Source organism: Schistocerca serialis, chromosome 9 (genome assembly GCF_023864345.2).
Source record: "Schistocerca serialis cubense isolate TAMUIC-IGC-003099 chromosome 9, iqSchSeri2.2, whole genome shotgun sequence".
Classification (NCBI taxonomy): domain Eukaryota; kingdom Metazoa; phylum Arthropoda; class Insecta; order Orthoptera; family Acrididae; genus Schistocerca; species Schistocerca serialis.
In genome coordinates this window covers 524,266,768-525,420,200 of record NC_064646.1, presented here as the reverse complement: position 1 = coordinate 525,420,200, position 1,153,433 = coordinate 524,266,768, and positions in this window count along the sequence as shown.

The window sequence follows — 1,153,433 nt, the reverse complement described above, 5'->3', positions numbered from 1 at the left end:
CGGAAACTAATACTGGTCTCACAGGGAATGCTCAAAGCACCGACTGTATGAAGAGTCTCTATTCTTGTACTTAAGGCGGCATTGTGCCTTTTGTATTTAATTCCGATGCGATTTCTGTGTTTCATCGTCAATGTGAAGGTCCAAGGGATACATTGAACCTGCAGTGGCGTATCGGAAACTAATGCGGGTCGCACAGGAAAGGATCAAAACACAGACACTAAGAAGTCTCACTCTGCTTGTATTTAAGACGTCATTGTGCACTTTGTATTTAATTCAGCTGTAATTTCAGTGTTTGATCGTCAATGCTTATTTCCAAGGAATAAATTGAACCAGCAGTGGTGTATCGGAAACCAATACTGGTCTCACAGGGAATGCTCAAAGCACCGGCTGTAAGAAGAGTCTCTATTCTTGTACTTAAGGCGGCATTGTGACTTTTGTATTTAATTCCAATGCGATTTCTGTGTTTCATCGTCAATGTGAAGGTCCAAGGAATACATTGAACCTGCAGTGGTGTATCGGAAACTAATACTGGTCTCACAGGGAATGCTCAAAGCACGGACTGTTAGTAGAGTCTGTATTCTTGGACTTAAGGCGGCATCGTGCTTTTTGTATTTAATTCCGATGCGATTTCTGTCTTTCATCGTCAGTGTGAAGGTCCAAGGAATACATTGAACCTGCAGTGGTGTATCGGAAACTAAAACTGGTCTCACAGGGAATGCTCAAAGCACCGACTGTAAGAAGAGCCTCTATTCTTGTACTTAAGGCGGCATTGTGCCCTTTGTATTTAATTCCGATGCCATTTCTGTGTTTCATCGTCGATGTGAAAGTCCAAGGAATACACTGAAGCTGCCGTGGTGTATCGGAAACTAATACTGGTCTCACAGGGAATGCTCAAAACACCGACTGTAAGAAGAGTCTCTATTCTTGTACTTAAGGCGGCATTGTGCCTTTTGTATTTAATTCCGATGCGATTTCTGTGTATAATCGTCAATGTGAAGGTCCAAGGAATACATTGAACCTGCAGTGGTGTATCGGATACTCATACTGGTCTCTCAGGGAATGCTCAAAGCACCGACTGTAAGAAGAGTCTCTATTCTTGTACTTACGGCGGAATTGTGCCTTTTTGTATTTAATTCCGATGCGATTTCTGTGTTTCATTGTCAATGTGCAGGTCCAAGGAATACATTGAACCTGCAGTGGTGTATCGGAAACTAATACTGGTCTCACAGAGAATGCTCAAAGCACCGACTGTAAGTAGAGTCTGTATTCTTGTACTTAAGGCGGCATTGTGCCTTTTGTATTTGATTCCGATGCGATTTCTGTGTTTCATCGTCAATGTGAAGGTCCACGGAATACATTGAACCTGCAGTCGTGTATCGGAAACTAATACTGGTGTCAGAGGGAATGCTCAAAACACCCACAGTAAGAAGAGTCTCTATTCTTGTACTTAAGGCGACATTGTACCTTTTGTATTTAGTTCCGATGTAATTTCAGTGTTTCATCGCCAATGTGTATGTCCAAGGAATACATTAAACCTGCAGTGGTGTATCGGAAACTAATACTGGTCTCACAGGGAATGCTCAAAACACGGACTGTAAGAAGAGTCTCTATTCTTGTACTTACGGCGGAATTGTGCATTTTTGTATTTAATTCCGATGCGATTTCTGTGTTTCATCGTCAATGTGCAGGTCCAAGGAATACAATGAACCTGCAGTGGTGTATCGGAAACTAATACTGGTCTCACAGGGAATGCTCAAAGCACCGACTGTAAGTAGAGTCTGTATTCTTGTACTTAAGGCGGCATTGTGCCTTTTGTATTTAATTCCGATGCGATTTCTGTGTTTCATAGTCAATGTGAAGGTCCAAGGAATACATTGAACCTACAGTGGTGTATCGGAAACTAATACTGGTCTCACACGGATTGCTCAAAGCACCGGTTGTAAGATGAGTGTCTATTCTTGTACTTAAGGCGGCATTGTGCCCTTTGTATTTAATTCCGATGCCATTTCTGTGTTTCATCGTCAATGTGAAGGTCCAAGGGATACATTGAATTTGCGGTGGCGTATCGGAAACTAATACGGGTCGCACAGGAAAGGATCAAAACACAGACTCTAAGAAGTCTCACTCTGCTTGTACTTAAGGCGTCATTGTGCCCTTTGTATTTAATTCCGATGTAATTTCAGTGTTTCATCGTCAATGCTTATTTCCAAGGAATACATTGAATCTGCAGTGGTGTATCGGATACTAATACTGGTCTCACAGGGAATGCTCAAAGCACAGACTGTAAGAAGAGTCTCTATTCTTGTACTTAAGGTGGCATTGTGCCATTTGTATTTAATTCCAATGCGATTTCTGTGTTTCATCGTCAATGTGAAGGTCCAAGGAATACATTGAGCCTGCAGTGGTGTATCGGAAACTAATACTGGTCTCACAGGGAATGCTCAAAGCACCGACTGTAAGTAGAGTCTGTATTCTTGGACTTAAGGCGGCATCGTGCTTTTTGTATTTAATTCCGATGCAATTTCTGTTTTTCATCGTCAATGTGAAGGTCCAAGGAATATATTGAACCTGCAGTGGTGTAACGGAAACTAAAATTGGTCTCACAGGGAATGCTCAAAGCACCGACTGTATGAAGAGTCTCTAATCTTGGACTTAAGGCGGCATTGTGCCAATTGAATTTTATTCCGATTCGATTTCTGTGTTTCATCGTCAATGTGAAGGTCTAAGGGATACATTGAACCTGCAGTGGCGTATCGCAAACTATTACGAGTCGCACAGGAAAGGATCAAAACACAAACTCTAAGAAGTGTCACTCTGCTTGTACTTAAGGCGTCATTGTGCCCTTTGTATTTAATTCCGATGTAATTTCACTGTTTCATCGTCAATGCTTATTTCCAAGGAATACATTGAACCACCAGTGGTGTATCGGAAACTAATACTAGTCTCACAGGGAACGCCCAAATCACCGGCTCTAAGAATAGTCTCTATTCTTGTACTTAACGTGGCATTGGGCCGTTTGTATTTAATTCCGATGCGATTTCTGTCTTTCATCGTCAATGTGAAGGTCCAAGGAATACATTGAACCTGCAGTGGTGTATCGGAAACTAATACTGGTCTCACAGGGAATGCTCAAAGCACCGACTGTAAGAAGAGTGTCTATTCTTGTACTTAAGGCGGCATTGTGCCCTTTGTATTTAATTCCGATGCCATTTCTGTGTTTCATCGTCGCTGTGAAAGTCCAAGGAATACACTGAACCAGCGGTGGTGTATCGGAAACTAATACTGGTCTCACAGGGTATGCTCAAAGGACCGACTGTAAGAACAGTCTCTATTGTTATACTTAAGGCGGAATTGTGCCTTTTGTATTTTATTCCGATGCGATTTCTGTGTATAATCGTCAATGTGAAGGTCCAAGGTATGCATTGAACCTGCAGTGGTGAATCGGAAACTAATACTGGTCTCACAGGGAATGCTCAAAGCACCGACTGTAAGAAGAGTCTCTATTCTTGTACTTAAGGCGGCATTGTGCCTTTTGTATTTAATTCCGATGCGATTTCTGTGTTTCATCGTCAATGTGAAGGTCCAAGGAATACATTGGACCTGCAGTGGTGTATCGGAAACTAATACTGGTCTCAGAGGGAATGCTCAAAATACCGACAGTAGGAAGAGTCTCTATTCTTGTACTTAAGGCGACATTGTTCCTTTTGTATGTAATTCCGATGTAATTTCAGTGTTTCATCGCCAATGTGTATGTCCAAGGAATACTTTGAACCTGCAGTGGTGTATCGGATACTAATACTGGTCTCACAGGGAATGCTCAAAGCACCGACTGTAAGAAGAATGTCTATTCTTGTACTTAAGGCGGCATTGTGCCCTTTGTATTTAATTCCGATGTAATTTCAGTGTTTCATCGTCAATGCTTATTCCCAAGGAATACATTGAATCTGCAGTGGTGTATCGGATACTAATACTGGTCTCACAGGGAATGCTCATAGCAGCGACTGTAAGAAGAGTCTCTCTTCTTGTAGTTAACGCGGAATTGTGCCTTTTTTGTATTTAATTCCGATGCGATTTCTGTGTTTCATCGTCAATGTGAAGGACCAAGGAATGCAATGAACCTGCAGTGGTGTATCGGATACTAATACTGGTCTCACAGGGAATGCTCAAAGCACAGACTGTAAGAAGAGTCTCTATTCTTGTACTTAAGGCGGCATTGTGCCTTTTGTATTTAATTCCAATGCGATTTCTGTGTTTCATCGTTAATGTGAAGGTCCAAGGAATACATTGAACCTGCAGTGGTGTATCGGAAACTAATACTGGTCTCACAGGGAATGCTCAAAGCACCGACTGTAAGTAGACTCTGTATTCTTGGACTTAAGGCGGCATCGTGCTTTTTGTATTTAATTCCGATGCGATTTCTGTGTTTTATCGTCAATGTGAAGGTCCAAGGAATACATTGAACCTGCAGTGGTGTATCGGAAGCTAATACTGGTCTCACAGGGAACGCTCAAAGCACCGACTGTATGAAGAGTCTCTGTTCTTGGACTTAAGGCGGCATTGAGCCATTTGTATTTAATTCCGATGCGATTTCTGTGTTTCATCGTCAATGTGAAGATCCAAGGGATACATTGAACCTGCAGTGGCGTATCGGAAACTGTTACGGGTCGCACAGGAAAGGATCAAAACACAAACTCTAAGAAGTGTCACTCTGCTTGTACTTAAGGCGTCATTGTGCCCTTTGTATTTAATTCCGATGTAATTTCAGTGTTTCATCGTCAATGCTTACTTCCAAGGAATACATTGAACCAGCAGTGGTGTATCGGAAACTAATACTGGTCTCACAGGGAACGCTCAAAGCACCGGCTGTAAGAAGAGTCTCTATTCTTGTACTTAAGGTGGCATTGGGCCGTTTGTATTTAATTCCGATGCGATTTCTGTCTTTTATCGTCAATGTGAAGGTCCAAGGAATACATTGAACCTGAAGTGGTGTATCGGAAACTAATACTGGTCTCACAGGGAATGCTCAAAGCACAGACTGTAAGAAGAGTGTCTATTCTTGTACTTAAGGCGGCATTGTGCCCTTTGTATTTAATTCCGATGCCATTTCTGTGTTTCATCGTCGATGTGAAAGTCCAAGGAATACACTGAACCTGCGGTGGAGTATCGGAAACTAATACTGGTCTCACAGGGAATGCTCAAATCACCGACTGTAAGAAGAGTCTCTATTATTGTACTTTAGGCGGCATTGTGCCTTTTGTATTTAATTCCGATGCGGTTTCTGTGTATAATCGTCAATGTGAAGGTCCAAGGTATACATTGAACCTGCAGTAGTGAATCGGAAACTAATACTTGTCTCACAGGGAATGCACAAAGCACCGACTGTAAGAAGAGTCCCTATTCTTGTACTTAAGGCGGCATTGTGCCTTTTGTATTTAATTCCGATGCGATTTCTGTGTCATCGTCAATGTGAAGGTCCAAGGAATACATTGGACTTGCAGTGGTGTATCGGAAACTAATACTGGTCTCAGAGAGAATGCTCAAAACACCGACAGTAAGAAGAGTCTCTATTCTTGTACTTAAGGCGACATTGTTCCTTTTGTATTTATTTCCGATGTAATTTCAGTGTTTCATCGTCAATGTGTATGTCCAAGGAATACATTGAACCTGCAGTGGTGTATCGGATACTAATACTGGTCTCACAGGGAATGCTCAAAGCACCGACTGTAAGAAGAGTCTCTATTCTTGTACTTACGGCGGAATTGTGCCTTTTTGTATTTAATTCCGATGCGATTTCTGTGTTTCATCGTCAATGTGCAGGTCCAAGGAATACATTGAACCTGCAGTGGTGTATCGGAAACTAATACTGGTCTCACAGGGAATGCTCAAAGCACCGACTGTAAGAAGAGTGTCTATTCTTGTACTTATGGCGGCATTGTGCCCTTTATATTTAATTCCGATTCCATTTCTGTGTTTCATCGTCGATGTGTATGTCCTAGGAATACATTGAACCTGAAGTGGTGTACCGGATATTAATACTGGTCTCACAAGGAATGCTCAAAGCACCGACTGTAAGAAGAGTCTCTATTCTAGTGCTTAAGGCGGCATTCTGCCTTTTGTATTTAATTCCGATTCGATTTCTGTGTTTCATAGTCTATGTGAAGGTCCAAGGGATACATTGAACCTGCAGTGGCGTATCGGAAGCTAATACGGGTCGCACAGGAAAGGATCAAAACACAGACACTAAGAAGTCTCACTCTGCTTGTACTTAAGGCGTCATTGTGCCCTTTGTATTTAATTCCATGTAATTTCAGTGTTTCATCATCAATGCTTATTTACAAGGAATACTTTGAACCAGCAGTGGTGTATCGGAAACTAATACTGGTCTCACAGGGAATGCTCAAAGCACAGACTGTAAGAAGAGTCTCTATTCTTGTACTTAAGGCGGGATTGTGCCTTTTGTATTTAATTCCAATGCGATTTCTGTGTGTCATCGTCAATGTGATGGTCCAAGGAATACATTGAATCTGCAGTGGTGTATCGGAAACTAATACTGGTCTCACAGGGAATGCTCAAAGCACCGACTGTAAGTAGAGTCTGTATTCTTGTACTTAAGGCGGCATCGTGCTTTTTGTATTTAATACCGATGCGATTTCTGTGTTTCATCGTCAATGTGAAGGTCCAAGGAATACATTGAACCTGCAGTGGTGTATCGGAATCTAATATTGGTCTCACAGGGAATGCTCAAAGCACCGACTGTATGAAGAGTCTCTATTCTTGTACTTAAGGCGGCATTGTGCCTTTTGTATTTAATTCCGAGGCGATTTCTGTGTATAATCGTCAATGTGAAGGTCCAAGGAATACATTGAACCTGCAGTGGTGTATCGGAAACTAATACTGGACTCACAGGGAATGCTCAAAGCACCGACTGTAAGAAGAGTCTCTATTCTTATACTTAAGGCGGCATTGGGCCTTTTGTATTTAATTCCGATGCGATATCTGTCTTTCATCGTCAATGTGAAGGTCCAAGGAATACATTGAACCTGCAGTGGTGTATCGGAAACTAATACTGGTCTCACAGGGAATGCTCAAAGCACCGACTGTAAGAAGAGTGTCTATTCTTGTACTTAAGGCGGCATTGTGCACTTTGTTTTTAATTCCGATGCTATTTCTGTGTTTCATCGTCGATGTGTATGTCCAAGGAATACATTGAACCTGAAGTGGTGTACCGGATACTAATACTGGTCTCACAAGGAATGCTCAAAGCACCGACTGTAAGAAGAGTGTCTCTTCTTGTACTTAAGGCGGCATTGTGCCTTTTTGTTTTTAATTCCGATGCGATTTCTGTGTTTCATCTTCGATGTGAAGGTCCAAGGAATACATTGAACCTGCAGTGGTGTATCGGAAAGTAATACTGGTCTCACAGGGAATGCTCAAAGCACCGACTGTAAGTAGAGTCTGTATTCTTGTACTTCGGGCGGAATTGTGCCTTTTGTTTTTAATTCCGATGCGATTTCAGTGTTTCATCGTCAATGTGAAGGTGCTAGGAATACATTGAACCTGCAGTGGTGTATCGGAAACTAATACTGGTCTCACAGGGAATGCTCAAAGCACCGACTTAAGAAGAGTGTCTATTCTTGTACTTAAGGCGGCATTGTGCCCTTTCTATTTATTTCCGATGCCATTTCTGTGTTTCATCGTCGATGTGAAAGTCCAAGGAATACACTGAACCTGCAGTCGTGTATCGGAAACTAATACTGGTCTCACAGGGAATGCTCAAAGCACCGACTGTAAGAAGAGTCTCTGTTCTTGTACTTAAGGCGGCATTGTGCCTTTTGTATTTAATTCGGATGCGATTTCTGTGTGTAATCGTCAATGTGAATGTCCAAGGAATACATTGAACCTGCAGTGGCGTATCGGAAACTAATACGGGTCACACAGGAAAGGATCAAACACAGACTCTAAGAAGTCTCACTCTGCTTGTACTTAGGGCGTCATTGTGAACTTTGTATTTAATTCCGATGTAATTTCAGTGTTTCATCGTCAATGTGTATTTCCTAGGAATACATTGAACCTGCAGTGGTGTATCGAAAACTAATACTGGTCTCACAGGGAATGCTCAAAGCACCGACAGTAAGACGAGTCTCTATTCTTGTACTTAAGGCTTCATTGTTCCTTTTGTATTTAATTCCGATGCGATTTCTGTGTTTCATCGTCAATGTGAAGGTCCAAGGACAACATTGGACCTGCAGTGGTGTATCGGAATCTAATACTGGTCTCACAGGGAATGCTCAAAACACCGACTGTAAGAAGAGTCTCTATTCTTGTACTTAAGGCGGCATTGTGCCCTTTGTATTTAATTTCGATGCCATTTCTGTGTTTCATGGTCAATGTGAAAGTCCAAGGAATACACTGAACCTGCAGGGGTGTATCGGAAACTAATACTGGTCTCACAGGGAATGCTCAAAGCACCGACTGTAAGAAGAATCTCTATTCTTGTACTTAAGGCGGCATTGTGCCTTTTGTATTTAATTCCGATGCTATTTCTGTTTATAATCGTCAATGTGAAGGTACAAGGAATACATAGAACCTGCAGTGGTGTATCGGAAACTAATACTGGTCTCACAGGGAATGCTCAAACCACCGACTGTAAGAAGAGTTTCTATTCTTGTACTTATGGCGGCATTGGGCCTTTTGTATTTAATTCCGATGCGATTTCTGTGTTTCATCGTCAATGTGAAGGACCGAGGAATACATTGAACCTGCAGTGGTGTATCGGATACTAATACTGGTCTCACAAGGAATGCTCAAAGCACCGACTGTAAGAAGAGTCTCCAATCTTGTACGTAAAGCGGCATTGTGCCTTTTGTATTAAATTCCGATGGTATTTCTGTGTATAATCGTCAATGTGAAGGTCCAAGGAATACATTGAACCTGTAGTGGTGTATCGGAAACTAATACTGGTCTCACAGCGAATGCTCAAATCACCGACTGTAAGTAGAGCCTGTATTCTTGTACTTAAGGCGGCATTGTGCCTTTTGTATTTAATTCCGATGCGATTTGTGTGTTTCATCGTCAATGTGAAGCTCCAAGGAATACATTCAACCTGCAGTGGTGTATCGGAAACTAATACTGGTCTCACAAGGAATGCTCAAAGCACCGACTGTAAGAAGAGTCTCCAATCTTGTACGTAAAGCGGCATTGTGCCTTTTGTATTAAATTCCGATGGTATTTCTGTGTATAATCGTCAATGTGAAGGTCCAAGGAATACATTGAACCTGCAGTGGTGAATCGGAAACTAATACTGGTCTCACTGGGAATGCTCAAAGCACCGACTGTATGAAGTGTCTCTATTCTTGTACTTATGGCGCCATTGGGCCTTTTGTATTTAATTCCGATGCGATTTCAGTGTTTCATCGTCAATGTGAAGGTCCAAGGAATACATTGAACCGAAAGTGGTGTATCGGAAACTAATACTGGTCTCACAGGGAATGGACAAAGCACAGACTGTAAGAAGAGTCTCTATTCTTGTACTTAAGGCGGCATTGAGCCTGTTGTATTAAATTCCGATGCAATTTCTGTGTTTCATCGTCAATGTGAAGGTCCAAGGAATACATTGAACCGAAAGTGGTGTATCGGAAACTAATACTGGTCTCACAGGGAATGCTCAAAGCACCGACTGTAAGAAGAGTTTCTATTCTTGTAGTTAAGGAGGCATTGTGGCTTTTGTATTTAATTCCGATGTAATTTCAGTGTTTCATTGTCAATGTGTATGTCCAAGGAATACATTGAACCTGCAGTGGTGTATCGGAAACTAATACTGGTGTCCCAGGGAATGCTCAAAGCACAGACTGTAAGAAGAGTCTCTATTCTTGTACTTAAGGCGGCATTGTGCCTTTTGTATTTAATTCCAACGCGATTTCTGTGTTTCATCGTCAATGTGAAAGTCCAAGGAATACATTGAACATGCAGTGGTGTATCGGAAACTAATACTGGTCTCACAGGGAATGCTCAAAGCACCGACAGTAAGAGGAGTCTCTATTCTTGTACTTAATGCGGCATTGTTCCTTTTGTATTTAATTCCGATGTAATTGCAGTGTGTCATCGTCAATGTGTATGTCCAAGGAATACATTGAATCTGCAGTGGTGTATCGGATACTAATACTGGTCTCACAGGGAAGGCTCAAAGCACAGACTGTAAGAATAGTCTCTATTCTTGTACTTAAAGCGGCATTATGCCTTTTGTATTTAATTCCGATGCGATTCCTGTGCTTCATCGTCAATGTGAAGGTCCAAGGATACATTGAACCTGCAGTGGCGTATCGGAAACTAATACGGGTCGCTCAGGTAAGGATCAAAACACAGACTTTAAGAAGTCTCACTCTTCTAGCACTTATGGCGGCATTGTGCCTTTTGTATTTAATTCCGACGTAATTTCAGTGTTTCATCGTCAATGTGAAAGTCCAAGGAATACACTGAACCTGCAGGGGTGTATCGGAAACTAATACTGGTCTCACAGGGAATGCTCAAAGCACCGACTGTAAGAAGAATCTCTATTCTTGTACTTAAGGCGGCATTGTGCCTTTTGTATTTAATTCCGATGCTATTTCTGTTTATAATCGTCAATGTGAAGGTACAAGGAATACATAGAACCTGCAGTGGTGTATCGGAAACTAATACTGGTCTCACAGGGAATGCTCAAACCACCGACTGTAAGAAGAGTTTCTATTCTTGTACTTATGGCGGCATTGGGCCTTTTGTATTTAATTCCGATGCGATTTCTGTGTTTCATCGTCAATGTGAAGGACCGAGGAATACATTGAACCTGCAGTGGTGTATCGGAAACTAATACTGGTCTCACAAGGAATGCTCAAAGCACCGACTGTAAGAAGAGTCTTCAATCTTGTACGTAAAGCGGCATTGTGCCTTTTGTATTAAATTCCGATGGTATTTCTGTGTTTCATCGTCAATGTGTATTTCCTAGGAATACATTGAACCTGCAGTGGTGTATCGAAAACTAATACTGGTCTCACAGGGAATGCTCAAAGCACCGACAGTAAGACGAGTCTCTATTCTTGTACTTAAGGCTTCATTGTTCCTTTTGTATTTAATTCCGATGCGATTTCTGTGTTTCATCGTCAATGTGAAGGTCCAAGGACAACATTGGACCTGCAGTGGTGTATCGGAATCTAATACTGGTCTCACAGGGAATGCTCAAAACACCGACTGTAAGAAGAGTCTCTATTCTTGTACTTAAGGCGGCATTGTGCCCTTTGTATTTAATTTCGATGCCATTTCTGTGTTTCATGGTCAATGTGAAAGTCCAAGGAATACACTGAACCTGCAGGGGTGTATCGGAAACTAATACTGGTCTCACAGGGAATGCTCAAAGCACCGACTGTAAGAAGAATCTCTATTCTTGTACTTAAGGCGGCATTGTGCCTTTTGTATTTAATTCCGATGCTATTTCTGTTTATAATCGTCAATGTGAAGGTACAAGGAATACATAGAACCTGCAGTGGTGTATCGGAAACTAATACTGGTCTCACAGGGAATGCTCAAACCACCGACTGTAAGAAGAGTTTCTATTCTTGTACTTATGGCGGCATTGGGCCTTTTGTATTTAATTCCGATGCGATTTCTGTGTTTCATCGTCAATGTGAAGGACCGAGGAATACATTGAACCTGCAGTGGTGTATCGGAAACTAATACTGGTCTCACAAGGAATGCTCAAAGCACCGACTGTAAGAAGAGTCTCCAATCTTGTACGTAAAGCGGCATTGTGCCTTTTGTATTAAATTCCGATGGTATTTCTGTGTATAATCGTCAATGTGAAGGTCCAAGGAATACATTGAACCTGTAGTGGTGTATCGGAAACTAATACTGGTCTCACAGCGAATGCTCAAATCACCGACTGTAAGTAGAGCCTGTATTCTTGTACTTAAGGCGGCATTGTGCCTTTTGTATTTAATTCCGATGCGATTTGTGTGTTTCATCGTCAATGTGAAGCTCCAAGGAATACATTCAACCTGCAGTGGTGTATCGGAAACTAATACTGGTCTCACAAGGAATGCTCAAAGCACCGACTGTAAGAAGAGTCTCCAATCTTGTACGTAAAGCGGCATTGTGCCTTTTGTATTAAATTCCGATGGTATTTCTGTGTATAATCGTCAATGTGAAGGTCCAAGGAATACATTGAACCTGCAGTGGTGAATCGGAAACTAATACTGGTCTCACTGGGAATGCTCAAAGCACCGACTGTATGAAGTGTCTCTATTCTTGTACTTATGGCGCCATTGGGCCTTTTGTATTTAATTCCGATGCGATTTCAGTGTTTCATCGTCAATGTGAAGGTCCAAGGAATACATTGAACCGAAAGTGGTGTATCGGAAACTAATACTGGTCTCACAGGGAATGGACAAAGCACAGACTGTAAGAAGAGTCTCTATTCTTGTACTTAAGGCGGCATTGAGCCTGTTGTATTAAATTCCGATGCAATTTCTGTGTTTCGTCGTCAATGTGAAGGTCCAAGGAATACATTGAACCGAAAGTGGTGTATCGGAAACTAATACTGGTCTCACAGGGAATGCTCAAAGCACCGACTGTAAGAAGAGTTTCTATTCTTGTAGTTAAGGAGGCATTGTGGCTTTTGTATTTAATTCCGATGTAATTTCAGTGTTTCATTGTCAATGTGTATGTCCAAGGAATACATTGAACCTGCAGTGGTGTATCGGAAACTAATACTGGTGTCCCAGGGAATGCTCAAAGCACAGACTGTAAGAAGAGTCTCTATTCTTGTACTTAAGGCGGCATTGTGCCTTTTGTATTTAATTCCAACGCGATTTCTGTGTTTCATCGTCAATGTGAAAGTCCAAGGAATACATTGAACATGCAGTGGTGTATCGGAAACTAATACTGGTCTCACAGGGAATGCTCAAAGCACCGACAGTAAGAGGAGTCTCTATTCTTGTACTTAATGCGGCATTGTTCCTTTTGTATTTAATTCCGATGTAATTGCAGTGTGTCATCGTCAATGTGTATGTCCAAGGAATACATTGAATCTGCAGTGGTGTATCGGATACTAATACTGGTCTCACAGGGAAGGCTCAAAGCACAGACTGTAAGAATAGTCTCTATTCTTGTACTTAAAGCGGCATTATGCCTTTTGTATTTAATTCCGATGCGATTCCTGTGCTTCATCGTCAATGTGAAGGTCCAAGGATACATTGAACCTGCAGTGGCGTATCGGAAACTAATACGGGTCGCTCAGGTAAGGATCAAAACACAGACTTTAAGAAGTCTCACTCTTCTAGCACTTATGGCGGCATTGTGCCTTTTGTATTTAATTCCGACGTAATTTCAGTGTTTCATCGTCAATGTGAAGGTCCAAGGAATACATTGAATCTGCAGTGGTGTATCGGATACTAATACTGGTCTCACAGGGAATGCTCAAAGCACAGACTGTAAGAAGAGTCTCTATTTTTGTACTTAAGGCGGCATTGTGCCTTTTGTATTCAATTCCAATGCGATTTCTTTGTTTCATCGTCAATGTGAAAGTCCAAGGAACACATTGAACATGCAGTGTTGTATCGGAAACTAATGCTGGTCTCACAGAGAATGCTCAAAGCACCGACAGTAAGAGGAGTCTCTATTCTTGTACTTAAGGCGGCATTGTTCCTTTTGTATTTAATTCCGATGCGATTTCTGTGTTTCATCGTCAATGTGAAGGTCCAAGGAATACATTGAACCTGCAGTGGTGTATCGGAAACTAACACTAGTCTCACAGGGAATGCTCAAACACCGTCTGTAAGAAGAGTGTCTATTCTTGTACTTAAGGCGGCATTGTGCCTTTTGTATTTAATTCCGTTGCCATTTCTGTGTTTCATTGTCAATGTGAAGGTCCAAGGAATGCACTGAACCTACAGTGGTGTATCGGAAACTAATACTGGTCTCACAGGGAATACTCAAAGCACCGACTGTGAGAAGAGTCTCTATTCTTGTACTTAAGGCGGCATTGTTCTTTTTGTATTTAATTCCGATGTGATTTCTGTGTTTAATCGTCAATGTGAAGCTCCAAGGAATACATTGAACCTGCAGTGGTGTATCGGAAACTAATACTGGTCTCACAGGGAATGCTCAAAGCACCGACTGAAAGAAGAGTCTCTGTTCTTGTACTTAAAGCGGCATTGTGCCTTTTGTATTTAATTCCCATGCGATTTCTGTGTTTCATCGTCAATTTGAAGGTCCAAGGAATACATTTAACCTGCAGTGGCGTATCGAAAACTAATACGGGTCGCACAGGAAAGGATCAAAACACAGATTCTAAGAAGTCTCACTGTCCTTGCACTTATGTCGGCATTGTGCCTTTTGTATTTAATTCCGATGTAATTTCAGTGTTTCATCGTCAATGTGTATGTCCAAGGAATACATTGAACCTGCAGTGGTGTATCGGAAACTAATACTGGTCTCACAGGGAATGCTCAAAGCACCGACTGTAAGAAGAGTCTCTATTCTTGTACTTAAGGCGGCATTGTGGCTTTTGTATATAATTACGATGCAATTTCTGTGTGTCATCGTCAATGTGAAGGTCCAAGGAATACATTGAACCTCCAGTGGTGCATCGGAAACTAATACTGGTCTCACAGGGAATGCTCAAAGCACCGACTGTAAGAAGAGTCTCTATTCTTGTACTGAAGGCGGCATTGTGCCTTTTGTGTTTAATTCCGATGCGATTTCTGTGATTCATCGTCAATGTGAAAGTCCAAGGAATACATTGAACTTGCAGTGGTGTATCGGAAACTAATACTGGTCTCACAGGGAATGCTGAAAGCACTGACTGTAAGAAGAGAGTCTATTGCTGTACTTAATGCGGCATTGTGCCTTTTGTATTTAATTCCGACGCGATTTCTGAGTTTCATCGTCAATGTGAATGTCTGAGGAATACATTGAACCTGCAGTGGTGTATCGGAAATTAATACCGGTGTCTCAGGGAATGCTCTAAGCTCAGACTGTAAGAAGATTCTCTATTGTTGTACTTAGGACGGCATTGTGCCTCTTGTATTTAATTCCGATGCGATTTCTGTGTTTCATCGTCAATGTGAAGGTCCAAGCGATACATTGCACCTGCAGTGGTGTATCGGAAACTAATACTGGTCTCACAGGGAATGCTCAAAACACAGACAGTAAGAAGAGTCTCTATTCTTGTACTTAATTCGGCATTGTGCCTTTTGTATTTAATTCCAATGCGATTTCTGTGTTTCATCGTTAATGTGTAAGTCCAAGGAACACATTGAACATGCAGTGGTGTATCGGAAACTAATACTGGTCTCACAGGGAATGCTCAAAGCACCGACAGTAAGAGGAGTCTCTATTCTTGTACTTAAGGCGGCATTGTTCCTTTTGTATTTAATTCCGATGCGATTTCTGTATTTCATCGTCAATGTGAAGGTCCAAGGAGTACATTGAACCTGCAGTGGTGTATCGGAAACTAATACTAGTCTCACAGGGAATGCTCAAACACCGTCTGTAAGAAGAGTGTCTATTCTTGTACTTAAGGCGGCATTGTGCCTTTTGTATTTAGTTCATTTGCCATTTCTGTGTTTCATCGTCAATGTGAAGGTCCAAGGAATGCACTGAACTTGCAGTGGTGTATCGGAAACTAATACTCGTCTCACTGGGAATACTCAAAGCACCGACTGTAAGAGGAGTCTCTATTCTTGTACTTAAGGCGGCATTGTTCTTTTTGTATTTAATTCCGATGTGATTTCTGTGTTTAATCGTCAATGTGAAGCTCCAAGGAATACATTGAACCTGCAGTGGTGTATCGGAAACTAATACTGGTCTCACAGGGAAGGCTCAAAGCACAGACTGTAAGAATAGTCTCTATTCTTGTACTTAAAGCGGCATTATGCCATTTGTATTTGATTCCGATGCGATTCCTGTGCTTCATCGTCAATGTGAAGGTCCAAGGAGACATTGAATCTGCAGTGGCGTATCGGAAACTAATACGGGTCGCTCAGGTAAGGATCAAAACACAGACTTTAAGAAGTCTCACTCTTCTTGCACTTATGGCGGCATTGTGCCTTTTGTATTTAATTCCGATGTAATTTCAGTGTTTCATCGTCAATGTGAAGGTCCAAGGAATACATTGAATCTGCAGTGGTGTATCGGATACTAATACTGGTCCCACAGGGATTGCTCAAAGCACAGACTGTAAGAAGAGTCTCTATTCTTGTACTTAAGGCGGCATTGTGCCTTTTGTATTCAATTCCAATGCGATTTCTGTGTTTCATCGTCAATGTGAAAGTCCAAGGAACACATTGAACATCCAGTGGTGTATCAGAAACTAATACTGGTCTCACAGAGAATGCACAAAGCACCGACAGTAAGAGGAGTCTCTATTCTTGTACTTAAGGCGGCATTGTTCCTTTTGTATTTAATTCCGATGCGATTTCTGTGTTTCATCGTCAATGTGAAGGTCCAAGGAATACATTGAACCTGCAGTGGTGTATCGGAAACTAATACTAGTCTCACAGGGAATGCTCAAACACCGTCTGTAAGAAGAGTGTCTATTCTTGTACTTAAGGCGGCATTGTGCCATTTGTATTTAATTCTGTTGCCATTTCTGTGTTTCATCGTCAATGTGAAGGTCCAAGGAATGCACTGACTCTGCAGTGGTGTATCGGAAACTAATACTGGTCTCACAGGGAATACTCAAAGCACCGACTGTGCGAAGAGTCTCTATTCTTGTACTTAAGGCGGCATTGTTCTTTTTGTATTTAATTCCGATGTGATTTCTGTGTTTAATCGTCAATGTGAAGCTCCAAGGAATACATTGAACCTGCAGTGGTGTATCGGAAACTAATACTGGTCTCACAGGGAATGCTCAAAGCACCGACTGTAAGAAGAGTCTCTATTCTTGTACTGAAGGCGGCATTGTGCCTTTTGTGTTTAATTCCGATGCGATATCTGTGTTTCATCGTCAATGTGAAAGTCCAAGGAATACATTGAACTTGCAGTGGTGTATCGGAAACTAATACTGGTCTCACAGGGAATGCTGAAAGCACTGACTGTAAGAAGAGAGAACTATTCCTGTACTTAATGCGGCATTGTGCCTTTTGAATTTAATTCCGACGCGATTTCTGTGTTTCATCGTCAATGTGATTGTCTGAGGAATACATTGAACCTGCAGTGGTGTATCGGAAACTAATACCGGTGTCTCAGGGAATGCTCAAAGCTCAGACTGTAAGAAGAGTCTCTATTGTTGTACTTAAGGCGGCATTGTTCCTTTTGTATTTAATTCCGATGCGATTTCTGTGTTTCACCGTCAATGTGAAGGTCCAAGGAGTACATTGAACCTGCAGTGGTGTATCGGAAACTAATACTAGTCTCACAGGAAATGCTCAAACACCGTCTGTAAGAAGAGTGTCTATTCTTGTACTTAAGGCGGCATTGTGCCTTTTGTATTTAATTCCGTTGCCATTTCTGTGTTTTATCGTCAATGTGAAGGTCCAAGGAATGCACTGAACCTGCAGTGGTGTATCGGAAACTAATACTCGTCTCACAGGGAATACTCAAAGCACCGACTGTAAGAAGAGTCTCTATTCTTGTACTTAAGGCGGCATTGTGGCTTTGGTATATAATTACGATGCAATTTCTGTGTGTCATCGTCAAAGTGAAGGTCCATGGAAAACATTGAACCTCCAGTGGTGTATCGGAAACTAATACTGGTCTCACAGGGAATGCTCAAAGCACCGACTGTAAGAAGAGTCTCTATTCTTGTACTTAAGGCGGCATTGTTCTTTTTGTATTTAATTCCGATGTGATTTCTGTGTTTAATCGTCAATGAGAAGCTCCAAGGAATACATTGAACCTGCAGTGGAGTATCGGAAACTAATACTGGTCTCACAGGGAATACTCAAAGCACCGACTGAATGAAGAGTCTCTGTTCTTGTACTTAAGGCGGCATTGTGCCTTTTGTATTTAATTCCGATGCGATTTCTGTGTTTCATCGTAAATTTGAAGGTCCAAGGAATACATTTAACCTGCAGTGGCGTATCGAAAACTAATACGGGTCGCACAGGAAAGGAACAAAACACAGACTCTAAGAAGTCTCACTGTTCTTGCACTTATTGCGGCATTGTGCCTTTTGTATTAAATTCCGATGTAATTTCAGTGTTTCATCGTCAATGTGTATGTCCAAGGAATACATTGAACCTGCGGTGGTGTATCGGAAACTAATACTGGTCTCACAGGGAATGCTCAAAGCACCGAGTGTAAGAAGAGTCTCTATTCTTGTACTTAAGGCGGCATTGTGGCTTTGGTATATAATTACGATGCAATTTCTGTGTGTCATCGTCAATGTGAAGGTCCATGGAATACATTGAACCTCCAGTGGTGTATCGGAAACTAATACTGGTCTAACAGGGAATTCTCAAAGCACCGACTGTAAGTAGAATCTGTATTCTTGTACTTAAGGTGGCATTGTGCCTTTTGTATTTAATTCCGATGCGATATCTGTGTTTCATCGTCAATGTGAAGGTCCAAGGAATACATTGAACCTGCAGTGGAGTATCGGAAACTAATACTGGTCTCACAGGGAATGCTCAAAGCCCAACTGTAAGTAGAGTCTGTATTCTTGTACATAAGGCGGCATTGTGCCTTTTGTGTTTAATTCCGATGCGATTTCTGTGTTTCATCGTCAATGTGAAACTCCAAGGAATACATTGAACTTGCAGTGGTGTATCGAAAACTAATACAGGTCTCACAGGGAATGCTCAAAGCACTGACTGTATGAAGGGTGTCTATTCGTGTACTTAATACGGCATTGTGCCTTTTGTATTTAATTCCGAAGCCATTTCTGTTTTTCATCGTCAATGTGAAGGTCCAAGGAATACACTGAACCTGCAGTGGTGTATCGGAAACTAATACTGGTCTCACAGGGAATGCTCAAAGAACCGACTGTAAGAAGAGTCTCTATTCTTATACTTAAGACGGCATTGTTCTTTTTGTATTTAATTCCGATGTGATTTCTGTGATAAATCGTCAATGTGAAGGTCCAAGGAATACATTGAACCTGCAGTGGTGTATCGGAAACTAATACTGGACTCACAGGAAATGCTCAAAGCACCGACAGTAAGAAGTGTCTCTATTCTTGTACTTAAGGCGGCATTGTGGCTTTTGTATTTAATTCCGATGCAATTTCTGTGTTTCATCGTCAATGTGAAGGTCCAAGGAATACATTGATCCTGCTGTGGTGTATCGGAAACTGATACTGGTCTTACAGGGAATCCTCAAAGCACCGACTGTCAGAAGATTCTCTATTCTTGTACTTAAGGCATCATTGTGCCTTTTATATTTAACTCCGATGTAATTTTAGTGTTTCATCGTCAATATGTATGTCCAAGGAATACATTGAACCTGCAGTGGTGTATCGGATACTAATATTGGTCTCACAGTGAATGCTCAAAGCATAGACCGTAAGAAGAGTCTCTATTCTTGTACTTAAGGCGGCATTGTGCCTTTTGTATTTAATTCCAAAGCGATTTCTGTGTTTCATCGTCAATGTGAAAGTCCAAGGAATACATTGAAAATGCAGTGGTGTATCGGAAACTAATACTGGTCTCACAGGGAATGCTCAAAGCACCGACAGTAAGAGGAGTCTCTATTCTTGTACTTAAGGTGGCATTGTTCCTTTTGTATTTATTTCCGATGTAATTGCAGTGTTTCATCGTCAATGTGTTGTGTCCAAGGAATACATTGAATCTGCAGTGGTGTATCGGAAACTAATACTGGTCTCACAGGGAATGCTCAAAGCACCGACTGTAAGTAGAGTCTGTATTCTTGTACTTAAGGCGGCATTGTGCCTTTTGTATTAAATTCCGATGCGATTTCTGTGTTTCATCGTCAATGAGAAGGTCCAAGGAATACATTGAACCTGCAGTGGTGTATCGGAAACTAATAATAGTCTCACAGGGAATGCTCAAACACCGTCTGTACGAAGAGTGTCTATTCTTGTACTTAAGGAGGCATTGTGCCTTTTGTATTTAATTCCGTTGCCATTTCTGTGTTTCATCGTCAATGTGAAGGTCCAAGGAATGCACTGAACCTGCAGTGGTGTATCGGAAACTAATACTGGTCTCACAGGGAATGCTCAAAGCACCGACTGAAAGAAGAGTCACTGTTCTTGTACTTAAGGCGGCATTGTGGATTTTGTATTTAATTCCGATCCGATTTCTGTGTTTCATCGTCAATTTGAAAGTCCAAGGCATACATTTAACCTGCAGTGGCGTATCGAAAACTAATACGGGTCGCACAGGGAAGGACTAAAACACAGACTTTAAGAAGTCTGACTCTTCTTGCACTTATGGCGGCATTGTGCCTTTTGTATTTGATTTCGATGTAATTTCAGTGTTTCATCGTCAATGTGTATGTCCAAGGAATACAGTGAATCTGCAGTGGTGAATCGGATACTAATACTGGTCTCATAGGGAATGCTCAAAGCACAGAGTGTAAGAAGAGTCTCTATTGTTGTACTTAAGGCGGCATTGAGCCTTTTGTATTTAATTCCAATGCGATTTCTGTGTTTCATCGTCAATGTGAAAGTCCAAGGAATATATTGAAAATGCAGTGGTGTATCGGAAACTAATACTGGTCTCACAGGGAATGCTCAAAGCACCGACAGTAAGAGGAGTCTCTATTCTTGTACATAAGGTGGCATTGTTCCTTTTGTATTTAATTCCGATGTAATTTCAGTGTTTCATCGTCAATGTGTATGTCCAAGAAATACATTGAACCTGCAGTGGCGAATCGGAAAGTAATACTGGTCTCACAGGGAATGCTCAAAGCACCGACTGTAAGAAGAGTCTCTATTCTTCTACTTACGGAGGCATTGTGCCTTTTGAATTTAATTCCGATGCGATTTCTGTGTTTAATCGTCAATGTGAAGGTCCAAGGAATACATTGAACCTGCAGTGGTGTATCGGAAAGTAATACTGGTCTCACAGGGAATGCTCAAACCACCGCCTGTAAGTAGAGTCTGTATTCTTGTACTTAAGGCGGCATTGTTCTTTTTGTATTTAATTCCGATGTGAATTCTGTGTTTAATCGTCAATGTGAAGCTCCAAGGAATACATTGAACCTGCAGTGGTGTATCGGAAACTAATACTGGTCTCACAGGGAAGGCTCAAAGCACAGACTGTAAGAATAGTCTCTATTCTTGTACTTAAAGCGGCATTATGCCATTTGTATTTGATTCCGATGCGATTCCTGTGCTTCATCGTCAATGTGAAGGTCCAAGGATACATTGAACCTGCAGTGGCGTATCGGAAACTAATACGGGTCGCTCAGGTAAGGATCAAAACACAGACTTTAAGAAGTCTCACTCTTCTTGCACTTATGGCGGCATTGTGCCTTTTGTATTTAATTCCGATGTAATTTCAGTGTTTCATCGTCAATGTGAAGGTCCAAGGAATACATTGAATCTGCAGTGGTGTATCGGATACTAATACTGGTCCCACAGGGATTGCTCAAAGCACAGACTGTAAGAAGAGTCTCTATTCTTGTACTTAAGGCGGCATTGTGCCTTTTGTATTCAATTCCAATTCGATTTCTGTGTTTCATCGTCAATGTGAAAGTCCAAGGAACACATTGAACATCCAGTGGTGTATCAGAAACTAATACTGGTCTCACAGAGAATGCTCAAAGCACCGACAGTAAGAGGAGTCTCTATTCTTGTACTTAAGGCGGCATTGTTCCTTTTGTATTTAATTCCGATGCGATTTCTGTGTATCATCGTCAATGTGAAGGTCCAAGGAATACATTGAACCTGCAGTGGTGTATCGGAAACTAATACTAGTCTCACAGGGAATGCTCAAACACCGTCTGTAAGAAGAGTGTCTATTCTTGTACTTAAGGCGGCATTGTGCCTTTTGTATTTAATTCTGTTGCCATTTCTGTGTTTCATCGTCAATGTGAAGGTCCAAGGAATGCACTGACTCTGCAGTGGTGTATCGGAAACTAATACTGGTCTCACAGGGAATACTCAAAGCACCGACTGTGCGAAGAGTCTCTATTCTTGTACTTAAGGCGGCATTGTTCTTTTTGTATTTAATTCCGATGTGATTTCTGTGTTTAATCGTCAATGTGAAGCTCCAAGGAATACATTGAACCTGCAGTGGTGTATCGGAAACTAATACTGGTCTCACAGGGAATGCTCAAAGCACCGACTGTAAGAAGAGTCTCTATTCTTGTACTGAAGGCGGCATTGTGCCTTTTGTGTTTAATTCCGATGCGATTTCTGTGTTTCATCGTCAATGTGAAAGTCCAAGGAATACATTGAACTTGCAGTGGTGTATCGGAAACTAATACTGGTCTCACAGAGAATGCTGAAAGCACTGACTGTAAGAAGAGAGAACTATTCCTGTACTTAATGCGGCATTGTGCCTTTTGTATTTAATTCCGACGCGTTTTCTGTGTTTCATCGTCAATGTGATTGTCTGAGGAATACATTGAACCTGCAGTGGTGTATCGGAAACTAATACCGGTGTCTCAGGGAATGCTCAAATCTCAGACTGTAAGAAGAGTCTCTATTGTTGTACTTAAGGCGGCATTGTTCCTTTTGTATTTAATTCCGATGCGATTTCTGTGTTTCATCGTCAATGTGAAGGTCCAAGGAGTACATTGAACCTGCAGTGGTGTATCGGAAACTAATACTAGTCTCACAGGGAATGCTCAAACACCTTCTGTAAGAAGAGTGTCTATTCTTGTACTTAAGGCGGCATTGTGCCTTTTGTATTTAATTCCGTTGCCATTTCTGTGTTTCATCGTCAATGTGAAGGTCCAAGGAATGCACTGAACCTGCAGTGGTGTATCGGAAACTAATACTCGTCTCACAGGGAATACTCAAAGCACCGACTGTAAGAAGAGTCTCTATTCTTGTACTTAAGGCGGCATTGTGGCTTTGGTATATAATTACGATGCAATTTCTGTGTGTCATCGTCAATGTGAAGGTCCATGGAATACATTGAACCTCCAGTGGTGTATCGGAAACTAATACTGGTCTCACAGGGAATGCTCAAAGCACCGACTGTAAGAAGAGTCTCTATTCTTGTACTTAAGGCGGCATTGTTCTTTTTGCATTTAATTCCGATGTGATTTCTGTGTTTAATCGTCAATGTGAAGCTCCAAGGAATACATTGAACCTGCAGTGGAGTATCGGAAACTAATACTGGTCTCACAGGGAATACTCAAAGCACCGACTGAAAGAAGAGTCTCTGTTCTTGTACTTAAGGCGGCATTGTGCCTTTTGTATTTAATTCCGATGCGATTTCTGTGTTTCATCGTCAATTTGAAGGTCCAAGGAATACATTTAACCTGCAGTGGCGTATCGAAAACTAATACGGGTCGCACAGGAAAGGAACAAAACACAGACTCTAAGAAGTCTCACTGTTCTTGCACTTATTGCGGCATTGTGCCTTTTGTATTAAATTCCGATGTAATTTCAGTGTTTCATCGTCAATGTGTATGTCCAAGGAATACATTGAACCTGCGGTGGTGTATCGGAAACTAATACTGGTCTCACAGGGAATGCTCAAAGCACCGAGTGTAAGAAGAGTCTCTATTCTTGTACTTAAGGCGGCATTGTGGCTTTGGTATATAATTACGATGCAATTTCTGTGTGTCATCGTCAATGTGAAGGTCCATGGAATACATTGAACCTCCAGTGGTGTATCGGAAACTAATACTGGTCTAACAGGGAATTCTCAAAGCACCGACTGTAAGTAGAATCTGTATTCTTGTACTTAAGGTGGCATTGTGCCTTTTGTATTTAATTCCGATGCGATATCTGTGTTTCATCGTCAATGTGAAAGTCCAAGGAATACATTGAACCTGCAGTGGAGTATCGGAAACTAATACTGGTCTCACAGGGAATGCTCAAAGCCCAACTGTAAGTAGAGTCTGTATTCTTGTACTTAAGGCGGCATTGTGCCTTTTGTGTTTAATTCCGATGCGATTTCTGTGTTTCATCGTCAATGTGAAACTCCAAGGAATACATTGAACTTGCAGTGGTGTATCGAAAACTAATACAGGTCTCACAGGGAATGCTCAAAGCACTGACTGTATGAAGGGTGTCTATTCGTGTACTTAATGCGGCATTGTGCCTTTTGTATTTAATTCCGATGCCATTTCTGTGTTTCATCGTCAATGTGAAGGTCCAAGGAATACACTGAACCTGCAGTGGTGTATCGGAAACTAATACTGGTCTCACAGGGAATGCTCAAAGAACCGACTGTAAGAAGAGTCTCTAATCTTATACTTAAGGCGGCATTGTTCTTTTTGTATTTAATTCCGATGTGATTTCTGTGATAAATCGTCAATGTGAAGGTCCAAGGAATACATTGAACCTGCAGTGGTGTATCGGAAACTAATACTGGACTCACAGGAAATGCTCAAAGCACCGACAGTAAGAAGTGTCTCTATTCTTGTACATAAGGCGGCATTGTGGCTTTTGTATTTAATTCCGATGCAATTTCTGTGTTTCATCGTCAATGTGAAGGTCAAGGAATACATTGATCCTGCTGTGGTGTATCGGAAACTGATACTGGTCTTACAGGGAATCCTCAAAGCACCGACTGTCAGAAGATTCTCTATTCTTGTACTTAAGGCATCATTGTGCCTTTTATATTTAACTCCGATGTAATTTTAGTGTTTCATCGTCAATATGTATGTCCAAGGAATACATTGAACCTGCAGTGGTGTATCGGATACTAATATTGGTCTCACAGTGAATGCTCAAAGCATAGACCGTAAGAAGAGTCTCTATTCTTGTACTTAAGGCGGCATTGTGCCTTTTGTATTTAATTCCAAAGCGATTTCTGTGTTTCATCGTCAATGTGAAAGTCCAAGGAATACATTGAAAATGCAGTGGTGTATCGGAAACTAATACTGGTCTCACAGGGAATGCTCAAAGCACCGACAGTAAGAGGAGTCTCTATTCTTGTACTTAAGGTGGCATTGTTCCTTTTGTATTTATTTCCGATGTAATTGCAGTGTTTCATCGTCAATGTGTTGTGTCCAAGGAATACATTGAATCTGCAGTGGTGTATCGGAAACTAATACTGGTCTCACAGGGAATGCTCAAAGCACCGACTGTAAGTAGAGTCTGTATTCTTGTACTTAAGGCGGCATTGTGCCTTTTGTATTAAATTCCGACGCGATTTCTGTGTTTCATCGTCAATGAGAAGGTCCAAGGAATACATTGAACCTGCAGTGGTGTATCGGAAACTAATAATAGTCTCACAGGGAATGCTCAAACACCGTCTGTACGAAGAGTGTCTATTCTTGTACTTAAGGAGGCATTGTGCCTTTTGTATTTAATTCCGTTGCCATTTCTGTGCTTCATCGTCAATGTGAAGGTCCAAGGAATGCACTGAACCTGCAGTGGTGTATCGGAAACTAATACTGGTCTCACAGGGAATGCTCAAAGCACCGACTGAAAGAAGAGTCACTGTTCTTGTACTTAAGGCGGCATTGTGCATTTTGTATTTAATTCCGATGCGATTTCTGTGTTTCATCGTCAATTTGAAAGTCCAAGGCATACATTTAACCTGCAGTGGCGTATCGAAAACTAATACGGGTCGCACAGGGAAGGACTAAAACACAGACTTTAAGAAGTCTGACTCTTCTTGCACTTATGGCGGCATTGTGCCTTTTGTATTTAATTTCGATGTAATTTCAGTGTTTCATCGTCAATGTGTATGTCCAAGGAATACAGTGAATCTGCAGTGGTGAATCGGATACTAATACTGGTCTCATAGGGAATGCTCAAAGCACAGAGTGTAAGAAGAGTCTCTATTGTTGTACTTAAGGCGGCATTGAGCCTTTTGTATTTAATTCCAATGCGATTTCTGTGTTTCATCGTCAATGTGAAAGTCCAAGGAATATATTGAAAATGCAGTGGTGTATCGGAAACTAATACTGGTCTCACAGGGAATGCTCAAAGCACCGACAGTAAGAGGAGTCTCTATTCTTGTACATAAGGTGGCATTGTTCCTTTTGTATTTAATTCCGATGTAATTTCAGTGTTTCATCGTCAATGTGTATGTCCAAGAAATACATTGTACCTGCAGTGGTGTATCGGAAATTAATACTGGTCTCACAGGGAATGCTCAAAGCACCGACTGTAAGAAGAGTCTCTATGCTTCTACTTACGGAGGCATTGTGCCTTTTGAATTTAATTCCGATGCGATTTCTGTGTTTAATCGTCAACGTGAAGGTCCAAGGAATACATTGAACCTGCAGTGGTGTATCGGAAAGTAATACTGGTCTCACAGGGAATGCTCAAACCACCGCCTGTAAGTAGAGTCTGTATTCTTGTACTTAAGGCGGCATTGTGCTTTTTGTGTTTAATTCCGATGTGATTTCTGTGTTTAATCGTCAATGTGAACGTCCAAGGAATACATTGAACTTGCAGTGGTGTATCGGAAACTAATACTGGTCTCACAGGGAATGCTCAAAGCACTGACTGTAGGAAGAGTGTCTATTCCTGTACTTAATGCGTCATTGTGCTTTTTGTATTTAATTCCGATGCCATTTCTGTGTTTCAGCGTCGATGTGAAAGTCCAAGGAATACACTGAACCTGCAGTGGCGTATCGGAAACTAATACTTGTGTCACAGGGAATGCTCAAAGCACCGACTGTAAGAAGAGTCTCGATTCTTGTACTTAAGGTGGCATTGTGCCTTTTGTATTTAATTCCGATGCGGTTTCTGTGTATAATCGTCAATGTGAAGGTCCAAAGAATACATTGAACCTGCTGTGGTGTATCGGAAACTAATACTGGTCTCACAGGGAATGCTCAAAGCACCGACTGTAAGAAGAGTCTCTATTCTTGAACTTAAGGCGGCATTGTGCCTTTGGTATTTAATTCCGATGCGATTAATGTGTTTCTTCGTCAATGTGAATGTCCGAGGAATACATTGAACCTGCATTGGTATATCGGAAACCAATACTGGTCTCACAGGAAAGGATCAAAACACAGACTCTAGGAAGTCTCACTCTGCTTGTACTTAAGGCGTCATTGTGCCCTTTGTATTTAATTCCGATGTAATTTCAGTGTTTCATCGGCAATGTGTATGTCCAAGGAATACATTGAACCTGCAGTATTGTATCGGAAAATAATACTGGTCTCACAGGGAATGCTCAAAGCACCGACAGGAAGAAGAGTCTCTATTCTTGTACTTAAGGCGATATTGTTCTTTTTGTATTTAATTCCGATGTAAATTCAGTGTTTCATCGTCAATGTGTATGTCCAAGGAATACATTGAACCTGCAGTGGTGTATCGGAAACTAATACTGGTCTCACAGGGAATACTCGAAACACCGACTGTGAGAAGAGACTATATTCTTGTACTTAGGGCGGCATTGTGCCTTTTGTATTTATTCCGATGCGATTTCTGTGTTTCATCGTCAATGTGAAGGTCCAAGGAATGCATTGAACCTGCAGTGGCTTATCGGAAACTAATACGGGTCGCAAAGGAGAGGATCAAAAGCACAGACTCTAAGAAGTCTCACTCTTCTTGCACTTATGGCGGCATTGTGCCTTTTGTATTTAATTCCGATGTAATTTCAGTGTTTCATCTACAATGTGTACGTCCAAGGAATACATTGAACCTGCAGTGGTTATCGGAAACTAATACTGGTCTCACAGGGAATGCTCAAACACCGACGGTAAGTAGAGCCCCTATTATTGTACATAAGGCGGCATTGTGCCTTTGGTATTTAATTCCGATGCGATTTCTGTGTTTCATCGTCAATGTGAAGGTCCAAGGAATAGATTGAACCTGCAGTGGTGTATCGGATACTATTGCTGGTCTCACAGGTAATGCTCAAAGCACCGACTGTAAGAAGAGTCTCTATTCTTGTACTTAAGGCGGCATTGTGCCTTTTGTATTTGATTCCGATTCGATATCTGTGTTTCATCGTCAATGTGTATGTCCGAGGAATAGATTGAACCAGCAGTGGTGTATCGGATACTATTACTGGTCTCACAGGGAATGCTCAAAGCACCGACTGTAAGATGAGTCTCTATTGTTGTACTTAAGGCGGCATTGTGCCTTTTGTTTTTGATTCCGATGCGATTTCTGTGTTTCATTGTCAATGTGAAGGTCCAAGGAATAAACTGAACCTGCAGAGGTGTAGCGGAAACTAATACTGGTCTCACAGGGAATGCTCAAAGCACCGACTGTAAAAAGAGTCTCTATTCTTCTACTTAAGGCGGCATTGTGCGTATTGGATTTAATTCCGATGCCATTTCTGTGTTTCATCGTCAATGTGAAGGCCCAAGGAATACAATGAACCTGCAGTGGTGTATCGGAAACTAATACTGGTGTCCCAGGGAATGCTCAAAGCACCGACTGTAAGAAGGGTCTCTGTTCTTGTACTTTGTATTTAATTCCGATGCCATTTCTGTGTTTCATCGTCAATGCGAATGTCCAAGGAATACATTGAACCTGCAGTGGTGTATCGGAAACTAATATTGGTCTCACAGGGAATGCTCAAAGCACCGACTGTATGAAGAGTGTCTATTCTTGTACTTAAGGCGGCATTGTGCCTTTGGTATTTAATTCCGATGCCATTTCTGTGTTTCATCGTCAATGTGTATGTCCAAGGAATAGATTGAACCTGCAGTAGTGTATCGTATACTATTACTGGTCTCACAGGGAATGCTCAAAGCACCGACTGTAAGAAGAGTCTCTATTCTTGTACTTAAGGCGGCATTGTGCCGTTTGTATTTGATTGCGATGCGATCTCTGTGTTTCATCGTCAATGTGAAGGTCCAAGGAATAAACTGAACCTGCAGAGGTGTAGCGGAAACTAATACTGGTCTCACAGGGAATGCTCAAAGCACCGACTGTAAGAAGAGTCTCTATTCTTGTACTTAAGGCGGCATTGTGTGTATTGGATTTAATTCCGATGCCATTTCTGTGTTTCATCGTCAATGTGAAGGTCCAAGGAATACAATGAACCTGCAGTGGTGTATCGGAAACTAATACTGGTGTCCCAGGGAATGCTCAAAGCACCGACAGTAAGAAGAGTCTCTATTCTTGTACTTAAGGCGTCATTGTGCCTTTTGTATTTAATTCCGATGCCATTTCTGAGTTTCATCGTCAATGTGTATGTCCAAGGAATAGTTTGAACCTGCAGTAGTGTATCGGATACTATTACTGGTCTCACAGGGAATGCTAAAACCACCGACTGTAAGAAGAGTCTCTATTCTTGTACTTAAGGCGGCATTGTGCCTTTTGTATTTGATTCCGATGCGATTTCTGTGTTTCATCGTCAATGTGAAAGTCCAAGGAATACATTGAACCTGCAGTGGTATATCGGAAACTAATACTGGTCTCACAGGGAATGCTCAAAGCACCGACGGTAAGAAGAGTCTCTATTCTTGTACTTAAGGCGGCATTGTTCCTTTTGTATTTAATTCCGATATAATTTCTGTGTTTCATCGTCAATGTGTATGTCCAAGGAATAGATTGAACCTGCAGTGGTGTATCGGATACTATTACTGGTCTCACAGGGAATGCTGAAAGCACCGACTGTAAGAAGAGTCTCTACTCTTGTACTTAAGGCGGCATTGTGCCTTTTGTATATAATTTCGATGTAATTTCAGTGTTTCATCGTCAATGTGTATGTCCAAGGAATACATTTAACCTGCAGTGGTGTATCGGAAACTAATACTGGTCTCACAGGGAATGCTCGAAGCACCGACTGTAAGAAGAGTTTCTATTCTTGTACCTAAGGCGGCATTGTGCCTTTTGTACTTAATTCCGATGTAATTTTAGTGTTTCATCGTCAATGTGTATGTCCAGGGAATTCATTGATCCTCCAGTGGTGTATCGGAAACTAATACTGGTCTCACAGGGAATGCTCAAAGCACCGACGGTAAGATGAGTCTCTATTCTTGTACTTAAGGCGGCATTGTGCCCTTTGGTATTTAATTCCGATGCCATTTCTGTGTTTCATCGTCAATGTGAAGGCCCAAGGAATACAATGAACCTGCAGTGGTGTATCGGAAACTAATACTGGTGTCCCAGGGAATGCTCAAAGCACCGACTGTAAGAAGGGTCTCTATTCTTGTACTTAAGGCGGCATTGTGCCTTTTGTATTTTATTCCGATGCCATTTCTGTGTTTCATCGTCAATGCGAATGTCCAAGGAATACATTGAACCTGTAGTGTTGTATCGGAAACTAATATTGGTCTCACAGGGAATGCTCAAAGCACCGACTGTATGAAGAGTGTCTATTCTTGTACTTAAGGCGGCATTGTGCCTTTGGTAAATAATTCCGATGCCATTTCTGTGTTTCATCGTCAATGTGTATGTCCAAGGAATAGATTGAACCTGCAGTAGTGTATCGTATACTATTACTGGTCTCACAGGGATTGCTCAAAGCACCGACTGTAAGAAGAGTCTCTATTCTTGTACTTAAGGCGGCATTGTGCCGTTTGTATTTGATTGCGATGCGATTTCTGTGTTTCATCGTCAATGTGAAGGTCCAAGGAATAAACTGAACCTGCAGAGGTGTAGCGGAAACTAATACTGGTCTCACAGGGAATGCTCAAAGCACCGACTGTAAGAAGAGTCTCTATTCTTGTACTTAAGGCGGCATTGTGCGTATTGGATTTAATTCCGATGCCATTTCTGTGTTTCATCGTCAATGTGAAGGTCCAAGGAATACAATGAACCTGCAGTGGTGTATCGGAAACTAATACTGGTGTCCCAGGGAATGCTCAAAGCACCGACTGTAAGAAGGGTCTCTATTCTTGTACTTAAGGCGGCATTGTGCCTTTTGTATTTTATTCCGATGCCATTTCTGTGTTTCATCGTCAATGCGAATGTCCAAGGAATACATTGAACCTGTAGTGTTGTATCGGAAACTAATATTGGTCTCACAGGGAATGCTCAAAGCACCGACTGTATGAAGAGTGTCTATTCTTGTACTTAAGGCGGCATTGTGCCTTTGGTAAATAATTCCGATGCCATTTCTGTGTTTCATCGTCAATGTGTATGTCCAAGGAATAGATTGAACCTGCAGTAGTGTATCGTATACTATTACTGGTCTCACAGGGATTGCTCAAAGCACCGACTGTAAGAAGAGTCTCTATTCTTGTACTTAAGGCGGCATTGTGCCGTTTGTATTTGATTGCGATGCGATTTCTGTGTTTCATCGTCAATGTGAAGGTCCAAGGAATAAACTGAACCTGCAGAGGTGTAGCGGAAACTAATATTGGTCTCACAGGGAATGCTCAAAGCACCGACTGTATGAAGAGTGTCTATTCTTGTACTTAAGGCGGCATTGTGCCTTTGGTAAATAATTCCGATGCCATTTCTGTGTTTCATCGTCAATGTGTATGTCCAAGGAATAGATTGAACCTGCAGTAGTGTATCGTATACTATTACTGGTCTCACAGGGATTGCTCAAAGCACCGACTGTAAGAAGAGTCTCTATTCTTGTACTTAAGGCGGCATTGGGCCTTTTGTATTTAATTCCGATGCCATTTCTGAGTTTCATCGTCAATGTGTATCTCCAAGGAGTAGATTGAACCTGCAGTGGTGTATCGGAAACTAATACTGGTGTCACAGGGAATGCTCAAAGCACCGACTGTAAGAAGAGTCTCGATTCTTGTACTTAAGGTGGCATTGTGCCTTTTGTATTTAATTCCGATGCGGTTTCTGTGTATAATCGTCAATGTGAAGGTCCAAAGAATACATTGAACCTGCTGTGGTGTATCGGAAACTAATACTGGTCTCACAGGGAATGCTCAAAGCACCGACTGTAAGAAGAGTCTCTATTCTTGAACTTAAGCGGCATTGTGCCTTTGGTATTTAATTCCGATGCGATTAATGTGTTTCTTCGTCAATGTGAATGTCCGAGGAATACATTGAACCTGCATTGGTATATCGGAAACCAATACTGGTCTCACAGGAAAGGATCAAAACACAGACTCTAGGAAGTCTCACTCTGCTTGTACTTAAGGCGTCATTGTGCCCTTTGTATTTAATTCCGATGTAATTTCAGTGTTTCATCGGCAATGTGTATGTCCAAGGAATACATTGAACCTGCAGTATTGTATCGGAAAATAATACTGGTCTCACAGGGAATGCTCAAAGCACCGACAGTAAGAAGAGTCTCTATTCTTGTACTTAAGGCGATATTGTTCTTTTTGTATTTAATTCCGATGTAAATTCAGTGTTTCATCGTCAATGTGTATTTCCAAGGAATACATTGAACCTGCAGTGGTGTATCGGAAACTAATACTGGTCTCACAGGGAATACTCGAAACACCGACTGTGAGAAGAGACTATATTCTTGTACTTAGGGCGGCATTGTGCCTTTTGTATTTATTCCGATGCGATTTCTGTGTTTCATCGTCAATGTGAAGGTCCAAGGAATGCATTGAACCTGCAGTGGCTTATCGGAAACTAATACGGGTCGCACAGGAGAGGATCAAAAGCACAGACTCTAAGAAGTCTCACTCTTCTTGCACTTATGGCGGCATTGTGCCTTTTGTATTTAATTCCGATGTAATTTCAGTGTTTCATCTACAATGTGTACGTCCAAGGAATACATTGAACCTGCAGTGGTTATCGGAAACCAATACTGGTCTCACAGGGAATGCTCAAACACCGACGGTAAGAAGAGCCCCTATTATTGTACATAAGGCGGCATTGTGTCTTTGGTATTTAATTCCGATGCGATTTCTGTGTTTCATCGTCAATGTGAAGGTCCAAGGAATAGATTGAACCTGCAGTGGTGTATCGGATACTATTGCTGGTCTCACAGGTAATGCTCAAAGCACCGACTGTAAGAAGAGTCTCTATTCTTGTACTTATGGCGGCATTGTGCCTTTTGTATTTGATTCCGATTCGATTTCTGTGTTTCATCGTCAATGTGAAGGTCCAAGGAATACATTGAACCTGCAGTGGTGTATCGGAAACTAATACTGGTCTCACAGGGAATGCTCAAAGCACCGACTGTTAGTAGAGTCTGTATTCTTGTACTTAAGGCGGCATTGTGCGTTTTGGATTTGATTCCGTTGCAGTTTCTGTGTTTCATCGTCAATGTGAAGGTCCAAGGAATACATTGAACCTGCAGTGGTGTATCGAAAACTAATACTGGTCTCACAGGTAATGCTCAAAGCACCGACTGTAAGAAGAGTCTGTATTCTTGTACTTAAGGCGGCATTGTTCCTTTTGCATTTAATTCCGATGTAATTTCAGTGTTTCATCGTCAATGTGTATGTCCGAGGAATAGATTGAACCAGCAGTGGTGTATCGGATACTATTACTGGTCTCACAGGGAATGCTCAAAGCACCGACTGTAAGATGAGTCTCTATTCTTGTACTTAAGGCGGCATTGTGCCTTTTGTTTTTGATTCCGATGCGATTTCTGTGTTTCATTGTCAATGTGAAGGTCCAAGGAATAAACTGAACCTGCAGAGGTGTAGCGGAAACTAATACTGGTCTCACAGGGAATGCTCAAAGCACCGACTGTAAAAAGAGTCTCTATTCTTGTACTTAAGGCGGCATTGTGCGTATTGGATCTAATTCCGATGCCATTTCTGTGTTTCATCGTCAATGTGAAGGCCCAAGGAATACAATGAACCTGCAGTGGTGTATCGGAAACTAATACTGGTGTCCCAGGGAATGCTCAAAGCACCGACTGTAAGAAGGGTCTCTATTCTTGTACTTTGTATTTAATTCCGATGCCATTTCTGTGTTTCATCGTCAATGCGAATGTCCAAGGAATACATTGAACCTGCAGTGGTGTATCGGAAACTAATATTGGTCTCACAGGGAATGCTCAAAGCACCGACTGTATGAAGAGTGTCTATTCTTGTACTTAAGGCGGCATTGTGCCTTTGGTATTTAATTCCGATGCCATTTCTATGTTTCATCGTCAATGTGTATGTCCAAGGAATAGATTGAACCTGCAGTAGTGTATCGTATACTATTACTGGTCTCACAGGGAATGCTCAAAGCACCGACTGTAAGAAGAGTCTCTATTCTTGTACTTAAGGCGGCATTGTGCCTTTTGTACTTAATTCCGATGTAATTTTAGTGTTTCATCGTCAATGTGTATGTCCAAGGAATTCATTGATCCTCCAGTGGTGTATCGGAAACTAATACTGGTCTCACAGGGAATGCTCAAAGCACCGACGGTAAGATGAGTCACTATTCTTGTACTTAAGGCGGCATTGTGCCCTTTGGTATTTAATTCCGATGCCATTTCTGTGTTTCATCGTCAATGTGAAGGCCCAAGGAATACAATGAACCTGCAGTGGTGTATCGGAAACTAATACTGGTGTCCCAGGGAATGCTCAAAGCACCGACTGTAAGAAGGGTCCCTATTCTTGTACTTAAGGCGGCATTGTGCCTTTTGTATTTTATTCCGATGCCATTTATGTGTTTCATCGTCAATGCGAATGTCCAAGGAATACATTGAACCTGTAGTGTTGTATCGGAAACTAATATTGGTCTCACAGGGAATGCTCAAAGCACCGACTGTATGAAGAGTGTCTATTCTTGTACTTAAGGCGGCATTGTGCCTTTGGTAAATAATTCCGATGCCATTTCTGTGTTTCATCGTCAATGTGTATGTCCAAGGAATAGATTGAACCTGCAGTAGTGTATCGTATACTATTACTGGTCTCACAGGGAATGCTCAAAGCACCGACTGTAAGAAGAGTCTCTATTCTTGTACTTAAGGCGGCATTGTGCCGTTTGTATTTGATTGCGATGCGATTTCTGTGTTTCATCGTCAATGTGAAGGTCCAAGGAATAAACTGAACCTGCAGAGGTGTAGCGGAAACTAATACTGGTCTCACAGGGAATGCTCAAAGCACCGACTGTAAGAAGAGTCTCTATTCTTGTACTTAAGGCGGCATTGTGCGTATTGGATTTAATTCCGATGCCATTTCTGTGTTTCATCGTCAATGTGAAGGTCCAAGGAATACAATGAACCTGCAGTGGTGTATCGGAAACTAATACTGGTGTCCCAGGGAATGCTCAAAGCACCGACTGTAAGAAGGGTCTCTATTCTTGTACTTAAGGCGGCATTGTGCCTTTTGTATTTAATTCCGATGCCATTTCTGTGTGTCATCGTCAATGCGAATGTCCAAGGAATACATTGAACCTGCAGTGTTTTATCGGAAACTAATATTGGTCTCACAGGGAATGCTCAAAGCACCGACTGTATGAAGAGTGTCTATTCTTGTACTTAAGGCGGCATTGTGCCTTTGGTATTTAATTCCGATGCCATTTCTGTGTTTCATCGTCAATGTGTATGTCCAAGGAATAGATTGAACCTGCAGTAGTGTATCGTATACTATTACTGGTCTCACAGGGAATGCTCAAAGCACCGACTGTTAGAAGAGTCTCTATTCTTGTACTTAAGGCGGCATTGGGCCTTTTGTATTTAATTCCGATGCCATTTCTGAGTTTCATCGTCAATGTGTATCTCCAAGGAGTAGATTGAACCTGCAGTGGTGTATCGGATACTATTACTGGTCTCACAGGGAATGCTCAAAGCACCGACTGTAAGAAGAGTCTCTATTCTTGTATTTAAGGCGGCATTGTGCCTTTTGTATATAATTTCGATGTAATTTCAGTGTTTCATCGTCAATGTGTATGTCCAAGGAATACATTTAACCTGCAGTGGTGTATCGGAAACTAATACTGGTCTCACAGGGAATGCTCGAAGCACCGACTGTAAGAAGAGTCTCTATTCTTGTACTTAAGGCGGCATTGTGCCTTTTGTACTTAATTCCGATGTAATTTTAGTGTTTCACCGTCAATGTGTATGTCCAAGGAATTCATTGATCCTCCAGTGGTGTATCGGAAACTAATACTGGTCTCACAGGGAATGCTCAAAGCACCGACGGTAAGATGAGTCTCTATTCTTGTACTTAAGGCGGCATTGTGCCCTTTGGTATTTAATTCCGATGCGATTTCTGTGTTTTATCGTCAATGTGAAGGTCCAAGGAATGCATTGAAGCTGCAGTGGCGTATCGGAAACTAATACGGGTCGCAGAGGAGAGGATCAAATCACAGACTCTAAGAAGTCTCACTCATCTAGCACTTATGGGGTCATTGTGCCTTTTCTATATAATTCCGACGTAATTTCAGTGTTTCATCGTCAATGTGAATGTCCAAGGAATACATTGAACCTCCAGTGGTGTATCGGAAACTATTACTGGTCTCACAGAGAAAGCTCAAAGCACCGACTGTAAGAAGAGTCTCCATTCTTGTACTTAAGTCGGCATTGTGGCTTTTGAATTTAATTCCGATGCAATTTCTGTGTTTCAATGTCAATGTGAAGGTCCAAGGAATACATTGAACCTGCTGTGGTGTATCGGAAACTAATACTGGTCTTACAGGGAATGCTCAAAGCACCGACTGTTAGAAGAGTCTGTATTCTTGTACTTAAGGCATCATTGTGCCTTTTGTATTTAATTCCGATGTAATTTCAGTGTTTCATCGTCAATGTGATTGTCCAAGAAATACATTGAACCTCCAGTGGTGTATCGGAAACTAATACTGGTCTCACAGGGAATGCTCAAAGCACCGACCATAAGAAGAGTCTCTATTCTTGTACTTAAGGCGGCATTGTGCCTTTTGTATTTTTATTCCAATGCGATTTCTGTGCTTCATTGTCAATGTGAAGATCCAAGGAATACATTGATCCAGCAGTGGTGTATCGGAAACTAATACTGGTCTCACAGGGAATGCTCAAGGCACCGACTGTAAGAAGAGTCTCTATTCTTGAACTTAAGGCGGCATTGTGCCTTTGGTATTTAATTCCGATGCGATTAAAGTGTTTCTTCGTCAATGTGAATGTCCGAGGAATACATTGAACCTGCAGTGGTATATCGGAAACCAATACTGGTCTCACAGGAAAGGATCAAAGCACAGACTCTAAGAAGTCTCACTCTGCTTGTACATAAGGCGTCATTGTGCCCTTTGTATTTAATTCCGATGCGATTTCTGTGTTTCATCGTCAATGTGAAGGTCAAGGAATACATTGAAACTGCAGTGGCGTATCGGAAACTAATACGGGTCGCACAGGAAAGGATCAAAACACAGACATTAAGAAGTCTTACTCTTCTTGCACTTATGGCGGCATTGTGGCTTTTGTATTTAATTCCGATGTAATTTCAGTGTTTCATCGTCAATGTGTATGTCCAAGGAATACATTGAATCTGCAGTGGTGAATCGGATACTAATCCTGGTCTCACAGGGAATGCTCAAAGCACAGACTGTAAGAAGAGTCATTATTCTCGTACTTAAGGCGGCATTGAGCGTTTTGTATTTAATTCCAATGCGATCTCTGTGTTTCATCGTCAATGTGAAAGTCCAAGGAATACATTGAACATGCAGTGGTGTATCGGAAAGTAATACTGGTCTCACAGGGAATGCTCAAAGCACCGACAGTAAGACGAATCTCTATTCTTGTACTTAAGGTGGCATTGTTCCTTTTGTATTTAATTCCGATGTAATTGCAGTGTTTCATCGTCAATGTGTATGTCCACGGAATACATTGAACCTCCAGTGGTGTATCGGAAACTAATACTGGTCTCACAGGGAATGCTCAAAGCACCGACTGTAACAAGAGTCTCTATTCTTGTACTTAAGGCGGCATTGTGCCTTTTGTATTTAATTCCGATGCGATTTCTGTGTTTCATCGTCAATGTGAACGTCCAAGGAATACATTGAACTTGCAGTGGTGTATCGGAAACTAATACTGGTCTCACAGGGAATGCTCAAAGCACCGACTGTAGGAAGAGCCTCTATTCTTGTACTTAAGGCGGTATTGTGCCTTTTGTATTTAATTCCGATGCAATTTCTGTGTTTCATCGACAATGTGAGGGTCCAAGGAATACATTGAACCTGCAGTGGTGTATCGGATACTATTACTGGTCTCACAGGGAATGCTCAAAGCACCGACTGTAAGATGAGTCTCTATTCTTGTACTTAAGGCGGCATTGTGCCTTTTGTTTTTGATTCCGATGCGATTTCTGTGTTTCATTGTCAATGTGAAGGTCCAAGGAATAAACTGAACCTGCAGAGGTGTAGCGGAAACTAATACTGGTCTCACAGGGAATGCTCAAAGCACCGACTGTAAAAAGAGTCTCTATTCTTGTACTTAAGGCGGCATTGTGCGTATTGGATCTAATTCCGATGCCATTTCTGTGTTTCATCGTCAATGTGAAGGCCCAAGGAATACAATGAACCTGCAGTGGTGTATCGGAAACTAATACTGGTGTCCCAGGGAATGCTCAAAGCACCGACTGTAAGAAGGGTCTCTATTCTTGTACTTTGTATTTAATTCCGATGCCATTTCTGTGTTTCATCGTCAATGCGAATGTCCAAGGAATACATTGAACCTGCAGTGGTGTATCGGAAACTAATATTGGTCTCACAGGGAATGCTCAAAGCACCGACTGTATGAAGAGTGTCTATTCTTGTACTTAAGGCGGCATTGTGCCTTTGGTATTTAATTCCGATGCCATTTCTGTGTTTCATCGTCAATGTGTATGTCTAAGGAATAGATTGAACCTGCAGTAGTGTATCGTATACTATTACTGGTCTCACAGGGAATGCTCAAAGCACCGACCGTAAGAAGAGTCTCTATTCTTGTACTTAAGGCGGCATTGTGCCTTTTGTACTTAATTCCGATGTAATTTTAGTGTTTCATCGTCAATGTGTATGTCCAAGGAATTCATTGATCCTCCAGTGGTGTATCGGAAACTAATACTGGTCTCACAGGGAATGCTCAAAGCACCGACGGTAAGATGAGTCACTATTCTTGTACTTAAGGCGGCATTGTGCCCTTTGGTATTTAATTCCGATGCCATTTCTGTGTTTCATCGTCAATGTGAAGGCCCAAGGAATACAATGAACCTGCAGTGGTGTATCGGAAACTAATACTGGTCTCACAGGGAATGCTCAAAGCACCGACTGTAACAAGAGTCTCTATTCTTGTACTTAAGGCGGCATTGTGCCTTTTGTATTTAATTCCGATGCGATTTCTGTGTTTCATCGTCAATGTGAACGTCCAAGGAATACATTGAACTTGCAGTGGTGTATCGGAAACTAATACTGGTCTCACAGGGAATGCTCAAAGCACCGACTGTAGGAAGAGCCTCTATTCTTGTACTTAAGGCGGTATTGTGCCTTTTGTATTTAATTCCGATGCAATTTCTGTGTTTCATCGACAATGTGAGGGTCCAAGGAATACATTGAACCTGCAGTGGTGTATCGGATACTATTACTGGTCTCACAGGGAATGCTCAAAGCACCGACTGTAAGATGAGTCTCTATTCTTGTACTTAAGGCGGCATTGTGCCTTTTGTTTTTGATTCCGATGCGATTTCTGTGTTTCATTGTCAATGTGAAGGTCCAAGGAATAAACTGAACCTGCAGAGGTGTAGCGGAAACTAATACTGGTCTCACAGGGAATGCTCAAAGCACCGACTGTAAAAAGAGTCTCTATTCTTGTACTTAAGGCGGCATTGTGCGTATTGGATCTAATTCCGATGCCATTTCTGTGTTTCATCGTCAATGTGAAGGCCCAAGGAATACAATGAACCTGCAGTGGTGTATCGGAAACTAATACTGGTGTCCCAGGGAATGCTCAAAGCACCGACTGTAAGAAGGGTCTCTATTCTTGTACTTTGTATTTAATTCCGATGCCATTTCTGTGTTTCATCGTCAATGCGAATGTCCAAGGAATACATTGAACCTGCAGTGGTGTATCGGAAACTAATATTGGTCTCACAGGGAATGCTCAAAGCACCGACTGTATGAAGAGTGTCTATTCTTGTACTTAAGGCGGCATTGTGCCTTTGGTATTTAATTCCGATGCCATTTCTGTGTTTCATCGTCAATGTGTATGTCTAAGGAATAGATTGAACCTGCAGTAGTGTATCGTATACTATTACTGGTCTCACAGGGAATGCTCAAAGCACCGACCGTAAGAAGAGTCTCTATTCTTGTACTTAAGGCGGCATTGTGCCTTTTGTACTTAATTCCGATGTAATTTTAGTGTTTCATCGTCAATGTGTATGTCCAAGGAATTCATTGATCCTCCAGTGGTGTATCGGAAACTAATACTGGTCTCACAGGGAATGCTCAAAGCACCGACGGTAAGATGAGTCACTATTCTTGTACTTAAGGCGGCATTGTGCCCTTTGGTATTTAATTCCGATGCCATTTCTGTGTTTCATCGTCAATGTGAAGGCCCAAGGAATACAATGAACCTGCAGTGGTGTATCGGAAACTAATACTGGTGTCCCAGGGAATGCTCAAAGCACAGACTGTAAGAAGGGTCTCTATTCTTGTACTTAAGGCGGCATTGTGCCTTTTGTATTTTATTCCGATGCCATTTCTGTGTTTCATCGTCAATGCGAATGTCCAAGGAATACATTGAACCTGTAGTGTTGTATCGGAAACTAATATTGGTCTCACAGGGAATGCTCAAAGCACCGACTGTATGAAGAGTGTCTATTCTTGTACTTAAGGCGGCATTGTGCCTTTGGTAAATAATTCCGATGCCATTTCTGTGTTTCATCGTCAATGTGTATGTCCAAGGAATAGATTGAACCTGCAGTAGTGTATCGTATACTATTACTGGTCTCACAGGGAATGCTCAAAGCACCGACTGTAAGAAGAGTCTCTATTCTTGTACTTAAGGCGGCATTGTGCCGTTTGTATTTGATTGCGATGCGATTTCTGTGTTTCATCCTCAATGTGAAGGTCCAAGGAATAAACTGAACCTGCAGAGGTGTAGCGGAAACTAATACTGGTCTCACAGGGAATGCTCAAAGCACCGACTGTAAGAAGAGTCTCTATTCTTGTACTTAAGGCGGCATTGTGCGTATTGGATTTAATTCCGATGCCATTTCTGTGTTTCATCGTCAATGTGAAGGTCCAAGGAATACAATGAACCTGCAGTGGTGTATCGGAAACTAATACTGGTGTCCCAGGGAATGCTCAAAGCACCGACTGTAAGAAGGGTCTCTATTCTTGTACTTAAGGCGGCATTGTGCCTTTTGTAATTAATTCCGATGCCATTTCTGTGTTTCATCGTCAATGCGAATGTCCAAGGAATACATTGAACCTGCAGTGTTTTATCGGAAACTAATATTGGTCTCACAGGGAATGCTCAAAGCACCGACTGTATGAAGAGTGTCTATTCTTGTACTTAAGGCGGCATTGTGCCTTTGGTATTTAATTCCGATGCCATTTCTGTGTTTCATCGTCAATGTGTATGTCCAAGGAATAGATTGAACCTGCAGTAGTGTATCGTATACTATTACTGGTCTCACAGGGAATGCTCAAAGCACCGACTGTTAGAAGAGTCTCTATTCTTGTACTTAAGGCGGCATTGGGCCTTTTGTATTTAATTCCGATGCCATTTCTGAGTTTCATCGTCAATGTGTATCTCCAAGGAGTAGATTGAACCTGCAGTGGTGTATCGGATACTATTACTGGTCTCACAGGGAATGCTCAAAGCACCGACTGTAAGAAGAGTCTCTATTCTTGTATTTAAGGCGGCATTGTGCCTTTTGTATATAATTTCGATGTAATTTCAGTGTTTCATCGTCAATGTGTATGTCCAAGGAATACATTTAACCTGCAGTGGTGTATCGGAAACTAATACTGGTCTCACAGGGAATGCTCGAAGCACCGACTGTAAGAAGAGTCTCTATTCTTGTACTTAAGGCGGCATTGTGCCTTTTGTACTTAATTCCGATGTAATTTTAGTGTTTCACCGTCAATGTGTATGTCCAAGGAATTCATTGATCCTCCAGTGGTGTATCGGAAACTAATACTGGTCTCACAGAGAATGCTCAAAGCACCGACGGTAAGATGAGTCTCTATTCTTGTACTTAAGGCGGCATTGTGCCCTTTGGTATTTAATTCCGATGCGATTTCTGTGTTTTATCGTCAATGTGAAGGTCCAAGGAATGCATTGAAGCTGCAGTGGCGTATCGGAAACTAATACGGGTCGCAGAGGAGAGGATCAAATCACAGACTCTAAGAAGTCTCACTCATCTAGCACTTATGGGGGCATTGTGCCTTTTCTATATAATTCCGACGTAATTTCAGTGTTTCATCGTCAATGTGAATGTCCAAGGAATACATTGAACCTCCAGTGGTGTATCGGAAACTAATACTGGTCTCACAGAGAAAGCTCAAAGCACCGACTGTAAGAAGAGTCTCTATTCTTGTACTTAAGGCGGCATTGTGGCTTTTGAATTTAATTCCGATGCAATTTCTGTGTTTCAATGTCAATGTGAAGGTCCAAGGAATACATTGAACCTGCTGTGGTGTATCGGAAACTAATACTGGTGTTACAGGGAATGCTCAAAGCACCGACAGTTAGAAGAGTCTGTATTCTTGTACTTAAGGCATCATTGTGCCTTTTGTATTTAATTCCGATGTAATTTCAGTGTTTCATCGTCAATGTGATTGTCCAAGAAATACATTGAACCTCCAGTGGTGTATCGGAAACTAATACTGGTCTCACAGGGAATGCTCAAAGCACCGACCGTAAGAAGAGTCTCTATTCTTGTACTTAAGGCGGCATTGTGCCTTTTGTATTTTTATTCCAATGCGATTTCTGTGCTTCATTGTCAATGTGAAGATCCAAGGAATACATTGATCCAGCAGTGGTGTATCGGAAACTAATACTGGTCTCACAGGGAATGCTCAAGGCACCGACTGTAAGAAGAGTCTCTATTCTTGAACTTAAGGCGGCATTGTGCCTTTGGTATTTAATTCCGATGCGATTAAAGTGTTTCTTCGTCAATGTGAATGTCCGAGGAATACATTGAACCTGCAGTGGTATATCGGAAACCAATACTGGTCTCACAGGAAAGGATCAAAGCACAGACTCTAAGAAGTCTCACTCTGCTTGTACATAAGGCGTCATTGTGCCCTTTGTATTTAAATCCGATGTAATTTCAGTGTTTCATCGGCAATGTGTATGTCCAAGGAATACACTGAACCTCCAGTATTGTATCGGAAAATAATACTGGTCTCACAGGGAATGCTCAAAACACCGACAGTAAGAAGAGTCTCCATTCTTGTACTTAAGGCGATATTGTTCTTTTTGTATTTAATTCCGATGTAATTTCAGTGTTTCATCGTCAATGTGTATGTCCAAGGAATACATTGAACCTGCAGTGGTGTATCGGATACTAATATTGGTCTCACAGGGAATGCTCAATGCACCGACTCTAAGAAACTCTCTATTTGTGTCCTTAAGGCGGCATTGTGCCTTTTGTATTTAATTCCGATGCGATTTCTGTGTTTCATCGTCAATGTGAAGGTCCAAGGAATACATTGAAACTGCAGTGGCGTATCGGAAACTATTACGGGTCGCACAGGAAAGGATCAAAACACAGACATTAAGAAGTCTTACTCTTCTTGCACTTATGGCGGCATTGTGGCTTTTCTATTTAATTCCGATGTAATTTCAGTGTTTCATCGTCAATGTGTATGTCCAAGGAATACATTGAATCTGCAGTGGTGAATCGGATACTAATCCTGGTCTCACAGGGAATGCTCAAAGCACAGACTGGAAGAAGAGTCATTATTCTCGTACTTAAGGCGGCATTGAGCGTTTTGTATTTAATTCCAATGCGATCTCTGTGTTTCATCGTCAATGTGAAAGTCCAAGGAATACATTGAACATGCAGTGGTGTATCGGAAAGTAATACTGGTCTCACAGGGAATGCTCAAAGCACCGACAGTAAGACGAATCTCTATTCTTGTACTTAAGGTGGCATTGTTCTTTTTGTATTTAATTCCGATGTAATTGCAGTGTTTCATCGTCAATGTGTATGTCCACGGAATACATTGAACCTCCAGTGGTGTATCGGAAACTAATACTGGTCTCACAGGGAATGCTCAAAGCACCGACTGTAACAAGAGTCTCTATTCTTCTACTTAAGGCGGCATTGTGCCTTTTGTATTTAATTCCGATGCGATTTCTGTGTTTCATCGTCAATGTGAACGTCCAAGGAATACATTGAACTTGCAGTGGTGTATCGGAAACTAATACTGGTCTCACAGGGAATGCTCAAAGCACCGACTGTAGGAAGAGCCTCTATTCTTGTACTTGAGGCGGTATTGTGCCTTTTGTATTTAATTCCGATGCAATTTCTGTGTTTCATCGTCAATGTGAAGGTCCAAGGAATACATTGAACCTGCTGTGGTGTATCGGAAACTAATACTGGTCTTACTGGGAATGCTCAAAACACCGACTGTTAGAAGAGTCGCTATTCTTATACTTAAGGCATCATTGTGCCTTTTGTATTTAATTCCGATGTAATTTTAGTGTATCATGGTCAATGTGTATGTCCAAGGAATACATTGAACCTGCAGTGGTGTATCGGAAACTAATACTGGTCTCACAGGGAATACTCAAAACACCGACTGTGAGAAGAGACTATATTCTTGTACTTAGGGCGGCATTGTGCATTTTGTATTTAATTCCGATGCGATTTCTGTGTTTCATCGTCAATGTGAAGGTCCAAGGAATGCATTGAACCTGCAGTGGCGTATCGGAAACTAATACGGGTCGCACAGGAGAGGATCAAAACACAGACTCTAAGAAGTCTCACTCTTCTTGCACTTATGGCGGCATTGTGCCTTTTGTATTTAATTCCGATGTAATTTCAGTGTTTCATCGTCAATGTGAATGTCCAAGGAATACATTGAACCTCCAGTGGCGTATCGGAAACTAATACTGGTCTCACAGGGAATGCTCAAAGTACCGACCGTAAGAAGAGTCTCTATTCCTGTACTTAAGGCGGCATTGTGCCTTTTGTATTTTATTCCGATGCCATTTCTGTGTTTCATCGTCAATGTGTATGTCCAAGGAATAGATTGAACCTGCAGTAGTGTATCGGATACTATTACTGGCCTCACAGGGAATGCTCAAAGCACCGACTGTAAGAAGAGTCTCTATTCTTGTACTTAAGGCGGCATTGTGCCGTTTGTATTTGATTCCGATGCGATTTCTGTGTTTCATCGTCAACGTGAAGGTCCAAGGAATAAACTGAACCTGCAGAGGTGTAGCGGAAACTAATACTGGTCTCACAGGGAATGCTCAAAGCACCGACTGTAAGAAGAGTCTCTATTCTTGTACTTAAGGCGGCATTGTGCCTTTTGTATTTAATTCCGATGCCATTTCTGTGTTTCATCGTCAACGTGAAGGTCCAAGGAATAGATTGAACCTGCAGTAGTGTATCGGATACTATTACTGGCCTCACAGGGAATGCTCAAAGCACCGACTGTAAGAAGAGTCTCTATTCTTGTACTTAAGGCGGCATTGTGCCGTTTGTATTTGATTCCGATGCGATTTCTGTGTTTCATCGTCAACGTGAAGGTCCAAGGAATAAACTGAACCTGCAGAGGTGTAGCGGAAACTAATACTGGTCTCACAGGGAATGCTCAAAAACACCGACTGTAAGATGATTCTCTATTCTTGTACTTAAGGCGGCATTGTGCCTTTTGTATTTAATTCCGATGCCATTTCTGTGTTTCATCGTAAATGCGAAGGTCCAAGGAATACATTGAACCTGCAGTGGTGTATTGGACACCAATACTGGTCTCACGGGGAATGCTCAAAGCACCGACTGTAAGAAGAGTCTCTATTCTTGTACTAAAGGCGGCATTGTTCCTTTTGTATTTAATTCCGATGTAATTTCAGTGTTTCATCGTCAATGTGTACGTCCGAGGATTGGATGGAACCTGCAGTGGTGTATCGGATACTATTACTGGTCTCACAGGGAATGCTCAAAGCACCGACTGTAAGATGAGTCTCTATTCTTGTACTTAAGGCGGCATTGTGCCTTTTGTATTTGATTCCGATGCGATTTCTGTGTTTCATCGTCAATGTGAAGGTCCAAGGAATAAACTGAACCTGCAGAGGTGTAGCGGAAACTAATGCTGGTCTCACAGGGAATGCTCAAAGCACCGACTGTAAGAAGAGTCTCTATTATTGTACTTAAGGCGGCATTGTGCGTATTGGATTTAATTCCGATGCCATTTCTGTGTTTCATCGTCAATGTGTATGCCCAAGGAATACAATGAACCTCCAGTGGTGTATCGGAAACTAATACTGGTGTCCCAGGGAATGCTCAAAGCACCGACTGTAAGAAGAGTCTCTATTCTTGTACTTAAGGCGGCATTGTGCCTTTTGTATTTTATTCCGATGCCATTTCTGTGTTTCATCGTCGATGCGAAGGTCCAAGGAATACATTGAACCTGCAGTGGTATATCGGAAACTAATACTGGTCTCCCAGGGAATGCTCAAAGCACCGACTGTATGAAGAGTCTCTATTCTTGTACTTAAGGCGGCATTATGCCTTTTGTATTTAATTCCGATGCCATTTCTGTGTTTCATCGTCAATGTGTATGTCCAAGGAATAGATTGAACCTGCAGTAGTGTATCGGATACTATTACTGGTCTCACAGGGAATGCTCAAAACACCGACTGTAAGAAGAGTCTCTATTCTTGTACTTAAGTCGGCATTGTGCCGTTTGTATTTGATTCCGATGCGATTTCAGTGTTTCATCGTCAATGTGAAGGTCCAAGGAATACAATGAACCTGCAGTGGTGTATCGGAAACTAATACTGGTATCCCAGGGAATGCTCAAAGCACCGACAGTAAGAAGAGTCCCTATTCTTGTACTTAAGGGGGCATTGTGCCTTTTGTATTTAATTCCGATGCCATTTCTGTGTTTCATCGTCAATGTGTATGTCCAAGGAATAGATTGAACCTGCAGTAGTGTATCGGATACTATTACTGGTCTCACGGGGAATGCTCAAAGCACCGACTGTAAGAAGAGTCTCTATTCTTGTACTTAAGGCGGCATTGTGCCTTTTGTATTTGATTCCGATGCGATTTCTGTGTCTCATCGTCAATGTGAAAGTCCAAGGAATACATTGAATCTGCAGTGGTGTATCGGAAACTAATACTGGTCTCACAGGGAATGCTCAAAGCACCGACGGTAAGAAGAGTCTCTGTTCTTGTACTTAAGGCGGCATTGTTCCTTTTGTATTTAATTCCGATATAATTTCTGTGATTAATCGTCAATGTGAAGGTCCAAGGATTACATTGAACCTGCAGTGGTGTATCGGAAACTAATACTGCTCTCACAGGGAATGCTCAAAGCACCGACTGTAGGAAGAGTCTCTATTCTTGTACTTAAGGCGGTATTGTGCCTTTTGTATTTAATTCCGATGCGATTTCTGTGTTTCATCGTCAATTTGAAGGTCCAACGAATACATTGAAGCTACAGTGGCGTATCGAAAACTAATACAGGTCGCACAGGAAAGGATCAAAACACAGACTCTAAGAAGTCTCACTCTTCTAGCTCTTATGGCGGCATTTTGCCTTTTGTATTTAATTCCGATGATATTTCTGTGTTTCATCGTCAATGTGTATGTCCAAGGAATAGATTGAACCTGCAGTAGTGTATCGGATACTATTACTGGTCTTACTGGGAATGCTCTAAGCACCGACTGTTAGAAGAGTCGCTAATCTTATACTTAAGGCATCATTGTGCCTTTTGTATTTAATTCCGATGTAATTTCAGTGTTTCGTCGTCAATGTGAATGTCCAAGGAATACATTAAACCTCCAGTGGTGTATCGGAAACTAATACTGGTCTCACAGGGAATGCTCAAAGCACCGACTGTAAGAAGAGTCTCTATTCTTGTACTTAAGGCGGCATTGTGCCTTTTGTATTTAATTCCGATGCGATTTCTGTGTTTAATCGTCAATGTGAAGGTCCAAGGAATACATTGAACCTGCAGTGGCGTATCGGAAACAAATACGGGTCGTACAGGAAAGGATCATATCACAGACTCTAAGAAATCTCACTCTTCTTGCACTTATGGCGGCATTGTGCCTTTTGTATTTAATTCCGATGTAATTTTAGTGTTTCATAGTCAATGTGTATGTCCAAGGAATACATTGAACCTGCAGTGGTGTATCGGAAACTAATACTAGTCTCACAGGGAATGCTCAAACACCGTCTGTAAGAAGAGTGTCTATTCTTGTACTTAAGGCGGCATTGTGCCTTTTGTATTTAATTCCGTTGCCATTACTGTGTTTCATCGTCAATGTGAAGGTCCAAGGAATGCATTGAACCTGCAGTGGCGTATCGGAAACAAATACGGGTCGTACAGGAAAACGATCATATCACAGACTCTAAGAAATCTCACTCTTCTTGCACTTATGGCGGCATTGTGCCTTTTGTATTTAATTCCGATGTAATTTCAGTGTTTCATCGTCAATGTGAATGTCGAAGGAATACATTGAACCTCCAGTGGCGTATCGAAAACTAATACTGGTCTCACAGGGAATGCTCAAAGAACCGACCGTAAGAAGAGTCTCTATTCCTGTACTTAAGGCGGCATTGTGCCTTTTGTATTTAATTCCGATGCGATTTCTGTCTTTCATCGTCAATGTGAAAGTCCAAGGAATACACTGAACCTGCAGTGGTGTATCAGAAACTAATACTGGTCCCACAGGGAATGCTCAAAGCACCGACAGTAAGAAGAGTCTCTATTCTTCTACTTAAGGCGGCATTGTGTCTTTTGTATTTAATTCCGATGCGATTTCTGTGTTTAATCGTCAATGTGAAGGTCCATGGAATACATTGAACCTGCAGAGGTGTATCGGAAACTAATACTGGTCTCAGAGGGAGACCTCAAAGCACCGACTGTAAGAAGAGACTCTATTCTTGTACTTAAGGCGGCATTGTGCCTTTTGTATTTAATTCCGTTGCCAATTCTGTGTATCATCGTCAATTTGAAGGTCCAAGGAATACATTGAACCTGCTGTGGCGTATCGAAAACTAATACGGGTCGCATAGGAAAGGATCAAAACACAGACTCTAAGAAGTCTCACTCATCTTGCACTTATGGCGGCGTTGTGCCTTTTGTATATAATTCCGATGTAATATCAGTGTTTCATCTACAATGTGTATGTCCAAGGAATACATTGAACCTGCAGTGGTTATCGGAAACTAATACTGGTCTCACAGGGAATGCTCAAAGCACCGACGGTAAGAAGAGCCTCTATTCTTGTACATAAGGCGGCATTGTGCCTTTGGTATTTATTCCGATGCGATTTCTGTGTTTCATCGTCAATGTGAAGGTCCAAGGAATAGATTGAACCTGCAGTGGTGTATCGGATACTATTACTGGTCTCACACGGAATGCTCAAAGCACCGACTATAAGAAGAGTCTCTATTCTTGTACTTAAGGCGGCATTGTGCCTTTTGTATTTGATTCCGATGCGATTTCTGTGTTTCATCGTCAATGTGAAGGTCCAAGGAATACATTGAACCTGCAGTGGTGTATCGAAAACTAATACTGGTCTCACAGGTAATGCTCAAAGCACCGACTGTAAGAAGAGTCTGTATTCTTGTACTTAAGACGGCATTGTTCCTTTTGTATTTAATTCCGATGTAATTTCAGTGTTTCATCGTCAATGTGTACGTCCGAGGAATAGATTGAACCTGCAGTGGTGTATCGGATACTATTACTGGTCTCACAGGGAATGCTCAAACACCGACTGTAAGATGAGTCTCTATTCTTGTACTTAAGGCGGCATTGTGCCGTTTGTATTTGATTCCGATGCGATTTCAGTGTTTCATCGTCAATGTGAAGGTCCAAGGAATACAATGAACCTGCAGTGGTGTATCGGAAACTAATACTGGTATCCCAGGGAATGCTCAAAGCACCGACAGTAAGAAGAGTATCTATTCTTGTACTTAAGGGGGCATTGTGCCTTTTGTATTTAATTCCGATGCCATTTCGGTGTTTCATCGTAAATGCGAAGGTCCAAGGAATACATTGAACCTGCAGTGGTGTATTGGAAACCAATACTGGTCTCACGGGGAATGCTCAAAGCACCGACTGTAAGAAGAGTCTCTATTCTTGTACTTAAGGCGGCATTGTGCCTTTTGTATTTAATTCCGATGCCATTTCTGTGTTTCATCGTCAATGTGTATGTCCAAGGAATAGATTGAACCTGCAGTAGTGTATCGGATACTATTACTGGTCTCACGGGGAATGCTCAAAGCACCGACTGTAAGAAGAGTCTCTATTCTTGTACTTAAGGCGGCATTGTGCCTTTTGTATTTGATTCCGATGCGATTTCTGTGTCTCATCGTCAATGTGAAAGTCCAAGGAATACATTGAATCTGCAGTGGTGTATCGGAAACTAATACTGGTCTCACAGGGAATGTTCAAAGCACCGACTGTAGGAAGAGTCTCTATTCTTGTACTTAAGGCGGCATTGTGCCTTTTGTATTTAATTCCGATGCCATTTCTGTGTTTCATCGTCAATGTGAAGGTCCAAGGAATAAACTGAACCTGCAGAGGTGTAGCGGAAACTAATGCTGGTCTCACAGGGAATGCTCAAAGCACCGACTGTAAGAGGAGTCTCTATTGTTGTACTTAAGGCGGCAATGTGTATTTCGGATTTAATTCCGATGCCATTTCTGTGTTTCATCGTCAATGTGAAATTCCAAGGATTACATTGAACCTACAGTGGTGTATCAGAAACTAATACTGGTCTCACAGGGAATGCTCAAAGCACCGACGGTAAGAAGAGTCTCTGTTCTTGTACTTAAGGCGGCATTGTTCCTTTTGTATTTAATTCCGATATAATTTCTGTGTTTAATCGTCAATGTGAAGGTCCAAGGATTACATTGAACCTGCAGTGGTGTATCGGAAACTAATACTGCTCTCACAGGGAATGCTCAAAGCACCGACTGTAGGAAGAGCCTCTATTCTTGTACTTAAGGCGGTATTGTGCCTTTTGTATTTAATTCCGATGCGATTTCTGTGTTTCATCGTCAATTTGAAGGTCCAACGAATACATTGAAGCTACAGTGGCGTATCGAAAACTAATACAGGTCGCACAGAAAAGGATCAAAACACAGACTCTAAGAAGTCTCACTCTTCTAGCTCTTATGGCGGCATTTTGCCTTTTGTATTTAATTCCGATGCCATTTCTGTGTTTCATCGTCAATGTGTATGTCCAAGGAATAGATTGAACCTGCAGTAGTGTATCGGATACTATTACTGGTCTTACTGGGAATGCTCTAAGCACCGACTGTTAGAAGAGTCGCTAATCTTATACTTAAGGCATCATTGTGCCTTTTGTATTTAATTCCGATGTAATTTCAGTGTATCGTCGTCAATGTGAATGTCCAAGGAATACATTAAACCTCCAGTGGTGTATCGGAAACTAATACTGGTCTCACAGGGAATGCTCAAAGCACCGACTGTAAGAAGAGTCTCTATTCTTGTACTTAAGGCGGCATTGTGCCTTTTGTATTTAATTCCGATGCGATTTCTGTGTTTAATCGCCAATGTGAAGGTCCAAGGAATACATTGAACCTGCAGTGGCGTATCGGAAACAAATACGGGTCGTACAGGAAAGGATCATATCACAGACTCTAAGAAATCTCACTCTTCTTGCACTTATGGCGGCATTGTGCCTTTTGTATTTAATTCCGATGTAATTTTAGTGTTTCATAGTCAATGTGTATGTCCAAGGAATACATTGAACCTGCAGTGGTGTATCGGAAACTAATACTGCTCTCACAGGGAATACTCGAAACACCGACTTTGAGAAGAGACTATATTCTTGTACTTAGGGCGGCATTGTGCCTTTTGTATTTAATTCCGATGCGATTTCTGTGTTTCATCGTCAATGTGAAGGTCCAAGGAATGCATTGAACCTGCAGTGGCGTATCGGAAACAAATACGGGTCGTACAGGAAAGGATCATATCACAGACTCTAAGAAATCTCACTCTTCTTGCACTTATGGCGGCATTGTGCCTTTTGTATTTAATTCCGATGTAATTTTAGTGTTTCATAGTCAATGTGTATGTCCAAGGAATACATTGAACCTGCAGTGGTGTATCGGAAACTAATACTAGTCTCACAGGGAATGCTCAAACACCGTCTGTAAGAAGAGTGTCTATTCTTGTACTTAAGGCGGCATTGTGCCTTTTGTATTTAATTCCGTTGCCATTACTGTGTTTCATCGTCAATGTGAAGGTCCAAGGAATGCATTGAACCTGCAGTGGCGTATCGGAAACAAATACGGGTCGTACAGGAAAACGATCATATCACAGACTCTAAGAAATCTCACTCTTCTTGCACTTATGGCGGCATTGTGCCTTTTGTATTTAATTCCGATGTAATTTCAGTGTTTCATCGTCAATGTGAATGTCGAAGGAATACATTGAACCTCCAGTGGCGTATCGAAAACTAATACTGGTCTCACAGGGAATGCTCAAAGAACCGACCGTAAGAAGAGTCTCTATTCCTGTACTTAAGGCGGCATTGTGCCTTTTGTATTTAATTCCGATGCGATTTCTGTCTTTCATCGTCAATGTGAAAGTCCAAGGAATACACTGAACCTGCAGTGGTGTATCAGAAACTAATACTGGTCCCACAGGGAATGCTCAAAGCACCGACAGTAAGAAGAGTCTCTATTCTTCTACTTAAGGCGGCATTGTGTCTTTTGTATTTAATTCCGATGCGATTTCTGTGTTTAATCGTCAATGTGAAGGTCCATGGAATACATTGAACCTGCAGAGGTGTATCGGAAACTAATACTGGTCTCAGAGGGAGACCTCAAAGCACCGACTGTAAGAAGAGACTCTATTCTTGTACTTAAGGCGGCATTGTGCCTTTTGTATTTAATTCCGTTGCCAATTCTGTGTATCATCGTCAATTTGAAGGTCCAAGGAATACATTGAACCTGCTGTGGCGTATCGAAAACTAATACGGGTCGCATAGGAAAGGATCAAAACACAGACTCTAAGAAGTCTCACTCATCTTGCACTTATGGCGGCGTTGTGCCTTTTGTATATAATTCCGATGTAATATCAGTGTTTCATCTACAATGTGTATGTCCAAGGAATACATTGAACCTGCAGTGGTTATCGGAAACTAATACTGGTCTCACAGGGAATGCTCAAAGCACCGACGGTAAGAAGAGCCTCTATTCTTGTACATAAGGCGGCATTGTGCCTTTGGTATTTATTCCGATGCGATTTCTGTGTTTCATCGTCAATGTGAAGGTCCAAGGAATAGATTGAACCTGCAGTGGTGTATCGGATACTATTACTGGTCTCACACGGAATGCTCAAAGCACCGACTATAAGAAGAGTCTCTATTCTTGTACTTAAGGCGGCATTGTGCCTTTTGTATTTGATTCCGATGCGATTTCTGTGTTTCATCGTCAATGTGAAGGTCCAAGGAATACATTGAACCTGCAGTGGTGTATCGAAAACTAATACTGGTCTCACAGGTAATGCTCAAAGCACCGACTGTAAGAAGAGTCTGTATTCTTGTACTTAAGACGGCATTGTTCCTTTTGTATTTAATTCCGATGTAATTTCAGTGTTTCATCGTCAATGTGTACGTCCGAGGAATAGATTGAACCTGCAGTGGTGTATCGGATACTATTACTGGTCTCACAGGGAATGCTCAAACACCGACTGTAAGATGAGTCTCTATTCTTGTACTTAAGGCGGCATTGTGCCGTTTGTATTTGATTCCGATGCGATTTCAGTGTTTCATCGTCAATGTGAAGGTCCAAGGAATACAATGAACCTGCAGTGGTGTATCGGAAACTAATACTGGTATCCCAGGGAATGCTCAAAGCACCGACAGTAAGAAGAGTATCTATTCTTGTACTTAAGGGGGCATTGTGCCTTTTGTATTTAATTCCGATGCCATTTCGGTGTTTCATCGTAAATGCGAAGGTCCAAGGAATACATTGAACCTGCAGTGGTGTATTGGAAACCAATACTGGTCTCACGGGGAATGCTCAAAGCACCGACTGTAAGAAGAGTCTCTATTCTTGTACTTAAGGCGGCATTGTGCCTTTTGTATTTAATTCCGATGCCATTTCTGTGTTTCATCGTCAATGTGTATGTCCAAGGAATAGATTGAACCTGCAGTAGTGTATCGGATACTATTACTGGTCTCACGGGGAATGCTCAAAGCACCGACTGTAAGAAGAGTCTCTATTCTTGTACTTAAGGCGGCATTGTGCCTTTTGTATTTGATTCCGATGCGATTTCTGTGTCTCATCGTCAATGTGAAAGTCCAAGGAATACATTGAATCTGCAGTGGTGTATCGGAAACTAATACTGGTCTCACAGGGAATGTTCAAAGCACCGACTGTAAGAAGAGTCTCTATTCTTGTACTTAAGGCGGCATTGTGCCTTTTGTATTTAATTCCGATGCCATTTCTGTGTTTCATCGTCAATGTGAAGGTCCAAGGAATAAACTGAACCTGCAGAGGTGTAGCGGAAACTAATGCTGGTCTCACAGGGAATGCTCAAAGCACCGACTGTAAGAGGAGTCTCTATTCTTGTACTTAAGGCGGCAATGTGTATTTCGGATTTAATTCCGATGCCATTTCTGTGTTTCATCGTCAATGTGAAATTCCAAGGATTACATTGAACCTACAGTGGTGTATCAGAAACTAATACTGGTCTCACAGGGAATGCTCAAAGCACCGACGGTAAGAAGAGTCTCTGTTCTTGTACTTAAGGCGGCATTGTTCCTTTTGTATTTAATTCCGATATAATTTCTGTGTTTAATCGTCAATGTGAAGGTCCAAGGATTACATTGAACCTGCAGTGGTGTATCGGAAACTAATACTGCTCTCACAGGGAATGCTCAAAGCACCGACTGTAGGAAGAGCCTCTATTCTTGTACTTAAGGCGGTATTGTGCCTTTTGTATTTAATTCCGATGCGATTTCTGTGTTTCATCGTCAATTTGAAGGTCCAACGAATACATTGAAGCTACAGTGGCGTATCGAAAACTAATACAGGTCGCACAGGAAAGGATCAAAACACAGACTCTAAGAAGTCTCACTCTTCTAGCTCTTATGGCGGCATTTTGCCTTTTGTATTTAATTCCGATGCCATTTCTGTGTTTCATCGTCAATGTGTATGTCCAAGGAATAGATTGAACCTGCAGTAGTGTATCGGATACTATTACTGGTCTTACTGGGAATGCTCTAAGCACCGACTGTTAGAAGAGTCGCTAATCTTATACTTAAGGCATCATTGTGCCTTTTGTATTTAATTCCGATGTAATTTCAGTGTATCGTCGTCAATGTGAATGTCCAAGGAATACATTAAACCTCCAGTGGTGTATCGGAAACTAATACTGGTCTCACAGGGAATGCTCAAAGCACCGACTGTAAGAAGAGTCTCTATTCTTGTACTTAAGGCGGCATTGTGCCTTTTGTATTTAATTCCGATGCGATTTCTGTGTTTAATCGCCAATGTGAAGGTCCAAGGAATACATTGAACCTGCAGTGGCGTATCGGAAACAAATACGGGTCGTACAGGAAAGGATCATATCACAGACTCTAAGAAATCTCACTCTTCTTGCACTTATGGCGGCATTGTGCCTTTTGTATTTAATTCCGATGTAATTTTAGTGTTTCATAGTCAATGTGTATGTCCAAGGAATACATTGAACCTGCAGTGGTGTATCGGAAACTAATACTGCTCTCACAGGGAATACTCGAAACACCGACTTTGAGAAGAGACTATATTCTTGTACTTAGGGCGGCATTGTGCCTTTTGTATTTAATTCCGATGCGATTTCTGTGTTTCATCGTCAATGTGAAGGTCCAAGGAATGCATTGAACCTGCAGTGGCGTATCGGAAACAAATACGGGTCGTACAGGAAAGGATCATATCACAGACTCTAAGAAATCTCACTCTTCTTGCACTTATGGCGGCATTGTGCCTTTTGTATTTAATTCCGATGTAATTTCAGTGTTTCATCGTCAATGTGAATGTCGAAGGAATACATTGAACCTCCAGTGGCGTATCGAAAACTAATACTGGTCTCACAGGGAATGCTCAAAGAACCGACCGTAAGAAGAGTCTCTATTCCTGTACTTAAGGCGGCATTGTGCCTTTTGTATTTAATTCCGATGCGATTTCTGTCTTTCATCGTCAATGTGAGAGTCCAAGGAATACACTGAACCTGCAGTGGTGTATCAGAAACTAATACTGGTCCCACAGGGAATGCCCAAAGCACCGACAGTAAGAAGAGTCTCTATTCTTCTACTTAAGGCGGCATTGTGTCTTTTGTATTTAATTCCGATGCGATTTCTGTGTTTAATCGTCAATGTGAAGGTCCATGGAATACATTGAACCTGCAGAGGTGTATCGGAAACTAATACTGGTCTAAGAGGGAGACCTCAAAGCACCGACTGTAAGAAGAGACTCTATTCTTGTACTTAAGGCGGCATTGTGCCTTTTGTATTTAATTCCGTTGCCAATTCTGTGTATCATCGTCAATTTGAAGGTCCAAGGAATACATTGAACCTGCTGTGGCGTATCGAAAACTAATACGGGTCGCATAGGAAAGGATCAAAACACAGACTCTAAGAAGTCTCACTCATCTTGCACTTATGGCGGCGTTGTGCCTTTTGTATATAATTCCGATGTAATTTCAGTGTTTCATCTACAATGTGTATGTCCAAGGAATACATTGAACCTGCAGTGGTTATCGGAAACTAATACTGGTCTCACAGGGAATGCTCAAAGCACCGACGGTAAGAAGAGCCTCTATTCTTGTACATAAGGCGGCATTGTGCCTTTGGTATTTATTCCGATGCGATTTCTGTGTTTCATCGTCAATGTGAAGGTCCAAGGAATAGATTGAACCTGCAGTGGTGTATCGGATACTATTACTGGTCTCACACGGAATGCTCAAAGCACCGACTATAAGAAGAGTCTCTATTCTTGTACTTAAGGCGGCATTGTGCCTTTTGTATTTGATTCCGATGCGATTTCTGTGTTTCATCGTCAATGTGAAGGTCCAAGGAATACATTGAACCTGCAGTGGTGTATCGAAAACTAATACTGGTCTCACAGGTAATGCTCAAAGCACCGACTGTAAGAAGAGTCTGTATTCTTGTACTTAAGACGGCATTGTTCCTTTTGTATTTAATTCCGATGTTATTTCAGTGTTTCATCGTCAATGTGTACGTCCGAGGAATAAATTGAACCTGCAGTGGTGTATCGGATACTATTACTGGTCTCACAGGGAATGCTCAAACACCGACTGTAAGATGAGTCTCTATTCTTGTACTTAAGGCGGCATTGTGCGTATTGGATTTAATTCCGATGCCATTTCTGTGTTTCATCGTCAATGTGAAGGTCCAAGGAATACAATGAACCTGCAGTGGTGTATCGGAAACTAATACTTGTGTCCCAGGGAATGCTCAAAGCACCGACAGTAAGACGAGTCTCTATTCTTGAACTTAAGGGGGCATTGTGCTTTTTGTATTTAATTCCGATGCCATTTCTGTGTTTCATTGTAAATGCGAAGGTCCAAGGAATACATTGAACCTGCAGTGGTGTATTGGACACCAATACTGGTCTCACAGGGAATGCTCAAAGCACCGACTGTAAGAAGAGTCTCTATTCTTGTACTTAAGGCGGCATTGTGCCTTTTGTATTTAATTCCGATGCCATTTCTGTGTTTCATCGTCAATGTGTATGTCCAAGGAATAGATTGAACTTGCAGTAGTGTATCGGATACTATTACTGGTCTCACAGGGAATGCTCAAAGCACCGACTGTAAGAAGAGTCTCTATTCTTGTACTTAAGGCGGCATTGTGCCTTTTGTATTTGATTCCGATGCGCTTTCTGTGTTTCATCGTCAATGTGAAAGTCCGAGGAATACATTGAACCTGCAGTGGTGTATCGGAAACTAATACTGGTCTCACAGGGAATGCTCAAAGCACCGACTGTAAGAAGAGTCTCTATTCTTGTACTTAAGGCGGCATTGTGCCTTTTGTATTTAATTCCGATGCCATTTCTGTGATTCATCGTCAATGTGAAGGTCCAAGGAATAAACTGAACGTGCAGAGGTGTAGCGGAAACTAATACTAGTCTCACAGGGAATGCTCAAAGCACCGACTGTAAGAAGAGTCTCTATTCTTGTACTTAAGGCGGCATTGTGCGTTTTGGATTTAATTCCGATGCCATTTCTGTGTTTCTTCGTCAATGTGAATTTCCAAGGAATACATTGAACCTGCAGTGGTGTATCGGAAACTAATACTGGTCTCACAGGGAATGCTCAAAGTACCGACGGTAAGAAGAGTCTCTATTCTTGTACTTAAGGCGGCATTGTTCCTTTTGTATTTAATTCCGATATAATTGTTGTGTTTAATCGTCAATGTGAAGGTCCAAGGAATACATTGAACCTGCAGTGGTGTATCGGAAACTAATACTGCTCTCACAGGGAATGCTCAAAGCACAGACTGTAGGAAGAGCCTCTATTCTTGTACTTAAGGCGGTATTGTGCCTTTTGTATTTAATTCCGATGCGATTTCTGTGTTTTATCGTCAATTTGAAGGTCCAAGGAATACATTGAAGCTACAGTGGCGTATCGAAAACTAATACAGGTCGCACAGGAAAGGATCAAAACACAGACTCTAAGAAGTCTCACTCTTCTAGCACTTATGGCGGCATTTTGCCTTTTGTATTTAATTCCGATGTAGTTTCAGTGTTTCATCGTCAATGTGTATGTCCAAGGAATACATTGAACCTGCAGTGGTGTATCGGAAACTAATACTGGTCTCACAGGGAATGCTCAAAGCACCGACATTAAGAAGAGTCTCTATTCTTGTACTTATGGCGGCATTGTGGCTTTTGTATTTAATTCCGATGCAATTTCTGTGTTTCATCGTCAATGTGAAGGTCCAAGGAATACATTGAACCTGCTGTGGTGTATCGGAAACTAATAATGGTCTTACTGGGAATGCTCAAAGCACCGACTGTTAGAAGAGTCGCTATTCTTATACTTAAGGCATCATGGTGCCTTTTGTATTTAATTCCGATGCAATTTCAGTGTTTCATCGTCAATGTGAATGTCCAAGGAATACATTGCACCTCCAGTGGTGTATCGGAAACTAATACTGGTCTCACAGGGAATGCTCAAAGCACCGACTGTAAGAAGAGTCTTTATTCTTGTACTTAAGGCGGCATTGTGCCTTTTGTATTTAATTCCGATGCGATTTCTGTGTTTAATCGTCAATGTGAAGGTCCAAGGAATACATTGAACCTGCAGTGGCGTATCGGAAACTAATACGGGTCTTACTGGGAATGCTCAAAGCACCGACACTAAGAAATCTCACTCTTCTTGCACTTAAGGCGGCATTGTGCCTTTTGTATTTAATTCCGATGTAATTTTAGTGTTTCATAGTCAATGTGTATCTCCACGGAATACATTGAACCTGCAGTGGTGTATCGGAAACTAATACTGGTCTCACAGGGAATACTCGAAACACCGGCTGTGAGAAGAGACTATATTCTTGTACTTAGGGTGGCATTGTGCCTTTTGTATTTAATTCCGATGCGATTTCTGTGTTTCATCGTCAATGTGAAGGTCCAAGGAACTTATTGAACCTGCAGTGGCGTATCGGAAACTAATACGGGTCGCACAGGAGAGGATCAAAACACAGACTCTAAGAAGTCTCACTCTTCTTGCACTTATGGCGGCATTGTGCCTTTTGTATTTAATTCCGATGTAATTTCAGTGTTTCATCGTCAATGTGAATGTCCAAGGAATACATTGAACCTCCAGTGGCGTATCGAAAACTAATACTGGTCTCACAGGGAATGCTCAAAGTACCGACCGTAAGAAGAGTCTCTATTCCTGTACTTAAGGCGGCATTGTGCCTTTTGTATTTAATTCCGATGCGATATCTGTGTTTCATCGTCAATGTGAAAGTCCATTAATACACTGAACCTGCAGTGGTGTATCAGAAACTAATACTGGTCCCACAGGGATTGCTCAAAGCACCGACAGTAAGAAGAGTCTCTATTCTTCTACTTAAGGCGGCATTGTGCCTTTTGTACTTAATTCCGATGCGATTTCTGTGTTTAATCGTCAATGTGAAGCTCCATGGAAAACATTGAACCTGCAGAGGTATATCGGAAACTAATACTGGTCTCAGAGGGAGACCTCAAATCACCGACTGTAAGAAGAGTTTCTATTCTTGTACTTAAGGCGGCATTGCGCCTTTTGTATTTAATTCCGTTGCGAATTCTGTGTATCATCGTCAATTTGAAGGTCCAAGGAATACATTGAACCTGCTGTGGCGTATCGAAAACTAATACGGGTCGCATAGGAAAGGATCAAAACACAGACTCTAAGAAGTCTCACTCATCTTGCACTTATGGCGGCATTGTGCGTTTTGTATATAATTCTGATGTAATTTCAGTGTTTCATCTACAATGTGTATGTCCAAGGAATACATTGAACCTGCAGTGGTTATCGGAAACTAATACTGGTCTCACAGGGAATGCTCAAAGCACCGACGGTAAGAAGAGCCTCTATTCTTGTACATAATGCGGCATTGTGCCTTTGGTATTTAATTCCGTGCGATTTCTGTGTTTCATCGTCAATGTGAAGGTCCAAGGAATAGATTGAACCTGCAGTGGTGTATCGGATACTATTACTGGTCTCACAGGGAATGCTCAAAGCACCGACTGTAAGAAGAGTCTCTATTCTTGTACTTAAGGCGGCATTGTGCCTTTTGTATTTCATTCCGATGCGATTTCTGTGTTTCATCGTCAATGTGAAGGTCCAAGGAATACATTGAACCTGCAGTGGTGTATCGGAAACTAATACTGGTCTCACAGGGAATACTCAAAGCACCGACTGTAAGTAGAGTCTGTATACTTGTACTTAAGGCGGCATTGTGCGTTTTGGATTTAATTCCGATGCGATTTCTGTGTTTCATCGTCAATGTGAAGGTCCAAGGAATACATTGAACCTGCAGTGGTGTATCCAAAACTAATACTGGTCTCACAGGTAATGCTCAAAGCACCGACTGTAATAAGAGTCTGTATTCTTGTACTTCTACATCTACATCTACATCTATACTCCACGAGCCACCTTACGGTGCGTGGCGGAGGGCACTTATTGTACCACTATCTGATCCCCCCTTCCCTGTTCCATTCACGAATTGTGCGTGGGAAGAACGACTGCTTGTAAGTCTCCGTATTTGCTCTAATTTCTCGGATCTTTTCGTTGTGATCATTACGCGAGATATATGTGGGCGGTAGTAATATGTTGCCCATCTCTTCCCGGAATGTGCTCTCTCGTAATTGCGATAATAAACCTCTCCGTATTGCGTAACGCCTTTCTTGAAGTGTCCGCCACTGGAGCTTGTTCAGCATCTCCGTAACGCTCTCGCGCTGACTAAATGTCCCCATGACGAATCGCGCTGCTTTTTGCTGGATCATGTCTATCTCTTCTATTAATCCAACCTGGTAAGGGTCCCATACTGATGAGCAATACTCAAGAATCGGACGAACAAGCGTTTTGTAAGCTACTTCTTTCGTCGATGAGTCACATTTTCTTAGAATTCTTCCTATGAATCTCAACCTGGCGCCTGCTTTTCCCACTATTTGTTTTATGTGATCATTCCACTTCAGATCGCTCCGGATAGTAACTCCTAAGTATTTTACGGTCGTTACCGCTTCCAATGATTTACCACCTATGGCATAATCGTACTGGAATGGATTTCTGCTCCTATGTATGCGCATTATATTACGTTTATCTATGTTTAGGGAAAGCTGCCAGCTGTCGCACCATGCATTAATCCTCTGCAAGTCCTCCTGGAGTACGTACGAGTCTTCTGATGTTGCTACTTTCTTGTAGACAACCGTGTCATCTGCAAATAGCCTCACGGAGCTACCGATGTTGTCAACTAAGTCATTTATGTATATTGTAAACAATAAAGGTCCTATCACGCTTCCCTGCGGTACTCCCGAAATTACCTCTACATCTGCAGATTTTGAATCGTTAAGAATGACATGTTGTGTTCTTTCTTCTAGGAAATCCTGAATCCAATCACAAACCTGGTCCGATATTCCGTAAGCTCGTATTTTTTTCACTAAACGTAAGTGCGGAACCGTATCAAATGCCTTCCTGAAGTCCAGGAATACGGCATCAATCTGCTCGCCAGTGTCTACGGCACTGTGAATTTCTTGGGCAAATAGGGCGAGCTGAGTTTCACATGATCTCTGTTTGCGGAATCCATGTTGGTTATGATGAAGGAGATTTGTATTATCTAAGAACGTCATAATACGAGAACACAAAACATGTTCCATTATTCTACAACAGATTGACGTAAGCGAAATAGGCCTATAATTATTCGCATCTGATTTATGACCCTTCTTGAAAATGGGAACGACCTGCGCTTTCTTCCAGTCGCTAGGTACTTTACGTTCTTCCAGCGATCTACGATAAATTGCTGATAGAAAGGGGGCAAGTTCTTTAGCATAATCACTGTAGAATCTTAAGGGTATCTCGTCTGGTCCGGATGCTTTTCCGCTACTAAGTGATAGCAGTTGTTTTTCAATTCCGATATCGTTTATTTCAATATTTTCCATTTTGGCGTCCGTGCGACGGCTGAAGTCAGGGACCGTGTTACGATTTTCCGCAGTGAAACAGTTTCGGAACACTGAATTCAGTATTTCTGCCTTTCTTCGGTCGTCCTCTGTTTCGGTGCCATCGTGGTCAACGAGTGACTGAATAGGGGATTTAGATCCGCTTACCGATTTTACATATGACCAAAACTTTTTAGGGTTCTTGTTTAGATTGTTTGCCAATGTTTTATGTTCGAATTCGTTGAATGCTTCTCTCATTGCTCTCTTTACGCTCTTTTTCGCTTCGTTCAGCTTTTCCTTATCACCTATGATTCGACTACTCTTAAACCTATGATGAAGCTTTCTTTGTTTCCGTAGTACCTTTCGTACATGATTGTTATACCACGGTGGATCTTTCCCCTCGCTTTGGACCTTAGTCGGTACGAACTTATCTAAGGCGTACTGGACGATGTTTCTGAATTTTTTCCATTTTTGTTCCACATCCTCTTCCTCAGAAATGAACGTTTGATGGTGGTCACTCAGATATTCTGCGATTTGTGCCCTATCACTCTTGTTAAGCAAATATATTTTCCTTCCTTTCTTGGCATTTCTTATTACACTTGTAGTCATTGATGCAACCACTGACTTATGATCACTGATACCCTCTTCTACATTCACGGAGTCGAAAAGTTCCGGTCTATTTGTTGCTATGAGGTCTAAAACGTTAGCTTCACGAGTTGGTTCTCTAACTATCTGCTCGAAGTAATTCTCGGACAAGGCAGTCAGGATAATGTCACAAGAGTCTCTGTCCCTGGCTCCAGTTCTGATTGTGTGACTATCCCATTCTATACCTGGTAGATTGAAGTCTCCCCCTATTACAATAGTATGATCACGAAACTTCTTCACGACGTTCTGCAGGTTCTCTCTGAGGCGCTCAACTACTACGGCTGCTGATGCAGGTGGTCTATAGAAGCATCCGACTATCATATCTGACCCACCTTTGATACTTAACTTAACCCAGATTATTTCACATTCGCATTCGCTAATAACTTCACTGGATATTATTGAATTCTTTACTGCTGTAAATACTCCTCCACCATTGGCGTTTATCCTATCCTTGCGGTATATATTCCATTCTGTGTCTAGGATTTCGTTACTGTTCACTTCCGGTTTTAACCAACTTTCCGTTCCTAATACTATATGCGCACTATTTCCTTCAATAAGAGATACTAATTCAGGAACCTTGCCCTGGATACTCCTGCAGTTTACCAATATTACGTTAACTTTTCCTGTTTTTGGTCTCTGAGGACGGACGTTCTTTATCAACGATGATAATGTTCTCTCTGGTAAGCCGTCAGGTATTTTATCGTTTCGCCCAAGGGGGTGTCCCTCTAACCTAAAAAACCCCCGTGTGCACGCCACACGTACTCTGCTACCCTAGTAGCTGCTTCCGGTGTGTAGTGCACGCCTGACCTGTCTAGGGGGGCCCTACAGTTCTCCACCCAATAACGGAGGTCGATGAATTTGCAACCATTATAGTCGCAGAGTCGTCTGAGCCTCTGGTTTAGACCCTCCACACGGCTCCAAACCAGAGGACCGCGATCGACTCTGGGCACTATGCTGCAGATATTAAGCTCAGCTTGCACTCCGCGTGCTATGCTGGTTGTCTTCACCAAATCAGCCAGCCGCCGGAAGGAACCAAGGATGGCCTCAGAACCCAAGCGGCAGGCATCATTCGTTCCAACATGTGCTACTATCTGCAGCCGGTCACACCCAGTGCGTTCAATAGCTGCCGGAAGGGCCTCCTCCACATTACGGACGAGACCCCCCGGCAAGCACACCGAGTGCACACTGGCATTCTTCCCCGACCTACCCGCTATTTTCCTGAGGGGCTCCATAACCCGCCTAACGTTGGAGCTCCCTATAACTAATAGGCCCGCCCTCTGTGACTGTCGGGACCTTGCCGGAGAATCGGCCACTGGCCCAACAGGCGAGGCATCCTGTGGTGGCTCGGAAACGATGTCATCACCACTAGGAAGCACCCCGTACCTGTTGGAAAGGGGTAAGGCAGCTGCCACGCGGCCAGATCCCACCTTCTCCTTTCGGCCAGGCACGCGCGAGCCCACCACTGTCCGCCATTCACCCTGGAGTGATAGCTGACCGGTAAGATGCTCACTGCCGGAAGACGCAGCGACATCAGGGGTTCCATGTGATTCCAAGGCCACCGAAGTAGGCATAGGTCTCACCACAGTTGCCCCAACGCCACTACGAGCTGACGCCTGCGCCTCGAGCTCGATGAGCCTAACAGACAAAGCCTCCACCTGCCCCCGAAGAGTGGCCAATTCTCCTTGCGTCCGCTCACAACAACCACAGTCCCTACACATGACTATGTTTACCCTACTCTATACGGTGACAAATTCCCAAGATAATCTTCTGATGAGCTACTCTGATAATCAAGAAACACTCACTGAAATACGAGACGCGAAAACTACGCTAGGTTTTCCCAGAAAAACAATTTAAAAGCTAAGCGCAGCAAATAAGTACAAAAACGCTTTATAAAAACAGTACTCGCTGCTGCTGGTGCTCTCGCTCTGGCTGTCACAAGACAACTGCTGATTCAAGTGACTAGTGGCTAACGGCCGCGAAACAAACAAAAGACGGTTTTAGGGCGCTTTCTGTTCTAAACGATCAAGAAAACACTAAGAAATCTACTTAAGGCGGCTTTGTTCCTTTTGTATTTAATTCCGATGTAATTTCAGTGTTTCATCGTCAATGTGTACGTCCGAGGAATAGATTGAACCTGCAGTGGTGTATCGGATACTATTACTGGTCTCACAGGGAATGCTCAAACACCGACTGTAAGATGAGTTTCTATTCTTGTACTTAAGGCGGCATTGTGCGTATTGGATTTAATTCCGATGCCATTTCTGTGTTTCATCGTCAATGTGAAGGTCCAAGGAATACAATGAACCTGCAGTGGTGTATCGGAAACTAATACTGGTGTCCCAGGGAATGCTCAAAGCACCGACAGTAAGAAGAGTCTCTATTCTTGTACTTAAGGGGGCATTGTGCCTTTTGTATTTAATTCCGATGCCATTTCTGTGTTTCATCGTAAATGAGAAGGTCCATTGAACCTGCAGTGGTGTATTGGACACTAATACTGGTCTCACAGGGAATGCTCAAAGCACCGACTGTAAGAAGAGTCTCTATTCTTGTACTTAAGGCGGCATTGTGCCTTTTGTATTAAATTCCGATGCCATTTCTGTGTTTCATCGTCAATGTGTATGTCCAAGGAATAGATTGAACCTGCAGTAGTGTATCGGATACTGGTCTCACAGCGAATGCTCAAAGCACCGACTGTAAGAAGAGTCTCTATTCTTGTACTTAAGGCGGCATTGTGCCTTTTGTATTTGATTCCGATGAGATTTCTGTGTTTCATCGTCAATGTGAAAGTCCAAGGGATACATTGAACCTGCAGTGGTGTATCGGAAACTAATACTGGTCTCACAGGGAATGCTCAAAACACCGACTGTAAGAAGAGTCTCTATTCTTTTACTTAAGGCGGCATTGTGCCTTTTGTATTTAATTCCGATGCCATTTCTGTGTTTCATCGTCAATGTGAAGGTCCAAGGAATAAACTGAACCTGCAGAGGTGTAGCGGAAACTAATACTGGTCTCACAGGGAATGCTCAAAGCACCGACTGTAAGAAGAGTCTCTATTCTTGTACTTAAGGCGGCATTGTGCGTTTTGGATTTAATTCCGATGCCATTTCTGTGTTTCATCGTCAATGTGAATTTCCAAGGAATACATTGAACCTGCAGTGGTGTATCGGAAACTAATACTGGTCTCACAGGGAATGCTCAAAGTACCGACGGTAAGAAGAGTCTCTATTCTTGTACTTAAGGCGGCATTGTTCCTTTTGTATTTAATTCCGATGCCATTTCTGTGTTTCATCGTAAATGCGAAGGTCCAAGGAATACATTGAACCTGCAGTGGTGTATTGGACACTAATACTGGTCTCACAGGGAATGCTCAAAGCACCGACTGTAAGGAGAGTCTGTATTCTTGTACTTAAGGCGGCATTGTGCCTTTTGTATTTAATTCCGATGCCAATTCTGTGTTTCATCGTCAATGTGTATGTCCAAGGAATAGATTGAACCTGCAGTAGTGTATCGGATACTATTAATGGTCTCACAGGGAATGCTCAAAGCACCGACTGTAAGAAGAGTCTCTATTCTTGTACTTAAGGCGGCATTGTGCCTTTTGTATTTAATTCCGATGCCATTTCTGTGTTTCATCGTCAATGGGCAGGTCCAAGGAATAAACTGAAACTGCAGAGGTGTAGCGGAAACTAATACTGGTCTCACAGGGAATGCTCAAAGCACCGACTGTAAGAAGAGTCTCTATTCTTGTACTTAAGACGGCATTGTGCGTTTTGGATTTAATTCCGATGCCATTTCTGTGTTTCATCGTCAATGTGAATTTCCAAGGAATACATTGAACCTGCAATGGTGTATCGGAAACTAATACTGGTCTCACAGGGAATGCTCAAAGTACCGACGGTAAGAAGAGTCTCTATTCTTTAACTTAAGGCGGCATTGATCCTTTTGTATTTAATTCCGATATAATTTCTGTGTTTAATCGTCAATGTGAAGGTCCAAGGAATACATTGAACCTGCAGTGGTGTATCGGAAACTAATACTGCTCTCACAGGGAATGCTCAAAGCACCGACTGTAGGAAGAGCCTCTATTCTTGTACTTAAGGCGGTATTGTGCCTTTTGTATTTAATTCCGATGCGATTTCTGTGTTTCATCGTCAATTTGAAGGTCCAAGGAATACATTGATGCTACAGTGGCGTATCGAAAACTAATACAGGTCGCACAGGAAAGGATCAAAACACAGACTCTAAGAAGTCTCACTCTTCTAGCACTTATGGCGGCATTTTGCCTTTTGTATTTAATTCCGATGTAGTTTCAGTGTTTCATCGTCTATGTGTATGTCCAAGGAATACATTGAACCAGCAGTGTTGTATCGGAAACTAATACTGGTTTCACAGGGAATGCTCAAATCACCGTCAGTAAGAAGAGTCTCTATTCTTGTACTTAAGGCGGCATTGTGGCTTTTGTATTTAATTCCGATGCAATTTCTGTGTTTCATCGTCAATGTGAAGGTCCAAGGAATACATTGAACCTGCTGTGGTGTATCGGAAACTAATACTGGTCTTACTGGGAATGCGCAAAGCACCGACTGTTAGAAGAGTCGCTATTCTTATACTTAAGGCATCATTGTGCCTTTTGTATTTAATTCCGATGTAGTTTCAGTGTTTCATCGTCAATGTGTATGTCCAAGGAATACATTGAACCTGCAGTGGTGTATCGGAAACTAATACTGGTTTCACAGGGAATGCTCAAAGCACCGACAGTAAGAAGAGTCTCTATTCTTGTACTTAAGGCGGCATTGTGGCTTTTGTATTTAATTCCGATGCAATTTCTGTGTTTCATCGTCAATGTGAAGGTCCAAGGAATAAACTGAAACTGCAGAGGTGTAGCGGAAACTAATACTGGTCTCACAGGGAATGCTCAAAGCACAGACTGTAAGATGAGTCTCTATTCTTGTACTTAAGGCGGCATTGTGCGTTTTGGATTTAATTCCGATGCCATTTCTGTGTTTCATCGACAATGTGAATTTCCAAGGAATACATTGAACCTGCAGTGGTGTATCGGAAACTAATACTGGTCTCACAGGGAATGCTCAAAGTACCGACGGTAAGAAGAGTCTCTATTCTTGTACTTAAGGCGGTATTGTACCTTTTGTATTTAATTCCGATGCGGTTTCTGTGTTTCATCGTCAATTTGAAGGTCCAAGGAATACATTGAAGCTACAGTGGCGTAACGAAAACTAATAAAGGTCGCACAGGAAAGGATCAAAGCACAGACTCTAAGAAGTCTCACTCTTCTAGCACTTATGGCGGCATTGTGCCTTTTGTATTTAATTCCGATGTAATTTCAGTGTTTCATCGTCAATGTGAATGTCCAAGGAATACATTGAACCTCCAGTGGCGTATCGAAAACTAATACTGGTCTCACTGGGATTGCTCAAAGTACCGACCGTAAGAAGAGTCACTATACCTGTACTTAAGGCGGCATTGTGCCTTTTGTATTTAATTCCGATGCGATTTCTGTGTTTTATCGCCAATGTGAAAGTCCAAGTAATACACTGAACCTGCAGTGGTGTATCAGAAACTAATACTGGTCCCACAGGGAATGCTCAAAGCACCGACAGTAAGAAGAGTCTCTATTCTTCTACTTAAGGCGGCATTGTGCCTTTTGTATTTAATTCCGATGCGATTTCTGTGTTTAATCGTCAATGTGAAGGTCCATGGAATACATTGAACCTGCAGAGGTGTATCGGAAACTAATACTGGTCTCAGAGGGAGACCTCAAAGCACCGACTGTAAGAAGAGTCTCTTTTCTTGTACTTAAGGCGGCATTGTGCCTTTTGTATTTAATTCCGTAGCGAATTCTGTGTATCATCGTCAATTTGAAGGTCCAAGGAATACATTGAACCTGCTGTGGCGTATCGAAAACTAATACGGGTCGCATAGGAAAGGATCAAAACACAGACTCTAAGAAGTCTCACTCATCTTGCACTTATGGCGGCATTGTGCCTTTTGTATATAATTCCGATGTAATTTCAGTGTTTCATCTACAATGTGTATGTCCAAGGAATACATTGAACCTGCAGTGGTTATCGGAAACTAATACTGGTCTCACAGAGAATGCTCAAAGCACCGACTGTAAGAAGAGTCTCTATTCTTGTACTTAAGGCGGCATTGTGCCTTTTGTATTTGATTCCGATACGATTTCTGTGTTTCATCGTCAATGTGAAGGTCCAAGGAATACATTGAACCTGCAGTGGTGTATCGGAAACTAATACTGGTCTCACAGGGAATACTCAATGCACCGACTGTAAGTAGAGTCTGTATTCTTGTACTTAAGGCGGCATTGTGCGTTTTGGATTTAATTCCGATGCGATTTCTGTGTTTCATCGTCAATGTGAAGGTCCAAGGAATACATTGAACCTGCAGTGGTGTATCGAAAACTAATACTGGTCTCACAGGTAATGCTCAAAGCACCGACTGTAAGAAGAGTCTGTATTCTTGTACTTAAGGCGGCATTGTTCCTTTTGTATTTAATTCCGATGTAATTTCATTGTTTCATCGTCAATGTGTACGTCCGAGGAATAGATTGAACCTGCAGTGGTGTATCGGATACTATTACTGGTCTCACAGGGAATGCTCAAACACCGACTGTAAGATGAGTCTCTATTCTTGTGCTTAAGGCGGCATTGTGCCTTTTGTATTTGATTCCGATGCGATTTCTGTGTTTCATCGTCAATGTGAAGGTCCAAGAAATAAACTGAACCTGCAGAGGTGTAGCGGAAACTAATACTGGTCTCACAGGGAATGCTCAAAGCACCGACTGTAAGAAGAGTCTCTATTCTTGTACTTAAGGCGGCATTGTGCCTTTTGTACTTAATTCCGATATAATTTTACTGTTTCATCGTCAATGTGTATATCCAAGGAATTCATTGAACCTCCAGTGGTGTATCGGAAACTAATACTGGTCTCACAGGGAATGCTCAAAGCAGCGACGGTAAGATGAGTCTCTATTCTTGTATTTAAGGTGGCATTGTGCCTTTTGGTATTTAATTCCGACGCGATTTCTGTGGTTTATTGTCAATGTGAAGGTCCAAATAATACATTGAACCTGCAGTGGTGTATCGGAAACTAATACTGGTCTCACAGGGAATGCTCAAAGCACCGACTGTAAGTAGAGTCTGTATTCTTGTACTTAAGGCGACATGGTGCCTTTTGTATTTAATTCCGATGCTAATTCTGTGTTTCATCGTCAATGTGAAGGTCCAAGGAATAAACTGAACCTGCAGAGGTGTAGCGGAAACTAATACTGGTCTCACAATGAATGCTCAAAGCACCGACTGTAAGAAGAGTCTCTATTCTTGTACTTAAGGCGGCATTGTTCCTTTTGTATTTAATCCCGATGTAATTTCTGAGTTTCACGTCAATGTGAAGGTCCAAGGAATACATTGAACCTGCAGTGGTGTATCGGAAACTATTACTGGTCTCACAGGGAATGCTCAAAGCACTGACTGTAAGAAGAGTCTCTATTCTTGTACTTAAGGCGGCATTGTGCATTTGTATTTAATTCCGATGCCATTTCTGTGTTTCATCGTCAATGTGTATGACCAAGGAATAGATTGAACCTGCAGTGGTGTATCGGATACTATTACTGGTCTCACAGGGAATGTTCAAAGCACCGACTGTAAGAAGAGTCTCTATTCTTGTACTTAAGGCATCATTGTGCCTTTTGTATTTGATTCCGATGCGATTTCTATGTTTCATCGTCAATGTGAAGGTCCAAGGAATACATTGAACCTGCAGTGGTGTATCGGAAACTAATACTGGTCTCACAGGGAATGCTCAAAGCACCGACTGTAAGTAGAGTCTGTTTTCTTGTACTTAAGGCGGCATTGTGCCTTTTGTATTTAATTTCGTTGCGAATTCTGTGTATCATCGTCAATTTGAAGGTCCAAGGAATTCATTGAACCTGGAGTGGCGTATCGAAAACTAATGCGGGTCGCACAGGAAAGGATCAAAACACAGACTCTAAGAAGTCTCACTCTTCTTGCACTTATGGCGGCATTTTGCCTTTTGTATATAATTCCGATGTAATTTCAGTGTTTCATCGTCAATGTGTATGTCCAAGGAATACATTGAACCTGCAGTGGTGTATCGGAAATTAATACTGGTCTCTCAGGGAATGCTCGAAGCACCGATTGTAAGATGAGTCTCCATTCTTGTACTTAGAGCGCCATTGTGCCTTTTGTATGTAATTCCGATGCGATTTCAGTGTTTCATCGTCAATGTGAAGGACCATGGAATACATTTAACCTGCAGTGGGATATCGGAAACTAATACTTGTCTCACAGGAAAGGATCAAAGCACAGAATCTAAGAAGTCTCATTCTTCTTGTAGTTAAGGCGTCATTGTGCATTTTGTATTTAATTCCGAAGTGATTTCAGTGTTTCATCGTCAATGTGTATGTCCAAGGAATACATTGAACTTGCAGTGGTGTATCGGAAACTAATACTGGTCTCACAGGGAATGCTCAAAGCACCGACGGTAAGAAGAGTCTCTATTCTTGTACTTAAGGCGGCATTGTGCCTTTTGGTATTTAATTCCGATGCGATTGCTGTGTTTTATCGATAATGTGAAAGTCCAAGGAATACATTGAACCTGCAGTGGTGTATCGGAAATTAATACTGGTCTCTCAGGGAATGCTCGAAGCACCGATTGTAAGATGAGTCTCCATTCTTGTACTTAGAGCGACATTGTGCCTTTTGTATGTAATTCCGATGCGATTTCAGTGTTTCATCGTCAATGTGAAGGACCATGGAATACATTTAACCTGCAGTGGGATATCGGAAACTAATACTTGTCTCACAGGAAAGGATCAAAGCACAGAATCTAAGAAGTCTCATTCTTCCTGTAGTTAAGGCGTCATTGTGCATTTTGTATTTAATTCCGAAGTGATTTCAGTGTTTCATCGTCAATGTGTATGTCCAAGGAATACATTGAACTTGCAGTGGTGTATCGGAAACTAATACTGGTCTCACAGGGAATGCTCAAAGCACCGACTGTAAGTAGAGTCTGTATTCTTGTACTTAAGGCGGCATTGTGCGGTTTGGATTTATTTCCGATGCAATTTCTGTGTTTCATCGTCAATGTAAAGGTCCAAGGAATACATTGAACCTGCAGTGGTGTATCGGAAACTAATACTGGTCTCACAGGGAATGCTCAATGCACCGACTGTAAGAAGAGTCTGTTTTCTTGTACTTAAGGCGGCATTGTGCCTTTTGTATTTAATTCCGATGCCATTTCTGTGTTTCATCGTCAATGTGAACGTCCAAGGAATAAACTGAACCTGCAGAGGTGTAGCGGAAACTAATATTGGTCTCACAGGGAATGCTCAAAGCACCGACTCTAAGAAGAGTCCCTATTCTTGTACTTAAGGCGGCATTGTGCCTTTTGTATTTAATTCCGATGCCATTTCTGTGTTTCATCGTCAATGTGAAGGTCCAAGGAATAAACTGAACCTGCAGAGGTATATCGGAAACTAATACTGGTCTCACAGGGAATGCTCAAAGCACCGACTGTAAGAAGAGTCTCTATTCTTGTACTTAATTCGGCATTGTGCCTTTTGTACTTAATTCCGATGTAATTTCAGTGTTTCATCGTCATTGTGTATGTCCAAGGAATTCATTGAACCTCCAGTGGTGTATCGGAAACTAATACTTGTCTCACAGGGAATGCTCAAAGCACCGACTGTAAGAAGAGTCTCTATTCTTGTACTTAAGGCGGCATTGTGCGTTTTGGATTTAATTCCGATGCCATTTCTGTGTTTCATCGTCAATGTGAATGTCCAAGGAATACATTGAACCTGCAGTGGTGTATCAGAAACTAATACTGGTGTCACAGGGAATGCTCAAAGCACCGACTGTAAGAAGAGTCTCTATTCTTGTACTTAAGGCGGCATTGTGCCTTTTGTATTTAATTCCGATGCCATTTCTGTGTTTCATTGTCAATGTGAAGGTCCAAGGAATACATTGAATCTGCAGTGGTGTATCGGAAACTAATACTGGTCTCACAGGGAATGCTTAAAGCACCGACTGTAAGAAGAGTCTCTATTCTTGTACTTAAGGCGGTATTGTGCCTTTTGTATTTAATTCCGATGCCATTTCTGTGTTTCATCGTCAATGTGTATGTCCAAGGAATAGATTGAACCTGCAGTGGTGTATCGGATACTATTACTGGTCTCACAGGGAATGGTCAAATCACCGACTGTAAGAAGAGTCTCTATTCTTGTACTTATGGCGGCAATGTGCCTTTTGTATTTAATTCCGATGCCATTACTGTGTTTCATCGTCAATGTGAAGGTCCAAGGAATAAACTGGACCTGCAGAGGTGTAGCGGAAACTAATTCTGGTCTCTCAGGGAACGCTCAAAGCACCGACTGTAAGAAGAGTCTCTATTCTTGTACTTAAGGCGGCATTGTGCGTTTTGGATTTAATTCCAATGCCATTTCTGTGTTTCATCGTCAATGTGAAGGTCCAAGGAATACATTGAACCTGCAGTGGTGTATCGGAAACTAATACTGGTCTCACAGGGAATGCTCAAAGCACCGACGGTAAGAGGAGTCTCTATTCTAGTACTGAAGGCGGCATTGTTCCTTTTGTATTTAATTCCGATATTATTTCTGTGTTTCATCGTCAATATGTATGTCCAAGGAATAGATTGTACCTGCAGTGGTGTATCGGATACTATTACTGGTCTCACAGGGAATGCTCAAAGATCCGACTGTGAGAAGAGTCTCTATTCTTGTACTTAAGGCGGCATTGTGCCTTTTGTATTTAATTCCGATGTAATTTCAGTGTTTCATCGTCAAAGTGAATGTCCAAGGAATTCATTGAACCTCCAGTGGTGTATCGGAAACTAATACTGGTCTCACAGAGAATGCTCAAAGCACTGACGGTAAGAAGAGTCTCTATTCTTGTACTTAAGGTGGCATTGTTCATTTTGCATTTAATTCCGATGTAATTTCTGTGTTTCATCGTCAATGTGTATATCCAAGCAATAGATTGAACCTGCAGTGGTGTATCAGATACTGTTACTGGTCTCACAGGGAATGCTCAAAACACTGACTGTAAGAAGAGTCTCTATTCTTGTACTTAAGGCTGCATTGTTCCTTTTGTATTTAATTCCGATGTAATTTCTGTGTTTCATCGTCAATGTGTATGTCCAAGGAATAGATTAAACCTGCAGTGGTGTATCGGATACTATTACTGGTCTCACAGGGAATGCTCAAAGCACCGACTGTAAGAAGAGTCTCTATTCTTGTACTTAAGGCGGCATTGTGCCTTTTGTATTTGATTCCGATGCGATTTCTGTGTTTCATCGTCAATGTGCAGGTCCAAGGAATACATTGAACCTGCAGTGGTGTATCGGAAATTAATACTGGTCTCTCAGGGAATGCTCGAAGCACCGATTGTAAGATGAGTCTCCATTCTTGTACTTAGAGCGCCATTGTGCCTTTTGTATGCAATTCCGATGCGATTTCAATGTTTCATCGTCAATGTGAAGGACCATGGAATACATTTAACCTGCAGTGGGATATCGGAAACTAATACTGGTCTTGTTGTGTCGGTAGCTGGGCCGACACCGTGAAGTTGAGATGGCTGAAAATGCACGCTAGACTAAAGCAGACGGGCGTGAAGTACTGGAACAGGATACGTAATTAATGTTAGGAAGAAAAGTACGGAGCAGGTACATTGATCTTGACGATACACAGGAGACTTTAAGTACAATCACTGTATGGCTAATGGCGCCTTGCTAGTTCGTAGCCATTAACTTAGCTGATGGCTATTCTGTCTCTCGGCTAATGAGAGAGAAAGGCTTAGTACATCTGGTCGGTAGCTAGGTTCTCGTACAACTGGGCGAGTGCTCTCTCGTATCACGAGACCTGCCTTGGTGGTGGCACTAGGTCTGCGATTACACAGTGGCGACACGCGGGTCCGACATGTACTAAATGGACCGCGGCCGATTTTAGCTACCACCTAGCAAGTGTGGTGTCTGGCGGTGACACCACAGGTCTCACATGAAAGGATCAAAGCACAGACTCTAAGAAGTCTCATTCTTCTTGTAGTTAAGGCGTCATTGTGCATTTTGTATTTAATTCCGATGTGATTTCAGATTTTCATCGTCAATGTGTATGTCCAAGGAATACATTGAACCTGCAGTGGTGTATCGGAAACTAATACTGGTCTCACAGGGAATGCTCAAAGCACCGACTGTAAGTAGAGTCTGTATTCTTGTACTTAAGGCGGCATTGTGCGTTTTGGATTTATTTCCGATGGGATTTCTGTGTTTCATCGTCAATGTAAAGGTCAAAGGAATACATTGAACCTGCAGTGGTGTAACGGAAACTAATACTGGTCTCACAGGGAATGCTCAAAGCACCGACTGTAAGAAGAGTCTCTATTCTTGTACTTAAGGCGGCATTGTGCATTTTGTATTTAATTCCGATGCCATTTCTGTGTTTCATCGTCAATGTGAAGGTCCAAGGAATAAACGGAACCTGCAGAGGTGTAGCGGAAACTAATATTGGTCTCACAGGGAATGCTCAAAGCACCGACTCTAAGAAGAGTCCCTATTCTTGTACTTAAGGCGGCATTGTGCCTTTTGTATTTGATTCCGATGCCATTTCTGTGTTTCATCGTCAATGTGAAGGTCCAAGGAATAAACTGAACCTGCAGAGGTGTATCGGAAACTAATACTGGTCTCACAGGGAATGCTCAAAGCACCGAGTGCAAGAAGAGTCTCTATTCTTGTACTTAAGGCGTCATTGTGCCTTTTGTATTTAATTCCGATGCCATTTCTGAGTTTCATCGTCAATGTGTATGTCCAACTAATAGATTGAACCTGCAGTGGTGTTTCGGATACTATTACTGGTCTCACAGGGAATGCTCAAAGCACCGACTGTAAGAAGAGGCTCTATTCTTGTAGTTAAGGCGGCATTGTGCCTTTTGTATTTGATTCCGATGCGATTTCTGTGTTCCATCGTCAATGTGAAGGTCCAAGAAATACATTGAACCTGCAGTGGTGTATCTGAAACTAATACTGGTCTCACATAGAATGCTCAAAGCACCGACTGTAAGAAGAGTCTCTATTCTTGTACTTAAGGCGGCATTGTGCCTTTTGTATTTAATTCCGATGCCATTTCTGTGTTTCATCGTGAATGTGTATGTCCAAGGAATAGATTGAACCTGCAGTGGTGTATCGGAAACTAATACTGGTCTCACAGGGAATGCTCAAAGCACCGACTGTAAGAAGAGTCTCTATTCTTGTACTTAAGGCGGCATTGTGCCTTTTGTACTTAATTCCGATGTCATTTCAGTGTTTCATCGTCAATGTGTATGTCCAAGGAATTCATTGAACCTCCAGTGGTGTATCGGAAACTAATACTGGTCTCACAGGGAATGCTCAAAGCACCGAACTGTAAGAAGAGTCTCTATTCTTGAACTTAAGGCGGCATTGTGCATTTTGGATTTAATTCCGATGCCATTTCTGTGTTTCATCGTCAATGTGAATGTCCAAGGAATACATTGAACCTGCAGTGGTGTATCAGAAACTAATACTGGTGTCACAGGGAATGCTCAAAGCACCGACTGTAAGAAGAGTCTCCAGTCTTGTACTTAAGGCGGCATTGTGCCTTTTTGTGTTTAATTCCGATGCCATTTCTGTGTTTCATCGTCAATGTGAAGGTCCAAGGAATACATTGAACCTGCAGTGGTGTATCGGAAACTAATACTGGTCTCACAGGGAATGCTCAAACCACCGACTGTAAGAAGAGTCTCTATTCTTGTACTTAAGGCGGCATTGTGCCTTTTGTATTTAATTCCGATGCCATTTCTGTGTTTCATCGTCAATGTGTATGTCCAAGGAATAGACTGAACCTGCAGTGGTGTTTCGGACACTATTACTGGTCTCACAGGGAATGCTCAAAGCACCGACTGTAATAAGAGTCTCTATTCTTGTACTTCAGGCGGCATTGTGCCTTTTGTATTTGATTCCGATGCGATTTCTGTGTTTCATCGTCAATGTGAAGGTCCAAGGAATACATTGAACCTGCAGTGGTGTATCGGAAAGTAATACTGGTCGCACAGGGAATGCTGAAAACACCGACTGTAAGAAGAGTCTCTATTCTTGTACTTATGGCGGCATTGTGCCTTTTGTATTTAATTCCGATGCCATTACTGTGTTTCATCGTCAATGTGAAGGTCCAAGGAATAAACTGGACCTGCAGAGGTGTAGCGGAAACTAATTCTGGTCTCTCAGGGAACGCTCAAAGCACCGACTGTAAGAAGAGTCTCTATTCTTGTACTTAAGGCGTCATTGTGCGTTTTGGATTTAATTCCAATGCCATTTCTGTGTTTCATCGTCAATGTGAAGGTCCAAGGAATACATTGAACCTGCAGTGGTGTATCGGAAACTAATCCTGGTCTCACAGGGAATGCTCAAAGCACCGACGGTAAGAAGAGTCTCTATTCTAGTACTTAAGGCGGCATTGTTCCTTTTGTATTTAATTCCGATGTAATTTCTGTGTTTCATCGTCAATATGTATGTCCAAGGAATAGATTGAACCTGCAGTGGTGTATCGGATACTATTACTGGTCTCACAGGGAATGCTCAAAGCACCGACTGTAAGAAGAGTCTCTATTCTTGTACTTAAGGCGGCATTGTGCCTTTTGTATTTGATTCCGATGCGATTTCTGTGTTTCATCGTCAATGTGCAGGTCCAAGGAATACATTGAACCTGCAGTGGTGTATCGGAAATTAATACTGGTCTCTCAGGGAATGCTAGAAGCACCGATTGTAAGATGAGTCTCCATTCTTGTACTTAGAGCGCCATTGTGCCTTTTGTATGCAATTCCGATGCGATTTCAATGTTTCATCGTCAATGTGAAGGACCATGGAATACATTTAACCTGCAGTGGGATATCGGAAACTAATACTGGTCTTGTTGTGTCGGTAGCTGGGCCGACACCGTGAAGTTGAGATGGCTGAAAATGCACGCTAGACTAAAGCAGACGGGCGTGAAGTACTGGAACAGGATACGTAATTAATGTTAGGAAGAAAAGTACGGAGCAGGTACATTGATCTTGACGATACACAGGAGACTTTAAGTACAATCACTGTATGGCTAATGGCGCCTTGCTAGTTCGTAGCCATTAACTTAGCTGATGGCTATTCTGTCTCTCGGCTAATGAGAGAGAAAGGCTTAGTACATCTGGTCGGTAGCTAGGTTCTCGTACAACTGGGCGAGTGCTCTCTCGTATCACGAGACCTGCCTTGGTGGTGGCGCTAGGTCTGCGATTACACAGTGGCGACACGCGGGTCCGACATGTACTAAATGGACCGCGGCCGATTTTAGCTACCACCTAGCAAGTGTGGTGTCTGGCGGTGACACCACAGGTCTCACATGAAAGGATCAAAGCACAGACTCTAAGAAGTCTCATTCTTCTTGTAGTTAAGGCGTCATTGTGCATTTTGTATTTAATTCCGATGTGATTTCAGATTTTCATCGTCAATGTGTATGTCCAAGGAATACATTGAACCTGCAGTGGTGTATCGGAAACTAATACTGGTCTCACAGGGAATGCTCAAAGCACCGACTGTAAGTAGAGTCTGTATTCTTGTACTTAAGGCGGCATTGTGCGTTTTGGATTTATTTCCGATGGGATTTCTGTGTTTCATCGTCAATGTAAAGGTCAAAGGAATACATTGAACCTGCAGTGGTGTAACGGAAACTAATACTGGTCTCACAGGGAATGCTCAAAGCACCGACTGTAAGAAGAGTCTCTATTCTTGTACTTAAGGCGGCATTGTGCATTTTGTATTTAATTCCGATGCCATTTCTGTGTTTCATCGTCAATGTGAAGGTCCAAGGAATAAACGGAACCTGCAGAGGTGTAGCGGAAACTAATATTGGTCTCACAGGGAATGCTCAAAGCACCGACTCTAAGAAGAGTCCCTATTCTTGTACTTAAGGCGGCATTGTGCCTTTTGTATTTGATTCCGATGCCATTTCTGTGTTTCATCGTCAATGTGAAGGTCCAAGGAATAAACTGAACCTGCAGAGGTGTATCGGAAACTAATACTGGTCTCACAGGGAATGCTCAAAGCACCGAGTGCAAGAAGAGTCTCTATTCTTGTACTTAAGGCGTCATTGTGCCTTTTGTATTTAATTCCGATGCCATTTCTGAGTTTCATCGTCAATGTGTATGTCCAACTAATAGATTGAACCTGCAGTGGTGTTTCGGATACTATTACTGGTCTCACAGGGAATGCTCAAAGCACCGACTGTAAGAAGAGGCTCTATTCTTGTAGTTAAGGCGGCATTGTGCCTTTTGTATTTGATTCCGATGCGATTTCTGTGTTCCATCGTCAATGTGAAGGTCCAAGAAATACATTGAACCTGCAGTGGTGTATCTGAAACTAATACTGGTCTCACATAGAATGCTCAAAGCACCGACTGTAAGAAGAGTCTCTATTCTTGTACTTAAGGCGGCATTGTGCCTTTTGTATTTAATTCCGATGCCATTTCTGTGTTTCATCGTGAATGTGTATGTCCAAGGAATAGATTGAACCTGCAGTGGTGTATCGGAAACTAATACTGGTCTCACAGGGAATGCTCAAAGCACCGACTGTAAGAAGAGTCTCTATTCTTGTACTTAAGGCGGCATTGTGCCTTTTGTACTTAATTCCGATGTCATTTCAGTGTTTCATCGTCAATGTGTATGTCCAAGGAATTCATTGAACCTCCAGTGGTGTATCGGAAACTAATACTGGTCTCACAGGGAATGCTCAAAGCACCGAACTGTAAGGAGAGTCTCTATTCTTGTACTTAAGGCGGCATTGTGCGTTTTGGATTTAATTCCGATGCCATTTCTGTGTTTCATCGTCAATGTGAATGTCCAAGGAATACATTGAACCTGCAGTGGTGTATCAGAAACTAATACTGGTGTCACAGGGAATGCTCAAAGCACCGACTGTAAGAAGAGTCTCCAGTCTTGTACTTAAGGCGGCATTGTGCCTTTTTGTGTTTAATTCCGATGCCATTTCTGTGTTTCATCGTCAATGTGAAGGTCCAAGGAATACATTGAACCTGCAGTGGTGTATCGGAAACTAATACTGGTCTCACAGGGAATGCTCAAACCACCGACTGTAAGAAGAGTCTCTATTCTTGTACTTAAGGCGGCATTGTGCCTTTTGTATTTAATTCCGATGCCATTTCTGTGTTTCATCGTTAATGTGTATGTCCAAGGAATAGATTGAACCTGCAGTGGTGTTTCGGACACTATTACTGGTCTCACAGGGAATGCTCAAAGCACCGACTGTAATAAGAGTCTCTATTCTTGTACTTCAGGCGGCATTGTGCCTTTTGTATTTGATTCCGATGCGATTTCTGTGTTTCATCGTCAATGTGAAGGTCCAAGGAATACATTGAACCTGCAGTGGTGTATCGGAAAGTAATACTGGTCGCACAGGGAATGCTGAAATCACCGACTGTAAGAAGAGTCTCTATTCTAGTACTTATGGCGGCATTGTGCCTTTTGTATTTAATTCCGATGCCATTACTGTGTTTCATCGTCAATGTGAAGGTCCAAGGAATAAACTGGACCTGCAGAGGTGTAGCGGAAACTAATTCTGGTCTCTCAGGGAACGCTCAAAGCACCGACTGTAAGAAGAGTCTCTATTCTTGTACTTAAGGCGTCATTGTGCGTTTTGGATTTAATTCCAATGCCATTTCTGTGTTTCATCGTCAATGTGAAGGTCCAAGGAATACATTGAACCTGCAGTGGTGTATCGGAAACTAATCCTGGTCTCACAGGGAATGCTCAAAGCACCGACGGTAAGAAGAGTCTCTATTCTAGTACTTAAGGCGGCATTGTTCCTTTTGTATTTAATTCCGATGTAATTTCTGTGTTTCATCGTCAATATGTATGTCCAAGGAATAGATTGAACCTGCAGTGGTGTATCGGATACTATTACTGGTCTCACAGGGAATGCTCAAAGATCCGACTGTAAGAAGAGTCTCTATTCTTGTACTTAAGGCGGCATTGTGCCTTTTTTATTTAATTCCGATGTAATTTCAGTGTTTCATCGTCAAAGTGAATGTCCAAGGAATTCATTGAACCTCCAGTGGTGTATCGGAAACTAATACTGGTCTCACAGAGAATGCTCAAAGCACCGACGGTAAGACGAGTCTCTATTCTTGTACTTAAGGCGGCATTGTTCCTTTTGCATTTTATTCCGATGTAATTTCTGTGTTTCATCGTCAATGTGTATGTCCAAGCAATAGATTGAACCAGCAGTGGTGTATCGGATACTGTTACTGGTCTCACAGGGAAGGCTCAAAGCACCGACTGTAAGAAGAGTCTCTATTCTTGTATTTAAGGCGGCATTGTTCCTTTTGTATTTTATTCCGATGTAATTTCTGTGTTTCATCGTCAATGTGTATGTCCAAGGAATAGATTAAACCGGCAGTGGTGTATCGGATACTATAACTGGTCTAACAGAGAATGCTCTAAGCACCGACAGTAAGAAGAGTCTCTATTCTTGTACTTAAGGCGGCATTGTGCCTTTTGTATTTAATTCCGATGCCATTTCTGTGTTTCATCGTCAATGTGTATGTCCAAGGAACAGATTGAACCTGCAGTGGTGTATCGGATACTATTACTGGTCTCACAGGGAATGCGCAAAGCACCGACTGTAAGAAGAGTCTCTATTCTTGTACTTAAGGTGGCATTGTGCCTTTTGTATTTGATTCCGATGCGATTGCTGTGGTTCATCGTCAATGTGAAGGTCCAAGGAATACATTGAACCTGCAGTGGTGTATCGGAAACTAATACTGGTCGCACAGGGAATGCTGAAAGCACCGACTGTAAGAAGAGTCTCTATTCTTGTATTTATGGCGGCATTGTGCCTTTTGTATTTAATTCCGATGCCATTACTGTGTTTCATCGTCAATGTGAAGGTCCAAGGAATAAACTGGACTTGCAGAGGTGTAGCGGAAACTAATTCTGGTCTCTCAGGGAACGCTCAAAGCACCGACTGTAAGAAGAGTCTCTATTCTTGTACTTAAGACGGCATTGTGCGTTTTGGATTTAATTCCAATGCCATTTCTTTGTTTCATCGTCAATGTAAATGTCCAAGTAATTCATTGAACCTCCAGTGATGTATCGAAAACCAATACTGGTCTCACAGGAAATGCTCAAAATACCGACCGTAAGAAGAGTCTCTATTCTTGAACTTAAGGCGGCATTGTTCCTTTTGTATTTAATTCCGATGTAATTTCTGTGTTTCATCGTCAATGTGTATGTCCAAGGAGTATATTAAACCTGCAGTGGTGCATCGGATACTATTACTGGTCTCACAGGGAATGCTCAAAGCATCGACTTTAAGAAGAGTCTCTATTCTTGTACTTAAGACAGCATTGTGCCTTTTGTATTTAATTCCGATGCCATTTCGGTGTTTCATTGTCAATGTGTATGTCCAAGGAATAGATTGAAACTGCAGTGGTGTATCGGAAACTAATACTGGTCGCACAGGGAATGCTCAAAGCACTGACGGTATGAAGAGTCTCTATTCTTGTACTTAAGGCGGCATTGTACCTTTGGTATTTAATTCCGATGCGATTTCTGTGCTTCATCGTCAATGTGAACGTCCAAGGTATACGTTGAACCTGCAGTGGTGTATCGGAAATTAATACTGGTCTCTCAGGGAATGCTCGAAGCACCGATTGTGAGATCTGTCTCCATTCTTGTACTTAGGTCGCCATTGTGCCTTTTGTATGTATTTCCGATGCGATTGCTGTGTTTCATCGTCAATGTGAAGGACCATGGAATACATTTAACCTGCAGTGGTATATCGGAAACTAATACTGGTCTCACAGGAAACGATCAAAGCACAGACTCTAAGAAGTCTCATTCTTCTTGTAGTTAAGGCGTCATTGTGCCCTTTGTATTTAATTCCGATGTAATTTCAGTGTTTCATCGTCAATGTGTATGTCCAAGGAATACATTCAACCTGCAGTGGTGTATCGGAAACTAATACTGGTCTCACAGGGAATGCTCAAAGATCCGACTGTAAGAAGAGTCTCTATTCTTGTATTTAAGGCGGCATTGTTCCTTTTGTATTTAATTCCGATGTAATTTCAGTATTTCATCGTCAATGTGTATGTCCAAGGAATAGATTGAACCTGCAGTGGTGTATCGGATACTATTACTGGTCTCACAGGGAATGCTTCAAGCACCGACTGTAAGAAGAGTCTCTATTCTTGTTCTTAAGGCGGCATTGTGCCTTTTGTATTTGATTCTGATGCGATATCTGTGTTTCATCGTCAATGTGAAGGTCCAAGGAATACATTGAACCTGCAGTGGTGTATCGGAAACTAATACTGGTCTCACAGGGAATGCTCAAAGCACCGACTGTAAGAAGAGTCTCTATTCTTGTACTTAAGGCGGCATTGTGCCTTTTGTATTTAATTCCGATGCCATTTCTGTGTTTCATCGTCAATGTGTATGTCCAAGGAATAGATTGAACCTGCAGTGGTGTTTCGGACACTATTACTGGTCTCACAGGGAATGCTCAAAGCACCGACTGTAATAAGAGTCTCTATTCTTGTACTTCAGGCGGCATTGGGCCTTTTGTATTTGATTCCGATGCGATTTCTGTGTTTCATCGTCAATGTGAAGGTCCAAGGAATACATTGAACCTGCAGTGGTGTATCGGAAAGTAATACTGGTCGCACAGGGAATGCTGAAAACACCGACTGTAAGAAGAGTCTCTATTCTTGTACTTATGGCGGCATTGTGCCTTTTGTATTTAATTCCGATGCCATTACTGTGTTTCATCGTCAATGTGAAGGTCCAAGGAGTAAACTGGACCTGCAGAGGTGTAGCGGAAACTAATTCTGGTCTCTCAGGGAACGCTCAAAGCACCGACTGTAAGAAGAGTCTCTATTCTTGTACTTAAGGCGTCATTGTGCGTTTTGGATTTAATTCCAATGCCATTTCTGTGTTTCATCGTCAATGTGAAGGTCCAAGGAAAACATTGAACCTGCAGTGGTGTATAGGAAACTAATCCTGGTCTCACAGGGAATGCTCAAAGCACCGACGGTAAGAAGAGTCTCTATTCTAGTACTTAAGGCGGCATTGTTCCTTTTGTATTTAATTCCGATGTAATTTCTGTGTTTCATCGTCAATATGTATGTCCAAGGAATAGATTGAACCTGCAGTGGTGTATCGGATACTATTACTGGTCTCACAGGGAATGCTCAAAGCACCGACTGTAAGAAGAGGCTCTATTCTTGTATTTAAGGCGGCATTGTTCCTTTTGTATTTAATTCCGATGTTATTTCTGTGTTTCATCGTCAATGTGTATGTCCAAGGAATAGATTAAACCGGCAGTGGTGTATCGGATACTATAACTGGTCTAACAGAGAATGCTCTAAGCACCGACAGTAAGAAGAGTCTCTATTCTTGTACTTAAGGCGGCATTGTGCGTTTTGTATTTAATTCCGATGCCATTTCTGTGTTTCATCGTCAATGTGTATGTCCAAGGAATAGATTGAACCTGCAGTGGTGTATCGGAAACTAATACTGGTCTCACAGGGAATGCTCAAATCACCGACTGTAAGAAGAGTCTCTATTCTTTTACTTAAGGCGGCACTGTGCCTTTTGTACTTAATTCCGATGCAATTTCAGTGTTTCATCGTCAATGTGTATGTCCAAGGAATTCATTGAACCTCCAGTGGTGTATCGGAAACTAATAGTGGTCTCACAGGGAATGCTCAAAGCACCGACGGTATGAAGAGTCTCTATTCTTGTACTTAAGGCGGCATTGTGCCTTTGGTATTAAATTCCGATGCGATTTCTGTGTTTCATCGTCAATGTGAAGGTCCAAGGAATACATTGAACCTGCAGTGGTGTATCGGAAATTAATACTTTTCTCTCAGGGAATGCTCGAAGCACCGATTGTAAGATGACTCTCCATTCTTGTACTTAGGGCGCCATTGTGCCTTTTCTATGTAATTCCGATGCGACTTCTGTGTTTCATCGTCAATGTGAAGGACCATGGAATACATTTAACCTGCAGTGGTATATCGAAAACTAATACTGGTCTCACAGGAAAGGATCAAAGCACAGACTCTAAGAAGTCTCATTCTTCTTGTAGTTAAGGCGTCATTGTGCCCTTTGTATTTAATTCCGATGTAATTTCAGTGTTTCATCATCAATGTGTATGTCCAAGGAATACATTCAACCTGCAGTGGTGAATCGGAAACTAATTCTGGTCTCACAGGGAATGCTCAAAACACCGACTGTAAGAAGAGTCTCTATTCTTGTACTTCAGGCGGCATTGTGCCTTTTGTATTTAATTCCGATGCCATTTCTGTGTTTCATCGTCAATGTGTATGTCCAAGGAACAGATTGAACCTGCAGTGGTGTATCGGATACTATTACTGGTCTCACAGGGAATGCGCAAAGCACCGACTGTAAGAAGAGTCTCTATTCTTGTACTTAAGGTGGCATTGTGCCTTTTATATTTGATTCCGATGCGATTGCTGTGGTCCATCGTCAATGTGAAGGTCCAAGGAATACATTGAACCTGCAGTGGTGTATCGGAAACTAATACTGGTCGCACAGGGAATGCTGAAAGCACCGACTGTAAGAAGAGTCTCTATTCTTGTATTTATGGCGGCATTGTGCCTTTTGTATTTAATTCCGATGCCATTACTGTGTTTCATCGTCAATGTGAAGGTCCAAGGAGTAAACTGGACTTGCAGAGGTGTAGCGGAAACTAATTCTGGTCTCTCAGGGAACGCTCAAAGCACCGACTGTAAGAAGAGTCTCTATTCTTGTACTTAAGACGGCATTGTGCGTTTTGGATTTAATTCCAATGCCATTTCTTTGTTTCATCGTCAATGTAAATGTCCAAGTAATTCATTGAACCTCCAGTGATGTATCGAAAACCAATACTGGTCTCACAGGAAATGCTCAAACCACCGACCGTAAGAAGAGTCTCTATTCTTGTACTTAAGGCGGCATTGTGCCTTTTGTATTTAATTCCGATGTAATTTCAGTGTTTCATCGTCAAAGTGAATGTCCAAGGAATTCATTGAACTTCCAGTGGTATATCGGAAACTAATACTGGTCTCACAGAGAATGCTCAAAGCACCGACGGTAAGAAGAGTCTCTATTCTTGTACTTAAGGCGGCATTGTGCCTTTTGTATTTAATTCCGATGTAATTTCAGTGTTTCATCGTCAAAGTGAATGTCCAAGGAATTCATTGAACTTCCAGTGGTGTATCGGAAACTAATACTGGTCTCACAGAGAATGCTCAAAGCACCGACGGTAAGAAGAGTCTCTATTCTTGTACTTAATGCGGCATTGTTCCTTTTGCATTTAGTTCCGATGTAATTTCTGTGTTTCATCGTCAATGTGTATGTCCAAGGAATAGATTGAACCTGCAGTGGTGTATCGGATACTGTTACTGGCCACACAGGGAATGCTCAAAGCACCGACTGTAAGAAGAGTCTCAATTCTTGTACTTAAGGCGGCATTGTGCCTTTTGTATTTAATTCCGATGTAATTTCAGTGTTTCATCGTCAGTGTGAATGTCCAAGTAATTCATTGAACCTCAAGTGATGTATCGAAAACCAATACTAGTCTCACAGGGAATGCTCAAACCACCGACCGTAAGAAGAGTCTCTATTCTTGAACTTAAGGCGGCATTGTTCCTTTTGTATTAAAATTCCGATGTAATTTCTGTGTTTCATCGTCAATGTGTATGTCCAAGGAGTATATTAAACCTGCAGTGGTGCATCGGATACTATTACTGGTCTCACAGGGAATGCTCAAAACATCGACTGTAATAAGAGTCTCTATTCTTGTACTTAAGGCAGCATTGTACCTTTTGTATTTAATTCCGATCCCATTTCGGTGTTTCATTGTCAATGTGTATGTCCAAGGAATAGATTGAACCTGCAGTGGTGTATCGGAAACTAATACTGGTCGCACAGGGAATGCTCAAAGCACTGACGGTATGAAGAGTCTCTATTCTTGTACTTAAGGCGGCATTGTGCCTTTGGTATTTAATTCCGATGCGATTTCTGTGTTTCATCGTCAATGTGAACGTCCAAGGTATACGTTGAACCTGCAGTGGTGTATCGGAAATTAATACTGGTCTCTCAGGGAATGCTCGAAGCACCGATTGTGAGATCTGTCTCCATTCTTGTACTTAGGTTGCCATTGTGCCTTTTGTATGTAATTCCGATGCGATTGCTGTGTTTCATCGTCAATGTGAAGGACCATGGAATACATTTAACCTGCAGTGGTATATCGGAAACTAATACTGGTCTCACAGGAAACGATGAAAGCACAGACTCTAAGAAGTCTCATTCTTCTTGTAGTTAAGGCGTCATTGTGCCCTTTGTATTTAATTCCGATGTAATTTCAGTGTTTCATCGTCAATGTGTATGTCCAAGGAATACATTCAACCTGCAGTGGTGTATCGGAAACTAATACTGGTCTCACAGGGAATGCTCAAAGATCCGACTGTAAGAAGAGTCTCTATTCTTGTATTTAAGGCGGCATTGTTCCTTTTGTATTTAATTCCGATGTAATTTCAGTGTTTCATCGTCAATGTGTATGTCCAAGGAATAGATTGAACCTGCAGTGGTGTATCGGATACTATAACTGGTCTCACAGGGAATGCTTAAAGCACCGACTGTAAGAAGAGTCTCTATTCTTGTACTTAAGGCGGCATTGTGCCTTTTGTATTTGATTCTGATGCGATATCTGTGTTTCATCATCAATGTGAAGGTCCAAGGAATACATTGAACCTGCAGTGGTGTATCGGAAACTAATACTGGTCTCACAGGGAATGCTCAAAGCACCGACTGTAAGTAGAGTCTGTATTCTTGTACTTAAGGCGGCATTGGGCGTTTTGGATTTAATTCCGATGCGATTTCTGTGTATCATCGTCAATGTGAAGGTCCAAGGAATACATTGAACCTGCAGTGGTGTATCGGAAACTAATACTGTTCTCACAGGGAATGCTCAAAGCACCGACTGTAAGAAGAGTCTCTATTCTTGTACCTAAGGCGGCATTGTGTCTTTTGTATTTAATTGCGATGCCATTTCTGTGTTTCATCGTCAATGTGAAGGCCCAAGGAATTAACTGAACCTGCAGAGGTGGAGCGGAAACTAATACTGGTCTCACAGGGAATGCTCAAGGCACCGACAGTAAGAAGAGTCTCTATTCTTGTACTTAAGGCTGCATTGTGCCTTTTGTATTTAATTCCGATGCCATTTCTGTGTTTCATCGTCAATGTGAAGGTCCAAGGAATAAACTGAACCTGCAGAGGTGTAGCGGAAACTAATGCTGGTCTCACAGGGAATGCTGAAAGCACCGACTGTAAGAAGAGTCTCTATTCTTGTACTTAAGGCAGCATTGTGCGTTTTGGATTTAATTCCGATGCCATTTCTGTGTGTCATCGTCAATGTGAAGGTCCAAGGAATATATTGAACCTGCAGTGGTGTATCGGAAACTAATACTTGTGTCACAGGGAATGCTCAAATCACCGACTGTAAGAAGAGTCTCTATTCTTGTACTTAAGGCGGCATTGTGCCTTTTGTATTTAATTCCGATGTAATTTCAGTGTTTCATCGTCAACGTGAATGTCCAAGGAATTCATTGAACCTCCAGTGGTGTATCGGAAACCAATACTTGTCTCACAGGGAATGCTCAAACCACCGACCGTAAGAAGAGTCTCTATTCTTGTACTTAAGGCGGCATTGTTCCTTTTGTATTTAATTCCTATGTAATTTCTGTGTTTCATCGTCAATGTGTATGTCCAAGGAATAGATTGAACCTGCAGTGGTGTATCGGATACTATTACTGGTCTCACAGGGAATGCTCAAAGCACCGACTGTAAGAAGAGTCTCTATTCTTGTACTTAAGGCGGCATTGTGCCTTTTCTATGTAATTCCGATGCGATTTCTGTGTTTCATCGTCAATGTGAAGGACCATGGAATACATTTAACCTGCAGTGGTATATCGAAAACTAATACTGGTCTCACAGGAAAGGATCAAAGCACAGACTCTAAGAAGTCTCATTCTTCTTGTAGTTAAGGCGTCATTGTGCCCTTTGTATTTAATTCCGATGTAATTTCAGTGTTTCATCATCAATGTGTATGTCCAAGGAATACATTCAACCTGCAGTGGTGAATCGGAAACTAATTCTGGTCTCACAGGGAATGCTCAAAACACCGACTGTAAGAAGAGTCTCTATTCTTGTACTTCAGGCGGCATTGTGCCTTTTGTATTTAATTCCGATGCTATTTCTGTGTTTCATCGTCAATGTGTATGTCCAAGGAACAGATTGGACCTGCAGTGGTGTATCGGATACTATTACTGGTCTCACAGGGAATGCGCAAAGCACCGACTGTAAGAAGAGTCTCTATTCTTGTACTTAAGGTGGCATTGTGCCTTTTGTATTTGATTCCGATGCGATTTCTGTGGTTCATCGTCAATGTGAAGGTCCAAGGAATACATTGAACCTGCAGTGGTGTATCGGAAACTAATACTGGTCGCACAGGGAATGCTGAAAGCACCGACTGTAAGAAGAGTCTCTATTCTTGTATTTATGGCGGCATTATGCCTTTTGTATTTAATTACGATGCCATTACTGTGTTTCATCGTCAATGTGAAGGTCCAAGGAATAATCTGGACTTGCAGAGGTGTAGCGGAAACTAATTCTGGTCTCTCAGGGAACGCTCAAAGCACCGACTGTAAGAAGAGTCTCTATTCTTGTACTTAAGACGGCATTGTGCGTTTTGGATTTAATTCCAATGCCATTTCTTTGTTTCATCGTCAATGTAAATGTCCAAGTAATTCATTGAACCTCCAGTGATGTATCGAAAACCAATACTGGTCTCACAGGAAATGCTCAAACCACCGACCGTAAGAAGAGTCTCTATTCTTGTACTTAAGGCGGCATTGTGCCTTTTGTATTTAATTCCGATGTAATTTCAGTGTTTCATCGTCAAAGTGAATGTCCAAGGAATTCATTGAACTTCCAGTGGTGTATCGGAAACTAATACTGGTCTCACAGAGAATGCTCAAAGCACCGACGGTAAGAAGAGTCTCTATTCTTGTACTTAAGGCAGCATTGTGCCTTTTGTATTTAATTCCGATGTAATTTCAGTGTTTCATCGTCAAAGTGAATGTCCAAGGAATTCATTGAACTTCCAGTGGTGTATCGGAAACTAATACTGGTCTCACAGAGAATGCTCAAAGCACCGACGGTAAGAAGAGTCTCTATTCTTGTACTTAATGCGGCATTGTTCCTTTTGCATTTAGTTCCGATGTAATTTCTGTGTTTCATCGTCAATGTGTATGTCCAAGGAATAGATTGAACCTGCAGTGGTGTATCGGATACTGTTACTGGTCACACAGGGAATGCTCAAAGCACCGACTGTAAGAAGAGTCTCAATTCTTGTACTTAAGGCGGCATTGTGCCTTTTGTATTTAATTCCGATGTAATTTCAGTGTTTCATCGTCAGTGTGAATGTCCAAGTAATTCATTGAACCTCCAGTGATGTATCGAAAACCAAGACTGGTCTCACAGGGAATGCTCAAACCACCGACCGTAAGAAGAGTCTCTATTCTTGTACTTAAGGCGGCATTGTTCCTTTTGTATTTAATTCCGATGTAATTTCTGTGTTTCATCGCCAATGTGTATGTCCAAGGAGTATATTAAACCTGCAGTGGTGCATCGGATACTATTACTGGTCTCACAGGGAATGCTAAAAGCATCGACCGTAAGAAGAGTCCCTATTCTAGTACTAAAGGCAGCATTGTGCCTTTTGTATTTAATTCCGATGCCATTTCGGTGTTCATTGTCAATGTGTATGTCCAAGGAATAGATTGAACCTGCAGTGGTGTATCGGAAACTAATACTGGTCGCACAGGGAATGCTCAAAGCACTGACGGTATGAAGAGTCTCTATTCTTGTACTTAAGGCGGCATTGTGCCTTTGGTATTTAATTCCGATGCGATTTCTGTGTTTCATCGTCAATGTGAACGTCCAAGGTATACGTTGAACCTGCAGTGGTGTATCGGAAATTAATACTGGTCTCTCAGGGAATGCTCGAAGCACCGATTGTGAGATCTGTCTCCATTCTTGTACTTAGGTCGCCATTGTGCCTTTTTTATGTAATTCCGATGCGATTGCTGTGTTTCATCGTCAATGTGAAGGACCATGGAATACATTTAACCTGCAGTGGTATATCGGAAACTAATACTGGTCTCACAGGAAACGATCAAAGCACAGACTCTAAGAAGTCTCATTCTTCTTGTAGTTAAGGCGTCATTGTGCCCTTTGTATTTAATTCCGATGTAATTTCAGTGTTTCATCGTCAATGTGCATGTCCAAGGAATACATTCAACCTGCAGTGGTGTATCGGAAACTAATACTGGTCTCACAGGGAATGCTCAAAGATCCGACTGTAAGAAGAGTCTCTATTCTTGTATTTAAGGCGGCATTGTTCCTTTTGTATTTAATTCCGATGTAATTTCAGTGTTTCATCGTCAATGTGTATGTCCAAGGAATAGATTGAACCTGCAGTGGTGTATCGGATACTATTACTGGTCTCACAGGGAATGCTTAAAGCACCGACTGTAAGAAGAGTCTCTATTCTTGTACTTAAGGCGGCATTGTGCCTTTTGTATTTGATTCTGATGCGATATCTGTGTTTCATCGTCAATGTGAAGGTCCAAGGAATACATTGAACCTGCAGTGGTGTATCGGAAACTAATACTTGTGTCACAGGGAATGCTCAAATCACCGACTGTAAGAAGAGTCTCTATTCTTGTACTTAAGGCGGCATTGTGCCTTTTGTATTTAATTCCGATGTAATTTCAGTGTTTCATCGTCAACGTGAATGTCCAAGGAATTCATTGAACCTCCAGTGGTGTATCGGAAACCAATACTGGTCTCACAGGGAATGCTCAAACCACCGACCGTAAGAAGAGTCTCTATTCTTGTACTTAAGGCGGCATTGTTCCTTTTGTATTTAATTCCTATGTAATTTCTGTGTTTCATCGTCAATGTGTATGTCCAAGGAATAGATTGAACCTGCAGTGGTGTATCGGATACTATTACTGGTCTCACAGGGAATGCTCAAAGCACCGACTGTAAGAAGAGTCTCTATTCTTGTACTTAAGGCGGCATTGTGCCTTTTCTATGTAATTCCGATGCGATTTCTGTGTTTCATCGTCAATGTGAAGGACCATGGAATACATTTAACCTGCAGTGGTATATCGAAAACTAATACTGGTCTCACAGGAAAGGATCAAAGCACAGACTCTAAGAAGTCTGATTCTTCTTGTAGTTAAGGCGTCATTGTGCCCTTTGTATTTAATTCCGATGTAATTTCAGTGTTTCATCATCAATGTGTATGTCCAAGGAATACATTCAACCTGCAGTGGTGAATCGGAAACTAATTCTGGTCTCACAGGGAATGCTCAAAACACCGACTGTAAGAAGAGTCTCTATTCTTGTACTTCAGGCGGCATTGTGCCTTTTGTATTTAATTCCGATGCTATTTCTGTGTTTCATCGTCAATGTGTATGTCCAAGGAACAGATTGGACCTGCAGTGGTGTATCGGATACAATTACTGGTCTCACAGGGAATGCGCAAAGCACCGACTGTAAGAAGAGTCTCTATTCTTGTACTTAAGGTGGCATTGTGCCTTTTGTATTTGATTCCGATGCGATTTCTGTGGTTCATCGTCAATGTGAAGGTCCAAGGAATACATTGAACCTGCAGTGGTGTATCGGAAACTAATACTGGTCGCACAGGGAATGCTGAAAGCACCGACTGTAAGAAGAGTCTCTATTCTTGTATTTATGGCGGCATTATGCCTTTTGTATTTAATTACGATGCCATTACTGTGTTTCATCGTCAATGTGAAGGTCCAAGGAATAATCTGGACTTGCAGAGGTGTAGCGGAAACTAATTCTGGTCTCTCAGGGAACGCTCAAAGCACCGACTGTAAGAAGAGTCTCTATTCTTGTACTTAAGACGGCATTGTGCGTTTTGGATTTAATTCCAATGCCATTTCTTTGTTTCATCGTCAATGTAAATGTCCAAGTAATTCATTGAACCTCCAGTGATGTATCGAAAACCAATACTGGTCTCACAGGAAATGCTCAAACCACCGACCGTAAGAAGAGTCTCTATTCTTGTACTTAAGGCGGCATTGTGCCTTTTGTATTTAATTCCGATCTAATTTTAGTGTTTCATCGTCAAAGTGAATGTCCAAGGAATTCATTGAACTTCCAGTGGTGTATCGGAAACTAATACTGGTCTCACAGAGAATGCTCAAAGCACCGACGGTAAGAAGAGTCTCTATTCTTGTACTTAAGGCGGCATTGTGCCTTTTGTATTTAATTCCGATGTAATTTCAGTGTTTCATCGTCAAAGTGAATGTCCAAGGAATTCATTGAACTTCCAGTGGTGTATCGGAAACTAATACTGGTCTCACAGAGAATGCTCAAAGCACCGACGGTAAGAAGAGTCTCTATTCTTGTACTTAATGCGGCATTGTTCCTTTTGCATTTAGTTCCGATGTAATTTCTGTGTTTCATCGTCAATGTGTATGTCCAAGGAATAGATTGAACCTGCAGTGGTGTATCGGATACTGTTACTGGTCACACAGGGAATGCTCAAAGCACCGACTGTAAGAAGAGTCTCAATTCTTGTACTTAAGGCGGCATTGTGCCTTTTGTATTTAATTCCGATGTAATTTCAGTGTTTCATCGTCAGTGTGAATGTCCAAGTAATTCATTGAACCTCCAGTGATGTATCGAAAACCAAGACTGGTCTCACAGGGAATGCTCAAACCACCGACCGTAAGAAGAGTCTCTATTCTTGTACTTAAGGCGGCATTGTTCCTTTTGTATTTAATTCCGATGTAATTTCTGTGTTTCATCGCCAATGTGTATGTCCAAGGAGTATATTAAACCTGCAGTGGTGCATCGGATACTATTACTGGTCTCACAGGGAATGCTAAAAGCATCGACCGTAAGAAGAGTCTCTATTCTAGTACTAAAGGCAGCATTGTGCCTTTTGTATTTAATTCCGATGCCATTTCGGTGTTCATTGTCAATGTGTATGTCCAAGGAATAGATTGAACCTGCAGTGGTGTATCGGAAACTAATACTGGTCGCACAGGGAATGCTCAAAGCACTGACGGTATGAAGAGTCTCTATTCTTGTACTTAAGGCGGCATTGTGCCTTTGGTATTTAATTCCGATGCGATTTCTGTGTTTCATCGTCAATGTGAACGTCCAAGGTATACGTTGAACCTGCAGTGGTGTATCGGAAATTAATACTGGTCTCTCAGGGAATGCTCGAAGCACCGATTGTGAGATCTGTCTCCATTCTTGTACTTAGGTCGCCATTGTGCCTTTTGTATGTAATTCCGATGCGATTGCTGTGTTTCATCGTCAATGTGAAGGACCATGGAATACATTTAACCTGCAGTGGTATATCGGAAACTAATACTGGTCTCACAGGAAACGATCAAAGCACAGACTCTAAGAAGTCTCATTCTTCTTGTAGTTAAGGCGTCATTGTGCCCTTTGTATTTAATTCCGATGTAATTTCAGTGTTTCATCGTCAATGTGTATGTCCAAGGAATACATTCAACCTGCAGTGGTGTATCGGAAACTAATACTGGTCTCACAGGGAATGCTCAAAGCACCGACTGTAAGAAAAGTCTCTATTCTTGTATTTAAGGCGGCATTGTTCCTTTTGTATTTAATTCCGATGTAATTTCAGTGTTTCATCGTCAATGTGTATGTCCAAGGAATAGATTGAACCTGCAGTGGTGTATCGGATACTATTACTGGTCTCACAGGGAATGCTTAAAGCACCGACTGTAAGAAGAGTCTCTATTCTTGTACTTAAGGCGGCATTGTGCCTTTTGTATTTGATTCTGATGCGATATCTGTGTTTCATCGTCAATGTGAAGGTCCAAGGAATACATTGAACCTGCAGTGGTGTATCGGAAACTAATACTGGTCTCACAGGGAATGCTCAAAGCACCGACTGTAAGTAGAGTCTGTATTCTTGTACTTAAGGCGGCATTGTGCGTTTTGGATTTAATTCCGATGCGATTTCTGTGTATCATCGTCAATGTGAAGGTCCAAGGAATACATTGAACCTGCAGTGGTGTATCGGAAACTAATACTGTTCTCACAGGGAATGCTCAAAGCACCGACTGTAAGAAGAGTCTCTATTCTTGTACTTAAGGCGGCATTGTGTCTTTTGTATTTAATTCCGATGCCATTTCTGTGTTTCATCGTCAATGTGAAGGCCCAAGGAATTAACTGAACCTGCAGAGGTGGAGCGGAAACTAATACTGGTCTCACAGGGAATGCTCAAAGCACCGACAGTAAGAAGAGTCTCTATTCTTGTACTTAAGGCGGCATTGTGCCTTTTGTATTTATTTCCGATGCCATTTCTGTGTTTCATCGTCAATGTGAAGGTCCAAGGAATAAACTGAACCTGCAGAGGAGTAGCGGAAACTAATACTGGTCTCACAGGGAATGCTGAAAGCACCGACTGTATGAAGAGTCTCTATTCTTGTACTTAATGCAGCATTGTGCGTTTTGGATTTAATTCCGATGCCATTTCTGTGTGTCATCGTCAATGTGAAGGTCCAAGGAATATATTGAACCTACAGTGGTGTATCGGAAACTAATACTTGTGTCACAGGGAATGCTCAAAGCACCGACTGTAAGAAGAGTCTCTATTCTTGTACTTAAGGCGGTATTGTGCCTTTTGTATTTAATTCCGATGCCATTTCTGTGTTTCATCTTCAATGTGAAGGTCCAAGGAATAAACTGTACCTGCAGAGGTGTAGCGGAAACTAATACTGGTCTCACATGGAATGCTCAAAGCACCGTCGGTAAGAAGAGAATCTATTCTTGTACTTAAGGTGGCATTGTTCCTTTTGTTTTTAATTCCGATGTAATTTTAGTGTTTCATCGTCAAAGTGAATGTCCAAGGAATTCATTGAACCTCCAGTGGTGTATCGGTAACTGACACTGGTCTCACAGGGAATGCTCAAGGCACCGACGGTAAGAAGAGTCTCTATTCTTGTACTTAAGGCGGCATTGTTCCTTTTGTATTTAATTCCGATGTAATTTCTGTGTTTCATCGTCAATGTGTATGTCCAAGGAATAGATTGAACCTGCAGTGGTGTATCGGATACTATTAGTGGTCTAACAGGGAATGCTCAAAGCACCGACTGTAAGATGAGTCTCTATTCTTGTACTTAAGGCGGCATTGTGCCTTTTGTATTTAATTCCGATGTAATTTCAGTGTTTCATCGTCAATGTGAATGTCCAAGGAATTCATTGAGCCTCCAATGGTGTATCGGAAACCAATACTGGTCTTACAGGGAATGCTCAAACCACCGACCGTAAGAAGAGTCTCTATTCTTGTACTTAAGGCGGCATTGTTCCTTTTGTATTTAATTCCTATGTAATTTCTGTGTTTCATCGTCAATGTGTATGTCCAAGGAATAGATTGAAGCTGCAGTGGTGCATCGGATACTATTACTGGTCTCACAGGGAATGCTCAAAGCACCGACTGTAAGAAGAGTCTCTATTCTTGTACTTAAGGCGGCATTGTGCCTTTTGTATTTAATTCCGATGTAATTTCAGTGTTTCATCGTCAATTTGAATGTCCAAGGAATTCATTGAACCTCCAGTGGTGTATCGGAAACTAATACTGGTCTCATAGGGAATGCTCAAAGCACCGACGGTAAGAAGAGTCTCTATTCTTGTACTTAAGGCGGCATTGTTCCTTTTGTATGTAATTCCGATGTAATTTCTGTGTATCATCGTCAATGTGAATGTCCAAGGAATACATTGAACCTGCAGTGGTGTATCGAATACTATTACTGGTCTCACAGGGAATGCTCAAAGCACCGACTGTAAGAAGAGTCTCTATTCTTGTAGTTAAGGCGGCATTGTGCCTTTTGTACTTAATTCCGATGTAATTTCAGTGTTTCATCGTCAATGTGTATGTCCAAGGAATTCATTGAACCTCCAGTGGTGTATCGGAAACTAATATTGGTCTCACAGGGAATGCTCAAAGCACCGACTGTAAGAAGAGTCTCTATTCTTGTACTTAAGGCGGCATTGTGCGTTTTGGATTTAATTCCGATGCCATTTCTGTGTTTCATCGTCAATGTGAATGTCCAAGGAATACATTGAACCTGCAGTGGTGTATCAGAAACTAATACTGGTGTCACAGGGAATGCTCAAAGCACCGAGTGTAAGAAGAGTTTCTATTCTTGTACTTAAAGCGGCATTGTGCCTTTTGTATTTAATTCCGCTGCCATTTCTGTGTTTCATCGTCAATGTGAAGGTCCAAGGAATACATTGAACCTGCAGTGGTGTATCGGAAACTAATACTGTTCTCACAGGGAATGCTCAAAGCACCGACGTTATGAAGAGTCTCTATTCTTGTACTTCAGGCAGCATTGTGCCTTTTGTATTTAATTCCGATGCTATTTCTGTGTTTCATCGTCAATGTGAAGGTCCAAGGAATAAACTGAACCTGCAGATGTGTAGCGGAAACTAATACTGGTCTCACAGGGAATGCGCAAAGCACCGACTGTAAGAAAAGTCTCTGATCTTGTATTAAAGGCGGCATTGTGCCTCTTGTATTTAATTCCGATGCCATTTCTGTGTTTCATCGTCAATGTGAATGTCCAAGTAATAAACTGAACCTGCAGAGGTGTAGCGGAAACTAATACTGGTCTCACAGGGAATGCTCAAAGCACCGACTGTAAGAAGAGTCTCTATTCTTGTACTTAAGGCAGCATTGTGCGTTTTGGATTTCATTCCGATGCCATTTCTGTGTTTCATCGTCAATGTGAAGGTCCAAGGAATACATTGAACCTGCAGTGGTGTATCGGAAACTAATACTTGTGTCAAAGGGAATGCTCAAAGCACCGACTGTAAGAAGAGTCTCTATTCTTGTACTTAAGGCGGCATTGTGCCTTTTGTATTTAATACCGATGCCATTTCTGTGTTTCATCGTCAATGTGAAGGTCCAAGGAATACATTGAACCTGCAGTGGTGTATCGGAAACTAATACTTGCTCACAGGGAATGCTCAAAGCACCGACTGTAAGAAGAGTCTCTATTCTTGTACTTAAGGCGGCATTGTGCCTTTTGTATTTAATTCCGATGCCATTTCTGTGTTTCATCGTCAATGGGTATGTCCAAGGAATAGATTGAACCTGCAGTGGTGTATCGGATACTATTACTGGTCTCACAGGGAATGCTCAAAGCACCGACTCTAAGAAGAGTCTCTATTCTTGTACTTAAGGCGTCATTGTGCCTTTTGCATTTGATTCCGATGCGATTTCTGTGATTCAACGTCAATGTGAAGGTCCAAGGAATACATTGAACCTGCAGTGGTGTATCGGAAACTAATACTGGTCTCACAGGGAATGCTCAAATCACCGACTGTAAGAAGAGTCTCTATTCTTGTACTTAAGGCGGCATTGTGCCTTTTGTATTTAATTCCGATGTCATTTCTGTGTTTCATCGTCAATGTGTATGTCCAAGGAATAGATTGAACCTGCAGTGGTGTTTCGGATACTATTACTGGTCTCACAGGGAATGCTCAAAGCACCGACTGTAAGAAGAGTCTCTATTCTTGTACTTAAGGCGGCATTGTGCCTTTTGTATTTGAGTCCGATGCGATTTCTGTGTCTCATCGTCAATGTGAAGGTCCAAGGAATACATTGAACCTGCAGTGGTGTATCGGAAACTAATACTGGTCGCACAGGGAATGCTGAAAGCACTGACTGTAAGAAGAGTCTCTATTCTTGTACTTAAGGCGGCATTGTGCATCTTGTATTTAATTCCGATGCCATTTCTGTGTTTCATCGTCAATGTGAAGGTCCAAGGAATAAACTGAACCTGCAGAGGTGTAGCGGAAACTAATACTGGGCTCACAGGGAATGCTCATAGCACCGACTGTAAGAAGAGTCTCTATTCTTGTACTTAAGGCGGCATTGTGCGTTTTGGATTTAATTCCGATGCCATTTCTGTGTTTTATCGTCAATGTGAAGGTCCAAGGAATACATTGAACCTGCTGTGGTGTATCGGAAACTAATACTGGCCTCACAGGGATTGCTCAAAGCACCGACGGTAAGAAGAGTCTCTATTCTTGTACATAAGGCGGCATTGTTCCTTTTGTATTTAATTCCGATGTAATTTCTGTGTTTCATCGTCAATGTGTATGTCCCAGGAATAGATTGAACCTGCATTGGTGTATCGGATACTATTACTGGTCTCACAGGGAATGCTCAAAGCACCGACTGTAAGAAGAGTCTCTATTCTTGCACTTAAGGCGGCATTGTGCCTATTGTATTTAATTCCAATGTAATTTCAGTGTTTCATCGTCAATGTGAATGTCCAAGAAATTCATTGAAGCTCCAGTGGTGTATCGGAAACTAATACTGGTCTCACAGGGAATGCTCAAAGCACCGACGGTAAGATGAGTCTCTATTCTTGTACTTAAGGCGGCATTGTGCCTTTTGTATTTAATTCCGATGTAATTTCAGTGATTCATCGTCAATGTGAATGTCCAAGGAATTAATTGAACCTCCAGTGGTGTATCGGAAACTAATACTGGCCCTACAGGGAATGCACAAAGCACCGACTGTAAGAAGAGTCTCTATTCTTGACCTTAAGGCGGCATTGTGCCTTTTGTATTTAATTCCGATGCCATTTCTGTGTTTCATCGTCAATGTGAAGGTCCATGGAATAAACCGAACCTGCAGAGGTGTAGCGGAAACTAATACTGGTCGCAAAGGGAATGCTCAAAGCACCGACGGTGAGAGGAGTCTCTATTCTTGTACTTAAATCGGCATTGTTCCTTTTGTATTTAATTCCGATGTAATTTCAGTGTTTCATCGTCAATGTGTATGTCCACGGAATTCATTGAACCTCCAGTGGTGTATCGGAAACTAATACTGGTCTCACAGGGAATGCTCAAAACGCAGACTGTAAGAAGGGTCTCTATTCTTGTACTTAAGGCGGCATTGTGCCTTTTGTATTTAATTCCGATGTAATTTCAGTGTTTCATCGTCAATGTGAATGTCCAAGGGATTCATTGAACCTCCAGTAATGAATCGGTAACTAATACTAGTCTCACAGGGAATGCTCAAAGCACCGACTGTAAGAAGAGTCTCTATTCTTGTACTTACGGCGGCATTGTGCCTTTTGTATTTGATTCCGATGCCATTTCTGTGCTTCATCGTCAATGTGAAGGTCCAAGGAATACATTGAACCTGCAGTGGTGTATCGGAAACTAATACTGGTCTCACAGGGAATGCTCAAAGCACCGACTGTAAGAAGATTCTCTATTCTTGTACTTAAGGCGGCATTGTGCCGTTTGTATTTAATTCCGATGCGATTTCTGTGTTTCATCGTCAATGTGAAGGTCCAAGGAATAAACCGAACCTGCAGAGGTGTAGCGGAAACTAATACTGGTCTCACAGGGAATGCTCAAAGCACCGACGGTAAGAAGAGTCTCTAATCTTGTACTTAAGGCGGCATTGTTCCTTTTGTACTTAATTCCGATGTAATTTCAGTGTTTCATCGTCAATGTGTATGTCCAAGGAATTCATTGAACCTCCAGTGATGTATCGAAAACTAATACTGCTCTCACAGGGAATGCTCAAAACACAAACTAAAAGACGAGTCTATATTCTGGTACTTAAGGCGGCATTGTGCCATTTGTATTTAATTCCGATGCCATTTCTGTGATTCATCGTCAATGTGAAGGTCCAAGGAATAAACTGAACCTGCAGAGGTGTAGCGGAAACTAATACTGGTCCCACAGGGAATGCTCAAAGCACCGACGGTAAGAAGAGTCTCTATTTTTGTATTTAAGGCGGCATTGTTCTTTTGTATTTAATTCCGATGTAATTTCAGTGTTTCATCGTCAATGTGTATGTCCAAGGAATTCATTAAACCTCCAGTGGTGTATCGGAAACTAATACTGGTCTCACAGGGAATGCTCAAAAAACACAGACTGTAAGTAGAGTCTCTATTCTTGTACTTAAGGCGGCATTGTGCCTTTTGTATTTAATTCCGATGTAATTTCAGTGTTTCATCGTCAGTGTGAATGTCCAAGGAATTCATTGAACCTCCAGTGGTGTATCGGAAACTAATACTGGTCGCACAGGGAATGCTCAAAGCACCGACAGTAAGATGAGTCTCTATTCTTGTACTTAAGGCGGCATTGTGCCTTTTGTATTTAATTCCGATGTAATTTCAGTGTTTCATCGTCAATGTGAATGTCCAAGGAATTAATTGAACCTCCAGTGGTGTATCGGAAACTAATACTGGTCTCACAGGGAATGCTCAAAGCACCGACAGTAAGATGAGTCTCTATTCTTGTACTTAAGGCGGCATTGTGCCTTTTGTATTTAATTCCGATGTAATTTCAGTGTTTCATCGTCAGTGTGAATGTCCAAGGAATTCATTGAACCTCCAGTGGTGTATCGGAAACTAATACTGGTCTCACAGGGAATGCTCAAAGCAACGACGGTAAGGAGAGTCTCTCTTCTTGTACTTAAGGCGGCATTGTGCCTTTTGTATTTAATTCCGATGTAATTTCAGTGTTTCATCGTCAGTGTGAATGTCCAAGGAATTCATTGAACCTCCAGTGGTGTATCGGAAACTAATACTGGTCGCACAGGGAATGCTCAAAGCACCGACAGTAAGATGAGTCTCTATTCTTGTACTTAAGGCGGCATTGTGCCTTTTGTATTTAATTCCGATGTAATTTCAGTGTTTCATCGTCAGTGTGAATGTCCAAGGAATTCATTGAACCTCCAGTGGTGTATCGGAAACTAATACTGGTCTCACAGGGAATGCTCAAAGCAACGACGGTAAGGAGAGTCTCTCTTCTTGTACTTAAGGCGGCATTGTGCCTTTTGTATTTAATTCCGATGCCATTTCTGTGTTTCATCGTCAATGTGAAGGGCCAAGGAATAAACCGAACTTGCAGAGGTGTAGCGGAAACTAATACCGGTCTCACAGGAATGCTCAAAGCACCGACGGTGAGAGGAGTCTCTATTCTTGTACTGAAAGCGGCATTGTTCCTTTTGTATTTAATTCCGATGTAATTTCAGTGTTTCATCGTCAATGTGTATGTCCAAGGAATTCATTGAACCTCCAGTGGTGTATCGGAAACTAATACTGGTCTCACAGGGAATGCTCAAAAACGCAGACTGTAAGAAGAGTCTCTATTCTTGTACTTAAGGCGGCATTGTGCCTTTTGTATTTAATTCCGATGTAATTTCAGTGTTTCATCGTCAGTGTGAATGTCCAAGGAATTCATTGAACCTCCAGTGGTGTATCGGAAACTAATACTGGTCTCACAGGGAATGCTCAAAGCAACGACGGTAAGGAGAGTCTCTCTTCTTGTACTTAAGGCGGCATTGTGCCTTTTGTATTTAATTCCGATGCCATTTCTGTGTTTCATCGTCAATGTGAAGGGCCAAGGAATAAACCGAACTTGCAGAGGTGTAGCGGAAACTAATACCGGTCTCACAGGAATGCTCAAAGCACCGACGGTGAGAGGAGTCTCTATTCTTGTACTGAAAGCGGCATTGTTCCTTTTGTATTTAATTCCGATGTAATTTCAGTGTTTCATCGTCAATGTGTATGTCCAAGGAATTCATTGAACCTCCAGTGGTGTATCGGAAACTAATACTGGTCTCACAGGGAATGCTCAAAACGCAGACTGTAAGAAGGGTCTCTATTCTTGTACTTAAGGCGGCATTGTGCCTTTTGTATTTAATTCCGATGTAATTTCAGTGTTTCATCGTCAATGTGAATGTCCAAGGGATTCATTGAACCTCCAGTAATGAATCGGTAACTAATACTAGTCTCACAGGGAATGCTCAAAGCACCGACTGTAAGAAGAGTCTCTATTCTTGTACTTACGGCGGCATTGTGCCTTTTGTATTTGATTCCGATGCCATTTCTGTGCTTCATCGTCAATGTGAAGGTCCAAGGAATACATTGAACCTGCAGTGGTGTATCGGAAACTAATACTGGTCTCACAGGGAATGCTCAAAGCACCGACTGTAAGAAGATTCTCTATTCTTGTACTTAAGGCGGCATTGTGCCGTTTGTATTTAATTCCGATGCGATTTCTGTGTTTCATCGTCAATGTGAAGGTCCAAGGAATAAACCGAACCTGCAGAGGTGTAGCGGAAACTAATACTGGTCTCACAGGGAATGCTCAAAGCACCGACGGTAAGAAGAGTCTCTAATCTTGTACTTAAGGCGGCATTGTTCCTTTTGTACTTAATTCCGATGTAATTTCAGTGTTTCATCGTCAATGTGTATGTCCAAGGAATTCATTGAACCTCCAGTGATGTATCGAAAACTAATACTGCTCTCACAGGGAATGCTCAAAACACAAACTAAAAGACGAGTCTATATTCTGGTACTTAAGGCGGCATTGTGCCATTTGTATTTAATTCCGATGCCATTTCTGTGATTCATCGTCAATGTGAAGGTCCAAGGAATAAACTGAACCTGCAGAGGTGTAGCGGAAACTAATACTGGTCCCACAGGGAATGCTCAAAGCACCGACGGTAAGAAGAGTCTCTATTTTTGTATTTAAGGCGGCATTGTTCTTTTGTATTTAATTCCGATGTAATTTCAGTGTTTCATCGTCAATGTGTATGTCCAAGGAATTCATTAAACCTCCAGTGGTGTATCGGAAACTAATACTGGTCTCACAGGGAATGCTCAAAAAACACAGACTGTAAGTAGAGTCTCTATTCTTGTACTTAAGGCGGCATTGTGCCTTTTGTATTTAATTCCGATGTAATTTCAGTGTTTCATCGTCAGTGTGAATGTCCAAGGAATTCATTGAACCTCCAGTGGTGTATCGGAAACTAATACTGGTCGCACAGGGAATGCTCAAAGCACCGACAGTAAGATGAGTCTCTATTCTTGTACTTAAGGCGGCATTGTGCCTTTTGTATTTAATTCCGATGTAATTTCAGTGTTTCATCGTCAATGTGAATGTCCAAGGAATTAATTGAACCTCCAGTGGTGTATCGGAAACTAATACTGGTCTCACAGGGAATGCTCAAAGCACCGACAGTAAGATGAGTCTCTATTCTTGTACTTAAGGCGGCATTGTGCCTTTTGTATTTAATTCCGATGTAATTTCAGTGTTTCATCGTCAGTGTGAATGTCCAAGGAATTCATTGAACCTCCAGTGGTGTATCGGAAACTAATACTGGTCGCACAGGGAATGCTCAAAGCACCGACAGTAAGATGAGTCTCTATTCTTGTACTTAAGGCGGCATTGTGCCTTTTGTATTTAATTCCGATGTAATTTCAGTGTTTCATCGTCAGTGTGAATGTCCAAGGAATTCATTGAACCTCCAGTGGTGTATCGGAAACTAATACTGGTCGCACAGGGAATGCTCAAAGCACCGACAGTAAGATGAGTCTCTATTCTTGTACTTAAGGCGGCATTGTGCCTTTTGTATTTAATTCCGATGTAATTTCAGTGTTTCATCGTCAGTGTGAATGTCCAAGGAATTCATTGAACCTCCAGTGGTGTATCGGAAACTAATACTGGTCTCACAGGGAATGCTCAAAGCAACGACGGTAAGGAGAGTCTCTCTTCTTGTACTTAAGGCGGCATTGTGCCTTTTGTATTTAATTCCGATGCCATTTCTGTGTTTCATCGTCAATGTGAAGGGCCAAGGAATAAACCGAACTTGCAGAGGTGTAGCGGAAACTAATACCGGTCTCACAGGAATGCTCAAAGCACCGACGGTGAGAGGAGTCTCTATTCTTGTACTGAAAGCGGCATTGTTCCTTTTGTATTTAATTCCGATGTAATTTCAGTGTTTCATCGTCAATGTGTATGTCCAAGGAATTCATTGAACCTCCAGTGGTGTATCGGAAACTAATACTGGTCTCACAGGGAATGCTCAAAAACGCAGACTGTAAGAAGAGTCTCTATTCTTGTACTTAAGGCGGCATTGTGCCTTTTGTATTTAATTCCGATGTAATTTCAGTGTTTCATCGTCAATGTGAATGTCCAAGGAATTCATTGATCCTCCAGTTGTGTATCGGAAACTAATACTGGTCTCACAGGGAATGCTTAAAGCACCGACGGTAAGAAGAGTCTCAATTCTTGTACTTAAGGCGGCATTGTTCCCTTTGTGTTTAATTCCGATGTAATTTCTGTGTTTCATCGTCAATGTGTATGTCCAAGGAATAGATTGAACCTGCAGTGGTGTATCGGATACTATTACTGGTCTCACAGGGAATGCTCAAAGCACCGACTGTAAAAAGTGTCTCTATTCTTGTACTTAAGGCGGCATTGTTCCTTTTGTATTTAATTCCGATGTAATTTCTGTGTTTCATCGTCAATGTGTATATCCAAGGAATAGATTGAACCTGCAGTGGTGTATCGGATAATATTACTGGTCTCACAGGGAATGCTCAGATCACCGACAGTAAGAAGACTCTCTATTCTTGTACTTAAGGCGGCATTGTGCCTTTTGTATTTAATTCCGATGCCATTTTTGTGTTTCATCATCAATGTGAAGGTCCAAGGAATAAACTGAACCTGCAGAGGTGTAGCGGAAACTAATACTGGTCACACAGGGAATGCTCAAAGCACCGACTGTAAGAAGATTCTCTATTCTTGTACTTAAGGCGGCATTGTGCCTTTTGTATTTAATTCCGATGCCATTTCTGTGTTTCATCGTCAATGTGAAGGTCCATGGAATAAACCGAACCCGCAGAGGTGTAGCGGAAACTAATACTGGTCTCACAGGAATGCTCAAAGCACCGACGGTGAGAGGAGTCTCTATTCTTGTACTTAAAGCGGCATTGTTCCTTTTGTATTTAATTCCGATGTAATTTCAGTGTTTCATCGTCAATGTGTATGACCAAGGAATTCATTGAACCTCCAGTGGTGTATCGAAAACTAATACTGGTCTCACAGGGAATGCTCAAAACGCAGACTGTAAGAAGAGTCTCTATTCTTGTACTTAAGGCGGCATTGTGCCTTTTGTATTTAATTCCGATGTAATTTCAGTGTTTCATCGTCAATGTGAATGTCCAAGGAATTCATTGAACCTCCAGTGGTGTATCGGAAACTAATACTGGTCTCACAGGGAATGCTCAAAGCACCGACGGTAAGATGAGTCTCTATTCTTGTACTTAAGGCGGCATTGTGCCTTTTGTATTTAATTCCGATGTAATTTCAGTGTTTCATCGTCAATGTGAATGTCCAAAGAATTAATTGAACCTCCAGTGGTGTATCGGAAACTAATACTGGTCCTACAGGGAATGCACAAAGCACCGACTGTAAGAAGAGTCTCTATTCTTGTACTTAAGGCGGCATTGTGCCTTTTGTATTTGATTCCGATGAGATTTCTGTGTTTCATCGTCAATGTAAAGGTCCAAGGAATACATTGAACCTGCAGTGGTGTATCGGAAACTAATACTGGTCGCACAGGGAATGCTGAAAGCACCGACTGTAAGACGAGTCTCTATTCTTGTACTTAAGGCGGCATTGTGCCTTTTGTATTTAATTCCGATGCCATTTCTGTGTTTCATCATCAATGTGAAGGTCCAACGAATAAACTGAACCTGCAGAGGTGTAGCGGAAACTAATACTGGTCACACAGGGAATGCTCAAAGCACCGACTGTAAGAAGAGTCTCTATTCTTGTACTTAAGGCGGCATTGTGCGTTTCGGATTTAATTCCGATGCCATTTCTGTGTTTCATCGTCAATGTGAAGGTCCATGGAATACATTGAACCTGCAGTGGTGTATCTGAAACTAATACTGGTTTTACAGGGAATGCTCAAATCACCGACTGTAAGAAGAGTCTCTATTCTTGTACTTAAGGCGGCATTGTGCATTTTGTATTTAATTCCGATGCCATTTCTGTGTTTCATCGTCAATGTGTATGTCCAAGGAATAGATTGAACCTGCAGTGGTGTATCTTATACTATTACTGGTCTCACAGGGAATGCTCAAAGCACCGACTGTAAGAAGAGTCTCTATTCTTGTACTTAAGGCGGCATTGTGCGTTTTGTATTTGATTCCGATGTGATTTCTGTGTTTCATCGTCAATGTGAAGGCCCAAGGAATACATCGAATCTGCAGTGGTGTATCGGAAACTAATACTGGTCTCACAGGGAATACACAAAGCACCGACTGTATGAAGAGTCTCTATTCTTGTACTTAAGGCGGCATTGTGCCTTTTGTATTTATTCCGATACCATTTCTGTGTTTCATCGTCAATGTGTATGTCCAAGGAATAGATTGAACCTGCAGTGGTGTATCGGATACTATTACTGGTCTCACAGGGTATGCTCAAAGCACCGACAGTAAGAAGAGTCTCTATTCTTGTACTTAAGGCGGCATTGTTCCTTTTGTATTTAATTCCGATGTAATTTCTGTGTTTCATCGTCAATGTGTATGTCCAAGGTATAGATTGAACCTGCAGTGGTGTATCGGATACTATTACTGGTCTCACAGGGAATGCTCAAAGCACCGACTGTAAGAAGAGCCTCTATTCTTGTACTTAAGGCGGCATTGTGCCTTTTGTATTTAATTCCGATGTAATTTCAGTGTCTCATCGTCAATGTGAAGGTCCAAGGAATAAACCGAACCTGCAGAGGTGTAGCGGAAACTAATACTGGTCTCACAGGTAATGCTCAAAGCACCGACGGTAAGAAGAGTCTCTATTCTTGTACTTAAGGCGGCATTGTTCCTTTTGTATTTAATTCCGATGTAATTTCAGTGTTTCATCGTCAATGTGTATGTCCAAGGAATTCATTGAACCGCCAGTGGTGTATCGGAAGCTAATACTGGTCTCACAGGGAATGCTCAAATCGCAGACTGTAAGAAGAGTCTCTATTCATGTACTTAAGGCGGCATTGTGCCTTTTGTATTTAATTCCAATGCCATTTCTGTGTTTCATCGTCAATGTGAAGGGCCAAGGAATAAACCGAACCTGCAGAGGTGTAGCGGAAACTAATACTGGTCTCACAGGGAATGCTCAAAGCACCGACTGTAAGAAGAGTCTCTATTCTTGTACTTAAGGCGGCATTGAGCCTTTTGTATTTGATTCCGATGCGATTTCTGTGTTTCATCGTCAATGTGAAGGTCCAAGGAATACATTGAACATGCAGTGGTGTATCGGAAACTACTACTGGTCTCACAGGGAATGCTCAAACACCGACTGTAAGAAGATTCTCTATTCTTGTACTTAAGGCGGCATTGTGCCTTTTGTATTTAATTCCGATGCCATTTCTGTGTTTCATCGTCAATGTGAAGGTCCAAGGAATAAACCGAACCTGCAGAGGTGTAGCGGAAACTAATACTGGTCTCACAGGGAATGCTCAAAGCACCGACGGTGAGAGGAGTCTCTATTCTTGTACTTAAGGCGGCATTGTTCCTTTTGTATTTAATTCCGATGTAATTTCAGTGTTTCATCGTCAATGTGTATGTCCAAGGAATTCATTGAACCACCAGTGGTGTATCGGAAACTAATACTGGTCTCACAGGGAATGCTCAAAACGCAGACTGTAAGAAGAGTCTCTGTTCTTGTACTTAAGGCGGCATTGTGCCTTTTGTTTTTAATGCCGATGTAATTTCAGTGTTTCATCGTCAATGTGAATGTCCAAGGAATTCATTGAACCTCCAGTGGTGTATCGGAAACTAATACTGGTCTCACAGGGAATGCTCAAAGCACCGACGGTAAGAGGAGTCTCAATTCTTGTACTTAAGGCGGCATTGTTCCTTTTGTATTTAATTCCGATGTAATTTCTTTGTTTCATAGTCAATGTGTATGTCCAAGGAATAGATTGAACCTGCAGTGGTGTATCGGATGCTATTACTGGTCTCACAGGGAATGCTCAAAGCACCGACTGTAAGAAGTGTCTCTATTCTTGTACTTAAGGCGGCATTGTTCCTTTTGTATTTAATTCCGATGTAATTTCTGTGTTTCATCGTCAATGTGTATGTCCAAGGAATAGATTGAACCTGCAGTGGTGTATCGGATACTATTACTGGTCTCACAGGGAATGCTCAAAGCACCGACTGTAAAAAGTGTCTCTATTCTTGTACTTAAGGCGGCATTGTTCCTTTTGTATTTAATTCCGATGTAATTTCTGTGTTTCATCGTCAATGTGTATATCCAAGGAATAGATTGAACCTGCAGTGGTGTATCGGATAATATTACTGGTCTCACAGGGAATGCTCAGATCACCGACAGTAAGAAGACTCTCTATTCTTGTACTTAAGGCGGCATTGTGCCTTTTGTATTTAATTCCGATGCCATTTCTGTGTTTCATCGTCAATGTGAAGGTCCAAAGAATAAACTGAACCTGCAGAGGTGTGGCGGAAACTAATACTGGTCACACAGGGAATGCTCAAAGCACCGACTGTAAGAAGATTCTCTATTCTTGTACTTAAGGCGGCATTGTGCCTTTTGTATTTAATTCCGATGCCATTTCTGTGTTTCATCGTCAATGTGAAGGTCCATGGAATAAACCGAACCCCCAGAGGTGTAGCGGAAACTAATACTGGTCTCACAGGAATGCTCAAAGCACCGACGGTGAGAGGAGTCTCTATTCTTGTACTTAAAGCGGCATTGTTCCTTTTGTATTTAATTCCGATGTAATTTCAGTGTTTCATCGTCAATGTGTATGACCAAGGAATTCATTGAACCTCCAGTGGTGTATCGAAAACTAATACTGGTCTCACAGGGAATGCTCAAAACGCAGACTGTAAGAAGAGTCTCTATTCTTGTACTTAAGGCGGCATTGTGCCTTTTGTATTTAATTCCGATGTAATTTCAGTGTTTCATCGTCAATGTGAATGTCCAAGGAATTCATTGAACCTCCAGTGGTGTATCGGAAACTAATACTGGTCTCACAGGGAATGCTCAAAGCACCGACGGTAAGATGAGTCTCTATTCTTGTACTTAAGGCGGCATTGTGCCTTTTGTATTTAATTCCGATGTAATTTCAGTGTTTCATCGTCAATGTGAATGTCCAAAGAATTAATTGAACCTCCAGTGGTGTATCGGAAACTAATACTGGTCCTACAGGGAATGCACAAAGCACCGACTGTAAGAAGAGTCTCTATTCTTGTACTTAAGGCGGCATTGTGCCTTTTGTATTTGATTCCGATGAGATTTCTGTGTTTCATCGTCAATGTAAAGGTCCAAGGAATACATTGAACCTGCAGTGGTGTATCGGAAACTAATACTGGTCGCACAGGGAATGCTGAAAGCACCGACTGTAAGACGAGTCTCTATTCTTGTACTTAAGGCGGCATTGTGCCTTTTGTATTTACTTCCGATGCCATTTCTGTGTTTCATCATCAATGTGAAGGTCCAACGAATAAACTGAACCTGCAGAGGTGTAGCGGAAACTAATACTGGTCACACAGGGAATGCTCAAAGCACCGACTGTAAGAAGAGTCTCTATTCTTGTACTTAAGGCGGCATTATGCGTTTCGGATTTAATTCCGATGCCATTTCTGTGTTTCATCGTCAATGTGAAGGTCCATGGAATACATTGAACCTGCAGTGGTGTATCTGAAACTAATACTGGTTTCACAGGGAATGCTCAAATCACCGACTGTAAGAAGAGTCTCTATTCTTGTACTTAAGGCGGCATTGTGCATTTTGTATTTAATTCCGATGCCATTTCTGTGTTTCATCGTCAATGTGTATGTCCAAGGAATAGATTGAACCTGCAGTGGTGTATCTTATACTATTACTGGTCTCACAGGGAATGCTCAAAGCACCGACTGTAAGAAGAGTCTCTATTCTTGTACTTAAGGCGGCATTGTTCCTTTTGTATTTAATTCCGATGTAATTTCTGTGTTTCATCGTCAATGTGTATGTCCAAGGTATAGATTGAACCTGCAGTGGTGTATCGGATACTATTACTGGTCTCACAGGGAATGCTCAAAGCACCGACTGTAAGAAGAGCCTCTATTCTTGTACTTAAGGCGGCATTGTGCCTTTTGTATTTAATTCCGATGTAATTTCAGTGTCTCATCGTCAATGTGAAGGTCCAAGGAATAAACCGAACCTGCAGAGGTGTAGCGGAAACTAATACTGGTCTCACAGGTAATGCTCAAAGCACCGACGGTAAGAAGAGTCTCTATTCTTGTACTTAAGGCGGCATTGTTCCTTTTGTATTTAATTCCGATGTAATTTCAGTGTTTCATCGTCAATGTGTATGTCCAAGGAATTCATTGAACCGCCAGTGGTGTATCGGAAGCTAATACTGGTCTCACAGGGAATGCTCAAATCGCAGACTGTAAGAAGAGTCTCTATTCATGTACTTAAGGCGGCATTGTGCCTTTTGTATTTAATTCCAATGCCATTTCTGTGTTTCATCGTCAATGTGAAGGGCCAAGGAATAAACCGAACCTGCAGAGGTGTAGCGGAAACTAATACTGGTCTCACAGGGAATGCTCAAAGCACCGACTGTAAGAAGAGTCTCTATTCTTGTACTTAAGGCGGCATTGAGCCTTTTGTATTTGATTCCGATGCGATTTCTGTGTTTCATCGTCAATGTGAAGGTCCAAGGAATACATTGAACATGCAGTGGTGTATCGGAAACTACTACTGGTCTCACAGGGAATGCTCAAACACCGACTGTAAGAAGATTCTCTATTCTTGTACTTAAGGCGGCATTGTGCCTTTTGTATTTAATTCCGATGCCATTTCTGTGTTTCATCGTCAATGTGAAGGTCCAAGGAATAAACCGAACCTGCAGAGGTGTAGCGGAAACTAATACTGGTCTCACAGGGAATGCTCAAAGCACCGACGGTGAGAGGAGTCTCTATTCTTGTACTTAAGGCGGCATTGTTCCTTTTGTATTTAATTCCGATGTAATTTCAGTGTTTCATCGTCAATGTGTATGTCCAAGGAATTCATTGAACCACCAGTGGTGTATCGGAAACTAATACTGGTCTCACAGGGAATGCTCAAAACGCAGACTGTAAGAAGAGTCTCTGTTCTTGTACTTAAGGCGGCATTGTGCCTTTTGTTTTTAATGCCGATGTAATTTCAGTGTTTCATCGTCAATGTGAATGTCCAAGGAATTCATTGAACCTCCAGTGGTGTATCGGAAACTAATACTGGTCTCACAGGGAATGCTCAAAGCACCGACGGTAAGAGGAGTCTCAATTCTTGTACTTAAGGCGGCATTGTTCCTTTTGTATTTAATTCCGATGTAATTTCTTTGTTTCATAGTCAATGTGTATGTCCAAGGAATAGATTGAACCTGCAGTGGTGTATCGGATGCTATTACTGGTCTCACAGGGAATGCTCAAAGCACCGACTGTAAGAAGTGTCTCTATTCTTGTACTTAAGGCGGCATTGTTCCTTTTGTATTTAATTCCGATGTAATTTCTGTGTTTCATCGTCAATGTGTATGTCCAAGGAATAGATTGAACCTGCAGTGGTGTATCGGATACTATTACTGGTCTCACAGGGAATGCTCAAAGCACCGACTGTAAAAAGTGTCTCTATTCTTGTACTTAAGGCGGCATTGTTCCTTTTGTATTTAATTCCGATGTAATTTCTGTGTTTCATCGTCAATGTGTATATCCAAGGAATAGATTGAACCTGCAGTGGTGTATCGGATAATATTACTGGTCTCACAGGGAATGCTCAGATCACCGACAGTAAGAAGACTCTCTATTCTTGTACTTAAGGCGGCATTGTGCCTTTTGTATTTAATTCCGATGCCATTTCTGTGTTTCATCGTCAATGTGAAGGTCCAAAGAATAAACTGAACCTGCAGAGGTGTGGCGGAAACTAATACTGGTCACACAGGGAATGCTCAAAGCACCGACTGTAAGAAGATTCTCTATTCTTGTACTTAAGGCGGCATTGTGCCTTTTGTATTTAATTCCGATGCCATTTCTGTGTTTCATCGTCAATGTGAAGGTCCATGGAATAAACCGAACCCCCAGAGGTGTAGCGGAAACTAATACTGGTCTCACAGGAATGCTCAAAGCACCGACGGTGAGAGGAGTCTCTATTCTTGTACTTAAAGCGGCATTGTTCCTTTTGTATTTAATTCCGATGTAATTTCAGTGTTTCATCGTCAATGTGTATGACCAAGGAATTCATTGAACCTCCAGTGGTGTATCGAAAACTAATACTGGTCTCACAGGGAATGCTCAAAACGCAGACTGTAAGAAGAGTCTCTATTCTTGTACTTAAGGCGGCATTGTGCCTTTTGTATTTAATTCCGATGTAATTTCAGTGTTTCATCGTCAATGTGAATGTCCAAGGAATTCATTGAACCTCCAGTGGTGTATCGGAAACTAATACTGGTCTCACAGGGAATGCTCAAAGCACCGACGGTAAGATGAGTCTCTATTCTTGTACTTAAGGCGGCATTGTGCCTTTTGTATTTAATTCCGATGTAATTTCAGTGTTTCATCGTCAATGTGAATGTCCAAAGAATTAATTGAACCTCCAGTGGTGTATCGGAAACTAATACTGGTCCTACAGGGAATGCACAAAGCACCGACTGTAAGAAGAGTCTCTATTCTTGTACTTAAGGCGGCATTGTGCCTTTTGTATTTGATTCCGATGAGATTTCTGTGTTTCATCGTCAATGTAAAGGTCCAAGGAATACATTGAACCTGCAGTGGTGTATCGGAAACTAATACTGGTCGCACAGGGAATGCTGAAAGCACCGACTGTAAGACGAGTCTCTATTCTTGTACTTAAGGCGGCATTGTGCCTTTTGTATTTACTTCCGATGCCATTTCTGTGTTTCATCGTCAATGTGTATGTCCAAGGAATAGATTGAACCTGCAGTGGTGTATCTTATACTATTACTGGTCTCACAGGGAATGCTCAAAGCACCGACTGTAAGAAGAGTCTCTATTCTTGTACTTAAGGCGGCATTGTTCCTTTTGTATTTAATTCCGATGTAATTTCTGTGTTTCATCGTCAATGTGTATGTCCAAGGTATAGATTGAACCTGCAGTGGTGTATCGGATACTATTACTGGTCTCACAGGGAATGCTCAAAGCACCGACTGTAAGAAGAGCCTCTATTCTTGTACTTAAGGCGGCATTGTGCCTTTTGTATTTAATTCCGATGTAATTTCAGTGTCTCATCGTCAATGTGAAGGTCCAAGGAATAAACCGAACCTGCAGAGGTGTAGCGGAAACTAATACTGGTCTCACAGGTAATGCTCAAAGCACCGACGGTAAGAAGAGTCTCTATTCTTGTACTTAAGGCGGCATTGTTCCTTTTGTATTTAATTCCGATGTAATTTCAGTGTTTCATCGTCAATGTGTATGTCCAAGGAATTCATTGAACCGCCAGTGGTGTATCGGAAGCTAATACTGGTCTCACAGGGAATGCTCAAATCGCAGACTGTAAGAAGAGTCTCTATTCATGTACTTAAGGCGGCATTGTGCCTTTTGTATTTAATTCCAATGCCATTTCTGTGTTTCATCGTCAATGTGAAGGGCCAAGGAATAAACCGAACCTGCAGAGGTGTAGCGGAAACTAATACTGGTCTCACAGGGAATGCTCAAAGCACCGACTGTAAGAAGAGTCTCTATTCTTGTACTTAAGGCGGCATTGAGCCTTTTGTATTTGATTCCGATGCGATTTCTGTGTTTCATCGTCAATGTGAAGGTCCAAGGAATACATTGAACATGCAGTGGTGTATCGGAAACTACTACTGGTCTCACAGGGAATGCTCAAACACCGACTGTAAGAAGATTCTCTATTCTTGTACTTAAGGCGGCATTGTGCCTTTTGTATTTAATTCCGATGCCATTTCTGTGTTTCATCGTCAATGTGAAGGTCCAAGGAATAAACCGAACCTGCAGAGGTGTAGCGGAAACTAATACTGGTCTCACAGGGAATGCTCAAAGCACCGACGGTGAGAGGAGTCTCTATTCTTGTACTTAAGGCGGCATTGTTCCTTTTGTATTTAATTCCGATGTAATTTCAGTGTTTCATCGTCAATGTGTATGTCCAAGGAATTCATTGAACCACCAGTGGTGTATCGGAAACTAATACTGGTCTCACAGGGAATGCTCAAAACGCAGACTGTAAGAAGAGTCTCTGTTCTTGTACTTAAGGCGGCATTGTGCCTTTTGTTTTTAATGCCGATGTAATTTCAGTGTTTCATCGTCAATGTGAATGTCCAAGGAATTCATTGAACCTCCAGTGGTGTATCGGAAACTAATACTGGTCTCACAGGGAATGCTCAAAGCACCGACGGTAAGAGGAGTCTCAATTCTTGTACTTAAGGCGGCATTGTTCCTTTTGTATTTAATTCCGATGTAATTTCTTTGTTTCATAGTCAATGTGTATGTCCAAGGAATAGATTGAACCTGCAGTGGTGTATCGGATGCTATTACTGGTCTCACAGGGAATGCTCAAAGCACCGACTGTAAGAAGTGTCTCTATTCTTGTACTTAAGGCGGCATTGTTCCTTTTGTATTTAATTCCGATGTAATTTCTGTGTTTCATCGTCAATGTGTATGTCCAAGGAATAGATTGAACCTGCAGTGGTGTATCGGATACTATTACTGGTCTCACAGGGAATGCTCAAAGCACCGACTGTAAAAAGTGTCTCTATTCTTGTACTTAAGGCGGCATTGTTCCTTTTGTATTTAATTCCGATGTAATTTCTGTGTTTCATCGTCAATGTGTATATCCAAGGAATAGATTGAACCTGCAGTGGTGTATCGGATAATATTACTGGTCTCACAGGGAATGCTCAGATCACCGACAGTAAGAAGACTCTCTATTCTTGTACTTAAGGCGGCATTGTGCCTTTTGTATTTAATTCCGATGCCATTTCTGTGTTTCATCGTCAATGTGAAGGTCCAAAGAATAAACTGAACCTGCAGAGGTGTGGCGGAAACTAATACTGGTCACACAGGGAATGCTCAAAGCACCGACTGTAAGAAGATTCTCTATTCTTGTACTTAAGGCGGCATTGTGCCTTTTGTATTTAATTCCGATGCCATTTCTGTGTTTCATCGTCAATGTGAAGGTCCATGGAATAAACCGAACCCCCAGAGGTGTAGCGGAAACTAATACTGGTCTCACAGGAATGCTCAAAGCACCGACGGTGAGAGGAGTCTCTATTCTTGTACTTAAAGCGGCATTGTTCCTTTTGTATTTAATTCCGATGTAATTTCAGTGTTTCATCGTCAATGTGTATGACCAAGGAATTCATTGAACCTCCAGTGGTGTATCGAAAACTAATACTGGTCTCACAGGGAATGCTCAAAACGCAGACTGTAAGAAGAGTCTCTATTCTTGTACTTAAGGCGGCATTGTGCCTTTTGTATTTAATTCCGATGTAATTTCAGTGTTTCATCGTCAATGTGAATGTCCAAGGAATTCATTGAACCTCCAGTGGTGTATCGGAAACTAATACTGGTCTCACAGGGAATGCTCAAAGCACCGACGGTAAGATGAGTCTCTATTCTTGTACTTAAGGCGGCATTGTGCCTTTTGTATTTAATTCCGATGTAATTTCAGTGTTTCATCGTCAATGTGAATGTCCAAAGAATTAATTGAACCTCCAGTGGTGTATCGGAAACTAATACTGGTCCTACAGGGAATGCACAAAGCACCGACTGTAAGAAGAGTCTCTATTCTTGTACTTAAGGCGGCATTGTGCCTTTTGTATTTGATTCCGATGAGATTTCTGTGTTTCATCGTCAATGTAAAGGTCCAAGGAATACATTGAACCTGCAGTGGTGTATCGGAAACTAATACTGGTCGCACAGGGAATGCTGAAAGCACCGACTGTAAGACGAGTCTCTATTCTTGTACTTAAGGCGGCATTGTGCCTTTTGTATTTACTTCCGATGCCATTTCTGTGTTTCATCATCAATGTGAAGGTCCAACGAATAAACTGAACCTGCAGAGGTGTAGCGGAAACTAATACTGGTCACACAGGGAATGCTCAAAGCACCGACTGTAAGAAGAGTCTCTATTCTTGTACTTAAGGCGGCATTATGCGTTTCGGATTTAATTCCGATGCCATTTCTGTGTTTCATCGTCAATGTGAAGGTCCATGGAATACATTGAACCTGCAGTGGTGTATCTGAAACTAATACTGGTTTCACAGGGAATGCTCAAATCACCGACTGTAAGAAGAGTCTCTATTCTTGTACTTAAGGCGGCATTGTGCATTTTGTATTTAATTCCGATGCCATTTCTGTGTTTCATCGTCAATGTGTATGTCCAAGGAATAGATTGAACCTGCAGTGGTGTATCTTATACTATTACTGGTCTCACAGGGAATGCTCAAAGCACCGACTGTAAGAAGAGTCTCTATTCTTGTACTTAAGGCGGCATTGTGCCTTTTGTATTTGATTCCGATGTGATTTCTGTGTTTCATCGTCAATGTGAAGGCCCAAGGAATACATCGAATCTGCAGTGGTGTATCGGAAACTAATACTGGTCTCACAGGGAATACACAAAGCACCGACTGTATGAAGAGTCTCTATTCTTGTACTTAAGGCGGCATTGTGCCTTTTGTATTTATTCCGATACCATTTCTGTGTTTCATCGTCAATGTGTATGTCCAAGGAATAGATTGAACCTGCAGTGGTGTATCGGATACTATTACTGGTCTCACAGGGTATGCTCAAAGCACCGACAGTAAGAAGAGTCTCTATTCTTGTACTTAAGGCGGCGTTGTTCCTTTTGTATTTAATTCCGATGTAATTTCTGTGTTTCATCGTCAATGTGTATGTCCAAGGTATAGATTGAACCTGCAGTGGTGTATCGGATACTATTACTGGTCTCACAGGGAATGCTCAAAGCACCGACTGTAAGAAGAGCCTCTATTCTTGTACTTAAGGCGGCATTGTGCCTTTTGTATTTAATTCCGATGTAATTTCAGTGTCTCATCGTCAATGTGTAGGTCCAAGGAATAAACCGAACCTGCAGAGGTGTAGCGGAAACTAATACTGGTCTCACAGGTAATGCTCAAAGCACCGACGGTAAGAAGAGTCTCTATTCTTGTACTTAAGGCGGCATTGTTCCTTTTGTATTTAATTCCGATGTAATTTCAGTGTTTCATCGTCAATGTGTATGTCCAAGGAATTCATTGAACCGCCAGTGGTGTATCGGAAGCTAATACTGGTCTCACAGGGAATGCTCAAATCGCAGACTGTAAGAAGAGTCTCTATTCATGTACTTAAGGCGGCATTGTGCCTTTTGTATTTAATTCCAATGCCATTTCTGTGTTTCATCGTCAATGTGAAGGGCCAAGGAATAAACCGAACCTGCAGAGGTGTAGCGGAAACTAATACTGGTCTCACAGGGAATGCTCAAAGCACCGACTGTAAGAAGAGTCTCTATTCTTGTACTTAAGGCGGCATTGAGCCTTTTGTATTTGATTCCGATGCGATTTCTGTGTTTCATCGTCAATGTGAAGGTCCAAGGAATACATTGAACATGCAGTGGTGTATCGGAAACTACTACTGGTCTCACAGGGAATGCTCAAACACCGACTGTAAGAAGATTCTCTATTCTTGTACTTAAGGCGGCATTGTGCCTTTTGTATTTAATTCCGATGCCATTTCTGTGTTTCATCGTCAATGTGAAGGTCCAAGGAATAAACCGAACCTGCAGAGGTGTAGCGGAAACTAATACTGGTCTCACAGGGAATGCTCAAAGCACCGACGGTGAGAGGAGTCTCTATTCTTGTACTTAAGGCGGCATTGTTCCTTTTGTATTTAATTCCGATGTAATTTCAGTGTTTCATCGTCAATGTGTATGTCCAAGGAATTCATTGAACCACCAGTGGTGTATCGGAAACTAATACTGATCTCACAGGGAATGCTCAAAACGCAGACTGTAAGAAGAGTCTCTGTTCTTGTACTTAAGGCGGCATTGTGCCTTTTGTTTTTAATGCCGATGTAATTTCAGTGTTTCATCGTCAATGTGAATGTCCAAGGAATTCATTGAACCTCCAGTGGTGTATCGGAAACTAATACTGGTCTCACAGGGAATGCTCAAAGCACCGACGGTAAGAGGAGTCTCAATTCTTGTACTTAAGGCGGCATTGTTCCTTTTGTATTTAATTCCGATGTAATTTCTTTGTTTCATAGTCAATGTGTATGTCCAAGGAATAGATTGAACCTGCAGTGGTGTATCGGATGCTATTACTGGTCTCACAGGGAATGCTCAAAGCACCGACTGTAAGAAGTGTCTCTATTCTTGTACTTAAGGCGGCATTGTTCCTTTTGTATTTAATTCCGATGTAATTTCTGTGTTTCATCGTCAATGTGTATGTCCAAGGAATAGATTGAACCTGCAGTGGTGTATCGGATACTATTACTGGTCTCACAGGGAAAGCTCAAAGCACCGACTGTAAGAAGAGTCTCTATTCTTGTACTTAAGGCGGCATTGTGCCTTTTGTATTTGATTCCGATGCGATTTCTGTGTTTCATCGTCAATGTAAAGGTCCAAGGAATACATGGAACCAGCAGTGGTGTATTGGAAACTAATACTGGTCACACAGCGAATGCTGAAAGCACCGACTCTAAGAAGAGTCTCTATTCTTGTACTTAAGGCGACATTGTGCCTTTTGTATTTAATTCCGATGCCATTTCTGTGTTTCATCGTCAATGTGAAGGTCCAAAGAATAAACTGAACCTGCAGAGGTGTGGCGGAAACTAATACTGGTCTCACAGGGAATGCTCAAAGCACCGACTGTAAGAAGAGTCTCTATTCTAGTACTTAAGGCGGCATTGTGCGTTTTGGATTTAATTCCGATGCCATTTCTGTGTTTCATCGTCAGTGTGAAGATCCAAGGAATAAACTGAACCTGCAGAGGTGTATCGGAAACTAATACTGGTCGCACAGGGAATGCTCAAAGCACCGACTGTACGAAGAGTCTCTATTCTTGTACTTAAGGCGGCATTGTGCGTTTTCGATTTACTTCCGATGCCATTTCTGAGTTTCATCGTCAATGTGAATGTCCAAGAATACACTGAACCTGCAGAGGTGTATCTGAAACTAATACTGGTCTCACAGGGAATGCACAAAGCACCGACGGTAAGAAGAGTCTCTATTCTTGTACTTAAGGCGGCATTGTTCCCTTTGTACTTAATTCCGATGTAATTTCGGTGTTTCATCGTCAATGTGTATGTCCAAGGAATAGATTGAACCTGCAGTGGTGTATCGAATTCTATTACTGGTCTCACAGGGAATGCTCAAAGCACCGACTGTAAGAAGAGTCTCTATTCTTGTACTTAAGGCGGCATTGTGCCTTTTGTATTTAATTCCGATGTAATTTCAGTGCTTCATCGTCAAAGTGAATGTCCAAGGAATTCATTGAACCTCCAGTGGTGTATCGGAAACTAATACTGGTCTCACAGGGAATGCTCAAAGCACCGACAGTAAGATGAGTCTCTATTCTTGTACTTAAGGCGGCATTGTTCCTTTTGTATTTAATTCCGAAGTAAATTCTGTGTTTCATCGTCAATGTGTATGTCCAAGGTATAGATTGAACCTGCAGTGGTGTATCGGATACTTTTACTGGTCTCACAGGGAATGCTCAAAGCACCGACTGTAAGAAGAGTCTCTATTCTTGTACTTAAGGCGGCATTGTGCCTTTTGTATTTAATTCCGATGTAATTTCAGTGTTTCATCGTCAATGTGAAGGTCCAAGGAATAAACCGAACCTGCAGAGGTGCAGCGGAAACTAATACTGGTCTCATAGGGAATGCTCAAAGCACAGACGGTAAGAAGAGTCTCTATTCTTGTACTTAAGGCGGCATTGTTTCTTTGGTATGTAATTCCGATGTAATTTCAGTGATTCATCGTCAATGTGAAGGTCCAAGGAATACATTGAACCTGCAGTGGTGTATCGGAAACTACTACTGGTCTCACAGGGAATGCTCAAACACCGACTGTAAGAAGATTTTCTATTCTTGTACTTAAGGCGGCATTGTGCCTTTTGTATTTAATTCCGATGCCATTTCTGTGTTTCATCGTCAATGTGAAGGTCCAAGGAATAAACCGAACCTGCAGAGGTGTAGCGGAAACTAATACTGGTCTCACAGGGAATGCTCAAAGCACCGACGGTGAGAGGAGTCTCTATTCTTGTACTTAAGGCGGCATTGTTCCTTTTGTATTTAATTCCGATGTAATTTCTGTGTTTCATCGTCAATGTGTATGTCCAAGGAATAGATTGAACCTGCAGTGGTGTATCGGATACTATTACTGGTCTCACAGGGAATGCTCAAAGCACCGACTGTAAGAAGAGTCTCTATTCTTGTACTTAAGGCCGCATTGTGCCTTTTGTATTTGATTCCGATGCGATTTCTGTGTTTCATCGTCAATGTAAAGGTCCAAGGAATACATTGAACCTGCAATGGTGTATCGGAAACTAATACTGGTCACACAGGGAATGCTCAAAGCACCGACGGTAAGAAGAGTCTCTATTCTTGTACTTAAGGCGGCATTGTTCCTTTTGTATTTAATTCCGATGTAATTTCTGTGCTTCATCGTCAATGTGTATGTCCAAGGAATAGATTGAAACTGCAGTGGTGTATCGGATACTATTACTGGTCTCACAGGGAATGCTCAAACACCGACTGTAAGAAGAGTCTCTATTCTTGTACTTAAGGCGGCATTGTGCCTTTTGTATTTAATTCCGATGTAATTTCAGCGTTTCATCGTCAATGTGAAGCTCCAACGAATAAACCGAACCTGCAGAGGTGTAGCGGAAACTAATACTGGTCTCACAGGGAATGCTCAAAGCACCGACTGTAAGAAGTGTCTCTATTCTTGTACTTAAGGCGGCATTGTTCCTTTTGTATTTAATTCCGATGTAATTTCTGAGATTCATCGTCAATGTGTATGTCCAAGGAATAGACTGAACCTGCAGTGGTTAATCGCATACTATTACTGGTCTCACAGGGAATGCTCGAAGCACCGACTGTAAGAAGAGTCTCTATTCTTGTACTTAAGGCGGCATTGTGCCTTTTGTATTTGATTCCGATGCGATTTCTGTGTTTCATCGTCAATGTAAAGGTCCAAGGAATACATTGAACCTGCAGAGGTGTAGCGGAAACTAATACTGGTCTCACAGGGAATGCTCAAAGCACCGACTGTAAGAAGAGTCTCACTTCTTGTACTTAAGGCGGCATTGTGCGTTTTGGATTAAATTCCGATGCCATTTCTGTGTTTCATCGTCAATGTGAAGGTCCAAGGAATACATTGAACCTGCAGTGGTGTATCTGAAACTAATACTGGTCTCACAGGGAATGCTCAAAACACCGACTGTAAGAAGAGTCTCTATTCTTGTACTTAAGGCGGCATTGTGCCTTTTCTATTTAATTCCGATGTAAGTTCTGTGTTTCATCGTCAATGTGTATGTCCAAGGAATAGATTGAACCTGCAGTGGTGTATCGGATACTATTACTGGTCTCACAGTGAATTCTCATAGCACCGACTGTAAGAAGAGTCTCTAATCTTGTACTTAAGGCGGCATTATGCCTTTTGTATTTAATTCCGATGTAATTTCAGTGTTTCTTCGTCAATGTGAATGTCCAAGGAATTCATTGAACCTCCAGTGGTGTATGGGATACCAATACTGGTCTCACAGGGAATGCTCAAAGCACCGACCGTAAGATGAGTCTCTATTCTTGTCCTTAAGGCGGCATTGTTCCTTTTGTATTTAATTCCAATGTAATTTCTGTGTTTCATCGTCATTGTGTATGTCCAAGGAATAGATTGAACCTGCAGTGGTGTATCGGATTCTATTACTGGTCTCACAGGGAATGCTCAAAGCACCGACTGTAAGAAGAGTCTCTATTCTTGTACTTAAGGCGTCATTGTACCTTTTGTATTTAATTCCGATGTAATGTCAGTGTTTCATCGTCAATGTGAATGTCCAAGGAATTCATTGAACCTCCAGTGGTGTATCGGAAACTATAACTGGTCTCACAGGGAATGCTCAAAACACAGACTGTAAGAAGAGTCTCTATTCCTGTACTTAAGGCGGCATTGTTCCTTTTGTATTTCATTCCGATGCCATTTCTGTGTCTCATCGTCAATGTTAAGGTCCAAGGAATAAGCCGAACCTGCAGAGGTGTAGCGAAAACTAATACTGGTCTCACAGAGAATGCTCAAAGCACTGACGGTAAGAAGAGTCTCTATTCTTGTACTTAAGGCGACATTGTTCCTTTTGTATTTAATTCCGATGTAATTTCTGTGTTTCATCGTCAATGTGTATGTCCAAGGAATAGATTGAACCTGCAGTGGTGTATCGGATACTATTACTGGTCTCACAGGGAAAGCTCAAAGCACCGACTGTAAGAGAAGTCTCTATTCTTGTACTTAAGGCGGCATTGTGCCTTTTGTATTTGATTCCGATGCGATTTCTGTGTTTCATCGTCAATGTAAAGGTCCAAGGAATACATGGAACCAGCAGTGGTGTATCGGAAACTAATACTGGTCACACAGGGAATGCTGAAAGCACCGACTGTAAGAAGAGTCTCTATTCTTGTACTTAAGGCGACATTGTGCCTTTTGTATTTAATTCCGATGCCATTTCTGTGTTTCATCGTCAATGTGAAGGTCCAAAGAATAAACTGAACCTGCAGAGGTGTAGCGGAAACTAATACTGGTCTCACAGGGAATGCTCAAAGCACCGACTGTAAGAAGAGTCTCTATTCTAGTACTTAAGGCGGCATTGTGCTTTTTGGATTTAATTCCGATGCCATTTCTGTGTTTCATCGTCAGTGTGAAGGTCCAAGGAATAAACTGAACCTGCAGAGGTGTATCGGAAACTAATACTGGTAGCACAGGGAATGCTCAAAGCACCGACTGTACGAAGAGTCTCTATTCTTGTACTTAAGGCGGCATTGTGCGTTTTCGATTTAATTCCGATGCCATTTCTGTGTTTCATCGTCAATGTGAATGTCCAAGAATACACTGAACCTGCAGTGGTGTATCTGAAACTAATACTGGTCTCACAGGGAATGCTCAAAGCACCGACAGTAAGAAGAGTCTCTATTCTTGTACTTAAGGCGGCATTGTTCCTTTTGTATTTAATTCCGAAGTAATTTCTGTGTTTCATCGTCAATGTGTATGTCCAAGGTATAGATTGAACCTGCAGTGGTGTATCGGATACTATTACTGGTCTCACAGGGAATGCTCAAAGCACCGACTGTAAGAAGAGTCTCTATTCTTGTACTTAAGGCGGCATTGTGCCTTTTGTATTTAATTCCGATGTAATTTCAGTGTTTCATCGTCAATGTGAAGGTCCAAGGAATAAACCGAACCTGCAGAGGTGCAGCGGAAACTAATACTGGTCTCATAGGGAATGCTCAAAGCACAGACGGTTAGAAGAGTCTCTATTCTTGTACTTAAGGCGGCATTGTTTCTTTGGTATGTAATTCCGATGTAATTTCAGTGATTCATCGTCAATGTGAAGGTCCAAGGAATACATTGAACCTGCAGTGGTGTATCGGAAACTACTACTGGTCTCACAGGGAATGCTCAAACACCGACTGTAAGAAGATTTTCTATTCTTGTACTTAAGCCGGCATTGTGCCTTTGGTATTTAATTCCGATGCCATTTCTGTGTTTCATCGTCAATGTGAAGGTCCAAGGAATAAACCGAACCTGCAGAGGTGTAGCGGAAACTAATACTGGTCTCACAGGGAATGCTCAAAGCACCGACGGTGAGAGGAGTCTCTATTCTTGTACTTAAGGCGGCATTGTTCCTTTTGTATTTAATTCCGATGTAATTTCTGTGTTTCATCGTCAATGTGTATGTCCAAGGAATAGATTGAACCTGCAGTGGTGTATCGGATACTATTACTGGTCTCATAGGGAATGCTCAAAGCACCGACTGTAAGAAGAGTCTCTATTCTTGTACTTAAGGCCGCATTGTGCCTTTTGTATTTGATTCCGATGCGATTTCTGTGGTTCATCGTCAATGTAAAGGTCCAAGGAATACATTGAACCTGCAGTGGTGTATCGGAAACTAATACTGGTCACACAGGGAATGCTCAAAGCACCGACGGTAAGAAGAGTCTCTATTCTTGTACTTAAGGCGGCATTGTTCCTTTTGTATTTAATTCCGATGTAATTTCTGTGTTTCATCGTCAATGTGTATGTCCAAGGAATAGATTGAAACTGCAGTGGTGTATCGGATACTATTACTGGTCTCACAGGGAATGCTCAAAGCACCGACTGTAAGAAGAGTCTCTATTCTTGTACTTAAGGCGGCATTGTGCCTTTTGTATTTAATTCCGATGTAATTTCAGCGTTTCATCGTCAATGTGAAGCTCCAACGAATAAACCGAACCTGCAGAGGTGTAGCGGAAACTAATACTGGTCTCACAGGGAATGCTCAAAGCACCGACGGTAAGAAGAGTCTCTATTCTTGTACTTAAGGCGGCATTGTTCCTTTTGTATTTAATTCCGATGTAATTTCTGTGTTTCATCGTCAATGTGTATGTCCAAGGAATAGAATGAAACTGCAGTGGTGTATCGGATACTATTACTGGTCTCACAGGGAATGCTCAAAGCACCGACTGTAAGAAGTGTCTCTATTCTTGTACTTAAGGCGGCATTGTTCCTTTTGTATTTAATTCCGATGTAATTTCAGTGTTTCATCGTCAATGTGAATGTCCAAGGAATTCATTGAACCTCCAGTGGTGTATCGGAAAAAAAATACTGGTCTCACAGGGAATGCTAAAAGCACCGACCGTAAGATGAGTCTCTATTCTTGTCCTTAAGGCGGCATTGTTCCTTTTGTATTTAATTCCGATGTAATTTCTGTGTTTCATCGTCATTGTGTATGTCCAAGGAATAGATTGAACCTGCAGTGGTGTATCGGATTCTATTACTGGTCTCACAGGGAATGCTCAAAACACCGACTGTAAGTAGAGTCTCTATTCTTGTACTTAAGGCGGCATTGTGCCTTTTGTATTTGATTCCGATGCGATTTCTGTGTTTCATCGTCAATGTGAAGGTCCAAGGAATACATTGAACCTGCAGTGGTGTATCGGAAACTAATACTGGTCTCACAGGGAATGCTCAAAGCACCGACTGTAAGAAGATTCTCTAATCTTGTACTTAAGGCGGCATTGTGACTTTTGTATGTAATTCCGATGACATTTCTGTGTTTCAACGTCAATGTGAAGGTGCAAGGAATACATTGCACCTGCAGTGGTGAATCGGAAACTACTACTGGTCTCACAGGGCATGCTCAAAGCACCGACTGTAAGAAGAGTCTCTATTCTTGTACTTAAGGCGGCATTGTTTCTTTTGTATTTAATTCCGATGTAATTTCAGTGTTTCATCGTCAATGTGTATGTCCAAGGAATTCATTGAACCTCCAGTGGTGTATCGGAAACTAATTCTGGTCTCACAGGGAATGCTCAAAACACAGACTGTAAAAAGAGTCTATATTCTTATACTTAAGGCGGCATTGTTCCTTTTGTATTTAATTCCGATGTAATTTCAGTGTTTCATCGTCAATGTGAATGTCCAAGGAATTCATTGAACCTCCTGTGGTGTATCGGAAACTAATACTGGTCTCACAGGGAATGCTCAAAGCACCGACGGTAAGAAGAGTCTCTATTCTTGTACTTAAGGCGGCATTGTGCCTTTTGTGTTTAATTCCGATGTAATATCAGTGTTTCATCGTCAATGTGAATGTCCAAGGAATTCATTGAACCTCCAGTGGTGTATCGGAAACTAATACTGGTCTCACAGGGAATGCTCAAAGCACCGACGGTAAGAAGAGTCTCTATTCTTGTACTTAAGGCGGCATTGTGCCTTTTGTATTTGATTCCGATGCGATTTCTGTGTTTCATCGTCAATGTGAAGGTCCAAGGAATACATTGAACTTGCAGTGGTGTATCGGAAACTAATACTGGTCTCACAGGAAATTCTCAAAGCACCGACTGTAAGAAGATTCTCTATTCTTGTACTTAAGGCGGCATTGTGCCTTTTGTATTTCATTCCGATGCCATTTCTATGTCTCATCGTCAATGTGAAGGTCCAAGGAATAAACCGAACCTGCAGAGGTGTAGCGGAAACTAATACTGGTCTCACAGGGAATGCTCAAAGCACCGACGGTAAGAAGAGTCTCTATTCTTGTACTTAAGGCGGCATTGTTCCTTTTGTATTTAATTCCGATGTAATTGTAGTGTTTCATCGGCAATGTGTATGTCCAAGGAATTCATTGAACCTCCAGAGGTGTATCGGAAACTAATACTGGTCTCACAGGGAATGCTCAATACACAGACTGAAAGAAGAGTCTCGATTCTTGTACTTAAGGCGGCATTGTGCCTTTTGTATTTAATTCCGATGTAATTTCAGTGTTTCATCGTCAATGTGAATGTCCAAGGAATTCATTGAACCTCCAGTGGTGTATCGGAAACCAATACTGGTTTCACAGGGAATGCTCAAAGCACCGACGGTAAGAAGAGTCTCTATTCTTGTACTTAAGGCGGCATTGTTCCTTTTGTATTTAATTCCGATGTAATTTCTGTGTTTCATCGTCAATGTGTATGTCCAAGGAATAGATTGGACCTGCAGTGGTGTATCGGATACTATTACTGGTCTGACAGGGAATGCTCAAAGCACCGATTGTAAGAAGACCCTCTATTCTTGTACTTAAGGCGGCATTGTGCCTTTTGTATTTAATTCCGATGCCATTTCTGTGTTTCATCGTCAATGTGAAAGTCCAAGGAATAAACCGAACCTGCAGAGGTGTAGCGGAAACTAATACTGGTCTCACAGGGAATGCTCAAAGCACCGACTGTCAGAAGAGTCTCTATTCTTGCACTTAAGGCGGCATTGTGCCTTTTGTATTTGATTCCGATGCGATTTCTGTGTTTCATCGTCAATGTGAAGGTCCAAGGAATACATTGAACCTGCAGTGGCGTATCGGAAACTAATACTGGTCTCACAGGAAATGCTCCAAGCACCGACTGTAAGAAGATTTTCTATTCTTGTACTTAAGGCGGCATTGTGCCTTTTGTATTTCATTCCGATGCCATTTCTATGTCTCATCGTCAATGTGAAGGTCCAAGGAATAAACCGAACCTGCAGAGGTGTAGCGGAAACTAATACAGGTCTCACAGGGAATGCTCAAAGCACCGACGGTCAGAAGAGTCTCTATTCTTCTACTTAAGGCGGCATTGTTCCTGTTGTATTTAATTCCGATGTAATTTTAGTGTTTCATCGGCAACGTGTATGTCCAAGGAATTCATTGAACCTCCAGAGGTGTATCGGAAACTAATACTGGTCTCACAGGGAATGCTCAATACACAGACTGAAAGAAGAGTCTCGATTCTTGTACTTAAGCGGCATTGTGCCTTTTGTATTTAATTCCGATGTAATTTCAGTGTTTCATCGTCAATGTGAATGTCCAAGGAATTCATTGAACCTCCAGTGGTGTATCGGAAACTAATACTGGTTTCACAGGGAATGCTCAAAGCACCGACGGTAAGAAGAGTCTCTATTCTTGTACTTAAGGCGGCATTGTTCCTTTTGTATTTAATTCCGATGTAATTTCTGTGTTTCATCGTCAATGTGTATGTCCAAGGAATAGATTGAACCTGCAGTGGTGTATCGGATACTATTACTGGTCTCACAGGGAATGCTCAAAGCACCGATTGTAAGAAGAGTCTCGATTCTTGTACTTAAGGCGGCATTGTGCCTTTTGTATTTAATTCCGATGTAATTTCAGTGTTTCATCGTCAATGTGAATGTCCAAGGAATTCATTGAACCTCCTGTGGTGTATCGGAAACTAATACTGGTCTCACAGGGAATGCTCAAAGCACCGACGGTAAGAAGAGTCTCTATTCTTGCACTTAAGGCGGCATTGTGCCTTTTGTATTTGATTCCGATGCGATTTCTGTGTTTCATCGTCAATGGGAAGGTCCAAGGAATACATTGAACCTGCAGTGGTGTATCGGAAACTAATACTGGTCTCACAGGAAATGCTCAAAGCACCGACTGTAAGAAGATACTCTATTCTTGTACTTAAGGCGGCATTGTGCCTTTTGTATTTCATTCCGATTCCATTTCTATGTCTCATCGTCAATGTGAAGGTCCAAGGAATAAACCGAACCTGCAGAGGTGTAGCGGAAACTAATACTGGTCTCACAGGGAATGCTCAAAGCACCGACGGTAAGAAGAGTCTCTATTCTTGTACTTAAGGCGGCATTGTTCCTTTTGTATTTAATTCCGATGTAATTTCTGTGTTTCATCGTCAATGTGTATGTCCAAGGAATAGATTGGACCTGCAGTGGTGTATCGGATACTATTACTGGTCTGACAGGGAATGCTCAAAGCACCGATTGTAAGAAGAGTCTCTATTCTTGTACTTAAGGCGGCATTGTGCCTTTTGTATTTAATTCCGATGTAATTTCAGTGTTTCATCGTCAATGTGAATGTCCAAGGAATTCATTGAACCTCCAGTGGTGTATCGGAAACTAATACTGGTCTCACAGGGAATGCTCAAAGCACCGACTGTCAGAAGAGTCTCTATTCTTGTACTTAAGGCGGCATTGTTCCTTTTGTATTTAATTCCGATGTAATTTTAGTGTTTCATCGGCAATGTGTATGTCCAAGGAATTCATGGAACCTCCAGAGGTGTATCGGAAACTAATACTGGTCTCACAGGGAATTCTCAATTCACAGACTGAAAGAAGAGTCTCGATTCTTGTACTTAAGGCGGCATTGTGCCTTTTGTATTTAATTCCGATGTAATTTCAGTGTTTCATCGTCAATGTGAATGTCCAAGGAATTCATTGAACCTCCAGTGGTGTATCGGAAACCAATACTGGTTTCACAGGGAATGCTCAAAGCACCGACGGTAAGAAGAGTCTCTATTCTTGTACTTAAGGCGGCATTGTTCCTTTTGTATTTAATTCCGATGTAATTTCTGTGTTTCATCGTCAATGTGTATGTCCAAGGAATAGATTGGACCTGCAGTGGTGTATCGGATACTATTACTGGTCTGACAGGGAATGCTCAAAGCACCGATTGTAAGAAGAGTCTCTATTCTTGTACTTAAGGCGGCATTGTGCCTTTTGTATTTAATTCCGATGTAATTTCAGTGTTTCATCGTCAATGTGAATGTCCAAGGAATTTATTGAACCTCCAGTGGTGTATCGGAAACTAATACTGGTCTCACAGGGATTGCTCAAAGCACCGACGGTAAGAAGAGTCTCTATTCTTGTACTTAAGGCGGCATTGTGCCTTTTGTATTTAACTCCGATGCCATTTCTGTGTTTCATCGTCAATGTGAAAGTCCAAGGAATAAACCGAACCTGCAGAGGTGTAGCGGAAACTAATACTGGTCTCACAGGGAATGCTCAAAGCACCGACTGTCAGAAGAGTCTCTATTCTTGCACTTAAGGCGGCATTGTGCCTTTTGTATTTGATTCCGATGCGATTTCTGTGTTTCATCGTCAATGTGAAGGTCCAAGGAATACATTGAACCTGCAGTGGTGTATCGGAAACTAATACTGGTCTCACAGGAAATGCTCAAAGCACCGACTGTAAGAAGATTCTCTATTCTTGTACTTAAGGCGGCATTGTGCCTTTTGTATTTCATTCCGATGCCATTTCTATGTCTCATCGTCAATGTGAAGGTCCAAGGAAAAAACCGAACCTGCAGAGGTGTAGCGGAAACTAATACTGGTCTCACAGGGAATGCTCAAAGCACCGACGGTCAGAAGAGTCTGTATTCTTCTACTTAAGGCGGCATTGTTCCTTTTGTATTTAATTCCGATGTAATTTTAGTGTTTCATCGGCAACGTGTATGTCCAAGGAATTCATTGAACCTCCAGAGGTGTATCGGAAACTAATACTGGTCTCACAGGGAATGCTCAATACACAGACTGAAAGAAGAGTCTCGATTCTTGTACTTAAGGCGGCATGGTGCCTTTTGTATTTAATTCCGATGTAATTTCAGTGTTACATCGTCAATGTGAATGTCCAAGGAATTCATTGAACCTCCAGTGGTGTATCGGAAACTAATACTGGTTTCACAGGGAATGCTCAAAGCACCAACGGTAAGAAGAGTCTCTATTCTTGTACTTAGGGCGGCATTGTTCCTTTTGTATTTAATTCCGATGTAATTTCTGTGTTTCATCGTCAATGTGTATGTCCAAGGAATAGATTGAACCTGCAGTGGTGTATCGGATACTATTACTGGTCTCACAGGGAATGCTCAAAGCACCGATTGTAAGAAGAGTCTCGATTCTTGTACTTAAGGCGGCATTGTGCCTTTTGTATTTAATTCCGATGTAATTTCAGTGTTTCATCGTCAATGTGAATGTCCAAGGAATTCATTAAACCTCCTGTGGTGTATCGGAAACTAATACTGGTCTCACAGGGAATGCTCAAAGCACCGACGGTAAGAAGAGTCTCTATTCTTGTACTTAAGGCGGCATTGTTCATTTTGTATTTAATTCCGATGTAATTTCAGTGTTTCATCGTCAATGTGAATGTCCAAGGAATTCATTGAACCTCCAGTGGTGTATCGGAAACTAATACTGGTCTCACAGGGAATGCTCAAAGCACCGACGGTAAGAAGAGTCTCTATTCTTGTACATAAGGCGGCAATGTGCCTTTTGTATTTAACTCCGATGCCATTTCTGTGTTTCATCGTCAATGTGAAAGTCCAAGGAATAAACCGAACCTGCAGAGGTGTAGCGGAAACTAATACTGGTCTCACAGGGAATGCTCAAAGCACCGACTGTCAGAAGAGTCTCTATTCTTGCACTTAAGGCGGCATTGTGCCTTTTGTATTTGATTCCGATGCGATTTCTGTGTTTCATCGTCAATGTGAAGGTCCAAGGAATACATTGAACCTGCAGTGGTGTATCGGAAACTAATACTGGTCTCACAGGAAATGCTCAAAGCACCGACTGTAAGAAGATACTCTATTCTTGTACTTAAGGCGGCATTGTGCCTTTAGTATTTCATTCCGATTCCATTTCTATGTCTCATCGTCAATGTGAAGGTCCAAGGAATAAACCGAACCTGCAGAGGTGTAGCGGAAACTAATACTGGTCTCACAGGGAATGCTCAAAGCACCGACGGTAAGAAGAGTCTCTATTCTTGTACTTAAGGCGGCATTGTTCCTTTTGTATTTAATTCCGATGTAATTTTAGTGTTTCATCGTCAATGTGTATGTCCAAGGAATTCATTGAACCTCCAGAGGTGTATCGGAAACTAATACTGGTCTCACAGGGAATGCTCAATACACAGACTGAAAGAAGAGTCTCGATTCTTGTACTTAAGGCGGCATTGTGCCTTTTGTATTTAATTCCGATGTAATTTCAGTGTTTCATCGTCAATGTGAATGTCCAAGGAATTCATTGAACCTCCAGTGGTGTATCGGAAACTAATACTGGTTTCACAGGGAATGCTCAAAGCACCGACGGTAAGAAGAGTCTCTATTCTTGTACTTAAGGTGGCATTGTTCCTTTTGTATTTAATTCCGATGCCATTTCTGTATTTCATCGTCAATGTGTATGTCCAAGGAATAGATTGAACCTGCAGTGGTGTATCGAATACTATTACTGGTCTCACAGGGAATGCTCAAAGCACCGACTGTAAGAAGAGTCTCTATTCTTGTACTTAAAGCGGCATTGTGCGTTTTGGATTTAATTCCGATGACAGTTCTGTGTTTCATCGTCAATGTGAATGTCCAAGGAATACATTGCACCTGCAGTGGTGAATCGGAAACTACTACTGGTCTCACAGGGCATGCTCAAATCATCGACTGTAAGAAGAGTCTCTATTCTTTTACTTAAGGCGGCATTGTGGCTTTTGTATTTAATTCCGATGCCATTTCTGTAATTGATCAACAATGTGAAGGTCCAAGGGATAAACTGAACCTGCAGAGGTGTAGCTGAAACTAATACTGGTCTAACAGGGAATGCTCAAAACACCGACGGTAAGAAGAGTCTCTATTCTTGTACTTAAGGCGGCATTGTTTCTTTTGTATTTAATTCCGATGTAATTTCAGTGTTTCATCTAGAATGTGAATGTCCAAGGAATACATTGCACCTCCTGTGGTGTATCGGAAACTAATACTGGTCTCACAGGGAATGCTCAAAGCACCGACGGTAAGAAGAGTCTCTATTCTTGTACTTAAGGCGGCATTGTGCCTTTTGTATTTAATTCCGATATAATTTCAGTGTTTCATCGTCAATGTGAATGTCCAAGGAATTCATTGAACCTCCAGTGGTGTATCGGAAACTAATACTGGTCTCACAGGGAATGCACAAAGCACCGACGGAAAGAAGAGTCTCTATTCTTGTACTTAAGGCGGCAGTGTGCCTTTTGTATTTAACTCCGATGCCATTTCTGTGTTTCATAGTCAATGTGAAAGTCCAAGGAATAAACCGAACCTGCAGAGGTGTAGCGGAAACTAATACTGGTCTCACAGGGAATGCTCAAAGCACCGACTATAAGAAGAGTCACTATTCTTGTACTTAAGGCGGCATTGTGCCGTTTGTATTTGATTGCGATGCGATTTCTGTGTTTCATCGTCAATGTGAAGGTCCAAGGAATAAACTGAACCTGCAGAGGTGTAGCGGAAACTAATACTGGTCTCACAGGGAATGCTCAAAGCACCGACTGTCAGAAGAGTCTCTATTCTTGCACTTAAGGCGGCATTGTGCCTTTTGTATTTGATTCCGATGCGATTTCTGTGTTTCATCGTCAATGTGAAGGTCCAAGGAATACATTGAACCTGCAGTGGTGTATCGGAAACTAATACTGGTCTCACAGGAAATGCTCAAACCACCGACAGTAAGAAGATTCTCTATTCTTGTACTTAAGGCGGCATTGTGCCTTTTGTATTTCATTCCGATGCCATTTCTATGTCTCATCGTCAATGTGAAGGTCCAAGGAATAAACCGAACCTGCAGAGGTGTAGCGGAAACTAATACTGGTCTCACAGGGAATGCTCAAAGCACCGACGCTAAGAAGAGTCTCTATTCTTGTACTTAAGGCGGCATTGTTCCTTTTGTATTTAATTCCGATGTAATTTTAGTGTTTCATGGGCAATGTGTATGTCCAAGGAATTCATTGAACCTCCAGAGGTGTATCGGAAACTAATACTGGTCTCACAGGGAATGCTCAATACACAGACTGAAAGAAGAGTCTCGATTCTTGTACTTAAGGCGGCATTGTGCCTTTTGTATTTAATTCCGATGTAATTTCAGTGTTTCATCGTCAATGTGAATGTCCAAGGAATTCATTGAACCTCCAGTGGTGTATCGGAAACTAATACTGGTTTCACAGGGAATGCTCAAAGCACCGACGGTAAGAAGAGTCTCTATTCTTGTACTTAAGGCGGCATTGTTCCTTTTGTATTTAATTCCGATGTAATTTCTGTGTTTCATCGTCAATGTGTATGTCCAAGGAATAGATTGAACCTGCAGTGGTGTATCGGATACTATTACTGGTCTCACAGGGAATGCTCAAAGCACCGATTGTAAGAAGAGTCTCTATTCTTGTACTTAAGGCGGCATTGTGCCTTTTGTATTTAATTCCGATGTAATTTCATTGTTTCATCGTCAATGTGAATGTCCAAGGAATTTATTGAACCTCCAGTGGTGTATCGGAAACTAACACTGTTCTCACAGGGAATGCTCAAAGCACCGACGGTATGAAGAGTCTCTATTCTTGTACTTAAGGCGGCATTGTGCCTTTTGTATTTAATTCCGATGCCATTTCTGTGTTTCATCGTCAATGTGAAGGTCCAAGGAATAAACTGAACCTGCAGAGGTGTAGCGGAAACTAATACTGGTCTCACAGGGAATGCTCAAAGCACCGACTGTCAGAAGAGTCTCTATTCTTGTAGTTAAGGCGGCATTGTTCCTTTTGTATTTAATTCCGATGTAATTTTAGTGTTTCATCGGCAATGTGTATGTCCAAGGAATTCATGGAACCTCCAGAGGTGTATCGGAAACTAATACTGGTCTCACAGGGAATGCTCAATTCACAGACTGAAAGAAGAGTCTCGATTCTTGTACTTAAGGCGGCATTGTGCCTTTTGTATTTAATTCCGATGTAATTTCAGTGTTTCATCGTCAATGTGAATGTCCAAGGAATTCATTGAACCTCCAGAGGTGTATCGGAAACCAATACTGGTTTCACAGGGAATGCTCAAAGCACCGACGGTAAGAAGAGTCTCTATTCTTGTACTTAAGGCGGCATTGTTCCTTTTGTATTTAATTCCGATGTAATTTCTGTGTTTCATCGTCAATGTGTATGTCCAAGGAATAGATTGGACCTGCAGTGGTGTATCGGATACTATTACTGGTCTGACAGGGAATGCTCAAAGCACCGATTGTAAGAAGAGTCTCTATTCTTGTACTTAAGGCGGCATTGTGCCTTTTGTATTTAATTCCGAAGTAATTTCAGTGTTTCATCGTCAATGTGAATGTCCAAGGAATTCATTGAACCTCCAGTGGTGTATCGGAAACTAATACTGGTCTCACAGGGAATGCTCAAAGCACCGACGGTAAGAAGAGTCTCTATTCTTGTACTTAAGGCGGCATTGTGCCTTTTGTATTTAACTCCGATGCCATTTCTGTGTTTCATCGTCAATGTGAAAGTCCAAGGAATAAACCGAACCTGCAGAGGTGTAGCGGAAACTAATACTGGTCTCACAGGGAATGCTCAAAGCACCGACTGTCAGAAGAGTCTCTATTCTTGCACTTAAGGCGGCATTGTGCCTTTTGTATTTGATTCCGATGCGATTTCTGTGTTTCATCGTCAATGTGAAGGTCCAAGGAATACATTGAACCTGCAGTGGTGTATCGGAAACTAATACTGGTCTCACAGGAAATGCTCAAAGCACCGACTGTAAGAAGATTCTCTATTCTTGTACTTAAGGCGGCATAGTGCCTTTTGTATTTCATTCCGATGCCATTTCTATGTCTCATCGTCAATGTGAAGGTCCAAGGAATAAACCGAACCTGCAGAGGTGTAGCGGAAACTAATACTGGTCTCACAGGGAATGCTCAAAGCACCGACGGTCAGAAGAGTCTCTATTCTTCTACTTAAGGCGGCATTGTTCCTTTTGTATTTAATTCCGATGTAATTTTAGTGTTTCATCGGCAACGTGTATGTCCAAGGAATTTATTGAACCTCCAGAGGTGTATCGGAAACTAATACTGGTCTCACAGGGAATGCTCAATACACAGACTGAAAGAAGAGTCTCGATTCTTGTACTTAAGGCGGCATTGTGCCTTTTGTATTTAATTCCGATGTAATTTCAGTGTTTCATCGTCAATGTGAATGTCCAAGGAATTCATTGAACCTCCAGTGGTGTATCGGAAACTAATACTGGTTTCACAGGGAATGCTCAAAGCACCAAAGGTAAGAAGAGTCTCTATTCTTGTACTTAAGGCGGCATTGTTCATTTTGTATTTAATTCCGATGTAATTTCTGTGTTTCATCGTCAATGTGTATGTCCAAGGAATAGATTGAACCTGCAGTGGTGTATCGGATACTATTACTGGTCTCACAGGGAATGCTCAAAGCACCGATTGTAAGAAGAGTCTCGATTCTTGTACTTAAGGCGGCATTGTGCCTTTTGTATTTAATTCCGATGTAATTTCAGTGTTTCATCGTCAATGTGAATGTCCAAGGAATTCATTAAACCTCCTGTGGTGTATCGGAAACTAATACTGGTCTCACAGGGAATGCTCAAAGCACCGACGGTAAGAAGAGTCTCTATTCTTGTACTTAAGGCGGCATTGTTCATTTTGTATTTAATTCCGATGTAATTTCAGTGTTTCATCGTCAATGTGAATGTCCAAGGAATTCATTGAACCTCCAGTGGTGTATCGGAAACTAATACTGGTCTCACAGGGAATGCTCAAAGCACCGACGGTAAGAAGAGTCTCTATTCTTGTACATAAGGCGGCAATGTGCCTTTTGTATTTAACTCCGATGCCATTTCTGTGTTTCATCGTCAATGTGAAAGTCCAAGGAATAAACTGAACCTGCAGACATGTAGCGGAAACTAATACTGGTCTCACAGGGAATGCTCAAAGCACCGACTGTCAGAAGAGTCTCTATTCTTGCACTTAAGGCGGCATTGTGCCTTTTGTATTTGATTCCGATGCGATTTCTGTGTTTCATCGTCAATGTGAAGGTCCAAGGAATACATTGAACCTGCAGTGGTGTATCGGAAACTAATACTGGTCTCACAGGAAATGCTCAAAGCACCGACTGTAAGAAGATACTCAATTCTTGTACTTAAGGCGGCATTGTGCCTTTTGTATTTCATTCCGATTCCATTTCTATGTCTCATCGTCAATGTGAAGGTCCAAGGAATAAACCGAACCTGCAGAGGTGTAGCGGAAACTAATACTGGTCTCACAGGGAATGCTCAAAGCACCGACGGTAAGAAGAGTCTCTATTCTTGTACTTAAGGCGGCATTGTTCCTTTTGTATTTAATTCCGATGTAATTTTAGTGTTTCATCGTCAATGTGTATGTCCAAGGAATTCATTGAACCTCCAGAGGTGTATCGGAAACTAATACTGGTCTCACAGGGAATGCTCAATACACAGACTGAAAGAAGAGTCTCGATTCTTGTACTTAAGGCGGCATTGTGCCTTTTGTATTTAATTCCGATGTAATTTCAGTGTTTCATCGTCAATGTGAATGTCCAAGGAATTCATTGAACCTCCAGTGGTGTATCGGAAACTAATACTGGTTTCACAGGGAATGCTCAAAGCACCGACTGTAAGAAGAGTCTCTATTCTTGTACTTAAAGCGGCATTGTGCGTTTTGGATTTAATTCCGATGACAGTTCTCTGTTTCATCGTCAATGTGAATGTCCAAGGAATACATTGCACCTGCAGTGGTGAATCGGGAACTACTACTGGTCTCACAGGGCATGCTCAAAGCATCGACTGTAAGAAGAGTCTCTATTCTTTTACTTAAGGCGGCATTGTGGCTTTTGTATTTAATTCCGATGCCATTTCTGTGTTTGATCAACAATGTGAAGGTCCAAGGGATAAACTGAACCTGCAGAGGTGTAGCTGAAACTAATACTGGTCTAACAGGGAATGCTCAAAACACCGACGGTAAGAAGAGTCTCTATTCTTGTACTTAAGGCGGCATTGTTTCTTTTGTATTTAATTCCGATGTAATTTCAGTGTTTCATCGTCAATGTGTATGTCCAAGGAATTCATTGAACCTCCAGTGGTGTATCGGAAACTAATACTGGTCTCACAGGGAATGCTCAAAACACAGACTGTAAAAAGAGTCTATATTCTTATACATTAGGCGGCATTGTTCCTTTTGTATTTAATTCCGATGTAATTTCAGTGTTTCATCGTCAATGTGAATGTCCAAGGAATACATTGCACCTCCTGTGGTGTATCGGAAACTAATACTGGTCTCACAGGGAATGCTCAAAGCACCGACGGTAAGAAGAGTCTCTATTCTTGTACTTAAGGCGGCATTGTGCCTTTTGTATTTAATTCCGATGTAATTTCAGTGTTTCATCGTCAATGTGAATGTCCAAGGAATTCATTGAACCTCCAGTGGTGTATCGGAAACTAATACTGGTCTCACAGGGAATGCACAAAGCACCGACGGTAAGAAGAGTCTCTATTCTTGTACTTAAGGCGGCAGTGTGCCTTTTGTATTTAACTCCGATGCCATTTCTGTGTTTCATAGTCAATGTGAAAGTCCAAGGAATAAACCGAACCTGCAGAGGTGTAGCGGAAACTAATACTGGTCTCACAGGGAATGCTCAAAGCACCGACGGTAAGAAGAGTCTCTATTCTTGTACTTAAGGCGGCATTGTTCCTTTTGTATTTAATTCCGATGTAATTTCAGTGTTACATCGTCAATGTGAATGTCCAAGGAATTCATTGAACCTCCAGTGGTGTATCGGAAACTAATACTGGTTTCACAGGGAATGCTCAAAGCACCGACGGTAAGAAGAGTCTCTATTCTTGTACTTAAGGCGGCATTGTTCCTTTTGTATTTAATTCCGATGTAATTTCTGTGTTTCATCGTCAATGTGTATGTCCAAGGAATAGATTGAACCTGCAGTGGTGTATCGGATACTATTACTGGTCTCACAGGGAATGCTCAAAGCACCGATTGTAAGAAGAGTCTCTATTCTTGTACTTAAGGCGGCATTGTGCCTTTTGTATTTAATTCCGATATAATTTCATTGTTTCATCGTCAATGTGAATGTCCAAGGAATTTATTGAACCTCCAGTGGTGTATCGGAAACTAACACTGTTCTCACAGGGAATGCTCAAAACACAGACTGTAAGAAGAGTCTCTATTCTTGTACATAAGGCGGCATTGTGCCTTTTGTATTTAATTCCGATGCCATTTCTGTGTTTCATCGTCAATGTGAAGGTCCAAGGAATAAACCGAACCTGCAGAGGTGTAGCGGAAACTAATACTGGTCTCACAGGGAATGCTCAAAGCACCGACTGTCAGAAGAGTCTCTATTCTTGCACTTAAGGCGGCATTGTGCCTTTTGTATTTGATTCCGATGCGATTTCTGTGTTTCATCGTCAATGTGAAGGTCCAAGGAATACATTGAACCTGCAGTGGTGTATCGGAAACTAATACTGGTCTCACAGGAAATGCTCAAAGCACCGACTGTAAGAAGATTCTCTATTCTTGTACTTAAGGCGGCATTGTGCCTTTTGTATTTCATTCCGATGCCATTTCTATGTCTCATCGTCAATGTGAAGGTCCAAGGAATAAACCGAACCTGCAGAGGTGTAGCGGAAACTAATACTGGTCTCACAGGGAATGCTCAAAGCACCGACGGTCAGAAGAGTCTCTATTCTTCTACTTAAGGCGGCATAGTTCCTTTTGTATTTATTTCCGATGTAATTTTAGTGTTTCATCGGCAACGTGTATGTCCAAGGAATTCATTGAACCTCCAGAGGCGTATCGGAAACTAATACTGGTCTCACAGGGAATGCTCAATACACAGACTGAAAGAAGAGTCTCGATTCTTGTACTTAAGGCGGCATTGTGCCTTTTGTATTTAATTCCGATGTAATTTCAGTGTTTCATCGTCAATGTGAATGTCCAAGGAATTCATTGAACCTCCAGTGGTGTATCGGAAACTAATACTGGTTTCACAGGGAATGCTCAAAGCACCAACGGTAAGAAGAGTCTCTATTCTTGTACTTAAGGCGGCATTGTTCCTTTTGTATTTAATTCCGATGTAATTTCTGTGTTTCATCGTCAATGTGTATGTCCAAGGAATAGATTGAACCTGCAGTGGTGTATCGGATACTATTACTGGTCTCACAGGGAATGCTCAAAGCACCGATAGTAAGAAGAGTCTCGATTCTTGTACTTAAGGCGGCATTGTGCCTTTTGTATTTAATTCCGATGTAATTTCAGTGTTTCATCGTCAATGTGAATGTCCAAGGAATTCATTAAACCTCCTGTGGTGTATCGGAAACTACTACTGGTCTCACAGGGAATGCTCAAAGCACCGACGGTAAGAAGAGTCTCTATTCTTGTACTTAAGGCGGCATTGTTCATTTTGTATTTAATTCCGATGTAATTTCAGTGTTTCATCGTCAATGTGAATGTCCAAGGAATTCATTGAACCTCCAGTGGTGTATCGGAAACTAATACTGGTCTCACAGGGAATGCTCAAAGCACCGACGGTAAGAAGAGTCTCTATTCTTGTACATAAGGCGGCAATGTGCCTTTTGTATTTAACTCCGATGCCATTTCTGTGTTTCATCGTCAATGTGAAAGTCCAAGGAATAAACCGAACCTGCAGAGGTGTAGCGGAAACTAATACTGGTCTCACAGGGAATGCTCAAAGCACCGACTGTCAGAAGATTCTCTATTCTTGCACTTAAGGCGGCATTGTGCCTTTTGTATTTGATTCCGATGCGATTTCTGTGTTTCATCGTCAATGTGAAGGTCCAAGGAATACATTGAACCTGCAGTGGTGTATCGGAAACTAATACTGGTCTCACAGGAAATGCTCAAAGCACCGACTGTAAGAAGATACTCTATTCTTGTACTTAAGGCGGCATTGTGCCTTTTGTATTTCATTCCGATTCCATTTCTATGTCTCATCGTCAATGTGAAGGTCCAAGGAATAAACCGAACCTGCAGAGGTGTAGCGGAAACTAATACTGGTCTCACAGGGAATGCTCAAAGCACCGACGGTAAGAAGAGTCTCTATTCTTGTACTTAAGGCGGCATTGTTCCTTTTGTATTTAATTCCGATGTAATTTTAGTGTTTCATCGTCAATGTGTATGTCCAAGGAATTCATTGAACCTCCAGAGGTGTATCGGAAACTAATACTGGTCTCACAGGGAATGCTCAATACACAGACTGAAAGAAGAGTCTCGATTCTTGTACTTAAGGCGGCATTGTGCCTTTTGTATTTAATTCCGATGTAATTTCAGTGTTTCATCGTCAATGTGAATGTCCAAGGAATTCATTGAACCTCCAGTGGTGTATCGGAAACTAATACTGGTTTCACAGGGAATGCTCAAAGCACCGACGGTAAGAAGAGTCTCTATTCTTGTACTTAAGTTGGCATTGTTCCTTTTGTATTTAATTCCGATGCCATTTCTGTATTTCATCGTCAATGTGTATGTCCAAGGAATAGATTGAACCTGCAGTGGTGTATCGAATACTATTACTGGTCTCACAGGGAATGCTCAAAGCACCGACTGTAAGAAGAGTCTCTATTCTAGTACTTAAAGCGGCATTGTCCGTTTTGGATTTAATTCCGATGACAGTTCTGTGTTTCATCGTCAATGTGAATGTCCAAGGAATACATTGCACCTGCAGTGGTGAATCGGAAACTACTACTGGTCTCACAGGGCATGCTCAAAGCATCGACTGTAAGAAGAGTCTCTATTCTTTTACTTAAGGCGGCATTGTGGCTTTTGTTTTTAATTCCGATGCCATTTCTGTGTTTGATCAACAATGTGAAGGTCCAAGGGATAAACTGAACCTGCAGAGGTGTAGCTGAAACTAATACTGGTCTAACAGGGAATGCTCAAAACACCGACGGTAAGAAGAGTCTCTATTCTTGTACTTAAGGCGGCATTGTTTCTTTTGTATTTAATTCCGATGTAATTTCAGTGTTTCATCGTCAATGTGTATGTCCAAGGAATTCATTGAACCTCCAGTGGTGTATCGGAAACTAATACTGGTCTCACAGGGAATGCTCAAAACACAGACTGTAAAAAGAGTCTATATTCTTATACATTAGGCGGCATTGTTCCTTTTGTATTTAATTCCGATGTAATTTCAGTGTTTCATCGTCAATGTGAATGTCCAAGGAATACATTGCACCTCCTGTGGTGTATCGGAAACTAATACTGGTCTCACAGGGAATGCTCAAAGCACCGACGGTAAGAAGAGTCTCTATTCTTTGTATCGGAAACTAATACTGGTCTCACAGGGAATGCACAAAGCACCGACGGTAAGAAGAGTCTCTATTCTTGTACTTAAGGCGGCAGTGTGCCTTTTGTATTTAACTCCGATGCCATTTCTGTGTTTCATAGTCAATGTGAAAGTCCAAGGAATAAACCGAACCTGCAGAGGTGTAGCGGAAACTAATACTGGTCTCACAGGGAATGCTCAAAGCACCGACTATAAGAAGAGTCACTATTCTTGTACTTAAGGCGGCATTGTGCCGTTTGTATTTGATTGCGATGCGATTTCTGTGTTTCATCGTCAATGTGAAGGTCCAAGGAATAATCTGAACCTGCAGAGGTGTAGCGGAAACTAATACTGGTCTCACAGGGAATGCTCAAAGCACCGACTGTCAGAAGAGTCTCTATTCTTGCACTTAAGGCGGCATTGTGCCTTTTGTATTTGATTCCGATGCGATTTCTGTGTTTCATCGTCAATGTGAAGGTCCAAGGAATACATTGAACCTGCAGTGGTGTATCGGAAACTAATACTGGTCTCACAGGAAATGCTCAAACCACCGACTGTAAGAAGATTCTCTATTCTTGTACTTAAGGCGGCATTGTGCCTTTTGTATTTCATTCCGATTCCATTTCTATGTCTCATCGTCAATGTGAAGGTCCAAGGAATAAACCGAACCTGCAGAGGTGTAGCGGAAACTAATACTGGTCTCACAGGGAATGCTCAAAGCACCGACGGTAAGAAGAGTCTCTATTCTTGTACTTAAGGCGGCATTGTTCCTTTTGTATTTAATTCCGATGTAATTTTAGTGTTTCATCGGCAATGTGTATGTCCAAGGAATTCATTGAACCTCCAGAGGTGTATCGGAAACTAATACTGGTCTCACAGGGAATGCTCAATACACAGACTGAAAGAAGAGCCTCGATTCTTGTACTTAAGGCGGCATTGTGCCTTTTGTATTTAATTCCGATGTAATTTCAGTGTTTCATCGTCAATGTGAATGTCCAAGGAATTCATTGAACCTCCAGTGGTGTATCGGAAACTAATACTGGTTTCACAGGGAATGCTCAAAGCACCGACGGTAAGAAGAGTCTCTATTCTTGTACTTAAGGCGGCATTGTTCCTTTTGTATTTAATTCCGATGTAATTTCTGTGTTTCATCGTCAATGTGTATGTCCAAGGAATAGATTGAACCGACAGTGGTGTATCGGATACTATTACTGGTCTCACAGGGAATGCTCAAAGCACCGATTGTAAGAAGAGTCTCTATTCTTGTACTTAAGGCGGCATTGTGCCTTTTGTATTTAATTCCGATGTAATTTCATTGTTTCATCGTCAATGTGAATGTCCAAGGAATTTATTGAACCTCCAGTGGTGTATCGGAAACTAACACTGTTCTCACAGGGAATGCTCAAAACACAGACTGTAAGAAGAGTCTCTATTCTTGTACTTAAGGCGGCATTGTGCCTTTTGTATTTAATTCCGATGCCATTTCTGTGTTTCATCGTCAATGTGAAGGTCCAAGGAATAAACTGAACCTGCAGAGGTGTAGCGGAAACTAAAACTGGTCTCACAGGGAATGCTCAAAACACAGACTGAAAGAAGAGTCTCTATTCTTGTACTTAAGGCGGCATTGTGCCATTTGCATTTAATTCCGATGCTATTTCTGTGTTTCATCGTCAATGTGAAGGTCCAAGGAATAAACTGAACCTGCAGAGGTGTAGCGGAAACTAATACTGGTCTCACAGGGTATGCTCAAAGCACCGACGGTAAGAAGAGTGTCTATTCTTGTACTTAAGGTGGCATTGTTCCTTTTGTATTTAATTCCGATGTAATTTCAGTGTTTCATCGTCAATGTGTATGTCCATGGAATTCATTGAACCTCTAGTGGTGTATCGGAAACTAATACTGGTCTCACAGGAAATGCTCAAAACACAGACTGTAAGAAGAGTCTCTATTCTTGTACTTAAGGCGGCATTGTGCATTTTGTATTTAATTCCGATGTAATTTCTGTGTTTCATCGTCAATGTGAATGTCCAAGGAATTCATTGAACCTCCAGTGGTGTATCGGAAACTAATACTGGTCTCACAGGGAATGCTCAAAACACAGACTGTAAGAAGAGTCTCTATTCTTGTACTTAAGGCGGCATTGTGCCTTTTGTATTTAATTCCGATGCCATTTCTGTGTTTCATCGTCAATGTGAAGGTCCAAGGAATAAACTGAACCTGCAGAGGTGTAGCGGAAACTAATACTGGTCTCACAGGGAATGCTCAAAGCATCGACGGTAAGAAGAGTCTCTATTCTTGTACTTAAGGCGGCATTGTTCCTTTTGTATTTAATTCCGATGTAATTTCTGTGTTTCATCGTCAATGTGTATGTCCAAGGAATTCATTGAACCCCCAGTGGTGTATCGGAAACTAATACTGGCTTCACAGGGAATGCTCAAAGCACCGACGGTAAGAAGAGTCTCTATTCTTGTACTTAAGGCGGCATTCTTCCTTTTGTATTTAATTCCGATGTAATTTCTGTGTTTCATCGTCAATGTGTAAGTCCAAGGAATAGATTGAACCTGCAGTGGTGTATCGGATACTATTACTGGTCTCACAGGGAATGCTCAAAGCACCGACTGTAAGAAGAGTCTCTATTCTTGTACTTAAGGCGGCATTGTGCGTTTTGGATTTAATTCCGATGCCATTTCTGTGTTTCATCGTCAATGTGAAGGTAAAAGGAATACATTGAACCTGCAGTGGTGTATCGGAAACTAATACTGGTCTCACAGGGAATGCTCAAAGCACCGACTGTAGGAAGAGTCTCTATTCTTGTACTTAAGGAGGCATTGTGCCTTTTTTATTTAATTCCGATGCCATTTCTGTGTTTCATCGTCAATGTGACGGTCCAAGGAATACATTGAACCTGCAGTGGGGTATCAGAAACTAATACTGGTCTCACAGGGAATTCTCAAAGCACCGACTGTAGGAAGAGTCCCTATTCTTGTACTTAAGGCGACATTGTGCCTTTTGTATTTAATTCCAATGCCATTTCTGTGTTTCATCGTCAATGTGTATGTCCAAGGAATAGATTGAACCTGCAGTGGTGTATCGGATACTATTACTGGTATCACAGGGAATGCTCAAAGCACCGACTGTAAGAAGAGTCTGTATTCTTGTACTTAAGGCGGCATTGTGCATTTTGTATTTAATTCCGAAATAATTTCAGTGTTTCATCGTCAATGTGAATGTCCGAGGAATTCATTGAACCTTCAGTGGTGTATCGGATACTATTACCGGTCTCACAGGGAATGCTCAAAGCACCGACTGTAAGAAGAGTCTCTATTCTTGTACTTAAGGCGGCATTGTGCTTTTTGTATTTAATTCCGATGCCATTTCTGTGTTTCATCGTCAATGTGTATGTCCAAGGAATAGATTGAACCTGCAGTGGTGTATCGGATACTATTACTGTTCTCACTGGGAATGCTCAAAGCACCGACTGTAAGAAGAGTCTCTATTCTTGTACTTAAAGCGGCATTGTGCATTTTATATTTGATTCCGATGCGATTTCTGTGTTTCATCGTCAATGTGAAGGTCCAAGGAATACATTGAACCTGCAGTGGTCTATCGGAAACTAATACTGGTCTCACAGGGAATGCTCAAAGCAGAGACTGTAAGAAGAGTCTCTATTCTTGTACTTAAGGCGGCACTGTGCGTTTTGGATTTAATTCCGATGCTATTTCTGTGTTCCATCGTCAATGTGAAGGTCCAAGGAATACATTGAACCTGCAGTGGTGTATCGGAAACTAATACTGGTCTCACTGGGAATGCTCAAGGCACCGACTGTAAGAAGAGTCTCTATTCTTGTACTTAAGGCGGCATTGTGCCTTTTGTATTTGATTCCGATGTAATTTCAGTGTTTCATCGTCAATGTGAATGTCCAAGGAATTCATTGAACCTCCAGTGGTGTATCGGAAACTAATACTGGTCTCACAGGGAATGCTCAAAGCACCGACGGTAAGAAAACTCTCTATTCTTGTACTTACGGCGGCATTGTTCCTTTTGTATTTAATTCCGATGTAATTTCTGTGTTTTAACGTCAATGTGTATGTCCAAGGTATAGATTGAACCTGCAGTGCTGTATCGGATACTATTACTGGTCTCACAGGGAATGCTCATAGCACCGACTGTAAGAAGAGTCTCTATTCTTGTACTTAAGGCGGCATTGCGCTTTTGTATTTTATTCCGATATAATTTCAGTGTTTCATCGTCAATGTGAATGTCCAAGGAATTCATTGAACCTCCAGTGGTGTATCGGAAACTAATACTGGTCTCACAGGGAATGCTCAAAGCATCGACGGTAAGAAGAGTCTCCATTCTTGTACTTAAGGCGGCATTGTTCCTTTTGTATTTAATTCCGATGTAATTTCTGTGTTTCATCGTCAATGTGTATGTCCACGGAATAGATTGAACCTGCAGTGGTGTATCCGATACTATTACTGGTCTCACAGGGAATGCACAAAGCACCGACTGTAAGAAGAGTCTCTATTCTTGTACTTAAGGCGGCATTGTGCCTTTTGTATTTAATTCCGATGCGATTTCTGTGTTTCATCGTCAATGTGAAGGTCCAAGAAATAAACTGAACCTGCAGAGGTGTAGCGGAAACTAATTCTGGTCTCATAGGGAATGCTCAAATTACAGACTGTAAGAAGAGTCTCTATTCTTGTACTTAAAGCGGCATTGTGCCTTTTGTATTTCATTCCGATGTAATTTCAGAGTTTCATCGTCAATGTGAAGGTCCAAGGAATACATTGAACCTCCAGTGGTGTATCGGAAACTAATACTAGTCTCACAGGGAAAGCTCTAAACATCGACGGTAAGAAGAGTCTCTATTCTTGTACTTAAGGCGGCATTGTTCCTATTGTATTTAATTCTGATGTAATTTCTGTGTTTCATCGTCAATGTGAAGGTCCAAGGAATAGATTGAACCTGCAGTGGTGTATCGGATACTATTACTGGTCTCACAGGGAATGCTCAAGTCACCGACGGTAAGAAGAATCTCTATTCTTGTAATTAAGGCGGTATTGTGCGTTTTGGATTTAATTCCGATGTAATTTCTGTGTTTCATCGTCAATGTGTATGTCCAAGGAATATATTGAACCTGCAGTGGAGTATCGGATACTATTACTGGTCTCACAGGGAATGCTCATAGCACCGACTGTAAGAAGAGTCTCTACTCTTGTACTTAAGGCGGCATTGTGCCTTTTGTATTTAATTCCGATGCGATTTCTGTGTTTCATCGTCAATGTGAAGGTCCAAGGAATACATTGAACCTGCAGTGGTGTATCGGATACTATTACTGGTCTCACAGGGAATGCTTAAAGCACCGACTGTAAGAAAAGTCTCTATTCTTCTACTTAAGGCGGCATTGAGCCTTTTCTATTTAATTCCGATGCCATTCCTGTGTTTCATCGTCAATGTGAAGGTCCAAGGAATACATTGAACCTGCAGTGGTGTATCGGATACTATTACTGGTCCCACAGGGAATGCTCAACGCACCGACTGTAAGAAGAGTCTCTATTCTTGTACTTAAGGCGGCATTGTGCCTTTTGTATTTAATTCCGATGCCATTTCTGTGTTTCATCGTCAATGTGAAGGTCCAAGGAATGCATTGAACCTGCAGTGGTGTATCGGATACTATTACTGGTCTCACAGGGAATGCTCAAAGCACCGACTGTAAGAAGAGTCTCTATTCTTGTACTTAATGCGGCATTGTGCCTTTTGTATTTAATTCCGATGCCATTTCTGTGTTTCATCGTCAATGTGAAGGTCCAAGGAATAAACTGAACCTGCAGAGGTGTAGCGGAAACTAATACTAGTCTCACAGGGAATGATCAAAGCACCGACAGTAAGAAGAGTCTCTATTCTTGTACTTAAGGCGGCATTGTGCCTTTTGTATTTAATTCCGATGCCATTTCTGTGTTTCATCGTCAATGTGAAGGTCCAAGGAATACATTGAACCTGCAGTGGTGTATCGGATACTATTACTGGTCTCACAGGGAATGCTCAAAGCACCGACTGTAAGAAGAGTCTCTATTCTTGTACTTAAGGCAGCATTGTGCCTTATGTATTTAATTCCGATGCCATTTCTGTGTTTCATCGTCAATGTGAAGGTGCAAGGAATACATTGAACCTGCAGTGGTGTATCGGATACTATTACTGGTCTCACAGGGAATGCTCAAATAATCGACTGTAAGAAGAGTCTCTATTCTTGTACTTAAGGCGGCATTGTGCCTTTTGTATTTAATTCCGATGCGATTCCTGTGTTTCATCGTCAATGTAAAGGTCCAAGAAATACATTGAACCTGCAGTGGTGTATCGGATACTATTACTGGTCTCACAGGGAATGCTCAACGCACCGACTGTAAGAAGAGTCTCTATTCTTGTACTTAAGGCGGCATTGTGCCTTATGTATTTAATTCCGATGCCATTTCTGTGTTTCATCGTCAATGTGAAGGTGCAAGGAATACATTGAACCTGCAGTGGTGTATCGGATACTATTACTGGTCTCACAGGGAATGCTCAAATAACCGACTGTAAGAAGAGTCTCTATTCTTGTACTTAAGGCGGCATTGTGCCTTTTGTATTTAATTCCGATGCGATTCCTGTGTTTCATCGTCAGTGTGAAGGTCCAAGGAATACATTGAACCTGCAGTGGTGTATCGGATACTATTACTGGTCTCACAGGGATTGCTCAACGCACCGACTGTAAGAAGAGTCACTATTCTTGTACTTAAGGCGGCATTGTGCCTTTTGTATTTAATTCCGATGCCATTTCTGTGTTTCATCGTCAATGTGAAGGTCCAAGGAATAAACTAAACCTGCACAGGTGTAGCGGAAACTAATACTGGTCTCACAGGGAATGATCAAAGCACCGACTGTAAGAAGAGTCTCTATTCTTGTACTTAAGGCGGCATTGTGCCTTTTGTATTTAATTCCGATGCCATTTCTGTGTTTCATCGTCAATGTGAAGGTCCAAGGAATTCATTGAACCTGCAGTGGTGTATCGGATACTATTACTGGTCTCACAGGGAATGCTCAAAGCACCGACTATAAGAAGAGTCTCTATTCTTGTACTTAAGGCGGCATTGTGCCTTATGTATTTAATTCCTATGCCATTTCTGTGTTTCATCGTCAATGTGAAGGTCCAAGGAATAGATTGAACCTGCAGTGGTGTATCGGATACTATTACTGGTCTCACAGGGAATGCTCAAATAACCGACTGTAAGAAAAGTCTCTATTCTTGTACTTAAGGCGCCATTGTGCCTTTTGTATTTAATTCCGATGCCATTTCTGTGTTTCATCGTCAATGTGAAGGTCCGAGGAATAAACTAAACCTGCACAGGTGTAGCGGAAACTAATACAGGTCTCACAGGGAATGCTCAAAGCACCGACTATAAGAAGAGTCTCTATTCCTGTACTTAAGGCGGCATTGTACCTTTTGTATTTAATTCCGATGCCATTTCTGGTTTTCATCGTCAATGTGAAGGTCTAAGTAGTAAACTGAACCCGCAGAGGTGTATCGGAAACTAATACCGGTCTCACAGGGAATGCTCAAAGCACCGACTGTAAGAAGAGTCTCTATTCTTGTACTTAAGGCGGCATTGTGCCTTTTGTATTTAATTCCGATGCGATTTCTGTGTTTCATCGTCAATGTGAAGGTCCAAGGAATACATTGAACCTGCAGTGGTGTATCGGATACTATTACTGGTCTCACATGGAATGCTCAAAGCACCGACTGTAAGAAGAGTCTCTATTCTTGTACTTAAGGCGGCATTGTGCCTTTTGTATTTAATTCCGATGCGATTCCTGTGTTTCATCGTCAATGTGAAGGTCCAAGGAATACATTGAACCTGCAGTGGTGTATCGGATACTATTACTGGTCTCACAGGAAATGCTCAACGCACCGACTGTAAGAAGAGTCTCTATTCTTGTACTTAAGGCGACATTGTGCCTTTTGTATTTAATTCCGATGCCATTTCTGTGTTTCATCGTCAATGTGAAGGTCCAAAGAATGCATTGAACCTGCAGTGGTGTATCGGATAGTATTACTGGTCTCACAGGGAATGCTCAAAGCACCGACTGTAAGAAGAGTCTCTATTCTTGTACTTAATGCGGCATTGTGCCTTTTGTATTTAATTCCGATGCCATTTCTGTGTTTCATCGTCAATGTGAAGGTCCAAGGAATAAACTGAACCTGCAGAGGTGTAGCGGAAACTAATACTGGTCTCACAGGGAATGATCTAAGCACCGACTGTAAGAAGAGTCTCTATTCTTGTACTTAAGGCGGCATTGTGCCTTTTGTATTTAATTCCGATGCCATTTCTGTGTTTCATCGTCAATGTGAAGGTCCAAGGAATACATTGAACCTGCAGTGGTGTATCGGATACTATTACTGGTCTCACAGGGAATGCTCAAAGCACCGACTGTAAGAAGAGTCTCTATTCTTGTACTTAAGGCAGCATTGTGCCTTATGTATTTAATTCCGATGTCATTTCTGTGTTTCATCGTCAATGTCAAGGTGCATGGAATACATTGAACCTGCAGTGGTGTATCGGATACTGTTACTGGTCTCACAGGGAATGCTCAAATAATCGACTGTAAGAAGAGTCTCTATTTTTGTACTTAAGGCGGCATTGTGCCTTTTGTATTTAATTCCGATGCCATTTCTGTGTTTCATCGTCAATGTGAAGGTCCAAGGAATACATTGAACCTGCAGTGGTGTATCGGATACTATTACTGGTCTCACAGGGAATGCTCAAAGCACCGACTGTAAGAAGAGTCTCTATTTTTGTACTTAAGGCGGCATTGTGCCTTTTGTATTTAATTCCGATGCCACTTCTGTGTTTCATCGTCAATGTGAAGGTCCAAGGAATAAACTGAACCTGCAGAGGTGTAGCGGAAACTAATACTGGTCTCACAGGGAATGCTCAGAGCACCGACTGTAAGAAGAGTCTCTATTCTTGTACTTAAGGCGGCATTGTGCCTTTTGTATTTAATTCCGATGCGATTCCTGTGTTTCATCGTCAATGTAAAGGTCCAAGAAATACATTGATCCTGCAGTGGTGTATCGGATACTATTACTGGTCTCACAGGGAATGCTCAACGCACCGACTGTAAGAAGAGTCTCTATTCTTGTACTTAAGGCGGCATTGTGCCTTATGTATTTAATTCCGATGCCATATCTGTGTTTCATCGTCAATGTGAAGGTGCAAGGAATACATTGAACCTGCAGTGGTGTATCGGATACTATTACTGGTCTCACAGGGAATGCTCAAATAACCGACTGTAAGAAGAGTCTCTATTCTTGTACTTAAGGCGGCATTGTGCCTTTTGTATTTAATTCCGATGCGATTCCTGTGTTTCATCGTCAGTGTGAAGGTCCAAGGAATACATTGAACCTGCAGTGGTGTATCGGATACTATTACTGGTCTCACAGGGAATGCTCAACGCACCGACTGTAAGAAGAGTCACTATTCTTGTACTTAAGGCGGCATTGTGCCTTTTGTATTTAATTCCGATGCCATTTCTGTGTTTCATCGTCAATGTGAAGGTCCAAGGAATACAATGAACCTGCAGTGGTGTATCGGATACTATTACTGGTCTCACAGGGAATGCTCAAAGCACCGACTGTAAGAAGAGTCTCTATTCTTGTACTTAATTCGGCATTGTGCCTTTTGTATTTAATTCCGATGCCATTTCTGTGTTTCATCGTCAATGTGAAGGTCCAAGGAATAAACTAAACCTGCAGAGGTGTAGCGGAAACTAATACTGGTCTCACAGGGAATGATCAAAGCACCGACTGTAAGAAGAGTCTCTATTCTTGTACTTAAGGCAGCATTGTGCCTTATGTATTTAATTCCGATGCCATTTCTGTGTTTCATCGTCAATCTGAAGGTGCAAGGAATACATTGAACCTGCAGTGGTGTATCGGATACTATTACTGGTCTCACAGGGAATGCTCAAATAATCGACTATAAGAAGAGTCTCTATTTTTGTACTTAAGGCGGCATTGTGCCTTTTGTATTTAATTCCGATGCCATTTCTGTGTTTCATCGTCAATGTGAAGGTCCAAGGAATACATTGAACCTGCAGTGGTGTATCGGATACTATTACTGGTCTCACAGGGAATGCTCAAAGCACCGACTGTAAGAAGAGTCTCTATTTTTGTACTTAAGGCGGCATTGTGCCTTTTGTATTTAATTCCGATGCCACTTCTGTGTTTCATCGTCAATGTGAAGGTCCAAGGAATAAACTGAACCTGCAGAGGTGTAGCGGAAACTAATACAGGTCTCACAGGGAATGCTCAGAGCACCGACTGTAAGAAGAGTCTCTATTCTTGTACTTAAGGCGGCATTGTGCCTTTTGTATTTAATTCCGATGCGATTCCTGTGTTTCATCGTCAATGTAAAGGTCCAAGAAATACATTGATCCTGCAGTGGTGTATCGGATACTATTACTGGTCTCACAGGGAATGCTCAATGCACCGACTGTAAGAAGAGTCTCTATTCTTGTACTTAAGGCGGCATTGTGCCTTATGTATTTAATTCCGATGCCATATCTGTGTTTCATCGTCAATGTGAAGGTGCAAGGAATACATTGAACCTGCAGTGGTGTATCGGATACTATTACTGGTCTCACAGGGAATGCTCAAATAACCGACTGTAAGAAGAGTCTCTATTCTTGTACTTAAGGCGGCATTGTGCCTTTTGTATTTAATTCCGATGCGATTCCTGTGTTTCATCGTCAGTGTGAAGGTCCAAGGAATACATTGAACCTGCAGTGGTGTATCGGATACTATTACTGGTCTCACAGGGAATGCTCAACGCACCGACTGTAAGAAGAGTCACTATTCTTGTACTTAAGGCGGCATTGTGCCTTTTGTATTTAATTCCGATGCCATTTCTGTGTTTCATCGTCAATGTGAAGGTCCAAGGAATACATTGAACCTGCAGTGGTGTATCGGATACTATTACTGGTCTCACAGGGAATGCTCAAAGCACCGACTGTAAGAAGAGTCTCTATTCTTGTACTTAATTCGGCATTGTGCCTTTTGTATTTAATTCCGATGCCATTTCTGTGTTTCATCGTCAATGTGAAGGTCCAAGGAATAAACTAAACCTGCAGAGGTGTAGCGGAAACTAATACTGGTCTCACAGGGAATGATCAAAGCACCGACTGTAAGAAGAGTCTCTATTCTTGTACTTAAGGCGGCATTGTGCCTTTTGTATTTAATTCCGATGCCATTTCTGTGTTTCATCGTCAATGTGAAGGTCCAAGGAATACATTGAACCTGCAGTGGTGTATCGGATACTATTACTGGTCTCACAGGGAATGCTCAAAGCACCGACTATAAGAAGAGTCTCTATTCTTGTACTTAAGGCGGCATTGTGCCTTATGTATTTAATTCCGATGCCATTTCTTTGTTTCATCGTCAATGTGAAGGCCCAAGGAATAGATTGAACCTGCAGTGGTGTATCGGATACTATTACTGGTCTCACAGGGAATGCTCAAATAACCGACTGTAAGAAAAGTCTCTATTCTTGTACTTAAGGCGGCATTGTGCCTTTTGTATTTAATTCCGATGCCATTTCTGTGTTTCATCGTCAATGTGAAGGTCCAAGGAATAAACTAAACCTGCACAGGTGTAGCGGAAACTAATACTGGTCTCACAGGGAATGCTCAAAGCACCGACTATAAGAAGAGTCTCTATTCCTGTACTTAAGGCGGCATTGTGCCTTTTGTATTTAATTCCGATGCCATTTCTGGTTTTCATCGTCAATGTGAAGGTCCAAGGAATAAACTGAACCTGCAGAGGTGTAACGGAAACTAATACTGGTCTCACAGGGAATGCTCAAAGCACCGACTGTAAGAAGAGTCTCTATTCTTGTATTTAAGGCGGCATTGTGCCTTTTGTATTTAATTCCAATGTCATTTCTGTGTTTCATCGTCAATGTGAAGGTCCAAGGAATACATTGAACCTGCAGTGGGGTTTCGGATACTATTACTGGTCTCACAGGGAATGCTCAAAGCACCGACTGTATGAAGAGTCTCTATTCTTGCACCTAAGGCGGCATTGTACCATTTGTATTTAATTCCGATGCGATATCTGTGTTTCATCGTGAGTGTGTAGGTCCAAGGAATACATTGAACCTGCAGTGGTGTATCGGATACAATTACTGGTCTCACAGGGTATTCTCAAAGCACCGACTGTAACAAGAGTCTCTATTCTTGTACTAAAGGCAGCATTATGCATTTTGTATTAAATTCCGATGCCATTTCTGTGTTTCTTCGTCAATGTGAAGGTTCACGGAATACATTGAACCTGCAGTGGTTTATCGGATATTGTTACTGGTCTCACAGGGAATGCTCAAAGCACCGACTGTAAGAAGAGTCTCTATTCTTGTACATAAGGCGGCATTGTGCATTTTGTATTTAATTCCGATGCGATTTCTGTGTTTCATCGTCAATGTGAAGGTCCAAGGAATACAATGAACCTGCAGTGGTGTATCGGATACTATTACTGGTCTCGCAGGGAATGCTCAAAGCACCGACTGTAAGAAGAGTCTCTATTCTTGTACTTAAGGCGTCATTGTGCCTTTTGTATTTAATTCCGATGCGATTCCTGTGTTTCATCGTCAATGTGAAGGTCCAAGGAATACATTGAACCTGCAGTGGTGTATCGGATACTATTACTGGTGTCTCAGGGAATGCTCAAAGCACCGACTGTAAGAAGAGTCTCTATTCTTGTACTTAAAGCGGCATTGTGCCTTTTGTATTTAATTCCGATGCCATTTCTGTGTTTCATCGTCAATGTGAAGGTCCAAGGAATAAACTGAACCTGCAGAGGTGTAGCGGAAACTAATACTGGTCTCACAGGGAATGCTCAAAGCAACGACTGTAAGAAGAGTGTCTATTCTTGTACTTAAGGCGGCATTGTGCATTTTGTATTTAATTCCGATGCGATTTCTGTGTTTCATCGTCAATGTGTATGTCCAAGGAATACATTGAACATCCAGTGGTGTATCGGATACTATTACTGGTCTCACAGGGAATGCTCAAAGCACCGACTGTAAGAAGAGTCTCTATTCTTGTACTTAAGGTATCATTGTGCCTTTTGTATTTAATTCCGATGCCATTTAAGTGTTTCATCGTCAATGTGAAGGTCCAAGGAAAAAACTGAACCTGCAGAGGTGTAGCGGAAACTAATACTGGTCTCACAGGGAATGCTCAAAGCACCGACTGTAAGTAGAGTCTCTATTCTTGTACTTAAGGCGGCATTGTGCCTTTTGTGTTTAATTCCGATGCCATTTCTGTGTTTCATCGTCAATGTGAAGGTCCAAGGAATACATTGAACCTGCAGTGGTGTATCGGATACTATTACAGGTCTCACAGGGAATGCTCAAAGCACCGACTGTAAGAAGAGTCTCTATTCTTGTACTTAAGGCGGCATTGTGCATTTCGTATTTCATTCCGATGCCATTTCTGTGTTTCATCGTCAATGTGAAGGTCCAAGGAATACATTGAACCTGCAGTGGTGTTTCGGACACTATTACTGGTCTCACAGGGAATGCTCAAAGCACCGATTTTAAGAAGGGTCTGTATTCTTGTACTTAAGGCGGCAATGTGCCTTTTGTATTTAATTCCGAAGCCATTTCTGTGTTTGATCGTCAATGTGAAGGTCCAAGGAATAAACTGAACCTGCAGAGGTGTAGCGGAAACTAATACTGGTCTCACAGGGAATGCTCAAAGCACCGACTGTAAGAAGAGTCTCTATTCTTGTACTTAAGGCGGCATTGTGCCTTTTGTAATTAATTCCGATGCCATTTCTGTGTTTCATCGTCAATGTGAAGGGCCAAGGAATACATTGAACCTGCAGTGGTGTATTGGATACTATAACTGGTCTCACAGGGAATGCTCAAAGCACCGTCTGTAAGAAGAGTCTCTATTCTTGTACTTAAGGCGGCATTGTGCCTTTTGTATTTAATTCCGATGCCATTTCTGTGTTTCATCGTCAATGTGAAGGTCCAAGGAATACATTGAACCTGCAGTGGGGTTTCGGATACTATTACTGGTCTCACAGGGAATGCTCAAAGCACCGACTGTATGAAGAGTCTCTATTCTTGTACCTAAGGCGGCATTGTACCTTTTGTATTTAATTCCGATGCGATTTCTGTGTTTCATCGTGAATGTGTAGGTCCAAGGAATACATTGAACCTGCAGTGGTGTATCGGATACTATTACTGGTCTCACAGGGTATTCTGAAAGCACCGACTGTAACAAGAGTCTCTATTCTTGTACTTAAGGTGGCATTGTGCCTTTTGTATTTAATTCCGATGCCATTTCTGTGTTTCATCGTCAATGTGAAGGTCCAAGGAATAAACTGAACCTGCAGAGGTGTAGCGGAAACTAATACTGGTCTCACAGGGAATGCTAAAAGCGCCGACTGTAAGAAGAGTCTCTATTCTTGTACTTAAGGCGGCATTGTGCCTTTTGTATTTAATTCCAATGCCATTTCTGTGTTTCATCGTCAATGTGAAGGTCCAAGGAATACATTGAACCTTCAGTGGTGTTTCGGATACTATTACTGGTCTCACAGGGAATGCTCAAAGCAACGACTTTAAGAAGAGTCCCTATTCTTGTACATAAGGCGGCATTGTGCCTTTTGTATTTAATTCCGATGCGATTTCTGTGTTTCATCGTCAAAGTGAAGGTCCAAAGAATACATTGAACCTGCAGTGGTGTATCGGATACTATTACTGGTCTCACAGGGAATGCTCAAGGTACCGACTGTAAGAGGAGTCTCTAATCTTGTACTAAAGGCAGCATTGTGCATTTTGTATTAAATTCCGATGCCATTTCTGTGTTTCATCGTCAATGTGAAGGTCCAAGGAATACATTGAACCTGCAGTGGTGTATCGGATACTATTACTGGTCTCGCAGGGAATGCTCAAAGCACCGACTGTAAGAAGAGTCTCTATTCTTGTACTTAAGGCGTCATTGTGCCTTTTGTATTTAATTCCGATGCGATTCCTGTGTTTCATCGTCAATGTGAAGGTCCAAGGAATACATTGAACCTGCAGTTTTGTATCGGATACTATTACTGGTGTCTCAGGGAATGCTCAAAGCACCGACTGTAAGAAGAGTCTCTATTCTTGTACTTAAAGCGGCATTGTGCCTTTTGTATTTAATTCCGATGCCATTTCTGTGTTTCATCGTCAATGTAAAGGTCCAAGGAATAAACTGAACCTGCAGAGGTGTAGCGGAAACTAATACTGGTCTCACAGGGAATGCTCAAAGCAACGACTTTAAGAAGAGTGTCTATTCTTGTACTTAAGGCGGCATTGTGCATTTTGTATTTAATTCCGATGCGATTTCTGTGTTTCATCGTCAATGTGTATGTCCAAGGAATACATTGAATCTCCAGTGGTGTATCGGATACTATTACTGGTCTCACAGGGAATGCTCAAAGCACCGACTGTAAGAAGAGTCTCTATTCTTGTACTTAAGGTATCATTGTGCCTTTTGTATTTAATTCCGATGCCATTTAAGTGTTTCATCGTCAATGTGAAGGTCCAAGGAAAAAACTGAACCTACAGAGGTGTAGCGGAAACTAATACTGGTCTCACAGGGAATGCTCAAAGCACCGACTGTACGAAGAGTCTCTATTCTTGTACTTAAGGCGGCATTGTGCCTTTTGTGTTTAATTCCGATGTCATTTCTGTATTTCATCGTCAATGTGAAGGTCCAAGGAATACATTGAACCTGCAGTGGTGTATCGGATACTATTACAGGTCTCACAGGAAATGCTCAAAGCACCGACTGTAAGAAGAGTCTCTATTCTTGTACTTAAGGCGGCATTGTGCATTTCGTAATTCATTCCGATGCCATTTCTGTGTTTCATCGTCAGTGTGAAGGTCCAAGGAATACATTGAACCTGCAGTGGTGTTTCGGACACTATTACTGGTCTCACAGGGAATGCTCAAAGCACCGATTTTAAGAAGGGCCTGTATTCTTGTACTTAAGGCGGCAATGTGCCTTTTGTATTTAATTCCGAAGCCATTTCTGTGTTTGATCGTCAATGTGAAGGTCCAAGGAATAAACTGAACCTGCAGAGGTGTAGCGGAAACTAATACTGGTCTCACAGGGATTGCTCAAAGCACCGACTGTAAGAAGAGTCTCTATTCTTGTACTTAAGGCGGCATTGTGCCTTTTGTAATTAATTCCGATGCCATTTCTGTGTTTCATCGTCAACGTGAAAGGCCAAGGAATACATTGAACCTGCAGTGGTGTATTAGATACTATAACTGGTCTCACAGGGAATGCTCAAAGCACCGTCTGTAAGAAGAGTCTCTATTCTTGTACTTAAGGCGGCATTGTGCCTTTTGTATTTAATTCCGATGCCATTTCTGTGTTTCATCGTCAATGTGAAGGTCCAAGGAATACATTGAACCTGCAGTGGTGTATCGGATAGTATTACTGGTCTCACAGGGAATGCTCAAAGCACCGACTGTAAGAAGAGTCTCTATTCTTGTACTTAAGGCGGCATTGTGCCTTTTGTATTTAATTCCGATGCCATTTCTGTGTTTCATCGTCAATGTGAAGGTCCAAGGAATACATTGAACATGCAGTGGTGTTTCGGATACTATTACTGGTCTCACAGGGAATGCTCAAAGCACCGACTGTAAGAAGAGTCTCTATTCTTGTACTTAAGGCGGCATTCTTCCTTTTGTATTTAATTCCGATGTAATTTCTGTGTTTCATCGTCAATGTGTATGTCCAAGGAATAGATTGTGATTGCAGTGGTGTATCGGATACTATTACTGGTCTCACAGGGAATGCTCAAAGCACTGACTGTAAGAAGAGTCTCTATTCCTGTACTTAAGGCGGCATTGTGCCTTTTGTATTTAATTCCGATGCCATTTCTGTGTTTCATCGTCAATGTGAAGGTCCAAGGAATACATTGAACCTGCAGTGGTGTATCAGATACTATTACTGGTCTCACAGGGAATGCTCAAAGCACCGACTGTAAGAAGAATCTCTATTCTTGTACTTAAGGCGGCATTGTGCCTTTTGTATTTAATTCCGATGCGATTTCTGTGTTTCATCGTCAATGTGAAGGTCCAAGGAATACATTGAACCTGCAGTGGTGTATCGGATACTATTACTGGTCTCACAGGGAATGCTCAAACCACCGACTGTAAGAAGAGTCTCTAATCTTGTACTTAAGGCGGCATTGTGCCTTTTGTATTTAATTCCGATGCGATTTCTGTGTTTCATCGTCAATGTGAAGGTCCAAGGAATACATTGAACCTGCAGTGGTGTATCGGATACTATTACTGGTCTCACAGGGAATGCTCAAAGCACCGACTGTAAGAAGAGTCTCTATTCTTGTACTTAAGGCGGCATTGTGCCTTTTGTATTTAATTCCGATGCCATTTCTGTGTTTCATCGTCAATGTGAAGGTCCAAGGAATAAACTGAACCTGCAGAGGTGTAGCGGAAACTAATACTGGTCTCACAGGGAATGCTCAAAGCACCGACTGTAAGAAGAGTCTCTATTCTTGTACTTAAGGCAGCATTGTGCCTTAATTCCGATGCCGTTTCTGTGTTTCATCGTCAATGTGAAGATCCAAGGAATAAACTGAACCTGCAGAGGTGTAGCGGAAACTAATGCTGGTCTCACAGGGAATGCTCAAAGCAATGACTGTAAGAAGAGTCTCTATTCTTGTACTTAAGGCGGCATTGTGCCTTTTGTATTTAATTCCGATGCCATTTCTGTGTTTCATCGTCAATGTGAAGGTCCAAGGAATAAACTGAGACTGCAGAGGTGTAGCGGAAACTAATACTGGTCTCACAGGGAATGCTCATAGCACCGACTGTAAGAAGAGTCTCTATTCTTGTACTTAAGGCGGAATTGTGCCTTTTGTATTTAATTCCGATGCGATTTCTGTGTTTCATCGTCAATGTGTATGTCCAAGGAATACATTGAACTTGCAGTGGTGTATCGGATACTATTACTGGTCTCACAGGGAATGCTCAAAGCACCGACTGTAAGAGGAGTCTCTATTCTTGTACTTAAGGCGGCATTGTGCCTTTTGTATTTAATTCCGATGCCATTTCTGTGTTTCATCGTCAATGTGAAGGTCCAAGGAATAAACTGAACCTGCAGAGGTGTAGAGGAAACTAATACTTGTCACACAGGTTATGCTCAAAGCACCGACTGTAAGAAGAGTCTCTATTCTTGTATTAAGGCAGCATTGTGCCTTTTGTATTTAATTCCGATGCCGTTTCTGTGTTTCATCGTCAATGTGAAGATTCAAGGAATAAACTGAACCTGCAGAGGTGTAGCGGAAACTAATACTGGTCTCACAGGGAATGCTCAAAGCACCAACTGTAAGAAGAGTCTCTATTCTTGTAATTAAGGCAGCATTGTGCCTTTTGTATTTAATTCCGATGCCATTTCTGTCTTTCATCGTCAATGTGAAGGTCCAAGGAATACATTGAACTTGCAGTGGTGTATCGGATACTATTACTGGTCTCACAGGGAATTCTCAAAGCACCGACTGTAAGAAGAGTCTCTATTCTTGTAATTAAGGCGGCATTGTGTCTTTTGTATTTAATTCCGATGCGATTTCTGTGTTTCATAGTCAATGTGAAGGTCCAAGGAATACATTGAACCTGCAGTGGTGTATCGGATACTATTACTGGTCTCACAGGGAATGCTCAAAGGACCGACTGTAAGAGGAGTCTCTATTCTTGTACTTAAGGCGGCATTGTGCCTTTTGTATTTAATTCCGATGCCATTTCTGTGTTTCATCGTCAATGTGAAGGTCCAAGGAATAAACTGAACCTGCAGAGGTGTAGCGGAAACTAATACTGGTCTCACAGGGAATGCTCAAAGCACCGACTGTAAGAAGAGTCTCTATTCTTGTACTTAAGGCGGCATTTTCCTTTTGTATTTAATTCCGATGTAATTTCTGTGTTTCATCGTCAATGTGTACGTCCAAGGAATAGTTTGTGCCTGCAGTTGTGTATCGGATACTATTACTGGTCTCACAGGGAATGCTCAAAGCACCGACTGTAAGAAGAGTCTCTATTCTTGTACTTAAGGCGGCATTGTGCCTTTTGTATTTAATTCCGATGCCATTTCTGTGTTTCATCGTCAATGTGAAGGTCCAAGGAATACATTGAACCTGCAGTGGTGTATCTGATACTATTACTGGTCTCACAGCGAATGCTCAAAGCACCGACTGTAAGAAGAGCCTCAATTCTTGCACTTAAGGCGGCATTGTGCCTTTTGTACTTAATTTCGATACCATTTCTGTGTTTCATCGTCAATGTGAAGGTCCAAGGAATAAACTGAACGTGCAGAGGTGTAGCGGAAACTAATACAGGTCAAACAGGGAATGCTCAAAACACCGACTGTAAGAAGAGTCTCCATTCTTGTACTTAAGGCGGCATTGTGCCTTTTGTATTTAATTCCGATGCCATTTCTGTGTTTCATCGTCAATGTGATGGTCCAAGGAATACATTGAACCTGCAGTGGTGTATCGGATACTATTACTGGTCTCACAGGGAATGCTCAAAGCACCGACTGTAAGAAGAGCCACTATTCTTGTACTTAAGGCGGCATTGTGCCTTTTGTATTTAATTCCGGTGCGATTTCTGTGTTTCATCGTCAATGTGTATGTCCAAGGAATACATTGAACCTGCAGTGGTGTATCGGATACTATTACTGGTCTCACAGGGAATGTTCAAAGCACCGACTGTAAGAAGAGTCTCTAATCTTGTACTTAAGGCGGCATTGTGCCTTTTGTATTTAATTCCGATGCCATTTCTGTGATTCATCGTCAATGTGAAGGTCCAAGGAATAAACTGAACCTGCAGAGGTGTAGCGGAAACTAATACTGGTCTCACAGGGAATGCTCAAAGCACCGACTGTAAGAAGAGGCTCTATTCTTGTACTTAAGGCAGCATTGTGCCTTTTGTATTTAATTCCGATGCCGTTTCTGTGTTTCATGGTCAATGTGAAGGTCCAAGGAATAAACTGAACCTGCAGAGGTGTAGCGGAAACTAATACTGGTCTCACAGGGAATGCTCAAAGCACCGACTCTAAGATGAGTCTCTATTCTTGTACTTAAGGCGGTATTGTGCCTTTTGTATTTAATTCCGATGCCATTTCTGTGTTTCATCGTCAATGTGAAGTTCCAAGGAATAAACTGAACCTGCAGACGTGTAGCGGAAACTAATACTGGTCTCACAGGGAATGCTCAAAGCACCGACTGTGAGAAGAGTCTCTATTCATGTACTTATGGCGGTATTGGGCCTTTTGTATTTAATTCCGATGCCATTTCTGTGTTTCATCGGCAATGTGGAGGTCCAAGCAATAAACTGAACCTGCAGAGGTGTAGCGGAAACTAATACTGGTCTCACAGGGAATGCTCAAAGCACCAACTGTAAGAAGAGTCTCTATTCTTGTACTTACGGCGGCATTGTGCCTTTTGTATTTAATTCCGATGCCATTTCAGTCTTTCATCGTCAATGTGAAGGTCCAAGGAATACATTGAACTTGCAGTGGTGTATCGGATACTATTACTGGTCTCACAGGGAATGCTCAAAGCACCGACTGTAAGAAGAGTCTCTATTCTTGTAATTAAGGCGGCATTGTGCCTTTTGTATTTTATTCCGATGCCATTTCTGTGTTTCATCGTCAATGTGAAGGTCCAAAGAATAAACTGAACCTGCAGAGGTGTAGCGGAAACTAATACTGGTCTCACAGGGAATGCTCAAAGCACCGACTGTAAGAAGAGTCTCTTTTCTTGTACTTAAGGCGGCATTGTTCCTTTTGTATTTAATTCCGATGTAATTTCTGTGTTTCATCGTCAATGTGTTTGTCCAAGGAATAGATTGAGCCTGCAGTGGTGTATCGGATACTATTACTGGTCTCACAGGGAATGCTCAAAGCACCGACTGTAAGAAGAGTCTCTATTCTGGTACTTAAGGCGGCATTGTGCCTTTTGTTTTTAATTCCGATGACATTTCTGTGTTTCATCGTCAATGTGAAAGTCCCAGGAATACATTGAACCTGCAGTGGTGTATCGGATACTATTACTGGTCTCACAGGGAATGCTCAAAGCACCGACTGTAAGAAGAGTCTCTATTCTTGCACTTAAGGCGGCATTGTGCCTTTTGTACTTAATTTCGATACCATTTCTGTGTTTCATCGTCAATGTGAAGGTCCAAGGATTAAACTGAACATGCAGAGGTGTAGCGGAAACTAATACTGGTCTCACAGGGAATGCTCAAAGCACCGACTGTAAGAAGAGTCTCTATTCTTGTACTTAAGGCAGCATTGTGCCTTTTGTATTTAATTCCGATGCCGTTTCTGTGTTTCATCGTCAATGTGAAGGTCCAAGGAATAAACTGAACCTGCAGAGGTGTAGCGGAATCTAATACTGGTCTCACAGGGAATGTTCAAAGCACCGACTCTAAGAAGAGTCTCTATTCTTGTACTTAAGGCGGTATTGTGCCTTTTGTATTTAATTCCGATGCCATTTCTGTGTTTCATCGTCAATGTGAAGGTCCAAGGAATAAACTGAACCTGCAGAGGTGTAGCGCAAACTAATACTGGTCTCACAGGGAATGCTCAAAGCACCGACTGTAAGAAGAGGCTCTATTCTTGTACTTAAGGCTGCATTGTGCCTTTTGTATTTAATTCCGATGCCATTTCTGTGCTTCATCGTCAATGTGAAGGTCCAAGGAATACATTGAACCTGCAGTGGTGTATCGGATACTATTACTGGTCTCACAGGGAATGTTCAAAGCTCCGACTGTAAGAAGAGTCTCTATTTTGTACTTAAGGCGGCATTGTGCCTTTTGTATTTAATTCCGATGCCATATCTGTGTTTCATCGGCAATGTGAAGGTCCAAGGAATAAACTGAACCTGCAGAGGTGTAGCGGAAACTAATACTGGTCTCACAGGGAATGCTCAAAGCACCAACTGTAAGAAGAGTCTCTATTCTTGTAATTAAGGCGGCATTGTGCCTTTTGTATTTAATTCCGATGCCATTTCTGTCTTTCATCGTCAATGTGAAGGTCCAAGGAATAAACTGAACCTGCAGAGGTGTAGCGGATACTATTACTGGTCTCACAGGGAATGCTCAAAGCACCGACTGTAAGAAGAGTCTCTATTCTTGTACTTAAGGCGGCATTGTGCATTTTTTATTTAATTCCGATGCGATTTCTGTGTTTCATCGTCAATGTGAAGGTCCCAGGAATACATTGAACCTGCAGTGGTGTATCGGATACTATTACTGGTCTCACAGGGAATGCTCAAAGCACCGAATGTAAGAAGAGTCTCTATTCTTGTACTTAAGGCGGCATTGTGCATTTTGTATTTAATTCCGATGCGATTTCTGTGTTTCATCGTCAATGTGACGGTCCAAGGAATACATTGAACCTGCAGTGGTGTATCGGATACTATTACTGGTCTCACAGGGAATGCTCAAAGCACCGACTGTATGAAGAGTCTCTATTCTTGTACTTATGGCGGCATTCTTCCTTTTGTATTTAATTCCGATGTAATTTCTGTGTTTCATTTTCAATGTGTATGTCCAAGGAATAGATTGTGCCTGCAGTGGTGTATCGGATACTATTACTGGTCTCACAGGGACTGCTCAAAGCACCGACTGTAGGAAGAGTCTCTATTCCTGTACTTAAGGCGGCATTGTGCCTTTTGTATTTAATTCCGATGCGATTTCTGTGTTTCATCGTCAATGTGAAGGTCCAAGGAATACATTGAACCTGCAGTGGTGTATCGGATACTATTACTGGTCTCACAGGGAATGCTCAAAGCACCGACTGTAAGAAGAGTCTCTAATCTTGTACTTAAGGCGGCATTGTGCCTTTTGTATTTAATTCCGATGCGATTCCTGTGTTTCATCGTCAATGTGAAGGTCCAAGGAGTACATTGAACCTGCAGTGGTGTATCGGATACTATTACTGGTCTCACAGGGAACGCTCTAAGCAGCGACTGTAAGAAGAGTCTCTATTCTTGTACTTAAGTCGGCATTGTGCCTTTTGTATTTAATTCCGATGCCATTTCTGTGTTTCATCGTCAATGTGAAGGTCCAAGGAATACATTGAAAATGCAGTGGTGTATCGGATACTATTACTGGTCTCACAGGGAATGCTCAAAGCACCGACTGTAAGAAGAGTCTCTATTCTTGTACTTAAGGCGGCATTGTGCCTTTTGTATTTAATTCCGATGCCATTTCTGTGTTTCATCGTCAATGTGAAGGTCTAAGGAATAAACTGAACCTGCAGAGGTGTGGCGGAAACTAATACTGGGCTCACAGGGAATGCTCAAAGCACCGACTGTAAGAAGAGTCTCTATTCTTGTACTTAAGGCAGCATTGTCCCTTTTGTATTTAATTCCGATGCCGTTTCTGTGTTTCATCGTCAATGTGAAGATCCAAGCAATAAACTGAACCTGCAGAGGTGTAGCGGAAACTAATGCTGGTCTCACAGGGAATGCTCAAAGCACCGACTGTAAGAAGAGTCTCTGTTCTTGTACTTAAGGCGGCATTGTGCCTTTTGTATTTAATTCCGATGCCATTTTTGTGTTTCATCGTCAATGTGAAGGTCCAAGGAATAAACTGAGACTGCAGAGGTGTAGCGGAAACTAATACTGGTCTCACAGGGAATGCTCAAAGCACCGACTGTAAGAAGAGTCTCTATTCTTGTACTTAAGGCGGCATTGTGCCTTTTGTATTTTATTCCGATGCGATTTCTGTGTTTCATCGTCAATGTGTATGTCCAAGGAATACATTGAACCTGCAGTGGTGTATCGGATACTATTACTGATCTCACAGGGAATGCTCAACGCACCGACTGTAAGAAGAGTCTCTATTCTTGTACTTAAGGCGGCATTGTGCCTTTTGTATTTAATTCCGATGCCATTTCTGTGTTTCATCGTCAATGTGAAGGTCCAAGGAATAAACTGAACCAGCAGAGGTGTAGCGGAAACTAATACTGGTCACACAGGGAATGCTCAAAGCACCGACTGTAAGAAGAGTCTCTATTCTTGTACTTAAGGCGGCATTGTGCCTTTTGTATTTAATTCCGATGCCGTTTCTGTGTTTCATCGTCAATGTGAAGATCCAAGGAATAAACTGAACCTGCAGAGGTGTAGCGGAAACTAATACTGGTCTCACAGGGAATGCTCAAAGCACCGACTGTAAGAAGAGTCTCTATTCTTGTACTTAAGGCGGTATTGTGCCTTTTGTATTTAATTCCGATGCCATTTCTGTGTTTCATCGTCAATGTGAAGGTCCAAGGAATAAACTGAACCTGCAGAGGTGTAGCGGAAACTAATACTGGTCTCACAGGGAATGCTCAAAGCACCGACTGTAAGAAGAGTCTCTATTCTTGTACTTAAGGCGGCATTGTTCCTTTTGTATTTAATTCCGCTGTAATTTCTGTGTTTCATCGTCAATGTGTATGTCCAAGGAATAGATTGAGCCTGCAGTTGTGTATCGGATACTATTACTGGTCTCACAGGGAATGCTCAAAGCACCGACTGTAAGAAGAGTCTCTATTCTTGTACTTAAGGCGGCATTGTGCCTTTTGTATTTAATTCCGATGACATTTCTGTGTTTCATCGTCAATGTGAAGGTCCCAGGAATACATTGAACCTGCAGTGGTGTATCGGTTACTATTACTGGCCTCACAGGGAATGCTCAAAGCACCGACTGTAAGAAGAGTCTCTATTCTTGTACTTAAGGCGGCATTGTGCATTTTGTATTTAATTCCGATGCGATTTCTGTGTTTCATCGTCAATGTGAAGGTCCAAGGAATACATTGAACCTGCAGTGGTGTATCGGATACTATTACTGGTCTCACAGGGAATGATCAAAGCACCGACTGTAAGAAGAGTCTCTATTCTTGTACTTAAGGCGGCATTGTGCCTTTTGTATTAAATTCCGATGCGATTTCTGCGTTTCATCGTCAATGTGAAGGGCCAAGGTATACATTGAACCTGCAGTGGTGTATCGGATACTATTACTGGTCTCACAGGGAATGCTCAAAGCACCGACTGTAAGAAGAGTCTCTATTCTTGCACTTAAGGCGGCATTGTGCCTTTTGTACTTAATTTCGATACCATTTCTGTGTTTCATCGTCAATGTGAAGGTCCAAGGATTAAACTGAACATGCAGAGGTGTAGCGGAAACTAATACTGGTCAAACAGGGAATGCTCAAAACACCGACTGTAAGAAGAGTCTCTATTCTTGTACTTAAGGCGGCATTGTGCCTTTTATATTTAATTCCGATGCCATTTCTGTGTTTCATCGTCAATGTGAAAGTCCAAGGAATACATTGAACCTGCTGTGGTGTATCGGATACTATTACTGGTCTCACAGGGAATGCTCAAAGCACCGACTGTAAGAAGAGTCTCTATTCTTGTACTTAAGGCGGCATTGTGCCTTTTGTATTTAATTCCGATGCGATTTCTGTGTTACATCGTCAATGTGTATGTCCAAGGAATACATTAAACCTGCAGTGGTGTATCGGATACTATTCTTGGTCTCACAGGGAATGCTCAAAGCACCGACTGTAAGAAGAGTCTCTATTCTTGTACTTAAGGCGCATTGTGCCTTTTGTATTTAATTCCGATGCCATTTCTGTGTTTCATCGTCAATGTGAAGGTCCAAGGAATAAACTGAACCTGCAGAGGTGTAGCGGAAACTAATACTGGTCTCACAGGGAATTCTCAAAGCACCGACTCTAAGAAGAGTCTCTATTCTTGTACTTATGGCGGTATTGTGACTTTTCTATTTAATTCCGATGCCATTTCTGTGTTTCATCGTCAATGAGAAGGTCCAAGGTATAAACTGAACCTGCAGAGGTGTAGCGCAAACTAATACTGGTCTCACAGGGAATGCTCAAAGCACCGACTGTAAGAAGAGTCTCTATTCTTGTACTTAAGGCGGCATTGTGCCTTTTGTATTTAATTCCGATGCCATTTCTGTGTTTCATCGTCAATGTGAAGGTCCAAGGAATACATTGAAACTGCAGTGGTGTATCGGATACTATTACTGGTCTCACAGGGAATGTTCAAAGCACCGACTGTAAGAAGAGTCTCTATATTGTACTTAAGGCGGCATTGTGCCTTTTGTATTTAATTCCGATGCCATTTCTGTGTTTCATCGTCAATGTGAAGGTCCAAGGAATAAACTGAAACTGCAGACGTGTAGCGGAAACTAATACTGGTCTCACAGGGAATGCTCAAAGCACCGACTGTGAGAAGAGTCTCTATTCTTGTACTTAAGGCGGTTTTGGGCCTTTTGTATTTAATTCCGATGCCATTTCTGTGTTTCATCGGAAATGTGAAGGTCCAAGGAATAAACTGAACCTGCAGAGGTGTAGCGGAAACTAATACTGGTCTCACGGGGAATGCTCAAAGCACCGACTGTAAGAAGAGTCTCTATTCTTGTACTTAAGGCGGCATTGTGCCTTTTGTATTTAATTCCGATGCCATTTCTGTGTTTCATCGTCAATGTGAAGGTCCAAGGAATAAACTGAACCTGCAGAGGTGTAGCGGAAACTAGTACTGGTCTCACAGGGAATGCTCAAAGCACCGACTGTAAGAAGAGTCTCTATTCTTGTACTTAAGGCGGCATTGTGGCTTTGTTTTAATTCCGATGCCATTTCTGTGTTTCATCGTCAATGTGGAGGTCCAAGGAATACATTGAACCTGCAGAGGTGTAGCAGAAACTAATAATGGTCTCACAGGGAATGCTCGAAGCAACGACTGTAAGAAGAGTCTCTATTCTTGTACTTAAGGCGGCTTTGTGGCTTTTGTATTTATTTCCGATGCCATTTCTGTGTTTCATCGTCAATGTGAAGGCCCAAGGAATAAACTGAACCTGCAGAGGTGTAGAGGAAACTAATACTGGTCTCACAGGGAATTCTCAAAGCACCCACTGTAATAAGAGTCTCTATTCTTGTACTTAAGGCGGCATTGTGCCTTTTGTATTTAATTCCGATGCCATTTCTGTGTTTCATCGTCAATGTGAAAGTCCAAGGAATAAACTGAACATGCAGAGGTGTAGCGGAAACTAATACTGGTCTCACAGGGAATGCTCAAAGCACCGACAGTAAGAAGAGTCTCTATTCTTGTACTTAAGGCGGCATTGTGCCTTTTGTATTTAATTCCGATACCATTTCTGAGTTTCATCGTCAATGTGAAGGTCCAAGGAATACATTGAACCTGCAGTGGTGTATCGGATACTATTACTGGTCTCACAGGGAATGCTCAAAGCACCGACTGTAAGAAGAGTCTCTATTCTTGTACTTAAGGCGGCATTGTGCCTTTTGTATTAAATTCCGATGCGATTTCTGTGTTTCATCGTCAATGTGAAGGTCCAAGGTATACATTGAACCTGCAGTGGTGTATCGGATACTATTACTGGTCTCACAGGGAATGCTCAAAGCACCGACTGTAAGAAGAGTCTCTATTCTTGTACTTAAGGCGGCATTGTGCCTTTTGTATTTAATTCCGATGCGATTTCTGTGTTACATCGTCAATGTGTATGTCCAAGGAATACATTGAACCTGCAGTGGTGTATCGGATACTATTCTTGGTCTCACAGGGAATGCTCAAAGCACCGACTGTAAGAAGAGTCTCTATTCTTGTACTTAAGGCGCATTGTGCCTTTTGTATTTAATTCCGATGCCATTTCTGTGTTTCATCGTCAATGTGAAGGTCCAAGGAATAAACTGAACCTGCAGAGGTGTAGCGGAAACTAATACTGGTCTCACAGGGAATGCTCAAAGCACCGACTCTAAGAAGAGTCTCTATTCTTGTACTTATGGCGGTATTGTGACTTTTCTATTTAATTCCGATGCCATTTCTGTGTTTCATCGTCAATGTGAAGGTCCAAGGAATAAACTGAACCTGCAGAGGTGTAGCGCAAACTAATACTGGTCTCACAGGGAATGCTCAAAGCACCGACTGTAAGAAGAGTCTCTATTCTTGTACTTAAGGCGGCATTGTGCCTTTTGTATTTAATTCCGATGCCATTTCTGTGTTTCATCGTCAATGTGAAGGTCCAAGGAATACATTGAACCTGCAGTGGTGTATCGGATACTATTACTGGTCTCACAGGGAATGTTCAAAGCACCGACTGTAAGAAGAGTCTCTATTTTGTACTTAAGGCGGCATTGTGCCTTTTGTATTTAATTCCGATGCCATTTCTGTGTTTCATCGTCAATGTGAAGGTCCAAGGAATAAACTGAAACTGCAGACGTGTAGCGGAAACTAATACTGGTCTCACAGGGAATGCTCAAAGCACCGACTGTGAGAAGAGTCTCTATTCTTGTACTTAAGGCGGTATTGGGCCTTTTGTATTTAATTCCGATGCCATTTCTGTGTTTCATCGGCAATGTGAAGGTCCAAGGAATAAACTGAACCTGCAGAGGTGTAGCGGAAACTAATACTGGTCTCACAGGGAATGCTCAAAGCACCAACTGTAAGAAGAGTCTCTATTCTTGTACTTACGGCGGCATTGTGCCTTTTGTATTTAATTCCGATGCCATTTCTGTCTTTCATCGCCAATGTGAAGGTCCAAGGAATACATTGAACTTGCAGTGGTGTATCGGATACTATTACTGGTCTCACAGGGAATTCTCAAAGCACCGACTGTAAGAAGAGTCTCTATTCTTGTAATTAAGGCGGCATTGTGCATTTTGTATTTAATTCCGATGCCATTTCTGTGTTTCATCGTCAATGTGAAGGTCCAAGGAATAAACTGAACCTGCAGAGGTGTAGCGGAAACTAATACTGGTCTCACAGGGAATGCTCAAAGCACCGACTGTGAGAAGAGTCTCTATTCTTGTACTTAAGGCGGTATTGGGCCTTTTGTATTTAATTCCGATGCCATTTCTGTCTTTCATCGCCAATGTGAAGGTCCAAGGAATACATTGAACTTGCAGTGGTGTATCGGATACTATTACTGGTCTCACAGGGAATGCTTTAAGCACCGACTGTAAGAAGAGTCTCTATTCTTGTACTTAAGGCGGCATTGTGCCTTTTGTATTTAATTCCGATGACATTTCTGTGTTTCATCGTCAATGTGAAGGTCCCAGGAATACATTGAACCTGCAGTGGTGTATCGGATACTATTACTGGTCTCACAGGGAATGCTCAAAGCACCGACTGTAAGAAGAGTCTCTATTCTTGTACTTAAGGCGGCATTGTGCATTTTGTATTTAATTCCGATGCGATTTCTGTGTTTCATCGTCAATGTGAAGGTCCAAGGAATACATTGAACCTGCAGTGGTATATCGGATACTATTACTGGTCTCACAGGGAATGCTCAAAGCACCGACTGTAAGAAGAGTCCCTATTCTTGTACTTAAGGCGGCATTGTGCTTCTTGTACTTAATTCCGATGCCATTTCTGTGTTTCATCGTCAATGTGAAGGTCCAAGGATTAAACTAACCCTGCAGAGGTGTAGCGGAAACTAATACTGGTCAAACAGGGAATGCTCAAAACACCGACTGTAAGAAGAGTCTCTATTCTGGTACTTAAGGCGGCATTGTGCCTTTTGTATTTAATTCCGATGCGATTTCTGTGTTTCATCGTCAATGTGTGTGTCCAAGGAATACATTGAATCTGCAGTGGTGTATCGGAAACTAATACTGGTCTCACAGGGAATGCTCAAAGCACCGACTGTAAGAAGAGTCTCTATTCTTGTACTTAAGGCGGCATTGTGTCTTTTGTATTTAATTCCGATGCCATTTCTGTGTTTCATCGTCAAAGTGAAGGTCCAAGGAATACATTGAACCTGCAGTGGTGTATCAGATACTATGACTGGTCTCATAGGGAATGCTCAAAGCACCGACTGTGAGAAGTGTCTCTATTCTTGTACTTAAGGCGGCATCGTGCCTTTTGTATTTAATTCCGATGATATTTCTGTGTTTCATCGTCAATGTGTATGTCCAAGGAATAAACTGAACCTGCAGAGATGTATCGGACACTATTACTGGTCTCACTGGGAATGCTCAAAACTCCGACTGTATGAAGAGTCTCTATTCTTGTACTTAAGGCGGCATTCTTCCTTTTGTATTTAATTCCGATGTAATTTCTGTGTTTCATCGTCAATGTGTATGTCCAAGGAATAGATTGAGCCTGCAGTGGTGTATCGGATACTATTACTGGTCTCACAGGGAATGCTCAAAGCACCGACTTTAAGAAGAGTCTCTATTCCTGTACTTAAGGCGGCATTGTGCCTTTTGTATTTAATTCCGATGCCATTTCTGTGTTTCATCGTCAATGTGAAGGTCCAAGGAATACATTGAACCTGCAGTGGTGTATGAGATACTATTACTGGTCTCACAGGGAATGCTCAAAGCTCCGACTGTAAGAAGAGTCTCTATTCTTGTACTTAAGGCGGCATTGTGCCTTTTGTATTTAATTCCGATGCGATTTCTGTGTTTCATCGTCAATGTGATGGTCCAAGGAAAACATTGAACCTGCAGTGGTGTATCGGATACTATTACTGGTCTCACAGGGAATGCTCAAAGCACCGACTGTAAGAAGAGTCTCATATCTTGTACTTAAGGCGGCATTGTGCCTTTTGTATTTAATTCCGATGCGATTCCTGTGTTTCATCGTCAATGTGAAGGTCCAAGGAATACATTGAGCCTGCAGTGGTGTATCGGATACTATTACTGGTCTCACAGGGAATGCTCAAAGCACCGACTGTAAGAAGAGTCTCTATTCTTGTATATAAGGCGGCATTGTGCATTTTGTATTTAATTCCGATGGCATTTCTGTGTTTCATCGTCAATGTGAAGGTCCAAGGAATAAACTGAACCTGCAGACGTGTAGCGGAAACTAATACTGGTCTCACAGGGAATGCTCAAAGCACCGACTGTAAGAAGAGTCTCTATTCTTGTACTTAAGGCGGCATTGTGCCTTTTGTATTAAATTCCAATGCCATTTCTGTGTTTCATCGTCAATGTGAAGGTCCAAGGAATAAACTGAACCTGCAGAGGTGTAGCGGAAACTAATACTGGTCTCACAGGGAATGCTCAAAACACCGACTCTACGAAGAGTCTCTATTCTTGTACTTAAGGCGGCATTGTGCCATTTGTATTTAATTCCGATGCCATTTCTGTGTTTCATCGTCAATGTGAAGGTCCAAGGAATACATTGAACCTGCAGTGGTGTATCGAATACTATTACTGGTCTCACAGGGAATGCTCAAAGCACCGACTGTAAGAAGAGTCTCTATTCTTGTACTTAAGGCGGCATTGTGCCTTTTGTATTTAATTCCGATGCCATTTCTGTGTTTCATCGTCAATGTGAAGGTCCAAGGAATAAACTGAACCTGCAGAGGTGTAGCGGAAACTAATACTGGTCTCACAGGGAATGCTCAAAACACCGACTCTACGAAGAGTCTCTATTCTTGTACTTAAGGCGGCCTTGTGCCATTTGTATTTAATTCCGATGCCATTTCTGTGTTTCATCGTCAATGTGAAGGTCCAAGGAATACATTGAACCTGCAGTGGTGTATCGGATACTATTACTGGTCTCACAGGGAATGTTCAAGGCACCGACTGTAAGAAGAGTCTCTATTCTTGCACTTAAGGCGGCATTTTGCCTTTTGTATTTAATTCCGATGCGATTCCTGTGTTTTATCGTCAATGTGAAGGTCCAAGGAATACATTGAACCTGCAGTGGTGTATCGGATACTATTACTGGTCTCACAGTAAATGCTCAAAGCACCGACTGTAAGAAGAGTCTCTATTCTTGTACTAAAGGCGGCATTGTGCCTTTTGTATTTAATTTCGATGCCATTTCTGTGTTTCATCGTCAATGTGAAGGTCCAAGGTATACATTGAACCTGCAGTGGTGTATCGGATACATTTACTGGTCTCACACGGAATGCCCAAAGCACCGACTGTAAGAAGAGTCTCTATTCTTGTACTTAAGGCGGCATTGTGCCTTTTGTATTTAATTCCGATGCCATTTCTGTGTTTCATCGTCAATGTGAAGGTCCAAGGAATAAACTGAACCTGCAGAGGTGTAGCGCAAACTAATACTGGTCTCACAGGCAATGCTCAAAGCACCGACTGTAAGAAGAGTCCTTATTCTTGTACTTAAGGCGGCATTGTACCTTTTGTATTTAATTCCGATGCCATTTCTGTGTTTCATCGTCAATGTGAAGGTCCAAGGAATAAACTGAACCTGCAGAGGTGTAGCGGAAACTAATACTGGTCTCACAGGGAATGCTCAAAGCACCGACTGTAAGAAGAGTCTCTATTCTTGTACTTAAGGCGGCATTGTGCCTTTTGTATTTAATTCCGATGCCATTTCTGTGTTTCATCGTCAATGTGAAGGTCCAAGGAATACATTGAACCTGCAGTGGTGTATCGGATACTATTACTGGTCTCACAGGGAATGCTCAAAGCACCGACTGTAAGAAGAGTCTCTATTCTTGTACTTAAGGCGGCATTGTGCCTTTTGTATTTAATTCCGATGCGATTCCTGTGTTTCATCGTCAATGTGAAGGTCCAAGGAATACATTGAACCTGCAGTGGTGTATCGGATACTATTACTGGTCTCACAGGGAATGCTCAAAACACCGACAGTAAGAAGAGTCTCTATTCTTGTACTTAAGGTGGCATTGGGCCTTTTGAATTTAATTCCGATGCGATTTCTGTGTTTCATCGTCAATGTGAAGGTCCGAAGTATACATTGAACCTGCAGTGGTGTATCGGATACTATTACTGGTCTCACAGGGAATGCTCAAAGCACCGACTGTAAGAAGAGTCTCTATTCTTGTACTTAAGGCGGCATTGTGCCTTTTGTATTTAATTCCGATGCCATTTCTGTGTTTCATCGTCAATGTGAAGGTCCAAGGTATACATTGAACCTGCAGTGGTGTATCGGATACTATTACTGGTCTCACAGCGAATGCTCAAAGCACCGACTGTAAGAAGAGTTTCTATTCTTGTACTTAAGGCGGCTTTGTGCCTTTTGTATTTAATTCCGATGCCATTTCTGTGTTTCATGGTCAATGTGATGGTCCAAGGAATAAACGGAACGTGCAGAGGTGTAGCGGAAACTAATACTGGTCTCACAGGGAATGCTCAAAGCGCCGACTGTAAGAAGAGTCTCTATTCTTGTACTTAAGGCGGCATTGTGCCTTTTGTATTTAATTCCGATGACATTTCTGTGTTTCATCGTCAATGTGAAGGTCCAAGGAATACATTGAACCTGCAGTGGTGTATCGGATACCATTACTGGTCTCACAGGGAATGCTCAAAACACCGACTGTAAGAAGAGTCTCTATTCTTGTACTGAAGGCGGCATTGTGCCTTTTGTATTTAATTCCGATGCCATTTCTGTGTTTCATCGTCAATGTGAAGGTCCAAAGTATACATTGAACATGCAGCGGTGTATTGGATAATATTACTGGTCTCACAGGGAATGCTCAAAGCACCGACTGTAAGAAGAGTCTCTATTCTTGTACTTAAGGCGGCATTGTGCCTTTTGTATTTAATTCCGATGCCATTTCTGTGTTTCATCGACAATGTGAAGGTCCAAGGAATAAACTGAACCTGCAGAGGTGTAGCGGGAACTAATACTGGTCTCACAGGGAATGCTCAAAGCTCCGACTGTTAGAAGAGTCTCTATTCTTGTACTTAAGGCGGCATTGTGCTTTTCGTATTTAATTCCGATTCGATTTCTGTGTTTCATCGTCAATGTGTGTGTCCAAGGAATACATTGAACTAGCTGTGGTGTATCGGATACTATTACTTGTCTCCCAGGGAATGCTCAAAGCACCGACTGTAAGAAGAGTCTCTATTCTTGTACTTAAGGCGGCATTGTGGCTTTTGTATTTAATTCCGATGCCATTTCTGTGTTTCATCGTCAATGTGAAGGTCCAAGGAATAAACTGAACCTGCAGAGGTGTAGCGGAAACTAATACTGGTCTCACAGGGAATGCTCAAAGCACCGACTGTAAGAAGAGTCTCTATTCTTGTACTTAAGGCGGCATTGTGCCTTTTGTATTTAATTCCGTAGCCATTTCTGTGTTTCATCGTCAATGTGAAGGTCCAAGGAATACATTGAACCTGCAGAGGTGTAGCGGAATCTAATACTGGTCTCACAGGGAATGCTCAAAGCCCCGACTGTAAGAAGAGTCTCTATTCATGTACTTTAGGCGGCATTGTGCCTTTTGTATTTAATGCCGATGCCATTTCTGTGTTTCATCATCAATGTGAAAGTCCAAGGAATAAACTGAACCTGCAGAGGTGTAGCGGAAACTAATACTGGTCTCACAGGGAATGCTCAAAGCACAGACTGAAAGAAGAGTCTCTATTCTTGTACTTAAGGCGGCATTGTGCCTTTTGTATTTAATTCCGATGCCATTTCTGTGTTTCATCGTCAATGTGAAGGTCCAAGGAATACATTGAATCTGCAGTGGTGTTTCGGATACTTTTACTGGTCTCACAGGGAATGCTCAAAACACCGACTGTAAGAAAGATCTCTATTCCTGTACTTAAGGCGGCATTGTGCCTTTCGTATTTAATTCCGATGCGATTTCTGTGTTTCATCGTCAATGTGTATGTCCAAGGAATACATTGAATCTGCAGTGGTGTATCGGATGCTTTTACTTGTCTCACAGTAAATGATCAAATCACCGACTGTAAGAAGAGTCTCTATTCTTGTACTTAAGGCGGCATTGTGCCTTTTGTATTTAATTCCGATGCCATTTCTGTGTTTCATCGTCAATGTGAAGGTCCAAGGAATAACTGAACCTGCAGAGGTGTAGCGGAAACTAATACTGGTCTCACAGGGAATGCTCAAAGCACCGACTGTTAGAAGAGTCTCTATTCTTGTACTTAAGGCGGCATTGTGCCTTTCGTACTTAATTCCGATGCGATTTCGGTGTTTCATCGTCAATGTGTGTGTCCAAGGAATACATTGAACCAGCAGTGGTGTATCGGATACTATTACTTGTCTCACGGGGAATGCTCAAAGCACCGACTGTAAGACGAGTCTCTATTCTTGTACTTAAGGCGGCATTGTGGCTTTTGTATTTAATTCCGATGCCATTTCTGTGTTTCAGCGTCAATGTGAAGGTCTAAGGAATAAACTGAACCTGCAGAGGTGTAGCGGAAACTAATACTGGTCTCACAGGGAATGCTCAAAGCACCGACTGTAAGAAGAGTCTCTATTCTTGTACTTAAGGCGGCATTGTGCATTTTGTATTTAATTCCGATGCCATTTCTGTGTTTCATCGTCAATGTGAAGGTCCAAGGAATACACTGAACCTGCAGAGGTGTAGCGGAAACTAATACTGGTCTCACAGGGAATGCTCAAAGCACCGACTGTAAGAAGAGTCTCTATTCTTGTACTTAAGGCGGCATTGTGCCTTTTGTATTTAATTCCGATGCCATTTCTGTGTTTCATCGTCAATGTGAAGGTCCAAGGAATAAGCTGAACCTGCAGAGGTGTAGCGGAAACTAATACTGGTCTCACAGGGAATGCTCAAAGCACCGACTGAAAGAAGAGTCTCTATTCTTGTACTTAAGGCGGCATTGTGCCTTTTGTATTTAATTCCGATGCCATTTCTGTGTTTCATCGTCAATGTGAAGGTCCAAGGAATACATTGAATCTGCAGTGGTGTTTCGGATACTATTACTGGTCTCACAGGGAATGCTCAAAACACCGACTGTAAGAAGAATATCTATTCTTGTACTTAAGGCGGCATTGTGCCTTTCGTATTTAATTCCGATGCGATTTCTGTGTTTCATCGTCAATGTGTATGTCCAAGGAATACATTGAACCTGCAGTGGTGTATCGGATACTATTACTTGTCTCACAGTAAATGATCAAAGCACCGACTGTAAGAAGAGTCTCTATTCTTGTACTTAAGGCGGCATTGTGCCTTTTGTATTTAATTCCGATGCCATTTCTGTGTTTCATCGTCAATGTGAAGGTCCAAGGAATAAACTGAACCTGCAGAGGTGTAGCGGAAACTAATACTGGTCTCACAGGGAATGCTCAAAACACCGACTGTAAGAAGAGTCTCTAGTCTTGTACTTAAGGCGGCATTGCGCCTTTTGATTTTAATTCCGATGCCATTTCTTTGTTTCATCGTCAATGTGAAGGTCCAAGGAATACATTGAACCTGCAGTGGTGTATCGGATACTATTACTGTTCTCACAGGGAATGCTCAAAGCACCGACTGTAAGAAGAGTCTCTATTCTTGTACTTGAGGCGGCATTGTGCCTTTTGTACTTAATTCCATGAGATTTCTGTCTTTCATCGTCAATGTGAAGGTCCAAGGAATACATTGAACCTGCAGTGTTGTATCGGATACTATTACTGGTCTCACAGGGAATGCTCAAAGCACCGACTGTAAGAAGAGTCTCTATTCTTGTACTTAGGGCGGCATTGTGCCTTTTGTATTTAATTCCGATGCCATTTCTGTGTTTCATCGTCAATGTGAAGGTCCAAGGAATAAACTGAACCTGCAGAGGTGTAGCGGAAACTAATACTGGTCTCACAGGGAATGCTCAAAACAACGACTCTACGAAGAGTCTCTATTCTTGTACTTAAGGCGGCATTGTGCCATTTGTATTTAATTCCGATGCCATTTCTGTGTTTCATCGTCAATGTGAAGGTACAAGGAATACATTGAACCTGCAGTGGTGTATCAGATACTATTACTGGTCTCACAGGGAATGTTCAAGGCACCGACTGTAAGAAGAGTCTCTATTCTTGCACTTAAGGCGGCATTGTGCCTTTTGTATTTAATTCAGATGCGATTCCTGTGTTTCATCGTCAATTTGAAGGTCCAAGGAATACACTGATCCTGCAGTGGTGTATCGGAGACTATTACTGGTCTCACAGGGAATGCTCAAAGCACCGAATGTAAGTAGAGTCTCTATTCTTGTACTAAAGGCGGCATTGTGACTTTTGTATTTAATTCAGATGCCATGTCTGTGTTTCATCGTCAATGTGAAGGTCCAAGGTATACATTGAACCGGCAGTGGTGTATCGGATACTATTACTGGTCTCACACGGAATGCCCAAAGCACCGACTGTAAGAAGAGTCTCTATTCTTGTACTTAAGGCGGCATTGTGCCTTTTGTATTTAATTCCGATGCCATTTCTGTGTTTCATCGTCAATGTGAAGGTCCAAGGAATAAACTGAACCTGCAGATGTGTAGCGGAAACTTATACTGGTCTCACAGGGAATGCTCAAAGCACCGACTGTAAGAAGAGTCTCTATTCTTGTACTTAAGGCGGCATTGTGCCTTTTGTATTTAATTCCGATGCCATTTCTGTGTTTCATCGTCAATGTGAAAGGTCCAAGGAATACATTGAACCTGCAGAGGTGTAGCGGAAACTAATACTGGTCTCACAGGGAATGCTCAAAGCACCGACTGTAAGACGAGTCTCTATTCTTGTACTTAAAGCGGCATTGTGCATTTTGTATTTAATTCCGATGCCATTTCTGTGTTTCATCGTCAATGTGAAGGTCCAAGGAATAAACTGAACCTGCAGAGGTGTAGCGGAAACTAATACTGGTCTCACAGGGAGTGCTCAAAGCACCGACTGACAGAAGAGTCTCTATTCTTGTACTTAAGGCGGCATTGTGCCTTTTGTATTTAATTCCGATGCCATTTCTGTGTTTCATCGTCAATGTTAAGGTCCGAGGAATACATTGAATCTGCAGTGGTGTTTCCGATACTATTACTGGTCTCACAGGGAATGCTCAAAACACCGACTGTAAGAAGAATCTCTATTCTTGTACTTAAGGCGGCATTGTGCCTTTCGTATTTAATTCCGATGCGATTTCTGTGTTTCATCGTCAATGTGTATGTCCAAGGAATACATTGAACCTGCAGTGGTGTATCGGATACTATTACTGGTCTCACAGTAAATGATCAAAGCACCGACTGTAAGAAGAGTCTCTATTCTTGTACTTAAGGCGGCATTGTGCCTTTTGTAAATAATTCCGATGCCATTTCTGTGTTTCATCGTCAATGTGAAGGTCCAAGGAATAAACTGAACCTGCAGAGGTGTAGCGGAAACTAATACTGGTCTCACAGGGAATGCTCAAAGCACCGACTGTAAGAAGTGTCTCTAGTCTAGTACTTAAGGCGGGATTGTGCCTTTTGTATTTAATTCCGATCCCATTTCTGTGTTTCATCTTCAATGTGAAGGTCCAAGGAATACATTGAACCTGCAGTGGTGTATCGGATACTATTACTGGTCTCACAGGGAATGCTCAAAGCACCGACTGTAAGAAGAGTCTCTATTCTTGTACTTAAGGCGGCATTGTGCCTTTTGTATTTAATTCCGATGAGATTTCTGTGTTTCATCGTCAATGTGAAGGTCCAAGGAATACATTGAACCTGCAGTGGTGTATCGGATACTATTACTGGTCTCACAGGGAATGCTCAAAGCACCGACTGTAAGAAGAGTCTCTATTCTTGTACTTAAGGCGGCATTGTGCCTTTTGTATTTAATTCCGCTGCCATTTCTGTGTTTCATCGTCAATGTGAAGGTCCAAGGAATAAACTGAAGCTGCAGAGGTGTAGCGGAAACTAATACTGGTCACACAGGGAATGCTCAAAACACCGACTCTACGAAGAGTCCCTATTCTTGTACTTAAGGCGGCATTGTGCCATTTGTATTTAAATCCGATGCCATTTCTGTGTTTCATCGTCAATGTGAAGGTCCAAGGAATACATTGAACCTGCAGTGGTGTATCGGAAACTAATACTGGTCTCACAGGGAATGTTCAAGGCACCGACTGTAAGAAGAGTCTCAATTCTTGCACTTAAGGCGGCATTGTGCCTTTTGTACTTAATTCCGATGCCATTTCTGTGTTTCATCGTCAATGTGAAGGTCCAAGGAATAAACTGAACCTGCAGAGGTGTAGCGGGAACTAATACTGGTCTCACAGGGAATGCTCAAAGCACCGACTGTTAGAAGAGTCTCTATTCTTGTACTTAAGGCGGCATTGTGCCTTTTGTATTTAATTCCGATGCCATTTCTGTGTTTCATCGTCAATCTGAAGGTCCAAGGAAAACATTGAACCTGCAGAGGTGTACCAGAAACTGATACTGGTCTCACAGGGAATGCTCAAAGCACCGACTGTAAGAAGGGTCTCTATTCTTGTACTTAAGGCGGCATTGTGCCTTTTGTATTTAATTCCGATGCCATCTCTGTGTTTCATCGTCAATGTGAAGGTCCAAGGAATAAACTGAACCTGCAGAGGTGTAGCGGAAACTAATACTGGTCTCACAGGGAATGCTCAAAGCACCGACTGTAAGAAGAGTCTCTATTCTTGTACTTAAGGCGGCATTGTGCCTTTTGTATTTATTCCGATGCCATTTCTGTGTTTCATCGTCAATGTGAAGGTCCAAGGAATACATTGAACCTGCAGTGGTGTATCGGATACTATTACTGGTCTCACAGGGAATGCTCAAAGCACCGACTGTAAGATGAGTCTCTATTCTTGTACTTAAGGCGGCATTGTGCCTTTTGTAATTAATTCCGATGCGATTCCTGTGTTTCATCGTCAATGTGAAGGTCCAAGGAATACATTAACCTGCAGTGGTGTATCGTATACTATTACTGGTCTCACAGGGAATGCTCAAAACACCGACTGTAAGAAGAGTCTTTATTCTTGTACTTAAGGCGGCTCTGTGCCTTTTGTATTTAATTACGATGCGATTTCTGTGTTTCATCGTCAATGTGAAGGTCCGAAGTATACATTGAACCTGCAGTGGTGTATCGGATACTATTACTGGTCTCACAGGGAATGCTCAAAGCACCGACTGTAAGAAAAGTCTCTATTCTTGTACTTAAGGCGGCATTGTGCCTTTTGTATTTAATTCCGATGCCATTTTTGTGTTTCATCGTCAATGTGAAGGTCCAAGGTATACATTGAACCTGCAGTGGTGTATCGGATACTATTACTGGTCTCACAGGGAATGCTCAAAGCACCGACTGTAAGAAGAGTCTCTATTCTTGTACTTAAGGCGGCATTGTGCCTTTTGTATTTAATTCCGATGGCATTTCTGTGTTTCATCGTCAATGTGATGGTCCAAGGAATAAACGGAACGTGCAGAGGTGTAGCGGAAACTAATACTCGTCTCACAGGGAATGCTCAAAGCACCGACTGTAAGAAGAGTCTCTATTCTTGTACTTAAGGCGGCATTGTGCCTTTTGTATTTAATTCCGATGCCATTTTTGTGTTTCATCGTCAATGTGCAGGTCCAAGGAATACATTAACCTGCAGTGGTGTATCGTATACCATTACTGGTCTCACAGGGAATGCTCAAAGCACCGACTGTAAGAAGAGTCTCTATTCTTGTACTAAAGGCGGCATTGTGCCTTTTGTATTTAATTCCGATGCCGTTTCTGTGTTTCATCGTCAATGTGAAGGTCCAAAGTATACATTGAACCTGCAGTGGTGTATCGGATAATATTACTGGTCTCACAGGGAATGCTCGAAGCACCGACTGTAAGAAGAGTCTCTATTCTTGTACTTAAGGCGGCATTGTGCCTTTTGTATTTAATTCCGATGACATTTCTGTGTTTCATCGACAATGTGAAGGTCCATGGAATAAACTGAACCTGCAGAGGTGTAGCGGGAACTAATACTGGTCTCACAGGGATTGCTCAAAGCACCGACTGTTAGAAGAGTCTCTATTCTTGTACTTAAGGCGGCATTGTGCCTTTCGTATTTAATTCCGATGCGATTTCTGTGTTTCATCTTCAATGTGTGTGTCCAAGGAATACATTGAACCAGCAGTGGTGTATCGGATACTATTACTTGTCTCACAGGGAATGCTCAAAGCACCGACTGTAAGAAGAGTCTCTATTCTTGTACTTAAGGCAGCATTGTGCCTTTTGTATTTAATTCCGATGAGATTTCTGTGTTTCATCGTCAATGTGAAGGTCCAAGGAATACATTGAACCTGCAGTGGTGTATCGCATACTGTTACTGGTCTCACAGGGAATGCTCAAAGCACCGAATGTAAGAAAAGTCTCTATTCTTGTACTTAAGGCGGCATTGTGCCTTTTGTATTTAATTCCGTTGCCATTTCTGTGTTTCATCGTCAATGTGAAGGTCCAAGGAATAAACTGAAGCTGCAGAGGTGTAGCGGAAACTAATACTGGTCACACAGGGAATGCTCAAAACACCGACTCTACGAAGAGTCTCTATTCTTGTACTTAAGGCGGCATTGTGCCATTTGTATTTAAATCCGATGCCATTTCTGTGTTTCATCGTCAATGTGAAGGTCCAAGGAATAAACTGAACCTGCAGATGTGTAGCGGAAACTTATACTGGTCTCACAGGGAATGCTCAAAGCACCGACTGTAAGAAGAGTCTCTATTCTTGTACTTAAGGCGGCATTGTGCCTTTTGTATTTAATTCCGATGCCATTTCTGTGTTTCATCGTCAATGTGAAAGGTCCAAGGAATACATTGAACCTGCAGAGGTGTAGCGGAAACTAATACTGGTCTCACAGGGAATGCTCAAAGCACCGACTGTAAGAAGAGTCTCTATTCTTGTACTTAAAGCGGCATTGTGCATTTTGTATTTAATTCCGATGCCATTTCTGTATTTCATCGTCAATGTGAAGGTCCAAGGAATAAACTGAACCTGCAGAGGTGTAGCGGAAACTAATACTGGTCTCACAGGGAGTGCTCAAAGCACCGACTGACAGAAGAGTCTCTATTCTTGTACTTAAGGCGGCATTGTGCCTTTTGTATTTAATTCCGATGCCATTTCTGTGTTTCATCGTCAATGTTAAGGTCCAAGGAATACATTGAATCTGCAGTGGTGTTTCGGATACTATTACTGGTCTCACAGTGAATGCTCAAAACTCCGACTGTAAGAAGAATCTCTATTCTTGTACTTAAGGCGGCATTGTGCCTTTCGTATTTAATTCCGATGCGATTTCTGTGTTTCATCGTCAATGTGTATGTCCAAGGAATACATTGAACCTGCAGTGGTGTATCGGATACTATTACTGGTCTCACAGTAAATGATCAAAGCACCGACTGTAAGAAGAGTCTCTATTCTTGTACTTAAGGCGGCATTGTGCCTTTTGTATATAATTCCGATGCCATTTCTGTGTTTCATCGTCAATGTGAAGGTCCAAGGAATAAACTGAACCTGCAGAGGTGTAGCGGAAACTAATACTGGTCTCAAAGGGAATGCTCAAAGCACCGACTGTAAGAAGTGTCTCTAGTCTAGTACTTAAGGCGGGATTGTGCCTTTTGTATTTAATTCCGATCCCATTTCTGTGTTTCATCTTCAATGTGAAGGTCCAAGGAATACATTGAACCTGCAGTGGTGTATCGGATACTATTACTGGTCTCACAGGGAATGCTCAAAGCACCGACTGTAAGAAGAGTCTCTATTCTTGTACTTAAGGCGGCATTGTGCCTTTTGTATTTAATTCCGATGAGATTTCTGTGTTTCATCGTCAATGTGAAGGTCCAAGGAATACATTGAACCTGCAGTGGTGTATCGGATACTATTACTGGTCTCACAGGGAATGCTCAAAGCACCGACTGTAAGAAGAGTCTCTATTCTTGTACTTAAGGCGGCATTGTGCCTTTTGTATTTAATTCCGCTGCCATTTCTGTGTTTCATCGTCAATGTGAAGGTCCAAGGAATAAACTGAAGCTGCAGAGGTGTAGCGGGAACTAATACTGGTCTCACAGGGAATGCTCAAAGCACCGACTGTTAGAAGAGTCTCTATTCTTGTACTTAAGGCGGCATTGTGCCTTTTGTATTTAATTCCGATGCCATTTCTGTGTTTCATCGTCAATCTGAAGGTCCAAGGAAAACATTGAACCTGCAGAGGTGTACCAGAAACTGATACTGGTCTCACAGGGAATGCTCAAAGCACCGACTGTAAGAAGGGTCTCTATTCTTGTACTTAAGGCGGCATTGTGCCTTTTGTATTTAATTCCGATGCCATCTCTGTGTTTCATCGTCAATGTGAAGGTCCAAGGAATAAACTGAACCTGCAGAGGTGTAGCGGAAACTAATACTGGTCTCACAGGGAATGCTCAAAGCACCGACTGTAAGAAGAGTCTCTATTCTTGTACTTAAGGCGGCATTGTGCCTTTTGTATTTATTCCGATGCCATTTCTGTGTTTCATCGTCAATGTGAAGGTCCAAGGAATACATTGAACCTGCAGTGGTGTATCGGATACTATTACTGGTCTCACAGGGAATGCTCAAAGCACCGACTGTAAGAAGAGTCTCTATTCTTGTACTTAAGGCGGCATTGTGCCTTTTGTAATTAATTCCGATGCGATTCCTGTGTTTCATCGTCAATGTGAAGGTCCAAGGAATACATTGAACCTGCAGTGGTGTATCGGATACTATTACTGGTCTCACAGGGAATGCTCAAAACACCGACTGTAAGAAGAGTCTTTATTCTTGTACTTAAGGCGGCTCTGTGCCTTTTGTATTTAATTACGATGCGATTTCTGTGTTTCATCGTCAATGTGAAGGTCCGAAGTATACATTGAACCTGCAGTGGTGTATCGGATACTATTACTGGTCTCACAGGGAATGCTCAAAGCACCGACTGTAAGAAAAGTCTCTATTCTTGTACTTAAGGCGGCATTGTGCCTTTTGTATTTAATTCCGATGCCATTTTTGTGTTTCATCGTCAATGTGAAGGTCCAAGGTATACATTGAACCTGCAGTGGTGTATCGGATACTATTACTGGTCTCACAGGGAATGCTCAAAGCACCGACTGTAAGAAGAGTCTCTATTCTTGTACTTAAGGCGGCATTGTGCCTTTTGTATTTAATTCCGATGGCATTTCTGTGTTTCATCGTCAATGTGATGGTCCAAGGAATAAACGGAACGTGCAGAGGTGTAGCGGAAACTAATACTCGTCTCACAGGGAATGCTCAAAGCACCGACTGTAAGAAGAGTCTCTATTCTTGTACTTAAGGCGGCATTGTGCCTTTTGTATTTAATTCCGATGCCATTTTTGTGTTTCATCGTCAATGTGCAGGTCCAAGGAATACATTAACCTGCAGTGGTGTATCGTATACCATTACTGGTCTCACAGGGAATGCTCAAAGCACCGACTGTAAGAAGAGTCTCTATTCTTGTACTAAAGGCGGCATTGTGCCTTTTGTATTTAATTCCGATGCCGTTTCTGTGTTTCATCGTCAATGTGAAGGTCCAAAGTATACATTGAACCTGCAGTGGTGTATCGGATAATATTACTGGTCTCACAGGGAATGCTCGAAGCACCGACTGTAAGAAGAGTCTCTATTCTTGTACTTAAGGCGGCATTGTGCCTTTTGTATTTAATTCCGATGACATTTCTGTGTTTCATCGACAATGTGAAGGTCCATGGAATAAACTGAACCTGCAGAGGTGTAGCGGGAACTAATACTGGTCTCACAGGGATTGCTCAAAGCACCGACTGTTAGAAGAGTCTCTATTCTTGTACTTAAGGCGGCATTGTGCCTTTCGTATTTAATTCCGATGCGATTTCTGTGTTTCATCTTCAATGTGTGTGTCCAAGGAATACATTGAACCAGCAGTGGTGTATCGGATACTATTACTTGTCTCACAGGGAATGCTCAAAGCACCGACTGTAAGAAGAGTCTCTATTCTTGTACTTAAGGCAGCATTGTGCCTTTTGTATTTAATTCCGATGAGATTTCTCTGTTTCATCGTCAATGTGAAGGTCCAAGGAATACATTGAACCTGCAGTGGTGTATCGCATACTATTACTGGTCTCACAGGGAATGCTCAAAGCACCGACTGTAAGAAGAGTCTCTATTCTTGTACTTAAGGCGGCATTGTGCCTTTTGTATTTAATTCCGTTGCCATTTCTGTGTTTCATCGTCAATGTGAAGGTCCAAGGAATAAACTGAAGCTGCAGAGGTGTAGCGGAAACTAATACTGGTCACACAGGGAATGCTCAAAACACCGACTCTACGAAGAGTCTCTATTCTTGTACTTAAGGCGGCATTGTGCCATTTGTATTTAAATCCGATGCCATTTCTGTGTTTCATCGTCAATGTGAAGGTCCAAGGAATAAACTGAACCTGCAGATGTGTAGCGGAAACTTATACTGGTCTCACAGGGAATGCTCAAAGCACCGACTGTAAGAAGAGTCTCTATTCTTGTACTTAAGGCGGCATTGTGCCTTTTGTATTTAATTCCGATGCCATTTCTGTGTTTCATCGTCAATGTGAAAGGTCCAAGGAATACATTGAACCTGCAGAGGTGTAGCGGAAACTAATACTGGTCTCACAGGGAATGCTCAAAGCACCGACTGTAAGAAGAGTCTCTATTCTTGTACTTAAAGCGGCATTGTGCATTTTGTATTTAATTCCGATGCCATTTCTGTGTTTCATCATCAATGTGAAGGTCCAAGGAATAAACTGAACCTGCAGAGGTGTAGCGGAAACTAATACTGGTCTCACAGGGAGTGCTCAAAGCACCGACTGACAGAAGAGTCTCTATTCTTGTACTTAAGGCGGCATTGTGCCTTTTGTATTTAATTCCGATGCCATTTCTGTGTTTCATCGTCAATGTTAAGGTCCAAGGAATACATTGAATCTGCAGTGGTGTTTCGGATACTATTACTGGTCTCACAGTGAATGCTCAAAACTCCGACTGTAAGAAGAATCTCTATTCTTGTACTTAAGGCGGCATTGTGCCTTTCGTATTTAATTCCGATGCGATTTCTGTGTTTCATCGTCAATGTGTATGTCCAAGGAATACATTGAACCTGCAGTGGTGTATCGGATACTATTACTGGTCTCACAGTAAATGATCAAAGCACCGACTGTAAGAAGAGTCTCTATTCTTGTACTTAAGGCGGCATTGTGCCTTTTGTATATAATTCCGATGCCATTTCTGTGTTTCATCGTCAATGTGAAGGTCCAAGGAATAAACTGAACCTGCAGAGGTGTAGCGGAAACTAATACTGGTCTCAAAGGGAATGCTCAAAGCACCGACCGTAAGAAGTGTCTCTAGTCTAGTACTTAAGGCGGGATTGTGCCTTTTGTATTTAATTCCGATCCCATTTCTGTGTTTCATCTTCAATGTGAAGGTCCAAGGAATACATTGAACCTGCAGTGGTGTATCGGATACTATTACTGGTCTCACAGGGAATGCTCAAAGCACCGACTGTAAGAAGAGTCTCTATTCTTGTACTTAAGGCGGCATTGTGCCTTTTGTATTTAATTCCGATGAGATTTCTGTGTTTCATCGTCAATGTGAAGGTCCAAGGAATACATTGAACCTGCAGTGGTGTATCGGATACTATTACTGGTCTCACAGGGAATGCTCAAAGCACCGACTGTAAGAAGAGTCTCTATTCTTGTACTTAAGGCGGCATTGTGCCTTTTGTATTTAATTCCGCTGCCATTTCTGTGTTTCATCGTCAATGTGAAGGTCCAAGGAATAAACTGAAGCTGCAGAGGTGTAGCGGAAACTAATACTGGTCACACAGGGAATGCTCAAAACACCGACTCTACGAAGAGTCTCTATTCTTGTACTTAAGGCGGCATTGTGCCATTTGTATTTAAATCCGATGCCATTTCTGTGTTTCATCGTCAATGTGAAGGTCCAAGGAATACATTGAACCTGCAGTGGTGTATCGGAAACTAATACTGGTCTCACAGGGAATGTTCAAGGCACCGACTGTAAGAAGAGTCTCAATTCTTGCACTTAAGGCGGCATTGTGCCTTTTGTACTTAATTCCGATGCCATTTCTGTGTTTCATCGTCAATGTGAAGGTCCAAGGATTAAACTGAACCTGCAGAGGTGTAGCGGGAACTAATACTGGTCTCATAGGGAATGCTCAAAGCACCGACTGTTAGAAGACTCTCTATTCTTGTACTTAAGGCGGCATTGTGCCTTTTGTATTTAATTCCGATGCCATTTCTGTGTTTCATCGTCAATCTGAAGGTCCAAGGAAAACATTGAACCTGCAGAGGTGTACCAGAAACTGATACTGGTCTCACAGGGAATGCTCAAAGCACCGACTGTAAGAAGGGTCTCTATTCTTGTACTTAAGGCGGCATTGTGCCTTTTGTATTTAATTCCGATGCCATCTCTGTGTTTCATCGTCAATGTGAAGGTCCAAGGAATAAACTGAACCTGCAGAGGTGTAGCGGAAACTAATACTGGTCTCACAGGGAATGCTCAAAGCACCGACTGTAAGAAGAGTCTCTATTCTTGTACTTAAGGCGGCATTGTGCCTTTTGTATTTATTCCGATGCCATTTCTGTGTTTCATCGTCAATGTGAAGGTCCAAGGAATACATTGAACCTGCAGTGGTGTATCGGATACTATTACTGGTCTCACAGGGAATGCTCAAAGCACCGACTGTAAGAAGAGTCTCTATTCTTGTACTTAAGGCGGCATTGTGCCTTTTGTAATTAATTCCGATGCGATTCCTGTGTTTCATCGTCAATGTGAAGGTGCAAGGAATACATTGAACCTGCAGTGGTGTATCGGATACTATTACTGGTCTCACAGGGAATGCTCAAAACACCGACTGTAAGAAGAGTCTTTATTCTTGTACTTAAGGCGGCTCTGTGCCTTTTGTATTTAATTACGATGCGATTTCTGTGTTTCATCGTCAATGTGAAGGTCCGAAGTATACATTGAACCTGCAGTGGTGTATCGGATGCTATTACTGGTCTCACAGGGAATGCTCAAAGCACCGACTGTAAGAAAAGTCTCTATTCTTGTACTTAAGGCGGCATTGTGCCTTTTGTATTTAATTCCGATGCCATTTTTGTGTTTCATCGTCAATGTGAAGGTCCAAGGTATACATTGAACCTGCAGTGGTGTATCGGATACTATTACTGGTCTCACAGGGAATGCTCAAAGCACCGACTGTAAGAAGAGTCTCTATTCTTGTACTTAAGGCGGCATTGTGCCTTTTGTATTTAATTCCGATGGCATTTCTGTGTTTCATCGTCAATGTGATGGTCCAAGGAATAAACGGAACGTGCAGAGGTGTAGCGGAAACTAATACTGGTCTCACAGGGAATGCTCAAAGCACCGACTGTAAGAAGAGTCTCTATTCTTGTACTTAAGGCGGCATTGTGCCTTTTGTATTTAATTCCGATGCCATTTTTGTGTTTCATCGTCAATGTGCAGGTCCAAGGAATACATTGAACCTGCAGTGGTGTATCGTATACCATTACTGGTCTCACAGGGAATGCTCAAAGCACCGACTGTAAGAAGAGTCTCTATTCTTGTACTAAAGGCGGCATTGTGCCTTTTGTATTTAATTCCGATGCCGTTTCTGTGTTTCATCGTCAATGTGAAGGTCCAAAGTATACATTGAACCTGCAGTGGTGTATCGGATAATATTACTGGTCTCACAGGGAATGCTCGAAGCACCGACTGTAAGAAGAGTCTCTATTCTTGTACTTAAGGCGGCATTGTGCCTTTTGTATTTAATTCCGATGACATTTCTGTGTTTCATCGACAATGTGAAGGTCCATGGAATAAACTGAACCTGCAGAGGTGTAGCGGGAACTAATACTGGTCTCACAGGGATTGCTCAAAGCACCGACTGTTAGAAGAGTCTCTATTCTTGTACTTAAGGCGGCATTGTGCCTTTCGTATTTAATTCCGATGCGATTTCTGTGTTTCATCGTCAATGTGTGTGTCCAAGGAATACATTGAACCAGCAGTGGTGTATCGGATACTATTACTTGTCTCACAGGGAATGCTCAAAGCACCGACTGTAAGAAGAGTCTCTATTCTTGTACTTAAGGCAGCATTGTGGCTTTTGTATTTAATTCCGATGCCATTTCTGTGTTTCATCGTCAATGTGAAGGTCCAAGGAATAAACTGAACCTGCAGAGGTGTAGCGGAAACTAATACTGGTCTCACAGGGAATGCTCAAAGCACCGACTGTAAGAAGAGTTTCTATTCTTGTACTTAAGGCGGCATTGTGCCTTTTGTATTTAATTCCGATGCCATTTCTGTGCTTCATCGTCAATGTGAAGGTCCAAGGAATACATTGAACCTGCAGAGGTGTAGCGGAAACTAATACTGGTCTCACAGGGAATGCTCAAAGCACCGACAGTAAGAAGAGTCTCTATTCTTGTACTTAAGGCGGCATTGTGCCTTTTGTATTTAATTCCGATGCCATTTCTGTGTTTCATCGTCAATGTGTATTTCCAAGGAATACTATGAACCTGCAGTGGTGTATCGGATACTATTACTGGTCTCACAGTAAATGATCAAAGCACCGACTGTAAGAAGAGTCTCTATTCTTGTACTTAATGCGGCATTGTGCCTTTTGTATTTAATTCCGATGCCATTTCTGTGTTTCATCGTCAATGTGAAGGTCCAAGGAATAAACTGAACCTGCAGAGGTGTAGCGGAAACTAATACTGGTCTCACAGGGAATGCTCAAAACACCGACTGTAAGAAGAGTCTCTAGTCTTGTATTTAAGGAGGCATTGTGCCTTTTGTATTTAATTCCGATGCCATTTCTGTGTTTCATCGTCAATGTGAAGGTCCAAGGAATACATTGAACCTGCAGTGGTGTATCGGATACTATTACTGGTCTCACAGGGAATGCTCAAAGCACCGACTGTAAGAAGCGTCTCTATTCTTGTACTTAAGGCGGCATTGTGCCTTTTGTATTTAATTCCGATGAGATTTCTGTGTTTCATCGTCAATGTGAAGGTCCAAGGAATACATTGAACCTGCAGTGGTGTATCGGATACTATTACTGGTCTCACAGGGAATGCTCAAAGCACCGACTGTAAGAAGAGTCTCTATTCTTGTACTTAATGCGGCATTGTGCCTTTTGTATTTAATTCCGATGCCATTTCTGTGTTTCATCGTCAATGTGAAGGTCCAAGGAATAAACTGAACCTGCAGAGGTGTAGCGGAAACTAATACTGGTCTCACAGGGAATGCTCAAAACACCGACTGTAAGAAGAGTCTCTAGTCTTGTATTTAAGGAGGCATTGTGCCTTTTGTATTTAATTCCGATGCCATTTCTGTGTTTCATCGTCAATGTGAAGGTCCAAGGAATACATTGAACCTGCAGTGGTGTATCGGATACTATTACTGGTCTCACAGGGAATGCTCAAAGCACCGACTGTAAGAAGCGTCTCTATTCTTGTACTTAAGGCGGCATTGTGGCTTTTGTATTTAATTCCGATGCGATTTCTGTGTTTCATCGTCAATGTGTATGTCCAAGGAATACACTGAACCTGCAGTGGTGTATCGGATACTATTCCTTATCTCACAGTAAATGCTCAAAACACCGACTGTAAGAAGAGTCTCTATTCTTGTACTTAAGGCGGCATTGTGCCTTTTGTATTTAATTCCGATGCCATTTCTGTGTTTCACGTCAATGTGAAGGTCCAAGGAATACATTGAACCAGCAGTGGTGTATCGGATACTATTACTGGTCTCACAGGGAATGCTCAAAGCACCGACTGTAAGAAGAGTCTCTATTCTTGTACTTAAGGCGGCATTGTGCCTTTTGTAATTAATTCCGATGCGATTCCTGTGTTTCATCGTCAATGTGAAGGTCCAAGGAATACATTGAACCTGCAGTGGTGTATCGGATACTATTACTGGTCTCACAGGGAATGCTCAAAACACCGACTGTAAGAAGAGTCTTTATTCTTGTACTTAAGGCGGCTCTGAGCCTTTTTTATTTAATTACGATGCGATTTCTGTGTTTCATCGTCAATGTGAAGGTCCGAAGTATACATTGAACCTGCAGTGGTGTATCGGATACTATTACTGGTCTCACAGGGAATGCTCAAAGCACCGACTGTAAGAAAAGTCTCTATTCTTGTACTTAAGGCGGCATTGTGCCTTTTGTATTTAATTCCGATGCCATTTTTGTGTTTCATCGTCAATGTGAAAGTCCAAGGTATACATTGAACCTGCAGTGGTGTATCGGATACTATTACTGGTCCCACAGGGAATGCTCAAAGCACCGACTGTAAGAAGAGTCTCTATTCTTGTACTTAAGGCGGCATTGTGCCTTTTGTATTTAATTCCGATGGCATTTCTGTGTTTCGTCGTCAATGTGATGGTCCAAGGAATAAACGGAACGTGCAGAGGTGTAGCGGAAACTAATACTGGTCTCACAAGGAATGCTCAAAGCACCGACTGTAAGAAGAGTCTCTATTCTTGTACTTAAGGCGGCATTGTGCCTTTTGTATTTAATTCCGATGACATTTTTGTGTTTCATCGTCAATGTGCAGGTCCAAGGAATACATTGAACCTGCAGTGGTGTATCGGATACTATTACTGGTCTCACAGGGAATGCTCAAAGCACCGACTGTAAGAAGAGTCTCTATTCTTGTACTTAAGGCGGCATTGTGGCTTTTGTATTTAATTCCGATGCCATTGTTGTGTTTCATCGTCAATGTGAAGGTCCAAGGAATAAACTGAACCTGCAGAGGTGTAGCGGAAACTAATACTGGTCTCACAGGGAATGCTCAAAGCACCGACTGTAAGAAGAGTCTCTATTCTTGTACTTAAGGCGGCATTGTGCCTTTTGTATTTAATTCCGATGCCATTTCTGTGTTTCACGTCAATGTGAAGGTCCAAGGAATACATTGAACCAGCAGTGGTGTATCGGATACTATTACTGGTCTCACAGGGAATGCTCAAAGCACCGACTGTAAAAAGAGTCTCTATTCTTGTACTTAAGGCGGCATTGTGGCTTTTGTATTTAATTCCGATGCGATTTCTGTGTTTCATCGTCAATGTGTATGTCCAAGGAATACACTGAACCTGCAGTGGTGTATCGGATACTATTACTGGTCTCACAGTAAATGCTCAAAACACCGACTGTAAGAAGAGTCTCTATTCTTGTACTTAAGGCGGCATTGTGCCTTTTGTATTTAATTCCGATGCCATTTCTGTGTTTCATCGTCAATGTGAAGGTCCATGGAATAAACTGAACCCGCAGATGTGTAGCGGAAACTAATACTGGTCTCACAGGGATTGCTCAAAGCACCGACTGTAAGAAGAGTATCTATTCTTGCACTTAAGCCGCCATTGTGCCTTTTGTATTTAATTCCGATGCCATTTCTGTGTTTCATACTCAATGTGAAGGTCCAAGGAATACATTGAACCTGCAGTGGTGTATCGGATACTATTACTGGTCTCACAGGGAATGCTCAAGGCACCGACTGTAAGAAGAGTCTCTATTCTTGTACTTAAGGCGGCATTGTGCCTTTTGTATTTAATTCCGATGCCATTTCTGTGTTTCATCGTCAATGTGAAGGTCCAAGGAATAAACTGAACCTGCAGAGGAGTAGCGGAAACTAATACTGGTCTCACAGGGAATGCTCAAAGCACCGACTGTAAGAAGAGTCCCTATTCTTGTACTTAAGGCGGCATTGTTCCTTTTGTATTTAATTCCCATGTAATTTCTGTTTTTGATCGTCAATGTGAATGTCCAAGGAATAGATTGAGCCTGCAGTGGTGTATCGGATACCATTACTGGTCTCACAGGGAATGCTCAAAACACCGACTGTAAGAAGAGTCTCTATTCTTGTACTTAAGGCGGCATTGTGCCTTTTGTATTTAATTCCGAAGCCATTTCTGTGTTTCATCGTCAATGTGATATTCCAAGGAATACATTGAACCTGCAGTGGTGTATCGGATACTATTACTGGTCTCACAGGGAATGCTCAAAGCACCGACTGTAAGAAGAGTCTCTATTCTTGTACTTAAGGCGGCATTGTGCCTTTTGTATTTAGTTCCGATACCATTTCTGTGTTTCATCGTCAATGTGAAGGTCCAAGGAATAAACTGAACCTTCAGAGGTGTAGCGGAAACTAATACTGGTCTCACAGGGAATGCTCAAAGCACCGACTGTAAGAAGAGTCTCTATTCTTGTACTTAAGGCGGCATTGTGCCTTTTGTATTTAATTCCGAAGCCATTTCTGTGTTTCATCGTCAATGTGATATTCCAAGGAATACATTGAACCAGCAGTGGCGTATCGGATACTATTACTGGTCTCACAGGGAATGCTCAAACCACCGACTGTAAGAAGAGTCTCTATTCTTGTACTTAAGGCGGCATTGTGCCTTTTGTATTTAGTTCCGATACCATTTCCGTGTTTCATCGTCAATGTGAAGGTCCAAGGAATACATTGAACCTGCAGTGGTGTATCAGATACTATTACTGGTCTCACAGGGAATGCTCAAAGCACCGACTGTAAGAAGAGTCTCTATTCTTGTACTTAAGGCGGCATTGTGCCTTTTGTATTTAATTCCGTTGCCATTTCTGTGTTTCATCGTCAATGTGAAGGTCCAAGGAATAAACTGAACCTGCAGAGGTGTAGCGGAAACTAATACTGGTCTCACAGGGAATGCTCAAAGTAGCGACTGTAAGAAGAGTCTCTATTCTTGTACTTAATGCGGCATTGTGCCTTTTGTATTTAATTCCGATGCCATTTCTGTGTTTCATCGTCAATGTGAAGGTCCAAGGAATAAACTGTACCTGCAGAGGTGTAGCGGAAACTAATACTGGTCTCACAGGGAATGCTCAAAGCACCGACTGCAAGAAGTGTCTCTAGTCTAGTACTTAAGGCGGCATTGTGCCTTTTGTATTAAATTCCGATCCCATTTCTGTGTTTCATCTTCAATGTGAAGGTACAAGGAATACATTGAACCTGCAGTGGTGTATCGGATACTATTACTGGTCTCACAGGGAATGCTCAAAGCACCGACTGTAAGAAGAGTCTCTATTCTTGTACTTAAGGCGGCATTGTGCCTTTTGTATTTAATTCCGATGAGATTTCTGTGTTTCATCGTCAATGTGAAGGTCCAAGGAATACATTGAACCTGCAGTGGTGTATCGGATACTATTACTGGTCTCACAGGGAATGCTCAAAACACCGACTGTAAGAAGAGTCTCTATTCTTGTACTTAAGGCGGCATTGTGCCTTTTGTATTTAATTCCGAAGCCATTTCTGTGTTTCATCGTCAATGTGATATTCCAAGGAATACATTGAACCTGCAGTGGTGTATCGGATACTATTACTGGTCTCACAGGGAATGCTCAAAGCACCGACTGTAAGAAGAGTCTCTATTCTTGTACTTAAGGCGGCATTGTGCCTTTTGTATTTAGTTCCGATACCATTTCTGTGTTTCATCGTCAATGTGAAGGTCCAAGGAATAAACTGAACCTTCAGAGGTGTAGCGGAAACTAATACTGGTCTCACAGGGAATGCTCAAAGCACCGACTGTAAGAAGAGTCTCTATTCTTGTACTTAAGGCGGCATTGTGCCTTTTGTATTTAATTCCGAAGCCATTTCTGTGTTTCATCGTCAATGTGATATTCCAAGGAATACATTGAACCAGCAGTGGCGTATCGGATACTATTACTGGTCTCACAGGGAATGCTCAAACCACCGACTGTAAGAAGAGTCTCTATTCTTGTACTTAAGGCGGCATTGTGCCTTTTGTATTTAGTTCCGATACCATTTCCGTGTTTCATCGTCAATGTGAAGGTCCAAGGAATACATTGAACCTGCAGTGGTGTATCAGATACTATTACTGGTCTCACAGGGAATGCTCAAAGCACCGACTGTAAGAAGAGTCTCTATTCTTGTACTTAAGGCGGCATTGTGCCTTTTGTATTTAATTCCGTTGCCATTTCTGTGTTTCATCGTCAATGTGAAGGTCCAAGGAATAAACTGAACCTGCAGAGGTGTAGCGGAAACTAATACTGGTCTCACAGGGAATGCTCAAAGTAGCGACTGTAAGAAGAGTCTCTATTCTTGTACTTAATGCGGCATTGTGCCTTTTGTATTTAATTCCGATGCCATTTCTGTGTTTCATCGTCAATGTGAAGGTCCAAGGAATAAACTGTACCTGCAGAGGTGTAGCGGAAACTAATACTGGTCTCACAGGGAATGCTCAAAGCACCGACTGCAAGAAGTGTCTCTAGTCTAGTACTTAAGGCGGCATTGTGCCTTTTGTATTAAATTCCGATCCCATTTCTGTGTTTCATCTTCAATGTGAAGGTACAAGGAATACATTGAACCTGCAGTGGTGTATCGGATACTATTACTGGTCTCACAGGGAATGCTCAAAGCACCGACTGTAAGAAGAGTCTCTATTCTTGTACTTAAGGCGGCATTGTGCCTTTTGTATTTAATTCCGATGAGATTTCTGTGTTTCATCGTCAATGTGAAGGTCCAAGGAATACATTGAACCTGCAGTGGTGTATCGGATACTATTACTGGTCTCACAGGGAATGCTCAAAGCACCGACTGTAAGAAGAGTCTCTATTCTTGTACTTAAGGCGGCATTGTGCCTTTTGTATTTAATTCCGCTGCCATTTCTGTGTTTCATCGTCAATGTGAAGGTCCAAGGAATAAACTGAACCTGCAGAGGTGTAGCGGAAACTAATACTGGTCACACAGGGAATGCTCAAAACACCGACTCTACGAAGAGTCTCTATTCTTGTACTTAAGGCGGCATTGTGCCATTTGTATTTAAATCCGATGCCATTTCTGTGTTTCATCGTCAATGTGAAGGTCCAAGGAATACATTGAACCTGCAGTGGTGTATCGGATACTATTACTGGTCTCACAGGGAATGTTCAAGGCACCGACTGTAAGAAGAGTCTCAATTCTTGCACTTAAGGCGGCATTGTGCCTTTTGTATTTAATTCCGATGCCATTTCTGTGTTTCATCGTCAATGTGAAGGTCCAAGGAAAACATTGATCCTGCAGAGGTGTAGCAGAAACTGATACTGGTCTCACAGGGAATGCTCAAAGCACCGACTGTAAGAAGGGTCTCTATTCTTGTACTTAAGGCGGCATTGTGCCTTTTGTATTTAATTCCGATGCCATTTCTGTGTTTCATCGTCAATGTGAGGGTCCAAGGAATAAACTGAACCTGCAGAGGTGTAGCGGAAACTAATACTGGTCACACAGGGAATGCTCAAAGCACCGACTGTAAGAAGAGTCTCTATTCTTGTACTTAAGGCGGCATTGTGCCTTTTGTATTTATTCCGATGCCATTTCTGTGTTTCATCGTCAATGTGAAGGTCCAAGGAATACGTTGAACCTGCAGTGGTGTATCGGATACTATTACTGGTCTAACAGGGAATGCTCAAAGCACCGACTGTAAGAAGAGTCTCTATTCTTGTACTTAAGGCGGCATTGTGCCTTTTGTAATTAATTCCGATGCGATTCCTGTGTTTCATCGTCAATGTGAAGGTCCAAGGAATACATTGAACCTGCAGTGGTGTATCGGATACTATTACTGGTCTCACAGGGAATGCTCAAAACACCGACTGTAAGAAGAGTCTTTATTCTTGTACTTAAGGCGGCTCTGAGCCTTTTTTATTTAATTACGATGCGATTTCTGTGTTTCATCGTCAATGTGAAGGTCCGAAGTATACATTGAACCTGCAGTGGTGTATCGGATACTATTACTGGTCTCACAGGGAATGCTCAAAGCACCGACTGTAAGAAAAGTCTCTATTCTTGTACTTAAGGCGGCATTGTGCCTTTTGTATTTAATTCCGATGCCATTTTTGTGTTTCATCGTCAATGTGAAAGTCCAAGGTATACATTGAACCTGCAGTGGTGTATCGGATACTATTACTGGTCTCACAGGGAATGCTCAAAGCACCGACTGTAAGAAGAGTCTCTATTCTTGTACTTAAGGCGGCATTGTGCCTTTTGTATTTAATTCCGATGGCATTTCTGTGTTTCGTCGTCAATGTGATGGTCCAAGGAATAGACGGAACGTGCAGAGGTGTAGCGGAAACTAATACTGGTCTCACAAGGAATGCTCAAAGCACCGACTGTAAGAAGAGTCTCTATTCTTGTACTTAAGGCGGCATTGTGCCTTTTGTATTTAATTCCGATGACATTTTTGTGTTTCATCGTCAATGTGCAGGTCCAAGGAATACATTGAACCTGCAGTGGTGTATCGTATACCATTACTGGTCTCACAGGGAATGCTCAAAGCACCGACTGTAAGAAGAGTCTCTATTCTTGTACTAAAGGCGGCATTGTGCCTTTTGTATTTAATTCCGATGCCGTTTCTGTGTTTCATCGTCAATGTGAAGGTCCAAAGTATACAATGAACCTGCAGTGGTGTATCGGATAATATTACTGGTCTCACTGGGAATGCTCGAAGCACCGACTGTAAGATGAGTCTCTATTCTTGTACTTAAGGTGGCATTGTGCCTTTTGTATTTAATTCCGATGACATTTCTGTGTTTCATCGACAATGTGAAGGTCCATGGAATAAACTGAACCTGCAGAGGTGTAGCGGGAACTAATACTGGTCTCACAGGGAATGCTAAAAGCACCGACTGTTAGAAGAGTCTCTATTCTTGTACTTAAGGCGGCATTGTGCCTTTCGTATTTAATTCCGATGCGATTTCTGTGTTTCATCGTCAATGTGTGTGTCCAAGGAATACATTGAACCAGCAGTGGTGTATCGGATACTATTACTTGTCTCACAGGGAATGCTCAAAACACCGACTGTAAGAAGAGTCTCTATTCTTGTACTTAAGGCAGCATTGTGGCTTTTGTATTTAATTCCGATGCCATTTCTGTGTTTCATCGTCAATGTGAAGGTCCAAGGAATAAACTGAACCTGCAGAGGTGTAGCGGAAACTAATACTGGTCTCACAGGGAATGCTCAAAGCACCGACTGTAAGAAGAGTTTCTATTCTTGTACTTAAGGCGGCATTGTGCCTTTTGTAATTAATTCCGATGCCATTTCTGTGTTTCATCGTCAAAGTGAAGGTCCAAGGAATACATTGAACCTACAGAGGTGTAGCGGAAACTAATACTGGTCTCACAGGGAATGCTCAAAGCACCGACAGTAAGAAGAGTCTCTATTCTTGTACTTAAGGCGGCATTGTGCCTTTTGTATTTAATTCCGATGCCATTTCTGTGTTTCATCGTCAATGTGAAGGTCCAAGGAATAAACTGAACCTGCAGAGGTGTAGCGGAAACTAATACTGGTCTCACAGGGAATGCTCAGAGCACCGACTGAAAGAAGAGTCTCTATTCTTGTACTTAAGGCGGCATTGTGCCTTTTGTATTTAATTCCGATGCCATTTCTGTGATTCATCGTCAATGTGAAGGTGCAAGGAATACATTGAATCTGCAGTGGTGTTTCGGACACTATTACTGGTCTCACAGGGAATGCTCAAAACACCGACTGTAAGAAGAATCTCTATTCTTGTACTTAAGGCGGCATTGTGCCTTTCGTATTTAATTCCGATGCGATTTCTGTGTTTCATCGTCAATGTGTATTTCCAAGGAATACATTGAACCTGCAGTGGTGTATCGGATACTATTACTGGTCTCACAGTAAATGATCAAAGCACCGACTGTAAGAAGAGTCTCTATTCTTGTACTTAAGGCGGCATTGTGCCTTTTGTATTTCATTCCGATGCCATTTCTGTGTTTCATCGTCAATGTGAAGGTCCAAGGAATAAACTGAACCTGCAGAGGTGTAGCGGAAACTAATACTGGTCTCACAGGGAATGCTCAAAGCACCGACTTTAAGAAGAGTCTCTAGTCTTGTATTTAAGGAGGCATTGTGCCTTTTGTATTTAATTCCGATGCCATTTCTGTGTTTCATCGTCAATGTGAAGGTCCAAGGAATACATTGAACCTGCAGTGGTGTATCGGATACTATTACTGGTCTCACAGGGAATGCTCAAAGCACCGACTGTAAGAAGCGTCTCTATTCTTGCACTTAAGGCGGCATTGTGCCTTTTGTATTTAATTCCGATGAGATTTCTGTGTTTCATCGTCAATGTGAAGGTCCAAGGAATACATTGAACCTGCAGTGGTGTATCGGATACTATTACTGGTCTCACAGGGAATGCTCAAAGCACCGACTGTAAGAAGAGTCTCTATTCTTGTACTTAAGGCGGCATTGTGCCTTTTGTATTTAATTCCGATGACATTTCTGTGTTTCATCGTCAATGTGAAGGTCCAAGGAATAATCTGAACCTGCAGAGGAGTAGCGGAAACTAATACTGGTCTCACAGGGAATGCTCAAAGCACCGACTGTAAGAAGAGTATCTATTCTTGTACTTAAGGCGGCATTGTTCCTTTTGTATTTAATTCCGATGTAATTTCTGTGTTTCATCGTCAATGTGTATGTCCAAGGAAGAGATTGAGCCTGCAGTGGTGTATCGAATACTATTACTGGTCTCACAGGGAATGCTCAAAGCACTGGCTGTAAGAAGAGTCTCTATTTTTGTACTTAAGGCGGCATTGTGCCTTTTGTATTTAATTCCGATGCCATTTCTGTGTTTCACGTCAATGTGAAGGTGGAAGGAATACATTGAACCAGCAGTGGTGTATCGGATACTATTACTGGTCTCACAGGGAATGTTCAAAGCACCGACTGTAAAAAGAGTCTCTATTCTTGTACTTAAGGCGGCATTGTGGCTTTTGTATTTAATTCCGATGCGATTTCTGTGTTTCATCGTCAATGTGTATGTCCAAGGAATACACTGAACCTGCAGTGGTGTATCGGATACTATTACTGGTCTCACAGTAAATGCTCAAAACACCGACTGTAAGAAGAGTCTCTATTCTTGTACTTAAGGCGGCATTGTGGCTTTTGAATTTAATTCCGATGCCATTGTTGTGTTTCATCGTCAATGTGAAGGTCCAAGGAATAAACTGAACCTGCAGAGGTGTAGCGGAAACTAATACTGGTCTCACAGGGAATGCTCAAAGCACCGACTGTAAGAAGAGTCTCTATTCTTGTACTTAAGGCGGCATTGTGCCTTTTGTATTTAATTCCGATGCCATTTCTGTGTTTCACGTCAATGTGAAGGTCCAAGGAATACATTGAACCAGCAGTGGTGTATCGGATACTATTACTGGTCTCACAGGGAATGCTCAAAGCACCGACTGTAAAAAGAGTCTCTATTCTTGTACTTAAGGCGGCATTGTGGCTTTTGTATTTAATTCCGATGCGATTTCTGTGTTTCATCGTCAATGTGTATGTCCAAGGAATACACTGAACCTGCAGTGGTGTATTGGATACTATTACTGGTCTCACAGTAAATGCTCAAAACACCGACTGTAAGAAGAGTCTCTATTCTTGTACTTAAGGCGGCATTGTGCCTTTTGTATTTAATTCCGATGCCATTTCTGTGTTTCATCGTCAATGTGAAGGTCCATGGAATAAACTGAACCTGCAGATGTGTAGCGGAAACTAATACTGGTCTCACAGGGATTGCTCAAAGCACCGACTGTAAGAAGAGTATCTATTCTTGCACTTAAGGCGGCATTGTGCCTTTTGTAATTAATTCCGATGCCATTTCTGTGTTTCATACTCAATGTGAAGGTCCAAGGAATACATTGAACCTGCAGTGGTGTATCGGATACTATTACTGGTCTCACAAGGAATGCTCAAAGCACCGACTGTTAGAAGAGTCTCTATTCTTGTACTTAAGGCGGCATTGTGCCTTTTGTATTTAATTCCGATGCCATTTCTGTGTTTCATCGTCAATGTGAAGGTCCAAGGAATAAACTGAACCTGCAGAGGAGTAGCGGAAACTAATACTGGTCTCACAGGGAATGCTCAAAGCACCGACTGTAAGAAGAGTCCCTATTCTTGTACTTAAGGCGGCATTGTTCCTTTTGTATTTAATTCCGATGTAATTTCTGTTTTTGATCGTCAGTGTGAATGTCCAAGGAATAGATTGAGCCGGCAGTGGTGTATCGGATACTATTACTGGTCTCACAGGGAATGCTCAAAACACCGACTGTATGAAGAGGCTCTATTCTTGTACTTAAGGCGGCATTGTGCCTTTTGTATTTAATTCCGAAGACATTTCTGTGTTTCATCGTCAATGTGATATTCCAAGGAATACATTGAACCTGCAGTGGTGTATCGGATACTATTACTGGTCTCACAGGGAATGCTCAAAGCACCGACTGTAAGAAGAGTCTCTATTCTTGTACTTAAGGCGGCATTGTGCCTTTTGTATTTAGTTCCGATACCATTTCTGTGTTTCATCGTCAATGTGAAGGTCAAAGGAATAAACTGAAACTGCAGAGGTGTAGCGGAAACTAATACTGGTCTCACAGGGAATGCTCAAAGCACCGACTGTAAGAAGAGTCTCTATTCTTGTACTTAAGGCGGCATTGTGCCTTTTGTATTTAATTCCGAAGCCATTTCTGTGTTTCATCATCAATGTGATATTCCAAGGAATACATTGAACCAGCAGTGGTGTATCGGATACTATTACTGGTCTCACAGGGAATGCTCAAAGCAGCGACTGTAAGAAGAGTCTCTATTCTTGTACTTAAGGCGGCATTGTGCCTTTTGTATTTAGTTCCGATACCATTTCCGTGTTTCATCGTCAATGTGAAGGTCCAAGGAATACATTGAACCTGCAGTGGTGTATCAGATACTATTACTGGTCTCACAGGGAATGCTCAAAGCACCGACTGTAAGAAGAGTCTCTATTCTTGTACTTAAGGCGGCATTGTGCCTTTTGTATTTAATTCCGATGCCATTTCTGTGTTTCATCGTCAATGTGAAGGTCCAAGGAATAAACTGAACCTGCAGAGGTGTAGCGGAAACTAATACTGGTCTCACAGGGAATGCTCAAACCAGCGACTGTAAGAAGAGTCTCTATTCTTGTACTTAATGCGGCATTGTGCCTTTTGTATTTAATTCCGATGCCATTTCTGTGTTTCATCGTCAATGTGAAGGTCCAAGGAATAAACTGTACCTGCCGAGGTGTAGCGGAAACTAATACTGGTCTCACAGGGAATGCTCAAAGCACCGACTGTAAGAAGAGTCTCTATTCTTGTACTTAAGGCGGCATTGTGCCTTTTGTATTTTATTCCGATGCGATCTCTGTGTTTCATCGTCAATGTGTATGTCCAAGGAATACACTGAACCTGCAGTGGTGTATCGGATACTATTACTGGTCTCACAGTAAATGCTCAAAACACCGACTGTAAGAAGAGTCTCTATTCTTGTACTTAAGGCTGCATTGTGCCTTTTGTATTTAATTCCGATGCCATTTCTGTGTTTCCTTGTCAATGTGAAGGTCCAAGGAATAAACTGAACCTGCAGAGGTGTAGCGGAAACTAATACTGGTCTCACAGGGAATGCTCAAAACACCGACTGTAAGAAGAGTCTCTATTCTTGTACTTAAGGCGGCATTGTGCCTTTTGTATTTAATTCCGATGCCATTTCTGTGTTTCATACTCAATATGAAGGTCCAAGGAATACATTGAACCTGCATTGGTGTATCGGATACTATTACTGGTCTCACAGGGAATGCTCAAAGCACCGACTGTAAGAAGTTTCTCTATTCTTGTACTTAAGGCGGCATTGTGCCTTTTGTATCTAATTCCGATGAGATTTCTGTGTTTCATCGTCAATGTGAAGGTCCAAGGAATACATTGGAGCTGCAGTGGTGTATCGGATACTATTACTGGTCTCACAGGGAATGCTCAAAGCACCGACTGTAAGAAGAGTCTCTATTCTTGTACTTAAGGCGGCATTGTGCCTTTTGTATTTAATTCCGATGCCATTTCTGTGTTTCATCGTCAATGTGAAGGTCAAAGGAATAAACTGAACCTGCAGAGGAGTAGCGGAAACTAATACTGGTCTCACAGGGAATGCTCAAAGCACCGACTGTAAGAAGAGTCCCTATTCTTGTACTTAAGGCGGCATTGTTCCTTTTGTATTTAATGTCGATGTAATTTCTGTGTTTAATCGTCAATGTGAATGTCCAAGGAATAGATTGAGCCTACAATGGTGTATCGGATACTATTACTGGTCTCACAGGGAATGCTCAAAGCACCGGCTGTAAGAAGAGTCTCTATTTTTGTACTTAAGGCGGCATTGTGCCTTTTGTATTTAATTCCGATGCCATTTCTGTGTTTCACGTCAATGTGAAGGTCCAAGGAATACATTGAACCAGCAGTGGTGTATCGGATACTATTACTGGTCTCACAGGGAATGTTCAAAGCACCGACTGTAAAAAGAGTCTCTATTCTTGTACTTAAGGCGGCATTGTGGCTTTTGTATTTAATTCCGATGCGATTTCTGTGTTTCATCGTCAATGTGTATGTCCAAGGAATACACTGAACCTGCAGTGGTGTATCGGATACTATTACTGGTCTCACAGTAAATGCTCAAAACACCGACTGTAAGAAGAGTCTCTATTCTTGTACTTAAGGCGGCATTGTGGCTTTTGAATTTAATTCCGATGCCATTGTTGTGTTTCATCGTCAATGTGAAGGTCCAAGGAATAAACTGAACCTGCAGAGGTGTAGCGGAAACTAATACTGGTCTCACAGGGAATGCTCAAAGCACCGACTGTAAGAAGAGTCTCTATTCTTGTACTTAAGGCGGCATTGTGCCTTTTGTATTTAATTCCGATGCCATTTCTGTGTTTCACGTCAATGTGAAGGTCCAAGGAATACATTGAACCAGCAGTGGTGTATCGGATACTATTACTGGTCTCACAGGGAATGCTCAAAGCACCGACTGTAAAAAGTGTCTCTATTCTTGTACTTAAGGCGGCATTGTGGCTTTTGTATTTAATTCCGATGCGATTTCTGTGTTTCATCGTCAATGTGTATGTCCAAGGAATACACTGAACCTGCAGTGGTGTATTGGATACTATTACTGGTCTCACAGTAAATGCTCAAAACACCGACTGTAAGAAGAGTCTCTATTCTTGTACTTAAGGCGGCATTGTGCCTTTTGTATTTAATTCCGATGCCATTTCTGTGTTTCATCGTCAATGTGAAGGTCCATGGAATAAACTGAACCTGCAGATGTGTAGCGGAAACTAATACTGGTCTCACAGGGATTGCTCAAAGCACCGACTGTAAGAAGAGTATCTATTCTTGCACTTAAGGCGGCACTGTGCCTTTTGTAATTAATTCCGATGCCATTTCTGTGTTTCATACTCAATGTGAAGGTCCAAGGAATACATTGAACCTGCAGTGGTGTATCGGATACTATTACTGGTCTCACAAGGAATGCTCAAAGCACCGACTGTTAGAAGAGTCTCTATTCTTGTACTTAAGGCGGCATTGTGCCTTTTGTATTTAATTCCGATGCCATTTCTGTGTTTCATCGTCAATGTGAAGGTCCAAGGAATAAACTGAACCTGCAGAGGAGTAGCGGAAACTAATACTGGTCTCACAGGGAATGCTCAAAGCACCGACTGTAAGAAGAGGCCCTATTCTAGTACTTAAGGCGGCATTGTTCCTTTTGTATTTAATTCCGATGTAATTTCTGTTTTTGATCGTCAGTGTGAATGTCCAAGGAATAGATTGAGCCTGCAGTGGTGTATCGGATACTATTACTGGTCTCACAGGGAATGCTCAAAACACCGACTGTATGAAGAGTCTCTATTCTTGTACTTAAGGCGGCATTGTGCCTTTTGTATTTAATTCCGAAGACATTTCTGTGTTTCATCGTCAATGTGATATTCCAAGGAATACATTGAACCTGCAGTGGTGTATCGGATAATATTACTGGTCTCACAGGGAATGCTCAAAGCACCGACTGTAAGAAGAGTCTCTATTCTTGTACTTAAGGCGGCATTGTGCCTTTTGTATTTAGTTCCGATACCATTTCTGTGTTTCATCGTCAATGTGAAGGTCAAAGGAATAAACTGAAACTGCAGAGGTGTAGCGGAAACTAATACTGGTCTCACAGGGAATGCTCAAAGCACCGACTGTAAGAAGAGTCTCTATTCTTGTACTTAAGGCGGCATTGTGCCTTTTGTATTTAATTCCGAAGCCATTTCTGTGTTTCATCGTCAATGTGATATTCCAAGGAATACATTGAACCAGCAGTGGTGTATCGGATACTATTACTGGTCTCACAGGGAATGCTCAAAGCAGCGACTGTAAGAAGAGTCTCTATTCTTGTACTTAAGGCGGCATTGTGCCTTTTGTATTTAGTTCCGATACCATTTCCGTGTTTCATCGTCAATGTGAAGGTCCAAGGAATACATTGAACCTGCAGTGGTGTATCAGATACTATTACTGGTCTCACAGGGAATGCTCAAAGCACCGACTGTAAGAAGAGTCTCTATTCTTGTACTTAAGGCGGCATTGTGCCTTTTGTATTTAATTCCGATGCCATTTCTGTGTTTCATCGTCAATGTGAAGGTCCAAGGAATAAACTGAACCTGCAGAGGTGTAGCGGAAACTAATACTGGTCTCACAGGGAATGCTCAAACCAGCGACTGTAAGAAGAGTCTCTATTCTTGTACTTAATGCGGCATTGTGCCTTTTGTATTTAATTCCGATGCCATTTCTGTGTTTCATCGTCAATGTGAAGGTCCAAGGAATAAACTGTACCTGCAGAGGTGTAGCGGAAACTAATACTGGTCTCACAGGGAATGCTCAAAGCACCGACTGTAAGAAGAGTCTCTATTCTTGTACTTAAGGCGGCATTGTGCCTTTTGTATTTTATTCCGATGCGATCTCTGTGTTTCATCGTCAATGTGTATGTCCAAGGAATACACTGAACCTGCAGTGGTGTATCGGATACTATTACTGGTCTCACAGTAAATGCTCAAAACACCGACTGTAAGAAGAGTCTCTATTCTTGTACTTAAGGCTGCATTGTGCCTTTTGTATTTAATTCCGATGCCATTTCTGTGTTTCCTTGTCAATGTGAAGGTCCAAGGAATAAACTGAACCTGCAGAGGTGTAGCGGAAACTAATACTGGTCTCACAGGGAATGCTCAAAACACCGACTGTAAGAAGAGTCTCTATTCTTGTACTTAAGGCGGCATTGTGCCTTTTGTATTTAATTCCGATGCCATTTCTGTGTTTCATACTCAATATGAAGGTCCAAGGAATACATTGAACCTGCATTGGTGTATCGGATACTATTACTGGTCTCACAGGGAATGCTCAAAGCACCGACTGTAAGAAGTTTCTCTATTCTTGTACTTAAGGCGGCATTGTGCCTTTTGTATCTAATTCCGATGAGATTTCTGTGTTTCATCGTCAATGTGAAGGTCCAAGGAATACATTGGAGCTGCAGTGGTGTATCGGATACTATTACTGGTCTCACAGGGAATGCTCAAAGCACCGACTGTAAGAAGAGTCTCTATTCTTGTACTTAAGGCGGCATTGTGCCTTTTGTATTTAATTCCGATGCCATATCTGTGTTTCATCGTCAATGTGAAGGTCAAAGGAATAAACTGAACCTGCAGAGGAGTAGCGGAAACTAATACTGGTCTCACAGGGAATGCTCAAAGCACCGACTGTAAGAAGAGTCCCTATTCTTGTACTTAAGGCGGCATTGTTCCTTTTGTATTTAATGTCGATGTAATTTCTGTGTTTAATCGTCAATGTGAATGTCCAAGGAATAGATTGAGCCTACAATGGTGTATCGGATACTATTACTGGTCTCACAGGGAATGCTCAAAGCACCGGCTGTAAGAAGAGTCTCTATTTTTGTACTTAAGGCGGCATTGTGCCTTTTGTATTTAATTCCGATGCCATTTCTGTGTTTCACGTCAATGTGAAGGTCCAAGGAATACATTGAACCAGCAGTGGTGTATCGGATACTATTACTGGTCTCACAGGGAATGTTCAAAGCACCGACTGTAAAAAGAGTCTCTATTCTTGTACTTAAGGCGGCATTGTGGCTTTTGTATTTAATTCCGATGCGATTTCTGTGTTTCATCGTCAATGTGTATGTCCAAGGAATACACTGAACCTGCAGTGGTGTATCGGATACTATTACTGGTCTCACAGTAAATGCTCAAAACACCGACTGTAAGAAGAGTCTCTATTCTTGTACTTAAGGCGGCATTGTGGCTTTTGAATTTAATTCCGATGCCATTGTTGTGTTTCATCGTCAATGTGAAGGTCCAAGGAATAAACTGAACCTGCAGAGGTGTAGCGGAAACTAATACTGGTCTCACAGGGAATGCTCAAAGCACCGACTGTAAGAAGAGTCTCTATTCTTGTACTTAAGGCGGCATTGTGCCTTTTGTAATTAATTCCGATGCCATTTCTGTGTTTCATACTCAATGTGAAGGTCCAAGGAATACATTGAACCTGCAGTGGTGTATCGGATACTATTACTGGTCTCACAAGGAATGCTCAAAGCACCGACTGTAAGAAGAGTCTCTATTCTTGTACTTAAGGCGGCATTGTGCCTTTTGTATTTAATTCCGATGCCATTTCTGTGTTTCATCGACAATGTGAAGGTCCAAGGAATAAACTGAACCTGCAGAGGAGTGGCGGAAACTAATACTGGTCTCACAGGGAATGCTCAAAGCACCGACTGTAAGAAGAGTCCCTATTCTTGTACTTAAGGCGGCATTGTTCCTTTTGTATTTAATTCCGATCTAATTTCTGTTTTTGATCGTCAGTGTGAATGTCCAAGGAATAGATTGAGCCTGCAGTGGTGTATCGGATACTATTACTGGTCTCACAGGGAATGCTCAAAACACCGACTGTATGAAGAGTCTCTATTCTTGTACTTAAGGCGGCATTGTGCCTTTTGTATTTAATTCCGAAGACATTTCTGTGTTTCATCGTCAATGTGATATTCCAAGGAATACATTGAACCTGCAGTGGTGTATCGGATACTATTACTGGTCTCACAGGGAATGCTCAAAGCAGCGACTGTAAGAAGAGTCTCTATTCTTGTACTTAAGGCGGCATTGTGCCTTTTGTATTTAGTTCCGATACCATTTCCGTGTTTCATCGTCAATGTGAAGGTCCAAGGAATACATTGAACCTGCAGTGGTGTATCAGATACTATTACTGGTCTCACAGGGAATGCTCAAAGCATTGACTGTAAGAAGAGTCTCTATTCTTGTACTTAAGGCGGCATTGTGCCTTTTGTATTTAATTCCGATGCCATTTCTGTGTTTCATCGTCAATGTGAAGGTCCAAGGAATAAACTGAACCAGCAGAGGTGTAGCGGAAACTAATACTGGTCTCACAGGGAATGCTCAAACCAGCGACTGTAAGAAGAGTCTCTATTCTTGTACTTAATGCGGCATTGTGCCTTTTGTATTTAATTCCGATGCCATTTCTGTGTTTCATCGTCAATGTGAAGGTCCAAGGAATAAACTGTACCTGCAGAGGTGTAGCGGAAACTAATACTGGTCTCACAGGGAATGCTCAAAGCACCGACTGTAAGAAGAGTCTCTATTCTTGTACTTAAGGCGGCATTGTGCCTTTTGTATTTTATTCCGATGCGATCTCTGTGTTTCATCGTCAATGTGTATGTCCAAGGAATACACTGAACCTGCAGTGGTGTATCGGATACTATTACTGGTCTCACAGTAAATGCTCAAAACACCGACTGTAAGAAGAGTCTCTATTCTTGTACTTAAGGCTGCATTGTGCCTTTTGTATTTAATTCCGATGCCATTTCTGTGTTTCCTCGTCAATGTGAAGGTCCAAGGAATAAACTGAACCTGCAGAGGTGTAGCGGAAACTAATACTGGTCTCACAGGGAATGCTCAAAATACCGACTGTAAGAAGAGTCTCTATTCTTGTACTTAAGGCGGCATTGTGCCTTTTGTATTTAATTCCGATGCCATTTCTGTGTTTCATACTCAATATGAAGGTCCAAGGAATACATTGAACCTGCATTGGTGTATCGGATACTATTACTGGTCTCACAGGGAATGCTCAAAGCACCGACTGTAAGAAGTTTCTCTATTCTTGTACTTAAGGCGGCATTGTGCCTTTTGTATCTAATTCCGATGAGATTTCTGTGTTTCATCGTCAATGTGAAGGTCCAAGGAATACATTGGAACTGCAGTGGTGTATCGGATACTATTACTGGTCTCACAGGGAATGCTCAAAGCACCGACTGTAAGAAGAGTCTCTATTCTTGTACTTAAGGCGGCATTGTGCCTTTTGTATTTAATTCCGATGCCATTTCTGTGTTTCATCGTCAATGTGAAGGTCAAAGGAATAAACTGAACCTGCAGAGGAGTAGCGGAAACTAATACTGGTCTCACAGGGAATGCTCAAAGCACCGACTGTAAGAAGAGTCCCTATTCTTGTACTTAAGGCGGCATTGTTCCTTTTGTATTTAATGTCGATGTAATTTCTGTGTTTAATCGTCAATGTGAATGTCCAAGGAATAGATTGAGCCTACAATGGTGTATCGGATACTATTACTGGTCTCACAGGGAATGCTCAAAGCACCGGCTGTAAGAAGAGTCTCTATTCTTGTACTTAAGGCGGCATTGTGCCTTTTGTATTTAATTCCGATGCCATTTCTGTGTTTCATCGTCAATGTGAAGGTCCAAGGAATACATTGAACCTGCAGTGCTGTATCGGATACTATTACTGGTCTCACAGGGAATGTTCAAAGCACCGACTGTAAGAAGAGTCTCTATTCTTGTACTTAAGGCGGCATTGTGCCTTTTGTATTTAATTCCGATGCCATTTCAGTGTTTCATCGTCAATGTGAAAGTCCAAGGAATACATTGAACCTGCAGTGGTGTATCGGATACTATTACTGGTCTCACAGGGAATGCTCAAAGCACCGACTGTAAGAAGAGTCTCTATTCTTGTACTTAAGGCGGCATTGTGCCTTTTGTATTTAATTCCGATGCAGTTTCTGTGTTTCATCGTCAATGTGAAGGTCCAAGGAATACTCAACCTGCAGAGGTGTAGCGGAAACTAATACTGGTCTCACAGGGAATGCTCAAAGCACCGACTGTAAGAAGAGTCTCTATTCTTGTACTTAAGGCGGCATTGTGCCTTTTGTATTTAATTCCGATGCCATTTCTGTGTTTCATCGTCAATGTGAAGGTCCAAGGAATACATTGAACCTGCAGTGGTGTATCGGATACTATTACTGGTCTCACAGGAATGCTCAAAGCACCGACTGTAAGAAGAGTCTCTATTCTTGTACTTAAGGCGGCATTGTGCCTTTTGTATTTAATTCCGATGCGATTTCTGTGTTTCATCGTCAATGTGTATGTCCAAGGAATACATTGAACCTGCAGTGGTGTATCGGATACTATTACTGGTCTCACAGGGAATGCTCTAAACACCGACTGTAAGAAAAGTCTCTATTCTTGTACTTAAGGCGCCATTGTGCCTTTTGTATTTAATTCCGATGCCGTTTCTGTGTTTCATCGTCAATGTGAAGGTCCAAGGAATAAACTGAACCTGCAGAGGTGTAGCGGAAACTAAGATTGGTCTCACAGGGAATGCTCAAAGCACCGACTATAAGAAGTGTCTCTATTCTTGTACTTAAAGCGGCATTGTACCTTTTGTATTTAATTCCGATGCCATTTCTGGGTTTCATCGTCAATGTGAAGGTCCAAGGAATAAACTGAACCTCCAGAGGTGTAGCGGAAACTAATACTGGGCTCACAGGGAATGCTCATAGCACCGACGGTAAGATGAGTCTCTTTTCTTGCACTTAAGGCGGCATTGTGCCTTTTGTATTTAATTGCAATGCCATTTCTGTGTTTCATCGTCAATGTGAATGTCCAAGGAGTAAACTGAACGTGCAGAGGTGTAGCGGAAACTAATACTGGTCTCACAGGGAATGCTCAAAGCACCGACTTTAAGAAGAGTCTCTATTCTTGTACTTAAGGCGGCATTGTGCTTTTTGTATTTATTTTCGTTGCCATTTCTGTGTTTCATCGTCAATGTGATGGTCCAAGGAATACATTGGACCTGCAGTGGTGTATCGGATACTATTACTGGTCTCACAGGGAATGCTCTAAGCTCCGACTGTAAGAAGAGTCTCTATTCTTGTACTTATGGCGGCATTGTGCCTTTTGTATTTCATTCCGATACCATTTCTGTGTTTCATCGTCAATGTGAAGGTCCGAGGAATACATTGAACCTGCAGTGGTGTATCGGATACTATTACTGGTCTCACAGGGAATGCTCAAAGCACCGACTGTAAGAAGAGTCTCTATTCTTGTACTTAAGGCGGCATTGTGCCTTTTGTATTTAATTCCGATGCCATTTCTGTGTTTCATCGTCAATTTTAAGGTCTAAGGAATACATTGAACCTGCAGTGGTGTATCGGATACTATTACTGGTCTCACAGGGAATGCTCAAAGCACTGACTGTAAAAAGAGTCTCTATTCTTGTACTTAAGGCGGCATTGTGCCTTTTGTATTTAATTCCGATGCCATTTCTGTGTTTCATCGTCAATGTGAAGGTCCAAGGAATAAACTGAACCTGCAGAGGTGTAGCGGAAACTAATACTGGTCTCACAGGGAATGCTCAAAGCACCGACTGTAAGAAGAGTCTCTATTCTTGTACTTAAGGCGGCATTGTGCCTTTTGTGTTTAATTCCGATGCCATTTCTGTGTTTCATCGTCAATGTGAAGGTCCAAGGAATTCATTGAACCTGCAGAGGTGTAGCAGAAACTAATAATGGTCTCACAGGGAATGCTCAAAGCACCGACTGTAAGAAGAGACTCTATTCTTGTACTTAAGGCGGTATTGTGGCTTTTGTATTTAATTCCGATGCCATTTCTGTGTTTCATCGTCAATGTGAAGGTCCAAGGAATAAACTGAACCTGCAGAGGTGTAGCGGAAACTAATACTGGTCTCACAGGGAATGCTCAAAGCACCGACTGTAAGAAGAGTCTCTATTATTGTACTTAAGGCGGCATTGTGCCTTTTGTATTTAATTCCGATGCCATTTCTGTGTTTCATCGTCAATGTGAAGGTCCAAGGAAAACATTGAACCTGCAGTGATGTATCGGATACTATTACTGGTCTCACAGGGAATGCTCAAAACACTGACTGTAAGAAGAGTCTCTATTCTTGTACTTAAGGCGGCATTGTGCCTTTTGTATTTAATTCCGATGCCATTTCTGTGTTTCATCGTCAATGTGAAGGTCCCAGGAACAAACTGAACGTGCAGAGGTGTAGCGGAAACTAATACTGGTCTCACAGGGATTGCTCAAAGCACCGACTGTAAGAAGAGTCTCTATTCTTGTACTTAAGGCGGCATTGTGCCTTTTGTATTTAGTTCCGATGCCATTTCTGTGTTTCATCGTCAATGTGAAGGTCCAAGGAATACATTGAACCTGCAGTGGTGCATCGGATACTATTACTGGTCTCACAGGGAATGCTCAAAGCACCGACTGTAAGAAGAGTCTCTATTCTTGTACTTAAGGCGGCATTGTGCATTTTGTATTTAATTCCGATGCCATTTCTGTGTTTCATCGTCAATGTGAAGGTCCAAGGAATAAACTGAAACTGCAGAGGTGTAGCGGAAACTAATACTGGTCTCACAGGGAATGCTCAAAGCACCGACTGTAGGAAGAGTCTCTATTCTTGTACTTAAGGCGGCATTGTGCCTTTTGTATTTAAATCCGCTGCGATTCCTGTGTTTCATCGACAATGTGAAGGTCCAAGGTCTACATTAAACTTGCAGTGGTGTATCGGATACTATTACTGGTCTCACAGGGAATGCTCAAAACACCGACTGTAAGAAGAGTCTCTATTCTTGTATTTAAAACTGCATTGTGCCTTTTGTACTTAATTCCGATGCCATTTCAGTGTTTCATCGTCAATGTGAAGTTCCAAGTAATACATTGAACCTGCAGTGGTGTATCGGATACTATTACTGGTCTCACAGGGAAAGCTCAAAGCACCGACTGTAAGAAGAGTCTCTATTCTTGTACTTAAGGCGGCATTGTGCCTTTTGGAATTACTTCCAATGCCATTTCTGTGTTTCATCGTCAATGTGAAGGTCCAAGGAATAAACTGAACCTGCAGAGGTGTAGCGGAAACTAATACTGGTCTCACAGGGAATGCTCAAAGCACCGACTGTAAGAAGAAACTCTATTCTTGTACTTAAGGCGGCATTGTGCCTTTTGTATTTAATTCCGATGCCATTTCTATGTTTTATCGTCAATGTGAAGGTCCAAGGAATAAACTGAACCTGCAGAGGTGTAGCGGAAACTAATACTGGTCTCACATTGAATGCTCAAAGCACCGACTGTAAGAAGAGTCTCTATTCTTGTACTTAATGCGGCATTGTGCCTTTTGTATTTAATTCCGATGCCATTTCTGTGTTTCATCGTCAATGTGAAGGTCCAAGGAATAAACTGAACCTGCAGAGGTGTAGCGGAAACTAATACTGGTCTCACAGGGAATGCTCAAAGCACCGACTGTAAGAAGAGTCTCTATTCTTGTACTTAAGGCGGCATTGGGCCTTTCGTATTTTATTCCGATGCGATTTCTGTGTTTCATCGTCAATGTGTATGTCCAAGGAATACACTGAACCTGCAGTGGTGTATCGGATACTGTTACTGGTCTCACAGTAAATGCTCAAAACACCGATTGTAAGAAGAGTCTCTATTCTTGTACTTAAGGCTGCATTGTGCCTTTTGTATTTAATTCCGATGCCATTTCTGTGTTTCATCGTCAATGTGAAGGTCCAAGGAATAAACTGAACCTGCAGAGGTGTAGCGGAAACTAATACTGGTCTCAGAGGGAATGCTCAAAGCACCGACTGTAAGAAGAGTCTCTATTCTTGTACTTAAGGCGGCATTGTGCCTTTTTTATTTAATTCCGATGCCATTTCTGTGTTTCATACTCAATATGAAGGTCCAAGGAATACACTGAACCTGCATTGGTGTATCGGATACTATTACTGGTCTCACAGGGAATGCTCAAAGCACCGACTGTAAGAAGAGTCTCTATTCTTGTACTTAAGGCGGCATTGTGCCTTTTGTATTTAATTCCGATGAGATTTCTGTGTTTCATCGTCAATGTGAAGGTCCAAGGAATACATTGGAATTGCAGTGGTGTATCGGATACTATTACTGGTCTCACAGGGAATGCTCAAAGCACCGACTGTAAGAAGAGTCTCTATTCTTGTACTAAAGGCGGCATTGTGCCTTTTGTATTTAATTCCGATGCCATTTCTGTGTTTCATCGTCAATGTGAAGGTCCAAGGAATAAACTGAACCTGCAGAGGAGTAGCGGAAACTAATACTGGTCTCACAGGGAATGCTCATAGCACCGACTGTAAGAAGAGTCCCTATTCTTGTACTTAAGGCGGCATTGTTCCTTTTGTATTTAATTCCGATGTAATTTCTGTGTTTAATCGTCAATGAGAATGTCCAAGGAATAGATTGAGCCTACAGTGGTGTATCGGATACTATTACTGGTCTCACAGGGAATGCTCAAAGCACCGGCTGTAAGAAGAGTCTCTATTCTTGTACTTAAGGCGGCATTGTGCCTTTTGTATTTAATTCCGATGCCATTTCTGTGTTTCATCGTCAATGTGAAGGTCCAAGGAATACATTGAACCTGCAGTGCTGTATCGGATACTATTACTGGTCTCACAGGGAATGTTCAAAGCACCGACTGTAAGAAGAGTCTCTAATCTTGTACTTAAGGGGGCAATGTGCCTTTTGTATTTAATTCCGATGCCATTTCAGTGTTTCATCGTCAATGTGAAAGTCCAAGGAATACATTGAACCTGCAGTGGTGTATCGGATACTATTACTGGTCTCACAGGGAATGCTCAAAGCACCGACTGTAAGAAGAGTCTCTATTCTTGTACTTAAGGCGGCATTGTGCCTTTTGTATTTAATTCCGATGCCATTTCTGTGTTTCATCGTCAATGTGAAGGTCCAAGGAATAAACTGAACCTGCAGAGGTGTAGCGGAAACTAATACTGGTCTCACAGGGAATGCTCAAGGCACCGACTGTAAGAAGAGTCTCTATTCTTGTACTTAAGGCGGCATTGTGCCTTTTGTATTTAATTCCGATGCGATTTCTGTGTTTCATCGTCAATGTGTATGTCCAAGGAATACATTGAACCTGCAGTGGTGTATCGGATACTATTACTGGTCTCACAGGGAATGCTCTAAACACCGACTGTAAGAAGAGTCTCTATTCTTGTACTTAAGGCGCCATTGTGCCTTTTGTATTTAATTCCGATGCCGTTTCTGTGTTTCATCGTCAATGTGAAGGTCCAAGGAATAAACTGAACCAGCAGAGGTGTAGCGGAAACTAAGATTGGTCTCACAGGGAATGCTCAAAGCACCGACTATAAGAAGTGTCTCTATTCTTGTACTTAAAGCGGCATTGTACCTTTTGTATTTAATTCCGATGCCATTTCTGGGTTTCATCCTCAATGTGAAGGTCCAAGGAATAAACTGAACTTGCAGAGGTGTAGCGGAAACTAATACTGGGCTCACAGGGAATGCTCATAGCACCTACGGTAAGATGAGTCTCTATTCTTGCACTTAAGGCGGCATTGTGCCTTTTGTATTTAGTTGCAATGCCATTTCTGTGTTTCATCTTCAATGTGAATGTCCAAGGAATAAACTGAACCTGCAGAGGTGTAGCGGAAACTAATACTGGTCTCACAGGGAATGCTCAAAGCACCGACTTTAAGAAGAGTTCCTATTCTTGTACTTAAGGCGGCATTGTGCTTTTTGTATTTATTTTCGTTGCCGTCTCTGTGTTTCATCGTCAATGTGATGGTCCAAGGAATACATTGGACCTGCAGTGGTGTATCGGATACTATTACTGGTCTCACAGGGAATGCTCTAAGCTCCGACTGTAAGAAGAGTCTCTATTCTTGTACTTAAGGCGGCATTGTGCCTTTTGTATTTAATTCCGATACCATTTCTGTGTTTCATCGTCAATGTGAAGGTCCAAGGAATACATTGAACCTGCAGTGGTGTATCGGATACTATTACTGGTCTCACAGGGAATGCTCAAAGCACCGACTGTAAGAAGAGTCTCTATTCTTGTACTTAAGGCGGCATTGTGCCTTTTGTATTTAATTCCGATGCCATTTCTGTGTTTCATCGTCAATTTTAAGGTCTAAGGAATACATTGAACCTGCAGTGGTGTATCGGATACTATTACTGGTCTCACAGGGAATGCTCAAAGCACTGACTGTAAGAAGAGTCTCTATTCTTGTACTTAAGGCGGCATTGTGCCTTTTGTATTTAATTCCGATGCCATTTCTGTGTTTCATCGTCAATGTGAAGGTCGAAGGAATAAACTGAACCTGCAGAGGTGTAGCGGAAACTACTACTGGTCTCACAAGGAATGCTCAAAGCACCGACTGTAAGAAGAGTCTCTATTCTTGTACTTAAGGAGGCATTGTGCCTTTTGTATTTAATTCCGATGCCATTTCTGTGTTTCATCGTCAATGTGAAGGTCCAAGGAATTCATTGAACCTGCAGAGGTGTAGCAGACTCTAATAATGGTCTCACAGGGAATGCTCAAAGCACCGACTGTAAGAAGAGTCTCTATTCTTGTACTTAAGGCGGCATTGTGGCTTTTGTATTTAATTCCGATGCCATTTCTGTGTTTCATCGTCAATGTGAAGGTCCAAGGAATAAACTGAACCTGCAGAGGTGTAGCGGAAACTAATACTGGTCTCACAGGGAATGCTCAAAGCACCGACTGTAAGAAGAGTCTCTATTATTGTACTTAAGGCGGCATTGTGCCTTTTGTATTTAATTCCGATGCCATTTCTGTGTTTCATCGTCAATGTGAAGGTCCAAGGAAAACATTGAACCTGCAGTGATGTATCGGATACTATTACTGGTCTCACAGGGAATGCTCAAAACACTGACTGTAAGAAGAGTCTCTATTCTTGTACTTAAGGCGGCATTGTGCCTTTTGTATTTAATTCCGATGCCATTTCTGTGTTTCATCGTCAATTTGAAGGTCCCAGGAACAAACTGAACGTGCAGAGGTGTAGCGGAAACTAATACTGGTCTCACAGGGATTGCTCAAAGCACCGACTGTAAGAAGAGTCTCTATTCTTGTACTTAAGGCGGCATTGTGCCTTTTGTATTTAGTTCCGATGCCATTTCTGTGTTTCATCGTCAATGTGAAGGTCCAAGGAATACATTGAACCTGCAGTGGTGCATCGGATACTATTACTGGTCTCACAGGGAATGCTCAAAGCACCGACTGTAAGAAGAGTCTCTATTCTTGTACTTAAGGCGGCATTGTGCATTTTGTATTTAATTCCGATGCCATTTCTGTGTTTCATCGTCAATGTGAAGGTCCAAGGAATAAACTGAAACTGCAGAGGTGTAGCGGAAACTAATACTGGTCTCACAGGGAATGCTCAAAGCACCGACTGTAGGAAGAGTCTCTATTCTTGTACTTAAGGCGGCATTGTGCCTTTTGTATTTAAATACGCTGCGATTCCTGTGTTTCATCGACAATGTGAAGGTCCAAGGTCTACATTAAACTTGCAGTGGTGTATCGGATATTATTACTGGTCTCACAGGGAATGCTCAAAACACTGACTGTAAGAAGAGTCTCTATTCTTGTATTTAAAACTGCATTGTGCCTTTTGTACTTAATTCCGATGCCATTTCAGTGTTTCATCGTCAATGTGAAGGTCCAAGTAATACATTGAACCTGCAGTGGTGTATCGGATACTATTACTGGTCTCACAGGGAATGCTCAAAGCACCGACTGTAAGAAGAGTCTCTATTCTTGTACTTAAGGCGGCATTGTGCCTTTTGGAATTACTTCCAATGCCATTTCTGTGTTTCATCGTCAATGTGAAGGTCCAAGGAATAAACTGAACCTGCAGAGGTGTAGCGGAAACTAATACTGGTCTCACAGGGAATGCTCAAAGCACCGACTGTAAGAAGAAACTCTATTCTTGTACTTAAGGCGGCATTGTGCCTTTTGTATTTAATTCCGATGCCATTTCTATGTTTTATCGTCAATGTGAAGGTCCAAGGAATAAACTGAACCTGCAGAGGTGTAGCGGAAACTAATACTGGTCTCACATTGAATGCTCAAAGCACCGACTGTAAGAAGAGTCTCTATTCTTGTACTTAATGCGGCATTGTGCCTTTTGTATTTAATTCCGATGCCATTTCTGTGTTTCATCGTCAATGTGAAGGTCCAAGGAATAAACTGAACCTGCAGAGGTGTAGCGGAAACTAATACTGGTCTCACAGGGAATGCTCAAAGCACCGACTGTAAGAAGAGTCTCTATTCTTGTACTTAAGGCGGCATTGGGCCTTTTGTATTTTATTCCGATGCGATTTCTGTGTTTCATCGTCAATGTGTATGTCCAAGGAATACACTGAACCTGCAGTGGTGTATCGGATACTGTTACTGGTCTCACAGTAAATGCTCAAAAAACCGATTGTAAGAAGAGTCTCTATTCTTGTACTTAAGGCTGCATTGTGCCTTTTGTATTTAATTCCGATGCCATTTCTGTGTTTCATCGTCAATGTGAAGGTCCAAGGAATAAACTGAACCTGCAGAGGTGTAACGGAAACTAATACTGGTCTCAGAGGGAATGCTCAAAGCACCGACTGTAAGAAGAGTCTCTATTCTTGTACTTAAGGCGGCATTGTGCCTTTTTTATTTAATTCCGTTGCCATTTCTGTGTTTCATACTCAATATGAAGGTCCAAGGAATACACTGAACCTGCATTGGTGTATCGGATACTATTACTGGTCTCACAGGGAATGCTCAAAGCACCGACTGTAAGAAGAGTCTCTATTCTTGTACTTAAGGCGGCATTGTGCCTTTTGTATTTAATTCCGATGAGATTTCTGTGTTTCATCGTCAATGTGAAGGTCCAAGGAATACATTGGAATTGCAGTGGTGTATCGGATACTATTACTGGTCTCACAGGGAATGCTCAAAGCACCGACTGTAAGAAGAGTCTCTATTCTTGTACTTAAGGCGGCATTGTGCCTTTTGTATTTAATTCCGATGCCATTTCTGTGTTTCATCGTCAATGTGAAGGTCCAAGGAATAAACTGAACCTGCAGAGGAGTAGCGGAAACTAATACTGGTCTCACAGGGAATGCTCATAGCACCGACTGTAAGAAGAGTCCCTATTCTTGTACTTAAGGCGGCATTGTTCCTTTTGTATTTAATTCCGATGTAATTTCTGTGTTTAATCGTCAATGAGAATGTCCAAGGAATAGATTGAGCCTACAGTGGTGTATCGGATACTATTACTGGTCTCACAGGGAATGCTCAAAGCACCGGCTGTAAGAAGAGTCTCTATTCTTGTACTTAAGGCGGCATTGTGCCTTTTGTATTTAATTCCGATGCCATTTCTGTGTTTCATCGTCAATGTGAAGGTCCAAGGAATACATTGAACCTGCAGTGCTGTATCGGATACTATTACTGGTCTCACAGGGAATGTTCAAAGCACCGACTGTAAGAAGAGTCTCTAATCTTGTACTTAAGGGGGCATTGTGCCTTTTGTATTTAATTCCGATGCCATTTCAGTGTTTCATCGTCAATGTGAAAGTCCAAGGAATACATTGAACCTGCAGTGGTGTATCGGATACTATTACTGGTCTCACAGGGAATGCTCAAAGCACCGACTGTAAGAAGAGTCTCTATTCTTGTACTTAAGGCGGCATTGTGCCTTTTGTATTTAATTCCGATGCCATTTCTGTGTTTCATCGTCAATGTGAAGGTCCAAGGAATACATTGAACCTGCAGTGCTGTATCGGATACTATTACTGGTCTCACAGGGAATGTTCAAAGCACCGACTGTAAGAAGAGTCTCTAATCTTGTACTTAAGGGGGCATTGTGCCTTTTGTATTTAATTCCGATGCCATTTCAGTGTTTCATCGTCAATGTGAAAGTCCAAGGAATACATTGAACCTGCAGTGGTGTATCGGATACTATTACTGGTCTCACAGGGAATGCTCTAAACACCGACTGTAAGAAGAGTCTCTATTCTTGTACTTAAGGCGCCATTGTGCCTTTTGTATTTAATTCCGATGCCGTTTCTGTGTTTCATCGTCAATGTGAAGGTCCAAGGAATAAACTGAAACAGCAGAGGTGTAGCGGAAACTAAGATTGGTCTCACAGGGAATGCTCAAAGCACCGACTATAAGAAGTGTCTCTATTCTTGTACTTAAAGCGGCATTGTACCTTTTGTATTTAATTCCGATGCCATTTCTGGGTTTCATCGTCAATGTGAAGGTCCAAGGAATAAACTGAACTTGCAGAGGTGTAGCGGAAACTAATACTGGGCTCACAGGGAATGCTCATAGCACCTACGGTAAGATGAGTCTCTATTCTTGCACTTAAGGCGGCATTGTGCCTTTTGTATTTAATTGCAATGCCATTTCTGTGTTTCATCTTCAATGTGAATGTCCAAGGAATAAACTGAACCTGCAGAGGTGTAGCGGAAACTAATACTGGTCTCACAGGGAATGCTCAAAGCACCGACTTTAAGAAGAGTTCCTATTCTTGTACTTAAGGCGGCATTGTGCTTTTTGTATTTATTTTCGTTGCCGTTTCTGTGTTTCATCGTCAATGTGATGGTCCAAGGAATACATTGGACCTGCAGTGGTGTATCGGATACTATTACTGGTCTCACAGGGAATGCTCTAAGCTCCGACTGTAAGAAGAGTCTCTATTCTTGTACTTACGGCGGCATTGTGCCTTTTGTATTTAATTCCGATACCATTTCTGTGTTTCATCGTCAATGTGAAGGTCCAAGGAATACATTGAACCTGCAGTGGTGTATCGGATACTATTACTGGTCTCACAGGGAATGCTCAAAGCACCGACTGTAAGAAGAGTCTCTATTCTTGTACTTAAGGCGGCATTGTGCCTTTTGTATTTAATTCCGATGCCATTTCTGTGTTTCATCGTCAATTTTAAGGTCTAAGGAATACATTGAACCTGCAGTGGTGTATCGGATACTATTACTGGTCTCACAGGGAATGCTCAAAGCACTGACTGTAAGAAGAGTCTCTATTCTTGTACTTAAGGCGGCATTGTGCCTTTTGTATTTAATTCCGATGCCATTTCTGTGTTTCATCGTCAATGTGAAGGTCCAAGGAATAAACTGAACCTGCAGAGGTGTAGCGGAAACTACTACTGGTCTCACAGGGAATGCTCAAAGCACCGACTGTAAGAAGAGTCTCTATTCTTGTACTTAAGGCGGCATTGTGCCTTTTGTATTTAATTCCGATGCCATTTCTGTGTTTCATCGTCAATGTGAAGGTCCAAGGAATTCATTGAACCTGCAGAGGTGTAGCAGACTCTAATAATGGTCTCACAGGGAATGCTCAAAGCACCGACTGTAAGAAGAGTCTCTATTCTTGTACTTAAGGCGGCATTGTGGCTTTTGTATTTAATTCCGATGCCATTTCTGTGTTTCATCGTCAATGTGAAGGTCCAAGGAATAAACTGAACCTGCAGAGGTGTAGCGGAAACTAATACTGGTCTCACAGGGAATGCTCAAAGCACCGACTGTAAGAAGAGTCTCTATTCTTGTACTTAAGGCGGCATTATGGCTTTTGTATTTAATTCCGATGCCATTTCTGTGTTTCGTCGTCAATGTGAAGGTCCAAGGAATAAACTGAACCTGCAGAGGTGTAGCGGAAACTAATACTGGTCTCACAGGGAATGCTCAAACCACCGACTGTAAGAAGAGTCTCTATTCTTGTACTTAAGGCTGCATTGTGCCTTTTGAATTTAATTCCGATACCATTTCTGTGTTTCATCGTCAATGTGAAGGTCCCAGGAAGAAACTGAACGTGCAGAGGTGTAGCGGAAACTAATACTGGTCTCACAGGGATTGCTCAAAGCACCGACTGTAAGAAGAGTTTCTATTCTTGTACTTAAGGCGGCATTGTGCCTTTTGTATTTAATTCCGATGCCATTTCTGTGTTTTATCGTCAATGTGAAGGTCCAAGGAATACATTGAACCTGCAGTGGTGCATCGGATACTATTACTGGTCTCACAGGGAATGCTCAAAGCACCGACCGTAAGAAGAGTCTCTATTCTTCTACTTAAGGCGGCATTGTGTCTTTTGTATTTAATTCCGATGCCATTTCTGTGTTTAGTCGTCAATGTGAAGGTCCAAGGAATAAACTGAACCTGCAGAGGTGTAGCGGAAACTAATACTGGTCTCACAGGGAATGCTCAAAGCACCGACTGTAAGAAGAGTCTCTATTCTTGTACTTAAGGCGGCATTGTGCCTTTTGAATTTAATTCCGATACCATTTCTGTGTTTCATCGTCAATGTGAAGGTCCCAGGAGGAAACTGAACGTGCAGAGGTGTAGCGGAAACTAATACTGGTCTCACAGGGATTGCTCAAAGCACCGACTGTAAGAAGAGTCTCTATTCTTGTACTTAAGGCGGCATTGTGCCTTTTGTATTTAATTCCGATGCGATTTCTGTGTTTCATCGTCAATGTGTATGTCCAAGGAATACATTGAACCTGCTGTGGTGTATCGGATACTATTACTGGTCTCACAGGGAATGCTCAAAGCACCGACTATAAGAAGTGTCTCTATTCTTGTACTTAAAGCCGCATTGTACCTTTTGTATTTAATTCCGATGCCATTTCTGTGTTTCATCGTCAATGTGAAGGTCCAAGGAATAAACTGAACTTGCAGAGGTGTAGCGGAAACTAATACTGGGCTCACAGGGAATGCTCATAGCACCGACGGTAAGATGAGTCTCTATTCTTGCACTTAAGGCGGCATTGTGCCTTTTGTATTCAATTGCAATGCCATTTCTGTGTTTCATCGTCAATGTGAATGTCCAAGGAAAAAACTGAACCTGCAGAGGTGTAGCGGAAACTATTACTGGTCTCACAGGGAATGCTCAAAGCACCGACCGTAAGAAGAGTCTCTATTCTTCTACTTAAGGCGGCATTGTGTCTTTTGTATTTAATTCCGATGCCATTTCTGTGTTTAGTCGTCAATGTGAAGGTCCAAGGAATACATTGAACCTGCAGTGGTGCATCGGATACTATTACTGGTCTCACAGGGAATGCTCAAAGCACCGACTGTAAGAAGAGTCTCTATTCTTGTACTTAAGGCGGCATTGTGCCTTTTGTATTTAATTCCGATGCCATTTCTGTGTTTCATCGTCAATTTTAAGGTCTAAGGAATACATTGAACCTGCAGTGGTGTATCGGATACTATTACTGGTCTCACAGGGAATGCTCAAAGCACTGACTGTAAGAAGAGTCTCTATTCTTGTACTTAAGGCGGCATTGTGCCTTTTGTATTTAATTCCGATGCCATATCTGTGTTTCATCGTCAATGTGAAGGTCCAAGGAATAAACTGAACCTGCAGAGGTGTAGCGGAAACTAATACTGGTCTCACAGGGAATGCTCAAAGCACCGACTGTAAGAAGAGTCTCTATTCTTGTACTTAAGGCGGCATTGTGCCTTTTGTATTTAATTCCGATGCCATTTCTGTGTTTCATCGTCAATGTGAAGGTCCAAGGAATTCATTGAACCTGCAGAGGTGTAGCAGACTCTAATAATGGTCTCACAGGGAATGCTCAAAGCACCGACTGTAAGAAGAGTCTCTATTCTTGTACTTAAGGCGGCATTGTGGCTTTTGTATTTAATTCCGATGCCATTTCTGTGTTTCATCGTCAATGTGAAGGTCCAAGGAATAAACTGAACCTGCAGAGGTGTAGCGGAAACTAATACTGGTCTCACAGGGAATGCTCAAAGCACCGACTGTAAGAAGAGTCTCTATTCTTGTACTTAAGGCGGCATTGTGCCTTTTGTATTTAATTCCGATGCCATTTCTGTGTTTCATCGTCAATGTGAAGGTCCAAGGAATACATTGAACCTGCAGTGGTGTATCGGATATTATTACTGGTCTCACAGGGAATGCTCAAAACACTGACTGTAAGAAGAGTCTCTATTCTTGTACTTAAGGCGGCATTGTGCCTTTTGTATTTAATTCCGATACCATTTCTGTGTTTCATCGTCAATGTGAAGGTCCCAGGAACAAACTGAACGTGCAGAGGTGTAGCGGAAACTAATACTGGTCTCACAGAGATTGCTCAAAGCACCGACTGTAAGAAGAGTCTCTATTCTTGTACTTAAGGCGGCATTGTGCCTTTTGTATTTAATTCCGATGCCATTTCTGTGTTTCATCGTCAATGTGAAGGTCCAAGGAATACATTGAACCTGCAGTGGTGCATCGGATACTATTACTGGTCTCACAGGGAATGCTCAAAGCACCGACCGTAAGAAGAGTCTCTATTCTTGTACTTAAGGCGGCATTGTGCCTTTTGTTTTTACTTCCGATGCCATTTCTGTGTTTCATCGTCAATGTGAAGGTCCAAGGAATAAACTGAAACTGCAGAGGTGTAGCGGAAACTAATACTGGTCTCACAGGGAATGCTCAAAGCACCGACTGTAGGAAGAGTCTCTATTCTTGTACTTAAGGCGGCATTGTGTCTTTTGTATTTAAATCCGATGCGATTCCTGTGTTTCATCGACAATGTGAAGGTCCAAGGAATACATTAAACTTGCAGTGGTGTATCGGATACTATTACTGGTCTCACAGGGAATGCTCTAAGGTCCGACTGTAAGAAGAGTCTCTATTCTTCTACTTAAGGCGGCATTGTGCCTTTTGTATTTAATTCCGATACCATTTCTGTGTTTCATCGTCAATGTGAAGGTCCAAGGAATACATTGAACCTGCAGTGGTGTATCGGATACTATTACTGGTCTCACAGGGAATGCTCAAAGCACTCACTGTAAGAAGAGTCTCTATTCTTGTACTTAAGGCGGCATTGTGCCTTTTGTATTTAATTCCGATGCCATTTCTGTGTTTCATCGTCAATTTTAAGGTCTAAGGAATACATTGAACCTGCAGTGGTGTATCGGATACTATTACTGGTCTCACAGGGAATGCTCAAAGCACTGACTGTAAGAAGAGTCTCTATTCTTGTACTTAAGGCGGCATTGTGCCTTTTGTATTTAATTCCGATGCCATTTCTGTGTTTCATCGTCAATGTGAAGGTCCAAGGAATAAACTGAACCTGCAGAGGTGTAGCGGAAACTAATACTGGTCTCACAGGGAATGCTCAAAGCACCGACTGTAAGAAGAGTCTCTATTCTTGTACTTAAGGCTGCATTGTGCCTTTTGTATTTAATTCCGATGCCATTTCTGTGTTTCATCGTCAATGTGAAGGTCCAAGGAATTCATTGAACCTGCAGAGGTGTTACAGAAACTAATAATGGTCTCACAGGGAATGCTCAAAGCACCGACTGTAAGAAGAGTCACTATTCTTGTACTTAAGGCGTCATTGTGGCTTTTGTATTTAATTCCGATGCCATTTCTGTGTTTCATCGTCAATGTGAAGGTCCAAGGAATAAACTGAACCTGCAGAGGTGTAGCGGAAACTAATACTGGTCTCACAGGGAATGCTCAAAGCACCGACTGTTAGAAGAGTCTCTATTCTTGTACTTAAGGCGGCATTGTGCCTTTTGTATTTAATTCCGATGCCATTTCTGTGTTTCATCGTCAATGTGAAGGTCCAAGGAATACATTGAACTTGCAGTGGTGTATCGGATACTATTACTGGTCTCACAGGGAATGCTCAAAACACTGACTGTAAGAAGAGACTCTATTCTTGTACTTAAGGCGGCATTGTGCCTTTTGTATTTAATGCCGATGCCATTTCTGTGTTTCATCGTCAATGTGAAGGTCCCAGGAACAAACTGAACGTGCAGAGGTGTAGCGGAAACTAATACTGGTCTCACAGGGATTGCTCAAAGCACCGACTGTAAGAAGAGTCTCTATTCTTGTACTTAAGGCGGCATTGTGCCTTTTGTATTTAATTCCGATGCCATTTCTGTGTTTCATCGTCAATGTGAAGGTCCAAGGAATACATTGAACCTGCAGTGGTGCATCGGATACTATTACTGATCTCACAGGGAATGCTCAAAGCACCGACTGTAAGAAGAGTCTCTATTCTTGTACTTAAGGCGGCATTGTGCCTTTTGTATTTAATTCCGATGCCATTTCTGTGTTTCATAGTCAATGTGAAGGTCCAAGGAATAAACTGAAACTGCAGAGGTGTAGCGGAAACTAATACTGGTCTCACAGGGAATGCTCAAATCACCGACAATTGGAAGAGTCTCTATTCTTGTACTTAAGGCGGCATTGTGCCTTTTGTATTTAAATCCGATGCGATTCCTGTGTTTCATCGACAATGTGAAGGTCCAAGGGATACATTAAATTTGCAGTGGTGTATCGGATACTATTACTGGTCTCACAGGGAATGCTCAAAACACCGACTGTAAGAAGAGTCTCTATTCTTGTACTTAAGGCTGCATTGTGCCTTTTGTACTTAATTCCGATGCCATTTCAGTGTTTCATCGTCAATGTGAAGGTCCAAGTAAAACATTGAACCTGCAGTGGTGTATCGGATACTATTACTGGTCTCACAGGGAATGCTGAAAGCACCGACTGTAAGAAGAGTCTCTATTCTTGTACTTAAGGCGGCATTGTGCCTTTTGTATTTAATTCCGATGCCATTTCTGTGTTTCATCGTCAATTTTAAGGTCTAAGGAATACATTGAACCTGCAGTGGTGTATCGGATACTATTACTGGTCTCACAGGGAATGCTCAAAGCACTGACTGTAAGAAGAGTCTCTATTCTTGTACTTAAGGCGGCATTGTGCCTTTTGTATTTAATTCCGATGCCATATCTGTGTTTCATCGTCAATGTGAAGGTCCAAGGAATAAACTGAACCTGCAGAGGTGTAGCGGAAACTAATACTGGTCTCACAGGGAATGCTCAAAGCACCGACTGTAAGAAGAGTCTCTATTCTTGTACTTAAGGCGGCATTGTGCCTTTTGTATTTAATTCCGATGCCATTTCTGTGTTTCATCGTCAATGTGAAGGTCCAAGGAATTCATTGAACCTGCAGAGGTGTAGCAGACTCTAATAATGGTCTCACAGGGAATGCTCAAAGCACCGACTGTAAGAAGAGTCTCTATTCTTGTACTTAAGGCGGCATTGTGGCTTTTGTATTTAATTCCGATGCCATTTCTGTGTTTCATCGTCAATGTGAAGGTCCAAGGAATAAACTGAACCTGCAGAGGTGTAGCGGAAACTAATACTGGTCTCACAGGGAATGCTCAAAGCACCGACTGTAAGAAGAGTCTCTATTCTTGTACTTAAGGCGGCATTGTGCCTTTTGTATTTAATTCCGATGCCATTTCTGTGTTTCATCGTCAATGTGAAGGTCCAAGGAATACATTGAACCTGCAGTGGTGTATCGGATATTATTACTGGTCTCACAGGGAATGCTCAAAACACTGACTGTAAGAAGAGTCTCTATTCTTGTACTTAAGGCGGCATTGTGCCTTTTGTATTTAATTCCGATACCATTTCTGTGTTTCATCGTCAATGTGAAGGTCCCAGGAACAAACTGAACGTGCAGAGGTGTAGCGGAAACTAATACTGGTCTCACAGAGATTGCTCAAAGCACCGACTGTAAGAAGAGTCTCTATTCTTGTACTTAAGGCGGCATTGTGCCTTTTGTATTTAATTCCGATGCCATTTCTGTGTTTCATCGTCAATGTGAAGGTCCAAGGAATACATTGAACCTGCAGTGGTGCATCGGATACTATTACTGGTCTCACAGGGAATGCTCAAAGCACCGACCGTAAGAAGAGTCTCTATTCTTGTACTTAAGGCGGCATTGTGCCTTTTGTTTTTACTTCCGATGCCATTTCTGTGTTTCATCGTCAATGTGAAGGTCCAAGGAATAAACTGAAACTGCAGAGGTGTAGCGGAAACTAATACTGGTCTCACAGGGAATGCTCAAAGCACCGACTGTAGGAAGAGTCTCTATTCTTGTACTTAAGGCGGCATTGTGTCTTTTGTATTTAAATCCGATGCGATTCCTGTGTTTCATCGACAATGTGAAGGTCCAAGGAATACATTAAACTTGCAGTGGTGTATCGGATACTATTACTGGTCTCACAGGGAATGCTCTAAGGTCCGACTGTAAGAAGAGTCTCTATTCTTCTACTTAAGGCGGCATTGTGCCTTTTGTATTTAATTCCGATACCATTTCTGTGTTTCATCGTCAATGTGAAGGTCCAAGGAATACATTGAACCTGCAGTGGTGTATCGGATACTATTACTGGTCTCACAGGGAATGCTCAAAGCACTCACTGTAAGAAGAGTCTCTATTCTTGTACTTAAGGCGGCATTGTGCCTTTTGTATTTAATTCCGATGCCATTTCTGTGTTTCATCGTCAATTTTAAGGTCTAAGGAATACATTGAACCTGCAGTGGTGTATCGGATACTATTACTGGTCTCACAGGGAATGCTCAAAGCACTGACTGTAAGAAGAGTCTCTATTCTTGTACTTAAGGCGGCATTGTGCCTTTTGTATTTAATTCCGATGCCATTTCTGTGTTTCATCGTCAATGTGAAGGTCCAAGGAATAAACTGAACCTGCAGAGGTGTAGCGGAAACTAATACTGGTCTCACAGGGAATGCTCAAAGCACCGACTGTAAGAAGAGTCTCTATTCTTGTACTTAAGGCTGCATTGTGCCTTTTGTATTTAATTCCGATGCCATTTCTGTGTTTCATCGTCAATGTGAAGGTCCAAGGAATTCATTGAACCTGCAGAGGTGTTACAGAAACTAATAATGGTCTCACAGGGAATGCTCAAAGCACCGACTGTAAGAAGAGTCACTATTCTTGTACTTAAGGCGTCATTGTGGCTTTTGTATTTAATTCCGATGCCATTTCTGTGTTTCATCGTCAATGTGAAGGTCCAAGGAATAAACTGAACCTGCAGAGGTGTAGCGGAAACTAATACTGGTCTCACAGGGAATGCTCAAAGCACCGACTGTTAGAAGAGTCTCTATTCTTGTACTTAAGGCGGCATTGTGCCTTTTGTATTTAATTCCGATGCCATTTCTGTGTTTCATCGTCAATGTGAAGGTCCAAGGAATACATTGAACTTGCAGTGGTGTATCGGATACTATTACTGGTCTCACAGGGAATGCTCAAAACACTGACTGTAAGAAGAGACTCTATTCTTGTACTTAAGGCGGCATTGTGCCTTTTGTATTTAATGCCGATGCCATTTCTGTGTTTCATCGTCAATGTGAAGGTCCCAGGAACAAACTGAACGTGCAGAGGTGTAGCGGAAACTAATACTGGTCTCACAGGGATTGCTCAAAGCACCGACTGTAAGAAGAGTCTCTATTCTTGTACTTAAGGCGGCATTGTGCCTTTTGTATTTAATTCCGATGCCATTTCTGTGTTTCATCGTCAATGTGAAGGTCCAAGGAATACATTGAACCTGCAGTGGTGCATCGGATACTATTACTGATCTCACAGGGAATGCTCAAAGCACCGACTGTAAGAAGAGTCTCTATTCTTGTACTTAAGGCGGCATTGTGCCTTTTGTATTTAATTCCGATGCCATTTCTGTGTTTCATAGTCAATGTGAAGGTCCAAGGAATAAACTGAAACTGCAGAGGTGTAGCGGAAACTAATACTGGTCTCACAGGGAATGCTCAAATCACCGACAATTGGAAGAGTCTCTATTCTTGTACTTAAGGCGGCATTGTGCCTTTTGTATTTAAATCCGATGCGATTCCTGTGTTTCATCGACAATGTGAAGGTCCAAGGGATACATTAAATTTGCAGTGGTGTATCGGATACTATTACTGGTCTCACAGGGAATGCTCAAAACACCGACTGTAAGAAGAGTCTCTATTCTTGTACTTAAGGCTGCATTGTGCCTTTTGTACTTAATTCCGATGCCATTTCAGTGTTTCATCGTCAATGTGAAGGTCCAAGTAAAACATTGAACCTGCAGTGGTGTATCGGATACTATTACTGGTCTCACAGGGAATGCTGAAAGCACCGACTGTAAGAAGAGTCTCTATTCTTGTACTTAAGGCGGCATTGTGCCTTTTGTATTTAATTCCGATGCCATTTCTTTGTTTCATCGTCAATGTGAAGGTCCAAGGAATAAACTGAACCTGCAGAGGTGTAGCGGAAACTAATACTGGTCTCACAGGGAATGCTCAAGGCACCGACTGTAAGAAGAGTCTCTATTCTTGTACTTAAGGCGGCATTGTGCCTTTTGTATTTAATTCCGATGCCATTTCTGTGTTTCATCGTCAATGTGAAGGTCCAAGGAATACATTGAACCTGCAGTGGTGTATCGGATACTATTACTGGTCTCACAGGGAATGCTCAAAGCACCGACTGTAAGAAGAGTCTCTATTCTTGTACTTAAGGCGACATTGTGCCTTTTGTATTTAATTCCAATGCGATTTCTGTGTTTCAACGTCAATGTGTATGTCCAAGGAATACATTGAACCTGCAGTGGTGTATCGGATACTATTACTGGTCTCACAGGGAATGCTCAAAGCACCGACTGTAAGAAGACTCTCTATTCTTGTAGTTAAGGCGGCATTGTGCCTTCTGTATGTAATTCCGATGCCATTTCTGTGTTTCATCGTCAATGTGAAGGTCCAAGGAATAAACTGAACCTGCAGAGGTGTAACGGAAACTAATACCGGTCTCACAGGGAATGCTCAAAGCACCGACCGTAAGATGAGTTTCTATTCTTGTACTTAAGGCGGCATTGTGCCTTTTGTATTTAATTCCGATGCCATTTCTGTGTTTCATCGTCAATGTGAATGTCCAAGGAATAAACTGAACCTGCAAAGGTGTAGCGGAAACTAATCCTGGTCTCACAGGGAATGCTCAAAGCACCGACTGTAAGAAGAGTCTCTATTCTTGTACTTAAGGCGGCATTGTGCCTTTTGTATTTAATTCCGATGCCATTTCTGTGTGTCATCGTCAATGTGATGGTCCAAGGAATACATTGGAACTGCAGTGGTGTATCGGATACTATTACTGGTCTCACAGGGAATGCTCAAAGCACCGACTGTAAGAAGAGTCTCTATTCTTGTACTTAAGGCGGCATTGTGCCTTTTGTATTTTATTCCGATACCATTTCTGTGTTTCATCGTCAATGTGAAGGTCTAAGGAATACATTGAACCTGCAGTGGTGTATCGGATACTATTACTGGTCTAACGGGGAATGCTCAAAGCACCGACTGTAAGAAGAGTCTCTATTCTTGTACTTAAGGCGGCATTGTGCCTTCTGTATTTAATTCCGATGCCATTTCTGTGTTTCATCGTCAATGTGAAGGTCCAAGGAATAAACTGAACCTGCAGAGGTGTAGCGGAAACTAATACTAGTCTCACAGGGAATGCTAAAAGCACCGACTGTAAGAAGAGTCTCTATTCCTGTACTTAAGGCGGATTGTGCCTTTTGTATTTTATTCCGATGCCATTTCTGTGTTTCATCGTCAAGGTGAAGGTCCAAGGAATAAACTGAACCTGCAGAGGTGTAGCGGAAACTAATACTGGGCTCACGGGGAATGCTCAAAGCACCGACTGTAAGAAGAGTCTCTATTCTTGTACTTAAGGCGGCATTGTGCCTTTTGTATTTAATTCCCATGCCATTTCTGTGTTTCATCGTCAATGTGTATGTCCAAGGAATACATTGAACCTGCAGTGGTGTATCGGATACTATTACTGGTCTCACAGGGAATGCTCAAAGCACCGACTGTAAGAAGAGTCTCTATTCTTGTACTTAAGGCGGCATTGTGCCTTTTGTATTTAATTCCGATGCCGTTTCTGTGTTTCATCGTCAATGTGGAGGTCCCAGGAACAAACTGAACCTGCAGAGGTGTAGCGGAAACTAATACTGGTCTCACAGGGAATGTTCAAAGCACCGACTGTAAGAAGAGTCTCTATTCTTGTACTTAAGGCGGCATTGTGCCTTTTGTATTTAATTCCGATGCCATTTCTGTGTTTCATCGTCAATGTGAAGGTCCAAGGAATACATTGAACTTGCAGTGGTGTATCGGATACAATTACTGGTCTCACAGGGAATGCTCAAAGCACCGACTGTAAGAAGAGTCTCTAGTCTTGTACTTAAGGCGGCATTGTACCTTTTGTATTAATTCCGATGCGATTTCTGTGTTTCATCGTCAATGTGAAGTCCAAGGAACAAACTGAACCTGCAGAGGTGTAAAGGAAACTAATACTGGTCTCACAGGGAATGCTCAAAGCACCGACTTTAAGAAGAGTCTCTATTCTTTTACTTAAGGCGGCATTGTGCCTTTTGTATTTAATTCCGATGCCATTTCTGTGTTTCATCGTCAATGTGATGGTCCAAGGAATACATTGAACCTGCAGTGGTGTATCGGATACTATTACTGGTCTCACAGGGAATGCTCAAAGCACCGACTGTAAAATGAGTCTCTATTCTTGTACTTAAGGCGGCATTGTGCCTTTTGTATTTAATTCCGATACCATTTCTGTGTTTCATCGTCAATGTGATGGTCCAAGGAATACATTGAACCTGCAGTGGTGTATCGGATACTATTACTGGTCTCACAGGGAATGCTCAAAGCACCGACTGTAAGAAGAGTCTCTATTCTTGTACTTAAGGCGGCATTGTTCCTTTTGTATTTAATTCCGATGCCATATCTGTGTTTCATCGTCAATTTGAAGGTCCAAGGAATACATTGAACCGACAGTGGTGTATCGGATACTATTACTGGTCTCACAGGGAATGCTCAAAACACCGACTGTAAGAAGTGTCTCTATTCTTGTACCTAAGGCGGCATTGTGCATTTGTATTTAATTCCGATGCCGTTTCTGTGTTTCATCGTCAATGTGAAGGTCCAAGGAATAAACTGAACCTGCAGAGGTGTAGCGGAAACTAATTCTGGTCTCACAGGGAATGCTCAAAGCACCGACTGTAAGAAGAGTCTCTATTCTTGTACTTAAGGCGGCATTGTGCCTTTTGTATTTAATTCCGATGCCATTTCTGTGTTTCATCGTCAATGTGAAGGTCCAAGGAATACATTGAACCTGCAGTGGTGTATCAGATACTATTACTGGTCTCACAGGGAATGCTCAAAGCACCGAATGTAAGAAGAGTCTCTATTCTTGTACTTAAGGCGGCATTGTGCCTTTTGTATTTAATTCCGATGCGATTTCTGTGATTCATCGTCAATGTGTATGTCCAAGGAATTCATTGAACCTGCAGTGGTGTATCGGATACTATTACTGGTCTCACAGGGAATGCTCAAAACACCGACTGTAAGAAGAGTCTCTATTCTTGTACTTAAGGCGGCATTGTGCCTTTTGTATTTAATTCCGATGCCGTTTCTGTGTTTCATCGTCAATGTGAAGGTCCAAGGAATAAACTGAACCTGCAGAGGTGTAGCGGAAACTAATACTGGTCTAACAGGGAACGCTCAAAGCACCGACTGTAAGAAGAGTCTGTATTCTTGTACTTAAGGCGGCATTGTGCCTTTTGTATTTAATTCCGATGCCATTTCTGTGTTTCATCGTCAATGTGAAGGTCCAAGGAATAAACTGAACCTGCAGAGGTGTAGCGGAATCTAATACTGGTCTCACAGTGAATGCTCAAAGCACCGACTGTAAGAAGAGTCTCTAATCTTGTACTTAAGGCGGCATTGTGCCTTTTGTATTTAATTCCGATACCATTTCTGTGTTTCATCGTCAATGTGAAGGTCCAAGGAATACATTGAACCTGGAGTGGTGTATCGGGTACTATTACTGGTCTCACAGGGAATGCTCAAAGCACCGACTGTAAGAAGAGTCTCTATTCTTGTACTTAAGGCGGCATTGTGCCTTTTGTATTTAATTCCGATGCCATTTCTGTGTTTCATCGTCAATGTGAAGGTCCAAGGAATAAACTGAACCTGCAGAGGTGTAGCGGAAACTAATACTGGTCTCACAGGGAATGCTCAAAGCACCGACTGTAAGAAGAGTCTCTATTCTTGTACTTAAGGCGGCATTGTGCCTTTTGTATTTAATTCCGATGCCATTTCTGTGTTTCATCGTCAATGTGAAGGTCCAAGGAATACATTGACCTGCAGTGGTGTATCGGGTACTATTACTGGTCTCACAGGGATAGCTCAAAACACCGACTGTAAGAAGAGTCTCTATTCTTAAACTTAAGGCGGCATTGTGCCTTTTGTATTTAATTCCGATGCCATTTCTGTGTTTCATCATCAATGTGAAGGTCCCAGGAACAAACTGAACCTGCAGAGATGTAGCGGAAACTAATACCGGTCTCACAGGGAATGCTCAAAGCACCGACTGTAAGAAGAGTCTCTATTCTTGTACTTAAGGCGGCATTGTGCCTTTTGTATTTAATTCCGATGCCATTTCTGTGTTTTATCGTCAATGTGATGGTCCAAGGAATACATTGAACCGACAGTGGTGTATCGGATACTATTACTGGTCTCACAGGGAATGCTCAAAACACCGACTGTAAGATGTGTCTCTATTCTTGTACTTAAGGCGGCATTGTGCCTTATGTATTTAATTCCGATGCCGTTTCTGTGTTACCTCGTCAGTGTGAAGGTCCAAGGAATAAACTGAACCTGCAGAGGTGTAGCGGAAACTAATACTGGTCTCACAGGGAATGCTCAAAGCACCGACTGTAAGAAGAGTCTCTATTCTTATACTTAAGGCGGCATTGTGCCTTTGTATTTAATTCCGATGCCATTTCTGTGTTTCATCGTCAATGTGAAGGTCCAAGGAATACATTGAAGCTGCAGTGGTGTATCTGATACTATTACTGGTCTCACAGGGAATGCTCAAAGCACCGAATGTAAGAAGAGTCTCTAATCTTGTACTTAAGGCGGCATTGTGCCTTTTGTATTTAATTCCGATGCGATTTCTGTGTTTCATCGTCAATGTGTATGTCCAAGGAATACATTGAACCTGCAGTGGTGTATCGGATACTATTACTGGTCTCACAGGGAATGCTCAAAACACCGACTGTAGGAAGAGTCTCTATTCTTGTACTTAAGGCGGCATTGTGCCTTTTGTATTTAATTCCGATGCCGTTTCTGTGTTTCGTCGTCAATGTGAAGGTCCAAGGAATAAACTGAACCTGCAGAGGTGTAGCGGAAACTAATACTGGTCTCACAGGGAATGCTCAAAGCACCGACTGTAAGAAGAGGCTCTATTCTTGTACTTAAGGCGGCATTGTGCCTTTTGTATTTAATTCCGATGCTATTTCTGTGTTTCATCGCCAATGTGAAGGTCCAAGGAATAAACTGAACCTGCAGAGGTGTAGCGGAAACTAATACTGGTCTCACAGGGAATGCTCAAAGCACCGACTGTAAGAAGAGTCTCTATTCCTGTACTTAAGGCGGCATTGTGCCTTTTGTATTTAATTCCAATACCATTTCTGTGTTTCATCGTCAATGTGAAGGTCCAAGGAATACATTGAACCTGCAGTGGTGTATCGGGTACTATTACTGGTCTCACAGGGAATGCTCAAAGCACCGACTGTAAGAAGAGTCTCTATTCTTGTACTTAAGGCGTCATTGTGCCTTTTGTATTTAATCCCGATGCCATCTCTGTGTTTCATCGTCAATGTGAAGGTCCAAGGAATAAACTGAACCTGCAGAGGTGTAGCGGAAACTAATACTGGTCTCACAAGGAATCCTCAAAGCACCGACTGTAAGATGAGTCTCTATTCTTGTACTTAAGGCGGCATTGTGCCTTTTGTATTTAATTCCGATGCCATTTCTGTGTTTCATCGTCAATGTGAAGGTCCAAGGAATACATTGAACCTGCAGTGGTGTATCGGATACTATTACTGGTCTCACAGGGAATGCTCAAAACACCGACTGTAAGAAGAGTCTCTATTCTTATACTTAAGGCGGCATTGTGCCTTTTGTATTTAATTCCGATGCCATTTCTGTGTTTCATCGTCAATGTGAAGGTCCCAGGAACAAACTGAACCTGCAGAGGTGTAACGGAAACTAATACTGGTCTCACAGGGAATGCTCAAAGCACCGACTGTAAGAAGAGTCTCTATTCTTGTACTTAAGGCGGCATTGTGCCTTTTGTATTTAATTCCGATGCCATTTCTGTGTTTCATCGTCAATGTGAAAGTCCAAGGAATACATTGCACCTGCAGTGGTGTATCGGATACTATTACTTGTCTCACAGGGAATGCTCAAAGCACCGACTGTAAGAAGAGTCTGTATTCTTGTACTTAAGGCGGCATTGTGCCTTTTGTATTTAATTCCGATAACATTTCTGTGTTTCATCGTCAATGTGAAGGTCCAAGGAATACATTGAAACTGCAGTGGTGTATCGGGTACAATTACTGGTCTCACTGGGAATGCTCAAAGCACCGACTGTAAGAAGAGTCTCTATTCTTGTACTCATGGCGGCATTGTGCCTTTTGTATTTAATTCCGATGCCATTTCTGTGTTTCATCGTCAATGTGAAGGTCGAAGGAATACATTGAACCTGCAGTGGTGTATCGGATACTATTACTAGTCTCACAGGGAATGCTCAAAACACCGACTGTAAGAAGAGTCTCTATTCTTATACTTAAGGCGGCATTGTGCCTTTTGTATTTAATTCCGATGCCATTTCTGTGTTTCATCGTCAATGTGAAGGTCCCAGGAACAAACTGAACCTGCAGAGGTGTAGCGGAAACTAATACTGGTCTCACAGGGAATGCTCAAAGCACCGACTGTAAGAAGAGTCTCTATTCTTGTACTTAAGGAGGCATTGTGCCTTTTTTATTTAATTCCGATGCCATTTCTGTGTTTCATCGTCAATGTGAAGGTCCAGGGAATAAACTGAACCAGCAGAGGTGTAGCGGAAACTAATACTGGTCTCACAGGGAATGCTCAAAGCACCGACTGTAAGAAGAGTCTCTATTCTTGTACTTAAGGCGGCATTGTGCCTTTTCTATTTAATTCCGACGCCATTTCTGTGTTTCATCGTCAATGTGAAGGTCCAAGGAATAAACTGAACCTGCAGAGGTGTAGCGGAACCTAATACTGGTCTCACAGGGAATGCTCAAAGCAACGACTGTAAGAAGAGTCTCTATTCTTGTACTTGTGGCGGCATTGTGCCTTTTGTATTTAATTCCGATGCCATTTCTGTGTTTCATCGTCAATGTGAGGTCCAAGGAATAAACTGAACCTGCAGAGGTGTAGCGGAAATTAATACTGGTCTCACAGGGAATGCTCAAAGCACCGACTGTAAGAAGAGTCTCTATTCTTGTACTTTAGGCGGCATTGTGCCTTTTGTATTTAATTCCGATGCCATTTCTGTGTTTCATCGTCAATGTAAAGGTCCAAGGAATACATTGAACCTGCAGTGGTGTATCGGATACTATTACTAGTCTCACAGGGAATGCTCAAAACACCGACTGTAAGAAGAGTCTCTATTCTTATACTTAAGGCGGCATTGTGCCTTTTGTATTTAATTCTGATGCCATTTCTGTGTTTCATCGTCAATGTGAAGGTCCCAGGAACAAACTGAACCTGCAGAGGTGTAGCGGAAACTAATACTGGTCTCACAGGGAATGCTCAAAACACCGACTGTAGGAAGAGTCTCTATTCTTGTACTTAAGGCGGCATTGTGCCTTTTGTATTTAATTCCGATACCGTTTCTGTGTTTCATCGTCAATGTGAAGGTCCAAGGAATATACTGAACCTGCAGAGGTGTAGCGGAAACTAATACAGGGCTCACAGGGAATGATCAAAGCACCGACTGTAAGAAGAGTCTCTATTCTTGTACTTAAGGCGGCATTGTGCCTTTTGTATTTAATACCGATGCCATTTCTGTGTTTCATCGTCAATGTGAAGGTCCAAGGATTAAACTGAACCTGCAGAAGTGTAGCGGAAACTAATACTGGTCTCACAGGGAATGCTCAAAGCACCGACTGTAAGAAGAGTCTCTATTCTTGTACTTAAGGCGGCATTGTGCCTTTTGTATTTAATTCCGATAACATTTCTGTGTTTCATCGTCAATGTGAAGGTCCAAGGAATACATTGAACCTGCAGTGGTGTATCGGGTACTATTACTGGTCTCACTGGGAATGCTCAAAGCACCGACTGTAAGAAGAGTCTCTATTCTTGTACTTAAGGCGGCATTGTGCCTTTTGTATTTAATTCCGATGCCATTTCTGTGTTTCATCGTCAATGTGAATGCCTAAGGAATAACCTGAAACTGCAAAGGTGTAGCGGGAACTAATACTGGTCTCACAGGGAATGATCAAAGCACCGACTGTAAGAAGAGTCTCTATTCTTGTACTTAAGCCGGCATTGTGCCTTTTGTATTTAATTCCGATGCCATTTCTGTGTTTCATCGTCAAAGTGAAGGTCCAAGGAATACATTGAACCTGCAGTGGTGTATCGGATATTATTACTAGTCTCACAGGGAATGCTCAAAACACCGGCAGTAAGAAGAGTCTCTATTCTTATACTTATGGCGGCATTGTGCCTTTTGTATTTAATTCCGATGCCATTTCTGCGTTTCATCGTCAATGTGAAGGTCCCAGGAACAAAACTGAACCTGCAGAGGTGTAGCGGAAACTAATACTGGTCTCACAGGGAATGCTCAAAGCACCGACTGTAAGAAGAGTCTCTATTCTTGTACTTAAGGCGGCATTGTGCCTTTTGTATTTAATTCCGATGCCATTTCTGTGTTTCATTGTCATTGTGAAGGTCCAAGGAATACATTTAACCTGCAGTGCGGTATTGGATACTATTACTGGTCCCACAGGGAATGCTCAATACACCCACTGTTAGAAGAGTCTCTATTCTTGTACTTAAGGCTGCATTGTGCCTTTAGTATTTAATTCCGATGCCATTTCTGTGTTTCATCGTCAATGTGAAGGTCCAAGGAATACATTGAACCTACAGAGGTGTAGCGGAAACTAATACTGGTTCACAGGGAATGCTCAAAGCACCGACTATAAGAAGAGTCTCTATTCTAATACTTATGGCGGCATTGTGCCTTTTTTATTTAATTCCGATGCCATTTCTGTGTTTCATCGTCAATGTGAAGGTCCAAGGAATACATTGAACCTGCAGTGGTGTATCGGGTACTATTACTGGTCTCACTGGGAATGCTCAAAGCAACGACTCTAAGAAGAGTCTCTATTCTTGTACTTATGGCGGCATTGTGCCTTTTGTATTTAATTCCGATGCCATTTCTGTGTTTCATCGTCAATGTGAGGTCCAAGGAATAAACTGAGCCTGCAGAGGTGTAGCGGAAATTAATACTGGTCTCACAGGGAATGCTCAAAGCACCGACTGTAAGACGAGTCTCTATTCTTGTACTTAAGGCAGCATTGTGCCTTTTGTATTTAATTCCGATGCCATTTCTGTGTTTCATCGTCAATGTGAAGGTCCAAGGAATTCATTGAACCTGTAGTGGTGTATCGGATACTATTACTGGTCTCACAGGGAATGCTCAAAGCACCGACTGTAAGAAGAGTCTCTATTCTTATACTTAAGGCGGCATTGTGCCTTTTGTATTTAATTCCGATGCCATTTCTGTGTTTCATCGTCAATGTGAAGGTCCCAGGAACAAACTGAACCTGCAGAGGTGTAGCGGACACTAATACTGGTCTCACAGGGAATGCTCAAAGCACCGACTGTAAGAAGAGTCTCTATTCTTGTACTTAAGTCGGCATTGTGCCTTTTGTATTTAATTCCGATGCCATTTCTGTGTTTCATCGTCAATGTGAAGCTCCAAGGAATACATTGAACCGGCAGTGGTGTATCGGATACAATTACTGGTCTCACAGGGAATGCTCAAAGCACCGACTGTAAGGAGAGTCTCTATTCTTGTACTTAAGGCGGCATTGTGCCTTTGTATTTAATTCCGATGCGATTTCTGTGTTTCATCGTCAATGTGTATGTCCAAGGAATACATTGAACCTGCAGTGGTGTATCGGATACTATTACTGGTGTCACAGGGAATGCTCATAACACCGACTGTAGGAAGAGTCTCTATTCTTGTACTTAAGGCGGCATTGTGCCTTTTGTATTTAATTCCGATGCCGTTTCTCTGTTTTATCGTCAATGTGAAGGTGCAAGGAATAAACTGAACCTGCAGAGGTGTAGCGGAAACTAATACTGGTCTTACAGGGAATGCTCAAAGCACCGACTGTAAGAAGAGTCTCTATTCTTGTAGTTAAGGCGGCATTGTGCCTTTTGTATTTAATTCCGATACCATTTCTGTGTTTCATCGTCAATGTGAAGGTCCAAGGAATAAACTGAACCTGCTGAGGTGTAGCGGAAACTAATACTGGTCTCACAGGGAATGCTCAAAGCACCGACTGTAAGAAGAGTCTCTATTCTTGTACTTAAGGCGGCATTGTGCCTTTTGTATTGAATTCCGATACCATTTCTGTGTTTCATCGTCAATGTGAAGGTCCAAGGAATACATTGAACCTGCAGTGGTGTATCGGGTACTATTACTGGTCTCACAGGGAATGCTCAAAGCACCGACCGTAAGAAGAGTCTCTATTCTTGTACTTAAGGCGGCATTGTGCCTTTTGTATTTAATTCCGATGCCATTTCTGTGTTTCACCGTCAATGTGAAAGTCCAAGGAATAAACTAAACCTGCAGAGGTGTAGCGGAAACTAATACTGGTCTCACAGGGAATGCTCAAAGCACCGACTGTAAGCAGAGTCTCTATTCTTGTAGTTAAGGCGGCATTGTGCCTTTTGTATTTAATTCCGATGCCATTTCTGTGTTTCATCGTCAATGTGAAGGTCCAAGGAATACATTGAACCTGCAGTGGTGTATATGATACTATTACTGGTCTCACAGGGAATGCTCAAAACACCGACTGTAAGAAGAGTCTCTATTCTTATACTTAAGGTGGCATTGTGCCTTTTGTATTTAATTCGGATACCATTTCTGTGTTTCATCGTCAATGAGAAGGTCCCAGGAACAAACTGAACCTGCAGAGGAGTAGCGGAAACTAATACTGGTCTCACAGGGAATGCTCAAAGCACCGACTGTAAGAAGAGACTCTATTCTTGTACTTAAGGCGGCATTGTGCCTATTGTAATTAATTCCGATGCCATTTCTGTCTTTCATCGTCAATGTGAAGGTCCAAGGAATACATTGAACCTGCAGTGGTGTATCGGATACTATTACTGAACTCACAGGGAATGCTCAAAACACCGACTGTAAGAAGAGTCTCTATTCTTGTACTTAAGGCGGCATTGTGCATTTTGTATTTAATTCCGATGCCATTTCTGTGTTTCATCGTCAATGTGAAGGTACAAGGAATACATTGAACCTGCAGTGGTGTATCGGATACTATTACTGGTCTCACAGGGAATGCTCAAAACACCGACTGTAAGAGGAGTCTCTATTCTTGTACTTAAGGCGGCATTGTGCCTTTTGTATTTAATTCCGATGCCGTTTCTGTGTTTCATCGTCAATGAGAAGGTCCAAGGAATAAACTGAACCTACAGAGGTGTAGCGGAAACTAATACTGGTTCACAGGGAATGCTCAAAGCACCGACTATAAGAAGAGTCTCTATTCTTGTACTTAAGGCGGCATTGTGTCTTTTGTATTTAATTCCGATGCCATTTCTGTGTTTCATCGTGAATGTGAAGGTCCAGCGAATAAACTGAACCTGCAGAGGTGTAGCGGAAACTAATACTGGTCTCACAGGGAATGCTCGGAGCACCGACGGTAAGAAGAGTCTCTATTCTGGTACTTAAGGCGGCATTGTGCCTTTTGTATTTAATTCCGACGCCATTTCTGTGTTTCATCGTCAATGTGAAAATCAAAGGAATAAACTGAACCTGCATAGGTGTAGCGGAAACTAATACTGGTCTCACAGGGAATGCTCAAAGCACCGACTTTAAGAAGAGTCTCTATTCTTGTACTTAAGGCGGCATTGTGCTTTTTGTATTTAATTCCGATGCCATTTCTGTGTTTCATCGTCAATGTGATGGTACAAGGAATACATTGAACCTGCAGTGGTGTATCGGATACTATTACTGGTCTTACAGGGAATGCTCAAAGTACCGACTGTAAGAAGAGTCTCTATTCTTGTACTTAAGGCGGCATTGTGCTTTTTGTATTTAATTCCGATGCCATTTCTGTGTTTCATCGTCAATGTGATGGTACAAGGAATACATTGAACCTGCAGTGGTGTATCGGATACTATTACTGGTCTCACAGGGAATGCTCAAAGCACTGACTGTAAGAAGAGTCTCTATTCTTGTACTTAAGGCGGCATTGTGCCTTTTGTATTTAATTCCGATGCCGTTTCTGTGTTTCATCGTCAATGTGAAGGTCCAAGGAATAAACTGAAACTGCAGAGGTGTAGCGGAAACTAATACTGGTCTCACAGGGAATGCTCAAAGCACCGACTGTAAGAAGAGTCTCTATTCTTGTACTTAAGGCGGCATTGTGCCTTTTGTATTTAATTCCGATGCCATTTTTGTGCTTCATCGTCAATGTGAAGGTCCAAGGAATAAACTGAACCTGTAGAGGTGTAGCGGAAACTAATACTGGTCTCACAGGGAATGCTCAAAGCACCGACTGAAAGAAGAGTCTCTATTCTTGTACTTAAGGCGGCATTGTGCCTTTTGTATTTAATTCCGATACCATTTCTGTGTTTCATCGTCAATGTGAAGGTCCAAGGAATACATTGAACCTGCAGTGGTGTATCGGGTACTATTACTGGTCTCACAGGGAATGCTCAAAGCACCGACTGTAAGAAGAGTCTCTATTCTTGTACTTAAGACGGCATTGTGCCTTTTGTATTTAATTCCGATGCCATTTCTGTGTTTCATCGTCAATGTGAAGGTCCCAGGAATAAACTGAACCTGCAGAGGTGTAGCGGAAACTAATACTGGTCTCACAGGGAATGCTCAAAGCACCGACTGTAAGAAGAGTCTCTATTCTTGTACTTAAGGCGGCATTGTGCCTTTTGTATTTAATTCCGATACTATTTCTGTGTTTCATCGTCAATGTGAAGGTCCAAGGAATACATTGAACCTGCAGTGGTGTATCGGATACTATAACTTGTCTCACAGGGAATGCTCAAAACACCGACTGTAAGAAGAGTCTCTATTCTTATACTTAAGACGGCATTGTGCCTTTTGTATTTAATTCCGATGCCATTTCTCTGTTTCATCGTCAATGTGAAGGTCCCAGGAACAAACTGAACCTGCAGAGGTGTAGCGGAAACTAATACTGGTCTCACAGGGAATGCTCAAAGCACCGACTGTAAGAAGAGTCTCTATTCTTGTACTTAAGGCGGCATTGTGCCTTTTGTATTTAATTCCGATGCCATTTCTGTGTTTCATCGTCAATGTGAAGGTCCAAGGAATACATTGAACCTGCAGTGGTGTATCGGATACTATTACTTGTCTCACAGGGAATGCTCAAAGCATCGACTGTTAGAAGAGTCTCTATTCTTGTACTTAAGGCGGCATTGTGCCTTTTGTATTTAATTCCGATGCCATTTCTGTGTTTCATCGTCAATGTGAAGGTCCAAGGAATAAACTGAACCTGCAGAGGTGTAGCGGAAACTAACACTGGTCTCACAGGGAATGCTCAAAGCACCGACGGTAAGAAGAGTCTCTATTCTTGTACTTAAGGCGGCATTGTGCCTTTTGTATTTAATTCCGACTCCATTTCTGTGTTTCATCGTCAATGTGAGGGTCCAAGGAATAAACTGCACCTGCAGAGGTGTAGCGGAAACTAATACTGGTCTCACAGGGAATGCTCAAAGCACCGACTGAAAGAAGAGTCTCTATTCTTGTACTTAAGGCGGCATTGTGCCTTTTGTATTTAATTCCGATGCCATTTCTGTGTTTCATCGTCAATGTGAAGGTCCAAGGAATACATTGAACCTGCAGTGGTGTATCGGATACTATTACTTGTCTCACAGGGAATGCTCAAAGCATCGACTGTTAGAAGAGTCTCTATTCTTGTACTTAAGGCGGCATTGTGCCTTTTGTATTTATTTCCGATGCCATTTCTGTCTTACATCGTCTATGTGATGGTCCAAGGAATACATTGAACCTGCAGTGGTGTATCGGATACTATTACTGGTCTCACAGGGAATGCTCAAAGCACCGACTGTAAAAAGAGTCTCCATTATTGTACTTAAGGCGGCATTGTGCCTTTTGTATTTAATTCCGATACAATTTCTGTGTTTCATCGTCAATGTGAAGGTCCAAGGAATACATTGAACCTGCAGTGGTGTATCGGATACTATTACTGGTCTCACAGGGAATGCTCAAAGCACCGACTGTAAGAAGAGTCTCTACCCTTGTACATAAGGCGGCATTGTGCCTTTGTATTTAATTCCGATGCCATTTCTGTGTTTCATCGTCAATTTGAAGGTCCAAGGAATACATTGAACCTGCAGTGGTGTATCGGATACTATTACTGCTCTCACAGGGAATGCTCAAAGCACCGACTGTAAGAAGAGTCTCTATTCTTGTACTTAAGGCGGCATTGTGCCTTTTGTATTTAATTCCGATGCCATTTCTGTGTTTCATCGTCAATGTGAAGGTCAAAGGAATAAACTGAACCTGCAGAGGTGTAGCGGAAACTATTACTGGTCTCACAGGGAATGCTCAAAGCACCGACTGTAAGAAGAGTCTCTATTCTTGTACTTAAGGCGGCATTGTGCCTTTTGTATTTAATTCCGATGCCATTACTGTGTTTCATCGTCAATGTGAAGGTCCAAGGAATAAACTGAACCTGCAGAGGTGTAGCGGAAACTAGTACTGGTCTCACAGGGAATGCTCAAAGCACCGACTGTAAGAAGAGTCTCTATTCTTGTACTTAAGGCGGCATTGTGGCTTTTGTATTTAATTCCGATGCCATTTCTGTGTTTCATCGTCAATGTGAAGGTCCAAGGAATACATTGAACCTGCAGAGGTTTAGCAGAATCTAATAATGGTCTCACAGGGAATGCTCGAAGCAACGACTGTAAGAAGAGTCTCTATTCTTGTACTTAAGGCGGCATTGTGGCTTTTGTATTTAATTCCGATGCCATTTCCCTGTTTCATCGTCAATGTGAAGGTCCAAGGAATAAACTGAACCTGCAGACGTGTAGCGGAAACTAATACTGGTCTCACAGGGAATTCTCAAAGCACCGACTGTAATAAGAGTCTCTATTCTTGTACTTAAGGCGGCATTGTGCCTTTTGTATTTAATTCCGATGCCATTTCTGTGTTTCATCGTCAATGTGAAGGACCAAGGAATAAACTGAACCTGCAGAGGTGTAGCGGAAACTAATACTGGTCTCACAGGGAATGCTCAAAGCACCGACTGTAAGAAGAGTCTCTATTCTTGTTCTTAAGGCGGCATTGTGCCTTTTGTATTTAATTCCGATACCATTTCTGAGTTTCATCGTCAATGTGAAGGTCCAAGGAATACATTGAACCTGCAGTGGTGTATCGGAAACTAATACTGGTCTCACAGGGAATGCTCAAAGCACCAACTGTAAGAAGAGTCTCTATTCTTGTACTTAAGGCGGCATTGTGCCTTTTGTATTTAATTCCGATGCCATTTCTGTGTTTCACCGTCAATGTGAAAGTCCAAGGAATAAACTAAACCTGCAGAGGTGTAGCGGAAACTAATACTGGTCTCACAGGGAATGCTCAAAGCACCGACTGTAAGCAGAGTCTCTATTCTTGTAGTTAAGGCGGCATTGTGCCTTTTGTATTTAATTCCGATGCCATTTCTGTGTTTCATCGTCAATGTGAAGGTCCAAGGAATACATTGAACCTGCAGTGGTGTATCGGATACTATTACTGGTCTCACAGGGAATGCTCAAAACACCGACTGTAAGAAGAGTCTTTATTCTTATACTTAAGGTGGCATTGTGACTTTTGTATTTAATTCGGATACCATTTCTGTGTTTCATCTTCAATGAGAAGGTCCCAGGAACAAACTGAACCTGCAGAGGTGTAGCGGAAACTAATACTGGTCTCACAGGGAATGCTCAAAGCACCGACTGTAAGAAGAGACTCTATTCTTGTACTTAAGGCGGCATTGTGCCTTTTGTATTTAATTCCGATGCCATTACTGTGTTTCATCGTCAATGTGAAGGTCCAAGGAATAAACTGAACCTGCAGAGGTGTAGCGGAAACTAGTACTGGTCTCACAGGGAATGCTCATAGCACCGACTGTAAGAAGAGTCTCTATTCTTGTACTTAAGGCGGCATTGTGCCTTTTGAATTGAATTCCGATACCATTTCTGTGTTTCATCGTCAATGTGAAGGTCCAAGGAATACATTGAACCTGCAGTGGTGTATCGGGTACTATTACTGGTCTCACAGGGAATGCTCAAAGCACCGACTGTAAGAAGAGTCTCTATTCTTGTACTTAAGGCGGCATTGTGCCTTTTGTATTTAATTCCGATGCCATTTCTGTGTTTCACCGTCAATGTGAAAGTCCAAGGAATAAACTAAACCTGCAGAGGTGTAGCGGAAACTAATACTGGTCTCACAGGGAATGCTCAAAGCACCGACTGTAAGCAGAGTCTCTATTCTTGTAGTTAAGGCAGCATTGTGCCTTTTGTATTTAATTCCGATGCCATTTCTGTGTTTCATCGTCTATGTGAAGGTCCAAGGAATACATTGAACCTGCAGTGGTGTATCGGATACTATTACTGGTCTCACAGGGAATGCTCAAAACACCGACTGTAAGAAGAGTCTCTATTCTTATACTTAAGGTGGCATTGTGACTTTTGTATTTAATTCGGATACCATTTCTGTGTTTCATCGTCAATGAGAAGGTCCCAGGAACAAACTGAACCTGCAGAGGTGTAGCGGAAACTAATACTGGTCTCACAGGGAATGCTCAAAGCACCGACTGTAAGAAGAGACTCTATTCTTGTACTTAAGGCGGCATTGTGCCTATTGTATTTAATTCCGATGCCATTTCTGTGTTTCATCGTCAATGTGAAGGTCCAAGGAATACATTGAACCTGCAGTGGTGTATCGGATACTATTACTGAACTCACAGGGAATGCTCAAAACACCGACTGTAAGAAGAGTCTCTATTCTTGTACTTAAGGCGGCATTGTGCATTTTGTATTTAATTCCGATGCCACTTCTGTGTTTCATCGTCAATGTGAAGGTACAAGGAATACATTGAACCTGCAGTGGTGTATCGGATACTATTACTGGTCTCACAGGGAATGCTCAAAGCACCGACTGTAAGAAGGGTCTCTATTCTTGTACTTAAGGCGGCATTGTGCCTTTTGTATTTAATTCCGATGCGATTTCTGTGTTTCATCGTCAATGTGTATGTCCAAGGAATACATTGAACCTGCAGTGGTGTATCGGATACTATTACTGGTCTCACAGGGAATGCTCAAAGCACCGACTGTAAGAAGAGACTCTATTCTTGTACTTAAGGCGGCATTGTGCCTTTTGTATTTAATTCCGATGCCATTTCTGTGTTTCATCGTCAATGTGAAGGTCCAAGGAATACATTGAACCGGCGGTGGTGTATTGGATACTATTACTGGTCTCACAGGGAATGCTCAAAACACCGACTGTAAGAAGAGTCTCTATTCTTGTACTAAAGGTGGCATTGTGCCTTTTGTATTTAATTCCGATGCCGTTTCTGTGTTTCATCGTCAATGTGAAGGTCCAGGGAATAAACTGAACCTACAGAGGTGTAGCGGAAACTAATACTGGTTCACAGGGAATGCTCAAAGCACCGACTATAAGAGGAGTCTCTATTCTTGTACTTAAGGCGGCGTTGTGCCTTTTGTATTTAATACCGATGCCATTTCTGTGTTTCATCGTCAATGTGAAGGTCCGAGGAATAAACTGAACCTGCAGAGGTGTGGCGGAAACTAATACTGGTCTCACAGGGAATGCTCAAAGCACCGACAGTAAGAAGAGTCTCTATTCTTGTACTTAAGGCGGCATTGTGGCTTTTGTATTTAATTCCGATGCCATTTCTGTGTTTCAACGTCAATGTGAAGGTCCAAGGAATAAACTGAACCTGCACAGGTGTAGCGGAAACTAATACTGGTCTCACAGGGAATTCTCAAAGCACCGACTGTAAGAAGAGTCTCTATTCTTGTTCTTAAGGCGGCATTGTGCCTTTTGTATTTAATTCCGATGCCATTTCTCTGTTTCATCGTCAATGTGAAGGTCCAAGGAATAAAGTGAACCTGCAGAGGTGTAGCGGAAACTAATACTGGTCTCACAGGGAATGCTCAAAGCACCGACTGTAAGAAGAGTCTCTATTCTTGTACTTAAGGCGGCATTGTGCCTTTTGTATTTAATTCCGATACCATTTCTGTGTTTCATCGTCAATGTGAAGGTCCAAGGAATACATTGAACCTGCAGTGGTGTATCGGATACTATTACTGGTCTCACAGGGAATGCTCAAAACACCGACTGTAAGAGGAGTCACTATTCTTGTACTTAAGGCGGCATTGTGCCTTTTGTATTTAATTCCGATGCCGTTACTGTGTTTCATCGTCAATGTGAAGGTCCAAGGAATAAACTGAACCTACAGAGGTGTAGCGGCAACTAATACTGGTTCACAGGGAATGCTCAAAGCACCGACTATAAGAAGAGTCTCTATTCTTGTACTTAAGGCGGCATTGTGTCTTTTGTATTTAATTCCGATGCCATTTCTGTGTTTCATCGTGAATGTGAAGGTCCAGCGAATAAACTGAACCTGCAGAGGTGTAGCGGAAACTAATACTGGTCTCACAGGGAATGCTCGGAGCACCGACGGTAAGAAGAGTCTCTATTCTTGTACTTAAGGCGGCATTGTGCCTATTGTATTTAATTCCGACGCCATTTCAGTGTTTCATCGTCAATGTGAAGGTCAAAGGAATAAACTGAACCTGCATAGGTGTAGCGGAAACTAATACTGGTCTCACAGGGAATGCTCAAAGCACCGACTTTAAGAAGAGTCTCTATTCTTGTACTTAAGGCGGCATTGTGCTTTTTGTATTTAATTCCGATGTCATTTCTGTGTTTCATCGTCAATGTGATGGTACAAGGAATACATTGAACTTGCAGTGGTGTATCGGATACTATTACTGGTCTCACAGGGAATGCTCAAGGAACCGACTGTAAGAAGAGTCTCTATTCTTGTACTTAAGGCGGCATTGTGCTTTTTGTATTTAATTCCGATGCCATTTCTGTGTTTCATCGTCAATGTGATGGTACAAGGAATACATTGAACCTGCAGTGGTGTATCGGATACTATTACTGGTCTCACAGGGAATGCTCAAAGCACTGACTGTAAGAAGAGTCTCTATTCTTGTACTTAAGGCGGCATTGTGCCTTTTGTATTTAATTCCGATGCCGGTTCTGTGTTTCATCGTCAATGTGAAGGTCCAAGGAATAAACTGAACCTGCAGAGGTGTAGCGGAAACTAATACTGGTCTCACAGGGAATGCTCAAAGCACCGACTGTAAGAAGTGTCTCTATTCTTGTACTTAAGGCGGCATTGTGCCTTTTGTATTTAATTCCGATGCCATTTCTGTGTTTCATCGTCAATGTGAAGGTCCAAGGAATAAACTGAACCTGCAGAGGTGTAGCGGAAACTAATACTGGTCTCACAGGGAATGCTCAAAGCACCGACTGAAAGAAGAGTCTCTATTCTTGTACTTAAGGCGGCATTGTGCCTTTTGTATTTGATTCCGATACCATTTCTGTGTTTCATCGTCAATGTGAAGGTCCAAGGAATACATTGAACCTGCAGTGGTGTATCGGGTACTATTACTGGTCTCACAGGGAATGCTCAAAGCACCGACTGTAAGAAGAGTCTCTATTCTTGTACTTAAGACGGCATTGTGCCTTTTGTATTTAATTCCGATGCCATTTCTGTGTTTCATCGTCAATGTGAAGGTCCAGGGAATAAACTGAACCTGCAGAGGTGTAGCGGAAACTAATACTGGTCTCACAGGGAATGCTCAAAGCACCGACTGTAAGAAGAGTCTCTATTCTTGTACTTAAGGCGGCATTGTGCCTTTTGTATTTAATTCCGATGCCATTTCTGTGTTTCATCGTCAATGTGAAGGTCCAAGGAATACATTGGACCTGCAGTGGTGTATCGGATACTATTACTGGTCTCACAGGGAATGCTCAAAACACCGACTGTAAGAAGAGTCTCTATTCTTATACTTAAGGCGGCATTGTGCCTTTTGTATTTAATTCCGATGCCATTTCTGTGTTTCATCGTCAATGTGAAGGTCCCAGGAACAAACTGAACCTGCAGAGGTGTAGCGGAAACTAATACTGGTCTCACAGGGAATGCTCAAAGCACCGACTGTATGAAGAGTCTCTATTCTTGTACTTAAGGCGGCATTGTGCATTTTGTATTTAATTCCGATGCCTTTTCTGTGTTTCATCGTCAATGTGAAGGTCCAAGGAATACATTGAAGCTGCAGTGGTGTATCGGATACTATTACTTGTCTCACAGGGAATGCTCAAAGCATCGACTGTAAGAAGAGTCTCTATTCTTGTACTTAAGGCGGCATTGTGCCTTTTGTATTTAATTCCGATGCGATATCTGTGTTTCATCGTCAATGTGTATGTCCAAGGAATACATTGAACCGGCAGTGGTGTATCGGATACTATTACTGGTCTCACAGGGAATGCTCAAAACACCGACTGTAAGAAGAGTCTCTATTCTTGTACTTAAGGCGGCATTGTGCCTTTTGTATTTAATTCCGATGCCGTTTCTGTGTTTCATCGTCAATGTGAAGGTCCAAGGAATAAACTGAACCTACAGAGGTGTAGCGGAAACTAATTCTGGTTCACAGGGAATGCTCAAAACACCGACTATAAGAAGAGTCACTATTCTTGTACTTAAGGCGGCATTGTGCCTTTTGAATTTAATTCCGATGCCATTTCTGTGTTTCATCGTCAATGTGAAGGTCCAAGGAATAAACTGAACCTGCAGAGGTGTAGCGGAAACTAACACTGGTCTCACAGGGAATGCTCAAAGCACCGACGGTAAGAAGAGTCTCTATTCTTGTACATAAGGCGGCATTGTGCCTTTTGTATTTAATTCCGACTCCATTTCTGTGTTTCATCGTCAATGTGAGGGTCCAAGGAATAAACTGCACCTGCAGAGGTGTAGCGGAAACTAATACTGGTCTCACAGGGAATGCTCAAAGCACCGACTTTAAGAAGAGTCTCTATTCTTGTACTTAAGGCGGCATTGTGCCTTTTGTATTTATTTCCGATGCCATTTCTGTGTTTCATCGTCAATGTGATGGTCCAAGGAATACATTGAACCTGCAGTGGTGTATCGGATACTATTACTGGTCTCACAGGGAATGCTCAAAGCACCGACTGTAAGAAGAGTCTCTATTCTTGTACTTAAGGCGGCATTGTGCCTTTTGTATTTTATTCCGATACCATTTCTGTGTTTCATCGTCAATGTGAAGGTCCAAGGAATACATTGAACCTGCAGTGGTGTATCGGATACAATTACTGGTCTCACAGGGAATGCTCAAAGCACCGACTGTAAGAAGAGTCTCTACCCTTGTACTTAAGGCGGCATTGTGCCTTTTGTATTTAATTCCGATGCCATTTCTGTGTTTCATCGTCAATTTGAAGGTCCAAGGAATACATTGAACCTGCAGTGGTGTATCGGATACTATTACTGCTCTCACAGGGAATGCTCAAAGCACCGACTGTAAGAAGAGTCTCTATTCTTGTACTTAAGGCGGCATTGTGCCTTTTGTATTTAATTCCGATGCCATTTCTGTGTTTCATCGTCAATGTGAAGGTCCAAGGAATAAACTGAACCTGCAGAGGTGTATCGGAAACTAATACTGGTCTCACAGGGAATGCTCAAAGCACCGATTTTAAGAAAAGTCTCTATTCTTGTACTTAAGGCGGCATTGTGCCATTTGTATTTAATTCGATGCCATTTCTGTGTTTCATCGTCAATGTGATGGTCCAAGGAATACATTGAACCTGCAGTGGTGTACCGGATACTATTACTGGTCTCACAGGGAATGCTCAAAGCACCGACTGTAAGAAGAGTCTCTATTCTTGTACTTAACGCGGCATTGTGCCTTTTGTATTTAATTCCGATGCCATTTCTGTGTTTCATCGTCAATGTGAAGGTCCAAGGAATAAACTGAACCTGCAGAGGTGTAGCGGAACCTAATACTGGTCTCACGGGGAATGCTCAAAGCACCGACTGTAAGAAGAGTCTCTATTCTTGTACTTAAGGCGGCATTGTGCCTTTTGTATTTAATTCCGATGCCATTTCTGTGTTTCATCGTCAATGTGAAGGTCCAAGGAATAAACTGAACCTGCAGAGGTGTAGCGGAAACTAGTACTGGTCTCACAGGGAATGCTCAAAGCACCGACTGTAAGAAGAGTCTCTATTCTTGTACTTAAGGCGGCATTGTGGCTTTGTTTTTAATTCCGATGCCATTTCTGTGTTTCATCGTCAATGTGAAGGTCCAAGGAATACATTGAACCTGCAGAGGTGTAGCAGAAACTAATAATGGTCTCACAGGGAATGCTCGAAGCAACGACTGTAAGAAGAGTCTCTATTCTTGTACTTAGGGCGGCATTGTGGCTTTTGTATTTATTTCCGAAGCCATTTCTGTGTTTCATCGTCAATGTGAAGGTCCAAGGAATAAACTGAACCTGCAGAGGTGTAGAGGAAACTAATACTGGTCTCACCGGGAATTCTCAAAGCACCGACTGTAATAAGGGTCTCTATTCTTGTACTTAAGGCGGCATTGTGCCTTTTGTATTTAATTCCGATGCCATTTCTGTGTTTCATCGTCAATGTGAAGGTCCAAGGAATAAACTGAACATGCAGAGGTGTAGCGGAAACTAATACTGGTCTCACAGGGAATGCTCAAAGCACCGACTGTAAGAAGAGTCTCTATTCTTGTACTTAAGGCGGCATTGTGCCTTTTGTATTTAATTTCGATACCATTTCTGAGTTTCATCGTCAATGTGAAGGTCCAAGGAATACATTGAACCTGCAGTGGTGTATCGGGTACTATTACTGGTCTCACAGGGAATGCTCAATGCATCGACTGTAAGAAGAGTCTCTATTCTTGTACTTAAGGCGGCATTGTGCCTTTTGTACTTAATTCCGATGCCATTTCTGTGTTTCATCGTCAATGTGAATGTCCAAGGAATAAACTGAACCTGCAGAGGTGTAGCGGAAACTAATACTTGTCTCACAGGGAATGCTCAAAGCACCGACTTTAAGAAGAGTCTCTATTCTTGTACTTAAGGCGGAATTGTGCCTTTTGTATTTAATTCGATGCCATTTCTGTGTTTCATCGTCAATGTGATGGTCCAAAGAATACATTGAACCTGCAGTGGTGTATCGGATACTATTACTGGTCTCACAAGGAACGCTCAAAGCACCGACTGTAAGAAGAGTCTCTATTCTTGTACATAAGGCGGCATTGTGCCTTTTGTATTTAATTCCGATGCCATTTCTGTTTTTCATCGTCAATGTGAAGGTCCAAGGAATAAACTGAACCTGCAGAGGTGTAGCGGAAACTAATACTGGTCTCACAGGGAATGCTCAAAGCACCGACTGTAAGAAGAGTCTCTATTCTTGTACTTAAGGCGGCATTGTGCCTTTTGTATTTAATTCCGATGCCATTTCTGTGTTTCATCGGCAATGTGAAGGTCCAAGGAATACATTGAACCTGAAGTGGTGCATCGGATACTATTACTGGTCTCACAGGGAATGTTCAAAGCACCGACTGTAAGAAGAGTCTCTATTCTTGTACTTAAGGCGGCATTGTGCCTTTTGTATTTAATTCCGATGCGATTTCTGTGTTTCATTGTCAATGTGTATGTCCAAGGAATACATTGAACCTGCAGTGGTGTATCGGATACTATTACTGGTCTCACAGGGAATGCTCAAAACACCGACTGTAGGAAGAGTCTCTATTCTTGTACTTAAGGCGGCATTGTGCCTTTTGTATTTAATTCCGATGCCGTTTCTGTGTTTCATCGTCAATGTGAAGGTCCAAGGAATAAACTGAACCTGCAGAGGTGTAGCGGAAACTAATACTGGTCTCACAGGGAATGCTCAAAGCACCGACTGTAAGAAGAGTCTCTATTCTTGTACTTAAGGCGGCATTGTGCCTTTTGTATTTAATTCCGATACTATTTCTGTGTTTCATCGTCAATGTGAAGGTCCAAGGAATACATTGAACCTGCAGAGGTGTAGCAGAAACTAATAATGGTCTCACAGGGAATGCTCGAAGCAACGACTGTAAGAAGAGTCTCTATTCTTGTACTTAAGGCGGCATTGTGCCTTTTGTATTTAATTCCGATGCCATTTCTGTGTTTCATCGTCAATGTGAAGGTCCAAGGAATAAACTGAACCTGCAGAGGTGTAGCGGAAACTAATACTGGTCTCACAGGGAATGCTCAAAGCACCGACTGTAAGAAGAGTCTCTATTCTTGTACTTAAGGCGGCATTGTGCCTTTTGTATTTCATTCCGTTGCCATTTCTGTGTTTCATCGTCAATGTGAAGGTCCTAGGAATAAACTGAAACTGCAGAGGTGTAGCGGAAACTAATACTGGTCTCACAGGGTATGCTCAAAGCACCGACTGTAAGAAGAGTCTCTATTCTTGTAGTTAAGGCGGCATTGTGCCTTTTGTAATTAATTCCGATGCTGTTTCTGTGTTTCATCGTCAATGTGAAGGTCCAACGAATAAACTGAACCGGCAGAGGTGTAGCGGAAACTAATACTGGACTCACAGGGAATGCTCAAAGCACCGACGGTAAGAAGAGTCTCTATTCTTGTACTTAAGGCGGCATTGTGCCTTTTGTATTTAATTCCGATGCCATTTCTGTGTTTCATCGTCAATGTGAAGGTCCAAGGAAGAAACTGAACCTGCAGAGGTGTAGCGGAACCTAATACTGGTCTCACAGGGAATGCTCAAAGCACCGACTGTAAGAAGAGTCTCTATTCTTGTACTTAAGGCGGCATTGTGCCTTTTGTATTTAATTCCGATGCCATTTCTGTGTTTCATCGTGAATTTGAAGGTCCAAGGAATACATTGAACCTGCAGTGGTGTATCGGATACTATTACTGATCTCACAGGGAATGCTCAAAGCACCGACTGTAAGAAGAGTCTCTATTCTTGTACTTAAGGCGGCATTGTGCCTTTTGTATTTAATTCCGATGCCATTTCTGTGTTTCATCGTCAATGTGAAGGTCCAAGGAATTCATTGAACCTGCAGTGGTGTATCGGGTACTATTACTGGTCTCACAGGGAATGCTCAAACCACCGACTGTAAGAAGAGTCTCTATTCTTGTACTTAAGGCGGCATTGTGCCTTTTGTATTTAATTCCGATGCCATTTCTGTGTTTCATTGTCAATGTGAAGGTCCAAGGAATAAACTGAACCTGCAGAGGTGTAGCGGAAACTAATACTGGTCTCACAGGGAATGCTCAAAGCACCGACTGTAAGAAGAGTCTCTATTCTTGTACTTAAGGCGGCATTGTGCCTTTTGTATTTAATTCCGATGCCATTTCTGTGTTTCATCGTCAATGTGATGGTCCAAGGAATACATTGAACCTGCAGTGGTGTATCGGATACTATTACTGGTCTCACAGGGAATGCTCAAAACACCGACTGTAAGAAGAGTCTCTATTCTTGTACTTAAGGCGGCATTGTGCCTTTTGTACTTAATTCCGATGCCATTTCTGTGTTTCATCGTCAATGTGAATGTCCAAGGAATAAACTGAACCTGCAGAGGTGTAGCGGAAACTAATACTGGTCTCACAGGGAATGCTCAAAGCACCGACTTTAAGAAGAGTCTCTATTCTTGTACTTAAGGCGGAATTGTGCCTTTTGTATTTAATTCGATGCCATTTCTGTGTTTCATCGTCAATGTGATGGTCCAAAGAATACATTGAACCTGCAGTGGTGTATCGGATACTATTACTGGTCTCACAAGGAATGCTCAAAGCACCGACTGTAAGAAGAGTCTCTATTCTTGTACATAAGGCGGCATTGTGCCTTTTGTATTTAATTCCGATGCCATTTCTGTTTTTCATCGTCAATGTGAAGGTCCAAGGAATAAACTGAACCTGCAGAGGTGTAGCGGAAACTAATACTGGTCTCACAGGGAATGCTCAAAGCACCGACTGCAAGAAGAGTCTCTATTCTTGTACTTAAGGCGGCGTTGTGCCTTTTGTATTTAATTCCGATGCCATTTCTGTGTTTCGTCGTCAATGTGAAGGTCCAAGGAATAAACTGAACCTGCAGAGGTGTAGCAGAAACAAATAATGGTCTCACAGGGAATGCTCGAAGCAACGACTGTAACAAGAGTCTCTATTCTTGTACTTAAGGCGGCATTGTGCCTTTTGTATTTAATTCCGATGCCATTTCTGTGTTTCATCGTCAATGTGAAGGTCCAAGGAATAAACTGAACCTGCAGAGGTGTAGCGGAAACTAATACTGGTCTCACAGGGAATGCTCAAAGCACCGACTGTAAGAAGAGTCTCTATTCTTGTACTTAAGGCGGCATTGTGCCTTTTGTATTTAATTCCGTTGCCATTTCTGTGTTTCATCGTCAATGTGAAGGTCCTAGGAATAAACTGAAACTGCAGAGGTGTAGCGGAAACTAATACTGGTCTCACAGGGTATGCTCAAAGCACCGACTGTAAGAAGAGTCTCTATTCTTGTAGTTAAGGCGGCATTGTGCCTTTTGTATTTAATTCCGATGCTGTTTCTGTGTTTCATCGTCAATGTGAAGGTCCAACGAATAAACTGAACCTGCAGAGGTGTAGCGGAAACTAATACTGGACTCACAGGGAATGCTCAAAGCACCGATTGTAAGAAGAGTCTCTATTCTTGTACTTAAGGCGGCATTGTGCCTTTTGTATTTAATTCCGGTGCCATTTCTGTGTTTCATCGTCAATGTGAAGGTCCAAGGAATAAACTGAACTTGCAGAGGTGTAGCGGAAACTAATACTGGTCTCACAGGGAATGCTCAAAGCACCGACAGTAAGAAGAGTCCCTATTCTTGTACTTAAGGCGGCATTGTGCCTTTTGTATTTAATTCCGATGCCATTTCTGTGTTTCATCGTCAATGTGATGGTCCAAGGAATACATTGAACCTGCAGTGGTGTATCGGATACTATTACTGGTCTCACAGGGAATGCTCAAAACACCGACTGTAAGAAGAGTCTCTATTCTTATACTTAAGGCGGCATTGTGAATTTTGTATTTAATTCCGATGCCATTTCTGTGTTTCATCGTCAATGTGAAGGTCCCAGGAACAAACTGAACCTGCAGAGGTGTAGCGGAAACTAATTCTGGTCTCACAGGGAATGCTCAAAGCACCGACTGTAAGAAGAGTCTCTATTCTTGTACTTAAGGCGGCATTGTGCCTTTTGTATTTAATTCCGATGCCATTTCTGTGTTTCATCGTCAATGTGAAGGTCCAAGGAGTACATTGAACCTGCAGTGGTGTATCGGGTACTACTACTGGTCTCACAGGGAATGCTCAAAGCACCGACTGTAAGAAGAGTCTCTATTCTTGTACTTAAGGCGGCATTGTGCCTTTTGTATTTAATTCCGATGCCATTTCTGTGTTTCATCGTCAATGTGAAGGTCCAAGGAATAAACTGAACCTGCAGAGGTGTAGCGGAAACTAATACTGGTCTCACAGGGAATGCTCAAAGCACCGATTTTAAGAAAAGTCTCTATTCTTGTACTTAAGGCGGCATTGTGCCATTTGTATTTAATTCGATGCCATTTCTGTGTTTCATCGTCAATGTGATGGTCCAAGGAATACATTGAACCTGCAGTGGTGTATCGGATACTATTACTGGTCTCACAGGGAATGCTCAAAGCACCGATTTTAAGAAAAGTCTCTATTCTTGTACTTAAGGCGGCATTGGGCCATTTGTATTTAATTCGATGCCATTTCTGTGTTTCATCGTCAATGTGAAGGTCCAAGGAGTACATTGAACCTGCAGTGGTGTATCGGGTACTATTACTGGTCTCACAGGGAATGCTCAAAGCACCGACTGTAAGAAGAGTCTCTATTCTTGTACTTAAGGCGGCATTGTGCCTTTTGTATTTAATTCCGATGCCATTTCTGTGTTTCATCGTCAATGTGAAGGTCCAAGGAATTAACTGCACCTGCAGAGGTGTAGCGGAAACTAATACTGGTCTCACGGGGAATGCTCAAAGCACCGACTGTAAGAAGAGTCTCTATTCTTGTACTTAAGGCGGCATTGTGCCTTTTGTATTTAATTCCGATGCCATTTCTGTGTTTCATCGTCAATGTGAAGGTCCAAGGAATAAACTGAACCTGCAGAGGTGTAGCGGAAACTAGTACTGGTCTCACAGGGAATGCTCAAAGCACCGACTGTAAGAAGAGTCTCTATTCTTGTACTTAGGGCGGCATTGTGGCTTTGTTTTAATTCCGATGCCATTTCTGTGTTTCATCGTCAATGTGGAGGTCCAAGGAATACATTGAACCTGCAGAGGTGTAGCAGAAACTAATAATGGTCTCACAGGGAATGCTCGAAGCAACGACTGTAAGAAGAGTCTCTATTCTTGTACTTAAGGCGGCATTGTGGCTTTTGTATTTATTTCCGAAGCCATTTCTGTGTTTCATCGTCAATGTGAAGGTCCAAGGTATAAACTGAACCTGCAGAGGTGTAGAGGAAACTAATACTGGTCTCACAGGGAATTCTCAAAGCACCCACTGTAATAAGAGTCTCTATTCTTGTACTTAAGGCGGCATTGTGCCTTTTGTATTTAATTCCGATGCCATTTCTGTGTTTCATCGTCAATGTGAAAGTCCAATGAATAAACTGAACATGCAGAGGTGTAGCGGAAACTAATACTGGTCTCACAGGGAATGCTCAAAGCACCGACTGTAAGAAGAGTCTCTTTTCTTGTACTTAAGGCGGCATTGTGCCTTTTGTATTTAATTCCGATGCCATTTCTGTGTTTCATCGTCAATGTGATGGTCCAAAGAATACATTGAACCTGCAGTGGTGTATCGGATACTATTACTGGTCTCACAAGGAATGCTCAAAGCACCGACTGTAAGAAGAGTCTCTATTCTTGTACATAAGGCGGCATTGTGCCTTTTGTATTTAATTCCGATGCGATTTCTGTGTTTCATTGTCAATGTGTATGTCCGAGGAATACATTGAACCTGCAGTGGTGTATCGGATACTATTACTGGTCTCACAGGGAATGCTCAAAACACCGACTGTAGGAAGAGTCTCTATTCTTGTACTTAAGGCGGCATTGTGCCCTTTGTATTTAATTCCGATGCCGTTTATGTGTTTCATCGTCAATGTGAAGGTCCCAGGAATAAACTGAACCTGCAGAGGTGTAGCGGAAACTATTACTGGTCTCACAGGGAATGCTCAAAGCACCGACTGTAAGAAGAGTCTCTATTCTTTTACTTAAGGCGGCATTGTGCCTTTTGTATTTAATTCCGATGCGATTTCTGTGTTTCATTGTCAATGTGTATGTCCGAGGAATACAGTGAACCTGCAGTGGTGTATCGGATACTATTACTGGTCTCACAGGGAATGCTCAAAACACCGACTGTAGGAAGAGTCTCTATTCTTGTACTTAAGGCGGCATTGTGCCTTTTGTATTTAATTCCGATGCCGTTTATGTGTTTCATCGTCAATGTGAAAGTCCAAGGAATAAACTGAACCTGCAGAGGTGTAGCGGAAACTATTACTGGTCTCACAGGGAATGCTCAAAGCACCGACTGTAAGAAGAGTCTCTATTCTTGTACTTAAGGCGGCATTGTGCCTTTTGTATTTAATTCCGATGCCATTTCTGTGTTTCATCGTCAATGTGAGGGTCCAAGGAATAAACTGAACCTGCAGAGGTGTAGCGGAAACTAAAACTGGTCTCACAGGGAATGCTCAAAGCACCGACTGTAAGAAGAGTCTCTATTCTTGTACTTAAGGCGGCATTGAGCCTTTTGTATTTAATTCCGATACTATTTCTGTGTTTCATCGTCAATGTGAAGGTCCAAGGAATACATTGAACCTGCAGAGGTGTAGCAGAAACTAATAATGGTCTCACAGGGAATGCTCGAAGCAACGACTGTAAGAAGAGTCTCTATTCTTGTACTTAAGGCGGCATTGTGCCTTTTGTATTTAATTCCGATGCCATTTCTGTGTTTCATCGTCAATGTGAAGGTCCAAGGAATAAACTGAACCTGCAGAGGTGTAGCGGAAACTAATACTGGTCTCACAGGGAATGCTCAAAGCACCGACTGTAAGAAGAGTCTCTATTCTTGTACTTAAAGCGGCATTGTGCCTTTTGTATTTAATTCCGTTGCCATTTCTGTGTTTCATCGTCAATGTGAAGGTCCTAGGAATAAACTGAAACTGCAGAGGTGTAGCGGAAACTAATACTGGTCTCACAGGGTATGCTCAAAGCACCGACTGTAAGAAGAGTCTCTATTCTTGTAGTTAAGGCGGCATTGTGCCTTTTGTATTTAATTCCGATGCTGTTTCTGTGTTTCATCGTCAATGTGAAGGTCCAATGAATAAACTGAACCTGCAGAGGTGTAGCGGAAACTAATACTGGTCTCACAGGGAATGCTCAAAGCACCGACTGTAAGAAGAGTCTCTATTCTTGTACTTAAGGCGGCATTGTGCTCTTTGTATTTAATTCCGATGCCATTTCTGTGTTTCATCGTCAATGTGAAGGTCCAAGGAATATATTGAACCTGCAGTGGTGTATCGGATACTATTACTTGTCTCACAGGGAATGCTCAAAGCATCGACTGTAAGAAGAGTCTCTATTCTTGTACTTAAGGCGGCATTGTGCCCTTTGTATTTAATTCCGATGCGATTTCTGTGTTTCATCGTCAATGTGTATGTCCAAGGAATACAATGAACCGGCAGTGGTGTATCGGATACTATTACTGGTCTCACAGGGAATGCTCAAAACACCGACTGTAAGAAAAGTCCCTATTCTTGTACTTAAGGCGGCATTGTGCCTTTTGTATTTAGTTCCGATGCCGTTTCTGTGTTTCATCGTCAATGTGAAGGTCCAAGGAATAAACTGAACCTACAGAGGTGTAGCGGAAACTATTACTGGTTCACAGGGAATGCTCAAAGCACCGACTATTACAAGAGTCACTATTCTTGTACTTAAGGCGGCATTGTGCCTTTTGTATTTAATTCCGATGCCATTTCTGTGTTTCATCGTCAATGTGAAGGTCCAAGGAATAAACTGAACCTGCAGAGGTGTAGCGGAAACTAACACTGGTCTCACAGGGGATGCTCAAAGCACAGACGGTAAGAAGAGTCTCTATTCTTGTACTTAAGGCGGCATTGTGCCTTTTGTATTTAATTCCGACGCCATTTCTGTGTTTCATCGTCAATGTGAAGGTCCAAGGAATAAACTGCACCTGCAGAGGTGTAGCGGAAACTAATACTGGTCTCACAGGGAATGCCCAAAGCACCGACTTTAAGAAGAGTCTCTATTGTTGTACTTAAGGTGGCATTGTGCTTTTTGTATTTATTTCCGATGCCATTTCTGTGTTTCATCGTCAATGTGATGGTCCAAGGAATACATTGAACCTGCAGTGGTGTATCGGACACTATTACTGGTCTCACAGGGAATGCTCAAAGCACCGACTGTAAAAAGAGTCTCTATTCTTGTACTTAAGGCGGCATTGTGCCTTTTGTATTTAATTCCGAAACCATTTCTGTGTTTCATCGTCAATGTGAAGGTCCAAGGAATACATTGAACTTGCAGTGGTGTAACGGATACTATTACTGGTCTCACAGGGAATGCTCAAAACACCGACTGTAAGAAGAGTCTCTACTCTTGTACTTAAGGCGGCATTGTGCCTTTTGTATTTAATTCCGATGCCATTTCTGTGTTTCATCGTCAATTTGAAGGTCCAAGGAATACATTGAACCTGCAGTGGTGTATCGGATACTATTACTGGTCTCACAGGGAATGCTCAAAGCACCGACAGTAAGAAGAGTCTCTATTCTTGTACTTAAGGCGGCATTGTGCCTTTTGTATTTAATTCCGATGATATTTCTGTGTTTCATCGTCAATGTGAAGGTCAAAGGAATAAACTGAACCTGCAGAGGTGTAGCGGAAACTATTACTGGTCTCACAGGGATTGCTCACAGCACCGACTGTAAGATGAGTCTCTATTCTTGTACTTAAGGCGGCATTGTGCCTTTTGTATTTAATTCCGATGCCATTTCTGTGTTTCATCGTCCTCGTGAAGGTCCAAGGAATAAACTGAACCTGCAGAGGTGTAGCGGAAACTAATACTGGTCTCACAGGGAATGCTCAAAGCACCGACTGTAAGAAGAGTCTCTATTCTTGTACTTAAGGCGGCATTGTGCCTTTTGTATTTAATTCCGATGCCATTTCTGTGTTTCATCGTCAATGTGAAGGTCCAAGGAATACATTGAACCTGCAGAGGTGTAGCAGAAACTAATAATGGTCTCACAGGGAATGCTCGAAGCAACGACTGTAAGAAGAGTCTCTATTCTTGTACTTAAGGCGGCATTGTGGCTTTTGTATTTAATTCCGATGCCATTTCTGTGTTTCATCGTCAATGTGAAGGTCCAAGGAATAAACTGAACCTGCAGAGGTGTAGCGGAAACTAATACTGGTCTCACAGAGAATTCTCAAAGCACCGACTGTAAGAAGAGTCTCTATTCTTGTACTTAAGGCGGCATTGTGCCTTTTGTATTTAATTCCGATGCCATTTCTGTGTTTCATCGTCAATGTGAAGGTCCAAGGAATAAACTGAACCTGCAGAGGTGTAGCGGAAACTAATACTGGTCTCACAGGGAATGCTCAAAGCACCGACTGTAAGAAGAGTCTCTATTCTTGTACTTAAGGCGGCATTGTGCCTTTTGTATTTAATTCCGATACCATCTCTGAGTTTCATCGTCAATGTGAAGGTCCAAGGAATACATTGAACCTGCAGTGGTGTATCGGGTACTATTACTGGTCTCACAGGGAATGCTCAAAGCACCGACTGTAAGAAGAGTCTCTATTCTTGTACTTAAGGCGGCATTGTGCCTTTTGTATTTAATTCCGATGCCATATCTGTGTTTCATCGTCAATGTGAAGGTCCAAGGAATAAACTGAACCTGCAGAGGTGTAGCGGAACCTAATACTGGTCTCACAGGGAATGCCCAAAGCACCGATTGTAAGAAGAGTCTCTATTCTTGTACTTAAGGCGGCATTGTGCCTTTTGTATTTAATTCCGATGCCATTTCTGTGTTTCATCGTCAATGTGATGGTCCAAGGATTACATTGAACCTGCAGCGGTGTATCGGATACAATTACTGGTCTCACAGCGAATGCTCAAAACACCGACTGTAAAAAGAGTCTCTATTCTTGTACTTAAGGCGGCATTGTGCCTTTTGTATTTAATTCTGATACCATTTCTGTGTTTCATCGTCAATGTGAAGGTCCAAGGATTACATTGAACCTGCAGTGGTGTATCGGACACTATTACTGGTCTCACAGGGAATGCTCAAAGCACCGACTGTAAGATGAGTCTCTATTCTTGTACTTAAGGCGGCATTGTGCCTTTTGTATTTAATTCCGATGCCATTTCTGTGTTTCATCGTCAATTTGAAGGTCCAAGGAATACATTGAACCTGCAGTGGTGTATCGGATACTATTACTGGTCTCACAGGGAATGCTCAAAGCACCGACTGTAAGAAGAGTCTCTATTCTTGTACTTAAGGCGGCATTGTGCCTTTTGTATTTAATTCCGATGCCTTTTCTGTGTTTCATCGTCAATGTGAATGTCAAAGGAATAAACTGAACCTGCAAAGGTGTAGCGGAAACTAATACTGGTCTCACAGGGAATGCTCAAAGCACCGACTGTAAGAAGAGTCTCTATTCTTGTACTTAAGGCGGCATTGTGCCTTTTGTATTTAATTCCGATGCCATTTCTGTGTTTCATCGTCAATGTGAGGGTCCAAGGAATAAACTGAACCTGCAGAGGTGTAGCGGAAACTAATACTGGTCTCACAGGGAATGCTCAAAGCACCGACTGTAAGAAGAGTCTCTATTCTTGTACTTAAGGCGGCATTGAGCCTTTTGTATTTAATTCCGATACTATTTCTGTGTTTCATCGTCAATGTGATGGTCCAAGGAATACATTGAACCTGCAGAGGTGTAGCAGAAACTAATAATGGTCTCACAGGGAATGCTCGAAGCAACGACTGTAAGAAGAGTCTCTATTCTTGTACTTAAGGCGGCATTGTGCCTTTTGTATTTAATTCCGATGCCATTTCTGTGTTTCATCGTCAATGTGAAGGTCCAAGGAATAAACTGAACCTGCAGAGGTATAGCGGAAACTAACACTGGACTCACAGAGAATGCTCAAATCACCGACGGTAAGAAGAGTCCCTAATCTTGTACTTAAGGCGGCATTGTGCCTTTTGTATTTAATTCCGATGCCATATCTGTGTTTCATCGTCAATGTGAAGGTCCAAGGAATAAACTGAACCTGCAGAGGTGTAGCGGAACCTAATACTGGTCTCACAGGGAATGCCCAAAGCACCGATTGTAAGAAGAGTCTCTATTCTTGTACTTAAGGCGGCATTGTGCCTTTTGTATTTAATTCCGATGCCATTTCTGTGTTTCATCGTCAATGTGATGGTCCAAGGATTACATTGAACCTGCAGCGGTGTATCGGATACAATTACTGGTCTCACAGCGAATGCTCAAAACACCGACTGTAAAAAGAGTCTCTATTCTTGTACTTAAGGCGGCATTGTGCCTTTTGTATTTAATTCTGATACCATTTCTGTGTTTCATCGTCAATGTGAAGGTCCAAGGATTACATTGAACCTGCAGTGGTGTATCGGACACTATTACTGGTCTCACAGGGAATGCTCAAAGCACCGACTGTAAGATGAGTCTCTATTCTTGTACTTAAGGCGGCATTGTGCCTTTTGTATTTAATTCCGATGCCATTTCTGTGTTTCATCGTCAATTTGAAGGTCCAAGGAATACATTGAACCTGCAGTGGTGTATCGGATACTATTACTGGTCTCACAGGGAATGCTCAAAGCACCGACTGTAAGAAGAGTCTCTATTCTTGTACTTAAGGCGGCATTGTGCCTTTTGTATTTAATTCCGATGCCTTTTCTGTGTTTCATCGTCAATGTGAATGTCAAAGGAATAAACTGAACCTGCAAAGGTGTAGCGGAAACTAATACTGGTCTCACAGGGAATGCTCAAAGCACCGACTGTAAGAAGAGTCTCTATTCTTGTACTTAAGGCGGCATTGTGCCTTTTGTATTTAATTCCGATGCCATTTCTGTGTTTCATCGTCAATGTGAGGGTCCAAGGAATAAACTAACCCTGCAGAGGTGTAGCGGAAACTAATACTGGTCTCACAGGGAATGCTCAAAGCACCGACTGTAAGAAGAGTCTCTATTCTTGTACTTAAGGCGGCATTGAGCCTTTTGTATTTAATTCCGATACTATTTCTGTGTTTCATCGTCAATGTGAAGGTCCAAGGAATACATTGAACCTGCAGAGGTGTAGCAGAAACTAATAATGGTCTCACAGGGAATGCTCGAAGCAACGACTGTAAGAAGAGTCTCTATTCTTGTACTTAAGGCGGCATTGTGCCTTTTGTATTTAATTCCGATGCCATTTCTGTGTTTCATCGTCAATGTGAAGGTCCAAGGAATAAACTGAACCTGCAGAGGTGTAGCGGAAACTAATACTGGTCTCACAGGGAATGCTCAAAGCACCGACTGTAAGAAGAGTCTCTATTCTTGTACTTAAAGCGGCATTGTGCCTTTTGTATTTAATTCCGTTGCCATTTCTGTGTTTCATCGTCAATGTGAAGGTCCTAGGAATAAACTGAAACTGCAGAGGTGTAGCGGAAACTAATACTGGTCTCACAGGGTATGCTCAAAGCACCGACTGTAAGAAGAGTCTCTATTCTTGTAGTTAAGGCGGCATTGTGCCTTTTGTATTTAATTCCGATGCTGTTTCTGTGTTTCATCGTCAATGTGAAGGTCCAATGAATAAACTGAACCTGCAGAGGTGTAGCGGAAACTAATACTGGTCTCACAGGGAATGCTCAAAGCACCGACTGTAAGAAGAGTCTCTATTCTTGTACTTAAGGCGGCATTGTGCTCTTTGTATTTAATTCCGATGCCATTTCTGTGTTTCATCGTCAATGTGAAGGTCCAAGGAATATATTGAACCTGCAGTGGTGTATCGGATACTATTACTTGTCTCACAGGGAATGCTCAAAGCATCGACTGTAAGAAGAGTCTCTATTCTTGTACTTAAGGCGGCATTGTGCCCTTTGTATTTAATTCCGATGCGATTTCTGTGTTTCATCGTCAATGTGTATGTCCAAGGAATACAATGAACCGGCAGTGGTGTATCGGATACTATTACTGGTCTCACAGGGAATGCTCAAAACACCGACTGTAAGAAAAGTCCCTATTCTTGTACTTAAGGCGGCATTGTGCCTTTTGTATTTAGTTCCGATGCCGTTTCTGTGTTTCATCGTCAATGTGAAGGTCCAAGGAATAAACTGAACCTACAGAGGTGTAGCGGAAACTAATACTGGTTCACAGGGAATGCTCAAAGCACCGACTATTACAAGAGTCACTATTCTTGTACTTAAGGCGGCATTGTGCCTTTTGTATTTAATTCCGATGCCATTTCTGTGTTTCATCGTCAATGTGAAGGTCCAAGGAATAAACTGAACCTGCAGAGGTGTAGCGGAAACTAACACTGGTCTCACAGGGGATGCTCAAAGCACAGACGGTAAGAAGAGTCTCTATTCTTGTACTTAAGGCGGCATTGTGCCTTTTGTATTTAATTCCGACGCCATTTCTGTGTTTCATCGTCAATGTGAAGGTCCAAGGAATAAACTGCACCTGCAGAGGTGTAGCGGAAACTAATACTGGTCTCACAGGGAATGCCCAAAGCACCGACTTTAAGAAGAGTCTCTATTGTTGTACTTAAGGTGGCATTGTGCTTTTTGTATTTATTTCCGATGCCATTTCTGTGTTTCATCGTCAATGTGATGGTCCAAGGAATACATTGAACCTGCAGTGGTGTATCGGACACTATTACTGGTCTCACAGGGAATGCTCAAAGCACCGACTGTAAAAAGAGTCTCTATTCTTGTACTTAAGGCGGCATTGTGCCTTTTGTATTTAATTCCGAAACCATTTCTGTGTTTCATCGTCAATGTGAAGGTCCAAGGAATACATTGAACTTGCAGTGGTGTAACGGATACTATTACTGGTCTCACAGGGAATGCTCAAAACACCGACTGTAAGAAGAGTCTCTACTCTTGTACTTAAGGCGGCATTGTGCCTTTTGTATTTAATTCCGATGCCATTTCTGTGTTTCATCGTCAATTTGAAGGTCCAAGGAATACATTGAACCTGCAGTGGTGTATCGGATACTATTACTGGTCTCACAGGGAATGCTCAAAGCACCGACAGTAAGAAGAGTCTCTATTCTTGTACTTAAGGCGGCATTGTGCCTTTTGTATTTAATTCCGATGATATTTCTGTGTTTCATCGTCAATGTGAAGGTCAAAGGAATAAACTGAACCTGCAGAGGTGTAGCGGAAACTATTACTGGTCTCACAGGGATTGCTCACAGCACCGACTGTAAGATGAGTCTCTATTCTTGTACTTAAGGCGGCATTGTGCCTTTTGTATTTAATTCCGATGCCATTTCTGTGTTTCATCGTCAATGTGAAGGTCCAAGGAATACATTGAACCTGCATAGGTGTAGCAGAAACTAATAATGGTCTCACAGGGAATGCTCGAAGCAACGACTGCAAGAAGAGTCTCTATTCTTGTACTTAAGGCGGCATTGTGGCTTTTGTATTTAATTCCGATGCCATTTCTGTGTTTCATCGTCAATGTGAAGGTCCAAGGAATAAACTGAACCTGCAGAGGTGTAGCGGAAACTAATACTGGTCTCACAGAGAATTCTCAAAGCACCGACTGTAAGAAGAGTCTCTATTCTTGTACTTAAGGCGGCATTGTGCCTTTTGTATTTAATTCCGATGCCATTTCTGTGTTTCATCGTCAATGTGAAGGTCCAAGGAATAAACTGAACCTGCAGAGGTGTAGCGGAAACTAATACTGGTCTCACAGGGAATGCTCAAAGCACCGACTGTAAGAAGAGTCTCTATTCTTGTACTTAAGGCGGCATTGTGCCTTTTGTATTTAATTCCGATACCATCTCTGAGTTTCATCGTCAATGTGAAGGTCCAAGGAATACATTGAACCTGCAGTGGTGTATCGGGTACTATTACTGGTCTCACAGGGAATGCTCAAAGCACCGACTGTAAGAAGAGTCTCTATTCTTGTACTTAAGGCGGCATTGTGCCTTTTGTATTTAATTCCGATGCCATTTCTGTGTTTCATCGTAAATGTAAAGGTCCAAGGTATAAACTGAACCTGCAGAGGTGTAGCGGAAACTAATACTGGTCTCACAGGGAATGCTCAAAGCACCGACTGTAAGAAGAGTCTCTATCCTTGTACTTAGGGCGGCATTGTGCATTTTGTATTTAATTCCGATGCCATTTCTGTGTTTCATCGTCAATGTGAAGGACCAAGGAATACATTGAACCTGCAGTGGTGTATCGGATACTATTACTGGTCTCACAGGGAATGCTCAAAGCACCGACTGTAAGAAGAGTCTCTATTCTTGTACTTAAGGCGGCATTGTGCCTTTTGTATTTGATTCCGATGCTATTTCTGTGTTTCATCGTCAATGTGAAGGTCCAAGGAATACATTGAACCTGCAGAGGTGTAGCAGAAACTAATAATGGTCTCACAGGGAATGCTCGAAGCAACGACTGTAAGAAGAGTCTCTATTCTTGTACTTAAGGCGGCATTGTGGCTTTTGTATTTAAGGCCGATGCCATTTCTGTGTTTCATCGTCAATGTGAAGGTCCAAGGAATAAACTGAACCTGCAGAGGTGTAGCGGAAACTAATACTGGTCTCACAGGGAATGCTCAAAGCACCGACTGTAAGAAGAGTCTCTATTCTTGTACTTAAGGCGGCATTGTGCCTTTTGTATTTAATTCCGTTGCCATTTCTGTGTTTCATGGTCAATGTGAAGGTCCTAGGAATAAACTGAACCTGCAGAGGTGTAGCGGAAGCTAATATTGGTCTCACAGGGAATGCTCAAAGCACCGACTGTAAGAAGAGTCTCTATTCTTGTAGTTAAGGAGGCATTGTGCATTTTGTATTTAATTCCGATGCCATTTCTGTGTTTCATCGGCAATGTGAAGGTCCAAGGAATACATTGAACCTGCAGTGGTGTATCGGATACTATTACTGGTCTCACAGGGAATGCTCAAAGCACCGACTGTAAGAAGAGTCTCTATTCTTGTACTTAAGGCGGCATTGTGCCTTTTGTATTTAATTCCGATGCCATTTCTGTGTTTCATCGTAAATGTAAAGGTCCAAGGTATAAACTGAACCTGCAGAGGTGTAGCGGAAACTAATACTGGTCTCACAGGGAATGCTCAAAGCACCGACTGTAAGAAGAGTCTCTATCCTTGTACTTAGGGCGGCATTGTGCATTTTGTATTTAATTCCGATGCCATTTCTGTGTTTCATCGTCAATGTGAAGGACCAAGGAATACATTGAACCTGCAGTGGTGTATCGGATACTATTACTGGTCTCACAGGGAATGCTCAAAGCACCGACTATAAGAAGAGTCTCTATTCTTGTACTTAAGGCGGCATTGTGCCTTTTGTATTTAATTCCGATGCCATTTCTGTGTTTCATCGTCAATGTGAAGGTCCAAGGAATAAACTGAACCTGCAGAGGTATAGCGGAAACTAACACTGGACTCACAGAGAATGCTCAAATCACCGACGGTAAGAAGAGTCCCTAATCTTGTACTTAAGGCGGCATTGTGCCTTTTGTATTTAATTCCGATGCCATATCTGTGTTTCATCGTCAATGTGAAGGTCCAAGGAATAAACTGAACCTGCAGAGGTGTAGCGGAACCTAATACTGGTCTCACAGGGAATGCCCAAAGCACCGATTGTAAGAAGAGTCTCTATTCTTGTACTTAAGGCGGCATTGTGCCTTTTGTATTTAATTCCGATGCCATTTCTGTGTTTCATCGTCAATGTGATGGTCCAAGGATTACATTGAACCTGCAGCGGTGTATCGGATACAATTACTGGTCTCACAGCGAATGCTCAAAACACCGACTGTAAAAAGAGTCTCTATTCTTGTACTTAAGGCGGCATTGTGCCTTTTGTATTTAATTCTGATACCATTTCTGTGTTTCATCGTCAATGTGAAGGTCCAAGAATTACATTGAACCTGCAGTGGTGTATCGGACACTATTACTGGTCTCACAGGGAATGCTCAAAGCACCGACTGTAAGATGAGTCTCTATTCTTGTACTTAAGGCGGCATTGTGCCTTTTGTATTTAATTCCGATGCCATTTCTGTGTTTCATCGTCAATTTGAAGGTCCAAGGAATACATTGAACCTGCAGTGGTGTATCGGATACTATTACTGGTCTCACAGGGAATGCTAAAAGCACCGACTGTAAGAAGAGTCTCTATTCTTGTACTTAAGGCGGCATTGTGCCTTTTGTATTTAATTCCGATGCCTTTTCTGTGTTTCATCGTCAATGTGAATGTCAAAGGAATAAACTGAACCTGCAAAGGTGTAGCGGAAACTAATACTGGTATCACAGGGAATGCTCAAAGCACCGACTGTAAGAAGAGTCTCTATTCTTGTACTTAAGGCGGCATTGTGCCTTTTGTATTTAATTCCGATGCCATTACTGTGTTTCATCGTCCTCGTGAAGGTCCAAGGAATAAACTGAACCTGCAGAGTTGTAGCGGAAACTAATAGTGGTCTCACAGGGAATGCTCAAAGCACCGACTGTAAGAAGAGTCTCTATTCTTGTACTTAAGGCGGGATTGTGCCTTTTGTATTTAATTCCGATGCCATTTCTGTGTTTCATCGTCCTCGTGAAGGTCCAAGGAATAAACTGAACCTGCAGAGGTGTAGCGGAAACTAATACTGGTCTCACAGGGAATGCTCAAAGCACCGACTGTAAGAAGAGTCTCTATTCTTGTACTTAAGGCGGCATTGTGCCTTTTGTATTTTATTCCGATGCCATTTCTGTGTTTCATCGTCAATGTGAAGGTCCAAGGAATACATTGAACCTGCAGAGGTGTAGCAGAAACTAATAATGGTCTCACAGGGAATGCTCGAAGGAACGACTGTAAGAAGAGTCTCTATTCTTGTACTTAAGGCGGCATTGTGCCTTTTGTATTTAATTCCGATGCCATTTCTGTGTTTAATCGTCAATGTGAAGGTCCAAGGAATAAACTGAACCTGCAAAGGTGTAGCGGAAACTAATACTGGTCTCACAGGGAATGCTCAAAGCACCGACTGTAAGAAGAGTCTCTATTCTTGTACTTAAGGCGGCATTGTGCCTTTTGTATTTAATTCCGATGCCATTACTGTGTTTCATCGTCCTCGTGAAGGTCCAAGGAATAAACTGAACCTGCAGAGTTGTAGCGGAAACTAATACTGGTCTCACAGGGAATGCTCAAAGCACCGACTGTAAGAAGAGTCTCTATTCTTGTACTTAAGGCGGGATTGTGCTTTTTGTATTTTATTCCGATGCCATTTCTGTGTTTCATCGACAATGTGAAGGTCCAAGGAATACATTGAACCTGCAGAGGTGTAGCAGAAACTAATAATGGTCTCACAGGGAATGCTCGAAGCAACGACTGTAAGAAGAGTCTCTATTCTTGTACTTAAGGCGGCATTGTGGCTTTTGTATTTAATTCCGATGCCATTTCTGTGTTTCATCTTCAATGTGAAGGTCCAAGGAATAAACTGAACCTGCAGAGGTGTAGCGGAAACTAATACTGGTCTCACAGAGAATTCTCAAAGCACCGACTGTAAGAAGAGTCACTATTCTTGTACTTAAGGCGGCATTGTGCCTTTTGTATTTAATTCCGATGCCATTTCTGTGTTTCATCGTCAATGTGAAGGTCCAAGGAATAAACTGAACCTGCAGAGGTGTAGCGGAATCTAATACTGGTCTCACAGGGAATGCTCAAAGCACCGACTGTAAGAAGAGTCTCTATTCTTGTACTTAAGGCGGCATTGTGCCTTTTGTATTTAATTCCGATGCCATTTCTGTGTTTCATCGTAAATGTAAAGGTCCAAGGTATAAACTGAACCTGCAGAGGTGTAGCGGAAACTAATACTGGTCTCACAGGGAATGCTCAAAGCACCGACTGTAAGAAGAGTCTCTATCCTTGTACTTAGGGCGGCATTGTGCATTTTGTATTTAATTCCGATGCCATTTCTGTGTTTCATCGTCAATGTGAAGGACCAAGGAATACATTGAACCTGCAGTGGTGTATCGGATACTATTACTGGTCTCACAGGGAATGCTCAAAGCACCGACTATAAGAAGAGTCTCTATTCTTGTACTTAAGGCGGCATTGTGCCTTTTGTATTTAATTCCGATGCCATTTCTGTGTTTCATCGTCAATGTGAAGGTCCAAGGAATAAACTGAACCTGCAGAGGTATAGCGGAAACTAACACTGGACTCACAGAGAATGCTCAAATCACCGACGGTAAGAAGAGTCCCTAATCTTGTACTTAAGGCGGCATTGTGCCTTTTGTATTTAATTCCGATGCCATATCTGTGTTTCATCGTCAATGTGAAGGTCCAAGGAATAAACTGAACCTGCAGAGGTGTAGCGGAACCTAATACTGGTCTCACAGGGAATGCCCAAAGCACCGATTGTAAGAAGAGTCTCTATTCTTGTACTTAAGGCGGCATTGTGCCTTTTGTATTTAATTCCGATGCCATTTCTGTGTTTCATCGTCAATGTGATGGTCCAAGGATTACATTGAACCTGCAGCGGTGTATCGGATACAATTACTGGTCTCACAGCGAATGCTCAAAACACCGACTGTAAAAAGAGTCTCTATTCTTGTACTTAAGGCGGCATTGTGCCTTTTGTATTTAATTCTGATACCATTTCTGTGTTTCATCGTCAATGTGAAGGTCCAAGGATTACATTGAACCTGCAGTGGTGTATCGGACACTATTACTGGTCTCACAGGGAATGCTCAAAGCACCGACTGTAAGATGAGTCTCTATTCTTGTACTTAAGGCGGCATTGTGCCTTTTGTATTTAATTCCGATGCCATTTCTGTGTTTCATCGTCAATTTGAAGGTCCAAGGAATACATTGAACCTGCAGTGGTGTATCGGATACTATTACTGGTCTCACAGGGAATGCTAAAAGCACCGACTGTAAGAAGAGTCTCTATTCTTGTACTTAAGGCGGCATTGTGCCTTTTGTATTTAATTCCGATGCCTTTTCTGTGTTTCATCGTCAATGTGAATGTCAAAGGAATAAACTGAACCTGCAAAGGTGTAGCGGAAACTAATACTGGTATCACAGGGAATGCTCAAAGCACCGACTGTAAGAAGAGTCTCTATTCTTGTACTTAAGGCGGCATTGTGCCTTTTGTATTTAATTCCGATGCCATTACTGTGTTTCATCGTCCTCGTGAAGGTCCAAGGAATAAACTGAACCTGCAGAGTTGTAGCGGAAACTAATAGTGGTCTCACAGGGAATGCTCAAAGCACCGACTGTAAGAAGAGTCTCTATTCTTGTACTTAAGGCGGGATTGTGCCTTTTGTATTTAATTCCGATGCCATTTCTGTGTTTCATCGTCCTCGTGAAGGTCCAAGGAATAAACTGAACCTGCAGAGGTGTAGCGGAAACTAATACTGGTCTCACAGGGAATGCTCAAAGCACCGACTGTAAGAAGAGTCTCTATTCTTGTACTTAAGGCGGCATTGTGCCTTTTGTATTTTATTCCGATGCCATTTCTGTGTTTCATCGTCAATGTGAAGGTCCAAGGAATACATTGAACCTGCAGAGGTGTAGCAGAAACTAATAATGGTCTCACAGGGAATGCTCGAAGGAACGACTGTAAGAAGAGTCTCTATTCTTGTACTTAAGGCGGCATTGTGCCTTTTGTATTTAATTCCGATGCCATTTCTGTGTTTAATCGTCAATGTGAAGGTCCAAGGAATAAACTGAACCTGCAAAGGTGTAGCGGAAACTAATACTGGTCTCACAGGGAATGCTCAAAGCACCGACTGTAAGAAGAGTCTCTATTCTTGTACTTAAGGCGGCATTGTGCCTTTTGTATTTAATTCCGATGCCATTACTGTGTTTCATCGTCCTCGTGAAGGTCCAAGGAATAAACTGAACCTGCAGAGTTGTAGCGGAAACTAATACTGGTCTCACAGGGAATGCTCAAAGCACCGACTGTAAGAAGAGTCTCTATTCTTGTACTTAAGGCGGGATTGTGCTTTTTGTATTTTATTCCGATGCCATTTCTGTGTTTCATCGACAATGTGAAGGTCCAAGGAATACATTGAACCTGCAGAGGTGTAGCAGAAACTAATAATGGTCTCACAGGGAATGCTCGAAGCAACGACTGTAAGAAGAGTCTCTATTCTTGTACTTAAGGCGGCATTGTGGCTTTTGTATTTAATTCCGATGCCATTTCTGTGTTTCATCTTCAATGTGAAGGTCCAAGGAATAAACTGAACCTGCAGAGGTGTAGCGGAAACTAATACTGGTCTCACAGAGAATTCTCAAAGCACCGACTGTAAGAAGAGTCACTATTCTTGTACTTAAGGCGGCATTGTGCCTTTTGTATTTAATTCCGATGCCATTTCTGTGTTTCATCGTCAATGTGAAGGTCCAAGGAATAAACTGAACCTGCAGAGGTGTAGCGGAATCTAATACTGGTCTCACAGGGAATGCTCAAAGCACCGACTGTAAGAAGAGTCTCTATTCTTGTACTTAAGGCGGCATTGTGCCTTTTGTATTTAATTCCGATACCATCTCTGAGTTTCATCGTCAATGTGAAGGTCCAAGGAATACATTGAACCTGCAGTGGTGTATCGGGTACTATTACTGGTCTCACAGGGAATGCTCAAAGCACCGACTGTAAGAAGAGTCTCTATTCTTGTACTTAATTCGGCATTGTGCCTTTTGTATTTAATTCCGATGCCATTTCTGAGTTTCATCGTCCTCGTGAAGGTCCAAGGAATAAACTGAACCTGCAGAGGTGTAGCGGAAACTAATACTGGTCTCACAGGGAATGCTCAAAGCACCGACTGTAAGAAGAGTCTCTATTCTTGTACTTAAGGCGGCATTGTGCATTTTGTATTTTATTCCGATGCCATTTCTGTGTTTCATCGTCAATGTGAAGGTCCAAGGAATACATTGAACCTGCAGAGGTGTAGCAGAAACTAATAATGGTCTCACAGGGAATGCTCGAAGGAACGACTGTAAGAAGAGTCTCTATTCTTGTACTTAAGGCGGCATTGTGCCTTTTGTATCTAATTCCGATACCATTTCTGTGTTTAATCGTCAATGTGAAGGTCCAAGGAATAAACTGAACCTGCAAAGGTGTAACGGAAACTAATACTGGTCTCACAGGGAATGCTCAAAGCACCGACTGTAAGAAGAGTCTCTATTCTTGTACTTAAGGCGGCATTGTGCCTTTTGTATTTAATTCCGATGCCATTTCTGTGTTTCATCGTCCTCGTGAAGGTCCAAGGAATAAACTGAACTTGCAGAGGTGTAGCGGAAACTAATACTGGTCTCACAGGGAATGCTCAAAGCACCGACTGTAAGAAGAGTCTCTATTCTTGTACTTAAGGCGGCATTGTGCCTTTTGTATTTAATTCCGATACCATCTCTGAGTTTCATCGTCAATGTGAAGGTCCAAGGAATACATTGAACCTGCAGTGGTGTATCGGGTACTATTACTGGTCTCACAGGGAATGCTCAAAGCACCGACTGTAAGAAGAGTCTCTATTCTTGTACTTAAGGCGGCATTGTGCCTTTTGTATTTAATTCCGATGCCATTTCTGTGTTTCATCGTAAATGTGAAGGTCCAAGGAATAAACTGAACCTGCAGAGGTGTAGCGGAAACTAATACTGGTCTCACAGGGAATGCTCAAAGCACCGACTGTAAGAAGAGTCTCTATTCTTGTACTTAGGGCGGCATTGTGCATTTTGTATTTAATTCCGATGCCATTTCTGTGTTTCATCGTCAATGTGAAGGTCCAAGGAATACATTGAACCTGCAGTGGTGTATCGGATACTATTACTGGTCTCACAGGGAATCCTCAAAGCACCGACTGTAAGAAGAGTCTCTATTCTAGTACTTAAGGCGGCATTGTGCCTTTTGTATTTGATTCCGATGCTATTTCTGTGTTTCATCGTCAATGTGAAGGTCCAAGGAATACATTGAACCTGCAGAGGTGTAGCAGAAACTAATAATGGTCTCACAGGGAATGCTCGAAGCAACGACTGTAAGAAGAGTCTCTATTCTTGTACTTAAGGCGGCATTGTGGCTTTTGTATTTAAGGCCGATGCCATTTCTGTGTTTCATCGTCAATGTGAAGGTCCAAGGAATAAACTGAACCTGCAGAGGTGTAGCGGAAACTAATACTGGTCTCACAGGGAATGCTCAAAGCACCGACTGTAAGAAGAGTCTCTATTCTTGTACTTAAGGCGGCATTGTGCCTTTTGTATTTAATTCCGTTGCCATTTCTGTGTTTCATGGTCAATGTGAAGGTCCTAGGAATAAACTGAACCTGCAGAGGTGTAGCGGAAGCTAATACTGGTCTCACAGGGTATGCTCAAAGCACTGACTGTAAGAAGAGTCTCTATTCTTGTAGTTAAGGAGGCATTGTGCATCTTGTATTTAATTCCTATGCCGTTTCTGTGTTTTACCGTCAATGTGAAGGTCCAAGGAATAAACTGAACCTGCAGAGGTGTAGCGGAATCTAATACTGGTCTCACAGGGAATGCTCAAAGCACCGACTATAAGAAGAGTCTCTATTCTTGTACTTAAGGCGGCATTGTGCCTTTTGTATTTAATTCCGATGCCATTTCTGTGTTTCATCGTCAATGTGAAGGTCCAAGGAATAAACTGAACCTGCAGAGGTATAGCGGAAACTAACACTGGACTCACAGAGAATGCTCAAATCACCGACTGTAAGAAGGGTCCCTATTCTTGTACTTAAGGCGGCATTGTGCCTTTTGTATTTAATTCCGATGCCATATCTGTGTTTCATCGTCAATGTGAAGGTCCAAGGAATAAACTGAACCTGCAGAGGTGTAGCGGAACCTAATACTGGTCTCACAGGGAATGCCCAAAGCACCGACTGTAAGAAGAGTCTCTATTCTTGTACTTAAGGCGGCATTGTGCCTTTTGTATTTAATTCCGATGCCATTTCTGTGTTTCATCGTCAATGTGATGGTCCAAGGATCACATTGAACCTGCAGCGGTGTATCGGATACAATTAGTGGTCTCACAGCGAATGCTCAAAACACCGACTGTAAAAAGAGTCTCTATTCTTGTACTTAAGGCGGCATTGTGCCTTTTGTATTTAATTCTGATACCATTTCTGTGTTTCATCGTCAATGTGAAGGTCCAAGGATTACATTGAACCTGCAGTGGTGTATCGGACACTATTACTGGTCTCACAGGGAATGCTCAAAGCACCGACTGTAAGAAGAGTCTCTATTCTTGTACTTAAGGCGGCATTGTGCCTTTTGTATTTAATTCCGATGCCATTTCTGTGTTTCATCGTCAATTTGAAGGTCCAAGGAATACATTGAACCTGCAGTGGTGTATCGGATACTAGTACTGGTCTCACAGGGAATGCTCAAAGCACCGACTGTAAGAAGAGTCTCTATTCTTGTACTTAAGGCGGCATTGTGCCTTTTGTATTTAATTCCGATGCCTTTTCTGTGTTTCATCGTCAATGTGAATGTCAAAGGAATAAACTGAACCTGCAGAGGTGTAGCGGAAACTATTACTGGTTTCACAGGGATTGCTCACAGCACTGACTGTAAGAAGAGTCTCTATTCTTGTACTTAAGGAGGCATTGTGCCTTTTGTATTGAATTCCGATGCCATTTCTGTGTTTCATCGTCCTCGTGAAGGTCCAAGGAATAAACTGAACCTGCAGAGGTGTAGCGGAAACTAATACTGGTCTCACAGGGAATGCTCAAAGCACCGACTGTAAGAAGAGTCTCTATTCTTGTACTTAAGGCGGCATTGTGCCTTTTGTATTTTATTCCGATGCCATTTCTGTGTTTCATCGTCAATGTGAAGGTCCAAGGAATAAACTGAACCAGCAAAGGTGTAGCGGAAACTAATACTGGTCTCACAGGGAATGCTCAAAGCACCGACTGTAAGAAGAGTCTCTATTCTTGTACTTAAGGCGGCATTGTGCCTTTTGTATTTAATTCCGATGCCATTTCTGTGTTTCATCGTCCTCGTGAAGGTCCAAGGAATAAACTGAACCTGCAGAGTTGTAGCGGAAACTAATACTGGTCTCACAGGGAATGCTCAAAGCACCGACTGTAAGAAGAGTCTCTATTCTTGTACTTAAGGCGGCATTGTGCCTTTTGTATTTAATTCCGATGCCATTTCTGTGTTTCATCGACAATGTGAAGGTCCAAGGAATACATTGAACCTGCAGAGGTGTAGCAGAAACTAATAATGGTCTCACAGGGAATGCTCGAAGCAACGACTGTAAGAAGAGTCTCTATTCTTGTACTTAAGGCGGCATTGTGGCTTTTGTATTTAATTCCGATGCCATTTCTGTGTTTCATCGTCAATGTGAAGGTCCAAGGAATAAACTGAACCTGCAGAGGTGTAGCGGAAACTAATACTGGTCTCACAGAGAATTCTCAAAGCACCGACTGTAAGAAGAGTCTCTATTCTTGTACTTAAGGCGGCATTGTGCCTTTTGTATTTAATTCCGATGCCATTTCTGTGTTTCATCGTCAATGTGAAGGTCCAAGGAATAAACTGAACCTGCAGAGGTGTAGCGGAATCTAATACTGGTCTCACAGGGAATGCTCAAAGCACCGACTGTAAGAAGAGTCTCTATTCTTGTACTTAAGGCGGCATTGTGCCTTTTGTATTTAATTCCGATACCATCTCTGAGTTTCATCGTCAATGTGAAGGTCCAAGGAATACATTGAACCTGCAGTGGTGTATCGGGTACTATTACTGGTCTCACAGGGAATGCTCAAAGCACCGACTGTAAGAAGAGTCTCTATTCTTGTACTTAATTCGGCATTGTGCCTTTTGTATTTAATTCCGATGCCATTTCTGAGTTTCATCGTCCTCGTGAAGGTCCAAGGAATTAACTGAACCTGCAGAAGTGTAGCGGAAACTAATACTGGTCTCACAGGGAATGCTCAAAGCACCGACTGTAAGAAGAGTCTCTATTCTTGTACTTAAGGCGGCATTGTGCCTTTTGTATTTAATTCCGATGCCATTTCTGTGTTTCATCGTCAATGTGAAGGTCCAAGGAATACATTGAACCTGCAGAGGTGTAGCAGAAACTAATAATGGTCTCACAGGGAATGCTCGAAGCAACGACTGTAAGAAGAGTCTCTATTCTTGTACTTAAGGCGGCATTGTGGCTTTTGTATTTAATTCCGATGCCATTTCTGTGTTTCATCGTCAATGTGAAGGTCCAAGAAATAAACTGAACCTGCAGAGGTGTAGCGGAAACTAATACTGGTCTCACAGAGAATTCTCAAAGCACCGACTGTAAGAAGAGTCTCTATTCTTGTACTTAAGGCGGCATTGTGCCTTTTGTATTTAATTCCGATGCCATTTCCGTGTTTCATCGTCAATGTGAAGGTCCAAGGAATAAACTGAACCTGCAGAGGTGTAGCGGAAACTAATACTGGTCTCACAGGGAATGCTCAAAGCACCGACTGTAAGAAGAGTCTCTATTCTTGTACTTAAGGCGGCATTGTGCCTTTTGTATTTAATTCCGATACCATCTCTTAGTTTCATCGTCAATGTGAAGGTCCAAGGAATACATAGAACCTGCAGTGGTGTATCGGGTACTATTACTGGTCTCACAGGGAATGCTCAAAGCACCGACTGTAAGAAGAGTCTCTATTCTTGTACTTAATTCGGCATTGTGCCTTTTGTATTTAATTCCGATGCCATTTCTGTGTTTCATCGTCAATGTGAAGGTCCAAGGAATAAACTGAACCTGCAGAGGTGTAGCGGAAACTAATACTGGTCTCACAGGGAATGCTCAGAGCACCGACTGTAAGAAGAGTCTCTATTCTTGTACTTAGGGCGGCATTGTGCCTTTTGTATTTAATTCCGATGCCATTTCTGTGTTTCATCGGCAATGTGAAGGTCCAAGGAATACATTGAACCTGCAGTGGTGTATCGGATACTATTACTGGTCTCACAGGGAATGCTCAAAGCACCAACTGTAAGAAGAGTCTCTATTCTTGTACTTAAGGCGGCATTGTGCCTTTTGTAATTAATTCCGATGCGATTTCTGTGTTTCATCGTCAATGTGTATGTCCAAGGAATACATTGAACCTGCAGTGGTGTATCGGATACTATTACTGGTCTCACAGGGAATGCTCAAAACACCGACTGTAGGAAGAGTCTCTATTCTTGTACTTAAGGCGGCATTGTGCCTTTTGTATTGAATTCCGATGCCGTTTCTGTGTTTCATCGTCAATGTGAAGGTCCAAGGAATAAACTGAACCTGCAGACGTGTAGCGGAAACTAATACTGGTCTCACAGGGAATGCTCAAAGCACCGACTGTAAGAAGAGTCTCTATTCTTGTACTTAAGGCGGCATTGTGCCTTTTGTATTTAATTCCGATGCTATTTCTGAGTTTCATCGTCAATGTGAAGGTCCAAGGAATACATTGAACCTGCAGAGGTGTAGCAGAAACTAATAATGGTCTCACAGGGAATGCTCGAAGCAACGACTGTAAGAAGAGTCTCTATTCTCGTACTTAAGGCGGCATTGTGGCTTTTGTATTTAATTCCGATGCCATTTCTGTGTTTCATCGTCAATGTGAAGGTCCAAGGAAAAAACTGAACCTGCAGAGGTGTAGCGGAAACTAATACTGGTCTCACAGGGAATGCTCAAAGCACCGACTGTAAGAAGAGTCTCTATTCTTGTACTTAAGGCGGCATTGTGCCTTTTGTATTTAATTCCGATGCCATTTCTGTGTTTCATGGTCAATGTGAAGGTCCTAGGAATAAACTGAACCTGCAGAGGTGTAGCGGAAGCTAAAACTGGTCTCACAGGGTATGCTCAAAGCACCGACTGTAAGAAGAGTCTCTATTCTTGTAGTTAAGGCGGCATTGTGCCTTTTGTATTTAATTCCGATGCCATTTCTGTGTTTCATCGTCAATGTGAAGGTCCAAGGAATAAACGGAACCTGCAGAGGAGTAGCGGAAACTAATACTGGTCTCACAGGGAATGCTCAAAGCACCGACTATAAGAAGAGTCTCTATTCTTGTACTTAAGGCGGCATTGTGCCTTTTGTATTTAATTCCGATGCCATTTCTGTGTTTCATCGTCAATGTGAAGGTCCAAGGAATAAACTGAACATGCAGAGGTGTAGCGGAAACTAATACTGGACTCACAGAGAATGCTCAAAGCACCGACGGTAAGAAGAGTCCCTATTGTTGTACTTAAGGCGGCATTGTACCTTTTGTATTTAATTCCGATGCCATATCTGTGTTTCATCGTCAATGTGAAGGTCCAAGGAATAAACTGAACCTGCAGAGGTGTAGCGGATCCTAATACTGGTCTCACAGGGAATGCCCAAAGCACCGACTGTAAGAAGAGTCTCTATTCTTGTACTTAAGGCGGCATTGTGCCTTTTGTATTTAATTCCGATGCCATTTCTGTGTTTCATCGTCAATGTGATGGTCCAAGGATTACATTGAACCTGCAGCGGTGTATCATATACAATTACTGGTCTCACAGCGAATGCTCAAAGCACCGACTGTAAAAAGAGTCTCTATCCTTGTACTTAAGGCGGCATTGTGCCTTTTGTATTTAATTCCGATGCAATTTTTGTGTTTCATCGTCAATGTGTATGTCCAGGGAATACATTGAACCCGCAGTGGTGTATCGGATACTATTACTGGTCTCACAGGGAATGCTCAAAACACCGACTGTAGGAAGAGTCTCTATTCTTGTACTTAAGGCGGCATTGTGCCTTTTGTATCTAATTCCGATGCCGTTTCTGTGTTTCATCGTCAATGTGTAGGTCCAAGGAATAAACTGAACCTGCAGAGGTGTAGCGGAAACTAATACTGGTGTCACAGGGAGTGCTCAAAGCACCGACTGTAAGAAGAGTCTCTATTCCTGTACTTAAGGCGTCATTGTGCCTTTTGTATTTAATTCCGATGCCATTTCTGTGTTTCATCGTCAATGTGAAGGTCCAAGGAATAAACTGAACCTGCAGAGGTGTAGCGGAAACTAATACTGATCTCACAGCACCGGCAGTAAGAAGAGTCTCTATTCTTGTACTTAAGGCGGCATTGTGCCTTTTGTATTTAATTCCGATGCCATTTCTGTGTTTCATCGTCAATGTGTAGGTCCAAGGAATAAACTGAACCTGCAGAGGTGTAGCGGAAACTAATACTGGTCTCCCAGGGAATGCTCAAAGCACCGACTGTAAGAAGCGTCTTTATTCTTGTACTTAAGGCGGCATTGAGCCTTTTGTACTTAATTCCGATGCCATTTCTGTGTTTCATCGTCAATGTGTATGTCCAAGGAATACATTGAACCCGCAGTGGTGTATCGGATACTATTACTGGTCTCACAGGGAATGCTCAAAACACCGACTGTAGGAAGAGTCTCTATTCTTGTACTTAAGGCGGCATTGTGCCTTTTGTATTTAATTCCGATGCCGTTTCTGTGTTTCATCGTCAATGTGTAGGTCCAAGGAATAAACTGAACCTGCAGAGGTGTAGCGGAAACTAATACTGGTCTCACAGGGAGTGCTCAAAGCACCGACTGTAAGAAGAGTCTCTATTCCTGTACTTAAGGCGTCATTGTGCCTTTTGTATTTAATTCCGATGCCATTTCTGTGTTTCATCGTCAATGTGAATGTCCAAGGAATAAACTGAACCTGCAGAGGTGTAGCGGAAACTAATAGTGATCTCACAGCACCGGCAGTAAGAAGAGTCTCTATTCTTGTACTTAAGGCGGCATTGTGCCTTTTGTATTTAATTCCGATGCGATTTCTATGATTCATCGTCAATGTGAAGGTCCAAGGAATTCTTTCAACCTGCAGTGGTGTATCGGATACTATTACTGGTCTCACAGGGAATGCTCAAAGCACCGACTGTAAGAAGGGTCTCTATTCTTGTACTTAAGGCGGCATTGTGCCTTTTGTATTTAATTCCGATGCCATTTCTGTGTTTCATCGTCAATGTGATGGTCCAAGGATTACATTGAACCTGCAGCGGTGTATCATATACAATTACTGGTCTCACAGCGAATGCTCAAAGCACCGACTGTAAAAAGAGTCTCTATTCTTGTACTTAAGGCGGCATTGTGCCTTTTGTATTTAATTTCGATGCCATTTCTGTGTTTCATCGTCAATGTGTATGTCCAAGGAATACATTGAACCAGCAGTGGTGTATCGGATAGTATTACTGGACTCACAGGGAATGCTCAAAGCACCGACTGTAAGAAGGGTCTCTATTCTTGTACTTAAGGCGGCATTGTGCCTTTTGTATTTAATTCCGATGCCATTTCTGAGTTTCATCGCCAATGTGAAGGTCCAAGGAATAAACTGAACCTGCAGAGGTGTAGCGGAAACTAATACTGGTCTCACAGGGAATGTTCAAGGCACCGACTGTAAGAAGAGTCTCTATTCTTGTACTTAAGGCGGCATTGTGCCTTTTGTATTTAATTCCGATGCGATTTCTGTGTTTCATCGTCAATGTGAAGGTCCAAGGAATACATTGAACCTGCAGTGGTGTATTGGAAACTAATACTGGTCTCACAGGGAATGCTCAAAGCACCGATTGTAAGAAGAGTCTCTATTCTTGTACTTAAGGCGGCATTGTGCCTTTTGTATTTAATTCCGATGCGATTTCTGTGAATCATCGTCAATTTGAAGGTCCAAGGAATACATTCAACCTGCAGTGGTGAATTGGAAACTAATACTGGTCTCACAGGGAATGCTCTAAGCACCGATTGCAAGAAGAGTCTCTATTCTTGTACTTAAGGCGGTAATGTGCCTTTTGTACTTAATTCCGATGCGATTTCTGTGTATCATTGTCAAATTGAAAGTCCAAGGAATACATTGAACCAGCAGTGGCGTATCGGAAACTATTACTGGTCTCACAGGGAATGCTCGAAGCACCGACTGTAAGAAGAGTCTCTATTCTTGTACTTAAGGCGGCATTGTGCCTTTTGTATTTAATTCCGATGCCATTTCTGTGTTTCATCGTCAATGTGAAGGTCCAAGGAATAAACTGAACCGGCAGAGGTGTAGCGGAAACTAATACTGGTCTCACAGGGAATGCTCAAAGCACCGGCGGTAAGAAGAGTCTCTATTCTTGTACTTAAGGCGGCATTGTGCCTTTTGTATTTAATTCCGATGCCATTTCTGTGTTTCATCGTTAATGTGTAGGTCCAAGGAATATACTGAACCTGCAGAGGTGTAGCGGAAACTAATACTGGTCTCACAGGGAATGCTCAAAGCACCGACTGTAAGAAGAGTCTATATTCTTGTACTTAAGGCGGCATTGTGCCTTTTGTATTTAATTCCGATACCATTTCTGTGTTTCATCGTCAATGTGAAGGTCCAAGGAATACATTGAACCTGCAGTGGTGTATCGGGTACTATTACTGGTCTCACAGGGAATGCTCAAAACACCGACTGTAGGAAGAGTCTCTATTCTTGTACTTAAGGCGGCATTGTGCCTTTTGTATTTAATTCCGTTGCGATTTCTATGATTCATCGTCAATGTGAAGGTCCAAGGAATACATTGAACCTGCAGTGGTGTATCGGATACTATTACTGGTCTCACAGGGAGTGCTCAAAGCACCGACTGTAAGAAGAGTCTCTATTCCTGTACTTAAGGCGTCATTGTGCCTTTTGTATTTAATTCCGATGCCATTTCTGTGTTTCATCGTCAATGTGAATGTCCAAGGAATAAACTGAACCTGCAGAGGTGTAGCGGAAACTAATAGTGATCTCACAGCACCGGCAGTAAGAAGAGTCTCTATTCTTGTACTTAAGGCGGCATTGTGCCTTTTGTATTTAATTCCGATGCGATTTCTATGATTCATCGTCAATGTGAAGGTCCAAGGAATTCTTTCAACCTGCAGTGGTGTATCGGATACTATTACTGGTCTCACAGGGAATGCTCAAAGCACCGACTGTAAGAAGGGTCTCTATTCTTGTACTTAAGGCGGCATTGTGCCTTTTGTATTTAATTCCGATGCCATTTCTGTGTTTCATCGTCAATGTGATGGTCCAAGGATTACATTGAACCTGCAGCGGTGTATCATATACAATTACTGGTCTCACAGCGAATGCTCAAAGCACCGACTGTAAAAAGAGTCTCTATTCTTGTACTTAAGGCGGCATTGTGCCTTTTGTATTTAATTTCGATGCCATTTCTGTGTTTCATCGTCAATGTGTATGTCCAAGGAATAATTGAACCAGCAGTGGTGTATCGGATAGTATTACTGGACTCACAGGGAATGCTCAAAGCACCGACTGTAAGAAGGGTCTCTATTCTTGTACTTAAGGCGGCATTGTGCCTTTTGTATTTAATTCCGATGCCATTTCTGAGTTTCATCGCCAATGTGAAGGTCCAAGGAATAAACTGAACCTGCAGAGGTGTAGCGGAAACTAATACTGGTCTCACAGGGAATGTTCAAGGCACCGACTGTAAGAAGAGTCTCTATTCTTGTACTTAAGGCGGCATTGTGCCTTTTGTATTTAATTCCGATGCGATTTCTGTGTTTCATCGTCAATGTGAAGGTCCAAGGAATACATTGAACCTGCAGTGGTGTATTGGAAACTAATACTGGTCTCACAGGGAATGCTCAAAGCACCGATTGTAAGAAGAGTCTCTATTCTTGTACTTAAGGCGGCATTGTGCCTTTTGTATTTAATTCCGATGCGATTTCTGTGTATCATCGTCAATTTGAAGGTCCAAGGAATACATTCAACCTGCAGTGGTGAATTGGAAACTAATACTGGTCTCACAGGGAATGCTCTAAGCACCGATTGTAAGAAGAGTCTCTATTCTTGTACTTAAGGCGGTATTGTGCCTTTTGTACTTAATTCCGATGCGATTTCTGTGTATCATTGTCAAATTGAAAGTCCAAGGAATACATTGAACCTGCAGTGGCGTATCGGAAACTATTACTGGTCTCACAGGGAATGCTCGAAGCACCGACTGTAAGAAGAGTCTCTATTCTTGTACTTAAGGCGGCATTGTGCCTTTTGTATTTAATTCCGATGCCATTTCTGTGTTTCATCGTCAATGTGAAGGTCCAAGGAATAAACTGAACCAGCAGAGGTGTAGCGGAAACTAATACTGGTCTCACAGGGAATGCTCAAAGCACCGGCGGTAAGAAGAGTCTCTATTCTTGTACTTAAGGCGGCATTGTGCCTTTTGTATTTAATTCCGATGCCATTTCTGTGTTTCATCGTTAATGTGTAGGTCCAAGGAATATACTGAACCTGCAGAGGTGTAGCGGAAACTAATACTGGTCTCACAGGGAATGCTCAAAGCACCGACTGTAAGAAGAGTCTATATTCTTGTACTTAAGGCGGCATTGTGCCTTTTGTATTTAATTCCGATGCCATTTCTGTGTTTCATCGTCAATGTGAAGGTCCTAGGAATAAACTGAACCCGCAGTGGTGTATCGGAAACTAATACTGGTCTCACAGGGAATGCTCAAAGCACCGACTGTGGGAAGAGTCTCTATTCTTGTACTTAAGGCGGCATTGTGCCTTTTGTATTTAATTCCGATGCCATTTCTGTGTTTCATCGTCAATGTGAAGGTGGAAGGAATACATTGAACCTGCAGTGGTGTATCGGATACTATTACTGGTCTCACAGGGAATGCTCAAAGCACCGACTGTAAGAAGAGTCTCTATTCTTGTACTTAAGGCGGCATTGTGCCTTTTGTATTTAATTCCGATGCCATTTCTGTGTTTCATCGTCAATGTGTATGTCCAAGGAATACATTGAACCTGCAGTGGTGTATCGGATACAATTACTGGACTCACAGGGAATGCTCAAAGCACCGACTGTAAGAAGAGTCTCTATTCTTGTACTTAAGGCGGCATTGTGCCTTTTGTATTTAATTCCGATGCGATTTCTGTGTTTCATCGTCAATGTGAAGGTCCAAGGAATAAACTGAACCTGCAGAGGTGTAGCAGAAACTAATACTGGTCTCACAGGGAATGTTCAAAGCACCGACTGTAAGAAGAGTCTCTATTCTTGTACTTAAGGCGGCATTGTGCCTTTTGTATTTAATTCCGATGCGATTTCTGTGTTTCATCGTCAATGTGAAGGTCCAAGGAATAATTGAACCTGCAGTGGTGTATTGGAAACTAATACTGGTCTCACAGGGAATGCTCAAAGCACCGATTCTAAGAAGAGTCTCTATTCTTGTACTTAAGGCGGCATTGTGCCTTTTGTATTTCATTCCGATGCGATTTCTGTGTATCATCGTCAATTTGAAGGTGCAAGGAATACATTGAACCTGCAGTGGTGTATTGGAAACTAATACTGGTCTCACAGGGAATGCTCAAAGCACCGATTGTAAGAAGAGTCTCTATTCTTGTACTTAAGGCGGCATTGTGCCTTTTGTATTTAATTCCGATGCGATTTCTGTGTATCATCGTCAATTTGAAGGTCCAAGGAATACATTGAACCTGCAGTGGCGTATCGGAAACTATTACTGGTCTCACAGGGAATGCTCAAAGCACCGACTGTAAGAAGAGTCTCTATTCTTGTACTTAAGGCGCCATTGTGCCTTTTGTATTTAATTCCGATGCGATTTCTGAGTTTCATCGTCAATGTGAAGGTCCAAGGAATACATTGAACCTGCAGTGGTGTATCGGAAACTAATACTGGTCTCACAGGGAATGCTCAAAGCACCGACTGTAAGAAAAGTCTCTATTCTTGTACTTAAGGCGGCATTGTGCATTTTGTATTTAATACCGATGCCGTTTCTGTGATTCATCGTCAATGTGAAGGTCCAAGGAATACATTGAACCAGCAGTGGTGTATCGGAAACTAATACTGGTCTCACAGGGAATGCTCAAAGCACCGACTGTAAGAAGAGTCTCTATTCTTGTACTTAACGCGGCATTGTGCCTTTTGTATATAATTCCGATGCCATTTCTGTGTTTCATCGTCAATGTGAAGGTCCATGGAATAAACTGAACCTGCAGAGGTGTAGCGGAAACTAATACTGGTCTCACAGGGAATGCTCAAAGCACCGACGGTAAGAAGAGTCTCTATTCTTGTACTTAAGGCGGCATTGTTCCGTTTGTATTTAATTCCGATGTAATTTCAGTGTTTCATCGTCAATGTGTATGTCCAAGGAATAGATTGAACCGGCAGTGGTGTATCGGATACTATTACTGGTCTCACAGGGAATGCTCAAAGCACCGACTGTAAGAAGAGTCTCTATTCTTGTACTTAAGGCGGCATTGTGCCTTTTGTATTTAATTCCGATGCCATTTCTGTGTTTCATCGTCAATGTGTATGTCCAAGGAATACATTGAACCTGCAGTGGTGTATCGGATACTATTACTGGACTCACAGGGAATGCTCAAAGCACCGACTGTAAGAAGAGTCTCTATTCTTGTACTTAAGTCGGCATTGTGCCTTTTGTATTTAATTCCGATGCCATTTCTGAAGTTCATCGCCAATGTGAAGGTCCACTGAATAAACTGAACCTGCAGAGGTGTAGCGGAAACTAATACTGGTCTCACAGGGAATTTTCAAGGCACCGACTGTAAGATGAGTCTCTATTCTTGTACTTAAGGCGGCATTGTGCCTTTTGTATTTAATTCCGATGCGCTTTCTGTGATTCATCGTCAATGTGAAGGTCCAAGGAATAATTGAACCTGCAGTGGTGTATTGGAAACTAATACTGGTCTCACAGGGAATGCTCAAAGCACCGATTGTAAGAAGAGTCTCTATTCTTGTACTTAAGTCGGCATTGTGCCTTTTGTATTTAATTCCGATGCGATTTCTGTGTATCATCGTCAATTTGAAGGTCCAAGGAATACATTGGACCTGCAGTGGTGTATTGGAAACTAATACTGGTCTCACAGGGAATGCTCAAAGCACCGATTGTAAGAAGAGTCTCTATTCTTGTACTTAAGGCGGCATTGTGCCTTTTGTATGTAATTCCGATGCGATTTCTGTGTATCATTGTCAAATTGAAAGTCCAAGGAATACATTGAACCTGCAGTGGCGTATCGGAAACTATTACTGGTCTCACAGGGAATGCTCAAAGCACCGACTGTAAGAAGAGTCTCTATTCTTGTACTTAAGGCGGCATTGTGCTTTTTGTATTTAATTCCGATGCGATTTCTGCGTTTCATCGTCAATGTGAAGGTCCAAGGTATACATTGAACCTGCAGTGGTGTAGCGGAAACTAATACTGGTCTCACAGGGAATGTTCAAGGCACCCATTGTAAGAAGAGTCTCTATTCTTGTACTTAAGGCGGCATTGTGCCTTTTGTATTTAATTCCGATGCCATTTCTGTGTTTCATCGTCAATGTGAAGGTCCATGGAATACATTGAACCTGCAGTGGTGTATCGGATACTATTACTGGTCTCACAGGGAATGCTCAAAACACCGACTGTGGGAAAAGTCTCTATTCTTGTAGTTAAGGCGGCATTGTGCCTTTGTATTTAATTCCGATGCCGTTTCTGTGTTTCATCGACAATGTGTAGGTCCAAGGTATAAACTGAACCTGCAGAGGTGTAGCGGAAACTAATACTGGTCTCACAGGGAGTGCTCGAAGCACCGACTGTAAGAAGAGTCTCTATTCCTGTACTTAAGGCGTCATTGTGCCTTTTGTATTTAATTCCGATGCCATTTCTGTGTTTCATCGTCAATGTGAAGGTCCAAGGAATAAACTGAACCTGCAGAGGAGTAGCGGAAACTAATACTGGTCTCACAGGGAATGCTCAAAGCACCGGCGGTAAGAAGAGTCTCTATTCTTGTACTTAAGGCGGCATTGTGCCTTTTGTATTTAATTCCGATGCCATTTCTGTGTTTCATCGTCAATATGTAGGTCCAAGGAATAAACTGAACCTGCAGAGGTGTAGCGGAAACTAATACTGGTCTCCCAGGGAATGCTCAAAGCACCGACTGTAAGAAGCGTCTTTATTCTTGTACTTAAGGCGGCATTGAGCATTTTGTACTTAATTCCGATACCATTTCTGTGTTTCATCGTCAATGTGATGGTCCAAGGAATACATTGAACCTGCAGTGGTGTATCGGAAACTAATACTGGTCTCACACGGAATGCTCAAAGCACCGACTGTATGAAGAGTCTCTATTCTTGTACTTAAGGCGGCATTGTGCCTTTTGTATTTAATTCCGATACCATATCTGTGTTTCATCGTCAATGTGAAGGTCCAAGGAATACATTGAACCTGCAGTGGTGTATCGGGTACTATTACTGGTCTCACAGGGAATGCTCAAAGCACCGACTGTAAGAAGAGTCTCTATTCTTGTACTTAAGGCGGCATTGTGCCTTTTGTATTTAATTCCGATGCGATTTCTATGATTCATCGTCAATGTGAAGGTCCAAGGAATACATTGAACCTGCAGTGGTGTATCGGATACTATTACTGGTCTCACAGGGAATGCTCAAAACACCGACTGTAAGAGGAGTATCTATTCTTGTACTTAAGGCGGCATTGTGCCTTTTGTATTTAATTCTGATGCCATTTCTGTGTTTCATCGTCAATGTGAAGGTCCTAGGAATAAACTGAACCTGCAGTGGTGTATCGGAAACTAATACTGGTCTCACAGGGAAAGCTCAAAGCACCGACTGTGAGAAGAGTCTCTATTCTTGTACTTAAGGCGGCATTGTGCCTTTTGTATTTAATTCCGATGCCATTTCTGTGTTTCATCGTCAATGTGAAGGTGGAAGGAATACATTGAACCTGCAGTGGTGTATCGGATACTATTACTGGTCTCACAGGGAATGCTCAAAGCACCGACTGTAAGAAGAGTCTCTATTCTTGTACTTAAGGCGGCATTGTGCCTTTTGTATTTAATTCCGATGCCATTTCTGTGTTTCATCGTCAATGTGTATGTCCAAGGAATACATTGAACCTGCAGTGGTGTATCGGATACAATTACTGGACTCACAGGGAATGCTCAAAGCACCGACTGTAAGAAGAGTCTCTATTCTTGTACTTAAGGCGGCATTGTGCCTTTTGTATTTAATTCCGATGCCATTTCTGATTTTCATCGTCAATGTGAAGGTCCAAGGAATAAACTGAACCTGCAGAGGTGTAGCGGAAACTAATACTGGTCTCACAGGGAATGTTCAAAGCACCGACTGTAAGAAGAGTCTCTATTCTTGTACTTAAGGCGGCATTGTGCCTTTTGTATTTAATTCCGATGCGATTTCTGTGTTTCATTGTCAATGTGAGGGTCCAAGGAATACATTGAACCAGCAGTGGTGTATCGGAAACTAATACTGGTCTCACAGGGAATGCTCAAAGCACCGACTGTAAGAAGAGTCTCTATTCTTGTACTTAACGCGGCATTGTGCCTTTTGTATTTAATTCCGATGCCATTTCTGTGTTTCATCGTCAATGTGAAGGTCCATGGAATACATTGAACCCGCAGTGGTGTATCGGATACTATTACTGGTCTCACAGGGAATGCTCAAAACACCGACTGTAGGAAAAGTCTCTATTCTTGTACTTAAGGCGGCATTGTGCCTTTGTATTTAATTCCGATGCCGTTTCTGTGTTTCAACGTCAATGTGTAGGTCCAAGGAATAAACTGAACCTGCAGAGGTGTAGCGGAAACTAATACTGGTCTCACAGGGAGTGCTCAAAGCACCGACTGTAAGAAGAGTCTCAATTCCTGTACTTAAGGCGTCATTGTGCCTTTTGTATTTAATTCCGATGCCATTTCTGTGTTTCATCGTCAATGTGAAGGTCCAAGGAATAAACTGAACCTGCAGAGGTGTAGCGGAAACTAATACTGGTCTCACAGGGAATGCTCAAAGCACCGGCGGTAAAAAGAGTCTCTATTCTTGTACTTAAGGCGGCATTGTGCCTTTTGTATTTAATTCCGATGCCATTTAAGTGTTTCATCGTCAATGTGTAGGTCCAAGGAATTAACTGATCCTGCAGAGGTGTAGCGGAAACTAATACTGGTCTCCCAGGGAATGCTCAAAGCACCGACTGTAAGAAGCGTCTTTATTCTTGTACTTAAGGCGGCATTGAGCATTTTGTACTTAATTCCGATGCCATTTCTGTGTTTCATCGTCAATGTGATGGTCCAAGGAATACATTGAACCTGCAGTGGTGTATCGGAAACGAATACTGGTCTCACAGGGAATGCTCAAAGCACCGACTGTAAGAAGAGTCTCTATTCTTGTACTTAAGGCGGCATTGTGCCTTTTGTATTTAATTCCGATACCATTTCTGTGTTTCATCGTCAATGTGAAGGTCCAAGGAATACATTGAACCTGCAGTGGTGTATCGGGTACTATTACTGGTCTCACAGGGAATGCTCAAAGCACCGACTGTAAGAAGAGTCTCTATTCTTGTACTTGAGGCGGCATTGTGCCTTTTGTATTTAATTCCGATGCGATTTCTATGATTCATCGTCAATGTGAAGGTCCAAGGAATACATTGAACCTGCAGTGGTGTATCGGATACTATTACTGGTCTCACAGGGAATGCTCAAAGCACCGACTGTAAGAAGAGTATCTATTCTTGTACTTAAGGCGGCATTGTGCCTTTTGTATTTAATTCCGATGCCATTTCTGTGTTTCATCGTCAATGTGAAGGTCCTAGGATAAACCGAACCTGCAGTGGTGCATCGGAAACTAATACTGGTCTCCCAGGGAATGCTCAAAGCACCGACTGTGAGAAGAGTCTCTATTCTTGTACTTAAGGCGGCATTGTGCCTTTTGTATTTAATTCCGATGCCATTTCTGTGTTTCATCGTCAATGTGAAGGTGGAAGGAATACATTGAACCTGCAGTGGTGTATCAGATACTATTACTGGTCTCACAGGGAATGCTCAATGCACCGACTGTAAGAAGAGTCTCTATTCTTGTACTTAAGGCGGCATTGTGCCTTTTGTATTTAATTCCGATGCCATTTCTGTGTTTCATCGTCAATGTGTATGTCCAAGGAATACATTGAACCTGCAGTGGTGTATCGGATACTATTACTGGACTCACAGGGCATGCTCAAAGCACCGACTGTAAGAAGAGTCTCTATTCTTGTACTTAAGGCGGAATTGTGCCTTTTGTATTTAATTCCGATGCCATTTCTGATTTTCATCGTCAATGTGAAGGTCCAAGGAATAAACTGAACCTGGAGAGGTGTAGCGGAAACTAATACTGGTCTCACAGGGAATGTTCAAAGCACCGACTGTAAGAAGAGTCTCTATTCTTGTACTTAAGGCGGCATTGTGCCTTTTGTATTTAATTCCGATGCGATCTCTGTGTTTCATTGTCAATGTGAAGGTCCAAGGAATACATTGAACCTGCAGTGGTGTATTGGAAACTATTACTGGTCTCACAGGGAATGCTCAAAGCACCGATTGTAAGAAGAGTCTCTATTCTTGTAGTTAAGGCGGCATTGTGCCTTTTGTATTTAATTCCGATGCGATTTCTGTGTATCATCGTCAATTTGAAGGTGCAAGGAATACATTGAACCTGCAGTGGTGTATTGGAAACTAATACTGGTCTCACAGGGAATGCTCAAAGCACCGATTGTAAGAAGAGTCTCTATTCTTGTACTTAAGGCGGCATTGTGCCTTTTGTATTTAATTCCGATGCGATTTCTGTGTATCATCGTCAATTTGAAGGTCCAAGGAATACATTGAACCTGCAGTGGCGTATCGGAAACTATTACTGGTCTCACAAGGGAATGCTCAAAGCACCGACTGTAAGAAGAGTCTCTATTCTTGTACTTAAGGCGGCATTGTGCCTTTTGTATTTAATTCCGATGCCGTTTCTGTGTTTCATCGTCAATGTGTAGGTCCAAGGAATAAACTGAACCTGCAGAGGTGTAGCGGAAACTAATACTGGTCTCACAGGGAGTGCTCAAAGCACCGACTGTAAGAAGAGTCTCTATTCCTGTACTTAAGGCGTCATTGTGCCTTTTGTATTTAATTCCGATGCCATTTCTGTGTTTCATCGTCAATGTGAAGGTCCAAGGAATAAACTGAACCTGCAGAGGTGTAGCGGAAACTAATACTGGTCTCACAGGGAATGCTCAAAGCACCGGCGGTAAGAAGAGTCTCTATTCTTGTACTTAAGGCGGCATTGTGCCTTTTGTATTTAATTCCGATGCCATTTCTGTGTTTCATCGTCAATGTGTAGGTCCAAGGAATTAACTGAACCTGCAGAGGTGTAGCGGAAACTAATACTGGTCTCCCAGGGAATGCTCAAAGCACCGACTGTAAGAAGCGTCTTTATTCTTGTACTTAAGGCGGCATTGAGCATTTTGTACTTAATTCCGATGCCATTTCTGTGTTTCATCGTCAATGTGATGGTCCAAGGAATACATTGAACCTGCAGTGGTGTATCGGAAACTAATACTGGCCTCACAGGGAATGCTCAAAGCACCGACTGTAAGAAGAGTCTCTATTCTTGTACTTAAGGCGGCATTGTGCCTTTTGTATTTAATTCCGATACCATTTCTGTGTTTCATCGTCAATGTGAAGGTCCAAGGAATACATTGAACCTGCAGTGGTGTATCGGGTACTATTACTGGTCTCACAGGGAATGCTCAAAGCACCGACTGCAAGATGAGTCTCTATTCTTGTACTTAAGGCGGCATTGTGCCTTTTGTATTTAATTCCGATGCGATTTCTATGATTCATCGTCAATGTGAAGGTCCAAGGAATACATTGAACCTGCAGTGGTGTATCGGATACTATTACTGGTCTCACAGGGAATGCTCAAAGCACCGACTGTAAGAAGAGTATCTATTCTTGTACTTAAGGCGGCATTGTGCCTTTTGTATTTAATTCCGATGCCATTTCTGTGTATCATCGTCAATGTGAAGGTCCAAGGAATAAACTGAACCTGCAGAGGTGTAGCGGAAACTAATACTGGTCTCACAGGGAATGTTCAAAGCACCGACTGTAAGAAGAGTCTCTATTCTTGGACTTAAGGCGGCATTGTGCCTTTTGTATTTAATTCCGATGCGATTTCTGTGTTTCATTGTCAATGTGAAGGTCCAAGGAATACATTGAACCTGCAGTGGTGGATTGGAAACTAATACTGGTCTCACAGGGAATGCTCAAAGCACCGATTGTAAGAAGAGTCTCTATTCTTGTACTTAAGGCGGCATTGTGCCCTTTGTATTTAATTCCGATGCGATTTCTGTGTATCATCGTCAATTTGAAGGTGCAAGGAATACATTGAACCTGCAGTGGTGTATTGGAAACTAATACTGGTCTCACAAGGAATGCTCAAAGCGCCTATTGTAAGAAGAGTCTCTATTCTTGTACTTAAGGCGGCATTGTGCCTTTTGTATTTAATTCCGATGCGATTTCTGTGTATCATCGTCAATTTGAAGGTCCAAGGAATACATTGAACCTGCAGTGGCGTATCGGAAACTATTACTGGTCTCACAGGGAATGCTCAAAGCACCGACTGTAAGAAGAGTCTCTATTCTTGTACTTAAGGCGCCATTGTGCCTTTTGTATTTAATTCCGATGCGATTTCTGAGTTTCATCGTCAATGTGAAGGTCCAAGGGATACATTCAACCTGCAGTGGTGTATCGGAAGCTAATACTGGTCTCACAGGGAATGCTCAAAGCACCGACTGTAAGAAAAGTCTCTATTCTTGTACTTAAGGCGGCATTGTGCCTTTTGTATTTAATACCGATGCCATTTCTGTGATTCATCGTCAATGTGAAGGTCCAAGGAATACATTGAACCAGCAGTGGTGTATCGGAAACTAATACTGGTCTCACAGGGAATGCTCAAAGCACCGACTGTAAGAAGATTCTCTATTCTTGTACTTAACGCGGCATTGTGCCTTTTGTATTTAATTCCGATGCCATTTCTGTGTTTCATCGTCAATGTGAAGGTCCATGGAATAAACTGAACCTGCAGAGGTGTAGCGGAAACTAATACTGGTCTCACAGGGAATGCTCAAAGCACCGACGGTAAGAAGAGTCTCTATTCTTGTACTTAAGGCGGCATTGTTCCGTTTGTATTTAATTCCGATGTAATTTCAGTGTTTCATCGTCAATGTGTATGTCCAAGGAATAGATTGAACCGGCAGTGGTGTATCGGATACTATTACTGGTCTCACAGGGAATGCTCAAAGCACCGACTGTAAGAAGAATCTCTAATCTTGTACTTAGGGCGGCATTGTGCCTTTTGTATTTAATTCCGATGCGATATCTGTATTTTTATCGTCAATGTGAAGGTCCAAGGAATACATTGAAACTGCAGTGGTGTATCGGATACTATTACTGGTCTCACAGGGAATGCTCAAAGCACCGACTGTAAGAAGAGTCTCTATTCTTGTACTTAAGGCGGCATTGTGCCTTTTGTATTTAATTCCGATGCGATTTCTGTGTTTCATCGTCAATGTGAAGGTCCAAGGTATACATTGAACCTGCAGTGGTGTATCGGATACTATTACTGGTCTCACAGGGAATGCTCAAAGCACCGACTGTAAGAAGAGTCACTATTCTTGTACTTAAGGCGGCATTGTGCCTTTTGTATTTAATTCCGATACCATTTCTGTGTTTCATCGTCAATGTGAAGGTCCAAGGAATACATTGAACATGCAGTGGTGTATCGGGTACTATTACTGGTCTCACAGGGAATGCTCAAAGCACCGACTGTAAGAAGAGTCTCTATTCTTGTACTTAAGGCGGCATTGTGCCTTTTGTCTTTAATTCCGATGCGATTTCTATGATTCATCGTCAATGTGAAGGTCCAAGGAATACATTGAACCTGCAGTGGTGTATCGGATACTATTACTGGTCTCACTGGGAATGCTCAAAGCACCGACTGTAAGAAGAGTCTCTATTCTTGTACTTAAGGCGGCATTGTGCCTTTTGTATTTAATTCCGATGCCATTTCTGTGTTTCATCGTCAATGTGAAGGTCCTAGGAATAAACTGAACCTGCAGTGGAGTATCGGAAACTAATACTGGTCTCACAGTGATTGCTCAAAGCACCGACTGTAAGAAGAGTCTCTATTCTTGTACTTAAGGCGGCATTGTGCCTTTTGTATTTAATTCCGATGCCAATTCTGTGTTTCATCGTCAATGTGAAGGTCGAAGGAATACATTGAACCTGCAGTGGTGTATCGGATACTATTACTGGTCTCACAGGGAATGCTCAAAGCACCGACTGTAAGAAGAGTCTCTATTCTTGTACTTAAGGCGGCATTGTGCCTTTTGTATTTAATTCCGATGCCATTTCTGTGTTTCATCGTCAATGTGTATGTCCTAGGAATACATTGAACCTGCAGTGGTGTATCGGATACTATTACTGGACTCACAGGGAATGCTCAAAGCACCGACTGTAAGAAGAGTCTCTATTCTTGTACTTAAGGCGGCATTGTGCCTTTTGTATTTAATTTCGATGCCATTTCTGAGTTTCATCGTCAATGTGAAGGTCCAAGGAATAAACTGAACCTGCAGAGGTGTAGCGGAAACTAATACTGGTCTCACAGGGAATGTTCAAAGCACCGACTGTAAGAAAAGTCTCTATTCTTGTACTTAAGGCGGCATTGTGCCTTTTGTATTTAATTCCGATGCGATTTCTGTGTTTCATCGTCAATGTGCAGGTCCAAGGAATACATTGAACCTGCAGTAGTGTATTGGAAACTAATACTGGTCTCACAGGGAATGCTCAAAGCACCGATTGTAAGAAGAGTCTCTATTCTTGTACTTAAGGCGGCATTGTGCCTTTTGTATTTAATTCCGATGCCATTTCTGTGTATCATCGTCAATTTGAAGGTCCAAGGAATACATTGAACCTGCAGTGGAGTATTGGAAACTAATACTGGTCTCACAGGGGATGCTCAAAACACCGATTGTAAGAAGAGTCTCTATTCTTGTACTTAAGGCGGCATTGTGCCTTTTGTATTTAATTCCGATGCGATTTCTGTGTATCATCGTCAATTTGAAGGTCCAAGGAATACATTGAACCTGCAGTGGCGTATCGGAAACTATTACTGGTCTCACAGGGAATGCTCAAAGCACCGACTGTAAGAAGAATCTCTATTCTTGTACTTAAGGCGGCATTGTGCCTTTTGTATTTAATTCCGATGCGATTTCTGCGTTTCATCGCCAATGTGAAGGTCCAAGGAATACATTGAACCTGCAGTGGTGTATCGGAAACTAATACTGGTCTCACAGGGAATGCTCAAAGTACCGACTGTAAGAAGAGTCTCTATTCTTGTACTTAAGGCGGCATTGTGCCTTTTGTATTTAATACCGATGCAATTTCTGTGTTTCATCGTCAATGTGAAGGTCCAAGGAATAGATTGAACCGGCAGTGGTGTATCGGATACTATTACTGGTCTCACAGGGAATGCCCAAAGCACCGACTGTAAGTAGAATCTCTATTCTTGTACTTAAGGCGGCATTGTGCCTTTTGTATTTAATTCCGATGCGATATCTGTATTTTTGACGTCAATGTGAAGGTCCAAGGAATACATTGAAACTGCAGTGGTGTATCGGAAACTAATACTGGTCTCACAGGGAATGCTCAAAGCACCGACTTTAAGAAGAGTCTCTATTCTTGTACTTAAGGCGGCATTGTGCCTTTTGTACTTAATTCCGATGCCATTTCTGTGTTTCATCATAAATGTGAAGGTCCTAGGAATAAACTGAACCTGCAGAGGTGTAGCGGAAACTAATACTGGTCTCACAGGGAATGCTCAAAGCACCGACTGTAAGAAGAGTCTCTATTCTTGTACTTAAGGCGGCATTGTGCCTTTTGTATTTAATTCCGATGCCATTTTTGTGTTTCATCGTCAATGTGAAGGTCGATGGAATACATTGAACCTGCAGTAGTGTATCGGATACTATTACTGGTCTCACAGGGAATGCTCAAAGCACCGACTGTAAGAAGAGTCTCTATTCTTGTACTTAAGGCGGCATTGTGCCTTTTGTATTTAATTCCGATGCGATTTCTATGTTTCATCGTCAATGTGAAGGTCCAAGGTATACATTGAACCTGCAGTGGTGTATCGGATACTATTACTGGTCTCACAGGGAATGCTCAAAGCACCCACTGTAAGAATAGTCTTTATTCTTGTACTTAAGGAGGCATTGTGCCTTTTGTATTTAATTCCGATGCCATTTCTGTGTTTCATCGTCAATGTGAAGGTCCAAGGAATACACTGAACCTGCAGAGGTGTAGCGGAAACTAATACTGGTCTCACAGGGAATGCTCATAGCACCGACTGTAAGAAGAGTCTCTATCCTTTACTTAAGGCGGCATTGTGCCTTTTGTATTTAATTCCGTTGCCATTTCTGTGTATCATCGTCAATGTGAAGGTCGAAGGAATACATTGAACCTGCAGTGGTGTATCGGATACTATTACTGGTCTCACAGGGAATGCTCAAAGCACCGACTGTAAGAAGAGTCTCTATTCTTGTACTTAAGGCGGCATTGTGCCTTTTGTATTTAATTCCGATGCCATTTCTGTGTTTCATCGTCAATGTGAAGGTCCAAGGAATAAACTGAACATGCAGAGGTGTAGCGGAAACTAATACTGGTCTCACAGGGAATGCTCAAAGGACCGACAGTAAGAAGAGTCTCTATCCTTGTACTTAAGGCGGCATTGTGCCTTTTGTATTTAATTCCGATGTAATTTCAGTGTTTCATCGTCAATGTGAAGGTCCAAGGAATACATTGAACCTGCAGTGGTGTATCGGAAACTAATACTGGTCTCACAGGGATTGCTCAAAGCACCGACTGTAAGAAGAGTTTCTATTCTTGTACTTAAGGCGGCATTGTGCCCATTTGTATTTAGATCCGATGCGATTTCTGTGTATCAACGTCAATTTGAAGGTCCAAGGAATACATTGAACCTGCAGTGGTGTATCGGAAACTAATTCTGGTCTCACAGGGAATGCTCAAAGCACCGACTGTAATAAGAGTCTCTATTCTTGTACTTTAGGCGGCATTGTGTCTTTTGTACTTAATTCCGATGCCATTTCTGTGTTTCATCATAAATGTGAAGGTCCTAGGAATAAACTGAACCTGCAGAGGTGTAGCGGAAACTAATACTGGTCTCACAGGGAATGCTCAAAGCACCGACTGTAAGAAGAGTCTCTATTCTTGTACTTAGGGCGGCATTGTGCCTTTTGTATTTAATTCCGATGCCATCTTTGTGTTTCATCGTCAATGTGAAGGTCGATGGAATACATTGAACCTGCAGTAGTGGATCGGATACTATTACTGGTCTCACAGGGAATGCTCAAAGCACCGACTGTAAGAAGAGTCTCTATTCTTGTACTTAAGGCGGCATTGTGCCTTTTGTATTTAATTCCGATGCGATTTCTGTGTATCATCGTCAATTTGAAGGCCCAAGGAATGCATTGAACCTGCAGTGGTGTATCGGAAACTAATACTGGTCTCACAGGGAATGCTCAAAGCACCGACTGTAAGAAGAGTCTATATGCTTGTACTTAAGGCGGCATTGTGCCTTTTGTATTTAATTCCGATGCGATTTCTGTGTTTCATCGTCATTGTGAAGGTCCAAGGAATACATTGAACCTGCAGTGGTGTATTGGAAACTAATACTGGTCTCACAGGGAACGCTCAAAGCACCGATTGTAAGAAGAGTCTCTATTCTTGTACTTAAGGCGGCATTGTGCCTTTTGTATTTAATTCCGATGCGATTTCTGTGTATCATCATCAATTTGAAGGTCCAAGGAATACATTGAACCTGCAGTGGCGTATCGGAAACTAATACTGGTCTCACAGGGAATGCTCAAAGCACCGACTGTAAGAAGAGTCTCTATTCTTGTACTTATGGCGGCATTGTGCCTTTTGTATTTAATTCCGATGCGATTTCTGCGCTTCATCGTCAATGTGAAGGTCCAAGGAATACATTGAACTTGCAGTGGTGTATCGGAAACTAATACTGGTCTCACAGGGAATGTTCAAAGCACCGACTGTAAGAAGAGTCTCTATTCTTGTACTTAAGGCGGCATTGTGCCTTTTGTATTTAATACCGATGCCCTTTCTGTGTTTCATCGTCAATGTGAGGGCCAAGGAATACATTGAACCAGCAGTGGTGTATCGGAAACTAATACTGGTCTCACAGGGAATGCTCAAAGCACCGACGGTAAGAAGAGTCTCTATTCTTGTACTTAAGGCGGCATTGTGTTTTTTTGTATTTAATTCCGATGCCATTTCTGTGTTTCATCGTCAATGTGAAGGTCCATGGAATAAACTGAACCTGCAGAGGTGTAGCGGAAACTAATACTGGTCTCACAGGGAATGCTCAAAGCACCGACGGTAAGAAGAGTCTCTATTATTGTACTTAAGGCGGCATTGTTCCGTTTGTATTTAATTCCGATGTAATTTCAGTGTTTCATCGTCAATGTGTATGTCCAAGGAATAGATTGAACTGGCAGTGGTGTATCGGATACTATTACTGGTCTCACAGGGAATGCTCAAAGCACCGACTGTAAGAAGAGTCTCTATTCTTGTACTTAAGGCGGCATTGTGCCTTTTGTATTTAATTCCGATGCGATATCTGTATTTCATCGTCAATGTGAAGGTCCAAGGAATAAACTGTACCTGCAGAGGTGTAGCGGAAACTAATACTGGTCTCACAGGGAATGCTCAAAGAACCGACTGTAAGAAGAGTCTCTATTCTTGTACTTAAGGCGGCATTGTGCCTTTTGAATTTAATTCCGATGCGATTTCTGTGTATCACCGTCAATTTGAAGGTCCAAGGAATACATTGAACCTTCAGTGGTGTATCGGAAACTAATTCTGGTCTCACAGGGAATGCTCAAAGCACCGAATGTAATAAGAGTCTCTATTCTTGTACTTAAGGCGGCATTGTGTCTTTTGTATTTAATTCCGATGCGATTTCTGTGTATCATCGTCAATTTGAAGGCCCAAGGAATGCATTGAACCTGCAGTGGTGTATCGGAAACTAATACTGGTCTCACAGGGAATGCTCAAATCACCAACTGTAAGAAGAGTCTATATGCTTGTACTTAAGGCGGCATTGTGCCTTTTTTATTTATTTCCGATGCGATTTCTGTGTTTCATCGTTAATGAGAAGGTCCAAGGAATACATTGAACCTGCAGTGGTGTATTGGAAACTAATACTGGTCTCATAGGGAGTGCTCAAAGCACCGATTGTAAGAAGAGTTTCTATTCTTGTACTTAAGGCGGCATTGTGCCTTTTGTATTTAATTCCGATGCGATTTCTGTGTATCATCATCAATTTGAAGGTCCAAGGAATACATTGAACCTGCAGTGGCGTATCGGAAACTAATACTGGTCTCACAGGGAATGCTCAAAGCACCGACTGTAAGAAGAGTCTCTATTCTTGTACTTAAGGCGGCATTGTGCCTTTTGTATTTAATTCCGATGCCATTTCTGCGTTTCATCGTCAATGTGAAGGTCCAAGGAATACATTGAACCTGCAGTGGTGTATCGGAAACTAATACTGGTCTCACAGGGAATGCTCAAAGCACCGACTGTAAGAAGAGTCTCTATTCTTGTACTTAAGGCGGCATTGTGCCTTTTGTATTTAATACCGATGCCATTTATGTGTTTCATCGTCAATGTGAAGGTCCAAGGAATACATTGAACCAGCAGTGGTGTATCGGAAACTAATACTGGTCTCACAGGGAATGCTCAAAGCACCGACTGTAAGTAGTGTCTGTATTCTTGTACTTAAGGCGGCATTGTGCATTTGGATTTAATTCCGATGCGATTTCTGTGTTTCATCGTCAATGAGAAGGTCCAAGGCATACATTGAACCTGCAGTGGTGTATCGGAAACTAATACTGGTCTCACGGGGAATGCTCAAAGCACCGACTGTAAGAAGAATCTCTATTCTTGTACTTAAGGCGGCATTGTGCCTTTTGTATTTAATACCGATGCCATTTCTGTGTTTCATCGTCAATGTGAAGGTCCAAGGAATACATTGATCCAGCAGTGGTGTATCGGAAACTAATACTGGTCTCACAGGGAATGCTCAAAACACCGACTGGAAGAAGAGTCTCTATTCTTGTACTTAAGGCGGCGTTGTGCCTTTTGTATTTAATTCCGATGCCATTTCTGTGTTTCATCGTCAATGTGAAGGTCCATGGAATAAACTGAACCTGCAGAGGTGTAGCGGAATCTAATACTGGTCTCACAGGGAATGCACAAAGCACCGACGGTAAGAAGAGTCTCTATTCTTGTACTTAAGGCGGCATTGTTCCGTTTGTATTTAATTCCGATGTAATTTCAGTGTTTCATCGTCAATGTGTATGTCCAAGGAATAGATTGAATCGGCAGTGGTGTATCGGATACTATTACTGGTCTCACAGGGAATGCTCAAAGCACCGACTGTAAGAAGAATCTCTATTCTTGTACTTAAGACGGCATTGTGCCTTTTGTATTTAATTCCGATGCCATATCTGTATTTCATCGTCAATGTGATGGTCCAAGGAATACATTGTAACTGCAGTGGTGTATCGGAAACTAATACTGGTCTCACAGGGAATGCTCAAAGCACCGACTGTAAGAAGAGTCTCTATTCTAGTACTTAAGGCGGCATTGTGCCTTTTGTATTTAATTCCGATGCCATTTCTGTGTATCATCGTTAGTGTGAAGGTCCAAGGAATAAACTGAACCTGCAGAGGTGTAGCGGAAACTAATACTGGTCTCACAGGGAATGCTCAACGCACCGACGGTAAGAAGAGTCTCTATTCTTGTACTTAAGGCGGCATTGTTCCGTTTGTATTTAATTCCTATGTAATTTCAGTGTTTCATCGTCAATGTGTATGTCCAAGGAATAGATTGAACTGGCAGTGGTGTATCGGATACTATTACTGGTCTCACAGGGAATGCTCAAAGCTCCGACTGTAAGAAGAGTCTCTATTCTTGTACTTAAGGCGGCATTGTGCCTTTTGTATTTAATTCCGATGCGATATCTGTATTTCATCGTCAATGTGAAGGTCCAAGGAATAAACTGTACCTGCAGAGGTGTAGCGGAAACTAATACTGGTCTCACAGGGAATGCTCAAAGCACCGACTGTAAGAAGAGTCTCTATTCTTGTACTTAAGGCGGCATTGTGCCTTTTGTATTTAATTCCGATGCGATTTCTGTGTATCACCGTCAATTTGAAGGTCCAAGGAATACATTGAACCTTCAGTGGTGTATCGGAAACTAATTCTGGTCTCACAGGGAATGCTCAAAGCACCGACTGTAATAAGAGTCTCTATTCTTGTACTTAAGGCGGCATTGTGCCTTTTGTATTTAATTCCGATGCGATTTCTGTGTATCATCGTCAATTTGAAGGCCCAAGGAATGCATTGAACCTGCAGTGGTGTATCGGAAACTAATACTGGTCTCACAGGGAATGCTCAAAGCACCGACTGTAAGAAGAGTCTATATGCTTGTACTTAAGGCGGCATTGTGCCTTTTGTATTTATTTCCGATGCGATTTCCTTGTTTCATCGTTAATGAGAAGGTCCAAGGAATACATTGAACCTGCAGTGGTGTATTGGAAACTAATACTGGTCTCACAGGGAGTGCTCAAAGCACCGATTGTAAGAAGAGTCTCTATTCTTGTACTTAAGGCGGCATTGTGCCTTTTGTATTTAATTCCGATGCGATTTCTGTATATCATCGTCAATTTGAAGGTCCAAGGAATACATTGAACCTGCAGTGGCGTATCGGAAACTAATACTGGTCTCACAGGGAATGCTCAAAGCACCGACTGTAAGAAGAGTCTCTATTCTTGTACTTAAGGCGGCATTGTGCCTTTTGTATTTAATTCCGATGCGATTTCTGCGTTTCATCGTCAATGTGAAGGTCCAAGGAATAAACTGTACCTGCAGAGGTGTAGCGGAAACTAATACTGGTCTCACAGGGAATGCTCAAAGCACCGACTGTAAGAAGAGTCTCTATTCTTGTACTTAAGGCGGCATTGTGCCTTTTGTATTTAATTCCGATGCGATTTCTGTGTATCACCGTCAATTTGAAGGTCCAAGGAATACATTGAACCTTCAGTGGTGTATCGGAAACTAATTCTGGTCTCACAGGGAATGCTCAAAGCACCGACTGTAATAAGAGTCTCTATTCTTGTACTTAAGGCGGCATTGTGCCTTTTGTATTTAATTCCGATGCGATTTCTGTGTATCATCGTCAATTTGAAGGCCCAAGGAATGCATTGAACCTGCAGTGGTGTATCGAAAACTAATACTGGTCTCACAGGGAATGCTCAAAGCACCGACTGTAAGAAGAGTCTATATGCTTGTACTTAAGGCGGCATTGTGCCTTTTGTATTGATTTCCGATGCGATTTCCTTGTTTCATCGTTAATGAGAAGGTCCAAGGAATACATTGAACCTGCAGTGGTGTATTGGAAACTAATACTGGTCTCACAGGGAGTGCTCAAAGCACCGATTGTAAGAAGAGTCTCTATTCTTGTACTTAAGGCGGCATTGTGCCTTTTGTATTTAATTCCGATGCGATTTCTGTGTATCATCGTCAAGTTGAAGGTCCAAGGAATACATTGAACCTGCAGTGGCGTATCGGAAACTAATACTGGTCTCACAGGGAATGCTCAAAGCACCGACTGTAAGAAGAGTCTCTATTCTTGTACTTAAGGCGGCATTGTGCCTTTTGTATTTAATTCCGATGCGACTTCTGCGTTTCATCGTCAATGTGAAGGTCCAAGGAATACATTGAACCTGCAGTGGTGTATCGGAAACTAATACTGGTCTCATAGGGAATGCTCAAAGCACCGACTGTAAGAAGAGTCTCTATTCTTGTACTTAAGGCGGCATTGTGCCTTTTGTATTTAATACCGATGCCATTTATGTGTTTCATCGTCAATGTGAAGGTCCAAGGAATACATTGAACCAGCAGTGGTGTATCGGAAACTAATACTGGTCTCACAGGGAATGCTCAAAGCACCGACTGTAAGAAGAATCACTATTCTTGTACTTAAGGCGGCATTGTGCCTTTTGTATTTAATACCGATGCCATTTCTGTGTTTCATCGTCAATGTGAAGGTCCAAGGAATACATTGATCCAGCAGTGGTGTATCGGAAACTAATACTGGTCTCACAGGGAATGCTCAAAACAGCGACCGGAAGAAGAGTCTCTATTCTTGTACTTAAGGCGGCGTTGTGCCTTTTGTATTTAATTCCGATGCCATTTCTGTGTTTCATCGTCAATGTGAAGGTCCATGGAATAAACTGAACCTGCAGAGGTGTAGCGGAATCTAATACTGGTCTCACAGGGAATGCTCAAAGCACCGACGGTAAGAAGAGTCTCTATTCTTGTACTTAAGGCGGCATTGTTCCGTTTGTATTTAATTCCGATGTAATTTCAGTGTTTCATCGTCAATGTGTATGTCCAAGGAATAGATTGAATCGGCAGTGGTGTATCGGATACTATTACTGGTCTCACAGGGAATGCTCAAAGCACCGACTGTAAGAAGAATCTCTATTCATGTACTTAAGACGGCATTGTGCCTTTTGTATTTAATTCCGATGCCATATCTGTATTTCATCGTCAATGTGAAGGTCCAAGGAATACATTGAAACTGCAGTGGTGTATCGGAAACTAATACTGGTCTCACAGGGAATGCTCAAAGCACCGACTGTAAGAAGAGTCTCTATTCTAGTACTTAAGGCGGCATTGTGCCTTTTGTATTTAATTCCGATGCCATTTCTGTGTATCATCGTTAATGTGAAGGTCCAAGGAATAAACTGAACCTGCAGAGGTGTAGCGGAAACTAATACTGGTCTCACAGGGAATGCTCAAAGCACCGACTGTAAGAAGAGTCCCTATTCTTGTACTTAAGACGGCATTCTTCCTTTTGTATTTAATTCCGATGCGATTTCTGTGTTTCATCGTCAATGTGAAGGTCCAAGGAATACATTGAACCTGCAGTGGTGTATCGGAAACTAATACTGGTCTCACAGGGAATGCTCAAAGCACCGACTGTGAGAAGAGTCTCTATTCGTGTACTTAAGGCGGCATTGTGCCTTTTGTATTTAATTCCGATGCGATTTCTGTGTATCATCGTCAAAGTGAAGGTCCAAGGAATACATTGAACCTGCAGAGGTGTAGCGGAAACTAATGCTGGCCTCACAGGGAATGCTCGAAGAACCGACTGTAAGAAGAGTCTCTATTCTTGTACTTAAGGCGGCATTGTGCCTTTTGTATTTAATTCCGATGCGATTTCTGTGTTTCATTGTCAATGTGAATGTCCAAAGAATAAACTGAACCTGGTTAGGTGTAGCGGAAACTAATAATAGTCTCACAGGGAATGCTCAAAGCACCGACTGTAGGAAGAGTCTCTAATCTTGTACTTAAGGCGGCATTGTGCTTTTTGTATTTAATTGCGATGCGATTTCTGTGTATCATCGTCAATGTGAAGGTCCAAGGAATACATTGAACCAGCAGTGGTGTATCGGAAACTAATACTGGTCTCACAGGGAATGCTCAAAGCACCGACTGTAAGAAGAGTCTCTATTCTTGTACTTAAGGCGGCATTGTGCCTTTTGTATTTAATTCTGATGCCATTTCTGTGTTTCATCGTCAATGTGAAGGTCCAAGGAATACATTGAAACTGCAGTGGTGTATCGGAAACTAATACTGGTCTCACAGGGAATGCTCAAAGCACCGACTGTAGGAAGAGTCTCTATTCTAGTACTTAAGGCGGCATTGTGCCTTTTGTATTTAATTCCGATGCCATTTCTGTGTATCATCGTTAATGTGAAGGTCCAAGGAATAAACTGAACCTGCAGAGGTGTAGCGGAAACTAATACTGGTCTCACAGGGATGCTCAAAGCACCGACTGTAAGAAGAGTCCCTATTCTTGTACTTAAGACGGCATTCTTCCTTTTGTATTTAATTCCGATGCGATTTCTGTGTTTCATCGTCAATGTGAAGGTCCAAGGAATACATTGAACCTGCAGTGGTGTATCGGAAACTAATACTGGTCTCACAGGGAATGCTCAAAGCATCGACTGTGAGAAGAGTCTCTATTCGTGTACTTAAGGCGGCATTGTGCCTTTTGTATTTAATTCCGATGCGATTTCTGTGTATCATCGTCAAAGTGAAGGTCCAAGGAATACATTGAACCTGCAGAGGTGTAGCGGAAACTAATGCTGGCCTCACAGGGAATGCTCGAAGAACCGACTGTAAGAAGAGTCTCTATTCTTGTACTTAAGGCGGCATTGTGCCTTTTGTATTTAATTCCGATGCGATTTCTGTGTTTCATTGTCAATGTGAAGGTCCAAAGAATAAACTGAACCTGGAGAAGTGTAGCGGAAACTAATAATAGTCTCACAGGGAATGCTCAAAGCACCGACTGTAGGAAGAGTCTCTAATCTTGTACTTAAGGCGGCATTGTGCTTTTTGTATTTAATTGCGATGCGATTTCTGTGTATCATCGTCAATGTGAATGTCCAAGGAATACATTGAACCAGCAGTGGTGTATCGGAAACTAATACTGGTCTCACAGGGAATGCTCAAAGCACCGACTGTAAGAAGAGTCTCTATTCTTGTACTTAAGGCGGCATTGTGCCTTTTGTATTTAATTCTGATGCCATTTCTGTGTTTCATTGTCAATGTGAAGGTCCAAGGAATAAACTGAACCTGCAGAGGTGTAGCGGAAACTAATACTGGTCTCACAGGGAATGCTCAAAGCACCGACTGTAAGAAGGGTCTCTATTCTTGTACTTAAGGCGGCATTGTGCCTTTTGTATTTAATTCCGATGCGATTTCTGTGTTTCATCGTCAATGTGATGGTCCAAGGAATACATTGAACCTGCAGTGGTGTATCGGAAACTAATACTGGTCTCACAGGGAATGCTCGAAGCACCGACTGTAAGTAGAGTCTGTGTTCTTGTACTTAAGGCGGCATTGTTCATTTGGATTTAATTCCGATGCGATTTCTGTGTTTCATCGTCAATGTGAAGGTCCAAGGCATACATTGAACCTGCAGTGGTGTATCGGAAAGTAATACTGGTCTCACGGGGAATGCTCAAAGCACCGACTGTAAGAAGAATCTCTATTCTTGTACTTAAGGCGGCATTGTGCCTTTTGTATTTAATACCGATGCCATTTCTGTGTTTCATCGTCAATGTGAAGGTCCAAGGAATCCATTGATCCAGCAGTGGTGTATCGGAAACTAATACAGGTCTCACAGGGAATGCTCAAAACACCGACTGTAAGAAGAGTCTCTATTCTTGTACTTAAGGCGGCGTTGTGCCTTTTGTATTTAATTCCGATGCCATTTCTGTATTTCATCGTCAATGTGAAGGTCCATGGAATAAACTGAACCTGCAGAGGTGTAGCGGAATCTAATACTGGTCTCACAGGGAATGCTCAAAGCACCGACGGTAAGAAGAGTCTCTATTCTTGTACTTAAGGCGGCATTGTTCCGTTTGTATTTAATTCCGATGTAATTTCAGTGTTTCATCGTCAATGTGTATGTCCAAGGAATAGATTGAATCGGCAGTGGTGCATCGGATACTATTACTGGTCTCACAGGGAATGCTCAAAGCACCGACTGTAAGAAGAATCTCTATTCTTGTACTTAAGGCGGCATTGTGCCTTTTGTATTTAATTCCGATGCCATATCTGTATTTCATCGTCAATGTGAAAGTCCAAGGAATACATTGAAACTGCAGTGGTGTATCGGAAACTAATACTGGTCTCACAGGGAATGCTCAAAGCACCGACTGTAAGAAGAGTCTCTATTCTAGTACATAAGGCGGCATTGTGACTTTTGTATTTAATTCCAATGCCATTTCTGTGTATCATCGTTAATGTGAAGGTCCAAGGAATAAACTGAACCTGCAGAGGTGTAGCGGAAACTAATACTGGTCTCACAGGGAATGCTCAAAGCACCGACTGTAAGAAGAGTCTCTATTCTTGTACTTAAGGCGGCATTCTGCCTTTTCTACTTAATTCCGATGCGATTTCTGTGTTTCATCGTCAATGTGAAGGTCCAAGGAATACATTGAACCTGCAGTGGTGTATCGGAAACTAATACTGGTCTCACAGGGAATGCTCAAAGCACCGACTGTGAGAAGAGTCTCTATTCGTGTACTTAAGGCGGCATTGTCCCCTTTGTATTTAATTCCGATGCGATTTCTGTGTATCATCGTCAAAGTGAAGGTCCAAGGAATACATTGAACCTGCAGAGGTGTAGCGGAAACTAATACTGGCCTCACAGGGAATGATCGAAGCACCGACTGTAAGAAGAGTCTCTATTCTTGTACTTAAGGCGGCATTGTGCCTTTTGTATTTAATTCCGATGCGATTTCTGTGTTTCATTGTCAATGTGAAGGTCCAAAGAATAAACTAAACCTGCAGAGGTGTAGCGGAAACTAATAATAGTCTCACAGGGAATGCTCAAAGCACCGACTGTAGGAAGAGTCTCTAATCTTGTACTTAAGGCGGCATTGTGCTTTTTGTATTTAATTGCGATGCGATTTCTGTGTATCATCGTCAATGTGAAGGTCCAAGGAATATATTGAACCTGCAGTGGTGTATCGGAAACTAATACTAGTCTCACAGGGAATGCTCAAGGCACCGACTGTAAGAAGAGTCTCTATTCTTGTACTTAAGGCGGCATTGTGCTTTTTGTATTTAATTCCGATGCCATTTTTGTGTTTCATCGTCAGTGTGAAGGTCCAAGGAATAAACTGAACCTGCAGAGGTGTATCGGAAACTAATACTGGTCTCACAGGGAATGCTCAAAGCACCGACAGTAAGAAGAGTCACTATTCTTGTACTTAAGGCGGCATTGTGCCTTTTGTATTTGATTCCGATGCGATTTCTGTGTTTCATCGTCAATGTGTAGTTCCAAGGAATACATTGAACCTGCAGTGGTGTATCGGAAACTAATACTGGTCTCACAGGGAATGCTCAAAGCCCCGACTGTAAGAAGAGTCTCTATTCTTGGACTTAAGGCGGCATTGTGCCTTTTGTATTTAATTCCGATGCCATTTCTGTGTTTCATCGTCACTGTGAAGGTCCAAGGAATAAACTCAACCTGCAGAGGTGTAGCGGAAACTAGTACTGGTCTCACAGGGAATGCTCAAAGCACCGACTGTAAGAAGAGTCTTAATTCTTGTACTTAAGGCGGCATTGTGCCTTTTGTATTTAATTCCGATGCCATTTCTGTGTTTCATCGTCAATGTGAAGGTCCAAGGAATAAAGTGAACCTGCAGAGGTGTAGCGGAAACGAATACTGGTCTCACAGGGAATGCTCAAAGCACCGACCGTAAGAAGAATCTCTATTATTGTACTTAAGGTGGCATTGTGCCTTTTGTATTTAATTCCGATGCGATATCAGTGTTTCATCGTCAATGTGAAGTTCCAAGGAATACATTGAACCTGCAGTGGTGTATCGGAAACTAATACTGGTCTCACAGGGAATGCTCAAAGCACCGACTGTAAGAAGAGACTCTATTCTTGTACATAAGGCGGCATTGTGACTTTTGTATTTCATTCCGATGCCATTACTGTGTTTCATCGTCAATGTGAAGGTCCAAGGAATAAACTGAACCTGCAGAGGTGTAGCGGAAACGAATACTGGTCTCACAGGGAATGCTCAAGGCACCGACTGTAAGAAGAGTCTCTATTATTGTACTTAAGGCGGCATTGTGCCTTTTGTATTTAATTCCGATGCGATTTCTGTGTTTCATCGTCAATGTGAAGTTCCAAGGAATACTTTGAACCTGCAGTGGTGTATCGGAAACTAATACTGGTCTCACAGGGAATGCTCAAAGCACCGACTGTAAGAAGAGACTCTATTCTTGTACTTAAGGCGGCATTGTGCCTTTTGTATTTAATTCCGATGCCATTTCTGTGTTTCATCGTCAATGTGAAGCTCCAAGGAATAAACTGAACCTGCAGATGTGTAGCGGAATCTAATACAGGTCTCACAGGGAATGCTCAAAGCACCGACTGTAAGAATAGTCTCTATTCTTGTACTTAAGGCGGCATTGTGCCTTTTGTATTTAATTCTGATGCCATTTCTGTGTTTCATCGTCAAAGTGAAGGTCCAAGGAATAAACTGAACCTGCAGAGGTGTAGCGGAAACTAATACTGGTCTCACAGGGAATGCTCAAAGCACCGACTGTAAGAAGAGTCTCTATTCTTGTACTTAAGGCGGCATTGTGCCTTTTGTATTTAATTCCGATGCGATTTCTGTGTTTCATCGTCAATGTGAAGGTCCAAGGAATACTTTGAACCTGCAGTGGTGTATCGGAAACTAATACTGGTCTCACAGAGAATGCTCAAAGCACCGACTGTAAGTAGAGTCTGTATTCTTGTACTTAAGGCGGCATTGTGCATTTGGATTTAATTCCGATGCGATTTCTGTGTTTCATCGTCAATGTGAAGGTCCAAGGCATACATTGAACCTGCAGTGGTGTATCGGAAACTAATACTGGTCTCACGGGGAATGCTCAAAGCACCGACTGTAAGAAGAGTCTCTATTCTTGTACTTAAGGCGGCATTGTGCCTTTTGTATTTAATACCGATGCCATTTCTGTGTTTCATCGTCAATGTGAAGGTCCAAGGAATACATTGATCCAGCAGTGGTGTATCGGAAACTAATACTGGTCTCACAGGGAATGCTCAAAACACCGACTGTAAGAAGAGTCTCAATTCTTGTACTTAAGGCGGCGTTGTGCCTTTTGTATTTAATTCCGATGCCATTTCTGTGTTTCATCGTCAATGTGAAGGTCCATGGAATAAACTGAACCTGCAGAGGTGTAGCGGAATCTAATACTGGTCTCACAGGGAATGCTCAAAGCACCGACGGTAAGAATAGTCTCTATTCTTGTACTTAAGGCGGCATTGTTCCGTTTGTATTTTATTCCGATGTAATTTCAGTGTTTCATCGTCAATGTGTATGTCCAAGGAATAGATTGAATCGGCAGTGGTGTATCGGATACTATTACTGGTCTCACAGGGAATGCTCAAAGCAACGACTGTAAGAGGAATCTCTATTCTTGTACTTAAGGCGGCATTGTGCCTTTTGTATTTAATTCCGATGCCATATCTGTATTTCATCGTCAATGTGAAGGTCCAAGGAATACATTGAAACTGCAGGGGTGTATCGGAAACTAATACTGGTCTCACAGGGAATGCTCAAAGCACCGACTGTAAGAAGAGTCTCTATTCAAGTACTTAAGGCGGCATTGTACCTTTTGTATTTAATTCCGATGCCATTTCTGTGTATCATCGTTAATGTGAAGGTCCAAGGAATAAGCTGAACCTGCAGAGGTGTAGCGGAAACTAATACTGGTCTCACAGGGAATGCTCAAAGCACCGACTGTAAGAAGAGTCTCTATTCTTGTACTTAAGGCGGCATTCTGCCTTTTGTATTTAATTCCGATGCGATTTCTGTGTTTCATCGTCAATGTGAAGGTCCAAGGAATACATTGAACCTGCAGTGGTGTATCGGAAACTATTACTGGACTCACAGGGAATGCTCAAAACACCGACTGTGAAAAGAGTCTCTACTCGTGTACTTAAGGCGGCATTGTGCCTTTTGTATTTAATTCCGATGCGATTTCTGTGTATCATCGTCAAAGTGAAGGTACAAGGAATGCATTGAACCTGCAGAGGTGTAGCGGAAACTAATACTGGCCTCACAGGGATTGCTCGAAGCACCGACTGTAAGAAGAGTCTCTATTCTTGTACTTAAGGCGGCATTGTGCCTTTTGTATTTAATTCCGATGCGATTTCTGTGTTTCATTGTCAATGTGAAGGTCCAAAGAATAAACTGAACCTGCAGAGGTGTAGCGGAAACTAATAACAGTCTCACAGGGAATGCTCAAAGCACCGACTGTAAGAAGAGTCTCTAATCTTGTACTTAAGGCAGCATTGTGCTTTTTGTATTTAATTGCGATGCGATTTCTGTGTATCGTCGTCAATGTGAAGGTCCAAGGAATACATTGAACCTGCAGTAGTGTATCAGAAACTAATACTAGTCTCACAGGGAATGCTCAAGGCACCGACTGTAAGAAGAGTCTCTGTTCTTGTACTTAAGGCGGCATTGTGCTTTTTGTATTTAATTCCGATGCCATTTCTGTGTTTCATCGTCAGTGTGAAGGTCTAAGGAATAAACTGAACCTGCAGAGGTGTATCGGAAACTAATACTGGTCTCACAGGGAATGCTCTAAGCACCGACAGTAAGAAGAGTCACTATTCTTGTACTTAAGGCGGCATTGTGCCTTTTGTATTTGATTCCGATGCGATTTCTGTGTTTCATCGTCAATGTGTAGTTCCAAGGAATACATTGAACCTGCAGTGGTATATCGGAAACTAATACTGGTCTCACAGGGAATGCTCAAAGCACCGACTGTAAGAAGAGTCTTTATTTTTCTACTTAAGGCGGCATTGTGCCTTTTGTATTTAATTCCGATGCCATTTCTGTGTTTCATCGTCAATGTGAAGGTCCAAGGAATAAACTGAACCGGCAGAGGTGTAGCGGAAACTAATACTGGTCTCACAGGGAATGCTCAAAGCACCCCCTGTAAGAAGAGTCTCTATTCTTGTACTTAAGTCGGCATTGTGCCATTTGTATTTAACTCCGATGCCATTTCTGTGTTTCATCGTCAATGTGAAGGTCCAAGGAATAAACTGAATCTGCAGAGGTGTAGCGGATACTAATACTGGTCTCACAGGGAATGCTCAAAGTACCGACTGTAAGAAGAGAATCTATTCTTGTACTTAAGGCGGCATTGTGCCTTTTGTATTTAATTCCGATACCATTTCTGTGTTTCATCGTCAATGTGAAGTTCCAAGGAATACATTGAACCTACAGTGGTGTATCTGAAATTAATACTGGTCTCACAGGGAATGCTCAAAAGCATCGACTGTAAGGAGAGTCTCTATTCTTGTACTTAAGGCGGCCTTGTGCCTTTTGTATTTAATTCCGATGCCATTTCTGTGTTTCATCGTCAATGTGAAGGTCCAAAGAATAAACTGAACCTGCTGAGGTGTAGCGGAAACAAATTCTGGTCTCACAGGGAATGCTCAAAGCACCGACTGTAAGAAGAGTCTCTATTCTTGTACTTAAGGCGGCATTGTGCCTTTTGTATTTAATTCCGATGCCATTTCTGTGTTTCATCGTCAATGTGAAGGTCCAAGGAATACATTGAACCTACAGTGGTGTATCTGAAATTAATACTGGTCTCACAGGGAATGCTCAAAAGCATCGACTGTAAGGAGAGTCTCTATTCTTGTACTTAAGGCGGCCTTGTGCCTTTTGTATTTAATTCCGATGCCATTTCTGTGTTTCATCGTCAATGTGAAGGTCCAAAGAATAAACTGAACCAGCTGAGGTGTAGCGGAAACAAATACTGGTCTCACAGGGAATGCTCAAAGCACCGACTGTAAGAAGAGTCTCTATTCTTGTACTTAAGGCGGCATTGTGCCTTTTGTATTTAATTCCGATGCCATTTCTGTGTTTCATCGTCAATGTGAAGGTCCAAGGAATACATTGAATCTGCAGTGGTGTTTCGGATACTATTACTGGTCTCACAGGGAATGCTCAAACCACCATCTGTAAGAAGAATCTCTATTCTTGTACTTAAGGCGGCATTGTGCCTTTTGTATTTAATTCCGATGCGATTTCTGTGTTTCATCGTCAATGTGTATGTCCAAGGAATACATTGAACCTGCAGTGGTGTATCGGATACTATTACTGGTCTCATAGTAAATGATCAAAGCACCGACTGTAAGAAGAGTCTCTATTCTTGTACTTAAGGCGGCATTGTGCCTTTTGTATTTAATTTCGATGCGATTACTGTGTTGCATCGTCAATGTGAAGTTCCAAGGAATACATTGAACCTGCAGTGGTGTATCAGAAACTAATACTGGTCTCACAGGGAATGCTCAAAGCACCGACTGTAAGAAGAGTCTCAATTCTTGTACTTAAGGCGGCATTGTGCTTTTTGTATTAAATTCCGATGCCATTTCTGTGTTTCATCGTCAATGTGAAGATCCAAGGAATAAACTGAACCTGCAGAGGTTTAGCGGAAACTAATACTGGTCTCACAGGGAATGCTCAAAGCACCGACTGTAAGAAGAGTCTCTATTCTTGTACTTAGGGCGGCATTGTGCCCTTTGTATTTAATTCCGATGCCATTTCTGTGTTTCATCGTCAATGTGGAGGTCCAAGGAATAAACTGAACCTGCAGAGGTGTAGCGGAAACTAATACTGGTCTCACAGGGAATGCTCAAAGCACCGACTGTAAGAAGAGACTCTATTCTTGTACTTAAGGCAACATTGTGCCATTTGTATTTAATTCCGATGCCATTTCTGTGTTTCATCGTCAATGTGAAGGTCCAAGGAATAAACTGAACCTGCAGAGGTGTAGCGGAAACTAATACTAGTCTCATAGCGAATGCTCAAAGCACCGACTGTAAGAAGAGTCTCTATTCTTGCCCTTAGGGCGGCATTGTGCCTTTTGTATTTAATTCCGATGCCATTTCTGTGTTTCATCGTCAATGTGAAGGTCCAAGGAATGAACTGAACCTGCAGAGGTGTAGCGGAAACTAATACTGGTCTCACAGGGAATGCTCAAAGCACCGACTGTAAGAAGAGTCTCTATTCTTGTACTTAAGGCGGCATTCTGCCTTTTGTATTTAATTCCGATGCGATTTCTGTGTTTCATCGTCAATGTGAAGGTCCAAGGAATACATTGAACCTGCAGTGGTGTATCGGAAACTATTACTGGTCTCACAGGGAATGCTCAAAGCACCGACTGTGAGAAGAGTCTCTATTCGTGTACTTAAGGCGGCATTGTGCCTTTTGTATTTAATTCCGATGCGATTTCTGTGTATCATCGTCAAAGTGAAGGTCCAAGGAATACATTGAACCTGCAGAGGTGTAGCGGAAACTAATACTGGCCTCACAGGGAATGCTCGAATCATCGACTGTAAGAAGAGTCTCTATTCTTGTACTTAAGGCGGCATTGTGCCTTTTGTATTTAATTCCGATGCGATTTCTGTGTTTCATTGTCAATGTGAAGGTCCAAAGAATAAAATGAACCTGCAGAGGTGTAGCGGAAACTAGTAACAGTCTCACAGGGAATGCTCATAGCACCGACTGTAAGAAGAGTCTCTAATCTTGTACTTAAGGCGGCATTGTGCCTTTTGTATTTAATTCCGATGCGATTTCTGTGTTTCATCGTCAATGTGTAGTTCCAAGGAATACATTGAACCTGCAGTGGTATATCGGAAACTAATACTGGTCTCACAGGGAATGCTCAAAGCACCGACTGTAAGAGGAGTCTCTATTCTTGTACTTAAGGCGGCATTGTGCCTTTTGTATTTAATTCCGATGCCATTTCTGTGTTTCATCGTCAATGTGAAGGTCCAAGGAATAAACTGAACCTGCAGAGGTGTAGCGGAAACTAGTACTGGTCTCACAGGGAATGCTCAAAGCACCGACTGTAAGAAGAGTCTCTATTCTTGTACTTAAGGCGGCATTGTGCCTTTTGTATTTAATTCCGATGCCATATCTGTGTTTCATCGTCAATGTGAAGGTCCAAGGAATAAACTGAACTTGCAGAGGTGTAGCGGAAACGAATACTGGTCTCACAGGGAATGCTCAAAGCACCGACTGTAAGAAGAGTCTCTATTATTGTACTTAAGGCGGCATTGTGCCTTTTGTATTTAATTCCGATGCGATTTCTGTGTTTCATCGTCAATGTGAAGTTCCAAGGAATACATTGAACCTGCAGTGGTGTATCGGAAACTAATACTGGTCTCACAGGGAATGCTCAAAGCACCGACTGTAAGAAGAGACTCTATTCTTGTACTTAAGGCGGCATTGTGCCTTTTGTATTTCATTCCGATGCCATTTCTGTGTTTCATCGTCAATGTGAAGGTCCAAGGAATAAACTGAACCTGCAGAGGTGTAGCGGAAACGAATACTGGTCTCACAGGGAATGCTCAAAGCACCGACTGTAAGAAGAGTCTCTATTATTGTACTTAAGGCGGCATTGTGCCTTTTGTATTTAATATCGATGCGATTTCTGTGTTTCATCGTCAATGTGAAGTTCCAAGGAATACATTGAACCTGCAGTGGTGTATCGGAAACTAATACTGCTCTCACAGGGAATGCTCAAAGCACCGACTGTAAGAAGAGACTCTATTCTTGTACTTAAGGCGGCATTGTGCCTTTTGTATTTAATTCCGATGCCATTTCTGTGTTTCATCGTCAATGTGAAGGTCCAAGGAATAAACTGAACCTGCAGAGGTGTAGCGGAAACTAATACTGGTCTCACAGCGAATGCTCAAAGCACCGACTGTAAGAAGAGTCTCTATTCTTGTCCTTAAGGCGGCATTGTGCCTTTTGTATTTAATTCCGATGCCATTTCTGTGTTTCATCGTCAATGTGAAGGTCCAAGGAATAAACTGAACCTGCAGAGGTGTAGCGGAAACTGATACTGGTCTCACAGGGAATGCTCAAAGCACCCACTGTAAGAAGAGTCTCTATTCTTGTACTTAAGTCGGCATTGTGCCATTTGTATTTAACTCCGATGCCATTTCTGTGTTTCATCGTCAATGTGAAGGTCCAAGGAATAAACTGAATCTGCAGAGGTGTAGCGGATACTAATACTGGTCTCACAGGGAATGCTCAAAGTACCGACTGTAAGAAGAGAATCTATTCTTGTACTTAAGGCGGCATTGTGCCTTTTGTATTTAATTCCGATACCATTTCTGTGTTTCATCGTCAATGTGAAGTTCCAAGGAATACATTGAACCTACAGTGGTGTATCTGAAATTAATACTGGTCTCACAGGGAATGCTCAAAAGCATCGACTGTAAGGAGAGTCTCTATTCTTGTACTTAAGGCGGCCTTGTGCCTTTTGTATTTAATTCCGATGCCATTTCTGTGTTTCATCGTCAATGTGAAGGTCCAAAGAAAAAACTGAACCTGCTGAGGTGTAGCGGAAACAAATACTGGTCTCACAGGGAATGCTCAAAGCACCGACTGTAAGAAGAGTCTCTATTCTTGTACTTAAGGCGGCATTGTGCCTTTTGTATTTAATTCCGATGCCATTTCTGTGTTTCATCGTCAATGTGAAGGTCCAAGGAATACATTGAACCTACAGTGGTGTATCTGAAATTAATACTGGTCTCACAGGGAATGCTCAAAAGCATCGACTGTAAGGAGAGTCTCTATTCTTGTACTTAAGGCGGCCTTGTGCCTTTTGTATTTAATTCCGATGCCATTTCTGTGTTTCATCGTCAATGTGAAGGTCCAAAGAATAAACTGAACCTGCTGAGGTGTAGCGGAAACAAATACTGGTCTCACAGGGAATGCTCAAAGCACCGACTGTAAGAAGAGTCTCTATTCTTGTACTTAAGGCGGCATAGTGCCTTTTGTATTTAATTCCGATGCCATTTCTGTGTTTCATCGTCAATGTGAAGGTCCAAGGAATACATTGAATCTGCAGTGGTGTTTCGGATACTATTACTGGTCTCACAGGGAATGCTCAAACCACCATCTGTAAGAAGAATCTCTATTCTTGTACTTAAGGCGGCATTGTGCCTTTTGTATTTAATTCCGATGCGATTTCTGTGTTTCATCGTCAATGTGTATGTCCAAGGAATACATTGAACCTGCAGTGGTGTATCGGATACTATTACTGGTCTCATAGTAAATGATCAAAGCACCGACTGTAAGAAGAGTCTCTATTCTTGTACTTAAGGCGGCATTGTGCCTTTTGTATTTAATTCCGATGCGATTACTGTGTTGCATCGTCAATGTGAAGTTCCAAGGAATACATTGAACCTGCAGTGGTGTATCAGAAACTAATACTGGTCTCACAGGGAATGCTCAAAGCACCGACTGTAAGAAGAGTCTCAATTCTTGTACTTAAGGCGGCATTGTGCTTTTTGTATTAAATTCCGATGCCATTTCTGTGTTTCATCGTCAATGTGAAGATCCAAGGAATAAACTGAACCTGCAGAGGTTTAGCGGAAACTAATACTGGTCTCACAGGGAATGCTCAAAGCACCGACTGTAAGAAGAGTCTCTATTCTTGTACTTAGGGCGGCATTGTGCCCTTTGTATTTAATTCCGATGCCATTTCTGTGTTTCATCGTCAATGTGGAGGTCCAAGGAATAAACTGAACCTGCAGAGGTGTAGCGGAAACTAATACTGGTCTCACAGGGAATGCTCAAAGCACCGACTGTAAGAAGAGACTCTATTCTTGTACTTAAGGCGGCATTGTGAAATTTGTATTTAATTCCGATGCCATTTCTGTGTTTCATCGTCAATGTGAAGGTCCAAGGAATAAACTGAACCTGCAGAGGTGTAGCGGAAACTAATACTGGTCTCATAGCGAATGCTCAAAGCACCGACTGTAAGAAGAGTCTCTATTCTTGCCCTTAGGGCGGCATTGTGCCTTTTGTATTTAATTCCGATGCCATTTCTGTGTTTCATCGTCAATATGAAGGTCCAAGGAATGAACTGAACCTGCAGAGGTGTAGCGGAAACTAATACTGGTCTCACAGGGAATGCTCAAAGCACCGACTGTAAGAAGAGTCTCTATTCTTGTACTTAAGGCGGCATTCTGCCTTTTGTATTTAATTCCGATGCGATTTCTGTGTTTCATCGTCAATGTGAAGGTCCAAGGAATACATTGAACCTGCGGTGGTGTATCGGAAACTATTACTGGTCTCACAGGGAATGCTCAAAGCACCGACTGTGAGAAGAGTCTCTATTCGTGTACTTAAGGCGGCATTGTGCCTTTTGTATTTAATTCCGATGCGATTTCTGTGTATCATCGTCAAAGTGAAGGTGCAAGGAATACATTGAACCTGCAGAGGTGTAGCGGAAACTAATACTGGCCTCACAGGGAATGCTCGAATCTTCGACTGTAAGAAGAGTCTCTATTCTTGTACTTAAGGCGGCATTGTGCCTTTTGTATTTAATTCCGATGCGATTTCTGTGTTTCATTGTCAATGTGAAGGTCCAAAGAATAAAATGAACCTGCAGAGGTGTAGCGGAAACTAGTAACAGTCTCACAGGGAATGCTCATAGCACCGACTGTAAGAAGAGTCTCTAATCTTGTACTTAAGGCGGCATTGTGCCTTTTGTATTTAATTCCGATGCGATTTCTGTGTTTCATCGTCAATGTGTAGTTCCAAGGAATACATTGAACCTGCAGTGGTATATCGGAAACTAATACTGGTCTCACAGGGAATGCTCAAAGCACCGACTGTAAGAGGAGTCTCTATTCTTGTACTTAAGGCGGCATTGTGCCTTTTGTATTTAATTCCGATGCCATTTCTGTGTTTCATCGTCAATGTGAAGGTCCAAGGAATAAACTGAACCTGCAGAGGTGTAGCGGAAACTAGTACTGGTCTCACAGGGAATGCTCAAAGCACCGACTGTAAGAAGAGTCTCTATTCTTGTACTTAAGGCGGCATTGTGCCTTTTGTATTTAATTCCGATGCCATATCTGTGTTTCATCGTCAATGTGAAGGTCCAAGGAATAAACTGAACTTGCAGAGGTGTAGCGGAAACGAATACTGGTCTCACAGGGAATGCTCAAAGCACCGACTGTAAGAAGAGTCTCTATTATTGTACTTAAGGCGGCATTGTGCCTTTTGTATTTAATTCCGATGCGATTTCTGTGTTTCATCGTCAATGTGAAGTTCCAAGGAATACATTGAACCTGCAGTGGTGTATCGGAAACGAATACTGGTCTCACAGGGAATGCTCAAAGCACCGACTGTAAGAAGAGACTCTATTCTTGTACTTAAGGCGGCATTGTGCCTTTTGTATTTCATTCCGATGCCATTTCTGTGTTTCATCGTCAATGTGAAGGTCCAAGGAATAAACTGAACCTGCAGAGGTGTAGCGGAAACGAATACTGGTCTCACAGGGAATGCTCAAAGCACCGACTGTAAGAAGAGTCTCTATTATTGTACTTAAGGCGGCATTGTGCCTTTTGTATTTAATATCGATGCGATTTCTGTGTTTCATCGTCAATGTGAAGTTCCAAGGAATACATTGAACCTGCAGTGGTGTATCGGAAACTAATACTGCTCTCACAGGGAATGCTCAAAGCACCGACTGTAAGAAGAGACTCTATTCTTGTACTTAAGGCGGCATTGTGCCTTTTGTATTTAATTCCGATGCCATTTCTGTGTTTCATCGTCAATGTGAAGGTCCAAGGAATAAACTGAACCTGCAGAGGTGTAGCGGAAACTAATACTGGTCTCACAGCGAATGCTCAAAGCACCGACTGTAAGAAGAGTCTCTATTCTTGTCCTTAAGGCGGCATTGTGCCTTTTGTATTTAATTCCGATGCCATTTCTGTGTTTCATCGTCAATGTGAAGGTCCAAGGAATAAACTGAACCTGCAGAGGTGTAGCGGAAACTGATACTGGTCTCACAGGGAATGCTCAAAGCACCGACTGGTAGAAGAGTCTCTATTCTTGTACTTAAGTCGGCATTGTGCCATTTGTATTTAACTCCGATGCCATTTCTGTGTTTCATCGTCAAGGTGAAGGTCCAAGGAATAAACTGAACCTGCAGAGGTGTAGCGGATACTAATACTGGTCTCACAGGGAATGCTCAAACCACCATCTGTAAGAAGAATCTCTATTCTTGTACTTAAGGCGGCATTGTGCCTTTTGTATTTAATTCCGATGCGATTTCTGTGTTTCATCGTCAATGTGTATGTCCAAGGAATACATTGAACCTGCAGTGGTGTATCGGATACTATTACTGGTTTCATAGTAAATGATCAAAGCACCGACTGTAAGAAGAGTCTCTATTCTTGTACTTAAGGCGGCATTGTGCCTTTTGTATTTAATTCCGATGCGATTACTGTTTTGCATCGTCAATGTGAAGTTCCAAGGAATACATTGAACCTGCAGTGGTGTATCAGAAACTAATACTGGTCTCACAGGGAATGCTCAAAGCACCGACTGTAAGAAGAGTCTCTAATCTTGTACTTAAGGCGGCATTGACCTTTTTGTATTAAATTCCAATGCCATTTCTGTGTTTCATCGTCAATGTGAAGATCCAAGGAATAAACTGAACCTGCAGAAGTGTAGCGGATACTAATACTGGTCTCACAGGGAATGCCCAAAAGCACCGACTGTAAGAAGAGTCTCTATTCATGTACTTAAGGCGGCATTGTGCCTTTTGTATTTAATTCCGATGCGATTTCTGTGTTTCATCGTCAATGTGAATTTCCAAGGAATACACTGAACCTGCAGTGGTGTATCGGATGCTAATACTAGTCTCACAGGGAATGCTCAAAGCACCGACTGTAAGAAGAGTCTCTATTCTTGTACTTAAGGCGGCATTATGCCTTTTGTATTTAATTCCGATGCTATTTCTGTGTTTCATCGTCAATGTGAAGGTCCAAGGAATAAACTGAACCTGCAGAGGTTTAGCGGAAACTAATACTGGTCTCACAGGGAATGCTCAAAGCACCGACTGTAAGAAGAGTCTCTATTCTTGTACTTAGGGCGGCATTGTGCCCTTTGTATTTAATTCCGATGCCATTTCTGTGTTTCATCGTCAATGTGGAGGTCCAAGGAATAAACTGAACCTGCAGAGGTGTAGCGGAAACTAATACTGGTCTCACAGGGAATGCTCAAAGCACCGACTGTAAGAAGAGACTCTATTCTTGTACTTAAGGCGGCATTGTGCCATTTGTATTTAATTCCGATGCCATTTCTGTGTTTCATCGTCAATGTGAAGGTCCAAGGAATAAACTGAACCTGCAGAGGTGTAGCGGAAACTAATACTGGTCTCACAGCGAATGCTCAAAGCACCGACTGTAAGAAGAGTCTCTATTCTTGTCCTTAGGGCGGCATTGTGCCTTTTGTATTTAATTCCGATGCCATTTCTGTGCTTCATCGTCAATGTGAAGGTCCAAGGAATAAACTGAAACTGCAGAGGTGTAGCGGAAACTAATACTGGTCTCACAGGGAATGCTCAAAGCACCGACTGTAAGAAGAGTCTCTATTCTTGTACTTAAGGCGGCATTATGCCTTTTGTATTTAATTCCGATGCGATTTCGGTGTATCATCGTCAATTTGAAGGTCCAGGGAATACATTGAACCTGCAGTGGCGTATCGGAAAGTAATACTGGTCTCACAGGGAATGCTCAAAGCACCGACTGTAAGAAGGGTCTCTATTCTTGTACTTATGGAGGCATTGTGCCTTTTGTATTTAATTCCGATGCGATTTCTGTGTATCATCGTCAAAGTGAAGGTCCAAGGAATACATTGAACCTGCAGAGGTGTAGCGGAAACTAATACTGGCCTCACAGGGAATGCTCGAAGCACCGACTGTAAGAAGAGTCTCTATTCTTGTACTTAAGGCGGCATTGTGCCTTTTGTATTTAATTCCGATGCGATTTCTGTGTTTCATTGTCAATGTGAAGGTCCAAAGAATAAACTGAACCTGCAGAGGTGTAGCGGAAACTAATAATAGTCTCACAGGGATTGCTCAAAGCACCGACTGCAAGAAGAGTCTCTAATCTTGTACTTAAGGCGGCATTGTGCTTTTTGTATTTAATTGCGATGCGATTTCTGTGTATCATCGTCAATGTGAAGGTCCAAGGAATACATTGAACCTGCAGTGGTGTATTGGAAACTAATACTGGTCTCACAGGGAATGCTCAAGGCACCGACTGTAAGAAGAGTCTCAATTCTTGTACTTAAGGCGGCATTGTGTTTTGTATTTAATTCCGACGCCATCTCTGTGTTTCATCGTCAGTGTGAAGGTCCAAGGAATAAACTGAACCTGCAGAGGTGTATCGGAATCTAATACTGGTCTCACAGGGAATGCTCAAAGCACCGACAGTAAGAAGAGTCACTATTCTTGTACTTAAGGCGGCATTGTGCCTTTTGTATTTGATTCCGATGCGATTTCTGTGTTTCATCGTCAATGTGAAGTTCCAAGGAATACATTGAACCTGCAGTGGTGTATCGGAAACTAATACTGGTCTCACAGGGAATGCTCAAAGCACCGACTGTAAGAAGAGTCTCTATTCTGGTACTTAAGGCGGCATTGTGCCTTTTGTATTTAATTCCGATGCCATTTCTGTGTTTCATCGTCAATGTGAAGATCCAAGGAATATACTGAACCTGCAGAGGTGTAGCGGAAACTAGTACTGGTCTCACTGGGAATGCTCAAAGCACCGACTGTAAGAAGAGTCTTTATTCTTGTACTTAAGGCGGCATTGTGCCTTTTGTATTTAATTCCGATGCCATTTCTGTGTTTTATCGTCAATGTGAAGGTCCAAGGAATAAACTGAACCTGCAGAGGTGTAGCGGAAACGAATACTGGTCTCACAGAGAATGCTCAAAGCACCGACTGTAAGAAGAGTCTCTATTATTGTTCTTAAGGCGGCATTGTGCCTTTTGTATTTAATTCCGATGCGATTTCTGTGTTTCATCGTCAATGTGAAGTTCCAAGGAATACATTGAACCTGCAGTGGTGTATCGGAAACTAATACTGGTCTCACAGGGAATGCTCAAAGCACCGACTGTAAGAGGAGTCTCTATTCTTGTACTTAAGGCGGCATTGTGCCATTTGTATTTAATTCCGATGCCATTTCTGTGTTTCATCGTCAATGTGAAGGTCCAAGGAATAAACTGAACCTGCAGAGGTGTAGCGGATACTAATACTGGTCTCACAGGGAATGCTCAAAGTACCGACTGTATGAAGAGAATCTATTCTTGTACTTAAGGCGGCATTGTGCCTTTTGTATTTAATTCCGATACCATTTCTGTGTTTCATCGTCAATGTGAAGTTCCAAGGAATACATTGAACCTGCAGTGGTGTATCTGAAACTAATACTGGTCTCACAGGGAATGCTCAAAAGCATCGACTGTAAGGAGAGTCTCTATTCTTGTATTTAAGGCGGCCTTGTGCCTTTTGTATTTAATTCCGATGCCATTTCTGTGTTTCATCGTCAATGTGAAGGTCCAAAGAATAAACTGAACCTGCTGAGGTGTAGCGGAAACAAATAATGGTCTCACAGGGAATGCTCAAAGCACCGACTGTGAGAAGAGTCTCTATTCTTGTCCTTAAGGCGGCATTGTGCCTTTTGTATTTAACTCCGATGCCATTTCTGTGTTTCATCGTCAATGTGAAGGTCCAAGGAATAAACTGAACCTGCAGAGGTGTATCGGAAACTAATACTGGTCTCACAGGGTATGCTCAAAGCACCGACTGTAAGAAGAGTCTCTATTCTTGTATTTAAGGCGGCATTATGCCTTTTGTATTTAATTCCGATGCTATTTCTGTGTTTCATCGTCAATTTGAAGGTCCAAGGAATAAACTGAACCTGCAGAGGTTTAGCGGAAACGAATACTGGTCTCACAGGGAATGCTCAAAGCACCGACTGTAAGAAGAGTCTCTATTATTGTTCTTAAGGCGGCATTGTGCCTTTTGTATTTAATTCCGATGCGATTTCTGTGTTTCATCGTCAATGTGAAGTTCCAAGGAATACATTGAACCTGCAGTGGTGTATCGGAAACTAATACTGGTCTCACAGGGAATGCTCAAAGCACCGACTTTAAGAAGAGACTCTATTCTCGTACTTAAGGCGGCATTATGCATTTTGTATTTAATTCCGATGCCATTTCTGTGTTTCATCGTCAATGTGAAGGTCCAAGGAATAAACTGAACCTGCAGAGGTGTAGCGGAAACTAATACTGGTCTCACAGCGAATGCTCAAAGCACCGACTGTAAGAAGAGTCTCTATTCTTGTCGTTAAGGCGGCATTGTGCCTTTTGTATTTAATTCCGATGCCATTTCTGTGTTTCATCGTCAATGTGAAGGTCCAAGGAATAAACTGAACCTGCAGAGGTGTAGCGGAAACTAATACTGGTCTCACAGGGAATGCTCAAAGCACCGACTGTAAGAAGAGTCTCTATTCTTGTACTTAAGGCGGCATTGTGCCATTTGTATTTAATTCCGATGCCATTTCTGTGTTTCATCGTCAATGTGAAGGTCCAAAGAATAAACTGAACCTGCAGAGGTGTACCGGATACTAATACTGGTCTCACAGGGAATGCTCAAAGTACCGACTGTATGAAGAGAATCTATTCTTGTACTTAAGGCGGCATTGTGCCGTTTGTATTTAATTCCGATACCATTTCTGTGTTTCATCGTCAATGTGAAGTTCCAAGGAATACATTGAACCTGCAGTGGTGTATCTGAAACTAATACTGGTCTCACAGGGAATGCTCAAAAGCATCGACTGTAAGGAGAGTCTCTATTCTTGTACTTAAGGCGGCCTTGTGCCTTTTGTATTTAATTCCGATGCCATTTCTGTGTTTCATCGTCAATGTGAAGGTCCAAAGAATGAACTGAACCTGCGGAGGTGTAGCGGAAACAAATACTGGTCTCACAGGGAATGCTCAAAGCACCGACTGTGAGAAGAGTCTCTATTCTTGTCCTTAAGGCGGCATTGTGCCTTTTGTATTTAATTCCGATGCCATTTCTGTGTTTCATCGTCAATGTGAAGGTCCAAGGAATAAACTGAACCTGCAGAGGTGTATCGGAAACTAATACTGGTCTCACAGGGTATGCTCAAAGCACCGACTGTAAGAAGAGTCTCTATTCTTGTATTTAACTCGGCATTATGCCTTTTGTATTTAATTCCGATGCTATTTCTGTGTTTCATCGTCAATTTGAAGGTCCAAGGAATAAACTGAACCTGCAGAGGTTTAGCGGAAACGAATACTGGTCTCACAGGGAATGCTCAAAGCACCGACTGTAAGAAGAGTCTCTATTATTGTTCTTAAGGCGGCATTGTGCCTTTTGTATTTAATTCCGATGCGATTTCTGTGTTTCATCGTCAATGTGAAGTTCCAAGGAATACATTGAACCTGCAGTGGTGTATCGGAAACTAATACTGGTCTCACAGGGAATGCTCAAAGCACCGACTGTAAGAAGAGACTCTATTCTCGTACTTAAGGCGGCATTATGCATTTTGTATTTAATTCCGATGCCATTTCTGTGTTTAATCGTCAATGTCAAGGTCCAAGGAATAAACTGAACCTACAGAGGTGTAGCGGAAACTAATACTGGTCTCACAGCGAATGCTCAAAGCACCGACTGTAAGAAGAGTCTCTATTCTTGTCCTTAAGGCGGCATTGTGCCTTTTGTATTTAATTCCGATGCCATTTCTGTGTTTCATCGTCAATGTGAAGGTCCAAGGAATAAACTGAACCTGCAGAGGTGTAGCGGAAACTAATACTGGTCTCACAGGGAATGCTCAAAGCACCGACTGTAAGAAGAGTCTCTATTCTTGTACTTAAGGCGGCATTGTGCCATTTGTATTTAATTCCGATGCCATTTCTGTGTTTCATCGTCAATGTGAAGGTCCAAGGAATAAACTGAACCTGCAGAAGTGTAGCGGATACTAATACTGGTCTCACAGGGAATGCTCAAAGTACCGACTGTATGAAGAGAATCTATTCTTGTACTTAAGGCGGCATTGTGCCGTTTGTATTTAATTCCGATACCATTTCTGTGTTTCATCGTCAATGTGAAGTTCCAAGGAATACATTGAACCTGCAGTGGTGTATCTGAAACTAATACTGGTCTCACAGGGAATGCTCAAAAGCATCGACTGTAAGGAGAATCTCTATTCTTGTACTTAAGGCGGCCTTGTGCCTTTTGTATTTAATTCCGATGCCATTTCTGTGTTTCATCGTCAATGTGAAGGTCCAAAGAATAAACTGAACCTGCTGAGGTGTAGCGGAAACAAATACTGGTCTCACAGGGAATGCTCAAAGCACCGACTGTGAGAAGAGTCTCTATTCTTGTCCTTAAGGCGGCATTGTGCCTTTTGTATTTAATTCCGATGCCATTTCTGTGTTTCATCGTCAATGTGAAGGTCCAAGGAATAAACTGAACCTGCAGAGGTGTATTGGAAACTAATACTGGTCTCACAGGGAGTGCTCAAAGCACCGACGGTAAGAGGAGTCTCTATTCTCGTAATTAAGGCGGCATTGTGCCTTTTGTATTAAATTCCGATGCCATTTCTGTGTTTCATCGTCAATGTGAAGGTCCAAGGAATAAACTGAACCAGCAGAGGTGTAGCGGATACTAATACTGGTCTCACAGGGAATGCTCAAAGCACCGACTGTAAGAAGAGTCTCTATTCTTGTACTTAAGGCGGCATTGTGCCTTTTGTATTTAATTCCGATGCGATTTCTGTGTTTCATCGTCAATTTGAAGTTCCAAGGAATACACTGAACCTGCAGTGGTGTATCGGAAACAAATACTAGTCTCACAGGGAATGCTCAAAGCACCGACTGTAAGAAGAGTCTCTATTCTTGTACTTAAGGCGGCATTATGCCTTTTGTATTTAATTCCGATGCGATTTCTGTGGTTCATCGTCAATGTGAAGGTCCAAGGAATACATTGAACCTGCAGTGGTGTATCGGAAACTAATACTGGTCGCACAGGGAATGCTGAAAGCACCGACTGTAAGAAGAGTCTCTATTCTTGTATTTATGGCGGCATTATGCCTTTTGTATTTAATTACGATGCCATTACTGTGTTTCATCGTCAATGTGAAGGTCCAAGGAATAATCTGGACTTGCAGAGGTGTAGCGGAAACTAATTCTGGTCTCTCAGGGAACGCTCAAAGCACCGACTGTAAGAAGAGTCTCTATTCTTGTACTTAAGACGGCATTGTGCGTTTTGGATTTAATTCCAATGCCATTTCTTTGTTTCATCGTCAATGTAAATGTCCAAGTAATTCATTGAACCTCCAGTGATGTATCGAAAACCAATACTGGTCTCACAGGAAATGCTCAAACCACCGACCGTAAGAAGAGTCTCTATTCTTGTACTTAAGGCGGCATTGTGCCTTTTGTATTTAATTCCGATGCGATTTCTGTGTTTCATCGTCAATTTGAAGTTCCAAGGAATACACTGAACCTGCAGTGGTGTATCGGCAACAAATACTAGTCTCACAGGGAATGCTCAAAGCACCAACTGTAAGAAGAGTCTCTATTCTTGTCCTTAAGGCGGCATTGTGCCTTTTGTATTTAATTCCGATGCCATTTCTGTGTTTCATCGTCAATGTGAAGGTCCAAGGAATAAACTGAACCTGCAGAGGTGTATTGGAAACTAATACTGGTCTCACAGGGAGTGCTCAAAGCACCGACGGTAAGAGGAGTCTCTATTCTCGTAATTAAGGCGGCATTGTGCCTTTTGTATTAAATTCCGATGCTATTTCTGTGTTTCATCGTCAATTTGAAGGTCCAAGGAATAAACTGAACCTGCAGAGGTTTAGCGGAAACTAATACTGGTCTCACAGGGATTGCTCCAAGCACCGACTGTAAGAAGAGTCTCTATTCTTGTACTTAGGGCGGCATTGTGCCCTTTGTATTTAATTCCGATGCCATTTCTGTGTTTCATCGTCAATGTGGAGGTCCAAGGAATAAACTGAACCTGCAGAGGTGTAGCGGAAACTAATACTGGTCTCACAGGGAATGCTCAAAGCACCGACTGTAAGAAGAGACTCTATTCTTGTACTTAAGGCGGCATTGTGCCTTTTGTATTTAATTCCGATGCCATTTCTGTGTTTCATCGTCAATGTGAAGTTCCAAGGAATACATTGAACCTGCAGTGGTGTATCGGAAACTAATACTGGTCTCACAGGGAATGCTCAAAGCACCGACTGTAAGAAGAGTCTTTATTCTTGTACTTAAGGCTGCATTGTGCCTTTTGTATTTAATTCCGATGCCATTTCTGTGTTTCATCGTCAATGTGAAGGTCCAAGGAATAAACTGAACCTGCAGAGGTGTAGCGGAAACGAATACTGGTCTCACAGGGAATGCTCAAAGCACCGACTGTAAGAAGAGTCTCTATTTTTGTACTTAAGGCGACATTGTGCCTTTTGTATTTAATTCCGATGCGATTTCTGTGTTTCATTGTCAATGTGAAGTTCCGAGGAATACATTGAACCTGCAGTGGTGTATCGGAAACTAATACTGGTCTCACAGGGAATGCTCAAAGCACCGACTGTAAGAAGAGACTCTATTCTTGTACTTAAGGCGGCATTGTGCCTTTTGTATTTCATTCCGATGCCATTTCTGTGTTTCATCGTCAATGTGAAGGTCCAAGGAATAAACTGAACCTGCAGAGGTGTAGCGGAAACGAATACTGGTCTCACAGGGAATGCTCAAAGCACCGACTGTAAGAAGAGTCTCTATTATTGTACTTAAGGCGGCATTGTGCCTTTTGTATTTAATTCCGATGCGATTTCTGTGTTTCATCGTCAATGTGAAGTTCCAAGGAATACATTGAACCTGCAGTGGTGTATCGGAAACTAATACTGGTCTCACAGGGAATGCTCAAAGCACCGACTGTAAGAAGAGACTCTATTCTTGTACTTAAGGCGGCATTATGCATTTTGTATTTAATTCCGATGCAATTTCTGTGTTTCATCGTCAATGTGAAGGTCCAAGGAAGAAAACTGAACCTGCAGAGGTGTAGCGGAAACTAATACTGGTCTCACAGCGAATGCTCAAAGCACCGACTGTAAGAAGAGTCTCTATTATTGTACTTAAGGCGGCATTGTGCCTTTTGTATTTAATTCCGATGCGATTTCTGTGTATCATCGTCAATTTGAAGGTCCAAGGAATACATTGAACCTGCAGTGGCGTATCGGAATCTAATACTGGTCTCACAGGGAATGCTCAAAGCACCGACTGTAAGAAGAGTCTCTATTCTTGTACTTAAGGCGGCATTGTGCCTTTTGTATTTAATTCCGATGCGATTTCTGCGTTTCATCGTCAATGTGAAGGTCCAAGGAATACATTGAACCTGCAGTGGTGTATCGGAAACTAATACTGGTCTCACAGGGAATGCTCAAAGCACCGACTGTAAGAAGAGTCTCTATTCTTGTACTTAAGGCGGCATTGTGCCTTTTGTATTTAATACCGATGCCATTTCTGTGTTTCATCGGCAATGTGAAGGTCCAAGGAATACATTGAACCAGCAGTGGTGTATCGGAAACTAATACTGGTCTCACAGGGAATGCTCAAAGCACCGACTGTAAGAAGAGTCTCTATTCTTGTATTTAAGGCGGCATTGTGCCTTTTGTATTTAATTTCGATGCCATTTCTGTGTTTCATCGTCAATGTGAAGGTCCATGGAATAAACTGAACCTGCAGAGGTGTAGCGGAAACTATTACTGGTCTCACAGGGAATGCTCAAAGCACCAACGGTAACAAGAGTCTCTATTCTTGTACTTAAGGCGGCATTGTTCCGTTTGTATTTAATTCCGATGTAATTTCAGTGTTTCATCGTCAATGTGTATGTCCAAGGAATAGATTGAACCGGCAGTGGTGTATCGGATACTATTACTGTTCTCACAGGGAATGCTCAAAGCACCGTCTGTAAGAAGAGTCACTATTCTTGTACTTAAGGCGGCATTGTGCCTTTTGTATTTAATTCCGATGCGATATCTGTATTTCATCGTCAATGTGAAGGTCCAAGGAATACATTGAACCAGCAGTGGTGTATCGGAAACTAATACTGGTCTCACAGGGAATGCTCATAGCACCGACTGTAAGAAGAGTCTCTATTCTTGCACTTAAGGCGGCATTGTGCCTTTTGTATTTAATTCCGATGCCATTTCTGTGTTTCATCGTCAATGTGAAGGTCCAAGGAATAAACTGAACCTGCAGAGGTGTAGCGGAAACTAATACTGGTCTCAGAGGGAATACTCAAAGCACCGACTGTAAGAAGAGTCTCTATTCTTGTACTTAAGGCGGCATTGTGCCTTTTGTATTTAATTCCGATGCGATTTCTGTGTTTCATCGTCAATGTGAAGGTCCAAGGAATACATTGAACCTGCAGTGGTGTATCGGAAACTAATAACGGTCTCACAGGGAATGCTCAAAGCACCGACTGTAAGTAGAGTCTGTATTCTTGTACTTAAGGCGGCATTGTGCATTTGGATTTAATTCCGATGCGATTTCTGTGTTTCATCGTCAATGTGAAGGTCCAAGGCATACATTGAACCTGCAGTGGTGTATCGGAAACTAATACTGATCTCACGGGGAATGCTCAAAGCACCGACTGTAAGAAGAGTCTCTATTCTTGTACTTAAGGCGGCATTGTGCCTTTTGTATTTAATACCGATGCCATTTCTGTGTTTCATCGTCAATGTGAAGGTCCAAGGAATACATTGATCCAGCAGTGGTGTATCGTAAACTAATACTAGTCTCACAGGGAATGCTCAAAACACCGACTGTAAGAAGAGTCTCTATTCTTGTACTTAAGGCGGCATTATGCCTTTTGTATTTAATTCCGATGCCATTTCTGTGTTTCATGGTCAATGTGAAGGTCCATGGAATAAACTGAACCTGCAAAGGTGTAGCGGAAACTAATACTGGTCTCACAGGGAATGCTCAAAGCACCGACGGTAAGAAGAGTCTCTATTCTTGTACTTAAGGCGGCATTGTTCCGTTTGTATTTAATTCCGATGTAATTTCAGTGTTTCATCGTCAATGTGTATGTCCAAGGAATAGATTTAACCGGCAGTCGTGTATCGGATACTATTACTGGTCTCACAGGGAATGCTCAAAACACCGACTGTAAGAAGAATCACTATTCTATTACTTAAGGCGGCATTGTGCCTTTTGTATTTAATTCCGATGCCATATCTGTATTTCATCGTCAATGTGAAGGTCCAAGGAATACATAGAAACTGCAGAGGTGTATCGGAAACTAATACTGGTCTCACAGGGAATGCTCAAAGCACCGACGGTAAGAAGAGTCTCTATTCTAGTCCTTACGGCGGCATTGTGCATTTTGTATTTAACTCCGATGCGATTTCTGTGTATCACCGTCAAAGTGAAGGTCCAAGGAGTACATTGAACCTGCAGAGGTGTAGCGGAAACTAATACTGGCCTCACAGGGAATGCTCGAAGCACCGACTGTAAGAAGAGTCTCTATTCTGGTACTTAAGGCGGCATCGAGCCTTTTGTATTTAATTCCGATGCGATTTCTGTGTTTCATTGTCAATGTGAAGGTCCAAAGAATAAACTGAACCTGCAGAGGTGTAGCGGAAACTAATCATAGTCTCACAGGGAATGCTCAAAGCACCGACTGTAAGAAGAGTCTCTATTCATGTACTTAAGGCGGCATTGTGCTTTTTGTATTTAATTGCGATGCGATTTCTGTGTATCATCGTCAATGTGAAGGTCCAAGGAATACATTGAACCTGCAGTGGTGTATCGGAAACTAATACTGGTCTCACAGGGAATGCTCAAGGCACCGACTGTAAGAAGAGTCTCTATTCTTGTACTTAAGGCGGCATTGTGCTTTTTGTATTTAATTCCGATGCCATTTCTGTGTTTCATCGTCAGTGTGAAGGTCCAAGGAATAAACTGAACCTGCAGAGGTGTATCGGAAACTAATACTGGTCTCACAGGGAATGCTCAAAGCACCGACAGTAAGAAGAGTCACTATTCTTGTACTTAAGGCGGCATTGTGCCTTTTGTATTTGATTCCAATGCGATTTCTGTGTTTCATCGTCAATGTGAAGTTCCAAGGAATACATTGAACCTGCAGTGGTGTATTGGAAACTAATACTGGTCTCACAGGGAATGCTCAAAGCACCGACTGTAAGAAGAGTCTCTATTCTTGTACTTAAGGCGGCATTGTGCCTTTTGTATTTAATTCCGATGCCATTTCTGTGTTTCATCGTCAATGTGAAGGTCCAAGGAATTAACTGAACCTGCAGAGGTGTAGCGGAAACTAATACTGGTCTCACAGGGAATGCTCAAAGCACCGACTGTAAGAAGAGTCTCTATTCTTGTACTTAGGGCGGCATTGTGCCCTTTGTATTTAATTCCGATGCCATTTCTGTGTTTCATCGTCAATGTGGAGGTCCAAGGAATAAACTGAACTTGCAGAGATGTAGCGGAAACTAATACTGGTCTCACAGGGAATGCTCAAAGCACCGACTGTAAGAAGAGACTCTATTCTTGTACTTAAGGCGGCATTGTGCCTTTTGTATTTAATTCCGATCCCATTTCTGTGTTTCATCGTCAATGTGAAGGTCCAAGGAATAAACTGATCCTGCAGATGTGTAGCGGAAACTAATACTGGTCTCACAGCGAATGCTCAAAGCACCGACTGTAAGAAGAGTCTCTATTCTTGTCCTTAACGCGGCATTGTGCCTTTTGTATTTAATTCCGATGCCATTTCTGTGTTTCATCGTCAATGTGAAGGTCCAAGGAATAAACTGAACCTGCAGAGGTGTAGCGGAAACTAATACTGGTCTCAAAGGGAATGCTCAAAACACCGACTGTAAGAAGAGTCTCTATTCTTGTACTTAAGGCGGCATTGTGCCATTTGTATTTAATTCCGATGCCATTTCTGTGTTTCATCACCAATGTGAAGGTCGAAGGATTAAACTGAACCTGCAGTGGTGTATTGGAAACTAATACTGGCCTCACAGGGAATGCTCAAAGCACCGATTGTAAGAAGAGTCTCTATTCTTGTACTTAAGGCGGCATTGTGCCTTTTGTATTTAATTCCGATGCGATTTCTGTGTATCATTGTTAATTTGAAGGTCCAAGGAATACATTGAACCTGCAGTGGCGTATCGGAAACTAATACTGGTCTCACAGGGAATTCTCAAAGCACCGACTGTAAGAAGAGTCTCTATTCTTGTACTTAAGGCGGCATTGTGCCTTTTGTATTTAATTCCGATGCGATTTCTGCGTTTCATCGTCAATGTGAAGGTCCAAGGAATACATTGAACCTGCAGTGGTGTATCGGAAACTAATACTGGTCTCACAGGGAATGCTCAAAGCACCGACTGTAAGAAGAGTCTCTATTCTTGTACTTAAGGCGGCATTGTGCCTTTTGTATTTAATACCGATGCCATTTCTGTGTTTCATCGTCAATGTGAAGGTCCAAGGAATACATTGAACCAGCAGTGGTGTATCGGAAACTAATACTGGTCTCACAGGGAATGCTCAAAGCACCGACTGTAAGAAGAGTCTCTATTCTTGTACTTAAGGCGGCATTGTGCCTTATGTATTTAATTCCTATGCCATTTCTGTGTTTCATCGTCAATGTGAAGGTCCATGGAATAAACTGAACCTGCAGAGGTGTAGCGGAAACTAATACTGGTCTCACAGGGAATGCTCAAAGCACCGACTGTAAGAAGAGTCTCTATTCTTGTACTTAGGGCGGCATTGCGCCCTTTGTATTTAATTCCGATGCCATTTCTGTGTTTCATCGTCAATGTGGAGGTCCAAGGAATAAACTGAACTTGCAGAGATGTAGCGGGAACTAATACTGGTCTCACAGGGAATGCTCAAAGCACCGACTGTAAGAAGAGACTCTATTCTTGTACTTAAGGCGGCATTGTGCCTTTTGTATTTAATTCCGATCCCATTTCTGTGTTTCATCGTCAATGTGAAGGTCCAAGGAATAAACTGATCCTGCAGATGTGTAGCGGAAACTAATACTGGTCTCACAGCGAATGCTCAAAGCACCGACTGTAAGAAGAGTCTCTATTCTTGTCCTTAAGGCGGCATTGTGCCTTTTGTATTTAATTCCGATGCCATTTCTGTGTTTCATCGTCAATGTGAAGGTCCAAGGAATCAACTGAACCTGCAGAGGTGTAGCGGAAACTAATACTGGTCTCACAGGGAATGCTCAAAACACCGACTGTAAGAAGAGTCTCTATTCTTGTACTTAAGGCGGCATTGTGCCATTTGTATTTAATTCCGATGCCATTTCTGTGTTTCATCATCAATGTGAAGGTCCAAGGAATAAACTGAACCTGCAGTGGTGTATTGGAAACTAATACTGGTCTCACAGGGAATGCTCAAAGCACCGATTGTAAGAAGAGTCTCTATTCTTGTACTTAAGGCGGCATTGTGCCTTTTGTATTTAATTCCGATGCGATTTCTGTGTATCATTGTTAATTTGAAGGTCCAAGGAATACATTGAACCTGCAGTGGCGTATCGGAAACTAATACTGGTCTCACAGGGAATTCTCAAAGCACCGACTGTAAGAAGAGTCTCTATTCTTGTACTTAAGGCGGCATTGTGCCTTTTGTATTTAATTCCGATGCGATTTCTGCGTTTCATCGTCAATGTGAAGGTCCAAGGAATACATTGAACCTGCAGTGGTGTATCGGAAACTAATACTGGTCTCACAGGGAATGTTCAAAGCACCGACTGTAAGAAGAGTCTCTATTCTTGTACTTAAGGCGGCATTGTGCCTTTTGTATTTAATACCGATGCCATTTCTGTGTTTCATCGTCAATGTGAAGGTCCAAGGAATACATTGAACCAGCAGTGGTGTATTGGAAACTAATACTGGTCTCACAGGGAATGCTCAAAGCACCGACTGTAAGAAGAGTCTCTATTCTTGTACTTAAGGCGGCATTGTGCCTTATGTATTTAATTCCTATGCCATTTCTGTGTTTCATCGTCAATGTGAAGGTCCATGGAATAAACTGAACCTGCAGAGGTGTAGCGGAAACTAATGCTGGTCTCACAGGGAATGCTGAAAGCACCTACGGTAAGAAGAGTCTCCATTCTTGTACTTAAGGCGGCATTGTTCCGTTTGTATTTAATTCCGATGTAATTTCAGTGTTTCATCGTCAATGTGTATGTCCAAGGAATAGATTGAACCGGCAGTGGTGTATCGGATACTATTACTGGTCTCACACGGAATGCTCAAAGCACCGATTGTAAGAAGAGTCTCTATTCTTGTACTTAAGGCGGCATTGTGCCTTTTGTATTTCATTCCGATGCGATTTCTGTGTATCATCGTCAATTTGATGGTCCGAGGAATACATTGAACCTGCAGTGGCGTATCGGAAACTAATACTGGTCTCACAGGGAATGCTCAAAGCACCGACTGCAAGAAGAGTCTCTATTCTTGTACTTAAGGCGGCATTGTGCCTATTGTATTTAATTCCGATGCGATTTCTGCGTTTCATCGTCAATGTGAAGTTCCAAGGAATACATTGGACCTGCAGTGGTGTATCGGAAACTAATAATGGTCTCACAGGGAATGCTCAAAGCACCGACTGTAAGAAGAGTCTCTATTCTTGTCCTTAAGGCGGCATTGTGCCTTTTGTATTTAATTCCGATGCGATTTCTGTGTATCATTGTTAATTTGAAGGTCCAAGGAATACATTGAACCGGCAGTGGCGTATCGGAAACTAATACTGGTCTCACAGGGAATTCTCAAAGCACCGACTGTAAGAAGATTCTCTATTCTTGTACTTAAGGCGGCATTGTGCCTTTTGTATTTAATTCCGATGCGATTTGTGCGTTTCATCGCCAATGTGAAGGTCCAAGGAATACATTGAACCTGCAGTGGTGTATCGGAAACTAATACTGGTCTCACAGGGAATGCTCAAAGCACCGACTGTAAGAAGAGTCTCTATTCTTGTACATAAGGCGGCATTGTGCGTTTTGTATTTAATACTGATGCCATTTCTGTGTTTCATCGTCAATGTGAAGGTCCAAGGAATACATTGAACCAGCAGTGGTGTATCGGAAACTAATACTGGTCTCACAGGGAATGCTCAAAGCACCGACTGTAAGATGAGTCTCTATTCTTGTACTTAAGGCGGCATTGTGCCTTATGTATTTAATTCCTATGCCATTTCTGTGTTTCATCGTCAATGTGAAGGTCCATGGAATAAACTGAACCTGCAGAGGTGTAGCGGAAACTAATACTGGTCTCACAGGGAATGCTCAAAGCACCGACGGTAAGAAGAGTCTCTATTCTTGTACTTAAGGCGGCATTGTTCCGTTTGTATTTAATTCCGATGTAATTTCAGTGTTTCATCGTCAGTGTGTATGTCCAAGGAATAGATTGAACCGGCAGTGGTTTATCGGATACTATTACTGGTCTCACACGGAATGCTCAAAGCACCGACTGTAAGAAGAGCCACTATTCTTGTACTTAAGGCGGCATTGTGCCTTTTGTATTTAATTCCGATGCGATATCTGCATTTCATCGTCAATGTGAAGGTCCAAGGAATTCATTGAAACTGCAGTGGTGTATCGGAAACTAATACTGGTCTCACAAGGAATGCTCAAACCACCGACTGTAAGAAGAGTCTATATGCTTGTACTTAAGGCGGCATTGTGCCTTTTGTATTTAATTCCGATGCGATTTCTGTGTTTCATCGTCAATGTGAAGGTCCAAGGAATACATTGAACCTGCAGTGGTGTATTGGAAACTAATACTGGTCTCACAGGGAATGCTCAAAGCACCGATTGTAAGAAGAGTCTCTATTTTTGTACGTAAGGCGGCATTGTGCCTTTTGTATTTCATTCCGATGCGATTTCTGTGTATCATCGTCAATTTGATGGTCCGAGGAATACATTGAACCTGCAGTGGCGTATCGGAAACTAATACTGGTCTCACAGGGAATGCTCAAAGCACCGACTGTAAGATGAGTCTCTATTCTTGTACTTAAGGCGGCATTGTGCCTATTGTATTTAATTCCGATGCGATTTCTGCGTTTCATCGTCAATGTGAAGTTCCAAGGAATACATTGAACCTGCAGTGGTGTATCGGAAACTAATAATGGTCTCACAGGGAATGCTCAAAGCACCGACTGTAAGAAGAGTCTCTATTCTTGTCCTTAAGGCGGCATTGTGCCTTTTGTCTTTAATTCCGATGCCATTTCTGTGTTTCATCGTCAATGTGAAGGCCCAAGGAATAAACTGAACCTGCAGAGGTGTAGCGGAAACTAATACTGGTCTCACAGGGAATGCTCAAAGCACCGACTGTAAGAAGAGTCTCTATTCTTGTACTTAAGGCGGCATTGTGCCATTTGTATTTAATTCCGATGCCATTTCTGTGTTTCATCGTCAATGTGAAGGTCCAAGGAATAAACTGAACCTGCAGTGGTGTATTGGAAACTAATACTGGTCTCACAGGGAATGCTCAAAGCACCGATTATAAGAAGAGTCTCTATTCTTGTACTTAAGGCGGCATTGTGCCTTTTGTATTTAATTCCGATGCGATTTCTGTGTATCATTGTTAATTTGAAGGTCGAAGGAATACATTGAACCTGCAGTGGCGTATCGGAAACTAATACTGGTCTCACAGGGAATGCTCAAAGCACCGACTGTAAGAAGAGTCTCTATTATTGTACTTAAGGCGGCATTGTGCCTTTTGTATTTAATTCCGATGCGATTTCTGCGTTTCATCGTCAATGTGAAGGTCCAAGGAATACATTGAACCTGCAGTGGTGTATCGGAAACTAATACTGGTCACACAGGGAATGCTCAAAGCACCGACTGTAAGAAGAGTCTCTATTCTTGTACTTAAGGCGGCATTTTGCCTTTTGTATTTAATACCGATGCCATTTCTGTGTTTCATCGTCAATGTGAAGGTCCAAGGAATACATTGAACCAGCAGTGGTGTATCGGAAACTAATACTGGTCTCACAGGGAATGCTCAAAGCACCGACTGTAAGAAGAGTCTCTATTCTTGTACTTAAGGCGGCATTGTGCCTTATGTATTTAATTCCTATGCCATTTCTGTGTTTCATCGTCAATGTGAAGGTCCATGGAATAAACTGAACCTGCAGAGGTGTAGCGGAAACTAATACTGGTCTCACAGGGAATGCTCAAAGCACCGACGGTAAGAAGAGTCTCTATTCTTGTACTTAAGGCGGCATTGTTCCGTTTGTATTTAATTCCGATGTAATTTCAGTGTTTGATCGTCAATGTGTATGTCCAAGGAATAGATTGAATCGGCAGTGGTGTATCGGATACTATTACTGGTCTCACACGGAATGCTCAAAGCACCGACTGTAAGAAGTGTCACTATTCTTGTACTTAAGGCGGCATTGTGCCTTTTGCATTTAATTCCGATGCGATATCTGTATTTCATAGTCAATGTGAAGGTCCAAGGAATACATTGAAACTGCAGTGGTGTATCGGAAACTAATACTGGTCTCACAGGGAATGCTCAAGGCACCGACTGTAAAAAGAGTCTCTATTCTTGCCCTTAAGGCGGCATTGTGCCTTTTGTATTTAATTCCGATGCCATTTCTGTGTTTCATCGTCAATGTGAAGGTCCAAGGAATAAACTGAACCTGCAGAGGTGTAGCGGAAACTATTACTGGTCTCACAGGGAATGCTCAAAGCACCGACTGTAAGAAGAGTCTCTATTCTTGTACTTAAGGCGGCATTGTGCCTTTTGTATTTAATTCCGATGCGATTTCTGTGTTTCATCGTCAATGTGAAGCTCCAAGGAATACATTGAACCTGCAGTTGTGTTATGGAAACTAATACTGGTCTCACAGGGAATGCTCAAAGCACCGATTGTAAGAAGAGTCTCTATTCTTGTACTTAAGGCGGCATTGTGCCTTTTGTATTTAATTCCGATGCGATTTCTGCGTTTCATCGTCAATGTGAAGGTCCAAGGAATACATTGAACCTGCAGTGGTGTATCGGAAACTAATAATGGTCTCACAGGGAATGCTCAAAGCACCGACTGTAAGTAGAGTCTGTATTCTTGTATTTAAGGCGGCATTGTGCATTTGGATTTAATTCCGATGCGATTTCTGTGTTGCATCGTCAATGTGAAGGTCCAAGGCATACATTGAACCTGCAGTGGTGTATCGGAAACTAATACTGGTCTCACGGGGAATGCTCAAAGCACCGACTGTAAGAAGAGTCTCTATTCTTGTACTTAAGGCGGCATTGTGCCTTTTGTATTTAATACCGATGCCATTTCTGTGTTTCATCGTCAATGTGAAGGTCCAAGGAATACATTGATCCAGCAGTGGTGTATCGGAAACTAATACTGGTCTCACAGGGAATGCTCAAAGCACCGACTGTAAGAAGAGTCTCTATTCTTGTACTTAAGGCGGCATTGTGCCTTTTGTATTTAATTCCGATGCCATTTCTGTATTTCATCGTCAATGTGAAGGTCCATGGAATAATCTGAACCTGCAGAGGTGTAGCGGAAACTAATACTGGTCTCACAGGGAATGCTCAAAGCACCGACGGTAAGAAGAGTCTCTATTCTTGTACTTAAGGCGGCATTGTTCCGTTTGTATTTAATTCCGATGTAATTTCAGTGTTTCATCGTCAATGTGTATGTCCAAGGAATAGATTGAACCGGCAGTGGTGTATCGGATACAATTACTGGTCTAACACGGAATGCTCAAAGCACCGACTGTAAGAAGAGTCACTATTCTTGTACTTAAGGCGGCATTGTGCCTTTTGTATTTAATTCCGATGCGATATCTGTATTTCATCGTCAATGTGAAGGTCCAAGGAATTCATTGAAACTGCAGTGGTGTATCGGAAACTAATACTGGTCTCACAGGGAATGCTCAAAGCACCGACTGTAAGAAGAGTCTCTATTCTTGCACTTAAGGCGGCATTGTGCCTTTTGTATTTAATTCCGATGCCATTTCTGTGTTTCATCGTCAATGTGAAGGTCCAAGGAATAAACTGAACCTGCAGAGGTGTAGCGGAAACTAATACTGGTCTCACAGGGAATGCTCAAAGCACCGTCTGTAAGAAGAGTCTCTATTCTTGTACTTAAGGCGGCATTGTGCCTTTTGTATTTAATTCCGATGCGATTTCTGTGTTTCATCGTCAATGTGAAGGTCCAAGGAATACATTGAACCTGCAGTGGTGTATCGGAAACTAATAATGGTCTCACAGGGAATGCTCAAATCACCGACTGTAAGTAGAGTCTGTATTCTTGTACTTAAGGCGGCATTGTGCCTTTTGTATTTAATACCGAAGCCATTTCTGTGTTTCATCGTCAATGTGAAGGTCCAAGGAATACATTGATCCAGCAGTGGTGTATCGGAAACTAATACTGGTCTTACAGGGAATGCTCAAAGCACCGACTGTAAGAAGAGTCTCTATTCTTGTACTTAAGGCGGCATTGTGCCTTTTGTATTTAATTCCGATGCCATTTCTGTGTTTCATCGTCAATGTGAAGGTCCAAGGAATAAACTGAACCTGCAGAGGTGTATCGGAAACTAATACTGGTCTCACAGGGAATGCTCAAAGCACCGACGGTAAGAAGAGTCTCTATTCTTGTACTTAAGGCGGCATTGTTCCGTTTGTATTTAATTCCGATGTAATTTCAGTGTTTCATCGTCAATGTGTATGCCCAAGGAATAGATTGAACCGGCAGTGGTGTATCGGATACTATTACTGGTCTCACAGGGAATGCTCAAAGCACCGACTGTAAGAAGAATCTCTATTCTTGTACTTAAGGCGGCATTGTGCCTTTTGTATTTAATTCCGATGCCATATCTGTATTTCATCGTCAATGTGAAGGTCCAAGGAATACATTGAAGCTGCAGTGGTGTATCGGAAACTAATACTGGTCTCACAGGTAATGCCCAAAGCACCGACTGTAAGAAGAGTCTCTATTCTAGTACTTAAGGCGGCATTGTGCCTTTTGTATTTAATTCCGATGCCATTTCTGTGTTTCATCGTCAATGTGAAGGTCCAAGGAATAAACTGAACCTGCAGAGGTGTAGCGGAAACTAATACTGGTCTCACAGGGAATGCTCAAAGCACCGACTGTAAGAAGAGTCTCTATTCTTGTACTTAAGGCGGCATTGTGCCTTTTGTATTTAACTCCGATGCGATTTCTGTGTATCACCGTCAAAGTGAAGGTCCAAGGTGTACATTGAACCTGCAGAGGTGTAGCGGAAACTAATAGTGGCCTCACAGGGAATGCTCGAAGCACCGACTGTAAGAAGAGTCTCTATTCTTGTACTTAAGGCGGCATTGTGCCTTTTGTATTTAATTCCGATGCGATTTCTGTGTTTCATTGTCAATGTGAAGGTCCAAAGAATAAACTGAACCTGCAGATGTGTAGCGGAAACTAATAATAGTCTCACAGGGAATGCTCAAAGCACCGACTGTAAGAAGAGTCTCTATTCTTGTACTTAAGGCGGCATTGTGCTTTTTGTATTTAATTGCGATGCGATTTCTGTGTATCATCGTCAATGTGAAGGTCCAAGGAACACATTGAACCTGCAGTGGTGTATCGGAAACTAATACTGGTCTCACAGGGAATGCTCAAAGCACCGACAGTAAGAAGAGTCACTATTCTTGTACTTAAGGCGGCATTGTGCCTTTTGTATTTGATTCCAATGCGATTTCTGTGTTTCATCGTCAATGTGAAGTTCCAAGGAATACATTGAACCTGCAGTGGTGTATCGGAAACTAATACTGGTCTCACAGGGAATGCTCAAAGCACCGACTGGAAGAAGAGTCTCTATTCTTGTACTTAAGGCGGCATTGTGCCTTTTGTATTTAATTCCGATGCCATTTCTGTGTTTCATCGTCAATGTGAAGGTCCAAGGAATAAACTGAACCTGCAGAGGTGTAGCGGGAACTAGTACTGGTCTCACAGGGAATGCTCATAGCACCGACTGTAAGAAGAGTCTTTATTCTTGTACTTAAGGCGGCATTGTGTCTTTTGTATTTAATTCCGATGCCATTTCTGTGTTTCATCGTCAATGTGAAGGTCCAAGGAATTAACTGAACCTGCAGAGGTGTAGCGGATACGAATACTGGTCTCACAGGGAATGCTCAAAGCACCGACTGTAAGAAGAGTCTCTATTCTTGTCCTTAAGGCGGCCTTGTGCCTTTTGTATTTAATTCCGATGTCATATCTGTGTTTCATCGTCAAAGTGAAGGTTGAAGGAATAAACTGAACCTGCAGAGGTGTAGCGGAAACTAATACTGGTCTCACAGGGAATGCTCAAAGCACCGACTGTAAGAAGAGTCACTATTCTTGTACTTAAGGCGGCATTGTGCCATTTGTATTTAATTCCGATGCCATTTCTGTGTTTCATCATCAATGTGAAGGTCCAAGGAATAAACTGAACCTGCAGAGGTGTAGCGGATACTAATACTGATCTCACAGGGAATGCTCAAAGTACCGACTGTAAGAAGAGAATCTATTCTTGTACTTAAGGCGGCATTGTGCCTTTTGTATTTAATTCCGATACCATTTCTGTGTTTCATCGTCAATGTGAAGTTCCAAGGAATACATTGAACCTGCAGTGGTGTATCTGAAACTAATACTGGTCTCGCAGGGTATGCTCAAAAGCATCGACTGTAAGGAGAGTCTCTTTTCTTGTACTTAAGGCGGCCTTGTGCCTTTTGTATTTAATTCCGATGCCATTTCTGTGGTTCATCGTCAATGTGAAGGTCCAAAGAATAAACTGAACCTGCTGAGGTGTAGCGGAAACAAATACTGGTCTCCCAGGGAAAGCTCAAAGCACCGACTGTAAGAAGAGTCTCTACTCTTGTACTTAAATCGGCATTGTGCCTTTTGAATTTAATTCCGATGCCATTTCTGTGTTTCATCGTCAATGTGTATGTCCAAGGAATTGATTGAACCGGCAGTGGTGTATCGGATACTATTACTGGTCTCACAGGGAATGCTCAAAGCACCGACTGTAAGAAGAATCTCTATTCTTGTACTTAAGGCGGCATTGTGCCTTTTGTATTTAATTCGGATGCCATATCTGTATTTCATCGTCAATGTGAAGGTCCAAGGAATAAATTGAAACTGCAGTGGTGTATCGGAAACTAATACTGGTCTCACAGGGAATGCTCAAAGCACCGACTGTAAGAAGAGTCTCTATTCTAGTACTTAAGGCGGCATTGTGCCTTTTGTATTTAATTCCGATGCCATTTCTGTGTTTCATCGTCAATGTGAAGGTCCAAGGAATAAACTTAACCTGCAGAGGTGTAGCGGAAACTAATACTGGTCTCACAGGGAATGCTCAAAGAACCATCTGTAAGAAGGATCTCTATTCTTGTACTTAAGGCGGCATTGTGCCTTTTGTATTTAATTCCGATGCGATTTCTGTGTTTCATCGTCAATGTGTATGTCCAAGGAATAAACTGAACTTGCTGAGGTGTAGCGGAAACAAATACTGGTCTCACAGGGAATGCTCAAAGTACCGACTGTAAGAAGAGAATCTATTCTTGTACTTAAGGCGGCATTGTGCCTTTTGTATTTAATTCCGATACCATTTCTGTGTTTCATCGTCAATGTGAAGTTCCAAGGAATACATTGAACCTGCAGTGGTGTATCTGAAACTAATACTGGTCTCATAGGGAATGCTCAAAGGCATCGACTGTAAGGAGAGTCTCTATTCTTGTACTTAAGGCGGCCTTGTGCCTTTTGTATTTAATTCCGATTCCATTTCTGTGGTTCATCGTCAATGTGAAGGTCCAAAGAATAAACTGAACCTGCAGTGGTGTATCGGATACTATTACTGGTCTCACAGTAAATGATCAAAGCACCGACTGTAAGAAGAGTCTCTATTCTTGTACTTAAGGCGGCATTGTGCCTTTTGTATTTAATTCCGATGCCATTTCTGTGTTTCATCGTCAATGTGAAGGTCCATGGAATAAACTGAACCTGCAGAGGTGTAGCGGAAACTAATACTGGTCTCACAGGGAATGCTCAAAGCACCGACGGTAAGAAGAGTCTCAATTCTTGTACTTAAGGCGACATTGTTCCGTTTGTATTTAATTCCGATGTAATTTCAGTGTTTCATCGTCAATGTGTATGTCCAAGGAATAGATTGAACCGGCAGTGGTGTATCGGATACTATTACTGGTCTCACAGGGAATGCTCAAAGCACCGACTGCAAGAAGAATCTCTATTCTTGTACTTAAGGCGGCATTGTGCCTTTTGTATTTAATTCGGATGCCATATCTGTATTTCATCGTCAATGTGAAGGTCCAAGGAATACATTGAAACTGCAGTGGTGTATCGGAAACTAATACTGGTCTCACAGGGAATGCTCAAAGCACCGACTGTAAGAAGAGACTCTATTCTAGTACTTAAGGCGGCATTGTGCCTTTTGTATTTAATTCCGATGCCATTTCTGTGTTTCATCGTCAATGTGTAGGTCCAAGGAATAAACTGAACCTGCAGAGGAGTAGCGGGAACTAATAGTGGTATCACAGGGAATGCTCAAAGAACCGACTGTAAGAAGAGTCTCTATTCTTGTACTTAAGGCGGCATTCTGCCTTTTGTATTTAATTCCGATGCGATTTCTGTGTTTCATCGTAAATGTGAAGGTCCAAGGAATATATTGAACCTGCAGTGGTGTATCGGAAACTAAAACTGGTCTTACAGGGAATGCTCAAAGCACCGACTGTGAGAAGAGTCTCTATTCTTGTACTTAAGGCGGCATTGGCCTTTTGTATTTAATTCCGATGCGATTTCTGTGTATCATCGTCAAAGTGAAGGTCCAAGGAATACTTTGAACCTGCAGAGGTGTAGCGGAAACTAATACTGGCCTTACAGGGAATGCTCGATGCACCGACTGTAAGAAGAGTTTCTATTCTTGTACTTAAGGCGGCATTGTGCCTTTTGTATTTAATTCCGATGCGATTTCTGTGTTTCATTGTCAATGTGAAGGTCCAAAGAATAAACTGAACCTGCAGAGGTGTAGCGGAAACTAATAATAGTCTCACAGGGAATGCTCAAAGCACCGACTGTAAGAAGAGTCTCTATTCTTGTACTTAAGGCGACATTGTGCTTTTTGTATTTAATTGCGATGCGATTTCTGTGTATCATCGTCAATGTAAAGGTCCAAGGAATACATTGAACCTGCAGTGGTGTATCGGAAACTAATACTGGTCTCACAGGGAATGCTCAAGGCACCGACTGTAAGAAGAGTCTCTATTCTTGTACTTAAGGCGGCATTGTGCTTTTTGTTTTTAATTCCGATGCCATTTCTGTGTTTCATCGTCAGTGTGAAGGTACAACGAATAAACTGAACCTGCAGAGGTGTATCGGAAACTAATACTGGACTCACAGGGAATGCTCAAAGCACCGACAGTAAGAAGAGTCACTATTCTTGTACTTAAGGCGGCATTGTGCCTTTTGTATTTGATTCCAATGCGATTTCTGTGTTTCATCGTCAATGTGAAGCTCCAAGGAATACATTGAACCTGCAGTGGTGTATCGGAAACTAATACTGGTCTCACAGGGAATGCTCAAAGCACCGACTGTAAGAAGAGTCTCTATTCTTGTACTTAAGGCGGCATTGTGCCTTTTGTATTTAATTCCGATGCCATTTCTGTGTTTCATCGTCAATGTGAAGTTCCAAGGAATACATTGAACCTGCAGTGGTGTATCGGAAACTAAAACTGGTCTCACAGGGAATGCTCAAAGAACCGACTGTATGAAGAGTCTCTATTCTTGTACTTAAGGCGGCATTGTGCCTTTTGTATTTAATTCCGATGCCATATCTGTGCTTCATCGTCAATGTGAAAGTCCAAGGAATAAACAGAACCTGCAGAGGTGTAGCGGAAACTAGTACTGGTCTCACAGGGAATGCTCAAAGCACCGACTGTAAGAAGAGTCTCTATTATTGTACTTAAGGCGGCATTGTGCCTTTTGTATTTAATTCCGATGCGATTTCTGTGTTTCATCGTCAATGTGAAGTTCCAAGGAATACATTGAACCTGCAGTGGTGTATCGGAAACTAATACTGGTCTCACAGGGAATGCTCAAAGCACCGACTGTAAGAAGAGGCTCTATTCTTGTACTTAAGGCGGCATTGTGCCTCTTGTATTTAATTCCGATGCCATTTGTGTGGTTCATCGTCAATGTGAAGGTCCAAGGAATAAACTGAACCTGCAGAGGTGTAGCGGAAACTAATACTGGTCTCACAGCGAATGCTCAAAGCACCGACAGTAAGAAGAGTCTCTATTCTTGTCCTTAAGGCGGCATTGTGCCTTTTGTATTTAATTCCGATGCCATTTCTGTGTTTCATCGTCAATGTGAAGGTCCAAGGAATAAACTGAACCTGCAGAGGTGTAGCGGTAACTAATACTGGTCTCACAGGGAATGCTCAAAGCACCGACTGTAAGAAGAGTCTCTATTCTTGTACTTAAGGCGGCATTGTGCCATTTGTATTTAATTCCGATGCCATTTCTGTGTTTCATCGTCAATGTGAAGGTCCAAGGAATAAACTGAACCTGCAGAGGTGTAGTGGATACTAATACTGATCTCACAGGGAATGCTCAAAGTACCGACTGTAAGAAGAGAATCTATTCTTGTACTTAAGGCGGCATTGTGCCTTTTGTATTTAATTCCGATACCATTTCTGTGTTTCATCGTCAATGTGAAGTTCCAAGGAATACATTGAACCTGCAGTGGTGTATCTGAAACTAATACTGGTCTCACAGGGAATGCTCAAAAGCATCGACTGTAAGGAGAGTCTCTATTCTTGTACTTAAGGCGGCCTTGTGCCGTTTGTATTTAATTCCGATGCCATTTCTGTGTTTCATCGTCAATGTGAAGGTCCAAAGAATAAACTGAACCAGTTGAGGTGTAGCGGAAACAAATACTGGTCTCACAGGGAATGCTCAAAGCACCGACTGTAAGAAGAGTCTCTATTCTTGTACTTAAGGCGGCATTGTGCCTTTTGTATTTAATTCCGATGCCATTTCTGTGTTTCATCGTCAATGTGAGGGTCCAAGGAATACATTGAATCTGCAGTGGTGTTTCGGAAACTATTACTGGTCTCACAGGGAATGCTCAAAGCACCATCTGTAAGAAGGACCTCTATTCTTGTACTTAAGGCGGCATTGTGCCTTTTGTATTTAATTCCGATGCGATTTCTGTGCTTCATCGTCAATGTGTATGTCCAAGGAATACATTGAACCTGCAGTGGTGTATCGGATACTATTACTGGTCTCACAGTAAATGATCAATGCACCGACTGTAAGTAGAGTCTCTATTCTTGTACTTAAGGCGGCATTGTGCCTTTTGTATTTAATTCCGATGCGATTACTGTGTTTCATCGTCAATGTGAAGGTCCAAGGAATACATTGAACCTGCAGTGGTGTATCGGAAACTAAAACTGGTCTCACAGGGAATGCTCAAAGCACCGACTGTAAGAAGAGTCTCTATTCTTGTACTTAAGGCGGCATTGTGCCTTTTGTATTAAATTCCGATGCCATTTCTGTGTTTCATCGTCAATGTGAAGATCCAAGGAATAAACTGAACCTGCAGAGGTGTAGCGGATACTAATACTGGTCTCACAGGGAATGCTCAAAGCACCGACTGTAAGAAGAGTCTCTATTCTTGTACTTAAGGCGGCATTGTGCCTTTTGTATTTAATTCCGATGCGATTTCTGTGTTTCATCGTCAATGTGAAGTTCCAAGGAATACACTGAACCTGCAGTGGTGTATCGGAAACTAATACTAGGCTCACAGGGAATGCTCAAAGCACCGACTGTAAGAAGAGTCTCTATTCTTGTACTTAGGGCGGCATTATGCCTTTTGTATTTATTTCCGATGCTATTTCTGTGTTTCATCGTCAATGCGAAGGTCCAAGGAATAAACTGAACCTGCAGAGGTTTAGCGGAAACTAATACTTGTCTCACAGGGAATGCTCAAAGCACCGACTGTAAGAAGTGTCTCTATTCTTGTACTTAGGGCGGCATTGTGCCCTTTGTATTTAATTCCGATGCCATTTCTGTGTTTCATCGTCAATGTGGAGGTCCAAGGAGTAAACTGAACCTGCAGAGGTGTAGCGGAAACTAATACTGGTCTCACAGGGAATGCTCAAAGCACCGACTGTAAGAAGAGTCTCTATTCTTGTACTTAAGGCGGCATTGTGCCTTTTGTATTTAATTCCGATGCCATTTCTGTGGTTCATCGTCAATGTGAAGGTCCAAGGAATGCATTGAATCTGCAGTGGTGTTTCGGAAACTATTACTGGTCTCACAGGGAATCCTCAAAACACCATCTGTAAGAAGGATCTCTATTCTTGTACTTAAGGCGGCATTGTGCCTTTTGTATTTAATTCCGATGCGATTTCTGTGTTTCATCGTCAATGTGTATTTCCAAGGAATACATTGAACCTGCAGTGGTGTATCGGATACTATTACTGGTCTCACAGTAAATGATCAAAGCACCGACTGTAAGAAGAGCCACTAATCTTGTACTTAAGGCGGCATTGTGCCTTTTGTATTTAATTCCGATGCGATTTCTGTGTTTCATCGTCAATGTGAAGGTCCAACGAATACATTGAACCTGGAGTGGTGTATCGGAAACTAATACTGGTCTCACAGGGAATGCTCAAAACACCGACTGTAAGAAGAGTCTCTATTCTTGTCCTTAAGGCGGCATTGTGCCTTTTGTATTTAATTCCGATGCCATTTCTGTGTTTCATCGTCAATGTGAAGGTCCAAGGAATAAACTGAAACTGCAGAGGTGTAGCGGAAACTAATACTGGACCCACAGGGAATGCTCAAAGCACCGACTGTAAGAAGAGTCTCTATTCTTGTTCTTAAGGCGGCATTGTGCCATTTGTATTTAATTCCGATGCCATTTCTGTGTTTCATCGTCAATGTGAAGATCCAAGGAATAAACTGAACCTGCAGAGGTGTAGCGGATACTAATACTGGTCTCACAGGGAATGCTCAAAGCACCGACTGTAAGAAGAGTCTCTATTCTTGTACTTAAGGCGGCATTGTGCCTTTTGTATTTAATTCCGATGCGATTTCTGTGTTTCATCGTCAATGTGAAGTTCCAAGGAATACACTGAACCTGCAGTGGTGTATCGGAAACTAATACTAGTCTCACAGGGAATGCTCAAAGCACCGACTGTAAGAAGAGTCTCTATTCTTGTACTTAAGGCGGCATTATGCCTTTTGTATTTAATTCCGATGCGATTTCTGTGTTTCATCGTCAATGTGAAGTTCCAAGGAATACATTGAACCTGCAGTGGTGTATCGGAAACTAATACTGGTCTCACAGGGAATGCTCAAAGCACCGACTGTAAGAAGAGGCTCTATTCTTGTACTTAAGGCGGCATTGTGCCTCTTGTATTTAATTCCGATGCCATTTGTGTGGTTCATCGTCAATGTGAAGGTCCAAGGAATAAACTGAACCTGCAGAGGTGTAGCGGAAACTAATACTGGTCTCACAGCGAATGCTCAATGCACCGACAGTAAGAAGAGTCTCTATTCTTGTCCTTAAGGCGGCATTGTGCCTTTTGTATTTAATTCCGATGCCATTTCTGTGTTTCATCGTCAATGTGAAGGTCCAAGGAATAAACTGAACCTGCAGAGGTGTAGCGGTAACTAATACTGGTCTCACAGGGAATGCTCAAAGCACCGACTGTAAGAAGAGTCTCTATTCTTGTACTTAAGGCGGCATTGTGCCATTTGTATTTAATTCCGATGCCATTTCTGTGTTTCATCGTCAATGTGAAGGTCCAAGGAATAAACTGAACCTGCAGAGGTGTAGTGGATACTAATACTGATCTCACAGGGAATGCTCAAAGTACCGACTGTAAGAAGAGAATCTATTCTTGTACTTAAGGCGGCATTGTGCCTTTTGTATTTAATTCCGATACCATTTCTGTGTTTCATCGTCAATGTGAAGTTCCAAGGAATACATTGAACCTGCAGTGGTGTATCTGAAACTAATACTGGTCTCACAGGGAATGCTCAAAAGCATCGACTGTAAGGAGAGTCTCTATTCTTGTACTTAAGGCGGCCTTGTGCCGTTTGTATTTAATTCCGATGCCATTTCTGTGTTTCATCGTCAATGTGAAGGTCCAAAGAATAAACTGAACCAGTTGAGGTGTAGCGGAAACAAATACTGGTCTCACAGGGAATGCTCAAAGCACCGACTGTAAGAAGAGTCTCTATTCTTGTACTTAAGGCGGCATTGTGCCTTTTGTATTTAATTCCGATGCCATTTCTGTGTTTCATCGTCAATGTGAGGGTCCAAGGAATACATTGAATCTGCAGTGGTGTTTCGGAAACTATTACTGGTCTCACAGGGAATGCTCAAAGCACCATCTGTAAGAAGGACCTCTATTCTTGTACTTAAGGCGGCATTGTGCCTTTTGTATTTAATTCCGATGCGATTTCTGTGCTTCATCGTCAATGTGTATGTCCAAGGAATACATTGAACCTGCAGTGGTGTATCGGATACTATTACTGGTCTCACAGTAAATGATCAATGCACCGACTGTAAGTAGAGTCTCTATTCTTGTACTTAAGGCGGCATTGTGCCTTTTGTATTTAATTCCGATGCGATTACTGTGTTTCATCGTCAATGTGAAGGTCCAAGGAATACATTGAACCTGCAGTGGTGTATCGGAAACTAAAACTGGTCTCACAGGGAATGCTCAAAGCACCGACTGTAAGAAGAGTCTCTATTCTTGTACTTAAGGCGGCATTGTGCCTTTTGTATTAAATTCCGATGCCATTTCTGTGTTTCATCGTCAATGTGAAGATCCAAGGAATAAACTGAACCTGCAGAGGTGTAGCGGATACTAATACTGGTCTCACAGGGAATGCTCAAAGCACCGACTGTAAGAAGAGTCTCTATTCTTGTACTTAAGGCGGCATTGTGCCTTTTGTATTTAATTCCGATGCGATTTCTGTGTTTCATCGTCAATGTGAAGTTCCAAGGAATACACTGAACCTGCAGTGGTGTATCGGAAACTAATACTAGGCTCACAGGGAATGCTCAAAGCACCGACTGTAAGAAGAGTCTCTATTCTTGTACTTAGGGCGGCATTATGCCTTTTGTATTTATTTCCGATGCTATTTCTGTGTTTCATCGTCAATGCGAAGGTCCAAGGAATAAACTGAACCTGCAGAGGTTTAGCGGAAACTAATACTTGTCTCACAGGGAATGCTCAAAGCACCGACTGTAAGAAGTGTCTCTATTCTTGTACTTAGGGCGGCATTGTGCCCTTTGTATTTAATTCCGATGCCATTTCTGTGTTTCATCGTCAATGTGGAGGTCCAAGGAGTAAACTGAACCTGCAGAGGTGTAGCGGAAACTAATACTGGTCTCACAGGGAATGCTCAAAGAACCATCTGTAAGAAGGATCTCTATTCTTGTACTTAAGGCGGCATTGTGCCTTTTGTATTTAATTCCGATGCGATTTCTGTGTTTCATCGTCAATGTGTATGTCCAAGGAATAAACTGAACTTGCTGAGGTGTAGCGGAAACAAATACTGGTCTCACAGGGAATGCTCAAAGTACCGACTGTAAGAAGAGAATCTATTCTTGTACTTAAGGCGGCATTGTGCCTTTTGTATTTAATTCCGATACCATTTCTGTGTTTCATCGTCAATGTGAAGTTCCAAGGAATACATTGAACCTGCAGTGGTGTATCTGAAACTAATACTGGTCTCATAGGGAATGCTCAAAGGCATCGACTGTAAGGAGAGTCTCTATTCTTGTACTTAAGGCGGCCTTGTGCCTTTTGTATTTAATTCCGATTCCATTTCTGTGGTTCATCGTCAATGTGAAGGTCCAAAGAATAAACTGAACCTGCAGTGGTGTATCGGATACTATTACTGGTCTCACAGTAAATGATCAAAGCACCGACTGTAAGAAGAGTCTCTATTCTTGTACTTAAGGCGGCATTGTGCCTTTTGTATTTAATTCCGATGCCATTTCTGTGTTTCATCGTCAATGTGAAGGTCCATGGAATAAACTGAACCTGCAGAGGTGTAGCGGAAACTAATACTGGTCTCACAGGGAATGCTCAAAGCACCGACGGTAAGAAGAGTCTCAATTCTTGTACTTAAGGCGACATTGTTCCGTTTGTATTTAATTCCGATGTAATTTCAGTGTTTCATCGTCAATGTGTATGTCCAAGGAATAGATTGAACCGGCAGTGGTGTATCGGATACTATTACTGGTCTCACAGGGAATGCTCAAAGCACCGACTGCAAGAAGAATCTCTATTCTTGTACTTAAGGCGGCATTGTGCCTTTTGTATTTAATTCGGATGCCATATCTGTATTTCATCGTCAATGTGAAGGTCCAAGGAATACATTGAAACTGCAGTGGTGTATCGGAAACTAATACTGGTCTCACAGGGAATGCTCAAAGCACCGACTGTAAGAAGAGACTCTATTCTAGTACTTAAGGCGGCATTGTGCCTTTTGTATTTAATTCCGATGCCATTTCTGTGTTTCATCGTCAATGTGTAGGTCCAAGGAATAAACTGAACCTGCAGAGGAGTAGCGGGAACTAATAGTGGTATCACAGGGAATGCTCAAAGAACCGACTGTAAGAAGAGTCTCTATTCTTGTACTTAAGGCGGCATTCTGCCTTTTGTATTTAATTCCGATGCGATTTCTGTGTTTCATCGTAAATGTGAAGGTCCAAGGAATATATTGAACCTGCAGTGGTGTATCGGAAACTAAAACTGGTCTTACAGGGAATGCTCAAAGCACCGACTGTGAGAAGAGTCTCTATTCTTGTACTTAAGGCGGCATTGGCCTTTTGTATTTAATTCCGATGCGATTTCTGTGTATCATCGTCAAAGTGAAGGTCCAAGGAATACTTTGAACCTGCAGAGGTGTAGCGGAAACTAATACTGGCCTTACAGGGAATGCTCGATGCACCGACTGTAAGAAGAGTTTCTATTCTTGTACTTAAGGCGGCATTGTGCCTTTTGTATTTAATTCCGATGCGATTTCTGTGGTTCATCGTCAATGTGAAGGTCCAAGGAATGCATTGAATCTGCAGTGGTGTTTCGGAAACTATTACTGGTCTCACAGGGAATCCTCAAAACACCATCTGTAAGAAGGATCTCTATTCTTGTACTTAAGGCGGCATTGTGCCTTTTGTATTTAATTCCGATGCGATTTCTGTGTTTCATCGTCAATGTGTATTTCCAAGGAATACATTGAACCTGCAGTGGTGTATCGGATACTATTACTGGTCTCACAGTAAATGATCAAAGCACCGACTGTAAGAAGAGCCACTAATCTTGTACTTAAGGCGGCATTGTGCCTTTTGTATTTAATTCCGATGCGATTTCTGTGTTTCATCGTCAATGTGAAGGTCCAACGAATACATTGAACCTGGAGTGGTGTATCGGAAACTAATACTGGTCTCACAGGGAATGCTCAAAACACCGACTGTAAGAAGAGTCTCTATTCTTGTCCTTAAGGCGGCATTGTGCCTTTTGTATTTAATTCCGATGCCATTTCTGTGTTTCATCGTCAATGTGAAGGTCCAAGGAATAAACTGAAACTGCAGAGGTGTAGCGGAAACTAATACTGGACCCACAGGGAATGCTCAAAGCACCGACTGTAAGAAGAGTCTCTATTCTTGTTCTTAAGGCGGCATTGTGCCATTTGTATTTAATTCCGATGCCATTTCTGTGTTTCATCGTCAATGTGAAGATCCAAGGAATAAACTGAACCTGCAGAGGTGTAGCGGATACTAATACTGGTCTCACAGGGAATGCTCAAAGCACCGACTGTAAGAAGAGTCTCTATTCTTGTACTTAAGGCGGCATTGTGCCTTTTGTATTTAATTCCGATGCGATTTCTGTGTTTCATCGTCAATGTGAAGTTCCAAGGAATACACTGAACCTGCAGTGGTGTATCGGAAACTAATACTAGTCTCACAGGGAATGCTCAAAGCACCGACTGTAAGAAGAGTCTCTATTCTTGTACTTAAGGCGGCATTATGCCTTTTGTATTTAATTCCGATGCTATTTCTGTGTTTCATCGTCAATGTGAAGGTCCAAGGAATAAACTGAACCTACAGAGGTTTAGCGGAAACTAATACTGGTCTCACAGGGAATGCTCAAAGCACCGACTGTAAGAAGAGTCTCTATTCTTGTACTTAGGGCGGCATTGTGCCCTTTGTATTTAATTCCGATGCCATTTCTGTGTTTCATCGTCAATGTGGAAGTCCAAGGAATAAACTGGACCTGCAGAGGTGTAGCGGAAATTAATACTGGTCTCACAGGGAATGCTCAAAGCACCGACTGTAAGAAGAGTCTCGATTCTTGTACTTACGGCGGCATTGTGCCTTTTGTATTTAATTCCGATTCCATTTCTGTGGTTCATCGACAATGTGAAGGTCCGAGGAATAAACTGAACCAGCAGAGGTGTAGCGGAAACTAATACTGGTCTCACAGGGAATGCACAAAGCACCGACTGTAAGAAGAGTCTCTATTCTTGTACATAAAGCGGCATTGTGTCCTTTGTATTTAATTCCGATGCCATTTCTGTGTTTCATCATCAATGTGGAGGTCCAAGGAATAAACTGAACCTGCAGAGGTGTAGCGGAAACTAATACTGGTCTCACAGGGAATGCTAAAAGCACCGACTGTAAGAAGAGTCTCTATTCTTGTACTTAAGGCGGCATTGTGCCTTTTGTATTTAATTCCGATGCCATTTGTGTGGTTCATCGTCAATGTGAAGGTCCGAGGAATAAACAGAACCTGAAGAGGTGTAGCGGAAACTAATACTGGTCTCACAGGGAATTCTCAAAGCACCGACTGTAAGAAGAGTCTCTATTTTTGTACTTAAGGCGGCATTGTGCCTTTTGTATTTAATTCCGATGCGATTTCTGTGTTTCATCGTCAGTGTGAAGGTCCAAGGAATACATTGAACCTGGAGTGGTGTATCGGAAACTAATACTGGTCTAACAGGGAATGCTCAAAACACCGACTGTAAGAAGAGTCTCTATTCTTGTACTTAAGGCGGCATTGAGCCTTTTGTATTTAATTCCGATGCGATTTCTGTGTATCATCGTCAATTTGAAGGTTCAAGGAATACATTGAACCTGCAGTGGTGTATCGGAAACTAATACTGGTCTCACAGGGAATGCCCAAAGCACCGACTGTAAGAAGAGTCTCTATTCTTGTACTTAAGGCGGCATTGTGCCTTTTGTATTTAATTCCGATGCCATTTCTGTGTTTCATCGTCAATGTGAAGGTCCAAGGAATAAACTGAACCTGCAGTGGTGTATCGGAAACTAATACTGGTCTCACAGGGAATGCTCAAAAGCATCGACTGTAAGGAGAGTCTCTATTCTTGTACTTAAGGCGGCCTTGTGCATTTTGTATTTAATTCCGATGCCATTTCTGCGTTTCATCGTCAATGTGAAGGTCCAAAGAATAAACTGAACCTGTTGAGGTGTAGCGGAAACAAATACTGGTCTCACAGGGAATGCTCAAAGCACCGACTGTAAGAAGAGTCTCTATTCTTGTACTTAAGGCGGCATTTTGCCTTTTGTATTTAATTCCGATGCCATTTCTGTGTTTCATCGTCAATGTGAAGGTCCAAGGAATAAACTGAACCAGCAGAGGTGTAGCGGAAACTAATACTGGTCTCACAGGGAATGCTCAAAGCACCGACTGTAAGAAGAGTCTCTAATCTTGTACATAGGGCGACATTGTGCCCTTTGTATTTAATTCCGAAGCCATTCCTGTGTTTCATCGTAAATGTGGATGTCCAAGGAATAAACTGAACCTGCAGAGGTCTAGCGGAAACTAATAGTGGTCTCACAGGGAATGCTCAAAGCGCTGACTGTAAGAAGAGTCTCTATTCTTGTACATAAGGCAGCATTGTGCCTTTTGTATTTAACTCCGATGCCATTTCAGTGATTCATCGTCAATGTGAAGGTCCTAGGAATAAACTGAAACTGCAGACGTGTAGCGGAAACTAATACTGGTCTCACAGGGAATGCTCAAAGCACCGACTGTAAGAAGAGTCTCTATTCTTGTACTTAAGGCGGCATTGTGCCTTTTGTATTTAATTCCGATGCGATTACTGTGTTTCATCGTCAATGTGAAGTTCCAAGGAATACATTGAACCAGCAGTGGTGTATCGGAAACTAATACTGGTCTCACTGGGAATGCTCAAAGCACCGACTGTAAGAAGAGTCTCTATTCTTGTACTTAAGGCGGCATTGTGCCTTTTGTGTTAAATTCCGATGCCATTTCTGTGTTTCATCGTCAATGTGAAGATCCAAGGAATAAACTGAACCTGCAGAGGTGTAGCGGAAACTAATACTGGTCTCACAGGGAATGCTCAAAGCACCGACTGTAAGAAGAGTCTATTCTTGTACTTAAGGCGGCATTGTGCCTATTGTATTTAATTCCGATGCCATTTCTGTGGTTCATCGTCAATGTGAAGGTCCGAGGAATAAACTCAACCAGCAGAGGTGTAGCGGAAACTAATACTGGTCTCACAGGGAATGCGCAAAGCACCGACTGTAAGAAGAGTCTCTATTCTTGTACTTAAGGCGGCATTGTGCCATTTGTATTTAATTCCGATGCCATTTCTGTGTTTCATCGTCAATGTGAAGATCCAAGGAATAAACTGAACCTGCAGAGGTGTAGCGGATACTAATACTGGTCTCACAGGGAATGCTCAAAGCACCGACTGTAAGAAGAGTCTCTATTCTTGTACTTAAGGCGGCATTGTGCCTTTTGTATTTAATTCCGATGCGATTTCTGTGTTTCATCGTCAATGTGAAGTTCCAAGGAATACACTGAACCTGCAGTGGTGTATCGGAAACTAATACTAGTCTCACAGGGAATGCTCAAAGCACCGACTGTAAGAAGAGTCTCTATTCTTGTACTTAAGGCGGCATTATGCCTTTTGTATTTAATTCCGATGCTATTTCTGTGTTTCATCGTCAATGTGAAGGTCCAAGGAATAAACTGAACCTACAGAGGTTTAGCGGAAACTAATACTGGTCTCACAGGGAATGCTCAAAGCACCGACTGTAAGAAGAGTCTCTATTCTTGTACTTAGGGCGGCATTGTGCCCTTTGTATTTAATTCCGATGCCATTTCTGTGTTTCATCGTCAATGTGGAAGTCCAAGGAATAAACTGGACCTGCAGAGGTGTAGCGGAAATTAATACTGGTCTCACAGGGAATGCTCAAAGCACCGACTGTAAGAAGAGTCTCGATTCTTGTACTTACGGCGGCATTGTGCCTTTTGTATTTAATTCCGATTCCATTTCTGTGGTTCATCGACAATGTGAAGGTCCGAGGAATAAACTGAACCAGCAGAGGTGTAGCGGAAACTAATACTGGTCTCACAGGGAATGCACAAAGCACCGACTGTAAGAAGAGTCTCTATTCTTGTACATAAAGCGGCATTGTGTCCTTTGTATTTAATTCCGATGCCATTTCTGTGTTTCATCATCAATGTGGAGGTCCAAGGAATAAACTGAACCTGCAGAGGTGTAGCGGAAACTAATACTGGTCTCACAGGGAATGCTAAAAGCACCGACTGTAAGAAGAGTCTCTATTCTTGTACTTAAGGCGGCATTGTGCCTTTTGTATTTAATTCCGATGCCATTTGTGTGGTTCATCGTCAATGTGAAGGTCCGAGGAATAAACAGAACCTGAAGAGGTGTAGCGGAAACTAATACTGGTCTCACAGGGAATTCTCAAAGCACCGACTGTAAGAAGAGTCTCTATTTTTGTACTTAAGGCGGCATTGTGCCTTTTGTATTTAATTCCGATGCGATTTCTGTGTTTCATCGTCAGTGTGAAGGTCCAAGGAATACATTGAACCTGGAGTGGTGTATCGGAAACTAATACTGGTCTCACAGGGAATGCTCAAAACACCGACTGTAAGAAGAGTCTCTATTCTTGTACTTAAGGCGGCATTGAGCCTTTTGTATTTAATTCCGATGCGATTTCTGTGTATCATCGTCAATTTGAAGGTTCAAGGAATACATTGAACCTGCAGTGGTGTATCGGAAACTAATACTGGTCTCACAGGGAATGCCCAAAGCACCGACTGTAAGAAGAGTCTCTATTCTTGTACTTAAGGCGGCATTGTGCCTTTTGTATTTAATTCCGATGCCATTTCTGTGTTTCATCGTCAATGTGAAGGTCCAAGGAATAAACTGAACCTGCAGTGGTGTATCGGAAACTAATACTGGTCTCACAGGGAATGCTCAAAAGCATCGACTGTAAGGAGAGTCTCTATTCTTGTACTTAAGGCGGCCTTGTGCATTTTGTATTTAATTCCGATGCCATTTCTGCGTTTCATCGTCAATTTGAAGGTCCAAAGAATAAACTGAACCTGTTGAGGTGTAGCGGAAACAAATACTGGTCTCACAGGGAATGCTCAAAGCACCGACTGTAAGAAGAGTCTCTATTCTTGTACTTAAGGCGGCATTTTGCCTTTTGTATTTAATTCCGATGCCATTTCTGTGTTTCATCGTCAATGTGAAGGTCCAAGGAATAAACTGAACCAGCAGAGGTGTAGCGGAAACTAATACTGGTCTCACAGGGAATGCTCAAAGCACCGACTGTAAGAAGAGTCTCTAATCTTGTACATAGGGCGACATTGTGCCCTTTGTATTTAATTCCGAAGCCATTCCTGTGTTTCATCGTAAATGTGGATGTCCAAGGAATAAACTGAACCTGCAGAGGTCTAGCGGAAACTAATAGTGGTCTCACAGGGAATGCTCAAAGCGCTGACTGTAAGAAGAGTCTCTATTCTTGTACATAAGGCAGCATTGTGCCTTTTGTATTTAACTCCGATGCCATTTCAGTGATTCATCGTCAATGTGAAGGTCCTAGGAATAAACTGAAACTGCAGACGTGTAGCGGAAACTAATACTGGTCTCACAGGGAATGCTCAAAGCACCGACTGTAAGAAGAGTCTCTATTCTTGTACTTAAGGCGGCATTGTGCCTTTTGTATTTAATTCCGATGCGATTACTGTGTTTCATCGTCAATGTGAAGTTCCAAGGAATACATTGAACCAGCAGTGGTGTATCGGAAACTAATACTGGTCTCACTGGGAATGCTCAAAGCACCGACTGTAAGAAGAGTCTCTATTCTTGTACTTAAGGCGGCATTGTGCCTTTTGTGTTAAATTCCGATGCCATTTCTGTGTTTCATCGTCAATGTGAAGATCCAAGGAATAAACTGAACCTGCAGAGGTGTAGCGGAAACTAATACTGGTCTCACAGGGAATGCTCAAAGCACCGACTGTAAGAAGAGTCTATTCTTGTACTTAAGGCGGCATTGTGCCTATTGTATTTAATTCCGATGCCATTTCTGTGGTTCATCGTCAATGTGAAGGTCCGAGGAATAAACTCAACCAGCAGAGGTGTAGCGGAAACTAATACTGGTCTCACAGGGAATGCGCAAAGCACCGACTGTAAGAAGAGTCTCTATTCTTGTACTTAAGGCGGCATTGTGTCCTTTGTATTTAATTCCAATGCCATTTCTGTGTTTCATCGTCAATGTGGAGGTCCAAGGAATAAACTGAACCTGCAGAGGTGTAGCGGAAACTAATACTGGTCTCACAGGGAATGCTCAAAGCACCGACTGTAAGAAGAGTCTCTATTCTTGTACTTAAGGCGGCATTGTGCCTTTTGTATTTAATTCCGATGCCATTTCTGTGGTTCATCGTCAATGTGAAGGTCCGAGGAATAAACAGAACCTGAAGAGGTGTAGCGGAAACTAATACTGGTCTCACAGGGAATGCTCAAAGCACCGACTGTAAGAAGAGTCTCTATTTTTGTACTTAAGTCGGCATTGTGCCTTTTGTATTTAATTCCGATGCGATTTCTGTGTTTCATCGTCAATGTGAAGGTCCAAGGAATACATTGAACCTGGAGTGGTGTATCGGAAACTAATACTGGTCTCACAGGGAATGCTCAAAACACCGACTGTAAGAAGAGTGTCTATTCTTGTACTTAAGGCGGCATTGTGCCTTTTGTATTTAATTCCGATGCGATTTCTGTGTATCATCGTCAATTTGAAGGTTCAAGGAATACATTGAACCTGCAGTGGTGTATCGGAAACTAATACTGGTCCCACAGGGAATGCTCAAAGCACCGACTGTAAGAAGAGTCTCTATTCTTGTACTTAAGGCGGCATTGTGCCTTTTGTATTTAATTCCGATGCCATTTCTGTGTTTCATCGTCAATGTGAAGGTCCAAGGAATGAACTGAACCGGCAGTGGTGTATCGGAAACTAATACTGGTCTCACAGGGAATGCTCAAAGCACCGACTGTAAGATGAGTCTCTATTCTTGTACTTAAGGCGGCATTGTGCCTTTTGTATTTAATTCCGATGCCATTTCTGTGTTTCATCGTCAATGTGAAGGTCCAAGGAATAAACTGAACCTGCAGAGTTGTAGCGAAAACTAATACTGGTCTCACAGGGAATGCTCAAAGCACCGACGGTAAGAAGAGTCTCTATTCTTGTACTTAAGGCGGCATTGTGAATTTTGTATTTAATTCCGATGTAATTTCAGTGTTTCATCGTTAATGTGAATGTCCAAGGAATTCATTGAACCTCCAGTGGTGTATTGGAAACTAATAGTGGTCTCACAGGGAATGCTCAAAGCACCGACGGTAAGAAGAGTCTCTATTCTTGTACTTAAGGCGGCATTGTTCCTTTTGTATTTAATTCCGATGTAATTTCAGTGTTTCATCGTCAATGTGTATGTCCAAGGAATAGATTGAACCTGCAGTGGTGTATCGGATACTATTACTGGTCTCACAGGGAATGCTCAAAGCACCGACTGTAAGAAGAGTCTCTATTCTCCTACTTAAGGCACCATTGTGCCTTTTGTATTTAATTCCGATGCCATTTCTGTGTTTCATCGTCAATGTGAAGGTCCAAGGAATAAACTGAACCTGCACAGGTGTAGCGGAAACTAATACTGGTGTCACAGGGAATGCTCAAAGCACCGACTGCAAGAAGAGTCTCTATTCTTGTACTTAAGGCGGCATTGTACCTTTTGTATTTAATTCCGATGCGGCTTCTGTGATTCACCATCAATGTGAAGGTCCAAGGAATACATTGAACCTGCAGTGGTGTATCGGAAAGTAATACTGGTCTCACAGGGAATGCTCAAAGCACCGACTGTAAGAAGAGTCTCTATTCTTGTACTTAGGGCGGCATTGTGGCTTTTGTATTTAATTCCGATGCGATTTCTGTGTATCATGGTCAATTTGAAGGTCCAAGGAATACATTGAATCTGCAGTGGCGTATCGGAAACTAATACTGGTCTCACAGGGAATGCTCAAAGCACCGACTGTAAGAAGAGTCTCTATTCTTGTACTTAAGGCTGCATTGTACCTTTTGCATTTAATTCCGATGCGAATTCTGAGTTTCATCGTCAATGTGAAGGTCCAAGAAATACATTGAACCTGCAGAGGTGTAGCGGAAACTAATACTGGTCTCACAGGGAATGCTCAAAGCACCGACTGTAAGAAGAGTCTCTATTCTTGTACTTCAGGCGGCATTGTGCCTTTTGTATTTGATTCCGATGCGATTTCTGTCTATCATCGTCAAATTGAAGGTCCAAGGAAACCATTGAACCGGCAGTGGTGTATCGCAAACTAATACTGGTCTCACAGGGAATGCTCAAAGCACCGACTGTAAGAAGAGTCTCTATTCTTGTACTTAAGGCGGCATTGTGCGTTTTCTATTTAATTCCGATGCGATTTCTGAGCTTCATCGTCAATGTGAAGGTCCAAGGAATACATTGAACCTGCAGTGGTGTATCGGAAACTAATACTGGTCTCACAGGGTATGCTCAAAACACCGACTGTAAGAAGAGTCTCTATTCTGGTACTTAAGGCGGCATAGTGCCCTTTGTATTTAATTCCGATGTACTTTCAGTGTTTCATCGTCAATGTGAATGTCCAAGGAATTCATTGAACCTCCAGTGGTGTATCGGAAACTAATATTGGTCTCACAGGGAATGCTCAAAGCACCGACTGTAAGATGAGTCTCTGTTCTTGTACTTAAGGCGGCATTGTGCCTTTTGAATTTTATTCCGATGCGATTTCTGCGTTTCATCGACAATGTGAATGTCCAAGGAATACATTGTACCTGCAGTGGTGTATAGGAAACTAATACTGGTCTCACAGGCAAGGCTCAAAGCACCGACAGTAAGAACTGTCTCTATTCTTGTACTTAAGGCAGCATTGTGCCTTTTGTATTTAATTTCGATGCGATTTCTGTGTTTCTTCGTCAATGTGAAGGTGCAAGGAACACACTGAACCTGCAGTGGTGTATCGGAAACTAATACTGGTCTCACAGGGAAAGCTCAAAGCACCGACTGTAAGAACTGTCTCTATTCTTGTACTTAAGTCGGCATTGTGCCTTTTGTATTTAATTCCGATGTAATTTCAGTATTTCATCGTCAATGTGTATGTCCAAGGAATACATGCAATCTGCAATGGTGGATCGGAAGCTAATACTGGTCTCACAGGGAATGCTCAAAGCACCGACTGTAAGAAGTGTCTCTATTCTTGTACTTAAGGCGGCATTGTGCCTTTTGTATTTAATTCCGATGCCATTTCTGTATTTCATCGTCAATGCGAAGGTCCAAGGAATACATTGAACCTGCAGTGGTGTATGGGAAACTAATACTGGTCTCACAGGGAATGCTCAAAGCACCGACTGTATGAAGACTCTCTATTCTTGTACTTAAGGCGGCATTGTGCCATTTGTATTTAATTCCGATGCCATTTCTGTGTGTCATCGACAATGTGAAGGTCCAAGAAATACATTGTACCTGCAGTGGTGTATCGGAAACTAATACTGGTCTCGCAGGGAATGCTCAAAGCACCGACTGGAAGAAGAGTCTCTATTCTTGCACTGATGGCTGCATTGTGCCTTTTGTATTTAATTCCGATGTAATTTCAGTATTGCATCGTCAATGTGTATGTCTAAGGAATACATTGAACCTGCAGTGGTGTATCGGAAACTAATACTGGTCTCACAGGAAGGGATCAAAGCACAGACTCTAAGAAGTCTCACTCATCTTCAGTTAATGCGGCATTGTTCCTTTTGTGGTTAGTTCCGATGCGATTTCTGTGTTTCATCGTCAATGTGTATGTCCGAGCAATACATTTAACCTGCAGTGGTGTATCGGAAACTAATACTGGTATCACAGGGAATGCTCAAAGCACCGACCGTAAGAAGAGTCTCTATTCTTGTACTTAAGGCGGCATTGTGCCATTTGTATTAAATTCCGATGCAATTTCTGTGTTTCATCGTCAATGTGAATGTCTAAGGAATACATGGAACCTGCAGTGGTGTATCGGAAACTAATACTGGTCTCACAGGAAATGCTCAAAGCACCGACTGTAAGAAGGGTCTCTATTCTTGTACTGAAGCGGCATTGTGCCTTTTGTATTTAATTCCGATGCGATTTCTGTGTTTCATCGTCAATGTGAAGGTACAAGGAATACATTGTCCCTGCAGTGGTGTATCGGAAACTAATACTGGTCTCACAGGGAATGCTCAAAGCACCGACTGTAAGAGGAGTCTCTATTCTTGCACTTATGATGGCATTGTGCCTATTGTATTTAATTCCAGTGTAATTTCAGTGTTTTTTCGTCAATGTGTATGTCTAAGGAATACATTGAACCTGCAGTGGTGTATCGGAAACTAATACTGGTCTCACAGGGAATGCTCAAAGCACCGACTGTAAGAAGACTCTCTATTCTTGTACTTAAGGCTGCATTGTGCCATTTGTAATTAATTCCGATGCCATTTCTGTGTTTCATCGTCAATGTGAAGGTCCAAGGAATACATTGAAACTGCAGTGGTGTATCGGAAACTAATACTGGTCTCGCAGGGAATGCTCAAAGCACCGACTGTAAGAAGAGTCTCAAATCGTGCACTTATGGCGGCATTGTGCCTTTTGTATTTAATTTCGATGTAATTTCAGAGTTTCATCGTCAATGTGTAAGTCTAAGGAATACATTGAACCTGCAGTGGTGTATCGGAAACTAATACTGGTCTCACAGGGAATGCTCAAAGCACCGACTGTAAGAAGAGTCACTATTCTTGTACTTATTGCGGCATTGCGCCTTTTGTATTTATTTCCGATGCGATTTCTGTGTTTCATCGTCAATGCGAAAGTCCAAGGAATATATTGAACCTGCAGTGGTGTATCGGAAACTAGTACTGGTCTCACAGGAAAGGATCAAAGTGGAGACTCTAAGAAGTTTCCCTCATCTTGCAGTTAAGGTGGCATTGTTCCTTTTGTATTTAATTCCGATGTAATTTCAGTGTTTCATCGTCAATGAGTATGTCCAAGGAATACATTGAACCTGCAGTGGTGTATCGGAAACTAATACTGGTCTCACAGGGAATGCTCAAAGCACCGACTGGAAGAAAAGTCTCTATTCTGGTACGTAAGGCGGCATTGTGCCTTTTCTATTTAATTCCGATGCGATTTCTGTGTTTCATCGTCAATGTGAAGGTACAAGGAATACATTGTACCTGCAGTGGTGTATCGGAAACTAATACTGGTCTCACAGGGAATGCTCAAAGCACCGACTGTAAGAGGAGTCTCTACTCTTGCACTTATGATGGCATTGTGCCTTTTGTATTTAATTCCAGTGTAATTTCAGTGTTTCTTCGTCAATGTGTATGTATAAGGAATACATTGAACCTGCAGTGGTGTATCGTAAACTAATACTGGTCTCACAGGGAATGCTCAAAGCACCGACTGTAAGAAGTGTCTCTATTCTTGTACTTATTGCGGCATTGTGAATTTTGTATTTAATTCCGATGTAATTTCAGTGTTTCATCGTCAATGTGAATGTCCAAGGAATAAACTGAACCAGCAGAGGTGTAGCGGAAACTAATACTGGTCTCACAGGGAATGCTCAAAGCACCGACGGTAAGAAGAGTCTCTATTCTTGTACTTAAGGCGGCATTGTGAATTTTGTATTTAATTCCGATGTAATTTCAGTGTTTCATCGTCAATGTGAATGTCCAAGGAATAAACTGAACCTGCAGAGGTGTAGCGGAAACTAATACTGGTCTCACAGGGAATGCTCAAAGCCCCGACTGTAAGAAGGGTCTCTATTCTTGTACTTATGGTGGCATTGTGCCTTTTGTACTTAATTCCGATGCGATTTCTGTGTTCCATCGCCTATGCGAAGGTCCAAGGAATACACTGAACCAGCACTAATGTATTGGAAACAAATACTGGTCTCACAGGGAATGCTCAAAGCACCGACTGTAAGAAGAGTCTCTGTATTTGTACTTAAGGCGGCATTGTGGCTTTTGTATTTAATTCCGATGCGACTTCTGTGTTTAATCGTCAATGTAAAGGTCCAAGGAATACATTGAACCTGCAGTCGTGTATCGGAAACTAATACTGGTCTCACAGGGAATGCTCAAAACATCGACTGTAAGAAGAGTCTCTATTCTTGTACATTTGGCGGCATTGTGGCTTTTGTATTTAATTCCGCTGCAATTTCTGTGTTTCATCGTCAATGTGAAGGTCCAAGGAAAACATTGAACCTGCAGTGGTGTATCGGAAACTAATACTGGTCTCACAGGGAATACTCAAAGCACCGACAATAAGAAAGGTCTCAATTCTTGTACTTAAGGCGGCATTGTGCCTTTTGTGTTTAATTCCGATGTAATTTCAGTGTTTCATCGTCAATGTGAATGTCAAAGGAATACATTGAACCTCCAGTGGTGTATCGGAAACTAATACTGGACTCACAGGGAATGCTCAAAGCACCGACTGTAAGAAGAGTCTCTATTCTTGTACTTAAGGCGGCATTGTGCCTTTTGTATTTAATTCCTATACGATTTCTGCGTTTCATTGTCAATGTGAAGGTCCAAGGAATACATTGAACCTGCTGTGGTGTATCGGAAGCTAATACTGGTCTCACAGGCAATGCTCAGAGCACCGACTGTAAGAACAGTCTCTATTCTTGTACTTAAGGCGGCATTGTGCCGTTTGTATTTAATTCCGATGCGATTTCTGTGATTCTTCCTCAATGTGAAGGTGCAAGGAACACATTGAACCTGCAGTGGTGTATCGGAAACTAATACTGGTCTTGCAGGGAATGCTCAGAGCACCGACTGTAAGAAGAGTCTCTATTCTTGTACTTAAGTCGGCATTGTGCCTTTTGTATTTAATTCCGATGTAATTTCAGTATTTCATCGTCAATGTGTATGTCCAAGGAATACATGCATTCTGCAATGGTGGATCGGAAGCTAATACTGGTCTCACAGGGAATGCTCAAAGCACCGACTGGAGGAAGTGTCTCTATTCTTGTACTTAAGGCGGCATTGTGCCATTTGTATTTAATTCCGATGCCATTTCTGTGTTTCATCGACAATGTGAAGGTCCAAGGAATACATTGTACCTGCAGTGGTGTATCGGAAACTAATACTGGTCTCGCAGGGAATGCTCAAAGCACCGACTGGAAGAAGAGTCTCTATTCTTGCACTTATGCCGGCATTGTGCCTTTTGTATTTAATTCCGATGTAATTTCAGTATTGCATCGTCAATGTGTATGTATAAGGAATACATTGAACCTGCAGTGGTGTATCGTAAACTAATACTGGTCTCACAGGGAATGCTCAAAGCACCGACTGTAAGAAGTGTCTCTATTCTTGTACTTATTGCGGCATTGTGAATTTTGTATTTAATTCCGATGTAATTTCAGTGTTTCATCGTCAATGTGAATGTCCAAGGAATAAACTGAACCTGCAGAGGTGTAGCGGAAACTAATACTGGTCTCACAGGGAATGCTCAAAGCACCGACGGTAAGAAGAGTCTCTATTCTTGTACTTAAGGCGGCATTGTGAATTTTGTATTTAATTCCGATGTAATTTCAGTGTTTCATCGTCAATGTGAATGTCCAAGGAATAAACTGAACCTGCAGAGGTGTAGCGGAAACTAATACTGGTCCCACAGGGAATGCTCAAAGCCCCGACTGTAAGAAGGGTCTCTATTCTTGTACTTATGGTGGCATTGTGCCTTTTGTACTTAATTCCGATGCGATTTCTGTGTTCCATCGTCTATGCGAAGGTCCAAGGAATACACTGAACCAGCACTAATGTATTGGAAACAAATACTGGTCTCACAGGGAATGCTCAAAGCACCGACTGTAAGAAGAGTCTCTGTATTTGTACTTAAGGCGGCATTGTGGCTTTTGTATTTAATTCCGATGCGACTTCTGTGTTTAATCGTCAATGTAAAGGTCCAAGGAATACATTGAACCTGCAGTCGTGTATCGGAAACTAATACTGGTCTCACAGGGAATGCTCAAAACATCGACTGTAAGAAGAGTCTCTATTCTTGTACATTTGGCGGCATTGTGGCTTTTGTATTTAATTCCGCTGCAATTTCTGTGTTTCATCGTCAATGTGAAGGTCCAAGGAAAACATTGAACCTGCAGTGGTGTATCGGAAACTAATACTGGTCTCACAGGGAATACTCAAAGCACCGACAATAAGAAAGGTCTCTATTCTTGTACTTAAGGCGGCATTGTGCCTTTTGTGTTTAATTCCGATGTAATTTCAGTGTTTCATCGTCAATGTGAATGTCAAAGGAATACATTGAACCTCCAGTGGTGTATCGGAAACTAATACTGGACTCACAGGGAATGCTCAAAGCACCGACTGTAAGAAGAGTCTCTATTCTTGTACTTAAGGCGGCATTGTGCCTTTTGTATTTAATTCCTATACGATTTCTGCGTTTCATTGTCAATGTGAAGGTCCAAGGAATACATTGAACCTGCAGTGGTGTATCGGAAACTAATACTGGTCTCACAGGGAATGCTCAAAGCACCGACTGTAAGAAGACTATCTAATCTTGTACTTAAGGCGGCATTGTGCCATTTGTATTTAATTCCGATGCCATTTCTGTGTTTCATCGACAATGTGAAGGTCCAAGGAATACATTGTACCTGCAGTGGTGTATCGGAAACTAATACTGGTCTCGCAGGGAATGCTCAAAGCACCGACTGGAAGAAGAGTCTCTATTCTTGCACTTATGCCGGCATTGTGCCTTTTGTATTTAATTCCGATGTAATTTCAGTATTGCATCGTCAATGTGTATGCCTAAGGAATACATTGAACCTGCAGTGGTGTATCGGAAACTAATACTGGTCTCACAGGGAAGGATCAAAGCACAGACTCTAAGAAGTCTCACTCATCTTGCAGTAAATGCTGCATTGTTCCTTTTGTGGTTAATTCCGATGCGATTTCTGTGTTTCATCGTCAATGTGTATGTCCGAGCAATACATTTAACCTGCAGTGGTATATCGGAAACTAATACTGGTATCACAGGGAATGCTCAAAGCACCGACCGTAAGAAGAGTCTCTATTCTTGTACTTAAGGCGGCATTGTGCCATTTGTATTAAATTCCGATGCAATTTCTGTGTTTCATCGTCAATGTGAATGTCTAAGGAATACATGGAACCTGCAGTGGTGTATCGGAAACTAATACTGGTCTCACAGGAAATGCTCAAAGCGCCGACTGTAAGAAGAGTCTCTATTCTTGTACTGAAGCGGCATTGTGACTTTTGTATTTAATTCCGATGCGATTTCTGTGTTTCATCGTCAATGTGAAGGTACAAGGAATACATTGTACCTGCAGTGGTGTATCGGAAACTAATACTGGTCTCACAGGGAATGCTCAAAGCACCGACTGTAAGAGGAGTCTCTATTCTTGCACTTATGATGGCATTGTGCCTTTTGTATTTAATTCCAGTGTAATTTCAGTGTTTCTTCGTCAATGTGTATGTCTATGGAATACATTGAACCTGCAGTGGTGTATCGGAAACTAATACTGGTCTCACAGGGAATGCTCAAAGCACCGACTGTAAGAAGACTCTCTATTCTTGTACTTAAGGCTGCATTGTGCCATTTGTAATTAATTCCGACGCCATTACTGTGTTTCATCGTCAATGCGAAGGTCCAGGGAATATATTGAACCTGCAGTGGTGTATCGGAAACTAATACTGGTCTCACAGGAAAGGATCAAAGCACAGACACTAAGAAGTTTCCCTCATCTTGCAGTTAAGGCGGCATTGTTCCTTTTGTATTTAATTCCGATGTAATTTCAGTGTTTCATCGTCAATGAGTATGTCCAAGGAATACATTGAACCTGGAGTGGTGTATCGGAAACTAATACAGGTCTCACAGGGAATGCTCAAAGCACCGACTGGAAGAAAAGTCTCTATTCTTGTACGTAAGGCGGCATTGTGCCTTTTGTATTTAATTCGGATGCTATTTCTGTGTTTCATCGTCAACGTGTATGTCCAAGCAATACATTGAACCTGCAGTGGTGTATCGGAAACTAATACTGGTCTCACAGGAAATGCTCAAAGCACCGACTGTAAGAAGAGTCTCTATTCTTGTACTGAAGCGGCATTGTGCCATTTGTATTTAATTCCGATGCGATTTCTGTGTTTCATCGTCAATGTGAAGGTACAAGGAATACATTGTACCTGCAGTGGTGTATCGGAAACTAATGCTGGTCTAACAGGGAATGCTCAAAGCACTGACTGTAAGAGGAGTCTCTACTCTTGCACTTATGATGGCATTGTGCCTTTTGTATTTAATTCCAGTGTAATTTCAGTGTTTCTTCGTCAATGTGTATGTATAAGGAATACATTGAACCTGCAGTGGTGTATCGGAAACTAATACTGGTCTCACAGGGAATGCTCAAACCACCGACTGTAAGAAGAGTCTCTATTCTTGTACTTATTGCGGCATTGTGAATTTTGTATTTCATTCCGATGTAATTTCAGTGTTTCATCGTCAATGTGAATGTCCAAGGAATAAACTGAACCTGCAGATGTGTAGCGGAAACTAATACTGGTCTCACAGGGAATGCTCAAAGCACCGACGGTAAGAAGAGTCTCTATTCGTGTACTTAAGGCGGCATTGTGAATTTTGTAATTAATTCCGATGTAATTTCAGTGTTTCATCGTCAATGTGAATGTCCAAGGAATTCATTGAACCTGCAGTGGTGTATCGGAAACTAATACTGGTCTCAAAGGGAATGCTCAAATCACCGACTGTAAAAGGAGTCTCTATTCTTGTACCTAAGGCTTCATTGTGCCTTTGGTATTTAATTCTAATACGATTTCTGTTTTTCATCGTCAATGTGAAGGTCCAAGGAATACATTGAACCTGCAGTGGTGTATCGGAAACTAATACTGGTCTCACAGGGAATGCTCAAAGCACCGACTGTAAGAAGACTCTCTATTCTTGTACTTAAGGCGGCATTGTGCCATTTGTATTTAATTCCGATGCCATATCTGTGTTTCATCGTCAATGTGAAGGTCCAAGGAATACATTGTACCTGCAGTGGTGTATCGGAAACTAATACTTGTCTCACAGGGAATGCGCAAAGCACCGACTGTAAGATGGGTCTCTATTCTTGTACTTAAGGCGGCAATGTGCCTTTTGTATTTCATTCCGATGCGATTTCTGTGTTTCATCGTGAATGTGTATGTCCAAGGAATACATTGAACCTGCAGTGGCGTATCGGAAGCTAATACTGGTCTCACAGGAATGGATCAACGCACAGACTCTAAGAAGTCTCACTCTTCTTGCACTTACGGTGGCATTGTGCGCTTTGTATTTAATTCCGATGTAATATCAGTGTTTCATCGTCAATGTGTATGTCCAAGGGATAGATTGAACCGGCAGTGGTGTATCGCAAGCTAATACTGGTCTCACGGGGAATGCTCAAAGCACCGACTGTAAGAAGAGTCTCTATTCTTGTCCTTAAGGCGGCATTGTGCCGTTTGTATTTAATTCCGATGCGATTTCTGTGTTTCATCGTCAATGTGAAGGTCCAAGGAATACACTGAACCTGCTATGGTGTATCGGAAACTAATACTGGTCTCAAAGGGAATGCTCAAAGAACCACTGTAAGAAGAGTCTCTATTCTTGTACTTAAGGCGGCATTGAGCCTTTTGTATTGAATTCCGATGCGATTTCTGTGTTACATCGTCAATGTGAAGGTCCAAAAATACATTGAACCTGCAGTGGTGTATCGGAAACTAATACTGGTCTCACAGGGAATGCTCAAAGCACCGACTGTAAGAAGAGTCTCTATTCTTGTACTTAAGGCGGCATTGTGCCATTTGTATTTAATTCCGATGCGATTTCTGTGTTTCATCGTCAATGTGAAGGTCCAAGGAATACATTGAACCAGCAGTGGCGTATCGGAAACTGATACTGGCCGCGCAGGAAAGGATAAAAGCACAGACTCTAAGAAGTCTCACTCTTCTTGCACTTAAGACGGCATTGTACCTTTTGTATTCAATTACGATGTAATTTCAGTGTTTCATCGACAATGTGTATGTCCAAGGAATACATTGAACGTGCAGTGGTGTATCGGAAACTAATACTGGTCTCACAGGGAATGCTCAAAGCACCGACTGTAAGAGGAGTCTCTATTCTTGCACTTATGATGGCATTGTGCCTTTTGTATTTAATTCCAGTGTAATTTCAGTGTTTCTTCGTCAATGTGTATGTCTAAGGAATACATTGAGCCTGCAGTGGTGTATCGGAAACTAATACCGGTCTCACAGGGAATGCTCAAAGCACCGACTGTAAGAAGACTCTCTATTCTTGTACTTAAGGCTGCATTGTGCCATTTGTAATTAAATCCGATGCCATTACTGTGTTTCATCGTCAATGCGAAGGTCCAGGGAATATATTGAACCTGCAGTGGTGTATCGGAAACTAATACTGGTCTCACAGGAAAGGATCAAAGCACAGACTCTAAGAAGTTTCCCTCATCTTGCAGTTAAGGCGGCATTGTTCCTCTTGTATTTAATTCCGATGTAATTTCAGTGTTTCATCGTCAATGAGTATGTCCAAGGAATACTTTGAACCTGGAGTGGTGTATCGGAAACTAATACTGGTCTCACAGGGAATGCTCAAAGCACCGACTGGAAGAAAAGTCTCTATTCTTGTACGTAAGGCGGCATTGTGCCTTTTGTATTTAATTCGGATGCTATTTCTGTGTTTCATCGTCAACGTGTATGTCCAAGCAATACATTGTACCTGCAGTGGTGTATCGGAAACTAATACTGGTCTAAGAGGGAATGCTCAAAGCACTGACTGTAAGAGGAGTCTCTACTCTTGCACTTATGATGGCATTGTGCCTTTTGTATTTAATTCCAGTGTAATTTCAGTGTTTCTTCGTCAATGTGTATGTATAAGGAATACATTGAACCTGCAGTGGTGTATCGGAAACTAATACTGGTCTCACAGGGAATGCTCAAACCACCGACTGTAAGAAGAGTCTCTATTCTTGTACTTATTGCGGCATTGTGAATTTTGTATTTCATTCCGATGTAATTTCAGTGTTTCATCGTCAATGTGAATGTCCAAGGAATAAACTGAACCTGCAGATGTGTAGCGGAAACTAATACTGGTCTCACAGGGAATGCTCAAAGCACCGACAGTAAGAAGAGTCTCTATTCGTGTACTTAGGGCGGCATTGTGAATTTTGTATTTAATTCCGATGTAATTTCAGTGTTTCATCGTCAATGTGAATGTCCAAGGAATTCATTGAACCTGCAGTGGTGTATCGGAAACTAATACTGGTCTCACAGGGAATGCTCAAATCACCGACTGTAAAAGGAGTCTCTATTCTTGTACTTAAGGCGGCATTGTGCCTTTGGTATTTAATTCTAATACGATTTCTGTTTTTCATCGTCAATGTGAAGGTCCAAGGAATACATTGAACCTGTAGTGGTGTATCGGAAACTAATACTGGTCTCACAGGGAATGCTCAAAGCACCGACTGTAAGAAGACTCTCTATTCTTGTACTTAAGGCGGCATTGTGCCATTTGTATTTAATTCCGATGCCATATCTGTGTTTCACCGTCAATGTGAAGGTCCAAGGAATGCATTTTACCTGCAGTGGTGTAACGGAAACTAATACTTGTCTCGCAGGGAATGCGCAAAGCACCGACTGTAAGATGAGTCTCTATTCTGGTACTTAAGGCGGCAATGTGCCTTTTGTATTTCATTCCGATGCGATTTCTGTGTTTCATCGTGAATGTGTATGTCCAAGGAATACATTGAACCTGCAGTGGCGTATCGGAAGCTAATACTGGTCGCACAGGAATGGATCAACGCACAGACTCTAAGAAGTCTCACTCTTCTTGCACTTACGGTGGCATTGTGCGCTTTGTATTTAATTCCGATGTAATATCAGTGTTTCATCGTCAATGTGTATGTCCAAGGGATAGATTGAACCGGCAGTGGTGTATCGCAAGCTAATACTGGTCTCACGGGGAATGCTCAAAGCACCGACTGTAAGAAGAGTCTCTATTCTTGTACTTAAGGCGGCATTGTGCCGTTTGTATTTAATTCCGATGCGATTTCTGTGTTTCATCGTCAATGTGAAGGTCCAAGGAATACACTGAACCTGCTATGGTGTATCGGAAACTAATACTGGTCTCAAAGGGAATGCTCAAAGAACCACTGTAAGAAGAGTCTCTATTCTTGTACTTAAGGCGGCATTGTGCCTTTTGTATTGAATTCCGATGCGATTTCTGTGTTACATCGTCAATGTGAAGGTCCAAAAATACATTGAACCTGCAGTGGTGTATCGGAAACTAATACTGGTCTCACAGGGAATGCTCAAAGCACCGACTGTAAGAAGAGTCTCTATTCTTGTACTTAAGGCGGCATTGTGCCATTTGTATTTAATCCCGATGCGATTTCTGTGTTTCATCGTCAATGTGAAGGTCCAAGGAATACATTGAACCTGCAGTGGCGTATCGGAAACTGATACTGGCCGCGCAGGAAAGGATAAAAGCACAGACTCTAAGAAGTCTCACTCTTCTTGCACTTAAGACGGCATTGTACCTTTTGTATTCAATTACGATGTAATTTCAGTGTTTCATCGACAATGTGTATGTCCAAGGAATACATTGAACGTGCAGTGGTGTATCGGAAACTAATACAGGTCCCGCAGGGAATGCTCAAACACCGACTGTACGAAGAGTTTCTACTCTTGCACTTAAGGCGGCATTTTGCCTTCTGTATTTAATTCCGATGTAATTTCAGTGTTTCATCGTCAACATGTATGTCCAAGGAATACATTGAACCTGCAGTGGTGTGTCGGAAACTAATACTGGTCTTACAGGGATTGCTCAAAACACCGACTGTAAGAAGAGTCGCTATTCTTGTACATAGGGCGGCATTGTGCCTTTTGGATTTAATTCCAATGCGATTTCTGTGTTTCATCGTCAATGTGAAGGTTTAAGGAACACATTGAAGCTGCTGTGATGGATCGGAAACTAATACTGGTCTCACAGGAAAGGATCAAAGCACAGACTCCAAAAGTCTCACATATCTTGCACTTAAGGCGGCATTGTTCCTTTTGTATTTAATTAGGATGTAATTTCAGTGTTTCATTGTCATTGTGTATGTCCATGGAATTCATTGAACCTGCAGTGGTGTATCGGAAACTAATACTAGTCTCACTCGGAATGCTCAAAGCACCAACCTTAAGAAGAGCCTCTATTCTTGTACTTAAGGCGGCATTGTGCCTTTTGTATTTAATTCCGATGCGATTTCTGTGTTTCATCGTCAATGTGTATGTCCAAGGAATACATTGAACCTGCAGTGGTGTATGGGAAACTAATACTGGTCTCACACGGAATGCTCAAAGCACCGACTTCAAGAAGAGTCTCTATTCTTGTACTTAAGGCGGCGTTGTGCCTTTTGTATTTAATTCCGATGCGATTTCTGTGTTTCATCGTCAATGTGTATGTCCAAGGAATACATTGAATCTGCTATGTAGTATCGGAAACGAATACTGTTCTTACAGGAAAGGACCAAATCACATACTCTAAGAAGTCTCACTCCTCTTGCACTTGCTGCGGCTTTGTGCCTTTTAAATCTAATTCCGATCCGATTTCTGTGTCTCATCGTCAATGTGAATTTCCAAGGAATACATTGAACCTGCAGTGGTGTATCGGAAACTAATACTGGTCTCACACGGAATGCTCAAAGCACCGACTGTAAGAAGACTCTCTATTCTTGTACTTAGGGCAGCATTGTGCCATTTGTATTTAATTCCGATGCCAGTTCTGTGTTTCATCGACACTGTGAAGGTCCAAGGAATACATTGTACCTGCAGTGGTCTATCGGAAACTAATACTGGTCTCGCAGGGAATGCTCAAAGCACCGACTGGAAGAAGAGTCTCTATTCTTTCACTTATGGCGGCATTGTGCCTTTTGTATTTAATTCCGATGTAATTTCAGTATTGCATCGTCAATGTTTATGTCTAAGGAATACATTGAACCTGCAGTGGTGTATCGGAAACTAATACTGGTCTCACAGGAAAGGATCAAAGCACAGACTCTAAGAAGTCTCACTCATCTTGCAGTAAATGCGGCATTGTTCCTTTTGTGGTTAATTCCGATGCGATTTCTGTGTTTCATCGTCAATGTGTATGTCCGAGCAATACACTTAACCTGCAGTGGTGTATCGGAAACTAATACCGGTATCACAGGGAATGCTCAAAGCACCGACCGTAAGATCAGTCTCTATTCTTGTACTTAAGGCGGCATTGTGCCATTTGTATTAAATTCCGATGCAATTTCTGTGTTTCATCGTCAATGTGAATGTCTAAGGAATACATGGAACCTGCAGTGGTGTATCGGAAACTAATACTGGTCTCACAGGAAATGCTCAAATCGCCGACTGTAAGAAGAGTCTCTATTCTTGTACTGAAGCGGCATTGTGCCTTTTGTATTTAATTCCGATGCCATTTCTGTGTTTCATCGTCAATGTGAAGGTACAAGGAATACATTGTACCTGCAGTGGTGTATCGGAAACTAATACTGGTCTCACAGGGAATGCTCAAAGCACCGACTGTAAGAGGAGTCTCTAATCTTGCACTTATGATTTCATTGTGCCTTTTGTATTTAATTCCAGTGTAATTTCAGTGTTTCTTCGTCAATGTGTATGTCTAAGGAATACATTGAACCTGCAGTGGTGTATCGGAAACTAATACTTGTCTCACAGGGAATGCTCAAAGCACCCACTGTAAGAAGACTCTCTATTCTTGTACTTAAGGCTGCATTGTGCCATTTGTAATTAATTCCGATGCCATTTCTGTGTTTCATCGTCAATGTGAAGGTCCAAGGAATACATTGTACCTGCAGTGGTGTATCGGAAACTAATACTGGTCCCGCAGGGAATGCTCAAAGCACCGACTGTAAGATGAGTCTCCAATCGTGCACTTATGGCGGCATTGTGCCTTTTGTATTTATTTTCAATGTAATTTCAGAGTTTCATCGTCAATGTGTATGTCTAAGGAATACATTGAACCTGCAGTGGTGTATCGGAAACTAATACTGGTCTCACAGGGAATGCTCAAAGCACCGACTGTAAGAATAGTCACTATTCTTGTACTTATTGCGGCATTGCGACTTTTGTATTTATTTCCGATGCGATTTCTGTGTTTCATCGTCAATGCGAAGGTCCAAGGAATATATTGAACCTGCAGTGGTGTATCGGAAACTAATACTGGTCTCACAGGAAAGGATCAAAGCACAGACTCTAAGAAGTTTCCCTCATCTTGCAGTTAAGGCGGCATTGTTCCTTTTGTATTTAATTCCGATGTAATTTCAGTGTTTCATCGTCAATGAGTATGTCCAAGGAATAAATTGAACCTGCAGAGGTGTAGCGGAAACTAATACTGGTCTCACAGGGAATGCTCAAAGCACCGACGGTAAGAAGAGTCTCTATTCGTGTACTTAAGGCGGCATTGTGAATTTTGTATTTAATTCCGATGTAATTTCAGTGTTTCATCGTCAATGTGAATGTCCAAGGAATTCATGGAACCTTCAGTGGTGTATCGGAAACTAATACTACTGGTCTCACAGGGAATGCTCAAATCACCGACTGTAAAAGGAGTCTCTATTCTTGTACTTAAGGCGGAATTGAGCCTTTGGTATTTAATTCTAATACGATTTCTGTTTTTCATCGTCAATGTGAAGGTCCAAGGAATACATTGAACCTGCAGTGGTGTATCGGAAACTAATACTGGTCTCACAGGGAATGCTCAAAGCACCGACTGTAAGAAGACTCTCTATTCTTGTACTTAAGGCGGCATTGTGCCTTTTATATTTAATTCCGATGCCATATCTGTGTTTCATCGTCAATGTGAAGGTCCAAGGAATACATTGTACCTGCAGTGGTGTATCGGAAACTAATACTTGTCTCGCAGGGAATGCGCAAAGCACCGACTGTAAGATGACTCTCCATTCTGGCACTTATGGCGGCATTGTGCCTTTTGTATTTAATTTCGATGTAATTTCAGTGTTTCATCGTCAATGTGTATGTCTAAGGAATACATTGAACCTGCAGTGGTGTATCGGAAACTAATACTGGTCTCACAGGGATTGCTCAAAGCAACGACTGTAAGAAGAGTCTCTATTCCTGTACTTAAGGTCTAAGGAATACATTGAACCTGCTGTGGTGTATCTGAAACTAATACTGGTCTCACAGGGAATGCTCAAACACCGACTGTAAGAAGAGTCTCTATTCTTGTACTTAAGGCGGCATTGTGCCTTTTGTATTTCATTCCGATGCGATTTCTGTGTTTCATCGTCAATGTGTATGTCCAAGGAATACATTGAACCTGCAGTGGCGTATCGGAAGCTAATACTGGTCTCACAGGAATGGATCAACGCACAGACTCTAAGAAGTCTCACTCTTCTTGCACTTACGGTGGCATTGTGCGCTTTGTATTTAATTCCGATGTAATATCAGTGTTTCATCGTCAATGTGTATGTCCAAGGGATAAATTGAACCGGCAGTGGTGTATCGCAAGCTAATACTGGTCTCACGGGGAATGCTCAAAGCACCGACTGTAAGAAGAGTCTCTATTCTTGTACTTAAGGCGGCAATCTGCCGTTTGTATTTAATTCCGATGCGATTTCTGTGTTTCTACGTCAATGTGAAGGTCCAAGGAATACACTGAACCTGCTATGGTGTATCGGAAACTAATACTGGTCTCAAAGGGAATGCTCAAAGAACCACTGTAAGAAGAGTCTCTATTCTTGTACTTAAGGCGGCATTGTGCCTTTTGTATTGAATTCCGATGCGATTTCTGTGTTACATCGTCAATGTGAAGGTCCAAAAATACATTGAACCTGCAGTGGTGTATCGGAAACTAATACTGGTCTCACAGGGAATGCTCAAAGCACCGACTGTTCGAAGAGTCTCTATTCTTGTACTTAAGGCGGCATTGTGCCATTTGTATTTAATTCCGATGCGATTTCTGTGTTTCATCGTCAATGTGAAGGTCCAAGGAATACATTGAACCTGCAGTGGCGTATCGGAAACTGATACTGGCCGCGCAGGAAAGGATAAAAGCACAGACTCTAAGAAGTCTTACTCTTCTTGCACTTAAGACGGCATTGTACCTTTTGTATTCAATTACGATGTAATTTCAGTGTTTCATCGACAATGTGTATGTCCAAGGAATACATTGAACGTGCAGTGGTGTATCGGAAACTAATACTGGTCACGCAGGGAATGCTCTAACACCGACTGTACGAAGAGTCTCTACTCTTGCACTTAAGGCGGCATTTTGCTTTCTGTATTTAATTCCGATGTAATTTCAGTGTTTCATCGTCAACGTGTATGTCCAAGGAATACATTGAACCTGCAGTGGTGTGTCGGAAACTAATACTGGTCTTACAGGGATTGCTCAAAACACCGACTGTAAGAAGAGTCGCTATTCTTGTACTTAGGGCGGCATTGTGCCTTTTGGATTTAATTCCAATGCGATTTCTGTGTTTCATCGTCAATGTGAAGATCCAAGGAACACATTGAACCTGCTGTGATGGATCGGAAACTAATACTGGTCTCACAGGAAAGGATCAAAGCACAGACTCTAAGAAGTCTCACATATCTTGCACTTAAGGCGGCATTGTTCCTTTTGTATTTAATTCCGATGTAATTTCAGTGTTTCATTGTCATTGTGTATGTCCAAGGAATTCATTGAACCTGCAGTGGTGTATCGGAAACTAATACTAGTCTTACACGGAATGCTCAAAGCACCAACCTTAAGAAGAGCCTCTATTCTTGTACTTAAGGCGGCATTGTGCCTTTTGTATTTAATTCCGATGCGATTTCTGTGTTTCATCGTCAATGTGTATGTCCAAGGAATACACTGTACCTGCAGTGGTGTATCGGAAACTAATACTGGTCTCACAGGGAATGCTCAAAGCACCGACTGTAAGAAGAGTCTATTCTTGTACTTATGGCGGCATTGTGCCTTTTGTATTTAATTCCGATGCGATTTCTGTGTTTCATCGTCAATGTGAAGGTCCAAGGAATACATTAACCCTGTATTGGTGTATCGGAAACTAATACTGGTCTCACAGGAAAGGATCAAAGCACAGATTTTAAGAAGTTTCACTCTTCTTGCACTTAAGGCGGATTTAATTTCAGTGTTTCATTGTCAGTGTGTATGTCCAAGGAATACATTGAACCTACAGGGTTATCGGAAACTAATACTGATCTCACAGGGAATGCTCAAAGCATCGACTGTAAGAAGAGTCTCTATTCTTGTACTTAAGGCGGCATTGTGCCTTTTGTATTAAATTCCGATGCGATTTCTGTGTTTCATCGTCAATGTGTATGTCCAAGGAATACATTGAACCTGCAGTGGTGTATCGGAAATTAATTCTGGTCTCACACGGAACGCTCAAAGCACCGACCTTAAGAAGAGTCTCTATTCTTGTACTTAAGGCGGCATTGTGCCTTTTGTATTTAATTCCGATGCGATTTCTGTGTTTCATTGTCAATGTGAAAGTCCAAGGAATACATTGAACCTGCAGTGGTGTATCGGAAATTAATACCGGTCACAAACGGAATGCTCAAAGCACCGACTGTAAGAAGAGTCTCTATTCTTGTACTTAAGGCGGCATTGCACCTTTTGTCTTTAATTACGATGTAATTTCAGTGTTTCGTCGTCAATGTGTATGTCCAAGGAATACTTTGAACCGGCAGTAGTGTATCGGATACTAATACTGGTCTCACAGGGTATGCTCAAAGCACCGACTGTAAGAAGAGTCTCTATTCTTGTACTTAAGGCGGCATTGTGCGTTTTGTATTTAATTCCGATACGATTTCTGTGCTCCTTCGTCAATGTGAAGATCAAAGGAATACATTGAACCTGAAGTCGTGTATCGGAATCTAATACCGGTCTCACAGGAAAGGATCAAAGCACAGACTCTAAGAAGACTCACCCTTCTTGCACTTAATTGGGCATTGTGCCGTTTATATTTAATTCCGATGTAATTTCGGTGTTTCATCGTCAATGTGTATGTCCAAGGAATACATTGAACCTGCTGTGGTGTATCGGAAACTAATACTGGTCTCACAGGGAATGCTCAAACCACCGACTGTAAGCAGATTCTCTATTCTTGTACTTAGGGCGGCATTGTGCCTTTTGGATATAATTCCGATGCGATTTCTGTGTTTCATCGTAAATGTGAAGGTCCGAGGAATACACTGAACCTGCAGTGGTGTATCGGAAACTAATACTGGTCTCACAGGCAATGCTCAAAGCGCCGACTGTAAGAAGAGCCTCTATTCTTGTACTTAAGTCGGCATTGTGCCTTATGTATTTAATTCCGTTGCGATTTCTGTGTCTCATCGTCAATGTGATGGTCCAAGGAATACATTGAACCTGCAGTGGTGTATCGGAAACTAATACTGGTCTCACAGGGAATGCTCAAAGCACCGACTGTAAGAAGAGTCTCTATTCTTGTACTTAAGGCGGCATTGTGCCATTTGTATTTAATTCCGATGCGATTTCTGTGTTTCATCGTCAATGTGAAGGTCCAAGGAATACATTGAACCTGCAGTGGCGTATTGGAAACTGATACTGGCCGCGCAAGAAAGGATAAAAGCACAGACTCTAAGAAGTCTTACTCTTCTTGCACTTAAGACGGCATTGTACCTTTTGTATTCAATTACGATGTAATTTCAGTGTTTCATCGACAATGTGTATGTCCAAGGAATACATTGAACGTGCAGTGGTGTATCGGAAACTAATACTGGTCCCGCAGGGAATGCTCAAACACCGACTGTCCGAAGAGTCTCTACTCTTGCACTTAAGGCGGCATTTTGCTTTCTGTATTTAATTCCGATGTAATTTCAGTGTTTCATCGTCAACGTGTATGTCCAAGGAATACATTGAACCTGCAGTGGTGTGTCGGAAACTAATACTGGTCTTACAGGGATTGCTCAAAACACCGACTGTAAGAAGAGTCGCTATTCTTGTACTTAAGGCTTCATTGTGCATTTTGTATTTAATTCCGATGCGATTTCAGTGTTTCATCATCAATGTGTATGTCCAGTTGATACATTGAACCTGCAGTGGTGTATCGGAAACTAATACTCGTCTCACAGGGAATGCTCAAAGCACCGACTGCAAGAAGAGTCACTATTCTTGTACTTGTGGCGGCATTGTGCCTTTTGTATTTAGTTCCGATGCGATTTCCCTGTGTCATCGTCAATGTGAAGATCCAATGAATACAATAAACCTGCAGTGGTGTATCAGAAACTAATACTGGTCTCACAGGGAATGCTCAAATCTCCGACTGTAAGAAGAGTCTATATTCTTGTACTTAAGGGGGCATTGTGCCTTTTGTATTTAATTCCGATTCGATTTCTGTATTTCATCGTCAATATGAAGGGCCAAGGAATACATTGAACCTGCGGTGGTGTATCGGAAGGTAATACTGGTCTCACAGGAACGGATAAAAGCACAGACTCTAAGAAGTCTCATTCTACTTGTACTTAAGGCGGCATTGAGTCTTTTGTATTTAATTCCGTTGTAATTTCTGTGTTTCAATGTCAATGTGTATGTCCAAGGAATACATTGAACCTGCAGTGGTTTATCGGAAACTAATACTGGTCTCACAGGGAATGCTCAATGCACCGACTGTAAGAACAGTCTCTATTCTAGTACTTATGGTGGCATTGTGCCCTTTCTATTTAATTCCGATTCGATTTCTGTGTTTCATCGTCAATGCGAAGGTCCGAGGAATACACTGAACCTGCAATGGTGTATCGGAAACTAGAACTGGTCTCACAGGGAATGCTCAAAGCACTCACTGTAAGAAAAGCTTCTAATCTTGTACTTAAGGCGGCATTATGCCTTATGTATTTAATTCCGATGCGATTTCTGTGTTTCGTCGTCAATCTGAAGGTCCAAGGAATACATTGAACCTGCAGTGGTGTAACGGAAACTAATACTGGTCTCACAGGAAAGGATCAAAGCACAGACTCTAAGAAGACTCTCTCTTCTTGCACTTAAGGGGGCATTGTGCGGTTTATATTTAATTCCGATGTAATTTCGGTGTTTCATCGTCAATGTGTATGTCCGAGGAATACATTGAACCTGCTGTGGTGTATCGGAAACTAATACTGGTCTCACAGGGTATGCTCAAAGCACCGACTGTAAGAACAGTCTCCATTCTTTTACTTATGGTGGCATAGTGCCTTTTGTATTTAATTCCGATGCGATTTCCGTGTTTCATCATCAATGTGAAGGTCCGAGGAATACACTGAACCTGCAGTGGTGTATCGGAAACTAATACTGGTCTCACAGGCAATGCTCAAAGCACCGATTGTAAGAAGAGTCTCTATTCTTGTACCTAAGTCGGCATTGTGCCTTATGTATTTAATTCCGTTGCGATTTCGATGTTTCATCGTCAATGTGATGGTCCAAGGAATACATTGAACCTGCAGTGGTGTATTGGAAACTAATACTGGTCTCACAGGGTATGCTCAAAGCACCGACTGTAAGAAGAGTCTCTATTCTTGTACTTAAGGCTTTATTGTGCATTTTGTATTTCATTCCGATGCGATTTCAGTGTTTCATCGTCAATGTGTATGTCTAGTTGACACATTGAACCTGCAGTGGTGTATCGGAAACTAATACTGGTCTCACAGGGTATGCTCAAAGCACCGACTGCACGAAGAGTCACTATTCTTGTACTTGTGGCTTCATTGTGCCTTTTGTATTTAATTCCGATGCGATTTCCCTGTTTCATCGTCAATGTGAAGATCCAAGGAATACATTGAACCTGCGGTGGTGTATCGGAATGTAATACTGGTCTCACAGGAACGGATAAAAGCACAGACTCTAAGAAGTCTCATTCTTCTTGTACTTAAGGCGGCATTGAGTCTTTTGTACTTAATTCCGATGTAATTTCTGTGTTTCATCGTCAATGTGTATGTCCAAGGAATACACTAAACCTGCAGTGGTGTATCGGAAACTAATACTGGTCTCACAGGGAATGCTCAATGCACCGACTGTAAGAAGAGTCTCTATTCCTGTACTTAAGGCGGCATTGTGCCTTTTGTATTTATTTCCGATGCGATTTTTGTGTTTCATCGTCAATGTGTTTGTCAAAGGAATACATCGAACCTGCAGTGGTGTATCGGAAACTAATTCTGGTCTCACACGGAATGCTCAAATCACCGACTGTAACAAGAGTCTCTATTCTTGTACTTAAGGCGGCACTGTGCGTTTTGTATTTAATTTCGATGCTATTTCTGTGTTTTATCGTCAATGTGAAGGTCCAAGGATTACATTGAACCTGCAGTGGTGTATCGGAAACTAATACTGGTGTCACAGAGAATGCTCAAAGCATCGACTGTAAGAACAGTCTCTATTCTTTTACTTATGGTGGCATTGTGCCTTTTGTATTTAATTCCGATGCGATTTCTGTGTTTCATCGTCAATGTGAAGGTCCGAGGAATACACTGAACCTGCAGTGGTGTATCGGAAACTAATACTGGTCTCACAGGCAATGCACAAAGCACCGACAGTAAGAAGAGCCTCTATTCTTGTAGTTAAGTCGGCATTGTGCCTTATGTATTTAATTCCGTTGCGATTTCTGTGTTTCATCGTCAATGTGATGGTCCAAGGAATACATTGAACCTGCAGTGGTGTATCGGAAACTAATACAGGTCTCACAGGGTATGCTCAAAGCACCGACTGTAAGAAGAGTCTCTATTCTTGTACTTAAGGCTTCATTGTGCGTTTTGTATTTAATTCCGATGCGATTTCAGTGTTTCATCGTCAATGTGTATGTCCAGTTTGTGTTATTACAGCCTTTATCACTGCGATTTTTAACATATATTTGCGTCAGTATGTGCGAACTTCTAACATATACCAATGAATGTTGTAACCAGATATCTTTGCCGCGCTCATGAAAAGCGCAAAATATCACGATAGCTATAAACTGTTATACGCTGCTATCGATCAGTAAAAAAAAAAAAAAAAAAAAAAACGATGCACATATGTTTTAAAATAACAATTGCCAGTTTTTATTTCTGCAGGGAGCCGCGCCGCTGTCTAGCTGTTCTGTGAATGTGTTGCGAGTCGGACTCAAAAGTATTGTGCTCCATACTGATATAATCATTTTATTGTAAAGTTAAGAGTTTAAGTGATTAAAAATATATGTAGCCACAAACAAGCGAGAATGTATATCGTGAAAAATTCGCTCCACCGCCACATTGGGTGGCCATTTTAATGTAAGTTTCCGTTTCATAATATAATACTTGAAGCCTTGAAGTTTATTTAATTTCAAAGAAAATCTCTCAACCTTATTTTCATTAATTATACTTGTGATAATCTTTCCTGTTTAAAAGATTTATGCAGCTTATGATCCAGCGTGTGTTCTGTCGGAACAGGAGGCTGTCGTGACGACATCGTTATAGTATTTATTCCAAGTTCTTTCAGTTCCGTTTATATGTTCGTACAAATCCAATTAGTTGGTCCCTTAGGTTTCTTTCATGTAACTTCTGTCTGTTTTCTCCGCGCGATCTTCCTCCGAAAAAAAAAATTTCTGTTCATTTTTTAGTAATTTTCGATATCGCGAATGAGAAAAGACAGCCGCCTCCCGCTCCGAACGGAACACCACGACTTTTCTAACGTCGGAGAGTACCGCACGAATTTTCCGCTAAAAGGTAATAGAATTTCTTAAAGCTGGATCAATTACACATGTTGCTGCTGTTCTCCGACAAATCTGGTGTGATTAATAGTAATTTATTCTGTCACGACAAAAAGAACCAATTTTATTTTTACCAAAGCAACAAAGCTTTCAATTAAATTACTAAAAAAAAATCATACCAGATCTGGCGCCCGAACAGGGACTTGACTAAAATATTGAAAGTGTCACGGTACTAATATATGATTGTCTTATTTCATGTATCGCTCTTTGGAACCCAATGCTGCATAAAATTACGGATGAGCAATAGATATACGCAATCTTGAAGGACGCGGTATTTACACAAATATCTTGGGATTTAATAAGACGCAGATTTGCAGTTTTGAAGACAACGCCGAGTGAGTACCAAATTTTCGTTTGCCATAGTTCTGTCTAAAGAGTAGCTCATTGACCTTCAAATTCGACCTCACTCTATCCTTTCTGTAGCTTAACGTAAAAAACCATTTTTTTTCTATGTAAATATTTGAACATTTTCTGTAACATTTTGCTTGGCCTATTTGTTTTATACTGTAGTTAGTATTCTCGTGTAAGTTCAAGATGGATGCCATTTCAGTCTTGTCTGTGTAACAGCGTTGGCAATCAATTGTTTCAACGGCGTTGACTCCATCTTGTCTTTTTGCTACAGACGTTTGTCAGTTATTACCCACGTAACATTAGACATTTGACGAACGCGCCGCGACTTTAACTTGCGCGGCAAGAATAATTGACAATCAGAATTTCAGTTGGCAGTACCCATTTTAAGTTGGCAATAGTTGAATATCATTATGGCGGACGGACAATCTAGCGCGAACTCTGCAGACGAAAGCGACGGCACTGTTAACAAACATTACCGACTCCGCTCACGCGGAACGACGGCCAGGACAGACGACAGACAAGAGGTAGCTAACGTGGACGACACTCAGCAGGAAACACCCACCTCCCCGATAACGGTATCAGTTGACATTGTCAAAATGTTACAGGAATTGATACTAGACACACAGGAGAGGGAACAGCGCGAACGTGATCGCGAACAACGTGAGAAAGACAGAGACAAGTTTTTATCAGAGCTGAAAACGGATATGACAACACAGATTGACTCAGTTAGGAATGACGTAAATACCATCATTGATGCGAAAGTAGGTACCCTCACTACGCAAGTAGGCTCTCTCACGGCACAGATAGATTCGGTTAAGGGTGACGTCACGGCACAGAGAGATTCGGTTAAGGGTGACGTCACGGAGCAAGTAACCACTTTGACAACCCAGATAATCACTCTGAATAACAAAATTGATAACATTGGTCAGAATCTCACAACTCAAATCGAAGCGTGTCGCAAAGAAACCGATTCGGTAAAACTTGCGTATAAAACAGTTGCACGACAGGTAGACGAGTTAGCGACAGCGGTAGCCACTGTAGAATCAAAAGTAAGTGCAATGGCGAATGACATTTCGGACCGAACTATTGACGAAAGAGTTAACAGTAGTGTTGCTTCGCACACTAAAGCACTTACCGAACATTACAAAGAATGGATTGATGTACAAGAGAAGCTTGTTGAGGAGAAGGTTATACGTGACTTGAAAGATGTTGTTAAATCCGCAACCTTAGACATATTATCTGCACCCGGCAGTTCAGGAGACACTGTTTGTACTGAACTAGGCCAAATTAGACGAGTGTTTACCCGGGATTTGCCGGAATGGCGGAAGCAAGTAACAGATGAGATATCCGACCTGAAACAGCAAATTCAAACACTACAGTATGATAACCAGAGTGACGGGAAACACTCACTACCTTCTGAGCCAGATGAACATCAATACCAGACAACACAACACACCACAGTACATTCCGCGACCGAAAAATGAATTTAACGATCCACACAACAACACTGAACAATTGACACTCACAACCCTCATGAAAGAGGAGAGTGTATTGAAACACAGAGTTTTTCAACCATTCCAACCGGAAAAGCGAAATATTCATCCAGTCGTTTTCCTAAAGAACTTTTCAGGAGTCTTTCCAGCTGCCTGGAATGACAAACAGAGAATACAATTCATTACCGGATATATACAAGGAGAAAGTGCTATATGGGGAACCGAGATGGTTGATAAGTGCAAAACATTTAGCGAGTTTGAGAAAAACTTTTTAAGCAAACTTTGGAGCGCAGGTGTTCAGCAACGCCTATGCAAAGAGGTCTACAACGCCGAACCTTTCCATTCGAACAGTGGCGGACTTCGCCGGTACTTTGAAAAGTACTTGAGAAAGATACAATATTGGGACACTCCCATAACAACAAAAGATGTTATTATGATTCTTAAGTCAAAACTACCCATTTCCATACGCGAAAAATTAGTGAACGTGTCAGAGGAAGATCAGGACGCATTTTTATCCGTCCTTGATTCGCTCGATCTTATACACGAAGACGCACGTGCGAATGCTAACCGTAAGAACAACAACGCAGGCACGTATTCGAATGGAAACGGTAGTAATGGAAATGGTTCACACGAAACACAATACGGAAACAAACAGTACAATAACCGCAATAGAGGCCGAAACAATGGTTACCGTAATGGTAAACACAAAAACAAGCATTACGGCAACCAACGGTACAGTCCAATATACAACACGCAACAACAGTATTACGGGAATGCCCCATACCAATCAAACAATAACGGTAGTAACTTCTACCAGAATGGGAACAAATACAAGGGTAAACGTGGCAACAATCAAAATTGCGGAGGTCAGCTACCTCCACCACAACCCTATGGGCAGCCACAACATCAGCAACAACAGCCATACACGCCTCAGCAACAACCATTCATGCAACAACAACAGTACACGTCACCACAACAGGACTTTAGATACAATAACAATAAACCCAGAAAACAATACAATCCTCCGGTATATTTTACGCAGGCAAGTAATGTACCGATTTTTCAGCCTGGTAACCAAGTGCAGTACCAACAAGGGTTTGATACAAATCAACACACACAATGGGTAAAAAACCAGCGAGAATGGTCAAGTGATGTGACAGAAGAATCAAATCAGTCGCACCACAAGAAAGCGGAAAACTAAAGGCAGCACCTTTTCCCCTCCTTGGGGATGCTGCGGGACATAATGGGGGCAAACTCGACCTTGAACGACTTAACGTAATACGTTATGATCGCGACACTGACTTGAGAGACGATTTGTTGCAGGAAAATATTGAGACAGGCTTGAATGACGTATGGGAAGACGAAGTACAAGCAATGACTAAAATTTACATAGCCAATACACCAATAGATGCTATTATTGGTACTGGTGCAAACGTAAATGCTTTATCACTATGTTTAAGAAAGTTTCTGCAGGGATGAAAATTTTAACGTTACCAGTACAAGGTTGTTCAGTAACAGGAGCGGTAGGATCTTTATCACAGCGAGTCAATTTGCAAGCTCAGGTACCGATAAGGATTAATTCTACATCTTTCATGTGTGTATTTCTAGTAGTTAAGAATTTGTCAGTGTCATGCTTATTAGGAATGGAGTTCCTGAGGAAGAATAAGGCAGTGATTGATATAGAAAAGGGTATCTGTACAATCCGAGTAGGTGAACAGGAGGTAACGCTGCAATTGTTGCGCGCCAAGGTAAAAAGAGTCAACACTGAGCACAAAGTTAAGGTACGCAGACTGGTACAGCGAATGTTTCTGAACCAAGCACACATGACAAGACAGGGTAACAGTTGGACGGATTTTGATGCTGATGACGGACTTCCGACTAGAGAAGAGATTTTGAATAAAGTAAGCGAATCAAGTGAACTTGATTACATACAAAGGAAAGATTTACTGCACTTACTTATGAGGTATCTTCATGTCTTTTCTTCGAAACCTGGAGTAATACGTGACTACGAATATGACATGAAGGTCGCTCCCCATTCTACTTTTTGCAAGACAACGTACTCTGTCCCGTATGCAAGGCGCGAGGCTGTGAAAAATTAAATACGTAAAATGCTGAAGTGGGAGATCATTGAACCGTCAGACTCACCTTACAGTAGTCCGTTATTGCCAGTTTTGAAGCAGGATGGTAGTGTACGCATAGTTTTGGATGCAAGAAACATAAATAAAATAATTATTCCAGTAAGAACTCGACCTGAGGCTATGGATGAACAATTACAAAGGTTTCATGGAGTAAAATTCCTCACATCGGTAGACTTGAGATCGAGCTACTGGCAGGTCAAGATGACATCACAGTCTCGAAAATATACAGCGTTTATATTTGCAGGTAGATCATACCAATTCAAAGTAGTTCCATTTGCTTTGAATGTGAGTTCAGGCGTATTCATAGCTGCACTTGATCATGTATTAGGACCTGAACTGTTGGATCGAGTAACAGTGTATGTTGATGACTTACTGATTGCTACGAAATCTTGGGAAGAACATTTAGACATAATAAGCAAAGTTTTCCAGAGGTTTGTTGACTATGGAGTCACAGCTAATCTACATAAGTCTAAATTTGGTAAAAGTGAGATTAAATTTTTAGGACATCTTGTATCATCACAGGGAATTACCCCAGATCCAGACAAACTAGCAGCTATTAAAACCTTTCCTGTGCCCTCTTCTAAACGCCAGTTGAAAGACTTCCTAGGAATGACTTCCTTTTTCAGAAAGTTTATTTCGGACCAGTCGATGAACAGTCAAGCATTGCATGATCTTCTAAAGAAATATACTCACTGGCATTGGACGCCAGAGTGTCAGGCAGATTTTGATCGCATTAAACAAGCACCTCTTAACAGCAATATTTTGTTCCATCCAGACATGGATAAAGAATTCTGTATTTCGTCAGATGCTTCATTTCAGGGGCTTGGTTCTTGTTTGTTTCAAATAGAAGTAATTGATGGAAAAGAAGAGATAAGAGTTATCAGCTTTGCAAGTAGGGTTCTCACAGAATGTGAGAGGTCATACTCGGTGACAGAGTTGGAGGCTCTGGCCGTTGTATGGTCCTTTAAAAGGTTCAATTACTACATCCATGGTCGGAAAATTAAGGTCTTTTCTGATCACCAAGCTCTTAGTTTCTTGCTCTCGTGTAAACTTCTTCATCCTCGTCTTACACGATGGAGTCTCTTCTTGCAAAAGTATGATTTCGAAATAGTATACATCAAGGGTAAAAACAACATTATCGCGGATGCTTTGTCACGCATGCCGCAAGGACTTCCCGAGTCCAGTGAACTTATCGAGCAGATATCTAACTACCGAATTCTTCTAATGAAAGACCCACTACATAGAAAGTATTTCCTTCAGCTCTGCAAGCAGATGCGCATACTCCAAGAAACAGATCCCAAATGGCGTAAGATCAAACAACTTCTTCTAACAAAACCCGATCACCACTTGTCCAAATTTTATAAATTACACAATGATGTTTTATTCCATCGAACTTCTCTCCTCTCTGGTAGATGGTGTGTGTGTATACCACACGCATACGTTGAACACCTTATCTGGTACACACATCTTTCCTGGGGTCATTATGGACCTGAAAAATGCAAACGAAAGATTTCTGCCTATTGCTATGTACCAAACTTGCACCATCGAATCCACAAGTTGTTAAGTACATGTCTTATCTGCCAGAAGGCAAAACCCTTCAACCATTCGAACCTAATTCCTCTGAATCCAATTATTACTGAGAGACCAAATCAAGTTCTGGCCCTTGATCTCGCCGGCCCCCTGCCGCAAGGGAGGGGAGGGGTGAAATACCTAGTCGCATTGATGGATCTTTTCACAAAACATGTGAGACTTTATGCAGTGAAATCATCCAGTGCACTTCCGATCATCCGTCGAATCGAACAAGACCATTTTCCTCGATTTGGCAAGCCGGAGGCCATTTTATCAGATAATGCATCGAATTTCACTGGCAGACAATGGCGTAATTTTCTTGCCAGACATGGCATCAAACAAATACTTATATCTCGTTTCAGACCGCAATCTAATCCCACCGAACGTATCTTCAAAGAGTTCAATAGATTCATTCGAACCTACATACCTAATCGACAAACCCGTTGGATTGACTTTGTATCTTCATTCGAGCAGATTGTCAACAATCTTCCACACTTCTCAACTGGATTTACACCTGCGGAATTAATGACGAGTCATCGGGAAAGAAATGAATGGTTAGATCCCATACCTAAAATTGCAGAACCAGAATTAGATTTAGATGCAAAACTTAGGCAAGCATTGGTATCCTTAGCTGTACAAGCGAATCTACGCAAGAAGTCTTATGACAAGAAAGTATCTAAGGCTCTTACATATGATATTAATGAAAAGGTGCTTTTACGAACACATTTTAAGCCATCGAAGTTGTTGAAAAGAAATCGGAAATGGAGGCTATTGTACGACGGACCATTTGTAGTAATTAGAAAACCACATACAGGATGTTATCTAATAGCGGATCCAGCATCTGGCAGAATTAAAGGATTGTATCACCACCAGGATCTCAAGAAGTATAACGAGGCAAAGTAACGAGCAAAGGAACATTAGCCTAAGGTTTAACCTGCGAAACACTTCGGTATTCAAACACACCAATACGAGTACTCACACTTTGGCGAAAAACTATGGAGGTAATTGAAGATTTGATTTATTATGGCGTACGAAAAAGAAAGAACATTCCATTTGAGAGGACAGATTCTCAGTTAGTTTTAAGTTAGTCATAGGTGTAAGCAGTCCAAGTTGGCTGTTGGCATTGAGGAATGCCGTTATTGGTGAAAGGAGATACGGAAGGAAGTAGCAGATTGCCACCTTCCAACTCCAATGAATATATATATGTATGTGAAATATTAGGTTAAGCAATTTCTTTTTCAGCCCTCAAGATGGAATGTTAGTCTTTAAGTGTACAGAGTACTGCCTATTGCGTGTAAACTGTGCGTTATTGTAACACCGCTATGAACTATACCTTTTGTTAGCGCGATCTTTAGAATTAAACAGATTTGTGTAGCCAAGTGTTTGAACTGTCAAAAGCAGTAAATAACAGAGAGAGAGAGTATCTCGTAGTATTTGATAGTTTTCAGGAGATTCAATCTCAGATTCAAAGTATCATCTACGAACAGTAAGCCTCAAAGATTTAATAGCTAAGCAACAAAGCATTTCCTTTATTCTGTTTTACAACAGCTGTTAGGTCATGTAGTCGAGAGTGCCACTACATGGAAACATATACGTCGTACTGACAAGTTTGAAGTATTCCTGATGGTAAACGTTTCTTCTTTAAACATGTAAGATGCACTAAAGTAATTAGCTATTTCACAGCCAAGCCCGACAATCGCCCAGAAGGAAGCGTGAGAAACTAGAAAGCTGTCACCAGATATGACTCACATTATAATAATAAAACTAAGATCTGATATTAGATTAAAGAATAACCACTTGAAGGCACACGTGACGCATGTCATGCATCTAAGGTCACAAAAAAAAAATATCCTAGTGTAGTTGTGCTAGAATTTGTATATGTATATAGTGTATTTATGTTCATATTTGATCCTCTCCTCTTCCACTTCCCCTTCCTATCCCATTAAAAAAAAAGTGAGGATTAGAATTTGACAGGCTCATCTGAGTGCTCTTTAGACGGTTGAAGTGGAAACGAAATTTGTGGGAGAGATCCGTTAGCGAAAGTTTTGTTCTAATCGCGAATCGCGAGTAGCAATGTTGAGAGATTATAATACATTCCGCGAGTAGTACTTGCAGCCAGTAACTTTATGAAGCATGAATCTTCCGGAGAGAAATGCATGAATATGCTCGACCAGTAGAGACAGAATTTGTTCAATCTGTGCTCTACATAAACAGTGACACTAAATTTTGAAGAGAAACGAAATAATAAGCTGCTTAAAAGATTTGTTTTAAAAAAAAAATTTACCTTTGTAAAAGGGAGAGAGAATAACCGAAATAATCGTGCCTTGATGCACAAGTAGTGGTATTCAATACGCTAATCCGGCGTGGCTTGACTGAAAAGGTTAACAGAATTTTGTGACTGTAAGCAAACTTAAGAAATGTATGTATGTATGTATGTAATTTATGGACATTGTTTAATCTTGTAATGTATTTACCTGTGAGTAACTTGAACTGTGAACTTTGAAATCACAATGTGAATTTGCAGACACTAAGACGTACTAAACAAAATGCGACTGATAAAGTGTACAAAATACGTGTGCAGTGACATGTGTACACGCAAGTGCAGGTAGTGACAGCGATCACAGCAAAGCATTTTGCAAACTATATGTAAAACGTTGGCTTCACTGACCTGTGTGTAAGCAGCATGGCAGGTCGCAGGGACTGTCGTGTGAAATCCTCGAAACAGACGGTGGTATTTTATACCCAAGTTTTCGATACGCCGATCGACGATGGAGGAAGGACACTAGACGTGTGTTTTCCGCGTGTTCTCATTTTAGCAGAGCGCGAGTGACACACGTTAAACTTCATACGAGCATACACGAGCGCGTGTTGCACTGGACTAGTAACCGGCAACAGCGCGGGGCTGCTTGCAGTTGGACTCAACAATTAACATTTGAAACACAACCGACGCGCGCGCTGTGGAGGCGTGTCATTGACCTTAGAATGTTTTCCGTCTCACAACTACGCAAGAGACATCGCTAAAGATATCACAGTGAAACTTAATTATGAACTTTATTTATTCTGTAAAAAGAGAAGTCTTAGCTTCAAATTAATTTCCATTTAATCAGTCACGTCGGATATTTTGCGATAGATAGTTAAATAAAGACAAGGCATTACTGAGCACTGAAACGTTAACTGGAGGGGAAGGTTATCAATCCTGTCCAGAATCCTATAAAACCTTTACCTGTAAGTCTACATTATAGCATGAACCTAACACAGGTTTCTTTCTGTTTATTTGCATGTAAACGACATGACGCCTGATGCGAGACACTGGAGAGGCAACACGAGCGAACACAAAAAAGACGCTACCCAGGGTCGTGACCTCTCGGACGACACCGCTCACCGAACGAGAATAGACGTTGCAGACTCCGGTTAAGTGAGCGCGTGACAAATAAAAGTGTACAGTGTAGTGTCAAGTGAAACGTCCTGATTAACAACGACATTCTAAAAGAATCTAATGAAACGGATAAAAAAAAACATTACGAGACCAAACAGGTCACAGACAATTTTAGAGGACTGTTTAAGTAATTATTTCAATGTATCTGTGTATCTTTGTCTACTGACATGTTTTGTTTTCTATATAGAGTATTATTCATTTATCTTTGTGTGTGTTAGACTTAAGATTGTTTTTTGTCATATTTTGTTTCACAGTAACAGCAATTAAGATGACAGTGCAAGGACACCTTACAATGAACTGAGAGAAGTGCCAAAGTGCACAAAAGACACTGAAAGACATTTGTTTTCATAACTGTACTGGAAGCATAAAATAACTAGATGACAAACTCATTCCAATTTTATGTTAGAACTAAAGTAAACAGATGATAAAACCCAGTAATTTCTTGAAACTACATGTGAGTCCTGATGATCCTTCCGGAATCATCATGCCTCACATGGGAGGCATTGTGACATTACAGCCTATATCACTGCGATTTTTAACATGTATTTGCGTCAGTATGTGCGAACTTCTAACATATACCAATGAATGTTGTAACCAGATATCTTTGCCGCGCTCATGAAAAGCGCAAAATATCACGATAGCTATAAACTGTTATACGCTGCTATCGATTAGTAAAAAAAAAAAAAAAAAACGATGCACATATGTTTTAAAATAACAATTGCCAGTTTTTATTTCTGCAGGGAGCCGCGCCGCTGTCTAGCTGTTCTGTGAATGTGTTGCGAGTCGGACTCAAAAGTATTGTGCTCCATACTGATATAATCATTTTATTGTAAAGTTAAGAGTTTAAGTGATTAAAAATATATGTAGCCACAAACAAGCGAGAATGTATATCGTGAAAAATTCGCTCCACCGCCACATTGGGTGGCCATTTTAATGTAAGTTTCCGTTTCATAATATAATACTTGAAGCCTTGAAGTTTATTTAATTTCAAAGAAAATCTCTCAACCTTATTTTCATTAATAATACTTGTGATAATCTTTCCTGTTTAAAGATTTATGCAGCTTATGATCCAGCGTGTGTTCTGTCGGAACAGGAGGCTGTCGTGACGACATCGTTATAGTATTTATTCCAAGTTCTTTCAGTTCCGTTTATATGTTCGTACAAATCCAATTAGTTGGTCCCTTAGGTTTCTTTCATGTAACTTCCGTCTGTTTTCTCCGCGCGATATTCCTCCTAAAAAAAAAATTTCTGTTCATTTTTTAGTAATTTTCGATATCGCGAATGAGAAAAGACAGCCGCCTCCCGCTCCGAAAGGAACACCACGACTTTTCTAACGTCGGAGAGTACCGCACGAATTTTCCGCTAAAAGGTAATAGAATTTCTTAAAGCTGGATCAATTACACATGTTGCTGCTGTTTTCCGACAAATCTGGTGTGATTAATAGTAATTTATTCTGTCACGACAAAAAGAACCTATTTTATTTTTACCAAAGCAACAAAGCTTTCAATTAAATTACTAAAAAAAAATCATACCAGAAGTTGATACATTGAACCTGCAGTGGTGTATCGGAAACTAATACTGGTCTCACAGGGAATGCTCAAAGCACCGACTGCACGAAGAGTCACTATTCTTGTACTTGTGGCGGCATTGTGCCTTTTGTATTTAATTCCGATGCGATTTCCCTGTTTCATCGTCAATGTGAACATCCAAGGAATACATTGAACCTGCAGTGGTGTATCAGAAACTAATACTGGTCTCACAGGGAATGCTCAAATCACCGACTGTAAGAAGAGTCTATATTCTTGTACTTAAGGCGGCATTGTGCCTTTTGTATTTAATTCCGATTCGATTTCTGTATTTCATCGTCAATATGAAGGGCCAAGGAATACATTGAACCTGCGGTGGTGTATCGGAAAGTAATACTGGTCTCACAGGAACGGATAAAAGCACTGACTCTAAGAAGTCTCATTCTTCTTGTACTTAAGGCGGCATTGAGTCCTTTGTATTTAATTCCGATGTAATTTCTGTGTTTCATCGTAAATGTGTATGTCCAAGGAATACATTGAACCTGCAGTGGTGTATCGGAAACTAATACTGGTCTCACAGGGAATGCTCAATGCACCGACTGTAAGAACAGTCTCTATTCTTGTACTTATGGTGGCATTGAGCCTTTTCAATTTAATTCCGATTCTATTTCTGTGTTTCATCGTCAATGTGAAGGTCCGAGGAATACACTGAACCTGCAATGGTGTATCGGAAAATAATACTGGTCTCACAGGGAATGCTCAAATCACCCACTGTAAGAAAACTTTCTAATCTTGTACTTAAGGTGGCTTTATGCCTTTTGTATTTAATTCCGATGCGATTTCTGTGTTTCGTCGTCAATGTGAAGGTCCAAGGAATACATTGAACCTGCAGTGGTGTAACGGAAACTAATACTGGTCTCACAGGGTATGCTCAAAGCACCGACTGTAAGAAGAGTCTCTATTCTTGTACTTAAGGCTTCATTGTACCTTTTTTATTTAATTCCGATGTAATTTCGGTGTTTCATCGTCAATGTGTATGTCCAAGGAATACATTGAACCTGCTGTGGTGTATCGGAAACTGATACTGGTCTCACAGGGTATGCTCAAATCACCGACTGTAAGAAGAATCTCTATTCTTGTACTTAAGGAGGCATTGTGCATTTTGTATTTAATTCCGATGCGATTACAGTGTTTCATCGTCAATCTGTAAGTCCGAGGAATACATTGAACCTGCAGTGCTGTATCGGAAACTAATACTGGTCTCACAGGAAAGGATCAAAGCACAGACTCTAAGAAGTCTCACCCTTCTTGCACTTAGGGCGGCATTGTGCCTTTTGTATTTAATTCCGATGTAATTTCAGTGTTTCACCGTCAATGTGTATGTCCAAGGAATACAGTGAACCTGCAGTGGTGTATCGGAAACTGATACTGGTCTCACAGGGTATGCTCAAAGCACCGACTGTAAGAACAGTCTCTATTCTTTTACTTATGGTGGCATAGTGCCTTTTGTATTTAATTCCGATGCGATTTCTGTGTTTCATCATCAATGTGAAGGTCCGAGGAATACACTGAACCTGCAGTGGTGTATCGGAAACTAATACTGGTCTCACAGGCAATGCTCAAAGCACCGACTGTAAGAAGAGTCTCTATTCTTGTACTTACGGCTATATTGTGCATTTTGTATTTAATTCCGATGCGATTTCAGTGTTTCATCGTCAATGTGTACGTGTAGTTGATACATTGAACCTGCAGTGGTGTATCGGAAACTAATACTGGTCTCACAGGGAATGCTCAAAGCACCGACTGCACGAAGAGTCACTAATCTTGTACTTGTGGCGGCATTGTGCCTTCTGTATTTAATTCCGATGCGATTTCCCTGTTTCAACGTCAATGTGAACATCCAAGGAATACATTGAACCTGCAGTGGTGTATCAGAAACTAATACTGGTCTCACAGGGAATGCTCAAATCACCGACTGTAAGAAGAGTCTATATTCTTGTACTTAAGGCGGCATTGTGCCTTTTGTATTTAATTCCGATTCGATTTCTGTATTTCATCGTCAATATGAAGGACCAAGGAATACATTGAACCTGCGGTGGTGTATCGGAAAGTAATACTGGTCTCACAGTACAGATAAAAGCACAGACTCTAAGAAGTCTCATTCCTCTTGTACTTAAGGCGGCATTGAGTCTTTTGTATTTAATTCCGATGTAATTTCTGTGTTTCATCGTCAATGTGTATGCCCAAGGAATACATTGAACCTGCAGTGGTGTATCGGAAACTAATACTGGTCTCACAGGGAATGCTCAATGCACCGACTGTAAGAAGAGTCTCTATTCCTGTACTTAAGGCGGCATTGTGCCTTTTGTATTTATTTCCGATGCGATTTTTGTGTCTCATCGTCAATGTGTATGTCCAAGGATTACATCGATCCTGCAGTGGTGTATCGGAAACTAATTCTGGTCTCACACGGAATGCTCAAATCACCGACTGTAACAAGAGCCTCTATTTTTGTACTTAAGGCGGCACTGTGCGTTTTGTATTTAATTTCGATGCTATTTCTGTGTTTTATCGTCAATGTGAAGGTCCAAGGATTACATTGAACCTGCAATGGTGTATCGGAAACTAATACTGGTCTCACAGGAAAGAATCAAAGCACAGACTCCATGAAGTGTCACTCTTCTTGCACTTAAGGCGGCATTGTGCCTTTTGTATTTAATTCCGATGCGATTTCAGTGTTTCATCGTCAATGTGTAAGTCTGAGGAATACATTGAACCTGCAGTGCTGTATCGGAAACTAATACTGGTCTCACAGGAAAGGATCAAAGCACAGACTCTAAGAAGTCTCACTTTTCTTGCACTTAAGGCGGCATTGATTCTTTTGTATTTTATTCCGATGTAATATCAGTGTTTCATCGTCAATGTGTATGTCCAAGGAATACATTGAACCTGCAGTGGTGTATCGGAAACTAATACTGGTGTCACAGAGAATGCTCAAAGCATCGACTGTAAGAACAGTCTCTATTCTTTTACTTATGGTGGCATAGTGCCTTTTGTATTTAATTCCGATGCGATTTCTGTGTTTCATCATCAATGTGAAGGTCCGAGGAATACACTGAACCTGCAGTGGTGTATCGGAAACTAATACTGGTCTCACAGGCAATGCTCAAAGCACCGACAGTAAGAAGAGCCTCTATTCTTGTAGTTAAGTCGGCATTGTGCCTTATGTATTTAATTCCGTTGCGATTTCTGTGTTTCATCGTCAATGTGATGGTCCAATGAATACATTGAACCTGCAGTGGTGTATCGGAAACTAATACAGGTCTCACAGGGTATGTTCAAAGCACCGACTGTAAGAAGAGTCTCTATTCTTGTACTTAAGGCTTCATTGTGCATTTTGTATTTAATTCCGATGCGATTTCAGTGTTTCATCGTCAATGTGTATGTCCAGTTGATACATTGAACTTGCAGTGGTGTATCGGAAACTAATACTGGTCTCACAGGGAATGCTCAAAGCACCGACTGCAAGAAGAGTCACTATTCTTGTACTTGTGGCGGCATTGTGCCTTTTGTATTTAATTCCGATGCGATTTCCCTGTTTCATCGTCAATGTGAACATCCTAGGAATACATTGAACCTGCAGTGGTGTATCAGAAACTAATACTGGTCTCACAGGGAATGCTCAAATCACCGACTGTAAGAAGAGTCTATATTCTTGTACTTAAGGGGGCATTGTTCCTTTTGTATTTAATTCCGATTCGATTTCTGTATTTCATCGTCAATATGAAGGGCCAAGGAATACATTGAACCTGCGGTGGAGTATCGGAAAGTAATACTGGTCTCACTGGAACGGATAAAAGCACTGACTCTAAGAAGTCTCATTCTTCTTGTACTTAAGGCGGCATTGAGTCTTTTGTATTTAATTCCGATGTAATTTCTGTGTTTCATCGTCAATGTGTATGTCCAAGGAATACATTGAACCTGCAGTGGTGTATCGGAAACTAATACTGGTCTCACAGGGAATGCTCAATGCACCGACTGTAAGAACAGTCTCTATTCTTGTACTTATGGTGGCATTGTGCCTTTTCTATTTAATTCCGATTCGATCTCTGTGTTTCATCGTCAATGTGAAGGTCCGAGGAATACACTGAACCTGCAATGGTGTATCGGAAACTAATACTGGTCTCACAGGGAATGCTCAAATCACCCACTGTAAGAAAAGTTTCTAATCTTGTACTTAAGGCGGCTTTATGCCTTTTGTATTTAATTCCGATGCGATTTCTGTGTTTCGTCGTCAATGTGAAGGTCCACGGAATACATTGAACCTCCAGTGGTGTAACGGAAACTAATACTGGTCTCACAGGGTATGCCCAAAGCACCGACTGTAAGAAGAGTCTTTATTCTTGTACTTAAGGCTTCATTGTACCTTTTTTATTTAATTCCGATGTAATTTCGGTGTTTCATCGTAGATGTGTATGTCCAAGGAATACATTGAACCTGCTGTGGTGTATCGGAAAATAATACTGGTCTCACAGGGTATGCTCAAAGCACCGACTGAAAGAAGAATCTCTCTTCTTGTACTTAAGGAGGCATTGTGCATTTTGTATTTAATTCCGATGCGATTACAGTGTTTCATCGTCAATCTGTAAGTCCGAGGAATACATTGAACCTGCAGTGCTGTATCGGAAACTAATACTGGTCTCACAGGAAAGGATCAAAGCACAGACTCTAAGAAGTCTCACCCTTCTTGCACTTAGGGCGGCATTGTGCCTTTTGTATTTAATTCCGATGTAATTTCAGTGTTCCATCGACAATGTGTATGACCAAGGAATACATCGAACCTGCAGTGGTGTATCGGAAACTAATACTGGTCTCACAGGGAATGCTCAAAGCACCGACTGCACGAAGAGTCACTATTCTTGTACTTGTGGCGGCATTGTGCCTTTTGTATTTAATTCCGATGCGATTTCCCTGTTTCATCGTCAATGTGAAGATCCAAGGAATACATTGAACCTGCAGCGGTGTATCAGAAACTAATACTGGTCTCACAGGGAATGCTCAAATCACCGACTGTAAGAAGAGTCTATATTCTTGTACTTAAGGCGGCATTGTGCCTTTTGTATTTAATTCCGATTCAATTTCTGTATTTCATCGTCAATATGAAGGACCAAGGAATACATTGAACCTGCGGTGGTGTATCGCAAAGTAATACTGGTCTCACAGTACGGATAAAAGCACTGACTCTAAGAAGTCTCATTCCTCTTGTACTTAAGGCGGCATTGAGTCTTTTGTATTTAATTCCGATGTAATTTCTGTGTTTCATCGTCAATGTGTATGTCCAAGGAATACATTGAACCTGCAGTGGTGTATCGGAAACTAATACTGGTCTCACAGGGAATGCTCAACGCACCGACTGTAGGAAGAGTCTCTATTCCTGTACTTAAGGCGGCATTGTGCCTTTTGTATTTATTTCCGATGCGATTTTTGTGTTTCATCGTCAATGTGTATGTTCAAGGAATACATCGAACCTGCAGTGGTGTATCGGAAACTAATTCTGGTCTCACACGGAATGCTCAAATCACCGACTGTAACAAGAGTCTCTATTCTTGTACTTAAGGCGGCACTGTGTGTTTTGTATTTAATTTCGATGCTATTTCTGTGTTTTATCGTCAATGTGAAGGTCCAAGGATTACATTGAACCTGCAATGGTGTATCGGAAACTAATACTGGTCTCACAGGAAAGAATCAAAGCACAGACTCTAAGAAGTCTAACTTTTCTTGCACTTAAGGCGGCATTGAATCTCTTGTATTATATTCCGATGTAATATCAGTGTTTCATCGTCAATGTGTATGTCCAAGGAATACATTGAACCTGCAGTGGTGTATCGGAAACTAATACTGGTGTCACAGAGAATGCTCAAAGCATCGACTGTAAGAACAGTCTCTATTCTTTTACTTATGGTGGCATTGTGCCTTTTGTATTTAATTCCGATGCGATTTCTGTGTTTCATCGTCAATGTGAAGGTCCGAGGAATACACTGAACCTGCAGTGGTGTATCGGAAACTAATACTGGTCTCACAGGCGATGCTCAAAGCACCGACAGTAAGAAGAGCCTCTATTCTTGTAGTTAAGTCGGCATTGTGCCTTATGTATTTAATTCCGTTGCGATTTCTGTGTTTCATCGTCAATGTGATGGTCCAAGGAATACATTGAACCTGCAGTGGTGTATCGTAAACTAATACAGGTCTCACAGGGTATGTTCAAAGCACCGACTGTAAGAAGAGTCTCTATTCTTGTACTTAAGGCTTCATTGTGCATTTTGTATTTAATTCCGATGCGATTTCAGTGTTTCATCGTCAATGTGTATGTCCAGTTGATACATTGAACTTGCAGTGGTGTATCGGAAACTAATACTGGTCTCACAAGGAATGCTCAAAGCACCGACTGCAAGAAGAGTCACTATTCTTGTACTTGTGGCGGCATTGTGCCTTTTGTATTTAATTCCGATGCGATATCCCTGTTTCATCGTCAATGTGAACATGCAAGGAATACATTGAACATGCAGTGGTGTATCAGAAACTAATACTGGTCTCACAGGGAATGCTCAAATCACCGACTGTAAGAAGAGTCTATATTCTTGTACTTAAGGGGGCATTCTTCCTTTTGTATTTAATTCCGATTCGATTTCTGTATTTCATCGTCAATATGAAGGGCCAAGGAATACATTGAACCTGCGGTGGTGTATCGGAAAGTAATACTGGTCTTACAGGAACGGATAAAAGCACTAAGAAGTCTCATTCTTCTTGTACTTAAGGCGGCATTGAGTCTTTTGTATTTCCTTCCCATGTAATTTCTGTGTTTCATCGTCAATGTGTATGTCCAAGGAATACATTGAACCTGCAGTGGTGTATCGGAAACTAATACTGGTCTCACAGGGAATGCTCAATGCACCGACTGTAAGAACAGTCTCTATTCTTGTACTTATGGTGGCATTGTGCCTTTTCTATTTAATTCCGATTCGATTTCTGTGTTTCATCGTCAATGTGAAGGTCCGAGGAATACACTGAACCTGCAATGGTGTATCGGAGACTAAAACTGGTCTCACAGGGAATGCTCAAATCACCCACTGTAAGAAAAGTTTCTAATCTTGTACTTAAGGCGGCTTTATGCCTTTTGTATATAATTCCGATGCGATTTCTGTGTTTCGTCGTCAATGTGAAGGTCCAAGGACTACATTGAACCTGCAGTGGTGTAACGGAAACTAATACTGGTCTCACAGGGTATGCTCAAAGCACCGACTGTAAGAAGAGTCTCTAATCTTGTACTTAAGGCTTCATTGTACCTATTTTATTTAATTCCGATGTAATTTCGGTGTTTCATCGTCAATGTGTATGTCCAAGGAATACATTGAACCTGCTGTGGTGTATCGGAAACTAATACTGGTATCATAGGGTATGCTCAAAGCACCGACTGTAAGAAGAATCTCTCTTCTTGTACTTAAGGAGGCATTGTGCATTTTGTATTTAATTCCGATGCGATTACAGTGTTTCATCGTCAATCTGTAAGTCCGAGGAATACATTGAACCTGCAGTGCTGTATCGGAAACTAATACTGGTCTCACAGGAAAGGATCACAGCACAGACTCTAAGAAGACTCACTCTTCTTGCACTTAAGGGGGCATTGTGCGGTTTATATTTAATTCCGATGTAATTTCGGTGTTTCATCGTCAATGTGTATGTCCAAGGAATACATTGAACCTACTGTGGTGTATCGGAAACTAATACCGGTCTCACAGGGTATGCTCAAAGCACCGACTGTAAGAACAGTCTCTATTCTTGTACTTAAGGCTTTATTGTGCATTTTGTATTTCATTCCGATGCGGTTTCAGTGTTTCATCGTCAATGTGTATGTCTAGTTGATACATTGAACCTGCAGTGGTGTATCGGAAACTAATACTGGTCTCACAGGGAATGCTCAAAGCACCGACTGCACGAAGAGTCACTATTCTTGTACTTGTGGCGGCATTGTGCCTTTTGTATTTAATTCCGATGCGATATCCCTGTTTCATCGTCAATGTGAAGATCCAAGGAATACATTGAACCTGCGGTGGTGTATCGGAATGTAATACTGGTCTCACAGGAACGGATAAAAGCACAGACTCTAAGAAGTCTCATTCTTCTTGTACTTAAGGCGGCATTGAGTCTTTTGTACTTAATTCCGATGTAATTTCTGTGTTTCATCGTCAATGTGTATGTCCAAGGAATACACTAAACCTGCAGTGGTGTATCGGAAACTAATACTGGTCTCACAGGGAATGCTCAATGCACCGACTGTAAGAAGAGTCTCTATTCCTGTACTTAAGGCGGCATTGTGCCTTTTGTATTTATTTCCGATGCGATTTTTGTGTTTCATCGTCAATGTGTATGTCCAAGGAATACATCGAACCTGCAGTGGTGTATCGGAAACTAATTCTGGTCTCACACGGAATGCTCAAATCACCGACTGTAACAAGAGTCTCTATTCTTGTACTTAAGGCGGCACTGTGCGTTTTGTATTTAATTTCGATGCTATTTCTGTGTTTTATCGTCAATGTGAAGGTCCAAGGATTACATTGAACCTGCAGTGGTGTATCGGAAACTAATACTGGTGTCACAGAGAATGCTCAAAGCATCGACTGTAAGAACAGTCTCTATTCTTTTACTTATGGTGGCATTGTGCCTTTTGTATTTAATTCCGATGCGATTTCTGTGTTTCATCGTCAATGTGAAGGTCCGAGGAATACACTGAACCTGCAGTGGTGTATCGGAAACTAATACTGGTCTCACAGGCAATGCTCAAAGCACCGACAGTAAGAAGAGCCTGTATTCTTGTAGTTAAGTCGGCATTGTGCCTTATGTATTTAATTCCGTTGCGATTTCTGTGTTTCATCGTCAATGTGATGGTCCAACGAATACATTGAACCTGCAGTGGTGTATCGGAAACTAATACAGGTCTCACAGGGTATGCTCAAAGCACCGACTGTAAGAAGAGTCTCTATTCTTGTACTTAAGGCTTCATTGTGCGTTTTGTATTTAATTCCGATGCGATTTCAGTGTTTCATCGTCAATGTGTATGTCCAGTTTGTGTTATTACAGCCTTTATCACTGCGATTTTTAACATGTATTTGCGTCAGTATGTGCGAACTTCTAACATATACCAATGAATGTTGTAACCAGATATCTTTGCCGCGCTCATGAAACGCGCAAAATATCACGATAGCTATAAACTGTTATACGCTGCTATCGATTAGTAAAAAAAAAAAAAAAAACGATGCACATATGTTTTAAAATAACAATTGCCAGTTTTTATTTCTGCAGGGAGCCGCGCCGCTGTCTAGCTGTTCTGTGAATGTGTTGCGAGTCGGACTCAAAAGTATTGTGCTCCATACTGATATAATCATTTTATTGTAAAGTTAAGAGTTTAAGTGATTAAAAATATATGTAGCCACAAACAAGCGAGAATGTATATCGTGAAAAATTCGCTCCACCGCCACATTGGGTGGCCATTTTAATGTAAGTTTCCGTTTCATAATATAATACTTGAAGCCTTAAAGTTTATTTAATTTCAAAGAAAATCTCTCAACCTTATTTTCATTAATAATACTTGTGATAATCTTTCCTGTTTAAAAGATTTATGCAGCTTATGATCCAGCGTGTGTTCTGTCGGAACAGGAGGCTGTCGTGACGACATCGTTATAGTATTTATTCCAAGTTCTTTCAGTTCCGTTTATATGTTCGTACAAATCCAATTAGTTGGTCCCTTAGGTTTCTTTCATGTAACTTCTGTCTGTTTTCTCCGCGCGATCTTCCTCCGAAAAAAAAAATTTCTGTTCATTTTTTAGTAATTTTCGATATCGCGAATGAGAAAAGACAGCCGCCTCCCGCTCCGAAAGGAACACCACGACTTTTCTAACGTCGGAGAGTACCGCACGAATTTTCCGCTAAAAGGTAATAGAATTTCTTAAAGCTGGATCAATTACACATGTTGCTGCTGTTTTCCGACAAATCTGGTGTGATTAATAGTAATTTATTCTGTCACGACAAAAAGAACCAATTTTATTTTTACCAAAGCAACAAAGCTTTCAATTAAATTACTAAAAAAAAATCATACCAGAAGTTGATACATTGAACCTGCAGTGGTGTATCGGAAACTAATACTGGTCTCACAGGGAATGCTCAAAGCACCGACTGCACGAAGAGTCACTATTCTTGTACTTGTGGCGGCATTGTGCCTTTTGTATTTAATTCCGATGCGATTTCCCTGTTTCATCGTCAATGTGAACATCCAAGGAATACATTGAACCTGCAGTGGTGTATCAGAAACTAATACTGGTCTCACAGGGAATGCTCAAATCACCGACTGTAAGAAGAGTCTATATTCTTGTACTTAAGGCGGCATTGTGCCTTTTGTATTTAATTCCGATTCGATTTCTGTATTTCATCGTCAATATGAAGGGCCAAGGAATACATTGAACCTGCGGTGGTGTATCGGAAAGTAATACTGGTCTCACAGGAACGGATAAAAGCACTGACTCTAAGAAGTCTCATTCTTCTTGTACTTAAGGCGGCATTGAGTCCTTTGTATTTAATTCCGATGTAATTTCTGTGTTTCATCGTAAATGTGTATGTCCAAGGAATACATTGAACCTGCAGTGGTGTATCGGAAACTAATACTGGTCTCACAGGGAATGCTCAATGCACCGACTGTAAGAACAGTCTCTATTCTTGTACTTATGGTGGCATTGAGCCTTTTCAATTTAATTCCGATTCTATTTCTGTGTTTCATCGTCAATGTGAAGGTCCGAGGAATACACTGAACCTGCAATGGTGTATCGGAAAATAATACTGGTCTCACAGGGAATGCTCAAATCACCCACCGTAAGAAAAGTTTCTAATCTTGTACTTAAGGTGGCTTTATGCCTTTTGTATTTAATTCCGATGCGATTTCTGTGTTTCGTCGTCAATGTGAAGGTCCAAGGAATACATTGAACCTGCAGTGGTGTAACGGAAACTAATACTGGTCTCACAGGGTATGCTCAAAGAACCGACTGTAAGAAGAGTCTCTATTCTTGTACTTAAGGCTTCATTGTACCTTTTTTATTTAATTCCGATGTAATTTCGGTGTTTCATCGACAATGTGTATGTCCAAGGAATACATTGAACCTGCTGTGGTGTATCGGAAACTAATACCGGTCTCACAGGGTATGCTCAAAGCACCGACTGTAAGAACTGTCTCTATTCTTGTACTTAAGGCTTTATTGTGCATTTTGTATTTCATTCCGATGCGATTTCAGTGTTTCATCGTCAATGTGTATGTCTAGTTGATACATTGAACCTGCAGTGGTGTATCGGAAACTAATACTGGTCTCACAGGGAATGCTCAAAGCACCGACTGCACGAAGAGTCACTATTCTTGTACTTGTGGCGGCATTGTGCCTTTTGTATTTAATTCCGATGCGATTTCCCTGTTTCATCGTCAATGTGAAGATCCAAGGAATACATTGAACCTGCGGTGGTGTATCGGAATGTAATACTGGTCTCACAGGAACGGATAAAAGCACAGACTCTAAGAAGTCTCATTCTTCTTGTACTTAAGGCGGCATTGAGTCTTTTGTACTTAATTCCGATGTAATTTCTGTGTTTCATCGTCAATGTGTATGTCCAAGGAATACACTAAACCTGCAGTGGTGTATCGGAAACTAATACTGGTCTCACAGGGAATGCTCAATGCACCGACTGTAAGAAGAGTCTCTATTCCTGTACTTAAGGCGGCATTGTGCCTTTTGTATTTATTTCCGATGCGATTTTTGTGTTTCATCGTCAATGTGTATGTCCAAGGAATACATCGAACCTGCAGTGGTGTATCGGAAACTAATTCTGGTCTCACACGGAATGCTCAAATCACCGACTGTAACAAGAGTCTCTATTCTTGTACTTAAGGCGGCACTGTGCGTTTTGTATTTAATTTCGATGCTATTTCTGTGTTTTATCGTCAATGTGAAGGTCCAAGGATTACATTGAACCTGCAGTGGTGTATCGGAAACTAATACTGGTGTCACAGAGAATGCTCAAAGCATCGACTGTAAGAACAGTCTCTATTCTTTTACTTATGGTGGCATTGTGCCTTTTGTATTTAATTCCGATGCGATTTCTGTGTTTCATCGTCAATGTGAAGGTCCGAGGAATACACTGAACCTGCAGTGGTGTATCGGAAACTAATACTGGTCTCACAGGAAAGGATCAAAGCACAGACTCTAAGAAGTCTCACCCTTCTTGCACTTAGGGCGGCATTGTGCCTTTTGTATTTAATTCCGATGTAATTTCAGTGTTTCATCGTCAATGTCTATGTCCAAGGAATACAGTGAACCTGCAGTGGTGTATCGGAAACTAATACAGGTCTCACAGGGTATGCTCAAAGCACCGACTGTAAGAACAGTCTCTATTCTTTTACTTATGGTGGCATAGTGCCTTTTGTATTTAATTCCGATGCGATTTCTGTGTTTCATCATCAATGTGAAGGTCCGAGGAATACACTGAACCTGCAGTGGTGTATCGGAAACTAATACTGGTCTCACAGGCAATGCTCAAAGCACCGACTGTAAGAAGAGTCTCTATTCTTGTACTTACGGCTATATTGTGCATTTTGTATTTAATTCCGATGCGATTTCAGTGTTTCATCGTCAATGTGTACGTGTAGTTGATACATTGAACCTGCAGTGGTGTATCGGAAACTAATACTGGTCTCACAGGGAATGCTCAAAGCACCGACTGCACGAAGAGTCACTATTCTTGTACTTGTGGCGGCATTGTGCCTTTTGTATTTAATTCCGATGCGATTTCCCTGTTTCATCGTCAATGTGAAGATCCAAGGAATACATTGAACCTGCAGTGGTGTATCAGAAACTAATACTGGTCTCACAGGGAATGCTCAAATCACCGACTGTAAGAAGAGTCTATATTCTTGTACTTAAGGCGGCATTGTGCCTTTTGTATTTAATTCCGATTCAATTTCTGTATTTCATCGTCAATATGAAGGACCAAGGAATACATTGAACCTGCGGTGGTGTATCGGAAAGTAATACTGGTCTCACAGTACAGATAAAAGCACAGACTGGAAGAAGTCTCATTCCTCTTGTACTTAAGGCGGCATTGAGTCTTTTGTATTTAATTCCGATGTAATTTCTGTGTTTCATCGTCAATGTGTATGCCCAAGGAATACATTGAACCTGCAGTGGTGTATCGGAAACTAATACTGGTCCCACAGGGAATGCTCAATGCACCGACTGTAAGAAGAGTCTCTATTCCTGTACTTAAGGCGGCATTGTGCCTTTTGTATTTATTTCCGATGCGATTTTTGTGTCTCATCGTCAATGTGTATGTCCAAGGAATACATCGATCCTGCAGTGGTGTATCGGAAACTAATTCTGGTCTCACACGGAATGCTCAAATCACCGACTGTAACAAGAGTCTCTATTCTTGTACTTAAGGCGGCACTGTGCGTTTTGTATTTAATTTCGATGCTATTTCTGTGTTTTATCGTCAATGTGAAGGTCCAAGGATTACATTGAACCTGCAATGGTGTATCGGAAACTAATACTGGTCTCACAGGAAAGAATCAAAGCACAGACTCCATGAAGTGTCACTCTTCTTGCACTTAAGGCGGAATTGTGCCTTTTGTATTTAATTCCGATGCGATTTCAGTGTTTCATCGTCATTGTGTAAGTCTGAGGAATACATTGAACCTGCAGTGCTGTATCGGAAACTAATACTGGTCTCACAGGAAAGGATCAAAGCACAGACTCTAAGAAGTCTCACCTTTCTTGCACTTAAGGCGGCATTGAATCTTTTGTATTTTATTCCGATGTAATATCAGTGTTTCATCGTCAATGTGTATGTCCAAGGAATACATTGAACCTGCAGTGGTGTATCGGAAACTAATACTGGTGTCACAGAGAATGCTCAAAGCATCGACTGTAAGAACAGTCTCTATTCTTTTACTTATGGTGGCATAGTGCCTTTTGTATTTAATTCCGATGCGATTTCTGTGTTTCATCATCAATGTGAAGGTCCGAGGAATACACTGAACCTGCAGTGGTGTATCGGAAACTAATACTGGTCTCACAGGCAATGCTCAAAGCACCGACAGTAAGAAGAGCCTCTACTCTTGTAGTTAAGTCGGCATTGTGCCTTATGTATTTAATTCCGTTGCGAATTCTGTGTTTCATCGTCAATGTGATGGTCCAAGGAATACATTGAACCTGCAGTGGTGTATCGGAAACTAATACAGGTCTCACAGGGTATGTTCAAAGCACCGACTGTAAGAAGAGTCTCTATTCTTGTACTTAAGGCTTCATTGTGCATTTTGTATTTAATTCCGATGCGATTTCAGTGTTTCATCGTCAATGTGTATGTCCAGTTGATACATTGAACTTGCAGTGGTGTATCGGAAACTAATACTGGTCTCACAGGGAATGCTCAAAGCACCGACTGCAAGAAGAGTCACTATTCTTGTACTTGTGGCGGCATTGTGCCTTTTGTATTTAATTCCGATGCGATTTCCCTGTTTCATCGTCAATGTGAACATCCAAGAAATACATTGAACCTGCAGTGGTGTATCAGAAACTAATACTGGTCTCACAGGGAATGCTCAAATCACCGACTGTAAGAAGAGTCTATATTCTTGTACTTAAGGGGGCATTGTTCCTTTTGTATTTAATTCCGATTCGATTTCTGTATTTCATCGTCAATATGAAGGGCCAAGGAATACATTGAACCTGCGGTGGAGTATCGGAAAGTAATACTGGTCTCACAGGAACGGATAAAAGCACTGACTCTAAGAAGTCTCATTCTTCTTGTACTTAAGGCGGCATTGAGTCTTTTGTATTTAATTCCGATGTAATTTCTGTGTTTCATCGTCAATGTGTATGTCCAAGGAATACATTGAACCGGCAGTGGTGTATCGGAAACTAATACTGGTCTCACAGGGAATGCTCAATGCACCGACTGTAAGAACAGTCTCTATTCTTGTACTTATGGTGGCATTGTGCCTTTTCTATTTAATTCCGATTCGATCTCTGTGTTTCATCGTCAATGTGAAGGTCCGAGGAATACACTGAACCTGCAATGGTGTATCGGAAACTAATACTGGTCTCACAGGGAATGCTCAAATCACCCACTGTAAGAAAAGTTTCTAATCTTGTACTTAAGGCGGCTTTATGCCTTTTGTATTTAATTCCGATGCGATTTCTGTGTTTCGTCGTCAATGTGAAGGTCCAAGGAATACATTGAACCTGCAGTGGTGTGACGGAAACTAATACTGGTCTCACAGGGTATGCTCAAAGCACCGACTGTAAGAAGAGTCTCTATTCTTGTACTTGTGGCGGCATTGTGCCTTTTGTATTTAATTCCGATGTAATTTCGGTGTTTCATCGTCAATAACCAAGGAATACATTTAACCTGCTGTGGTGTATCGGAAAATAATACTGGTCTCACAGGGAATGCCCAAAGCACCGACTGTAAGAAGAATCTCTCTTCTTGTACTTAAGGAGGCATTGTGCATTTTGTATTTAATTCCGATGCGATTACAGTGTTTCATCGTCAATCTGTAAGTCCGAGGAATACATTGAACCTGCAGTGCTGTATCGGAAACTAATACTGGTCTCACAGGAAAGGATCAAAGCACAGACTCTAAGAAGTCTCACCCTTCTTGCACTTAGGGCGGCATTGTGCCTTTTGTATTTAATTCCGATGTAATTTCAGTGTTCCATCGACAATGTGTATGACCAAGGAATACATCGAACCTGCAGTGGTGTATCGGAAACTAATACTGGTCTCACAGGGAATGCTCAAAGCACCGACTGCACGAAGAGTCACTATTCTTGTACTTGTGGCGGCATTGTGCCTTTTGTATTTAATTCCGATGCGATTTCCCTGTTTCATCGTCAATGTGAAGATCCAAGGAATACATTGAACCTGCAGCGGTGTATCAGAAACTAATACTGGTCTCACAGGGAATGCTCAAATCACCGACTGTAAGAAGAGTCTATATTCTTGTACTTAAGGCGGCATTGTGCCTTTTGTATTTAATTCCGATTCAATTTCTGTATTTCATCGTCAATATGAAGGACCAAGGAATACATTGAACCTGCGGTGGTGTATCGGAAAGTAATACTGGTCTCACAGTACGGATAAAAGCACAGACTCTAAGAAGTCTCATTCCTCTTGTACTTAAGGCGGCATTGAGTCTTTTGTATTTAATTCCGATGTAATTTCTGTGTTTCATCGTCAATGTGTATGTCCAAGGAATACATTGAACCTGCAGTGGTGTATCGGAAACTAATACTGGTCTCACAGGGAATGCTCAACGCACCGACTGTTAGAAGAGTCTCTATTCCTGTACTTAAGGCGGCATTGTGCCTTTTGTATTTATTTCCGATGCGATTTTTGTGTTTCATCGTCAATGTGTATGTCCAAGGAATACATCGAACCTGCAGTGGTGTATCGGAAACTAATTCTGGTCTCACACGGAATGCTCAAATCACCGACTGTAACAAGAGTCTCTATTCTTGTACTTAAGGCGGCACTGTGTGTTTTGTATTTAATTTCGATGCTATTTCTGTGTTTTATCGTCAATGTGAAGGTCCAAGGATTACATTGAACCTGCAATGGTGTATCGGAAACTAATACTGGTCTCACAGGAAAGAATCAAAGCACAGACTCTAAGAAGTCTAACTTTTCTTGCACTTAAGGCGGCATTGAATCTCTTGTATTATATTCCGATGTAATATCAGTGTTTCATCGTCAATGTGTATGTCAAAGGAATACATTGATCCTGCAGTGGTGTATCGGAAACTAATACTGGTGTCACAGAGAATGCTCAAAGCATCGACTGTAAGAACAGTCTCTATTCTTTTACTTATGGTATCATTGTGCCTTTTGTATTTAATTCCGATGCGATTTCTGTGTTTCATCGTCAATGTGAAGGTCCGAGGAATACACTGAACCTGCAGTGGTGTATCGGTAACTAATACTGGTCTCACAGGCGATGCTCAAAGCACCGACAGTAAGAAGAGCCTCTATTCTTGTAGTTAAGTCGGCATTGTGCCTTATGTATTTAATTCCGTTGCGATTTCTGTGTTTCATCGTCAATGTGATGGTCCAAGGAATACATTGAACCTGCAGTGGTGTATCGTAAACTAATACAGGTCTCACAGGGTATGTTCAAAGCACCGACTGTAAGAAGAGTCTCTATTCTTGTACTTAAGGCTTCATTGTGCATTTTGTATTTAATTCCGATGCGATTTCAGTGTTTCATCGTCAATGTGTATGTCCAGTTGATACATTGAACTTGCAGTGGTGTATCGGAAACTAATACTGGTCTCACAGGGAATGCTCAAAGCACCGACTGCAAGAAGAGTCACTATTCTTGTACTTGTGGCGGCATTGTGTATTTTGTATTTTATTCCGATGCGATTTCCCTGTTTCATCGTCAATGTGAACATGCAAGGAATACATTGAACCTGCTGTGGTGTATCGGAAACTAATACTGGTATCACAGGGTATGCTCAAAGCACCGACTGTAAGAAGAATCTCTCTTCTTGTACTTAAGGAGGCATTGTGCATTTTGTATTTAATTCCGATGCGATTACAGTGTTTCATCGTCAATCTGTAAGTCCAAGGAATACATTGAACCTGCAGTGCTGTATCGGAAACTAATACTGGTCTCACAGGAAAGGATCACAGCACAGACTCTAAGAAGTCTCACCCTTCTTGCACTTAGGGCGGCATTGTGCCTTTTGTATTTAATTCCGATGTAATTTCAGTGTTCCATCGACAATGTGTATGACCAAGGAATACATTGAACCTGCAGTGGTGTATCGGAAACTAATACTGGTCTCGCAGGGAATGCTCAAAGCACCGACTGCACGAAGAGTCACTATTCTTGTACTTGTGGCGGCATTGTGCCTTTTGTATTTAATTCCGATGCGATTCCCCTGTTTCATCGTCAATGTGAAGATCCAAGGAATACATTGAACCTGCAGTGGTGTATCAGAAACTAATACTGGTCTCACAGGGAATGCTCAAATCACCGGCTGTAAGAAGAGTCTATATTCTTGTACTTAAGGCGGCATTGTGCCTTTTGTATTTAATTCCGATTCGATTTCTGTATTTCATCGTCAATATGAAGGACCAAGGAATACATTGAACCTGCGGTGGTGTATCGGAAAGTAATACTGGTCTCACAGTACGGATAAAAGCACAGACTCTTAGAAGTCTCATTCCTCTTGTACTTAAGGCGGCATTGAGCCTTTTGTATTTAATTCCGATGTAATTTCTGTGTTTCATCGTCAATGTGTATGTCCAAGGAATACATTGAACCTGCAGTGGTGTATCAGAAACTAATACTGGTCTCACAGGGAATGCTCAAATCACCGACTGTAAGAAGAGTCTATATTCTTGTACTTAAGGGGGCATTGTTCCTTTTGTATTTAATTCCGATTCGATTTCTGTATTTCATCGTCAATATGAAGGGCCAAGGAATACATTGAACCTGCGGTGGAGTATCGGAAAGTAATACTGGTCTCACAGGAACGGATAAAAGCACTGACTCTAAGAAGTCTCATTCTTCTTGTACTTAAGGCGGCATTGAGTCTTTTGTATTTAATTCCGATGTAATTTCTGTGTTTCATCGTCAATGTGTATGTCCAAGGAATACATTGAACCGGCAGTGGTGTATCGGAAACTAATACTGGTCTCACAGGAAAGAATCAAAGCACAGACTCCATGAAGTGTCACTCTTCTTGCACTTAAGGCGCCATTGTGCCTTTTGTATTTAATTCCGATGCGATTTCCCTGTTTCATCGTCAATGTGAACATCCAAGGAATACATTGAACCTGCAGTGGTGTATCAGAAACTAATACTGGTCTCACAGGGAATGCTCAAATCACCGATTGTAAGAAGAGTCTATATTCTTGTACTTAAGGGGGCATTGTTCCTTTTGTATTTAATTCCGATTCGATTTTTGTATTTCATCGTCAATATGAAGGGCCAAGGAATACATTGAACCTGCGGTGGTGTATCGGAAAGTAATACTGGTCTTTCAGGAACGAATAAAACACTGACTCTAAGAAGTCTCATTCTTCTTGTACTTAAGGCGGCATTGAGTCTTTTGTATTTAATTCCGATGTAATTTCTGTGTTTCATCGTAAATGTGTATGTCCAAGGAATACATTGAACCTGCAGTGGTGTATCGGAAACTAATACTGGTCTCACAGGGAATGCTCAATGCACCGACTGTATGAACAGTCTCTAATCTTGTACTTATGGTGGCATTGTGCCTTTTCTATTTAATTCCGATTCGATTTCTGTGTTTCATCGTCAATGTGAAGATCCGAGGAATACACTGAACCTGCAATGGTGTATCGGAAACTAATACTGGTCTCACAGGGAATGCTCAAATCACCCACTGTAAGAAAAGTTTCTAATCTTGTACTTAAGGCGGCTTTATGCCTTTTGTATTTAATTCCGATGAGATTTCTGTGTTTCGTCGTCAATGTGAAGGTCCAAGGAATACATTGAACCTGCAGTGGTGTAACGGAAACTAATACTGGTCGCACAGGGTATGCTCAAAGCACCGACTGTAAGAAGAGTCTCTATTCATGTACTTAAGGCTTCATTGTACCTTTTTTAGTTAATTCCGATGTAATTTCGGTGTTTCATCGTCAATGTGTATGTCCAAGGAATACATTGAACCTGCTGTGGTGTATCGGAAACTAATACTGGTCTCACAGGGTATGCTCAAAGCACCGACTGTAAGAAGAATCTCTATTCCAGTACTTAAGGAGGCATTGTGCATTTTGTATTTAATTCCGATGCGATTACAGTTTTTCATCGTCAATCAGTAAGTTCGAGGAATACATTGAACCTGCAGTACTGTATCGGATACTAATACTGGTCTCACAGGAAAGGATAAAACACAGACTCTAAGAAATCTCACCCTTCTTGCGCTTAGGGCGGCATTGTGCCTTTTGTATTTAATTCCGATGTAATTTCAGTGTCTATCGACAATGTGTGTGTCCAAGGAATACATTGAACCTGCAGTGGTGTATCGGAAACTAATACTGGTCTCACAGGGAATGCTCAAAGCACCGACAGTAAGAAGAGTATCTATTCTTGTACTTAAGTCGGCATTGTGCATTATGTATTTAATTCCGTTGCGATTTCTGTGTTTCATCGTCAATGTGATGGTTCTAGGAATACATTGAACCTGCAGTGGTGTATCGGAAACTAATACTGGTCTCACAGGGTATGCTCAAAGCAGCGACTGCAAGAAGAGTCTCTATTCTAGTACTTAAGGTATCATTGTGCATTCTGCATTTAATTCCTTTGCGATTTCAGTGTTTCATCGTCAATGTGTATGTCCAGTTAATACATTGAACCTGCAGTGGTGTATCGGAAACTAATACTGGTATCACAGGGAATGCTCAAAGCACCGACTGTACGAAGAGTCACTATTCTTGTACTTGTGGCGGCATTGTGCCTTTTGTATTTAATTCCGATGCGATTTCCCTGTTTCATCGTCAATGTGAAGATCCAAGGAATACATGGAACCTGCAGTGGTGTATCAGAAACTAATACTGGTCTCACAGGGAATGCTCAAATCACCGACTGTAAGAAGAGTCTATATTCTTGTACTTAAGGCGGCATTTTGCCTTTTCTATTTAATTCCGATGCGATTTCTATGTTTCTTCGTCGATGTGTAGGTCCTAGGAATACATTGAACCAGCAGTGGTGTATCGGAAACTAATACTGGTATCACAGGGAATGTTCAAAGCACCCACTGTGAGAAAAGTTTCTAATCTTGTACTTAAGGCGGCTTTATGCATTTGGTATTTAATTCCGATGCGATTTCTGTGTTCCGTCGCCAATGTGAAGGTCCAAGGAATACATTGAACCTGCAGTGGTGTATCGGAAACTAATACTGGTCTCACAGGGAATGCTCATAGCACCGACTGTAAGAAGAGTCTGTATTGTTGTACTTAAGGCGGCATTTTGCCTTTTCTATTTAATTCCGATGCGATTTCTATGTTTCTTCGTCAATGTGTAGGTCCTAGGAATACATTGAACCTACAGTGGTGTATCGGAAACTAATACTGGTCTCACAGGAAAGGATCAAAGCACAGACTCTAAGAAGTCTCACTCTTCTTGCTCTTACGGCGGAATTGTTCGTTTTGTATTTAATTCCGATGTAATTTCAGTGTTGCATTGTCAATGTGTATGTCCAAAGAATACACTGAACCTGCAGTGGTGTATCGGAAACTAATACTGGTATCACAGGGAATGCGCAAAACACCGACTGTAAGAAGAGTCTGTATTGTTGTACTTAAGGCGGCATTTTGCGTTATCTATTTAATTCCGATTCGATATCTATGTTTCTTCGTCAATGTGAAGGTCCTAGGAATACATTGAACCTGCAGTGGTGTATCGGAAACTAATACTGGTCTCACAGGAAAGGATCAAAGCACAGACTCTAAGAAGTCTCACTCTTCTTGCTCTTACGGCGGAATTGTTCGTTTTGTATTTAATTCCGATGTAATTTCAGTGTTTCATTGTCAATGTGTATGTCCAAAGAATACAGTGAACCTGCAGTGGTATATCGGAAACTAAAACTGGTCTCACAGGGAATGCTCAAATCACCGACTGTAAGAAGAGTGTCTATTCTTGTACTTAAGGCGACATTGTTCCTTTTGTATTTAATTCCGATGCTATTTCTGTGTTTTATCGTCAATGTGAAGGTCCAAGGAATACATTGAACCTGCAGTGGCGTATCGGAAACTAATACTGGTCTCAAAGGAAGGATCAAAGCACAGACTCTAAGAAGTCTCACTCTTCTTGCACTTAAGGCGGCATTGTGCCATTTATATTTAATTCCGATGTAATTTCGGTGTTTCACCGTCAATGTGTATGTCCAAGGAATACATTGAACATGCTGTGGTGTATCGGAAACTAAAACTGGTCTCACAGGGAATGCTCAAAGCACCGAGTGTAAGAAGAGTCTCTATTCTTGTACTTAAGGCGGCATTGTGCATTTTTAATTTAATTCCGATGCGATTTCAGTGTTTCATCGTCAATGTGTATGTCCAGTTAATACATTGAACCTGGAGTGGTGTATCGGAAACTAATCCTGGCCTCACAGGGAATGCTCAAAGTACCGACTGTACGAAGAGTCACTATTCTTGTACTTGTGGCGGCATTGTGCCATTTGCATTTAATTCCGATGCGATTTCGCTGTTTCATCGTCAATGTGAAGATCCAAGGAATACATTGAACCTGCGGTGGTGTATCAGAAACTAATACTGGTCTCACAGGGAATGCTCAAATCACCGACAGTAAGAAGAGTCTATATTCTTGTACTTCAGGCGGCATTGTGCCTTATGTATTTAATTCCGATTCGATTTCTGTTTTTCATCGTCAATATGAAGGGCCAAGGAATACATTGAACCTGCAGTGGTGTATCGGAAACTAATACTGGTCTCACAGTTAATTTTCAAAGCACCGACTGTAAGAACAGTCTCTATTTTTGTAGTTATGGTGGCATTGTGGCTTTTGTATTTAATTCCGATGCGATTTCTGTGTTTCATCGTCAATGTGAAGGTCCGAGGAACACACTGAACCTGCAGTGGTGTATCGGAAACTAATACTGGTCTCACAGGGGATGCTCAAAGCACCCAATGTAAGAAAAGTTTCTAATGTTGTACTTAAGGCGGCTTTGTGCATTTTGTATTTAATTCCGATGCGATTTCTGTGTTTCATCGTCAATGTGAAGGTCCAAGGAATACATTGAATTTGCAGTGGTGTATCGGAAAGTAATACTGGTCTCACAGGGAAAGCTCAAAGCACCGACTGTAAGCAGAATCAATATTGTTGTACTTAAGGCGTCATTGTGCCTTTTGTATTTAATTCGAATGCGATTTCTGTGTTTCACCGTCAATGTCAAGGTCCAAGGAATACATTGAACCAGGAGTGGTGTATCGGAAACTAATACTGGTCTCACAGGGAATGCTCAAAGCACCGACTGTAAGAAGAGCCTCTATTCTTGTACTTAAGGCGGCATAGTACCTTTTGTATTTTATTCCGAAGCGATTTCTGTGTTTCATCGTCAATGTGAAGGTCTAAGGAATACATTGAACCTGCAGTGGTGTATCGGAAACTAATTACGGTCTCACAGGAAAGGATCAAGGCACAGACTCCAAGGAATGTCACTCTTCTTGCACTTAAGGCGGGATTGTGCCTTTTGTATTTAATTCCGATGCGATTTTAGTGTGTCATCGTCAATGAGTAAGTCCGAGGAATACTTTGAACCTGCAGTGCTGTATCGGAAACTAATACTGGTCTCACAGGAAAGGATCAAAGCACAGACTCTAAGAAGTCTCACTCTTCTTGCACTTAAGGCGGCATTGTGCCTTTTGAATTTATTTCCGATGTAATTTCAGTGTTCCATCGCCAATGTGTATATCCAAGGAATACATTGAACCGGCAGTGGTGTATCGGAAACTAATACTGGTCCACAGGGAATGCTCAAAACACCGACAGTACGAAGAGTCACTATTCTTGTACTTGTGGCGGCATTGTGCCTTTTGTATTTTATTCCGATGCGATTTCCCTGTTTAATCGTCAATGTAAAGATCCAAGGAATACATTGAACCAGCAATGGTATCAGAAACTAATACTGGTCTCACAGGGAATGCTCAAAGCACCGACTGTAAGAACAGTGTCTATTCTTGTACTTATGGTGGCATTGTGCCTTTTGTATTTAATTCCGATGCGATTTCTGTGTTTCATCGTCGAGGTGAAGGTCCAAGGAATACATTGAACCTGCAGTGGTGTATCGGAAACAAATACTGGTCTCACAGGAAAGGATCAAAGCACAGACTCTAAGAAGTCTCACTCTTCTTGCACTTATGGCGGAATTGTTCGTTTTGTATTTAATTCCAATGTAATTTCAGTGTTTCATTGTCAATGTGTATGTCCAAAGAATATACTGAACCTGCAGTGGTGTATCGGAAACTAATACTGGTCTCACAGGGAATGCTCAAAGCACCGACTGTAAGAAGAGTCTCTATTCCTGTACTTAAGGCGACATTGTGCCTTTTGTATTTAATTCGATGCGATTTCTGTGTTTCATCGTCAATGTGAAGGACCAAGGAATACATTGAACGTGCAGTGGTGTATCGGAAACTAATACTGGTCTCACAGGAAAGGATCAAAGCACAGACTCTAATAAGTCTCACTCTTCTTGCACTTAAGGCGGCATTGTGCCTTTTGTATTTAATTCCGATGTAATTTCAGTGTTCCATCGTCAATGTGTATGTCCAAGGAATACATTGAACCTGCGGTGGTGTATCGGAAAGTAATACTGGTCTCACAGGAACGAATAAAACACTGACTCTAAGAAGTCTCATTCTTCTTGTACTTAAGGCGGCATTGAGTCTTTTGTATTTAATTCCGATGTAATTTCTGTGTTTCATCGTAAATGTGTATGTCCAAGGAATACATTGAACCTGCAGTGGTGTATCGGAAACTAATACTGGTCTCACAGGGAATGCTCAATGCACCGACTGTAAGAACAGTCTCTATTCTTGTACTTATGGTGGCATTGTGCCTTTTCTATTTAATTCCGATTCGATTTCTGTGTTTCATCGTCAATGTGAAGATCCGAGGAATACACTGAACCTGCAATGGTGTATCGGAAACTAATACTGGTCTCACTGGGAATGCTCAAATCACCCACTGTAAGAAAAGTTTCTAATCTTGTACTTAAGGCGGCTTTATGCCTTTTGTATTTAATTCCGATGCGATTTCTGTGTTTCGTCGTCAATGTGAAGGTCCAAGGAATACATTGAACCTGCAGTGGTGTAACGGAAACTAATACTGGTCTCACAGGGTATGCTCAAAGCACCGACTGTAAGAAGAGTCTCTATTCTTGTACTTAAGGCTTCATTGTACCTTTTTTATTTAATTCCGATGTAATTTCGGTGTTTCATCGTCAATGTGTATGTCCAAGGAATACATTGAACCTGCAGTGGTGTAACGGAAACTAATACTGGTCTCACAGGGTATGCTCAAAGCACCGACTGTAAGAAGAGTCTCTATTCTTGTACTTAAGTCTTCATTGTACCTTTTTTATTTAATTCCGATGTAATTTCGGTGTTTCATCGTCAATGTGTATGTCCAAGGAATACATTGAACCTGCAGTGGTGTAACGGAAACTAATACTGGTCTCACAGGGTATGCTCAAAGCACCGACTGTAAGAAGAGTCTCTATTCTTGTACTTAAGGCTTCATTGTACCTTTTTTATTTAATTCCGATGTAATTTCGGTGTTTCATCGTCAATGTGTATGTCCAAGGAATACATTGAACCTGCAGTGGTGTATCGGAAAGTAATACTGGTCTCACAGGGAATGCTCAAAGCACCGACTGTAAGAAGAGTATCTATTCTTGTACTTAAGTCGGCATTGTGCATTATGTATTTAATTCCGTTGCGATTTCTGTGTTTCATCGTCAATGTGATGGTCCTAGGAATACATTGACCCTGCAGTGGTGTATCGGAAACTAATACTGGTCTCACAGGGTATGCTCAAAGCAGCGACTGTAAGAAGAGTCTCTATTCTAGTACTTAAGGCTTCATTGTGCATTTTGCATTTAATTCCTTTGCGATTTCAGTGTTTCATCGTCAATGTGTATGTCCAGTTAATACATTGAACCTGCAGTGGTGTATCGGAAACTAATACTGGTATCACAGGGAATGCTCAAAGCACCGACTGTACGAAGAGTCACTATTCTTGTACTTGTGGCGTCATTGTGCCTTTTGTATTTAATTCCGATGCGATTTCCCTGTTTCATCGTCAATGTGAAGATCCAAGGAATACATGGAACCTGCAGTGGTGTATCAGAAACTAATACTGGTCTCACAGGGAATGCTCAACTCACCGACTGTAAGAAGAGTCTATATTCTTGTACTTAAGGCGGCATTTTGCCTTTTCTATTTAATTCCGATGCGATTTATATGTTTCTTCGTCAATGTGTAGGCCCTAGGAATACATTGAACCTGCTGTGGTGTATCGGAAACTAATACTGGTCTCACAGGGAATGCTCAAAGCACCCACTGTGAGAAAAGTTTCAATTCTTGTACTTAAGGCGGCTTTATGCATTTGGTATTTAATTCCGATGCGATTTCTGTGTTCCGTCGCCAATGTGAAGGTCCAAGGAATACATTGAACCTGCAGTGGTGTATCGGAAACTAATACTGGTCTCACAGGGAATGCTCAAAGCACCGACTGTAAGAAGAGTCTGTATTGTTGTACTTAAGGCGGCATTTTGCCTTTTCTATTTAATTCCGATGCGATTTCTATGTTTCTTCGTCAATGTGTAGGTCCTAGGAATACATTGAACCTGCAGTGGTGTATCGGAAACTAATACTGGTCTCACAGGAAAGGATCAAATCACAGACTCTAAGAAGTCTCACTCTTCTTGCTCTTACGGCGGAATTGTTCGTTTTGTATTTAATTCCGATGTAATTTCAGTGTTTCATTGTCAATGTGTATGTCCAAAGAATACACTGAACCTGCAGTGGTGTATCGGAAACTAATACTGGTCTCACAGGGAATGCTCAAATCACCGACTGTAAGAAGAGTGTCTATTCTTGTACTTAAGGCGACATTGTTCCTTTTGTATTTAATTCCGATGCTATATCTGTGTTTTATCGTCAATGTGAAGGTCCAAGGAATACATTGAACCTGCAGTGGTGTATCGGAAACTAATACTGGTCTCAAAGGAAGGATCAAAGCACAGACTCTAAGAAGTCTCACTCTTCTTGCACTTAAGGCGGCATTGTGCCATTTATATTTAATTCCGATGTAATTTCGGTGTTTCACCGTCAATGTGTATGTCCAAGGAATACATTGAACATGCTGTGGTGTATCGGAAACTAAAAGTGGTCTCACAGGGAATGCGCAAAACACCGACTGTAAGAAGAGTCTGTATTGTTGTACTTAAGGCGGCATTTTGCTTTTTCTATTTAATTCCGATGCGATTTCTATGTTTCTTCGTCAATGTGAAGGTCCTAGGAATACATTGAACCTGCAGTGGTGTATCGGAAACTAATACTGGTCTCACAGGGAAGGATCAAAGCACAGACTCTAAGAAGTCTCACTCTTATTGCTCTTACGGCGGAATTGTTTGTTTTGTATTTAATTCCGATGTAATTTCAGTGTTTCATTGTCAATGTGTATGTCCAAAGAATACACTGAACCTGCAGTGGTGTATCGGAAACTAATACTGGTCTCACAGGGAATGCTCAAATCACCGACTGTAAGAAGAGTGTCTATTGTTGTACTTAAGGCGACATTGTTCCTTTTGTATTTAATTCCGATGCTATTTCTGTGTTTTATCGTCAATGTGAAGGTCCAAGGAATACATTGAACCTGCAGTGGTGTATCGGAAACTAATACTGGTCTCAAAGGAAGGATCAAAGCACAGACTCTAAGAAGTCTCACTCTTCGTGCACTTAAGGCGGCATTGTGCCATTTATATTTAATTCCGATGTAATTTCGGTGTTTCACCGTCAATGTGTATGTCCAAGGAATACATTGAACATGCTGTGGTGTATCGGAAACTAAAAGTGGTCTCACAGGGAATGCGCAAAACACCGACTGTAAGAAGAGTCTGTATTGTTGTACTTAAGGCGGCATTTTGCTTTTTCTATTTAATTCCGATGCGATTTCTATGTTTCCTCGTCAATGTGAAGGTCCTAGGAATACATTGAACCTGCAGTGGTGTATCGGAAACTAATACTGGTCTCACAGGAAAGGATCAAAGCACAGACTCTAAGAAGTCTCACTCTTATTGCTCTTACGGCGGAATTGTTTGTTTTGTATTTAATTCCGATGTAATTTCAGTGTTTCATTGTCAATGTGTATGTCCAAAGAATACAGTGAATCTGCAGTGGTGTATCGGAAACTAAAACTGGTCTCACAGGGAATGCTCAAAGCACCGAGTGTAAGAAGAGTCTCTATTCTTGTACTTAAGGCGGCATTGTGCATTTTGTATTTAATTCCGATGCGATTTCAGTGTTTCATCGTCAATGTGTATGTCCAGTTAATACATTGAACCTGGAGTGGTGTATCGGAAACTAATACTGGCCTCACAGGGAATGCTTAAAGCACCGACTGTACGAAGAGTCACTATTCTTGTACTTGTGGCGGCATTGTGCCATTTGTATTTAATTCCGATGCGATTTCTGTGTTGCATCGTCAATGTGAAGGTCCAAGGAATACATTGAAGCTGTAGTGATGTTGTTGTTGTTGTTGTGGTCTTCAGTCCTGAGACTGGTTAGATGCAGCTCTCCATGCTACTCTATCCTGTGCAAGCTTTTTCATCTCCCAGTACCTACTGCAACCTACATCCTTCTGAATCTGCTTAGTGTATTCATCTCTTGGTCTCCCTCTACGATTTTTACCCTCCACGCTGCCCTCCAATACTAAATTGGTGATCCCTTGATGCCTCAGAACATGTCCTACCAACCGAACCCGTCTTCTGATCAAGTTGTGCCACAGACTTCTCTTCTCCCCAATCCTATTCAATACTTCCTCATTAGTTATGTGATCTACCCATCTAATCTTCAGCATTCTTCTGTAGCACCACATTTCGAAAGCTTCTATTCTCTTCTTGTCCAAACTATTTATCGTCCATGTTTCACTTCCATACATGGCTACACTCCATACGAATACTTTCAGAAATGACTTCCTGACACTTAAATCAATACTGGATGTTAACAAATTTCTCTTCTTCAGAAACGCTTTCCTTGCCATTGCCAGCCTACATTTTATATCCTCTCTACTTCGACCATCATCAGTTATTTTGCTCCCCAAATAGCAAAACTCCTTTACTACTTTAAGTGCCTCATTTCCTAATCTAATTCCCTCAGCATCACCCGACTTAATTAGACTACATTCCATTATCCTTGTTTTGCTTTTGTTGATGTTCATCTTATATCCTCCTTTCAAGACACTGTCCATTCCATTCAACTGCTCTTCCAAGTCCTTTGCTGTCTCTGACAGAATTACAATGTCATCGGCGAACCTCAAAGTTTTTATTTCTTCTCCATGAATTTTAATACCTACTCCGAATTTTTCTTTTGTTTCCTTTACTGCTTGCTCAATATACAGATTGAACAACATCGGGGAGAGGCTACAACCCTGTCTTACTCCCTTCCCAACCACTGCTTCCCTTTCATGTCCCTCGACTCTTATAACTGCCATCTGGTTTCTGTACAAATTGTAAATAGCCTTTCGCTCCCTGTATTTTACCCCTGCCACCTTTAGAATTTGAAAGAGAGTATTCCAGTCAACATTGTCAAAAGCTTTCTCTAAGTCTACAAATGCTAGAAACGTAGGTTTGCCTTTCCTTAATCTTTCTTCTAAGATAAGTCGTAAGGTCAGTATTGCCTCACGTGTTCCAGTGTTTCTACGGAATCCAAACTGATCTTCCCCGAGGTTGGCTTCTACTAGTTTTTCCATTCGTCTGTAAAGAATTCGTGTTAGTATTTTGCAGCTGTGACTTATTAAGCTGATAGTTCGGTAATTTTCTATGTTTCTTCGTCAATGTGAAGGTCCTAGGAATACATTGAACCTGCAGTGGTGTATCGGAAACTTATACTGGTCTCACAGGGAATGCTCAAAGCACCGACTGTAAGAAGAGTCTCTATTCTTGAACTTAAGCCGGCATTGTGCCTTTTGTATGTAATTCCGATGCCATTTCTGTGATTCATCGTCAATGTGAAGGTCGAAGGAATACATTGTACCTGCAGTGGTGTATCGGAAACTAATACTGGTCTCACAGGGAATGCTCAAAGCACCGACCGTAGGAAGAGTCTCTATTCTTGTACATAAGGCGGCATTGTGCCTTTTGTACTTAATTCCGATGCGATTTATGTGTTTCATCGTCAATGTGAATTTCCAAGGAATACATTGAACCTGCTGTGGTGTATCGGAAACTAATACTGGTCTCACAGGAAAGGATTAAAGCACAGACTCTAAGAAGTTTCACTCTTCTTGCACTTATGGCGGAATTGTTCGTTTTGTATTTAATTCCGATGTAATTTCAGTGTTTCATCATCAATGTGTATGTCCAAGGAATACATTGAACCTCCAGTGGTGTATCGGAAACTAATACTGGTCTCACAGGGAATGCTCAAAGCGTCGACTGTAAGAAGAGTCTCTATTCTTGCACTTATGGCGGCATTGTGCCTCTTGTATTTAATTCGATATAATTTCTGTATTTCATCGGCAATGTGTATGTCCAAGGAATACATTGAACCTGCAGTGGTGTATTGGAAACTAATACTGGCCTCACAGGGAATGCTCAAAGCACCGACCTTAAGAAGAGTCTCTATTCCTGTACATAAGGCGGCATTATGCCTTTTGTACTTAAATCCGATGCGATTTCTGTGATTCATCGTCAATGTGAAGGTCCAAGGAATACATTGAACCTGCAGTGGTGTATCGGAAACAAATACTGGTCTCACAGGGAATGCTCAAAGCACCGACTGTAAGAATGGTCTCTATTTTTGTACTTAAGGCGGCATTGTGCTTTTGAATTTAATTCCGATGCGATTTCTGTGTTTCATCGTCAATGTGAAGGTCCGAGGGTTACATTTAACCTGCAGTGGTGTATCGGAAACTAATACTGGTCCCACAGGGAATGCTCAAAGCACCGACTGTAAGAAGGGTCTCTATTCTTGTACTCAAGGCGGCATTGTGCCTTTTGAATTTAATTCCGATGCGATTTTTGTGTTTCATCGTCAATTTGAAGGTCCAAGGAATACATTGTGCCTGCGGTGGTGTATCGGAAACTAATACTGGTCTCACAGGGAATGCTCGAACACCGACTGTAAGAAGAGTCTCTATTCTTGTACTTAAGGCGGCATTGTGCCTTTTGTATTTAATTACGATGCGATTTCTGTGTTTCATGGTCAATGTGAAGGTCCAAGGAATACATTGAACCTGCAGTGGTGTATCGGAAACTAATACTGGTCTCACAGGGAATGCTCAAAACACCGACTGCAAAATGAGTCTCTATCCTTGTAGTTACGCGGCAGTTTACCTTTTGTATTTAATTCCGATGCGATTTCTGTGTTTCATCGTCAATGTGAAGGTCGAAGGAATACATTGAAACTGCAGTGGTGTATCGGAAACTAATACTGGTCTCACAGGGAATGCTCAAAGCACCGATTGTAAGATGAGTCTCTATTCTTGTACTGAAGGCGGCATTGAGCATTATGTATTAAACTCCGATGCGATTTCTATGTCTCATCGTCAATGTGAAGGTCCAAGGAATACATTGCAATTGCAGTGGTGTATCGGAAACTAATACTGGTCTCACAGGGAATGCTCAAAGCATCGACTGTAAGAAGTGTCTCTATTCTAGTACTTATGGTGGCATTGTGCCTTTTGTATTTAATTCTGATGCGATTTCTGTGTTTCATCGCCAATGTGAAGGTCCAAGGAATACATTGAACCTCCAGTGGTGTACCGGAAACTAAAACTGGTCTCACAGGGAATGCTCAAAGCACCGAACGTAAGAAGAGTCTCTATTCTTGTACTTAAGGCGGCATTGTGCCTTTTGTATAAAATTCGGATGCGATTTCTGTGTTTCATCGTCAATGTGAAGGTCCAAGGAATACATTGAACCTGCAGTGGTGTATCGGAAACTAATACTGGTCTCACAGGGAATGCTCAAAGCACCGACTGTAAGAAGAGTCTCTATTCTTGTACTTAGGGCGGCATTGTGCCTTTTGTATTTAATTCCGATGCGATTTTTGTGTTTCATCGTCAATGTGAAGGTCCAAGGAATACATTAAACCTGCAGTGGTGTATCGGAAACTAAAACTGGTCTCACAGAGAATTCTCAAAACACTGACTATAAGACGAGTCTCTATTCCTGTACTTACGTGGCAGTTTGCCTTTTGTATTTCATTCCGATGCGATTTCTGTTTTTCATCGTCAATGTGAATTTCCAAGGAATACATTGAACCTGCAGTGGTGTATCGGAAACTAATACTGGTCTCACAGGGAATGCTCAAAGCACTGACTGTAAGAAGAGTCTCTATTCGTGTACTTAAGGCGGCATTGTGCCTTTTGTATATAATTCCGATGTAAATTCAGTGTTTCATCGTAAATGTGTATGTCCAGTCAATTCATTGAACCTGCAGTGGTGTATCAGAAACTGTTACTGGTCTCACAGGGAATGCTCAAAGCACCGACTGACCGAAGAGTCACTATTCTTGTACTTGAGGCGGCATTGTGCCTTTTGTATTTAATTCCGATGCGATTTCTCTTTTTCATCGTCAATGTGAAGATCCAAGGAATACATTTAACCTGCAGTGGTGTATCAGAAACCAATACTGGTCTCACAGGGAATACTCAAAATACCGACTGTAAGTAGAGTCTCTATTCTTGTACTTAAGGCGGCATTGTGCCCTTTGTATTTAATTCCGACGCCATATCTGTGTTTCATCGTCAATGTGAAGGTGCAAGGAATACATTGAACATGCAGTGGTGTATTGGGAACTAATACTGGTCTAATAGGGAGTGCTCAAAACTCTGACTGTAAGACGAGTCTCTATTCTTGTACTTACGCGGCAGTTTGCCTTTTGTATTTCATTCCGATGCGATTTCTGTGTTTCATCGTCAATGTGAAGGTCTAAGGAATACATTGAACCTGCAGTGGTTTTTCGGAAACTAATACTGGTCTCACAGGGAATGCTCAAAGCACCGGTTGTAAGAAGAGTCTCTATTCTTGTACTTAAAGCGACATTGTGCATTTGTATTTAATTCCGATGCGATTTCTGTAATTCATCGTCAATGTGAAGGTCCTAGGAATTCATTGAACCTGCTGAGGTGTATCGGAAGCTAATACTGTTCTCACAGGGAATGCAGAAAGCACCGACTGTAAGAGGAGTCTCTATTCTTCTACTTACGCGGCAGTTTGCCTTTTGTATTTCATTCCGATGCGATATCTGTGTTTCATCGTCAATGTGAAGGTCCAAGGAATACATTGAACCTGGAGTGGTGTATCGGAAACCAATTCTTCTCTCACAGGGAATGCTCAAAGCACATACTGTAAGAAGAGTCTCTATTCTTGTTGTTAAGGCGGCATTGCGCCTTTTGTATTAAATTCCGATGCGATTTCTGTGTTTCATCGTCAATGTGATGGTCCAAGGAATACATTGAACCTGCAGTGGTGTATCAGAAACTAATACTGGTCTCACAGGGAATGCTCAAATCACCGACAGTCAGAAGAGTCTATATTCTTGTACTTAAGGCGGCATTGTGCCCTTTTGTATTTAATTCCGATGCGATTTCTGTGTTTCATCGTCAATGTGTAAGTCCAAGGAATACATTGAACCTGCAGTTCTGTATCGGAAACTAATACTGGACTCACAGGAAAGTATCAAAACACAGACACTAAGAAGTCTCACTCTTCTTGCACTTAAGGCGGCATTGTGCCTTTTGTATTTAATTCCGATGTAATTTCAGTGTTCCATCGTCAATGTGTATGTCCAACGAATACATTGAACCTGCAGTGGTGTATCGGAAACTAATACTGGTCTCACAGGGTATGCTCAAAGCGCCGACTGTAAGAAGAGTCTCTATTCTTGTACTTAAGGCGGCATTGTGCATTTTGTATTTAATTCCGATGCGATTTCCCTGTTTCATCGTCAATGTGAAGATCCAAGGAATACATTGAACCTGCAGTGGTGTATCAGAAACTAATACTGGTCTCACAGGGAATGCTTAAATCACCGACTGTAAGAAAAGTCTATATTATTTGTACTTAAGGCGGCATTGTGCCTTTTGTATTTAATTCCGATTCGATATCTGTATTTCATCGTCAATATGAAGGCCAAGGAATACATTGAACCTGCAGTGGTGTATCGGAAACTAATACTGGTCTCCCAGGAAAGGATAAAATCACAGACACTAAGAAGACTCATTCTTCTTGTACTTATGGCGGCATTGAGTCTTTTGTATTTAATTCCGATGAAATTTCAGTGTTTCATCGTCAATGTGTATGTCCAAGGAATACATTGAACCTGCAGTGGTGTATCAGAAACTAATACTGGTCTCACAGGGAATGCTCGAATCACCGACTGTAAGAAAAGTCTATATTCTTGTACTTAAGGCGGCATTGTGCCTTTTGTATTTAATTCCGATTCGATATCTGTATTTCATCGTCAATATGAAGGGCCAAGGAATACATTGAACCTTCAGTGGTGTATCGGAAACTAATTCTGGTCTCCCAGGAAAGGATAAAATCACAGACACTAAGAAGACTCATTCTTCTTGTACTTATGGCGGCATTGAGTCTTTTGTATTTAATTCCGATGAAATTTAAGTGTTTCATCGTCAATGTGAAGGTCCGAGGAATACACTGAACCTCCAGTGGTGTATCGGAAACTAATACTGGTCTCACAGGGAATGCTCAAAGAACCCACTGTAAGAAAAGTTTCTAATCTTGTACTTAAGGCGGCTTTGTACCTTTTGTATTTAATTCTGATGCTATTTCTGAGTTTCATCGTCAATGTGAAGGTCCAAGGAATATACTGAACCTGCAGTGGTGTATCGGAAACTAATACTGGTCTCACAAGGAATGCGCAAAGCACCGACTGTAAGAAGAGTCTGTATTGTTTTACTTAAGGCGGCATTTTGCCTTATCTATTTAATTCCGATGCGATTTGTATGTTTCTTCGTCAATGTGAAGGTCCAAGGAATACATTGCACCTGCAGTGGTGTATCGGAAACTAATACTGGTCTCACAGGGAATGCTCAAAGCACCGACTGTAAGAAGAGTCTCTATTCTTGTCCTAAAGGCGGCATTGCGCCTTTTGTTTTTAATTCCGATGCGATTTCTGTGTTTAATCGTCAATGCGAAGGTCCAAGGAATACATTGCACCTGCAGTGGTGTATCGGAAACTAATACTGGTCTCACAGGAAAGGATTAAAGCACAGACTCTAAGAAGTCTCACTCTTCCTGCACTTATGGCCGACTTGTTCGTTTTGTATTTAATTCCGATGTAATTTCAGTGTTTCATCTTCAATGTGTATGTCCAAGGAATACATTGAACCTGCAGTGGTGTATCGGAATCTAATACTGGTCTCACAGGGAATGCTCAAAGTACCGACTGTAAGAAGTGTCTCTATTCTTGTACTTATGGTGGCATTGTGCCTTTTGTATTTAATTCCGATGCGATTTCTGTGTTTCATCGTCAATGTGAAGGTCCGAGGAATACACTGAACCTGCAGTGGTGTATCGGAAACTAATACTGGTCTCACAGGGAATGCGAAAGTCACCGACTGTAAGAAGAGTCTGTATTCTTGTACTTAAGGCGGCATTTTGCATTTTGTATTTAATTCCGATGCGATTTCTGTGTTTCTCCTTCAATGTGAAGGTCCTAGGAATACATTGATCCTGCAGTGGTGTATCGGAAAGTAATACTGGTCTCACAGGGAATGCTCAAAGCACCGACTGTAAGAAGAGTCTCTATTCTTGCACTTAAGGCGGCATATTGCCTGTTGTATTTAATTCGATATAATTTCGGTTTTTCATTGGCAATGTGTATATCCAAGGAATTTATTGAACCTGCAGTGGTGTATTGGAAACTAATACTGGTCTCACAGGGAATGCTCAAAGCACAAACTGTAAGAAGAGTCTCTATTCTTGTACTTAAGGCGGCATTGTGCCTTTTGTATTTAATTCCGATGTAAATTCAGTGTTTCATCGTCAATGTGTATGTCCAGTCAATACATTGATCCTGCAGTGGTGTATCGGAAAATAATACTGGTCTCACAGGGAATGCTCAAAGCACCGACCGTAAGAAGAGTCTCTATTCTTGTACTTAGGGCGGCATTGTGCCTTTTGTATTTAATTCCGATGCGATTTCTGTGTTTCATCGTTAATGTGAAGGTCCAAGGGATACGTTAAACCTGCAGTGGTGTATCGGAAACTAATACTGGTCCCACAGGGAATGCTCAAAGCACCGACTGTAAGAAGGATCTCTATTCTTGTACTTAAAGCGGCAGTTTGCCTTTTGAATTTAATTCCGATGCGATTTCTGTGTTTCATCGTCAATTTGAAGGTCCAAGAAATACATTGTGCCTGCAGTGGTGTATTGCAAACTAATACTGGTCTCACAGGGAATGCTCAAAACACCGACTGCAAGACGAGTCTCTATCCTTGTAGTTACGCGGCAGTTTGCCTTTTGTATTTAATTCAGATGCGATTTCTGTGTTTCATCGTCAATGTGAAGGTCGAAGGAATACGTTGAACCTGCAGTGGTGTATCGGAAACTAATACTGGTCTCACAGGGAATGCTCAAAGCACCGATTGTAAGAAGAGTCTCTATTCTTGTACTGAATTCGGCATTGAGCATTATGTATTTAATTCCGATGCGATTTCTATGTCTCATCGTCAATGTGAAGGTCCATGGAATACATTGCACTTGCAGTGGTGTATCGAAAACTAATTCTGGTCTCACACGGAATGCTGAAAGCACCGACTGTAAGAAGAGTCTCTTTTCTTGTACTGAAGGCGGCATTGAGCATTTTGTATTTAATTCCGATGCGATTTCTGTGTTTCATCGTCAATGTGAAGGTCCTAGGAATACATTGAACCTGCAGTGGTCTATCAGAAACTAATACTGGTCTCACAGGGAATGCTCAAAGCACCGACTGTAAGAAGGGTCTCTATTCTTGCACTTAAGGCGGCATTGTGCCTTTTGTATTTAATGCCGATGTAATTTCAGTGTTTCTTCGTAAAAGTGTATGTCCAGTCAATTCATTGAACCTGCAGTGGTGTATCGGAAACTAATACTGGTCTCACAGGGAATGCTCAAAGCAGCGACTGTACGAAGAGTCACTATTCTTGTACTTGAGGCGGCATTGTGCCTTTTGAATTTAATTCCGATGCGATTTTTGTGTTTCATCGTCAATTTGAAGGTCCTAGGAATACATTGTGCCTGCAGTGGTGTATCGGAAACTAATACTTTTCTCACAGAGAATGCTCAAAACACTGACTGTAAGACGAGTCTCTATTCCTGTACTTACGCGGCAGTTTGCCTTTTGTATTTCATTCCGATGCGATTTCTGTTCTTCATCGGCAATGCGTATGTCCAAGGAATACATTGAACCTGCAGTGGTGTATTGGAAACTAATACTGGTCTCACAGGGAATGCTCAAAGCACCGACTGTTAGAAGAGTCTCTATTCTTGAACTTGAGGCGGCATTGTACCTTTTGTATTTAATTCCGATGCGATTTCTCTTTTTCATCGTCAATGTGAAGATCCAAGGAATACATTTAACCTGCAGTGGTGTATCGGAAACTAATACTGGTCTCACAGGGAATGCTCAAAGCACCGACTGCAAGAAGAGTCTATATTCTTGTACCTAAGGCGGCATTGTGCCTTTTGTATTTAATTCCGATTCGATTTCTGTATTTCATCGTCAATGTGAAGAACCAAGGAATACATTGAACTTGCAGTGGTGTATCGGAAACTAATACTGGTCTCACAGGAAAGGATAAAAACACAGACTCTAAGAAGTCTCACTCCTCTTGTACTTAAGGCAGCATTGAGTCTTTTGTATTTAATTCCGATGTAATTTCAGTGTTTCATCGTCAATGTGTATGTCCAAGGAATACATTGAACCTGCAGTGGTGTATCAGAAACTAATACTGGTCTCACAGGGAATACTCAAAATACCGACTGTAAGTAGAGTCTCTACTCTTGTATTTAAGGCGGCATTGTGCCTTTTGTATTTAATTGCGATGCGATTTCTGTGTTTCATCGTCAATTTGAAGGTCCGAGTAATACATTGCACCTGCAGTGGTGTATTGGAAACTAATACTGGTCTCACAGGGAATGCTCAAAACACCGACTGTAAGAAGAGTCTCTATTCTTGCACTTAAGGCGGCATTGTGTCTTTTGTATTTAATTCCGATATAATTTCTGTTTTTCATCGGCAATGTGTATGTCCAAGGAATACATTGAACCTGCAGTGGCGTATTGGAAACTAATACTGGTGTCACAGGGAATGCTCAAAGCACTGACTGTAAGAAGAGTCTCTATTCTTGTACTTAAGGCGACATTGTGCCTTTTGTATTTAATTCCGACGCCATTTCAGTGTTTCATCGTCAATGTGAAGGTGCAAGGAATACATTGAACTTGCAGTGGTGTATCGGGAACAAATACTGGTCTCACAGGGAATGCTCAAAACACTGACTATAAGACGAGTCTCTATTCTTGTACTTACGCGGCAGTTTGCCTTTTGTATTTCATTCCGATGTGATTTCTGTGTTTCATCGTCAATGTGAAGGTCCAAGGAATATATTGTACCTGCAGTGGTGTATCGGAAACTAATACTGGTCTCACAGGGAATGCTCAAAGCACCGACCGTAAGAAGAGTCTCTATTCTTGTACATAAGGCGGCATTGTGCCTTTTGTACTTAATTCCGATGCGATTTATGTGTTTCATCGTCAATGTGAAGGTCCAAGGAATACATTGAACCTGCTGTGGTGTATCGGAAACTAATACTGGTCTCACAGGGAATGCTCAAATCACCGACTGTAAGAATGGTCTCTATTCGTGTACTTAAGGCGGCATTGTGCCTTTTGAATTTTACTCCAATGCGATATCTGTGTTTCATCGTCAATGTGAAGGTCCAAGGGATATATTGAACCTGCAGTGGTGTATCGGAAACTAATACTGGTCTCACAAGGAATGCGCAAAGCACCGACTGTAAGAAGAGTCTGTATTGTTGTACTTAAGGCGGCATTTTGCCTTATCTATTTAATTCCGATGCGATTTGTATGTTTCTTCGTCAATGTGAAGGTCCAAGGAATACATTGCACCTGCAGTGGTGTATCGGAAACTAATTCTGGTCTCACACGGAATGCTGAAAGCACCGACTGTAAGAAGATTCTCTATTCTTGTACTGAGAGCGGCATTGAGCATTTTGTTTTTAATTCCGATGCGATTTCTGTGTTTAATCGTCAATGCGAAGGTCCAAGGAATACATTGCACCTGCAGTGGTGTATCGGAAACTAATACTGGTCTCACAGGAAAGGATTAAAGCACAGACTCTAAGAAGTCTCACTCTTCCTGCACTTATGGCCGACTTGTTCGTTTTGTATTTAATTCCGATGTAATTTCAGTGTTTCATCTTCAATGTGTATGTCCAAGGAATACATTGAACCTGCAGTGGTGTATCGGAATCTAATACTGGTCTCACAGGGAATGCTCAAAGTACCGACTGTAAGAAGTGTCTCTATTCTTGTACTTATGGTGGCATTGTGCCTTTTGTATTTAATTCCGATGCGATTTCTGTGTTTCATCGTCAATGTGAAGGTCCGAGGAATACACTGAACCTGCAGTGGTGTATCGGAAACTAATACTGGTCTCACAGGGAATGCGAAAGTCACCGACTGTAAGAAGAGTCTGTATTCTTGTACTTAAGGCGGCATTTTGCATTTTGTATTTAATTCCGATGCGATTTCTGTGTTTCTCCTTCAATGTGAAGGTCCTAGGAATACATTGATCCTGCAGTGGTGTATCGGAAAGTTATACTGGTCTCACAGGGAATGCTCAAAGCACCGACTGTAAGAAGAGTCTCTATTCTTGCACTTAAGGCGGCATATTGCCTGTTGTATTTAATTCGATATAATTTCGGTTTTTCATTGGCAATGTGTATATCCAAGGAATTTATTGAACCTGCAGTGGTGTATTGGAAACTAATACTGGTCTCACAGGGAATGCTCAAAGCACAAACTGTAAGAAGAGTCTCTATTCTTGTACTTAAGGCGGCATTGTGCCTTTTGTATTTAATTCCGATGTAAATTCAGTGTTTCATCGTCAATGTGTATGTCCAGTCAATACATTGATCCTGCAGTGGTGTATCGGAAAATAATACTGGTCTCACAGGGAATGCTCAAAGCACCGATTGTAAGAAGAGTCTCTATTCTTGTACTGAATTCGGCATTGAGCATTATGTATTTAATTCCGATGCGATTTCTATGTCTCATCGTCAATGTGAAGGTCCATGGAATACATTGCACTTGCAGTGGTGTATCGAAAACTAATTCTGGTCTCACACGGAATGCTGAAAGCACCGACTGTAAGAAGAGTCTCTTTTCTTGTACTGAAGGCGGCATTGAGCATTTTGTATTTAATTCCGATGCGTTTTCTGTGTCTCATCGTCAATGTGAAGGTCCAGGGAATACATTGCACCTGCAGTGGTGTATCGGAAACTAATACTGGTCTCACAGGGAATGCTCAAAGCACCGCCTGTAAGAAGAGTCTCTATTATTGTACTTATGGTGGCTTTGTGCCTTTTGTATTTAATTCCGATGCGATTTCTGTGTTTCATCGTCAATGTGATGGTCCAAGGAATACACTGAACCTGCAGTGCTGTATCGGAAACTAATACTGGTGTCACAGGGAATGCTCAAAGCACCGGCTGTAAGAAAAGTTTCTAATCTTGTACATAAGGCGGCTTTGTGCCTTTTGTATTTAATTTCGATGCGATTTCTGTGTTTCATCGTCAATGTGAAGGTCCAAGGAATACATTAAACCTGCAGTGGTGTATCGGAAACTAATACTGGTCTCACAGGGAATGCGCAAAGTCCCTACTGTGAGAAGAGTCGGTATTCTTGTACTTAAGGCGGCATTTTGCCTTTTGTATTTAATTCCGATGCGATTTATGTGTTTCTTCGTCAATGTGAAGGTCCTAGGAATACATTGAACCTGCAGTGGTCTATCAGAAACTAATACTGGTCTCACAGGGAATGCTCAAAGCACCGACTGTAAGAAGGGTCTCTATTCTTGCACTTAAGGCGGCATTGTGCCTTTTGTATTTAATGCCGATGTAATTTCAGTGTTTCTTCGTAAATGTGTATGTCCAGTCAATTCATTGAACCTGCAGTGGTGTATCGGAAACTAATACTGGTCTCACAGGGAATGCTCAAAGCAGCGACTGTACGAAGAGTCACTATTCTTGTACTTGAGGCGGCATTGTGCCTTTTGAATTTAATTCCGATGCGATTTTTGTGTTTCATCGTCAATTTGAAGGTCCTAGGAATACATTGTGCCTGCAGTGGTGTATCGGAAACTAATACTTTTCTCACAGAGAATGCTCAAAACACTGACTGTAAGACGAGTCTCTATTCCTGTACTTACGCGGCAGTTTGCCTTTTGTATTTCATTCCGATGCGATTTCTGTTCTTCATCGGCAATGCGTATGTCCAAGGAATACATTGAACCTGCAGTGGTGTATTGGAAACTAATACTGGTCTCACAGGGAATGCTCAAAGCACCGACTGTTAGCAGAGTCTCTATTCTTGAACTTGAGGCGGCATTGTACCTTTTGTATTTAATTCCGATGCGATTTCTCTTTTTCATCGTCAATGTGAAGATCCAAGGAATACATTTAACCTGCAGTGGTGTATCGGAAACTAATACTGGTCTCACAGGGAATGCTCAAAGCACCGACTGCAAGAAGAGTCTATATTCTTGTACCTAAGGCGGCATTGTGCCTTTTGTATTTAATTCCGATTCGATTTCTGTATTTCATCGTCAATGTGAAGAACCAAGGAATACATTGAACTTGCAGTGGTGTATCGGAAACTAATACTGGTCTCACAGGAAAGGATAAAAACACAGACTCTAAGAAGTCTCACTCCTCTTGTACTTAAGGCAGCATTGAGTCTTTTGTATTTAATTCCGATGTAATTTCAGTGTTTCATGGTCAATGTGTATGTCCAAGGAATACATTGAACCTGCAGTGGTGTATCAGAAACTAATACTGGTCTCACAGGGAATACTCAAAATACCGACTGTAAGTAGAGTCTCTACTCTTGTATTTAAGGCGGCATTGTGCCTTTTGTATTTAATTGCGATGCGATTTCTGTGTTTCATCGTCAATTTGAAGGTCCGAGTAATACATTGCACCTGCAGTGGTGTATTGGAAACTAATACTGGTCTCACAGGGAATGCTCAAAGCACCGACTGTAAGAAGAGTCTCTATTCTTGCACTTAAGGCGGCATTGTGTCTTTTGTATTTAATTCCGATATAATTTCTGTTTTTCATCGGCAATGTGTATGTCCAAGGAATACATTGAACCTGCAGTGGCGTATTGGAAACTAATACTGGTGTCACAGGGAATGCTCAAAGCACTGACTGTAAGAAGAGTCTCTATTCTTGTACTTAAGGCGACATTGTGCCTTTTGTATTTAATTCCGACGCCATTTCAGTGTTTCATCGTCAATGTGAAGGTGCAAGGAATACATTGAACTTGCAGTGGTGTATCGGGAACAAATACTGGTCTCACAGGGAATGCTCAAAACACTGACTGTAAGACGAGTCTCTATTCTTGTACTTACGCGGCAGTTTGCCTTTTGTATTTCATTCCGATGCGATTTCTGTGTCTCATCGTCAATGTGAAGGTCCAAGGAATATATTTTACCTGCAGTGGTGTATCGGAAACTAATACTGGTCTCACAGGGAATGCTCAAAGCACCGACCGTAAGAAGAGTCTCTATTCTTGTACATAAGGCGGCATTGTGCCTTTTGTACTTAATTCCGATGCGATTTATGTGTTTCATCGTCAATGTGAAGGTCCAAGGAATACATTGAACCTGCAGTGGTGTATCGGAAACTAATACTGGTCTCACAGGGAATGCTCAAATCACCGACTGTAAGAATGGTCTCTATTCGTGTACTTAATGCGGCATTGCGCCTTTTGTATTTAATTCCGATTCGATTTCTGTGTTTCAACGTCAATGTGAAGGTCCATGGAATACATTGAACCTGGAGTGGTGTATCGGAAACTAATACTGGTCTCACAGGGAATGCTCAAAGCACCGACTGTAAGAAGAGTCTCTATTCTTGTAGTTAAGGCGGCATTGCGCCTTTTGTATTTAATTCCGATGCGATTTCTGTGTTTCATCGTCAATGTGAAGGTCCAAGGGATACATTGAACCTGCAGTGGTGTATCGGAAACTAATACTGGTCTCACAGGGAATGCTGAAAGCACCGACTGTAAGAAGAGTCTCTATTCTTGTATTTAAGACGGCATTGTGCCTTTTGCATTTAATTCCGATGCGATTTCTGTGTTTCATCGTCAATGTGAAGGTCCTAGGATTACATAGAACCTCCTGAGGTGTATCGGAAGCTAATACTGGTCTCACAGGGAATGCTGAAAGCACAGACTGTAAGAAAAGTCTCTATTCTTGTACTTACGCGGCAGTTTGCCTTTTGTATTTCATTCCGATGCGATATCTGTGTTTCATCGTCAATGTGAATGTCCAAGGAATACATTGAACCTGGAGTGGTGTATCGGAAACTAATTCTGGTCTCACCGGGAATGCTCAAAGCACCGACTGTAAGAAGAGTCTCTATTCTTGTAGTTAAGGCGGCATTGCGCCTTTTGTATTTAATTCCGATGCGATTTCTGTGTTTCATCGTCAATGTGAGGGTCCTAGGAATACAATGAACCTGCTGAGGTGTATCGGAAACTAATACTGGTCTCACAGGGAATGCTGAAAGCACCGACTGTAAGAAGAGTCTCTATTCTTGTACTTATGCGGCAGTTTGACTTTTGTATTTCATTGCGATGCGATTTCTGTGTTTCATCGTCAATGTGAAGGTCCAAGGAATACATTGAACCTGCAGTGGTGTATCGGAAACTAATACTGGTCTCACAGGGAATGCTCAAAGCACCGACTGTAAGAAGAGTCTCTATTCTTGTACTTATGACGGCATTGTGCCTTTTGTAATTAATTCCGATGCGATTTCTGTGTTTCATCGTCAATGTGAAGGTCCAAGGAATACATTGAACCTGCAGTGGGGTATCAGAAACTAATACTGGTCTCACAGGGATTGCTCAAAGCACCGACTGTAAGAAGAGTCTCTATTCTTGTACTTAATGCGGCATTGCGCCTTTTGTATTTAATTCCCATTCGATTTCTGTGTTTCAACGTCAATGTGAAGGTCCATGGAATACATTGAACCTGGAGTGGTGTATCGGAAACTAATACTGGTCTCACAGGGAATGCTCAAAGCACCGACTGTAAGAAGAGTCTCTATTCTTGTAGTTAAGGCGGCATTGCGCCTTTTGTATTTAATTCCGATGCGATTTCTGTGTTTCATCGTCAATTTGAAGGTCCTAGGAATACATTGAACCTGCTGAGGTGTATCGGAAACTAATACTGGTCTCACAGGTAATGCTGAAAGCACCGACTGTAAGAAGAGTCTCTATTCTTGTACTTATGCGGCAGTTTGACTTTTGTATTTCATTCCGATGCGATTTCTGTGTTTCATCGTCAATGTGAAGGTCCAAGGAATACATTGAACCTGCAGTGGTGTATCGGAAACTAATACTGGTCTCACAGGGAATGCTCATAGCACCGACTGTAAGAAGAGTCTCTATTCTTGTACTTAAGACAGCATTGATCCTTTTGTATTTGTTTCCGATGCGATTTCTGTGTTTCATCGTCAATGTGAAGGTCCTAGGAATACATTGAACCTGCAGTGGTGTATCAGAATCTACTACTGGTCTCAAAGGGAATGCTCAAAGCACCGACTGTAAGAAGAGTCTCTATTCTTGTACTTAAGGCGGCATTGCGCCTTTTGTATTTAATTCCGATGCGATTTCTGTGTTTGATCGTCAATGTAAAGGTATAAGGAATACATTGAACCTGCTTGGTGTATCGGAAACTAATACTGGTCTCACAGGGAATGCTCAAGGCACCGACTGTAAGAAGAGTCTCTATTCTTGTACTTAAGGCGGCATTGCGCCTTTTGTATTTAATTCCGATGCGATTTCTGTGTTTCATCGTCAATGTGAAGGTCCAAGGAATACATTGAACCTGCAGTGGTGTATCGGAAACTAATACTGGTCTCACAGGGAATGCTCAAAGCACCGACTGTAAGAAGAGTCTCTATTCTTGTACTTATGACGGCATTGTGCCTTTTGTAATTAATTCCGATGCGATTTCTGTGTTTCATCGTCAATGTGAAGGTCCAAGAAAGTACATTGAACCTCCAGTGGGGTATCAGAAACTAATACTGGTCTCACAGGGATTGCTCATAGCACCGACTGTAAGAAGAGTCTCTATTCTTGTACTTAATGCGGCATTGCGCCTTTTGTATTTAGTTCCGATGCGATTTCTGTGTTTCAACGTCAATGTGAAGGTCCAAGGAATACATTGAACCTGGAGTGGTGTATCGGAAACTAATACTGGTCTCACAGGGAATGCTCAAAGCACCGACTGGAGGAAGAGTCTCTATTCTTGTACTTAAAGTGGCATTGTGCCTTTTGTATTTATTTCCGATGCGATTTCTGTGTTTCATCGTCAATGTGAAGGTCCTAGGAATACGTTGAACCTGCTGAGGTGTATCGGAAACTAATACTGGTCTCACAGGGAATGCTGAAAGCACCGACTGTAAGAAGAGTCTCTATTCTTGTACTTAAGACGGCATTGTGCCTTTTGTATTTAATTCCGATGCGATTTCCGTGTTTCATCGTCAATGTGAAGGTCCCAGGAATACATTGAACCGTCAGTGCTGTATCGCAAACTAATACTGGTCTCACAGGGAATGCTCAAAGCACAGACTGTAAGAAGAGTCTCTATTCTTGTACTTAAGGCGACATTGTGCCTTTTGTATTTAATTCCGATGAGATTTCTGTGTTTCATCGTCAATTTGAAGGTCCTAGGAATACATTGAACCTGCAGTGGTGTATCGGAAACTAATACTGGTCTCACAGGGAATGCTCAAAGCACCGACTGTAAGAAGAGTCTCTATTCTTGTACTTAAGGCGGCATTGCACCTTTTGTATTTAATTCCGATGCTATTTCTGTGTTTCATCGTCAATGTGAAGGACTAAGGAATACATTGAACCTGCAGTGGTGTATCGGAAACTAATACTGGTCTCACAGGGAATGCTCAAAGCACCGACTGTAAGAAGAGTCTCTATTCTTGTACTTATGTCGGCATTGTGCCTTTTGTAATTAATTCCGATGCGATTTCTGTGTTTCATCGTCAATGTGAAGGTCCAAGGAATACATTGAACCAGCAGTGGTGTATCAGAAACTAATACTGGTCTCACAGGGAATGCTCAAAGCACCGACTGTAAGAAGAGTCTCTATTCTGGTACTTAAGGCGGCATTGCGCCTTTTGTATTTAATTCCGATGCGATTTCTGTGTTTCAACGTCAATGTGAAGGTCCAAGGAATACATTGAACCTGCAGAGGTGTATCGGAAGCTAATACCGGTCTCACACTGAATTCTGAAAGCACCGAGTGTAAGAAGAGTCTCTATTCTTGTACTTACGCGGCAGTTTGCCTTTTTCTATTTCATTCCGATGCGATATCCGTGTTTCATCGTTAATGTGGATGTCCAAGGAATACATTGAACCTGGAGAGGTGTATCGGAAACTAATTCTGGTCTCACAGGGAATGCTCAAAGCACCGACTGTAAGAAGAGTGTCTATTCTTGTACTTAAGGCGTCATTGCACCTTATGTATTTAATTCCGATGCGATTTCTGTGTTTCATCGCCAATATGAAGGTGCAAGGAATACATTGAACCTGCAGTGGTGTATCGGAAACTAATACTGGTCTCACAGGGAATGCTCAAAGCACCGACTGTAAGAAGAGTCTCTATTCTTGTACTTAAGGCGGCATTGCACCTTTTGTATTTAATTCCGATGCGATTTCTGTGTTTCATCGTCAATGTGAAGGTCCAAGGAATACATTGAACCTGCAGTGGTGTATCGGAATCTAACACTGGTCTCACAGGGAATGCTCAAAGCACCAACTGTAAGAAGAGTCTCTATTCTTGTACTTATGACGGCATTGTTAATTTTTGTAATTAATTTTGATGCGATTTCTGTGTTTCATCGTCAATGTGAAGGTCCCAGGAATACATTGAACCTGCAGTGGTGTATCAGAAACTAATACTGGTCTCACAGGGAATGCTCAAAGCACCGACTGTAAGAAGAGCCTCTATTCTTGTACTTAAGGCGGCATTGCGCCTTTTGTGTTTAATTCCGATGCGATTTCTGTGTTTCATCGTCAATGTGAAGGTCCAAGGAATTCATTGAACCTGCAGTGGTGTATCAGAAACTACTACTGGTCTCAAAGGGAATGCTCAAAGCACCGACTGTAAGAAGAGTCTGTATTCTTGTACTTAAGGCGGCATTGCGCCTTTTGTATTTAATTCCGATGCGATTTCTGTGTTTGATCGTCAATGTAAAGGTATAAGGAATACACTGAACCTGCAGTGGTGTATCGGAAACTAATACTGGTCTCACAGGGAATGCTCAAGGCACCGACTGTAAGAAGAGTCTCTATTCTTGTACTTAAGGCGTCATTGCACCTTTTGTATTTAATTCCGATGCGATTTCTGTGTTTCATCGTCAATGTGAAGGTCCAAGGAATACATTGGACCTGCAGTGGTGTATCGGAAACTAATACTGGTCTCACAGGGAATGCTCAAAGCACCGACTGTAAGAAGAGTCTCTATTCTTGTACTTATGACGGCATTGTGCCTTTTGTAATTAATTCCGATGCGATTTCTGTGTTTCATCGTCAATGTGAAGGTCCAAGGAATACATTGAACCTGCAGTGGGGTATCTGAAACTAATACTGGTCTCACAGGGAAAGCTGAAAGCACCGACTGTAAGAAGAGTCTCTATTCTTGTACTTAAGACGGCATTGTGCTTTTTTGTATTCAATTCCGATGCGATTTCTGTGTTTCATCGTCAATGTGAAGGTCCCAGGAATACATTGAACCGGCAGTGCTGTATCGCAAACTAATACTGGTCTCACAGGGAATGCTCAAAGCACAGACTGTAAGAAGAGTCTCTATTCTTGTACTTAAGGCGACATTGTGCCTTTTGTATTTAATTCCGATGCGATTTCTGTGTTTCATCGTCAATTGGAAGGTCCTAGGAATACATTGAACCTGCAGTGGTGTATCGGAAGCTAATACTGGTCTCACAGGGAATTCTGAAAGCACCGACTGTAAGAAGAGCCTCTATTCTTGTACTTACGCGGCAGTTTGCCTTTTATATTTCATTCCGATGCGATATCTGTGTTTCATCGTTAATGTGAATGTCCAAGGAATACATTGAACCTGGAGTGGTGTATCGGAAACTAATTCTGGTCTCATAGGGAATGCTCAAAGCACCGACTGTAAGAAGAATCTCTATTCTTGTACTTAAGGCGGCATTGCGCATTTTGTATTTAATTCCGATGCGATTTCTGTGTTTCATCGTCAATGTGAAGTTGCAAGGAATACATTGAACCTGCAGTGGTGTATCGGAAACTTATACTGGTCTCACAGGGAATGCTCAAAGCACCGACTGTAAGAAGAGTCTCTATTCTTGTACTTAAGGCGGCATTGCACCTTTTGTATTTAATTCCGATGCTATTTCTGTGTTTCATCGTCAATGTGAAGGACTAAGGAATACATTGAACCTGCAGTGCTGTATCGGAAACTAATACTGGTCTCACAGGGAATGCTCAAAGCACCGACTGTAAGAGGAGTCTCTATTCTTGTACTTATGACGGCATTGTGCCTTTTGTAATTAATTCCGATGCGATTTCTGTGTTTCATCGTCAATGTGATGGTCCAAGGAATACATTGAACCTGCAGTGGTGTATCAGAAACTAATACTGGTCTCACAGGGAATGCTCAAAGCACCGACTGTAAGAAGAGTCTCTATTGTTGTACTTAAGGCGGCATTGCGCCTTTTGTATTTAATTCCGATGCGATTTCTGTGTTTCAACGTCAATGTGAAGGTCCAAGGAATACATTGTACCTGGAGTGGTGTATCGGAAACTAATACTGGTCTCACAGGGAATGCTCAAAGCACCGACTGTAAGAAGAGTCTCTATTCTTGTACTTAAGGTGGCATTGTGCCTTTTGTATTTATTTCCGATTCGAATTCTGTGTTTAATCGTCAATGTGAAGGTCCTAGGAATACATTGAACCTGCTGAGGTGTATCGGAAACTAATACTGGTCTCACAGGGAATGCTGAAAGCACCGACTGCAAGAAGAGTCTCTATTCTTGTACTTAAGACGGCATTGTGCCTTTTGTATTTAATTCCGATGCGAATTCTGTGTTTCATCGTCAATGTGAAGGTCCTAGGAATACATTGAACATGCTGAGGTGTATCGGAAACTAATACTGGTCTCACAGGGAATTCTGAAAGCACCGACTGTAAGAAGAGTCTCTATTCTTGTACTTACGCGGCAGTTTGCCTTTTTTATTTCATTCCGATGCGATATCCGTGTTTCATCGTTAATGTGAATGTCCAAGGAATACATTGAACCTGCAGTGGTGTATCGGAATCTAATACTGGTCTCACAGGGAATGCTCAAAGCACCGACTGTAAGAAGAGTCTCTATTCTTGTACTTATGACGGCATTGTTCCTATTGTAATTAATTCTGATGCGATTTCTGTGTTTCATCGTCAATGTGAAGGTCCCAGGAATACACTGAACCTGCAGTGGTGTATCAGAAACTAATACTGGTCTCACAGGGAATGCTCGAAGCACCGACTGTAAGAAGAGCCTCTATTCTTGTACTTAAGGCGGCATTGCGCCTTTTGTGTTTAATTCCGATGCGATTTCTGTGTTTCATCGTCAATGTGAAGGTCCAATGAATACATTGAACCTGCAGTGGTGTATCAGAAACTACTACTGGTCTCAAAGGGAATGCTCAAAGCACCGACTGTAAGAAGAGTCTCTATTCTTGTACTTAAGGCGGCATTGCGCCTTTTGTATTTAATTCCGACGCGATTTCTATGTTTCATCGTCAATGTGCAGGTGCAAGGAATACATTGAGCCCGCAGTGGTGTATCAGAAACTAATACTGGTCTCACAGGGAATGCTCAAAGCACCGACTGTAAGAAGAGTCTCTATTCTTGTAGTTAAGGCGGCATTGCACCTTTTGTATTTCATTCCGATGCGATTTCTGTTTTTCGTCGTCAATGTGAAGGTCCAAGGAATATATTGAACCTGCAGTGGTGTATCGGAAACTAATACTGGTCTCACAGGGAAAGCTCAAAGCACCGACTGTAAGAAGAGTCCCTATTCTTGTACTTAAGGCGACATTGTGCCTTTTGTATTTAATTCCGATGCGATTTCTGTGTTTCAACGTCAATGTGAAGGTCCAAGGATTACATTCAACCTGCAGTGGTGTATCGGAAACTAATACTGGTCTCACAGGGAATGCTCTAAACACCGACTGTAAGAAGAGTTTCTATTCTTGTACTTAATGCGGCATTGTGCCTTTTGTATTTAATTCCGATGAGATTTCTGTGTTTCATCGTCAATGTGAAGGTACAAGGAATACATTGAACCTGCAGTGGTGTATCGGAAACTAATACTGGTCTCACAGGGAATGCTCAAAGCACCGACTGTAAGAAGAGTCTCTATTCTTGTACTTAAGGCGACATTGAGCCTTTTGTATTTAATTCCGATGCGATTTCTGTGTTTCATCGTCAATGTGAAGGTCCTAGGAATACATTGAACCTGCTGTGGTGTATCGGAAACTAATACAGGTCTCACAGGGAATGCTGAAAGCACCGACTGTAAGAAGAGTCTCTATTCTTGTACTTAAGACGGCATTGTTCCTTTTGTATTTAATTCCGATGAGATTTCTGTGTTTCATCGTCAATGTGAAGGTCTTAGGAATACATTGAACCTGCTGAGGTTATTGGAAACTAATACTGGTCTCACAGGAATGCAGAAAGCACCGACTGTAAGAAGAGTCTCTATTCTTGTACTTAAGGCGACATTGTGCCTTTTGTATTTAATCCAGATGCGATTTCTGTGTTTCATCGTCAATGTGAAGGTCCTAGGAATACATTGAACCTGCTGAGGTGTATCGGAAACTAATACTGGTCTCACAGGGAATGCTGAAAGCACCGACTGTAAGAAGAGTCTCTAATCGTGTACTTACGCGGCAGTTTGCCTTTTGTATTTCATTCCGATGCGACTCCTGTGTTTCATCGTCAATGTGAAGGTCCAAGGAATACATTGAACCTGGAGTGGTGTATCGGAAACTAATTCTGGTCTCACAGGGAATGCTCAAAGCACCGACCGTAAGAAGAGTCTCTATTCTTGTACATAAGGCGGCATTGTGCCTTTTGTACTTAATTCCGATGCGATTTATGTATTTCATCGTCAATGTGAAGGTCCAAGGAATACATTGAACCTGCTGTGGTGTATCGGAAACTAACACTGGTCTCACAGGGAATGCTGAAAGCACCGACTGTAAGAAGAGTCTCTATTCTTGAATTTAAGACGGCATTGTGCCTTTTGCATTTAATTCCGATGCGATTTCTGTGTTTGATCGTCAATGTGAAGGTCCTAGGATTACATTGAACCTGCTGAGGTGCATCGGAAGCTAATACTGGTCTCACAGGGAATGCTGAAAGCGCAGACTGTAAGAAAAGTCTCTATTCTTGTACTTACGCGGCAGTTTGCCTTTTGTATTTCATTCCGATGCGATATCTGTGTTTCTTCGTCAATGTGAATGTCCAAGGAATACATTGAACCTGGAGTGGTGTATCGGAAAATAATTCTGGTCTCACAGGGAATGCTCAAAGCAAAGACTGTAAGAAGAGTCTCTATTCTTGTACTTAAGGCGTCATTGCACCTTTTGTATTTAATTCCGATGCGATTTCTGTGTTTCATCGTCAATGTGAAGGTCCAAGGAATACATTGGACCTGCAGTGGTGTATCGGAAACTAATACTGGTCTCACAGGGAATGCTCAAAGCACCGACTGTAAGAAGAGTCTCTATTCTTGTACTTATGACGGCATTGTGCCTTTTGTAATTAATTCCGATCCGATTTCTGTGTTTCATCGTCAATGTGAAGGTCCAAGGAATACATTGAACCTGCAGTGGGGTATCAGAAACTAATACTGGTCTCACAGGGATTGCTCAAAGCACCGACTGTAAGAAGAGTCTCTATTCTTGTACTTAATGCGGCATTGCGCCTTTTGTATTTAATTCCGATGCGATTTCTGTGTTTCAACGTCAATGTGAAGGTCCAAGGAATACATTGAACCTGGAGTGGTGTATCGGAAACTAATACTAATCTCACCGGGAATGCTCAAACCACCGACTGAAGGAAGAGTCTCTATTCTTGTACTTAAGGTGGCATTGTGCCTTTTGTATTTATTTCCGATGCGATTTCTGTGTTTCATCGTCAATGTGAAGGTCCTAGGAATACATTGAACCTGCTGAGGTGTATCGGAAACTAATACTGGTCTCACAGGGAAAGCTGAAAGCACCGACTGTAAGAAGAGTCTCTATTCTTGTACTTAAGACGGCATTGTGCCTTTTGTATTCAATTCCGATGCGATTTCTGTGTTTCATCGTCAATGTGAAGGTCCCAGGAATACATTGAACCGGCAGTGCTGTATCGCAAACTAATACTGGTCTCACAGGGAATGCTCAAAGCACAGACTGTAAGAAGAGTCTCTATTCTTGTACTTAAGGCGACATTGTGCCTTTTGTATTTAATTCCGATGCGATTTCTGTGTTTCATCGTCAATTTGAAGGTCCTAGGAATACATTGAACCTGCAGTGGTGTATCGGAAGCTAATACTGGTCTCACAGGGAATTCTGAAAGCACCGACTGTAAGAAGAGCCTCTATTCTTGTACTTACGCGGCAGTTTGCCTTTTATATTTCATTCCGATGCGATATCTGTGTTTCATCGTTAATGTGAATGTCCAAGGAATACATTGAACCTGGAGTGGTGTATCGGAAACTAATTCTGGTCTCATAGGGAATGCTCAAAGCACCGACTGTAAGAAGAATCTCTATTCTTGTACTTAAGGCGGCATTGCGCATTTTGTATTTAATTCCGATGCGATTTCTGTGTTTCATCGTCAATGTGAAGCTGCAAGGAATACATTGAACCTGCAGTGGTGTATCGGAAACTTATACTGGTCTCACAGGGAATGCTCAAAGCACCGACTGTAAGAAGAGTCTCTATTCTTGTACTTAAGGCGGCATTGCACCTTTTGTATTTAATTCCGATGCTATTTCTGTGTTTCATCGTCAATGTGAAGGACTAAGGAATACATTGAACCTGCAGTGCTGTATCGGAAACTAATACTGGTCTCACAGGGAATGCTCAAAGCACCGACTGTAAGAGGAGTCTCTATTCTTGTACTTATGACGGCATTGTGCCTTTTGTAATTAATTCCGATGCGATTTCTGTGTTTCATCGTCAATGTGATGGTCCAAGGAATACATTGAACCTGCAGTGGTGTATCAGAAACTAATACTGGTCTCACAGGGAATGCTCAAAGCACCGACTGTAAGAAGAGTCTCTATTGTTGTACTTAAGGCGGCATTGCGCCTTTTGTATTTAATTCCGATGCGATTTCTGTGTTTCAACGTCAATGTGAATGTCCAAGGAATACATTGTACCTGGAGTGGTGTATCGGAAACTAATACTGGTCTCACAGGGAATGCTCAAAGCACCGACTGTAAGAAGAGTCTCTATTCTTGTACTTAAGGTGGCATTGTGCCTTTTGTATTTATTTCCGATGCGAATTCTGTGTTTCATCGTCAATGTGAAGGTCCTAGGAATACATTGAACCTGCTGAGGTGTATCGGAAACTAATACTGGTCTCACAGGGAATGCTGAAAGCACCGACTGCAAGAAGAGTCTCTATTCTTGTACTTAAGCCGGCATTGTGCCTTTTGTATTTAATTCCGATGCGATTTCTGTGTTTCATCGTAAATGAGAAGATCCAAGGAATACATTGAACCTGCAGAGGTGTATCGGAAACTAATACTGGTCTCACAGGGAATGCTCAAACAATCGACTGTAAGAAGAGTCTCTATTCTTGTACTTAAGGCGACATTGTGCCTTTTGTATTGAATTCCGATGCGATTTCTGTGTTTCACCGTCAATGTGAAGGTCCTAGGAATACATTGAACCTGCAGAGGTGTATCGGAAGCTAATACTGGTCTCACAGGGAATTCTGAAAGCACCGACTGTAAGAAGAGTCTCTATTCTTGTACTTATGACGGCATTGTTCCTATTGTAATTAATTCTGATGCGATTTCTGTGTTTCATCGTCAATGTGAAGGTCCCAGGAATACACTGAACCTGCAGTGGTGTATCAGAAACTAATACTGGTCTCACAGGGAATGCTCGAAGCACCGACTGTAAGAAGAGCCTCTATTCTTGTACTTAAGGCGGCATTGCGCCTTTTGTGTTTAATTCCGATGCGATTTCTGTGTTTCTTCGTCAATGTGAAGGTCCAATGAATACATTGAACCTGCAGTGGTGTATCAGAAACTACTACTGGTCTCAAAGGGAATGCTCAAAGCACCGACTGTAAGAAGAGTCTCTATTCTTGTACTTAAGGCGGCATTGCGCCTTTTGTATTTAATTCCGACGCGATTTCTGTGTTTCATCGTCAATGTGCAGGTGCAAGGAATACATTGAGCCCGCAGTGGTGTATCAGAAACTAATACTGGTCTCACAGGGAATGCTCAAAGCACCGACTGTAAGAAGAGTCTCTATTCTTGTAGTTAAGGCGGCATTGCACCTTTTGTATTTCATTCCGATGCGATTTCTGTTTTTCGTCGTCAATGTGAAGGTCCAAGGAATATATTGAACCTGCAGTGGTGTATCGGAAACTAATACTGGTCTCACAGGGAAAGCTCAAAGCACCGACGGTAAGAAGAGTCCCTATTCTTGTACTTAAGGCGACATTGTGCCTTTTGTATTTAATTCCGATGCGATTTCTGTGTTTCAACGTCAATGTGAAGGTCCAAGGATTACATTCAACCTGCAGTGGTGTATCGGAAACTAATACTGGTCTCACAGGGAATGCTCTAAACACCGACTGTAAGAAGAGTTTCTATTCTTGTACTTAATGCGGCATTGTGCCTTTTGTATTTAATTCCGATGAGATTTCTGTGTTTCATCGTCAATGTGAAGGTACAAGGAATACATTGAACCTGCAGTGGTGTATCGGAAACTAATACTGGTCTCACAGGGAATGCTCAAAGCACCGACTGTAAGAAGAGTCTCTATTCTTGTACTTAAGGCGACATTGAGCTTTTTGTATTTAATTCCGATGCGATTTCTGTGTTTCATCGTCAATGTGAAGGTCCTAGGAATACATTGAACCTGCTGTGGTGTATCGGAAACTAATACAGGTCTCACAGGGAATGCTGAAAGCACCGACTGTAAGAAGAGTCTCTATTCTTGTACTTAAGACGGCATTGTTCCTTTTGTATTTAATTCCGATGAGATTTCTGTGTTTCATCGTCAATGTGAAGGTCTTAGGAATACATTGAACCTGCTGAGGTTATTGGAAACTAATACTGGTCTCACAGGAATGCAGAAAGCACCGACTGTAAGAAGAGTCTCTATTCTTGTACTTAAGGCGACATTGTGCCTTTTGTATTTAATCCAGATGCGATTTCTGTGTTTCATCGTCAATGTGAAGGTCCTAGGAATACATTGAACCTGCTGAGGTGTATCGGAAACTAATACTGGTCTCACAGGGAATGCTGAAAGCACCGACTGTAAGAAGAGTCTCTAATCGTGTACTTACGCGGCAGTTTGCCTTTTGTATTTCATTCCGATGCGACTTCTGTGTTTCATCGTCAATGTGAAGGTTCAAGGAATACATTGAAACTGGAGTGGTGTATCGGAAACTAATTCTGGTCTCACAGGGAATGCTCAAAGCACCGACCGTAAGAAGAGTCTCTATTCTTGTACATAAGGCGGCATTGTGCCTTTTGTACTTAATTCCGATGCGATTTATGTGTTTCATCGTCAATGGGAAGGTCCAAGGAATACATTGAACCTGCTGTGGTGTATCGGAAACTAATACTGGTCTCACAGGGAATGCTGAAAGCACCGACTGTAAGAAGAGTCTCTATTCGTGTACTTACGCGGCAGTTTGCCTTTTGTATTTCATTCCGATGCGACTCCTGTGTTTCATCGTCAATGTGAAGGTCCAAGGAATACATTGAACCTGGAGTGGTGTATCGGAAACTAATTCTGGTCTCACAGGGAATGCTCAAAGCACCGACCGTAAGAAGAGTCTCTATTCTTGTACATAAGGCGGCATTGTGCCTTTTGTACTTAATTCCGATGCGATTTATGTATTTCATCGTCAATGTGAAGGTCCAAGGAATACATTGAACCTGCTGTGGTGTATCGGAAACTAATACTGGTCTCACAGGGAATGCTGAAAGCACCGACTGTAAGAAGAGTCTCTATTCTTGAATTTAAGACGGCATTGTGCCTTTTGCATTTAATTCCGATGCGAATTCTGTGTTTGATCGTCAATGTGAAGGTCCTAGGATTACATTGAACCTGCTGAGGTGCATCGGAAGCTAATACTGGTCTCACAGGGAATGCTGAAAGCGCAGACTGTAAGAAAAGTCTCTATTCTTGTACTTACGCGGCAGTTTGCCTTTTGTATTTCATTCCGATGCGATATCTGTGTTTCTTCGTCAATGTGAATGTCCAAGGAATACATTGAACCTGGAGTGGTGTATCGGAAACTAATTCTGGTCTCACAGGGAATGCTCAAAGCAAAGACTGTAAGAAGAGTCTCTATTCTCGTACTTAAGGCGGCATTGCGCATTTTGTATTTTAATCCGATGCTATTTCTGTGTTTCATCGTCAATGTGAAGGTCCTAGGATACATTGAACCTGCTGTGGTGTATCGGAAACTAATACTGGTCTCACAGGGAATGCTGAAAGCACCGACTGTAAGAAGAGTCTCTATTCTTGAATTTAAGACGGCATTGTGCCTTTTGCATTTAATTCCGATGCGATTTCTGTGTTTGATCGTCAATGTGAAGGTCCTAGGATTACATTGAACCTGCTGAGGTGCATCGGAAGCTAATACTGGTCTCACAGGGAATGCTGAAAGCGCAGACTGTAAGAAAAGTCTCTATTCTTGTACTTACGCGGCAGTTTGCTTTTTGTATTTCATTCCGATGCGATATCTGTGTTTCTTCGTCAATGTGAATGTCCAAGGAATACATTGAACCTGGAGTGGTGTATCGGAAACTAATTCTGGTCTCACAGGGAATGCTCAAAGCAAAGACTGTAAGAAGAGTCTCTATTCTCGTACTTAAGGCGGCATTGCGCATTTTGTATTTTAATCCGATGCTATTTCTGTGTTTCATCGTCAATGTGAAGGTCCTAGGATACATTGAACTTGCTGAGGTGTATCGGAAACTAATACTGGTCTCAAAGGGAATGCTGAAAACACCGACTGTAAGAAGAGTCTCTATTCCTGTACTTACAGGGCAGTTTGCCTTTTGTATTTCATTCCGATGCGATTTCTGTCTTTCATCGTCAATGTGAATGTCCAAGGAATACATTGAACCTGGAGTGGTGTATTGGAAACTAATACTGGTCTCACAGGGAATGCTCAAAGCACCGACTGTAAGAAGAGTCTCTATTCTTGTACTTAAGGCGACATTGTGCCTTTTGTATTTAATCCAGATGCGATTTCTGTGTTTCATCGTCAATGTGTAGGTCCTAGGAATACATTGAACCTGCTGAGGTGTATCGGAAACTAATACTGGTCTCACAGGGAATGCTGAAAGCACCGACTGTAAGAAGAGTCTCTATTCGTGTACTTACGCGGCAGTTTGCCTTTTGTATTTCATTCCGATGCGACTTCTGTGTTTCATCGTCAATGTGAAGGTCCAAGGAATACATTGAACCTGGAGTGGTGTATCGGAAACTAATTCTGGTCTCACAGCGAATACTCAAAGCACCGACCGTAAGAAGAGTCTCTATTCTTGTACATAAGGCGGCATTGTGCCTTTTGTACTTAATTCCGATGCGATTTATGTGTTTCATCGTCAATGTGAAGGTCCAAGGAATACATTGAACCTGCTGTGGTGTATCGGAAACTAATACTGGTCTCACAGGGAATGCTGAAAGCACCGACTGTAAGAAGAGTCTCTATTCTTGAATTTAAGACGGCATTGTGCCTTTTGCATTTCATTCCGATGCGATTTCTGTGTTTCATCGTCAATGTGAAGGTCCTAGGATTACATTGAACCTGCTGAGGTGCATCGGAAGCTAATACTGGTCTCACAGGGAATGCTGAAAGCGCAGACTGTAAGAAAAGTCTCTATTCTTGTACTTACGCGGCAGTTTGCCTTTTGTATTTCATTCCGATGCGATATCTGTGTTTCTTCGTCAATGTGAATGTCCAAGGAATACATTGAACCTGGAGTGGTGTATCGGAAACTAATTCTGGTCTCACAGGGAATGCTCAAAGCACCGACTGTAAGAAGAGTCTCTATTCTTGTAGTTAAGGCGGCATTGCGCCTTTTGTATTTAATTCCGATGCGATTTCTGTGTTTCATCGTCAATGTGAAGGTCCTAGGAATACATTGAACCTGCTGAGGTGTATCGGAAACTAATACTGGTCTCACAGGGAATGCTGAAAGCACCGACTGTAAGAAGAGTCTCTATTCTTGTACTTATGCGGCAGTTTGCCTTTTGTATTTAATTCCGATGCGATTTCTGTGTTTGATCGTCAATGTGAAGGTCCAAGGAATACATTGAACCTGCAGTGGTGTATCGGAAACTAATACTGGTCTCACAGGGAATGCTCAAGGCACCGACTGTAAGAAGGGTCTCTATTCTTGTACTTACGGCGTCATTGCACCTTTTGTATTTAATTCCGATGCGATTTCTGTGTTTCATCGTCAATGTGAAGGTCCAGGGAATACATTGAACATGCAGTGGTGTATCGGAAACTAATACTGGTCTCACAGGGAATGCTCAAAGCACCGACTGTAAGAAGAGTCTCTATTCTTGTACTTATGACGGCATTGTGCCTTTTGTAATTAATTCCGATGCGATCTCTGTGTTTCATCGTCAATGTGAAGGTCCAAGGAATACATTGAACCTGCAGTGGTGTATCAGAAACTAATACTGGTCTCACAGGGATTGCTCAAAGCACCGACTGTAAGAAGAGTCTCTATTCTTGTACTTAATGCGGCATTGAGCCTTTTGTATTTAATTCCGATGCGATTTCTGTGTTTCAACGTCAATGTGAAGGTCCAAGGAATACATTGAACCTGGAGTGGTGTATCGGAAACTAATACTGGTCTCACTGGGAATGCTCAAAGCACCGACTGAAGGAAGAGTCTCTATTCTTGTACTTAAGGTGGCATTGTGCCTTTTGTATTTATTTCCGATGCGATTTCTGTTTTTCATCGTCAATGTGAAGGTCCTAGGAATACATTGAACCTGCTGAGGTGTATCGGAAACTAATACTGGTGTCACAGGGAATGCTGAAAGCACCGACTGTAAGAAGTGTCTCTATTCTTGTACTTAAGACGGCATTGTGCCTTTTGTATTTAATTCCGATGCGATTTCTGTGTTTCATCGTCAATGTGAAGGTCCAAGGAATACATTGAACCTGCAGTGCTGTATCGCAAACTAATACTGGTCTCACAGGGAATGCTCAAAGCACACACTGTAAGAAGAGTCTCTATTCTTGTACTTAAGGCGACATTGTGCCTTTTGTATTTAATTCCGATGCAATTTCTGTGTTTCACCGTCAATTTGAAGGTCCTAGGAATACATTGAACCTGCAGTGGTGTATCGGAAGCTAATACTGGTCTCACAGGGAATTCTGAAAGCACCGACTGTAAGAAGAGCCTCTATTCTTGTACTTACGCGGCAGTTTGCCTTTTATATTTCATTCCGATGCGATATCTCTGTTTCATCGTTAATGTGAATGTCCAAGGAATACATTGAACCTGGAGTGGTGTATCGGAAACTAATTCTGGTCTCACAGGGAATTCTGAAAGCACCGACTGTAAGAAGAGCCTCTATTCTTGTACTTACGCGGCAGTTTGCCTTTTATATTTCATTCCGATGCGATATCTCTGTTTCATCGTTAATGTGAATGTCGAAGGAATACATTGAACCTGGAGTGGTGTATCGGAAACTAATTCTGGTCTCACAGGGAATGCTCAAAGCACCGACTGTAAGAAGAGTCTCTATTCTTGTACTTAAGGCGGCATTGCGCCTTTTGTATTTAATTCCGATGCGATTTCTGTGTTTCATCGTCAATGTGAAGTTGCAAGGAATACATTGAACCTGCAGTGGTGTATCGGAAACTAATACTGGTCTCACAGGGAATGCTCAAAGCACCGACTGTAAGAAGAGTCTCTATTCTTGTACTTAAGGCGGCATTGCACCTTTTGTATTTAATTCCGATGCTATTTCTGTGTTTCATCGTCAATGTGAAGGACTAAGGAATACATTGAACCTGCAGTGGTGTATCGGAAACTAATACTGGTCTCACAGGGAATGCTCAAAGCACCAACTGTAAGAAGAGTCTCTATTCTTGTACATATGACGGCATTGTGCCTTTTGTAATTAATTCCGATGCGATGTCTGTGTTTCATCGTCAATGTGAAGGTCCAAGGAATACATTGAACCTGCAGTGGTGTATCAGAAACTAATACTGGTCTCACAGGGAATGCTCAAAGCACCGACTGAAAGAAGAGTCTCTATTGTTGTACTTAAGGCGGCATTGCGCCTTTTGTATTTAATTCCGATGCGATTTCTGTGTTTCAACGTCAATGTGAAGGTCCAAGGAATACATTGAACCTGGAGTGGTGTATCGGAAACTAATACTGGTCTCACAGGGAATGCTCAAAGCACCGACTGTAAGAAGAGTCTCTATTCTTGTACTTAAGGCGGCATTGCGCATTTAATTCCGACGCGATTTCCGTGTTTCATCGTCAACGTGCAGGTGCAAGGAATACATTGAACCTGCAGTGATGTATCGGAAACTAATACTGGTCTCACAGGGAATGCTCAAAGCACCGACTGTAAGAAGAGTCTCTATTCTTGTACTTAAGGCGGCATTGCACCTTTTGTATTTCATTCCGAAGCGATTTCTGTTTTTCGTCGTCAATGTGAAGGTCTAAGGAATACATTGAACCTGCAGTGGTGTATCGGAAACTAATACTGGTCTCACAGGGAAAGCTCAAAGCACCGACTGTAAGAAGAGTTCCTAATCTTGTACTTAAGGCGACATTGTCCCTTATGTATTTAATTCCGATGCGATTTCTGTGTTTCATCGTCAATGTGAAGGTCCTAGGATTACATTGAACCTGCTGAGGTGTATCGGAAACTAATACTGGTCTCACAGGGAATGCTCAAAGCACCGACTATAAGATGAGTTTCTATTCTTGTACTTTCGCGGCAGTTTGCCTTTTGTATTTCATTCCGATGCGATATCCGTGTTTCATCGTTAATGTGAATGTCCAAGGAATACATTGAACCTGGAGTGGTGTATCGGAAACTAATTCTGGTCTCACAGGGAATGCTCAAAGCACCGACTGTAAGAAGAGTGTCTATTCTTGTACTTAAGGTGTCATTGCGCCTTTTGTATTTAATTCCGATGCGATTTCTGTGTTTCATCGCCAATGTGAAGGTGCAAGGAATACATTGAACCTGCAGTGGTGTATCGGAAACTAATACTGGTCTCACAGGGAATGCTCAAAGCACCGACTATAAGATGAGTCTGTATTCTTGTACTTTCGCGGCAGTTTGCCTTTTTTATTTCATTCCGATGCGATATCCGTGTTTCATCGTTAATGTGAATGTCCAAGGAATACATTGAACCTGCTGAGGTGTGTCGGAAACTAATACTGGTCTCACAGGGAATACTGAAAGCACCGACTGCAAGAAGAGTCTCTATTCTTGTACTTAAGACGGCATTGGGCCTTTTGTATTTAATTCCGATGCGATTTCTGTGTTTCATCGTCAATGTGAAGGTCCAAGGAATACATTGAACCTGCAGAGGTGTATAGGAAACTAATACTGGTCTCACAGGGAATGCTCAAAGCATCGACTGTAAGAAGAGTCTCTATTCTTGTACTTAAGGCGACATTGTGCATTTTGTATTTAATTCCGATGCGATTTCTGTGTTTCACCGTCAATGTGAAGGTCCTAGGAATATATTGAACCTGCAGAGGTGTATCGGAGGCTAATACTGGTCTCACAGGGAATTCTGAAAGCACCGACTGTAAGAAGAGTCTCTATTCTTGTACTTACGAGGCAGTTTGCCTTTTTTATTTCATTCCGATGCGATATCCGTGTTTCATCGTTAATGTGAATGTCCAAGGAATACATTGAACCTGGAGTGGTGTATCGGAAACTAATTCTGGTCTCACAGGGAATGCTCAAAGCACCGACTGTAAGAAGAGTGTCTATTCTTGTACTTAAGGCGTCATTGCGCCTTTTGTATTTAATTCCGATGCGATTTCTGTGTTTCATCGCCAATGTGAAGGTGCAAGGAATACATTGACCCTGCAGTGGTGTATCGGAAACTAATACTGGTCTCACAGGGAATGCTCAAAGCACCGACTGGTAGAAGAGTCTCTATTCTTGTACTTAAGGCGGCATTGCACCTTTTGTATTTAATTCCGATGCGATTTCTGTGTTTCATCATCAATGTGAAGGTCCAAGGAATACATTGAACCTGCAGTGGTGTATCGGAATCTAATACTGGTCTCACAGGGAATGCTCAAAGCACCGACTGTAAGAAGAGTCTCTATTCTTATACTTATGACGGCATTGTGCCTTTTGTAATTAATTCCGATGCGATTTCTGTGTTTCATCGTCAATGTGAAGGTCCCAGGAATACATTGAACCTGCAGTGGTGTATCAGAAACTAATACTGGTCTCACAGGGAATGCTCAAAGCACCGACTGTAAGAAGAGCCTCTATTCTTGTACTTAAGGCGGCATTGCGCCTTTTGTGTTTAATTCCGATGCGATATCTGTGTTTCATCGTCAATGTGAAGGTCCAAGGAATACATTGAACCTGCAGTGGTGTATCAGAAACTACTACTGGTCCAAAGGGAATGCTCAAAGCACCGACTGTAAGAAGAGTCTCTATTCTTGTACTTAAGGCGGCATTGCGCCTTTTGTATTTAATTCCGATGCGATTTCTGTGTTTCATCGTCAATGTGAAGTTGCAAGGAATACATTGAACCTGCAGTGGTGTATCGGAAACTAATACTGGTCTCACAGGGAATGCTCAAAGCACCGACTGTAAGAAGAGTCTCTATTCTTGTACTTAAGGCGGCATTGCACCTTTTGTATTTAATTCCGATGCTATTTCTGTGTTTCATCGTCAATGTGAAGGACTAAGGAATACATTGAACCTGCAGTGGTATATCGGAAACTAATACTGGTCTCACAGGGAATGCTCAAAGCACCAACTGTAAGAAGAGTCTCTATTCTTGTACATATGACGGCATTGTGCCTTTTGTAATTAATTCCGATGCGATGTCTGTGTTTCATCGTCAATGTGAAGGTCCAAGGAGTACATTGAACCTGCAGTGGTGTATCAGAAACTAATACTGGTCTCACAGGGAATGCTCAAAGCACCGACTGTAAGAAGAGTCTCTATTGTTGTACTTAAGGCGGCATTGCGCCTTTTGTATTTAATTCCGATGCGATTTCTGTGTTTCAACGTCAATGTGAAGGTCCAAGGAATACATTGAACCTGGAGTGGTGTATCGGAAACTAATACTGGTCTCACAGGGAATGCTCAAAGCACCGACTGTAAGAAGAGTCTCTATTCTTGAACTTAAGGCGGCATTGCACCTTTTGTATTTAATTCCGATGCTATTTCTGTGTTTCATCGTCAATGTGAAGGACTAAGGAATACATTGAACCTGCAGTGGTGTATCGGAAACTAATACTGGTCTCACAGGGAATGCTCAAAGCACCGACTGTAAGAAGAGTCTCTATTCTTGTACTTATGACGGCATTGTGCCTTTTGTAATTAATTCCGATGCGATTTCTGTGTTTCATCGTCAATGTGAAGGTCCCAGGAATACATTGAACCTGCAGTGGTGTATCAGAAACTAATACTGGTCTCACAGGGAATGCTCAAAGCACCGACTGTAAGAAGAGCCTCTATTCTTGTACTTAAGGCGGCATTGCGCCTTTTGTGTTTAATTCCGATGCGATTTCTGTGTTTCATCGTCAATGTGAAGGTCCAAGGAATACATTGAACCTGCAGTGGTGTATCAGAAACTACTACTGGTCTCAAAGGGAATGCTCAAAGCACCGACTGTAAGAAGAGTCTCTATTCTTGTACTTAAGGCGGCATTGCGCCTTTTGTATTTAATTCCGACGCGATTTCCGTGTTTCATCGTCAAAGTGCAGGTGCAAGGAATACATTGAACCTGCAGTGGTGTATCGGAAACTAATACTGGTCTCACAGGGAATGCTCAAAGCACCGACTGTAAGAAGAGTCTCTATTCTTGTACTTAAGGCGGCATTGCACCTTTTGTATTTCATTCCGAAGCGATTTCTGTTTTTCGTCGTCAATGTGAAGGTCTAAGGAATACATTGAACCTGCAGTGGTGTATCGGAAACTAATACTGGTCTCACAGGGAAAGCTCAAAGCACCGACTGTAAGAAGAGTTCCTAATCTTGTACTTAAGGCGACATTGTCCCTTATGTATTTAATTCCGATGCGATTTCTGTGTTTCATCGTCAATGTGAAGGTCCTAGGAATACATTGAACCTGCTGAGGTGTATCGGAAACTAATACTGGTCTCACAGGGAATGCTCAAAGCACCGACTATAAGATGAGTCTCTATTCTTGTACTTTCGCGGCAGTTTGCCTTTTGTATTTCATTCCGATGCGATATCCGTGTTTCATCGTTAATGTGAATGTCCAAGGAATACATTGAACCTGGAGTGGTGTATCGGAAACTAATTCTGGTCTCACAGGGAATGCTCAAAGCACCGACTGTAAGAAGAGTGTCTATTCTTGTACTTAAGGTGTCATTGCGCCTTTTGTATTTAATTCCGATGCGATTTCTGTGTTTCATCGCCAATGTGAAGGTGCAAGGAATACATTGAACCTGCAGTGGTGTATCGGAAACTAATACTGGTCTCACAGGGAATGCTCAAAGCACCGACTATAAGATGAGTCTCTATTCTTGTACTTTCGCGGCAGTTTGCCTTTTTTATTTCATTCCGATGCGATATCCGTGTTTCATCGTTAATGTGAATGTCCAAGGAATACATTGAACCTGCTGAGGTGTGTCGGAAACTAATACTGGTCTCACAGGGAATACTGAAAGCACCGACTGCAAGAAGAGTCTCTATTCTTGTACTTAAGACGGCATTGGGCCTTTTGTATTTAATTCCGATGCGATATCTGTGTTTCATCGTCAATGTGAAGGTCCAAGGAATACATTGAACCTGCAGAGGTGTATAGGAAACTAATACTGGTCTCACAGGGAATGCTCAAAGCATCGACTGTAAGAAGAGTCTCTATTCTTGTACTTAAGGCGACATTGTGCATTTTGTATTTAATTCCGATGCGATTTCTGTGTTTCACCGTCAATGTGAAGGTCCTAGGAATATATTGAACCTGCAGAGGTGTATCGGAGGCTAATACTGGTCTCACAGGGAATTCTGAAAGCACCGACCGTAAGAAGAGTCTCTATTCTTGTACTTACGAGGCAGTTTGCCTTTTTTATTTCATTCCGATGCGATATCCGTGTTTCATCGTTAATGTGAATGTCCAAGGAATACATTGAACCTGGAGTGGTGTATCGGAAACTAATTCTGGTCTCACAGGGAATGCTCAAAGCACCGACTGTAAGAAGAGTGTCTATTCTTGTACTTAAGGCGTCATTGCGCCTTTTGTATTTAATTCCGATGCGATTTCTGTGTTTCATCGCCAATGTGAAGGTGCAAGGAATACATTGACCCTGCAGTGGTGTATCGGAAACTAATACTGGTCTCACAGGGAATGTTCAAAGCACCGACTGGTAGAAGAGTCTCTATTCTTGTACTTAAGGCGGCATTGCACCTTTTGTATTTAATTCCGATGCGATTTCTGTGTTTCATCATCAATGTGAAGGTCCAAGGAATACATTGAACCTGCAGTGGTGTATCGGAATCTAATACTGGTCTCACAGGGAATGCTCAAAGCACCGACTGTAAGAAGAGTCTCTATTCTTATACTTATGACGGCATTGTGCCTTTTGTAATTAATTCCGATGCGATTTCTGTGTTTCATCGTCAATGTGAAGGTCCCAGGAATACATTGAACCTGCAGTGGTGTATCAGAAACTAATACTGGTCTCACAGGGAATGCTCAAAGCACCGACTGTAAGAAGAGCCTCTATTCTTGTACTTAAGGCGGCATTGCGCCTTTTGTGTTTAATTCCGATGCGATTTCTGTGTTTCATCGTCAATGTGAAGGTCCAAGGAATACATTGAACCTGCAGTGGTGTATCAGAAACTACTACTGGTCCAAAGGGAATGCTCAAAGCACCGACTGTAAGAAGAGTCTCTATTCTTGTACTTAAGGCGGCATTGCGCCTTTTGTATTTAATTCCGATGCGATTTCTGTGTTTCATCGTCAATGTGAAGTTGCAAGGAATACATTGAACCTGCAGTGGTGTATCGGAAACTAATACTGGTCTCACAGGGAATGCTCAAAGCACCGACTGTAAGAAGAGTCTCTATTCTTGTACTTAAGGCGGCATTGCACCTTTTGTATTTAATTCCGATGCTATTTCTGTGTTTCATCGTCAATGTGAAGGACTAAGGAATACATTGAACCTGCAGTGGTGTATCGGAAACTAATACTGGTCTCACAGGGAATGCTCAAAGCACCAACTGTAAGAAGAGTCTCTATTCTTGTACATATGACGGCATTGTGCCTTTTGTAATTAATTCCGATGCGATGTCTGTGTTTCATCGTCAATGTGAAGGTCCAAGGAATACATTGAACCTGCAGTGGTGTATCAGAAACTAATACTGGTCTCACAGGGAATGCTCAAAGCACCGACTGTAAGAAGAGTCTCTATTGTTGTACTTAAGGCGGCATTGCGCCTTTTGTATTTAATTCCGATGCGATTTCTGTGTTTCAACGTCAATGTGAAGGTCCAAGGAATACATTGAACCTGGAGTGGTGTATCGGAAACTAATACTGGTCTCACAGGGAATGCTCAAAGCACCGACTGTAAGAAGAGTCTCTATTCTTGTACTTAAGGCGGCATTGCACCTTTTGTATTTAATTCCGATGCTATTTCTGTGTTTCATCGTCAATGTGAAGGACTAAGGAATACATTGAACCTGCAGTGGTGTATCGGAAACTAATACTGGTCTCACAGGGAATGCTCAAAGCACCGACAGTAAGAAGAGTCTCTATTCTTGTACTTAAGGTGGCATTGTGCCTTTTGTATTTATTTCCGATGCGATTTCTGTGTTTCATCGTCAATGTGAAGGTCCAAGGAATACATTGAACCTGCAGAGGTGTATCGGAAACTAATACTGGTCTCACAGGGAATGCTCAAAGCATCGACTGTAAGAAGAGTCTCTATTCTTGTACTTAAGGCGGCATTGTGCATTTTGTATTTAATTCCGATGCGATTTCTGTGTTTCACCGTCAATGTGAAGGTCCTAGGAATATATTGAACCTGCAGAGGTGTATCGGAGGCTAATACTGGTCTCACAGGGAATTCTGAAAGCACCGACTGTAAGAAGAGTCTCTATTCTTGTACTTACGCGGCAGTTTGCCTTTTTTATTTCATTCCGATGCGATATCCGTGTATCATCGTTAATGTGAATGTCCAAGGAGTACATTGAACCTGGAGTGGTGTATCGGAAACTAATTCTGGTCTCACAGGGAATGCTCAAAGCACCGACTGTAAGAAGAGTGTCTATTCTTGTACTTAAGGTGTCATTGCGCCTTTTGTATTTAATTCCGATGCGATTTCTGTGTTTCATCGCCAATGTGAAGGTGCAAGGAATACATTGAACCTGCAGTGGTGTATCGGAAACTAATACTGGTCTCACAGGGAATGCTCAAAGCACCGACTATAAGATGAGTCTCTATTCTTGTACTTTCGCGGCAGTTTGCCTTTTTTATTTCATTCCGATGCGATATCCGTGTTTCATCGTTAATGTGAATGTCCAAGGAATACATTGAACCTGCTGAGGTGTGTCGGAAACTAATACTGGTCTCACAGGGAATACTGAAAGCACCGACTGCAAGAAGAGTCTCTATTCTTGTACTTAAGACGGCCATGGGCCTTTTGTATTTAATTCCGATGCGATTTCTGCGTTTCATCGTCAATGTGAAGGTCCAAGGAATACATTGAACCTGCAGAGGTGTATAGGAAACTAATACTGGTCCCACAGGAAATGCTCAAAGCATCGACTGTAAGAAGAGTCTCTATTCTTGTACTTAAGGCGACATTGTGCATTTTGTATTTAATTCCGATGCGATTTCTGTGTTTCACCGTCAATGTGAAGGTCCTAGGAATATATTAAACCTGCAGAGGTGTATCGGAGGCTAATACTGGTCTCACAGGGAATTCTGAAAGCACCGACTGTAAGAAGAGTCTCTATTCTTGTACTTACGAGGCAGTTTGCCTTTTTTATTTCATTCCGATGCGATATCCGTGTTTCATCGTTAATGTGAATGTCCAAGGAATACATTGAACCTGGAGTGGTGTATCGGAAACTAATTCTGGTCTCACAGGGAATGCTCAAAGCACCGACTGTAAGAAGAGTGTCTATTCTTGTACTTAAGGCGTCATTGCGCCTTTTGTATTTAATTCCGATGCTATTTCTGTGTTTCATCGCCAATGTGAAGGTGCAAGGAATACATTGACCCTGCAGTGGTGTATCGGAAACTAATACTGGTCTCACAGGGAATGCTCAAAGCACCGACTGGTAGAAGAGTCTCTATTCTTGTACTTAAGGCGGCATTGCACCTTTTGTATTTAATTCCGATGCGATTTCTGTGTTTCATCATCAATGTGAAGGTCCAAGGAATACATTGAACCTGCAGTGGTGTATCGGAATCTAATACTGGTCTCACAGGGAATGCTCAAAGCACCGACTGTAAGAAGAGTCTCTATTCTTATACTTATGACGGCATTGTGCCTTTTGTAATTAATTCCGATGCGATTTCTGTGTTTCATCGTCAATGTGAAGGTCCCAGGAATACATTGAACCTGCAGTGGTGTATCAGAAACTAATACTGGTCTCACAGGGAATGCTCAAAGCACCGACTGTAAGAAGAGCCTCTATTCTTGTACTTAAGGCGGCATTGCGCCTTTTGTGTTTAATTCCGATGCGATTTCTGTGTTTCATCGTCAATGTGAAGGTCCAAGGAATACATTGAACCTGCAGTGGTGTATCAGAAACTACTACTGGTCCAAGGGGAATGCTCAAAGCACCGACTGTAAGAAGAGTCTCTATTCTTGTACTTAAGGCGGCATTGCGCCTTTTGTATTTAATTCCGACTCGATTTCTGTGTTTCATCGTCAATGTGCAGGTGCAAGGAATACATTGAACCTGCAGTGGTGTATCGGAAACTAATACTGGCCTCACAGGGAATGCTCAAAGCACCGACTGTAAGTAGAGTCTCTATTCTTGTACTTAAGGCGGCATTGCACCTTTTGTATTTCATTCCGAAGCGATTTCTGTTTTTCGTCGTCAATGTGAAGGTCTAAGGAATACATTGAACCTGCAGTGGTGTATCGGAAACTAATACTGGTCTCACAGGGAAAGCTCAAAACACCGACTGTAAAAAGAGTTCCTAATCTTGTACTTAAGGCACCGTTGTCCTTATGTATTTAATTCCGATGCGATTTCTGTGTTTCATCGTCAATGTGAAGGTCCTAGGAAAACATTGAACCTGCTGAGGTGTATCGGAAACTAATACTGGTCTCACAGGGAATGCTCAAAGCACCGACTATAAGATTAGTCTCTATTCTTGTACTTACGCGGCAGTTTGCCTTTTTTATTTCATTCCGATGCGATATCCGTGTTTCATCGTTAATGAGAATGTCCAAGGAATACATAGAACCTGGAGTGGTGTATCGGAAACTAATTCTGGTCTCACAGGGAATGCTCAAAGCACCGACTGTAAGAAGAGTGTCTATTGTTGTACTTAAGGTGTCATTGCGCCTTTTGTATTTAATTCCGATGCGATTTCTGTGTTTCATCGCCAATGTGAAGGTGCAAGGAATACATTGAACCTGCAGTGGTGTATCGGAAACTAATACTGGTCTCACAGGGAATGCTCAAAGCACCGACTGTAAGAAGAGTCTCTATTCTTGTACTTAAGGCGGCATTGCAACTTTTGTATTTAATTCCGATGCGATTTCTGTGTTTCAATGTCAATGTGAAGGTCCAAGGAATACATTGAACCTGCAGTGGTGTATCGGAATCTAATACTGGTCTCACAGGGAATGCTCAAAGCACCGACTGTAAGAAGAGTCTCTATTCTTGTACTTATGACGGCATTGTGCCTTTTGTAACTAATTCCGATGCGATTTCTGTGTTTCATCGTCAATGTGAAGGTCCCAGGAATACATTGAACCTGCAGTGGTGTATCAGAAACTAATACTGGTCTCACAGGGAATGCTCAAAGCACCGACTGTAAGAAGAGCCTCTATTCTTGCACTTAAGGCGGTATTGCGCCTTTTGTGTTTAATTCCGATGCGATTTCTGTGTTTCATCGTCAATGTGAAGGTCCAAGGAATACATTGAACCTGCAGTGGTGTATCAGAAACTACTACTGGTCTCAAAGGGAATGCTCAGAGCACCGACTGTAAGAAGAGGCTCTATTCTTGTACTTAAGGCGGCATTGCGCCTTTTGTATTTAATTCCGACGCGATTTCTGTGTTTCATCGTCAATGTGCAGGTGCAAGGAATACATTGAACCTGCAGTGGTGTATCGGAAACTAATACTGGTTTCACAGGGAATGCTCAAAGCACCGACTGTAAGAAGAGGCTCTATTCTTGTACTTAAGGCGGCATTGCACCTCTTGTATTTCATTCCGATGCGATTTCTGTTTTTCGTCGTCAATGTGAAGGTCCAAGGAATACATTGAACCTGCAGTGGTGTATCGGAAATTAATACTGGTCTCACAGGGAAAGCTCAAAGCACCGACTGTAAGAAGAGTCCCTATTCTTGTACTTAAGGCGACATTTTGCCTTTTGTATTTAATTCCGATGCGATTTCTGTGTTTCATCGTCAATGTGAAGGTCCTAGGAATACATTGAACCTGCTGAGGTGTATCGGAAACTAATATTGGTCTCACAGGAAATGCTCAAAGCACCGACTATGAGTCTCTATTCTTGTACTTAAGGCGACATTGTGCCTTTTGTATTTAATTCCGATGCGATATCTGTGTTTCAACGTCAATGTGAAAGTCCAAGGAATACATTGAACCTGCAGTGGTGTATCGGAAACTAATACTGGTCTCACAGGGAATGCTCTAAACACCGACTGTAAGAAGAGTCTCTAATCTTGTACTTAATGCGGCATTGTGCCTTCTGTATTTAATTCTGATGAGATTTCTGTGTTTCATCGTCAATGTGAAGGTCCAAGAAATACATTGAACCTGCACTGGTGTATCGGAAACTAATACTGGTGTCACAGGGAATGCTCAAAGCACCGACTGTAAGAAGAGTCTCTAATCTTGTACTTAAGGCGACATTGAGCCTTTTGTATTTAATTCCGATGCGATTTCTGTGTTTCATCGTCAATGTGAAGGTCCTAGGAATACATTGAACCTGCTGTGGTGTATCGGAAACTAATACGGGTCTCACAGGGAATGCTGAAAGCACCGACTGTAAGAAGAGTCTCTATTCTTGTACTTAAGACGGCATTGTGCCTTTTGTAATTAATTCCGATGAGATCTCTGTGTTTCATCGTCAATGTGAAGGTCCTAGGAACACATTGAACCTGCTGAGGTGTATTGGAAACTAATACTGGTTTCACATGAATGCTCAAAGCACCGACTGTAAAAAGAGTCTCTATTCTTGTACTTACGCGGCAGTTTGCCTTTTGTATTTCATTCCGATGCGATTTCTGTGTTTCATCGTCAATGTGAATGTCCGAGGAATACATTGAACCTGGAGTGGTGAATCGGAAACTAATTCTGGTCTCACAGGGAATGCTCAAAGCACCGACCGTAAGAAGAGTCTCTATTCTCGTACTTAAGGCGGCATTGCGCATTTTGTATTTAAATCCGATGCGGGTTCTGTGTTTCATCGTCAATGTGAAGGTCCTAGGAATACATTGAACCTGCTGAGGTGCATCGGAAAATAATACTGGTCTCACAGAAAATGCTGAAATCACCGACTGTAAGACGTGTCTCTATTCTTGTAGTTACGCGGCAGTTTGCCTTTTGTATTTCATTCCGATGCGTAATCAGTGTTTCATCGTCAATGTGAAGCTCCAAGGAATACATTGAACCTGCAGTTGTGTATCGGAAATTAATACTGGTCTCACAGGGATGCTCAAAACACCGAGTGTCAGAAGAGTCTCTATTCTTGTACTTATGTCGACATTGTGCCTTTTGTATTTAATTCCGATGCGATTTCTGTGTTTCATCGTCAATGTGACGGTCCTAGGAATACATTGAACCTGCTGAGGTGTATCGGAAACTAATACTGGTCTCAAAGGGAATGCTGAAAACACCGACTGTAAGAAGAGTCTCTATTCGTGTACTTACGCGGCAGTTTGCCTTTTGTATTTCATTCCGATGCGAATTCTGTCTTTCATCGTCAATGTGAATGTCCAAGGAATACATTGAACTTGGAGTGGTGTATTGGATACTAATACTGGTCTCACAGGGAATGCTCAAAGCACCGACTGTAAGAAGAGTCTCTATTCTTGTACTTAAGCCGACATTGTGCCTTTTGTATTTAATCCAGATGCGATTTCTGTGTTTCATCGTCAATGTGAAGGTCCTAGGAATACATTGAACCTGCTGAGATGTATCGGAAAATAATAGTTTTCTCCAAGGGAATGCTGAAAGCACCGACTGTAAGAAGGGTCTCTATTCTTGTACTTACGCGGCAGTTTGCCTTTTGTATTTCATTCCGATGCGATTTCTGTCTTTCATCTTTAATGTGAATGTCCTAGGAATACACTGAGCCTGGAGTGGTGTATCGGAAACTAATACTGGTCTCACAGGGAATGCTCAAAGCACCGACTGTAAGGAGAGTCTCTATTCTTGTACTTAAGGCGACATTGTGCCTTTTGTATTTAATTCAGATGCGATTTCTGTGTTTCATCGTCAATGTGAAGGTCCTAGGAATACATTGAACCTGCTGAGGTGTATCGGAAACTATTACTGGTCTCACAGGGAATGCTGAAAGCACCGACTGTAAGAAGAGTATCTATTCTTGTACTTACGCTACAGTTTGCCTTTTGTATTTAATTCCGATGCGATTTCTGTGTTTCATCGTCAATGTGAATGTCCCAGGAATACATTGAACCTGGAGTGGTGTATCGGAAACTAATACTGGTCTCTCAGGGAATGCTCAAAGCACCGACTGTAGGCAGAGTCTCTATTCTTGTACTTAAGGCGACATTGTGCATTTTGTATTTAATTCCGATGCGATTTCTGTGTTTCATCGTCAATGTGAAAGTCCTTTGATTACATTGAACCGGCAGTGGTGTATCGGAAACTAATACTGGTCTCACAGGGAATGCTCAAAGCACCGACTGTAAGAAGAGTCTCTATTCTTGTACATAAGGCGACATTGTGCCTTTTGTATTTAATTCCGATGCGATTTCTGTGTTTGATCGTCAATGTGAAGGTCCTAGGAATACATTGAACCTGCTGAGGTGTATCGGAAACTAATACTGGTCTCACAGGGAATGCTGAAAGCACCGACTGTAAGAAGAGTCTCTATTCTTGTACTTACGCTGCAGTTTGCCTTTTGTATTTCATTCCGATGCGATTTCTGTGTTTCATCGTCAATGTGAATGTCCAAGGAATACATTGAACCTGGAGTGGTGTATCGGAAACTAATACAGGTCTCACAGGGAATGCTGAAAACACCGACTGTAAGAAGTGTCTCTATTCTTGTACTTAAGACGGCATTGTGCCTTTTGTATTTAATTCCGATGAGATTTCTGTGTTTCATCGTCAATGTGAAGGTCCTAGGAATACATTGAACCTGCTGAGGTGTATTGGAAACTAATACTGGTCTCACAGGAATGCTGAAAGCACCGACTGTAAAAAGAGTCTCTATTCTTGTACTTACGCGGCAGTTTGCCTTTTATATTTCATTCCGATGCGATATCTGTGTTTCATCGTTAATGTGAATGTCCAAGGAATACATTGAACCTGGAGTGGTGTATCGGAAACTAATTCTGGTCTCACAGGGAATGCTGATAGCACCGACTGTAAGAAGAGTCTCTATTCTTGTACTTAAGGCGGCATTGCGCCTTTTGCATTTAATTCCGATGCGATTTCTGTGTTTCAACGTCAATGTGAAGTTGCAAGGAATACATTGAACCTGCAGTGGTGTATCGGAAACTAATACTGGTCTCACAGGGAATGCTCAAAGCACCGACTGTAAGAAGAGTCTCTATTCTTGTAGTTAAGGCGGCATTGCACCTTTTGCATTTAATTCCGATGCTATTTCTGTGTTTCATCGTCAATGTGAAGGACTAAGGAATACATTGAACCTGCAGTGGTGTATCGGAAACTAATACTGGTCTCACAGGGAATGCTCAAAGCACCTACTGTAAGAAGAGTCTCTATTCTTGTACTTATGATGGCATTGTGCCTTTTGTAATTAATTCCGATGCGATTTCTGTGTTTCATCGTCAATGTGAAGGTCCAAGGAATACATTGAACCTGCAGTGGTGTATCAGAAACTAATACTGGTCTCACAGGGAATGCTCAAAGCACCGACTGCAAGAAGAGTCTCTATTCTTGTACTTAAGACGGTATTGTGCCTTTTGTATTTAATTCCGATGCGATTTCTGTGTTTCATCGTCAATGTGAAGGTCCAAGGAATACATTGACCCTGCAGAGGTGTATCGGAAACTAATACTGGTCTCACAGGGAATGCTCAAAGCACCGACCGTAAGAAGAGTCTCTATTCTAGTGTTTATGACGGCATTGTGCCTTTTGTAATTAATTCCGATGCGATTTCTGTGTTTCATCGCCAATGGGAAGGTCCAAGGAATACATTGAACCTGCAGTGGTGTATCAGAAACTAATACTGGTCTCACAGGGATTGCTCAAAGCACCGACTGTAAGAAGAGTCTCTATTCTTGTACTTAATGCGGCATTGCGCCTTTTGTATTTAATTCCGATGCGATTTCTGTGTTTCAACGTCAATGTGAAGGTCCAAGGAATACATTGAACCTGGAGTGGTGTATCGGAAACTAATACTGGTCTCACAGGGAATGCTCAAAGCACCGACTGAAGGAAGAGTCTCTATTCTTGTACTTAAGGTGGCATTGTGCCTTTTGTATTTATTTCCGATGCGATTTCTGTGTTTCATCGTCAATGTGAAGGTCCTAGGAATACATTGAACCTGCTGAGGTGTATCGGAAACTAATACTGGTCTCACAGGGAATGCTGAAAGCACCGACTGTAAGAAGAGTCCCTATTCTTGTACTTAAGACGGCATTGTGCCTTTTATATTTAATTCCGATGCGATTTCTGTGCTTCACCGTCAATTTGAAGGTCCTAGGAATACATTGAACCTGCAGTGGTGTATCGGAAGCTAATACTGGTCTCACAGGGAATGCTGAAAGCACCGACTGTAAGAAGAGTCTCTATTCTTGTAGTTAAGGCGGCATTGCACCTTTTGTATTTAATTCCGATGCTATTTCTGTGTTTCATCGTCAATGTGAAGGACTAAGGAATACCTTGAACCTGCAGTGCTGTATCGCAAACTAATACTGGTCTCACAGGGAATGCTCAAAGCACAGACTGTAAGAAGAGTCTCTATTCTTGTACTTAAGGCGACATTGTGCCTTTTGTATTTAATTCCGATGCGATTTCTGTGTTTCACCGTCAATTTGAAGGTCCTAGGAATACATTGAACCTGCAGTGGTGTATCGGAAGCTAATACTGGTCTCACAGGGAATTCTGAAAGCACCGACTGTAAGAAGAGCCTCTATTCTTGTACTTACGCGGCAGTTTGCCATTTATATTTCATTCCGATGCAATATCTGTGTTTCATCGTTAATGTGAATGTCCAAGGAATACATTGAACCTGGAGTGGAGTATCGGAAACTAATTCTGGTCTCACAGGGAATGCTCAAAGCACCGACTGTAAGAAGAGTCTCTATTCTTGTACTTAAGGCGGCATTGCGCCTTTTGTATTTAATTCCGATGCTATTTCTGTGTTTCATCGTCAATGTGAAGTTGCAAGGAATACATTGAACCTGCAGTGCTGTATCGGAAACTAATACTGGTCTCACAGGGAATGCTCAAAGCACCGACTGTTAGAAGAGTCTCTATTCTTGTACTTAAGGCGGCATTGCACCTTTTGTATTTAATTCCGATGCTATTTCTGTGTTTCATCGTCAATGTGAAGGACTAAGGAATACATTGAACCTGCAGTGGTGTATCGGAAACTAATACTGGTCTCACAGGGAATGCTCAAAGCACCGACAGTAAGAAGAGTCTCTATTCTTGTACTTATGACGGCATTGTGCCTTTTGTAATTAATTCCGATGCGATTTCTGTGTTTCATCGTCAATGTGAAGGTCCAAGGAATACATTGAACCTGCAGTGGTGTATCAGAAACTAATACTGGTCTCACAGGGAATGCTCAAAGCACCGACTGTAAGAAGAGTCTCTATTCTTGTACTTAAGGCGGCATTGCGCCTTTTGTATTTAATTCCGATGAGATTTCTGTGTTTCAACGTCTATGTGAAGGTCCAAGGAATACATTGAACCTGGAGTGGTGTATCGGAAACTAATACTGGTCTCACAGGGAATGCTCAAAGCACCGACTGTAAGAAGAGTCTCTATTCTTGTACGTAAGGTGGCATTGTGCCTTTTGTATTTATTTCCGATGCGATTTCTGTGTTTCATCGTCAATGTGAAGGTCCTAGGAATACATTGAACCTGCTGAGGTGTATCGGAAAATAATAGTTTTCTCCAAGGGAATGCTGAAAGCACCGACTGTAAGAAGAGTCTCTATTCTTGTACTTACGCGGCAGTTTGCCTTTTGTATTTCATTCCGATGCGATTTCTGTCTTTCATCTTTAATGTGAATGTCCTAGGAATACACTGAGCCTGGAGTGGTGTATCGGAAACGAATACTGGTCTCTCAGGGAATGCTCAAAGCACCGACTGTAAGCAGAGTCTCTATTCTTGTACTTAAGGCGACATTGTGCATTTTGTATTTAATTCCGATGCGATTTCTGTGTTTCATCGTCAATGTGAAAGTCCTAGGATTACATTGAACCGGCAGTGGTGTATCGGAAACTAATACTGGTCTCACAGGGAATGCTGAAAGCACCGACTGTAAGAAGAGTCTCTATTCTTGTACTTACGCTGCAGTTTGCATTTTGTATTTCATTCCGATGCGATTTCTGTGTTTCATCGTCAATGTGAATGTCCAAGGAATACATTGAACCTGGAGTGGTGTATCGGAAACTAATACTGGTCTCACAGGGAATGCTGAAAGCACCAACTGTAAGAAGAGTCTCTATTCTTGTACTTACGCTGCAGTTTGCCTTTTGTATTTCATTCCGATGCGATTTCTGTGTTTCATCGTCAATGTGAAGGTCCTAGGAATACATTGAACCTGCTGAGGTGTATCGGAAACTAATACTGGTCTCACAGGGTATGCTGAAAGCACAGACTGTAAGAAGAGTCTCTATTCTTGTACTTAAGACGGCATTGTGCCTTTTGTATTTAATTCCGATGAGATTTCTGTGTTTCATCGTCAATGTGTAGGTCCTAGGAATACATTGAACCTGCTGAGGTGTATTGGAAACCAATACTGGTCTCACAGGAATGCTGAAAGCACCGACTGTAAAAAGAGTCTCTATTCTTGTACTTACGCGGCAGTTTGCCTTTTGTATTTCATTCCGATGCGATTTCTGTGTTTCATCGTCAATGTGAATGTCCGAGGAATACATTGAACCTGGAGTGGTGTATCGGAAACTAATTCTGGTCTCACAGGGAATACTCAAAGCACCGACTGTAAGAAGAGTCTCCATTCTCGTACTTAAGGCGGCATTGCGCATTTTGTATTTAAATCCGATGCGATTTCTGTGTTTCATCGTCAATGTCAAGGTCCTAGGAATACATTGAACCTGCTGAGGTGCATCGGAAAATAATACTGGTCTCACAGAAAATGCTGAAAGCACCGACTGTAAGACGAGTCTCTATTCTTGTAGTTATGCGTCAGTTTGCCTTTTGTATTTCATTCCGATGCGTAATCAGTGTTTCATCGTCAATGTGAAGGTCCAAGGAATTCATTGAACCTGCAGTTGTGTATCGGAAATTAATACTGGTCTCACAGGGAATGCTCAAAACACCGAGTGTCAGAAGAGTCTCTATCCTTGTACTTAAGTCGACATTGTGCCTTTTGTATTTAATTCCGAGGCGATTTCTGTGTTTCATCGTCAATGTGACGGTCCTAGGAATACATTGAACCTGCTGAGGTGTATCGAAAACTAATACTGGTCTCAAAGGGAATGCTGAAAACTCCGACTGTAAGAAGAGGCTCTATTCTTGTACTTACGCGGCAGTTTGCCTTTTGTATTTCATTCCGATGTGATTTCTGTCTTTCATCGTCAATGCGAATGTCCAAGGAATACATTGAACCTGGAGTGGTGTATTGGAAACTAATACTGGTCTCACAGGGAATGCTCAAAGCACCGACTGTAAGAAGAGTCTCTATTCTTGTACTTAAGGCGACATTGTGCCTTTTGTATTTAATCCAGATGCGATTTCTGTGTTTCATCGTCAATGTGAAGGTCCTAGGAATACATTGAACCTGCTGAGGTGTATCGGAAACTAATACTGGTCTCACAGGGAATGCTGAAAGCACCGACTGTAAGAAGAGTCTCTATTCGTGTACTTACCCGGCAGTTTGCCTTTTGTATTTCATTCCGATGCGACTTCTGTGTTTCATCGTCAATGTGAAGGTCCAAGGAATACATTGACCCTGCAGAGGTGTATCGGAAACTAATACTGGTCTCACAGGGAATGCTCAAAGCACCGACCGTAAGAAGAGTCTCTATTCTTGTACTTATGACGGCATTGTGCATTTTGTAATTAATTCCGATGCGATTTCTGTGTTTCATCGCCAATGTGAAGGTCCAAGGAATACATTGAACCTGCAGTGGTGTATCAGAAACTAATACTGGTCTCACAGGGATTGCTCAAAGCACCGACTGTAAGAAGAGTCTCTATTCTTGTACTTAATGCGGCATTGCGCCTTTTGTATTTAATTCCGATGCGATTTCTGTGTTTCAACGTCAATGTGAAGGTCCAAGGAATACATTGAACCTGGAGTGGTGTATCGGAAACTAATACTGGTCTCACAGGGAATGCTCAAAGCACCGACTGAAGGAAGAGTCTCTATTCTTGTACTTAAGGTGGCATTGTGCCTTTTGTATTTATTTCCGATGCGATTTCTGTGTTTCATCGTCAATGTGAAGGTCCTAGGAATACATTGAACCTGCTGAGGTGTATCGGAAACTAATACTGGTCTCACAGGGAATGCTGAAAGCACCGACTGTAAGAAGAGTCCCTATTCTTGTACTTAAGACGGCATTGTGCCTTTTATATTTAATTACGATGCGATTTCTGTGTTTCATCGTCAATGTGAAGGTCCTAGGAATACATTGAACCTGCTGAGGTGTATCGGAAACTAATAGTGGTCTCACAGGGAATGCTGAAAGCACCGACTGTAAGAAGAGTCTCTATTCTTGTAGTTAAGGCGGCATTGCACCTTTTGTATTTAATTCCGATGCTATTTCTGTGTTTCATCGTCAATGTGAAGGACTAAGGAATACCTTGAACCTGCAGTGCTGTATCGCAAACTAATACTGGTCTCACAGGGAATGCTCAAAGCACAGACTGTAAGAAGAGTCTCAATTCTTGTACTTAAGGCGACATTGTGCCTTTTGTATTTAATTCCGATGCGATTTCTGTGTTTCACCGTCAATTTGAAGGTCCTAGGAATACATTGAACCTGCAGTGGTGTATCGGAAGCTAATACTGGTCTCACAGGGAATTCTGAAAGCACCGACTGTAAGAAGAGCCTCTATTTTTGTACTTACGCGGCATTTTTCCTTTTATATTTCATTCCGATGCGATATCTGTGTTTCATCGTTAATGTGAATGTCCAAGGAATACATTGAACCTGGAGTGGAGTATCGGAAACTAATTCTGGTCTCACAGGGAATGCTCAAAGCACCGACTGTAAGAAGAGTCTCTATTCTTGTACTTAAGGCGGCATTGCGCCTTTTGTATTTAATTCCGATGCTATTTCTGTGTTTCATCGTCAATGTGAAGTTGCAAGGAATACATTGAACCTGCAGTGCTGTATCGGAAACTAATACTGGTCTCACAGGGAATGCTCAAAGCACCGACTGTTAGAAGAGTCTCTATTCTTGTACTTAAGGCGGCATTGCACCTTTTGTATTTAATTCCGATGCTATTTCTGTGTTTCATCGTCAATGTGAAGGACTAAGGAATACATTGAACCTGCAGTGGTGTATCGGAAACTAATACTGGTCTCACAGGGAATGCTCAAAGCACCGACAGTAAGAAGAGTCTCTATTCTTGTACTTATGACGGCATTGTGCCTTTTGTAATTAATTCCGATGCGATTTCTGTGTTTCATCGTCAATGTGAAGGTCCAAGGAATACATTGAACCTGCAGTGGTGTATCAGAAACTAATACTGGTCTCACAGGGAATGCTCAAAGCACCGACTGTAAGAAGAGTCTCTATTCTTGTACTTAAGGCGGCATTGCGCCTTTTGTATTTAATTCCGATGAGATTTCTGTGTTTCAACGTCTATGTGAAGGTCCAAGGAATACATTGAACCTGGAGTGGTGTATCGGAAACTAATACTGGTCTCACAGGGAATGCTCAAAGCACCGACTGTAAGAAGAGTCTCTATTCTTGTACGTAAGGTGGCATTGTGCCTTTTGTATTTATTTCCGATGCGATTTCTGTGTTTCATCGTCAATGTGAAGGTCCTAGGAATACATTGAACCTGCTGAGGTGTATCGGAAAATAATAGTTTTCTCCAAGGGAATGCTGAAAGCACCGACTGTAAGAAGAGTCTCTATTCTTGTACTTACGCGGCAGTTTGCCTTTTCTATTTCATTCCGATGCGATTTCTGTCTTTCATCTTTAATGTGAATGTCCTAGGAATACACTGAGCCTGGAGTGGTGTATCGGAAACTAATACTGGTCTCACAGGGAATGCTCAAAGCTCCGACTGTAAGGAGAGGTTCTATTCTTGTACTTAAGGCGACATTGTGACTTTTGTATTTAATTCAGATGCGATTTCTGTGTTTCATCGTCAATGTGAAGGTCCTAGGAATACATTGAACCTGCTGAGGTGTATCGGAAACTAATACTGGTCTCACAGGGAATGCTGAAAGCACCGACTGTAAGAAGAGTCTCTATTCTTGTACTTACGCTGCAGTTTGCCTTTTGTATTTCATTCCGATGCGATTTCTGTGTTTCATCGTCAACGTGAATGTCCAAGGAATACATTGAACCTGGAGTGGTGTATCGGAAACGAATACTGGTCTCTCAGGGAATGCTCAAAGCACCGACTGTAAGCAGAGTCTCTATTCTTGTACTTAAGGCGACATTGTGCATTTTGTATTTAATTCCGATGCGATTTCTGTGTTTCATCGTCAATGTGAAAGTCCTAGGATTACATTGAACCGGCAGTGGTGTATCGGAAACTAATACTGGTCTCACAGGGAATGCTCAAAGCACCGACTGTAAGAAGAGTCTCTATTCTTGTACTTAAGGCGACATTGTGCCTTTTGTATTTAATTCCGATGCGATTTCTGTGTTTCATCGTCAATGTGAAGGTCCTAGGAATACATTGAACCTGCTGAGGTGTATCGGAAGCTAATACTGGTCTCACAGGGAATGCTGAAAGCACCGACTGTAAGAAGAGTCTCAATTCTTCTACTTACGCTGCAGTTTGCCTTTTGTATTTCATTCCGATGCGATTTCTGTGTTTCATCGTCAATGTGAATGTCCAAGGAATACATTGAACCTGGAGTGGTGTATCGGAAACTAATACTGGTCTCACAGGGAATGCTGAAAGCACCGACTGTAAGAAGAGTCTCTGTTCTTGTACTTACGCTGCAGTTTGCCTTTTGTATTTCATTCCGATGCGATTTCTGTGTTTCATCGTCAATGTGTAGGTCCTAGGAATACATTGAACCTGCTGAGGTGTATTGGAAACCAATACTGGTCTCACAGGAATGCTGAAAGCACCGACTGTAAAAAGAGTCTCTATTCTTGTACTTACGCGGCAGTTTGCCTTTTGTATTTCATTCCGATGCGATTTCTGTGTTTCATCGTCAACGTGAATGTCCGAGGAATACATTGAACCTGGAGTGGTGTATCGGAAACTAATTCTGGTCTCACAGGGAATACTCAAAGCACTGACTGTAAGAAGAGTCTCCATTCTCGTACTTAAGGCGGCATTGCGCATTTTGTATTTAAATCCGATGCGATTTCTGTGTTTCATCGTCAATGTGAAGGTGGTAGGAAAACATTGAACCTGCTGAGGTGTATCGGAAACTAATACTGGTCTCACAGGGAACGCTGAAAGCACCGACTGTAAGAAGAGTCTCTATTCTTGTACTTATGACGGCATTGTGCCTTTTGTAATTAATTCCGATGCGATTTCTGTTTTTCATCGTCAATGTGAAGGTCCAAGGAATACATTGAACCTGCAGTGGTGTATCAGAAACTAATACTGGTCTCACAGGGAATGCTCAAACACCGACTGCAAGCAGGGTCTCTATTCTTGTACTTAAGACGGCATTGTGCCAATTGTATTTAATTCGGATGCGATTTCTGTGTTTCATCGTCAATGTGAAGGTCCAAGGAATACATTGAACCTGCAGTGGTGTATCAGAAACTAATACTGGCCTCACAGGGAATGCTCAAAGCACCGACTGCAAGAAGAGTCTCTATTCTTGTACTTAAGGCGGCATTGCGCCTTTTGTATTTAATTCCGTTGCGATTTCTGTGTTTCATCGTCAATGTGAAGGTCCCAGGAATACATTGAACCTGCAGTGGTGTATCGGAAACTAATACTGGTCTCACAGGGAATGCTGAAAGCATCGACTGTAAGAAGAGTCTCTATTCGTGTACTTACCCGGCAGTTTGCCTTTTGTATTTCATTCCGATGCGACTTCTGTGTTTCATCGTCAATGTGAAGGTCCAAGGAATACATTGAACCTGGAGTGGTGTATCGGAAACTAATTCTGGTCTCACAGGGAATGCTCAAAGCACCGACTGTAAGAAGAGTCTCTATTCTTGTACTTAAGGCGGCATTGCGCCTTTTGTATTTAATTCCGAAGCGATTTCTGTGTTTCATCGTCAATGTGAAGGTCCTAGAAATACATTGAACCTGCTGAGGTGTATCGGAAACTAATACTGGTCTCACAGGGAATGCTGAAAGCACCGACTGTAAGATGAGTCTATATTCTTGTACTTAATGCGGCATTGTGCCTTTTGTATTTAATTCCGATGTGATTTCTGTGTTTCATCGTCAATGTGAAGGTCCAAGGAATACATTGAACCTGCAGTGGTGTATCGGAAACTAATACTGGTCTGACAGGGAATGCTGAAAGCACCGACTGTAAGAAGAGTCTCTATTCTTGTACTTAAGACGGCATTGTGCCTTTTGTATTTAATTCCGAAGCGATTTCTGAGTTTCATCGTAAATGTGAAGGTCCTAGGAATACATTGAAACTGCTGAGGTGTATCAGAAACTAATACTGGTCTCACAGGGAATTATGAAGGCACCGACTGTAAGAAGAGCCTCTATTCTTGTTTTTAAGACGGCATTGTGCATTTTGTATTTAATTCCGATGCGATTTCTGTGTTTCATCGTCAATGTGAAGGTCCTAGGAATACATTGAACCTGCTGAGGTGTATCGGAAACTAAAACCAGTCTCACAGGGAATGCTGAAAGCACCGACTCTAAGAAGAGTCTCTATTCTTGTACGTACGCGGCAGTTTGCCTTTTGTATTTCATTCTGATGCAATTTCTGTGTTTCATCGTCAATGTGAAGGTCCAAGGAATACATCGAACCTGGAGTGGTGTATCGGAAACTAATTCTGGTCTCACAGGGAATGCTCAAAGCACCGACTATAAGAAGAGTCTCTATTCTTGTACTTAAGGCGTCATTGTGCCTTTTGTACTTAACTCCGATGCGATATCTGTTTTTCATCGTCAATGTGAAGGTCCTAGGAATACATTGAACCTGGAGTGGTGTATCGGAAACTAATACTGGTCTCACAGGGAATGCTCAAAGCACCGACTGTAAGAAGAGTCTCTATTCTTGTACTTAAGACGACATTGTGCCTTTTGTATTTAAATCAGATGCGATTTCTGTGTTTCATCGTCAATGTGAAGGTGGTAGGAAAACATTGAACCTGCTGAGGTGTATCGGCAACTAATACTGGTCTCACAGGGAATGCTGAAAGCATCGACTGTAAGAAGAGTCTCTATTCTTGTACTTACGCGGCAGTTTGCCTTTTGTATTTCATTCTGATGCAATTTCTGTGTTTCATCGTCAATGTGAAGGTCCAAGGAATACATTGAACCTGCAGTGGTGTATTGAAACTAATACTGGACTCACAGGGAATGCTCAAAGCACCGACTGTAAGAAGAGTCTCTATTCTTGTACTGATGACGGCACTGTGCCTTTTGTATTTAATTCCGATGCGATTTCAGTGTTTCATCGTCAATGTGAAGGTCCAAGGAATACATTGAACCTGGAGTGGTGTATCGGAAACTAATACTGGTCTCACAGGGAATGCTGAAAGCACCGACTGTAAGAAGAGTCTCTATTCTTGTACTTACGCTGCAGTTTACCTTTTGTATTTCATTCCGATGCGATTTCTGTGTTTCATCGTCAATGTGAATGTCCAAGGAATACATTGAACCTGGAGTGGTGTATCGGAAACTAATACAGGTCTCACAGGGAATGCTGAAAACACCGACTGTAAGAAGTGTCTCTATTCTTGTACTTAAGACGGCATTGTGCCTTTTGTATTTAATTCCGATGAGATTTCTGTGTTTCATCGTCAATGTGAAGGTCCTAGGAATACATTGAACCTGCTGAGGTGTATTGGAAACTAATACTGGTCTCACAGGAATGCTGAAAGCACCGACTGTAAAAAGAGTCTCTATTCTTGTACTTACGCGGCAGTTTGCCTTTTATATTTGATTCCGATGCGATTTCTGTGTTTCATCGTCAATGTGAATGTCCAAGGAATACATTGAACCTGGAGTGGTGTATCGGAAACTAATACAGGTCTCACAGGGAATGCTGAAAACACCGACTGTAAGAAGTGTCTCTATTCTTGTACTTAAGACGGCATTGTGCCTTTTGTATTTAATTCCGATGAGCTTTCTGTGTTTCAACGTCAATGTGAAGTTGCAAGGAATACATTGAACCTGCAGTGGTGTATCGGAAACTAATACTGGTCTCACAGGGAATGCTCAAAGCACCGACTGTAAGAAGAGTCTCTATTCTTGTAGTTAAGGCGCCATTGCACCTTTTGTATTTAATTCCGATGCTATTTCTGTGTTTCATCGTCAATGTGAAGGACTAAGGAATACATTGAACCTGCAGTGGTGTATCGGAAACTAATACTGGTCTCACAGGGAATGCTCAAAGCACCTACTGTAAGAAGAGTCTCTATTCTTGTACTTATGACGGCATTGTGCCTTTTGTAATTAATTCCGATGCGATTTCTGTGTTTCATCGTCAATGTGAAGGTCCAAGGAATACATTGAACCTGCAGTGGTGTATCAGAAACTAATACTGGTCTCACAGGGAATGCTCAAAGCACCGACTGCAAGAAGAGTCTCTATTCTTGTACTTAAGACGGTATTGTGCCTTTTGTATTTAATTCCGATGCGATTTCTGTGTTTCATCGTCAATGTGAAGGTCCAAGGAATACATTGACCCTGCAGAGGTGTATCGGAAACTAATACTGGTCTCACAGGGAATGCTCAAAGCACCGACCGTAAGAAGAGTCTCTATTCTTGTACTTATGACGGCATTGTGCCTTTTGTAATTAATTCCGATGCGATTTCTGTGTTTCATCGCCAATGTGAAGGTCCAAGGAATACATTGAACCTGCAGTGGTGTATCAGAAACTAATACTGGTCTCACAGGGATTGCTCAAAGCACCGACTGTAAGAAGAGTCTCTATTCTTGTACTTAATGCGGCATTGCGCCTTTTGTATTTAATTCCGATGCGATTTCTGTGTTTCAACGTCAATGTGAAGGTCCAAGGAATACATTGAACCTGGAGTGGTGTATCGGAAACTAATACTGGTCTCACAGGGAATGCTCAAAGCACCGACTGAAGGAAGAGTCTCTATTCTTGTACATAAGGTGGCATTGTGCCTTTTGTATTTATTTCCGATGCGATTTCTGTGTTTCATCGTCAATGTGAAGGTCCTAGGAATACATTGAACCTGCTGAGGTGTATCGGAAACTAATACTGGTCTCACAGGGAATGCTGATAGCACCGACTGTAAGAAGAGTCCCTATTCTTGTACTTAAGACGGCATTGTGCCTTTTATATTTAATTCCGATGCGATTTCTGTGTTTCATCGTCAATGTGGAGGTCCTAGGAATACATTGAACCTGCTGAGGTGTATCGGAAACTAATACTGGTCTCACAGGGAATGCTGAAAGCACCGACTGTAAGAAGAGTCTCTATTCTTGTAGTTAAGGCGGCATTGCACCTTTTGTATTTAATTCCGATGCTATTTCTGTGTTTCATCGTCAATGTGAAGGACTAAGGAATACCTTGAACCTGCAGTGCTGTATCGCAAACTAATACTGGTCTCACAGGGAATGCTCAAAGCACAGACTGTAAGAAGAGTCTCTATTCTTGTACTTAAGGCGACATTGTGCCTTTTGTATTTAATTCCGATGCGATTTCTGTGTTTCACCGTCAATTTGAAGGTCCTAGGAATACATTGAACCTGCAGTGGTGTATCGGAAGCTAATACTGGTCTCACAGGGAATTCTGAAAGCACCGACTGTAAGAAGAGCCTCTATTCTTGTACTTACGCGGCAGTTTGCCTTTTATATTTCATTCCGATGCGATATCTGTGTTTCATCGTTAATGTGAATGTCCAAGGAATACATGGAACCTGGAGTGGAGTATCGGAAACTAATTCTGGTTTCACAGGGAATGCTCAAAGCACCGACTGTAAGAAGAGTCTCTATTCTTGTACTTAAGGCGGCATTGCGCCTTTTGTATTTAATTCCGATGCTATTTCTGTGTTTCATCGTCAATGTGAAGTTGCAAGGAATACATTGAACCTGCAGTGCTGTATCGGAAACTAATACTGGTCTCACAGGGAATGCTCAAAGCACCGACTGTTAGAAGAGTCTCTATTCTTGTACTTAAGGCGGCATTGCACCTTTTGTATTTAATTCCGATGCTATTTCTGTGTTTCATCGTCAATGTGAAGGACTAAGGAATACATTGAACCTGCAGTGGTGTATCGGAAACTAATACTGGTCTCACAGGGAATGCTCAAAGCACCGACAGTAAGAAGAGTCTCTATTCTTGTACTTATGACGGCATTGTGCCTTTTGTAATTAATTCCGATGCGATTTCTGTGTTTCATCGTCAATGTGAAGGTCCAAGGAATACATTGAACCTGCAGTGGTGTATCAGAAACTAATACTGGTCTCACAGGGAATGCTCAAAGTACCGACTGTAAGAAGAGTCTCTATTCTTGTACTTAAGGCGGCATTGCGCCTTTTGTATTTAATTCCGATGAGATTTCTGTGTTTCAACGTCTATGTGAAGGTCCAAGGAATACATTGAACCTGGAGTGGTGTATCGGAAACTAATACTGGTCTCACAGGGAATGCTCAAAGCACCGACTGTAAGAAGAGTCTCTATTCTTGTACGTAAGGTGGCATTGTGCCTTTTGTATTTATTTCCGATGCGATTTCTGTGTTTCATCGTCAATGTGAAGGTCCTAGGAATACATTGAACCTGCTGAGGTGTATCGGAAAATAATAGTTTTCTCCAAGGGAATGCTGAAAGCACTGACTGTAAGAAGAGTCTCTATTCTTGTACTTACGCGGCAGTTTGCCTTTTGTATTTCATTCCGATGCGATTTCTGTCTTTCATCTTTAATGTGAATGTCCTAGGAATACACTGAGCCTGGAGTGGTGTATCGGAAACTAATACTGGTCTCACAGGTAATGCTCAAAGCTCCGACTGTAAGGAGAGGTTCTATTCTTGTACTTAAGGCGACATTGTGACTTTTGTATTTAATTCAGATGCGATTTCTGTGTTTCATCGTCAATGTGAAGGTCCTAGGAATACATTGAACCTGCTGAGGTGTATCGGAAACTAATACTGGTCTCACAGGGAATGCTGAAAGCACCGACTGTAAGAAGAGTCTCTATTCTTGTACTTACGCTGCAGATTGCCTTTTGTATTTCATTCCGATGCGATTTCTGTGTTTCATCGTCAACGTGAATGTCCAAGGAATACATTGAACCTGGAGTGGTGTATCGGAAACGAATACTGGTCTCTCAGGGAATGCTCATAGCACCGACTGTAAGCAGAGTCTCTATACTTGTACTTAAGGCGACATTGTGCATTTTGTATTTAATTCCGATGCGATTTCTGTGTTTCATCGTCAATGTGAAAGTCCTAGGATTACATTGAACCGGCAGTGGTGTATCGGAAACTAATACTGGTCTCACAGGGAATGCTCAAAGCACCGACTGTAAGAAGAGTCTCTATTCTTGTACTTAAGGCGACATTGTGCCTTTTGTATTTAATTCCGATGCGATTTCTGTGTTTCATCGTCAATGTGAAGGTCCTAGGAATACATTGAACCTGCTGAGGTGTATCGGAAACTAATACTGGTCTCACAGGGAATGCTGAAAGCACCGACTGTAAGAAGAGTCTCTATTCTTGTACTTACGCTGCAGTTTGCCTTTTGTATTTCATTCCGATGCGATTTCTGTGTTTCATCGTCAATGTGAATGTCCAAGGAATACATTGAACCTGGAGTGGTGTATCGGAAACTAATACTGGTCTCACAGGGAATGCTGAAAGCACCGACTGTAAGAAGAGTCTCTATTCTTGTACTTACGCTGCAGTTTGCCTTTTGTATTTCATTCCGATGCGATTTCTGTGTTTCATCGTCAATGTGAATGTCCGAGGAATACATTGAACCTGGAGTGGTGTATCGGAAACTAATTCTGGTCTCACAGGGAATACTCAAAGCACCGACTGTAAGAAGAGTCTCCATTCTCGTACTTAAGGCGGCATTGCGCATTTTGTATTTAAATCCGATGCGATTTCTGTGTTTCATCGTCAATGTAAAGGTCCTAGGAATACATTGAACCTGCTGAGGTGCATCGGAAAATAATACTGGTCACACAGAAAATGCTGAAAGCACCGACTGTAAGACGAGTCTCTATTCTTGTAGTTATGCGTCAGTTTGCCATTTGTATTTCATTCCGATGCGTAATCAGTGTTTCATCGTCAATGTGAAGGTCCAAGGAATACATTGAACCTGCAGTTGTGTATCGGAAATTAATACTGGTCTCACAGGGAATGCTCAAAACACCGAGTGTCAGAAGAGTCTCTATCCTTGTACTTAAGTCGACATTGTGCCTTTTGTATTTAATTCCGAGGCGATTTCTGTGTTTCATCGACAATGTGACGGTCCTACGAATACATTGAACCTGCTGAGGTGTATCGAAAACTAATACTGGTCTCAAAGGGAATGCTGAAAACACCGACTGTAAGAAGAGGCTCTATTCTTGTACTTACGCGGCAGTTTGCCTTTTGTATTTCATTCCGATGCGATTTCTGTCTTTCATCGTCAATGCGAATGTCCAAGGAATACATTGAACCTGGAGTGGTGTATTGGAAACTAATACTGGTCTCACAGGGAATGCTCAAAGCACCGACTGTAAGAAGAGTCTCTATTCTTGTACTTAAGGCGACATTGTGCCTTTTGTATTTAATCCAGATGCGATTTCTGTGTTTCATCGTCAATGTGAAGGTCCTAGGAATACATTGAACCTGCTGAGGTGTATCGGAAACTAATACTGGTCTCACAGGGAATGCTGAAAGCACCGACTGTAAGAAGAGTCTCTATTCGTGTACTTACCCGGCAGTTTGCCTTTTGTATTTCATTCCGATGCGACTTCTGTGTTTCATCGTCAATGTGAAGGTCCAAGGAATACATTGAACCTGGAGTGGTGTATCGGAAACTAATTCTGGTCTCACAGGTATTGCTCAAAGCACCGACTGTAAGAAAAGTCTCTATTCTTATACTTAAGGCGACATTGTGCCTTTTGTACTTAATTCCGATGCCATTTCTGTGTTTCATCGTCAATGTGAAATTCCTAGGAATACATTGAACCTGCTGAGGCGTATCGGAAAATAATAGTTTTCTCCAAGGGAATGCTGAAAGCACCGACTGTAAGAAGAGTCTCAATTCTTGTACTTACGCGGCAGTTTGCCTTTTGTATTTCATTCCGATGCGATTTCTGTCTTTCATCTTTAATGTGAATGTCCTAGGAATACACTGAGCCTGGAGTGGTGTATCGGAAACTAATACTGGTCTCACAGGGAATGCTGAAAGCACCGACTGTAAGAAGAGTCTCTATTCTTGTACTTACGCTGCAGTTTGCCTTTTGTATTTCATTCCGATGCGATTTCTGTGTTTCATCGTCAATGTGAATGTCCGAGGAATACATTGAACCTGGAGTGGTGTATCGGAAACTAATTCTGGTCTCACAGGGAATACTCAAAGCACCGACTGTAAGAAGAGTCTCCATTCTCGTACTTAAGGCGGCATTGCGCATTTTGTATTTAAATCCGATGCGATTTCTGTGTTTCATCGTCAATGTGAAGGTCCTAGGAATACATTGAACCTGCTGAGGTGCATCGGAAAATAATACTGGTCTCACAGAAAATGCTGAAAGCACCGACTGTAAGACGAGTCTCTATTCTTGTAGTTATGCGTCAGTTTGCCTTTTGTATTTCATTCCGATGCGTAATCAGTGTTTCATCGTCAATGTGAAGGTCCAAGGAATACATTGAACCTGCAGTTGTGTATCGGAAATTAATACTGGTCTCACAGGGAATGCTCAAAACACCGAGTGTCAGAAGAGTCTCTATCCTTGTACTTAAGTCGACATTGTGCCTTTTGTATTTAATTCCGAGGCGATTTCTGTGTTTCATCGACAATGTGACGGTCCTACGAATACATTGAACCTGCTGAGGTGTATCGAAAACTAATACTGGTCTCAAAGGGAATGCTGAAAACACCGACTGTAAGAAGAGGCTCTATTCTTGTACTTACGCGGCAGTTTGCCTTTTGTATTTCATTCCGATGCGATTTCTGTCTTTCATCGTCAATGCGAATGTCCAAGGAATACATTGAACCTGGAGTGGTGTATTGGAAACTAATACTGGTCTCACAGGGAATGCTCAAAGCACCGACTGTAAGAAGAGTCTCTATTCTTGTACTTAAGGCGACATTGTGCCTTTTGTATTTAATCCAGATGCGATTTCTGTGTTTCATCGTCAATGTGAAGGTCCTAGGAATACATTGAACCTGCTGAGGTGTATCGGAAACTAATACTGGTCTCACAGGGAATGCTGAAAGCACCGACTGTAAGAAGAGTCTCTATTCGTGTACTTACCCGGCAGTTTGCCTTTTGTATTTCATTCCGATGCGACTTCTGTGTTTCATCGTCAATGTGAAGGTCCAAGGAATACATTGAACCTGGAGTGGTGTATCGGAAACTAATTCTGGTCTCACAGGTATTGCTCAAAGCACCGACTGTAAGAAAAGTCTCTATTCTTATACTTAAGGCGACATTGTGCCTTTTGTACTTAATTCCGATGCCATTTCTGTGTTTCATCGTCAATGTGAAATTCCTAGGAATACATTGAACCTGCTGAGGCGTATCGGAAAATAATAGTTTTCTCCAAGGGAATGCTGAAAGCACCGACTGTAAGAAGAGTCTCAATTCTTGTACTTACGCGGCAGTTTGCCTTTTGTATTTCATTCCGATGCGATTTCTGTCTTTCATCTTTAATGTGAATGTCCTAGGAATACACTGAGCCTGGAGTGGTGTATCGGAAACTAATACTGGTCTCACAGGGAATGCTCAAAGCACCGACTGTAAGGAGAGTCTCTATACTTGTACTTAAGGCGACATTGTGCCTTTTGTATTTAATTGAGATGCGATTTCTGTGTTTCATCGTCAATGTGAAGGTCCTAGGAATACATTGAACCCGCTGAGGTGTATCGGAAACTAATACTGGTCTCACAGAAAATGCTGAAAGCACCGACTGTAAGAAGAGTCTCTATTCTTGTACTTACGCTGCAGTTTGCCTTTTGTATGTCATTCCGATGCGATTTCTGTGTTTCATCGTCAATGTGAATGTCCAAGGAATACATTGAACCTGGAGTGGTGTATTGGAAACTAATACTGGTCTCTCAGGGAATGCTAAAAGCACCGACTGTAAGCAGAGTCTCAATTCTTGTACTTAAGGCGACATTGTGCATTTTGTATTTAATTCCGATGCGATTTCTGTGTTTCATCGTCAATGTGAAAGTCCTAGGATTACATTGAACCGGCAGTGGTGTATCGGAAACTAATACTGGTCTCACAGGGAATGCTCAAAGCACCGACTGTAAGAAGAGTCTCTATTCTTGTACTTAAGGCGACATTGTGCCTTTTGTATTTAATTCCGATGCGATTTCTGTGTTTCAACGTCAATGTGAAGTTACTAGGAATACATTGAACCTGCTGAGGTGTATCGAAACTAATACTGGTCTCACAGGGAATGCTGAAAGCACCGACTGTAAGAAGAGTCTCTATTCTTATACTTAATGCGGCATTGTGCCTTTTGTATTTAATTCCGATGTGATTTCTGTGTTTCATCGTCAATGTGAAGGTCCATGGAATACAACGAACCTGGAGTGGTGTATCGGAAACTAATTTTGGTCTCACAGGGAATGCTCAAAGCACCGACTGTAAGAAGAGTCTCTATTCTTGTACTTAAGGCGTCATTGTGCCTTTTGTACTTAACTCCGATGCGATATCTGTGTTTCATCGTCAATGTGATGGTCCTAGGAATACATTGAACCTGCTGAGGTGTATCGGAAACTAATACTGGTCTCACAGGGAATGCTGAAAGCATCGACTGTAAGAAGAGTCTCTATTCTTGTACTTACGCGGCAGTTTGCCTTTTGTATTTCATTCCGATGCGATTTCTGTGTTTCAACGTCAATGTGAATGTCCAAGGAATACATTGAACCTGAAGTGGTGTATCGGAAACTAATACTGGTCTCACAGGGAATGCTCAAAGCACCGACTGTAAGAAGAGTCTCTATTCTAGTACTTAAGGCGACATTGTGCTTTTGTATTTAAATCCGATGCGATTTCTGTGTTTCATCGTCAATGTGAAGGTGGTAGGAAAACATTGAACCTGCTGAGGTGTATCGGAAACTAATACTGGTCTCACAGGGAACGCTGAAAGCACCGACTGTAAGAAGAGTCTCTATTCTTGTACTTATGACGGCATTGTGCCTTTTGTAATTAATTCCGATGCGATATCTGTGTTTCATCGTCAATGTGAAGGTCCAAGGAATACATTGACCCTGCAGTGGTGTATCAGAAACTAATACTGGTCTCACAGGGAATGCTCAAACACCGACTGCAAGCAGGGTCTCTATTCTTGTACTTAAGACGGCATTGTGCCAATTGTATTTAATTCGGATGCGATTTCTGTGTTTCATCGTCAATGTGAAGGTCCAAGGAATACATTGAACCTGCAGTGGTGTATCAGAAACTAATACTGGCCTCACAGGGAATGCTCAAAGCACCGACTGCAAGAAGAGTCTCTATTCTTGTACTTAAGGCGGCATTGCGCCTTTTGTATTTAATTCCGTTGCGATTTCTGTGTTTCATCGTCAATGTGAAGGTCCCAGGAATACATTGAACCTGCAGTGGTGTATCGGAAACTAATACTGGTCTCACAGGGAATGCTGAAAGCATCGACTGTAAGAAGAGTCTCTATTCGTGTACTTACCCGGCAGTTTGCCTTTTGTATTTCATTCCGATGCGACTTCTGTGTTTCATCGTCAATGTGAAGGTCCAAGGAATACATTGAACCTGGAGTGGTGTATCGGAAACTAATTCTGGTCTCACAGGGAATGCTCAAAGCACCGACTGTAAGAAGAGTCTCTATTCTTGTACTTAAGGCGGCATTGCGCCTTTTGTATTTAATTCCGAAGCGATTTCTGTGTTTCATCGTCAATGTGAAGGTCCTAGAAATACATTGAACCTGCTGAGGTGTATCGGAAACTAATACTGGTCTCACAGGGAATGCTGAAAGCACCGACTGTAAGATGAGTCTATATTCTTGTACTTAATGCGGCATTGTGCATTTTGTATTTAATTCCGATGTGATTTCTGTGTTTCATCGTCAATGTGAAGGTGGTAGGAAAACATTGAACCTGCTGAGGTGTATCGGAAACTAATACTGGTCTCACAGGGAACGCTGAAAGCACCGACTGTAAGAAGAGTCTCTATTCTTGTACTTATGACGGCATTGTGCCTTTTGTAATTAATTCCGATGCGATATCTGTGTTTCATCGTCAATGTGAAGGTCCAAGGAATACATTGACCCTGCAGTGGTGTATCAGAAACTAATACTGGTCTCACAGGGAATGCTCAAACACCGACTGCAAGCAGGGTCTCTATTCTTGTACTTAAGACGGCATTGTGCCAATTGTATTTAATTCGGATGCGATTTCTGTGTTTCATCGTCAATGTGAAGGTCCAAGGAATACATTGAACCTGCAGTGGTGTATCAGAAACTAATACTGGCCTCACAGGGAATGCTCAAAGCACCGACTGCAAGAAGAGTCTCTATTCTTGTACTTAAGGCGGCATTGCGCCTTTTGTATTTAATTCCGTTGCGATTTCTGTGTTTCATCGTCAATGTGAAGGTCCCAGGAATACATTGAACCTGCAGTGGTGTATCGGAAACTAATACTGGTCTCACAGGGAATGCTGAAAGCATCGACTGTAAGAAGAGTCTCTATTCGTGTACTTACCCGGCAGTTTGCCTTTTGTATTTCATTCCGATGCGACTTCTGTGTTTCATCGTCAATGTGAAGGTCCAAGGAATACATTGAACCTGGAGTGGTGTATCGGAAACTAATTCTGGTCTCACAGGGAATGCTCAAAGCACCGACTGTAAGAAGAGTCTCTATTCTTGTACTTAAGGCGGCATTGCGCCTTTTGTATTTAATTCCGAAGCGATTTCTGTGTTTCATCGTCAATGTGAAGGTCCTAGAAATACATTGAACCTGCTGAGGTGTATCGGAAACTAATACTGGTCTCACAGGGAATGCTGAAAGCACCGACTGTAAGATGAGTCTATATTCTTGTACTTAATGCGGCATTGTGCATTTTGTATTTAATTCCGATGTGATTTCTGTGTTTCATCGTCAATGTGAAGGTCCAAGGAATACATTGAACCTGCAGTGGTGTATCGGAAACTAATACTGGTCTGACAGGGAATGCTGAAAGCACCGACTGTAAGAAGAGTCTCTATTCTTGTACTTAAGACGGCATTGTGCCTTTTGTATTTAATTCCGAAGCGATTTCTGTGTTTCATCGTAAATGTGAAGGTCCTAGGAATACATTGAAACTGCTGAGGTGTATCAGAAACTAATACTGGTCTCACAGGGAATTATGAAGGCACCGACTGTAAGAAGAGCCTCTATTCTTGTTTTTAAGACGGCATTGTGCCTTTTGTATTTCATTCCGATGCGATTTCTGTGTTTCATCGTCAATGTGAAGGTCCTAGGAATACATTGAACCTGCTGAGGTGTATCGGAAACTAAAACCAGTCTCACAGGGAATGCTGAAAGCACCGACTGTAAGAAGAGACTCTATTCTTGTACTTACGCGGCAGTTTGCCTTTTGTATTTCATTCTGATGCAATTTCTGTGTTTCATCGTCAATGTGAAGGTCCAAGGAATACATCGAACCTGGAGTGGTGTATCGGAAACTAATTCTGGTCTCACAGGGAATGCTCAAAGCACCGACTATAAGAAGAGTCTCTATTCTTGTACTTAAGGCGTCATTGTGCCTTTTGTACTTAACTCCGATGCGATATCTGTTTTTCATCGTCAATGTGAAGGTCCTAGGAATACATTGAACCTGGAGTGGTGTATCGGAAACTAATACTGGTCTCACAGGGAATGCTCAAAGCACCGACTGTAAGAAGAGTCTCTATTCTTGTACTTAAGACGACATTGTGCCTTTTGTATTAAAATCCGATGCGATTTCTGTGTTTCATCGTCAATGTGAAGGTGGTAGGAAAACATTGAACCTGCTGAGGTGTATCGGCAACTAATACTGGTCTCACAGGGAATGCTGAAAGCATCGACTGTAAGAAGAGTCTCTATTCTTGTACTTACGCGACAGTTTGCCTTTTGTATTTCATTCCGATGCGATTTTTGTGTTTCAACGTCAATGTGAATGTCCAAGGAATACATTGAACCTGGAGTGGTGTATCGGAAACTAATACCGGTCTCACAGGGAATGCTCAAAGCACCGACTATAAGAAGAGTCTCTATTCTTGTACTTAAGGCGTCATTGTGCCTTTTGTACTTAACTCCGATGCGATATCTGTTTTTCATCGTCAATGTGAAGGTCCTAGGAATACATTGAACCTGGAGTGGTGTATCGGAAACTAATACTGGTCTCACAGGGAATGCTCAAAGCATCGACTGTAAGATGAGTCTATATTCTTGTACTTAATGCGGCATTGTGCATTTTGTATTTAATTCCGATGTGATTTCTGTGTTTCATCGTCAATGTGAAGGTCCAAGGAATACATTGAACCTGCAGTGGTGTATCGGAAACTAATACTGGTCTGACAGGGAATGCTGAAAGCACCGACTGTAAGAAGAGTCTCTATTCTTGTACTTAAGACGGCATTGTGCCTTTTGTATTTAATTCCGAAGCGATTTCTGTGTTTCATCGTAAATGTGAAGGTCCTAGGAATACATTGAAACTGCTGAGGTGTATCAGAAACTAATACTGGTCTCACAGGGAATTATGAAGGCACCGACTGTAAGAAGAGCCTCTATTCTTGTTTTTAAGACGGCATTGTGCCTTTTGTATTTCATTCCGATGCGATTTCTGTGTTTCATCGTCAATGTGAAGGTCCTAGGAATACATTGAACCTGCTGAGGTGTATCGGAAACTAAAACCAGTCTCACAGGGAATGCTGAAAGCACCGACTGTAAGAAGAGACTCTATTCTTGTACTTACGCGGCAGTTTGCCATTTGTATTTCATTCTGATGCAATTTCTGTGTTTCATCGTCAATGTGAAGGTCCAAGGAATACATCGAACCTGGAGTGGTGTATCGGAAACTAATTCTGGTCTCACAGGGAATGCTCAAAGCACCGACTATAAGAAGAGTCTCTATTCTTGTACTTAAGGCGTCATTGTGCCTTTTGTACTTAACTCCGATGCGATATCTGTTTTTCATCGTCAATGTGAAGGTCCTAGGAATACATTGAACCTGGAGTGGTGTATCGGAAACTAATACTGGTCTCACAGGGAATGCTCAAAGCACCGACTGTAAGAAGAGTCTCTATTCTTGTACTTAAGACGACATTGTGCCTTTTGTATTTAAATCCGATGCGATTTCTGTGTTTCATCGTCAATGTGAAGGTGGTAGGAAAACATTGAACCTGCTGAGGTGTATCGGCAACTAATACTGGTCTCACAGGGAATGCTGAAAGCATCGACTGTAAGAAGAGTCTCTATTCTTGTACTTACGCGACAGTTTGCCTTTTGTATTTCATTCCGGTGCGATTTTTGTGTTTCAACGTCAATGTGAATGTCCAAGGAATACATTGAACCTGGAGTGGTGTATCGGAAACTAATACTGGTCTCACAGGGAATGCTCAAAGCACCGACTGTAAGAAGAGTCCCTATTCTTGTACTTAAGGCGACATTGTGCCTTTTGTATTTCAATCCGATGCGATTTCTGTGTTTCATCGTCAATGTGAAGGTCCAAGGAATACATTGAACCTGCAGTGGTGTATTGAAACTAATACTGGACTCACAGGGAATGCTCAAAGCACCGACTGTAAGAAGAGTCTCTATTCTTGTACTGATGACGGCACTGTGCCTTTTGTATTTAATTCCGATGCGATTTCAGTGTTTCATCGTCAATGTGAAGGTCCAAGGAATACATTGAACCTGCAGTGGTGTATCGGAAACTAATACTGGTCACACAGGGAATGCTAAAGCACCGACTGTAAGAAGAGTCCCTATTCTTGTACTTAAGGCGGCATTGCACCTTTTGTATTAAATTCCGATGCGATTTCTGTGTTTCATCGTCAATGTGATGGTCCAAGGAATACATTGTACCTGCAGTGGTGTATCGGAAACCAATACTGGTCTCACATGGAATCCTCGAATCACCGACTGTAAGAAGAGTCTCTATTCTTGTACTTATGACGGCATTGTGCCTTTTGTAATTAATTCCGATGCGATTTCAGTGTTTCATCGTCAATGTGAAGGTCCAAGGAATACATTGAACCTGCAGTGGTGTATCGGAAACTAATACTGGTCTCACAGGGATTGCTCATGGCACCGACTGTAAGAAGAGTCTCTATTCTTGTACTTAACGCGGCATTGCGTCTTTTGTATTTAATTCCGATGCGATTTCTGTGTTTCATCGTCAATGTGAAGGTCCAAGGAATACATTGAACCTGCAGGGGTGTATCGGAAACCAATACTGGTCTCACATGGAATCCTCGAATCACCGACTGTAAGAAGATTCTCTATTTTTGTACTTAAGGCGGCATTGAGCCTTTTATTCTTAATTCCGATGTGATTTCTGTGTTTCATTGTCAATGTGAAGGTCCAAGGATTACAATGAACCGGCACTTGTGTATCGGAAACTAAAACTGGTCTCACAGGGAATGCTCAAAACACCGACTGTAAGAAGAGTTTCTATTCTTGTACATAAGGCGGCATTGTGCCTTTTGTATTTAATTCCGATGCGATTTCTGTGTTTCTTCGTCAATGTGAAGGTCCAAGGAATACATTGAACCTGCAGTGGTGTATCAGAAACTAATACTGGTCTCACAGGGAATGCTCAAAGCACCGACTGTAAGAAGGGTCTCTATTCTTGTACTTAAGGCGGCATTGCGCCTTTTGTATTTAATTCCGATGCGATTTCTGTGTTTCATCGTCGATGTGAATGTCCAAGGAATACAATGAACCGGCAGTGGTGTATCGGAAACTAATACTGGTGTCACAGGGAATGCTCAAAGCACCCACAATAAGAGGAGTCTCTATTCTTGTACTTAAGGCGGCATTGTGCCTTTTGTATTTAACTCCGATGCGATTTCTGTGTTTCTTCGTCAATGTGAAGGTCCAAGGAATGCATTGGTGGTGTATCGGAAACAAATACTGGTCTCGCAGGGAATGCTCAAATCACCGGCTGTAAGAAGAGTCTCTATTCTTGCACTCAAGGGGCATTGTGCCTTTTGCATTTAATTCCGATGTAATTTCAGTGTTCCATCGTCAATGTGTATGTCCATGGAATACATTGAAACTGCAGTGGTGTATCGGAAACTAATACTGGTGCCACAGAGAATGCTCAAAGCATCGACTGTAAGTTGAGTCTCTATTCTTGTACTTAAGGTGGCATTGCGCCTTTTGTATTGAATTCCGAAGCGTTTACATTGTTTCATCGTCAATGTGAAGGTCCAAGGAATACATTGAACCTGCAGTGGTGTATCGCAAACCAATACTGGTCTCACAGGGAATGCTCATGGCACCGACTGTAAGAAGAGTCTCCATTCTTGTACTTAAGACGGCATTGAGCCTTTTGAATTTAAGTCCGATGCGATTTCTGTGTTTCTTCGTCAATGTGATGGTCCAAGGAATACATTGTACCTGCAGTGGGGTATCGGAAACTAATACTGGTCTCACAGGGAATGCTCAAAGCACCGACTGTAAGATGAGTCTCTATTCTTGTACTTATGACGGCATTGTGCCTTTTGTAATTAATTCCGATGCGATTTCTGTGTTTCATCGTCAATGTGAAGGTCCAAGGAATACATTGAACCTGCAGTGGTGTATGAGAAACTAATACTGGTCTCACAGGGAATGCTCAAAGCACCGACTGTAAGAAGAGTCTCAATTCTTGTACTTAAGGCGGCATTCCGCCTTTTGTATTTAATTCCGATGCGATTTCTGTATTTCATCGTCAATGTGAAGGTCCAAGGAATACATTGAACCTGCAGTGGTGTATCGGATACTAATACTGGTCTCACAGGGATTGCTCATGTCACCGACTGTAAGAAGAGTCTCTATTCTTGTACTTAAGGCGGCATTGCGTCTTTTGTATTTAATTGCGATGCGATTTCTGAGTTTCATCGTCAATGTGAAGGTCCAAGGAATACAATTGAAACTGCAGTGGTGTATCGGAAACTAATACTGGTCCCACAGGGAATGCTCAAAGCATCGACTATAAGAAGAGTCTCTATTCTTGTACTTAAGGTGGCATTGCGCCTTTTGTATTTAATTCAGATGCGTTTTCGGTGTTTCATCGTCAATGTGTTTGTCCAAGGAATACATTGTACCTGCAGTGGTGTATCGGAAACTAATACTGGTCTCACAGGGAATGCTCAAATCACCGATTGTAAGAAGAGTCTATATTCTTGTACTTAAGGCGGCATTGTGCCTTTTGTATTTAATTCTGATTCGAATTCTGTATTTAATCGTCAATATGAAGGACCAAGGAATACATTGAACCTGCAGTGGTGTAGCGGAAACTAACACTGGTCTCACAGGGAATGCTCAAAACAGCGACTGTAAGAAGAGTTTCTATTCTTGTACCTAAGGCGACATTGTGCCTTTTGTATTTCATTCCGATGCGATTTTTGTGTTTCAACGTCAATGTGAATGTCCAAGGAATACATTGAACCTGGTGTGGTGTATCGGAAACTAATACTGGTCTCACAGGGAATGCTCAAAGCACCGACTGTAAGAAGAGTCTCTATTCTTGTACTTAAGGCGACATTGTGCCTTTTGTATTTAAATCCGATGCGATTTCTGTGTTTCATCGTCAATGTGAAGGTGGTAGGAAAACATTGAACCTGCTGAGGTGTATCGGAAACTAATACTGGTCTCACAGGGAATGCTGAAAGCACCGACTGTAAGAAGAGTCTCTATTCTTGTACTTACGCGGCAGTTTGCCTTTTGTATTTCATTCCGATGCGATATCTGTGTTTCATCGTCAATGTGAAGGTCCTAGGAATACATTCAACCTGCTGAGGTGTATCGGAAACTAATACTGGTCTCACAGGGAATGCTGAAAGCACCGTCTGTAAGGAGAGTGTCTATTCTTGCACTTATGACGGCATTGTGCCTTTTGTAATTAATTCCGATGCGATTTCTGTGTTTCATCGTCAATGTGAAGGTCCAAGGAATACATTGAACCTGCAGTGGTGTATCAGAAACTAATACTGGTCTCACAGGGAATGCTCAAAGCACCGACTGCAAGCAGGGTCTCTATTCTTGTACTTAAGACGGCATTGTGCCAATTGTATTTAATTCGGATGCGATTTCTGTGTTTCATCGTCAATATGAAGGTCCAAGGAATACATTGAACCTGCAGTGGTGTATCAGAAACTAATACTGGTCTCACAGGGAATGCTCAAAGCACCGACTGAAAGAAGAGTCTTTATTCTTGTACTTAAGGCGGCATTGCGTCTTTTGTATTTAATTCCGATGCGATTTCTGTGTTTCATCGTCAATGTGAAGGTCCAGGAATACATTGAACCTGCAGTGGTGTATCGGAAACTAATACTGGTCCCACAGGGAATGCTCAAAGCTTCGACTGTAAGAAGAGTCTCTAATCTTGTACTTAAGGTGGCATTGCGCCTTTTATATTTAATTCCGATGCGATTTCTGGGTTTCATCGTCACTGTGAATGTCCAACGAATACATTGAACCTGCAGTGGTGTATTGAAACTAATACTGGACTCACAGGGAATGCTCAAAGCACCGACTGTAAGAAGAGTCTCTATTCTTGTACTGATGACGGCATTGTGCCTTTTGTATTTAATTCCGATGCGATTTCAGTGTTTCATCGTGAATGTGAAGGTCCAAGGAATACATTGAACCTGCAGTGGTGTCTCGGAAACTAATACTGGTCTCACAGGGAATGCTAAAGCACCGACTGTAAGAAGAGTCCCTATTCTTGTACTTAAGGCGGCATTGCACCTTTTGTATTAAATTCCGATGCGATTTCTGTGTTTCATCGTCAATGTGATGGTCCAAGGAATACATTGTACCTGCAGTGGTGTATCGGAAACCAATACTGGTCTCACAGGGAATGCTCGAATCACCGACTGTAAGAAGAGTCTCTATTCTTGTACTTATGACGGCATTGTGCCTTTTGTAATTAATTCCGATGCGATTTCAGTGTTTCATCGTCAATGTGAAGGTCCAAGGAATACATTGAACCTGCAGTGGTGTATCGGAAACTAATACTGGTCTCACAGGGATTGCTCATGGCACCGACTGTAAGAAGAGTCTCTATTCTTGTACTTAACGGGGCATTGCGTCTTTTGTATTTAATTCCGATGCGATTTCTGTGTTTCATCGTCAATGTGAAGGTCCAAGGAATACATTGAACCTGCAGTGGTGTATCGGAAACTAATACTGGTCCCACAGGGAATTCTCAAAGCATCGACTGTAAGATGAGTCTCCATTCTTGTACTTAAGGTGGCATTGCGCCTTTTGTATTTAATTCAGATGCGTTTTCTGTGTTTCATCGTCAATGTGAAGGTCCAAGGAATACATTGAACCTGCAGTGGTGTATCGGAACCAATAATGGTCTCACAGGGAATGCTCAAAACAGCGACTGTAAGAAGAGTTTCTATTCTTGTACCTAAGGCGACATTGTGCCTTTTGTATTTAATTCCGATGCGATTTCTGTGTTTCATCGTCAATGTGAAGGTATAAGGAATACATTGAACCTGCAGTGGTGTATCAGAAACTAATACTGGTCTCACAGGGAATGCTCAAAGCACCAACTGTAAGAAGATTCTCTATTCTTGTACTTAAGGCGGCATTGAGCCTTTAACTCTTAATTCCGATGTGATTTCTGTGTTTCATTGTCAATGTGAAGGTCCAAGGATTACAATGAACCGGCACTTGTGTATCGGAAACTAAAACTGGTCTCACAGGTAATGCTCAAAACACCGACTGTAAGAAGAGTTTCTATTCTTGTACTTAAGGCGGCATTGTGCCTTTTGTATTTAATTCCGATGCGATTTCTGTGTTTCATCGTCAATGTGAAGGTCCAAGGAATACATTGAACCTGCAGTGGTGTATTGGAAACTAATACTGGTCCCACAGAGAATGCTCAAAGTATCGACTGTAAGATGAGTCTCTATTCTTGTACTTAAGGTGGCATTGCGCCTTTTGTATTGAATTCCGATGCGTTTTCATTGTTTCATCGTCAATGTGAAGGTCCAAGGAATACATTGAACCTGCAGTGGTGTATCGCAAACCAATACTGGTCTCACAGGGAATGCTCATGGCACCGACTGTAGGAAGAGTCTCCATTCTTGTACATAAGATGGCATTGTGCCTTTTGAATTTAAGTCCGATGCGATTTCTGTGTTTCTTCGTCAATGTGATGGTCCAAGGAATACATTGTACCTGCAGTGGTGTATCGGAAACTAATACTGGTCTCACAGGGAATGCTCAAAGCACCGACTGTAAGAAGAGTCTCTCTTCTTGTACTTATGACGGCATTGTGCCTTTTGTGATTAATTCCGATGCGATTTCAGTGTTTCATTTTCAATGTGAAGGTCCAAGGAATACATTGAACCTGCTGTGGTGTATGAGAAACTAATACTGGTCTCACAGGGAATGCTCAAAGCACCGACTGTAAGAAGAGTCTCAATTCTTGTACTTAAGGCGGCATTCCGCCTTTTGTATTTAATTCCGATGCGATTTCTGTATTTCATCTTCAATGTGAAGGTCCAAGGAATACATTGAACCTGCAGTGGTGTATCGGAAACTAATACTGGTCTCACAGGGATTGCTCAAAGCACCGACTGTAAGAATAGTCTCTATTCTTGTACTTAAGGCGACATTGTCCCTTTTGTATTTAATTCCGATGCGATTTCTGTGTTTCATCGTCTATGTGAAGGTGGTAGGAAAACTTTGAACCTGCTGAGGTGTATCGGAAACTAATACTGGTCTCACAGGGAATGCTGAAAGCACCGACTGTAAGAAGAGTCTCTATTCTTGTAGTTATGACGGCATTGTGCCTTTTGTAATTAATTCCGATGCGATTTCTGTGTTTCATCGTCAATGTGAAGGTCCAAGGAATACATTGAACCTGCTGTGGTGTATCGCAAACCAATACTAATCTCACAGGGAATACTCATGGCACCGACTGTAAGAAGAGTCTCCATTCTTGTACTTAAGACGGCATTGTGCCTTTTGAATTTAAGTCCGATGCGATTTCTGTGTTTCTTCGTCAATGTGAAGGTCCTAGGAATACATTGAACCTGCAGTGGTGTATCGGAAGCTAATACTGGTCTCACAGGGAATGCTCAAAGCACCGACTGTAAGAAGAGTTTCTATTCTTGTACTTGAAGCGGCATTGTGCCTTTTGTATTTAATTCAGATGCGATTTCTGTGTTTCATCGTCAATGTGATGGTCCAAGGAATACATTGTACCTGCAGTGGTGTATCGGAAACTAATACTGGTCTCACAGAGAATGCTCAAACCACCGACTGTAAGAAGTGTCTCAATTCGTGTACTTATGACGGCATTGTGCCTTTTGTAATTAATTCCGATGCGATTTCTGTGTTTCATCGTCAATGTGAAGGTCCAAGGAATACATTGAACCTGCAGTGGTGTATGAGAAACTAATACTGGTCTCACAGGGAATGCTCAAAGCACCCACTGTATGAAGATTCTCTATTCTTGTACTTAAGGCGGCATTCCGCCTTTTGTATTTAATTCCGATGCGATTTCTGTGTTTCATCGTCAATGTGAAGGTCCAAGGAATAAATTGAACCTGCAGTGGTGTATCGGACACTAATACTGGTCTCACAGGGATTGCTCATGGCACCGACTGTAAGAAGAGTCTCTATTCTTGTACTTAAGGCGGCATTGCGTCTTTTGTATTTAATTCCGATGCGATTTCTGTGTTTCATCGTCAATGTGAAGGTCCTAGGAATACATTGAAACTGCTGAGGTGTATCGGAAACTAATACTGGTCTCACAGGGAATGCTGAAAGCATCGACTGTAAGAAGAGTCTCTAGTACTTACGCGGCAGTTTGCCTTTTGTATTTCATTCCGATGCGATTTCTGTGTTTCAACGTGAATGTGAATGTCCAAGGAATACATTGAACCTGGAGTGGTGTATCGGAAACTAATACTGGTCTCACAGGGAATGCACAAAGCACCGACTGTAAGAAGAGTCTCCATTCTTGTACTACGGCGACATTGTGCCTTTTGTATTTAATTCCGATGCGATTTCTGTGTTTCATCGTCAATGTGAAGGTGGTAGGAAAACAATGAACCTGCTGAGGTGTATCGGAAACTAATACTGGTCTCACAGGGAATGCTGAAAGCACCGACTGTAAGAAGAGTTTCTATTCTTGTACTTACGCGGCAGTTTGCCTTTTGTATTTCATTCCGATGCGATTTCTGTGTTTCATCGTCAATGTGAAGGTCCAAGGAATACATTGAACCTGCAGTGGTGTATCGGAACCAATAATGGTCTCACAGGGAATGCTCATGGCACCGACTGTAAGAAGAGTCTCCATTCTTGTACTTAAGACGGCATTGTGCCTTTTGAATTTAAGTCCGATGCGATTTCTGTGTTTCATCGTCAATGTGATGGTCCTAGGAATACATTGAACCTGCTGAGGTGTGTCGGAAACTAATACTGGTCTCACAGGGAATGCTGAAAGCACCGACTGTAAGAAGAGTCTCTATTCTTGTACTTACGCGGCAGTTTGCCTTTTGTATTTCATTCCGATGCAATTTCTGTGTTTCATCGTCAATGTGAAGGTCCAAGGAATACATCGAACCTGGAGTGGTGTATCGGAAACTAATTCTGGTCTCACAGGGAATGCTCAAAGCACCGACTGTAAGAAGAGTCTCTATTCTTGTACTTAAGGCGTCATTGTGCCTCTTGTACTTAACTCCGATGCGATATCTGTGTTTCATCGTCAATGTGAAGGTCCTAGGAATACATTGAACCTGCTGAGGTGTATCGGAAACTAATACTGGTCTCACAGGGAATGCTGAAAGCATCGACTGTAAGAAGAGTCTCTATTCTTGTACTTACGCGGCAGTTTGCCTTTTGTATTTCATTCCGATGCGATTTCTGTGTTTCAACGTCAATGTGAATGTCCAAGGAATACATTGAACCTGGAGTGGTGTATCGGAAACTAATACTGGTCTCACAGGGATTGCTCAAAGCACCGACTGTAAGAATAGTCTCTATTCTTGTACTTAAGGCGACATTGTCCCTTTTGTATTTAATTCCGATGCGATTTCTGTGTTTCATCGTCTATGTGAAGGTGGTAGGAAAACTTTGAACCTGCTGAGGTGTATCGGAAACTAATACTGGTCTCACAGGGAATGCTGAAAGCACCGACTGTAAGAAGAGTCTCTATTCTTGTAGTTATGACGGCATTGTGCCTTTTGTAATTAATTCCGATGCGATTTCTGTGTTTCATCGTCAATGTGAAGGTCCAAGGAATACATTGAACCTGCTGTGGTGTATCGCAAACCAATACTAATCTCACAGGGAATACTCATGGCACCGACTGTAAGAAGAGTCTCCATTCTTGTACTTAAGACGGCATTGTGCCTTTTGAATTTAAGTCCGATGCGATTTCTGTGTTTCTTCGTCAATGTGAAGGTCCTAGGAATACATTGAACCTGCAGTGGTGTATCGGAAGCTAATACTGGTCTCACAGGGAATGCTCAAAGCACCGACTGTAAGAAGAGTTTCTATTCTTGTACTTGAAGCGGCATTGTGCCTTTTGTATTTAATTCAGATGCGATTTCTGTGTTTCATCGTCAATGTGATGGTCCAAGGAATACATTGTACCTGCAGTGGTGTATCGGAAACTAATACTGGTCTCACAGAGAATGCTCAAACCACCGACTGTAAGAAGTGTCTCAATTCGTGTACTTATGACGGCATTGTGCCTTTTGTAATTAATTCCGATGCGATTTCTGTGTTTCATCGTCAATGTGAAGGTCCAAGGAATACATTGAACCTGCAGTGGTGTATGAGAAACTAATACTGGTCTCACAGGGAATGCTCAAAGCACCCACTGTATGAAGATTCTCTATTCTTGTACTTAAGGCGGCATTCCGCCTTTTGTATTTAATTCCGATGCGATTTCTGTGTTTCATCGTCAATGTGAAGGTCCAAGGAATAAATTGAACCTGCAGTGGTGTATCGGACACTAATACTGGTCTCACAGGGATTGCTCATGGCACCGACTGTAAGAAGAGTCTCTATTCTTGTACTTAAGGCGGCATTGCGTCTTTTGTATTTAATTCCGATGCGATTTCTGTGTTTCATCGTCAATGTGAAGGTCCTAGGAATACATTGAAACTGCTGAGGTGTATCGGAAACTAATACTGGTCTCACAGGGAATGCTGAAAGCATCGACTGTAAGAAGAGTCTCTAGTACTTACGCGGCAGTTTGCCTTTTGTATTTCATTCCGATGCGATTTCTGTGTTTCAACGTGAATGTGAATGTCCAAGGAATACATTGAACCTGGAGTGGTGTATCGGAAACTAATACTGGTCTCACAGGGAATGCACAAAGCACCGACTGTAAGAAGAGTCTCCATTCTTGTACTACGGCGACATTGTGCCTTTTGTATTTAATTCCGATGCGATTTCTGTGTTTCATCGTCAATGTGAAGGTGGTAGGAAAACAATGAACCTGCTGAGGTGTATCGGAAACTAATACTGGTCTCACAGGGAATGCTGAAAGCACCGACTGTAAGAAGAGTTTCTATTCTTGTACTTACGCGGCAGTTTGCCTTTTGTATTTCATTCCGATGCGATTTCTGTGTTTCATCGTCAATGTGAAGGTCCAAGGAATACATTGAACCTGCAGTGGTGTATCGGAACCAATAATGGTCTCACAGGGAATGCTCATGGCACCGACTGTAAGAAGAGTCTCCATTCTTGTACTTAAGACGGCATTGTGCCTTTTGAATTTAAGTCCGATGCGATTTCTGTGTTTCTTCGTCAATGTGAAGGTCCTAGGAATACATTGAACCTGCAGTGGTGTATCGGAAACCAATACTGGTCTCACAGGGAATGCTCAAATCACCGACTGTAAGAAGAGTCTCTATTCTTGTACTTATGACGGCATTGTGCCTTTTGTAATTAATTCCGATACGATTTCAGTGTTTCATCGTCAATGTGAAGGTCCAAGGAATACATTGAACCTGCAGTCGTGTATCGGAACCAATAATGGTCTCACAGGGAATGCTCATGGCACCCTCTGTAAGAAGAGTCTCCATTCTTGTACTTAAGACGGCATTGTGCCTTTTGAATTTAAGTCCGATGCGATTTCTGTGTTACTTCGTCAATGTGAAGGTCCTAGGAATACACTGAACCTGCAGTGGTGTATCGGAAGCTAATACTGGTCTCACAGGGAATGCTCAAAGCACCGACTGTAAGAAGAGTTTCTATTCTTGTACTTGAAGCGGCATTGTGCCTTTTGTATTTATTTCAGATGCGATTTCTGTGTTTCATCGTCAAAGTGAAGGTTGAAGGAATACATAGAAATTGTAGTGGTGTATCGGAAACTTATACTGGTCTCACAGGGAATGCTCAAAGCACCGACTGTAAGAAGAGTCGCAATTCTTGTACTTAAGGCGGCATTGTGACTTTTGTATTTAATTCCGAAGCGATTTCTGTGTTTCATCGTCATTGTGTATGTCCAAGGAATACATTGTACTTGCAGTGGTGTATCGGAAACTAATACTGGTCTCACAGGGAATGCTCAAAGCACCGACTGTAAGAAGAGTTTCTATTCTTGTACTTGAAGCGGCATTGTGCCTTTTGTATTTAATTCAGATGCGATTTCTGTGTTTCATCGTCAATGTGAAGGTCCAAGGAATACATTGAACCTGCAGTGGTGTATCAGAAACTAATACTGGTCTCACAGGGAATGCTCAAAGCACCGACTGTAAGAAGGGTGTCTATTCTTGTACTTAAGGCGGCATTGCGCCTTTTGTATTGAATTCCGATGCGATTTCTGTGTTTCATCGACAATGTGAATGTCCAAGGAATACAATGAACCGGCAGTGGTGTATCGGAAACTAATACTGGTCTCACAGGGAATGCTCAAAGCACCCACAATAAGAAGAGTCTCTATTCTTGTACTTAAGGCGGCATTGTGCCTTTTGTATTTAACTCCGATGCGATTTCTGTGTTTCTTCGTCAATGTGAAGGTCCTAGGAATACATTGAACCTGCAGTGGTGTATCGGAAACTAATACTGGCCTCACAGGGAATGCTCAAAGCACCGACTGTAAGAAGAGTGTCTATTCTTGTACTTAAGGCGGCATTGTGCCTTCTGTATTTAATTCCGATGCGATTTCTGTGTTTCATTGTCAATGTGAAGGTCCAAGGAATACATTGAACCTGCAGTGGTGTATCGGAAACAAATACTGGTCTCGCAGGGAATGCTCAAATCACCGGCTGTAAGAAGAGTCTCTATTCTTGCACTCAAGGCGGCATTGCGCCTTTTGCATTTAATTCCGATGTAATCTCAGTGTTCCATCGTCAATGTGTATGTCCAAGGAATACATTGAAACTGCAGTGGTGTATCGGAAACTAATACTGTTCTCACAGGGAATGCTCAAAGCACCGACTGTAAGAAGAGTCACAATTCTTGTACTTAAGGCGGCATTGTGACTTTTGTATTTAATTCCGAAGCGATTTCTGTGTTTCATCGTCAATGTGTATGTACAAGGAATACATTGTACCTGCAGTGGTGTATCGGAAACTAATACTGCTCTCACAGGGAATGCTCCAATCACCGATTGTAGTAAGAGACTATATTCTTGTACTTAAGGCGGCATTGTGCCTTTTGTATCTAATTCCGATTCGAATTCTGTATTTAATCGTCAATATATAGGACCAAGGAATACATTGAACCTGCAGTGGTGTAGCGGAAACTTACACTGGTCTCACAGGGAATGCTCAAAACAGCGACTTTAATAAAAGTTTCTATTCTAGTACCTAAGGCGACATTGTGCCTTTTGTATTTAATTCCGATGCGATTTCTGTGTTTCATCGTCAATGTGAAGGTCCAAGGAATACATTGAACCTGCAGTGGTGTATCAGAAACTAATACTGGTCTCACAGGGAATGCTCAAAGCACCGACTGTAAGAAGAGTCTCTATTCTTGTACTTAAGGCGGCATTGAGCCTTTTATTCTTAATTCCGATGTGATTTCTGTGTTACATCGTCAATGTGAAGGTCCAAGGAATACAATGAACCGGCACTGGTGTATCGGAAACTAAAACTGGTCTCACAGGGAATGCTCAAAACACCGACTGTAAGAAGAGTTTCTATTCTTGTACTTAAGGCGGCATTGTGCCTTTTGTATTTAATTCCGATGCGATTTCTGTGTTTCATCGTCAATGTGAAGGTCCAAGGAAAACATTGAACCTGCAGTGGTGTATCAGAAACTAATACTGGTCTCACAGGGAATGCTCAAAGCACCGACTGTAAGAAGGGTCTCTATTCTTGTACTTAAGGCGGCATTGCGCCTTTTGTATTTAATTCCGATGCGATTTCTGTGTTTCATCGTCAATGTGAATGTCCAAGGAATACAATGAACCGGCAGTGGTGTATCGGAAACTAATACTGGTCTCACAGGGAATGCTCAAAGCACCCACAATAAGAAGAGTCTCTATTCTTGTACTTAAGGCGGCATTGTGCCTTTTGTATTTAACTCCGATGCGATTTCTGTGTTTCTTCGTCAATGTGAAGGTCCTAGGAATACATTGAACCTGCAGTGGTGTATCGGAAACTAATACTTGCCTCACAGGGAATGCTCAAAGCACCGACTGTAAGAAGAGTGTCTATTCTTGTACTTAAGGCGGCATTGTGCCTTCTGTATTTAATTCCGATGCGATTTCTGTGTTTCATCGTCAATGTGAAGGTCCAAGGAATACATTGAACCTGCAGTGGTGTATCGGAAACAAATACTGGTCTCGCAGGGAATGCTCAAATCACCGGCTGTAAGAAGAGTCTCTATTCTTGCACTCAAGGCGGCATTGTGCCTTTTGCATTTAATTCCGATGTAATCTCAGTGTTCCATCGTCAATGTGTATGTCCAAGGAATACATTGAAACTGCAGTGGTGTATCGGAAACTAATACTATTCTCACAGGGAATGCTCAAAGCACCGACTGTAAGAAGAGTCTCTATTCTTGTACTTAATTCGACATTGCGCCTTTTGTATTTAATTCCGATGCGATTTCTGTGTTTCATCGTCAATGTGAAGGTGGTAGGAAAACATTGAACCTGCTGAGGTGTATCGGAAACTAATACTGGTCTCACAGGGAATGCTGAAAGCACCGACTGTAAGAAGAGTCTCTATTCTTGTGCTTATGACGGCATTGTGCCTTTTGAATTTAAGTCCGATGCGATTTCTGTGTTTCTTCGTCAATGTGAAGGTCCTAGGAATACATTGAACCTGCAGTGGTGTATCGGAAGCTAATACTGGTCTCACAGGGAATGCTCAAAGCACCGACTGTAAGAAGAGTTTCTATTCTTGTACTTGAAGCGGCATTGTGCCTTTTGTATTTAATTCAGATGCGATTTCTATGTTTCATCGTCAATGTGATGGTCCAAGGAATACATTGTACCTGCAGTGGTGTTTCGGAAACTAATACTGGTTTCACAGGGAATGCTCAAACCACCGACTGTAAGAAGAGTCTCTATTCTTGTACTTATGACGGCATTGTGCCTTTTGTAATTAATTCCGATGCGATTTCTGTGTTTCATCGTCAATGTGAAGGTCCAAGGAATACATTGAACCTGCAGTGGTGTATGAGAAACTAATACTGGTCTCACAGGGAATGCTCAAAGCACCGACTGTAAGAAGAGTCTCTATTCTTGTACTTAAGGCGGCATTCCGCCTTTTGTATTTAATTCCGATGCGATTTCTGTGTTTCATCGTCAATGTGAAGGTCCAAGGAATAAATTGAACCTGCAGTGGTGTATCGGAAACTAATACTGGTCTCACAGGGATTGCTCATGGCACCGACTGTAAGAAGAGTCTCTATTCTTGTACTTAAGGCGGCATTGTGCCTTTTGTATTGAATTCCGATGTAATTTCGGTGTTTCATCGTCAATGTGTTTGTCCAAGGAATACATTGTACCTGCAGTGGTGTATCGGAAACTAATACTGGTCTCACAGGGAATGCTCAAATCACCGATTGTAAGAAGAGTCTATAATCTTGTACTTAAGGCGGCATTGTGCCTTTTGTATTTAACTCCGATTCGAATTCTGTATTTAATCGTCAATATGAAGGACCAAGGAATACATTGAACCTGCAGTGATGAATCGGAAACTAACACTGGTCTCACAGGGAATGCTCAAAACAGCGACTGTAAGAAGAGTTTCTATTCTTGTACCTAAGGCGACATTGTGCCTTTTGTATTTAATTCCGATGCGATTTCTGTGTTTCATCGTCAATGTGAAGGTCCAAGGAATACATAGAACCTGCAGTGGTGTATCGGAAACTAATACTGGTCCCACAGGGAATGCTCAAAGCATCGACTGTAAGAAGAGTCTCTATTCTTGTACTTAAGGTGGCATTGCGCCTTTTGTATTTAATTCCGATGCGATTTCTGTGTTTCATCGTCAATGTGAAGGTCCAAGGAATACATCGGATCTGGAGTGGTGTATCGGAAACTAATTCTGGTCTCACAGGGAAATGCTCAAAGCACCGACTGTAAGAAGAGTCTCCATTCTAGTACTTAAGGCGACATTGTGCCTTTTGTATTTAATTCCGATGCGATTTCTGTGTTTCATCGTCAATGTGAAGGTGGTAGGAAAACATTGAACCTGCTGAGGTGTATCGGAAACTAATACTGGTCTCACAGGGAATGCTGAAAGCACCGACTGTAAGAAGAGTTTCTATTCTTGTACTTACGCGGCAGTTTGCCTTTTGTATTTCATTCCGATGCGTTTTCTGTGTTTCATCGTCAATTTGAAGGTCCAAGAAATACATTGAACCTGCAGTGGTGTATCAGAAACTAATACTGGTCTCACAGGAAAGGATCAAAGCACAGACTCTAAGAAGTCTCACTCATCTTGCAGTTAAGGCGGCATTGTCCCTTTTGTATTTAATTCCGATGTACTTTCAGTGTTTCATCGTCAATGATTATGTCCAAGGAATACGTTGAACCTGGAGTGGTGTATCGGAAACTAATACTGATCTCACAGGGAATGCTCATAGCACCGACTGTAAGAAGAGTCTCTATTCTTGTACGAAAGGTGGCATTGTGCTTTTTGTATTTAATTCCGATGCGATTTCTGTGTTTCATCGTCAATGTGAAGGTCCTAGGAATACATTCAACCTGCTGAGGTGTATCGGAAACTAATACTGGTCTCACAGGGAATGCTGAAAGCACCGACTGTAAGAAGAGTCTCTATTCTTGTACTTATGACGGCATTGTGCCTTTTGAAATTAATTCCGATGCGATTTCTGTGTTTCATCGTCAATGTGAAGGTCCAAGGAATACATTGATCCTGCAGTGGTGTATCAGAAACTAATACTGGTCTCACAGGGAATGCTCAAAGCACCGACTGCAAGCAGGGTCTCTATTCTTGTACTTAAGACGGCATTGCGCCAATTGTATTTAATTCGGATGCGATTTCTGTGTTTCATCGTCAATGTGACGGTCCAAGGAATACATTGAACCTGCAGTGGTGTATCAGAAACTAATACTGGTCTCACAGGGAATGCTCAAAGCACCGACTGCAAGAAGAGTCTCTATTCTTGTACTTAAGGCGGCATTGCGCCTTTTGTATTTAATTCAGTTGCGATTTCTGTGTTTCATCGTCAATGTGAAGGTCCAAGTAATACATTGAACCTGCAGTGGTGTATCGGAAACTAATACTGGTCTCACAGGGAAAGCTCATAGCACCGACTGTAAGAAGAGTCTCTATTCTTGTACTTAAGGTGGCATTGTGCCATTTGTTTTTAATCCCGATGCGATATCTGTGTTTCATCGTCAATGTGAAGGTCCAAGGAATACATTGACCCTACAGTGGTGTATCAGAAACTAATACTGGTCTCACAGGGAATGCTCAAAGCACCGACTGAAAGAAGAGTCTCTATTCTTGTACTTAAGGAGGCATTGCGTCTTTTGTATTTAATTCCGATGCGATTTCTGGGTTTCATCGTCAATGTGAATGTCCAAGGAATACATTGAACCTGCAGTGGTGTATCGGAAACTAATACTGGTCTCACAGGGAATGCTCAAAGCACCGACTGAAAGAAGAGTCTCTATTCTTGTACTGATGACGGCATTGTGCCTTTTGTATTTAATTTCGATGTGATTTCTGGGTTTCATCGTCAATGTGAAGGTCCAAGGAATACATTGAACCTGCTGTGGTGTATCGGAAACTAATATTGGTCTCACAGGGAATGCTCAAAGCATTGACTGTAAGAAGATTCTCTATTCTTGTACTTAAGGCGGCATTGTGCCTTTTATATTTAATTCCGAGGCGATTTCTGGGTTTCATCGTCAATGTGAATGTCCAAGGAATACATTGAACCTGCAGTGGTGTATTGAAACTAATACTGGTCTCTCAGGGAATGCTGAAAGCACCGACTGTAAGAAGAGCCTCTATTCTTGTACTTAAGACGGCATTGTGCCTTTTGTATTTAATTCCGATGCGATTTCAATGTTTCATCGTCAATGTGAAGGTCCAAGGAATACATTGAACCTGCAGTGGTGTATCGGAAACTAATACTGGTCTCACAGGGAATGCTAAAGCACCGACTGTAAGAAGAGTCTCTATTCTTGTACTTAAGGCGGCATTGCACCTTTTGTATTAAATTCCGATGCGATTTCTGTGTTTCATCGTCAACGTGATGGTCCAAGGAATTCATTGTACCTGCAGTGGTGTATCGGAAACCAATACTGGTCTCACAGGGAATGCTCAAATCACCGACTGTAAGAAGAGTCTCTATTCTTGTACTTATGACGCCAATGTGCCTTTTGTAATTAATTCCGATGCGATTTCTGTGTTTCATCGTCAATGTGAAGGTCCAAGGAATACATTGAACCTGCAGTGGTGTATCGGAAACTAATACTGGTCCCACAGGGAATGCTCAAAGCATCGACTGTAAGATGAGTCTCTATTCTTGTACTTAAGGTGGCATTGCGCCTTTTGTATTTAATTCAGATGCGTTTTCATAGTTTCATCGTCAATGTGAAGGTCCAAGGAAAACATTGAACCTGCAGTGGTGTATCGGAAACCAATAATGGTCTCACAGGGAATGCTCATGGCACCGACTGTAAGAAGAGCCTCCATTCTTGTACTTAAGACGGCATTGTGCCTTTTGAATTTAAGTCCGATGTGATTTCTGTGTTTCTTCGTCAATGTGAAGGTCCTAGGAGTACATTGAACCTGCAGTGGTGTATCGGAAGCTAATACTGGTCTCACAGGGAATGCTCAAAGCACCGACTGTAAGAAGAGTTTCTATTCTTGTACTTGAAGCGGCATTGAGCCTTTTGTATTTAATTCAGATGCGATTTCTGTGTTTCATCGTCAATGTGAAGGTTGAAGGAATACATTGAAATTGTAGTGGTGTATCGGAAACTAATACTGGTCTCACAGGGAATGCTCAAAAGACCGACTTTAGGAAGAGTCATAATTCTTGTACTTAAGGCGGCATTGTGTCTTTTGTATTTAATTCCGATGCGATTTCTGTGTTTCATCGTCAATGTGTATGTCCAAGGAATACATTGTACCTGCAGTGGTGTATCGGAAACTAATACTGGTCTCACAGAGAATGCTCAAATCACCGATTGTAAGAAGAGTCTATATTTTTGTACTTAAGGCGGCATTGTGCCTTTTGTATTTAATTCCGATTCGAATTCTGTATTTAATCGTCAATATGAAGGACTAAGGAATACATTCAACCTGCAGTGGTGTAGCGGAAACTAACACTGGCCTCACAGGGAATGCTAAAAACAGCGACTGTAAGAAGAGTTTCTATTCTTGTACCTAAGGCGACATTGTGCCTTTTGTATTTAATTCCGATGCGATTTCTGTGTTTCATCGTCAATGTGAAGGTCCAAGTTATACATTGAACCTGCAGTGGTGTATCAGATACTAATATTGGTCTCACAGGGAATGCTCAAAGCACCGACTGTAAGAAGAGTCTCTATTCTTGTACTTAAGGCGGCATTGAGCCTTTTATTCTTAATTCCGATGTGATTTCTGTGTTTCATCGTCAATGTGAAGGTCCAAGGAATACAATGAACCGGCACTGGTGTATCGGAAACTAAAACTGGTCTCACAGGGAATGCTCAAAACACCGACTGTAAGAAGAGTTTCTATTCTTGTACTTAAGGCGGCATTGTGCATTTTGTATTTAATTCCGATGCGATTTCTGTGTTTCATCGTCAATGTGACGGTCCAAGGAATAGATTGAACCTGCAGTGGTGTATCAGAAACTAATACTGGTCTCACAGGGAATGTCAAAGCACCGACTGTAAGAGGGGTCTCTATTCTTGTACTTAAGGCGGCATTGCGCCTTTTGTATTTAATTCCGATGCGATTTCTGTGCTTCATCGTCAATGTGAATGTCCAAGGAATACAATGAACCGGCAGTGGTGTATCGGAAACTAATACTGGTCTCACAGGGAATGCTCAAAGCACGCACAGTAAGAAGAGTCTCTATTCTTGTACTTAAGGCGGCATTGTGCCTTTTGTATTTAACTCCGATGCGATTTCTGTGTTTCCTCGTCAATGTGAAGGTCCAAGGAATACATTGAACCTGCAGTGGTGTATTGGAAACTAATATTGGTCCCACAGAGAATGCTCAAAGCATCGACTGTAAGAAGAGTCTCTATTCTTGTACTTAAGGTGGCATTGCGCCTTTTGTATTTAATTCCGATGCGTTTTCATTGTTTCATCGTCAATGTGAAGGTCCAAGGATTACATTGCACCACCAGTGGTGTATCGGAAACTAAAACTGGTCTCACAGGGAATGCTCAAATCACCGATTGTAAGAAGAGTCTATATTCTTGTACTTAAGGCGGCATTGTGCCTTTTGTATTTAATTCCGATTCGAATTCTGTATTTAATCGTCAATATGATGGACCAAGGAATACATTGAACCTGCAGTGGTGTAGCGGAAACTAACACTGGTCTCACAGGGAATGCTCAAAACAGCGACTGTAAGAAGAGTTTCTATTCTTGTACCTAAGGCGACATTGTGCCTTTTGTATTTAATTCCGATGCGATATCTGTGTTTCATCGTCAATGTGAAGGTCCAAGGAATACATTGAACCAGCAGTATTGTATCAGAAACTAATACTGGTCTCCCAGGGAATGCTCAAAGCACCGACTGTATGAAGAGTCTCTATTCTTGTACTTAAGGCGGCATTGAGCCTCTTATTCTTAATTAAGATGTGATTTCTGTGTTTCATCGTCAATGTGAAGGTCCAAGGAATACAATGAATCGGCACTGGTGTATCGGAAACTAAAACTGGTCTCACAGGGAATGCTCAAAACACCGACTGTAAGAAGAGTTTCTATTCTTGTACTTAAGGCGGCATTGTGCCTTTTGTATTTAACTCCGATGCGATTTCTGTGTTTCATCGTCAATGTGAAAGTCCAAGGAATACATTGAACCTGCAGTGGTGTATCGGAAACTAATACTGGCCTCACAGGGAATGCTCAAAGCACCGACTGTAAGAAGAGTTATTATTCTTGTACTTAAGGTGGCATTGTGCCTTTTGTATTTAACTCCGATGCGATTTCTGTGTTTCTTTGTCAATGTGAAAGACCAAGGAATACATTGAACCTGCAGTGGTGTATCGGAATTAATACTGTTCTCACAGGGATTGCTCATGGCACCGACTGTAAGAAGAGTCTCTATTCTTGTACTTAATGCGGCATTGCGTCCTTTGTATTTAATTCCGATGCGTTTGCTGTGTTTCATCGTCAATGTGAAGGTCCAAGGAATACATTGAACCTGCAGTGGTGTATCGCAAACCAATATTGGTCTCACAGGGAATGCTCATGTCACCGACTGTAAGAGGAGTCTCCATTCTTGTACTTAAGACGGCATTGTGCCTTTTGAAGTTAAGTCCGATGCGATTTCTGTGTTTCTTCGTCAATGTGAAGGTCCTAGGAATACATTGAACCAGCAGTGGTGTATCGGAAGCTAATACTGGTCTCACAGGGAATGCTCAAATCACCGACTGTAAGAAGAGTTTCTATTCTTGTACTTGAAGCGGCATTGTGCCTTTTGTACTTAATTCAGATGCGATTTCTGTGATTCATCGTCAATGTGATGGTCCAAGGAATTCATTGTACCTGCAGTGGTGTATCGGAAACTAATACTGGTCTCACAGGGAGTGCTCAAAGCACCGACTGTAAGAAGAGTCTCTGTTCTTGTACTTATGACGGCATTGTGCCTTTTGTAATTAATTCCAATGCGATTTCTGTGTTTCATCGTCAATCTGAAGGTCCAAGGAATACATTGAACCTGCAGTGGTGTATCAGAAACTAATACTGGTCTCACAGGGAATGCTCAAAGCACCGACTGTAAGAAGAGTCTCTATTCTTGTACTTAAGGCGGCATTGCGCCTTTTGTATTTAATTCCGATGCGATTTCTGTGTTTCATCGTCAATGTGAAGGTCCAAGGAATACATTGAACCTGCAGTGGTGTATCGGAAACTAATACTGGTCTCACAGGGATTGCTAATGGCACCGACTGTAAGAAGAGACTCTATTCTTGTACTTAAGGCGGCATTGCGTCTTTTGTATTTAATTCCGATGCGATTTCTGTGTTTCATCGTCAATGTGAAGGTCCAAGGAATACATTGAACCTGCAGTGGTGTATCGGAAACTAATACTGGTCCCACAGGGAATGCTCAAAGCATCGACTGTAAGAAGAGTCTCTATTCTTGTACTTAAGGTGGCATTGCGCCTTTTGTATTTAATTCAAATGCGTTTTCTGTGTTTCATCGTCAATGTGAAGGTCCAAGGGATACATTGAACCTGCAGTGGTGTATCGGAAACCAATACTGGTCTCACAGGGAATGCACATGGCACCGACTGTAAGAAGAGTCTCCATTCTTGTACTTAAGACGGCATTGTGCCTTTTGAATTTAAGTCCGATGCGATTCCTGTGTTTCTTCGTCAATGTGAAGGTCCTAGGAATACATTGAACATGCAGTGGTGTATCGGAAGCTAATACTGGTCTCACAGGGATTGCTCATGGCACCGACTGTAAGAAGAGTCTCTATTCTTGTACTTAAGGCGGCATTGCGTCTTCTGTATTTAATTCCGATGCGATTTCTGTGTTTCATCGTCAATGTGAAGGTCCAAGGAATACATTGAACCTGCAGTGGTGTTACGGAAATTAATACTGGTCCCACAGGGAATGCTCAAAGCATCGACTGTAAGAAGAGTCTCTATTCTTGTACTTAAGGTGTGATTGCGCCTTTTGTGTTTAATTCAGATGCGTTTTCTGTGTTTCATCGTCAATGTGAAGGTCCAAGGAATACATTGAACCTGCAGTGGTGTATCGGAAACAAATACTGGTCTCGCAGGGAATGCTCAAATCACCGACTGTAAGAAGAGCCTCTATTCTTGTACTTAAGACGGCATTGTGCCTTTTTTAATTAATTCCGATGAGTTTTCTGTGTTTCATCGTCAATGTGAAGGACCAAGGAATACATTGAACCGGCAGTGGTGTATCGGAATCTAATACTGGTCTCACAGGAAAGGATCCAATCACAGACTCTAAGAAGTCTCACTCTTCTTGCACTTATGGCGGAATTGTTCGTTTAGGATTTATTTCCGATGTAATTTCAGTGTTTCATCGTCAATGTATATGTCCAAAGAATACACTGAACCTGCAGTGGTGTATCGGAAACTAATACTTGTCTCACAGGGAAAGCTCAAAGCACCGACTCTAAGATGAGTCTCTACTCCTGTACTTAAGGCGGCATTGTGCCTTTTGTATTTAATTCCGATGCGATTTCTGTGTTTCAGCGTCAATGTGTATGTCCAAGGAATACTTTGAAGTTGCAGTGGTGTATCGTCAATTAACTCTGGTCTCACACGGAATGCTCAAAGCACCGACAGTAGGAAGAGTCTCTATTCTTGTACTTAAGGTGGCATTGCGCCTCTTATTCTTAATTCCGATGTGATTTCTGTGTTTCATCGTCAATGTGAAGGTCCAAGGAATACAATGAACCGACACTGGTGTATCGGAAACTAAAACTGGTCTCACAGGTAATGCTCAAATCACCGACTGTAAGAAGAGTTTCTATTCTTGTACTTAAGGCGGCATTGTGCCTTTTGTATTTAATTCCGATGCGATTTCTGTGTTTCATCGTCAATGTGAAGGTCCAAGGAATACATTGAACCTGCAGTGGCGTATCAGAAATTAATACTGGTCTCACAGCGAATGCTCAAAGCACCGACTGTAAGAAGGGTCTCTATTCTTGTACTTAAGGCGGCATTGCGTCATTTGTATTTAATTCCGATGCGATTTCTGTGTTTCATCGTCAATGTGAAGGTCCAAGGAATACAATGAACCGGTAGTGGTGTATCGGAAACTAATACTGGTTTCACAGGGAATGCTCAAAGCACCCACAGTAAGAAGAGTCTCTATTCTTGTACTTAAGGCGGCATTGTGCCTTTTGTATTTAATTCCGATGCGATTTCTGTGTTTCATCGTCAATGTGAAGGTCCAAGGAATACATTGAACCTGCAGTGGTGTATCGGAAACAAATACTGGTCTCGCAGGGAATGCTCAAATCACCGGCTGTAAGAAGAGTCTCTATTCTTGCACTCAAGGCGGCATTGTGCCTTTTGCATTTAATTCCGATGTAATTTCAGTGTTCCATCGTCAATGTGTATGTCCAAGGAATACATTGAAACTGCAGTGGTGTATCGGAAACTAATACTGTTCTCACAGGGATTGCTCATGGCACCGACTGTAAGAAGAGTCTCTATTCTTGTACTTAAGGAGGCATTGCGTCCTTTGTATTTAATTCCGATGCGATTTCTGTGTTTCATCGTCAATGTGAAGGTCCAAGGAATACATTGAACTAGCAGTGGTGTATTGGAAACTAATACTGGTCCCACAGAGAATGCTCAAAGCATCGACTGTAAGAAGAGTCTCTATTCTTGTACTTAAGGTGGCATTGCGCCTTTTGTATTTAATTCCGATGCGTTTTCATTGTTTCATCGTCAATGTGAAGGTCCAAGGAATACATTGAACCTGCAGTGGTGTATCGGAAACTAATACTGGTCTCACAGGGAATGCTCATGGCACCGACTGTAAGAAGAGTTTCTATTCTTGTACTTGAAGCGGCATTGTGCTTTTGTATTTAATTCAGATGCGATTTCTGTGTTTCATCGTCAATGTGATGGTCCAAGGAAAACATTGTACCTGCAGTGGTGTATCGGAAACTAATACTGGTCTCACAGGGAATGCTCAAAGCACCGACTGTAAGAGGAGTCTCTATTCTTGTACTTATGACGACATTGTGCCTTTTGTAATTAATTCCGATGCGATTTCTGTGTTTCATCGTCAATGTGAAGGTCCAAGGAATACAATGAACCTGCAGTGGTGTATGAGAAACTAATACTGGTCTCACAGGGAATACTCAAAGCACCGACTGTAAGAAGAGTCTCTATTCTTGTACTTAAGGCAGCATTCCGCCTTTTGTATTTAATTCCGATGCGATTTCTGTGTTTCATCGTCAATGTGAAGGTCCAAGGAATATATTGAACCTGCAGTGGTGTATCGGAAACTAATACTGGTCTCACAGGGATTGCTCATGGTACCGACTGTAAGAATAGTCTCTATTCTTGTACTTAAGGCGGCATTGTGCCTTTTGTATTTAATTCCGATTCGAATTCTGTATTTAATCGTCAATATGATGGACCAAGGAATACATTGAACCTGCAGTGGTGTAGCGGAAACTAACACTGGTCTCACAGGGAATGCTCAAAACAGCGACTGTAAGAAGAGTTTCTATTCTTGTACCTAAGGCGACATTGAGCCTTTTGTATTTAATTCCGATGCGATTTCTGTGTTTCATCGTCAATGTGAAGGTCCAAGGAATACATTGAACCTGCAGTGGTGTATCAGAAACTAATACTGGTCTCCCAGGGAATGCTCAAAGCACCGACTGTATGAAGAGTCTCTATTCTTGTACTTAAGGCGGCATTGAGCCTTTTATTCTTAATTAAGATGTGATTTCTGTGTTTCATCGTCAATGTGAATGTCCAAGGAATACAATGAACCGGCACTGGTGTATCGGAAACTAAAACTGGTCTCACAGGGAATGCTCAAAACACCGACTGTAAGAAGAGTTTCTATTCTTGTACTTAAGGCGGCATTGTGCCTTTTGTATTTAACTCCGATGCGATTTCTGTGTTTCATCGTCAATGTGAAAGTCCAAGGAATACATTGAACCGGCAGTGGTGTATCGGAATTAATACTGGTCTCACAGGGAATGCTCATGGCACCGACTGTAAGAAGAGACTCTATTCTTGTACTTAAGACGACATTGTGTATTCTGTATTTAACTCCGATGCGATTTCTGTATTTCTTCGTCAACGTGAAGATCCTAGGAACACATTGAACCTGCAGTGGTGTATCGGAAACTAATACTGGCCTCACAGGGAATGCTCAAAGCACCGACTGTAAGAAGAGTTTCTATTCTTGCACTTAAGGCGGCATTGTGCCTTTTGTATTTAACTCCGATGCGATTTCTGTGTTTCATCGTCAATGTGAAAGACCAAGGAATACATTGAACCTGCAGTGGTGTATCGGAATTAATACTGGTCTCACAGGGAATGCTCATGTCACCGACTGTAAGAAGAGTCTCCATTCTTGTACTTAAGACGGCATTGTGCCTTTTGAATTTAAGTCCGATGCGATTTCTGTGTTTCTTCGTCAATGTGAAGGTCCTAGGAATACATTGAACCTGCAGTGGTGTATCGGAAGCTAATACTGGTCTCACACTGAATGCTCAAAGCACCGACTGTAAGAAGAGTTTCTATTCTTGTACTTGAAGCGGCATTGTGCTTTTGTATTTAATTCAGATGCGATTTCTGTGTTTCATCGTCAATGTGATGGTCCAAGGAAAACATTGTACCTGCAGTGGTGTATCGGAAACTAATACTGGTCTCACAGGGAATGCTCAAAGCACCGACTGTAAGAGGAGTCTCTATTCTTGTACTTATGACGACATTGTGCCTTTTGTAATTAATTCCGATGCGATTTCTGTGTTTCATCGTCAATGTGAAGGTCCAAGGAATACATTGAACCTGCAGTGGTGTATGAGAAACTAATACTGGTCTCACAGGGAATACTCAAAGCACCGACTGTAAGAAGAGTCTCTATTCTTGTACTTAAGGCAGCATTCCGCCTTTTGTATTTAATTCCGATGCGATTTCTGTGTTTCATCGTCAATGTGAAGGTCCAAGGAATATATTGAACCTGCAGTGGTGTATCGGAAACTAATACTGGTCTCACAGGGATTGCTCATGGTACCGACTGTAAGAATAGTCTCTATTCTTGTACTTAAGGCGGCATTGTGCCTTTTGTATTTAATTCCGATTCGAATTCTGTATTTAATCGTCAATATGATGGACCAAGGAATACATTGAACCTGCAGTGGTGTAGCGGAAACTAACACTGGTCTCACAGGGAATGCTCAAAACAGCGACTGTAAGAAGAGTTTCTATTCTTGTACCTAAGGCGACATTGTGCCTTTTGTATTTAATTCCGATGCGATTTCTGTGTTTCATCGTCAATGTGAAGGTCCAAGGAATACATTGAACCTGCAGTGGTGTATCAGAAACTAATACTGGTCTCCCAGGGAATGCTCAAAGCACCGACTGTATGAAGAGTCTCTATTCTTGTACTTAAGGCGGCATTGAGCCTTTTATTCTTAATTAAGATGTGATTTCTGTGTTTCATCGTCAATGTGAATGTCCAAGGAATACAATGAACCGGCACTGGTGTATCGGAAACTAAAACTGGTCTCACAGGGAATGCTTAAAACACAGACTGTAAGAAGAGTTTCTATTCTTGTACTTAAGGCGGCATTGTGCCTTTTGTATTTAACTCCGATGCGATTTCTGTGTTTCATCGTCAATGTGAAAGTCCAAGGAATACATTGAACCGGCAGTGGTGTATCGGAATTAATACTGGTCTCACAGGGAATGCTCATGGCACCGACTGTAAGAAGAGACTCTATTCTTGTACTTAAGACGACATTGTGTATTCTGTATTTAACTCCGATGCGATTTCTGTATTTCTTCGTCAACGTGAAGATCCTAGGAACACATTGAACCTGCAGTGGTGTATCGGAAACTAATACTGGCCTCACAGGGAATGCTCAAAGCACCGACTGTAAGAAGAGTTTCTATTCTTGCACTTAAGGCGGCATTGTGCCTTTTGTATTTAACTCCGATGCGATTTCTGTGTTTCATCGTCAATGTGAAAGACCAAGGAATACATTGAACCTGCAGTGGTGTATCGGAATTAATACTGGTCTCACAGGGAATGCTCATGTCACCGACTGTAAGAAGAGTCTCCATTCTTGTACTTAAGACGGCATTGTGCCTTTTGAATTTAAGTCCGATGCGATTTCTGTGTTTCTTCGTCAATGTGAAGGTCCTAGGAATACATTGAACCAGCAGTGGTGTATCGGAAGCTAATACTGGTCTCACAGGGAATGCTCAAATCACCGACTGTAAGAAGAGTTTCTATTCTTGTACTTGAAGCGGCATTGTGCCTTTTGTACTTAATTCAGATGCGATTTCTGTGATTCATCGTCAATGTGATGGTCCAAGGAATACATTGTACCTGCAGTGGTGTATCGGAAACTAATACTGGTCTCACAGGGAGTGCTCAAAGCACCGACTGTAAGAAGAGTCTCTATTCGTGTACTTAGGGCGGCATTGTGAATTTTGTATTTAATTCCGATGCGATTTCTGTGTTTCATCGTCAATGTGAAGGTCCAAGGAATACATTGAACCTGCAGTGGTGTATCGGAAACTAATACTGGTCTCACAGGGATTGCTCATGGCACCGACTGTAAGAAGAGACTCTATTCTTGTACTTAAGGCGGCATTGCGTCTTTTGTACTTAATTCCGATGCGATTTCTGTGTTTCATCGTCAATGTGAAGGTCCAAGGAATACATTGAACCTGCAGTGGTGTATCGGAAACTAATACTGGTCTCACAGGAAAGGATCAAATCACAGACTCTAAGAAGTCTCACTCTTCTTGCACTTATGGCGGAATTGTTCGTTTAGGATTTATTTCCGATGTAATTTCAGTGTTTCATCGTCAATGTATATGTCCAAAGAATACACTGAACCTGCAGTGGTGTATCGGAAACTAATACTTGTCTCACAGGGAAAGCTCAAAGCACCGACTCTAAGAAGAGTCTCTACTCCTGTACTTAAGGCGTCATTGTGCCTTTTGTATTTAATTCCGATGCGATTTCTGTGTTTCATCGTCAATGTGAAAGTCCAAGGTAGACATTGAACCTGCAGTGGTGTATCAGAAACTAATACTGGTCTCATAGGGAATGCTCAAAGCACCGACTGTAGGAAGAGTCTCAATTCTTGTACTTAAGGCGGCATTGCGCCTCTTATTCTTAATTCCGATGTGATTTCTGTGTTTCATCGTCAATGTGAAGGTCCAAGGAATACAATGAACCGGCACTGGTGTATCGGAAACTAAAACTGGTCTCACAGGTAATGCTCAAATCACCGACTGTAAGAAGAGTTTCTATTCTTGTACTTAAGGTGGCATTGTGCCTTTTGTATTTAATTCCGATGCGATTTCTGTGTTTCATCGTCAATGTGAAGGTCCAAGGAATACATTGAACCTGCATTGGCGTATCAGAAATTAATACTGGTCTCACAGGGAATGCTCAAAGCATCGACTGTAAGAAGGGTCTCTATTCTTGTACTTAAGGCGGCATTGCGCCATTTGTATTTAATTCCGATGCGATTTCTGTGTTTCATCGTCAATGGGAAGGTCCAAGGAATACAATGAACCGGTAGTCGTGTATCGGAAACTAATACTGGTTTCACAGGGAATGCTCAAAGCACCCACAGTAAGAAGATACTCTATTCTTGTACTTAAGGCGGCATTGTGAATTTTGTATTTAATTCCGATGCGACTTCTGTGTTTCATCGTCAATGTGAAGGTCCAAGGAATACATTGAACCTGCAGTGGTGTATCGGAAACAAATACTGGTCTCGCAGGGAATGCTCAAACCACCGGCTGTAAGAAGAGTCTCTATTCTTGCACTCAAGGCGGCATTGTGGCTTTTGCATTTAATTCCGATGTAATTTCAGTGTTCCATCGTCAATGTGTATGTCCAAGTAAAACATTGAAACTGCAGTGGTATATCGGAAACTAATACTGTTCTGACAGGGATTGCTCATGGCACCGACTGTAAGAAGAGTCTCTATTCTTGTAGTTAAGGTGGCATTGCGCCTTTTGTATTTAATTCCGATGCGTTTGCTGTGTTTCATCGTCAATGTGAAGGTCCAAGGAATACATTGGACCTGCAGTGGTGTATCGGAAGTTAATACTGGTCTCACAGGGATTGCTCAAAACACCGACTGTAAGAAGAGTTTCTATTCTTGTACTTAAGGCGGCATTGTGCCTTTTGTATTTAATTCCGATGCGATTTCTGTGTTTCATCGTCAATGTGAAGGTCCAAGGACTACATTGAAATTGTAGTGGTGTATCGGAAGCTAATACTGGTCTCACAGGGAATGCTCAAAGCATCGACTGTAAGAAGAGTCTCTATTCTTGTACTTAAGGTGGCATTGCGCCTTTTGTATTTAATTCAGATGTAATTTCAGTGTTCCATCGTAAATGTGTATGTCCAAGGAATACATTGAAACTGCAGTGGTGTATCGGAAACTAATACTGTTCTCACAGGGATTGCTCATGGCACCGACTGTAAGAAGAGTCTCTATTCTTGTACTTAAGGCGGCATTGCGTGTTTTGTATTTAATTCCGAAGCGATTTCTGTGTTTCATCGTCAATGTGAAGGTCCAAGGAATACATTGATCCTGCAGTGGTGTATCGGAAACTAATACTGGTCCCACAGAGAATGCTCAAAGCAACGACTGTAAAAAGAGTCTCTATTCTTGTACTTATGGGTCATTGCGCCTTTTGTATTTAATTCCGATGCGTTTTCTGTGTTTCGTCGACAATGTGATGGTCCAAGGAATACATTGAACCTGCAGTGGTGTATCGCAAACCAATACTGGTCTCACAGGGAATGCTCATGGCACCGACTGTAAGTAGAGTCTCCTTTCTTGTACTTAAGACGGCATTGTGCCTTTTGAATTTAAGTCCGATGCGATATCTGTGTTTCTTCGTCAATGTGAAGGTCCTAGGAATACATTGAACCTGCATTGGTGTATCGGAAGCTAATACTGGTCTCACAGGGAATGCTCAAAGCACCGACTGTAGGAAGAGTTTCTATTCTTGTACTTGAAGCGGCATTCTGCCTTTTGTATTTAATTCAGATGCGATTTCTGTGTTTCATCGTCAATGTGAAGGTCGAAGGAATACATTGAACCTGCAGTGGTGTATCAGAAACTAATACTGGTCTCACAGGGAATGCTCATAGCACCGACTGTAGGAAGAGTCTCTATTCTTGTACTTAAGGCGGCATTGCGCCTTTTATTCTTAATTCCGATGTGATTTCTGTGTTTCATCGTGAATGTGAAGGTCCAAGGAATACAATGAACCGGCACTGGTGTATCGGAAACTAAAAATGGTCTCACAGGGAATGCTCAAAACACCGACTGTAAGAAGAGTTTCTATTCTTGTACTTAAGGCGGCATTGTGTCTTTTGTATTTAATTCCGATGCGATTTCTGTGTTTCATCGTCAATGTGTAGGTCCAAGGAATTCATTGAACCTGCAGTTGTGTATCGGAAACTAATACTGGTCCCACAGAGAATGCTCAAAGCATCGACTGTAAGAAGAGTCTCTATTCATGTACTTATAGTGGCATTGCGCCTTTTGTATTTAATTCCGATGCGTTTTCTGTGTTTCATCGTCAATGTGAATGTCCAAGGAATACAATGAACCGGCACTGGTGTATCGGAAACTAACACTGGTCTCACAGGGAATGCTCAAAACACCGACTGTAAGAAGAGTTTCTATTCTTGTACCTAAGGCGGTATTGTGCCTTTTGTATTTAATTCCGATGCGTTTTCTGTGTTTCATCGTCAATGTGAAGGTCCAAGGAGTACATTGAACCTGCTGTGGTGTATCAGAAACTAATACTGGTCTCACAGGGAATGCTCAAAGCACCGACTGTAAGACGAGTCTCTATTCTTGTACTTTAGGCGGCATTGCGCCTTTTATTCTTAATTCCGATGTGATTTATGTGTTTCATCGTCAATGTGAAGGTCCAAGTAATACAATGAACCGGCAGTGGTGTATCGGAAACTAAAACTGGTCTCACAGGGAATGCTCAAAACACCGACTGTAAGAAGTGTTTCTATTCTTGTACTTCAGGCGGCATTGTGCGTTTTGTATTTAATTCCGATGCGATTTCTGTGTTTCATCGTCAATGTGAAGGTCCAAGGAATACATTGAACCTGCAGTGGTGTATCAGAAACTAATACTGGTCTCACAGGGAATGCTCAAAGCACCGACTGTAAGAAGTGTCTTTATTCTTGTACTTAAGGCGGCATTGCGCCTTTTGTATTTAATTCCGATGCGATTTCTGTGTTTCATCGTCAATGTGAAGGTCCAAGGAATACAATGAACCGGCAGTGGTGTATCGGAAACTAATACTGGATTCACAGGGAATGCTCAAAGCACCCACAGTAAGAAGAGTCTCTATTCTTGTACTTAAGGCGGCATTGTTCCTTTTGTATTTAACTCCGATGCGATTTCTGTGTTTCATCGTCAATGTGAAGGTCCAAGGAATACATTGAACCTGCAGTGGTGTATCGGAACTAATACTGGTCTCACAGGGAATGCTCATGGCACCGACTGTAAGAAGAGGCTCTGTTCTTGTACTTAAGACGGCATTGTGCCTTTTGTATTTAACTCCGATGCGATTTCTGTGTTTCAACGTCAATGTGTAGGTCCTAGGAATACATTGAACCTGCCGTGGTGTATCGGAAACTAATACTGGTCTCACAGGGAATGCTCAAAGCACCGACTGTAAGAAGACTCTCTATTCTTGTACTTAAGGCGGCATTGTGCCTTTTGTATTTAATTCCGATGCGATTTCTGTGTTTCATCGTCAATGTGAAGGTCCAAGGAATACTTTGAACCTGCAGTGGTGTATCGGAAACAGATACTGGTCTCGCAGGGAATGCTCAAATCACCGGCTGTAAGAAGAGTCTCTATCCTTGCACTCAAGGCGGCATTGTGCCTTTTGCATTTAATTCCGATGTAATTTCAGTGTTCCATCGTCAATGTGTATGTCCAAGGAATACATTGAAACTGCAGTGGTGTATCGGAAACTAATACTGGTCTCACAGGGAATGCTCAAAGCACCGACTGTAAGAAGACTCTCTATTCTTGTACTTAAGGCGGCATTGTGCCTATTGTATTTAACTCCGATGCGATTTCTGTGTTTCATCGTCAATGTGAAGGTCCAAGGAACACACTAATCCTGCAGTGGTGTCTCAGAAACTAATACTGGTCTCACAGGGAATGCTCAAAGCACCGACTGTAAGAAGAGTCTCTATTCTTGTAGTTAAGGCGGCATTGGGCATTTTGTATTTAATTCCGATGCGATTTCTGTGTTTCATCGTCAATGTGAAGGTCCAAGGAACACATTGCACCTGCAGTGGTGTATCGGAAACTAAAACTGGTCTCACAGGAAAGGAACAAATCACAGACTCTAAGAAGTCTCACTCTTCTTGCACTTAAGGCGGCATTGTGCTTTTGTATTTAATTCCGATGTAATATCGGTGTTTCATCGTCAATGTGTATGTCCAAGGAATACATTGAACCTGCAGTGGTGTATCGGAAAGTATTACTGGTCTCACAGGGAATGCTCAAATCACCGATTGTAAGAAGAGTCTATATTCTTGTACTTAAGGCAGCATTGTGCCTTTTGTATTTAATTCCGATTCGATTTCTGTATTTAATCGTCAATATGAAGGACCAAGGAATTCATTGAACCTGCAGTGGGTTAGCGGAAACTAATACTGGTCTCACAGGAAAGGATAAAAACACACATTCAAAGAAGTCCCACCCTTCTTGTACTTAAGGTGGCATTGAGTCTTTTGTATTTAATTCTTATGTAATTTCAGTGTTTCATCGTCAATGTGTATGTCCAAGGAATACATTAAACCTGCAGTGGTGTATCGGAAACTAATACTGGTCTCACAGGGAATGCGCAAGGCACCGACTGTAAGAAGAGTCTGTATTCTTGTACTTAAGGCGGCTTTTTGCCTTTTGTATTTAATTCCGATGCGATTTCTGTGTTTCTTCGTCAATGTGAAGGTCCTAGGAATACATTGAACCTGCAGTGGTCAATCGGAAACTAATACTGGTCTCACAGGGAATGCTCAAAACACCGACTGTAACAAGAGTCTCTATTCTTGCACTTCAGGCAGCATTGTGCCTCTTGTATTTAGTTCCGATATAATTTCTGTGTTTCATCGGCAATGTCTATGTCCAAGGAATACTTTTAACCTGCAGTGGTGTATCGAAAACTAATACTGGTCTCACAGGGAATGCTCAAAGCACCGACTGTACGATGAGGTCACTATTCTTGAACTTGAGGCGACATTGTGCCTTTTGTATTTAATTCCGATGCAATTTCTGTGTTTCATCGTCAATGTGAAGATCCAAGGAATACATTGAACCTGAAGTGGTGTATCGAAATCTAATACTGGTCTCACAGGGAATGCACAAAGCACAGACTGTAAGAAGAGTCTGTATTCTTGTACTTAAGGCGGCTTTTTGCCTTTTGTATTTAATTCGGATGCGATTTCTGTGTTTCTTCGTCAATGTGATGGTCCTAGGAATACATTGAACCTGCAGTCGTCAATCGGAAACTAATACTGGTCTCACAGGGAATGCTCAAAGCACCGACTGTAACAAGAGTACCTTTTGCTTGTACCTAAGGCGGCATTGTGCCTTTTGTATTTAATTCCGATTCGACTTCTGTATTTCATCAACAATGTGAAGGACCAAGGATTACATTGAACTTGCAGTGGTGTATCGGAAACTAATACTGGTATCACAGGGAATGCTCAAAGCAGCGAACGTAAAAAAAGTCTCTATTCTTTTACTTAAGGCGGCATTGTGCCTTTTGTATTTAATTCCGATGCTATTTCCGTGTTTCATCGTCAATGTGATGGTCCAAGGAATACATTGTACGTCCAGTGATGTATCGGAAACTAATACTGATATCACAGGGAATGCTCAAACCAACAACCGTAAGAAGAGTTTCTATTCTTGTACATAAGGCGGCAATGTGCCTTTTGTACTTAATTCCGATGCGATTTCTGTGGTTCATCGTCAATGTGAAGGTCCAAGGAACACATTGAACCTGCAGTGGTGTATCGGAAACTAATACTGGTCTCACAGGGAATGCTCAAAGCACCGACTGTAAGAATGGTCTCTATTCTTGTACTTAAGGAGGCATTGTGCCTTTTGAATTTAATTCCGATGCAATTTCTGTGTTTCATCGTCAATTTGAAGGTCCAAGGAATACATTGTGCCTGCAGTGGTGTATCGGAAAATAATACTGGTCTCACAGGGAATGCTCAAAGCACCGACTGTAAGAAGAGTCTCTATTCTTGTACTTAAGGCGGCATTGTGCCTTTTGTATTTAATTCCGATGCGATTTCTGTGTTTCATGGTCAATGTGAAGGTCCAAGGAATACATTGAACCTGCAGTGGTGTATCGGAAACTAATACTGGTCTCACAGGAAATGCTCAAAGCTCCGACTGTAAGAAGAGTCTCTATTCTTGCACTCAAGGCGGCATTGTGCCTTTTGTATTTAATTCCGATGTAATTTCACTGTTCCATCGTCAATGTGTATGTCCAAGGAATACATTGAACCCGCAGTGGTGTATCGGAAACTAATACTGGTCTCACAGGGAATGCTCAAAACACCGACTTTAAGAAGAGTTTCTATTCTTGTTCTTAAGGCGGCTTTGTGCCTTTTGTATTTAATTCCGATGCGATTTCTGTGTTTCATCGTCAATGTGAAGGTTGAAGGAATACATTGAACCTGCAGTGGTGTATCGGAAACTAATACTGGTCTCACAGGAAAGGATAAAAACACAGATTCTAAGAAGTCTTACTCTTCTTGTACTTAAGGCGGCATTGAGTCTTTTGTATTTAATTCCGATGTAATTCCAGTGTTTCATCGTCTATGTGTATATCCCAGGAATACATTGAACCTGCAGTGGTGTATCGGAAACTAATACTGGTCTCACAGGGAATGCTCAAAACACCGACTGTAAGAAGAGTCTCTATTCTTGTACTTATGGTGGCATTGTGCCTTTTGTATTTAAATCCGAAGCGATTTCTGTGTTTCATCGTCAATGTGAAGGTCCAAGGAATACACTGAACCTGCAGTGGTGTATCGGAAACTAATACTGGTCTCACAGGGAATGCTCAAAGCACCGACTGTAGGAAAAGTTTCTAATCTTGTACTTAAGGCGGCTTTGTGCCTGTTGTATTTAATTCCGATGCGATTTCAGTGTTTCATCGTCAATGTGAAGGTCCATGGAATACATCAAACCTGCAGTGGTGTATCGGAAAGTAATACTGGTCTCACAGGGAATGCTCAAAGCACCGACTGTAAGAAGAGTCTATATTCTAGATCCTAAGGCGGCATTGTGCCTTCTGTATTTAATTCCGATTCGATTTCTGTATTTCATCGTCAATGTGAAGGTCCGAGGAATACATTGAACCTGCAGTTGTGTATCGGAAACTAATACTTGTCTCACAGGGAATGCTCAATGCACCGACTGTAAGAAGAGTCTCTATTCTTGTACTTAAGGCGGCATTTTGGCTTTTGTATTTAATTCCGATGCGATTTCTGTGTTTCATCGTCAATGTGAAGGTCCAAGGAACACATTGAACCTTCAGTGGTGTATCGGAAACTAATACAGGTCTCACAGGGAATGCTCAAAACACCGACTGTAAGACGAGTCTCTAATCTTGTACTTACGCGGCAGTTTGCCTTTTGTATTTCATTCCGATGCGATTTCTGTGTTTCATCGTCAAAGTGAAGGTCCAAGGAATACATTGAACCTGCTGAGGTGTATCGGAAACTAATACTGGTCTCACAGGGAATGCTGAAAGCACCGACTGTAAGAAGAGTCTCTATTCTTGTACTTAAGCTGGCATAGTGCCTTTTGTATTTAATTCCGATGCGATTTCTGTGTTTCATCTTCAATGTGTAGGTCCCAGCAATACATTGAACCTGCAGTGGTGTATCGGAAACTAATACTGGTCTCACAGGGATTGCTCAATGCACCGACTGTAAGAAGAGTCCCTATTCTTGTACTAATGGCGGCATTGCGCCTTTTGTATTTAATTCCGATGCGATTTCTGTGTTTCATCGTCAATGTGAAGGTCCAAGGAATACATTGAACCTGCAGTGGTGTATCGGAAACTAATACTGGTCTCACAGGGAATGCTCATAGCACCGACTGTAAGAAGAGTCTCTATTCTTGTACTTAAGACGGCATTGTGCCTTTTGTATTTAATTTCGATGCGATTTCTGTGTTTCATCGTCAATGTGAAGGTCCAAGGAATACATTGACCAGCAGTGGTGTATCAGTAACTAATACTGGTCTCACAGGGAATGCTCAAAGCACCGACTGTAAGAAGTGTCTCTATTCTTGTACGGTAGGCGGCATTGCGCCTTTTGTATTTAATTCCGATGTGATTTCTGTGTTTCATCGCCAATGTGAAGGTCCAAGGGATACATTTAACCTGCAGTGGTGTATCGGAAACTAATACTGGTCTCACAGGGAATGCTCAAAGCACCGACTGTAAGAAGAGTCTCTATTCTTGTACATAAGGCGACATTGTGCCTTTTGTATTTAGTTCCGATGCGATTTCTGTGTTTCATCGTCAATGTAAAGGTCCTAGGAATACATTGAACATGCTGAGGTGTATCGGAAACTAATACTGGTCTCACAGGGAATGCTGAAAGCACCGACTGTAAGATGAGTCTCTATCCTTGTACTTAAGCCGGCATTTTGCCTTTTGTATTTAATTCCGATGCGATTTCTGTGTTTCATCTTCAATGTGTAGGTCCCAGCAATACATTGAACCTGCAGTGGTGTATCGGAAACTAATACTGGTCTCACAGGGAATGCTCAAAGCACCGACTGTAAGAAGAGTCTCGATTCTTGTACTAAAGGCGGCATTGCGCCTTTTGTATTTAATTCCGATGCGATTTCTGTGTTTCATCGTCAATGTGAAGGTCCAAGGAATACATTGAACCTGCAGTGGTGTATCGCAAACTAATACTGGTCTCACAGGGAATGCTCATAGCACCGACTGTAAGAAGAGTCTCTATTCTTGTACTTAAGACGGCATTGTGCCTTTTGTATTTAATTCCGTTGCGATTTCTGTGTTTCATCGTCAATGTGAAGGTCCAAGGAATACATTGAACCAGCAGTGGTGTATCAGAAACTAGTACTGGTCTCACAGGGAATGCTCAAAGCACCGACTGTAAGAAGGGTCTCTATTCTTGTACGTTAGTCGGCATTGCGCCTTTTGTATTTAATTCCGAAGTGATTTCTGTGTTTCATCGCCAATGTGAAGGTCCAAGGAATACATTGAACCTGCAGTGGTGTATCGGAAACTAATACTGGTCTCACAGGGAATGCTCAAAACACCGACTGTAAGAAGAGTCTCTAATCTTGTACTTAAGGCGGCATTGCGCCTTTTGTATTTAATTCCGTTGCGATTTCTGTGTTTCATCGACAATGTGAAGGTCCAAGGAATACATTGAACCTGCAGTGGTGTACCAGAAACTAAAACTGGTCTCACAGGGAATGCTCAAAGCACCGACTGTAATAAGAGTCTCTATTCTTGTACTTAAGGCGGCATTGCGCCTTTTGTATTTAATTCCGATGCGATTTCTGTGTTTCAACGTCAATGTGAAGGTCCAAGGAATACATTGAACCTGCAGAGGTGTATCGCAAACTAATACTGGTCTCACAGGGATTGCTCAAAGCACCGACAGTAAGAAGAGTCTCTATTCTTGTACCTCACGCACCATTGTGCCTTTTGTATTTAACTCCGATGCGATTTCTGTGTTTCATCGTCAATGTGAAGGTCCAAGGAATACATTGAACCTGCAGTGGTGTACCAGAAACTAAAACTGGTCTCACAGGGAATGCTCAAAGCACCGACTGTAATAAGAGTCTCTATTCTTGTACTTAAGGCGGCATTGCGCCTTTTGTATTTAATTCCGATGCGATTTCTGTGTTTCAACGTCAATGTGAAGGTCCAAGGAATACATTGAACCTGCAGAGGTGTATCGCAAACTAATACTGGTCTCACAGGGATTGCTCAAAGCACCGACAGTAAGAAGAGTCTCTATTCTTGTACCTCACGCACCATTGTGCCTTTTGTATTTAACTCCGATGCGATTTCTGTGTTTATCGTCAATGTGAAGGTCCAAGGAATACATTGAACCTGCACTTAAGGCGGCATTGTGCATTTTGTATTTAACTCAAATGCGATTTCTGTGTTTCATCGTCAATGTGAAGGTCCAAGGAATACATTGAACCTGCAGTGGTGTATCGGAATCTAATACTGGTCTCACAGGGAATGCTGAAAGCACCGACTGTAAGAAGTTTCTCTATTCTTGTACTTAAGCCGGCATAGTGCCTTTTGTATTTAATTCCGATGCGATTTCTGTGTTTCATCTTCAATGTGTAGGTCCCAGCAATACATTGAACCTGCAGTGGTGTATCGGAAACTAATACTGGTCTCACAGGGAATGCTCAAAGCACCGACTGTAAGAAGAGTCTCTATTCTTGTCCTAAAGGCGGCATTGCGCCTTTTGTATTTAATTCCGATGCGATTTCTGTGTTTCATCGTCAATGTGAAGGTCCAAGGAATACATTGAACCAGCAGTGGTGTATCAGAAACTAGTACTGGTCTCACAGGGAATGCTCAAAGCACCGACTGTAAGAAGGGTCTCTATTCTTGTACTTAAGGCGCCATTGCGCCTTTTGTATTTAATTCCGATGCGATTTCTGTGTTTCATCGTCAATGTGAAGGTCCCAGGAATACATTGAACCTGCAGTGGTGTATCGGAAACTAATACTGGTCTCACAGGGAATGCTCAAAACACCGACTGTAAGAAGAGTCTCTATTCTTGACTTAAGGCGGCATTGCGCCTTGAGTATTTAATTCCGATGCGATATCTGTGTTTCATCGTCAATGTGAAGGTCCAAGGAATACATTGAACCTGCACTTAAGGCGGCATTGTGCATTTTGTATTTAACTCAAATGCGATTTCTGTGTTTCATCGTCAATGTGAAGGTCCAAGGAATACATTGAACCTGCAGTGGTGTATCGGAAACTAATATAGGTCTCACAGGGATTGCTCAAAGCACCGACTGTAAGAAGGGTCTCTATTCTTGTACTTAAGGCGGCATTGTGCATTTTGTATTTAATTCCGATGCGATTTCTATGTTTCATCGCCAATGTGTAGGTCCAAGGAATATATTGTACTTGCAGTGGTGTATCGGAAACTAATACTGGTCTCACAGGGAATGCTCAAAGCACCGACCGTAAGAAGAGTCTCTATTCTTGTACATAAGGCGGCATTGTGCCTTTTGTACCTAATTCCGATGCGATTTCTGTGTTTCATCGTCAATGTGAAGTTCAGAGGGATGCATTGAACCTGCAGTGGTGTATCGGAGACTAATACAGGTCTCACAGGGAATGCGCAAAGCACCGATTGTAAGAATGGTCTCTATTCATGTACTTAAGGCGGCATTGTGCCTTTTGAATTTAATTGCGATGCGATTTCTGTGTTTGATCGTCAATGTGAAGGTCCAAGGGATACATTTAACCTGCAGTGGTGTATCGGAAACAAATACTGGTGTCACAGGGATTGCTTAAAGCACCGACTGTATGAAGGGTCTCTATTCTTGTACTTAAGGGGGCATTCTGCCTTTTGAATTTAATTCCGATGCGATTTCTGTGTTTCATCGTCAATGAGAAGGTCCAAGGAATACATTGTGCATGCAGTTGTGTATTGGAAACTAATACTTGTCTCACAGGGAATGCTCAAAGCACCGACTGTTAGAAGAGTCTCTATTCCTGCACTTAAGGCGGCATTGTGCCTTTTGTATTTAATTCCGATGCGATTTCTGTGTTTCATCTTGAATGTGTAGGTCCAAGGAATACATTGAACCTGCAGTGGTGTATCGGAAACTAATACTGGTCTCACAGGGAATGCTCAAAGCACCGACTGTAAGAAGAGTCTCTATTCTTGTACTTAAGGCGGCATTGCACCTTTTGTATTCAATTCCGATGCGATTTCTGTGTTTCATCGTCAATGTGAAGGTCCAAGGAATACATTGAACCTGCAGTGGTGTATCGGAAACTAATACTGGTCTCACAGGGAATGCTCATAGCACCGACTGTAAGAAGAGTCTCTATTCTTGTACTTAAGACGGCATTGTGCCTTTTGTATTGGATTCCGATGCAATTTCTGTGTTTCACCGTCTATGTGAAGGTCCAAGGAATACATTGAACCAGCAGTGGTGTATCAGAAACCAATACTGGTCTCACAGGGAATGCTCCAAGCACCGACTGTAAGAAGGGTCTCTATTCTTGTACGTTAGGCGGCATTGCGCCTTTTGTATTTAATTCCGATGTGATTTCTGTGTTTCATCACCAATGTGAAGGTCCAAGGAATACATTGAACTTGCAGTGGTGTATCGGAAACTAATACTGGTCTCACAGGGAATGCTCAAAACACCGACAGTAAGAAGAGTCTCTATTCTTGTACTTAAGGCGGCATTGTGCCTTTTGTGTTCAACTCCGAGGCGATTTCTGTGTATCATCGTCAATGTGAAGGTCCAAGGAATACATTTAACCTGCACTTAAGGCGGCATTGTGCCTTTTGTATTTAACTCCGATGCGATTTCTGTGTTTCATCGTCAATGTCAAGGTCCAAGGAATACATTGAACCTGCAGTGGTGTATCGAAAACTAATACTGGTCTCACAGGGAATGTTCAAAGCACCGACTGTAAGAAGAGACTCTTTTCTGCTACTTAAGACGGCATAGTGCCTTTTGAATTTAATTCCGATGCGATTTCTGTGTTTCATCGTCAATGTGAAGGTCCAAGGAATACATTGAACCTGCAGTGGTGTATCGGAAACTAATACTGGTCTCACAGGGAATGCTCAAAACACCGACTGTAAGAAGATTTTCAAATCTTGTACTTAAGGCGGCATTGTGCCGCTTGTATTTAATTCCGATGCGATTTCTGTGTTTCATCGTCAATGTGAAGGTCCAAGGAATACATTGAACCTGCAGTGGTGTATCAGAAACTAATACTGGTCTCACAGGGAATGCTCAAAGCACCGACTGTAAGAAGAGTCTCTATTCTTGTACTTAAGGCGGCATTGCGCCTTTTGTATTTCATTCCGATGCGATTTCTGTGTTTCATCGTCAATGTGAAGGTCCAACGAATACATTGAACCTGCAGTGGTGTATCGGAAACTATTACTGGTCTCACAGGGAATGCTCAAAGCACCGACAGTAATAAGAGTCTTTATTCTTGTACTTAAGGCGGCATTCTGCCTTTTGTATTTAACTCCGATGCGATTTCTGTGTTTCATAGTTAATGTAAAGGTCCAACGAATACACTGAACCCGCAGTGGTGTATCGGAAACTAATACTGGTCTCACAGGGAATGCTCAAAGCACCGACTGTAAGAAGAGTCTCTATTCTTGCACTTAAGGCCGCATTGTGCCTTTTGTATTTAATACCGATGCGATTTCTGTGTTTCATCGTCAATGTCAAGGTCCAAGGAATACATTGAACCTGCAGTGGTGTATCGAAAACTAATACTGGTCTCACAGGGAATGTTCAAAGCACCGACTGTAAGAAGAGTCTCTTTTCTGCTACTTAAGACGGCATAGTGCCTTTTGAATTTAGTTCCGATGCGATTTCTGTGTTTCATCGTGAATTTGAAGGTCCAAGGAATACATTGAACCTGCAGTGGTGTATCGGAAACTAATACTGGTCTCACAGGGAATGCTCAAAACACCGACTGTAAGAAGATTTTCTAATCTTGTACTTAAGGCGGCATTGCGCCGCTTGTATTTAATTCCGATGCGATTTCTGTGTTTCATCGTCAATGTGAAGGTCCAAGGAATACATTGAACCTGCAGTGGTGTATCAGAAACTAATACTGGTCTCACAGGGAATGCTCAAAGCACCGACTGTAAGAAGAGTCTCTATTCTTGTACTTAAGGCGGCATTTCGCTTTTTGTATTTAATTCCGATGCGATTTCTGTGTTTCATCGTCAATGAGAAGGTCCAAGGAATACAATGAACCGGCAGTGGTGTATCGGAAACTAACACTGATCTCACAGGGAATGCTCAAAGCACCGACACTAAGAAGAGTCTCTATTCTTGTACTTAAGGCGGCATTGTGCCTTTTGTATTTAACTGCGATGCGATTTCTGTGTTTCATCGTCAATGTGAAGGTCCAAGGAATACATTGAACCAGCAGTGGTGTATCAGAAACTAATACTGGCCTCACAGGGATTGCTCAAAGCACCGACTGTAAGAAGAGTCTCTATTCTTGTACTTAAGGCGGCATTTCGCCTTTTGTATTTAATTCCGATGTGATTTCTGTGTTTCATCGTCAATGAGAAGGTCCAAGGAATACAATGAACCGGCAGTGGTGTATCGGAAACTAATACTGGTCTCACAGGGAATGCTCAAAACACCGACTGAAGGCGAGTCTTGTACTTACGCGGCAGTTTGCTATTTGTATTTCTTTCCGATGCGATTTCTGTGTTTCATCGTCAATGTGAAGGTCCAAGGAATACATTGAACCAGGAGTAGTGTATCGGAAACTAATTCTGGTCTCACAGGGAATGCTCAAAGTACCGACTGTAAGAAAAGTTTCTAATCTTGTACCTAAGGCGGCTTTGTGCTTTTTGTATTTTATTCCGATGCGATTTCTGTGTTTCATCGTCAATGTGAAGGTCCAAGGAATACATTAAACCTGCAGTGGTGTATCGGAAACTAACACTGGACTCACAGGGAATGCGCAAAGCACCGACTGTAAGAAGAGTCTCTATTCTTGCACTTAAGGCGGCATTATGCCTTTTGTATTTAATTCCGATATAATTTCTGTTTTTCATCGGCAATGTGTATGTCCAAGGAATACATTGAACCTGAAGTGGTGTATTGGAAACTAATACTGGTCTCACAGGGAATGCTCAAAGCACCGACTGTAAGAAGAGTCTCTATTCTTGTACTTAAGGCGGCATTGTGCCTTTTGTATTTATTTCCGATGTAATTTCAGTGTTTCATCGTCAATATGTATGTCCAGTCAATACATTGAACCTGCAGTGGTGTATCGGAAACTAATACTGGTCTCACAGGGAATGCTCAAAGCACCGACTGTACGAAGAGTCACTATTCTTGTACTTGAGGGGACATTGTGCCTTTTGTATTTAGTTCCGTTGCGATTTCACTTTTTCATCGTCAATGTGAAGATCCAAGGAATACATTGAACCTGCAATGTTGTATCGGAAACTAATACTGGTCTCACTGGGAATGCTCAAAGCACCGACAGTAAGAAGAGTCTGTATTCTCGTACCTCAGGCACATTTGTGCCTTTTGTATTTAACTCCGATGCGTTTTCTGTGTTTCATCGTCAATGTGAAAGTCCAAGGAATACATTGAACCTGCAGTGGTGTATCAGAACCTAATACTGGTCTCACAGGTAATGCTCAAAGCACCGACTGTAAGAAGAGTCTCTATTCTTGTACTTAAGGCGGCATTGCGCCTTTTGTATTTAATTCCGATGCGATTTTTGTGTTTCATCGTCAATGTGAAGGTCCAAGGAATTCATTGAACCTGCAGTGGTGTATCGGAAACTAATACCGGTCTCACAGGGAATGCTCATAGCACCGACTGTAAGAAGAGTCACTATTCTTGTACTTAAGACGGCATTGTGCCTTTTGTATTTAATTCCGATGCGATTTCTGTGTTTCATCGTCAATGTGAAGGTCCAAGGAATACATTGAACCTGCAGTGGTGTATCAGAAAATAATACCGGTCTCACAGGGAATGCTCAAATCACCGACTGTTAGAAGAGTCTCTATTCTTGTACTTAAGGCGGCATTGCGCCTTTTGTATTTAATTCCGATGCGATTTCTGTGTTTCATCGTCAATGTGAAGGTCCAAGGAATTCATTGAACCTTAAGTGGTGTATCGGAAACTAATACTGGTCTCACAGGGAATGCTCATAGCACCGACTGTAAGAAGAGTCAATATTCTTGTACTTAAGACGGCATTGTGCCTTTTGTATTTAATTCCGATGCGATTTCTGTGTTTAATCGCCAATGTCAAGGTCCAAGGAATACATTGAACCTGCAGTGGTGTATCAGAAACTAATACCGGTCTCACAGGGAATGCTCAAAGCACCGAATGTAAGAAGAGTCTCTATTGTTGTACTTAAGGCGGCATTGCGCCTTTCGTATTTAATTCCGATGCGATTTCTGTGTTTCATCGTCAATGTGAAGGTCCAAGGAACACATTGAACCTGCAGTGGAGTATCGGAAACTAATACCGGTCTCACAGGGAATGCTAAAACACCGACTGTAAGAAGAGTCTCTATTCTTGCACTTAAGGCGGCATTGCGCCTTTTGTATTTATTTCCGATGCGATTTCTGTGTTTCATCGTCAACGTGAAGGTCCAAGGAATTAATTGAACATGCAGTGGCGTATCGGAAACTAATACTGGTCTCACAGGGAATGCTCAAAACACCGACTGTAAGAAGATTTTCTATTCGTGTACTTAAGGCGGCATTGTGCCGTTAGTATTTAATTCCGATGCGATTTCTGTGTTTCATCGTCAATGTGAAGGTCCAAGGAATACATTAAACCTGCAGTGGTGTATCAGAAACTAATACTGGTCTCACAGGGAATGCTCAAAGCACCGACTGTAAGAAGAGTCTCTATTCTTGTACTTAAGGCGGCATTTTGCCTTTTGTATTTATTTCCGATGCGATTTCTGTGTTTCATCGTCAATGAGAAGGTCCAAGGTTTACATTGAACCTGCAGTGGTGTATCGGAAACTAATACTGGTCTCACAGGGAATGCTAAAAACACCGACTGTAAGAAGAGTCTCTAATCTTGTACTTAAGGCGGCATTGCGCCTTTTGTATTTAATTCCGTTGCGATTTCTGTGTTTCATCGACAATGTGAAGGTCCAAGGAATACATTGAACCTGCAGTGCTGTATCGGAAACTAATACCGGTCTCACAGGGAATGCTCAAAGCACCGACTGTAAGATAGTCTCTATTCTTGTACTTATGACGGAATTGTGCCTTTTGTAATTAATTCCGATGCGATTTCTGTGTTTCATAGTCAATGTGAAGGTCCAAGGAATACATTGAACCTGCAGTGGTGTACCAGAAACTAAAACTGGTCTCACAGGGAATGCTCAAAGCACCGACTGTACGAAGAGTCACTATTCTTGTACTTGAGGGGACATCGTGCCTTTTGTATTTAGTTCCGTTGCGATTTCACTTTTTCATCGTCAATGTGAAGATCCAAGGAATACATTGAACCTGCAATGGTGTATCGGAAACTAATACTGGTCTCACAGGGAATGCTCAAAGCACCGACTGTAAGAAGAGTCTATACTCTTGTACCTAAGGCGGCATTGTGCCTTTTGTATTTAATTCCGATTCGATTTCTGTATTTCATCGTCAATGTGAAGGACCAAGGAATACATTGAACTTTCAGGGGTGTATCGGAAACTAATACTGGTCTCACAGGAAAGGATAAAAACACAGACTCTAAGAAGTCTCACTCCTCTTATACTTAAGGCGGCATTGAGACTTTTGTATTTAATTCCGATGTAATTTCAGTGTTTCGTCGTCAATGAGTATGTCCAAGGAATACATTGAACCTGCAGTGGTGTATCGGAAACTATTACTGGTCTCACAGGGAATGCTCAAAGCACCGACAGTAAGAAGAGTCTGTATTCTCGTACCTCAGGCACAATTGTGCCTTTTGTATTTAACTCCGATGCGTTTTCTGTGTTTCATCGTCAATGTGAAAGTCCAAGGAATACATTGAACCTGCAGTGGTGTATCAGAACCTAATACTGGTCTCACAGGTAATGCTCAAAGCACCGACTGTAAGAAGAGTCTCTATTCTTGTACTTAAGGCGGCATTGCGCCTTTTGTATTTAATTCCGATGCGATTTTTGTGTTTCATCGTCAATGTGAAGGTCCAAGGAATTCATTGAACCTGCAGTGGTGTATCGGAAACTAATACCGGTCTCACAGGGAATGCTCATAGCACCGACTGTAAGAAGAGTCACTATTCTTGTACTTAAGACGGCATTGTGCCTTTTGTATTTAATTCCGATGCGATTTCTGTGTTTCATCGTCAATGTGAAGGTCCAAGGAATACATTGAACCTGCAGTGGTGTATCAGAAAATAATACCGGTCTCACAGGGAATGCTCAAATCACCGACTGTTAGAAGAGTCTCTATTCTTGTACTTAAGGCGGCATTGCGCCTTTTGTATTTAATTCCGATGCGATTTCTGTGTTTCATCGTCAATGTGAAGGTCCAAGGAATTCATTGAACCTTAAGTGGTGTATCGGAAACTAATACTGGTCTCACAGGGAATGCTCATAGCACCGACTGTAAGAAGAGTCAATATTCTTGTACTTAAGACGGCATTGTGCCTTTTGTATTTAATTCCGATGCGATTTCTGTGTTTAATCGCCAATGTCAAGGTCCAAGGAATACATTGAACCTGCAGTGGTGTATCAGAAACTAATACCGGTCTCACAGGGAATGCTCAAAGCACCGAATGTAAGAAGAGTCTCTATTGTTGTACTTAAGGCGGCATTGCGCCTTTCGTATTTAATTCCGATGCGATTTCTGTGTTTCATCGTCAATGTGAAGGTCCAAGGAACACATTGAACCTGCAGTGGAGTATCGGAAACTAATACCGGTCTCACAGGGAATGCTAAAACACCGACTGTAAGAAGAGTCTCTATTCTTGCACTTAAGGCGGCATTGCGCCTTTTGTATTTATTTCCGATGCGATTTCTGTGTTTCATCGTCAACGTGAAGGTCCAAGGAATTAATTGAACATGCAGTGGCGTATCGGAAACTAATACTGGTCTCACAGGGAATGCTCAAAACACCGACTGTAAGAAGATTTTCTATTCGTGTACTTAAGGCGGCATTGTGCCGTTAGTATTTAATTCCGATGCGATTTCTGTGTTTCATCGTCAATGTGAAGGTCCAAGGAATACATTAAACCTGCAGTGGTGTATCAGAAACTAATACTGGTCTCACAGGGAATGCTCAAAGCACCGACTGTAAGAAGAGTCTCTATTCTTGTACTTAAGGCGGCATTTTGCCTTTTGTATTTATTTCCGATGCGATTTCTGTGTTTCATCGTCAATGAGAAGGTCCAAGGTTTACATTGAACCTGCAGTGGTGTATCGGAAACTAATACTGGTCTCACAGGGAATGCTAAAAACACCGACTGTAAGAAGAGTCTCTAATCTTGTACTTAAGGCGGCATTGCGCCTTTTGTATTTAATTCCGTTGCGATTTCTGTGTTTCATCGACAATGTGAAGGTCCAAGGAATACATTGAACCTGCAGTGCTGTATCGGAAACTAATACCGGTCTCACAGGGAATGCTCAAAGCACCGACTGTAAGATAGTCTCTATTCTTGTACTTATGACGGAATTGTGCCTTTTGTAATTAATTCCGATGCGATTTCTGTGTTTCATAGTCAATGTGAAGGTCCAAGGAATACATTGAACCTGCAGTGGTGTACCAGAAACTAAAACTGGTCTCACAGGGAATGCTCAAAGCACCGACTGTACGAAGAGTCACTATTCTTGTACTTGAGGGGACATCGTGCCTTTTGTATTTAGTTCCGTTGCGATTTCACTTTTTCATCGTCAATGTGAAGATCCAAGGAATACATTGAACCTGCAATGGTGTATCGGAAACTAATACTGGTCTCACAGGGAATGCTCAAAGCACCGACTGTAAGAAGAGTCTATACTCTTGTACCTAAGGCGGCATTGTGCCTTTTGTATTTAATTCCGATTCGATTTCTGTATTTCATCGTCAATGTGAAGGACCAAGGAATACATTGAACTTTCAGGGGTGTATCGGAAACTAATACTGGTCTCACAGGAAAGGATAAAAACACAGACTCTAAGAAGTCTCACTCCTCTTATACTTAAGGCGGCATTGAGACTTTTGTATTTAATTCCGATGTAATTTCAGTGTTTCGTCGTCAATGAGTATGTCCAAGGAATACATTGAACCTGCAGTGGTGTATCGGAAACTAATACTGGTCTCACAGGGAATGCTCAAAGCACCGACAGTAAGAAGAGTCTGTATTCTTGTACCTCAGGCACAATTGTGCCTTTTGTATTTAACTCCGATGCGTTTTCTGTGTTTCATCGTCAATGTGAAAGTCCAAGGAATACATTGAACCTGCAGTGGTTTATCAGAACCTAATACTGGTCTCACAGGTAATGCTCAAAGCACCGACTGTAAGAAGAGTCTCTATTCTTGTACTTAAGGCGGCATTGCGCCTTTTGTATTTAATTCCGATGCGATTTTTGTGTTTCATCGTCAATGTGAAGGTCCAAGGAATTCATTGAACCTGCAGTGGTGTATCGGAAACTAATACCGGTCTCACAGGGAATGCTCATAGCACCGACTGTTAGAAGAGTCACTATTTTTGTACTTAAGACGGCATTGTGCCTTTTGTATTTAATTCCGATGCGATTTCTGTGTTTCATCGTCAATGTGAAGGTCCAAGGAATACATTGAACCTGCAGTGGTGTATCAGAAAATAATACCGGTCTCACAGGGAATGCTCAAAGCACCGACTGTAAGAAGAGTCTCTATTCTTGTACTTAAGGCGGCATTGCGCCTTTTGTATTTAATTCCGATGCGATTTCTGTGTTTCATCGTCAATGTGAAGGTCCAAGGAATTCATTGAACCTTAAGTGGTGTATCGGAAACTAATACTGGTCTCACAGGGAATGCTCATAGCACCGACTGTAAGAAGAGTCAATATTCTTGTACTTAAGACGGCATTGTGCCTTTTGTATTTAATTCCGATGCGATTTCTGTGTTTCATCGCCAATGTCAAGGTCCAAGGAATACATTGAACCAACAGTGGTGTATCAGAAACTAATACCGGTCTCACAGGGAATGCTCAAAGCATCGAATGTAAGAAGAGTCTCTATTGTTGTACTTAAGGCGGCATTGCGCCTTTCGTATTTAATTCCGATGCGATTTCTGTGTTTCATCGTCAATGTGAAGGTCCAAGGAACACATTGAACCTGCAGTGGAGTATCGGAAACTAATACCGGTCTCACAGGGAATGCTAAAACACCGACTGTAAGAAGAGTCTCTATTCTTGCACTTAAGGCGGCATTGCGCCTTTTGTATTTATTTCCGATGCGATTTCTGTGTTTCATCGTCAACGTGAAGGTCCAAGGAATTAATTGAACATGCAGTGGCGTTTCGGAAACTAATACTGGTCTCACAGGGAATGCTCAAAACACCGACTGTAAGAAGATTTTCTATTCGTGTACTTAAGGCGGCATTGTGCCGTTTGTATTTAATTCCGATGCGATTTCTGTGTTTCATCGTCAATGTGAAGGTCCAAGGAATACATTGAACCTGCAGTGGTGTATCAGAAACTAATACTGGTCTCACAGGGAATGCTCAAAGCACCGACTGTAAGAAGAGTCTCTATTCTTTTACTTAAGGCGGCATTTTGCCTTTTGTATTTATTTCCGATGCGATTTCTGTGTTTCATCGTCAATGAGAAGGTCCAAGGTTTACATTGAACCTGCAGTGGTGTATCGGAAACTAATACTGGTCTCACAGGGAATGCTAAAAACACCGACTGTAAGAAGAGTCTCTAATCTTGTACTTAAGGCGGCATTGCGCCTTTTGTATTTAATTCCGTTGCGATTTCTGTGTTTCATCGACAATGTGAAGGTCCTAGGAATACATTGAACCTGCAGTGCTGTATCGGAAACTAATACCGGTCTCACAGGGAATGCTCAAAGCACCGACTGTAAGATAGTCTCTATTCTTGTACTTATGACGGAATTGTGCCTTTTGTAATTAATTCCGATGCGATTTCTGTGTTTCATCGTCAATGTGAAGGTCCAAGGAATACATTGAACCTGCACTTAAGGCGGCATTGTGCATTTTGTATTTAACTCAAATGCGATTTCTGTGTTTCATCGTCAATGTGAAGTTCAGAGGAATGCATTGAACCTGCAGTGGTGTATCGGAGACTAATACAGGTCTCACAGGGAATGCTCAAAGCACCGATTGTAAGAATGGTCTCTTTTCATGTACTTAAGGCGGCATTGTGCCTTTTGAATTTAATTGCGATGCGATTTCTGTGTTTGATCGTCAATGTGAAGGTCCAAGGGATACATGTAACCTGCAGTGGTGTATCGGAAACAAATACTGGTCTCACAGGGATTGCTCAAAGCACCGACTGTATGAAGGGTCTCTATTCTTGTACTTAAGGCGGCATTCTGCCTTTTGAATTTAATTCCGATGCGATTTCTGTGTTTCATCGTCAATGAGAAGGTCCAAGGAATACATTGTGCCTGCAGTTGTGTATCGGAAACTAATACTTGTCTCACAGGGAATGCTCAAAGCACCGACTGTTAGAAGAGTCTCTATTCTTGCACTTAAGGCGGCATTGTGCCTTTTGTATTTAATTCCGATGCGATTTCTGTGTTTCATCTTCAATGTGTAGGTCCAAGGAATACATTGAACCTGCAGTGGTGTATCGGAAACTAATACTGGTCTCACAGGGAATGCTCAAAGCACCGACTGTAAGAAGAGTCTCTATTCTTGTACTTAAGGCGGCATTGCACCTTTTGTATTCAATTCCGATGCGATTTCTGTATTTCATCGTCAATGTGAAGGTCCAAGGAATACATTGAACCTGCAGTGGTGTATCGGAAACTAATACTGGTCTCACAGGGAATGCTCATAGCACCGACTGTAAGAAGAGTCTCTATTCTTGTACTTAAGACGGCATTGTGCCTTTTGTATTTGATTCCGATGCAATCTCTGTGTTTCACCGTCAATGTGAAGGTCCAAGGAATACATTGAACCAGCAGTGGTGTATCAGAAACTAATACTGGTCTCACAGGCAATGCTCCAAGCACCGACTGTAAGATGGGTCTCTATTCTTGTACGTTAGGCGGCATTGCGCCTTTTGTATTTAATTCCGATGTGATTTCTGTGTTTCATCACCAATGTGAAGGTCCAAGGAACACATTGAACTTCCAGTGGTGTATCGGAAACTAATACTGGTCTCACAGGGAATGCTCAAAACACAGACTGTAAGAAGTGTCAATATTCTTGCACTTAAGACGGCATTGTGACTTTTGTATTTAATTCCGATGCGATTTCTGTGTTTCATCGCCAATGTGAAGGTCCAAGGAATACATTGAACCTGCAGTGGTGTATCAGAAACTAATACCGGTCTCACAGGGAATGCTCAAAGCACCGAATGTAGGAAGAGTCTCTATTGTTCTACTTAAGGCGGCATTGCGCCTTTCGTATTTAATTCCGATGCGATTTCTGTGTTTCATCGTCAATGTGAAGGTCCAAGGAATACATTGAACCTGCAGTGGAGTATCGGAAACTAATACCGGTCTCACAGGGAATGCTCAAAACACCGACTGTAAGAAGATTTTCTATTCGTGTACTTAAGGCGGCATTGTGCCGTTTGTATTTAATTAAGATGCGATTTGTGTGTTTCATCGTCAATGTGAAGGTCCAAGGAATACATTGAACCTGCAGTGGTGTATCAGAAACTAATACTGGTCTCACAGGGAATGCTCAAAGCACCGACTGTAAGAAGAGACTCTATTCTTGTACTTAAGGCGGCATTTTGCCTTTTGTATTTATTATCGATGCGATTTCTGTATTTCATCGTCAATGAGAAGGTCCAAGGAATACATTGAACCTGCAGTGGTGTATCGGAAACTAATAGTGGTCTCACAGGGAATGCTAAAAACACCGACTGCATGAAGAGTCTCTAATCTTGTACTTAAGGCGGCATTGCGCCTTTTGTAATTAATTTCGTTGCGATTTCTGTGTTTCATCGACAATGAGAAGGTCCAAGGAATACATTGAACCTGCAGTGGAGTATCGGAAACTAATACCGGTCTCACAGGGAATGCTCAAAACACCGACTGTAAGAAGATTTTCTATTCGTGTACTTAAGGCGGCATTGTGCCGTTTGTATTTAATTAAGATGCGATTTGTGTGTTTCATCGTCAATGTGAAGGTCCAAGGAATACATTGAACCTGCAGTGGTGTATCAGAAACTAATACTGGTCTCACAGGGAATGCTCAAAGCACCGACTGTAAGAAGAGACTCTATTCTTGTACTTAAGGCGGCATTTTGCCTTTTGTATTTATTATCGATGCGATTTCTGTATTTCATCGTCAATGAGAAGGTCCAAGGAATACATTGAACCTGCAGTGGTGTATCAGAAACTAATACTGGTCTCACAGGGAATGCTCAAAGCACCGACTGTAAGAAGAGACTCTATTCTTGTACTTAAGGCGGCATTTTGCCTTTTGTATTTATTATCGATGCGATTTCTGTATTTCATCGTCAATGAGAAGGTCCAAGGAATACATTGAACCTGCAGTGCTGTATCGGAAACTAATACCGGTCTCACAGGGAATGCTCAAAGCACCGACTGTAAGATAGTCTCTATTCTTGTACTTATGACGGCATTGTGCCTTTTGTAATTAATTCCGATGCGATTTCTGTGTTTCATCGTCAATGTGAAGGTCCAAGGAATACATTGAACCTGCAGTGGTGTACCAGAAACTAAAACTGGTCTCACAGGGAATGCTCAAAGCACCGACTGTAATAAGAGTCTCTATTCTTGTACTTAAAGCGGCATTGCGCCTTTTGTATTTAATTCCGATGCGATTTCTGTGTTTCAACGTCAATGTGAAGGTCCAAGGAATACATTGAACCTGCAGAGGTGTATCGCAAACTAATACTGGTCTCACAGGGATTGCTCAAAGCACCGACAGTAAGAAGAGTCTCTATTCTTGTACCTCACGCACCATTGTGCCTTTTGTATTTAACTCCGATGCGATTTCTGTGTTTCATCGTCAATGTGAAGGTCCAAGGAATATATTGAACCTGCAGTGGTGTATCAGAAACTAATACTGGTCTGACAGGGAATGATCAAAGCACCGACTGTAAGAAGAGTCTCTATTCTTGTACTTAAGGCGCCATTGCGCCTTTTGTAATTAATTCCGATGCGATTTCTGTGTTTCATCGTCAATGTGGAGGTCCCAGGAATACATTGAACCTGCAGTGGTGTATCGGAAACTAATACTGGTCTCACAGGGAATGCTCAAAACACCGACTGTAAGAAGAGTCTCTATTCTTGTACTTAAGGCGGCATTGCGCCTTTAGTATTTAATTCCGATGCGATATCTGTGTTTCATCGTCAATGTGAAGGTCCAAGGAATACATTGAACCTGCACTTAAGGCGGCATTGTGCATTTTGTAGTTAACTCAAATGCGATTTCTGTGTTTCATCGTCAATGTGAAGGTCCAAGGAATACATTGAACCTGCAGTGGTGTATCGGAAACTAATACTGGTCTCACAGGGAATGCTCAAAGCACCGACTGTAAGAAGGGTCTCTATTATTGTACTTAAGGCGGCATTGTGCCTTTTGTATTTAATTCCGATACGATTTCTGTGTTTCATCGCCAATGTGTAGGTCCAAGGAATATATTGTACCTGCAGTTTTGTATGGGAAACTAATACTGGTCTCACAGGGAATGCTCAAAGCACCGACTGTTAGAAGAGTCTCTATTCTTGCACTTAAGGCGGCATTGTGCCTTTTGTATTTAATTCCGATGCGATTTCTGTGTTTCATCTTCAATGTGTAGGTCCAAGGAATACATTGAACCTGCAGTGGTGTATCGGAAAGTAATACTGGTCTCACAGGGAATGCTCAAAGCACCGACTGTAAGAAGAGTCTCTATTCTTGTACTTAAGGCGGTATTGCACCTTTTGTATTCAATTCCGATGCGTTTGCTGTGTTTCATCGTCAATGTGAAGGTCCAAGGAATACATTGAACCTGCAGTGGTGTATCGGAAACTAATACTGGTCTCACAGGGAATGCTCATAGCACCGACTGTAAGATGAGTCTCTATTCTTGTACTTAAGACGGCATTGTGCCTTTTGTATTTGATTCCGATGCAATTTCTGTGTTTCACCGTCAATGTGAAGGTCCAAGGAATACATTGAACCTGCAGTGGTGTATCAGAAACTAATACTGGTCTCACAGGGAATGCTCAAAGCACCGACTGTAAGAAGAGTCTCTATTCTTGTACTTAAGGCGGCATTCTGCCTTTTGTATTTAACTCCGATGCGATTTCTGTGTTTCATAGTTAATGTAAAGGTCCAAGGAATACATTGAACCCGCAGTGGTGTATCGGAAACTAATACTGGTCTCACAGGGAATGCTCAAAGCACCGACTGTAAGAAGAGTCTCTATTCTTGCACTTAAGGCGGCATTGTGCCTTTTGTATTTAATACCGATGCGATTTCTGTGTTTCATCGTCAATGTCAAGGTCCAAGGAATACATTGAACCTGCAGTGGTGTATCGAAAACTAATACTGGTCTCACAGGGAATGTTCAAAGCACCGACTGTAAGAAGAGTCTCTTTTCTGCTACTTAAGACGGCAAAGTGCCTTTTGAATTTAATTCCGATGCGATTTCTGTGTTTCATCGTCAATGTGAAGGTCCAAGGAATACATTGAACCTGCAGTGGTGTATGGGAAACTAATACTGGTCTCACAGGGAATGCTCAAAACACCGACTGTAAGAAGATTTTCAAATCTTGTACTTAAGGCGGCATTGTGCCGTTTGTATTTAATTCCGATGCGATTTCTGTGTGTCATCGTCAATGTGAAAGTCCAAGGAATACATTGAACCTGCAGTGGTGTATCAGAAACTAATACTAGTCTCACAGGGAATGCTCGAAGCACCGACTGTAAGAAGAGTCTCTATTCTTGTACTTAAGGTGGCATTGCGCCTTTTGTATTTCATTCCGATGCGATTTCTGTGTTTCATCGTCAATGTGAAGGTCCAAGGAATACATTGAACCTGCAGTGGTGTATCGGAAACTATTATTGGTCTCACAGGGAATGCTCGAAGCACCGACAGTAATAAGAGTCTTTATTCTTGTACTTAAGGCGGCATTCTGCCTTTTGTATTTAACTCCGATGCGATTTCTGTGTTTCATAGTTAATGTAAAGGTCCAAGGAATACATTGAACCTGCAGTGGTGTATCGGAAACTAATACTGGTCTCACAGGGAATGCTCATAGCACCGACTGTAAGAAGAGTCTCTATTCTTGCACTTAAGGCGGCATTGTGCCTTTTGTATTTAATACCGATGCGATTTCTGTGTTTCATCGTCAATGTCAAGGTCCAAGGAATACATTGAACCTGCAGTGGTGTATCGAAAACTAATACTGGTCTCACAGGGAATGTTCAAAGCACCGACTGTAAGAAGAGTCCCTTTTCTGCTACTTAAGACGGCATAGTGCCTTTTGAATTTAATTCCGATGCGATTTCTGTGTTTCATCGTCAATGTGAAGGTCCAAGGAATACATTGAACCTGCAGTGGTGTATCGGAAACTAATACTGGTCTCACAGGGAATGCTCAAAACACCGACTGTAAGAAGATTTTCTAATCTTGTACTTAAGGCGGCATTGTGCCGCTTGTATTTAATTCCGATGCGATTTCTGTGTTTCATCGTCAATGTGAAGGTCCAAGGAATACATTGAATCTGCAGTGGTGTACCAGAAACTAAAACTGGTCTCACAGGGAATGCTCAAAGCACCGATGTAATAAGAGTCTCTATTCTTGTACTTAAGGCGGCATTGCGCCTTTTGTATTTAATTCCGATGCGATTTCTGTGTTTCAACGTCAAAGTGAAGGTCCAAGGAATACATTGAACCTGCAGAGGTGTATCGCAAACTAATACTGGTCTCACAGGGAATGCTCGAAGCACCGACAGTAATAAGAGTCTTTATTCTTGTACTTAAGGCGGCATTCTGCCTTTTGTATTTAACTCCGATGCGATTTCTGTGTTTCATAGTTAATGTAAAGGTCCAAGGAATACATTGAACCTGCAGTGGTGTATCGGAAACTAATACTGGTCTCACAGGGAATGCTCAAAACACCGACTGTAAGAGGAGTCTCTATTCTTGTACTTAAGGCGGCATTGCGCCTTTAGTATTTAATTCCGATGCGATATCTGTGTTTCATCGTCAATGTGAAGGTCCAAGGAATACATTGAACCAGCACTTAAGGCGGCATTGTGCATTTTGTATTTAACTCAAATACGATTTCTGTGTTTCATCGTCAATGTGAAGGTCCAAGGAATACATTGAACCTGCAGTGGTGTATCGGAAACTGATACTGGTCTCACAGGGAAAGCTCAAAGCACCGACTGTAAGAAGGGTCTCTATTCTTGTACTTAAGGCGGCATTGTGCCTTTTGTATTTAATTGCGATGCGATTTCTGTGTTTCATCGCCAAAGTGTAGGTCCAAGGAATATATTGTACCTGCAGTGGTGTATCGGAAACTAATACTGGTCTCACAGGGAATGCTCAAAGCACCGACCGTAAGAAGAGTCTCTATTCTTGTACATAAGGCGGCATTGTACCTTTTGTACTTAATTCCGATGCGATTTCTGTGTTTCATCGTCAATGTGAAGTTCAGAGGAATGCATTGAACCTGCAGTGGTGTATCGGAGACTAATACAGGTCTCACAGGGAATGCTCAAAGCACCGATTGTGAGAATGGTCTCTATTCATGTACTTAAGGCGGCATTGTGCCTTTTGAATTTAATTGCGATGCGATTTCTGTGTTTGATCGTCAATGTGAAGGTCCAAGGGATACATTTAACCTGCAGTGGTGTATCGGAAACAAATACTGGTCTCACAGGGATTGCTCAAAGCACCGACTGTATGAAGGGTCTCTATTCTTCTACTTAAGGTGGCATTCTGCCTTTTGAATTTAATTCCGATGCGATTTCTGTGTTTCATCGTCAATGAGAAAGTCCAAGGAATACATTGTGCCTGCAGTTGTGTATCGGAAACTAATACTTGTCTCACAGGGAATGCTCAAAGCACCGACTGTTAGAAGAGTCTCTATTCTTGTACTTAAGGCGGCATTGCACCTTTTGTATTCAATTCCGATGCGATTTCTGTGTTTCATCGTCAATGTGAAGGTCCAAGGAATACATTGAACCTGCATTGGTCTATCGGAAACTAATACTGGTCTCACAGGGAATGCTCATAGCACCGACTGTAAGAAGAGTCTCTATTCTTGTACTTAAGACGGCATTGTGCCTTTTGTATTTGATTCCGATGCAATTTCTGTGTTTCACCGTCAATGTGAAGGTCCAAGGAATACATTGAACCAGCAGTGGTGTATCAGAAACTAATACTGGTCTCACAGGGAATGCTCCAAGCACCGACTGTAAGAAGGGTCTCTATTCTTGTACGTTAGGCGGCATTGCGCCTTTTGTATTTAATTCCGATGTGATTTCTGTGTTTCATCACCAATGTGAAGGTCCAAGGAATACATTGAACTTGCAGTGGTGTATCGGAAACTAATACTGGTCTCACAGGGAATGCTCAAAACACCGACTGTAGGAAGAGTCTCTTTTATTGTACTTAAGGCGGCATTGTGCCTTGTGTATTTAATTTCGATGCAATTTCTGTGTTTCATCGTCAATGTGAAGGTAGAAGGAATACATTGAAACTGCAGTGGTGTATCAGAAACTAATACTGGTCTCACAGGGAATGCTCAAAACACCGACAGTAAGAAGAGTCTCTTTTCTTGTACTTAAGGCGGCATTGTGCCTTTTGTATTTAACTCCGATGCGATTTCTGTGTTTCATCGTCAATGTGAAGGTCCAAGGAATACACTGAACCTGCAGTGGTGTATCAGAAACTAATACTGGTCTCACAGGGAATGCTCAAAGCACCGACTGTAAGAAGAGTCTCGATTCTTGTACTTAAGGCGGCATTGCGCTTTTTGTATTTCATTCCGATGCGATTTCTGTGTTTCATCGTCAATGTGAAGGTCCAAGGAATACATTGAACCTGCAGTGGTGTATCGGAAACAATTACTGGTCTCACAGGGAATGCTCAAAGCACCGACAGTAATAAGAATCTTTATTCTTATACTTAAGGCGGCATTCTGCCTTTTGTATTTAACTCCGATGCGATTTCTGTGTTTCATAGTTAATGTAAAGGTCCAAGGAATACATTGAACCCGCAGTGGTGTATCGGAAACTAATACTGGTCTCACAGGGAATGCTCAAAGCACCGACTGTAAGAAGAGTCTCTATTCTTGCACTTAAGGCGGCATTGTGCCTTTTGTATTTAATACCGATGCGATTTCTGTGATTCATCGTCAATGTCAAGGTCCAAGGAATACATTGAACCTGCAGTGGTGTATCGAAAACTAATACTGGTCTCACAGGGAATGTTCAAAGCACCGACTGTAAGAAGAGTCTCTTTTCTGCTACTTAAGACGGCATAGTGCCTTTTGAATTTAATTCCGATGCGATTTCTGTGTTTCATCGTCAATGTGAAGGTCCAAGGAATACATTGAACCTGCAGTGGTGTATCGGAAACTAATACTGGTCTCACAGGGAATGCTCAAAACACCGACTGTAAGAAGATTTTCAAATCTTGTACTTAAGGCGGCATTGTGCCGCTTGTATTTAATTCCGATGCGATTTCTGTGTGTCATCGTCAATGTGAAGGTCCAAGGAATACATTGAACCTGCAGTGGTGTATCAGAAACTAATACTGGTCTCACAGGGAATGCTCGAAGCACCGACTGTAAGAAGAGTCTCTATTCTTGTACTTAAGGTGGCATTGCGCCTTTTGTATTTCATTCCGATGCGATTTCTGTGTTTCATCGTCAATGTGAAGGTCCAAGGAATACATTGAACCTGCAGTGGTGTATCTGAAACTATTACTGGTCTCACAGGGAATGCTCAAAGCACCGACAGTAATAAGAGTCTTTATTCTTGTACTTAAGGCGGCATTCTGCCTTTTGTATTTAACTCCGATGCGATTTCTGTGTTTCATAGTTAATGTAAGGGTCCAAGGAATACATTGAACCAGCAGTGGTGTATCGGAAACTAATACTGGTCTCACAGGGAATGCTCAAAGCACCGACTGTAAGAAGAGTCTCTATTCTTGCACTTAAGGCGGCATTGTGCCTTTTGTATTTAATACCGATGCGATTTCTGTGTTTCATCGTCAATGTCAAGGTCCAAGGAATACATTGAACCTGCAGTGGTGTATCGAAAACTAATACTGGTCTCACAGGGAATGTTCAATGCACCGACTGAAAGAAGAGTCTCTTTTCTGCTACTTAAGACGGCATAGTGCCTTTTGAATTTAATTCCGATGCGATATCTGTGTTTCTTCGTCAATGTGAAGGTCCAAGGAATACATTGAACCTGCAGTGGTGTATCGGAAACTAATACTGGTCTCACAGGGAATGCTCAAAACACCGACTGTAAGAAGATTTTCTAATCTTGTACTTAAGGCGGCCTTGTGCCGCTTGTATTTAATTCCGATGCGATTTCTGTGTTTCATCGTCAATGTGAAGGTCCAAGGAATACATTGAATCTGCAGTGGTGTACCAGAAACTAAAACTGGTCTCACAGGGAATGCTCAAAGCACCGACTGTAATAAGAGTCTCTATTCTCGTACTTAAGGCGGCATTGCGCCTTTTGTATTTAATTCCGATGCGATTTCTGTGTTTCAACGTCAATGTGAAGGTCCAAGGAATACATTGAACCTGCAGAGGTGTATCGCAAACTAATACTGGTCTCACAGGGATTGCTCAAAGCACCGACAGTAAGAAGAGTCTCTATTCTTGTACCTCACGCACCATTGTGCCTTTTGTATTTAACTCCGATGCGATTTCTGTGTTTCATCGTCAATGTGAAGGTCCAAGGAATATATTGAACCTGCAGTGGTGTATCAGAAACTAATACTGGTCTGACAGGGAATGCTCAAAGCACCGACTATAAGAAGAGTCTCTATTCTCGTACTTAAGGCGCCATTGCGCCTTTTGTATTTAATTCCGATGCGATTTCTGTGTTTCATCGTCTATGTGAAGGTCCCAGGAATACATTGAACCTGCAGTGGTGTATCTGAAACTAATACTGGTCTCACAGGGAATGCTCAAAACACCGACTGTAAGAAGAGTCTCTATTCTTGTACTTAAGGCGCCATTGCGCCTTTTGTATTTAATTCCGATGCGATTTCTGTGTTTCATCTTCAATGTGAAGGTCCCAGGAATACATTGAACCTGCAGTGGTGTATCGGAAACTAATACTGGTCTCACAGGGAATGCTCAAAACACCGACTGTAAGAAGAGTCTCTATTCTTGTACTTAAATCGGCATTGCGCCTTTAGTATTTAATTCCGATGCGATATCTGTGTTTCATCGTCAATGTGAAGGTCCAAGGAATACATTGAACCTGCACTTAAGGCGGCATTGTGCATTTTGTATTTAACTCAAAAGCGATTTCTGTGTTTCTTCGTCTATGTGAAGGTCCAAGGAATACATTGAACCTGCAGTGGTGTATCGGAAACTAATACTGGTCTCACAGGGAATGCTCAAAGCACCGACTGTAAGAAGGGTCTCTATTCTTGTACTTAAGGCGGCATTGTGCCTTTTGTATTTAATTCCGATGCGATTTCTGTGTTTCATCGCCAATGTGTAGGTCCAAGGAATATATTGTACCTGCAGTGGTGTATCGGAAACTAATACTGGTCTCACAGGGAATGCTCAAAGCACCGACCGTAAGAAGAGTCTCTATTCTTGTACATAAGGCGGCATTGTGCCTTTTGTACTTAATTCCGATGCGATTTCTGTGTTTCATCGTCAATGTGAAGTTCAGAGGAATGCATTGAACCTGCAGTGGTGTATCGGAGACTAATACAGGTCTCACAGGGAATGCTCAAAGCACCGATTGTAAGAATGGTCTCTATTCATGTACTTAAGGCGGCATTGTGCCTTTTGAATTTAATTGCGATGCGATTTCTGTGTTTGATCGTCAATGTGAAGGTCCAAGGGATACATTTAACCTGCAGTGGTGTATCGGAAACAAATACTGGTCTCACAGGGATTGCTCAAAGCACCGACTGTATGAAGGGTCTCTATTCTTGTACTTAAGGCGGCATTCTGCCTTTTGATTTTAATTCCGATGCGATTTCTGTGTTCCATCGTCAATGAGAAGGTCCAAGGAATACATTGTGCCTGCAGTTGTGTATCGGAAACTAATACTTGTCTCACAGGGAATACTCAAAGCACCGACTGTTAGAAGAGTCTCTATTCTTGCACTTAAGGCGGCATTGTGCCTTTTGTATTTAATTCCGATGCGATTTCTGTGTTTCATCTTCAATGTGTAGGTCCAAGGAATACATTGAACCTGCAGTGGTGTATCGGAAACTAATACTGGTCTCACAGGGAATGTTCAAAGCTCCGACTGTAAGAAGAGTCTCTATTCTTGTACTTAAGGCGGCATTGCACCTTTTGTATACAATTCCGATGCGATTTCTGTGTTTCATCGTCAATGGGAAGGTCCAAGGAATACATTGAACCTGCAGTGGTGTATCGGAAACTAATACTGGTCTCACAGGGAATGCTCATAGCACCGACTGTAAGAAGAGTCTCTATTCTTGTACTTAAGACGGCATTGTGCCTTTTGTATTTGATTCCGATGCAATTTCTGTGTTTCACCGTCAATGTGAAGGTCCAAGGAATACATTGAACCAGCAGTGGTGTATCAGAAACTAATACTGGTCTCACAGGGAATGCTCAAAACACCGACAGTAAGAACAGTCTCTATTCTTGTACTTAAGGCGGCATTGTGCCTTTTGTATTTAACTCCGATGCGATTTCTGTGTTTCATCGGCAATGTGAAGGTCCAAGGAATACATTGAACCTGCAGTGGTGTATCAGAAACTAATACTGGTCTCACAGGGAATGCTCAAAGCACCGACTGTAAGAAGAGTCTCTATTCTTGTACTTAAGGCGGCATTGCGCCTTTTGTATTTCATTCCGATGCGATTTCTGTGTTTCATCGTCAATTTGAAGGTCCAAGGAATACATTGAACCTGCAGTGGTGTATCGGAAACTATTACTGGTCTCACAGGGAATGCTCAAAGCACCGACAGTAATAAGAGTCTTTATTCTTGTACTTAAGGCGGCATTCTGCCTTTTGTATTTAACTCCGATGCGATTTCTGTGTTTCATAGTTAATGTAAAAGTCCAAGGAATACATTGAACCCGCAGTGATGTATCGGAAACTAATACTGGTCTCACAGGGAATGCTCAAAGCACCGACTCTAAGAAGAGTCTCTATTCTTGCACTTAAGGCGGCATTGTGCCTTTTGTATTTAATACCGATGTGATTTCTGTGTTTCATCGTCAATGTCAAGGTCCAAGGAATACATTGAACCTGCAGTGGTGTATCGAAAACTAATACTAGTCTCACAGGGAATGTTCAAAGCACCGACTGTAAGGAGAGTCTCTTTTCTGCTACTTAAGACGGCATAGTGCCTTTTGAATTTAATTCCGATGCGATTTCTGTGTTTCATCGTCAATGTGAAGGTCCAAGGAATACATTGAACCTGCAGTGGTGTATCGGAAACTAATACTGGTCAAACAGGGAATGCTCAAAACACCGACTGTCAGAAGATTTTCAAATCTTGTACTTAAGGCGGCATTGTGCTGCTTGTATTTAATTCCGATGCGATTTCTGTGTTTCATCGTCAATGTGAAGGTCCAAGGAATACATTGAACCCGCAGTGGTGTATCAGAAACTAATACTGGTCTCACAGGGAATGCTCGAAGCACCGACTGTAAGAAGAGTCTCTATTCTTGTACTTAAGGCGGCATTGCGCCTTTTGTATTTCATTCCGATGCGATTTCTGTGTTTCATGGTCAATGTGAAGGTCCAAGGAATACATTGAACCAGCAGTGGTGTATCGGAAACTATTACTGGTCTCACAGGGAATGCTCAAAGCACCGACAGTAATAAGAGTCTTTATTCTTGTACTTAAGGCGGCATTCTGCCTTTTGTATTTAACTCCGATGCGATTTCTGTGTTTCATAGTTAATGTAAAGGTCCAAGGAATACATTGAACCCGCAGTGGTGTATCGGAAACTAATACTGGTCTCACAGGGAATGCTCAAAGCACCGACTGTAAGAAGAGTCTCTATTCTTGCACTTAAGGCGGCATTGTGCCTTTTGTATTTAATACCGATGCGATTTCTGTGTTTCATCGTCAATGTCAAGGTCCAAGGAATACATTGAACCTGCAGTGGTGTATCGAAAACTAATACTGGTCTCACTGGGAATGTTCAAAGCACCGACTGTAAGAAGAGTCTCTTTTCTGCTACTTAAGACGGCATAGTGCCTTTTGAATTTAATTCCGATGCGATTTCTGTGTTTCATCGTCAATGTGAAGGTCCAAGGAATACATTGAACCTGCAGTGGTGTATCGGAAACTAATACAGGTCTCACAGGGAATGCTCAAAACACCGACTGTAAGAAGATTTTCTAATCTTGTACTTAAGGCGGCATTGTGCCGCTTGTATTTAATTCCGAGGCGATTTCTGTGTTTCATCGTCAATGTGAAGGTCCAAGGAATACATTGAATCTGCAGTGGTGTACCAGAAACTAAAACTGGTCTCACAGGGAATGCTCAAAACACCGATGTAATAAGAGTCTCTATTCTTGTACTTAAGGCGGCATTGCGCCTTTTGTATTTAATTCCGATGCGATTTCTGTGTTTCAACGTCAATGTGAAGGTCCAAGGAATACATTGAACCTGCAGAGGTGTATCGCAAACTAATACTGGTCTCACAGGGATTGCTCAAAGCACCGACAGTAAGAAGAGTCTCTATTCTTGTACCTCACGCACCATTGTGCCTTTTGTATTTAACTCCGATGCGATTTCTGTGTTTCATCGTCAATGTGAATGTCCAAGGAATATATTGAACCTGCAGTGGTGTATCAGAAACTAATACTGGTCTGACGGGGAATGCCCAAAGCACCGACTGTAAGAAGAGTCTCTATTCTTGTACTTAAGGCGGCATTTCGGTTTTTGTATTTAATTCCGAAGCGATTTCTGTGTTTCATCGTCAATGAGAAGGTCCAAGGAATACAATGAACCGGCAGTGGTGTATCGGAAACTAATACTGATCTCACAGGGAATGCTCAAAACACCGACAGTAAGAAGAGTCTCTATTCTTGTACTTAAGAAGGGCATTGTGCCTTTTGTATTTAACTGCGATGCGATTTCTGTGTTTCATCGTCAATGTGAAGGTCCAAGGAATACATTGAACCAGCAGTGGTGTATCAGAAACTAATACTGGTCTCACAGGGATTGCTCAAAGCACCGACTGTAAGAAGAGTCTCTATTCTTGTACTTAAGGCGGCAGTTCGCCTTTTGTATTTAATTCCGATGCGATTTCTGTGTTTCATCGTTAATGAGAAGGTCCAAGGAATACAATGAACCGGCAGTGGTGTATCGGAAACTAATACTGGACTCACAGGGAATGCGCAAAGCACCGACTGTAAGAAGAGTCTCTATTCTTGCACTTAAGGCGGCATTATGCCTTTTGTATTTAATTCCGATATAATTTCTGTTTTTCTTCGGCAATGTGTATGTCCAAGGAATACATTGAACCTGAAGTGGTGTATTGGAAACTAATACTGGTCTCACAGGGAATGCTCAAAGCACCGACTGTAAGAAGAGTCTCTATTCTTGTACTTAAGGCGGCATTGTGCCTTTTGTATTTAATTCCGATGTAATTTCAGTGTTTCATCGTCAATATGTATGTCCAGTCAATACATTGAACCTGCAGTGGTGTATCGGAATCTAATACTGGTCTCACAGGGAATGCTCAAATCACCGACTGTACGAAGAGTCACTATTCTTGTACTTGAGGGGACATTGTGCCTTTTGTATTTAAATCCGTTGCGATTTCACTTTTTCATCGTCAATGTGAAGATCCAAGGAATCCATTGAACCTGCAATGGTGTATCGGAAACTAATACTAGTCTCACAGGGAATGCTCAAAGCACCGACTGTAAGAAGAGTCTATATTCTTGTACCTAAGGCGGCATTGTGCCTTTTGTATTTAATTCCGATTCGATTTCTGTATTTCATCGTCAATGTGAAGGACCAAGGAATACATTGAACTTGCAGGGGTGTATCGGAAACTAATACTGGTCTCACAGGAAAGGATAAAAACACAGACTCTAAGAAGTCTCACTCCTCTTGTACTTAAGGCGGCATTGAGACTTATGTATTTAATTCCGATGTAATTTCAGTGTTTCGTCGTCAATGAGTATGTCCAAGGAATACATTGAACCTGCAGTGGTGTATCGGAAACTAATACTGGTCTCACAGGGAATGCTCAGAGCACCGACAGTAAGAAGAGTCTGTATTCTTGTACCTCAGGCACAATTGTGCCTTTTTTATTTAACTCCGATGCGTTTTCTGTGTTTCATCGTCAATGTGAAGGTCCAAGGAATACATTGAACCTGCAGTGGTGTATCAGAACCTAATACTGGTCTCACAGGTAATGCTCAAATCACCGACTGTAAGAAGAGACTCTATTCTTGTACTTAAGGCGGCATTGCGCCTTTTGTATTTAATTCCGATGCGATTTTTGTGTTTCATCGTCAATGCGAAGGTCCAAGGAATTCATTGAACCTGCAGTGGTGTATCGGAAACTAATACCGGTCTCACAGGGAATGCTCATAGCACCGACTGTATGAAGAGTCACTATTCTTGTACTTAAGACGGCATTGTGCCTTTTGTATTTAATTCCGATGCTATTTCTGTGTTTCATCGTCAATGTGAAGGTCCAAGGAATACATTGAACCTGCAGTGGTGTATCAGAAAATAATACCGGTCCCACAGGGAATGCTCAAAGCACCGACTGTAAGAAGAGTCTCTATTCTTGTACTTAAGGCGGCATTGCGCCTTTTGTATTTAATTCCGATGCGATTTCTGTGTTTCATCGTCAATGTGAAGGTCCAAGGAATTCATTGAACCTTAAGTGGTGAATCGGTAATTAATACTGGTCTCACAGGGAATGCTCATAGCACCGACTGTAAGAAGAGTCAATATTCTTGTACTTAAGACGGCATTGTGCCTTTTGTATTTAATTCCGATGCGATTTCTGTGTTTCATCGCCAATGTGAAGGTCCAAGGAATACATTGAACCTGCAGCGGTGTATCAGAAACTAATACCGGTCTCACAGGGAATGCTCAAAGCACCGACTGTAAGAAGAGTCTCTATTGTTGTACATAAGGCGGCATTGCGCCTTTTGTATTTAATTCCGATGCGATTTCTGTGTTTCATCGTCAATGTGAAGGTCCAAGGAATACATTGAACCTGCAGTGGAGTATCGGAAACTAATACCGGTCTCACAGGGAATGCTAAAACACCGACTGTAAGAAGAGTCTCTATTCTTGCACTTAAGGCGGCATTGCGCCTTTTGTATTTATTTCCGATGCGATTTCTGTGTTTCATCGTCAACGTGAAGGTCCAAGGAATTAATTGAACATGCAGTGGCGTATCGGAAACTAATACTGGTCTCACAGGGAATGCTCAAAACACCGACTGTAAGAAGATTTTCTATTCGTGTACTTAAGGCGGCATTGTGCCGTTTGTATTTAATTCCGATGCGATTTCTGTGTTTCATCGTCAATGTGAAGGTCCAAGGAATACATTGAACCTGCAGTGGTGTATCAGAAACTAATACTGGTCTCACAGGGAATGCTCAAAGCACCGACTGTAAGAAGAGTCTCTATTCTTGTACTTAAGGAGACATTTTGCCTTTTGTATTTATTTCCGATGCGATTTCTGTGTTTCATCGTCAATGAGAAGGTCCAAAGAATACAATGAACTGGCAGTGGTGTATCGGAAACTAATACTGGTCTCACAGGGAATGCTCAAAGCACCGACAGTAAGAGGAGTCTCTATTCTTGTTCTTAAGGCGTCATTGTGCCTTTTGTATTTAACTCCGATGCGATTTCTGTGTTTCATCGTCAATGTGAAGGTCCAAGGAATACATTGAACCTGCAGTGGTGTATCAGAAACTAATACTGGTCTCACAGGGAATGCTCAAAGCACCGACTGTAGGAAGAGTCTCTATTTTTGAACTTAAGGTGGCAATGGGCCTTTTATATTTAATTCCTATGCGATTTTTGTGTTTCATCGTCATCGTCAATGTCCAAGGAATACATTGAACCTGCAGTGGTGTATCGGAAAGTAATACTGGTCTCACAGGGAATGCTCAAAGCACCGACGGTAAGAAGAGTCTCTATTCTTGTACTTAAGACGGCATTGTGCCTTTTGTGTTTAACTGCGATGCGATTTCTGTGTTTCATCGTCAATGAGAAGGTCCAAGGAATACAATGAACCTGCAGTGGTGTATCAGAAACTAATACTGGTCTCACAGGGAATGCTCAAATCATCGACTGTAAGAAGAGTCTCTATTATTATACTTAAGGCGGCATTGCGCCTTCTGTATTTAATTCAGATGCGATTTCTGTGTTTCATCGTCAATGTGAATGACCAAGGAATAAATTGAACTCGCACTGGTATATCAGAATCTAATACTGGTCTCACTGGGAATGCTCAAAGCACCGACTGTAAGAAGAGTCCCTATTCTTGTACTTATGACGGCATTGTGCCTTTTGTATTTAACTCCCATGCGATTTCTGTGTGTCATAGTCAATGTGAAGGTCCAAGGAATACATTGAACCTGCAGTGGTGTATCAGAAACTAATACTGGTCTCACAGGGAATGCTCAAAGCACCGACAGTAGGAAGAGTCTCTATTCTTGTACTTAAGGTGGCATTGCGCCTTTTGTAATTAATTCCGATGCGATTTCTGTGCTTCATCGTCAATGTGAAGGTCCAAGGAATACATTGAACCTGCAGTGGTGTATCGGAAACTAATACTGGTCTCACAGGGAATGCTCAGAGCACCGACTGTAAGAAGAATCTCTATTCTTGTACTTAAGGCGGCATTGTGCCTTTTTGTAATTAATACCGATGCGATTTCTGTGTTTCATCGTCAATGTCAAAGTCCAAGGAATAGATTGAACCTGCAGTGGTGTATCGGAAACTTATACTGGTCTCACAGGGAATGCTCAAAGCACCGACTGTAAGAAGAGTCTCTACTCTTGTACTTAAGGCGGCATTGCGCCATTTGTATTTAATTCCGATGCGATTTCTGTGTTTCATCGTCAATGTGAAAGTCCAAGGAATACATTGAACCTGCAGTGGTGTATCGGAACCTAATACTGGTCTCACAGGGAATGCTCAAAGCACCGACAGTAATAAGAGTCTTTATTCTTGTACTTAAGGCGGCATTCTGCCTTTTGTATTTAACTCCGATGCGATTTCTGTGTTTCATAGATAATGTAAAGGTCCAAGGAATACATTGAACCCGCAGTGGTGTATCGGAAACTAATACTGGTCTCACAGGGAATGCTCAAAGCACCGACTGTAAGAAGAGTCTCTATTCTTGCACTTAAGGCGGCAATGTGCCTTTTGTATTTAATACCGATGCGATTTCTGTGTTTCATCGTCAATGTCAAGGTCCAAGGAATACATTGAACCTGCAGTGGTGTATCGAAAACTAATACTGGTCTCACTGGGAATGTTCAAAGCACCGACTGTAAGAAGAGTCTCTTTTCTGCTACTTAAGACGGCATAGTGCCTTTTGAATTTAATTCCGATGCGATTTCTGTGTTTCATCGTCAATGTGAAGGTCCAAGGAATACATTGAACCTGCAGTGGTGTATCGGAAACTAATACTGGTCTCACAGGGAATGCTCAAAACACCGACTGTAAGAAGATTTTCTAATCTTGTACTTAAGGCGGCATTGTGCCGCTTGTATTTAATTCCGATGCGGTTTCTGTGTTTTATCGTCAATGTGAAGGTCCAAGGAATACATTGAATCTGCAGTGGTGTATCAGAAACTAATACTGGTCTCACAGGGAATGCTCAAAGCACCGACTGTAAGAAGAGTCTCTATTCTTGTACTTAAGGCGACATTTTGCCTTTTGTATTTATTTCCGATGCGATTTCTGTGTTTAATCGTCAATGAGAAGGTCCAAAGAATACAATGAACCGGCAGTGGTGTATCGGAAACTAATACTGGTCTCACAGGGAATGCTCAAAGCACCGACAGTAAGAGGAGTCTCTATTCTTGTTCTTAAGGCGTCATTGTGCCTTTTGTATTTAACTCCGATGCGATCTCTGTGTTTCATCGTCAATGTGAAGGTCCAAGGAATACATTGAACCTGCAGTGGTGTATCAGAAACCAATACTGGTCTCACAGGGAATGCTCAAAGCACCGACTGTAAGAAGAGTCTCTATTCTTGAACTTAAGGTGGCAATGGGCCTTTTATATTTAATTCCTATGCGATTTTTGTGTTTCATCGTCAATGTCAATGTCCAAGGAATACATTGAACCTGCAGTGGTGTATCGGAAAGTAATACTGGTCTCACAGGGAATGCTCAAAGCACCGACGGTAAGAAGAGTCTCTATTCTTGTACTTAAGACGGCATTGTGCCTTTTGTATTTAACTGCGATGCGATTTCTGTGTTTCATCGTCAAAGAGAAGGTCCAAGGAATACAATGAACCTGCAGTGGTGTATCAGAAACTAATACTGGTCTCACAGGGAATGCTCAAATCATCGACTGTAAGAAGAGTCTCTATTATTATACTTAAGGCGGCATTGCGCCTTCTGTATTTAATTCAGATGCGATTTCTGTGTTTCATCGTCAATGTGAATGACCAAGGAATAAATTGAACTCGCACTGGTATATCAGAATCTAATACTGGTCTCACTGGGAATGCTCAAAGCACCGACTGTAAGAAGAGTCCCTATTCTTGTACTTATGACGGCATTGTGCCTTTTGTATTTAACTCCCATGCGATTTCTGTGTGTCATAGTCAATGTGAAGGTCCAAGGAATACATTGAACCTGCAGTGGTGTATCAGAAACTAATACTGGTCTCACAGGGAATGCTCAAAGCACCGACAGTAGGAAGAGTCTCTATTCTTGTACTTAAGGTGGCATTGCGCCTTTTGTAATTAATTCCGATGCGATTTCTGTGCTTCATCGTCAATGTGAAGGTCCAAGGAATACATTGAACCTGCAGTGGTGTATCGGAAACTAATACTGGACTCACAGGGAATGCTCAGAGCACCGACTGTAAGAAGAATCTCTATTCTTGTACTTAAGGCGGCATTGTGCCTTTTTGTAATTAATACCGATGCGATTTCTGTGTTTCATCGTCAATGTCAAAGTCCAAGGAATAGATTGAACCTGCAGTGGTGTATCGGAAACTTATACTGGTCTCACAGGGAATGCTCAAAGCACCGACTGTAAGAAGAGTCTCTACTCTTGTACTTAAGGCGGCATTGCGCCATTTGTATTTAATTCCGATGCGATTTCTGTGTTTCATCGTCAATGTGAAAGTCCAAGGAATACATTGAACCTGCAGTGGTGTATCGGAACCTAATACTGGTCTCACAGGGAATGCTCAAAGCACCGACAGTAATAAGAGTCTTTATTCTTGTACTTAAGGCGGCATTCTGCCTTTTGTATTTAACTCCGATGCGATTTCTGTGTTTCATAGTTAATGTAAAGGTCCAAGGAATACATTGAACCCGCAGTGGTGTATCGGAAACTAATACTGGTCTCACAGGGAATGCTCAAAGCACCGACTGTAAGAAGAGTCTCTATTCTTGCACTTAAGGCGGCAATGTGCCTTTTGTATTTAATACCGATGCGATTTCTGTGTTTCATCGTCAATGTCAAGGTCCAAGGAATACATTGAACCTGCAGTGGTGTATCGAAAACTAATACTGGTCTCACTGGGAATGTTCAAAGAACCGACTGTAAGAAGAGTCTCTTTTCTGCTACTTAAGACGGCATAGTGCCTTTTGAATTTAATTCCGATGCGATTTCTGTGTTTCATCGTCAATGTGAAGGTCCAAGGAATACATTGAATCTGCAGTGGTGTACCAGAAACTAAAACTGGTCTCACAGGGAATGCTCAAAGCACCGATGTAATAAGAGTCTCTATTCTTGTACTTAAGGCGGCATTGCGCCTTTTGTATTTAATTCCGATGCGATTTCTGTGTTTCAACGTCAATGTGAAGGTCCAAGGAATACATTGAACCTGCAGAGGTGTATCGCAAACTAATACTGGTCTCACATGGATTGCTCAAAGCACCGACAGTAAGAAGAGTCTCTATTCTTGTACCTCACGCACCATTGTGCCTTTTGTATTTAACTCCGATGCGATTTCTGTGTTTCATCGTCAATGTGAATGTCCAAGGAATATATTGAACCTGCAGTGGTGTATCAGAAACTAATACTGGTCTGACAGGGAATGCTCAAAGCACCGACTGTAAGAAGAGTCTCTATTCTTGTACTTAAGGCGGCATTTCGGTTTTTGTATTTAATTCCGAAGCGATTTCTGTGTTTCATCGTCAATGAGAAGGTCCAAGGAATACAATGAACCGGCAGTGGTGTATCGGAAACTAATACTGATCTCACAGGGAATGCTCAAAACACCGACAGTAAGAAGAGTCTCTATTCTTGTACTTAAGGCGGCATTGTGCCTTTTGTATTTAACTGCGATGCGATTTCTGTGTTTCATCGTCAATGTGAAGGTCCAAGGAATACATTGAACCAGCAGTGGTGTATCAGAAACTAATACTGGTCTCACAGGGATTGCTCAAAGCACCGACTGTAAGAAGAGTCTCTATTCTTGTACTTAAGGCGGCAGTTCGCCTTTTGTATTTAATTCCGATGCGATTTCTGTGTTTCATCGTTAATGAGAAGGTCCAAGGAATACAATGAACCGGCAGTGGTGTATCGGAAACTAATACTGGACTCACAGGGAATGCGCAAAGCACCGACTGTAAGAAGAGTCTCTATTCTTGCACTTAAGGCGGCATTATGCCTTTTGTATTTAATTCCGATATAATTTCTGTTTTTCCTCGGCAATGTGTATGTCCAAGGAATACATTGAACCTGAAGTGGTGTATTGGAAACTAATACTGGTCTCACAGGGAATGCTCAAAGCACCGACTGTAAGAACAGTCTCTATTCTTGTACTTAAGGCGGCATTGTGCCTTTTGTATTTAATTCCGATGTAATTTCAGTGTTTCATCGTCAATATGTATGTCCAGTCAATACATTGAACCTGCAGTGGTGTATCGGAATCTAATACTGGTCTCACAGGGAATGCTCAAATCACCGACTGTACGAAGAGTCACTATTCTTGTACTTGAGGGGACATTGTGCCTTTTGTATTTAATTCCGTTGCGATTTCACTTTTTCATCGTCAATGTGAAGATCCAAGGAATCCATTGAACCTGCAATGGTGTATCGGAAACTAATACTAGTCTCACAGGGAATGCTCAAAGCACCGACTGTAAGAAGAGTCTATATTCTTGTACCTAAGGCGGCATTGTGCCTTTTGTATTTAATTCCGATTCGATTTCTGTATTTCATCGTCAATGTGAAGGACCAAGGAATACATTGAACTTGCAGGGGTGTATCGGAAACTAATACTGGTCTCACAGGAAAGGATAAAAACACAGACTCTAAGAAGTCTCACTCCTCTTGTACTTAAGGCGGCATTGAGACTTATGTATTTAATTCCGATGTAATTTCAGTGTTTCGTCGTCAATGAGTATGTCCAAGGAATACATTGAACCTGCAGTGGTGTATCGGAAACTAATACTGGTCTCACAGGGAATGCTCAAAGCACCGACAGTAAGAAGAGTCTGTATTCTTGTACCTCAGGCACAATTGTGCCTTTTGTATTTAACTCCGATGCGTTTTCTGTGTTTCATCGTCAATGTGAAGGTCCAAGGAATACATTGAACCTGCAGTGGTGTATCAGAACCTAATACTGGTCTCACAGGTAATGCTCAAATCACCGACTGTAAGAAGAGACTCTATTCTTGTACTTAAGGCGGCATTGCGCCTTTTGTATTTAATTCCGATGCGATTTTTGTGTTTCATCGTCAATGCGAAGGTCCAAGGAATTCATTGAACCTGCAGTGGTGTATCGGAAACTAATACCGGTCTCACAGGGAATGCTCATAGCACCGACTGTATGAAGAGTCACTATTCTTGTACTTAAGACGGCATTGTGCCTTTTGTATTTAATTCCGATGCTATTTCTGTGTTTCATCGTCAATGTGAAGGTCCAAGGAATACATTGAACCTGCAGTGGTGTATCAGAAAATAATACCGGTCCCACAGGGAATGCTCAAAGCACCGACTGTAAGAAGAGTCTCTATTCTTGTACTTAAGGCGGCATTGCGCATTTTGTATTTAATTCCGATGCGATTTCTGTGTTTCATCGTCAATGTGAAGGTCCAAGGAATTCATTGAACCTTAAGTGGTGTATCGGTAATTAATACTGGTCTCACAGGGAATGCTCATAGCACCGACTGTAAGAAGAGTCAATATTCTTGTACTTAAGACGGCATTGTGCCTTTTGTATTTAATTCCGATGCGATTTCTGTGTTTCATCGCCAATGTGAAGGTCCAAGGAATACATTGAACCTGCAGCGGTGTATCAGAAACTAATACCGGTCTCACAGGGAATGCTCAAAGCACCGACTGTAAGAAGAGTCTCTATTGTTGTACATAAGGCGGCATTGCGCCTTTTGTATTTAATTCCGATGCGATTTCTGTGTTTCATCGTCAATGTGAAGGTCCAAGGAATACATTGAACCTGCAGTGGAGTATCGGAAACTAATACCGGTCTCACAGGGAATGCTAAAACACCGACTGTAAGAAGAGTCTCTATTCTTGCACTTAAGGCGGCATTGCGCCTTTTGTATTTATTTCCGATGCGATTTCTGTGTTTCATCGTCAACGTGAAGGTCCAAGGAATTAATTGAACATGCAGTGGCGTATCGGAAACTAATACTGGTCTCACAGGGAATGCTCAAAACACCGACTGTAAGAAGATTTTCTATTCGTGTACTTAAGGCGGCATTGTGCCGTTTGTATTTAATTCCGATGCGATTTCTGTGTTTCATCGTCAATGTGAAGGTCCAAGGAATACATTGAATCTGCAGTGGTGTATCAGAAACTAATACTGGTCTCACAGGGAATGCTCAAAGCACCGACTGTAAGAAGAGTCTCTATTCTTGTACTTAAGGCGACATTTTGCCTTTTGTATTTATTTCCGATGCGATTTCTGTGTTTCATCGTCAATGAGAAGGTCCAAAGAATACAATGAACCGGCAGTGGTGTATCGGAAACTAATACTGGTCTCACAGGGAATGCTCAAAGCACCGACAGTAAGAGGAGTCTCTATTCTTGTTCTTAAGGCGTCATTGTGCCTTTTGTATTTAACTCCGATGCGATTTCTGTGTTTCATCGTCAATGTGAAGGTCCAAGGAATACATTGAACCTGCAGTGGTGTATCAGAAACTAATACTGGTCTCACAGGGAATGCTCAAAGCACCGACTGTAAGAAGAGTCTCTATTCTTGAACTTAAGGTGGCAATGGGCCTTTTATATTTAATTCCTATGCGATTTTTGTGTTTCATCGTCAATGTCAATGTCCAAGGAATACATTGAACCTGCAGTGGTGTATCGGAAAGTAATACTGGTCTCACAGGGAATGCTCAAAGCACCGACGGTAAGAAGAGTCTCTATTCTTGTACTTAAGACGGCATTGTGCCTTTTGTATTTAACTGCGATGCGATTTCTGTGTTTCATCGTCAATGAGAAGGTCCAAGGAATACAATGAACCTGCAGTGGTGTATCAGAAACTAATACTGGTCTCACAGGGAATGCTCAAATCATCGACTGTAAGAAGAGCCTCTATTATTATACTTAAGGCGGCATTGCGCCTTCTGTATTTAATTCAGATGCGATTTCTGTGTTTCATCGTCAATGTGAATGACCAAGGAATAAATTGAACTCGCACTGGTATATCAGAATCTAATACTGGTCTCACTGGGAATGCTCAAAGCACCGACTGTAAGAAGAGTCCCTATTCTTGTACTTATGACGGCATTGTGCCTTTTGTATTTAACTCCCATGCGATTTCTGTGTGTCATAGTCAATGTGAAGGTCCAAGGAATACATTGAACCTGCAGTGGTGTATCAGAAACTAATACTGGTCTCACAGGGAATGCTCAAAGCACCGACAGTAGGAAGAGTCTCTATTCTTGTACTTAAGGTGGCATTGCGCCTTTTGTAATTAATTCCGATGCGATTTCTGTGCTTCATCGTCAATGTGAAGGTCCAAGGAATACATTGAACCTGCAGTGGTGTATCGGAAACTAATACTGGTCTCACAGGGAATGCTCAGAGCACCGACTGTAAGAAGAATCTCTATTCTTGTACTTAAGGCTGCATTGTGCCTTTTTGTAATTAATACCGATGCGATTTCTGTGTTTCATCGTCAATGTCAAAGTCCAAGGAATAGATTGAACCTGCAGTGGTGTATCGGAAACTTATACTGGTCTCACAGGGAATGCTCAAAGCACCGACTGTAAGAAGAGTCTCTACTCTTGTACTTAAGGCGGCATTGCGCCATTTGTATTTAATTCCGATGCGATTTCTGTGTTTCATCGTCAATGTGAAAGTCCAAGGAATACATTGAACCTGCAGTGGTGTATCGGAACCTAATACTGGTCTCACAGGGAATGCTCAAAGCACCGACAGTAAGAAGAGTCTCAACTCTTGTACTTAAGGCGGCATTGTGCATTTTGTATTTAACTCCGATGCAATTTCTGTGTTTCATCGTCAATGTGAAGGTCCAAGGAATACATTGAACCTGCAGTGGTGTATCGGAAACTAATACTGGTCTCACAGGGAATGCTCAAAGCACCGACTGTAAGAAGAGTCTCTATTCTTGTACTTAAGACGGCATAGTGCCTTTTGAATTTCATTTCCATGCGATTTCTGTGTTTCATCGTCAATGTGAAGGTCCAAGAAATACATTGAACCTGCAGTGGTGTATCGGATACTAATACTGGTCTCACAGGGAATGCTCAAATCATCGATTGTAAGAAGAGTCTCTATTATTGTACTTAAGGTGGCATTGCGCCTTTTGTATTTAATTCAGATGCGATTTCTGTGTTTCATCGTCAATGTGAATGTCCCAGGAATAAATTGAACACGCAGTGGTGTATCGGTTACTAATACTGGTCTCACTATGAATGCTCAATGCACCGACTGTAAGAAGGGTCTCTATTCTTGTACTTAAGGCGGCATTGTGCCTTTTGTATTTAATTCCGATGCTATTTCTGTGTTTCATCGTCAATGTGAAGGTCCAAGGAATACATTGAAACTGCAGTGGGCTATCGGAAACTAATCCTGGTCTCACAGGAAAGGATCAAAGCACAGACTGTAAGAAGAGTCTCTTTTCTTGTACTTAAGGCGGCATTGTGCCTTTTGTATTTAATTCCGATGCGATTTCTGTGTTTCGTCGTCCATGTGAAGGTCCAAGGAATACATTGAACGTGCAGAAGTGTATCGGAAACTAATACTGGTCTCACAGAAAAGGATCATATCACAGACTCTAAGAAATCTCACTCTTCGTGCACTTAAGGCGGCATTGTGCCTTTTTATTTAATTCCGATGCGATTTCTGTGTTCAATCGTCAATGTGAAGGTCCACGGAATACATTGAACCTGCAGTGGTTTATCGGAAACTAATACTGGTCTCACAGGAAAGGATCAATGCACAGACTCTAAGTAGTCTCACTGTTCTTGCCCTTAAGGCGTTATTGTGCCTTTTGCATTTAATTCCGATGAGATTTCTGTGTTTCATCGTCAATGTGTCTGTCCAAGGAATACATTGAACCAGTAGTGGTGTATCGGAAACTAATACTGGTCTCACAGGGAATGCTCAAAATTCCGACTGTAAGAAGAGTCTCTATTCTTGTACTTAAGGCGGCATTGTGCGTTTTGTATTTAACTCCGATTGGATTTCTGTGTTTTATCGTCAATGTGTATGTCCAAGGAATACATTGAAACTGCAGTGGTGTATCAGAAACTAATACTGGTCTCACAGGGAAAGCTCAAAGCACCGCCTGAAAGAAGAGTCTCTATTCTTGTACTTAAGGCGGTATTGCGCCTTTTGTATTTAATTCCGATGCGATTTCTGTGTTTCATCGTCAATGTGAAGGTCCAAGAAATACATTGAACCTGCAGTGGTGTATCGGAAACTAATACCCGTCTCACAGGGAATCCTCAAATCATCGAATGTAAGAAGAGTCTCTATTAATGTACTTAAGGTGGCGTTGCGTCTTTTGTAATTAATTCAGATGCGATTTCTGTGTTTCATCGTCAATGTGAATGTCCAAGGAATAAATTGAACACGCAGTGGTGTATCGGAAACTTATACTGGTCTCACTGGGAATGCTCAAAGCACCGACTGTAAGAAGAGTCTCTATTCTTGTACTTATGACGGCATTGTGCCTTTTGGATTTAATTCCGATGCGATTTCTGTGTTTCATCGTCAATGTGAAGGTCCAAGGAATACATTGAACCTGCAGTGGTGTATCAGAAACTAATACTGGTCTCACAGGGAATGCTCAAAGCACCGACTGTGAGAAGAGTCTCTATTCTTGTACTTAAGGCGGCATTGCGCCTTTTGTAATTAATTCCGATGCGATTTCTGTGTTTCATCGTCAATGTGAAGGTCCAAGGAATAGATTGAACCTGCAGTGGTGTATCGGAAACTAATACTGGTCTCACAGGGAATGCTCAAAGCACCGACTGTAAGAAGAGTCTCTATTCTTGTACTTAAGACGGCATAGTGCCTTTTGAATTTCATTTCGATGCGATTTCTGTGTTTCATCGTCAATGTGAAGGTCCAAGGAATACATTGAACCTGCAGTGGTGTATCGGAAACTAATACTGGTCTCACAGGTAATGCTCAAAGCACCGACTGTAGGAAGAGTATCTATTCTTGTATGTAAGGCGGCATTGTGCCTTTTGTATTTAATTCCGATCCGATTTCTGTGTTTCATCGTTAATGTGATGGTCCAAGGAATACATTGAAACTGCAGTGGGCTATCGGAAACTAATCCTGGTCTCACAGGAAAGGATCAAAGCACAGACTGTAAGAAGAGTCTCTTTTCTTGTACTTAAGGCGGCATTGTGCCATTTGTATTTAATTCCGCTGCGATTTCTGTGTTTCGTCGTCCATGTGAAGGTCCAAGGAATACATTGAAAGTGCAGTGGTGTATCGGAAACTAATACTGGTCTCACAGAAAAGGATCATATCACAGACTCTAAGAAATCTCACTCTTCGTGCACTTAAGGCGGCATTGTGCCTTTTGCATTTAATTCCGATGCGATTTCTGTGTTTAATCGTCAATGTGAAGGTCCACGGAATACATTGAACCTGCAGTGGTGTATCGGAAACTAATACTGGTCTCACAGGAAAGGATCAATGCACAGACTCTAAGTAGTCTCACTCTTCTTGCCCTTAAGGCGTCATTGTGCATTTTGCATTTAATTCCGATGAGATTTCTGTGTTTCATCGTCAATGTGTCTGTCCAAGGAATACATTGAACCAGTATAGGTGTATCGGAAACTAATACTGGTCTCACAGGGAATGCTCAAAACACCGACTGTAAGAAGAGTCTCTATTCTTGTACTTAAGGCGGCATTGTGCGTTTTGTATTTAACTCCGATTGTTTTTCTGTGTTTTATCGTCAATGTGAATGTCCAAGGAATACATTGAACATGCAGTGGTGTATCGGAAACTAATACTGGTCTCACAGGAAAGGATCAAAGCAAAGACTCTAAGACGTCTTACTCTTCTTGCACTTAAGGTTGCATTGAGCCTTTTGTATTTCATTCCGATGCGATTTCTGTGTTTCATCGTCAATGTGAAGGTCCGTGGAATACATTGAACCTGGTGTGTATCGGAAACTAATACTGGTGTCACAGGAAAGGATCAAAGCACAGACTCTAAGACGTCTGACTCTTCTTGCACTTAAAGTTGCAATGAGCCTTTTTTATTTAATTCCAATGCGATTTCTGTGTTTCATCGTCAATGTGTATGTCCAAGGAATACATTGAACCTGCAGTGGGGTATCGGAAACTAATACTGGTCTCACAGGGAATGCTCAAAGCACCGACTGTAAGAAGAGTCACTATTCTTGAACTAAGGCGGTATTGTTCCTTTTGTATTTAATTCCGATGCGATTTCAGTGTTTCATCGTCAATGTGTATGTCCGAGGAATACATTGAACCTGCAGAGGTTAATCGGAAACTAATACTGGTCTCACAGGGATGCTCAATGCACCTACTGTAAGAAGAGTCTCTATTCTTGTACTAAGGCGGCATTGTGCCTTTTGTATTTTATTCCGATGCGATTTCTGTGTATCATCGTCAATGTGTATGTCCAAGGAATACATTGAACCTGCAGTGGTGAATCGGAAACTAATACTGGTCTCACAGGGAATGCTCAAAGCACCGACTGTAAGAAGAGTCTCTATTCTTGTACTTAAGGCGGTATTGTGCCTTTTGCATTTATTTCCGATTCGATTTCAGTGTTTCATCGTCAATGTGTATGTCCGAGGAATACATTGAACCTGCAGTGGTGTATCGGAAACAAATACTGGTCTCACAGGGAATGCTCAAAGCACCGACAGTAAGAAGAGTCTCAATTCTTGTACTTAAGGCGGCCTTGTGCCTTTGGTATTTAACTCCGATGTGATTTTTGTGTTTCATCGTCAACGTCAATGTCCAAGAAATACATTGAACCTGCAGTGGTGTATCGGATACTAATACTGGTCTCACAGGGAATGCTCAAATCATCGACTGTAAGAAGAGTCTCTATTATTGTACTTAAGGTGGCATTTCGCCCTTTGCATTTAATTCAGATGCGATTTCTGTGTTTCATCGTCAATGTGAATGTCCAAGGAATAAATTGAACACGCAGTGGTGAATCGGTTACTAATACTGGTCTCACTATGAATGCTCAATGCACCGACTGTAAGAAGGGTCTCTATTCTTGTACTTAAGGCGGCATTGTGCGTTTTGTATTTAACTCCGATTGTTTTTCTGTGTTTTATCGTCAATGTGAATGTCCAAGGAATACATTGAACATGCAGTGGTGTATCGGAAACTAATACTGGTCTCACAGGAAAGGATCAAAGCACAGACTCTAAGAAGTCTCACTCTTCTTGCACTTAAGTCGGCATTGTGCCTTTTGTATTCAATTTCGATGTATCTTCATTGTTTGATCGACAATGTGTATGTCCAAGGAATACATTGAACCTGCAGTGGTGTATCGGAATCTAATACTCGTCTCACAGGAAAGGATCAAAGGACAGACTCTAAGAAGTCTCACTCTTCTTGCACTTAAGGCGGCATTGTGGCTTTTGTATTTAATTCCGATGTAATTTCAGTGTTTCATCGTCAATGTGTATGTCCAAGGAATACATTGAACCAGCAGTGGTGTGTCGGAAACTAATACTGATCTCGCAGCCAACGCTCAAAGCACCGACTGTAAGAAGAGTCCCTATTCTTGTTCTTAAAGCGGCATTGTGGCTTTTGTATTTAATTCCGATGCGATTTCTGTGTTTCATCGTCAATGTGAAGGTCCAAGGAATACATTGAACCTGCAGTGGTGTATCGGAAACAAATACTGGTCTCACAGGGAATGCTCAAAGCACCGACAGTAAGAAGAGTCTCAATTCTTGTACTTAAGGCGGCCTTGTGCCTTTGGTATTTAACTCCGATGCGATTTTTGTGTTTCATCGTCAATGTCAATGTCCAAGAAATACATTGAACCTGCAGTGGTGTATCGGATACTAATACTGGTCTCACAGGGAATGCTCAAATCATCCACTGTAAGAAGAGTCTCTATTATTGTACTTAAGGTGGCATTGCGCCTTTTGTATTTAATTCAGATGCGATTTCTGTGTTTCATCGTCAATGTGAATGTCCAAGGAATAAATTGAACACGCAGTGGTGTATCGGTTACTAATACTGGTCTCACTATGAATGCTCAATGCACCGACTGTAAGAAGGGTCTCTATTCTTGTACTTAAGGCGGCATTGTGCCTTTTGTATTTAATTCCGATGCTATTTCTGTGTTTCATCGTCAATGTGAAGGTCCAAGGAATACATTGAAACTGCAGTGGGCTATCGGAAACTAATCCTGGTCTCACAGGAAAGGATCAAAGCACAGACTGTAAGAAGAGTCTCTTTTCTTGTACTTAAGGCGGCATTGTGCCTTTTGTATTTAATTCCGATGCGATTTCTGTGTTTCGTCGTTCATGTGAAGGTCCAAGGAATACATTGAACGTGCAGAAGTGTATCGGAAACTAATACTGGTCTCACCGAAAAGGATCATATCACAGACTCTAAGAAATCTCACTCTTCGTGCACTTAAGGCGGCATTGTGCCTTTTTATTTAATTCCGATGCGATTTCTGTGTTTAATCGTCAATGTGAAGGTCCACGGAATTCATTGAACCTGCAGTGGTTTATCGGAAACTAATACTGGTCTCACAGGAAAGGATCAATGCACAGACTCTAAGTAGTCTCACTCTTCTTGCCCTTAAGGCGTTATTGTGCCTTTTGCATTTAATTCCGATGAGATTTCTGTGTTTCATCGTCAATGTGTCTGTCCAAGGAATTCATTGAACCAGTAGTGGTGTATCGGAAACTAATAGTGGTCTCACAGGGAATGCTCAAAACTCCGACTGTAAGAAGGGTCTCTATTCTTGTACTTAAGGCGGCATTGTGCGTTTTGTATTTAACTCCGATTGGATTTCTGTGTTTTATCGTCAATGTGTATGTCCAAGGAATACATTGAAACTGCAGTGGTGTATCAGAAACTAATACTGGTCTCACAGGGAATGCTCAAAGCACCGCCTGAAAGAAGAGTCTCTATTCTTGTACTTAAGGCGGTATTGCGCTTTTTGTATTTAATTCCGATGCGATTTCTGTGTTTCATCGTCAATGTGAAGGTCCAAGAAATACATTGAACCTGCAGTGGTGTATCGGAAACTAATACCCGTCTCACAGGGAATCCTCAAATCATCGAATGTAAGAAGAGTCTCTATTATTGTACTTAAGGTGGCATTGCGTCTTTTGTAATTAATTCAGATGCGATTTCTGTGTTTCATCGTCAATGTGAATGTCCAAGGAATAAATTGAACACGCAGTGGTGTATCGGAAACTAATACTGGTCTCACTGGGAATGCTCAAAGCACCGACTGTATGAAGAGTCTCTATTCTTGTACTTAAGACGGCATTGTGCCTTTTGGATTTAGTTCCGATGCGATTTCTGTGTTTCATCGTCAATGTGAAGGTCCAAGGAATACATTGAACCTGCAGTGGTGTATCAGAAACTAATACTGGTCTCACAGGGAATGCTCAAAGCACCGACTGTGAGAAGAGTCTCTATTCTTGTACTTAAGGCGGCATTGCGCCTTTTGTAATTAATTCCGATGCGATTTCTGTGTTTCATCGTCAATGTGAAGGTCCCAGGAATACATTGAACTTGCAGTGGTGTATCGGAAACTAATACTGGTCTCACAGGGAATGCTCAAAGCACCGACTGTAAGAAGAGTCTCTATTCTTGTACTTAAGACGGCATAGTGCCTTTTGAATTTCATTTCGATGCGATTTCTGTGTTTCATCGTCAATGTGAAGGTCCAAGGAATACATTGAACCTGCAGTGGTGTATCGGAAACTAATACTGGTCTCACAGGGAATGCTCAAATCACCGACTGTAGGAAGAGTTTCTATTCTTGTATGTAAGGCGGCATTGTGGCTTTTGTATTTAATTCCGAACCGATTTCTGTGTTTCCTCGTTAATGTGAAGGTCCAAGGAATACATTGAAACTGCAGTGGGCTATCGGAAACTAATCCTGGTCTCACAGGAAAGGATCAAAGCACAGACTGTAAGAAGAGTCTCTCTTCTTGTACTTAAGGCGGCATTGTGCCATTTGTATTTAATTCCGATGCGATTTCTGTGTTTCGTCGTCCATGTGAAGGTCGAAGGAATACATTGAACGTGCAGTGGTGTATCGGAAACTAATACTGGTCTCACAGAAAAGGATCATATCACAGACTCTAAGAAATCTCACTCTTCGTGCACTTAAGGCGGCATTGTGCCTTTTGCATTTAATTCCGTTGCGATTTCTGTGTTTAATCGTCAATGTGAAGGTCCACGGAATACATTGAACCTGCAGTGGTGTATCGGAAACTAATACTGGTCTCACAGGAAAGGATCAATGCACAGACTCTAAGTAGTCTCACTCTTCTTGCCCTTAAGGCGTCATTGTGCCTTTTGCATTTAATTCCGATGAGATTTCTGTGTTTCATCGTCAATGTGTCTGTCCAAGGAATACATTGAACCAGTATTGGTGTATCGGAAACTAATACTGGTCTCACAGGAAAGGATCAAAGCACAGACTCTAAGACGTCTCACTCTTCTTGCACTTAAGGTTGCATTGAGCCTTTTGTATTTCATTCCGATGCGATTTCTGTGTTTCATCGTCAATGTGAAGGTCCGAGGAATACATTGTACCTGGTGTGTATCGGAAACTAATACTGGTGTCACAGGAAAGGATCAAAGCACAGACTCTAAGACGTCTGACTCTTCTTGCTCTTAAAGTTGCAATTAGCCTTTTTTATTTAATTCCGATGCGATTTCTGTGTTTCGTCGTCCATGTGAAGGTCCAAGGAATACATTGAACCTGCAGTGGGGTATCGGAAACTAATACTGGTCTCACAGGGAATGCTCAAAGCACCGACTGTAAGAAGAGTCACTATTCTTGAACTAAGGCGGTATTGTTCCTTTTGTATTTAATTCCGATGCGATTTCAGTGTTTCATCGTCAATGTGTATGTCCGAGGAATACATTGAACCTGCAGAGGTTAATCGGAAACTAATACTGGTCTCACAGGGAATGCTCAATGCACCGACTGTAAGAAGAGTTTCTATTCATGTACTAAGGCGGCATTGTGCCTTTTGAATTTAATTCCGATGCGATTTCTGTGTATCATCGTCAATGTGTATGTCCAAGGAATACATTAAGGAATACATTGAACCTGCAATGGTGAATCGGAAACTAATACTGGTCTCACAGGGAATGCTCAAAGCACCGACTGTAAGAAGAGTCTCTATTCTTGTACTTAAGGCGGTATTGTGCCTTTTGCATTTATTTCCGATTCGATTTCAGTGTTTCATCGTCAATGTGTATGTCCGAGGAATACATTGAACCTGCAGAGGTTAATCGGAAACTAATACTGGTCTCACAGGGAATGCTCAAAGCACCGACTGTAAGCAGATTCTCTATTCTTGTACTTAAGGCGGCATTGTGATTTTGTATTTAATTCCGATGCGATTTCTGTGTTTCATCGACAATATGAAGGTCCACGGAATTCATTGAACCTATAGTGGTCTATCGGAAACGAATACTGGTCTCACAGGAAAGGAACAAAGCACAGACTCTAAGAAGTCTCACTCTTCTTGCACTTAAGTCGGCATTGTGCCTTTTGTATTCAATTTCGATGTATCTTCATTGTTTGATCGACAATGTGTATGTCCAAGGAATATATTGAACCTGCAGTGGTGTATCGGAATCTAATACTCGTCTCACAGGAAAGGATCAAAGGACAGACTCTAAGAAGTCTCACTCTTCCTGCACTTAAGGCGGCATTGTGGCTTTTGTATTTAATTCCGATGTAATTTCAGTGTTTCATCGTCAATGTGTATGTCCAAGGAATACATTGAACCAGCAGTGGTGTGTCGGAAACTAATACTGATCTCGCAGCGAACGCTCAAAGCACCGACTGTAAGAAGAGTCTCTATTCTTGTACTTAAAGCGGCATTGTGGCTTTTGTAATTAATTCCGATGTGATATCTGTTTCATCGTCAATGTGAAGGTCCAAGGAACACATTGAACCTGCAGTGGTGTATCGGAAACTGATACTGGTCTCACAGGAAAAGATCAAAGCACAGACTCGAAGAAGTCTCACTCTTCCTGCACTTATGGCGGCATTGCGCCTCTTGTATTTAATTCCAATGAAATGTCAGTGGTTCACCGTCAATGTGTATGTCCTAGGAATACATTGAACCTGCAGTGGTGTATCGGAAATTAATACTGGTCTCACAGGGAATGCTCAAACCACCGACTCTAAGAAGAGTCTCTAATCTTGTACTTAAGGCGGCATTGTGCCGGTTGTATTTAATTCCGATGCGATATCTGTGTTTTATCGTCAATGTGAAGGTCCAAGGAATACATTGGACCTGCAGTGGTGTATCGGAAACTAATACTGGTCTCACAGGGAAAGCTCAAAGCACCGCCTGTAAGAAGAGTCGCTATTCTTGTACTTAATGCAGCATTGTGCCTTTTGTATTTAATTCCGATGCCATTTCTGTGTTTCATCGTCAATGTGAAGGTCCAAGGAATACATTGTACCTGCAGTGGTGTATCGGAAACTAATACTGGTCTCAAAGGAAAGGATCAAAGCACAGAATCTCAGAAGTAACACTCTTCTTGCACTTAAGGCGGCATTGTGCCTTTTGTATTTAATTCCATTGCGATATCTGTGTTTCATCGTCAATGTGAATGTCCAAGGAATTCATTGAACCTGAAGTGGTGTATCGGAAACTAATACTGATCTCACAGGGAAGGATCAAAGCACAGACTCTAAGAAGTCTCACTCTTCTTGCACTTAAGGCGGCATTGTGTCTTTTGTATTTAATTCCCATGCGATTTCTGTGTTCATCGTCAATGTGAAGGTCCAAGGAATACATTGAACCGGTTGTGGTGTATCGGAAACAAATACTGGACTCACAGGAAAGGATCAAAACACAGACTCTAAGAAGTCTCATTCTTCTTGCACTTAAGTCGGCATTGTGCCTTTTGTATTTAATTACGATGTAATTTCAGTGTTTCATCGTCAATGTGTATGTCCAAGGAATACATTGAACCTGCAATGGTGTATCGGAAACTAATACTGGTCTCACAGGAAAGGATCAAAAGACAGACTCTAAGAAGTCTCACTCATCTTGCACTTAAGGCGGCATTGTGGCTTTTGTATTTAATTCCGATGTAATTTGAGTGTTTCATCGTCAATGTGTATGTCCAAGGAATACATTGAACCAGCAGTGGTGTATCGGAAACTAATACTGGTCTCACAGGGAATGCTCAAAGCACCGACTATAAGAAGAGTCTCTATTCTTGTACTTAAGGCGGCATTCTGCCTTTTGTATTTAATTCCGATGCGATTTCTGTGTGTCATCGTCAATCTGAAGGTCCAAGGAATACATTGAACCTGCAGTGGTGTATCGGAAATTAATACTGGTCTCGCAGGGAATGCTCAAAGCACCGACTGTAAGAAGAGTCTCTATTCTTGTACTTAAGGCGGCATTGTGCCTGTTGTATTTAATTCCGATGTAATTTCAGTGTTACATCATCAATGTGTATGTCCAAGGAATACATTGAAACAGCAGTGGTGTATCGGAAACTAATACTGGCCTCACAGGGAACGCTCAAAGCACCGACTGTAAGAAGAGTCTCTATTCTTGTACTTAAGGCGTCATTGTGAATTTTGTATTTAGTTCCGATGCGATTTTTGTGTTTCATCGTCATTGTGAAGGTCCAAGGAATACATTGAACTTGCAGTGGTGTATCGGAAACTAATACCGGTCTCACAGGAAAGGATCAAAGCACAGACTCCAAGAATTCTCACTCTTCTTGCACTTAAGGCGGCATTGTGCCTATTGTATTTAATTCCGATGCGATTTCTGTGTTTCATCGTCAATGTGAAGGTCCAAGGAATACATTAAACCTGCAGTGGTGCCGGAAACTAATACTGGTCTCACAAGAAACGATCATAGCACAGAATCTAAGAAGTCACACTCTTCTTGCACTTAAGGCGGCATTGTGCCTTTTGTATTTAATTCCCTTGCGATTTCTGTGTTTCATCGTCAATGTGTATGTCCGAGGAATACATTGAACCTGCAGAGGTCTGTCGGAAACTAATGCTGGTCTCACAGGGAATGCTCAAAGCACCGACTGTAACAAGAGTCTCTATTCTTGTACTTAAGGCGGCATTGTACCTTATGTATTTAATTCCGATGCGATTTCCGTGTTTCATCGTCAATGTGTATGTCCAAGGAATACATTGAACCTGCAGTGGTGTATCGGAAACTAATACTGGTCTCACAGGGAATGCTCAAAGCACAGACTGTAAGAAGAGTCACTATTCTTGTACTTAAGGCGGTATTGTTCCTTTTGTATTTAATTCCGATGCGATTTCAGTGTTTCATCGTCAATGTGTATGTCTGAGGAATACATTGAACCTGCAGAGGTTAATCAGAAACTAATACTGGTTTCACAGGGAATGCTCAAAGCACCGACTGTAAGAAGAGTCTCTATTCTTGTACTAAGGCGGCATTGTGCCTTTTGTATTTATATCCGATGCGATTTCTGTGTTTCATCGTCAATGTGAAGGTCCAAGGAATACATTAAACCTGCAGTGGTGTATCGGAAACTAAAACTGGTCTCACAGGAAACGATCATAGCACAGACTCTAAGAAGTCACACTCTTCTTGCATTTAAAGCGGCATTGTGCCTTTTGTATTTAATTCCGTTGCGATTTCTGAGTTTCTTCGTCAATGTGTATGTCCAAGGAATACATTGAACCTGCAGTGGTGTATCGGAAACTAGTACTGGTCTCACAGGAAAGGATCAAAGCACAGACTCTAAGAAGTCTCACTCTTCTTTCTCTTAAGCCAGCATTGTGCCCTTTGTATTTAATTCCGATCTAATTTCAGTTTTTCATCAAAAACGTTTACGTCCAAGGAATACATTGAACCTGCTGTGGTGTATCGGAAACTAAAACTGGTCTCACAGAGAATGCTCAAAACACCGACTGTAAGAAGAGTCTCTATTCTTGTACTTAAGGCGGCATTGTGCCTTTTGTATTTAATTCCGATTCGATTTCTGTGTTTCATCGTCAATGTGTATGTCCAAGGAATACATTGAACATGCAGTGGTGCATCGGAAACTAATACTGGTCTCACAGGAAAGGATCAAAGACCAGACTCTAAGACGTCTCACTCTTCTAGCAATTAAGGGTCAATGAGCCTTCTGTATTTAATTCCGATGCGATTTCTATGTTTCATCGTCAATGTGTATGTCCAAGGAAAACATTGAACCTGCAGTGGTGTATCGGAAGCTAATACTGGTCACACAGGGAATGCTCTAAGCACCGACTGTAGGAAGAGTCTCTATTCTTGTACTTAAGGCGGCATTGTGCCTTTTCTATTTAACTCCGTTGCGATTTCTGTGTTTCATCGTCAATGCGTATGTCCTAGGATTACATTGAACCTGCAGTGGTGCATCGGAAACTAATACTGGTCTCACAGGAAAGGATCAAAACCCAGACTCTAAGACGTCTCACTCTTCTTGCACTTCAGGTTGTATTGAGCCTTTTGCATTTAATTCCGATGCGATTGCTGTGTTTCATCGTCAATGTCAAGGCCCAAGGAATACATTGAACCTGCAGTGGTGTATCGGAAACTAATACTGGTCTCACAGGGAATGCTCAAAGCACCGATTGTAAGAAGAGCCTCTATTCTTGTACTTAAGGCGGCATTGTGCCATTTGTAATTAATTCCGATGCGATTTCTGTGTTTCATCGTCAATGTGTATATCCAAGGAATACATTGAACCTGCAGTGGTGTATCGGAGACTAATACTGGTCTCACAGGGAATGCACAAAGCACCGACTGTAAGAAGAGTCTCTATTCTTGTACTTACTGCAGCATTGTGCCTTTTGTATTTAATTCCGATGCGATTTCTGTGTTTCATCGTCAATGTGTATGTCCAACGAATACATTGAACCTGTAGTGGTGCATCGGAACCTAATACTGGTCTCGCAGGGAATGCTCAAAACACCGACTGTAAGAAGAGTCTCTATTCTTGTACTTAAGGCGGCATTGTGCCTTTTGTATTTAATTCCGATGCGATTTCTATGTATCATCGTCTTTGTGAAGGTCCAGGAAATACATTGAACCTGCAGTGGTGTATCGGAAACTAATACTGGTCTCACAGGAAAGGATCAAAGCACAGACTCGAAGAAGTCTCACTCTTCTCGCACTTAAGGCGGCATTGTGCCTTTTGTATTTAATTCCGATGCGATTTCTGTGTTTCATCGTCAATGTGAAGGTCCATGGAATACATTGAAACTGCAGTGGTGTATCGGAAACTAATACTGGTCTCACAGGAAAGGATCAAAGCACAGACTCTAAGAAGTCACACTCTTCTTGCACTCACGGCGGCATTGTGCCTTTTGTATTTAATTCCGTTGCGATATCTGTGTTTCATCGTCAATGTGAAGGTCCAAGGAATACATTGAACCTGCAGTGGTGAATCGGAATCTAATACTGGTCTCACAGGGAATGCTCAAAGCATCGACTGTAAGAAGAGTCCCTAATCTTGTACTTAAGGCGGCATTGTGCCTTTTGTATTTAATTCCGATACGATTTCGGTGTTTTTATCGTCATTATGAAGGTCCAAGGAATACATTGAACCTGCTGTGGTGTATCGGATACAAATACTGGCCTCACAGGAAAAGATCAATGCACAGACTCGAAGAAGTCTCACTCTTCCTGCACTTAAGGCGGCATTGCGCCTTTTGTATTTAATTCCAATGTAATTTCAGTGGTTCATCGTTAATGTGTATGTCCTAGGAATACATCGAACCTGCAGTGGTGTATCGGAAACTAATACTGGTCTCACAGGGAATGCTCAAAGCACCGACTATAAGAAGAGTCTCTATTCTTGTACGTAAGGCGGTATTGTGCCTTCTGTATTTAATTACGATGCGATTTCAGTGTTTCATCGTCAATGTGTATGTCTAAGGAATACATTGAACCTGCAGAGGTGTATCGGAAACTAATACAGGTCTCACAGGGAATGCTCAAAACACCGACTGTAAGAAGAGTCTCTATTCTTGTACTTAAGGCGGCATTGTGCCTTTGGTATTTAATTCCGATGCAATTTCTGTGTTTCATCGTCAATGTGTATGTCCAAGGACTACATGGAACCTGCAGTGGTGTATCGGAAACTAATACTGGTCTCACAGGGAATGCTCAAAGAACCGACTGTAAGAAGAGTCTCTATTCTTGTACTAAAGGCGGCATTGTGCCCTTTGTATTTCATTCCGATGCGATTTCTGTGTATCATCATCAATGTGTATGTCCAAGGTATACATTGAACCTGCAGTGGTGTATCGGAAACTAATACTGGTCTCACAGGGAATGCTCAAACACCGACTGTAGGAAGAGTCTCTAATCTTGTACTTAAGGCGGTATTGTGCCTTCTGTATTTAATTCCGATGCGATTTCTGTGTTTCATCGTCAATGTGTATGTCCAAGGAATACATTGAACTTGCAGTGGTGTATCGGAAAATAATACCGGTCTCACAGGAAAGGATCAAAGCACAGACTCCAAGAAGTCTCACTCTTCTTGCACTTAAGGCGGCATTGTGCCTATTGTATTTAATTCCGGTGCGGTTTCTGTGTTTCATCGTCAATGTGAAGGTCCAAGGAATACATTAAACCTGCAGTGGTGCCGGAAACTAATACTGGTCTCACAAGAAACGATCATAGCACAGACTCTAGGAAGTCACACTCTTCTTGCACTTAAGGCGGCATTGTGCCTTTTGTATTTAATTCCGTTGCGATTTCTGTGTTTCATCGTCAATGTGTATGTCCGAGGAATACATTGAACCTTCAGAGGTCTGTCGGAAACTAATGCTGGTCTCACAGGGAATGCTCAAAGCACCGACTGTAACAAGAGTCTCTATTCTTGTACTTAAGGCGGCATTGTACCTTATGTATTTAATTCCGATGCGATTTCCGTGTTTCATCGTCAATGTGTATGTCTGAGGAATACATTGAACCTGCAGAGGTTAATCAGAAACTAATACTGGTTTCACAGGGAATGCTCAAAGCACCGACTGTAAGAAGAGTCTCTATTCTTGTACTAAGGCGGCATTGTGCCTTTTGGATTTATATCCGATGCGATTTCTGTGTTCATCGTCAATGTGTATGTCCAAGGAATACATTGAACCTGCAGTGGTGTATCGGAAACTAATACTGGTCTAACAGGGAATGCTCAAAGCACCGACTGTTAGAGGAGTCTCTATTCTTGTACTTAAGGCGGTATTGCGCCTTTTGTATCTATTTCCGATGCGATTTCAGTGTTTCATCGTCAATGTGTATGTCCGAGGAATACATTGAACCTGCAGAGGTTAATCGGAAACTAATATTGGTCTCACAGGGAATGCTCAAAGCACCGATTGTAAGAAGAGTCTCAATTCTTGTACTTAAGGCGGCATTGTGTTTTTTTGTATTTAATTCCGATGCGATCTCTGTGTTTCATCGTCAATGTGAAGGTCCAAGGAATTCATTGAACCTATAGTGGTCTATCGGAAACTAATACTGGTCTCACAGGAAAGGATCAAAGCACAGACTCTAAGAAGTCTCACTCTTCTTGCACTTAAGTCGGCATTGTGCCTTTTGTATTTAATTTCGATGTAACTTCATTGTTTGATCGACAATGTGTATGTCCAAGGAATACATTGAACCTGGAGTGGTGTATCGGAATCTAATACTCGTATCACAGGAAAGGATCAAAGCACAGTCTCCAAGAAGTCTCACTCTTCTTGCACTTAAGGCGGCATTGTGCCTTTCGTATTTAATTCCGATGCGATTTCTGTGTTTCATCGTCAATGTGAAGGTCCAAGGAATACATTAAACCTGCAGTGGTGTATCGGAAACTAATACTGGTCTCACAGGAAACGATCATAGCACAGACTCTAAGAAGTCACACTCTTCTTGCATTTAAGGCGGCATTGTGCCTTTTGTATTTAATTCCGTTGCGATTTCTGTGTTTCTTCGTCAATGTGTATGTCCAAGGAATACATTGAACCTGCAGTGGTGTATCGGAAACTAATACTGGTCTCACAGGGAATGCTCAAAGCACCGACTGTAAGAAGAGACTCTATTCTTGTACTTAAGGCGGCATTGTGCCTTTTGTATTTAATTCCGATGCGACTTCTGTGTTTCATTGTCAATGTGTATGTCCAAGGAATACATTGAACCTGCAGTGGTGTATCGGAAACTAATACTGCTCTCACAGGAAAGGATCAAAGCACAGACTCTAAGAAGTCTCACTCATGTTGCACTTAGGGCGGCATTGTGCCTTTTGTATTTAATTCCGATGAGATATCTGTGTTTCATCGTCAATGTGAAGGTCCAAGGAATACATTGAACGCCGGCCGCGGTAGCTGAGCTGTTCTAGGCGCTTCAGTCTGGAACCGCGCTGCTGCTACGGGCGCAGGTTTGAATCCTGCCGCGGGCATGGCTGTGTGTGATGTCCTTAGGTTAGTTAGGTTTAATTAGGTCTAAGTCTAGGGGACTGATGACCTCAGATGTTAAGTCCCATAGTGCTTAGAGCCATTTGAACCAATACATTGAACCTGCAGTGGTGTATCGGAAACTAATACTGGTCTCACAGGAAAGGATCAAAGCACAGACTCTAAGAAGTCTCACTCTTCTTTCACTTAAGGCAGCATTGTGCCCTTTGTATTTAATTCCGATTTAATTTCAGTTTTTCATCACCAACGTTTACGTCCAAGGAATACATTGAACCTGCTGTGGTGTATCGGAAACTAATACTGGTCTCACAGAGAATGCTCAAAACACCGACTGTAAGAAGAGTCTCTATTCTTGTACTTAAGGCGGCATTGTGCCTTTTGTATTTAATTCCGATTCGATTTCTCTGTTTCATCGTCAATGTGTATGTCCAAGGAATACATTGAACATGCAGTGGTGCATCGGAAACTAATACTGGTCTCACAGGAAAGGATCAAAGACCAGACTCTAAGACGTCTCACTCTTCTTGCAATTAAGGTTCAATGAGCCTTTTGTATTTAATTCCGATGCGATTTCTATGTTTCATCGTCAATGTGAAGGTCCAAGGAAAACATTGAACATGCAGTAGTGTATCGGAAACTAGTACTGGTCTCACAGGAAAGGCTCAAAGCACAGACTCTAAGAAGCCTCACTCTACTTGCACTTAAGGCGGCATTGAGCCTTTTGTATTTAATTCCGATGCGATTTCCGTGTTTCATCGTCAATGTGTATGTCCAAGGAAAACATTGAACCTGCAGTGGTGTATCGGAAGCTAATACTGGCCTCACAGGGAATGCTCTAAGCACCGACTGTAGGAAGAGTCTCTATTCTTGTACTTAAGGCGGCATTGTGCCTTTTCTATTTAACTCCGTTGCGATTTCTGTGTTTCATCGTCAATGCGTATGTCCTAGGAATACATTGAACCTGCAGTGGTGCATCGGAAACTAATACTGGTGTCACAGGAATGGATCAAACCCCAGACTCTAAGACGTCTCACTCTTCTTGCACTTCAGGTTGCATTGAGCCTTTTGTATTTAATTCCGATGCGATTTCTGTGTTTCATCGTCAATGTCGAGGTCCGAGGGACACATTGAACCTGCAGTGGTGTATCGGAAACTAATACTGGTCTCACAGGGAATGCTCAAAGCACCGACTGTAAGAAGAGTCTCTATTCTTGTACTTAAGGCGGCATTGTGCCTTTTGTAATTAATTCCGATGCGATTGCTGTGTTTCGTCGTCAATGTGTATATCCAAGGAATACATTGAACCTGCAGTGGTGTATCGGAAACTAATACTGGTCTCACAGGGAATGCTCAAAGCACCGACTGTAAGATGAGTCTCTATTCTTGTACTTACTGCAGCATTGTGCCTTTTGTATTTAATTCCGATACGATTTCTGTGTTTCATCGTCAATGTGTATGTCCAACGAATACATTGAACCTGTAGTGGTGCATCGGAACCTAATACTGGTCTCGCAGGGAATGCTCAAAACACCGACTGTAAGAAGAGTCTCTATTCTTGTACTTAAGGCGGCATTGTGCCTTTTGTATTTAATTCCGATGCGATTTCTATGTATCATCGTCTTTGTGAAGGTCCGAGGAATACATTGAACCTGCAGTGGTGTATCGGATACTAATACTGGTCTCACAGGAAAGGATCAAAGCACAGACTCTAAGAAGTCTCACTCTTCTTGCACTTAAGGCGGCATTGTGCCTTTTGTATTAAATTCCGATGCGATTTCTGTGTTTCATCGTCAATGTGAAGGTCCATGGAATACATTGAACCTGCAGTGGTGTATCGGAAACTAATACTGGTCTCACAGGAAAGGATCAAAGCACAGACTCTAAGAAGTCACACTCTTCTTGCACTTACTGCGGCATTGTGCCTTTTGTATTTAATTCCGTTGCGATATCTGTGTTTCATCGTCAATGTGAAGGTCCAAGGAATACATTGAACCTGCAGTGGTGAATCGGAAACTAATACTGGTCTCACAGGGAATGCTCAAAGCATCGATTGTAAGAAGAGTCCCTAATCTTGTACTTAAGGCGGCATTGTGCCTTTTGTATTTAATTCCGATACGATTTAGGTGTTTTTATCGTCATTATGAAGGTCCAAGGAATACATTGAACCTGCTGTGGTGTATCGGATACAAATACTGGCCTCACAGGAAAAGATCAATGCACAGACTCGAAGAAGTCTCACTCTTCCTGCACTTAAGGCGGCATTGCGCCTTTTGTATTTAATTCCAATGTAATTTCAGTGGTTCATCGTCAATGTGTATGTCCTAGGAATACATCGAACCTGCAGTGGTGTATCGGAAACTAATACTGGTCTCACAGGGAATGCTCAAAGCACCGGCTATAAGAAGACTCTCTATTCTTGTACGTAAGGCGGTATTGTGCTACTGTATTTAATTACGATGCGATTTCAGTGTTTCATCGTCAATGTGTATGTCCAAGGACTACATTGAACCTGCAGTGGTGTATCGGAAACTAATACTGGTCTCACAGGGATTGCTCAAAGAACCGACTGTAAGAAGAGTCTCTATTCTTGTACTAAAGGCGGCATTGTGCCCTTTGTATTTAATTCCGATGCGATTTCTGTGTATCATCGTCAATGTGTATGTCCAAGGAATACATTGAACCTGCAGTGGTGTATCGGAAACTAATACTGGTCTCACAGGGAATGCTCAAACACCGACTGTAAGAAGAGTCTCTAATCTTGTACTTAAGGCGGTATTGTGCCTTCTGTATTTAATTCCGATGCGATTTCAGTGTTTCATCGTCAATGTGTATGTCCAAGGAATACATTGAACATGCTGAGGTGTATCGGAAACTAATACTGGTCTCACAGGGAATGCTCAAAGCACCGACTGTAAGAAGAGTCTCTATTCTTGTACTTAAGGCGGCATTGTGCCTTCTGTATTTAATTCCGATGCGATTTCTGTGTTACATCGTCAATGTGAAGGTCCAAGGAATACATTGAACCTGCAGTGGTGGATCGGAAACTAATACTGGTCTCACAGGAAAGGATCAAAGCACAGACTCTAAGAAGTCTCACTCTTCCTGCAATTAAGGCGGCATTGTGCCTTTTGTATTTAATTTCGATGTAATTTCAGTGTTTCATCGTCAATGGGTATGTCCAAGGAATACATTGAACCTGCAGTGGTGTATCGGAAACTAATACTGGTCTCACAGGAAAGGATCAAAGGACAGACTCTAAAAAGTCTCACTCTTCTTGCACTTAAGGCGGCATTGTGGCTTTTGTATTTAATCCCGATGTAATTTCAGTGTTTCATCATCAATGTGTATGTCCAATTAATGCATTGAACCAGCAGTGGTGTATCGGAAACTAATACCGGTCTCACAGGAAAGGATCATAGCACAGACTCCTAGGAGTCTCACTCTTCTTGCACTTAAGGCGGCATTGTGCCTTTCGTATTTAATTCCGATGCGATTTCTGTGTTTCATCGTCAATGTGAAGGTCCAAGGAATTCATTGAACCTATAGTGGTCTATCGGAAACTAATACTGGTCTCACAGGAAAGGATCAAAGCACAGACTCTAAGAAGTCTCACTCTTCTTGCACTTAAGTCGGCATTGTGCCTTTTGTATTTACTTTCGATGTAACTTCATTGTTTGATCGACAATGTGTATGTCCAAGGAATACATTGAACATGCAGTGGTGTATCGGAATCTAATACTCGTATCACAGGAAAGGATCAAAGCACAGTCTCCAAGAAGTCTCACTCTTCTTGCACTTAAGGCGGCATTGTGCCTTTCGTATTTAATTCCGATGCGATTTCTGTGTTTCATCGTCAATGTGAAGGTCCAAGGAATACATTAAACCTGCAGTGGTGTATCGGAAACTAATACTGGTCTCACAGGAAACGATCATAGCTCAGACTCTAAGAAGTCACACTCTTCTTGCATTTAAGGCGACATTTTGCCTTTTGTATTTAATTCCGTTGCGATTTCTGTGTTTCTTCGTCAATGTGTATGTCCAAGGAATACATTGAACCTGCAGTGGTGTATCGGAAACTAATACTGGTCTCACTGGGAGTGCTCAAAGCACCGACTGTAAGAAGAGACTCTATTCTTGTACTTAAGGCGGCATTGTGCCTTTTGTATTTAATTGCGATGCGACTTCTGTGTTTCATCGTCAATGTGTATGTCCAAGGAATACATTGAACCTGCAGTGGTGTATCGGAAACTAATACTGCTCTCACAGGAAAGGATCAAAGCACAGACTCTAAGAAGTCTCACTCATGTTGCAATTAGGGCGGCATTGTGCCTTTTGTATTTAATTCCGATGAGATTTCTGTGTTTCATCGTCAATGTGAAGGTCCAAGGAATACATTGAACGCCGGCCGCGGTAGCTGAGCGGTTCTAGGCGCTTCAGTCTGGAACCGCGCTGCTGCTACGGTCGCAGGTTCGAATCCTGCCGCGGGCATGGCTGTGTGTGATGTCCTTAGGTTAGTTAGGTTTAATTAGGTCTAAGTCTAGGGGACTGATGACCTCAGATGTTAAGTCCCATAGTGCTTAGAGCCATTTGAACCAATACATTGAACCTGCAGTGGTGTATCGGAAACTAATACTGGTCTCACAGGAAAGGATCAAAGCAGAGACTCTAAGAAGTCTCACTCTTCTTTCACTTAAGGCAGCATTGTGCCCTTTGTATTTAATTCCGATTTAATTTCAGTTTTTCATCACCAACGTTTACGTCCAAGGAATACATTGAACCTGCTGTGGTGTATCGGAAACTAATACTGGTCTCACAGAGAATGCTCAAAACACCGACTGTAAGAAGAGTCTCTATTCTTGTACTTAAGGCGGCATTGTGCCATTTGTATTTAATTCCGATTCGATTTCTCTGTTTCATCGTCAATGTGTATGTCCAAGGAATACATTGAACATGCAGTGGTGCATCGGAAACTAATACTGGTCTCACAGGAAAGGATCAAAGACCAGACTCTAAGACGTCTCACTCTTCTTGCAATTAAGGTTCAATGAGCCTTTTGTATTTAATTCCGATGCGATTTCTATGTTTCATCGTCAATGTGAAGGTCCAAGGAATACATTGAACATGCAGTGGTGTATCGGAAACTAACACTGGTCTCACAGGAAAGGCTCAAAGCACAGACTCTAAGAAGTCTCACTCTACTTGCACTTAAGGCGGCATTGAGCCTTTTGTATTTAATTCCGATGCGATTTCCGTGTTTCATCGTCAATGTGTATGTCCAAGGAAAACATTGAACCTGCAGTGGTGTATCGGAAGCTAATACTGGTCTCACAGGGAATGCTCTAAGCACCGACTGTAGGAAGAGTCTCTATTCTTGTACTTAAGGCGGCATTGTGCCTTTTCTATTTAACTCCGTTGCGATTTCTGTGTTTCATCGTCAATGCGTATGTCCTAGGAATACATTGAAGCTGAAGTGGTGCATCGGAAACTTATACTGGTCTCACAGGAAAGGATCAAAGCCCACACTCTAAGACGTCTCACTCTTCTTGCACTTAAGGCGGCATTGTGCCTTTTGTATTTAATTCCGATGCGATTTCTGTGTTTCATCGTCAATGTGAAGGTCCATGGAATACATTGAACCTGCAGTGGTGTATCGGAAACTAATACGTGTCTCACAGGAAAGGATCAAACCAGACTCTAAGACGTCTCACTCTTCTTGCAATTAAGGTTCAATGAGCCTTTTGTATTTAATTCCAATGCGATTTCTATGTTTCATCGTCAATGTGAAGGTCCTAGGAATACATTGAAGCTGAAGTGGTGCATCGGAAACTTATACTGGTCTCACAGGAAAGGATCAAAGCCCACACTCTAAGACGTCTCACTCTTCTTGCACTTAAGGCGGCATTGTGCCTTTTGTATTTAATTCCGTTGCGATATCTGTGTTTCATCGTCAATGTGAGGGTCCAAGGAATACATTGAACCTGCAGTGGTGAATCGGAAACTAATACTGGTCTCACAGGGAATGCTCAAAGCATCGACTGTAAGAAGAGTCCCTAATCTTGTACTTAAGGCGGCATTGTGCCTTTTGTATTTAATTCCGATACGATTTCGGTGTTTTTATCGTCATTATGAAGGTCCAAGGAATATATTGAACCTGCTGTGGTGTATCGGATACAAATACTGGCCTCACAGGAAAAGATCAATGCACAGACTCGAAGAAGTCTAACTCTTCCTGCACTTAAGGCGGCATTGCGCCTTTTGTATTTAATTCCAATGTAATTTCAGTGGTTCATCGTCAATGTGTATGTCCTAGGAATACATCGAACCTGCAGTGGTGTATCGGAAACTAATACTGGTCTCACAGGGAATGCTCGAAGCACCGACTATAAGAAGAGTCTCAATTCTTGTACGTAAGGCGGTATTGTGCCTTCTGTATTTAATTACGATGCGATTTCAGTGTTTCATCGTCAATGTGTATGTCCAAGGACTACATTGAACCTGCAGTGGTGTATCGGAAACTAATACTGGTCTCACAGGGAATGCTCAAAGAACCGACTGTAAGAAGAGTCTCTAATCTTGTACTTAAGGCGGTATTGTGCCTTCTGTATTTAATTCCGATGCGATTTCAGTGTTTCATCGTCAATGTGTATGTCCAAAGAATACATTGAACATGCTGAGGTGTATCGGAAACTAATACTGGTCTCACAGGGAATGCTCAAAGCACCGACTGTAAGAAGAGTCTCTATTCTTGTACTTAAGGCGGCATTGTGCCTTCTGTATTTAATTCCGATGCGATTTCTGTGTTTCATCGTCAATGTGAAGGTCCAAGGAATACATTGAACCTGCAGTGCTGGATCGGAAACTAATACTGGTCTCACAGGAAAGGATCAAAGCACAGACTCTAAGAAGTCTCACTCTTCCTGCACTTAAGGCGGCATTGTGCCTTTTGTATTTAATTTCGATGTAATTTCAGTGTTTCATCGTCAATGTGTATGTCCAAGGAATACATTGAACCTGCAGTGGTGTATCGGAAACTAATACTGGTCTCACAGGAAAGGATCAAAGGACAGACTCTAAAAAGTCTCACTCTTCTTGCACTTAAGGCGGCTTTGTGGCTTTTGTATTTAATTCCTATGTAATTTCAGTGTTTCATCATCAATGTGTATGTCCAAGGAATACATTGAACCAGCAGTGGTGTATCGGAAACTAATACCGGTCTCACAGGAAAGGATCATAGCACAGACTCCTAGGAGTCTCACTCTTCTTGCACTTAAGGCGGCATTATGCCTTTCGTATTTAATTCCGATGCGATTTCTGTGTTTCATCGTCAATGTGAAGGTCCAAGGAATACATTAAACCTTCAGTGGTGTATCGGAAACTAATACTGGTCTCACAGGAAACGATCATAGCACAGACTCTAAGAAGTCACACTCTTCTTGCACTTAAGGTGGCATTGTGCCTTTTGAATTTAATTCCGTTGCTATTTCTGTGTTTCATCGTCAATGTGTATGTGCAAGGAATACATTGAACCTGCAGTGGTGCATCGGAAACTAATACTGGTCTCACAGGAAAGGATCAACGCCCAGACTCTAAGACGTCTCACTCTTCTTGCACTTCAGGTTGCATTGAGCCTTTTGAATTTAATTCCGATGTGATTTCTGTGTTTCATCGTCAATGTGAAGGTCCAAGGAATACATTGAACCTGCAGTGGTGTATCGGAAACTAATACTGGTCTCACAGGGAACGCTTAAAGCACCGACTGTAAGAAAAGTCTCTATTCTTGTACTTAAGGCGGCATTGTGCCTTTTGTATTTAATTCCGATGCGATTTCTGTGTTTCATCGTCAATGTGTATATCCAAGGAATACATTGAACCTACAGTGGTGAATCGGAAACTAATACTGGTCTCAGAGGGAATGCTCAAAGCATCGACTGTAAGAAGAGTCTCTATTCTTGTACTTACGCGGCATTGTGCCTTTTGTATTTAATTCCGATGCGATTTCTGTGTATCATCGTCAATGTGTATGTCCAAGGAATACATTGAAGCTGCAGTGGTACATCGGAACCTAATACTGGTCCCACAGGGTATGCTCAAAACACCGACTGTAAGAAGAGTCTATATTCTTGTACTTAAGGCGGCTTTGTGCCATTTGTATTTAATTCCGATGCAATTTCTATGTATCATCGTCAATGTGAAGGTCCAAGGAATACATTGTACCAGCAGTGGTGTATCAGAAACAAATACAGGTCTCACAGGGAATGCTCAAAGCACCGACTGTAAGAAGAGTCTCTAATCTTGTACTTAATTCGGCATTTTGCCTTTGGTATTTAATTCCGATGCGATTTCTGTATTTCATCGTCAATGTGAAGGTCCATGGAATACATTGAACCTGCAGTGGTGTATCGGAAACTAATACTGGTCTCACAGGAAAGGATCAAATCACAGACTCTAAGAAGTCACACTCTTCGTGCACTTAAGGCGTCATTGTGCCTTTTGTATTTAATTCCGTTGCGATATCTGTGTTTCATCGTCAATGTGAATGTCCAAGGAATACATTGAACCTGCAGTGGTGTATCGCAAACTAATACTGGTCTCACATGGAAGGATCAAATCACAGACTCTAAGAAATCTCACTCTTCTTGCACTCAAGGCGGCATTGTGCCTTTTGTATTTAATTACGATGCGATTTCTGTGTTTCATCGTCAATGTGAAGGTCCAAGGAATACATTGATCCTGCAGTGGTGTATCGGAAACTAATACTGATCTCACAGGGAATGCTCATGGCACCGACTGTAAAAAGAGTCTCTTTACTTGTACTTAAGACAGCATTGTGCCTTTTGTATTTAATTCCGATGCGATTTCTGTGTTTCATCGTCAATGTGAAGGTCCAAGGAATACAATGAACCTGCAGTGGTGTATCAGAAACTAATACTGGTCTCACAATGAATGCTCAAAGCACCGACTTCAATAAGAGTCTCTATTCTTGTACCTAAGGCAGCATTGCGCCTTTTGTATTTAATTCCGATGCGATTTCTGTGTTTCATCGTCAATGTGAAGGACCAAGGAATACATTGAACCTGCAGTGGTGTATCGGAAACTAATACTGGTCTCACAGGGAATGCTCAAAACACCGACTGTAAGAAGATTTTCTATTCTTGTACTTAAGACGGCATTGTGCCGTGTGTATTTAATTCCGATGCGATTTCTGTGTTTCATTGTCAATGTGAAGGTCCAAGGAATACAATGAACCGGCAGTGGTGTATCGGAAACTAATACTGGTCTCACAGGGAATGCTCAAAGCACCGACAGTAAGAAGTGTCTTTATTCTTGTACTTAAGGCAGTATTGTGCCATTTGTATTTAACTCCGATGCGATTTCTGTGTTTCATCGTCAATGTGAAGGTAGAAGGAATACATTGAACCTGCAGTGGTGTATCAGAAACTAATACTGGTCTCTCAGGTAATGCTCAAAGCACCGACAGTAAGAAGAGTCACTATTCTTGTACCAAAGGCGGCATTGTGCCTTTTGTATTTAACTCCGATGCGATTTCTGTGTATCATCGTCAATGTGAAGGTCCAAGGAATACATTGAACCTGCAGTGGTGTATCGGAAACTAATACTGGTCTCACAGGGAATGCTCAAAGCACCGACAGTAAGAAGAGTCTTTATTCTAGTACTTAAGGCGGCATTGTGCCTCTTGTATTTAACTCCGATGCGATTTCTGTGTTTCATAGTCAATGTGAAGGTCCAAGGAATACATTGAACCTGCAGTGGTGTATCAAAAACTGATACTGGTCTCACTGGGAATGCTCAAAGCACCGACTGTAAGAAGAGTCTCTATTCTTGTACTTATGACGGCATTGTGCCTTTTGTAATTAACTCCGATGCGATTTCTGTGTTTCCTAGTCAATGTGAAGGTCCAAGGAATACATTGAACCTGCAGTGGTGTATGAGAAACTAATACTGGTCTCACAGGGAATGCTCAAAGCACCGACAGTAGGAAGAGTCTCTATTCTTGTACATAAGGTGGCATTGCGCCTTTTGTAATTAATTCCGATGCGATTTCTGTGCTTCATCGGCAATGTGAAGGTCCAAGGAATACATTGAACTTGCAGTGGTGTATCGGAAACTAATACTGGTCTCACAGGGAATGCTCAGAGCACCGACTGTAAGAAGAGTCTTTATTCTTGTACTTAAGGCGGCATTGTGCCTTTTTGTAATTAATACCGATGCGATTACTGTGTTTCATCGTCAATGTCAAGGTCCAAGGAATAGATTGAACCTGCAGTGGTGTATCGGAAACTTATACTGGTCTCACAGGGAATGCTCAAAGCACCGACTGTAATAAGAGTCTGTATTCCTGTACTTAAGACGGCATAGTGCCTTTTGAATTTAATTCCGATGCGATTTCTGTGCTTCATCGTCAATGTGAATGTCCAAGGAAAAAATTGAACACGCAGTGGTGTATCGGAAACTAATACTGGTCTCATTGGGAATGGTCAAAGCACCGACTCTAAGAAGAGTCTCTATTGTTGTACTTATGACGTCATTGTGCCTTTTGGATTTAATTCCGATGCGATTTCTGTGTTTTATCGTCAATGTGAAGGTCCAAGGAATACATTGAACCTGCAGTGGTGTATCAGATAGTAATACTGGTCTCACAGGGAATTCTCAAAGCACCGACTGTAAGAAGAGTCTCTATTCTTTTACGTAAGGCGGCATTGCGCCTTTTGTATTTCATTCCGATGCGATTTCTGTGTTTCGTCGTTAATGTGAAAGTCCAAGGAATACATTGAACCTGCAGTGGTGTATCGGAACCTAATACTGGTCTCACAGGGAATGCTCAAAGCACCGACAGTAAGAAGAGTCTCTATTCTTGTACTTAAGGCGGCATTGTGCCTTTTGTATTTAACTCCGATGCGATTTCTGTGTTTCATCGTCAATGTGAAGGTCCAAGGAATGCATTGAACCTGCAGTGGTGTATCGGAAAATTAATACTGGTCTCACAGGGAATGCTCAAAGCACCGACAGTAAGAAGAGTCTCTATTATTGTACTTAAGGCGGCATTGTGCCTTTTGTATTTAACTCCGATGCGATTTCTGTGTTTCATCGTCAATGTGAAGGTCCAAGGAATACATTGAACCTGCAGTGGTGTATCAGAAACTAATAATGGTCTCACAGGGAATGCTCAAAGCACCGACAGTAAGAAGAGTCCCTATTCTTGTTCTTAAGGCGGCATCGGGCCTTTTACATTTAATTCCGATGCGATTTCTGTGTTTCATCGTCAATGTGAAGGTCCAAGGAATAAATTGATCCAGCAGTGGTGTATCGGAAACTAATACTGGTCTCACAGGGAATGCTCATGGCACCGACTGTAAGAAGAGTCTCTATTCTTGTACTTAAGGCGGCATTGTGCCTTTTGTATTTAACTCCGATGCGATTTCTGTGTTTCATCGTCAATGTGAAGGTCCAAGGAATGCATTGAACCTGCAGTGGTGTATCGGAAAATTAATACTGGTCTCACAGGGAATGCTCAAAGCACCGACAGTAAGAAGAGTCTCTATTATTGTACTTAAGGCGGCATTGTGCCTTTTGTATTTAACTCCGATGCGATTTCTGTGTTTCATCGTCAATGTGAAGGTCCAAGAAATACATTGAACCTGCAGTGGTGTATCGGATACTAATACTGGTCTCACAGGGAATGCTCAAATCATCGACAGTAAGAAGAGTCTCTAATATTGTACTTAAGGTGGCATTGCGCCTTTTGTATTTAATTCAGATGCGAATTCTGTGTTTCATCGTCAATGTGAATGTCCATGGAATAAATTGAACAAGCAGTGGTGTATCGGTTACTAATACTGGTCTCACTATGAATGCTCAATGCACCGACTGTAAGAAGGGTCTCTATTCTTGTACTTAAGGCGGCATTGTGCCTTTTGTATTTAATTTTAATGAGATTTCTGTGTTTCATCGTCAATGTGAAGGTCCAAGGAATACATTGAAACTGCAGTGGGCTATCGGAAACTAATCCTGGTCTCACAGGAAAGGTTCAAAGCACAGACTGTAAGAAGAGTCTCTTTTCTTGTACTTAAGGCGGCATTGTGCCATTTGTATTTAATTCCGATGCGATATATGTGTTTCGTCGTCCATGTGAAGGTCCAAGGAATACATTGAACGTGCAGTGGTGTATCGGAAACTAATACTGGTCTCACAGGGAATGCTCAAATCATCGACAGTAAGAAGAGTCTCTAATATTGTACTTAAGGTGGCATTGCGCCCTTTGTATTTAATTCCGATGCGATTTCTGTGTTTCATCGTAAATGTGAAGGTCCAAGGAATACATTGAACCTGCAGTGGTGTATCGGAAACAAATACTGGTCTCACAGAAAAGGATCATATCACAGACTCTAAGAAATCTCACTCTTCGTGCACTTAAGGCGGCATTGTGCCTTTTTATTTAATTCCTATGCGATTTCTGTGTTTAATCGTCTATGTGAAGGTCCACGGAATACATTGAACCTGCAGTGGTTTATCGGAAACTAATACTGGTCTCACTGGAAAGGATCAATGCACAGACTCTAAGTAGTCTCACTCTTCTTGCCCTTATGGCATCATTGTGCCTTTTGCATTTAATTCCGATGAGATTTCTGTGTTTCATCGTCAATGTGTCTGTCCAAGGAATACATTGAACCTGCAGTGGTGTATCAGAAACTAATACTGGTCTCACAGGGAATGCTCAAAGCACCGACTGAAAGAAGAGTCTCTATTCTTGTACTTAAGGCGGTATTGCGCCTTTTGTATTTAATTCCGATGCGATTTCTGTGTTTCATCGTCAATGTGAAGGTCCAAGAAATACATTGAACCTGCAGTGGTGTATCGGAAACTAATACCCGTCTCACAGGGAATGTTCAAATCATCGAATGTAAAAAGAGTCTCTATTATTGTACTTAAGGTGGCATTGCGCCTTTTGTATTTAATTCAGATGCGATTTCTGTGTTTCATCGTCAATGTGAAGGTCCAAGGAATACATTGAACCTGCAGTGGTGTATCAGAAAGTAATACTGGTCTCACAGGGAATGCTCGAAGCACCGACTGTAAGAAGAGTCTCTATTCTTGTACTTATGGCGGCATTGCGCCTTTTGTATTTAATTCCGATGCGATTTCTGTGTTTCATCGTCAATGTGAAGGTCCAAGGAATACATTGAACCTGCAGTGGTGTATTAGAAACTAATACTGGTATCACAGGAAATGCTCAAAGCACCGACTGTGAGAAGAGTCTCTATTTTGTACTTAAGGCGGCATTGCGCCTTATGTAATTAATTCCGATGCGATTTCTGTGTTTCATCGTCAATGTGAAGGTCCAAGGAATACATTGAACCTGCAGTGGTGTATCGGAAAGTAATACTGGTCTCACAGGGAATGCTCAAAGCACAGACTGTAAGAAGACTCTCTATTCTTGTACTTAAGACGGCATAGTGCCTTTTGAATTTAATTTCGATGCTATTTCTGTGTTTCATCGTCAATGTGAAGGTCCAAGGAATACATTGAACCTGCAGTGGTGTATCGGAAACTAATACTGGTCTCACAGGGAATGCTCAAAACACCGACTGTAGGAAGAGTTTCTATTCTTGTACTTAAGGCGGCATTGTGCCTTTTGTATTTAATTCCGATGCGATTTCTGTGTTTCATCGTTAATGTGATGGTCCAAGGAATACATTGAAACTGCAGTGGGCTATCGGAAACTAATCCTGGTCTCACAGGAAAGGATCAAAGCACAGACTGTAAGAAGAGTCTCTTTTCTTGTACTTAAGGCGGCATTGTGCCATTTGTATTTAATTCCGATGCGATTTATGTGTTTCGTCGTCCATGTGAAGGTCCAAGGAATACATTGAACGTGCAGTGGTGTATCGGAAACTAATACTGGTCTCACAGAAAAGGATCATATCACAGACTCTAAGAAATCTCACTCTTCGTGCACTTAAGGCGGCATTGTGCCTTTTGCATTTAATTCCGATGCGATTTCTGTGTTTTATCGTCAATGTGAAGGTCCACGGAAAAACTTGAACCTGCAGTGGTTTATCGGAAACTAATACTGGTCTCACAGGAAAGGATCAATGCACAGACTCTAAGTAGTCTCACTCTTCTTGCGCTTAAGGCGTCATTGTGCCTTTTGCATTTAATTCCGATGAGATTTCTGTGTTTCATCGTCAATGTGTCTGTCCAAGGAATACATTGAACCAGTAGTGGTGTATCGGAACCTAATACTGGTCTCACAGGGAATGATCAAAACACCGACTGTAAGAGGAGTCCCTATTCTTGTACTTAAGGCGGCATTGTGCGTTTTGTATTTAACTCCGATTGGATTTCTATGTTTTATCGTCAATGTGTATGTCCAAGGAATACATTGAACCTGCAGTGGTGTATCAGAAACTAATACTGGTCTCACAGGGAATGCTCAAAGCACCGACTGAAAGAAGAGTCTCTATTCTTGTACTTAAGGCGGTATTGCGCCTTTTGTATTTAATTCCGACGCGATTTCTGTGTTTCGTCGTCAATGTGAAGGTCCAAGAAATACATTGAACCTACAGTGGTGAATCGGAAACTAATCCCCGTCTCACAGGGAATGCTCAAATCATCGAATGTAAGAAGAGTCTCTATTATTGTATTTAAGGTGGCATTGCGCCTTTTGTATTTAATTCAGATGCGATTTCTGTGTTTCATCGTCAATGTGAATGTCCAAGGAATAAATTGAACACGCAGTGGTGTATCGGAAACTAATACTGGTCACACTGGGAATGCTCAAAGCACCGACTGTAAGAAGAGTCTCTATTCTTGTACTTATGACGGCATTGTGCCTTTTGGATTTAATTCCGATGCGATTTCTGTGTTTCATCGTCAATGTGAAGGTGGAAGGAAAACATTGAACCTGCAGTGGTGTATCAGAAAGTAATACTCGTCTCACAGGGAACGCTCAAAGCACCGACTGTAAGAAGAGTCTCTATTCTGTACTTATGGCGGCATTGCGCCTTTTGTATTTAAATCCGATGCGATCTCTGTGTTTCATCGTCAATGTGAAGGTCCAAGGAATACATTGAACCTGCAGTGGTGTATCGGAAACAAATACTGGTCTCACAGGAAATGCTCAAATCACCGACAGTAAGAAGAGTCTTAATTCTTGTACTTAAGGCGGCATTGCGCCTTTTGTAATTAATTCCGATGCGATTTCTGTGTTTCATCGTCAATGTGAAGGTCCAAGGAATACATTGAACCTGCAGTGGTGTATCGGAAACTAATACTGGTCTCACAGGGAACGCTCAAAGCACCGACTGTAAGAAGAGTCTCTATTCTTGTACTTAAGACGACATAGTGCCTTTTGAATTTCAATTCGATGCGATTTCTGTGTTTCATTGTCAATGTGAAGGTCCAAGGTATACATTGAACCTGCAGTGGTGTATCGGAAACTAATACTGGTCTCACAGGGAATGCTCAAAACACCGACTGTAGGAAGAGTTTCTATTCTTGTACTTAAGGCGGCATTGTACCTTTTGTATTTAATTCCGGTGCGATTGCTGTGTTTCATCGTTAATGTGAAGGTCCAAGGAATACATTGAAACTGCAGTGGGCTATCGGAAACTAATCCTGGTCTCACAGGAAAGGATCAAAGCACAGACTGTAAGAAGAGTCTCTTTTCTTGTACTTAAGGCGGCATTGTGCCATTTGTATTTAATTCCGATGCGATTTCTGTGTTTCGTCTTCCATGTGAAGGTCCAAGGAATACATTGAACGTGCAGTGGTGTATCGGAAACTAATACTGGTCTCACAGAAATGGATCATATCACAGACTCTAAGAAATCTCACTCTTCGTGCACTTAAGGCGGCATTGTGCCTTTTGCATTTAATTCCGATGCGATTTCTGTGTTTAATCGTCAATGTGAAGGTCCACGGAATACATTGAACCTGCAGTGGTGTATCGGAAACTAATACTGGTCTCACAGGAAAGGATCAATGCACAGACTCTAAGTAGTCTCACTCTTCTTGCCCTTAAGGCGTCATTGTGCCTTTTGCATTTAATTCCGATGAGATTTCTGTGTTTCATCGTCAATGTGTGTGTCCAAGGAATACATTGAACCAGTAGTGGTGTATCGGAAACTAATACTGGTCTCACAGGGAATGCTCAAAATACCGACTGTAAGAAGAGTCTCTATTCTTGTACTTAAGGCGGCATTGTGCGTTTTGTATTTATTTGCGATTGGATTTCTGTGTTTTATCGTCAATGTGAAGGTCCAAGGAATTCATTGAACCTATAGTGGTCTATCGGAAACGAATACTGGTTTCACAGGAAAGGATCAAAGCACAGACTCTAAGACGTCTGACTCTTCTTGCACTTAAACTTGCAATGAGCCTTTTTTATTTAATTCCGATGCGATTTCTGTGTTTCATCGTCAATGTGAATGTCCAAGGAATACATTGAACCTGCAGTGGGGTATCGGAAACTAATACTGGTCTCACAGGGAATGCTCAAAGCACCGACTGTAAGAAGAGTCACTATTCTTGAACTTATGGCGGTATTGTTCCTTTTGTGTTTAATTCCGATGCGATTTCAGTTTTTCATCGTCAATGTGTATGTCCGAGGAATACATTGAACCTGCAGAGGTTAATCGGAAACTAATACTGGTCTCACAGGGAATGCCCAATGCACCGACTGTAAGAAGAGTCTCTATTCTTGTACTAAGGCATCATTGTGCCTTTTGTATTTAATTCCGATGCGATTTCTGTGTATCATCGTCAATGTTTATGTCCAAGGAATACATTGAACCTGCAGTGGTGTATCGGAAACTAATACTGGTCTCACAGGGAATGCTCAAAGCACCGACTGTAAGAAGAGTCTCTATTTTTGTACTTACGGCGGTATTGTGCCTTTTGCATTTATTTCCGATGCGATTTAAGTGTTTCATTGTCAATGTGTATGTCCGAGGAATACATTGAACCTGCAGAGGTTAATCGGAAACTAATACTGGTCTCACAGGGAATGCTCAAAGCACCGACTGAAAGCAGAGTCTCTATTCTTGTACTTAAGGCGGCATTGTGACTTTTGTATTTAATTCCGATGCGATTTCTGTGTTTCATCGTCAATGTGAAGGTCCAAGGAATTCATTGATCCTATAGTGGTCTATCGGAAACGAATACTGGTCTCACAGGAAAGGATCAAAGCACAGACGCTAAGAAGTCTCACTCTTCTTGCACTTAAGTCGGCATTGTGCCTTTTGTATTCAATTTCGATGTATCTTCATTGTTTGATCGACAATGTGTATGTCCAAGGAATACATTGAAACTGCAGTGGTGTATCGGAATCTAATACTCGTCTCACAGGAAAGGATCAAAGGACAGACTCTAAGATGTCTCACACTTCTTGCACTTAAGGCGGCATTGTGGCTTTTGTATTTAATTCCGATGCGATTTCTGTGTTTCATCGTCAATGTCTAGGTCCAAGGAATACATTGAACCTGCAGTGGTGTATCGGAAACTAATACTGGTCTCACAGGGAAAGCTCAAAGCACCGCCTGTAAGAAGAGTCTCTATTCTTGTACTTAATGAGGCATTGTGCCTTTTGTATTTAATTCCGATGCCATTTCTGTGTTTCATCGTCAATGTGAAGGTCCAAGGAATACATTGAACCTGCAGTGGTGTATCGGAAACTAATACTGGTCTCACAGGAAAGGATCACAGCACTGACTCTAAGAAGCCTCACTCTTCTTGCACTTAAGGCGGCATTGTGCCTTTTGTATTTAATTCCGATGCGAATTCTGTGTTTCATCGTCAATGTGAAGGTCCAAGGAATACAATGAACCTGCAGTGGTGTATCGGAAACTAATACCGGTCTCAAAGGAAAGGATCAAATCACAGACTCTCAGAAATCACACTCTTCTTGCACTTAAGGCGGCATTGTGCCTTTTGTATTTAATTTCGATGTAATTTCAGTGTTTCATCGTCAATGTGTATGTCCAAGGAATACATTGAACCTGCAATGGTGCATCGGAAACTAATACTGGTCTCACAGGAAAGGATCAAAAGACAGACTCTAAGAAGTCTCACTCTTCTTGCACTTAAGGCGGCATTGTGGCATTTGTATTTAATTCCGATGTAATTTGAGTGTTTCATCGTCAATGTGAGGTCCAAGGAACACATTGAACCCGCAGTGGTGTATCGGAAAATAATACTGGTCTAACAGGAAAAGATCAAATCACAGACTCGAAGATGTCTCACTATTCCTGCACTTAAGGCGGCATTGCGCTTTTTGTATTTAATTCCAATGTAATTTCAGTGGTTCATCGTCAATGTGTATGTCCAAGGAATACATTGAACATGCAGAGGTGTATCGGAAACTAACACTGGTCTCACAGGGAATGCTCAAAGCACCGACTGTAAGAAGAGTCTCTATTCTTGTACTTAAGGCGGCATTGTGCCTGTTCTATTTAATTCCGATGTAATTTCAGTGTTTCATCATCAATGTGTATGTCCAAGGAATACATTGAACCAGCAGTGGTGTATCGGAAACTAATACTGGTCTCACAGGGAACATTCAAAGCACCGACTGTAAGAAGAGTCTCTATTCTTGTACTTAAGGCGGCATTGTGAATTTTGTAATGAATTCCGATGCGATTTCTGTGTTTCATCGTTATTGTGAAGGTCCAAGGAATACATCGAACCTGCAGTGGTGTATGGGAAACTAATACCGGTCTCACAGGAAAGGATCAAAGCACAGACACCAAGAAGTCTCACTCTTCTTGCACTTAAGGTGGCATTGTGCCTTTTGTATTTAATTCCGATGCGATTTCTGTGTTTCATCGTCATTGTGAAGGTCCAAGGAATACATTAAACCTGCAGTGGTGTATCGGAAACTAATACTGGTCTCACAAGAAACGATCATAGCACAGACTCTAAGAAGTCACACTCTTCTTGCACTTAAGGCGGCATTGTGCCTTTTGTATTTAATTCCGTTGCGATCTGTGTTTCATCGTCAATGTGAATGTCCAAGGAATACATTGAACCTGCAGTAGTGCATCGGAAACTAATACTGGTCTCATAGGAAAGGATCAACGCTCAGACTCTAAGAAGTCTCACTCTTCTTGCACTTAAGGCGGCATTGTGCCTTTTGTATTTAATTCCGTTGCGATTTCTGTGTTTCATCGTCAATGCGTATGTCCTAGGAATACATTGAACCTGCAGTGGTGCATCGGAAACTAATAGTGGTCTCACAGGAAAGGATCAAAACCCAGACTCTAAGACGTCTCACTCATCTTGCACTTCAGGTTGCATTGAGCCTTTTGTATTTAATTCCGATGCGATTTCTGTGTTTCATCGTCAATGCGAAGGTCCGTGGAATACATTGAACCTGCAGTGGTGTACCGGAAACTAATACTGGTCTCACAGGAAAGGATCAAATCACAGACTCTAAGAAGTCACACTCTTCTTGCACTTAAGGCGTCATTGTGCCTTTTGTATTTAAATCCGTTGCGATCTGTGTTTCATCGTCAATGTGAATGTCCAAGGAATACATTGAACCCGCAGTGGTGTATCGCAAACTAATACTGGTCTCACATGAAAGGATCAAATCACAGACTCTAAGAAATCTCACTCTTCTTGCACTCAAGGCGGCATTGTGCCTTTTGTATTTAATTATGATGCGATTTCTGAGTTTCATCGTCAATGTGAAGGTCCAAGGAATACATTGAACCTGCAGTGTTGTATCGGAAACTAATACTGGTCTCACAGGAAAGGATCAAAGCACAGACTCTAAGAAGTCTCACTCTTCTTGCACATAAGGCGGCATTGTGATTTTCGTATTTAATTCCGATCTAATTTCAGTTTTTCATCACCAACGTGAAGGTCCAAGGAATACATTGAACCTGCATTGGTGTATCGGAAACTAATACTGGTCTCACAGGAATGGATCAAAGCACAGACTCTAAGAAGTCTCACTCTTCTTGCACTTAAGGCAGCATTGTGTCTTTTTTATTTAATTCCGATGCGATTTCTGTGTTTCATCGTTAATGGGAAGGTCCAAGGAATACATTGAAGCGGCAGTGGTGTATCGGAAACTAATACTGGTCTCACAGGAAAGGATCAAAGCACAGACTCTAAGAAGTCACACTCTTCTTGCACTTAAGGCGGCATTGTGCCATTTGTATTTAATTACGATGGGATTTCTGTGTTTCATCGTCAATGTGAAGGTCCAAGGAATACATTGAACCTGCAGTGGTGTATCGGAAACTAATACTGGTCTCACAGGAAAGGATCAAAGCACAGACTCTAAGAAGTCTCACTCTTCTTTCACTTAAGGCAGCATTGTGCCCTTTGTATTTAATTCCGATCTAATTTCAGTTTTTCATCACCAACGTGTACGTCCAAGGAATACATTGAACCTGCAGTGGTGTATCGGAAACTCTATTCTTGTACTTAAGGCGGCATTGTGCCTTTTGTATTTAATTCCGATTCGATTTCTATGTTTCATCGTCAATGTGAAGGTCCAAGGAATACATTGAACATGCAGTGGTGTATCGGAAACTAATACTGGTCTCACAGGAAAGGATCAAAGCACAGACTCTAATAAGTCTCACTCTACTTGCACTTAAGGCGGCATTGAGCCTTCTGTATTTAATTCCGATGCGATTTCCGTGTTTCATCGTCAATGTGTAAGTCCGAGGAAAACATTGAACCTGTAGTGGTGTATCGGAAGCTAAAACTGGTCTCACAGGGATTGCTCTAAGCACCGACAGTAGGAAGAGTCTCTATTCTTGTACTTAAGGCGGCATTGTGCCTTTTGTATTTAATTCCGTTGCGATTTCTGTGTTTCATCGTCAATGCGTATGTCCTAGGAATACATTGAACCTGCAGTGGTGCATCGGAAACTAATACTGGTCTCACAGGAAAAGATCAAAGCCCAGACTCTAAGACGTCTCACTCTTCTTGCACTTCAGGTTGCATTGAGCCTTTTGTATTTAATTCCGATGCGATTGCTGTGTTTCATCGTCAATGTCAAGGTCCAAGGAATACATTGAATCTGCAGTGGTGTATCGGAAACTAATACTGGTCTCACAGGGAATGCTCAAAGCACCGACTGTAAGAAGAGTCTCTATTCTTGTACTTTAGGCGGCATGGTGCCTTTTGTAATTAATTCCGAGGCGATTTCTGTGTTTCTTCGTCAATGTGTATATCCAAGGAATACATTGAACCTGCATGGTGTATCGGAAACTAATACTGGTCTCACAGGGAATGCTCAAGGCACCGACTGTAAGAAGAGTCTCTATTCTTGTACTTACGGCAGCATTGTGCCTTTTGTATTTAATTCCGATGCGATTTCTGTGTTTCATCGTCAATGTGTATGTCCAACGAATACATTGAACCTGTAGTGGTGCATCGGAACCTAATATTGGTCTCACAGGGAATGCTCAAACACCGACTGTAAGAAGAGTCTCTAATCTTGTACTTAAGGCGGTATTGTGCCTTCTGTATTTAATTTCGATGTAATTTCAGTGTTTCATCGTCAATGTGTATGTCCAAGGAATACATTGAACCTGCAGTGGTGCATTGGAAACTAATACTGGTCTCACAGGAAAGGATCAACGCCCAGACTCTAAGACGTCTCACTCTTCTTGCACTTCAGGTTGCATTGAGCCTTTTGTATTTAATTCAGATGCTATTTCTGTGTTTCATCGTCAATGTGAAGGTCCAAGGAATACATTGAACCTGCAGTGGTGTATCGGAAACTAATACTGGTCTCACAGGGAATGCTCAAAACACCGACTGCAAGAAGAGTCTCTATTCTTGTACTTAAGTCGGCATTGTGCCTTTTGTATTTAATTCCGATGCGACTTCTGTATTTCATCGTCAATGTGTATGTCCAAGGAATACATTGAACCCTCAGTGGTGTATCGGAAACTAATACTAGTCTCACAGGGAATGCTCAAAGCACCGACTGTAAGATGAGTCTCTATTCTTGTACTTAAGGCGGCATTGTGTCTTTTGTATTTAATTCCGATGCGATCTCTGTGTTTCATCGTCAATGTGAAGGTCCAAGGAATTCATTGAACCTATAGTGGTCTATCGGAAACTAATACTGGTCTCACAGGAAAGGATCAAAGCACAGACTCTAAGAAGTCTCACTCTTCTTGCACTTAAGGCGGCATTGAGGCTTTTGTATTTAATTCCGATGTAATTTCAGTGTTTCATCGTCAATGTGTATGTCCAAGGAATACATTGAACCTGCAGCGGTGTATCGGAAACTAATACTGGTCTCACAGGCAACGCTCAAAGCACCGACTGTAAGAAGAGTCTCTATTCTTGTACTTAAGGCGGCATTGTGAATTTTGTATTTAATTCCCATGCGATTTCTGTGTTTCATCGTCATTGTGAAGGTCCAAGGAATACATTGAACTTACAGTGGTGTATCGGAAACTAATACCGGTCTCACAGGAAAGGATCAAAGCACAGGCTCCAAGAAGTCTCACTCTTCTTGCACTTAAGGCGGCATTGTGCCTTTCGTATTTAATTCCGATGCGATTTCTGTGTTTCATCGTCAATGTGAAGGTCGAAGAAATACATTAATCCTGCAGTGGTGTATCGGAAACTAATGCTGGTCTCACAGGAAACGATCATAGCACAGACTCTAAGAAGTCACACTCTTCTTGCATTTAAGGCGGCATTGTGCCTTTTGTATTTAATTCCGTTGCGATTTCTGTGTTTCATCGTCAATGTGTATGTCCAAGGAATACATTGAACCTGCAGTGGTGCATCGGAAACTATTACTGGTCTCACAGGAAAGGATCAACGCCCAGACTCTAAGAAGTCTTACTCTTCTTGCACTTAAGGCGGCATTGTGCCTTTTGTATTTAATTCCGTTGCGATTTCTGTGTTTCAACGTCAATGCGTATGTCCTAGGAATACATTGAACCTGCAGTGGTGCATCGGAAACTAATAGTGGTCTCACAGGTAAGGATCAAAACCCAGACTCTAAGACGTCTCACTCATCTTGCACTTCAGGTTGCATTGAGCCTTTTGTATTTAATTCCGATGCGATTTCTGTGTTTCATCGTCAATGTGAAGGTCCATGGAATACATTGAACCTGCAGTGGTGTACCGGAAACTAATACTGGTCTCACAGGAAAGGATCAAATCACAGACTCTAAGAAGTCACACTCTTCTTGCACTTAAGGCGTCATTGTGCCTTTTGTATTTAATTCCGTTGCGATCTGTGTTTCATCGTCAATGTGAATGTCCAAGGAATTCATTAAAACCGGCAGTGGTGTATCGGAAACTAATACTGGTCTCACAGGAAAGGATCAAAGCACAGACTCTAAGAAGTCTCACTCTTCTTGCACATAAGGCGGCATTGTGATTTTCGTATTTAATTCCGATCTAATTTCAGTTTTTCATCACCAACGTGAACGTCCAAGGAATACATTGAACCTGCATTGGTGTATCGGAAACTAATACTGGTCTCACAGGAATGGATCAAAGCACAGACTCTAAGAAGTCTCACTCTTCTTGCACTTAAGGCAGCATTGTGTCTTTTTTATTTAATTCCGATGCGATTTCTGTGTTTCATCGTTAATGGGAAGGTCCAAGGAATACATTGATGCGGCAGTGGTGTATCGGAAACTAATACTGGTCTCACAGGAAAGGATCAAAGCACAGACTCTAAGAAGTCACACTCTTCTTGCACTTAAGGCGGCATTGTGCCATTTGTATTTAATTACGATGGGATTTCTGTGTTTCATCGTCAATGTGAAGGTCCAAGGAATACATTGAACCTGCAGTGGTGTATCGGAAACTAATACTGGTCTCACAGGAAAGGATCAAAGCACAGACTCTAAGAAGTCTCACTCTTCTTTCACTTAAGGCAGCATTGTGCCCTTTGTATTTAATTCCGATCTAATTTCAGTTTTTCATCACCAACGTGTACGTCCAAGGAATACATTGAACCTGCAGTGGTGTATCGGAAACTAATACTGGTCTCACAGAGAATGCTCAAAACACCGACTGTAAGAAGAGTCTCTATTCTTGTACTTAAGGCGGCATTGTGCCTTTTGTATTTAATTCCGATTCGATTTCTATGTTTCATCGTCAATGTGAAGGTCCAAGGAATACATTGAACATGCAGTGGTGTATCGGAAAATAATACTGGTCTCACAGGAAAGGATCAAAGCACAGACTCTAAGAAGTCTCACTCTACTTGCACTTAAGGCGGCATTGAGCCTTCTGTATTTAATTCCGATGCGATTTCCGTGTTTCATCGTCAATGTGTAAGTCCGAGGAAAACATTGAACCTGTAGTGGTGTATCGGAAGCTAAAACTGGTCTCACAGGGATTGCTCTAAGCACCGACAGTAGGAAGAGTCTCTATTCTTGTACTTAAGGCGGCATTGTGCCTTTTGTATTTAATTCCGTTGCGATTTCTGTGTTTCATCGTCAATGCGTATGTCCTAGGAATACATTGAACCTGCAGTGGTGCATCGGAAACTAATACTGGTCTCACAGGAAAAGATCAAAGCCCAGACTCTAAGACGTCTCACTCTTCTTGCACCTCAGGTTGCATTGAGCCTTTTGTATTTAATTCCGATGCGATTGCTGTGTTTCATCGTCAATGTCAAGGTCCAAGGAATACATTGAATCTGCAGTGGTGTATCGGAAACTAATACTGGTCTCACAGGGAATGCTCAAAGCACCGACTGTAAGAAGAGTCTCTATTCTTGTACTTTAGGCGGCATGGTGCCTTTTGTAATTAATTCCGAGGCGATTTCTGTGTTTCTTCGTCAATGTGTATATCCAAGGAATACATTGAACCTGCATGGTGTATCGGAAACTAATACTGGTCTCACAGGGAATGCTCAAGGCACCGACTGTAAGAAGAGTCTCTATTCTTGTACTTACGGCAGCATTGTGCCTTTTGTATTTAATTCCGATGCGATTTCTGTGTTTCATCGTCAATGTGTATGTCCAACGAATACATTGAACCTGTAGTGGTGCATCGGAACCTAATACTGGTCTCACAGGGAATGCTCAAACACCGACTGTAAGAAGAGTCTCTAATCTTGTACTTAAGGCGGTATTGTGCCTTCTGTATTTAATTTCGATGTAATTTCAGTGTTTCATCGTCAATATGTATGTCCAAGGAATACATTGAACCTGCAGTGGTGCATTGGAAACTAATACTGGTCTCACAGGAAAGGATCAACGCCCAGACTCTAAGACGTCTCACTCTTCTTGCACTTCAGGTTGCATTGAGCCTTTTGTATTTAATTCAGATGCTATTTCTGTGTTTCATCGTCAATGTGAAGGTCCAAGGAATACATTGAACCTGCAGTGGTGTATCGGAAACTAATACTGGTCTCACAGGGAATGCTCAAAACACCGACTGCAAGAAGAGTCTCTATTCTTGTACTTAAGTCGGCATTGTGCCTTTTGTATTTAATTCCGATGCGACTACTGTATTTCATCGTCAATGTGTATGTCCAAGGAATACATTGAACCCTCAGTGGTGTATCGGAAACTAATACTAGTCTCACAGGGAATGCTCAAAGCACCGACTGAAAGATGAGTCCCTATTCTTGTACTTAGGGCGGCATTGGGCCTTTTGTATTTAATTCCGATGCGATTTCTGTGTTTCATCGTCAATGTGAAGGTCCAAGGACTACATTGAACCTGCAGTGGTGTATCGGAAACTAATACTGGTCTCACAGGAAAGGATCAAAGCACAGACTCTAAGAAGTCTCACTCTTCTTGCACTTAAGGCGGCATTGTGCCTTTTGTATTTAATTCCGATCTAATTTCAGTTTTTCATCACCAACGTGTAACTCCAAGGAATACATTGAACCTGCAGTGGTGTATCGGAAACTAATATTGGTCTCAAAGAGAATGCTCAAAACACCGACTGTAAGAAGAGTCTCTATTCTTGTACTTAAGGCGGCATTGTGCCTTTTGTATTTAATTCCGATGCGATTTCTGTGTTTCATGGTCAATGTGTATGTCCAAGGAAAACATTGAACCTGCAGTGGTGTATCGCAAACTATTACTGGTCTCACAGGGAATGCTCTAAGCACCGACTGTAGGAAGAGTCTCTATTCTTGTACTTAAGGCGGCATTGTGTCTTTTGTATTTAATTCCGATGCGATCTCTGTGTTTCATCGTCAATGTGAAGGTCCAAGGAATTCATTGAACCTATAGTGGTCTATCGGAAACTAATACTGGTCTCACAGGAAAGGATCAAAGCACAGACTCTAAGAAGTCTCACTCTTCTTGCACTCAAGTCGGCATTGTGCCTTTTGTATTTAATTTCGATGTAACTTCATTGTTTGATCGACAATGTGTATGTCCAAGGAATACATTGAACCTGCAGTGGTGTATCGGAATCTAATACTCGTATCACAGGAAAGGATCAAAAGACAGACTCTAAGAAGTCTCACTCTTCTTGCACTTAAGGCGGCATTGAGGCTTTTGTATTTAATTCCGATGTAATTTCAGTGTTTCATCGTCAATGTGTATGTCCAAGGAATACATTGAACCTGCAGCGGTGTATCGGAAACTAATACTGGTCTCACAGGCAACGCTCAAAGCACCGACTGTAAGAAGAGTCTCTATTCTTGTACTTAAGGCGGCATTGTGAATTTTTTATTTAATTCCCATGCGATTTCTGTGTTTCATCGTCATTGTGAAGGTCCAAGGAATACATTGAACTTACAGTGGTGTATCGGAAACTAATACCGGTCTCACAGGAAAGGATCAAAGCACAGGCTCCAAGAAGTCTCACTCTTCTTGCACTTAAGGCGGCATTGTGCCTTTCGTATTTAATTCCGATGCGATTTCTGTGTTTCATCGTCAATGTGAAGGTCGAAGAAATACATTAATCCTGCAGTGGTGTATCGGAAACTAATACTGGTCTCACAGGAAACGATCATAGCACAGACTCTAAGAAGTCACACTCTTCTTGCATTTAAGGCGGCATTGTGCCTTTTGTATTTAATTCCGTTGCGATTTCTGTGTTTCATCGTCAATGTGTATGTCCAAGGAATACATTGAACCTGCAGTGGTGCATCGGAAACTATTACTGGTCTCACAGGAAAGGATCAACGCCCAGACTCTAAGAAGTCTCACTCTTCTTGCACTTAAGGCGGCATTGTGCCTTTTGTATTTAATTCCGTTGCGATTTCTGTGTTTCAACGTCAATGCGTATGTCCTAGGAATACATTGAACCTGCAGTGGTGCATCGGAAACTAATAGTGGTCTCACAGGAAAGGATCAAAACCCAGACTCTAAGACGTCTCACTCATCTTGCACTTCAGGTTGCATTGAGCCTTTTGTATTTAATTCCGATGCGATTTCTGTGTTTCATCGTCAATGTGAAGGTCCATGGAATACATTGAACCTGCAGTGGTGTACCGGAAACTAATACTGGTCTCACAGGAAAGGATCAAATCACAGACTCTAAGAAGTCACACTCTTCTTGCACTTAAGGCGTCATTGTGCCTTTTGTATTTAATTCCGTTGCGATCTGTGTTTCATCGTCAATGTGAATGTCCAAGGAATTCATTAAAACCGGCAGTGGTGTATCGGAAACTAATACTGGTCTCACAGGAAACGATCAAAGCACAGACTCTAAGAAGTCTCACTCCTCTTGCACATAAGGCGGCATTGTGATTTTTGTATTTCATTCCGATCTAATTTCAGTTTTTCATCACCAACGTGAACGTCCAAGGAATAAATTGAACCTGCAGTGGTGTATCGGAAACTAATACTGGTCTCACAGAGAATGCTTAAATCACCGACTGTAAGAAGAGTCTCTATTCTTGTACTTAAGGCGGCATTGTGCCTTTTGTATTTAATTCCGATTCGATTTCTGTGTTTCATCGTCAATTTGTATGTCCAAGGAATACATTGAACATGCAGTGGTGCATCGGAAACTAATACTGGTCTCACAGGAAAGGATCAAAGACCAGACTCTAAGACGTCTCACTCTTCTTGCAATTAAGGTTGCAATGAGCCTTTTGTATTTAATTCCGATGCGATTTCTATGTTTCATCGTCAATGTGAAGGTCCAAGGAATACATTGAACATGCAGTGGTGTATCGGAAACTAATACTGGTCTCACAGAGAATGCTCAAAACACCGACTGTAAGAAGAGTCTCTATTCTTGTACTTAAGGCGGCATTGTGCCTTTTGTATTTAATTCCGATTCGATTTCTATGTTTCATCGTCAATGTGAAGGTCCAAGGAATACATTGAACATGCAGTGGTGTATCGGAAACTAATACTGGTCTCACAGGAAAGGATCAAAGCACAGACTCTAAGAAGTCTCACTCTACTTGCACTTAAGGCGGCATTGAGCCTTCTGTATTTAATTCGGATGCGATTTCCGTGTTTCATCGTCAATGTGTAAGTCCGAGGAAAACATTGAACCTGCAGTGGTGTATCGGAAGCTAAAACTGGTCTCACAGGGATTGCTCTAAGCACCGACAGTAGGAAGAGTCTCTATTCTTGTACTTAAGGCGGCATTGTGCCTTTTGTATTTAATTCCGTAGCGATTTTTGTGTTTCATCGTCAATGCGTATGTCCTAGGAATACATTGAACCTGCAGTGGTGCATCGGAAACTAATACTGGTCTCACAGGAAAAGATCAAAGCCCAGACTCTAAGACGTCTCACTCTTCTTGCACTTCAGGTTGCATTGAGCCTTTTGTATTTAATTCCGATGCGATTGCTGTGTTTCATCGTCAATGTCAAGGTCCAAGGAATACATTGAATCTGCAGTGGTGTATCGGAAACTAACACTGGTCTCACAGGGAATGCTCAAAGCACCGAATGTAAGAAGAGTCTCTATTCTTGTACTTTAGGCGGCATGGTGCCTTTTGTAATTAATTCCGAGGCGATTTCTGTGTTTCTTCGTCAATGTGTATATCCAAGGAATACATTGAACCTGCATGGTGTATCGGAAACTAATACTGGTCTCACAGGGAATGCTCAAGGCACCGACTGTAAGAAGAGTCTCTATTCTTGTACTTACGGCAGCATTGTGCCTTTTGTATTTAATTCCGATGCGATTTCTGTGTTTCATCGTCAATGTGTATGTCCAACGAATACATTGAACCTGTAGTGGTGCATCGGAACCTAAAACTGGTCTCACAGGGAATGCTCAAACACCGACTGTAAGAAGAGTCTCTAATCTTGTACTTAAGGCGGTATTGTGCCTTCTGTATTTAATTTCGATGTAATTTCAGTGTTTCATCGTCAATGTGTATGTCCAAGGAATACATTGAACCTGCAGTGGTGCATTGGAAACTAATACTGGTCTCACAGGAAAGGATCAACGCCCAGACTCTAAGACGTCTCACTCTTCTTGCACTTCAGGTTGCATTGAGCCTTTTGTATTTAATTCAGATGCTATTTCTGTGTTTCATCGTCAATGTGCAGGTCCAAGGAATACATTGAACCTGCAGTGGTGTATCGGAAACTAATACTGGTCTCACAGGGAATGCTCAAAACACCGACTGCAAGAAGAGTCTCTATTCTTGTACTTAAGTCGGCATTGTGCCTTTTGTATTTAATTCCGATGCGACTTCTGTATTTCATCGTCAATGTGTATGTCCAAGGAATACTTTGAACCCTCAGTGGTGTATCGGAAACTAATACTAGTCTCACAGGGAATGCTCAAAGCACCGACTGTAAGATGAGTCCCTATTCTTGTACTTAGGGCGGCATTGGGCCTTTTGTATTTAATTCCGATGCGATATCTGTGTTTCATCGTCAATGTGAAGGTCCAAGGACTACATTGAACCTGCAGTGGTGTATCGGAAACTAATACTGGTCTCACAGGAAAGGATCAAAGCACAGACTCTAAGAAGTCTCACTCTTCTTGCACTTAAGGCGGCATTGTGCCTTTTGTATTTAATTCCGATCTAATTTCAGTTTTTCATCACCAACGTGTAACTCCAAGGAATACATTGAACCTGCAGTGGTGTATCGGAAACTAATACTGGTCTCAAAGAGAATGCTCAAAACACCGACTGTAAGAAGATTCTCTATTCTTGTACTTAAGGCGGCATTGTGCCTTTTGTATTTAATTCCGATGCGATTTCTGTGTTTCATGGTCAATGTGTATGTCCAAGGAAATCATTGAACCTGCAGTGGTGTATCGCAAACTATTACTGGTCTCACAGGGAATGCTCTAAGCACCGACTGTAGGAAGAGTCTCTATTCTTGTACTTAAGGCGGCATTGTGTCTTTTGTATTTAATTCCGATGCGATCTCTGTGTTTCATCGTCAATGTGAAGGTCCAAGGAATTCATTGAACCTATAGTGGTCTATCGGAAACTAATACTGGTCTCACAGGAAAGGATCAAAGCACAGACTCTAAGAAGTCTCACTCTTCTTGCACTTAAGTCGGCATTGTGCCTTTTGTATTTAATTTCGATGTAACTTCATTGTTTGATCGACAATGTGTATGTCCAAGGAATACATTGAACCTGCAGTGGTGTATCGGAATCTAATACTCGTATCACAGGAAAGGATCAAAAGACAGACTCTAAGAAGTCTCACTCTTCTTGCACTTAAGGCCGCATTGAGGCTTTTGTATTTAATTCCGATGTAATTTCAGTGTTTCATCGTCAATGTGTATGTCCAAGGAATACATTGAACCTGCAGCGGTGTATCGGAAACTAATACTGGTCTCACAGGCAACGCTCAAAGCACCGACTGTAAGAAGAGTCTCTATTCTTGTACTTAAGGCGGCATTGTGAATTTTGTATTTAATTCCCATGCGATTTCTGTGTTTCATCGTCATTGTGAAGGTCCAAGGAATACATTGAACTTACAGTGGTGTATCGGAAACTAATACCGGTCTCACAGGAAAGGATCAAAGCACAGGCTCCAAGAAGTCTCACTCTTCTTGCACTTAAGGCGGCATTGTGCCTTTCGTATTTAATTCCGATGCGATTTCTGTGTTTCATCGTCAATGTGAAGGTCGAAGAAATACATTAATCCTGCAGTGGTGTATCGGAAACTAATACTGGTCTCACAGGAAACGATCATAGCACAGACTCTAAGAAGTCACACTCTTCTTGCATTTAAGGCGGCATTGTGCCTTTTGTATTTAATTCCGTTGCGATTTCTGTGTTTCATCGTCAATGTGTATGTCCAAGAAATACATTGAACCTGCAGTGGTGCATCGGAAACTATTACTGGTCTCACAGGAAAGGATCAACGCCCAGACTCTAAGAAGTCTCACTCTTCTTGCACTTAAGGCGGCATTGTGCCTTTTGTATTTAATTCCGTTGCGATTTCTGTGTTTCAACGTCAATGCGTATGTCCTAGGAATACATTGAACCTGCAGTGGTGCATCGGAAACTAATAGTGGTCTCACAGGAAAGGATCAAAACCCAGACTCTAAGACGTCTCACTCATCTTGCACTTCAGGTTGCATTGAGCCTTTTGTATTTAATTCCGATGCGATTTCTGTGTTTCATCGTCAATGTGAAGGTCCATGGAATACATTGAACCTGCAGTGGTGTACCGGAAACTAATACTGGTCTCACAGGAAAGGATCAAATCACAGACTCTAAGAAGTCACACTCTTCTTGCAGTTAAGGCGTCATTGTGCCTTTTGTATTTAATTCCGTTGCGATCTGTGTTTCATCGTCAATGTGAATGTCCAAGGAATTCATTAAAACCGGCAGTGGTGTATCGGAAACTAATACTGGTCTCACAGGAAACGATCAAAGCACAGACTCTAAGAAGTCTCACTCCTCTTGCACATAAGGCGGCATTGTGATTTTTGTATTTCATTCCGATCTAATTTTAGTTTTTCATCACCAACGTGAACGTCCAAGGAATACATTGAACCTGCAGTGGTGTATCGGAAACTAATACTGGTCTCACAGGAATGGATCAAAGCACAGACTCTAAGAAGTCTCACGCTTCTTGCACTTAAGGCGGCATTGTGTCTTTTGTATTTTATTCCGATGCGATATCTGTGTTTCATCGTTAATGGGAAGGTCCAAGGAATACATTGAAGCGGCAGTGGTGTATCGGAAACTAATACTGGTCTCACAGGAAAGGATCAAAGCACAGACTCTAAGAAGTCACACTCTTCTTGCACTTAAGGCGGCATTGTGCCTTTTGTATTTCATTACGATGGGATTTCTGTGTTTCATCGTCAATGTGAAGGTCCAAGGAATACATTGAACCTGCAGTGGTGTATCGGAAACTAATACTGGTCTCACAGGAAAGGATCAAAGCACAGACTCTAAGAAGTCTCACTCTTCTTTCACTTAAGGCAGCATTGTGCCCTTTGTATTTAATTCCGATCTAATTTCAGTTTTTCATCACCAACGTGTACGTCCAAGGAATAAATTGAACCTGCAGTGGTGTATCGGAAACTAATACTGGTCTCACAGAGAATGCTCAAATCACCGACTGTAAGAAGAGTCTCTATTCTTGTACTTAAGGCGGCATTGTGCCTTTTGTATTTAATTCCGATTCGATTTCTGTGTTTCATCGTCAATTTGTATGTCCAAGGAATACATTGAACATGCAGTGGTGCATCGGAAACTAATACTGGTCTCACAGGAAAGGATCAAAGACCAGACTCTAAGACGTCTCACTCTTCTTGCAATTAAGGTTGCAATGAGCCTTTTGTATTTAATTCCGATGCGATTTCTATGTTTCATCGTCAATGTGAAGGTCCAAGGAATACATTGAACATGCAGTGGTGTATCGGAAACTAATACTGGTCTCACAGGAAAGGATCAAAGCACAGACTCTAAGAAGTCTCACTTTACTTGCACTTAAGGCGGCATTGAGCCTTTTGTATTTAATTCCGATGCGATTTCCGTGTTTCATCGTCAATGTGTAAGTCCAAGGAAAACATTGAACCTGCAGTGGTGTATCGGAAGCTAATACTGGTCTCACAGGGAATGCTCTAAGCACCGACAGTAGGAAGAGTCTCTATTCTTGTACTTAAGGCGGCATTGTGCCTTTTGTATTTAATTCCGTTGCGATTTCTGTGTTTCATCGTCAATGCGTATGTCCTAGGAATACATTGAACCTGCAGTGATGCATCGGAAACTAATACTGGTCTCACAGGAAAAGATCAAAGCCCAGACTCTAAGACGTCTCACTCTTCTTGCACTTCAGGTTGCATTGAGCCTTTTGTATTTAATTCCGATGCGATTGCTGTGTTTCATCGTCAATGTCAAGGTCCAAGGAATACATTGAACCTGCAGTGGTGTATCGGAAACTAATACTGGTCTCACAGGGAATGCTCAAAGCACCGACTGTAAGAAGAGCCTCTATTCTTATACTTTAGGCGGCATTGTGCCTTTTGTAATTAATTCCGAGGCGATTTCTGTGTTTCATCGTCAATGTGTATATCCAAGGAATACATTGAACCTGCATGGTGTATCGGAAACTAATACTGGTCTCACAGGGAATGCTCAAAGCACCGACCGTAAGAAGAGTCTCTATTCTTGTACTTACGGCAGCATTGTGCCTTTTGTATTTAATTCCGATGCGAATTCTGCGTTTCATCGTCAATGTGTATGTCCAACGAATACATTGAACCTGTAGTGTTGCATCGGAACATAATACTGGTCTCACAGGGAATGCTCAAACACCGACTGTAAGAAGAGTCTCTAATCTTGTACTTAAGGCGGTATTGTGCCTTCTGTATTTAATTTCGATGTAATTTCAGTGTTTCATCGTCAATGTGTATGTCCAAGGAATACATTGAACCTGCAGTGGTGCATTGGAAACTAATACTGGTCTCACAGGAAAGGATCAACGCCCAGACTCTAAGACGTCTCACTCTTCTTGCACTTCAGGTTGCATTGAGCCTTTTGTATTTAATTCCGATGTTATTTCTGTGTTTCATCGTCAATGTGAAGGCCAAGGAATACATTGAACCTGCAGTGGTGTATCGGAAACTAATACTGGTCTCACAGGGAATGCTCAAAACACCGACTGCAAGAAGAGTCTCTATTCTTGTACTTAAGTCGGCATTGTGCCTTTTGTATTTAATTCCGATGCGACTTCTGTATTTCATCGTCAATGTGTATGTCCAAGGAATACATTGAACCTGCAGTGGTGTATCGGAAACTAATACTAGTCTCACAGGGAATGCTCAAAGCACCGACTGTAAGATGAGTCCCTATTCTTGTACTTAGGGCGGCATTGGGCCTTTTGTATTTAATTCCGATGCGATTTCTGTGTTTCATCGTCAATGTGAAGGTCCAAGGAATACATTGAACCTGCAGTGGTGTATCGGAAACTAATACTGATCTCACAGGAAAGGATCAAAGCACAGACTCTAAGAAGTCTCACTCTTCTTGCACTTAAGGCGCCATTGTGCCTTTTGTATTTAATTCCGATCTAATTTCAGTTTTTCATCAAAAACGTGTAACTCCAAGGAATACATTGAACCTGCAGTGGTGTATCGGAAACTAATACTGGTCTCAAAGAGAATGCTCAAAACACCGACTGTAAGAGGAGTCTCTATTCTTGTACTTAAGGCGGCATTGTGCCTTTTGTATTTAATTCCGATGCGATTTCTGTGTTTCATCGTCAATGTGTATGTCCAAGGAAAACATTGAACCTGCAGTGGTGTATCGGAATCTAATACTGGTCTCACAGGGAATGCTCAAAGCACCGACTGTAAGAAGAGTCTCTATTCTTGTACTTAAGGCGGCATTGTGCCTTTTGTATTTAATTCCGTGGCGATATCTGCGTTTCATCGTCAATGTGAATGTCCAAGGAATACTCTGAACCTGCAGTGGTGTATCGCAAACTAATACTGGTCTCACAGGAAAGGATCAAATCACAGACTCTAAGAAGTCACACTCTTCTTGGACTTAAGGCGTCATTGTGCCTTTTGTATTTAATTCCGTGGCGATATCTGTGTTTCATCGTCAATGTGAATGTCCAAGGAATACATTGATCCTGCAGTGGTGTATCGCAAACTAATACTGGTCTCACATGAAAGGATCAAATCACAGACTCTAAGAAATCTCACTCTTCTTGCACTCAAGGCGGCATTGTGCCTTTTGTATTTAACTACGATGCGATTTCTGTGTTTCATCGTCAATGTGAAGGTCCAAGGAATACATTGAACCTGCAGTGTTGTATCGGAAACTAAGACTGGTCTCACAGGAAAGGATCAAGGCACAGACTCTAAGAAGTCTCACTCTTCTTGCACTTAAGGCGGCATTGTGTCTTCTGTATTTAAATCCGATTCGATTTCTGTGTTTCATCGTCAATGGGAAGGTCCAAGGAATACATTGACCCTGCAGTGGTGTATCGGAAACTAATACTGGTCTCACAGGAAAGGATCAAAGCACAGACTCTAAGAAATCTCACTCTTCTTGCAGTCAAGGCGGCATTGTGCCTTTTGTATTTAATTCCGATGCGATTTCTGTGTTTCATCGTCAATGTGAAGTTCCAAGGAATACATTGAACCTGCAGTGGTGAATCGGAAACTAATACTGGTCTCACAGGAAAGGATCAAAGCACAGACTCTAAGAAGTCACACTCTTTTTGCACTTAAGGCGGCATTGTGCCTTATGTATTTAATTCCGTTGCGATATCTGTGTATCATCGTCAATGTGAATGCCCAAGGAATACATTGAACATGCAGTGGTGTATCGGAATCTAATACTGGTCTCACAGGAAAGGATCAAAGCACAGTCTCTAAGAAGTCTCACTCTTCTTGCACTTAAGGCGGCATTGTGCCTTTTGTATTTAATTACGATGCGATTTCTGTGTTTCATCGTCAATGTGAAGGTCCAAGAAATACATTGAACCTGCAGTGGTGTATCGGAAACTAATACTGGTCTCACAGGAAAGGATCAAACCACAGACTGTAAAAAGTCTCACTCTTCTTGCACTTAAGGCGGCATTGTGCCTTTTGTATTTAATTCCGATTCGATTTCTGTGTTTCATCGTCAATGTGAAGGTCCATGGAATACACTGAACCTGCAGTGGTGTATCGCAAACTAACACTGGTCTCACAGGAAAGGATCAAATCACAGATTCTAAGAAGTCACACTCTTCTTGCACTTAAGGCGTCATTGTGCCTTTTGTATTTAATTCCGTTGCGATATCTGTGTTTCATCGTCAATGTGAATGTCCAAGGAATACATTGAACCTGCAGTGGTGTATCGCAAACTAATACTGGTCTCACATGAAAGGATCAAATCACAGACTCTAAGAAATCTCACTGTTCTTGCACTCAAGGCGGCATTGTGCCTTTTGTATTTAACTACGATGCGATTTCTGTGTTTCATCGTCAATGTGAAGGTCCCAGGAATACATTGAACCAGCAGTGTTGTTTCGGAAACTAATACTGGTCTCACAGGAAAGGATCAAAGCACAGACTCTAAGAAGTCTCTCTCTTCTTGCACTTAAGGCGGCATTGTGATTTTTGTATTTAATTCCGATCTAATTTCAGTTTTTCATCACCAACGTGAACGTCCAAGGAATACATTGAACCTGCAGTGGTGTATCGGAAACTAATACTGGTCTCACAGGAATGGATCAAAGCACAGACTCTAAGAAGTCTCACTCTTCTTGCACTTAAGGCGGCATTGTGTTTTTTGTATTTAAATCCGATGCGATTTCTGTGTTTCATCGTCAATGGGAAGGTCCAAGGAATACATTGACCCTGCAGTGGTGTATCGGAAACTAATACTGGTCTCACAGGAAAGGATCAAAGCACAGACTCTAAGAAATCTCACTCTTCTTGCACTCAAGGCGGCATTGTGCCTTTTGTATTTAATTCCGATGCGATTTCTGTGTTTCATCGTCAATGTGAAGTTCCAAGGAATACATTGAACCTGCATTGGTGAATCGGAAACTAATACTGGTCTCACAGGAAAGGATCAAAGCACAGACTCTAAGAAGTCACACTCTTCTTGCACTTAAGGCGGCATTGTGCCTTATGTATTTAATTCCGTTGCGATATCTGTGTATCATCGTCAATGTGAATGCCCAAGGAATACATTGAACCTGCAGTGGTGTATCGGAATCTAATACTGGTCTCACAGGAAAGGATCGAAGCACAGTCTCTAAGAAGTCTCACTCTTCTTGTACTAAAGGCGGCATTGTGCCTTTTGTATTTAATTACGATGCGATTTCTGTGTTTCATCGTCAATGTGAAGGTCCAAGAAATACATTGAACCTGCAGTGGTGTATCGGAAACTAATACTGGTCTCACAGGAAAGGATCAAACCACAGACTGTAAGAAGTCCCACTCTTCTTGCACTTAAGGCGGCATTGTGCCTTTTGTATTTAATTCCGATGCGATTTCTGCGTTTCATCGTCAATGTGAAGGTCCATGGAATACATTGAACCTGCAGTGGTGTATCGCAAACTAATACTGGTCTCACAGGAAAGGATCAAATCACAGATTCTAAGAAGTCACACTCTTCTTGCACTTAAGGCGTCATTGTGCCTTTTGTATTTAATTCCGTTGCGATATCTGTGTTTCATCGTCAATGTAAATGTCCAAGGAATACATTGAACCTGCAGTGGTGTATCGCAAACTAATACTGGTCTCACATAAAAGGATCAAATCACAGACTCTAAGAAATCTCACTCAACTTGCACTCAAGGTGGCATTGTGCCTTTTGTAAGTTAATTACGATGCGATTTCTGTGTTTCATCGTCAATGTGAAGATCCTAGGAATACATTGAACCTGCAGTGTTGTATCGGAAACAAATACTGGGCTCACAGGGAAGGATCAAAGCACAGACTCTAAGAAGTCTCACTCTTCTTGAACTTAAGGCGGCATTGTGATTTTTGTATTTAATTCCGATCTAATTTCAGTTTTTCATCACCATCGTGAACGTCCAAGGAATACATTGAACCTGCAGTGGTGTATCGGAAACTAATACTGGTCTCACAGGAATGGATCAAAGCACAGACTCTAAGAAGTCTCACTCTTCTTGCATTTAAGGCGGCATTGTGTCTTTTGTATTTAAATCCGATGCGATATCTGTGTTTCATCGTCAATGGGAAGGTCCGAGGAATACATTGAACCTGCAGTGGTGTATCGGAAACTAATACTGGTCTCACAGGAAAGGATCAAAGCACAGACTCTAAGTGATCTCACTCGTCTTGCACTCAAGGCGGCATTGTGCCTTTTGTATTTAATTCCGATGCGATTTCTGTGTTTCATCGTCAATGTGAAGGTACAATGAATACATTGAACCTGCAGTCGTGAATCGGAAACTAATACTGGTCTCACAGGAAAGGATCAAAGCACAGACTCTAAGAAGTCACACTCTTCTTGCACTTAAGGCGACATTGTGCCTTATGTATTTAATTCCGTTGCGATATCTGTGTATCATCGTCAATGTGAATGCCCAAGGAATACATTGAACCTGCAGTGGTGTATCGGAAACTAATACTGGTCTCACAGGAAAGGATCATAGCACAGTATCTAAGAAGTCTCACTCTTCTTGCACTAAAGGCGGCATTGTGCCTTTTGTATTTAATTACGATGCGATTTCTGTGTTTCATCGTCAATGTGAAGGTCCAAGGAATACATTGAACCTGCAGTGGTGTATCGGAAACTAATACTGGTCTCACAGGAAAGGATCAAAGCACAGACTCTAAGAAGTCTCACTCTTCTTTCACTTAAGGCGGCATTGTGCCCTTTGTATTTAATTCCGATCTAATTTCAGTTTTTCATCACCAACGTGTACGTCCAAGGAATACATTGAACCTGCAGTGTTGTATCGGAAACTAATACTGGTCTCACAGAGAATGCCCAAAACACCGACTGTAAGAAGAGTCTCTATTCTTGTACTTAAGGCGGCATTGTGCGTTTTGTATTTAATTCCGGTTCGATTTCTGTGTTTCATCGTCAATGTGTATGTCCAAGGAATACATTGAACATGCAGTGGTGCATCGGAAACTAATACTGGTCTCACAGGAAAGGATCAAAGACCAGACTCTAAGACGTCTCACTCTTCTTGCAATTATGGTTGCAATGAGCCTTTTGTATTTAATTCCGATGCGATTTCTATGTTACATCGTCAATGTGAAGGTCCAAGGAATACATTGAACCTGCAGTGGTGTATCGGAAACTAATACTGGCCGCACAGGAAAGGATCAAAGCACAGACTCGAAGAAGTCTCACTCTCCTTGCACTTAAGGCGGCATTGCGCCTTTTGTATTTAATTCCGATGCGATTTCCGTGTTTCATCGTCAATGTGTATGTCCAAGGAAAACATTGAACCTGCAGTGGTGTATCGGAAGCTAATACTGGTCTCACAGGCAATGCTCTTAGCACCGACTGTAGGAAGAGTCTCTATTCTTGTACTTAAGGCGGCATTGTGCCTTTTGTATTTAATTCCGTTGCGATTTCTGTGTTTCATCGTCAATGCGTATGTCCTAGGAATACATTGAACCTGCAGTGGTGCATCGGAAACTAATACTGGTCTCACAGGAAAGGATCAAAGCCCAGACTCTAAGACGTCTCACTCTTCTTGCACTTCAGGTTGCATTGAGCCTTTTGTATTTAATTCCGATGCGATTTCTGTAATTCATCGTCAATGTCGAGGTCCAAGGAATACATTGAACCTGCAGTGGTGAATCGGAAACTAATACTGGTCTCACAGGGAATGCTCAAAGCACCGACTGTAAGAAGAGTCTCTATTCATGTACTTAAGGCGGCATTGTGCCTTTTGTATTTAATTCCGATGCGATTTCTATGTATCATCGTCATTGTGAAGGTCCAAGGAATACATTGAACCTGCAGTGGTGTATCGGAAACAACTACTGGTCTCACAGGAATGGATCAAAGCACAGACTCTAAGAAGTCTCACTCTACTTGCACTTAAGGCGGCATTGAGCCTTTTGTATTTAATTCCGATGCGATTTCTGTGTTTCATCGTCAATGTGTATATCCAAGGAATACATTGAACCTGCAGTGGTGTATCGGAAACTAATACCGGTCTCACAGGGAATGCTCTAAGCACCGACTGTGAGAAGAGTCTCTATTCTTGTACTTACGGCGGCATTGTGCCTTTTGTATTTAATTCCTATGCGATTTCTGTGTTTCATCGTCAATGTGTATGTCCAACGAATACATTGAACCTGTAGTGGTGCATCGGAACCTAATACTGGTCTCACAGGGAATGCTCAAAACACCGACTGTAAGAAGAGTCTCTAATCTTGTACTTAAGGCGGCATTGTGCCTTTTGTATTTAATTCCGATGCGATTTCTATGTATCATCGTCATTGTGAAGGTCCAAGGAATACATTGAACCTGCAGTGGTGTATCGGAAACAACTACTGGTCTCACAGTAAAGGATCAAAGCACAGACTCTAAGAAGTCTCACTCTTCTTGCACTTAAGGCGGCATTGTGCCTTTTGAATTTATTTCCGATGCGATTTCTGTGTTTCATCGTCATTGTGAAGGTCCATGGAATACATTGAACCTGCAGTGGTGTATCGGAAACCAATACTGGTCTCACAGGAAAGGATCAAAGCACAGACTCTAAGAAGTCACACTCTTCTTGCACTTAAGGTGGCATTGTGCCTTCTGTATTTAATTCCGTTGCGATATCTGTGTTTCATCGTCAATGTGAAGGTCCAAGGAATACATTGAACCTGCAGTGGTATATCGGAAACTAATACTGGTCTCACAGGGAATGCTCAAAGCATCGACTGTAAGAAGAGTCTCTAATCTTGTACTTAAGGCGGCAATGTACATTTTGTATTTACTTCCGATGCGATTTCTGTGTTTTTATCGTCATTGTGAAGGTCCAAGGAATACATTGAACCTGCAGTGGTGTATCGGATACAAATACTGGTCTCACAGGAACGGATCAAAGCACAGACTCGAAGAAGTCTCACTCTTCCTGCACTTAAGGCGGCATTGCGCCTTTTGTATTCAATTCCATTGTAATTTCAGTGGTTCATCGTCAATGTGTATGTCCTAGGAATACATCGAACCTGCAGTGGTGTATCGGAAACTAATACTGGTCTCACAGGGAATGCTCAAGGCACCGACTGTAAGAAGAGTCTCTATTCTTGTACGTAAGGCGGTATTGAGCATTCTGTATTTAATTACGATGCGATTTCAGTGTTTCATCGTCAATGTGTATGTCCAAGGAATACATTGAACCTGCAGAGGTGTATGGGAAACTAATACAAGTCTCACAGGGAATGCTCAAAACACAGACTGTAAGAAGAGTCTCTATTCTTGTACTTAAGGCGGCATTGTGCCTTTGGTATTTAATTCCGATGCGATTTCTGTGTTTCATCGTCAATGTGTATGTCCAAGGAATACATTGAACCTGCAGTGGTGTATCGGAAACTAATACTGGTCTCTTAGGGGTTGCTCAAAGAACCGACTGTAAGAAGAGTCTCTATTCTTGTACTAAAGGCGGCATTGTGCCTTTTGTATTTAATTCCGTTGCGATATCTGTGTTTCATCGTCAATGTGAATGTCCAAGGAATACATTGAACCTGCAGTGGTGTATCGCAAACTAATACTGGTCTCACATGAAAGGATCAAATCACAGACTCTAAGAAATCTCACTGTTCTTGCACTCAAGGCGGCATTGTGCCTTTTGTAATTAATTACGATGCAATTTCTGTGTTTCATCGTCAATGTGAAGGTCCCAGGAATACATTGAACCAGCAGTGTTGTTTCGGAAACTAATACTGGTCTCATAGGAAAGGATCAAAGCACAGACTCTAAGAAGTCTCACTCTTCTTGCACTTAAGGCGGCATTGTGATTTTTGTATTTAATTCCGATCTAATTTCAGTTTTTCATCACCAACGTGAACGTCCAAGGAATACATTGAACCTGCAGTGGTGTATCGGAAACTAATACTGGTCTCACAGGAATGGATCAAAGCACAGACTCTAAGAAGTCTCACTCTTCTTGCACTTAAGGCGGCATTGTGTCTTTTGTATTTAAATCCGATGCGATTTCTGTGTTTCATCGTGAATGGGAAGGTCCAAGGAATACATTGAACCTGCAGTGGTGTATCGGAAACTAATACTGGTCTCACAGGAAAGGATCAAAGCACAGACTCTAAGAAATCTCACTCTTCTTGCACTCAAGGCGGCATTGTGCCTTTTGTATTTAATTCCGATGCGATTTCTGTGTTTCATCGTCAATGTGAAGTTCCAAGGAATACATTGAACCTGCAGTGGTGAATCGGAAACTAATACTGGTCTCACAGGAAAGGATCAAAGCACAGACTCTAAGAAGTCACACTCTTCTTGCACTTAAGGCGGCATTGTGCCTTATGTATTTAATTCCGTTGCGATATCTGTGTATCATCGTCAATGTGAATGCCCAAGGAATACATTGAACCTGCAGTGGTGTATCGGAATCTAATACTGGTCTCACAGGAAAGGATCGAAGCACAGTCTCTAAGAAGTCTCACTCTTCTTGTACTAAAGGCGGCATAGTGATTTTTGTATTTAATTACGATGCGATTTCTGTGTTTCATCGTCAATGTGAAGGTCCAAGAAATACATTGAACCTGCAGTGGTGTATCGGAAACTAATACTGGTCTCACAGGAAAGGATCAAACCACAGACTGTAAAAAGTCTCACTCTTCTTGCACTTAAGGCGGCATTGTGCCTTTTGTATTTAATTCCGATGCGATTTCTGTGTTTCATCGTCAATGTGAAGGTCCATGGAATACATTGAACCTGCAGAGGTGTATCGCAAACTAATACTGGTCTCACAGGAAACGATCAAATCACAGATTCTAAGTAGTCACACTCTTCTTGCACTTAAGGCGTCATTGTGCCTTTTGTATTTAATTCCGTTGCGATATCTGTGTTTCATCGTCAATGTGAATTTCCAAGGAATACATTGAACCTGCAGTGGTGTATCGCAAACTAATACTGGTCTCACATGAAAGGATCAAATCACAGACTCTAAGAAATCTCACTCTTCTTGCACTCAAGGCGGCATTGTGCCTTTTGTAAGTTAATTACGATGCGATTTCTGTGTTTCATCGTCAATGTGAAGGTCCAAGGAATACATTGAACCTGCAGTGTTGTATCGGAAACTAATACTGGGCTCACAGGAAAGGATCAAAGCACAGACTCTAAGAAGTCTCACTCTTCTTTCACTTAAGGCGGCATTGTGATTTTTGTATTTAATTCCGATCTAATTTCTGTTTTTCATCACCATCGTGAACGTCCAAGGAATACATTGAACCTGCAGTGGTGTATCGGAAACTAATACTGGTCTCACAGGAATGGATCAAAGCACAGACTCTAAGAAGTCTCACTCTTCCTGCACTTAAGGCGGCATTGTGCCTTTTGTATTTAATTACGATGCGATTTCTGTGTTTCGTCGTCAATGTGAAGGTCCAAGGAATAAATTGAACCTGCAGTGGTGTATCGGAAACTAATACTGGTCTCACATGAAAGGATCAAAGCACAGACTCTAAGAAGTCTCACTCTTCTTTCACTTAAGGCGGCATTGTACCCTTTGTATTTAATTCCGATCTAATTTCAGTTTTTCATCACCAACGTGTACGTCCAAGGAATACATTGAACCTGCAGTGGTGTATCGGAAACTAATACTGGTCTCACAGAGAATGCCCAAAACACCGACTGTAAGAAGAGTCTCTATTCTTGTACTTAAGGCGGCATTGTGCGTTTTGTATTTAATTCCGATTCGATTTCTGTGTTTCATCGTCAATGTGTATGTCCAAGGAATACATTGAACATGCAGTGGTCCATCGGAAACTAATACTACTCTCACAGGAAAGGATCAAAGACCAGACTCTAAGACGTCTCACTCTTCTTGCAATTATGGTTGCAATGAGACTTTTGTATTTAATTCCGATGCGATTTCTATGTTACATCGTCAATGTGAAGGTCCAAGGAATACATTGAACCTGCAGTGGTGTATCGGAAACTAATACTGGCCGCACAGGAAAGGATCAAAGCACAGACTCGAAGAAGTCTCACTCTACTTGCACTTAAGGCGGCATTGAGCCTTTTGTTTTTAATTCCGATGCGATTTCCGTGCTTCATCGTCAATATGTATGTCCAAGGAAAACATTGAACCTGCAGTGGTGTATCGGAAGCTAATACTGGTCTCACAGTCAATTCTCTAAGCACCGACTGTAGGAGGAGTCTCTATTCTTGTACTTAAGGCGGCATTGTGCCTTTTGTATTTAATTCCGTTGCGATTTCTGTGTTTCATCGTCAATGCGTATGTCCTAGGAATACATTGAACCTGCAGAGGTGCGTCGGAAACTAATACTGGTCTCACAGGAAAGGATCAAAGCCCAGACTCTAAGACGTCTCACTCTTCTTGCACTTCAGGTTGCATTGAGCCTTTTGTATTTAATTCCGATGCGATTTCTGTGTTTCATCGTCAATGTGAAGGTCCAAGAAATACATTGAACCTGCAGTGGTGTATCGGAAACTAATACTGGTCTCACAGGAAAGGATCAAACCACAGACTGTAAAAAGTCTCACTCTTCTTGCACTTAAGGCGGCATTGTGCCTTTTGTATTTAATTCCGATGCGATTTCTGTGTTTCATCGTCAATGTGAAGGTCCATGGAGTACATTGAACCTGCAGAGGTGTATCGCAAACTAATACTGGTCTCACAGGAATGGATCAAAGCACAGACTCTAAGAAGTCTCACTCTTCTTGCACTTAAGGCGGCATTGTGTCTTTTGTATTTAAATCCGATGCGATTTCTGTGTTTCATCGTCAATGGAAAGATCCGAGGAATACATTGAACCTGCAGTGGTGTATCGGAAACTAATACTGGTCTCACAGGAAAGGATCAAAGCACAGACTCTAAGAGATCTCACTCGTCTTGCACTCAGGGCGGCATTGTGCCTTTTGTATTTAATTCCGATGCGATTTCTGTGTTTCATCGTCAATGTGAAGGTACAATGAATACATTGAACCTGCAGTCGTGAATCGGAAACTAATACTGGTCTCACAGGAAAGGATCAAAGCACAGACTCTAAGAAGTCACACTCTTCTTGCACTTAAGGCGGCATTGTGCCTTATGTATTTAATTCCGTTGCGATATCTGTGTATCATCGTCAATGTGAATGCCCAAGGAATACATTGAACCTGCAGTGGTGTATCGGAAACTAATACTGGTCTCACAGGAAAGGATCATAGCACAGTCTCAAAGAAGTCTCACTCTTCTTGCACTTAAGGCGGCATTGTGCCTTTTGTATTTAATTACGATGCGATTTCTGTGTTTCGTCGTCAATGTGAAGGTCCAAGGAATAAATTGAACCTGCAGTGGTGTATCGGAAACTAATACTGGTCTCACATGAAAGGATCAAAGCACAGACTCTAAGTAGTCTCACTCTTCTTTCACTTAAGGCGGCATTGTACCCTTTGTATTTAATTCCGATCTAATTTCAGTTTTTCATCACCAACGTGTACGTCCAAGGAATACATTGAACCTGCAGTGGTGTATCGGAAACTAATACTGGTCTCACAGAGAATGCCCAAAACACCGACTGTAAGAAGAGTCTCTATTCTTGTACTTAAGGCGGCATTGTGCGTTTTGTATTTAATTCCGATTCGATTTCTGTGTTTCATCGTCAATGTGTATGTCCAAGGAATACATTGAACATGCAGTGGTGCATCGAAAACTAATACTACTCTCACAGGAAAGGATCAAAGACCAGACTCTAAGACGTCTCACTCTTCTTGCAATTATGGTTGCAATGAGCCTTTTGTATTTAATTCCGATGCGATTTCTATGTTACATCGTCAATGTGAAGGTCCAAGGAATACATTGAACCTGCAGTGGTGTATCGGAAACTAATACTGGCCGCACAGGAAAATATCAAAGCACAGACTCGAAGAAGTCTCACTCTACTTGCACTTAAGGCGGCATTGAGCCTTTTGTTTTCAATTCCGATGCGATTTCCGTGTTTCATCGTCAATATGTATGTCCAAGGAAAACATTGAACCTGCAGTGGTGTATCGGAAGCTAATACTGGTCTCACAGTCAATTCTCTAAGCACCGACTGTAGGAAGAGTCTCTATTCTTGTACTTAAGGCGGCATTGTGCCTTTTGTATTTAATTCCGTTGCGATTTCTGTGTTTCATCGTCAATGCGTATGTCCTAGGAATACATTGAACTTGCAGTGGTGCATCGGAAACTAATACTGGTCTCACAGGAAAGGATCAAAGCCCAGACTCTAAGACGTCTCACTCTTCTTGCACTTCAGGTTGCATTGAGCCTTTTGTATTTAATTCCGATGCGATTTCTGTAATTCATCGTCAAGGTCGAGGTCCAAGGAATACATTGAACCTGCAGTGGTGTATCGGAAACTAATACTGGTCTCACAGGGAATGCTCAAAACACCGACTGTAAGAAGAGTCTCGATTCATGTACTTAAGGCGGCATTGTGCCTTTTGTATTTAATTCCGATGCGATTTCTGTGTTTCATCGTCAATGTGTATATCCAAGGAATACATTGAAACTGCAGTGGTGTATCGGAAACTAATACTGGTCTCACAGGGAATGCTCTAAGCACCGACTGTAAGAAGAGTCTCTATTCTTGTACTTAAGGCGGCATTGTGCCTTTTGTATTTAATTCCGATGCGATTTCTATGCATCATCGTCATTGTGAAGGTCCAAGGAATACATTGAACCTGCAGTGGTGTATCGGAAACAACTACTGGTCTCACAGGAAAGGATCAAAGCACAGACTCTAAGAAGTCTCACTCTTCTTGCACTTAAGGCGGCATTGTGCCTTTTGAATTTATTTCCGATGCGATTTCTGTGTTTCATCGTCATTGTGAAGGTCCATGGAATACATTGAACCTGCAGTGGTGTATCGGAAACCAATACTGGTCTCACAGGAAAGGATCTAAGAAGTCACACTCTTCTTGCACTTAAGGTGGCATTGTGCCTTTTGTATTTAATTCCGTTGCGATATCTGTGTTTCATCGTCAATGTGAAGGTCCAAGGAATACATTGAACCTGCAGTGGTATATCAGAAACTAATTCTGGTCTCACAGGGAATGCTCAAAGCATCGACTGTAAGAGGAGTCTCTAATCTTGTACTTAAGGCGGCGTTGTGCATTTTGTATTTAATTCCGATGCGATTTCTGTGTTTTTATCGTCATTGTGAAGGTCCAAGGAATACATTTAACCTGCAGTGGTGTATCGGATACAAATACTGGTCTCACAGGAAAGGATCAAAGCACAGACTCGAAGAAGTCTCACTCTTCCTGCACTTAAGGCGGCATTGCGCCTTTTGTATTTAATTCCAAAGTAATTTCAGTGGTTCATCGTCAATTTGTATGTCCTAGGAATACATCGAACCTGCAGTGGTGTATCGGAAACTAATACTGGTCTCACAGGGAATGCTCAAGGCACCGACTGTAAGAAGAGTCTCTATTCTTGTACTTAAGGCGGCAAGGTGCTTTTGGTATTTAATTCCAATGCGATTTCTGTGTTTCATCGTCAATGTGTATGTCCAAGGAATACATTGAACCTGCAGTGGTGTATCGAAAACTAATACTGGTCTCTTAGGGATTGCTCAAAGAACCGACTGTAAAAAGAGTCTCTATTCTTGTACTAAAGGCGGCATTGTGCCTTTTGTATTTAATTCCGATGCGATTTCTGTGTATCATCGTCAATGTGTATGTCCAAGGAATACATTGAACCTGCAGTGGTGTATCGGAAACTAATACTGGTCTCACAGGGAATGCACAAAGACCGACTGTAAGAAGAGTCTCTAATCTTGTACTTAAGGCGGTATTGTGCCTTCTGTATTTAATTCCGATGCGATTTCTGTGTATCATCGTCAATGTGTATGTCAAAGGAATACATTGAACCTGCAGTGGTGTATCGGAATATAATACTGGTCTCACAGAGAATGCTCAAAGCACAGACTGTAAGAAGAGTCTCTATTCTTGTACTTAAGGCGGCATTGTGCCCTTTGTACTTAATTCCGATGCGATTTCTGTGTTTCATCGTCAATGGGAAGGTCCAAGGAATACATTGAACCTGCAGTGGTGGATCGGAAACTAATACTGGTCTCACAGGAAAGGATAAAAGCACAGACTCTAAGAAGTCTCACTCTTCCTGCACTTATGGCGGCATTGTGCCTTTTGTATTTAATTTCGATGTAATTTCAGTGTTTCATCGTCAATGTGTATGTCCAAGGAATACATTGAACCTGCAGTGGTGTATCGGAAACTAATACTGGTCTCACAGGAAAGGATCAAAGGACAGACTCTAAAAAGTCTCACTCTTCTTGCACTTAAGGCGGCATTGTGGCTTTTGTATTTAATTCCGATGTAATTTCAGTGTTTCATCATCAATGTGTATGTCCAAGGAATACATTGAACCAGCAGTGGTGTATCGGAAACTAATACTGGTCTCACAGGGAACGCTCAAAGCACCGACTGTAAGAAGAGTCTCTATTCTTGCACTTAAGGCGACATTGTGCCTTTTGTATTTAATTCCATTGCGAATTCTGTGTTTCATCGTCAATGTGTATGTCCAAGGAATACATTGAACCTGCAGTGGTGCATCGGAAACTAATACTGGTCTCACAGGAAAGGATCAACCCCCAGACTCTAAGACGTCTCACTCTTCTTGCACTTCATGTTGCATTGAGCCTTTTGTATTTCATTCGGTTGCGATATCTGTGTTTCAACGTCAATGTGAACGTCCAAGGAATACATTGAACCTGCAGTAGTGTATCGGATACTAATACTGGTCTCAGAGGGAAAGCTCAAAGCACCGACTGAAAGAAGAGTCTCTATTCTTGTACTTACAGCGGCATTGGGCCTTTTGTATTTAATTCCGATGCGATTTCTGTTTTTCATCGTCAATGTGTATGTCCAAGGAATACATTGAACTTGCAGTGGTGCATCGGAACCTAATACTGGTCTCACAGGGTATGCTCAAAACACAGACTGTAAGAAGAGTCTATTTTCTTGTACATAAGGCGGCATTGTGCATTTTGTATTTAATTCCGATGCAATTTCTATGTATCATTGTCAATGTGAAGGTCCAAGGAATACATTGTACCTGCAGTGGTGTATCGGAAACTAATACAGGTCTCACAGGGAATGCTCAAAGCACAGACTGTAAGAAGAGTCTCTATTCTTGTACTTAAGGCGGCATTGTGCCTTTGGTATTTAATTCCGATGCGATTTCTATGTTTCATCGTCAATGTGAAGGTGAAAGGAATACATTGAAACTGCAGTGGTGTATCGGAAACTACTACTGGTCTCACAGGAAAGGATCAAAGCACCGACTCTAAAAAGTCTCACTCTTCTTGCACTTAAGGCGGCATTGTGCCTTTTGTATTTAATTCCGATGCGATTTCTGTGTTTCATCGTCAATGTGAAGGTCCATGGGATACATTGAACCTGCAGTGGTGTATCGGAAACTAATACTGGTCTCACAGGAAAGGATGAAATCACAGACTCTAAGAAGTCATACTCTTCTTGCACTTAAGTCTTCATTGTGCCTTTTGTATTTAATTCCTTTGCGATATCTGCGTTTCATCGTCAATGTGAATGTCCAAGGAATACATTGAATCTGAAGTGGTGTATCGCAAACTAATACTGGTCTCACATGAAAGGATCAAATCACAGACTCTATGAAATCTCACTCCTCTTGCACTCAAGGCGGCATTGTGCCTTTTGTATTTAATTACGATGCGATTTCTGTGTTTCATCGTTAATGTGAAGGTCCAAGGAATACATTGAACCTGCATTGTTGTATCGGAAACTAATACTGGTCTCACAGGAAAGGATCAAAGCAGATACTCTAAAGAGTCTTACTCTTCTTGCACTTAAGGCGGCATTGTGATTTTTGTATTTAATTCCGATCTAATTTCAGTTTTTCATCTCCAACGTGAACGTCCAAGGAATACATTGAACCTGCAGTGGTGTATCGGAAACTAATACTGGTCTCACAGGAATGGATCAAAGCACAGACTCTAAGAAGTCTCACTCTTCTTGCACTTAAGGCGGCATTGTGTATTTTGTATTTAATTCCGATGCGATTTCTGTGTTTCATCGTCAATGGGAAGGTCCAAGGAATACATTGAACCTGCAGTGGTGTATCGGAAACTAATACTGGCCTCACAGGAAAGGATCAAAGCACAGACTCTAAGAAGTCTCACTCTTCTTTCACTTAAGGCGGCATTGAGCCCTTTGTATTTATTTCCGATCTAATTTCAGTTTTTCATCACCAACGTGTACGTCCAAGGAATATATTGAACCTGCAGTGGTGTATCGGAAACTAAAATTGGTGTCACAGAGAATGCTCAAAACAGCGACTGTAAGAAGAGTCTCTATTCTTGTACTTAAGGCGGCATTGTGCCTTTTGTATTTAATTGCGATTCGATTTCTGTGTTTCATCGTCAATGTGTATGTCCAAGGAATACATTGAACATGCAGTGGTGCATCAGAAACTAATACTGGTCTCACAGGAAAGGATCAAAGACCAGACTCTAAGACGTCTCCCTCTTCTTGCAATTAAGGTCTCAATGAGCCTTTTGTATTTAATTCCGATGCGATTTCTATGTTTCATCGTCAATGTGAAAATCCAAGGAATACATTGAACCTGCAGTGGTGTATCGGAAACTAATACTGGTCTCACATGAAAAGATCAAATCACAGACTCTAAGAAGTCTCACTCTACTTGCACTTAAGGCGGCATTGGGCCTTTTGTATTAAATTCCGATGCGATTTCCGTGATTCATCGTCAATGTGTATGTCCAAGGAAATCATTGAACCTGCAGTGGTGTATCGGAAGCTACTACTGGTCTCACAGGGAATGCTCTAAGCAACGACTGTAGGAAGAGTTTCTATTCTTGTACTTAAGGCGGCATTGTGCCTTTTGTATTTAATTCCGTTGCGATTTCTGTGTTTCATCGTCAATGCTTATGTCCTAGGAATACATTGAACCTGCAGTGGTGCATCGGAAACTAATACTGGTCTCACAGGAAAGGATCAAAGCCCAGACTCTAAGAAGTCTCACTCTTCTTGCACCTCAGGTTGCATTGAGCCTTTTGTATTTAATTCCGATTCGATTTCTGTCGTTCATCGTCAATGTCAAGGTCCAAGGAATACATTGAACCTGCAGTGGTGTATCGGAAACTAATACTGGTCTCACAGGGAATGCTCAAAGCACCGACTGTAAGAAGAGTCTCTATTCTTGTACTTAAGGCGGCATTGTGCCTTTTGTATTTAATTCCGATGCGATTTCTGTGTTTCATCCTCAATGTGTATATCCAAGGAATACATTGAACCTGCAGTGGTGTATCGGAAACTCATACTGGTCTCACAGGGAATGCTCAAAACACCGACCGTAAGAAGAGTCTCTATTCTTGTACTTACGGCGGCATTGGGCCCTTTGTATTTAATTCCGATGCGATTTCGGTGTTTCATCGTCAATGTGTATGTCCAACGAATACATTGAACCTGTAGTGGTGCATCGGAACCTAATACTGGACTCACAGGGAATGCTCAAACCACCGACTGTAAGATGAGTCTCTATTCTTGTACTTAAGGCGGCCTTGTGCCTTTTGTATTTAATTCCGATGCGATTTCTATGTATCATCGTCATTGTGAAGGTCCAAGGAATACAATGAACCTGCAGTGGTGTATCGGAAACTAATACTGGTCTCACAGGAAAGGATCAAAGCACAGACTGTAAGAAGTCTCATTCTTCTTGCACTTAAGGCGGCATTGTGCCTTTTGTATTTAATTCCGATGCGATTTCTGTGTTTCATCGTCAATATGAAGGTCCATGGAATACATTGAACCTGCAGTGGTGTATCGGAAACTAATACTGGTCTCACAGGAAAGGATCATAGCACAGACTCTAAGAATCACTCTTCTTGCACTTAAGGCGGCATTGTGCCTTTTTTATTTAATTCCGATGGGATTTCTGTGTTTCATAGTCAATGTGAAGGTCCAAGGAATACATTAAGCCTGCAATGGTGTATCGGAAACTAATACTGATCTCACAGGGAAAGCTCAAAGCACCGCCTGTGAGAAGAGTCTCTATTCTTGTACTTAATGCGGCATTGTGCCTTTTGTATTTAATTCCGATGCGATTTCTGTGTTTCATCGTCAATATGAAGGTCCATGGAATACATTGAACCTGCAGTGGTGTATCGGAAACTAATACTGGTCTCACAGGAAAGGATCAAAGCACAGACTCTAAGAAGTCTCACTCTTCTTGCACTTAAGGCGGCATTGTGCCTTTTTTATTTAATTCCGATGGGATTTCTGTGTTTCATCGTCAATGTGAAGGTCCAAGGAATACATTGAACCTGCAGTGAGGTATCGGAAACAATTACTGGTCTCACAGGAAATGCTCAAAGCACCGATTGTAAGAAGAGTCTCTAATCTTGTACTTAAGGCGGCATTGTGCATTTTATATGTAATTCCGATGTGACTTCTGTGTTTCATCGGCAATGTCTATGTCCAAGGAATACATTGAACCTGCAGTGGTGTATCAGAAACTAATTCTGGTCTCACAGGGAATGCTCAAAAGCACCGACTGTAATATGAGTTTTCATTCTTGAACTTAGGGCATCATTGTGCCTTTTGTATTAAATTCCGATGCGATTTCTGTGTTTCATCGTCAATGTGTATGTCCAAGGAATACATTGAACCTGCAGTGGTGCATCGGAAACTAATACTGGTCTCACAGAGAATGCTCAAAACACCAACTGTAAAAAGAGTCTCTACTCTTGTACTTAAGGCGGCATTGTGCCTTTTGTATTTAATTCCGATGCGATTTCTGTATTTCATCGTCAATGCGTATGTCCTAGGAATACATTGAACCTGCAGTGGTGCATCAGAAACTAATACTGGTCTCACAGGAAAGGATCAAAGCCCAGACTCTAAGACGTCTCACTCATCTTGCACTTCAGGTTGCATTGAGCCTTTTGTATTTAATTCCGTTGCGATATCTGTGTTTCATCGTCAATGTGAATGTCCGAGGAATACATTGAACCTGCAGTGGTGTATCGGAAACTAATACTGGTCTCACAGGAAAGGATCAAAGCACAGACACTAAGAAATCTCACTCTTCTTGCACTCAAGGCGGCATTGTGCATTTTGTATTTAATTACGATGCGATTTCTGTGTTTCATCGTCAATGTGAAGGTCCAAGGAATATATTGAACCTGCAGTGGTGTATCGGAAGCTAATACTGGTCTCACAGGAAAGGATCAAAGCACAGACTCGAAGAAGTCTCACTCTTCTTGCACTTAAGGCGGCATTGTGCCTTTTGTATTTAATTCCGTTGCGATATCTGTGTTTCATCGTCAATATGAAGGTCCAAGGAATACATTGAACCTGCAGTGGTGTATCGGAAACTAATACTGGTCTCACAGGAAAGGATCAAAGCACAGACTCTAAGAAATCTCACTCTTCTTGCACTCAAGGCGGCATAGTGCCTTTTGTATTTAATTACGATGCGATTTCTGTGTTTCATCGTCAATGTGAAGGTCCAAGGAATACATTGAACCTGCAGTGGTGTATCGGAAACTAATACTGGTCTCACAGGAAAGGATCAAAGCACAGACTCGAAGAAGTCTCACTCTTCTTGCACTTAAGGCGGCATTGTGCCTTTTGTATTTAATTCCGATCAAATTTCAGTTATTCATCACCAACTTGTACGTACAAGGAATACATTGAACCTGCATTGGTGCATCGGAAACTAATACTGGACTCACAGGAAGGGATCAAATCCCAGACTCTAAGACGTCTCACTCTTCTTGCACTTTAGGTTGTATTGAGCCTTTTGTATTAAATTCCGATGCGATTTCTGTGTTTCATCGTCAATGTGAAAATCCAAGAAATACATTGAACCGGCATTGGTGTATCGGAAACAAATACAGGTCTCACAGGGAATGCTCAAAGCACCGACTGTAAGAAGAGTCTCTATTCTTGTACTTAAGGCGGCATTGTGCCTTTTGTATTTAATTCCGATGCGATTTCTGTGTTTCATCGTCAATGTGATGGTCCAAGGAATACATCGAACCAGCAGTGATGTATCGGAAACTAATACTGGTCTCACAGGGAATGCTTAAAGCACCGACTCTAAGAAGAGTCTCTATTCTTGTACTTAGGCGGCATTGTGCCTTTTGTATTTAATTCCGATCTAATTTCAGTTTTTCATCACCAACGTGTACGTACAAGGTATACATTGAACCTGCAATGGTGTATCGGAAACTAATACTGGTCTCACAGGAAAGGATCAAAGAACAGACTCTAAGAAGTCTCACTCTTCTTGCACTTAAGTCGGCATTGTGCCTTTTTTATTTAATTCCGATGCGATTTCTGTGTTTCATCGTCAATGTGTATGTCCAGGGAATACATTGATCCTGCAGTGGTGTATCGGAAGCTAATACTGGTCTCACAGGGTATGCTCTAAGCACCGACTGTAGGTAGAGTCTCTATTCTTGTACTTAAGGCGGCATTGTGCCTTTTGTATTTAATTCCGTTGCGATTTCTGTGTTTCATCGTCAATGTGTATGTCCAAGGAATACATTGAACCTGCAGTGGTGCATCGGAAACTAATACTGGTCTCACAGGAAAGGATCAAAGCCCAGACTCTAAGACGTCTCAGGTTGCATTGAGCCTTTTGTATTTAATTCTGATGCGATTTCTGTGTCACATCGTCAATGTGATGGTCCAAGGAATACATTGAACCGGCAGTGGTGTATCGAAAACTAATACTGGTCTCACAGGGAATGCTCAAAGCACCGACTGTAAGATGAGTCTCTATTCTTGTACTTAAGGCGGCATTGTGCCTTTTGTATTTAATTCCGATGCGATTTATGTGTTTCTTCGTCAATGTGTATGTCCAAGGAATACATTGAACCTGCAGTGGTGTATCGGAAACTAATACTGGTCTCACAGGGAATGCTTCAAGCACCGACTGTAAGAAGAGTCTCCATTCTTGTACTTAGGGCGGCATTGTGCCTTTTGTATTTAATTCCGATGCGATTTCTGTGTTTCATCGTCAATGTGTATGTCCAAGGAATACATTGAACCTGCAGTGGTGCATCGGAACCTAATACTGGTCTCACAGCGAATGCTAAAACACCGACTGTAAGAAGAGTCTCTATTCTTGTACTTAAGGCGGCGTTGTGCCTTTTGTATTTAATTCCGATGCGAATCCTGTGTTTCATCGGCAATGTGTATGTCCAAGGAATACATTGAACCTGCAGTGGTGTATCGGAAACTAATACTGGTCCCACAGGGAATGCTCAAAGCACCGACTGTAAGAAGAGTCTCTATTCTTGCACTTTAGGCGGAATTGAGCCATTTGTATTTAATTCCTATGCGATTTCTCTGTTTCATCGTCAATGTGATGGTACAAGGAATACATTGAACCTGCAGTGGTGGATCGGAAACTAATACTGGTCTCACAGGAAAGGATATAAAGCACAGACTCTAAGAAGTCTCACTCTTCTTGCACTTACGGCGGCATTGTGCCCTTTGTATTTAATTCCGATGCGATTTCTGTGTTTCATCGTCAATGTGAAGGTCCATGGAATACATTGAACCTGCAGTGGTGTATCGGAAACTAATACTGGTCTCACAGGGAATGCTCAAAGCACCGACTGTAAGAAGAGTCTCTATTCTTGTACTTACGGCGGCATTGTGCCTTTTGTATTTAATTCCGATGCGATTTCTGTGTTTCATCGTCAATGTGTATGTCCAAGGAATACATTGAACCTGCAGTGGTGCATCGGAACCTAATACTGGTCTCACAGGGAATGCTCAAAACACCGACTGTAAGAAGAGTCTCTATTCATGTACTTAAGGCGGCATTGTGCCTTTTGTATTTAATTCCGATGCGATTTCTGTGTTTCATCGTCAATGTGTATGTCCAAGGAATACATTGAACCTGCAGTGGTGGATCGGAAACTAATACTGGTCTCACAAGAAAGGATCAAAGCACAGACTCTAAGTAGTCTTACTCTTCTTGCAGTTAAGGTGGCCTTGTGCCTTTTGTATTTAATTCCGATGTGATTTCTGTGTTTCATCGTCAATGTGAAGGTCATTGGTATACATTGAACCTGCAGTGGTGTATCGGAAACTAATACTGGTCTCACAGGGAATGCTCAAAGCACCGACTGTAAGAAGAGTCTCTATTCTTGTACTTACGGCGGCATTGTGCCTTTTGTATTTAATTCCGATGCGATTTCTGTGTTTCATCGTCAATGTGTATGTCCAAGGAATACATTGAACCTGCAGTGGTGCATCGGAACCTAATACTGGTCTCACAGGGAATGCTCAAAACACCGACTGTAAGAAGAGTCTCTATTCTTGTACTTAAGGCGGCATTGTGCCTTTTGTATTTAATTCCGATGCGATTTCTGTGTTTCATCGTCAATGTGTATGTCCAAGGAATACATTGAACCTGCAGTGGTGGATCGGAAACTAATTCTGGTCTCACAGGAAAGGATCAAAGCTCAGACTCTAAGAAGTCACACTCTTCTTGCACTTAAGGAGGCATTGTGCCTTTTTTATGTAATTCCGATGCGATTTCTGTGTTTCATCGTCAATGTGAAGGTCCAAGGAATACATTAAACCAGCAGTGGTGTATCGGAAGCTAATACTCGTCTCACAGGGAAAGCTCAAAGCACCGCCTGAAAGAAGAGTCTCTATTCTTGTACTTAATGCGGCATTATGCCTTTTGTATTTAATTCCGATGCGATATCTGTGTTTCATCGTCAATGTGTATGTCCAAGGAATACATTAAACCTGCATTGGTGTATCGGAAACTAATACTGGTCTCACAGGGAAAGCTCAAAGCATCGACTGTAAGAAGAGTCTCTATTCTTGTACATAAGGCGGCATTGTGCCTTTTGTATTTAATTCCGATGCGATATCTGTGTTTTTAACGTCATTGTGAAGGTCCAAGGAATACATTGATCCTGCAGTGGTGTATCGTAAACTAATACAGGTCTCACAGGAAAGGATCAAAGCACAGACTCTAAGACGTCTCACTCTTCTTGCACTTAAGGTTGCAATGAGCCTTTTGTTTTTAATTCCGATGCGATTTCTGTGTTTCATCGTCAATGTGAATGTCCAAGGAATACATTGAAACTGCAGTGGTGTATCGGAAACTAATACTGGTCTCACAGGAAAGGATCAAAGCACAGACTATAAGAAGACTCACTCTACTTGCATTTAAGGCGGCATTGAGCATTTTTATTTAATTCCGATGCGATTTCTGTGTTTCATCTTCAATGTGTATGTCCAAGGAATACATTGAACCTGCAGTGGTATTCGGAAGCTAATACTGGTCTCACAGGGAATGCTCTAAGCACCGACTGTAGGAAGAGTCTCTATTCTTGTACTTAAGGCGGCATTGTGCCTTTTGTATTTAATTCCGTTACGATTTCTGTGTTTCATCGTCAATGTGTATGTCCAAGGAATACATTGAACCTGCAGTGGTGCATCGGAAACTGATACTGGTCACGCAGGAAAAATCAAAGCCCAGACTCTAAGACGTCTCACTCTTCTTGCACTGCAGGTTGCATTGAGCCGTTTGTATTTAACTCCGATTCGATTTCCGTGTTTCATCGTCAATGTGAAAGTCCAAGGAATACATTGAACCGGCGGTGGTGTATCGGAAACTAAAACTGGTCTCACAGGGAATGTTTAAAGCACCGACTGTAAGAAGAGTTTCTATTCCTGTACTTAGGTCGGCATTGTGCCTTTTGTATTTAATTCCGATGCGATTTCTGTGTTTCATCGTCAATGTGTATGTCAAAGGAATACATTGAACCTGCAGTGGTGTATCGGAACCTAATACTGGTCTCACAGCGAATGCTCAAAACACCGACTGTAAGAAGAGTTTCTATTCTAGTACTTAAGGCGGCATTTTGCCTTTTGTATTTAATTCCGATGCGATCTCTATGTATCATCGTCAATGTGAAGGTCCAAGGAATCCATTGAATCTGCAGTGGTGTATCGGAAACTAATACAGGTCTCACAGGGAATGCTCAAAGCACCGACTGTTAGAAGAGTCCCTATTCTTATACTTAAGGCGGCATTGTGCCTTTGGTATTTAATTCCAACGCGATTTCTGTGTTTCATCGTCAATGTGAAGGTCCAAGGAATACATTGAACCTGCAGTGGTGTATCGGAAACTAATACTGGTCTCACAGGAAACGATCAATGCACAGACTCTAAAAAGTCTCACTCTTCTTGCACTTAAGGCGGCATTGTGCCTTTTGTATTTAATTCCGATGCGATTTCTGTGTTTCATCGTCAATGTGAAGGTCCAAGGAATACATTGAACCTGCAGTGGTGTATCGGAAACTAATACTGGTCTCACAGGAAAGGATCAAAGCACAGACTCTAAGAAGTCACACTCTCCTTGCATTTGAGGCGGCATTGTGCCTTTTGTATTTAATTCCGTTGCGATATCTGTGTTTCATCGTCAATGTGAATGCCCAAGGAATACATTGAACCTGCAGTGGTGTATCGGAAACTAATACTGGTCTCACAGGAAAGGATCAAAGCACAGACTCTAAGAAGTCACACTCTCCTTGCACTTAAGGCGGCATTGTGCCTTTTGTCTTTAATTCCGATGCGATTTCTGTGTTTCATCGTCAATGTGAAGGTCCAAGGAATACATTGAACCTTGCAGTGGTGTATCGGAAACTAATACTGGTGTCTCAGGGAAAGCTCAAAGCACCGACTGTAAGAAGAGTTTCTATTCTTGTACTTAAGGCGGCATTGTGCCTTTTGTATTTAATTCCGATGCGATTTCTGTGTTTCATCGTCATTGTGAAGGTCCAAGGAATACATTGAACATGCAGTGGTGTATCGGAAACTAATACCGGTCTCACAGGAAAGGATCAAAGCACAGACTCTAAGAAGTCTCACCCTTCTTGCACTTAAGGCGGCATTGTGCCTTTTTTTTTTTAATTCCCATGCGATTTCTGTGTTTCATCGTCAATGTGAAGGTCCAAGGAATACATGAACCCTGCAGTGGTGTATCGGAAGCTAATACTGGTCTCACAGGGAAAGCTCAAAGCACCGCCTGTAAGAAGAGTCTCTATTCTTGTACTTAATGCGGGATTGTGCCTTTTGTATTTAATTCCGATGCGATTTCTGTGTTTCATCATCAATGTGAAGGTCCAAGGAATACATTGAACCTGCAGTGGTGTATCGGAAACTAATACTGGTCTCACAGGGAATGCTTAAAGCACTGACTGTAAGAAGAGTCGCTAATCTTGTACTTGAGGCGGCATTGTGCCTTTTGTATTTAATTCCGATGCGACTTCTGTGTTTCATCGTCAATGTGTATGTCCAAGGAATACATTAAACCTGCATTGGTGTATCGGAAACTAATACTGGTCTCACAGGGAAAGCTCAAAGCATCGACTGTAAGAAGAGTCTCTATTCTTGTACTTAAGGCGGCATTGTGCCTTTTGTATTTAATTCCGATGCGATATCTGTGTTTTTATCGTCATTGTGAAGGTCCAAGGAATACATTGATCCTTCAGTGGTGTATTGGAAACTAATACCGGTCTCACAGGAAAGGATCAAAGCACAGACTCTAAGACGTCTCACTCTTCTTGCACTTAAGGTTGCAATGAACCTTTTGTATTTAATTCCGATGCGATTTCTGAGTTTCATCGTCAATGTGAATGTCCAAGGAATGCATTGAAACTGCAGTGGTGTATCGGAAACTAATACTGGTCTCACAGGAAAGGATCAAAGCACAGACTCTAAGAAGACCCACTCTACTTACAATTAAGGTGGCATTGAGCCTTTTTTATTTAATTCCGATGCGATTTCTGTGTTTCATCTTCAATGTGTATGTCCAAGGAATATATTGAACCTGCAGTGGTGTTCGGAAGCTAATACTGGTCTCACAGGGAATGCTCTAAGCTCCGACTGTAGGAAGAGTCTCTATTCTTGTACTTAAGGCGGCATTGTGCCTTTTGTATTTAATTCCGTTACGATTTCTGTGTTTCATCGTCAATGTGTATGTCCAAGGAATACATTGAACCTGCAGTGGTGCATCGGAAACTAATACTGGTCACGCAGGAAAGGATCAAAGCCCAGACTCTAAGACGTCTCACTCTTCTTGCACAGCAGGTTGCATTGAGCCTTTTGTATATAACTCCGATGCGATTTCCGTGTTTCATCGTCAATGTGAAGGTCCAAGGAATACATTGAACCGGCGGTGGAGTATCCGAAACTAAAACTGGTCTCACAGGGAATGCTCATAGCACCGACTGTAAGAAGAGTCTCTATTCTTGTACTTAAGGCGGCATTGTGCCTTTTGTATTTAATTCCGATGCGATTTCTGTGTTTCATCGTCAATGTGTTTGTCCAAGGAATACATTGAACCTGCAGTGGTGTATCGGAAACTAAAACTGGTCTCACAGGGAATGTTTAAAGCACCGACTGTAAGAAGAGTCTCTATTCTTGTACTTCGGGCGGCATTGTGCCTTTTGTATTTAATTCCGATGCGTTTTCTGTGTTTCATCGTCAATGTGTATGTCAAAGGAATACATTGAACCTGCAGTGGTGCTTCGGAACCTAATACTGGTCTCACAGCGAATGCTCAAAACACCGATTGTAAGAAGAGTTTCTATTCTAGTACTTAAGGCGGCATTGTGCCTTTTGTATTTATTTCCGATGCGATCTCTATGTATCATCGTCAATGTGAAGGTCCAAGGAATCCATTGAACCTGCAGTGGTGTATCGGAAACTTATACAGGTCTCACAGGGTATGCTCAAAGCACCGACTGTAAGAAGAGTCTCTATTCTTGTACTTAAGGCGGCATTGTGCCTTTGGTATTTAATTCCAGTGCGATTTCTGTGTTTCATCGTCAATGTGATGGTCCAAGGAATACATCGAACCAGCAGTGGTGTATCGGAAACAGATACTGGTCTCACAGGGAATGCTTAAAGCACCGACTGTAAGAAGAGTCTCTATTCTTGTACTTTGGCGGCATTGTGCCTTTTGTATTTAATTCCGATCTAATTTCAGTTTTTCATCACCAACGTGTACGTACAAGGTATACATTGAACCTGCAATAGTGTATCGGAAACTAATACTGGTCTCACAGGAAAGGATCAAAGCCCAGACTCTAAGACGTCTCACTCTTCTTGCACTTCAGGTTGCATTGAGCCTTTTGTATTTAATTCTGATGCGATTTCTGTGTTTCATCGTCAATGTGAAGGTCCAAGGAATACATTGAACCGGTAGTGGTGTATCGGAAACTAATACTGGTCTCACAGGGAATGCTCAAAGCACCGACTGTAAGAAGAGTCTCTATTCTTGTACTTAAGGCGGCATTGTGCCTTTTGTATTTAATTCCGATGCGATTTATGTGTTTCTTCGTCAATGTGTATGTCCAAGGAATACATTGAACCTGCAGTGGTGTATCGGAAACTAATACTGCTCTCACAGGGAATGCTTCAAGCACCGACTGTAAGAAGAGTCTCTATTCTTGTACTTAGGGCGGCATTGTTAATTTTGTATTTAATTCCGATGCGATTTCTGTGTTTCATCGTCAATGTGTATGTCCAAGGAATACATTGAACCTGCAGTGATGCATCGGAACCTAATACTGGTCTCACAGCGAATGCTAAAACACCGACTGTAAGAAGAGTCTCTATTCTTGTACTTAAGGCGGCATAGTGCCTTTTGTATTTAATTCCGATGCGAATCCTGTGTTTCATCGTCAATGTGTATGTCCAAGGAATACATTGAACCTGCAGTGGTGTATCGGAAACTAATACTGGTCCCACAGGGAATGCTCAAAGCACCGACTGTAAGAAGAGTCTCTATTCTAGTACTTAAGGCGGCATTGAGCCATCTGTATTAAATTCCGATGCGATTTCTCTGTTTCATCGTCAATGTGATGGTACAAGGAATACATTGAACCTGCAGTGGTGGATCGGAAACTAATACTGGTCTCACAGGAAAGGATCAAAGCACAGACTCTAAGAAGTCTCACTCTTCTTGCACTTAAGGCGGCATTGTGCCCTTTGTATTTAATTCCGATGCGATTTCTGTGTTTCATCGTCAATGTGAAGGTCCATGGAATACATTGAACCTGCAGTGGTGTATCGGAAACTAATACTGGTCTCACAGGGAATGCTCAAACCACCGACTGTAAGAAGAATCTCTATTCTTGTACTTACGGCAGCATTGTGCCATTTGTATTTAATTCCGATGCGATTTCTGTGTTTCATCGTCAATGTGAATGTCCAAGGAATACATTGAACCTGCAGTGGTGCATCGGAACCTAATACTGGTCTCACAGGGAATGCTCAAAACACCACTGTAAGAAGAGTCTCTATTCTTGTACTTAAGGCAGCATTGTGCCTTTTTTATTTAATTCCGATGCGATTTCTGTGTTTCATCGTCAATGTGTATGTCCATGGAATACATTGAACCTGCAGTGGTGGATCGGAAACTAATACTGGTCTCACAAGAAAGGATCAAAGCACAGACTCTAAGAAGGCTTACTCTTCTTGCACTTAAGGCGGCCTTGTGCCTTTTGTATTTAATTCCGATGTGATTTCTGTGTTTCATCGTCAATGTGAAGGTCCAAGGAATACATTAAACCTGCAGTGGTGTATCGGAAACTAATACTGGTCTCACAGGAAAGGATCAAAGCTCAGACTCTAAGAAGTCACACTCTTCTTGCACTTAAGGCGGCATTGTGCCTTTTGTATTTCATTCCGTTGCGATATCTGTGTTTCATCGTCATTGTGAATATCCAAGGAATACATTGAACCTGCAGTGGTGTATCGGAAACTGATACTGGTCTCACAGGGAAAGCTCAAATCATCGACTGTAAGAAAAGTCTCTATTCTTGCACTTAAGGAGGCATTGTGCCTTTTTTATTTAATTCCGATGCGATTTCTGTGTTTCATCGTCAATGTGAAGGTCCAATGAATACATTGAACCTGCAGTGGTGTATGGGAAACTAATACCGGTCTCACAGGAAAGTATCAAAGCACAGACTCTAAGACGTCTTACTCTTCTTGCACTTTAGGTTGCAATGAGCCTTTTGTATTTAATTCCGATGCGATTTCTGTGTTTCATCGTCAATGTGAATGTCCAAGGATTACATTGAAACTGCAGTGGTGTATCGGAAACTAATACTGGTCACACAGGAAAGGATCAAAGCACAGACTATAAGAAGACTCACTCTACTTACATTTAAGGCGGCATTGAGCATTTTTATTTAATTCCGATGCGATTTCTGTGTTTCATCTTCAATGTGTATGTCCAAGGAATACATTGAACCTGCAGTGGTATTCAGAAGCTAATACTGGTCCCACAGGGAACGCTCTAAGCACCGACTGTAGGAAGAGTCTCTATTCTTGGACTTAAGGCGGCATTGTGCCTTTTGTATTTAATTCCGATGCGATATCTGTGTTTTTATCGTCATTGTGAAGGTCCAAGGAATACATTGATCCTTCAGTGGTGTATCGGAAACTAATACCGGTCTCACAGGAAAGGATCAAAGCACAGACTCTAAGACGTCTCAATCTTCTTGCACTTAAGGTTGCAATGAGCCTTTTGTATTTAATTCCGATGCGATTTCTGTGTTTCATCGTCAATGTAAATGTCCAAGGAATACATTGAAACTGCAGTGGTGTATCGGAAACAAATACTGGTCTCACAGGAAAGGATCAAAGCACAGACTCTAAGAAGACCCACTCTACTTACAATTAAGGCGGCATTGAGCCTTTTTTATTTAATTCCGATGCGATTTCTGTGTTTCATCTTCAATGTGTATGTCCAAGGAATACATTGAACCTGCAGTGGTGTTTGGAAGCTAATACTGGTCTCACAGGGAATACTCAAAGCACCGACTGTAAGAAGAGTCTCTATTCTTGTACTAAAGGCGGCATTGTGCCTTGGGTATTTAATTCCAATGCGATTTCCGTGTTTCATCGTCAATGTGAAGGTCCAAGGAATACATTGAACCTGCAGTGGTGTATCGGAATCTAATACTGGTCTCATAGGAAAGGATCAATGCACATCCTCTAAGAAGTCTCACTCTTCTTGCACTTAAGGCGGCATTGTGCCTTTTGTATTTATTTCCGATGCGATTTCTGTGTTTCATCGTCAATGTGATGGTCAAAGGAATACATTGAACCTGCAGTGGTGGATCGGAAACTAATACTGGTCTCACAAGAAAGGATCAAAGCACAGACTCTAAGAAGGCTTACTCTTCTTGCACTTAAGGCGGCCTTGTGCCTTTTGTATTTAATTCCGTTGCGATATCTGTGTTTCATCGTCAATGTGAATGTCCAAGGAATACATTGAACCTGCAGTGGTGTATCGGAAACTAATACTGGTCTCACAGGAAAGGATCAAAGCACAGACTCTAAGAAGTCACACTCTCCTTGCACTTAAGGCGGCATTGTGCCTTTTGTCTTTAATTCCGATGCGATTTCTGTGTTTCATCGTCAATGTGAAGGTCCAAGGAATAGATTAAACCTGCAGTGGTGTATCGGAAACTAATACTGGTCTCACAGGGAATGCTCAAAGCACTGCCTGTAAGAAGAGTCTCTAATCTTGTACTTAAGGCGGCATTGTGCCTTTTGTATTTAATTCCGATTCGACTTCTGTGTTTCATCGTCAATGTGTATGTCCAAGGAATACATTAAACCTGCATTGGTGTATCGGAAACTAATACTGGTCTCACTGGGAAAGCTCAAATCATCGACTGTAAGAAGAGTCTCTAATCTTGTACTTAAGGCGGCATTGTGCCCTTTGTATTTAATTCCGATGCGATATCTGTGTTTTTATCGCCATTGTGAAGGTCCAAGGAATACATTGATCCTTCAGTGGTGTATCGGAAACTAATACCGGTCTCACTGGAAAGGATCAAAGCACAGACTCTAAGACGTCTCACTCTTCTTGCACTTAAGGTTGCAATGAGCCTTTTGTATTTAATTCCGATGCGATTTCTGTGTTTCATCGTCAATGTGAATGTCCTAGGAATACAATGAAACTGTAGTGGTGTATCGGAAACTAATACTGGTCTCACAGGAAAGGATCAAAGCACAGACTCTAAGAAGACTCACTCTACTTATATTTAAGGCGGCATTGAGCCTTTTTTATTTAATTTCGATGCGATTTCTGTGTTTCATCTTCAATGTGTATGTCCAAGGAATTCATTGAACCTGCAGTGGAGTTCGGAAGCTAATACTGGTCTCACAGGGAATGCTCTAAGCACCGACTGTAGGAAGAGTCTCTATTCTTGTACTTAAGGCGGCATTGTGCCTTTTGTATTTAATTCCGTAACGATTTCTGTGTTTCATCGTCAATGTATATGTTCAAGGAATACATTGAACCTGCAGTGGTGCATCGGAAACTAATACTGGTCACGCAGGAAAGGATCAAAGCCCAGACTCTAAGACGTCTCACTCTTCTTGCACAGCAGGTTGGATTGAGCCTTTTGTATTCAACTCCGATGCGATTTCCGTGTTTCATCGTCAGTGTGAAGGTCCAAGGAATACATTGAACCGGCGGTGGTGTATCGGAAACTAATACTGGTATCACAGGGATTGCTTATAGCACCGACAGTAAGAAGAGTTTCTATTCTTGTACTTAAGGCGGCATTGTGCCTTTTGTATTTAATTCCGATGCGATTTCTGTGTTTCATCGTCAATGTGTATGTCCAAGGAATACATTGAACCTGCAGTGGTGTATCGGAAACTAAAACTGGTCTCACAGGGAATGTTTAAAGCATCGACTGTAAGAAGAGTCTCTATTCTTGTACTTAGGGCGGCATTGTGCCTTTTGTATTTAATTCCGATGCGATTTCTGTGTTTCATCGTCAATGTGTATGTCAAAGGAATACATTGAACCTGCAGTGGTGCATCGGAACCTAATACTGGTCTCACAGCGAATGCTCAAAACACCGACTGTAAGAAGAGTTTCTATTCTAGTACTTAAGGCGGCATTGTGCCTTTTGTATTTAATTCCGATGCGATCTCTATGTATCATCGTCAATGTGAAGGTCCAAGGATTCCATTGAACCTGCAGTGGTGTATCGAAAACTAATACAGGTCTCACAGGGAATGCTCAGAGCACCGACTGTAAGAAGAGTCTCTATTCTTGTACTTAAGGCGGCATTGTGCCTTTGGTATTTAATTCCAATGCGATTTCCGTGTTTCATCGTCAATGTGAAGGTCCAAGGAATACATTGAACCTGCAGTGGTGTATCGGAAACTAATACCGGTCTCACAGGAAAGGATCAAAGCACAGACTCTAAGAAGTCTCACTTTTCTTGCACTTAATACGGCATTGTGCCTTTTGTATTTAATTCCGATGCGATTTCTGTGTTTCATCGTCAATGTGAAGGTCCAAGGAATGCATTAACCCTGCAGTGGTGTATCCGAAACTAATACTGGTCCCACAGGAAAGGATCAAAGCACAGACTCTAAGAAGTCACACTCTTCTTGCCCTTAAGGCGGCATTGTACCATTTGTATTTAATTCCGTTGCAATATCTGTGTTTCATCGTCAATGTGAATGTCCACGGAATACATTGAATTTGCAGTGGTGTATCGGAAACTAATACTGGTCTCACAGGAAAGGATCAAAACACAGACTCTAAGGAGTCTCACTCTTCTTGCACTTAAGTTGCATTGTGCCTTTTGTAATTAATTCCGATCTAATTTCAGTGTTTTATCGTCAACGTTTGTGTCCAAGGAATACATTGAACCTGTAGTGGTGTATCGGAATCCAATACTGGTCTCACAGGGAATGCTAAAAGCACCGACTGTAAGAAAAGTCTCTATTCGTGTAGATAAGGCGGCATTGTGCCTTTAGTATTTAATTGCGATGCGATTTCTGTGTTTCATCATCAATGTGAAGGGCCAAGGAATACATTGAACCGGCAGTGGTGTATCGAAAACTAATACTGGTTCACAGGAAAGGATCAAACCACAGACTATAAGAAGTCCCAATCTTCTTGCATTTAAGGCGGCATTGTGCCTTTTGTATTTAAGTCCGATCTACTTACAGTAGTTCATCGTCAGTGTGTTTGTCCAAGGAATACATTGAACCTGCAGTGGTGTAAAGGAAACTAATACTGGTCTCACAGGGAAAGCTCAAAGCACCGACTGTAAGGAGAGTCTCTATTCTTGTACTTAAGGCGGCATTGTGCCTTTTGTATTTAATTCCGAATCGAATTCTGTGTTTCATCATCAATTTGAAAGTCCAAGGAATACATTGAACCTGCAGTGGTGTATCGGAAACTAATACTGGTCTCACAGGAAAGGATCAAAGCACAGACTCTAAGAAGTCTCACTCTTCTTGCACTTAAGGCTGCATTGTGGCTTTTGTATTAAATTCCGATGTAATTACAGTGTTTCATCGTCAACGTGTATGTCAAAGGAATACTTTGAACCAGCAGTGGTGTATCGGAAACTAATACTGGCCCCACAGGGAACGGTCAAAGCACCGACTGTAAGAAGAGTCCCTATTCTTGTACTTAAAGCGGCATTTTTCTTTTTGTATTTAATTCCGATGTGATATCTGTGTTTCATCGTCAATGTGAAGGTCCAAGGAACACATTGAACCTGCAGTGGTGTATCGGAAACTAATACCGGTCTCACAGGAAAGGATCAAAGCACAGACTCTAAGAAGTCTCACTCTTCTTGCACTTAAGCCGGCATTGTGCCTTTTGTATTTAATTGAGATGCGATTTCTGTGTATCATCGTCAATGTGAAGATCGAAGGAATACATTAAACCTGCAGTGGTGTATCGGAAACTAATACTGGTCTCACAGGAATGGATCAAAGCACAGACTCTAAGAAGTCTCACTCTTCTTGCACTTAAGTCGGCAATGTGCCTTTAGTATTTAATTCCGTGGCGATATCTGTGTTTCATCGTCAATGTGAATGTCCAAGGAATGCATTGAACCTGCAGTGGTGTATCGGAAACTAATACTGGTCTCACAGGGAAAGCTCAAATCACCGACTGTAAGAGGAGTCTCTATTCTTGTACTTAGGGCGGCATTGTGCCTTTTGTATTTAATTCCGATGCGATTTCTGTGTTTCATGGTCATTGTGAAGGTCCAAGAAATTCATTGAACCTGCAGTGGTGTATCGGAAACTAATACTGGTCTCACAGGGAATGCTCAAAGCACCGACTGTAAGAAGAGTCTCTATTCTTGTACTTAGGGCGGTATTGTGCCTTTTGTATTTAATTCCGAAGCGATATCAGTGTCTCATCGTCAATGTGTATGTCCAAGGAATACATTGAACCTGCAGAGGTGTATCGGAAACTAATACTGGTCTCACAGGGAATGCTCAATGCACCGACTGTAAGAAGAGTCTCTATTCTTGCACTTAGGGAGGGATTGTGCCTTTAGTATTTAATTCCGATGCGATTTCTGTGTTTCATCGTCAATGAGTATGTCCAAGAAATTCATTGAACCTGCAGTGGTGCATCAGAACCTAATACTGGTCTCACAGGGAATGCTCAAAGCACCGATTGTAAGAAGAGTCTATGTTCTTGTACTTAACGCGGCATTGTGCCTTTTGTATTTAATTCCGATGCGATTTCTATGTATCATCGTCAATGTGAAGGTCCAAGGAATACATTGAACCTGCAGTAGTGTATCGGAAACTAATACAGGTCTCACAGGGAATGCTCAAAGCACCGACTGTTAGAAGAGTCTCTATTCTTGTACTTAAGGCGGCATTGTGCCTTTGGTATTTAATTCCGATGCGATTTTTGTGTTTCATCGTCAATGTGAAGGTCCAAGGAATACATCCGACCTGCAGTGGTGTATCGGAAACTAATACTGGTCTCACAGGAAAGTCTCAAAGCACAGACTCTAAGAAGTCTCCCTCTTCTTGCACTTAAGGCGGCAATTTGCCTTTTGTATTTATTTACGATGCGATTTCTGTGTTTCATCGTCAATGTGAAGGTCCAAGGAATACATTGAACCTACAGTGGTGTATCGGAAACTAATACTTGTCTTACAGGAAAGAATCAAAGAACAGACTCTCAGAAGTCTCACTCTTCTTGCACTTGAGGCGGCATTGTGCCTTTTGTATTTAATTACGATGCGATTTCTGTGTGTCATCGTCAATGTGAAGGTCCAAGGAATACATTGAACCTGCAGTGGTGTATCGGAAACTAATACTGGTCTCACAGGAAAGTATCAAAGCACAGACTCTAAGACGTCTCACTCTTCTTGCACTTAGGGTTGCAATGAGCCTTTTGTATTTAATTCCGATGCGATTTCTGTGTTTCATCGTCAATGTGAAGGCCCAAGGAATACATTGAACCTGCAGTGGTGTATCGGAAACCTATACTGGTCTCACAGGAAAGGATCAAAGCACAGACTCTAAGAAGTCTCACTCTACTTTCACTTAAGGCGGCATTGAGCCTCTTTTATTTAATTCCGGTGCGATTTCTGTGTTTTATCGTCAATGTGTATGTCCAAGGAAAACATTGAACCTGCAGTGGTGTATCGGAAGCTAATACTGGTCTCACAGGGAATGCTGTAAGCACCGACAGTAGGAAGGGTCTCTATTCTTGTACTAAAGGCGGCATTGTGCCCTTTGTATTTAATTCCGTTGCGATTTCTGTGTTTCATCGTCAATGTGTGTGTCCAAGGAATACATTGAACCTGCAGTGGTGCATCGGAAACTAATACTGGTCTCACAGGAAAGGATCAAAGCCCAGACTCTAAGACGTCTCACTCTACTTGCACTTCAGGTTGCATTGAGCCTTTTGTATTTTATTCCGATGCAATTTCTGTGTTTCATCGTCAATGTGTATGTCCAAGGAATACATTGAACCGGCAGTGGTGTATCGGAAATATTACTGGTCTCACAGGAAAGGAATAAATGACAGACTCTAAGAAGTCTCACTCTTCTTGCACTTAAGGCGGCAATGTGGCTTTTGTTTTAAATTCCGATGTAATTTCAGTGTTTCATCGTCAATGTGTATGTCCAAGGAATACTTTGAACCAGCAGTGGTGTATCGGAAACTAATACTGGTCCCACAGGGAACGGTAAAGCACCGACTGTAAGAAGAGTCTCTATTCTTGTACTTAAAGCGGCATTTTGCTTTTTGTATTTAATTCCGATGTGATATCTGTGTTTCATCGTCAATTTGAAGGTCCAAGGAAAACATTGAACCTGCAGTGGTGTATCGGAATCTAATACCGGTCTCACAGGAAAGGATCAAAGCACAGACTCTAAGAAGTCTCACTCTTCTTGCACTTAAGGCGGCATTGTGCCTTTTGTATTTAATTGCGATGCGATTTCTGTGTTTCCTCGTCAATGTGAAGGTCCAAGGAATACATTAAACCTGCAGTGGTGTATCGGAAACTAATACTGGTCTCACAGGAAAGGATCAAAGCACAGACTCTAAGAAGTCACACTCTTCTTGCACTTAAGGCGGCAATGTGCCTTCAGTATTTAATTCTGTTGCGATATCTGTGTTTCATCGTCAATGTGAATGTCCAAGGAATACATTGAACCTGCAGTGGTGTATCGGAAACTAATACTGGTCTCACAGGGAAAGCTCAAATCACCGAATGTAAGAAGAGTCTCTATTCTTGTACTTAGGGCGGCATTGTGCCTTTTGTATTTAATTCCGATGGGATTTCTGTGTTTCATCGTCATTGTGAAGGTCCAAGGAATTCATTGAACCTGCAGTGGTGTATCGGAAACTAATACCGGTCTCACAGGAAAGGATCAAAGCACACACTCTAAGAAGTCTCACTTCTCTTTCACTTAAGGCGCCATTATGCATTTTGTATTCAATTCCGATGCGATTTCTGTGTTTCATCGTCAATGTAAATGTCCATGGAATACATTGAATTTGCAGTGGTGTATCGGAAACTAATACTGGTCTCACAAGAAAGGATCAAAACACAGACTCTAAGGAGTCTCACTCTTCTTGCACTTAAGGCTGCATTGTGCCTTTTGTGTTTAATTACGATGCGACTTCTGGGATTCATCGTCATTGTGAAGGTCCAAGGAATACATTGAATTTGCAGTGGTGTATCGGAAACTAATACTGGTCTCACAGGAAAGGATCAAAACACAGACTCTAAGGAGTCTCACTCTTCTTGCACTTAAGGCTGCATTGTGCCTTTTGTGTTTAATTACGATGCGACTTCTGTGTTTCATCGTCAATGTGAAGGTCCAAGGAATACATTGAACCTGCAGTGGTGTATCGGAAACTAATACTGGTTCACAGGAAAGGATCAAAGCACAGCCTCTAAGAAGTCTTACTCTTCTTCCACTTAAGTTGCATTGTGCCTTTTGTATTTAATTCCGATCTAATTTCAGTGTATCATCGTCAACGTTTGTGACCAAGGAATACATTGAACATGCAGTGGTGTATCGGAAACTAATACTGGTCTCACAGGAAAGGATGAAATGACAGACTCTAAGAAGTCACAATCTTCTTGCACTTAAGTCGGCAATGTGCCTTTAGTATTTAATTCCGTTGCGATATCTGTGTTTCATCGTCAATGTGAATGTCCAAGGGATACATTGAACCTGCAGTGGTGTATCGGAAACTAATACTGGTCTCACAGGGAAAGCTCAAATCACCGACTGTAAGAAGAGTCTCTATTGTTGTACTTAGGGCGGCATTGTGCCTTTTGTATTTAATTCCGATGCGATTTCTGTGTATCATCGTCATTGTGAAGGTCCAAGGAATACATTGAACCTGCAGTGGTGTATCGGAAACTAATACCGGTCTCACAGGAAAGGATCAAAGCACACACTCTAAGAAGTCTCTCTTCTCTTTCACTTAAGGCGGCATTATGCCTTTTGTATTCAATTCCGATGCGATTTCTGTGTTTCATCGTCAATGTAAATGTCAATGGAATACATTGAATTTGCAGTGGTGTATCGGAAACTAATACTGGTCTCACAGGAAAGGATCAAAGCACAGACTCTAAGAAGTCTCACTCTTCTTGCACTTAAGTCGGCATTGTGCATTTTGTATTTCATTTCGATGTAATTTCAGTGTTTCATCGTCAATGTGTATGTCCAAGGAATACATTGAACCGGCAGTGGTGTATCGGAAACTAATACTGGTCTCACAGGAAAGGATGAAATGACAGACTCTAAGAAGTCTCACTCTTCTTGCACTTAAGGCGGCATTGTGGCTTTTGTATTAAATTCCGATGTAATTTCAGTGTTTCATCGTCAATTTGTATGTCCAAGGAATACATTGAACCAGCAGTGGTGTATCGTAAACTTATACTGGTCTCACACGGAACGGTCAAAGTACCAACTGTAAGAAGAGTCTCTATTCTTGTACTTAAAGCGGCATTGTGCCTTGTTGTATTTAATTCCGATGTGATATCAGTGTTTCATCGTCAATGTGAAGGTCCAAGGAACACATTGAACCTGCAGTGGTGTATCGGAAACTAATACCGGTCTCACAGGAAAGGATCAAAGCACAGACTCTAAGAAGTCTCACTTTTCTTGCACTTAATACGGCATTGTGCCTTTTGTATTTAATTCCGAAGCGATTTCTGTGTTTCATCGTCAATGTGAAGGTCCAAGGAATGCATTAACCCTGCAGTGGTGTATCCGAAACTAATACTGGTCCCACAGGAAAGGATCAAAGCACAGACTCTAAGAAGTCACACTCTTCTTGCACTTAAGGCGGCAATGTGCCTTTAGTATTTAATTCTGTTGCGATATCTGTGTTTCATCGTCAATGTGAATGTCCAAGGAATACATTGAACCTGCAGTGGTGTATCGGAAACTAATACTGGTCTCACAGGGAAAGCTCAAATCACCGAATGTAAGAAGAGTCTCTATTCTTGTACTTAGGGCGTCATTGTGCCTTTTGTATTTAATTCCGATGGGATTTCTGTGTTTCATCGTCATTGTGAAGGTCCAAGGAATTCATTGAACCTGCAGTGGTGTATCGGAAACTAATACCGGTCTCACAGGAAAGGATCAAAGCACACACTCTAAGAAGTCTCACTTCTCTTTCACTTAAGGCGCCATTATGCATTTTGTATTCAATTCCGATGCGATTTCTGTGTTTCATCGTCAATGTAAATGTCCATGGAATACATTGAATTTGCAGTGGTGTATCGGAAACTAATACTGGTCTCACAAGAAAGGATCAAAACACAGACTCTAAGGAGTCTCACTCTTCTTGCACTTAAGGCTGCATTGTGCCTTTTGTGTTTAATTACGATGCGACTTCTGGGATTCATCGTCATTGTGAAGGTCCAAGGAATTCATTGAATTTGCAGTGGTGTATCGGAAACTAATACTGGTCTCACAGGAAAGGATCAAAACACAGACTCTAAGGAGTCTCACTCTTCTTGCACTTAAGGCTGCATTGTGCCTTTTGTGTTTAATTACGATGCGACTTCTGTGTTTCATCGTCAATGTGAAGGTCCAAGGAATACATTGAACCTGCAGTGGTGTATCGGAAACTAATACTGGTTCACAGGAAAGGATCAAAGCACAGCCTCTAAGAAGTCTTACTCTTCTTCCACTTAAGTTGCATTGTGCCTTTTGTATTTAATTCCGATCTAATTTCAGTGTATCATCGTCAACGTTTGTGACCAAGGAATACATTGAACATGCAGTGGTGTATCGGAAACTAATACTGGTCTCACAGGAAAGGATGAAATGACAGACTCTAAGAAGTCACAATCTTCTTGCACTTAAGTCGGCAATGTGCCTTTAGTATTTAATTCCGTTGCGATATCTGTGTTTCATCGTCAATGTGAATGTCCAAGGGATACATTGAACCTGCAGTGGTGTATCGGAAACTAATACTGGTCTCACAGGGAAAGCTCAAATCACCGACTGTAAGAAGAGTCTCTATTGTTGTACTTAGGGCGGCATTGTGCCTTTTGTATTTAATTCCGATGCGATTTCTGTGTATCATCGTCATTGTGAAGGTCCAAGGAATACATTGAACCTGCAGTGGTGTATCGGAAACTAATACCGGTCTCACAGGAAAGGATCAAAGCACACACTCTAAGAAGTCTCTCTTCTCTTTCACTTAAGGCGGCATTATGCCTTTTGTATTCAATTCCGATGCGATTTCTGTGTTTCATCGTCAATGTAAATGTCAATGGAATACATTGAATTTGCAGTGGTGTATCGGAAACTAATACTGGTCTCACAGGAAAGGATCAAAGCACAGACTCTAAGAAGTCTCACTCTTCTTGCACTTAAGTCGGCATTGTGCATTTTGTATTTCATTTCGATGTAATTTCAGTGTTTCATCGTCAATGTGTATGTCCAAGGAATACATTGAACCGGCAGTGGTGTATCGGAAACTAATACTGGTCTCACAGGAAAGGATGAAATGACAGACTCTAAGAAGTCTCACTCTTCTTGCACTTAAGGCGGCATTGTGGCTTTTGTATTAAATTCCGATGTAATTTCAGTGTTTCATCGTCAATTTGTATGTCCAAGGAATACATTGAACCAGCAGTGGTGTATCGTAAACTTATACTGGTCTCACACGGAACGGTCAAAGTACCAACTGTAAGAAGAGTCTCTATTCTTGTACTTAAAGCGGCATTGTGCCTTGTTGTATTTAATTCCGATGTGATATCAGTGTTTCATCGTCAATGTGAAGGTCCAAGGAACACATTGAACCTGCAGTGGTGTATCGGAAACTAATACCGGTCTCACAGGAAAGGATCAAAGCACAGACTCTAAGAAGTCTCACTTTTCTTGCACTTAATACGGCATTGTGCCTTTTGTATTTAATTCCGATGCGATTTCTGTGTTTCATCGTCAATGTGAAGGTCCAAGGAATGCATTAACCCTGCAGTGGTGTATCCGAAACTAATACTGGTCCCACAGGAAAGGATCAAAGCACAGACTCTAAGAAGTCACACTCTTCTTGCACTTAAGGCGGCAATGTGCCTTTAGTATTTAATTCTGTTGCGATATCTGTGTTTCATCGTCAATGTGAATGTCCAAGGAATACATTGAACCTGCAGTGGTGTATCGGAAACTAATACTGGTCTCACAGGGAAAGCTCAAATCACCGAATGTAAGAAGAGTCTCTATTCTTGTACTTAGGGCGTCATTGTGCCTTTTGTATTTAATTCCGATGGGATTTCTGTGTTTCATCGTCATTGTGAAGGTCCAAGGAATTCATTGAACCTGCAGTGGTGTATCGGAAACTAATACCGGTCTCACAGGAAAGGATCAAAGCACACACTCTAAGAAGTCTCACTTCTCTTTCACTTAAGGCGCCATTATGCATTTTGTATTCAATTCCGATGCGATTTCTGTGTTTCATCGTCAATGTAAATGTCCATGGAATACATTGAATTTGCAGTGGTGTATCGGAAACTAATACTGGTCTCACAAGAAAGGATCAAAACACAGACTCTAAGGAGTCTCACTCTTCTTGCACTTAAGGCTGCATTGTGCCTTTTGTGTTTAATTACGATGCGACTTCTGGGATTCATCGTCATTGTGAAGGTCCAAGGAATTCATTGAATTTGCAGTGGTGTATCGGAAACTAATACTGGTCTCACAGGAAAGGATCAAAACACAGACTCTAAGGAGTCTCACTCTTCTTGCACTTAAGGCTGCATTGTGCCTTTTGTGTTTAATTACGATGCGACTTCTGTGTTTCATCGTCAATGTGAAGGTCCAAGGAATACATTGAACCTGCAGTGGTGTATCGGAAACTAATACTGGTTCACAGGAAAGGATCAAAGCACAGCCTCTAAGAAGTCTTACTCTTCTTCCACTTAAGTTGCATTGTGCCTTTTGTATTTAATTCCGATCTAATTTCAGTGTATCATCGTCAACGTTTGTGACCAAGGAATACATTGAACATGCAGTGGTGTATCGGAAACTAATACTGGTCTCACAGGAAAGGATGAAATGACAGACTCTAAGAAGTCACAATCTTCTTGCACTTAAGTCGGCAATGTGCCTTTAGTATTTAATTCCGTTGCGATATCTGTGTTTCATCGTCAATGTGAATGTCCAAGGGATACATTGAACCTGCAGTGGTGTATCGGAAACTAATACTGGTCTCACAGGGAAAGCTCAAATCACCGACTGTAAGAAGAGTCTCTATTGTTGTACTTAGGGCGGCATTGTGCCTTTTGTATTTAATTCCGATGCGATTTCTGTGTATCATCGTCATTGTGAAGGTCCAAGGAATACATTGAACCTGCAGTGGTGTATCGGAAACTAATACCGGTCTCACAGGAAAGGATCAAAGCACACACTCTAAGAAGTCTCTCTTCTCTTTCACTTAAGGCGGCATTATGCCTTTTGTATTCAATTCCGATGCGATTTCTGTGTTTCATCGTCAATGTAAATGTCAATGGAATACATTGAATTTGCAGTGGTGTATCGGAAACTAATACTGGTCTCACAGGAAAGGATCAAAGCACAGACTCTAAGAAGTCTCACTCTTCTTGCACTTAAGTCGGCATTGTGCATTTTGTATTTCATTTCGATGTAATTTCAGTGTTTCATCGTCAATGTGTATGTCCAAGGAATACATTGAACCGGCAGTGGTGTATCGGAAACTAATACTGGTCTCACAGGAAAGGATGAAATGACAGACTCTAAGAAGTCTCACTCTTCTTGCACTTAAGGCGGCATTGTGGCTTTTGTATTAAATTCCGATGTAATTTCAGTGTTTCATCGTCAATTTGTATGTCCAAGGAATACATTGAACCAGCAGTGGTGTATCGTAAACTTATACTGGTCTCACACGGAACGGTCAAAGTACCAACTGTAAGAAGAGTCTCTATTCTTGTACTTAAAGCGGCATTGTGCCTTGTTGTATTTAATTCCGATGTGATATCAGTGTTTCATCGTCAATGTGAAGGTCCAAGGAACACATTGAACCTGCAGTGGTGTATCGGAAACTAATACCGGTCTCACAGGAAAGGATCAAAGCACAGACTCTAAGAAGTCTCACTTTTCTTGCACTTAATACGGCATTGTGCCTTTTGTATTTAATTCCGATGCGATTTCTGTGTTTCATCGTCAATGTGAAGGTCCAAGGAATGCATTAACCCTGCAGTGGTGTATCCGAAACTAATACTGGTCCCACAGGAAAGGATCAAAGCACAGACTCTAAGAAGTCACACTCTTCTTGCACTTAAGGCGGCATTGTGCCTTTTGTATATAATTATGATCTAAATTCAGTGTTTCATCATCAACGTGTACGTCCAAGGAATACATTGAACCTGCAGTGGTGTATCGGAAACTAATACTGGTCTCACAGAGAATGCTCAAATCACCGTCTGAAAGAAGAGTCTCTATTCTTGTACTTAAGGCGGCATTGTGCCTTTTGTATTTAATTCCGATGCGATATCTGCGTTTCATCGTCAATGTGAAGGTCCAAGGAACACATTGAAACTGCAGTGGTGTATCTCAAACTAATACTGGTCTCACAGGAAAGGATCAAAGCACAGACTCTAAGATGTCTCACTCTAGTTGCACTTAAGGCGGCATTGCGCCTTTTGTATTTAATTCCGATGTAATTTCAGTGGTTCATCGGCAACGTGTATGTCCTAGGAATACATTGAACCTGCAGTGGTGTATTTGAAACTAAGACTGGTCCCACAGGGAATGCTCAAAGCACCGACAATACGAAGAGTCTCTATTCTTGTACTTAAGGCGGCATTTTGCCTTTTGTATTTAATTCCGATGCGATTTCTGTGTTTCATCGTCAATGTGAAGGTCGAAGGAATATATTGTATCTGCAGTGATGTATCGGAAACTAATACTGGTCTCATAGGAAAGGTTCTAAGCACCGACTGTGAGAAGAGTCGCTATTCTTGTACTTAAGGCGGCATTGTGCCTTTTGTATTTAATTGCGACGTGATTTCTGTGTTTCATCATCAATGTGAAGGTCCAATGAATACATTGAACGTGCAGTGGTGTATCGGAAACTAATACTGGTTCACAGGAAAGAATCAAAGCACAGACTCTAAGAAGTCTCACTCTTCTTGCACTTAAGTTGCATTGTGCCTTTTGTATTTAATTCCGATCTAATTGCAGTGTTTCATCGTCATTGTGTGTGTCCAAGGCATACATTGAACCTGCAGTGGTGCATAGGAAACTAATACTGGTCTCACAGGGAAATGCTCAAAGCACCGCCTGTAAGAAAAGTCTCTACTCTTGTACTTAAGGCGGCATTGTGCCTTTTGTATTTAATTACGATGCGATTTCTGTGTTTCATCATCAATGTGAAGGTCCAAGGAATTCATTGAACCTGCAGTGGTGTATCGGAAACTAATACTGGTCTCACAGGTGAGGATCAAAGCACAGACTCTAAGAAGTCTCTCTCATCTTGCACATAAGGCGGCATTGTGACTTTGGATTTATCTCCGATGTGATTTCTGTGTTTCATCGTCAATGTGAAGGTCAAGGGAATACATTGACCCTGCAGTGGTTTGTCGGAAACTAATACTGGTCTCACAGAAAGGATCAAAGCACTGACTCTATGAAGTGTCACTCTTCTTGCACTTAATGAGTTATTGTGCCTTTTGTATTTAATTCCGATGCGATTTCTGTGTTTCATCGTCTATGTGAAGGTCCAAGAAATACATTGACCCTGCAGTGGAGTATCGGAAACTAATACTGGTCTCACAGGAAAGCATCAAAGCACAGACTCTAAGAAGTCTCACTCTTCTTGCACTTAAGGTGGCACTGCGCCGTTTGTATTTAATTCCGATGTAATTTCAGTGGTTTATCGTGAATGTGTATGTCCTAGGAATACATTGAACCTGCAGTGGTGTATCGGAAAGTAATACTGGTCTCACAGGAACGGATCAAAGCACAGACTCTAAGAAGTCTCACTCTTCTTGCACTTAAGGCGGCATTGTGAGTTTTGTATTCGATTCCGCTTTTAATTTCAGTGTTTCATCGTCAATGTGTATGTCCAAGGAATACATTGAACCTGTAGTGGTGTGTCAGAAACTAATACTGGTCTCACAGGGAATGTTCAAAACAGCGACTGTAAGAGGAGTCTCTATTCTTATATTTAAGGCCGCATTGTGCCTTTTGTATTTAATTCCGACGCGATTTCTGTGTTTCATCGTCAATGTGAGGGTCCAAGGAGTACATTGAAACTGCAGTGGTGTGTCGGATACTAATACTGGTCTCACAGGAAAGGTCCAAAGCACAGACTCTAAGAAGTTACACTCTTCTTGCATTTAAAGCGGCATTGTGCCTTTTGTATTTAATACCGATGAGATATCTGTGTTTCATCGTCAATGTTAATGTCCAAGGAATACATTGAACCTCCAGTGGTGTATCGGAAACTAATACTGGTCTCACAGGAAAGGATCGAAGCACAGACTCTAAGAAGTCTCACTCTTCTTGCACTTAAGTCGCATCGTGCCTTTTGTATTTAATTCCGATGCGATTTCTATGTTTCATCGTCAATGTGAAGGTCCAAGGAATTCATTGAACCTGCAGTGGTGTATCGGAAACTAATACTGGTGTCACAGGAAAGGATCAGAGCACAGACTCTAAGAAGTCTCATTCTTCTTTCACTTAAGGCGGCATTGTGCCTTTTGTATTTAATTCCGATCTAATTTCACTGTTTCATCATCAACGTGTACATCCAAGGAATACATGGAACCTGCAGTGGTGTATCGGAAACTAATACTGGTCTCACAGAGAATGCTCAAAACACCGTCTGTAAGAAGAGTCTCTATTCTTGTACTTAAGGCGGCATTGTGCCTTTTGTATTTAATTGCGATGCGATATCTGTGTTTCATCGTCAATGTGAAGGTCCAAGGCACACATTGACCCTGCAGTGGAGTATCGGAAACTAATACTGGTCTCACAGGAAAGGATCAAAGCACAGACTCTAAGAAGTCTCACTCTTCTTGCATTTAAGGCGGCATTGCGCCTTTTGTATTTAATTCCGATGTAATTTCAGTGGTTCATCGGTAACGTGTATGTCCTAGGAATACAATGAGCCTGCAGTGGTGTATCGGTAACTAAGACTTGTCTCACAGGGAATGCTCAAAGCACCGACTTTAAGAAGAGTCTCTATTCTTGTACTTAAGGCGGCATTTTGCCTTTTGTATTTAATTCCGTTGCGATTTCTGTGTTTCATCGTGAATGTGAAGGTCGAAGGAATACATAGACCCCGCAGTCATGTATCGGAAACTAATACTGGTCTCATAGGAAAGGATCAAAGCACCGACTGTAAGAAGAGTCTCTATTCTTGTACTTAAGGCGGCATTGTGCCTTTTGTATTTAATTGCGATGCGATTTCTGTGTTTCATCATCAATGTGAAGGTCCAATGAATACATTGAACCTGCAGTGGTGTATCGGAAACTAATTCTGGTTCACAGGAAAGGATCAAAGCACAGACTCTAAGAAGTCTCACTCTTCTTGCACTTAAGTTGCATTGTTCCTTTTGTATTTAATTAAGATCTAATTTCAGTGTTTCATCGTCACGTGTGTGTCCAAGGAATACATTGAACCTGCAGTGGTGTATCGGAAACTAATACTGGTCTCACAGGGAATGCTCAAAGCACCGACTGTAAGAAGAGTCTCTATTCTTGCACTTAAGGCGGCATTGTGCCTTTTGTATTTAATTCCGATGTGATATCTGTGTTTCATCGTCAATGTGAAGGTCCAAGGAATACATTGAACCTGCAGTAGTGTATCGGAAACTAATACTGGTCTCACAGGAAAGGATCATTACACAGCCTCTAAGAAGTCTCACTCTTCTGGCACTTAAGGCGGCATTGTGCGTTTTGTAATTAATTCCGATGCGATTTCTGTGTTTCATCGTCAATGTGAAGGTATAAGGAATACATTGAACCAGCAGTGGTGTATCGGAAACTAATACTGGTCCACAGGAAAGGATCAAAGCACAGACTCTAAGAAGTCTCACTCTTCTTGCACTTAAGGTAGCACTGCGGCTTTTGTATTTCATTCCGATGTAATTTCAGCGGTTTATCGTCAATGTGTATGTCCTAGGAATACATTGAACCTGCAGTGGTGTATCGGAAACAAATACTGGTCTCACAGGAAAGGATCAAAGCACAGACTCTAAGAAGTCTCACTCTTCTTGCACTTAAGGCGGCATTGTGAGTTTTGTATTCAATTCCGATTTAATATCAGTGTTTCATCGTCAATGTGTATGTCCAAGGAATACATTGAACATGCAGTGGTGTGTCAGAAACTAATACTGCTCTCACAGGGAATGCTCAAAACACCGACTGTCAGAAGAGTCTCTATTCTTATATTTAAGGCGGCATGGTGCCTTTTGTATTTAATTCCGACGCGATTTCTGTGTTTCATCGTCAATGTGAAGGTCCAAGGAGTACATTCAACCTGCAGTGGTGTGTCGGAAACGAGTACTGGTCTCACAGGAAAGGACAAAAGCACAGACTCTAAGAAGTCACACTCTTCTTGCACTTAAAGCGGCATTGTGCCTCTTGTATTGAATACCGAGCAGATAACTGTGTTTCACCGTCAATGATAATGTCCAGGGAATACATTGAACCTGCAGTGGAGTAACGGAAACTAATACTGGTCTCACAGGAAAGGATCAATGCACAGACTCTAAGAAGCCTCACTTTTCTTGCACTTAAGGCGGCATTGTGAGTTTTGTATTCAATTCCCATATAATTTCAGTGTTTCATCGTCAATCTGTATGTCCAAGGAGTACATTGTACCTGCAGTGGTCTGTCAGAAACTAATACTGGTCTCACAGGGAATGCTCAAAACACCGACTGTAAGAAGAGTCTGTATTCTTATACTTAAGGCGGCATTGTGCCTTTTGTATTTAATTCCGATGCGATTTCTGTGTTTCATCATCAATGTGAAGGTCCAAGGAATATATTGTACCTGCAGTGATGTACCGGAAACTAATACTGGTCTCATAGGAATAGTTCTAAGCACCGACTGTGAGAAGAGTCTCTATTCTTGTACTTAAGGCGGCATTGTGCCTTTTGTTTTTAATTGCGACGCGATTTCTGTGTTTCATCATCAATGTGAAGGTCCAATGAATACATTGAACGTGCAGTGGTGTATCGGAAACTAATACTGGTGTCACAGGAAAGGATCAGAGCACAGACTCTAAGAAGTCTCATTCTTCTTTCACTTAAGGCGGCATTGTGCCTTTTGTATTTAATTCCGATCTAATTTCACTGTTTCATCATCAACGTGTACGTCCAAGGAATACATGGAACCTGCAGTGGTGTATCGGAAACTAATACTGGTCTCACAGAGAATGCTCAAAACACCGTCTGTAAGAAGAGTCTCTATTCTTGTACTTAAGGCGGCATTGTGCCTTTTGTATTTAATTGCGATGCGATATCTGTGTTTCATCGTCAATGTGAAGGTCCAAGGCACACATTGACCCTGCAGTGGAGTATCGGAAACTAATACTGGTCTCACAGGAAAGGATCAAAGCACAGACTCTAAGAAGTCTCACTCTTCTTGCATTTAAGGCGGCATTGCGCCTTTTGTATTTAATTCCGATGTAATTTCAGTGGTTCATCGGTAACGTGTATGTCCTAGGAATACAATGAGCCTGCAGTGGTGTATCGGTAACTAAGACTTGTCTCACAGGGAATGCTCAAAGCACCGACTTTAAGAAGAGTCTCTATTCTTGTACTTAAGGCGGCATTTTGCCTTTTGTATTTAATTCCGTAGCGATTTCTGTGTTTCATCGTGAATGTGAAGGTCGAAGGAATACATAGACCCCGCAGTCATGTATCGGAAACTAATACTGGTCTCATAGGAAAGGATCAAAGCACCGACTGTAAGAAGAGTCTCTATTCTTGTACTTAAGGCGGCATTGTGCCTTTTGTATTTAATTGCGATGCGATTTCTGTGTTTCATCATCAATGTGAAGGTCCAATGAATACATTGAACCTGCAGTGGTGTATCGGAAACTAATTCTGGTTCACAGGAAAGGATCAAAGCACAGACTCTAAGAAGTCTCACTCTTCTTGCACTTAAGTTGCATTGTTCCTTTTGTATTTAATTAAGATCTAATTTCAGTGTTTCATCGTCACGTGTGTGTCCAAGGAATACATTGAACCTGCAGTGGTGTATCGGAAACTAATACTGGTCTCACAGGGAATGCTCAAAGCACCGACTGTAAGAAGAGTCTCTATTCTTGCACTTAAGGCGGCATTGTGCCTTTTGTATTTAATTCCGATGTGATATCTGTGTTTCATCGTCAATGTGAAGGTCCAAGGAATACATTGAACCTGCAGTAGTGTATCGGAAACTAATACTGGTCTCACAGGAAAGGATCATTACACAGCCTCTAAGAAGTCTCACTCTTCTGGCACTTAAGGCGGCATTGTGCGTTTTGTAATTAATTCCGATGCGATTTCTGTGTTTCATCGTCAATGTGAAGGTATAAGGAATACATTGAACCAGCAGTGGTGTATCGGAAACTAATACTGGTCCACAGGAAAGGATGAAAGCACAGACTCTAAGAAGTCTCACTCTTCTTGCACTTAAGGTAGCACTGCGGCTTTTGTATTTCATTCCGATGTAATTTCAGCGGTTTATCGTCAATGTGTATGTCCTAGGAATACATTGAACCTGCAGTGGTGTATCGGAAACAAATACTGGTCTCACAGGAAAGGATCAAAGCACAGACTCTAAGAAGTCTCACTCTTCTTGCACTTAAGGCGGCATTGTGAGTTTTGTATTCAATTCCGATTTAATATCAGTGTTTCATCGTCAATGTGTATGTCCAAGGAATACATTGAACATGCAGTGGTGTGTCAGAAACTAATACTGCTCTCACAGGGAATGCTCAAAACACCGACTGTCAGAAGAGTCTCTATTCTTATATTTAAGGCGGCATGGTGCCTTTTGTATTTAATTCCGACGCGATTTCTGTGTTTCATCGTCAATGTGAAGGTCCAAGGAGTACATTCAACCTGCAGTGGTGTGTCGGAAACGAGTACTGGTCTCACAGGAAAGGACCAAAGCACAGACTCTAAGAAGTCACACTCTTCTTGCACTTAAAGCGGCATTGTGCCTCTTGTATTGAATACCGAGCAGATAACTGTGTTTCACCGTCAATGATAATGTCCAGGGAATACATTGAACCTGCAGTGGAGTAACGGAAACTAATACTGGTCTCACAGGAAAGGATCAATGCACAGACTCTAAGAAGCCTCACTTTTCTTGCACTTAAGGCGGCATTGTGAGTTTTGTATTCAATTCCCATATAATTTCAGTGTTTCATCGTCAATCTGTATGTCCAAGGAGTACATTGTACCTGCAGTGGTCTGTCAGAAACTAATACTGGTCTCACAGGGAATGCTCAAAACACCGACTGTAAGAAGAGTCTGTATTCTTATACTTAAGGCGGCATTGTGCCTTTTGTATTTAATTCCGACGCGATTTCTGTGTTTCATCGTCAATGTGAAGGTCGAAGGAGTACATTTAACCTGCAGTGATGTATCGGAAACTAATACTGGTCTCACAGGAAAGGATCAAAGCACAGACTCTAAGAAGTCACACTCTTCTTGCACTTTAGGCGGCATTGTGCCTCTTGCATTTAATACCGATGCGATTTCTGTGTTTCATCGTCAATGTGAATGTCCAAGGAATACATTGAACCTGCAGTGGTGTATCGGAAACTAATACTGGTCTCACAGGGAAGGATCTAAGCACAGACTCTAAGAAGTCTCACTCTTCTTGCACTCAAGTCGCATTGTGCCTTTTGTATTTAATTCCGATCTAATTTCAGTGTTTCATCGTCAACGTGTATGTCCAAGGAATACATTGAACCTGCAGTGGTGTGTCAGAAACTAATACTGGTCTCACAGGGAATGCTCAAAACATTGACTGTAAGAAGAGTCTCTATTCTTATACTTAAGGCGGCATTGTGCCTTTTGTATTTAATTCCGATGCGATTTCTGTGTTTCATCATCAATGTGAAGGTCCAAGGAATATATTGTACCTGCAGTGATGTACCGGAAACTAATACTGGTCTCATAGGAATAGTTCTAAGCACCGACTGTGAGAAGAGTCTCTATTCTTGTACTTAAGGCGGCATTGTGCCTTTTGTTTTTAATTGCGACGCGATTTCTGTGTTTCATCATCAATGTGAAGGTCCAATGAATACATTGAACGTGCAGTGGTGTATCGGAAACTAATACTGGTTCACAGGAAAGAATCAAAGCACAGACTCTAAGAAGTCTCACTCTTCTTGCACTTAAGTTGCATTGTGCCTTTTGTATTTAATTCCGATCTAATTGCAGTGTTTCATCGTCATTGTGTGTGTCCAAGGCATACATTGAACCTGCAGTGGTGCATAGGAAACTAATACTGGTCTCACAGGGAATGCTCAAACCACCGACTGTAAGAAGAGTCTCTATTCTTGTACTTAAGGCGGCATTGTGCCTTTTGTATTTAATTACGATGCAATTTCTGTGTTTCATCATCAATGTGAAGGTCCAAGGAATACATTGAACCTGCAGTGGTGTATCGGAAACTAATACTGGTCTCACAGGAGAGGATCAAAGCACAGACTCTAAGAAGTCTCGCTCATCTTGCACTTATGGCGGCATTGTGACTTTGGATTTATCTCCGATGTGATTTCTGTGTTTCATCGTCAATGTGAAGGTCAAGGGAATACATTGAACCTGCAGTGGTTTGTCGGAAACTAATACTGGTCTCACAGGAAAGGATCAAAGCACTGACTCCATGAAGTGTCACTCTTCTTGCACTTAATGAGTTATTGTGCCCTTTGTATTTAATCCCGATGCGATTTCTGTGTTTCATCGTCTATGTGAAGGTCCAAGAAATACATTGACCCTGCAGTGGAGTATCGGAAACTAATACTGGTCTCACAGGAAAGCATCAAAGCACAGACTTTAAGAAGTCTCACTCTTCTTGCACTTAAGGTGGCACTGCGCCGTTTGTATTTAATTCCGATGTAATTTCAGTGGTTTATCGTGAATGTGTATGTCCTAGGAATACATTGAACCTGCAGTGGTGTATCGGAAAGTAATACTGGTCTCACAGGAAAGGATCAAAGCACAGACTCTAAGAAGTCTCACTCTTCTTGCCCTTAAGGCGGCATTGTGAGTTTTCTATTCGATTCCGCTTTTAATTTCAGTGTTTCATCGTCAATGTGTATGTCCAAGGAATACATTGAACCTGTAGTGGTGTGTCAGAAACTAATACTGGTCTCACAGGGAATGTTCAAAACAGCGACTGTAAGAGGAGTCACTATTCTTATATTTAAGGCCGCATTGTGCCTTTTGTATTTAATTCCGACGCGATTTCTGTGTTTCATCGTCAATGTGAGGGTCCAAGGAGTACATTGAAACTGCAGTGGTGTGTCGGATACTAATACTGGTCTCACAGGAAAGGTCCAAAGCACAGACTCTAAGAAGTTACACTCTTCTTGCACTTAAAGCGGCATTGTGCCTTATGTTTTTAATACCGATGAGATACCTGTGTTTCATCGTCAATGTTAATGTCCAAGGAATACATTGAACCTCCAGTGGTGTATCGGAAACTAATACTGGTCTCACAGGAAAGGATCAGAGCACAGACTCTAAGAAGTCTCACTCTTCTTGCATTTAAGGCGGCATTGCGCCTTTTGTATTTAATTCCGATGTAATTTCAGTGGTTCATCGGCAACGTGTATGTCCTAGGAATACATTGAGCCTGCAGTGGTGTATCGGTAACTAAGACTTGTCTCACAGGGAATGCTCAAAGCACCGACTTTAAGAAGAGTCTCTATTCTTGTACTTAAGGCGGCATTTTGCCTTTTGTATTTAATTCCGTTGCGATTTCTGTGTTTCATCGTGAATGTGAAGGTCGAAGGAATACATAGACCCTGCAGTCATGTATCGGAAACTAATACTGGTCTCATAGGAAAGGATCAAAGCACCGACTGTAAGAAGAGCCTCTATTCTTGTACTTAAGGCGGCATTGTGCCTTTTGTATTTAATTTCGATGCGATTTCTGTGTTTCATCATCAATGTGAAGGTCCAATGAATACATTGAACCTGCAGTGGTGTATCGGAAACTAATACTGGTTCACAGGAAGGGATCAAAGCACAGACTCTATGAAGTCTCACTCTTCTTGCACTTAAGTTGCATTGTTCCTTTTGTATTTAATTAAGATCTAATTTCAGTGTTTCATCGTCACGTGTGTGTCCAAGGAATACATTGAACCTGCAGTGGTGTATCGGAAACTAATACTGGTCTCACAGGGAATGCTCAAAGCACCGACTGTAAGAAGAGTCTCTATTCTTGCACTTAAGGCGGCATTGTGCCTTTTGTATTTAATTCCGATGTGATACCTGTGTTTCATCGTCAATGTGAAGGTCCAAGGAATACATTGAACCTGCAGTAGAGTATCGGAAACTAATACTGGTCTCACAGGAAAGGATCATTACACAGCCTCTAAGAAGTCTCACTCTTCTGGCACTTAAGGCGGCATTGTGCGTTTTGTAATTAATTCCGATGCGATTTCTGTGTTTCATCGTCAATGTGAAGGTATAAGGAATACATTGAAACTGCAGTGGTGTATCGGAAACTAATACTGGTCCACAGGAAAGGATCAAAGCACAGACTCTAAGAAGTCTCACTCTTCTTGCACTTAAGGTAGCACTGCGGCTTTTGTATTTCATTCCGATGTAATTTCAGCGGTTTATCGTCAATGTGTATGTCCTAGGAATACATTGAACCTGCAGTGGTGTATCGGAAACAAATACTGGTCTCACAGGAAAGGATCAAAGCACAGACTCTAAGAAGTCTCACTCTTCTTGCACTTAAGGCGGCATTGTGAGTTTTGTATTCAATTCCGATTTAATTTCAGTGTTTCATCGTCAATGTGTATGTCCAAGGAATACATTGAACCTGCAGTGGTGTGTCAGAAACTAATACTGCTCTCACAGGGAATGCTCAAAACACCGACTGTCAGAAGAGTCTCTATTCTTATATTTAAGGCGGCATTGTGCCTTTTGTATTTAATTCCGACGCGATTTCTGTGTTTCATCGTCAATGTGAAGGTCCAAGGAGTACATTCAACCTGCAGTGGTGTGTCGGAAACGAATACTGGTCTCACAGGAAAGGACCAAAGCACAGACTCTAAGAAGTCACACTCTTCTTGCACTTAAAGCGGCATTGTGCCTTTTGTATTTAATACCGAGCAGATAACTGTGTTTCATCGTCAATGATAATGTCCAAGGAATACATTGAACCTGCAGTGGAGTATCGGAAACTAATACTGGTCTCACAGGAAAGGATCAATGCACAGACTCTAAGAAGCCTCACTTTTCTTGCACTTAAGGCGGCATTGTGAGTTTTGTATTCAGTTCCCATATAATTTCAGTGTTTCATCGTCAATGTGTATGTCCAAGGAGTACATTGTACCTGCAGTGGTCTGTCAGAAACTAATACTGGTCTCACAGGGAATGCTCAAAACACCGACTGTAAGAAGAGTCTGTATTCTTATACTTAAGGTGGCATTGTGCCTTTTGTATTTAATTCCGACGCGATTTCTGTGTTTCATCGTCAATGTGAATGTCGAAGGAGTACATTTAACCTGCAGTGATGTATCGGAAACTAATACTGGTCTCACAGGAAAGGATCAAAGCACAGACTCTAAGAAGTCACACTCTTCTTGCACTTTAGGCGGCATTGTGCCTCTTGCATTTAATACCGGTGCGATTTCTGTGTTTCATCGTCAATGTGAATGTCCAAGGAATACATTGAACCTGCAGTGGTGTATCGGAAACTAATACTGGTCTCACAGGGAAGGATCAAAGCACAGACTCTAAGAAGTCTCACTCTTCTTGCACTTAAGGCGGTATCGTGCCTTAGGATTTATCTCCGATGTGATTTCTGTGTTTCATCGTCAATGTGAAGGTCCAAGGAATACATTGAACATGCAGTGGTTTATCGGAAACTAATACTGGTCTCACAGGAAAGGATCAAAGCACAGACTCTAAGAAGTGTCACTCTTCTTGCACTTAATGCGGCATTGTGCATTTTGTATTTAATTCCGATGCGATTTCTGTGTTTCATCGTCAATGTGAAGGTCCAAGGAATACATTGACCCTGCAGTGGAGTATCGGAAACTAAAACTGGTCTCACAGGAAAGGATCAATGCACAGACTCTAAGAAGCCTCACTCTTCTTCCACTTAAGGCGGCATTGTGAGTTTTGTATTCAATTTCGATATAACTTCAGTGTTTCATCGTCATTGTGTATGTCCAAGGAGTACATTGTACCTGCAGTGGTGTGTAAGACACTAATAGTGGTCTCACAGGGAATGCTCAAAGCACCGATGTAAGAAGAGTCTCTATTCTTATACTTAAGGCGACATTGTGCCTTTTGTTTTTAATTCCGACGCGATTTCTGTGTTTCATCGTCAATGTGAAGGTCCAAGGAGTACATTCAACCTGCAGTGGTGTGTCGGAAACGAATACTGGTCTCACAGGAAAGGACCAAAGCACAGACTCTAAGAAGTCACACTCTTCTTGCACTTAAAGCGGCATTGTGCCTCTTGTATTGAATACCGAGCAGATAACTGTGTTTCACCGTCAATGATAATGTCCAGGGAATACATTGAACCTGCAGTGGAGTAACGGAATCTAATACTGGTCTCACAGGAAAGGATCAATGCACAGACTCTAAGAAGCCTCACTTTTCTTGCACTTAAGGCGGCATTGTGAGTTTTGTATTCAATTCCCATATAATTTCAGTGTTTCATCGTCAATCTGTATGTCCAAGGAGTACATTGTACCTGCAGTGGTCTGTCAGAAACTAATACTGGTCTCACAGGGAATGCTCAAAACACCGACTGTAAGAAGAGTCTGTATTCTTATACTTAAGGCGGCATTGTGCCTTTTGTATTTAATTCCGACGCGATTTCTGTGTTTCATCGTCAATGTGAAGGTCGAAGGAGTACATTTAACCTGCAGTGATGTATCGGAAACTAATACTGGTCTCACAGGAAAGGATCAAAGCACAGACTCTAAGAAGTCACACTCTTCTTGCACTTTAGGCGGCATTGTGCCTCTTGCATTTAATACCGATGCGATTTCTGTGTTTCATCGTCAATGTGAATGTCCAAGGAATACATTGAACCTGCAGTGGTGTATCGGAAACTAATACTGGTCTCACAGGGAAGGATCTAAGCACAGACTCTAAGAAGTCTCACTCTTCTTGCACTCAAGTCGCATTGTGCCTTTTGTATTTAATTCCGATCTAATTTCAGTGTTTCATCGTCAACGTGTATGTCCAAGGAATACATTGAACCTGCAGTGGTGTGTCAGAAACTAATACTGGTCTCACAGGGAATGCTCAAAACATTGACTGTAAGAAGAGTCTCTATTCTTATACTTAAGGCGGCATTGTGCCTTTTGTATTTAATTCCGATGCGATATCTGCGTTTCATCGTCAATGTGAAGGTCCAAGGAACACATTGAAACTGCAGTGGTGTATCTCAAACTAATACTGGTCTCACAGGAAAGGATCAAAGCACAGACTCTAAGATGTCTCACTCTAGTTGCACTTAAGGCGGCATTGCGCCTTTTGTATTTAATTGCGATGTAATTTCAGTGGTTCATCGGCAACGTGTATGTCGTAGGAATACATTGAACCTGCAGTGGTGTATTTGAACTAAGACTGGTCTCACAGGGAATGCTCAAAGCACCGACTATAAGAAAAGTCTCTATGCTTGTACTTAAGGCGGCATTTTGCCTTTTGGATTTAATTCCGATGCGATTTCTGTGTTTCATCGTCAATGTGAAGGTCGAAGTAATATATTGTACCTGCAGTGATGTATCGGAAACTAATACTGGTCTCATAGGAATAGTTCTAAGCACCGACTGTGAGAAGAGTCTCTATTCTTGTACTTAAGGCGGCATTGTGCCTTTTGTTTTTAATTGCGACGCGATTTCTGTGTTTCATCATCAATGTGAAGGTCCAATGAATACATTGAACGTGCAGTGGTGTATCGGAAACTAATACTGGTTCACAGGAAAGAATCAAAGCACAGACTCTAAGAAGTCTCACTCTTCTTGCACTTAAGTTGCATTGTGCCTTTTGTATTTAATTCCGATCTAATTGCAGTGTTTCATCGTCATTGTGTGTGTCCAAGGCATACATTGAACCTGCAGTGGTGCATAGGAAACTAATACTGGTCTCACAGGGAATGCTCAAAGCACCGACTGTAAGAAGAGTCTCTATTCTTGTACTTAAGGCGGCATTGTGCCTTTTGTATTTAATTGCGATGCGATTTCTGTGTTTCATCATCAATGTGAAGGTCCAATGAATACATTGAACCTGCAGTGGTGTATCGGAAACTAATACTGGTTCACAGGAAGGGATCAAAGCACAGACTCTAAGAAGTCTCACTCTTCTTGCACTTAAGTTGCATTGTTCCTTTTGTATTTAATTAAGATCTAATTTCAGTGTTTCATCATCACGTGTGTGTCCAAGGAATACATTGAACCTGCAGTGGTGTATCGGAAACTAATACTGGTCTCACAGGGAATGCTCAAAGCACCGACTGTAAGAAGAGTCTCTATTCTTGCACTTAAGGCGGCATTGTGCCTTTTGTATTTAATTCCGATGTGATACCTGTGTTTCATCGTCAATGTGAAGGTCTAAGGAATACATTGAACCTGCAGTAGAGTATCGGAAACTAATACTGGTCTCACAGGAAAGGATCATAACACAGCCTCTAAGAAGTCTCACTCTTCTGGCACTTAAGGCGGCATTGTGCGTTTTGTAATTAATTCCGATGCGATTTCTGTGTTTCATCGTCAATGTGAAGGTATAAGGAATACATTGAACCTGCAGTGGTGTATCGGAAACTAATACTGGTCCACAGGAAAGGATCAAAGCACAGACTCTAAGAAGTCTCACTCTTCTTGCACTTAAGGTAGCACTGCGGCTTTTGTATTTCATTCCGATGTAATTTCAGCGGTTTATCGTCAATGTGTATGTCCTAGGAATACACTGAACCTGCAGTGGTGTATCGGAAACAAATACTGGTCTCACAGGAAAGGATCAAAGCACAGACTCTAAGAAGTCTCACTCTTCTTGCACTTAAGGCGGCATTGTGAGTTTTGTATTCAATTCCGATATAATTTCAGTGTTTCATCGTCAATGTGTATGTCCAAGGAATACATTGAACCTGCAGTGGTGTGTCAGAAACTAATACTGCTCTCACAGGGAATGCTCAAAACACCGACTGTCAGAAGAGTCTCTATTCTTATATTTAAGGCGGCATTGTGCCTTTTGTATTTAATTCCGACGCGATTTCTGTGTTTCATCGTCAATGTGAAGGTCCAAGGAGTACATTCAACCTGCAGTGGTGTGTCGGAAACGAATACTGGTCTCACAGGATAGGACCAAAGCACAGACTCTAAGAAGTCACACTCTACTTGCACTTAAAGCGGCATTGTGCCTTTTGTATTTAATACCGAGCAGATAACTGTGTTTCATCGTCAATGATAATGTCCAAGGAATACATTGAACCTGCAGTGGAGTATCGGAAACTAATACTGGTCTCACAGGAAAGGATCAATGCACAGACTCTAAGAAGCCTCACTTTTCTTGCACTTAAGGCGGCATTGTGAGTTTTGTATTCAGTTACCATATAATTTCAGTGTTTCATCGTCAATGTGTATGTCCAAGGAGTACATTGTACCTGCAGTGGTCTGTCAGAAACTAATACTGGTCTCACAGGGAATGCTCAAAACACCGACTGTAAGAAGAGTCTGTATTCTTATACTTAAGGTGGCATTGTGCCTTTTGTATTTAATTCCGACGCGATTTCTGTGTTTCATCGTCAATGTGAAGGTCGAAGGAGTACATTTAACCTGCAGTGATGTATCGGAAACTAATACTGGTCTCACAGGAAAGGATCAAAGCACAGACTCTAAGAAGTCACACTCTTCTTGCACTTTAGGCGGCATTGTGCCTCTTGCATTTAATACCGATGCGATTTCTGTGTTTCATCGTCAATGTGAATGTCCAAGGAATACATTGAACCTGCAGTGGTGTATCGGAAACTAATACTGGTCTCACAGGGAAGGATCAAAGCACAGACTCTAAGAAGTCTCACTCTTCTTGCACTTAAGGCGGTATCGTGCCTTAGGATTTATCTCCGATGTGATTTCTGTGTTTCATCGTCAATGTGAAGGTCCAAGGAATACATTGAACATGCAGTGGTTTATCGGAAACTAATACTGGTCTCACAGGAAAGGATCAAAGCACAGACTCTAAGAAGTGTCACTCTTCTTGCACTTAATGCGGCATTGTGCTTTTTGTATTTAATTCCGATGCGATTTCTGTGTTTCATCGTCAATGTGAAGGTCCAAGGAATACATTGACCCTGCAGTGGAGTATCGGAAACTAATACTGGTCTCACAGGAAAGGATCAAAGCACAGACTCTAAGAAGTCTCACCCTTCTCGCACTTAAGGCGGCATTGTGCCTTTTGTATTTAATTCCGATGCGATTTCTGTGTTTCATCGTCAATGTGAAGGTACAAAGAATACATTGAATCTGCAGTGGTATATCGGCAACTGATACTGGTCTCACAGGAATGGATCAAAGCACAGACTCTTAGAAGTCACACGCCTCTTGCACTTTGGGCGGCATTGTGCCTTTTGTATTTATTTCCGATGCGATTTCTGTGTTTCATCGTCAATGTGTATGTCCAACAAATACATTGAACCTGCAGTGGTGTATCGTAAACTAATACTGGTATCGCAGGAAAGGATCAAAGCACAGACTCTAAGAAGTCTCACTCTTGTTGCATTTAAGGCGGCATTGTGCCTTTTGTATTTAATTCCGATGCGGTTTCTGTGTTTCATCGTCAATGTGAAGGACCAAGGAATACATTGAACCTGCAGTGAGGTATCGGAAACTAATACTGGTTTCACAGGAATGGATCAATGCACAGACTCTAAGAAGCCTCACTCTTCTTCCACTTAAGGCGGCATTGTGAGTTTTGTATTCAATTTCGATATAACTTCAGTGTTTCATCGTCATTGTGTATGTCCAAGGAGTACATTGTACCTGCAGTGGTGTGTAAGACACTAATAGTGGTCTCACAGGGAATGCTCAAAGCACCGATGTAAGAAGAGTCTCTATTCTTATACTTAAGGCGACATTGTGCCTTTTGTTTTTAATTCCGACGCGATTTCTGTGTTTCATCGTCAATGTGAAGGTCCAAGGAGTACATTGAACCTGCAGTGGTGTATCGGAAACTAATACTGGTCTCTCAGGAAAGGATCAAAGCACAGACTCTAAGAAGTCACACTCTTCTTGCACCCGAGTCGCATTGTGCCTTTTGTATTTAATTCCGATCTAATTTCAGTGTTTCATCGTCAACGTGTATGTCCAAGGAATACACTGAACCTGCAGTGGTGTATCGGATACTAATACTGGTCTCACAGGTAATGCTCAAACCACCGGGTGTAAGAAGAGTCTCTGTTCTTGTACTGCAGACGGCATTGTGCATTTCGTATTTAATTCCGATGCGATTTCATGGTTTCATCGTCAATGTGAAGGTCCAAGGAATACATTGAACCTACAGTGGTGTATCGGAAACTAATACTGGTTCATAGGAAAGGATCGAAGCACAGACTCTAAGAAGTCTCACTCTTCTTTCACTTAAGTTGCATTGTGCCTTTTGTATTTAATTCCGATCTAATTTCAGTGTTTCATCGTCAAGTGTGTGTCCAAGGAATACATTGTACCTGCAGTGGTGTATCGGAAACTAATACTGGTCTCACAGGTAATGCTCAAACCACCGGGTGTAAGAAGAGTCTCTGTTCTTGTACTTAAGACGGCATTGTGCATTTCGTATTTAATTCCGATGCGATTTCATGGTTTCATCGTCAATGTGAAGGTCCGAGGAATACATTGAACTTGCAGTGGTGTATAGGAAACTAATACTGGTCTCACAGGAGGGGATCAAAGCACAGACTCTAAGAAGTCTCACTCTTCTTGCACTTAAGGCGGCATTGTGCCTTTTGTATTTCATTCCGATGCGATTACTGTGTTTCATCGTCAATATGAAGGTCCAAGGAATACATTGAACCTGCAGTGGAGTATCGGAAACTAATACTGGTCTTACAGGGAAGGATCAATGCAGAGTCTCTAAGAAGTCTCATTCTTCTGGCACTTAAGGCGGCATTGTGCCTTTTGTATTTAATTCCAATGCGATTTCTGTGTTTCATCGTCAATGTGAAGGTAAAAGGAATACATTGAACCTGCAGTGGTGTATCGGAAACTAATACTGGTCTACCAGGAAAGGATCAAAGCACAGACTAAGAAGTCTCCCTCTTATTGCACTTAAGGCAGCATTGTGAGTTGTGTATTCAATTCCGATTTAATTCCAGTGTTTCATCGTCAACGTGTATGTCCAAGGAATACATTGAACCTGCAGTGGTGTATCGGAAACTAATACTGGTTCACAGGAAGGGATCAAAGCACAGACTCTAAGAAGTCTCACTCTTCTTGCACTTAAGTTGCATTGTTCCTTTTGTATTTAATTAAGATCTAATTTCAGTGTTTCATCGTCACGTGTGTGTCCAAGGAATACATTGAACCTGCAGTGGTGTATCGGAAACTAATACTGGTCTCACAGGGAATGCTCAAAGCACCGACTGTAAGAAGAGTCTCTATTCTTGCACTTAAGGCGGCATTGTGCCTTTTGTATTTAATTCCGATGTGATACCTGTGTTTCATCGTCAATGTGAAGGTCCAAGGAATACATTGAACCTGCAGTAGAGTATCGGAAACTAATACTGGTCTCACAGGAAAGGATCATTACACAGCCTCTAAGAAGTCTCACTCTTCTGGCACTTAAGGCAGCATTGTGCGTTTTGTAATTAATTCCGATGCGATTTCTGTGTTTCATCGTCAATGTGAAGGTATAAGGAATACATTGAACCTGCAGTGGTGTATCGGAAACTAATATTGGTCCACAGGAGAGGATCAAAGCACAGACTCTAAGAAGTCTCACTCTTCTTGCACTTAAGGTAGCACTGCGGCTTTTGTATTTCATTCCGATGTAATTTCAGCGGTTTATCGTCAATGTGTATGTCCTAGGAATACATTGAACCTGCAGTGGTGTATCGGAAACAAATACTGGTCTCACAGGAAAGGATCAAAGCACAGACTCTAAGAAGTCTCACTCTTCTTGCACTTAAGGCGGCATTGTGAGTTTTGTATTCGATTCCGATTTAATTTCAGTGTTTCATCGTCAATGTGTATGTCCAAGGAATACATTGAACCTGCAGTGGTGTGTCAGAAACTAATACTGCTCTCACAGGGAATGCTCAAAACACCGACTGTCAGAAGAGTCTCTATTCTTATATTTAAGGCGGCATTGTGCCTTTTGTATTTAATTCCGACGCGATTTCTGTGTTTCATCGTCAATGTGAAGGTCCAAGGAGTACATTCAACCTGCAGTGGTGTGTCGGAAACGAATACTGGTCTCACAGGAAAGGACCAAAGCACAGACTCTAAGAAGTCACACTCTTCTTGCACTTAAAGCGGCATTGTGCCTTTTGTATTTAATACCGAGCAGATAACTGTGTTTCATCGTCAATGATAATGCCCAAGGAATACATTGAACCTGCAGTGGAGTATCGGAAACTAATACTGGTCTCACAGGAAAGGATCAATGCACAGACTCTAAGAAGCCTCACTGTTCTTGCACTTAAGGCGGCATTGTGAGTTTTGTATTCAGTTCCCATATAATTTCAGTGTTTCATCGTCAATGTGTATGTCCAAGGAGTACATTGTACCTGCAGTGGTCTGTCAGAAACTAATACTGGTCTCACAGGGAATGCTCAAAACACCGACTGTAAGAAGAGTCTGTATTCTTATACTTAAGGTGGCATTGTGCCTTTTGTATTTAATTCCGACGCGATTTCTGTGTTTCATCGTCAATGTGAAGGTCGAAGGAGTACATTTAACCTGCAGTGATGTATCGGAAACTAATACTGGTCTCACAGGAAAGGATCAAAGCACAGACTCTAAGAAGTCACACTCTTCTTGCACTTTAGGCGGCATTGTGCCTCTTGCATTTAATACCGATGCGATTTCTGTGTTTCATCGTCAATGTGAATGTCCAAGGAATACATTGAACCTGCAGTGGTGTATCGGAAACTAATACTGGTCTCACAGGGAAGGATCAAAGCACAGACTCTAAGAAGTCTCACTCTTCTTGCACTTAAGGCGGTATCGTGCCTTAGGATTTATCTCCGATGTGATTTCTGTGTTTCATCGTCAATGTGAAGGTCCAAGGAATACATTGAACATGCAGTGGTTTATCGGAAACTAATACTGGTCTCACAGGAAAGGATCAAAGCACAGACTCTAAGAAGTGTCACTCTTCTTGCACTTAATGCGGCATTGTGCTTTTTGTATTTAATTCCGATGCGATTTCTGTGTTTCATCGTCAATGTGAAGGTCCAAGGAATACATTGACCCTGCAGTGGAGTATCGGAAACTAATACTGGTCTCACAGGAAAGGATCAAAGCACAGACTCTAAGAAGTCTCACCCTTCTCGCACTTAAGGCGGCATTGTGCCTTTTGTATTTAATTCCGATGCGATTTCTGTGTTTCATCGTCAATGTGAAGGTACAAAGAATACATTGAATCTGCAGTGGTATATCGGCAACTGATACTGGTCTCACAGGAAAGGATCAAAGCACAGACTCTTAGAAGTCACACGCCTCTTGCACTTTGGGCGGCATTGTGCCTTTTGTATTTATTTCCGATGCGATTTCTGTGTTTCATCGTCAATGTGAATGTCCAACAAATACATTGAACCTGCAGTGGTGTATCGTAAACTAATACTGGTATCGCAGGAAAGGATCAAAGCACAGACTCTAAGAAGTCTCACTCTTGTTGCATTTAAGGCGGCATTGTGCCTTTTGTATTTAATTCCGATGCGATTTCTGTGTTTCATCGTCAATGTGAAGGACCAAGGAATACATTGAACCTGCAGTGAGGTATCGGAAACTAATACTGGTTTCACAGGAATGGATCAATGCACAGACTCTAAGAAGCCTCACTCTTCTTCCACTTAAGGCGGCATTGTGAGTTTTGTATTCAATTTCGATATAACTTCAGTGTTTCATCGTCATTGTGTATGTCCAAGGAGTACATTGTACCTGCAGTGGTGTGTAAGACACTAATAGTGGTCTCACAGGGAATGCTCAAAGCACCGATGTAAGAAGAGTCTCTATTCTTATACTTAAGGCGACATTGTGCCTTTTGTTTTTAATTCCGACGCGATTTCTGTGTTTCATCGTCAATGTGAAGGTCCAAGGAGTACATTGAACCTGCAGTGGTGTATCGGAAACTAATACTGGTCTCTCAGGAAAGGATCAAAGCACAGACTCTAAGAAGTCACACTCTTCTTGCACTCGAGTCGCATTGTGCCTTTTGTATTTAATTCCGATCTAATTTCAGTGTTTCATCGTCAACGTGTATGTCCAAGGAATACACTGAACCTGCAGTGGTGTATCGGAAACTAATACTGGTCTCACAGGTAATGCTCAAACCACCGGGTGTAAGAAGAGTCTCTGTTCTTGTACTGCAGACGGCATTGTGCATTTCGTATTTAATTCCGATGCGATTTCATGGTTTCATCGTCAATGTGAAGGTCCAAGGAATACATTGAACCTACAGTGGTGTATCGGAAACTAATACTGGTTCATAGGAAAGGATCGAAGCACAGACTCTAAGAAGTCTCACTCTTCTTTCACTTAAGTTGCATTGTGCCTTTTGTATTTAATTCCGATCTAATTTCAGTGTTTCATCGTCTCGTGTGTGTCCTAGGAATACATTGTACCTGCAGTGGTGTATCGGAAACTAATACTGGTCTCACAGGTAATGCTCAAACCACCGGGTGTAAGAAGAGTCTCTGTTCTTGTACTTAAGACGGCATTGTGCATTTCGTATTTAATTCCGATGCGATTTCATGGTTTCATCGTCAATGTGAAGGTCCGAGGAATACATTGAACTTGCAGTGGTGTATCGGAAACTAATACTGGTCTCACAGGAGGGGATCAAAGCACAGACTCTAAGAAGTCTCACTCTTCTTGCACTTAAGGCGGCATTGTGCCTTTTGTATTTAATTCCGATGCGATTACTGTGTTTCATCGTCAATATGAAGGTCCAAGGAATACATTGAACCTGCAGTGGAGTATCGGAAACTAATACTGGTCTTACAGGGAAGGATCAATGCAGAGTCTCTAAGAAGTCTCATTCTTCTGGCACTTAAGGCGGCATTGTGCCTTTTGTATTTAATTCCAATGCGATTTCTGTGTTTCATCGTCAATGTGAAGGTAAAAGAATACATTGAACCTGCAGTGGTGTATCGGAAACTAATACTGGTCTACCAGGAAAGGATCAAAGCACAGACTCTAAGAAGTCTCCCTCTTATTGCACTTAAGACAGCATTGTGAGTTGTGTATTCAATTCCGATTTAATTCCAGTGTTTCATCGTCAACGTGTATGTCCAAGGAATACATTGAACCTGCAGTGGTGTGTCAGAAACTAATACTGGTCTCACAGGGAATGCTCAAAACTCTGACTGTAAGAAGAGTCTCTATTCTTATACTTAAGGCGGCATCGTGCCTTTGGATTTATCTCCGATGTGATTTCTGTGTATCATTGTCAATGTGAAGGTCCAAGGAATACATTGAACATGCAGTGGTTTATTGGAAACTTATACTGGTCTCACACGAAAGGTTCAAAGCACAGCCTCTAAGGAGTGTCACTCTACTTGCACTTAAGGCAGCATTGTGAGTTTTGTATTCAATTCCGATATAATTTCAGTGTTTCGTCGTCAATGTGTATGTCCAAGGAATACATTGAACCTGCAGTGGTGTGTCAGAAACTAATACTGGTCTCACAGGGAATGCTCAAAACACCGACTGTAAGAGGAGTCTCTCTTCGTATATTTAAGGCGGCATTGTGCCTTTTGTATTTAATTCCGACGCGATTTCTGTGTTTCATCGTCAATGTGAAGGTCGAAGGAATACATAGACCCTGCACTCATGTATCGGAAACTAATACTGGTCTCACAGGAAAGGATCAAAGCACCGACTGTAAGAAGAGTCTCTATTCCTGTACTTAAGGCGGCATTGTGCCTTTCGTATTTAATTGCGATGCGATTTCTGTGTTTCATTATCAATGTGAAGGTCCAATGAATACATTGAACCTGCAGTGGTGTATCGGAAACTAATACTGGTTCACAGGAAAGGATCAAAGCACAGGCTCTAAGAAGTCTCACTCTTCTTGCACTTAAGTTGCATTGTTCCTTTTGTATTTAATTAAGATCTAATTTCAGTGTTTCATCGTCACATGTGTGTCCAAGGAATACATTGAACCTGCAGTGGTGTATCGGAAACTAATACTAGTCTCACAGGGAATGCTCAAAGCACCGACTGTAAGAAGAGTCTCTATTCTTGCACTTAAGGCGGCATTGTGCCTTTTGTATTTAATTCCGATGTGATATCTGTGTTGCATCGTCAATGTGAAGGTCCAAGGAATACATTGAACCTGCAGTGGAGTATCGGAAACTAATACTGGTCTCACAGGACAGGATCATTACACAGCCTCTAAGAAGTCTCACTCTTCTGGCACTTATGTCGGCATTATGCGTTTTGTATTTAATTCGGATGCGATTTCTGTGTTTCATCGTCAATGTGAAGGTATAAGGAATACATTGAACCTGCAGTGGTGGATCGGAAACTAATACTGGTCCACAGGAATGGATCAAAGCACAGACTCTAAGAAGTCTCACTCTTCTTGCACTTAAGGTCGCACTGCGGCTTTTGTATTTAATTCCGATGGAATTTCAGCGGTTTATCGTCAATGTGTATGTCCTAGGAATACATTGAACCTGCAGTGGTGTATCAGAAACAAATACTGGTCTCACAGGAAAGGATCAAAGCACAGACTCTAAGAAGTCTCACTCTTCTTGCACTTAAGGCGGCATTGTGAGTTTTGTATTCAATTCCGATTTAATTTCAGTGTTTCATCGTCGATGTGTATGTCCAAGGAGTACATTGTACCTGCAGTGGTGTCAGAAACTAATACTGGTCTCACAGGGAATGCTCAAAACACCGACTGTAAGAAGAGTCTCTATTCTTTTACGTAAGGCGGCATTGTGCCTTTTGTATTTAATTCCGACGCGATTTCTGTGTTTCATCGTCAATTTGAAGGTCGAAGGAGTACATTTAACCTGCAGTGATGTATCGGAAACTAATACTGGTCTCTCAGGAAAGGATCAAAGCACAGACTCTAAGAAGTCACACTCTTCTTGCACTTTAGGCGGCATTGTGCCTCTTGCATTTAATACCGATGCGATTTCTGTGTTTCATCGTCAATGTGAATGTCCAAGGAATACATTGAACCTGCAGTGGTGTATCAGAAACTAATACTGGTCTCACAGGGAAGGATCTAAGCACAGACTCTAAGAAGTCTCACTCTTCTTGCACTCAAGTCGCATTGTGCCTTTTGTATTTAATTCCGATCTAATTTCAGTGTTTCAGCGTCAACGTGTATGTCCAAGGAATACATTGAACCTGCAGTGGTGTGTCAGAAACTAATACTGGTCTCACAGGTAATGCTCAAAACACCGACAGTAAGAGGAGTCTCTGTTCTTATATTTAAGGCGGCATTGTGCCTTTTGTATTTAATTCCGACGCGATTACTGTGTTTCATCATCAATGTGAAGGTCCAAGGGGTACATTGAGCCTGCAGTGGTGTGTTGGAAACTAATACTGGTCTCACAGGAAAGAATCAATGCACAGACTCTAAGAAGCCACACTCTTCTTGCACTTAAGGCTGCATTGTGAATTTTGTATTCAATTCCCATATAATTTCAGAGTTTCATCGTCAATGTATATGTCCAAGGAGTACATTGTAACTGCAGTGGTGTGTCAGAAACTAATACTGGTCTCTCAGGGAATGCTCAAAACAACGACTGCAACAAGAGACTCTATTCTTATACTTAAGGCGGCATTGTGCCTTTTGTATTTAATTCCGATGTGATTTCTGTGTTTCATCGTCAATGTGTATGTCCAAGGAATAAATTGAACCTGCAGTGGTGTATCGGAAACTAATACTGGCCTCACAGGAAAGGATCAAAGCACAGACTCTAAGAAGTCTCACCCTTCTCGCACTTAAGGCGGCATTGTGCCTTGTGTATTTAGTTCCGATTCGATTTCTGTGTTTCATCGTCAATGTGAAGGTCCAAGGAATACATTGAATCTGCAGTGGTATATCGGAAACCGATACTGGTCTCACAGGAAGGATCAAAGCACAGACTCTAAGAAGTCTCCCTCTTATTGCACTTAAGGCGGCATTGTGAGTAGTGTATTCAATTCCGATTTAATTTCAGTGTTTCATCGTCAACGTGAATGTCCAAGGAATACATTGAACCTGCAGTGGTGTGTCAGAAACTAATACTGCTCTCACAGGGAATGCCCAAATCATTGACTGTAAGAAGAGTCTCTATTCTTATACTTAAGGCGGCATTGTGCCTTTTGCATTTAATTCCGATGCGATTTCTGTGTTTTATCGTCAATGTGAAGGTCCAAGGAATACATTGAATCTGCAGTGGTATATCGGAAACTGATACTGGTCTCACAGGAAAGGATCAAAGCACAGACTCTTAGAAGTCACACGCCTCTTGCACTTAGGGCGGCATTGTGCCCTTTGTATTTGATTCCGATGCGATTTCTGTGTTTCATCGTCAATGTGAAGGACCAAGGAATACATTGAACCTGCAGTGAGGTATCGGAAACTATTACTTGTTTCACAGGAAAGGATCAATGCACAGACCATAAGAAGCCTCACTCTTCTTGCACTTAAGGCGGCATTGTGGGTTTTGTATTCAATTCCGATATAATTTCAGTGTTTCATCGTCAATGTGAAGGTCCAAGGAGTACATTGAACCTGCAGTGGTGTGTAAGAAACTAATACTGGTCTCACAGGGAATGCTCAAAGCACCGATATAAGAAGAGTCTCTATTCTTATACTTAAGGCGGCATTGTGCCTTTTGTATTTAATTCCGATGCGATTTCTGTGTTTCATCGTCAATGTGAAGGTCCAAGGAGTACATTGAACCTGCAGTGGTGTATCGGAAACTAATACTGGTTCACAGGAAAGAATCAAAGCACAGACTCTAAGAAGTCTCACTCTTCTTGCACTTAAGTTGCATTGTGCCTTTTGTATTTAATTCCGATCTAATTGCAGTGTTTCATCGTCATTGTGTGTGTCCAAGGCATACATTGAACCTGCAGTGGTGCATAGGAAACTAATACTGGTCTCACAGGGAATGCTCAAAGCACCGACTGTAAGAAAAGTCTCTACTCTTGTACTTAAGGCGGCATTGTGCCTTTTGTATTTAATTACGATGCGATTTCTGTGTTTCATCATCAATGTGAAGGTCCAAGGAATTCATTGAACCTGCAGTGGTGTATCGGAAACTAATACTGGTCTCACAGGTGAGGATCAAAGCACAGACTCTAAGAAGTCTCTCTCATCTTGCACATAAGGCGGCATTGTGACTTTGGATTTATCTCCGATGTGAGTTCTGTGTTTCATCGTCAATGTGAAGGTCAAGGGAATACATTGACCCTGCAGTGGTTTGTCGGAAACTAATACTGGTCTCACAGAAAGGATCAAAGCACTGACTCTATGAAGTGTCACTCTTCTTGCACTTAATGAGTTATTGTGCCTTTTGTATTTAATTCCGATGCGATTTCTGTGTTTCATCGTCTATGTGAAGGTCCAAGAAATACATTGACCCTGCAGTGGAGTATCGGAAACTAATACTGGTCTCACAGGAAAGCATCAAAGCACAGACTCTAAGAAGTCTCACTCTTCTTGCACTTAAGGTGGCACTGCGCCGTTTGTATTTAATTCCGATGTAATTTCAGTGGTTTATCGTGAATGTGTATGTCCTAGGAATACATTGAACCTGCAGTGGTGTATCGGAAAGTAATACTGGTCTCACAGGAAAGGATCAAAGCACAGACTCTAAGAAGTCTCACTCTTCTTGCACTTAAGGCGGCATTGTGAGTTTTGTATTCGATTCCGCTTTTAATTTCAGTGTTTCATCGTCAATGTGTATGTCCAAGGAATACATTGATCCTGTAGTGGTGTGTCAGAAACTAATACTGGTCTCACAGGGAATGTTCAAAACAGCGACTGTAAGAGGAGTCTCTATTCTTATATTTAAGGCCGCATTGTGCCTTTTGTATTTAATTCCGACGCGATTTCTGTGTTTCATCGTCAATGTGAGGGTCCAAGGAGTACATTGAAACTGCAGTGGTGTGTCGGATACTAATACTGGTCTCACAGGAAAGGTCCAAAGCACAGACTCTAAGAAGTTACACTCTTCTTGCATTTAAAGCGGCATTGTGCCTTTTGTATTTAATACCGATGAGATATCTGTGTTTCATCGTCAATGTTAATGTCCAAGGAATACATTGAACCTCCAGTGGTGTATCGGAAACTAATACTGGTCTCACAGGAAAGGATCAAAGCACAGACTCTAAGAAGTCTCACTCTTCTTGCACTTAAGTCGCATTGTGCCTTTTGTATTTAATTCCGATGCGATTTCTATGTTTCATCGTCAATGTGAAGGTCCAAGGAATTCATTGAACCTGCAGTGGTGTATCGGAAACTAATACTGGTGTCACAGGAAAGGATCAGAGCACAGACTCTAAGAAGTCTCATTCTTCTTTCACTTAAGGCGGCATTGTGCCTTTTGTATTTAATTCCGATCTAATTTCACTGTTTCATCATCAACGTGTACGTCCAAGGAATACATGGAACCTGCAGTGGTGTATCGGAAACTAATACTGGTCTCACAGAGAATGCTCAAAACACCGTCTGTAAGAAGAGTCTCTATTCTTGTACTTAAGGCGGCATTGTGCCTTTTGTATTTAATTGCGATGCGATATCTGTGTTTCATCGTCAATGTGAAGGTCCAAGGCACACATTGACCCTGCAGTGGAGTATCGGAAACTAATACTGGTCTCACAGGAAAGGATCAAAGCACAGACTCTAAGAAGTCTCACTCTTCTTGCATTTAAGGCGGCATTGCGCCTTTTGTATTTAATTCCGATGTAATTTCAGTGGTTCATCGGTAACGTGTATGTCCTAGGAATACAATGAGCCTGCAGTGGTGTATCGGTAACTAAGACTTGTCTCACAGGGAATGCTCAAAGCACCGACTTTAAGAAGAGTCTCTATTCTTGTACTTAAGGCGGCATTTTGCCTTTTGTATTTAATTCCGTTGCGATTTCTGTGTTTCATCGTGAATGTGAAGGTCGAAGGAATACATAGACCCCGCAGTCATGTATCGGAAACTAATACTGGTCTCATAGGAAAGGATCAAAGCACCGACTGTAAGAAGAGTCTCTATTCTTGTACTTAAGGCGGCATTGTGCCTTTTGTATTTAATTGCGATGCGATTTCTGTGTTTCATCATCAATGTGAAGGTCCAATGAATACATTGAACCTGCAGTGGTGTATCGGAAACTAATACTGGTTCACAGGAAAGGATCAAAGCACAGACTCTAAGAAGTCTCACTCTTCTTGCACTTAAGTTGCATTGTTCCTTTTGTATTTAATTAAGATCTAATTTCAGTGTTTCATCGTCACGTGTGTGTCCAAGGAATACATTGAACCTGCAGTGGTGTATCGGAAACTAATACTGGTCTCACAGGGAATGCTCAAAGCACCGACTGTAAGAAGAGTCTCTATTCTTGCACTTAAGGCGGCATTGTGCCTTTTGTATTTAATTCCGATGTGATATCTGTGTTTCATCGTCAATGTGAAGGTCCAAGGAATACATTGAACCTGCAGTAGTGTATCGGAAACTAATACTGGTCTCACAGGAAAGGATCATTACACAGCCTCTAAGAAGTCTCACTCTTCTGGCACTTAAGGCGGCATTGTGCGTTTTGTAATTAATTCCGATGCGATTTCTGTGTTTCATCGTCAATGTGAAGGTATAAGGAATACATTGAACCAGCAGTGGTGTATCGGAAACTAATACTGGTCCACAGGAAAGGATCAAAGCACAGACTCTAAGAAGTCTCACTCTTCTTGCACTTAAGGTAGCACTGCGGCTTTTGTATTTCATTCCGATGTAATTTCAGCGGTTTATCGTCAATGTGTATGTCCTAGGAATACATTGAACCTGCAGTGGTGTATCGGAAACAAATACTGGTCTCACAGGAAAGGATCAAAGCACAGACTCTAAGAAGTCTCACTCTTCTTGCACTTAAGGCGGCATTGTGAGTTTTGTATTCAATTCCGATTTAATATCAGTGTTTCATCGTCAATGTGTATGTCCAAGGAATACATTGAACATGCAGTGGTGTGTCAGAAACTAATACTGCTCTCACAGGGAATGCTCAAAACACCGACTGTCAGAAGAGTCTCTATTCTTATATTTAAGGCGGCATGGTGCCTTTTGTATTTAATTCCGACGCGATTTCTGTGTTTCATCGTCAATGTGAAGGTCCAAGGAGTACATTCAACCTGCAGTGGTGTGTCGGAAACGAGTACTGGTCTCACAGGAAAGGACCAAAGCACAGACTCTAAGAAGTCACACTCTTCTTGCACTTAAAGCGGCATTGTGCCTCTTGTATTGAATACCGAGCAGATAACTGTGTTTCACCGTCAATGATAATGTCCAGGGAATACATTGAACCTGCAGTGGAGTAACGGAAACTAATACTGGTCTCACAGGAAAGGATCAATGCACAGACTCTAAGAAGCCTCACTTTTCTTGCACTTAAGGCGGCATTGTGAGTTTTGTATTCAATTCCCATATAATTTCAGTGTTTCATCGTCAATCTGTATGTCCAAGGAGTACATTGTACCTGCAGTGGTCTGTCAGAAACTAATACTGGTCTCACAGGGAATGCTCAAAACACCGACTGTAAGAAGAGTCTGTATTCTTATACTTAAGGCGGCATTGTGCCTTTTGTATTTAATTCCGACGCGATTTCTGTGTTTCATCGTCAATGTGAAGGTCGAAGGAGTACATTTAACCTGCAGTGATGTATCGGAAACTAATACTGGTCTCACAGGAAAGGATCAAAGCACAGACTCTAAGAAGTCACACTCTTCTTGCACTTTAGGCGGCAATGTGCCTCTTGCATTTAATACCGATGCGATTTCTGTGTTTCATCGTCAATGTGAATGTCCAAGGAATACATTGAACCTGCAGTGGTGTATCGGAAACTAATACTGGTCTCACAGGGAAGGATCTAAGCACAGACTCTAAGAAGTCTCACTCTTCTTGCACTCAAGTCGCATTGTGCCTTTTGTATTTAATTCCGATCTAATTTCAGTGTTTCATCGTCAACGTGTATGTCCAAGGAATACATTGAACCTGCAGTGGTGTGTCAGAAACTAATACTGGTCTCACAGGGAATGCTCAAAACATTGACTGTAAGAAGAGTCTCTATTCTTATACTTAAGGCGGCATTGTGCCTTTTGTATTTAATTCCGATGCGATTTCTGTGTTTCATCATCAATGTGAAGGTCCAAGGAATATATTGTACCTGCAGTGATGTATCGGAAACTAATACTGGTCTCATAGGAATAGTTCTAAGCACCGACTGTGAGAAGAGTCTCTATTCTTGTACTTAAGGCGGCATTGTGCCTTTTGTTTTTAATTGCGACGCGATTTCTGTGTTTCATCATCAATGTGAAGGTCCAATGAATACATTGAACGTGCAGTGGTGTATCGGAAACTAATACTGGTTCACAGGAAAGAATCAAAGCACAGACTCTAAGAAGTCTCACTCTTCTTGCACTTAAGTTGCATTGTGCCTTTTGTATTTCATTCCGATCTAATTGCAGTGTTTCATCGTCATTGTGTGTGTCCAAGGCATAAATTGAACCTGCAGTGGTGCATAGGAAACTAATACTGGTCTCACAGGGAATGCTCAAAGCACCGACTGTAAGAAGAGTCTCTATTCTTGTACTTAAGGCGGCATTGTGCCTTTTGTATTTAATTACGATGCGATTTCTGTGTTTCATCATCAATGTGAAGGTCCAAGGAATACATTGAACCTGCAGTGGTGTATCGGAAACTAATACTGGTCTCACAGGAGAGGATCAAAGCACAGACTCTAAGAAGTCTCGCTCATCTTGCACTTATGGCGGCATTGTGACTTTGGATTTATCTCCGATGTGATTTCTGTGTTTCATCGTCAATGTGAAGGTCAAGGGAATACATTGAACCTGCAGTGGTTTGTCGGAAACTAATACTGGTCTCACAGGATAGGATCAAAGCACTGACTCCATGAAGTGTCACTCTTCTTGCACTTAATGAGTTATTGTGCCCTTTGTATTTAATCCCGATGCGATTTCTGTGTTTCATCGTCTATGTGAAGGTCCAAGAAATACATTGACCCTGCAGTGGAGTATCGGAAACTAATACTGGTCTCACAGGAAAGCATCAAAGCACAGACTTTAAGAAGTCTCACTCTTCTTGCACTTAAGGTGGCACTGCGCCGTTTGTATTTAATTCCGATGTAATTTCAGTGGTTTATCGTGAATGTGTATGTCCTAGGAATACATTGAACCTGCAGTGGTGTATCGGAAAGTAATACTGGTCTCACAGGAAAGGATCAAAGCACAGACTCTAAGAAGTCTCACTCTTCTTGCCCTTAAGGCGGCATTGTGAGTTTTCTATTCGATTCCGCTTTTAATTTCAGTGTTTCATCGTCAATGTGTATGTCCAAGGAATACATTGAACCTGTAGTGGTGTGTCAGAAACTAATACTGGTCTCACAGGGAATGTTCAAAACAGCGACTGTAAGAGGAGTCACTATTCTTATATTTAAGGCCGCATTGTGCCTTTTGTATTTAATTCCGACGCGATTTCTGTGTTTCATCGTCAATGTGAGGGTCCAAGGAGTACATTGAAACTGCAGTGGTGTGTCGGATACTAATACTGGTCTCACAGGAAAGGTCCAAAGCACAGACTCTAAGAAGTTACACTCTTCTTGCACTTAAAGCGGCATTGTGCCTTATGTTTTTAATACCGATGAGATATCTGTGTTTCATCGTCAATGTTAATGTCCAAGGAATACATTGAACCTCCAGTGGTGTATCGGAAACTAATACTGGTCTCACAGGAAAGGATCAGAGCACAGACTCTAAGAAGTCTCATTCTTCTTTCACTTAAGGCGGCATTGTGCCTTTTGTATTTAATTCCGATCTAATTTCACTGTTTCATCATCAACGTGTACGTCCAAGGAATACATGGAACCTGCAGTGGTGTATCGGAAACTAATACTGGTCTCACAGAGAATGCTCAAAACACCGTCTGTAAGAAGAGTCTCTATTCTTGTACTTAAGGCGGCATTGTGCCTTTTGTATTTAATTGCGATGCGATATCTGTGTTTCATCGTCAATGTGAAGGTCCAAGGCACACATTGACCCTGCAGTGGAGTATCGGAAACTAATACTGGTCTCACAGGAAAGGATCAAAGCACAGACTCTAAGAAGTCTCACTCTTCTTGCATTTAAGGCGGCATTGCGCCTTTTGTATTTAATTCCGATGTAATTTCAGTGGTTCATCGGCAACGTGTATGTCCAATGAATACATTGAACCTGCAGTGGTGTATCGGAAACTAATACTGGTTCACAGGAAGGGATCAAAGCACAGACTGTATGAAGTCTCACTCTTCTTGCACTTAAGTTGCATTGTTCCTTTTGTATTTAATTAAGATCTAATTTCAGTGTTTCATCGTCACGTGTGTGTTCAAGGAATACATTGAACCTGCAGTGGTGTATCGGAAACTAATACTGGTCTCACAGGGAATGCTCAAAGCACCGACTGTAAGAAGAGTCTCTATTCTTGCACTTAAGGCGGCATTGTGCCTTTTGTATTTAATTCCGATGTGATACCTGTGTTTCATCGTCAATGTGAAGGTCCAAGGAATACATTGAACCTGCAGTAGAGTATCGGAAACTAATACTGGTCTCACAGGAAAGGATCATTACACAGCCTCTAAGAAGTCTCACTCTTCTGGCACTTAAGGCGGCATTGTGCGTTTTGTAATTAATTCCGATGCGATTTCTGTGTTTCATCGTCAATGTGAAGGTATAAGGAATACATTGAACCTGCAGTGGTGTATCGGAAACTAATACTGGTCCACAGGAAAGGATCAAAGCACAGACTCTAAGAAGTCTCACTCTTCTTGCACTTAAGGTAGCACTGCGGCTTTTGTATTTCATTCCGATGTAATTTCAGCGGTTTATCGTCAATGTGTATGTCCTAGGAATACATTGAACCTGCAGTGGTGTATCGGAAACAAATACTGGTCTCACAGGAAAGGATCAAAGCACAGACTCTAAGAAGTCTCACTCTTCTTGCACTTAAGGCGGCATTGTGAGTTTTGTATTCAATTCCGATTTAATTTCAGTGTTTCATCGTCAATGTGTATGTCCAAGGAATACATTGAACCTGCAGTGGTGTGTCAGAAACTAATACTGCTCTCACAGGGAATGCTCAAAACACCGACTGTCAGAAGAGTCTCTATTCTTATATTTAAGGCGGCATTGTGCCTATTGTATTTAATTCCGACGCGATTTCTGTGTTTCATCGTCAATGTGAAGGTCCAAGGAGTACATTCAACCTGCAGTGGTGTGTCGGAAACGAATACTGGTCTCACAGGAAAGGACCAAAGCACAGACTCTAAGAAGTCACACTCTTCTTGCACTTAAAGCGGCATTGTGCCTTTTGTATTTAATACCGAGCAGATAACTGTGTTTCATCGTCAATGATAATGTCCAAGGAATACATTGAACCTGCAGTGGAGTATCGGAAACTAATACTGGTCTCACAGGAAAGGATCAATGCACAGACTCTAAGAAGCCTCACTTTTCTTGCACTTAAGGCGGCATTGTGAGTTTTGTATTCAGTTCCCATATAATTTCAGTGATTCATCGTCAATGTGTATGTCCAAGGAGTACATTGTACCTGCAGTGGTCTGTCAGAAACTAATACTGGTCTCACAGGGAATGCTCAAAACACCGACTGTAAGAAGAGTCTGTATTCTTATACTTAAGGTGGCATTGTGCCTTTTGTATTTAATTCCGACGCGATTTCTGTGTTTCATCGTCAATGTGAATGTCGAAGGAGTACATTTAACCTGCAGTGATGTATCGGAAACTAATACTGGTCTCACAGGAAAGGATCAAAGCACAGACTCTAAGAAGTCACACTCTTCTTGCACTTTAGGCGGCATTGTGCCTCTTGCATTTAATACCGATGCGATTTCTGTGTTTCATCGTCAATGTGAATGTCCAAGGAATACATTGAACCTGCAGTGGTGTATCGGAAACTAATACTGGTCTCACAGGGAAGGATCAAAGCACAGACTCTAAGAAGTCTCACTCTTCTTGCACTTAAGGCGGTATCGTGCCTTAGGATTTATCTCCGATGTGATTTCTGTGTTTCATCGTCAATGTGAAGGTCCAAGGAATACATTGAACATGCAGTGGTTTATCGGAAACTAATACTGGTCTCACAGGAAAGGATCAAAGCACAGACTCTAAGAAGTGTCACTCTTCTTGCACTTAATGCGGCATTGTGCTTTTTGTATTTAATTCCGATGCGATTTCTGTGTTTCATCGTCAATGTGAAGGTCCAAGGAATACATTGACCCTGCAGTGGAGTATCGGAAACTAAAACTGGTCTCACAGGAAAGGATCAATGCACAGACTCTAAGAAGCCTCACTCTTCTTCCACTTAAGGCGGCATTGTGAGTTTTGTATTCAATTTCGATATAACTTCAGTGTTTCATCGTCATTGTGTATGTCCAAGGAGTACATTGTATCTGCAGTGGTGTGTAAGACACTAATAGTTGTCTCACAGGGAATGCTCAAAGCACCGATGTAAGAAGAGTCTCTATTCTTATACTTAAGGCGACATTGTGCCTTTTGTTTTTAATTCCGACGCGATTTCTGTGTTTCATCGTCAATGTGAAGGTCCAAGGAGTACATTCAACCTGCAGTGGTGTGTCGGAAACGAATACTGGTCTCACAGGAAAGGACCAAAGCACAGACTCTAAGAAGTCACACTCTTCTTGCACTTAAAGCGGCATTGTGCCTCTTGTACTGAATACCGAGCAGATAACTGTGTTTCACCGTCAATGATAATGTCCAGGGAATACATTGAACCTGCAGTGGAGTAACGGAATCTAATACTGGTCTCACAGGAAAGGATCAATGCACAGACTCTAAGAAGCCTCACTTTTCTTGCACTTAAGGCGGCATTGTGAGTTTTGTATTCAATTCCCATATAATTTCAGTGTTTCATCGTCAATCTGTATGTCCAAGGAGTACATTGTACCTGCAGTGGTCTGTCAGAAACTAATACTGGTCTCACAGGGAATGCTCAAAACACCGACTGTAAGAAGAGTCTGTATTCTTATACTTAAGGCGGCATTGTGCCTTTTGTATTTAATTCCGACGCGATTTCTGTGTTTCATCGTCAATGTGAAGGTCGAAGGAGTACATTTAACCTGCAGTGATGTATCGGAAACTAATACTGGTCTCACAGGAAAGGATCAAAGCACAGACTCTAAGAAGTCACACTCTTCTTGCACTTTAGGCGGCATTGTGCCTCTTGCATTTAATACCGATGCGATTTCTGTGTTTCATCGTCAATGTGAATGTCCAAGGAATACATTGAACCTGCAGTGGTGTATCGGAAACTAATACTGGTCTCACAGGGAAGGATCTAAGCACAGACTCTAAGAAGTCTCACTCTTCTTGCACTCAAGTCGCATTGTGCCTTTTGTATTTAATTCCGATCTAATTTCAGTGTTTCATCGTCAACGTGTATGTCCAAGGAATACATTGAACCTGCAGTGGTGTGTCAGAAACTAATACTGGTCTCACAGGGAATGCTCAAAACATTGACTGTAAGAAGAGTCTCTATTCTTATACTTAAGGCGGCATTGTGCCTTTTGTATTTAATTCCGATGCGATATCTGCGTTTCATCGTCAATGTGAAGGTCCAAGGAACACATTGAAACTGCAGTGGTGTATCTCAAACTAATACTGGTCTCACAGGAAAGGATCAAAGCACAGACTCTAAGATGTCTCACTCTAGTTGCACTTAAGGCGGCATTGCGCCTTTTGTATTTAATTCCGATGTAATTTCAGTGGTTCATCGGCAACGTGTATGTCGTAGGAATACATTGAACCTGCAGTGGTGTATTTGAACTAAGACTGGTCTCACAGGGAATGCTCAAAGCACCGACCATAAGAAAAGTCTCTATGCTTGTACTTAAGGCGGCATTTTGCCTTTTGGATTTAATTCCGATGCGATTTCTGTGTTTCATCGTCATTGTGAAGGTCGAAGGAATATATTGTACCTGCAGTGATGTATCGGAAACTAATACTGGTCTCATAGGAATAGTTCTAAGCACCGACTGTGAGAAGAGTCTCTATTCTTGTACTTAAGGCGGCATTGTGCCTTTTGTTTTTAATTGCGACGCGATTTCTGTGTTTCATCATCAATGTGAAGGTCCAATGAATACATTGAACGTGCAGTGGTGTATCGGAAACTAATACTGGTTCACAGGAAAGAATCAAAGCACAGACTCTAAGAAGTCTCACTCTTCTTGCACTTAAGTTGCATTGTGCCTTTTGTATTTAATTCCGATCTAATTGCAGTGTTTCATCGTCATTGTGTGTGTCCAAGGCATACATTGAACCTGCAGTGGTGCATAGGAAACTAATACTGGTCTCACAGGGAATGCTCAAAGCACCGACTGTAAGAAGAGTCTCTATTCTTGTACTTAAGGCGGCATTGTGCCTTTTGTACTTAATTGCGATGCGATTTCTGTGTTTCATCATCAATGTGAAGGTCCAATGAATACATTGAACCTGCAGTGGTGTATCGGAAACTAATACTGGTTCACAGGAAGGGATCAAAGCACAGACTCTAAGAAGTCTCACTCTTCTTGCACTTAAGTTGCATTGTTCCTTTTGTATTTAATTAAGATCTAATTTCAGTGTTTCATCGTCACGTGTGTGTCCAAGGAATACATTGAACCTGCAGTGGTGTATCGGAAACTAATACTGGTCTCACAGGGAATGCTCAAAGCACCGACTGTAAGAAGAGTCTCTATTCTTGCACTTAAGGCGGCATTGTGCCTTTTGTATTTAATTCCGATGTGAAACCTGTGTTTCATCGTCAATGTGAAGGTCTAAGGAATACATTGAACCTGCAGTAGAGTATCGGAAACTAATACTGGTCTCACAGGAAAGGATCATTACACAGCCTCTAAGAAGTCTCACTCTTCTGGCACTTAAGGCGGCATTGTGCGTTTTGTAATTAATTCCGATGCGATTTCTGTGTTTCATCGTCAATGTGAAGGTATAAGGAATACATTGAACCTGCAGTGGTGTATCGGAAACTAATACTGGTCCACAGGAAAGGATCAAAGCACAGACTCTAAGAAGTCTCACTCTTCTTGCACTTAAGGTAGCACTGCGGCTTTTGTATTTCATTCCGATGTAATTTCAGCGGTTTATCGTCAATGTGTATGTCCTAGGAATACACTGAACCTGCAGTGGTGTATCGGAAACAAATACTGGTCTCACAGGAAAGGATCAAAGCACAGACTCTAAGAAGTCTCACTCTTCTTGCACTTAAGGCGGCATTGTGAGTTTTGTATTCAATTCCGATATAATTTCAGTGTTTCATCGTCAATGTGTATGTCCAAGGAATACATTGAACCTGCAGTGGTGTGTCAGAAACTAATACTGCTCTCACAGGGAATGCTCAAAACACCGACTGTCAGAAGAGTCTCTATTCTTATATTTAAGGCGGCATTGTGCCTTTTGTATTTAATTCCGACGCGATTTCTGTGTTTCATCGTCAATGTGAAGGTCCAAGGAGTACATTCAACCTGCAGTGGTGTGTCGGAAACGAATACTGGTCTCACAGGAAAGGACCAAAGCACAGACTCTAAGAAGTCACACTCTACTTGCACTTAAAGCGGCATTGTGCCTTTTGTATTTAATACCGAGCAGATAACTGTGTTTCATCGTCAATGATAATGTCCAAGGAATACATTGAACCTGCAGTGGAGTATCGGAAACTAATACTGGTCTCACAGGAAAGGATCAATGCACAGACTCTAAGAAGCCTCACTTTTCTTGCACTTAAGGCGGCATTGTGAGTTTTGTATTCAGTTCCCATATAATTTCAGTGTTTCATCGTCAATGTGTATGTCCAAGGAGTACATTGTACCTGCAGTGGTCTGTCAGAAACTAATACTGGTCTCACAGGGAATGCTCAAAACACCGACTGTAAGAAGAGTCTGTATTCTTATACTTAAGGTGGCATTGTGCCTTTTGTATTTAATTCCGACGCGATTTCTGTGTTTCATCGTCAATGTGAAGGTCGAAGGAGTACATTTAACCTGCAGTGATGTATCGGAAACTAATACTGGTCTCACAGGAAAGGATCAAAGCACAGACTCTAAGAAGTCACACTCTTCTTGCACTTTAGGCGGCATTGTGCCTCTTGCATTTAATACCGATGCGATTTCTGTGTTTCATCGTCAATGTGAATGTCCAAGGAATACATTGAACCTGCAGTGGTGTATCGGAAACTAATACTGGTCTCACAGGGAAGGATCAAAGCACAGACTCTAAGAAGTCTCACTCTTCTTGCACTTAAGGCGGTATCGTGCCTTAGGATTTATCTCCGATGTGATTTCTGTGTTTCATCGTCAATGTGAAGGTCCAAGGAATACATTGAACATGCAGTGGTTTATCGGAAACTAATACTGGTCTCACAGGAAAGGATCAAAGCACAGACTCTAAGAAGTGTCACTCTTCTTGCACTTAATGCGGCATTGTGCTTTTTGTATTTAATTCCGATGCGATTTCTGTGTTTCATCGTCAATGTGAAGGTCCAAGGAATACATTGACCCTGCAGTGGAGTATCGGAAACTAATACTGGTCTCACAGGAAAGGATCAAAGCACAGACTCTAAGAAGTCTCACCCTTCTCGCACTTAAGGCGGCATTGTGCCTTTTGTATTTAATTCCGATGCGATTTCTGTGTTTCATCGTCAATGTGAAGGTACAAAGAATACATTGAATCTGCAGTGGTATATCGGCAACTGATACTGGTCTCACAGGAATGGATCAAAGCACAGACTCTTAGAAGTCACACGCCTCTTGCACTTTGGGCGGCATTGTGCCTTTTGTATTTATTTCCGATGCGATTTCTGTGTTTCATCGTCAATGTGTATGTCCAACAAATACATTGAACCTGCAGTGGTGTATCGTAAACTAATACTGGTATCGCAGGAAAGGATCAAAGCACAGACTCTAAGAAGTCTCACTCTTGTTGCATTTAAGGCGGCATTGTGCCTTTTGTATTTAATTCCGATGCGGTTTCTGTGTTTCATCGTCAATGTGAAGGACCAAGGAATACATTGAACCTGCAGTGAGGTATCGGAAACTAATACTGGTTTCACAGGAATGGATCAATGCACAGACTCTAAGAAGCCTCACTCTTCTTCCACTTAAGGCGGCATTGTGAGTTTTGTATTCAATTTCGATATAACTTCAGTGTTTCATCGTCATTGTGTATGTCCAAGGAGTACATTGTACCTGCAGTGGTGTGTAAGACACTAATAGTGGTCTCACAGGGAATGCTCAAAGCACCGATGTAAGAAGAGTCCCTATTCTTATACTTAAGGCGACATTGTGCCTTTTGTTTTTAATTCCGACGCGATTTCTGTGTTTCATCGTCAATGTGAAGGTCCAAGGAGTACATTGAACCTGCAGTGGTGTATCGGAAACTAATACTGGTCTCTCAGGAAAGGATCAAAGCACAGACTCTAAGAAGTCACACTCTTCTTGCACCCGAGTCGCATTGTGCCTTTTGTATTTAATTCCGATCTAATTTCAGTGTTTCATCGTCAACGTGTATGTCCAAGGAATACACTGAACCTGCAGTGGTGTATCGGATACTAATACTGGTCTCACAGGTAATGCTCAAACCACCGGGTGTAAGAAGAGTCTCTGTTCTTGTACTGCAGACGGCATTGTGCATTTCGTATTTAATTCCGATGCGATTTCATGGTTTCATCGTCAATGTGAAGGTCCAAGGAATACATTGAACCTACAGTGGTGTATCGGAAACTAATACTGGTTCATAGGAAAGGATCGAAGCACAGACTCTAAGAAGTCTCACTCTTCTTTCACTTAAGTTGCATTGTGCCTTTTGTATTTAATTCCGATCTAATTTCAGTGTTTCATCGTCACATGTGTGTCCAAGGAATACATTGTACCTGCAGTGGTGTATCGGAAACTAATACTGGTGTCACAGGTAATGCTCAAACCACCGGGTGTAAGAAGAGTCTCTGTTCTTGTACTTAAGACGGCATTGTGCATTTCGTATTTAATTCCGATGCGATTTCATGGTTTCATCGTCAATGTGAAGGTCCAAGGAATACATTGAACTTGCAGTGGTGTATCGGAAACTAATACTGGTCTCACAGGAGGGGATCAAAGCACAGACTCTAAGAAGTCTCACTCTTCTTGCACTCAAGTCGCATTGTGCCTTTTGTATTTAATTCCGATCTAATTTCAGTGTTTCATCGTCAACGTGTATGTCCAAGGAATACATTGAACCTGCAGTGGTGTGTCAGAAACTAATACTGGTCTCACAGGGAATGCTCAAAACATTGACTGTAAGAAGAGTCTCTATTCTTATACTTAAGGCGGCATTGTGCCTTTTGTATTTAATTCCGATGCGATATCTGCGTTTCATCGTCAATGTGAAGGTCCAAGGAACACATTGAAACTGCAGTGGTGTATCTCAAACTAATACTGGTCTCACAGGAAAGGATCAAAGCACAGACTCTAAGATGTCTCACTCTAGTTGCACTTAAGGCGGCATTGCGCCTTTTGTATTTAATTCCGATGTAATTTCAGTGGTTCATCGGCAACGTGTATGTCGTAGGAATACATTGAACCTGCAGTGGTGTATTTGAACTAAGACTGGTCTCACAGGGAATGCTCAAAGCACCGACCATAAGAAAAGTCTCTATGCTTGTACTTAAGGCGGCATTTTGCCTTTTGGATTTAATTCCGATGCGATTTCTGTGTTTCATCGTCATTGTGAAGGTCGAAGGAATATATTGTACCTGCAGTGATGTATCGGAAACTAATACTGGTCTCATAGGAATAGTTCTAAGCACCGACTGTGAGAAGAGTCTCTATTCTTGTACTTAAGGCGGCATTGTGCCTTTTGTTTTTAATTGCGACGCGATTTCTGTGTTTCATCATCAATGTGAAGGTCCAATGAATACATTGAACGTGCAGTGGTGTATCGGAAACTAATACTGGTTCACAGGAAAGAATCAAAGCACAGACTCTAAGAAGTCTCACTCTTCTTGCACTTAAGTTGCATTGTGCCTTTTGTATTTAATTCCGATCTAATTGCAGTGTTTCATCGTCATTGTGTGTGTCCAAGGCATACATTGAACCTGCAGTGGTGCATAGGAAACTAATACTGGTCTCACAGGGAATGCTCAAAGCACCGACTGTAAGAAGAGTCTCTATTCTTGTACTTAAGGCGGCATTGTGCCTTTTGTACTTAATTGCGATGCGATTTCTGTGTTTCATCATCAATGTGAAGGTCCAATGAATACATTGAACCTGCAGTGGTGTATCGGAAACTAATACTGGTTCACAGGAAGGGATCAAAGCACAGACTCTAAGAAGTCTCACTCTTCTTGCACTTAAGTTGCATTGTTCCTTTTGTATTTAATTAAGATCTAATTTCAGTGTTTCATCGTCACGTGTGTGTCCAAGGAATACATTGAACCTGCAGTGGTGTATCGGAAACTAATACTGGTCTCACAGGGAATGCTCAAAGCACCGACTGTAAGAAGAGTCTCTATTCTTGCACTTAAGGCGGCATTGTGCCTTTTGTATTTAATTCCGATGTGAAACCTGTGTTTCATCGTCAATGTGAAGGTCTAAGGAATACATTGAACCTGCAGTAGAGTATCGGAAACTAATACTGGTCTCACAGGAAAGGATCATTACACAGCCTCTAAGAAGTCTCACTCTTCTGGCACTTAAGGCGGCATTGTGCGTTTTGTAATTAATCCCGATGCGATTTCTGTGTTTCATCGTCAATGTGAAGGTATAAGGAATACATTGAACCTGCAGTGGTGTATCGGAAACTAATACTGGTCCACAGGAAAGGATCAAAGCACAGACTCTAAGAAGTCTCACTCTTCTTGCACTTAAGGTAGCACTGCGGCTTTTGTATTTCATTCCGATGTAATTTCAGCGGTTTATCGTCAATGTGTATGTCCTAGGAATACACTGAACCTGCAGTGGTGTATCGGAAACAAATACTGGTCTCACAGGAAAGGATCAAAGCACAGACTCTAAGAAGTCTCACTCTTCTTGCACTTAAGGCGGCATTGTGAGTTTTGTATTCAATTCCGATATAATTTCAGTGTTTCATCGTCAATGTGTATGTCCAAGGAATACATTGAACCTGCAGTGGTGTGTCAGAAACTAATACTGCTCTCACAGGGAATGCTCAAAACACCGACTGTCAGAAGAGTCTCTATTCTTATATTTAAGGCGGCATTGTGCCTTTTGTATTTAATTCCGACGCGATTTCTGTGTTTCATCGTCAATGTGAAGGTCCAAGGAGTACATTCAACCTGCAGTGGTGTGTCGGAAACGAATACTGGTCTCACAGGAAAGGACCAAAGCACAGACTCTAAGAAGTCACACTCTACTTGCACTTAAAGCGGCATTGTGCCTTTTGTATTTAATACCGAGCAGATAACTGTGTTTCATCGTCAATGATAATGTCCAAGGAATACATTGAACCTGCAGTGGAGTATCGGAAACTAATACTGGTCTCACAGGAAAGGATCAATGCACAGACTCTAAGAAGCCTCACTTTTCTTGCACTTAAGGCGGCATTGTGAGTTTTGTATTCAGTTCCCATATAATTTCAGTGTTTCATCGTCAATGTGTATGTCCAAGGAGTACATTGTACCTGCAGTGGTCTGTCAGAAACTAATACTGGTCTCACAGGGAATGCTCAAAACACCGACTGTAAGAAGAGTCTGTATTCTTATACTTAAGGTGGCATTGTGCCTTTTGTATTTAATTCCGACGCGATTTCTGTGTTTCATCGTCAATGTGAAGGTCGAAGGAGTACATTTAACCTGCAGTGATGTATCGGAAACTAATACTGGTCTCACAGGAAAGGATCAAAGCACAGACTCTAAGAAGTCACACTCTTCTTGCACTTTAGGCGGCATTGTGCCTCTTGCATTTAATACCGATGCGATTTCTGTGTTTCATCGTCAATGTGAATGTCCAAGGAATACATTGAACCTGCAGTGGTGTATCGGAAACTAATACTGGTCTCACAGGGAAGGATCAAAGCACAGACTCTAAGAAGTCTCACTCTTCTTGCACTTAAGGCGGTATCGTGCCTTAGGATTTATCTCCGATGTGATTTCTGTGTTTCATCGTCAATGTGAAGGTCCAAGGAATACATTGAACATGCAGTGGTTTATCGGAAACTAATACTGGTCTCACAGGAAAGGATCAAAGCACAGACTCTAAGAAGTGTCACTCTTCTTGCACTTAATGCGGCATTGTGCTTTTTGTATTTAATTCCGATGCGATTTCTGTGTTTCATCGTCAATGTGAAGGTCCAAGGAATACATTGACCCTGCAGTGGAGTATCGGAAACTAATACTGGTCTCACAGGAAAGGATCAAAGCACAGACTCTAAGAAGTCTCACCCTTCTCGCACTTAAGGCGGCATTGTGCCTTTTGTATTTAATTCCGATGCGATTTCTGTGTTTCATCGTCAATGTGAAGGTACAAAGAATACATTGAATCTGCAGTGGTATATCGGCAACTGATACTGGTCTCACAGGAATGGATCAAAGCACAGACTCTTAGAAGTCACACGCCTCTTGCACTTTGGGCGGCATTGTGCCTTTTGTATTTATTTCCGATGCGATTTCTGTGTTTCATCGTCAATGTGTATGTCCAACAAATACATTGAACCTGCAGTGGTGTATCGTAAACTAATACTGGTATCGCAGGAAAGGATCAAAGCACAGACTCTAAGAAGTCTCACTCTTGTTGCATTTAAGGCGGCATTGTGCCTTTTGTATTTAATTCCGATGCGGTTTCTGTGTTTCATCGTCAATGTGAAGGACCAAGGAATACATTGAACCTGCAGTGAGGTATCGGAAACTAATACTGGTTTCACAGGAATGGATCAATGCACAGACTCTAAGAAGCCTCACTCTTCTTCCACTTAAGGCGGCATTGTGAGTTTTGTATTCAATTTCGATATAACTTCAGTGTTTCATCGTCATTGTGTATGTCCAAGGAGTACATTGTACCTGCAGTGGTGTGTAAGACACTAATAGTGGTCTCACAGGGAATGCTCAAAGCACCGATGTAAGAAGAGTCCCTATTCTTATACTTAAGGCGACATTGTGCCTTTTGTTTTTAATTCCGACGCGATTTCTGTGTTTCATCGTCAATGTGAAGGTCCAAGGAGTACATTGAACCTGCAGTGGTGTATCGGAAACTAATACTGGTCTCTCAGGAAAGGATCAAAGCACAGACTCTAAGAAGTCACACTCTTCTTGCACCCGAGTCGCATTGTGCCTTTTGTATTTAATTCCGATCTAATTTCAGTGTTTCATCGTCAACGTGTATGTCCAAGGAATACACTGAACCTGCAGTGGTGTATCGGATACTAATACTGGTCTCACAGGTAATGCTCAAACCACCGGGTGTAAGAAGAGTCTCTGTTCTTGTACTGCAGACGGCATTGTGCATTTCGTATTTAATTCCGATGCGATTTCATGGTTTCATCGTCAATGTGAAGGTCCAAGGAATACATTGAACCTACAGTGGTGTATCGGAAACTAATACTGGTTCATAGGAAAGGATCGAAGCACAGACTCTAAGAAGTCTCACTCTTCTTTCACTTAAGTTGCATTGTGCCTTTTGTATTTAATTCCGATCTAATTTCAGTGTTTCATCGTCACATGTGTGTCCAAGGAATACATTGTACCTGCAGTGGTGTATCGGAAACTAATACTGGTCTCACAGGTAATGCTCAAACCACCGGGTGTAAGAAGAGTCTCTGTTCTTGTACTTAAGACGGCATTGTGCATTTCGTATTTAATTCCGATGCGATTTCATGGTTTCATCGTCAATGTGAAGGTCCAAGGAATACATTGAACTTGCAGTGGTGTATCGGAAACTAATACTGGTCTCACAGGAGGGGATCAAAGCACAGACTCTAAGAAGTCTCACTCTTCTTGCACTTAAGGCGGCATTGTGCCTTTTGTATTTAATTCCGATGCGATTACTGTGTTTCATCGTCAATATGAAGGTCCAAGGAATACATTGAACCTGCAGTGGAGTATCGGAAACTAATACTGGTCTTACAGGGAAGGATCAATGCAGAGTCTCTAAGAAGTCTCATTCTTCTGGCACTTAAGGCGGCATTGTGCCTTTTGTATTTAATTCCAATGCGATTTCTGTGTTTCATCGTCAATGTGAAGGTAAAAGGAATACATTGAACCTGCAGTGGTGTATCGGAAACTAATACTGGTCTACCAGGAAAGGATCAAAGCACAGACTAAGAAGTCTCCCTCTTATTGCACTTAAGGCAGCAGTGTGAGTTGTGTATTCAATTCCGATTTAATTCCAGTGTTTCATCGTCAACGTGTATGTCCAAGGAATACATTGAACCTGCAGTGGTGTATCGGAAACTAATACTGGTTCACAGGAAGGGATCAAAGCACAGACTCTAAGAAGTCTCACTCTTCTTGCACTTAAGTTGCATTGTTCCTTTTGTATTTAATTAAGATCTAATTTCAGTGTTTCATCGTCACGTGTGTGTCCAAGGAATACATTGAACCTGCAGTGGTGTATCGGAAACTAATACTGGTCTCACAGGGAATGCTCAAAGCACCGACTGTAAGAAGAGTCTCTATTCTTGCACTTAAGGCGGCATTGTGCCTTTTGTATTTAATTCCGATGTGATACCTGTGTTTCATCGTCAATGTGAAGGTCCAAGGAATACATTGAACCTGCAGTAGAGTATCGGAAACTAATACTGGTCTCACAGGAAAGGATCATTACACAGCCTCTAAGAAGTCTCACTCTTCTGGCACTTAAGGCAGCATTGTGCGTTTTGTAATTAATTCCGATGCGATTTCTGTGTTTCATCGTCAATGTGAAGGTATAAGGAATACATTGAACCTGCAGTGGTGTTTCGGAAACTAATACTGGTCCACAGGAGAGGACCAAAGCACAGACTCTAAGAAGTCTCACTCTTCTTGCACTTAAGGTAGCACTGCGGCTTTTGTATTTCATTCCGATGTAATTTCAGCGGTTTATCGTCAATGTGTATGTCCTAGGAATACATTGAACCTGCAGTGGTGTATCGGAAACAAATACTGGTCTCACAGGAAAGGATCAAAGCACAGACTCTAAGAAGTCTCACTCTTCTTGCACTTAAGGCGGCATTGTGAGTTTTGTATTCGATTCCGATTTAATTTCAGTGTTTCATCGTCAATGTGTATGTCCAAGGAATACATTGAACCTGCAGTGGTGTGTCAGAAACTAATACTGCTCTCACAGGGAATGCTCAAAACACCGACTGTCAGAAGAGTCTCTATTCTTATATTTAAGGCGGCATTGTGCCTTTTGTATTTAATTCCGACGCGATTTCTGTGTTTCATCGTCAATGTGAAGGTCCAAGGAGTACATTCAACCTGCAGTGGTGTGTCGGAAACGAATACTGGTCTCACAGGAAAGGACCAAAGCACAGACTCTAAGAAGTCACACTCTTCTTGCACTTAAAGCGGCATTGTGCCTTTTGTATTTAATACCGAGCAGATAACTGTGTTTCATCGTCAATGATAATGTCCAAGGAATACATTGAACCTGCAGTGGAGTATCGGAAACTAATACTGGTCTCACAGGAAAGGATCAATGCACAGACTCTAAGAAGCCTCACTGTTCTTGCACTTAAGGCGGCATTGTGAGTTTTGTATTCAGTTCCCATATAATTTCAGTGTTTCATCGTCAATGTGTATGTCCAAGGAGTACATTGTACCTGCAGTGGTCTGTCAGAAACTAATACTGGTCTCACAGGGAATGCTCAAAACACCGACTGTAAGAAGAGTCTGTATTCTTATACTTAAGGTGGCATTGTGCCTTTTGTATTTAATTCCGACGCGATTTCTGTGTTTCATCGTCAATGTGAAGGTCGAAGGAGTACATTTAACCTGCAGTGATGTATCGGAAACTAATACTGGTCTCACAGGAAAGGATCAAAGCACAGACTCTAAGAAGTCACACTCTTCTTGCACTTTAGGCTTCATTGTGCCTCTTGCATTTAATACCGATGCGATTTCTGTGTTTCATCGTCAATGTGAATGTCCAAGGAATACATTGAACCTGCAGTGGTGTATCGGAAACTAATACTGGTCTCACAGGGAAGGATCAAAGCACAGACTCTAAGAAGTCTCACTCTTCTTGCACTTAAGGCGGTATCGTGCCTTAGGATTTATCTCCGATGTGATTTCTGTGTTTCATCGTCAATGTGAAGGTCCAAGGAATACATTGAACATGCAGTGGTTTATCGGAAACTAATACTGGTCTCACAGGAAAGGATCAAAGCACAGACTCTAAGAAGTGTCACTCTTCTTGCACTTAATGCGGCATTGTGCTTTTTGTATTTAATTCCGATGCGATTTCTGTGTTTCATCGTCAATGTGAAGGTCCAAGGAATACATTGACCCTGCAGTGGAGTATCGGAAACTAATACTGGTCTCACAGGAAAGGATCAAAGCACAGACTCTAAGAAGTCTCACCCTTCTCGCACTTAAGGCGGCATTGTGCCTTTTGTATTTAATTCCGATGCGATTTCTGTGTTTCATCGTCAATGTGAAGGTACAAAGAATACATTGAATATGCAGTGGTATATCGGCAACTGATACTGGTCTCACAGGAAAGGATCAAAGCACAGACTCTTAGAAGTCACACGCCTCTTGCACTTTGGGCGGCATTGTGCCTTTTGTATTTATTTCCGATGCGATTTCTGTGTTTCATCGTCAATGTGAATGTCCAACAAATACATTGAACCTGCAGTGGTGTATCGTAAACTAATACTGGTATCGCAGGAAAGGATCAAAGCACAGACTCTAAGAAGTCTCACTCTTGTTGCATTTAAGGCGGCATTGTGCCTTTTGTATTTAATTCCGATGCGATTTCTGTGTTTCATCGTCAATGTGAAGGACCAAGGAATACATTGAACCTGCAGTGAGGTATCGGAAACTAATACTGGTTTCACAGGAATGGATCAATGCACAGACTCTAAGAAGTCTCACTCTTCTTCCACTTAAGGCGGCATTGTGAGTTTTGTATTCAATTTCGATATAACTTCAGTGTTTCATCGTCATTGTGTATGTCCAAGGAGTACATTGTACCTGCAGTGGTGTGTAAGACACTAATAGTGGTCTCACAGGGAATGCTCAAAGCACCGATGTAAGAAGAGTCTCTATTCTTATACTTAAGGCGACATTGTGCCTTTTGTTTTTAATTCCGACGCGATTTCTGTGTTTCATCGTCAATGTGAAGGTCCAAGGAGTACATTGAACCTGCAGTGGTGTATCGGAAACTAATACTGGTCTCTCAGGAAAGGATCAAAGCACAGACTCTAAGAAGTCACACTCTTCTTGCACTCGAGTCGCATTGTGCCTTTTGTATTTAATTCCGATCTAATTTCAGTGTTTCATCGTCAACGTGTATGTCCAAGGAATACACTGAACCTGCAGTGGTGTATCGGAAACTAATACTGGTCTCACAGGTAATGCTCAAACCACCGGGTGTAAGAAGAGTCTCTGTTCTTGTACTGCAGACGGCATTGTGCATTTCGTATTTAATTCCGATGCGATTTCATGGTTTCATCGTCAATGTGAAGGTCCAAGGAATACATTGAACCTACAGTGGTGTATCGGAAACTAATACTGGTTCATAGGAAAGGATCGAAGCACAGACTCTAAGAAGTCTCACTCTTCTTTCACTTAAGTTGCATTGTGCCTTTTGTATTTAATTCCGATCTAATTTCAGTGTTTCATCGTCACGTGTGTGTCCTAGGAATACATTGTACCTGCAGTGGTGTATCGGAAACTAATACTGGTCTCACAGGTAATGCTCAAACCACCGGGTGTAAGAAGAGTCTCTGTTCTTGTACTTAAGACGGCATTGTGCATTTCGTATTTAATTCCGATGCGATTTCATGGTTTCATCGTCAATGTGAAGGTCCGAGGAATACATTGAACTTGCAGTGGTGTATCGGAAACTAATACTGGTCTCACAGGAGGGGATCAAAGCACAGACTCTAAGAAGTCTCACTCTTCTTGCACTTAAGGCGGCATTGTGCCTTTTGTATTTAATTCCGATGCGATTACTGTGTTTCATCGTCAATATGAAGGTCCAAGGAATACATTGAACCTGCAGTGGAGTATCGGAAACTAATACTGGTCTTACAGGGAAGGATCAATGCAGAGTCTCTAAGAAGTCTCATTCTTCTGGCACTTAAGGCGGCATTGTGCCTTTTGTATTTAATTCCAATGCGATTTCTGTGTTTCATCGTCAATGTGAAGGTAAAAGAATACATTGAACCTGCAGTGGTGTATCGGAAACTAATACTGGTCTACCAGGAAAGGATCAAAGCACAGACTCTAAGAAGTCTCCCTCTTATTGCACTTAAGACAGCATTGTGAGTTGTGTATTCAATTCCGATTTAATTCCAGTGTTTCATCGTCAACGTGTATGTCCAAGGAATACATTGAACCTGCAGTGGTGTGTCAGAAACTAATACTGGTCTCACAGGGAATGCTCAAATCTCTGACTGTAAGAAGAGTCTCTATTCTTATACTTAAGGCGGCATCGTGCCTTTGGATTTATCTCCGATGTGATTTCTGTGTATCATTGTCAATGTGAAGGTCCAAGGAATACATTGAACATGCAGTGGTTTATTGGAAACTTATACTGGTCTCACACGAAAGGTTCAAAGCACAGACTCTAAGGAGTGTCACTCTACTTGCACTTAAGGCAGCATTGTGAGTTTTGTATTCAATTCCGATATAATTTCAGTGTTTCATCGTCAATGTGTATGTCCAAGGAATACATTGAACCTGCAGTGGTGTGTCAGAAACTAATACTGGTCTCACAGGGAATGCTCAAAACACCGACTGTAAGAGGAGTCTCTGTTCGTATATTTAAGGCGGCATTGTGCCTTTTGTATTTAATTCCGGCGCGATTTCTGTGTTTCATCGTCAATGTGAAGGTCGAAGGAATACATAGACCCTGCACTCATGTATCGGAAACTAATACTGGTCTCACAGGAAAGGATCAAAGCACCGACTGTAAGAAGAGTCTCTATTCCTGTACTTAAGGCGGCATTGTGCCTTTTGTATTTAATTGCGATGCGATTTCTGTGTTTCATTATCAATGTGAAGGTCCAATGAATACATTGAACCTGCAGTGGTGTATCGGAAACTAATACTGGTTCACAGGAAAGGATCAAAGCACAGGCTCTAAGAAGTCTCACTCTTCTTGCACTTAAGTTGCATTGTTCCTTTTGTATTTAATTAAGATCTAATTTCAGTGTTTCATCGTCACGTGTGTGTCCAAGGAATACATTGAACCTGCAGTGGTGTATCGGAAACTAATACTGGTCTCACAGGGAATGCTCAAAGCACCGACTGTAAGAAGAGTCTCTATTCTTGCACTTAAGGCGGCATTGTGCCTTTTGTATTTAATTCCGATGTGATATCTGTGTTGCATCGTCAATGTGAAGGTCCAAGGAATACATTGAACCTGCAGTGGAGTATCGGAAACTAATACTGGTCTCACAGGACAGGATCATTACACAGCCTCTAAGAAGTCTCACTCTTCTGGCACTTATGTCGGCATTATGCGTTTTGTATTTAATTCGGATGCGATTTCTGTGTTTCATCGTCAATGTGAAGGTATAAGGAATACATTGAACCTGCAGTGGTGGATCGGAAACTAATACTGGTCCACAGGAATGGATCAAAGCACAGACTCTAAGAAGTCTCACTCTTCTTGCACTTAAGGTCGCACTGCGGCTTTTGTATTTCATTCCGATGTAATTTCAGCGGTTTACCGTCAATGTGTATGTCCTAGGAATACATTGAACCTGCAGTGGTGTATCAGAAACAAATACTGGTCTCACAGGAAAGGATCAAAGCACAGACTCTAAGAAGTCTCACTCTTCTTGCACTTAAGGCGGCATTGTGAGTTTTGTATTCAATTCCGATTTAATTTCAGTGTTTCATCGTCGATGTGTATGTCCAAGGAGTACATTGTACCTGCAGTGGTGTCAGAAACTAATACTGGTCTCACAGGGAATGCTCAAAACACCGACTGTAAGAAGAGTCTCTATTCTTTTACGTAAGGCGGCATTGTGCCTTTTGTATTTAATTCCGACGCGATTTCTGTGTTTCATCGTCAATTTGAAGGTCGAAGGAGTACATTTAACCTGCAGTGATGTATCGGAAACTAATACTGGTCTCTCAGGAAAGGATCAAAGCACAGACTCTAAGAAGTCACACTCTTCTTGCACTTTAGGCGGCATTGTGCCTCTTGCATTTAATACCGATGCGATTTCTGTGTTTCATCGTCAATGTGAATGTCCAAGGAATACATTGAACCTGCAGTGGTGTATCGGAAACTAATACTGGTCTCACAGGGAAGGATCTAAGCACAGACTCTAAGAAGTCTCACTCTTCTTGCACTCAAGTCGCATTGTGCCTTTTGTATTTAATTCCGATCTAATTTCAGTGTTTCAGCGTCAACGTGTATGTCCAAGGAATACATTGAACCTGCAGTGGTGTGTCAGAAACTAATACTGGTCTCACAGGTAATGCTCAAAACACCGACTGTAAGAGGAGTCTCTGTTCTTATATTTAAGGCGGCATTGTGCCTTTTGTATTTAATTCCGACGCGATTACTGTGTTTCATCATCAATGTGAAGGTCCAAGGGGTACATTGAGCCTGCAGTGGTGTGTTGGAAACTAATACTGGTCTCACAGGAAAGAATCAATGCACAGACTCTAAGAAGCCACACTCTTCTTGCACTTAAGGCTGCATTGTGAATTTTGTATTCAATTCCCATATAATTTCAGAGTTTCATCGTCAATGTATATGTCCAAGGAGTACATTGTAACTGCAGTGGTGTGTCAGAAACTAATACTGGTCTCTCATCGAATGCTCAAAACACCGACTGCAACAAGAGACTCTATTCTTATACTTAAGGCGGCATTGTGCCTTTTGTATTTAATTCCGATGTGATTTCTGTGTTTCATCGTCAATGTGTATGTCCAAGGAATAAATTGAACCTGCAGTGGTGTATCGGAAACTAATACTGGCCTCACAGGAAAGGATCAAAGCACAGACTCTAAGAAGTCTTACCCTTCTCGCACTTAAGGCGGCATTGTGCCTTGTGTATTTAGTTCCGATTCGATTTCTGTGTTTCATCGTCAATGTGAAGGTCCAAGGAATACATTGAATCTGCAGTGGTATATCGGAAACCGATACTGGTCTCACAGGAAGGATCAAAGCACAGACTCTAAGAAGTCTCCCTCTTATTGCACTTAAGGCGGCATTGTGAGTAGTGTATTCAATTCCGATTTAATTTCAGTGTTTCATCGTCAACGTGAATGTCCAAGGAATACATTGAACCTGCAGTGGTGTGTCAGAAACTAATACTGCTCTCACAGGGAATGCCCAAATCATTGACTGTAAGAAGAGTCTCTATTCTTATACTTAAGGCGGCATTGTGCCTTTTGCATTTAATTCCGATGCGATTTCTGTGTTTTATCGTCAATGTGAAGGTCCAAGGAATACATTGAATCTGCAGTGGTATATCGGAAACTGATACTGGTCTCACAGGAAAGGATCAAAGCACAGACTCTTAGAAGTCACACGCCTCTTGCACTTAGGGCGGCATTGTGCCCTTTGTATTTGATTCCGATGCGATTTCTGTGTTTCATCGTCAATGTGAAGGACCAAGGAATACATTGAACCTGCAGTGAGGTATCGGAAACTATTACTTGTTTCACAGGAAAGGATCAATGCACAGACCATAAGAAGCCTCACTCTTCTTGCACTTAAGGCGGCATTGTGGGTTTTGTATTCAATTCCGATATAATTTCAGTGTTTCATCGTCAATGTGAAGGTCCAAGGAGTACATTGAACCTGCAGTGGTGTGTAAGAAACTAATACTGGTCTCACAGGGAATGCTCAAAGCACCGATATAAGAAGAGTCTCTATTCTTATACTTAAGGCGGCATTGTGCCTTTTGTATTTAATTCCGATGCGATTTCTGTGTTTCATCGTCAATGTGAAGGTCCTAGGAGTACAATGAACCTGCAGTGGTGTATCGGAAACTAATACTGGTCTCTCAGGAAAGGATCAAAGCACAGACTCTAAGAAGTCACACTCTTCATGCACTCGAGTCGCATTGTGCCTTTTGTATGTAATTCCGATCTAATTTCAGTGTTTCATCGTCAACGTGTATGTCCAAGGAATACATTGAACCTGCAGTGGTGTATCGGAAACTAATACTGGTCTCACAGGTAATGCTCAAACCACCGGGTGTAAGAAGAGTCTCTGTTCTTGTACTTAAGACGGCATTGTGCATTTTGTATTTAATTCCGATGCGATTTCTTTGTTTCATCGTCAATGTGAAGGTCCAAGGAATACATTGAACCTGCAGTGGTGTATCGCAAACTAATACTGGTCTCACAGGAGAGGATCAAGCACGGACTATAAGATGTCTCACTCTTCTTGCACTTAAGGCGGCATTGTGCATTTTGTATTTAATTCCGATGCGATTTCTTTGTTTCATCGTCAATGTGATGGTCCAAGGAATACATTGAACTTGCAGTGGTGTATCGGAAACTAATACTGGTCTCACAGGAGGGGATCAAAGCACAGACTCTAAGAAGTCTCACTCTTCTTGCACTTAAGGCGGCATTGTGCCTTTTGTATTTAATTCCGATGCGATTACTGTGTTTCATCGTCAATATGAAGGTCCAAGGAATACATTGAACCTGCAGTGGAGTATCGGAAACTAATACTGGTCTTACAGGGAAGGATCAATGCACAGACTCTAAGAAGTCTCACTCTTCTGGCACTTAAGGCGGCATTGTGCCTTTTGTATTTATTTCCGATGCGATTTCTGTGTTTCATCGTCAATGTGAAGGTAAAAGGAGTACATTGAACCTGCAGTGGTGTATCGGAAACTAATACTGGTCTCACAGGAAAGGATCAAAGCACAGACTCTAAGAAGTCTCCCTCTTATTGCACTTAAGGCAGCATTGTGAGTTGTGTATTCAATTCCGATTTAATTCCAGTGTTTCATCGTCAACGTGTATGTCCAAGGAATACATTGAACCTGCAGCGGTGTGTCAGAAACTAATACTGGTCTCACAGGAAATGCTCAAAACACTGACTGTAAGAAGAGTCTCTATTCTTATACATAAGGCGGCATTGTGCCTTATATATTTAATTCCGATGCGATTTCGGTGTTTCATCGTCAATGTGTATGTCCAAGGAATACATTGAACCTGCAGTGGTGTATCGGAAACTAATACTGGTCTCACAGGAAAGGACAAAGCACAAACTCTAAGAAGTCTCACTCTTCTTGCACTTACGGCGGCATCGTGCCTTTGGATTTATCTCCGATGTAATTTCTGTGTGTCATCGTCAATGTGAAGGTCCAAGGAATACATTGAACATGCAGTGGTTTATTGGAAACTAATACTGGTCTCACAGGAAAGGTTCAAAGCACAGACTCGAAGAAGTGTCACTCTTCTTGCACTTAATGCGGCATTGTGCTTTTTGTATTTCATTCCGATGCGATTTCTGTGTTTCATCGTCAATGTGAATGTCCAAGGAATACATTGACCCTGCAGTGGAGTATCGGAAACTAATACTGGTCTCACAGGAAACGATCAAAGCACAGACTGTAAGAAGTCTCACTCTTCTTGCTCTTAAGGTGGCACTGCGCCTTTTGCATTTAATTCCGATGTAATTTCAGTGGTTTATCGTCAATGTGTATGTCCTAGGAATACATTGAACCTGCAGTGGTGTATCGGAAACTAATACTGGTCTCACAGGAAAGGATCAAAGCACAGACTCTAAGAAGTCTCACTCTTCTTGCACTTAAATACAAAAGGCACAATGCCGCCTTAAGTGCGAGAAGAGTGAGACTTCTTAGACTCTGTGCTTTGATCCTTTCCTGTGATACCTGTTTTAGATCCCGATACACCACTGCAGGTTCAATGTATTCCTTCGACATTATCATTGACGATGAAACACAGATTTCTCATCAGTATTAAATACGAAAGGCACAATGCCGCTTTAAGTGCAAGAAGAGTGTGACTTCTTAGAGTCTGTGCTTTGGTCCTTTCCTGTGAGACCAGTATTAGTTTCCGACACACCACTGCAGGTTAAATTTACTCCTTGGACCTTCACATTGACGATGAAACACAGAGTTCGCGTCGGAATTAAATACAAAAGGCACAATACCGCCTTAAATATAAGAATAGTGAGACCAGTATTAGTTTCCGATACTCCACTGGAGGGTCAATGTATTCCTTGGACCTTCACATTGACGATGAAACACAGAAATCGCATCGGAATTAAATACAAAAGGCACAATGCCGCATTAAGTGCAAGAAGAGTGACACTTCTTAGCGTCTGTGCTTTGATCCTTTCCAGTGAGACCAGCACAGACTCTAAGAAGTCTCACTTTTCTTGGACTTTAGTCGGATTGTGCCTTTTGTATTTAATTCTGATCTAATTTCAGTGTTTCATCGTCAACGTGTATGTCCAAGGAGTACATTGAACCTGCAGTGGTGTATCGGAAACTAATACTGGTCTCACAGATAATGCTCAAAGCACCGACTGTAAGCAGAGTCTCTATTCCTGTACTTAAGGCGGCATTGTGCCTATTGTATTTAATTGTGATGCGATTTCTGTGTTTCATCATCAATGTGAAGGTCCGAGGAATACATTGAACCTGCAGTGGTGCATCGGAAACTAATACTGGTTCACAGGAAAGGATCAAAGCACAGACAATAAGAAGTCCCACTCTTCTTGCATTTAAGGGGGTATTATGCCTTGTGTATTTAATTCCGATCTAATTTCAGTAGTTCATCGTCAGTTTGTATGTCCAAGGAATACATTGAACCTGCAGTGGTGTATCGGAAACTAATACTGGTCTCACAGGGAAAGCTCAAAGCACCGACTGTAAGAAGGGTATCTATTCATGTACTTAAGGCGACATTGTGCCTTTTGCATTTAATTCCGATGCGACTTCTGTGTCTCATCGTCAATGTGAAGATCCAAGGAATACATTGAACCTGCAGTGGTGTATCGGAAACTAATACTGGCCTCACAGGAAAGGATCAAAGCACAGACTCTAAGAAGTCTCACTCTTCTCGCACTTCAGGCGGCATTGTGCCTTTTGTATTTAATTCCGATGCGATTTCTGTGTTTCATCGTCAATGTGAAGGTCAAAGGAATACATTGAATCTGCAGTGGTATATAGGAAACCGATACTGGTCTCACAGGAAAGGATCAAAGCACAGACGCTAAGAAGTCACACGCCTCTTGCACTTAAGGCGGCATTGTGCTTTTTGTATTTAATTCCGATGCGATTTCTGTGTATCATCGTCAATGTGAATGTCCAACAAATACATTGAACCTGCAGTGGTGTATCGGAAACTAATACTGGTCTCACAGGAAAGGATCAAAGCATAGACTCTAAGAAGCCTCACTCTTCTTGCACTCAAGTCCCATTATGCCTTTTGTATTTAATTCCGATCTAATTTCAGTGTTTCATCGTCAACGTGTATGTCCAAGGAATACATTGAACCGGCAGTGGTGTATCGGAAACTAATACTGGTCTCACAGGGAATGCTCAAAGCACTGGTTGTAAGAAGAGTCTCTGTTCTTGTACTTAAGGCGGCATTGTGCCTTTTGTATTTAATTCCGATGCGATTTCTGTGTATCATCGTCAATGTGAAGGTCCAAGGAATACATTGAACCTGCAGTGGTGTGACGGAAACTAATACTTGTCTCACAGGAAAGGATCAAAGCATAGACTCTAAGAAGTCTCACTCTTCTTGCACTTAGGCGGCATTGTGTGTTTTGTATTCAATTCAGATTTAATTTCAGTGTTTCATCGTCAATTAATATACCCAAGGAATACATTGAACCTGCAGTGGTGTGTCAGAAACTAATACTGGTCACACAGGGAATACTCAAAACACCGACTTTAAGAGGAGTCTCTATTCTTATATTTAAGGCGGCATTGTGCCTTTTGTATTTAATTCCGACGCGATCTCTGTGTTTCATCGTCAATGTGAAGGTCCAAGGAGTATATTTAACCTGCAGTGGTGTTTCGGAAACTAATACTGGTCTCACAGGAAAGGACCAAAGCACAGACTGTAAGAAGTCACACTCTTCTTGCACTTAAGGCGGCATTGTGCCTTTCGTATTTAATACCGATGACATATCTGTGTTTCATCGTCAATGATAATGTCGAAGGAATACATTGAACCTGCAGTGGTGTATCGGGATCTAAAACAGGTCTCACAGGAAAGGATCAAAGCACAGATTCTAAGAAGTCTCACTCTTCTTGCACTTAAGTCGCATTGTGCCTTTTGTATTTAACTCCGATCTAATTTCAGTGTAACATCGTCAACGTGTATGTCCAAGGAATACATTGAACCTGCAGTGGTGTATCGGAAACTAATACTGGTCCCACAGGAAAGGATCTAAGCACAGACTCTAAGAAGTCTCACTTTTCTTGCACTTAAGTCTTATTGTGCCTTTTGTATTTAATTCTGATCTAATTTCAGTGTTTCATCGTCAACGTGTATGTCCAAGGAATACATTGAACCTGCAGTGGTGTATCGGAAACTAATACTGGTCTCACAGGGAATGCTCAAACACCGACTGTAGGAAGAGTCTCTATTCCTGAACTTAAGGCGGCATTGTGCCTTTTGTATTTAATTGTGATGCGATTACTGTGTTTCATCATCAATGGGAAGGTCCAAGGAATACATTGAACCTGCACTGGTGCATCGGAAACTAATACTGGTTCACAGGAAAGGATCAAAGCACAGACTATAAGAAGTTCCACTCTTCTTGCACTTAAGACGGTATTGTGCCTTTTGTATTTAATTCCGATCTAATTTCAGTAGTTCGTCGTCAGTGTGTATGTCCAAGGAATACATTGTACCTGCAGTGGTGTATCGGAAGCTAATACTGGTCTCACAGGGAATGCTCAAAGCACCGACTCTAAGAAGAGTCTCTATTCTTGTACTTAATGCGGCATTGTGCCTTTTGCATTTAATTCCGATGCGATATTTGTTTTTCATCGTCAAAGTGAAGGTCCAAGGAATACATTGAATCTGCAGTGGTATATCGGAAACTAATACTGGTCTGAAAGGAAAGGATCAAAGCACAGACTCTAAGAAGTCACACGCCTCTTGCACTTAAGGCGGCATTGTGCCTTTTGTATTTAATTCCGATGCGATTTCTGTGTCTCATTGTCAATGTGAATGTCCAACAAAAACATTGAACCTGCACTGGTGTATCGGAAACTAATACTGGTATCGCAGGAAAGGATAAAAGCACAGACTCTAAGAAGTCTCACTCTTGTTGCATTTAAGGCGGCATTGTGCCTTTTGTATTTAATTCCGATGCGATTTCTGTGTTTCATTTTCCATGTGAAGGACCAAGGAATACATTGAACCTGCAGTGGAGTATCGTAAAATAATACTGGTCTCACAGGACAGGATCAATGCACAGACTCTAAGAAGCCTCACTCTTCTTGCACTTAAGGCGGCATTGTGAGTTTTGTATTCAATTCCGATATAATTTCAGTGTTTCATCGTCAATGTGTATGTCAAAGGAGTACATTGTACCTGCAGTGGTGTGTTAAAAACTAATACTGGTCTCACAGGGAATGCTCAAAACACCGACTGTAAGAAGAGTCTCTATTCTTATACTTAAGGCGGCATTGTGCCTATTGTATTTAATTCCGACGCGATTTCTGTGTTTCATCGTCAATGTGAAAGTCCAAGGAGTACATTGAACCTGCAGTGGTGTATCGGAAACTAATACTGGTCTCACAGGAAAGGATCAAAGCACAGACTCTGAGAAGTCACAATCTTCTTGCACTCAAGTGGCATTATGCTTTTTGTATTTAATTCCGATCTAATTTCAGTGTTTCATCGTCAACGTGTATGTCCAAGGAATACATTGAACCTGCAGTGGTGTATCGGAAACTAATACTGGTATCACAGGGAATGCTCAAAGCACCGGGTGTAACAAGAGTCTCTGTTCTTGTGCTTATGGCGGCATTGTGCCTTTTGTATTTAATTCCGATGCGATTTCTTTGTTTCATCGTCAATGTGAAGGTCCAAGGAATACATTGAACCTGCAGTGGTGTATAGGAAACTAAAACTGGTCTCACAGGGGAGGATCAAGGCACGAACTCTAAGATGTCTCACTCTTCTTGCACTTAAGGCGGCATTGTGGCTTTTGTATTTAATTCCGATGCGATTTCTGTGTTTCATCGTCAATGTGTATGTCCAAGGAATACATTGAACCTGGAGTGGTGTATCGGAAACTAATACTGGTCTCACAGGAAAGGATCAAAGCACAGACTCTAAGAAGTCTCACTCTTCCTGCACATAAGGCGGCATTGTGCCTTTGGATTTATCTCCGATGTGATTTCTGTATTTCATCGTCAATGTGACGGTCCAAGGAATACATAGAACCTGCAGTGGTTTATCGGAAACTAATACTGGTCTCACAAGAAAGAATCAATGCACAGACTCTAAGAAGAGTCACTCTTCTTGCACTTAATGCGGCATTGTGCCTTTTTTATTTAATTCCGATGCAATTTCTGTGATTCATCGTCAGTGTGAAGGTCCAAGGAATACATTGACCCTGCAGTGGAGTATCGGAAACTAATACTGGTCTCACAGGAAAGGATCAAAGCACAGACTCTAAGTAGTCTCACTCTTCTTGCACTTAAGGTGGTACTGCACCTTTTGTATTTAATTCCATTGTAATTTCAGTGGTTTATGGTCACTGTGTATGTCCTAGGAAAACATTGAACCTGCAGTGGTGTGTCAGAAACTAATAGTGGTCTCACAGGGAATGCTCTAAACACCGACTGTAAGAGGAGTCTCTATTCTTATATTTAAGGCGGCATTGTTCCTTTTGTATTTAATTCCGACGCAATTTCTGTGTTTCATCGTCAATGTGAAGGTCCAAGGAGTACACTGAACATGCAGAGGTGTATCAGAAACTATTACTGGCCTCACAGGAAAGTATCAAAGCACAGACTCTAAGAAGTCTCACTCTTGTTGCTTTTAAGGCGGCATTGTGACTTTTGTATTTAATTCCGATGCGATTTCTGTGTTTCATTTTCAATGTGAAGGACCAAGGAATACATTGAACCTGCAGTGGAGTATCGTAAAGTAATAATGGTCTCACAGGAAGGGATCAATGCACAGACTGTAAGAAGCCTCACTCTTCTTGCACTTAAGGCGGCATTGTGAGTTTTGTATTCAATTCGAATATAATTTCAGTGTTTCATCGTCAATGTGTATGTCAAAGGAGTACATTGAACCATCAGTGGTGTATCGGAAACTAATACTGGTCTCACAGGAAAGGATCAAAGCAAAGACTCTAAGATGTCACACTCCTCTTGCACTCAAGTGGCATTGTGCCTTTTGTATCTAATTCCGATCTAATTTCAGTGTTTCATGGTCAACGTGTATGTCCAAGGAATACATTGAACCTGCAGTGGTGTATCGGAAACTAATACTGGTATCACAGGGAATGCTCAAAGCACCGGGTGTAAGAAGAGTCTCTGTTCTTGTACTTATGGCGGCATTGTGCCTTTTGTTTTTAATTCCGATGCGATTTCTTTTTTCATCGTCAATGTGAAGGTCCAAGGAATACATTGAACCTGCAGTGGTGTATAGGAAACTAAAACTGGTCTCACAGGAGAGGATCAAGGCACGAACTCTAAGATGTCTCACTCTTCTTGCACTTAAGGCGGCATTGTGGCTTTTGTATTTAATTCCGATGCGATTTCTGTGTTTCATCGGCAATGTGTATGTCCAAGGAATACATTGAACCTGCAGTGGTGTATCGGAAACTAATACTGGTCTCACAGGAAAGGATCAAAGCACAGACTCTAAGAAGTCTCACTCTTCTTGCACTTAAGGCGGCATTGTGCTTTTGGATTTATCTCCGATCTGATTTCTGTATTTCATCGTCAATGTGACGGTCCAAGGAATACATTGAACCTGCAGGGGTTTATCGGAAACTAATACTGGTCTCACAAGAAAGGATCAAAGCACAGACTCTAAGAAGAGTCACTCTTCTTGCACTTAATGCGGCATTGTGCCTTTTTTATTTATTTCCGATGCGATTTCTGTGATTCATCGTCAATGTGAAGGTCCAAGGAATACATTGACCCTGCAGTGGGGAATCGGAAACTAATACTGGTCTCACAGGAAAGGATCAAAGCACAGACTCTAAGTAGTCTCACTCTTCTTGCACTTAAGGTGGTACTGCACCTTTTGTATTTAATTCCGATGTAATTTCAGTGGTTTATCGTCAATGTGTATGTCCTAGGAAAACATTGAACCTGCAGTGGTGTATCGGAAACTAATACAGATCTCACAGGAAAAGATCAAAGCACTGACTCTAAGAAGTCTCACTCTTCTTGCACTTAAGGCGGCATTGTGAGCTTTGTATTCAATTCCGATTTAATTTCAGTGTTTCATCGTGAATGTGTATGTCCAAGGAATACATTGAACCTGCAGTGGTGTGTCAGAGACTAATAGTGGTCTCACAGGGAATGCTCAAAACACCGACTGTTAGAGGAGTCTCTATTCTTATATTAAAGGCGGCATTGTGCCTTTTGTATTTAATTCCGACGCGATTTCTGTGTTTCATCGTCAATGTGAAGGTCCAAGGAGTACATTGAACCTGCAGTGGTGTATCGGAAACTATTACTGGCCTCACAGGAAAGTATCAAAGCAGAGACTCTAAGACGTCTCACTCTTCTCGCACTTATGGCGGCATTGTGCCTTTTGTATTAGATGCCGATGCGATTTCGGTGTTTCATCCTCAATGTGAAGGTCCAAGGAATACATTGAATCTGCAGTGGTATATCGGAAACTAATACTGGTCTCACAGGAAAGGATCAATGCACAGACTCTAAGAAGTCTCTCTCTTCTTGCACTTAAAGCGGCATTGTGCTTTTGTATTTAATTCTGATGCGATTTCTGTGTTTCATAGTCAATGTGAAGGCCCAAGGAATACATTGAACCTGCAGTGGAGTATCGGAAACTAATACTGGTCCCACAGGAAAGGATCAATGCACAGACTCTACGAAGCCTCACTCTAATTGCACTTAAGGCGGCATTGTGAGTTTTGTATTCAATTCCGATATAATTTCAGTGTTTCATCGTCAAAGTGTATGTCCAAGGAGTACATTGTACCTGCAGTGGTGTGTATGAAACTAATACTGGTCTCACAGGGAATGCTCAAAACACCGACTGTAAGAAGTGTCTCTATTCTTATACTTAAGGCGGCATTGTGCCTTTTGTATTTATTTCCGATGCGATTTCTGTGTTTCATCGTCAATGTGACGGTCCAAGGAGTACATTGAACCTGCATTGGTGTATCGGAAATTAATACTGGTCTCACAGGAAAGGATCAAATTACAAACTCTAAGAATTCACACTCTTCTTGCACTTAGAGCGGCATTGTGCCTTTTTTATTTAATGCCGATGGGATTTCTGTGTTTCATCGTCAATGTGAAGGTCCAAGGAATACATTAAACCTGCAGTGGTGTATCGGAAAATGATACTGGTCTCACAGGAAAGGATCAAATCACAGACTCTAAGAAGTCTCACTCTTCTTGCACTTAAGTCGCATTGTGCCTTTTGTATTTAATTCCGATCTAATTTGAGTGTTTCATCGTCAACGTGTATGTTCAAGGAATACATTGAACCTGCAGTGGTGTATCGAAAACTAATACTGGCCACACAGGAAAGGATCAAAGCACAGACTCTAAGAAGTCTCACTTTTCTTGCACTTAAGTCGTATTGTGCCTTTTGTATTTAATTCTGATCTAATTTCAGTGTTTCATCGTCAACGTGTATGTCCAAGGAATAAATTTAACCTGCAGTGGTGTATCGGAAAGTAATACTGGTCTCATAGGGATTGCTGAAAGCACCGACTGTAAGAAGAGTCTCTATTCTGTACCTAAGGCGGCAATGTGCCTTTTGTATTTAATTTTGATGCGATTTCGGTGTTTCATCATCAATGTGAAGGTCCAAGGAATACATTGAACCTGCAGTGGTGCATCGGAAACTATTACTGGTTCACAGGAAAGGATCAAAGCACAGACTAAAAGAAGTCCCATTCTTCTTGCAATTAAGGCGGTATTGTGCCTTTTGTATTTAATTCCGATCTAATTTCAGTAGTTCAATGTCAGTGTGTATGTCCAAGGAATACATTGAACCTCATGTGGTGTATCGGAAACGAATACTGGTTTCACAGGGAAAGCTCAAAGCACAGACTCTAAGAAGTCTCACTCTTCTCGCACTTAATGCGGCATTGTGAATTATGTATTTAATTCCGATGCGATTTCTGTGATTCATCGTCAATGTGATGGTCCAAGGAATACATTCAACCTGCAGTGGTGTATCGGAAACTAATACTGGCCTCACAGGAAAGGATCAAAGCACAGACTCTAAGAAGTCTCACTCTTCTCGCACTTAAGGCGGCATTTTGAATTATGTATTTTATTCCGATGCGATTTCTGCGATTCATCGTCAATGTGATGGTCCAAGCAATACATTCACCCTGCAGTGGTGTATCGGAAACTAATACTGGCTTCACAGGAAAGGATCAAAGCAAAGACTCTAAGAAGTCTCACTCTTCTCGCACTTAAGGCGGCATTGTGTATTTTGTATTTAATTCCGATGTGATTTCTGTGTTTCATCGTCAATGTGAAGGTCCAAGGAATACATTGAATCTGCAGTGGTATATCGGAAACTAATACTGGTCTCACAGGAAAGGATCAATGCACAGACTTAAGAAATCTCTCTCTTCTTGCACTTAAGGCGGCATTATGCCTTTTGTATTTAATTCCGATGCGATTTCTGTGTTTCATCGTCAATGTGAAGGTCCAAGGAATACATTGAATCCGCAGTGGTGTATCGGAAACTAATACTGGTATCGCACAAAAGGATCAAAGCACAGACTCTAACATGTCTCACTCTTGTTGCACTTAAGGCGGCATTGTGCCTTTTGTATTTAATTCCGATGCGATTTCTGTGTTTCATCGTCAATGTGAAGGACCAAGGAATACATTGAACCTGCAGCGGATTATCGGAAACTAATACTGGTCTCACGGGAAAGGATCAATGCACAGACTCTAAGAAGCCTTACTCTTCTTGCACTTAAGGCGGCATTGTGAGTTTTGTATTCAATTCCGATGTAATTTCAGTGTTTCATAGTCAATGTGTATGTCCAAGGAGTACATGGTACCTGCAGTGGTGTGTCAGAAACTAATACTGGTCTCACAGGGATGCTCAAAACACCGAATGTAAGAAGTGTCTTTATTCTTATACTTAAGTCGCATTGTACCTTTCGTATTTAATTCAGATCTAATTTCAGTGTTTCATCGTCAACGTGTATGTCCAAGGAATACATTGAAACTGTAGTGGTGCATCGGAATCTAATACTGGTTCACAGGAAAGGATCAAAGCACAGACAATAAGAAGTCCCTCACTTCTTGCACTTAAGGCGGCATTGTGCCTTTTGTATTTAATTCCGATCTAATTCCAGTAGTTCATCGTCAGTGTGTTTGTTCAAGGAATACATTGAACCTGCAGTGGTGTTTCGGAAACTAATACTGGTCTCACAGGAAGGGATCAATGCCCAGAATTTTAGAAGTCTCACTCTTCTTACACTTATGGCGACATTGTGCCATTTGAATATAATTCCGATGCGATATCTGTGTTTCACCGTCAAAGTGAAGGTCCAAGGAATACATTGAACCTGCAGTGGTGTATCGGAAACTAATACTGGTCTCACAGGAAAGGGATCAAAGCACAGACTCTAAGAAGTCACACTCTTCTTGCACTTAAGCGGCATTGTGAGATTTGTATTCAATTCCGATTTAATTTCAGTGTTTCATCGTCAATGTGTTGTCCAAGGAATACTTTGAACCTGCAGTGGTGTGTCAGAAACTAATACTGGTCTCACAGAGAATGCTCTAAATACCGACTGTAAGAAGAGTCTCTACTCTTATACTTACCACGGCATTGTGCATTTTGTATTTAATTCCGATGCGATTTCTGTGTTTTATCGTCAATGGGAAGGTCCAAGGAGTACATTGAACCTGCAGTGGTGTATCGGAAACAAATACTGGTCTCACAATAGAGGAACAAAGCACAGACTCTAAGAAGTCTCACTCTACTTGCACTTAAGGCAGCATTGTGGCTTTTGTATTTAATTTGATGCGATTTCAGTGTTTCATCGTCAATGTGTATGTCCAAGGAATACATTGAACCTGCAGTGGTGTATCGGAAACTAATACTGGTATCACAGGAAAGGATCAAAGCACAGACTCTATGAAGTCTCACTTTTCTTGCACTTAAGGCGGCACTGAGCCTTTTGTATTTAATTCCGATGTAATTTCAGTGGTTTATCGTCAATGTGTGTGTCTAGGAATACATTGAACCTGCAGTGGTGTATCGGAAACTAATACTGGTCTCACAGGAAAGGATTAAAGCACAGACTCTTAGAAGTCTCACTCTTCTTGCACTTAAGGCGGCATTGTGCATTTTGTATTTAATTCCGATTTAATTTCAGTAGTTCATCGTCAGTGTGTATGTCCAAGGAGTACATTGAACCAGCAGTGGTGTATCGGAAACTAATACTGGTCTCACAGGAAAGGAACACAGCACAGACTCTAAGAAGTCTCACTCTACTTCCACTTAAGGCGGCATAGTGCCATTTGTATTTAATTCCGATGCGATTTCTGTGTTTCATCGTCAATGTGAAGGTTCAAGAAATACATTGATCCTGCAGTGGTATATCGGAAACTAATACTGGTCCCACAGGAAAGGATCAATGCACAGACTCGAAGAAGTCACACTCTTCTTGCACTTAAGGCGGCATTCTGCCTTTTGTATTAAATTCCGATGCGATTTCTGTGTTTCATCGTCAATGTGAATGTCCAAGGAATACATTGAACCTGCAGTTGTGTATCGGAAAATAATACTGGTCTCGCAGGAAAGGATCAAAGCACAGACTCTAAGAAGTCTCACTCTTGATGAACTTAAGGGGGCATTGTGCATTTTGTATTTAATTCCGATGCGATTTCTGTGTCTCATCGTCAATGTGAAGGGCCAAGGAATACATTGAACCTGCAGTGGTGTATCGGAATCTAATACTGCTCTCACAGCAAAGGATCAAAGCACTGACTCTAAGAAGTCTCACTCTTCTTGCACTTGAGGCGGCATTGTGCCTTTTGTATTTAATTCCGATCTAATTTCAGTGTTTCATCGTCAATGTGTGTGTCCATGGAATACATTGAACCTGCAGTGGTGTGTCGGAAACTAATACTGGTCTCACACGGAATGCTCAAAACACCGACTGTAAGAGGAGTCTCTATTCTTGTACTTAAGGCTGTTTGTGCCGTTTGTACTTAATTCCGACGCGATTTCTGTGTTTCATCTTCAATGTGAAGGTCAAAGGAATACATTGAACCTGCAGTGGTGTGTCGGAAACTAATACTGGTCTCACAGGGAATGCTCAAAGCACCGACTTTAAAAAGAGTCTCTGTTCTTGCCCTTAAGTTTGCATTGTGCATTTTGTATTTAATTCCGATGCGATTTCTGTGTTTCATCGTCAATGTGTATGTCCAAGGCATACATTGAACCTGCAGTGGTGCATCGGAAACTAATACTGGTCTCACAGGAAAGGATCAAAGCACTGACTCCAAGAAGTGTCACTCTTCTTGCACTTAAGGCGGCATTGTGCCTTTTGTACTTAATTCCGATCTAATTTCAGTGTTTCATCGTCAATGTGTATGTCCATGGACTACATTGTACCTGCAGTGGTGTATCGGAAACTAATACAGGCCTCACAGGGAATGCTCAAAACACCGACTGTAAGAAGAGTCTCTATTCTTGTACTTAAGGCTGCATTGTGCCTTTTGTACTTAATTCCGACGCGATTTCTGAATTTCATCGTCAATGTGAAGGTCCAAGGAATACATTGTACCTGCAGCGGTGTGTCGGAAACTAATACTGGTCTCACAGGGAATGCTGAAAGCACCGACTGTAAGAAGAGCCTCTGTTCTTGTACTTAAGGTAGCATTGTGCCTTTTGTATTTAATTCCTATGCGATTACTGTGTTTCGTCGTCAATGTGTATGTCCAAGGAAAACATTGAACCTGCAGTGGTGTATCGGAAACTTATGCTGGTCTCACAGGGAATGCACATAGCACCGACTGTAAGAAGAGTCTCTATTCTTGTACTTAAGGCGGCATTGTGCCTTTTGAATTTAATTCCGATGCGATTTCTGTGTTTTATCGACAACGTGAAGGTCCAAGGAGTACATTGGACTTGCAGTGGTGTATCGGAAACAAATACTGGTCTCAAAATAGAGGATCAAAGCACAGACTCTAAGAAGTCTCACTCTACTTGCACTTAAGGCAGCATAGTGGCTTTTGTATTTAATTCCGATGCGATTTCTGTGTTTCATCGTCAATGTGTATGTCCAAGGAATACATTGACCCTGCAGTGGTGTATCGGAAACTAATACTGGTATCACAGGAAAGGAACAAAGCACAGACTCTAAGAAGTCTCACTTTTCTTGCACTTAAGGCGGCATTGTGCCTTTGGATTTATCTCCGATGTGATTTCTGTGTTTCATCGTCAATGTGAAGGTCCAAGGAATACATTGAACCTGGAGTGGTTTATCGGAACTTATACTGGTCTCACAAGAAAGGATCAAAGCACAGACTCTAAGAAGTGTCACTCTTCTTGCACTTAAGGCGGCACTGAGCCTTTTGTATTTAATTCCGATGTAATTTCAGTGGTTTATCGTCAATGTGTGTGACTACGAATACATTGAACCGGCAGTGGTGTATCGGAAACTAATACTGGTCTCACAGGGAATGCTGAAAGCACCGACTGTAAGAAGAGTCTCTGTTCTTGTACTTAAGGTAGCATTGTGCCTTTTGTATTTAATTCCTATGCTAATTCTGTGTTTCATCGTCAATGTGTATGTCCAAGGAAAACATTGAACCTGCAGTGGTGTATCGGAAACTAATACTGGTCTCACAGAAAGGATCAATGCACAGACTCTAAGAAATCTCACTCTACTTGCACTTAAGGTGGCACTGCGACTTTTGTATTTAATTCCGATGTAATTTCCGTGATTTATCGTCAATGTGTATGTCCTAGGAATACATTGAACCTGCAGTGGTGTATCGGACACTAATACTGGTCTCACAGGAAAGGATCAAAGCACAGACTCTAAGAAGTCTCACTCTTCTTGCACTTAAGGTGGCATTGTGAGTTTTGTATAAAATTCCGATTTAATTTCAGTGTTTCATCGTCAATGTGTATGTCCAAGGAATACAGTGAACCTGCAGTGGTGTGTCAGAAACTAATACTGGTCTCACAGGGAATGCTCAAAAACCTGACTGTAAGAGGAGTCTCTATTCTTATATTTAAGGCAGCATTGTGGCTTTTGTATTTAATTCCGACGCGATTTCTGTGGTTCATCGTCAATGTGAAGGTCCAAGGAGTACATTGAACCTGGAGTGGTGTGTCGGAAACTAATACTGGTCTCACAGGAAAGGACCAAAGCACAGACTATAAGAAGTCACACTCTTCTTGCACTTAATGTGGCATAGTGAGTTTTGTATTCAATCCCGATTTAATTTCAGTGATTCATCGTCAATGTGTATGTCCAAGGAATACAGTGAACCTGCAGTGGTGTGTCAGAAACTAATACTTGTCTCACAGGGAATGCTCAAAGCACCGAACGTAAGAAGAGTCTCTCTTCCTGTAGTTAACGCGGCATTGTGCCTTTAGTATTTAATTGTGATGCGATTTCTGTGTTTCATCATCAATGTGAGGGTCCAAGGAATACATTGAACCTGCAGTGGTGCATCGGAAACTAATACTGGTTCACTGGAATGGATCAAAGCACAGACTATAAGAAGTCCCACTCTTCTTGCACTTAAGGCGGCATTGTGCGTTGTGTATTTAATTCCGATCTAATTTCAGTAGTTCATCGTCAGTGTGTATGTCCAAGAAATACATTGGATCTGCAGTGGTGTATCGGAAACTCTTACTGGTCTCACAGGGAATCCTCAAAACACCGACTGTAAGAAGGGTCTCTATTCTTATACTTAAGGCGGCATTGTGCCTTTTGTATTTAATTCCGACGCGATTTCTGTGTTTCATCGTCAATGTGAAGGTCCAAGGAGTACATTGAAACTGCAGTGGTGTATCGGAAACTAATACTGGTCTCACAGGAAAGGATCAAAGCACAGCCTCTAAGAAGTCACATTCTTCTTGCACTAAAGGCGGCATTGTGCCTTTTGTATTTAATACCGATGCGATTGCTGTGTTTCATCGTCAATGTGAATGTCCAAGGAATACATTGAACATGCGGTGGTGTATCGGAAACTAATACTGGTCTCACAGGAAAGGATCAAAGCACAGACTCTAAGAAGTCTCACTCTTCTTGCACTCAAGTCGCATTGTGCCTTTTTTATTTAATTCCGATCTAATTTCAGTGTTTCATCATCAACGTGTATGTCCAATGAAAACATTGAATCTGCAGTGGAGTATCGGAAACTAATACTGGTCTCACAGGAAAGGATCACTGCACAGACTCTAAGAAGTCTCTCTCTTCTTGCACTTAAGGCGGCATTGTGCCTTTGGTATTTAATTCCGATGCGATTTCTGTGTTCATCGTCAATGTTAAGGTCCAAGGAATACATTGAACCTGCAGTGGTGTATCGGAAACTAATACTTGTCTCACAGGAAAGGTTCAAAGCACAGACTCTAAGACGTCTCACTCTTCTTGCACTTAATGCGGCATTGTGAGTTTTGTATTCTATTCCGATTTTATTTCAGTGTTTCATCGTCAATGTGTATGTCCAAGGAATACATTGAACCAGCAGTGGTGTGTCAGAAACTAATACTGGTCTCACAGGGAATGCTCAAAACACCGACTGTAAGAAGAGTCTCTATTCATATACTTAAGGCGGCATTGTGCCTTTTGTATTTAATTCCGATGCGATTTCTGTGTTTTATCGTCAATGTGAAGGTCCAAGGAATACATTGAACCTGTAGTGGTGTATCGGAAACTAATACTGGTCTCACAGGAGAGGATCAAAGCACAGATATAAGAAGTCTCATTCTTCTTGCACTTAAGACGGTATTGTGGCTTTTGTATTTAATTCCGATGCGATTTCTGTGTTTCATCGTCATTGTGAAGGTCCAAGGAATTCATTGAACCTGCAGTTGTGTATTGGAAACAAATACTGGTCTCACAGGGAATGATCAAAGCACCGACCGTAAGAAGAGTCTCTATTCCTGTACTTAAGGCGGCATTGTTCATTTTGTATTTAATTGCGATGCGATTTCAGTGTTTCATCATCAATGTGAAGGTCCAAGGAATACATTGAACATGAAGTGGTGCATCGGAATCTAATACTGGTTCACAGGAAAGGATCAAAGCACAGACTATAAGTAGTCCCACTCTTCTTGCACTTAAGGGGCCATTGTGCCTTTTGTATTTAAATTCCGATCTAATTTCAGTAGTTCATCGTCAGTGTGTATGTCCAAGGAATACATTGAACCTGCAGTGGTGTATCGGAAACTAATACTGGTCTCAGAGGGAAAGCTCAAATCACCGACTGTATGAAGAGTCTCTATTCTTGTACTTAAGGCGGCATTGTGCCTTTTTTACTTAATTCCGATGCGATTTCTGTGTTTCATCGTCAATGTGAAGGTTCAAGGAATACATTGAACCTTCAGTGGTATATCGAAAACTAATACTGGTCTCACAGGAAAGGATCAAAGCACACACTCGAAGAAGTGACACTCTTCTTGCACTTATGGCGGCATTTTGCCTTTTGTATTTAATTCCGATGCGATATCTGTGTTTCATCGTCAATGTGAATGTCCAAGGAATACATTTAACCTCTGTGGTGTATCGGAAACTAATACTGGTCTCGCAGGAAAGGATCAAGGCACTGACTCTAAGAAGTCTCACCCTTTTTGCACTTAAGGCGGCATTTTGCCTTTTGTATTTAATTCCGATGCGAATTCTGTGTTTCATCGTCAATGTGAAGGTCCAAGGAATACATTGAACCTGCAGTGGAGTATCGGAAACTAATACTGGTCTCACGGGAATGGATCAATGCACAGACTCTAAGAAGTCTCACTCTTCTTGCACTTATGGCGGCATTGTGGCTTTTGTATTCAATTCCTATGCGCTTTCTGTGTTTCATCGTCAATGTGTATGTCCAAGGAGTACATTGAACATGCAGTGGTGTATCGGAAACTAATACTGGTCTCACAGGAAAGGATCAAAACACAAACCCCAAGAAGTCTCACTCTTCTTGCACTTAAGGCGGCATTGCGCCTTTGGATTTATCTGCGATGTGATTTCTGTGTTTCTTCGTCAATTTGAAGGTCCAAGGAATACATTGAACCTGCTGTGGTTTATCGGAAAGTAATACTGGTCTCACAGGAAAGGATCAACGCACAGACTCTAAGAAGTGTCACTCTTCTTGCACTTAATGCGGCATTGTGCCATTTGTATTTAATTCCGATGCGATTTCTGTGTTTCATAGTCAAAGTGAAGGTCTAAGGAATACATTGACCCTGCAGTGGAGTATCGGAAACTAATACTGGTCTCACAGGAAAGGATCAACGCACAGACTCTAAGAAGTCTCACTCTTCTTGCACTTAAGTCGCACTGTGACTTTTGTATTTAATTCATATCTAATTTCAGTGTTTCATCGTCAACGTGTATGTCCAAGGAATACATTGAACCTGTAGTGGTGTATCGGAAACTAATACTGGTCTCACAGGGAATGCTCAAAGCACCGACTGTAAGAAGAGTCTCTATTCCTGTACTTAAGGCGGAATTGTGCCTTTTGTATTTAATTGCGATGCGATATCTGTGTTTCATCATCAATGTGAAGGTCCAAGGAATACATTGAACCTGCAGTGGTGCATCGGAAACTAATACTGGTTCACAGGAAAGGATCAAAGCACAGAATATAAGAAGTCCCACTCTTCTTGCACTTATGGCGGCATTGTGCCTTTTATATTTAATTCCGATCTAATTTCAGTAGTTCATCGTCAGTGTGTATGTCCAAGGAATACATTGAACCTGCAGTGGTGTATCGGAAACAAATACTGGTCTCACAGAGCAAGCTCAAAGCACCGACTGTAAGAAGAGTCTGTATTCTTGTACTTAAGGCGGCATTCTGCCATTTGTATTTAATTCCGATGCGATTTCTGAGTTACATCGTCAATGTGAAGGTCCAAGGAATACATTGAACCTGCAGTGGTGTATCGGAAACTAATACTGGTCTCACAGGAAAGGAACAAAGCACAGACTCTAACAAGTCCCACTCTTGTTGCACTTAAGGCGGCATTGTGCCTTTTGTATTTAATTCCGATGCGATTTCTGTGTTTCATCGTGAATGTGAAGTTCCAAGGAATACATTGAACCTGCAGTGGTGTATCGGAAACTAATACTGCCCTCACAGGAAAGGATCAAAGCACTGACTCTAAGAAGTCTCACTCTTGTTGCACTTAAGGCGGCATTGTGCCTTTTGTATTTAATTCCTATCTAATTTCAGTGTTTCATTGTCAAAGTGTACGACAATGGAATATATTGAACCAGCAGTGGTGTATCGGAAACCAATACTGGTCTCACAGGGAATGCTAAAAACACCGACTGTAAGAAGAGTTTCTATTCTGGTACTTAAGGCTGCATTGTGCCTTTTGTATTAAATTCCGACGCGATTTCTGAGTTTCATCGTCAATGTGAAGGTCCAAGGAATACATTGAACCTGCAGTGGTGTGTCGGAAACTAATACTGGTCTCACAGGGAATTCTCAAAGCACCGACTGTAAGAAGAGTCTATGTTCTTGTACTTAAGGTAGCATAGTGCCTTTTGTATTTAATTCCTATGCGATTTCTGTGTTTCATCGTCAATGTGAAGGTCCAAGGAATACATTGAACCTGCAGTGGTATATCGGAAACTAATACTGGTCTCACAGGAAAGGATCAATGCACAGACTCTAAGGGGTCAAACTCTTCTTGCACTTAAGGCGGCATTGTGCATTTTGTATTTAATTCCGATGCGATTTCTATGTTTCATCGTCAATGTGAAGGTCCAAGGAATATATTGAACCTGCATTGGAGTATCTGAAACTAATACTTGTCTCACAGGCTCACAGGAAAGGATCAATGCACAAACACTAAGAATTCTCACTCTTCTCACACTTAAGGCGGCATTGTGCCTTTTGTATTTAATTCCGATGCGATTTCTGTGTTTCATCATCAATGTGTATGTCCAAGGAATACATTGAACCGGCAGTGGTGAATCGGAAACTAATACTGGTCTCACAGGGACGGATCAAAGCTCAGACTCTAAGAAGTCTCACCCTTCTTGCACTTAAGGCGGCATTGTGCCTTTTGTATTTAATTCCGATCTAATTTCATTGTTTCATCGTCAATGTTTATGACCAAAGAATACATTGAACCTGCAGTGGTGTATCGGAAGCTTATACTGGTCTCACAGGGAATGCTCAAAACACCGACTGTAAGAAGAGTCTCTATTCTTGTACTTAAGGCTGCATTGTGCCTTTTGTATTTAATTTCGACGCGATTTCTGAGTATCATCGTCAATGTGAAGGTCCAAGGAATACATTGAACCTGCAGTGGAGTATCGGAAACTAATACTGGTCTCACAGGAAAGGATCAATGCACAGACTCTAAGAAGTCTCACTCTTCTTGCACTTAAGGCGGCATTGTGCCTTTTGTATTTAATTCCGAAGCGATTTCTGTGTTTCATCGTCAATGTGAAGGTCCAAGGAATACATTGAACCTGCAGTGGAGTATCGGAAACTAATACTGGTCTCACAGGAAAGGATCAATACACAGACTCTAAGAAGTCTCACTCTTCTTGCACTTAAGGCGGCATTGTGCCTTTTAAATTTAATTCCAATGCGATTTCTGTTTTTCATCGTCAATGTGAAGCACCAAGGAATACATTGAACCTGCAGTGGTGTATCGGAAACTAATACTGGTCTCACAGGAAAGGATCAATGCACAGACACTAAGAAGTCTCACTCTTCTTGCACTTAAGGCGGCATTGTGGCTTTTGTATTTAATTCCGATGCGATTTCTATGTTTCATCGTCAATGTGAAGGTCCAAGGAATACATTGAACCTGCAGTGGAGTATCTGAAACTAATACTGGTCTCACAGGCTCACAGGAAAGAATCAATGCATAGACTCTAAGAAGCCTAACTCTTCTCGCACTTAAGGCGGCATTGTGCCTTTTGTATTTAATTCCGATGCGATTTCTGAGTTTCATCGTCAATGTGAAGGTCCATGGAATACATTGAACCTGCAGTGGTGTGTCGGAAACTAATACTGGTCTCACAGGGAATGCTCAAAGCACCGACTGTAAGAAGAGTCTATGTTCTTTTACTTAAGGTAGCATTGTGCCTTTTGTATTTAATTCCTATGCGATTTCTGTGTATCAACGTCAATGTGAAGGTACAAGGAATACATTGAACTTGCAGTGGAGTATCGGAAACTAATACTGGTCTCACAGGATAGGATCAATACACAGACTCTAAGAAGTCTCACTCTTCTTGCACTTAAGGCGGCATTGTGCCTCTTCTATTTAATTCCGATGCGATTGGTGTGTTTCATCGTCAATGTGAAGGTCCAAGGAATACATTGAATCTGCAGTGGTATATCGGAAACTAATACTGGTCTCAAAGGAAAGGATCAGACCACAGACTCTAAGGAGTCAAACGCTTCTTGCACTTAAGGCGGCATTGTGCCTTTTGTATTTAATTCCGATGCGATTTCTGTGTTTCATCGTCAATGTGAGTGTCCAAGGAATACATTGAACCTGCAGTGGTGTATCGGAAAGTAATACTGGTCTCACAGGAAAGGATCAAAGCACAGACTCTAAGAAGTCTCACTCTTCTTGCACTTATGGCGGCATTGTGCATTTTCTATTTAATTCCGATGCGATTTCTATGTTTCATCGTCAATGAGAAGGTCCTAGGAATACATTGAACCTGCAGTGGAGTATCTAATACTTGTCTCACAGGCTCACAGGAAAGAATCAATGCACAGACTCTAATAAGCCTAACTCTTCTCGCACTTAAGGGCGGCATTGTGCCTTTTGTATTTAATTCCGATGCGATTTCTGTGTTTCATCGTCAATGTGAAGGTCCAAGGAATACATTGAACCTGCAGTGGTATATCGGAAACTAATACTGGTCTCACAGGAAACGATCAGAGCTCAGACTCTAAGGAGTCAAACTCTTCTTGCGCTTAAGGCGGCATTGTGCCTTTTGTATTTAATTCCGATGCGAATTTTGTGTTTCATCGTCAATGTGAGTGTCCAAGGAATACATTGAATCTGCATTGGAGTATCTGAAACTAATACTGGTCTCACAGGCCCACAGGAAAGGATCAATGCACAGACTCTAAGAAGTCTCACTCTTCTCACACTTAAGGCGGCATTGTGCCTTTTGTATTTAATTCCGATGCGATTTCTGTGATTCATCGTCAATGTGTATGTTCAAGGAGTACATTGAACCTGCAGTGGTGTATCGGAAACTAATACTGGTCTCACAGGGACGGATCAAAGCACAGACTCTAAGAAGTCTCACCCTTCTTGCACTTAAGGCGGCATTGTGCCTTTTGTATTTAATTCCGATCTAATTTCAGTGTTTCATCGTCAATGTGTATGACCAAGGAATACATTGAACGTGCAGTGGTGTATCGGAATCTAATACTGGTCTCACAGGGAATGCTCAAAACACCGACTGTAAGAAGAGTCTCTAATCTTGTACTTAAGGCTGCATTGTGCCTTTTGTATTTAATTTCGACGCGATTTCTGAGTCTCATCGTCAATGTGAAGGTGCAAGGAATACATTGAACCTGCAGTGGTGTGTCGGAAACTAATACTGGTCTCACAGAAAAGGAACAAAGCACAGACTATAAGAAGTGCCACTCTTCTTGCACTTAAGGCGGCATTGTGCCTTTTGTATTTAATTCCGATCTAATTTCAGTAGTTCATCGTCAGTGTGTATGTCCAAGGAATACATTGAACCTGCAGTGGTGTATCGGAAACTAATACTGGTCTCACAGGGAAAGCTCAAAGCACCGACTGTAAGAAGCGTCTGTATTCTTGTACTAAAGGCGGCATTGTGCTTTTGTATTTAATTCCGATGCGATTTCTGTGTTTCATCGTCAATGTGAAGGTCCAAGGAATAAATTGAACCTGCAGTGGTGCATCGGAAACTACTACTGGTTCACAGGAAAGGATCAAAGCACAGACTATAAGAAGTGCCACTCTTCTTGCACTTAAGGCGGCATTGTGCCTTTTGTATTTAATTCCGATCTAATTTCAGTGTTTCATCGTCAGTGTGTATGTCCAAGGAATACATTGAAAATGCAGTGGTGTATGGGAAACTAATACTGGTCTCACAGGGAAAGCTCAAAGCACCGACTGTAAGAAGAGTCTGTATTCTTGTACTTAAGGCGGAATTGTGCCTTTTGTATTTAATTCCGATGCGATTTCTGTGTTTCATCGTCGATGTGAAGGTCCAAGGAATACATTGAACCTGCAGTGGTATATCAGAAACTAATACTGGTCTCTTAGGAAAGGATCAATGCACAGACTCTAAGAAGTCTCACTCTTCTAGCACTTAAGGCGGCATTGTGCCGCTTGTATTTAATTCCGATGCGATTTTTGTGTTTCATCGTCACTGTGAAGGTTCAAGGAATACATTGAACCTGCAGTGGTATATCAGAAACTAATACTGGTCTCTCAGGAAAGGATCAATGCACAGACTCGAAGAAGTCACACTCTTCTTGCACTTAAGGCGGCATTCCGCCTTTTGTATTAAATTCCGATGCGATTTCTGTGTTTCATCATCAATGTGAATGTCCAAGGAATACAAAGAACCTGCAGTGGTGTATCGGTAACTAATACTGGTCTCGCAGGAAAGTATCAAAGCAAAGATTCTAAGAAGTCTCACTCTTGTTCCACTTAAGGCGGCATTGTGCCTTTTGTATTTAATTCCGATGCGATTTCTGGGTTTCATCGTCAATGTGAAAGTAAAAGGAATACATTGAACCTGCAGTGGAGTATCGGAAACTAATACTGGTCTCACAGGAAAGGATCAATGCACAGACTCTAAGAAGTCTCACTCTTCTTGCACTTAAGGCGGCTTTGTGCCTTTTGTATTTAATTCCGATGCGATTTCTGTGTTTCATCGTCAATGTGAAGGTCCAAGGAATACATTGAACCTGCAGCGGAGTATCGGAAACTAATACTGGTCTCACAGGAAAGGATCAATGCACAGACTCTAAGAAGTCTCACTCTTCTTGCACTTAAGGTGGCATTGTGCCATTTGTATTTAATTCCAATGCGATTTCTGTATTTCATCGTCAATGTGAATGTGTGAGGAATACATTGAACCTGCAGTGGTGTATCGGAAACTAATACTGCTCTCACAGGAAAGGATCAAAGCACTGACTCTAAGAAGTCTCTCTCTTGTTGCATTTAAGGCGGCATTGTGCCTTTTGTATTTAAATCTGATCGAATTTCAGTGTATCATTGTCAAAGTGTACGTCCATGGAATACATTGAACCAGCAGTGGTGTATCGGAAACTAATACTGGTCTCACAGGGAATGCTCAAAACACGAACTGTAAGAAAAGTCTCTATTCTTGTACTTAAGGCTGCATTGTGCCTTTTGTATTTAATTCCGACGCGATTTCTGAGTTTCATCGTCAATGTGAAGGTCCAAGGAATACATTGAACCTGCAGTGGTGTGTCGGAAACTAATACCGGTCTCACTGGGAATGCTCAAAGCACCGACTGTAAGAAGAGTCTATGTTCTTGCACTTAAGGCGGCATTGTGCATTTTGTATTTAATTCCGATGCGATTTCTGTGTTTCATCGTCAATGTGAAGTTCCAAGCAATACATTGATCCTGCAGTGGTGTATCGGAAACTAATACTGCTCTCACAGGAAAGGATCAAAGCACTGACTCTAAGAAGTCTCACTCTTGTTGCACTTAAGGCGGCATTGTGCCCTTTGTATTTAATTGCGATCTAATTTCAGTGTTTCATCGTCTAAGTGTATGTCCATGGAATACATTGAGCCAGCAGTGGTGTATCGGAAACTAATACTGGTCTCACAGGGAATGCTCAAAACACCGACTGTAAGAAGAGTCTCTATTCTTGTACTTAAGGCTGCATTGTGCCTTTTGTATTTAATTCCGACGTGATTTCTGAGTTTCACCGTCAATGTGAAGGTCCAAGGAATACATTGAACCTGCAGTGGTGTGTCGGAAACTAATACTGGTCTCACAGGGAATGCTCAAAGCACCGACTGTAAGAAGAGTTTATGTTCTTGTACTTAAGGTAGCATTGTGCCTTTTGTATTTAATTCCGACGTGATTTCTGTGTTTCAACGTCAATGTGAAGGTCCAAGGAATACATTGAACCTGCAGTGGTTCATCGGAAACAAATACTGCTTCACAGGAAAGGATCAAAGCACAGACAATAAGAAGTGCCACTCTTCTTGCACTTAAGGCGGCATTGTGTCTTTTGTATTTAATTCCGATCTAATTTCAGTAGTTCATCGTCAGTGTGTATGTCCAAGGAATACATTGAACCTGCAGTGGTGTATCGGAAACTAATACTGGTCTCACAGGGAAAGCTCAAAGCACCGACTGTAAGAAGCGTCTGTATTCTTGTACTTAAGGCGGCATTGTGCTTTTGTATTTAATTCCGATGCGATTTCTGTGTTTCATCGTCAATGTGAAGGTCCAAGGAATACATTGAACCTGCAGTGGTGTATCGGAAACTAATACTGGTCTCACAGGAAAGGAACAAAGCACAGACTCTAAGAAGTTTCACTCTTCTAGCACTTAAGGCGGCATTGTGCCGCTTGTATTTAATTCCGATGCGATTTTTGTGTTTCATCGTCACTGTGAAGGTTCAAGGAATACATTGAACCTGCAGTGGTATATCAGAAACTAATACTGGTCTCTCAGGAAAGGATCAATGCACAGACTCGAAGAAGTCACACTCTTCTTGCACTTAAGGCGGCATTCTGCCTTTTGTATTAAATTCCGATGCGATTTCTGTGTTTCATCATCAATGTGAATGTCCAAGGAACACAATGAACCTGCATTGGTGTATCGGAAAATAATACTGGTCTCGCAGGAAAGGATCAAAGCAAAGATTCTAAGAAGTCTCACTCTAGTAGCACTTAATTCGGCATTGTGCCTTTTGTATTTAATTCCGATGCGATTTCTGTGTTTCATCGTCAATGTGAAGGTCCAAGGAATACATTGAACCTGCAGTGGAGTATCGGAAACTAATACTGGTCTCACAGGAAAGGATCAATGCACAGACTCTAAGAAGTCTCACTCTTCTTGCACTTAAGGCGGCATTGTGATTTTCGTATTTAATTCCGATGCGATTTCTGTGTTTCATCGTCAATGTGAAGGTCCAAGGAATACATTGAACCTGCAGTGGAGTATCGGAAACTAATACTGGTCTCACAGGAAAGGATCAATGCACAACTTTAAGAAGTCTCACTCTTCTTGCACTTAAGGCGGCATTGTGCCTTTTGTATTTAATTCCAATGCGATTTCTGTGTTTCATCGTCAATGTCAAAGTCCAAGGAATACATTGATCCTGCAATGGTGTATCGGAAACTAATACTGCTCTCACTGGAAAGGATCAAAGCACTGACTCTAAGAAGTCTCACTCTTGTTGCACTTAAGGCGGCATTGTGCCTTTTGTATTTAAATCTGATCGAATTTCAGTGTATCATCGTCAAAGTGTACGTCCATGGAATACATTGAACCAGCAGTGGTGTATCGGAAACTAATACTGGTCTCACAGGGAATGCTCAAAACACCGACTGTAAGAAGAGTCTCTATTCTTGTACTTATGGCTGCATTGTGCCTTTTGTATTTAATTCCGACGCGATTTCTGAGTTTCATCGTCAATGTGAAGGTCCAAGGAATACATTGAACCTGCAGTGGTGTGTCGGAAACTAATACTGGTCTCACAGGGAATGCTCAAAGCACCGACTGTAAGGAGAGTCTATGTTCTTGTACTTAAGGTAGCATTGTGCCATTTGTATTTTATTCCGATGCGATTTCTGTGTTTCATCGACAATGTGAAGGTACAAGGAATACATTGAACCTGCAGTGGAGTATCGGATACTAATACTGGTCTCACAGGGAAAGCTCAAAGCAACGACTGTAAGAAGGGTCTGTATTCTTGTACTTAAGGCGGCATTGTGCCTTTTGTATTTAATTCCAATGCGATTTCTGTGTTTCATCGTCAATGTCAATGTCCAAGGAATACATTGATCCTGCAATGGTGTATCGGAAACTAATACTGCTCTCACTGGAAAGGATCAAAGCACAGACTCTAAGAAGTCTCACTCTTGTTGCACTTGAGGCGGCATTGTGCCCTTTGTATTTAATTACGATCTAATTTCAGTGTTTCATCGTCAAAGTGTATGTCCGTGGAATACATTGAGCCAGCAGTGGTGTATCGGAAACTAATACTGGTCTCACAGGGAATGCTCAAAACACCGACTGCAAGAAGAGTCTCTATTCTTGTACTTAAGGCGGCATGTTGCCTTTTGTATTTAATTCCGATGCGATTTCTGTGTTTCATCGTCAATTAGAAGGTCCAAGGAATACATTGAACCTGCAGTGGTATATCGGAAACTAATACTGGTCTCTCAGGAAACGATCAGAGCACAGACTCTAAGGAATCAAACTCTTCTTGCACTTAAGGCGGCATTGTGCCTTTTGTATTTAATTCTGATGCGATTTCTGTGTTTCATCGTCAATGTGAGTGTCCAAGGAATACATTGAACCTGCAGTGGTGTATTGGAAACTAATACTGGTCTCACAGGAAAGGATCAAATCACAAACTCTATGAAGTCTCACTCCTCTTGCACTTAAGGCGGCATTGTGCATTTTGTATTTAATTCCGATGCGATTTCTATGTTTCATCGTCAATGTGAAGGTCCAAGGAATGCACTGAACCTGCAGTGGAGTATCTGAAACTAATACTGGTCTCACAGGTTCACAGGAAAGGATCAATGCACAGACTCTAAGAAGTATCACTCCTCTTGCACTTAAGGCGGCATTGTGCCTTTTGTATTTAATTCCTATCTAATTTCAGTGTTTCATCGTCAAAGTGTATGTCCATGGAATACATTGAACCAGCGGGGGTGTAATTTCAGTGTTTCATCGTCAAAGTGTATGTCCATGGAATACATTGACCCAGCGGTGGTGTTTCGGAAACTAATACTGGTCTCACACGGAATGCTCAAATCACCGACTGTAACAAGAGTCTCTATTCTTGTACTTAAGGCGGCACTGTGCGTTTTGTATTTAATTTCGATGCTATTTCTGTGTTTTATCGTCAATGTGAAGGTCCAAGGATTACATTGAACCTGCAGTGGTGCATCGGAAGCTAATACTGGTTCACAGGAAAGGATCAAAGCACAGACTACAAGAAGTCCCACTCTTCTTGCACTTAAGGCGGCATTGTGCCTTTTGTATTTAATTCCGATAGAATTTCAGTAGTTCATCGTCAGTGAGTATGTCCAAGGACACATTGAACCTGCAGTGGTGTATCGGAAACTAATACTGGTCTCACAGGGAAAGCTCAAAGCACCGACTGTAAGAAGGGTCTGTATTCTTGTACTTAAGGCGGCATTGTGCCTTTTGTATTTAATTCCGATGCGATTTCTGTGTTTCATCGTCAATGTGAACGTCCAAGGAATACATTGAACCTGCAGTGGAGTATCTGAAACTGATACTGGTCTCACAGGCTCACAGGAAAGGATCAATGCACAGACTCTAAGAAGTCTCACTCTTCTCGCACTTAAGGCGGCATTGTGCCTTTTGTATTTAATTCCGACGCGATTTCTGTGTTTCATCGTCAATGTGAAGGTCCAAGGAAGACATTGAACCTGCAGTGGTGTATCGGAAACTAATACTGGTCTCACAGGGACGGATCAAAGCACAGACTCTAAGAAGTCTCACCCTTCTAGCACTTAAGGTGGCATCGGCCTTTTTATTTAATTCCGATCTAATTTCAGTGTTTCATCGCCAATGTGTATGACCAAGGAATACATTGAACCTGCAGTGGTGTATCGGGAACTAATACTGATCTCACAGGGAATGCTCAAAACACAGACTGTAAGAAGAGTCTCTATACTTGTACTTAAGGCTGCATTGTGCCTTTTGTATTTAATTTCGACGCGGTTTCTGAGTTTCATCGTCAATGTGAATGTCCAAGGAATACATTGAACCTGCAGTGGTGTGTCGGAAACTAATACTGGTCTCACAGAAAAGGATCAAAGCACAGACTCTAAGAAGTCGACTCTTCTTGCACATAAGGCGGCATTGTACATTTTGTATTTAATACCGATGCGATTTCTGTGTTTCATCGTCAATGTGAATGTCAAAGGAATACATTGAACCTGCAGAAGTGTATCGGAAACTAATATTGGTCTCACAGTAAAGGATCAAAGCACAGACTCTAAGAAGTCTCACTCTTCTTGCACTTAAGTCGCATTGTGCCTTTTGTATTTAATTCCGATCTAATTTCAGTGTTTCATCGTCAACGTGTATGTCCGAGGAATACATTGAACCTGCAGTGGGGAATCGGAAACTAATACTGGTCTCACAGGAAAGGATCAAAGCACAGACTCTAAGAAGTCTCACTCTTCTTGCACTTAAGTCGTATTGTGCCTTTTGTATTTAATTCCGATCTAATTTCAGTAGTTCATCGTCAGTGTGTATGTCCAAGGAATACATTCAACCGGCAGTGGTGTATCGGAAACTAATACTGGTCTCACAGGGAAAGCTCAAAGCACCGACTGTAAGAAGAGTCTGTATTCTTGTTCTTAAGGCGGCATTGTGCCTTTTGTATTTAATTCCGATGCGATTTCTGTGTTTCATCGTCAATGTGAAGGTCCAAGGAATACATTGAACCTTCAGTGGTGTATCGGAAACTAATACTGGTTTCACAGGAAAGGAACAAAGCACAGACTCTAAGAAGTCTCACTCTTCTTGCACTTAATTCGGCATTGTGCCATTTGTATTTAATTCCGATGCGATTTCTGTGTTTCATCGTCAATATGAAGATTCAAGGAATACATTGAACCGGCAGTGGTATATCGGAATCTAATACTGGTCTCACAGGAAAGGATCTGTGCACAGACTCGAAGAAGTCACACTCTTCTTGCACTTAAGGCGGCATTCTGCCTTTTGAATTAATTTCCGATGCGATTTCTGTGTTTCATCGTCAATGTGAATGTCCAAGGACTACAATGAACCTGCAGTTGTGTATCGGAAACTAATACAGGTCTCACAGGAAAGGATCAAAGCACTGACTCTAAGAAGTCTCACTCTTGTTGCACTTAAGGCGGCATTGTGCCTTTTGTATTTAATTCCGATCTAATTTCAGTGTTTCATCGTCAAAGTGATAGTCTATGGAATACATTGAACCAGCAGTGGTGTATCGGAAACTAATACTGGTCTCACAGGGAATGCTCAAAACACCGACTGTAAGAAGAGTCTCTATTCTTGTACTTAAGGCTGCATTGTGCCTTTTGTATTTAATTCCTACGCGATTTCTGAGTTTCATCGTCAATGTGAAGGTCCAAGGAATACATTGATCCTGCAGTGGTGTGTCGGAAACTAATACTGGTCTCACAGGATAGGATCAATACACAGACTCTAAGAAGTCTCACTCTTCTTGCACTTAAGGCGGCATTGTGCCTTTTGTATTTAATTCCGATGCGATTTCTGTGTTTCATCATAAATGTGGAGGTCCAAGGAATACATTGAACCTGCAGTGGTATGTCGGAAACTAATACTGGTCTCACAGGAAAGGATCAATGCACAGACTCTAAGGAGTCACACTCTTCTTGCACTTAAAGCGGCATTGTGCCTTTTGTATTAAATTCCTACGCGATTTCTGAGTTTCATCGTCAATGTGAAGGTCCAAGGAATACATTGAACCTGCAGTGGTGTGTCGGAAACAAATACTGGTCTCACAGGGAATGCTCAATGCACCGACTGTAAGAAGAGTCTATGTTCTTGTACTTAAGGTAGCATTGTGCCTTTTGTATTTAATTCCGATGCGATTTCTGTGTTCCATCGTCAATGTGAAGGTTCAAGGAATACATTGAACCCGCAGTGGAGTATCGGAAACTAATACTGGTCCCACAGGATAGGATCAATACACAGACTCTAAGTAGTCTCACTCTTCTTGCACTTAAGGCGGCATTGTGCCTTTTGTATTTAATTACGATGCGATTTCTGTGTTTCATCGTCAATGTGAAGGTCCAAGGAATACATTGAACCTGCAGTGGTATATCGGAAACTAATACTGGCCTCACAGGAAAGTATCAAAGCACAGACTCTAAGGAGTCACACTCTTCTTGCACTTAAAGCGGCATTGTGCCTTTTGTATTTAATTCCGATGCGATTTCTGTGTTTCATTGTCAATGTGAGTGTCCAAGGAATACATTGAACCTGCAGTGGTGTATCGGAAATTAATACTGGTCTCACAGGAAAGGATCAAAGCATAGACTCTAAGAAGTCTCACTCTTCTTGCACTTAAGGCGGCATTGTGCATTTTGTATTTAATTCCGATGCGATTTCTGTATTTCATCGTCAATGTGAATGTTCAAGGAATACATATAACCTGCATTGGAGTATCGGAAGCTAATACTGGTCTCACAGGCTCACAGGAAAGGATCAATGCACAGACTCTAAGAAGTCCCACTCTTCTCGCACTTAAGGCGGCATTGTGCCTTTTGTATTTAATTCCGATGCGATTTCTGTGTTTCATCGTCATTGTGAGTGTCCAAGGAACACATTGAACCTGCAGTGGTGTATCGGAAACTAATACTGGTCTCAGAGGAAAGGATCAAAGCATAGACTCTAAGAAGTCTCACTCTTCTTGCACTTAAGGCGGCATTGTGCATTTTGTATTTAATTCCGATGCGATTTCTGTATTTCATCGTCAATGTGAATGTTCAAGGAATACATATAACCTGCATTGGAGTATCGGAAGCTAATACTGGTCTCACAGGCTCACAGGAAAGGATCAATGCACAGACTCTAAGAAGTCTCACTCTTCTCGCACTTAAGGCAGCATTGTGCCTTTTGTATTTAATTCGGATGCGATTTCCGTGTTTCGTCGTCAATGTGAAGGTCCAAGGAACACATTAAACCTGCAGTGGTGTATCGGAAACTAATACTGGTCACACAGGGACGGATCAAAGCACAGACTATAAGAAGTCTCACCCTTCTTGCTCTTAAGGCGGTATTGTGCCTTTTTTATTTAATTCCGATCTAATTTCAGTGTTTCATCGTCAATGTGTATGAGCAAGAAATACATTGAACCGGCAGTGGTGTATCGGAAACTAATACTGGTCTCACAGGGAATGCTCAAAACACCGACGGTAAAAAGAGTCTCTATTCTTGTACTTAATGCTGCATTGTGCCTATTGTATTTAATTCCGACGCGATTTCTGAGTTTCATCGTCAATGTGAAGGTCCAAGGAATACATTTAACCTGCAGTGGTGTGTCGGAAACTAATACTGGTCACTCAGGGAATGCTCAAAGCACCGACTGTAAGAAGAGTCTCTGTTCTAGTACTTAAGGTTTCAGTGTGCCTTTTGTATTTAATTCCGACGCGATTTCTGAGTTTCGTCGTCAATGTGAAGGTCCAGGGAATACATTGAACCTGCAGTTGTGAATCGCAAACTAATACTGGTCTCACAGGGAATGCTCAAAACACCGACTGTAGGAATAGTCTCTATTCTTGTACGTAAGGCGGCATTGTGCCTTTTGTATTTTATTCCGATGCGATTTATGTGTTTCATCGTCAATGGGTATGTCCAAGGAATACATTGAACCTGCAGTGGTGTATCGCAAACTAATACTGGTCTCACAGGGAATGCTCAAAGCACAGACTGTAAGAAGAGTCTCTATTCTTGTACGTAAGGCGGCATTGTGCCTTTTGTATTTAATTGCGATGCGCTTTATGTGTTTCATCGTCAATGTGAAGGTCCAAGGAAAACATTGAAGCTGCAGTGGTGTATCGGAAACTAATACTGGTCACACAGGGACGGATCAAAGCACAGACTATAAGAAGTCTCACCCTTCTTGCTCTTAAGGCGGTATTGTGCCTTTTTTATTTAATTCCGATCTAATTTCAGTGTTTCATCGTCAATGTGTATGAGCAAGAAATACATTGAACCGGCAGTGGTGAATCGGAAACTAATACTGGTCTCACAGGGAATGCTCAAAACACCGACTGTAAAAAGAGTCTCTATTCTTGTACTTAATGCTGCATTGTGCCTATTGTATTTAATTCCGACGCGATTTCTGAGTTTCATCGTCAATGTGAAAGTCCAAGGAATACATTTAACCTGCAGTGGTGTATCGGAAACTAATACTGGTCTCTCAGGGAATGCTCAAAGCACCGACTGTAAGAAGAGTCTCTGTTTTTGTACTTAAGGTTTCAGTGTGCCTTTTGTATTTAATTCCGACGCGATTTCTGAGTTTCGTCGTCAATGTGAAGGTCCAAGGAATACATTGAACCTGCAGTGGTGTATCGAAAACTAATACTGGTCTCACAGGGAATGCTCAAACACCGACTGTAAGAATAGTCTCTATTCTTGTACGTAAGGCGGCATTGTGCCTTTTGTATTTAATTCCGATGTGATTTATGTGTTTCATCGTCAATGGGTATGTCCAAGGAATACATTGAACCTGCAGTGGTGTATCGCAAGCTAATACTGGTCTCACAGGGAATGCTCAAAGCACAGACTGTAAGAAGAGTCTCTATTCTTGTACGTAAGGCGGCATTGTGCCTTTTGTATTTAATTCCGATGCGATTTCTGTGTTTCATCGTCAATGTGAAGGTCCAAGGAATACATTGGACCTTCAGTGGTGTATCGGAAACTAATACTGGTCTCACAGGAAAGGAACAAAGCACAGATTCTAAGAAGTCTCACTCTTGTTGCACTTAAGGCGGCATTGTGCCTTTTGTATTTAATTCCTATCTAATTTCAGTGTTTCATCGTCAAAGTGATTGTCCATGGAATACATTGAACCAGCAGTGGTGTATCGGAACTAATACTGGTCTCACAGGGAATGTTCAAAACACCGACTGTAAGAAGAGTCTCTATTCTTGTACTTAAGGCTGCATTGTGCCTTTTGTATTTAATTCCTACGCGATTTCTGAGTTTCATCGTCAATGTGAAGGTCCACGGATTACATTGATCCTGCAGTGGTGTGTCGGAAACTAATACTGGTCTCACAGGATAGGATCAATACACAGACTCTAAGAAGTCTCACTCTTCTTGCACTTAAGGCGGCATTGTGCCTTTTGTATTTAATTCCGATGCGATTTTTGTGTTTCATCATAAATGTGAAGGACCAAGGAATACACTGAACCTGCAGTGGTATATCGGAAACTAATACTGGTCTCACAGGAAAGTATCAAAGCACAGACTCTAAGGAGTCACACTCTTCTTGCACTTAAAGCGGCATTGTGCCTTTTGTATTTAATTCCTACGCGATTTCTGAGTTTCATCGTCAATGTGAATGTCCAAGGAATACATATAACCTGCATTGGAGTATCGGAAACTAATAGTGGTCTCACAGGCTCACAGGAAAGGATCAATGCACAGACTCTAAGAAGTCTCACTCCTCTCGCACTTATGGCGGCATTGTGCCTTTTGTATTTAATTCCGATGCGATTTCTGTGTTTCATCGTCAATGTGAAGGTCCAAGGAACACATTGAACCTGCAGTGGTGTATCGGAAACTAATACTGGTCTCACAATGACGGATCAAAGCACAGACTCTAAGAAGTCTCACCCTTCTTGCACTTAAGGCGGCATTGTGCCTTTTGTATTTAATTCCGATCTAATTTCAGTGTTTCATCGTCAATGTGTATGAGCAAGAAATACATTGAACCGGGAGTGGTGTATCGGAAACTAATACTGGTCTCACAGGGAATGCTCAAAACACCGACTGTAAAAAGAGTCTCTATTCTTGTACTTAATGCTGCATTGTGCCTATTGTATTTAATTCCGACGCGATTTCTGAGTTTCATCGTCAATGTGAAGGTCCAAGGAATACATTTAACCTGCAGTGGTGTATCGGAAACTAATACTGGTCTCACATTGAATGCTCAAAACACCGACGGTAAAAAGAGTCTCTATTCTTGTACTTAATGCTGCATTGTGCCTATTGTATTTAATTCCGACGCGATTTCTGAGTTTCATCGTCAATGTGAAGGTCCAAGGAGTACATTGTACCTGCAGTGGAGTATCGGAAACTAATACTGGTCCCACAGGATAGGATCAATACACAGACTCTAAGTAGTCTCACTCTTCTTGCACTTAAGGCGGCATTGTGCCTTTTGTATTTAATTACGATGCGATTTCTGTGTTTCATCGTCAATGTGAAGGTCCAAGGAATACATTGAACCTGCAGTGGTATATCGGAAACTAATACTGGCCTCACAGGAAAGTATCAAAGCACAGACTCTAAGGAGTCACACTCTTCTTGCACTTAAAGCGGCATTGTGCCTTTTGTATTACATTCCTACGCGATTTCTGAGTTTCATCGTCAATGTGAAGGTCCAAGGAATACATTGAACCTGCAGTGGTGTGTCGGAAACCAATACTGGTCTCACAGGGAATGCTCAATGCACCGACTGTAAGAAGAGTCTATGTTCTTGTACTTAAGGTACATTGGGCCTTTTGTATTTAATTCCGATGCGATTTCTGTGTTCCATCGTCAATGTGAAGGTTCAAGGAATACATTGAACCCGCAGTGGAGTATCGGAAACTAATACTGGTCCCACAGGATAGGATCAATACACAGACTCTAAGTAGTCTCACTCTTCTTGCACTTAAGGCGGCATTGTGCCTTTTGTATTTAATTACGATGCGATTTCTGTGTTTCATCGTCAATGTGAAGGTCCAAGGAATACATTGAACCTGCAGTGGTATATCGGAAACTAATACTGGCCTCACAGGAAAGTTTCAAAGCACAGACTCTAAGGAGTCACACTCTTCTTGCACTTAAAGCGGCATTGTGCCTTTTGTATTTAATTCCGATGCGATTTCTGTGTTTCATTGTCAATGTGAGTGTCCAAGGAATACATTGAACCTGCAGTGGTGTATCGGAAATTAATACTGGTCTCACAGGAAAGGATCAAAGCATAGACTCTAAGAAGTCTCACTCTTCTTGCACTTAAGGCGGCATTGTGCATTTTGTATTTAATTCCGATGCGATTTCTGTATTTCATCGTCAATGTGAATGTTCAAGGAATACATATAACCTGCATTGGAGTATCGAAGCTAATACTGGTCTCACAGGCTCACAGGAAAGGATCAATGCACAGACTCTAAGAAGTCTCACTCTTCTCGCACTTAAGGCGGCATTGTGCCTTTTGTATTTAATTCCGATGCGTTTTCTGTATTTCATCGTCAATGTGAATGTTCAAGGAATACATATAACCTGCATTGGAGTATCGGAAGCTAATACTGGTCTCACAGGCTCACAGGAAAGGATCAATGCACAGACTCTAAGAAGTCTCACTCTTCTCGCACTTAAGGCGGCATTGTGCCTTTTGTATTTAATTCGGATGCGATTTCCGTGTTTCGTCGTCAATGTGAAGGTCCAAGGAACACATTAAACCTGCAGTGGTGTTTCGGAAACTAATACTGGTCACACAGGGACGGATCAAAGCACAGACTATAAGAAGTCTCACCCTTCTTGCACTTAAGGCGGCATTGTGCCTTTTTTATTTAATTCCGATCTAATTTCAGTGTTTCATCGTCAATGTGTATGAGCAAGAAATACATTGAACCGGCAGTGGTGTATCGGAAACTAATACTGGTCTCACAGGGAATGCTCAAAACACCGACTGTAAAAAGAGTCTCTATTCTTGTACTTAATGCTGCATTGTGCCTATTGTATTTAATTCCGACGCGATTTCTGAGTTTCATCGTCAATGTGAAGGTCCAAGGAATACATTTAACCTGCAGTGGTGTATCGGAAACTAATACTGGTCTCTCAGGGAATGCTCAAAGCACCGACTGTAAGAAGAGTCTCTGTTCTGGTACTTAAGGTTTCAGTGTGCCTTTTGTATTTATTTCCGACGCGATTTCTGAGTTTCGTCGTCAATGTGAAGGTCCAAGGAATACATTGAACCTGCAGTGGTGAATCGCAAACTAATACTGGTCTCACAGGGAATGCTCAAACACCGACTGTAGGAATAGTCTCTATTCTTGTACGTAAGGCGGCATTGTGCCTTTTGTATTTAATTCCGATGTGATTTATGTGTTTCATCGTCAATGGGTATGTCCAAGGAATACATTGAACCTGCAGTGGTGTATCGCAAACTAATACTGGTCTCACAGGGAATGCTCAAAGCACAGGCTGTAAGAAGAGTCTCTATTCTTGTACGTAAGGCGGCATTGTGCCTTTTGTATTTAATTCCGATGCGATTTCTGTGTTTCATCGTCAATGTGAAGGTCAAAGGAATACATTGGACCTTCAGTGGTGTATCGGAAACTAATACTGGTCTCACAGGAAAGGAACAAAGCACAGATTCTAAGAAGTCTCACTCTTCTTGCACTTAAGGCGGCATTGTGCCATTTGGTATTTAATTCCGATGTGATTTCTGTGTTTCATCGTCAATATGAAGATTCAAGGAATACATTGAAGCTGCAGTGGTATATCGGAATCTAATACTGGTCTCACAAGAAAGGATCTGTGCATAGACTCGAAGAAGTCACACTCTTCTTGCACTTAAGGCGGCATTCTGCCTTTTGTATTAATTTCCGATGCGATTTCTGTGTTTCATCGTCAATGTGAATGTCCAAGGATTACAATGAACCTGCAGTGGTGTATCGGAAACTAATACTGGTCTCACAGGAAAGGATCAAAGCACTGACTCTAAGAAGTCTCACTCTTGTTGCACTTAAGGCGGCATTGTGCCTTTTGTATTTAATTCCGATCTAATTTCAGTGTTTCATCGTCAAAGTGATTGTCCATGGAATACATTGAACCAGCAGTGGTGTATCGGAACTAATACTGGTCTCACAGGGAATGCTCAAAACACCGACTGTAAGAAGAGTCTCTATTCTAGTACTTAAGGCAGCATTGTGCCTTTTGTATTTAATTCCTACGGGATTTCTGAGTTTCATCGTCAATGTGAAGGTCCACGGATTACATTGATCCTGCGGTGGTGTGTCGGAAACTAATACTGGTCTCACAGGATAGGATCAATAGACAGACTCTAAGAAGTCTCACTCTTCTTGCACCTAAAGCGGCATTGTGCATTTTGTATTTAATTCCTACGCGATTTCTGAGTTTCATCGTCAATGTGAAGGTCCAAGGAATACATTGAACCTGCAGTGGTGTGTCGGAAACTAATACTGGTCTCGCAGGGAATGCTCAATGCACCGACTGTAAGAAGAGTCTATGTTCTTGTACTTAAGGTAGCATTGTGCGTTTTGTATTTAATTCCGATGCGATTTCTGTGTTCCATCGTCAATGTGAAGGTACAAGGAATACATTGAACCTGCAGTGGAGTATCGGAAACTAATACTGGTCTCACAGGATAGGATCAATACACAGACTCTAAGAAGTCTCACTCTTCTTGCACTTAAGGCGGCATTGTGCCTTTTGTATTTAATTACGATGCGATTTCTGTATTTCATCGTCAATGTGAATGTCCAAGGAATACATATAACCTGCATTGGAGTATCGGAAACTAATAGTGGTCTCACAGGCTCACAGGAAAGGATCAATGCACAGACTCTAAGAAGTCTCACTCCTCTCGCACTTATGGCGGCATTGTGCCTTTTGTATTTAATTCCGATGCGATTTCTGTGTTTCATCGTCAATGTGAAGGTCCAAGGAACACATTGAACCTGCCGTGGTGTATCGGAAACTAATACTGGTCTCACAATGACGGATCAAAGCACAGACTCTAAGAAGTCTCACCCTTCTTGCACTTAAGGCGGCATTGTGCCTTTTGTATTTAATTCCGATCTAATTTCAGTGTTTCATCGTCAATGTGTATGAGCAAGAAATACATTGAACCGGCAGTGGTGTATCGGAAACTAATACTGGTCTCACAGGGAATGCTCAAAACACCGACGGTAAAAAGAGTCTCTATTCTTGTACTTAATGCTGCATTGTGCCTATTGTATTTAATTCCGACGCGATTTCTGAGTTTCATCGTCAATGTGAAGGTCCAAGGAATACATTTAACCTGCAGTGGTGTGTCGGAAACTAATACTTGTCACTCAGGGAATGCTCAAAGCACCGACTGTAAGAAGAGTCTCTGTTCTTGTACTTAAGGTTTCAGTGTGCCTTTTGTATTTAATTCCGACGCGATTTCTGAGTTTCGTCGTCAATGTGAAGGTCCAGGGAATACATTGAACCTGCAGTTGTGAATCGCAAACTAATACTGGTCTCACAGGGAATGCTCAAAACACCGACTGTAGGAATAGTCTCTATTCTTGTACGTAAGGCGGCATTGTGCCTTTTGTATTTTATTCCGATGCGATTTATGTGTTTCATCGTCAATGGGTATGTCCAAGGAATACATTGAACCTGCAGTGGTGTATCGCAAACTAATACTGGTCTCACAGGGAATGCTCAAAGCACAGACTGTAAGAAGAGTCTCTATTCTTGTACGTAAGGCGGCATTGTGCCTTTTGTATTTAATTGCGATGCGCTTTATGTGTTTCATCGTCAATGTGAAGGTCCAAGGAAAACATTGAAGCTGCAGTGGTGTATCGGAAACTAATATTGGTCTCACAGGAAAGGATCAAAGCACAGACTCTAAGAAGTCTCACTCTTCTTGCACTTAAGGCGGCATTGTGCCTTTCGTATTTAATTCCGATCTAATTTCAGTGTTTCATCGTCAATGTGTATGTCCTCGGAATACATTGAACCTGCTGTGGTGTATCGGAAACTAATACTGGTCTCACAGGGAATGCTCAAAACACCGACTGTAAGCAGAGTCTGTATTCTCGTACTTAAGGCGGCATCGTGCCTTTTGTATTTAATTCCGATGCGATTTCTGTGTTTCATCGTCAATGTGAAGGTCCAAGGAATACATTGAACCTTCAGTGGTGTATCGCAAACTAATTCTGGTCTCACAGGAAAGGAACAAAGCACAGACTCTAAGTAGTCTCACTCTTCTTGCACTTAAGGCGGCATTGTGCCATTTGTATTTCATTCCGATGCGATTTCTGTGTTTCATCGTCAATATGAAGATTCAAGGAATACATTGAAAATGCAGTGGTATATCGGAATCTAATACTGGTCTCACAGGAAAGGATCTGTGCACAGACTCGAAGAAGTCACTCTCTTCTTGCACTTAAGGCGGCATTCTGCCTTTTGTATTAATTTCCGATGCGATTTCTGTGTTTCATCGTCAATGTGAATGTCCAAGGAATACAATGAACCTGCAGTGGTGTATCGGAAACTAATACTGGTCTCACAGGAAAGGATCAAAACACTGACTCTAAGAAGTCTCACTCTTGTTGCACTTAAGGCGGCATTGTGCATTTTGTATTTATTCCGATGCGATTTCTGTATTTCATCGTCAATGTGAATGTCCAAGGAATATATATAACCTGCATTGGAGTATCGGAAACTGATACTGGTCTCACTGGCTCACAGGAAAGGATCAATGCACAGACTCTAAGAAGTCTCACCCTTCTTGCACTTAAGGCGGCATTGTGCCTTTTGTATTTAATTTCGATCTAAAGTCAGTGTTTCATCGTCAATGTGTGTGAGCAAGGAATACATTGAACCTGCAGTGGTGTATCGGAAACTAATACTGGTCTCACAGGGAATGCTCAAAACACCTACTGTAAGAAGAGTCTCTATTCTTGTACTTAATGCTGCATTGTGCCTTTTGTATTTAATTCCGACGCGATATCTGAGTTTCATCGTCAATGTGAAGGTCCAAGGAATACATTTAACCTGCAGTGGTGTGTCGGAAACTAATACTGGTCTCTCAGGGAATGCTTAAAGCACCGACTGTAAGAAGAGTCTCTGTTTTTGTACTTAAGGTGACAGTGTGCCTTTTGTATTTAAATCCGACGCGATTTCTGAGTTTCGTCGTCAAAGTGAAAGTCCAAGGAATACATTGAAATTGCAGTGGTGAATCGCAAACTAATACTGGTCTCACAGGGAATGCTCAAAATACCGATTGTAAGAATGGTCTCTATTCTTGTACGTAAGGCGGCATTGTGCCTTTTGTATTTAATTCCGATGCGATTTCTGTGTTTCATCTTCAATGGGTATGTCCAAGGAATACATTGAACCCGCAGATGTGTATCGCAAATTAATACTGGTCTCACAGGGAATGCTCAAAGCACAGACTGTAAGAAGAGTCTCTATTCTTGTACATAAGGCGGCATTGTGCCTTTTGTATTTAATTCCGATATAATTTCAGTGTTTCATCGTCAATGTGTATGAGCAAGAAATACAGTGAAGCGGCAGTGGTGTATCGGAAACTAATACTGGTCTCACAGGGAATGCTCAAAACACCGACTGCAAAAAGAGTCTCTATTCTTGTACTTAATGCTGCATTGTGCCTATTGTATTTTATTCCGACGCGATTTCTTAGTTTCATCGTCAATGTGAAGGTCCAAGGAATACATTGAACCTGCAGTGGTGTGTCGGAAACTAATACTGGTCTCTCAGGGAATGCTCAAAGCACCGACTGTAAGTAGAGTCTCTGTTCTTGTACTTAAGGTTTCAGTGTGCCTTTTGTCTTTAATTCCGACGCGATTTCTGAGTTTCGTCGTCAATGTGAAGGTCCAAGGAATACATTGAACCTGCAGTGGTGAATCGCAAACTAATACCGGTCTCACAGGGAATGCTCAAAACACCGACTGTAAGAATAGTCTCTATTCTTGTACGTAGGGCGGCATTGTGCCTCTTGTATTTAATTCCGATGCGATTTATGTGTTTCATCGTCAATGGGTATGTCCAAGGAATACATTGAACCTGCAGTGGTGTATCGCAATTTAATACTGGTCTCACAGGGAAAGCTCAAAACACAGACTGTAAGAAGACTCTCTATTCTTGTACGTAAGGCGGCATTATGCCTTTAGTATTTAATTCCGATGCGATTTCTGTGTTTCATCGTCAATGTGAAGTTCCAAGGAAAACATTGAACCTGCAGTGGTGTATCGGAAACTAATATTGGTCTCACAGGAAAGGATCAAAGCACAGGCTCTAAGAAGTCTCACTCTTCTTGCACTTAAGGCGGCATTGAGCCTTTTTTATTTAAGTCCGATCTAATTTCAGTGTTTCATCGTCAATGTGTATGTCCAAGGAATACATTGAAACTGCAGTGGTGTATCGCAAACTAATACTGGTCTCACAGAGAGTGCTCATAACACCGACTGTAAGAAGAGTCTCTATTCTTGTACTTATGGAGGCATTGTGCCTTTTGTATTTAATTCCGATGCGATTTCTGTGTTTCATTGTCAATGTGAAGGTCCAAGGAATACATTGAACCTGCAGTGGTGTATCGGAAACTAATACTGGTCTCAAAGGAAAGGATCAATGCACAGACTCTATGAAGTCTCACTCTTCTTGCACTTAAGTCGGGATTGTGCCTTTTGTATTTAATTCCTATGCGATTTCTGTGTTTCATCGTCAATGTGAAGGTCCAAGGAATACATTGAACCTGCAGTGGTGTATCGGAAACTAATACTGGTCTCACAGGAAAAGATCAATGCACAGACTCTAAGAAGTGTCACTCTTCCTGCACTTAAGTCAGCATTGTGCCTTTTGTATTTAATTCCTATGCGATTTCCGTGTTTCATCGTCAATGTGAAGGTCCAAGGAATACATTGAACCTGCAGTGGTGTATCGGAAACTAATACTGGTCTCACAGGAGGGGATCAATGCACAGACTCTAAGAAGTCTCACTCTTCTTGCACTTAAGTCGGCATTGTGCCTTTTGTATTTAATTCCGATGCGATTTCTGTGTTTCATCGTCAATGTGAAGGTCCAAGGAATACACAGAATCTGCAGTGGTGTATCGGAAACTAATACTGGTCTCTCAGGAAAGGATCAACGCACAGACCCTAAGAAGTCTCACTCTTCTTGCACTTAAGTCAGCATTGTGCCTTTTGTATTTAATTCCGTTGCGATTTCTGTGTTTCATCGTCAATGTGAAGGTCCAAGGAATACATTGAACCTGCAGTGGTATATTGGAAACTATTACTTGTCTCACAGGAAAGGATCAAAGCACAGACTCTAAGAAGTCTCACTCTTCTTGCACTTAAGGCGGCATTGAGCCTTTTTTATTTAATTCCGATCTAATTACAGTGTTTCATCGTCAATGTGTATGTCCAAAGAATACATTGAACCTGCAGTGGTGTATCGGAAACTAATACTGGTCTCACAGGGAATGCTCAAAACACCGACTATAAGAAGAGTCTTTATTCTTGTACTTAAGGCTGCATTGTGCCTTTTGTAATTAGCTCCGACGCGATTTCTGAGTGTCATCGTAAATGCGAAGGTATAAGGAATACATTGAACCTGCAGTGGTGTGTCGGAAACTAATACTGGTCTCACAGGAAAGGATCAATGCACAGACTCTAAGAAGTATCACTCTTCTTGCACTTAAGTCGGCATTTTGCCTTTTGTATTTAATTCCGATGCGATTTCTGTATTTCATAGTCAATGTGAAGGTCCAAGGAATACATTATACCTGCAGTGGTGTATCGGAAACTAATACTGGTCTCACAGGAAAGGATCAATGCACAGACTCTAAGAAGTCTCACTCTTCCTGCATTTAAGTCGGCATTGTGCCTTTTGTATTTAATTCCGATGCGAATTCTGTGTTTCATCGTCAATGTGAAGGTCCAAGGAATACATTGAACCTGCAGTGGTGTATCGGAAACTAATACTGGTCTCAAAGGAAAGGATCAATGTACAGACTCTATGAAGTCTCACTCTTCTTGCACTTAAGTCGGCATTGTGCCTTTTGTATTTCATTCCTATGCGATTTCTGTGTTTCATCGTCAATGTGAAGGTCCAAGGAATACATTGAACCTGCAGTGGTGTATCGGAAACTAATACTGGTCTCACAGGAAAAGATCAATGCACAGACTCTAAGAAGTCTCACTCTTCTTGCACTTAAGTCGGAATTGTGCCTTTTGTATTTAATTCCGATGCGATTTCTGTGTTTCATCGTCAATGTGAAGGTCCAAGGAATACATTGAACCTGCAGTGGTGTATCGGAAACTAATACTGGTCTCACACGATAGGATCAATGCACAGACCCTAAGAAGTCTCACTCATCTTGCACTTAAGTCGGCATTGTGCCTTTTGTATTAAATTCTGAAGCGATTACAGTGTTTCATCGTCAATGTGTATGTCCAAGGAATACATTGAACCTGCAGTGGTGTATCGCAAACTAATACTGGTCTCACAGGAAAGGATCAATGCACAGACTCTAAGAAGTCTCACTCTTCTAGCCCTTAAGTCGGCATTGTGCCTTTTGTATTTAATTCCTATGCGATTTCTGTGTTTCATCGCCAATATGAAGGTCCAAGGAATATATTGAACCTGCGGTGGTGTATCGCAAACTAATACTGGTTTCACAGGAAGGGAACAATGCACAGACTCTAAGAAGTCTCACTCTTCCTGCACTTAAGTCGGCATTGTGCCTTTTGTATTTAATTCCTATGCGATTTCTGTGTTTCATCGTCAATGTGAAGGTCCAAGGAATACATTGAACCTGCAGTGGTGTATCGGAAACTAATACTGGTCTCACAGGAGGGGATCAATGCACAGACTCTAAGAAGTCTCACTCTTCTTGCACTTAAGTCGGCTTGTGCCTTTTGTATTTAATTCCGATGCGATTTCTGTGTTTCATCGTCAATCTGAAGGTCCAAGGAATACATTGACTCTGCAGTGGTGTATCGCAAATTAATACTGGTCTCACAGGAAAGGATCAATGCACAGACTCTAAGAAGTCTCACTCTTCCTGCACTTAAGTCGGCATTGTGCCTTTTGCATTTAATTCCGATGCGATTTCTGTGTTTCATCGTCAATGTGAAGGTCCAAGGAATTCATTGAACCTGCAGTGGTGTATCGCAAACTAATACCGGTCTCACAGGAAAGGATCAATGCACAGACTCTAAGAAGTCTCACTCTTCTTGCACTTAAGTCGGCTTGTGCCTTTTGTATTTAATTCCGATGCGATTTCTGTGTTTCATCGTCAATCTGAAGGTCCAAGGAATACATTGACTCTGCAGTGGTGTATCGCAAATTAATACTGGTCTCACAGGAAAGGATCAATGCACAGACTCTAAGAAGTCTCACTCTTCCTGCACTTAAGTCGGCATTGTGCCTTTTGCATTTAATTCCGATGCGATTTCTGTGTTTCATCGTCAATGTGAAGGTCCTAGGAATACATTGAATCTGCAGTGGTGCATCGCAAATTAATACTGGTGTCACAGGAAAGGATCAATGCACAGACTCTAAGAAGTCTCACTCTTCTAGCCCTTAAGTCGGCATTGTGCCTTTTGTATTTAATTCCTATGAGATTTCTCTGTTTCATCGTCAATATGAAGGTCCAAGGAATATATTGAACCTGCGGTGGTGTATCGCAAACTAATACTGGTCTCACAGGAAGGGAACAATGCAGAGACTCTAAGAAGTCTCACTCTTCCTGCACTTAAGTCGGCATTGTGCCTTTTGTATTTAATTCCTATGCGATTTCTGTGTTTCATCGTCAATGTGAAGGTCCAAGGAATACATTGAACCTGCAGTGGTGTATCGGAAACTAATACTGGTCTCACAGGAGGGGATCAATGCACAGACTCTAAGAAGTCTCACTCTTCTTGCACTTAAGTCGGCTTGTGCCTTTTGTATTTAATTCCGATGCGATTTCTGTGTTTCATCGTCAATCTGAAGGTCCAAGGAATACATTGACTCTGCAGTGGTGTATCGCAAATTAATACTGGTCTCACAGGAAAGGATCAATGCACAGACTCTAAGAAGTCTCACTCTTCCTGCACTTAAGTCGGCATTGTGCCTTTTGCATTTAATTCCGATGCGATTTCTGTGTTTCATCGTCAATGTGAAGGTCCAAGGAATATATTGAACCTGCAGTGGTGTATCGCAAACTAATACTGGTCTCACAGGGAGTGCTCAAAACACCGACTGTAAGAAGAGTCTCTATTCTTGTACTTATGGAAATATTGTGCCTTTTGTATTTAATTCCGATACGATTTCTGTGTTTCATCGTCAATGTGAAGGTCCAAGGATTACATTGAAATTGCAGTGGTAAATCGAAAACTAATACTGGTCTCACAGGGAAGGATCAAAGCACAGACTATAAGAAGTCTCACTCTTCTTGCACTTACGGCGGCATCGAGCCGTTTTTATTTAATTCTGATCTAATTTCAGTGTTTCATCGTCAATGTGTATGTCCAAGGAATACATTGAACCTGCAGTGGTGTATCGCAAACTAATACTGGTCTCACAGGGAGTGCTCAAAACACCGACTGTAAGAAGAGTCTCTATTCTTGTACTTATGGAGGCATTGTGCCTTTTGTATTTAATTCCGATGCGATTTATGTGTTTCATCGTCAATGTGAAGGTCCAAGGATTACATTGAAATTGCAGTGGTGTATCGCAAACTAATACTGGTCTCACAGGAAAGGATCAAAGCACAGACTATAAGAAGTCTCACTCTTCTTGCACTTAAGGCGGCATTGAGCGTTTTTTATTTAATTCCGTTCTAATTTCAGTGTTTCATCGTCAATGTGTATGTCCACGGAATACATTGAAACTGCAGTGGTGTATCGCAAACTAATACTGGTCTCACAGGGAGTGCTCAAAACACCGACTGTAAGAAGAGTCCCTATTCTTGTACTTATGGAGGCATTGTGCCTTTTGTATTTAATTCCGATGCGATTTCTGTGTTTCATCGTCAATGTGAAGGTCCAAGGAAAACATTGAACCCGCAGTGGTGTATAGGAAACTAATACTGGTATCACAGGAAAGGAACAAAGCACAGACTCTAAGAAGTCTCACTCTTCTTGCACTTAAGGCGGCATTGAGCCTTTTTTATTTAATTCCGATCTAATTTCAGTGTTTCATCGTCAATGAGTATGTCCAAGGAATACATTGAACCTGCAGTGGTGTATAGCAAACTAATACTGGTCTCACAGGGAATGCTCAAAACACCGACTGTAAGAAGAGTCTCTATTGTTGTACTTATGGAGGAATTGTGCCTTTTGTATTTAATTCCGATGCGATTTCTGTGTTTCATCGGCAATGTGAAGGTCCAAGGAATACATTGAACGTGCAGTGGTATATCGGAAACTAAGACTGGTCTCAAAGGAAAGGATCAATGTACAGACTCTATGAAGTCTCACTCTTCTTGCACTTAAGTCGGCATTGTGCCTTTTGAATTTAATTCCTATGCGATTTCTGTGTTTCATCGTCAATGTGAAGGTCCAAGGAATACATTGAACCTGCAGTGGTGTATCGCAAATTAATACTGGTCTCACAGGAAAGGATCAATGCACAGACTTTAAGAAGTCTCACTCTTCCTGCACTTAAGTCGGCATTGTGCCTTTTGCATTTAATTCCGATGCGATTTCTGTGTTTCATCGTCAATGTGAAGGTCCTAGGAATACATTGAATCTGCAGTGGTGCATCGCAAATTAATACTGGTCTCACAGGAAAGGATCAATGCACAGACTCTAAGAAGTCTCACTCTTCTAGCCCTTAAGTCGGCATTGTGCCTTTTGTATTTAATTCCTATGCGATTTCTCTGTTTCATCGTCAATATGAAGGTCCAAGGAATATATTGAACCTGCGGTGGTGTATCGGAAACTAATACTGGTCTCACAGGAGGGGATCAATGCACAGACTCTAAGAAGTCTCACTCTTCTTGCACTTAAGTCGGCTTGTGCCTTTTGTATTTAATTCCGATGCGATTTCTGTGTTTCATCGTCAATCTGAAGGTCCAAGGAATACATTGACTCTGCAGTGGTGTATCGCAAATTAATACTGGTCTCACAGGAAAGGATCAATGCACAGACTCTAAGAAGTCTCACTCTTCCTGCACTTAAGTCGGCATTGTGCCTTTTGCATTTAATTCCGATGCGATTTCTGTGTTTCATCGTCAATGTGAAGGTCCAAGGAATATATTGAACCTGCAGTGGTGTATCGCAAACTAATACTGGTCTCACAGGGAGTGCTCAAAACACCGACTGTAAGAAGAGTCTCTATTCTTGTACTTATGGAAATATTGTGCCTTTTGTATTTAATTCCGATACGATTTCTGTGTTTCATCGTCAATGTGAAGGTCCAAGGATTACATTGAAATTGCAGTGGTAAATCGAAAACTAATACTCGTCTCGCAGGGAAGGATCAAAGCACAGACTATAAGAAGTCTCACTCTTCTTGCACTTACGGCGGCATCGAGCCGTTTTTATTTAATTCTGATCTAATTTCAGTGTTTCATCGTCAATGTGTATGTCCAAGGAATACATTGAACCTGCAGTGGTGTATCGCAAACTAATACTGGTCTCACAGGGAGTGCTCAAAACACCGACTGTAAGAAGAGTCCCTATTCTTGTACTTATGGAGGCATTGTGCCTTTTGTATTTAATTCCGATGCGATTTCTGTGTTTCATCGTCAATGTGAAGGTCCAAGGAAAACATTGAACCCGCAGTGGTGTATAGGAAACTAATACTGGTATCACAGGAAAGGAACAAAGCACAGACTCTAAGAAGTCTCACTCTTCTTGCACTTAAGGCGGCATTGAGCCTTTTTTATTTAATTCCGATCTAATTTCAGTGTTTCATCGTCAATGAGTATGTCCAAGGAATACATTGAACCTGCAGTGGTGTATAGCAAACTAATACTGGTCTCACAGGGAGTGCTCAAAACACCGACTGTAAGAAGAGTCTCTATTGTTGTACTTATGGAGGAATTGTGCCTTTTGTATTTAATTCCGATGCGATTTCTGTGTTTCATCGGCAATGTGAAGGTCCAAGGAATACATTGAACGTGCAGTGGTATATCGGAAACTAAGACTGGTCTCAAAGGAAAGGATCAATGTACAGACTCTATGAAGTCTCACTCTTCTTGCACTTAAGTCGGCATTGTGCCTTTTGAATTTAATTCCTATGCGATTTCTGTGTTTCATCGTCAATGTGAAGGTCCAAGGAATACATTGAACCTGCAGTGGTGTATCGGAAACTAATACTGGTCTCACAGGAAAAGATCAATGCACAGACTCTAAGAAGTCTCACTCTTCTTGCACTTAAGTCGGAATTGTGCCTTTTATATTTAATTCCGATGCGATTTCTGTGTTTCATCGTCAATGTGAAGGTCCAAGGGATACATTGAACCTGCAGTGGTGTATCGGAAACTAATACTGGTCTCACAGGAAAGGATCAATGCACAGACTCTAAGAAGTCTCACTCATCTTGCATCTTGCATTGTGCCCTTTGTATTTATTTCCGAAGCGATTTCAGTGTTTCATCGTCAATGTGTATGTCCAAGGAATACATTGAACCTGCAGTGGTGTATCGCAAACTAATACTGGTCTCACAGGAAAGGATCAATGCACAGACTCTAAGAAGTCTCACTCTTCTTGCCCTTAAGTCGGCATTGTGCCTTTTGTATTTAATTCCTATGCGATTCTGTGTTTCATCGTCAATATGAAGGTCCAAGGTATATATTGAACCTGCGGTGGTGTATCGCAAACTAATACTGGTCTCACAGGACTGGATCAATGCACAGACTCTAAGAAGTCTCACTCTTCTTGCACTTAAGTCGGCATTGTGCCTTTTGCATTTAATTCCGATGCGATTTCTGTGTTTCATCGTCAATGTGAAGGTCCAAGGAATACATTGAACCTGCAGTGGTGTATCGCAAACTAATACTGGTCTCACAGGAAAGGATCAATGCACAGACTCTAAGGAGTCTCACTCTTCTTGCACTTAAGTCGGCATTGTGCCTTTTGTATTTAATTCCTATGCGATTTCTGTGTTTCATCGTCAATGTGAAGGTCCTAGGAATACATTGAACCTGCAGTGGTGTATCGCAAACTAATACTGGTCTCACAGGAAAGGATCAATGCACAGACTCTAAGAAGTCTCACTCTTCTTGCACTTAAGTCGGCATTGTGCCTTATGTATTTCATTCCGATGCGATTTCTGTGTTTCATCGTCAATGTGAAGGTCCAAGGAATACATTGAACCTGCAGTGGTGTATCGGAAACTAATACTGGTCTCACAGGAAAGGATCAAGGCACAGACTCTAAGAAGTCTCACTCTTCTTGCACTTAAGGCGGCATTGAGCCTTTTTTATTTAATTCCGATCTAATTTCAGTGTTTCATCGTCAATGTGTATGTCCAAGGAATACATTGAACCTGCAGTGGTGTATCGCAAACTAATACTGGTCTCACAGGGAGTGCTCAAAACACCGACTGTAAGAAGAGTCTCTATTCTTGTACTTTTGTATTGCCTTTTGCATTGTGCCTTTTGTATTTAATTCCGATGCGATTTCTGTGTTTCATCGTCAATGTGAAGGTCCAAGGAATACATAGAATCTGCAGTGGTGTATCGGAAACTAATACTGGTCTCACAGCGAAGGATCAAAGCACAGACTATAAGAAGTCTCACTCTTCTTGCACTTAAGGTGGCATTGAGCCTTTTTTATTTAATTCCGATCTAATTTCAGTGTTTCATCGTCAATGTGTATGTCCAAGGAATACATTGAACCTGCAGTGGTGTATCGCAAACTAATACTGGTCTCACAGGGAGTGCTCAAAACACCGACTGTAAGAAGAGTCTCCATTCTTGTACTTATGGAAACATTGTGCCTTTTGTATTTAATTCCGATGCGATTTCTGTGTTTCATCGTCAATGTGAAGGTCCAAGGATTACATTGAAATTGCAGTGGTAAATCGGAAACTAATACTAGTCTCACAGGGAAAGATCAAAGCACAGACTATAAGAATTCTCACTCGTCTTGCACTTACGGCGGCATTGAGCCGTTTTTATTTAATTCCGATCTAATTTCAGTTTTTCATCGTCAATGTGTATGTCCAAGGAATACATTGAACCTGCAGTGGTGTATCGCAAATTAATACTGGTCTCACAGGGAGTGCTCAAAACACCGACTGTAAGAAGAGTCCCTATTCTTTTACTTATGGAGGCATTGTGCCTTTTGTATTTAATTCCGATGCGATTTTTGTGTTTCGTCGTCAATCTGAAGGTCCAAGGAAAACATTGAACCCGCAGTGGTGTATCGGAAACTAATACTGGTCTCACAGGAAAGGATCAAAGCACAGACTCTAAGAAGTCTCACTCTTCCTGCACTTAAGACGGCATTGAGCCTTTTTTATTTAATTCCGATCTAATTTCAGTGTCTCATCGTCAATGTGTATGTCTAAGGAATAAATTGAACCTGCAGTGGTGTATCGCAAACTAATACTGGTCTCACAGGGAGTGCTCAAAACACCGACTGTAAGAAGAGTCTCTATTGTTGTACTTATGGAGGAATTGTGCCTTTTGTATTTAATTCCGATGCGATTTCTGTGTTTCATAGGCAATGTGAAGGTCCAAGGAATACATAGAACCGGCAGTGGTGTATCGGAAACTAATACTGGTCTCACAGGAAAGGATCAAAGCACAGACTATAAGAAGTCTCACTCTTCTTGCACTTAAGTCGGCATTGAGCCTTTTGTATTTAATTCCGATGCGATTTCTGTGTTTCATCGGCCATCTGAAGGACCAAGGAACGCATTGAACCAGCACTGGTGTATCGCAAACTAATACTGGTCTCAAAGGGAGTGCTCAAAACACCGACTGTAAGAAGAGTCTCTATTCTTGTTTTTATGGAGGCATTGTGCCTTTTGTATTTAATTCCGATGCGATCTCTGTGTTTCATCGTCAATGTGAAGGTCCAAGGATTACATTGAAATTGCAGTGGTGTATCGGAAACTAATACTGGTCTCACAGGAAAGCATCAAAGCACAGACTATATGATGTCTCACTCTTCTTGCACTTAAGGCGGCATTGAGCCTTTTTTATTTAATTCCGCTCTAATTTCAGTGTTTCATCGTCAATGTGTATGTCCAAGGAATACATTGAACCTGCAGTGGTGTATCGCAAACTAATACTGGTCTCACGGGGAGTGCTCAGAACACCGATTGTAAGAAGAGTCTCTATTCTTGTACTTATGGAGGCATTGTGCCTTTTGTATTTAATTCCGATGTGATTTCTGTGTTTCATCGTCAATGTGAAGGTCCAAGGAATACATAGAACCTGCAGTGGTGTATCGCAAACTAAGACTGGTCTCACCGGAATGGATCAAAACACAGACTATAAGAAGTCTCACTCTTCTTGCACTTACGTCGGCATTGAGCCTTTTGTATTTAATTCCGATGCGATTTCTGTGTTTCATCGTCAATCTGATGGTCCAAGGAATGCATTGAACCTGCAGTGGTGTATCGCAAACTAATACTGGTCTCACAGGGAGTGCTCAAAACACCGACTGTAAGAAGAGTCTCTATTCTTGTACTTATTGAGGCATTGTGCCTTTTGTATTTAATTCCGATGCGATTTATGTGTTTCATCGTCAATGTGAAGGTCCAAGGATTACATTGAATTTGCAGTGGTGTATCGCAAACTAATACAGGTCTCACAGGAAAGGATCAAAGCACAGACTATAAGAAGTCTCACTCTTCTTGCACTTACGGCGGCATTGAGACGTTTTTATTTAATTCCGATCTAATTTCAGTGTTTCATCGTCAATGTGTATATCCAAGGAATACATTAAACCTGCAGTGGTGTATCGCAAACTATCACTGGTCTCACATGGAGTGCTCAAAACACCGACTTTAAGAAGAGACTCTATTCTTGTACTTATGGAGGCATTGTGCCTTTTGTATTTAATTCCGATGCGATTTCTGTGTTTCATCGTCAATGTGAAGGCCCAAGGATTACATTGAAATTGCAGTGGTGTATCGGTAACTAATATTGGTCTCACAGGAAAGGATCATAGCACAGACTATAAGAATTCTCACTCTTCTTGCACTTAAGGCGGCATTGAGCCTTTTTTATTTAATTCCGATCTAATTTCAGTGTTTCATCATCAATGTGAAGGTCCAAGGAATACATAGAACTTGCAGTGGTGTATCGGAAACTAATACTGGTCTCGCAGGAAAGTATCAAAGCACAGACTCTAAGAAGTCTCACTTTTCTTGCACTTAAGGCGGCATTGATCCTTTTTTATTTAATTCCGATCTAATTTCAGTGTTTCATCGGCAATGTGAAGGTCCAAGGAATACATAGAACCTGCAGTGGTGTATCGGAAACTAATACTGGTCTCACAGGAAAGGATCAAAGCACAGACTATAAGAAGTCTCACTCTTCTTGCACTTAAGTCGGCATTGAGCCTTTTGTATTTAATTCCGATGCGATTTCTGTGTTTCATCGTCAATGTGAAGGTCCAAGGAATACATAGAATCTGCAGTGGTGCATCGGAAACTAATACTGGTCTCACAGGATAGGATGAAAGCACAGACTATAAGAAGTCTCACTCTTCTGGCACTTACGGCGGCATTGAGCCGTTTTTATTTAATTCCGATCTAATTTCAGTGTTTCATCGTCAATGTGTATGTCCAAGGAATACATTGAACCTACAGTGGTGTATCGCAAACTAATACTGGTCTCACAGGACTGGATCAATGCACAGACTCTAAGAAGTCTCACTCTTCTTGCACTTAAGTCGGCATTGTGCCTTTTGCATTTAATTCCGATGCGATTTCTGTGTTTCATCGTCAATGTGAAGGTCCAAGGAATACATTGAACCTGCAGTGGTGTATCGCAAACTAATACTGGTCTCACAGGAAAGGATCAATGCACAGACTCTAAGGAGTCTCACTCTTCTTGCACTTAAGTCGGCATTGTGCCTTTTGTATTTAATTCCTATGCGATTTCTGTGTTTCATCGTCAATGTGAAGGTCCTAGGAATACATTGAACCTGCAGTGGTGTATCGCAAACTAATACTGGTCTCACAGGAAAGGATCAATGCACAGACTCTAAGAAGTCTCACTCTTCTTGCACTTAAGTCGGCATTGTGCCTTATGTATTTCATTCCGATGCGATTTCTGTGTTTCATCGTCAATGTGAAGGTCCAAGGAATACATTGAACCTGCAGTGGTGTATCGGAAACTAATACTGGTCTCACAGGAAAGGATCAAGGCACAGACTCTAAGAAGTCTCACTCTTCTTGCACTTAAGGCGGCATTGAGCCTTTTTTATTTAATTCCGATCTAATTTCAGTGTTTCATCGTCAATGTGTATGTCCAAGGAATACATTGAACCTGCAGTGGTGTATCGCAAACTAATACTGGTCTCACAGGGAGTGCTCAAAACACCGACTGTAAGAAGAGTCTCTATTCTTGTACTTTTGTATTGCCTTTTGCATTGTGCCTTTTGTGTTTAATTCCGATGCGATTTCTGTGTTTCATCGTCAATGTGAAGGTCCAAGGAATACATAGAATCTGCAGTGGTGTATCGGAAACTAATACTGGTCTCACAGCGAAGGATCAAAGCACAGACTATAAGAAGTCTCACTCTTCTTGCACTTAAGGTGGCATTGAGCCTTTTTTATTTAATTCCGATCTAATTTCAGTGTTTCATCGTCAATGTGTATGTCCAAGGAATACATTGAACCTGCAGTGGTGTATCGCAAACTAATACTGGTCTCACAGGGAGTGCTCAAAACACCGACTGTAAGAAGAGTCTCCATTCTTGTACTTATGGAAACATTGTGCCTTTTGTATTTAATTCCGATGCGATTTCTGTGTTTCATCGTCAATGTGAAGGTCCAAGGATTACATTGAAATTGCAGTGGTAAATCGGAAACTAATACTAGTCTCACAGGGAAAGATCAAAGCACAGACTATAAGAATTCTCACTCGTCTTGCACTTACGGCGGCATTGAGCCGTTTTTATTTAATTCCGATCTAATTTCAGTGTTTCATCGTCAATGTGTATGTCCAAGGAATACATTGAACCTGCAGTGGTGTATCGCAAATTAATACTGGTCTCACAGGGAGTGCTCAAAACACCGACTGTAAGAAGAGTCCCTATTCTTTTACTTATGGAGGCATTGTGCCTTTTGTATTTAATTCCGATGCGATTTTTGTGTTTCGTCGTCAATCTGAAGGTCCAAGGAAAACATTGAACCCGCAGTGGTGTATCGGAAACTAATACTGGTCTCACAGGAAAGGATCAAAGCACAGACTCTAAGAAGTCTCACTCTTCCTGCACTTAAGACGGCATTGAGCCTTTTTTATTTAATTCCGATCTAATTTCAGTGTCTCATCGTCAATGTGTATGTCTAAGGAATAAATTGAACCTGCAGTGGTGTATCGCAAACTAATACTGGTCTCACAGGGAGTGCTCAAAACACCGACTGTAAGAAGAGTCTCTATTGTTGTACTTATGGAGGAATTGTGCCTTTTGTATTTAATTCCGATGCGATTTCTGTGTTTCATAGGCAATGTGAAGGTCCAAGGAATACATAGAACCGGCAGTGGTGTATCGGAAACTAATACTGGTCTCACAGGAAAGGATCAAAGCACAGACTATAAGAAGTCTCACTCTTCTTGCACTTAAGTCGGCATTGAGCCTTTTGTATTTAATTCCGATGCGATTTCTGTGTTTCATCGGCCATCTGAAGGACCAAGGAATGCATTGAACCAGCACTGGTGTATCGCAAACTAATACTGGTCTCAAAGGGAGTGCTCAAAACACCGACTGTAAGAAGAGTCTCTATTCTTGTTTTTATGGAGGCATTGTGCCTTTTGTATTTAATTCCGATGCGATCTCTGTGTTTCATCGTCAATGTGAAGGTCCAAGGATTACATTGAAATTGCAGTGGTGTATCGGAAACTAATACTGGTCTCACAGGAAAGCATCAAAGCACAGACTATATGATGTCTCACTCTTCTTGCACTTAAGGCGGCATTGAGCCTTTTTTATTTAATTCCGCTCTAATTTCAGTGTTTCATCGTCAATGTGTATGTCCAAGGAATACATTGAACCTGCAGTGGTGTATCGCAAACTAATACTGGTCTCACGGGGAGTGCTCAGAACACCGATTGTAAGAAGAGTCTCTATTCTTGTACTTATGGAGGCATTGTGCCTTTTGTATTTAATTCCGATGTGATTTCTGTGTTTCATCGTCAATGTGAAGGTCCAAGGAATACATAGAACCTGCAGTGGTGTATCGCAAACTAAGACTGGTCTCACCGGAATGGATCAAAACACAGACTATAAGAAGTCTCACTCTTCTTGCACTTACGTCGGCATTGAGCCTTTTGTATTTAATTCCGATGCGATTTCTGTGTTTCATCGTCAATCTGATGGTCCAAGGAATGCATTGAACCTGCAGTGGTGTATCGCAAACTAATACTGGTCTCACAGGGAGTGCTCAAAACACCGACTGTAAGAAGAGTCTCTATTCTTGTACTTATTGAGGCATTGTGCCTTTTGTATTTAATTCCGATGCGATTTATGTGTTTCATCGTCAATGTGAAGGTCCAAGGATTACATTGAATTTGCAGTGGTGTATCGCAAACTAATACAGGTCTCACAGGAAAGGATCAAAGCACAGACTATAAGAAGTCTCACTCTTCTTGCACTTACGGCGGCATTGAGACGTTTTTATTTAATTCCGATCTAATTTCAGTGTTTCATCGTCAATGTGTATATCCAAGGAATACATTAAACCTGCAGTGGTGTATCGCAAACTATCACTGGTCTCACATGGAGTGCTCAAAACACCGACTTTAAGAAGAGACTCTATTCTTGTACTTATGGAGGCATTGTGCCTTTTGTATTTAATTCCGATGCGATTTCTGTGTTTCATCGTCAATGTGAAGGCCCAAGGATTACATTGAAATTGCAGTGGTGTATCGGTAACTAATATTGGTCTCACAGGAAAGGATCATAGCACAGACTATAAGAATTCTCACTCTTCTTGCACTTAAGGCGGCATTGAGCCTTTTTTATTTAATTCCGATCTAATTTCAGTGTTTCATCATCAATGTGAAGGTCCAAGGAATACATAGAACTTGCAGTGGTGTATCGGAAACTAATACTGGTCTCGCAGGAAAGTATCAAAGCACAGACTCTAAGAAGTCTCACTTTTCTTGCACTTAAGGCGGCATTGATCCTTTTTTATTTAATTCCGATCTAATTTCAGTGTTTCATCGGCAATGTGAAGGTCCAAGGAATACATAGAACCTGCAGTGGTGTATCGGAAACTAATACTGGTCTCACAGGAAAGGATCAAAGCACAGACTATAAGAAGTCTCACTCTTCTTGCACTTAAGTCGGCATTGAGCCTTTTGTATTTAATTCCGATGCGATTTCTGTGTTTCATCGTCAATGTGAAGGTCCAAGGAATACATAGAATCTGCAGTGGTGCATCGGAAACTAATACTGGTCTCACAGGATAGGATGAAAGCACAGACTATAAGAAGTCTCACTCTTCTGGCACTTACGGCGGCATTGAGCCGTTTTTATTTAATTCCGATCTAATTTCAGTGTTTCATCGTCAATGTGTATGTCCAAGGAATACATTGAACCTACAGTGGTGTATCGCAAACTAATACTGGTCTCACAGGGAGTGCTCAAAACATCGACTGTAAGAAGAGTCTCTATTCTTGTACTTATGGAGGCATTGTGCCTTTTGTATTTAATTCCGATGCGATTTATGTGTTTCATCGTCAATGTGAAGGTCCAAGGATTACATTGAAATTGCAGTGGTGTATCGCAAACTAATACTGGTCTCACAGGAAAGGATCAAAGCACAGACTATAAGACGTCTCACTCTTCTTGCACTTACGGCGGCATTGAGACGTTTTTATTTAATTCCGATCTAATTTCAGTGTTTCATCGTCAATGTGTATATCCAAGGAATACATTAAACCTGCAGTGGTGTATCGCAAACTATTACTGGTCTCACATGGAGTGCTGAAAACACCGACTTTAAGAAGAGTCTCTATTCTTGTACTTATGGAGGCATTGTGCCTTTTGTATTTATTGCCGATGCGATTTCTGTGTTTCATCGTCAATGTGAAGGTCCAAGGAATACAAAGATCTTGCAGTGGTGTATCGGAAACTAATACTGGTCTCAAAGGAAAGGATCAATGCACAGACTCTAAGAAGTCTCACTCTTCTTGCACTTAAGTCGGCATTGTGCCTTTTGTATTTAATTCCGATGCGATTTTGGTGTTTCACCGTCAATGTGAAGGTCCAAGGAAAACATTGAACCTGCAGTGGTGTATCGGATACTAATACTGGTCTCACTGGAAAGGATCAAAGCACAGACTCTAAGAAGTCTCACTCTTCTTGCACTTAAGGCGGCATTGAGCCTTTTTTATTTAATTCCGATCTAATTTCAGTGTTTCATCGTCAATGTGTATGTCCAAGGAATACATTGAACCTGCAGTGATGTATCGCAAACTAATACTGGTCTCACAGGGAGTGCTCAAAACACCGACTGTAAGAAGAGTCCCTATTCTTTTACTTATCGAGGCATTGTGCCTTTTGTATTTAATTCCGATGCGATTTATGTGTTTCATCGTCAATCTGAAGGTCCAAGGGAAACATTGAACCCGCAGTGGTGTATCGGAAACTAATACTGGTCTCACAGGAAAGGATCAAAGCACAGACTCTAAGAAGTCTCACTCTTCTTGCACTTAAGACGGCATTGATCCTTTTTTATTTAATTCCGATCTAATTTCAGTGATTCATCGTCAATGTGTATGTCCAAGGAATACATTGAACCTGCAGTGGTGTATCGCAAACTATTACTGGTCTCACAGGGAGTGCTCAAAACACCGACTGTAAGAAGAGTCTCTATTGTTGTTCTTATGGAGGAATTTTCCTTTTTGTATTTAATTCCGATGCGATTTCTGTGTTTCATCGGCAATGTGAAGGTCCAAGGAATACATAGAACCTGCAGTGGTGTATCGGAAACTAATACTGGTCTCACAGGAAAGGATCAAAGCACAGACTATAAGAAGTCTCACTCTTCTTGCACTTAAGTCGGCATTGAGCCTTTTGTATTTAATTCCGAAGCGATTTCTGTGTTTCATCGTCAATCTGAAGGTCCAAGGAATGCATTGAACCAGCAGTGGTGTATCGCAAACTAATACTGGTCTCAAAGGGAGTGCTCAAAACACCGACTGTAAGAAGAGTCTCTATTCTTGTTTTTATGGAGGCATTGTGCCTTTTGTATTTAATTCCGATGCGATCTCTGTGTTTCATCGTCTATGTGAAGGTCCAAGGATTACATTGAAATTGCAGTGGTGTATCGGAAACTAATACTGGTCTCACACGAAAGCATCAAAGCACAGACTATATGAAGTCTCACTCTTCTTGCACTTAAGGCGGCATTGAGCCTTTTTTATTTAATTCCGATCTAATTTCAGTGTTTCATCGTCAACGTGAAGGGCCAAGGAAGACATAGAACCTGCAGTGGTGTATCGGAAACTAATACTGGTCTCACAGGAAAGGATCAACGCACAGACTATAATAAGTCTCACTCTCCTTGCACTTAAGTCGGCATTGAGCCTTTTGTATTTAATTCCGATGCGATTTCTGTGTTTCATCGTCAATCTGAAGGTCCAAGGAATGCATTGAACCTGCAGTGGTGTATCGCAAACTAATACTGGTCTCACAGGGAGTGCTCGAAACACCGACCGTAAGAAGAGTCTCTATTCTTGTACTTATGGAGGCATTGTGCATTTTGTATTTAATTAAGATGCGATTTCTGTGATTCATCGTCAATGTGAAGGTCCAAGGATTACATTGAAATTGCAGTGGTGTATCGGAAACTAATACTGGTCTCACAGGAAAGGATCAATGCACAGACTCTAAGAAGTCTCACTCTTCTTGCACTTAAGGCGGCATTGTGCCTTTTGTATTTAATTCCGATGCGATTTCTGTGTTTCATCGTCAATGTGAAGGTCCAAGGATTACATTGAAATTGCAGTGGTGTATCGGAAACTAATACTGGTCTCACAGGAAAGGATCAAACCACAGACTATAAGAAGTCTCACTCTTCTTGCACTTAAGGCGTCATTGAGCCTTTTTTATTTAATTCCGATGCGATTTCTGTGTTTCATCGTCAATCTGAAGGTCCAAAGAATGCATTGAAACTGCAGTGGAGTATCGCAAACTAATACTGGTCTTACAGGTAGTGCTCAAAACACCGACTGTAAGAAGAGTCTCTATTCTTGTACTTATGGAGGCATTGTGCCTTTTGTATTTAATTCCGATGCGATCTCTGTGTTTCATTGCTAGTGTGAAGGTCCGAGGATTACATTGAAATAGCAGTGGTGTATCGGAAACTAATACTGGTCTCACAGGAAAGGATCAAAGCACAGACTATTAGAAGTATCACTCTTCTTGCACTTAAGGCGGCAGTGAGCCATTTTTATTTAATTCCGATCTAATTTCAGTGTTTCTTCGTCAATGTGTATGTCCAAGGAATACATTGAACCTGCAGTGGTGTATCGGAAACTAATACTGGTCTCACAGGAAAGGATCAAAGCACAGACTTTAAGAAGTCTCACTCTTCATGCACTTAAGGCGGCATTGAGCATTTTTTATTTAATTCCGATCTAATTTCAGTGTTTCATCGTCAAGGTGGATGTCCAAGGAATACATTAATCCTGCAGTGGTTTATCGCAAACTAATACTTGTCTCACAGGGAGTGCTCAAACACCGACTGTAAGAAGAGTCTCTATTCTTGTACTTATGGAGGCATTGTGCCTTTTGTATTTAATTCCGATGCGATTTCTGTGTTTCATCGTCAATGTGAAGGTCCAAGGAATACATAGAACCTGCAGTGGTGTATCGGAAACTAATACTGGTCTCACAGGAAAAGATCAAAGCAGAGACTATAAGAAGTCTTACTCTTCTTGCACTTAAGTCAGCATTCAGCCTTTAGTATTTAATCCCGAAGCGATTTCTATGTTTCATCGTCAATCTGATGGTCCAAGGAATGCACTGAACGTGCAGTGGTGTATCGCAAACTAATACTAGTCTCACAGGGAGTGCTCAAAACACCGACTGTAAGAAGAGTCTCTATTCTTGTACTTATGGAGGCATTGTGCCTTTTGTATATAATTCCAATGCGATTTCTGTGTTTCATCGTCAATGTGAAGGTCCAAGGATTACATTGAAATTGCAGTGGTGTATCGGAAACTAATACTGGTCTCACAGGAAAGGATCAAAGCACAGACTCCAAGAAGTCTCACTCTTTTTGCACTTATGGCGGCATTGAGCCTTTTTTATTTAATTCCGATCTAATTTCAGTGTTTCATCGCCAATGTGTATGTCCCACGAATACATTGAACCTGCAGTGGTGTATCGCAAACTATTACTGGTCTCACAGGGAGTGCTCAAAACACCGACTGTGAGAAGAGTCTCTATTCCTGTACTTATCGAGGCATTGTGCCTTTTGTATTTAATTCCGACCGTAATTTCTGTGTTTCATCGTCAATGTGAAGGTCCAAGGATTACATTGAACCCGCAGTGGTGTATCGGAAACTAATACTGGTCTCACAGGAAAGGATCAAAGCATAGACTATAAGAAGTCTCACTCTTCTTGCACTTATGGCGGCATTGTGCCTGTTGTATTATTCTCCGATGTGATTTCTGTGTTTCATCGTCAATGTGAAGGTCCAAGGAATACATTGAACCTGCTGTGGTGTATCGAAAACAAATACTGGTCTCACAGGAAAGGATCAAAGCACAGACTGTAAGAAGTGTCACTTTTAATGCACTTAAGGCGGCATTGTGCCTTAAGTATTTAATTCCGATGCGATTTCTGTGTTTCATCGTCAACGTGAAGGTCCAAGAAATACATAGACATTGCAGTGGTGTATCGGAAACTAATACTGGTCTCACAGGAAAGGATCAAGCACAGACTATAAGAAGTCTCACTCTTCTTGCACTTAAGTCGGCATTGTGCCTTTTGTATTTAATTCCGATGCGATTTCTGTGTTTCATCGTCATTGTGAAGGTCCAAGGATTACATTGAAATTGCAGTGGTGTATCGGAAACTAATACTGGTCTCACAGGAAAGGATCAAAGCACAGACTATAAGAAGTCTCACTCTTCTTGCACTTATGGCGGCATTGAGCCTTCTTTATTTAATTCCGATCTAATTTCAGTGTTTCATCGCCAATGTGTATGTCCAAGGAATACATTGAACCTGCAGTGGTGTATCGCAAACTATTACTGTGTTCACAGGAAGTGCTCAAAAAACCGACTGTAAGAAGAGTCTCTATTTTTGTACATATTGAGGCATTGTGACTTTTGTATTTAATTCCGACGCGATTTCTGTGTTTCATCGTCAATGTGAAGGTCCAAGGATTACATTGAACCTGCAGTGGTGTATCGGAAACTAATACTGGTCTCACAGGAAAGGATCAAGCACAGACTATAAGATGTCTCACTCTTCTTGCACTTAAGTCGGCATTGTGCCTTTTGTATTTAATTCCGATGCGATTTCTGTGTTTCATCATCAATGTGTATGTCCAAGGAATACTTTGAACCAGCAGTGGTGTATCGGAAACTTATACTGGTCTCACAGGGAAGGGTCAATGCACAGACTCTAAGAAGTCACACTCTTCTTGCACTTAAGGCGGCATTGTGCCTGTTGTATTTATCTCCGATGTGATTTCCGTGTTTCATCGTCAATGTGAAGGTCCAAGGAATACATTGAACCTGCAGTGGAGTATCGGAAATTAATATCGGTCTCACAGGAAAGGATCAACGCACAGACTCTAAGAAGTCTCACTCTTCTTGCACCTAAGGCGGCATTGTGCCTTTTGTATTTAATTCCGATGTGATTTCTGTGTTTCATCGTCAATGTGAAGGTCCAAGGAATACATTGAACCTGCAGTGGAGTATCGCAAACTATTACTGGTCTCACAGGGAATGCTCAAAACACCGACTGTAAGAAGAGTCTCTAATCTTGTACATATTGAGGCACTGTGCCTTTTGTATTTAATTCCGACGCGTTTTCTGTGTTTCATCGTCAATGTGAAGGTCCAAAGAATGCATCGAAACTGCAGTGGTGTATCGCAAACTAATACTGGTCTTACAGGTAGTGCTCAAAACACCGACTGTAAGAAGAGTCTCTACTCTTGTACTTATGGGGGCATTGTGCCTTTTGTATTTAATTCCGATGCGATCTCTGTGTTTCATTGTTAATGTGAAGGTCCAAGGATTACATTGATATAGCAGTGGTGTATCGGAAACTAATACTGGTCTCACAGGAAAGGATCAAAGCACAGACTATTAGAAGTATCACTCTTCTTGCACTTAAGGTGGCAGTGAGCCTTTTTTATTTAATTCCGATCTAATTTCAGTGTTTCTTCGTCAATGTGTTTGTCCAAGGAATACATTGAACCTGCAGTGGTGTATCGCAAACTAATACTGGTCTCACAGGTAGTGCTCAAAACACCGACTGTAAGAAGAGTCTCTATTCTTGTACTTATGGAGGCATTGTGTCTTTTGTATTTAATTCCGGTGCGATTTCTTTATTTCATCGTCAATGTGAAGGTCCAAGGAATACATAGAACCTGCAGTGGTGTATCGGAAACTAATACTGGTCTCACAGGAAAGGATCAAAGCACAGACTCCAAGAATTCTCACTCTTCTTGCACTTAAGGCGGCATTAAGCCTTTTTTAATTAATTCCGATCCAATTTCAGTGTTTAATCGTCAATGTGTATGTCCAAGGAATACATCTAACCTGCAGTGGTGTATCGGAAACTAATACTGGTCTCACAGGAAAGGATCAAAGCACAGACTCTAAGAAGTCTCACTCTTCATGCACTTAAGGCGGCAAGGAGCATTTTTTATTTAATTCCGATCTAATTTCAGTGTTTCATCGTCAATGTGGATGTCCAAGGAATACATTGATCCTGCAGTGGTTTATCGCAAACTAATACTGGTCTCACAGGGAGTGCTCAAACACCGACTGTAAGAAGAGTCTCTATTCTTGTACTTATGGAAGCATTGTGCCTTTTGTATTTAATCCCGATGCGATTTCTATGTTTCATCGTCAATCTGATGGTCCAAGGAATGCACTGAACGTGCAGTGGTGTATCGCAAACTAATACTAGTCTCACAGGGAGTGCTCAAAACACCGACTGTAAGAAGAGTCTCTATTCTTGTACTTATGGAGGCATTGTGCCTTTTGTATATAATTCCGATGCGATTTCTGTGTTTCATCGTCAATGTGAAGATCCAAGGATTACATTGAAATTGCAGTGGTGTATCGGAAACTAATACTGGTCTCACAGGAAAGGATCAAAGCACAGACTCCAAGAAGTCTCACTCTTTTTGCACTTAAGGCGGCATTGAGCCTTTTTTATTTAATTCCGATCTAATTTCAGTGTTTCATCGCCAATGTGTATGTCCCAGGAATACATTGAACCTGCAGTGGTGTATCGCAAACTATTACTGGTCTCACAGGGAGTGCTCAAAACACCGACTGTGAGAAGAGTCTCTATTCCTGTACTTATCGAGGCATTGTGCCTTTTGTATTTAATTCCGACCGTGATTTCTGTGTTTCATCGTCAATGTGAAGGTCCAAGGATTACATTGAACCTGCTGTGGTGTATCAAAACTAATACTGGTCTCACAGGAAAGGATCAAAGCACAGACTCTAAGAAGTGTCACTTTTAATGCACTTAAGGCGGCATTGTGCCTTTTGTATTTAATTCCGATGCGATTTCTGTGTTTCATCGTCAACGTGAAGGTCCAAGAAATACATAGACCCTGCAGTGGTGTATCGGAAACTAATACTGGTCTCACAGGAAAGGATCAAGCACAGACTATAAGAAGTCCCACTCTTCTTGCACTTAAGTCGGCATTGTGCCTTTTGTATTTAATTCCGATGCGATTTCTGTGTTTCATCGTCATTGTGTAGGTCCAAGGATTACATTGAAATTGCAGTGGTGTATCGGAAACTAATACTGGTCTCACAGGAAAGGATCAAAGCACAGACTATAAGAAGTCTCACTCTTCTTGCACTTATGGCGGCATTGAGCCTTCTTTATTTAATTCCGATCTAATTTCAGTGTTTCATCGCCAATGTGTATGTCCAAGGAATACATTGAACCTGCAGTGGTGTATCGCAAACAATTACTGGTCTCACAGGGAGTGCTCAAAACACCGACTGTGAGAAGAGTCTCTATTCCTGTACTTATGGAGGCATTGTGCCTTTTGTATTTAATTCCGACGCGATTTCTGTGTTTCATCGTCAATGTGAAGGTCCAAGGATTACATTGAACCTGCAGTGGTGTATCGGAAACTAATACTGGTCTCACAGGAAAGGACCAAAGCATAGACTATAAGAAGTCTCACTCTTCTTGCACTTAAGTCGGCATTGTGCCTTTTGTATTTAATTCCGATGCGATTTCTGTGTTTCATCGTCAATGTGTATGTCCAAGGAATACATTGAACCAGCAGTGGTGTATCGGAAACTAATACTGTTCTCACAGGAAAGGATCAATGCACAGACCATAAGAAGTCTCACTCCTCTTGCACTTAAGGTGGCATTGTGTCTTTTGTATTTATCTCCGATGTGATTTCTCTGTTTCATCGTCAATGTGAAGGTCCAAGGAATACATTGAACCTGCAGTGGTGTATCGGAAACTAATACTGGTCTCACATGAAAGGATCAATGCACAGACTCTAAGAAGTCTCACTCTTCTTGCACTTATGGCGGCATTGTGCCTGTTGTATTATTCTCCGATGTGATTTCTGTGTTTCTTCGTCAATGTGAAGGTCCAAGGAATACATTGAACCTGCAGTGGTGTATCGGAAACTAATACTGGTCTCACAGGAAAGGATCAAAGCACAGACTGTAAGAAGTGTCACTTTTCCTGCACTTAAGGCGGCATTGTGCCTTTTGTATTTAATACCGATGCGATTTCTGTGATTCATCGTCAACGTGAAGGTCCAAGGAATACATGGACCCTGCAGTGGTGTATCGGAATCTAATACTGGTCTCACAGGAAAGGATCAAAGCACAGACTCTAAGAAGTCTCACTCTTCTTGCACTTAAGGCGGCATTGAGCCTTTTTTATTTAATTCCGATCTAATTTCAGTGCTTCATCGTCAATGTGTATGTCCAAGGAATACATTGAACCTGCAGTGGTGTATCGCAAACTATTACTGTGTTCACAGGAAGTGCTCAAATCACCGACTGTAAGAAGAGTCTCTATTTTTGTACATATTGAGGCATTGTGACTTTTGTATTTAATTCCGACGCGATTTCTGTGTTTCATCGTCAATGTGAAGGTCCAAGGATTACATTGAACCTGCAGTGGTGTATCGGAAACTAATACTGGTCTCACAGGAAAGGATCAAGCACAGACTATAAGATGTCTCACTCTTCTTGCACTTAAGTCGGCATTGTGCCTTTAGTATTTAATTCCGATGCGATTTCTGTGTTTCATCGTCAATGTGTATGTCCAAGGAATACATTGAACCAGCAGTGGTGTATCGGAAACTTATACTGGTCTCACAGGGAAGGGTCAATGCACAGACTCTAAGAAGTCACACTCTTCTTGCACTTAAGGCGGCATTGTGCCTGTTGTATTTATCTCCGATGTGATTTCCGTGTTTCATCGTCAATGTGAAGGTCCAAGGAATACATTGAACCTGCAGTGGAGTATCGGAAATTAATATCGGTCTCACAGGAAAGGATCAACGCACAGACTCTAAGAAGTCTCACTCTTCTTGCACCTAAGGCGGCATTGTGCCTTTTGTATTTAATTCCGATGTGATTTCTGTGTTTCATCGTCAATGTGAAGGTCCAAGGAATACATTGAACCAGCAGTGGAGTATCGCAAACTATTACTGGTCTCACAGGGAATGCTCAAAACACCGACTGTAAGAAGAGTCTCTATTCTTCTACATATTGAGGCACTGTGCCTTTTGTATTTAATTCCGACGCGATTTCTGTGTTTCATCGTCAATGTGAAGGTCCAAGGATTACATTAAACCTGCAGTGGTGTATCGGAAACTAATACTGGTCTCACAGGAAAGGATCAAAGCACAGACTACAAGAAGTCTCACTCTTCTTGCACTTAAGTCGGCATTGTGCCTTTTGTATTTAATTCCGATGCGATTTCTGTGTTTCATCGTCAATGTGTATGTCCAAGGATTACATTGAAATTACAGTGGTGTATCGGAAACTAATACTGGTCTCACAGGAAAGGATCAAAGCACAGACTATAAGAAGTCTCACTCTTCTTGCACTTAAGGCGGCATTGAGCCTTTTTTATTTAATTCCGATCTAATTTCAGTGTTTCATCGTCAATGTGTATGTCCAAGGAATACATTGAACCTGCAGTGGTGAATCGGAAACTAATACTGGTCTCACAGGAAAGGATCAAAGCACAGACTATAAAAAGTGTCACTTTTCCTGCACTTAAGGCGGCATTGTGCCTTTTGTATTTAATTCCGACGCGATTGCTGTGTTTCATCGTCAATGTGAAGGTCCAAGGAATACATTGAACCTGCAGTGGTGTGTCGGAAACTAATACTGGTCTCACACGGAATGATCAAAGCACCGACTGTAAGAAGAGTCTCTGTTCTTGCACTTAAGTCGGCATTGTGTCTTTTGTATCTAATTCCGATGCGATTTCTGTGCTTCATCGTCAATGTGAAGGTCCAAGGAATGCATTGAACCTGCAGTGTAGTATCGGAAACTAATACTGGTCTCACAGGCAAGGATCAAAGCACAGACCTTAAGAAGTCTCACTCTGCTTGCACTTAAGGCGGCATTGTGCATTTTGTATTTAATTCCGATCTAATTTCAGTGTTTCATCGTCAATGTGTATGTCCAAGGAATACATTGAAATTGCAGTGGTGTATCGGACACTAATACTGGTCTCACAGGAAAGGATCAAAGCACAGACTATAAGAAGTCTCATTCTTCTTGCACTTAAGGCGGCATTGAGCCTTTTTTATTTAATTCCGATCTAATTTCAGTGTTTCATCGTCAATGTGTATGTCCAAGGAATACATTGAACCTGCAGTGGTGTATCGGAAACTAATACTGGCCTCACAGGAAAGGATCAAAGCACAGACTATAAGAAGTGTCACTTTTCCTGCACTTAAGGCGGCATTGTGCCTTTTGTATTTAATTCCGACGCGATTGCTGTGTTTCATCGTCAATGTGAAGGTCCAAGGAATACATTGAACCTGCAGTGGTGTGTCGGAAACTAATACTGGTCTCACACGGAATGATCAAAGCACCGACTGTAAGAAGAGTCTCTGTTCTTGCACATAAGTCGGCATTGTGTCTTTTGTATCTAATTCCGATGCGATTTCTGTGCTTCATCGTCAATGTGAAGATCCAAGGAATGCACTGAACCTGCAGTGTAGTATCGGAAACTAATACTGGTCTCACAGGAAAGGATCAATGCACAGACTCTAAGAAGTCTCACTCTTCTTGCACTTAAGTCGGCATTGTGCCTTTTGTATTTAATTCCGATGCGATATCTGTGTTCCATCGTCAATCTGAAGGTCCAAGGAATGCATTGAACCTGCAGTGGTGTATCGCAAACTAATACTGGTCTCAAAGGGAGTGCTCAAAACACCGCCTGTAAGAAGAGTCTCTATTCTTGTACTTATGGAGGCATTGTGCCTTTTGTATTTAATTCTGACGCGATTTCTGTGTTTCATCGTCAATGTGAAGGTCCAAGGATTACATTGAAATAGCAGTGGTGTATCGGAAACTAATACTGGTCTCACAGGAAAGGATCAAAGCACAGACTATAAGAAGTCTCACTCTTCTTGCACTTAAGTCGGCATTGAGACTTTTTTATTTAATTCCGATCTAAATTAAGTGTTTCATCGTCAATGTGTATGTCCAAGGAATACATTGGACCTGCAGTGGTGTATCGGAAACTAATACTGGTCTCACAGGAAAGGATCAAAGCACAGACTATAAGAAGTCTGACTCTTCTTGCACTTAAGTCGGCATTGTGCCTTTTGTATTTAATTCCGACGCGATTGCTGTGTTTCATCGTCAATGTGAAGGTCCAAGGAATACATTGAACCTGCAGTGGTGTGTCGGAAACTAATACTGGTCTCACACGGAATGATCAAAGCACCGACTGTAAGAAGAGTCTCTGTTCTTGCACTTAAGTCGGCATTGTGTCTTTTGTATCTAATTCCGATGCGATTTCTGTGCTTCATCGTCAATGTGAAGGTCCAAGGAATGCATTGAACCTGCAGTGTAGTATCGGAAACTAATACTGGTCTCACAGGAAAGGATCATTGCACAGACTCTAAGAAGTCTCACTCTTCTTGCACTTAAGGCGGCATTGTGCATTTTGTATTTAATTCCGATGCGATTTCTGTGTTTCATCGTCAATGTGAAGGTCCAAGGAATACATTGAACCCGCGGTGGTGTATCGGAAACCATTACTGGTCTCACAGGAAAGGATCAAAGCACAGACCTTAAGAAGTCTCACTCTTCTTGCATTTAAGGCGGCATTGTGCATTTTGTATTTAATTCCGATCTACTTTCAGTGTTTCATCGTCAATGTGTATGTCCAAGGAATACTTTGAATTTGCAGTGGTGTATCGGAAACTAATACTGGTCTCACAGGGAATGCTCAAAACACCGACTGTAAGAAGAGTCTCTACTCTTGTACGTAAGGCTGCATTGTGCCTTTTGTATTTAATTCCGACGTGATTTCTGAGTTTCATCGTCAATACGAAGGTACAAGGAATACATTGAACCTGCAGTGGAGTATCGGAAACTAATACTGGTCTCACAGGGAATGCTTAAAACACAGACTTTAAGAGGAGTCTTTATTCTTGTACTTAAGGCGGCAATGTGCCTTTGTATTTAATTCCGATGCGATTTCTGTGTTTATCAACTATGTGAAGGTCCAAGGAATACATTGAACCTGCAGTGGTGTTTCGGAATCTAAAACTGGTCCCACAGGAAAGGATCAAACACAGACTCTAAGTAGTCCCACTCTTCTTGCACTTAAGGCGACATTGTGCCTTTTGTATTTAATTCCGATGTAATTTCAGTGTTTCATCGTCAATGTGTATGTCCAAGGAATACATTGAACCAGCAGTGGTGTATCGGAAACTAATACTGGTCTCACAGGGAATGCTCAAAGCACCGACTGTAAGAAGAGTCTCTATTCTTGTACTTAAGGCGGCCTTGTGCCTTTTGTATTTAATTCCGGTGCGCTTTCTGTGTTTGATCGTCAATGAAAAGGTCCAAGGAATACATTGAACCTGCAGTGTAGTACTGGAAACTAATACTGGTCTCACAGGAAAGGATCAAAGGACAGACTCTAAGAAGTCTCACTCTTCTTGCACTTAAGGCAGCATTGTCCCTTTTGAATTTAATTCCGATGCGATTTCTGTATATCATGGTCAATTTGAAGGTCCAAGGAATACATTGAACCTGCAGTGGTGTATCGGAACCTAATACTGGTCTCACAGGAAAGGATCAAAGCACACACTCTAAGAAGGCTCACTCTACTTGCACTTAAGGCGGCATTGTGCCTTTTGTATTTAATTCCGATCTTATTTCAGTGTTTCATCGTCAATGTGTACGTCCAAGGAATACATTGAACCAGCAGTGGTGTATCGGAAACTAATACAGGTCTCACAGGGAACGCTCAAAACGACGACTGTAAGAAGAGTCTCTATTCTTGTACTTATGGCGGCATTGTCCATTTTGTATTTCATTACGACGCGATTTCTGCTTTTCATCGTCAATGTGAAGGTCCAAGAAGTGCAATGAACCTGCAGTGGTGTATCGGAATCTAATACTGGTCTCACAGGAATTGATGAAAGCACAGTCTCTAAGAAGTATCACTCTTCTTGCGCTTAAGAATGCATTGTGCCTTTTGTATTTAATTCCGATGTAATTTCAGTGTTTCATCGTCAATGTGTATGTCCAAGGAATACATTCAACCAGCAGTGGTGTATCGGAAACTAAGACTGCTATCACAGGGAATGCTCAAGGGACCGACTGTAGGAAGAGTATCTATTCTTGTACTTAAGGCGGCCTTGTGCCTTTTGCATTTAATTCCGATGCGCTTTCTGTGTTTCATCGTCAATGTGAAGGTCCAAGGAATACATTGAACCTGCAGTGGTGTATCGGAAACTAATACTGGTCTTACAGGGAATGCTCAAAACAGCGACTGTAAGAAGAGTCTCTATTCTTATAGTTAAAGCGGCAATGTGGCTTTTGTATTTAATTCCGACGCGATTTCTGTGTTTCATCGTCAATGTGAAGGTCCAAGGAATACATTGAACCTGCAGTGGTGTATCGGAAACTAATACTGGTCTCACAGGGAATGCTCAAAACACCGACTGTAAGAAAAGTTTCTATTCTTATAGTTAAGGCGGAAATGTGGCTTTTGTATTTAATTCCGACGCGATTTCTGTGTTTCATCGTCAATGTGAATGTCCAAGGAATACATTGAACCTGGAGTGGTGCATCGGAAACTAATACTGGTCTCACAGGAAAAAATCAAAGCACAGACTCTAAGAAGTCTCACTCTTCTTGCACTTAATGCGGCATTGTGAGTTTTGTATTTAATTCCGATCTAATTTCAGTGTTTCATCGTCAATGTGTATGTCCAAGGAATACATTCAACCAGCAGTGGTGTATCGGAAACTAAGACTGCTATCACAGGGAATGCTCAAAGGACCGACTGTAGGAAGAGTATCTATTCTTGTACTTAAGGCGGCCTTGTGCCTTTTGTATTTAATTCCGATGCGCTTTCTGTGTTTCATCGTCAATGTGAAGGTCCAAGGAATACATTGAACCTGCAGTGGTGTATCGGAAACTAATACTGGTCTTACAGGGAATGCTCAAAACAGCGACTGTAAGAAGAGTCTCTATTCTTATAGTTAAGGCGGCAATGTGGCTTTTGTATTTAATTCCGACGCGATTTCTGTGTTTCATCGTCAATGTGAAGGTCCAAGGAATACATTGAACCTGCAGTGGTGTATCGGAATCTAATACTGGTCTCACAGGGAATGCTCAAAACACCGACTGTAAGAAGAGTCTCTGTTCTTATACTTAAGGCAGCATTGTGCCTTTTGTATTTAATTCCGACGCGACTTCTGTGTTTCATCGTCAATGTGAAGGTCCAAGAAATACATTGAACCTGCCGTGGTGTATCGGAAACTAATACTGGTCATTCAGGAAAGGATCAAAGCACAGACTCTAAGAAGTGTCTCTCTTCTTGAACTTAAGGCGGCATTGGGCCCTTTGTATTTAATTCCGATGCGATTTCAGTGTTTCATCGTCAATGTGAAGGTCCAAGGAATACATTGAACCAGCAGTAGTGTATCGGAAACTAATACTGGTCTCACAGGGAACGCTCAAAACGACGACTGTAAGAAGAGTCTCTATTCTTGTACTTAAGGCGGCATTGTCCATTTTGTATTTCATTACGACGCGATTTCTGCTTTTCATCGTCAATGTGAAGGTCCAAGAAGTGCAATGAACCTGCAGTGGTGTATCGGAATCTAATACTGGTCTCACAGGAATTGATGAAAGCACAGTCTCTAAGAAGTATCACTCTTCTTGCGCTTAAGAATGCATTGTGCCTTTTGTATTTATTTCCGACGTAATTTCAGTGTTTCATCGTCAATGTGTATGTCCAAGGAATACATTCAACCAGCAGTGGTGTATCGGAAACTAAGACTGCTATCACAGGGAATGCTCAAGGGACCGACTGTAGGAAGAGTATCTATTCTTGTGCTTAAGGCGGCCTTGTGCCTTTTGCATTTAATTCCGATGCGCTTTCTGTGTTTCATCGTCAATGTGAAGGTCCAAGGAATACATTGAACCTGCAGTGGTGTATCGGAAACTAATACTGGTCTTACAGGGAATGCTCAAAACAGCGACTGTAAGAAGAGTCTCTATTCTTATAGTTAAGGCGGCAATGTGGCTTTTGTATTTAATTCCGACGCGATTTCTGTGTTTCATCGTCAATGTGAAGGTCCAAGGAATACATTGAACCTGCAGTGGTGTATCGGAAACTAATACTGGTCTCACAGGGAATGCTCAAAACACCGACTGTAAGAAGAGTTTCTATTCTTATAGTTAAGGCGGAAATGTGGCTTTTGTATTTAATTCCGACGCGATTTCTGTGTTTCATCGTCAATGTGAATTTCCAAGGAATACATTGGACCTGAAGTGGTGCATCGGAAACTAATACTGGTCTCACAGGAAAAAATCAAAGCACAGACTCTAAGAAGTCTCACTCTTCTTGCACTTAATGCGGCATTGTGAGTTTTGTATTTAATTCCGATCTAATTTCAGTGTTTCATCGTCAATGTGTATGTCCAAGGAATACATTCAACCAGCAGTGGTGTATCGGAAACTAAGACTGCTATCACAGGGAATGCTCAAAGGACCGACTGTAGGAAGAGTATCTATTCTTGTACTTAAGGCGGCCTTGTGCCTTTTGTATTTAATTCCGATGCGCTTTCTGTGTTTCATCGTCAATGTGAAGGTCCAAGGAATACATTGAACCTGCAGTGGTGTATCGGAAACTAATACTGGTCTTACAGGGAATGCTCAAAACAGCGACTGTAAGAAGAGTCTCTATTCTTATAGTTAAGGCGGCAATGTGGCTTTTGTATTTAATTCCGACGCGATTTCTGTGTTTCATCGTCAATGTGAAGGTCCAAGGAATACATTGGACCTGCAGTTGTGTATCGGAAACTAATACTGGTCTCACAGGAAAGGATCAAAGCACAGACTATAAGAAGTCTCACTTCTCTTGCACTTAAGTTGGCATTGTGCCTTTTGTATTTAATTCCGATGCGCTTTCTGTGTTTCATCGTCAATGTGAAGGTCCAAGGAATACATTGAACCTGCGGTTGTGTATCGGAAACTAATACTGGTCTCACAGGAAAGGATCAAAGCACAGACTATAAGAAGTCTCACTCTTCTTGCACTTAAGTTGGCATTGTGCCTTTTGTGTTTCATTCCGATGTAATTTCAGAGTTTCCTTGTCATTGCGTACGTCCAAGGAATACATTGAACCTGCAGTGGTGTATCGGAAACCAAAACTGGTCTCACAGGAAAGGATCAAAGCACAGACTATAAGAAGTCTCTCTTCTTGCACTTAAGTTGGCATTGTGCCTTTTGTGTTTCATTCCGATGCGATTTCTGTGTTTCATCGTGAACGTGTATGTCGAAGGAATACATTGAACCTGCAGTGGTGTATCGGAAACTGATACTGGACTCACAGGAAAGGATCAAAGCACAGACTCTAAGAAGTCTTACTCTCCTTGCACTTAAGGCGGCATTGTGCCTGTTGTATTTATCTCCGATGCGATTTCTGTGTTTCATCGTCAACGTGTATGTCCAAGGAATACATTGAACCTGCAATGGTGTAACGGAAACTAATACTGGTCTCACAGTTAAGGATCAAAGCACAGACTCTAAGAAGTCTCACTCCTCTTGCACTTAAGGCGGCATTGTGCCTTTTGTATTTAATTCCGATGTAAATTCAGTGTTTCATCGTCAATGTGTATGTAAAGGGAATACATTGAACCTGAAGTGGTGTATCGGAATCAAATACTGGTCTCACAGGAAAGGATCAAAGCACCGACTGAAAGAAGAGTCTCTATTCTTGTACTTAAGGTGGCATTGTGCCTTTTGTATTTAATTCCGATGCGAATCCTGTATTTCATCGTCAATGTGAAGGTCCAAGAAATACATTGAACCTGCAGTGGTGTATCGGAAACTAAGACTGCTATCACAGGGAATGCTCAAAGGACCGACTGTAGGAAGAGTATCTATTCTTGTACTTAAGGCGGCCTTGTGCCTTTTGTATTTAATTCCGATGCGCTTTCTGTGTTTCATCGTCAATGTGAAGGTCCAAGGAATACATTGAACCTGCAGTGGTGTATCGGAAACTAATACTGGTCTTACAGGGAATGCTCAAAACAGCGACTGTAAGAAGAGTCTCTATTCTTATAGTTAAGGCGGCAATGTGGCTTTTGTATTTAATTCCGACGCGATTTCTGTGTTTCATCGTCAATGTGAAGGTCCAAGGAATACATTGAACCTGCAGTGGTGTATCGGAATCTAATACTGGTCTCACAGGGAATGCTCAAAACACCGACTGTAAGAAGAGTCTCTGTTCTTATACTTAAGGCAGCATTGTGCCTTTTGTATTTAACTCCGACGCGACTTCTGTGTTTCATCGTCAATGTAAAGGTCCAAGAAATACATTGAACCTGCCGTGGTGTATCGGAAACTAATACTGGTCATTCAGGAAAGGATCAAAGCACAGACTCTAAGAAGTGTCTCTCTTCTTGAACTTAAGGCGGCATTGGGCCCTTTGTATTTAATTCCGATGCGATTTCAGTGTTTCATCGTCAATGTGAAGGTCCAAGGAATACATTGAACCAGCAGTAGTGTATCGGAAACTAATACTGGTCTCACAGGGAACGCTCAAAACGACGACTGTAAGAAGAGTCTCTATTCTTGTACTTAAGGCGGCATTGTCCATTTTGTATTTCATTACGACGCGATTTCTGCTTTTCATCGTCAATGTGAAGGTCCAAGAAGTGCAATGAACCTGCAGTGGTGTATCGGAATCTAATACTGGTCTCACAGGAATTGATGAAAGCACAGTCTCTAAGAAGTATCACTCTTCTTGCGCTTAAGAATGCATTGTGCCTTTTGTATTTATTTCCGATGTAATTTCAGTGTTTCATCGTCAATGTGTATGTCCAAGGAATACATTCAACCAGCAGTGGTGTATCGGAAACTAAGACTGCTATCACAGGGAATGCTCAAGGGACCGACTGTAGGAAGAGTATCTATTCTTGTACTTAAGGCGGCCTTGTGCCTTTTGCATTTAATTCCGATGCGCTTTCTGTGTTTCATCGTCAATGTGAAGGTCCAAGGAATACATTGAACCTGCAGTGGTGTATCGGAAACTAATACTGGTCTTACAGGGAATGCTCAAAACAGCGACTGTAAGAAGAGTCTCTATTCTTATAGTTAAGGCGGCAATGTGGCTTTTGTATTTAATTCCGACGCGATTTCTGTGTTTCATCGTCAATGTGAAGGTCCAAGGAATACATTGAACCTGCAGTGGTGTATCGGAAACTAATACTGGTCTCACAGGGAATGCTCAAAACACCGACTGTAAGAAGAGTTTCTATTCTTATAGTTAAGGCGGAAATGTGGCTTTTGTATTTAATTCCGACGCGATTTCTGTGTTTCATCGTCAATGTGAATTTCCAAGGAATACATTGGACCTGAAGTGGTGCATCGGAAACTAATACTGGTCTCACAGGAAAAAATCAAAGCACAGACTCTAAGAAGTCTCACTCTTCTTGCACTTAATGCGGCATTGTGAGTTTTGTATTTAATTCCGATCTAATTTCAGTGTTTCATCGTCAATGTGTATGTCCAAGGAATACATTCAACCAGCAGTGGTGTATCGGAAACTAAGACTGCTATCACAGGGAATGCTCAAAGGACCGACTGTAGGAAGAGTATCTATTCTTGTACTTAAGGCGGCCTTGTGCCTTTTGTATTTAATTCCGATGCGCTTTCTGTGTTTCATCGTCAATGTGAAGGTCCAAGGAATACATTGAACCTGCAGTGGTGTATCGGAAACTAATACTGGTCTTACAGGGAATGCTCAAAACAGCGACTGTAAGAAGAGTCTCTATTCTTATAGTTAAGGCGGCAATGTGGCTTTTGTATTTAATTCCGACGCGATTTCTGTGTTTCATCGTCAATGTGAAGGTCCAAGGAATACATTGGACCTGCAGTTGTGTATCGGAAACTAATACTGGTCTCACAGGAAAGGATCAAAGCACAGACTATAAGAAGTCTCACTTCTCTTGCACTTAAGTTGGCATTGTGCCTTTTGTATTTAATTCCGATGCGCTTTCTGTGTTTCATCGTCAATGTGAAGGTCCAAGGAATACATTGAACCTGCGGTTGTGTATCGGAAACTAATACTGGTCTCACAGGAAAGGATCAAAGCACAGACTATAAGAAGTCTCACTCTTCTTGCACTTAAGTTGGCATTGTGCCTTTTGTGTTTCATTCCGATGTAATTTCAGAGTTTCCTTGTCATTGCGTACGTCCAAGGAATACATTGAACCTGCAGTGGTGTATCGGAAACCAAAACTGGTCTCACAGGAAAGGATCAAAGCACAGACTATAAGAAGTCTCTCTTCTTGCACTTAAGTTGGCATTGTGCCTTTTGTGTTTCATTCCGATGCGATTTCTGTGTTTCATCGTGAACGTGTATGTCGAAGGAATACATTGAACCTGCAGTGGTGTATCGGAAACTGATACTGGACTCACAGGAAAGGATCAAAGCACAGACTCTAAGAAGTCTTACTCTCCTTGCACTTAAGGCGGCATTGTGCCTGTTGTATTTATCTCCGATGCGATTTCTGTGTTTCATCGTCAACGTGTATGTCCAAGGAATACATTGAACCTGCAATGGTGTAACGGAAACTAATACTGGTCTCACAGTTAAGGATCAAAGCACAGACTCTAAGAAGTCTCACTCCTCTTGCACTTAAGGCGGCATTGTGCCTTTTGTATTTAATTCCGATGTAAATTCAGTGTTTCATCGTCAATGTGTATGTAAAGGGAATACATTGAACCTGAAGTGGTGTATCGGAATCAAATACTGGTCTCACAGGAAAGGATCAAAGCACCGACTGAAAGAAGAGTCTCTATTCTTGTACTTAAGGTGGCATTGTGCCTTTTGTATTTAATTCCGATGCGATTCCTGTATTTCATCGTCAATGTGAAGGTCCAAGAAATACATTGAACCTGCAGTGGTGTATCGGAAACAAATACTGGTGTCACAGGATAGGATCAAAGCACAGACTCTAAGAAGTCTCACTCTTCTTGCACTTAAGTCGGCATTGTGCCTTTTGTGTTTCATTCCGATGCGATTTCTGTGTTTCATCGTCAATGTGTATGTCGAAGGAATACATTGAACCTGCGGTGGTGTATCGGAAACTAATACTGGTCTCATAGGAAAGGATCAAAGCACCGAGTGTAAGGAGAGTCTCTATTCTTCTACTTAAGGCGGCATTGTGCCTATTGTATTTAATTCCGATGCGCTTTCTGTGTTTCATCGTGAATGTGAAGGACAAAGGAATTCATTAGACATGCAGTGGTGTATCGGAAACAGATACTGGTCTCACAGGAAAGGATCAAAGCACCGACTGTAAGAAGAGACTCTATTCTTGTACTTAAGGCGGCATTGTGCCTTTTGTATTTAATTCCGATGCGATTTCTGTGTTCCATCATCAATGAGAAGGTCCAATGAATACATTGAACCTGCAGTGGTGTATCGGAAACTAATACTGGTGTCATAGAAAAGCTTCAAAACACCGACTGTAAGAAGAGTCTCTATTCTTTTACTTAAGGCGTCATTATGCCTTTTGTATTTAATTCCGATGCGATTTCTGTGTTTCATCGTCAATGTGAATGTCCAAGGAATACATTGAACCTGCAGTGGTGTGTCGGAAACTAATACTGGTCTCACAGGAAAGGATCAAAGCAAATACACTAAGAAGTCTTACGCTTCTTGCACTTAAGGCATCATTGTGCCTGTTGTATTTATCTCCGATGTGATTTCTGTGTTTCATCGTCAATGTGAAGGTCCAAGGAATACATTGAAGCTGCAGTGGAGTATCGGAAACTAATACTGGTCTCACAGTTAAGGATCAAAGCACAGACCCTAAGAAGTCTCACTCTTCTTGCTCTTAAGGCGGCATTGTGAATTTTTTTTTTAATTCCGATGTAAATTCAGTGTTTCGTCGTCAATGTGTATGTAAAAGGAATACATTGAACCTGCGGTGGTGTATCGGAAACTAAAACTGGTCTCATAGGAAAGGATCAAAGAACCGACTGTAAGAAGAGTCTCTATTCTTGTACTTAAGGCGGCATTGTGCCTTTTGTATTTAATTCCGATGCGATTTCTATGTTTCATCGTCAGCGTGAAGGTCCAAGGAATACATTGAACCTGCAGTGGTGTGTCGGAAACTAATACTGGTGTCACAGGAAAGGATCAAAGCACCGACTGTAAGAAGAGTCTCTATTCTTGTACTTAAGGCGGCATTGTGCGTTTTGTATTTAATTCCGATGCGATATCTGTGTTTCATCGTCAATGTGAAGGTCGAAGGAATACATTGAACCTGCAGTGGTGTATCGGAAACGAATACTGGTCTCACAGGAAAGGATCAAAGCACCGACTGGAAGAAGAGTCTCTATTCTTGTACTTAAGGCGGCATTGTGCCTTTTGTATTTAATTCCGATGAGATTTCTGTGTTTCATCGTCAATGTGAAGGTCCCAGGAATTCATTGAACATGCAGTGGTGTATCGGAAACTAATTCTGGTCTCACAGGAAAGGATCAAAGCACAGACTCTAAGAAATCTCACTCCTCTACCACTTAAGGCGGCATTGTGCCTTTTGTATTTAATTCTGTTGTAATTTCAGTGTTTCATCGTCAATGTGTATGTAAAAGGAATACATTGAACCTGCAGTGGTGTATCGGAAACTAAGACTGGTCTCATAGGAAAGGTCCAAAGCACCGACTGTAAGGAGAGTCTCTATTCTTGTACTTAAGGCGGCATTGTGCCATTTCTATTTAATTCCGTTGCGATTTCTGTGTTTCATCGTCAATGTGAAGGTCCAAGTAATACATTGAACCTGTAGTGGTGTATCGGAAACTAATACTGGTCTCACAGGAAGGGATCAAAGCACAGACTCTAAGAGGTTTCACTCTTCTTGCACTTAAGGCGGCATTGTGCCTTTCGTATTTAATTCCGATGCGAATTCTGTGTTTCATCGTCAACGTGTATGTCCAAGGAATACATTGAACCTGCAGTGGTGTATCGGAAACTAATACTGGTCTCACAGTTAAGGATCAAAGCACAGACTCTAAGAAGTCTCAATCCTCTTGCACTTAAGGCGGCATTGTGCCTTTTGTATTTAATTCCGATGTAAATTCAGTGTTTCATCGTCAATGTGTATGTAAAAGGAATACATTGAACCTGCAGTGGTGTATCGCAAACAAATACTGGTCTCACAGGAAAGGATAAAAGCACCGAATGAAAGAAGAGTCTCTATTCTTGTACTTAAGGCGGCACTGTGCCATTTGTATTTAGTTCCGATCCGATTTCTGTGTTTCATCGTCAATGTGAAGGTCCAAGGAATTCATTAGATATGCAGTGGTGTATCGGAAACTAATACTGGTCTCACAGTTAAGGATCAAAGCACAGACCCTAAGAAGTCTCACTCTTCTTGCACTTAAGGCGGTATTGCGCCTTTTGTATTTAATTCCGATGTAAATTCAGTGTTTCGTCGTCAATGTGTATGTAAAAGGAATACATTGAACCTGCGGTGGTGTATCGGAAACTAAAACTGGTCTCATAGGAAAGGATCAAAGAACCGACTGTAAGAAGAGTCTCTTATCTTGTACTTAAGGCGGCATTATGCCTTTTGTATTTAATTCCGATGCGATTTCTGTGTATCCTCGTCAACGTGAAGGTCCAAGGAATACATTCAACCTGCAGTGGTGTGTCGGAAACTAATACTGGTGTCACAGGAAAGGATCAAAGCACCGACTGGAAGAAGAGTCCCTATTCTTGTACTTAAGGCGGCATTGTGCCTTTTGTATTCAATTCCGATTCGATTTCTGTGTTTCATCGTCAATATGAAGGTCCCAGGAATTCATTGAACCTGCAGTGGTGTATCGGAAACTAATACTGGTCTCACAGGAAAGGATCAAAGCCCAGACTCTATGAAGTCTCACTCCGCTTGCACTTAAGGCGGCATTGCGCCTTTTGTATTTAATTCTGATGTAATTTCAGAGTTTCATCGTGAATGTGTATGTAAAAGGAATACATTGAACCTGCAGTGGTGTATCGGAAACTAAAACTGGTCTCATAGGAAAGGATCAAAGCACGGATTGTAAGAAGAGTCTCTATTCTTGTACTTAAGGCGGCATTGTGCCATCTCTATTTAATTCCGTTGCGATTTCTGTGTTTCATCGTCAATGTGAAGGTCCAAGGAATACATTAGACCTGCAGTGGTGTATGGGAAAGTAATACTGGTCTAACAGGAAAGGATCAGAGCACCGACTGTAAGAAGAGTCCCTATTCTTGTACTAAAGGCGGCATTGTGCCTTTTGTATTTTTCCGATGCGATTTCTGTGTTTCATCGTCAATGTGAACGTCTTAGGAATACATTGAACCTGCAGTGGTGTATCGGCAACTAAAACTGGTCTCATAGGAAAATTATTAAATCACCGACTGTAAGAAGATTCTCTATTCTTGTACTTAAAGCGGCATTGTTCCTTTTGCATTTTATTCCGATGCGATTTCTGTGTTTCATCGTCAATGTGAAGATCCAAGGAATACATTGGACCTGCAGTGATGTATCGGAAATTAATACTGGCATCATAGGAAAGGATCAAAGCACCGACTGTAAGAAGAGTCTCATTTCTTGTACTTAAAGCGGCATTGTGCCTTTTGTATTTAATTCCAATGCGATTTCTGTGTTTCATCGTCAATGTGAAGGTCCAAGTAATACATTGAACCTGCAGTGGTGTATCGGAAACTAATACTGGTCTCACAGGAAAGGATCAAAGCACAGACTATAAGAAGTCTCTCTCTTCTGGCACCTAAGCCGGCATTGTCCCCTTTGTATTTAATTTCGATGTAATTTCAGTGTTTCATCGTCAATGTGTATGTTCAAGGAATACATTGAACCTGCAGTGGTGTATCGGAAACTAATACTGGTCTCACAGGAAAGGATCAAAGCCCAGACTCTAAGAAGTCTCACTCTTCTTGCACTTAAGGCGGCATTGTGCCTTTTGTATTTAATTCCGATGTAATGTCAGTGATTCATCGTCAATGTGTATGTCTAAGGAACACTTTGAACCTGCTGTGGTGTAACGGAAACTAATACTGGTCTCACAGGAAAGGATCAAAGCACAGACTATAAGAAGTCTCACTCTTCTTGCACTTAAGTCGGCATTGTGCTTTTTGTATTTAATTCCGATGCGATATCTGTGTTTCAACGTCAATGTGTATGTCCAACGAATACATTGAACCTGCAGTGGTGTATCGGAAACTAATACTGGTCTAACAGGAAAGAATCAAAGCACAGACTCTAAGAAGTCTTACTCTTCTTGCACTTAAAGCGGCATTGTGCCTGTTGCATTTATCTCCGATGTGATTTCAGTGTTTCATCGTCAATGTGAAGGTACAAGGTATACATTGAACCTGCAGTGGTGTATCGGAAACTAATACTAGTCTCACAGGAAAGGATCAAAGCACACACTCTAAGAGGTGTCACTCTTCTTGCACTTAAGGCGGCATTGTGCCTTTCGTATTTAAATACGATGCGATTTCTGTGTTTCATCGTCAACGTGTATGTCCAAGGAATACATTGAACCTGCAGTGGTGTATCGGAAACTAATACTGGTCTCACAGTTGAGGATCAAAGCACAGACCTTCAAGAAGTCTAACTCCTCCTGCACTTAAGGCGGCATTGTGCTTTTAGTATTTATTTCCGATGTAAATTCAGTGTTTCATCGTCAATGTGTATGTAAAAGGAATACATTGAACCTGCAGTGATGTATCGGACACTAATACTGGTCTCACAGGAAAGGATCAAAGCACCGACTGGGAGAAGAGTCTCTATTCTTGTACTTAAGGCGGCATTGTGCCTTTTGTTTTTAATTCCGATGCGATTTCTGTGTTTAATCGTCAATGTGAACGTCCAAGGAATATATTGAACCAGCAGTGGTGCATCGGAAACTAATACTGGTCTCACAGGAAAGGATCAAAGCACAGACTCTAAGAAGTCTCACTCTTCTTGCACTTGAGGCGGTATTGTGCCTTTTGTATTTAATTATGTTGTAATTTCAGTGTTTCATCGTCAATGTGTGTGTAAAAGGAATACATTGAAACTGCAGTGGTGTATCGGAAACTAAAATTGGTCTCATAGGATAGGAGCAAAACACCGACTGTAAGAAGAGTCTCAATTCTTGTACTTAAGGCGGCAGTGCCATTTGTATTTAGTTCCGATGCGATTTCTGTGTTTCATCGTCAATGTGAAGGTCCATGGTATACACTAGACCTGCAGTGGTGTATTGGAAACAAATACTGGTCTCACAGGAAAGGATCAAAGCACCGACAGTAAGAAGAGTCTCTATTTTTGTACTTAAGGCGGCGTTGTGCCTTTTGTATTTAATTCCGATGCGATTTCTGTGTTTCATCGTCAATGTGAAGGTCCAAGTAATACATTGAACCTGCAGTGGTGTATCGGAAACTAACACTGGTGTCATAGGAAAGGATCAATGCACCGACTGTAAGAAGAGTCTCTATTCTTTTACATAAGGCGGCATTGTACCTTTTGTATTTAATTCCGATGCGTTATCTGTGTTTCATCGTCAATGTGTATGTCCAAGGAATACATTGAAAATGCAGTGGTGTATCGGAAACTAATACTGGTCTAACAAGAAAGGATCAAATCACAGACTCTAAGAAGTCTCACCCTTCTTACACTTAAGGCGGCATTGTGCCTTTTGTATTCAATTCCGATGCGATTTCTGTGTTTCATCGTCAATGTGAAGGTCCAAGGAATACACTGAACCTGCGGTTGTAAATCGGAAACTAATACTGGTCTCACAGGAAAAAATCAAAGCACAGACTCTGAGAAGTATCACTCTTCTTGCACTTAAGGCGGCATTGTGAGTTTTGTATTTAAATCCGATCTAATTTCAGTGTTTCATCGTTAATGTGTATGTCCAAGGAATCAATTGAACCTGCAGTGGTGTATCGGAAACTAATACTGGTCTCACAGGGAATGCTCAAAACACCGACTGTACGAATAGTCTCTATTGTTATACCTAAGGCTGCATTGTGCCTTTTGTATTTAATTGCGACGCGATATCTGTGTTTCATCGTCAATGTGAAGGTCGAAGGAATACATTGAACCAGCAATGGTGTATCGGAAACTAATACAGGTCTCACAGGAAAGGATCAAAACACAGACTCTAAGAAGTCTTACTGTTCTTGCACTTAATGCGGCATTGTGCCTTTTGTATTTAATTCCGATGCTATTTCTGTGTTTCATTGTCAATGTGAACGTCCAAGGAATACATTGAACCTGCAGTGGTGTATCGGAAACTAATACTGGTCACACAGGAAAGGATCAAAGCACCGACTGTAATAAGGGTCCCTATTCTTGTACTTAAGGCGGCATTGTGCCTTTTGTATTTAATTGCGAGGGATTTCTGTGTTTCATCGTCAATGTGTATGTTCAAGGAATACATTGAACCTGCAGTGGTGTAACGGAAAGTAATACTGGTCGCACAGGAGAGGATCAAACCACAGACTCTAAGAAGTCTCACTCTTCGTACACTTAAGCGGCATTGTGCCTTTTGTATTTAATTCCGATATAATTTCAGTGTTTCCTTGTCAATGCATATGTCCAAGGAATACATTGAAAATGCAGTCTTGTATCGGAAACTAATACTGGTCTCACAATAAAGGATCAAAGCAGAGACTCGAAAAAGGTGTCACTCTTCTTGCACTTAAGGCGGCATTGTGCCTTTCGTATTTAAATCTAATGCGATTTCTGTGTTTCATCGTCAACGTGTATGTCCAAGGAATACATTGAACCTGCAGTGGTGTATCGCAAACTAATACTGGCCTCACAGTTCAGGATCAAAGCACAGACTCTAAGAAGTCTAACTCCTCTTGCACTTAAGGCGGCATTGTGCCTTTTGTATTTATTTCCGATGTAAATTCAGTGTTTCATCGTCAATGTGTACGTAAAAGGAATACATTGAACCTGCAGTGATGTATCGGACACTAATACTGGTCTCACAGGAAAGGATCAAAGCACCGACTGAGAGAAGAGTCTCTATTCTTGTACTTAAAACGGCATTGTGCCTTTTGTTTTTAATTCCGATGCGATTTCTGTGTTTCATCGTCAATGTGAAGGTCCAAGAAATATATTGAACCTGCAGTGGTGTATCGGAAACTAATACTGGTCTCACAGGAAAGGATCAAAAGCACAGACTGTAAGAAGTCTCACTCTTCTTGCGCTTAAGGCGGTATTGTGCCTTTTGTATTTAATTCCGATGTAATTTCAGTGTTTCATCGTCAATGTGTGTGTAAAAGGAATACATTGTACCTGCAGTGGTGTATCGGAAACTAAAACTGGTCTCATAGGAAAGGAGCAAATCACCGACTGTAAGAAGAGTCTCTATTCTTGTACTTAAAGCTTCATTGTGCCATTTGTATTTAGTTCCGATGCGATTTCTGTGTTTCATCGTCAATGTGAAGGTCCAAGGTATACATTAGACCTGCAGTGGTGTATCAGAAACAAATACTTGTCTCACAGGAAAGGATCAAAGCACCGACTCTAAGAGGAGTCTCCATTCTTGTACTTAAGGCGGCATTGTGCCTTTTGAATTTAATTCCGACGTAATTTCAGTGTTTCATCGTCAATGTTTACGTCCAAGGAAACATTGAACCTGCAGTGCTGTATCAGAGACTAATACTGGTCTCACAGGGTATGCTCATAACACCGACTGTAAGAAGAGTCTCTATTCTTGCACTTAAGGCGGCATTGTGCGTTTTGTATTTAATTCCAATGCGATTTCTGTGTTTCATCGTCAATGTGAAGGTCCCAGGAATTCATTGAACATGCAGTGGTGTATCGGAAACTAATACTGGTCTCACAGGAAAGGATCAAAGCACAGACTCTAAGAAATCTCACTCCTCTAGCACTTAAGGCGGCATTGTGCCTTTTGTATTTAATTCTGTTGTAATTTCAGTGTTTCATCGTCAATGTGTATGTAAAAGGAATACATTGAACCTGCAGTGGTGTATCGGAAACTAAGACTGGTCTCATAGGAAAGGTCCAAAGCACCGACTGTAAGGAGAGTCTCTATTCTTGTACTTAAGGCGGCATTGTGCCATTTCTATTTAATTCCGTTGCGATTTCTGTGTTTCATCGTCAATGTGAAGGTCCAAGTAATACATTGAACCTGTAGTGGTGTATCGGAAACTAATACTGGTCTCACAGGAAGGGATCAAAGCACAGACTCTAAGAGGTTTCACTCTTCTTGCACTTAAGGCGGCATTGTGCCTTTCGTATTTAATTCCGATGCGAATTCTGTGTTTCATCGTCAACGTGTATGTCCAAGGAATACATTGAACCTGCAGTGGTGTATCGGAAACTAATACTGGTCTCACAGTTAAGGATCAAAGCACAGACTCTAAGAAGTCTCAATCCTCTTGCACTTAAGGCGGCATTGTGCCTTTTGTATTTAATTCCGATGTAAATTCAGTGTTTCATCGTCAATGTGTATGTAAAAGGAATACATTGAACCTGCAGTGGTGTATCGCAAACAAATACTGGTCTCACAGGAAAGGATAAAAGCACCGAATGAAAGAAGAGTCTCTATTCTTGTACTTAAGGCGGCACTGTGCCATTTGTATTTAGTTCCGATCCGATTTCTGTGTTTCATCGTCAATGTGAAGGTCCAAGGAATTCATTAGATATGCAGTGGTGTATCGGAAACTAATACTGGTCTCACAGTTAAGGATCAAAGCACAGACCCTAAGAAGTCTCACTCTTCTTGCACTTAAGGCGGTATTGCGCCTTTTGTATTTAATTCCGATGTAAATTCAGTGTTTCGTCGTCAATGTGTATGTAAAAGGAATACATTGAACCTGCGGTGGTGTATCGGAAACTAAAACTGGTCTCATAGGAAAGGATCAAAGAACCGACTGTAAGAGGAGTCTCTTATCTTGTACTTAAGGCGGCATTGTGCCTTTTGTATTTAATTCCGATGCGATTTCTGTGTATCCTCGTCAACGTGAAGGTCCAAGGAATACATTCAACCTGCAGTGGTGTGTCGGAAACTAATACTGGTGTCACAGGAAAGGATCAAAGCACCGACTGGAAGAAGAGTCTCTATTCTTGTACTTAAGGCGGCATTGTGCCTTTTGTATTCAATTCCGATTCGATTTCTGTGTTTCATCGTCAATATGAAGGTCCCAGGAATTCATTGAACCTGCAGTGGTGTATCGGAAACTAATACTGGTCTCACAGGAAAGGATCAAAGCCCAGACTCTATGAAGTCTCACTCCGCTTGCACTTAAGGCGGCATTGCGCCTTTTGTATTTAATTCTGATGTAATTTCAGAGTTTCATCGTGAATGTGTATGTAAAAGGAATACATTGAACCTGCAGTGGTGTATCGGAAACTAAAACTGGTCTCATAGGAAAGGATCAAAGCACGGATTGTAAGAAGAGTCTCTATTCTTGTACTTAAGGCGGCATTGTGCCATCTCTATTTAATTCCGTTGCGATTTCTGTGTTTCATCGTCAATGTGAAGGTCCAAGGAATACATTAGACCTGCAGTGGTGTATGGGAAAGTAATACTGGTCTAACAGGAAAGGATCAGAGCACCGACTGTAAGAAGAGTCCCTATTCTTGTACTAAAGGCGGCATTGTGCCTTTTGTATTTTTCCGATGCGATTTCTGTGTTTCATCGTCAATGTGAACGTCTTAGGAATACATTGAACCTGCAGTGGTGTATCGGCAACTAAAACTGATCTCATAGGAAAATTATTAAATCACCGACTGTAAGAAGATTCTCTATTCTTGTACTTAAAGCGGCATTGTTCCTTTTGCATTTTATTCCGATGCGATTTCTGTGTTTCATCGTCAATGTGAAGATCCAAGGAATACATTGGACCTGCAGTGGTGTATCGGGAACTAATACTGGCATCATAGGAAAGGATCAAAGCACCGACTGTAAGAAGAGTCTCATTTCTTGTACTTAAAGCGGCATTGTGCCTTTTGTATTTAATTCCAATGCGATTTCTGTGTTTCATCGTCAATGTGAAGGTCCAAGTAATACATTGAACCTGCAGTGGTGTATCGGAAACTAATACTGGTCTCACAGGAAAGGATCAAAGCACAGACTATAAGAAGTCTCTCTCTTCTGGCACCTAAGCCGGCATTGTCCCCTTTGTATTTAATTTCGATGTAATTTCAGTGTTTCATCGTCAATGTGTATGTTCAAGGAATACATTGAACCTGCAGTGGTGTATCGGAAACTAATACTGGTCTCACAGGAAAGGATCAAAGCCCAGACTCTAAGAAGTCTCACTCTTCTTGCACTTAAGGCGGCATTGTGCCTTTTGTATTTAATTCCGATGTAATGTCAGTGATTCATCGTCAATGTGTATGTCTAAGGAACACTTTGAACCTGCTGTGGTGTAACGGAAACTAATACTGGTCTCACAGGAAAGGATCAAAGCACAGACTATAAGAAGTCTCACTCTTCTTGCACTTAAGTCGGCATTGTGCTTTTTGTATTTAATTCCGATGCGATATCTGTGTTTCAACTTCAATGTGTATGTCCAACGAATACATTGAACCTGCAGTGGTGTATCGGAAACTAATACTGGTCTAACAGGAAAGAATCAAAGCACAGACTCTAAGAAGTCTTACTCTTCTTGCACTTAAAGCGGCATTGTGCCTGTTGCATTTATCTCCGATGTGATTTCAGTGTTTCATCGTCAATGTGAAGGTACAAGGTATACATTGAACCTGCAGTGGTGTATCGGAATCTAATACTAGTCTCACAGGAAAGGATCAAAGCACACACTCTAAGAGGTGTCACTCTTCTTGCACTTAAGGCGGCATTGTGCCTTTCGTATTTAAATACGATGCGATTTCTGTGTTTCATCGTCAACGTGTATGTCCAAGGAATACATTGAACCTGCAGTGGTGTATCGGAAACTAATACTGGTCTCACAGTTGAGGATCAAAGCACAAACCTTCAAGAAGTCTAACTCCTCCTGCACTTAAGGCGGCATTGTGCTTTTAGTATTTATTTCCGATGTAAATTCAGTGTTTCATCGTCAATGTGTATGTAAAAGGAATACATTGAACCTGCAGTGATGTATCGGACACTAATACTGGTCTCACAGGAAAGGATCAAAGCACCGACTGGGAGAAGAGTCTCTATTCTTGTACTTAAGGCGGCATTGTGCCTTTTGTTTTTAATTCCGATGCGATTTCTGTGTTTAATCGTCAATGTGAAGGTCCAAGGAATATATTGAACCAGCAGTGGTGCATCGGAAACTAATACTGGTCTCACAGGAAAGGATCAAAGCACAGACTCTAAGAAGTCTCACTCTTCTTGCACTTGAGGCGGTATTGTGCCTTTTGTATTTAATTATGTTGTAATTTCAGTGTTTCATCGTCAATGTGTGTGTAAAAGGAATACATTGAAACTGCAGTGGTGTATCGGAAACTAAAATTGGTCTCATAGGATAGGAGCAAAACACCGACTGTAAGAAGAGTCTCTATTCTTGTACTTAAGGCGGCATTGTGCCATTTGTATTTAGTTCCGATGCGATTTCTGTGTTTCATCGTCAATGTGAAGGTCCATGGTATACACTAGACCTGCAGTGGTGTATTGGAAACAAATACTGGTCTCACAGGAAAGGATCAAAGCACCGACAGTAAGAAGAGTCTCTATTTTTGTACTTAAGGCGGCGTTGTGCCTTTTGTATTTAATTCCGATGCGATTTCTGTGTTTCATCGTCAATGTGAAGGTCCAAGTAATACATTGAACCTGCAGTGGTGTATCGGAAACTAACACTGGTGTCATAGGAAAGGATCAATGCAACGACTGTAAGAAGAGTCTCTATTCTTTTACATAAGGCGGCATTGTACCTTTTGTATTTAATTCCGATGCGTTATCTGTGTTTCATCGTCAATGTGTATGTCCAAGGACTACATTGAGAATGCAGTGGTGTATCGGAAACTAATACTGGTCTAACAAGAAAGGATCAAATCACAGACTCTAAGAAGTCTCACCCTTCTTGCACTTAAGGCGGCATTGTGCCTTTTGTATTCAATTCCGATGCGATTTCTGTGTTTCATCGTCAATGTGAAGGTCCAAGGAATACACTGAACCTGCGGTTGTAAATCGGAAACTAATACTGGTCTCACAGGAAAAAATCAAAGCACAGACTCTGAGAAGTATCACTCTTCTTGCACTTAAGGCGGCATTGTGAGTTTTGTATTTAAATCCGATCTAATTTCAGTGTTTCATCGTTAATGTGTATGTCCAAGGAATCAATTGAACCTGCAGTGGTGTATCGGAAACTAATACTGGTCTCACAGGGAATGCTCAAAACACCGACTGTAAAAATAATCTCTATTGTTATACCTAAGGCTGCATTGTGCCTTTTGTATTTAATTGCGACGCGATATCTGTGTTTCATCGTCAATGTGAAGGTCGAAGGAATACATTGAACCAGCAATGGTGTATCGGAAACTAATACTGGTCTCACAGGAAAGGATCAAAACACAGACTCTAAGAAGTCTTACTGTTCTTGCACTTAATGCGGCATTGTGCCTTTTGTATTTAATTCCGATGCTATTTCTGTGTTTCATTGTCAATGTGAACGTCCAAGGAATACATTGAACCTGCAGTGGTGTATCGGAAACTAATACTGGTCACACAGGAAAGGATCAAAGCACCGACTGTAATAAGGGTCCCTATTCTTGTACTTAAGGCGGCATTGTGCCTTTTGTATTTAATTGCGAGGGATTTCTGTGTTTCATCGTCAATGTGTATGTTCAAGGAATACATTGAACCTGCAGTGGTGTAACGGAAAGTAATACTGGTCGCACAGGAGAGGATCAAACCACAGACTCTAAGAAGTCTCACTCTTCGTACACTTAAGCGGCATTGTGCCTTTTGTATTTAATTCCGATATAATTTCAGTGTTTCCTTGTCAATGCATATGTCCAAGGAATACATTGAAAATGCAGTCTTGTATCGGGAACTAATACTGGTCTCACAATAAAGGATCAAAGCAGAGACTCGAAAAAGGTGTCACTCTTCTTGCACTTAAGGCGGCATTGTGCCTTTCGTATTTAAATCTAATGCGATTTCTGTGTTTCATCGTCAACGTGTATGTCCAAGGAATACATTGAACCTGCAGTGGTGTATCGCAAACTAATACTGGCCTCACAGTTCAGGATCAAAGCACAGACTCTAAGAAGTCTAACTCCTCTTGCACTTAAGGCGGCATTGTGCCTTTTGTATTTATTTCCGATGTAAATTCAGTGTTTCATCGTCAATGTGTACGTAAAAGGAATACATTGAACCTGCAGTGATGTATCGGACACTAATACTGGTCTCACAGGAAAGGATCAAAGCACCGACTGAGAGAAGAGTCTCTATTCTTGTACTTAAAACGGCATTGTGCCTTTTGTTTTTAATTCCGATGCGATTTCTGTGTTTCATCGTCAATGTGAAGGTCCAAGAAATATATTGAACCTGCAGTGGTGTATCGGAAACTAATACTGGTCTCACAGGAAAGGATCAAAAGCACAGACTGTAAGAAGTCTCACTCTTCTTGCGCTTAAGGCGGTATTGTGCCTTTTGTATTTAATTCCGATGTAATTTCAGTGTTTCATCGTCAATGTGTGTGTAAAAGGAATACATTGTACCTGCAGTGGTGTATCGGAAACTAAAACTGGTCTCATAGGAAAGGAGCAAATCACCGACTGTAAGAAGAGTCTCTATTCTTGTACTTAAAGCGGCATTGTGCCATTTGTATTTAGTTCCGATGCGATTTCTGTGTTTCATCGTCAATGTGAAGGTCCAAGGTATACATTAGACCTGCAGTGGTGTATCGGAAACAAATACTTGTCTCACAGGAAAGGATCAAAGCACCGACAGTAAGAAGAGTCTCTATGCTTGTACTTAAGGCGGCATTGTGCCTTTTGTATTTAATTCCGACGCGATTTCTGTGTTTCATCGTCAATGTGACGGTACACGGAATTCATTGAACCTGCAGTGGTGTATCGGAAACTAATACTGGTCTCATAGGAATGGAACAATGCACAGACTCTAAGAAGTCTCACCCTTCCTGCACTTAAGGCTTCATTGTGCCTTTTGTATTTAATTCCGATGCGATTTCTGTGTTTCATCGTCAATGTGGAGGTCCAAGGAATACACTGAACCTGCGGTTGTGTATCGGAAACTAATACTGGTCTCACAGGAAAAAATCAATGCACAGACTCTGAGAAGTCTCCCTCTTCTTGCACTTAAGGCGGCATTGTGAGTTTTGTATTTAATTCCGATCTAATTTCAGAGTTTCATCGCCAATGTGTATGTCCAAGGAATACATTGAACCTGCAGTGGTGTATCGGAAACTAATACTGGTCTCACAGGGAATTTTCAAAACACCGACCGTAAGAATAGTCTCTATTGTTATACCTAAGGCAGTATTGTGCCTTTTGTATTTAATTCCGACGCGATTTCTGTGTTTCATCGTCAATGTGAAGGTCCAAGGAATACATTGAACCTGCAATCGTGTATCGGAAACTAATACTGGTCTCACAGGAAAGGATCAAAGCACAGACTATAAGGAGTCTCACACTTCTTGCACTTAAATCGGCATTGTGCTTTTTGTATTTCATTCCGATGCGATATCTGTGTTTCATCGTCAATGTGTATTTCCAAGGAATACATTGAACCTGCTGTGGTGTATCGGAAACTAATACTGGTCGCACAGTAGAGGATCAAACCACAGACTCTAAGAAGTCTCACTCTTCTTACACTCAAGCGGCATTGTGCCTTTTGCATTTAATTCCGATGTAATTTCAGTATTTCCTTGTCAATGCATATGCCCAAGGAATACATTGAACCTGCTGTCGTGTATCGGAAACAAATACTGGTCTCACAGGAAAGGATAAAAGCACCGACTGTAAGAAGAGTCTCTATTCTTTTACTTAAGGCGGCATTGTGCCTTTTGTATTAAATTCCGATGCGATTTCTGTGTTTCATCGTCAATGTGCATGTCCAAGGAATACATTGAACCTGCAGTGGTGTATCGAAAACTAATACCTGTCTCACAGTTAAGGATCAAGGCACAGACACTAAGAAGTCTCACTCTTCTTGCACTTAAGGCGGCATTGTGCCTTTTGTATTTAATTCCGGTGTAAATTCAGTGTTTCATCGTCAATGTGTATGTAAAAGGAATACATTGAACCTGCGGTGGTGTAACGGAACCTAATACTGGTCTCATTGGAAAGAATCAAAGCACCGACTGTTAGAAGAGTCTCTATTCTTTTACTTAAAGCGGCATTGTGCCTTTTGTATTTATTTCCGATGCGATTTCTGTGTTTCATCGTCAACGTGAAGGACCAAGGAATACATTGAACATGCAGTGGTGTGTCTGAAACTAATACTGGTGTCATAGGAAAGGGTCAAAAAACCGACTGTAAGAAGAGTCTCCATTCTTGTACTTAAGGCGGCATTGTGCCTTTTGTATTTAATTCCGTTGCGATTTCTGTGTTTCATAGTCAATGTGATGGTCCAAGGAATACATTGAACCTGCAGTGGTGTGTCGGAAACTAATACTGGTCTCACAGGAAAGGATCAAAGCAGAGACACTAAGAAGCCTTACGCTTCATGCACTTAAGGCATCATTGTGCCTGTTGTATTTATCTCCGATGTGATTTCTGTGTTTCATCGTCAATGTGAAGGTCCAAGGAATACATTGAACCTGCAATCGAGTATCGGAAACTAATACTGGTCTCACAGGAAGGGATCAAAACACAGACTCTAAGAAGTCTAACTGTTCTTGCACTTAATGCGGCATTTTGCCTTTTGTATTTCATTCCGATGCGATTTCTGTGTTTCATCGTCAATGTGAAGGTCCAAGAAATACATTGATCCTGCAGTGGTGTATCGGAAAATAATACTGGTCTCACAGGAAAGGATCAAAGCACCGACTGTAAGAAGAGTCTCTATTCTTGTACTTAAGGCGGCATTGTGCCTTTTGTATTTATTTGCGATGGGATTTCTGTGTTTCATCGTCAATGTGTATGTTCAGGGAATGCATTGAACCTGCAGTGGTGTATCGGAAACTAATACTGGTCGCAGAGGAGAGGATCAAACCACAGACTCTAAGAAATCTCACTCTTCTTACACTTAAGCGGCATTGTGCCTTTTGTATTTAATTCCGATGTAAATTCAGGGTTTCATCGTCAGTGTATATGTAAAAGGAATACATTGAACCTGCGGTGGTGTAACAGAACCTAATACTGGTCTCATTGGAAAGAATCAAAGCACCGACTGTAAGAAGAGTCTCTATTCTTTTACTTAAAGCGGCATTGTGCCTTTTGTATTTAATTCCGATGCGATTTCTGTGTTTCATCGTCAACGTGAAGGTCCAAGGAATACATTGAACATGCAGTGGTGTGTCGGAAACTAATACTGGTTTCATTGGACAGGGTCACAGCACCGACTGTAAGAAGAGTCTCCATTCTTGTACTTAAGGCGGCATTGTGCCTTTTGTATTTAATTCCGAATCGATTTCAGTGTTTCATCGTCAATGTGAAGGTCCAAGAAATACATTGAACCTGCAGTGGTGTATCGGAAAATAATACTGGTCTCACAGGAAAGGATCAAAGCACCGACTGAAAGGAGATTCTCTATTCTTGAACTAAAGTCGGCATTGTGCCTTTTGTATTTAATTCCGATGTGATTTCTGTGTTTCATCATCAATGTGAAGGTTCAAGGAATACATTGAAACTGCAGTGGTGTGTCGGAAAATAATACTGGTGTCATAGGAAAGGATTAAAGCACCGACTGTAAGAAGAGTCTCTATTCTTTTACTTAAGGCGGCATTGTGCCTTTTGTATAAAATTCCGATGCGATTTCTGTGTTTCATCGTCAATGTGAATGTCCAAGGAATACATTGAACCTGCAATCGTGTATCGGAAACTAATACTGGTCTCACAGGAAAGGATCAAAACACAGACTCTAAGAAGTCTAACTGTTCTTGCACTTAATGCGGCATTTTGCCTTTTGTATTTAATTCCGATGCGATTTCTGTGTTTCATCGTCAATGTGAAGGTCCAAGAAATACATTGAACCTGCAGTGGTGTATCGGAAAATAATACTGGTCTCACAGGAAAGGATCAAAGCACCGACTGTAAGAAACGTCCCTATTCTTGTACTTAAGGCGGCATTGTGCCTTTTGTATTTAATTGCGATGGGATTTCTGTGTTTCATCGTCAATGTGTATGTTCAGGGAATGCATTGAACCTGCAGTGGTGTTTCGGAAACTAATACTGGTCGCATAGGAGAGGATCAAACCACAGACTCTAAGAAATCTCACTCTTCTTACACTTAAGCGGCATTGTGCCATTTGTATTTAATTCCGATGTAATTTCAGTATTTCCTTGTCAATGCGTATGTCCAAGGAATACATTGAACCTGCAGTCGTGTATTGGAAAGTAATACTGGTCATACAGGAAAGGATCAAAGCACAGACTATAAGAAGTCTCACACTTCTTGCACTTAAATCAGCATTGTGCTTTTTGTATTTCATTCCGATGCGGTATCTGTGTTTCATCGTCAATGTGTATGTCCAAGGAATACATTGAACCTGCAGTGGTGTATCGGAAACTAATACTGGACTCACAGGAAAGGATCAAAGCACATACTCTAAGAAGTCTTAATCTTCTTGCACTTAAGGCGGCATTGTGCCTGTTGTATTTATCTCCGAAGTGATTTCTGTGTTTCATCGTCAATGTGAACGTCCAAGGAATACATTGAACCTGCAGTGGTTTATCGGAAACTAATACTGGTCTCACAGGAGAGGATCAAAGCACCGACTGTAAGAAGAGTCTCTAATCTTGTACTTACGGCGGCATTGTGCCGTTTGTATTTAATTCCGATGCGATATCTGTGTTTCATCATCAATGTGAAGGTCGAAGGAATACATTGAAACTGCAGTGGTGTGTCGGAAACTAATACTGGTGTCATAGGAAAGGATTAAAGCACCGACTGTAAGAAGAGTCTCTATTCTTTTACTTAAGGCGGCATTGTGCCTTTTGTATTAAATTCCGATGCGATTTCTGTGTTTCATCGTCAATGTGAATGTCCAAGGAATACATTGGACCTGCAGTGGTGTATCGAAAACTAATACTGGTCTCAAAGGAAAGGATCAAAGCAGAGACTCTAAGAAGTCTTACGTTTCTTGCACATAAGGCATCATTGTGCCTGTTGTCATTATCTCAGAAGTGATTTCTGTGTTTCATCGTCAACGTGAAGGTCCAAGGAATACATTGAACATGCAGTGGTGTGTCGGAAACTAATACTGGTGTCATAGGACAGGGTCAAAGCACCGACTGTAAGAAGAGTCTCCATTCTTGTACTTAAGGCGGCATAGTGCCTTTTGTATTTAATTCCGATGCGATTTCAGTGTTTCATCGTCAATGTGAAGGTCGAAGGAATACATTGAACCTGAGGTGGTGTATCGGAAACTAATACTGGTCTCACAGGAAAGGATCAAAGCACCGACTGAAAGGAGATTCTCTATTCTTGAACTAAAGTCGGCATTGTGCTTTTGTATTTAATTCCGATGTGATTTCTGTGTTTCATCGTCAATGTGATGGTCCAAGGAATACATTGAACCTGCAATCGTGTATCGGAAATTAATACTGGTCTCACAGGAAAGGATCAAAGCACATACTCTAAGAAGTCTAACTGTTCTTGCACTTAATGCGGCATTTTGCCTTTTGTATTTAATTCCGATGCGATTTCTGTGTTTCATCGTCAATGTGAAGGTCCAAGGAATACATTGAACCTGCAGTGGTGTATCGGAAAATAATACTGGTCTCACAGGAAAGGATCAAAGCACCGACTGTAAGAAGAGTCCCTATACTTGTACTTAAGGCGGCATTGTGCCTTTTGTATTTAATTGCGATGGGATTTCTGTGTTTCATCGTCAATGTGACGGTACACGGAATTCATTGAACCTGCAGTGGTGTATCGGAAACTAATACTGGTCTCATAGGAATGGAACAATGCACAGACTCTAAGAAGTCTCACCCTTCCTGCACTTAAGGCTTCATTGTGCCTTTTGTATTTAATTCCGATGCGATTTCTGTGTTTCATCGTCAATGTGGAGGTCCAAGGAATACACTGAACCTGCGGTTGTGTATCGGAAACTAATACTGGTCTCACAGGAAAAAATCAATGCACAGACTCTGAGAAGTCTCCCTCTTCTTGCACTTAAGGCGGCATTGTGAGTTTTGTATTTAATTCCGATCTAATTTCAGAGTTTCATCGCCAATGTGTATGTCCAAGGAATACATTGAACCTGCAGTGGTGTATCGGAAACTAATACTGGTCTCACAGGGAATTTTCAAAACACCGACCGTAAGAATAGTCTCTATTGTTATACCTAAGGCAGTATTGTGCCTTTTGTATTTAATTCCGACGCGATTTCTGTGTTTCATCGTCAATGTGAAGGTCCAAGGAATACATTGAACCTGCAATCGTGTATCGGAAACTAATACTGGTCTCACAGGAAAGGATCAAAGCACAGACTATAAGGAGTCTCACACTTCTTGCACTTAAATCGGCATTGTGCTTTTTGTATTTCATTCCGATGCGATATCTGTGTTTCATCGTCAATGTGTATTTCCAAGGAATACATTGAACCTGCTGTGGTGTATCGGAAACTAATACTGGTCGCACAGTAGAGGATCAAACCACAGACTCTAAGAAGTCTCACTCTTCTTACACTCAAGCGGCATTGTGCCTTTTGCATTTAATTCCGATGTAATTTCAGTATTTCCTTGTCAATGCGTATGCCCAAGGAATACATTGAACCTGCTGTCGTGTATCGGAAACAAATACTGGTCTCACAGGAAAGGATAAAAGCACCGACTGTAAGAAGAGTCTCTATTCTTTTACTTAAGGCGGCATTGTGCCTTTTGTATTAAATTCCGATGCGATTTCTGTGTTTCATCGTCAATGTGCATGTCCAAGGAATACATTGAACCTGCAGTGGTGTATCGAAAACTAATACTTGTCTCACAGTTAAGGATCAAGGCACAGACACTAAGAAGTCTCACTCTTCTTGCACTTAAGGCGGCATTGTGCCTTTTGTATTTAATTCCGGTGTAAATTCAGTGTTTCATCGTCAATGTGTATGTAAAAGGAATACATTGAACCTGCGGTGGTGTAACGGAACCTAATACTGGTCTCATTGGAAAGAATCAAAGCACCGACTGTTAGAAGAGTCTCTATTCTTTTACTTAAAGCGGCATTGTGCCTTTTGTATTTATTTCCGATGCGATTTCTGTGTTTCATCGTCAACGTGAAGGACCAAGGAATACATTGAACATGCAGTGGTGTGTCTGAAACTAATACTGGTGTCATAGGAAAGGGTCAAAAAACCGACTGTAAGAAGAGTCTCCATTCTTGTACTTAAGGCGGCATTGTGCCTTTTGTATTTAATTCCGTTGCGATTTCTGTGTTTCATAGTCAATGTGATGGTCCAAGGAATACATTGAACCTGCAGTGGTGTGTCGGAAACTAATACTGGTCTCACAGGAAAGGATCAAAGCAGAGACACTAAGAAGCCTTACGCTTCATGCACTTAAGGCATCATTGTGCCTGTTGTATTTATCTCCGATGTGATTTCTGTGTTTCATCGTCAATGTGAAGGTCCAAGGAATACATTGAACCTGCAATCGAGTATCGGAAACTAATACTGGTCTCACAGGAAGGGATCAAAACACAGACTCTAAGAAGTCTAACTGTTCTTGCACTTAATGCGGCATTTTGCCTTTTGTATTTCATTCCGATGCGATTTCTGTGTTTCATCGTCAATGTGAAGGTCCAAGAAATACATTGATCCTGCAGTGGTGTATCGGAAAATAATACTGGTCTCACAGGAAAGGATCAAAGCACCGACTGTAAGAAGAGTCTCTATTCTTGTACTTAAGGCGGCATTGTGCCTTTTGTATTTATTTGCGATGGGATTTCTGTGTTTCATCGTCAATGTGTATGTTCAGGGAATGCATTGAACCTGCAGTGGTGTATCGGAAACTAATACTGGTCGCAGAGGAGAGGATCAAACCACAGACTCTAAGAAATCTCACTCTTCTTACACTTAAGCGGCATTGTGCCTTTTGTATTTAATTCCGATGTAAATTCAGGGTTTCATCGTCAGTGTATATGTAAAAGGAATACATTGAACCTGCGGTGGTGTAACAGAACCTAATACTGGTCTCATTGGAAAGAATCAAAGCACCGACTGTAAGAAGAGTCTCTATTCTTTTACTTAAAGCGGCATTGTGCCTTTTGTATTTAATTCCGATGCGATTTCTGTGTTTCATCGTCAACGTGAAGGTCCAAGGAATACATTGAACATGCAGTGGTGTGTCGGAAACTAATACTGGTTTCATTGGACAGGGTCACAGCACCGACTGTAAGAAGAGTCTCCATTCTTGTACTTAAGGCGGCATTGTGCCTTTTGTATTTAATTCCGAATCGATTTCAGTGTTTCATCGTCAATGTGAAGGTCCAAGAAATACATTGAACCTGCAGTGGTGTATCGGAAAATAATACTGGTCTCACAGGAAAGGATCAAAGCACCGACTGAAAGGAGATTCTCTATTCTTGAACTAAAGTCGGCATTGTGCCTTTTGTATTTAATTCCGATGTGATTTCTGTGTTTCATCATCAATGTGAAGGTTCAAGGAATACATTGAAACTGCAGTGGTGTGTCGGAAAATAATACTGGTGTCATAGGAAAGGATTAAAGCACCGACTGTAAGAAGAGTCTCTATTCTTTTACTTAAGGCGGCATTGTGCCTTTTGTATAAAATTCCGATGCGATTTCTGTGTTTCATCGTCAATGTGAATGTCCAAGGAATACATTGAACCTGCAATCGTGTATCGGAAACTAATACTGGTCTCACAGGAAAGGATCAAAACACAGACTCTAAGAAGTCTAACTGTTCTTGCACTTAATGCGGCATTTTGCCTTTTGTATTTAATTCCGATGCGATTTCTGTGTTTCATCGTCAATGTGAAGGTCCAAGAAATACATTGAACCTGCAGTGGTGTATCGGAAAATAATACTGGTCTCACAGGAAAGGATCAAAGCACCGACTGTAAGAAACGTCCCTATTCTTGTACTTAAGGCGGCATTGTGCCTTTTGTATTTAATTGCGATGGGATTTCTGTGTTTCATCGTCAATGTGTATGTTCAGGGAATGCATTGAACCTGCAGTGGTGTTTCGGAAACTAATACTGGTCGCATAGGAGAGGATCAAACCACAGACTCTAAGAAATCTCACTCTTCTTACACTTAAGCGGCATTGTGCCATTTGTATTTAATTCCGATGTAATTTCAGTATTTCCTTGTCAATGCGTATGTCCAAGGAATACATTGAACCTGCAGTCGTGTATTGGAAAGTAATACTGGTCATACAGGAAAGGATCAAAGCACAGACTATAAGAAGTCTCACACTTCTTGCACTTAAATCAGCATTGTGCTTTTTGTATTTCATTCCGATGCGGTATCTGTGTTTCATCGTCAATGTGTATGTCCAAGGAATACATTGAACCTGCAGTGGTGTATCGGAAACTAATACTGGACTCACAGGAAAGGATCAAAGCACATACTCTAAGAAGTCTTAATCTTCTTGCACTTAAGGCGGCATTGTGCCTGTTGTATTTATCTCCGAGTGATTTCTGTGTTTCATCGTCAATGTGAACGTCCAAGGAATACATTGAACCTGCAGTGGTTTATCGGAAACTAATACTGGTCTCACAGGAGAGGATCAAAGCACCGACTGTAAGAAGAGTCTCTAATCTTGTACTTACGGCGGCATTGTGCCGTTTGTATTTAATTCCGATGCGATATCTGTGTTTCATCATCAATGTGAAGGTCGAAGGAATACATTGAAACTGCAGTGGTGTGTCGGAAACTAATACTGGTGTCATAGGAAAGGATTAAAGCACCGACTGTAAGAAGAGTCTCTATTCTTTTACTTAAGGCGGCATTGTGCCTTTTGTATTAAATTCCGATGCGATTTCTGTGTTTCATCGTCAATGTGAATGTCCAAGGAATACATTGAACCTGCAGTGGTGTATCGAAAACTAATACTGGTCTCAAAGGAAAGGATCAAAGCAGAGACTCTAAGAAGTCTTACGTTTCTTGCACATAAGGCATCATTGTGCCTGTTGTCATTATCTCAGAAGTGATTTCTGTGTTTCATCGTCAACGTGAAGGTCCAAGGAATACATTGAACATGCAGTGGTGTGTCGGAAACTAATACTGGTGTCATAGGACAGGGTCAAAGCACCGACTGTAAGAAGAGTCTCCATTCTTGTACTTAAGGCGGCATAGTGCCTTTTGTATTTAATTCCGATGCGATTTCAGTGTTTCATCGTCAATGTGAAGGTCGAAGGAATACATTGAACCTGAGGTGGTGTATCGGAAACTAATACTGGTCTCACAGGAAAGGATCAAAGCACCGACTGAAAGGAGATTCTCTATTCTTGAACTAAAGTCGGCATTGTGCTTTTGTATTTAATTCCGATGTGATTTCTGTGTTTCATCGTCAATGTGATGGTCCAAGGAATACATTGAACCTGCAGTGGTGTGTCGGAAACTAATACTGGTCTCACAGGAAAGGATCAAAGCAGAGACACTAAGAAGTCTTACGCTTCATGCACTTAAGGCATCATTGTGCCTGTTGTATTTATCTCCGATGTGATTTCTGTGTTTCATCGTCAATGTGAAGGTCCAAGGAATACATTGAACCTGCAATCGTGTATCGGAAATTAATACTGGTCTCACAGGAAAGGATCAAAGCACATACTCTAAGAAGTCTAACTGTTCTTGCACTTAATGCGGCATTTTGCCTTTTGTATTTAATTCCGATGCGATTTCTGTGTTTCATCGTCAATGTGAAGGTCCAAGGAATACATTGAACCTGCAGTGGTGTATCGGAAAATAATACTGGTCTCACAGGAAAGGATCAAAGCACCGACTGTAAGAAGAGTCCCTATACTTGTACTTAAGGCGGCATTGTGCCTTTTGTATTTAATTGCGATGGGATTTCTGTGTTTCATCGTCAATGTGTATGTTCAGGGAATGCATTGAACCTGCAGTGGTGTATCGGAAACTAATACTGGTCGCACAGGAGAGGATTAAACCACAGACTATAAGAAGTCTCACACTTCTTGCACTTAAATCGGCATTGTGCGTTTTGTATTTCATTCCGATGCGATTTCTGTGTTTCATCGTCAATGTGTATGTCCAAGGAATACATTGAACCTGCAGTGGTGTATCGGAAACTAATACTGGACTCACAGGAAAGGATCAAAGCACATACTCTAAGAAGTCTTACTCTTCTTGCACTGAAGGCGGCATTGTACCAGTTGTATTTATCTCCGAAGTGATTTCTGTGTTTCATCGTCAATGTGAAGGTCCAAGGAATACTTTCAACCTGCAGTGGTGTATCGGAAACTAATACTGGTCTCACAGGAAAGGATCAAAGCACAGACTCTAAGAGGTGTCACTCTTCTTGCACTTAAGGCGGCATTGTGCATTCCGTATTTAATTGCGATCCGATTTCTTTGTTTCATCGTCACCGTGTATGTCCAAGGAATACATTGAACCTGCAGTGCTGTATCGGAAACTAATACTGGTCTCACAGTTAAGGATCAAAGCACAGACTCTAAGAAGTCTCACTCCTCTTGCACTTAAGGCGGCATTGTGCCTTTTGTATTTATTTCCGATGCGATTTCTGTGTTTCATCGTCAATGTGAACGTCCAAGGAATACATTGAACCTGCAGTGGTTTATCGGAAACTAATACTGGTCTCACAGGAAAGGATCAAAGCACAGACTCTAAGAAGTCTCACTCTTCTTGCACTTAAGGCGGTATTGTGCCTTTTGTATTTAATTCCGATGTAATTTCAGTGTGTCATGTCAATGTGTGTGTAAAAGGAATACATTGAACCTGCAGTGGTGTATCGGAAACTAAAACTGGTCTCATAGGAAAGGATCAAAGCACCGTCTGTAAGAAGAGTTTCTATTCTTGTACTTGAGGCGGCATTGTGCCATTTGTATTTAGTTCCGATGCGATTTCTGTGTTTCATCGTCAATGTGAAGGTCCAAGGAATACATTAGACCTGCAGTGGTGTATCGGAAACAAATACTTGTCTCACAGGAAAGGATCAAATCACCGACTGTAAGAAGAGTCTCTATTCTTGTACTTAAGGCGGCATTGTGCCTTTTGTATTTAATTCCGATGTAATTGCAGTATTTCCTTGTCAATGCGTATGTCCGAGGAATACATTGAACCTGCAGTCGTGTATCGGAAACTAATACTGGTCTCACAGGAAAGGATCAAAGCACAGACTATAAGAAGTCTCACAATTCTTGCACTTAAATCGGCATTGCGCTTTTTGTATTTCATTCCGATGCGATTTCTGTGTTTCATCGTCAATGTGAAGGTCCAAGGAATACATTGAACCTGCAGTGGTGTATCGAAAACTAATACTGGTCTCACAGTTAAGGATCAAAGCACACAGCCTAAGAAGTCTCACTCTTCTTGCACTTAAGGGTGCATTGTGCCTTTTGTATTTAATTCCGATGTAAATTCAGTGTTTCATCGTCAATGTGTATGTAAAAGGAATACATTGAACCTGCGGTGGTGTATCGGAAACTAAAACTGGTCTCATAGGAAAGGATCAAAGAACCGACTGTAAGAAGAGTCTCTATTCTTGTACTTAAGGCGGCATTGTGCCTTTGGTATTTAATTCCGATGCGATTTCTGTGTTTCATCGTCAACGTGAAGGTCCAAGGAATACATTGAACCTGCAGTGGTGTGTCCGAAACTAATACTGGTGTCATAGGAAAGGATCAAAGCACCGACTGTAGAAGAGTCTCTATTCTTGTACCTAATGCGGCATTGTGCCTTTTGTATTTAATTCCCATGCGATTTCTGTGTTTCATCGTCAATGTGAAGGTCGAAGGAATACATTGAACCTGCAGTGGTGTATCGGAAACTAATACTGGTCTCACAGGAAAGGATCAAAGCACCGACTGGAAGAAGAGTCTCTATTCTTGTACTTAAGGCGGCATTGTGCCTTTTGTATTTAATTCCGATGCGATTTCTGTGTTTCATCGTCAATGTGAAGGTCCAAGGAATTCATTGAACCTGCAGTGGTGTATCGGAAACTAATACTGGTCTCACAGGAAATAATCAAAGCACAGACTCTAAGAAGTCTCACTCATCTTGCACTTAAGGCGGCATTGCGCCTTTTGTATTTATGTCTGATGTAATTTCAGTGTTTCATCGTCAATGTGTATGTAAAAGGATACATTGAACCTGCAGTGGTGTATCGGAAACTAAAACTGGTCTCATAGGAAAGGATCAAAGCACCGAGTGTAAGAAGAGTCTCTATTCCTGTACTTAAGGCGGCATTGTGCCATTTGTATTTAATTCCGTTGCGATGTCAGTGTTTCATCGTCAATGTGAAGGTCCAAGGAATAAATTAGGCCTGCAGTGGTGTATCGGAAAGTAATACTGGTCTCACAGGAAAGGATCAAAGCACCGACTGTGAGAAGAGGCTCTATTCTTGTACTAAAGGCGGCATTGTGCCTTTTGTATTTAATTCCGATGCGATTTCTGTGTTTCATCGTCAATGTGAAGGTCCAAGGATTATTTGAACCTGGAGTGGTGTATCGGCAACTAAAACTGGTCTCATAGGAAAATTATTAAATCACCGCCTGTAAGAAGAGTCTCTATTCTTGTAGTTAAAGCGGCATTGTTCCTTTTGTATTTAATTCCGATGCGATTTCTGTGATTCATCGTCAATGTGTAGGTCCAAGGAATACATTGAACCTGCAGTGGTGTATCGGAAACTAATAATGGTCTCACAGGAAAGGATCAAAGCACAGACTCTAAGAAGTCTCTCTCTTCTTGCACCTAAGCCGGCATTGTCCCCTTTGTATTTAATTCCGATATAATTTCAGTGTTTCATCGTCAATGTGTATGTTCAAGGAATACATTGAACCTGCAGTGGTGTAGCCGAAACTAATACTGGTCTAACACGAATGGATCAAAGCACAGACTCTAAGAAGTCTCACTCTTCTTGCACTTAAGGCGGCATTGTGCCTTTTGTATTTAATTCCGATGTAATGTCAGTGTTTCATCGTCAATGTGTATGTAAAAGGAATACATTGAACCTGCAGTGGTGTATCGGAAACTAATACTGGTCTCACAGGATAGTATCAAAGCACTGACTATAAGAAGTCTCACACTTCTTGCACTTAAGTCGGCAATTTGCCTTTCGTATTTAATTCCGATGCGATATCTGTGTTTCATCGTCATTGTGTATGTCCTAGGAATACAGTGAACCTGCAGTGGTGTATCGGAAACTAATACTGGTCTAACAGGAAAAGATCAAAAACACAGACTCTAAGAAGTCTTACTCTTCTTGCACTTAAAGCGGCATTGTGCCTGTTGCATTTATCTCCGATGTGATTTCTGTGTTACATCGTCAATGTGAAGGTACAAGGAATACATTGAACCTGCAGTGGTGTATCGGAAACTAATACTGGTCTCACAGGAAAGGATCAAAGCACAGACTCTAAGAGGTGTCACGCTTCTTGCACTTCAGGCGGCGTTATGCCATTCGTATTTAAATCCGATGCGATTTCTGTGTTTCATCGTCAACGTGTATTTCCAAGGAATACATTGAACCTGCAGTGGTGTATCGGAAACTAATACTGGTCTCACAGTTCAGGATCAAAGCACAGGCTCTAAGAAGTCTAACTCCTCTTGCACTCAAGGCGGCATTGTGCCTTTTGTATTTATTTCCGATGTAAATTCAGTGTTTCATCGTCAATGTGTATGTAAAAGGAATACATTGAACCTGCTGTGATGTATCAGACATTAATACTGGTCTCACAGGAGAGGATCAAAGCACCGACTGAGAGAAGAGTCTCTATTCTTGTACTTAGGGCGGCATTGTGCTTTTTGTTTTTAATTCCGATGCGATTTCTGTATTTCATCGTCAATGTGAAGGTCCAAGGAATATATTGAACCTGCAGTGGTGTATCGGAAACCAATACTGGTGTCATAGGAAAGGATCAAAGCACCGACTGTAAGAAGAGTCTCTATTCTTGTACTTAAGGCGGCATTGTGCCTTTTGTATTTACGTCCGATGTGATTTCGGTGTTTCATCGTCAATGTGAAGGTCCAAGGAATACACTGAACCAACAGTGGTGTATCGGAAACTAATACTGGCCTGACAGGGAATGCTCAAAGCACCGACTGTAAGAATAGTCCCTATTCTTGTACTTAAGGCGGCATTGTGCCTTTTGTATTTAATTCCAATGCGATTTCACTGTTTCGTCGTCAATGTGTATGTCCAAGGAATACATTGAAATTGCAGTGGTGTATCGGAATCTAACACAGGTCTCACAGGAAAAGATCAAAGCACCGTCTGTAAGAAGAGTCTCTATTATTGTAATTAATGCGGCGTTATGCCTGTTGTATTTGATTCCGATGCGATTTCGGATTTTCATCGTCAATGTGTAGGTCCAAGGAATACATTAAACCTGCAGTGGTGTATCGGAAACTAATACTGGTCTCACAGGAAAGAATCAAAGCACAGACTCTAAAAAGTCTAGCTGTGCTTGCAATTAAGGCGGCATTGTGCCTTTTGTATTTAATTCCGATGTAATTTCAGTGTTTCATCGTCAATGTGTATGTCCAAGGAATACATTGAACCTGCAGTGGTGTATCGAAAAGTAATACTGGTGTCATAGGAATGGATCAAAGCACAGACTCTAAGAAGTCTCACTCTTCTTGCACTTAAGGCGGCATTGAGCCTTTTGTATTTAATTCCGAAGTAATATCAGTGTTTCATCGTCAATGCGAAGGTCCAAGGAATACATTGATCGTGCAGTGGTGTATCGGAAACTAATACTGGTCTCATAGGAAAGGTTCAAAGCACAGACTGTAATAAGTCCCACTCTTCTTGCATTTAAAGCGGTATTGAGCCTTTTGTATTTAATTCCGATGTAAATTCAGTGTTTCATCGTCAATGTGTATGTAAAAGGAATACATTGAACCTGCGGTGGTGTATCGGAAACTAAAACTGGTCTCATAGGAAAGGATCAAAGAACCGACTGTAAGAAGAGTCTCTATTCTTGTACTTAAGGCGGCATTGTGCCTTTGGTATTTAATTCCGATGCGATTTCTGTGTTTCATCGTCAACGTGAAGGTCCAAGGAATACATTGAACCTGCAGAGGTGTGTCCGAAACTAATACTGGTGTCATAGGAAAGGATCAAAGCACCGACTGTAGAAGAGTCTCTATTCTTGTACCTAATGCGGCATTGTGCCTTTTGTATTTAATTCCGATGCGATTTCTGTGTTTCATCGTCAATGTGAAGGTCCAAGGAATTCATTGAACCTGCAGTGGTGTATCGGAAACTAATACTGGTCTCACAGGAAAGGATCAAAGCACAGACTCTAAGAAGTCTCACTCATCTTGCACTTAAGGCGGCATTGCGCCTTTTGTATTTATGTCTGATGTAATTTCAGTGTTTCATCGTCAATGTGTATGTAAAAGGATACATTGAACCTGCAGTGGTGTATCGGAAACTAAAACTGGTCTCATAGGAAAGGATCAAAGCACCGAGTGTAAGAAGAGTCTCTATTCCTGTACTTAAGGCGGCATTGTGCCATTTGTATTTAATTCCGTTGCGATGTCAGTGTTTCATCGTCAATGTGAAGGTCCAAGGAATAAATTAGGCCTGCAGTGGTGTATCGGAAAGTAATACTGGTCTCACAGGAAAGGATCAAAGCACCGACTGTGAGAAGAGGCTCTATTCTTGTACTAAAGGCGGCATTGTGCCTTTTGTATTTAATTCCGATGCGATTTCTGTGTTTCATCGTCAATGTGAAGGTCCAAGGATTATTTGAACCTGGAGTGGTGTATCGGCAACTAAAACTGGTCTCATAGGAAAATTATTAAATCACCGCCTGTAAGAAGAGGCTCTATTCTTGTAGTTAAAGCGGCATTGTTCCTTTTGTATTTAATTCCGATGCGATTTCTGTGATTCATCGTCAATGTGTAGGTCCAAGGAATACATTGAACCTGCAGTGGTGTATCGGAAACTAATAATGGTCTCACAGGAAAGGATCAAAGCACAGACTCTAAGAAGTCTCTCTCTTCTTGCACCTAAGCCGGCATTGTCCCCTTTGTATTTAATTCCGATATAATTTCAGTGTTTCATCGTCAATGTGTATGTTCAAGGAATACACTGAACCTGCAGTGGTGTAGCCGAAACTAATACTGGTCTAACACGAATGGATCAAAGCACAGACTCTAAGAAGTCTCACTCTTCTTGCACTTAAGGCGGCATTGTGCCTTTTGTATTTAATTCCGATGTAATGTCAGTGTTTCATCGTCAATGTGTATGTAAAAGGAATACATTGAACCTGCAGTGGTGTATCGGAAACTAATACTGGTCTCACAGGATAGTATCAAACCACAGACTATAAGAAGTCTCACACTTCTTGCACTTAAGTCGGCAATTTACCTTTCGTATTTAATTCCGATGCGATATCTGTGTTTCATCGTCATTGTGTATGTCCTAGGAATACATTGAACCTGCAGTGGTGTATCGGAAACTAATACTGGTCTAACAGGAAAAGATCAAAAACACAGACTCTAAGAAGTCTTACTCTTCTTGCACTTAAAGCGGCATTGTGCCTGTTGCATTTATCTCCGATGTGATTTCTGTGTTACATCGTCAATGTGAAGGTACAAGGAATACATTGAACCTGCAGTGGTGTATCGGAAACTAATACTGGTCTCACAGGAAAGGATCAAAGCACAGACTCTAAGAGGTGTCACGCTTCTTGCACTTCAGGCGGCGTTATGCCATTCGTATTTAAATCCGATGCGATTTCTGTGTTTCATCGTCAACGTGTATTTCCAAGGAATACATTGAACCTGCAGTGGTGTATCGGAAACTAATACTGGTCTCACAGTTCAGGATCAAAGCACAGACTCTAAGAAGTCTAACTCCTCTTGCACTCAAGGCGGCATTGTGCCTTTTGTATTTATTTCCGATGTAAATTCAGTGTTTCATCGTCAATGTGTATGTAAAAGGAATACATTGAACCTGCTGTGATGTATCAGTAATTAATACTGGTCTCACAGGAGAGGATCAAAGCACCGACTGAGAGAAGAGTCTCTATTCTTGTACTTAGGGCGGCATTGTGCTTTTTGTTTTTAATTCCGATGCGATTTCTGTATTTCATCGTCAATGTGAAGGTCCACGGAATATATTGAACCTGCAGTGGTGTATCGGAAACTAATACTGGTGTCATAGGAAAGGATCAAAGCACCGACTGTAAGAAGAGTCTCTATTCTTGTACTTAAGGCGGCATTGTGCCTTTTGTATTTACGTCCGATGTGATTTCGGTGTTTCATCGTCAATGTGAAGGTCCAAGGAATACACTGAACCAACAGTGGTGTATCGGAAACTAATACTGGCCTGACAGGGAATGCTCAAAGCACCGACTGTAAGAATAGTCCCTATTCTTGTACTTAAGGCGGCATTGTGCCTTTTGTATTTAATTCCAATGCGATTTCACTGTTTCGTCGTCAATGTGTATGTCCAAGGAATACATTGAACCTGCAGTGGTGAATCGGAATCTAACACAGGTCTCACAGGAAAAGATCATAGCACCGTCTGTAAGAAGAGTCTCTATTATTGTAATTAATGCGGCGTTATGCCTGTTGTATTTGATTCCGATGCGATTCCGGATTTTCATCGTCAATGTGTAGGTCCAAGGAATACATTAAACCTGCAGTGGTGTATCGGAAACTAATACTGGTCTCACAGGAAAGAATCAAAGCACAGACTCTAAAAAGTCTAGCTGTGCTTGCAATTAAGGCGGCATTGTGCCTTTTGTATTTAATTCCGATGTAATTTCAGTGTTTCATCGTCAATGTGTATGTCCAAGGAATACATTGAACCTGCAGTGGTGTATCGAAAAGTAATACTGGTGTCATGGGAATGGATCAAAGCACAGACTCTAAGAAGTCTCACTCTTCTTGCACTTAAGGCGGCATTGAGCCTTTTGTATTTAATTCCGAAGTAATATCAGTGTTTCATCGTCAATGCGAAGGTCCAAGGAATACATTGATCGTGCAGTGGTGTATCGGAAACTAATACTGGTCTCATAGGAAAGGTTCAAAGCACAGACTGTAATAAGTCCCACTCTTCTTGCATTTAAAGCGGTATTGAGCCTTTTGTATTTAATTCCCATGTAATTTCACTGTTTCATCGTCAATGTGTATGTAAAAGGAATACATTGAACCTGCAGTGGTGTGTCGGAAACTAATACTGGTCTCATAGGAAAGGATCAAAGCACAGACACTAAGAAATCTCACTCTTCTTGCACTTATTGCGGCATTGTGCCATTTGTATTTAACTCCGATGTAATTCCAGTGTTTCATCGTCAATGTGAATGTAAACGGAATACATTGAACCTGCAGTGGGTTATCGGAAACTAATAGTTGTCTCATAGGAAAGGATCAAAGCACAGACTCTAAGAAGTCTCACTCTTCTTGCACATAAGGCGGCATTGTGCCTTTTGTATTTAATTCCGATGTAATTTCAGTCTTTCATCATCAATGTGAATGTCCAAAGAATACATTGAACATGCAATGGTGTATAGGAAACTAATACTGGGCCCATAGGAAAGGATCAAAGCACAGACTCTAAAAAGTTTCACTCTTCTTGCACTTAAGGCAGCATAGTGCCTTTTGCATTTAATTTCGATGTAATTTCAGTGTTTCATCGTCCAGGTGAATGTCCACGGGATACATTGAACCTGCAGTGGTGTATCGGAAACTAATACTGGTCTCATAGGAAAGGATCAAAGCACAGACTCTAAGAAGTCTCACTCTTCTTGCACTTAAGGCGGCATTGTGCCTTTTGTATTTAATTCCGAAGTAATTTCAGTGTTTCACCGTCAATGTAAATGTCCAAGGAATACATTGAACGTGCAGTGGTGTATCGGAAACTAATACTGGTCTCACAGGAAAGAATCAAAGCTCAGACTGTAAGAAGAGTCTCTATTCTTGTACTTAAGGCGGCATTTTGCCTATTTTATTTAATTCCGATGTAATTTCAGTGCTTCAGCGTCAATGTGTATGTAAAAGGAATACATTGAACCTGCAGTGGTGTATCGGAAACTAATTCTGGTCTCATAGGAAAGGATCATAGCACAGACTCTAAAAAGTCTCACTCACCTTGCACTAAAGGCGGCATTGTGCCTTTTGTATTTAATTCCGATGTAATTTCAGTGTTTCATCGTAACTGTGAATGTCCAAGGAATACATTGAATCTGCAGTGGTGTACCGGAAACTAATACTGGTCTCACAGGAAAGGATCAAAGCACCGACTGTAAGAAGAGTCTCTATTGTTGTACTTAAGGTGGCATTGTGCCTTTTGTATTTAATTCCGATGCGATTTATGTGTTTCATCGTCAATGTGAAGGTCCAAGGAATACATTGACCCTGCAGTGGTGTATCGGAAACTAATACTGGACTCATAGGAAAGGATCAAAGCACAGACTCTAAGAAGTCTCACTCTTCTTGCATTTAAGGCGGCATTGTGCCTTTTGTATTTAATCCGATGTAATTTCAGTGATTCATCGTTAATGTGTATGTAAAAGGAATACATTGAACCTGCAGTGGTGTAGTGGAAACTAATACTGGTCTCATTGGAAAGGATCAAAGCACAGACTGTAAGAAGTCTCACTCTTCTTGCAATTAAGGCGGCATTGTGCCTTTTGTATTTAAATCCGATGTAATTTCAGTGTTTCATCGTCAATGTGTATGTAAAATGAATACATTGAACCTGCAGTGGTGTATCGGAAACTAATACTGGTCTCATAGGAAAGGATCAAAAGCACAGACACTAACAAGTCTCACTCTTCTAGCACTTAGGGCGGCATTGTGCCTTTTGTATTTAATTCCGATGTAATATCAGTGTTTCATCGTCAATGTGTATGTAAACGGAATACATTGAACCTGCAGTGGTGTATCGGAAACTAATACTGGTCTCATAGGAAAGGATCAAAGCACAGACTCTAAGAAGTCTCACTCTTCTTGCACTTAAGGCGGCATTGTGCCTTTTGTATTTAATTCCGAAGTAATATCAGTGTTTCATGGTCAATGTGAAGGCCCAAGGATTACATTGAACGTGCCGTGCTGTATCGGAAACTATACTGGTCTCACAGGAAAGGATCAAAGCACCGACTGTAAGAAGGGTCTCTATTCTTGTACTTAAGGCGGCATTGTGCCTTTTGTATTTAATTGCAATGCGATTTCTGTGTATCATCGCCAATGTGAAGGTCCAAGGAATACATTGACCCTGCAGTGGTGTATTGGAAACTAATACAGGTCTCATAGGAAAGAATCAAAGCACAGACTCTAAGAAGTCTCACTCTTCTTGCACATAAGGCAGCATTGTGCCTTTTGTATTTAATTCCCATGTAATATCAGTGTTTCATCGTCCATGTGATTGTCCAAGGAATACATTGAAACTGCAGTGGTGTATCGGAAACTAATACTGGTCTCATAGGAAAGGATCAAAGCACAGACTCTAAGAAGTCTCACTCTTCTTGCACTTAAGGCATCATTGTGCCTTTTGTATTTAATTCCGTAGTAATTTCAGAGTTTCATCGTCAATGTGAATGTCCAAGGAATACATTGAACTTGCAGTGGTGTATCGCAAACTAATACTGGTCTCGCAGGAAAGGATCAAACCTCAGACTGTAAGAAGAGTCTCTATTCTTGTACTTAAGGCGGTATTTTGCCTTTTGTATTTAATTCCGATGTAATTTCAGTGCTTCATCGTCAATGTGTGTGTAAAAGGAATACATTGAATATGCTGTGGTGTATCGGAAAGTAATACTGGTCGCATAGGAAAGGATCAAAGTACAGACTCTAAGAAGTCTCACTCTCCTTGCACTTAAGGTGGCATTGTGCCTTTTGCGGTTAATTCCGATGTAATATCAGTGTTTCATCGTCAATGTGAAGGTCCAAGGAATACATTGAACCTGCAATGGTGTATCGGAAACTAATACTGGTCTCATAGGAAAGGATCAAAGCACAGACTCTATGAAGTCTAAATCTCCTTGCACTTAAGGCGGCATAGTGCCTTTTGTATTTAATTCCGTTGTAATTACAGTGTTTCATCGTCAATGTGTATGTAAAAGGAATACATTGAACCTGCAGTGGTGCATCGGAAACTAATACTGGTCTCATAGGAAAGGATCAAAGCACAAACTCTAAGAAGTCTTACTCTTCTTGCACTTAAGGCGGCATTGTGCCTTTTGTATTTAATTCCGATGTAATTTGAGTGTATCATCGTCAATGTGAATGTCCAACGAATACATTGAACGTGCAGTGGTGTATCGGAAACTAATACTGGTCACACAGGGAAGGATCAAAGCACAGACTGTGAGCAGAGTCTGTATTCTTGTACTTAAGTCGGCATTGTGCTTTTTGTATTTAATTCCGATGTAGTTTCAGTGTTTCATCGTCAATGTGTATGTGAAAGGAATACATTGAACCTGCAGTGGTGTATCGGAAACTAATACTGGTCTCATCGGAAAGGATCAAAGCACTGATTCTAAGAAAACTCAATCTTCTTGCACTTAAGGCGGCATTGTGTCTTTTGTATTTAATTCCGATGTAGTTTCGGTGTTTCATCGTCAATGTGTATGTAAAAGGAATACATTGAACGGGCAGTGGTGTATCGGAAACTAATACTGGTCACACAGGAAAGGATCAAAGCACAGACTGTGAGCAGAGTCTGTATTCTTGTACTTAAGTCGGCGTTGTGCTTTTTGTATTTAATTCCGATGTAGTTTCAGTGTTTCATCGTCAATGTGTATGTAAAAGGAATACATTGAACCTGCAGTGGTGTATCGGAAACTAATACTGGTCTCATCGGAAAGGATCAGAGCATTGATTCTAAGAAAACTCAATCTTCTTGCACTTAAGGCGGCATTGTGTCTTTTGTATTTAATTCCGAAGTAATATCAGTGTTTCATCGTCAATGTGAAGGTCCAAGGAATATATTGAACGAGCAGTGATGTATCGGAAACTAATACTGGTCTCACAGGAAAGGATCAAAGTACAGTCTCTGAGAAGTCTCACTCTTCTTGCACTTAAGGCGGCATTGTGCCTTTGTATTTCATTCCGATGTAATTTCAGTGTTTCATCGTCAATGTGAATGAAAACGGAATACATTGAACCTGAAGTGGTGTATTAGAAACTAATACTGGTCCCATAGGAAAGGATCAAAGCACAGACTATAAGAAGTCTCACTCTTCTTGCACTTAAGGCGGCATTGTGCCTTTTGTATTAAATTCCGGTGTAATTTCAGTGTTTCATCGTCAATGTGAATGTCCAAGGAATACATTGCACCTGCGGTGGTGTATCGGAAACTAATACTGGTCTCACAGGAAAGGATCAAAGCACCGACTGTAAGAAGAGTCTCTATTCTTGTACTTAAGGCGGCATTGTGCCTTTTGTATTTAATTCCGATGCGATTTCTGTGTTTCATCGTCAATGTGAAGGTCCAAGGAATACATTGACCCTGCAGTGGTGTATCGGAAACTAATACTGGTCTCATAGGAAAGGATCAAAGCACAGACTCTAAGAAGTCTCACTCTTCCTGCACTTAAGGCGGCATTGTGCCTTTTGTATTTAATTCCGAAGTAATTTCCGTGTTTCATCGTCATTGGGAATGTACAAGGAATACACTGAACGTGCAGTGGTGTATCGGAAACTAATACTGGCCTCACATGAAAGGATCAAAGCTCAGACTGTAAGAAGAGTCTCTATTCTTGTACTTAAGGCGGCATTGTGCCTTTTGTATTTAATTCCGATGTAATTTCTGTGTTTCATCGTCAATGTGTATGTAAAAGGAATCCATTGACCCTGCAGTGGTGTATCGGAAACAAATACTGGTCTCATAGGAAAGAATCAAATCACGGACCCGAAGAAGTCTCACACTTCTTGCACTTAAGGCGGCATTGTGCATTTTGTATTTAATTCCGAAGTAATACAGTGTTTCATCGTCATTGGGAATGTCCAAGGAATACATTGAACGTGCAGTGGTGTATCGGAAACTAATACTGGTCTCACAGGAAAGGATCAAACCTCAGACTGTAAGAAGAGTCTCTATTCTTGTACTTAAGGCGGCATTGTGCTTTTGTATTTAATTCCGATGTAATTTCACTGTTTCACCGTCAATGTGTATGTAAAAGGAATACATTGAACCTGCTGTGTTGTATCGGAAACTAATACTGGTCTCATAGGAAAGGATCAGAGCACAGACTCTAAGAAGTCTCAATCTTCTTGTACTTAAGGCGGCATTGTGCCTTTTGTATTTAATTCCGATGTATTTTCAGTGTTTCATCGACAAAGCGTATGTAAAAGGAATACATTGAACCTGCAGTGGAGTATCGGAAACTAACACTGGTCTCACAGGAAAGGATCAAAGCACAGACTCTAAGAAGTCTCACTCTTCTTGCACTTAAGCCGGCATTGTGCCTTTTGAATTTAATTCCGATGTAATTTCAGTGTTTCATCGTCAATATGAATGTCCAAGGAATACATAGAACCAGCAGTGGTGTATCGGAAACGAATACAGGTTTCACAGGAAAGGATCAAAGTACCGATTGTAAGAAGAGTCTCAATTCTTGTACTTAAGGCGGCGTTGTGCCTTCTGTATTTAATTCCGATGCGATTCCTGTGTTTCATCGTCAATGTGATGGTCCAAGGAATACATTTACCCTGCAGTGGTGTATCGGAAACTAAGTCTGGTCTCACCGGAAAGGATCAAAGAACTGACTCTAAGAAGTCTCATTCTTCTTGCACTTAAGGCGGCATTATGCATTTTATATTTTAATTCCGATGTAATTTCAGTGTGTCATCGTCAATGTGTATGTAAAAGGAATACATTGAACCGGCAGTGGTGTATCGGAAACTAATACTGGTCTCATAGGAAAGGATCAAAGCACAGACTCTAAGGTGTATCACTCTTCTTGGATTTAAGGCGGCAATGTGCCTTTTGTATTTAATTCCGATGTAATTTCAGTGTTTCATCGTCAATGTGAATGTCCAAGGAATACATTGAACCTGCAGTGGTGTATTGGAAACTAATACTGGTCTCACAGGAAAGGATCAAAGCACCGACTGTAAGACGAGTCTCTATTCTTGTACTTAAGGAGGCATTGTGCCTTTTGTATTTAATTCCGATGCGATTTCTGTGTTTCATTGTCAATGTGAAGGTCCAAGGAATACATTGAACTTGCAGTGGTGTATCGGAAACTAATACTGGTCTCACAGGGAATGCTCAAAACACCGACTGTAAGAAGAGTCTCTATTCTTGTACTTAAGGTGGCAATGTGCCTTTTGTATTTAATTCCGAAGCGATTTCTGTGTTTCATCGTCAATGTGATTGTCCAAGGAATACATTGAACCTGCAGTGGTGTATCGGAAACTAATACTGGTCTCACAGGAAAGGATCAAATGACAGACTCTAAGAAGTCTCACCCTTCTTGCACGGAAGGCGGCATTGTGCCTTTTGTACTTAATTCCGATGTAATTTCAGTGTGTGATCGTCTATTTGTATGTAGAAGGAATACATTGACCCTGCAGTGGTGTATCGGAAACTAATACTGGTCTCATAGGAAAGGATCAAAGCACAGACTCTAAGATGTCTCACTCTTCTTGCACTTAAGGCAACATTGTGCCTTTTGTATTTAATTCCGTAGTAATTTCAATGTTTCATCGTCAATGTGAATGTCCAAGGAATACATTGAACGTGCAGTGGTGTATCGGAAACTAATACTGGTCTCACAGGAAAGGATCAAAGCTCAGACTGTAAGAAGAGTCTCTATTCTTGTACTTAAGGCGGCATTTTGCCTTTTGTATTTAATTCCGATGTAATTTCAGTGCTTCATCGTCAATGTGTAAGTAAAAGGAATACATTGAATATGCTGTGGTGTATCGGAAACTAATACTGGCCTCATAGGAAAGGATCAAAGCACAGACTCTAAGAAGTCTCACTCTTCTTGCACTTAAGGCGGCATTGTGCCTTTTGTATTTAATTCCGAAGTAATATCAGTGTTTCATGGGCAATGTGAAGGCCCAAGGATTACATTGAACGTGCCGTGCTGTATCGGAAACTATACTGGTCTCACAGGAAAGGATCAAAGCACCGACTGTAAGAAGGGTCTCTATTCTTGTACTTAAGGCGGCATTGTGCCTTTTGTATTTAATTGCAATGCGATTTCTGTGTATCATCGCCAATGTGAAGGTCCAAGGAATACATTGACCCTGCAGTGGTGTATTGGAAACTAATACTGGTCTCATAGGAAAGAATCAAAGCACAGACTCTAAGAAGTCTCACTCTTCTTGCACATAAGGCAGCATTGTGCCTTTTGTATTTAATTCCCATGTAATATCAGTGTTTCATCGTCCATGTGAATGTCCAAGGAATACATTGAAACTGCAGTGGTGTATCGGAAACTAATACTGGTCTCATAGGAAAGGATCAAAGCACAGACTCTAAGAAGTCTCACTCTTCTTGCACTTAAGGCAACATTGTGCCTTTTGTATTTAATTCCGTAGTAATTTCAGAGTTTCATCGTCAATGTGAATGTCCAAGGAATACATTGAACTTGCAGTGGTGTATCGGAAACTAATACTGGTCTCGCAGGAAAGGATCAAACCTCAGACTGTAAGAAGAGTCTCTATTCTTGTACTTAAGGCGGTATTTTGCCTTTTGTATTTAATTCCGATGTAATTTCAGTGCTTCATCGTCAATGTGTGTGTAAAAGGAATACATTGAATATGCTGTGGTGTATCGGAAAGTAATACTGGTCGCATAGGAAAGGATCAAAATACAGACTCTAAGAAGTCTCACTCTCCTTGCACTTAAGGTGGCATTGTGCCTTTTGCGGTTAATTCCGATGTAATATCAGTGTTTCATCGTCAATGTGAAGGTCCAAGGAATACATTGAACCTGCAATGGTGTATCGGAAACTAATACTGGTCTCATAGGAAAGGATCAAAGCACAGACTCTATGAAGTCTAAATCTCCTTGCACTTAAGGCGTCATAGTGCCTTTTGTATTTAATTCCGATGTAATTACAGTGTTTCATCGTCAATGTGTATGTAAAAGGAATACATTGAACCTGCAGTGGTGCATCGGAAACTAATACTGGTCTCATAGGAAAGGATCAAAGCACAAACTCTAAGAAGTCTTACTCTTCTTGCACTTAAGGCGGCATTGTGCCTTTTGTATTTAATTCCGATGTAATTTCAGTGTATCATCGTCAATGTGAATGTCCAACGAATACATTGAACGTGCAGTGGTGTATCGGAAACTAATACTGGTCACACAGGAAAGGATCAAAGCACAGACTGTGAGCAGAGTCTGTATTCTTGTACTTAAGTCGGCATTGTGCTTTTTGTATTTAATTCCGATGTAGTTTCAGTGTTTCATCGTCAATGTGTATGTGAAAGGAATACATTGAACCTGCAGTGGTGTATCGGAAACTAATACTGGTCTCATCGGAAAGGATCAAAGCACTGATTCTAAGAAAACTCAATCTTCTTGCACTTAAGGCGGCATTGTGTCTTTTGTATTTAATTCCGATGTAGTTTCAGTGTTTCATCGTCAATGTGTATGTAAAAGGAATACATTGAACGTGCAGTGGTGTATCGGAAACTAATACTGGTCACACAGGAAAGGATCAAAGCACAGACTGTGAGCAGAGTCTGTATTCTTGTACTTAAGTCGGCATTGTGCATTTTGTATTTAATTCCGATGTAGTTTCAGTGTTTCATCGTCAATGTGTATGTAAAAGGAATACATTGAACCTGCAGTGGTGTATCGGAAACTAATACTGGTCTCATCGGAAAGGATCAGAGCATTGATTCTAAGAAAACTCAATCTTCTTGCACTTAAGGCGGCATTGTGTCTTTTGTATTTAATTCCGAAGTAATATCAGTGTTTCATCGTCAATGTGAAGGTCCAAGGAATACATTGAACGTGCAGTGGTGTATCGGAAACTAATACTGGTCTCACAGGAAAGGATCAAAACACCGACTGTTAGAAGAGTCTCTTTACTAGTACTTAAGGGGGCATTGTGCCTTTTGTATTTAATTGCGATGCGATTTCTGTGTTTCATCGTCAATGTGAAGGTCCAAGGAATACATTGACCCTGCAGTGGTGTATCGGAAACTAATACTCGTCTCATAGGAAAGGATCGAAGCACAGACTCTAAGAAGTCTCAATCTTCTTGTACTTAAGGCGGCATTGTGCCTTTTGTATTTAATTCCGATGAATTTTCAGTGTTTCATCGACAAAGCGTATGTAAAAGGAATACATTGAACCTGCAGTGGAGTATCGGAAACTAACACTGGTCTCACAGGAAAGGATCAAAACACAGACTCTAAGAAGTCTCACTCTTCTTGCACTTAAGCCGGCATTGTGCCTTTTGAATTTAATTCCGATGTAATTTCAGTGTTTCATCGTCAATATGAATGTCCAAGGAATACATAGAACCAGCAGTGGTGTATCGGAAACGAATACAGGTTTCACAGGAAAGGATCAAAGTACCGATTGTAAGAAGAGTCTCAATTCTTGTACTTAAGGCGGCGTTGTGCCTTCTGTATTTAATTCCGATGCGATTCCTGTGTTTCATCGTCAATGTGAAGGTCCAAGGAATACATTTACCCTGCAGTGGTGTATCGGAAACTAAGTCTGGTCTCACCGGAAAGGATCAAAGAACTGACTCTAAGAAGTCTCATTCTTCTTGCACTTAAGGCGGCATTATGCATTTTATATTTTAATTCCGATGTAATTTCAGTGTGTCATCGTCAATGTGTATGTAAAAGGAATACATTGAACCGGCAGTGGTGTATCGGAAACTAATACTGGTCTCATAGGAAAGGATCAAAGCACAGACTCTAAGGTGTATCACTCTTCTTGCATTTAAGGCGGCAATGTGCCTTTTGTATTTAATTCCGATGTAATTTCAGTGTTTCATCGTCAATGTGAATGTCCAAGGAATACATTGAACCTGCAGTGGTGTATTGGAAACTAATACTGGTCTCACAGGAAAGGATCAAAGCACCGACTGTAAGACGAGTCTCCATTCCTGTACTTAAGGAGGCATTGTGCCTTTTGTATTTAATTCCGATGCGATTTCTGTGTTTCATTGTCAATGTGAAGGTCCAAGGAATACATTGAACTTGCAGTGGTGTATCGGAAACTAATACTGGTCTCACAGGGAATGCTCAAAGCACCGACTGTAAGAAGAGTCTCTATTCTTGCACTTAAGGTGGCATTGTGCCTTTTGTATTTAATTCCGATGCGATTTCTGTGTTTCATCGTCAATGTGAATGTCCAAGAAATACATTGAACCTGCAGTGGTGTATCGGAAACTAATACTGGTCTCACAGGAAAGGATCAAATCACAGACTCTAAGAAGTCTCACCCTTCTTGCACGTAAGGCGGCATTGTGCCTTTTGTACTTAATTCCGATGTAATTTCAGTGTTTGATCGTCTATTTGTATGTAGAAGGAATACATTGAACCTGCAGTGGTGTATCGGAAACTAATACTGGTCTCATAGGAAAGGATCAAAGCACAGACTCTAAGAAGTCTCACTCTTCTTGCACTTATGGCAACATTGTGCCTTTTGTATTTAATTCCGTAGTAATTTCAGTGTTTCATCGTCAATGTGAATGTCCAAGGAATACATTGAACGTGCAGTGGTGTATCGGAAACTAATACTGGTCTCACAGGAAAGGATCAAAGCTCAGACTGTAAGAAGAGTCTCTATTCTTGTACTTAAGGCGGCATTTTGCCTTTTGTATTTAATTCCGATGTAATTTCAGTGCTTCATCGTCAATGTGTATGTAAAAGGAATACATTGAATATGCTGTGGTCGCATAGGAAAGGATCAAAGTACAGACTCTAAGAAGTCTCACTCTCCTTGCACTTAAGGTGGCATTGAGCCTTTTGCGGTTAATTCCGATGTAATATCAGTGTTTCATCGTCAATGTGAAGGTCCAAGGAATACATTGAACCTGCAATGGTGTATCGGAAACTAATACTGGTCTCATAGGAAAGGATCAAAGCACAGACTCTATGAAGTCTCAATCTCCTTGCACTTAAGGCGGCATTGTGCCTTTTGTATTTAATTCCGATGTAATTACAGTGTTTCATCGTCAATGTGTATGTAAAAGGAATACATTGAACCTGCAGCGGTGTATCGGAAACTAATACTGGTCTCATAGGAAAGGATCAAAGCACAAACTCTAAGAAGTCTTACTCTTCTTGCACTTAAGGCGGCATTGTGCCTTTTGTATTTAATTCCGATGTAATTTCAGTGTATCATCGTCAATGTGAATGTCCAACGAATACATTGAACTTGCAGTGGTGTATCGGAAACTAATACTGGTCTCATCGGAAAGGATCAAATCACTGATTCTAAGAAAACTCAATCTTCTTGCACTTAAGGCGGCATTGTGTATTTTGTATTTAATTGCGAGGTAATATCAGTGTTTCATCGTCAATGTGAATGTCCAAGGAATATATTGAACGTGCAGTGGTGTATCGGAAACTAATACTGGTCTCACAGGAAAGGATCAAAGCACAGTCTCTGAGAAGTCTCACTCATCTTGCACTTAAGGCGGCATTGTGCCTTTGTATTTCATTCCGATGTAATTTCAGTGTTTCATCGTCAATGTGATGGTCCAAGGAATACATTGACCTTGCAGTGGTGTATCGGAAACTAATACTGGTCTCATAGGAATGGATCGAAGCACAGACTCTAAGAAGTCTCAATCTTCTTGCACTTAAGGCGGCATTGTGCCTTTTGTATTTAATTCCGATGTATTTTCAGTGTTTCATCGTCAAAGTGTATGTAAAAGGAATACATAGAACCTGCATTGGAGTATCGGGAACTAACACTGGTCTCACAGGAAAGGATCAAAGCACAGACTCTAAGAAGTCTCACTCTTCTTGCACTTAAGGCGGCATTGTGCCTTTTGAATTTAATTCCGATGTAATTTCAGTGTTTCATCGTCAATATGAATGTCCAAGGAATACATAGAACCAGCAGTGGTGTATCGGAAACGAATACAGGTCTCACAGGAAAGGATCAAAGTACCGACTGTAAGAAGAGTCTCAATTCTTGTACTTAAGGCGGCGTTGTGCCTTCTGTATTTAATTCCGATGCGATTCCTGTGTTTCATCGTCAATGTGAAGGTCCAAGGAATACATTGAACCTGCAGTGGTGTATCGGAAACTAAGTCTGGACTCACAGGAAAGGATCAAAGAACTGACTGTAAGAAGTCTCATTCTTTCTGCACTTAAGGCGGCATTACGCATTTTGTATTTAATTCCGATGTAATTTCAGTGTTTCATCGTCAATGTGTATGTAAAAGGAATACATTGAACCGGCAGTGGTGTATCGGAAACTAATACTGGTCTCATAGGAAAGGATCAAAGCACATACTCTAAGGTGTCTCACTCTTCTTGCATTTAAGGCGGCATTGTGCCTTTTGTATTTAATTCCGATGTAATTTATGTGTTTCATTGTCAATGTGAAGGTCCAAGGAATACATTGAACATGCAGTGGTGTATCGGAAACTAATACTGGTCTCACAGGGAATGCTCAAAGCACCGACTGTAAGAAGAGTCTCTATTCTTGTACTTAAGGTCGCATTGTACCTTTTGTATTTAATTCCGATGCGATTTCTGTGTCTCATCGTCAATGTGAATGTCCAAGGAATACATTGAAACTGCAGTGGTGTATCGGAAACTAATACTGGTCTCACAGGAAAGGATCAAATCACAGACTCTAAGAAGTCTCACCCTTCTTGCACGTAAGGCGGCATTGTGCCTTTTGTACTTAATTCCGATGTAATTTCAGTGTTTCATCGTCAATGTGTATGTAAAAGGAATACATTGAACCTGCAGTGGTGAATCGGAAATTAATACTGGTCTCATAGGAAAGGATCAAAGCACAGACTCTAAGAAGTCTCACTATTCTTGCATTTAAGGCGGCATTGTGCCTTTTGTATTTAATTCCGAAGTAATTTCAGTGTTTCATCGTCATTGGGAAAGTCCAAGGAATACAATGAACGTGCAGTGGTGTATCGGAAACTAATACTGGTCTCACAGGGAAGGATCAAAGCTCAGACTGTAAGAAGAGTCTCTATTCTTGTACTTCAGGCGGCATTGTGCATTTTGTATTTAATTCCGATGTAATTTCAGTGTTTCATCGTCAATGTGTATGTAAAAGGAATACATTGAAACTACTGTGTTGTATCGGAAACTAATACTGGTCTCATAGGAAAGGATCAAAGCACAGACTCTAAGCAGTCTCACTCTTCTTGCACTTAAGGCGGCATTGTGCCTTTTGTATTTAATTCCGAAATAATATCAGTGTTTCTTCGTCAATGTTAAGGTCCAAGGAAACATTGAACGTCCAGTGGTGTATCGGAAACTAATACTGGTCTCACAGGAAAGGATCAAAGCACAGACGCTAAGAAGTCTCACTCTTCTTGCACTTAAGGCGGCATCGTGCCTTTGTATTTAATTCCGATGTAATGTCAGTGTTTCATCGTCAAAGTGTATGTAAAAGGAATACATTGAACCTGCAGTGGAGTATAGGAAACTAACACTGATCTCACAGGAAAGGATCAAAGCACAGACTCTAAGAAGTCTCATTCATCTTGCACTTAAGGCGGCATTGTGCCTTTTGAAATTATTTCCGATGTAATTTCAGTGTTTCATCGTCAATATGAATGTCCAAGGAATACATAGAACCAGCAGGGGTGTATCGGAAACGAATACTGGTCTCACAGGAAAGGATCAAAGCACCGACTGTAAGAAGAGTCTCTATTCTTGTACTTAAGGCGGCGATGTGACTTCTGTATTTAACTCCGATGCGATTTCTGTGTTTCATCGTCAATGTGAAGGTCCAAGGAATACATTGAACCTGCAGTGGTGTATCGGAAACTAAGTCTGGTCTCACTGGATAGGATCAAAGCACTGACTCTAAGAAGTCCCACTCTTCTTGCACTTAAGGCGGCATTGTGCATATTGTATTTAATTCCGATGTAATTTCAGTGTTTCATCGTCAATGTGTATGTAAAAGGAATACATTGAACCTGCAGTGGTGTATCGGAAAGTAATACTAGTCTCATAGGGAAGGATCAAAGTACAGACTCGAAGAATTCTCATTCCTTTTGCACTTAAGGTGGCATTGTGCCTTTTGTATTTAATTCCGATGTAATTTCAGTGTTTCATTGTGAATGTGAATGTCCAAGGAATGCACTGAACCTGCAGTGCTGTATCGGAAACTAATACTGGTCTCACAGGAAAGGATCAAAGCACCGACTGTAAGAAGAGTCTCAATTCTTGTACTTATGCGGCATTGTGCCTTTTGTGGTGTATCGGAAACTAATACTGGTTCCATAGGAAAGGATCAAAGCACAGACTCTAAGAAGTCTCACTCCGTTTGCACTTAAGGTGGCATTGTGCCTTTTGTACTTAATTCCGATGTAATTTCAGTGTTTCATCGTCAATGTGAATGTCCAAGGAATACATAGAACCTGCAGTGGTGTATCGGAAACTAATACTGGACTCACAGGAAAGGATCAAAGCACTGACTGTAAGAAGAGTCTCATTTCTTGAACTTAAGGTGGCGTTGTGCCTTTTGTATATAATTCCAATGCGATTTCTGTGTTTCATCGTCAATGTGAATTTCCAAGGAATACATAGAACCAGCAGTGGTGTATCGGAAACTAATACTGGTCTCACAGGAAAGGATCAAAGCACCAACTGTAAGAAGAGTCTCAATTCTTGTACCTAAGGCGGAGTTGTGCCTTTTGTATTTAATTCCGATGCGATTTCTATGTTCCATCGTCAATGTAAAGGTCCAAGGAATCCATTGAACCTGCAGTGGTGTATCGGAAACTAATACTGGTCTCACAGGAAAGGATCAAAGCATTGACTCTAAGATGTCTCACACTTCTTGCACTTAAGGCGGCATTATGCCTTTTGTATTTAATTCCGATGTAATTTCAGTGTTTCATCGTCAATGTGTATGTAAAAGGAATACATTGAACCTGCAGTGGTGTATCGGAAACTAATACTGGTCTCATAGGAAAGGATCAAAGCACAGACTCTAAGAAGTCTCACTCTTCTTGCATTTATGGCGGCATTGTGCCTTTTGTATTTTATTCCGATGTAATTTCAGTGTCTCATCGTCAATGTGAATGTCCATGGAATACATTGAACCTGCAGTGGTGTATCGGAAACTAATACTGGTCTCACAGGGAAGGATCAAAACACAGACTCTAAGAAGTCTCACTCCTTTTGCACCTAAGGTGGCATTGTGTCTTTTGTATTTAAATCCGATGTCATTTCAGTGTTTCATCGTCAATGTGTATGTAAAAGGAATACATTGAACCTGCAGTGGTGTATCGGAAACTAATACTGGACTCATAGGAAAGGATCAAAGCACAGACTCTAAGAAGTCTCACTCCTTTTACACTTAAGGAGGCATTGTGCCTTTTGTATTTAATTCCGATATAATTTCAGTGTTTCAGCGTCAATGTGAATGTCCAAGGAATACACTGAACCTGCAGTGGTGTATCGCAAACTACTACTGGTCTCACAGGAAAGGATCAAAGCACCGACTGTAAGAAGAGACTCTATTCTTGTACGTAAGGCGGCATTGTGCCTTTTGTAGTTAATTCCGACGCGATTCCTGTGTTTCATCGTTAATGTGAAGGTCCAAGAAATACATTGAACCTGCAGTGGTGTATCGGAAACTATAACTGGTCTCACAGGAAAGGATCAAAACACAGACTCTAAGGAGTCTCACTCTTCTTGCACTTAAGGCGGCATTGTGCCTTTTGCATTTCATTCCGATGTAATTTCAGTGATTCATCGTCAATGTGTAAGCAAAAGGAATACATTGAACCAGCAGAGGTGTATCGGAAACTAATACTGGTCTCATAGGAACGGATCAAAGCACAGACTCTAAGAAGTCTCACTCTTCTTGCATTTAAGGCGCCATTGTGCCTTTTGTATTTAATTCCGATGTAATTTCAGTGTTTCATCGTCAATGTGTATGTAAAAGAATACATTAAACCTGCAGTGGTGAATCGGAAACTAATACTGGTCTCATAGGAAAGGATCAAAGCACCGACTGTAAGAAGAGTCTCTATTGTTGTACTTAAGGCGGCATTGTGCCTTTTGTATTTAATTCCGATGCGATTTCGTTGTTTCATCGTCAATATGAAGGTCCAAGGAATACATTGAACCTGCAGTGGTGTATCGGAAACTAATACTGGTCTCATAGGAAAGGATCAAAGCACAGACTCTAAGAAGTCTCATTCCTTTTTCACTTAAGGTGGCATTGTGCCTTTTGTATTTAAATCCGATGTCATTTCAGTGTCTCATCGTCAATGTGAAGGTCCACGGAATACATAAATCCAGCAGTGGTGTATCGGAAACTAATACTGGTCTCATAGGAAAGGATCAAAGCACAGACTCTAAGAGGTCTCACTCCTTTTGCACTTAAGTTGGCATTGTGCTTATGTATTTAATTCCGATGTGATTTCAGTGTTTCATCGTCAGTGTGTATGTAATGGGAATACATTGAACCTGCAGTGGTGTATCGGAAACTAATACTGGTCTCACTGGAAAGGATCAAAGCACCGACTGTAAGAAGAGTCTCTATTCTTGTACTTAAGGCGGCGTTGTGCCTTTTGTATTTAATCCCGATGCGATTTCTGTGTTTCATCGTCAATGTGATGGTGCAAGGAATACATAGAACCAGCAGTGGTGTATCTGAAACTAATACTGGTCTCACAGGAAAGGATCAAAGCACCGACTGTAAGAAGAGTCTCAATTCTTGTACTTAAGGCGGCGTTGTGCCTTTTGTATGTAATTCCTATGCGATTTCTGTGTTTCATCGTCAATGTGGATGTAAAAGGAATACATTGAACCTGCTGTGGCGTATCGGAAACTAATACTGGTCTCATAGGTAAGGATCCAAGCACAGACTCTAAGAAGTCTCACTCTTCTTGCACTTAAGGCGGCATTGTGCCTTTTGTAATTAATTCCGAAGTAATTTCAGTGTTTCATCGTCATTGGCAATGTCCAAGGAATACATTGAACCTGCAGTGGTGTATCGGAAACTAATACTGGTCTCACAGGAAAGGATCAAAGCACTGACTCTAAGAAGTCCCACTCTTCTTGCACTTAAGGCGGCATTGTGCCTATTGTATTTTATTCCGATGTAATTTCAGTGTTTCATCGTTAATGTGTATGTAAAAGGAATACATTGAACCTGCAGTGGTATATCGGAAACTAATACTGGTCTCACAGGAAAGGATCAAAGTACAGACTCTAAGGAGTCTCACTCTTCTTGCATTTAAGGCGGCATTGTGCCTTTTGTATTTAATTCCGATGTAATTTCAGTGTTTCATTGGCAATGTGTACGTAAAACGAATACATTCAACCTGCAGTGGTGTATCGGAAACTAATACTGGTCTCATAGGAATGGATCAAAGCACATACTCTAAGGTTTCTCACTCTTCTTGCATTTAAGGCGGCATTGTGGCTTTTGTATTTAATTCCGATGCAATTTCAGTGTTTCATCGTCAATGTGACAGTCCAAGGAATACATTGAACCTGCAGTGGTGTATCGGAAACTAATACTGGTCTCACAGGAAAGGATCAAAGCACCGACTGTAAGTAGAGTCTCTATTCTTGTACTTAAGGCGGCATTGTGCCTTTTGTATTTAATTCCGAGCGATTTCTGTGTTTCATCCTTAATGTGAAGGTCCAAGGAAAACATTGAACTTGCAGTGGTGTATCAGAAACTAATACTGGTCTCACAGGGAATGCTCAAAGCACCGTCTGTAAGAAGAGTCTCTATTCTTGTACTTAAGGCGGCATTGCGCCTTTTGTATTTAATTCCGATGCGATTTCTGTGTTTCATCGTCAATGTGAATGTCCAAGGAATACATTGAACCTGCACTGGTGTGTCGGAAACTAATACTGGTCTCACAGGAAAGGATCAAATCACAGAATCTAAGAAGTCTCACTCTTCTTGCACGTAAGGCGGCATTGTGCCTTTTGTACTTAATTCCCATGTAATTTCAGTGTTTCATCATCAATGTGTAAGTAAAAGGAATACATTGAACCTGCAGTGGTGTATCGGAAACTAATACTGGTCTCATAGGAAAGGATCAAAGCACAGACTCTAAGAAGTCTCACTCCTTTTGCACTTAAGGTGGCATTGTGCCTTTTGTACTTAATTCCGATGTAATTTCAATGTTTCATCGTCAATGTGTAGGTAAAAGGAATACATTGAACCTGCAGTGGTGTATCGGAAATTAATACTGGTCTCATAGGAAAGGATCAAAGCACAGACTCGAAGAAGTCTCACTCCTTTTGCACTTCAGGTGGCATTGTGCCTATTGTATATAATTCCGATGTAATTTCAGTGTTTCATCGTCAATGTGAATGTCCAAGGAATACATTGAACCTGCAGTGGTGATTCGGAAACTAATTCTGGTCTCACAGGAAAGGATCAAAGCACCGACTGTAAGAAGAGTCTCTATTCTTGTACTTAAATCGGCATTGTGCCTTTGGTATTTAATTCCGATACCATTTCTGTGTTTCATCGTCAATGTGAAAGTCCAAGGAATACATTGAACCTGCAGTGGAGTATCGGAAACTAACACTGGTCTTACAGGAAAGGAACAAAGCACAGACTCTAAGAAATCTCACTCTTCTTGCACTTAAGGCGGCATTGTGCCTTTTGTATTTAATTCCGATGTTATTTCAGTGTTTCATCGTCAATGTGAAGGTCCAAGGAATACATAAAACCAGTAGTGGTGTATCTGAAACTAATACTGGTCTCACAGGAAAGGATCAAAGCACCGACTGTAAGTTGAGTCTCAATTCCTGTCCTTAAAGCGGCGTTGTGCCTTTTGTAGTTAATTCCGACGCGATATCTGTGTTTCATCGTTAATGTGAAGGTCCAAGGAATACACTGAACCTGCAGTGGTGTATCGGAAACTAATACTGGTCTCACAGGAAAGTATCAAATCACAGACTCTAAGAAGTCTCACTCTTCTTGCACTTAAGGCGGCATTGTGACTTTTGTACTTAATTCCGAAGTAACTTAAGTGTTTCGTCGTCTATGGGTATGTAAAAGGAATACATTGAACCAGCAGTGGTGCATCGGAAACCAATACTGGTCTCATAGGAAAGGATCAAAGTTCAGACTCTAAGAAGCCTCACTCCTTTCGCACTTATGGTGGCATTGTGCCTTTTGTACTTAATTCCGATGTAATTTCAGTGTTTCATCGTCGACGTGTATGTAAAAGGAATACATTGAACCTGCAGTGGTGTATCGGAAACTAATACTGATGTCATAGGAAAGGATCAAAGCACAGACTGGAAGAAGTCTTTCACCTTTTGCACTTACGGTGGCATTGTGCCATTTGTATTTAATTCAAATGTAATTTCAGTGTTTCATCGTCAATGTGTATGTAAAAGGAATACATTGAACCTGCAGTGGTATATCGGAAACTAATACTGGTCTCACAGGAAAGGATCAAAGTACAGACTCTAAGGAGTCTCACTCTTCTTGCATTTAAGGCGGCATTGTGCCTTTTGTATTTAATTCCGATGTAATTTCAGTGTTTCATTGGCAATGTGTAAGTATAACGAATACATTCAACCTGCAGTGATGTATCGGAAACTAATACAGGTCTCATAGGAATGGATCAAAGCACATACTCTAAGGTTTCTCACTCTTCTTGCATTTAAGGCGGCATTGTGCCTTTTGTATTTAATTCCGATGCGATTTCTGTGTTTCATCCTTAATGTGAAGGTCCAAGGAAAACACTGAACTTGCAGTGGCGTATCAGAAACTAATACTGGTCTCACAGGGAATGCTCAAAGCACCGACTGTAAGAAGAGACTCTATTCTTGTACTTAAGGCGGCATTGCGCCTTTTGTATTTAATTCCGATGCGATTTCTGTGTTTCATCGTCAATGTGAATGTCCAAGGAATACATTGAACCTGCACTGGTGTGTCGGAAACTAATACTGGTCTCACAGGAAAGGATCAAATCACAGACTCTAAGGTGTCTCACTCTTCTTGCATTTAAGGCGGCATTGTGCCTTTTGTATTTAATTCCGATGTAATTTCCGTGTTTCATCGTCAATGTGTATGTAAAAGGAGTACATTGAACCTGCAGTGTTGTATCGGAAACTAATTCTGGTCTCATAGGAAAGGATCAAAACACAGACTCTAAGAAGTCTCACTCTTCTTGCATTTAAGGCGGCATTGTGCTTTTGTTTTTAATTCCGATGTAATTTCAGTGTTGTATCGTCAATGTGAATGTCCAAGGAATACATTGAGCCAGCAGTGGTGTATCGGAAACTAATACTTGTCTCACAGGAAAGGATCAAAACACCGACTGTAAGAAGAGTCTATATTCTTGTACTTAAGGCGTCATTGTGCCGTTTGTATTTAATTCTGATGCGATTTCTGTGATTTGCCGTCAATGTGAAGGTCCAAGGAATACATTGAACCTGCAATGGTGTATCGGAAAATAAAACTGGTCTCATAGGAAAGGATCAAAGCACAGACTCTAAAAAGTTTCACTCTTCTTGCACTTAAGGCAGCATTGTGCCTTTTGTATTTAATTCCGATGTAATTTCAGTGTTTCATCGTCAATGTGTTTGTAAAAGGAATACATTGAACCTGCAGTGGTGTATCGGAAACTAATACTGGTCTCACAGGAAAGGATCAAAGCACAGACTCTAAAAAGTCTCACTCTTCTTGCACTTAATGCGGCATTGTGCGTTTTGTATTTAATTCCGAAGTAATTTCAGTGTTTCATCGTCATTGGGAATGTCCAAGGAATACATTGAACGTGCAGTGGTGTATCGGAAACTAATACTAGTCTCACAGGAAAGGATCAAAGCTCAGACTGTAAGAAGAGTCTCTATTCTTGTACTTAAGGCGGCATTGTACCTTTTGTATTTAATTCCCATGTAATTTCTGTGTTTCATCGTCAATGTGGATGTAAAAGGAATACATTGAACCTGCTGTGGCGTATCGGAAACTAATACTGGTCTCATAGGTAAGGATCCAAGCACAGACTCTAAGAAGTCTTACTCTTCTTGCACTTAAGGCGGCATTGTGCCTTTTGTAATTAATTCCGAAGTAATTTCAGTGTTTCATCGTCATTGGCAATGTCCAAGGAATACATTGAACGTGCAGTGGTGTATCGGAAACTAATACTGGTCTCACAGGAAGGGATCAAAACACCGACTGTAAGAAGAGTCTCTATTCTAGTACTTAAGGCGGCATTGTGCCTTTTGTATTTAATTGCAATGCGATTTCTGTGTTTCATCGTCAATGTGAATATCCAAGGAATACATTGACCCTGCAGTGGTGTATCGGAAACTAATACTGGTCTCATAGGAAAGGATCAAAGCACAGACTCTAAGAAGTCTCACTCTTCTTGCATTGAAGGCGGCATTGTGCCTTTTGTATTTAATTCCAATGTAATTTCAGTGTTTCATCGTCAATGTGTATGTAAAAGGAATACATTGAACCTGCAGTGGTGTATCGGAAACTAATACTGGTGTCATAGGAAAGGATCAAAGCACAGACTCTAAGAAGTCTCACTCTTCTTGCATTTAAGGCGGCATTGTGCCTTTTGTATTTAATTCCGGTGTAATTTCAATGTTTCATCGTCAATGTGTATGTAAAAGGGATACATTGAATACGCAGTGGTGTATCGGAAACTAATACTGGACTCACAGGAAGGATCATAGCACCGACTGTAAGAAGAGTCTCTATTCTTGTACTTAAGGCGGCGTTGTGCCTTTTGTATTTAATCCCGATGCGATTTCTGTGTTTCATCGTCAATGTGATGGTGCAAGGAATACATAGAACCAGCAGTGGTGTATCTGAAACTAATACTGGTCTCACAGGAAAGGATCAAAGCACCGACTGTAAGAAGAGTCTCAATTCTTGTACTTAAGGCGGCGTTGTGCCTTTTGTATGTAATTCCTATACGATTTCTGTGTTTCATCGTCAATGTGGATGTAAAAGGAATACATTGAACCTGCTGTGGCGTATCGGAAACTAATACTGGTCTCATAGGTAAGGATCCAAGCACAGACTCTAAGAAGTCTCACTCTTCTTGCACTTAAGGCGGCATTGTGCCTTTTGTACTTAATTCCGATGTAATTTCAGTGTTTCATCGTCGACGTGTATGTAAAAGGAATACATTGAACCTGCAGTGGTGTATCGGAAACTAATACTGATCTCATAGGAAAGGATCAAAGCACAGACTGGAAGAAGTCTCTCACCTTTTTCCACTTAAGGTGGCATTGTGCCATTTGTATTTAATTCAAATGTAATTTCAGTGTTTCATCGTCAATGTGTATGTAAAAGGAATACATTGAACCTGCAGTGGTATATCGGAAACTAATACTGGTCTCACAGGAAAGGATCAAAGTACAGACTCTAAGGAGTCTCACTCTTCTTGCATTTAAGGCGGCATTGTGCCTTTTGTATTTAATTCCGATGTAATTTCAGTGTTTCATTGGCAATGTGTAAGTATAAGGAATACATTCAACCTGCAGTGGTGTATCGGAAACTAATACAGGTCTCATAGGAATGGATCAAAGCACATACTCTAAGGTTTCTCACTCTTCTTGCATTTAAGGCGGCATTGTGCCTTTTGTATTTAATTCCGATGCGATTTCTGTGTTTCATCCTATGTGAAGGTCCAAGGAAAACACTGAACTTGCAGTGGCGTATCAGAAACTAATACTGGTCTCACAGGGAATGCTCAAAGCACCGACTGTAAGAAGAGTCTCTATTCTTGTACTTAAGGCGGCATTGCGCCTTTTGTATTTAATTCCGATGCGATTTCTGTGTTTCATCGTCAATGTGAATGTCCAAGGAATACATTGAACCTGCACTGGTGTGTCGGAAACTAATACTGGTCTCACAGGAAAGGATCAAATCACAGACTCTAAGGTGTCTCACTCTTCTTGCATTTAAGGCGGCATTGTGCCTTTTGTATTTAATTCCGATGTAATTTCAGTGTTTCATCGTCAATGTGAATGTCCAAGGAATACATAGAACCAGCAGTGGTGTATCGGAAACGAATACAGGTTTCACAGGAAAGGATCAAAGTACCGATTGTAAGAAGAGTCTCAATTCTTGTACATAAGGCGGCGTTGTGCCTTCTGTATTTAATTCCGATGCGATTCCTGTGTTTCATCGTCAATGTGAAGGTCCAAGGAATACATTGAACCTGCAGTGGTGTATCGGAAACTAAGTCTGGTCTCACCGGAAAGGATCAAAGAACTGACTCTAAGAAGTCTCACTCTTCTTGCACTTAAGGCGGCATTATGCATTTTGTATTTTAATTCCGATGTAATTTCAGTGTGTCATCGTCAATGTGTATGTAAAAGGAATACATTGAACCGGCAGTGGTGTATCGGAAACTAATACTGGTCTCATAGGAAAGGATCAAAGAACAGACTCTAAGGTGTCTCACTCTTCTTGTATTTAAGGCGGCATTGTGCCTTTTGTATTTAATTCCGATGTAATTTCAGTGTTCCATCGTCAATGTGAATGTCCAAGGAATACATTGAACCTGCTGTGGTGTATTGGAAACTGATACTGGTCTCACAGGAAAGGATCAAAGCACCGACTGTAAGACGAGTCTCTATTCTTGTACTTAAGGAGGCATTGTGCCTTTTGTATTTAATTCCGATGCGATTTCTGTGTTTCATTGTCAATGTGAAGGTCCAAGGAATACATTGAACTTGCAGTGGTGTATCGGAAACTAAAACTGGTCTCACAGGGAATGCTCAAAGCACCGACTGTAAGAAGAGTCTCTATTCTTGTACTTAAGGTGGCATTGTGCCTTTTGTATTTAATTCCGATGCGATTTCTGTGTTTCATCGTCAATGTGAATGTCCAAGGAATACATTGAACCTGCAGTGGTGTATCGGAAACTAATACTGGTCTCACAGGAAAGGATCAAATCACAGACTCTAAGAAGTCTCACCCTTCTTGCACGTAAGGCGGCATTGTGCCTTTTGTACTTAATTCCGATGTAATTTCAGTGTTTGATCGTCAATTTGTATGTAAAAGGAATACATTGAACCTGCAGTGGTGTATCGGAAACTAATACTGGTCTCATAGGAAAGGATCAAAGCACAGACTCTAAGAAGTCTCACTCTTCTTGCACTTAAGGCAACATTGTGCCTTTTGTATTTAATTCCGTAGTAATTTCAGTGTTTCATCGTCAATGTGAATGTCCAAGGAATACATTGAACGTGCAGTGCTGTATCGGAAACTAATACTGGTCTCACAGGAAAGGATCAAAGCTCAGACTGTAAGAAGAGTCTCTATTCTTGTACTTAAGGCGGCATTTTGCCTCTTTGTATTTAATTCCGATGTAATTTCAGTGCTTCATCGTCAATGTGTATGTAAAAGGAATACATTGAATATGCTGTGGTCGCATAGGAAAGGATCAAAGTACAGACTCTAAGAAGTCTCATTCTCCTTGCACTTAAGGTGGCATTGAGCCTTTTGCGGTTAATTCCGATGTAATATCAGTGTTTCATCGTCAATGTGAAGGTCCAAGGAATACATTGAACCTGCAATGGTGTATCGGAAACTAATACTGGTCTCATAGGAAAGGATCAAAGCACAGACTCTATGAAGTCTCAATCTCCTTGCACTTAAGGCGGCATTGTGCCTTTTGTATTTAATTCCGATGTAATTACAGTGTTTCATCGTCAATGTGTATGTAAAAGGAATACATTGAACTTGCAGCGGTGTATCGGAAACTAATACTGGTCTCATAGGAAAGGATCAAAGCACAAACTCTAAGAAGTCTTACTCTTCTTGCACTTAAGGCGGCATTGTGCATTTTGTATTTAATTCCGATGTAATTTCAGTGTATCATCGTCAATGTGAATGTCCAACAAATACATTGAACTTGCAGTGGTGTATCGGAAACTAATACTGGTCTCATCGGAAATGATCAGAGCACTGATTCTAAGAAAACTAAATCTTCTTGCACTTAAGGCGGCATTGTGTCTTTTGTATTTAATTCCGAAGTAATATCAGTGTTTCATCGTCAATGTGAAGGTCCAAGGAATATATTGAACGTGCAGTGGTGTATCGGAAACTAATACTGGTCTCACAGGAAAGGATCAAAGCACAGACTCTAAGAAGTTTCACTCTTCTTGCACTTAAGGCGGCATTGTGCCTTTTGAATTTAATTCCGATGTAATTTCAGTGTTTCATCGTCAATATGAAGGTCGAAGGAATACATTGACCCTGCAGTGGTGTATCGGAAACTAATACTGGTCTCAAAGGAAAGGATCAAAGCACAGACTCTAAAAAGTCTCACTCTTCTTGCACTTAAGGCGGCATTGAGCCATTTGTAATTAATTCCGATGTAATTTCAGTGTTTCATCGTCCATGCATATATAAGAGGATTGCATTGAACCTGCAGTGGTGTATCGGAATCTAATACTGGTCTTATAGGAAAGGATCAAAGCAGAGACTCTAAGAAGTCACACTCTTCTTGCATTTAAGGCGGAATTGTGCCTTTTGAATTTAATTCTGATGTAATTTCAGTGTTTCATCGTCAATGTGTTTGTAAAAGGAATTCATTGAACCTGCAGTGGTGTATCGAAAACTAATACTGGTCTCATAGGAAAGGATCAAAGCACAGACTTAAGAAGTCTCACTCTTCTTGCATTTAAGGCGGCATTGTGCCTTTTGTATTTAATTCCGATGTAATTTCAGTGTTTCATCGTCAAAGTGTATGTAAAAGAATACATTGAACCTGCAGTGGAGTATCGGAAACTAACACTGATCTCACAGGAAAGGATCAAAGCACAGACTCTAAGAAGTCTCACTCATCTTGCACTTAAGGCGGCATTGTGCCTTTTGAATTTAATTCCGATGTAATTTCAGTGTTTCATCGTCAATATGAATGTCCAAGGAATACATAGAACCAGCAGTGGTGTATCGGAAACGAATACTGGTCTCATAAGAAAGGATCAAAGCACAGACTTAAGAAGTCCCACTCTTCTTGCACTTAAGGCGGCATTGTGCATATTGTATTTAATTCCGATGTAATTTCAGTGTTTCATCGTCAATGTGTATGTAAAAGGAATACATTGAACCTGCAGTGGTGTATCGGAAAGTAATACTAGTCTCATAGGGAAGGATCAATGTACAGACTCGAAGAAGTCTCACTCCTTTTGCACTTAAGGTGGCATTGTGCCTTTTGTATTTAATTCCGATGTAATTTCAGTGTTTCATTGTCAATGTGAATGTCCAAGGAATGCATTGAACCTGCAGTGCTTAATCGGAAACTAATACTGGTCTCACAGGAAAGGATCAAAGCACCGACTGTAAGAAGAGTCTCTATTCTTGTACTTATGCGGCATTGTGCCATTTGTATTTAATTCCGATGCGATTTCTGTGTTTCATCGTCAATGTGAAGGTACAAGAAATACATTGAACCTGCAGTGGTGTATCGGAAACTAATACTGGTCCCATAGGAAAGGAACAAAGCACAGACTCTAAGAAGTCTCACTCCGTTTGCACTTAAGGTGGCATTGTGCCTTTTGTACTTAATTCCGATGTAATTTCAGTGTTTCATCGTCAATGTGAATGTCCAAGGAATACATTGAACCTGCAGTTGTGTATCGGAAACTAATACTGGACTCCCAGGAAAGGATCAAAGCACTGACTGTAAGAAGAGTCTGAATTCTTGTACTTAAGGTGGCGTTGTGCCTTTTGTATATAATTCCAATGCGATTTCTGTGTTTCATCGTCAATGTGAATGTCTAAGGAATACATAGAACCAGCAGTGGTGTATCGGAAACTAATACTGGTCTCACAGGAAAGGATCAAAGCACTAACTGTAAGAAGAGTCTCAATTCTTGTACCTAAGGCTGAGTTGTGCATTTTGTATTTAATTCCGATGTGATATCTATGTTCCATCGTCAATGTAAAGGTCCAAGGAACCCATTGAACCTGCAGTGGTGTATCGGAAACTAATACTGGTCTCACAGGAAAGGATCAAAGCATTGACTCTAAGATGTCTCACACTTCTTGCACTTAAGGCGGCATTATGCCTTTTGTATTTAATTCCGATGTAATTTCAGTGTTTCATCGTCAATGTGTATGTAAAAGGAATACATTGAACCTGCAGTGGTGTATCGGAAACTAATACTGGTCTCATAGGAAAGGATCAAAGCACAGACTCTAAGAAGTCTCACTCTTCTTGCATTTATGGTGGCATTGTGCCTTTTGTATTTTATTCCGATGTAATTTCAGTGTCTCATCGTCAATGTGAATGTCCATGGAATACATTGAACCTGCAGTGGTGTATCTGAAACTAATACTGGTCTCACAGGAAAGGATCAAAACACAGACTCTAAGAAGTCTCACTCCTTTTGCACTTAAGGTGGCATTGTGTCTTTTGTATTTAAATCCGATGTCATTTCAGTGTTTCATCGTCAATGTGTATGTAAAAGGAATACATTGAACCTGCAGTGGTGTATCGGAAACAAATACTGGACTCATAGGAAAGGATCAAACCACAGACTCTAAGAAATCTCACTCCTTTTACACTTAAGGTGGCAATGTGCCTTTTGTATTTAATTCCGATGTAATTTCAGTGTTTCAGCGTCAATGTGAATGTCCAAGGAATACACTGAACCTGCAGTGGTGTATCGCAAACTACTACTGGTCTCACAGGAAAGGATCAAAGCACCGACTGTAAGAAGAGTCTCTATTCTTGTACTTAAGGCGGCATTGTGCCTTTTGTAGTTAATTCCGACGCGATTCCTGTGTTTCATCGTTAATGTGAAGGTCCAAGGAATACATTGAACCTGCAGTGGTGTATCGTAAACTATAACTGGTCTCACAGGAAAGGATCAAAACACAGACTCTAAGAAGTCTCACTCTTCTTGCACTTAAGGCGGCATTGTGCCTTTTGAATTTAATTCCGATGTAATTTCAGTGATTCATCGTCAATGTGTAAGTAAAAGGAATACATTGAACCAGCAGAGGTGTATCGGAAACTAATACTGGTCTCATAGGAACGGATCAAAGCTCAGACTCTATGAAGTCTCACTCTTCTTGCATTTAAGGCGCCATTCTGCCCTTTGTATTTAATTCCAATGTAATTTCCGTGTTTCATCGTCAATGTGTACGTAAAAGGAGTACATTGAACCTGCAGTGTCGTATCGGAAAGTAATTCTCGTCTCATAGGAAAGGATCAAAACACAGACTCTATGAAGTCTCACTCTTCTTGCATTTAAGGCGGCATTGTGCTTTTGTTTTTAATTCCGATGTAATTTCAGTGTTGCATCGTCAATGTGAATGTCCAAGGAATACATTGAGCCAGCAGTGGTGTATCGGAAACTAATACTTGTCTCACAGGAAAGGATCAAAACACCGACTGTAAGAAGAGTCTATATTCTTGTACTTAAGGCGTCATTGTGCCGTTTGTATTTAATTCCGATGCGATTTCTGTGATTTGCCGTCAATGTGAAGGTCCAAGGAATACATTGAACCTGCAATGGTGTATCGGAAAATAAAACTGGTCTCATAGGACAGGATCAAAGCACAGACTCTAAAAAGTCTCACTCTTCTTGCACTTAAGGCAGCATTGTGCCTTTTGTATTTAATTCCGATGTAATTTCAGTGTTTCATCGTCAATGTGTTTGTAAAAGGAATACATTGAACCAGCAGTGGTGTATCGGAAACTAATTCTGGTCTCACAGGAAAGGATCAAAGCACAGACTCTAAAAAGTCTCACTCTTCTTGCACTTAAGGCGGCATTATGCGTTTTGTATTTAATTCCGAAGTAATTTCAGTGTTTCATCGTCATTGGGAATGTCCAAGGAATACATTGAACGTGCAGTGGTGTATCGGAAACTAATACTAGTCTCACAGGAAAAGATCAAAGCTCAGAATGTAAGAAGAGTCTCTATTCTTGTACTTAAGGCGGCATTGTACTTTTTCTATTTAATTCCCATGTAATTTCTGTGTTTCATCGTCAATGTGTATGTAAAAGGAATACATTGAACCTGCACTGGTGTGTCGGAAACTAATACTGGTCTCACAGGAAAGGATCAAAGCACCGACTGTAAGAAGAGTCTCAATTCTTGTACTTAAGGCGGCGTTGTGCCTTTTGTATGTAATTCCTATGCGATTTCAGTGTTTCATCGTTAATGTGAAGGTCCAAGGAATACATTGAACCTGCAGTGGTGTATCGGAAACTAATACTGGTCTCACAGGAAAGGATCAAAGTACAGACTCTAAGGAGTCTCACTCTTCTTGCATTTAAGGCGGCATTGTGCGTTTTGTATTTAATTCCGATGTAATTTCAGTGTTTCATTGGCAATGTGTACGTAAAACGAATACATTCAACCTGCAGTGGTGTATCGGAAACTATTACTGGTCTCATAGGAATGGATCAAAGCACATACTCTAAGGTTTCTCACTCTTCTTGCATTTAAGGCGGCATTGTGCCTTTTGTATTTAATTCCGATGCAATTTCAGTGTTTCATCGTCAATGTGACAGTCCAAGAAATACATTGAACCTGCAGTGGTGTATCGGAAACTAATACTGGTCTCACAGGAATGGATCAAAGCACCGACTGTACGCAGAGTCTCTATTCTTGTACTTAAGGCGGCATTGTGCCTTTTTTATTTAATTCCGATGCGATTTCTGTGTTTCATCCTTAATGTGAAGGTCCAAGGAAAACATTGAATTTGCAGTGGTGTATCAGAAACTAATACTGGTCTCACAGGGAATGCTCAAAGCACCGTCTGTAAGAAGAGTCTCTATTCTTGTACTTAAGGCGGCATTGCGCCTTTTGTATTTAATTCCGATGCGATTTCTGTGTTTCATCGTCAATGTGAATGTCCAAGGAATACATTGAACCTGCACTGGTGTGTCGGAAACTAATATTGGTCTCACAGGAAAGGATCAAATCACAGACTCTAAGAAGTCTCACTCTTCATGCACGTAAGGCGGCATTGTGCCTTTTGTACTTAATTCCCATGTAATTTCAGTGTTTCATCGTCAATGTGGATGTAAAAGGAATACATTGAACCTGCAGTGGTGAATCGGAAACTAATACTGGTCTCATAGGAAAGGATCAAAGCACAGACTCTAAGAAGTCTCACTCCTTTTGCACTTAAGGTGGCATTGTGCCTTTTGTACTTAATTCCGATGTAATTTCAATGTTTCATCGTCAATGTGTAGGTAAATGGAATTCATTGAACCTACAGTGGTGTATCGGAAATTAATACTGGTCTCATAGGAAAGGATCAAAGCACAGACTCGAAGAAGTCTCACTCCTTTTGCACTTCAGGTGGCATTGTGCCTTTTGTATTTAATTCCGATGTAATTTCAGTGTTTCATCGTCAATGTGAATGTCCAAGGAATACATTGAACCTGCAGTGGTGAATCGGAAACTAATTCAGGTCTCACAGGAAAGGATCAAAGCACCGACTGTAAGAAGAGTCTCTATTCTTGTACTTAAATCGGCATTGTGCCTTTGGTATTTAATTCCGATTCCATTTCTGTGTTTCATCGTCAATGTGAAAGTCCAAGGAATACATTGAACCTCCAGTGGAGTATCGGAAACTAACACTGGTCTCACAGGAAAGGATCAAAGCACAGACTCTAAGAAATCTCTCTCTTCTTGCACTGAAGGCGGCATTGTGACTTTTGTATTAAATTCCGATGTAATTTCTGTGTTTCATCGTCAATGTGAATGTCCAACGAATACATAGACCCAGCAGTGGTGTATCGGAAACTAATACTGGTCTCACAGGGAATGCTCAAATCACCGACTGTAAGAAGAGTCTTTATTCTTGTACTTAAGGCGGCATTGTGCCTTTGGTGTTTAATTCTTATGCGATTTCTGTGTTTCATCGTCAATGTGAAGGACCAAGGAATACCTTGAACCTGCAGTGGTGTATCGCAAACTAATACTGGTCTCACAGGAAAGTATCAAATCAGAGACTCTAAGAAGTCTCACTCTTCTTGCACTTAAGGCGGCATTGTGACTTTTGTACTTAATTCCGATGTAACTTAAGTGTTTCGTCGTCAATGGGTATGTAAAAGGAATACATTGAACCAGCAGTGGAGCATCGGAAACCAATACTGGTCTCATAGGAAAGGATCAAAGTTCAGACTCTAAGAAGCCTCACTCCTTTCGCACTTATGGTATCATTGTGCCTCTTGTATTTAATTCAGATGTAATTTCAGTGTTTCATCGTCAATGTGTATGTAAAAGGAATACATTGAACCTGCAGTGGTATATCGGAAACTAATACTGGTCTCACAGGAAAGGATCAAAGTACAGACTCTAAGGAGTCTCACTCGTCTTGCATTTAAGGCGGCATTGTTCCTTTTGTATTTAATTCCGATGTAATTTCAGTGTTTCATTGGCAATGTGTACGTAAAACGAATACATTCAACCTGCAGTGGTGTATCGGAAACTAATACTGGTCTCATAGGAATGGATCAAAACACATACTCTAAGGTTTCTCACTCTTCTTGCATTTAAGGCGGCATTGTGCCTTTTGTATTTAATTCCGATGCAATTTCAGTGTTTCATCGTCAATGTGACAGTCCAAGGAATACATTGAACCTGCAGTGGTGTATCGGAAACTAATACTGGTCTCACAGGAAAGGGTCAAAGCACCGACTGTAAGCAGAGTCTCTATTCTTGTACTTAAGGCGGCATTGTGCCTTTTGTATTTAATTCCGATGCGATTTCTGTGTTTCATCCTTAATGTGAAGGTCCAAGGAAAACATTGAACTTGCAGTGGTGTATCAGAAACTAATACTGGTCTCACAGGGAATGCTCAAAGCACCGTCTGTAAGAAGAGTCTCTATTCTTGTACTTAAGGCGGCATTGCGCCTTTTGTATTTAATTCCGATGCGATTTCTGTGTTTCATCGTCAATGTGAATGTCCAAGGAATACATTGAACCTGCACTGGTGTGTCGGAAACTAATACTGGTCTCACAGGAAAGGATCAAATCACAGACTCTAAGAAGTCTCACTCTTCTTGTACGTAAGGCGGCATTGTGCCTTTTGTACTTAATTCCGATGTAATTTCAGTGTTTCATCGTCAATGTGTATGTAAAAGGAATACATTGAACCTGCAGTGGTGTATCGGAAATTAATACTGGTCTCATACGAAAGGATCAAAGCACAGACTCTAAGAAGTCTCACTCCTTTTGCACTTAAGGTGGCATTGTGCCTATTGTACTTAATTCCGATGTAATTTCAGTGTTTCATCGTCAATGTGTATGTAAAAGGAATACATTGAACCTGCAGTGGTGAATCGGAAACTAATACTGGTCTCACAGGAAAGGATCAAAGCACCGACTGTAAGAAGAGTCTCTATTCTTGTACTTATATCGGCATTGTGCCTTTGGTATTTAATTCCGATGCCATTTCTGTGTTTCATCGTCAATGTGAAAGTCCAAGGAATACATTGAACCTGCAGTGGAGTATCGGAAACTAACACTGGTCTCACAGGAAAGGAACAAAGCACAGACTCTAAGAAATCTCTCTCTTCTTGCACTTAAGGCGGCATTGTGACTTTTGTATTAAATTCCGATGTAATTTCTGTGTTTCATCGTCAATGTGAATGTCCAACGAATACATAGACCCAGCAGTGGTGTATCGGAAACTAATAATGGTCTCACAGGGAATGCTCAAATCACCGACTGTAAGAAGAGTCTTTATTCTTGTACTTAAGGCGGCATTGTGCCTTTGGTATTTAATTCCGATGCCATTTCTGTGTTTCATCGTGAATGTGAAAGTCCAAGGAATACATTGAACCTGCAGTGGAGTATCGGAAACTAACACTGGTCTTACAGGAAAGGAACAAAGCACAGACTCTAAGAAATCTCTCTCTTCTTGCACTTAAGGCGGCATTGTGACTTTTGTATTAAATTCCGATGTAATTTCTGTGTTTCATCGTCAATGTGAATGTCCAAGGAATACATAGACCCAGCAGTGGTGTATCGGAAACTAATACTGGTCTCACAGGAAAGGATCAAAGCACCATCTGTAAGAAGAGCCTCAATTCTTGTACTTAAGGCGGCGTTGTGCCTTTTGTATTTAATTCTTATGCGATTTCTGTGTTTCATCGTCAATGTGAAGGACCAAGGAATACCTTGAACCTGCAGTGGTGTATCGGAAACTAATACTGGTCTCACAGGGAATGCTCAAAGCACCGACTGTAAGAGGAATCTTTATTCATGTACTTAAGGCGACATTGTGCCTTTTGTATTTAATTCCGATGCGATTTCTGTGTTTCATCGCCAATGTGTAGGTCCAAGGAATACATTGAAACTGCAGTGGAGTATCGGAAACTAACACTGGTCTCACAGAAAAGGGTCAAAGCACAGACTCTAAGAAGTCTCACTCTTCTTGCACTTAAGGCGGCATTGTGCCTTTTGTATTTAATTCCGATGTAATTTCAGTGTATCATCGTCAATGTGAAGGTCCAAGGAATACATAAAACCAGTAGTGGTGTATCTGAAACTAATACTGGTCTCACAGGAATGGATCAAAGCACCGACTGTAAATTGAGTCTCAATTCCTGTCCTTAATGCGGCGTTGTGCCTTTTGTAGTTAATTCCAACGCGATTTCTGTGTTTCATCGTTAATGTGAAGGTCCAAGGAATACATTGAACCCGCAGTGGTGTATCGGAAACTAATACTGGTCTCACAGGAAAGTATCAAATCACAGACTCTAAGAAGTCTCACTCTTCTTGCACTTAAGGCGGCATTGTGACTTTTGTACTTAATTCCGATGTAACTTAAGTGTTTCGTCGTCAATGGGTATGTAAAAGGAATACATTGAACCAGCAGTGGTGCATCGGAAACCAACACTGGTCTCATAGGAAAGGATCAAAGTTCAGACTCTAAGAAGCCTCACTCCTTTCGCACTTATGGTGGCATTGTTCCTTTTGTACTTAATTCCGATGTAATTTCAGTGTTTCATCGTCGACGTGTATGTAAAAGGAATACATTGAACCTGCAGTGGTGTATCGGAAACTAATACTGATCTCATAGGAAAGGATCAAAGCACAGACTCTAAGAAGTCTCGCACCTTTTGCACTTAAGGTGGCATTGTGCCTTTGGTATTTAATTCCGATGTAATATCAGCGTTTCATCACCAATGTGTCTGTAAAAGGAATACATTGAACCTGCAGTGGTGTATCACAAACTAATACTGGTCTCACAGGAAAGGATCAAAAGCACCGACTGTAAGAAGAGTCTCTATTCTTGTACTTAAGGTGGCATTGTGTCTTTTGTATTTAATTCCGACGCGATTTCTGTGGATCATCGTTAATGTGAAGGTCCGAGGAATAGATTGAACCTGCAGTGGTGTATCGGAAACTATAACTGGCCTCACAGGAAAGGATCAAAGCACAGACTCTAAGAAGTCTCGCACCTTTTGCACTTAAGGTGGCATTGTGCCTTTTGTATTTAATTCCGATTTAATTTCAGTGTTTCATCGTGAATGTGTGAGTAAAAGGAATACCTTGAACCAGCAGTGGTGTATCGGAAACTAATACTGGTCTCATAGGACAGAATCAAAGCACAGACTCTAAGAAATCTCACTCCTTTTGCACTTAAGGCTGCATTGTGCCTTTTGTATTTAATTGTGATGTAATTTCAGTGTTTCATCGTCAATGTGTATGTAAAAGGAATACATTGAACCTGCAGTGGTGTATCGGAAACTAATACTGGTGTCATAGGAAAGGATCAAAGCACAGACTCTAAGAAGTCTCACTCTTCTTGCATTTAAGGCGGCATTGTGCCTTTTGTATTTAATTCCGGTGTAATTTCAATGTTTCATCGTCAATGTGTATGTAAAAGGGAAACATTGAATACGCAGTGGTGTATCGGAAACTAATACTGGACTCACAGGAAAGGATCATAGCACCGACTGTAAGAAGAGTCTCTATTCTTGTACTTAAGGCGGCGTTGTGCCTTTTGTATTTAATCCCGATGCGATTTCTGTGTTTCATCGTCAATGTGATGGTGCAAGGAATACATAGAACCAGCAGTGGTGTATCGGAAACTAATACTGGTCTCACAGGAAAGGATCAAAGCACCGACTGTAAGAAGACCCTCAATTCTTGTACTTAAGGCGGCGTTGTGAGTTTTGTATGTGATTCCTATGCGATTTCTGTGTTTCATCGTTAATGTGAAGGTCCAAGGAATACAATGAACCTGCAGTGGTGTATCGGAAACTAATACTGGTGTCACAGGAAAGGATCAAAGCACTGACTCTAAGAAGTCCCACTCTTCTTGCACTTAAGGCGGCATTGTGCCTATTGTATTTTATTCCGATGTAATTTCAGTGTTTCATCGTTAAAGTGTATGTAAAAGGAATACATTGAACCTGCAGTGGTATATCGGAAACTAATACGGGTCTCACAGGAAAGGATCAAAGTACAGACTCTAAGGAGTCTCACTCTTCTTGCATTTAAGGCGGCATTGTGCCTTTTGTATTTAGTTCCGATGTAATTTCAGTGTTTCATTGGCAATGTGTACGTAAAACGAATACATTCAACCTGCAGTGGTGTATCGGAAACTAATACTGGTCTCATAGGAATGGATCAAAGCACATACTCTAAGGTTTCTCACTCTTCTTGCATTTAAGGCGGCATTGTGCCTTTTGTATTTAATTCCGATGCAATTTCAGTGTTTCATCGTCAATGTGACAGTCCAAGGAATACATTGAACCTGCAGTGGTGTATCGGAAACTAATACTGGTCTCACAGGAAAGGATCAAAGCACCGACTGAAAGCAGAGTCTCTATTCTTGTACTTAAGGCGGCATTGTGCCTTTTGTATTTAATTCCGATTCGATTTCTGTGTTTCATCCTTAATGTGAAGGTCCAAGGAAAACATTGATCTTGCAGTGGTGTATCAGAAACTAATACTGGTCTCACAGGGAATGCTCAAAGCACCGACTGTAAGAAGAGTCTCTATTCTTGGACTTAAGGCGGCATTGCGCCTTTTGTATTTAATTCCGATGCGATTTCTGTGTTTCATCGTCAATGTGAATGTCCAAGGAATACATTGAACCTGCACTGGTGTGTCGGAAAGTAATACTGGTCTCACAGGAAAGGATCAAATCACAGACTCTAAGAAGTCTCACTCTTCTTGCACGTAAGGCGGCATTGTGCCTTTTGTACTTAATTCCGATGTAATTTCAGTGTTTCATCGTCAATGTGTAGGTAAAAGGAATACATTGAACCTGCAGTGGTGTATCGGAAATTAATACTGGTCTCATAGGAAAGGATCAAAGCACAGACTCGAAGAAGTCTCACTCCTTTTGCACATCAGGTGGCATTGTGCCTTTTGTATTTAATTCCGATGTAATTTCAGTGTTTCATCGTCAATGTGAATGTCAAAGGAATACATTGAACCTGCAGTGGTGAATCTTAAACTAATTCTGGTCTCACAGGAAAGGATCAAAGCACCGACTGTAAGAAGAGTCTCTATTCTTGTACTTAAATCGGCATTGTGCCTTTGGTATTTAATTGCGATGCCATTTCTGTGTTTCATCGTCAATGTGAAAGTCCAAGGAATACATTGAACCTGCAGTGGAGTATCGGAAACTAACACTGGTCTTACAGGAAAGGTACAAAGCACAGACTCTAAGAAATCTCTCTCTTCTTGCACTTAAGGCGGCATTGTGACTTTTGTATTAAATTCCAATGTAATTTCTGTGTTTCATCGTCAATGTGAATGTCCAAGGAATACATAGACCCAGCAGTGGTGTATCGGAAACTAATACTGGTCTCACAGGAAAGGATCAAAGCACCATCTGTAAGAAGAGCCTCAATTCTTGGACTTAAGGCGGCGATGTGCCTTTTGTATTTAATTCTTATGCGATTTCTGTGTTTCATCGTCAATGTGAAGGACCAAGGAATACCTTGAACCTCCAGTAGTGTATCGGAAACTAATACTGGTCTCACAGGGAATGCTCAAAGCACCGACTGTAAGAGGAATCTTTATTCTTGTACTTAAGGCGACATTGTGCCTTTTGTATTTAATTCCGATGCGATTTCTGTGTTTCATCGCCAATGTGTAGGTCCAAGGAATACATTGAAACTGCAGTGGAGTATCGGAAACTAACACTGGTCTCACAGAAAAGGGTCAAAGCACAGACTCTAAGAAGTCTCACTCTTCTTGCACTTAAGGCGGCATTGTGCCTTTTGTATTTAATTCCGATGTAATTTCAGTGTTTCATCGTCAATGTGAAGGTCCAAGGAATACATAAAACCAGTAGTGGTGTATCGGAAACTAATACTTGTCTCACAGGGAATGCTCCATACACCGACTGTAAGTTGAGTCTCAATTCCTGTCCCTAAAGCGGCGTTGTGCCTTTTGTAGTTAATTCCAACGCGATTTCTGTGTTTCATCGTTAATGTGAAGGACTAAGGAATACATTGAACCTGCAGTGGTGTATCGGAAACTAATACTGGTCTCACAGGAAAGGAACAAAGCACAGACTCTAAGAAATCTCTCTCTTCTTGCACTTAAGGCGGCATTGTGACTTTTGTATTAAATTCCAATGTAATTTCTGTGTTTCATCGTCAATGTGAATGTCCAAGGAATACATAGACCCAGCAGTGGTGTATCGGAAACTAATACTGGTCTCACAGGAAAGGATCAAAGCACCGACTGTAAGAAGAGTCTCTATTCTTGAACTTAAGGCGGCATTGTGCCTTTTGTATTTAATTCCGACACGATTTCTGTGTTTCATCGTCACTGATAAGGTCCAAGGAATACATTGAACCTGCAGTGGTGTAACGGAAACTAATACTGCTCTCTGGAAGGGATCAAAGCACAGACCCTAAGAACTCTCACTCTTCTTGCACTTAAGACGGCATTTTGCCTTTTGTATTTAATTCCGATGCAATTTCAGTGTTTCATCGTCAATGTGTATGTAAAAGGAATACATTGAACCTGCTGTGGTGTATCGGTAACTAATACTGGTCTGACAGGAATGGATGAAAGCACAGACTATAAGAGGTCTCACTCCTTTTGCACTTAAGGTGGCATTGTGCATTTTGAATTTAATTCCGATGTAATTTCAGTGTTTCATCGTCAATGTGAATATCCAAGGAATACATAGAACCTGCAGTGGTGTATCGGAAACTAATACTGGTCTCACAGGAAAGGATCAAAGCACCGACTGTAAGAAGAGTCTCTATTCTTGTACTTAAGGCGGCATTGTGCCTTTTGTATTTAATTCCGACGCGATTTCTGTGTTTCGTCGTTAATGTGAAGGTCCAAGGAATACATTGAACCTGCAGTGGTGTATCGGAAACGAATACTGGTCTCACAGTAAAGGATCAAAACACAGACTCTAAGAAGTCTCACTCTTCTCGCACTTAAGGCAGCATTGTGCCTTTTGTATTTAATTCCGATGTAATTTCAGTGTTTCATCGTCAATGTGAATGTCCAAGGAATACATAGAACCTGCAGAGGTGTATCGAAAACAAATACTGGTCTCACAGGAAAGGATCAAAGCACAGACTGTAAGAAGAGTCTTTATTCTTGTACTTAAGGCGCCATTGTGCCTTTTGTATTTAATTCCGAGCGATTTCTGTGTTTCGTCGTTAATGTGAAGGTCCAAGGAATACATTGAACCTGCAGTGGTGTATCGGAAACGAATACTGGTCTCATAGGAAAGGATCAAATCACAGACTCTAAGAAGTCTCACTCATTTTGTACTTAAGGTGGCATTGTGCCTTTTATATACAATTCCGATGTAATATCAGTGTTTCATCGTCAATGTGTATGTAAAAGGAATACATTTTACCTGCAGTGGTGTATCGGAAACTATTACTGGTTTCAGGGGAAAGGATTAAAGCACAGACTATAAGAAGTCTCACTCCTTTTGCACTTAAGGTGGCATTGTGCATTTTGTATATAATTCCGATTTAATTTCAGTGTTTCATCGTCAATGTGAATATCCAAGGAATACATAGACCCGGCAGTGGTGTTTCGGACACTAATACTGGTCTCACAGGAAAGAATCAAAGCACCGACTGTAAGAAGAGTCTCTATTCTTGTACTTATGGCGGCATTGTGCGTTTTGTATTTAATTCCGATGCGATTTCTGTGTTTCGTCGTTAATGTGAAGGTCCAAGGAATACATTGAACCTGCAGTGGTGTATCGGAAACGAATACTGGTCTCACAGGAAAGGATCAAATCACAGACTCTAGGAAGTCTCCCTCTTCTTGCACTTAAGGCGGCATTGTGCCTTTTGTATTTAATTCCGATGTAATCTCAGTGTTTCATCGTCAATGTGTATGTAAAAGGAATACATTAACCTGCAGTGGTGTATCGGAAACTAATACTGGTCTCATAGGAAAGGATCAAAGCACAGACTCTAAGAAGTCTCTCTCTTCTTGAACTTAAGGTGGCAATGTGCCTATTGTATTTAATTCCGATGTAATTTCAGTGTTTCATCGTCAATGTGAATGTCCAAGGAATACATAGAACCTGCAGTGGTGTATCGGAAACTAATACTGGTCTCACAGGAAAGGATCAAATCACATACTCTAAGAAGTCTCACTCTTCTTGCACTTAAAGCGGCATTGTGCCTTTTGTATTTAATTCCAATGTAATTTCAGTGTTTCATCGTCAATGTGTATGTAAAAGGTATACATTGAACCTGCAGTGGTGTATCGGAAACTAATACTGGTCTCATAGGAAAGGATCAAAGCACAGACTCTAAGAAGTCTCACACCGTTTGCATTTAAGGTGGCAATGTGCCTTTTGTAATTAATTGCGATGTAATTTCAGTGTTTCATTGTCAATGTGTATGTAAAAGGAATACATTTTACCTGCAGTGGTGTATCGGAAACTAATACTGGTCTCATAGAAAAGGATCAAAGCACAGACCTTAAGAGGTCTCACTCTTCTTGCATTTAAGGCGGCATTGTGCCTTTTGTATTTAATTCCGATGTAATTTCAGTGTTTCATCGTCAATGTGTGTGTGAAAGGAATACTTTGAACCTGCAGTGGTGTATCGGAAACTAATACTGGTCTCATAGGAAAGGATCAAAGCACAGACTCCAAGAAGTCTCACTCCTTTTGTACTTAAGGTGGCAATGTGCCTTTTGTATTTAATTCCGATGTAATATCAGTGTTTCATCGTCAATGTGTATGTAAAAGGAATACATTGAACCTGCAGTGGCGTATCGGAAACTAATACTGGTCTCATAGGAAAGGATCAAAGCACAGACTATAAGAAGTCTCACTCCTTTTGCACTTAAGGTGGCATTGTGCATTTTGTATTTACTCCCGATGTAATTTCAGTGTTTCATCGTCAATGTGAATATCCAAGGAATACATAGAACCGGCAGTGGTGTATCGGAACCTACTACTGGTCGTACAGGAAAGGATCAAAGCACCGACTGTAAGAAGAGTCTCTATTCTTGCACTTAAGACGGCATTGTGCCTTTTGTATTTAATTCCGACGCGATTTCTGTGTTTCGTCGTTAATGTGAGGGTCCAAGGAATACATAGAACCTGCAGTGGTGTATCGGAAACGAATACTGGTCTCACAGGAAAGGATCAAAGCACAGACTCTAAGAAGTCTCATTCTTCTTGAATTTAAGGTGGCATTGTGCCATTTGCATTTAATTCCGATGTAATTTCAGTGTTTCATCGTCAATGTGAATGTACAAGGAATACATTGAACCTGCAGTGGTATATCGGAAACTAATACTGGTCTCAGAGGAATGGATCAAAGCACCGACTGTAAGAAGAGTTTCTATTCTTGTTCTTAAGGCGGCATTGTGCCTTTTGTCATTAATTCCGATGCAGTTTCTGTTTTTTGTCGTCAATGTGAAGGATCAAGGAATACATTGAACCTGCAGTGGTGTATCGGAAAATAATAATGGTCTCACAGGAAAGGATCCAAGCACACACTCTAAGAAGTCCCACTCTTTTTTCACTTAAGGCGGCATTGTGACTTTTGTATTTAATTCCGATGTAATTTCAGTGTTTCATCGTCAATATGTATGTAAAAGGAATACATTGAACCTGCAGTGGTGTATCGGAAACTAATACTGGTCTCATCGAAGAAATCTCTCTCGTCATGCATTTAATGCGGCATTGTGCCTTTTGTATCTAATTCGGATGTAATATCAGTTTTTCATCGTCAATGTGAATGTCCAAGCAATACATTGAAACTGCAGTGGTGTATCGGAAACTAATACTGGTCTCACAGGAAAGGATCAAAGCACCGACTGTAAGTAGAGTCCATATTCTTGTACTTAAGGCGGTATTGTGCCTTTTGTATTTAATTCCGATGCGAATTCTGTGTTTCATTGTCAATGTGAAGGCCCGAGAAATACATTGAACCTGCAGTGGTGTATCGAAAACTAATACTGGTCTCATAGTAAAGTATCAAAGCACAGACTCTAAGAAGTCTCTCTCTTCATGTATTTAAGGCGGCATTGTGCCTTTTGTATTTAATTCGGATGTAATATCAGTTTTTCATCGTCAATGTGAATGTCCAATGAATACATTGAACCTGCATTGGTGTATCGGAAACTAATACTGGTCTCATAGGAAAGAATCAATGCACAGACTCGAAGAAGTCTCACTCTTCTTGCATTCAAAGCGGCATTGTGCCTTTTCTATGTAATTCTGATGTAATTTCAGTGTTTCATCGTCAATGTGAATGTCCAAGGAATACATTGAACCTGCTGTGGTGTATCGGAAACAAATACTGGTCTCACAGGAAAGGATCAAACACCAACAGTAAGAAGTGTCTCTATTCTTGTACTAAAGGCGGCATTGTGCCTTATGTATTTAATTCCGATCCGATTTCTGTATTTCATCGTCAATGTGAAGGTCCAAGGAATACACTGACCCTGCAGTGGTGTATCGGAAACTAATACTGGTCTGTCAGGAAAGGATCAAAGCACAGACTCTAAGAATTCTCACTCTTCTTGCACTTAAGACGACATTTTGCCTTTTGCATTTAATTCCGATGTAATATCAGTGTTTCATCGTCAATGTGTATGTAAAAGGAATACATTGAACCTGCAGTGGTGTATCGGAAAATAATACTGGTCTCACAGGAAAGGATCAAAGCACAGACTCTAAGAAGTCTCACTCGTCTTACACTTAAGGCGGCATTATTCCTTTTGTATTTAAGTCCGATGTAATATCAGTGTTTCATCGTTAATGTGTATGTAAAAGGAATACATTGAACCTGCAGTGGTGTATCGGAAACTAATACTGGTCTCATAGGAAAGGATCAAAGCACAGACTCTAAGAAGTCCCACTCTTCTTGCACTTAAGGCGGCATAGTGCCTTTTGTATTTAATTCCGATGTAATTTCAGTGTTTCTTCGTCAATGTGTATGTAAAAGGAATACATTGAACCTGCAGTGGTGTAACGGAAACTAATATTGGTCTCACAGATATGGATCAAAGCACCGACTGTAAGAAGTCTCACTCTTCTTACACTTAAGGCGGCATTATTCCTTTTGTATTTAAGTCCGATGTAATATCAGTATTTCATCGTTAATGTGTATGTAAAAGGAATACATTGAACCTGCAGTGGTGTATCGGAAACTAATACTGGTCTCACAGGAAAGGATCAAAGCACAGACTCTAAGAAGTCTTTCCTGTGAGACCATTATTTGTTTCCGATACACCAATGCAGGTTCAATGTATTCCTTAGACCTTCACATTGACGATGAAACACAGAAATTACATCGGAATTAAATACAAAAAAGCACAATGACGCCTTAAATGCAAGAAGAATGAGACTTCTTAGAGTCTGTGATTTGACCCTTTCCTGTGAGACCAGTATTAGTTTCCGATACACCACTGCAGGTTCAATGTATTCCTTGGACCTTCACATTGACGATGAAACCCAGAGATCGCATTGGAATTAAATACAAAAGGCACAAAGCCGCATGAGTACAGGAATAGACACTCTTCTTACTGTCGGTTCTTTGATCCTTTCCTGTGAGACCAGTATTAGTTTCCGATACACCACTGCCGGTTCAATGTATTCCTTGGACATTCACATTGACGATGAAACACTGAAGTTAAATCGGAATAAAATACAAAAGGCACTATGCCGCCTTAAGTGCAAAAAGAGTGAGACTTCTTAGAGTCTGTGCTTTGATCCTTTCCTGTGAGACCACTATTAGGTTCCGACACACAACTGCAGGAGCCATGTAATCCTTGGACCTTCACATTGACGATGAAACAAGGAAATAGCATCGGAATTAAATACAAAAGGCACAATGCCGCCTTAAGTACGAGAATAGAGACTCTTCTTACAGTCGGTGCTTTGATCAATTTCTGTGAGACCAATATTAGTTTCCGATACACCACTGCAGGTTCAATGTATTCCTTGGACCTTCGCATTGACGATGAAATACAGAAATCGGATCGGAATTAAATACAAAAGGCACAATGCCGCCTTTAGTACAAGAATAGAGACACTTCTTACTGTTGGTGTTTGATCCTTTCCTGTGAGACCAGTATTAGTTTCCGATACACCACAGCAGGTTCAATGTATTCCTTGGACATTCACATTGACGATGAAACACTGAAATTACATAGGAACTAAATACAAAAGGCACAATGCCGCCTTAAATGCAAGAAGAGTGAGACTTCTTAGGGCCTGTTCTTTGATCCTTTCCTATAAGAACAGTATTAGTTTTCGATACACCACTGCAGGTTCAATGTATTCCTTGGAGCTTCACATTGACGATGAAACACAGCAATTACATCGGAATTAAATACGAAAGGCACAATGACGCCTTAAATGAAAGAAGAGTGAGACATCTTAGCGTCTGTGATTTAATAATTTCCTATGAGACCAGTATTAGTTTCCGATACACCAGTGCAGCTTCAATGTATTCCTTGGACCTTCACATTGACGACGAAACACAGAAATCGCATCGGAATTAAATACAAAAGGCACAATGCCACCTTAAGTACAAGAATATAGACTCTTCTTACAGTCGGTCATTTGATCCTTTCCTATGAGACCAGTATTAGTTTCCGATACACCACTGCAAGTTCAATGTATTCCTTTTACATACAAATTGACGATGAAACACTGATATTACATCGGAATTAAATGCAAAAGGCAAAATGTCGTCTTAAGTGCAAGAAGAGTGAGACCTCTTGGAGTCTGTGCTTTGATTCTTTCCTATGCGACCAGTATTAGTTTGCGATACACCACTGCAGGTTCAATGTATTTCTTGGACCTTCGCATTGACGACGATACACAGAAATCGCATCGGAATTTAATACAAAGGGCTCAATGCCACCTTAAGTAAAAGAATATAGACTCTTCTTACAGTCGGTGCTTTGATCTTCTCCTGTGAGACCAGTACCAGTTTCCGATACACCACTGCAGGTTCAATGTATTCCTTAGAAATTCACATTGACGATCAAACACTAAAATTACATCGGAATTAAGTACATATGGCACAATGCCGCCTTACGTGCAAGAAGAGTGAGACTTCTTAGAGTCTGTGCTTTGATACTTCCCTATGAGACCAGTATTAGTTTCCCATACACCACTGCAGGTTCAATATATTTCTTGGACCTTCACGTTGACAACGAAACACTGAAATCGCATCGGAATTAAATACAAAAGGCACAATGCCGCCTTAAGTACAAGAAATGGACCCTTCTTACAGTCGGTGCTTTGATCCTTTCCTGTGAGACCAGTATTAGTTTCCGATACACCACTGCAGGTTCAATGTATTCCTTGGACATATACATTGACGATGAAAAACTGATATTACATCCGAATTAAATACAAAAGGCACAATGCCGCCATAAATGCAAGAAGAGAGAGACTTCTTCGAGTCTGTGCTTTGATTCTTTCCTATGAGACCAGTATTAGTTTCCGATACACCACTGCAGGTCCAATGTATTCCTTTTACATACACATTGACGATGAAACACTGACATTACATCGGAATTAAATAGAAAAGGCACAATGCCGCCTTAAGTGCAAGAAGAGTGAGACTTCTTGGAGTCCGTGCTTTGATCCTTTCCTGTGAGACCAGTATTAGTTTCCGATACACCACTGCAGGATCAATATATTCCTTAGAAATTCACATTGACGACCAAACAATAAAATTACATCGGAGTTAAATACAAATGGCACAATGCCGCCCTAAGTGCAAGAAGAGTGAGACTTCTTAGAGTCTGTTCTTTGATACTTTCCTTTGAGACCAGTATTAGTTTCCGATACACCGCTGCAGGTTCAATGTATTTCTTGGACCTTCACATTGACAACGAAACACAGAAATCGCATCGGAATTAAATACAAAAGGCACAATGCCGCCTTAAGTACAAGAATATGGACTCTTCTTACAGTCGGTGCTTTGATCCTTTCCTGTGAGACCAGTATTAGTTACCGATACACCACTGCAGGTTCAATGTATTCCTTGGACATTCACATTGACGATGAAAAACTGATATTACATCCGAAATTAAATACAAAAGGCACAATGCCGCCTTAAATGCATGAAGAGAGAGACTTCTTCGAGTCTGTGCTATGATTTCTTCCTATGAGACCAGTATTAGTTTCCAATACACCACTGCAGGTTCAATGTATTCCTTGGACATATTCATTGACGATGAAAAACTGATATTACATTCGAATTATATACAAAAAGCACAATGCCGCATTAAATGCATGACGAGAGAGATTTCTTCGAGTCTGTGCTTTGATTCTTTCCTATGAGACCAGTATTAGTTTCCGATACACCACTGAAGGTTCAATGTATTCCTTTTACATACACATTGACCATGAAACACTGAAATTACATCGGAATTAAATACAAAAGGCACAATGCCGCCTTAAGTGAAAAAAGAGTGAGACTTCTTAGAGTGTGTGCTTGGATCCTTTCCTGTGAGGCCAGTATTAAATTCCGATACACCACTGCAGGTTCAGTGTATTCCTTGGACCTTCACATTGACGATGAAACACAGAAATCGCATCGGAATTTAGTACAAAAAGCACAATGCCCCCTTAAGTACAAGAATGGAGACTCTTCTTATAGTCGGTGCTTTGAGCAGTCCCTGTGAGACCAGTATTAGTTTCCGATACACCACTGCAGGTTCAATGTATTCCTTAGACATACACATTGACGAAGAAACACTGAAATTACATCGGATTTAAATACAAACGGCACTATGCCGCCTTAAGTGCAAGAAGAGTGAGACTTCTTAGAGTCTGTGCTTTGATCCTTTCCTGTCAGACCACTATTAGGTTCCGACACACAACTGCAGGTGCCATGTAATCCTTGGACCTTCACATTGACGATGAAACAAGGAAATAGCATCGGAATTAAATACAAAAGGCACAATGCCGCCTTAAGTACGAGAATAGAGACTCATCTTACAGTCGGTTCTTTGATCCATATCTGTGAGACCAATATTAGTTTCCGTTACACCACTCCTTTTGTATTTAAGTCCGATGTAATATCAGTATTTCATCGTTAATGTGTATGTAAAAGGAATACATTGAACCTGGAGTGGTATATCGGAAACTAATACTGGTCTCACAGGGACTGCTCAAAGCACCGACTATAAGGAGAGTCTCCATTCTTGTACTTAAGGGGGCATTGTGCTTTTTGTACTTAATTCCGATGCGATTTCTGTGTTTCATTGTCAATGTGAAGGTCCAAGGAATACACTGAACCTGCAGTGGTGTATCGGAAACTAATACTGGCCTCACAGGAAAGCATCAAACACAGACTCTAAGAATTTTCACTCTTCTTGCACTGAAGGCGGCGTTGTGCCTTTTGTTTTTAATTCCGATGTAATTTCAGTGTTACGTCGTCAATGTGAACGTCCAAGAAATAGATTGATCTTGCAGTGGTGTATCGGAAACTAATACTTGCCTCACAGGAAAGGATCAAGGCACATACTCGAAGAAGACTCACTCTTCTTGTTCTTATGGCGTCATTGTGCCTTTTGTATTTAATTCCGATGTAATGTCAGTGTTTCATCGTCAATGTGTACGTAAAAGGAACACATTGAACCTGCAGTGGTGTATCGGAAACTAATACTGGTCTCATAGGAAAGGATCAAAGCACAGACTCTAAGAAGTCTCACTCTTCTTGCATTTGAGGCGGCTTTGTGCCTTTTGTATTTAATTCCGATGTAATTTCTGTGTTTCATCGTCAATGTGAATGTCCAAGGAATATATTCAACCTGCAGTGGTGTATCGGAAACTAATACTGGTCTCACACGAAAGGATCAAAGAACCGATTGTTAGAAGAGTCTATATTCTTGTACTTAAGACGCCATTGGCCTTTTGTATTTAATTCCGATGTAATTGCAGTTTTTCATCGTCAATGTGAATGTCCAAGGCATACATTGAACCGGCAGTGGTGTATCGGAAACTAATACTGGTCTCACAGGAAAGGGTCAAATCACAGACTCTAAGAAGTCTCATTCTTCTTGCATTTAAGGCGTCATTGTGTTTTTTTGTATTTAATTCCGATGTAATTTCTGTGTTTCATCGTCAATGTGAAGGTCTAAGGAATACATTGAACCTGCATTGGTGTATCGGAAACAAATAATGGTCTCACAGGAAAGGATCAAAGCACAGACTCCAAGAAGTCTCACTCTTCTTGCACTTAAGGCGGCATTATTCCTTTTGTATTTAATTCCGATGTAATTTCAGTGTTTCATCGTCAATGTGTATGTAAAAGGAACACATTGAACCTGCAGTGGTGTTCGGAAGCTAATACTGGTCTCATAGGAAAGGATCAAACCACAGACTCTAAGAAGTCTCAATCTTCTAGCACTTAAGGCGGCATTGTGCCTTTTGTATTTAATTCCGATGTAATGTTAGTGTTTCATCGTCAATGTGTATGTAAAAGGAATACATTGAACCTGCAGTGGTGTATCGGAAACTAATACTGGTCTCACAGGAAAGGATCAAAGAACCGACTGTCAGAAGAGTCTATATTCTTGTACTTAAGGCGGCATTGTGTCTATTGTAGTTAATTCCGATGCGATTTCTGTGTTTCGTCGTCAATGTGACGGTCCAAGAAATACATTGAACCTGCAGTGGTGTATCGGAAACTAATACTGGTCTCATAGGAAGGAATCATAGCACAGACTCCCATAAGTCTCCCTCCTCTTGCACTTAAGGGGGCATTGTGCCTTTTGTATTTATTTCCGATGTAATTTCAGTGTTTCATTGTCAATGAGTATGTAAAAGGAATTCATTGAACCTGTAGTGGTGTATCGGAAACTAATCCTGGTCTCATATGAAAGGATCAAAGCACCGACTCTAAGAAGAGTCTATATTCTTGTACTTAAGGTGGCATTGTGCCTTTTGTATTTAATTCCGATGCGATTTCAGTGTTCCGTCGCCAATGTGAAGGTCCAAGGAATACATTGAACCTGCAGTGGTGTATCGGAAACTAATACTGGTCTCACAGGAAAGGATCAAAGCACAGACTCTAAGAAGTATCACTCTTCTTGCACTTAAGGCGGCATTATTCCTTTTGTATTTAATTCCGATGTAATTTCAGTGTTTCATCGTCAATGTGTATGTAAAAGGAATACATTGAACCTGCAGTGGTGTATCGGAAACTAATACTCGTCTCATAGGATAGGTTCAAAGCACAGCCTCTAAGAAGTCTCACTCTTCTTGCATTTAAGGCGGCATTGTGCCTTTTGTAATTAATTCCGATGTAATTTCAGTGTTTCATCGTCAATGTGAATGTCCAAGGAATACATTGAACCGGCAGTGGTGTATCGGAAACTAATACTGGTCTCACAGGAAAGGATCAAAGAACCGACAGTAAGAAGAGTGTCTATTCCTGTACTCATGCGGCTTTGTGCCTTTTGTATTTAATTCCAATGCGATCTCTGGGTTTCATCGTCAATGTGAAGGTCCAAGGAATACATTGAACGTGCAGTGGTGTATCGGAAACTAATACTGGTCTCACAGGAAAGGGTCAAATCACAGACTCTAAGAAGTCTCATTCTTCTTGCATTTAAGGCGTCATTGTGCTTTTTTGTATTTAATTCCGATGTAATTTCTGTGTTTCATCGTCAATGTGAAGGTCTAAGGAATACATTGAACCTGCATTGGTGTATCGGAAACAAATAATGGTCTCACAGGAAAGGATCAATGCACAGCCTCCAAGAAGTCTCACTCTTCTTGCACTTAAGGCGGCATTATTCCTTTTGTATTTAATTCCGATGTAATTTCAGTGTTTCATCGTCAATGTGTATGTAAAAGAAACACATTGAACCTGCAGTGGTGTTCGGAAGCTAATACTGGTCTCATAGGAAAGGATCAAACCACAGACTCTAAGAAGTCTCAATCTTCTAGCACTTAAGGCGGCATTGTGCCTTTTGTATTTAATTCCGATGTAATGTTAGTGTTTCATCGTCAATGTGTATGTAAAAGGAATACATTGAACCTGCAGTGGTGTATCGGAAACTAATACTGGTCACACAGGAAAGGATCAAAGAACCGACTGTCAGAAGAGTCTATATTCTTGTACTTAAGGCGGCATTGTGTCTATTGTATTTAATTCCGATGCGATTTCTGTGTTTCGTCGTCAATGTGACGGTCCAAGAAATACATTGAACCTGCAGTGGTGTATCGGAAACTAATACTGGTCTCATAGGAAGGAATCATAGCACTGACTCCCATAAGTCTCCCTCCTCTTGCACTTAAGGGGGCATTGTGCCTTTTGTATTTATTTCCGATGTAATTTCAGTGTTTCATTGTCAATGAGTATGTAAAAGGAATTCATTGAACCTGTAGTGGTGTATCGGAAACTATTCCTGGTCTCATATGAAAGGATCAAAGCACCGACTCTAAGAAGAGTCTATATTCTTGTACTTAAGGTGGCATTGTGCCTTTTGTATTTAATTCCGATGCGATTTCAGTGTTCCGTCGTCAATGTGAAGGTCCAAGGAATACATTGAACCTGCAGTGGTGTATCGGAAACTAATACTGGTCTCACAGGAAAGGATCAAAGCACAGACTCTAAGAAGTATCACTCTTCTTGCACTTAAGGCGGCATTATTCCTTTTGTATTTAATTCCGATGTAATTTCAGTGTTTCATCGTCAATGTGTATGTAAAAGGAATACATTGAACCTGCAGTGGTGTATCGGAAACTAATACTGGTCTCATAGGATAGGTTCAAAGCACAGCCTCTAAGAAGTCTCACTCTTCTTGCATTTAAGGCGGCATTGTGCCTTTTGTAATTAATTCCGATGTAATTTCAGTGTTTCATCGTCAATGTGAATGTCCAAGGAATACATTGAACCGGCAGTGGTGTATCGGAAACTAATACTGGTCTCACAGGAAAGGATCAAAGAACCGACAGTAAGAAGAGTGTCTATTCCTGTACTCATGCGGCTTTGTGCCTTTTGTATTTAATTCCAATGCGATCTCTGGGTTTCATCGTCAATGTGAAGGTCCAAGGAATACATTGAACCTGCAGTGGTGTATCGGAAACTAATACTGGTCTCACAGGAAAGGATGAATGCACAGACTCTAAGAAGTCTCACTCTTCTTGCACTTAGGGCGGCATTGTGCCTTTTGTATTTAATTCCGATGTAATATCAGTGTTTCATCCTTAATGTGTATGTAAAAAGAATACATTGAACCTGCAGTGATGTATCGGAAACTAATATTGGTCTCGTAGGGAAGGATCAAAGCGCAGACTCTCACTCATCCTCCACTTTAGGCGGCATTGTGAATTTTGTATGTCATTCCGATGTAATTTCAGTGTTTCATCGTCACTGTGAATGTCCAAGGAATACATTGAACCTGCAGTGGTGTATCGGAAACTAATATTGGTCTCACAGAAATGGATCAAAGCACCGACTGTAAGAAGAGCCTCTATTCTCGTACTTAAGGCGGCATTGTGCGTTTTGAATTTAATTCCGATGCGATTTCTGTGTTTCATCTTCATGTGAAGGTCCAAGGAATACACTGAACCTGCAGTGGTATAACGGTAACTAATACTGATCTTACAGGAAAGGATCAAACCACCGACTGTAAGAAGAGTCTCTATTCTTGTACTTAAGGCGGCATTGTGCCTTTTGTATTTAATTCCGATGCGATTTCTGTGTTTCATCGTCAATGTGTATGTCCAAGGAATACATTGAACCTGCAGTGGTGTATCGGAATCTAATATTGGTCTAACAGAAATGGATCAAAGCAACGACTGTAAGAAGAGTTTCTATTCTCGTACTTCAAGCGGCATTGTGCCTTTTGTTTTTAATTCCGATGCGATATCTGTGGTTCATTGTTAATGTGAAGGTCCAAGGTATACATTGAAAGTGCAGTGGTGTATCGGAAACTAATACTGGTCCCACAGGGAATGCTCAAATCACCGACTGCAAGAAGAGTCTCCATTCTTGTACCTAGGGCGGCATTGTGCCTTTTGTATTTAAACCCGATGCGATTTCAGTGTTTCAACGTAAATGTGTATGTCCAAGGAAAACATTGAACCTGCAGTGGTGAATCGGAAACTAATACTGGTCCCACAGGGAATGCTCAAAGCACCGATTGTAAGAAGAGTCTCGATTTTTGTACTTAAGGCATCATTGTGCCTTTTCTACTTAATTCCGACACGAGATCTGTGTTTCATCGTCAATGTGAAGGTCCAAGGAAAACACTGAACCTGCAGTGGTGTATCGGAAACTAATACTGGTCCCACAGGGAATGCTCATATCACCGACTGCAAAAAGAGTCTCTATTCTTGTACATAAGGCGGCATTGTGCCTTTTGTATTTAAACCCGATGCGATTTCAGTGTTTCATTGTAAATGTGTATCTCCAAGTAATTCATTGAACCTGCAGTGGTGTATCGGAAACTTATACTGGTCTCACAGGGAATTCTCAAAGCACCGACTGTAAGAAGAGTCTCGATTCATGTACTTAAGGCGGCATTGCGCCTTTTGTTCTTAATTCCATTGCGATTTCTGTGTTTCATCTTAAAAGTGAAGGTCCAAGGAATACATTAAACCTGCAGTGGTGTATCGGAAGCTAATACTGGACTCACAGGAATGGACCAAAGCACAGACTCTAAGAAGTCTCACTCTTCTTGCTCTTAAGACGGCCTTTTGCTTTTGCATTTAATTCCGATGTAATTTCAGTGTTTCATCGTCAATGTGTATGTAAAAGGAATACATTGAACCTGCAGTGGTGTATCGGAAACTAATACTGGTCTCATAGGAAAGGATCAAATCACAGACTCTAAGAAGTCTCACTCTTCTTGCACTTAAGGCGGCATTGTGCCATTTGTATTTAATTCCGATGTAATGTTAGTGTTCCAACGTCAATGTGTATGTATAAGGAATTCATTGAACCTGCAGTGGTGTATCGGTAACTAATACTGGTCTCATGGGAAAGGATCAAATCACAGACTCTAAGAAGTCTCACTCTTCTTGCACTTAAGGCGGCATTGTGCCTTTTAAATGTAATTCCGATGTAATTTCAGTGTTTCATCGTCAATGTGAATGTCAAAGGAATACATTGAACCTGCAGTGGTGTCTCGGAAACTAATACTGGTCTCACAGGAAGGGATCAAAACACCGACAGTAGGAAGAGTCTCTATTCTTGTACTAAAGGCGGTATTGTGCCTTTTGTATTTAATTCCGATGCGATTTCTGTGTTTCATCGTCAATGTGAAGGTCCAAGGAATACATTGAACCTGCAGTGGTGTATCGGAAACTAACACTGGTCTCACAGAAAAGGATCGATGCACAGACTCTAAGAAGTCTCACTCCTCTTGCACTTAAGGCGGCATTGTGCCTTTTGTATTTAATTCCGATGTAATTTCAGTGTTTCATCCTCAATGTGTATGTGAAAAGAATACATTGAACCTGCAGTGATGGATCGAAAACTAATTTGGTCTCATAGGAAAGGATCAAAGCGCAGATTCTAAGAAGTCTCACTCTTCTTGCACTTAAGGCTGCATTTTGCCTTTTGTGTTAAATTCCGATGTATATTCAGTGTCTCATCGTCAATGTGTATGTCCAAGGAATACATTGAACCTGCAGTGGTGTATCGGAAAATAATATTGGTCTCACAGTAATGGATCAAAGCACCGACTGTAAGAAGAGTCTCTATTGTCGTACTTAAGGCGGCATTGTGTCTTTTGTATTTAATTCCGATGCGATTTCTGTGTTTCATCGTCAATGTGAAGGTCCAAAGAATACATTGAACCTGCAGTGGTGTATCGGAAACTAATACTGGTCCCACTGGAAAGGATCAAAGCACAGTCTCTAAGAAGTCTCACTCTTCTTGCACTTAAGGCGGCATTGTACCTTTTGTATTTAATTCCGATGTAATTTCAGTGTTTCATCCTCAATGTGTAAGTTAAAAGAATACATTGAACCTGCAGTGATGTATCGAAAAATACTATTGGTCTCATAGGAAAGGATTAAAGCGCAGACTCTAAGAAGTCTCACTCTTCTTGCACTTATGGCGGCATTGTGCCTTTTGTATGTAATTCCGATGCGATATCTGTGGTTCATCGTCAATGTGAATGTCCAAGGAATACATTGAACCTGCAGTGGTGTATCGGAAACTAATATTGGTCTCACAGAAATGGATCAAAGCACCGACTGTAAGAAGAGTTTCTATTCTCGTACTTAAGGCGGCATTGTGCCTTTTGTTTTTAATTCCGCTGCGATATCTGTGGTTCATCGTCAATGTGAAGGTCCAAGGTATACATTGAAAGTGCAGTGGTGTATCGGAAACTAATACTGGTCCCACAGGGAATGCTCAAATAACCGACTGCAAGAAGAGTCTCTAATCTTGTACATAAGGTGGCATTGTGCATTTTGTATTTAAATCCGATGCGATTTCAGTGTTTCATCGTAAATGTGTATGTCCAAGGAAAACATTGACCCTGCAGTGGTGTATCGGAAACTAATACTGGTCCCACAGGGAATGCTCAAAGCACCGACTGTAAGAAGAGTCCCGATTTTTGTACTTAAGGCGGCATTGTGCCTTTTCTACTTAATTCCTACCCGATATCTGTGTTTCATCGTCAATGTGAAGGTCCAACGAAAACATTGAACCTGCAGTGGTGTATCGGAAACGAATACTGGTCTCACAGGGAATGCTTAAAACACCGACTGTAAGAAGAGTCTCTATTTTTGTACTTAAGGCGGCATTGTGCCTTTTGTATTTAATTCCGATGCGATTTCTATGTTTCATCGTCAATGTGAGGGTCCAAGGAATACATTGAACCTGCGGTGGTGTATCGGAAACTAATACTAGTCTCACAGGAAAGGATCAAAGCACAGACTCTAAGAAGTCTAACTCTTCTTGCACTTAAGGCGGCATTGTGCCTTTTGTATTTAATTCCGATGTAATTTCAGTGTTTCATCGTCAATGTGTAAGTAAAAGGAATACAATGAACCTGCAGAGTGAATCGGAAACTAATACTGGTCTCATAGGAAAAGATCAAAGCACAGACTTTAAGAAGTCTCACTCTTCTTGCACTTAAGGCGGCATTGTGCCTTTTGTATTTAATTCCGATGTAATTTCAGGGTTTCATCGTCAATGTGTAAGTAAAAGGAATACATTGCACCTGCAGTGGTGTATCGGAAACTAATACTGTTCTCATAGGAAAGGATCAAAACACAGACTCTAAGAAGTCTCACTCTTCTTGCATTTAAGGCGGCATTGTGCCTTTTCTATGTAATTATGATGTAATTTCAGTGTTTCATCGTCAATGTGAATGTCAAAGGAATACATTGAACCAGCAGTGGTGTGTCGGAAACTTATACTGGTCTCACAGGAAGGGATCAAAACACCGACAGTAAGAAGAGTCCCTACTCTTGTACTAAAGGCGGCATTGTGCAATTTGTATTTAATTCCGATGCGATTTCTGTATTTCATCGTCAATGCGAAAGTCCAAGGAATACATTGAACCTGCAGTGGTGTATCGGAAATTAATACTGGTCTCATAGGAAAAGGTCAAAGCACAGACTTTAAGAAGTCTCACTCTTCTTGCACTTAAGGCGGCATTGTGCCTCTTGTATTTTATTCCCATGTAGTGTTTGTGTTTCATCGTCAATGTGTATGTAAAAGGAATACATTGAACCTGCAGTGGTGTATCGGAAACTAATAATGGTCTCATAGGAAAGGATCAAAGCACAGACTATAAGTAGTCTCACTCTTCTTGCATTTAAGGCGGCATTGTGCCTTTTGTATTTAACTCCGATGCGATATCTGTGTTTCATCGTCAAAGTGAAGTTCCAAGCTATACATTGAAAGTGCAGTGGTGTATCGGAAACTAATACTCGTCTCACAGGGAATATTCAAAGCACCGACTGTAAGAAGAGTCACTATTCTTGTACTTAAGGCGGCATTGTGCCTTTTGTATTTAATTCCGATGCGATTTCTGTTTATCATCGTCAATGTGAAGGGCCAAGGAATACATTGAACCTGCAGTGGTGTATCGGAAACTAATACTGGTCCCACAGGAAAGGAACAAAGCACAGACACTAAGAAGTCTCACTCTTCTTGCACTTAAGGCGGCATTGTGCCTTTTGTATGTAATTCCGATGTAATTTCAGTGTTTCATCGTCAATGTGAAAGTCCAAGGAATACATTGAACCTGCAGTGGTGTATCGGAAACTAATATTGGTCTCACAGAAATGGAACAAAGCACCGACTGTAAGAAGTGTTTCTATTCTCGTACTTAATGCGGCATTGTGCCTATTGTATTTAATTCCGATGCGATATCTGTGTTTCATCGTTAATGTGAAGGTCCAAGGAATACATTGAAAGTGCAGTGGTGTATCGGAAACTAATACTGGTCTCACAGGGAATGCTCAAAGCACCGACCGTTAGAAGAGTCTCGATTCTTGTACTTAAGGCGGCATTGTGCCTTTTGTATTTAATTCCGATGCGATTTCTGTGTTTCATCGTCAATGTGAAGTTCCAAGGAAACATTGAAACTGCAGTGGTGTATCGGAAACTAATACTTGCCTCGCAGGAAATGTTCAAAACACCGACTGTTATAAGAGTCTCTATTCTTGTACTTAATGCGGCATTGTGCCTCTTGTATTCAATTCCGATGCGATTTCTGTGTTTCATCGTCAATGAGTATGACCAAGGAATACGTTGAACCTGCAGTGGTGTATCAGAAACTAATACTGGTCTCACAGGGATTGCTCAAACCACCGACTGTAAGAAGAGTCTCAATTCTTGTACTTACGGCTGCATTGTGCCTTTTGTATTTACTTCCGATGCTATTTCTGTGTTTCATCGTCAATGTGAAGGTCCAAGGAATACATTGATCCCGCAGTGGTGTATCGGAAACTAATACTGGTCTCACAGGAAAGGATCAAAGCACAGAATCTAAGAAGTCTCACTCTTCTTTGCACTTAAAGCAGCATTGTGACTTTTGTATTTATTTCCGATGTAATTTCAGTGTATCTTCGTCAATGTGTATGTCCAAGGAAAACATTGAACCTGCAGTGTTGTATCGGAAACTAATACAGGTCTCACAGGGAACGCTCAAGGCTCGGACTGTAAGAAGAGTCTCTATTCTTGTACTTAAGGCGGCATTGTGCTTTTGTATTTAATTCCGATGCGATTTCTGCGCTTCATCGTCAATGTGAAGGTGCAAGGAATACATTGCACCTGCAGTGGTGTATCGGAACCTAATACTGGTCTCACAGGCAAGGATCAAAGCACAGACTCTAAGAAGTCTCACTCTTCTTGCACTTAAGGCGGCATTGTGCCTTTTGTATTTCATTCGATTTAATTTCAGTATTTCATCGTCAATGTTTATGACTAAGGATTATATTGAACCTGCAGTGGTGTATCGGAAACTAATACTGGACTCATAGGAAATGCTCAAAACACCGACTGTAGGAAGAGTCTCTATTCTTGTACTTAAGGCGGCATTGCGCCTTTTGTATTTAATTAAGATGCGATTTCTGTGTTTCATTGTCAATCTGAAGGTCCAAGGAATACATTAAATTTGCAGTGGTGTATCGGACACTAATACTGGTCTCACAGGAAAGGAACAAAGCACAGACTCTAAGAAGTCTCACTCTTCTTGCACTTAAGGTGGCATTGTGCCTTTTGTATTTAATTCCGATGTAATTTCAGTGTATCTTCGTCAATGTGTATGTCCAAGGAAAACATTGAACCTGCAGTGTTGTATCGGAAACTAATACTGGTCTCACAGGGAACGCTCAAGGCTCGGACTGTAAGAAGAGTCTCAATTCTTGTACTTAAGGCGGCATTGTGCTTTTGTATTTAATTCCGATGCGATTTCTGCGCTTCATCGTCAATGTGAAGGTGCAAGGAATACATTGCACCTGCAGTGGTGTATCGGAACCTAATACTGGTCTCACAGGCAAGGATCAAAGCACAGACTCTAAGAAGTCTCACTCTTCTTGCACTTAAGGCGGCATTGTGCCTTTTGTATTTCATTCGATTTAATTTCAGTATTTCATCGTCAATGTTTATGACTAAGGAATATATTGAACCTGCAGTGGTGTATCGGAAACTAATACTGGACTCATAGGAAATGCTCAAAACACCGACTGTAGGAAGAGTCTCTATTCTTGTACTTAAGGCGGCATTGCGCCTTTTGTATTTAATTAAGATGCGATTTCTGTGTTTCATTGTCAATCTGAAGGTCCAAGGAATACATTAAATTTGCAGTGGTGTATCGGACACTAATACTGGTCTCACAGGAAAGGAACAAAGCACAGACTCTAAGAAGTCTCACTCTTCTTGCACTTAAGGTGGCATTGTGCCTTTTGTATTTAATTCCGATGTAATTTCAGTGTTTCATCGACAATGTGTATGTCCAAGGAATACATTGAAACTGCAGTGGTGTATCGGACACTAATACTGGTCTCACAGGAAAGGATCAAAGCACAGACTCTAAGAAGTCTCACTCTTCTTGCACTTAAGGTGGCATTGTGCCTTTTGTATTTAATTCCGATGCGATTTCTGTGTTTCATCGTCAAAGTGAAGGTCCAAGTAATACATTGAACCTGTAGTGGTGTATCGGAAACTAATACTGGTCTCACAGGAAAGGATCAAAACACAGACTCTAAGAAGTCTCACTCTTCTTGCACTTAAGGCGGCATTCTGCCTTTTGTATTTAATTCCGATGTAATTTCAGTGTTTCATCATCAATGTGTATGTAAAAGGAATACATTGAACCTGCAGTGGTGTTTCGGAAACTAATACTGGACTCATAGGAAAGGATCAAAGCACAGACTATAAGAAGTCTAACTCCTTTTGCACTTAAGGTGGCATTGTGCCTTTTGTATTTAATTCCGATGTAATTTCAGTGTTTCATCGTCAAAGTGAATATCCAAGGAAAACATAGAACCTGCAATGGTGTATCGGAAATTAATACTGGTCTCACAGGAAAGGATCAAAGCACCGACTGTAAGAAGAGTCTCTATTCTTGTACTTAAGGCGGCATTGTGACTTTTGTATTTAATTCCGACGCGATTTCTGTGTTTCGTAGTTAATGTGAAGGTCCAAGGAATACATTGAACCTGCAGTGGTGTATCGGAAACGAATACTGGCCTCACAGGAAAGGATCAAATCACAGACTCTAAGAAGTCTCACTCTTCTTGCACTTAAGGCGGCATTGTGCCTTATGTATGTAATTCCGATGTAATTTCAGTGTTTCATCGTCAATGTGTATGTAAAAGGATTACATTGAACCTGCAGTGGTGTATCGGAAACTAATACTGGTCTCATGGGAAAGGAACAAAGCACAGACTCTAAGAAGTCTCACTCTTCTTTGCACTTAAAGCGGCATTGTGACTTTTGTATTTATTTCCGATGTAATTTCAGTGTATCTTCGTCAATGTGTATGTCCAAGGAAAACATTGAACCTGCAGTGTTGTATCGGAAACTAATACTGGTCTCACAGGGAACGCTCAAGGCTCGGACTGTAAGAAGAGTCTCTATTCTTGTACTTAAGGCGGCATTGTGCTTTTGTATTTAATTCCGATGCGATTTCTGCGCTTCATCGTCAATGTGAAGGTGCAAGGAATACATTGCACCTGCAGTGGTGTATCGGAACCTAATACTGGTCTCACAGGCAAGGATCAAAGCACAGACTCTAAGAAGTCTCACTCTTCTTGCACTTAAGGCGGCATTGTGCCTTTTGTATTTCATTCGATTTAATTTCAGTATTTCATCGTCAATGTTTATGACTAAGGAATATATTGAACCTGCAGTGGTGTATCGGAAACTAATACTGGACTCATAGGAAATGCTCAAAACACCGACTGTAGGAAGAGTCTCTATTCTTGTACTTAAGGCGGCATTGCGCCTTTTGTATTTAATTAAGATGCGATTTCTGTGTTTCATTGTCAATCTGAAGGTCCAAGGAATACATTAAATTTGCAGTGGTGTATCGGACACTAATACTGGTCTCACAGGAAAGGAACAAAGCACAGACTCTAAGAAGTCTCACTCTTCTTGCACTTAAGGTGGCATTGTGCCTTTTGTATTTAATTCCGATGTAATTTCAGTGTTTCATCGACAATGTGTATGTCCAAGGAATACATTGAAACTGCAGTGGTGTATCGGACACTAATACTGGTCTCACAGGAAAGGAACAAAGCACAGACTCTAAGAAGTCTCACTCTTCTTGCACTTAAGGTGGCATTGTGCCTTTTGTATTTAATTCCGATGCGATTTCTGTGTTTCATCGTCAAAGTGAAGGTCCAAGTAATACATTGAACCTGTAGTGGTGTATCGGAAACTAATGCTGGTCTCACAGGAAAGGATCAAAACACAGACTCTAAGAAGTCTCACTCTTCTTGCACTTAAGGCGGCATTCTGCCTTTTGTATTTAATTCCGATGTAATTTCAGTGTTTCATCGTCAAAGTGAATATCCAAGGAATACATAGAACCTGCAGTGTTGTATCGGAAATTAATACTGGTCTCACAGGAAAGGATCAAAGCACCGACTGTAAGAAGAGTCTCTATTCTTGTACTTAAGGCGGCATTGTGACTTTTGTATTTAATTCCGACGCGATTTCTGTGTTTCGTAGTTAATGTGAAGGTCCAAGGAATACATTGAACCTGCAGTGGTGTATCGGAAACGAATACTGGCCTCACAGGAAAGGATCAAATCACAGACTCTAAGAAGTCTCACTCTTCTTGCACTTAAGGCGGCATTGTATCTTTTGTATGTAAATCCGATGTAATTTCAGTGTTCCATTGTCAATGTGAATGTCCAAGGAATACATTGAACCTGCACTGGTGTATGGGAAAATAATATTGGTCTCACAGAAATGGATCAAAACACAGACTGTAAGAAGAGTCTCTATTCTAGTACTTAAGGCGGCATTTTCCCTTTGTATTTAATTCCGATGTAATTTCAGTGTTTCACCGTCAATGTGAATGTCCAAGGAAAACATTGAACCTCCAGTGGTGTATCGGAAACTAATACTGGTCTCAAAGGAAAGGAACAATGCACAGACTCTAAGAAGTCTCACTCTTCTTGCTCTTAAGGCGGCATTGTGCCTTTTGTATTTAATTCCGATGTAATTTCAGTGTTTCATCCTCAATGTGTATGTAAAAAGAATACATTGAACCTGCAGTGATGTATCGGAAACTACTATTGGCCTCATAGGAAAGGATCAAATCGCAGACTCTAAGAAGTCTCACTCTTCTTGCACTTAAGGCGGCATTGTGCCTTTTGTATGTAATTCCGAAGTAATTTCAGTATTTCATCGTCAATGTGAATGTCCAATTAATACATTGAACCTGCAGTGGTCTATCGGAAATTAATATTGGTCTCACAGAAATGGATCAATGCACTGACTGTAAGAAGAGTTTCTATTCTCGTACTTAAGGTGTCATAGTGCCTTTTATATTTAATTCCGAAGCGATATCTGTGGTTCATCGTCAATGTGAAGGTCCAAGGTATAAATTGAAAGTGCAGTGAAGTATCGGAAACTAATACTGGTCCCACAGGGAGTGCTCAAATCACCGACTGCTAATGAGTCTCTATTCTTGTACTTAAGGCGGCATTGTGCCTTTTGTATTTAATTCCGATGCGATTTCAGTGTTTCATCGTAAATGTGTAAGTCCAAGGAAAACACTGAACCTGCAGTGGTGTATCGGAAACTAATACTGGTCCCACAGGGAATGCTCAAAGCACCGACTGTAAGAAGAGTCTCTATTCTTGTACTTAAGGCGCCATTGTGCCTTTTGTATTTAATTCCGATGCCAATTCTGTGTTTCATCGTCAATGTGAAGGTGCAAGGAATACATTGCACATGCAGTGGTGTATCGGAACCTAATATTGGACTCACAGGCAAGGATCAATGCACAGACTGTAAGAAGTCTCACTCTTCTTGCACTTAAGGCGGCATTGGGCCTTTTGTATTTAATTCGATTTAATTTCAGTGTTTCATCGTCAATGTGTATGTCTAAGGAATACATTGAACCTGCAGTGGTGTATCCGAAACTAATACTGGTCTCACAGGGAATGCTCAAAACACCGAGTGTAAGAAGAGTCTCTATTCTTGTACTTAAGGCGGCATTGCGCCTTTTGTATTTAATTGAGATGCTATTCATGTGTTTCATTGTCAATGTGAAGGTCCAAGGAATACATTGAACTTGCAGTGGTGTTTCGGAAACTAATACTGGTCTCACAGGAAAGGAACAAAGCACAGAGTCTAAGAAGTCTCACTCTTCTTGCACTTAAGGCGACATTGTGCCTTTAGTTTTTAATTCCGATGTAATTTCAGTGTTTCATCGTCAATGTGTATGTCCAAGGAATACATTGAAACTGCAGTGGTGTATTGGAAACTAATACTGGTCTCACATTGAATGCTCAAAGCACCGACTGTAAGAAGAGTGTCTATTCTTGTACTTAAGGCGGCACTGTGCCTTTTCTATTTAATTCCGACGGGATGTCTGTGTTTCATCGTGACTGTGAAGGTCCAAGGAATACATTGAACCTGCAGTGGTGTATCTGAAACGAATACTGGTCTCACAGGGAATGCTTAAAGCACCGACTGTAAGAAGAGTCTATATTCTTGTACTTATGGCGGCATTGTGCCTTTTGCATTTAATTCCGATGCGATTTCTGTGTTTCATCGTCAATGTGAAGGTCCAAGGAATACATTGAACCTGCAGTGGTGTATCGGAAACCAATACTGGACCCACTGGAAAGAATCAAAGCACAGACTCTAAGAAGTCTCACTCTTCTTGCACTTAAGGTGGCATTGTGCCCTTTGTATTTAATTCCGATGTAATTTCAGTGTTTCATCGTCAAGGTGAATGTCCAAGGAAAGCATTGAACCTGCAGTGGTGTATCGGAAACTAATACTCGTCTCAAAGGAAAGGATCAATGCACAGACTCTAAGAAGTCTCACTCTTCTTGCCCTTAAGGCGGCATTGTGCCTTTTGTATTTAATTCCGATGTAATTTCAGTGTTTCATCCTATATGTGTATGTAAAAAGTATACATTGAACCTGCAGTGATATATCGGAAACTACTGTTGGTCTCATAGGAAAGGATCAAAGCGGAGACTCTAAGAAGTCTCACTCTTCTTGCACTTAAGGCGGCATTGTGCCTTTTGTATGTAATTAAGATGTAATTTCAGTGTTTCATCGTCAATGTGAATGTCCAAGGAATAAATTGAACTTGCAGTGGTGTATCGGAAATTAATATTGATCTCACAGAAATGGATCAAAGCACCGACTGTAAGAAGAGTTTCTATTCTCGTACTTAAGGCGGCATTGTGCCCTTTGTATTCAATTCCGATGCGATATCTGTGGTTCGTCGTCAATGTGAAGGTCCAAGGTATACATTGAAAGTGCAGTGGTGTATCGGAAACTAATACTGGCCTCACAGGAAGGGATCAAAACACCGACAGTAAGAAGAGTCTTTATTCTTGTACTAAAGGCGGCATTGTGCCTTTTGTATTTCATTCCGATGCGATTTCTGTATTTCATCGTCAATGCGAAAGTCAAAGGAATACATTGAACCTGCAGTGCTGTATCGGAAACTAATACTGGTGTCACACGAAAGGATCAAAGAACCGACCATAAGAAGAGTCTCAATTCTTGTACTTAATGCGTTTTTGTGCCTTTTGTATTTAATTCCGATGCGATTTCTGTGTTTCATCGTCAATGTGAAGGTCCAAGGAATACATTGGACCTGCAGTGGTGTATCGGAAACTAATACTGGTCTCACAGGATAGGATCGATGCACAGACTCAAAGAAGTTCCACTCTTCTTGCACTTAAGGCGGCATTGTGCCTTTTGTATTAAATTCCGATGTAATTTCAGTGTTTCATCCTATATGTGTAAGTAAATAGAATACATTGAACCTGCAGTTATGTATCGGAAACTAATATTGGTTTTATAGGAAATGATCAAAGCGCAGACTCTAAGAAGTCTCACTCTTCTTGCACTTAAGGCTGCAATGTGCCTTTTGTGTTAAATTCCGATGTATATTCGGTGGTTCATCGTCAATGTGTATGTCCAAGGAATACATTGAATCTGCAGTGGTGTATCGGAAAATAATTTTGGTCTCACAGAAATGGATCAAAGCACCGACTGTAAGAAGAGTCTCTACTCTCGTTCTTAAGGCGGCATTGTGCCTTTTGTATTTAATTCCGATGCGATTACTGTGATTCGTCGTCAATGTGAAGGTCCAAGGAATACATTGAACCTGCAGTGGTGTATCGGAAACTAATACTGGTCCCACAGGAAAGGATCAAAGCACAGACTCTAAGAAGTCTCACTCTTCTTGCACTTAAGGCGGCATTGTGCCTTTTGCATGTAATTCCGATGTAATTTCAGTGTTTCATCGTCAATGTGAAAGTCCAAGGAATACCTTGAACCTGCAGTGGTGTATCGGAAACTAATATTGGTCTCACAGAAAGGGATCAAAGCACCGACTGTAAGAGGAGTTTCTATTCTCGTACTTAAGGCGGCATTGTACCTTTTGTATTTAATTCCGATGCGATATCTGTGTTTCATCGTCAATGTGAAGGTCCAAGACATACATTGAAAGTGCAGTGGTGTATCGGAAACTAATACTGGTCTCACAGGGAATGCTCAAATCACCGACTGCAACAAGAGTCTCTATTCTTGTACTTAAGGCGGCATTGTGCATTTTGTATTTAATTCCGATGCGATTTCAGTGTTTCATCGTAAATGTGTATGTCCAAGGAAAACATTGAACCTGCAGTGGTGTATCGGACACTAATACTGGTCTCCCAGGGAATGCTCAAAGCACCGACCGTAAGAAGAGTCTCGATTCTTGTACTTAAGGCGGCATTGTGCCTTTTGTATTTATTTCCGATGCGATTTCTGTGTTTCATCGTCAATGTGTAGGTCCAAGGAATACATTGAACCTGCAGAGGTGTATCGGTAACTAATACTGGTCTCATAGGGAATGTTCAAAGCGCCGACTGTAAGAATAGTCTCTATTGTTGTACTTAATGCGGCATTGTGCCTTTTGTATTCAATTCCGATGCGATTTCTGTGTTTCATCGTCAATGTGTATGACGAAGGAATACATTGAAACTGCAGTGGTGTATCAGAAACTAATACTGGTCTCACAGGGATTGCTCAAACCACCGACAGTAAGAAGAGTCTCGAATCTTGTACTTAAGGCTCCATTGCGCGTTTTGTATTTACTTCCGATGCGATTTCTGTGTTTCATAGTCAATGTGAAGGTCCAAGGAATACATTGCACCTGCAGTGGTGTATCGGAAACTAATACTGGTCTCACAGGAAAGGATCAAAGCACAGACTCTAAGAACTCTCACTCTTATGCACTTAAAGCGTCATTGTGACTTTTGTATTTAATTCCGATGTAATTTCAGCGATTCTTCGTCAATGTGTATGTCCAAGGATAACATTGAACCTGCAGTGGTGTATCGGAAACTAATACTGGTCTCACTGGGAATGCTCAAAGCACCGACTGTAAGATGAGTTTCTATACTTGTACTTAAGGCGTCAATGTGAATTTTGTATTTAAATCCGATGCGATTTCTGAGTTCCATCGTCAATGTGAAGGTCCAAGGAATACATTGCACCTGCAGTGGTGTATCGGAACCTAATACTGGTCTCACAGGCAAGGATCAATGCACAGACTCTAAGAAGTCTCACTCTTCTTCCACTTAAGGCGGCATTGTGCCTTTTGTATTTAATTCGATTTAATTTCAGTGTTTCATCGTCAATGTGTATGTCTAAGGAATACATTGAACCTGCAGTGGTGTATCGGAAACTAATACTGGTCTCATTGGAAAAGATCAAAGCACAGACTCTAAGAAGTCTCACTCTTCTTGCACTTAAGGCGGCATTGTGCATTTTGTATTTAATTCCGATGTAATTTCAGTGTTTCATCGTCAATGTGAATGTAAATGGAATACTTTAACCTGCAGTGGTGTATCGGAAACTAATACTGGTCTCATTGGAAAGGATCAAAGCACAGACTCTAAGAACTCTCACTCTTATGCACTTAAAGCGGCATTGTGACTTTTGTATTTAATTCCGATGTAATTTCAGTGATTCTTCGTCAATGTGTATGTCCAAGGATAACATTGAACCTGTAGTTGTGTATCAGAAACTAATACTGGTCTCACAGGAAAGGATCAAAGAACCGACTGTAAGAAGATTCTCTATTCTTATACTTAATGCGGCATTGTGCCTTTTGTATTTAATTCCGATGCGATTTCTGTGTTTCATCGTCAATGTGAAGGTCCAAGGAATACATTAAACCTGCAGTGGTGTATCGGAAACTAATACTGGTCTCATAGGAAAGGATCAAAACACAGACTCTAAGAAGTCTGACCCTTCTTGCACTTACGGCGGCATTTTGCTATTTGTATGTAATTCCGATGTAATTTCAGTGTCTCATCGTCAATGTGAATGTCCAAGCAATACATTGAACCTGCAGTGGTTTATCGGAATCTAATACTAGTCTCACAGGAAAGGATCGAAGCACCGACTGTAAGAAGAGTCTCTATTCTTGTACTTAAGGCGGCATTGTGCCTTTTCTTTTTAATTACGATGCGATATCTGTGTTTCATCGTCAATGTGTACGTCCAAGGAATACATTGAACCTGCAGTGGTGTATCGGAAACTAATACTGGTCTCACAGGACAGGATCGATGCACAGACTCTAAGAAGATCCACTCTTCTTGCACTTAAGGCTGCGATGTACCTTTTGTGTTAAATTCCGATGTATATTCGGTGTTTCATCGTCAATGTGTATGTCCAAGGAATACATTGAACCTGCAGTGGTGTATCGGAAAATAATTTTGGTCTCACAGAAATGGATCAAAGCGCCGACTGTAAGAAGATTCTCTACTCTCGTACTTAAGGCGGCATTGTACCTTTTGTATTTAATACCGATGCGATATCTATGTTTCATCGTCAATGTGAAGTTCCAAGGTATACATTGAAGGAGCAGTGGTGTATCGGAAACTAATACTGGTCTCACAGGGAATGCTCAAGGCACCGACTGTAAGAAGAGTCTCTATTCTTGTACTTAAGGCGGCATTGTGCCTTTTGTATATAATTCCGATGCGATTTCTGTGTTTCATCGTCAATGTGAAGGTCCAAGGAATACATTGAACCTGCAGTGGTGTATCGGAAACTAATACTGGTCCCACAGGAAGGAATCAAAGCACAGACTCTAAGAAGTCTCACTATTCTTGCACTTATGGCGGCATTGTGCCTTTTGTATGTAATTCCGATGTAATTTCAGTGTTTCATCATCAATGTGAAAGTCCAAGGAATACATTGAACCTGCAGTGGTGTATCGGAAACTAATATTGGTCTCACAGAAATGGATCAAAGCAACGACTGTAAGAAGAGTTTCTATTCTCGTACTTAAGGCGGCATTGTGCCTTTTGTATTTAATTCCGATGCGATATCTGTGTTTCATCGTCAATGTGAAGGTTTAAGATATACATTAAAAGTGCAGTGGTGTATCGGAAACTAATACTGGTCTCACAGGGAATGCTCAAATAACCGACTGCAACAAGAGTCTCTATTCTTGTACTTAAGGCGGCATGGTGCATTTTGTATTTAATTCCGATGCGATTTCAGTGTTTCATCGTAAATGTGTATGTCCAAGGAAAACATTGAACCTGCAGTGGTGTATCGGAAACTAATACTGGTCTCCCAGGGATTACTGAAAGCACCGACCGTAAGAAGAGTCTCGATTCTTGTACTTAAGGCGGCATTGTGCCTTTTGTATATAATTCCGATGCGATTTCTGTGTTTCATCGTCAATGTGAAGGTCCAAGGAATACATTGAACCTGCAGTGGTGTATCGGAAACTAATACTGGTCTCATAGGGAATGTTCAAAGCACCGACTGTAAGAAGTGTCTCTATTCTTGTACTTAATGCGGCATTTTGCCTTTTGTATTCAATTCCGATGCGATTTCTGTGTTTCATCGTCAATGTGAAGGTCCAAGGAATACATTGAACCCGCAGTGGTGTATCGGAACCTATTACTGGTCTCACAGGCAAGGATCAAAGCACACACTCTAAGAAGTCTCACTCTTCTTGCACTTAAGGCGGCATTGTGCCTTTTGTATTTAATTCGATTTAATTTCAGTGTTTCATCGTCAATGTGTATGACTAAGGAATACATTGATCCTGCAGTGGTGTATCGGAAACTAATACTGGTCTCACAGGAAAGGAACAATGCACAGACTCTAAGAAGTCTCACTCTTCTTGAACTTATGGCGGCATTGCGCCTTTTGTATTTGATTCCGATGTAATTTCAGTGTTTCATTGTCAATGTGTAAATAAAAGGAATACATTGAACCTGTAGTGGTGTATCGGAAAGTAATACTGATCTCATAGCAAAAGATCAAAGCACAGACTCTAAGAAGTCTCACTCTTCTTGCATTTAAGGCGGCATTGTCCCTTTTGTATTTAATTCCGATGTAATTTCAGTGTTTCATCCTCAAATTGTATGTAAAAAAAATACATTGAACCTGCAGTGATGTATCGGAAACTAATATTGGTCTCATAGGAAATGATCAAAGCGCAGACTCTAAGAATTCTCACTCTTCTTGCACTTAAGGCTGCAATGTGCCTTTTATGTTAAATTCCGATGTATATTCGGTTTTTCATCGTCAATGTGTATGTCCAAGGAATACATTGAACCTGCAGTGGTGTATCGGAAAATAATTTTGGTCTCACAGAAATGGATCAAAGCACCGACTGTAAGAAGAGTCTCTGCTCTCGTACTTAAGGCGGCATTGTACGTTTAGTATTTAATTCCGATGCGATATCTATGTTTCATCGTCAATGTGAAGTTCCAAGGTATACACTGAAAGTGCAGTCGTGTATCGGAATCTAATACTGGTCTCAAAGGGAATGCTCAAAACACCGACTGTAAGAAGAGTCTCTATTCCTGTACTTAAGGCGGCATTGTGCCTTTTGTATTTAATTCCGATGCGATTTCTGTGTTTCAGCGTCAATGTGAAGGTCCAAGCAATACATTGAACGTGCAGTGGTGTATCGGAAACTAATACTGGTCCCACAGGAAAGGATCAAAACACAGACTCTAAGAAGTCTCACTATTCTTGCAGTTAAGGCGGCATTGTGTCTTTTGTATGTAATTCCGATGTAATTTCAGTGTTTCATCGGCAATGTGAAAGTCCAAGGAATACATTGAACCTGCAGTGGTGTATCGGAAACTAATATTGGTCTCACAGAAATGGATCAAAGCACCGACTGTAAGAAGAGTTTCTATTCTCGTACTTAAGGCGGCATTGTGCCTTTTGTATTTATTCCGATGCGATATCTGTGTTTCATCGTCAATGTGAAGGTTTAAGATATACATTGAAAGTGCAGTTGTGTATCGGAAACTAATACTGGTCTCACAGGGAATGCTCAAATCACCGACTGCAACAAGAGTCTCTATTCTTGTACTTAAGGCGGCATTGTGCATTTTGTATTTAATTCCGATGCGATTTCAGTATTTCATCGTAAATGTGTATGTCCAAGGAAAACATTGAACCTGCAGTGGTGTATCGGAAACTAATACTGGTCTCAAAGGGAATGCTGAAAGCACCGACCGTAAGAAGAGTTTCGATTCTTGTACTTAAGGCGGCATTGTGCCTTTTGTATTTAATTCCGATGCGATTTCTGTGTTTCATCGTCAATGTGAAGGTCCAAGGAATACATTGAACCTGCAGTGGTGTATCGGAAACTAATACTGGTCTCATAGGGAATGTTCAAAGCACCGACTGTAAGAAGTGTCTCTATTCTTGTACTTAATGCGGCATTGTGCCTTTTGTATTCAATTCCGATGCGATTTCTGTGTTTCATCGTCAATGTGTATGACCAAGGAATACATTGAACCTGCAGTGGTGTATCAGAAACTAATACTGGTCTCACAGGGATTGCTCAAACCACCGACAGTAAGAAGAGTCTCGAATCTTGTACTTAAGGCTCCAGTGCGCCTTTTGTATTTACTTCCGATGCGATTTCTGTGTTTCATCGTCAATGTGAAGGTCCAAGGAATACATTGAACCTGCACTGGTGTATCGGAACCTAATACTGGTCTCACAGGCAAGGATCAAAGCACAGACTCTAAGAAGTCTCACTCTTCTTGCACTTAAGGCGGCATTGAGCCTTTTGTATTTAATTCGATTTAATTTCAGTGTTTCATCGTCTATGTGTATGTCTAAGGAATACATTGATCCATCAGTGGTGTATCGGAAACTAATACTGGTCTCATAGGACAGGATCAAATCACAGACTCTAAGAAGTCTCACTCTTCTTGAACTTATGGCGGCATTGCGCCTTTTGTATTTAATTCCGATGTAATTTCAGTGTTTCATCGTCAATGTGTATGTCTAAGGAATACATTGAACCCGCAGTGGTGTATCGAAACCTAATACTGGTCTCACAGGAAAGGATCAAAGCACAGACTCTAAGAACTCTCACTCTTATGCACTTAAAGCGGCATTGTGACTTTTGTATTTAATTCCGATGTAATTTCAGTGATTCTTCGTCAATGTGCATGTCCAAGGATAACATTGAACCTGCAGTGGTGTATCGGAAACTAATACTGGTCTCACTGGGAATGCTCAAAGCACCGACTGTAAGAAGAGTTTCTATTCTTGTACGTAAGGCGTCAATGTGAATTTTGTATTTAATTCCGATGCGATTTCTGAGTTCCATCGTCAATGTGAAGGTCCAAGGAATACATTGAACCTGCAGTGGTGTATCGGAACCTAATACTAGTCTCACAGGAATGGATCGAAGCATCGACTGTAAGAAGAGTCTCTATTCTTGTACTTAAGGCGGCATTGTGCCTTTTCTATTTAATTACGATGCGATATCTGTGTTTCATCGTCAATGTGTACGTCCAAGGAATACATTGAACCTGCAGTGGTGTATCGGAAACTAATACTGGTCTCACAGGACAGGATCGATGCACAGACTCTAAGAAGATCCACTCTTCTTGCACTTAAGGCTGCAATGTACCTTTTGTGTTAAATTCCGATGTATATTCGGTGTTTCATCGTCAATGTGTATGTCCAAGGAATACATTGCACCTGCAGTGGTGTATCGGAAAATAATTTTGGTCTCACAGAAATGGATCAAAGCACCGACTGTAAGAAGATTCTCTACTCTCGTACTTAAGGCGGCATTGTACCTTTTGTATTTAATTCCGATGCGATTTCTGTGTTTCATCGTCAATGTGAAGGTCCAAGGAATACATTGAACCTGCAGTGGTGTATCGAAAACTAATACTGGTCCCACAGGAAAGGATCAAAGCACAGACTCTAAGAAGTCTCACTATTCTTGCACTTATGGCAGCATTGTGCCCTTTGTATGTAATTCCGATGTAATTTCAGTGCTTCATCGTCAATGTGAAAGTCCAAGGAATACATTGAACCAACAGTGGTGTATCGGAAACTAATATTGGTCTCACAGAAATGGATCGAAGCAACGACTGTAAGAAGAGTTTCTATTCTCGTACTTAAGGCGGCATTGTGCCTTTTGTATTTAATTCCGATGCGATATCTGTGTTTCATCGTCAATGTGAAGGTTTAAGATATACATTAAAAGTGCAGTGGTGTATCGGAACCTAATACTGGTCTCACAGGCAAGGATCAAAGCACACACTCTAAGAAGTCTCACTCTTCTTGCTCTTAAGGCGGCATTGTGCCTTTTGTATTTAATTCGATTTAATTTCAGTGTTTCATCGTCAATGTGTATGTCTAAGGAATACATTGATCCTGCAGTGGTGTATCGGAAAATAATATTGGTCTCATAGGACAGGATCAAATCACAGACTCTAAGAAGTCTCACTCTTCCTGAACTTATGGCGGCATTGCGCCTTTTGTATTTAATTCCGATGTAATTTCAGTGTTTCATCGTCAATGTGTAAGTAAAAGGAATACATTGAATCTGTAGTGGTGTATCTGAAAGTAATACTGGTCTCATAGGAAAAGATCAAAGCACAGACTCTAAGAAGTCTCACTCTTCTTGCACTTAAGTCGGCATTGTGCCTTTTGTATTTAATTCCGATGTAATTTCAGTGTTTCATCCTCAATGTGTATGTAAAAGGAATATTTTGAACCTGCAGTGGTGTATCGGAAACTAATACTGGCCTCACAGGACAGGATCGATGCACAGACTCTAAGAAGATCCACTCTTCTTGCACTTAAGGCAGCATTGTGCCTTTTGTATTTAATTCCGATGTAATTTCAGTGTTTCATCCTCAAATTGTTTGTAAGAAAAATACATTGAACCTGCAGTGATGTATCGGAAACTAATATTGGTCTCATAGGAAATGATCAAAGCGCAGACTCTAAGAATTCTCACTCTTCTTGCACTTAAGGCTGCAATGTGCCTTTTATGTTAAATTCCGATGTATATTCGGTGTTTCATCGTCAATGTGTATGTCCAAGGAATACATTGAACCTGCAGTGGTGTATCGGAAAATAATTTTGGTCTCACAGAAATGGATCAAAGCACCGACTGTAAGAAGAGTCTCTGCTCTCGTACTTAAGGCGGCATTGTACGTTTAGTATTTAATTCCGATGCGATATCTATGTTTCATCGTCAATGTGAAGTTCCAAGGTATACACTGAAAGTGCAGTCGTGTATCGGAATCTAATACTGGTCTCAAAGGGAATGCTCAAAGCACCGACTGTAAGAAGAGTCTCTATTCCTGTACTTAAGGCGGCATTGTGCCTTTTGTATTTAATTCCGATGCGATTTCTGTGTTTCAGCGTCAATGTGAAGGTCCAAGGAATACATTGAACCTGCAGTGGTGTATCGGAAACTAATACTGGTCCCACAGGAAAGGATCAAAACACAGACTCTAAGAAGTCTCACTATTCTTGTACTTAAGGCGGCATTGTGCATTTTGTATTTAATTCCGATGCGATTTCAGTGTTTCATCGTAAATGTGTATGTCCAAGGAAAACATTGAACCTGCAGTGGTGTATCGGAAACTAATACTGGTCTCAAAGGGAATGCTGAAAGCACCGACCGTAAGAAGAGTCTCTATTCTTGTACTTAAGGCGGCATTGTGCATTTTGTATTTAATTCCGATGCGATTTCTGTGTTTCATCGACAATGTGAAGGTCCAAGGAATACATTGAACCTGCAGTGGTGTATCGGAAACTAATACTGGTCTCATAGGGAATGTTCAAAGCACCGACTGTAAGAAGTGTCTCTATTCTTGTACTTAATGCGGCCTTGTGCCTTTTGTATTCAATTCCGATGCGATTTCTGTGTTTCATCGTCAATGTGTATGACCAAGGAATACATTGAACCTGCAGTGGTGTATCAGAAACTAATACTGGTCTCACAGGGATTGCTCAAACCACCGACAGTAAGAAGAGTCTCGAATCTTGTACTTAAGGCTCCAGTGCGCCTTTTGTATTTACTTCCGATGCGATTTCTGTGTTTCATCGTCAATGTGAAGGTCCAAGGAATACATTGAACCCGCAGTGGTGTATGGGAACCTAATACTGGTCTCACAGGCAAGGATCAAAGCACAGACTCTAAGAAGTCTCACTCTTCTTGCACTTAAGGCGGCATTGAGCCTTTTGTATTTAATTCGATTTAATTTCAGTGTTTCATCGTCAATGTGTATGTGTAAGGAATACATTGATCCTGCTGTGGTGTATCGGAAACTAATACTGGTCCCATAGGACAGGATCAAATCACAGACTCTAAGAAGTCTCACTCTTCTTGAACTTATGGCGGCATTTCGCCTTTTGTATTTAATTCCGATGTAATTTCAGTGTTTCATCGTCAATGTGTAAGTAAAAGGAATACATTGAACCTGTAGTGGTGTATCTGAAAGTAATTCTAGTCTCATAGGAAAAGATCAAAGCACAGACCCTAAGAAGTCTCACTCTTCTTGCACTTAAGTCGGCATTGTGCCTTTTGTATTTAATTCCGATGTAATTTCAGTGTTTCATCGTCAATGTGTATGTAAAAGGAATACTTTGAACCTGCAGTGGTGTATCGGAAACTAATACTGGTCTCATAGGAAAGGATCAAAGCACAGACTCTAAGAAGTCTCACTCTTCTTGCATTTAAGGCGGCATTGTCCCTTCTGTATTTAATTCCGATGTAATTTCAGTGTTTCATCGTCAATGTGAATGTCCAAGGAATACATTGAACCTGTAGTGGTGTATCGGAAAGTAATACTGATCTCATAGGAAAAGATCAAAGCACAGACTCTAAGAAGTCTCACTCTTCTTGCACTTAAGGCGGCATAGTGCCTTTTGTATTTAATTCCGATGTAATTTCAGTGTTTCATCGTCAATGTGTATGTAAAAGGAATACTTTGAACCTGCAGAGGTGTATAGGAAACTAATACTGGTTTCATAGGAAAGGATCAAAGCACAGACTCTAAGAAGCCTCACTCGTCTTGCATTTAAATCGGCATTGTCCCTTTTGTATTAAATTCCGATGTAATTTCAGTGTTTCATCGTCAATGTGCATGTCCAAGGAATACATTGAACCTGTAGTGGTGTATCAGAATCTAATACTGGTCTCACAGGAAAGGATCAAAGAACCGACTGTAAGATGATTCTCTATTCTTATACTTAATGCTGCATTGTGCCTTTTGTATTTAATTCCGACGCGATTTCTGTGTTTCGTCGTTAATGTGAAGGTCCAAGGAATACATTGAACCTGCAGTGGTGTATCGGAAACTAATACTGGCCTCACAGGACAGGATCGATGCACAGACTCTAAGAAGATCCACTCTTCTTGCACATAAGGCAGCATTGTGCCTTTCGTATTTAATTCCGATGTAATTTCAGTGTTTCATCCTCAAATTGTATGTAAAAAAATACATTGAACCTGCAGTGATGTATCGGAAACTAATATTGGTCTCATAGGAAATGATCAAAGCGCAGACTCTAAGAATTCTCACTCTTCTCACACTTAAGGCTGCAATGTGCTATTTGTGTTAAATTCCGATGTATATTCGGTGTTTCATCGTCAATGTGTATGTCCAAGGAATACATTGAACCTGCAGTGGTGTACTGGAAAATAATTTTGGTCTCACTGAAATGGTTCAAAGCACCGACTGTAAGAAGAGTCTCTACTCTCGTACTTAAGGTGGCATTGTACCTTTTGTATTTAATTCCGATGCGATATCTATGTTTCATCGTCAATGTGAAGTTCCAAGGTATACACTGAAAGAGCAGTGGTGTATCGCTATCTAATACTGGTCTCACAGGGAATGCTCAAAGCACCGACTGAAAGAAGAGTCTCTATTCTTGTACTTAAGGCGGCTTTGTGCCTTTTGTATTTAATTCCGATGCGATTTCTGTGTTTCATCGTCAATGTGAAGGTCCAAGGAATACATTGAACCTGCAGTGGTGTATCGGAAACTAATACTGGTCTCATAGGGAATGTTCAAAGCACCGACTGTAAGAAGAGTCTCTATTCTTGTACTTAATGCGGCATTGTGCCTTTTGTATTCAATTCCGATGCGATTTCTGTGTTTCATCGTCAATGTGTATGACCAAGGAATACATTGAACCTGCAGTGGTGTATCGGAAACTAATACTGGCCTCACAGGGATTGCTCAAACCACCGACAGTAAGAAGAGTCTCGAATCTTGTACTTAAGGCTCCATTGCGCCTTTTGTATTTAGTTCCGATGCGATTTCTGTGTTTCATCGTCAATGCGAAGGTCCAAGGAATACATTGAACCCGCAGTGGTGTATCGGAAACTAATACTGGTCTCACAGGCATGGATCAAAGCACAGACTCTAAGAAGTCTCACTCTTCTTGCACTTAAGGCGGCATTGTGCCTTTTGTATTTAATTCGATTTAATTTCAGTGTTTCATCGTCAATGTGTATGTCTAAGGAATACATTGAACCTGCAGTGGTGTATCGGAAACTAATACTGGTCTCATAGGACAGGATCAAATCACAGACTCTAAGAAGTCTCACTCTTCTTGAACTTATGGCGGCATTGCGCCTTTTGTATTTAATTCCGATGTAATTTCAGTGTTTCATCGTCAATATGTAAGTAAAAGGAATACATTGAACCTGTAGTGGTGTATCGGAAAGTAATACTGGTCTCATAGGAAAAGACCAAAGCACAGACTCTAAGAAGTCTCACTCTTCTTGCACTTAAGGCGGCATTGTGCCTTTTGTATTTAATTCCGATGTAATTTCATTGTTTCATCGTCAATGTGTATGTAAAAGGAATACTTTGAACCTGCAGTGGTGTATCGGAAACTAATACTGGTCTCATAGGAAAGGATCAAAGCACAGACTCTAAGAAGTCTCACTCTTCTTGCATTTAAGGCGGCATTGTCCCTTTTGTATTTATTTCCGATGTAATTTCAGTGTTTCATCGTCAATGTGCATGTCCAAGGAATACATTGAACCTGTAGTGGTGTATCAGAATCTAATACTGGTCTCACAGGAAAGGATCGAAGAACCGACTGTAAGAAGATTCTCTATTCTTATACTTAATGCGGCATTGTGCCTTTTGTATTTAATTCCGATGCGATTTCTGTGTTTCATCGTTAATGTGAAGGTCCAAGGAATACATTGAACCTGCAGTGGTGTATCGGAAACTAATACTGGTCTCACAGGAAAGGATCAATGCACAGACTCTAAGAAGTCTCACTCTTCTTGCACTTAAGGCGGCATTTTGCCTTTTGTATATAATTCGGATGTAATTTCAGTGTTTCATCCTCAATGTGTATGTAAAAGGAATACATTGAACCTGCAGTGATGTATCGGAAACTAATATTGCTCTCATAGGAAAGGATCAAAGCGCAGACTCTAAGAAGTCTCACTCTTCTTGCAGTTAAGGCGGCATTATGCCTTTTGTATGTAATTCCGATGTAATTTCAGTGTTTCATTGTCAATGTGAATGTCCAAGGAATACATTGAACCTGCAGTGGTGTATCGGAAACTAATACTGGTCTCACAGGAATGGAGCAAAGCACCGACTGTAAGAAGAGTCTCTATTCTTGTACTTAAGGCGGCATTGTGCCTTTTGTATTTAATTCTAATGCGATTTCTGTGTTTCATCGTCAATGTGTATGTCCAAGGAATACATTGAACATGCAGTGGTGTATCAGAACCTAATACTGGTCTCACAGGGAATGCTCAAAGCACCGACTGTAAGAAGAGTCTCTATTCTTGTACTTAAGGCGGCATTGTGCGTTTTGTTTGAATTCCGATGCGATTTCTGTGTTTCATCGTCAATGTGATGGACCAAGGAATACATTGAACCTGATGTGGTGTATCGGAAACTAATACAGGTCTCACAGGAAAGGATCAAAGCACAGAATCAAAGAATTCTCACTCTTCTTGCATTTAAGGGGGCATTGTGCCTCTTGTATTTAATTCCTATGTAATTTGAGTGTTTCATCGTCAATGTGTATGTAAAAGGAATACTTTGAACCTGCAGTGGTGTATCGGAAACTAATACTGGTCTCATAGGAAAGGATCAAAGCACAGACTCTAAGAAGTCTCACTCTTCTTGAACTTAAGGTGGCAATGTGCCTATTGTATTTAACTCCGATATAATTTCAGTGTTTCATCGTCAATGTGTATGTAAAAGGAATACATTGAACCTAAAGTGGTGTATCGGAAACTAATACTGGTCTCATAGGAATGGATCAAAGCACAGACTCTAAGAAGTTTCTCTCTTCTTGCATTTAAGGCGGCATTGAGCGTTTTCTATGTAATTATGATGTAATATCAGTGTTTCATCGTCATTGTGAATGTCAAAGGAATACATTGAACCTACAGTGGTGTATCGAAAACCAATACTGGTCCCACAGGAAGGGATCAAAACACCGACAGTAAGAAAAGTCTTTATTCTTGTACTAAAGGCGGCATTGTGCCTTTCGTATTTAATTCCGATGCGATTTCTGTATTTCATCGTCAATGCGAAAGTCCAAGGAATACATTGAACCTGCAGTGGTGTATCGGAAACTAATACTGGTCTGTCAGGATAGGATCAAAGCACAACCCATAAGAAGTCTCACTCTTCTTGCACTTAAGACGGCATTTTGCCTTTTGCATTAAATTCCCATGTAATTTCAGTGGTTCATCGTCAATGTGTATGTAAAAGGAATACATTGAACCTGCAGTGGTGTATCGGAAACTAATACTGGTCTCCCAGGGAATGCTGAAAGCACCGACCGTAAGAAGAGTCTCGATTCTTGTACTTAAGGCGGCATTGTGCCTTTTGTATTTAATTCCGATGCGATTTCTGTGTTTCATCGTCAATGTGAAGGTCCAAGGAATACATTGAACCTGCAGTGGTGTATCGGAAACTAATACCGGTCTCATAGGGAATGTTCAAAGCACCGACTGTAGGAAGTGTCTCTATTCTTGTACTTAATGCGGCATTGTGCCTTTTGTATTCAATTCCGATGCGATTTCTGTGTTTCATCGTCAATGTGTATGACCAAGGAATACATTGAACCTTTAGTGGTGTATCAGAAACTAATACTGGTCTCACAGGGATTGCTCAAACCACCGACAGAAAGAAGAGTCTCGAATCTTGTACTTAAGGCTCCAGTGCGCCTTTTGTATTTACTTCCGATGCGATTTCTGTGTTTCATCGTCAATGTGAAGGTCCAAGGAATACATTGAACCCGCAGTGGTGTATCGGCACCTAATACTGGTCTCACAGGCAAGGATCAAAGCACAGACTCTAAGAAGTCTCACTCTTCTTGCACTTAAGGCGGCATTGCGCCTTTTGTATTTAATTCGATTTAATTTCAGTGTTTCATCGTCAATGTGTATGTCTAAGGAATACATTGATCCTGCAGTGGTGTATCGGAAACTAATACTGGTCTCATAGGACAGGATCAATTCACAGACTCTAAGAAGTCTCACTCTTCTTGAACTTATGGCGGCATTGCGCCTTTTGTATTTAATTCCGATGTAATTTCAGTGTTTCATCGTCAATGTGTATGTAAAAGGAATACTTTGAAGCTGCAGTGGTGTATCGGAAACTAATACTGGTCTCATAGGAAAGGATCAAAGCACAGACTCTAAGAAGTCTCACTCTTCTTGCATTTAAGGCGGCATTGTCCCTTTTGTATTTAATTCCGATGTAATTTCAGTGTTTCATCGTCAATGTGCATGTCCAAGGAATACATTGAACCTGTAGTGGTGTATCAGAATCTAATACTGGTCTCACAGGAAAGGATCGAAGAACCGACTGTAAGAAGATTCTCTATTCTTATACTTAATGCGGCATTGTGCCTTTTGTATTTAATTCCGATGCGATTTCTGTGTTTCATCGTCAATGTGAAGGTCCAAGGAATACATTGAACCTGCAGTGGTGTATCGGAAACTAATACTGGTCTCATAGGAAAGGATCAAAGCACAGACTCTAAGAAGTCTCACTCTTCTTGAACTTAAGGTGGCAATGTGCCCATTGTATTTAACTCCGATATAATTTCAGTGTTTCATCGTCAATGTGTATGTAAAAGGAATACATTGAACCTAAAGTGGTGTATCGGAAACTAATACTGGTCTCATAGGAATGGATCAAAGCACAGACTCTAAGAAGTTTCACTCTTCTTGCATTTAAGGCGGCATTGAGCGTTTTCTATGTAATTATGATGTAATTTCAGTGTTTCATCGTCAATGTGAATGTCAAAGGAATACATTGAACCTACAGTGGTGTATCGGAAACCAATACTGGTCCCTCAGGAAGGGATCAAAACACCGACAGTAAGAAAAGTCTTTATTCTTGTACTAAAGGCGGCATTGTGCCTTTTGTATTTAATTCCGATGCGATTTCTGTATTTCATCGTCAATGCGAAAGTCCAAGGAATACATTTAACCTGCAGTGGTGTATCGGAAACTAATACTGGTCTGTCAGGAAAGGATCAAAGCACAGTCCCTAAGAAGTCTCACTCTTCTTGCACTTAAGACGGCATTTTGCCTTTTGCATTAAATTCCAATGTAATTTCAGTGCTTCATCGTCAATGTGTATGTAAAAGGAATACATTGAACCTGCAGTGGTGTATCGGAAACTAATACTGGTCTCCCAGGGAATGCTGAAAGCACCGACCGTAAGAAGAGTCTCGATTCTTGTACTTAAGGCGGCATTGTGCCTTTTGTATTTAATTCCGATGCGATTTCTGTGTTTCATCGTCAATGTGAAGGTCCAAGGAATACATTGAACCTGCAGTGGTGTATCGGAAACTAATACTGGTCTCATAGGGAATGTTCAAAGCACCGACTGTAAGGAGTGTCTCTATTCTTGTACTTAATGCGGCATTGTGCCTTTTGTATTCGATTCCGATGCGATTTCAGTGTTTCATCGTCAATGTGTATGACCAAGGAATACATTGAACCTGCAGTGGTGTATCAGAAACTAATACTGGTCTCACAGGGATTGCTCAAACCACCGACAGAAAGAAGAGTCTCGAATCTTATACTTAAGGCTCCAGTGCGCCTTTTGTATTTACTTCCGATGCGATTTCTTTGTTTCATCGTCAATGTGAAGGTCCAAGGAATACATTGAACCCGCAGTGGTGTATCGGAACCTAATACTGGTCTCACAGCCAAGGATCAAAGCACAGACTCTAAGAAGTCTCACTCTTCTTGCACTTAAGGCGGCATTGTGCCTTTTGTATTTAATTCGATTTAATTTCAGTGTTTCATCGTCAATGTGTATGTCTACGGAATACATTGATCCTGCAGTGGTGTATCGGAAACTAATACTGGTCTCATAGGACAGGATCAAATCACAGACTCTAAGAAGTCTCACTCTTCTTGAACTTATGGCGGCATTGCGCCTTTTGTATTTAATTCCGATGTAATTTCAGTGTTTCATCGTCAATGTGTAAGTAAAAGGAATACATTGAACCTGTAGTGGTGTATCGGAAGGTAATACTGGTCTCATAGGAAAAGATAAAAGCACAGACTCTAAGAAGTCTCACTCTTCTTGCACTTAAGTCGGCATTGTGCCTTTTGTATTTAATTCCGATGTAATTTCAGTGTTTCATCGTCAATGTGTATGTAAAAGGAATACTTTGAACCTGCAGTGGTGTATCGGAAACTAATACTGGTCTCATAGGAAAGGATCAAAGCACAGACTCCAAGAAGTCTTACTCTTCTTGCATTTAAGGCGGCATTGTCTCTTTTGTATTTAATTCCGATGTAATTTCAGTGTTTCATCGTCAATGTGCATGTCCAAGGAATACATTGAACCTGTAGTGGTGTATCAGAATCTAATACTGGTCTCACAGGAAAGGATCAGAGAAGCGACTGTAAGAAGATTCTCTATTCTTACACTTAAGTCGGCATTGTGCCTTTTGTATTTAATTCCGATGTAATTTCAGTGTTTCATCGTCAATGTGTATGTAAAAGGAATACTTTGAACCTGCAGTGGTGTATCGGAAAGTAATACTGATCTCATAGGAAAAGATCAAAGCACAGAATCTAAGAAGTCTCACTCTTCTTGCACTTAAGGCGGCATAGTGCCTTTTGTATTTAATTCCGACGCGATTTCTGTGTTTCGTCGTTAATGTGAAGGTCCAAGGAATACATTGAACCTGCAGTGGTGTATCGGAAACTAATACTGGTCTCACAGGACAGGATCGATGCACAGACTCTAAGAAGATCCACTCTTCTTGCACTTAAGGCGGCATTGTGCCTTTTGTATTTAATTCCGATATAATTTCAGTGTTTCATCCTCAAATTGTATGTAAAAAAAAATACATTGAACCTGCAGTGATGTATCGGAAACTAATATTGCTCTCATGGGAAATGATCAAAGCGCAGACTCTAAGAATTCTCACTCTTCATGCACTTAAGGCTGCAATGTGCTATTTGTGTTAAATTCCGATGTATATTCGGTGTTTCATCGTCAATGTGTATGTCCAAGGAATACATTGAACCTGCAGTGGTGTATCGGAAAATAATTTTGGTCTCACAGAAATGGATCAAAGCACCGACTGTAAGAAGAGTCACTACTCTCGTACTTAAGGCGGCATTGTACCTTTTGTATTTAATTCCGATGCGATATCTATGTTTCATCGTCAATGTGAAGTTCCAAGGTATACACTGAAAGTGCAGTGGTGTATCGGAATCTAATACTGGTCTCACAGGGAATGCTCAAAGCACCGACTGTAAGAAGAGTCTCTATTCTTGTACTTAAGGCGGCATTGTGCCTTTTGTATTTAATTCCGATGCGGTTTCTGTGTTTCATCGTCAATGTGAAGGTCCAAGGAATACATTGAACCTGCAGTGGTGTATCGGAAACTAAAACTGGTCCCACAGGAAAGGATCAAAGCACAGACTCCAAGAAGTCTCCCTATGCTTGCACTTAAGGCGGCATTGTGCCTTTTGTATGTAATTCCAATGTAATTTCAGTGTTTCATCGTCAATGTGAAAGTCCAAGGAATACATTGAACCTGCAGTGGTGTATCGGAAATTAATATTGGTCTCACAGAAATGGATCAAAGCAGCGACTGTAAGAAGAGTTTCTATTCTCGTACTTAAGGCGGCATTGTGCCTTTTGTATTTAATTCCGACGCGATATCTGTGTTTCATCGTCAAAACGAAGGTTAAAGATATACATTGAAAGTGCAGTGGTGTATTGGAAACTAATACTGGTCTCACAGGGAATGCTCAAATCACCGACTGCAACAACAGTCCCTATTCTTGTACTTAAGGCGGCATTGAGCATTTTGTATTTAATTCCGATGCGATTTCTGTGTTTCATCGTCAATGTGAAGGTCCAAGGAATACATTGAACCTGCAGTGGTGTATCGGAAACTAATACTGGTCTCATAGGGAATGTTCATAGCACCGACTGTAAGAAGAGTCTCTATTCTTGTACTTAATGCGGCATTGTGCCTTTTGTATTCAATTCCGAGGCGATATCTGTGTTTCATCGTCAATGTGTATGACCAAGGAATACATTGAACCTGCAGTGGTGTATCGGAAACTAATACTGGTCTCACAGGGATTGCTCAAACCACCGACAGTAAGAAGAGTCTCGAATCTTGTACTTATGGCTCCATTGCGCCTTTTGTATTTACTTCCGATGCGATTTCTGTGTTTCATCGTCAATGCGAAGGTCCAAGGAATACATTGAACCCGCAGTGGTGTATCGGAAACTAATACTGGTCTCACAGGCAAGGATCAAAGCACAGACTCTAAGAAGTCTCACTCTTCTTGCACTTAAGGCGCCATTGTGCCTTTTGTATTTAATTCGATTTAATTTCAGTGTTTCATCGTCAATGTGTATGTCTAAGGAATACATTGAACCTGCAGTGGTGTATCGGAAACTAATACTGGTCTCATAGGACAGGATCAAATCACAGACTCTAAAAAGTCTCACTCTTCTTGAACTTATGGCGGCATTGCGCCTTTTGTATTTAATTCCGATGTAATTTCAGTGTTTCATCGTCAATGTGTAAGTAAAAGGAATACATTGAACCTGTAGTGGTGTATCGGAAAGTAATACTGGTCTCATAGGAAAAGATCAAAGCACAGACTCTAAGAAGTCTCACTCTTCTTGCACTTAAGGCGGCATTGTGCCTTTTGTATTTAATTCCGATGTAATTTCAGTGTTTCATCGTCAATGTGTATGTAAAAGGGTACTTTGAACCTGCAGTGGTGTATCGGAAACTAATACTGGTCTCATAGGAAAGGATCAAAGCACAGACTCTAAGAAGTCTCACCCTTCTTGCATTTAAGGCGGCATTGTGCCCTTTTGTATTTAATTCCGATGTAATTTCTGTGTTTCATCGTCAATGTGCATGTCCAAGGAATACATTGAACCTGTAGTGGTGTATCAGAATCTAATACTGGTCTCACAGGAAAGGATCGAAGAACCGACTGTAAGAAGATTCTCTATTCTTATACTTAATGCGGCATTGTGCCTTTTGTATTTAATTCCGATGCGATTTCTGTGTTTCATCGTCAATGTGAAGGTCCAAGGAATACATTGAACCTGCAGTGGTGTATCGGAAACTAATACTGGTCTCACAGGAAAGGAACAATGCACAGACTCTAAGAAGTCTCACTCTTCTTGCACTTAAGGCGGCATTTTGCCTTTTGTGTATAATTCCGATGTAATTTCAGTGTTTCATCCTCAATGTGTATGTAAAAGGAATACATTGAACCTGCAGTGATGTATCGGAAACTAATATTGGTCTCATAGGAAATGATCAAAGCGCAGACTCTAAGAAGTCTCACTCTTCTTGCACTTAAGGCGGCATTGTCCCTTTTGTATGTAATTCCGATGTAATTTCAGTGTTTCATTATCAATGTGAATGTCCAAGGAATACATTGAACCTGCAGTGGTGTATCGGAAATTAATACTGGTCTCACAGGAATGGAGCCAAACACCGACTGTAAGAAGTGTCTCTATTCTTGTACTTAAGGCGGCATTGTGCCTTTTGTATTTAATTGTAATGCGATTTCTGTGTTTCATTGTCAATGTGAATGTCCAAGGAATACATTGAAACTGCAGTGGTGTATCGGAAACTAATACTGGTCTCACAGGAATGGAGCCAAGCACCGACTGTAAGAAGAGTCTCTATTCTTGTACTTAAGGCGGCATTGTGCGTTTTGTTTGAATTCCGATGCGATTTCTGTGTTTCATCGTCAATGTGATGGACCAAGGAATACATTGAACCTGATGTGGTGTATCGGAAACTAATACAGGTCTCACAGGAAAGGATCAAAGCACAGAATCTAAGAATTCTCACTCTTCTTGCATTTAAGGGGGCATTGTGAGTCTTGTATTTAATTCCTATGTAACTTCAGTGTTTCATCGTCAATGTGTATGTAAAAGGAATATATTGAACCTGCAGTGGTATATCGGAAACTAATACTGGTCTCATAGGAAAGGATCAAAGCACAGACTCTAAGAAGTCTCACTCTTCTTGAACTTAAGGTGGCAATGTGCCTATTGTATTTAACTCCGATATAATTTCAGTGTTTCATCGTCAATGTGTATGTAAAAGGAATACATTGAACCTAAAGTGGTGTATCGGAAACTAATACTGGTCTCATAGGAATGGATCAAAGCACAGACTCTAAGAAGTTTCACTCTTCTTGCATTTAAGGCGGCATTGTGCGTTTTCTATGTAATTATGATGTAATTTCAGTGTTTCATCGTCAATGTGAATGTCAAAGGAATACATTGAACCTACAGTGGTGTATCGGAAACTAATACTGGTCTCACAGGAAGGGATCAAAACACCGACAGTAAGAAGAGTCTTTAATCTTGTACCAAAGACGGCATTGTGCCTTTTGTATTTAATTCCGATGCGATTTCTGAATTTCATCGTCAATGCGAAAGTCCAAGGAATACATTGAACCTGCAGTGGTGTATCGGAAACTAATACTGGTCTGTCAGGAAAGGATCAAAGCACAGACCATAAGAAGTCTCACTCTTCTTGCACTTAAGACGGCATTTTGCCTTTTGCATTAAATTCCAATGTAATTTCAGTGTTTCATCGTCAATGTGTATGTAAAAGGAATACATTGAACCTTCAGTGGTGTATCGGAAACTAATACTGGTCTCACAAGAATGGATCAAAGCACAGACTCTAAGAAGTCTCACTCTTCTTGCACTTAAGGCGGCATTGTGCCTTTTGTATTTTATTCCGATGTAATGTTAGTGTTTCATCGTCAATGTGTATGTAAAAGGAATACATTGAACCTGCAGTGGTGTATCGGAAACTAATACTGGTCTCATAGGAAAGGATCAAAGCACAGATTCTAAGAAGTCTCACTCTTCTTGCATTTAAGGCGGCATTGTGCTTTTTGTATTTAACTCCGATGTAATTTCAGTGTTTCATCGTCAATGTGATTGTCCAAGGAATACATTGAACCTGCAGTGCTGTATCGGAAACTAATACTGGTCTCATAGGGAATGTTCAAAGCACCGACTGTAGGAAGAGTCTCTATTGTTGTACTTAATGCGGCATTGTGCCTTTTGTATTCAATTCCTATGCGATTTCTGTGTTTCATCGTCAATGTGTATGACCAAGGAATACATTGAACCTGCAGTGGTGTATCAGAAACTAATACTGGTCTCACAGGGATTGCTCAAACCACCGACAGTAAGAAGAGTCTCGAATCTTGTACTTAAGGCTCCATTGCGCCTTTTGTATTTACTTCCGAGGCGATTTCAGTGTTTCATCGTCAATGTGAAGGTCCAAGGAATACATTGAACCCGCAGTGTTGTATCGGAAACTAATACTGGTCTCACAGGAAAGGATCAAAGCACAGACTCTAAGAACTCTCACTCTTATGCACTTAAAGCGTCATTGTGACTTTTGTATTTAATTCCGATGTAATTTCAGTTTTTCTTCGTCAATGTGTATGTCCAAGGATAACATTGAGCCTGCAGTGGTGTATCGGAAACTAATACTGGTCTCACTGGGAATGCTCAAAGCACCGACTGTAAGAAGAGTTTCAATTCTTGTACTTATTGCGTCAATGTGAATTTTGTATTTAATTCCGATGCGATTTCTGTGTTTCATCGTCAATGTGAAGGTCCAAGGAATACATTGCAATTGCAGTGGTGTATCGGAAACTAATACTGGTCTCATTGGAAAGGATCAAAGCACAACTCTAAGAAGTCTCACTCTTCTTGAACTTAAGGTGGCAATGTGCCTATTGAATTTAACTCCGAAGTAATTTCAGTGTTTCATCGTCAATGTGTATGTAAAAGGAATACACTGAACCTAAAGTGGTGTATCGGAAACTAATACTGGTCTCATAGGAAAGAATCAAATCACATACTCTAAGAAGTCTCACTCTTCTTGAACTTAAGGCGGCATTGTGCCTTTTGTATTTAATTCCGATGTAATTTCAGTGTTTCATCGTCAATGTGTAAGTAAAAGGAATAGATTGAACCTGCAGTGGTGTATCGGAAACTAATACTGGTCTCATAGGAAAGGATCAAAGCACAGACTCTAAGAAGTTTCACTCTTCTTGCATTTAAGGCGGCATTGTGCGTTTTCTATGTAATTATGATGTAATTTCAGTGTTTCATCGTCAATGTGAATGTCAAAGGAATACATTGAACCTGCAGTGGTGTATCGGAAACTAATACTGGTCTCACAGGAAGGTATCAAAACACCGACAGTAAGAAGAGTCTTTATTCTTGTACTAAAGGCGGCATTGTGCCTTTTGTATTTAATTCCGATGCGATTTCTGTATTTCATCGTCAGTGCGAAAGTCCAAGGAATACATTGTACCTGCAGTTGTGAATCGGAAACTAATACTGGTCTGTCAGGAAAGGATCAAAGCACAGACCCTAAGAAGTCTCACTCTTCTTGCACTTAAGACGGCATTTTGCCTTTTGCATTAAATTCCGATGTAATTTCAGTGTTTCATCGTCAATATGTATGTAAAAGGAATACATTGAACCTGCAGTGTTGTATCGGAAACTAATACTGGTCTCACAAGAAAGGATCAAAGCACAGACTCTAAGAAGTCTCACTCTTCTTGCACTTAGGGCGGCATTATGCCTTTTGTATTTTATTCCGATGTAATGTTAGTGTTTCATCGTCAATGTGTATGTAAAAGGAATACATTGAACCTGCAGTGGTGTATCGGAAACTAATACTGGTCTCATAGGAAAGGATCAAAGCACAGAATCTAAGAAGTCTCACTCTTCTTGCATTTAAGGCGGCATTGTGCTTTTTGTATTTAACTCCGATGTAATTTCAGTGATTCATCGTCAATGTGATTGTCCAAGGAATACATTAAACCCGCAGTGCTGTATCGGAAACTAATACTGGTCTCATAGGGAATGTTCAAAGCACCGACTGTAAGAAGAGTCTCTATTGTTGTACTTAATGCGGCATGGTGCCTTTTGTATTCAATTCCGATACGATTTCTGTGTTTCATCGTCAATGTGTATGACCAAGGAATACATTGAACCTGCAGTGGTGTATCAGAAACTAATACTGGTCTCACAGGGATTGCTCAAACCACCGACAGTAAGAAGACTCTCGAATCTTGTACTTAAGGCTCCATTGCGCCTTTTGTATTTACTTCCGATGCGATTTCTGTGTTTCATCGTCAATGTGAAGGTCCAAGGAATACATTGAACCCGCAGTTGTGTATCGGAAACTAATACTGGTCTCACAGGGAAGGATCAAAGCACAGATTCTAAGAACTCTCACTCTTATGCACTTAAAGCGGCATTGTGACTTTTGTATTTAATTCCGATGTAATTTCAGTTTTTCGTCGTCAATGTGTATGACCAAGGGATACATTGAACCTGCAGTGGTGTATCGGAAACTAATACTGGTCTCACTGGGAATGCTCAAAGCACCGACTGTAAGAAGAGTTTCTATTCTTGTACTTAAGGCGTCAATGTGAATTTTGTATTTAATTCCGATGCGATTTCTGTGTTTCATCGTCAATGTGAAGGTCCAAGGAATACATGGCACCTGCAGTGGTGTATCGGAACCTAATACTGGTCTCACAGGCAAGGATCAAAGCACAGACTCTAAGAAGTCTCAGTCTTCTTGCACTTAAGGCGGCATTGTGCCTTTTGTATTTAATTCGATTTAATTTCAGTGTTTCATCGTCAATGTGTATGTCTAAGGAATACATTGAACCTGCAGTGGTGTATCGGAAACTAATACTGGTCTCATAGGACAGGATCATATCACAGACTCTAAGAAGTCTCACTCTTCTTGAACCTATGGCGGCATTGCGCCTTTTGTATTTAATTCCGATGTAATTTCAGTGTTTCATCGTCAATGTGTAAGTAAAAGGAATACATTGAACCTGCAGTGGTGTATCAGAAAGTAATACTGGTCTCATTGGAAAAGATCAACGCACAGACTCTAAGAAGTCTCACTCTTCTTGCACTTAAGGCGGCATTGTGCCTTTTGTATTAAATCCGATGTAATTTCAGTGTTTCATCATCAAAGTGTATGTAAAAGGAATACTTTGAACCTGCAGTGGTGTATCGGAAACTAATACTGGTCTCATAGGAAAGGATCAAAGCACAGCCTCTAAGAAGTCTCACTCTTCTTGCATTTAAGACGGCATTGTCCCTTTTGTATTTAATTCCGATGTAATTTCAGTGTATCATCGACAATGTGCATGTCCAAGGAATACATTGAACCTGTAGTGGTGTATCAGAAACTAATACTGGTCTCACAGGAAAGATCAAAGAACCGACTGTAAGAAGATTCTCTATTCTTATACTTAATGCGGCATTGTGCCTTTTGTATTTAATTCCGATGCGATTTCTGTGTTTCATCGTCAATGTGAAGGTCCAAGGAATACATTGAACCTGCAGTGGTGTATCGGAAGCTAATACTGCTCTCACAGGAAAGGATCGATGCACAGACTCTAAGAAGATCCACTCTTCTTGCACTTAAGGCAGCATTGTGCCTTTTGTATTTAATTCCGATGCAATTTTAGTGTTTCATCCTCAAAGTTAATGTAAAAAAAATACATTGAACCTGCAGTGATGTATCGGAAACTAATATTGGTCTCATAGGAAATGATCAAAGCGCAGACTCTAAAAATTCTCACTCTTCTTGCACTTAAGGCTGCAATATGCCTTTTGTGTTAAATTCCGATGTATATTCGGTGTTTCATCGTCAATGTGTATGTCCAAGGAATACATTGAACCTGCAGTGGTGTATCGGAAAATAATTTTGGTCTCACAGAAATGGATCAAAGCACCGACTGTAAGAAGAGTCTCTACTCTCGTACTTAAGGCGGCATTGTAACTTTTGTATTTAATTCCGATGCGATATCTATGTTTCATCGTCAATGTGAAGTTCCAAGGTGTACATTGAAAGTGGAGTGGTGTATCGGCAACTAATACTGGTCTCACAGGGAATGCTCAAAGCACCGACTGTAAGAAGACTCTCTATTTTTGTACTTAAGGCGACATTGTGCCTTTTGTATTTAATTCCGATGCGATTTCTGTGTTTCATCGTCAATGTGAAGGTCCAAGGAATACATTGAACCTGCAGTGGTGTATCGGAAACTAATACTGGTCCCACAGGAAAGGATCAAAGCACAGACTCTAAGAAGTCTCACTCTTCTTGCACTTAAGGCGGCATTGTGCCTTTTGTATGTAATTCCGATGTAATTTCAGTGTTTCATCGTCAATGTGAAAGTCCAAGGAATACATTGAACCTGCAGTGGTGTATCGGAAACTAATTTTGGTCTCACAGAAATGGATCAAATCACAGACTGTAAGAAGAGTTTCTATTCTCGTACTTAAGGCGGCATTGTGCCTTTTGTATTTAATTCCGATGCGATATCTGTGTTTCATCGTCAATGTGAAGGTTTAAGATATACATTGAAAGTGCAGTGGTGTATCGGATACTAATACCGGTCTCACAGGGAATGCTCAAATCACCGACTGCAACAAGAGTCTCTATTCTTGTACTAAAGGCGGCATTGTGCATTTTGTATTTAATTGCGATGTAATTTCAGTGTTTCATCGTAAATGTGTATGTCCAAGGAAAACATTGAACCTGCAGTGGTGTATCGGAAACTAATACTGGTCTCCCAGGGAATGCTGAAAGCACCGACTGTAAGAAGAGTCTCGATTCTTGTACTTAAGGCGGCATTGTGCCTTTTGTATTGAATTCCGATGCGATTTCTGTGTATCATCGTCAATGTGAAGGTCCAAGGAATACATTGAACCTGCAGTGGTGTATCGGAAACTAATACTGGTCTCATAGGGAATGTTCAAAGCACCGACTGTAAGAAGAGTCTCTATTCTTGTACTTAATGCGGCATTGTGCCTTTTGTATTCAATTCCGATGCGATTTCTGTGTTTCATCGTCAATGTGTATGACCAAGGAATACATTGAACCTGCAGTGGTGTATCAGAAACTAATACTGGTCTCACAGGGATTGCTCAAACCACCGACAGTAAGAAGAGTCTCGAATCTTGTACTTAAGGCACCATTGCGCCTTTTGTATTTACTTCCGATGTGATTTCTGTGTTTCATCGTCAATGTGAAGGTCCAAGGAATACATTGAACCCGCAGTGGTGTATCGGAACCTAATACTGGTCTCACAGGCAAGGATCAAAGCACAGACTCTAAGAAGTCTCACTCTTCTTGCACTTAAGGCGGCATTGTGCTTTTTGTATTTAATTCGATTTAATTTCAGTGTTTCATCGTCAATGTATATGTCTAAGGAATATATTGAACATGCAGTGGTGTATCGGAAACTAATACTGGTCTCATAGGACAGGATCAAATCACAGACTCTAAGAAGCCTCACTCTTCTTGAACTTATGGCGGCATTGCGCCTTTTGTATTTAATTCCTATGTAATTTCAGTGTTTCATCGTCAATGTGTAAGTAAAAGGAATACATTGAACCTGCAGTGGTGTATCGGAAAGTAATACTGGTCTCATAGGAAAAGATCAAAGCACAGACTCTAAGAAGTCTCACTATTCTTGCACTTAAGGCGGCATTGTGCCTTTTGTATGTAATTCCGATGTAATTTCAGTGTTTCATTGTCAATGTGAATGTCCAAGGAATACATTGAACCTGCAGTGATGTATCGGAAACTAATATTGGTCTCATAGGAAGGGATCAAAGCGCAGACTCTAAGAAGTCTCACTCTTCTTGCACTTAAGGCGGCATTGTGCGTTTTGTTTGAATTCCGATGCGATTTCTGTGTTTCATCGTCAATGTGATGGCCAAGGAATACATTGAACCTGATGTGGTGTATCGGAAACTAATACAGGTTCACAGGAAAGGATCAAAGCACAGAATCTAAGAATTCTCACTCTTCTTGCATTTAAGGGGGCATTGTGCCTCTTGTATTTATTTCCTATGTAATTTCAGTGTTTCATCGTCAATGTGTATGTAAAAGGAATACAATGAACCTGCAGTCGTGTATCGGAAACTAATACTGGTCTCATAGGAAAGGATCAAAGCACAGACTCTAAGAAGTCTAACTCTTCTTGAACTTAAGGTGGCAATGTGCCTATTGTATTTAACTCCGATGTGGTTTCAGTGTTTCATCGTCAATGTGTATGTAAAAGGAATACATTGAACCTAAAGTGGTGTATCGGAAACTAATACTGGTCTCACAGGAAAGGATCAAAGCACCGACTGAACGATGAGGTCCGATTCTTGTACTTAAGGCGGCATTGTGCCTTTTGTATTTAATTCCGATGCAATTTCTGTGTTTCATCGTCAATGTGAAGGTCCAAGGAATACATTCAACCTGCAGTTGTGTATCGGAAACTAATTCTGGTCTCACAGGAAAGGATCAAAGCACAGACTCTAAGAAGTCTCACTCTACATGCACTGAAGGCGGCATTGTGCCTTTTGTTTTTATTTCCGATGTAATTTCTGTGTATCATCGTCAATGTGAAGGCCCAAGGAATACATTGAGCCTGCAGTGGTGTATCGAAAACTAATACTGGTCTCACAGGGAGTGTTCAAGTCACAGACTGTAAGAAGAGTCTCAATTCTTGTACTTAAGGCGGCATTGTGCCTTTTGTATTTAATTCCGATGCGATATCTATGTTTCATCGCCAACGTGAAGTTCCAAGGTATACATTGAAAGTGCAGTGGTGTATCGGAAACTAATACTGGTCTCACAGGGAATGCTCAAAGCACCGACTGTAAGAAGAGTCTCTATTCTTGTACTTAAGGCGACATTGTGCCTTTTGTATTTAATTCCGATGCGATTTCTGTGTTTCATCGTCAATGTGTATATCCAAGGAATACATTAAACCTGCAGTGGTGTATCAGAACCTAATACTGGTCTCACAGGGAATGCTCAAAGCACCGACCCGGAAGAAGAGTCTCTATTCTTGTACTTAAGGCGGCATTGTGCGTTTTGTTTGAATTCCCATGCGATTTCTGTGTTTCATCGTCAATGTGAAGGTCCTAGGAATACATTAAACCTGCAGTGGTGTATCGGAAACTAATATTGGTCTCATAGGAATTGATCAAAGCGCAGACTCTAAAAATTCTCACTCCTCTTGCACTTAAGGCTGCAATGTGCCTTTTGTGTTTAATTCCGATGTATATTCGGTGTTTCATCGTCAATGTGTGTGTCCAAGGAATACATTGAACCTGCAGTGGTGTATCGGAAAGTAATTTTGGTCTCACAGAAATGGATCAAAGCACCGACTGTAAGAAGAGTCTCTACTCTCGTACTTAAGGCGGCATTGTACCTTTTGTATTTAATTCCGATGCGATATCTATGTTTCATCGTCAACGTGAAGTTCCAAGGTATACATTGAAAGTGCAGTGGTGTATCGGAATCTAATACTGGTCTCACAGGGAATGCTTAAAGCACCGACTGTAAGAAGAGTCTCTATTCTTGTACTTAAGGCGACATTGTGCCTTTTGTATTTAATTCCGATGCGATTTCTGTGTTTCATCGTCAATGTGAAGGTCCAAGGAATACATTGAACCTGCAGTGGTGTATCGAAACTAATACTGGTCCCACAGGAAGGGATCAAAGCACAGACTCTAAGAAGTCTCACTCTTCGTGCACTTAAGGCGGCATTGTGCCTTTTGTATGTAATTCTGATGTAATTTCAGTGTTTCATCGTCAATGTGAAAGTCCAAGGAATACATTGAACCTGCAGTGGTGTATCGGAAACTAATATTGGTCTCACAGAAATGGATCAAACACCGACTGTAAGAAGAGTTTCTATTCTCGTACTTAAGGCGGCATTGTGCCTTTTGTATTCAATTCCGATGCGATTTCTGTGTTTCATCGTCAATTTGTAAGACCAAGGAATACATTGAACCTACAGTGATGTATCAGAAACTAATACTGGTCTCATAGGGAACGTTCAAACCACCGACAGTAAGAAGAGTCTCGAATCTTGTACTTAAGGCTCCATTGCGATTTTTGTATTTACTTCCGATGCGATTTCTGTGTTTCATCGTCAATGTGAAGGTCCAAGGCATACATTGAACCCGCAGTGGTGTATCGGAACCTAATACTGGTCTCACAGGCAAGGATCAAAGCACAGACTCTAAGAAGTCTCACTCTTCTTCCACTTAAGGCGGCATTCTGCCTTTTGTATTTAATTCGATTTAATTTCAGTGTTTCATCGTCAATGTGTATGTCTAAGGAATACATTGAACTTGCAGTGGTGTATCGGAAACTAATACTGGTCTCATAGGAAAAGATCAAAGCACAGACTCTAAGAAGTCTCGCTATTCTTGCACTTAAGGCGGCATTGTGCCTTTTGTATTTAATTCCGATGTAATTTCAGTGTTTCATCGTCAAAGTGTATGTAAAAGGATTACTTTGAACCTGCAGTGGTGTATCGGAATCTAATACTGGTCTCATAGGAAAGGACCAAAGCACAGACTCTAAGAAGTCTCACTCTTCTTGCACTTAAGGCTGCATTTTCCCTTTTGTATTTAATTCCGATGTAATTTCAGTGTTTCGTCGTCAATGTGCATGTCCAAGGAATACATTGAACCTGTAGTGGTGTATCAGAAACTAATACTGGTCTCACAGGAAAGGATCAAAGAACCGACTGTAAGAAGATTCTCTATTCTTATACTTAATGCGGCATTGTGCCTTTTGTATTTAATTCCGATGCGATTTCTGTGTTTCATCGCCAATGTAAAGGTCCAAGGAATACATTGAACCTGCAGTGGTGTATCGGAAACTAATACTGGTCTCACAGGAAAGGATCAATGCACAGACTCTAAGAAGTCTCACTCTTCCTGCACTTAAGGCGGCATTTTGCCTTTTGTATATAATTCCGATGTAATTTCAGTGTTTCATCCTCAATGTGTATGTAAAAGGAATACATTGAACCTGTAGTGGTGTATCAGAAACTAATACTGGTCTCACAGGAAAGGATCAAAGAACCGACTGTAAGAAGATTCTCTATTCTTACACTTAATGCGGCATTGTGCTTTTTGTATTTAATTCCGATGCGATTTCTGTGTTTCATCGTCAATGTGAAGGTCCAAGGAATACATTGAACCTGCAGTGTTGTATCGGAAACTAATATTGGTCTCATAGGAAAGGATCAAAACTCAGACGCTAAGAAGTCTCACTCTTCTTGCACTTAAGGCGGCATTGTGCCTTTTGTATGTAATTCCGATGTAATTTCAGTGTTTCATTGTCAATGTGAAAGTCCAAGGAATACATTGAACCTGCAGTGGTGTATCGGAAACTAATACTGGTCTCACAGAAATGGAGCAAAGCACTGACTGTAAGAAGAGTCTCTATTCTTGTACTTATGGCGGCATTGTAACTTTTGTATTTAATCCTAATGCGATTTCTGTGTTTCATCGTCAATGTGTATGTCCAAGGAATACATTGAACATGCAGTGATGTATCAGAACCTAATACTGGTCTCACAGGGAATGCTCAAAGCACCGACTGTAAGAAGAGTCTCTATTCTTGTACTTAAGGCGGCACTGTGCGTTTTGTTTGAATTCCAATGCGATTTCTGTGTTTCATCGTCAATGTGATGGGCCAAGGAATACATTGAACCTGATGTCGTGTATCGGAAACTAATACAGGTCTCACAGGAAAGGATCAAAGCACCGAATCTAAGAATTCTCACTCTTCTTGCATTTAAGGGGGCATTGTGCCTCTTGTATTTAATTCCTATGTAATTTCAGTGTTTCATCGTCAATGTGTATGTAAAAGGAATACAATAACCTGCAGTGGTGTATCGGAAACTAATACTGGTCTCATAGGAAAGGATCAAAGCACGGACTCTAAGAAGTCTCACTCTTCTTGCACTTAAGGCGGCATTGTGCCTTTTGTATTTAATTCCGATGTAATGTCAGTGTTTAATCGTCAATGTGTATGTAAAAGGAATACATTGAACCTGCAGTGGAGTATCGGAATCTAATACTGGACTCACAGGAAAGGATCATAGCACAGACTCTAAGAAGTCTCATTCTTCTTGCACTTAAGGCTGAATTGTGCCTTTTGTATTTAATTCCGATGTGATTTCTGTGTTTCATCGTCAATGTGATGGTCCAAATAATACATTGAACCTGCAGTGGTGTATCGGAAACTAATACTGGTCTCATAGGAAGGGATCAGAGCTCAGACTTTAAGAAGTCTCAGTTTTCTTGCATTTAAGGCGGCATTGTGCCTTTTGTATTTAATTCCGGCGTAATATCAGTGTTTCATCGTCAATGTGTATGTAAAAGGATTACATTGAACCTGCAGTGGTGTATCGCAAACTAACACTGGTCTCATAGGAAAGGATCAAAGCACAGACTCTAAGATGTCTCTCTCTTCTTTCACTTAAGGCGGCATTGTGCCTTTTGTATGTAATTCCGATGTAATTTCAGTGCTTCATCGTCAATGTGAATGTCCAAGGAATACATTAAACCTGCAGTGGTGTATCGGAGGCTAATACTGGTCTCATAGGAAAGGTTCAAAGCACAGACTCTAAGATGTCTGACGCTTCTTGCACTTAAGGCGGCACTGTGCATTTTGTATGTAATTCCGATGTAATTTCCGTGTTTCATCGTCAATGTGAATGTCCAAGGAACACGTTGAACCAGCAGTGGTGTATCGGATACTAATACTGGTCTCATAGGTAAGGATCAAAGCACAGACTCTAAGAAGTATCACTCCTCTTGCACTTAAGGCGGCATTGAGCCTTTTGTATTTTATTCCGATGCGATTTCTGTGTTTCATCGTCAATGTGAAGGTCCAAGGAATACATTGAATCTGCAGTGGTGTATCGGATACTAATACTGGTGTCATAGGTAAGGATCAAAGCGCAGACTCTAAGAAGTCTCACTCTTCTTGCACTTAAAGCTGCATTGTGCCTTTTGTGTTAAATTCCGATGTATATTCAGTTTTTCATCGTCAATGTGGAGGTCCAAGGAATACATTGAACCTGCAGTGGTGTATCGGAAACTAATACTGGTCCCACAGGAAAGGATCAAAGCACAGACTCTAAGAAGTCTCACTCTTCTTGCACTTAAGGCGGCAGTGTGCCTTTTGTATGTAATTCCGATGTAATTTCAGTGTTTCATCGTCAATGTGAAAGTCCAAGGAATACATTGAACCGGCAGTGGTGTATCGGAAACTGATATTGGTCTCACAGAAATGGATCAAAGCACCGACTGTAAGAAGAGTTTCTATTCTCGTACTTAAGGCGGCATTGTGCCTTTTGTATTTAATTCCTATGCTATATCTGTGTTTCATCGTCAATGTGAAGGTCCAAGATATACATTGAAAGTGCAGTGGTGTGTCGGAAACTAATACTGGTCTCACAGGGAATGCTCAAATCACCGACTGCAACAAGAGTCTCTATTCTTGTACTTAAGGCGGCATTGTGCATTTTGTATTTAATTCCAAAGCGATATCAGTGTTTCATCGTAAATCTGTATGTCCAAGAAAAACATTGAACCTGCAGTGGTGTATCGGAAACTAATACTGGTCTCCCAGGGAATGCTCAAAACATCGACCGTAAGAAGAGTCTCGATTCTTGTACTTAAGGCGGCATTGCGCCTTTTGTATTTGATTAAGATACGATTTCTGTGTTTCATTGTCAATGTCAAGGTCCAAGGAATACATTGAACTTGCAGTGGTGTATCGGAAACTAATACTGGTCTCACAGGAAAGGAACAAAGCACAGACTCAAAGAAGTCTCAATCTTCTTGCACTTAAGGTGGCATTGTGCCTTTTGTATTCAATTCCGATGTAATTTCAGTGTTTCATCGTCAATGTGTATGTCCAAGGAATACATTGAAACTACAGTGGTGTATCGGAAACTAATACTGGTCTCACAGGGAATGCTCAAAGCACCGACTGTAAGAAGAGTCTCTATTCTTGTACTTAAGGCGGCATTGTGCCGTTTGTATTCAATTCCGATGCGATTTCTGTGTTTCATCGTCAATGTGAAGGTCCAAGGAATACATTGAACCGGCAGTGGTGTATCGGAAACTAATACTGGTCTCACAGGGTATGCTCAAATCACCGACAGTAAGAAGAGTTTCTATTCTTGTACTTAAGGCGGCATTGTGCCTTTTGTATTTAATTCCGATGCGATTTCTGTGTTTCATCGTCAATGTGAAGGTCCTAGGAATACATTGCACTTGCAGTGGTGTATCGGAACCTAATACTGGTCTCACAGGCAAGGATCAAAGCACAGACTCTAAGAAGTCCCACTCTTCTTGCACTTAAGGCGGCATTGGTCCTTTTGTATTTAATTCGATTTAATTGCAGTGTTTCATCGTCAATGTGAATGTCTAAGGAATACATTGAAACTGCAGTGGTGTATCGGAAACTAATACTGGTCTCACAGGGAATGCTCAAAACACCGACTGCAAGAAGAGACTCTATTCTTGTACTTAAGGCGGCATTGCGCCTTTTGTATTTGATTAAGATGCGATTTCTGTGTTTCATTGTCAATGTGAAGGTCCAAGGAATACATTGAACTTGCAGTGGTGTATCGGAAACTAATACTGGTCTCACAGGAAAGGAACAAAGCACAGACTCAAAGAAGTCTCACTCTTCTTGCACTTAAGGCGGCATTGTGCCTATTGTATTCAATTCCGATGTAATTTCAGTGTTTCATCGTCAATGTGTATGTCCAAGGAATACATTGAAACTACAGTGGTGTATCGGAAACTAATACTGGTCTCACAGGGAATGCTCAAAGCACCGACTGTAAGAAGAGTCTCTATTCTTGTACTTAAGGCGGCATTCTGCCGTTTGTACCCAATTCCGATGCGATTTCTGTGTTTCATTGTCAATGTGTATGTCCAAGGAATACATTGAACCTGCAGTGGTGTATCAGAAACTAATACTGGTCTCACAGGGATTGCTCAAACCACCGACTGTAAGAAGAGTCTCGATTCTTGTACTTAAGGCTCCATTGCGCCTTTTGTATTTACTTTTGATGCGATTTCGGTGTTTCATCGTCAATGTGAAGGTCCAAGGAATACATTGCACCTGCAGTGGTCTATCGGAACCTAATACTGGTCTCACAGGCAAGGAACAAAACACAGACTCTAAGAAGTCTCACTCTTCTTGCACTTAAAGCGGCATTGTGACTTTTGTATTTAATTCCGATGTAATTTCAGTGTTTCTTCGTCAATGTGTATGTCCAAGGATAACATTGAACCTGCAGTGGTGTATCGGAAACTAATACTGGTCTCACAGAGAATGTTCAAAGCACCGACAGTAAGAAGAGTCTCTATTCATGTACTTAAGGCGGCATTGTGCCTTTTGTATTTAATTCCGATGTAATTTCTGTGTTTCATCGTCAATGTGTAGGTCCAAGGAATACATTGCACCTGCAGTGGTGTATCGGAACATAATACTGGTCTCACAGGCAAGGATCAAAGCACAGACTCTAAGAAGTCTCACTCTTCTTGCACATAAGGCGGCATTGTGCCTTTTGTATTTAATTCGATTTAATTTCGGTGTTTCATCGTCAATGTGTATGTCTAAGGAATACATTGAACCTGCAGTGGGGTATCGGAAACTAATACTGGTCTCACAGGGAATGCTCAAAACACCGACTGTAAGAAGAGGCTCTATTCTTGTACTTAAGGCGGCATTGCGCCTTTTGTATTTAATTAAGATGCGATTTCTGTGTTTCATTGTCAATGTGAAGGTCCAAGGAATACATTGAACTTGCAGTGGTGTATCGGAAACTAATACTGGTCTCACAGGAAAGGAACAAAGCACAGACTCAAAGAAGTCTAACTCTTCTTGCACTTAAGGTGGCATTGTGCCTTTTGTATTCAATTCCGATGTAATTTCAGTGTTTCATCGTCAATGTGTATGTCCAAGGAATACATTGAAACTACAGTGGTGTATCGGAAACTAATACTGGTCTCACAGGGAATGCTCAAAGCACCGACTGTAAGAAAAGTCTCTATTCTTGTACTTAAGGCGGCATTGTGCCTTTTCTGTTTAATTCCGACGCGATATCTGTGTTTCATCGTCAATGTGAAGGTCCAAGGAATACATTGAACCTGCAGTGGTGTATCGGAAACGAATACTGGTCTCACAGGGAATGCTTAATGCACCGACTGTACGAAGAGTCTCTATTCTTGTACTTAAGGCGGCATTGTGCCTTTTGTATTTATTTCCGATTCGATTTCTGTGTTTCATCGTCAAAGTGAAGGTCCAAGGAATACATTGAACCTGCAGTGGCGTATCGGAAACTAATACTGGACTCACAGGAAAGGATCAAAACACAGACTCTAAGAAGTATCACTCTTCTTGCACTTAAGGCGGCATTCTGCCTTTTGTATTTAATTCCGATGTAATTTCAGTGTTTCATCGTCAATGTGTATTTCAAGGAATACATTGAACCTGCAGTGGTGTATCAGAAACTAATACTGGTCTCACAGGGAATGCTCAAAGCACCGCCACTGAGAAGAGTCTCTATTCTTGTACTTAAGGCGGCATTTTGCGTTTTGTATTTTATTCCGATGCGATTTCTGTGTTTCTTCGTCAATGTGAAGGTCCAAGGTATACATTGAACCTGCAGTGGTGTATCGGAAACTAATACTGGTCTCACAGGAAAGGATCAAAGCACAGACTCTAAGAAGTCTCACTCTTTTTGAACTTAAGGCGGCATTGCGCCTTTAGTATTTAATTCCGATGTAATTTCAGTGTTTCATCGTCAATGTGTAAGTAAAAGAAATACATTGAACCTGCAGTGGTGTATCGGAAAGTAATACTGGTCTCATAGGAAAAAATCAAATCACAGACTCTTAGAAGTCTCACTCTTCTTACACTTAAGGCGGCATTGTGCCTATTGTATTTAACTCAGATGTAAATTCAGTGTTTCATCGTCAATGTGTATGTAAAAGGAGTACATTGAACTTGCAGTGGTGTATCGGAAACTAATACAGGTCTCATAGGAACGAATCAAACACAGACTCTAAGAAGTCTCTCTCTTCTTGCACTTTAGGCGGCATTGTGCCTTTTGTATGTAATTCCGATGTAAGTTCAGTGTTTAATCGTCAATGTGTAAGTCCAAGGAATACATTGAACCTGCAGTGGAGTATTGGAAGCTAATACTGTTCTCACAGGGAAATCTCAAAGCACCGACTGTAAGAAGAGTCTCTATTCATGTACTTAAAGCGGCATTGCACCTTTTGTATTTAATTCCCATGCGATTACTGTGTTTCATCGTCAATGTGAAGGACCTAGGAATACATTAAACCTGCAGTGGTGTATTGGAAACTAATACAGGTCTCATAGGAACGAATCAAAGCACAGACTCTAAGAAGTCTCACTCTTCTAGCGTTTATTGCGGCATTGTGCCTCTAGTAATTAATCCCGATGTAATTTCAGTGATTCATCGTCAATTTGAAAGTCCAAGGAATACATTGAACCTGCAGTGGTATATCGGAAACTAATACTAGTCTCACAGGAATGGATCGAAGCACCGACTGTAAGAAGAGTCTCTATTCTTGTACTTAAGGCGGCATGGTGCCTTTTTATTTAATTCCGATGCGATATCAGTGATTCATCGTCAATGTGAAGGTCCAAGGAATACATTGAACCTGCAGTGGTGTATCGGAAACGAATACTGCTCTCACAGGGAATGCTCAAATCACCGACGGTAAGAAGAGTCTCTATTCTTGTACTTAAGGCGGCATTGTGCCTTTTGTATTTAATTCCGATGCGAATTCTGTGTTTCGACGACAATGTGAAGGTCCAAGGAATAAATTGAACCTGCAGTGGTGTATCGGAAACTATTACTGGTCTCAGAGGAAAGGATCAAAGCACAGACTCTAAGAAGTCTCACTCATCTTGCACTTATGGCGGCATTATGCATTTTGTATTTAATTACAATGTAATTTCAGTGTTTCATCGTCAATGTGTATGTCCACGAAAAACATTGAACCTGCATTGGTGAATCGGAAACTAATACTGGTCTCACAGGAAATGCTTAAAGCATCGACTGTTAGAAGAGTCTCTATTCTTGTACTTAAGGCGGCATTGTGCCTTTTGTATTTAATTCCGATGCGATATCTGTGTTTCGTCGTCAATGTGAAGGTCCAAGGAATACATTGAACCTGCAGTGGTGTATCGGAAAAGAATACTGCTCTCACAGGGAATGCTCAAATCACCGACTGTAAGAAGAGTCTCTATTCTTGTACTTAAGGCGGCATTGTGCCTTTTGTATTTAATTCCGATGCGATTTCTGTGTTTCATCGTCATTGTGAAGGTCCAAGGAATACATTGAACCTGCAGTGGTGTATCGGAAACTTATACTGGTCTCACACTGAATGCTCAAAGCACTGACTCTAGGAAGAGTCTCTATTCTTGTGCTTAAGGCGGCATTGTGCGTTTTGTATTTAATTCCGATGTAATTTCAGTGTTTCATCGTCAATGTGTAAGTAAAAGGAATACATTGAACCTGCAGAGGTGTATCGGAAACTAATACTCGTCTCATAGGAAAGGATCAAAGCTCAGACTCTTAGAAGTCTCACTCTTCTTGCACTTGAGGCGGCATTGTGCCTTTTGTATGTAATTCCGATGTAATTTCAGTGTTTCATCGTCAATGTGAATGTCCAAGGAATACATTGATCCTGCAGTGGTGTATAGGAAACTAATACTGGTCTCATAGGAAAGGATCAAAGCACAGACTCTAAGAAGTCTCACTCTTCTTGCACTTAAGGCTGAATTGTGCCTTTTATATTTAATTCCGATGTGGTTTCTGTGTTTCATCGTCAATGTGAAGGTCCAAGGAATACATTGACCCTGCAGTGGTGTATCGGAAACTAATACTGGTCTCACAGGAAAGGATCAAAGCACAGACTCTAAGAAGTCTCACTCTAATTACACTTAAGGCGGCATAGTGCCTTTTGTATTTAATTCCGATGTAATTTCAGTGTTTCATCGTCAATGTGTATGTATAAGGAATACATTGAACCTGCAATGGTGTATCGGAAACCAATACTGGTCTCATTGGAAAGGATGAAAGCACAGACTTTAAGAAGTCTCTCCCTTCTTTCACTTAAGGCGGCATTGTGCCTTTTGTATGTAATTCCGATGTAATTTCCGTGTTTCATCGTCAATGTGAACGTCCAAGGAACACATTGAACCTGCAGTGGTGTATCGGAAACTAATACTTGTCTCACGGGAAACTATCAAAGCACAGACTCTAAGAAGTCTCACTCTTCTTGCACTTTAGGCTGAATTGTGCCTTTTGTATTTAATTCCGACGTAATATCAGTGGTTCATCGTCAATGTGTATATAAAAGCATTACATTGAACCTGCAGTGGTGTATCGGAAACTAATACTGGTCTCATAGGAAAGGATCAAAGCACAGACTCTAAGAAGCCTCACTCTTCATGCACTTAAGGCGACATTGTGCCTTTTGTATTTAATTCCGATACGATTTCTGTCTTCCATCGTCAATGTGAAGGTCCAAGGAATACATTGAACCTGCAGTGGTGTATCGGAAACTGGTCTCACAGGAAAGGATCAAAGCACATACTCTAAGAAGTCTCACTCTTCTTGTGCTTAAGGCGGCATTGTGCCTTGTGTATTTAATTCCTACGTAATTTCAATGTTTCATCGTCCATGTGAAGGTCCAAGGAATATCTTGAATCTGCAGTGGTGTATCGGAAACAAAGACTGGTCTAACAGGAAAGGATCAAAGCACATACTCTAAGAAGTCTCACTCTTCTTGCACTTAAGGCGGCATTGGGCCTTTTGTATTTAATTCCGACGTAATATCAGTGTTTCAGTGTCAATGTATATGTAAGAGGAATACATTAAACATGGAGTGGTGTATCGGAAACTAATACTGGTCTCATAGGAAAGGATCAAAGCACAGGCTCTTAGAAGTCTCACTCTTCTTGCACTTAAGGCGGCATTGTGCCTTTTCTATGTAATTCCGATGTAATTTCAGTGTTTCATCGTCAATGTGACTGTCCAAGGAATACATTGAACCTGCAGTGGTGTATCGGAAACTAATACTGGTCTCACAGGAAAGGATCAAAGCACAGAGTCTAAGAAGTCTCACTCTTCTTGCACTTAAGGTGGCATTGTGCCTTTTGTATTTAATTACGATGTAATTTCAGTGTTTCATCGTCAATGTGTATGTCCAAGAAAAACATGGAACCTGCAGTGGTGTATCCGAAACTAATACTGGTCTCACAGGGAATGCACAAAGCACAGACTGTAAGGAGAGTCTCTATTCTTGTACTTAAGGCGGCATTGTGCGTTTTGTATTTAATTCCGATGCGATTTCTGTGTTTCATCGTCAATGTGTATGTCCAAGGAATACATTGAACCAGCAGTGGTGTATCGGATACTAACACTGGTCTCACAGGGAATGCTCAAAGCACCGACTGTAAGAAGAGTCTCCATTCTTGTACTTAAGGCGGCAATGTGCATTTTCTATTTAATTCCGATGCAATATCTGTGTTTCATCGCCAATGTGGAGGTCCAAGGAATACATTGAACCTGCAGTGGTGTATCGGAAACTAATACTGGTCTCACAGGGAATGATCAAAGCACCGACTGTATGAAGTGTCTCGATTCTTGTACTTAAGGCGGCATTGTGCCTTTTGTATTTAATTCCGATGCGAATTCTGTGTTTCATCGTCAATGTGAAGGTCCCAGGAATACATTGAATCTGCAGTGGTGTATCGGAAACTAATACTGGTCTCACAGGAAAGGATCAAAGCACAGACTCTAAGATGTCTCACTCTTCTTGTACTTAAGGCGGCTTTGTGCCTTTTGAATTTAATTCCGATGTAATTTCAATGTTTCATCGTCCATGTGAAGGTCCAAGGAATACATTGACTCTGCAGTGGTGTATCGGAAACTAATACTGATCTCACAGGATGTACTCAAAGCACCGACTGTAAGAAGAGTCTCGATCCTTGTACTTAAGGCGTCATTGTGCCTTTTGAATTTATATCCGATGCGATTTCTGTGTTTCATCGTCAATGTGAAGGTCCAAGAAATACGTTGAACCTGCAGTGGTGTATCGGAAACTAATACTGGTCTCACAGGGAATGGTCAAAGCAACGACAGTAAGAAGAGTCTCTACTCTTGTACTTAAGGCGGCATTGTGCCATTTGTATTTAATTCCGATGCGATTTCTGTGTTTCATGGTCAATGTGCTTGTACAAGGAATACATTGAACCTGCAGTGGTGTATCGGAAACTAATACTGGTCGCACAGGGAATGCTCAATGCACCGACTGAAAGAAGAGTCTTTATTCTTGTACTTAAGGCGGAATTGTGCATTTTGAATTTAATTCCGATGTGATTTCGGTGTTTCATCGTCAATGTGAAAGTCCAAGGAATACATTGACCTGCAGTGGTGTATCGGAAACTAATACTGGTCTCATTGGGAATGGTCAAAGCACGGACTCTAAGAAGAGTCTCTATTCTTGTACTTAAGGCGGCATTGTGCCTTTTGTATTTAATGCCGATATAATTTCAGTGTTTCATCGTCAATGTTTACGTCCAAGGAGTACATTGAACATGCAGTGCTGTATCGGAAACTAATACTGGTCTCACAGGGAATGCTCAAAGCACCGACTGTAAGAAGAGTCTCTATTCTTGTACTTAAGGCGGCATTGTGCGTTTTGTATTTAATTCCAATGCGATTTCTGTGTTTCATCGTCAATGTGATGGTCCAAGGAATACAAAGAACCAGCAGTGGTGTATCGGAAACTAATACTGGTCTCACACTGAATGCTCAAAGCACCGACTGTAAGAACAATCCCTATTCTTGTACTTAAGGCGGCATTGTGCCTTTTGCATTTAATTCCGATGGGATTTCTGTGTTTCATCGTCAATGTGAAGGTCCAAGGAATACATTGAACCTGCAGTGCTGTATCGGAAACAAATACTGGTCTCACAGCGAATGTTCAAAGCACCGACTGTAAGAAGAATCTCGATTCTTGTACTTAAGGCGGCATTGTGCGTTTTAGATTTAATTCCGATGCGATTTCTGTGTTTCATCGTCAACGTGAAGGTCCAAGGAATACTTCGAACCAGCAGTGGTGAATCGGAAACTAATACTGGTCTCACAGGGAATGCTCAAGGCACCGACTGTGAGAAGAGTCTCTATTCTTGTACCTATGGCGGCATTGTGATTTTTGTATTTCATTCCGATGCGATTTCTGTGTTTCATCGTCAGTGTGAAGGTCCAACGAATACATTGAACCTGCAGTGGTTTATCGGAAACTAATACTGGTCTCACAGAAAAGAATCAAACACAAACTCTAAGAAGTCTCACTCTTCTTGCACTTAAGGCGGCATTGTGCCTTTTGTATTTAATTCCGATGTAAATACAATGTTTCATCGTCAATGTGTATGTCCAAGGAATACATTGAACCTGCAGAAGTGTATTGGAAATTAATACTGGTCTCACAGGGAATGCTTAAAGCACCGACTGTAAGGAGAGTCTCTATTCTTGTACCTATGGCAGCATTGTGCCTTTTGTATTTAATTCCTATGCGATTTCTGTGTTTCATCGTCAATGTGAAGGTCCAAGGAATACATTGAACCTGCAGTGGTGTATCGGAAACTAACACTGGTCTCACAGGAAATGCTCAAAGCACCGACTCTAAGAGGAGTCTCCCTTCTTGTACTTAAGGCGGCATTGTGCCTTTTGTATTTAATTCCGACGTAATTTCAGTGTTTCATCGTCAATGTTTACGTCCAAGGAAACATTGAACCTGCAGTGCTGTATCAGAGACTAATACTGGTCTCACAGGGTATGCTCATAACACCGACTGTAAGAAGAGTCTCTATTCTTGCACTTAAGGCGGCATTGTGCGTTTTGTATTTAATTCCAATGCGATTTCTGTCTTTCATCGTCAATGTGATGGTCCAAGGAATAGATTGTACCTGCAGTGGTGTATCGGAAACTAATACTGGTCTCACAGGGAATGCTCAAAGCTCCGACTGTAAAAAGAATCTCTATTCTTGTACTTAAGCCGGCATTGTGCCTTTTGCCTTTAATTCCCATGTGATTTCTGTGTTTCATCGTCAATGTGAGGATCCAAGGAATACATTGTACCAGCAGTGGTGTATCGGAAACTAATACTGGTCTCACAGAAAAGAATCAAACACAGGCTCTAAGAAGTCTCACTCTTCTTGCACTTATGGCGGCATTGTGCCTTTTGTATTTAATTCCGATGTAAATACAATGTTTCATCGTCAATGTGTATGTCCAGGGAATACATTGAACCTGCAGAGGTGTATCGGAAACTAATACTGGTCTCACAGAAAAGAATCAAACACAGGCTCTAAGAAGTCTCACTCTTCTTGCACTTATGGCGGCATTGTGCCTTTTGTATTTAATTCCGATGTAAATACAATGTTTCATCGTCAATGTGTATGTCCAAGGAATACATTGAACCTGCAGAGGTGTATCGGAAACTAATACTGGTCTCACAGAAAAGAATCAAACACAGGCTCTAAGAAGTCTCACTCTTCTTGCACTTATGGCGGCATTGTGCCTTTTGTATTTAATTCCGATGTAAATACAATGTTTCATCGTCAATGTGTATGTCCAGGGAATACATTGAACCTGCAGAGGTGTATCGGAAACTAATACTGGTCTCACAGAAAAGAATCAAACACAGGCTCTAAGAAGTCTCACTCTTCTTGCACTTATGGCGGCATTGTGCCTTTTGTATTTAATTCCGATGTAAATACAATGTTTCATCGTCAATGTGTATGTCCAAGGAATACATTGAACCTGCAGAGGTGTATCGGAAAATAATACTGGTCTCACAGGAAAGGATCAAAACACAGACTGTAAGAAGATTCTTGTACTTAACGTTGCATTGTGCCTTTTGTATTTAATTCCGATGCGATTTCTGTGTTTCATTGTCAATGTGAAGGTCAAAGGAATACATTGAACATGCAGTGGTGTATCGGAAACTAATACTGGTATCACAGGAAAGGATCAAAGCACACAGTGTAAGAAGAGTCTCTATTCTCGTACTTAAGGCGGCATTGTGCCTTTTGTATATAATTCCGATGCGATTTCTGTGTTTCATCGTCAATGTGAAGGTCAAAGGAATACATTGAACATGCAGTGGTGTATCGGAAACTAATACTGGTCTCACAGGGAATGCTCAAAGCACCGACTGTAAAAAGAATCTCTATTATTGTACTTAAGCCGGCATTGAGCCGTCTACATTTAATTCCGATGTGATTTCTGTGTTTCATTGTCAATGTGAAGATCTAAGAAATACATTGAACCAGTAGTGGTGTATCGGAAACTAATACTGGTCTCACAGGAAAGGATCAAAGCACAGACTCTAAGAAGTCTCACTCTTCTTGCACTTAATGCGGTATTGTGCCTTTTGCATTTACTTCTGATGTAATTTCAGTGTTTCATCGACAATGTGTATGTCCAAGGAATACATTGAACCTGCAGTGGTGTATCGGAAACTAATACTGATCTCACAGGATGTACTCAAAGCACCGACTGTAAGAAGAGTCTCGATCCTTGTACTTAAGGCGTCATTGTGCCTTTTGAATTTATATCCGATGCGATTTCTGTGTTTCATCGTCAATGTGAAGGTCCAAGAAATACGTTGAACCTGCAGTGGTGTATCGGAAACTAATACTGGTCTCACAGGGAATGGTCAAAGCAACGACAGTAAGAAGAGTCTCTACTCTTGTACTTAAGGCGGCATTGTGCCATTTGTATTTAATTCCGATGCGATTTCTGTGTTTCATAGTCAATGTGCTTGTACAAGGAATACATTGAACCTGCAGTGGTGTATCGGAAACTAATACTGGTCGCACAGGGAATGCTCAATGCACCGACTGAAAGAAGAGTCTTTATTCTTGTACTTAAGGCGGAATTGTGCATTTTGAATTTAATTCCGATGTGATTTCGGTGTTTCATCGTCAATGTGAAAGTCCAAGGAATACATTGACCTGCAGTGGTGTATCGGAAACTAATACTGGTCTCATTGGGAATGGTCAAAGCACGGACTCTAAGAAGAGTCTCTATTCTTGTACTTAAGGCGGCATTGTGCCTTTTGTATTTAATTCCGATATAATTTCAGTGTTTCATCGTCAATGTTTACGTCCAAGGAGTACATTGAACATGCAGTGCTGTATCGGAAACTAATACTGGTCTCACAGGGAATGCTCAAAGCACCGACTGTAAGAAGAGTCTCTATTCTTGTACTTAAGGCGGCATTGTGCGTTTTGTATTTAATTCCAATGCGATTTCTGTGTTTCATCGTCAATGTGATGGTCCAAGGAATACAAAGAACCAGCAGTGGTGTATCGGAAACTAATACTGGTCTCACACTGAATGCTCAAAGCACCGACTGTAAGAACAATCCCTATTCTTGTACTTAAGGCGGCATTGTGCCTTTTGCATTTAATTCCGATGGGATTTCTGTGTTTCATCGTCAATGTGAAGGTCCAAGGAATACATTGAACCTGCAGTGCTGTATCGGAAACAAATACTGGTCTCACAGCGAATGTTCAAAGCACCGACTGTAAGAAGAATCTCGATTCTTGTACTTAAGGCGGCATTGTGCGTTTTAGATTTAATTCCGATGCGATTTCTGTGTTTCATCGTCAACGTGAAGGTCCAAGGAATACTTCGAACCAGCAGTGGTGAATCGGAAACTAATACTGGTCTCACAGGGAATGCTCAAGGCACCGACTGTGAGAAGAGTCTCTATTCTTGTACCTATGGCGGCATTGTGATTTTTGTATTTCATTCCGATGCGATTTCTGTGTTTCATCGTCAGTGTGAAGGTCCAACGAATACATTGAACCTGCAGTGGTTTATCGGAAACTAATACTGGTCTCACAGAAAAGAATGAAACACAAACTCTAAGAAGTCTCACTCTTCTTGCACTTAAGGCGGCATTGTGCCTTTTGTATTTAATTCCGATGTAAATACAATGTTTCATCGTCAATGTGTATGTCCAAGGAATACATTGAACCTGCAGAAGTGTATTGGAAATTAATACTGGTCTCACAGGGAATGCTTAAAGCACCGACTGTAAGGAGAGTCTCTATTCTTGTACCTATGGCAGCATTGTGCCTTTTGTATTTAATTCCTATGCGATTTCTGTGTTTCATCGTCAATGTGAAGGTCCAAGGAATACATTGAACCTGCAGTGGTGTATCGGAAACTAACACTGGTCTCACAGGAAATGCTCAAAGCACCGACTCTAAGAGGAGTCTCCCTTCTTGTACTTAAGGCGGCATTGTGCCTTTTGTATTTAATTCCGACGTAATTTCAGTGTTTCATCGTCAATGTTTACGTCCAAGGAAACATTGAACCTGCAGTGCTGTATCAGAGACTAATACTGGTCTCACAGGGTATGCTCATAACACCGACTGTAAGAAGAGTCTCTATTCTTGCACTTAAGGCGGCATTGTGCGTTTTGTATTTAATTCCAATGCGATTTCTGTCTTTCATCGTCAATGTGATGGTCCAAGGAATAGATTGTACCTGCAGTGGTGTATCGGAAACTAATACTGGTCTCACAGGGAATGCTCAAAGCTCCGACTGTAAAAAGAATCTCTATTCTTGTACTTAAGCCGGCATTGTGCCTTTTGCCTTTAATTCCCATGTGATTTCTGTGTTTCATCGTCAATGTGAGGATCCAAGGAATACATTGTACCAGCAGTGGTGTATCGGAAACTAATACTGGTCTCACAGAAAAGAATCAAACACAGGCTCTAAGAAGTCTCACTCTTCTTGCACTTATGGCGGCATTGTGCCTTTTGTATTTAATTCCGATGTAAATACAATGTTTCATCGTCAATGTGTATGTCCAAGGAATACATTGAACCTGCAGAGGTGTATCGGAAACTAATACTGGTCTCACAGAAAAGAATCAAACACAGGCTCTAAGAAGTCTCACTCTTCTTGCACTTATGGCGGCATTGTGCCTTTTGTATTTAATTCCGATGTAAATACAATGTTTCATCGTCAATGTGTATGTCCAAGGAATACATTGAACCTGCAGAGGTGTATCGGAAACTAATACTGGTCTCACAGAAAAGAATCAAACACAGGCTCTAAGAAGTCTCACTCTTCTTGCACTTATGGCGGCATTGTGCCTTTTGTATTTAATTCCGATGTAAATACAATGTTTCATCGTCAATGTGTATGTCCAAGGAATACATTGAACCTGCAGAGGTGTATCGGAAAATAATACTGGTCTCACAGGAAAGGATCAAAACACAGACTGTAAGAAGATTCTTGTACTTAACGTTGCATTGTGCCTTTTGTATTTAATTCCGATGCGATTTCTGTGTTTCATTGTCAATGTGAAGGTCAAAGGAATACATTGAACATGCAGTGGTGTATCGGAAACTAATACTGGTATCACAGGAAAGGATCAAAGCACACAGTGTAAGAAGAGTCTCTATTCTCGTACTTAAGGCGGCATTGTGCCTTTTGTATATAATTCCGATGCGATTTCTGTGTTTCATCGTCAATGTGAAGGTCAAAGGAATACATTGAACATGCAGTGGTGTATCGGAAACTAATACTGGTCTCACAGGGAATGCTCAAAGCACCGACTGTAAAAAGAATCTCTATTATTGTACTTAAGCCGGCATTGAGCCGTCTACATTTAATTCCGATGTGATTTCTGTGTTTCATTGTCAATGTGAAGATCTAAGAAATACATTGAACCAGTAGTGGTGTATCGGAAACTAATACTGGTCTCACAGGAAAGGATCAAAGCACAGACTCTAAGAAGTCTCACTCTTCTTGCACTTAATGCGGTATTGTGCCTTTTGCATTTACTTCTGATGTAATTTCAGTGTTTCATCGACAATGTGTATGTCCAAGGAATACATTGAACCTGCAGTGGTGTATCGGAAACTAATACTGGTCTCACAGGAAAGGATCAAAGCACAGACTGTAGGAAGTGTCTCTATTCTTGTACTTAAGGCGGCATTGTGCCTTTTGTATTTAATTCCGATGCGATTTCTGTGTTTCATCGTGAATGTGAAGGTCCAAGGAATACATTGAACCTGCAGTGTTGTATCGGAAACTAATGCTGGTCTAACTGGGAATTCTCAAAGCACCGACTGTATGAAGAGTCTACATTCTTGTACCTAAGTAGGCATTTTGAAGTTTGTATTTAATTCCGATGCGATTTCTGTGTGTCATCGTCAATGTGAAGGTCGAAGGAATACATTGAACCTGCAGTGGTGTATCGGAAACTAATACTGGTCTCACAGGAAAGGATCAAAACAAAGACTGTAAGAAGAGTCTCTATTCTTGTACTTAAGGTTGCATTGTGCCTTTTGTATTTAATTCCGATGCGATTTCTGTGTTTCATCGTCAATGTGAGGGTCAATGGAATACATTGAACCTGCAGTGGTGTATCGGAAACTAATACTGGTCTCACAGAAAAGGATCTAAGCACAGACTGTAAGAAGAGTCTCTATTCTTGTACTTAAGGCGGCTTTGTGCCTTTTGTATTTAATTCCGATGCGATCTCTGTGTTTCATCGTCAATGTGAATGTCGAAGGAATACATTGAACCAGCAGTGGTGTATCGGAAACTAATACAGGTCTCTCAGGAAATGCTCAAAGCACCGACTGTATGAAGAGTCTCTATTCTTGTACTTAAGGCGGCATTGTGCCTTTAGTATTTAATTCCGATATAATTTCAGTGTTTCATCGTCAATGTTTACGTCCAAGGAGTACATTGAACATGCAGTGCTGTATCGGAAACTAATACTGGTCTCACAGGGAATGCTCAAAGCACCGACTGTAAGAAGAGTCTCTATTCTTGTACTTAAGGCGGCATTGTGCGTTTTGTATTTAATTCCAATGCGATTTCTGTGTTTCCTCGTCAATGTGATGGTCCAAGGAATACAAAGAACCAGCAGTGGTGTATCGGAAACTAATACTGGTCTCACACTGAATGCTCAAAGCACCGACTGTAAGAACAATCCCTATTCTTGTACTTAAGGCGGCATTGTGCCTTTTGCATTTAATTCCGATGGGATTTCTGTGTTTCATCGTCAATGTGAAGGTCCAAGGAATACATTGAACCTGCAGTGCTGTATCGGAAACAAATACTGGTCTCACAGCGAATGTTCAAAGCACCGACTGTAAGAAGAATCTCGATTCTTGTACTTAAGGCGGCATTGTGCATTTTAGATTTAATTCCGATGCGATTTCTGTGTTTCATCGTCAACGTGAAGGTCCAAGGAATACTTCGAACCAGCAGTGGTGAATCGGAAACTAATACTGGTCTCACAGGGAATGCTCAAGGCACCGACTGTGAGAAGAGTCTCTATTCTTGTACCTATGGCGGCATTGTGATTTTTGTATTTCATTCCGATGCGATTTCTGTGTTTCATCGTCAGTGTGAAGGTCCAACGAATACATTGAACCTGCAGTGGTTTATCGGAAACTAATACTGGTCTCACAGAAAAGAATCAAACACAAACTCTAAGAAGTCTCACTCTTCTTGCACTTAAGGCGGCATTGTGCCTTTTGTATTTAATTCCGATGTAAATACAATGTTTCATCGTCAATGTGTATGTCCAAGGAATACATTGAACCTGCAGAAGTGTATTGGAAATTAATACTGGTCTCACAGGGAATGCTTAAAGCACCGACTGTAAGGAGAGTCTCTATTCTTGTACCTATGGCAGCATTGTGCCTTTTGTATTTAATTCCTATGCGATTTCTGTGTTTCATCGTCAATGTGAAGGTCCAAGGAATACATTGAACCTGCAGTGGTGTATCGGAAACTAACACTGGTCTCACAGGAAATGCTCAAAGCACCGACTCTAAGAGGAGTCTCCATTCTTGTACTTAAGGCGGCATTGTGCCTTTTGTATTTAATTCCGACGTAATTTCAGTGTTTCATCGTCAATGTTTACGTCCAAGGAAACATTGAACCTGCAGTGCTGTATCGGAGACTAATACTGGTCTCACAGTGTATGCTCATAACACCGACTGTAAGAAGAGTCTCTATTCTTGCACTTAAGGCGGCATTATGCGTTTTGTATTTAATTCCAATGCGATTTCTGTCTTTCATCGTCAATGTGATGGTCCAAGGAATACATTGTACCTGCAGTGGTGTATCGGAAACTAATACTGGTCTCACAGGGAATGCTCAAAGCTCCGACTGTAAAAAGAATCTCTATTCTTGTACTTAAGCCGGCATTGTGCCTTTTGCCTTTAATTCCCATGTGATTTCTGTGTTTCATCGTCAATGTGAGGATCCAAGGAATACATTGTACCAGCAGTGGTGTATCGGAAACTAATACTGGTCTCACAGAAAAGAATCAAACACAAACTCTAAGAAGTCTCACTCTTCTTGCACTTATGGCGGCATTGTGCCTTTTGTATTTAATTCCGATGTAAATACAATGTTTCATCGTCAATGTGTATGTCCAAGGAATACATTGAACCTGCAGAGGTGTATCGGAAACTAATACTGGTCTCACAGAAAAGAATCAAACACAGGCTCTAAGAAGTCTCACTCTTCTTGCACTTATGGCGGCATTGTGCCTTTTGTATTTAATTCCGATGTAAATACAATGTTTCATCGTCAATGCGTATGTCCAAGGAATACATTGAACCTGCAGAGGTGTATCGGAAAATAATACTGGTCTCACAGGAAAGGATCAAAGCCCAAACTCTAAGAAGCCTCATTCCTCTTGCACGTAAGGCGGCATTGTGCATTTTGTATTGAATTCCGATGTAATTTCAGTGTTTCATCGACAATGTGTATGACCAAGGAATACATTGAACTTGCAGTGGTGTATCGGAAACTAATACTGGTCTCACAGGAAAGGATCAAAACACAGACTGTAAGAAGATTCTTGTACTTAACGTTGCATTGTGCCTTTTGTATTTAATTCCGATGCGATTTCTGTGTTTCATTGTCAATGTGAAGGTCAAAGGAATACATTGAACATGCAGTGGTGTATCGGAAACTAATACTGGTATCACAGGAAAGGATCAAAGCACACAGTGTAAGAAGAGTCTCTATTCTCGTACTTAAGGCGGCATTGTGCCTTTTGTATATAATTCCGATGCGATTTCTGTGTTTCATCGTCAATGTGAAGGTCAAAGGAATACATTGAACATGCAGTGGTGTATCGGAAACTAATACTGGTCTCACAGGGAATGCTCAAAGCACCGACTGTAAAAAGAATCTCTATTATTGTACTTAAGCCGGCATTGAGCCTTCTACATTTAATTCCGATGTGATTTCTGTGTTTCATTGTCAATGTGAAGATCTAAGAAATACATTGAACCAGTAGTGGTGTATCGGAAACTAATACTGGTCTCACAGGAAAGGATCAAAGCACAGACTCTAAGAAGTCTCACTCTTCTTGCACTTAATGCGGTATTGTGCCTTTTGCATTTACTTCTGATGTAATTTCAGTGTTTCATCGACAATGTGTATGTCCAAGGAATACATTGAACCTGCAGTGGTGTATCGGAAACTAATACTGGTCTCACAGGAAAGGATCAAAGCACAGACTGTAGGAAGTGTCTCTATTCTTGTACTTAAGGCGGCATTGTGCCTTTTGTATTTAATTCCGATGCGATTTCTGTGTTTCATCGTGAATGTGAAGGTCCAAGGAATACATTGAACCTGCAGTGTTGTATCGGAAACTAATGCTGGTCTAACAGGGAATTCTCAAAGCACCGACTGTATGAAGAGTCTACATTCTTGTACCTAAGTAGGCATTTTGAAGTTTGTATTTAATTCCGATGCGATTTCTGTGTGTCATCGTCAATGTGAAGGTCGAAGGAATACATTGAACCTGCAGTGGTGTATCGGAAACTAATACTGGTCTCACAGGAAAGGATCAAAACAAAGACTGTAAGAAGAGTCTCTATTCTTGTACTTAAGGTTGCATTGTGCCTTTTGTATTTAATTCCTATGCGATTTCTGTGTTTCATCGTCAATGTGAGGGTCAATGGAATACATTGAACCTGCAGTGGTGTATCGGAAACTAATACTGGTCTCACAGAAAAGGATCAAAGCACAGACTGTAAGAAGAGTCTCTATTCTTGTACTTAAGGCGGCATTGTGGCTTTTGTATTTTATTCCGATGCGATTTCTGTGTTTCATCGTCAATGTGAAGGTCAAAGGAATACATTGAACCTACAGTGGTGTATCGGAAACTAATACTGGTCTCACAGGAAAGGATCAAAGCACAGACTGTAAGAAGAGTCTCTATTCTTGTACTTAAGGCGGCTTTGTGCCTTTTGTATTTAATTCCGATGCGATCTCTGTGTTTCATCGTCAATGTGAATGTCGAAGGAATACATTGAACCAGCAGTGGTGTATCGGAAACTAATACAGGTCTCTCAGGAAATGCTCAAAGCACCGACTGTATGAAGAGTCTCTATTCTTGTACTTAAGGCGGCATTGTGCCTTTTGTATTTAATTCCGATGCGATTTCTGTGTTTCATCGTCAATGTGAAGGTCCAAGGAATACATTGAACCTGCAGATGTGTATCGGAAACTAATACTGGTCTCACAGGAGAGGATCAAAGCCCAGACTCTAAGAAGCCTCATTCCTCTTGCACTTAAGGCGGCATTGTGCCTTTTGTATTTAATTCCGATGTAATTTAAGCGTTTCATTGACAATGTGTATGTCCAAGGAATACATTGAACCTGCAGTGGTGTATCAGAAACTAATACTGGTCTCACAGGAAAGGATCAAAGCACAGACTGTAAGAAGTGTCTCTATTCTTGTACTTAAGGCATCATTGAGCCTTTTGTATTTAATTCCGATGCGATTTCTGTTTTTCATCGTGAATGTGAAGGTCCAAGGAATGCATTGAACCTGCAGTGGTGTATCGGAAACTAATACTGGTCTCACAGGAAAGGATCAAATCACAGACTGTAAGAAGGGTCTCTATTCTTGTACTTAAGGCGGCTTTGTGCCTTTTGTATTTAATTCCGATGCGATCTCTGTGTTTCATCGTCAATGTGAATGTCGAAGGAATACATTGAACCAGCAGTGGTGTATCGGAAACTAATACAGGTCTCTCAGGAAATGCTCAAAGCACCGACTGTATGAAGAGTCTCTATTCTTGTACTTAAGGCGGCATTGTGTCTTTTGTATTTAATTCCGATGCGATTTCTGTGATTCATCGTCAATGTGAAGGTCCAAGGAATACATTGAATCTGCAGTGGTGTATCGGAAACTAATACTGGTCTCACAGGGAATGCTCAAAGCACCGACTGTGAGAAGAGTCTCTATGATTGTACTTATGGCGGCATTGTGATTCTTGTATTTAATTCCTATGGTATTTCTGTGTTTCATCGTCAATATGAAGGTCCAAGGAATACATTGAACCTGCAGTGGTGTATCGGAAACTAATACTGGTCTCACAGGGAATACTCAAAGCATCGACTGTAAGAAGTGTCTCTATCCTTGTACTTAAGGCGGCATTGTGCCATTTGTATTTAATTCCGATGCGATTTCTGTGTATCATCGTCAATGTGAAGGTCCAAGGAATACATTGAAACTGCACTGGTATATCGGAAACTAATACTGGTCTCACAGGGAATGCTCAAAGCACCGACTGTGAGAGGAGTCTCTATTCTTGTACCTATGGCGACAATGTGCCTTTTGTATTTCATTCCGATGCGATTTCTGTGTTTCATCGTCAATGTGAAGGTCCAAGGAATACATTGAACCTGCAGTGGTGTATCGGAAACTAATACTGGTCTCAGAGGGAATGCTCAAAGCACTGACTGTAAGAAGAATCTCTATTCTTGTACTTAAGGCGGCATTGTGCCTTTTGTATTTAATTCCGATGTAAATACAATGTTTCATCGTCAATGTGTATGTCCAAGGAATACATTGAACCTGCAGTGGTGTATCGGAAACTAATACTGGTCTCACACGAATGCTTAAATCACCGACTGTAAGGAGAGTCTATAATCTTGTACCTATGACGGCATTGTTATTTGGATTTTAATTCTTATGCGATTTCTGTGTTTCATCGTCAATGTGAATGTCGAAGGAATACATTGAACCAGCAGTGGTGTATCGGAAACTAATACAGGTCTCTCAGGAAATGCTCAAAGCACCGACTGTATGAAGAGTCTCTATTCTTGTACTTAAGGCGGCATTGTGCCTTTTGTATTTAATTCCGATGCGATTTCTGTGTTTCATCGTCAATGTGAAGGTCCAAGGAATACATTGAACCTGCAGATGTGTATCGGAAACTAATACTGGTCTCACAGGAGAGGATCAAAGCCCAGACTCTAAGAAGCCTCATTCCTCTTGCACTTAAGGCGGCATTGTGCCTTTTGTATTTAATTCCGATGTAATTTAAGCGTTTCATTGACAATGTGTATGTCCAAGGAATACATTGAACCTGCAGTGGTGTATCAGAAACTAATACTGGTCTCACAGGAAAGGATCAAAGCACAGACTGTAAGAAGTGTCTCTATTCTTGTACTTAAGGCGGCTTTGTGCCATTTGTATTTAATTCCGATGCGATCTCTGTGTTTCATCGTCAATGTGAATGTCGAAGGAATACATTGAACCAGCAGTGGTGTATCGGAAACTAATACAGGTCTCTCAGGAAATGCTCAAAGCACCGACTGTATGAAGAGTCTCTATTCTTGTACTTAAGGCGGCATTGTGTCTTTTGTATTTAATTCCGATGCGATTTCTGTGATTCATCGTCAATGTGAAGGTCCAAGGAATACATTGAATCTGCAGTGGTGTATCGGAAACTAATACTGGTCTCACAGGGAATGCTCAAAGCACCGACTGTGAGAAGAGTCTCTATGATTGTACTTATGGCGGCATTGTGCCTCTTGTATTTAATTCCTATGGTATTTCTGTGTTTCATCGTCAATATGAAGGTCCAAGGAATACATTGAACCTGCAGTGGTGTATCGGAAACTAATACTGGTCTCACAGGGAATACTCAAAGCATCGACTGTAAGAAGTGTCTCTATCCTTGTACTTAAGGCGGCATTGTGCCATTTGTATTTAATTCCGATGCGATTTCTGTGTATCATCGTCAATGTGAAGGTCCAAGGAATACATTGAAACTGCACTGGTATATCGGAAACTAATACTGGTCTCACAGGGAATGCTCAAAGCACCGACTGTGAGAGGAGTCTCTATTCTTGTACCTATGGCGACAATGTGCCTTTTGTATTTCATTCCGATGCGATTTCTGTGTTTCATCGTCAATGTGAAGGTCCAAGGAATACATTGAACCTGCAGTGGTGTATCGGAAACTAATACTGGTCTCAGAGGGAATGCTCAAAGCACTGACTGTAAGAAGAATCTCTATTCTTGTACTTAAGGCGGCATTGTGCCTTTTGTATTTAATTCCGATGTAAATACAATGTTTCATCGTCAATGTGTATGTCCAAGGAATACATTGAACCTGCAGTGGTGTATCGGAAACTAATACTGGTCTCACACGAATGCTTAAATCACCGACTGTAAGGAGAGTCTATAATCTTGTACCTATGACGGCATTGTGATTTGGATTTTAATTCTTATGCGATTTCTGTGTTTCATCGTCAATGTGAAGGTCCAAGGAATACATTCAACAAGCAGTGCTGTATCGGAAACTAACACTGGTCTCACAGGCAATGCTCAGAGCACCGACCGTAAGAAGAATCTCTATTCTTGTACTTAAGGCGGCATTGTGCCTTTTGTATTTAATTCCAATGCGATTTCTGTGTGTCATCGTCAATGTGAAGGTCAACGGAATACATTGAACCTGCAGTAGTGTATCGGAAACTAATACTAGTCTAACAGGGAATGCTCAAAGCATCGACTGTAAGAAGTGTCTCTATTCTTGTACTTAAGGCGGCTTTGTGCCATTTGTATTTAATTCCGATGCGATTTCTGTGTTTCATCGTCAATGTGAAGGTCCAAGGAATACATTGAGCCTGCAGTCGTGTATCGGAAAATAATACTGGTCTCACAGGAAAGGATCAAATCCCAGACTCCAAGAAGACTCATTCCTCTTCCACTTAAGGCGGCATTGTGCCTTTTGTATTTAACTCCGATGTAATTTCAGTGTTTCATCGACAATGTGTATGTCCAAGGAATACATTGAACCTGCAGTGGTGTATCGGAAACTAATACTTGTCACACAGGAAAGGATCAATGCACAGACTGTAAGAAGAGTCTCTATTCTTGTACTTAGGGTTGCATTGTGCCTTTTGTATTTCATTCCGATGCGATATCTGTGTTTCATCGTCAATGTGAGGGTCAATGGAATACGTTGAACCTGCAGTGGTGTATCGGAAACTAATACTGGTCTCACAGGAAAGGATCAAAGCACAGACTGTAAGAAGAGTCTCTATTCTTGTACTTAAGGCGGCATTGTGCCTATTGTATTTAATTCCGATGCGAATTCTGTGTTTCATCGTGAATGTGAAGGTCAAAGGAATACATTGAACCTGCAGTGGTGTATCCGTAACTAATAACGGTCTCACAGGAAAGGATCAAAGCACAGACTGTAAGAAGAGTCTCTATTCTTGCACTTAAGGCGGCATTGTGCCTTTTGTATTTAATTCCGATGTAATTTCAGTGTTTCATCGTCCATGTGTATGTCCAAGGAATACATTGAACCTGCAGGATGTATCGGAAACTAATACTGGGTTAACAGGGAATTCTCAAAGCACTGACTCTATGAAGAGTCTACATTCTTGTACCTAAGGCGGCATAGTGACTTTTGTATTTAATTCCGATGCGATTTCTGTGTGTCATCGTCAATGTGAAGGTCAAAGGAATACATTGAACCTGCAGTGGTGTATCGGAAACTAACACTGGTCTCACAGGAAATGCTCAAAGCACCGACTCTAAGAGGAGTCTTTATTCTTGTACTTAAGGCGGCATTGTACCTTTTGTATTTAATTCCGACGTAATTTCAGTGATTCATCGTCAATGTTTACGTCCAAGGAAACATTGAATCTGCAGTGCTGTATCGGAAACTAATACTGGTCTCACAGGGTATGCTCATAACACCGACTGTAAGAAGAGTCTCTATTCTTGCACTTAAGGCGGCATTGTGCCTTTTGCATTTAATTCCCAAGTGATTTCTGTGTTTCATCGTCAATGTGACGATCCAAGGAATACATTGAACAGGCAGTGGTGTATCGGAAACTAATACTGGTCTCACAGAAAAGAATCAAACACAGACTCTAAGAAGTCTCACTCTTCTTGCACTTATGGCGGCATTGTGCCTTTTGTATTTAAATCCGATGTAAATACAATATTTCATCGTCAATGTGTATGTCCAAGGAATACATTGAACCTGCAGAGGTGTATCGGAAACTAATACTGGTCTCACAGGGAATGCTTAAAGCACCGACTGTTAGGAGAGTCTCTATTCTTGTACCTAAGGCAACATTCTGCCTTTTGTATATAATTCCTATGCGATTTCTGTGTTTCATCGTCAATGTGATGGTCCAAGGAATACATTGTACCTGCAGTGGTGTATCGGAAACTAATACTGGTCTCACAGGGAATGCTCAAAGCACCGACTGTAAGAAGAGTCTATATTCTTGTACTTAAGGCGGCTTTGTGCCTTTTGTATTTAATTCCGATGTAATTTCAGTGTTTCATCGTCAATGTTTACGTCCAAGGAATACATTGAACCAGCAGTGGTGTATCGGAAACTAATACTGGTCTCACAGGAAAGGATCAAAGCATAGACTCTAAGAAGTCTCTCCCTACTTGCACTTAAGGCGGCATTGTGCCTTTTGTATTTAATTCCGATGTAATTTCAGTTTTTCATCGTCCATGTGTATGTCCAAGGAATACATTGAACCTGCAGTGTTGTATCGGAAACTAATACTGGTCTAACAGGGAATTCTCAAAGCACTGACTGTATGAAGAGTCTACATTCTTGTACCTATGGCGGCATAGTGCCTTTTGTATTTAATTCCGATGCGATTTCTGTTTGTCACCGTCAATGTGAAGGTCAAAGGAATACATTGTACCTACAGTGGTGTATCGTTAACTAATACTGGTCTCACAGGAAAGGATCAATGCACAAACTGTAAGAAGAGTCTCTATTCTTGTACTTAAGGTTGCATTGTGCCTTTTGTATTTAATTCCGATGCGATTTCTGTGTTTCATCGTCAATGTGAGGGTCAATGGAACACGTAGAACCTGCAGTGGTGTATCGGAAACTAATACTGGTCTCACAGGAAAGGATCAAAGCACAGACTGTAGGACGAGTCTCTATTCTTGTACTTATGGCGGCATTGTGCCTTTTGTATTTAATTCCGATTAAATTTCTGTGTTTCATCGTCATTGTGAGGGTCAATGGAATACATTGAACCTGCAGTGGTGTATCGAAAACTAATACTGGTCTCACAGGAAACGATCAAATCACAGACTGTAAGAAGAGTCTCTATTCTTGTACTGAAGGAGGCATTGTGCCTTTTGTATTTAATTCCGATGCGATTTGTGTGTTTCATCGTCAATGTTTACGTCCAGGGAATACATTGAACCTGCAGTGGTGTATCGGTAACGAATACTGGTATCACAGGAAAGGTTCAAAGCACCGACTGTAAGAAGAGTCTCTATTCTTGTACCTAAGGCGGCATTGTGCCTTTTGTATTTAATTCCGATGCGATTTCTGTGTTTTATCGTCAATGTGAAGGTCAAAGTAATACATTGAACCTGCAGTGGTGTATCGGAAACTAATACTGGTCTCACAGGAAAAGGATCAAAGCACAGACTGTAAGAAGAATCTCTATTCTTGTACTTAAGGCGGCATTGTGCCTTTTGTATTTAATTCCGATGTAAATACAATGTTTCATCGTCAATGTGTATGTCCAAGGAATACATTGAACCTGCAGTGGTGTATCGGAAACTAATACTGGTCTCACACGAATGCTTAAATCACCGACTGTAAGGAGAGTCTATAATCTTGTACCTATGACGGCATTGTGATTTGGATTTTAATTCTTATGCGATTTCTGTGTTTCATCGTCAATGTGAAGGTCCAAGGAATACATTCAACAAGCAGTGCTGTATCGGAAACTAACACTGGTCTCACAGGCAATGCTCAGAGCACCGACCGTAAGAAGAATCTCTATTCTTGTACTTAAGGCGGCATTGTGCCTTTTGTATTTAATTCCAATGCGATTTCTGTGTGTCATCGTCAATGTGAAGGTCAACGGAATACATTGAACCTGCAGTAGTGTATCGGAAACTAATACTAGTCTAACAGGGAATGCTCAAAGCATCGACTGTAAGAAGTGTCTCTATTCTTGTACTTAAGGCGGCTTTGTGCCATTTGTATTTAATTCCGATGCGATTTCTGTGTTTCATCGTCAATGTGAAGGTCCAAGGAATACATTGAGCCTGCAGTCGTGTATCGGAAAATAATACTGGTCTCACAGGAAAGGATCAAATCCCAGACTCCAAGAAGACTCATTCCTCTTCCACTTAAGGCGGCATTGTGCCTTTTGTATTTAACTCCGATGTAATTTCAGTGTTTCATCGACAATGTGTATGTCCAAGGAATACATTGAACCTGCAGTGGTGTATCGGAAACTAATACTTGTCACACAGGAAAGGATCAATGCACAGACTGTAAGAAGAGTCTCTATTCTTGTACTTAGGGTTGCATTGTGCCTTTTGTATTTCATTCCGATGCGATATCTGTGTTTCATCGTCAATGTGAGGGTCAATGGAATACGTTGAACCTGCAGTGGTGTATCGGAAACTAATACTGGTCTCACAGGGAATGCTCAAAGCACCGACTGTAAGAAGAGTCTATATTCTTGTACTTAAGGCGGCTTTGTGCCTTTTGTATTTAATTCCGATGTAATTTCAGTGTTTCATCGTCAATGTTTACGTCCAGGGAATACATTGAACCTGCAGTGGTGTATCGGTAACGAATACTGGTCTCACAGGAAAGGATCAAATCCCAGACTCCAAGAAGACTCATTCCTCTTCCACTTAAGGCGGCATTGTGCCTTTTGTATTTAACTCCGATGTAATTTCAGTGTTTCATCGACAATGTGTATGTCCAAGGAATACATTGAACCTGCAGAGGTGTATCGGAAACTAATACTGGTCTCACAGGGAATGCTTAAAGCACCGACTGTTAGGAGAGTCTCTATTCTTGTACCTAAGGCAACATTCTGCCTTTTGTATATAATTCCTATGCGATTTCTGTGTTTCATCGTCAATGTGATGGTCCAAGGAATACATTGTACCTGCAGTGGTGTATCGGAAACTAATACTGGTCTCACAGGGAATGCTCAAAGCACCGACTGTAAGAAGAGTCTATATTCTTGTACTTAAGGCGGCTTTGTGCCTTTTGTATTTAATTCCGATGTAATTTCAGTGTTTCATCGTCAATGTTTACGTCCAAGGAATACATTGAACCAGCAGTGGTGTATCGGAAACTAATACTGGTCTCACAGGAAAGGATCAAAGCATAGACTCTAAGAAGTCTCTCCCTACTTGCACTTAAGGCGGCATTGTGCCTTTTGTATTTAATTCCGATGTAATTTCAGTTTTTCATCGTCCATGTGTATGTCCAAGGAATACATTGAACCTGCAGTGTTGTATCGGAAACTAATACTGGTCTAACAGGGAATTCTCAAAGCACTGACTGTATGAAGAGTCTACATTCTTGTACCTATGGCGGCATAGTGCCTTTTGTATTTAATTCCGATGCGATTTCTGTTTGTCACCGTCAATGTGAAGGTCAAAGGAATACATTGTACCTACAGTGGTGTATCGTTAACTAATACTGGTCTCACAGGAAAGGATCAATGCACAAACTGTAAGAAGAGTCTCTATTCTTGTACTTAAGGTTGCATTGTGCCTTTTGTATTTAATTCCGATGCGATTTCTGTGTTTCATCGTCAATGTGAGGGTCAATGGAACACGTAGAACCTGCAGTGGTGTATCGGAAACTAATACTGGTCTCACAGGAACGGATCAAAGCACAGACTGTAGGACGAGTCTCTATTCTTGTACTTATGGCGGCATTGTGCCTTTTGTATTTAATTCCGATTAAATTTCTGTGTTTCATCGTCATTGTGAGGGTCAATGGAATACATTGAACCTGCAGTGGTGTATCGAAAACTAATACTGGTCTCACAGGAAACGATCAAATCACAGACTGTAAGAAGAGTCTCTATTCTTGTACTGAAGGAGGCATTGTGCCTTTTGTATTTAATTCCGATGCGATTTGTGTGTTTCATCGTCAATGTTTACGTCCAGGGAATACATTGAACCTGCAGTGGTGTATCGGTAACGAATACTGGTATCACAGGAAAGGTTCAAAGCACCGACTGTAAGAAGAGTCTCTATTCTTGTACCTAAGGCGGCATTGTGCCTTTTGTATTTAATTCCGATGCGATTTCTGTGTTTTATCGTCAATGTGAAGGTCAAAGTAATACATTGAACCTGCAGTGGTGTATCGGAAACTAATACTGGTCTCACAGGAAAGGATCAAAACACAGACTGTAAGAAGAATCTCTATTCTTGTACTTAAGGCGGCATTGTGCCTTTTGTATTTAATTCCGATGTAAATACAATGTTTCATCGTCAATGTGTATGTCCAAGGAATACATTGAACCTGCAGTGGTGTATCGGAAACTAATACTGGTCTCACACGAATGCTTAAATCACCGACTGTAAGGAGAGTCTATAATCTTGTACCTATGACGGCATTGTGATTTGGATTTTAATTCTTATGCGATTTCTGTGTTTCATCGTCAATGTGAAGGTCCAAGGAATACATTCAACAAGCAGTGCTGTATCGGAAACTAACACTGGTCTCACAGGCAATGCTCAGAGCACCGACCGTAAGAAGAATCTCTATTCTTGTACTTAAGGCGGCATTGTGCCTTTTGTATTTAATTCCAATGCGATTTCTGTGTGTCATCGTCAATGTGAAGGTCAACGGAATACATTGAACCTGCAGTAGTGTATCGGAAACTAATACTAGTCTAACAGGGAATGCTCAAAGCATCGACTGTAAGAAGTGTCTCTATTCTTGTACTTAAGGCGGCTTTGTGCCATTTGTATTTAATTCCGATGCGATTTCTGTGTTTCATCGTCAATGTGAAGGTCCAAGGAATACATTGAGCCTGCAGTCGTGTATCGGAAAATAATACTGGTCTCACAGGAAAGGATCAAATCCCAGACTCCAAGAAGACTCATTCCTCTTCCACTTAAGGCGGCATTGTGCCTTTTGTATTTAACTCCGATGTAATTTCAGTGTTTCATCGACAATGTGTATGTCCAAGGAATACATTGAACCTGCAGTGGTGTATCGGAAACTAATACTTGTCACACAGGAAAGGATCAATGCACAGACTGTAAGAAGAGTCTCTATTCTTGTACTTAGGGTTGCATTGTGCCTTTTGTATTTCATTCCGATGCGATATCTGTGTTTCATCGTCAATGTGAGGGTCAATGGAATACGTTGAACCTGCAGTGGTGTATCGGAAACTAATACTGGTCTCACAGGAAAGGATCAAAGCACAGACTGTAAGAAGAGTCTCTATTCTTGTACTTAAGGCGGCATTGTGCCTATTGTATTTAATTCCGATGCGAATTCTGTGTTTCATCGTGAATGTGAAGGTCAAAGGAATACATTGAACCTGCAGTGGTGTATCCGTAACTAATACTGGTCTCACAGGAAAGGATCAAAGCACAGACTGTAAGAAGAGTCTCTATTCTTGCACTTAAGGCGGCATTGTGCCTTTTGTATTTAATTCCGATGTAATTTCAGTGTTTCATCGTCCATGTGTATGTCCAAGGAATACATTGAACCTGCAGGATGTATCGGAAACTAATACTGGGTTAACAGGGAATTCTCAAAGCACTGACTCTATGAAGAGTCTACATTCTTGTACCTAAGGCGGCATAGTGACTTTTGTATTTAATTCCGATGCGATTTCTGTGTGTCATCGTCAATGTGAAGGTCAAAGGAATACATTGAACCTGCAGTGGTGTATCGGAAACTAACACTGGTCTCACAGGAAATGCTCAAAGCACCGACTCTAAGAGGAGTCTTTATTCTTGTACTTAAGGCGGCATTGTACCTTTTGTATTTAATTCCGACGTAATTTCAGTGATTCATCGTCAATGTTTACGTCCAAGGAAACATTGAATCTGCAGTGCTGTATCGGAAACTAATACTGGTCTCACAGGGTATGCTCATTAACACCGACTGTAAGAAGAGTCTCTATTCTTGCACTTAAGGCGGCATTGTGCCTTTTGCATTTAATTCCCAAGTGATTTCTGTGTTTCATCGTCAATGTGACGATCCAAGGAATACATTGAACAGGCAGTGGTGTATCGGAAACTAATACTGGTCTCACAGAAAAGAATCAAACACAGACTCTAAGAAGTCTCACTCTTCTTGCACTTATGGCGGCATTGTGCCTTTTGTATTTAAATCCGATGTAAATACAATATTTCATCGTCAATGTGTATGTCCAAGGAATACATTGAACCTGCAGAGGTGTATCGGAAACTAATACTGGTCTCACAGGGAATGCTTAAAGCACCGACTGTTAGGAGAGTCTCTATTCTTGTACCTAAGGCAACATTCTGCCTTTTGTATATAATTCCTATGCGATTTCTGTGTTTCATCGTCAATGTGATGGTCCAAGGAATACATTGTACCTGCAGTGGTGTATCGGAAACTAATACTGGTCTCACAGGGAATGCTCAAAGCACCGACTGTAAGAAGAGTCTATATTCTTGTACTTAAGGCGGCTTTGTGCCTTTTGTATTTAATTCCGATGTAATTTCAGTGTTTCATCGTCAATGTTTACGTCCAAGGAATACATTGAACCAGCAGTGGTGTATCGGAAACTAATACTGGTCTCACAGGAAAGGATCAAAGCATAGACTCTAAGAAGTCTCTCCCTACTTGCACTTAAGGCGGCATTGTGCCTTTTGTATTTAATTCCGATGTAATTTCAGTTTTTCATCGTCCATGTGTATGTCCAAGGAATACATTGAACCTGCAGTGTTGTATCGGAAACTAATACTGGTCTAACAGGGAATTCTCAAAGCACTGACTGTATGAAGAGTCTACATTCTTGTACCTATGGCGGCATAGTGCCTTTTGTATTTAATTCCGATGCGATTTCTGTTTGTCACCGTCAATGTGAAGGTCAAAGGAATACATTGTACCTACAGTGGTGTATCGTTAACTAATACTGGTCTCACAGGAAAGGATCAATGCACAAACTGTAAGAAGAGTCTCTATTCTTGTACTTAAGGTTGCATTGTGCCTTTTGTATTTAATTCCGATGCGATTTCTGTGTTTCATCGTCAATGTGAGGGTCAATGGAACACGTAGAACCTGCAGTGGTGTATCGGAAACTAATACTGGTCTCACAGGAAAGGATCAAAGCACAGACTGTAGGACGAGTCTCTATTCTTGTACTTATGGCGGCATTGTGCCTTTTGTATTTAATTCCGATTAAATTTCTGTGTTTCATCGTCATTGTGAGGGTCAATGGAATACATTGAACCTGCAGTGGTGTATCGAAAACTAATACTGGTCTCACAGGAAACGATCAAATCACAGACTGTAAGAAGAGTCTCTATTCTTGTACTGAAGGAGGCATTGTGCCTTTTGTATTTAATTCCGATGCGATTTGTGTGTTTCATCGTCAATGTTTACGTCCAGGGAATACATTGAACCTGCAGTGGTGTATCGGTAACGAATACTGGTATCACAGGAAAGGTTCAAAGCACCGACTGTAAGAAGAGTCTCTATTCTTGTACCTAAGGCGGCATTGTGCCTTTTGTATTTAATTCCGATGCGATTTCTGTGTTTTATCGTCAATGTGAAGGTCAAAGTAATACATTGAACCTGCAGTGGTGTATCGGAAACTAATACTGGTCTCACAGGAAAGGATCAAAGCACAGACTGTAAGAAGAGTCTCTATTCTTGTACTTAAGGCGGCATTGTGCCTTCTGTATTTAATTCCGATGCGATTTCTGTGTTTCATCGTCAATGTGAATGTGGAAGGAATACATTGAACCTGCAGTGGTGTATCGGAAACTAATACTGGTCTCACAGGAAAGGATCAAAACACTGACTCTAAGAAGTCTCACTCTTCTTGCACTTAAGGCGGCATTGTGGCTTTTGTATTTAATTCCGATGTAATTTCAGGGTTCTATTGACAATGTGTATGTCCAAGGAATACATTGAACGCGCAGTGGTGTATCGGAAACTAATACTGTCTCACAGGAAAGGATCAAAGCACAGACTGTAAGAAGTGTCTCTATTACTGTACTTAAGGCGGCATTGTGCCTTTTGTATTTAATTCCGATGCGATTTCTGTGTTCCATCGTGAATGTGAAGGACCAAGGAATACATTGAACCTGCAGTGGTGTATCGGAAACTAATCCTGGTCTCACAGGAAAGGATCAAAGCACGGACTCTAACAAGAGTCTCTATTCTTGTACTGATGGCGGCATTGTGCCTTTTGTATTTAATTCAAATGTGATTTCTGTGTTTCATCGTCAATGTGAGGGTCAATGGAATACATTGAACCTGCAGTGGTGTATCGGAAACTAATACTGGTCTCACAGGAAAAGGATCAAAGCATAGACTGTAAGAAGAGTCTCTATTCTTGTACTTAAGGCGGCATTGTGCCTTTGGTATTTAATTCCGATCCGAATTCTTTGTTTCAAAGTCAATGTGAAGGTCAAAGGACTACATTGAACCAGAAGTGGTGTATCGGAAACTAATACTGGTCTCACAGGAAAGGATCAAAGCACAGACTGTAAGAAGAGTCTCTATTCTTGTACTTAAGGCGGCATTGTGCCTTTTGTATTTAATTCCGATACGATTTGTGTGTTTCATCGTCAATGTTTACGTCCAAGGAATACGTTGAACCTGCAGTGGTGTATCGGAAACTAATACTGGTCTCACAGGAAAGGATCAAAGCACCGACTATAAGAAGAGTCTCTATTCTTGTACCTAAGGCGGCATTGTGCCTTTTGTATTTAATTCCGATGCGATTTCTGTGTTTCATCGTCAATGTGAAGGTCAAAGGAATACATTGAACCTGCAGTAGTGTATCGGAATCTAATACTGGTCTCACAGGAAAGGATCAAATCACAGACTGTAAGAAGAGTCTCTATTCATGTACTTAAGGCGGCATTATAATTTTTGTATTTAATTCCGATGCGATTTCTGTGTTTCATCGTCAATGTAAAGGTCAAAGGAATACATTGAACCTGCAGTGGTGTATCGGAAACTAATACTGGTTTCACAGGAAAGGATCAAAGCACAGACTGTAAGAAGAGTCTCAATTATTGTACTTAAGGCGGCATTGTGTTTTTTGTATTTAATTCCGATGCGATATCTGTGTTTCATCGTCAATGTAAAGGTCCAAGGAATACATTGAACCTGCAGTGGAGTATCGGAAACTAATACTGGTCTCACAGGGAATGCTCAAATCTCCGACTGTAAGAAGAGTCTCTATTCTTGCACTTAAGGCTGCATTGTGCCTTTTGTATTTAATTCCGATGTAATTTATGTGTTTCATCGTCAATGTGTATGTCCAAGGAATACATTGAACCTGCAGTGGTGTATCGGAAACTAATACTGGTCTCACAGGAAAGGATCAAATCACAGACTCTAAGAAGTCCCACTCTTCTTGGATTTAAAGCGGCATTGTGCCTTTTGCATTTAATTCTATGTAATTTCAGTGTTTCATCGTCAATGTGTATGTCCAAGGAATACATTGAAGCTGCAGTGGTGTATTGGAAACTAATACTGGTCTCACAGGGAATGCTCAATGCACCGACTGTTCGAAGAGTCTCTATTCTTGTACTTAAGGCGGCATTGTGACTTTTGTGTTTAATTCCGTTGCGATTTCTGTGTTTCATCGTCAATGTGAAGGTCCGAGGAGTACATTGAACCTGCTGTGGTGTATCGGAAACTAATACTGGTCTCACAGGGAATGCTCAAAGCACCGCCTATAAGAAGAGTATCTATTCTTGTACTTATGGCGGCATTGTGCCTTTTGTATTTAATTCCGATGCGATTTCTGTGTTTCATCGTCAATGTGAAGGTCCAAGGAATACATTGAAGCGGCAGTGGTGTATCGGAATCTAAAACTGGTCTCACAGGGAATGCTCAAAACACCGACTGTAAGAAGTGTCTCTATTCTTGTACTTAAGGCGGCATTGTGCCTTTTATATTTAATTCCGATGAGATTTCTGTGTGTCATCGTCAATGTGAAGGTCCAAGGAATACATTGAAACTGCAGTGGGGTATCGGAAACAAATACTGGTCTCACAGGGAATGCTCAAAGCACCGACAGTAGGAGGAGTCTCTATTCTTATACTTTAGGCGGCATTGTGCCTTTTGTATTTAATTCCGATGTAGTTTATGTGTTTCATCGTCAATGTGTATGTCGAAGGAATACATTGAACCTGCAGTGGTGTATCGGAAACTGTTACTGGTCTCACAGGGAATGCTCAAATCACCGACTGTAAGAAGAGTCTACATTCCTGTACTTAAGGCGGCATTGTGCCTTTTGTATTTAATTCCGTTGCGATTTCTTTGTTTTATCGTCAATGTGAATGTCCAAGGAATACATTGAACGTGCTGTGGTGTATCGGAAACTAATACTGGTCTCACAGGGAATGCTCAAACACCGACTGTAAGAAGAGTCTCTATTCTTGTACTTAAGGCGGCATTGTGCCTTTTGTATTTAATTCCCATGTAATTTCAGTGTTTCATCGTCAATGTTTACGTCCAAGGAATACATTGAACCTGCAGTGGTGTATTGGAAACTAATACTGGTCTCACAGGGAATTCTCAAAGCACCAACTGTAATAAGTGTCTCTATTCATGTACTTAAGGCGGCATTGTACCTTTTATGTTTAATTCCAATGTGTTCTCAGTGTTTCATCGTCAATGTGTACTTCCAAGGAATACATTGAACCTGCAGTGCTGTATCGGAAAATAATACTGGTTTCACAGGGAATGCTCAAAGCACCGACTGTAAGAAGAGTCTACATTCTTGTACTTAAGGCGGCATTGTGCCTTTCGTATTTAATTCCGATGTAATTTATGTGTTTCATCGTCAATATGTATGTCCAAGGAATACATTGAACCTGCAGTGGTGTATCGGAAACTAATACTGGTCTCACAGGGAATGCTCAAAGCACCGATTGTAAGAAGAGGCCCCAATTCTTGTACCTAAGGCGGCATTGTCCCATTTGTATTTAATTCCGATGCGATTTCTGTGTTTCATCGTTAATGTGAAGGTCCAAGTAATACATTGAACCTGCAGAGGTGTATCGGAAACTAATACTGGTCGCAAAGGGAATGCTCAAAGCACCGACTGTAAGAAGAGTCTCTATTCTTGTACTTCCGGCGGCATTGTGCCTTTTGTATTTAATTCCGATGTAATCTCAGTGTTTCATTGGTAATGTGTATGTCCAAGGAATACATTGAACCTGCAGTGGTGTATAGGAATATAATACTGGTCTCACAGGGAATGCTCAAAGAATCGACTGTAAGAAGAGTCTCTATTCTTGTACTTAAGGCGGCATTGTGCCTTTTGAATTTAATTCCGATGTAATTTCTGTGTTTCATCATCAATGCTAAGGTCCAAGGATTACCTTGAACCGTCAGTAGTGTATCGGAAACTAATACTGGTCTCACAGGAAAAGATCAAAGCACAGACCCAAAGAAGTCTCACTCTTCTTGCACTTAAGGCGGTATTGTGCCTTTTGTATTTAATTCCGATGTAAATTCAGTGTTTCATCGTAAATGTGAAGGTTCAAGGAATGCATTGAACCTGCAGTGGTGTATCGGAAACTAATACTGGTCTCACAGGGAATGCTCAAAGAATCGACTGTAAGAAGAATCTCTATTCTTGTACTTAAGGCGGCATTGTGCCTTTTGAATTTAATTCCGATGTAATTTCTGTGTTTCATCATCAATGCTAAGGTCCAAGGATTACCTTGAACCTTCAGTAGTGTATCGGAAACTAATACTGGTCTCACAGGAAAAGATCAAAGCACAGACTCTAAGAAGTCTCACTCTTCTTGCACTGAATGCGACATTGTGCCTTTTGTATTTAATTCCGATCAAATTTCAGTGTTTCATCGTCAATGTGTATGTCCAAGGAATACACTGAACCTGCAGTGGTGAATCGGAAACTAATACTGGTCTCACAGGGAATGCTCAAAGCATCGACTATAAGAAGAGTCTCTATTCTTGTACTTAAGGCGTCATTGTGCCTTTTGTATTTAATTCCAATGCGATATCTGTGTTTCATCGTCAATGTGAAGGTCCAAGGAATACATTGAACCTGCAGTGGTCTATCGGAAACTAATACTGGCTCACAGGGAATGCTCAAAGCACCGACTGTATGAAGAGTCTCTATTCTTGTACTTAAAGCGGCATTGTGCCTTTTGTATGTAATTGCGATGCGATTTCTTTGTTTTATCGTCAATGTGAAGGTCCAAGGAATACATTGAACACGCAGTGGTGTATCGGAAACTCATACTGGTCTCACAGGGAATGCTCAAAGCACCGACTGTGAGAAGAGTCTCTATTCTTGTACTTAAGACGGCATTGTGCCTTTTGTATTTAATTAACATGTAATTTCAGTGTTTCATCGTCAATGTTTACGTCCAAGGAATACATTGAACCTGCAGTGGTGTATCGGAAACTAATACTGGTCGCACAGGGAATGCTGAAAGCACCGACTGTAAGAAGAGTCTCTATTCTTGTACTTCAGGCGGCATTGTGCCTTTTGTATTTAATTCCCATGTAATTTCAGTGTTTCATCGTCAATGTTTACGTCCAAGGAGTACATTGACCCTGCAGTGGTGTATTGGAAACTAATACTGGTCTCACAGGGAATGCTCAAAGCACCGACTGTAAGAAGAGTCTCTATTCTTGTACTAAAGGCGGCATTGTGCCTTTTGTATTTAATTCCGATGCGATTTCTGTATTTCATCGTCAATGCGAAAGTCCAAGGAATACATTGAACCTGCAGTGGTGTATCGGAAACTAATACTGGTCTGTCAGGAAAGGATCAAAGCACAGACCCTAAGAAGTCTCACTTGTCTTGCACTTAAGACGGCATTTTGCCTTTTGCATTAAATTCCAATGTAATTTCAGTGATTCATCGTCAATGTGTATGTAAAAGGAATACATTGAACCTGCTGTGGTGTATCGGAAACTAATACTGGTCTCCCAGGGAATGCTGAAAGCACCGACCGTAAGAAGAGTCTCGATTCTTGTACTTAAGGCAGCATTGTGCCTTTTGTATTTAATTCCGATGCGATATCTGTGTTTCATCGTCAATGTGAAGGTCCAAGGAATACATTGAACCTGCAGTGGTGTATCGGAAACTAATACTGGTCTCATAGGGAATGTTCAAAGCACCGACTGTAAGAAGTGTCTCTATTCTTGTACTTAATGCGGCATTGTGCCTTTTGTATTCAATTCCGATGCGATTTCTGTGTTTCATCGTCAATGTGTATGACCAAGGAATACATTGAACCTGCAGTGGTGTATCGGAAACTAATACTGGTCTCACAGGCAAGGATCAAAGCACAGACTCTAAGAAGTCTCACTCTTCTTGCACTTAAGGCGGCATTGTGCCTTTTGTATTTAATTCGATTTAATTTCAGTGTTTCATCGTCAATGTGTATGTCTAAGGAATACATCGATCCTGCAGTGGTGTATCGGAAACTAATACTGGTCTCATAGGACAGGATCAAATCACAGACTCTAAGAAGTCTCACACTTCTTGAACTTATGGCGGCATTGCGCCTTTTGTATTTAATTCCGATGTAATTTCAGTGTTTCATCGTCAATGTGTAAGTAAAAGGAATACATTGAACCTGTAGTGGTGTATCGGTAAGTAATACTGGTCTCATAGGAAAAGATCAAAGCACAGACTCTAAGAAGTCTCACTCTTCTTGCACTTAAGTCGACATTGTGCGTTTTGTATTTAATTCCGATGTAATTTCAGTGTTTCATCGTCAATGTGTATGTAAAAGGAATACTTTGAACCTGCAGTGGTGTATCGGAAACTAATACTGGTCTCATAGGAAAGGATCAAAGTACAGACTCTAAGAAGTCTCACTCTTCTTGCATTTAAGGCGGCATTGTCCCTTTTGTATTTAATTCCGATGTAATTTCAGTGTTTCATCGTCAATGTGCATGTCCAAGGAATACATTGAACCTGTAGTGGTGTATCAGAATCTAATACTGGTCTCACAGGTAATGATCAAAGAACCGACTGTAAGAAGATTCTCTATTCTTACACTTAATGCGGCATTGTGCCTTTTGTATTTAATTCCGATGCGATTTCTGTGTTTCATCGTCAATGTGAAGGGCCAAGGAATACATTGAACCTGCAGTGGTGTATCGGAAACTAATACTGGTCTCACAGGAAAGGATCAATGCACAGACTCTAAGAGGTCTCACTCTTCTTGAACTTATGGCGGCATTGCGCCTTTTGTATTTAATTCCGATGTAATTTCAGTGTTTCATCGTCAATGTGTAAGTAACAGGAATACATTGAACCTGTAGTGGTGTATCGGAAAGTAATACTGATCTCATAGGAAAAGATCAAAGCACAGACTCTAAGAAGTCTCACTCTTCTTGCACTTAAGGCGGCATAGTGCCTTTTGTATTTAATTCCGATGTAATTTCAGTGTTTCATCGTCAATGTGTATGTAAAAGGAATACTTTGAACCTGCAGTGGTGTATAGGAAACTAATACTGGTTTCATAGGAAAGGATCAAAGCACAGACTCTAAGAAGTCTCACTCGTCTTGCGTTTAAGGCGGCATTGTCCCTTTTGTATTTAATTCCGATGTAATTTCAGTGTTTCATCGTCAATGTGCATTTTCAAGGAATACATTGAACCTGTAGTGGTGTATCAGAATCTAATACTGGTCTCACAGGAATGGATCAAAGAACCGACTGTAAGAAGATTCTCTATTCTTATACTTAATGCGGCATTGTGCCTTTTGTATTTAATTCCGACGCGATTTCTGTGTTTCGTCGTTAATGGGAAGGTCCAAGGAATACATTGAACCTGCAGTGGTGTATCGGAAACTAATACTGGTCTCACAGGACAGGTTCGATGCACAGACTCTAAGAAGATCCACTCTTCTTGCACTTAAGCGGGCATTGTGCCTTTTGTATTTAATTCCGATGTAAATTCAGTGTTTCATCCTCAAATTGTATGTAAAAAAAATACATTGAACCTGCAGTGATGTATCGGAAACTAACATTGGTCTCATAGGAAATCATCAAAGCGCAGACTCTAAGAATTCTCACTCTTCTTGCACTTAAGGCTGCAATGTGCTATTTGTGTTAAATTCCGATGTATATTCGGTGTTTCATCGTCAATGTGTATGTCCAAGGAATACATTGAACCTGCAGTGGTGTATCGGAAAATAATTTTGGTCTCACAGAAATGGATCAAAGCACCGACTGTAAGAAGAGTCTCTACTCTCGTACTTAAGGCGGCATTGTACCTTTTGTATTTAATTCCGATGCGATATCTATGTTTCATCGTCAATGTGAAGGTCCAAGGAATACGTTGAACCTGCAGTGGTGTATCGGAAACTAATACTGGTCCCACAGGAAAGGATCAAAGCAAAGACTCTAAGAAGTCTCACTATTCTTGCACTTAAGGCGACATTGTGCCTTTTGTATGTAATTCCGATGTAATTTCAGTGTTTCATCGTCAATGTGAAAGTCCAAGGAATACATTGAACCTGCAGTGGTGTATCGGAAACTAATATTGGTCGCTCAGAAATGGATCAAAGCAGCGACTGTAAGAAGAGTTTCTATTCTCGTACTTAAGGCGGCATTGTGCCTTTTGTATTTAATTCCGATGCGATATATGTGTTTCATCGTCAATGTGAAGGTTTAAGATATACATAGAAAGTGCAGTGGTGTATCGGAAACTAATACTGGTCTCACAGGGAATGCTCAAATCACCGACTGCAACAAGAGTCTCTATTCTTGTACTTAATGCGGCATTGTGCCTTTTGTATTCAATTCCGATACGATTTCTGTGTTTCATCGTCAATGTGTATGACCTAGGAATACATTGAACCTGCAGTGGTGTATCGGAAACTAATACTGGTCTCACAGGGATTGCTCAAACCACCGACAGTAAGCAGAGTCTCGAATCTTGTACTTAAGGCTCCATTGCGCCTTTTGTATTTACTTCCGATGCGATTTCTGAGTTTCATCGTCAATGGGTATGTCTAAGGAATACATTGAACCTGCAGTGGTGTATCGGAAACTAATACTGGTCTCATAGGACAGGATCAAATCACAGACTCTAAGAAGTCTCACTCTTCTTGAACTTATGGCGGCATTGCGCCTTTTGTATTTAATTCCGATGTAATTTCAGTGTTTCATCGTCAATGTGTAAGTAAAAGGAATACATTGAACCTGTAGTGGTGTATCGGAAAGTAATACTGGTCTCATAGGAAAAGATCAAAGCACAGAATCTAAGAAGTCTCACTCTTCTTGCACTTAAGGCGGCATTGTGCCTTTTGTATTTAATTCCGATGTAATTTCAGTCTTTCATCGTCAATGTGTATGTACAAGAAAAACTTTGAACCTGCAGTGGTGTATCGGAAACTAATACTGGTCTCATAGGGAAGGATCAAAGCGCAGACTCTAAGAAGTCTCACTCTTCTTGCATTTAAGGCGGCATTGTCCCTTTTGTATTTAATTCCGATGTAATTTCAGTGTTTCATCGTCAATGTGCATGTCCAAGGAATACATTGAACCTGTAGCGCTGTATCAGAATCTAATACTGGTCTCACAGGAAAGGATCGAAGAACCGACTGTAAGAAGATTCTCTATTCCTATACTTAATGCGGCATTGTGCCTTTTGTATTTAATTCCGATGCGATTTCTGTGTTTCATCGTCAATGTGAAGGTCCAAGGAATACATTGAACCTGCAGTGGTGTATCGGGACCTAATACTGGTCTCACAGGAAAGGATCAATGCACAGACTCTAAGAAGTCTCACTCTTCTTGCACTTAAGGCGGCATTTTGCCTTTTGTATATATTTCCGATGTAATTTCAGTGTTTCATCCTCAATGTGTATGTAAAAGGAATACATTGAACCTGCAGTGATGTATCGGAAACTAATACTGGTCTCATAGGAATGGATCAAAGCACAGACTCTAAGAAGTTTCACTCTTCTTGCATTTAAGGCGGCATTGTGCGTTTTCTATGTAATTATGATGTAATTTCAGTGTTTCATCGTCAATGTGAATGTCAAAGGAATACATTGAACCTACAGTGGTGTATCGGAAACTAATACTGGTCTCACAGGAAGGGATCAAAACACCGACAGTAAGAAGAGTCTTTAATCTTGTACTAAAGGCGGCATTGTGCCTTTTGTATTTAATTCCGATGCGATTTCTGTATTTCATCGTCAATGCGAAAATCCAAGGAATACATTGAACCTACAGTGGTGTATCGGAAACTAATACTGGTCTGTCAGGAACGGATCAAAGCACAGACCCTAAGAAGTCTCACTCTTCTTGCACTTAAGACGGCATTTTGCCTTTTGCATTAAATTCCAATGTAATTTCAGTGTTTCATCGTCAATGTGTATGTAAAAGGAATACATTGAACCTGCAGTGGTGTATCGGAAACTAATACTGGTCTCACAAGAAAGGATCAAAGCACAGACTCTAAGAAGTCTCACTCTTCTTGCACTTAAGGCGGCATTGTGCCTTTTGTATTTTATTCCGATGTAATGTTAGTGTTTCATCGTCAATGTGTATGTAAAAGGAATACATTGAACCTGCAGTGGTGTATCGGAAACTAATACTGGTCTCATAGGAAAGGATCAAAGCACAGAATCTAAGAAGTCTCACTCTTCTTGCATTTAAGGCGGCATTGTGCTTTTTGTATTTAACTCCGATGTAATTTCAGTGATTCATCGTCAATGTGATTGTCCAAGGAATACATTGAACCTGCAGTGCTGTATCGGAAACTAATACTGGTCTCATAGGGAATGTTCAAAGCACCGACTGTAAGAAGAGTCTCTATTGTTGTACTTAATGCGGCATTGTGCCTTTTGTATTCAATTCCGATGCGATTTCTGTGTTTCATCGTCAATGTGTATGACCAAGGAATACATTGAACCTGCAGTGGTGTATCAGAAACTAATACTGGTCTCACAGATATTGCTCAAACCACCGACAGTAAGAAGAGTCTCGAATCTTGTACTTAAGGCTCCATTGCGCCTTTTGTATTTACTTCCGATGCGATTTCTGTGTTTCATCGTCAATGTGAAGGTCCAAGGAATACATTGAACCCGCAGTGGTGTATCGGAAACTAATACTGGTCTCACAGGAAAGGATCAAAGCACAGACTCTAAGAACTCTCACTCTTATGCACTTAAAGCGGCATTGTGACTTTTGTATTTAATTCCGATGTAATTTCAGTTTTTCTTCGTCAATGTGTATGTCCAAGGATGACATTGAACCTGCAGTGGTGTATCGGAAACTAATACTGGTCTCACTGGGAATGCTCAAAGCACCGACTGTAAGAAGAGTTTCTATTCTTGTACTTATTGCGTCAATGTGAATTTAGTATTTAATTCCGATGCGATTTCTGTGTTTCATCGTCAATGTGAAGGTCCAAGGAATACATTGCACCTGCTGTGGTGTATCGGAAACTAATACTGGTCTCATAGGAAAGGATCAAAGCACAGACTCTAAGAAGTCTCACTCTTCTTGAACTTAAGGTGGCAATGTGCCTATTGTATTTAACTCCGATGTAATTTCAGTGTACCATCGTCAATGTGTATGTAAAAGGAATACATTGAACCTAAAGTGGTGTATCGGAAACTAATACTGGTCTCATAGGAAAGAATCAAATCACATACTCTGAGAAGTCTCACTCTTCTTGAACTTAAGGCGGCATTGTGCCTTTTGTATTTAATTCCGATGTAATTTCAGTGTTTCATCGTCAATGTGTAAGTAAAAGGAATAGATTAAACCTGCAGTGGTGTATCGGAAACTAATACTGGTCTCATAGGAATGGATCAAAGCACAGACCCTAAGAAGTTTCACTCTTCTTGCACTTAAGGCGGCATTGTGCGTTTTCTATGTAATTATGATGTAATTTCAGTGTTTCATTGTCAATGTGAATGTCAAAGGAATACATTGAACCTGCAGTGGTGTATCGGAAACTAATACTGGTCTCACAGGAAGGGATCAAAACACCGACAGTAAGAAGAGTCTTTATTCTTGTACTAAAGGCGGCATTGTGCCTTTTGTATTTAATTCCGATGCGATTTCTGTATTTCATCGTCAATGCGAAAGTCCAAGGAATACATTGAACCTGCAGTGGTGTATCGGAAACTAATACTGGTCTGTCAGGAAAGGATCAAAGCACAGACCCTAAGAGGTCTCACTCTTCTTGCACTTAAGACGGCATTTTGCCTGTTGCATTAAATTCCGATGTAATTTCAGTGTTTCATCGTCAATATGTATGTAAAAGGAATACATTGAACCCTCAGTGGTGTATCGGAAACTAATACTGGTCTCACAAGAAAGGATCAAAGCACAGACTCTAAGAAGTCTCACTCTTCTTGCACTTAAGGCGGCATTGTGCCTTTTGTATTTTAATCCGATGTAATGTTAGTGTTTCATCGTCAATGTGTATGTAAAAGGAATACATTGAACCTGCAGTGGTGTATCGGAAACTAATACTGGTCTCATAGGAAAGGATCAAAGCACAGAATCTAAGAAGTCTCACTCTTCTTGCATTTAAGGCGGCATTGTGCTTTTAGTATTTAACTCCGATGTAATTTCAGTGTTTCATCGTCAATGTGATTGTCCAAGGAATACATTGAACCTGCAGTGCTGTATCGGAAACTAATACTGGTCTCATAGGGAATGTTCAAAGCACCGACTGTAAGAAGAGTCTCTATTGATGTACTTAATGCGGCATTGTGCCTTTTGTATTCAATTCCGATGCGATTTCTGTGTTTCATCGTCAATGTGTATGACCAAGGAATACATTGAACCTGCAGTGGTGTATCAGAAACTAATACTGGTCTCACAGGGATTGCTCAAACCACCGACAGTAAGAAGAGTCTCGAATCTTGTACTTAAGGCTCCATTGCGCCTTTTGTATTTACTTCCCATTCGATTTCTGTGTTTCATCGTCAATGTGAAGGTCCAAGGAATACATTGAACCCGCAGTTGTGTATCGGAAACTAATACTGGTCTCACAGGGAAGGATCAAAGCACAGACTCTAAGAACTCTCACTCTTATGCACTTAAAGCGGCATTGTGACTTTTGTATTTAATTCCGATGTAATTTCAGTTTTTCGTCGTCAATGTGTATGTCCAAGGATAACATTGAACCTGCAGTGGTATATCGGAAACTAATACTGGTCTCACTGGGAATGCTCAAACACCGACTGTAAGAAGAGTTTCTATTCTTGTACTTAAGGCGTCAATGTGAATTTTGTATTTAATTCCGATGCGATTTCTGTGTTTCATCGTCAATGTGAAGGTCCAAGGAATACATGGCACCTGCAGTGGTGTATCTGAACCTAATACTGGTCTCACAGGCAAGGATCAAAGCACAGACTCTAAGAAGTCTCAATCTTCTTGCACTTAAGGCGGCATTGTGCCTTTTGTATTTAATTCGATTTAATTACAGTGTTTCATCGTCAATGTGTATGTCTAAGGAATACATTGAACCTGCAGTGGTGTATCGGAAACTAATACTGGTCTCATAGGACAGGATCATATCACAGACTCTAAGAAGTCTCACTCTTCTTGAACCTATGGCGGCATTGCGCCTTTTGTATTTAATTCCGATGTAATTTCAGTGTTTCATCGTCAATGTGTAAGTAAAAGGAATACATTGAACCTGCAGTGGTGTATCGGAAACTAATACTAGTCTCCCAGGGAATGCTCAAATCACCGACTGTAAGAAGAGTCTCTATTCTTGTACTTAAGGCGGCATTGTGCCTTTTGTATTTAATTCCGATGCGATTTCTGTGTTTCATCGTCAATGTGAAGGTCCAAGGAATACATTGAACCTGCAGTGGTGTATCGGAAACTAATACTGGTCTCATAGGAAATGATCAAAGCGCAGACTCTAAAAATTCTCACTCATCTTGCACTTAAGGCTGCAATGTGCCTTTTGTGTTAAATTCCGATGTATATTCGGTGTTTCATCGTCAATGTGTATGTCCAAGGAATACATTGAACCTGCAGTGGTGTATCGGAAAATAATTTTGGTCTCAAAGAAATGGATCAAAGCACCGACTGTAAGAAGAGTCTCTACTCTCGTACTTAAGGCGGCATTGTAACTTTTGTATTTAATTCCGATGCGATATCTATGTTTCATCGTCAATGTGAAGTTCCAAGGTATACATTGAAAGTGCAGTGGTGTATCGGAAACTAATACTGGTCTCACAGGGAATGCTCAAAGCACCGACTGTAAGAAGAGTCTCTATTTTTGTACTTAAAGCGACATTGTGCCTTTTGTATTTAATTCCGATGCGATTTCTGTGTTTCATCGTCAATGTGAAGGTCCAAGGAATACATTGAACCTGCAGTGGTGTATCGGAAACTAATACTGGTCCCACAGGAAAGGATCAAAGCACAGACTCTAAGAAGTCACACTCTTCTTGCACTTAAGGCGGCATTGTGCCTTTTGTATGTAATTCCGATGTAATTTCAGTGTTTCATCGTCAATGTGAAAATCCAAGGAATACATTGAACCTGCAGTGGTGTATCGGAAACTAATATTGGTCTCACAGAAATGGATCAAAGCACCGACTGTAAGAAGAGTTTCTATTCTCGTACTTAAGGCGGCATTGTGCCTTTTGTATTTAATTCCGATGCGATATCTGTGATTCATCGTCAATGTGAAGGTTTAAGATATACATTGAAAGTGCAGTGGTGTATCGGAAACTAATACCGGTCTCACAGGGAATGCTCAAATCACCGACTGCAACAAGAGTCTCTATTCTTGTACTTAAGGCGGCATTGTGCATTTTGTATTTAATTGCGATGCGATTTCTGTGTTTCATCGTCAATGTGAAGGTCCAAGGAATACATTGAACCTGCAGTGGTGTATCGGAAAGTAATACTGGTCTCATAGGAAAAGATCAAAACACAGACTCTAAGAAGTCTCACTATTCTTGCACTTAAGGCGGCATTGTGTCTTTTGTATTTAATTCCGATGTAATTTCAGTGTTTCATCGTCAAAGTGTATGTAAAAGGATTACTTTGAACCTGCAGTGGTGTATCGGAAACTAATACTGGTCTCATAGGAAAGGACCAAAGCACAGAATCTAAGAAGTCTCACTCTTCTTGCATTTAAGGCGTCATTGTCCCTTTTGTATTTAATTCCGATGTAATTTCAGTGTTTCGTCGTCAATGTGCATGTCCAAGGAATACATTGAACCTGTAGTGGTGTATCAGAAACTAATACTGGTCTCACAGGAAAGGATCAAAGAACCGACTGTAAGAAGATTCTCTATTCTTATACTTAATGCGGCTTTGTGCCTTTTGTATTTAATTCCGATGTGATTTCTGTGTTTCATCGTCAATGTGAAGGTCCAAGGAATACATTGAACCTGCAGTGATGTATCGGAAACTAATATTGGTCTCATAGGAAAGGATCAAAGCGCAGACTCTAAGAAGTCTCACTCTTCTTGCACTTAAGGCGGCATTGTGCCTTTTGTATGTAATTCCGATGTAATTTCAGTGTTTCATTGTCAATGTGAATGTCCAAGGTATACATTGAACCTGCAGTGATGTATCGGAAACTAATATTGGTCTCATAGGAAAGGATCAAAGCGCAGAATCTAAGAAGTCTCACTCTTCTTGCACTTAAGGCGGCATTGTGCGTTTTGTTTGAATTCCGATGCGATTTCTGTGTTTCATAGTCAATGTGATGGGCCAAGGAATACATTGAACCTTCAGTGGTGTATCGGAAACTAATACAGGTCTCACAGGAACGGATCAAAGCACAAAATCTAAGAATTCTCACTCTTCTTGCACTTAAGGGGGCATTGTGCCTCTTGTATTTAATTCCTATGTAATTTCAGTGTTTCATCGTCAATGTGTATGTAAAAGGAATACATTGAACCTGCAGTGGTGTATCGGAAACTAATACTGGTCTCATAGGAAAGGATCAAAGCACAGACTCTAAGAAGTCTCACTCTTCTTGCACTTAAGGCGGCATTGTGCGTTTTGTTTGAATTCCGATGCAATTTCTGTGTTTCATCGTCAATGTGAAGGTCCAAGGAATACATTCCACCTGCAGTGGTGTATCGGAAACTAATTCTGGTCTCACAGGAAAGGATCAAAGCACATACTCTAAGAAGTCTCACTCTACATGCACTGAAGGCGGCATTGTGCCTTTTGTTTTTATTTCCGATGTAATTTCTGTCTATCATCGTCAATGTGAAGGCCCAAGGAATACATTGAGCCTGCAGTGGTGTATCGAAAACTAATACTGGTCTCACAGGGAGTGTTCAAGTCACAGACTGTAAGAAGAGTCTCTATTCTTGTACTTAAGGCGGCATTGTGCCTTTTGTATTTAATTCCGATGCGATTTCTGTGTTTCATCGTCAATGTGTATATCCACGGAATACATTAAACCTGCAGTGGTGTATCAGAACCTAATACTGGTCTCACAGGGAATGCTCAAAGCACCGACTGTAAGAACAGTCTCTATTCTTGTACTTAAGGCGGCATTGTGCGTTTTGTTTGAATTCCCATGCGATTTCTGTGTTTCATCGTCAATGTGAAGGTCCTAGGAATACATTAAACCTGCAGTGGTGTATCGGAAACTAATACTGGTCTCATAGGAAAGGATCAAAGCACAGACTCTTAGAAGTCTCACTCGTCTTGCACTTAAGGCGGCATTGTGCCTTTTGTATGTAATTCCGATGTAATTTCAGTGATTCATCGTCAATGTGAAAGTCCAAGGAATACACTGAACCTGCAGTAGTGTATCGGAAACTAATACTACTCTCACAGGGAATGCTCAAATCACCGACTGTAAGAAGAGTCTCTATTCTTGTACTTAAGGCGGCATTGTGCCTTTTGTATTTAATTCCGATGCGATTTCTGTGTTTCATCGTCAATGTGAAGGTCCAAGGAATACATTGAACCTGCAGTGGTGTATCGGAAACTAATACTGGTCTCACAGGAAAGGATCGATGCACAGACTCTAAGAAGATCCACTCTTCTTGCACTTAAGGCGGCATTGTGCCTTTTGTATTTAATTCCGATGTAATTTCAGTGTTTCATCCGCAAAGTGTATGTAAAAAAAATACATTGAACCTGCAGTGATGTATCGGAAACTAATATTGGTCTCATAGGAAATGATCAAAGCGCAGACTCTAAAAATTCTCACTCTTCTTGCACTTAAGGCTGCAATGTGCCTTTTGTGTTAAATTCCGATGTATATTCGGTGTTTCATCGTCAATGTGTATGTCCAAGGAATACATTGAACCTGCAGTGGTGTATCGGAAAATAATTTTGGTCTCACAGAAATGGATCAAAGCACCGACTGTAAGAAGAGTCTCTACTCTCGTACTTAAGGCGGCATTGTACCTTTTGTATTTAAATCCGATGCGATATCTATGTTTCATCGTCAACGTGAACTTCCAAGGTATACATTAAAAGTGCAGTGGTGTATCGGAAACTAATACTAGTCTCACAGGGAATGCTCAAAGCACCGACTGTAAGAAGAGTCTCTATTCTTGTACTTAAGGCGACATTGTGCCTTTTGCATTTAATTCCGATGCGATTTCTGTGTTTCATCGTTAATGTGAAGGTCCAAGGAATACATTGAACCTGCAGTGGTGTATCGGAAACTAATACTGGTCCCACAGGAAAGGATCAAAGCACAGACTCTAAGAAGTCTCACTCTTCTTGCACTTAAGGCGGCATTGTGCCTTTTCTATGTAATTCCGATGTAATTTCAGTGTTTCATCGTCAATGTGAAAGTCCAAGAAATACATTGAACCTGCAGTGGTGTATCGGAAACTAATATTGGTCTCACAGAAATGGATCAAAGCTCCGACTGTAAGAAGAGTTTCCATTCTCGTACTTAAGGCGGCATTGTGCCTTTTGTATCTAATTCCGATGCGATATCTGTGTTTCATCGTCAATGTGAAGGTTTAAGATATACATTGAAAGTGCAGTGGTGTATCGGAAACTAATACCGGTCTCACAGGGAATGCTCAAATCACCGAGTGCAACAAGAGTCTCTATTCTTGTACTTAAGGCGGCATTGTGCATTTTGTATTTAATTGTGATGCGATTTCAGTGTTTCTTCGTAAATGTGTATGTCCAAGGAAAACATTGAACCTGCAGTGGTGTATCGGAAACTAATACTGGTCTCCCAGGGAATGCTGAAAGCACCGACCGTAAGAAGAGTCTCGATTCTTGTACTTAAGGCGGCATTGTGCGCTTTGTATTTAATTCCGATGCGATTTCTGTGTTTCATCGTTAATGTGAAGGTCCAAGGAATACATTTGAACCTGCAGTGGTGTATCGGAAACTAATACTGGTCTCATAGGGAATGTTCAAAGCACCGACTGTAAGAAGAGTTTCTATTCTTGTACTTAATGCGGCATTGTGCCTTTTGTATTCAATTCCGATGCGATTTCTGTGTTTCATCGTCAATGTGTATGACCAAGGAATACATTGAACCTGCAGTGGTGTATCAGAAACTAATACTGGTCTCACAGGGATTGCTCAAACCACCGACAGTAAGAAGAGTCTCGAATCTTGTACTTAAGGCTCCATTGCGCCTTTTGTATTTACTTCCGATGCCATTTCTGTGTTTCATCGTCAATGTGAAGGTCCAAGGAATACATTGAACCCGCAGTGGTGTATCGGAACCTAATACTGGTCTCACAGGCAAGGATCAAAGCACAGACTCTAAGAAGTCTCACTCTTCTTGCACTTAAGGCGGCATTGTGCCTATTGTATTTAATTCGATTTAATTTCTGTGTTTCATCGTCAATGTGTATGTCTAAGGAATACATTGAACTTGCAGTGGTGTATCGGACACTAATACTGGTCTCATAGGAAAAGATCAAAGCACAGACTCTAAGAGGTCTCGCTATTCTTGCACTTAAGGCGGCATTGTGCCTTTTGTATTTAATTCCGATGTTATTTCAGTGTTTTATCGTCAAAGTGTATGTAAAAGGATTAATTTGAACCATCAGTGGTGTATCGGAAACTAATACTGGTCTCATAGGAAAGGACCAAAGCACAGACCCTAAGAAGTCTCACTCTTCTTGCATTTAAGGCGGCATTGTCCCTTTTGTATTTAATTCCGATGTAATTTCAGTGTTTCGTCGTCAATGTGCATGTCCAAGGAATACATTGAACCTGTAGTGGTGTATCAGAAACTAATACTGGTCTCACAGGAAAGGATCAAAGAACCGACTGTAAGAAGATTCTCTATTCTTATACTTAATGCGGCATTGTGCCTTTTGTATTTAATTCCGATGCGATTTCTGTGTTTCATCGTCAATGTAAAGGTCCAAGGAATACATTGAACCTGCAGTGGTGTATCGGAAATTAATACTGGTCTCACTGGAAAGGATCAATGCGCAGACTCTAAGAAGTCTCACTCTTCTTGCACTTAAGGCGGCATTTTGCCTTATGTATATAAATCCGATGTAATTTCAGTGTTTCATCCTCAATGTGTATGTAAAAGGAATACATTGAACCTGTAGTGGTGTATCAGAAACTAATACTGGCCTCACAGGAAAGGATCAAAGAACCGACTGTAAAAAGATTCTCTATTCTTATACTTAATGCGGCATTGTGCTTTTTGTATTTAATTCCGATGCGATTTCTGTGTTTCATCGTCAATCTGAAGGTCCAAGGAATACATTGAACCTGCAGTGATGTATCGGAAACTAATATTGGTCTCATAGGGAAGGATCAAAGCTCAGACTCTAAGACGTCTCACTCTTCTTGCACTTAAGGCGGCATTGTGCCTTTTGTATGTAATTCCGATGTAATTTCAGTGTTTCATTGTCAATGTGAAAGTCCAAGGAATACATTGAACCTGCAGTGGTGTATCGGAAACTAATACTGGTCTCACAGAAATGGAGCAAAGCACCGACTGTAAGAAGAGTCTCTATTCTTGTACTTATGGCGGCATTGTGCCTTTTGTATTTAATCCTAATGCGATTTCTGTATTTCATCGTCAATGTGTATGTCCAAGGAATACACTGAACATGCAGTGGTGTATCAGAACCTAATACTGGTCTCACAGGGAATGCTCAAAGCACCGACTGTAAGAAGAGTCTCTATTCTTGTACTTAAGGCGGCAATGTGCGTTTTGTTTCAATTCCGATGCGATTTCTGTGTTTCATCGTCAATGAGATGGGCCAAGGAATACATTGAACCTGATGTGGTGTATCGGAAACTAATACAGGTCTCACAGGAAAGGATCAAAGCACAGACTCTATGAAGTCTCACTCTTCTTGCACTTAAGGCGGCATTTTGCCTTTTGTATATAATTCCGATGTAATTTCAGTGTTTCATCCTCAATGTGTATGTAAAAAGAATACATTGAACCTGTAGTGGTGTATCAGAAACTAATACTGGTCTCACAGGAAAGGATCAAAGAACCGACTGTAAGAAGATTCTCTATTCTTATACTTAATGCGGCATTGTGCTTTTTGTATTTAATTCCGATGCGATTTCTGTGTTTCATCGTCAATGTGAAGGTCCAAGGAATACATTGAACCTGCAGTGATGTATCGGAAACTAATATTGGTCTCATAGGAAAGGATCAAAGCTCAGACTCTAAGAAGTCTCACTCTTCTTGCACTTAAGGCGGCATTGTGCCTTTTGTATGTAATTCCGATGTAATTTCAGTGTTTCATTGTCAATGTGAAAGTCCAAGGAATACATTGAACCTGCAGTGGTGTATCGGAAACTAATACTGGTCTCACAGAAATGGAGCAAAGCACCGACAGTAAGAAGAGTCTCTATACTTGTACTTATGGCGGCATTGTGCCTTTTGTATTTAATCCTAATGCGATTTCTGTGTTTCATCGTCAATGTGTATGTCCAAGGAATACATTGAACATGCAGTGGTGTATCAGAACCTAATACTGGTCTCAGAGGGAATGCTCAAAGCACCGACTGTAAGAAGAGTCTCTATTCTTGTACTTAAGGCGGCAATGTGCGTTTTGTTTGAATTCCGATGCGATTTCTGTGTTTCATCGTCAATGTGATGGGGCAAGGAATACATTGAACCTGATGTGGTGTATCGGAAACTAATACAGGTCTCACAGGAAAGGATCAAAGCACAGAATCTAAGAATTCTCTCTCTTCTTGCATTTAATGGGGCATTGTGCCTCTTGTATTTAATTCCTATGTAATTTCAGTGTTTCATCGTCAATGTGTATGTAAAAGGAATACATTGAACCTGCAGTGGTGTATCGGAAACTAATACTGGTCTCATAGGAAAGGATCAAAGCACAGACTCTAAGAAGTCTAACTCATCTTGAACTTAAGGTGGCAATGTGCCTATTGTATTTAACTCCGATGTGGTTTCAGTGTTTCATCGTCAATGTGTATGTAAAAGGAATACATTGAACCTGCAGTGGTGTATCGGAAACTAATACTGGTCTCACAGAAATGGAGCAAAGCACCGACAGTAAGAAGAGTCTCTATACTTGTACTTATGGCGGCATTGTGCCTTTTGTATTTAATCCTAATGCGATTTCTGTGTTTCATCGTCAATGTGTATGTCCAAGGAATACATTGAACATGCAGTGGTGTATCAGAACCTAATACTGGTCTCAGAGGGAATGCTCAAAGCACCGACTGTAAGAAGAGTCTCTATTCTTGTACTTAAGGCGGCAATGTGCGTTTTGTTTGAATTCCGATGCGATTTCTGTGTTTCATCGTCAATGTGATGGGGCAAGGAATACATTGAACCTGATGTGGTGTATCGGAAACTAATACAGGTCTCACAGGAAAGGATCAAAGCACAGACTCTATGAAGTCTCACTCTTCTTGCACTTAAGGCGGCATTTTGCCTTTTGTATATAATTCCGATGTAATTTCAGTGTTTCATCCTCAATGTGTATGTAAAAAGAATACATTGAACCTGTAGTGGTGTATCAGAAACTAATACTGGTCTCACAGGAAAGGATCAAAGAACCGACTGTAAGAAGATTCTCTATTCTTATACTTAATGCGGCATTGTGCTTTTTGTATTTAATTCCGATGCGATTTCTGTGTTTCATCGTCAATGTGAAGGTCCAAGGAATACATTGAACCTGCAGTGATGTATCGGAAACTAATATTGGTCTCATAGGAAAGGATCAAAGCTCAGACTCTAAGAAGTCTCACTCTTCTTGCACTTAAGGCGGCATTGTGCCTTTTGTATGTAATTCCGATGTAATTTCAGTGTTTCATTGTCAATGTGAAAGTCCAAGGAATACATTGAACCTGCAGTGGTGTATCGGAAACTAATACTGGTCTCACAGAAATGGAGCAAAGCACCGACAGTAAGAAGAGTCTCTATACTTGTACTTATGGCGGCATTGTGCCTTTTGTATTTAATCCTAATGCGATTTCTGTGTTTCATCGTCAATGTGTATGTCCAAGGAAAACATTGAACCTGCAGTGGTGTATCGGAAACTAATACTGGTCTCCCAGGGAATGCTGAAAGCACCGACCGTAAGAAGAGTCTCGATTCTTGTACTTAAGGCGGCATTGTGCGCTTTGTATTTAATTCCGATGCGATTTCTGTGTTTCATCGTCAATGTGAAGGTCCAAGGAATACATTTGAACCTGCAGTGGTGTATCGGAAACTAATACTGGTCTCATAGGGAATGTTCAAAGCACCGACTGTAAGAAGAGTTTCTATTCTTGTACTTAATGCGGCATTGTGCCTTTTGTATTCAATTCCGATGCGATTTCTGTGTTTCATCGTCAATGTGTATGACCAAGGAATACATTGAACCTGCAGTGGTGTATCAGAAACTAATACTGGTCTCACAGGGATTGCTCAAACCACCGACAGTAAGAAGAGTCTCGAATCTTGTACTTAAGGCTCCATTGCGCCTTTTGTATTTACTTCCGATGCCATTTCTGTGTTTCATCGTCAATGTGAAGGTCCAAGGAATACATTGAACCCGCAGTGGTGTATCGGAACCTAATACTGGTCTCACAGGCAAGGATCAAAGCACAGACTCTAAGAAGTCTCACTCTTCTTGCACTTAAGGCGGCATTGTGCCTATTGTATTTAATTCGATTTAATTTCTGTGTTTCATCGTCAATGTGTATGTCTAAGGAATACATTGAACTTGCAGTGGTGTATCGGACACTAATACTGGTCTCATAGGAAAAGATCAAAGCACAGACTCTAAGAGGTCTCGCTATTCTTGCACTTAAGGCGGCATTGTGCCTTTTGTATTTAATTCCGATGTTATTTCAGTGTTTCATCGTCAAAGTGTATGTAAAAGGATTATTTTGAACCTTCAGTGGTGTATCGGAAACTAATACTGGTCTCATAGGAAAGGACCAAAGCACAGACCCTAAGAAGTCTCTCTCTTCTTGCATTTAAGGCGGCATTGTCCCTTTTGTATTTAATTCCGATGTAATTTCAGTGTTTCGTCGTCAATGTGCATGTCCAAGGAATACATTGAACCTGTAGTGGTGTATCAGAAACTAATACTGGTCTCACAGGAAAGGATCAAAGAACCGACTGTAAGAAGATTCTCTATTCTTATACTTAATGCGGCATTGTGCCTTTTGTATTTAATTCCGATGCGATTTCTGTGTTTCATCGTCAATGTAAAGGTCCAAGGAATACATTGAACCTGCAGTGGTGTATCGGAAATTAATACTGGTCTCACTGGAAAGGATCAATGCGCAGACTCTAAGAAGTCTCACTCTTCTTGCACGTAAGGCGGCATTTTGCCTTATGTATATAAATCCGATGTAATTTCAGTGTTTCATCCTCAATGTGTATGTAAAAGGAATACATTGAACCTGTAGTGGTGTATCAGAAACTAATACTGGTCTCACAGGAAAGGATCAAAGAACCGACTGTAAAAAGATTCTCTATTCTTATACTTAATGCGGCATTGTGCTTTTTGTATTTAATTCCGATGCGATTTCTGTGTTTCATCGTCAATCTGAAGGTCCAAGGAATACATTGAACCTGCAGTGATGTATCGGAAACTAATATTGGTCTCATAGGGAAGGATCAAAGCTCAGACTCTAAGAAGTCTCACTCTTCTTGCACTTAAGGCGGCATTGTGCCTTTTGTATGTAATTCCGATGTAATTTCAGTCTTTCATTGTCAATGTGAAAGTCCAAGGAATACATTGAACCTGCAGTGGTGTATCGGAAACTAATACTGGTCTCACAGAAATGGAGCAAAGCACCGACTGTAAGAAGAGTCTCTATTCTTGTACTTATGGCGGCATTGTGCCTTTTGTATTTAATCCTAATGCGATTTCTGTATTTCATCGTCAATGTGTATGTCCAAGGAATACACTGAACATGCAGTGGTGTATCAGAACCTAATACTGGTCTCACAGGGAATGCTCAAAGCACCGACTGTAAGAAGAGTCTCTATTCTTGTACTTAAGGCGGCAATGTGCGTTTTGTTTCAATTCCGATGCGATTTCTGTGTTTCATCGTCAATGAGATGGGCCAAGGAATACATTGAACCTGATGTGGTGTATCGGAAACTAATACAGGTCTCACAGGAAAGGATCAAAGCACAGACTCTATGAAGTCTCACTCTTCTTGCACTTAAGGCGGCATTTTGCCTTTTGTATATAATTCCGATGTAATTTCAGTGTTTCATCCTCAATGTGTATGTAAAAAGAATACATTGAACCTGTAGTGGTGTATCAGAAACTAATACTGGTCTCACAGGAAAGGATCAAAGAACCGACTGTAAGAAGATTCTCTATTCTTATACTTAATGCGGCATTGTGCTTTTTGTATTTAATTCCGATGCGATTTCTGTGTTTCATCGTCAATGTGAAGGTCCAAGGAATACATTGAACCTGCAGTGATGTATCGGAAACTAATATTGGTCTCATAGGAAAGGATCAAAGCTCAGACTCTAAGAAGTCTCACTCTTCTTGCACTTAAGGCGGCATTGTGCCTTTTGTATGTAATTCCGATGTAATTTCAGTGTTTCATTGTCAATGTGAAAGTCCAAGGAATACATTGAACCTGCAGTGGTGTATCGGAAACTAATACTGGTCTCACAGAAATGGAGCAAAGCACCGACAGTAAGAAGAGTCTCTATACTTGTACTTATGGCGGCATTGTGCCTTTTGTATTTAATCCTAATGCGATTTCTGTGTTTCATCGTCAATGTGTATGTCCAAGGAATACATTGAACATGCAGTGGTGTATCAGAACCTAATACTGGTCTCAGAGGGAATGCTCAAAGCACCGACTGTAAGAAGAGTCTCTATTCTTGTACTTAAGGCGGCAATGTGCGTTTTGTTTGAATTCCGATGCGATTTCTGTGTTTCATCGTCAATGTGATGGGGCAAGGAATACATTGAACCTGATGTGGTGTATCGGAAACTAATACAGGTCTCACAGGAAAGGATCAAAGCACAGAATCTAAGAATTCTCTCTCTTCTTGCATTTAATGGGGCATTGTGCCTCTTGTATTTAATTCCTATGTAATTTCAGTGTTTCATCGTCAATGTGTATGTAAAAGGAATACATTGAACCTGCAGTGGTGTATCGGAAACTAATACTGGTCTCATAGGAAAGGATCAAAGCACAGACTCTAAGAAGTCTAACTCATCTTGAACTTAAGGTGGCAATGTGCCTATTGTATTTAACTCCGATGTGGTTTCAGTGTTTCATCGTCAATGTGTATGTAAAAGGAATACATTGAACCTAAAGTGGTGTATCGGAAACTAATACTGGTCTCACAGGAAAGGATCAAAGCACCGACTGAAAGATGAGGTTCGATTCTTGTACTTAAGGCGGCATTGTGCCTTTTGTATTTAAATCCGATGCAATTTCTGTGTTTCATCGTCAATGTGAAGGTCCAAGGAATACATTCAACCTGCAGTGGTGTATCGGAAACTAGTTCTGGTCTCACAGGAAAGGATCAAAGCACAGACTCTAAGAAGTCCACTCTACATGCACTGAAGGCGGCATTGTGCCTTTTGTTTTTAATTCCGATGTAATTTCTGTGTATCATCGTCAATGTGAAGGCCCAAGGAATACATTGAGCCTGCAGTGGTGTATCGAAAACTAATACTGGTCTCACAGGGAGTGTTCAAGTCACACACTGTAAGAAGAGTCTCTATTCTTGTACTTAAGGCGGCATTGTGCCTTTTGTATTTAATTCCGATGCGATTTCTGTGTTTCATCGTCAATGTGTATATCCAAGGAATACAATAAACCTGCAATGGTGTATTGGAAACTAATACTGGTCTCACAGGTGATTCTCAAAGCACCGACTGTAAGAAGAGTCTCGTTTCATGTACTTAAGGTGGCATTGTGCCTTTTGTATTTAATTCCGCTGCGATATCTGTGTTCATCGTCAATGTGAAGGTACAAGGAATACACTGAACCTGCAGACGTGTATCGGAAACGGATACTGCTCTCACAGGGAATGCTCAAATCACCGACTGTAAGAAGACTCTCTATTCTTGTACTTAAGGCGGCATTGTGCCTTTTGTATTTAATTCCGATGCGATTTCTGTGTTTCATCGTCATTGTGAAGGTCCAAGGAATACATTGAACCTGCAGTGGTGTATCGGAAACTTATACTGGTCTCACACTGAATGCTCAAAGCACTGACTGTAGGAAGAGTCTCTATTGTTGTGCTTAAGGCGGCATTGTGCGTTTTGTATTTAATTCCGATGCGATTTCTGTGTTCATCGTCATTGTGAAGGTCCAAGGAATACATTGTACCTGCAGTGGTGTATCGGAAACTAATACTGGTCTCATAGGAAAGGATCAAATCACAGAATCTAAGAAGTCTCACTCTTCTTGAACTTAAGGCGGCGTTGTGCCCTTTTGTATTTAATGCCGATGTAATTTCAGTGTTTCATCGTCAATGTGTAAGTAAAAGGAATACATTGAACCTGCAGAGGTGTATCGGAAACTAATACTGGTCTCATAGAAAAAGATCAAAGCACAGACTCTAAGAAGTCTCACTCTTCTTGCACTTAAGGCGGCATTGTGCCTTTTGTATTTAATTCCGATGTAATTTCAGTGTTTAATCGTCAATGTGTATGTAAAAGGATTACATTGAACCTGCAGTGGTGTATCGGATACTAATGCTGGTCTCATAGGTAAGGATCAAAGCACAGACTCTAAGAAGTATCACTCCTCTTGCACTTAAGGCGGCATTGAGCCTTTTGTATTCTATTCCGATGCGATTTCTGTGTTTCATCGTCAATGTGAAGGTCCAAGGAATACATTGAACCTGCAGTGGTGAATCAGAAACTAATACTGGTCTCACAGGTTAGGATCAAAGAACAGACAGTAAGAAGAGTCTCTATTCTTGTACTTAAGGCGGCATTGTGCCTTTTGTATTTCATTCCGACGTAATTTCAATGTTTCATCGTCCATGTGAAGGTCCAAGGAATACCTTGAGTCTGCAGTGGTGTATCGGAAAGTAAAACTGGTCTCACAGGAAAGGATCAAAGCACATACTCTAAGAAGGCTCACTCTTCTTGCACTTAAGGCGGCATTGGGCCTATTGTATTTAATTCCGATGTAATTTCAGTGTTTCATCTTCAATGTGTATGTAAAAAGAATACATTGAACCTGCCGTGATGTATCGGAAACTAATACTGGTCTCATAGGAAATGATCAAAGCGCAGATTGTAAGAAGTCTCACTCTTCTTGCACTTTAGGCGGCAGTGTGCCTTTTATATGTAATTCCGATGTAATTTGAGTGTTTCATCGTCAATGTGAATGTCCAAGGAATACATTGAACCGGCAATGGTGTATCGGAAACTGATATTGGTCTCACAGAAATGGTTCAAAGCACCGACTGTAAGATGATTTTCTATTCTCGTACTTAAGGCGGCATTGTGCCTTTTGTATTTAATTCCTATGCGATATCTGTGTTTCATCGTCAATGTGAAGGTCCAAGATATACATTGAAAGTGCAGTGGTGTGCCGGAAACTAATACTGGTCTCACATGGAATGCTCAAATCACCGACTGCAACAAGAGTCTCTATTCTTGTACTTAAGGCGGCATTGTGCATTTTGTATTTAATTCCAAAGCGATATCAGTGTTTCATCGTAAAACTGTATGTCCAAGGAAAACATTGAACCTGCAGTGGTATATCGGAAACTAATACTGGTCTCCCAGGGAATGCTCAAAACACCGACCGTAAGAAGAGTCTCGATTCTTGTACTTAAGGCGGCATTGCGCCTTTTGTATTTGAATAAGATGCGATTTCTGTGTTTCATTGTCAATGTGAAGGTCCAAGGAATACATTGAACTTGCAGTGGTGTATCGGAAAAATACTGGTCTCACAGGAAAGGAACAAAGCACAGACTCAAAGAAGTCTCACTCTTCTTGCACTTAAGGCGGCATTGTGCCTTTTGTATTCAATTCCGATGTAATTTCAGTGTTTCATCGTCAATGTGTATGTCCAAGGAATACATTGAAACTACAGTGGTGTATCGGAAACTAATACTGGTCTCACAGGGAATGCTCAAAGCACCGACTGTAAGAAGAGTCTCTATTCTTGTACTTAAGGCGGCATTGTGCCGTTTGTATTCAATTCCGATGCGATTTCTGTGTTTCATCGTCAATGTGAAGGTCCAAGGAATACATTGAACCCGCAGTGGTGTATCGGAAACTAATACTGGTCTCACAGGAAAGGATCAAAGCACAGTCTCTAAGAAGTCTCTCTCTTCTTGCACTTAAAGCGGCATTGTGACTTTTGTATTTATTTCCGATGTAATTTCAGTGTTTCTTCGGCAATGTGTATGTCCAAGGATAACATTGAACCGGCAGTGGTGTATCGGAAACTGATATTGGTCTCACAGAAATGGATCAAAGCACCGACTGTAAGAAGAGTTTCTATTCTCGTACTTAAGGCGGCATTGTGCCTTTTGTATTTAATTCCTATGCGATATCTGTGTTTCATCGTCAATGTGAAGGTCCAAGATATACATTGAAAGTGCAGTGGTGTGCCGGAAACTAATACTGGTCTCACAGGGAATGCTCAAATTACCGACTGCAACAAGAGTCTCTATTCTTGTACTTAAGGCGGCATTGTGCATTTTGTATTTAATTCCAAAGCGATATCAGTGTTTCATCGTAAATCTGTATGTCCAAGGAAAACATTGAACCTGCAGTGGTGTATCGGAAACTAATACTGGTCTCCCAGGGAATGCTCAAAACACCGACCGTAAGAAGAGTCTCGATTCTTGTACTTAAGGCGGCATTGCACCTTTTGTATTTGAATAAGATGCGATTTCTGTGTTTCATTGTCAATGTGAAGGTCCAAGGAATACATTGAACTTGCAGTGGTGTATCGGAAAAATACTGGTCTCACAGGAAAGGAACAAAGCACAGACTCAAAGAAGTCTCACTCTTCTTGCACTTAAGGCGGCATTGTGCCTTTTGTATTCAATTCCGATGTAATTTCAGTGTTTCATCGTCAATGTGTATGTCCAAGGAATACATTGAAACTACAGTGGTGTATCGGAAACTAATACTGGTCTCACAGGGAATGCTCAAAGCACCGACTGTAAGAAGAGTCTCTATTCTTGTACTTAAGGCGGCATTGTGCCGTTTGTATTCAATTCCGATGCGATTTCTGTGTTTCATCGTCAATGTGAAGGTCCAAGGAATACATTGAACCCGCAGTGGTGTATCGGAAACTAATACTGGTCTCACAGGAAAGGATCAAAGCACAGACTCTAAGAAGTCTCTCTCTTCTTGCACTTAAAGCGGCATTGTGACTTTTGTATTTATTTCCGATGTAATTTCAGTGTTTCTTCGTCAATGTGTATGTCCAAGGATAACATTGAACCTGCAGTGGTGTATCGGAAACTAATACTGGTCTCACAGGGAATGCTCAAAGCACCGACAGTAAGAAGAGTCTCTATTCTTGTACTTAAGGCGGCATTGTGCCTTTAGTATTAATTCCGATGCGATTTCTGTGTTTCATCGTCAATGTGAAGGTCCAAGGAATACATTGCACCTGCAGTGGTCTATCGGAACCTAATACTGGTCTCACAGGCAACGAACAAAACACAGACTCTAAGAAGTCTCACTCTTCTTGCACTTAAGGCGGCATTGTGCCTTTTGTATTTAAATCGATTTAATTTCAGTGTTTCATCGTCAATGTGTATGTCTAAGGAATACATTGAACCTGCAGTGGTGTATCGGAAGCTAATACTGGTCTCACAGGGAATGCTCAAAACACCGACTGTAAGAAGGGTCTCTATTCTTGTACTTAAGGCGGCATTGCGCCTTTTGTATTTAATTAAGATGCGATTTCTGTGTTTCATTGTCAATGTGAAGGTCCAAGGAATACATTGAACTTGCAGTGGTTTATCGGAAACTAATACTGTTCTCACAGGGATTGCTCAAACCACCGACAGCAAAAAGAGTCTCGATTCTTCTACTTAAGGCTCCATTGCGCCTTTTGTATTTACTTCCGATGCGATTTCGGTGTTTCATCGTCAATGTGAAGGTCCAAGGAATACATTGAACCCCCAGTGGTGTATCGGAAACTAATACTGGTCTCACAGGAAAGGATCAAAGCACAGACTCTAAGAAGTCTCACTCTTCTTGCACTTAAAGCGGCATTGTGACTTTTGTATTTAATTCCGATGTAATTTCAGAGTTTCTTCGTCAATGTGTATGTCCAAGGATAACATTGAACCTGCAGTGGTGTATCGGAGACTAATACTGGTCTCACAGAGAATGTTCAAAGCACCGGCAGTAAGAAGAGTCTCTATTCATGAACTTAAGGCGGCATTGTGCCTTTTGTATTTAATTCCGATGTAATTTCTGTGTTTCATCGTCAATGTGTAGGTCCAAGGAATACATTGCACCTGCAGTGGTGTATCGGAACCTAATACTGGTCTCACAGGCAAGGATCAAAGCACAGACTCTAAGAAGTCTCACTCTTCTTGCACATAAGGCGGCATTGTGCCTTTTGTATTTAATTCGATTTAATTTCGGTGTTTCATCGTCAATGTGTATGTCTAAGGAATACATTGAACCTGCAGTGGTGTATCGGAAACTAATACTGGTCTTTCAGGGAATGCTCAAAACACCGACTGTAAGAAGAGGCTCTTTTCTTGTACTTAAGGCGGCATTGCGCCTTTTGTATTTAATTAAGATGCGATTTCTGTGTTTCATTGTCAATGTGAAGGTCCAAGGAATACATTGAACTTGCAGTGGTGTATCAGAAACTATTACTGGTCTCACAGGAAAGGAACAAAGCACAGACTCAAAGAAGTCTCACTCTTCTTGCCCTTAGGTGGCATTGTGCCTTTTGTATTCAATTCCGATGTAATTTCAGTGTGTCATCGTCAATGTGTATGTCCAAGGAATACATTGAAACTACAATGGTGTATCGGAAACTAATACTGGTCTCACAGGGAATGCTCAAAGCACCGACAGTAAGAAAAGTCTCTATTCTTGTACTTAAGGCGGCATTGTGCCTTTTCTGTTTAATTCCGACGCGATATCTGTGTTTCATCGTCTATGTGAAGGTCAAAGGAATACATTGAACCTGCAGTGGTGTATCGGAAACGAATACTGGTCTCACAGGGAATGCTTAATGCACCGACTGTATGAAGAGTCTATATTCTTGTACTTAAGGCGGCATTGTGCCTTTTGTATTTAATTCCGATTCGATTTCTGTGTTTCATCGTCAAAGTGAAGGTCCAAGGAATACACTGAACCTGCAGTGGCATATCGGAAACTAATCCTGGACTCACAGGAAAGGATCAAAACACAGACTCTAAGAAGTCTCACTCTTCTTGCACTTAAGGCGGTATTCTGCCTTTTGTATTTAATTCCGATGTAATTTCAGTGTTTCATCGTCAATGTGTATTTCAAGGAATACATTGAACCTGCAGTGGTGTATCAGAAACTAATACTGGTCTCACAGGGAATGCTCAAAGCACCGCCACTGAGAAGAGTCTCTATTCTTGTACTTAAGGCGGCATTTTGCGTTTTGTATTTTATTCCGATGCGATTTCTGTGTTTCTTCGTCAATGTGAAGGTCCAAGGTATACATTGAACCTGCAGTGGTGTATCGGAAACTAATACTGGTCTCACAGGAAAGGATCAAAGCACAGACTCTAAGAAGTCTCACTCTTCTTGCACTTAAGGCGGCCTTGTGCCTTTTGTATTTAATTCCGATGTAATTTCAGTGTTTCTTCATCAATGTGTATGTAAAAGGAATACATTGTACCTGCAGTGGTGTATCGGAAACTAATACTGGTCTCATAGGCCAGGATCAAATCACAGACTCTAAGAAGTCTCACTCTTCTTGAACATAAGGCGGCATTGCGCCTTTTGTATTTAATTCCGATGTAATTTCAGTGTTTCATCGTCAATGTGTAAGTAAAAGGAATACATTGAACCTGCAGTGGTGTATCGGAAAGTAATACTGGTCTCATAGGAAAAGATCAAAGCACAGACTCTAAGAAGTCTCACTCTTCTTACACTTAAGGCGGCATTGTGCCTTTTGTATTTAATTCCGATGTCATTTCAGTGTTTCATCGTCAATGCGTATGTAAAAGCAATACTTTGAACCTGCAGTGGTGTATCGGAAACTAATACAGGTCTCATAGGAACGAATCAAACACAGACACTAAGAAGTCTCACTCTTCTTGCATTTATGGCGGCATTGTGCCTCTTGTAATTAATTCCGATGTAATTTCAGTGATTCATCGTCAATGTGAATGTAAAAGGAATACATTGTACCTGCAGTGGTGTATCGGAAACTAATACTGGTCTCATAGGAAAGGATCAAAGCACAGACTCTAAGAAGTCTCACTCTTCTTGAACATAAGGCGGCATTGTGCCTATTGTATTTAACTCCGATGTAATTTCAGTGTTTCATCGTCAATGTGAATGTAAAAGGAGTACATTGAACTTGCAGTGGTGTATCGGAAACTAATACAGGTCTCATAGGAACGAATCAAACACAGACTCTAAAAAGTGTCACTCTTCTTGCATTTATGGTGGCATTGTGCCTCTTGTAATTAATTCCGATGTAATTTCAGTGATTCATCGTCAATGTGAATGTCCAAGATATACATTGAACCTAAAGTGGTGTATCGGAAACTAATACTGGTCTCACAGGGAATGCTCAAAGGACCGACTGTAAGAAAAGTCTCTATTCTTGTACTTAAGGCGGCATTGTGCCTTTTCTGTTTAATTCCGACGCGATATCTGTGTTTCATCGTCAATGTGAAGGTCCAAGGAATACATTGAACCTGCAGTGGTGTATCGGAAACGAATACTGGTCTCACAGGGAATGCTTAATGCACCGACTCTATGAAGAGTCTCTATTCTTGTACTTAAGGCGGCATTGTGCCTTTTGTATTTAATTCCGATGCGATATCTGTGTTTCGTCGTCAATGTGAAGGTCCAAGGAATACATTGAACCTGCAGTGGTGTATCGGAAACGAATACTGCTCTCACAGGGAATGCTCAAATTACCGACTGTAAGAAGAGTCCCTATTCTTGTACTTAAGGCGGCATTGTGCCTTTTGTATTTAATTCCGATGCGATTTCTGTGTTTCATCGTCTTTGTGAAGGTCCAAGGAATACATTGAACCTGCAGTGGTGTATCGGAAACTTATACTGGTCTCACACTGAGTGCTCAAAGCACTGACTGTAGGAAGAGTCTCTATTCTTGTGCTTATGGCGGCATTGTGCCTTTTGTATTTAATTCCGATGTAATTTCAGTGTTTCATCGTCAATGTGTAAGTAAAAGGAATACATTGAACCTGCAGAGGTGTATCGGAAACTAATACTGGTCTCATAGGAAAAGATCAAAGCACAGACTCTAAGAAGTCCCACTCTTCTTGCACTTGAGGCGGCATTGTGCCTTTTGTATGTAATTCCGATGTAATTTCAGTGTTTCATCGTCAATGTGAATGTCCAAGGAATACATTGATCCTGCAGTGGTGTATGGGAAACTAATACTGGTCTCACAGGAAAGGATCAAAGCACAGACTCTAAGAAGTCTGACGCTTCTTGCACTTAAGGCGGCATTGTGCATTTTGTATGTAATTCCGATGTAATTTCCGTGTTTCATCGTCAATGTGAACGTCCAAGGAACACATTCAACCTGCAGTGGTGTATCGGAAACTAATACTTGTCTCACGGGAAACTATCAAAGCACAGACTCTAAGAAGTCTCACTCTTCTTGCACTTTAGGCTGAATTGTGCCTTTTGTATTTAATTTCGATGTGATTTCTGTGTTTCATCGTCAATGTGAAGGTCCAAGGAATACATTGAACCTGCAGTGGTGTATCGGAAACTAATACTGGGCTCACAGGAAAGGATCAAAGCACAGACTCTAAGAAGTCTCATTCTAATTGCACTTAAGGCGGCATTGTGACTTTTGTATTTAATTCCGACGTAATATCAGTGTTTCGTCGTCAATGTGTATATAAAAGCATTACATTGAACCTGCTGTGGTGTATCGGAAACTAATACTGGTCTCATAGGAAAGGATCAAAGCACAGACTCTAAGAAGCCTCACTCTTCTTGCACTTAAGGCGGCATTGTGCCTTTAGTATGTAATTCCGATGTAATTTCAGTGTTTCATCGTCAATGTGTATGTCCAAGGAATACATTGAACTTGCAGTGGTGTATCGGAGACTAATACTGGTCTCAGAGGAATAGATCAAAGCACCGACTGTAAGAAGAGTCTCCATTCTTGTACTTAAGGCGTAATTGTGCCTTTTCTATTTAATTCCGATGCGATATCAGTGTATCATCGTCAGTGTGGAGGTCCAAGGAATACATCGAACCTGCAGTGGTGTATCGGAAACGAATACTGGTCTCACAGGGAATGCTCAAAGCACCGACTGTAAGAAGATTCACTATTCTTGTACTTAAGGCGGCATTGTGCCTTTTGTATTTAATTCCGATACGATTTCTGTCTTCCATCGTCAATGTGAAGGTCCAAGGAATACATTGAACCTGCAGTGGTGTATCGGAAACCAGTCTCACAGGAAAGGATCAAAGAACATACTCTAAGAAGTCTCACTCTTCTTGTGCTTAAGGCGGCATTGTGCCTTTTGTATTTAATTCCGACGTAATTTCAATGATTCATCGTCCATGTGAAGGTCCAAGGAATATCTTGAATCTGCAGTGGTGTATCGGAAACAAAGACTGGTCTAACAGCAAAGGATCAAAGCACATACTCTAAGAAGTCTCACTCTTCTTGCACTTATGGCGGCATTGGGCCTTTTGTATTTAAATCCGACGTAATATCAGTGTTTCAGTGTCAGTGTATACGTAAGAGGAATACATTAAACCTGGAGTGGTGTATCGGAAACTAATACTGGTCTCATAGGAAAGGATCAAAGCACAGACTCTTAGAAGTCTCACTCTTCTTGCACATAAGGCGGCATTGTGCCTTTTCTATGTAATTCCGATGTAATTTCAGTGTTTCATCGTCAATGTGACTGTCCAAGGAATACATTGAACCTGCAGTGGTGTATCGGAAACTAATACTGGTCTCACAGGAAAGGATCAAAAGACAGAGTCTAAGAAGTCTCACGCTTCTTGCACTTAAGGTGGCATTGTGCCTTTTGTATTTAATTACGATGTAATTTCAGTGTTTCATCGTCAATGTGTATGTCCAAGAAAAACATGGAACCTGCAGTGGTGTATCGGAAACTAATACTGGTCTCACAGGGAATGCACAAAGCACAGACTGTAAGAAGAGTCTCTATTCTTGTACTTAAGGCGGCATTGTGCGTTTTGTATTTAATTCCGATGCGATTTCTGTGTTTCATCGTCAATGTGTATGTCCAAGGAATACATTGAACCAGCAGGGGTGTATCGGATACTAACACTGGTCTCACAGGGAATGCTCAAAGCACCGATTGTAAGAAGAGTCTCCATTCTTAAACTTAAGGCGGCATTGTGCCTTTTCTATTTAATTCCGATGCAATATCTGTGTTTCATCGCCAATGTGGAGGTCCAAGGAATACATTGAACCTGCAGTGGTTATCGGAAACTAATACTGGTCTCACAGGGAATGATCAAAGCACCGACTGTATGAAGTGTCTCGATTCTTGTACTTAAGGCGGCATTGTGCCTTTTGTATTTAATTCCGATGCGATTTCTGTGTTTCATCGTCAATGTGAAGGTCCCAGGAATACATTGAACCTGCAGTGGTGTATCGGAAACTAATACTGGTCTCACAGAAAAGGATCAAAGCACAGACTCTAAGAAGTCTCACTCTTCTTGTACTTAAGGCGGCATTGTGCCTTTTGTATTTAATTCCGATGTAATTTCAATGTTTCATCGTCCATGTGAAGGTCCGAGGAATACATTGAATCTGCAGTGGTGTATCGGAAACTAATACTGATCTCACAGGGAGTACTCAAAGCACCGACTGTAAGAAGAGTCTCGATCCTTGTACTTAAGGCGTCATTGTGCCTTTTGAATTTATATCCGATGCGATTTCTGTGTTTCATCGTCAATGTGAAGGTCCAAGAAATACATTGACCCTGCAGTGGTGTATCGGAAACTAATACTGGTCTCACAGGGAATGGTCAAAGCAACGACAGTAAGAAGAGTCTCTACTCTTGTACTTAAGGCGGCATTGTGCCATTTGTATTTAATTCCGATGCGATTTCTGTGTTTCATAGTCAATGTGTATGTCCAAGGAATACATTGAACCTGCAGTGGTGTATCGGAAACTAATACCGGTCGCACAGGGAATGCTCAATGCACCGACTGAAAGAAGAGTCTTTATTCTTGTACTTAAGGCGGAATTGTGCATTTTGAATTTAATTCCGATGTGATTTCGGTGTTTCATCGTCAATGTGAAAGTCCAAGGAATACATTGACCTGCAGTGGTGTATCGGAAACTAATACTGGTCTCATAGGAAAGGATCAAAGCACAGACTCTTAGAGGTCTCACTCTCGTTGCACTTAAGGCGGCATTGAGCCTTTTGTTTGTAATTCCGATGTAATTTCAGTGTTTCATCGTCAATGTGAATGACCACGGAATACATTGCACGTGCAGAGGTGTATCGGAAACTAATACTGGTCTCACAGGGAATGGTCAAAGCACCGACTCTAAGAAGAGTCTCTATTCTTGTACTTAAGGCGGCATTGTTCCTTTTGTATTTAATTCCGATGTAATTTCAGTGTTTCATCGTCAATGTTTACGTCCAAGGAGTACATTGAACATGCAGTGCTGTATCGGAAACTAATACTGGTCTCACAGGGAATGCTCAAAGCACCGACTGTAAGAAGAGTCTCTATTCTTGTACTTAAGGCGGCATTGTGCGTTTTGTATTTAATTCCAATGCGATTTCTGTGTTTCATCGTCAATGTGATGGTCCAAGGAATACAAAGAACCAGCAGTGGTGTATCGGAAACTAATACTGGTCTCACACTGAATGCTCAAAGCACCGACTGTAAGAACAATCTCTATTCTTGTACTTAAGGCGGCATTGTGCCTTTTGCATTTAATTCCGATGGGATTTCTGTGTTTCATCGTCAATGTGAAGGTCCAAGGAATACATTGAACCTGCAGTGGTGTATCGGAAACAAATACTGGTCTCACAGCGAATGTTCAAAGCACCGACTGTAAGAAGAATCTCGATTCTTGTACTTAAGGCGGCATTGTGCTTTTTGTATTTAATTCCGATGCGATTTCTGTCTTTCATCGTCAATGTGATGGTCCAAGGAATACATTGTACCAGCAGTGGTGTATCGGAAACTAATACTGGTCTCACAGAAAAGAATCAAACACAAACTCTAAGAAGTCTCACTCTTCTTGCACTTATGGCGGCATTGTGCCTTTTGTATTTAATTCCGATGTAAATACAATGTTTCATCGTCAATGTGTATGTCCAAGGAATATATTGAACCTGCAGAGGTGTATTGGAAACTAATACTGGTCTCACAGGGAATGCTTAAAACACCGACTGTAAGGAGAGTCTCTATTCTTGTACCTATCGCAGCATTGTGCCTTTTGTATTTAATTCCTATGCGATTTCTGTGTTTCATCGTCAAAGTGAAAGTCCAAGGAATACATTGAACCTGCAGTCGTGTATCGGAAACTAACACTGGTCTCACAGGAAATGCTCAAAGCACCGACTCTAAGAGGAGTTTCTATTCTTGTACTTAAGGCGGCATTGTGCCTTTTGTATTTAATTCCGACGTAATTTCAGCGTTTCATCGTCAATGTTTACGTCCAAGGAAACATTGAACCTGCAGTGCTGTATCGGAATCTAATACTGGTCTCACAGGGTATGCTCATAACACCGACTGTAAGAAGAGTCTCTATTCTTGCACTTAAGGCGGCATTGTGCGTTTTGTATTTAATTCCAATGCGATTTCTGTCTTTCATCGTCAATGTGATGGTCCAAGGAATACATTGTACCTGCAGTGGTGTATCGGAAACTAATACTGGTCTCACAGGGAATGCTCAAAGCTCCGACTGTAAAAAGAATCTCTATTCTTGTACTTAAGCCGGCATTGAGCCTTTTGCATTTAATTCCCATGTGATTTCTGTGTTTCATCGTCAATGTGAAGATCCAAGGAATACATTGTACCAGCAGTGGTGTATCGGAAACTAATACTGGTCTCACAGAAAAGAATCAAACACAGGCTCTAAGAAGTCTCACTCTTCTTGCACTTATGGCGGCATTGTGCCTTTTGTATTTAAGTCCGATGTAAATACAATGTTTCATCGTCAATGTGTATGTCCAAGGAATACATTGAACCTGCAGAGGTGTATCGGAAACTAATACTGGTCTCACCGGGAATGCTTAAGGCACCGACTGTAAGGAGAGTCTCTATTCTTGTACCTATGGCAGCATTCTGCCTTTTGTATATAATTCCTATGCGATTTCTGTGTTTCATCGTCAATGTGAAGGTCCAAGGAATACATTGAACCTGCAGTGGTGTATCGGAAACTAACACTGGTCTCACAGGCAATGCTCAAAACACCGATTCTAAGAGGAGTCTCTATTCTTGTACTTAAGGCGGCATTGTTCCTTTTGTATTTAATTACGAGGTAATTTCAGTGCTTCATCGTCCATGTGTATGTCCAAGGAATACATTGAACCTGCAGTGTTGTATCGGAAACTAATACTGGTCTAACAGGGAATTCTCAAAGCAGCGACTGTATGAAGAGTCTACATTCTTGTACCTATGGCGGCATTGTGCCTTTTGTATTTAATTCCGATGCGATTTCTGTGTGTCATCATCAATGTGAAGGTCAAATTAATACTTTGAACCTGCAGTGGTGGATAGGAAACTAATACTGGTCTCACAGGATATGCTCAAAGCTTCGATTGTAAGAAGTGTCTCTATTCTTGTACTTAAGGCGGCATTGTGCCATTTGTATTTAATTCCGATGCGATTTCTGTGTTTCATCGTCAATGTGAAGGTCCAAGGAATACATTGAACCTGCAGTGGTGTATCGGAAAATAATACTGGTCTCACAGGATAGGATCAAAGCCCAGACTCTAAGAAGCCTCATTCCTCTTGCACGTAAGGCGGCATTGTGCATTTTGTATTGAATTCCGATGTAATTTCAGTGTTTCATCGACAATGTGTATGACCAAGGAATACATTGAACCTGCAGTGGTGCATCGGAAACTAATACTGGTCTCACAGGAAAGGATCAAAACACAGACTGTAAGAAGATTCTAGTACTTAACGTTGCATTGTGCCTTTTGTATTTAATTCCGATGCGATTTCTGTGTTTCATTGTCAATGTGAGGGTCAATGGAATACATTGAACCTGCAGTGGTGTATCGGAAACTAATACTGGTATCACAGGAAAGGATCAAAGCACACATTGTAAGAAGAGTCTCTATTCTCGTACTTAAGGCGGCATTGTGCCTTTTGTATATAATTCCGATGCGATTTCTATGTTTCATCGTCAATGTGAAGGTCAAAGGAATACATTGAACATGCAGTGGTGTATCGGAAACTAATACTGGTCTCACAGGGAATGCTCAAAGCACCGACTGTAAAAAGAATCTCTATTCTTGTACTTAAGCCGGCATTGAGCCTTCTACATTTAATTCCGATGTGATTTCTGTGTTTCATTGTCAATGTGAAGATCTAAGGAATACATTGAACTAGTAGTGGTGTATCGGAAACTAATACTGGTCTCACAGGAAAGGATCAAAGCACACTCTAAGAAGTCTCACTCTTCTTGCACTTAATGCGGCATTGTGACTTTTGTATTTACTTCTGATGTAATTTCAGTGTTTCATTGACAATGTGTATGTCCAAGGAATACATTGAACCTGCAGTGGTGTATCGGAAACTAATACTGGTCTCACAGGAAAGGATCAATAGCACAGACTGTAGGAAGTGTCTCTATTCTTGTACTTAAGGCGGCATTGTGCCTTTTGTATTTAATTCCGATGCGATTTCTGTGTTTCATCGTGAATGTGAAGGTCCAAGGAATACATTGAACCTGCAGTGTTGTATCGGAAACTAATACTGGTGTAACTGGGAATTCTCAAAGCACCGACTGTATGAAGAGTCTACATTCTGGTACCTAAGTAGGCATTTTGCCTTTTGTATTTAATTCCGATGCGATTTTTGTGTGTCATCGTCAATGAGAAGGTCGAAGGAATACATTGAACCTGCAGTGGTGTATCGGAAACTAATCCTGGTCTCACAGGAAAGGATCAAAACACAGACTGTAAGAAGAGTCTCTGTTCTTGTACTTAAGGTTGCATTGTGCCTTTTGTATTTAATTCCGATGCGATTTCTGTGTTTCATCGTCAATGTGAGGGTCAATGGAATACATTGAACCTGCAGTGGTGTATCGGAAACTAATACTGGTCTCACAGAAAAGGATCAAAGCACAGACTGTAAGAAGAGTCTCTATTCTTGTACCTAAGGCGGCATTGTGCCTTTTGTATTTTATTCCGATGCGATTTCTGTGTTTCATCGTCAATGTGAAGGTCAAAGGAATACATTGAACCTACAGTGGTGTATCGGAAACTAATACTGGTCTCACAGGAAAGGATCAAAGCACAGACTGTAAGAAGAGTCTCTATTCTTGTACTTAAGGCGGCTTTGTGCCTTTTGTATTTAATTCCGATGCGATCTCTGTGTTTCATCGTCAATGTGAATGTCGAAGGAATACATTGAACCAGCAGTGGTGTATCGGAAACTAATACAGGTCTCTCAGGAAATGCTCAAAGCACCGACTGTAAGAAGAGTCTCTATTCTTGTACTTAAGGCGGCATTGTGCCTTTTGTATTTAATTCCGATGCGATTTCTGTGTTTCATCGTCAATTTGAAGGTCCAAGGAATACATTGAACCTGCAGATGTGTATCGGAAACTAATACAGGTCTTACAGGAGAGGATCAAAGCCCAGACTCTAAGAAGCCTCATTCCTCTTGCACTTAAGGCGGCATTGTGCCTTTTGTATTTAATTCCGATGTAATCTAAGCGTTTCATCGACAATGTGTATGTCCAAGGAATACATTGAACCTGCAGTGGTGTATCGGAAACTAATACTGGCCTCACAGGAAAGGATCAAGGCACAGACTGTAAGATGTGTCTCTATTCTTGTACTTAAGGCATCATTGTGCCTTTTGTATTTAATTCCGATGCGATTTCTGTTTTTCATCGTGAATGTGAAGGTCCAAGGAATGCATTGAACCTGCAGTGGTGTATCGGAAACTAATACTGGTCTCACAGGAAAGGATCAAACACAGACTGTAAGAAGGGTCTCTATTCTTGTACTTAAGGCGGCATTGTGCCTGTTGTATTTAATTCCGATGCGATTTCTGTGTTTTATCGTCAATGTGAGGGTCAATGGAATACATTGAACCTGCAGTGGTGAATCGGAAAATAATACTGGTCTCACAGGAAAGGATCAAAGCACAGACTGTAAGAAGAGACTCTATTCTTGTACTTAAGGCTGCATTGTGCCTTTTGTATTTAATTCCGATTCGATTTGCTTTTTTCATCGTAAATGTTTACGTCCAAGGAATACATTGAACCTGCAGTGGTGTATCGGAAACTAATACTGGTCTTACAGGAAAGGATCAATGCACCGACTGTAAGAAGAGTCTCTATTCTTGTACCTAAGGCGGCATTGTGCCTTTTGTATTTAATTCCGATGCGATTTCTGTGTTTCATCGTCAATGTGAAGGTCAAACGAATACATTGAACCTGCAGTGGTGTATCGGAAACTAATAGTGGTCTCACAGGAAAGGATCAAATCACAGACTGTAAGAAGAGTCTCTATTCTTGTAATGAAGGCGGCATTGTAATTTTTTTATTTAATTCCGAGGCGATTTCTGTGTATCATCGTCATTGTAAAGGTCAAAGGAATACATTGAACCTGCAGTGGTGTATCGGAAACTAATTCTGGTCTCACAGGAAAGGATCAAAGCACAGACTGTAAGAAGAGTCTCAATTCTTGTACTTAAGGCGGCATTGTGTCTTTTGTATTTAATTCCGATGCGATTTCTGTGATTCATCGTCAATGTGAAGGTCCAAGGAATACATTGAATCTGCAGTGGTGTATCGGAAACTAATACTGGTCTCACAGGGAATGCTCAAAACACCAACTGTGAGAAGAGTCTCTATGCTTGTACTTATGGCGGCATTGTGCCTCTTGTATTTAATTCCTATGGTATTTCTGTGTTTCATCGTCAATATGAAGGTCCAAGGAATACATTGAACCTGCAGTGGTGTATCGGAAACTAATACTGGTCTCACAGGGAATGCTCAAAGCATCGACTGTAAGAAGTGTCTCTATCCTTGTACTTAAGCGGCATTGTGCCATTTGTATTTAATTCCGATGCGATTTCTGTGTATCATCGTGAATGTGAAGGTCCAAGGAATACATTGAAATTGCATTCGTATATCGGAAACTAATACTGGTCTCACAGGGAATGCTCAAAGCACCGACTGTGAGAAGAGTCTCTATTCTTGTACCTATGGAGGCATTGTGCCTTTTGTATTTCATTCCGATGCGATTTCTGTGTTTCATCGTCAATGTGAAGGTCCAAGGAATACATTGAACCTGCAGTGGTGTATCGGAAACTAATACTGGTCTCACAGGGAATGCTCAAAGCACCGACTGTAAGAAGAATCTCTATTCTTGTACTTAAGGCGGCATTGTGCCTTTTGTATTTAATTCCGATGTAAATACAATGTTTCATCGTCAATGTGTATGTCCAAGGAATACATTGAACCTAAAGTGGTGTATCGGGAACTAATACTGGTCTCACACGAATGCTTAAATCACCGACCGTAAGGAGAGTCTATAATCATGTACCTATGACGGCATTGTGGCTTTTGATTTTAATTCTTATGCGATTTCTGTGTTTCATCGTCAATATGAAGGTCCAAGGAATACATTCAACAAGCAGTGGTGTATCGGAAACTAACACTGGTCTCACAGGCAATGCTCAGAGCACCGACCGTAAGAAGAGTCTCAATTCTTGTACTTAAGGCGGCATTGTGCCTTTTTTATTTAATTCCGATGTAATTTCAGTGTTTCATCGTCAGTGTTTACGTCCAAGGAATCCATTGAACCTGCAGTGCTGTATCGGAACCTAATACTGGTCTCACAGGGTATGCTCAAAACACCGACTGTAAGATGAGTCTCTATTCTTGTACTTAAGGCAGCATTGTGCGTTTTGTATTTAATTCCAATGCGATTTCTGTGTGTCATCGTCAATGTGAAGGTCAAAGGAATACATTGAACCTGCAGTGTTGTATCGGAAACTAATACTAGTCTAACAGGGAATGCTCAAAGCATCGACTGTAAGAAGTGTCTCTATTCTTGTACTTAAGGCGGCTTTGTGCCATTTGTATTTAATTCCGATGCGATTTCTGTGTTTCATCGTCAATGTGAAGGTCCAAGGAATACATTGATCCTGCAGTCGTGTATCGGAAAATAATACTGGTCTCACAGGAAAGGATCAAAGCCCAGACTCCAAGAAGACTCATTCCTCTTCCACTTAAGGCGGCATTGTGCCTTTTGTATTTAACTCCGATGTAATTTCAGTGTTTCATCGACAATGTGTATGTCCAAGGAATACATTGAACCTGCAGTGGTGTATCGGAAACTAATACTGGTATCACAGGAAAGGATCAATGCACAGACTGTAAGAAGAGTCTCCATTCTTGTACTTAGGGTTGCAATGTGCCTTTTGTATTTAATTCCGATGCGATATCTGTGTTTCATCGTCAATGTGAGGGTCAATGGAATACGTTGAACCGGCAGTGGTGTATCGGAAACTAATACTGGCCTCACAGGAAAGGATCAAACACAGACTGTAAGAAGAGATTCTATTCTTGTACTTAAGGCGGCTTTGTGCCTATTGTATTTAATTCCGATGCGAATTCTGTGTTTCATCGTGAATGTGAAGGTCAAAGGAATACATTGAACCTGCAGTGGTGTATCCGTAACTAATACTGGTCTCACAGGAAAGGATCAAAGCACAGACTGTAAGAAGAGTCTCTATTCTTGTACTTAAGGTGGCATTGTGCCTTTTGTATTTAATTCCGATGCGATTTCTGAGTTTCATCGTCAATGTGAATGTCGAAGGAATACATTGAACCTGTAGTGGTGTTTTGGAAACTAATACTGGTCTCACAGGGAATGCTCAAAGCACCGACTGTAAGAAGAGTCTATATTCTTGTCTTAAGGCGGCTTTGTGCCTTTTGTATTTAATTCCGATGTAATTTCAGTGTTTAATCGTCAATGTTTACGTCCAAGGAATACATTGAACCAGCAGTGGTGTATCGGAAACTAATACTGGTCTCACAGGAAAGGATCAAAGCACAGACTCTAAGAAGTCTCTCCCTACTTGCACTTAAGGCAGCATTGTGCCTTTTGTATTTAATTCCGATGTAATTTCAGTGTTTCATCGTCCATGTGTATGTCCAAGGAATACATTGAACCTGCAGTGTTGTATCGGAAACTAATACTGGGCTAACAGGGAATTCTCAAAGCACTGACTGTATGAAGATTCTACATTCTTGTACCTAAGGCGGCATAGTGACTTTTGTATTTAATTCCGATGCGATTTCTGTGCGTCATCGTCAATGTGAAGGTCGAAGGAATACATTGAACCTGCAGTGGTGTATCGGAAACTAACACTGGTCTCACAGGAAATGCTCAAAGCACCGACTCTAAGAGGAGTCTCTATTCTTGTACTTAAGGCGGCATTGTGCCTTTTGTATTTAATTCCGACGTAATTTCAGTGTTTCATCGTCAATGTTTACGTCCAAGGAAACATTGAACCTGCAGTGCTGTATCGGAAACTAATACTGGTCTCACAGGGTATGCTCATAACACCGACTGTAAGAAGAGTCTCTATTCTTGCACTTAAAGCGGCATTGTGCGTTTTGTATTTAATTCCAATGCGATTTCTGTCTTTCATCGTCAATGTGATGGTCCAAGGAATACATTGTACCTGCAGTGGTGTATCGGAAACTAATACTGGTCTCACAGGGAATGCTCAAAGCTCCGACTGTAAAAAGAATCTCTATTCTTGTACTTAAGCCGGCATTGTGCCTTTTGCATTTAATTCCCATGTGATTTCTGTGTTTCATCGTCAATGTGAAGATCCAAGGAATACATTGAACCAGCAGTGGTGTATCGGAAACTAATACTGGTCTCACAGAAAAGAATCAAACACAGACTCTAAGAAGTCACACGCTTCTTGCACTTATGGCGGCATTGTGCCTTTTGTATTTAATTCCGATTTAAATACAATATTTCATCGTCAATGTGTATGTCCAAGGAATACATTGAACCTGCAGAGGTGTATCGGAAACTAATACTGGTCTCACAGGGAATGCTTAAAGCACCGACTGTTAGGAGAGTCTCTATTCTTGTACCTAAGGCAGCATTCTTCCTTTTGTATATAATTCTTTAATAAGATTCCTGTGTGTCATCATCAATGTGAAGGTCAAAAGAATACTTTCAACCTGCAGTGGTGTATCGGAAACTAATACTGGTCTCACAGGATATGCTCAAAACTTCGACTGTAAGAAGTGTCTCTATTCTTGTACTTAAGGCGGCATTGTGCCATTAGTATTTAATCCGATGCGATTTCTGTGTTTCATCGTCAATGTGAAGGTCCAAGGAATACATTGAACCTGCAGTGGTGTATCGGAAAATAATACTGGTCTCACAGGATAGGATCAAAGCCCAGACTCTAAGAAGCCTCATTCCTCTTGCACGTAAGGCGGCATTGTGCATTTTGTATTGAATTCCGATGTAATTTCAGTGTTTCATCGACAATGTGTATGACCAAGGAATACATTGAACCTGCAGTGGTGCATCGGAAACTAATACTGGTCTCACAGGAAAGGATCAAAACACAGACTGTAAGAAGATTCTAGTACTTAACGTTGCATTGTGCCTTTTGTATTTAATTCCGATGCGATTTCTGTGTTTCATTGTCAATGTGAGGGTCAATGGAATACATTGAACCTGCAGTGGTGTATCGGAAACTAATACTGGTATCACAGGAAAGGATCAAAGCACACATTGTAAGAAGAGTCTCTATTCTCGTACTTAAGGCGGCATTGTGCCTTTTGTATATAATTCCGATGCGATTTCTATGTTTCATCGTCAATGTGAAGGTCAAAGGAATACATTGAACATGCAGTGGTGTATCGGAAACTAATACTGGTCTCACAGGGAATGCTCAAAGCACCGACTGTAAAAAGAATCTCTATTCTTGTACTTAAGCCGGCATTGAGCCTTCTACATTTAATTCCGATGTGATTTCTGTGTTTCATTGTCAATGTGAAGATCTAAGGAATACATTGAACTAGTAGTGGTGTATCGGAAACTAATACTGGTCTCACAGGAAAGGATCAAAGCACACTCTAAGAAGTCTCACTCTTCTTGCACTTAATGCGGCATTGTGACTTTTGTATTTACTTCTGATGTAATTTCAGTGTTTCATTGACAATGTGTATGTCCAAGGAATACATTGAACCTGCAGTGGTGTATCGGAAACTAATACTGGTCTCACAGGAAAGGATCAATAGCACAGACTGTAGGAAGTGTCTCTATTCTTGTACTTAAGGCGGCATTGTGCCTTTTGTATTTAATTCCGATGCGATTTCTGTGTTTCATCGTGAATGTGAAGGTCCAAGGAATACATTGAACCTGCAGTGTTGTATCGGAAACTAATACTGGTGTAACTGGGAATTCTCAAAGCACCGACTGTATGAAGAGTCTACATTCTGGTACCTAAGTAGGCATTTTGCCTTTTGTATTTAATTCCGATGCGATTTTTGTGTGTCATCGTCAATGAGAAGGTCGAAGGAATACATTGAACCTGCAGTGGTGTATCGGAAACTAATCCTGGTCTCACAGGAAAGGATCAAAACACAGACTGTAAGAAGAGTCTCTGTTCTTGTACTTAAGGTTGCATTGTGCCTTTTGTATTTAATTCCGATGCGATTTCTGTGTTTCATCGTCAATGTGAGGGTCAATGGAATACATTGAACCTGCAGTGGTGTATCGGAAACTAATACTGGTCTCACAGAAAAGGATCAAAGCACAGACTGTAAGAAGAGTCTCTATTCTTGTACCTAAGGCGGCATTGTGCCTTTTGTATTTTATTCCGATGCGATTTCTGTGTTTCATCGTCAATGTGAAGGTCAAAGGAATACATTGAACCTACAGTGGTGTATCGGAAACTAATACTGGTCTCACAGGAAAGGATCAAAGCACAGACTGTAAGAAGAGTCTCTATTCTTGTACTTAAGGCGGCTTTGTGCCTTTTGTATTTAATTCCGATGCGATCTCTGTGTTTCATCGTCAATGTGAATGTCGAAGGAATACATTGAACCAGCAGTGGTGTATCGGAAACTAATACAGGTCTCTCAGGAAATGCTCAAAGCACCGACTGTAAGAAGAGTCTCTATTCTTGTACTTAAGGCGGCATTGTGCCTTTTGTATTTAATTCCGATGCGATTTCTGTGTTTCATCGTCAATTTGAAGGTCCAAGGAATACATTGAACCTGCAGATGTGTATCGGAAACTAATACAGGTCTTACAGGAGAGGATCAAAGCCCAGACTCTAAGAAGCCTCATTCCTCTTGCACTTAAGGCGGCATTGTGCCTTTTGTATTTAATTCCGATGTAATCTAAGCGTTTCATCGACAATGTGTATGTCCAAGGAATACATTGAACCTGCAGTGGTGTATCGGAAACTAATACTGGCCTCACAGGAAAGGATCAAGGCACAGACTGTAAGATGTGTCTCTATTCTTGTACTTAAGGCATCATTGTGCCTTTTGTATTTAATTCCGATGCGATTTCTGTTTTTCATCGTGAATGTGAAGGTCCAAGGAATGCATTGAACCTGCAGTGGTGTATCGGAAACTAATACTGGTCTCACAGGAAAGGATCAAACACAGACTGTAAGAAGGGTCTCTATTCTTGTACTTAAGGCGGCATTGTGCCTGTTGTATTTAATTCCGATGCGATTTCTGTGTTTTATCGTCAATGTGAGGGTCAATGGAATACATTGAACCTGCAGTGGTGAATCGGAAACTAATACTGGTCTCACAGGAAAGGATCAAAGCACAGACTGTAAGAAGAGACTCTATTCTTGTACTTAAGGCTGCATTGTGCCTTTTGTATTTAATTCCGATTCGATTTGCTTGTTTCATCGTAAATGTTTACGTCCAAGGAATACATTGAACCTGCAGTGGTGTATCGGAAACTAATACTGGTCTTACAGGAAAGGATCAATGCACCGACTGTAAGAAGAGTCTCTATTCTTGTACCTAAGGCGGCATTGTGCCTTTTGTATTTAATTCCGATGCGATTTCTGTGTTTCATCGTCAATGTGAAGGTCAAACGAATACATTGAACCTGCAGTGGTGTATCGGAAACTAATAGTGGTCTCACAGGAAAGGATCAAATCACAGACTGTAAGAAGAGTCTCTATTCTTGTAATGAAGGCGGCATTGTAATTTTTTTATTTAATTCCGAGGCGATTTCTGTGTATCATCGTCATTGTAAAGGTCAAAGGAATACATTGAACCTGCAGTGGTGTATCGGAAACTAATTCTGGTCTCACAGGAAAGGATCAAAGCACAGACTGTAAGAAGAGTCTCAATTCTTGTACTTAAGGCGGCATTGTGTCTTTTGTATTTAATTCCGATGCGATTTCTGTGATTCATCGTCAATGTGAAGGTCCAAGGAATACATTGAATCTGCAGTGGTGTATCGGAAACTAATACTGGTCTCACAGGGAATGCTCAAAACACCAACTGTGAGAAGAGTCTCTATGCTTGTACTTATGGCGGCATTGTGCCTCTTGTATTTAATTCCTATGGTATTTCTGTGTTTCATCGTCAATATGAAGGTCCAAGGAATACATTGAACCTGCAGTGGTGTATCGGAAACTAATACTGGTCTCACAGGGAATGCTCAAAGCATCGACTGTAAGAAGTGTCTCTATCCTTGTACTTAAGCGGCATTGTGCCATTTGTATTTAATTCCGATGCGATTTCTGTGTATCATCGTGAATGTGAAGGTCCAAGGAATACATTGAAATTGCATTCGTATATCGGAAACTAATACTGGTCTCACAGGGAATGCTCAAAGCACCGACTGTGAGAAGAGTCTCTATTCTTGTACCTATGGAGGCATTGTGCCTTTTGTATTTCATTCCGATGCGATTTCTGTGTTTCATCGTCAATGTGAAGGTCCAAGGAATACATTGAACCTGCAGTGGTGTATCGGAAACTAATACTGGTCTCACAGGGAATGCTCAAAGCACCGACTGTAAGAAGAATCTCTATTCTTGTACTTAAGGCGGCATTGTGCCTTTTGTATTTAATTCCGATGTAAATACAATGTTTCATCGTCAATGTGTATGTCCAAGGAATACATTGAACCTAAAGTGGTGTATCGGGAACTAATACTGGTCTCACACGAATGCTTAAATCACCGACCGTAAGGAGAGTCTATAATCATGTACCTATGACGGCATTGTGGCTTTTGATTTTAATTCTTATGCGATTTCTGTGTTTCATCGTCAATATGAAGGTCCAAGGAATACATTCAACAAGCAGTGGTGTATCGGAAACTAACACTGGTCTCACAGGCAATGCTCAGAGCACCGACCGTAAGAAGAGTCTCAATTCTTGTACTTAAGGCGGCATTGTGCCTTTTTTATTTAATTCCGATGTAATTTCAGTGTTTCATCGTCAGTGTTTACGTCCAAGGAATCCATTGAACCTGCAGTGCTGTATCGGAACCTAATACTGGTCTCACAGGGTATGCTCAAAACACCGACTGTAAGATGAGTCTCTATTCTTGTACTTAAGGCAGCATTGTGCGTTTTGTATTTAATTCCAATGCGATTTCTGTGTGTCATCGTCAATGTGAAGGTCAAAGGAATACATTGAACCTGCAGTGTTGTATCGGAAACTAATACTAGTCTAACAGGGAATGCTCAAAGCATCGACTGTAAGATGAGTCTCTATTCTTGTACTTAAGGTTGCATTGTGCCTTTTGTATTTAATTCCGATGCGATTTCTGTGTTTCATCGTCAATGTGAGGGTCAATGGAATACATTGAACCTGCAGTGGTGTATCGGAAACTAATACTGGTCTCACAGAAAAGGATCAAAGCACAGACTGTAAGAAGAGTCTCTATTCTTGTACCTAAGGCGGCATTGTGCCTTTTGTATTTTATTCCGATGCGATTTCTGTGTTTCATCGTCAATGTGAAGGTCAAAGGAATACATTGAACCTACAGTGGTGTATCGGAAACTAATACTGGTCTCACAGGAAAGGATCAAAGCACAGACTGTAAGAAGAGTCTCTATTCTTGTACTTAAGGCGGCTTTGTGCCTTTTGTATTTAATTCCGATGCGATCTCTGTGTTTCATCGTCAATGTGAATGTCGAAGGAATACATTGAACCAGCAGTGGTGTATCGGAAACTAATACAGGTCTCTCAGGAAATGCTCAAAGCACCGACTGTAAGAAGAGTCTCTATTCTTGTACTTAAGGCGGCATTGTGCCTTTTGTATTTAATTCCGATGCGATTTCTGTGTTTCATCGTCAATTTGAAGGTCCAAGGAATACATTGAACCTGCAGATGTGTATCGGAAACTAATACAGGTCTTACAGGAGAGGATCAAAGCCCAGACTCTAAGAAGCCTCATTCCTCTTGCACTTAAGGCGGCATTGTGCCTTTTGTATTTAATTCCGATGTAATCTAAGCGTTTCATCGACAATGTGTATGTCCAAGGAATACATTGAACCTGCAGTGGTGTATCGGAAACTAATACTGGCCTCACAGGAAAGGATCAAGGCACAGACTGTAAGATGTGTCTCTATTCTTGTACTTAAGGCATCATTGTGCCTTTTGTATTTAATTCCGATGCGATTTCTGTTTTTCATCGTGAATGTGAAGGTCCAAGGAATGCATTGAACCTGCAGTGGTGTATCGGAAACTAATACTGGTCTCACAGGAAAGGATCAAACACAGACTGTAAGAAGGGTCTCTATTCTTGTACTTAAGGCGGCATTGTGCCTGTTGTATTTAATTCCGATGCGATTTCTGTGTTTTATCGTCAATGTGAGGGTCAATGGAATACATTGAACCTGCAGTGGTGAATCGGAAACTAATACTGGTCTCACAGGAAAGGATCAAAGCACAGACTGTAAGAAGAGACTCTATTCTTGTACTTAAGGCTGCATTGTGCCTTTTGTATTTAATTCCGATTCGATTTGCTTGTTTCATCGTAAATGTTTACGTCCAAGGAATACATTGAACCTGCAGTGGTGTATCGGAAACTAATACTGGTCTTACAGGAAAGGATCAATGCACCGACTGTAAGAAGAGTCTCTATTCTTGTACCTAAGGCGGCATTGTGCCTTTTGTATTTAATTCCGATGCGATTTCTGTGTTTCATCGTCAATGTGAAGGTCAAACGAATACATTGAACCTGCAGTGGTGTATCGGAAACTAATAGTGGTCTCACAGGAAAGGATCAAATCACAGACTGTAAGAAGAGTCTCTATTCTTGTAATGAAGGCGGCATTGTAATTTTTTTATTTAATTCCGAGGCGATTTCTGTGTATCATCGTCATTGTAAAGGTCAAAGGAATACATTGAACCTGCAGTGGTGTATCGGAAACTAATTCTGGTCTCACAGGAAAGGATCAAAGCACAGACTGTAAGAAGAGTCTCAATTCTTGTACTTAAGGCGGCATTGTGTCTTTTGTATTTAATTCCGATGCGATTTCTGTGATTCATCGTCAATGTGAAGGTCCAAGGAATACATTGAATCTGCAGTGGTGTATCGGAAACTAATACTGGTCTCACAGGGAATGCTCAAAACACCAACTGTGAGAAGAGTCTCTATGCTTGTACTTATGGCGGCATTGTGCCTCTTGTATTTAATTCCTATGGTATTTCTGTGTTTCATCGTCAATATGAAGGTCCAAGGAATACATTGAACCTGCAGTGGTGTATCGGAAACTAATACTGGTCTCACAGGGAATGCTCAAAGCATCGACTGTAAGAAGTGTCTCTATCCTTGTACTTAAGCGGCATTGTGCCATTTGTATTTAATTCCGATGCGATTTCTGTGTATCATCGTGAATGTGAAGGTCCAAGGAATACATTGAAATTGCATTCGTATATCGGAAACTAATACTGGTCTCACAGGGAATGCTCAAAGCACCGACTGTGAGAAGAGTCTCTATTCTTGTACCTATGGAGGCATTGTGCCTTTTGTATTTCATTCCGATGCGATTTCTGTGTTTCATCGTCAATGTGAAGGTCCAAGGAATACATTGAACCTGCAGTGGTGTATCGGAAACTAATACTGGTCTCACAGGGAATGCTCAAAGCACCGACTGTAAGAAGAATCTCTATTCTTGTACTTAAGGCGGCATTGTGCCTTTTGTATTTAATTCCGATGTAAATACAATGTTTCATCGTCAATGTGTATGTCCAAGGAATACATTGAACCTAAAGTGGTGTATCGGGAACTAATACTGGTCTCACACGAATGCTTAAATCACCGACCGTAAGGAGAGTCTATAATCATGTACCTATGACGGCATTGTGGCTTTTGATTTTAATTCTTATGCGATTTCTGTGTTTTATCGTCAATATGAAGGTCCAAGGAATACATTCAACAAGCAGTGGTGTATCGGAAACTAACACTGGTCTCACAGGCAATGCTCAGAGCACCGACCGTAAGAAGAGTCTCAATTCTTGTACTTAAGGCGGCATTGTGCCTTTTTTATTTAATTCCGATGTAATTTCAGTGTTTCATCGTCAGTGTTTACGTCCAAGGAATCCATTGAACATGCAGTGCTGTATCGGAACCTAATACTGGTCTCACAGGGTATGCTCAAAACACCGACTGTAAGATGAGTCTCTATTCTTGTACTTAAGGCAGCATTGTGCGTTTTGTATTTAATTCCAATGCGATTTCTGTGTGTCATCGTCAATGTGAAGGTCAAAGGAATACATTGAACCTGCAGTGTTGTATCGGAAACTAATACTAGTCTAACAGGGAATGCTCAAAGCATCGACTGTAAGAAGTGTCTCTATTCTTGTACTTAAGGCGGCTTTGTGCCATTTGTATTTAATTCCGATGCGATTTCTGTGTTTCATCGTCAATGTGAAGGTCCAAGGAATACATTGATCCTGCAGTCGTGTATCGGAAAATAATACTGGTCTCACAGGAAAGGATCAAAGCCCAGACTCCAAGAAGACTCATTCCTCTTCCACTTAAGGCGGCATTGTGCCTTTTGTATTTAACTCCGATGTAATTTCAGTGTTTCATCGACAATGTGTATGTCCAAGGAATACATTGAACCTGCAGTGGTGTATCGGAAACTAATACTGGTATCACAGGAAAGGATCAATGCACAGACTGTAAGAAGAGTCTCCATTCTTGTACTTAGGGTTGCAATGTGCCTTTTGTATTTAATTCCGATGCGATATCTGTGTTTCATCGTCAATGTGAGGGTCAATGGAATACGTTGAACCGGCAGTGGTGTATCGGAAACTAATACTGGCCTCACAGGAAAGGATCAAACACAGACTGTAAGAAGAGATTCTATTCTTGTACTTAAGGCGGCTTTGTGCCTATTGTATTTAATTCCGATGCGAATTCTGTGTTTCATCGTGAATGTGAAGGTCAAAGGAATACATTGAACCTGCAGTGGTGTATCCGTAACTAATACTGGTCTCACAGGAAAGGATCAAAGCACAGACTGTAAGAAGAGTCTCTATTCTTGTACTTAAGGTGGCATTGTGCCTTTTGTATTTAATTCCGATGCGATTTCTGAGTTTCATCGTCAATGTGAATGTCGAAGGAATACATTGAACCTGTAGTGGTGTTTTGGAAACTAATACTGGTCTCACAGGGAATGCTCAAAGCACCGACTGTAAGAAGAGTCTATATTCTTGTACTTAAGGCGGCTTTGTGCCTTTTGTATTTAATTCCGATGTAATTTCAGTGTTTAATCGTCAATGTTTACGTCCAAGGAATACATTGAACCAGCAGTGGTGTATCGGAAACTAATACTGGTCTCACAGGAAAGGATCAAAGCACAGACTCTAAGAAGTCTCTCCCTACTTGCACTTAAGGCAGCATTGTGCCTTTTGTATTTAATTCCGATGTAATTTCAGTGTTTCATCGTCCATGTGTATGTCCAAGGAATACATTGAACCTGCAGTGTTGTATCGGAAACTAATACTGGGCTAACAGGGAATTCTCAAAGCACTGACTGTATGAAGATTCTACATTCTTGTACCTAAGGCGGCATAGTGACTTTTGTATTTAATTCCGATGCGATTTCTGTGCGTCATCGTCAATGTGAAGGTCGAAGGAATACATTGAACCTGCAGTGGTGTATCGGAAACTAACACTGGTCTCACAGGAAATGCTCAAAGCACCGACTCTAAGAGGAGTCTCTATTCTTGTACTTAAGGCGGCATTGTGCCTTTTGTATTTAATTCCGACGTAATTTCAGTGTTTCATCGTCAATGTTTACGTCCAAGGAAACATTGAACCTGCAGTGCTGTATCGGAAACTAATACTGGTCTCACAGGGTATGCTCATAACACCGACTGTAAGAAGAGTCTCTATTCTTGCACTTAAAGGGGCATTGTGCGTTTTGTATTTAATTCCAATGCGATTTCTGTCTTTCATCGTCAATGTGATGGTCCAAGGAATACATTGTACCTGCAGTGGTGTATCGGAAACTAATACTGGTCTCACAGGGAATGCTCAAAGCTCCGACTGTAAAAAGAATCTCTATTCTTGTACTTAAGCCGGCATTGTGCCTTTTGCATTTAATTCCCATGTGATTTCTGTGTTTCATCGTCAATGTGAAGATCCAAGGAATACATTGAACCAGCAGTGGTGTATCGGAAACTAATACTGGTCTCACAGAAAAGAATCAAACACAGACTCTAAGAAGTCACACGCTTCTTGCACTTATGGCGGCATTGTGCCTTTTGTATTTAATTCCGATTTAAATACAATATTTCATCGTCAATGTGTATGTCCAAGGAATACATTGAACCTGCAGAGGTGTATCGGAAACTAATACTGGTCTCACAGGGAATGCTTAAAGCACCGACTGTTAGGAGAGTCTCTATTCTTGTACCTAAGGCAGCATTCTTCCTTTTGTATATAATTCTTTAATAAGATTCCTGTGTGTCATCATCAATGTGAAGGTCAAAGGAATACTTTCAACCTGCAGTGGTGTATCGGAAACTAATACTGGTCTCACAGGATATGCTCAAAACTTCGACTGTAAGAAGTGTCTCTATTCTTGTACTTAAGGCGGCATTGTGCCATTAGTATTTAATCCGATGCGATTTCTGTGTTTCATCGTCAATGTGAAGGTCCAAGGAATACATTGAACCTGCAGTGGTGTATCGGAAAATAATACTGGTCTCACAGGAAAGGATCAAAGCCCAGACTCTAAGAAGCCTCATTCCTCTTGCACGTAAGGCGGCATTGTGCATTTTGTATTGAATTCCGATGTAATTTCAGTGTTTCATCGACAATGTGTATGACCAAGGAATACATTGAACCTGCAGTGGTGTATCGGAAACTAATACTGGTCTCACAGGAAAGGATCAAAGCACAGACTGTAAGAAGAGTCTCTATTCTTGTACTTAACGTTGCATTGTGCCTTTTGTATTTAATTCCGATGCGAATTCTGTGTTTCATTGTCTATGTGAGGGTCAATGGAATACATTGAACCTGCAGTGGTGTATCGGAAACTAATACTAGTATCACAGGAAAGGATCAAAGCACAGAGTGTAAGAAGAGTCTCTATTCTCGTTCTTAAGGCGGCATTGTGCCTTTTATATATAATTCCGATGCGATTTCTGTGTTTCATTGTCAATGTGAAGGTCAAAGGAATACATTGAACATGTAGTGGTGTGTCGATAACTAATACTGGTCTCACAGGGAATGCTCAAAGCACCGACTGTAAAAAGAATCTCTATTCTTGTACTTAAGCCGGCATTGAGCCTTTTGCATTTAATTCCGATGTGATTTCTGTGTTTCATTGTCAATGTGAAGATCTAAGGAATAAATTGAACCAGTAGTGGTGTATCGGAAACTAATACTGGTCTCACAGGAGAGGATCAAAGGACAGACTCTAAGAAGTCTCACTCTTCTTGCACTTAATGCGGCATTGTGCCTTTTGTATTTACTTCTGATGTAATTTCAGTGTTTCATTGACAATGTGTATGTCCAAGGAATACATTGAACCTGCAGTGGTGTATCGGAAACTAATACTGGTCTCACAGGAAAGGATCAAAGCACAGTCTGTAGGAAGTGTCTCTATTCTTGTACTTAAGGCGGCATTGTGCCTTTTGTATTTAATTCCGATGCGATTTCTGTGTTTCATCGTGAATGTGAAGGTCCAAGGAATACATTGAACCTGCAGTGTTGTATTGGAAACTAATACTGTTCTAACAGGGAATTCTCATAGCACCGACTGTATGAAGAGTCTACATTCTTGTACCTAAGGAGGCATTTTGCCTTTTGTATTTAATTCCGATTCGATTTCTGTGTGTCATCGTCAATGTGAAGGTCGAAGGAATACATTGAAACTGCAGTGGTGTATCGAAAACTAATCCTGGTCACACAGGATATGCTCAAAGCATCGAATGTAAGAAGTGTCTCTATTCTTGTACTTAAGGCGGTATTGTGCCATTTGTATTTAATTGCGATGCGATTTCTGTGTTTCATCATCAATGTGAAGGTCAAATTAATACATTGAACCTGCAGTGGTGTATCGGAAAATAATACTGGTCTCACAGGAAAGGATCAAAGCCCAGACTCTAAGAAGCCTCATTCCTCTTGCACTTAAGGCGGCATTGTGCCTTTTGTATTTAATTCCGATGTAATTTCAGTGTTTCATCGACAATGTGTATGTCCAAGGAATACATTGAACCTGCAGTGGTGTATCGGAAGCTAATACTGGTCTCACAGAAAAGGATCAAAGCACAGACTGTTAGAAGAGTCTCTATTCTTGTACTTAAGGCGGCATTGTGCCTTTTGTATTTAATTCCGATGCGATTTCTGTTTTTCATCGTGAATGTGAAGGTCCAAGGAATGCATTGAACCTGCAGTGGTGTATCGGAAACTAATACAGGTCTCTCAGGAAATGCTCAAAGCACCGACTGTAAGAAGAGTCTCTATTCTTCTACTTAAGGCGGCATTGTGCCTTTTGTATTTAATTCCGATGCGATTTCTGTGTTTCATCGTCAATGTGAAGGTCAAAGGAATACATTGAACCTACAGTGGTGTATCGGAAACTAATACTGGTCTCACAGGAAAGGATCAAAGCACAGATTGTAAGAAGAGTCTCTATTCTTGTACTTAAGACGGCATTGTGCCTTTTGTATTTAATTCCGATGCGATCTCTGTGTTTCATCGTCAATGTGAATGTCGAAGGAATACATTGAACCAGCAGTGGTGTATCGGAAACTAATACAGGTCTCTCAGGAAATGCTCAAAGCACCGACTGTAAGAAGAGTCTCTATTCTTCTACTTAAGGCGGCATTGTGCCTTTTGTATTTAATTCCGATGCGATTTCTGTGTTTCATCGTCAATGTGAAGGTCCATGGAATACATTGAACCTGCAGAGGTGTATCGGAAACTAATACTGGTCTCACAGGAAAGGATCAAAGCCCAGACTCTAAGAAGCCTCATTCCTCTTGCACTTAAGGCGGTATTGTGCCTTTTGTATTTAATTCCGATGTAATTTCAGTGTTTCATTGACAATGTGTATGTCCAAGGAATACATTGAACCTGCAGTGGTATATCGGAAACTAATACTGGTCTCACAGGAAAGGATCAAAGCACAGACTGTAAGAAGTGTCTCTATTCTTGTACTTAAGGCGGCATTGTGCCTTTTGTATTTAATTCCGATGCGATTTCTGTTTTTCATCGTGAATGTGAAGGTCCAAGGAATGCATTGAACCTGCAGTGGTGTATCGGAAACTAATACTGGTCTCACAGGAAAGGATCAAAGCACATACTGCAAGAAGGGTCTCTATTCTTGTACTTAAGGCGGCATTGTGCCTGTTGTATTTAATTCCGATGCGATTTCTGTGTTTCATCGTCAATGTGAGGGTCAATGGAATACATTGAACCAGCAGTGGTGTATCGGAAACTAATACTGGTCTCACAGGAAAGGATCAAAGCACAGACTGTAAGAAGAGACTCTATACATGTACTTAAGCCTGCATTGTGCCTTTTGTATTTAATTCCGATTCGATTTGTGTGTTTCATCGTCAATGTTTACGTCCAAGGAATACATTGAACCTGCAGTGGTGTATCGGAAGCTAATACTGGTCTTACAGGAAAGGATCAAATCATAGACTGTAAGAAGAGTCTCTATTCTTGTACTTAAGGCGGCATTGTAATTTTTGTATTTAATTCCGAGGCGATTTCTGTGTTTCATCGTCAATGTAAAGGTCAAAGGAATACATTGAACCTGCAGTGGTGTATCGGAAACTAATACTGGTCTCACAGGAAAGGATCAAAGCACAGACTGTAAGAAGAGTCTCAATTCTTGTACTTAAGGCGGCATTGTGTTTTTGTATTTAATTCCGATGCGATTTCTGTGATTCAACGTCAATGTGAAGGTTCAAGGAATACATTGAATCTGCATTGGTGTATCGGAAACTAATACTGGTCTCACAGGGAATGCTCAAAGCACCGACTGTGAGAAGAGTCTCTATGCTTGTACTTATGGCGGCATTGTGTCTCTTGTATTTAATTCCTATGGTATTTCTGTGTTTCATCGTCAATATGAAGGTCCAAGGAATACATTGAACCTGCAGTGGTGTATCGGAAACTAATACTGGTCTCACAGGGAATGCTCATAGCATCGACTGTAAGAAGTGTCTCTATTCTTGTACTTAAGGCGGCATTGTGCCATTTGTATTTAATTCCGATGCGATTTCTGTGTATCATCGTCAATGTGAAGGTCAAAGGAATACATTGAACCTGCATTGGTATATCGGAAACTAATACTGGGCTCACAGGGAATGCTCAAAGCACCGACTGTGAGAAGAGTCTCTATTCTTGTACCTATGGCGGCATTGTGCCTTTTGTACTTCATTCCGATGCGATTTCTGTGTTTCATCGTCAATGTGAAGGTCCAAGGAATACATTGATCCTGCAGTGGTGTATCGGAAACTAATACTGGTCTCACAGGGAATGGTCAAAGCACCGACTGTAAGAAGAATCTCTTTTCTTGTACTTAAGCCGGCATTGTGCCTTTTGTATTTAAATCCGATGTAATATCAGTGTTTCATCGACAATATGTATGTCCAAGGAATACATTGAACCTGCAGTGTTGTATCGGAAACTAATACTGGTCTAACAAGGAATTCTCAAAGCACTGACGGTATGAAGAGTCTACAATCTTGTACCTATGGCGGCATAGTGCCTTTTGTATTTAATTCCGATGCGATTTCTGTGTGTCACCGTCAATGTGAAGGTCAAAGGAATACATTGACCCTGCAGTGGTGTATCGTAAACTAATATTGGTCTCACAGGAAAGGATCAATGCACAGACTGTAAGAAGAGTCTCTATTCTTGTACCTAAGGCGGCATTGTGCCTTTTGTATTTAATTCCGATGCGATTTCTGTGTTTCATCGTCAATGTGAAGTTCAAAGGAATACATTGAACCTGCAGTAGTGTATCGGAATCTAATACTGGTCTCACAGGAAAGGATCAAAGCACAGACTGTAAGAAGAGTCTCAATTATTGTACTTAAGGCGGCATTGTGTTTTTTGTATTTAATTCCGATGCGATTTCTGTGTTTCATCGTCAATGTAAAGGTCCAAGGAATACATTGAACCTGCAGCGGTGTATCGGAAACTAATACTGGTCTCACAGGGAATGCTCAAAGCTCCGACTGTAAGAAGAGTCTCTATTCTTGTACTTAAGGCGGCATCGTGACTTTTGTGTTTAATTCCGTTGCGATTTCTGTGTTTCATCGTCAATGTGATGGTCCGAGGAGTACATTGAACCTGCTGTGGTGTATCGGAAACTAATACTGGACTCACAGGGAATGCTCAAGGCACCGACTATAAGAAGAGTATCTATTCTTGTACTTATGGCGGCATTGTGCCTTTTGTATTTAATTCCGATGCGATTTCTGTGTTTCATCGTCAATGTGAAGGTCCAAGGAATACATTGAACCGGCAGTGGTGTATCGCAATCTAAAACTGGTCTCACAGGGAATGCTCAAAACACCGACTGTAAGAGGTGTCTCTATTCTTGTACTTAAGGTGGCATTGTGCCTTTTATATTTAATTCCGATGAGATTTCTGTGTATCATCGTCAATGTGAAGGTCAAAGGAATACATTGAAACTGCAGTGGGGTATCGGAAACTAATACTGGTCTCACAGGGAATGCTCAAAGCACCGACTGTAGGAGGAGTCTCTATTCTTGTACTTAAGGCGGCATTGTGCCTTTTGTATTTAATTCCGATGTAATTTATGTGTTTCATCGTCAATGTGTATGTCCAAGGAATACATTGAACCTGCAGTGGTGTATCGGAAACTATTACTGGTCTCACAGGGAATGCTCAAATCACCGACTGTAAGAAGAGTCTACATTCTTGTACTTAAGGCGGCATTGTGCCTTTTGTATTTAATTCCGTTGCGATTTCTTTGTTTTATCGTCAATGTGAATGTCCAAGGAATACATTGAACGTGCTGTGGTGTATCGGAAACTAATACTGGTCTCATAGGGAATGCTCAAACACCGACTGTAAGAAGAGTCTCTATTCTTGTACTTAAGGCGGCATTGTGCCTTTTGTATTTAATTCCCATGTAATTTCAGTGTTTCATCGTCAATGTTTACGTCCAAGGAATACATTGAACCTGCAGTGGTGTATTGGAAACTAATACTGGTCTCACAGGGAATGCTCAAAGCACCAACTGTAAGAAGTGTCTCTATTCTTGTACTTAAAGCGGCATTGTACCTTTTATATTTAATTCCAATGTGTTCTCAGTGTTTCATCGTCAATGTGTACTTCCAAGGAATACATTGAACCTGCAGTGCTGTATCGGAAACTAATACTGGTTTCACAGGGAATGCTGAAAGCACCGACTGTAAGAAGAGTCTACATTCTTGTACTTAAGGCGGCATTGTGCCTTTCGTATTTAATTCCGATGTAATTTATGTGTTTCATCGTCAATATGTATGTCCAAGGAATACATTGAACCTGCAGTGCTGTATCGGAAACTAATACTGGTCTCACAGGGAATCCTCATAGCACCGATTGTAAGAAGAGTCTCTATTCTTGTACCTAAGGCGGCATTGTGCCTTTTGTATTTAATTCCGATGCGATTTCTGTGATTCATCGTTAATGTGAAGGTCCAAGTAACACATTGAACCTGCAGAGGTGTATCGGAAACTAATACTGGTCGCAAAGGGAATGCTCAAAGCACCGACTGTAAGAAGAGTCTCTATACTTGTACATCCGGCGGCATAGTGCCTTTTGTTATTAATTCCGATGTAATCTCAGTGTTTCATCGGTAATGTGTATGTCCAAGGAATACATTGAACCTGCAGTGGTGTATAGGAAACTAATACTGGTCTCACAGGGAATGTTCAATGCACCGACTGCAAGAAGTGTCTCTATTCTTGTAATTAAGGCGGCATTGTGCCTTTTATATTTAAACCCGATGAGATTTCTGTGTTTCATCGTCAATGTGAAGGTCCAAGGACTACATTGAACCTGCAGTGGTGCATCGGAAACTAATACTGGTCTCACAGGGAAAGCTCAAAGCACCGACTGTTAGAAGTGTCTCTATTCATGTACTTACGGCGGCTTTGTGCCTTTTGTATTTAATTCCGATATAATTTATGTGTTTCATCCTCAATGTGTATGTCCAAGGAATACATTGAACCTGCAGTGGTGTATCGGAATCTAATACTGGTCTCACAGGGAATGCTCAAAGCACCGACTGTAAGAAGAGTCTCTATTCTTGTACTTAAGGCGGCATTGTGCCTTTTGTATTTAATTCCGATGCGGTTTCTTTGTTTTATCGTCAATGTCAAGGTCCAAGGATTACCTTGAACCTGCAGTAGTGTATCGGAAACTAATACTGGTCTCACAGGAAAGGAGCAAAGCACAGATCCAAAGAAGTCTCACTCTTCTTGCACTTAAGGCGGTATTGTGCCTTTTGTATTTAATTCCGATGTAAATTCAGTGTTTCATCGTAAATGTGAAGGTTCAAGGAATGCATTGAACCTGCAGTGGTGTATCGGAAACTAATACTGGTCTCACAGGGAATGCTCAAAGAATCGACTGTAAGAAGAGTCTCTATTCTTGTACTTAAGGCGTCATTGTGCCTTTTGAATTTAATTCCGATGTAATTTCTGTGTTTCATCATCAATGCTAAGGTCCAAGGATTACCTTGAACCATCAGTAGTGTATCGGAAACTAATACTGGTCTCACAGGAAAAGATCAAAGCACAGACTCTAAGAAGTCTCACTCTTCTTGCACTGAAAGCGACATTGTGCCTTTTGTATTTAATTCCGATCAAATTTCAGTGTTTCATCGTCAATGTGTATGTCCAAGGAATACACTGAACCTGCAGTGGTGAATCGGAAACTAATACTGGTCGCACAGGGAATGCTCAAAGCACCGACTCTAAGAAGAGTCTCTATTCTTGTACTTCAGGCGGCATTGTGCCTTTTGTATTTAATTCCCATGTAATTTCAGTGTTTCATCGTCAATGTTTACGTCCAAGGAGTACATTGACCCTGCAGTGGTGTATTGGAAACTAATACTGGTCTCACAGGGAATGCTCAAAGCACCGACTGTAAGAAGAGTCTATATACTTGTACTTAAGGCGGCATGGTGCCTTTTGTATTTAATTCCGATGTAATTTCAGTGTTTCATCGTCAATGTTTACGTCCAAGGAATACATTGAACCAGCAATGGTGTATCGGAAACTAATACTGGTCTCACAGGAAAGGATCAAAGCACAGAATCTAAGAAGTCTCTCTATACTTGCACTTAAGGCGGCATTGTGCCTTTTGTATTTAATACCGATGTAATTTCAGTGTTTCATCGTCCATGTGTATGTCCAAGGAATACATTGAACCTGCAGTGTTGTATCGGAAACTAATACTGGTCTAACAGGTAATTCTCAAAGCACTGACTGTATGAAGAGTCTACATTCTTGTACCTAAGGCGGCATAGTGCCTTTTGTATTTAATTCCGATTCGATTTCTGTGTGTCATCGTCAATGTGAAGGTCAAAGGAATACATTGAACCTGCAGTGGTGTATCGGAAACTAATACTGGTCTCACAGGAAATGCTCAAAGCATCGACTGTAAGAAGTGTCTCTATTCTTGCACTTAAGGCGGCATTGTGCCATTTGTATTTAATTCCGATGCGATTTCTGTGTTTCATCGTCAATGTGAAGGTCCTAGGAATATAATGAACATGCAGTCGTGTATCGGAAAATAATACTGGTCTCACAGGAAAGGATCAAAGCCCAGACTCTAAGAAGCCTCATTCGTCTTGCACTTATGGTGGCATTGTGCCTTTTGTATTTAATTCCGATGTAATTTCAGTGTTTCATCGACAATGTGTATGTCCAAGGAATACATTGAACCTGCAGTGGTGTATCGGAAACTAATACTGGTCTCACAGGAAAGGATCAATGCACAGACTGTAAGATGAGTCTCTATTCTTGTACTTAAGGTTGCATTGTGCCTTTTGTATTTAATTCCGATGCGATTTCTGTGTTTCATCGTCAATGTGAATGTCGAAGGAATACATTGAACCTGCAGTAATGTATCGGAAACTAATACTGGTCTCACAGGGAATGCTCAAAGCACCGACTGTAAGAAGAGTCTCTTTTCTTGTACTTAAGGTGGCATTGTGCCTTTTGTATTTAATTCGGATGCGATTTCTGTGTTTCATCGTCAATGTGAAGGTCCAAGGAATACATTGAACCTGCAGTGGTGTGTCGGAAACTAATACTGGTCTCACAGGAAAGGATCAAAGCACAGACTGTAAGAAGAGTCTCTATTCTTGTACTTAAGGCGGCATTGTGCCTTTTGTATGTAATTCCGATTAGATTTCTGCGTTTCATCGTCAATGTGAGGGTCAATGGAATACATTGAACCTGCAGTGGTGTATCGAAAACTAATACTGGTCTCACTGGAAAGGATCAAAGCACAGACTGTAAGAAGAGTCTCTATTAATGTACTTAAGGCGGCATTGTGCCTTTTGTATTTAATTCCGATGCGATTTGTGTGTTTCATCGTCAATGTTTACGTCCAGGGAATACATTGAACCTGCAGTGGTTTATCGGTAACGAATACTGGTCTCACAGGTAAGGTTCAAAGCACCGACTGTAAGAAGAGTCTCTATTCTTGTACCTAAGGCGGTTTTGTGCCTTTTGTATTTAATTCCGATGCGATTTCTGTATTTCATCGTCAATACGAAGGTCAAAGTAATACATTGAACCTGCAGTGGTGTATCGGAAACTAATACTGGTCTCACAGGAAAGGATCAAAGCACAGACTCTAAGAAGTCTCACTCTTCTTGCACTTAAGGCGGCATTGTGGCTTTTGTATTTAATTCCGATGTAATTTCAATGTTTCATTGACAATGTGTATGTCCAAGGAATACATTGAACCTGCAGTGGTGTATCGGAAACTAATACTGTCTCACAGGAAAGGATCAAAGCACAGACTGTAAGAAGTGTCTCTATTCCTGTACTTAAGGCGGCATTGTGCCTTTTGTATTTAATTCCGATGCGATTTCTGTGTTTCATCGTTAATAAGAAGGTCCAAGGAATACATTGAACCTGCAGTGGTGTATCGGAAACTAATACTTGTCTCACAGGATAGGATCAAAGCACAGACTGTAAGAAGAGTCTCTATTCTTGTACTTATGGCGGCATTGTGCCTTTTGTATTTAATTCCGATGCGATTTCTGTGTTTCATCGTCAATGTGAGGGCCAATGGAATACATTGAACCTGCAGTGGTGTATCGGAAACTAATACTGGTCTCACAGGAAAGAACCAAAGCACAGACTGTAAGAAGATTCTCTATTCTTGTACTTAAGGCGGCATTGTGCCTTTTGTATTTCATTCCCATCCGATTTCTTTGTTCCATCGTCAATGTGAAGGTCAAAGGACTACATTGAACCTGAAGTGGTGTATCGGAAACTAATAGTGGTCTCACAGCAAAGGATCAAAGCACAGACTGTAAGAAGAGTCTCAATTCTTGTACTTACGGCGGCATTGTGCCTTTCGTATTTAATTCCGATACGATTTTTGTGTTTCATCGTCAATGTTTACCTCCAAGGAATACGTTGAACCTGCAGTGGTGTATCGGAAACTAATACTGGTCTCACAGGAAAGGATCAAAGCACCGACTGTAAGAAGAGTCTCTATTCATGTACTTAAGGCGGCTTTGTGCCTTTTGTATTTAATTCCGATGTAATTTATGTGTTTCATCGTCAATGTGTATGTCCAAGGAATACATTGAAACTGCAGTGGTGTATCGGAAACTAATACTGGTCTCACAGGGAATGCTCAAAGCATCGACTCTAAGAAGAGTCTCTATTCTTGTACTTAAGGCGGCATTGTGCCTTTTGTATTTAATTCCGATGCGATATCTGTGTTTTATCGTCAATGTGATGGTCCAAGGAATACATTGAACCTGCAGTGGTCTATCGGAAACTAATACTGGCTCACAGGGAATGCTCAAAGCACCGACTGTAAGAAGAGTCTCTATTCTTGTACTTAAGGCGGCATTGTGCCTTTTGTATGTAATTGCGATGCGATTTCTTTGTTTAATCGTCAATGTGAAGGTCCAAGGAATACATTGAACACGCAGTGGTGTATCGTAAACTGATACTAGTCTCACAGGGGATGCTCAAAGCACCGACTGTAAGAAGAGTCTCTATTCTTGTACTTTCGCGGCAGTTAGCCTTTTGTATTTCATTCCGATGCGATTTCTGTGTTTCATCGTCAATGTGAAGGTCCAAGGAATACATTGAACCTGCAGTGTTGTATCTGAAACTAATACTGGTCTCACAGGGAATGCTCAAAGCACCGAGTGTAAGAAGATTCTCTATTCTTGTCCTTAAGGCGACATTGTGGCTTTTGTATTTAATTCCGATGCGATTTCTGTGTTTCATCGTCAATGTGAAGGTCCTAGGAATACATTGAACCTGCTGAGGTGTATCGGAAACTAAAACTGGTCACACTGGGAATGATGAAAGCACCGACTGTAAGAAGAGTCTCTATTCTTGTACTTACGCGGCAGTTTGCCTTTTGTATTTCATTCCGATGCGATTTCTGTGTTTCATCGTCAATGTGAATGTCCAAGGAATACATTGAACCTGGAGTGGTGTATCGGAAACTAATACTGGTCTCACACGAATGCTCAAAGCACCGACTATAAGAAGAGTCGCTATCCTTGTACTTAAGGCGCCATTGTGCCTTTTGTATTTATTTCAGATGGGATTTCTGTGTTTCATTGTCAATGTGAAGGTCCTAGGAATACATTGAACCTGCTGAGGTGTATCGGAAACAAATACTGGTCTCACAGGGAATGCAGAAAGCACCGACTGTAAGAAGAGTCTCTATTCTTGTACTTACGCGGCAGTTTGCTTTTTGTATTTCATTCCGATGCGATATCTGTGTTTCATCGTCAATGTGAATGTCCAGGGAATACATTGAACCTGGAGTGGTGTATCGGAAACTAATACTGGTCTCACAGGGAATGATCAAAGAACCGACTGTAAGAAGAGTCCCTAATCTTGTACTTAAGGCGACATTGTGCCTTTTGTATTTAATTCCGATGCGATTTCTGTGTTTCATCGTCAATGTGAAGGTCCTAGGATTTCGTTGAACCTGCAGTGGTGTATCGGAAACTAATACTGGTCTCACAGGGAATGCTCAAAGCACCGACTGTAAGAAGAGTCTCTATTCTTGTACTTAAGGCGACATTGTGCCTTTTGCGTTTAATTCCGATGCGATTTCTGTGTTTCAACGTCAATGTGACGGTCCTAGGAATACAATGAACCCTCTGAGGTGTATCGGAAACTAATACTGGTCTAACAGGGAATGCTGAAAGCACAGACTGTAAGAAGAGTCTCTATTCTTGTACTTACGCGGCAGTTTGCCTTTTGTATTTCATTCCGATTCGATTTCTGTGTTCATCGTCAATGTGAAAGTCCAAGTAATACATTGAACCTGGAGTGGTGTATCGGAAACTAATTCTGGTTTCACAGGGAATGCTCAAAGCACCGACTGTAAGAAGAGTCTCTATTCTTGTACTTAAGGCGGCTTTGCGCCTTTTGTATTTAATTCCAATGCGATTTCTGTGTTTCATCGTCAATGTGAAGGTCCTAGGAATACATTGAACCTGCTAAGGTGTATCGGAAACTAATACTGGTCTCACAGGGAATACTGAAATAACCGACTGTAAGAAGAGTCTCTATTCTTGTACTTAAAGCGGCATTGTGCTTTTTGTATTTAATTCCGATGCGATTTTTGTGTTTCATCGTCAATGTGAAGGTCCAAGGAATACATTGAACCTGCAGTGGTGTATCGGAAACTAATACTGGTCTCACAGGGAATGCTGAAAGCACCGACTGTAAGAAGAGTCTCTATTCTTGTACTTACGCGGCAGTTTGCTTTTTGTATTTCATTCCGATGCGATATCTGTGTTTCATCGTCAATGTGAATGTCCAGGGAATACATTGAACCTGGAGTGGTGTATGGGAAACTAATACTGGTCTCACAGGGAATGATCAAAGAACCGACTGTAAGAAGAGTCCCTAATCTTGTACTTAAGGCGACATTGTGCCTTTTGTATTTAATTCCGATGCGATTTCTGTGTTTCATCGTCAATGTGAAGGTCCTAGGATTTCGTTGAACCTGCAGTGGTGTATCGGAAACTAATACTGGTCTCACAGGGAATGCTCAAAGCACCGACTGTAAGAAGAGTCTCTATTCTTGTACTTAAGGCGACATTGTGCCTTTTGCGTTTAATTCCGATGCGATTTCTGTGTTTCAACGTCAATGTGACGGTCCTAGGAATACAATGAACCTGCTGAGGTGTATCGGAACCTAATACTGGTCTAACAGGAAATGCTGAAAGCACAGACTGTAAGAAGAGTCTCTATTCTTGTACTTACGCGGCAGTTTGCCTTTTGTATTTCATTCCGATACGATTTCTGTGTTTCATCGTCAATGTGAAGGTCCAAGTAATACATTGAACCTGCAGTGGTGTATCGGATACTATTACTGGTCTCACAGGGAATGCTCAAAGCACCGACTGTAAGAAGAGTCTCTATTCTTGTACTTAAGGCGGCTTTGCGCCTTTTGTATTTAATTCCAATGCGATTTCTGTGTTTCATCGTCAATGTGAAGGTCCTAGGAATACATTGAACCTGCTAAGGTGTATCGGAAACTAATACTGGTCTCACAGGGAATACTGAAATCACCGACTGTAAGAAGAGTCTCTATTCTTGTACTTAAAGCGGCATTGTGCCTTTTGTATTTAATTCCGATGCGATTTTTGTGTTTCATCGTCAATGTGAAGGTCCAAGGAATACATTGAACCTGCAGTGGTGTATCGGAAACTAATACTGGTCTCACAGGGAATGCTGAATGCACCGACTGTAAGAAGAGTCTCTATTCTTGTACTTAAGACTGCATTGTGCCTTTTGTATTTAATTCCGATGCGATTTCTGTGTTGCATCGTCAATGTGAAGGTCCTAGGAATACATTGAACCTGCTGAGGTGTATCGGAAACTAATACTGGTCTCACAGGGAATGCTGAAAGCACCGACTGTCAGAAGAGTACCTATTCTTGTACTTACGCGGCAGTTTGCCTTATGCTTTTCATTCCGATGCGAATTCTGTGTTTCATCGTCAATGTGAATGTCCAAGGAATACATTGAACCTGGAGTGGTGTATTGGAAACAAATACTGGTCTCACAGGGAATGCTCAAAGCACCGAGTGTAATAAGAGTCTCTATTCTTGTACTTAAGGCGACATTGTGCCTTTTGTATTTAATTCCGATGCGATTTCTGTGTTTCATCGTCAATGTGAAGGTCCTAGGATTACATTGAACCTCCAGTGGTGTATCGGAAACTAATACTGGTCTCACAGGGAATGCTGAAATCACCGACTGAAGAAGAGTCTCTATTCTTGTACTTACGCGGCAGTTTGCATTTTGTATTTCATTCCGATGCGATTTCTGTGTTTCATCGTCAATGTAAATGTCCAAGGAATACATTGAACCTGGAGTGGTTTATCGGAAACTAATTCTGGTCTCACAGGGAATGCTCAATTCACCGACTGTAAGAAGAGTCTCTATTCTTATACTTAAGGCAGCATTGCCCCTTTTGTATTTAATTCCGATGCGATTTCTGTGTTTCATCGTCAATGTGAAGGTCCTAGGAATACATTGAACCTGCTGAGGTGTGTCGGAAACTAATACTGGTCTCACAGGGAATGCTGAAAGCACCTTGTAAGAAGAGTCTCTTCTTGTACTTACGCGGCATTTTGCCTTTTGTATTTCATTCCGATGCGATTTCTGTGTTTCATCGTCAATGTGAAGGTACAAGGAATACATTGAACCTGGAGTGGTGTATTGGAAACTAATACTGGTCTCACAGGGAATGCTCAAAGCACCGAGTGTAATAAGAGTCTCTATTCTTGTACTTAAGGCGACATTGTGCCTTTTGTATTTAATTCCGATGCGATTTCGGTGTTTCATCGTCAATGTGAAGGTCCTAGGATTACATTGAACCTCCAGTGGTGTATCGGAAACTAATACTGGTCTCACAGGGAATGCTGAATTCACCGACGGTAAGAAGAGTCTCTATTCTTGTACTTACGCGGCAGTTTGCATTTTGTATTTCATTCCGATGCGATTTCTGTGTTTCATGGTCAATGTAAATGTCCAAGGAATACATTGAACCTGGAGTGGTTTATCGGAAACTTATTCTGGTCTCACAGGGAATGCTCAATTCACCGACTGTAAGAAGAGTCTCTATTCTTGTACTTAAAGCACCATTGCCCCTTTTGTATTTAATTCCGATGCGATTTCTGTGTTTCATCGTCAATGTGAAGGTCCTAGGAATACATTGAACCTGCTGAGGTGTGTCGGAAACAAATACTGGTCTCACAGGGAATGCTGAAAGCACCGACTGTAAGAAGAGTCTCTATTCTTGTACTTACGCGGCATGTTGCTTTTTGTATTTCATTCCGATGCGATTTCTGTGTTTCATCGTCAATGTGAAGGTACAAGGAATACATTGAACCTGCAGTGGTGTATCGTAAACTAATACTGGTCTCACTGGAAATGCTCAAAGCACCGAGTGTAAGAAGAGTCTCTATTCTTGTACTTAAAGCGACATTGTGCCTTTTGTATTAAATTCCGATGCGATTTCCGTGTTTCATCGTCAATGTAAAGGTCCTAGGAATACATTGAACCTGCTGAGGTTTATCGGAAACTAATACTGGTCTCACAGGGAATGCTGAAATCACAGACTGTAAGAAGAGTCTCTATTCTTGTACTTACGCGGCGATTTGCCTTTTGTATTTAATTCCGATGCGATTTCTGTGTTTCATCGTCAATGTGAAGGTCCAAGGAATACATTGAACCTGGAGTGGTGTATCGGAAACCAATACTGGTCACACAGGGAATGTTGAAACCACCGACCGTAAGAAGAGTCTCTATTCTTGTACTTACGCGGCATTTTGCCTTTTGTATTTCATTCCGATGCGATTTCTGTGTTTCATCGTCAATGTGAATGTCCAAGAAATACATTGAACCTGTAGTGGTGTATCGGAAACTAATTCTGGTCTCATAGGGAATGCTCAAAGCACCGACTGTAAGAAGAGTCTCTATTCTTGTACTTAAGGCGGCATTGCGCCTTTTGTATTTAATTCCGATGCGATTTCTGTGTTTCATCGTCAATGTGAAGGTCCTAGGAATACATTGAACCTGCTGATGTGTATCGGAAACTAATACTGGTCACACAGGGAATGCTGAAAGCACCGACCGTAAGAAGAGTCTCTATTCTTGTACTTACGCGGCAGTTCTCCTTTTGTGTTTCATTCCGAAGCGATTTCTGTGTTTCATCGTCAAAGTGAATGTCCAAGGGCTACATTGAACCTGGAGTGGTGTATCGGAAACTAATACTGGTCTCACAGGAAATGCTCAAAGCACCGAGTGTAAGAAGAGTCTCTATTCTTGTACTTAAGGCGACATTGTGCCTTTTGTATTTAATTCCGATGCGGTTCTATGTTTCATCGTCAATGTGAAGGTCCTAGGATTTCATTGAACCTGCAGTGGTGTATCGGAAACTAATACTGGTCTCACAGGGAATGCTCAAAGCACCGACTGTAAGAAGAGTCTCTATTCTTGTACTTAAGGCGACATTGTGCCTTTTGTGTTTAATTCCGATGCGATTTCTGTGTTTCAACGTCAATGAGACGGTCCTAGGAATACAATGAACCTACTGAGGTGTATCGGAAACTAATACTGGTCTCACAGGAAATGCTGAAAGCACCGACTGTAAGAAGAGTCTCTATTCTTGTACTTACGCGGCAGTTTGCCTTTTGTATTTCATTCCGATGCGATTTCTGTGTTTCATCGTCAATGTAAATGTCCAAGGAACACATTGAACCTGGAGTGGTGTATCGGAAACTAATTCTGGTCTCACAGGGAATGCTCAAAGCACCGACTGTAAGAAGAGTCTCTATTCTTGTACTTAAGGTGGCATTGCGCCTTTTATATTTAATTCCAATGCGATTTCTGTGTTTCATCGTCAATGTGAAGGTCCTAGGAATACATTGAACCTGCCAAGGTGTATCGGAAACTAATACTGGTCTCACAGGGAATACTGAAAGCACCGACTGTAAGAAGTGTATCTATTCTTGTACTTACGCGGCAGTTTGCCTTATGCATTTCATTCCGATGCGATTTCTGTGTGTCATCGTCAATGTGAATGTCCAAGGAATACATTGAACCTGGAGTGGTGTATCGGAAACTAATACTGGTCTCACAGGGAATGCTCAAAGCACCGAGTGTAATAAGGGTCTCTATTCTTGTACTTAAGGCGACATTGCGCCTTTTGTATTTAATTCCGATGCGATTTCTGTGTTTCATCGTCAATGTGAAGGTCCTAGGATTACATTGAACCTGCAGTGGTGTATCGGAAACTAATACTGGTCTCACAGGGAATGCTGAAACCACCGACTGTAAGAAGAGTCTCTATTCTTGTACTTACGCGGCAGTTTGCATTGTGTATTTCATTCCGATGCGATTTCTGTGTTTCATCGTCAATGTAAATGTCCAAGGAATACATTGAACCTGGAGTGGTTTATCGAAAACTAATTCTTGTCTCACAGGGAATGCTCAATTCACCGACTGTAAGAAGAGTCTCTATTCTTGTACTTAAGGCGGCATTGCCCCTTTTGTATTTAATTCCGATGCGATTTCTGTGTTTCATCGTCAATGTGAAGGTCCTAGGAATACATTGAACCTGCTGAGGTGTATCGGAAACTAATACTGGTCACACAGGGAATGCTGAAAGCACCGACCGTAAGAAGAGTCTATATTCTTGTACTTACGCGGCAGTTTGCCTTCTGTATTTCATTCCGATGCGATTTCTGTGTTTCATCGTCAATGTGAAGGTCCAAGGAATACATTGAACCTGGAGTGGTGTATCGGAAACTAATACTGGTCTCACAGGGAATGCTCAAAGCACCGAGTGTAATAAGGGTCTCTATTCTTGTACTTAAGGCGACATTGCGCCTTTTGTATTTAATTCCGATGCGATTTCTGTGTTTCATCGTCAATGTGAAGGTCCTAGGATTACATTGAACCTGCAGTGGTGTATCGGAAACTAATACTGGTCTCACAGGGAATGCTGAAATCACCGACCGTAAGAAGAGTCTCTATTCTTGTACTTACGCGGCAGTTCTCCTTTTGTATTTCATTCCGATGCGATTTCTGTGTTTCATCGTCAATGTGAATGTCCAAGGATTACATAGAACCAGGAGTGGTGTATCGGAAACTAATACTGGTCTCACAGGGAATGCTCAAAGCACCGACTGTATGAAGAGTCTCTATTCTTGTACTTACGCGGCATTTTGCCTTTTGTATTTCATTCCGATGCGATTTCTGTATTTCATCGTCAATGTGAATGTCCAAGGAATACATTGAACCTGTAGTGGTGTATCGGAAACTAATTCTGGTCTCACAGGGAATGCTCAAAGCACCGACTGTAAGAAGAGTCTCTATTCTTGTACTTAAAGCGGCATTGCACCTTTTGTATTAATTTTCCGATGCGATTTCTATGTTTCATCGTTAATGTGAAGGTCCTAGGAATACATTGAACCTGCTGAGGTGCATCGGAAACTAATACTGGTCTCACAGGGAATGCTCAAAGCACCGACTGTAAGAAGAGTCTCTATTCTTGTACTTTCGCGGCAGTTTGCCTTTTGTATTTCATTCCAGTGCGATTTCTGTGTTTCATCGTCAATGTGAAGGTCCAAGGAATACATTGAACCTTCAGTGGTGTATCGGAAACTAATACTGGTCTCACAGGGACTGCTCAAAGCACCGAGTGTAAGAAGTGTCTCTATTCTTGTACTCAAGGCGACATTGTGCCTTTTGTATTTAATTCCGATGCGATTTCTGTGTTTCATCGTCAATGTGAACTTCCTAGGAATACATTGAACCTGCTGAGGTGTATCGGAAACTAATACTGGTCTCGTAGGGAATGCAGAAAACACCGACTGTAAGAAGAGTCTCTCTTCTTGTACTTAAGGCGACATTGTGCCTTTTGTGTTTAATTCCGATGCGATTTCTGTGTTTCAACGTCAATGTGACGGTCCTAGGAATACATTGAACCTGCTGAGGTGTATCGGAAACTAATACCGGTCTCACAAGGAATGCTGAAAGCACCGACTGTAAGAAGAGTCTCTATTCTTGTACTTACGTGGCAGTTTGCCTTTTGTATTTCATTCCGATGCGATTTCTGTTTTTCATCGTAAATGTGAAGGTCCATGGAATATTTTGAACCTGGAGTGGTGTATCGGAAATTAATTCTGGTCTCACAGGGAATGCTCAAAGCACGGACTGTAAGAAGAGTCTCTATTCTTGTACTTAAGGCGACATTGTGCCTTTTCAATTTAATTCCGATGAGATTTCTGTGTTTCATCGTCAATGTGAAGGTCCTAGGAATACATTGAACCTGCTGAGATGTATCGGAAACTAATACTGGTCTCACAGGGAATGCTGAAAGCACCGACTGTAAGAAGAGTCTCTATTCTTGTACTTACGTGGCAGGTTGCCTTTTGTATTTAATTCCTATGCGATTTCTGTGTTTCATCGTCAATGTGAGGGTCCTAGGAATACATTGAACCTGCTGAGGTGTATCGGAAACTAATACTGGTCACACAGGGAATGCTGAAAGCACCGACCGTAAGAAGAGTCTCTTTTCTTGTACTTACGCGGCAGTTCTCCTTTTGTATTTCATTCCGATGCGATTTCTGTGTTTCATCGTCAATGTGAAGGTCCAAGGAATACATTGAACCTGCAGTGGTGTATCGGAAATTAATTCTGGTCTCACAGGGAATGCTCAAAGCACCGACTGTAAGAAGAGTCTCTATTCTTGTACTTACGCGGCAGTTTGCCTTATACATTTCATCCGATGCGATTTCTGTGTGTCATCGTCAATGTGAATGTCCAAGGAATACATTGAACCTGGAGTGGTGTATCGGAAACTAATACTGGTCTCACAGAGAATGCTCAAAGCACCGAGTGTAATAAGGGTCTCTATTCTTGTACTTAAGGCGACATTGTGCCTTTTGTATTTAATTCCGATGCGATTTCTGTGTTTCATCGTCAATGTGAAGGTCCTAGAATTACATTGAACCTGCAGTGGTGTATCGGAAACTAATACTGGTCTCACAGGGAATGCTGAAATCACCGACTGTAAGAAGAGTCTCTATTCTAGTACTTACGCGGCAGTTTGCATTTTGTATTTCATTCCGATGCGATTTCTGTGTTTCATCGTCAATGTAAATGTCCAAGGAATACATTGAACCTGGAGTGGTTTATCGGAAACTAATTCTGGTCTCACAGGGAATGCTCAATTCACCGACTGTAAGAAGAGTCTCTATTCTTGTACTTAAGGCGGCATTGCCCCTTTTGTATTTAATTCCGATGCGATTTCTGTCTTTCATCGTCAATGTGAAGGTCCTAGGAATACATTGAACCTGCTGAGGTGTATCGGAAACTAATACTGGTCTCACAGGGAATGCTGAAAGCACCGACTGTAAGAAGTGTCTCTTTTCTTGTACTTACGCGGCATTTTGCCTTTTGTATTTCATTCCGATGCGATTTCTGTGTTTCATCGTCAATGTGAAGGTACAAGGAATACATTGAACCTACAGTGGTGTATCGTAAACTAATACTGGTCTCACAGGAAATGCTCAAAGCACCGAGTGTAAGAGTCTCTACTTTTGTACTTAAAGCGACACTGTGCCATTTGTATTAAATTCCGATGAGATTTCCGTGTTTCATCGTCACCGTGACGGTCCTAGGAATACATTGAACCAGCTGAGGTGTATCGGAAACTAACACTGGTCTCACAGGGAATGCTGAAAGCACCGAATGTAAGAAGAGTCTCTTTTCTTGTACTTACGCGGCAGTTCTCCTTTTGTATTTCATTCCGATGCGATTTCTGTGTTTCATCGTCAATGTGAAGGTCCAAGGAATACATTGAACCTGCAGTGGTGTATCGGAAATTAATTCTGGTCTCACAGGGAATGCTCAAAGCACCGACTGTAAGAAGAGTCTCTATTCTTGTACTTACGCGGCAGTTTGCCTTACACATTTCATCCGATGCGATTTCTGTGTGTCATCGTCAATGTGAATGTCCAAGGAATACATTGAACCTGGAGTGGTGTATCGGAAACTAATACTGGTCTCACAGAGAATGCTCAAAGCACCGAGTGTAATAAGGGTCTCTATTCTTGTACTTAAGGCGACATTGTGCCTTTTGTATTTAATTCCGATGCGATTTCTGTGTTTCATCGTCAATGTGAAGGTCCTAGAATTACATTGAACCTGCAGTGGTGTATCGGAAACTAATACTGGTCTCACAGGGAATGCTGAAATCACCGACTGTAAGAAGAGTCTCTATTCTTGTACTTACGCGGCAGTTTGCATTTTGTATTTCATTCCGATGCGATTTCTGTGTTTCATCGTCAATGTAAATGTCCAAGGAATACATTGAACCTGGAGTGGTTTATCGGAAACTAATTCTGGTCTCACAGGGAATGCTCAATTCACCGACTGTAAGAAGAGTCTCTATTCTTGTACTTAAGGCGGCATTGCCCCTTTTGTATTTAATTCCGATGCGATTTCTGTGTTTCATCGTCAATGTGAAGGTCCTAGGAATACATTGAACCTGCTGAGGTGTATCGGAAACTAATTCTGGTCTCACAGGGAATGCTCAAAGCACCGACTGTAAGAAGAGTCTCTATTCTTGTACTTAAAGCGGCATTGCACCTTTTGTATTAATTTCCGATGCGATTTCTGTGTTTCATCGTTAATGTGAAGGTCCTAGGAATACATTGAACCTGCTGAGGTGCATCGGAAACTAATACTGGTCTCACAGGGAATGCTCAAAGCACCGACTGTAAGAAGAGTCTCTATTCTTGTACTTTCGCGGCAGTTTGCCTTTTGTATTTCATTCCAGTGCGATTTCTGTGTTTCATCGTCAATGTGAAGGTCCAAGGAATACATTGAACCTTCAGTGGTGTATCGGAAACTAATACTGGTCTCACAGGGACTGCTCAAAGCACCGAGTGTAAGAAGAGTCTCTATTCTTGTACTCAAGGCGACATTGTGCCTTTTGTATTTAATTCCGATGCGATTTCTGTGTTTCATCGTCAATGTGAACTTCCTAGGAATACATTGAACCTGCTGAGGTGTATCGGAAACTAATACTGGTCTCGTAGGGAATGCGGAAAGCACCGACTGTAAGAAGAGTCTCTCTTCTTGTACTTAAGGCGACATTGTGCCTTTTGTGTTTAATTCCGATGCGATTTATGTGTTTCAACGTCAATGTGACGGTCCTAGGAATACATTGAACCTGCTGAGGTGTATCGGAAACTAATACCGGTCTCACAAGGAATGCTGAAAGCACCGACTGTAAGAAGAGTCTCTATTCTTGTACTTACGTGGCAGTTAGCCTTTTGTATTTCATTCCGATGCGATTTCTGTTTTTCATCGTAAATGTGAAAGTCCAAGGAATATTTTGAACCTGGAGTGGTGTATCGGAAATTAATTCTGGTCTCACAGGGAATGCTCAAAGCACGGACTGTAAGAAGAGTCTCTATTCTTGTACTTAAGGCGACATTGTGCCTTTTGAATTTAATTCCGATGAGATTTCTGTGTTTCATCGTCAATGTGAAGGTCCTAGGAATACATTGAACCTGCTGAGATGTATCGGAAACTAATACTGGTCTCACAGGGAATGCTGAAAGCACCGACTGTAAGAAGAGTCTCTATTCTTGTACTTACGTGGCAGGTTGCCGTTTGTATTTAATTCCGATGCGATTTCTGTGTTTCATCGTCAATGTGAAGGTCCAAGGAATACATTGAACCTGGAGTGGTGTATCGGAAACTAATTCTGGTCTCACAGGGAATGCTCAAACACCGACTGTAAAAAGAGTCCCTATTCTTGTACTTAAGGCGACATTGTGCCTTTTGTATTTAATTCCTATGCGATTTCTGTGTTTCATCGTCAATGTGAGGGTCGTAGGAATACATTGAAGCTGCTGAGGTGTATCGGAAACTAATACTGGTCACACAGGGAATGCTGAAAGCACCGACCGTAAGAAGAGTCTCTATTCTTGTACTTACGCGGCAGTTCTCCATTTGTATTTCATTCCGATGCGATTTCTGTGTTTCATCGTCAATGTGAATGTCCAAGGATTACATTGAACCTGGAGTGGTGTATCGGAAACTAATACTGGTCACACAGGGAATGCTCAAAGCACCGACTGAAAGAAGAGTCTCTATTCTTGTACTTATGGCGACATTGTGCCTTTTGTATTTAATTCCGATGCGATTTCTGAGTTTCATCGTCAATGTGAAGGTCCTAGGAATACATTGAACCTGATGAGGGGTATCGGAAACTAAAACTGGTCTCACAGGGAATGCTGAAATCACCGACTGTAAGAAGAGTCTCTATTCTTGTACTTACGCGGCAGTTTGCCTTTTGTATTTCATTCCGATGCGATTTCTGTGTTTCATCGTCAATGTGAATGTCCAAGGAATACATTGAACCTGGAGTGGTGTATCGGAAACTAATTCCGGTCTCACAGGGAATGCTCAATTCACCGACTGTAAGAAGAGTCTCTATTCTTGTACTTAAGGCGGCATTGCGCCTTTTGTATTTAATTCCGATGCGATTTCTGTGTTTCATCGTCAATGTGAAGGTCCTAGGAATACATTGAACCTGCTGAGGTGTATCGGAAACTAATACTGGTCTCACAGGGTATGCTCAAAGCACCGACTGTATGAAGAGTCTCTATTCTTGTACTTACGCGGCATTTTGCCTTTTGTATTTCATTCCGATGCGATTTCTGTGTTTTATTGTCAATGTGAATGTCCAAGGAATACACTGAACCTGTAGTGGTGTATCGGAAACTAATTCTGGTCTCACAGGAAATGCTCAAAGCACCGACTGTAAGAAGAGTCTCTATTCTAGTACTTAAGGCGGCATTGCACCATTTGTATTAATTTCCGATGCGATTTCTGTGTTTCATCGTCAATGTGAAGGTCCTAGGAATACATTGAACCTGCTGAGGTGCATCGGAAACTAATACTGGTCTCACAGGGAATGCTCAAAGCACCGACTGTAAGAAGAGTCTCTATTCTTGTACTTTCGCGGCAGTTTGCCTTTTGTATTTCATTCCGATGCGATTTCTGTGTTTCATCGTCAATGTGAAGGTCCAAGGAATACATTGAACCTGCAGTGGTGTATCGGAAACTAAAACTGGTCTCACAGGGAATGCTCAAAGCACCGAGTGTAAGAAGAGTCTCTATTCTTGTACTCAAGGCGACATTGTGCCTTTTGTATTTAATTCCGATGCGATTTCTGTGTTTCATCGTCAATGTGAACTTCCTAGGAATACATTGAACCTGCTGAGGTGTATCGGAAACTAATACTGGTCTCACAGGGAATGCTCAAAGCACCGACTGTAAGAAGAGTCTCTATTCTTGTACTTTCGCGGCAGTTTGCCTTTTGTATTTCATTCCGATGCGATTTCTGTGTTTCATCGTCAATGTGAAGGTCCAAGGAATACATTGATCCTGCAGTGGTGTATCGGAAACTAATACTGGTCTCACAGGGAATGCTCAAAGCACCGAGTGTAAGAAGAGTCTCTATTCTTGTACTTAAGGCGACATTGTGCCTTTTGTATTTAATTCCGATGCGATTTCTGTGTTTCATCGTCAATGTGAAGGTCGTAGGAATACATTGAACCTGCTGAGGTGTATCGGAAACTAAAACTGGTCTCACAGGGAATGCTGAAAGCACCGACTGTAAGAGGAGTCTCTATTCTTGTACTTACACGGCAGTTTGCCTTTTGTATTTCATTCCGATGCGATTTCTGTTTTTCCTCGTCAATGTGGATGTCCAAGGAATACATTGAACCTGAAGTGGTGTATCGGAAACTAAGACTGGTCTCACAGGGAATGCTGAAAGCACCGACGGTAAGAAGAGTCTCTATTCTTGTACTTACGTGGCAGTTTGCCTTTAGTATTTCATTCCGATGCGATTTCTGTGTTTCATCGTCAATGTGAAGGTCCAAGGAATATTTTGAACCTGGAGTGGTGTATCGGAAATTAATTCTGGTCTCACAGGGAATGCTCAAAGCACCGACTGTAAGAAGAGTCTCTATTCTTGTACTTAAGTCGACATTGTGCCTTTTGAATTTAACTCCGATGAGATTTCTGTGTTTCATCGTCAATGTGAAGGTCCTAGGAATACATTGAACCTGCTGAGATGTATCGGAAACTAATACTGGTCTCACAGGGAATGCTGAAAGCACCGACTGTAAGAAGAGTCTCTATTCTTGCACTTATGCGGCAGTTTGCCTTTTGTATTTCATTCCGATCCGATTTCTGTGTTTCATCGTCAATGTGAATGTCCAAGGAATACATTGAACCTGGAGTGGTGTATCGGAAACTAATACTGGTCTCACAGGGAATGCTCAAAGCACCGACTATAAGAAGAGTCTCTATCCTTGTACTTAAGGCGACATTGTGCCTTTTGTATTTAATTCCGATGCGATTTCTGTGTTTCATCGTCAATGTGAAGGTCCTAGGATTTCATTGAACCTGCAGTGGTGTATCGGAAACTAATACTGGTCTCACAGGGAATGCTCAAAGCACCGACTGTAAGAAGAGTCTGTATTCTTGTACTTAAGGCGACATTGTGCCTTTTGTGTTTAATTCCGATGCAATTTCTGTGTTTCAACGTCAATGTGACGGTCCTAGGAATACAATGAACCTGCTGAGGTGTATCGGAAACTAATACTGGTCTCACAGGGAATGCTGAAAGCACCGACTGTAAGAAGAGTCTCTATTCTTGCACTTACGCGGCAGTTTGCCTTTTGTATTTCATTCCGATGCGATTTCTGTGTTTCATCGTCAATGTGAATGTCCAAGGAATACATTGAACCTGGAGTGGTGTATCGGAAACTAATTCTGGTCTCACAGTGAATGCTCAAAGCACAGACTGTAAGAAGAGTCTCTATTCTTGTACTTAAGGCGGCATTGCGCCTTTTGTATGTAATTCCAATGCGATTTCTGTGTTTCATCGTCAATGTGAAGGTCCTAATAATACATTGAACCTGCTAAGGTGTATCAGAAACTAATACTGGTCTCACAGGGAATGCTCAAAGCACCGACTGTAAGAAGAGTCTCTATTCTTGTACTTAAGGCGGCATTGCGCCTTTTGTATTTAATTCCGATGCGATTTCTGTGTTTCATCGTCAATGTGAAGGTCCTAGGAATACATTGAACGTGCTGGGGTGTATCGGAAACTAATACTGGTCCCACAGGGAATGCTGAAAGCACCGACTGTAAGAAGAGTCTCTATTCTTGTACTGACGCGGCATTTTGCCTTTTGTATTTTATTTCGATGCGATTTCTGTGTTTCATCGTCAATGCGAATGTCCAAGGAATACATTGAACCTGTAGTGGTGTATCAGAAACTAATTCTGGTCTCACAGGGAATGCTCAAAGCACCGACTGTAAGAAGAGTCTCTATTCTTGTACTTAAGGCGGCATTGCACCTTTTGAATTAATTTCCGATGCGATTTCTGTGTTTCATCGTCAATGTGAAGGTCCTAGGAGTATATTGATCCTGCTGAGGTGTATCGGAAACTAATACTGGTCTCACAGGGAATGCTCAAAGCACCGACTGTAAGAAGAGTCTCTATTCTTGTACTTTCGCGGCAGTTTGCCTTTTGTATTTCATTCCGATGCGATTTCTGTGTTTCATCGTCAATGTGAAGGTCCAAGGAATACTTTGAACCTGCAGTGGTGTATCGGAAACTAATACTGGTCTCACAGGGAATGCTCAAAGCACCGAGAGTAAGAAGAGTCTCTATTCTTGTACTCAAGGCCAAATTGTGCCTTTTGTATTTAATTCCGATGCGATTTCTGTGTTTCTTCGTCGATGTGAAGGTCCTAGGAATACATTGAACCTGCTGAGGTGTATCGGTAACTAATACTGGTCTCACAGGGAATGCTCAAAGCACCGACTGTAAGAAGAGTCTCTATTCTTGTACTTTCGCGGCAGTTTGCCTTTTGTATTTCATTCCGATGCGATATCTGTGTTTCATCGTCAATGTGAAGGTCCAAGGAATACATTGAACCTGCAGTGGTGTATCGGAAACTAATACTGGTCTCACAGGGAATGCTCAAAGCACCGAGTGTAAGAAGAGTCTCTATTCTTGTACTTAAGGCGACATTGTGCCTTTTGTATTTAATTCCGATGCGATTTCTGTGTCTCATCGTCAATGTGAAGGTCCTAGGAATACATTGAACCTGCTGAGGTGTATCGGAAACTAAAACTGGTCCCACAGGGAATGCTGAAAGCACCGACTATAAGAAGAGTCTCTATTCTTGTACTTAAGGCGACGTTGTGCCTTTTGTATTTATTTCAGATGCGATTTCTGTGTTTCATGGTCAATGTGAACGTCCTAGGAATACATTGAACCTGCTGAAGTGTATCGGAAACTAATACTGGTCTCACAGGGAATGCAGAAAACACCGACTGTAAGATGAGTCTCTCTTCTTGTACTTAAGGCGGCAGTTTGCCTTTTGTATTTCATTCCGATGCGATTTCTGTGTTTCATCGTCAATGAGAATGTCCAAGGAATACATTGAACCTGGAGTGGTGTATCGTAACTAATACTGGTCCCACAGGGAATGAACAAAGAACCGACTGTAAGAAGAGTCTCTATTCTTGTACTTAAGGCGACATTGTGCCTTTTGTATTTAATTCCGATGCGATTTCTGTGTTTCATCGTCAATGTGAATGTCCTAGGATTACATTGAACCTGCAGTAGTGTATCGGAAACTAATACTGATCTCACAGGGAATGCTCAAAGCACCGACTGTAAGAAGAGTCTCTATTCTTGTACTTAAGGCGACATTGTGCCTTTTGTATTTAATTCCGATGCGATTTCTGTGTTTCATCGTCAATGTGAAGGTCCTAGGAATACATTGAACCTGCTGAGATGTATCGGAAACTAATACTGGTCTCACAGGGAATGCTGAAAGCACCGACTGTAAGAAGAGTCTCTATTCTTGTTCTTACGCGGCAGTTTGCCTTTTGTATTTCATTCCGATGCGATTTCTGTGTATCATCGTCAATGTGAATGTCTAAGGAATACATTGAACCTGGAGTGGTGTATCGGAAACTAATACTGGTCTCACAGGGAATGCTCAAAGCACCGACTATAAGAAGAGTCTCTATCCTTGTACTTAAGGCGACATTGTGCCTTTTGTATTTATTTCAGATGCGATTTCTGTGTTTCATTGTCAACGTGATGGTCCTAGGAATACATTGAACCTGCTGAGGTGTATCGGAAACTAATACTGATCTCACAGGGAATGCAGAAAGCACCGACTGTAAGAAGAGTCTCTATTTTTTTACTTATGCGGCAGTTTGCCTTTTGTATTTCATTCCGATGCGATTTCTGTGTTTCATCGTCAATGTGAATGTCCAAGGAATACATTGAACCTGGAGTGGTGTATCGGAAACTAATACTGGTCTCACAGGGAATGATCAAAGAACCGACTGTAAGAAGAGTCTCTATTCTTGTACTTAAGGCGACATTGTGCCTTTTGTATTTAATTCCGATGCGATTTCTGTGTTTCATCGTCAATGTGAAGGTCCTAGGAATACATTGAACCTGCTGAGATGTATCGGAAACTAATACTGGTCTCACAGGGAATGCTGAAAGCACCGACTGTAAGAAGAGTCTCTATTCTTGTACTTACACGGCAGTTTGCCTTTTGTATTTCATTCCGATGCGATTTCTGTGTTTCATCGTCAATGTGAATGTCCAAGGAATACATTGAACCTGGAGTGGTGTATCGGAAACTAACACTGGTGTCACAGGGAATGCTCAAAGCACCGACTATAAGAAGAGTCTCTATCCTTGTACTTAAGGCGACATTGTGCCTTTTGTATTTATTTCAGATGCGATTTCTGTGTTTCATTGTCAACGTGAAGGTCCTAGGAATACATTGAACCTGCTGAGGTGTATCGGAAACTAATACTGATCTCACAGGGAATGCAGAAAGCACCGACTGTAAGAAGAGTCTCTATTTTTGTACTTACGCGGCAGTTTGCCTTTTGTATTTCATTCCGATGCGATTTCTGTGTTTCATCGTCAATGTGAATGTCCAAGGAATACATTGAACCTGGAGTGGTGTATCGGAAACTAATACTGGTCTCACAGGGAATGATCAAAGTACTGACTGTAAGAAGAGTCTCTATTCTTGTACTTAAGGCGACATTGTGCCTTTTGTATTTAATTCCGATGCGATTTCTGTGTTTCATCGTCAATGTGAAGGTCCTAGGATTTCATTGAACCTGCAGTGGTGTATCGGAAACTAATACTGGTCTCACAGGGAATGCTCAAAGCACCGACTGTAAGAAGAGTCTCTATTCTTGTAAAGGCGAAATTGTGCCTTTTGTGTTTAATTCCGATGCAATTTCTGTGTTTCAACGTCAATGTGACGGTCCTAGGAATACAATGAACCTGCTGAGGTGTATCGGAAACTAATACTGGTCTCACAGGGAATGCTGAAAGCACCGACTGTAAGAAGAGTCTCTATTCTTGTACTTACGCGGCAGTTTGCCTTTTGTATTTCATTCCGATGCGATTTCTGTGTTTCATCGTCAATGTGAATGTCCAAGGAATACATTGAACCTGGAGTGGTGTATCGGAAACTAATTCTGGTCTAACAGGGAATGCTCAAAACACTGACTGTAAGAAGAGTCTCTATTCTTGTCCTTAAGGCGGCATTGCGCCATTTGTATTTAATTCCAATGCGATTTCTGTGTTTCATCGCCAATGTGAAGGTCCTAATAATACATTGAACCTGCTAAGGTGTATCGGAAACTAATACTGGTCTCACAGGGAATGCTCAAAGCACCGACTGTAAGAAGAGTCTCTATTCTTGTACTTAAGGCGGCATTGCGCCTTTTGTATTTAATTCCGATTCGATTTCTGTGTTTCATCGTCAATGTGAAGGTCCTAGGAATACATTGAACCTGCTGAGGTGTATCGGAAACTAATTCTGGCCTCACAGGGAATGCTCAAAGCACCGACTGTAAGAAGAGTCTCTATTCTTGTACTTAAGGCGACATTGTGCCTTTTGTATTTATTTCCGAAGCGATTTCTGTGTTTCATCGTCAATGTGAAGGTCCTAGGAATACATTGAACCCGCTGAGGTGTATCGGAAACTAATACCGGTCACACAGGGAATGCTGAAAGCACCGACCGTAAGAAGAGTCTCTATTCTTGTACTTACGCGGCAGTTTTCCTTTTGTATTTCATTCCGATGCGATTTCTGTGTTTCATCGTCAATGTGAATGTCCAAGGATTACATTGAACCTGGAGTGGTGTATCGGAAACTAATACTGGTCTCACAGGGAATGCTCAAAGCACCGACTGTAAGAAAAGTCTGTATTCTTGTACTTAAGGCGACATTGTGCCTTTTGTATTTAATTCCGATGCGATTTCTGAGTTTCATCGTCAATGTGAAGGTCCTAGGAATACATTGAACCTGATGAGGTGTATCGGAAACTAATACTGGTCTCACAGGGAATGTTGAAATCCCCGACTGTAAGAAGATTCTCTATTCTTGTGCTTACGAGGCAGTTTGCCTTTTGTATTTCATTCCGATGAGATTTCTGTGCTTCATCGTCAATGTGAAGGTCCTAGGAATACATTGAACCTGCTGAGGTGTATCGGAAACTAATACTGGTCTCACAGGGAATGCTGAAAGCACCGACTAAGAAGAGTCTCTATTCTTGTACTTACGCGGCAGTTTGCCTTTTGTATTTCATTCCGATGCGATTTCTATGTTTCATCGTCAATGTGAAGGTCCTAGGAATACATTGAACCTGCTGAGGTGTATCGGAAACTAATACTGGTCTCACAGGGAATGCTGAAAGCACCGACTGTAGGAAGAGTCTCTATTCTTGTACTTAAGGTGACATTGTGCCTTTTGTATTTAATTCCGATGCGATTTCTGTGTTTCATCGTCAATGTGAAGGTCCTAGGATTACATTGAACCTGCAGTGGTGTATCGGAAACTAATACTGGTCTCACAGGGAATGCTCAAAGCACCGACTGTAAGATGAGTCTCTATTCTTGTACTTAAGGCAACATTGTGCCTTTTGTGTTTAATTCCGATGCGATTTCTGTGTTTCAACGTCAATGTGAAGGTCCTAGGAATACATTGAACCTGCTGAGGTGTATCGGAAACTAATACTGGTCTCACAGGAAATGCTGAAAGCACCGACTGTAAGAAGAGTCTCTATTCTTGTACTTACGCGGCAGTTTGCTTTTTGTATTTAATTTCGATGCGATTTCTGTGTTTCATCGTCAATGTGAATGTCCAAGGAATACATTGAACCTGGAGTGGTGTATCGGAAACTAATACTGGTCTCACAGGGAATGATCAAAGAACCGACTGTAAGAAGAGTCTCTATTCTTGTACTTAAGGCGACATTGTGCCTTTTGTATTTAATTCCGATGCGATTTCTGTGTTTCATCGTCAATGTGAAGGTCCTAGGAATACATTGAACCTGCTGAGATGTATCGGAAACTAATACTGGTCTCACAGGGAATGCTGAAAGCACCGACTGTAAGAAGAGTCTCTATTCTTGTACTTACACGGCAGTTTGCCTTTTGTATTTCATTCCGATGCGATTTCTGTGTTTCATCGTCAATGTGAATGTCCAAGGAATACATTGAACCTGGAGTGGTGTATCGGAAACTAACACTGGTGTCACAGGGAATGCTCAAAGCACCGACTATAAGAAGAGTCTCTATCCTTGTACTTAAGGCGACATTGTGCCTTTTGTATTTATTTCAGATGCGATTTCTGTGTTTCATTGTCAACGTGAAGGTCCTAGGAATACATTGAACCTGCTGAGGTGTATCGGAAACTAATACTGATCTCACAGGGAATGCAGAAAGCACCGACTGTAAGAAGAGTCTCTATTTTTGTACTTACGCGGCAGTTTGCCTTTTGTATTTCATTCCGATGCGATTTCTGTGTTTCATCGTCAATGTGAATGTCCAAGGAATACATTGAACCTGGAGTGGTGTATCGGAAACTAATACTGGTCTCACAGGGAATGATCAAAGTACTGACTGTAAGAAGAGTCTCTATTCTTGTACTTAAGGCGACATTGTGCCTTTTGTATTTAATTCCGATGCGATTTCTGTGTTTCATCGTCAATGTGAAGGTCCTAGGATTTCATTGAACCTGCAGTGGTGTATCGGAAACTAATACTGGTCTCACAGGGAATGCTCAAAGCACCGACTGTAAGAAGAGTCTCTATTCTTGTAAAGGCGAAATTGTGCCTTTTGTGTTTAATTCCGATGCAATTTCTGTGTTTCAACGTCAATGTGACGGTCCTAGGAATACAATGAACCTGCTGAGGTGTATCGGAAACTAATACTGGTCTCACAGGGAATGCTGAAAGCACCGACTGTAAGAAGAGTCTCTATTCTTGTACTTACGCGGCAGTTTGCCTTTTGTATTTCATTCCGATGCGATTTCTGTGTTTCATCGTCAATGTGAATGTCCAAGGAATACATTGAACCTGGAGTGGTGTATCGGAAACTAATTCTGGTCTAACAGGGAATGCTCAAAACACTGACTGTAAGAAGAGTCTCTATTCTTGTCCTTAAGGCGGCATTGCGCCATTTGTATTTAATTCCAATGCGATTTCTGTGTTTCATCGCCAATGTGAAGGTCCTAATAATACATTGAACCTGCTAAGGTGTATCGGAAACTAATACTGGTCTCACAGGGAATGCTCAAAGCACCGACTGTAAGAAGAGTCTCTATTCTTGTACTTAAGGCGGCATTGCGCCTTTTGTATTTAATTCCGATTCGATTTCTGTGTTTCATCGTCAATGTGAAGGTCCTAGGAATACATTGAACCTGCTGAGGTGTATCGGAAACTAATTCTGGCCTCACAGGGAATGCTCAAAGCACCGACTGTAAGAAGAGTCTCTATTCTTGTACTTAAGGCGACATTGTGCCTTTTGTATTTATTTCCGAAGCGATTTCTGTGTTTCATCGTCAATGTGAAGGTCCTAGGAATACATTGAACCCGCTGAGGTGTATCGGAAACTAATACCGGTCACACAGGGAATGCTGAAAGCACCGACCGTAAGAAGAGTCTCTATTCTTGTACTTACGCGGCAGTTTTCCTTTTGTATTTCATTCCGATGCGATTTCTGTGTTTCATCGTCAATGTGAATGTCCAAGGATTACATTGAACCTGGAGTGGTGTATCGGAAACTAATACTGGTCTCACAGGGAATGCTCAAAGCACCGACTGTAAGAAAAGTCTGTATTCTTGTACTTAAGGCGACATTGTGCCTTTTGTATTTAATTCCGATGCGATTTCTGAGTTTCATCGTCAATGTGAAGGTCCTAGGAATACATTGAACCTGATGAGGTGTATCGGAAACTAATACTGGTCTCACAGGGAATGTTGAAATCCCCGACTGTAAGGAGATTCTCTATTCTTGTGCTTACGAGGCAGTTTGCCTTTTGTATTTCATTCCGATGAGATTTCTGTGCTTCATCGTCAATGTGAAGGTCCTAGGAATACATTGAACCTGCTGAGGTGTATCGGAAACTAATACTGGTCTCACAGGGAATGCTGAAAGCACCGACTAAGAAGAGTCTCTATTCTTGTACTTACGCGGCAGTTTGCCTTTTGTATTTCATTCCGATGCGATTTCTATGTTTCATCGTCAATGTGAAGGTCCTAGGAATACATTGAACCTGCTGAGGTGTATCGGAAACTAATACTGGTCTCACAGGGAATGCTGAAAGCACCGACTGTAGGAAGAGTCTCTATTCTTGTACTTAAGGTGACATTGTGCCTTTTGTATTTAATTCCGATGCGATTTCTGTGTTTCATCGTCAATGTGAAGGTCCTAGGATTACATTGAACCTGCAGTGGTGTATCGGAAACTAATACTGGTCTCACAGGGAATGCTCAAAGCACCGACTGTAAGATGAGTCTCTATTCTTGTACTTAAGGCAACATTGTGCCTTTTGTGTTTAATTCCGATGCGATTTCTGTGTTTCAACGTCAATGTGAAGGTCCTAGGAATACATTGAACCTGCTGAGGTGTATCGGAAACTAATACTGGTCTCACAGGAAATGCTGAAAGCACCGACTGTAAGAAGAGTCTCTATTCTTGTACTTACGCGGCAGTTTGCTTTTTGTATTTAATTTCGATGCGATTTCTGTGTTTCACCGTTAATGTGAATGTCCAAGGAATACATTGTACCTTCTGAGGTGTATCGGAAACTATTACTGGTCTCACAGGGAATGCTGAAAGCACCGACTGTAAGAAGAGTCTCTGTACTTGTACTTACGCGGCAGTTTGCCTTTTTTATTTCATTCCGATGCGATTTCTGTGTTTCATCGTCAATGTGAAGGTCCAAGGAATACATTGAACCTGGAGTGGTGTATCGGAAACTAATTCTGGTCTCACAGGGAATGCTCAAATCACCGACTGTAAGAAGAGTCTCTATTCTTGTACTTCATACGGCGTTGTGCCTTTTGTATTCAATTCCGATGCGATTCCTGTGTTTCATCGTCAATGTGAAGGTCCAAGGAATACATTGAACCTGCAGTGGTGTATCGGAAACTAATACTGGTCTCACAGGGAATGCTCAAAACACCGACTGTAAGAAGAGTCTCTATTCTTATTCTTAAGGCGACATTGTGGCATTTGTATTTAATTCCGATGCGATTTCTGTGTTTCATCGTCAATGTGAAGGTCCTAGGAATACATTGAACCTGCTGAGGTGTATCGGAAACTAATACTGGTCTCACAGGGAATGCTGAAAGCACCGACTGTAGGAAGAGTCTCTATTCTTGTACTTAAGACGGCATTGTGCCTTTTGTATTTAATTCCGATACGATTTCTGTGTTTCATCGTCAATGTGAAGGTCCAAGGAATACATTGAACTTGCAGTGGTGTATCGGAAAGTAATACTGGTCCCACAGGGAATGCTCAAAGCACCGACAGTTAGAAGAGACTCTACTCTTGTACTTAAGGCGACATTGTGCCTTTTGTATTTAATTCCGATGCGATTTCTGTGTTTCATCGTCAATGTGAAGGTCCTAGGAATACATTGAACCTGCTGAGGTGTAGCGGAAACTAATACTGGTCTCACAGGGAATGCTGAAAGCACCGACTGTAAGAAGAGTCTCTATTCTTATACTTACGCCGCAGTTCGCCTTTTGTATTTCATTCCGATGCGATTTCTGTGTTTCATCGTCAATGTGAATGTCCAAGGATTACATTGAACCTGGAGTGGTGTATCGGAAACTAATACTGGTCTCACAGGGAATGCTCAAAGCACCGACTGTAAGAAGAGTCTCTATTCTTGTACTTAAGGCGACATTGTGCCTTTTGTATTTAATTCCGATGCGATTTCTGTGTTTCATCGTCAATGTGAAGGTCCTAGGAATACATTGAACCTGCTGAGGTGTATCGGAAACCAATACTGGTCTCACAGGGAATGCTAAAATCACCGACAGTAAGAAGAGTCTCTTTACTTGTACTTACGCGGCAGTTTGCCTTTGTATTTCATTCCGATGCGATTTCTGTGTTTCATCGTCAATGTGAATGTCCAAGGAATACATTGAACCTGTAGTGGTGTATCGGAAACTAATTCTGGTCTCACAGGGAATGCTCAAAGCACCGACTGTAAGAAGAGTCTCTATTCTTGTACTTAAGGCGGCATTGCGCCTTTTGTATTTAATTCCGATGCGATTTCTGTGTTTCATCGTCAATGTGAAGGTCCTAGGAATACATTGAACCTGCTGAGGTGTATCGGAAACTAATACACTTAGTAGCGGAAAAGCATCCGGACCAGACGAGATACCTTTAAGATTCTACAGTGATTATGCTAAAGAGCTTGCCCTCTTTCTATCAGCAATTTATCGTAGATCGCTGGAAGAACGTAAAGTACCTAGCGACTGGAAGAAAGCGTAGGTCGTTCCCATTCTCAAGAAGGGTCATAAATCAGATGCGACTAATTATAGGCCTATTTCGCTTACGTCAATCTGTTGTAGAATAATGGAACATGTTTTGTGTTCTCGTATTATGACGTTCTTAGATAATACAAATCTCCTTCATCATAACCAACATGGATTCCGCAAACAGAGATCATGTGAAACTCAGCTCGCCCTACTTGCCCAAGAAATTCACAGTGCCGTAGACACTGGCGAGCAGATTGAAGCCGTATTCATGGATTTCAGGAAGGCATTTGATACGGTTCCGCACTTACGTTTAGTGAAAAAAATACGAGCTTACGGAATATCGGACCAGGTTTGTGATTGGATTCAGGATTGCCTAGAAGAAAGAACACAACATGTCATTCTTAACGGTTCAAAATCTGCAGATGTAGAGGTAATTTCGGGAGTACCGCAGGGAAGCGTGATAGAACCTTTATTGTTTACAATATACTTAAATGACTTAGTTGACAACATCGGTAGCTCCGTGAGGCTATTTGCAGATGACACGGTTGTCTACAAGAAAGTAGCAACATCAGAAGACTCGTACGTACTCCAGGAGGACCTGCAGAGGATTAATGCATGGTGCGACAGCTGGCAGCTTTCCCTAAACGTAGATAAATGTAATATAATGCGCATACATAGGGGCAGAAATCCATTCCAGTACGATTATGCCATAGGTGGTAAATCATTGGAAGCGGTAACGACCGTAAAATACTTAGGAGTTACTATCCGGAGCGATCTGAAGTGGAATGATCACATAAAACAAATAGTGGGAAAAGCAGGCGCCAGGTTGAGATTCATAGGAAGAATTCTAAGAAAATGTGACTCATCGACGAAAGAAGTAGCTTACAAAGCGCTTGTACGTCCGATTCTTGAGTATTGCTCATCAGTATGGGACCCTTACCAGGTTGGATTAATAGAAGAGATATACATGATCCAGCGAAAAGCAGCGCGATTCGTCATGGGGACATTTAGTCAGCGCGAGAGCGTTACGGAGATGCTGAACAAGCTCCAGTGGCGGACACTTCAAGAAAGGCGTGACGCAATACAGAGAGGTTTATTATCGAAATTACGAGAGAGCACATTCCGGGAAGAGATGGGCAACATATTACTACCGCCCACATATATCTCGCGTAATGATCACAACGAAAAGATCCAAGAAATTAGAGCAAATACGGAGACTTACAAGCAGTCGTTCTTTCCACGCACAATTCGTGAATGGAACAGGGAAGGGGGGATCAGATAGTGGTACAATAAGTCCCTTCCGCCACACACCGTAAGGTGGCTCGCGGAGTATAGATGTAGATGTAGATACTGGTCTCACAGGGCATGCTGAAAGCACCGACTCTAAGATGAGTCCCTATTCTTGTACTTACGCGGCAGTTTGCCTTTTGTATTTCATTCCGATGCGATTTCTGTGTTTCATCGTCAATGTCAATCTCCAAGGAATACATTGAACCTGTAGTGGTGTATCGGAAACTAATTCTAGTCTCACAGGGAATGCTCAAAGCACCGACTGTAAGAAGAGTCTCTATTCGTGTACTTAAGGCGGCATTGCGCCTTTTGTATTTAATTCCGATGCGATTACTGCGTTTCATCGTCAATGTGAAGGTCCAAGGAATACATTGAACCTGCAGTGGTGTATCGGAAACTAATACTGGTCTCACAGGGAATGCTCAAAACACCGACTGTAAGAAGAGTCTCTATTCTTGTTCTTAAGGCGACATTGTGCCATTTGTATTTAATTCCGATGCGATTTCTGTGTTTCATCGTCAATGTGAAGGTCCTAGGAATACATTGAACCTGCTGAGGTGTTTCGGAAACTAATACCGGTCTCACAGGGATTGCTGAAAGCACCGACTGAAAGAAGAGTCTCTATTCTTGTCCTTAAGGCGACATTGTGCCATTTGTATTTAATTCCGATGCGATTTCTGTGCTTCATCGTCAATGTGAAGGTCCTAGGAATACATTGAACCTGCTGAGGTGTATCGGAAACTAATACTGGTCTCACAGGGAATGCTGAAAGCACCGACTGTAGGAAGAGTCTCTATTCTTGTACTTAAGACGGCATTGTGCCTTTTGTATTTAATTCCGATGCGATTTCTGTGTTTCATCGTCAATGTGAAGGTCCAAGGAATACATTGAACTTGCAGTGGTGTATCGGAAACTAATACTGGTCTCACAGGGAATGCTCAAAGCACCGACTGTAAGAAGAGACTCTATTCTTGTACTTAAGGCGGCATTGCGCCTTTTGTATTTAATTCCGATGCGATTTCTGTGTTTCATCGTCAATGTGAAGGTCCTAGGAATACATTGAACCTGCTGAGGTGTAGCGGAAACTAATACTGGTCTCACAGGGAATGCTGAAAGCACCGACTGTAAGGAGAGTCTCAATTCTTGTACTTACGCGGCAGTTCGCCTTTTGTATTTCATTCCGATGCGATTTCTGTGTTTCATCGTCAATGTGAATGTCCAAGGATTACATTGAACCTGGAGTGGTGTATCGGAAACTAATACTGGTCTCACAGGGAATGCTCAAAGCACCGACTGTAAGAAGAGTCTCTATTCTTGTACTTAAGGCGACATTGTGCCTTTTGTATTTAATTCCGATGCGATTTCTGTGTTTCATCGTCAATGTGAAGGTCCTAGGAATACATTGAACCTGCTGAGGTGTATCGGAAACTAATACTGGTCTCACAGGGAATGCTGAAAGCACCGACTGTAAGAAGAGTCTTTATTCTTGTACTTGGGCGGCAGTTTGCCTTTTGTATTTCATTCCGATGCGATTTCTGTGTTTCATCGTCAATGTGAATCTCCAAGGAATACATTGAACCTGTAGTGGTGTATCGGAAACTAATTCTGGTCTCACAGGGAATGCTCAAAGCACCGACTGTAAGAAGAGTCTCTATTCTTGTACTTAAGGCGGCATTGCGCCTTTTGTATTTAATTCCGATGCGATTTCTGTGTTTCATCGTCAATGTGAAGGTCCTAGGAATACATTGAACCTGCTGAGGTGTATCGGAAACTAATACACTTAGTAGCGGAAAAGCATCCGGACCAGACGAGATACCCTTAAGATTCTACAGTGATTATGCTAAAGAGCTTGCCCTCTTTCTATCAGCAATTTATCGTAGATCGCTGGAAGAACGTAAAGTACCTAGCGACTGGAAGAAAGCGTAGGTCGTTCCCATTCTCAAGAAGGGTCATAAATCAGATGCGACTAATTATAGGCCTATTTCGCTTACGTCAATCTGTTGTAGAATAATGGAACATGTTTCGTGTTCTCGTATTATGACGTTCTTAGATAATACAAATCTCCTTCATCATAACCAACATGGATTCCGCAAACAGAGATCATGTGAAACTCAGCTCGCCCTACTTGCCCAAGAAATTCACAGTGCCGTAGACACTGGCGAGCAGATTGAAGCCGTATTCATGGACTTCAGGAAGGCATTTGATACGGTTCCGCACTTACGTTTAGTGAAAAAAATACGAGCTTACGGAATATCGGACCAGGTTTGTGATTGGATTCAGGATTGCCTAGAAGAAAGAACACAACATGTCATTCTTAACGGTTCAAAATCTGCAGATGTAGAGGTAATTTCGGGAGTACCGCAGGGAAGCGTGATAGAACCTTTATTGTTTACAATATACTTAAATGACTTAGTTGACAACATCGGTAGCTCCGTGAGGCTATTTGCAGATGACACGGTTGTCTACAAGAAAGTAGCAACATCAGAAGACTCGTACGTACTCCAGGAGGACCTGCAGAGGATTAATGCATGGTGCGACAGCTGGCAGCTTTCCCTAAACGTAGATAAATGTAATATAATGCGCATACATAGGGGCAGAAATCCATTCCAGTACGATTATGCCATAGGTGGTAAATCATTGGAAGCGGTAACGACCGTAAAATACTTAGGAGTTACTATCCGGAGCGATCTGAAGTGGAATGACCACATAAAACAAATAGTGGGAAAAGCAGGCGCCAGGTTGAGATTCATAGGAAGAATTCTAAGAAAATGTGACTCATCGACGAAAGAAGTAGCTTACAAAACGCTTGTTCGTCCGATTCTTGAGTATTGCTCATCAGTATGGGACCCTTACCAGGTTGGATTAATAGAAGAGATATACATGATCCAGCGAAAAGCAGCGCGATTCGTCATGGGGACATTTAGTCAGCGCGAGAGCGTTACGGAGATGCTGAACAAGCTCCAGTGGCGGACAGTTCAAGAAAGGCGTTACGCAATACGGAGAGGTTTATTAACGAAATTACGAGAGAGCACATTCCGGGAAGAGATGGGCAACATATTACTACCGCCCACATATATCTCGCGTAATGATCACAACGAAAAGATCCGAGAAATTAGAGCAAATACGGAGACTTACAAGCAGTCGTTTTTTCCACGCACAATTCGTGAATGGAACAGGGAAGGGGGGATCAGATAGTGGTACAATAAGTACCCTCCGCCACACACCGTAAGGTGGCTCGCGGAGTATAGTTGTAGATGTAGATACTGGCCTCACAGGGCATGCTCAAAGCACCGACTGTAAGAAGAGTCTCTATTCTTGTACTTAAGGCGGCATTGCGCCTTTTGTATTTAATTCCGATGCGATTCCTGTGTTTCATCGTCAATGTGAAGGTCCAAGGAATACATTGAACCTGCAGTGGTGTATCGGAAACTAATACTGGTCTCACAGGGAATGCGCAAAACACCGACTGTAAGAAGAGTCTCTATTTTTGTTCTTAAGGCGACATTGTGCCATTTGTATTTAATTCCGATGCGATTTCTGTGTTTCATCGTCAATGTGAAGGTCCTAGGAATACATTGAACCTGCTGAGGTGTATCGGAAACTAATACCGGTCTCACAGGGAATGCTGAAAGCACCGACTGTAAGAAGAGTCTCTATTCTTGTACTTATGCGGCAGTTTGCCTTTTGTATTTCATTCCGATGCGATTTCTGTGTTTCATCGTCAATGTGAATGTCCAAGGAATACATTGAACATGGAGTGGTGTATCGGAAACTAATACTGGTCTCACAGGGAATGCTCAAAGCACCGACTATAAGAAGAGTCTCTATTCTTGTACTTAAGGCGACATTGTGCCTTTTGTATTAATTTCAGATGCGATTTCTGTGTTTCATTGTCAATGTGAAGGTCCTAGGAATACAATGAACCTGCTGAGGTGTATCGGAAACTAATACTGGTCTCACAGGGAATACAGAAACCACCGACTGTAAGAAGAGTCTCTATTCTTGTACTTACGCGGCAGTTTGCCTTTTGTATTTCATTCCGATGCGATTTCTGTGTTTCATCGTCAATGTGAATGTCCAAGGAATACATTGAACCTGGAGTGGTGTATCGGAAACTAATACTGGTCTCACAGGGAATGATCAAAGAACCGACTGTAAGAAGAGTCTCTATACTTGTACTTAAGGCGACATTGTGCCTTTTGTATTTAATTCCGATGCGATTTCTGTGTTTCATCGTCAATGTGAAGGTCCTAGGATTACATTGAACCTGCAGTGGTGTATCGGAAACTAATACTGGACTCACAGGGAATGCTCAATGCACCGACTGTAAGAAGAGTCTCTATTCTTGTACTTAAGTCGACATTGTGCCTTTTGTATTTAATTCCGATGCGATTTCCTTGTTTCATCGTCAATGTGAAGGTCCTAGGAATACATTGAACCTGCTGAGGTGTATCGGAAACTAATACTGGTCTCACAGGGAATGCTGAAAGCACCGACTGTAAGAAGAGCCTCTATTCTTGTACTTACGCGGCATTTTGCCTTTTGTATTTCATTCCGATGCGATTTCTGTGTTTCATCGTCAATGTGAATGTCCAAGGAATACATTGAACCTGTAGTGGTGTATCGGAAACTAATTCTGGTCTCACAGGGAATGCTGAAAGCACCGACTGTAAGAAAAGTCCCTATACTTCTACTTACGCGGCATTTTGCCTTTTGTATTTCATTCCGATGCGATTTCTGTGTCTCATCGTCAATGTGAATGTCCAAGGAATACATTGAACCTGGAGTGGTGTATCGGAAACTAATTCTGGTCTCACAGGGAATGCTCAAAGCACCGAGTGTAAGAGGAGTCTCTATTCTTGTACTTAAGGCGACATTGTGCCTTTTGTATTTAATTCCGATGCGATTTCTGTGTTTCATCGTCATTGTGAAGGTCCTAGGATTACATTGAACCTGCAGTGGTGTATCGGAAACTAATACTGGTCTCACAGGGAATGCTCAAAGCACCGACTGTAAGAAGAGTCTCTATTCTTGTACATACGCGGCAGTTTGCCTTTTGTATTTCATACCGATGCGATTTCTGTGTTTCATCGTCAATGTGAATGTCCAATGAATACATTGAACCTGGAGTGGTGTATCGGAATCTAATTCTGGTCTGACAGGGAATGCTCAAAGCACCGAGTGTAAGAAGAGTCTCTATTCTTGTACTTAAGGCGACATTGTGCCTTTTGTATTTAATTCCGATGCGATTTCTGTGTTTCATCGTCATTGTGAAGGTCCTAGGATTACATTGAACCTGCAGTGGTGTATCGGAAACTAATACTGGTCTCACAGGGAATGCTCAAAGCACCGACTGTAAGAAGAGTCTCTATTCTTGTACTTAAGGCGACATTGTGCCTTTTGTGTTTAATTCCGATGCGATTTCTGTGTTTCAACGTAAATGTGAAGGTCCTAGGAATACATTGAACCAGCTGAAGTGTATCGGAAACTAATACTGGTCTCACAGGGAATGCTGAAACCACCGACTGTGAGAAGAGTCTCTATTCTTGTACTTACGCGGCAGTTTGCCTTTTGTATTTCATTCCGATGCGATTTCTGTGTTTCATCGTCAATGTGAATGTCCAAGGAATACATTGAACCTGTAGTGGTGTATCGGAAACTAATTCTGGTCTCACAGGGAATGCTCCAAGCACCGACTGTAAGAAGAGTCTCTATTCTTGTACTTAAGGCGGCATTGGACCTTTTGTATTTAATTCCGATGCGATTTCTGTGTTTCATCGTCAATCTGAAGGTCCTAGGAATACATTGAACCAGCTGAGGTGTATCGGAAACTAATACTGGTCTCACAGGGAATGCTCAAAGCAACGACTGTAAGAAGAGTCTCTATTCTTGTCCTTTCGCGGCAGTTTGCCTTTTGTATTTCATTCCGATTCGATTTCTGTGTTTAATCGTCAATGTGAATGTCCAAGGAATACATTGAACCTGGAGTGGTGTATCGGAAACTAATACTGGTCTCACAGGGAATGCTCAAAGCACCGACTATAGGAAGAGTCTGAATCCTTGTACTTAAGGCGACATTGTGCCTTTTGTATTTATTTCAGATGCGATTTCTGTGTTTCATTGTCAATGTGAAGGTCCTAGGAATAATTTGAACCTGCTGAGGTGTATCGGAAACTAATACTGGTCTCACAGGGAATGCAGAAAGCACCGACTGTAAGAAGAGTCTCTATTCTTGTACTTACGCGGCAGTTTGCCTTTTGTATTTCATTCCAATGCGATTTCTGTGTTTCATCGTCAATGTGAATGTCCAAGTAATACATTGAACCTGGAGTGGTGTATCGGAAACTAATACAGGTCTCACAGGGAATGATCAAAGAACCGACTGTAAGAAGAGTCTCTAATCTAGTACTTAAGGCGACATTGTGCCTTTTGTATTTAATTCCGATGCGATTTCTGTGTTTCATCGTCAATGTGAAGGTCCTAGGATTACATTGAACCTGCAGTGGTGTATCGGAAACCAATACTGGACTCACAGGGAATGCTCAAAGCACCGACTGTGAGAAGAGTCTCTATTCTTGTACTTAAGGCGACATTGTGCCTTTTGTGTTTAATTCCGATGCGTTTTCTGTGTTTCAACGTCAATGTGAAGGTCCTAGGAATACATTGAACCTGCTGAGGTGTATTGGAAACTAATACTGGTCTGACAGGGAATGATGAAAGCACCGACTTTAAGAAGAGTCTCTATTCTTGTACTTACGCGGCAGTTTGCCTTTGGTATTTCATTCCGATGCGATTTCTGTGTTTCATCGTCATTGTGAATGTCCAAGGAATACATTGAACCTGGAGTGGTGTATCGGAAACTAATTCTGGTCTCACAGGGAATGCTCAAAGCACCGACTGTAAGAAGAGTCTCTATTCTTGTACTTAAGGCGGCATTGCGCCTTTTGTATTTAATTCCAATGCGATTTCTGTGTTTCATCGTCAATGTGAAGGTCCTAGGAATACATTGAACCTGCTGAGGTGTATCGGAAACTAATACTGGTCTCACAGAGAATACTGAAAGCACCGACCGTAAGAAGAGTCTCTATTCATGTACTTAATGCGGCATTGTGCCTTTTGTATTTAATTCCGATGCGATTTCTGTGTTTCATCGTCAATGTTAAGGTCCAAGGAATACATTGAACCTGCAGTGGTGTATCGGAAACTAATACTGGTCTCACAGGGAATGCTCAAAGCACCGACTGTAAGAAGAGTCTCTATTCTTGTACTTTCGCGGCAGTTAGCCTTTTGTATTTAATTCCGATGCGATTTCTGTGTTTCATCGTCAATGTGAAGGTCCGAGGAATACATTGAACCTGCAGTGGTGTATCGGAAACTAATACTGGTCTCACCGGGAATGCTCAAAGCACCGACTGCGAGAAGTGTCTCTATTCTTGTACTTAAGGCGACATTGTGCCTTTTGTATTTAATTCCGATGCGATTTCTGTGTTTCATCGTCAATGTGAAGGTCCTAGGAATACATTGAACCTGCTGAGGTGTATCGGAAACTAATACTGGTCTCACAGGGAATGCTGAAAGCACCGACTGTAGGAAGAGTCTCTATTCTTGTACTTAAGGCAACATTGTGCCTTTGTATTTAATTCCGATGCGATTTCCGTGTTTCATCGTCAATGTGAAGGTCCTAGGATTTCATTGAACCTGCAGTGGTGTAACGGAAACTAATACTGGTCTCACAGGGAATGCTCAAAGCACCGACTGTAAGAAGAGTCTCTATTCTTGTACTTAAGGCGACATTGTGCTTTTGTGTTTAATTCCGATGCGATTTCTATGTTTCAACGTCAATGTGAAGGTCCTAGGAATACATTGAACCTGCTGAGGTGTATCGGAAACTAATACTGGTCTCACAGGAAATGCTGAAAGCACCGACTGTAAAAAGAGTCCCTATTCTTGTACTTACGCGGCAGTTTGCCTTTTGTATTTGATTTCAATGCGATCTCTGTGTTTCATCGTCAATGTGAATGTCCAAGGAATAAATTGAACCTGGAGAGGTGTATCGGAAACTAATTCTGGTCTCACAGGGAATGCTCAAAGCACCGACTGTAAGAAGAGTCTCTATTCTTGTACTTACGCGGCAGTTTGCCTTTTTTATTTCATTCCGATGCGATTTCTGTGTTTCATCGTCAATGTGAAGGTCCAAGGAATACATTGAACCTGCAGTGGTGTATCGGAAACTAATACTGGTCTCACAGGGAATGCTCAAAGCACCGACTGTAAGAAGCGTCTCTATTCTTGTACTTAAGACGACATTGTGCCTTTTGTATTCAATTCCGATGCGATTTCTTTGTTTCATCGTCAATGTGAAGATCCTAGGAATTCATTGACCCTGCTGAGGTGTATCAGAAAATAATACTGGTCTCACAGGGAATGCTGAAAGCACCGCCTGTAAGAAGAGTATCTATTCTTGTACATACGCGGCAGTTTGCCTTTTGTATTTCATTCCGATGCGATTTCTGTGTTTCATCGTCAATGTGAAGGTCCAAGGAATACATTGAACCTGGAGTGGTGTATCGGAAACTAATTCTGGTCTTACAGGGAATGCTCAAATCACCGACTGTAAGAAGAGTCTCTTTTCTTGTACTTCATGCGGCATTGTGCCTTTTGTACTTAATTGCGATGCGATTTCTGTGTTCCATCGTCAATGTGAAGGTCCAAGGAATACATTGCACCTGCAGTGGTGTATTGGAAACTAATACTGGTCTCACAGGGAATGCTCAAAACACCGACTGTAATAAGAGTCTCTATTCTTGTTCTTAAGGCGACATTGAGCCATTTGTATTTAATTCCGATGCGATTTCTGTGTTTCATCGTCAATGTGAAGGTCCTAGGAATACATTGAACCTGCTGAGGTGTATCGGAAACTAATACTGGTCTCACAGGGAATGCAGAAAACACCGACTGTAGGAAGAGTCTCTATTCTTGTACTTAAGACGGCATTGTGCCTTTGTATTTAATTCCGATGCGATTTCTGTGTTTCATCGTCAATGTAATGGTCCAAGGAGTACATTGAACTTGCAGTGGTGTATCGGAAACTAATACTGGTCTCACAGGGAATGCTCAAAGCACCGACTGTAGGAAGAGTCTCTATTCTTGTACTTAAGGCGGCATTGCGCCTTTTGTATTTAATTCCGATGCGATTTCTGTGTTTCATCGTCAATGTGAAGGTCCAAGGAATACATTGAACCTGCTGAGGTGTATCGGAAACTAACACTGGTCTCGCAGGGAATGCTGAAAGCACTGACTGTAAGAAGAGTCTCTATTCTTGTACTTACGCGGCAGTTCGCCTTTTGTATTTCATTCCGATGCGATTTCTGTGTTTCATCGTCAATGTGAATGTCCAAGGATTACATTGAACCTGGAGTGGTGTATCGGAAACTAATTGTGGTTTCACAGGTAATGCTCAAAGCACCGACTGTAAGAAGAGTCTCTATTCTTGTACTTCATGTGGCATTGTGCCTTTTGTATTTAATTCCGATGCGATTTCTGTGTTTCATCGCCAATGTGAAGGTCCAAGGAATACATTGAACTTGCAGTGGTGTATCGGAAACTAATACTGGTCTCACAGGGAATGCTCAAAGCACCGATTGTAAGAAGAGTCTCTATTCTTGTTCTTAAGTTAACATTGCGCAATTTGTATTTAATTCCGATGCGATTTCTGTGTTTCATCGTCAATGTGAAGGTCCTAGGAATACATTGAACCTGCAGTGGTGTATCGGAAACTAATACTGGTCTCACAGGGAATGCTGAAAGCACCGACTGTAAGAAGAGTCTCTATTCTTGTACTTACGCGGCAGTTTGCCTTTTGTATTTCATTCCGATGCGATTTCTGTGTTTCATCGTCAATGTTAATGTCCAAGGAATACATTGAACCTGTAGTGGTGTATCGGAAACTATTCTGGTCTCACAGGGAATGCTCAAACCACCGACTGTATGAAGAGTCTCTATTCTTGTACTTAAGGCGGCATTGCGACTTTTGTATTTAATTCCGATGCGATTTCCTTGTTTCATCGTCAATGTGAAGGTCCTAGGAATACATTGAACCTGCTGAGGTGTATCGGAAACTAATTCTGGTCCCACAGGGAATGCTGAAAGCACCTACTGTAAGAAGAGTCTCTATTCTTGTACTTACGCGACCTGTTTGCCTTTTGTATTTCATTCCGATGCGATTTCTGTGTTTCATCGTCAATGTGAAGGTCGAAGGAATACATTGAACCTGCAGTTGTGAATCGGAAACTAATACTGGTCTCACAGGGAATGCTCAAAGCACCGAGTGTAAGAAGAGTCTCTATTCTTGTACTTAAGGCGACATTGTGCCTTTTGTATTTAATTCCGATGCGATTTCTGTGTTTCATCGTCAATGTGAAGGTCCTTGGAATACATTGAACCTGCTGAGGTGTATGGGAAACTAATACTGGTCTCACAGGGATTGCTGAAAGCACCGACTGTAAGAAGAGTCTCTATTCTTGTACTTACGCGGCAGTTTGCCTTTTGTATTTCATTCCGATGCGATTTTTGTGTTTCATTGTCAATGTGAATGTCCAAGGAATACATTGAACCTGTAGTGGTGTATCGGAAACTAATTCTGGTCTCACAGGGAATGCTCAAACCACCGACTGTAAGAAGAGTCTCTATTCTTGTACTTAAAGCGGCATTGCGACTTTTGTATTTAATTCCGATGCGATTTCTGTGTTTCATCGTCAATGTGAAGGTCCTAGGAATACATTGAACCTGCTGAGGTGTATCGGAAACTAATTCAGGTCCCACAGGGAATGCTGAAAGCACCTACTGTAAGAAGAGTCTCTATTCTTGTACTTACGCGACCTGTTTGCCTTTTGTATTTCATTCCGATGCGATTTCTGTGTTTCATCGTCAATGTGAAGGTCCAAGGAATACATTGAACCTGCAGTGGTGTATCGGAAACTAATACTGGTCTCACAGGAAATGCTCAAAGCACCGAGTGTAAGAAGAGTCTCTATTCTCGTACTTAAGGCGACATTGTGCCTTTTGTATTTAATTCCGATGCGATTTCTGTGTTTCATCGTCAATGTGAAGGTCCTAGGAATACATTGAAACTGCTGAGGTGTTTGGGAAACTAATACTGGTCTCACAGGGATTGCTGAAAGCACCGACTGTAAGAAGAGTCTCTATTCTTGGACTTACGCGGCAGTTTGCCTTTTGTATTTCATTCCGATGCGATTTCTGAGTTTCATCGTCAATGTGAATCTCCACGGAATACATTGAACCTGTAGTGGTGTATCGGAAACTAATTCTGGTCTCACAGGGAATGCTCAAAGCACCGACTGTAAGAAGAGTCTCTATTCTTGTACTTAAGGCGGCATTGCGCCTTTTGTATTTAATTCCAATGCGATTTCTGTGTTTCATCGTCAATGTGAAGGTCCTAGGAATACATTGAACCTGCTGAGGTGTATCGGAAACTAATACTGGTCTCACAGAGAATACTGAAAGCACCGACCGTAAGAAGAGTCTCTATTCATGTACTTAATGCGGCATTGTGCCTTTTGTATTTAATTCCGATGCGATTTCTGTGTTTCATCGTCAATGTTAAGGTCCAAGGAATACATTGAACCTGCAGTGGTGTATCGGAAACTAATACTGGTCTCACAGGGAATGCTCAAAGCACCGACTGTAAGAAGAGTCTCTATTCTTGTACTTTCGCGGCAGTTAGCCTTTTGTATTTAATTCCGATGCGATTTCTGTGTTTCATCGTCAATGTGAATGTCCAAGGAATACATTGAACCTGGAGTGGTGTATCGGAAACTAATTCTGGTCTCACAGGGAATGCTCAAAGCACCGACTGTAAGATGAGTCTCTATTCTTGTACTTAAGGCGGCATTGCGCCTTTTTTATTTAAATCCAATGCGATTTCTGTGTTTCATCGTCAATGTGAAGGTCCTAGGAATACATTGAACCTGCTGAGGTGTATGGGAACTAATACTGGTCTCACAGGGAATACTGAAAGCACCAACTGTAAGAAGAGTCTCTATTCTTGTAATTAATGCGGCATTGTGCCTTTTGTATTTAATTCCGATGCGATTTCTGTGTTTCATCGTCAATGTTAAGGTCCAAGGAATACATTGAACCTGGAGTGGTGTATCGGAAACTAATACGGGTCTCACAGGGAATGCTCAAAGCACCGAGTGTAAGAAGAGTCTCTATTCATGTACTTAAGGCGACATTGTGCCTTTTGTATTTAATCCCGATGCGATTTCTGTGTTTCATCGTCAATGTGAAGGTCCTAGGATTACATTGAACCTCCAGTGGTGTATCGGAAACTAATACTGGTCTCACAGGGAATGCTGAAAGCACCGAATTTAAGAAGAGTCTCTATTATTGTACTTACGCGGCAGTTTGCCTTTTGTATTTCATTCCGATGCGATTTATGTGTTTCATCGTCAATGTGAATGTCCAAGGAATACATTGAACCTGGAGTGGTGTATCGGAAACTAATTCTGGTCTCACAGGGAATGCTCAAAGCACCGACTGTACGATGAGTCTCTTTTCTTGTACTTAAGGCGGCATTGCGCCTTTTGTATTTAATTCCAATGCGATATCTGTGTTTCATCGTCAATGTGAAGGTCCTAGGAATACATTGAACCTGCTGAGGTGTATCGGAAACTAATACTGGTCTCACAGGGAATACTGAAAGCACGGACTGTAAGAAGAGTCTCTATTCTTGTAATTAATGTGGCATTGTGCCTTTTGTATTTAATTCCGATGCGATTTCTGTGTTTCATCGTCAATGTTAAGGTCCAAGGAATACATTGAACCTGCAGTGGTGTATCGGAAACTAATACTGGTCTCACAGGGAATGCTGAAAGCACCGACTACAAGAAGAGTCTCTATTCTTGTTCTTAAGACGGCATTGTGCCTTTTGTATTTCATTCCGATGCGATATCTGTGTTTCATCGTCAATGTGAATGTCCAAGGAATACATTGAACCTGGAGTGGTGTATCGGAAACTAATTCTGGTCTCACAGGGAATGCTCAAAGCACCGACTGTAAGAAGAGTCTCTATTCTTGTACTTAAGGCGGCATTGCGCCTTTTGTATTTAATTCCGATGCGATTTCTGTGTTTCATAGTCAATGTGAAGGTCCTAGGAATACATTGAACCTGCTGAGGTGTATCGGAAACTAATACTGGACACACAGGGAATGCTGAAAGCACCGACCGTAAGAAGAGTCTCTATTCTTGTTCTTACGCGGCAGTTCTCCTTTTGTATTTCATTCCGATGCGATTTCTGTGTTTCATCGTCAATGTGAATGTCCAAGGATTACATTGAACCTGGAGTGGTGTATCGGAAACTAATACTGGTCTCACAGGGAATGCTCAAAGCACCGACTGTAAGAAGAGTCTCTATTCTTTTACTTAAGGCGACATTGTGCCTTTTGTATTTAATTCCGATGCGATTTCTGAGTTTCATCGTCAATGTGAAGGTCCTAGGAATACATTGAACCTGATGAGGTGTATCGGAGACTAATACTGGTCTCACAGGGAATGCTGAAATCCCCGACTGTAAGAAGATTCTCTATTCTTGTGCTTACGCGCCAGTGTGCCTTTTGTATTTCATTCCGATGCGATTTCTGTGTTTCATCGTCAATGTGAATGTCCAAGGAATACATTGAACCTGGAGTGGTGTATCGGAAACTAATTCTGGTCTCACAGGGAATGCTCAATCCACCGACTGTAATAAGAGTCTCTATTCTTGTACTTACGCGGCAGTTTGCCTTTTGTATTTCATTCCGATGCGATTTCTGTGTTTCATCGTCAATGTGAAGGTCCAAGGAATACATTGAACCTGGAGTGGTGTATCGGAAACTAATTCTGGTCTCACAGGGAATGCTCAAAGCACCGACTGTAAGAAGAGTCTCTATTCTTGGACTTAATGCGGCATTGTGCCTTTTGTATTTAATTCCGATGCGATTTCTGTGTTTCATCGTCAATGTGAAGGTCCGAGGAATACATTGAACCTGCAGTGGTGTATCGGAAACTAATACTGGTCTCACCGGGAATGCTCAAAGCACCGACTGCGAGAAGTGTCTCTATTCTTGTACTTAAGGCGACATTGTGCCTTTTGTATTTAATTCCGATGCGATTTCTGTGTTTCATCGTCAATGTGAAGGTCCTAGGAATACATTGAACCTGCTGAGGTGTATCGGAAACTAATACTGGTCTCACAGGGAATGCTGAAAGCACCGACTGTAGGAAGAGTCTCTATTCTTGTACTTAAGGCAACATTGTGCCTTTGTATTTAATTCCGATGCGATTTCCGTGTTTCATCGTCAATGTGAAGGTCCTAGGATTTCATTGAACCTGCAGTGGTGTAACGGAAACTAATACTGGTCTCACAGGGAATGCTCAAAGCACCGACTGTAAGAAGAGTCTCTATTCTTGTACTTAAGGCGACATTGTGCTTTTGTGTTTAATTCCGATGCGATTTCTATGTTTCAACGTCAATGTGAAGGTCCTAGGAATACATTGAACCTGCTGAGGTGTATCGGAAACTAATACTGGTCTCACAGGAAATGCTGAAAGCACCGACTGTAAAAAGAGTCCCTATTCTTGTACTTACGCGGCAGTTTGCCTTTTGTATTTGATTTCAATGCGATCTCTGTGTTTCATCGTCAATGTGAATGTCCAAGGAATAAATTGAACCTGGAGAGGTGTATCGGAAACTAATTCTGGTCTCACAGGGAATGCTCAAAGCACCGACTGTAAGAAGAGTCTCTATTCTTGTACTTACGCGGCAGTTTGCCTTTTTTATTTCATTCCGATGCGATTTCTGTGTTTCATCGTCAATGTGAAGGTCCAAGGAATACATTGAACCTGCAGTGGTGTATCGGAAACTAATACTGGTCTCACAGGGAATGCTCAAAGCACCGACTGTAAGAAGCGTCTCTATTCTTGTACTTAAGACGACATTGTGCCTTTTGTATTCAATTCCGATGCGATTTCTTTGTTTCATCGTCAATGTGAAGATCCTAGGAATTCATTGACCCTGCTGAGGTGTATCAGAAAATAATACTGGTCTCACAGGGAATGCTGAAAGCACCGCCTGTAAGAAGAGTATCTATTCTTGTACATACGCGGCAGTTTGCCTTTTGTATTTCATTCCGATGCGATTTCTGTGTTTCATCGTCAATGTGAAGGTCCAAGGAATACATTGAACCTGGAGTGGTGTATCGGAAACTAATTCTGGTCTTACAGGGAATGCTCAAATCACCGACTGTAAGAAGAGTCTCTTTTCTTGTACTTCATGCGGCATTGTGCCTTTTGTACTTAATTGCGATGCGATTTCTGTGTTCCATCGTCAATGTGAAGGTCCAAGGAATACATTGCACCTGCAGTGGTGTATTGGAAACTAATACTGGTCTCACAGGGAATGCTCAAAACACCGACTGTAATAAGAGTCTCTATTCTTGTTCTTAAGGCGACATTGAGCCATTTGTATTTAATTCCGATGCGATTTCTGTGTTTCATCGTCAATGTGAAGGTCCTAGGAATACATTGAACCTGCTGAGGTGTATCGGAAACTAATACTGGTCTCACAGGGAATGCAGAAAACACCGACTGTAGGAAGAGTCTCTATTCTTGTACTTAAGACGGCATTGTGCCTTTGTATTTAATTCCGATGCGATTTCTGTGTTTCATCGTCAATGTAATGGTCCAAGGAGTACATTGAACTTGCAGTGGTGTATCGGAAACTAATACTGGTCTCACGGGGAATGCTCAAAGCACCGACTGTAGGAAGAGTCTCTATTCTTGTACTTAAGGCGGCATTGCGCCTTTTGTATTTAATTCCGATGCGATTTCTGTGTTTCATCGTCAATGTGAAGGTCCAAGGAATACATTGAACCTGCTGAGGTGTATCGGAAACTAACACTGGTCTCGCAGGGAATGCTGAAAGCACTGACTGTAAGAAGAGTCTCTATTCTTGTACTTACGCGGCAGTTCGCCTTTTGTATTTCATTCCGATGCGATTTCTGTGTTTCATCGTCAATGTGAATGTCCAAGGATTACATTGAACCTGGAGTGGTGTATCGGAAACTAATTGTGGTCTCACAGGTAATGCTCAAAGCACCGACTGTAAGAAGAGTCTCTATTCTTGTACTTCATGTGGCATTGTGCCTTTTGTATTTAATTCCGATGCGATTTCTGTGTTTCATCGCCAATGTGAAGGTCCAAGGAATACATTGAACTTGCAGTGGTGTATCGGAAACTAATACTGGTCTCACAGGGAATGCTCAAAGCACCGATTGTAAGAAGAGTCTCTATTCTTGTTCTTAAGTTAACATTGCGCAATTTGTATTTAATTCCGATGCGATTTCTGTGTTTCATCGTCAATGTGAAGGTCCTAGGAATACATTGAACCTGCAGTGGTGTATCGGAAACTAATACTGGTCTCACAGGGAATGCTGAAAGCACCGACTGTAAGAAGAGTCTCTATTCTTGTACTTACGCGGCAGTTTGCCTTTTGTATTTCATTCCGATGCGATTTCTGTGTTTCATCGTCAATGTTAATGTCCAAGGAATACATTGAACCTGTAGTGGTGTATCGGAAACTATTCTGGTCTCACAGGGAATGCTCAAACCACCGACTGTATGAAGAGTCTCTATTCTTGTACTTAAGGCGGCATTGCGACTTTTGTATTTAATTCCGATGCGATTTCCTTGTTTCATCGTCAATGTGAAGGTCCTAGGAATACATTGAACCTGCTGAGGTGTATCGGAAACTAATTCTGGTCCCACAGGGAATGCTGAAAGCACCTACTGTAAGAAGAGTCTCTATTCTTGTACTTACGCGACCTGTTTGCCTTTTGTATTTCATTCCGATGCGATTTCTGTGTTTCATCGTCAATGTGAAGGTCGAAGGAATACATTGAACCTGCAGTTGTGAATCGGAAACTAATACTGGTCTCACAGGGAATGCTCAAAGCACCGAGTGTAAGAAGAGTCTCTATTCTTGTACTTAAGGCGACATTGTGCCTTTTGTATTTAATTCCGATGCGATTTCTGTGTTTCATCGTCAATGTGAAGGTCCTTGGAATACATTGAACCTGCTGAGGTGTATGGGAAACTAATACTGGTCTCACAGGGATTGCTGAAAGCACCGACTGTAAGAAGAGTCTCTATTCTTGTACTTACGCGGCAGTTTGCCTTTTGTATTTCATTCCGATGCGATTTTTGTGTTTCATTGTCAATGTGAATGTCCAAGGAATACATTGAACCTGTAGTGGTGTATCGGAAACTAATTCTGGTCTCACAGGGAATGCTCAAACCACCGACTGTAAGAAGAGTCTCTATTCTTGTACTTAAGGCGGCATTGCGACTTTTGTATTTAATTCCGATGCGATTTCTGTGTTTCATCGTCAATGTGAAGGTCCTAGGAATACATTGAACCTGCTGAGGTGTATCGGAAACTAATTCAGGTCCCACAGGGAATGCTGAAAGCACCTACTGTAAGAAGAGTCTCTATTCTTGTACTTACGCGACCTGTTTGCCTTTTGTATTTCATTCCGATGCGATTTCTGTGTTTCATCGTCAATGTGAAGGTCCAAGGAATACATTGAACCTGCAGTGGTGTATCGGAAACTAATACTGGTCTCACAGGAAATGCTCAAAGCACCGAGTGTAAGAAGAGTCTCTATTCTCGTACTTAAGGCGACATTGTGCCTTTTGTATTTAATTCCGATGCGATTTCTGTGTTTCATCGTCAATGTGAAGGTCCTAGGAATACATTGAAACTGCTGAGGTGTTTGGGAAACTAATACTGGTCTCACAGGGATTGCTGAAAGCACCGACTGTAAGAAGAGTCTCTATTCTTGGACTTACGCGGCAGTTTGCCTTTTGTATTTCATTCCGATGCGATTTCTGAGTTTCATCGTCAATGTGAATCTCCACGGAATACATTGAACCTGTAGTGGTGTATCGGAAACTAATTCTGGTCTCACAGGGAATGCTCAAAGCACCGACTGTAAGAAGAGTCTCTATTCTTGTACTTAAGGCGGCATTGCGCCTTTTGTATTTAATTCCGATGCGATTTCTGTGTTTCATCGTCAATGTGAAGGTCCTAGGAATACATTGAACCTGCTGAGGTGTATCGGAAACTAATACTGGTCTCACAGGGAATGCTGAAAGCACCGACTGTAAGAAGAGTGTCTGTACTTGTACTTACGCGGCAGTTTTTCCTTTTTTATTTCATTCCGATGCGATTTCTGTGTTTCATCGTCAATGTGAATGTCCAAGGATTACATTGAACCTGGAGTGGTGTATCGGAAACTAATACTGGTCCCACAGGGAATGCACAAAGCACCGACTGTAAGAAGAGTCTCTATTCATGTACTTAAGGCGGCATTGCGCCTTTTGTATTTAATTCCGATGCGATTTCTGTGTTTCATCGTCAATGTGAAGGTCCTAGGAATACATTGAACCTGCTGAGGTGTATCGGAAACTAATACTGGTCTCACAGGGAATGCTGAAAGCACCGACTGTAAGAAGAGTCTCTATTCTTGTACTTACGCGGCAGTTTGCCTTTCGTATTTCATTCCGATGCGATTTCTGTGTTTCATCGTCAATGTCAATGTCCAAGGAATACATTGAACCTGTAATGGTGTATCGGAAACTAATTCTGGTCTCACAGGGAATGCTCAAAGCACCGACTGTAAGGAGAGTCTCTATTCTTGTACTTAAGGCGGCATTGCGCCTTTTGTATTGAATTCCGATGCGATTACTGTGATTCATCGTCAATGTGAAGATGCTAGGAATACATTGAACCTGCTGAGGTGTATCGGAAACTAATACTGGTCTCACAGGGAATGCTGAAAGCACCGACTGTAAGAAGAGTCTCTGTACTTGTACTTACGCGGCAGTTTGCCTTTTTTATTTCATTCCGATGCGATTTCTGTGTTTCATCGTCAATGTGAAGGTCCAAGGAATACATTGAACCTGCAGTGGTGTATCGGAAACTAACACTGGTCTCACAGGGAATGCTCAAAGCACCGACTGTATGAAGAGTCCCTATTCTTGTACTTAAGGCGACATTGTGCCTTTTGTATTTAATTCCGATGCGATTTCTGTGTTTCTTCGTCAATGTGAAGGTCCTAGGAATACATTGACCCTGCTGAGGTGTATCAGAAACTAATACTGGTCTCACAGGGAATGCTGAAAGCACCGACTGTAAGAAGAGTCTCTATTCTTGTACTTACGCGGCAGTTTGCCTTTTGTATTTCATTCCGATGCGATTTCTGTGTTTCATCGTCAATGTGAAGGTCCAAAGAATACATTGAACCTGGTTGGGTGTATCGGAAACTAATTCTGGTCTCACAGGGAATGCTCAAATCACCGACTGCAGGAAGAGTCTCTATTCTTGTACTTCATGCGGCATTGTGCCTTTTGTATTTAATTCCGATGCGATTCCTGTGTTTCATCGTCAATGTGAAGGTCCAAGGAATACATTGAACCTGCAGTGGTGTATCGAAAACTACTACTGGTCTCACAGGGAATGCTCAAAACACCGACTATAAGAAGAGTCTCTATTCTTGTTCTTAAGGCGACATTGTGCCATTTGTATATAATTCCGATGCGAGTTCTGTGTTTCATCGTCAATGTGAAGGTCCTAGGAATACATTGAACCTGCTGAGGTGTATCGGAAACTAATACTGGTCTCACAGGGAATGCTGAAAGCACCGAATGAAGGAAGAGTCTCTATTCTTGTACTTAAGACGGCATTGTGCCTTTTGTATTTAATTCCGATGCGATTTCTGTGTTTCATCGTCAATGTGAAGGTCCAAGGAATACATTGAACTTTCAGTGGTGTATCGGAAACTAATACTGGTCTCACAGGGAATGCTCAAAGCACCGACTGTAAGAAGAGTCTCTATTCTTGTACTTAAGGCGGCATTGCGACTTTTGTATTTAATTCCGATGCGATTTCTGTGTTTCATCGACAATGTGAAGGTAATAGGAATACATTGAACCTGCTGAGGTGTATCGGAAACTAATTCTGGTCCCACAGGGAATGCTGAAAGCACCTACTGTAAGAAGAGTCTCTATTCTTGTACTTACGCGACCTGTTTGCCTTTTGTATTTCATTCCGATGCGATTTCTGTGTTTCATCGTCAATGTGAAGGTCCAAGGAATACATTGAACCTGCAGTGGTGTATCGGAAACTAATACTGGTCTCACTGGAAATGCTCAAAGCACCGAGTGTAAGAAGAGTCTCTATTCTTGTACTTAAGGCGACATTGTGCCTTTTGTATTTAATTCCGACGCGATTTCTGTGTTTCATCGTCAATGTGAAGGTCCTAGGAATACATTGAAACTGCTGAGGTGTATGGGAAACTAATACTGGTCTCACAGGGATTGCTGAAAGCACCGACTGTAAGAAGAGTCTCTATTCTTGTACTTACGCGGCAGTTTGCCTTTTGTATTTCATTCCGATGCGATTTCTGAGTTTCATCGTCAACGTGAATCTCCACGGAATACATTGAACCTGTAGTGGTGTATCGGAAACTAATTCTGGTCTCACAGGGAATGCTCAAAGCACCGACTGTAAGAAGAGTCTCTATTCTTGTACTTAAGGCGGCATTGCGCCTTTTGTATTTAATTCCGATGCGATTTCTGTGTTTCATCGTCAATGTGAAGGTCCTAGGAATACATTGAACCTGCTGAGGTGTATCGGAAACTAATACTGGTCTCACAGGGAATGCTGAAAGCACCGACTGTAAGAAGAGTTTCTGTACTTGTACTTACGCGGCAGTTTGCCTTTTTTATTTCATTCTGATGCGATTTCTGTGTTTCATCGTCAATGTGAATGTCCAAGGATTACATTGAACCTGGAGTGGTGTATCGGAAACTAATACTGGTCCCACAGGGAATGCACAAAGCACCGACTGTAAGAAGAGTCTCTATTCATGTACTTAAGGCGGCATTGCGCCTTTTGTATTTAATTCCGATGCGATTTCTGTGTTTCATCGTCAATGTGAAGGTCCTAGGAATACACTGAACCTGCTGAGGTGTATCGGAAACTAATACTGGTCTCACAGGGAATGCTGAAAGCACCGACTGTAAGAAGAGTCTCTATTCTTGTACTTACGCGGCAGTTTGCCTTTTGTATTTCATTCCGATGCGATTTCTGTGTTTCATCGTCAATGTCAATGTCCAAGGAATACATTGAACCTGTAGTGGTGTATCGGAAACTAATTCTGGTCTCACAGGGAATGCTTAAAGCACCGACTGTAAGGAGAGTCTCTATTCTTGTACTTAAGGCGGCATTGCGCCTTTTGTATTGAATTCCGATGCGATTACTGTGATTCATCGTCAATGTGAAGGTGCTAGGAATACATTGAACCTGCTGAGGTGTATCGGAAACTAATACTGGTCTCACAGGGAATGCTGAAAGCACCGACTGTAAGAAGAGTCTCTGTACTTGTACTTACGCGGCAGTTTGCCTTTTGTATTTCATTCCGATGCGATTTCTGTGTTTCATCGTCAATGTGAAGGTCCAAAGAATACATTGAACCTGGTTGGGTGTATCGGAAACTAATCCTGGTCTCACAGGGAATGCTCAAATCACCGACTGCAGGAAGAGTCTCTATTCTTGTACTTCATGCGGCATTGTGCCTTTTGTATTTAATTCCGATGCGATTCCTGTGTTTCATCGTCAATGTGAAGGTCCAAGGAATACATTGAACCTGCAGTGGTGTATCGGAAACTACTACTGGTTCACAGGGAATGCTCAAAACACCGACTGTAAGAAGAGTCTCTATTCTTGTTCTTTAGGCGACATTGTGCCATTTGTATATAATTCCGATGCGAGTTCTGTGTTTCATCGTCAATGTGAAGGTCCTAGGAATACATTGAACCTGCTGAGGTGTATCGGAAACTAATACTGGTCTCACAGGGAATGCTGAAAGCACCGAATGAAGGAAGAGTCTCTATTCTTGTACTTAAGACGGCATTGTGCCTTTTGTATTTAATTCCGATGCGATTTCTGTGTTTCATCGTCAATGTGAAGGTCCAAGGAATACATTGAACTTTCAGTGGTGTATCGGAAACTAATACTGGTCTCACAGGGAATGCTCAAAGCACCGACTGTAAGAAGAGTCTCTATTCTTGTACTTAAGGCGGCATTGCGCCTTTTGTATTTAATTCCGATGCGATTTCTGTGTTTCATCGTCAATGTGAGGGTCCAATGAATACATTGAACCTGCTGAGGTGTATCGGAAAATAATATTGGTCTCACAGGGAATGCTGAAAGCACTGACTGTAAGAAGAGTCTCTATTCTTGCACTTACGCAGCAGTTCGCGTTTTGTATTTCATTCCGATGCGATTTCTGTGTTTCATCGTCAATGTGAATGTCCAAGGATTACATTGAACCTGGAGTGGTGTATCGGAAACTAATACTGGTCCCACAGGGAATGCTCAAAGCACCGACTGTAAGAAGAGTCTCTATTCTTGTTCTTAAGGCGACATTGTGCCTTTTGTATTTAATTCCGATGCGATTTCTGAGTTTCATCGTCAATGTGAAGGTCCTAGGAATACATTGTACATGCTGAGGTGTATCGGAAATTAATACAGGTCTCACAGGGAATGCTGAAAGCACCGACTGTAAGAAGAGTCTCTATTCTTGTACTTATGCGGCATTTTGCCTTTTGTATTTCATTCCGATGCGATTTCTGTGTTTCATCGTCAATGTGAAGGTCCAAGGAATACATTAAACCTGGAGTGGTGTATCGGAAACTAATTCTGGTCTCACAGGTAATGCTCAGAGCACCGACTGTAAGAAGAGTCTCTATTCTTGTACTTCATGCGGCATTGTGCCTTTTGTATTTAATTCCGATGCGATATCTGTGTTTCATCGTCAATGTGAAGGTCCTAGGAATACATTGCACCTGCTGAGGTGTATCGGAAACTAATACTGGTCTCACAGGGAATGCTGAAAGCACCCACTGTAGGAAGAGTCTCTATTCTTGTGCTTAAGACGGCATTGTGGCTTTTGTATTTAATTCCGATGCGATTTCTGTGTTTCATCGTCAATGTGAAGGTCCAAGGAATACATTGAACTTGCAGTGGTGTATCGGAAACTAATACTGGTCTCACAGGGAATGCTCAAAGCACCGACCGTAAGAAGAGTCTCTATTCTTGTACTTAAGGCGGCATTGCGCCTTTTGTATTTAATTCCAATGCGATTTCTGTGTTTCATCGTCAATGTTAAGGTCCTAGGAATACATTGAACCTGCTGAGGTGTATCGGAAACTAATACTGGTCTCACAGGGAATGCTGAAAGCACCGACTGTAAGAAGAGTATCTATTCTTGTACTTACGCGGCAGTTTGCCATTTGTATTTCATTCCGATGCGATTTCTGTGTTTCATCCTCAATGTGTATGTCCAAGGAATACATTGAATCTGTAGTGGTGTATCGGAAACTAATTCTGGTCTCACAGGGAATGCTCAAAGCACCGACTGTAAGAAGAGTCTCTATTCTTGTACTTAGGGCGGCATTGCGACTTTTGTATTTAATTCCGACGCGATTTCTGTGTTTCATCGTCAATGTGAAGGTCCTAGGAATACATTGAACCTGCTGGGGTGTATCGGAAACTAATTCTGGTCCCACAGGGAATGCTGAAATCACCTACTGTAAGAAGAGTCTCTATTCTTGTACTTACGCGACCTGTTTGCCTTTTGTATTTCATTCCGATGCGATTTCTGTGTGCTCAAAGCACCGAGTGTAAGAAGAGTCTCTATTCTTGTACTTAAGGCGACATTATGCCTTTTGTATTTAATTCCGATGCGATTTCTGTGTTTCATCGTCAATGTGAAGGACCTAGGAATACATTGAACCTGCTGAGATGTATCGGAAACTAATACTGGTCTCACAGGGAATGCTGAAAGCACCGACTGTAAGAAGAGTCTCTATTCTTGTACTTACGCGGCAGTTTGCCTTTTGTATTCCATTCCGATGCAATTTCTGTCTTTCATCGTCAATGTGAAGGTCCAAGGAATACATTGAACCTGCAGTGGTGTATCGGAAACTAACACTGGTCTCACAGGGAATGCTCAAAGCACCGACTGTAAGAAGAGTGTCTATTCTTGTACTTAAGGCGGCGTTGTGCCCTTTGTATTTAATTCCTATGCCATTTCTGTGTTTCATCATCGATGTGAAAGTCCAAGGAATACACTGAACCAGCAGTGGTGTATCGGAAACTAATACTGGTCTCACAGGGAATGCTCAAACCACCGACTGTTAGAAGAGTCTCTATACTTGTACTTAAGCGGCAAATGGCCGTTTGTATTTAATTCCGATGCGATTTCTGTCGTTCATCGTCAATGTGAAGATCCAAGGAATGCAATGAACCTGCAGTGGTGTATCGGATACTAATACTGGTCTCACAGGGAATGCTAAAAGCACAGACTGTAAGAAAAGTCTCAATTCTTGTACTTAAGGCGGCATTGTGCATTTTGTATTTAATTCCAATGCGATTTCTGTGTTTCATCGTCAATGTGAAGGTCCAAGGAATACATTGAACCTGCAGTGGTGAATCGGAAACTAATACTGGTCTCACAGGGAATTCTCAAACACCGACTGTAAGAAGAGTGTCTATTCGTGTACTTAAGGCGGCATTGTGCCCTTTGTATTTAATTCCGATGCCATTTCTGTGTTTCATCGTCGATGTTAAAGTGCAACGAATACACTGAACCTGCAGTGGTGTATCGGAAACTAATACTGGTCTCACAGGGAATGCTCAAAGCACCGACTGTAAGTAGAGTCTGTAAGCTTGTACTTAAGGCTGCATTGTGCCTTTTGTATTTAATTCCGATGCGATTTCTGTCTTTCATCGTCAATGTGAAGGTCCAAGGAATAAAGTGAACCTGTAGTGGTGTATCGGAATTTAATACTGGTCTCACAGGGAATGCTCAAAGCACCGACTGTAAGAAGAGTGTCTATTCTTGTACTTAAGGCGGCATTGTGCCCTTTGTATTTAATTCCGATGCGATTTCTGTGTTTCATCGTCAATGTGAAAGTCCAAGGAATACATTGGCCCTGCAGTGGTGTATCAGAAACTGATACTGGTCTCAGAGGGAATGCTCAAAATACCGACTGTAAGAAGAGTCTCTATTCTTGTACATAAGGCGGAATTGTGCCTTATTGTATTTAATTCCGATGCGATTTCTGTGTTTCATCGTCAATGTGAAGGTCCAAGGAATACATTGAACCTGCAGTGGTGTATCGGAAACTAATACTGGTCTCACAGGGAATGCTCAAAGCACCGACTGTAAGTAGAGTCTGAATTCTATGTACTTAAGGCGTCATTCTGCCTTTTGTATGTAATTCCGATGCGATTTCTGTGTCTCGTCCTCAATGTGAAGGTCCAAGAAATACATTGAACCTGCAGTGGTGTATCGGAAACTAATACTGGTCTCACAGGGAATGCTGAAAGCACCGACTGTAAGAAGAGTGTCTATTCTTGTACATAAGGCGGCATTGTGCCCTTTGTATTTAATTCCAATGCCATTTCTGTGTTTAATCGTCGATGTGTATGTCCAAGGAATACATTGAACCTGAAGTGGTGTACCGGATACTAATACTGGTCTCACAAGGGCTGCTAAAAGCACCGACTGTAAGAAGAGTCTCTATTCTTGCACTTAAGGCGGCATTCTGCCTTTTGTATCTAATTCCGATGCGATTTCGGTGTTTCATCGTCAATGTGAAGGTCCAAGGAATACATTGAACCTGCAGTGGCGTATCGGAAACTAAAACGGGTCGCACAGGAAAGGATCAAAACACAGACTCTAAGAAGTCTCATTCTGCTTGTACGTAAGGCGTCATTGTGCCCTTTCTATTTTATTCCGATGTAATTTCAGTGTTTCATCGTCAATGCTTATTTCCAAGGAATACATCGAACCAGCAGTGGTGTATCGGAAACTAATACTGGTCTCACAGGGATTGCTCAAAGAAACGACAGTAAGAAGAGTCTCTATTCTTGTACTTAAGGCGGCATTGTTCTTTTTATATTTAATTCCGATGTAATTTCAGTGTTTCATCGTCAATGTGTATGTCCAAGGAATACATTGAATCTGCAGTGGAGTATCGGATACTAATACTGGTCTCACAGGGAATGCTCAAAGCACAGACTGAAAGAAGAGTCTCTATTCTTGTACTTAAGGCGGCATTGTGCCTTTTGTATTTAATTCCAATGCGATTTCTGTGTTTCATTGTCAATGTGAAGGTCCAAGGAATACATTGATCCTGCAGTGGTGTGTCGGAAACTAATACTGGTCTCACAGGGAATGCTCAAAGCACCGACTGTAATTAGAGTCTGTATTCTTGTACTTAAGGCGGCATCGTGTTTTTTGTATTTAATTCTGATGCGATTTCTGTGTTTCATCGTCAATGTGAAGGTCCAAGGAATACATTGAACCAGCAGTGGTGTATCGGAAACTAACACTGGTCTCACAGGGAATGCTCAAAGCACCGACTGCATGAGGAGTCTCTATTCTTGCACCTAAGGCGGAATTGTGCCTTTTGTATTTAATTCCGATTCGATTTCTATGAATAATCGTCAATGTGGAGGATTAAGGAATACATTTAACCTGCAGTGGTGTATCGGAATCTAATACTGGTCTCACAGGGAATGCTCAAAGCACCGACTGAAAGAAGAGTCTCTATTCTTGTACTTAAGGCGGCATTGGGCCGTTTGTATTTAATTCCGATGCCATTTCTGTGTTTCATCGTAGATGTGAAAGTCCAAGGAATACACTGAACCTGCAGTGGTGTATCGGAAACTAATACTGGTCTCACAGGGAATACTCAAAGCACCGAGTGTAAGAAGAGACTCTATTCTTATACTTAAGGTGGCATTGTGCGTTTTGTATTTAATTCCGTTGCGATTTCTGTGTTTCATCGTCAATGTGAAGGTCCAAGGAATACACTGAACCTGCAGTGGTGTTTCGGAAACTAATACTGGTCTCACAGGGAATGCTCAAAGCACCGACTGTAAGTAGAGTCTGTATTCTTGTACTTATGGCGGCATTGTCCCTTCTGTATTTAATTCCGATGCGATTTCTGTGTTTCATCGTCAATGTGAAGGTCCAAGGAATACATTGAACCTGCAGTGGTGTATCGGAAACTAATACTGGTCTCACAGGGAATGCTCAAAGCACCGACTGTAGGAAGAGTGTCTATTCTTGTACTTAAGGCGGCATTGTGCCCTTTGTATTTATTTCCGATGCCATTTCTGTGTTTCATCGTCGATGTGAACGTCCAAAGAATACACAGAACACGCAGTGGTGTATCGGAAACTAATACTGGTCTCACAGGGAATGCTCAAAGCACCGACTGTAAGAAGAGTCTCTATTCTTGTACTTAAGACGGCATTGTGCCTTTTGTATTTAATTCCGATGCGATTTCTGTGTGTAATCGTCAATGCGAAGGTACAAGGAATACATTGAACCTGCAGTGCCGTATCGGAAACTAATATGGCTCACACAGGTAAGGATCAAACCACAGACTCTAAGAAGTCTCACTCTGCTTGTACTTAAGGCGTCATTGAACCCTTTGTATTTAATTCCGATGTAAATTCAGTGTTTCATCGTCAATGTGTATTACCAAGGAATACATTGAACCTGCAGTGGTGTATCGGAAACTAATACTGGTCTCACAGGGAATGCTCAAAGCACCGACAGTTAGAAGAGTCCCGATTCTTGTACTTAAGGCGGCATTGTGCCGTCTGTATTTAATTCCGATGCTATTTCTGTGTATAATCGTCAATGTGAAGGTCCAAGGAATACATTGAACCTGCAGTGGTGTATCGGAAACTAATACTGGTCTCACAGGGAATGCTCAAATCACCGAATGTAAGAAGAGTCTCTATTCTTGTACTTATGGCGGCATTGGGTCTTTTGTATTTAATTCCGATGCGATTTCTGTGTTTCATCGTTAATGTGAAGGTCCGAGGAATACATTGAACCTGCAGTGGTGTATTGGAAACTAATACTGGTCTCACAGGGAATGCTCAAAGCACCGACTGTAAGTAGAGTCTGTTTTCTTGTACTTAAGGCGGCATTGTGCATTTTGTATTTAATTCCGATGGGATTTGTGTGTTTCATCGTCAATGTGAAGCCCCAAGGAATACATTCAACCTGCAGTGGTGTATTGGAAACTAATACTGGTCTCACAAGGAATGCTCAAACCACCGACTGTAAGAAGAGTCTCCATTCTTGTACGTAAGGCGGCATTGTGCCTTTTGTATCTAATTCCGATGCTATTTCTGTGTATAATCGTCAATGTGATGGTCCAAGGAACACATTGAACCTGCAGTGGTGTATCGGAAACTAATACTGGTCCCACAGGGAATGCTGAAAGCACCGACTGTAAGAAGAGTCTCTATTCTTGTACTTATGGCGGCATTGGGCCTTTTGTATTTAATTCCGATGCGATTCCTGTGTTTCATCGTCAATGTGAAGGTCCGAGGAATATATTGAACCTGCAGTGGTGTATCGGAAACAAATACTTGTCACACACGGAATGCTCAAAGCACCGACTGTAAGTAGAGTCTGCATTCTTGTACTTAAGGCGGCATTGTGCCTTTTGTAATTAATTCCGATGTGATTTGTGTGTTTCATCGTCAATGTGAAGATCCAAGGAATACATTCATCCTGCAGTGGTGTATCGGAAACTAATACTGGTCTCACAAGGAATGCTCAAAGCACCGACTGTAAGAAGATTCTCCATTCTTGTACGTAAGGCTGCATTGTGCCTGTTGTATTAAATTCCGATGCAATTTCTTTCATCGTCAATGTGAAGGTCCAAGGAATACATTGAATCTAAAGTGGTGTATCGGAAACTAATACTGGTCTCACAGGGAATGCCCAAAGCACCGACTGTAAGAAGAGTGTCTATTCTTGTAGTTAAGGAGGCATTGTGGCTTTTGTATTTAATTCAGATGTAATTTCAGTGTTTCATCGTCAATGTGTATGTCCAAGGAATACATTGAACCTGCAGTGATGTATCGGAAACTAATACTGGTCTCACAGGGAATGCTCAAAGCACCGACAGTAAGAAGAGACTCTATTCTTGTACTTAAAACAGCATTGTTCCTTTGTACTTAATTCCGATGTTATTTCAGTGTTTCATCGTCAATACGTATGTCCAAGGAATACATTGAATCTGCAGTGGTGTATCGGATACTAAAACTGGTCTCACAGGGATTGCTCAAAGCACCGACTGTAAGAAGTGTCTGTATTCTTGTACTTAAGGCGGCATTGTGCCTTTTGTATTTATTCCGATGCGATATCTGTGTTTCATCGACAATGTGAAGGTCCAAGGAATACATTGGACCTGCAGTGGTGAATCGGAAACTAATACTGGTCTCACAGGGAATGCTCAAAGCACCGACTGTAAGCAGAGTCTCTATTCTTGTACTTAAGGTGGCATTGTGCCTTTTGTATTTAATTCCGATGCGATTTCTGTGTATAATCGTCAATGTGAAGGTCCAAGGAATACATGGAACATGCAGTGGTGTATCGGAAACTAATACTGGTCTCACAGGGAATGCTCAAAGCATCGACTGTAAGAAGAGTGTCTAATCTTGTACTTAAGGCGGCATTATGCCCTTTGTATTTAATTCCGATGCCATTTCTGTGTTTCATCGTCGATGCGTATGTCCTAGGAATACATTGAACCTGAAGTGGTGTACCGGATACTAATACTGGTCTCACAGGGAATGCTCAAAGCACCGAATGCAAGAAGAGTCTCTATTCTTGTACTTAAGGCGGCATTGTGCCTTTTTGTATTTAATTCCGATGCGATTTCTGTGCGTAATCGTTAATGTGAAGGTCCAAGGAATACATTGAACCTGCAGTGGTGTATCGGAAACTAATACTGGTCTCACAGGGAATGCTCAAAGCACCAACAGTAAGAATAGTCTCTATTCTTGTACTTAAGGCGGCATTGTTCCTTTTGTATTTAATTCCGATGTAATTGCAGTTTTTCATCGTCAATGTGTACGTCCAAGGAATACATTGAATCTGCAGTGGTGTATCGGATACTAATACTGGTCTCACAGGGAACGCTCAAAGCACCGACTGAGAGAAGAGTCTCTGTTCTTGTACTTTAGGCGGCATTGTGCCTTTTGTATTTAATTCCGATGCGATTTCTGTCTTTCATCGTCAATGTGAAGGTCCAAGGAATACATTGAACCTGCAGTGCTGTATCGGAAACTAATACTGGTCTCACAGGGAATGCTCAAAGCACAGACTGTAAGAATAGTCTCTATTCTTGTACTTAAAGCGGCATTGTGCCTTTTGTATTTAATTCCGATGCAATTCCTGTGTTTCATCGTCGTTGTGAAGGTCCAAGGAATACATTGAACCTGCAGTGGCGTATCGGATACTAATACGGGTCGCACAGGTAAGGATCAAAACACAGACTTTAAGAAGTGTCACTCATCTTGCACTTATGGCGGCATTGTGCCTTTTGTATTTAATTGCGATGTAATTTAGTGTTTCATCGTCAATGTGTATGTCCAAGGAATACATTGAATCTGCAGTGGTGTATCGGATATTAATACTGGTCTCACAGGGAATGCTCAAAGCACAGACTGTAAGAAGTGCCTCTATTCCTGTACTTAAGGCGGCATTGTGCCTTTTGTATTTAATTCCAATGCGATTTCTGTGTTTCATCGTCAACGTGAAAGTCCAAGGAAAACATTGAACATGCAGTGGTGTATCGGAAACTAATACTGGTCTCACAGGGAATTCTCAAAGCACCGACAGTAAGAGGAGTCTCTATTCTTGTACTTAAGGCGGCATTGTTCCTTTAGTATTTAATTCCGATGCGATTTCTGTGTTTCATCGTCAATGTGAATGTCCAAGGAATACATTGAACCTGCAGTGGTGTATCGGTAACTAATACTAGTCACACAGGGAATGCTCAAACTCCGTCTGTAAGAAGAGTGTCTATTCTTGTACTTAAGGCGGCATTGTGCCTTTTGTACTTAATTCCTTTGCCATTTCTGTGTTTCATCATCAATGTGAAGGTCCAAGGAATGCACTGAACCTGCAGTGGTGTATCGTAAACTAATGCTGGTCTCACAGGGAATAACCAAAACACCGACTGTAAGAAGAGTCTCTATTCTTGTACTTAAGGCGACATTGTTCTTTTTGTATAATCGGAAACTAATACTGGTCTCACAGGGAATGCTCAAAGCACCGACTGAGAGAAGAGTCTCTGTTCTTGTACTTTAGGCGGCATTGTGCCTTTTGTATTTAATTCCGATGCGATTTATGTGTTTCATCGTCAATTTGAAGGTCCAAGGAATACATTTAACCTGCAGTGGCGTATCGAAAACTAATACGGGTCGCACAGGAATGGATCAAAACACAGACTCTAAGAAGCGTCACTGTTTTTGCACTTATGGCGGCATTGTGCCTTTTGTATTTAATTCCGATGTAATTTCAGTGTTTCATCGTCAATGTGTATGTCCAAGGAATACATTGAATCTGCAGTGGTGTATCGGATATTAATACTGGTCTCACAGGGAATGCTCAAAGCACAGACTGTAAAAAGAGGCTCTATTCTTGTACTTAAGGCGGCATTGTGCATTTTTTATTTAATTCCAATGCGATTTCTGTGTTTCATCGTCAATGTGAAAGTCCAAGGAAAACATTGAACATGCAGTGGTGTATCGGAAACTAATACTGGTCTCACAGGGAATGCTCAAAGCACCGACAGTAAGAGGAGTCTCTATTCTTGTACTTAAGGCGGCATTGTTCCTTTTGTATTTAATTCCGATGCGATTTCTGTGTTTCATCGTCAATGTGAAGGTCCAAGGAATACATTGAACCTGCAGTGGTGTATCGGAAACTAATACTAGTCTCACAGGGAATGCTCAAACACCGTCTGTAAGAAGAGTGTCTATTCTTGTACTTAAGGCGGCATTGTGCCTTTTGTACCTAATTCCGTTGCCATTTCTGTGTTTCATCATCAATGTGAAGGTCCAAGGAATGCACTGAACCTGCAGTGGTGTATCGTAAACTAATGCTGGTCTCACAGGGAATACCCAAAGCACCGACTGTAAGAAGAGTCTCTATTCTTGTACTTAAGGCGACATTGTTCTTTTTGTATTTAATTCCTATGTGATTTCTGTGTTTATTCGTCAATGTGATGGTCCAAGGAATACATTGAACCTGCAGTGGTGTATCGGAAACTAATACTGGTCTCACAGGGAATGCTCAAAGCACCGACTGAGAGGAGAGTCTTTGTTCTTGTACTTTAGGCGGCATTGTGCCTTTTGTATTTAATTCCGATGCGATTTCTGTGTTTCATCGTCAATTTGAAGGTCCAAGGAATACATTTAACCTGCAGTGGCGTATAGAAAACTAATACGTGTCGCAAAGGAAAGGATCAAAACACAGACTCTAAGAAGTCTCACTGTTCTTGCACTTATGGCGGCATTGTGCCTTTTGTATTTAATTCCGATGTAATTTCAGTGTTTCATCGTCAATGTGTATGTCCTAGGAATACATTGAACCTGCAGTGGTGTATCGGAAACTAATACTGGTCTCACAGGGAATGCTCAAAACACCGACAGTTAGAAGCGTCTCTATCCTTGTACTTAAGGCGATATTGTTCCTTTTGTATTTAATTCCGATGTAATTTCAATGTTTCATCGTCAATGTGTATGTCCAAGGAATACATTGAACCTGCAGTGATGTATCGGATACTAATATTGGTCTCACAGGGAATGGTCAAAGCACCGACTCTAAGAAGAGTCTCTATTCTTGTACTTAAGGCGGCATTGTGCCATTTGTATTTAATTCCGATGCGATTCCTGTGTTACATCGTCAATGTGAAGGTCCAAGGAATACATTGAACCTGCAGTGGCGTATCGGAAGCTAATACGGGTTGCACAGGTAAGGATCAAAACACAGACTATAAGAAGTCTCACTCTCCTTGCACTTATGGCGGCATTGTGCCTTTTGTATTTAATTCCGATGTAATTTCAGTGTTTCATCATCAATGTTTATGTCCAAGGAATACATTGAATCTGCAGTGGTGTATCGGATAATAATACTGGTCTCACAGGGAATGCTCAAAGCACAGACTGTAAGACGAGTCTCTATTCTTGTACTTAAGGCGACATTGTGCCATTTGTATTTAATTCCAATGCGATTTCTGTGTTTCATCGTCAATGTGAAAGTCCAAGGAATACATTGAACATGCAGTGGTGTATCGGAAACTAATACAGGTGTCACAGGGAATGCTCAAAGCACCGACAGTAAGAGGAGTCTCTATTCTTGTACTTAAGGCGGCATTGTTCCTTTTGTATGTAATTCCGATGTAATTGCAGTGTTTCATCGTCAATGTGTATGTCCAAAGAATTCATTGAATCTGCAGTGGTGTATCGGATACTAATACTGGTCTCACGGGGAACGCTCAAAGCACAGACTGTAAGAATAGTCTCTATTCTTGACTTAAAGCGGCATTGTGCCTTTTGTATTTAATTCCGATGCGATTTCTGTGTTTCATCGTCAATGAGAAGGTCCAAGGTATACATTGAACCTGTAGTGGTGTATCGGAAGCTAATACTAGTCTCACAGGGAATGCTCAAACACCGTCTGTAAGTAGAGTGTCTATTCTTGTACTTAAGGCAGCATCGTGCCTTTTGTATTTAATTCCGTTGCCATTTCTGTGTTTCATCATCAATGTGAAGGTCCAAGGAATGCACTGAACTTGCAGTGGTGTATCGGAAACTAATATTGGTCTCACAGGGAATACCCAAATCACCGACAGTAAGAAGAGTCTCTATTCTTGTACTTAAGGCGGCATTGTTCTTTTTGTATTTAATTCCGATGTGATTTCTGTGTTTATTCGTCAAAGTGAAGGTCCAAGGAATCCATTGAACCTGCAGTGGTGTATCGGAAACTAATACTTGTATCACAGGGAATGCTCAAAACACCGATTGAAAGAAGAGTCTCTGTTCTTGTACTTTAGGCGGCATTGTGCCTTTTGTATTTAATTCCGATGCGATTTCTGTGTTTCATCTTCAATGTGAAGGTCCAAGGAATACATTGAACCAGCAGTGGTATATCGGAAACTAATACTGGTCTCACAGGAAAGGATCAGAGCACAGACTCTAAGAAGTCTCACTCTGCTAGTACATAAGGCGTCATTGTGCCCTTTGTAACTAATTCCGATGTAGTTTCAGAGTTTCATCGTCAATGTGTATTTCCAAGGAATACATTGAACCTGCAGTGGTGTAACAGAAACTAATACTGGTCTCACAGGGAATGCTCAAAGCACCGACCGAATGAAGAGTCTCTAGTCTTGTACTTAAGACGGCATTGTTCCTTTTGTATTTAATTCCGATGTAATTTCAGTGTTTCATCGTCAATGTGTATGTCCAAGGAATACATTGAACCTGCAGTGGTGTATCGGAAACTAATACTGGTCTCACAGGGAATACTCAAAGCACCGACTGTAAGTAGGGTCTGTCTTCTTGTACTTAAGGCGGCATTGTGCCTTTTGTATTTCATTCCGAAGCGATTTCTGTGTTTCATCGTCAATGTGAAGGTCCAAGGAATACATTGAACCTGCAGTGGTGTATCGGAAACTAATACTGGTCTCTCAGGGAATGCTCAAAGCACCGACTGTAAGAAGAGTGTCTATTCTTGTACTTAAGGCGACATTGTGCCCTTTTTATTAAATTCCGATGCCATTTCTGTGTTTCATCGTCAATGTGTATGTCCTAGGAATACATTGAATCTGAAGTGGTGTACCGGATACTAACACTGGTCTCACAGGGAATGCTCAAATCACCGACTGTATGTAGAGTCCGTATTCTTTTACATAAGGCGGCATTGTGCCTTTTGTATTTAATTCCGATGCGATTTCTGTGCTTCATTGTCAATGAGAAGGTCCAAGGAATACATTGAAACAGCAGTGGTTTGTCGGAAACTAATACTGGTCTCACAGGGAATGCTCAAAGCACCAACTGTAAGAAGAGTGTCAATTCTTGTACTTAAGGCGGCATTGTGCCCTTTGTATTTAATTCCGATGCAATTTCTGTGTTTCATCGTCGATGTGAAAGTCCAAGGAATACACTGAACCTGCAGTGGTGTATCGGAAACTAATACTGGTCTCACAGGGAATGCTCAAAGCACCAACTGTAAGAAGAGACTCTATTCTTGAACTTAAGGCGGCATCGTGCCTTTGGTATTTAATTCCGATGCGATTTATTTGTTTCTTCGTCAATGTGAAGGTCCAAGGAATACACTGACCTGCAGTGGTATATCGGAAACCAATACTTATGGCACAGGAAAGGATCAAAGTACAGACTCTAAGAAGTCTCACTTTGCATGTACTTAATTCGTCATTGTGTCCATTGTATTTAATTCCGATGTAATTTCGGTTTTTCATCGTCAATGTGTATGTCCAAGGAATACATTGAACCTGCAGTATTGTATCGGAAAATAATACTGGTCTCACAGAGAATGCTCAAAATACCGACAGTAAGAAGAGTCTCTTTTCTTGTACTTAAGGCGATATTGTTCCTTTTGTATTTAATTCCGATGTAATTTCAGTGTTTCATCGTCAATGTGTATGTCCAAGGAATACATTGAACCTGCAGTGGTGTATCGGATTCTAATATTGGTCTCACAGGGAATGCTCAAAGCACCGACTCTAAGAAGAGTCTCTATTCTTGTACTTAAGGCGGCATTGTGCCTTTTGTATTTAATTCCGATGCGATTCCAGTGTTTCATCGTCAATGTGAAGGTCTAAGGAATACATTGAACCTGCAGTGGCGTATCGGAAACTAATACGGGTCGCACAGGTAGGGATCAAAACACAGACTATAAGAGGTCTCACTCTTCTTGCACTTATGGCAGCATTGAGCCTTTTATATTTAATTCCGATGTAATTTCTGTGTTTCATCGTCAATGTGTATGTCCAAGGAATACATTGAATCTGCAGTGGTGTATCGGATACTAATACTGGTCTCACAGGGAATGCTCAAAGCACAGACTGTAAGAAGAGTCTCTATTCTTGTACTTAAGGCGGCATTGTGCCTTTTGTATTTAATTCCAATGCGATTTCTGTGTTTCATCGTCAATGTGAAAGTCCAAGGAATACATTGAACATGCAGTGGTATATCGGAATCTAATACTGGTCTCACAGGGAATGCTCAAAGCACCGACATTAAGAATAGTCTCTATTCTTGTACTTAAAGCGGCATTGTGCCTTTTGTATTTAATTCCAATGCGATTTCTGTGTTTCATCGTCAATTTGAAGGTCCGAGGAATACATTGAACCTGCAGTGGTGTATCGGAAACTAATACTGGTCTCATAGGCAATGCTCAAAGCACCGACTGTAAGAAGAGTATCTATTCTTGTACTTACGCGGCAGTTTGCCATTTGTATTTCATTCCGATGCGATTTCTGTGTTTCATCTTCAATGTGTATGTCCAAGGAATACATTGAATCTGTAGTGGTGTATCGGAAACTAATTCTGGTCTCACAGGGAATGCTCAAAGTACCGACCGTAAGAAGAGTCTCTATTCTTGTACTTAAGGCGGCATTGCGACTTTTGTATTTAATTCCGATGCGATTTCTGTGTTTCATCGTCAATGTGAAGGTCCTAGGAATACATTGAACCTGCTGGGGTGTATCGGAACTAATTCTGGTCCCACAGGGAATGCTGAAATCACCTACTGTAAGAAGAGTCTCTATTCTTGTACTTACGCGACCTGTTTGCCTTTTTTATTTCATTCCGATGCGATTTCTGTGTGCTCAAAGCACCGAGTGTAAGAAGAGTCTCTATTCTTGTACTTAAGGCGACATTATGCCTTTTGTATTTAATTCCGATGCGATTTCTGTGTTTCATCGTCAATGTGAAGGACCTAGGAATACATTGAACCTGCTGAGATGTATCGGAAACTAATACTGGTCTCACAGGGAATGCTGAAAGCACCGACTGTAAGAAGAGTCTCTATTCTTGTACTTACGCGGCAGTTTGCCTTTTGTATTTCATTCCGATGCAATTTCTGTCTTTCATCGTCAGTGTGAAGGTCCAAGGAATACATTGAACCTGCAGTGGTGTATCGGAAACTAACACTGGTCTCACAGGGAAAGCTAAAAGCACCGACTGTAAGAAGAGTGTCTATTCTTGTACTTAAGGCGGCGTTGTGCCCTTTGTATTTAATTCCTATGCCATTTCTGTGTTTCATCATCGATGTGAAAGTCCAAGGAATACACTGAACCAGCAGTGGTGTATCGGAAACTAATACTGGTCTCACAGGGAATGCTCAAACCACCGACTGTAAGAAGAGTCTCTATTCTTGTACTTAAGGTGGCAAATGGCCGTTTGTATTTAATTCCGATGCGATTTCTGTCTTTCATCGTCAATGTGAAGATCCAAGGAATGCAATGAACCTGCAGTGGTGTATCGGATACTAATACTGGTCTCACAGGGAATGCTAAAAGCACAGACTGTAAGAAGAGTCTCAATTCTTGTACTTAAGGCGGCATTGTGCATTTTGTATTTAATTCCAATGCGATTTCTGTGTTTCATCGTCAATGTGAAGGTCCAAAGAATACATTGAACCTGCAGTGGTGTATCGGAAACTAATACTGGTCTCACAGGGAATTCTCAAACACCGACTGTAAGAAGAGTGTCTATTCGTGTACTTAAGGCGGCATTGTGCCCTTTGTATTTAATTCCGATGCCATTTCTGTGTTTCATCGTCGATGTTAAAGTGCAACGAATACACTGAACCTGCAGTGGTGTATCGGAAACTAATACTGGTCTCACAGGGAATGCTCAAAGCACCGACTGTAAGTAGAGTCTGTAAGCTTGTACTTAAGGCTGCATTGTGCCTTTTGTATTTAATTCCGATGCAATTTCTGTCTTTCATCGTCAATGTGAAGGTCCAAGGAATAAAGTGAACCTGCAGTGGTGTATCGGAATTTAATACTGGTCTCACAGGGAATGCTCAAAGCACCGACTGTAAGAAGAGTGTCTATTCTTGTACTTAAGGCGGCATTGTGCCCTTTGTATTTAATTCCTATGCCATTTCTGTGTTTCATCGTCAATGTGAAAGTCCAAGGAATACATTGGACCTGCAGTGGTGTATCGGAAACTGATACTGGTCTCAGAGGGAATGCTCAAAACACCGACTGTAAGAAGAGTCTCTATTCTTGTACTTAAGGCGGAATTGTGCCTTATTGTATTTAATTCCGATGCGATTTCTGTGTTTCATCGTCAATGTGAAGGTCCAAGGAATACATTGAACCTGCAGTGGTGTATCGGAAACTAATACTGGTCTCACAGGGAATGTTCAAAGCACCGACTGTAAGTAGAGTCTGTATTCTATGTACTTAAGGCGTCATTCTGCCTTTTGTATGTAATTCCGATGCGATTTCTGTGTCTCGTCCTCAATGTGAAGGTCCAAGGAATACATTGAACCTGCAGTGGTGTATCGGAAACTAATACTGGTCTCACAGGGAATGCTGAAAGCACCGACTGTAAGAAGAGTGTCTATTCTTGTACATAAGGCGGCATTGTGCCCTTTGTATTTAATTCCAATGCCATTTCTGTGTTTAATCGTCGATGTGTATGTCCAAGGAATACATTGAACCTGAAGTGGTGTACCGGATACTAATACTGGTCTCACAAGGGCTGCTAAAAGCACCGACTGTAAGAAGAGTCTCTATTCTTGCATTTAAGGCGGCATTCTGCCTTTTGTATCTAATTCCGATGCGATTTCGGTGTTTCATCGTCAATGTGAAGGTCCAAGGAATACATTGAACCTGCAGTGGCGTATCGGAAACTAAAACGGGTCGCACAGGAAAGGATCAAAACACAGACTCTAAGAAGTCTCATTCTGCTTGTACGTAAGGCGTCATTGTGCCCTTTCTATTTTATTCCGATGTAATTTCAGTGTTTCATCGTCAATGCTTATTTCCAAGGAATACATTGAACCAGCAGTGGTGTATCGGAAACTAATACTGGTCTCACAGGGATTGCTCAAAGAAACGACAGTAAGAAGAGTCTCTATTCTTGTACTTAAGGCGGCATTGTTCTTTTTGTATTTAATTCCGATGTAATTTCAGTGTTTCATCGTCAATGTGTATGTCCAAGGAATACATTGAATCTGCAGTGGAGTATCGGATACTAATACTGGTCTCACAGGGAATGCTCAAAGCACAGACTGAAAGAAGAGTCTCTATTCTTGTACTTAAGGCAGCATTGTGCCTTTTGTATTTAATTCCAATGCGATTTCTGTGTTTCATTGTCAATGTGAAGGTCCAAGGAATACATTGAACCTGCAGTGGTGTGTCGGAAACTAATACTGGTCTCACAGGGAATGCTCAAAGCACCGACTGTAATTAGAGTCTGTATTCTTGTACTTAAGGCGGCATCGTGTTTTTTGTATTTAATTCCGATGCGATTTCTGTGTTTCATCGTCAATGTGAAGGTCCAAGGAATACATTGAACCTGCAGTGGTGTATCGGAAACTAACACTGGTCTCACAGGGAATGCTCAAAGCACCGACTGCATGAGGAGTCTCTATTCTTGCACCTAAGGCGGAATTGTGCCTTTTGTATTTAATTCCGATTCGATTTCTATGAATAATCGTCAATGTGAAGGATTAAGGAATACATTTAACCTGCAGTGGTGTATCGGAATCTAATACTGGTCTCACAGGGAATGCTCAAAGCACCGACTGAAAGAAGAGTCTCTATTCTTGTACTTAAGGCGGCATTGGGCCGTTTGTATTTAATTCCGATGCCATTTCTGTGTTTCATCGTAGATGTGAAAGTCCAAGGAATACACTGAACCTGCAGTGGTGTATCGGAAACTAATACTGGTCTCACAGGGAATACTCAAAGCACCGAGTGTAAGAAGAGACTCTATTCTTGTACTTAAGGTGGCATTGTGCGTTTTGTATTTAATTCCGTTGCGATTTCTGTGTATAATCGTCTATGTGAAGGTCCAAGGTATACATTGAACCTGCAGTGGTGAATCGGAAACTAATACTGGTCTCACAGGGAATGCTCAAAGCACCGACTGTAAGAAGTGTCTCTATTCTTGTACTTAAGGCGGAATTGTGCCTTTTTGTATTTAATTTCGAAGCTATTACTGTGTTTCATCGTCAATGTGAAGGTCCAAGGATTACACTGAACCTGCAGTGGTGTTTCGGAAACTAATACTGGTCTCACAGGGAATGCTCAAAGCACCGACTGTAAGTAGAGTCTGTATTCTTGTACTTAAGGCGGCATTGTGCCTTCTGTATTTAATTCCGATGCGATTTCTGTGTTTCATCGTCAATGTGAAGGTCCAAGGAATACATTGAACCTGCAGTGGTGTATCGGAAACTAATACTGGTCTCACAGGGAATGCTCAAAGCACCGACTGTAGGAAGAGTGTCTATTCTTGTACTTAAGGCGGCATTGTGCCCTTTGTATTTATTTCCGATGCCATTTCTGTGTTTCATCGTCGATGTGAAAGTCCAAGGAATACACAGAACACGCAGTGGTGTATCGGAAACTAATACTGGTCTCACAGGGAATGCTCAAAGCACCGACTGTAAGAAGAGTCTCCATTCTTGTACTTAAGACGGCATTGTGCCTTTTGTATTTAATTCCGATGCGATTTCTGTGTGTAATCGTCAATGCGAAGGTCCAAGGAATACATTGAACCTGCTGTGCCGTATCGGAAACTAATATGGCTCACACAGGAAAGGATCAAACCACAGACTCTAAGAAGTCTCACTCTGCTTGTACTTAAGGCGTCATTGAACCCTTTGTATTTAATTCCGATGTAAATTCAGTGTTTCATCGTCAATGTGTATTACCAAGGAATACATTGAACCTGCAGTGGTGTATCGGAAACTAATACTAATCTCACAGGGAATGCTCAAAGCACCGACAGTTAGAAGAGTCTCGATTCTTGTACTTAAGGCGGCATTGTGCCGTCTGTATTTAATTCCGATGCTATTTCTGTGTATAATCGTCAATGTGAAGGTCCAAGGAATACATTGAACCTGCAGTGGTGTATCGGAAACTAATACTGGTCTCACAGGGAATGCTCAAATCACCGAATGTAAGAAGAGTCTCTATTCTTGTACTTATGGCGGCATTGGGTCTTTTGTATTTAATTCCGATGCGATTTCTGTGTTTCATCGTTAATGTGAAGGTCCGAGGAATACATTGAACCTGCAGTGGTGTATCGGAAACTAATACTGGTCTCACAGGGAATGCTCAAAGCACCGACTGTAAGTAGAGTCTGTATTCTTGTACTTAAGGCGGCATTGTGCATTTTGTATTTAATTCCGATGGGATTTGTGTGTTTCATCGTCAATGTGAAGCCCCAAGGAATACATTCAACCTGCAGTGGTGTATTGGAAACTAATACTGGTCTCACAAGGAATGCTCAAACCACCGACTGTAAGAAGAGTCTCCATTCTTGTACGTAAGGCAACATTGTGCCTTTTGTATTTAATTCCGATGCTATTTCTGTGTATAATCGTCAATGTGATGGTCCAAGGAATACATTGAACCTGCAGTGGTGTATCGGAAACTAATACTGGTCCCACAGGGAGTGCTGAAAGCACCGACTGTAAGAAGAGTCTCTATTCTTGTACTTATGGCGGCATTGGGCCTTTTGTATTTAATTCCGATGCGATTCCTGTGTTTCATCGACAATGTGAAGGTCCGAGGAATACATTGAACCTGCAGTGGTGTATCGGAAACAAAAACTTGTCACACACGGAATGCTCAAAGCACCGACTGTAAGTAGAGTCTGCATTCTTGTACTTAAGGCGGCATTGTGCCTTTTGTAATTAATTCCGATGCGATTTGTGTGTTTCATCGTCAATGTGAAGATCCAAGGAATACATTCATCCTGCAGTGGTGTATCGGAAACTAATACTGGTCTCACAAGGAATGCTCAAAGCACCGACTGTAAGAAGATTCTCCATTCTTGTACGTAAGGCTGCATTGTGCCTGTTGTATTAAATTCCGATGCAATTTCTTTCATCGTCAATGTGAAGGTCCAAGGAATACATTGAATCTAAAGTGGTGTATCGGAAACTAATACTGGTCTCACAGGGAATGCTCAAAGCACCGACTGTAAGAAGAGTGTCTATTCTTGTAGTTAAGGAGGCATTGTGGCTTTAGTATTTAATTCAGATGTAATTTCAGTGTTTCATCGTCAATGTGTATGTCCAAGGAATACATTGAACCTGCAGTGATGTATCGGAAACTAATACTGGTCTCACAGGGAATGCTCAAAGCACCGACAGTAAGAAGAGACTCTATTCTTGTACTTAAAACAGCATTGTTCCTTTGTACTTAATTCCGATGTAATTTCAGTGTTTCATCGTCAATACGTATGTCCAAGGAATACATTGAATCTGCAGTGGTGTATCGGATACTAAAACTGGTCTCACAGGGATTGCTCAAAGCACCGACTGTAAGAAGTGTCTGTATTCTTGTACTTAAGGCGGCATTGTGCCTTTTGTATTTATTCCGATGCGATATCTGTGTTTCATCGACAATGTGAAGGTCCAAGGAATACATTGGACCTGCAGTGGTGAATCGGAAACTAATACTGGTCTCACAGGGAATGCTCAAAGCACCGACTGTAAGCAGAGTCTCTATTCTTGTACTTAAGGTGGCATTGTGCCTTTTGTATTTAATTCCGATGCGATTTCTGTGTATAATCGTCAATGTGAAGGTCCAAGGAATTCATGGAACATGCAGTGGTGTATCGGAAACTAATACTGGTCTCACAGGGAATGCTCAAAGCATCGACTGTAAGAAGAGTGTCTAATCTTGTACTTAAGGCGGCATTATGCCCTTTGTATTTAATTCCGATGCCATCTCTGTGTTTCATCGTCGATGCGTATGTCCTAGGAATACATTGAACCTGAAGTGGTGTACCGGATACTAATACTGGTCTCACAGGGAATGCTCAAAGCACCGAATGCAAGAAGAGTCTCTATTCTTGTACTTAAGGCGGCATTGTGCCTTTTTGTATTTAATTCCGATGCGATTTCTGTGTGTAATCGTTAATGTGAAGGTCCAAGGAATACATTGAACCTGCAGTGGTGTATCGGAAACTAATACTGGTCTCACAGGGAATGCTCAAAGCACAGACTGTAAGAATAGTCTCTATTCTTGTACTTAAAGCGGCATTGTGCCTTTTGTATTTAATTCCGATGCAATTCCTGTGTTTCATCGTCGTTGTGAAGGCCCAAGGAATACATTGAACCTGCAGTGGCGTATCGGAAACTAATACGGGTCGCACAGGTAAGGATCAAAACACAGACTTTAAGAAGTGTCACTCTTCTTGCACTTATGGCGGCATTGTGCCTTTTGTATTTAATTGCGATGTAATTTCAGTGTTTCATCGTCAATGTGTATGTCCAAGGAATACATTGAATCTGCAGTGGTGTATCGGATATTAATACTGGTCTCACAGGGAATGCTCAAAGCACAGACTGTAAGAAGTGCCTCTATTCCTGTACTTAAGGCGGCATTGTGCCTTTTGTATTTAATTCCAATGCGATTTCTGTGTTTCATCGTCAACGTGAAAGTCCAAGGAAAACATTGAACATGCAGTGGTGTATCGGAAACTAATACTGGTCTCACAGGGAATTCTCAAAGCACCGACAGTAAGAGGAGTCTCTATTCTTGTACTTAAGGCGGCATTGTTCCTTTAGTATTTAATTCCGATGCGATTTCTGTGTTTCATCGTCAATGTGAAGGTCCAAGGAATACATTGAACCTGCAGTGGTGTATCGGAAACTAATACTAGTCACACAGGGAATGCTCAAACTCCGTCTGTAAGAAGAGTGTCTATTCTTGTACTTAAGGCGGCATTGTGCCTTTTGTACTTAATTCCTTTGCCATTTCTGTGTTTCATCATCAATGTGAAGGTCCAAGGAATGCACTGAATCTGCAGTGGTGTATCGTAAACTAATGCTGGTCTCACAGGGAATAACCAAAGCACCGACTGTAAGAAGAATCTCTATTCTTGTACTTAAGGCGACATTGTTCCTTTTGTATAATCGGAAACTAATACTGGTCTCACAGGGAATGCTCGAAGCACCGACTGAGAGAAGAGTCTCTGTTCTTGTACTTTAGGCGGCATTGTGCCTTTTGTATTTAATTCCGATGCGATTTATGTGTTTCATCGTCAATTTGAAGGTCCAAGGAATACATTTAACCTGCAGTGGCGTATCGAAAACTAATACGGGTCGCACAGGAAAGGATCAAAACACAGACTCTAAGAAGCCTCACTGTTCTTGCACTTATGGCGGCATTGTGCCTTTTGTATTTAATTCCGATGTAATTTCAGTGTTTCATCATCAATGTGTATGTCCAAGGAATACATTGAATCTGCAGTGGTGTATCGGATATTAATACTGGTCTCACAGGGAATGCTCAAAGCACAGACTGTAAAAAGAGACTCTATTCTTGTACTTAAGGCGGCATTGTGCATTTTTTATTTAATTCCAATGCGATTTCTGTGTTTCATCGTCAATGTGAAAGTCCAAGGGAAACATTGAACATGCAGTGGTGTATCGGAAACTAATACTGGTCTCACAGGGAATGCTCAAAGCACCGACAGTAAGAGGAGTCTCTATTCTTGTACTTAAGGCGGCATTGTGCCTTTTGTACCTAATTCCGTTGCCATTTCTGTGTTTCATCATCAATGTGAAGGTCCAAGGAATGCACTGAACCTGCAGTGGTGTATCGTAAACTAATGCTGGTCTCACAGGGAATACCCAAAGCACCGACTGTAAGAAGAGTCTCTATTCTTGTACTTAAGGCGGCATTGTTCTTTTTGTATTTAATTCCTATGTGATTTCTGTGTTTATTCGTCAACGTGAAGGTCCAAGGAATACATTGAACCTGCAGTGGTGTATCGGAAACTAATACTGGTCTCACAGGGAATGCTCAAAGCACCGACTGAGAGGAGAGTCTTTGTTCTTGTACTTTAGGCGGCATTGTGCCTTTTGTATTTAATTCCGATGCGATTTCTGTGTTTCATCGTCAATTTGAAGGTCCAAGGAATACATTTAACCTGCAGTGGCGTATAGAAATCTAATACGTGTCGCAAAGGAAAGGATCAAAACACAGACTCTAAGAAGTCTCACTGTTCTTGCACTTATGGCGGCATTGTGCCTTTTGTATTTAATTCCGATGTAATTTCAGTGTTTCATCGTCAATGTGTATGTCCTAGGAATACATTGAACCTGCAGTGGTGTATCGGAAACTAATACTGGTCTCACAGGGAAAGCTCAAAGCACCGACTGTAAGAAGAGTCTCTATTCTTGAACTTAAGGCGGCATTGTGCCTTTGGTATTTAATTCCGATGCGATTTCTGTGTTTCTTCGTCAATGTGAAGGTCCAAGGAATACATTGAACCTGCAGTGGTATATCGGAAACCAATACTGGTCTCACAGGAAAGGATCAAAGCACAGACTCTAAGAACTCTCACTCTGCTTGTACTTAAGGCGTCATTGTGCTCTTTGTATTTAATTCCGATGTAATTTCAGTTTTTCTTCGGCAATGTGTATGTCCAAGGATTACATTGAACATGCAGTGGTGTATGGGAAACTTATACTGGTCTCACAGGGAATGCTCAAAGCACCGACAGTAAGAGGAGTCTCTATTCTTGTACTTAAGGCGTCATTGTTCCTTTTGTATTTATTTTCCAATGTAATTGCAGTGTTTCATCGCCAATGTGTATGTCCAAGGAATTCATTGAATCTGCAGTGGTGTATCGGATACTAATACTGGTCTCACAGGGAACGCTCAAAGCACAGACTGTAAGGATAGTCTCTTTTCTTGTACTTAAAGCGGCATTGTGCCTTTTGTATTTAAATCCGATGCGATTCCTGTCTTTCATCGTCATTGTGAAGGTCCAAGGAATACATTGAACCTGCAGTGGCGTATCGGAAACTAATACGGGTCGCACAGGTAAAGATTAAAACACAGACTTTAAGAAGTGTCACTCTTCTTGCACTTATGGCGGCATTGTGCCTTTTGTATTTAATTCCGATATAATTTCAGTGTTTCATCGTCAATGTGTATGTCCAAGGAATACATTGAATCTGCAGTGGTGTATCGGATACTAATACTGGTCTCACAGGGAATGCCCAAAGCACAGACTGTAAGAAAAGTCTCTATTCTTGTACTTAAGGCGGCATTGTTCCTTTTGTATTTAATTCCAATGCGATTTCTGTGTTTCATCGTCAATGTGAAGGTCCAAGGAATACATTGAACCTGCAGTGGTGTATCGGAAACTAATACTAGTCTAACAGGGAATGCACAAACACCGTCTGTAAGAAGAGTGTCTATTCTTGTACTTAAGGCGGCATTGTGCCTTTTGTATTTAATTCCGTTGCCATTTCTGTGTTTCATCATCAATGTGAAGGTCCAAGGAATGCACTGAACCTGCAGTGGCGTATCGGAAACTAATACTCGTCTCACAGGGAATACCCAAAGCACCGACTGTAAGAAGAGTCTCTATTCTTGTACTTAAGGCGGCATTGTTCTTTTTGTATTTAATTCTGATGTGATTTCTCTGTTTATTCGTCAATGAGATGGTCCAAGGAATACATTGAACTTGCAGTGGTGTATTGGAAACTAATACTTGTCTCACAGGGAATGCTCAAAGCACCGACTGAAAGAAGAGTCTCTGTTCTTGTACTTTAGGCGGCATTGTGCCTTTTGTATTTAATTCCGATGCGATTTCTGTGTTTCATCGTCAATTTGAAGTTCCAAGGAATACATTTAACCTTCAGTGGCGTATAGAAAACTAATACGGGTCGCACAGGAAAGGATCAAAACACAGACTCTAAGAAGCCTCACTGTTCTTGCACTTATGGCGGCATTGTGCCTTTTGTATTTAATTCCGATGTAATTTCAGTGTTTCATCATCAATGTGTATGTCCAAGGAATACATTGAATGTGCAGTGGTGTATCGGATATTAATACTGGTCTCACAGGGAATGCTCAAAGCACAGACTGTAAAAAGAGACTCTATTCTTGTACTTAAGGCGGCATTGTGCATTTTTTATTTAATTCCAATGCGATTTCTGTGTTTCATCGTCAATGTGAAAGTCCAAGGAAAACATTGAACATGCAGTGGTGTATCGGAAACTAATACTGGTCTCACAGGGAATGCTCAAAGCACCGACAGTAAGAGGAGTCTCTATTCTTGTACTTAAGGCGGCATTGTGCCTTTTGTACCTAATTCCGTTGCCATTTCTGTGTTTCATCATCAATGTGAACGTCCAAGGAATGCACTGAACCTGCAGTGGTGTATCGTAAACTAATGCTGGTCTCACAGGGAATACCCAAAGCACCGACTGTAAGAAGAGTCTCTATTCTTGTACTTAAGGCGGCATTGTTCTTTTTGTATTTAATTCCTATGTGATTTCTGTGTTTATTCGTCAACGTGAAGGTCCAAGGAATACATTGAACCTGCAGTGGTGTATCGGAAACTAATACTGGTCTCACAGGGAATGCTCAAAGCACCGACTGAGAGGAGAGTCTTTGTTCTTGTACTTTAGGCGGCATTGTGCCTTTTGTATTTAATTCCGATGCGATTTCTGTGTTTCATCGTCAATTTGAAGGTCCAAGGAATACATTTAACCTGCAGTGGCGTATAGAAATCTAATACGTGTCGCAAAGGAAAGGATCAAAACACAGACTCTAAGAAGTCTCACTGTTCTTGCACTTATGGCGGCATTGTGCCTTTTGTATTTAATTCCGATGTAATTTCAGTGTTTCATCGTCAATGTGTATGTCCTAGGAATACATTGAACCTGCAGTGGTGTATCGGAAACTAATACTGGTCTCACAGGGAATGCTCAAAGCACCGACTGTAAGAAGAGTCTCTATTCTTGAACTTAAGGCGGCATTGTGCCTTTGGTATTTAATTCCGATGCGATTTCTGTGTTTCTTCGTCAATGTGAAGGTCCAAGGAATACATTGAACCTGCAGTGGTATATCGGAAACCAATACTGGTCTCACAGGAAAGGATCAAAGCACAGACTCTAAGAACTCTCACTCTGCTTGTACTTAAGGCGTCATTGTGCTCTTTGTATTTAATTCCGATGTAATTTCAGTTTTTCTTCGGCAATGTGTATGTCCAAGGATTACATTGAACATGCAGTGGTGTATGGGAAACTTATACTGGTCTCACAGGGAATGCTCAAAGCACCGACAGTAAGAGGAGTCTCTATTCTTGTACTTAAGGCGTCATTGTTCCTTTTGTATTTATTTTCCAATGTAATTGCAGTGTTTCATCGTCAATGTGTATGTCCAAGGAATTCATTGAATCTGCAGTGGTGTATCGGATACTAATACTGGTCTCACAGGGAACGCTCAAAGCACAGACTGTAAGGATAGTCTCTTTTCTTGTACTTAAAGCGGCATTGTGCCTTTTGTATTTAAATCCGATGCGATTCCTGTCTTTCATCGTCATTGTGAAGGTCCAAGGAATACATTGAACCTGCAGTGGCGTATCGGAAACTAATACGGGTCGCACAGGTAAAGATTAAAACACAGACTTTAAGAAGTGTCACTCTTCTTGCACTTATGGCGGCATTGTGCCTTTTGTATTTAATTCCGATATAATTTCAGTGTTTCATCGTCAATGTGTATGTCCAAGGAATACATTGAATCTGCAGTGGTGTATCGGATACTAATACTGGTCTCACAGGGAATGCCCAAAGCACAGACTGTAAGAAAAGTCTCTATTCTTGTACTTAAGGCGGCATTGTTCCTTTTGTATTTAATTCCAATGCGATTTCTGTGTTTCATCGTCAATGTGAAGGTCCAAGGAATGCATTGAACCTGCAGTGGCGTATCGGAAACTAATACTCGTCTCACAGGGAATACCCAAAGCACCGACTGTAAGAAGAGTCTCTATTCTTGTACTTAAGGCGGCATTGTTCTTTTTGTATTTAATTCTGATGTGATTTCTCTGTTTATTCGTCAATGAGATGGTCCAAGGAATACATTGAACTTGCAGTGGTGTATCGGAAACTAATACTTGTCTCACAGGGAATGCTCAAAGCACCGACTGAAAGAAGAGTCTCTGTTCTTGTACTTTAGGCGGCATTGTGCCTTTTGTATTTAATTCCGATGCGATTTCTGTGTTTCATCGTCAATTTGAAGTTCCAAGGAATACATTTAACCTTCAGTGGCGTATAGAAAACTAATACGGGTCGCACAGGAAAGGATCAAAACACAGACTCTAAGAAGCCTCACTGTTCTTGCACTTATGGCGGCATTGTGCCTTTTGTATTTAATTCCGATGTAATTTCAGTGTTTCATCATCAATGTGTATGTCCAAGGAATACATTGAATCTGCAGTGGTGTATCGGATATTAATACTGGTCTCACAGGGAATGCTCAAAGCACAGACTGTAAAAAGAGACTCTATTCTTGTACTTAAGGCGGCATTGTGCATTTTTTATTTAATTCCAATGCGATTTCTGTGTTTCATCGTCAATGTGAAAGTCCAAGGAAAACATTGAACATGCAGTGGTGTATCGGAAACTAATACTGGTCTCACAGGGAATGCTCAAAGCACCGACAGTAAGAGGAGTCTCTATTCTTGTACTTAAGGCGGCATTGTGCCTTTTGTACCTAATTCCGTTCCCATTTCTGTGTTTCATCATCAATGTGAACGTCCAAGGAATGCACTGAACCTGCAGTGGTGTATCGTAAACTAATGCTGGTCTCACAGGGAATACCCAAAGCACCGACTGTAAGAAGAGTCTCTATTCTTGTACTTAAGGCGGCATTGTTCTTTTTGTATTTAATTCCTATGTGATTTCTGTGTTTATTCGTCAACGTGAAGGTCCAAGGAATACATTGAACCTGCAGTGGTGTATCGGAAACTAATACTGGTCTCACAGGGAATGCTCAAAGCACCGACTGAGAGGAGAGTCTTTGTTCTTGTACTTTAGGCGGCATTGTGCCTTTTGTATTTAATTCCGATGCGATTTCTGTGTTTCATCGTCAATTTGAAGGTCCAAGGAATACATTTAACCTGCAGTGGCGTATAGAAATCTAATACGTGTCGCAAAGGAAAGGATCAAAACACAGACTCTAAGAAGTCTCACTGTTCTTGCACTTATGGCGGCATTGTGCCTTTTGTATTTAATTCCGATATAATTTCAGTGTTTCATCGTCAATGTGTATGTCCAAGGAATACATTGAATCTGCAGTGGTGTATCGGATACTAATACTGGTCTCACAGGGAATGCCCAAAGCACAGACTGTAAGAAAAGTCTCTATTCTTGTACTTAAGGCGGCATTGTTCCTTTTGTATTTAATTCCAATGCGATTTCTGTGTTTCATCGTCAATGTGAAGGTCCAAGGAATACATTGAACCTGCAGTGGTGTATCGGAAACTAATACTAGTCTAACAGGGAATGCACAAACACCGTCTGTAAGAAGAGTGTCTATTCTTGTACTTAAGGCGGCATTGTGCCTTTTGTATTTAATTCCGTTGCCATTTCTGTGTTTCATCATCAATGTGAAGGTCCAAGGAATGCACTGAACCTGCAGTGGCGTATCGGAAACTAATACTCGTCTCACAGGGAATATCCAAAGCACCGACTGTAAGAAGAGTCTCTATTCTTGTACTTAAGGCGGCATTGTTCTTTTTGTATTTAATTCTGATGTGATTTCTCTGTTTATTCGTCAATGAGATGGTCCAAGGAATACATTGAACTTGCAGTGGTGTATCGGAAACTAATACTTGTCTCACAGGGAATGCTCAAAGCACCGACTGAAAGAAGAGTCTCTGTTCTTGTACTTTAGGCGGCATTGTGCCATTTGTATTTAATTCCGATGCGATTTCTGTGTTTCATCGTCAATTTGAAGTTCCAAGGAATACATTTAACCTTCAGTGGCGTATAGAAAACTAATACGGGTCGCACAGGAAACGATCAAAACACAGACTCTAAGAAGTCTCACTGTTCTTGCACTTATGGCGGCATTATGCCTTTTGTATTTTATTCCGATGTAATTTCATTGTTTCATCGTCAATGTGTATGTCCAATAAATACATTGAACCTGCAGTGGTGTATCGGAAACTAATACTGGTCTCACAGGGAATGCTCAAAGCACCGTCTGTAAGTAGAGTCTGTATTCTTGTACTTAAGGCGGCATTGTGCCTTTTGTATTTAATTCCGATGCGATTTCTGTGTTTCATCGTCAATGTGAAGGTCCAAGGAATACATTGAACCTGCAGTGGTGTATCGGAAACTAATACTGGTCTCACAGGGAATGCTCAAAGCACCGACTGTAAGAAGAGTGTCTATTCTTGCACTTAAGGCGGCATTGTGCCCTTTGTATTTATTTCCGATGCTATCTCTGTGCTTCATCGTCGATGTGTATGTCCAAGGAATACATTGAACCGGCAGTGGTGTATCGGAAACTAATACTGCTCGCACAGGGAATACTCGAAGCACCGTCTGTGAGAAGAGTCTCTATTCTTGTACTTAAGGCGGCATTGTGCCTTTGGTATTTAATGGCGATGCGATTTCTGTCTTTCATCGTCGATGTGAAGGTCCAAGGAATACATTGAACCTGCAGTGGTATATCGGAAACTAATACTGGACTCACAGGAAAGGATCAAAGCACAGACTCTAAGAAATCTCACTCTGCTTGTACTTAAGGCGTCATTGTGCCCTTTGTAATTAATTCCGATGTAATTTCAGAGTTCCATCGTCAATGTGTATTTCCAAGGAATACAGTGAAACTGCAGTGGTGTAACGGAAACTGATACTGGTCTCACAGGGATTGCTCAAAGCACCGACTGTAAGAAGAGTGTCTATTCTTGTACTTAAGGCGGCATTGTGCCCTTTCTATTAAATTCCGAAGCCATTTCTGTGTTTCATCGTCGATGTGTATGTCCTAGGAATACATTGAACCTGAAGTGATGTACCGGATACTAATACTGGGCTCACAGGGAATGCTCAAATCACCGACTGTAAGTAGAGTCTGTATTCTTGTTCTTAAGGCGGCATTGTGCCTTTTGTATTTAATTCCGATGCGATTTCTGTGCTTCATTGTCAATGAGAAGGGCCAAGGAATACATTGAACCAGCAGTGGTGTATCGGAAACTAATACTGGTCTCACAGGGAATGCTCAAAGCACCTACTGTAAGAAGAGTCTCTATCCTTGAACTTAGGGCGGCATTGTGCCTTTCGTATTTAAAACCGATGCTATTTCTGTGTTTCTTCGTCAATGTGAAGGTCCAAGGAATACATTGAATCTGCAGTGGTATATCGGAAACCAATACTGGTCTCACAGGAAAGTATCAGAGCACAGACTCTAAGAACTCTCACTCTGCTTGTACTTAAGGCGTCATTGTGCTCTTTGTATTTAATTCCGATGTAATTTCAGTTTTTCAGCGTCAATGTGTATGTCCAAGGATTACATTGAACCTCCAGTATTGTATCGGAAAATAATACTGGTCTCACAGGGAATGCTCAAAACACCGACAGTTAGAAGCGTCTCTATCCTTGTACTTAAGGCGATATTGTTCCTTTTGTATTTAATTCCGATGTAATTTCAGTGTTTCATCGTCAATGTGTATGTCCAAGGAATACATTGAACCTGCAGTGATGTATCGGATACTAATATCGGTCTCACAGGGAATGGTCAAAGCACCGACTCTAAGAAGAGTCTCTATTCTTGTACTTAAGGCGGCATTGTGCCATTTGTATTTAATTCCGATGCGATTCCTGTGTTTCATCGTCAATGTGAAGGTCCAAGGAATACATTGAACCTGCAGTGGCGTATCGGAAGCTAATACGGGTTGCACAGGTAAGGATCAAAACACAGACTTTAAGAAGTCTCACTCTTCTTGCACTTATGGCGGCATTGTGCCTTTTGTATTTAATTCCGATGTAATTTCAGTGTTTCATCATCAATGTTTATGTCCAAGGAATACATTGAATCTGCAGTGGTGTATCGGATAATAATACTGGTCTCACAGGGAATGCTCAAAGCACAGACTGTAAGACGAGTCTCTATTCTTGTACTTAAGGCGACATTGTGCCATTTGTATTTAATTCCAATGCGATTTCTGTGTTTCATCGTCAATGTGAAAGTCCAAGGAATACATTGAACATGCAGTGGTGTATCGGAAACTAATACTGGTGTCACAGGGAATGCTCAAAGCACCGACAGTAAGAGGAGTCTCTATTCTTGTACTTAAGGCGGCATTGTTCCTTTTGTATGTAATTCCGATGTAATTGCAGTGTTTCATCGTCAATGTGTATGTCCAAAGAATTCATTGAATCTGCAGTGGTGTATCGGATACTAATACTGGTCTCACGGGGAACGCTCAAAGCACAGACTGGAGAATAGTCTCTATTCTTGACTTAATGCGGCATTGTGCCTTTTGTATTTAATTCCGATGCGATTTCTGTGTTTCATCGTCAATGAGAAGGTCCAAGGTATACATTGAACCTGTAGTGGTGTATCGGAAGCTAATACTAGTCTCACAGGGAATGCTCAAACACCGTCTGTAAGTAGAGTGTCTATTCTTGTACTTAAGGCGGCATCGTGCCTTTTGTATTTAATTCCGTTGCCATTTCTGTGTTTCATCATCAATGTGAAGGTCCAAGGAATGCACTGAACCTGCAGTGGTGTATCGGAAACTAATATTGGTCTCACAGGGAATACCCAAATCACCGACAGTAAGAAGAGTCTCTATTCTTGTACTTAAGGCGGCATTGTTCTTTTTGTATTTAATTCCGATGTGCTTTCTGTGTTTATTCGTCAAAGTGAAGGTCCAAGGAATACATTGAACCTGCAGTGGTGTATCGGAAACTAATACTTGTATCACAGGGAATGCTCAAAACGCCGATTGAAAGAAGAGTCTCTGTTCTTGTACTTTAGGCGGCATTGTGCCTTTTGTATTTAATTCCGATGCGATTTCTGTGTTTCATCTTCAATGTGATGGTCCAAGGAATACATTGAACCTGCAGTGGTATATCGGAAACTAATACTGGTCTCACAGGAAAGGATCAGAGCACAGACTCTAAGAAGTCTCACTCTGCTTGTACATAAGGCGTCATTGTGCCCTTTGTAACTAATTCCGATGTAATTTCAGAGTTTCATCGTCAATGTGTATTTCCAAGGAATACATTGAACCTGCAGTGGTGTAACGGAAACTAATACTGGTCTCACAGGGAATGCTCAAAGCACCGACAGAATGAAGAGTCTCTAGTCTTGTACTTAAGGCGGCATTGTTCGTTTTGTATTTAATTCCGATGTAATTTCTGTGTTTCATCGTCAATGTGTATGTCCAAGGAATACATTGAACCTGCAGTGGTGTATCGGAAACTAATACTGGTCTCACAGGGAATACTCAAATCACCGACTGTAAGTAGAGTCTGTCTTCTTGTACTTAAGGCGGCATTGTGCCTTTTGTATTTAATTCCGAAGCGATTTCTGTGTTTCATCGTCAATGTGAAGGTCCAAGGAATACATTGAACCTGCAGTGGTGTATCGGAAACTAATACTGGTCTCTCAGGGAATGCTCAAAGCACCGACTGTAAGAAGAGTGTCTATTCTTGTACTTAAGGCGACATTGTGCCCTTTTTATTAAATTCCGATGCCATTTCTATGTTTCATCGTCAATGTGTATGTCCTAGGAATACATTGAATCTGAAGTGGTGTACCGGATACTAACACTGGTCTCACAGGGAATGCTCAAATCACCGACTGTAAGTAGAGTCTGTATTCTTGTACTTAAGGCGGCATAGTGCCTTTTGTATTTAATTCCGATGCGATTTCTGTGCTTCATTGTCAATGAGAAGGTCCAAGGAATACATTGAACCAGCAGTGGTGTATCGGAAACTAATACTGGTCTCACAGGGAATGCTCAAAGCACCGACTGTAAGAAGAGTCTCTATTCTTGAACTTAAGGCGGCATTGTGCCTTTGGTATTTAAAACCGATGCTATTTCTGTGTTTCTTCGTCAATGTGAAGGTCCAAGGAATACATTGAATCTGCAGTGGTATATCGGAAACCAATACTGGTCTCACAGGAAAGTATCAGAGCACAGACTCTAAGAACTCTCACTCTGCTTGTACCTAAGGCGTCATTGTGCTCTTTGTATTTAATTCCGATGTAATTTCAGTTTTTCATCGTCAATGTGTATGTCCATGGATTACATTGAACCTCCAGTATTGTATCGGAAAATAATACTGGTCTCACAGGGAATGCTCAAAACACCGACAGTTAGAAGCGTCTCTATCCTTGTACTTAAGGCGATATTGTTCCTTTTGTATTTAATTCCGATGTAATTTCAATGTTTCATCGTCAATGTGTATGTCCAAGGAATACATTGAACCTGCAGTGATGTATCGGATACTAATATTGGTCTCACAGGGAATGGTCTAAGCACCGACTCTAAGAAGAGTCTCTATTCTTGTACTTAAGGCGGCATTGTGCCATTTGTATTTCATTCCGATGCGATTCCTGTGTTTCATCGTCAATGTGAAGGTCCAAGGAATACATTGAACCTGCAGTGGCGTATCGGAAGCTAATACGGGTTGCACAGGTAAGGATCAAAACACAGACTATAAGAAGTCTCACTCTTCTTCCACTTATGGCGGCATTGTGCCTTTTGTATATAATTCCGATGTAATTTCAGTGTTTCATCATCAATGTTTATGTCCAAGGAATACATTGAATCTGCAGTGGTGTATCGGATAATAATACTGGTCTCACAGGGAATGCTCAAAGCACAGACTGTAAGACGAGTCTCTATTCTTGTACTTAAGGCGACATTGTGCCATTTGTATTTAATTCCAATGCGATTTCTGTGTTTCATCGTCAATGTGAAAGTCCAAGGAATACATTGAACATGCAGTGGTGTATCGGAAACTAATACTGGTGTCACAGGGAATGCTCAAAGCACCGACAGTAAGAGGAGTCTCTATTCTTGTACTTAAGGCGGCATTGTTCCTTTTGTATGTAATTCCGATGTAATTGCAGTGTTTCATCGTCAATGTGTATGTCCAAAGAATTCATTGAATCTGCAGTGGTGTATCGGATACTAATACTGGTCTCACGGGGAACGCTCAAAGCACAGACTGTAAGAATAGTCTCTATTCTTGACTTAAAGCGGCATTGTGCCTTTTGTATTTAATTCCGATGCGATTTCTGTGTTTCATCGTCAATGAGAAGGTCCAAGGTATACATTGAACCTGTAGTGGTGTATCGGAAGCTAATACTAGTCTCACAGGGAATGCTCAAACACCGTCTGTAAGTAGAGTGTCTATTCTTGTACTTAAGGCGGCATCGTGCCTTTTGTATTTAATTCCGTTGCCATTTCTGTGTTTCATCATCAATGTGAAGGTCCAAGGAATGCACTGAACCTGCAGTGGTGTATCGGAAACTAATATTGGTCTCACAGGGAATACCCAAATCACCGACAGTAAGAAGAGTCTCTATTCTTGTACTTAAGGCGGCATTGTTCTTTTTGTATTTAATTCCGATGTGATTTCTGTGTTTATTCGTCAAATTGAAGGTCCAAGGAATACATTGAACCTGCAGTGGTGTATCGGAAACTAATACTGGTCTCACAGGGAATACTCAAAGCACCGACTGTAAGTAGAGTCTGTCTTCTTGTACTTAAGGCGGCATTGTGCCTTTTGTATTTAATTCCGAAGCGATTTCTGTGTTTCATCGTCAATGTGAAGGTCCAAGGAATACATTGAACCTGCAGTGGTGTATCGGAAACTAATACTGGTCTCTCAGGGAATGCTCAAAGCACCGACTGTAAGAAGAGTGTCTATTCTTGTACTTAAGGCGGCATTGTGCCCTTTTTATTAAATTCCGATGCCATTTCTGTGTTTCATCGTCAATGTGTATGTCCTAGGAATACATTGAATCTGAAGTGGTGTACCGGATACTAACACTGGTCTCACAGGGAATGCTCAAATCACCGACTGTAAGTAGAGTCTGTATTCTTTTACATAAGGCGGCATTGTGCCTTTTGTATTTAATTCCGATGCGATTTCTGTGCTTCATTGTCAATGAGAAGGTCCAAGGAATACATTGAACCAGCAGTGGTTTATCGGAAACTAATACTGGTCTCACAGGGAATGCTCAAAGCACCAACTGTAAGAAGAGTGTCAATTCTTGTACTTAAGGCGGCATTGTGCCCTTTGTATTTAATTCCGATGCCATTTCTGTGTTTCATCGTCGATGTGAAAGTCCAAGGAATACACTGAACCTGCAGTGGTGTATCGGAAACTAATACTGGTCTCACAGGGAATGCTCAAAGCACCGACTGTAAGAAGAGTCTCTATTCTTGTACTTAAGGCGGCATTGTGCCTTTTGTATTTAATTCCGATGCGATTTCTGTGTATAATCGTCAATGTGAAGGTCCAAAGAATACATTGAACCTGCAGTGGTGTATCGGAAACTAATACTGGTCTCACAGGGAATGCTCAAAGCACCGACTGTAAGAAGAGACTCTATTCTTGAACTTAAGGCGGCATCGTGCCTTTGGTATTTAATTCCGATGCGATTTATTTGTTTCTTCGTCAATGTGAAGGTCCAAGGAATACACTGACCTGCAGTGGTATATCGGAAACCAATACTTATGTCACAGGAAAGGATCAAAGTACAGACTCTAAGAAGTCTCACTTTGCATGTACTTAATTCGTCATTGTGTCCATTGCATTTAATTCCGATGTAATTTCAGTTTTTCATTGTCAATGTGTATGTCCAAGGAATACATTGAACCTGCAGTATTGTATCGGAAAATAATACTGGTCTCACAGAGAATGCTAAAAATACCGACAGTAAGAAGAGTCTCTTTTCTTGTACTTAAGGCGATATTGTTCCTTTTGTATTTAATTCCGATGTAATTTCAGTGTTTCATCGTCAATGTGTATGTCCAAGGAATACATTGAACCTGCAGTGGTGTATCGGATTCTAATATAGGTCTCACAGGGTATGCTCAAAGCACCGACATTAAGAAGAGTCTCTATTCTTGTACTTAAGGCGGCATTGTGCCTTTTGTATTTAATTCCGATGCGATTCCAGTGTTTCATCGTCAATGTGAAGGTCCAAGGAATACATTGAACCTGCAGTGGTGTATCGGAAACTAATACTGGTCTCACAGGGAATGCTCAAAGCACCGACTGAGAGGAGAGTTTTTGTTCTTGTACTTTAGGCGGCATTGTGCCTTTTGTATTTAATTCCGATGCGATTTCTGTGTTTCATCGTCAATTTGAAGGTCCAAGGAATACATTTAACCTGCAGTGGCGTATAGAAATCTAATACGTGTCGCAAAGGAAAGGATCAAAACACAGACTCTAAGAAGTCTCACTGTTCTTGCACTTATGGCGGCATTGTGCCTTTTGTATTTAATTCCGATGTAATTTCAGTGTTTCATCGTCAATGTGTATGTCCTAGGAATACATTGAACCTGCAGTGGTGTATCGGAAACTAATACTGGTCTCACAGGGAATGCTCAAAGCACCGACTGTAAGAAGAGTCTCTATTCTTGAACTTAAGGCGGCATTGTGCCTTTGGTATTTAATTCCGATGCGATTTCTGTGTTTCTTCGTCAATGTGAAAGTCCAAGGAATACATTGAACCTGCAGTGGTATATCGGAAACCAATACTGGTCTCACAGGAAAGGATCAAAGCACAGACTCTAAGAACTCTCACTCTGCTTGTACTTAAGGCGTCATTGTGCTCTTTGTATTTAATTCCGATGTAATTTCAGTTTTTCTTCGGCAATGTGTATGTCTAAGGATTACATTGAACATGCAGTGGTGTATGGGAAACTTATACTGGTCTCACAGGGAATGCTCAAAGCACCGACAGTAAGAGGAGTCTCTATTCTTGTAATTAAGGCGTCATTGTTCCTTTTGTATTTATTTTCCAATGTAATTGCAGTGTTTCATCATCAATGTGTATGTCCAAGGAATTCATTGAATCTGCAGTGGTGTATCGGATACTAATACTGGTCTCACAGGGAACGCTCAAAGCACAGACTGTAAGGATAGTCTCTTTTCTTGTACTTAAAGCGGCATTGTGCCTTTTGTATTTAAATCCGATGCGATTCCTGTCTTTCATCGTCATTGTGAAGGTCCAAGGAATACATTGAACCTTCAGTGGCGTATCGGAAACTAATACGGGTCGCACAGGTAAAGATTAAAACACAGACTTTAAGAAGTGTCACTCTTCTTGCACTTATGGCGGCATTGTGCCTTTTGTATTTAATTCCGATATAATTTCAGTGTTTCATCGTCAATGTGTATGTCCAAGGAATACATTGAATCTGCAGTGGTGTATCGGATACTAATACTGGTCTCACAGGGAATGCCCAAAGCACAGACTGTAAGAAAAGTCTCTATTCTTGTACTTAAGGCGGCATTGTTCCTTTTGTATTTAATTCCAATGCGATTTCTGTGTTTCATCGTCAATGTGAAGGTCCAAGGAATACATTGAACCTGCAGTGGTGTATCGGAAACTAATACTAGTCTAACAGGGAATGCACAAACACCGTCTGTAAGAAGAGTGTCTATTCTTGTACTTAAGGCGGCATTGTGCCTTTTGTATTTAATTCCGTTGCCATTTCTGTGTTTCATCATCAATGTGAAGGTCCAAGGAATGCACTGAACCTGCAGTGGCGTATCGGAAACTAATACTCGTCTCACAGGGAATACGCAAAGCACCGACTGTAAGAAGAGTCTCTATTCTTGTACTTAAGGCGGCATTGTTCTTTTTGTATTTAATTCTGATGTGATTTCTCTGTTTATTCGTCAATGAGATGGTCCAAGGAATACATTGAACTTGCAGTGGTGTATCGGAAACTAATACTTGTCTCACAGGGAATGCTCAAAGCACCGACTGAAAGAAGAGTCTCTGTTCTTGTACTTTAGGCGGCATTGTGCCTTTTGTATTTAATTCCGATGCGATTTCTGTGTTTCATCGTCAATTTGAAGTTCCAAGGAATACATTTAACCTTCAGTGGCGTATAGAAAACTAATACGGGTCGCACAGGAAACGATCAAAACACAGACTCTAAGAAGTCTCACTGTTCTTGCACTTATGGCGGCATTATGCCTTTTGTATTTTATTCCGATGTAATTTCATTGTTTCATCGTCAATGTGTATGTCCAATAAATACATTGAACCTGCAGTGGTGTATCGGAAACTAATACTGGTCTCACAGGGAATGCTCAAAGCACCGTCTGTAAGTAGAGTCTGTATTCTTGTACTTAAGGCGGCATTGTGCCTTTTGTATTTAATTCCGATGCGATTTCTGTGTTTCATCGTCAATGTGAAGGTCCAAGGAATACATTGAACCTGCAGTGGTGTATCGGAAACTAATACTGGTCTCACAGGGAATGCTCAAAGCACCGACTGTAAGAAGAGTGTCTATTCTTGCACTTAAGGCGGCATTGTGCCCTTTGTATTTATTTCCGATGCTATCTCTGTGCTTCATCGTCGATGTGTATGTCCAAGGAATACATTGAACCGGCAGTGGTGTATCGGAAACTAATACTGCTCGCACAGGGAATACTCGAAGCACCGTCTGTGAGAAGAGTCTCTATTCTTGTACTTAAGGCGGCATTGAGCCTTTGGTATTTAATGGCGATGCGATTTCTGTGTTTCATCGTCAATGTGAAGGTCCAAGGAATACATTGAACCTGCAGTGGTATATCGGAAACTAATACTGGACTCACAGGAAAGGATCAAAGCACAGACTCTAAGAAATCTCACTCTGCTTGTACTTAAGGCGTCATTGTGCCCTTTGTAATTAATTCCGATGTAATTTCAGAGTTCCATCGTCAATGTGTATTTCCAAGGAATACAGTGAAACTGCAGTGGTGTAACGGAAACTAATACTGGTCTCACAGGGATTGCTCAAAGCACCGACTGTAAGAAGAGTGTCTATTCTTGTACTTAAGGCGGCATTGTGCCCTTTCTATTAAATTCCGAAGCCATTTCTGTGTTTCATCGTCGATGTGTATGTCCTAGGAATACATTGAACCTGAAGTGATGTACCGGATACTAATACTGGGCTCACAGGGAATGCTCAAATCACCGACTGTAAGTAGAGTCTGTATTCTTGTTCTTAAGGCGGCATTGTGCCTTTTGTATTTAATTCCGATGCGATTTCTGTGCTTCATTGTCAATGAGAAGGGCCAAGGAATACATTGAACCAGCAGTGGTGTATCGGAAACTAATACTGGTCTCACAGGGAATGCTCAAAGCACCGACTGTAAGAAGAGTCTCTATCCTTGAACTTAGGGCGGCATTGTGCCTTTCGTATTTAAAACCGATGCTATTTCTGTGTTTCTTCGTCAATGTGAAGGTCCAAGGAATACATTGAATCTGCAGTGGTATATCGGAAACCAATACTGGTCTCACAGGAAAGTATCAGAGCACAGACTCTAAGAACTCCCACTCTGCTTGTACTTAAGGCGTCATTGTGCTCTTTGTATTTAATTCCGATGTAATTTCAGTTTTTCAGCGTCAATGTGTATGTCCAAGGATTACATTGAATCTGCAGTGGTGTATCGGATAATAATACTGGTCTCACGGGGAACGCTCAAAGCACAGACTGGAGAATAGTCTCTATTCTTGACTTAATGCGGCATTGTGCCTTTTGTATTTAATTCCGATGCGATTTCTGTGTTTCATCGTCAATGAGAAGGTCCAAGGTATACATTGAACCTGTAGTGGTGTATCGGAAGCTAATACTAGTCTCACAGGGAATGCTCAAACACCGTCTGTAAGTAGAGTGACTATTCTTGTACTTAAGGCGGCATCGTGCCTTTTGTATTTAATTCCGTTGCCATTTCTGTGTTTCATCATCAATGTGAAGGTCCAAGGAATGCACTGAACCTGCAGTGGTGTATCGGAAACTAATATTGGTCTCACAGGGAATACCCAAATCACCGACAGTAAGAAGAGTCTCTATTCTTGTACTTAAGGCGGCATTGTTCTTTTTGTATTTAATTCCGATGTGCTTTCTGTGTTTATTCGTCAAAGTGAAGGTCCAAGGAATACATTGAACCTGCAGTGGTGTATCGGAAACTAATACTTGTATCACAGGGAATGCTCAAAACGCCGATTGAAAGAAGAGTCTCTGTTCTTGTACTTTAGGCGGCATTGTGCCTTTTGTATTTAATTCCGATGCGATTTCTGTGTTTCATCTTCAATGTGATGGTCCAAGGAATACATTGAACCTGCAGTGGTATATCGGAAACTAATACTGGTCTCACAGGAAAGGATCAGAGCACAGACTCTAAGAAGTCTCACTCTGCTTGTACATAAGGCGTCATTGTGCCCTTTGTAACTAATTCCGATGTAATTTCAGAGTTTCATCGTCAATGTGTATTTCCAAGGAATACATTGAACCTGCAGTGGTGTAACGGAAACTAATACTGGTCTCACAGGGAATGCTCAAAGCACCGACAGAATGAAGAGTCTCTAGTCTTGTACTTAAGGCGGCATTGTTCCTTTTGTATTTAATTCCGATGTAATTTCAGTGTTTCATCGTCAATGTGTATGTCCAAGGAATACATTGAACCTGCAGTGGTGTATCGGAAACTAATACTGGTCTCACAGGGAATACTCAAAGCACCGACTGTAAGTAGAGTCTGTCTTCTTGTACTTAAGGCGGCATTGTGCCTTTTGTATTTAATTCCGAAGCGATTTCTGTGTTTCATCGTCAATGTGAAGGTCCAAGGAATACATTGAACCTGCAGTGGTGTATCGGAAACTAATACTGGTCTCACAGGGAATGCTCAAAGCACCGACTGTAAGAAGAGTCTCTATTCTTGAACTTAAGGCGGCATTGTGCCTTTGGTATTTAAAACCGATGCTATTTCTGTGTTTCTTCGTCAATGTGAAGGTCCAAGGAATACATTGAATCTGCAGTGGTATATCGGAAACCAATACTGATCTCACAGGAAAGTATCAGAGCACAGACTCTAAGAACTCTCACTCTGCTTGTACTTAAGGCGTCATTGTGCTCTTTGTATTTAATTCCGATGTAATTTCAGTTTTTCATCGTCAATGTGTATGTCCATGGATTACATTGAACCTCCAGTATTGTATCGGAAAATAATACTGGTCTCACAGGGAATGCTCAAAACACCGACAGTTAGAAGCGTCTCTATCCTTGTACTTAAGGCGATATTGTTCCTTTTGTATTTAATTCCGATGTAATTTCAATGTTTCATCGTCAATGTGTATGTCCAAGGAATACATTGAACCTGCAGTGATGTATCGGATACTAATATTGGTCTCACAGGGAATGGTCTAAGCACCGACTCTAAGAAGAGTCTCTATTCTTGTACTTAAGGCGGCATTGTGCCATTTGTATTTAATTCCGATGCGATTCCTGTGTTTCATCGTCAATGTGAAGGTCCAAGGAATACATTGAACCTGCAGTGGCGTATCGGAAGCTAATACGGGTTGCACAGGTAAGGATCAAAACACAGACTATAAGAAGTCTCACTCTTCTTCCACTTATGGCGGCATTGTGCCTTTTGTATATAATTCCGATGTAATTTCAGTGTTTCATCATCAATGTTTATGTCCAAGGAATACATTGAATCTGCAGTGGTGTATCGGATAATAATACTGGTCTCACAGGGAATGCTCAAAGCACAGACTGTAAGACGAGTCTCTATTCTTGTACTTAAGGCGACATTGTGCCATTTGTATTTAATTCCAATGCGATTTCTGTGTTTCATCGTCAATGTGAAAGTCCAAGGAATACATTGAACATGCAGTGGTGTATCGGAAACTAATACTGGTGTCACAGGGAATGCTCAAAGCACCGACAGTAAGAGGAGTCTCTTTTCTTGTACTTAAGGCGGCATTGTTCCTTTTGTATGTAATTCCGATGTAATTGCAGTGTTTCATCGTCAATGTGTATGTCCAAAGAATTCATTGAATCTGCAGTGGTGTATCGGATACTAATACTGGTCTCACGGGGAACGCTCAAAGCACAGACTGTAAGAATAGTCTCTATTCTTGACTTAAAGCGGCATTGTGCCTTTTGTATTTAATTCCGATGCGATTTCTGTGTTTCATCGTCAATGAGAAGGTCCAAGGTATACATTGAACCTGTAGTGGTGTATCGGAAGCTAATACTAGTCTCACAGGGAATGCTCAAACACCGTCTGTAAGTAGAGTGTCTATTCTTGTACTTAAGGCGGCATCGTGCCTTTTGTATTTAATTCCGTTGCCATTTCTGTGTTTCATCATCAATGTGAAGGTCCAAGGAATGCACTGAACCTGCAGTGGTGTATTGGAAACTAATATTGGTCTCACAGGGAATACCCAAATCACCGACAGTAAGAAGAGTCTCTATTCTTGTACTTAAGGCGGCATTGTTCTTTTTGTATTTAATTCCGATGTGATTTCTGTGTTTATTCGTCAAAGTGAAGGTCCAAGGAATACATTGAACCTGCAGTGGTGTATCGGAAACTAATACTGGTCTCACAGGGAATACTCAAAGCACCGACTGTAAGTAGAGTCTGTCTTCTTGTACTTAAGGCGGCATTGTGCCTTTTGTATTTAATTCCGAAGCGATTTCTGTGTTTCATCATCAATGTGAAGGTCCAAGGAATACATTGAACCTGCAGTGGTGTATCGGAAACTAATACTGGTCTCTCAGGGAATGCTCAAAGCACCGACTGTAAGAAGAGTGTCTATTCTTGTACTTAAGGCGACATTGTGCCCTTTTTATTAAATTCCGATGCCATTTCTGTGTTTCATCGTCAATGTGTATGTCCTAGGAATACATTGAATCTGAAGTGGTGTACCGGATACTAACACTGGTCTCACAGGGAATGCTCAAATCACCGACTGTAAGTAGAGTCTGTATTCTTTTACATAAGGCGGCATTGTGCTTTTGTATTTAATTCCGATGCGATTTCTGTGCTTCATTGTCAATGAGAAGGTCCAAGGAATACATTGAACCAGCAGTGGTTTATCGGAAACTAATACTGGTCTCACAGGGAATGCTCAAAGCACCAACTGTAAGAAGAGTGTCAATTCTTGTACTTAAGGCGGCATTGTGCCCTTTGTATTTAATTCCGATGCCATTTCTGTGTTTCATCGTCGATGTGAAAGTCCAAGGAATACACTGAACCTGCAGTGGTGTATCGGAAACTAATACTGGTCTCACAGGGAATGCTCAAAGCACCGACTGTAAGAAGAGTCTCAATTCTTGTACTTAAGGCGGCATTGTGCCTTTTGTATTTAATTCCGATGCGATTTCTGTGTATAATCGTCAATGTGAAGGTCCAAAGAATACATTGAACCTGCAGTGGTGTATCGGAAACTAATACTGGTCTCACAGGGAATGCCCAAAGCACCGACTGTAAGAAGAGACTCTATTCTTGAACATAAGGCGGCATCGTGCCTTTGGTATTTAATTCCGATGCGATTTATTTGTTTCTTCGTCAATGTGAAGGTCCAAGGAATACACTGACCTGCAGTGGTATATCGGAAACCAATACTTATGTCACAGGAAAGGATCAAAGTACAGACTCTAAAAAGTCTCACTTTGCATGTACTTAATTCGTCATTGTGTCCATTGTATTTAATTCCGATGTAAGTTCAGTTTTTCATCGTCAATGTGTATGTCCAAGGAATACATTGAATCTGCAGTGGTGTATCGGATACTAATACTGGTCTCACAGGGAATGCTCAAAGCACAGACTGTAAGAAGAGTCTCTATTCTTGTACTTAAGGCGGCATTGTGCCTTTTGTATTTAATTCCAATGCGATTTCTGTGTTTCATCGTCAATGTGAAAGTCCAAGGAATACATTGAACATGCAGTGGTATATCGGAATCTAATACTGGTCTCACAGGGAATGCTCAAAGCACCGACAGTAAGAATAGTCTCTATTCTTGTACTTAAAGCGGCATTGTGCCTTTTGTATTTAATTCCAATGCGATTTCTGTGTTTCATCGTCAATTTGAAGGTCCGAGGAATACATTGAACCTGCAGTGGTGTATCGGAAACTAATACTGGTCTCATAGGCAATGCTCAAAGCACCGACTGTAAGAAGAGTCTGTATTCTTGTACTTAAGGCGGCATTGTGTCTTTTGTATTTAATTCCGATGCGATTTCTGTGTTTCATCGTCAATGTGAAGGTCCAAGGAATACATTGAACCTATAGTGGTGTATCGGAAATTAACACTGGTCTCACAGGGAATGCTCAAAGCACCGACTGTAAGAAGAGTCTCTATTCTTGTACTTAAGGCGGCATTGTGCCTTTTGTATTTAATTCCGATGTAATTGTAGTGTTTCATCGTCAATGTGTATGTCCAAGGAATACATTGAACCTGCAGTGGTGTATCGGAAACTAATACTGGTCTCACAGGCAATGCTCAAAGCACCGACTGTAGGTAGAGTCTGTATTCTTGTACTTAAGGCGGCATTGTGCCTTTTGTATTTAATTCCGATGCGATTTCTGTGTTTCATCGTCAATGTGAAGGTCCAAGGAATACATTGAACCTGCAGTGGTGTATCGGAAACTAATACTGGTCTCACAGGATATGCTCAAAGCACCGACCGTAAGAATAGTCTCTATTCTTGTACTTAAGGCGGCATTGTGCCTTTTGTATTTAATTCCGATGCGATTTCTGTGTTTAATCGTCAATGTGAAGGTCCAAGGAATGCACTGAACCTGCAGTGATGTATCGGAAACTAATACTGGTCTCACAGGGAATGCTCAAAGCACCGACTGTAAGAAGAGTCTCTATTCTTGAATTTAAGGCGGCATCGTGCCTTTGGTATTTAATTCCGATGCGATTTATTTGTTTCTTCGTCAATGTGAAGGTCCAAGGAATACACTGACCTGCAGTGGTATATCGGAAACCAATACTGGTCTCACAGGAAAGGATCAAAACACAGCCTCTAAGGAGTCTCACTTTGCATGAACTTAAGGCGTCATTGTGTCCATTGTATTTAATTCCGATGTAATTTAAGTTTTTCATTGTCAATGTGTACGTCCAAGGAATACATTGAAACTGCAGTATTGTATCGGAAAATAATACTGGTCTCACAGAGAATGCTCAAAATACCGACAGTAAGAAGAGTCTCTTTTCTTGTCCTTAAAGCGATATTGTTCCATTTGTATTTAATTCCGATGTAATTTCAGTGTTTCATCGTCAATGTGTATGTCCAAGGAATACATTGAACCTGCAGTGGTGTATCGGATTCTAATATTGGTCTCACAGGGAATGCTCAAAGCACCGACAGTAAGAATAGTCTCTATTCTTGTACTTAAAGCGGCATTGTGCCTTTTGTATTTAATTCCAATGCGATTTCTGTGTTTCATCGTCAATTTGAAGGTCCAAGGAATACATTGAACCTGCAGTGGTGTATCGGAATCTAATACTGGTCTCACAGACAATGCTCAAAGCACCGACTGTAAGTAGAGTCTGTATTCTTGTACTTAAGGCGGCATTGTGTCTTTTGTATTTAATTCCGATGCGATTTCTGTGTTTCATCGTCAATGTGAAGGTACAAGGAATACATTGAACCTGCAGTGGCGTATCGGAAACTAATACGGGTCGCACAGGTAGGCATCAAAGCACAGACTATAAGAAGTCTCACTCTTCTTGCACTTATGGGGGCATTGTGCCTTTTATATTTAATTCCGATGTAATTTCTGTGTTTCATCGTCAATGTGTATGGCCATGTAATACATTGAAATTGCAGTGGTGTATCGGATACTAATACTGTCTCACAGGGAATGCTCAAAGCACAGACTGTAAGAAGAGTCTCTATTCTTGTACTTAAGGCGGCATTGTGCCTTTTGTATTTAATTCCAATGCGATTTCTGTGTTTCATCGTCAATGTGAAAGTCCAAGGAATACATTGAACATGCAGTGGTGTATCGGAATTTAATACTGGTCTCACAGGGAATGCTCAAAGCACCGACAGTAAGAATAGTCTCTATTCTTGTACTTAAAGCGGCATTGTGCCTTTTGTATTTAATTCCAATGCGATTTCTGTGTTTCATCGTCAATTTGAAGGTCCAAGGAATACATTGAACCTGCAGTGGTGTATCGGAAACTAATACTGGTCTCACATTCAATGCTCAAAGCACCGACTGTAAGTAGAGTCTGTATTCTTGTACTTAAGGCGGCATTGTGTCTTTTGTACTTAATTCCGATGCGATGTCTGTGTTTCATCGTCAATGTGAAGGTCCAAGGAATACATTGAACCTGCAGTGGTGTATCGGAAACTAATACTGGTCTCACAGGGAATGCTCAAAGTACCGACCGTAAGAAGAGTCTCTATTCATGTACTTAAGGCGGTATTGTGCCTTTCGTATTTAATTCCGATGTAATTGTAGTGTTTCATCGTCAATGTGTATGTCGAAGGAATACATTGAACCTGCAGTGGTGTATCGGAAACTAATACAGGTCTCACAGGGAATGCTCAAAGCACCGACAGTAAGAAGAGTCTCTATTCTTGTACTTAAGGCGGCATTGTGGATTTTGTATTAAATTCCGATGCAATTTCTGTGTTTCATCGTCAGTATGAAGGTCCAAGGAATACATTGAACCTGCTGTGGTGTATCGGAAACTAATACTGGTCTTACTGGGAATGCTCAAAGCACCGACTGTTAGAAGAGTCTCTATTCTTGTACTTAAGGCATCATTGTGTCTTTTGTATTTAATTCCGATGTAATTTCAGTGTTTCATCGTCAATGTGAATGTCCAAGGAATACATTGAACCTCCAGTGGTGTATCGGAAACTAAAACTGGTCTCACAGGGAATGCTCCAAGCACCGACCGTAAGAAGAGTCTCCATTCTTGTACTTAAGGCGGCATTGTGCCTTTTGTATTTAATTCCGATGCGATTTATGTGCTTCATCGTCAGTGTGAAAGTCCAAGGAATACATTCAACCAGCAGTGGTGTATCGGAAAGTTATACTGGTCTCACTGGGAATGCTCAAAGCACCGACTGTAAGAAAAGTTTCTATTCTTGTGCTTAAGGCGGCATTGTGCCCTTTGTATTTAATTCCGATGCGATTTCTGTGTTTCATCGTCGGTGTGAATGTCCAAGGAATACACTGAACCTGCAGTGGCGTATCGGAAACTAATACTGGTCTCACAGGAAATGCTCAAAGCACCGACTTTAAGAAGAGTCTCTATTCTTGTACTTAAGGCGGCATTGTGCCTTTTGTATTTAATTCCGATGCGATTTCTGTGTTTCATCGTCCATTTGAAGGTCCAAGGAATTCATTGTACCTGCAGTGGCGTATCCGAAACTAATACAGGTCGCACAGGATAGGATCAAAAGACAGACTTTAAGAAGTCTCACTCTTCTTGCACTTATGGCGGCATTGTGCCTTTTGTATTTAATTCCGATGCGATTTCTGTGTTTCATCGTAAATTTGAAAGTCCAAGGAATACATTTAACCTGCAGTGGCGTATCGAAAGCTAATACGTGTCGCACAGGAAAGTATCAAAACACCGACTCTAAGAAGTCTCACTGTTCTTGCACTTATGGCGGCATTGTGCCTTTTGTATTTACTTCCAATGAAATTTCAGTGTTTCATCGTCAATGTGTATGTCCAAGGAATACATTGAACCTGCAGTGGTGTATCGGAAACTAATACTGGTCTCACAGGCAATGCTCAAAGCACCGACTGTAAGTAGAGTCTGTATTCTTGTACTTAAAGCGGCATTGTGCCTTTTGTATTTAATTCCGATGCGATTTCTGTGTTTCATCGTCAATGTGAAGGTCCAAGGAATACATTGAACCTGCATTGGTGTATCGGAAACTAATACTGGTCTCACAGGGAATGCTCATAGCACCGACCGTAAGGAGAGCCTCTATTCTTGTACTTAAGGCGGCATTGTGCCTTTTGTATTTAATTCCGATGTAATTGTAGTGTTTCATCGTCAATGTGTATGTCGAAGGAATACATTGAAGCTGCAGTGGTGTATCGGAAACTAATACAGGTCTCACAGGGAATGCTCAAAGCACCGACAGTAAAAAGAGTCTCTATTCTTGTACTTAAGGCGGCATTGTGCCTTTTGTATTTAATTCCGATGCGATTTCTGTGCTTCATCGTCAATGTGAAAGTCCAATGAATACATTCAACCAGCATTGGTGTATCGGAAAGTTATACTGGTCTCACAGGGAATGCTCAAAGCACCGACTGTAAGAAAAGTGTCTATTCTTGTGCTTAAGGCGGCATTGTGCCCTTTGTATTTAATTCCGATGCGATTTCTGTGTTTCATCGTCGATGTGAAAGTCCAAGGAATACACTGAACCTGCAGTGCCGTATCGGAAACTACTACTGGTCTCACAGGGAATGCTCAAAGCACCGACTGTAAGAAGAGTCTCTATTCTTGTACTTAAGGCGGCATTGTGCCTTTTGTATTTAATTCCGATGCGATTTATGTGTTTCATCGTCAATTTGAAGGTCCAAGGAATTCATTGTACCTGCAGTGGCGTATCCGAAACTAATACGGGTCGCACAGGAAAGGATCAAATCACAGACTTTAAGAAGTCTCACTCTTCTTGCACTTATGTCGGCATTGTGCCTTTTGTATTTAATTCCGATGCGATTTCTGTGTTTCATCGTAAATTTGAAAGTCCAAGGAATACATTGAACCTGCAGTATTGTATCGGATAATAATACTGGTCTCACGGGGAATGCTCAAAACACCGACAGTAAGAAGAGTCTCTATTCTTGTACTTAAGGCGATATTGTTCCTCTTGTATTTACTTCCGATGTAATTTCAGTGCTTCATCGTCAATGTGTATGTCCAAGGAATACATTGAATCTGCAGTGGTGTATCGGATACTAATACTGGTCTCACAGGGAACGCTCAAAGCACAGACTGTAAGAATAGTGTCTATTCTTGTACTTAAAGCGGCATTGTGCCTTATGTATTTCATTCCAATGCGATTTCTGTGTTTCATCGTCAATTTGAAGGTCCAAGGAATACATTGAACCTGCAGCGGTGTATCGGAAACTAATACTGGTATCACAGGGAATGCTGAAAGTTCCGACTGTAAGTAGAGTCTGTATTCTTGTACTTAAGGCGGCATTGTGCCTTTTGTATTTAATTCCGATGCGATTTCTGTGTTTCATCGTCAATGTGAAGGTCCAACGAATACATTGAACCTGCAGTTGTGTATCGGAAACTAATACAAGTCTCACAGGGAATGCTCATACACCGTCTGTAAGAAGAGTGTCTATTCTTGTACTTAAGGCGGCATTGTTCTTTTTGTATTCAATTCCGATGTGATTTCTGTGTTTAATCGTCAATGTGAAGGTCCAAGGAATACATTGGACCTGCAGTGGTGTATCGGAAACTAATACTGGTCTCACAGGGAATGCTCAAAGCACCGACAGTAAGAGGAGTCTCTATTCTTGTACTTAAGGTGGCATTGTTCCTTTTGTATTTAATTCCGATGTTATTTCTGTGTTTCATCGTCAATGTGAAGGTCCAAGGAATAAACTGAACCTGCAGAGGTGTAGCGGAAACTAATACTGGTCTCACAGGGAATGCTCAAAGCACCGACGGTAAGAAGAGTCTCAATTCTTGTACTTAAGGCGGCATTGTTCCTTTTGTATTTAATTCGTATGTAATTTCTGTGTTTCATCGTCAATGTGTAGGTGCAAGGTATAGATTGAACCTGCAGTGGTGTATCGGATACTATTACTGGTCTCACAGGGAATGCTCAAAGCACCCACTATAAGAAGAGTCTCTATTCTCGTACTCAAGGCGGCATTCTGCCTTTAGTATTTAATTCAGATGAGATTTCTGTGTTTCATCGTGAATGTGAAGGTCCAAGGAATAAACTGAACCTGCAGAGGTGTAGCGGAAACTATTACTGGTCTCACAGGGAATGCTCAAAGCACCGACTGTAAGGAGAGTCTCTATTCTTGTACTTAAGGCGGCATTGTGCCTTTTGAATTTAATTCCGATACGATTTCTGTGTTTCATCGTCAATGTGAAGGTCCAAGGAATACATTGAACCTGCAGTGGTGTATCGGAAACTAATACTGGTCTCACAGGGAATGCTCAAAGCACCGACGGTAAGAAGAGTCTCTATTCTTGTACTTAAGGCGGCATTTGTTCGTTTTGTATTTAATTCCGATGTAATTTCTGTGTTTCATCGTCTATGTGTATGTCCAAGGAATAGATTGAACCTGCAGTGGTGTATCGGATACTATTACTGGTCTCACAGGGAATGCTCAAAGCACCGACTGTGAGAAGAGCCTCTATTCTTGTACTTAAGGCGGCATTGTGCCTTTTGTATTCAATTCCGATGTAATATCAGTGTTTCATCGTCAATGTGAATGTCCAAGGAATTAATTGAACCTCCATTGGTGTATCGGAAATTAATACTGGTCTCACAGGGAATGCTCAAAGCACCGACGGTAAGAAGAGTTTCTATTCATGTACTTAAGGCGGCATTGTTCCCTTTGTATTTAATTCCGATGTAATTTCTGTGTTTCATCTACAATGTAAATGTGCAAGGAATAGATTGAACCTGCTGTGGTGTATCGGAAACTAATACTGGTATCACAGGGAATGCTCAAAGCACCGACTTTAAGAAGAGTCTCTATTCTTGTACTTAAGGCGGCATTGTGCGTTTTGTATTTAATTCCGTTGCGATTTCTGTGTTTCATCGTCAATGTGAAGGTCCAAGGAATAAACTGAACCTGCAGAGGTGTAGCGGAAACTAATACTGTTCTCACAGGGATTGCTCAAAGCACCGACTGTAAGAAGAGCCTCTATTCTTGTACTTAAGGCGGCATTGTGCCTTTTGTATTTAATTCCGATGCGATTTCTGTGTTTCATCGTCAATGTGAAGGTCCAAGGAATTAACTGAACCTGCAGAGGTGTAGCGGAAACTAATACTGGTCTCACAGGGAATGCTCAAAGCACCGACTGTAAGAAGAGTCTCTATTCTTGTACTTAAGGCGGCATTGTGCCTTTTGTATTTATTTCCGATGCGATTTCTGTGTTTCATCGTCAATGTGAAGGTCCAAGTAATAAACTGAACCTGCAGAGGGTAGCGGAAACTAATACTGGTCTCACATGGAATGCTCAAAGCACCGACTGTAAGAAGAGTCTCTATTCTTGTACTTAAGGCGGCATTGTGCCTTTTGTATTTAATTCTGATGAAATTTCAGTGTTTCTTCGTCAATGTGAAGGTCCAAGGAACACATTGAACCTGCAGTGGAGTATCGGAAACTAATACTGGTCTCACAGGGAATGCCCAAAGCACCGACGGTAAGAAGAGTCTCTATTCTTGTACTTAAGGCGGCATTGTGCCTTTTGTATTTAATTATGATGCGACTTCTGTGTGTCATCGTCAATGTGAATGCCCAAGGAATAAACTGAAGCGGCAGAGGTGTAGCGGAAACTAATACTGGTCTCACAGGGAATGCTCAAAGCACCGACTGTAAGAAGAGTCTCTATTCTTGTATTTAAGGCGGCATTGTGCCTTTTGTATTTAATTCTGATGAAATTTCAGTGTTTCTTCGTCAATGTGAAGGTCCAAGGAATAAACTGAACCTGCAGTGGAGTATCGGAAACTAATACTGGTCTCAATGGGAATGCTCAAAGCACCGACTGTAAGAAGAGTCTCTATTCTTGTACTTACGGCGGCATTGTGCGTTTTGGAATTAATTCCGATGTAATTTAAGTGTTTCATCGTCAATGTGAATGTCCAAGGAATTCATTGAACCTCCAGTGGTGTATCGGAAACTAATACTGGTCTCACAGGGAATGATCAAAGCACCGACGGTAAGAAGAGTCCCTATTCTTGTACTTAAGGCGGCATTGTGCCTTTTGAATTTAATTCCGATGCCATTTCTGTGATTCATCTACAATGTAAATGTGCAAGGAATAGATTGAACCTGCTGTGGTGTATCGGAAACTAATACTGGTCTCACAGGGAATGCTCAAAGCACCGACTGTAAGAAGAGTCTCTATTCTTGTACTTAAGGCGGCACTGTGCGTTTTGGAATTAATTCCGATGCGATTTCTGTGTTTCATTGCCAATGAGAAGGTCCAAGGAATACATTGAAATTGCAGTGGTGTATCGGAAACTAATACTGGTCTCACAGGGAATGCTCAATGCACCGACTGTAAGAAGAGTCTCTATTCTTGTACTTAAGGCGACATTGTGCCCTTTGTATTTAATTCCGATGCCATTTCTGTGTTTCATCGTCAATGTGAAGGTCCAAGGAATAAACTGAACCTGCAGAGGTGTAGCGGAAACTAATACTGGTCTCACAGAGAATGCTCAAAGCACCGACTGTAAGAAGAGTCTCTATTCTTGTACTTAAGGCGGCATTGTGCCTTATGTATTTAATTCCGATGCGATTTCTGTGTTTCATCGTCCATGTGAAGGTCCAAGGAATACATTGAACCTGCAGTGGTGTATCGGAAACTAATACTGGTCTCACAGGGAATGCTCAAAGCACCGACGGTAAGAAGAGTCTCTATTCTTGTACTTAAGGCGGCATTGTTCGTTTTGTATTTAATTCCGATGTAATTTCTGTGTTTCATCGTCAATGTGTATGTCCAAGGAATAGATTGAACCTGCAGTGGTGTATCGGATACTATTACTGGTCTCAGAGGGAATGCTCAAAGCACCGACTGTAAGAAGAGTCTCTATTCTTGTACTTAAGGCGGCATTGTGCCTTTTGTATTTAATTCCGATGTAATTTCAGTGTTTCATCGTCAATGTGAATGTCCAAGGAATTCATTGAACCTCCAGTGGTGTATCGGAAACTAAAACTGGTCTCACAGGGAATGCTCAAAGCACCGACGGTAAGAAGAGTCTCTATTCATGTACTTAAGGCGGCATTGTTCCCTTTGTATTTAATTCCGATGAAATTTCTGTGTTTCATATACAATGTAAATGTGCAAGGAATAGATTGAACCTGCTGTGGTGTATCGGAAACTAATACTGGTCTCACAGGGAATGCTCAAAGCACCGACTGTAAGAGGAGTCTCTATTCTTGTACTTAAGGCGGCATTGTGCGTTTTGTATTTAATTCCGTTGCGATTTCTGTGTTTCATCGTCAATGTGAAGGTCCAAGGAATAAACTGAACCTGCAGAGGTGTAGCGGAAACTAATACTGGTCTCACAGGGAATGCTCAAAGCACCGACGGTAAGAACAGTCTCAATTCTTGTACTTAAGGCGGCATTGTTCCTTTTGTATTTAATTCCGATGTAATTTCTGTGTTTCATCGTCAATGTGTAGGTGCAAGGTATAGATTGAACCTGCAGTGGTGTATCGGATACTATTACTGGACTCACAGGGAATGCTCAAAGCACCCACTATAAGAAGAGTCTCTATTCTCGTACTCAAGGCGGCATTCTGCCTTTTGTATTTAATCCCGATGCGATTTCTGTGTTTCATCGTCAATGTGAAGGTCCAAGCAATAAACTGAACCTGCAGAGGTGTAGCGGAAACTAATACTGGTCTCACAGGGAATGCTCAAAGCACCGACTGTAAGAAGAGTGTCTATTCTTGTACTTAAGGCGGCATTGTGCCTTTTGTATTTATTTCCGATGCGATTTCTGTGTTTCATCGTCAATGTGAAGGTCCAAGTAATAAACTGAACCTGCAGAGGGTAGCGGAAACTAATACTGGTCTCACAGGGAATGCTCAAAGCATGGACTGTAAGAAGAGTCTCTATTCTTGTACTTAAGGCGGCATTGTGCCTTTTGTATTTAATTCCGATGCGATTTCTGTGTTTCATCGTCAATGTGAATGTCCAAGGAATAAACTGATCCGGCAGAGGTGTAGCGGAAACTAATACTGGTCTCACAGGGAATGCTTAAAGCACCGACTGTAAGAAGAGTCTCTATTCTTGTACTTAAGGCGGCATTGTGCCTTTTGTATTTAATTCTGATGAAATTTCAGTGTTTCTTCGTCAATGTGAAGGTCCAAGGAACACATTGAACCTGCAGTGGAGTATCGGAAACTAATACTGGTCTCACAGGGAATGCCCAAAGCACCGACGGTAAGAAGAGTCTCTATTCTTGTACTTAAGGCGGCATTGTGCCTTTTGTATTTAATTATGATGCGATTTCTGTGTTTCATCGTCAATGTGAATGTCCAAGGAATAAACTGAACCGGCAGAGGTGTAGCGGAAACTAATACTGGTCTCACAGGGAATGCTCAAAGCACCGACTGTAAGAAGAGTCTCTATTCTTGTATTTAAGGCGGCATTGTGCCTTTTGTATTTAATTCTGATGAAATTTCAGTGTTTCTTCGTCAATGTGAAGGTCCAAGGAATAAACTGAACCTGCAGTGGAGTATCGGAAACTAATACTGGTCTCAATGGGAATGCTCAAAGCACCGACTGTAAGAAGAGTCTCTATTCTTGTACTTACTGTGGCATTGTGCCTTTTGTATTTAATTCCGATGTAATTTAAGTGTTTCATCGTCAATGTGAATGTCCAAGGAATTCATTGAACCTCCAGTGGTGTATCGGAAACTAATACTGGTCTCACAGGGAATGATCAAAGCACCGACGGTAAGAAGAGTCCCTATTCTTGTACTTAAGGCGGCATTGTGCCTTTTGAATTTAATTCCGATGCCATTTCTGTGTTTCATCTACAATGTAAATGTGCAAGGAATAGATTGAACCTGCTGTGGTGTATCGGAAACTAATACAGGTCTCACAGGGAATGCTCAAAGCACCGACTGTAAGAAGAGTCTCTATTCTTGTACTTAAGGCGGCACTGTGCGTTTTGGATTTAATTCCGATGCGATTTCTGTGTTTCATCGTCAATGAGAAGGTCCAAGGAATACATTGAAATTGCAGTGGTGTATCGGAAACTAATACTGGTCTCACAGGGAATGCTCAATGCACCGACTGTAAGAAGAGTCTCTATTCTTGTACTTAAGGCGACATTGTGCCCTTTGTATTTAATTCCGATGCCATTTCTGTGTTTCATCGTCAATGTGAAGGTCCAAGGAATAAACTGAACCTGCAGAGGTGTAGCGGAAACTAATACTGGTCTCACAGAGAATGCTCAAAGCACCGACTGTAGGAAGAGTCTCTATTCTTGTACTTAAGGCGGTATTGTGCCTTTTGTATTTAATTCCGATGCCATTTCTGTGTTTCATCGTCAATGTGAAGGTCCAAGGAATAAACTGAACCTGCAGAGGTGTAGCGGAAACTAATACTGGTCTCACAGGGAATGCTCAAAGCACCGACGGTAAGAAGGGTCTCAATTCTTGTACTTAAGGCGGCATTGTTCCCTTTGTATTTAATTCCGATGTAATTTCTGTGTTTCATCGTCAATGTGTATGTGCAAGGTATAGATTGAACCTGCAGTGGTGTATCGGATACTATTACTGGTCTCACAGGAAATGCTCAAAGCACCGACTATAAGAAGAGTCTCTATTCTTGTACTCAAGGCGGCATTCTGCCTTTTGTATTTAATTCCGATGCGATTTCTGTGTTTCATCGTCAATGTGAAGGTCCAAGGAATAAACTGAACCTGCAGAGGTGTAGCGGAAACTAATACTGGTATCACAGGGAATGGTCAAAGCACCGACTGTAAAAAGAGTCTCTATTCTTGTACTTAAGGCGGCATTGTGCCTTTTGTATTTAATTCCGATGCGATTTCTGTGTTTCATCGTCCATGTGAAGGTCCAAGGAATACATTGAACCTGCAGTGGTGTATCGGAAACTAATACTGGTCTCACAGGGAATGCTCAAAGCACCGACGGTAAGAAGAGTCTCTATTCTTGTACTTAAGGCGGCATTGTTCGTTTTGTATTTAATTCCGATGTAATTTCTGTGTTTCATCGACAATGTGTATGTCCAAGGAATAGATTGAACCTGCAGTGGTGTATCGGATACTATTACTGGTCTCAGAGGGAATGCTCAAAGCATCGACAGTAAGAAGAGTCTCTATTCTTGTACTTAAGGCGGCATTGTGCCTTTTGTATTTAATTCCGATGTAATTTCAGTGTTTCATCGTCAATGTGAATGTCCAAGGAATTCATTGAACCTCCAGTGGTGTATCGGAAACTAATACTGGTCTCACAGGGAATGCTCAAAGCACCGACGGTAAGAAGAGTCCCAATTCTTGTACTTAAGGCGGCATTGTTCCTTTTGTATTTAATTCCGATGTAATTTCTGTGTTTCATCGTCAATGTGTAGGTGCAAGGTATAGATTGAACCTGCAGTGGTGTATCGGATACTATTACTGGTCTCACAGGGAATGCTCAAAGCACCCACTATAAGAAGAGTCTCTATTCTCGTACTCAAGGCGGCATTCTGCCTTTCGTATTTAATTCCGATGAGATTTCTGTGTTTCATCGTGAATGTGAAGGTCCAAGGAATAAACTGAACCTGCAGAGGTGTAGCGGAAACTATTACTGGTCTCACAGGGAATGGTCAAAGCACCGACTGTAAGAAGAGTCTCTATTCTTGTACTTAAGGCGGCATTGTGCCTTTTGAATTTAATTCCGATGCGATTTCTGTGTTTCATCGTCAATGTGAAGGTCCAAGGAATACATTGAACCTGCAGTGGTGTATCGGAAACTAATACTGGTCTCACAGGGAATGCTCAAAGCACCGACGGTAAGAAGAGTCTCTATTCTTGTACTTAAGGCGGCATTGTTCGTTTTGTATTTAATTCCGATGTAATTTCTGTGTTTCATCGACAATGTGTATGTCCAAGGAATAGATTGAACCTGCAGTGGTGTATCGGATACTATTACTGGTCTCAGAGGGAATGCTCAAAGCATCGACTGTAAGAAGAGTCTCTATTCTTGTACTTAAGGCGGCATTGTGCCTTTTGTATTTAATTCCGATGTAATTTCAGTGTTTCATCGTCAATGTGAATGTCCAAGGAATTCATTGAACCTCCAGTGGTGTATCGGAAACTAATACTGGTCTCACAGGGAATGCTCAAAGCACCGACGGTAAGAAGAGTCCCAATTCTTGTACTTAAGGCGGCATTGTTCCTTTTGTATTTAATTCCGATGTAATTTCTGTGTTTCATCGTCAATGTGTAGGTGCAAGGTATAGATTGAACCTGCAGTGGTGTATCGGATACTATTACTGGTCTCACAGGGAATGCTCAAAGCACCCACTATAAGAAGAGTCTCTATTCTCGTACTCAAGGCGGCATTCTGCCTTTCGTATTTAATTCCGATGAGATTTCTGTGTTTCATCGTGAATGTGAAGGTCCAAGGAATAAACTGAACCTGCAGAGGTGTAGCGGAAACTATTACTGGTCTCACAGGGAATGGTCAAAGCACCGACTGTAAGAAGAGTCTCTATTCTTGTACTTAAGGCGGCATTGTGCCTTTTGAATTTAATTCCGATGCGATTTCTGTGTTTCATCGTCAATGTGAAGGTCCAAGGAATACATTGAACCTGCAGTGGTGTATCGGAAACTAATACTGGTCTCACAGGGAATGCTCAAAGCACCGACGGTAAGAAGAGTCTCTATTCTTGTACTTAAGGCGGCATTGTTCGTTTTGTATTTAATTCCAATGTAATTTCTGTGTTTCATCGTCTATGTGTATGTAAAAGGAATAGATTGAACCTGCAGTGGTGTATCGGATACTATTACTGGTCTCACAGGGAATGCTCAAAGCACCGACGGTAAGAAGAGTCTCAATTCTTGTACTTAAGGCGGCATTGTTCCCTTTGTATTTAATTCCGATGTAATTTCTGTGTTTCATCGTCAATGTGTATGTGCAAGGTATAGATTGAACCTGCAGTGGTGTATCGGATACTATTACTGGTCTCACAGGAAATGCTCAAAGCACCGACTATAAGAAGAGTCTCTATTCTTGTACTCAAGGCGGCATTCTGCCTTTTGTATTTAATTCCGATGCGATTTCTGTGTTTCATCGTCAATGTGAAGGTCCAAGGAATAAACTGAACCTGCAAAGGTGTAGCGGAAACTAATACTGGTATCACAGGGAATGGTCAAAGCACCGACTGTAAAAAGAGTCTCTATTCTTGTACTTAAGGCGGCATTGTGCCTTTTGTATTTAATTCCGATGCGATTTCTGTGTTTCATCGTCCATGTGAAGGTCCAAGGAATACATTGAACCTGCAGTGGTGTATCGGAAACTAATACTGGTCTCACAGGGAATGCTCAAAGCACCGACGGTAAGAAGAGTCTCTATTCTTGTACTTAAGGCGGCATTGTTCGTTTTGTATTTAATTCCGATGTAATTTCTGTGTTTCATCGTCAATGTGTATGTCCAAGGAATAGATTGAACCTGCAGTGGTGTATCGGATACTATTACTGGTCTCAGAGGGAATGCTCAAAGCATCGACTGTAAGAAGAGTCTCTATTCTTGTACTTAAGGCGGCATTGTGCCTTTTGTATTTAATTCCGATGTAATTTCAGTGTTTCATCGTCAATGTGAATGTCCAAGGAATTCATTGAACCTCCAGTGGTGTATCGGAAACTAATACTGGTCTCACAGGGAATGCTCAAAGCACCGACGGTAAGAAGAGTCTCAATTCTTGTACTTAAGGCGGCATTGTTCCTTTTGTATTTAATTCCGATGTAATTTCTGTGTTTCATCGTCAATGTGTAGGTGCAAGGTATAGATTGAACCTGCAGTGGTGTATCGGATACTATTACTGGTCTCACAGGGAATGCTCAAAGCACCCACTATAAGAAGAGTCTCTATTCTCGTACTCAAGGCGGCATTCTGCCTTTCGTATTTAGTTCCGATGAGATTTCTGTGTTTCATCGTGAATGTGAAGGTCCAAGGAATAAACTGAACCTGCAGAGGTGTAGCGGAAACTATTACTGGTCTCACAGGGAATGGTCAAAGCACCGACTGTAAGAAGAGTCTCTATTCTTGTACTTAAGGCGGCATTGTGCCTTTTGAATTTAATTCCGATGCGATTTCTGTGTTTCATCGTCAATGTGAAGGTCCAAGGAATACATTGAACCTGCAGTGGTGTATCGGAAACTAATACTGGTCTCACAGGGAATGCTCAAAGCACCGACGGTAAGAAGAGTTTCTATTCATGTACTTCAGGCGGCATTGTTCCCTTTGTATTTAATTCCGATGTAATTTCTGTGTTTCATCTACAATGTAAATGTGCAAGGAATAGATTGAACCTGCTGTGGTGTATCGGAAACTAATACTGGTCTCACAGGGAATGCTCAAAGCACCGACTGTAAGAAGAGTCTCTATTCTTGTACATAAGGCGGCATTGTGCGTTTTGTAATTAATTCCGTTGCGATTTCTGTGTTTCATCGTCAATGTGAAGGTCCAAGGAATAAACTGAACCTGCAGAGGTGTAGCGGAAACTAATACTGTTCTCACAGGGATTGCTCAAACACCGACTGTAAGAAGAGTCTCTATTCTTGTACTTAAGGCGGCATTGTGCCTTTTGTATTTAATTCCGATGCGATTTCTGTGTTTCATCGTCAATGTGAAGGTCCAAGGAATAAACTGAACCTGCAGAGGTGTAGCGGAAACTAATACTGGTCTCACAGGGAATGCTCAAAGCACCGACTGTAAGAAGAGTCTCTATTCTTGTACTTAAGGCGGCATTGTGCCTTTTGTATTTATTTCCGATGCGATTTCTGTGTTTCATCGTCAATGTGAAGGTCCAAGTAATAAACTGAACCTGCAGAGGGTAGCGGAAACTAATACTGGTCTCACAGGGAATGCTCAAAGCATGGACTGTAAGAAGAGTCTCTATTCTTGTACTTAAGGCGGCATTGTGCCTTTTGTATTTAATTCCGATGCGATTTCTGTGTTTCATTGTCAATGTGAATGTCCAAGGAATAAACTGAACCAGCAGAGGTGTAGCGGAGACTAATACTGGTCTCACAGGGAATGCTCAAAGCACCGACTGTAAGAAGAGTCTCTATTCTTGTACTTAAGGCGGCATTGTGCCTTTTGTATTTAATTCTGATGAAATTTCAGTGTTTCTTCGTCAATGTGAAGGTCCAAGGAACACATTGAACCTGCAGTGGAGTATCGGAAACTAATACTGGTCTCACAGGGAATGCCCAAAGCACCGACGGTAAGAAGAGTCTCTATTCTTGTACTTAAGGCGGCATTGTGCCTTTTGTATTTAATTATGATGCGACTTCTGTGTTTCATCGTCAATGTGAACGCCCAAGGAATAAACTGAAGCGGCAGAGGTGTAGCGGAAACTAATACTGGTCTCACAGGGAATGCTCAAAGCACCGACTGTAAGAAGAGCCTCTATTCTTGTATTTAAGGCGGCATTGTGCCTTTTGTATTTAATTCTGATGAAATTTCAGTGTTTCTTCGTCAATGTGAAGGTCCAAGGAATAAACTGAACCTGCAGTGGAGTATCGGAAACTAATACTGGTCTCAATGGGAATGCTCAAAGCACCGACTGTAAGAAGAGTCTCTATTCTTGTACTTACGGTGGCATTGTGCCTTTTGTATTTAATTCCGATGTAATTTAAGTGTTTCATCGTCAATGTGAATGTCCAAGGAATTCATTGAACCTCCAGTGGTGTATCGGAAACTAATACTGGTCTCACAGGGAATGCTCAAAGCACCGACGGTAAGAAGAGTCTCTATTCTTGTACTTGAGGCGGCATTGTTCGTTTTGTATTTAATTCCGATGTAATTTCTGTGTTTCATCGTCAATGTGTATGTCCAAGGAATAGATTGAACCTGCAGTGGTGTATCGGATACTATTACTGGTCTCAGAGGGAATGCTCAAAGCACCGACTGTAAGAAGAGTCTCTATTCTTGTACTTAAGGCGGCATTGTGCCTTTTGTATTTAATTCCGATGTAATTTCAGTGTTTCATCGTCAATGTGAATGTCCAAGGAATTCATTGTACCTCCAGTGGTGTATCGGAAACTAATACTGGTCTCACAGGGAATGCTCAAAGCACCGACGGTAAGAAGAGTCTCTATTCATGTACTTAAGGCGGCATTGTTCCCTTTGTATTTAATTCCGATGAAATTTCTGTGTTTCATATACAATGTAAATGTGCAAGGAATAGATTGAACCTGCAGTGGTGTATCGGAAACTAATACTGGTCTCACAGGGAATGCTCAAAGCACCGACTGTAAGAAGAGTCTCTATTCTTGTACTTAAGGCGGCATTGTGCGTTTTGTATTTAATTCCGTTGCGATTTCTGTGTTTCATCGTCAATGTGAAGGTCCAAGGAATAAACTGAACCTGCAGAGGTGTAGCGGAAACTAATACTGTTCTCATAGGGATTGCTCAAAGCACCGACTGTAAGAAGAGTCTCTATTCTTGTACTTAAGGCGGCATTGTGCCTTTTGAATTTAATTCCGATGCGATTTCTGTGTTTCATCGTCAATGTGAAGGCCCAAGGAATAAACTGAAACGGCAGAGGTGTAGCGAAAACTAATACTGGTCTCACAGGGAATGCTCAAAGCACCGACTGTAAGAAGAGACTCTATTCTTGTACTTAAGGCGGCATTGTGCCTTTTGTATTTAATTCTGATGAAATTTCAGTGTTTCTTCGTCAATGTGAAGGTCCAAGGATCACATTGAACCTGCAGTGGAGTATCGGAAACTAATACTGCTCTCTCAGGGAATGCTCAAAGCACCAACGGTAAGAAGAGTCTTTATTCTTGTACTTAAGGCGGCATTGCGCCTTCTGTATTTAATTCCGATTTAATTTCTGTGTTTCATCGTCAATGTGTATGTCCAAGGAATCGATTGAAACTGCAGTGGTGTATCGGATACTATTACTGGTCCCACAGGGAATGCTCAAAGCACCGACTGTAAGAAGAGTCTCTATTCTTGTACTTAAGGCGGCATTGTGCCTTTTGTATTTAATTCCGATGTAATTTCAGTGTTTCATCGTCAATGTGAATGTCCAAGGAATTCATTGAATCTCCAGTGGTGTATCGGAAACTAATACTGGTCTGACAGGGAATGCTCAATGCACCGACGGTAAGAAGAGTCCCTATTCTTGTACTTAAGGCGGCATTGTTCCTTTTGTATTTAATTCCGATGTAATTTCTGTGTTTCATCGTCAGTGACTACGTCCAAGGAATAGATCGAACCTGCAGTGGTGTATCGGATACTATTACTGGTCTCACAGGGAATGCTCAAAGCACCGACTGTAAGAAGAGTCTCAATTCTTGTACTTAAGGCGGCAATGTGCCTTTTGTATTTAATTCCGATGCGATTTCTGATTTTGATCGTCAATGTGAAGGTCCAAGGAATAAACTATACCTGCAGAGGTGTAGCGGAAACTAATACTGGTCTCACAGGGAATGCTCAAAGCACCGACAGTAAGAAGAGTCTCTATTCTTGTACTTAAGGCAGCATTGTGCCTTTTGTATTTAATTCCGATGCCATTTCTGTGTTTCATCGTCAATGTGTATGTCCAAGGAATAGATTGAACCTGCAGTGGTGTATCGGATACTATTACTGGTCTCAGATGGAATGCTCAAAGCACTGACGGTAAGAAGAGTCTCTATTCATGTACTTAAGGCGGCATTGTTCCCTTTGTATTTAATTCCGATGTAATTTCTGTGTTTCGTCTACAATGTAAATGTGCAAGGAATAGATTGAACCTGCAGTGGTGTATCGGAAACTAATACTGGTCTCACAGGGAATGCTCAAAGCACCGACTGTTAGAAGAGTCTCTATTCTTGTACTTAAGGCGGCATTGTGCGTTTTGTATTTAATTCCGTTGCGATTTCTGTGTTTCATCGTCAATGTGAAGTTCCTAGGAATAAACTGAACTTGCAGAGGTGTAGCGGAAACTAATACTGGTCTCACAGGGAATGCTCAAACACCGACAGTAAGAAGAGTCTCAATTCTTGTACTTAAGGCGGCATTGTTCCTTTTGTATTTAATTCCTATGTAATTTCTGTGTTTCATCGTCAATGTGTATGTGCAAGGTATAGATTGAACCTGCAGTGGTGTATCGGATACTATTACTGGTCTCACAGGGAATGCTCAAAGCACCGACTATAAGAAGAGTCTCTATTCTTGTACTCAAGGCGGCATTCTGCCTTTTGTATTTAATTCCGATGCTATTTCTGTGTTTCATCGTCAATGTGAAGGTCCAAGGAATAAACTGAACCTGCAGAGGTGTAGCGGAAACTAATACTGGTATCACAGGGAATGGTCAAAGCACCAACTGTAAAAAGAGTCTCTATTCTTGTACTTAAGGCGGCATTGTGCCTTTTGTATTTAATTCCGATTCGATTTCTGTGTTTCATCGTCAATGTGAAGGTCCAAGGAATACATTGAACCTGCAGTGGTGTATCGGAAACTAATACTGGTCTCACAGGGAATGCTCAAAGCACCGACGGTAAGAAGAGTCTCTATTCTTGTACTTGAGGCGGCATTGTTCGTTTTGTATTTAATTCCGATGTAATTTCTGTGTTTCATCGTCAATGTGTATGTCCAAGGAATAGATTGAACCTGCAGTGGTGTATCGGATACTATTACTGGTCTCACAGGGAATGCTCAAAGCACCGACTGTAAGAAGAGTCTCTATTCTTGTACTTAAGGCGGCATTGTGCGTTTTGTATTTAATTCCGTTGCGATTTCTGTGTTTCATCGTCAATGTGAAGGTCCAAGGAATAAACTGAACCTGCAGAGGTGTAGCGGAAACTAATACTGTTCTCACAGGGATTGCTCAAAGCACCGACTGTAAGAAGAGTCTCTATTCTTGTACTTAAGGCGGCATTGTGCCTTTTGAATTTAATTCCGAAGCGATATCTGTGTTTCATCGTCAATGTGAAGGTCCAAGGAATAAACTGAAACGGCAGAGGTGTAGCGAAAACTAATACTGGTCTCACAGGGAATGCTCAAAGCACCGACTGTAAGAAGAGTCTCTATTCTTGTACTTAAGGCGGCATTGTGCCTTTTGTATTTAATTCTGATGAAATTTCAGTGTTTCTTCGTCAATGTGAAGGTCCAAGGAACACATTGAACCTGCAGTGGAGTATCGGAAACTAATACTGCTCTCTCAGGGAATGCTCAAACCACCAACGGTAAGAAGAGTCTTTATTCTTGTACTTAAGGCGGCATTGCGCCTTTTGTATTTAATTCCGATGTAATTTCTGTGTTTCATCGTCAATGTGTATGTCCAAGGACTCGATTGAAACTGCAGTGGTGTATCGGATACTATTACCGGTCCCACAGGGAATGCTCAAAGCACCGACTGTAAGAAGAGTCTCTATTCTTGTACTTAAGGCGGCATTGTGCCTTTTGTATTTAATTCCGATGTAATTTCAGTGTTTCATCGTCAATGTGAATGTCCAAGGAATTCATTGAACCTCCAGTGGTGTATCGGAAACTAATACTGGTCTGACAGGGAATGCTCAATGCACCGACGGTAAGAAGAGTCCCTTTTCTTGTACTTAAGGCGGCATTGTTCCTTTTGTATTTAATTCCGATGTAATTTCTGTGTTTCATCGTCAGTGTCTACGTCCAAGGAATAGATCGAACCTGCAGTGGTGTATCGGATACTATTACTGGTCTCACAGGGAATGCTCAAAGCACCGACTGTAAGAAGAGTCTCAATTCTTGTACTTAAGGCGGCAATGTGCCTTTTGTATTTAATTCCGATGCGATTTCTGATTTTGATCGTCAATGTGAAGGACCAAGGAATAAACTGTACCTGCAGAGGTGTAGCGGAAACTAATACTGGTCTCACAGGGAATGCTCAAAGCACCGACAGTAAGAAGAGTCTCTATTCTTGTACTTAAGGCAGCATTGTGCCTTTTGTATTTAATTCCGATGCCATTTCTGTGTTTCATCGTCAATGTGTATGTCCAAGGAATAGATTGAACCTGCAGTGGTGTATCGGATACAATTACTGGTCTCAGAGGGAATGCTCAAAGCACTGACGGTAAGAAGAGTCTCTATTCATGTACTTAAGGCGGCATTGTTCCCTTTGTATTTAATTCCGATGTAATTTCTGTGTTTCATCTACAATGTAAATGTGCAAGGAAAAAATCGAACCTGCAGTGGTTTATCGGAAACTAATACTGGTCTCACAGGGAATGCTTAAAGCACCGACTGTAAGAAGAGTCTCTATTCTTGTACGTAAGGCGGCATTGTACGTTTTGTATTTAATTCCGTTGCGATTTCTGTGTTTCATCGTCAATGTGAAGTTCCAAGGAATAAACTGAACCTGCAGAGGTGTAGCGGAAACTAATACTGTTCTCACAGGGATTGCTCAAAGCACCGGCTGTAAGAAGAGTCTCTATTCTTGTACTTAAGGCGGCATTGTGCCTTTTGTATTTAATTCCGATGCGATTTCTGTGTTTCAACGTCAATGTGAAGGTCCAAGGAATAAACTGAACCTGCAGAGGTGTAGCGGAAACTAATACTGGTCTCACAGGGAATGCTCAAAACACCGACTGTAAGAAGAGTCTCTATTCTTGTACTTAAGGCGGCATTGTGCCTTTTGTATTTATTTCCGATGCGATTTCTGTGTTTCATCGTTAATGTGAATGTCCAAGGAATAAACTGAACCTGCAGAGGTGTAGCGGAAACTAATACTGGTCTCACAGGGAAAGCTCAGAGCACCGACTGTAAGAAGGGTCTCTATTCTTGTACTTAAGGCGGCATTGTGCCTTTTGTATTTAATTCCGATGCGATTTCTGTGTTTCATCGTAAATGTGAAGGTCCAAGGAATAAACTGAACCGCCTGAGGTGTAACGGAAACTAATACTGGTCTCACAGGGAATGCTAAAAGCACCGACTGTAAGAAGAGTCTCTATTCTTGTACTTAAGGCGGCATTGTGCCTTTTGTATTTAATTATGATGCGACTTCTGTGTTTCATCGTCAATGTGAATGTCCAAGGAATAAACTGAACCGGCAGAGGTGTAGCGGAAACTAATACTGGTCTCACAGGGAACGCTCAAAGCACCGACTGTAAGAAGAGTCTCTATTCTTGTACTTAAGGCGGCATTGTGCCTTTTGTATTTAATTCTGATGAAATTTCAGTGTTTCTTCGTCAATGTGAAGGTCCAAGGAACACATTGAACCTGCAGTGGAGTATCGGAAACTAATACTGGTCTCACAGGGAATGCTCAAAGCACCGACGGTAAGAAGAGTCTCTATTCTTGTACTTAAGGCAGCATTGGGCCTTTTGTATTTAATTCCGACGTGATTTCTGTGTTTCATCGTCAATGAGTATGTCCAAGGAATAGATTGAACCTGCAGTGGTGTATCGGATACTATTACTGGTCCCACAGGGAATGCTCAAAGCACTGACTGTAAGAAGAGTCTCTATTCTTGTACTTAAGGCGGCATTGTGCGTTTTGTATTTAATTCCGATGTAATTTCAGTGTTTCATCGTCAATGTGAATGTCCAAGGAATTCATTGAACCTCCAGTGGTGTATCGGAAACTAATACTGGTCTCACAGGAAATGCTCAAAGCACCGACGGTAAGAAGAGTCCCTATTCTTGTACTTAAGGCTGCATTGTTCCTTTTGTACTTAATTCCGATGTAATTTCTGTGTTTCATCGTCAATGTCTACGTCCAAAGAATAGATCGAACCTGCAGTGGTGTATCGGATACAATAACTGGTCTCACAGGGAATGCTCAAAGTACCGACTGTAAGAAGAGTCTCTATTCTTGTACTTATGGCGGCAATGTGCCTTTTGTATTTAATTCCGATGCGATTTCTGATTTTGATCGTCAATGTGATGGTCCAAGGAATAAACTGAACCTGCAGAGGTGTAGCGGAAACTAATACTGGTCTCTCAGGGAATGCTCAAAGCACCGACTGTAAGAGGAGTCTCTATTCTTGTACTTAAGGCGGCATTGTGCCTTTTGTATTTAATTCCGATGCGATTTCTGTGTTTCATCGTCAATGTGAAGGTCCAAGGCATAAACTGAACCTGCAGAGGTGTAGCGGAAACTAAAACTGGTCTCACATGGAATGCTAAAAGTACCGACTGTAAGAAGAGTCTCTATTCTTGTACTTAAGGCGGCATTGTTCCTTTTGTATTTAATTATGATGCGACTTCTGTGATTCATCGTCAATGTGAATGTCCAAGGAATAAACTGAACCGGCAGAGGTGTAGCGGAAACTAATACTGGTCTCACTGGGAATGCTCAAAGCACCGACTGTAAGAAGAGTCTCTATTCTTGTACTTAAACAGCATTGTGCCTTTTGTATTTAATTCTGATGAAATTTCAGTGTTTCTTCGTCAATGTGAAGGTCCAAGGAACACATTGAACCTGCAGTGGAGTATCGGAAACTAATACTGGTCTCACAGGGAATGCTCAAAGCACCGACGGTAAGAAGAGTCTCTATTCGTGTACTTAAGGCGGCATTGGGCTTTTGTATTTAATTCCGACGTAATTTCTGTGTATCATCGTCAATGTGTATGTCCAAGGAATAGATTGAACCTGCAGTGGTGTATCGGATACTATAACTGGTCCCACAGGGAATGCTCAAAACACTGACTGTAAGAAGAGTCTCTATTCTTGTACTTAAGGCGGCATTGTGCCTTTTGTATTTAATTCCGATGTAATTTCAGTGTTTCATCGTCAATGTGAATGTCCAAGGAATTCATTGAACCTCCAGTGGTGTATCGGAAACTAATACTGGTCTCACAGGGAATGCTCAAAGCACCGACTGTAAGAAGAGTCCCTATTCTTGTACTTAAGGCTGCATTGTTCCTTTTGTATTTAATTCCGATGTAATTTCTGTGTTTCATCGTCAATGTCTACGTCCAAGGAATTGATCGAACCTGCAGTGGTGTATCGGATACTATTACTGGTCTCACAGGGAATGCTCAAAGCACCGACTGTAAGAAGAGTCTCTATTCTTGTACTTAAGGCGGCAATGTGCTTTTGTATTTAATTCCGATGCGATTTCTGATTTTGATCGTCAATGTGAAGGTCCAAGGAATAAACTGAACCTGCAGAGGTGTAGCGGAAACTAATACTGGTCTCACAGGGAATGCTCAAAGCACCGACTGTAAGAAGAGTCTCTATTCTTGTACTTAAGGCGGCATTGTGCCTTTTGTATTTAATTCCGATGCGATTTCTGTGTTTCATCGTCAATGTGAAGGTCCAAGGAATAAAATGAACCTGCAGAGGTGTAGCGGAAACTAATACTGGTCTCACAGGGAATGCTCAAAGCACCGACTGTAAGAAGAGTCTCTATTCTTGTACTTAAGGCGGCATTGTGCTTTTTGTATTTAATTCCGATGTAATTTCAGTGTTTCATCGTCAATGTGAATGTCCAAGGAATTCATTGAACCTCCAGTGGTGTATCGGGAACTAATACTGGTCTCACAGGGAATGCTCAAAGCATCGACGGTAAGAAGAGTCCCTATTCTTGTACTTCAGGCGGCATTGTTCCTTTTGTATTTAATTCCGATGTAATTTCTATGTTTCATCGTCAATGTGTACGTCCAAGGAATAGATCGAACCTGCAGTGGTGAATCGGATACTATTACTGGTCTCACAGGGAATGCTCAAAGCACCGACTGTAAGAAGAGTCTCTATTCTTGTACTTAAGGCGGCAATGTGCCTTTTGTATTTAATTCCGATGCGATTTCTGTGTTTGATCGTCAATGTGAAGGTCCAAGGAATAAGCTGAACCTGCAGAGGTGTAGCGGAAACTAATACTGGTCTCACAGGGAATGCTCAAAGCACCGACTGTAAGAAGAGTCTCTATTCTTGAACTTAAGGCGGCATTGTGCCTTTGGTATTTAATTCCGATGCGATTTCTGTGTTTCATCGTCAATGTGGAGGTCCAAGGAATAAACTGAACCTGCAGAGGTGTAGCGGAAACTAATACAGGTCTCACAGGGAATGCTCAAAGCATCGACTGTAAGAAGAGTCTTTATTCTTGTAAATAAGGCGGCCTTCTGCCTTTTGTATTTAATTCCGATGCGATTTCAGTGTTTCATCGTCCATGTGAAGGTCCAAGGAATCAATTGAACCTGCAGTGGTGTATCGGAAACTAATACTGGTCTCACAGGGAATGGTCAAATCACCGACGGTAAGAAGAGTCTCTATTCTTGTACTTAAGGCGGCATTGTTCGTTTTGTATTTAATTCCGATGTAAGTATTGTGTATCATCGTCAATGTGTATGTCCAAGGAATAGATTGAACCTGCAGTGGTGTATCGGATACTATTACTGGTCTCACAGGGAATGCTCAAAGCACCGACTGTAAGAAGAGTCTCTATTCTTGTACTTAAGGCAGCATTGTGCCTTTTGTATTTAATTCCGATGTAATTTCAGTGTTTCATCGTCAATGTGAATGTCCAAGGAATTCATTGAACCTCCAGTGGTGTATCGGAAACTAATACTGGTCTCACCGGGAATGCTCAAAGCACCGACGGTAAGAAGAATCTCTAATCACGTACTTAAGGCGGCATTATTCCTTTTGTATTTAATTCCGATGAAATTTCTGTGTTTCATCGTCAATGTGAAGGTCCAAGGAATACATTGAACCTGCAGTGGTGTATCGGAAACTAATACTGGTGTCACAGGGAATGCTCAAAGCACCGACTGTAAGAAGAGTCTCTATTCTTGTACTTAAAGCGGCATTGTGCCTTTTGTATATAATTCCGATGTAATGTCAGTGTTTCATCGTCAATGTGAATGTCCAAGGAATTCATTGACCTCCAGTGGTGTATCAGAAACTAATACTGGTCTCACAGGGAATGCTCAAAGCACCGACTGTAAGAAGAGTCTCTATTCTTGTCCTTAAGGCGGCATTGTGCGTTTTGGATATAATTCCGATGCCATTTCTGTGTTTCATCGTCAATGTGAAGGTCCAAGGAATACATTGAACCTGCAGTGGTGTATCGGAAACTAATACTGGTCTAACAGGGAATGTTCAAAGCACCGACTGTAAGAAGAGTCTCTATTCTTGTACTTAAGGCGGCATTGTGCGTTTTTAATTTAATTCCGATGCCATTTCTGTGTTTCATTGTTAATGCGAAGGTCCAAGGAATACATTGAACCCGCAGTGGTGTATCGGAATTTAATACTGGTCTCACAGGGAATGCTCAAAGCACCGACAGTAAGAAGAGTCCCTATTCTTGTACTTAAGGCGCCATTGTGCCTTTTGTATTTAATTCCGATGCGATTTCTGTGTTTCATCGTCAATGTGAAGGTCCAAGGAATGAACTGAACCTGCAGAGGTGTAGCGGAACTAATACTGGTCTCACAGGGAATGCTCAAAGCACCGACTGTAAGAAGAGTCTCTATTCTTGTAATTAAGGCGGCATTGGTCTTTTTGTATTTAATTCCGATGCGATTTCTGTGTTTCATCGTCAATGTGAAGGTCCAAGGAATAAACTGACCCTGCAGAGATGTAGCGGAAACTAATACTGGTCTCACAGGAAATGCTAAAAGCACCGACTGTAAGAAGAGTCTCTATTCTTGTACTTAAGGCGGCATTGTGCCTTTTGTATTTAATTCCGATGCGACTTCTGTGTTTCATCGTCAATGTGAACGTCCAAGGAATAAACTGAACCGGCAGAGGTGTAGCGGAAACTAATACTGGTCTCACAGGGAATGCTCAAAGCACCGACTGTAAGAAGAGTCTCTATTCTTGTACTTAAGGCGGCATTGAGCCTTTTGTGTTTAATTCTGATGAAATTTCAGTGTTTCTTCGTCAATGTGAAGGTCCAAGGAATACATTGAACCTGCAGTGGAGTATCGGAAAGTAATACTGGTCTCACAGGGAATGCTCAAAGCACCGACGGTAAGAAGAGTCTCTATTCTTGTACTTAAGGCGGCATTGCGCCTTTTGTATTTAATTGCGATGTAATTTCTGTGTTTCATCGTCAATGTGTATGTCCAAGGAATAGATTGAACCTGCAGTGGTGTATCGGATACTATTACTGGTCTCACAGGGAATGCTCAAAGCACCGACTGTAACAAGAGTCTCTATTCTTGTACTTAAGGCGGCATTGTGTCTTTTGTATTTAATTCCGAAGCGATTTCTGTGTTTCATCGTCAATGTGAAGGTCCAAGGAATAAACTGTACCTGCAGAGGTGTAGCGGAAACTAATACTGGTCTCACAATGAATGCTCAAAGCACCGACTGTAAGAAGAGTCTCTATTCTTGTACTTAAGGCGGCATTGTGCCTTTTGTATTTAATTCCCATGCGATTTCTGTGTTTCATCGTCAATGTGAAGGTCCAAGGATTAAACTGATCCTGCAGAGGAGTAGCGGAAGCTAATACTGATCTCACAGGGAGTGCTCAAAGCACCGACTGTAAGAAGAGTCTCTATTCTTGTACTTAAGGCGGCATTGTGCCTTTTGTATTTAATTCCGATGCGATTTCTGTGTTTCATCGTCAATGTGAAGGTCCAAGGAATAAACTGAACCTGCAGAGGTGTAGTGGAAACTAATACTGGTCTCACAGGGAATGCTAAAAGCACCGACTGTAAGAAGAGTCTCTATTCTTGTACTTAAGGCGGCATTGTTCCTTTTGTATTTAATTGCGATGTAATTTCTGTGTTTCATCGTCAATGTGTATGTCCAAGGTATAGATTTAACCTGCAGTGGTGTATCGGATACTATTACTGGTCTCACAGGGAATGCTCAAAGCACCGACTGTAAGAAGAGTCTCTATTCTTGTACTTAAGGCGGCATTGTGCCTTTTGTATTTAATTCCGATGTAATTCAGTGTTTCATCGTCAATGTGAATGTCCAAGGAATTCATTGAACCTCCAGTGGTGTATATAAAACTAATACTGGTCTCACAGGGAATGCTCAAAGCACCGACCGTAAGAAGAGTCCCAATTCTTGTACTTAAGGCGGCATTGTTCCTTTTGTATTTATTTCCGATGTAATTTCTGTGTTTCATCGACAATGTGTATGTCCAAGGAATAGATCGAACCTGCAGTGGTGTATCGGATACTATTACTGGTCTCACAGGGAATGCTCAAAGCACCGACCCATAAGAAGAGTCTCTATTCCTGTACTTTAGGCTTCATTGTGCATTTTGTATTTAATTCCGATGTAATTTCTGTTTTTCATCGTCAATGTGAATGTCCAAGGAATTCATTGAACCTTCAGTGGTGTATCGGAAACTAATACTGGTCTCACAGGGAATGCTCAAAGCACCGACGGTAAGAAGAGTCTCTATTCTTGTACTTAAGGCGGCATTGTTCCTTTTGTATTTAATTCCGATGTAATTTCTGTGTTTCATCGCCAATGTGTATGTCCAAGGAATTGATCGAACCTGCAGTGGTGTATCGGATACTGTTACTGGTCTCACAGGGAATGCTCAAAGCACCGACTGTAAGAAGAGTCTCTATTCTTGTACTTAAGGCGGCATTGTGCCTTTTGTATTTAATCCCGATGCGATTTCTGTGTTTCATCATCAATGTAAAGGTCCAAGGAATAAACTGAACCTGCAGAGGTGTAGCGGATACCAATACTGGTCTCACAGGGAATGCTCAAAGCACCGTCTGTAAGAGGAGTCTCTATTCTTGTACTTAAGGCGGCATTGTGCCTTTTGTATTTAATTCCGATGCGATTTCTGTGTTTCATCGTCAATGTGAAGGTCCAAGGAATAAACCGAACCTGCAGAGGTGTAGCGGAAACTAATACTGGTCTCACAGGGAATGCTCAAAGCACCGACTGTAAGAAGAGTCTCTATTCTTGTCCTTGAGGCGGCATTGTGCCTTTTGTATTTAATTCCGATGCGATTTCTGTGTTTCATCGTCAATGTGAAGGTCCAAGGAATAAACTGAACCTGCAGAGGTGTAGCGGAAACTAATACTTGTCTCAAAGGGAATGCTCAAAGCACCGACGGTAAGAAGAGTCTCTATTCTTGTACTTAAGGCGGCATTGTGCCTTTTGTATTTAATTCCGATGCGATTTCTGTGTTTCATCGTCAATGTGCAGATCTAAGGAATAAACTGAACCTGCAGTGGTGTATCGGATACTATTACTGGTCTCACAGGGAATGCTCAAAGCACCGACTGTCAGAAGAGTCTCTATTCTTGTACTTAAGGCGGCATTGTGCCTTTTGTATTTAATTCCGATGCGATTTCTGTGTTTCATCGTCAATGTGAAGGTCCAAGAAATAAACTGAACCTGCAGAGGTGTAGCGGAAACTAATACTCGTCTCACAGGGAATGCTCAAAGCACCGACTGTAAGAAGAGTCCCTATTCTTGTACTTAAGGCGGCATTGTGCCTTTTGTATTTAATTCCGATGCGATTTCTGTGTTTCATCGTCAATGTGAAGGTCCAAGGAATAAACTGAACCTGCAGAGGTGTGGCGGAAACTAATTTTGGTCTCACAGGGAATGCTCAAAGCAAAGACTGTAAGAAGAGTCTCTATTCTTGTACTTAAGGCGGCATTGTGCCTTTTGTATTTAATTCCGATGTAATTTCTGTGTTTCATGGTCAATGTGTATGTCCAAGGAATAGATCGAACCTGCAGTGGTGTATCGGATACTATTACTGGTCTCACAGGGAATGCTCAAAGCACCGACTGTAAGAAGAGTCTCTATTCCTGTACTTAAGGCTTCATTGTGCATGTTGTATTTAATTCCGATGTAATTTCAGTGTTTCATCGTCAATGTGAATGTCCAAGGAATTCATTGAACCTTCAGTGGTGTATCGGAAACTAATACTGGTCTCACAGGGAATGCTCAAAGCACCGACGGTATGAAGAGTCTCTATTCTTGTACTTAAGGCGGCATTGTTCCTTTTGTATTTAATTCCGATGAAATTTCTGTGTTTCATCGTCAATGTGTATGTCCAAGGAATTGATCGAACCTGCAGTGGTGTATCGGATACTATTACTGGTCTCACAGGGAATGCTCAAAACACCGTCTGTAAGAGGAGTCTCTATTCTTGTACTTAAGGTGGCATTGTGCCTTTTGTATTTAATTCCGATGCGATTTTTGTGTTTCATCGTCAATGTGAAGGTCCAAGGAATAAACTGAACCTGCAGTGGTGTATCGGATACTATTACTGGTCTCACAGGGAATTCTCAAAGCACCGACTGTAAGAAGAGTCTCTATTCTTGTACATAAGGCGGCATTGTGCCTTTTGTATTTAATTCCGATGCGATTTCTGTGTTTCATCGTCAATGTAAAGGTCCAAGGAATAAACTGAACCTGCAGAGGTGTAGCGGAAACCAATACTGGTCTCACAGGGAAAGCTCAAAGCACCGTCTGTAAGAAGAGTCTCTATTCTTGTACTTAAGGCGGCATTGTGCCTTTTGTATTTAATTCCGATGCGATTTCTGTGTTTCATCGTCAATGTGAAGGTCCAAGGAATAAACCGAACCTGCAGAGGTGTAGCGGAAACTAATATTGGTCTCACAGGGAATGCTCAAAGCACCGACTGTAAGAAGAGTCTCTATTCTTGTCCTTAAGGCGGCATTGTGCCTTTTGTATTTAATTCCGATGCGATTTCTGTGTTTCATCGTCAATGTGAAGGTCCAAGGAATAAACTGAACCTGCAGAGGTGTAGCGGAAACTAATACCGGTCTCAAAGGGAATGCTCAAAGCACCGACGGTAGGAAGAGTCTCTATTCTTGTACTTAAGGCGGCATTGTGCCTTTTGTATTTAATTCCGATGCGATTTCTGTGTTTCATCGTCAATGTGCATGTCTGAGGAATAAACTGAACCTGCAGTGGTGTATCGGATACTATTACTGGTCTCACAGGGAATGCTCAAATCACCGACTGTAAGAAGAGTCTCTATTCTTGTACTTAAGGCGGCATTGTGCCTTTTGTATTTAATTCCGTTGCGATTTCTGTGTTTCATCGTCAATGTGAAGGTCCAAGAAATAAACTGAACCTGCAGATGTGTAGCGGAAACTAATACTGGTCTCACAGGGAATGCTCAAAGCACCGACTGTAAGAAGAGTCTCTATTCTTGTACTTAAGGCGGCATTGTGCTTTTCGTATTTAATTCCGATGCGATTTCTGTGTTTCATCGTCAATGTGAAGGTCCAAGGAATAAACTGAACCTGCAGAGGTGTAGCGGAAACTAATACTGGTCTCACAGGGAATGCTCAAAGCACCGACTGTAAGAAGAGTCTCTATTCTTGTACTTAAGGCGGCATTGTGCCTTTTGTATTTAATTCCGATGCGATTTCTGTGTTTGATCGTCAATGTGAAGGTCCAAGGAATAAACTGAACCTGCAGAGGTGAAGCGGAAACTAATACTGGTCTCACAGGGAATGCTCAAAGCACCGACTGTAAGAAGAGTCTCTATTCTTGTACTTAAGGCGGCATTGTTCGTTTTGTATTTAATTCCGATGTAATTTCTGTGTTTCATCGTCAATGTGTATGTCCAAGGAATAGATTGAACCTGCAGTGGTGTATCGGATACTATTACTGGTCTCACAGGGAATGCTCAAAGCACCGACTGTAAGAAGAGTCTCTATTCTTGTACTTAAGGCGGCATTGTGCCTTTTGTATTTAATTCCGATGTAATTTCAGTGTTTCATCGTCAATGTAAATGTCCAAGGAATTCATTGAACCTCCAGTGGTGTATCGGAAACTAATACTGGTCTCACAGGGAATGCTCAAAGCACCGACGGTAAGAAGAGTCTCCATTCATGTACTTAAGGCGGCATTGTTCCTTTTGTATTTAATTCCGTTGTAATTTCTGTGTTTCATCGTCAATGTATATGTGCAAGGAATAGATTGAACCTGCAGTGGTGTATCGGATACTATTACTGGTCTCACAGGGAATGCTCATAGCACCGACTGTAAGAAGAGTCTCTATTCTTGTACTTAAGGCGGCATTGTGCCTTTTGTATTTAATTCCGATGTAATTTCAGTGTTTCATCGTCAATGTGAATGTCCAAGGAATTCATTGAACCTCCAGTGGTGTATCGGAAACTAATACTGGTCTCACAGGGAATGCTCAAAGCACCGACGGTATGAAGAGTCTCTATTCATGTAGTTAAGGCGGCATTATTCCTTTTGTATTTAATTCCGATGTAATTTCTGTGTTTCATCGTCAATGTATATGTGCAAGGAATGGATTGAACCTGCAGTGGTGTATCGGATACTATTACTGGTCTCACAGGGAATGCTCAAAGCACCGACTGTAAGAAGAGTCTCTATTCTTGTACGTAAGGCGGCATTGTACCTTTTGTATTTAATTCCGATGCCATTTCTGTGTTTCATCGTCAATGTGAAGGTCCAAAGAATAAACTGAACCTGCAGAGGTGTAGCGGAAACTAATACTGGTCTCACAGGAAATGCTCAAAGCACCGACTGTAAGAGGAGTCTCTATTCTTGTACTTAAGGCGGCATTGTGTCTTTTGTATTTAATTCCGATGCGATTTCTGTATTTCATCGTCAATGTGAAGGTCCAAGGAATAAACTGTACTTGCAGAGGTGTAGCGGAAACTAATACTGGTCTCACAGGAAATGCTCAAAGCACCGACTGTAAGAAGAGTCTCTATTCTTGTACGTAAGGCGGCATTGTGCCTTTTGTATTTAATTCCCATGAGATTTCTGTGTTTCATCGTCAATGTGAAGGTCCAAGGATTAAACTGATCCTGCAGAGGTGTAGCGGAAACTAATACTGGTCTCACAGGGAATGCTCAAAGCACCGACTGTAAGAAGAGTCTCTATTCTTGTACTTAAGGCGGCATTCTGCCTTTTGTATTTAATTCCGATGCGATTGCTGTGTTTAATCGTCAATGTGAAGGTCCAAGGAATAAACTGAACCTACAGAGGTGTAGCGGAAACTAATACTGGTCTCACAGGGAATGCTAAAAGCACCGACTGTAAGAAGAGTCTCTATTCTTGTACTTAAGGCGGCATTGTTCCTTTTGTATTTAATTCCGATGTAATTTCTGTGTTTCATCGTCAATGTGTATGTCCAAGGAATAGATTGAACTTGCAGTGGTGTATCGGATACTATTACTGGTCTCACAGGGAATGCTCAAAGCACCGACTGTAAGAAGAGTCTCTATTCTTGTACTTAAGGCGGCATTGGCTTTTTGTATTTAATTCCGATGTAATTTCAGTGTTTCATCGTCAATGTGAATGTCCAAGGAATTCATTGAACCTCCAGTGGTGTATCGGAAAATAATACTGGTTTGATAGGGATTGCTCAAAGCACCGACGGTAAGAAGAGTCCCAATTCTTGTACTTAAGGCGGCATTGTTCCTTTTGTATTTAATTCCGATGTAATTTCTGTGTTTCATCGTCAATTTGTATGTCCAAGGATAGATCGAACCTGCAGTGGTGTATCGGATACTATTACTGGTCTCACAGGGAATGGTCAAATCACCGACTGTAAGAAGAGTCTCTATTCTTGTACTTAAGGCTTCTTTGTGCATTTTGTATTTAATTCCGATGTAATTTCAGTGTTTCATCGTCAATGTGAATGTCCAAGGAATTCATTGAACCTTCAGAGGTGTATCGGAACCTAATACTGGTCTCACAGGGAATGCTGAAAGCACCGACGGTAAGAAGAGTCTCTATTCTTGGACTTAAGGTGGCATTGTTCCTTTTGTATTTAATTCGATGTAATTTCTGTGTTTCATCGTCAATGTGTATGTCCAAGGAATTGATCCAATCTGTAGTGGTGTATCGGATACCATTACTGGTTTCACAGGGAATGCTCAAAGCACCGACTGTAAGAAGAGTCTCTATTCTTGTACTTAAGGTGTCATTGTGCCTTTTGTTTTTAATTCCGATGCGATTTCTGTGTTTCATTGTCAATGTGAAGGTCCAAGGAATAAACTGAACCTGCAGTGGTGTATCGGATACTATTACTGGTCTCACAGGAAATGCTCAAATCACCGACTGTCAGAAGGGTCTCTATTCTTGTACTTAAGGCGGCATTGTGCCTTTTGTATTTAATTCCGATGCGATTTCTGTGTTTCATCGTCAATGTTAAGGTCCAAGGAATAAACTGAACCGGCAGAGGTGTAGCGGAAACTAATACTGGTCTCACAGGGAATGCTCAAAGCACCGTCCGTAAGAAGAGTCACTATTC